This window comes from Pezoporus occidentalis, unplaced genomic scaffold (assembly GCF_034315485.1).
Source record: "Pezoporus occidentalis ecotype Australia unplaced genomic scaffold, CSIRO_AGI_Poc_V1 ctg42, whole genome shotgun sequence".
Lineage (NCBI taxonomy): Eukaryota > Metazoa > Chordata > Aves > Psittaciformes > Psittacidae > Pezoporus > Pezoporus occidentalis.
Genome location: NW_026915747.1, coordinates 4,605,775 through 5,475,298, shown reverse-complemented (window position 1 = coordinate 5,475,298; position 869,524 = coordinate 4,605,775). Strand labels below are relative to the sequence as shown.

Below are 869,524 nucleotides of genomic sequence, written 5' to 3'. Positions count from 1 at the left end.
GATAATTAAGAAATAACAGCATAATATAAATGGACAGTCATTGGCCAGCAACATCGGGGATAAATTGAGCAGTAATCTGCAAAGGATGATATTGCTATTATAAAAATCAAGATCTGTCTCCCCAGCCAATCAATTCAGCAGATATATACCAACAATCAAAGTGTTAAAAATGACTCCTATAAATTACCCACTCTTCCATCTAATGGAGCTAGAAACATCTGTGAGACAATTTAGAGCTGATATAACCATACGTCGGGAGCGCTTTTTCATCCTGATGCCTTTCCATTCTCTTCGAAGCTGTTGTACTGTAGCAGGCGTCTTTGTTTAATGCACCCATGTGAAAACAGCCTGTATTTCACACCACGGCTTAGCAAAGTCATTTTGGCAGAAATGCTCCAGAATATATGCATTTAATATGGGTGGAATAATTCAATTTCCTCCCTGTTATTTCAGCTATGCAGTTACAATCTCCTTAATTCTTCATTAAACCCTCTGGGCTTGGGGGATGTTGCCGTGGTTTATGATGCGCCATCCTTCTTTCCAATGAACGTGGAAAGACACACAGAGGAGCAGTTATCATCATGTAATTTTTAGTCAGATATTCTAGTGATTTCAGCTAAATCACAGCAATTTAGCGCCTTGCTTTGGCCGAGGCAGCACCAGCAACGTGGCACGTTCCTGCTGCTGATTGCTGGCACTTGGGCTTCGTCGCAGAGCATGTAATGGGATTTGCGGGTGGCATACTCTTCCTTTTGCATCTCCATCCTGGCAGTGCCCCAACCCAGGCTGCTCCAGCTGGAAGCCACCAAGTAGCACTTCTCTGCCTGCAAGTCGCTACCAGTGTGTTAGCTTTAGGAAGGGACAGGGTGAAATGAATACTGCCCATGTTGGCTGCTGAAAGGGTGCTCAGGCATTGGAACAGGCTGCGGCGGAGTCACCGTGGGTTAGTGGTGGGAAATGGTTGGACTGGATGAGCTCAAAGGGCTTTTCCAGCCTGGTTGATTCTGTGATTCTATAGATAAGGCAGATCCTGGGTTTTCCCAGGTCTTGGAAAGCACCTTGACCACTGTCATCCAAGAAGCCCTCATTAACTCTGCTTTCCATCACACGTTAAATCCACACCTTGCTTCTCAAGGCCCTGGTGGTGTTACTTCTCCCTGTTGAACCGCTGTTGCTTATCGACGCACACAGAAGAGGAGAGCTAATTTTCTGTCTGATAATCCAGGCTCTGCAAATGGAATTTGGACTGTGGTTTAAGTATAGAGACACTCAGAGAGACCCATAGCTGCCAGCAAGCAGACATTGCTATGATGAGCAGAATGGACATGGGGTGGGAACAAGCAGAAAACAGTTTGGTCTGAAATCTCATCTGGATGCAAACGTGGCTCTTGCTCTGTTTTCACATAGGACATGGGCAAACGGACCGGCTCTTTCTGGAGCTGTGCAGCTCTCAGGTTGGTTTAAATTAACTTTGCATGAACCTCACTTTTAAAGCTCAGTATTAGCTCCAAGTTCCCTGGCTCTCTCCAGTCTGCTTTATGAACTTTCCTTTTTCCCTTGACTACTTTGATACCAACCTCAAAACCACTCCTTCCTCCATGAAAAACACTCTTCTTCTAGATTCATCTGCATTCCCAGCTGATGTCCCATCTCTGTTCACCCCTTTTATCTATGTACCTTACCTTTATTAATTTTTTCCCTCCCCATTTATCTGCTTTTACCTAGTATCTTCTGTCTATATGGAAATAATAATGGCAGTGTTCAAGAGCAGGTTGGACGAGGCCTTGGGTGAGATGGTTTAGTGTGAGGTGTCTCTGGCCATGGCAGGGGGGTTGGAACTTGATGATCTTAAGGTCCTTTCCAACCCTGACTATTCTATGATTCTATGAAATCACTCTGGAGTTACAGACTCATGGAATCCCAGGTTGGAAGGGACCTCAAGGATCACCTGCCCCAACCTTTCTAAGCAAAGCATGACCTGCACTAGATGTCTCAGCACCCTGTCCAGCTGAATCTTAGCAGTGCCCAGTGTTGGGAGTCACCACTTTCCTGGGGAGATGATTCCACTGACTCATTGTTCTCGTGGTGTTTTCAAATAGGATGTGCACAAATGTGACCTTTCTGAGGTCTCCTTTTGCACCTTATTGCATTCGTTTCACAAATCAGGTGACTTATTTACCTGCTTTGCAGACCTCACAAGCAGGGCCATGGTTATTCCATCACTCATCTTCACCTTTCACTCATCTCCCGTTGATCGCAACCTATTTGAAGTTCCACTCTTCAGGAAACACCGAATTCACATTGAGCTTCCCAAAAGATTCACTTCCCTCTGAACTCTTTCTGTTACCTCTGTTAACTAATACATTTAAAACCAACCCCCTTATATTTGCATTCTGGCTGATGAAACTGAAGATCGTGCTTGACTTCCTTTCTCTCCCCTATTCTACTTTATGCTGCAAAAAATCTAGCCCTCCCTTATTTGTCCTGACAGCTAAATTACCTTCCCACCTTTCCTAAAGGAATATGGCACCGTCTATCTTTGCTTCATCAATCCCTAAAATGTGGCTATCGCAGCACTGATGACAAGGCACACACTATTCCTGGAACAAAGTGTGTTGGGAGACACAACTGGTGCTGAGCAACTTATCAGTTACAAGCATCCTGATAGAATCGCAGAATGGTTTGGCAAAAGACCTTAAGATCATCCAGTTCCAACCCTCTGCCATGGGTAAAACTGTGCCAATGCCTCAGCACCCTCACAGGGAAGAGCTTCTGCCTAAGATCTAACCTGAACTTCCCCTGTTTCACTTTGAACCCATCACCCCTTGTCCTATCACTACAGTCGCTGATGAAGAGTCCCTCTCCAGCATCCTTGTAGCCCCCTTCAGACACTGGAAGCTGCTCTGAGGTCTCCACACAGCTTCTCTTCTCCAGGCTGAACAGCCCCAATGTCCTCAGCCTGTCTCCATACCTCCATATGGGAGGTGCTGTAGCCCCTGAGCATCCTTGTGGCCTCCTCTGGACCTGCTCCAACAGCTCCATGTCCTTCTGATGCTGAGGACACCAGAACTGCACACAGTGCTGCAGGTGGGGTCTCCCCTAGAGCACAGCAGAGGGGCAGGATCACCTCCTTGGACCTGCTGGTCACGCTCCTTTGGATGCAGCCCAGGATACGGTTGCTTTCTGGGCTGCGAGCGCACACTGAAGCCGGCTCATGTTCATTTTCTCATCAACCAACACCCCCAAGTCCTTCTCCTTGGGCTGCTCTGAATCTCTTCTCTGCCCAACCTGTAGCTGTGCCTGGGATTGCTCCGACCCAGGTGTAGGACCTTGCACTTGGCATGGTTAAACCTCATGAGGTTGGCATCAGCCCACCTCACAAGCGTGTCGAGGTCCCTCTGGATGGCATTCCTTCCCTCCAGCGTACCAACCTGCTCCGTGTCCTGTACAGACCAGACCCTCTAGACATGCTGAGATGCTTTCACGGCTTCTGAGGATGTCAAAGGCTATAGAGTAGGTGACAACGTGCTTAATTTTCTGCTTGTGCTTGGAATTCTCAGCAAGGCGAAAGCACTCCTGTAATGGATGACTGATCTCATTGCAAGTGTCCCAAGTGCATCTATTTCAGGCAAGGTACATCACTTCTCTGCAAAACACTCAGTAACTTGTTTTATGACTGGAGAGTGACAAATAGTAGTAATAATTTCCCATGTCAACTGGCAGAAAGCAGTAGCTCCTACACGCACTTAACCCAGCTACATTCACTTATCTCTGAGTGTGGGAGTTGTTTTGCACTTGATTCCACCTGGACCACGTCATTCCCAGCACTGTATCTGCTGCTTCCATAAGCGGGTAATCTAAGTAATGATGATGTAGCATTGACAATCTGCTTATGAGCATTTTAGTCTGCAGTTCTGCCTTTATTTGGTGCAACTTGTCTAACATGTCCACCCATCAAAGGCATCTTTCATAGTGGCACGCCAGGAGCAGCTAGAGTGGATCAGAGTGCCAGTGATGTGCTGCTGCCAGTAGGACAGCGCAGCAGGTCTGCTCTACATGGACATGCTTGATACATTCATCAGAACAGCAGGGGCACCATACATGAACATAGCTTTAACTTTTCAGTAGCAACTGAGCAGTTAGAGTAACAGTGGTATCATAAATTAGACTAAATGAGGGGCGGGAGGAGGAAAATCAGCCACACTGCTGTTTGCTGCATTGATACTGAGCCAGGTTAGTACTGGTTTAGATATCACATCTAATAATCATAGACTGGCTTGGGTTGGAAGGGACCTTAAAGCTCCCACAGTTCCAACCCCTGCCATGGGCAGGGACACCTTCCACCAGAGCAGCTTGCTCCAAGCCCCTGTGTCCAACCTGGCCTTGAACACTGCCAGGGATGGGGCAGCCACAGCTTCTCTGGGCACCCTGTGCCAGCGCCTCAGCACCCTCACAGGGAAGAGCTTCTGCCTAAGAGCTCAGCTCAGTCTCCCCTCTGGCAGGTTAAAGCCATTCCCCTTGGCCTGTCCCTACAGGCCCTTGTCCAAAGCCCGTCTCCAGCTTTCCTGCAGCCCCTTTAGGCACTGGAGCTGCTCTAAGGTCTCCCCTTCAGGAGCCTTCTCTTCTCCAGGCTGACCCAGCCCAGCTCTCTCAGCCTGGCTCCAGAGCAGAGCTGCTCCAGCCCTCGCAGCATCTCCGTGGCCTCCTCTGCACTCGCTCCAACAGCTCCACGTCCCTCTTGTGCTGCTGCCCCAGAGCTGGATCGGGGCTGCAGGGGGGGGTCACCCCAGAGCACAGCAGAGGGGCAGGATCTGAGCTAAGCACCCCTGAGCTGCTGCTCACGCTCTGGGGGTGCAGCCCAGCACACGGGGGGGTTGGGCTGGGAGCACTCACTGCCAGGTTGTTGTGCCAGCCAGGATAATACTATTCTACAATGTATATGCAAATACTAAAGTCCCAATGATGTGAATATTCACATCAACTGACTTGTATGTATGGGTAATGGAGAGAAAGTGGCTTCTGTAAGGCATCTGAAGGCTGAGCAGCAACTTAAGTTAGGTGAAACTAGAGACCATGTCATCTATCATAGCAGGAACCAAAGACAAGCCTCCCAGTTTGCCTGGTTTAATGCGGAGATGTGGATACCTCTCAAGGAATACTTGTTGATAATACAACCACTTTAAGCGTGGTCTGGTCTAAATGGAGATGTGTCTGTGTGCAAAGTTAAGCACTCCAGCGTATAACGAAGTACTCTGTGTCATAACATGTCATGTTAGATCCCATTAAGACCTAGGCTGATGTGATCCAGCTTAATGGTCTGTGTTACCCTAATGCTACATGCTGGGAACATGTAGCAATATGTCAGTGCACTTACTCAGGCAAGGTAGTGAAATACATAAAAGAAAATGGAGCTCTTCTCTTAGCACCTAGTTCTGTTTCCTATTTGCAGTTGCAGTTGGGAGTAACTAATGTAGTCAGGACAAAGTGGACATGCCCAGAATGGATGCGCAGCCGCTAAATTTCATGTCATGCTGCCACCATTTGCTTTCAAACCCAGAACAAAAACACAAAGGAAAATCATCTTTAGGAGGAAAAGACAAATGGAGCATTTCCTAGGTAGAGCAACACATCAAGAACGTGAGGTCTGCATCAAATGCAGTATGGCAATCCCCATTCAAAAGACATCCCAGTGGTCCTGTTACTCCAATTGACGCCGTGAATTGTGGCTTGTGCTTTGACATGAAATGTATCTCAATTGCCAGCAGCCACAGAAAAGTGGGGAAAAGTGGGTTGTTTCACTGCCAAAATATGGCTGGGCTTGGCCTCTTCCTACTCATTTACGGGCTTGAATCTACAAGTGCATAGACATGAACGTAAGAACAAGTATTCAACCCAAACGAAAGGTGTGTCTTGCTTCATATCCCGCCTCTGAGATTGAGCACCCTTAGTTTGCCCCCCCCAGCCTCTAGAAACTTGCAGGCAATTAGTTTTATGGGTCTTAACTGACATTTGAGTGTTTAGTAACCTTTGGTGGGCTTTATCCACTCGTGGTTTTCTGAGCTCCTGGAAAATCACATCCATTTCATATAACTGGCTCCCGAAAGTGTTGCAAAACCGGCTGGCAAACTCTCTAAAACATTAAATGCTGTTTTTCATAAGTCTTGTACTACTGGGGAGGGTCTGGAGGACTTGCAAATGCCCCATCCCTGGCAGTGTTCAAGGCCAGGCTGGACAGAGCCATAAGTGACATGGTCTAGTGTGAGGTGTCCCTGACCGTGGCCCCCCTGGCACTAGTTGGAACTGGATGACCTTAAGGTCCTTTCCAACCCAAACCATTCTGTGATTCTATGACTGGTAAAAGTTCCTGTTGTACCAATACGCTACAGAATAAACGGGGTGTCCATCAGTTAGCAAATATAATCGCAAATGCCACCCCAGAGTAGGCAGTGGTCTTCCCAAAGCTGAGGATGGCCTGGCTAGTTAAGCCTTCCCTCAAACCTTATCATATAGGGTTAGAGTTGTTCTCACACCGCTATTGAAAACCTGATCCTGATGTGTTATGAATTACATGGTCTCAGGACAGCAAGCTGCACTGCAGGTTCATTGCCAACAGTTCCCAGAATCTGAGAATCATTGAATCAAGTAGGCTGGAAAAGACCTTTAAGATCATCAAGTCCAACCATTACCCCCGGACTGCTAAGACCACCACTAAACCATGTCATTACGGGCTTCATCTACTCGTTATGTGTATTTCTTGGTCACCAAACATGAAGAAACGCTCTGATCCTAGAGCAGCTTCAATTCCTAGAGCATAAAGCTTCTGCGGGCAGAAGCTTCAGGGATACATCTCAGGCATGTTGAGCTGCTGTGACTGTCTAAAGACAAGAAGGAGGTCAAAAGGAGGGGAATGATGATAAATTCCTTAGGCAAACTGACAAAGCTGGAAGAAACAAGCAAGGTCTGGGGGCCTCCAGCTCCCCTGCAGATCATGCAGAGCCATAAAGCAGTAGTCATGTGTCCAAACGCTTGTTTCCTATGGATGAACCAGTTGTTCTGATGAAGGATATTACCTCCCTTTACCATGTACAGACATTCGGTGTAAATGAGGATGTCTCTGGTGATCTTGGTAAAGGTATGAAAGCCTTTAGGAGCTCAGCAGGTGGCTCATTCATTTGCAAAGTGCCCAGGGATTACCAGCAGTTAAGGATATTCTATAAATGTCAGATGTCGATAGCATTATATGCAGCGATAATAAGCTTTAAGAAGAGGAAAAATCCCTTAAAAGATCAACCCTTCACCCAGCAGGGCTCATGCAAGGGTTTAAAAGACACTGCACATTTCTGACCACAAATAATAGTAATGAAAAGGTCAAGCAACCTGATAGGAAAATCTGACTGTTCAGTGAATGAGCTTCCAGCATCACAGCCAGTATGAAAATCCAGTATGAAAATCACAGAAGGGTTTGTGTAGGAAGAGACCTTAAAGCTCATCCAGGTCCAAGCCCTGCCACGAGCAGGGACACCTTCCACTAGAGCAGCTTGCTCCAAGCCCCTGTGTCCAACCTGGCCTTGAACACTGCCAGGGATGGGGCAGCCACAGCTTCTCTGGGCACCCTGTGCCAGCGCCTCAGCACCCTCACAGGGAAGAGCTTCCTTATACCTGATCTAAATCTCCTTGTGCTTTCCTGTTCGTCTGTTTTATTGCACCAAAAGCATTTTTTTATTTTACTATTTTATTTTATTTTAATTTTAGATTTTCCAAACCCCAAGATATGTATAATTAATTGAGTTATATGCAATATTTTCTGACAGAATCAATGTATCCTCACCATTTGAAGGCTCAACAATGCATTTCTCATGAGACCTCACCTGGAGCATTGTGTGCAGTTCTGGTGTCCTCAACATAAAAAGGACATGGAACTGTTGGAACAAGTCCAGAGGAGGCCACGAGGATGATCAGGGACTGGAGCACCTCCTGTATGAAGACAGGCTGAGGAAGTTGGGGCTGTTCAGCCTGGAGAAGAGAAGCTGCGTGGAGACCTCAGAGCAGCTTCCAGTATCTGAAGGGGGCCTGTAGGGATGCTGGAGAGGGACTCTTCATTAGGGACTGTAGTGATAGGCCAAGGGGTAATGGGTTCAAACTGAAACAGGGGAAGTTTAAGTTGGATCTAAGGAGGAAGTTCTTTACTGTAAGGGTGGTGAGGCACTGGAATGGGTTGCCCAGGGAGGTTGTGAATGCTCCATCCCTGGCGGTGTTCAAGGCCAGTTGGGACAGAGCCTTGGGTGAGATAATTTAGTGTGAGGCGTCCCTGCCCATGGCAGGGGGTTTGGAAGTGGATGATCTTAAGGTCCTTTCCAACCCTAACTGTTCTATGATTCTATGATTTGTTTAGGCTTTTTCCTTGAAGCTATGATTATAAGGTCTGGGTCAGCTCCACAAACCCACTTCGACCATAATGTGTTCATAAGGATTAAGGTACACAACATCCAGCTTTGCTTTTGAGCAGATGAATTTGAAATGTAGTAAGGGAGATGCATCACGTACCCACCTTTCTCTCCTCCCTCCTCTAGATTCCAGCCATAAATCATATGTCTCTTAGAGCTGGGAAGGGAAGGAAACAGGACTCACATCTCGTAATCCTCTTCTAACCCTCAGTCCACCTCAATAAAAATGTATTGGTTCGTACAGATTAATATATATATATTTTCCAATGTCTATTTTCCAATGCTGAAAAAGCAGCATCTCTTTTCATGTTCCTTTTTCTTCTCCTGTTCCCATAAGCTGCATATTTATGGGAAATAAAAGTGAGTAAGAATCTGCAGCAGGTTTTTGCTCTCCCCTGTTTGACTGCAATAAAGATGAGGCAGGTCAGTGCTGTGCTGCTCAGAAGTTTATTTCCTTCACACTGTGATTTCTCCTTGAAGGAGCACGGGCAAAGTAACCTTTGGATCTTCAAAAGCTCTGGCTGTGATGCCTCCAAGAGGAATGTGGATACTGTTAGGTTGGCAGCACGCCGTTGAACGCCGCAAGAGACTCAGCTAATAGCTCAGGTGAGCTGAGGAGAGCTGCGGTGACTGGGATGCTTCCATATTTCGTAGCATTAATTAATCTACTACCGTGAGCTCTTCCTGAACTGTTGTATGTTCCGTGCTTATACAGTCTTATCGACGTGCCCCTGGGGGAAATCAATTCCTGTAATCTATCTTATTACATTTAAATATATGTACAGAACTCAATATAGGACAACAGCAGTGGGGATTGAACGACGCAAGGTAAAACGGGGGGGAAGGAGGAGGAAAAGCAGGTAACAGAGAAAGTTCAGGTTGGATAGAAGGAAGAAGTTCTTTACTGTGAGGGTGCTGAGGTGCTGGCACAGGGTGCCCAAGGAAGTGGTGAATGCTCCATCCCTGGCAGTAATCAAGGCCGGGTTGGACAGAGCCTTGGGTGACATGGTCTAGTGTGAGGTGTCCCTGCCCGTGGCAGGCGGTTGGAACTGGATGATCTTAAGGTCTTTTCTAACCCAAACCATTCTATGATTGTGTATGTCAGAGATGCAGCTTTCAGCCTTCTCCTCCACCAGCTCTGCCCCTCTCTTGTTTTCTTTTCATAAGGCAGCTTTAGAGAGAAGGGCTAGGAAGATCTTACAGCTTTCCTTTGGCTTCCTTCTCTCTGACAACAGAGGCAATGACAAACCCGAGACGCTGCCAGCCCTCCTTCAAGGGCTGGATTGATGTCCCTGCCTCGTGGTTAGACCCAGCTGGGAGAAGGGGAATTAGGCCTTGTCTTTCAATTACTGCTGTTTTGCTCCGGGCCGCACACTGAAGCCTCCCGGCGGACAAGTCCTTCTTCCCGTTCATCATCTCTGGCTTGTGTTTGAAAAGAAAGCTTTTAATTAAAACCGGCCTTTCTCAGCTTCCCCCCGGCAGCAGCCATCTGCCTGCAAGGAAATATCCTTTGTGACACGTGCAGTCCAGCAGCCCAGTGTTAAAGAGAGCAAACGAATTCCCCGCTCGCCGGCCATCGCATGAGATGTGAAAGACAAGCTCCTCCACGCTTACGTCCATTAAAGACCCCACGGCATTCGGCAAGAGTCAGGGGGTTAACTGCAGTGACCTGGCTGGATTCCAGCTGAAGTAATCTGTCTCAATTCCCCCCTCCAGTTCCTCACATGATATAATCTTCCCTTCCCATACTCTGTCGTGACTGGGTGCTGCTGATGTGAAGAGTTAAACTCAGAGGTGATCGATAGTGTTTCATAGGGGGGTCCTTCCACATGCTCCCCAACATAATGCGATGGGATCTTTTAGCGACCCCAACACCTTCCCCTGAGCTGAAAACAAAACGTGTCAACGATTTCATGCCCAAAGCAGTATCTTGGCAGTCTTCATCAGCTGACAATTTCAATTGCTATAACCCATAAAGCTGTCTGTGTTCTCTCACTGCATTAACATTCAAGGATGGAGAGAGTAATGGCAAAGTTCTTTGAGGACTTCAATTGCACAATGATACAACTGAATCCTTTTATGACACCTAAATCTGATGGGAGTCTTTTGTGCTTTAAATGAAGATCTTGACGGGTAAATTCATTCTATCACAGAATCATAGAATCACAGAATGGTTTGGGTTGGAAAGGACCTTAAAGCTCATCCAGTTCCAACCCCCTGCCATGGGCAGGGACACCTTCCACTAGACCATGTTGCCCAAGCCCCTGTGTCCAACCTGGCCTTGAACACTGCCACGGATGGGGCAGCCACAGCTTCTCTGGGCACCCTGTGCCAGCGCCTCAGCACCCTCACAATAAAGAGCTTCTGCCTTATCTCCAACCTGAACTTCCCCTGTTTCACTTTGAACCCATCACCCCTTGTCCTATCACTCCAGTCCCTGATGAAGAGTCCCTCTCCAGCATCCTTGGAGCCCCCTTCAGACACTGGAAGCTGTGCCTGTTTCTCGTGGGGTCCTGAGGGCAAAGTTGCTTCCTCTGCTCACAGTCATGTATTCTGATGTGGGCTGTTTGTCTCTCACCCTTTTCCCTACAGCAGCCTGCTCTCCAGGCATTTAATGCACCAAATCATCATGTGCAGCATAATCCTAATAAGGTAGAATGGGGAGAGAGCAGATTGAAACGATTTACTGGCAATATCTCTGATAGACAGATTAGAGGCCTATGCTGTGAGTTTACAAGCCCTGGAGTTCCATCAGCCAAAAAACCCCACCACTAAAAACCCAAAACTCAGGTGGGAAATGGGGAGGGTTTAACACCAGAATAGGGAAATCAATGTCACTTATCCCCCAGCACCAGCAATCCCAAAATGCCATGAAAACCAAGGAAAAACAATAAGGAGAAAACAAATGTGGCCTCAGGAGTTTGGTTATAAATTTATATGGCAATAGCACTGCATGCTCTCAAAAATGAAATAACCTCAAATAAGATATTAAACCTCAGAATGTACCATTTCTGTCTGTTACAATTGAGATTACCCTATGGATATTTTATGGCTTTAGCAGCTTTTTCCCTCCCATCATGAAATATTTAATAGTTCTAATTTATCACTTTAATATTGAGTTGCTTTGGTTTAGATACTTGGGCCATGAACTGAACTGTGCAGATGAGAGGGAACTGTGCATTTTTATCAGCTACAAACTGAAGAAGGCTACCGTTTACTCCTCCAGTGCCTTGTACCACACATCTTCACTTGTATTAAGGGAAAATGAACTCAACCCTCCTTCTCTGAACCAGTAACACTTAACACCAGCTCTGCCCATTGTTACTGTTGATATTCGCCAAGCTGTAAGAGACCAAGGTTTCAGACATAAGAAATGAATGGAGACCTCAAAACGTGAATGAGAAGACGATGAACGGAGGGAAGGTGCCCCAACGTCTCATGCCCTGTTCAATGCCCTGTGTGTTGCCTATGTTCTGCTTTGGTGCTAACATATGATTCAAGGCAACCAAGGCTAATAAGTACCCCGTGGTGGGATTTATCTGCCCTGACTTAGGTACCAAATGTTAGATGTCTACATCCAACCCAGTCACCCCAGGTTCTCCTTATAATCTGTGTAAAGCAGTGGGCCCATTCAGAGGACAGTGTGTCACATCACAAAACCAGATGTCTACAATGGGTTGGGTGAGTTCCTCTGTGCAGGCATCTGTTTCCTTGGTTGTCGTTGTGGAGGAGCATGGAGACACAGCACTCAATCCATTTCTCCACGTCTTTTTCGTTATCCAAGCAAAGATAACCCATCTGTCTTTGGTATCAGAACGGAGCCTCTGCCAATGACCAAGCTCTGTCTCTGCTCCACGACTATATAAGCTACACAAAATCATTAAGAGTCATTTCTGCCTTAGTTTTATTGGGCATGTTTGTGTAGAGAGCCCCATAATCTTGTCCAGCCTTTTCCTTTAGGATTTCTGTTAAGACACTTGGGTGGAATTATGTCTTGGTGACTGACTGTGACTGATTTATGGCCTTTTTAAACCAGCCAACTCCACTAGCCTCAAAGAAAGATGCAGCTGCAGCATCCTTCAGATACTGGAAGCTGCTCTGAGGTCTCCATGCAGCCTTCTCTTCTCCAGGCTGAACAGCCCCAACTTTCTCAGCCTGTCTTCATACAGGAGGTGCTCCAGTCCCTGATCATCCTCATGGCCTCCTCTGCACTTGTTCCAACAGTTCCATGTCCTTTTTATGTTGAGGACACCAGAGCTGCACACAATGCTCCAGGTGAGGTCTCACAAGAGCAGATAGATACTATATTGCATTACTGATAAGACTTTAAAAACATTAGTTAGGTATTTTGGAATATTAGGCTTTCAAAACACCAATTGCACTAACAAATTCTTGACACCATTTACACTGTGTATTTCGTCTTGTTTTCCCCTCCATATCAATAGTTTGGAAGGAGAAGAAGGTGCTCTGGGTTTCTGTTAGGGCCGAGGTCTCATGAAGCTGCTTCCATTTTGCCTTAGAGCATTATTTCCAGCTCTGAGTTGGCTTTGCCTTTAGCCGGGTACAGATCCAAGGACATCTTAAAGCATCTGTCTTTGGCTTGGCTTAATCAGTAATATCAGGCCCTCATCCTGCTGAGCAAAAACTTCCATTGCAGGCAATGGTACTATTAGGAAAATGTTCTCCACCTGATTTTCCAAAGGGAATTAAACACCTTTCTCCCCTCTCTCATATCACGGCGGCACCCCGGGCTTGCCCTTGGGAACAACTGTTCCCTGAGATGAAAACCCAACAAATCACAATGTGGCCACCAACGTCATCTCCAGCATAATCAAGTATTGACTTAATTAGAAATCCCTTTAAGTGATGCATAGGGAGAAAAACACTTCCTTTCTTCCCAAAGTATTCCTCATTTGTAATTATTATTTCACTTGTGCATCTTCCACCCTCCATTGAGAACGCCATATGGAAAACCAATTAGTTTGCTACAGTGACTAATGTTCACTGCCACTTCTGCTCGGAAGTTTGGGGCCAAGTTTTTAAATCAGCAGTCCTTTCCCTGGCAAAACTGCTGATGGAATTGGTCTGTGTGATCAAAGCCTGGATAGAAGTAGAAGCACTACTACAGGGAATGATGCTACACCCCGCCTGGGCACTAAGAGGAATCCAGGCATTTCACAGCAAGCAGCTATTTATTTAAGCATTAAGTTAAAGATGTTGCATGTGCTAAGTATGAGAGAGTTCACATTATGCTGCTTCCATTGAGAGAGGGACAATATTCCTTGGTGCATCGTGTGGGGATGCTCCCTGTCTGTTCCAAGCTCCGCAGCCTCACAAGTCATTTGCACCTTTCCGTAGCTCCGTTTCTCCAGTTGGAATCATAGAATACTTTATCCTGGAATATGATTTGCTTAATGATGCTCTTATACCTCAGCTGTCATTCCAGCCTCATATAGCTCCTCTTCACGTGGCTGATCCCTGATCCTCCAGGATAACACTGATTGCATTTGGTTTCTCACAGTGCTCTTCACTGGGTGTAGGCGTTGCTGCTACAGAACCGTGACTTTCAGGGTTATCCTCCTTCCATTTTAGACTGGTCTTAAGTTGGATCCTCTCCCACCTTCTGCTGCTTTCTCCATGTACTGGGTACTGTTTCCAAACAGTCAGTAGTACAGGGAACTTGTCTGCTGTGAATGCACACATTCAGGTAGAAATCACTGCTTGCCTTCCAGCCTTGGCCAGGTGGTTATTCCAACACCCACAGAAGATGGGAATTCACTTTTCCTTCCTAATGAATGCTGTGGAACTGGAAGGGACCATCTGGATAAGTACACATAAAGTCAGCAAGAGGTTTTGGCTCTTCTGCTCTGGGAATTTAATGGAAGTTGTGATTAAAGCTTCTATGGCTGAGTCCTGCATGAGCAAGTTCTGTTTCTAATGGCCATATGGAATACCCATTGGTGGGAGCTCATCTGGAGGATGCCACAGGAACTGCATTCAAGGAAATAATGATTGGTAACACAGATCAGAAAGAAGGACTTGGCTCGATGCAGTAAAACATTTAGTCATCTAGAGATACAAGCACAAAGAGTGTGGGAGTTGCTTAGGACTAAGGACTTGAAGGTTTGGACTGTTTGTATCATTATTAAGTATTATTTATTAATAATACTATATCTAATCACTGCTTGGAGGACAGGACAGTTGGCAACAGTAAATCTATTAGCCAAAATGATGAGTGTTTCTCAACGCCATCTGTTGATGGGTACCTCTAAGTAATGAAAATAGAAACTAGATTTACATACTGGACTCTGTCTGAGGACGCTGCTGGGGACAGACCTCATGATTGAAAAGGCAATTGCTTCTTACTGTTCCCACTCAGGTCTGAATGTACCTCCTGCTTCCTTCTTCTGCAGTGTCAAACACTCCAATACTCGTCAGCTCCTGCCTCTCTGTTGTATGTAATCATTTATTTACTAACCCTAAAGAGAAATATTGGACAAAAAACGTTCCTCTCATCACAGGAACCACATCATATGGAGTAGAGAGTCTCCTGCTACCTGCTACCTCAGCAACCTCTGAAATCAAAGGAGATAGATAAATTTAAGCTTTCCAGCCAGGACTAAACCCCTGCTTTAAAAGCATAGGACACCACACATCTTTTTAAACAGAAAACACTGTTAATGTTGCAAAGTAAAGCACTTGAAAATTAGGGAATGCCAGATTGATTGTTGCCATGGAGAAGTCCTTGCGAGCACTGATCACTGCCTTGAGAGCTGGGTTTGAAGAGTGTGTGGAAAATGAAGCACGGGGCCACACATGGAACCACGATGTGAAAACAAAACATCACATAGGTGCTCATTAGAGGAACACCATTATCCCGTGCACTGAAGGTAGGTGTCCTGCAGAAAGAAACACTACGGGATCATGTCATTAACATTGCACCATCATGCATATGCACAGCAAATGAGCTGGGAGCTCGCCAACACTCTGAACTTTTAAGGGCTTGACAATGTGACGTCCTCCCTTTGTGTGGTGGTGTTTGAATGCAAACTTTGCTTTTGGTTTTTCCTAGGAAAGAAGTGAATTGGCAGAAGGTAGGTCATTGTTCATGCTCTTCATTGCGGCCCCAGGGTCCTCATTTGTAGTGGAAGGAGGGCAAGGCTCAGCCTACAGAACACATGCTTAAACATCAGTCGTGTCCGCACTCCAAGGCAGGTGAGCTCTGTGATGGACCTCCAGTTGTGGTCCCCTTTAGGGTGGAAGACGAAGTCACGATGAAGATGGAAACAAAAGCATGGTGTAGAGACAGGATGACAATGGACATAGAATCATAGAATAGTTAGGGTTGGAAAGGACCTTAAGATCATCCAGTTCCAGACCCCCTGCCATGGGCAGGGACACCTCACACTAAACCATCTCACCCAAGGCCTCGTCCAACATGAGGCTAGATTTCAGGATGCACCACAAGGTGCATCTCCCCACAGTGCAAATGCTGAGGAGCTCAGCTCTGCTATGAGTGCATTGTGTGATGCTGAGCAATACACTCTCCTTCTCTGTGCCTCACTTTTGCCATACATAAAACAGGGATAATGGTGCTTCACTCTTCAAATGTCTTTGCGAGCAGTGACCGAAAGGATATTTAAGCTCACTATGTTACATGGATCTATTCCTCAATGCAAATTAAAGCCTTTTCAAAATATAACCTGTGTTTTGGATCACCATTCGTTTCCCTCTCCCTGCCCTGTTATCTATTCCTTATTTCGATTCCTGAAAAAAGATCTTGCTCTTTCCCTGCCCTTTGCTGTGAGTATTGGCTGCCCTTTCCTCACCGCTCAGGTTTAACATCCCCAAATTTTATTAACCAGTTATTTACAAGTTGCCAAATCAAACAGATTAGCAAGCAACACTCAAAACAAGACAAAAGAGTCTGCGTTAGCCTCTCACTGAGTAAATAATCTGCTTGGGTCATGTATAATTAATCAGCCTGCAATTTCACAGAGGGCTCAACCATTCCTGTCCATCCTGGCACATAACAGTGCTCTGTGTTTGCTATGATTGTCTCTCTTGCACATGCAAACAGTTGTCTGCATGTTTTGCTCCAGAAAGGAAAAGAGCAAATGAGAAGAGAAGAATAAGAACGCTGGAGACCTCACTGTGCAAACTGGAGACCACTGGGGTGTGTGAGCGGTACATGAGAGATCCAAAACGCTTCCCAAAGAAGAACGAACATCTGCAGGAACATGGTGTGATCAAGCATTCCCCAGGATACGACCACAAGAGCTACCATGTCCAGAAACATTCACTTTTAAGTTGGTTTAATGTATTTTAAGAACCTGATTAGGGAAATAATTCAGGCATGTGCTTAACTTACAGCATGCGGCTGCATCTGTTGATGTAGGAAACAGCACAACCGGCCAACGCAAGCGGCCCTTTTCAAGGTCATGCCAAAGAAAGGGGCTATCAAAGTTCTCCTCCACTTTCATTCCCATAATCTTTCATTGTCCTCTTTTCCTATTTTAAGATCATCATGCAAGGGCCAATATGTAACCACTGTTCCCTCTCAGACTGAGTCAAACTCAGCAACAGACCAGACATACCATATCGGCACGATGAGTGCTCTGGCCTTTGGTGGAAGGAATACTACTTGACAGGAATTGGTGTGACAGGTTGCTTTGAGGCACCTGAGGCTTGGCCAGCTTATATTTGCATTTCTGGGAAGCACAGATTCAGCACAGACTGCCTGATGTGTTTAATGGAAGCAGTAAGATAGCACAGTTCCCCTAAGTACACCCCATTGTTTCCATAGGATGCCCCCAATCATATCTGAGCAGATACCTGACCTTTCCAAGCAGTACAAGAGCCTGTTCCTTGTCTTGATCTTCCATGTACCCATAACATGTAGATCAGTTGGTGATGATGAAGCCCTGGGCACCCACAGGTATGGGTTTTTAACACTAATGGAAGTCCTTAGATAACCTACTTGGACCTCCTGCCATGGAGTTTCAGTCACTTCCCAGTAATTCCTGCCTGTCGGAAGGAGCCCCTGTGGCTGGCACCCAGGCAGGACACAGAGGATTTACCTTTCCCCTTGGGTTTGTCCCAGTGCTTTGCTGCTCTGTCTTTTAAATTGGATTTCTCTTCTTTTTATCACCCGTCCTCTGTTACACCGCTTTCTATTAGACTGAAATGCTCCACTGTTTTCTCTTTGTGTAAGCGCTTAAGCACTATTGTCAAACAACCCTTCAGTCATCTTTATGTCAAGATGGGAACACGAACTTTCTGACTCACTGTCAAGCTTCATTTTAACCACTGAATCATTTCTAGGGCTCTGATCTGCACTGCATCTACCTCTGGAACACTTCTTCATTTGGGGGCCATTACTGGTGTCACTCACGCTGGATTCAGAGGCAAATTCACCTCCTTAAAGTAGTTGCTGTTCTCCAGAATTGTTTAATCTCCTGTTTAATCATTATGGCACTTTAGTAACTTGGCTGGCAGCCTCTCTGGAAATGTACTATTGCAAAAGCAAACAGTGCAAATGGAACAACAGCCTGGATGGCAAATAGAGGAGGTTTCCTGCAGACTATGTCTTGTTTCAAGCATCTGTAATGAGATACAAGCAATACAGGCACATTTCTAGCAAAGAACGATGGTCTCCCTGGGGAAACCATGTAAAGAACCAATCTGACTACTACTCCAGTTTGGTTTAGAATCATAGAGTCATAGAATAGTTAGGGTTGGAAAGGACCCCAAGAGCATCCAGTTCCAACCCCCCTGCCATGGGCAGGGACACCTCACACTAAACCATCTCACCCAAGGCCTCGTTTGGGATACATGACATTAAGTTCTCTTGAAGAATAAGGTATTTCTTCCTTTAGGAAATTTATATTAAAGGGATGGTGATCCTTTTTCCTCCAATAAAGCCATGGGACTTAACCAAAGGTTTACCTTTATCCCCAAGATCAGCCTCAAGATTGAGGCTAGCTCACACAGCATGAATTTCCTTGTGGAAATGACCCTAGAAAGGGTTGCAATGAAGTGGAGATCCAGGGCTGCTGAGTATTGCTTTTTCTTTTGAATAGCAAGCTACCAGTAATGACCTTCTAACTCTGAAGAGTTTTGCATGCATCCTACACCATTTTTAAGCTTCCTATGTAGCTTATGAGAACACTGCTTCACACTATGTTGGACATGCTGGACAAGATGTATTATAGCAAGAAACAAGTTCCTTTTAGTAACAGTGGAGGTGATGTTCCAATATGCGGTGGTTCCTCTCGTGTCTGCTGGAGTGACTGGGGATGGGATTCAGGACAACAGCAGTGTGGAAGTAGAAGGATCTTCCTACAAGGGCCTGTAGGGCCAGGCCAAGGGGAATGGCTTTAACCTGCCAGAGGGGAGATTGAGATGAGCTCTTAGGCAGAAGCTCTTCCCTGTGAGGGTGCTGAGGTGCTGGCACAGGGTGCCCAGAGAAGCTGTGGCTGCCCCATCCCTGGCAGTGTTCAAGTTTAGCCTCTTGCATGTTTCTATGAAGCTCACCACAACCATACTGTTGTTTCCCATTTGCCCACTGTTGAGGAAGCACAAATAACAAAGAGAAACACCAGATAAGAGTTTTCCAGGGAGGAATTGTACATTTCGTCTCCCCCAAAAATGAGGGAAGAGGGGAGGTGTTTAATGATGCGGTGGAAGAAGAAGTGGATATTAACTGAGGTTACTTCAAATCTCTCTCTTTCTTCAGACGGAGCAGGAAGGATAGATAATGATCAAAAACCTGCTTCTGCAAATGCAGCTCCCAGCCCTTGTGACTCAGGCACCAGTGGAGCGAGGCCAGAGAGACTATCAATGCTGAGTCCCCGAGTCCTTGATGCTCTCTGCAGGAAGCACTTGAATGTGCCCAAGATGATGCTACAGCCCAGGCAAGTTTTCTGATGAATAACTCCGCAGGGGGCAGAGGCCCATTGAAGGTCATAAAACATTTCAGCTGACATTGATGTTAAATACTAAATCCTTTTGCTTTTGTACTGAAGCAGCTGGAGCCCAGCTATGTGCTGCAGTCCCTGCCACTGTATTTACAACGGCTGCTGCAAGGAAGCCAGGCACAGAAGACCACCTCTGACAGACAGCCCCCTGTCTTCAGTGATCACCTGAATCCATGGATCTCTTTGTGGCATCCAGGACAATCTGACACTGTTGTAAACCTCTTCTAACTAATTCATTTTTGCACTCCCTTAGACTATTCTGTGTATTAAAGAGACAAGCTCTGGAGAGAGCAAAACGCTTTCTTCTTTCACCAGGAGCTTCTGAATTTGTTAAAACCACTATAAAACTCTTATTTTCGTTCTTTGTTTTCAACAGGCTTTTCGGAATTGAAGTGAAGTGAGGTTCTGCCCTTTGCTGTGCCAGATTTGAGGACTGATCTGTATGTCCAAACACATTTGTTTCTTCCGAGTATTTTTGCTACTCTAATTTTACATCCTGTGACCTTGTCACATCTGTACTATAGCCCAGCTAACATGATTTTTGCCATCAGTAGCAGAAGACCATGGGCACTTCATTGACCTGACACTGCAAAGACTCAGGACATCTCTGTGCCCTGAGCTGGGTGTCCCTGTGGTCACAAGTGTCCCATGGCCAAGGGCCTCGTGCCCAACTTTACTGTTTCCTTTGGCTGTATCAGTGCTTAGCATCATGACACTTCTGCTTTTCAGCCTCATACATCAGTGTATAGAGAATGCCCAGAAACTATTTATTCGTGCTATGTCTTTGTGTTTTCCTTTCTTTTTGCAGTGCTTGGGAATTTCAGGATTATTCATACAGTTATAGCCTGGAATTGATCAAAATAGGTGCTTCTTCTTTAGTCATTCAGTCAGTAAAGAAGTTCAGCAGCTGAACAGACAACCCAGATAAGACGGTTTGGGAAAGAATCTGTCTTGTCCCAAAGCTTTGGGATTCAGACATTATAAGCTGGAATATATTTTAAGTGTTTTCTAACTCTTCCTTCAATAAAAGGGCTGTGGAGAAGGTAAAAAATGAAGGGCTGTGAGCAGTGGGAGGAACACCAGGAAATGAGACCATGAATCAAAGCTGGTCTTGGAGATGACAGTCACGCTGGCTACGAATCCTGCAGCTCACTTGGTACTGAAGTGAACCATATCAGTCAGATAAAAGCATATCAACATAAATATTCACATATTAATGTGACATGATATTAATATAATACACTTTGCATTCCATAGGTAAATTGGAGGGTCCTGAACTGCATCATCCACATCAAATGAGCTTTGCATCAGCTTCCGTTGGCTAGTGCTGCTAGGGATGGAATCCAGGCTGTGCTCTGTGGAAAGGGCAGGTATCCCTGGGGTGGTATGTGTACTCATAAGCCTATGTACAGTGCCTTGTAGCCAACAGAGTAATAAAGACTAACAAAGTATCCCAGAAACTCTAAAAGTGATCTCAAGTGTTCAGACAGCACACATAGAGTCACAGACTGGTTTGGATTGGAAGGATCCATAAAGCTCCTCCAGCTCCAACCCCTGCCACGGGCAGGGACACCTTCCACTAGAGCAGCTTGCTCCAAGCCCCTGTGTCCAACCTGGCCTTGAACACTGCCAGGGATGGGGCAGCCACAGCTTCTCTGGGCACCCCGTGCCAGCGCCTCAGCACCCTCACAGGGAAGAGCTTCTGCCTAAGAGCTCAGCTCAGTCCCCATCATATGGCTCCGTCTCTGACACCAACTGGAAATCCAGCCTCACTCCTGCAGTGAATGTGATGGGTTGAACTCACCTCTTTGTATTTTGCTCAAAAAAAAAGAATAATAATTCATTGTTATTCATCGATCAGGTTGTTAACCCTCGTGACTCTGGTAATCAAGCCATGAAGATATGACTCTCCCTATGGTATCAGCTGGTAGCTGTTGCCACCAGGGTGCTACTGAGGACATGGCAAAATTAAGCAGGCTCTTGACTGAAAAGAATCACTACTGAAGCATCGACTCTGAGATGAGCAATGAACCTCCACCTTCTGCAGGAGTTGAATTGGCCTGGAAAGGGAAAGTATCTACTCTATAAATAGCCACGCTTCTAAGTATGTTTGCAAAGCTCATTTAGAGGAATTAGATAGCTTAGCTTAATTTGCCCTGCAGAATAACAGCTACTGAAACTTAGCACCAACAGAAGCAGGATTTAGCACGCCGAGTGCTAAAGGAGTGCTAGGAGTGCGTCCCAAGCACAAAGACAGGCTGAGGGAGAGTGGATGGAGCAGCCCTGAGGAGAAGGAATTGGGGGTGTTGATCCATGAGAAGCTCCCCATGACCTGGCTTCAGTGTGTGCTTGAGCCCAGAGCCCCTCCATGTGCTGGGCTGCACCCCCAGAGCATGAGCTCAGGGAGGGGATCCTGCCCCTCTGCTGCGCTCTGGGGAGACCCCCCCTGCAGTCCTGATCCAGCTCTGGGGCAGCAGCACAAGAGGGACGTGGAGCTGTTGGAGCGAGTGCAGAGGAGGCCAAGGAGATGCTGCGAGGGCTGGAGCAGCTCTGCTCTGGAGCCAGGCTGAGAGAGCTGGGCTGGGGCAGCCTGGAGAAGAGAAGGCTCCTGAAGGGGAGACCTGAGAGCAGCTCCAGTGCTTAAAGGGGCTGCAGGAAAGCTGGAGAGGGGCTTGGGACAAGGGCCTGTAGGGCCAGGCCAAGGGGAATGGCTTTAACCTGCCAGAGGGGAGACTGAGATGAGCTCTTAGGCAGAAGCTCTTCCCTGTGAGGGTGCTGAGGCGCTGGCCCAGGGTGCCCAGAGAAGCTGTGGCTGCCCCATCGCTGGCGGTGTTCAAGGCCAGGTTGGACAGGGCTTGGAGCAACCTGCTCTTAGTGGAAGGTGTCCCTGTCTGTGGCAGGGGTTGGAGCTGGATGAGCTTTAAGGTCCCTTCCAACACAAACCAGTCTGGGATTCTATGAAAGCCTGAAGGTACGTTATTTATTCATGAAATCTTATGGCAGAAAGCACTGTGGACTGTTACATCCTACAGAAAGTGTAATTTCCAGAATTTGGGAACTTGCAGACTTTGCTATAACAGTCATTCTTCATAAGAAGGAACCTAGGTACTATCAGAGTCTTTCCATGCTGAACATCTCTAAGGCTCAGATGACCATCGAGGGATAACCAGGTAAAGTCACACAGAACAACATCCTCACTGTGGCAGTGACCGAGCACGATGAACCTCCACAGAATAAGAACTCACAGCCTGTGTGCAATGAGCCTTTATATGTCACCTCACCTATCAAGGGTTTTCATGGCATTTGTTAAGTCTTGAGACAAAAGAGTCTGAAATTTAACAGTAACTTGTTCCTGGGCTCATTAGGCTTTAGCTGTTGTCTTCCACTACTTTGGCTACACTTGATAGCAAACAATTTGAGTATTATGTGATTCAAGAAGCATTTTTACCACAAAGGAATATATCCAGTCAAGGACATTGGATAAGAACCCTGCTTCTTAACAAAGGATCAAGCATTTATAATCTGGCTGGAAAACTGTGTGGGGTACATGGAGAAGCACACGGCACCACAGGAAGTGAATGTTTTTAACCTAAGAAGATACTGCTTGTCTTTCAGCTACACAATGAAATACCTGAAGTTTAGCAGTTTGAGATGGATTTTCTGCTTACACAAGTCAGAAATGGGTTCAGAGCAAACAAGAATCAGAAGCAGTTAATAGGTTTGTATTGATTGCTATGCTTTTATTTGTCATTCTGCTCTTGCTTTATCTTTTTGCTGGGTAGAAATGTACTCTCTAGCAACCACTGAAGAGAACTGATAGAGAAGACCGACGTCCTGGTCCTTTGGTCCTTTGGCACTGAATGACCTTGGGCATGTCACTTCATCATTTGTATCTCTGTGTTCCTCTGACTGGGACATAGGTTTTTGAGGTAATGTGCATATCAAAAGTGCCTGGCTTGGTTGCAAAGGACTCCAGTAGACTGATTAACACTACTGAGTAGTAACAAATCATTCTGTGCTAAGCTCTGGTTTGATGTTTTGATTACTGCTGCTGCATTAGTCAGTTTAATCAAAGTTGGGTTTTTCTATGCCAGATAGCATAGTCAACTCTGAGTACCCCACTGATAGACAGTGCTCTTAATACAAGAGTATTATTTATGTGAACATACAAATTGTTTGAAGTTATGCACAGAATAACTCCTTTTTCCATTTTGGAATTGCTGATGAGAGCTGTGAACCAGACATGAGTTTATTTGCCAGTCATAGAATCATAGAATAGTTTGGGTTGGAAAGGACCCCAAGATCATCCAGTTCCAACCCCCCTGCCATGGGCAGGGACACCTCACACTAAACCATCTCACCCAAGGCCTCATCCAACCTGGTCTTGAACACTGCCAGGGATGGAGCATTCACAACCTCCCTGGGCAACCCGTTTCAGTCGTTACCAAATGATTCTTAACTGCAAATTCGTTGTAGCCTTTTCTAACATTAACTTCTAATCCTTTTTTCATTGAGCCATGTCCTTGAAAGAGCTCTCAGATAGGTTTGACGGTCCACAGGGAAAAACTTCTGACAGATAGATAGCTCTGGCCTGCAGCAAACAGTCTTTCATTCCCACCTATTATAAGGGAGCCATAAATTCTGGGGTACCTCAGTCCTGCTCTTTTTACAGTGAATGAACCTTACAGACACAACAAAATGACCCAAAGCAACTCTGCCCATTTGTTCTTTTTCCCCTCCTAAAACCTATGCATAAGTTAAGAGTGTTCTGTAATTTCAAGTCATACAAAGCAATCATAAAAACCCTTGGTAGAAAATAGCAGTTGTGAAAACCTTCATTCCTAAATATAAATCTTTCTGTTGAGCAAGACGAGTATATTCTCAGAACCCTCTCAACAGAGGACAAATACATTACAAAAGCTGCTTCTGATTTGGAGATGTGCATTTCCACAACAGTTACCAAATGAACAAATACAATTTGACCCCCTAAAACCATTCCCAGTGGAGAAAAGAGAAGAAATTCAATACGCTCAGTTTGTGATGCTCACACAGTATCAAGGCAGATAGATGCACAGCCCATTTATTCCCTTAAAAACATACTGTTACCAGGATGTTGAATTCTTAATAGTGCCCCCTCATAGAAACCAGTTTAACATCTATAAATACAGGCATAAACATCACGTCACATACCTCAAGAGAACAGCTCCTGTGTCCTTGATATATTTTCAAGCAATTTTTATTTGGTAGTAAAGTGGCTATCAGCCAATGCTTCAGCAATATCTTAAGCCCCAAGGAAGGCAGATACTGCTGAAATGTTGGCTGATAGACACTTTACATCCAAATAAAAAAGGCTTGAAAATACATCAAGGACATATGAGCAGTTCTGTTGATGCAACCAACATGATGTTTGCATCGATTCAGAGCGATGAAATACGTCAGGTGACACAGGCTGCAATAATCTGTTGTGATCATTGTGGAAGCACTTTGGGACACACTTCTTGCAAGGGGAGCGGAAGGATGCGGTGTCACTTCAGTACAAATAGGCCATCCTTCCTTGAGCCAAGCAGATGAGGGACTTGGAAGGGGAGGGAAGAAAAGATTTCCCCACTTATCATGGTTATTATTAGTTGTGTGTTGCCAGTGTAAGAAGTCCCACCAAGAGACTGCGGCTTCATTGTATAATGAGGCCAGATGGTAGGAGAGACAGAACAACGTATATTCAGTGAATCATGGAATCAGCCAGGTTGGAAAAGCCTTTAAGCTCATCCAGCCCAACCGTTCCCAGCCCTGCCAAGGCCACCACTGCCCCATGGCACTGAGGCCTCGTCTCCACGCTGTGTGAACACTTGCAGGGCCGGTGACTGCAGCCCTGCCCTGGGCAGCCTGTTCCAATGCCTGAGCACCCTCTGGGGCAGGAATTGTTCCTCAGCTCCATCTAAACCTGCCCTGGGGCAGCTTGAGGCCGTTTCCTCTTGTCCCATCCCTTGTTCCTTGGGAGCAGAGCCCAGCCCCTCCTGGCTCCATCCTCCTGTCAGGGGGGTGTTGAGCAATAATATTCAATATACCAGGTGTATAAAGATATTTCTAGCTTCATTCTTAGGCTAGAGAAATTCAGAGATGTGCCTGAATGCAGAACGCAATCCTTTTTCCTAACATTATGCACTAAAGAACAACCTTTTCTGCTTTCAGACAGCTTTCCAGCACGCACTTCTGCACTTCCATCCATCGAGACAGGCCACGGGATCTGCAGCGAGGATTTGATGCACAGAACAGCCAGATCCAGATGCAATTGATACTATAGCCTGAAAAGAAAATGTATTATATGTTATTAACATTGTATATCTCTTGGAGATAAAATTACATGCCCTAAGTGGCAATGCTAATGGGAATTTTACACTCTTACTGTGAGGAAAAGCATTCAAGGCCAGGTTGGACACAGGGGCTTGGAGCAAGCTGCTCTATTGGAAGGTGCCCCTGGCCGTGGAACGGGTTGGAGGTGGATGAGCTTTAAGGTCCCTTCCAACCCAAACCAGTCTGGGGTTCTGTAAGGCACAGCTGAGGCCCTGGAGCTCCAGCAGGGGCCCGGGGCACTCACCCCACACGGTGTCATTGGCCCTGCTGAGACAGGGCAGGAGCACAGCGGGACGCGCAGAGCAGGCGGGGGGGGGGGGGGGGATCCCGAAAGCCGCTTCAGAGCGGGGCTTTCAGAGAGGACCATGAGGAGCTACGCTCGTCATGGCGAGGACTACATTACCCAGAGGGCTTTGCGCCGTGAGCCGAAGCCCAACCCCGCCCTCCCGCCGCGAAGCATCATGGGAGTTGTAGTCCGAGCTCGCCTCAAGTTCACGGGAAAAGTTTCCGCTCCCTGTCGGGGACCTCGGCGCTCTTCAGCGGGGGTGCGCGGTTTCCACGGCTACGGCTCCTCAGCCAATAGAAACCAGCGTTCTTCGGGCGGAGGGTGGGGCGAGGCGAGCTTCGGACCAATAAGGGTTGGCGGTGTTGGTGGGTATCCTGGCAGCGGGGACGGTGAGTCTCCTTGGGGCCGTCCCTGCCCGCGGCCTGCTGTCGCCGGGCGAAGATGGGCGGCAGCGGGAGCAGCACCCGGCGGGTCACCTTCGAGGCGGATGAGAATGAGAACATCACGGTGGTGAAGGGCGTGAGGGTGAGAGCGGGGGTCCCCCGGGCGGGGGCTCTCAGGGGGGGCCGGGTTCCTTCGGCCTCCTTGGTCCTTCTCTCGGTTCTTAGCGCCTCAGCGCTGTTGGCTCCTGTACCTGCAGCCTCGTCCCCTCACGCCTCGAGGTTCCGCTCCTCCGTTTCCATTCGCTGTCCCGCAGGGACCTCCACTCCTGCCCGCCTCTCGGGTTGGGTGTTTTAGGGCAGCTGAGGGGCACTCTCGGGGGGGTCTGTCATGGCAAGAAGCCCACTGTGCGTAGGGAGCTGCGGTAGGGGAGCCTTGGTCCCGGCCGCGTTACCAAAGACAGGCGGCAGAACGGTTATAGGAGGCATGTGTAACTGAAAGACCTTATTTTGTCTTTCCCTGACCTCTACATGTGAGAGCTCCTTCCTCTCCCATATTCTGCTCTCGGACACGCCGTGTATCCACTTCCTGTGTACCTGCAGGAGCATTCCTGTCTATTTATGGGATGCTGTGCTTATAATATCGTAGAACCATAGAACGGTTTGGGTTGGAAAGGACCTTAAGATCATCCAGTTCCAACCGCCCTGCCATGGGGGTGGACACCTCACACTAAACCATCTCACCCAAGGCTCTGTCTGATACCAGGAGACAGCTTGTGCCATGCTCAGTCTTGCTGCTTGGAAGCTTTTCAATGAAAGACACTGTTAATTCATACCAGCAGTGGTAATAAGTTACCTTTTATTGCTGCTTGTAGAGAGGAGTGTTGCAGAATGGTCACTGCTGCTTGTTTCAGTATCCTGAGATTTGTTCTGGTCACTTAATGCTCTTGGGCAAATAAGTGACAGGAATATCAGTGCTCACAGCAGAGTTCAGCTGCTCTGACATAGTTGTATACTGGGAAGGACTCTGGGAATTCTTGTAAGCTATCCCTGGAATAAAACCTGAATGATATCATGTGTGCTAGGCTCATGTAGCTGCATTAAATAACTACTGTTAATCAATAAAGCAGCCAAAAGTGGGATGTACACAACTGTTTACATGCTTAAAACTAGCTGTGAAGTTAACTTGAGAGTTTTAAGGGTTGGGTTAAGAAAGCTTACACTGAAGAACATTTACACTTGTGCATTTTAGGCTGTGTTAGGTGAGAGATTTTGGCCCAGTCATTGTCACATGGATTTCTGCCAGTGAGAGGTTTAATGAAGAATTTCCTCATTAAAATTAATTCTCCTGGGCAATAAAAGGGTATTTTGATAGAGTTGGTGCTGGAGGAAGCCAACAGCAAGTTCTAAGTTGGAAAACAAAAGCTTTCATGTTGTTATTTCTTTACCGTCTGTTAACTTTACCCATGGACTACAACGCATATGAAAGTGGACGTTGCTCTTACTCTCATTCTGCTTAGTTTTGGGCAGCGTATTTGTGCGTGCGTGTGGCAACATGAGAATGAACATAGTGACTTGCTGTGACCGCTTGTGTCGCAAAAGGTTTTGGAGGGCTTTATCAGGATGAAGTTCCTCCAGGGTTAAATGCAACTGCACAGTGTGAGGTTTGACTGTCAGCAGAATCACTGTGACAGGCAAAAGGCTGAATCATTGCCAGCAGCATGTCAAAGGTGCCGTTGCCTTTACTGTTCCTTGTGTCCTGTGTTCTGTTGTATCAGTTTCTTGTGTTCTGTGGGAGCCAAAATCATCTTCAGTGAAATTGTTTGCACTCAGGGGTGCTGTTCACTCTGCAAATGAAGTGAAATAGTTCATTTTGCACTGTGCATAGAATTTTAGCATCTGTCATACGTAGTCCTGGAGCTTTATGTGCTCTTTTTGAAGTTTTACTTCATTTTGTGGGGGGAAAGAGGAGGGGAATGAGGATCAAGGAGCAGATGCAGCCTGACTCTGTTTGGGGTTATGTTTTGCAGCTCTCTGACAGTGTCATTGATCGTATGAAGGAACCTTCTTCACCCAGTGGAAGGCCACAGTCTCAGAACCGATCATCAGGTGCAGGTATACCCATGGGTTTCTGGTTTTGATGTGAGGAAGAAAATCAAATGCGCCTTTCAGAGCGTTGTAGTGACTCAAAGAGATGATTTTTGACACTAACTTTTTTGGCTCATCTCCTTTTGAAGTAGTTTGTAGGTTTTTAGAGGAATTAAATTACTCTTTGTTTTCTTCTCCTCGGCGTTAAAGTGTAAAACACAATGTTAGACTTGGTTTTCTACTTGGTTTTCTTTCTATTATCCATTGCTAAAGACTTACAAAAAAACAAACCAGGAAAAGCAAATACTAATTGCAAATATCTGTTGAGTTTTGAAGTGATAATTCTTTCTTAACACTGAATTTTAGTGTATTGAGCTTCTGTTGAAATAGACTTAAGCAAACATTGCAATATGCTGTTTTCCTATCATGAGGTAGTGGAAATAAGTTGCATACAGTTTATACAGAGATGGATTGAGACGATGGATTTCTGAACTCTTTATACATCATCATTGAGGCCTGGTCAAATGCATGACATGGGATTTGTGACAGGCACCCTCTAATTTGAAATACTTCAGCACAGTGAACACATTGTAGCTACTAAAAGAGTAAAAATGAATGGCAGAGATCAGAGCGTATCTGAGTGATCAGCGTGATTTATGGTTGTTGATTGTGAAGCTGCAAGGTTCAAGTAGGGCTTCTTATCAGTGCTTCAGAAATACTAATGTTCTCAGTGTTCCTTAATGGCCTTTTGCCTTGGTGCTTACAAAGAAATTCCTCCCAAAGTCAGCACTTCAGATGCTTCGAGGGCTGGAGCAGCTCAGCTCTGGAACCAGGCTGAGAGAGCTGGGCTGGGTCAGCCTGGAGAGGAGAAGTCTCCTGAAGGGGAGACCTTAGAGCAGCTCCAGTGCCTAAAGGGGCTGCAGGAAAGCTGGAGAGGGGCTTTGGACAAGGGCCTGTAGGGACAGGCAAAGGGGAATGGCTTTAACCTGCCAGAGGGGGGATTGAGATGAGCTCTTAGGCAGAAGCTCTTCCCTGTGAGGGTGCTGAGGCGCTGGCACAGGGTGCCCAGAGAAGCTGTGGCTGCCCCATCCCTGGCAGTGTTCAAGGCCAGGTTGAACACAGGGGCTTGGAGCAAGCTGCCCTATGGAAGGTGTCCCTGCCTGTGGCAGGGGTTGGAACTGGATAAGCTTTAAGGTCCCTTCCAACACAAACCATTCTGTGATTTATATACAATAATACTTGCACATCTTGCCTACTTTAAAGGTGCTTGTTGCTTTTACATCCTTAAACTTGAGGTAGGGAAGTGGTCTTGTGAATGACCGTCTGTTTCTGGGGCATGGTGGCTGGAGGTAAAGGATGTAATAACCAGTAATTCTTTGCTAATTCACATGTATGTATCTTGCTCCTTAATTTTGTTTCTCTTTGTGTTGGAAATAGTGCTTTTTTTCATGTTTTTTGGGTTTTATGTATTGAAAAGCTTAATCACTTCATGGCTTTGCAAGCTTGGGAAATCTTATGCATATTTTTGCTTTAAGAGCTAGTGATTTAGGTGAAGTGCCTGTATTTCCCCAGGAAAGTATAATCAGTTATATCTCAGTTGCTAAAATGATTTGTATATAAGAGGATTAAATTATAGTTAACTGCATGTTCCCATACCATGCATTACTCTTTCATTGAATGATTTGTGATGAGGAACTGCAAGCTGTTTAATTACTTTGGTTCTGAAAAAACAGTCCAACCTGTTTGTTTCTTTTGTATCTACATCTACCTTTTCAGAGTGTTTGACTCATGAGGTGTCATGACAGGAAGGGCACTTGCTTCAAAGCAAGTACTCTGGTCTCTTAATAGTGAGCTACTCTGATGGCTTTGGGGGCTGGATCCCAAATCTGAGGGTCTTTTCTGTGATACAGGTGGTTCTTTTGGGTTTCTTGGTAAAGCTTCTTGCACTGTTCCTCCTGCCCCTCTACTTTGCTCTTTGGAGACTCCACTTGGAGCACTGTGTGCAATTCTGGTGTCCTCAACATAAGAAGGACATGGAGCTGTTGGAGCAAGTCCAGAGGAAGCCATGAGGATGCTCAGGGCCTGGAGCACCTCCTGTATGGAGACAGGCTGAGAACATTGGGGCTGTTGAGCCTGGAGAAGAGAAGCTGTGTGGTGACATCAGAGCAGCTTCCAGTGTTTGAACGGGGCTACAAGGATGCTGGAGAGCGACTCTTCATCAGGAACTGTAGTGATAGGACAAGGGGTGATGGGTTCAAACTGAAACAGGGGAAGTTCAGTTTAGATACAGCTAAGTTGCTTACTGTGAGGGTGGTGAGGCCCTGTTACAGATTGCCCAAAGAAGTGGTAAATGTTCCATCCCTGAGAGTGTTCAAAGCCGGGTTGGACGGAGCTTTGGGTGACATGGTTTAATGTGAGGTGTCCCTGCCCATGGCAGGGGGTTTTGAACTGGGTGATCCTTTCTTAGATCCTTTCCAACCTGAAACATTGTTTGATACTATGGTAATGAGAGACCTCTCCCCAGACAGCTCTTCCTCTCCTGTGTATGACTTATATGACAGTGACTTGCTCCTGTGACAGAGCAGATCACTTGCTGCTCCCTGAGAGAATTATCCCTGGCTGGTGGTGTTTGGAGGTTGGCTCTGGCCAGGCAGTTGGTTTCCCTGCATTTATATCTTTCTACATTGTAGACAAATAACACTTTTCTATGAAGATATATCTAAAGGGAGAAACATTAGAGCTATTAAAACCAGCCCTTTCTTTAAGTCAAGTCTTTGATAGCTTTTGGTGGAGGAATAATGGATTAGATTACATCAAAAGAATGTGGATCTTGTTGCTTGCCAATAGATGATGAATTTATTGACTTCAGTTTGGGGTTGGAAAATGAAATTACTTACACTTACAGTGAAATCTGACATCTAAACACTATGTCTTAAGGCATCCCAGCTTGCTTGCATCATTTTCTGACTTGTGAGTAATATTAAATGCACTAAAATATTTAACAAGTGTAAAAATCTTTAAAGTACGTCTCGAATTCCTAAAGCAGTATTGATGGGAAGTCATTTGCTCAGACGAGACTTGCTTTAGGTTTTGTTTTAGGTGTTGTTTGAGGTTTTTTTCTCTCGGAGTGTGTCTTATACCTAAAGCCTTGGTCATAATAGGGAAAGGGAATGATAGCTGAAAAATTACCAAGAATCTCTGCAGCTCAGACAACCATTTTCCCTTTGCAGAGGCAGATTACACTGAGGCCACAGAGGATTTTTCTCTCTTGTAGTTTTTCTTTAACTGCTTTATTTGTTATTTTTATTACACTGTCCTCACAAAACCAATTAGTAAAGGACCATGTCATAAAACACTGTGTGTTGGGTGGGTAATAAAATGAGCACTGCTGCTGCGTCCCCAGGAATTGGGTTAGACCTTGCATGCTTGCAGTGGGGAATAATGTGTTTTCTAAACTTTATTCATTCACTTGGAATGATGCCTGTTGTGTTGGTGACTCTGTCTTTTGGTGGAGTCTAATGATTTCTGTGTCTTTTGGTGGAGTTTCAAGTGTGGTAGCTCAGTTGGAAATCTATAAGGAAGTATTGTTCAGGTGTAGAGGAATGGGTATTTGAAGAATTAGGTTCTGGAGATGCAGCCCTGATGTAACTGAACTGTAGGAGAGCAAGCTTCTGCTCCTGAAGAGAGCACGTTGGTGGGATCCTGCAGGAGGCAGTTCTGAGGGATAAGCTTGGGAAAGGTGAGGTCCTTAAGGACAACCTCTTCCCAGTGCAAGAACAGTCCGTTCCAGTATTCAGGAAATCAGTAGATATATGGAGAGGCTGGTCTGGTTAACCATGATAGAGCCTCAGTGTAAAAATGGGGCCAAGCAGGAGATGGAAGCAGAGGGAGACCACAACATTGGTGGATTTGTGGATGAGGGGAGAGCAGTAAATGTCATCTACCTCTGCCTCATCAAGGTATTTAACAGTGGCTCTGGATGTTGCAGTTTGGACATACCTGGATGACAAATCGTGTTAAAAACAAATCTGTTTGGGTGGTCAGGGTGTGTCTAATGGTCATACTTTACCTGGAGGCTGGTATCATGTGGTGGTCTGAAGGAGTTTGTCCTGTGTAGCAGCTCTATAAATGTCCTGGAGGAGGAGGAGGAAGATGGAGCACATCCTCTTCAGTGCAGATGACCACAAATTAGGGAGGTTAAGCCAGTATGTTTGAGGGCAGGGCTGCTCTCCAGAGGGACCTAGGCTGGCTGGAGGAATGAGCCAACAGGAACCTCATCAAGGACCATTCAAGGCCAGGTTGGACACAGGGGCTTGGAGCAAGCTGCTCTAGTGGAAGGTGTTCCCGCCTGTGGCAGGGGTTGGAACTGGATGATCTTAAGATCCTTTCCAACCTAAACCATTCTATGACTCTGTTGTATAATACAGTAGCACACAGAGGAAGAGTTATTCCTGCATCCATGATGCTGCAGGGCTCACTCCTGCTCTCCTGTGGCTTGCTGTAGTACCACTTAGTTCTCACTGAGTTACTTGGAGTTAACTTCTATTTTCAGTGATGTGTCTTGATATTCTTTGGGTTAAAGGTTCACTATTGATTGAAGTACCTTATTATCAAAAGGTGAAACATCTTATTACTCACAGTCTGCTAAAGATGCCAAACTTTCAGTGCTGTCACTGCAACAGCAAATCTTTAGTTGAGCCTGACATTCATGTCACCAGCTTGCAGGAGTATAGGGAAGGTGGAATTATTCATAGGAGATGAATCAAGTATTGCATAAATTAAAGTTCTCACTGTCTGTGTGACATGCAAGTGTTCTGTGAGGGCTTTCAGGTGGCTGGGTATGCCATTGTAAAATGGTGCTGAAATTAGAAGGGGAAACTGGCAAATAATGCAATTTATCTGTTTTTGCTTTTAGTTCATAGAAATGTGGAGTTCAGGGCTGTGGAAGAGCTCAGTTCACTCTGCATCCTTGAAGTACAGTAGTAACCTCATTGAGAAGGTGGGCTGTGATTAAGAGGGTTGGGCAGACAGAAGGAGAATATTAAAATAGGCAAAAAGCCCTAAATTAATGGTTTAAAGACTTGGATTAACAATGGAAGAGATATGTAATTGTATGAGAACATCTAGAACCTTACGAACTTGCATCATGCTTGTGAACAGAACTTCAAGGTGCGAGTGCAAGCCTGGATGTGCCTGAGGTGCTCTCTCACTATATTCCCAGCCTTTGTCCAATTCAGTAGTGTTTGAATTCTTCTCTGAAGTCTTGTCTTCAAGATGTCATTGAGACACTACCTTTGGGCTCCTGCTTTTAGTTGTGTTCCAAGTGCTGAGATGTTCTTGCAACAGCAGCCCTTTAACAAATGTCTAAAGGTAGAGCAAGAGCGAATGCCAGAAGGTGTTGGAACTTCTCATGCAGATGTCATGTGTTTACAGCTGTAGTTTGATGTTACAGCTAACCTTGTGGCTGGCTGATCATGTCTGTTCCTATAGTAACTTAGTGTCCAGCAGTGTAGAATCACAGGAAGGTCTGGGTTGGAAGGGACCTTAAAGATCATCCAGCTCTAACCCCCTGCCACGGGCAGGGACACCTTCCACTAGAGCAGCTTGCTCCAAGCCCCTGTGTCCAACCTGGCCTTGAACACTGCCAGGGATGGGGCAGCCACAGCTTCTCTGGGCACCCTGTGCCAGCGCCTCAGCACCCTCACAGGGAAGAGCTTCTGCCTAAGAGCTCATCTCAGTCTCCCCTCTGGCAGGTTAAAGCCATTCCCCTTGCCCTGTCCCTACAGGCCCTTGTCCAAAGCCCCTCTCCAGCTTTCCTGCAGCCCCTTTAGGCACTGGAGCTGCTCTAAGGTCTCCCCTTCAGGAGCCTTCTCTTCTCCAGGTGACCAGACTAATCCATAGACTAGAATTAAAATGTTTTTCCCCTAATACTGAAATGATATTTTATGCTGTTCAAGGAAGGATTAACTTTTCTTTCATCTAAACAAAAAACTGCAGGTAAATTAGTGATAAGAGCTAAATAACAGCCAGCCCCTGAAATTCTCCTATCTAGGTACAGTAGTGAGCTGCATGAAATACACCCACCTAAATGTGCTCCAAGAAATCACATTTATGTTCATGTTAACCTGGAGTTTGACATGATCTAGATGTGGTTCAGGTTTGATCATGCAGTTGGAAGGGTGGGTTAGAAGAGGTCTCTCTGTCCCTTTTTTTCTCCCTCTTTCTTGGTAATGAAATGATGATGCTCAACTTTGTATAAAGAAAGTGGCCCATGTGTGGGAGGCATCTGAGGCCAGAATTGCAGTAATTGATTCCCACCCCCCTCTCTCCTTCTGCTCCTGCTTTATTTACTGTTACTCAGTGTTTTAAAGGGAACTAAAGCAACAAATAAAGGTTTGCAAAGGCTCTGCAAATAGAGCTTGTGGGATTAAGTTGTATTTTGTTTGGTTCCCCCCCCCCGTGAGTATAAGGCAGAAAACTGCTTTCTCCAATAAATATTGTTATATATATTGTCATGTGTTAGGGGGACATTTGATTGATTTCAGGGTTCTCATTTTACAACTGATAGAGAAATTGTGATATTCCAAATGAAATCTATAGAAGCAGCACTCTGTATCAGGTCCTGTTATACTCAATGCGTAAGTGATTACATCTCGGACTGAGGTAGAGCCACTGTAATGACAGCTTCTTTAATAGTCTTTTTCTTCTACCAATTGTTCTCTCTGAGTGGCTTTTTGCAGAGAGTCAGGATTTCTCTTTCAATGGGCATTCATTTAGAAGTGTCATTTTTGGTTCTAGATGTTCTTAGAAACAGGTAATTCTTATGTACTGCACACTGTGTGCTTTTGGGTCTCCAGTGGGTTTGGTGAAATGAAATTTCATGCTATTCTGCTTAAGGCTGCATGTGCTCTATTAAGGGTTTACTGAGTGCAGATGTTAGCTCTAAAAATCTTTAGGAGTAGTTGTGTGGTACACATATAAAGCAGTTTTTGTTGTAGCTACTGTAACAAGCATATCCGAAGTGTTTGCTTAGAAATGGCTTGTGAGTTAGAAGTTAAAACAACCTGCTTTTGGATGTGGAAGCACAAGATGTGTGCATGCTAAAACATCCTCTTCCAGTAGCTGGCAGAAAATCATGTTGAAAACAACTGTTGAGGCTGGTATGTGGTTCTTCAATGAAGTTCTAGTGTGGCAGTAAGAGAGGTAGGGGAACTGTCTCTAAAAACAGAAAAGGAAGTGAAGCTGGGGAAAAGAGATTGTGCATACATTGTCCACAACATGGTACGAAGATGCAAAGATGCTGAAATGGGACCTTGTGAAATCAAAACCCAGTGCAGTAAGGGATTTATAGAATCATAGAATTCAAAGTTGGAAGGGACCTCAAGGATCACCTGATAAAATCTTTTGAGGTAAAGCATGACCTAGACTAGATGTCCCCTATCCAGCTAAATCTTAACATGTTGTGTCCAGTGTTGGGGAACCCACCACTTCCCTGGGGAGATTATTCCAATGGGCTGAATTTGAGAATGCAGCTAGAGTTTATCCAGTGTCTGAGGAGAGACTCCTAAAAAGACAGTGTGCTGGAGTTTGTTTTCTGAGTTTTGGTGTTCTTTCCTTTTAAATCTAGTCTTAAATAAAATTTGCCCTGGCAATGTGCTGCTTTTTTTTCCTTTTATTTTTCAGTTACACTGTCCATTAGAAATAAGAATTTGGCAGAAGATGATGACACACTGAGAACATTGGGGCTGTTCAGCCTAGAGAAGAGAAGCTGCGTGGAGACCTTAGAGCAGCTTCCAGTGTCTGAAGGGGGCTCCAAGGATGCTGGAGAGAGACTCTTCATCAGGGACTGGAGTGATAGGACAAGGGGTGATGGGTTCAAACTGAAACAGGGGAAGTTCAGGTTAGATAAAAGGCAGAAGCTCTTCCCTGTGAGGGTGCTGAGGCGCTGGCACAGGGTGCCCAGAGAAGCTGTGGCTGCCCCATCCCTGGCAGTGTTCAAGGCCAGGTTGGACACAGGGGCTTGGAGCAAGCTGCTCTAGTGGAAGGTGTTGTGCCCATGGCAGGGGATGTGAACTGGATGATCTTAAGGTCTTTTCCAACCCAGTCCATTCTGTGATTCTATGATGCCTGTTTGAGATACATTTGTTGTGGTCTTTGTTAGAAATCTCTCATGTACATTCCTACAGGAATCGTGGTTCACATGTGCTCAGGTCCTTGGTTTCTATTGAGCGTGAAATGTGCTGAAGATTGCCACCAGAAAGCATTGAGCTATGTAATAGTTCCTCTTGCAATTGCAGCCTTTGACTTCTTTTGTCTGTGCTGTGTCTGGGCACCAGGATAAACCCCAGTTATTCCTCCTTTGTCCTTCAGAGACCTTCCTGGGATTAGAGGTCAAAAAGACCAGATAGCTGCCAAGATAAAAGCGTTTGTAATTTAAAGGACTCAGAAGTCATTCGGTGTGGCTTGAATGCTTTTGCTATCTTAAAGAACAACATCAGAAGTATTGATAATTCTAATGAAGTAAACCCAATGACTAAATCTGAACTGTTTGCTTTCACCACTGTTAGTCTTGATAGCAAGGGAATTGTCTTTCTGCTATACAGCACCCTGTCTGCTTTTATAGTGAATATATTCTTAGCCAAATCCTCTCTCCACTGACATGAAGTAGAAGGGGGGCTTAAATGCATTTATTTTCTTTGTGTTATTTAAGAATACCACTTGTTAGATATGATGTTCCTTCAACATGACAAGCAGCCCTCCAAGTAATAAACCCTCCTGCTTTTAATAGTAAATGCTGCTTTTCTTTCCATCACAATTTATTTACCAGGTAGAGAATCTTCAGTGTGATATTAAAGCATACTTTAAATGTCTGATTTATCACATTAAGATGAAAAGAAAAGCTTTGTTTCTTTTTTTTGTTTCATCTCCAGGCTGCAGTAAAGTGTTACTAAAGCTCTTCATCACTTGTCAGATGAGGCAGGTTAAGTATATTGTATAGTGCTGCTTCTTGAAAGCTTTGTAGTAGTTGTTTTTTAGTTAAACAGGAGGTAACCACTTAAAAGAGTCTTTTCCTCTGCCTCAGGGGATCAGAATGCAGTTTCAGCTGCTTTTATCAGTAGCTGAATTCAGCAGCAATTTACTCCTCACACTGGTTTGTATGTGTATTGAATTCCTTGATTTCCAACAACCTCACCTTGAGACTGTTTACTGAAGTTTTGGGGAACACCAGACTGAAAGTGGCAGTTCTTGGATACTACAGCCTGGTTTTGGAAGTCTAAGTTTAAACAAGAGAAAGGACATTATTTCTTCCCTTTGCTTTTGTTTGTTGTGTACCACCAACAATGCTTCATGGAGCCAGTTTATCCGATTATCATTTTTAGCTTCATTAACTCTGCTTAATTTAATCTCATGTTAAGCATCCGAAAAATAAGCATTTAATCTAAGTCAGTCATTGAGGCTGGGGTGAGATATGGGGTTTCATCCTGTGAAAGGCTTCTATTTCTCTTTAATCTCCGGAGCTTTATACAGAAAGAGGTGAGTTGAGTGGTTCATAGAATCCCAAACTGATTTGGGTTGAAAAGAATCTTAAAGCTCACCCAGCTCCAACCCCTGCCACGGGCAGGGACACCTTCCACTAGAGCAGCTTGCTCCAAGCCCCTGTGTCCAACCTGGCCTTGAACACTGCCAGGGATGGGGCAGCCACAGCTTCTCTGGGCACCCTGTGCCATCACCTCAGCACCCTCACAGGGAAGAGCTTCTGCCTAAGAGCTCAGCTCAGTCTCCCCTCAGTCTGTTTAAAGCCATTCCCCCTTGTCCTGTTCATCCAAGGTGCTTGAAGTTTTGATTTTTCCTCTTTATTTTTTGGTGAGGAGGAGGCAGTTTATCCTGAGAGAAAGGACTCAATTATTCTTGATGTTAGTAAGTGATATTTCTTAACAGGGTGATGTGGAGTACTATGTGATTTAGGGAGAAAGAGTATTATCTGCAGAAATTGGTATAAAGAATTAATAAAGGTAGTGATTATATAGAAGAGTGGCTTCAATGCTAAGCAGCATTCGAAGGAAACTGGTATTTTGAGAAGCAGCACTGGATATCACATCACTCTGTCAACCAGGTTTTGGCTAAGGAATGGTCTCCTGTATCTGTGTCAGTGAAAAGACTGCGGAACCCACTGGCTCCTTTTGGTCTGCTCTGTCATTTGCAAGAGAGGAGAGAATGCTTTACTCAAAGATAAAGCAAACCTCGTACTTCTGAATTAACTGGAACCATCTTTGCTGGCAGTCAGATTACTTTTCCTCCTCAGGTTTTTCATCCCTGACCTCTTGCCCTTCGAACAGTCCTGTTTTTCCCTGTACTTATTAAATTCTTGACTTTATTCGCTGGTATTGGAGATGCTACTGCTTCTTGTGTGTGCTGCTTGGTGTCTAGTCAAGGAAGTTTATTCTTAGACTGGAATTGGATTAAGTCTTGGCTACTTGTTTCATCCTTCTGTAGTCTCTTGTTTTACTGCGAACAACATATAACACTAAAAAGCTATCAGGGGTGGATACAGTAGGAGTATTACACGGATTTGGAGACCAGTCATGGGAAAAAGCTGTGGCTTTTAGCAGCTCTCATTACCTGTTATTAAAAATGTAGGTGTTAGATTCTGGTGGTTGTTGAAATTTTAAACATTTTGGCAGTTGTCCCTTATGTAATTTCTGATTTGTGAAAATAGTCATAAACATGAGCTTCATCTTGTGCAGTTTTCAGTTGATATTACAAGCAGTAATGAAGTGCTAAATATTGGGCTGCAAATACTGAAGTTGCCACATTTTGAAGTTGAACAAAATTTTAGTTGTTTGCTGATAAAGCCACTTTTGTTGGAGCTGGAGGAAGATATGTTACATTGCCTTGCAAGTCCCCTTTACTTTCTTCAATGAAATTGTCTTTGCTCTGGAGGCGTGAAAGTCCCCTTAGGTTCATAGAATCATAGAATAGTCAGGGTTGGAAGGACCCATAAGATCATCGAGTTCCAACCCCTGTGCTACAGGCGGGGACACCTCCCACTAGACCATGTCACCCAAGGCTCTGTCCTGCCTGGCCTTGAACACCACCAGGGATGAAGCATTCACAACTTCCTTGAGTAACTCATTCTAGCACCTCAGCACCCTCACAGTAAAGAACTTCTTCTTTATATCCAATCTAAACTTCCCCTGTTTAAGTTTGAACCCATCACCCCTTGTCCTGTCACTGCAGTCCCTAATGAAGAGTCCCTCCCCAGCATCCCTATAGGCCCCCTTCAGATACTGGAAGGCTGCTCTGAGGTTTCCACGCAGCCTTCTCTTCTCGAGGCTGAACAGCCCCAACTTTCTCAACCAGTCTCCATCTGGGAGGTGCTCCAGTCCCTGATCATCCTCGTGGCCTCCTCTGGACTTGTTCCAACAGTTCCATGTCCTTTTTATGTTGAGGACACCAGAGCTGCACACAATGCTCCAGGTGAGGTCTCACGAGAGCAGAGCAGAGGGGCAGGATCACCTCCTTCGACCTGCTGGTCACGCTCCTTTTGATGCAGCCCAGGATACGGTTGCTTTCTGGGCTGCGAGCGCACACTGAAGCCGGCTCATGTTCATTTTCTCATCAACCAACACCCCCAAGTCCTTCTCCTTGGGCTGCTCTGAATCTCTTCTCTGCCCAACCTGTAGCTGTGCCTGGGATTGCTCTGACCCAGCTGTAGGACCTTGCACTTGGCATGGTTAAACCTCATGAGGTTGGCATCAGCCCACCTCACAAGCGTGTCGAGGTCCCTCTGGATGGCATTCCTTCCCTCCAGCGTATCAACCGAACCACACAGCTCGGTGTCATCGGCAGACTTGCTGAGGGCGCACTCAATCCCACTGTCCGTGTCAGCGACAAAGATGTTGAACAGATGCCCCCTTTGTGGTGCATGTATTTGAAATGTGCACGTTGGCTACTTCTAATCTGACTTGTGTTCTACCATGAATCAGCCAGGTTGGAAAAGCCCTTTAAGATCATCCAGTCCAACCTTAACCCAGCACTGCCAAGGCCACCACTAACACATGGCACTGAGGCCTCGTCTCCACGCTGTGTGAACCCTTGCAGGGACGGTGACTGCAGCCCTGCCCTGGGCAGCCTGTTCCAATCCCTGAGCACCCTCTGGGGAAGGAATTGTTCCTCAGCTCCATCTAAACCTGCCCTGGTGCAGCTTGAGGCCGTTTCCTCTTGTCCCATCCCTTGTTCCCTGGGAGCAGAGCCCAGCCCCTCCTGGATCCATCCTCCTGTCAGGCAGTTGTGGAGAGGGTTAAGGTCCCCCCAGGCCTGTTCTTCTTCAGACTAATAACTTTACATGTATGTTGCTTTGTTACTAATGCTTGGCTTCCAGAAGGTTCTCTAGAGTAAACATGCTGCTGTATGTGATGTAGGAAACTGGAAACATTATCCTCAAGTCATAAGAAAGTACTTGATGATTCTTCTGCACTTCCCTAAGTCAGTGTGTCTCATTTGCAGCACCTTGTTAACAAACCCTGTGTAAATGCTTTTCCGTGTATCCTCCTCCACTCGGCAGTCATGAGACTGAGTGTGCTGTAGTTTGCATCTGAGCTGAATAAACTAATTCAGGAATTACTGTTTTCTCTGCGCTGTTACAAAACATCCATATATCAGCCTGTTGTTAGGATTTGAATATCCAGGAGATTAGGTTTGAATGCACCACAACAGCTGTTAAAGATCCACTTGTTTGTCACTGCTGGCTTTTTTGTACCTAGTTGGAGGTGAAGTGATTGCCGTCAGACTCTGTGCAGTTGCAGTGCCCATGTCATTGATAAATAAAATGACTTGATCTGGAGGTGGTTACACTTATTTTTTGCTGAATATTCAGCTTCTACTGGAAAATTTTTGCTCCGTTTAAAATTTAGTGCTAAGTTTTTGGGTTGCTTTAAATGGACAATGTAGAAATGTGGTATTTTACTTTATCTTTCCATGCAACTCCAACCGCTGTGAAGTGTGGTTAATGGGGTCAGCAGATGTATTGATGTGTGTTATCTCTGGGTGAAACACTTTTGTCTTTCCTTTCATTAACCTTTACCTGTCAAAACACGCATCCCCTGCTTGTTTTTTCACAGTATTGTTGCATTATGGCCTCTTATATAATTTGTTTTTCTCTTCCCTCTTTCCCCAAATAACTTTACAAGTTCTAAACAAACTTTCTCCAAATTAAAGGCACATTTCTCCAGGATAATTCATTTACTTGTTTTCTGCTAACTTGCAAATGGGTTGGTGACAGTGATACAGTTACAGCCCTCCCTGACCATTTATCACAGGTTATCTTCATCCTATTGAACTGGTTTGTGAGGTGAAAGTAACTACTGGCATACCCCGCAATGCACTTTGCAATGTACTTTACAGGGACAGTAAGACTGTTGTTGCACTCATAGAAACCTCCCCAAAAGGATGTGTTCAGATTGGATATGGAAGGCTCCTTCCTGGATCTGCTTCAAGCCCTGTCCAACCTGGCTTAAGCCATCAATGAAGCTGTGGGATTTGGGAGAGCTTGTGTCAATGAGAAGGGAGGAGATGCTTTGGGGTAATACCTGCAGATAGGCCAGACTAGGTTTTGGCAGGCCCTGGCGTTAGTGGTTGTGCTGCTGTTCCTTGGCATGCTTTGTTGGCATGTAGTGCAGTCATTTGCACTGTATCAGAAAGCAACATTATTCTTCATGTTGTTACCTATTCCTGTTAGCTTATCCCATCCAGTCACTCATTAGAAGTATTCTTAAGGTAATAAGACCTGTTCCTTATGCTTTGTAGTACATATATGTAAAAGCATGCCCCCCCCCCCCCCCGAAACAGTTGGCATGTGGAGCTTTGACATTAAAATTCAATGCTTAGAGCTAGCTCCTCTGAGCCTGTATTACCTCCAGTGGGAAGGTATGTGGAATACCCTCCCCAGATGGGATTTCTGATTCAGAGTGATGAGCATCTTTAGGAATCTTCTTATTCCTGTCCAAAGCAGTTGCAATCCAGAGCTGTAATTGGGTAAAATGGACTTTTCAGGGCCACTGATAGTGTGCAATCTCAGCAGGAGAATCCTCTTTAAAGATAATGGTGGTGGATGAACTGAACATCAGAATTGGCTATTTATGTAGCCTTGTTAGTAGGGAGAGTCCCATTTGGGAGTGCAGGCCTGTGCAATAGCAGTAATTCTTAGCAATTAGTAGTGACTTCTAAATGTAAAACTAAAGAGCTGTTTTAGTTGGTAAACCTTTTACCCAGCTATTATGTGTTGAGTTTATAAACCCTTTTACCTTGCTATTATGTGTGGAAATATGTGATTACTGCACTGTCCTCTCTAGTGGTGGATGTTAATTGAAATGCATGTGGAGAAAGAGAATTCAGGGTTTATTTTGCTCAAGCAAATAAGAGATTCCAGGAAATCTCCCCATCCTGTCAGGTAAAACAGCTTTACAGTAAGCTTATGAACTGTAAAGATGAGGAATGGGGCAACTTCAACTGTCCTGAAAGAACATTGCACATTTAATCCTGTTGATAGCAGAATTTAAATCCTTCCCATCATTGCTTACAATGTATTTATTTTAAATATTGAGTTGCAGGATCCTGATGCTTTTATTCACTGTATTCAGCAAGAAAAGCCTTAGTGTGCGTATGGTAGGAATTCCTAGCACAGACAGCTGGAGTAGCAAGTCTCTGCACTGTTGTAGTCAGTCTGAGGGTATTGTAAAGGTATGTGATAGTTCTGCTTCATTATTACTGTTTATTTAGTTATTTAAATGGAACAGGAGGCCAGAATGACTTGTGGCCAAATACCTGCTGAAGTAACTTATTTCATAGCATAGAACCCCAGGCTGGGAAGGACCTTACCTGCTGTAATCTCTAGAGGCAAAGCATGTTCTAGACTAGATGTCCTAATACCCTGTCCTAGATGGATCTTAACAGTGTCCAATGCTGGGAAATCCCTAGGGAGATGATTCCAGTGGCTGATTGTTCTCATCAAGCTGTGGCTGCCCCATCCCTGGCAGTGTTCAAGGCCAGGTTGGACACAGGGGCTTGGAGCAAGCTGCTCTAGTGGAAGCAGCAGGTCGAAGGAGGTGATCCTGCCCCTTTACTCTGCCCTTGTGAGACCTCACCTGGAGCACTGTGTGCAGTTCTGGTGTCCTCAACATAAAAAGGACATGGAACTGTTGGAACAAGTCTAGAGGAAGCCACGGGGATGATCAGGGAACTGGAGCACCTCCTGTATGAAGACAGGCTGAGGAAGTTGGGGCTGTTCAGCCTGGAGAAGAGAAGCTGCGTGGAGACCTCAGAGCAGCTTCCAGTGTCTGAAGGGGGCCTATAGGGATGCTGGGGAGGGACTCTTCATCAGGGACTGTAGTGACAGCACAAGGGGTAATGGGTTAAAACTGAAACAGGGGAAGTTTAGATTGGATCTAAGGAGGAAATTCTTTCCTGTTAGGGTGGTGAGGCACTGGAATGGGTTGCCCAGGGAGGTTGTGAATGCTCCATCCCTGGCAGTGTTCAAGACCAGGTTGCATGAGGCCTTGGGTGAGATGCTTTAGTGTGAGGTGTCCCTGCCCACGGCAGGGGGGTTGGAACTGGATGATCTTAAGGTCCTTTCCAACCCAAACTGTTCTATGATTCTGTGATTCTAAGGTGTCCCTGCCATGGCAGGGAATTGGAACTGGAGGAGCTTTAAGGTCCCTTCCAACCCAAACCATTCCATGATTCTGTGATATTCTATGAGGATCTGTAGCAGAAGAGCTCATATTTATTTCTTGTTAAGCCACCAGTGACTGGAATTGCTAGCTGTGCAGGCTCTTGGGTGCAGCAGGGTGGCCTTCTCTGGCATTGAGCTTTGCTCCTATGTCCTTTTTATTTCCTACCACTTTATTCTGTGCTCCATTTCTCCTTTGTATCTTGGTTAACAAGATCTAATTTTAAGTTTTAGCCTCAGGATTTTCTACTTATTAATTTCCTTTCTGTGGCTTGTGTACATCCATTTCTTCACTTGATATTTCTGCTTGCTTATCAGAATGTAACCTTGGCCAGGCTGGGGAGTAATGAAATGAGTTATTTTTGTTAAATACAGCTGGTAAGCACAGGCAGATAGAACCCAATTCAAAGAATCCCAGGGGAAGACCTTGTAATCCTGCTTTCCCTTCATTTTTTTCCAGCCCCCTCATAAGTTTGTTGTTGGGATTTACTGCTAAAGCTACAGCAGTAACAGGATACCGAAAAAAGAAGGTTCCAAATAGAACGTGAACTAACTTTGCTTTGTTATTTCGAGCTCCTGCACCATCTTGTGACTAATTTAAATGAGTATAAATTGATTAATCCCCACATTTACATTGTAAAATAGAGAACGTAATGTATGCAAGTGCCTTTGGAAACTAAAATATGAAATATTGGTATATTATGCAGATTTAATGGCATTGTTTTCATATTTCATTATCCTTTGAGCTGCTTCAAGTACTGCTGCGTATGACCAGTAGTGAACAGTTCATAGAGATTTGTCCTTGGAGGTGTGTTTTGTGTTTGCACTGACTCCATGGTGGCAGGAAGTGCCTCTAAGTGTGAATTTCAATGCGAGAGTTGCTATGTGTGATGGTAGTTGAATTTTTATGAGTCTGAAATTAGAGTTTATTCTTCTGAAAATAATAATTATATTTGAAGAACCTACGCAGTTTAAATGGTGACCCTGCCTTGATCTGTGGCTCATAATAAATATGGTAAATGAAGACTTTTCTCTCAGCTTGTCTTTATAGAACTGGGCTTGTTCAGCCTGGAGAAGAGAAGGCTCTAGGGAGGCCTTAGAGCAGCTCCCAGTGGCTAAAGGGGCTGCAAGAAACCTGGAGAGGGGCTTTGGACAAGGGCCTGCAGGGCCAGGCCAAGGGGAATGGCTTTAACCTGCCAGAGGGGAGACTGAGATGAGCTCTTAGGCAGAAGCTCTTCCCTGTGAGGGTGCTGAGGCGCTGGCACAGGGTGCCCAGAGAAGCTGTGGCTGCCCCATCCCTGGCAGTGTTCAAGGCCAGGTTGGACACAGGGGCTTGGAGCAAGCTGCTCTAGTGGAAGGTGTCCCTGCCTGTGGCAGGGGGTTGGAACTGAATGAACGTTAAGGTCCCTTCCAACTCAAACCATTACATGATATGTGTAATAAAGTCACTCATGACAGTGACTGTTCTGGCACATGTAGACACTTGTTGCTGATAGTTCAGTTGTACATACACCAGTGAACTTCCTTTGAGTTTCCAGGGGGTTCCTCTGCTCTTGAGAGAGGCAGGGAAAGAAACAGGTACTTTGGTCTATAAAATCCAGGAATAAGTTAATTGCTTTATCTTTATTGTGGTGGGATGAAGGCATGGTTTGTTATTTTTTCCATTGAGTGCAAAGGCTAATTTGGACTTTTCTGAGGGTTGAAGACCAGATACAACAGTTTGAAAATCATTACGTTCTATTTTACTCTTGTATGCCAGGAATACTGATGTACAGTCGCAGCACTTCCTTGTTTCCTTTTCTGTGCTGCTACCTGCAAATCAGGCTCTTTGAAAAATAAGAATGAAGGAAGGAAGAGTATATTTAATGGTGTCATTGATGCACCACCTCATTTCAGCACACTAAATACATTTGCTGTGGTTTTAATCCACATTGAAATCAGTTTGATTTCAGAACTGGAAGTCTTCTGTTTTCTTTTGTGTGCAGGGAATATTTATATGGCTTTCTTAAAAGCTTGTGTTTTAGGTGTCCAGGATAAGAGTTCCTTGCCACTGTTACTGGTACCCAAAGCTAACTGAAGTCCTTGATTCTCCCAGTGAATTTTGTGCTCCTAAAAGTGACCTGATTGACAGCTCTGAGCTGGAGCTTTGAGTCCACACAGGTAGCATGGGTAGATGCAGATGGACTCTCTTGCATTGATTTACCAGGGCATGTTAACCTACACCACAAGCAACCTATTTCAGGGGCGAAAGAAGTTTTGTTGCCATGGTCAGCTACTTGAGATAACTTAGAGACAACATTTTCTTGTTGTTTAATGGAATAAGAAAAAAAGTATATACTTATTTTCCTGGTCTAGAGGGAATTATTGTATGGTACTATTTAGTTGGCTACTTTCTAAATGAAGATTAATGAATTTGATATTTTGTCTCTTCTCTGCTGTTCAACTTAAATGACCACTGATGCTGATGGGTTTTGTGTGATATATGGCCCAAACTGGAGTGGTTATTAACTAGAATGAGTAAACTGAGGGTATTTGTATGTTATGCATTTTAAATTGCAGTGTGGGTGGTCAGAGCGTGTTAACTGTGGAAAGACCCAGAATGTGTTCATGAGCGCATGGCTTGATGCTGTGGAGGTACCAGGTTGCTGACACATGCTTCCTGATTCAATATTTATGACTGTTAATGTGCAGTTTGGAATTTCCTTGGGACATCTTCATTAACTTTAACGTCTCCAAAGCTGCAGTTGCCCTGCTGGCTTCTGAGGCAGATGATGGGTTTGGAGACAGCCCGAAGGTACGTTGTCCCAAGTGAGCTGGTTAATGTTCATACTTAATGTGCAAAGGGACAGGAGAGATGCTTGGTTGTATCAGATCGATGGTTTGAATGCGCTGATGCTCTGTTGTCAATACCAGATGCTACAGAGGTGAATGCAAGGAATTCTGCATTAAATAATTAGGAAGTAGTTTTTCCAGCAAGAAGGAAATGTTCATCTTCAGTTCTGGGTCCCTCATTACAAGAGAGACATTGAGGTGGTGGAGCGGGGCCAGAGAAGGGCAGTGGAGCTGGTGCAGGGCCTGGAGCACAAGTGTGATGGGGAAGGGCTGAGGGACCTGGGGGGTTCAGTGTGGAGAAGAGAAGGCTCAGGGGGGACCTGATGGCTCCCTACAACTGCCTAAAGGAGGATGGAGCCAGGAGGGGCTGGGCTCTGCTCCCAAGGAACAAGGGATGGGACAAGAGGAAACGGCCTCAAGCTGCACCAGGGCAGGTTTAGATGGAGCTGAGGAACAATTCCTGCCCCAGAGGGTGCTCAGGCATTGGAACAGGCTGCCCAGGGCAGGGCTGCAGTCACCGTCCCTGCAAGTGTTCACACAGCGTGGAGACGAGGCCTCAGTGCCATGGGGCAGTGGTGGCCTTGGCAGTGCTGGGAATGGTTGGACTGGATGAGCTTAAAGGGCTTTTCCAACCCTGTTGATTGTGTGTTTCTGGCATTACCTAGTACATAGCTTGAAACTGTGCTAAGTAATGTAGGCTGTTGGTGATCTTTTGTGTTCTATCCCACATGCTCTTGATCTTGCTGTTCTTGACTTCAGGGAAGGTTTTGTCACTAGATTGTCCCCTGTGTGTGTCAAATACTGGAAAAAAAAAAAGAGTGTTAAAAGCTGCACTCTCAGCTTGGTTGTGAGCTTCCGTAAGTGTGTGATGCAAAATTGAGTGGAAGCCCAAGGCTGCCTATATTATGTTTTGTTCTGTACCTTCTCTCCTGTGTTGAGCCATTTCAGGGTTTCTTTCCAGTATTCCTGTGTGGTTTATAGAATCATTGAATAGTTAGGGTTGGAAAGGACCTTAAGATCATCTAGTTCCAACCCCCTGCCATGGGCAGGGACACCTCACACTAAACCATCTCACCCAAGGCTTCATCTAGCCTGATTGTGAACACTGCCAGGGACTTTCCTTCATGTTTCCCAAAGGGAGAGTTGTGTGGTAGTGGACATTCACCAGTTGCCTTCTGATAACTTCTAAGTTTATGCATCTGTCTCAGCCAAACCTAAGGGAGGGCTGAAAGACTCAAGGCCCTGACGTTTCTAGAGGTTTGGATAAAACAAAGGGAGGTAGAAAAGAGGTAGTAAGATTAAAGCCTTTATGGACACAAGGTCTAAAGCTGCCTGGGCTCTTCTGCTGAAGGCTTATCACCCTGCACATAGAATTATAGAATGGTGTGGGTTGGAAAGGGCCTCAAGATCCTCCAGTTCCCAACCACTGCCATGGGCAGGAGTGCCTCACTGCAGACCGTGTTGCCCAGGGCTCTGTCCAGCCTGGCCTTGAGCACTGCCAGGGATGGAGCATTTATCACTTCTTTGGGCAGGCTGTTCTGGCAAAGCAACTGCAGCCTGTGCTGTGCATTGCCAAGCCAGGAGGCAGGAGAGATGAAGTTTGGACACTGGAGAGGTGCTCAGGGAAGACGTAGGGATAAGAGAGATACGCTTGACTTAAAGTGAGTGGTCAGAGAAACATGCAATGGGGATCTGTGAGGAGCCAGCTGAGCTTAGTGCTTCTAATGCAGAAACCCAGACTGACACCTCTCCCTTTTCTCTGTGCTTTGTTTTAAAGACTACATTTTTCTTTCCCATTTGCTTTAAAAGAAAGAAGATGTTAACATAAGCTATGGGACAAAACAGTTTGGAGAACTTTTCAAAGTGATCATTGTGTTAAGTCATAAGTTTTGGTGGAAATGAAAAAGATCCCAGGAAAGCTTATCCTTGGCTTTGTGTGGAAAGCCTGATAAAACACTGTGCTTGAAGTGTGGAGGTGCATCATTTTATATCGATTTTCATATTCTTTCTCTCTCACTCTTTATGTATTTTATACTTAATGTTGGACCTTCTCTTTTCCTTTCTCCTTTCTTCCTTCTCATGCCAGGCTGGCCATTAAACAAACGTTCTTTGTGCAGTGCTCAGGACTTACATGTGATTATGGTTGATTTAAAAACCAAGTAGTGTGTAAGATAAAATCACAGTCCGCTTTCCAGTACGTGTGGCTATTCATTTGTCAGCACTGAATTTGTATACCATTGTGCTGCTCAGCTTGTCTGGCCTTATTTTCTCCCTTTTTGAGTCTTCCAGTCTTGATTAAAATGATTTTAGACTATTCATGTGCAAAGTTTAGTCTCAGTTTAGCTATCCCATTTCTAATGCTTTCTGTCCTCTGTTTTGTCTCCGCCTGTTTTTAATCCACGATAGGAATTTACCACTCGTTTTAGAACTACCCTTTCCTAACAGCCTGTACTCAGTGGCAATGAAAGAGATAAACCAAATTGCAAATGTATCTTCTTCGTTTTTTCTCTTGTTGATGCATTCAGGCACTTAGTTGAAGACTGTGCAGTTGGTTTTGTGCGTCTCATCCCTGTGTTAGTCCTCTGGGTTGCATCCAAGCCGTGTACTTGGTTGTCATCGTACAATCCCAGACTGGTTTGTGTTGCTAGGGACCTTAAAGCTCATCCAGTCCCAACCCCCTGCCAGGGGCAGGGACACCTTCCACTAGAGCAGCTTGCTCCAAGCCCCTGTGTCCAACCTGGCCTTGAACACTGCCAGGGATGGGGCAGCCACAGCTTCTCTGGGCACCCTGTGCCAGCGCCTCAGCACCCTCACAGGGAAGAGCTTCTGCCTAAGAGCTCATCTCAATCTCCCCTCTGCCAGGTTAAAGCCATTCCCCTTGGTCTGTCCCTACAGGTCCTTGTCCAAAGCCCCTCTCCAGGTTTCTTACAGTCCCCATGACCTTCCTTATGATGTGTTTATTTGAAAGCAGAAGTAGCCAGTGCAGGCTCACAGCACTGCAGAGATCCTTGGGTCAAGGAGTGATCTTCTGAAACTTGAGAGGCTGATGGACCTAGAGCTGTTAGTCTTGGAAGTACCCTTCCAGCAGGAAGACAAACAAGAGGCATCCACTGAACCAAGGGTGCTTTTAACCTGTAAGGGGAAGCTTTTTCACCACCAGGTCCATCAGTTGACACACATTGCCTGGAGGGCTTTTGCTGCATCTATCCGCGGAGGTGTTTTTTGTGACAATAAAGTTTTCTCTCTTTAAGGAGGATGTTTGAGTGGCCTGGAGGCCTTATCTGTGGATGCTGGTGTGGCCTCTGAGAAGCTGCTCTTTGAAAGATGTCCTGTTCACTGGACATTTTCAATAGCAAAGCTGGATGAAAAGGAAAAGGAGAAATGGTTTAGTCTCCTTTTTCCCTTTTTGTAAATGAATTTGCTGACCATTTAGCAAAGTAATTTCTAAAAGATGCTTGACTGTATCTTAACTGAAGTGTCTCTTCATTAACAGCTTAATGCACCTGCCCTTTTGAGAAGAGTTAGTGAAGGTGCCTGCTAATACATGCAGTTTCCATTAATGATTTTTGAGTATGTGATACTAATGGGCAGGTTCCAGCTCTGCAGGTTAGAGGCTGCTTGATGAACTTGTCCATGTTGTATTCCTGATTCCTCAGAGTAACCTTTTTGAGGCTGCAGGTGTCTCCTTTACCTAACAAGTGTTGATAAAGCTTTGGGTGCCACCTTCTTGCTGTAATCTTAGTGTCATGCTGAATGTTTCTATACAGCAACTGTTTTAGAGTGGGAGGAAGAAGGACTGGAGCAGCTCTGCTCTGGAGCCAGGCTGAGAGAGCTGGGCTGGTTCAGCCTGGAGAAGAGAAGGCTCCTGAAGGGGAGACCTTAGAGCAGCTCCAGTGCCTAAAGGGGCTGCAGGAAAGCTGGAGAGGGGCTTTGGACAAGGGCCTGTAGGGAGAGGCCAAGGGGAATGGCTTTAACCTGCCCGAGGGGAGACTGAGCTGAGCTCTTAGGCAGAAGTTCTTCCCTGTGAGGGTGCTGAGGCGCTGGCACAGGGTGCCCAGAGAAGCTGTGGCTGCCCCATCCCTGGCAGTGTTCAAGGCCAGGTTGGACCAGGGGCTTGGAGCAAGCTGCTCTAGTGGAAGGTGTCCCTGCCTGTGGCAGGGGTTGGAGCTGGAGGAGCTTTAAGGTACCTTCCAACACAAACCAGTCTGGGATTTTATGAAATGCATCATGAATTTATACTGTAATATTAGATGTCAATGACTATCTTGTAAACTTCTCCAGAGGAGTAGGTGGACAAATAAGAAATGTCAGGTTATTGCATCCCAGAGGCCATCAAAATGGCCAAGTGTCCTTATCTGTTGATCCTCACTGCTTGGTCTCTGAAGATCCAGACAGGAGCTTCATGGGTTTTACCACGTAGTGGTATTCTGTGTCTGCAGTGGTGTTACATGGAACTTTGTCACTCTTCAGCATTCTACAACCTGCTGCTAGGTCTGAGCATGGTAATGAGCCCTCTGCCCCTGCAGCTCGTGGTACTCCACTGCCATTACCCTGAGGAGAATACTGCTCATCAGACACCTATCAGCATCCACCCTTCACATGCTAAGAGGGCAGAGAAGAGCTATTTCTGGCTATAACACTGTGGCATTTTAAGCATAGTTCCTATTATAGATCATCTATCTGGATTGTCTTGTGATTGGAATGCTGGAGCTGCATTCATTTTGGCTCTTGGTGGAACATTAAGAGAGCACTGGGATGCAAGTGTGACCTTCCTAAATGGAATTACTTGAAAAACTTCCTGATGTGTCAGCTCTGGGATGCATTTACTATGAAGCTGACACTGATTTCAGTATCCTCAAGAACTTAAAATACTCAAGTGTGTGGTGGTGGGAATGGCTATCTAATTTTTGGCAACTGCTCTATACTTATGTATGAGTCATGCTTATTCTGGCAGTGTTGCAGCCACTGGGTTCTAATATTGCAGTAGTTTAATGGTCAGCTGCCTGGTTTAATCTATAGTCTGAGCAGAGATTGCCAACAGAGAGAAATCTTACTGCTTTTATTTAAAACCAGTTCCTTTTTCTGATCCTCTTTCTAATAAATGAGCTTTTCTCATTTTAAATGCTGCTTCTTCCCTCGGAACAAACCCCTCCTACTTGTAGAACTGCAATTTTTCACTGAAACATCATAAAGCTCCCATTTGCCAGCTACCCAATGATATCTTACAATACTGCTGGTGAATGATCTATAGCTCTGCTTTTATTCCCTATTAGTATTTGCCTGATCGATGGCTAACCTGATTGATTAAGGTCAAGTGTCTTTATTGGCTGATGCCTGACTCTTCTCATTATGACTCAAAACGTTTTATGGTCTGTTAGGCTTCTTGTACTCATTTTTGCACAGCAGAAAGATGAACTTCGTGATGTCGATGCCGTGAGCAATGCACTTATGCAAGTTTTGGTACTCCAAGGTCCAGTATTAAAAGACATGAAATATTATAGAATCCCAGACTGTTTCGGGTTGGAAGGGACCTTAAGGTTCATCCAGTTCCAACCCCCTGCCACGAGCAGGGACACCTTCCACTAGAGCAGCTTGCTCCAAGCCCCTGTGTCCAACCTGGCCTTGAACACTGCCAGGAATGGGGCAGCCACAGCTTCTCTGGGCACCCTGTGCCAGCGCCTCAGCACCCTCGCAGTAAAGAACTTCTTCCCTACATCTAACCTGAACTTCCCGTTTCGGTTTAAATCCATTACTTCTTGTCCTATCACCACAATCCCTTATTGAGGTATTTGGGTTGAGCTGCAGTAAGAAACACTTGATCTCAGGCTTTCAGATTGTTCTGTGAATAAGCTAACTGTGATATTGAATCAGTTCTTTGCTTTTATGACAGCTTAATCATTTCTGAGTGTACAAATATAGAACCTTAAAACTTCGGCTTGTGATGCTTACTGAGGTATGGGCAGATGAATACTTGCTGTAGTACAGAAACAGGATCCATGTGATAGCCTGTTGTTTTGCTCACCTTTTTTCTGCTCTGATGATACCATTTGAACTGAGTAGCTGATCTTTGGAAACATAGCTCCATGTCTTCTCAAGCAGAGTATCCTCACATAGCCTCAGAGCAGGGAATAATGGGGCAGTGTTAATAGTTAGTAGAGATATTCCCAATAAAATGGGGTTTTGCATTTTCATCTGGTGTTTGTGATCATAATCTGTTGAAGATTCATATTTACCTCTGAATTTTCACATATATTAATGTATTTTTAGCCTGGGATCTCACTTGCTGTTAGCAAGTGATCCCCCACCATTCCCCAAGGCAACTCTTTCTGTCATCTAAGCGTTGGCTGCATCTGCCAGATGGATATCGATTCCTTCTACTTGACTTAAGATGTTTATAACTGAATTACTTGGCCAAGACTCCCATATAGTTGATGAAGCTGCTTCATTCATTCATAAAATTCACTATTTCATAAGTCTACATTAGGATGCAAAGAATTGAACACTGGAATCTATTAACTCTAATGGGAACCTGGGCTAATGATGTTGGATAATATTTGCAGATAAAGCCAGCTCCTGGAGCATAGGTCATTTCATGTCTCCAGTTTTTAAAACCTTGTTGCTGCCTTATGCAAGACAACTGGTTCCAAAAGGGGGCCCTAAAATCTGTCCGTTATGCTTTCTAATCACTAGAACTCTGGAAGACACTTTTTCTTTAGCTGTATTTGTCAAAGAAAAAGGAAATGAATGGTTTATCTGCTGCAATTAGATGGTAGCTTGGTGGTTGGAGCTTTCCACTGAACTCAAACCTGTCCATCTTAGGAGCATCTAAATTCCAGGTGTTCGACTTTCGGGGCAAATACTGTAACTATCAGCTTGGTACAAAAAGGAGGTGATGGCTTTTGCCCCTCAGCCCCAGTATCTCCACAGGTTTCCAACTGGCAACAGTTGTTGAATGCTGTCTCTATGCATGAATACTTTATACCAATGTCATCTCTGGGGGCACTGCTTGTTGTATTGCAATTGCTTCATGTTATAGTGCTTGAAAAAGTGGTTGTCTGGTTTCGAGTTATGTAAGGAAGCGGTTTTGTCACTGATTCTGAAGGCAGATGAGGGTTGTATTGCCCTGAATTCAATATCTATATCACACTCAAGTGATTGGCATTTTAGAGTGAGATTACATGTTTTAGCAGTAGGACCTTGAGGTCAGCCCATGTGAACCTCATGGAGTTAAACAAGGCCAAGTCCAAGGTGCTACACCTGGGTAGGGGAAAACCCCAGCACAAGCAAAGGCTGGGGAAGACTGGACTGAGAGCAGCCTTGAGGAGAAGGATATGGGGATGCTGCGTGAGGAGAAGCTCCCCATGACCCGGCTTCAGTGTGCACTTGAGCCCAGAACCCCCCCATGTGCTGGGCTGCACCCCCAGAGCGTGAGCAGCAGCTCAGGGAGGGGATCCTGCCCCTCTGCTGTGCTCCGGGGAGACCCCCCCTGCAGTCCTGATGCAGCTCTGGGGCAGCAGCACAAGAGGGACGTGGAGCTGTTGGAGCGAGTGCAGAGGAGGCCATGGAGATGCTGCGAGGGCTGGAGCAGCTCTGCTCTGGAGCCAGGCTGAGAGAGCTGGGCTGGGTCAGCCTGGAGAAGAGAAGGCTCCTGAAGGGGAGACCTTAGAGCAGCTCCAGTGCCTAAAGGGGCTGCAGGAAAGCTGGAGAGGGGCTTTGGACAAGGGCCTGTAGGGATATAGGACCTGGGGGAATGATGGAGGTTTATGCCTTTCCAGTGAAGTTGGCATAACTTATGGCTATCAAGCTATTACATGTTCCCGATTGGAAAATGTTATTCTTTCCTACTAGAGGACTATTTTCTTTCTCCTTTCTTTACTTCCTGCTCTGTGTGTGTCAGTTAATATTTGATAGAGAGAAAACATCTTCGAAGTTTTTCTTTGTTGGCTTTTTCTTAGGTTGAAACAACTTTTCACGATGTTTTCTTCTCAGAATCTATGGAAACTTTTATTGCCACAATTTCTATTACAGGGAGTAACTACAAACTACTACTGATCTCTTTGGCTCAGAAATATGCAATTGCTTATGGATGTGGAGATAGTGAATACTGCATGGTATCAGTGTGGTGGTTTGTATGACTGAGCCCTTGAATATCAAAGAGTTGGGAATGGACTTGGTTTGTGTTTCACAACCTTGTTGAATGGACTTTGGTAGCTTTACAGGTGTCTTTCAATTGTGTAGGGTTAGTGGCTCTCATGCTTTCCTACTTCTCTGTTGAAAAGTTTGTTCATACACTTGAAGTTGCTTCTGAGTTCTTAACCAGCCTTTCAACTGGTTCATCTGACATCATCTAAGTGAAGAAAAGATTCTTTCCATGCCTGCTTGTTTAAACCAGATTGGGAGAATTTGAGGCAAAATCTGTTTCTAACAGGGATTATGGATATTTAGGATGCTATAAATACTTTGTTGGGTAAAATATACGTCTAAAAGTACTTGATTCATTGCACAGGAAGATGTTTCTCTTGGTTCCGTATGAATAAACCCCAGAATCTTATGACTTTACTATTTAGGTCTCAGTCGCATCCTCCCCAATTTTACTTTATAAAGGCATATTTCATGAGAAAAATGTATTTATCATATACTGTATGGTTTTTAGTCTCTGAAAGATTCTGCTGAGAGGAAAGTTGTTAAATAAGGGTAGTTTTTAAAGGCAGTCTAGTGTATCTTAAGTTTGAAAGGTGGTTAAACCACAAGAAAGCATTGCAGCTGCTTTAGAAAGAAGAAAATAAACCAGAGCGCTGTATTATGCAGTTTTTTCTGTAATTAGAAATATGTTGTGTTAACATTTCTCTTCATTTTCTTTTAATTGTAGTTATCGATGAACAACTGAAGAAGAGAATAGCTGAAGAACTGGCGTTAGAACGAGCCAGGAGGGATTCTGAAGCTCAAAAGAGAAGGTTGGTTTGTTAATCACAGTCTTGAACACAAATGTGTACTCAATGCTTTTATTACTGTTATTTATTTACTTACTGTAAGCAGTTGAATTCTGTGCCCTAAGATAAAGTGGTAGGTAAGACCTTTGGCTAATACAGCAGGTTTTGATCTTAAATGCATGTTAAAACAACAAATTAACTGAAGTTTCCTTGCAAGAGCTGATACAAAATGTGGCTTTTGACCTCATGAGCCTGACTCTTTTTGCAGTCTCTCAAACTCAATCTTTGATTTTCTTTTGAGTCCAAATGCTCACTTTGTGGTATAGAGATGGAAATAGCTTGAGAGCAATGCAGAGGTGGGTTACCTGTAACCCATCCGTGTGATCAAAAGGTATATCCTAACAGCAATAGAAATGGTAGTTCTTTCTGTGAATTCTAAGTATTTCTGTGAGCTGCAGTATGTTTTGAACTGCTTTGTAGTGCTTTGAAGATAGAAGGTATTGAATTAAAACAGTTTACTAGTAGAAAACTCTTTCAGTATCTTCCTGTATATTGAAACAGGACTTTCTTAAGCGTGTTTTCTCTGAGGTTATGTGAAACACTGGTTAGGGTCATGCAGAATGCAGTGGCAGATGTTGGATGCAGCAGTTCTGAAGCATATTCTGCAATGTCTGCTAAGGTACTGTGGCTTTATTAGCAATGGAAGAAATCCTGTTGGAATTTGGAATTGAGTTGGCCGCGCAATGAACTGACTTGTGAGTTCATTTGTACTTTATTGCACTGGTTTTCCTATATAGATGATTACACACTGAATATAGATATTAACCTCCATATTGTCCTCTGTTCTGAGAATGGGAAGAAGGGTTCATTATGATGGATTAAAGAAATGAGAATGTAATTAGTACTATTTAAATTGTCTGCATATATCTCAATTGTTTCCTACACATCATTATATTCCTGTTTAATTGAGTTAGGTTGATGGAGTCTATAATTAGAGAGGACTATATAAATGTCCCAGAAAAAAAAATCAGGCTTCTTTTTGAGTCAGCAATAAAGGAAATCAATATGTTACAGTGAAATCTGTCCTCTTTTGAACTGGGCTTTAACAGGAAAACTTGGGTTAGATTTAAGTTTCGTGTTGATTGCTCAAGCGTTGAGCAAAATGTGATTACAACATGGAAATGTTTTGTTTTGTAACTCCAGTATTTTGCCATTTGACTCCTTTCAGTAACTTCCATCAAGTATTCAATAATGCAGGTTTCATGGGCAGTGCATTGGGTTGTGAAAGGTAGGGAGCAGACTGGCTTGTCATGTTCCCGATGTTATATTTTATAGGCAGTAGTGCTTGGCAGTGTTCCCTTTATTTGACGAAAGATTAGTGGGGAAGATGTTACATATTCAAATGCTTCTGTAAAACCTTTGTGTGTCTTAAAATTAGGTTGAAGAATCTGTGCTTTTGAAATGTAAACTGTCAAGTAAATAATAGTTTAGAAAATGAATAAAATGACAGGCTGAGAAAGTTGGGGCTGTTGAGCCTAGAGAAGAGAAGCTGTGTGGAAACCTCGGAGCAACTTCCAGTGTCTGAAGGGGGCTACAAGGATGCTGGAGAGGGACTCTTCATCAGGGACTGGAGTGATAGGACAAGGGGGGATGGGTTCAAACTGAAACGGGGGAAGTTCAGATTGGAGATAAGGAGCCTCTTCCCTGTGAGGGTGCTGAGGCGCTGGCACAGGGTGCCCAGAGCAGCTGTGGCTGTCCCATCCCTGGCAGTGTTCAAGGCCAGGTTGGACACAAGGGCTTGGAGCAAGCTGCTCTAATGGAAGGTGACCCAGCCTGTGGCAGGGGGTTGGAACTGGATGAGCTTTAAGGTCCTTTCCAACCCAAACCATTCTGCAGTTCTTTTGATAACTCTTAAGCTCTCCTGTGTTTTGACTCTGTGGTCTCCTGCGATGACTTTGGCAACTTTTGTTTTGAAAGCCACAGGAAAAATGCTTTTCTTTAGTAATACAGATGATAGATTTTCAAACACTCCCTAGTAATGAATTGCTGGAGTCTGTTCTACTTGGCTAGCTGGGCTCCATATGGTGTGTGGCATTTTAGCTGTCATTAGCTGGATAACTTATTGCAACCTCTCTAGTTCTAAACATCCTCATCTGTTTAAAGAAAATCTCTCTAAACTCTAAATTGGCTTTTAAAGCCACGTACATGCTGGTGCACAAAGGTGGCTCGCTGTGGTAGGTGCTGAGATTGCAGCCATTACCTTCTGTATGTGTTTTTGTGTTGGTGTTGTGCTTGGGGGAGGGTCCCTCCATAGCTGCAATTCACTTTAAGGTTTAATTGATACTCAGATGTGTGTGAGTGCTTCCCCCCGACCTTGTTTTGTCACGTCTCAGCAGTGCATTGCATTGATGACAAGCTCTTAGGAAACTTCTTGGGTTAGACAGCGTTTGCAGAAGAGAGCAGCAAATCCACCAGTGTAAATGTAAATTGGGAGAAGAATGAAACACGAGATTGGAGAAGAACCCTTTGGGAAACTATGCACCAAAAATGTTATATTAAAATCAATAGCAGGGCTTGACCTTCTTCTGTGCTACTGTATGTTTTCAAGCTCGCTATTGATTTCTGTTTAATAACATGTTTATTCTACTTTACGGGCAAAAGAGAAGAAAAATGACTGATTTAGAATATTCATTCTATTGAGGTAAATTTATGAGGAGCATATTAATGCATCTTTATTTTGTATGGGTAGTGTGCTAAATTCCATGAGAACTTTTTGGAAGTAGATCTATTTTCTTCCAAAACTACTGTTTTCCTAGTGAAATACCTCTGTTGAACCAGGAGACTGGCTTTTTCTTGCAGTGTTCTTCTCATGGGGCACAGAAAGCTTACTGTGTTTGCAGACACTTGTAATGGAGTCTCCTGCCACAGGGACTTCTTGATAGTGTTTAAATTAAGTGAGAAAACAGCCTGGAAAATTACATCTTCTCTACTGCTGACAGTGGGATAGAGAGCTGGAAATAAAGATGCTGGGGAGTAACTCTTCATTAGGGACTATAGTGATAGGACAAGGGGTAACGGGTTAAAACTGAAACAGGGGAAGTTTAGATTGGATAGAAGGAGGAAGTTGTTTACTGTAAGGGTGGTGAGGCACTGGAATGGGTTGCCAAAGGAAGCTGTGAATGCTCCATCCCTGTCAGTGTTGAAGGCCAGGCTGGGCAGAGCCTTGGGTGAAATGGTTTAGTGTGGGGTGTCCCTGCCCATGGCAGGGGGGTTGGAACTCGATGATGTTAAAGTCCTTTCCAACCCTAACCATTCTATGAGTCTAATACTTGAAAGCAGTAAAGTGATTGTAATGGTTTGGACTTCTGATAAATCAAGAGTAAGAGTTTAAAATCTTCTGACACAAGTGACCATACTGTCACAAAAAATCCAAACTCCAGGCATTTAAAGGTATTACCCAATTGATAATCTCATTCAGGAGTGGAAGAGTTGGTACAACAGCCCTGCATCAAAGCTTTACTCTGCTGGTCATTCAGTGTAAGGATGAGTTTGCTTCTTCTAGCCCCCAACACAAGAGGGACGTGGAGCTGTTGAAGTGAGTGCAGAGGAGGCCACAGAGATGCTGCGAGGGCTGGAGCAGCTCTGCTCTGGAGCCAGGCTGAGAGAGCTGGGCTGGGTCAGCCTGGAGAAGAGAAGGCTCCTGAAGGGGAGACCTGAGAGCAGCTCCAGTGCCTAAAGGGGCTGCAGGAAAGCTGGAGAGGGGCTTTGGACAAGGGCCTGTAGGGCCAGGCCAAGGGGAATGGCTTTAACCTGCCAGAGGGGAGACTGAGATGAGCTCTTAGGCAGAAGCTCTTCCCTGTGAGGGTGCTGAGGCGCTGGCCCAGGGTGTCCAGAGAAGCTGTGGCTGCCCCATCCCTGGCAGTGTTCAAGGCCAGGCTGGACACGCTCTGCAGTGAGAAGGGCTACCGAAGTAAAGCTCTGTTGTCAGTACTGCTACATTGATGTAGTCTGTGGATAATTATGCTGTCATTGCTCATACACCTTTATACAGTATGACTTGTGTTCACAGATGCTGAGAAGCTTAACCTTTGTGTAATATGACACTCAAGTGTGTCTAAATAAACCCCAGCTATTGATTTGAGAGAGGAAAACTTGGATATTTTATAGTGATAAACAGGACTTTGGAAGATAGTAATAAATTAAGTTAGAAATAAGGCATAAATCTGCCCCATCCCTGGCAGTGTTCAAGGCCAGGTTGGACACAGGGGCTTGGAGCAAGCTGCTCTAGTGGAAGGTGTCCCTGCCCGTAGCAGGGGTTGGAACTGGGTGAGCTTTAAGGTCCTTTCTAACCCCAACCGTTCTGGGATTCTATGAAATTGCATCTAAACTGGGCAGATAGGCCTGTATGACATCTTACAAGGGCTTGTTGTCTGTGAATGTGATGAGAGTCATGCACACACACTCCTTCCATATCTGAAGATGTAAAGTTAGTGAAGAGATGAATTAAAATAGTCACTAAGATAGCAGAGAGGCTTTTTCCGAGTGTGAAATGAGAGACTGCTGAGCAGTGGTGAGTGCTGTTCATTTACAAAGACAACACAGAGCAGTTTGGTGCGTGTAACTAACGTTATAAAAACATCATGGTGTTTTTATATACCTGTTTTGGGTGTCCAGAAGGCCACTTCAGTCTGAGGGTTGGCAGCACGTGGTATGACACATGGAGACAGCAGCAAGTTGTGGCGTTGCTTCCACAGATTGAACTGCTCCTAATCCCCTTGCCTTGTCATGCCAGCTCAAAGGTTGGGTTCTTTTTCCCCTCTCACAGCAGAGGTTTCTCTTGTCTGATCTCACACACACGAAAAGATTTCAAGTGAATATATTCTTGAATAGATATAATATTGGTGAAGTCTGAAGGGTTATGGAGTAATAATGCTGCTCCCTCACAGGATAAGAGAGAAGGATCAGGCTGGGTGAAAACTGTCCCTCTGTGGGCAAGGGAAGAGATTTACCTATAAACAAGTACTGTGATCAGGAGAACTGTTGTAGCTGATGCCTCTTTGGACAGCCTTCTGTTGGGAGGATAATTCCCTCATGGAAGTGTAAGCCCCCTTCTGAATGAGGTTGCATTGTACCTTTCTAAAACCATGAAAGTTGAGTGCATGGTTGAGGGCTGATGGTTTCACACTGACAGAGGACAGGTTCAGGCTGGATGTGGTGAATAAATTCTTTACAATGAGGGGGATAAAACACTGGCATGGGTTTCCCAGAGAGATCATCATCCCTGGAGACATTCAAGGCCAGGCTGAATGCTATTTGGCAATGGTAGAGTTACTCTCCAGGATTCCTGCTGCTCTGATTCTCCATTAATACCATTATGTCTTGTTCTCAGTATATACAGAGCTGAATCTTGGAGACGGGAAGTGGAAATTGGAGGAGGCAGTGCTATAATTCACTCCTACCTTTATAAACTCCAATTTCAAGGGATTATTTTTCACTTTGAATTTGAAAGTTGGCTTATCAACTGACAACATGTATTCCAACCTTCATCTTTATTTTGAGAAGAGGTGGGAAAATGACTTTAAACCAGGGAATTTATTTGGAAAGGACATTAACAAAAATAATACTGCTTCATAGTTTTAGGTTCAGGTAGGGAGGACAGAAACTATTTCCCCCTCTTGGCAGTTTTAAACAAACCTTTACTTTCGAACAGCTGAGCTCCTTCATTTTGTAAAGTAGCAAATCATGGAATCCCAGACTGGTTTGGGCTGGAAAGGACCTTACAGCTCATCCAGTTCCAACCCCCTGCCACGGGCAGGGACACCTTCTACTAGAGCAGCTTGCTCCAAGCCCCTGTGTCCAGCCTGGTTTTGAACACTGCCAGGGATGGGGCAGCCACAGCTTCTCTGGGCACCCTGTGCCAGCGCCTCAGCACCCTCACAGAAAAGTGCTTCTGCCTTATCTCCAACCTGAACTTCCCCTGTTTCACTTTGAACCCATCACCCCTTGTCCTATCACTACAGTCTCTGATAAGGAGTCTCTCTCTAGCATCCTTGTAGCCCCCATCAGATGATATGAGTAGATGTAGCAGAGATCCACTTAATAATACTAATAAATTTTATAACTGTCACTTCATTTTAAGGGATAGTTAATATTGTCATAATTTCATGACTGCCTTTGCAGGTCCCAGGAGGAGTGATATTCAGTGATTATGCCTCTGGCATAAAGGTAGAGATTTGTTCCTCTATTCTGTCTTTGTATAATGCTGCTCTATATGCACATATTTTTAAAACAGTGGCTTTATGAAGTGTAATTATTAAATCTCATTAAACAGCCTTCCCTCCCCCTTACTCACCTTCTCTCCTCTCAGCACCCAGTACTCGCCCCCTAAAAACCCCACCAGAACTTAAGTATCTTAATAAAGTCAACTCAACCCTCTTCTACAGGGGATGAGCAGGCATCAGACTGTTAAGTCAGTATCCATATTGCAGTGCACAGTAAGAAGCTGTCTGTGCAATTATCGTTGATGAATGGAAGAGCTGGTTGGAATTAGGAGTTTTGAAAGTAGTGTCTCTTTGATCTTTTGATCAAGGACCTGCACACTTGGCCATCAGCAAAGATAGTTTCAGTTGGTGGATGTTGTGCTGAGGCTGGAAGGCAGCTGGACAAGGGAAATGAACGAACATGTTCAAATGAATGTCATTACCTGGCCTCAACGTTGTTTTGAGAAGTGTTTGAAGTATGGGATAACTGAGGGAATAGGAAGAAATGGTTGAGTGGGGCAAGGTGGAACCCAATATGAACTATCGTGGTTAAGAGTAAGGTCAGTGTTTTCTTGTGTTGGATAATAGACTTCAGCCTAAAGAGTAAAGCAAAGCACTTAATACCTTGCCTTCCTTGTTACTGCTACTAGATGTGTCCAGAACTAATGTAGAAATCGTAGAATACCCCTTTGAAAAGGACCTTAAGGATCATCTGGTCCATTCTATCTAGACAAAGCATGGTCTGGACTAGATGCCTCAGGGTGCCCATGCAGCTTAATCTTCAATGTCCAATGTTGGGGAACCCACCGCTTCCCTGGCGAGATTATTCCAGTGGCTGGTTGTTCTCATGGTAAAAAACGTTCCTTTTGTGTCCATTCAGAATTTCCCCAGCAGTAAGTTGTGTCCATCACCCCTTGTCTTTTCCATGTGACTCCTATCAAAAGAGAGCCTCCATCTTCTTTGTAGACTCCCTTTAAATACTGGAACATGGGGATAAGGTCTCCTCTGAGCCTTCATTGCTCAAGGTTGGACACATGCAGCTCTTTCAGGCTTTCCTCACATGGCTTCCCAGTCTTTGGATTATCTCTGTGGGCCTTCTCTGGCCCCTCTCCAGCCTGTCCACAGCTCTTTGTGGAGCAGGGACCAAAACTGAACCAGGCTTGGCCTGACAAGCACTGAGTAGAGCGGGACAACGACATCTTTATCTCTGTTGGTGATGCTCCCCAGCATCCTGTTGGCTCTTTGCCACAGCTACTCACTGTTCACTCCTATTGAACTTGTGTCCACAAGGATCCCCAGGTCCCTTCCCACAGAGCTGCTCCCAGAGCAGATCCTGAAATGGGCTGCACTCCTGGATTGTGAATTGTCATACAGTTTGTGACTGACAAAAGACAAGTGTATGATGGGATGTGTTGGAGGGAGGACATAACAGTATAGGAAAAGCTTACTTGCTGCTTAGGGATAAATTTTGGGATCACTTATCACTTTTATGTTTTCAGTAGAATTCATAATGAATGAAGTGCTACTTTATGTGTATGGCTAGCCTTAAGGAGTAGTTCACCATGAGGAAAATGAGGATATGGGATAAAACAGTGGAGTTCTTGTTAAATATAAAAGTGCAAGCATAGAAAGGTAACAGTAATATAGTTTAAGATCATTCGAAAATCTCACTCAGATTACTGTGTGCAGTTTGAGGTAGATAGGCAAAAAATCCCCACGTGAAAGGGGTAATGTTTGTTTTTGTTTTCATAATATTAATCTGCATGTTCCAGAGATGCTGCTGGCCCTCATCAGAGGGTAAAAAGACCTTCCCAGCCCATGTTGTGAGTGTGTAATTGCCCTCTCTTTCACTCTTCCTCCTCATTTATTTTAACTTCTCTTTGAGCTGTTAGAGGTTGCTTGGCTACTAGGTTACAGCTGTGCTAAATCAGCAGGGGGGTTTAGCAGTGCTGGTAAGTAGCACTTTGTGTCTGCAGTAAGGTGGGAAGCTGGTTTCTAGCTCTCTAGTCCATCAGGTTGGATTTGAAGGGTTTGCTTTTGCAATGGGCTGGTGTGTTGAAGAAGTCACATTACTTTAGTGTTGCGTGGGACAGGGATTGGAACTGTTACTGGTACCTTTGATCTCCTCTCTTCCTGCAGGCACCATAATCATGAGAGCTATCAAGCATTTCTAGTGAGTTTGTCAATGAACTTAGACAGGGCTTGCTACTAATGTTAGGCATAGAATCATAGACTAGTTAGGGTTGGAAAGGACCTTAAGATCATCCAGTTCCAGCCCCCCTGCCATGGGCAGGGATGCCTCACACTAAACCATGGTACCCAAGGCTCTGTCCAACCTGGCCTTGAACACTGCCAGGGATGGAGCATTCACAACCAACCTGGGCAACCCATTCCAGTGCCTCACCACCCTAACAGGAAAGAATTTCTTCCTTATATCCAATCTAAACTTCCCCTGTTTCAGTTTGAACCCATCACCCCTTGTCCTATCACTACAGTCCCTAATGAAGAGTCCCTCCCCAGCATCCCTATAGGCCCCCTTCAGATACTGGAAGCTGCTCTGAGGTCTCCACGCAGCATTCTCTTTTCTAGGCTGAACAGCCCCAACTTTCTCAGCCTGTCTTCATATGGGAGGTGCTCCAGCCCCTGATCATCCTCGTGGCCCTCCTCAGGAATAGCCCCCTTCACCTGCTTTGTGCAAATCTGATGTGACTAAAACCTGTTTTCCCCATCCCTGGCAGTATTCAAGGCCAGGTTGCATGGGGCTTGGAGCAAGCTGCTCTAGTGGAAGGTGTCCCTGCCTGTGGCAGGGGGTTGGAAGTGAATAAGCTTTAAGGTCCCTTCCAGTCCAAATGAGTCTGGGATTCTATGTATAGAGAATATTAATGTGTAAAGATTTCTAGAAAGTAACTTCTAAATAGAAGAACTTTTTAGTGTTGTTATTCTGTGACTTTTGAGAAGAAAAAGGCATTGCCTTTCAGATAGGTTGTTTCTGAATCTTACTCCTTAGCTATGTTTTGTAAAGGCAGATGGACTTCACATGATTTATCTGACTTTGAGGTCAGGTGAAAAATCAGCTACTAGTAACTGAGTAGGAGAAATATCTATTTCACACTTCTCAGACCTCAGTTCAGGTTAGGGTTGTTTTCCTGGTGTGTCTCTCATCTTTTCAAATCCCTTGTCAGCTACAGTGATATTCAGCCGCAGCTTTCTATGGCGTGTTCAGCATGCACTCATTAAATATTGAAACTCAGTACTCAGAAACATTATTCATTCATTAATATTGCATCATGGCCTAAACTGTATTGTTCAAAACAGATTTGGATGTTGTGCAAGTCTGTCAGAATGCATTAACAAACTTGCTAGTGTCAAAGGAAGCAAAAATGAGGAACACTTTCTGTTGTAAACATGTACTCGGTTTTAATCAGTGGAAGCTTTTGGAGTTTGGGGGATATTGTATAGAACTGCTCAGAGATCATGAAAGAGGAAGGACGAAGGGTAAAATTAGCAAAATAGTGTTAATGACCGAATTTCTTATTGTAAGAATGTATAGGAGGACATGGAGCTGTTGGAGCAAGTCCAGAGGAGGCCATGAGGATAATCAGGAGCTGGAGGACCTCCCCTATGGGCTGTTGAGCCTGGAGAAGCTGTGTGGAGACCTCAGAGCAGCTTCCAGTGTCTGAAGGGGGCTACAAGGATGCTGGAAAGGGACTCTTCATCAGGGACTGGAGTGATAGGACAAGGGGTGATGGGTTCAAACTGAAACAGTTTGGTTGGAGATAAGGCAGAAGCTCTTCCCTGTGAGGGTGCTGAGGCGCTGGCACAGGGTGCCCAGAGAAGCTGTGGCTGCCCCATCCCTGGCAGTGTTCAAGGCCAGGTTGGACACAGGGGCTTGGAGCAAGCTGCTCTAGTGGAAGGTGTCCCTGCCTGTGGCAGGGGTTGGAGCTGGAGGAGCTTAAGGTCCTTTCCAACCCAGATCTTCCTATGATCCTATGATTTTTTTGATACAAAATGCTTTATTTCTTCATACTTGGAGTTCAAGTTTAACAATCATTTCCAACTTGAAAGACTAGTACCTCTTTAGTTTCCTCTACATTTTATAGAGAAGAGGATCATTTTCCTGATAGTGGCCTCTGAAACAGGAAATATTTTGATTTTGCTTGGCTGGAGGTAATGAAAAATGACACAGTTCATGGTTTGGACTTGAATGAGTTTATCTTGGATCACCGCAGATCCATCAGATTGTGCAGCCTGGAGATTGTAATAAAGACACCACAACTGGCAAGTAATCATTCCCCTGACAGGCAACAGAAAGCAAATGTTTAATCTTTGATAGCATAATAAATTTTCAAGCTCTGGAAATAAGGGCTGCAAATGATAAATCCCTGCTTTTGCTTTTACTAGAGAACTGCTTCCCAATTTCAGATTTCCTATGGAGTCTTAATTTCGAATAAAGCATGTAATGGCCATCAAGCCCCCAACCTAATGTGTATTTTCTTTTCAACATCTCTTCACATGTTGCTGCTGTTGTGAATTAAAAGGTGCTTTTCCCTTCATGGGAATCTTTCACATCTGCAGGTGTTTCTCAAGAAGGACATAAATGGATGTTTTGAAGTAAACAACAGAGTGAATTCTTCTAGATTGAGAATTGAATTATTCATCTTGCTGGTGTGGCCAGCGTGGGTCATGCTGTGCACCATTACAGGGCTGTGTCAGAAGTGGATGTGATAAAATTAATGGTTTTATATTTGTTCTCTTGAACTCATTTGCAAATGGACCTGAAAAGGATGGCTTTTTTTTTTTTTAATTCCAGACTGTAGCAAAGTTTTATTATGCCTCTTTTAATGTATTTTTGCATTTCTTAGGAGGTACAGAAAGCAGACTGACCCATCAGAGATGCTCTTTTGTTGGCTTCCTAAATGTCTAATTCTGCTGGGCTGTAGTTGGAGAGTGAAACTGGCTGCATCTTCCGACTTCACATATATTTAAGGTTAGATCTAAGGCAGAAGTTCTTCCCTGTGAGGGTGCTGAGGCGCTGGCACAGGGTGCCCAGAGAAGCTGTGGTTGTCCCATCCCTGGCAGTGTTCAAGGCCAGGTTGGACACAGGGGCTTGGAGCAAGCTGCTCTAGTGGAAGGTGTCCCTGCCCATGGCAGGGGTTGGAACTGGATGAGCTTTAAGGTCCCTTCCAACACAAACCAGTCTAACCAGTCTGGGGTTCTCTGAAAAGGCAAAGGTGGTTTTAGAATACTTCCACCACACCAGCAAGGCATTTAACCCTGATATCACATGAGGTCCCTTCTGGCCTAGATGACAGCATTATTCTGTGAGAGCTGTGGACTGTACTTCCCAGTTGATAAAATAAGAGACAATCATCAAGCATTTAAAGGATGGGTGAAAAGTTAAGATGTAGAATTTGAGTGGCAGAAGCTTTAGGGCTTATAAGTGACTTAATCACGGACCGCTTGGTTACTGAATTGCAGAAAGTCCAAGTACATAGACTTTTCTTTATAGCATTACCTCGGCATTGAAGTCCTAAAAGGCAGTGCTTTAGAAAGGCAGGAGTTGTTGGGTTTTGTGTCTGATTGTGTGCAATATAACAGTTGAGAGCATGAAATACTGTAAAGTGTAAATCCAAACTTCAGTACTTTGTGGTTTTTGTTAATGCCTTATGTGTGTTTTTCAGCTAGCGCTATGAAAAGCAATAGTATTGCATACTGCATTTCATTAAATCACCTCCTGGAAATAGCAGGACACATCTTGGAACAGTATTTCCTAATGATTTAGAAGGATTTTACTCAAACTATCAAGTGTAAAGAAAAATGTGTAGCCAGCAGCCTGCTCTGCTGCAGCAGCACTTTTAAACCCACTTTCTTTCTGTATAAATGATCAGTGTAATGCATAATGTCTCTTGTCTCTTAACTAGAGTTTTGTGCTTGAATGTGAAAACCATTCCATTGAGCCTTTATATTTGTTGTAATTAAAACTGTCATTTTAAATGATCCATTTACATGGAATACTTGGAGTAGTGGACCATACTGATGAGTTGTGCTGTTTAATTCCTTATAAATTGTAGATACGTATCTATTTGTTTTACTTTGGGCTAGATAATAATATAATTTATTACTTTAGATTTAGCTGATGTTTGCCTTTATTCAGCAGCAGTGGATGCTGGATGCCAGTAAAATGAATTTGTAATGTCAAGGAAGAAGACTACTGTAAGATGATGCAAGGAAATGTTTAGGATCAGCACTATGTACCTTCTATTTGTTTTGTTAAGCCCCTCCCAGCCACCCCATCATGTAACTCAAATACCTGAAAGTTCCTTCAAAATCCCACTTTTGTCAAAACTCTGAATTTCAGTCAGGTGAGAGGGGTATTGAGGAATTCCATTGTGACTAAAAGTTGCCCTGAAGGAAAAAGGTGCTTCAGGAAGTTATTTAGTTGTATTTTGTTCTGTAGGTATGGTAAGATGCGTTCCTGATCACATGAATGGGGATTCGAGTAGATATGAAAGACTTCTGATTCTTGCTTTAAGATGCTGCTATGAGTAAGGCAGGCTTGGCTGTTTTTGAAGAACATAAACCGAGTACCTCTTTGGCCTGAATTTCATGAAGCTTGATTATGAAATAGTATAAATTTCTTCTTTTTCTTTCTTCCATGCAAGGAAGGAATAAAAATCAGTAAAATGCTTGCTGCACATCTTGTGACTGGGTGTTTTGATCCTAGGCGTTTATTAAACTAGATTGAGATGAGCTCTTAGGCAGAAGCTCTTCCCTGTGAGGGTGCTGAGGCGCTGGCACAGGGTGCCCAGAGAAACTGTGGCTGCCCCATCCCTGGCAGTGTTCAAGGCCAGGTTGGACACAGGGGCTTGGAGCAAGCTGCTCTAGTGGAAGGTGTCCCTGCCTGTGGCAGGGGTTGGAACTGGGTGAGCTTTAAGGTCCATTCCAGCCCAAACCAGGCTGGGATTCTTTGCTTTTTGGAAGACATCAAGAAATCCCATTTTAAGGAAGAGGGGTGGTCTTTAACTACAAAACCTAAATTTGGATGACAGGGTATGAATGACATAGATTCAGTCTTTCCAGTTCTGACGTAGATATTTCACATCATTATTGGTATCAATGAGCAGGTTAGTATTAAATACTGGCTTTCATATTCATCTGCTGGAATAGAAGACAGCACTTAAGTGTTCAGTAATACCATTTTACATGTGCAATTGGGAAAAAAAAGAGGTGGGCAGATAGTAATTTGTTGAAACAGGTATGTATTAATAACAAAGGTGGAAGTTGGAAGTGAGGGACTTCCCCTGCACTCCTATCCGTTACTCCATTGTGATGAAGTTCCCTTGAGGGATTGATTCAGCAGCAACAGTAAGATGTGATAGCCAGAGAGGTATAGCACAGAATCTTCTTTCTGGGATCTTCATCATATGGTGTACTTAGAAACCAGTAGCTTAAAGATCAGATGGGGGTTATACCACTTTGGCAGGGCTTTTATAGGTGCCAGTTTTGGGTGTCCTATCCCCATTCCTTACTCTTTTGCTGTGGTAGGATACAGCTGTTCATGGCCAAGGAGATCCTCAAACCTGGCATGTCTGTAAGGTAGCATTAAGATATCTGGATTCATTTTAAATGGGCTGGTTAAGGTTGAACTAGCAAGTCTTGCCCTGAGCTCTCTGCTTGTGGGAAGCCAGTGTTATATCTCCATCCCTTCTCTTGCTGGCATGGCCATACCCTCCACTGTGGTCAGCTAATTCTGAGGAGCGTCAGAGGGTCTGAAAAGCCTTTTAGTGGCTCGCTGTAGGGTTAGGAGTCGAGTTGGGAACATAGATGAGTTTCTGTGTTGTCGTTGATTCACGGACTGGTTTGGGTTGAAAGGGACCTTCAAGCTCATCCAGTTCCAAGCCCCTGCCTCAGGCAGGGACGCCTTCCGCTAGCGCAGCACCTTGTAGCAAGCTTACAGCAAAGGGCACATGGTGTTTGGGCAAGAGTAGAAAAACCATCCCATCCCTCTGTAGTGTACTGAGCAGGCAAACTGGATGTGACAGCAGCTGTTTAAAGCCATCAGGGGCTTATCTTGTCATTACAAGCCCATTCTTTTTAAGTGTTAGGAAAACTGAGAGGAGATCTCACCAAGGTTCGTAATTCCAAGGGCGAGAAGACGACTTGAAGACTTAACTGAGCTTGTGTCAGATACAGGGATAATGTGCCAAAAATGAGATGCAAATGCGTAAGTGAGTTTTTTAGTTGAATTTTGGGGCGTTTGTAATTTTGAAACCTCTAGAAGCCTTTTTCAGATGAAAGCTCCAGAAAGGATGAGGAAGGAGCTCTCTTCAGTCCCAGGCAATGCGAAAGGATTTCTCCGCTGCCTCTCACAAGAAGCAGCTGCTGAGACTTCTATTTTGACACTTCTTTCCCTCCTTAGACACAACATCATTTCTCCAATGGAAAAGGCAACCGGCGTGTTTTGACTGCACCATTGATTGCGGGAAGGATTTGTTATAGCAATGCTGCAGGAATAATTTGGGGGACCTTGGGAAATCACTTAATGGAATTTGGTCCATGTCTGCATAATCTGACTTCTTTTTCTTTTTTTTTTTCCCTGCTAGAGTAATTGAAGATGCTGCTTAATAAACTTTTTATCAAGATTCCCAGTTGGTTGCTGCGTTTCAGAGGGTTGTATCTGAGCACACAAGTAATACATCTTGTAATTGTCTTTTCTTTTCCTCCCCACCTCACTTAAATCTGTTCCCTGGGGAGGAATCTAATGTACTGTAATGCTGGTGCCTTTTACAAAGTGACCCTCCTCATTACAATTTGTTCTCTTGAAGCTCCCTTGACAACAGATAAATGCACTGAGAATACTTAAGCTTCCTCTCCATCACTCTTTCAAAAATCTGTTTCAAAACCAGTGTTTCATGCTGCCATTTCTATTCCAACTTCCCTAATGCTGCCTTTGGTGTCAAAACATACATGCAACAGATAAGTTTTAGTAGCTAAACAACTTATATCCCTGTATTTTCATGATAATTAGATGTGATGTGCTTATATCAGTCCTTACAGTGAAGATTTCCAATGTATTTATGGCTTGTGATGTAGAAACGTTGAGGATTTTCTGGGGCTGGAGGTGCCTTTATTAACTCTGCAACAAATTCAATAGCTGGCTTCATCTCATCCTCTCAACTTACTGGGAAGGGTTTATTATGGATGTTGGATCTTTCTTGCAGCTTGGGAAATTGATGCTGTATTTGGGTTTAAGGTGTGTCCAGAGGTAGGAAAGCATTATCCCATTGCAAAGCTTTTAGCTGGAAACAGGGAATCCTCCCCCCCAACCAGCCTGTGGGGAGAAGGATTTTCCTGGTGTAAGGGTTCCTTAAAAACAGAACAAAAGCAGCGAACCAACAGAGCTGTGCACATGTTCTTGTTAGTTAAGAATATAGTTTCCTAAAGCTCATAGATTAGTTTTGTGTTTGATACGATGTAATGAATATTGTTTCTAAGGCTTGGAGCTTTTGTGTATTCTGAGTTTAACACTTCAATCTGAAAGAAACATCTGGAATTTGTTGTCAATACTTGAATTTAGGTGTCTTCAGCTGCTGATAACGTATTACAGTGACTGTGCCAATGTCCTTCTGAAGTCCATTTAGAGGCCCCACCTTCAATGTCAATTTCCCTCCACCTTCTGTAGATTGAAACAAGAGCAAATGTACGTTCGGGATGAGTTTGGCCGCCTCCTGGAACGAGAGAGGATCTCTTCAAATGAGCATTTGACTCGAGCCATTCTCCGCGAGCGAGCTGCGACAGAAGAGGAGCGGCAGAAGGCCCAGCGCTTTGTGAGTTCAGAAGCTTCTACAACCATGTCTTCATAGGGTCACAGAATGGTTTGGTTTGGACAGGACCTTAAGAGCATCCGGTTCCAACCCCCAAGACTTCAGACTTGTTTCAAACTAGTGGTGGAAAAGGAAAGCGGAGCTGCTCCTGTTTTTTTCTTTATTACTAGTTAATAGTATGTCATTTGATTTCTTTTTTGTCCAATATCCCTGACTTAGGAATAAGAAAGAGCCTTAAGAAATTAGGAGTTGATCCTTTCAGAAGGTTGCAAATAGAATATGCCTTCTTGTGTGTGGATAGTATTAAATGTCTGTTTTCAGAGGGGGGAAGAGTAAGAAGGTATTCTAGGTTTATTTCCTTAATCTGATAATTCTATGTTAAGAAGTTGTAGATTACAAGAGAACTTTTCTAGAACTTAATTATTTATATAATAGAATTCTGTTATATTTTGTATTTATTAAACTTAAATAGGGAAGTTCAGGTTGGATATAAGGAAGAAGCTCTTCCCTGTGAAGGTGCTGAGGTGCTGGCACAGGGTGCCCAAGGAAGTTGTGAATGCTCCATCCCTGGCAGTGCTCCAGGCCAGGTTGGACAGAGCCTTGGGTGGCATGGTTTAGTGTGAGGTGTCCCTGCCCATGGCGGGGGTTGGAACTGGATGATCTTAAGGTCCTTTCTAACCCAAACCGTTCTGTTATTCTGTAAATGCTATTCTATTGTGTTTAAAGGGAGCCCATAATATACCTGGGCTACAAATCTGGCTAACAATAAGAATTTAAAAAGTATTGTTTTGAAGTCTTGTATGGGCTCGAAGAAAACAAAAAATTGAACTTTTGATGGTTGTCTCAAACCTTGGAACCAGCTTAGTGAAAAATTCTGTCTCTAAGAATCATATTTCATTGGAGCTGATGGATGAAAATACTTCCTGACAAGGTAGTTATAAAATATGGCTGAAAAATATCCTCTGAAAACTGACGTTGTGTATTTCAGTCCATTTCAAATGTCTGTCAGATTTATAACTTCTTATATATAATGGTCGCTTCCTATATTGAGTCTGTATTGACTTTTCTTTGCAAGAATCATTATTCTCTGAGGTATGAATATTGTGTTGCTTTTAAGTACATGAGTATAAATAGTAAAAAAAATGGTATTTTAAAGAAAAGCTTAAAATACTTGTGAACATTCCTAAGAAAATAGGATTATTTAGGTCAGCAACCATATAAATATGTTTGCCCCTCCATATCTGAAATACGACCAAAGCTTTCTAAGGTGTGTTGGTTAGAAACACAATAAAGCAATCACTTCAGTAAGCAATAGCTTTGGCTGTGCTGTGTAAGGGAGAAATCCTTTGCTCATATTATTTTTCCATATAGCAATTTACAACCAAGCAAATATTACCTGAGTACACCTGAGTATTAGTAGTTCTTGCAGACGTGTCTCAGTGCTTTTTCACCTCTATGGTTGGGTTATTACTGAAGAATATGCTAAGCAAATGTTTAATGTTTTGTCATCTTCAAATACAGAAACAAAGGAGAATGAAGAGGAATTGTGACCTGTGTGCACCATGAGTCTAATGCCTTGAAACATTGGTTTCTTAACATTGTGCATGAGAGGGCAGGGGTTTGTAGCCTCGACCTAATGAGGAGCTAAAGATTTATAATGGAGAATATTACTTGCATAATTACCAGGGGTCTTTACAGCTTCAGTTCCTATGTAGTTAGTACTGAGCTTTTGAGCAGCATTTGGTGCTGTTCTCATTGGCGTAAAGCTTGAGAGAGTTCTTACTGTAGGTATCACACTGGTTTATTTAGCCTTTATATCAAGTTTATTGGCAATTTTGACTACTCTAGAATATTGAAGTTCTTCACTGCCTACATAAAGGAATCAAGAATTGCTGTTAACTGGTTTGGAACCTTACCAAGCCTGGGAACTGGTGTTTCAAGGTTTGTGGTGATGCTTTGTGTGGAGTTGGAAGAAGGACATAGAAAAGGTGCTAATGAAATGACAGGAACACCTTAAACTCCTACAGGATGTCCCCTCTTGTGAAGGACAGCATGACTTGCTGCCTTTCCGTGCATGACATTTTAGAGCTTCCTATCAAACCCATGCTTTTGTGGAAGCATAGGTGTGTAAGAGCATAGATTTTGCACATCGGGAGAGAAGCAAAGTATCTGAGCTCTGCTAGTGAATGATGTACTCACCCGTGTAGTCACCTCAGTTTTGATCATCTAACTGTCCCAGTCTGTGGGCCTCAGCACCCTCACAAGGAAGAGCTTCTGCCTAAGAGCTCATCTCAGTCTCCCCTCTGGCAGGTTAAAGCCATTCCCCTTGGCCTGGCCCTACAGGCCCTTGTCCAAAGCCCCTCTCCAGCTTTCCTGCAGCCCCTTTAGGCACTGGAGCTTCTCTCAGGTCTCCCCTTCAGGAGCCTTCTCTTCTCCAGGCTGCCCCAGCCCAGCTCTCTCAGCCTGGCTCCAGAGCAGAGCTGCTCCAGCCCTCGCAGCATCTCCGTGGCCTCCTCTGCACTCCCTCCAACAGCTCCACGTCCCTCTTGTGCTGCTGCCCCAGAGCTGGATCAGGACTGCAGGGGGGATCTCCCCAGAGCACAGCAGAGGGGCAGGATCCCCTCCCTGAGCTGCTGCTCACGCTCTGGGGGTGCAGCCCAGCACACGGGGGGGGTCTGGACTCAAGCGCACACTGAAGCCAGGTCATGGGGAGCTTCTCATGGCTCAACACCCCCAAGTCCTTCTCCTCAGGACTATTCTCTATCCAGTTTCCCACAGCCTGTGTCTGTGCTTGTATTTTTATTCCCATGGCTTCATTGCTTGTTGTATCTCTCTGTGTTTCATGTATCCAAGGTGAATAGATAAAAGCTGTAAGGAGGGATATATCTGTGTGTACCTTTTTTTTTCAGGTAGAATGAGTAATTTCATGTTCTTGTCAACTTCTACAGTAAGGTTGTGTTTTATGTAGCCCCTATTTGGTCTGTCAGATGTTTTTTTTGTAGAGAAAGAGTGTTTCTGAAATGTCAGTGGCATTATCTCCAAAATTAATCCTTTTGCTGGTGCTAAATTGTTTAAGTAGTGCACAGGAGAAGAAATAGTAGTTAGAAAGGAGGAATTTTGCCTTCTTTGTAAAGGCTGCTAATTCAGTTTTAACAAATAGACAGAAAATTGTTAGGTTGAAGTAATATTTCCCATTCTTCCACAATTATAACACCAGCTGCTGCTTATCATGTCAGAAAGAAGAGATTTTGAAGTGTTTACATCCCCAGAATTAGCATTAACTCTTCATACACATAAAAAACCTGGATAAAATGAAGCTAAACCAGAAGCTAAATACCCTGAATTGCTTTTACATGGGTCTCTTCAGAGTGGAGGGAGTTTTGATGCCAAAACTTTTCTTTGCAGATGGCTCCTCAAACAAGGTGTCAGATCTGAACTGCAGTAGAAAACATCAAGGGAAATGGACAGTTTTACCAGTAACAGCTCTTCAAGCCAGGGTGTGATTCATAAAAGCTCTGAAGGAAACTCAGAGGTGATGGATGAGCTAATGGGAACTGAACTGCTGATGTGCTGTGTAAGCTCTTAGGGATGACTCCCTCGATACAAATGGACAGTCCTCAATACAAGTGGCTGATGGGATGTCAACTGCTTCAAAACCAATTCTGAGGGAGATCCAGAGGTTTCCAAACCACTAATTCTGATGTTTGTGCCAAACGATGTAGAAGTTACAATTCAGAGTGGAGTTTCCAGACCCTGAAATCCCTTGTTGGGTCAGTGTGAAGATTTATTCAACTGCTGCTGCTTAATTGAGCAGAAATAAATCCAACTGCTGTTGATGCCTTTAACACCTTCAGATGTTGTTGGCTTTGAAAAGTGACTCAGACATAGCTTAACTTTGCTTATCTGCAGGCTTTGGGTCTAATCTTTAAAAAGCAATGGTGATGAGACTCGGTGTGCTGAAGAGCCAGCGAGGTTTTGCATCTCTTCTGGCTCCTCACTGTTTCTGGCTGTGTGATCCTACTGCCTCCGTTGCAGTAGGACTGATATTTGATGCTGAAATGAGCTGACTTGGGAGAAGTATTAGCAAGCACAAGCCCCATTCAGCCTGTCCTTGAACCACTTCCAGGAATGGGAATGTTCAGGGCCCAATTGAATGGGGCTTGGAGCAACCTGGTCTGGTGGAAGGTGTCCCTGCCCATGGCAGAGGGTTGGAACTGAATGAGCTTTAAGGTCCCTTCCAACCCAAAGCAGTCTGTGCTTCTGTGAAGTCCACTATCCATATTTTTATCTCTTGTCTATCAAATGATGTGACCCAGCTTGTTTTTAAGGGTTGGGTGTACACCAGTTAGGTGTAAGCAATGCTTTGCCAATGAAGAATTTCATTACCTTTTTTTTTCTACCCATTTCTATCTCTGCAGTGCAGTTCACTTCTTTTTGTGTTGTGTCAGTGCAGATGATGTGGACTGGAGCAGAGGCATTACAAATCCAGCCTGGAGGCCTTTTTCAGATGCAGACATATCCACAATATGCTTTACAGCTTGACTACAGAAATAGCTCAGTTGAGGAAATTGCAGGCTGTGTATGGAGGGCAAGTTGTTGGGGGAAGAAGATGAAAAGCTCTTGAACTGGCCTTGCCACTGAAGAGTGGTTTTGTACCTCTACATATGGGTAGTTCTGAGAGATGATATTTGCGAAGTATCCCTGAGTGTTTTTACCAAAGGACAGAGTGCACCATGTGCTTCAAGTCACAGTTGAGAAGTGCCTGTAGCAGTGTTCCTGATAACAAAGTATTTCTTCTATACCCTTAGCATGTATATGGTATTTTTTCTGCCCATCTCTCCTGAAAGAGGATTTCATAGTCACAGAATCACGGAATGGTTTAGGTTGGAAAGGACCTTAAGATGATCTAGTTCCAACCCCCTGACACGGGAAGGGATGCTTAACACCAGGCCATGTCATGCAAGGCTCTGTCCAGCCTGGTCTTGAACATTGCCAGGGATGGGGCAGCCACAGCTTCTCTGGGCACCCTGTGCCAGTGCCTTAGCACCCTCACAGGGAAGAGCTTCTGCCTTATCTCCAACCTGAACTTCCCCTGTTTCAGTTTGAACCCATCACCCCTTGTCCTATCACTCCAGTCCCTGATGAAGAGTCCCTCTCCAGCATCCTTGTAGCCCCCTTCAGACACTGGAAGCTGCTCTGAGGTCTCCACGCAGCTTCTCTTCCCCAGGCTGAACAGCCCCAACTTTCTTACAAGTTAAGTCTTTTATTTCAATCTAGCCAGAAAGAATTTTGGTTCTGGTGTGGTCTTTAGCCAAGACCAGTGCAGTTTGACGTCCCCATACTTCTGCCTGCTCCAAGAACACTGTGTTATGTTTTATTCACGGCAGACCTGGCCTTCTTTGCAGCAGTTCTTATTGGAGATTGTTGCTTCACGTCTAAGAACTGCGGATAGTTGGGTAGAGCAGTCTTGTTGAGTGGCTTTAAATGTGATTGCTTTGCCATAAATAGTTTATTGACGTTCCATCACTTGAGTTATTACGAGAGTCAGGGTGAGATGTAGAGAATATGGAGTAAAAAAATCAATAGTTACCCAAAGTGCAGAGGACCTGTTGTATTTCCATCTCCCTATAATGACTTGGAGTTCACTGTTAACATATTTGCCTCACTGTGTGGACCGAAATGAGCTGTCATTAGAACCCTGTATGCTGGAAAATGGTTTTATTGAGTTGCCAATGACATTAGAGCCTCATTTCCTTTTGAAGAGGCACAGAAATATTGTTCTGTTCATGTGCTGCATCCATAACATTAAAATTTGATTATTGCCATCATTAGAAATCTCTGTCCTAGTACAATTATATGTATTTCTCCATGTATTGTTCCAGGCTTTCATTCGAGTGCCTGTTAGAGAATGAAATCTGGTTTTGCCAAGCTCTTTCTTTTTTCGCTTTGTAAATTATTCCCTACACCAGAAGGTCTGTTAATAAATTCTGTGTTCAGAAAAATCGATTGGGAAGAAGGATCCTTATATTGAAAAGCACTTTTTGCACCGTAGGTGAATGTAATAATCAGATTATGGGATATTTTTGCCTCTCAAGATCGCATTTGAGATGTATAATTCTTTTACTTTCCTGAGCACTGAAATCAATGGACAAAGTGCCTTCCTCCATAGATTAGAGCTGAAGAATGTTGTGTTATTGTCATACTTGAATACATGTTGTTGAAATAGTGTTTCACTTCTCTGTGTCTGAACTCTTGAGGTGTTTCCCCTGTCGTCCTTGGGTGGCTGCTCCTAGGTGCTACCTGCGTGTGCTCTACAATGACCTTTGCTTTAGTGTTGCATGCATTTTGTCCTGTCCTCAATTCATTAGCTTGATCAAGAGGATGTCCCCTACTTTCCATAAGCAGATTATATCCTGACCCTTCCTGCTCTTTCCAAGCAGTCCTTTGCTAACCATATTTTAAGGATGACTTCACTAGAAAATACCAGGGGGAAGTATTACTAAATGAGTTAAGACATTAGCTCTGGAGAGGGAAGGGGGCTGTTTACCAACCTGCAGTATTTATTACGTACCTCATTTAGCTCATTCATCATTTTAATAGAAAAATGAATCTTTTGAGATGATTCTGAAATCATTGGAGGTAAACTACATAGCCTGAAGCGAAACATGATTGCTCACTGTAGGGTCAAGCTGTTCCTGAGAAGTACAGAATGATTGGTGGCTATAACTCACAATCTATGGTAGTAAAAATATTACAGGGTCCTATTTGAGACTTAAGGGTTGGAAACCACTTGGTACAGAATCAAATCTGGTGGCAATTTTGTCTCTTGTTCTTCAGTTTTAGGAGTTTGAAAGATTTTTCTCTTAATCTCTGAAAGTGGAGATTTTTGGAGATTTACTCACATAATTTTGTTTAGGATTATGTTCATCTTCATTATGGATTGTAGTGATAGGATAAGGGGTGATGGGTTCAAATTGAAATATGTGATGTTCAGGTTAGATCTTAGGCAGAAGCTCTTCCCTGTGAGGGTGCTGAGGCGCTGGCACAGGGTGCCCAGAGGAGCTGTGGCTGCCCCATCCCTGGCAGTGTTCAAGGCCAGGTTGAACAGAGCATGGTCTAGTGTGAGGTGTCCCTGCTCATAGTAGAGGTTTGGAACTGGATGATCTTAAGGTCCTTTCCAACCCAAACCATTCTATGATTCTGTCATTCTGCATGTTTCTGTTTTGCTACGAGCTGCTGTTCTTTTGATTTAGAAATAGTGTTTTTGTTGCAGCAAAAAGTCTTTCTTGTATCAGCACTCGTGTGATACAGACAAAAGTAACCTGGTTTTGGTTGTGTCTGTCGTAAAAGACAAGAATGGAAGGAGTTCTTTTTGAATATTGAGGATGTGATCGATCTTTTTTGGGGGGGGAAAGTCATCCGACACTATTTCATAGGATCCCAGATTATTTTGGGTTGGAAGGGACCTTAAAGCTTATTGGTTCCAACTCCCTGCCATGGGCAGGGACACCTTCCACTAGAGCAGCTTGCTCCAAGCCCCTGTGTCCAACCTGGCCTTGAACACTGCCAGGGATGGGGCAGCCACAGCTTCTCTGGGCAGTCATCATAGTGACTCTTCATTTGGTTAAACGTAATGAGGTAATACCATGGTTGTGGCTTATGTCTCTTGTGGCACATGTCTTCTCTCAGTGACTCTTCCTCCCGCTCTTCCTGGCAGTTCTATGGCAGCAGCGAGAGTTTGAGATAGGGATGTGGCTTTCTGTATTTTGTGGGATGCTAAATAGATGATGTGAAACTGTGTGAAAAAGAAGCTGTTGCTGTGCAAATGAGAGATGGATGATTCTTTTTTTTTCCAGCAATGCAAGAAATGGGTTTTCCTACCAAATGAGAAATGGTTTTATCTGGACAAATAGATTTGCCTTAAAATGGTAAAGACACATTTATATGTCTAAAATTGCTTTTTTAATAAGAGTGAACAATTTCTCCCCCTCCTTGATGCAGTTAAACAGTAGAAATAATTTAAAACAGCCGGGGGGTGATACATGCTGTAGGTTGTAATCCCAGGATGATCTGTCACGTGAGCTGTTAAGCAAATGTTTTATTTCATCTCTGAAGCTGCCATTAAGGGCTTGTGAACTAGAATCATAGAATGGTTTGGATTGGAAAGGACCTTAAGATCATCCAGTTCCAACTCCCTGCCACAGGCAGGAACACCTTCCACTAGGGCAGCTTGCTCCAAGTCTCTGTCCAGCCTGGCCTTGAACACTGCCAGGGATGGAGCATTTACTGCTTCTTTTGGCAGCCTGTTCCACTTAGCTGTATCTCTCTTCTATCCCTTTACAATATCTGTTTGCATTTGAAGTATGTGTTTCAATGGACCAATAGAAATAATTTCCTCCTCCATTCAGTTTTTTACTTGGCAACTTGTTACAGTGGTCTGTGGGATTTAATTCTTCTATGTGATGGTTAAGTTTGTTTTCCTGGATATCAGCTTGGCATACAGGAAAAGCACAGTAAAAACAGACAGGTAAGGTGCATACAGTGAGCATTTCTTTGTTTCCAAATCTCTCTTTGATTGTGAGAGGAATGTCTTTTGGTAGTCAAACAGCCTTTAAAACTATGCTATTAAAACATGCTATTTTTTTTAATTCCTATATAGCAAACCCCAAGATATTTGACAGAAACAAAATTAATCCCTGTGTTATCTCAGCATCCAGATGAAGCTCTAGTGCTTTACAAAGCCTGCTGCTCCATCGATTTGTCCTTTTGGTCAGATTCAAATTGAGTTCATTTTTATAGATTCAGTGTATAATCCTCTTCTTTCTCCTCCCTCATTCATTAACCAATTTGTTCTTGCTACTCCTTTTTTATTGAATGGCTAACAAAATTGCTATGCTAGCTTTTCAAATGAATATCATCATTCCTTGTCGTGGATGGGCAAAAAGCAAGCGTATTAATCCTTTTTACAGGTAACCTCTCTTCTTCCAGAGAGGAGTCCCGTTTCTGCCCTCAAGATATTATGAAAAGAAAGGTTAAATCATGTTCTTCAGAAGTTTTGAGCACAAGGTTTATGTATAGATCATAGAACCATAGAATCAACAGGGTTGGAAAAGCCCTTTAAGCTCCTCCAGTCCAACCATTCGCAGCCCTGCCAAGGCCACCACTGCCCCGTAGCACTGAGGCCTCGTCTCCACGGTGTGTGAACACTTGCAGGGACGGTGACTGCAGCCCTGCCCTGGGCAGCCTGTTCCAATGCCTGAGCACCCTCTGGGGAAGGAATTGTTCCTCAGCTCCATCTAAACCTGCCCTGGTGCAGCTTGAGGCCGTTTCCTCTTGTCCCATCCCTTGTTCCTTGGGAGCAGAGCCCAGCCCCTCCTGGCTCCATCCTCCTCTCAGGCACTTGTAGGGAGCCATCAGGTCCCCCCTGAGCCTTCTCTTCTCCACACTGAACCCCCCAGGTCCCTCAGCCCTTCCCCATCACACTTGGGCTCCAGGCCCTGCACCAGCTCCACTGCCCTTCTCTGGCCCCGCTCCAGCACCTCAATGTCTCTCTTGTAGTGAGGGGCCCAGAACTGAACACAGGATTGGAGGTGCAGCCTCACCAGTGCCCAGGGAAGGGGCACAATCATGTTGTGATCATGTGTCACACACGCCATGCCCTGGCCCTGCTGCCACAGTGGTGCTGATACAGGCCAGGATGCTGGTGGCTTCTTGGTTGTCTGGGCACACATACTCCTGTCCAGACTCCTTTGGATTATTTAGGGGCTGTTGGAGTATGTGCACTTAGGCAGTTGTATGACAGAATAAAAGACTTGTACTAGGACATGACATGGTACAAATACATGCCATGGATTGAAATGTGCTTATCTGACAGAAGTCTTGAAATACAGTACAGTCTCCTCCATGTGATGTGTCCGTGCCCATGGCAGGGGGGTTGTAACTTGATGATCTTAAGGTCCTTTCCAACCCTAACTATTCTATGATTCTATGATTTCTACAAAACAATTTACTGGGTCTTGAGACCCTCATTCTGACTTCCATATAATAGGTGTGTACTGTCAGGTTAGGTTAATTTTGGCTAGAGAGATACCCCCATGTCTTTCCTTTAGAGTACTCTTGTTACCTTCCCTCCTTTGGGTTGAATTAGAAGACTTAGGTTGGTTGAGGTATGGAGGGGTTGGAAATCACAAGCGATTTGTTTTACTAATGACCACCTGAATAATGAATGCAAATCCTGCTATCTGTAACTTATCTGAGGTCTCTTTGATGTGGAACATGGGTATTTTGTTTAGGAACAACAGCTGAAAGAAGGGGAGCAAGCCAAGATGACATTTTGGAAAGGATCTAGCCACCTATATTGATGAGTGGTCTTGATGTTGCTGTTGTATCATTTCCACTCTACTTCTATATGTAATATATACTGGCTATAATCAGGACTCTGGCATTCAGTTTAAAGCAAGTTCTGAGACAAGGGCCCTTCCTTTTGAAGTATGGAGCTGGAAATGTATGTATGTATTAAAATATATGAAAATGTATGAAAAGTACGGAGGGTTTGTTGTGTGTAGCAGTAAGATGACAGAGTGGTCCATGTAATGTTCCTTATGGTTTAAGTTGATTTTGATTTTGTAGACATCCCTTTGGGTTTTGTATAACTCCCCTTAATTTCATATAAATCCCATTTTATTGAGAGGGGTTGAGTATCTGGATGCTGAGTTCAGTTGACAGAGCGTGTTCAGGAGTAAGTGGGGTATGTTCTAACATCTTAGAAATCCTGGAATAATGGAAAAACTCTTCCTACTGCCAGATCTGTTGTCTCCCTCTTTTCCAGGCAGTTTTGTGATGATTGTATTTCTTGGGAATGGAAAGAGTGGGAGGAGGGGTGGAAGAGATCTTGAGTTTCCATGTAACTAAGGAAAGGATTAGACCATGTCCCACCAACTTTTATATTCACAGCTATGCCTGACACTGGGTTTTACACTTGAGGGTACTGAAGGGGGAGACACTTCTATGTCATGGGCAGGGACCTCTTCCACTAGAGCAGCTTGCTCCAAGCCCCTGTGTCCAACCTGGCCTTGAACACTGCCAGGGATGGGGCAGCCACAGCTTCTCTGGGCACCCTGTGCCAGCGCCTCAGCACCCTCACAGGGAAAAGCTTCTGCCTAAGAGCTCATCTCAGTCTCCCCTCGGGCAGGTTAAAGCCATTCCCCTTGGCCTGTCCCTACAGGCCCTTTCAATATTGAACCTACAAAACATTTGGTTTTTATAACCAATTTTGAAAGCAGAACCTGGTTTCAGCTGTCAGCTTTGCTGTTTAAATTATAGGAAGGAATGGGAGAAGTTTGTCAGCTTTCATTGTTGGGAAGCTACGGCAGGAGAAGCTGATACCATTTGCTTGTGTCACTGCTACGTGGTTAATATGGCTGATACAATCCAGTTGGGAGCTTGGCAGATCCACCAGCCTGTTTGTATTGTCTTGTGTGATGGTTGAATTCAAATCACGTTTGTAAATACATAAAAAACTCTCATTACTTCTCATTTTCCTAATTATCCTGCAGATAAACAGTGGGGATTGTGACATTAGGAGAAGTAAGTGGCTTATGATTTTGCTTTGGAGAAAGAAACTCTTGCTGTTCCCTCTTTCCCCCCCTTGGGCTATGCAGCAGTAATAAATGAGCAAGTGCTGAGTACTTTATGATAGATAGGTAATGGTGCTATGCCTGAGCCAACAGGCTTGTTTCTGCCGTAGCTGTCAGGATTCGGAGTCATTAGCATCCCTTTATGGTTGCATTTCCAAGTCATTTCTACTTTAGCATACATAAAGGAAAGAAGCTATGACACTGAGAGGAGAGTTTTAGGTGTAGGTGAATGGTTTTGGCTGAGTGCAGTGGTGGAGTATGTACACATAAAGGGTGTCAGTGAATTGAAGATTATTAAAGTAGTTTTAGAGGTAAATACAGGTTGACTTCAAGTCCATTTCCTACCATGTGCCTATCTTAAAGCCTTTGAATAACCCAAGAAGGAGCTTTCTGCACTGCTTTGCTGGGTGGTTCTTACATGAATAGCCAAAAAACTTCTGCAATGTTTTCTCAGAGGGAAGAATATTACAGTATGCAGTATATGTGTATTACTGTATGCAGTTATAGCAGAGTCATTTGCAGCATGAAACTGAAGGGCCACCAAATAGTCAGGTCATGACAGCGATGGTTTAGTGCATGTGCTAAGAGAATTACTTCTGTAGAACATCAGTCAATGTTTTAATGCTTCTGAAGAAGGAAAAGGAGTGTTGGAAGGAAGGATAATGAGTGGATACTGTTTCTCTCTTAGTAATGGGGTGTCTTCTAAGTACTCTCAGATAAGTGGGTCAGTCGCATCTTTGTTTTACCTTGTAATAACTCATTTAATAGTTTAGTTTTCCTTCTCGCTTTTATCTGCCTGTTTGAACATGAGAAGAAAAGCATCCCATGGTTATTTCTTTTGAAAGTAATGATGACGGAAGAAGATACTGAACTTGAAAATTATTCTTTGAACATGCTACCTGCAAGTGAGTTATTGTACAGCAGGAAAATAATGCCAATAGTTTTCTTTTGTGTTCTATTATGTCTTAAAATGTATGAAGACAGGCTGAGAAAGTTGGGGCTGTTGAGTCTGGAGAAGAGAAGGCTGCGTGGAGACCTCAGAGCAGCTTCCAGTGTCTGAAGGGGGCCTATAGGGATGCTGGGGAGGGACTCTTCATTAGGGACTGTAGTGACAGGGCAAGGGGTAATGGGTTAAAACTGAAACAGGGGAAGTTTAAATTGGATCTAAGGAGGAAATTCTTTCCTGTTAGGGTGGTGAGGCACTGGAATGGGTTGCCCAGGGAGGTTGTGAATGCTCCATCCCTGGCAGTGTTCAAGACGAGGTTGGACGAGGCCTTGGGTGAGATGTTTTAATGTGAGGTGTCCCTGCCCATGGCAGGGGGTTGGAACTGGATGATCTTAAGGTCCTTCCCAACCCTAACGATTCTATGAGTCTATGATTCTATGATTAAAACTTCATTTTGAATTTTTATATTAAGATGCTTCACCTTAAGGAAGGTTTTTTAAGGCAAACCTTCATTTATTTGAGATAGATGTTCTTGTTTGTTTTCTAGTTTTACTTCCTTATTCTTGTTAGTTTTTGAGGCTTATGGCAAAACTAAGCTGATCTAGAAGAGTAGCTTCATCATCTTGCAGCCCTCCAGTAGAAAGCCAGTGGTCAAGATCTATCAAGTAGAAATGTAGTTAAGTAGTTTGTATCAAGGAAAGAGGGTGACCATGTAATTGCTGTGTGTCAGTGTGATAGTGTGTGCTTGCCTTCACGTGGTGTCACAAACCAGGAAGAATCAAAATGTATCAAACATTTCACATCCTTGTTTTGTTGATTCGGGGGTTTTTTGATGGTCAGCTCTAGTCTATTAGAGGAGCAGATACACTCAGCTTGAGGGGTAAGAGATGCTTAACTGGAAGATGAGCATGAAGTATCCTGACAAGTCTGAAATGTATTGATCCACTAATACTGCGCAGCATTTCCAGTGACATCTTACTGGACAAAGCAGATGCTGGAAAACCTTCACCCTTTTATGAACAGTGGCTAACTGGTTGTTAGAGTGGATGTTACGAGTTTGTATTGTCATTATTGCCCACTTTGAATTGCTGGCTGCAGTGTGCTCAGCCACATGATAACTTTTGCCTGCTTGCCTTCTGTAGTACTAGCACACAGTATATGTGTGTGTGTGACAGCACTATTGGCTTTCAACAAGTAATTAGGAGTATTAAGCTTGTAAATTCTCCTAGAGGTGGTTACGTTTAGAGATTAGATATAATTGCATATATATCCTAAAAAATAAGGCTCTAGTCATTCTCAGTTGGGTACCTGGATCTGGTGAAGTAATTTGATTGTATTGGTCTTGATTTCTGTACCCTTGACTTGCATTGTAGGGATGGGATATAAAGCATTAACTGATCTGAGAGCACTAGAAATGATTTTTTTTCATTTAATACTTAATTTGCATTTGTATGCCTCATTTTAGAGGCCTGTAGCATCCATTGGCTGTGGAATATAATGGCAAAAGCTATGTAAAATCGTCTGTTCAGAGAGTGCTGACAGGTTGGTGCCTGAGAAAATGTAAAGGTGATAAATATATTGGATTTAATGATTTCAGAAACAGAGGGTTCGGAGCTGAAGTTCAACAGATAAGAGATATCAGGTAAAATAACCTGTGAAATGATGTTGCTATCTTACTATTGGGGTAGTTTATTTGACAGTTGTTTTCTCTATTTAAAACACTGAATATTCTTCCTTCTCTTCATCTTTCCAATGTCCCATGAAAAGAAAGACGTTTACGTTCATGTAAGATTTTAGATACTGGTGACAATGTTATTACTATTGTTCCATGTGAACTAGTGTAGAAACCCAGGTGTTAATCTTGTCATGCCTTTTGTAAGCTTTACAAGTTATCCTGAAAACAAACAAGTCTTGACAGTTGGGAATTCTGAGTCAATCCGTGTTTTGTATAGGAATATATTTGGGGTTTAGTTTTATTCTTTTTTAATGTGGGTGCTTCCTTCCCAAATTCTGTTATTTTCTTAGACATGTGTTTCTATTAAACTTTTCCCAGTACCCCAGTTCTTAAACCTTCTGCCTCTTCCCACCTCTGCCAAACCTGGTAGCTTCCTCCTGCCCTTCCTCAGTCCATTCTTCATTTATGTCCATATATTTGGGTGATTTGTCTCTAGTTTCAGCTGTCTTTCTCTGCAAAAGAACCACCAAGCAGCTGCTAACCCATGGCACTGAGGTGTGTGAACACTTGCAGGGTCGGTGACTGCAGCCCTGCCCTGGGCAGCCTGTTCCAATGCCTGAGCACCCTCTGGGGCAGGAATTGTTCCTCAGCTCCATCTAAACCTGCCCTGGTGCAGCTTGAGGCCGTTTCCTCTTGTCCCATCCCTTGTTCCTTGGGAGCAGAGCCCAGCCCCTCCTGGCTCCATCCTCCTCTCAGGCAGTTGGAGGGAGGGAGATGCAGAACACTATTGCCACTCATACATTAATAATGTACTAATATATAATAATATATTGCCGCAGAGCACTGTTGCCAGGCTTTGACAAAAATGCATTGAATCTGATCAGTGTTTGTTCTTTTGTGGGTTTTTTTGCTGCTGTTTTTTCTCCCGGAGGCTCGCAGACATGGTGAAGTGTAATTTGATTTTACTGGGGGTAGACGGAGGAGGTACATTGAAATCAATGTGGTGGGCACCGCTCTCCTGGCAGCTGTCAGATTCCTTGGAAACTGTGGGAATGCTCAAACTTCTCAGCAGAACAAAAGGAAATATTATTTATTGTTAGTGAAGGGTTTTCTTTCTTTTTTCAATGGGGATGAAATGAATTTAGCTTAGGCCCTCAGAAAAGCTGGAGATGAAGCATGCAGCATCCTTAACTCTTTTCTTGGTTCTGCCACTCCATAGCCTGGGGCTTTGTGGAGTGGAAAATGAATGGAAAGTAATTTTATTTTGTGCAGAGGTTGACACAAGGCTTTTGTAGAGGTGGTGGAACAGTAAGGAAATAACTGCTGCTTTTCCCAATAGCTGATGCTGCAAGTCTGATCAATAAAGTGGAGGAAAAATACACGAGTTCATTCACAGTCATTCACAGAGTAAGCTTTAGTGTCAGTTCAGGTTTGCTTTCAAGTGTGTGATGGTTAATTATGCAGAGGATGAACAGATCTAATTAGGGGAATCTCCTGTCTATGCTGCCTTAAAAGCTTAGTATTTAGGTTATCTACTGCGTGGAGGCCTTGCTGTAAGGTCTTACCCACAGCATTGCTGTGCAGTCAGTTGCAAGCAGAGGTACCTTTTCCTGCCCGCGTTTTCAAGTAGTTACAGGTCTAATCAGCTGTGCCAGAACTTTTCACCCTCAGATCTCTTTCTAATGGAAGAGAAATAGGTGCTTTTAGGATGCGATTCTGACCTGGTGTCAGTTTTATGATGAAGGAGATGATCTAGTTGAAGTGTCTGTTTCTCTGTGTATGGCTCGAGGGGCTGTAGCTGAAATGTGGTTCTCTTCTTTGGGTAGGCGTCTTAATCAATGAAGGTGACTTGCATCCAAACCATAGAAATATTGTAGTGGTGCCCACATCCATGTCACACAAGGTTATAATAAATGAGAAAGAATTAGATAATAAATGAGAAAATGAGTTATAATGAAGAAAGCTGGAGAGGGGCTTTTGACAAGACCCTGGGGTGATAGGACAGGGAGAATGGCTTTAACCTGCCAGAGGGGAGACTGGGATGAGCTCTTGGGCAGAAGCTCTTCCCTGTGAGGGTGCTGAGGCGCTGGCACAGGGTGCCCAGAGAAGCTGTGGCTGCCCCATCCCTGGCAGTGTTCAAGGGCAGGTTGGAGACAGGGGCTTGGAGCAAGCTGCTCTAGTGGAAGGTGTCCCTGCCTGTGGCAGGGGTTGGAACTGGATGAGCTTTAAGGTCCCTTCCAACCCAAACTATTCTGTGAATCTATATAAGAACACACTTGTTTTTTGTAATCATTTGTGAAGAACTGGTGGGAGTTGGCAGTTTTATGTTGCTTCCTTTCTCCTTTGTGATGTACATTCTGTAGTTCTGTTTTTTTTTAACCTTTTAACTATTTACTATTAAAATCCCTTTGTCCCCTGGGAAATCACAAATCTCTATTCACACACGTTCCCCGAGATTGGAGCATGTTCTGTCAGATTATGGAGTGAGTGACTGGGGCCACAGGGGAAATGAAAGTTGATCTAAGTGCATCTTCCCACAAGGGTGATTTGGATGTCACAGTGTCAGGTTGTCTGCAGTTTTCGCTACAAGGACTTCCTCAACCTTCTAAAGGGGCTAACAGCAGTCCTGTGATGTGATTTACTTGAATTTCATGCAGTTCAACAGTTCTCGGTAGGATACTGTGATAGCACTTGAAGCAAAAAACTAAATAGGTGGTATAAATAATGCCTTCAAGTTAGAGTTTATACAGAACAATTGAAAAGTAGTTGCATGTCAATTGGGGATGGGTAGAGTGCAGTGCTGAGAGTGGAGCTGACAACAAAACACAGAACTTGTACTACTACTGAGAAGAAAAAAAAGCTATTTTATACTCCATTAAACTGTTACACATCATAAATAATTTATGCTTTGCTTGCTCTGTTCTGTAGCAAAGATAAGCCAGTCATTTTAGGAGCCTTTTAATGAATATAATAGTGTTCCTGGCTTTCTCTGTAACTGAAACCCTGTTCCTCCACTATTCCCTTGGTCATTATATGTATGTAACTGGGTTAATTGTAGGAATACATTTAAAAGTGAGTCCTTGAGTCTTACTCTGAATTCCACAGGTATCTAAGAATTGCTTGAAAATATATGTAGCTTTGTTCAGTTTATCTTGGTTATTTCTGTCATTACCAAAAGGGGGTAAGCACCTTATGTAATGTTACGAGGATGTCTGTATCCCTGGACTGGGATATTCATTATTGCCCCAGTTTATACTAAACTTGTAGATAATGTGTATATTTCCTCAGTCAAACTTAAAGTTTTTTTTTACTGTTTGGTGTTCTTAAATATATCCTTTGGTTTGTTAGTGAAGATTTCATACTTCCCCTTTAGCTTAATGATCATTGTAAACCATTGAAATTCCTCAGCGGTAAAAATAATCTTTTAGCCTACATCATCTTTAAAACAGGGAGTTTTAAAGTCAGGTTTGACTCTGATTTTCAGACTTGTAGATAACCAGCTCTCTATTCAGACGTTAATAGACGTCTTGCATAGAGTTTGCCGCTTCTGAGGACATTCCTTGTGTATTTTACTGGAATGTGCTACATGTCCTGAAACTCTAAATAGCTGAAATGGTGCTTCACTCTGAGTTGCCTCATTTGCTTTTGATAATGCAAGCATCAAATGTGCAGTTCCTAGCAGCTAACAGTCTATTCAGATGAGCGATTCACTAGAAGAGTCTCGGACTCCTCTTTCTCTCTCAGTGACGCTGCTGGAGTTAAGCCTGAGTGCTGTTAGTAGAAATTACAGTTCAGGGTTTGGTATAGGCCTTAAACTTCTACTTGAAAGTTTTCTGCCATGAACTGAAATGTTTTCACAAAGAATATTCTTTCTGACAATCAGTTCTTCTTATTTATTCTCCTACGCAAAAAGCAGCCCGATACTCCACTTTTACAACGGATAGAACAATTGCTACTTCAGTTTAATGCCATTTTAGCATATTTAGTGTTGAATTTCAAATGGTGGCATAGATTTCATTCCTTTTCTTGGTGTGTTCTTCAAAATATTTTTGAATAGCATTAATAGGTCTTGGCAATTTAAGCATCACCTTAAGCTTGTCTTGCGATAAAAGAATAATCAAGTAGTTTTGGCCTCTTTGAGGGTGTGTAGTTCTCTCTTACATTTCCTTTTGTCATTACCCTCTCTTTAAAACATTGGAACTTTGCAAATGGGATAAAATCATGCACAAAAGAGTTGAGAGAGAATGAAATTCCTGATGCTGTGCCAGGAGATTACTTTGACTAGGAACTGTCCTCTGACAAATCAGTGTTCGTTCCCTTTATGTAGTACATTGCAGCAACAGCAACCAGCATATTAAATCTTAATCAAGAACAATGTTTCACTAATTACAGGAGCGAGTTTCTATATTGGATAAATTGCTGTTTGTAAATGTTGGATTATATTAACTAAACCAGCTAATTACCAGCAGCAGAATAAACATAAGGTTTGCTAAAAGCTTCCATCCGTAGCTTGGAGCAGTCGCTGCTGCCTCATACTTGAGTCAATGTGGAAAATAAGGTAATGACATTATAAATACATTTCTAATGCAGGACAATTTCTTCTGAAATGCATGTAAGTATTATTGCTTTGCTATGAAATATGATTTATTTAATGCATTTCAGCCCCCATAATATTAAGATATAATTGAGATGGGGAGGGAGGGAAATTGCATGCAGTCAGAGTCTGCATGAAAGTGAATCATGGACTAAAATGGTTGTAATTTTCAAGGCACTTAGGGGAATTGTGAAATTTGTATAATGCAGTCTTTGGTTTAACAAATGGGAAGAAAACAACGGTCCAGTCTTTCAAGTTGTATTTGACTTCAAATATGGTTTTGTATGCTAATGGAAGTCTGGCTTGGGATGAATCAAGAGTTATGCTAAAATTCAGCCCCCCTCTCGTGAGTGAGAAATGGATCCAGATCTGTTGGAGATGGACTTTTGGAGTGAGTGTTCAGTAAAATAGCAGACAGCGGGGTATGGTTCAGATAAAGCCACTAATAACAGCCCTACAAAGGGAATGATTGATAACAGAAATGATGCTGGTGATCCTAGATGGGAAGCATTTAAATGGGGCTGGGAATTCTAATGATTATTGCTTTCAAAAGGCTGAAAATCACAGGTCTTGGCTTTATGCTTTAATTACCTACAAAATAATTGCTGGTGATTTCACTAAATCACAAACAAGTAACACCAGTAACAGCAGCTATGCCTGAGCAATTCCTGTTTTCTTGGTTAACATCCATCAGACTGTTTAACCAAACATAAATTGCCAGTTTGAAAGAACGGGGTGGTGTGCATCGTCTTCAAGCGTATATTTGGGTTCAAAGATGTAGTAGAACTCGTAGTAACCCATAATTCTGTGGCAATTTTCACTCGATCCCAGTAGATGATAAAATTAATGCTTGTAAAATAAAGCCGTTTTCAATTTTTTTGATATGTAATAATTAAAGTTCTCTTGAAGAAATGGCTTTGTGCTTTGAAGGCATCTGTAATTTCATCTATGGAATATATTAATAATCCCACAGAATATAAATCATGTGCCATTGCACATAACTTCATTTGGAACCGAGGACCGAAGCTGAAGTGGAAAGTCAGTCGATGTCTCATCCATATCATTTACTGCCTGGACAGACTCCAGTCTTTTTGAGGAGCATCTTACAGTAAAATTAGTGGAAATAGTTAAAGGCTTCAGGAGCTCCTCACCTTCATAGAGGTGATTGTCCCTCACCAACCGGCCTAGCAGCAATTCATGTCAACTTCCCTGATTTGCTTTGGGCAATATCTATTTGCTGGAACAGTTGAATGGTGTGAGCTAAACTAATTCTTCCACCACTAGATCCACAGGAACAACTCCATAAGCATGGCGGTGGGATCAGTAGCCTGTTCAGTGGGAGCAGCTAGACTTGGAAGATGATGTTGAGTCTCATTTGACCCGAATGAATTTAAATCTCTTTGAATGATTAGTTACTTTGTGAGTAGTAAAGGATGGAAAATTCTGTAAGCCTCTCTAATGTTCATAGAATCATACAATGGTTTAGGTTGGAAAGGACCTTAAGATCATCCAGTGCCAACGCGCCTTCCATGAGCAGGGACATCTTCCACTAGACCATGTTGCCCAAGGCTCTGTCCAACCTGGCCTTGAACGCTGCCAGGGATGGGGCAGCCACAGCTTCTCTGGGCACCCTGTGCCAGCGCCTCAGCACCCTCAGGGAAGAGCTTCTGCCTTATCTCCAACCTGAACTTCCCCTGTTTCACTTTGAACCCATCACCCCTTGTCCTATCACTCGAGTCCCTGATGAAGAGCCCCTCTCCAGCATCCTTGTAGCCCCCTTCAGACACTGGAAGCTGCTCAGAGGTCTGTTCTCCAGGCTGAACAGCCCCAGTGTTCTCAGCCCATCTTCATGCAGGAGGTGCTGCAGCCCCGATCATCCTCCAGATTGCTGGATATAATAATTCCTTTAAGAAAGGAGGACTTGGAGGCTGACAAGCCACATTGGTTTTATTTTGTTGAATTAATCCAAAAGCATGGTCAAAGTGAATAATAAACCAGAAAGAATTGGTAGCTTGACTGAAAGACCACGGCTCCCTTTGCCTCTGTACACTTCCTGTATGCTGTTGCCAAGAGATTTTGTGAGGATTGATTAAAATAGTTTGAAATAAGGCACTGTCTGTAGAAGTTCAAAGTAATTGGTCTAAGTACTTTTATTAATAAAGAGAGCTTCCATAGAATGAATTCTGTCTTGGGGGCTCTCAAAGGGCTTTTACAAGTTCAGTATATAATTAAGTATATTATCTCACACTATTCACAGCAATATATTTTTTTGATGTGCTAGAATGCAGCAGCAATTTATGGTGTGAAGATTTATGTGAAATTTTGGTATTAAATGAGGAAAAATACAGTACTGATATTGTTAAACTTCGGCGTACCAAGATGCCGTAGTGCTAGACAGAGCAGAAGGAGGAAGACTGGGGTAAGTTCAGCCTAAAATGAATCAGCCATATGAGTTTAGTCAGGCAGGGCAAGTAGTGCTTTCAGAATAGAGGACATTGAATTAACATCCATTATGGTCTGCAGCTTTGTGTGGAGCTTTAATGACTTCTAGTCAGGGACTTAACTATATCTAGGAGTAGTAATTGCTTTTAGTATAATGGACTGGGTAGCCATATTTCTGTGTTATGTCTGATCTGGCTTGGCAGTTGATAGGTATTTGGGACCAGCTCTGTGTAGAAGCACTATACTGAGCAGGGTTGTTGTGTAGCCACCAAATTCCCAACTTTGAGTTAGTGGAAACATCCAGAGCAGCACATGATAGGACAAAGGGTGGTGGGTTTAAACTGAAACAGGGGCAGTTCAGGTTAGATATAAGAAGTTCTTTACTGTGAGGGTGGTGAGGTGCTGGCACAGGGTGCCCAAGGACGTTGTGAATGCTTCATCCCTGGCAGTGTTCAAGGGCAGGTTGGAAAGAGCCTTGGGCAACATGGTCTAGTGTGAGGTGTTTCCCGTGGCAGGGGGGCTGGAACTAGGTGATCTTAAGGTCCTTTCCAACCCTATTTTATGATTCTGTGATTATATCATGGTGGAAGAAGGAGCTGCAAGCTGAGGTTGCATCAGAGGAACTGAAAAGTGAAGTCCCCTCAAAAACACTGTTCTCTGGCTTGAGATGTTCAAGAAAACCAAGGGTTCATATGCAGATGGGTAATGTGGTGGCAGAAGCCCAAAGGATGCATGGTTTTATTAGTCCATTGAATAAATAATAACAAACATTGTCTTTAGTAGCCTTAGGCAAGCATTTTTTGTAGTGTTTTGAATAGACTGGTTCGGTTCTCTTTCTGTAGTCTCTCTCTGTTCTGATGTATCAGTGGCTTTTCCCTCTTTTGTCCATCCTGGGGATGCCCAGTTCTTGACTAAAGACCAGAAGTGATGGCCCAGCCTTATTTGAACCTGTCAGTGCTGCCTTACAAAGTCTTGTACTTCGTGATACGCTTGAAGACCTTATGATGCCTGCCTGCTGGCCAGTCAAGCTGCTGTAATAGAGGTGACCTCTGAACGGATGTCACCTTTGACTGCTTTCTCTCCTTCCTCCTTAGCTGTATCACTTGATGGGGATGGTCCATGTGGGGCAGCAGCAGGTTTCTTTATGTTGGTGAGAACATGCTACAGGAGAAATGCAGTTGGTTGATGCCAAGCCTGTTCTTCTTAGAAGCCTCCACCTCACCAGCAAAGGTCTGTTTAAAAGCAAATTGAAGACACTTTGTGTTTCTACACCAAAACAATTTTCTTGGAAATGATTTCTAATCTTAAAGCTTTTTTTCCTGTAGCTCAAAGGGGTTTTTTGTGCTTTTCAAACCTTCAGCTGGTGGTTGTCGTGACTCCACGCGTAGTAGGAAATGAGCTGCTTTTCTCACAACGCCTACTCACTCGGTAGGAGTCTTGTTTTGCAGCGTATGAATGTGGTTTCACGTGGTCTGCGTTAGTGTAGATGAGTGTCTATATTTGAGCTTCTCACTTTATCATCATTGATGCAATACCAAAGTACACTGAGTGGGGGGAAACACAGGTTTCTCTTTACTGGGTAAACGATGTGCTGGGTGAAATGAGTTTCTAAATCCAGGAGGTAGTTCTTAAACTGCATCCCCAAATGCTAGGTTGTTACTACAGATAAGCCTGGGGGTAGCACACTGATGTCTGAGGGACCGTGTGCTAGCAATACTGTTCAGTCTGCTGTCTCAGTGATGGCAGGGGATGGAGATCCATGTGGTCAGGAAAGACAGAAGGATTATTGATGGACCTCCATGGTTCCTAATACCTTAAAATGTGCATATAGGAATTAGGGCTTCTCCCCCTGAAAGATGGCTGGATCTATAACCCAGCTGAAGTGCATCTTCACCAGTGCATGCAGCATGAATAGCAAACAGGAGGAGCTGGAAGCCATTGTGCAGCAGGAAAACTATGGCATGGTTGCCACCACGGAAACATGGTGGGATAACTGGTAAACAGGAGAGCTGCCATGGATGGTTACAAACTCCTTCAGAAGGCACAGGCAAGGAGGAGAGGTGGTGGGGTAGCCACACAGCTTAGGGAGTTATCTGACTGCCTAGAGCTTGATGGTGGTGACAATAGGATTGAGTGTTTATGGGTACGAATAAAATGCAAGCCAGCAAGTCAGACTGTACCTCAAATCCTGTGCTCACTTTTGTTCCCTCACTACAAAAGAGATGTTGAGATGCTGGAGCAGGGCCAGAGAAGGGCAGTGGAGCTGGTGCAGGGCCTTGAGCACAGGTGTGATGGGGAAGGGCTGAGGGACCTGGGGGGGTTTAATCTGGAGAAGAGAAGGCTCAGGGGGGACCTGATGGCTCCCTACAACTCCTGAGAGGAGGATGGAGCCAGGAGGGGCTGGGCTCTGCTCCCAGGGAACAAGGGATGGGAGAAGTTTGCCAATGACACCAAGCTGTGTGGTTCGGTTGATCTGCTGGAGGGAAGGAATGCCATCCAGAGGGACCTCGACACGCTTGTGAGGTGGGCTGATGCCAACTTCATCAAGTTTAACCATGCCAAGTGCAAGGTCCTACAGCTGGGTCGGAGCAATCCCAGGCACAGCTACAGGTTGGGCAGAGAAGAGATTCAGAGCAGCCCAAGGAGAAGGACTTGGGGGTGCTGGTGGATGAGAAAATGAACATGAGCCGGCTTCAGTGTGCGCTCGCAGCCCAGAAAGCAACCGTATCCTGGGCTGCATCCAAAGGAGCGTGACCAGCAGGTCGAAGGAGGTGATCCTGCCCCTCTGCTCTGCTCTCGTGAGACCTCACCTGGAGCATTGTGTGCAGTTCTGGTGTCCTCAGCATAAAAAGGACATGGAACTGTTGGAACAAGTGCAGAGGAGGCCACGAGGATGATCAGGGACTGGAGCACCTCCTGTATGAAGATAGGCTCAGAAAGTTGGGGCTGTTCAGCCTGGAGAAGAGAAGGCTGCGTGGAGACCTCAGAGCAGCCTTCCAGTATCTGAAGGGGGCCTCTAGGGATGCTGGAGAGGGACTCTTCATTAGGGACTGTAGTGACAGGACAAGGGGTAACGGGTTCAAACTGAAACAGGGGAAGTTTAAATTGGATCTAAGGAGGAAATTCTTTCCTGTTAGGGTGGTGAGGTACTGGAATGGGTTGCCCAAGGAATCTGTGAATGCTCCATCCCTGGCAGTGTTCAAGGCCAGGTTGGACGAGGCCTTGGGTGAGATGGTTTAGTGTGAGGTGTCCCTGCCCATGGCAGGGGGTTGGAACTGGATGATCTTAAGGTCCTTCCCAACCCTAACTATTCCATGATTCTATGAACCTAAGAGGAAACGGCCTCAAGCTGCCCCAGGGCAGGTTTAGATGGAGCTGAGGAACAATTCCTTCCCCAGAGGGTGCTCAGGCATTGGAACAGGCTGCCTGGGGCAGGGCTGGAGTCACCATCCCTGCAGGTAAAAAGTCATGTAGATGTGGCACTTGGGTATATGGTTTAGTGGTGGCCTTGGCAGTGCCAGGTTAGTGGTTGGACTCAATGATCTAAAAAGGTCTCTTCCAACCTAACGATTCTCTGACTCGGTAATTCTATAATTTATTGTGTTGCGATGAGTCTTGCATCTAAAATCCTGATTACAATAACATAGAAGGGGATATTTTCCTGCAAAGTGGCTTTCAGAAAGATCCACTTCCAGATGGGTGTACAGTAAAATAGATGGCCATTGGTACATGAATTTAACTAAATGGTGGTTCGTCAATGTCTGTGACTGCTTACCTGTATAATGAATGTACATTACAGTGCCTTTTCACTTATTAGATGGTCTTTTGCTTTGTGTGAGAAATTGTAGTGAAAGTTAAAGGAGTTGGTAGTAGAATTACAGATTATTACCCAAATAACTGATACTAATGGCAGTTACAGAATCTGTTTGGGTTCGAAAGGACCTTAAGATCATCCAGTTCCAACCCCCTGCCATGGGCAGGGATGCCTCACGCTAGATCATGTCATGCAAGACTGTCCAGAGCTTGGCCTTATGGAAGAAAGCTGTTTGCCCTTCCTGCCCCGTATTCCCGAGCAGTATAGTGAAACCATTTTTCATTTGCTTAAAGGACGACATCTCTCAAATGTAGTTTAGACGTCAGAGTCACTGCGCTAGGTGGGAATCTGTGTGAGTGCTTAGAATAATGCTGAAAATAGGAAGTGTGAAATATGAATTTGAAATGAGTGCATGCATAAATTTGTGTGTCAGGGGGTGTATTTAATAGAATCCCAGGCTGGTTGGGTTGGAAGGGACCTTAAAGCTCATCCAGCTCCAACCCCTGCCATGGGCAGGGACACCTTCCACTAGAGCAGCTTGCTCCAAGCCCCTGTGTCCAACCTGGCCTTGAACACTGCCAGGGATGGGGCAGCCACAGCTTCTCTGGGCACCCTGTGCCAGCGCCTCAGCACCCTCACAGGGAAGAGCTTCTGCCTAAGAGCTCATCTCAGTCTCCCCTCGGGCAGGTTAAAGCCATTCCCCTTGGCCTGTCCCTACAGGCCCTTGTCCCAAGCCCCTCTCCAGCTTTCCTGCAGCCCCTTTAGGCACTGGAGCTGCTCTCAGGTCTCCCCTTCAGGAGCCTTCTCTTCTCCAGGCTGACCCAGCCCAGCTCTCTCAGCCTGTATGATTTTTAGTTTCGATTTGACATCTCTGCAAAACGGAAAAGCTTCAAATATTGAAAATAGTTTAAATGACTTTTTTTTTGGTGGTTTTTATACTGCTAAAAGCAATGCACAAATGAAGCCCTAGCTTCAGAAAGCAGCACAACGCAGTGTAGCTTTCTAGAGCAGGAAGTCAGGAAGAAATACATAGACCATCTCTCTAAATATGCATAGTTTGACCTGTCATTTTAAAAGTAAACATTGTATTTTCAACCTTTTCCATGTCATGATCTCCTGGTTTTCCCTCGTTGGACTTCCTGTGTTGTTCCCATCAGTTTGGAATCCCTCATGTGGCAGTTCCCTGCAGTGCAGCAACCTCACTGCTTTAATTCTTTGCAGGAATCATAGAATCGTTAGGGCTGGAAAGGACCTTATTAAGATCATCTCCTTCTGTATCTTGTCAGATATGGCAATCAGAAGGGATGGAGGGGGTATAAACGGAGAGGCTTTACTTGGAGAGAAAAATAATGCAGAAAGCAAACAGAATGTGTTTTCTTTTCCCTATTTGTACTTATTTTAACTTTCTTTTTTCTGCTTGGGGTGGGAAATGATTTTAAAGCTGGAGGGTGTGATAATGTGTAAAATACAAACACCCAAATTCAGCTATAGTATGTATTTACTAATAGACCTAGCTGTTCTATATTTGCTAAAATACTTCCGTTTTCCTTTTGAAATCCAAGTTGGGTGTAGGAAAAACAGAGTGAAGGTGGCTTAGGCTGATAATATCTTGTACTTCAAAAGAAAATGAGTACTTCTTTAGCAATAAAAAGGTTTTGCAGCGCTATGCCCAAGTAAGCATGTGTATGACATTCAGTTTTGCAGCTTCATTCCTGCACTAGGGGCTCTGTAGAATCCCTTGTTTCCTCAGCATAATATAGCTTGGGTTGGAAGGGGCCCCCAAAGGTCTTATAGTTCTAACCCTCTGCAGTGATGGGTATTGAATTTTGGGTTAATTTCTTCATGTGCCCATGAAGAACTCTGTAGCCAGGTTTATTTTGTGAGAGTGGAGGTTTTATTGCTCAAAGGGCTTCTCATATAAAGTACTTAAATATGTGCAGAATTACCTGGCACTGGCTTTTTGCTGGCTCTGTCACTCAGTGGTTGGAGACAATGTTTTTTATACACAGAACTTGCATTTATATATATAAAAATACACGTTTATATACAATGTATATATCTAAATTCATATATAAAATGTAAATATCTATATAAAAATTCATATATACGGTGTAAATTTTATGTGTATGAAATTTTCCTTGTGTTTCTCTGTATTACCTGTAATGTCGGTGTAGTTTTAAAGGACAGTTTTGTTTCGATCAGCAGTTCTCACATATTGGTTATTAGCTCAGCAAAATTAAAATGAAGGGCTGCAGCTCATAATAGGAATTTCTTTGAGGAAACCAGACTGTGACCTTCAACTGGTGAGTGCAGATGATAGCTCAGATAGCAGTGATTTTGGAGAATAAGCTTCAGCAAACTGAGCCTTCCTTCCATCATCACGTCTCCTGTATTTAATTTCCTATCTACATGCCCTTCCATTATCATTTGGGTGTAATCCATGTAATAGTTGTCCATGCGGTAGATAATTTAACACCAGCTTCTGTATTTTGGTATAAAAAAAAAGAGATAAATGACCATGTTGTGGATGTGCTGGACTTCACAGCCTGGTTCCCACATTCTTCTTGCTATGTGATTCATGTTTATAGGGATTCAAAGCACTTTTGGGAAGCAGTTGAGAAGAAGGACCCGAGATGGGGGAAGAGAGCTGTTGAAAACTTATGATTCCTATTTATTTTTCACCCTCTGACTCTTCTAAACACACTTAATCCATGGGGTGCTCTGCCCTGCTTTCATCTGTTAGCAGTGATTTCCATTTAAGCATGTCACTTTGCTGTTTCTGTTACAATGAAGATCAAAGTGACACAGGTTCACCACAAGGGTTCAGCGGCTCTTTTCAGGCCTGGACCTTCAAGTAATAGGATTAAGTTAATTTGTTCCTGTCTTAGATCTCTCTCAAGGCGTGGGGCTCTTGGATGTTTGGTTATTATTGCATGCTGAGTGTTTGCTTTTTTTATTATTTATAAAGAAAAATATACTCCACAGCTCTAAAAAAAGACTGCAGTTTGTTTAAAGCTTTTTAAAAAAGCTCTGCTAAAGAAAATCACATCTCCTAAAAAAGGAGTGTTTGTAACTCAGTTCCTTGGCTTAGCGGAGGGCTGGAGCAGCTCTGCTCTGGAGCCAGGCTGAGAGAGCTGGGCTGGGTCAGCCTGGAGAAGAGAAGGCTCCTGAAGGGGAGACCTGAGAGCAGCTCCAGTGCCTAAAGGGGCTGCAGGAAAGCTGGAGAGGGGCTTGGGACAAGGGCCTGTAGGGACAGGCCAAGGGGAATGGCTTTAACCTGCCAGAGGGGAGACTGAGATGAGCTCTTAGGCAGAAGCTCTTCCCTGTGAGGGTGCTGAGGCGCTGGCACAGGGTGCCCAGAGAAGCTGTGGCTGCCCCATCCCTGGCAGTGTTCAAGGCCAGGTTGGACACAGGGGCTTGGAGCAAGCTGCTCTAGTGGAAGGTGTCCCTGCCTGTGGCAGGGGTTGGAGCTGGAGGAGCTTTAAGGTCCCTTCCAACCCAACCCCTTTCTGAATCCATGATTATTTCCTTTCTTTGTGAAGCATTTCAGGAGTTTTAGCTCCACCACCAGTGATTTCAGACAGGAGGATACCTTTGCACTCTGCCTCTTAAGCCACAACCTGAAGCAGTGTTTTGAGGTCTCCCATTCCCAAGTGTAGGCAAGGGTGGCATGTAGATTATTTTTCCTCTGATGTACAAATACATGAGCGTTTGGGGGTGAAAGCAGTAGGTCAGAGTCGAGCCAGGTTTTATGATAATGTGTTTTATTGATTCACTGCTATCATACGTTATTGCAAAGAGTGCTTGCATTAAGCCATGCTCACCAGTAGTGGGAATAGTGTAGAAATAAAAGGGGGAATAGCCTCACTCTCTGATACAGTTCTGGTATGGTATTGCTAATAAGCATATTAATTTATAAAAATTTAATATTTAGAACAGTGGGAAAATTTTGTAGCCGTAATATCTCCTTTAAATCTAAATTTTCTTGCCACGATGGTTTTATGGCTGTATAAACCTTAGTGAGACGATAGTAGAAATTATTAACCTCTTCTGTTTAACTTAGTCTCTTAGATGTTTTGATTCCGTTTTATGCAGAGGGTTTTTCTCGTACCAAGGCAATCTTTGCATTGCTTACAAGAGTAATTATGCATTTCTCAAGTTTTGTATCTTTTTTTCTCTAGCTCTGGACATATGAGAAATAATTTTACTTCAGACATCATGAGGAAAGCAGCAGCGTGGTTTTATCTTTCATTTCTTCTTTGCCAAGTTGGTCGGGGCTTGGGGCTAAAGGAGCTTTAATGTCTCCTCCAACTCAAACCATTCTGTGATTCTATGCTGCAGAACTGGGCAACTTTTAGTCTTTCTTCTATGATAATTGTTTTGCTGGTAGGATAGGGCTTATTTTTTATCCCTGTGGAAATGGAGAGGAAAGAATCTTTCTGGGCAGAGACTGGATGGAGCAGCCCTGAGGATAAGGACTTGGGGGTGTTGACCCGGCTTCAGTGTGCGCTTGAGCCCAGAACCCCCCCATGTGCTGGGCTGCACCCCCAGAGCGTGAGCAGCAGCTCAGAGGGGGGATCCTGCCCCTCTGCTGTGCTCTGGGGTGACCCCCCCTGCAGTCCTGATCCAGCTCTGGGGCAGCAGCACAAGAGGGACGTGGAGCTGTTGGAGCGAGTGCAGAGGAGGCCATGGAGATGCTGCGAGGGCTGGAGCAGCTCTGCTCTGGAGCCAGGCTGAGAGAGCTGGGCTGGGTCAGCCTGGAGAAGAGAAGGCTCCTGAAGGGGAGACCTGAGAGCAGCTCCAGTGCCTAAAGGGTGGTTTTTAAGGTTCCATCCAACCCAAATCGGTCTGTGATTCATATCTCTAACATGAGTTTTGGTTTCCCCAGCAGCAGTTGGGATGCTGGTTCCAGTTCTTTCTCTCACTTGCTTTGGGAGGAATAAGTCTTCTACCTCCTCACCCACCTTCCTAGCCATATTGTGAAGCTTTCAGATCTTTTGTCTCCTTTTAGGGGGGGATTATATCATCTCTCTACATATTGTTGCAGGATCTTTCTGGGTTTTCCCATTTTTCCCCTAATAAATACTTCCACATGTATTACTTTTCTGTGTCTTCATTGTTTATCACAGTCTTGATCTGAATAACATCTGAAGAGGTTCAGGTTGCCTGGACCAGGAGATGAGCTCTGATTATGGTTTTACTCATGCTGTGGTACTCAGCCTCAGATGAGTGGCTTTTCTTTGTGAACCTCTGTATACCTACAGGCAGACAGAGGAATATAATGTTTGTCAGAGTTATTCCTCCCATCCATGTCAGGTGGAAAACTGTAGTTGTATGGAGAGAAGAAGAAGAGGTCTTGCTCTTAGGTAGGTTAAAAGACCCTGGGTGTACCTGAGCTTACACTTCCCAATTGAGCTGTTAGTTTCTACTGTTTCTATGCAGAGCATCCTTTGGAGCCTGCAATTACGAGGGTAGGTCTTTGTCTGTCTGACTTCTGATTTTGTTTGTTGTTGTGCACAAAATGCATTTGAAAGCCTGTTGCTGCTTCTTAGCAGTTTGGGAATGCTTGTGTTAAGGCTTTGGAATTTTGGGAGCTGAACAAAGAGATTAGTCAAATACTGAGCATCTTTGATACTCCCTGTTATATGAAAAACAACCAACCCTCCCTGCAGATGAATCAAGGTCCTAGTCTTGGTACCACAAAATTCACTGGTAGATTTCAGATGGGATCCTGGTATCAGTTGGCATCCTTATACATGGATTAAAATGGGAGAAATTTGAAGCCTCAAAAAGAAACTGCTTTTTAACCAAGTGCCAGTTAGAAATGTTCACATAACAGCATGTGGAAACCCTTTGCTTTTGTCTTAATCCTTTAATTTTGAGAATGAACATGCAAGAACTTCACTGTTGAAATTGTTGAGTTCAAGGTAGGAAGATTTTTTGTGTTTATATATACACATATATATGTTTGTGTGTATATATATATATATATATATATTTGTATATATATATATACACACACATGTATATATGTATATGTCCCATCCCTGGCAGTGTTCAAGGCCAGGTTGGACACAGGGGCTTGGAGCAAGCTGCTCTAGTGGAAGGTGTCCCTGCCCATGGCAGGGGTTGGAACTGGAGGAGCTTTAAGGTCCCTTCCAACCCAAACCAGTCTGGGATTCTATGATATAAAAATTTATGAATGCATAAATATGTATTTATATGTATTTTGTATATGAATATATAATAATATATAAATACTTAAATATTTACACGCGCACATACAAAAATGTTTGTAGTGATATACTTAGGGTGGGAGAAAAAAAAAAGCCTGTTTGCCTAAACCAGGTGTATTTGCTTTCCAGCTTTTCCTTTTCATGTAATTACACCCAAATCCCTGCCTGCATTTCTTATACAAGTCGCTTAGAGCTACACTATGAGCTCTACTACACTTTGGGTGTCCTGAATGTGAAATCCTTCCAACATTCCCTGAAGATGTACTTGTTTGCTGCTAGAACATATATTTTGGTGTAAAAATAATGTTTTCTAGAATATTTCTTTAGTTCTTAGAGTAAGATAAGCTTTTGGCAGCAGTGGGGTCCTAAAAGGTAAGAACTGTTTGCACTGGAAACTCCAAAAGTTGGAATGAGCTGTCACTTTTGAGGGTGTGTTCAGAACCAAAGATGTGGTTCAGAAGAAAGCACTTTGTTATGGGGGCAATGCTATGATGGTATCCAGGCTGTTCTTCCTCCAGTGAGATGCAGGTCAGGGGTCTGGATAATTCCTGTTCTGATGAGGGGCTTGTCCCCTTCCCATCCTGGTGCCCCTGCCATGTTTAGCTGCCTGGAAGTCAGCACAGTGGAGAAGGGGGAATGGTGACCACAAAACCTCAGAGCAGCTTCCAGTATCTGAAGGGGGCTACAAGGATGCTGGAGAGGGACTCTTCATCAGGGACTGGAGTGATAGGACAAGGGGTGATGGGTTCAAACTGAAACGGGAAGTTCAGGTTGGAGATAAGGAAGAAGTTCTTTACTGTGAGGGTGCTGAGGCGCTGGCACAGGGTGCCCAGAGAAGCTGTGGCTGCCCCATCCCTGGCAGTGTTCAAGGCCAGGTTGGACACAGGGGCTTGGAGCAAGCTGCTCTAGTGGAAGGTGTCCCTGCCTGTGGCAGGGGATTGGAACTGGATGATCTTAAGGTCCTTCCCAACCCAAACCCTTCTGTGATTCTATGCAGAAGAACTCACAGAATTTGTACCTGATATAGCCCAGATCTGCAGCTCAGTGAAAAAATAAACAGTAAGAAAATGACTTTTTTGTTAGAGATTTTAAAAAGCAAATCCAGGTTTCTCTTAATTGTTTTACAGCTTAAATTTCAGGGAAATCTGCTTTGCCCTTTATTTTTTTGCTCACTCCACTTAAATAAGAGAAGATAAAAGGCTCTTTTCCCATCATTAGAAGAAATACTGCTTGTTATGTATTGCAGATTAAGGCTTCCTAAAATCAAACAAGACTCTAATTTATAGGAGCTGAATTTATGCAGCTATGTGGTATTCTGCATAAGGTAGATTCCTGCCTCCATCTCTCCTATGAGTGTCTGAGCTGGGCTCAGACTGTATGTCACAGGCAGTAATAGCACTTGTGCTTCTCCCACAGTTAGCTTGTCAGTATTTCAGTGCCCAAATGCATTTTAACTTCTGCATGTAAATATATTGCTTCCTCCACCTATAAATTGAGGCTGTGAAAGTGGAATTTGGCAGATGCCTAATAGTACTCAATAACAGAAGGGAAGAGTGGAAAATAGTCACTACCCAAGACTGCCTGTTGAATGTGGAAAGGTAGATACTGATTATTGAAGCTGACATTTGGTTATGGGTATTGGGGAACCTAATTTCTATAGGGGGGCTTTAGATGTTTCATTGGCAGGTCTTGAGACACTGGTGTTCTGTCCCATTGGAAAACAGTCTTCCATTTCTTTAGCACCGTATTGAGGTGCTGAGTCAATACTAGCTTAAATTAAAGCATGCTACTGGCTCCAGTGGTCAGTGTGGACTTTACTGTGTCAACTGAAACCCATCTCCTTACAAGAGGGACATGGAGCTGTTGAAGTAAGTCCAGAGGCCACAGAGATGCTGCGAGGGCTGGAGCAGCTCTGCTCTGGAGCCAGGCTGAGAGAGCTGGGCTGGGTCAGCCTGGAGAAGAGAAGGCTCCTGAAGGGGAGACCTTAGAGCAGCTCCAGTGCCTAAAGGGGCTGCAGGAAAGCTGGAGAGGGGCTTTGGACAAGGGCCTGTAGGGCCAGGCCAAGGGGAATGGCTTTAACCTGCCAGAGGGGAGACTGAGATGAGCTCTTAGGCAGAAGCTCTTCCCTGTGAGGGTGCTGAGGCGCTGGCACAGGGTGCCCAGAGAAGCTGTGGCTGCCCCATCCGTGGCAGTGTTCAAGGCCAGGTTGGCCACAGGGGCTTGGAGCAAGCTGCTCTAGTGGAAGGTGTCCTTGCCCGTGGCAGGGGTTGGAACTGGGTGAGCTTTAAGGTCCCTTCCAACCCAAATCAGTCTGGGATTCTATTACTGTATAATTCTGTGGTGATAAATGTACCAGAACTTTTCTGGGTATTTTCTCACACATAAATATTTGTGTGGTCAGAGATTGCCACACAATGAGTGCTGTTATAAGAAAAATATCATTTCTGTTGGAAATTCATTTCTTTAGCCCCTGCATCCCTGGCCATGTTAAATAAAGGTAGAGTTTCAGGTAAGATTAAATAGCTGTGAAACAGATAGATGTGAGATCTTGCAGATAGTAGCAGCACAATTAAATGTATTTTTCTATATATACAAGATACATATATATATGTTTTCTGTAGTGCAATGATGTTTTTCTTCTTTTGAGAGTTCCTTTTGAAATCTCTTCACCTATATTGTCTGTGTTAGTCCTCTGGACCCAAAGTTGAATAAAAGAAGGATCTCTTTTAGAGTGGCTTTAGGTGCTTTTGCTCCTGAATGAAGAATTACATAGAGCAGCACATAGAAAGCAAATTATATACTTCTTTTCTGCTGTTTGCCTCTGAAATCTGCCTTACCTTATAATTCACAAGACAGGATGAGAGGAGAAAGAAGTGGATAAAACCAGAGTTCCGCCCTTGCCTGACATTTCCAGTCAATCTCCCAGGCACTCTGCCTTGATTTGTCACCACGACTCCTGTATTTATCTGACAACCAGACCGAGGCACTTGGAAGACAAGGAAGAGTACTTCAATCCCTAGACCAGGTTTTCTCCTTTCCTTGCAGAGCTGTATCTTGGTTAGGAATCTGAAACCTCACTGGGGTGTCTTGTACTTACTATTATGTGGGATGAATACACATTTTATCCCATCTTTTTACCTGTTTATGATCTATCATGTTTTGTTCTGCAGAAGCTTTCATTTCCTCTTTAAGGACACAGAAAAGATGTTGCTTTTCTACCAGTTCTGAATTAATCTAATTCTACCAATTCTTTGCTCTTCTCAGTTCCACGCAAATGGCAGTGGCGTTACTCCTGCAAGTAGTTGGTATGTTGCTCCACGCTTACAAAATTAAGCACTAATTCTCACTGTGAGCTAGAACAGTCTGTATTGCATGACAAATGAGGCTGAAGCATGCAGTTAAAAAACCCCACTTCATAGATTCAGACAAGAGCTTTGCTTTCTAGCACTCCAAATGTTGGGAAGCCCAAGGATTGTGTAGAACTGACAGGTTTTAGCAACTCCCCACGTGTAAGAGGGTTTTTTTTTGGCCATTATTATAAAGTACTTGTCAGCTTATATTTGTCTGAAGCATTCTATTGACTGGGATGAAACCCCTTTCCTATAAAGCACATTTAAGTGCTTGCTCTTACTTACGTACTCTCACCCACAACATAAAACGCTCATGTTAAGGTAATAGTATTCCTTCATCAAATGTATGGACTGTAGATTCTCAAGCACTGTACTGACTCCTCGCAGGCATCCCTGATGATCTGAGAAAGGAAAAGGAAGGAAATCTTTGTTGAGGTGGCAAAAGCAGTTGAAGGGGAGGGCCCAACTTGTGCTCCTGCAGCCCAGGGCCATGCTTACTCCATTTGAGGGTCATGTCTTGGGATACTGTAAGACTGCTGTGTTGATAGGGAATGCCCTTGAGACAGGAGCTGTTTGTATTGGAGCCCTAATTCTTTTCTGCTTAAACAAATGAAAGGATAGTCCTGATGACTGATAACATTTCCATCTCTGCAGGTTATAATAACTGGTAGGGCAAGTTCCATAAATCATAGAATCACAGAATGTTTTGGGTTGGAAAGGACCTTAAGATCATTCAGTTCCAACCCCCTGCCACGGACAGGGACACCTTCCACTAGAGCAGCTTGCTCCAAGCCCCTGTGTCCAACCTGGCCTTGAACACTGCCAGGGATGGGGCAGCCACAGCTTCTCTGAGCACCCTGTGCCAGTGCCTCAGCGCTTTCATAGCTTACAACAATAGCTTTGTTGTTGCTATTTGTGATTGTGCCTTCTACCACTCATGCTCTCTAAGGATGGAAAAAATTCCCACAATATGGCTTATTGGATGTTATTTATTCACTGCATTGTTTTCTTGCCACTTTTTCTCTTGATTATATATTACATTAAATCTTGCAGGTGTTCTTCCACTAATTGTCCATATTGTGTTCGTGCTGCACTGAACACAGCTGTATCCTAATCCATGGCTGAGGTCGAGCTGCTCTATTTGTGCTACAGCAATAAGCACAGCTAATATGGTGATTACTAGTTCCTCTAGTGATGGATCGTAGTGGGACCTTCTCACCTATTCCTACCCAGCCCTTACAGCGATAATACTTGATTTTCAAGGGATTGACTTCTTATTGTTTTGATTGAAATTACAGGCTTAATTTCTCCTCACCCTTGATGGGTAGTTAAGCAGCTGCAGTGTTGGAGCAGGGTGTAAGTTATAGCTGTGATAGTTTTGCTGTTGTCATGCTTTTTTGGGAAGGTAAAGAAGAAGGAGAGGCCCCATGAGCCATCAGTATTGGTTTGCTTTGGCAAACTGAGAGCATGGAATGCTCAGAGCATGGGTGTGTGGAGACCTCAGAGGAGCTTCTAGTATCTGAAGGGGCGGGGGGCTACAAGGATGCTGGAGAGGGGCTCTTCATCAGGGACTGGAGTGATAGGACAAGGGGTGATGGGTTCAAAGTGAAACAGGGGAAGTTCAGGTTGGAGATAAGGCAGAAGCTCTTTCCTGTGAGGGTGCTGAGGCGCTGGCACAGGGTGCCCAGAGAAGCTGTGGCTGCCCCATCCCTGGCAGTGTTCAAGGGCAGGTTGGACCCAGGGGCTTGGAGCAAGCTGCTCTAGTGGAAGGTGTCCCTGCCCGTGGCAGGGGTTGGGACTGGATGAGCCTTTCCAACCCAAACCAATCTATGATTCAGTGTCATTGTCTTCAGCGTGCTTCTCAGCACTTTTTCTCTTCTTTAAGCTGGGAAATTGTGCTTTGTGCTGTGTGAATTTCTCTGTCTTAAGAACAATGAGGCTGATGGTTGGAAATTCGCTGAGTGGAGAGACTGCATCTTTCCTTCTGTACAAGTCATTTGAACCCGTTTGGCGTTCCGCTTTCTGTCTCAGCAGGATTGAAATGAACTTGTTAGCTATTTTTTCCCTTGCTGATTAGATACTTTGTTTTACACCTTGAGTTTTGTTTAAGATCAGTTCCTTACACTGTTTAGCTGTTACCAACACAGAGATGGGAGGCACTTCTGCAAGAAGACTTCTCAAAGCTTGTTGTATGGGTCTATACAATCCCTCTATGAATTGTCATCTTGATTGTGAAAGAAAAGAGTTGGCAAGGCTTTATGAGGGCTTTTATGTCTTTCTTGGTTATGTTGATGCAGCATCATAGCAGCTGACTGCAAGTGCCTCAAATTCTGGACTCAAATAATGGGTTTTGTCACATGCCACAAGAAACAAAGTAGGTTTGGGGCCATGCAGGTGCTACAAAAAGGATGAAGTTTTCTCCTTAATCTCTTATAACTCATGCATGACAGACTTCAATATTTCCAGTTATTATCATAGTGATGAGGTTTACAGTCCTCAAAGGAATCCAGAGGCTCTGCTACCCTATAGGTGTAACTGTGGATGTTTGCAGAGTTCATACAAACCTCTCACCTTTTCTGGGTTTTGCTCAGCGATTGGCTCCTCTGATAAGTCCTGGCAATGAGTTCTGCAGGTTAATTATGCATTTAATTGGTTTCAAATTTGTTGCTTTTCAATTTCACTGTTCACTGAATATCTCCTCGGTCTTGTATTATGGGAAGGAGTAAATAAGAGAAGCCTGACTCACCTCCTCTGAACATTTAATTATGTTGTATACATCTAGGATGTACACAAAGTACTTCTGATGGGTTTGGTCTTTAGGTATCCCCAGCTTCTTTCTTCTCTGAAGTTTTGGGCTGTAGTGACCCGGGCTCTGGGAGGATCTGGAGGTTTGGTTATGTCAAATAACACGATCTCAGTGTGATGCCTCAGGGATCTGGGGGAGTTTAATCTGGAGAAAAGAAGGCTCGGGGGACCGGATCTCTGCCTCCAACTGCCTGAGAGGAGGATGGAGCCAGGAGGGGCTGGGCTCTGCTCCCAAGCAACAAGGGATGGGACAAGAGGAAACGGCCTCAAGCTGCCCCAGGGCAGGTTTAGATGGAGCTGAGGAACAATTCCTTCCCCAGAGGGTGCTCAGGCATTGGAACAGGCTGCCCAGGGCAGGGCTGCAGTCACCGTCCCTGCAAGTGTTCACACAGCGTGGAGACGAGGCCTCAGTGCCATGGGGCAGTGGTGGCCTTGGCAGTGCTAGGAACGGTTGGGCTGGATGAGCTTAAAGGGCTTTCCAACCCAGTTGATGCTATGATTCTCTTTTCCCCTTCAGAAATCTCTCTGTGTTTTTATTTGGCTGTTTTTACACACAGGACAAGTTTTTGTTGGCTTGCCTACAGGAAAAGTCTTTTTTCTGGTGCTTTACAATCAGAATACAGATGCTTCACGTGGCTGGTGCAGGCTTTTGCTTCCACGTTGTATCATCTTCCATTCATCCTTGCTGTCATCAGGCTGCCCAGGCCTTGTAACTCCAACAGCTTATCATGATTAAAATAATTTCCTATTGCTATCACCATATCTCTTTCTCCACATAACTGTCATCATCTTAGTCATAAACTGCCTGAAATATTGGACATTGACCACATAATCCTCTCTGGTTGGATTTTTTGGCCATTTCTATCGAGTAATATTAAACCTTTGAGCATTTAATTGGGTTTTATGATTATTCACTTTGCATTTTCCCTTGTATAAGATAGAATTGGATTATTTGTTGAATATCCCATTAGAAAACTGCCTTATTCTTTCCCGTTGTGAGAAAGATTGTTGTTTTTGTAACCACATTTTTGTCTGTGCCCTGCTATGTTAATCACTCTAAATGTTGTGTCAACATATTTCCATAACAAGGATGTCAGAAGAAGGAAAAGAAATGTAGTGTCAGACCCTCTTTTACATACATTATCTGCCTCCTATGATATTTATAAGTTTGGGGTTTTTTAGTTGCTTAGTCCTAAATAACTGTCACACTCAAATAAATGCCATCTGAACTGGGCAGAGATTTGAAAAAGTAAAATATAAATCATTTTCATCTGTTTTTCCAGCGTTGTCTTTACAAAAATGAAGCGTTTGTCTCCTCCTTGTATGAAGTTTGCTTTTCCCATCAATTTTAGATATATTCTCTGGGCTTCGAATATTAGTTATTCCAGTTAGAATAATACGAACGCCAGCAGAGCTTGAAGTATAATTATGTTAAACACTGCACAGATGTGTAGCGAGTTCCAGGCTCTGCCCTAGAGACTCTGCAATCAAATGAGAAGAGAAATAAAAGTGCAGTGAATGGAAGTTGGACACAGAAATTCAATGACACGTGCTATAGGATGATATAAAAGGGAGATGCTCACCAGTAATCAATAAATAAATCAATCCCCGCTCCTTCCAGAGCTACTTTATTCAAGGCAGTAATTCTCTTGTGGGTTTATTTCACTATTAGTTGCTGAAACTTTAAAGCACATTCTGAAAGACTAGCATTGGAGATTGCTAATTAAAATAGAAGGAACATTCAATGTGTTGTATCCCCCTTCCTGCTGTTTTCCCTCACTTTCCCAAGGCTTTGCTTACTAACTTTGCTCCATCTTAGTTTGTATTTAGTAATTTAATCAAGTATAGTACCTTTTCTTATCACATGGGGGTCTCATGGTGAAGTACTTTAGAGATACAATGGGAAGAACTGCGTAACTGTCCTATTATTTGCTTGAATTGAGTTTTTAAGACACTACAAGGAGTAAAAAAGAGATAAAAAGCAATTACTTATTCACCGGCGATAAATTCTGTATAGCCTTGATATAGATGACATACCAATTAGCTATAAATGCTTTCTTTATCGTGTGTATCTTTTTATGTATCTTGATGGCAAAAGATCTTTTGTGAAAGCTGTAGTGTTCCCCACACTGACCAAACTGATGTCCCCTTGGCAATGCTGGGGTTAGAGACTTAAATATTTCACTGTGAAGTCATATTCCCCATTTAAAAGATGAGCTTGTTTCTCAGTTACAACTTTTGTCTTAAATCATAGAATCATAGAATGGTTTGGGTTGGAAAGGACCTTAAGATCATTCAGTTCCAACCCCCTGCCATGAGCAGGGACACCTCACACTGGACCATATTGCCCAAGGTTCTGACCTTGAACACTGCCAGGGATGGGGCAGCCACAGCTTCTCTGGGCACCCTGTGCCAGCACCTCAGCACCCTCACAGGGAAGAGCTTCTGCCTTATCTCCAACCTGAACTTCCTCTGTTTCACTTTGAACCCATCACCCCTTGGCCTATCACTGTAGTCCCTGATGAATCACCTACTAGTAGCAGTATTATCAACCCAAGTAGGAAGAACTCTCTGTTTTGGAATAGTGCTAAGCAGTATGGCTGCATTATTTGAGACAGAATCAATGAGTTTTGGTGGTTTATTTATTGCTACAAAGCTCAGTTTAATAAGATATAATTTCCAAAAGACAGCCTATTGTCTTAAAGATATTTTTAAGTTAATGCTTTTTTAAACATCCAGGGTCCTGTTCATAATGTATCTTTCACATTGAGAAACACCTGATGTAGCTACAGGTGATTCAATTCTGCGTCTTAAGCAGAAATCAATAACTGGAATAGCTGAGAAGAAATAAATGTGTTCTTATTTTGTATGCAGAGGTGGATTTACCTACTTGGGCATCATAATTTTTTTGCCTTTAGTGGAAATTGGTTACCAGGATAACAGACTTGAGCAGCCAGTTCCAACGATGCAGCTTCTGTTGGAAGGAGACAATATCAATTCATATGTAGTTTTGATCATTTAAGACAAGAAGCAGGATATAATGGAAAATAACTGGAGAACGCGTGGTCCCTGATGCCACTAGACTCTGATAAACCCAGGATACAGTCAGTTTTCTGTAGGATTTCAGATGAGATTGACTTTGAAGTGGGCTTCAATGAGATGTTGAGTTTTCATTGCTTGTATTAATGCAGCATCTATAATAATTATTTCGCTGCTTATCTCCCATCTACTGAATCTTCAGTTCACAAGGCAGAAGTACTAAGTTGTGGCTTTTGGAAATGTAATAATATAATATCAAAGTGACAAGTGCTGCTAGATTCTCGAAGAAAGAATAAAGATTCTTAGATGGAAAGCTTTTCTCTGCTCTGAATATTTAGGTGGTAGGCAACTGAGGTGCAAGTTTCTGCTCATTGACTTGGTTTTTGACTTTGGTGGTGAACTGGAGTGAGAACACCTTCTGGAAGGGTGGTATTTCCTAATGTTTTCCTTTGGTTTATGTGATGTATTGTTTTAAAGTACATCACATATTAGCTCACAGTGCTTACTAGTACGTTTTATTTATCTTTCTGTTGTTCATTTCATCCAGGAAATCCATAATACTTCTGTGGCATTGTTGTTAGAGAGCTGGGCTGGGTCAGCCTGGGGAAGAGAAGGCTCCTGAAGGGGAGACCTTAGGGCAGCTCCAGTGCCTCCAGGAAAGCTGGAGAGGGGCTTTGGACAAGGGCCTGTAGGGCCAGGCCAAGGGGAATGGCTTTAACCTGCCAGAGGGGAGACTGAGATGAGCTCTTAGGCAGAAGCTCTTCCCTGTGAGGGTGCTGAGGCGCTGGCACAGGGCGCCCAGAGAAGCTGTGGCTGCCCCATCCCTGGCAGTGTTCAAGGGCAGGTTGGACACAGGGGCTTGGAGCAAGCTGCTCTAGTGGAAGGTGTCCCTGCCCGTGGCAGGGGTTGGAACTGAATGAGCTTTAAGGTCCCTTCCAACCCAAACCACTCTGGGGTTCTATGAATTCTGAACACAATAAAAAAGAACAGAAATGTTTATAACTTATAATGGAACAACAACAAAGCTGAAGTTGAACATAGTCTTTACCAGCAGTTATTTTTCCTGACTTTTACAGGATAATACTTCTCTTGCTCCATTTCTATATAAAGCCATCCACTTTGGCTCGCACACAGCAGTCTATGCTTCTTTAAGATTAGTGCAAAACTGTACATATTTGACATCTGACTGAAGCATCAGACGCTGTCAGAGATGGTTATAGACATTATTTGAATTGCTACAAATACCTGGCAGCAGTACAGATAGTCTATAAAACGTTTGATCTTGTTGGACTGTGTTAGTTAAATGGAAAGCATGTACACGCTTTCGGAAAGAAGTCATGCCTGCCTTTTATTCCCCTTGACATGCATGTATGCAACACAGATTTGTTTAGCATCTCTTTTATACTTTGAACTATGCTTGCATGCAAACATGAGGCTTTTCTGCATCTTGCTAATAATGTGGTAGGCAAGAGTGTATTTTAATTCTTTTATTTTTTTTTTTTCAAGAAACTAAAATCTTCAGAATCTGTTGATTTCAGATTGCACAAAGCAGATGGTTCACCCCGTGAGGAGCAAAGTTTGGTTCTAAGTGCAGCTTTTCTGTAGTGCTCATGTTGCTCATTTTGGGGGAGGTTGGTACAATTCTCTGATCTTTCTGCCCCTTGTTTTGAGGATAGGATCATAACATAAATGGGGGTGGAAGAAACCTGGATCCCCCTAAAGTGATGATGTGATCGTATCAAGTGATTATATCAAGGGGGAATGGCTTTAACCTGACAGAGGGGAGACTGAGCTGAGCTCTTAGGCAGAAGCTCTTCCCTGTGAGGGTGCTGAGGCGCTGGCACAGGGTGCCCAGAGAAGCTGTGGCTGCCCCATCCCTGGCAGTGTTCAAGGCCAGGTTGGACACAGGGGCTTGGAGCAAGCTGCTCTAGTGGAAGGGGTCCCTGCCCGTGGCAGGGGTTGGAACTGGAGGAGCTTTAAGGTCCCTTCCAACCCAAACCAGTCTGGGATTCTATGAGTTCTTGATTTCAGTTGCATTATTCCTCTGGCTTACCTTGGAAATTGAAGCCATAACTTTCTTGTTTGACACAATCTACATTTGTTTTTTGTTTCTTTGGTCTATAACTGGAGTTAATACATGAAGCTCAGTGTCACAGGTTCGGTACAGACTGGAGCCTAACTTGTCATTAATTCAATTCTTAATCTCTCTCCATTAGCCTTCTCTCATGTGATCTTTATCTGCACTACTCATTCTTTTAGGGCTTCATTATTTTTAGACACCGTCCTGTAGCAGTAATTATAAAAGCTTGGTTTAATTACACTTGTCAAGGGATATATTTTATGATGCGTTATTGTTGCTGCTGTTTCTAATTCCAAACTATTCTCTACCTTTGCAAGTGGAAATGAGCACAGGGGTTTTTGAAGTGATGTGTCTGGACCATTTTCTGTGGTTAGGAGTGATTTTGTGAATAGCAATAGCTTCACAGGGGAATTATTAGAGGGGGAAGGGAGAAGCATATGTTCCTAGGAATATCCATAAGTTACTCCTGGTGCTCATTCAGAGTGACGTGTGTATTTATATGTGGAAATAGAAGATTGGCAGTTTAAATGCTTCAATTGAACATATACTGAATGTAGAAATTGATGATATTTATTGGGGACACTATGGGCAGTGAATGAACATTGTAGTTTTGCTGCCTTAATAAGGTACACAATAAGAAACGATTTTAATCTGATTTTATCAGTGTGCAGACATGAATGCGTGGGGCTATGTGTGATGGGTGAATGGATCCCACTGCGAAAGGGTTTCTGGGCAGAGCTATTTACAGCACATCAAATGCTGAATAACTGCTTCACAACTGACAGTCAGTGTATGTAGCTGAGTGGCATCAGTGTCAAGGAGCCTATGGATTCACACCCTGCTTGAAGCTATAGGTAAACTCATCTAGCAGACCTCAAGTGGGGAAATGAATGTACAATCTCCAGCAACAGAATGGTGTGTTGTGAAGCGAGTGGTTTAAGGTGGCTCAAAGAATGACCAGCAAAGGTCTTAGCAAAGGCAGTTTTAATATGGCTTATAAAGGCACAACTTAACAGATTTGTTGGCAAGGTTCACTATTATTTATGACCGGAATCACAGAACCGGAGTGGTTTGGGTTGAAGGGACCTTAAAGCTCCTCCAGCTCCAACCCCTGCCACGGGCAGGGCCACCTTCCACTAGAGCAGCTTGCTCCAAGCCCCTGTGTCCAACCCTGGCCTTGAACACTGCCAGGGATGGGGCAGCCACAGCTTCCTTGGGTACCCTCATAGTGAACAATGGGTGAAGCATACAGTAGAAAAAGGTGAAAGATCATTTTTTGAGGTGTGCTCTCTTGTAGTAGTGGTACATCACAGTTCTCCTGTGAAGTGGCTGTTCTGCTGGCACTGCTGAAGGCCAGCCCTCCTCTGCCACCTTCTTTTGCCTATTAATCCATTAACCTTTTCTTCAGAGTACACAGGCCTGCCTGAGGGCCTGCAGATATTTCATGTGACCTTTCCCATGAGAAAAGCCCTCGTTGCTGTAGTTAGCATTTCATTTGGCAAAACCCCTTTAGTCTTGTAAACCCGTTGTGACAGGATGCTCTTGCAGCCCCCGGACCCGATGCCTGGCCTCGCTCACAGCCTCAAATGTAGCCTGGGAGATCCATCCTTTCATTGTTCTGTGATGTTCTTGGGGGGGTGATGAGGAAATGACCATGACACAGCTTGGCAAGACCTAGGCAGGGCACTTTCAGATGGCTGATAATGATTTATAAGTTTAATCTAAGGCTGGAGACTGTATTTTGCAGCAAATTAGTCTTTTCTGATAGCACAATGCAAACTGGAGCCACATCAGTGGTGTTCAGCTGTAAATTTGGTGGATGTTAATGGATTTAGAGCTCGGCAGCTGTAAACCTGGGTTTACAAGTGCTTCAAGAGCTGGTTTTGAAACCTGCCTACAAACTTCTCCTAAACTGCCTGATAATGGTTTATACCCTGCAGCTCCTTAAAGAAGAGCAATTGCAAACTGCACCCACCTCGAACCTTGCTGTATCCGGCTAACTGAATCCTTTATGTTTTAACATACATTATCTGACAGCTGCTTATTTGCTGTTCTGCCTTAGAAAGGACAAAATGAGTCACAGAAGCATTAGGGTTGGAAGGACCCTCTGCACATCATCCAGTCCAACCCCTTGCCAAGGCAGGGCCAGCCAGAGCAGGGCACACAGGGTTGTATCCAGGAGGGCTTTGAATGTCTCCAGAGAGACTTCACAACTCCCCTGGGCAGCCTGTGCCAGCGCTCGGATACCTTCAGTGTAAAGAAGCTCTTCCTCATATTGTGTTTTAGTTTATGGCTGTTGCTCCTCATCCTGTCACTGGGCACCACTGAAAAGAGTCTGGAGCCATCCTCCTCCCACCTGCCTTTGAGATACTGATGTGCATTGATGAGATCCCCTCTCAGTCTGCTCTTCTCTAGACTAACCAGGCCCAGCTCCCTCAATCTCTCCTCATAAGAAAGATGCTCCAGATCACTGATCATTTCTGTAACCTCCACTGGAGCCTCTCCACCAGCTCCTTGTCTCTCTTGTGCCAGGGAGCCCAGAACTGAACACAGTGCTCTGGATGTGGCCTCACCAGGGCCGAGTAGAGGGTGAGGATCACCTCCCTCGACCTGCTGCCACTCTCCTCCTGATGCACCCCAGGATACTCTTGTCCCTCCTGGCCACAAGGACACACTGCCAGCTCATAATCAGCTCATGTGTACCTGCTGTATCCAGCATGAGAAGGGTTTGGCTTGGCACGGCTCAAGCGTCCCTGCAGAGTGTGTGAGGCAGGCACCCATTTGTGGGGTGATGGAAACTCATCCCAGTGCTGTCCTAAATCCAGACACTCCTTTTGAAAATGAAACCCTAGCTTGGCCATTAGACCTCAGCCCAACATGCCAGTGATTCTGAAGCACCCGTATTTCATATCAGTGAGCTGGGTTGGGATTCTCACTTTGGGTACTCATGGGAAGATGGGCTGCCTCTCAAAGGTCACTTTTGGAAGCTCTTTTCTAAACATCACCCAAGCAGACGCTTTGTTTAGTAGAGTTACTTTGTGAAGAAGCAATGAAACCGGTCCAATAACTCATTTACACCTCGAGTGCAGCATTCAGCTAATTGAATACATGGCTACTGTTAATTATTCTGTTACAGCTAATTGATATTCACTGGGCTCATGTTGCTGTGGCCCCATAAATATGCTATTACCTTACAGGGTTTTATTTCTGCAGTGAATTCTCTCCCGTTGGCATCTTTGTATTGTCTCCTGTATAAATGAATCATCCTCTATTTACTGTATCTTTTGAACTTTGCTGTGGCTGCATTACTGCACAGATGCCAGGGTTGTAGCTCTATGGAAGCTTTTTGATTTCTGGATTTCTTACTGGTCTACCAAATCTTCCAATTCCTTTCACACTATAGGGAATGAGACCATTGGATAAATGTATTATTTAGTATTCTTATAATCTAATATTTCTACTTTATCAGTGGTGTAAAAGCTTTGATAGGATCAGCGTAATAGGCAGCATGACTGTAATTCACTTCTTGGCCTCCATATCGTTAGTCCATCTGTTTCGATCACTAGATATCCTGGGGGTCAGGCAACCAAACCCAAATATCAACCCAAAAAGCTAACAGTTTCCAGAATAAACCAAACTTTCCAGGGCACTTAACACCAGATGGGTGTTATTTGCATTCTCCTGCTCATACTTTCTTTTATATATGTAAATTGAGTGATCAGACACTGTTAATCAAATCCATTTATCTTATTTGAATGGACAAGGGCCTGTAGGGCCAGGGGAATGGCTTTAACCTGCCCGAGGGGAGACTGAGATGAGCTCTTAGGCAGAAGCTCTTCCCTGTGAGGGTGCTGAGGCGCTGGCACAGGGTGCCCAGAGAAGCTGTGGCTGCCCCATCCCTGGCAGTGTTCAAGGCCAGGTTGGACACAGGGGCTTGGAGCAAGCTGCTCTAGTGGAAGGTGTCCCTGCCTGTGGCAGGGGTTGGAACTGGGTGAGCTTTAAGGTCCCTTCCAACACAAACCATTCTATGATATGATTTGGTCAGGAAGCAGGACACAGATGAGAAGAATTCAAACTCAGCTGGACTCAGGGGAAGAGGATGTGTTTCATCTCCTCCATCATTAGTGTGCCCTTGATCTGTTGTGTGTAGACACCCTGAAGATTTCTACTCTTGTGAGTCACCAGTAATAGGGCGCGTGAATTAAGTTGTGATGCCCTTGCATGGGTTTTATTCTGTCTTACTGGCTTTCAAAGTCAGTTTTGCTGCTTGGTTTCAGGGCATCAGTAGAATCATATGAACCACTATTGAATTGTAAGAACTAAAACTTAACCAAGTTCTCTTGAGTGTTATGGAACATTAATTGCACATTTTCTTTGTCCCTGCCCTATTTAACTCCATTTGCACAAAAGGAATATTCTTGAGTTCACAAACATTTGGGGGCTCATGAAGTGGTTAAGCATATTCATGTATGGGTAACTATGGCAGTGCACTGAAGTAGTGCTTTAGCTATTTGGGAGAGGATGGTTTTGGGGAGGCACGATCTGCAGTGATTTTCCAGCTGTTTCTGTAACCATCAGCTCTGGGAGGTCATACAGGGATTATCTAGAAGAAGCCAAACCGTGATCAATCCAAAGCGTGGTATTAGGCTGCAGAACATTTAGTTTAATCAGCTTTGTAAAAACCTGTAATTAGTGAATAAAGGCTCATTTAAATGGTGCTGAAAGAGCTGTAGCATGTGCTTCATTGCACTATACTGAAGATGGGGTGGTTGGCAGAGAAGGTTCACCTAAGTAGCATTAAAACTTGGCTTTGTGCTTTTTGGATGAGCAGGGGAATTAGGGGGGACGTTGTGTTAAAAAAGAACAACTTCCAAGTAGTTTTCAGCAATGTGTTGTGTTAGAGAGATGTTTGATGCATTATGTGTTTTCCATTCTTTCTATTCCCCATTATATAATAAATTTAATTGGACACTTTGATTTGTTTTTTTTTACATGCTTCAGGATATAGAAGCAAAGGTAAGTAGTAAAGCAAAGAACAACCAAAAATCCAAGGTTTTCATTTTATTCCTTTGCTGTTTACCAAAACCCCCTTCAAAACCAAAGCCCACCTCCTAATCTTGACAAAGAGAATCAAGTCTTGTATCTCTGGAAGTACAGCACAGTACGTTGTGTAATATTTCTGATGTGCTTCTACAATCTGGATCTGTAGTAGCAAAAGCACAACAGTTTAGCATTTTACATCACAGAATCATAGAATGGTTTTGGTTGGAATGGACCTTAAGATCATCCAGTTCCAACCCCCTGCCGTGGGCAGGGACACCTCACACTAGACCATGTTATCCAAGGCTCTGTCCGGCCTGGCCTTGAACACTGCCAGGGATGGAGCATTTACCACTTCTTTGGGCAACCTGTACCAGGGCCTCAGCACCCTCACAGTAAGCAACTTAGCTATATCTAATCTGAACTTCCCCTGTTTTAAGTTTGAACCCATCACCCCTTGTCCTATCACTCCAGTCCCTGATGAAGAGTCCCTCTCCAGCATCCTTGTAGCCCCCTTCAGACACTGGAAGCTGCTCTGAGGTCTCCAAGCAGCTTCTCTTCTCCAGACTCAACAGCCCCAATGTTCTCAGCCTGTCTCCATACAGGAGGTGCTCCAGGCCCTGCTCATCCTTGGGGCCTCCTCTGGACTTGCTCCAACAGCTCCATGTCCTTCTGATGCTGATGACACTGGAACTGCACACAGTGCTGAAAGTGGGGCAGGATCTCCTCCTTTGATGCTGCTAAAACAGGAAGTTGGCTTTGTAGTCTCAGTATCTGTGTGAAGATAATACGTTAGAGGTAAATGACTACTATTGAACAGGCAGTTGTGGTAATGACCACTGATAGTTTAATTATTAGTCACTAAGATAGTTTATTATTAAAACATTCCAAGCCTGCAGTGAATTTGTGCTGATGATTTAACCATTAAATCCTCCATAGCTTGTTAAAAAACACTTGGCTAGTATTTTCTCTGGACGACTCAGAGCTTTGTATGTATTCTGTGGGCACGTGTGCTCTTTGAATGCATTTCGTGATACTTAATGAGTCCCCTTAATAGTAGATATTGGTACATACTACAGATGAAAAGCCAAAAAGCTGTCAGCTTGCTCGGTACTGCTACAGGTAATATCTCTTAAATGAATGCTCATATTAGTATTCAAAAGATAGATGTTCAGAATTATTCTGTGTTATTTTAAGTTACTGGCTATAGAATCATAGAATGGTTTGGGTTGGAAAGGACCTTAAGATCATCCATTTCCAGCCCGCAGCCATGGGCAGGGACACTTCACACTGAGCCATGTCACCCAAGGCTCTGTCCATCCTGGCCTTGAACGCTGCCAGGGATGAAGCATTCACCACTTCTCTGGGCACACTGTGCCAGCGCCTCAGCACCCTCACAGGGAAGAGCTTCTTCCTTATCTCCAACCTGAACTTCCCGTTTCACTTTGAACCCATCACCCCTTGTCCTATGCTACCATCCCTGATTACGAGTCCCTCTCCAGCATTCTTGTAGGCCCACATGGGGATGATCCTACAGTAAAGGGTTTGAACTTGCTTAGTCAGATACTTCAGCTGATCTAGGAGCGACCAGAGGCAGGATTGCTGTTTCAAGAGGACATCAGCGTTTCAGATGTATGTTTTAGATCTGCTTTTGCCAATATATAGGCATTTGCTTCTTCCCAAAGATTTATGTGTTTAGAATTAAGCACATGCTAAATGCATTCCAGAGTTGGGGGTTTAAAGGCAAAACAGCTAAAACAAAGAAAATCTTTATAGCTGCTGCTTAGAAATAGGTGGATGCAAGTTCAGCTTTTCTCAAGTCAAAAATGCCCACTTGTAGCTTTACCAAATCAACTTAAATATTCAAGCTCTACATATCTTTGTTTTCAGTAGCTTGAGGAAGTTTCCCCAAGTTCAGGAGGGATCTGCAAAGTTAATTCCAATCCAAACCCAAATACTCATCTCAGCATGAGTGTGCTTGGTTCCGTCTTCGTGACATTTCCAACTGCATTTGGACAAACTGTGGCACAGCTGTGGAGGGGAAGGAGAAAGCCCAGTACAATAGACAATCTCTCTCCATTTTCAATGCAGCAATCATCATCTGATTAATGTACCGCTTGGCAAAAGCTAATAGACTGCAGTTCTCAATCGTTCTTACATTCCTTACTGGTACAATTTATAGTGGATGTTTTGCTTTGCAAGTGAGGCTCTTTCTTGATCCAGCTTTATGGTTCTCTTTCTTTTTTTAGGCCAGGCAGCTGGAAGAGAAGGACAGAGAACTGAAGAAGCACGATGCCTACTACAAAGAGCAGCTGGCTCGACTGGAGGAAAGGGTGAGCCTCTTTTCCCTTTTAATGAAGAGTTTTCTGTTCCTTTCTGCTGCTGACTTTCTGGTTATGTTTTACTGTTAAACAAGATGACTTTTCTAAGGAGATCAAGCTTAAAGCTGTGCCAGAGGGGTTTGTTTCTGTATGGACTGCTACTGCTTCTGGCTTGCTCAGATTTAAAGATGGGAATATTGTTTGCTTCACTAAGTTCTCGCTTTTGCAGTGTGATTTTATCTGTCCTAGTAATTGCATACAGAGACATGATCCGAACAAGGTAACTTTTGTAGTAGCACTGATGAAGAGCCAGTGTAAGTGAGTATCACCAAGTAGTCTTAAAATTACCTGTGAGGTGTGGAGATAAGACACTGATTTGTCATTGAAATCCAGTTGTTCTCGTTGGTTGGAGTGGTTCCTCCCAAAGCCACCAGTTCATGTAGAGCTTAAATGAGTTGAGAAGTTTGAAGTTGTTTATGCCACATTTAAAAAGCACTTCTATGCTTTTTTAAAAGGCTTTAAAAAGCCTTTATTTTTTTCCCATAGACTCAAAACTGAACAAAACAGCTTGATAAGCTGTGTGCCATGCTTACAGGATTTTAACATATTGCTCTTAGCATTCTTATTCTTTATAGGGTATTGTTTTATAGGTTGCTAATGTCAAATAATTACTGCTGTCATCACTTTCCAGGTCCCAGGTTGGTTGTAATCTTCAGCCTGAATCCATTTTCTTCCTGTACCCCTCTGCCTTCATCCTGAGCCTACCTATTGTTGATTAATATGAATTTCCTTTCTAGTTAGTTTTGAAAACAGTATTAACAAGATCTATATTCATTTATGCAATTTAGTAGGATAGAAGAAAAGCCCTTGTTTTTATGGATTAGGAAGAAGAGCATGTTGCATGAATTATCAGTGTGTATAATTAGTCTTAATGAATATTTTAAACAGAGGGCATATCAGATACTGTCTCCGTGTTTTGTCCTACCTTTTTGAAGATGACATTAATGAAGTCCATGTTCTTGGCAATGAAAAACAGTTTGAAAGGATGAGATTAAATTAGTTTAATGATTCTAAAATGGTGCATTATTTAAGCAGTTAAAATGAAGATCCTTCACAAAAACCCCTCTACAGAATGCCTTCCTTTATTCCCAAATAACTTGCTAGTGTTCGAGGAAAAAGCATCTTCAGTATCTCATCCAGAGTCGCTTCTTATGGGGTGTTTGTACCTCTGATACCAGTTATCAGCCCTCCATTTTATAGTTACAGTGGAGTAATTCATAGAATCATAGAATCCCAGCCTGGTTTGTACTGGAAGGGACCTTAAAGCCCATCCAGTTCCAACCCCCTGCCACGGGCAGGGACACCTTCCACCAGAGCAGCTTGCTCCAAGCCCCCGTGTCCAACCTGGCCTTGAACACTGCGAGGGATGGGGCAGCCACAGCTTCTCTGGGCAGTCATTCATAGTGCAGGGTGTGTGATAAGCTGTGATTCTTCATTTGAAAGCTTCTCTTTTACCTTTTTAAGGTGCTATGAACTAAATAAGATTTTATTCATAGCTGTTTTTAATGTTGAAGTAGGTCACTGATACAGTGTCTTTGGTTGCCCTTAGTAAGGGAAGACTTCCAATGTGAAATCATGTTTTTACATGTGTGTCAATATATCCTTGTTGTGTGCAAGTGAGATAATGGGCTTTAAATTTAAACGACTGTATTGAGTACTACTGAAGCATCATCCCCCCCAAGCAGTGTGGAATAGAGGAACTCTGCCATCTCTTGTTTTTTCTTCTTGGACTTGGAAGTCTCCAGGATTGCAGCAGGCAGATTGGAGCTGAGTGTCTTCTGCCATGGATGATGTTTGGTCTGTTTTCAGACGGGAGCTTTCATAATACTAACATTTGTCTTCTCATTCTGACTTTATTTGTAAGCTAAGAAACCTTCGCTTTGCCAAGTTGTCATCCGGTTTGGTTTTGGAGTACATGTGCATATCTCTTCTATGCTAAGAAAGAGTTGTTTGAGCTTTAAAAGGAGGTGAACTCTGTGCTCCAAATCTAACTTTGAACTTTTCAGAGATGGGGAGATTATAGAATGAAAACTTGCAAAAGCAGAGGGGTCGTGTCTCCTGCAATCCCGGCTTCACTGCTGCTGGGCCTGCAGCCATTACTAAGGTCATTTGTGAGATGCTGTGTTGGTGCTTTTTGAGCATTTGGATAGAAATAGAGCTTTAGGAAGAAAAGCTCTGGAAAGGTTTAACGTGCTGGAAATTACAGAACCTAATAACAATAACCTCCTGAACTTGTCCTGATTTCAGTGGGAGTCAGCCTATGAGTTGTTGAGCAGGGAAAAGATGGGAACGGGAGGCAGGATGGGAGCGTGGAGTAAGTGGAGAGTAGAGAAGTAACACCGGGGTGAAGAAATGTGCAGTATGAGTCTGTCAGCTGTGACAGGGGATGCTAATGACGTTCTCAGATGATTCTTACATCAAATAAGCACACTTTAAAGGTACTCGAGTTCTGTATGCGGTATTTCTGTCTGTTGCATCATGGAGTGTCAGAGCTCATCTGGATGATTAATTGGCTTTTTGATTACTTACCTTTTTCAATTAGATGCTTCCTATTTGTGTTCTTCAGTGCTGCTGGAGAAAAAACAATGCAGACGTTGATAATAAAGGGAGATGACAACAGAACAGATTAGTGTCAGCACAGTGTGCTCCTTATGGAGAGAATTATTCTCCATATTCAGCGCCAGATGAAGGCTGTCAATTATAAACTCTTTCAGTGAAGATGCTCAGCCTTTTCAGGGGATTAATACAGGCCCAAGTAACTGTGCGCCACTGACAGCTGGGATGCTAAAACATAAACAGTTCTATTCTCCAGGGCAATATCTGTTCATAAATTTGGTTTATGTGCTAAAAACCTTTTCATGCTTCCCCAAAAAACCCAGCGATTCCCTTAACAGCTGCCAGTCTTTCTAGGTCAAAGATGGCACATAAGATATGAGTTATTACATGCTCCACGGCAGCAACAGAAGTGAGATAGCTTAGCAAAGGAGTTAAGGAATCACCTTCTCATAGGATATATCTGATTGGGATGGAAAGCTGTTATTTAAGGGTTTGCACATTAAGCTTGGAGAAGAATTTGTCAGTGTTTTTCATTGTCGGCTTACAGGCTGATGGTGTATCTTGATTACAGCAAAAAAAACCCCTCAGAGGTAGCAGTGTTCAAATCATGGACATGTGTACCCTACGTAGTCTTAATGAATTACTCTAATAAGGTGGGATTAGTGGTGTTTTAAACCATTTGATTGTTCTTTTAAAACAAAGCAAGGAAAAGGGAAGCTAACATCTGGGGAGGATGGAGCAGCTTGCTACCTGGAATCCCAATCCTACAGCCTCTTTCTCTGATGTTGTCTCATGTGTGTCCACACGCTTCTGGATTTCCGAAGGGCAAACGTTGGCCTCTTCAGTCAATTGCTATGGGAAGTATTATGGCAAAGGGTACTAGGTGGTAAAGGGGCTCAAGATAGTTGGTCAGCATTCAAGGACCACTTCTTCAAAGCTCAGGATCAGAGTGTCCCAGTGAGTAGGAAGTCAAGGAGGGGAGCCAGGAGACCAGCATGGTTAAACAAGGAACTGCTGGGCAAACTCGTACGGAAAAAGAGAATCTATGGATTATGGAAGGAGGGGCTGGCCACTTGGGAGGAATATAGGACAGTTGTTAGAGGATGTAGGGAGGCAATTAGGACAGCTAAGGCCTCCTTGGAACTTAATCTTGCAAGTCGGGTTAAGGACAATAGAAAGGGCTTCTTCAAATACATAGCAGATAAAACTAACACAAGAGGCAATATAGGCCCACTGCTGAACGAGGTGGGTGCCCTGCAGACAGAGGATATAAAGAAGGCAGAGGTGCTGAATGCCTTCTTTGCCTCTGTCTTTACTCCTGCAGACTCTCCCCGGGGGACCCAGATTCCTATAGCCCTGGAAGGAGTCAGGATAAAGGAGGAGTTTGCTTTGGTGGATGAGGATTGGGTTAGGGATCAGTTAAGTAATCTGGACATCTATAAATCGATGGGTCTGGATGGAATACACCCGCGGGTGCTGAGGGAGCTGGCGGAGGTCATTGCTGGGCCACTCTCCATCATCTTTGGTAAGTCGTGGGAAACAGGAGAGGTGCCTGAGGATTGGAGGATGGCAAATGCCACGCCAGTCTATAAGAAGGGCAAGAAAGAGGACCTGGGTAATTATAGACCGGTCAGCCTTACCTCCATCCCTGGAAAGGTGATGGAACAACTTATTCTTGACACCATCTCTAGGCATATCAAGGATGAGGGGGTCATTAAGAGCAGCCAACATGGCTTTACCAAGGGGAAGTCATGTTTGACCAACCTTATAGCCTTCTATGAGGAAGTAACCAGATGGCTGGATGATGGTAGAGCGGTAGATGTGGTTTTTCTTGATTTCAGTAAGGCATTTGATACTGTCTTCCACAGCATCCTCACAGATAAGCTAAGGAAGTGGGGGCTTGGTGATCAGGTAGTGAGATGGGTCAAGAACTGGTTGGGAGGAAGAAGGCAGAGAGTTGTGGTCAATGGGGCAGAATCTAGCTGGAGGTCTGTGACTAGTGGAGTCCCTCAGGGGTCGGTGCTGGGACCAGTGCTGTTTAATATTTTCATCAACGACCTGGATGAGGGAACTGAATGTACCCTCAGCAAGTTTGCTGATGGTACTGAGCTGGGAGGAGTGGCTGACACACCAGAGGGCTGTGTTGCCATACAGCGAGACCTGGACAGGCTGGAGAGTTGGGCAGAGAGGAACTTGATGAAATTCAACAAGGGCAAGTGTAGAGTCTTGCACCTGGGGAAGAACACCCCATGTAGCAGTACAGGTTGGGGGCTGACCTGCTGGACAGTAGTGAAGGGGAAAGGGTCCTGGGGGTCCTGCTGGATAGGAGGATGACCATGAGCCAACAATGTGCCCTCGTGGCCAAGAAGGCCGATGGCATCCTAGGGTGTATTAGAAAGGGTGTGGTTAGTAGGTCAAGAGAGGTCCTCCTCCCCCTCTACTCTGCCTTGGTGAGGCAGCATCTGGAATATTGTGTCCAGTTCTGGGCCCCTCAGTTCAAGAAGGACAGGGAATTGCTTGAAAGAGTCCAGCGCGGAGCCACAAAGATAATTGAGGGAATGGAACATCTCTCTTATGAGGAGAGGCTGAGGGAGCTGGGACTCTTTAGCTTGGGGAAGAGGAGACTGAGGGGTGACCCCATCGATGTTTACAAATATGTAAAGGGTGAGCGTCACGATGATGGAGCTGTGTTTTTTTCAGTGATGTCCAGTGACAGGACAAGGGGCAATGGGTGTAAACTGGAGCATAGGAGGTTCCATGTGAACATCAGGACAAATTTCTTTACTGTGAGAGTGACAGAGCACCGGAACAGGTTGCCCAGGGGGGTTGTGGAGTCTCCTACACTGGAGATATTCAAGGCCCGCCTGGCCAAGTTCCTGTGTGATGTACTCTAGGTTACCCTGCTCTTGCAGGGGGGTTGGACTAGGTGATCTTTTGAGGTCCCTTCCAACCCTTAGGATTCTGTGATGCTGTCCCGCTATATTTATTGTTGTTCTGTTCAGTTTCTCCATGTCCATTGTCCTTTTATGATGCTGGTTTCCATGTCAGTTCCAAGCCCTGGTGGCTGTAGGCTTCAGAACCATCTCTGCATGTCTGACATTGTAAGTTCCAGTCACAGAATCATGGAATCAGCCAGGCTGGAAAAGTCCTTTAAGCTCATCCAGTCCAACCTTAACCCAGCCCTGCCAAGGCCACCACTGCCCCATGGCACTGAGGCCTCGTCTCCACACTGTGTGAACACTTGCAGGGATGGTGACTGCAGCCCTGCCCTGGGCAGCCTGTTCCAATGCCTGAGCACCCTCTGGGGAAGGAATTGTTCCTCACCTCCATCTAAACCTGCCCTGGTGCAGCTTGAGGCCGTTTCCTCTTGTCCCATCCCTTGTTCCTTGGGACAATTCAACAGTCAACATCAGCAGTTGCATTAATTTTGCCTGCAGAGCAGCTCACACCCAGTTGCTTTTCCTTTCGGATATCTTTGCTATGAAGGAAGTGTGACTAGATCCTCTTCTGCTTCTGGTTCTACTTCTGGCATCACACATGCGATGAGGTGTGTGATGAGGTGTGATTGTGCGCTCTTCTACTGCTTTGAGAATGATGCAGCTCTCCCTAATTCAAATTTTCATCGTCAAATCCAACTGTTTTCATGTTCTGCTGCTTCATAATACCATTATGCATCATTACCAGAACCATGCCCCTAGTCATAGGAGCAGAAGGAAATTAATTTTAATACACTGCTGTATGACAAAACTACTTAGTTTATCAGTGTGAATGAACAAGATATGTATCCCCATGTTAATCAGGGCATTTCTCACTCAGGCTAAGTTTCTATGCTTGTGCATAGAAATACTTGCACTAGTAGTATTAAGTAGTATCCATGTGAATATGTGTGTGGTATAAGGTGATAGAGTTATTCTAGAGCACAGGTGTGATGGGGAGCGCCTGAGGGACCTGGTGGGGGTTTAGTCTGGAGAAATGACTCAGGGGGTGCCTTATCCCTCCCTACAACTGCCTGACAGGAGGATGGAGCCAGGAAGGGGCTGGTCTCTGCTCCCAAGGAACAAGGGATAGAACAAGAGAAGATGGCTTGAAATTGCATTAGGGGAGATTTAGACTGGATATTATCACAGAGTCATAGAATGATTTAGGTTGGAAGGGACCTTAAAGCTCACCCAGTTCCAACCCCTGCCACTGGCAGGGACACCTTCCACTAGAGCAGCTTGCTCCAAGCCCCTGTGTCCAACCTGGCCTTGAACACTGCCAGGGATGGGGCAGCCACAGCTTCTCTGGGCACCCTGTGCCAGCGCCTCAGCACCCTCACAGGGAAGAGCTTCTGCCTTTATACCTAACCTGAACTTCCCCTGTTTCACTTTGAACCCATCACCCCATGTCCTGTCACTAGTCCCTTATGAAGAGTCCCTCCCCAGCATCCTTGTACCCCCCACAGATACTGGAAGCTGCTGTGAGATCTTTGGGCAGCTTCTTTTTTCCAGGCTGAGCAGCCCCAATTTATCTTGGGAGGAAAATAGTAGGCAACCCAGAAGGGTTGTCAAGCACTGGAACAGGCTGCCCAAGGAAGTCATGGAGTCACCATCCATGGAGGATTTAATAGACATGTGGATGTCATGCTTAGGGCCTTATTTTAGTGGTGGACTTGGCAGTGCTGGGTTAATTGTTGGACTTCATGATATTAAAGGTCTTCTCTATCTATGATAGATTCTTTTAGCATTTGGAGGTTTCAGCATTATTAGATGTGCTACAGGTTTAACAGTCAACAAGTTACTGCCCTGATAGTTCTTCCTTTCCCATTCTATCATGTCTGTGCGTGTCCTTGCTGACTTTAGTGGCCCTTGTGCAAGGACACCCCTGCCCCATACAGAGCGCAGTGCCAGATCAGAGCCTGGGGATGTAGACCTAAGTTCTGGCAATGTGATGCTCTTATCTGCATCCTTTTCTTTCATGCCTTAAATTCCAAGGAAGGATTTGCAAATTGTATGTTCAGCACTTAATTTGGGGATTCTACTTGCCATGTAGGCTGTCAAGGAGCATTAACCTTAAGGTAAGATGAGCACCCAGCGCACAAAGCTGATGGCACATACTATAGCAGGTGTTAAATAGTATTATCCATCCTACTTGCCACAGTAAATAGGATTTTGCTATTGTGATGTGTCAGGATTTTCAGAGAAATCAAATTTGCTAGACACTAAACTGCCATCCTTGTGCTGAGCAGCTTTATTCGGGGGTCCTGCGTTCATACTAATCCTGTTGGTAGGAAATGCTTATACCAATTGTGCAGGGGAATGATAATTTAATGATCTCTTCCTATTTTTCTATTCAAGGCTTAGAATGGACCAACATTGCAGCACGAGTCCCGGTGCTCAGAAAAGGAGACGATGCACGATTCAGCTTCACAGCAAAGTATTGGCTTTTTGTAGGTGTTCATAATGAACATAAGTGCTGAGATGGAAACAATGCGAGTTCCACATTTGTTCTGAGGCTTCAGAGCCTTGTTTACCTTTTCAGATCTCAACAACTAAATAACCAGAATCTGTTTGCTATGGCTTTTGTCAGCTGTAGTTTGCAAGATGTAGATAACAGAGGGGGGACTATTCTGAGGCAGTATAACAACCACAACCATTTTTATGCCCTGCAACATATTTTAGCAGTTTAAAGTTTTTTGTTTCTATTTGTTTTATCAGTCTGTTCCCTTCCTTTGATCTTGCCTGACTGTATCAGCAAGGATTCCATAAGCAGAGGATGGTTCTGCTCTCACCTCTTGTGTTTAGGAGTTTGTATTTGCTAGAGCAAACATGTTTACTCTCCACACATCCGTACTGCATTCTTTCATGTCTCTCAAAATCAAATAGCAGCGATGTAGGTTCCGTGTTTTGAGACTTGAGGCTGAATCCAGCAGATTAGGAAACGGTTTTGGCTGGTGGTAGAATGTGCTGAGCACTTAGGGGAGACACGGGGAAAGCTCAGAAAACCTTTTGTCATTGTTCCTGGAAGGAAATGGAATTAGCTCTGGTGCAAAGCAGACGGAGTTGCCAACTTGTACTTGTTGTTGAAGTGCAGTGTGTTGGACACACGTACTACCAGCAGGATTTTCCAGTTTGCCTATTGCAATACAAAACACTGCTCAAAGAGATTTCTGTTCTAAACAGAACGTGTAGCAACTGGAGTAATCACTGTTCCACATTTACCTTACACTTTGCATCTTTCTTACCATGGATGAGTAAAGCAGCTGTAATGCGCAGTGCCAGCAACATTGATAACATGGTCTGTAAAGGGATCATAGAATGGTTTGGGTTGGAAGGGACCTTAAAGCTCATTGAGTTCCAACCCCCTGCCATGGACAGGGACACCTTCCACTAGAGCAGCTTTCTCGAAGCCCCTGTGTCCAACCTGGCCTTGAACACTGCTAGAGCTACTCTGGGCACCTTGTGCCAGTGTGTTACCATCCTCACAGTAAAGAATTTCTTTCTTATATCCAACTTAAATCTCCACTGTTTCAGTTTGAACCCATTCCTCCTTGGCCTGTCCCTACAGGCCCTTGTCCCAAGCCCCTCTCCAGCTTTCCTGCAGCCCCTTTAGGCACTGGAGCTGCTCTAAGGTCTCCCCTTAAGGAGCCTTCTCTTCTCCAGGCTAAACCAGCCCAGCTCTCTCAGCCTGGCTCCATAAGAGAGAATCTCTTGTAACTTCCTCAACATTCAGAGTTTCTCCAGTCTCCCCTTCTTAGTCCTTTCTCTGAAGAGCTGAATTTGGCAAATGTGGTACAGCTAAAGATGCTTGGTCTTTTTCTTCTGCTTTTTAAACTGATGCTTCCAGTAATATCTCTGTTTTCTTTGACCTAACCAAACTCCCACGTTTCAGAATAGACTTGCTTGAATGGCAATCTATAGGCTTCTCTTTTAATTCCAAGTGAGCATGCCTGTGTTATCTTGCTCAACAATAATACTGAATTTTAACCCATCTTTATAGCAGGAGTCTCTAAATATCCATGATTTGAAAGAAAACAGTTCCATCATTCCTACCCCCTTCTGGTTTCATGAGATGTTCTCTTTGGTTTTTTTCTTGTTTCTATCTGGCTGCCTATCTATTTATCCCCCCCCCCCCCCCCCCCCCCCGTATCAAATAGCTGTTTATATATATATGTATATGTATGTATATACACACACAGGTATTGATATACAGACCCTGTATTTCAGTACATTAACTCCATTTCCACTTTTCAGATAGAAGCAATAACACATATTATGGCTTCCATTTGGCAAATTCCACCCTATATCTTATCATTATTAATGAATTGTATTATTTCTGTCAAGTTATTGGTATCTTTTTGCTTTTTAAATGGATATTCAGCTGCCACAGCAGGTTCCTGCTGTTCTCCCCAAATTGGAGACGTGGATATAAAATCAAGACATCTTAATGTCTCATTCTGTACTCGGGCCAAGAGCCTTTCCTGTGTCTGAGCTCATATGCTGCACCAAGGAGATAAAAGTAGGAGTTCATCAGAGTTTCCCAGTGCTTTGTATTGGCACACTGCTCCTGAAAACCACCCTTTTTAGTACTGACCAGCGCGTAATGTTTTTGTCAGTTGAGCATAATAAAGCTGTCAATCCAAGCTGTGATCTTGCTTCATGTTGCCAATATTAGAGAAATTCCTCTCTTTAAATGTCATTATATTTGGGGGCTGAAGCTTTTGTTGAATGCTTCTTGCCTGGCAGGTTGAGATTAGGCAACTTGCTACCAATTACAATATCTGAAACCTCAACGTGATTGACAAAGGCAGACTGAGCCGTAGCCTTCTGACTGGAGTGCTGCATTAATGCTCTACCACCGTATCTTGCTGAGCCACAGCCAGTGCTTGGAACACTTGGTTTTAAGCCTTGGGTTTATTTTTCTCCTGCTCATTCTCTCTTATTTACTATATATGAATCAGTAGATAAGATATTTGTTATTAAATACACACCTCACCCATCTATTTCTCTTCCCTAAGCCCACCAAATACACAGTGTTTTCTTCCGAGACGTTTTCCCCGTGAAACATACCTTTTTCACTCTCACCCTTCACTATCACATATCCAATCAATAGCAACGCTGGAATGCTGCTTAATAACAAAATAAGGAATTGTTCCACACTGAATAGTAGTAGTGGTGTTTCTCTAAATGTTTGCTTATAGCTTAGTTTCCCATTCTGTATGTCTGACTTTAGATAAAGGGAGTCCCAAAGTGGTGCGATAACTAACATGCCATTATTTTTGCCCTTGTGCAATAAGGCACCTGATAACTTCGAACAAGCAACTAGCTTCATATAGGTTGTTTGCAACCCTCTTTGTGTGCAAACCCATGGTTTGGGATGGTTTTTGCTTTGTTTGTAGTTCTAGTTTGGGGCAGAAGCTGAATAATTCCATGGTTTTGTTTCGCAGAAGACCAAAGGATAATGGTGCACTGGATGCAAACTACTAACTGAGTCCTGCATCAGGGATGTCTCTATGTGATCTTTAAAGACTTTTCTAATACAGTTATATTATTTTACAGTTTTTTTTATTTTATAATACAGTTATAGGGTTTTTTTCCTTTCTTTTATCTCCATCAGTATCTCTCTGTAACCCATCATCATTCTTACAACCTTCTTTTCCCAAGTTTCTTCTGGTTTACTACATTTTTCTTGCGTACCTGTCCAGAACTGACTCTGATACATGATCATGGAATGGTTAGGATTGGAAAGGAGCTTAATATCATCTAGTTCCAACCCCCTCCACTCTTCCTGCTATATTTCATTCTGCTTTTTGGCCTAAAATGCACTTTTAAATTCACCCTGAAGCCTCTTTTTTTTGCCCATAGGATGCCCCAGTGTAATTTCCTACTGAATTTTGGCACTGATATTGCCTCAGATATGGGGAAAGGTACTGTCTGTATTATGCAGAGGTACACTCAGAGAGGTGGGATACGCTTTGACTGGAAATAAGGATGCTCAAAACCTTTACAATTCAAACTCTTGGGGATTTTGGTAGTTAATAGGGGATTTACTGACCCAAGAAACAAGGAAATCGTATTTCTCAGGAATTGGCTATTTATATAGTGCTTTGTGTTTGTCCAGCTATCATCTGGCTTTATAAAGATTAGTTCTTTCAAAAGCCCATTTCTGTTCCTGCAGCTCTTAAGTCCTCACTGCTTGAATTACGGGTTCTTTATCCTTAACTTTTCCTCAGGTATACAATTATCACTGCTCCAGATCTCAGCATTCACTGACCTCCTGCTATACTTAAAAAATAGGAATTTATTTATGGTCCCATGATAACTGGTCATCACTAATCATTATTTTTCCCCGAGAGAGTTTCAGTTTGTGTTGAAGTCGCTTTGGTGCTTGTGAAGTCTGAACACGTACACGTGTTCCTTCTATAAATGAAAAGTACAGATGAGGGTGCTGAGGCGCTGGCACAGGGTGCCCAGAGAAGCTGTGGCTGCCCCATCCCTGGCAGTGTTCAAGGCCAGGTTGGACACAGGGGCTTGGAGCAAGCTGCTCTAGTGGAAGGTGTCCCTGACCATGGCAGAGGGTTGGAGCTGGGTGAGCTTTAAGGTCCCTTCCAACTGAACTGATTCTGATTCTAACATGAGGCAGTATTAAAAACCAAAGCTGTTGGAAAGCAGCATGTTGGGCAGCTCCTTCAGTCTTCCTCCTTATTCCTGTGTCCGAAATCATGCTGTCAGGAGAGCTGGATAACACTTTTCCTCTGCGACTGCTTGCCTTGTCTGATGGAAGGGCTGAAAATCACAGCAAGCGGGACCTGACTGCATGGTGTGGGATCAAGCACATCTCTCCTGTGGGATGGCTGTTCCACAGAAGCAACTAGTGGATGCTAACAAGGCTGGGCAGGCTGTTCATCCAGCACTGCTCACTTTTATGAATACAAACCAGTGGATTCTTACAGTTAAACATAAACATGTCACCGTTGCCTGAGCCTCCTTTAGCACTTGCCTCCACATCTGTTTGCAGTTATCTTTCCAGCTTTGCTTGTCCCTTTTCTCCTTCTTAAGAAGCAAAGAAAAGTATCAGGAGAGAGAAATTTTAATAGGCAAAATGGAACAAACCAAAGAAATTTGTCAGTTGAATGTTAAAAGAGAGAGCTGAGCGTATTCATGAGATGTGGCAAAATGTTTTAACATATGGGGAGTTAATGAATAAGCAGCTTTCATTTCACCCAGGTCTGTTCCCTCCTCCCACCCGCTTTCCTTGACAGAAGCTGAAGTTTGGGAACAAATACTGTACTGAATCAACACTGTATTAAAACAGCACTCGGTGAGATAGTGTGCTTGCGTTTCTTTCTCAAGGTAACCCATTCAGACAATACTGCCCCTCTAAACTGAACCACCTGAGAAGTCAAACACTGAATTTTTAGGATTCCTTCTAGAGATTTTAGTTATATAAATATAGGTATAACTAAATCTTGAGAATTTACTGCTTCCATGAGACATGGAATAACTCCGCAGAGATAATCCTTTAGGCTCTTTCAGTTTCATGGGAATCTGATAGAAATGTTTTCCTTTGAACATATTTATCTTTTTAATATATTTATACTTTAATTGCCAGTAATTTTACTTCGGGCAAGCTGAGCTTTGGATGTGAAAGAGTGGAATTCAGACCAGGCTCTGTTTTCCCATATTTTCTATTCTGTCCTTCATGCAAGTACCTCATTTAAATATACTTTCCATTTAAAGATGTCTTAATGACGGTATGTGCATTAAAGCTTTCTCTGAGCACCTTTTCTCTTTAAAATGATGACACTGAGTTGGGTGTAAGTGTTGATCGGCTGGAGGGTAGGAAGGCTCTGCAGAGGGATCTGGACAGGCTGGATCCATGGGCCAAGGTCGGTTGTATGAGGTTCATCAAGGTTCAGTGCCGTATCCTGCTCTTGGGTCACAACAACCCCATGCAATGCGACAGGCTTCAGGAACAGTGGCTGGAAAACTGCTCAAGGAAAATGACCTGCAGTCCTGGGGGTGCTGATGGAGCTGAGCATGAGCAGGTTGTGGCCTGCTACCAGCATCCTGGCCTGTACCAGCACCAGTGTAGCAGCAGGGCCAGGGCAGTGATTGTTCAGCTCTGGGACCCTCACTACAAGAGAGACATTGAGGTGCTGGAGCAGGGCCAGAGAAGGGCAATGGAGCTGGTGCAGGGCCTGGAGCACAAGTGTGATGGGGAAGGGCTGAGGGACCTGGGGGGTTCAATGTGGAGAAGAGAAGGCTCAGGGGGGACCTGATGGCTCCCTCCAACTGCCTGAGAGGAGGATGGAGCCAGGAGGGGCTGGGCTCTGCTCCCAAGGAACAAGGGATGGGACAAGAGGAAACGGCCTCAAGCTGCACCAGGGCAGGTTTAGATGGAGCTGAGGAACAATTCCTGCCCCAGAGGGTGCTCAGGCATTGGAACAGGCTGCCCAGGGCAGGGCTGCAGTCACCGTCCCTGCAAGTGTTCACACAGCGTGGAGACGAGGCCTCAGTGCCATGGGGCAGTGGTGGCCTTGGTGGTGCTGGGTTAATGGTTGGACTGGAGGAGCTTAAAGGCCTTTTCCAACCTAAACAATTTTATGTTTCTGTGATTTGATGATTCGGTGATTTTATGAATCTTGTGATTTTTATGAGTCCTTTTTCTGCCTAAGCAGTAGTTAGTGATTTTTCCCATTGTAAAGCAATGATGTTGATGTGAAATGTTCCATACGTTGTTGTAAATAGCCTTGTAAAGCTAAAGGCTGCAATAACCTTCCTGAGCACACACCAGCTTCATTTTCACTGCTGTCAGTCTGAGTGATATTTTAATTTTTCCTGCCCCTAAAAATACTTCAGCCCTGTAAGTGATAGATAAATGAGAGAATCCCTAGGAAATGCTGCAGAATGTTTCTATTTGCCAGCACAATAAATGCAGAAGCTAATAAATGTCCTCTTATATCAGGAGGAGGCGTATAATGAGTAAATGATGGGAAAAGGAATTTGGGAAATAAACGATCAAGCCAATCTGAGTTGACAAAGCACTTCTTAATAACTCGGCCATCGGTGGGAGAGGGCTCTGTGAGGAGCTGCTGAAACACGGGGCTAGAGACAGGCCATTGACATCTGGAACTGATGGATATTGTGGGGCTGGTTGAGGTTCACTGGGCAATAAGCTGGGATTCAGACACAGCCTTTTCCGTGAGAGGTTTTGATGGTTCACCATGTGTGCAGATAAGAAGGGACAGTGGATTTCATCCTTGTTTCTGGAGGGTAGAGTCATTGACTGGTTTGCATTGGGAGGGACTTTCAAAGCTCATCTAATCCAACCCCCCTGCAATGCACAGGGACATCTTCAACTGGATTAGATTGACCACAGCCACATCCAGCCTGGCCTTGAATGTCTTCAGGGATTAGGGCATCCATCACCTCTCTGGGCAACCTCTGCCAGTGTTTCACCATCCTCATTGTAAAGAATTTCTTCCTCACATCCAGCCTGAGTTTCTCCTCTGTCAGTTTGAAGCTATCACCCCTCATCCTATCGCAGCAGGCCCTGCTAAAAAGCCTCTCACTGTTATAGGCCCCTTTAAGAACTGAAGGGCCACAGTAAGGTCCCCTTGGAGCCTTCTCTTCTCCTGGTAAAACTCTCTTAGCCTTCTGTCACAGGAGAGATGCTCCATCCCTCAGCATTTCCATGGCCCTCCTCTGGACCCTCTCCAACAGGTCCATGTCTTCCCTGTACTGAGGACTAAGCACTACTGAGGGTAAGCACAGAGAATGCTGCTGCCTGGGATGGCTTTGTGAAAAGGACACAGGTAACACCATGCTTGAGGAAATCACTGCTCCTTACTGTGTTACAGTGTCCTCATACAGGTGCATCATCTTTCTCATTGCCCTTTTATTGTGTTCATCATGTGCAAGGGGGTCTTAACGTCAGGGAGAGTGTGACCACAGTAAGAGCTATAGAATCACAGAATCCCAGGTTGGAAGGGACATCAAGGATCATCTGGTCCAGCCTTTCTAGGCAACCCATGACCTGGACCAGATGTCCCAGTTGAACTGAAGTCTTAGGATGCTGATCACATTTTAAGCCCACTGCAGAGAGAAGATTGTGTTGTATCAGCGTTTGTGGCACGGATCTCAGCCTTGGCCAGGCTTTGCCATGGGAGTGAAAGATGAAGTAAAGTCTTTTCCTGTGTTGAGAATTCAGTATGTAAATGCAGATTTCCATATTTTTCTGTATTCTGTGGAACTCTTCAGAAATTAAAAGTATTGGGCTTTAAGAGTGGGAGAAGGAACTCAGATTCAAGATGACCAGAAGGGTTTCTGGGAGGAAGACTGGGGAAAATGTGAGAGAAGAAAGACAATCGGAATAATGGACTTGGTGGCAGCTTCTTTGCAGCCAAGTTTTTGCTTTAAAGAGAACAAAACCAATTCGTCTCGGGCATTACCCAGATTCCTTTAAAATCCCTTGCTCCCCGTTCCTTCAGAAGGGATGAGATAGGTGGCATTGAGTTTCTGTATTTGCGAGGTCCTTCCTGGAAAAATAATGTGTCATTTTTACACTGATACTTCCAAGGTGAAGGTTTTTTCTCTCATATTCTGTTTTAACTGCTTTTCAGGCTGTTTATGGGTCTGTGTCTGATAACATGCTCTGTATGAAATAGATCCAGCTCAGCTGCAGAAGGGATCGCTGTTGCTCCTGTACTTTTTAATTGGGATGTCACCACCGCTTAGGAAAAGAGGAAGGAAGCCATCAGCAGCTGGGAGAAGGGACAGAAATGATAATACCAGGCTGGTGGCATGTTCAGCTCTTTAAACATGTCAGAGAGAATTGAAAGTCCCCCCATCTTCTGCCTTTCCAACTGAAAAGCATTATACCTGAATGCTGCGACTTTTCAATATGCTTCTATTCACATGCATATTTCTCTGCCTCAGAAGGCCTTTCCTTTTGAAATATGGGGAGATAATCATGTGTTTGGAATGAGCAGACACTCTCCTGCCACTTTTGAAATCTTTATGGGTTTTCCCCCCCCCCATGTCAGAGCTTAACCCTTTGCCTTACATGGGCTGTCATCCCATAGGAATATGGATTTATGCGCGCTACAGCACACAAACAGAGCTGCAGTAATTAGGAAGCGGTTCAAATAAACCATAGCAGAGGAGTGCAAACATATGTCTTAATCCTGAGAAAAGAATTAGATGTTATTTAAATGCCTTACCTTAATAACATTTCAATGTTTCCATATCTGGTACCACTATAATCCAGTTAAAGATGTCTTTTCCTACAACAAAATCTATTGTGTGCTTGTCTATACGTTTATCAAAGCCCAAAGAAGATATTCCTCATTCCTAATAGGCTGTAACAGTAATACAGAATATGGGTTTGGGTGTTTGAGACCATATGTATTTTTAAAAGCATTGCAGATAATTGTTGCTCTGTGCCAGCTCACATGTCTGTTGGTGCCAAGTTTGCTACCGTTTTAAGTAGTTAATCCTCCCCTCCCTTCAGTGCTTCGAAGTAGAAGCATCGTAGTGCCTGGTAGCAGTAACATGCTGTAAACTGTAATTGCTGCTTTCCACAGGTATAAATACTTGCATTTTGACCTGTGTTATAGAAGGTGCCTCTATTTAGTTTAATAAGTGGCAATTCAGCCTTTGAGTAACAAGTAAATGTTTGAACAGAAAATCCGAATGTTCTGCCTCGTACCTTGAAAATCCACCAGTTTTTCGTGGCCTCAGTTTCTCTGAGCAAGGAAAGAGCAATGCAATCACCAAATATATTGAGAGTGAATTCTCTGTTAAGTTCTATGGGAGATACTGCACAATTAATTGCCTGGAGAAATGAGTTAAAACCTGCAGTCTTATGTATTAACCATTTTATCCTGCAAAATGTCTACAGTTATGAAGGCATGATTTTGAGTTACTCTTTTCTTGCCTAACCTGTTGAACAGGCTTCTAAATCATAGAATCCTGGACCGGTTTCTGTTGGAAGGGACCTTAAAGCTCATCCAGCTCCAACCCCTGCCACGGGCAGGGACACCTTCCACTAGAGCAGCTTGCTCCAAGCCCCTGTGTCCAACCTGGCCTTGAACACTGCCAGGGATGGGGCAGCCACAGCTTCTCTGGGCACCCTGTGCCAGCGCCTCAGCACCCTCACAGGGAAGAGCTTCTGCCTAAGAGCTCATCTCAGTCTCCCCTCTGGCAGGTTAAAGCCATTCTCCTTGGCTTGTCCCTGCAGGCCCTTGTGCAAAGTCCCTCTCCAGCTTTTAGGCACTGGAGCTGCTCTCAGGTCTCCCCTTCAGGAGCCTTCTCTTCTCCAGGCTGCCCCAGCCCAGCTCTCTCAGCCTGGCTCCAGAGCAGAGCTGCTCCAGCCCTCGCAGCATCTTCATAATCTTTTTTTAGAAGCTGTGTATTGTTCAGTAAAGCATAAGGAGAAAAGAAAAGCGTTATATGCTTTATATACTTTGGAATAAGAGAAGAGCCATGGTATTAAATCAGGAGACCAGGAGCCCTTTTTGAGGGGGTACCATTCCTACCCTGGGTGTCAGGCGCTCAGCAGCTCTGCCTCCTTATTTAACACCTTCAGACAGTTTCCTGTAGATGAAGCCGTTCAGTTTGGTGTGTCTATAGGAAACACTGTTGGTATCTTGGCTGTCTTCTCTCCTTTAATACCAGTGAATAAATACACTCTTCCTTTTTTGACATAACCCTACCAAATAACACATTGCCAGTGCAGCACACCCCTTGAAATGAATCCACAGCATACTGTATTCATTGCACTTTTCAAACAGCTTTCATTATCTTCCTTCCTTCTTAAGAATGTACTGCCACTGCTGTCACTTAATTTCTTGGAGCTTTCCTTAATTATATGTTTAAAAGAAGGTGCAGGATGCTGAAGGCTTGAGAATCTCTTGCAGCTGAGCAGGCTTTCACTGAGCAAAACAGCCTATTGCTGCGTGTAGGTAAGGTGAATTATTGGTAACAGCGGAGGTTGGGCTTCCTTTTGTTAGAAAATGTGAAGGGTTTTTCTTTTAATGCTTTTCCAAAAGCAGAAAATGACCCTTTTAAATGCAGAAAACTGCAGTGTTGGTTTTTTTTTTGTCTTTGAATTGTTGCCGTGAACTGACAAGAGACGATTTCAGGTACCTGTAAAACTGAACGAACTTCATAAAAACTTGAAAGAGCCTTACGAGACCTGTGCTTTCTTATTGGAGAATGAAGCGTAAGGTGCTGGGTGTGTTTGTACCATACCGTGTGTGGAATGTGTTTGAAGTGGGCGTTTTACCAGTGGTTAACAGACCAAGGATTTATTGCCCATGCCAGTGGGGTTGGAACTGGATGATCTTAAGATCCTTTCTAACCCGGTCCATTCTGTGATTCCATTCTATGACCATATTTGAAGGGCCATACAATGTCTTTTTATTTGACTACTTGTTGTAATTAAACCAAGTTTTGAGATACATGAACTTATTTTCATGTGGCTCTGAGTTTACTGGCAGGATTTTACTTCTGTTCTTGTCCAGGCTTTCAGAAATAGTATGAAAGATGAGTAAATGGAGATGGAGTAAATAGCTTCAGCGTGCAGGTACCATAAATACAGTTCCTGGTGGCATGATCCACAGGAGACAGGTTTACTATAAATGAGGAATCATTCTTGGAGGTGTTCAAGACTCAAGTGGACAAGGTCCTGAGGAAGTTGGTCTAGTTGGACGTGATTTGAGCTAGGAGGGTGGAATGAGCGGCTTCTGAAGGTGCCTCCTGTATTATTCTGAGTGAACAATATAAAGCTACAGATTCACTTGTTACAAGGAGAAAATTAATACATAACTACAGCAGTGCACACAGCATCGCAAAGAGCTGCTCTGTAGTATTCAGTAAGCTTACAGTGGTCTAGATCCTACAAGCTATTTCTAGATCTTGTGATAGGAACATGGATGTTTCTCCCATAATGGGTTTCAGATAGCTGACCAAATCAGAGGTATGGAAGCTTTTGTTGTGTAGCTTTGGTACTGTGGAGGAAAAAAGAAGAGAAGAAATATTGACTATATCAAGTGCATTCTGAATGCTCCCATACGTGATTATACACATAACTTGTTATGTAGAGTGCAATGCAAGAATCAGAACTGGCAGGTACGTCCACCTATTTATCAGGCAACTGTTAATCGATACAGAGGTATAATTTATCTAGCTAGACCTGTTGCTGTAAGGAATAAAGAACTATAAACGACTGCAGTTGGGTTTCTGCTATTTTGAAAAGAGCTTCTGTGTGTGACTCTTCTCTCAGCTGTTATGTATTATTTTGCTGTTTTATTGGCATAGTACAAGTGTGAAACAGAGTAATTGCCTCAGAGAAGTCGGTCTAAATTACAATGTCTTTCTACATCCTCCTTGGTGAGAGTCTGTGGCACTGATGCATTTCTTGTCACTTAGCTTTCAGTGGAAACATCTAGCCTGCATTAAATAGCTGGCTTCACTCAGTAGCTGCTGGTGATAGATACTACTGAAGTCTGGCGAAACTATCTCGTTGTTTTAGAAAGGGAATGTTTTGCTGTCCATTGACATAGTTAACAAACTAGGAAGGAAGAAACTAAAGAACAATAGTTTAAATGTCTGCCTATAAGTAGCTGAGGTTAGGCATGGCCAGTCATAGAACTGGTTAGGTTGGAAAAGACCTTTAAGATCATTGAGTCCAACTGTTAACCTAACATTGCAAGGCCGCCACTAAACCATTGCCCTAAGCACCATGTCTATGGGTCTTTTAAATACCTCGAGGGTTGAGTTACCCATCCTAAAGAGACAAATGCCAACAGGGATAGAAGGATTAGCAGACCTGCTTCATAACAGCTTCATAACGTTTGCCAGGTAAGTGGATGTGGGGTGGGGGCACGACGCTATATCTGTAACAGAGTGTGTTCTCACAAGGCAACTAAAATGCTCTTCAGAGGTGAAAGGCAGTGGATGTCTGGGGAAATAAGAGGTGTATAGCACAAGTGATCACTTAAAATGGAAAGTAAAAATGAAGAACAGTGGGAGAATATACGTATGTAGGCCAGAACATACACTAAATACCTGTGTGGGATGGCTGAAAGGCACAAGAATGGCTGCGGCTCGGAAGATGCACTGAGCGCTGCAGGAGGGAGAATTGAAATGGATAGTAGGAATAAACAGCACCTGCCAAGAATGCAGGAAAAAGAAGCCCAGTAAATAGAGGGAATCATCTCTCGAGGTCATGAAACATAGTTATAAGTTATGACTGTTTTCAGAGGTCTGCATTTGAATTATTTAGCCTAACGTATCATCCAGCTGTAGGAGTTCTGTGGCATGTTGCCTTATTACTTGAGAGCAGTAGACCCATGTTTTTAACTTCCAGAGCAATGAATTCGGTGCTGATGATTACACTATGGCATGCTGAGACACTTAATAGGTTTCTTTTTCCTAGTTCCTGTATTTTTTTAGCAGGTTTTTAAGTGAGGAGGCCACCTGCCTTGGTTTTGGCTGCTTTTCTTTCCAAAGGCTGTTTCTGAACAGAATGGGTCTGCTGGGACACACTGTTGTAAGAACATAGAGAATTTCCCACATTACTTTGATTTAAACATGTTCAGAGCTCGTTTAGTGTCTTGCTTCGCTAAATATAAGCACAGTTCTCAATCTAGAGTGAGTGTAAAATGTAGTTTTCTTGGGTTCAGGTACTTATCACTCATCCAAATACACACAATGTTTTTCACCAAGCAGTATTTTATACCCTTAGCATTCTTGCTGTACCAGTCCTGGTATTTCCTCACTGCTGACACGTGGTGTTCAAAGCAGCTGCAAAAGACCATCCTTGAAGCACTTTAGAATCACCAAAACCTGTTATTGATAAGTAGTTTTGCTTAGATCTTCTTGTACAGCATCAGCTGTCAGTCAGTCGATAAGTTGTGATTGAAAGACCTTGCCTTGACACCTTGTAGATGGTTTGACATGGATTGTGAGCTTCGCACACTGAAAAGATGATCTCTCCGTATTCACCTCCTCTTTACTGACCTGCAGGTCCTGGCATCAGCAGAAGCCTTTCACCTGACAGTGATGTAGACAACTAGATACCAGTATTTAGAGTATTTGTGCCAGCAATATCTGAAGAGGACTGTTGGTCTGACCAAATACAAATATTAGAATCATAGAATCGTTAGGGTTGGAAAGGACCTTAAGGTCATTCAGTTCCAACCCCTGCCACAGGCATGGACAACTTGGACTAAACTACGTCACCCAAGACTCCATCCAGCCTGGCCTTGAACGCTGCCAGGGATGGAGCATTCACAGCCTCCCTGGGCAACCCATTCCAGTGCCTCACCACCCTCACAAGGAAGAACTTCTTCCTTATGCCTAACCTGAACTTCCCCTCTTTCAGTTTGAACCCATCACCCCTTGTGCTGTCACTACAGTCCCTGATGAAGAGTCCCTCTCCAGCATCCTTGTAGCCCCCTTCAGACACTGGAAGCTGCTCTGAGGTCTCCATGCAGCTTCTCTTCTCCAGGCTGAACAGCCCCAGTGTTCTCAGCCTGTCTTCATACAGGAGGTGCTCCAGTCCCTGATCATCCTCATGGCCTCCTCTGGACTTGTTCCAACAGTTCCATGTCCTTTTTATGTTGAGGACACCAGAACTGCACACAATGCTCCAGGTGAGGTCTCACGAGAGCAGAGCAGAGGGGCAGGATCACCTCCTTCGACCTGCTGGTCACACTCCTCTTGATGCAGCCCAGGATACGGTTGCTTTCTGGGTTGCGAGTGCACACTGAAGCCGGCTCATGTTATATTAAAGTGGTCCTGAATAATAAGCTTATCTTACTTGAATACTGCAGCTCATAACTCCACCATACGAGGAGTTTGGTAGCATCCAACTCGTTAATGAGTTTCAATATTAGCATTCCCTGTGCTGAGATGGTTACCTGAGAAAAGTCACCACAACCTGGTATCAGTTCAGACAAAACACTTTAAAGCTGTGACAGGGAGACAGGACCAAGCCTGCATGGTGACAGTTTTGCCAGGGCAATTGCATTAAGAGAGATGGAATATTTTAGCATTTCTTTCCAGAACTTTATTCTTGATCTCTTGAGGGTTGCTGCCTAAAAGTATTCTTTGTGGCAGCATTGTGCTTTTCAGAAAATGGTAATCTTCCACTCATTATGCCCTCAGGCAGCCAATCTGACTGAGCACTGATAGTGGTGGATCTAATAAACAAAGCTAAACCCAGCTATTTTCCATTTATTTGAAAGAAGATGGAGCTAATCTGTGATTCTTTATGTTGGGCTTCTGCCACAAGATGAATCTCACGTACAGCTGCGGAGCAGATTGCACATCTACGAGCCAAAAGAGATTTTCATTCTGATATCGGATATATATCACTGACTGCAAGTATATATATCCCTAGGATTATTTGGACTGGAGGGGGCCTTGGAAGGTGCAGCCCCTTTCTCAAGGCAGGATCAACACTGAGACAGGTGAGGTTGTTGAAGGCTTTGTCCACTTGGATCGCTGATGACCTGCAAGGCTGGAGATAGCACAACCCCTACAGATCCCTGTTCCTCTGCTTATTAAGCCTTGGAGGGAAGTATTTTTCCTTACATCTGTTTTGAAGCTCTACTGTTTTGATTTACAGCCACTGCACATCAGTAGAGAGCCTGTCTCCATCTTGTTGATAAACTTCTCTAAGGGCTTTTAAAGCTACTGTTAAGTTCCCCAAGGTCTTCCTCTTCTCTGGGCTAACCAAGTCATATTTCCTTGGCTTCTTGTAGGGCATGTGCCCCAATTTGGTGTCCCCTGCAAACTTGGTAAGCATGCATTCTATCTCCAGGTCATGGATAAAGATGTTAAACAGGGATGGGTGCAGTATAGGCCCCCACATGTAGCTGGCCTCCAAGTAGACCCTGATGATCCAGCCACATTTTCACCCATAATTCACAGAAAAGCAATTTTCTCTTACTGTTTTGACCACTTAACTGGGATATCAGTCTGCCCCTGAAAGCTGTCCAAAATGACTTTGAAACACGTAGTATTTCAAGTGATTTTCCCAGCTAATTCTCTATGTGCAGAGGATGGAGGAGCATGATCTTCAAAATACAGCTGCTGTAGTAGAGCTACGTTGAACCCAGTGCTATCTCTGTTACAGGTTTGCAAAGCCATCTCCCTGGGTCACTTCAGATTGTCTTCTCTTATGAATGTATTATTCCTAGCACTGCAGTCTGTACCTGATACCAGTGAGAGAAAGGATTTATCAATTTAGATTTCTTGGCCATCACCTCTGGAACCAGCAATACCCATGCCAATGTGCCTCAGCAGTTGGCAACTTCCCATGTTCCTATGCCATTTTGGGGAGGGAAGTTTGCTTTAGGGCATGGAGAAATAATACCCATTGGTACCTTAGGGAGAATGTAATTTATAGTGTGTAACAGTGAAAAGGGGAGAGGCTGAGAAGGAAAAGTGTAAATAGGAATCATTTAGAGGTGGCATCTTGTCGTCGGTAGGAGATGTAAATACAGTTGTGCATTTACACGGGCATCTCTAAGGTTGAGAACATTTGTATTAAAGGCTGTAGCACAATTACATGCAGATTAGATGCTTGGCTGAATACCTGTGGGAACTTTGAATAGATTTGTCCTTTTCACAAAGGTTTTCATTTTCTGTGGCAGCTCTGAGCGTTAAAAAAATAGAGATCAATGTTCTACCAGGGCAGAAAAGGGAAGCGAAGCATATCTTGGGAGAAACTTCAGAGCCATTAATAGTTGCAGTTAAAGATATTAGTTACTGGTGCCTGAAAAACAGAAATGGAAACGTAAAAGAAAAGGTCAAAGAATATGCTATTCCCCCCATTTTCTACTGATAACTGAGTTAAGTGCTTTGCCCCACTTGCTGCGCACTCACTGTTTCTCTTCCACAAACACACACATCATGGAATCAAATGATGTGGGGAAGTGAATTGTTTTCTTGCCGGGTATTTGTCAAGATGCAGCTTGTGTTTCTCCTTTGCTTCCTGTGTTTGAGTGGGTCTCTGGCATCTTCAGCACTGTTTTGGATACCTGTTTGCTGTTTTATCTCTCTTTAGATGGCTGTGTGGTGGCATGGGTGTCCAGAGGCCTTCCTTCGATCCCTAATAGTTCAGACATCTATCAGAGGAGGACTCTCATCTAGAGCCAGGACAGAAGGGGCAGATGAGGTTTTATACAGGGCTTAAAGGGCAGAAGAGAGGGTGAATTTGAGCCTATATGAGAAATAAGTATCTTCAGGCAAACTCCACCAAAACCCTGAAAATGAGCCTTAGCCTTAACTTTCCTAATATCCAGATGTCCTCTGTAGGCTTAGTTCAGGAAACCAGATCACTACCCTGAAGGGAATTTTAATCATGGGGCTTCTCTTCCACTTTGTCTTCTCTCTTCCTGCCTTACAGCTACGATTCCCACTTCTTGCACATAAAATGTTCTCCTCTGCTATGAAAGCACATCCCCTGATCTGTCCATGCATCTTTAGCCTCTGGCTATTCCTGTGTTGTCCTGAACACCCTCATTATATGGTCAGAGCCTCTCATTGAGGGATCTTTTGGGTGCTTCTCTGAAGGTTACGTTTCTGCTGCAGTTCAGAATTGAAATCCTGGTTTGCTTTGGCCAGCAACCATTCCTTCATGGAAAGATGCTCCATTTGAATAGATTTTCCTACAATCATTATTTTCAACCTTAGGACAGGGACAGAGAACTTTCTTGTCCACCCAGTGGGTTCTCGTGACAGTTCCAATGAGGGCTATCAGTCCCCTCAAAAGGAGCTCATAATAGCACCTAGAAACCTAAACGAGAGCAGAAGTCATAAGCGTTACATAGGTTCCCTGAATGAGGAGTTGAACATCCTTCGTTTGATCTTTGGAGTCAAACCCCATAAGAGCTACATGAATAGTGCAGCTGGACCAAATGAGGGAAGTCATAACTCATATGAAAAATGACTTACACATTCAAGCAAAGGCCCAATCTGGTGACATTTCAGAAGAAATCGCTTCATTCATATATCATTTTAATAGCATTTGAGGTAGAATAAAGATGCATTATTACTTAGGGAGCTGTATGACGTTATATGCCTGGTTTTCAATAGCTAATTAAAATCAATTTAGAGACAAATAGAGCTTTTTAATTCAAATAAAGATGCTGTAAAAAATGGTCATGTATTTATAAAGCTGTAACTTGATATAATTTGGAACTGTGATGTATGCACACTATAGTAGGTAACGTTCATAGAATGTTAGAATCATAGAACTACAGAACAGGCGTCTTCTCTTTTTCGTATCTCCTCTTCCACAATTCCTCCTCTTCTTTCAGTAGCAGCTTCACTGATTAAAGATGACTTGATGTTTTAATGGTATTTCATAGAATCCCAGACTGGTTTGTGTTGGAAGGAGCCTTAAAGCTCCTCCAGTTCCAACCCCTGCCACAGGCAGGGACACCTTCCACTAGAGCAGCTTGCTCCAAGCCCCTGTGTCCAACCTGGCCTTGAACACTGCCAGGGATGGGGCAGCCACAGCTTCTCTGGGCACCCTGTGCCAGCGCCTCAGCACCCTCACAGGGAAGAGCTTCTGCCTAAGAGCTCATCTCAGTCTCCCCTCGGGCAGGTTAAAGCCATTCCCCTTGGCCTGTCCCTACAGGCCCCTGTCCCAAGCCCCTCTCCAGCTTTCCTGCAGCCCCTTTAGGCACTGGAGCTGCTCTCAGGTCTCCCCTTCAGGAGCCTTCTCTTCTCCAGGCTGCCCCAGCCCAGCTCTCTCAGCCTGGCTCCAGAGCAGAGCTGCTCCAGCCCTCGCAGCATCTCCGTGGCCTCCTCTGCACTCGCTCCAACAGCTCCACGTCCCTCACACTCTGGGGGTGCAGCCCAGCACACGGGGGGGTTCTGGGCTCAAGCGCACACTGAAGCCAGGTCATGGAGAGCTTCTCATTGACAAACACTCCCAGTTCCTTCTCCTCAGGGCTGCTCTCAATCCGTTCTCCCCCCATTGTGTACTTCTAGCAGTTAATCTTGGCTTTTCCTTTGTAATCCATATGGTCTGTTTATAGTTTGCATAACAGTGGGACGTGATCTGGTGATCATACACCTTTCACAGTGTGTGTCCTCCATCCCCAAGCATGCTCCTGCATGAGTTTCCTGTGCACAACTGCTGGAATAGGTCTTTTTGGACAGCAGTGGCTGTTCTGGATATCATCTGTGTCAGCCTTGATACTGGATTTAAATCTGTGAAGCAACTTTGTAGGCTTAAAGAGCTATTCCTTCCTCCTGGTGCTGGAAATCTTGTTTTAAGGAGCATAAATCTCAGGCTGTGCGTCAACAGAATGAATAAAACAAAATGCTTCATATTATCCCCAAATGGGTTTGTAAAAGAGACCGAGATGAAATGGCCTGAAGTTCAATTAAGGGGTAAAAGAAAGCTTAACTGCAGCAGAAATGGCTTTAAAAAAGAAGCAAAGAAAACTTTGCAATGTGCCAGCCAGGGAACATGATAATCTTTGCCTGCCGATGCTTTGAGGGGAGGATAACAAGGGGAAAAGAAGCCTTTAAATTAAAACTTCTCCCCTGATTCTCAAAGGTGCCAAACAGCCCAAGCTCTTGGTTCCTTCGGTGGGTGGAGCAGGTGCTGAGCTGAGCTGAAGTCAAGCTGTGCTCAGTTTTTGTCTTTTCCCAGCCCTAATTTGAAGCGAAGGCCAGATTTGTCTCTTTTGTGTGCAAGTCGCACGTCTTTGTCAAAGAAGCTGTTAACTACATAACTATTAAATTAAAGGGAAAATTTAATAGATTGCATGATTGTTGCTGCCTTATATTGAATCTGTTCAGGGCTTTAAGATCCTAAGTGCTTAAAGGAAAGATTTCAGTGCCGAGATAAGTCGTGGTGCGTCTGCGGTTAAAAACAGTCTCAGCCCATGTGGAATCCAATAGTGCATCCAGGTGATGTGTCTTTAGTGAAATTAAATGAGGATTCTCAAGCTCCCAGATAACCTTTTCTCAGCCTGGGTGACACGGCAGCTTTCAGAACTTTCTCTGCCTGCAAATCTGAAGGTTTTTCTTCAACACCGAGTCAGAAACGCACTCGTGCTTTGAGGTCCCACATGCAGACAAACCAGATGACCCGAGGTTCGGCAGGAATGCGGTTTCTTACCCAGGCCTTTGAAAGCAGAGCTGGATAGCAAAATAATTCTGCTCCTATGTGCTCTTTAAGAAGCTTCTGCTCTTACTTTTATTCAGAGAAGATTAATTCAGGGGCAAACACAATGAAAATACTTGTGCCCATGGTCAGGTCTTGTTTTGCTCTACCCGAATTGTAGCATTATTTACACTTGCTCTGGCTCTCTGTGTTTCCCAGGGGGAATTGGGTAGATTTAAAATTCAAGTCGTCTTTTCTTTAGCTTCTCTCTCACAATGGCAGCCTAAGGTTCTCTCCTTCCCCTTCTTTCAAGGTAGCTCTGAAAAGGCACTTCCTCCTCCAGAGCAACTAACCTCCATCTTTCTTTTAGAAGAAGGGTACTCTTCATCAGGGACTGTAGCGATAGGACAAGGGGTGATGGGTTCAAACTGAAACAGGGGAAATTCAGGTTGAAGATAAGTTCTTTACTGTGAGGGTGGTGAGGCCCTGGAATGGGTTGCCCCAGGAAGTTTTGAATGCTCCATCCCTGGCAGTGTTCAAGGCCAGGTTGGACAGAGCCTTGGGTGACAAGATCTTGTGTGAGGTGTCCCTGCCCATGGCAGGGGGCTTGAAACTGGATGAGCTTTAAGGTCCTTTCCAACCCAAACCATTCTATGATTCTGTGAATTGAAAAGCATAGAAAAACTACTTGTCAGTCAATTTGGTTGCAACCTATGTGTGATTTTTCAGGCCATAAACACTTAAGCAACTAATTTAACCCATGGAGGTCCTATTCAGGTCAATTAGATTAATGTTACACATGTCACTTGGTTAAACACCGTGAAGTTTTGCAGGTTCTTCAACAAAACTGTATGGTAACTAACACAATGTTATAGTATTTGAAAAGATGATTAATAGGTAACTTTGGAGCTTTGCATTTGCAGAATTTTCTTTAGGGAAGCTAGAGTTAAGCAGAGTTTGGATACTTTGTAGGTTCTGGTTTTTACTAGTCCTTGGAAAATCTACTCAGCTTCTATTACTCCAGTGGAACAATTGATATGCCTATAAAAACATGAGTTCACACATATATTAATACAATAGTTTCTCTCCTCTGACTCAGATTTTGCTTATTTTACAAAAACCTTGTGCCATACAGATCCAGGTGGGTAGGCAGAGAAGAACAGTGTTTCCCACAGTGTATTTATCTCTTTGATGTTGCTGCCCAAATGCTAGTGAAGGTTCAGGTTTACTCATCCCTTGAGAACTGTCACTCTTGGACTATCAAAATACATGCTGACCAGTCCAAAGCCCAGATGGCAAGAACGGCCCAAGTACCATGTGCTGTGTCGATGCTGTGAGACTGAGAGGCGTAGGAGACTTACGCTGAAGAGTTAAGTGGAACTCCAGGTGGTATCACACAAAGGTGGAGTAGAGGGGGAGAGTCCACTCCCTCAACCTGCTGCTCATGCTGCTTTGATGCAGCCCGGGATCCAGTTGATGTTGCCAGGTTATGTTGAGCTTCTCATCAGGCAGCACCCCCAAGGCCTCTTCTTTCCCCTTCCCCTGTATTTGTGCTTGGGATTGCACTGACCCAAGGCGCTTTGCCTTGTTGAACTTCAAGAGTCGTTTCTGTTCCCTTCCCTCTGTCCTCCCTACCCGTGCACACTCTGGGGCCAAACCAGCATCTGCTGGAACTGTGAAGATCCACAGGCCTGATACAGCTACTCTCTGATCATTTGCCACTGCTGATAACCTGAGAATTGGACCCCGTAGCTTTTTATCTCCCCTCTTGAGTTAAACAGTGCATGAATACGCAGACTGTATGTACCACAGGGTACATACACGTATTTATCTGGAGACTGATATGATGTTAACGGTGCTATATTATAGTTTTTTATTTAGATGAATGACCACTGAGCTCTTACTGAGGATTAGAGAGGACTTATAAAATGAAACTTCCTCTGTGGAGTATAGAGTATATTTCTAAAAGAGCCTGAATGTATTTCAGAGGAAGATCTGATTCAAAAAACATGGCACACGTGAAGATAATAAAGGATTTCTCGGTAGTTCAACACTACTGTGGGATTAAAACCTCGTGGCATACATAGCAGCTCAGGTGATCGCTTGAGCTGCAATTAGACAGTAGAACAAGTACCCTCAGAATATTGTCTTTGTGTCAGAAATGCTCCTTCGTGCTTGAAAATGATAAAAAATGGCAATCGATCCTTACAACTGTTGTGTTCATCTTTATTGATCAGGGAAAAGAAAGATAAATCGCAGCCCAAATAAGATTATGGTAAATGTTAGCATGGTTGGGGACTGGAGGATGATAGAGAGCTATTCGTCATCTCAAACGGTGACCTGTCCACACTCACACCGTAGTCAGTCTGCTGTCTAATCGCATACCTATTGATTCCATCTACATGCAGGGAACCTGGACGTGACTGTCATTGGGCAGCTGAGATTGGTAAATGCGAGGGGGTCACTGGTGTGAGGAGGATTTCATTTTCATTTTCTTACTGGCCAACGATGATTTATGAAAAAATAAATGACCCCAAATTACACGTGTGGAAACCTCCATTCCAGTGCGAATGAATGATGAGGTCTGAACCTCCGAAACAGAGGTGCAGTGAGGCCACCGTGTTCTTTGTGATCTGTGCGTGACCTTTGCCTGCAGTGGATGTTACACAATTTGTTATAATTTGGGGTAAAATATGAGACTTGCAATGCAATTTTGTGTCTGGAGTTGGGAGTCTTTGTCAGGGCGTTCTGTGCGTACCAAGATGGGAATTCATGAAGGAGAAGAACCTCAGGAGATGTGATCCTCAAATGGAAAGGAAAAATGAGTTCTGCTTTTAGCTTTGTACATAAAGCTGCCTTCTTTTGGAGTTCCCCTCAAGTGTTTCTGCTGTAGTGGGCTTTCTTAATTGCATTTCTCATAACATATTCTGGCACTGATACAGGGCAGGTTTACTAACCCAATGATAAGAAAACCATGTCATCTTTGACTTTTACAAGACTGATCTCGCCAGTGACGGGGGGGGGGTAATATGTTATTCCCTAACAGTGTTTTAGGCATGTTACTATTTCATACATCAACGTCTTTGATACATAAAACTGCTTATTTTGCCCAAAATAAAATTGAAATTATGCTTTCCATGGACTGCATTGTGCCATGCCTCTATGTGAAACGTTTTAAAGGTCAATGTTGTGGCATAAATAACTTTAAACCACGGTATAAAGAGGCAGGCTGTTAAAACAAGGATTCAGAATGGTCTTTATGTAATGAGTGTGACTGGAAGATTTTTGTTGCCATGTTAACATGGAATGCCAGGTGACTCAAGAGTAACAAAACTATGGGTGAGTTCTTGCAAGTACCAATGAAACCTTTATACATCTCCACAACCTGTTTGCCCCACCACTGAAAAATGGGTTTAGAGTAGTTTTGAACTGCTTTTATTCCTCCAGCTGTGAAGCCAGTTGCCTTAGTTTTTACATCTTAAGTCCAACTGTGCTAAGGCCATGAAAACCTCATGAAAAATACCAAGTATATATTACCTAGACATGAAGCATCACAACATTACAGTGATTTCTCTTTGAATACAGAACCATAGAATCATTTAGGTTGGAAAAGATATTTATGATCATCAAGTCCAACCATTAACCTCACCCTGCCAAGTCCACCACTAAACCACATCCACTGGCTCATCTTTCAGCGCACAGGGATGATCTGCTCCTGTTTCTTGAAGACTTCCTCCTTGAAGAATGTCCAGCCTTCTTGGACTCCTTTACCTTTCAGGACTGCATCCCAAAGCACCTGGTATCCTATATCCCTGAGAAACTTTGCCATTTTTAAGTATTGAAAAGTTCTGTTGCTTGATGCTTCACTCTTGTCTTGCCTTGGTGGAACCGAGTGGAGGGCATTCCTGGCTTTAGGTGAGATGAAAATACGTCCTGAAACTGCCTGATTTTAAAAATTGACATTAGAAACTGACTGAAATGACCTAGAAGTTTGGAATATTAAAATAACTCACTGCAAGAGGCATTATCAAGGCAAAGAGCAAAAGAGAAAGGAAAGCCGTAGTTAATTTATTGCACAACTTTGAAGATTGACTCGACTGTCAAATGCAAGCTAGGTAGAGATATATGTGTAAGTAACACAGACAGGAACATGCACAGAAATAAGGATTTACTATTTTGATTGGGTTTTTTTCTAATGGAGAAGCTTGAAAGGCTCCAACAGCACCTAGTGCTAAATATGTGATTCTTACCCCTTGTCTCTTTATAGTTTCCTCCCTAAGAGCCATTTCTTTTGCATAACCTTCCAGACCCAAGAGGAAACACTGATTTCAACAAATACCACAATAAAACATCATTGAGGCATCATCCATGGACATAGCTAAAAGACATGTAGACGGTGCTCAGGGACATGGTTTAGTGGTGGACTTGTCAGTGCTGGGTTAACGGTTGGACTTGGTGATCTTACAGGTCTTTTCCAACCTTAAAAGATTCTATGATTGTGTGATTCTGTCTCTGAAACTTTGTAGAGTACTTGATTTGAGGGTTAGGTTTGGGGGTTTTTAATGAGCAATTAAAATGGATAAGTATCCAAATTAGCTTTATTTACTAGATATTAGCATGTATATAATGATACTGTATGAAATCTGTATTTATTTTCTTCTTCCAACTTTCCAGAGTGCCCAGTTCTACAAAGTTACCACGGAGCAGTACCAAAAAGCTGCTGATGAAGTGTCATCTCGGTACAAGTAAGTCTTCTCTCCAGTTATTTTTGAGCCTGGCACCTAATTGAGTTCTTATCCACATTAAATTGCAACACAGTTCCCCTTCCTCTTATTACAGATCTCATCAATCTGTGCTGGTTGTTGAAATGAGAGAGTTTCGTAGATTTTGGAAGCCAGGGCTTAGTATCCATAAGCTGCATAGAAATTAGATGTGTGGTTATTAGTATACTAATTAATTAATATTTGATAAGATGCATGAACTATTCAGAACATCCATTCCTTAACTTTATTTCTCTAATGGAGCACCAAAAATGTAGCTCCAGCTTTGCATTACAATAGTATTCACCCTCTGCTTGTATGATGTGAAAGATTTAAATGAGCAACTTCCCTTTGCCCTGAACAGTGGTCAGAAGGTCAAATTAAATAAGTTTTATTAATGCTGAGGATAGTTAAATGAAGATACAGTAATTGATGGATCAAAGGGACTCTGACCCTTAGCCTTGGGCTCTTCCCTTTGTGCTGGTTCATCTGGTAGGCAGAAGGTTCCATTTATCATTTTAGTAAGGATACGGAGAGAAGTTTTTACAACCTTTTAGTCTTGCAGTAACCAAAATCTGCTGTATAAAATGCATTATTCTGTGGAGATTTTTAGATTTATGGAGGGATTTTCTTCTGGTTTGTGTTTTGGTTTGGGTTTTGATGGGCAACAAAAGGCCCTTTTGAGCTGCTGATAATGACATCAATGAAGTTCTTAACTGTAAGATAACGATTTTGTCTTTTAGCATCATGAATTGTTTAATATTTTCTAGTGTATATATATAAAGTCTTTGCACTGGTTAATGGTGCAGAGTATATTGAGGACTGAATTTGCCTGTTCCTTGAACAAGAGGGACAGGGTGGTCATTGACTCAAGGTCTGATTTAAGCATAATTTGGAGGGTGTCCCATTCTGTATAAGAAGCCCAGTACGTTGTTACTTGCTGTCGTTCATATGATAAGGTTCCCATCAAGGGGGAATCTCCCCTTCCTCTCTTGCAGCGGGGTATTTTCAGGCGTTGAAATCTAGTTATTGCCTAATCTTGTTTTCATTATTCCAAAACAAGCTTTTCTTGTGATTTTTAAGTACATGTTGATAGCTCTAAGTGGTTTGGTTTTTTCCCCCTAATGTATTAATGATTTCTTCAGTAAATCAGATACTTTGGGGTTCATATTTGCACAAATGGAGCTGGTTGATAAAGCAGGGGCCACAGGTAATGTCTAAAAACTTTAAGAAAACCATTTTGAAGGATGTTTCAGTTTATCTGCATAAACCAAAGAGTATTTACGGGTGAGGGATTTAGACAGGGAATCGGAGATTCCTAACACTTGATGAGATTGGTCTTTTCTTAATTTTCTAGAGATTAAAGGTATCAATAGAAATCACCTCTTTGACTAGTCTTTGCTATAATGCCATTACTGAAATTGCTGTGCTACTTTCGCACTTGAAGCTGAATTTCCTGACAAATTACTGGGAGCTTTTTGATTAGCTTTGGTCCATTGCCTTAAAAAAAAACCAAGAGGAAAATGTAATGAAAAGAAAAAGGTACTTGAAGTATGTGCATAAATTGTGGGAGATTTGATAAAGTGCATGAAATACCGATACTACTTTATCATTTCAAAGTTTTCCTGATAGAAAACCCTTTGAAATGCCATGTCTTTTTATTGGAGGTTGCAATTCAGCAGATGTTATTTTATCGCTGCCTTTTGTACGTAACTTGATGGGTAAATGATGAATGATTTAGTGAGACCTGAAGATGATGCTCTTTTGGTGTCACCAGGCACTTCTCATGTTCAGTTTAATTGCATGTGAGGATTGAGGACAGAGTTTCAAGCACGGCTTGTTTAAAGAGCTGGTTTAATTGGCTGTAAAAGGGGAATTAAATAAGGTTGAACTGCTGAATTTTGTTAATGCATAAACCCATGTGCTGCGTGTCAGGGTGATTTCAGGTTCTAAGTGCGAGATTAATCGATCTAATTGTGGTATCGCTGAGAAACGGTCTCGCTTTAGTTCAAACATGGCTGGAATTAGTTGCGAAGTTTTATTGAGATCACTTGCATTTCTTCGACTGTTGAAGCCACATCTCTTTTCAAGAGCAAAGAGAAGTGGATAATTACTTAAATATTTCCTGGATTTTCCTCCCTCCATTTAGTCCCCGAAATTACATCAGCTGGGGCTTTATCAGTCTTTAGGGATAATTTGCTCCATTAAAATGGAAGAGAACAAATATCCCACATCAAGTTGTATCACAGAGCTTGGCAGGTCTTCTGTACTTTGTCTGCAGTCCTTATTGATGCCTGGTTATTACCTTTTCCAGCGCTGCCTGGATCAGACTGATATTCCAAAATATCCATGATAAACGATTTATCTCTGCGAGGGCCTGATTCACATTGATCAAATTCTGAATTATCAAATGGTTCATCTCTTTAAGACACTAATTCACATTGATCAAATCCTAAATGACCAGATTCAGTCAGTTCCTGCAGTACACAAATTGCATTAAACCAACATTACTAGAGCATGCTGCCTTTTCTAATGTAGGAGTTATGTTACCCGCGGTTACATTACAACCAGAATTATCATATTATGAAGATGTCTCTGTTCTAATGAGAAGTTTACACAAGAAGAAAAGAATGCGATATTACAGGAAGAGCTGGGCTTTGGGCAAAGAGCTGAACTTTTACTAATCAAATTGTGTGTTTCTATTGTGGGTTTTTGTCTTTAATTTGAAGGGCTGGGAGCGGGAAATTTGGCAGCTGCAGTGGCGATGTTTTATTCCCTCGTGATGTCTAGAGCCAAGGAACATCTTCATTATTCATTTAGGAATAGAGATGGGGCAAATTCAGCCTACAATCAATGTTTTTACTTTCTTTTCTGTGAGTCTTGGTTCTTACGGTAGAGAACAGACTTTGTAGCTGTGCACTAGTGCTAGTCATTCCTCTGCTCCTTCACTCCTCTCCCATAGACAGTGTGGAGTTGCTTCTTGCTGCTGGTTTCTTGATAAGAACATAGTTCCTGATAGACAATTCAAGTCCCCTTTGGGGATTGACTGCTCCTTTTGATGGTGTTTGTGCACGATAAATCAAGGGGGAGGTTTTTCCTGGTATTTCAGTGTGTCCCTTCAGTGTCACTTCCAAACTCCTGTGTCTGCAATGGAGCCAGATTTTGGATCTTGTGCATCATGACACAGGGTTCATATAGAACTGAATGGAATGGAATGGAGTAGATTGAAATAGAGTCAAATGGGATAGGGTAGGGTAGGTGTTGTGGTTTAAGCCCAGCTGGTAACTCAGAACAAAGCAGCTGCTCACTCACTCCCTCCATTCTTTCACCCCCTGCTCTAGGAGGGATGGGGAGGAGCATGAACAAATGTAGCTCCCATGGGTTGAGATAAGAACAGTTTAGTAACTAAGGTATAACACAAATCACTACGGCTACCACCAATAATAATAATGATAAGGGAAATAACAAGGGAAGAGAATACAACTGCTCACCACCCGCCGACCGATACCCAGCCCGACCCAAGCAGTGATCTGGGCCTTCCAGGTAACTGCCCCCAGTTTCTATACTGGGCATGACGTGCTGTGGTATGGAATACCTCTTTGGTCAGCTTGGGTCAGGTGTCCTGTCTCTGCTTCCTCCTGGATTCTGGTGCCCCTCCTCCCTGGCAGAGCATGAGGCTCACAAAGTCCTTGGTCAGAATAAACGTGACTGAGCAGTAACTAAAACCATCGGTGTTATCAGCACTGTTCCCAGGCTGAAAGTCAAAAACACAGCACTGCACCAGCTACTAAGAAGGAGAAAAATAAATGTTATTTTATGTTATTATGTATACAGCTGCACCCAGAACAAGTAGGGTACGGTAGGGCGGACAATAGACTCCTGGATGAAATGATCCAGCGCTGACAGTTTTAATCATGCAGGATTCTTCGCATCATCTGGAAGCTTGGGTGTTTGTTTCTGAATTATGGATTTTGATGGCTTTATTCATAGGATCATAGAATCTTAGCTTGGTTTGGGTTGCAAGGGACCTTAAAGCTCATCCAGTTCCAACCGTGGCAGGGCCACCTTCCACTACAGCAGGTTGCTTGAGCACTGCCAGGAATGGGGCAGCCACAACTTCTCTGGGCACCCTGTGCCAGTGGCTCAGCACCCTCAAAGGAATGAACTTCATAAGATCCCATCTCAATTTCCCCAGTTTCATTCTGTTACTACGAGACTTTTTATCATGAACCCTGCATCAGGAGGAATGCCTTTTGGGAACTGGAGGAGCACCTTTGGTTTGGGCTTTGCTCAGGCTGCTTCACATGGTACAGTTTTCACACAGTTTGATGTTTTAAGAACAGTTTTGCAAGTCAAGTCAATATGGTTCACATTGTCCTCGATCTTTTCCATTGCTCTGCTCCCTGATGGAAGTCAGGGCTCGGTGATAGGCAAGCAACAGCTATTACAGCCTTGAAAATGTGTTCAGTGGGGGTTTGATTCAGGATGTAGTCAACAGGAATAAAGGTCAGACCATCAGTTTCTTCCTTTAATTGGTGACTTCTGTATCACAAAGCTTGGTTTATTAACGTTTACTGGGAATAAAATTTAAAGCATGGTTATGTTTGATGCTTCAATGTCAACATAGAGAAATAAAAGGAGTTTAAGTTGTGTTTCACCTAAGATTCTTTTGGACTGGGAAGTGAAGCTGAGAAAGTTTGTAATGAGGCCACATAAAATGAGTAACAGTGACACTTGGGTCTTCAAATGTAATAATCTCACAAAGCAGAGATGCCAGTTTTCTGGACACCAAAAAACCCAAAAGGCTAAAGAGAAAATCAGGTTTTTATTGGCAACATTGGGCTGAGACCAGAGAAATGTGGGTTTATTTCACTCCTCTCGTTACGCTGCTGATGTTTGGCACATTTGGTGACTTTTAAGGCACCTCTGCACTATCTGTATATCAGGAATATTGATAGTTTCTTAATGAAGCTATCTTCAATATCTATCTTGTTGTGCTCACATACTACTATAACACAGAAATCCATGTTGGAGATATCCAGGCAAATTGTTTTTGCTTTGTTTCTGCTTGTGCAGATGCGCTGGTGAGAAACTCCCATTTCTAGCAATTGCTTTTGCTACCTCAATTAACATTAGTTGCTTTTAAAAACTAAAGGTACAGATCATAAGTTGTTAATTAAATACTTTATAGTGTTCCTCTAGTAACAGAAAACAGAAAGCTATTTAGAAATCCTTGGGCAGAGCCTGCAGGATTGCTGCCTTCTTGTTGAGCTCCCTTTGCTCAGCTAAAGACGATGGGCTTTAAATAGAAACATCCTGATTTAATCTTTTCTCTTACATGTATAGCACATACCTGCAGTGCTTTGTCATGAAACAATTGTCTTGGTGTTGTTTGACCTAATGATACTATTGTTGGTCATATTATAGAATCATAGAATGGTTTGGGTTGGAAGGGACCTTAAAGCTCCTCCAGTTCTGACCCCCTGCCATGGGCAGGGACACCTTCCACTAGAGCAGCTTGCTCCAAGCCCCTGTGTCCAACCTGGCTTTGAACACTGCCAGGGATGGGGCAGCCACAGCTTCTCTGGGCACCCTGTGCCAGCGCCTCAGCACCCTCACAGGGAAGAGCTTCTGCCTTATCTCCAACCTGAACTTCCCCTGTTTCAGTTTGAACCCATCACCCCTTGTCCTATCACTCCAGTCCCTGATGAAGAGTCCCTCTCCAGCATCCTTGTAGCCCCCTTCAGACACTGGAAGCTGATCTGAGGTCCCCACGCAGCCTTCTTTTCTCGAGGCTGAACAGCCCCAATGTTCTCAGCCTGTCTCCCTGTTTTCTTAGCCTGAATTCTTTTTTCACATGATACAGCTGGAGATGATGGTCCCAAGTTATCCACAGTATCCCACAGAAGAGTGTAAGACTGGTGTGTCTGTAAGCCATGCTATAAGGAATGCACAGAATTAAATACCATCCATCCAGCTTAAACCATGGAGCTTTTCTTAACAGCAGAAGGTCTTGAAGAGCCTTATTTCTCATTCTTGCTACTCTTCCATCCCATCCCCTTTTTGTTTCCCCAGGTGTAGCTGCACAGACAGTTGTGCTGATACTGTGCAGAGGGTGGCATGGCAGCGGTGCTGTTGTCTGCTACCTAATGGCATTGCACTTCACAAGCCAAGTGTAAATGGTGTTTTGCAGAGCGGGTGTCATTGTCACCCCTCTTTAGGTTTAAACCAGTCTGGATTCAGAACACGTAGACCCGCTTCAGGTAGGAAGAGAAACTGATAAAGAGACTACAGATCTTTTCAGTCTCTCTTACTTCTCTCATACATCCAAAATCCTGTTCCTTTTGAATACTAAAGGAATAAAACAGGATCTGTTCTCTTTGCTCACTCCTTTCAGCCAGTGTTTTGTCCCAATAGACTTACCTGAGGGCTGCCGTGGTGGAGCTCACTCGAGCAATGTGTTTGACTTTCTGCTACTACTTTATATGAGTGATTTTGCTTTGACAGTACATTCCCTCGACTGGTGAAACCTTCTGCACCATGCATGCCTTATGCATGCCTTTGAATCAGAGTGAGGAAGCAAGAATTAACGTGTTTCTGCCTTTTGGATAGAGCTGCCTATTGCTTCAGCAGCTTGGCTTCATGAAGGGCCTTCGGCTTCAGTAGTTACCCCTGTTTCAGTTGCTCTGCAACCCACAAACCCCTATAAGAGGATATCCTTTGAACAGCTTCCCAATATCTAAATTCCATAAACCCTTTATTCAGTACATTTATCTATGAAATGATGATCATTTCATAAATGACAACTTTAGTTTTCCCGACAGCAACATAGATATTTAACTTTCTTCCTTTGATCAATACGGTCCATTAGGAATGAGAGTACTCAACAGGATGAAATATTAATTGTGCACTTTTTAGCTAGATGCAGATTCATTCTGAAGCGAGTGGGAGCAGGGGGATTCAGGCATAATAACTGTGTGTTTTTCTGGTAAGCCCCAAATCATGAGTCTGGTTGCATGGGGATGTGTGTTTTCATGGAAGTATTTGAGCTGTCATGTGAAGTTTAAATGTGCTTATTTGGGTAGGAAATAGGTTTGAGGCATTGAATTGTTTTGTGAGTTATATTAACTTTAAAAATCCATTATTCATCATTTAGCACATTAATGAAGGGAATAAAGCCAATTCTTTCCATGTTTGCTATAATCCCTTTTGTTTCCTTTCCAGAAGTCCTGGGTCCATTCATTAAAGCTCCCCTTGGGCTATATCACCAGTTTCTCACACAGTTAGCTACTCTATGGCCTGGAATGGAGAAAGCAATCTTGAAATTAATTTCAGTAAAGCACAAAGTCATGACTAGGAATTTTTTATTTGATATGACCTAGTAATTAAAATAACAAAAGATATTCTGGGAGGAAGAGTAGGATAGGTTAGAAAGGGCATGGAACAACTTGGTCTAGTGGAAGGTAACCCTGCCCGTGGCTGAGGTTGGAACTGGATGCTCTTAACATCCTTTCCAATCCAAACCATTCTGTGATTCTATAGTTATTATCAGATGATGTTGCAGTAGGATAACCATGAGGGCAAACATGCCTCTTTATCTGATCATCCCTTTCCTCTTCTGGTGAGTCTGGTTGATGGGTTCAAAGGCAGCATGCTCATGAAAAACAACAAGGTGCTTGGTGACAGCCAGCAGGGCTTCACTAAGGGGAAATCCTGCCTGACCAATTTGGTGGCCTTCTATCATGGGGCTACAGAGCTGATGGACAGGGGTAGAACAGTTGATGTCATCTACCTGGACTTGTGCAAAGCATTCAACACTGTCCCACACGACATCCTTGTCTCTAAATTGGAGAGACATCAATTTGATGGATGGACCACTCGGTGGATAAAGAACTGGCTGGATGGCCGCACACAAAGAGTTGTGGTCAATGGCTCAATGTCCAGCTGGAGACCAGTAACGAGTGGTGTCCCTCAGGGATCGGTGTCGGGACCGGTCTTGTTCAACATCTTTGTCGCTGACATGGACAGTGGGATTGAGCGCGCCCTCAGCAAGTTTGCCGATGACACCGAGCTGTGTGGTTCGGTTGATACCCTGGAGGGAAGGAATGCCATCCAGAGGGACCTCGACACGCTTGTGAGGTGGGCTGATGCCAACCTCATGGAGTTTAACCATGCCAAGTGCAAGGTCCTACAGCTGGGTCGGAGCAATCCCAGGCACAGCTACAGGTTGGGCAGAGAAGAGATTCAGAGCAGCCCAAGGAGAAGGACTTGGGGGTGTTGGTGGATGAGAAAATGAACATGAGCCGGCTTCAGTGTGCGCTCGCAGCCCAGAAAGCAACCATATCCTGGGCTGCATCCAAAGGAGCGTGACCAGCAGGTCGAAGGAGGTGATCCTGCCCCTCTGCTCTGCTCTCGTGAGAACTCACCTGGAGCATTGTGTGCAGTTCTGGGGTCCTCAACATAAAAAGGACATGGAACTGTTGGAACAAGTCCAGAGGAGGCCACGAGGATGATCAGGGGCTGGAGCACCTCCTGTATGAAGACAGGCTGAGGAAGTTGGGGCTGTTGAGCCTGGAGAAGAGAAGCTGCGTGGAGACCTCATAGCAGCCTTCCAGTGTCTGAAGGGGGCCTATAGGGATGCTGGGGAGGGACTCTTCATTAGGGACTGTAGTGACAGGACAAGGGGTGATGGGTTAAAACTGAAACAGGGGAAGTTTAGATTGGATCTAAGGAGGAAATTCTTTCCTGTTAGGGTGGTGAGGCACTGGTATGGGTTGCCCAAGGAAGTTGTGAATGCTCCATCCCTGGCAGTGTTCAAGACCAAGTTGGACGAGGCCTTGGATGGGGTGGCTTAGTGTGAGGTGTCCCTGCCCATGGCAGGGGGGTTGGAAGTTGATGATCTTAAGGTCCTTTCCAACCCAAACCATTCTATGGTTCTACGTTTCAGCCCACCATAGGTTTTCTGTATTTACTTACATTGAAACGTTAAGTAATTTTATGGTCTTCCTTATGAAAGGAAGTGGGGGAAACTCTTCCTTCACGCATCAGTGGCCAATAGTTAAATTGGCACATTCCCTGTTTTGGTGTGCTGGAAATCCACCAAGTCCCCTGAAAATTGATGGATGCTCTCATTAGGGCAGTTCTTGCTGCTGACTGCAGCTGCGTGAGCCACGCACAGCCAGCGAGGACTGACTCTTCACTGCAGTGGTACATCTGGCTTCACGCTCCTTCTCAGGGACTAAAGCCTCTTGTTTTAATACCTTAAGCATCCTTTGTTGGGATTTTGTATAAACACGAGTAGATGATTTCCCAATTACAGTATTAAGCCCAGGAAGGTTAAACTCAGTCTCTATTATTAATTTGTTCTGTATTTTGTAATCTTCTGGTGCTGAGATTTACAAATACCTTTCCTAAGGATGTTTTTTATGAGTCCAAGCCATCTGTGAGATCAAAGCCTACAGATCTCACAGCCCCCACTTGGGAGCACACAGAAGCGAACCTCCCTTTCTGGAAGGGGCCATGTTTTGCAGCATTAATGGTATGATTTCTCTAAGCAGCAAGCACCTCTGTCTGGTTACAGGGTGAAGAATGAATTGCCAATTACCTCTACATGTTAGAACATGACACTGCACATGGCAGGAGGTTGTGCTATCTGTTTAGTTAAGGCCCCCAACGATGTAACCATCTGAAATCATGGGGTGGAAAGACAGCAGTCCTTGATCAGTCCCTAATAGCAGTGCGTGTGCAAGCTGTGGGAAGGGAGGTCAGTGCCACTGACCTTTGTTTTCCCATCAGAGCTCTCGAACAAGATGAAGTGATCAAAGCAGGATGCCAGTACATCAGCATGATCTCATTACTTTGGAAGCTGCATGCACAGATGCTGCTCTTGCTGGATCGGGTGTCACTGATTTACATTCATAACACCTCCATTACAGCTCATTTGCTACCACTTGTAATTAACCAGGCTTCCCTCTCTTTTTCTCTTTCTCCCTTCCAGTAGTGTTGGGCTAAATCAGGGTCAAAAAGAAACCGCAGTCATTCTACTTGGACTCCATCTAAGTGAAATCACAGTGTAAAGCCGAAGTACACATGAAGCAAATATCAAATCATATGCTTTGTTGCAAAGTGCTGGCATACTCAGAAAAGCAGGTTTGTACAAATAGTGTTAGGATGTTGCATAAAGTAGTTAAGCTGCCTGGTTGCCTCCTAGCTCTTGTGATATTAGTTCAAGAGTAAAACGTTAATTCCTGTAGTAAAAAGTATTACTGGGCTTGACAATCCTGGCTTGAGGTATATTGCACCAGCCTTACTCTGTAGCTAAAAGGTAAAATGATCTAAAAAGACTCAATGGTATGAAAAATACATTGCATTTTTTCTACTTTGGGAAATAGGTAAGACATGAGGCATGCAGAGAATAGTTATGCTCTAATGGCTTCTTTCCTGAGCAGAGCTGCACTTTTAATTACAGTTTGTCTTCCAATATTGCTTTTTATATTCCTGTTTGCTTAGGGCTGCCTAAATAAAGATGAATCTCAATCAGATCTGAGCCGTGTTTAGCAGTCAGGGTTTCAGCCCAATGTGTCCATGAGGCCTGTGGTGGTCAAGAAATGTTTCTGTATCTTCCAACAGTCACCCAGCAACCTGTTGCTGTTCCATTGGCATTTTTAATAGGAATCACAGAATCCCAGACTGGTTTGGGTTGGAAGGGACCTTGAAGCTCCTCCAGTTCCAATCCCTGCCACGGGCAGGGACCCCTTCCACTAGAGCAGCTTGCTCCAAGCCCCTGTGTCCAACCTGGCCTTGAACACTGCCAGGGATGGGGCAGCCACAGCTTCTCTGGGCACCCTGTGCCAGCGCCTCAGCACGCTCACAGGGAAGAGCTTCTGCCTAAGAGCTCATCTCAGTCTCCCCTCTGGCAGGTTAAAGCCATCACCCCTTGTGCTGTCACTGCGTGCTAAATTCTTTTCTGAACATGCTTTTTGATTCTCTCAGTTATTAAATTACTTCATTTTTAAAGCATGAGCCCCGACATTTATAGAGAATACATGTATTGGTTATGAAATGCCCTAACTGATGTTTTACAGGTGTTTACAGTATCTGATAAATGCATTATCAGATTTTCTTCAACATGAGCTTCATTCTTTAGCAAATCAAACCTCTTTTCCTGCTGTTTTTGAAGGGAGGACTTCCTAAGTATTTTGGATTTACTTTGGCATTTTAAAACAGTTTGGATGCATAGATGTGACCTGATATTTGGGTGGCAGGCTGCACACGCAGAAGCATGAAAAGCACACCACCTTCTAACCCTAATAGAATAGGAGAAGACGCAAAGCTATTTGGTAGGAGAACTATTTTCCCATTACTGTTGATGGGGCAGTGAAGTGTCAGTGAGTTTTGTCAGTTCAAATGCTGTGTGTTTCTATAGAGGATCTATAACTGAAATTGGAAAACTTATCAATGTTTAAAGAAAAAATGTCATAAAGCTGCTTTCCCACTCTCTTGCCTTCCCCTTCATCTACCTGTAGTCGAAAATCAAAGTATAGTCCTGAAACATTTAAAGCCCACATTAAAGCCTGGAGGAAGGAACTGAATGAAGCAGATAAAACTATTAAGTGTATCTTTAAGGAGACCACTCGAGTGCCATGTCTGTGGCTATAAACTCTATAAAGATGGACTCCCCTGTCTAGGGTATGTTAAGATGGATAATATTCCATAGCAGATGCTGCACTGTGCCGTACACATTACTGGAAGCAAAAGAAGATCAGGATCGAAAGGTTTTGCGAGACAGGCTTTATAGATCCGTGTGTAATAGACTCCCTCTGTCTACACTGCTTTACTGTGAGTGAAATCTTGCTCTTGCATGGGCTGATGGGATGCGCTCCCTTCTCTTCCATCACATCCAGTATTTCCCCTTTGCCTTGACTAGACACAGTAGTTTGGCCAAAAAATGGTTGTAACCCTCTCGATATAAAGATGCAGTTGCAGCATCAATGTAGATTTTAAACCGAGTTCTTTATAGAGAAATTCAGTGTCAAAGCCAATTCACCAGCTCTTCTATTAAATATTTTGGTTCCTTTAGGTAGAGAATTGCAGATACTCTTCTGAACAGTCTGCAAAGAGGTTTTGGTAGTGTGATTGATTAAGGATGAAGCTTATCTATGTAATGGCTCTACCCCAGGTTCTCTTTATTTTAAACCTGGGGACTTGTTTCTCCTCTCGGGTTGCACAGCATGACACTGTGTGGGGCAGAAGTTGTCTTCAAGTTCCTCAGTACCTGGTAAACCTCATATTTAGGATCCTTGCAGTACAGATGTGGGAAGGTCAAGCTCAGCACCCTCTTGTCCTGGATAAGCATTGTAAACTAATTGCTTTCAGATAATACCCAAATTAATACAGATCAGGCATTCCCCCTTCTTCTCCTTAAGACGATGTGTGTGCCACTCAAATAAGTTTGTTCCATCGGGCTTTGAATTCAGTGCTTGAATATCAAAATCCTTGGTCCCATAGATCTCTGCTAAAAGGAACTAATAACACTGATAATTCACACTTCTCACTATAGTTCCTTGAATACTATGTATATTTTCCAGGGGTCTCTATTTTGTCTGTGTAAATTCATATCATAGTACAAGACACATTTCTCAAGACAGACCCAATCTAATCTGTAATCATTTTATCACAGAGTGAAAGAAATGAGAAAAGCAGTTATTCCTTTAAAACTTTCCTTGTCACTTAACACGGGTCCCAGTTTCAAGCCATTTAGGAGATCCATTAAGCACCCGGGTTGCTCCTGTGCATGCATTAGTAACAGACTCGGTGTAATATGGAACAGGCTTGCTATATCATGGACACGTTTATGAAGATTGATAACAGTCAAGGTTCAGTATTAACTTTTATTGTCAAACAGGCTGCAGGAGAAACCGCCGAGTATTGCTTTGCCTTTGATTTGGGAAAAGGTTGCTGCATGAAAAAGACATCACAGAAAATAGCTCTGCTGGCAGGAGCATTATAAAATTGGGCTGTAAGTAGACCAAACAATAACTAGCTATAATTATGTTCATTATTGCCTCTCTCAGCTCTCTGGACCTTTGCTAGGGTGCTTGCACTCGCTGCCATGTTAGCTTTACAGTAGACTCACCTTTCCCACAAAGTGGGATGAGTGTGGTAAGATCCTGCCAGTCTGTGTAAGCAGCAACCCCAAAGGAGACCGGTTTTGTTTGTGGCATGGTACGAAAGAGGTCATTTAAATTTTACCTGCTTGTAGAAGTGATGCTAGGAGGAGAAGGAGGAACGACCTGTAGAAAAAACATGCTGTTTCTGTTACAATTTGCATCACTGGGGTATTTTTGCCCTACATTATTACTCTTTTCACGTCTTACTGTTCTCCTGTAAGGGTTATTTCAGGCTGTCTTCTATTTAGACCCCTTAAAAACAAAACCAAAGTTCCCAGCAGGATGTCAAGGATCCCCAGTTTCCATCTGCAAATGGCAAGAAGAATTAGTGTCTTTCTCTTAGCCTGGTGCCACCCTTTGTAAGGAGATGTGCCACAGCAGCAGAAAGTTAGCAGCAATTAGTAGTAAACCTCCAGTGAGAACCAGTTGAAATCAAGGGGCATGACCTAACTGTGAAAGATGTTAGTGGTTGATCTAAAGTTTGTCAAACTTGAGGTACTGTAACTTAAAAGCACCCTGCTACCAAACTACTGGAAGGTGTTAGCAAAAAGAAATAGCGACTTAAAAATCATAGGGGATAAGGTTATAAAACACCAAGCATCAGAATGACTTTCTTAGACCAGATTGAAGTTCCATTAAATAACCCAGTGTCTAATTAATGCTGCCAGAACACAGCAGCTGTGCAAGGAGAGACCTTCATAAGACCTTTGAGATTTAGGAATGATGTTTCCATACAATGTTTCCAACAAGTAAGCAATGATGGTTCCCTGCATTCAGGTCTGGGGTCCCCAATACAACAGGGACGTGGAGCTGTTGGAGCGAGTGCAGAGGAGGCCACGGAGATGCTGCAAGGGCTGGAGCAGCTCTGCTCTGGAGCCAGGCTGAGAGAGCTGGGCTGGGTCAGCCTGGAGAAGAGAAGGCTCCTGAAGGGGAGACCTGAGAGCAGCTCCAGTGCCTAAAGGGGCTGCAGGAAAGCCAGAGAGGGGCTTTGGACAAGGGCCTGTAGGGCCAGGCCAAGGGGAATGGCTTTAACCTGCCAGAGGGGAGACTGAGCTGAGCTCTTAGGCAGAAGCTCTTCCCTGTGAGGGTGCTGAGGCGCTGGCACAGGGTGCCCAGAGAAGCTGTGGCTGCCCCATCCCTGGCAGTGTTCAAGGCCAGGTTGGACACAGGGGCTTGGAGCAAGCTGCTCTAGTGGAAGGTGTCCCTGCCCGTGGCAGGGGTTTGGAACTGGGGGAGCTTCAAGGTCCCTTCCAACCCAAACTACTTCAGTATTCTGTGAATACCCTCTACCTTCTGTTGTTAAACTGCTTTCCAGGTACCATCATGTCTAGTATTAGTCTCAGGGAAACATCCATTAGCAGGCAGTGAAAAATTATTTAAAATAATGAAAAGTAATGAAAATAATGAAAAAAAAGCATCAGTATTGTGCTTTAGAACTCATCGCCAGGTTCAGTTCATTATCTGTTCATGGTGAACAGTGCATTTTCCCTAGTAGGATGCTAAGAGGGCGTTATGTTTTAATAGTTCCATAGCACGCTGTACAAGCACATTAAAACTAAGATACCAAGATATATTAGAGCAAGGTCCAGCACCAACTTATTATCAACATGTTTGCAGGGTGATTATGACTCTCTGTATGTGTTTGCTAACACATTGTTGTTGTTGCAGCCCAGCTGATTATATTGTATGGAAAGGGTGGCTCGCCACAGCAAGACCTGGGGAAGTGCACGGAGCCTTTGTAGCTTGTCAGGGTGAATCCAAGCCTTGTTTGTTAAATAACTTCATGCCCAAATGAAAAATAGGCATTTATTCTCCTCTCTCTTAAGATTGCAACCTTCAATTCCCTCAAGTAATCATCACCCAGAGGAGCAACGATGCTTGAAGTGTTTAACTGTTGATTGCTTTTTCTGTACGCTCCTTCCACTGATAATATCTTAGTTTTGTGGTCAGTAACAGGCTTTTGGGCCTCTTATGGCTGAAGAAAACAGTTAAACTTATATTGCTCTAGAGAGTAATATTTGGATAATAACGGGCCACGAGATAGCGTCTTGTGGTGCTTCACGCTGAGTGCAGTAGTTGACCTTTGCTATAGATGAGAAATCGCTCTTCTTATTAGAACACATTATATAGAACCTATATAAGGGAAAGCTGGGGTTTTAGTGCAGTAGGGTAAGGTGCTGTGAAGATTTTATTAGCACCGTTTTGGGATGACCATGTTACTCACGGGTTTACAAAGCCTGAAGTGAGTTGTATAGCTCTTGGGAAATAAGTGGCAGTAATAAATCTACAACATGGTGTGCTCCCGTGTGTTTGGTTTTTGCTGCACATTTGGGCTTTTGGCCCTTATTTAGGTCTTTTTGTGTGTGTGTCTGTGCTTTACACGCACAGGGAGGTAACAGTACATGGAAAATTAACATGGGGCAGGAATGAGGACTTGGGGGTGTTGGTTGATGAGAAGCTCCCCATGACCCGGCTTCAGTGTGCGCTTGAGCCCAGAGCCCCCCCGTGTGCTGGGCTGCACCCCCAGAGCGTGAGCAGCAGCTCAGGGAGGGGATCCTGCCCCTCTGCTGTGCTCTGGGGAGAACCCCCTGCAGTCCTGATCCAGCTCTGGGGCAGCAGCACAAGAGGGACGTGGAGCTGTTGGAGCGAGTGCAGAGGAGGCCATGGAGATGCTGCGAGGGCTGGAGCAGCTCTGCTCTGGAGCCAGGCTGAGAGAGCTGGGCTGGGTCAGCCTGGAGAAGAGAAGGCTCCTGAAGGGGAGACCTGAGAGCAGCTCCAGTGCCTAAAGGGGCTCCAGGAAAGCTGGAGAGGGGCTTTGGACAAGGGCCTGTAGGGACAGGCCAAGGGGAATGTCTTTAACCTGCCTGAGGGGAGACTGAGATGAGTTATTACTAAGTTCTTTTTCATTTAAAAATCAGAAATACTGCACTGTGTTTTTACATAGTATGTAATGCTCATTAATATAGCCAAGTAATCCTGAAACAGCAACGATTGCAAACCACTGCATCAGCCACTTCTATGACGAACGTCAGCCAAAGCATTAACTGTAGTTCCCAGGCACCCAGTCTACCTCATCGTGAGCTTTAGCTGCATTTAAAGAGAAGGGTTGATTCCCTTGCTGCTTGCTGCAGCCTAAATCTCCATAGTGCCAAAAAGCCCCCAGAAGTCCTAATGGTACGAAATGGCACCACCTGGTGTTGTTTGCCTCGATGATCTTTGGTCTACTCACGAACAGCTGAGCCAGTGGAACCTTGCCATTCTTCATTAAATAATTTTGAGGGCGGAGTAATGAGACAGAGCTCAAGTGATGCCACATGCAAACTCTAAAAATAATCTGTGATTTACATTAGGAGGCTCGCAATGCAAGTGTTGATATGCTGATCACGTAGGCATGGCAGCGGAGGGCTTTGCTCAGCTCATATGGAGCAGATTTGACTCTTGGGGTGGGTTTGGTTTGGGTTTTGTTCCGCTGGGTTGGACGGACTTATGTGTATCTGAGCTGATTGATCTTTGTCTCTCAGCTTGCCAAACTTGAGAACTGGCTTTGATCAGTGCAAGACCAATAAATTCTTTCTCTCTATATATAGAATCAGACTAGCTAGGGTTGGAAAGGACCTTAAGACCCTTTTAGTTCCAAGCCCTTTGCCCCTTGTCCTGTCAAGGACACCACACACTAGACCATGTCACCCAAGACTCCATCCAGCATGGCCTTGAACACTGCCAGGGATGGAGCATTCACCACCACTTCTCTGGGCAACCCATTCCAGTGCCTCACCACCCTCACACTAATGAATTTCTTCGTCATATCCAACCTAAATCTCTGCTATTTCAGTTTGAACCCATCGTCCCTTGTCCTATCACTCCAGTCCCTAATGAAGAGTCCCTCTCCAGCATCCTTGTAGCCCCCTTCAGACACTGGAAGCTGCTCTGAGGTCTCCACGCAGCTTCTCTTCTCCAGGCTCAACAGCCCCAATGTTCTCAGCCTGTCTGCATCTGGGAGGTGCCCCAGCCCCTCATCATCCTCATGGCTTCCTCTGGGTTCATTCCAACAGTTCCATGTCCTTCTTATGGGGAGGACACCAGCCTAAGAACTGCACACAGTGGAATCTCATGAGAGGAGAGTAGAGGGGCAGGATCACCTCCTCTGACCTGCTGGTCACCCTCCTTTTGATGCAGCCCAGGATACGGTTGGCATAGAGATACATTACATGGCTACAGTATATTCCATGTAGATTAAACTGCTCCTTCCAGGGTTTGTTCCGATTAAAGATTATAATTGCCATGTTATTTTCTCCCACTGTAGAGACATTCACGTCCCTCTTAGAAGTCTAAATTTCATATCATTATCTGTGATTATTTATTTTAGTATCCTGGCATTCAGTAAAAACTGTTCCTTAAGCTAAGTACAAAAAATGTGCATCCTAAATATGGGTAATTCCAACACGTTGTTCCCTTTGCAGCTGCAAGGACCAGCTGTGTGTAAGGTACATTTGTATAATAATATGTTGATGTACTTTGTATTTTAAGGGTTCCTTTGTTGTTTTTTTTTTCAGGGAGAGGGATTTTGTATACAAATAGTGCTTTGGGATAATAGAAGTCAATTCAGACCAATTTAAATCAAAGTATTCAATCTAATTTTGTCTGTAGGGGTTGATAGGAGTCTTGTATTCATTTGATGACTTGCTCATCAAGCTATTTGGAGTATAAGCAGTCACAGCATGTCAGCTCAGAGGTCCCCTTAGCTTATCGGGCAATGGCTAGGAGTGGGTATTTAGGAAACACTGTAAAATGGGGGAATTATGCAGTGATACCATTTTGCCTTCCAACAAGTGGTGGAGTGGGGCTTTCCTGAGCCAAACATTGTATTTTTGTTTAGAATCTCTTTGATGGACTTGTCACTATACAGTGACTCTTGTGTTACTGTGTAGTTATCTTTTGAACTTATGGTAACCCCAGTATCCTCTAGCAGTAAGTACCAGCTTTTCATAGGATTATAGGATGGTTTGAGGTGGAAGGGACATTAAAGCTCCTCCAGTTCCAACCCCTGCCACGGGCAGGGACACCTTCCCCTAGAGCAGCTTGCTCCAAGCCCCTGTGTCCAACCTGAACACTGCCAGGGATGGGGCAGCCACAGCTTCTCTGGGCACCCTGTGCTAGGGCCTCGCCGTGATTTTTTTCATGATGTGTTGTTTGGAAAGGATTGAATTATTCTGTCATTGTAAATACTTCTAGAAAAACCTCACTGGCTTAATCTCTTGCCATTGATAATTTCACAGATCCATCTCACGTTCACTTGCAGTTGTCTTTCAAGCCTGATGAGATCTAGTCCTAATATTATATCCTAAACATCTGAACATTTACCTTGGCAACTCCTTCATCAGTCTAATTAGGATTCACAACCAGAAAATCTTTTTTCTGGTTCTCATCCTAATGTCTTCCTGTTGTAAGTCCCAGCCCAACAAGGGATTTAAGAATGTGCATAACTTTACACATGCAAATGTGGAATTACTCACTCCTCGAAGTTCTGCTCGTATTTATGCGCTCTGCCAGATTTGAGGTTGTAAATTCTCTCTGTTAATCTTAGAGATGCTCTTTCCTCCCTGAATGCAATAAATAAGTTGTTGCAATACAGGGAATGATTTCCACTTTGCTTACACTACAAGCTGATATCCTGCCAATGTACCAGGTGGGAAATACTCACTACATAAACAAAAAGCATCTGTAAAGGTCAGTCATACTGTCTGCTGTGCTTTGTTGTTAAACCAGGCTTTTGTCCACCTATTGAACTTGACTTAGTACTCTTCAGACATAATTAAATGTCTGTCTTCAAGCAGAGTGTATGAATATGCTGGAATCTTTCCTCCTCATCTCCGTCCTTAAATTTCAAAGGTCAGAACGTTTGAAATAGGTTTTTATTTGAAGAAGCCTGGGGGAGAGATGAAATAAATGAGAGGATGACAAACATTTGCCAATGATTTTGTCAGTGCTGGGATTTTAGGCAAAAGAAGCTAAAAATAACAGGGGCAATATTGACACTGGACTTGATCTCTAGTAGCACAAAAGATACGTACAGCAGCAGGCGGAATAAGTTGTATTCCAACTTGTGCAGAAGACATTTATTTAGTATTACTACACGTGTTTAGCATTCTCAGCTGTAGAGCAGAAACAACTGTGGTTCTCGATCACCATTTCATCATAGATTCATTAGGCAAATTCTTTCCTTTACACCTTTTGCAGAAGTCACACTATGTACTCATGTGTAAATAAAAGCAAGAATCAACTCCACAGTACTTGATCTTTTGCTGGCAGCACTTCCCACACGGTAATTCTGAGGGCTCTGTGTGGGCACAGCTTGATTATGGACTGCTTCATAGCATCACTTGTAGATATTCAGAACTCAGATCTGCAGTATTAACTTCCAAATGATTTTTGAGAAGAACAGAACCATTTGGTTTGTGCTTTGCATGTTTCATAATGCGCTTTCAAGTCATCACCTACACTTCATGTGCGAAGACAATGTTTAAAAATAATTTAATAGAAGGAGTAAATTGATTTCAAACCTAAAAATACTGGTTGCAGCAGTAAGGACCTTCATTATCATATGCCCTTTTGTCCCACTATCTGTTTTGCAGCTCTTCTCTGTTCTATGAACAAGTCCTGCGTATTCACTCTGCAGTGATGCTGTTGGAAGTGGCTCTGTTTGGACGAGATACCCTTAAAAAAGGAATAACCCCCTCACCACCTTTTGTGTCAGGATGGAAAATACCACTGTCTTGCTGCTGCTCCAGACTTGTTGCTTACACTTCATCTTTGAGCTGACCTTCTCTTGAGGTCTTCTCAGCTAGGCTTATGTTTTGCTCTTGCTGACTCTATGTAAAGTATCTCAGACACAGCCTTTCTTGTCCATCTGCTTAGCTAAATCCATCACTACTCAGGCTACCAGTTACTGCAACATTCATTTTCGCTTTGAAATCTTGCCCTGATGATACCTGTTGAAAGCAGTGCTGTTTCCTACCCTGGATTCACATCATCTCCTTTCATCCTGCCACTGGCTTCCCCATCATTGTGATCCCGTGCAAGTCACACGTCTTCACTTTCGAAGCCACATATGTCCCATTTGTGCTTCCATGCTGCTTCTAATTCGCTGTTTATTTTCTCTCTGACCCGTGCGTGCTGCCCCCTTCTATCCCTCACTCATCCACTATTCAAACAAGCACCACGTTTCAGTGTCTCTCAGAAGGAATTTCTGCTAGACATAGACAACATTCATCGATTCGCTGCCCACAAAAGCCTCTAAAACTCCTCTTGGCTGCTCACAAAGCACTTGAAAACAACTAGGCTGTTGTTATACTTGGTGGGCTGCCTATCATAGAATTATTTAGGTTGGAAAAGATCTTTATATCATCAAGTGCAACCATTAATCCAGCAGCGCCAAGTCCACCACTAAGCCATGTCACTAACGGCCTCATCTGCACATCTTTGAAAGCCCTCCAGGGATGCTGACTCCACCACTTCCCTGGACAGCCTTTTCCAATGCTTGACAACCCTTTTGGTGAATACATTTTTTTCCCAATTCCCCATCTAAGCTTCCCCTGGCACAACTTGAGGCCTTTTCCTCTTGTCTGTTTTGTGATGGTGCAGATTGCCTCAGTTTCCTTTTGTTTCACCATCTGTTGGCCTCAATGTGTTGTTTCTTATCTTTGCGTGCATTATAAGCCCGTTGAGAACAGAATCATCCTCTTTTCTTTGTTTTGCTTTGCACGCTCCCTAGTGCAGTTGGAATCTGATCACATCAGGAGGAGTAAATAAAACAGGTCAAGACATCAGCTCCAGCACCCTCCTGTGCTGGTGCATTGGGTTTCATTGGTATCACATTCATGTATAGGGGTTTGTTTTGGAGCTAAGGCTTTCCAGCACATGCTGGGGACTATCCCCAGTTTGCTGGTTGGATTTGGATGTGCTGAGCTGCTTGTTTGGAAGGGAAAGCAAGATTTCATGCTGGAGGGTTGCAGGTTGTGCTGGACCCAGAGGATTATCTCTGCTGTGTTTTATTTAGTAGCACAGAAGTAGCCTCAGACGCCAAAGGTCACACAAATAAAACCAGATGCTTTTGATAGGTGTCAGCATTTTAATGAGGAATAAAATGAAGCCCTGGCTACTTCTGGGCATCTAATGGCACTGTTGTTTTTCTTTGCCTTGCATGCTATTTTATCTCCCCCCGTATTAAGTGACAATTGCCTCAAGTCCTGATCTGGTGGGATTATGCCAGATACCTGCACAGTTGGAAGCTCATCAGCGATTCAGATTCCTTCAGTCACAATGTCAGTTTTATCACAAAGCTTGTACAGCTTATCATGGTGATTTCCCTTTTCCTCTTTAGTAGACATTTTGTTTGAATGCCATGAAGGGGCTTCTTTCTCGGAGCCCCCAGGAGTACAATAAGCTATGCTCTTTGAGAGAGGCTACACGAGTACAAAGTTCCCTTCATTAAAGTTTCCCTTCGTGTTTTAGCATAGAATATTTCTCTTTAAAACACTCTCTCATTCTCTTTTGTGTCTTCATCTTCTTACCTTGATGAGGTTGCGGTGCATCAGCTTGATGGAAGAGGTGGGGGTGTTGCTCCCCGGAGGTTTTCTTCTAGCGCACACAAATACTCTGCCGGCATGCGAGGTGCTTGAGGAGCAGCTGGAAAAGGGGAAAGCAGATCAAGTAAACGTACTAAAACCCCATTGTTATCAGCGTGCCGTGTGGTGCAGGGTGCACATCAGACCACTGTTCATATTGGCTTCAGCCAAGAAAGGCATTTGAGCTTTCACGTGCGTTCATTCTGTAAGGTAGTCATTGAGTTGCACTGGAGATGGAGGCATGGCAGGGTTCCCTGGTTCACTCCTAGGTGTGTATTTGACCTTCGGTTTAGTTGTGAAATTCCTAAGAGAATAAATACATAGAATTGGGGGACAATTTCCCTGCCATATATCCCAAAACCACAGGTGTCTCTCTCAGGACATGGAATAGTTCAGGGAGGGGATGTCCTGCTTGAAGCAGGGTCAGCTCCGGGAGCAGACCAGGTTGCTTTATCCATTCAGGTATTTAAAACTTCATGTTTTCACTATAGATTCTATATAATGAATCTATGATTCTGTGATAATTACTGGTTTTGCACTGTTGACTTACAAGGTTTTTCTTTAAATAATGCTGTAAAATGACCCTTATTTATAGGAACTTCAGGGAAGTTCTCTGTTAGGTCGGTATTTCATTTCCCTTTTGAGGAGTTTCCTTGCTGTTGGCAGTTTCTGACCATCCATCTGAGAGTCCTGTCAGCCACCACCAAACAGAAATCAATCACAGACCCTTCGGTGGGGTTACCATAATGCACGATGCAACCTTCTTTCCTGAATGGGAGATCCTGCAGCGCGTGGTTTATGGCCATCTAATGTTAGACACTAATCTCATTTAGTGTTTTCCCAAAAGTGCAAATAGTGCATTAGGGTAACGTAACAAGCACAGCAGATCGATACGGAAACGGTGCTCTCCTTCAACAGCTTAATCCAAGAAAATGGACTTTGTTGACTTGAAGGAAGTGGCCCTGTTTGCATTGACCTGCATTGGGCCTGCAGTGCCTGGAAGGACAGGCAATGAGCTGAGAGCATGTCTTGAAAAATCACATCTAAAAAGTCATAGTATGAGAACAAGTAACTGTGGGGCAGGAGATGATGTGTCCTATAGGGAGCCGGTATGGTTGGCAGCATAAAGAGTCCATTGAAGCATTCAAATAAAGGATAATACGTGGACTTGGAACTGTCACTAATGGCATGGTTCAGGGAATAAAGCAATCAAAACAGCTTCTTAATGTGGGTTTGAGTACCCCTCTTGAAATGGCTTCAAATACATTTACTGAGTTTATATAGCAAAGTGTCCAGCAGCCCATTTCCTTCCCTCTTCACGTTTATAGAAAAAGTCACTTTAAAATGGCTTGTGAATAAAGGCACAGCTAGATGTTCCAAGTGTATTTTTTGTTAACTCATGGTCTATTCTATTGGTTTATCAATCCAGACCAGGCTCTCAGGCATTTAAAATGAGCTCTGGTTTAGCTGGACCTGAATCATCACCGCTGTGAGTCTTAACATCTACGGAGAGCGTACGTGGTGCTTCCTCTCGTGCTCCATCCCGATCCAGACCCCTCCGTAATCAGTGTGCAGCAGTTTATGGTCACACATTTTGATGCCTGACACTCTCTTGAAGCGCTTGCTGATATCAGCAGAGGGGGGGATTAAGGGAAAATCCTCATGCCTAAGACTCTACAGAAGTTGGATCAGAAAGTGCGTGAGCACCTGGGAATGCATTTGAATTCTGGTAGTCACAGACGTAGGGTAATGAATGAAAAGAGTAAGAGGGATGTTTTATATAGGTACACACTGTAAAATCAAGGTGACTTAACATTCCTTTTCCTTAGTACTACATCTTGAGTGATTGCCAAGGAGTCAGTCCCCCTAAGGAACATCATCGTGCTTTGCCTTTCACTGTCTTACTGTAGCAGAGATCTGCCTTGGCCAATCAGCAAAATGGGAAGGAGCAGAATATTCATCCAAGGATGCTGTGGCTGATGAGTCTCAGGGCTTTGTGCAACCTTATTGAGCTAAAAATAATGTGAGCTGGATGTTAAAGCAGCCACTGCCAGGCTTTCCTCGTAGGCTAAATGGGAAGATGTCGTTCACACACATAAAGAAGATGGTTGTTTTCAAGGCATAGGAACTGTAAATGGTTCTTTACATTTTCATGGAGTTTTTTCCTACTGTTGAAATATTTTATCTTTGATGTGAGAGGGGTTTAACTCTGATTTGAATGTCTCTCACAGAAATCAGAACCTTAAAAAGTATTTATAAAGTAAATGTCCTGTTAGCTTTAAATTTCAATTGACTTCTTGTCTCTGAAACACTTCACCACCCCCCTTCCTTTTGAGGTAGGGAAGTATTGATTCCCATTTTAATTCTGTGGCACTACCAGTGTGGATGACATTTTATGAATTAATGGAAATCACAAGATCTTTGTCCAAAAGAGACTGGATTTTACAAGGTAGACTAGAGAAGCTTCCCTTCCTTTGGCTTATGTTGCAGGCAGAAAGTGTACTGCACCAGCCAAAAAGATGGTAAAAGTAATAAATCCATAAAGAAAACAGACAAAATTCCTAAATAACTTGCACATCTGGTGTCAGGATTAGAATTGAGGTGATGGTGAGGAGGATGCACCAGAATTAGTGGCTGTTACTGGGTCAGCAAAAGTAGATGGTGAAATTAGCTGAAGATAGCAAGGTTTTTGTAGTCTCCAGGTCAGTCTAATGGGTGATTTCACTTCTGTACATGGGCCGTATTTAATAAGTAGCAACATGATGTAGTCATAGGGCTATAGAGGAATGAAGCTGTCCTGTGCTTCTGGGACTGTCTTAAAGGCAGGTGAGATCAGGTGTGCTTTGTCATTGCTTCAGTGTGTACTCATATGAAGTTGGATGTTAATTTTCTTTGCCAGCTGGAACCCGACTACTGCATCAGGAGGACACTTGTGGTCCTAATAGCGAGACTTCTGCAGCTCATGTTGATGTTTGCATCAGATCTCACCCACTTAAACCCAGCTGGCTCTAGAAACAGCCTTTCTTTATTGCTCTAAAGTGTTTTCCTTCGCTATTTAGTTCCCTTCTTTAAAAAAACAGCTAAAAGAGTTGCATCTTTCCAGAAATCCTTTTGAGGAGGAAACCAAAAGGCTGTTTTCTCTTTCCCCAGGAGATACCAGACTCATCCGATCTGCGCTGATCTGCAGGATAAGATCCTTCAGTGTTATCGACAGCACGCTCAGGAGACCCTGAGCTGCTCTGCCCTGGCTAGCCAGTACCTGCACTGTGTCAATCACGCCAAACAGGTGAGTTAGAGATACTGCCGCTGAAATAATGATGAGATGAAGAAGAGAGGAAGACTATGGGAATATCTGATTAGCCCTTCTTATGTGTTCCCAGTGTGTGTGTGCTCAGACTCAGTGGAGTCCAGGTTCAATGTATTTAAATGCTGGGTTTCCATCTCTTCCCTTGGGAAGCTATTGTGTAGTGGAGTAGCTGTCACTGTTGGCATAATTTTCCCAGTATCTGCAGATTTAGCAGTAAAAAAAACTGGGATTAAACTACATGGTGCCACTTGGCACAAGTATGACAAAGGGATGTCTCAAACTAGATTGCTCAGCAGTTGGAAGTCTTGATTTCTTTCATGTTGATGACACTTTTTAGGTAAGATACGAAGAAGGAATTCTTCTCTGTGAGGGTGCTGAGGCGCTGGCACAGGGTGCCCAGAGAAGCTGTGGCTGCCCCATCCCTGGCAGTGTTCAAGGGCAGGTTGGACACAGGGGCTTGGAGCAAGCTGCTCTAGTGGAAGGGGTCCCTGCCCGTGGCCGGGGTTGGAACTGGGTGAGCTTTAAGGTCCCTTCCCACCCAAACCACTCTCATTCTGTGATTCTGTGTAGGAGACAATGGTTGCGTGGCAGTGCTAAAGCTGTTCCTTAGCCCACAGTGGTTAATACATTTCTGCAGTGCTATTACTGTTAGTTCTTTGTTTATACAGTCAGTGAGCTCCTTTTTGCACAGGCAGCCTGGCTGCATTGGCAGTCTGCAAGACAAATTCAGCTCCCAGCTGTAGCGTGGTTGTTCTCTGAACACTGCAGGATGAGGACAATTTGTCTGGCTGTCTGGGCAGCTCTGAAATCACTTTATGATACTAAATTTTGCTATCATTAGTGGGAAACTTAGAGGATCCATGTGATGACAAATAAAAGTCACCCTGTCCTTTCAAAGCCATTTTCTTCAATATATCCTTTGTCAGTACATCCTCCTGCCCACTTGTTTATGCTCCTGAGCTCCTTCATTTATAGAATCAGAGAATCAGAGAATGGATTTGGTTGGAAAGGACCTTAAGATCATCCAGTTCCAACCCCCCTGCCACAGGCAGGGACACCTCATCCTAGACCATGTAACGCAAGGCTCTGTCCAACCTGGCCTTGAACACTGCCAGGGATGGGACAGCCACAGCTTCTCTGGGCACCCTGTGCCAGCGCCTCAGCACCCTCAGGGAAGAGCTTCTGCCTTATCTCCAACCTGAACTTCCCCTGTTTCAGTTTGAACCCATCACCCCTTGTCCTATCACTCCAGTCCCTGATGAAGAGTCCCTCTCCAGCATCCTTGTAGCCCCCTTCAGACACTGGAAGCTGCTCTGAGGTCTCCACGCAGCTTCTCTTCTCCAGGCTCAACAGCCCCAATGTTCTCAGCCTGTCCTCAGAAACTCTCCAGCCTCCCACATCTCCCTGCTCATGGAACTCTTTCCTGCTCTCCTAGCCTGAGGCTGTCTTTCAGAAAGCTACAGACCCTTTGTATTAAGTTTGGAACGATGGTTGAGCCATGCTTAGATGCCCAGGCATGAGAAGTCCAACCAGCTTTGTCAAGGTGCCATCCTTGAGCCGTGGCTCCAGCTGGAAAATCTTGTTCATCCCCTTCTTCCCTACACTGTGCAGTTCTTCATGACCTTTTGAACTGGATTCTTTTCCTTGAAATTGAATCTATTCCATTCATTCCTATGACAAGGGATTACTGGTGTCTAATTTATTTCGTAAGTTTTCCTTTTGTGTGATTTTTGTATTCCAGAATCCAGTTTCAAGATACGTGTCCATGGGTGGGTTTGAGCCATCATAGATAGATGACCTGTGAATAATACTAGGTTCTTACGAAGTGGACTAGATTTACACCGTGGCTTCCATCATCTGGAATGCTAATTTATTGTATTTATAATTTGTATTATTCTTTCAAGTAACTGAAAAAAAATCAGCTTAATTGCATTACGTGTTTAAGCTATAACTGCAATTTGTATCTGATAGAAATTCCTTCAGAAGACTGTGATGAGGATGAATTAATTCATGTTCAGAAGGTGCAGGAAAAGGAAACTGCATAAATACGAGTGTTGGGTTTTTGAACCCTTTTAAACACCTTTTTTTTTGTTGAAGATCTTCAACCAAACCTGTCAAGTAGTTAAAAGTGTTCCCTAAATATTTATTCTTCTCTTTCACACATGCTTCAGGATTAGAATTCAGAGAGGTTTCTCTCTTAGGGATAACAGAGAAAGAGAAGCCTTTTATGGTGGATACATTTGCAAGCAGGAGCAATTGCTTTTCATCATGAGCATCAGTCTTTTCTAGCTCATCCTCCGTGTGTCGCAGCTGTAATTGTAGTTATTGTTACTCACTGATTGCCCAGAAGTCCAGACCAAATAATTGCTAGATGCTGTTCGAAACTGCCTCAAAATTACCTTCTCTGTGTGCTTGGTTGGAAGTGGGAGAAATAGCAGAGCCAGGAATGAAAAAGTTAACTGACACTGCCTACAAGAAACAAAGGGAGAAGAAAATTTGCTAGAGGGAATAGACCAAGATATTGCAAAGCAAATAAGTTAACTAATCCGATTTCCTGGCGCTGAGTCTGGGCACTTGTGCTCAGGCTGAGCACATTCTGTGCCTTTCATAAATTGAATTTATTGACTCCCCTTTCTTTCCTATCTTGCTTATAATTATCTCACCCTCTCTTCTGTATGCTCCTTATTTCTCATCCTGTCGGTAATCTCATGTCTCTATCTGTCCTTTTCTCCCCTTGTTAGAAAAGCCCAGAGAGTTGTTAATTCAGAGGAGTGTGACACATTGTTGTATCTTTGCTTGAGATCTTTTCCCAAAGTCATGAGAAGCCAGTGAGATAAATTAAACTCCATTATTAATGTTTGAGTTTTATTCTAATAGTAATGGAGAGAAAAACTTACCTAATGGAGCCATTAAGGGGAAGATATTAGGGTTGTCTGTGGCATAGATTTGTGCTCCCGCTGCTGAAGTAACTCCAGATTCAGTCACTGCACTAACACAGACCATCCAGTGGCATTTTAATCACTTATCCTGGTCTGCTGCCCACTGATAGGGACAAGGTGGCTGTTAAAATGCCATTTTTCTTTCCTCATTTTATTTTTCCCTGGGCTACATGGACTCCAAATTCATATATGGAAACACAACTAGTCTATACCTTAATGAAGTCTGAGCAATGGTTTCCTATTAGACCTCTGAATTCCAGAGGGATGCAAGTCTCTGCAGGCAAGTGAGATTTGAAAGTACTTCAAAGAATGATACCAACAGCTTCTGGTGTTTGACAGCTACAAAATGTTATTCCTCAGCCTGTTCAGCATTGTTTCAGCCATCATTGTGATTTGTAGGATGGAGTGGTCCTTAATCATGCATCCTACTCAGAATAAAACCATTATTTTAACCTTCTCCTCCAGTATTTTTTCCTAGAGACCATCTTCTACTCTAATAGAGCAATATGTGAAATCAGAGCAGCTGAAAAAACTGAACTGCAATGCAATGAAAAGGCTTTGTCTTTAATGGCCAGCACCCTGTGCCAGCGCCTCACCACCCTCACAGTAAAGAACTTCTTCCTTACATCCAACCTGAACTTAGAATCATAGAATCTTTTAGGTTGGAAAAGACCTTTAAGGTCACCGACTCCAACCATTAACCCAGCATTGCCCAGTCCATCACTAAACCACGTCCCTGAGTGCCACACAGAATCGTAGGATCAGAGGCTGATAGAATGGGTTGGGTTGGAAGGGACCTTAAAGCTGGTCCTAGGCTCCGTTTCCTCTTCACAAAACACAAATGGCAGGTCAGTTCCAGCAGTAGCCTTCTTTCCATGAGCACCTCTCCCTGGGTTTAGGTGTCTAGACAGTGACCATTTCTGATATGGCAGGACAAACTATGCCAAGAAGCTGTGAAGTTCAGCAGGGAAGAGGCTCTGGGTTTCTGAGGCCTTAAAGACCACTTGTCCCACTGCCTTCTCTTCCACACGGCTTTCACAAACCAGCATCTTCCAAGCTCCCAGCTGTACATCCTGTCTTGGCATTACCCAAAACACAACATGACAGTGGCTGGAGGTGTTGCAAGGAAGAGCCTTCGTCATGAAACATCCTGCCCTCATCATCAATCTGCTTGGGTGCCATTACGTCAGGGAGAGTTGAGTGCATGTCCCTGAAGGGTCTGTAAGCAACCACAGCACCAACAGGGAAGATGAGTTAGTGAAAGATGTGTTAGTGAACTGCAGCAGGATGCCCTGCCTGGGGTGGAAGCATTCCTGAAGAGCACAGACATTATCCCTGCACAGCAAGCATCCCTGCTTGCAGTGCACTGATTGGAGTGATGCACAGACAAGAATGCAACTGCCAAAGCCACAGCACAGTTATACTTTATGTGCTGTGGGCTGGTTTATTTCAAGTGTCCTGGGACAAAAGCAAAAGCAGCACTGCTCCACCACCCTACCTCCTGTGTGACAAAGAGCACAAGAAGCAGCTGTGACCTCTCCTCCCCTCACAGGCTGCAGTCATGCTGCTGTATTCCAGATGCTTCACTCTGCTCCGGGAAGAAAGCACTTCTGATACAAGATGAGCAGAAACCTCTTCTCTGGAGTCAGGCTCAGTACATGCAACATCTTAGAATCATAGAATGGTTTGGGTTGGAAAGGACCTTGAGATCATCCAGTTCCAACCCCCCTGCCATGGGCAGGGACACCTCACACTAAAACCATCTCACCCAAGGCTTTGTCCAATCTGATCCCGAACACCGCCAGCGATGGAGCATTCACAGCTTCCTTGGGCAACCCATTCCAGTGCCTCAGCACCCTCACAGTAAAGAACTTCTTCCATATATCCAGTCTAAACTACCCCTGTTCAAGTTTTAACCCATTACCCCTTGTCCTGTCACTGCAGTCCCTAATGAAGAGTCCCTCCCCAGCATCCCTGTAGGCCCCCTTCAGATACTGGAAGGCTGCTATGAGGTCTCCAGGCAGTCTTCTCTTCTCCAGGTCTTCCCCTGTTTCAGTTTGAACCCATCACCCCTTGTCCTATCACTGCAGTCCCTGATGAAGAGTCCCTCTCCAGCATCCTTTGTAGGCCCCCTTCAGATACTGGAAGCTGCTCTGACATCTCCATGCAGCACTGCCTTTATTGAAGGAAGTTTATTATGGAAGAGTCAGACCAGGTTCCCTTCATTGGTGTTGTGAAAAAACACAAGGAAAATGTTTAAAATACATTAAGTTCTTATGTGATCAGGAGTCAGCAAAGAACACTAAAAAAACCCAAACATGTAGAGAAAACCAAAGCCCTGGAAGACTCCCATTTGTCTGAAGATCAAATTTTGTGGGGAGAAATATGTGTGTGATGAACAAATCCCTGTGATTTCTTTCCTTAGGATACTAAATAAAAGTAACACAATTTTACTCAGATCTTTGGGGAATTTCCTACCTTAACTTCTGCAGTGTTAAATTTATGTAAAGTTAATATTCAACCCAGTGATGGCTTCGAGCAAGTTCTGTAATAGCACTGCACAAAGAGTAAAGGTAAAGTAGCCTTCATCAGTTTTACTGCAATCTCCATGGGGATGCTGTCAAACTGAGCTTGGAGATTTTGTTAACTAATACAAGTTTCCCTTATTTTTCTCTGTAATGGCACCTGGGGAGCATAAAACCAGCTCCTTCCATTCTGTCAGCATGTACTTCTCCTCCGTGGATTCTGGGGAATGTTGTGATCACAAGGACATTCACCATCTTTTCATGTGCACGCTTCCCTGCTCCTTGGCACACCTCTTCATCCTTGTAGAAACACTCCTTGATCTACTTGAATGGTTCACTGGGTTATTTTTAGTAGTACTGGGAGGATTTGGTTGAAGACATACCTGAGAACAGGCTTTTTAGTCCCTTTATTTCTCATTTTCCTAAATCCTAACTTCTGTGACACTGACAATTCAGTCCAGGCTGGCAAGACTGTGCCCTGTCTCACCAGATACTGATGCTCAAATACCCCGATCAGCCTTTTTAGGTCTCCTGTAAGACTTCAAGGTTTACATTTGTGTTTGCTCCTGACATTAGCAAATCCCTTCCTACCCTTTCTTGTAAGGAGACTCTTACGTCTTCCCCATTTTATGGATTTTGTAGGGAGAACAATAGATTGCTGAAGCAGCTCTGCTCTGGAGCCAGGCTGAGGGAGCTGGGCTGGGTCAGCCTGGAGAAGAGAAGGCTCCTGAAGGGGAGACCTTAGAGCAGCTCCAGTGCCTAAAGGGGCTGCAGGAAAGCTGGAGAGGGGCTTGGGACAAGGGCCTGTAGGGCCAGGCCAAGGGGAATGGCTTTAACCTGCCAGAGGGGAGACTGAGCTGAGCTCTTAGGCAGAAGCTCTTCCCTGTGAGGGTGCTGAGGCGCTGGCACAGGGTGCCCAGAGAAGCTGTGGCTGCCCCATCCCTGGCAGTGTTCAAGGCCAGGTTGGACACAGGGGCTTGGAGCAAGCTGCTCTAGTGGAAGGTGTCCCTGCCCGTGGCAGGGGTTGGAGCTGGATGAGCTTTAAGGTCCCTTCAGCACAAATCAGTCTGAGATTCTCTGATTCTATGCTGATTGCCTCAGTCAATGTCACAGTCCTCTAGTGAGCATAGATTGCCCCCAGCATGCTTTTACTGCTTAGCTTGTCAGTGTCCTGTTAAATCTCGCTGCCTGTTCTCCTTACTGATCTAGACAAGCAGTATCCATACCTGTGCCCCATTCTGCAGACCCTTTATTTCTAGATCATGGCAGTAGGGAGCTCTTAGTAGAGCCTTACATATTGTCCTTGCAAGTCTGCATGTTCATAGTAGAGGCCAGGGCCTCTCTGGAGTCAAGACCTTAATGGCAGAGCTGTCTGGTGTGGCAGGAAGAATAACTCTTGGACCACTTGTCAGATCTTTACTTTAGCTCTTGGTGGCTGATTGTGCATGGGAGGGAGGTGATGAATGAAGGACAAGGTCAGTGCAACATGTTCAGACTATTGAGCTTCTGGGTATGACTCAGAACACAGGAAGGAGGTAGGCAGGGGGGATACTTAGCGTTCTATGACTTCAGGGTATATTTCCTTGAGTATGTAATTGCTGGGAATGGGATTTATCTTATTGTAAGGTCAGGGGTTTTAATTTCCTTAATAGCCAATAGCACTAGAGCCATGACAGCATTAGGATGTATGAAGAGGAATCATTACTGCAACTCTGCAAGTCTCCAAATGGCTGGCTTGTGGATTCCTCAGATAGCTTCATTCTGCTCCCATGACTCGTCTCTGTGATGATGTGTGTGTTGACAGTGTTTCTTTTTCTGCATTTTTATTTAAGCAATTGCAAATCCTAAGTAGGAATTGTAGCCAAACTTCAGGGAGTCTCTGGAATAAGTCTGAGTTACTGAAATACGTGTTTCTCCCTCTCTCTTCCCCCTTCCCTGACCATTTTCTTAGCAGAGCATGCTTGGGAGAGGAGGATAAAGGCATTGTCCAAATCAAGCACAAGACCATCAACTAATTTCAGCAGAAGAGCATTTTTTACCCCGAGAATGATATGACAGCCCATTTACAGGGCAGGCCAATAAAGAGAAGAACTGGAAGAGCCATTTCAAGAGCAGCAGCCATCACGGCTCAATCAGTGTGACCATTTGAAAAGCCAAGACCTGTATCTTATTGCATCAGAAATCACAGAGCCGAAGATACTGTTCAGTCTTAGTAAAATCCACTTAGTGGTGATTGAAGGAAGGAAAAGAAAAGAACCTTTCACCGACCTGAGAAAGGGGAAATATCCTACAAATGCTGCTATTTCATTGTAGAATCTCCTCTAAAACTGCCTGTCATAGGCACAGGTATGTAACACTTGGTGTGCCGGGATGTGCTGGCACTTTGTGAGCAGGTCAGCCCCTGCTCCTCACTGTACAGCCTGTTTTCCTTACCATGTGTCATGACTTAAATTGTGCTTTAACTTATTTCACAAATCATGTCACTAAATGAAGTCTCTCTCCGGGCCTTCTGCTGGAATGATGTTAATGATCCAACACTTAAGATGTATCATGGCCTTTATTTACATGAAATGATTCTGTTGTGCTCCTCGGTCCTATCAAGTACTGACGAATATGCCTCACTCTGTACCAACAATAAATGTATTTTATGCACAAGATTGATGGTTCAGTCTGTCTCTCTTTCCATTCCTCAGGGGCGGATGGTGTTCCCTCTGCTGTGTCAATCATGTTTCACCAGCAGATGTTATTGACAAAGCTTTAGAGCATAGAACTTCTCTGCATAACCAACCTCGGTTTCAGGAACAGGACTGACATAGAACTGTTTTCCATCACAGCATCCTAAAAGGATCCCACGTGATGGTGTGCTGTGATTCATGCACCACAAGTTTCCTTCCTTGAGAAGTGAATGAAAGGGCATGGAGTGCCTAAACCTGCAAAGCATCTTCACGCAAGTACCCAGTGTGATTTAACTGGGTTTGTTCAGACACCAACTGCTGCGTTCATCTTACCCAGCAACCTTAGGAAAGATTTGATCTGCAATAGTAACAGCATCAGTGTCAAATAAGCAATGTGCCTTCTCCTAGTTATTTACCTCTTCTGTGTCTTTAATTGGCCATGTTGAACTGCATCCCACTATGCAACTGTGAGTGCACCTGTGGATCTCATTTAGGCTGTGTTCACAATATTGCCACTGACTCTTCTATTCTCTTTATCAAGATGCTTTCTGAGCACTGTTTAATTAAGGATTATTTTTTATTCCCATGAGAAGAAGCAACAGTAATATCAGGTGGAGAGGAAGATCCTGGAGTTCAGCGTCAGGTGCCAGGTAAACTGCTTGAGAGAAATAATAAGGACACAAGCAACGTGTTTACATGGTGGCTTGCTGTAATGTTTACAAATCAGCTAACTCACAAATTCTCCTTCATAATGTTCTCTTTTGTAACAGAGAGCCAAGGAGTTGGCAGATCCATCCTTGCCAGCCTCAGAATTGGCAGCACAATGCAGCACAGAGGAAAAGCAGATGTTTTTAAGGCCAGATGACTCTAAAATCAAGAGAAGAGCTATGTCGGGAGGGAAGGTCTGTGTTACTGCCAAATGTTTATTGGTTTCCCATCCTGACAGCCTTGAGCAATGAGAGTCAGTCTTGCTTTCTTTGTTCCAGCTATGTTTTGGGCTTCATTTGAGATGTTGTGTTCTTTAAACGTCTTCTGTATCATAAATGGTAGCATCTCTGGCATGTGCTGCTTGAGCTTGGGGGGGGCTGATTGCAACAAACAGGGTATAGACTTTAAAACTGTCCCTGTTGTGGACATCTTTTGCCTTTAAAGTAGAGCAGCAGCTCTGAATAGACTGGAGCTGAGGAACAATTCCTTCCCCAGAGGGTGCTCAGGCATTGGAACAGGCTGCCCAGGGCAGGGCTGCAGTCACCGTCCCTGCAAGTGTTCACACAGCGTGGAGACGAGGCCTCAGTGCCATGGGGCAGTGGTGGCCTTGGCAGGGCTGGGGAATGGCTGGACTGGATGAGCTTAAAGGGCTTTTCCAACCCAATTGATTCTGTGATTCTGTGAATATTTCTGGGATGAGGTTCTGCTTGCCACCTCTTCCACCTTTCCCATCCCCTCCTTCTGAGTACCTGCAGCCTTGTCCCTTCATCAGTCTTTGACTTCTTTCTTCTTGCTGGTCTGGACTTCAAGCAGGACACTGTTCTTTGGAAACAGACTTGAGAGGTGATGTTGGACACTTCTGTTCAAGGAAGCACTAGGTCTGCCTAAAAGAGACATTTGGACAAGGGCCTGTAGGGCCAGGCCAAGGGGAATGGCTTTAACCTGCCAGAGGGGAGACTGAGATGAGCTCTTAGGCAGAAGCTCTTCCCTGTGAGGGTGCTGAGGTGCTGGCACAGGGTGCCCAGAGAAGCTGTGGCTGCCCCATCCCTGGCAGTGTTCAAGGCCAGGTTGGACACAGGGGCTTGGAGCAAGCTGCTCTAGTGGAAGGTGTCCCTGCTGTGGCAGGGGTTGGAGCTGGAGGAGCTTTAAGGTCCCCTGAAACCTAAACCATTCTATGATTCATTTGCCATCTTGTGTTTGCAACTGGACTGATGATATTTTAAAGCAACTGTAAAATAAGCAAGTTTCATAGAACCTGAAGAAACACAGGCAGGAGGAGAGTCTGCTGATGGTTTATGGTACTGGGGGAGAAGGAGAAAAAATGCTGGTTCTAGCCTGTCCTGGACAATGTTCTTCCTCTTCCAGCCAAGGCTTAACCTTGTAGCTGCATTTCAGGACTGAAAAGCTTTGAAGTTTCCCATTTCCCTCTTTTTCTTTAGAATGGAAAACCTATGGGGAGGTCTCCCTCCTCCTCACAACCAACCAGATCTAAGATTGCTCCCTGCCACACTGAGAATTGGAACTCATCTTAATGGATGGTGTTCTCAGAAGGGATGATAGGGGATGTGTCCTCTTAGGACAATAGATGATGGCATGACACTGGTGGGGAATCATTTCAGGTGTTGCAGTTGGTCATTGACAAGCTCTGATCAGCTGTAACCAAAGGGCGATTTCACGTAGGGTTTTAAAAGCAACAGCCGAATTGGGACAGCTAAATCAAAGCTTTTCATTGTTCTTCACTCAGGGTCTGTGGAACAAACCACAGGGCTTTCACTGGTGTCAAAATAATCACTGCCATCCTAACTCTCCTGTAATTTAGACTCTTTCAAATGGGAGACTTCCTTTTCTCTGGAGTTGTGTGTGTCTGGGGCAGGTCACCTTGCATAGCTGCGATGGGGTTTTTTCCCTTATTGGGATACCCCAACATTACAGTTTTAAGCAGGTATTTGGAATTGGCTTTACAATGAAGATGACGATGGTTTGGGATGTATTTACCGCTCAGATGGTCACTGCTTTGGTCTCTTCTAGATCCTGTGCCCCTTCTGAGAGATTCTGAAGAGGTGAATAGGGTTTCAGGTGGACTCGGATGGAGTTACATGACATCTCTCAAGCTAAAGAAAGAAGTGATAGGAAAGGGGGCCTGGCCCTTTCCTATCCTTTCTGTTTTCATTTCCTAAGTAACAGAAATTCTAGACAATATTCTTGTCTACAAACAGCTGCAGGGTCTTCCCCTCACCTGCACATGCTGGTTGGGTTTGGGCAAACTGAGTATTTCTAGTGTTAGCTTTATATGCGTGTTTCTGCTCCGAGCAGCTGGAGATCCCTGACCCAAAACACGGTTCATCACACACACTGGGTATGGCCAGGACAGAGGAAGGCAGCCTTGCTTCCCAAATAGCAGGGAGAGAGAAAGCAGAGGGGTGCTGAGAGAGCCCAGTGTGCAGAGAGAGCAAGAGAGGGCGTGCTCAAGGTGGGCTTCCATCCTGCAGGCATGCAGGGAGCCAGAACACAGAACCCTCTGTGTTCTGGCTCCCACATCTCTCCATATGAAATCCTCCACAGGTCATGATCAGCATTAATGAAACCATTCGTGTTCATGCTTTAAAAACAAGGATTTTTCCTTAAAGAACTGGGGGCTGTTCAGTTCTGGGGCAGCAGCACAAGAGGGACGTGGAGCTGTTGGAGCGAGTGCAGAGGAGGCCATGGAGATGCTGCGAGGGCTGGAGCAGCTCTGCTCTGGAGCCAGGCTGAGAGAGCTGGGCTGGGGCAGCCTGGAGAAGAGAAGGCTCCTGAAGGGGAGACCTGAGAGCAGCTCCAGTGCCTAAAGGGGCTGCAGGAAAGCTGGAGAGGGGCTTGGGACAAGGGCCTGTAGGGCCAGGCCAAGGGGAATGGCTTTAACCTGCCAGAGGGGAGACTGAGATGAGCTCTTAGGCAGAAGCTCTTCCCTGTGAGGTGCTGAGGCGCTGGCCCAGGGTGCCCAGAGAAGCTGTGGCTGTCCCATCCCTGGCAGTGTTGAAGGCCAGGTTGGACCCAGGGGCTTGGAGCAAGCTGCTCTAGTGGAAGGTGTCCCTGCCCATGGCAGGGGGTTGGAACTGGATGAGCTTTAAGGTCCCTTCAGCCCAAACCAGTCTGGGATTTTCAGGGCTAAGCACCCACTGTCACATGGAGGTTTAGGAGAGTGGTGAGTGTCTGTCAGACCCTGGCTTGTGAGAGCCCAAGGCAACTTTCAAGTAAAGGTCTGGAAAATGCAAAGGAGTAAGCCTGGGGAGGTGAGGTCGGTTGACAGTGATGGGTTTTGCTGTGTGAACACCCTGCTGGTTTCAGCTCTGTGTTGAACATCTGTCATCTCAAGTCACCTTCCAGTTTCCTCTCAGCTGCTGTACTCATCAAGAGAGAAAGGAATTGAATAGTGCCTGGAGTCAAGTACACCTCTAGTTTTGTCATCACTGTGGCTCTGCTCCCACAGCACCATGCTCAGGATGTTCTTACCAGAGAAACCCATGTGCAGCAAAGGTAATGTGCCCTCCCATAGTCTGGTGTGCCCTTGTGTAGTCTGCCTGACAGCAAAACCACCACTGCAATGCACACTTGCATTCACCAGCCAAAGGAACTAGATCAGTTTCTGAGGAAGAGAGAGACATCCTTAACAGTGTGTGAGGAGGACCAAGGTGTGAAGAGGACCTGGGTCTTTGAGTCAGTGCAGAAGAGGCAGGTTCCCATAGGGCATGGGGTACTGAGCCAGGGCTCCTCTGCAAGGATGTCAGGTCAGGGTAAACAGAGGCACTTGGTAATTAGAGAGGTAATTGGTTTGATAATTACTAAGGTAATTAGTTTGATTGGCTCTCAAGCCAGTAACTGCTGGGAAGAAAGCACAGCCTTGTGCTGGAGGGAGCACCTTGACTTGTAGTGCTGCAGCCACCCCACACCAGGTTAACCCTTGTTCTTCTGTGTGAAGCATCATCTGACCTTGAGAAGAAGGGATGGTTTGAAAGTATCCCTAAAAGGTCTGTTTGCCATTGGGCTTGTGCCCCAAATACTTTGAACTGCCTTCCAATGACATCTAAAAGCCTTTGTGCCATAGGCAGGGGAGGACCTAAGTCAGCTGATAGCCCAGTGGTGGTGTTAAGGCTGCTGAGGGCACCTTTTGGACAACCATTTCCAAGTGTCCCCATGGCATTGCTGCTCTTGGGAGGTGAGGGTTGTTCCAATGCTCCTTGTACTAGATCCTGTACATCCCTTCACCTGTGGGCTACCCTCACAGGATCCCAGACTGTTTTGGGTTGGAAGGGACCTTAAGGCTCATCCAGTTCCAACCCCTGCCATGGGCAGGGACCCCTTCCACTAGAGCAGCTTGCTCCAAGCCCCTGTGTCCAACCTGCCCTTGAACACTGCCAGGGATGGGGCAGCCACAGCTTCTCTGGGCACCCTGTGCCAGCGCCTCAGCACCCTCACAGGGAAGAGCTTCTTCCCAATGTCTACTACAACAGCAACAGGATCAACTTCAAGGTGCTAAATACACATGCTCTGCTCCTTCTGCCTCTTCTGTGTGCCTGGAGCTGTGTCTGGATCCTGCTCACAGACCTCTCTCTGCGATGCCGATTTCTTCAGGCAAAAGCAGAGATTTCCCTTTGTCCACCTGATTCCAGGGGTGGAACCTTCAGTGAAAACCGAGATTACGAGCCCTTTCCCTACCCAAAGCACTCAGCTGCTGCCACTCAGACCTCACCCGCCTCTGCAAACACCTCCTTTGGAAAGCATCGGGCTCTGCTATTTAAAGGCAGCTACGGGGGAATACAGGCTTCTTGTTTGCTTGCTTTTTAAGAGGAGCCAGATGAGGAGGTGTTCGAGCTGACTTTGACCTTTCCAAAACAGCCCAACTGTTAATAATGTTTAAACTGAGAGGGGAAAACCCTCCCTCACTACCTGACATAAGAAACAGGGGAGACAGCAGGGAATTCTAATGGGAAGCCTAGCAAAAAAGGTTTCTGTTCATTAAGATCTTCAGGACCTCATCTCCTTGCCCTGCTCTCCTTCATCCACTAAACCCTTTGCAGAATTAAACCCTTATCTCATAATATGATAAACCTGTGGGCTACTTTGCAAGGAGATGATGCCCTGGGTTAAGGAATGTGCAAATCTCTTGATATCAGGTTTGAAGGAACAGAGAAGGGCTCCAACATATGCCAAATCCCTTCCAGCCCTGCTATTTCTATACCGGCAACAGGTGAACATGAAGAAGAACCTGCTCAGCTTGCAGTTTACTTGGGAATACGATCCACTTCTTGCAGCTCCAATGCCAGCGTTCCCAGATGAGGACCTGCAGTTTGATCTGTGCAGTCGACCTTCCTTTTGGGATAGTGGGAACAGCTGCTCTGCCCCCATCCACCTGCGGGACTTGCAAAGGAAGGAGGGATGGATCCTGTGTAGGGGGTTCAGAGAATAACTGTGCTTTCCTATGATGGCTGAACAGGGAAAACTTGCCTCCGGTTCAGCCTGGAGAAGAGAAGGCTCCTGAAGGGGAGACCTCAGAGCAGCTCCAGTGCCTAAAGGGGCTGCAGGAAAGCTGGAGAGGGGCTTTGGACAAGGGCCTGTAGGGCCAGGCCAAGGGGAATGGCTTTAACCTGCCAGAGGGGAGACTGAGCTGAGCTCTTAGGCAGAAGCTCTTCCCTGTGAGGGTGCTGAGGCGCTGGCACAGGGTGCCCAGAGAAGCTGTGGCTGCCCCATCCCTGGCAGTGTTCAAGGCCAGGTTGGACACAGGGGCTTGGAGCAAGCTGCTCTAGTGGAAGGTGTCCCTGCCCATGGCAGGGGGTTGGAACTGGATGAGCTTTAAGGTCCCTTCCAACCCAAACCAGTCGATGATGATGACAGAAACACTTTCTCCTCCCTGGGACACCCATAGTTCATTGGAAAGCTGAAGTGTCTCAGCAGCTCTGCCCCCTGGCTCAGCAGTGCCCCAATAACCACTTTCCCTAGCCTGATTTATGACTATCAAAACACCACTTGTTATTGCTCTTGATGCCCTGTGGGGCCATGTGCTACTTGCTTTGTTTCACTGGAGCTCAGCCTGTGACAGTGCAGGGCACTTACTCAGACTAGGAGCTGCTGAGGCCAGGCAATGGCATCCCTTGGGAGACCCAAAAGTTGCCTGTGGGAAGTTAATGTCCATCAGTCAGGACCAGCTGTTGTGGTTGATGTGGTTAGTTTGGGGATTTTTTTGCCTTTTAGGATCATAGAATAGTTTAGGTTGAAGGGACCTTCAAAGCTCATCCAGTCCAACTCCCTGCAATGAGCAGGGACATCTCCAACTAGATCAGGTTGCCCAGAACCACATCCAGCCTGGCCTTGAACGTCTCCAGGGAGGGATGGTGCATCCACCTCCTCTCTGGGCAACCTGTGCCAGTGTTTTACCACCCTCACTGTAAAGCATTTATTGCTCTTTTCACTTTGACTTTGAGGCTGATGCACAACGTGGCAGCTTCAACATCCAAGTTGAAAGCAAGCAGCAGAAACACCAAACTGATACCGTGCTCCTGGAGGTGTCTTCTGCCCCTCCACTGAATTTCAGCCCTTGACTCTGCCTCCGGTTCCGAAGCAATCCGTTCTCCCAGGTACAAGTTACTCATCCCTTGATTTATGGCATTACAGAGACCTTCATTTTGCTGAGGTCCATCTTGTCTGCCTCTGGGGAGGCTCATTTCCTCCCTGCTGCAGGAGAAGAGGGGGAAGGAGAAGGCTCTGGACTCCCAGGCAGGCTCTAAGTGGCCTCCTTCATCTTTACATCAGGTTTCTGCTCCAATCAGTTCAGCTCTGATCCTCTTTAAGAGGGGTGATTAATCCCCTGCACACACAGTGGGTGCACGTACAGAAACCATGGGCATTTTTTCCCCCTGTAATGAGAGCTATTCATAACCCAGCATCCTCTGAAGATCCCGGTTACTGTGCAGGAGACAGCGTTGTGCATAAAAACAATTCAAAGGTGGTTTTGTTCCTCCAGCTTCTGGTGGGGGGAAAAAAGCCTTCAGAGAAAAGCAATTGTTGGCTTAAAACTTCAGCCTGCATCCAGCAGCAATCCATCACCTCCGAGTGTGTTTTGAAGCCTGGGTGACTCAATATTCAGGCTGGGAATACTCAGTGGGGAAGAACAGACTAGGGGCAGCATGAAATATTGCCAGCGAAAGTCACTCAAACCTGCTTTCATTTTGTTCCCTCCTCTTTGCTGAGGGAATCAGGGGAGGGAAAAGGAACCGAATCCAAATTCCTTTTTATGTTCCCATCCTGGGAAAAGCAATAGGAATGTGGTGATGCGGGGACATCACCCCACAATGGGGTAATGAAGGTGTCCCAGCTCACTGGTGCCCCTTCTAGGATGCTCAAGTGAACCCCATCCCTGCAGAGCGTTTGTGAGTCTGCAAGAAGGACAAAAATGGTCCTAAAGAAGCATCAAAGGAGAAGTTACTGATGGGAAATAGTTCTTCATTCCCAGCCTTGTGGGGAAACACCCTTTTTGTGCTCTGCCTTTAGGGCTATTGCTAAGGGATGGCTTGGACACACTCAGGATCAAGGCTCCTTAGCCAGGTACATAATAACAAGCTCTGCTGGTCTCAGCTGCCCTGTCCTAGGGCTCTTCTAGCTCTTTGTGCCCGCTTACCAGGACCTTTCATTTGTACAAAGGCTTCTGGCACTCTTGAAGGTGTTTGCATGGTCTGACCCCTCATCAAAGATAGGGTCTCATCTTGGGGATCTAAACATGCTGTACCTGTGAGCTTCTAGGCTAAGGGACTTTGTCTTTCTTTCCCTTCATGAACAAAGGTGTTTTATCCCAAGGTTGCTTCAGCTCATCCATTGGGTTTATATGAACTCCTTTTGATGTGCTCCTCTTGCCATAGATCTTGGATGGTCTTCTTTCATGCGGGGGTTGAGGTTAAGTGAATCCCACCCAATGGCAAAAGCTGTTTCAGAAGCAGTAACACAGTCCTAGGAAGGCCAGAAGGGGTCTCAGGTCTTCAAAGTACCTGTGCTGTGCTGGGCCATTCCTGAAAAAATGGGGTCATCCTCCTGTTCAGGAACCACTCTCAGTGCAGTACTCCCTGTCCCAGCATCATAGAATCATAGAATAGTTAGGGTTGGAAAGGACCTTAAGATCACCCCATTCCAACCCCCCTGCCATGGGCAGGGACACCTCACACTAAACCATGGCTCTGTCCAACCTGGCCTTGAACACTGCCAGGGATGGAGCATTCACAACCTCCCTGGGCAACTCATTCCAGTGCCTCACCACCCTAACAGTAAAGAACTTCTTCCTCATATCCAATCTAAAGTAGTAACCTGGGGGGGGTTAACCATTCCTTATGAACCTCTTTTCTGTTGGCTGTTTCTGCTGCAGGTCATCGAAGTGCAGATCTTTTCCATCCTGGAGCCAAGCCTCCCAGACCCTAAACCCACACATGGCACAGTCATCCCCTTACTTACAGGAGCACAGGTCCTGACACAGTCAGTCCACATCCTCAGAAATGCTTTGGGTACCCCTGTGCCACTGAAATCAGTGTGCACTGAATGCCTCATTACCCTCGTGGATGGGGATCAGAGCACTTTCTAGTGCAATTAATGGGCTTCTTGCTATTTTTTGCTTCCACAGCAGCAGCACGAGAAGCAAGAGCACAAGCCAGGCATCCTAATCCATAGCCCTCTGGACATGCATGGAGAGCGTGGTGTTCTTCCTTCTTGTAATGAAGTTAAAACAAAGCAGGCTGAGACAGCTGGGTTGGATCAGCCTGGAGAAGAGAAGGCTCCTGAAGGGGAGACCTTAGAGCAGCTCCAGTGCCTGAAGGGGCTGCAGGAAAGCTGGAGAGGGGCTTTGGACAAGGGCCTGTAGGGCCAGGCCAAGGGGAATGGCTTTAACCTGCCAGAGGGGAGACTGAGCTGAGCTCTTAGGCAGAAGCTCTTCCCTGTGAGGGTGCTGAGGCGCTGGCCCAGGGTGCCCAGAGAAGCTGTGGCTGCCCCATCCCTGGCAGTGTTCAAGGCCAGGTTGGACACAGGGGCTTGGAGCAAGCTGCTCTAGTGGAAGGGGTCGCTGCCTGTGGCAGGGGTTGGAACTGGAGGAGCTTTAAGGTCCCTTCCAACACAAACCAGTCTGGGATTCTATGATAACTCCGAACAGAGAGATTTCAAGCCCAAGCCCTGAGCACGCTCACCTCTGTTAACCAGACCTACTCTGTACCTTCAGGTGCCCACCAGCATCCTCAGCAAGCATAAATAGAAACATGACTGACAGCAGCTTCGTCTCCACGTCTGGGAAACCTCCCGTTAAAATAGACTCGGAAAGAAGCCAACTGAAAGCAAAACCCTAAAGAAGGAAGCACCAAAGATTGCTTGTACTTAATATAAATTTAAGTGATAAAAGCCATTTTAGTCTCCCAGCATCTCAGAGACGCACCTTCACTCGGGACCGACTTGGGTTTCATGTTCATTTACTGTAGCTACAGCTCCTAAGTGGATGTGCAGTGCCAAGCCTTTCATTTCGGGATGATAATTTGTAAGAGCTGCTATTGATCCCTTCGGTTTGAAAGCTTGCTGCAGGTTGAGGCAGCTGGGGAGGTGTCTGCTCTGCAGCACAGACAGGGTATCAGTGGGTTTTAGAACAGTGTTGGCCTTTCCTAGGTAAGTGTTAGAATGACACAGGCAAATCTCAGGCCATTTTGGGTCTCATTTTGGGTTGGAAACTTCATGTTATCTAGAAGTTGAGGATGGCTGGTTCGTTGCTGGAGTTATGGCTGCTAAAGGAGTGCACATACACAAGCATACACATCTCTCATTAAAATCTACCTCTTCCTTGTTTTCCATTTGCCATCCCATGGGGGGGAACCAAACCAGGTCCTCACTAAAGGAAAAGGTGTATTTCTTGATTTTTATGCAGAGAAAGTCTGAAATCTGCTTCTGTGCATCTTTAACCTGGGTTTTCTGAGCACAGGGTCTGGCGAGACATGGAGATAGATGGCTCCATTGCTGGGTGAGGTGTATTCAAACTCTAAGTGTGTGCTTGATGGGATGGAGGGGGAGTTGGAGAAGAAGCAGCATTGCCTCAAGGGCAGGTTTATAGTAACTATGAGGAGGATAAACACCAAATAAGAGTGTTTCTCCTGGATAAAGAGGTCCCCTGAGCCTTCTGCCACATTAGGGTTCAGGTTCAATGTGTCTCAAAGCAGGAAAGGGTCTGATGGAGTAGGACTGGTCGGCGGCTGGACAAGGGCCTCTCTCACCTTCCCCTCAGTCACACTTTTTGGTGGCAAAAGAGGCAGGAGGATGGGAGACTTTGGTGGGCTTGTTGTATTTTGTAGTGACAGCTTCGTATTGCCATCTCCAAAGAAGGTCCAGGAGAGGACTGGGGAGGGCTGTAACGAGCTCACTGGTCTGTGAAGGTGAAGGGACCCTCTGTAGATCCCAAGATCAGAAGATGCCCAATTGAAGGATCTTTCCAGACCCTGCTATGTGCAGTGCTGCCTGTGTTTAGTCAGCCAGGGTTTGCTACAATCAAATCCCACCTCTCCACCCCATGCGACAGTCAGACTTCAAAACCCTTCATGTTCAGTGTGACAGGGGAAGGAAGGGCAGGTAAAAGCCATGGAAGCAGGAGGGTTGTATTGACTCAAGGGCTGGCCTGGGGCTCCTCAGCAGCAGGAGGTGTGAGGTCCCTGAGTATATCCCTTCTCCTGTAGCTCTTGGAGCATCCCAGGGGCCAAATGCACAGCTTCCCTATGAGACCCACCTCTGGTGCATAGCTGCTGGGACAGGAAGACTCTTTGGCACAATGACCTGCCATGGAGAAAGCCAGAGCCATTCTCCTCCTCTTTTTGATTCAAATGAAAAGAAAGGACAAGTTTGACTCATTTAATAAGCCCTGAATCACTGTTTTGCCCCCAGTGTCCCAGCACCTCCTTGCTCTGCTTTGCTCCTTCCTCTCCAGACAGCTAAAGCACTTCATTCTCTCTTCTAGTAGATGCTGACAGTGATGGGATCTCATCACTGCAGCCCCTGGGACTTCATAACCCCATGGAAGGGTCTGCATACAGCCACAGTCCTGGAAGAGGCTGCTGGCTCCTCTTGTCTTGCCATCAAGCAGGGATTGGCATCACTGACTGCTGCACCCCAGCTAATTGATCAGTAATGCATGGCATAAAGCTGGGCTGTAAATGTGAGTTATAGGGTGGATCAGAGCTCCGAGTGATGGAAGGGGCTGTCACTCGGGGCATTATAACGCTTTATGTCTGGTAATATCTTGTAGAATCAAAATGAAATCTGACATAACACTCTGAATTAGCATCTGATAAGGGACAGGATTTGGGCCGGGTGCAGTGCATGTGCTGTGATGTCCACATCATTGCTATTGGCCGTAACCATTTCCCTTGTTGGCAGGCTCAGAGAAGAGGCTGAGCGTTGAATTTGCTTTTGAATACTCGAGTCCTCTTTTGCCGAAAGCAACAGGATCAAACCACGAAGGTGAGGCTGGAATCACCTTTTGGTGCTGCTCATTCCAAGCCTCTCGCCAGGATTAAACAGCAACAACAAAAGTTTCACTCAGCTCTTTGTAAGGGAAAGGACGGAACAAAGCAGCACTTCTTACACCCCCACACATTGGTTATTGGATTAGATTGATGCTTCGAGGAAGAACCTGTTTGCATATGAACTAAACTCTAGTCTTGCTAAACATCTTCATTAATTGACTCCATCTGGCTCGCCTGCTTTTCGATGGCAAAGATGCATTGCTTTGATCAGTTGCTGTTTATGTATCTCTTGCAGTTGGGTAAAACACGGCAGCAAACACACAATAAATACTGTGCAGCACAAAACAAGCACCAAACCTGCAACATCTTGAAATGACGGCTCAGAATGTGAATCCTGATCAAGTGTGAGCTCAGGTTCCCTTTGAGCATCAATCTAAAGCCATGTGTATGGGTTGAGGTGGGGTTTACCACCTCCAAGCATTTCTCCAGCACCTCTGAGAGACAACAGAGTTGCCCCAAGACTCCTTTCCTTGCGGATACGGACTTGCAAAGACTTATGTGAACTGGTTGAGGTGGTGGAGGAGAGGGAGGTTGTGAACACGGGTCTGGATGCTGGGACCGTTCTTCCTTCACCACCACCCTGGGAGACAGGAGAAGGAGATTTGTACTCTCCCTTTGAACACCTTTGGGTTTGGGCTTGTTTCTGTGCCCACCTCAGTGTTGGTCTAAGTGTGGGATGGGCGGAAGAGACCAGGTGTCCTCAGAAAGGTACCATGGTGGGCAGATGCATGATGACAGCTGATATGGATATGTCTGATGCTAAGCAGGTTATTTTAAATGTACTTCTTGCCTTGCATTCACCCTGCTCTGGCTGACCTGAGCACTTCTGGTTGTGTGTCTCCATACTCCATGATGGATAACTCCAGAGGAAATGACCAAAGGGAGTTTTCATCAGTTGGCAGCATCCCTGTCCTAACACCCATCCACCTCCTGTCTTCCAGAATGCCCTTGCAGGCTCTTCAGTGTTATCCCAGTCTTCCTGCTTAGTGCCAGGGCGAACGCAGGGATCACCGCTGCAGTTCCCCACAGTGGAGGTGTGCAGAGCCTGACCCTATCCTGCTTGAACACCTCTGAGTGCCAGGGCCACCCCTTCTCTGCTGCTCCTGCCCCATGCCATTCCCAAGGGCTGGTCCTCTCCAGGGGCTTTGTGGCCACCCCATAAGGTGAGCATCCCTGGGATGCTGGGGAAGGGGTTTCCATGGCAACAGGCAGCACACTGAAAATCTCTCAGCGTGTTCTTTTCCCCAGTCTGGCCAGCTTGGATGGTGGGAGCGGATACAAGAGCCAGTCTATGCCCCAGCTCCTCACACATATGTCCTACCATCACATCTGCCCCATCCAGCCCACTGCCAGGGAGCCATCCTCCCTAAGGATGTCATAGAATCACAGAACGGTTTGGGTTGGAAGGGACCTTAAAGCTCATCCAGTTCCAACCCCCTGCCACGGGCAGGGACTCCTTCCACTAGAGCAGCTTGCTCTAAGTCCTGTCCAACCTGGCCTTTTTCTCCATTCCTCCTCTCCCTGTTGCTGCTTCTCATGCCTTTGTGTTCAAACACCACTCATGGGGGCTTTCTGAGTTCAGCAGCTGACAAAGATGCAATGAGCAGACCATCAGAGGCAGGCAGGGGCTGTGTCTTGTATCACCCAGTCCCTTCGGTCCAGCAGGATGTTTGGTAGCATGGAGGATGGTGGCCAACCACAGATGTGGTGTCACACTAAGCTCTGACCACTCCTACAAGGGGCCATGCTCTTGTCAACTGTTAGAGCTTATAGTGCATAGCATGGGTGTCTGCTTTCCATACAGAAGGCAATGTTATTCCTTCAACTCTCTTTACCCCCTTCTCTGTTATAAATGCAGTAGGATGACTTCCACCCTTGGTGATGCTTTGGCATTAGGCAAACTCTACAGTGAGGTGGCATTTTCAAAGGAGCAGTTGCAGATAAGCCCAGGGCTGTTTGCCTGTCATTATCACAAGTAACATGGGACAGCATGCCATAGTTTTATCCTCACGCTTATATTTTCTTGGTCTCCAAAACAGGGTGAACAAACCCAGTGTATGTCTTGGGAAGACTCCTTTGGTCCACGAAGACCTCCAAGGTCCGGCCAGCGTCTGCAAAGCTGCACACTGTGGTCCAAGACTGTGACAACCCAGCAGCAGCTTAAAGGTATGGGTAATTGTGTGCTGGAGGTTGATCCTGTGCCCTGACCTTGTCTAGTTTGCTCTAATAGATATAGCTCTGTACCTCTGCTCCTGTCAGGGCAGCGGTGGTGAATGACAATAGGGTTTGCATTGACCTTAGGGCACATCTGTTCACAGCTGCTGGGCTCAACTCAGTGCTGAATCCTAGTGTGTGCTCTTATTAAAAAAGCAGACATTTATTCCAGGCATTTTCTGGATATTCCTGATGGGTGAAAGGGATTTAAACAAAAAATGGGACATTGGGGTCCCATAGTGAGGGTGTGGAGCAAAGGAAGGCTGAGTCATTGGAGATTAAGACTCAGATTCTGAGGTGGGGTGGGCAGCATGGGGTGCTCAGGGAAAGATAGCAGAGCCTGGTAAGTGATGTGCCCTGGCTTTCATCTCTTCCTGACCAGCTTTATGTTGGTAGAAAGGGAAGACAAACAGATGAGCCCAGGCGTGGTGAGGAGAGATGCTGCTTTGGGTGAGGATGGCATGGAATCAGAGCATCGTTCTGCATATCCCAATGGCTCTTTCAGTCTCAGACAGTAACAAAAGAGCATTTTCTTTGCAAGCAGAGCTGCTGGGCATTAATTTGTAGTGCTTGGGACTTGAGGGCATGTTCTGCAGAGGAAGAAGCACTATCAGAGCAGGCTGGGCATGGAAACCCCTTGTCTGGGAGGTTGGTGAGGGAAAGGTTTCAGGAGCTGTTGCAGAAAAGGCTTTGGATGTTTTGGATGAATCAGAGAATTGTAGAATGGTTTAGATTGGAAGACCCTATGTGCTTCCAGAAGGTGCAGAAGGGATGCCACATCCTTTCCCACCCTAGCGCAGGATGAAACCCACCTCACCCCTTCCTCATAGATGTTTGGCCACTGCACAAACTCTAACTTTACCCATTAAAGAGGAATCATTGTGGTCATTGAAGCATCAATGTGGTCATTGAAGCATCATTGATAGCACCACATGGGCTGGCACAAAACGTGCTCCCTCTATCCAAGAGTTTAAGGTCCGACCAGTGTCTTTGATGAGTCCATCTTCTGGTTTCTCATCAGGTCTTGCCACGAATCAGACACAAAGGGGAAGCGCTCGATTTGGTCTTGGCGTATATGGATGTCCCATCAGGACATGGGTCTTCTTGGACAAGACCAGAAGAAGAGCTGCAGCCCCTGATGGAGACTGTTTCTGTCCTTTCCCATTTTCAGGGAAAAAGGATGGTTTATCCCTTCTGCTTGCAGAGGAAGGGAAATGAATGCAACTGCTCTGTGGTCACGAATAGCAAGAGAGGACTCACAGCTTGTTGCCTTGATGCCAAACCAGCCTGTTCTTCCTCTTCATCAGTAACCCCAGGCTCCGTTACCAACGTGTATGATGGAGATGACAACTCTCCCCTTCCTCACAGCACGGCAAGGGGGTTAATGAGTTAATGTTTGCACAGCACTTGGAACCTGTAACCTGTTGTGGACGTGCCAAGTATTAATCAATGGGTCTCAGAGCATTCTAGATGGAGAGGCAGGTAAGTGAACAAGGGACAGCCCATCCTCCTGTTTCTATTTGCAGATGCTCTCCTGACACTCGCCATCCTGCTAAAAGGAATGACTGATACTGTCTTTAATGCCACTTGATTGCTGCTGGTCCAGGACCTTGGAGCTGCTCGCAGTTGAAGGTGAATCAGTGATGGGTTCGCAACCCAGCAGCAGAGGAGAAGGAGGGAGAGGGCTTGAAATAACCTGGCCTTGGTTGTGATACGTGCTGTTCTCTGCAGTGTAATGCCTTGAAATTGCTCTGATGTGTACAAGCTGCAGCCAGTGGCAGCAGGGAGCCAGTGCTCCCCATAACGTGTCTCCTGGGCCTTATAGGGATCACTGGGGTGCCCATTGGGCTAACTTCGAGTCTTCCTTTTGCTGCTTCTCACAAGCATTTGGGAGGCTCCTGCTCCAGCCCTTCTGTGCCTCGTGAGCTGGGGGAATGACCTGAAAGTGATTCAGGGTTAGAAATTAGTTTGTGGTTTTAAATCTGAGTTCAATTCTGAGCTGCTGCTGGTCTCCTTGTGTGACCCTGGTCAGCCTTAGGGATGCTCGGGAGCTTGTTTCTTACTGATCTCAATGCACCTCTTCGTTAGTGTTCCTGGACAAGATTCAGACCAGCTGAGCTGGAGGCTGGATCAGCATCACCCAATCCAGATATGCACTTCTGCATTATTCTGGGCAAAGGCAGGTTGAAACCATGATGAAGTACAAGCAATTCAAAAGCACCCACTGGGGTCTGCAGATGGCCTGAAACTGGTCTCCTTGGTCTTCCAGAGATCAAATGCAATGTGGAAGAGTCTCGCTTGAGGACTCACACATCAGTGCACAGGGAGATGCTCTGCAGGACTAAGTTCCTCCTCATCCTTAGATCTGTTTTCTACATTTATTCATTGTACTTGGGCTCTTTGAAGTCCTCAGAGCTGTCTCATAGCCGTGGTCCTAAGAAGCCTGATAAAGTGGTGCCACAGTTATTCCTTAGGATGGGTTATTTGTGAGTTTGCAGTAAGAAGAGGATGACTAAGCCTGGATGAAGTAGCAGGCTGTAAAACACCCTCATGTTTCAGATAGCTGGGCTGAGGAGAAGACAACCGCCTCCTTCAGTGTTGCAGAAGTGCCCAGCATCAGGTAAAAGCTAACACCCAGCCCCTGTCAAAGCCAGCTAATGCTTAATTTGTATACCCAAAACCCCCCAATGATGCAAATCACTGAGCAGAACCCTTCAAAAAAGAATAAATATTAAACAGAGCTTAATAAACCCCAGACTGCCACCTTAACAGTCATGCATTCACTTCAGTGCAGCCACCTCCTTAATAAAGCGCTGACACAAGGAGATGGACAGAAAGCCCTGAGGGTCTCTTCTGTACTCCATCAGAGCTAGAAACTGAGGATATATGGTTATCTGCAGGCTCATCACCCACTCTCCATCCCCATCTGCAAGGGGATACTTGGAAGCTGGGGGTGCCTGACCGATCATGGCCCCATTTCCTTCTCCAGTGTGACCAGCTTTGCCAGAACTGGATCCCAAGGAACATGCTGGGACAAGAGCTGTGAGCAGAGCTTGTGTCAGGCAGATTTTGGTGTCACCTTTTGCTGGTTTACCTTTTCTGTAGTGCTGATTCCATTCTTTTTGAATCCAATCTCAGCTGTTTGTTTCAGCTAACGCCCCCTTAGTCTTCCTTCTAAAGCTCAGCCATGGGGTAGCACTTACCTCCTCACTGTCCCTTCCTTAAAGTGGGGCTAAATCCTTTCTTTCAAGGACTGGGAGAATCCTTGTGTCTCAGTGATGATGCTGAAGGTGACTGGGAAGTGTTTGCCTCTAAAGGAAGGGAGTGGGACCTCATGTCCTGCCTCATGTACATCCCAGTTTGTATTAATCCAGCTGCTGCCATTGTCAAAAAGCACTGTCAGGGTTCGGACTCAGACGGACGTGTGTCTGAGTGTGATGGATGGGTTGATTTCTTCTTTCTCTCTGGAGCTCAAACACTTTGCATTGATTTGTGTCTTCGTTTGTATATTGTATGAGTGGCTCAGGCTGGAGGCAGCTCTGCCTCTCGTCCATCAAACCCTCCAAGCGCTTCGTCTTCATTTCGACTTGGCTGCTCCTTTGTGGGCTTGTGGCCGGGCTTCTGCCAGACTGTGGTGGGTTTAAATCTGCTGCTGGGAACACAGCAGGGACAAAAACATGGCATTAAAGCAAATCTCTGCTTACTGTGCTGGCTGCTCGTCATCCGGGGGATGGGAATGCTCATCTCCCATGGAGGGTGGTGGCGAGCTCGCTTGGGCGTGTGGATGGAACAATGCATCTGTGTTCAAACAAGTCCTTTGCATTCTGAACATGGAGAGATTCATCTCTTCCCTCTTAAGTTCTCTGTGTCGCTGCAGCTTGTGATCCCTTTTTGTTTCCATCTCTATTAGCCGTGGAACAGAAGCAGCATCAGTGTTTGTGCTGAAGGTACATCCAATAGCATCCTGGAAGTACCAGCTACTGGGGTAGCTCCAGAAACTGAAGATGTGAGTTCTCTCTTTGGTAGAAGGTGAATGATGTCCATCACGTGCCCGCTCTGAACACCCTTTCATTAGCTTAAGACATCCATACCCAGCACTGCCCATATGTGAGCAAGGGACACTGTTGCTCTCTACATCCTTTGCACAGAAAACAGGCTTCACATTCATCCCTGGCACATTTCTCAACAGTTGCTCTATCAGTAATACAAGAAGAGGTGCCTGGTACAGGTCTGCCATAGTACAAGGTCCCCTGGGTAGCCCTAGAGAAGTCTGTGAGGAGCAGAAGACTCAAACCCAGCCCAGGCCAATGATGCTGTAAAGGCAAATTGGATTGAGAACCAAAGCTTGATGAAGCCACATCGGGGTGTGCATGTGCCAGCCCTCATCTAACACAGTAAGCGCTATTCAAATGCCATCTCTTATCCTTGTACAGAAGCTTGCAGACCTCTTGCTGGTGCTATTCACCCTAGATCCAGCCTCCAGTGGTTTGTGCAGAGGCACTAGTTGCTCCCAGTGTTGGTGGTTATGGCAGAACCAGGATCCCGGTTATCCAGGGAAGTTGGTTCTTCCCCCACAGAGACACACTGAGCCTGTCTCTGATCTGTGCTAGTGTAGCAGTGTTGCTCTGGAGACAGAAAACACTTGCTGTAAAACCCTGTAACATGGAAAGGAGCTCCAATGAGAAATATCCCTAAAATCCCTCTTTTGGAGGCACTAAGATAAACCTTCCCCAGTCAGCCTAATACATCTCTTCCTTGGCCACAGGCCAGTCCAAGCTCTGCTCCTGAAAGCCCCTATGAAGAGATGGTGTGGCTTTATGTCATATTAACTCCACCAGTTTGTAGGAAAACAATAGTGTGTTGGTGATGGGTGATAAAGAATCTTCTCTGGCTGTAGCTGACAATATCATGGGCTGTCTGCTGCGGTTCCTGCTCTGCTAGAGCCTTCAGGGTGTCTGCACGATGGGTGATGTGGCCTGGAGAGGGACTCTTCATCAGGGACTGGAGTGATAGGGCAAAGGGTGATGGGTTCAAAGTGAAACAGGGGAAGCTCAGGTTGGAGATAAGGCAGAAGCTCTTCCCTGTGAGGGTGCTGAGGCGCTGGCACAGGGTGCCCAGAGAAGCTGTGGCTGCCCCATCCCTGGCAGTGTTCAAGGCCAGGTTGGACACAGGGGCTTGGAGCAAGCTGCTCTAGTGGAAGGTGTCCCTGCCCGTGGCAGGGGTTGGAACTGGATGGGCTTTAAGGTCCTTTCCAACCCTGACTATTGATTCCATGATTCTATGATGTCCACACTAGCAAGGCCATAACCAGCCCGATGCAAGCAAGAGGTCAGGTTTGTGAGCTGAAGTCAGAGCTGAGTTACGGGAGGGAGAATCAATCCTCCCATTACAATGATCATTTTGAGCTGTCTCTTTCCCTCCTACCACCTAGGAAGCTTTATTATGAGTATTGATTAGGGTTTGTTCATTAAGTAGCAGTGGTGGGAAAGGAAAAAGACAAGAAAAAGCCCCCACTGCAAGAAACTTGCAGGCAAAGCACCCAAGGGTCTGCCCTGATGTTGATGGGATCTGAACCATGACATTTAGGGGGCTACCAGTGAGGGTGGGAGATGGAGCCTCCCAGCTCGGCTGTACTGCCCCTGTTCAGGGTGTGGGTTCTATTGGCTTTGCTTGAAGGTTTGTTGTTTGTTAGGGCCTTTTGGCTGCGGGGTTTTGTGTTGGTTTTAAGGTGAAATACTTTGATGGTTGAGGGGTTTTCCAGATTTAAATCTCTCCTTGTTTCATTTCCATGGATGTGTTTGAAGCTTTAGAGGGGCTGGGAGTTACATAAAGGCATTTGGGTTTATTTTTACAGCAAAGGGCTAAGCTCTTTAAAGCCCTCATCATCTTAAAACACGCATCTTAAAGCATCCTTGCCTGCTGCCCATCCCCAGGGTAACACTGGCTTTTCAGCCCCAGCAGCATGATGCAGCAGCAGCATTTGCAACCTGGACAATGCTGCGGGCGTCATGCCCTTGGGCTTGCAGACAAGCCCCTTTGCTCACCCCAGGATTTAGGACCTGAGTTTGCACAGCCCTGCATTCACCATTGCACTGATCTGCTTTGTGTAGCTTAGCAACAGCCAAATCCTTGTTTTCCAATGTTTAGACTCAATGGAGGAGATGGGGATGTCTCAGCATCCCACTGACTCCAGTGAAGCTCCAGCGTGGGTGCTGAGCTGCCTTGGCCTTGGATACTCCCTTGGAAATGTTGGGGTTTGCTGGATGGCTTGCAGCCAGCAGAGCAAATTCCAGTCTCTCCATCCCAAGCGGATGGACAGGGCTTGGTACAACCTGGTGTACTGGAAGGTGTCCCTGCCCATGGCAGGGGTTGGAACTGGATGAGCTTTAAGGTCCCTTCCATCCCAAACCATTCCATGATTCTGTTAGTGATACCCAGGAACAAAGAGCCTGGGTAAGCTGATAGTCTCAGGTTAAGTGTGCAGACGGATGCTCCTCTTGCACTGTGTACAGGGAAATCCCTGTTTCAGCTTGCTGGCATCACAAGGAGAGTAATTCCAGAGCAAGGAGAAAAAATACATCCCAGGATGCTGAGAGGAAACAAGATCTGACCTATTTTTATGTCATGAGCTGCCTACAGATGAATACTTGATTCCCCAGAGCAAAGCAAATTCTCCAGGCCAAATGTGACATGTCACGGGAGGAGGGATGTGGTTTTCCACCCTCAAGCAGCCCTCTCTGTGCGCACGCAGCTGACTTGGTGGTTGCAAAGATATAAAGATCTTCCTTTAGCTTTGCTATTCAGGCCCAGAGACAAACTGAGAGGACTTGGACTGGCTTAGGCGGGCTTTAAATTGTGCTGCACTGCCTGATGTGATGAGTGTCTGGGTGGGGAGCTCAGCACACGGTGCCTGGATGCAGCAGTGGCCATACATGAATATGAAATGAGATCCAAGAGTTTCGTAATAGAACACAGTGAAAGAAAGTAGAAAGCAACTGCTAAAAGCATGTAGTTCATCAGGAATAACATCAGGGTAATCAATGCCTGCAGCAGGATCTCATCTAATCACAGTGGTCAGGAGGAAAGTGTCCTTTCAGGCCACGCACTGCAGCCCTGCTTGATTTCTTTCTTAGCCTTTCAAAGCACCATCAGACCCAGCTTTGGGAGGAATGCTGCACATGGAAGGGTTGGTGCTCAGCTCCCTAACTTACCTTGGTGTTGAGGCATGTCCATTGAGGATCAGGTCGATCCTTATCAGTTTGTTGAGGATCCTTATAGGGGACTATAGGATCAGAGCAGATCTCGTTCTAGGAGCAAACTCATCCTCTCACCAGCTGGAAGGAGCTCCTGTTATGATAAGCCTTGAAGCTGCAGCTTTCCAGCCCCACTTTAGCCAACATTCCTCCTCCTGGCCCTGAGGACAATTCAGGTGGTGGCAAGTGTCTCTGTTCCTCGCTGTGGGCTCAGTGATGGGTAAGCTGTACCACTGAGGTGGTATTTCCCATTTCACGTCAATACGCTGCATTATAAACCTCATTCACCACTCCGTGATGGTCGCTGTGATCATCTCTCATGGCTCTGCCTACGCTCAGACCAGGGAGTTTCCTTTACCCAGGTGAGATGGGTAAAGGAAACCTTCTCTCCCATGGGCCTATAGGTCCACCCTGATGTCTGCTCCATCCCCACATCTACACCACTTAAGTGCTGTTGAGCATTTTCAGCCCGTTGTTCAGCCTGGAGAAGGGAAAGCTCAAAGGAGACTTTATTGAAGCCTTTCAATGCCTTAAGGGGGAGCTATAAAAAACTCTGGAGAGGGACTTTTTATGCAAACATGTAGGGCCAGGCCAAGGGGAATGGCTTGAACCTGCCCGAGGGGAGACTGAGATGAGCTCTTAGGCAGAAGCTCTTCCCTGTGAGGGTGCTGAGGCGCTGGCACAGGGTGCCCAGAGAAGCTGTGGCTGCCCCATCCCTGGCAGTGTTCAAGGCCAGGTTGGACACAGGGGCTTGGAGCAAGCTGCTCTATGGAAGGCGTCCCTGCCCATTGGAACTGAATGAGCTTTAAGGTCCTTTCCAACCTAAACCACTCCATGATTCTATGATTCTGTTTTCATTAACTCATCTAGAAAACTTGATCTGATCAAGTGGGGGCACGTAGCAAACATCTGCAAGGTTTTGTTTTCATTAGACCGAAACCGAAACCTTTAATCACCTTCTCTTTCTTCCCTTCTTTCTTTTTATAAATGGAGCATCAGGCTGTGACCATGAGTGAGATGAAGAGCAGATCACAGAAAGATGGGACCGGAAATAACTAATTGCCCTCCAGTTAAAGTATTCATCAGGAATGTGCCCAGCAATGAATGATTGCCTATTCTTGAGTGAACACAGCTTTTGGATGCTGAACACAAAGATATGAATGTTCCTGCTTGAAAGTTTCATCAAAACCTTCCCCTGGAAACGGTTTGCTTTGAAATACTGGGGTTTTGCAATGAATAACAACGTCACCGGGGAAAAATCCGATTGGAATATTTGCAATGAAGTCCCCTGAGCCTGGGTATTAATCCAGGTAACATGTACATTTTTATTTGGTTTATGCTTCCCTGGAGGCTGAGCCAAAGAGCTTCCAATTTACCCAGGTCATTAGTGATTTATATGATAATTGGATCTAAGTTGATTTTAACTATTTGCTTTTAAATCTCCAGGGATTCGTATTCGTAGACATTTTAATGCCATTGGAAGTTTCCCTGATTAAGCAAAGCCAAGTGTATGTACTTCATTAGTGCTGAAAGCAATTAAGGTCAAATTAATCTTGTATCTGGACTTTTAAATGAGTTCTAAGAATTTGGGCGTTGACCTTTGTGGGGTTGAGAGTGGAATCAGACCATTACCTACATCCAGCCTGGGGGATAGCGCATCCACCCCAGCTGGGAATATGCTCAGCTTTGTGTTCCCTTGTTCTTTCTGCCACTGAATGCTCTGAAATACAGTTGTGAATGATACGAAGCTGATGATGAAGCAACTGGCAACCCCATGTCTTAAAAGCAGTTCATTATCCTTCCTGCCCTAATGATATGGGAGTAGGACCAGCAAATCTCTTTAGGTAGTGGGCTTGGAGCTGGTATCTGGGTGATGCGATTTGTGTGTTGCTTGAGGGTCTGCACAGACCTCTTGGGTGTAGGTTTCACACCAGTGTATTGCCTGATGCTCACCATCACAAATCCAGCCCAGAATGGCATCATTTCTTTGTGATTCATGAACTGGAGAGTTCAGCATTGGCATGGCTGTAGGGACAAGAAATCTCCCCATTGAGCCTTGCTCCAGTATGAGTCAACTCTATGAGTCTCCCATCACACAGTTGTGCCAGCATTTTCCTCTATAGCTCTCTAATCCCTCCCATTCCCCTCATTTTAATGGATTATTTAACTTGTCCCTCTTCCAGGAGACACAATTGGTCATACTGGAAACATTGATTGTAATGGTAAAGCTGTACCTTGACCTTCTGTGAGAGAGGGCTCCTGCAGAGACTGGATAAGGGGAGAAATCCAAGCCTCTGGGACAACCAAGACGTGGAGAGGGCAGGAGATGGAGAATAACTGGGACTTGGCATCTCTTTAGAAATGGACTAAATTTGCTTCTTAATCCTCAGAGGAGAGGAAAGGAAGTGGAACAGGGAAAGAATGAGACCAGCCAGAGGGTGAGAGGTAGTAGAGATGTGCAGAGGTGATGGCAGGATTCAGGTGCACAGGAGCAATAGGTGGAGGGATGGCAGTAAGACCAGTGTCCTCAGTGATGAGGAGGGAGGTGCAGATGTAGGGTCTGGATTTAACCTGCAAGGGGGAGGAGGAGGCTGTGCTCTGGAGAGCTGTGGTGTGATGATGATGAAGCTATGGCAGTAAAACTGCACAGTTCCCTCCCAGTCCCTGGCCATCTGAGGTTCTGGAAAGTCAATTTTAGGCTCAAGTGCAGCAATACAGGCTCCAGCCAAATTACATCCAACTCCCTTTGATCCTCTCATTGCTACAATCACTTCCAGTGGGTACCCACCACAGAAGAGCATGACCCTGCACAACCCAGGAATAGACAGAGTAAGTCATTGCTGAGGGTCAGGGAGGAAGTCTGAGATGGAGCCAAGAATAGAGCCCTGCTCCGATCAGCTCCCAGTCATGTGCCACCTCCCCTCTCCTATTCTTCCTCCCAGTGAGCAGCAAGACAAATAGCCAGACACATCAAATCTGCTAGGGTCAGGAGCTGAGTCAAAGGTCAGTGCTTGGGCACAAAGACACTTCTATTTACAAGGCTCTAATCTGGGCTGCTGCTGAGCATGAAAGTTGGGTTTGCCATACAGATGAGGTCCGGGGTGGGAGGTCGTGGCAACGAGATCATTAGCTCCTCTGGGGAAAAGAAACTTAGAGAGATAGGAGTGTGCAAGGATGAATGGGTGGAGATTGGGCAAGTTACAGCTCTATCAATGGGGCAGTGTATCCCACTTCCATGCTTGCCAGGAGAAGTGATAGGCTCAAGTCTGCCTTGTCACCCTGGTGTAACCTCGCAACACATGAGCAATGAGGGCATCCCACTGGCCATGCATCTCCCTAGCATGAGCTTTCATCCCTTTCATCCCCTACACCATGGTTCCCCTCAATTGTCCTTGCTGGTCCAGCACTACCATCCATCCTTATCCTTCTTTTTTAACTCGGGGGTCTTTGAGGATGTGCCAGGATTGTCCATGGAGGTTTCAGAGGGTTCCCTGCAACTAGCTATAATCATTTTTGGAAGATGAAGGGGGCAGCAGCCTGGTGTAGATACACCAGAGGGAAAGACAGGTAGGGCAGACAGGGAAAGGAAGCAGAACTAGTTCCGTTGGCTTCGAGGTTTAACTCAGGTTCTCTGTCTGTAGCATCTCTTTAGTTAGCCCATGCAGTGGTGAAGTGCTGCTTGCTGGTCTTCACGCTGGTTTGTTTACCACCTTGACATGCTACCTGAATAAAGGACTTTGTGGGGGTCTTGAAGGCCAGAATTACAAGCCTGTGTCCAGGGCCTGCCATGTGGCCTTTTAAGTCCCTTGGCACCACTGGCTCACCATACAGTGAACAATCTGGAGCTCCAAATCATGCCTTCAGACTTCAGCATTTGTTTCCTGCATAGGCTTAACTACATTTTAACCACCGAAGGGCCTTAAAACACATATGTATTAATGAATGGCCCCTCTTATTCCTCCCCTCATAATTATCCCCACCATGCAGGACAGGAGAACAGGGTGCCTGTCACCCAGTCACCCATGAGATGCAGCCTCATCTCCTTCCCTGACCTAATCCCACGTCCTTCTGAATTTGTTGTTATTTTATGCTACATGTGAACTCCCTGTTAGAGCACAGAATTTGGCAGGTCTTGTCTGGTCAGGGGGTTTTATAACTAAACAGTGACACTTCCCCCTTACAACAAGCCTTTTGAGTGTTGGTGCCAGCACAGAAACAGCTCAGCTTGTTCACAGATGTGGTGATGGAGGAGCATAGACCAGTTGGCCAGAGAGGTACCTGCACTGTCCACAACACCTACAGGTGGAAGCACGTGTTGGATGCACACTTGCAGACTGTTCCAGACGTTGGTCAGCGTGCAAGGAGCCAAATAATGAAACACAGCCTGTGAATACCCTACCCAACGCACAGCCTCTTGTCCTCCAGCCAGCTGGAGAGGAGCCATCTGCAGAGAGCTTGGGTTTAATTCCCTCCCAAGTCTGGATGTACTGTCTGCTCCTACACGCCAGTTGCATTAGAAGCCCTCTTCTAGGATGTCTGAGAGCTGTTGTTTGTTATACACATGAAACTATAAGATGAAATCTATAGCTGGAGCTTCAGTGTAGGATAATTCACAAGGGCTTGCCTGGTGGAGCCGGGAGCTAATGCTGTTAAAATGTGACTCTTCCTGCAGAAAGGAACCCTTTAATGACTCTCAAATGCAGCTTATACAACAGCCACACCACTTACATCCTCTCCAAAGATCCGGACTCTACTAAATGGATTAACTGCTTAGTGAACTCTCCCAGTGTAGTGGCCAGGCTCCAATCTTATAATGGGCCAATTAAAAGGTCATTGTTACTTATGGTTGCAGCTTCCTTCCAGGAGAGCTTCCACTCTCCCATCTGGCACTGCAGGCCACCAAAGGCAGATATTGACATTTTAATGTGTTAATAATGGAGCAATAAATTAATCTTTTGGATCTTTGCTTTCTGAAAGGCATCAAAGAGTTTGTATGGGAGATGCTTGAAACGCTGGGAAGCACAGGGAGCGATAAAACATTGTCAAGGCTTTATCAGTAGTGAAACTCTACCCATGAGGAGAGATGCCCTGTCTGACACTCAGCAGACCCAGGCTGGATTCACAACAGGCAGCTTCTGCACCCACCAAGCTGGTGCCATCCTTTGGCTCACCACCTAGAAAAGACCTTTCACGTGGTTCCTGAGCAGCACAAAGCCAACAAGGCACCATCAAACGTTACCCATGGAGATTATTACACCCTAGTCCTGACCCACATGTCAACAGAAAGGTTCCCAAATCCTTGCATGTGTGGTATTCCTCAATCCCTTAGGTTAGATCTTAATGTCTGTTTGGAGCATAGCCCAGGGCATTCTGCTGTGTTAATGCTCTTTACACAAAGCCACCCATATGCCTGATTCCAGGGATGTGGGTTTCCCTCCACACTGCTGAGGAGAAAAGAGGAAACCTTTCCCACCTTTGGAGGACTCTCCCATCCTCTTGTTTCTATTTCTTTGCTGAGCAGCAGGAGGGAAGGGGATGAGTCCTAGCAGAAACACTGCAATCCTTCTGCTGTCACCTGCCTGTCTGGTCCCTCGCCTTTACTGATGCATCCCAAGGGACTTCCTCTGATTGATTGATCCCTATCTACGTTGGAGATGAGGGAGGATATTTACTAGGCAGCAGAGAGCCCTTCAGAAAGATGCTTTATTAAAGCTGCTCACAAACAGGAAATGCAATAAAGCATCAAGAGACAACCCAAGAGAGGTAAATACACCATCCTGCCAGGTGGGCCAGCCGAACAGCTATAATATACCGGCCTGCACGCTCACATAGGTCACTCTCTGGCCATCACCTAAAGAAAGGAATAGCTTCTGTTTTCCAGCTGATGTATTGACCCAATAAAAGGGATTATTACATTGCCTCTCACTGCTGACTACTGGCGAGCGTTTGGAAGAGACTGATGGCTCCCTTTGGAGAGTCATGGAGAGTCATCCGTGTATGGCTGTGAGCATCTCAGGGAGAGAGATTCCCCTGTCTGGAGGGAGTAGGGCTCTCCAAAGCTCTTTGGCTGGGTTGTTTTCATTGCAGTGTAACAGGAACAGCTTCTCTTTTTGGGGGTGGATTTTGAAGACCAGAGAATGAAGTTTTATGCCTTTTTGAGGTGCAGTCTGTTAACAGCAGAGCAAGTTTAGATCCCTAGGAAGGATGTTCACCACTCCTGAGTGTTTGTTTCAGCGAGGCAGCTTTGAGTCTGCTTTTACCAGCAAATTTACCCCTGCAGATGATGTGGCGTGGGCCACTGGGTCAGAAATGTGCTCTTTGCCAACCACAGACACACACAAGTGCACTCATGCTCCTGCTCACCCTTCCCCACACAGTATACGCTTCTTCCACAGCAATGAGGAGGTAGGGGATTTAAGAGCTCCTGAGATTGTTCATGGGTTTTGCTGTTTGTTTGATCCAGTGGCTCTGTATGTGAAATGCATGAGCAGCCCAGACCCCTGTAAAGCTCCTCTTCTTCCTGTTGGGTACTTCAAGCACAAGGATACAGCCTCGGCAGCCCCATCTTTCCTTCTCCCCTGGTTCTGCAACTTTCAGTCTAGCTGCCTGGCACCATTTATGGGCTGGAAAGTGATTTCATCTCTGAGCCAGCATACAAAGTGATAGCTAAGACCTTTTCTCAAGTGATGGAGGAGATGGCAGTCTCATGGATGAGATGTACCTCCCAGGTTGTCCCATCTGCAGGGCACAGGGCTCTGGGGCTCGCAGCACTGGGTGCTTTCCTACATGGATTCTGCATTGCTGGTCAATAGGGTCATGTTTGTACCATCACTATAGGGCCCAGAGTGTGACAAATGGCTCACTGCTGCACAGCATCCCTCCTGGAGTTCATTACCTGGAATTATGCATAATGAGGTCCTGGTTGATGTAAGAACACAGACATAGGTCTGCTCTTGACAGCATAATCCTTCCTGCTTCCTCTCTGCCATAGGGCCCATGCGACACACTTCAAGGCACGACCCAAGGGGATTAGCTGGACGTGGCTTTGTTCCCTTCCTTGGAAGGTGTATGGATTACACGCTGGGACACGTGGCCGCTTAGTCAGAGCTGATTATCTCATTCACAAAAATGTGCCTTTTGAAACTTCAAATGGTGCTTCAGAGCTTTGTGATGCAAGGAAGAGTGCAGGGAGACAGAAAGGGATGCTAAGCAATTCAATTCCGAGCTTTTGTGCCCAAATGCTATGGTAATTATAAATCTTGCTGCACATTTCCAGTGCTTTTTGCCTGCAAGGCTTGCAAACACTCTTCCCCCTCCCCTCTTTATTATGTTTTATTTTTGATAAAGGTTTATATTGTATATATATATTTCATACACATGCAGGCACATGCACGCCGAAAGGAGCTAATAGCGGTTTTAAATTCCAAGTGGATTTTCCTTTCCCATAAATCATGGAGTAGATTTGCTGTAACAACCTCCCCCTCCTCACCCCATCACGTTGCTGGCTGGAGGGAGAAGCAGGCCAGGGTGTATTGGCTCACACTGATCAACCAGGACATTCTGCCCCCAGAATCTCTGCAGCAGAGGTCAGAGCTTGTTCAGCAGCAGCCGGAGGTAATTCCAGTTGAGATGCTGGCTGTGACCTAGAGGTAGGATAACAAAGAAAAGGAGAGGAGCTGGCAGGGAGGGAGGGTTAATAGAAGAGTTTCCACTCACTGTTTGAGCTCTGGATGAAGGCTCCCAGTGGTCTTTATTTGCCTCTAACAAGTCCTTCTGTTGCTGGATATAAAAGCAAGTGCCAAGTGCGTGTCACAAATGCTTGGGTCCTGGTGCCCTCCCAACACATGTGATCATGCTGAGAGCTCTATTTCCCTCCTCCCCCCCCCCTTATTTTTCACTCTGATGCAGTGATCTGAGTGATTTTTCACTCTGATCCTCATGTTGTGTCTTCAGCTCTGTCCCTTCTTTTATTATGGGAGCTGTGAAGAGGCAGAGCAGCACCCACTCGCTCTGTGCTGACCCAGGGCTGGGGCACAAGACAAACCATCCCCTGCCAAAGTCCTTGTGTAAAAGCCCTGCTGTGAAACCAGCCTTTCACTTCTCACATCTCCAGGCTGTAGGAGCTAAGCTCTGCTTCACCAGTATCTATCCAGGCTCCCCTGTGCCTGGGGGTTCTCTAGCATTTCCCTTTTAGGATGCATCTCACAATGAACTGTTAGAGACTTCTGGGTGTTTGGTGCACTGGGACTCTGCTTCTCATCTCCATACATCAAATGTGGAAGGATGGAAAGCAGCTGGAGCATCAGGATATTTGTCCTGCTCTTTTCTGGCCACATAAGGGTGGGTTATATATCTTAAGGATGTGGACATGTAATGGGTACTGGTATATCGCTGTGAAGGATGCACAGAGAAGCTGTGGCTGCCTTGTCCCTGGCAGTGTTCAAGGCCAGGTTGGATGGGGCTTGGAGCAACCTGGTCTAGTAGCAGGGTGTTGAAACCAGGTGGTCTTTAAGGTCCTTTCTAACCCAAACCATTCCACGATTCTATGACTCCATGAACTAAGCTAATTTTCTGCGGTCCTTGGAGGCACAGGTTCATGCTTGTTTGCCAGATGGGCTGAGAACTGCTGAGCAATGGATGCATCACAGTTTTGGCACTGTGGACCATCAGAAGGGAGTCTCATTTCATTCAAGCAGTAGTTAGCTTTCCACATGAGCAAAAAGATCTGAGGTCTGTTTCCATGCCCACAGCCTCATGAGTATTCATGAGGGCAGCTGGACTTTCTGCATAGCTATGGATTATCAACTAGAAATGAAGGATTAATATCTTAATGCCCAGACCCCTGGAACAGTTTGGCCTTGAAGGTTTTCTCTCTGTTCTGCTCTTTTCCTCTTCTCTTTGCTTCTGAGCTCTGGTTGGTCTCACTTTCTGATCCATGCACAACTTCCTCTGACCCTACAGTGAGCCTACAGTGCCAGCAGCAAGCGGTCACAGTGGCTGGATGCCAAGAAGAAAGCTGCTGCCGTGTCACTTGGAGCCAGAGCAGTTTGCAGGTGTCAGGGAAATGTGGACAAGGAGAGCCTTGGACTCGTCTCAGCTCATCCTCTGCCAGCAACATCCTTCCTTGCCCCAGTTCCTTTGCAGACAGAGAGGGCAAAGATGATGTGAAAGGCAGAGACGTGACATAGTAGAACCACGAGGACAGGCTGAAAGCAATTTGGCAGTTCAAGGACTACAACTGAGAAGCTATGAGGACACCTCAGAAATTGCTGTCAATGACCCCATGGTTGCTCTGCAGAAAGAGCAAATATATTCATAGAACCATAGAATGGTTTGGGTTAGAAGGGGCCTTAAACCTCATCCAGTTCCAACCCCCTGCCATGGGCAGGGACACCTTTCACTAGAGCAGGTTAATCAAAACCCCATCCATCCCTGGCCTTACTGGTACGCTCTGGGTTGGCACCAGGAGTGTCTGTAGGAAAGACTGAACTAGGGATCTTTTCCAGTGAGGAAACACCAGCTAAGAGTTGGGAGGATGCACTTGGGTGGAAATGAGTCACAAGTCGGCTATGCTTGGGAGGGAAGGTTTGTCAAATGCCCCATCAAACACCCCAGAAAAGGGGAGTGTGTTTGGTATCAGGAACTCAGAGGTACCTCTGTCCACCTCTCCTCATGTAGCCAGAAGTGAAAACCATGCTCTTGTGTAGATATTGTCCTATTAGGCTGGGAATAACATGAAGGACTTGGGAAACTGCAGGTCAACTTCTGGTTTAACCACAGTTTTCCTAAGTCACTTCATGCGAGAAATGTAGAGATGGGGACTAGAATTAACATAGAACACTCTTAAATACTGTTTTGATGGCTACATGGAGTAGAAATTGGTAGAAACCCAAATGAAATGCACCATTGAGCTGCAGAGTGTGGGAGCTCCTTCATGTGCAAATGGGACCAGCATGCTTCTAATTCCAGCCTGTCTGCCAGCACTGGGTTTACTGGTGAGCCCCCTGCAATACCTTCTGACATGGTGTATGGTGCTGGCCACTGATGTAGGGATTGGTGCTAGGGGAACTCCCCAAGCTTTGCTGTCCAAGCCATGCAGTGATGGCTGCATTAGCAGCTCTCTGCTGTTGGAGCCAACACACCACCATAATGCTGGAGCAGGCATCTTTCTGACAGGGAAAAGTCCCAAATGGCCTTTTCCAACTTAGCTGATTCTATGGTCATTAAGGATCCCATGCCACTTTCAAACGGTACCTTAAAGCTTTAATCTTGGCTCACTTTCCTTTCCAGGCAGTGTTCAAGGCCAGGTTGGACAGAGCCTTGGGCCACATGGGCTAGTGTGAGGCATCCCTGCCTATGGCAGGGGTGTGGAACTGGATGATCTTAAGGTCCTTTCCAACCCAAACTGTTCTATGATTCTGTGGTTCTTCTTCAATTACAGGAACTCCACCCCCATCTCCTCTAAAGTATCACTTGGATCTGTCATATGCTCTTAAACTTCTGCCAGGGTACCTCCAAGGAAGCCATTTCAATAATGACATATCAGTGGCCATTAAGTACTCTAAAGTGGTTTAAAAACAGCCCTAAGTGCTTCATTTACCTTAAGGCACCCCATGCATGCCCCCAACAGATGCGAGATTCTTGTCTTTGCCTTCAAGTTCCCCCAAAATTAAAATTGTCCTGTATTTTCTGCCCATAATGCCCAGCATGATTAAAAAGCCCTTCTTTTTGAGTAGTGGCTTGATGATTTATAGACAATGAGATTTTATCAGTAGAGCATCACATTAAGAAAATGCTTGTTAATTATCTGCTGGCTAATATGATAATTTAGCAAAAAAAAAACCCAACACCTATTAAGAGCTTCTCAATAGGTGAAATGCTTCTCTTTTTGCACACACAAAGTGTCCAAGTTAATGAGGTTCACCTTCGATTTGTAGCTCGCTCAGAGATTAAAAGCTCCCTCCATTCCTAACTCTTCACATCGCTCCATTTGTAAAAGCCGACACAAGCCAAGCTCGAACGCTTGCCTGCTGCACTGTCTCTTCAAAGATGAGATGACAAAACCCCATCTCCCTTCATGAAAGCCTTACAGTCCAATGCACCTCTCCATCAGAACCCTGCTGCTTCTGGTTTTGTGGAGCTGGTGCTGCTGAGGTGGAAGTTAAACAGAACCAGAAGCGAACCAGATGCCAGCGGTGACAGTGACTATGTGAGGACTACTCTGTGTCACCAAGACCAACCTCTCATCTCACTGACATCAGTGCAAACCTGACTAAGTCCACTAAACTGGTGGAGTTAGTTTGTCACTTGTGGAAAAATCAAACAATGTGGATTGGAATTCCTCCCTTTCATCCTCTATTTGAGGAAAAATGAAGGTGAAAAATATGTAACAGTTTGGGGCAGTTTTACCTTAGGGACTGTGATGGGGAGGGAATTATTTAGAAGGATAAGTCTTGCATTGTGGAAAACTGGCCCCTTCCTGAGATGCCTCCTGCGACTGTTGTACATGCAAACCTCAAGCCCGTGTTCAGATGCAGCTTCATCCTTCTCTCCCCTTTCTGGGCACCTTCTTCTGAATAAGGCCCTGTGCCTGTGCTGATACTTTATTTCCTGCAGGACCACACAGTTTTCATGGAGACCTTTACGGGTTGGGGTAAAAGGCACCTACTGCTCTTCAATACTCATTTTGCAATTCAGAGGCGCATCTTATCCACTTTGTCCAGCTGGAGAATGCTCTAAAACCAAGGAAATACTTTTAAATTCCATCTCTGTTTCTTCCTTTCTCATTTTGGAGCAGGGAGCGAATTCCACCTGCATACTAAGAGCAAGTACCATCCAACATTGGCATGTGAACAAGCATTAGATTTAAGGAATATGTGTGTGATCAAACTCATCTTCCCCATATGATGATTCCCTGTTGCTGTATTCCTTCCCCTCCCATCGCTATTTCTTCCAAACTTTGCCACCCACAATGAATATTCAGGCTGACTTCGTATAAACCAAGCAATGAAAAGAAATTCCTTCATCTTCCCCTCTTACACCCTTCCTTTTCATCCTTCAGCTATTCAACCCTTGCCTCTATCCAACCAGATCAGCCAGTTTAATTTCATAGTGGCCCTTGGATTAAAGATGGTATCAAGCCTGTGAAACGACTGTGATAATCAGATTGTGAGGGCCCACGTTTATCTCACTTGGCAAGTAGCAGCTCAGATAAGCTCAAAGAGAAGGGCTCTTTTTGTTGGTTTGTTGGGTTTTTTTTCTTCTATCACTCTTGCAAACTCATCCTGAAATCCAAGATGCAAGTTGGGTCCTCTCTGTCTTACAAGACGTCTCTAGTAATAAAGGCTCAGCAGCCCAAATGAAGAACTTCTTGACAGCTCTGTAAAATACACTGTCTTCAAATTATGCCTTTGGGGACCCGTCTCCCATCTCACTGCTGTCAAGAGGCTGGTGAACGTGTAGCTACCTGGAAATGAGTCAACAGTTTGGGCAGGCAACTGGAAGGAGTAAAACCCAGTGCACGTTGCATTTGATTAATGCCAAAGCGATGAGAAAGGGAAGAAAGAAGAACTTCCTTTTGTCACAGCAGTTAACAAATCTGTCTGTGAATACAGACAGCAGCTGTAGCATGCAGGAAGAGGGCACTTTGTGCCTTGCCCTTTTTTAGGACAGATCACTTTGAACACTTTAGTCACGCTGCTTTAATCATCCTCTGCAAAGCCTGAGTAATCACAGCCTTCTCATGCAAGCCTTGGAAGCGAGCCCCTCTAGGCTGCTTGGTCATGTAAATAAATAATTCCATCAAAAAGTCTACATTAAGAGGACACTAAGGCTACAAAGACAAGCTCTCAAAAGTTGGGAAAGGGCAGGATATTGGTCGCTGGTGCCCACGTGGGTACATGCATTAGGATAAAGGCTCTAATTCCACAACGGTAGGGGACAGGAGGTTATCATCTAGGCTGCCTCTCACGAGATGCTCCCATGGCCTGGCAGATCACCTTTCTCATGCATCTGGCTAGTTACATGCTCGGTACTTGTTTCTTTGGCGTTACGCTGCATTGAACATACTGATGAATGCAATTAAATGGTTGTGGTTTAGACAGAGCCTGTGAAGTTCTTCAGAGGGAGGAGCAAGTGTGGTTTGCAGTTATCCCACCTGCAAAGTAAAGCCGATTTGGCTCATAAAGCTCCGATATTTTGGGGATAGGGCAAAGCATGGAGACGTGCGCATCTTGCAGGTGAGATGTGAACAAGACAATTTATTGCTCTGTTGCAATAGGGCAAACGTATTCAGAAACCTTCTGAAAAGAGGCAGAAGAGCCCCTTGAGATTAGTGTTTACCCATAGCTGATGAGCCTTTCCAACCTGGATGATTTTGGCTGGGATAGAGTTAGTTTTCTTCACAGTAGCTGATGTGGGAATGTGGTTTGAGTTTGTGCTGGAAACAGTGTTGGTAACACAGGGATGTTTTCTTACTGCTGAGCAGTGCTTACACAGGGGCAAGGCCTTTTCTGCTCCTCACCCCACCAGCAAGGAGGCTGAGGGTGAAGAAGAAGTTGGGAGGGAACATAACTGAGACATCTATATCCCAGCTATATCCCAAATGATATCCCATACCATATGGTGTCATGCTCAGCATATAAAGCTGGGGGAGAAGGAAGAAAGGGGAGGATATTTGGGGTGATGGCATTTGTTTTCCCAAGTCCCCATTACATGTGATGAAGCCCTGATGTCCTGGAGATGGATAAATACTTGCCTGTGATGGGAGATGGTGAATGAATTCCTTGGTGTGCTTTGCGTGTGCACAGCTTTTGTTTTCCCTATTAAACTGTCTCTATCTCAACCCACTTTTTAGCTTCCAGTTCTCTCCCCTATCTCACTGTGGGAGAATAAATAACTGTCTGCACAGGGCTGAGTTGCTCTCTGGGGTTAAACCATGACACTGGATTTCTTCTTTGCTAAAGCCACAGTTCAAGGGGATGACATTGAGCAACCTCATCTAAATTCAAAGGTAGATCTAAGTTTGGAGTTGGCCTTGCTTCGCATGGGGAGCTGGACCAGAGAGCTCCAGAGGTCCCTTCCTGCCCTAGTTACTCTGTTTCCCGTTGAGTGTGTTGCATTTTCACTTTTCACTTTAGGATTTACCCAATCTCCAGTTTCCTTGACTTATTAAAGGATGGAAAACTCCCCTAAAGACCGCATTTTCTTAAGTGGGTTTTGGTGCAGAGATATGAAGGCTGGGTTTACAGCAGTGGTAGAAGTGATGAAGTGGATGGGATACCGAAGGGGAGCAAAGCCAGTGCCAAGATTAGGGCAGAGAAATGTAGAGCTGGTTTGAAATCTTGTCCCCATATGTTTTCTTGGTGGAAAAGCTTCCTGGTGCATAGGCAGGAAGGCTTATGATGTATAGGATAAGGCTTTAAGTGACACGTAACTGGACACTCATTTATAGATGGGAAAACCCAGAAGTTCAGAGGTGTGTGATTGTTCCATTAGTCTGCCTCTTACATTGTGACTTGTTCAGTTATTTATCTTTTGCTAAAACTTTGAATGATTTCAGGAGAGCTTGATTCTGCTTGATTCAGAGCAAGGACTAAAGCTTGGCTTTAGCTCATTCCAGAAATACAACCTACCCACGACTCTCATTCTTTCTGGCCCTCTCATCCACTGCAGAAGATGTCCCATTCATTAAAATAGATTTTAAATGAAATCTTGATTATTCATTTCTCCTCATTCAAAAGAGGATTTTTGTTTTGTGGCCAGCCCTATTTCAGCCCTGACTCTACCACAAAAGTCCTTTCATCACGCATAATTTAGACTAAAATCTTCTTTGATGACCATTCACTGAAACCAAGCAGTCGACTTTGTGAGGATGTTGAATAGGTAAAATTGCAACTAAAACGAACGGCACCTTAGGGATCTAACAAAGAAAGCTCTGAAAAAAAGGCTAACCTTTTGGAAAAAAATGGGTCACAGCAAGCTCTAATCAAACAGCCATAATGGGTATCTGTTTTTTATCTCTGTATCTCAGCTCCTAGCATTTACTCGGAGGATCATACTACAGCTTCGTCTCAGGAGAGTGTTTTGAAAGTAAATTCATTCATACCAGTGAAACCTCTGGCATGGGGGATCAGCAGAGAAAAGGATTTGAAAGGTATAACGCTGCCTTTTGAGCAAGGCTCGTGTGCAGGAAAGTAAGGGATGGGGTCACTGAATGACAGGGAGAAACCCTGGTGCCTGACTCAAGAAGCACCTCGTATCCTGTGAGGCAAGTGCTGGAGATAAAACCCATGCAACCATGTAATTAAGTTTATAATATAACAAGTATGTATGAAAGGGTTGGGTTAAAGTAGGCACCCTGGTAATTTTGGCATTTCCTAGCTTTGATTTGAAAATTCCACTGTTCTTTTGTCTCAGGTTTATAAATATTTTCCTTTCTCTTCTTTTTAAGGAAAAAGGCTGTATTTCCATGAATTCCTTCTTGCTTGTTCTGTTGGTTGTCACTGGGATTTGTCACTCAGACTTGTCACTCAGACTCATCCTGCAGACAACTTTGCTTGTGCTAACCCTGATGGAATGACACGGTGCTCTGTGTTGATCAGCATGTGAGGAGTACGTGATTCTGTGACAGCAGAGAAGAGATGGGAGCACCAGCCTGTATCTGCATTGACAAACTAACACAAGCCAAGGCTTGGGCCGGCAGCAGCAACATGCGATCATCCAGGCTGTGAGCATGATTTCTGGTTATGTTTTGGTCCAAACCCACTAGTACAGTCCCCAAATGATGCCTTGCTATGGTTTGGGTTGCAGCAAATGTCTGTCCCATCACTCCAGGTACTCTCAGCCAACATCTGTTTATGGCAATGTCTTCTTCTACCTCATTGTTTTTGTGTTCTTTGGTGAAAGGGCTGGAAGGAACGTCCTGTGAGGAGCAGCTGAGGACTTTATGTTTGTCTAGTCTGGAGAGAAGGAGGCTCACAGCTCTCTACAACTTCCTGAAGAGGGAAATAAGAGGGAAGTGCTGAGCTCTTCTACCTGGGATCCAGGGACAGGATGCTTGGGAGTGGTTCAAAGCTGCATCAGGGGAGGTTTAGACTGGACATGAGTAAGCTTTTCTTTATCAAAATGCTAATCAAACACTAGAGCAGGCTTCCTAGAGAGGTGGTTGATGCCTCAAACCTGTCAGTATTTAAGAGGCATTTGGTCAATGCCCTTAATAACTTACTTTAACCTTTGGTCAGCCCTGGAGTGGTCAGGCAGTTGGACTACATGGTAACTGTAGGTCCCTTCCAACTGAAATATCCTATCCTATCCTATCCTATCCTATCCTATCCTATCCTATCCTATCCTATCCTATCCTATCCTATCCTATCCTATCCTATCCTATCCTATCCTATCCTATCCTTCAGTCATTGCCTGGGAAGCAAAACAGGACCCTAATGAATTTCTGGCCAAAAGTTGCCTTGTTCCAAGTTCTTGTCCTAAATAAGAGGGGGGACTCTTGCAAGGGAAGTTCCAGGTTGCTCTCGCTGTGGTGGGTTAGCCAGTCTTAAAGTGTCCTTGTTTTCTGGATGAGGGTAAGGAGCGTGATCAGTGCAGACAAATGGCTCAGGGGATGTAGTCACCATGTACTCCCAAGCCTTTCTGGAGTAATTGAAAAGCTGAAGTTGGGGAGGTTTTTAACTTAGCAAATGCCATTCCCCAGGCATCAGAATGACTCCATCTCTCCTTTCTCATGTCAAATCACTATTCAAAAGGAGGGAAGAGGTGATGCTGCTTCCCCTAGAAAGCCACTAGAATCTTTTTTTAATGGTTTGCTTGATGCATTTTGCCTTGGAATGAGTTGCACTCATTTCGTATTGAAACCCAAGTCTCCTTCCCTCCTCCCTGCTTCCACCTCCTCTGGCAAATAAGAGCACAACTAACTAACCAGCCTGCAGCAGACACCCAGCTTGGGAAGCATCAGCTGGGCCAATTAAACTTTGGCAAAGCAATAAAGATCAGAAAACAGAGTGTGAGCAGCCCAAGTTGCCTGACAGCTTTAAGTAGCAGCTGAGAATGATGCTTGGATCAGGAGAAAGTCATTAGCTGAGCCCACCGTTGCCCTCACCTGCTTCTCATGTTGACCTCCTGAGGATGCCTGACCCTGAGATGTTCTATCACACCAGTGTACAATGACAGTAAATGTTGGCTCTGTTGATTAAGTCTAGCTCTGACTTCTTCGTGTGGCTAATTCGGCATCATTTAAAATGCACTTAGCTCAGAGATTGCTCTTACCCCCGTGCGCCACTTCATACTTAGCCACATTAAATTTCATATTCTACTTCAGTGCCTGTTCACCTTCTCTGTTAAGATCAGCCTGCAAAATGGTTACGTCCTTCTGAGTCCTAACCACTGCCCTTCCTTCATTATCTCCAGCAAATTCAATGATCTCCCATATCTGAATCATTAATAGAAAACATTACAGGGTGCCACCTACCAGCCCAGATGAAGATCCATGTGAGATTTGATTTTTCTCCAGCAGAACATGATTCCAAATGACTTTTGTACAAGATCAAATACAAAAAACTAAAAAGGAGAAAAGACAGAGTCATGGCTGCTTTAGTTTCTTTCTATATAGGTGGACAATGCTGCACAAAAACCTCTTCCCTTGCTGGCCAAAGGAATGGTCTTCTCATCAAAGGATGTTGTAACCATGGAGGGTTATTTTAACCGTGAGCTTTGATTTAGCAATGACATACAGGTTTGGATATGGTGTTGGTCTGGTATCAGGTGTTGTGGGTCCCAAAGGAGGTCAGAGGTATTGTTTTAACCCCTATAAATCCAGCCTGAGTGATCATCTGCATCCCAAAGAGGGACGCTGCTGATCTCACCTCATTTGATGAGAAGAAGTTGTCAGGTCAGTGCTTTGCTTTAAATTGACCCAATTTTGCCAAGGCTTGAGTTCAATGTATGACATGCTGGTGCCATCTTGTCATGGCACCTATGTTGTGGGTCAGTAACTGGGGAAGGAGTGGCACAGATTCTGGGTGGAAAGCACTATTCATTGCGAATCTACAAATAAGAGTAATTTGCTCCTGTGCATGTGGTGAGGCACTGGAATGGGTTGCCCAGGGAGGTTGTGAATGCTCCATCCCTGGCAGTGTTCAAGGCCAGGTTGGACAGAGCCTTGGGTGACGTGGTTTAGTGTGAGGTGTCCCTGCCCATGGCAGGGGGTTGGAACTGGATGATCTTAAGGTCCTTTCCAACCCTAACTATTCTATGTACCTCCAAAGGACTGCAGTGTCAGTATTGGTGATCTGGCACAGTATTATCCTGTGTGACTTTGACAAACCAAAGGGATTTAGGAAAGAGCAGACCTGTGGTTTTGCTAGGCAGTGACAGAGTTCACCCTAAGAGACTAAAAGAGCCCTGAAGCATGTAAAAACCAGGGAGAGAACGCTGTGTAGACACTTCAGCACTTGGAGTATTTAAATGCATCACTAATGGGGCAGTCGCACTGTGTTGCAGTGATCCTGCCTCTGGCTGGAGACCATGGTGGTATTCCCAGCCCTGAAACCCATTTGCAATATGATTTTGGAAGTCAGCTCACCGCCCTGTGTCTCTTGGTCCCTTTACACATTGCCTTGACTATGTGAATTTTAAGCTCTGCAGAGCAGAGATGATCTGCTTAAGTCGTGTTGTGTCTAGCATAAGGCGGCCTTGATTTTTGGCACGGCTGAAATAAAACCTGTATTTTTAAAGATGCTCTGAGGAACAGACCTGCCACAGGGAGACAGACTGCCTGAGAGGAGAGCTGATTTTATGACTAATACGGAAAGTTTGCCCTTGGGATCCTTCTGTCTGTTGTTGCTAATGATCAGTGATTTTCCTGTTTATCCTGTATCGAAAGCAACAGGGAAAAGCAGCGAATGGCCCAGCTGCATTATGAACGAGGTGGACATGCAGCTGGGATTGAGATGGCTTGCCCTGTGTCACGGAGATGTCACCCTTTCTGCTCACCCACCCTGGTAAGTCAGGTCGGTCCCTGCTCCCATGGCAGCCATCCCTTCTTACTAATTGGCTCTGTAGGTGGTGGAGCTGTTTGCTGGCTTGAATAGTGAACGTGCACACCCTGGGTCCTCCTCTGATGGCAGACCCTCCAGGAGGGGTGGTGAAGCAAGGCTAGAAGAAAGGCTGCCCGTCGTCAGAAGGAGCAAAGGCAGCCTCAAGGCTTGGTTTGACTGCAGGGAAAGGCGTGTTTGTGGAGGTTTGAAGCTTCACTATTGATCAGCACCTAAAAGGATGTAAGAAACAAAGGCTTCCTCCTCTTTAAAGTTCACAAAATGGCATCAACTCGTTCCTTGGGAGTCTGCTTCCTAGGGAAAGGTTGATGTGCTGCATGCTCCCACTCAGCACAGGCCACACAAAGGTGGAAACAACACTTTGTAGTGTGGAGGAAGGAAGCACTTGAAAAGGAGAAAGATTTCCCTCTTCAGACCCTTTCACCACCCAAATTGAGAGGGAGGGCCAGGCCTGGTCTGAGAGTGAGAGACTATTTCTGTCTAATCAACTCTACTGAGTATCTGCCACAGAAACCCTCCATGGAGGTGAAGCCACTTGGCATTTAGTTTTAAACCATCATTCTTTTGCCAGGTTGCTATCAAATTCTGCATTCAAGAAGTAAGGTTGCAAATGCAAATATTGGAATGAAAGGAGGACATCTCGAGCTTCTCTATGGTACAGTGTGGGTTACTGGAAGCCAAATTAGCTCTCCTCCATACTGTCTGAGGTCCCCACATCATTAGTGTTGCTACTCAAAGGGCAAGCGGATGTATGGCTAGAGCTGGATGGAAGGCAACAAAACTGTGGACATGCATGCACCAAAATTAAGGAGTGGAGAAGGGGCAGGAGGTGGCATCAGGTACCACATCAGAGAAAGGGTCTGGGAAAGCAACAGGTACAGCTGAATCCCTGGTCAGGGGTGGAGGAACAGAACTGAGGAACAGAAGAGGCTGCATCAGTAAGCAAGGGATATGAGAAAAAGCTGTATCAGTGAGCAAGGGATATGGACTGGGGTGGATTCAAGGAGCTGGTGGGGTTTGTTTTGGGTTTAGCAGGCAATCGGCAGCTGCAGAAGGACTTGTCCCCATATTGCAGTTCTCATTATGTTATTTAAGCATCAACCAAGTAGTCAGTGTGATAAGAGACAGGTCCTGCCCTGCAAAGCTTTCGCTGCAGTTGTTTCTCTGCTCACAGCTTGGCAGAGATGCAATTCCCAACCTTTCTACCCCAAAAGCTATGCAGTTTGAGCTAAGGGAAGGCTTGTTTGCTGATCACTGTAGGGGCTGTGGTAAAGTCGCATCGTTGCGCAGTCTGGATTCCATCTCCTATTGGGGTTTTAGAGCTGGTTTCTTATAGTGCCGTGGTCATTTCATTTCTAGAAGCTGTTGATAATTTCTCACCATTCGTTGTGCCTCTGCTGAGCCTCTCTCTTCACATTTCTGTGTGGTTTAAGAGAGGTTTTTTTTCTCCACAACAACCTCTTGTCCCCTTCTACCACTGATCCTGGGGTTTTCCTCAATGGATTTCATGGAAACATTCTTCAGGCTTTTTAGCAGCTGAGAGCAAGGAGCTGGCCCACCCCTCTGCAGCTCTGCAAACCTTCCAGCTGCTTTCGTGCCACTGCAGCTGATTCCAATGCCCTGTGATGTTGGCAGCACAGCTTTGAATTCGCTGCATGCTGAGAGCAAACGGGGGATGCAGACAAGGTTCCCATGTACATCCTCATAATTGCACGGGGGAGGGACAAATGAAATGCAAGCGTGGTGTTGCTAAAGGCTGGCTGGAGCAGATGGAATCCCCCCAGCTGCTGCTGGACTGAGCTGGAACTGCTCCAATGTGCACTGCGTGCCCTATGCCGATGACTTCTCATGGGGTTTTAGCTTTAGCCCACGTAATAAGTCCTTAATTCTGTGTCTGAGCTCCAGCTCAAGGGAACAGCAAAGGGTGAGCTGTGAATTTGCTGGGTTTCTTTCCCATAAATGGATCGTATAATCATAAAATCATAGAATGGTTTGGGTTGGAAAGGACCTTAAGATCATCCATTTCCAACCCCACCTGCCATGGGTAGGGACACCTCACACTAAACCACGTCACCCAAGACTTTCCAACCTGGCCTTGAACACTGCCAAGGATGGAACATCTACCACTTCTTTTGGCACCCTGTGCCAGTGCCTCAGCACCCTCACAGGGAAGAAGTTCCTTATCTCCAACCTGAACTTCCCCTGTTTCAGTTTGAACCCATCACCCCTTGTCCTATCACTCCAGTCCCTGATGAAGAGCCCCTCTCCAGCATCCTTGTAGCCCCCTTCAGACACTGGAAGCTGCTCTGAGGTCTCCACACAGCTTCTCTTCTCCAGGCTCAACAGCCCCAATGTTCTCAGCCTCTCGTGTTCCTTAAGTTGCCTTTGCAGTGCACAGGTTTCCTGGTATCTGTATTTCCTGGCTTGGCAGGTTTTAGAAGGGGGGTTGGTGATAAGACTCCATTAGCTGAAACCCAGCTGATAGTTTGGTCCCAGAATGAACACTGGAGAAGGAAGTTCCCTCATGGACCTTGTTCATTGTCCTTAGGAGGTGCCCAGATGCACAACGTCTAGCAGCCATGGGGAGGTGGCTGCATGGAGAGGGGATGGTAAGTGTGTCCACCTTACCCCCACCTAGACCCTTACAAGATTCAGTTTTCCATCATAGAATCATAGGATAAACTGGGTTGGAAAAGACCTTTAAGATCAGCGTGTCCAGCATTTACCCCAGCACTAACAAGCCCGCCACTAAACCATGTCACTAAGGGCTTCATCTGTGTATTTTTTGAATGCTCCCAGGGACGGTGATTGCACCTCTGCCCTGGGAAGCCCATCAGTGTCCCATAACTCGACTAAATTGGTTTGAATCCTGTATGTCATCTCTGCCATAGTGTGATGATACTTGGGGTCTCTCTGTCCTGTTTCCAGCAGGCCTCTGCAGGACCTCAGATAAGTAAGTCAGCAATACTAACAAACCTGGTGGTCCTTGCTTTGGAATCAGCACGAGGGAAAGGTCTAGGGATTGATCCAGGGAATTTTCAGCCCTTGAGAAATAACTATAGCTGCAGCAGCCTTGTGTGCTCATAGGCTGGTTGCCAGGGGAGGAACACAAAACACCCACTACACCTACTGAACAGAGGTTAGACTGACACCAGGAAAGGGAGCACTGGTGGAGCAAGGACGTCAAGACTTGGTCAAGAACCAAACCCATTTCTTCTTTACCGGGTCTCCAGTCCCGTGCAGCTCTGCCTGTGACAGTGACACGCAGTCATGACCACTGAATTCTCTCCGCTAACGACAGCCACTCAGTGGTGCATCTCACCCTGAGCTGAACTGAGTTAGCAATCTGTTCCCAGTGAGCCAAGATGTGCCTGCTTATTTACCAGACTTCAAGCCTGTGGCAAGCTGCCTGCTCAACATGTAGATGGGAGCTGTATTAACTCCATCATTGCCATCAGTGGGGTGAACAAGTAGTACTAGAAAATGCCTTTGGTCCTCCTCTATGGCTCCTTCTAAATGCCTGAGGTTGAGAAGTGTTTTATGGCTGTGGAGTGCAGACAGTGTATTTGTTTGTCCAGAATTTCCTCAAACAGGGCCATACCCACATTATGATTTCCAGGAATGATGCAGGTACCAGCTGCAGTACACAGCTTGCTTCCAATAGTGATGAGCACCTCAGATTGTGAATTGCATAGGACCACCACATTTAGGTTTTCCATAGTTGAAGGAGGGAGGTAGGCTTCATATTCAAAGTATGTGCATTAAAGTGGTTGTTTGGACAGCCTGCCCAGCCTCTCTGCGTTGACAGAAGGAGATGATGGTCTGACAGCCTTGGATAGCAGAAAGTTATAATCACTGTTGACATAAACCATCATAGTACAGCCCTAAATTAAACCCACAGGCAAGGGCAGGTAGCTTAAAGTCTAGCATGTCCATCACCTGGTTGCCCATCCTTGTGGCTCCACAACCAAGTGGTTGCCTCCAGGCCTACCAAGGCAATGAATGGCAGGACCTCTGCACCTCCTGGATTAGGAGAACCAAGTTACTTCATACTTCGGTTGTTCCAGCTTCCAAGGTGACTTTATCCCAATCCCTCCTCATTCGTAATTTCCACTATCTAAACTAGCTCTACAATGCAAAGAAAATTGATTATATCTGAATTTCAGGCTGTATCTGTTTGATTCTCCTTGAATTTAAGCCTTTTGCATGTCCTGTGTTGCCACTTATGCAGGCTTTCTTTCCCGTCCACTCTCTGTGTCTCACCTGTGACTGAAGGATTTAGCTTAAGGCCTTCCCCTAAAGATAATGATGAAAGAGCCATGTGTTTGTTGATGCTAAAAAAGGACTTCTACAGCAGCCTGCCTTAAACTGCACCCAGCTCTTAAGCAAATTGCTGTGGGCAATATTGGCAGGGCAGCGCTGGCCCTAAATTCCATGGAAATCCCACCCGGTCAGGAATAAGTTATCTAACAGAACCATGCAATGGATATATCTCGGTAATTCAGTCTAAGGTCTTTTGAGACTAGGTGGCCCAGCACAGATCACATCCACGTACCTACACTGTGTTCTGCAAAGCCAGATGTCTCCATCCAAACTAAGCCCTCAGCATGAACCTTCCTTCCAAAATGAGCCTCGGTGTGGTCCTCACACAAAAGACATCTTTTGTTCTATTGAAACTTGAGTCTAGTATCTGAGCTTGAGCTTTCTGAGAATACTGGACCAGCTCTGAAGGGCAGAGTCTTGAACGTTTTGCCCTATGCTGTTAAGATGGGAAGATCAGCCCTGATTTGAGCTCCCTGCTCGTGCTTTGCTCCTGGGAACATCACTCAGGCAAATGCTCCCTGCTCTCCCTTTGTCACAGCAGCAGTGAGCTGAAGGGCTTGCAAGCAGCACTGTTCCTGCCCCTCCGAGATGGGAACTCGGGAGCAGTGGCAGCGGGGTGTTAAACCACTTGCAAATAGCAATTCCTTCCCGAAAGCCCAAGCCTGGGCCAAGCACTGAGTGAAACTGTAATTAATGTGGCTCCACATCGCTTGACTCCATGCTCTGCAGCAGCATGTTGCAAGCACTGATTCTTCACCGTAGGGAATTCTCTGAAATACTTCATGTGTATTGTGTATATACATACGTATGTATTACATATATATATTATGCATATTTTTAATATATATATTTGATCTCTTCTGCTTTTTAAGGTTATGAACCAATGTATGAATGTCTGTCTTGTGGTTTGGGGCTGTATGAAGGTTTCGGTAGAAGAAGCTTGTAAGGTTTTATCTTTCCCTTTTGAGACTATGCAAACAATGTCTTTTGTATGTACTTTAGCACTTCCCTGGTCAAAAGTGAATATAGCAATCCTAATGTAAAAGTAAAGCCAAAAGTGGATCTTCTTTGATGGCTCATCCCTGACAAATCAAAAGGAATTGTACCTGGCCCTCCCATTCTGTGCATATCTTTCCTCATTTTTTGTGCCTGTTTCTAAGAAAGAAGTGCATTATGATGTAAAACCCACTTGAGGCTAAAAGCAGACCCTCCCATGGTCTGGCTGATTACTTTCCAGGGGGGAGCAGTATTTTGTATGTGTATAGCCAAATGAAGCTGGTTGCAGCCCTCCTTCATTACAGGATCAAACCTGCTCTTCCCTGGCATGAGCTTCTTAGTTCTCTGAGCGTGTTGAATTTGTCTTTCATCTCCTCTGTGCTTTCAAGAACGAAGAGTAATGCTCTTCTTAGGCTTATGAAGCTCTGTCCATACAGCAAAGCATTAGTGAAAAGAGCATGGATTTGCTGTATGACATTCAGGTGATACCTATACATATGCCTAAGACAATGACTGTCTGAGATGCAGCGCTGAATTGTGTTCATCCACAGAGGCAGAGCTTAGGGTAAGAGATGAAGAAATGTCCCATTAAAACTGCAATAGGAATTTGGGAAGCAGAATATATAGTGATTGCTTGGATAAGAGTCTTGTACCCCTACTTTTGTCATCCCCTTTAGTGATCATAGAATCATTTAGGTTGTAAGAGACTTCTAAGATCGAGTCCAGCTGTTAGCCCAGCACTGCCAAGGCCACCACTAAACCATGTCCCCAAGCACCGCATCTACATGTCTTTTAAATACCTCCAGGGACGGTGACTGCAGCCCTGCCCTGGGCAGCCTGTTCCAATGCCTGAGCACCCTCTGGGGCAGGAATTGTTCCTCAGCTCCATCTAAACCTGCCCTGGTGCAGCTTGAGGCCGTCTCCTCTTGTCCCATCCCTTGTTCCTTGGCAGCAGAGCCCAGCCCCTCCTGGCTCCATCCTCCTCTCAGGCAGTTGTAGGGAGCAATCAGGTCCCCCCTGAGACTTCTCTTCTCCAGACTGAACCCCTCAGGTTCCTCAGCCCTTCCCCATCCCACTTGTGCTGCAGGTCCTGCACCAGCTCCACTGCCCTTCTCTGGCCCCGCTCCAGCACCTCAATGTCTCTCTTGTAGTGAGGGGCACAAAACTGGACTCTGTGGTGTCCAGCTGAAAAATGACCTTGCAGCAAATGGATGGGGCAACCCCTAAAATCACCTGGATTCTGGTCCTAGATGGACAAACCTACAGAGTTGAGTGTCAGCAAGACTGAGCACCTCTGGCTTCACCCTGTGCTAGATGGATATGGTCCAGCTCCCACAAGCTGATGGCCATCGGGGCCTTGCTGTGCCTATTGAGCTGATATGATCTACCTTCCTCATTCATCTCTTTTGATAGTGGAGCCAGAAAGGGTTTGTGTCTGGACCTCTGAGGAGACAGGTACTGGATCTCAGGTCTGTCTGGCTCCATCTGTGCCCTTGGAGGCTGATCAGTACCTGTGGATAGACAATGAACAGAAGAAAGAGGGGGATGTTTCCTATAAAGGGAGCTCTTCTCCCCTCCCCCTGGAAGGGCAACTATTTCCAGTAAGTGAGCAGGAAGACTGGCCCCGGCCACCAGAGAGTATTTAGAAGTAATTGAATCACTGGATTAGCTAATGCAGCATCCATTAGGAGTCCATGCCATTCCCAGAGGACTCCACAGCCATAAAGAAGCGCGAGGAAGCCCTGAGTATTTCATGAATGTATATAAACCTCCTGCTTCCAGGCTATAACTTGCTTCCTGGGTGAAATCATGAAGGTGCTGTTGGCCCTCCTCCATTTCCCCTAGCACGAGGTCTGAGGTTGTGCAGATGGCCCTGAAAGGTAAAGAGAAGCCAAAGCAGTTGCTCACTCCTGCTACAGCTGATGTGGGGGTAGGGGAAATGACAGCAGAGCTCCCAACTTGGCTTCTTTATGGGTTGAGAAGAGCAGTTGGAGTGTGCAAAAGCACTTGGGCATATACTGGGCTAGGGAGGCTTGTGCAGGGAGAAGCAGCCGGCACCAGACTTGGCCCAGGGCACGGCGCCTCTGGCAGATGGCAGGAAGAAGTGGGTGCAATGTGATGAAGGATTTAAACACAGAAGGCCAAGTCCTCAGCCAGGGGAACTGTGGCTTTGCCGAGGATCCACTGACAGCCATTTCCATTTGGTGGCCGAAGCTTGTGCTAGCCACAGTGTTCATTCAGTTGATTCCTGGCACTAAATCTGTGATGGGGGTTTTCTGTGTTTCGAGCTCCTTAAGGAGCAGAACCACCCTCCAGATGCTGCAAAATCAGTCTGTGCTGTCAGTTGTGGTGGAGGAAAAAGGAGCTGGCTTCAGCGACAGGGCAGAGATTTGAGCGCTGTAGGTGGGTCTGAGGCTTCACCTTCTTCCAGACAGGTCTGTTGGGTTCAGAGTGGGTAAAATTGGTGTAAATAGTACAGATGTCATGCTAAGACCATGCTTTCCAAGAAAAGAAGTGCAAGTTCAGCTACGTGAGAGGCTTAAATCTCAGCAAAATACACGGGACTACTAATCCTAATTCACTTACACAAGCTGCTGTATCCTTTTAAAGCATCCTTATTTAACAAGCAAAACAGCTCAAAGTTTGCATGACTGGCTCTTTTCCAAACTGAAGGCTAGTGAGCCATTTCTTTGTCTCTCTCTCCCACGGTGACCAGTTCACACATGCAGTGCTGGGTTGCCTTGTGTTGCTGTGGGAAGGGGAGGCCCTATGGCAATCTAAATCTAGATGCACATAAGGGAACAAATGCTACCCTTGTAAATTTTGCCATCAGCAGCTGTAGTGGGACACGGTATTGCTTAGCAAGAGATTAGATTTGTAGGCTCGGTGTGTCTAAAGGGAGAATCATCTATTGTTTGCCATTGAAGATTTATTGCGCATCCGTTTAGACTGAATAATTTATCCTGAATGAGCCCTGAAACCCTTTGCCAGTTAAAGGGAGCAAAACACTCCCCAGAAAAAAAGGCTTCACCCTAATAGGAACAAAACAGCAGGCAGCAGAGAGAGGGGAAGGGGTAGGTGATGGGTGGCGGCTGGTTGCGCTGCTGGAGCCCTCGATGGCTATGTATCTTTTGTCATTACTTTATAATGATGAACTCCGTCGTTAGGAGCCATTCATTACAACTTAGCCGGTGTGATCTGATGCTGATTTGATAGGATCCAATTTAGCATTTCACTCTGGGCTCCATTCCATAACCATTTGGGTTTGGATGTAAAAGGCAGTTTGATGCCGCCTTGATAGCGTTTTAAACTGCCGTAAAAAACGCTGGCGCGGCAGTTCAATACTCATCTAACTACGGGCGGCATCGTGGGCTTGCACTTGGAGGCAGCTGCTTCTTTTTTTGGCCTTAAACTCAAGCTCAGAGTGAGTAGGGGGTAGCTCGTGCGTGTTTCTGCATCGTTTACATAGTGAAGTACTTGGGCAGGCAGCGGAAGGAAGAGGGTGACCCTGCACCGGCCCCTGGGGCTCACCCGTATGGAGGAAACTTCAGAGGCAAAACTGCAGGAGGCTGTTGTGCACCACTGAGATACGTGTGTGGGAACGGTTTCTTGCTTCATCCCAGTTTGAGACGAGTCAGATCTGAAATTGCCTGGTTTGGGGGAAATAAAATTGCAATGCTCCACCCCTGGCAGTGTTCAAGGACAGGTTGGATGGCGCCTTGAGCAACCTGGTCTGGTGGAAGGTGTCTCTGGGGGTTGGAAATGGATGACCTTTAAGGTCCTTTCCAACCCAAACCGTTCTATGTTTCTAGGTTCAAGACCTATCTCAATTGCTTTCTATTTCTTGGTGAGTTTTGAAATCAGTTTGTTCCCACTGTCAGATCACTGGGCTGGGTGTATGGATTCTGAATAGAGCAAGACTTGCCCTACACCTCATTAACAAACTGGGTTGGGGGGGGTTTAATCTTTTTTCCTTCAATACTTGACTTTAATGCTGCTTTTGTACTTTCTGGTCCCTGAGTCAAATGCAGCAAATTACTCCTTTTTCCATCCAAGGGGAAGTGAGGATAGGAAAGAATGTCCTATGAAATATGAGCCAGACACATGGACTCAGACATTCGAGGGCAGCTTTTCTCTAGCTCGCCCCTTGAACATCCTTTGGGTTACCTTAATCCAAAAGCAGTTTCTATCGGTAACTGAGCTTTCTAAATAATGGGTCCTGTCCAAGATGCTCACTCCATTTGAATCATTTTCACTTCTTCCAAGGCCACTTAATTTCTTTCACCAAATACCATCAGTCTCTAGATTTTCTAGGCTGATGTAAATCAGAGTTAGAGTAACGTACTTGAACATATGCCTGCCTCAAAGCTACCTACCCACCAAATATGTCATCCCAGTGAAGAAGTGCAGCCATGATGGAAAGATGAATGGGGTCTTGAGTGCATAAGTTGGGGAATGGATCATTCTATAATTGCCCAGTTCTATATAGTTTCTCTATAGGTATCTGCTCATTGTTGGAAGCAGGCTTGTGCCCTGGGAGGAAGATCTTTGGACAGATCTACTGCATTTACGTTTATTTTATGTTATTCTGAGGGTTAATATGAGGACCTGTGGATGAGGAAGACTATTTTAGGGCTTTTCACCTCCCTCTCAGTTGTCATAAGCTGATCCTGTGGTCTTGTATGGGAGCAGACTGGAATCAGACATGCTCTGCACAGAGTTATGGCTATGAGTAAGTTTTTCCATCTCCTGCCAAATACAGCATGCAAAAGCTAGGAAAGCTATGATTGGTCTACCAGCATCATGTACAGTAGACCGCAAATGAAGCTGCTAATTTGCTCTCTTCTTTCTTGGTAACCATAGTAAGGATCTGCTATACAATGAAGGCATGACCAAGTGTTAATTATGAAAACTAATGGGAGCATCATTGTTCTGTGGATTAGAGGTGAGTCCACCTCAGACCAGGAAGTAAGGCAATTACACTGAAGGGAACAGATGACCCAAGGGACTAAAAGCTAGAAATGAGAGTCAGAAGGATCTGATAGGCCATTTCATGGCCAGTACAAGATTGTTTCTGTGCTTACTGAAGGCAAGAGAGTTTCAAGCAGTTCTAGTGACCAGGGCATTTACGCATCCTCTGAGGAGAGTGCTCCATGGTGCCTGACAAGAAATATGCCAGTTAAGAGCTCTTATCTTCCTTTACTTAGTTCTATCTATACACATTATCTTCAGAGCTATATTCAATAGACTTAGTGGCTCCTTGATGTTCAGGACTAAAAATACTTGTGAATATGCTTTGCTATCGACTACCATTTTTCCCGTAACCATGCCCTCTGAGTTTCTTCGGCTTGACCATGATTAGTAAGGGAATAGGAAGGGCTTTCACCTCCAGGTCACTGGCTCACAAGTTAACCCAGACTAGAGCAACGGCCAACTGAAGGGTATTGACATTCAGTGGGTTAAACGTCATGGACTGCTGGCCAGGTCTGGTGGTCACTTGTCCAAGGCATATTGGATGTCTTTTCAGCTGCTTGTGCAGAGACGAGCAGAAATGACTAAGCAAAAAGAGGAGAAATTGCATCACTGAAATCCTCCAGCATCTTTTTTTGTAATTCAAAGACAAGATCTCAATTTGCCTTTGGAAGAACTAACTTTAACAAAAGTACGAGAAACAAGTACGCTGTGGATGAGCGCATGGTAAAGAGCTGTCAGCCTCCAGCCATACCCTGCCTTCAAAATGGCACATTATTTTTGTTCCCAAACAATATCTGCTTTCTTTAACTTATAAATGTTTGGGGCATGTACAGCACCATGCGCTACAAAGTCTGCGTCAAAGCTGAAAGCACTCGAGTCGCCTGCAATAAAAATCAAAATCAGTGTGAAAGCACAGACCCCAGTTGGGGGTAACCAAACCTTGTGCTGAAGATGAAAAGGGTGGTCGTGGTCTCTTGGAGGCCAAATCATAGTTGTTTTGGTGTCAGAATGGCAGCTTGTTGGGGTGCTTTGGAATTGTCACATCACTGCTCTATCTTGGGAAACTGAGCATTATGAAGGGCTCTGTAAGATGCTTATTTGGGGACTGCAGTGGCTGTCACTAGTGAAGGCTGCTTTGCAAGCAAAGGTGTTAGAGACTGAAATCACACCCTGCGGAGTCGATGGAAATGAAGGTTCTTTGGAATTTTAACGAGTGTTGGTTTATCCATTTGAGAAAAGCCTTTTCCTTCATCATCCAAACTATCTCCCAGATTCTGCAGGCTCTTAGTCCCTGGAAACATCAATACAGGTGTGAGCCAAAGCAGTGCATCCACTGCCGGAATTTGGCAAGGAGAGATTTCTCCAGCAGGGCAGTCTTGTTCCAGCCCAGGCAATAGAACCGGATAGGCAAAAATGGGGAAGAAAAGATTCTTTTCTGTTTGTTGGGCAGGGGATTTCTGTTTAATCAGCAGCTGTTTTCAAAACCAAACACTGGCTGCCATGAGCCAAGGTCCAGGAACATAAATATCTGGGCCCTCTTCCAAGGCTGTGGCTGAGCTCCAAATGGTTCGTGAGGAGGGAGGAGGTGGGAAAGTGGTTCCCGACACTCTGCAGTTGGCAGGACTGGTGTTTGCAGCAGTACGGTGACAGTATTCATCTTCTCTGTCCTATGGTAGGACTGGAACAGGCTGCCCAGGGAAGCGCTGGTGTCACCATCCCTAGAGGTATTCAAAAGACATATAGATGTGGTGCTTGGGGACATGGTTTAGTGGTGGACTTGGAAGTGCTGGATTAGCAGTTGGAATTGATGATCTTAAAGGTCTTTTCCAACCCAAATGATTGATTTTATGATTGGAGTTGCTTTGTAAAGAGCTTCAGTTATTCCTGTGTGATGGAACCCAAAAGCTGACCACAGCATCTTACATCTTGCATCTTACCTCTTACAAGAGCAAAGAATACAGAGAGTTTTGGCTGAGTCCCTACATAAAGCCAGGAATAGTTTCTGATGGCTGTAGTTTTCCTGATAAAAATGGGGGCTCCTGCAGTCTGGGCGTTTGTGGGAAATCTCCTCACTTGGGTGTTTAGTCAGGAGCCTTAGAGCTTTTTGCATAGGAGGTTGGATTTGTTTGCTTGAGTTCTGTTGCTGTTACTGTTTGGGGAAGGAAGGAAAAAAAAAGAAAAAAGAAGAAAGAAGGAAGGAAAAAGAAGAGTGAAAAAAAAGGAAAGAAAAAAAAGAAGAAAGATAAAATGAAAATAAAAATGAGAAGGAAAAGCAGAAGGAAAAGGAAAGGGAAAGGAAAGGAATAGGAAAGGGAAAGGAAAGGAATAGGAAAGGGAAAGGAAAGGAATAGGAAAGGGAAAAGGAAGTAAAAAAAGAAGGGGGGAGCCTGCGAAAGTGCAATTCTCTTCAGAAATGGTTTTCAACAAAAAGAGAGCATGAGTTTTCCTTAAAAAACTAATAAATATGCTGTTTCCAAATGTCTTTTTTTTTTAACGGAACCTCAATATGTTTTATGAGAGCAACAGACTAGCTCAGGAGCTGGGTTCTTTGGTAAGTCTAGCCGTAAGGAAGTGGTCAGGTTAAAAACCACTGGAGTGGAGCCCTGATTGCCATCTGTACTTTGTGAGCTGCCGATGAGTTTTGTAATGTAAAGGCTCTTTATCCACGCATAGTTTTTGAGCTTCTGTCATGCTGTACATGCTCTTCTAACAGCAGCAATGAAGTATCTACACTGAAGTATTATAAAGTCTCTGTATCTGGGTATCTTCAGGGATATACTTCATTACACAGCAAATCCTTACACCTTTTATAGAATCATAGAATGGTTTGAGTTGGAAAGGCAAAGGACCTTAAGATCACCCGGTTCCAACCCCCTGCCGTGGGCAGGGACACCTCACACTAGACCATGTCACCCAAGGCTCTGTCCAACCTGGCCTTGACCACTGCCAGGGATGGAGCATTCACCACTTATTTGGGCAACCTCTGCCAGCGCCTCAGCACCCTCACAGGGAAGAGCTTGTCCACACTTTGGAGCTGCGTTTGTTCAGCCAGGCTGAGACTGCAAGTAGGTAAGGAAGAAGGCAAGAAACCACCATAAATTGTGCCAACAAGGGGCCAGGTGGGCAAACAGCTGTGTCAAAAACTATTTGTAGGGCAGATGAAGGGAGAAAAGAGTAAGGAAGTTATAGTTGTGTTCTCTCTGTTTCCCCAGCATCATTTCTTTGCATCTCAACTAGAAGGAGAGGATTGAAACCAGAGAAATTTACTTTGCATTTAGATTAAAGTAAAAACCTGTTCTGTTTTGGTTTTTCCTCCTGATGCATATTAAAAGGTGCCATAACTGACAATCCAGCCCACTACAGCTTCACCTCCTATTTGGAACTGAAATGGAACAAGCTTAAGTCGCTTTCTTACTGTGGGCATAAAAGGGACTGTTGGCCTCTAATTATCGCCTGTGGGTTTGACTCAGCCATCCATAAACTGCAATATTTACTCATTTCTTCCTTTTCATTCAATTGCCTCCAAATTGCTTCAAACAAGCTCTGTGGCTTCTGGGAAAGGAGAAACTGCCTGCTTGTCATTAGAGTGGACAGGAGTGAGAAAGGACACAGGTCTGTGTTGTCTGCCCTTCCTTCCTTCCTTCCTTCCTTCCTTCCTTCCTTCCTTCCTTCCTTCCTTCCTTCCTTCCTTCCTTCTTTCTCTACCTTTGAACGAGCAGTAGGGCAGGAGCAGGGTACTGCTACTCTGAGACGAAGCTCTATAGCTTTGGTTGGAAGATGTGAGTTGTTGCAGTGCAAGGGATGGAGGCGAGCTCCTACATAAGGGCAGGAAACCACAGCTCAGTTTATGCATTTTCTAACTCCTATGCACACAGTAGGGCTGAGTTTCCGCCAGAAATGGTTGCAACAGCAATCCGTGGGTTACCCAAGCATTTTTGGGTTGCAGCCTCTACCAATGAGATGTATCTACATCCTCAGCTTAGCTTCCTGGGTAGCTCCGGCTCTCTGGTCCCCACATTACATGTCCATTAGCTCACTTAGCACTTCACAGTTGTTGCATGCAAATCCCCCTGTACCTTTGAAACAAAGCCAGAACAGTTTTTGGAGGGATGTTTTTGAAATTAAAATCCACCAAAACAAGATTTTGTGTTCTAGGATCATGGAGAAGCCATGGGTCTGGTGCTCTGTGGGGCGGACGTGGCTAACCCTCCACGAAGGAGGTAGCCATGAGGTGGTGCGCATGGGGCTTTCCCTATCACTGGCAGTGATAAAAACCTGAATTTACCCAGCTATTTTTCCTCCATCAAACAGATGTCAAATATAGATGTGACAAACTATACACCGCTGGTGTACAATCTAATCCCTCTCCACATCAGCTGACACAAGGAGAAACATCTTGAGATGCTTTCTGAGTTGCAGGCTGCTGCTCTGCACACAAGCTCCCCAGAAACGGGGTTTCCCCACTGGGTGTCATTTCTGGTCCTCCTTTCCCAGTCTTTACTTTGCTAAAAGCATGAGCAGAACCAGGGCATAAAAGATCTTCATGCTCCTGCTCCATCACTGGGCTAAGCATGGACTCACTGAAGAAGGGAACGGTACACACATGCAGGGAGGCTTTGCAAAGCAACCCCCTCATTTCCCCAGCACTCGCAGGGCTCCAGTGAGCAAAGCAGCTAGAGCAGAAAATACTGCATTGCACCAAAGGCACAGAGACAGGGAGAGAAATCCCCCAGTCTGACAGGCAAAGGCTTGTGAGGGTCCCACTCCTGACAGGCTGCTGTGCGGCGCAGCGGAGGAAGCAGGGAGCACGCACGGTGCTCAGAGAAGCACAGCGCCAGCACTACGAGGGTTTTACGTGGTGCATTTCATGCTGAGCCGTCCTGAAAGCTTCTGTCTCGGCTCAGGCACCTTTGGCATCTGCAGACAGGGAAGGAAACGTTTCCAGCTTGCTGCCTGGAAATGAAAACCGCAGTATCAGCTCAGCAGAGGGAAAGGGCCAATGGAGCCAGTGACAGCCTGTTTTCTACCAGCAGTTTCTCTGCTGAGCTTTCCCATTTCTGCTCGTTTGGCTCTACTGTGGCCCCAAGACCCTTCTGCTCTCCTTTTTTGCTGCAATGAGCTGGGTGAGTCGTGCCACCCCCCTAGGATCATAGACTAGTTTGAGTTGGAAAGGACCTTACGAGTATCCAGTTCCAACCCCTGCCGTGGAATACCTCACCCTAGACCATGTCACCCAAGGTTCTGTCCAACCTGGCCTTGAACACTGCCAGGGATGGAGCATTTACCATGTTTTGGGCAACCTGTGCCAGTGTCTCACCACCCTCACAGTAAAGAACTTCTTCCTTGTATCTAACCATCCACCACTGCAGAAAGTCTCTTTAGGTAGGAACAACAGCAGCTAACCCAAAGTAGGGGCACTGAGGTAGTGGAGCTGAGGCTGTTTGCCATCAGCCTTATTCAGCATCCTCAGACGGGGTCTGGTGCTATGTTCCCATCATTTCTACCTAAATTGGGGTGAGCTTCTGCTGGCACAGTGACAGTGAATGCTGGAGGAGGAGCAGAGCAGACCATCCTAATGGTCTTGGCCATGAATCCAGTCTAAAACTGACCCTAGGAAACCTGTAAAGCCAGACAAGGAGTACAGCAGCATAATGCTCTCGTATTATCAGTGATCAAGCTGATAACAGAGCTACAGCTCGACTGTTGTTTCAAAATGAGCCATGCAACCAGTGATTTGGTGTCTCAGCCTGGTCTCCTGGCGCTGTGTCCCTTATGCTGGTGCACACCCTTCTCACACAAGTAAGATCTTAACAGTACCTAAAAAGCTCTACCTTTCCCCAGGGAAAACTGCTGTGATCTTGCTCTTTCACAGTTGACAGAGTGGGGTGAGAAATCCTACTTCCATTTTACCCACGTGGAAGAACATCAAAGGCCCATGGGTGCCCATGGACATGAAGGTCATGTATGAAGTCACTGTCAGATCTTCTGTCTAGAGTCCAGGGTAGCTGGTCACTCCCTCTCTGCTAGAAGACCATCCTGGTCTTGTAACAAACAACTACCACTGTCTCTGCGAGACAAGTCAGGTCCCATATTCAGACTGGTGATGCAAACTGCAGATGGTTAAATTTGGGGTTGCATCTTTTTCTCTTCTTGACCTTATGGGTTACAATGGGGGTGAGTCCCTGAATAGCCCTTTGCTGGTGATGCTCCGTCACTGTAGTACCAAAACAAGACACCTAGAGTAGACTATCTGAATGTGACCTCTTGTTTTGCACACATGCTTAATATCCTTGACGTGAAGGATAAGCAATCAGGTTTGTCTCAAAAGTAGTTTGAATATCCAAGTGCTCTCCAAGTAGGAAACGAGGGCAGGAAGGAAGGCTGGAGATGGAAAAAGACAAACAGAAAGAAGAGATGATGAATTTAAGCTGTGAGAGGCAATAATATGTCCTGCAGAGACAGTAAACAGAGACGAGCTGTTTCCAACGAGTACGCAGTAACAGGTCCTTGAATCAGTGAAAGCTCAGAGTAAGGAGGAGGAGGGAGGCATGAGTACAACATGTATCTTATCAACAGAGAGAATTATGTGAATCTCTCCTTATCTTTTTCGTTGTCATTGTTCACCTGAAAATTAAAATCACATAACATTGTGTGTATCAGGAAAGACAAATCACAGCGCTAGTGATGGGGTGGGGAGAGCATTCAGAACCTCCTTGGGGATGGAATCTGAAGGGTTCAACCCTGCACACGTATGGGATGGCGCCAAACCCATCGTACTCTGGATGGGTGCTGGGTGTGTGTACAACTGGCCGCCCTTGCCCGAAGTGCTCAGCACCCCAAAAGAGATAGGAGTGGAGAGAGTGTAATAAGGAGTGGTTGCAAGGTACCAGGAAATCATCATCTGGTGTCTGCCTGTTGACTTTGGAGTGATGCTGGAGGAGCCCAGACAAAGGGCAGGAGAGCTGCCCAGTTCAACCTGTAAGGCCATGATGCAGGAGGCCATTCTTGCTCTGTGCAAACTCTTCTGAGACGCTCTCAGTCATTCTCTGCTCTTCCCCTCTTCTTTGCCTTTGAAACCCAGGGAAATCATTCTCCCCCACTTTGTGTAGGGACCAGATACCTTAATCTGTTGTAAAACCTCAAGTTGAAACACAGTGGACATACCTTGAGAAGCAGCAGGCCTTATAGATGGTGGTACATAGGGAATAATCAAGCATAGACTGGAGTACAGGGACTGGAAATCAAGTTCTGAGTGAAATTAGAGGACTTAATGGGCTGTAGGAAACAGTTCAGAGGGATTTGACACACAGAGGGTTAGGCTTGTGCTTCCTGAAGCTCCATCCCTTTTAATGTACAATGAAACTGACCCTGTGAAAAAGAAACACCCAAACAGCTTTAGTTACTCGAAGCCAGAAGATGAGATGCATTATATTGTCCTACCTCACTACTCCTCCTCCACCTGAGTGGAAACTTCACATTGCAATTGGTAGTGGGCTTCTCTTTTCAGCACTGTTGATTCCTATCTGCTTTATTGATCTTCATCAGCTCCCTACCTCTATTCTTCTTTATTTCTAGAGTTGGATTTTCTGAGATGCTGTGGCTTAGGGCTCCCTTTTCATGAGATCTGTCTCCAGCATCACTTTTTAGGGTCTTATGGTGAGATGATACAGATACTATAGCAGAGCTAATCAGCCTTTGACCCCTTCCTAGTCAATGGAGAAGGACAAGTGTTTTCCAGAGTTCACATCGACTGCTCTGTTTATCAACTGTATTTTAGTGTGAGTTGCACTTACTTGTGGTTATTTGTCTTGAGGGAACAAGAATCATCTCTGAACCAGGTGATCAGTTTGGATATGGCTGGTGGGATAGAAACCCACCCTGAGCATCTATGGATTGAAGCACAGCAACAAACAAGGGGCTGCGCCAATGGTGACTTTAAACTTGCTCAGTCACTGAGGAGGTTGATGCTGTGTGGGGAAACAGTTGCTCTTAGGCTTGTCTAAGGGCAGACAACAATGGGTTAATACGGAGATGCTTTTGTGTGTGCATGTTGCTAATTGTGAATAGCCGGCTGGAGACTCAAGGTTTGAACTTTGCTGTTAGCTGAAGGGATGGGTCAGCAGTACAGTGATGTCTTGGCTCTTTCATGCAGGCTCTGGAGATTTGTGCCTCCAAAGCTGGAAGCACCAGGTTCAAATCCCTCCATCAACCAGACAAGAGGCAATTATATTTGAGAGGCAAGTGTCAGGTACCAGCAGCTTCCTCAGGTTTTCTGCTGCCTTCCCTTATAGCCTGTTAATATTGTTGTGCTATCCATCTTCCACAAACTTCCTCAGGCTGGGATCTTGCTTGTCTGTGTCAGTGCCCCTGGATAAATCAGCCAAAGGTGTCCAACCTTTCCAACCCAGGAGCCGAGCACACTTTTCACAGAGGCCACAGGGTCATCACTGATGCTGTAACTAAGCCAAGGCTCTGCCAGCTGAGCTCTAGCGCTGATGTCTGTGAGCCCTGCTGGGAGAGGTGACAGCCGAAGCTGCCCCCTCCTCATCATGTCACAGTGGGCTACAAGCAAAGGGCTCAGGGGTCCTTCCAGGACATATGATGACAGTCTCTCCCTCTGTCCCAGAGTGGGATGTGAAGGTTCAAGTCTAGGCTCTGACAGTGCCCATAAGTCAGATCAATACCATTAACAGTGCGAGTGGAGATGCTCTGCTCCCAGCTCCTCCCCAAGGCCACCTCTTCTTCCTCTGTTGTTCAGAGCAGCTGAGCTGGGGAAGAGGGTGGGTGAAGCTTGGAGTCAGATGTGAGAAGAGAAACCTCTGCCAGCATCAGCAGTGCTGTTTGCTGAAGCTGAGCATCCATCAGCATCCGAGCGGCGCATCTGAAGCACTGCGCACCATGTGGCTGGACCGCAGATTGGTCTGTGCAGCCCCAGAGGTTGGTGGTGGGGGGTTTCTGGATGCTAAGAAGTTTCCTCTGAATCTTCTGAACCGCGCTGGACTTGGCCACTGTGCACCCACAAGTGCGGTGACGCTGTGCTCACTGCTGTTCACAACTGCTCTGTGTGAGTTCGCTCTGTTTCCCTGCAGGATTCAGTTGCCTTGGTAGTGAGTAAAGGGAACTCAAAACATTCCCAAGAAAGATGAATGTGAATGTGTGATGCAGTTACCATAAGCCAGCCTTTAGCTGACTCCCACTCAAATACATGCATTGAACAGGCACTGTTCTCGGCTCCTTTTTTTGCACCTTTCTCTCTACCCTCATTCCTCAGCATCCCTTCAATCCCACGCCTGCAGTTTTCCATGCATCCAGGGGATGGATATGTTTATTTGAATGGTGCCAGGCTGTGAATCCTGACTCTTTTGCTGACTTTCTGAAGCACTGGGCAAGTTATTTGCCTGACACCCTGTATGTCAAACCCTGCTCCTGTAAAACAAGCAAGGATGATGCTGGGATAATAACTATGGCAGTGGCTGTCTGTCCATAAAAATAGCAGTGATGAGGAAATATAAGCACCAAGCTGTGTGCTTGTTTTGTTAAGGACTTGCAATGAATTGTCCTGATTTCATTCAGATTCTGTGAAGCTTTGTGGGAAATCACCGTGGGGATTTTGTCATCCATCCTGGCCTTTAGAAAGGCATCAAGTTATGCTGGTTTATACCAGCTGAGGAAATACTCCCCTCTTAAAACAGTAACTCTCTTTCACAAGCTACACAGAGGTAGGTTATTCCCATCCTGTGGACAGAGACTACTAATATCTAGATATATACTATCTAGAGTCTTTGCACATGACTAGTTTGAGAGCTGTAATTGCAGTTACTGGTCCCCTCTGCTCAGTTTTCACCCCACGCATTGGAAAACGTAGGGAGAAGAGGTGGAGGGTGCAGGAAGGTTTGGCTTTAGGTCCTGAGATAGCCTTGAAAACTTGACATAAAGAAAAACCTAAGCTAGTCCTGCAGGGGAAAGAGGGAGATGGCCACTGCTGCCTTCTGTCACCCTTAGCATTATTTAGGAGGTAAAGCCTCAGATGCATATGGATGGTCTCGCATATATTCGTGCTCCCCTTGGTCTTGTGTCTGACCATCACTATAAACAAGATTTCCTCCCCATTTCTCCCTCCCATTCATCTGAAAAGAGCAGTATGAGCCAGACCTAAATCAAGGCTCTCTCTGGGTGCTACAGGGGACATGGGTGCTTTCTCAGCAGGATGGGGATGGAAGGGATGTTCTCCTTAGGGCTCTTCCTGGCCTCATCAGCAACACCACAGGCATTGCCCATAGGTCTTGGAGCAGCTATTGCATAGTCAGGGCAGATCCTTTTTTCTTGCTGTCATCATTAATTTTTATAACCTCTCTGGGACTGCAGGGGCTAATCTGGGAGTGAAAGAATAAGGGAGAGCAGCTGCCTCCATCTTAGGAAGCATGGGCAGGTATTGCTCCATCGCAAGCTTGGTTTTTTGAGTAGGGGTGATTTGGAAAATCTGCTAAATAACCTTCATTGAAAATAACCCTTAAACACTCATCTCCACCTCCAAAAAAGAGCCCACAGCCTCCAGAAGGTTCTCTCTTACCCAGATGTTTCAGTGACATGGTTTTTGGCATGGTCCGACAAGCATGTCTCCTGGCCCACTCTGTGGATGTGAGAAGACGGAGGTGGACAGGGAGGCAGAGGTTTCCAAAGCTGACTTTGCAGCAGGAAAAGAGATTTTGTGAAAGCAAGATGCACAAACTGAAACCTGCCATAGGGGTAGAAGAGAAGATTGATGGATCTGGGATGCTGATCTTGAATACAGAAGATCCCTGGAAAGCTGTAATCTTGACCTTTCTACACAAGGGTACATTTTGCATGGCATCTCATTGCCTTGTTCTTCAAAAGCATCCTCAAGATTTGTACGTGCCCAATATCTCTTCAAGAGAGTAAATCAAAATGAGCCTCATCCCAAAGCACTGTGCTCCTCTATGGTGTCCACAGGCAATAGCACATCTGCTGGGCACCAAATAGCGAGGAAGAGGTGGCTGGTTCTGCCAAAAAGCTTCACTCACGGGACAGTTCCCTTTGGGGAACTAGGCCCATCTGTGGAGCAGCCATCATTTGGGATGGTGCCATTAAAGGTCATAAATAAAAGGGGACGTGTGGACCTCTAGGGAAATAAGCCCTGGTTCTGAGCACAATGCAGAAAGACAGGCACTTCCTTTTATTTATAACAATGCTGCGTGCCCATCTGACCCCTGCTTTCACATGCATACACACGCTGATGCACGTACACAGTTTCAGGGCAGATTTTCATGTCAAGCACGGGAAATAGACAGCGAGTTCAAAGCAGCAAGAACCCAATGGATGGTTTGGGTTTTTTTCTTGTGAAATCACCGACCTCAAGCCGTTTCAACCTTATCCTATATATGGGCAGGTGTGGATTCATCCCTTTGCCCCCAGACTGGAGGTATAGGTACTATATCCAGGTATCTTTTGTAAGTAGGAGAATAACCCTCCTGACTTGGGTATTGCCTATGAGCAATTCCTTCCGAGAGCCCAGGAAATCTGTTTTGCAGTCTACCAAAATCTGTGGGCATCACAAGAGCAAATTAATCTCCTTTTGTGTTTTCTCACACTGAAACATCATAGACTTTCATTCCCAGCACTGCCAAGAGTCACTGCAGCAACATCACTGTCTGTCTGTCTTAATCATTGCATTCCCTTTATCCCACATTCTCTCTCTGCTCTGCTTTTTTTTACGTGCTTTAAACATTTCAGTATTGATATTTCCTTTCCACTTTTAGGAGGGTTGATACCATAGCTGATAATTGCCACCTTAACCAAGCTTGCGGTCAATAGCAATAGATCCAGCAGACTCCAGCTGTCAATCTCTCTACTGTCTGCTCTATTTCATTTTCCATACTTTTCATCTCCCAAGGAAGATTTCCTTCCTTCCCTCCCTTCCTTCCCAAGCAGAATGGGCAGCATTTCTCTTTGTACTTCACTAAAGCAGTTACTAGATCACCAGCAAAAAAAGCTGGTACAAACCATTCTCCAGTGTCAATGCTCCATCATTGCAAGAGATGAGGTCCAAAGTGGTATTCATCTGAATTTGTCCCCTTGTGCTTCTTCCATGCACCCCTTAGAGTCTTTCAAACAAGAATCATCTCATTATAGAGGAGACATCCATGCCTGGAGATGAACTTCATGCTGTGAGTGCCTACTTGTGCCTCTTGGCTGTGAAGGTAATCAGGGAGGATTTAGTCAGCTAGAAATCCCTCCATGGCATTTGTAGCCAAGGGTGCGTAACGCCCAGGGTTTTGGGGGTTGCATAGACAGGCAGAGTAGCTGAGCTTGAAGTCTGTCTGAAACCACATACAGAATAACTTCAAGAAGAGACTTGGAATGGTTTGTTTGGTCAAAGCACCCACTTCAGAAGGCAAAGAAATACTTTTAGATATCACAGTGCTGCAACCCAAGTTATAAGGAGCATAAACTTTGCCTCTATTGCCAGATGCATAGATAGATAAATACAAACATACATGCATATATACATATATACATAGTTCCTTCTCTTTGGACTGGAGGTGTTTGTGGGAAAGACAAAGAAAAATAGAGCACAGACATGTAACACATCTCATCAAATGTAGGCCATCTAAAGGCTGGGTGTCCGAGCTGAGCAAACCTTAGGTGTCCATCCAGTAGAGGATCATTCAAGCCTAAGAGATGAAACATGCCCTCAAGATTTCACTTTTATTCCATCCTCTAGCTGAGAAATCAAGTTTTTATTCCAACAAACTCGAGTTTAAAATCCTTTCACTCTTTCTCCAGGAGCTCCCTGTGAAGGCTGTTTCAAAGCTGTGTCTGATTCAGAGGCCTGTGATAACCTCTGGTGTCAGGCAATATAAACCAGCTCAGATATCAGCCTAACCCCCGCAGACCTTCCCAGAACCCAAGGAGGGTTTCCACAGCCCACGTGCTTCAGGCTGTTAAGACACCAGAAGCACTTAGATTAAACCTCAGTATTTCTTTCAATGCATTTATGCTGGTGGGAGAAAGCATCACAGAGGCTGAAGAAGCAGCATGCAGAAAAGCTTGATGAAAGAAAGTCTCGGGGCTTCTGTCTATGAAAGGGTTTGTGCTCAGAGCAAGGGAGCCCTCTCCAGTAGTTTGATTAGTTTTGTAATCAGCAAAATAGGTTGAAGGGATTGTATTTCTTCAGCCAAGAAAAGAGAAGCCAAGTGGAGATAAAGCAATAGCCTTCCAGGTGACTGAAGATATTTGGGAAAGTGATAAGAGCGATTCTTCTAGTCTGATGGGAGAAAAATAAGAAGAAATGAGCTTAATTTTCAGCAAAGAAGATTTAGTTTGGGTTTTAGGGGAGACTAGAAACCGTGTTCGTAACAGAATGCTGATACAGAATCATAGAATCACAGAATAGTTAGGGTTGGAAAGGACCTTAAGATCATCCAGCTCCAACCCCCTGCCATGGGCAGGGACACCTCACACTAGAGCAGCTTGCTCCAAGCCCCTGTGTCCAACCTGGCCTTGAACACTGCCAGGGATGGGGCAGCCACAGCTTCTCTGGGCACCCTGTGCCAGCGCCTCAGCACCCTCACAGGGAAGAGCTTCTGCCTTATCTCCAACCTGAACTTCCCCTGTTTAAGTTAATATTGAGCATGAGCTTGATGTGCCTGTTTCAGCTTTGGTCCAAGGGACTCAGCTGTGATTCTGTGACACAGTGGCTTGATGCATCCCTTGCAGAGAAAGATGATTACCTTAAAAGAAACACTGATTCCACAGTTGATTTCTCTTCTTAGTAGGAGCTTTAGGGGGGGTGGCTAGCTGCTTGCAAGGGGTGACAGTAAAATGCTTAATTCTCCCTCAGTGTAATGTATCATCTCTCCACATCCAGACTGCAGGATGCTAGGGCTGACTTTAGGCAGTGTCGGGTTATACTCCTATCTATATATCTCTCTCTGTTACCTCCTATGGACAAACTGAGGGTTATTCTCTGCACTTCTCTTTACCAGAGCACTCTGCGTTGCTCTCCAAAGGCACCATCATGTCCCTGCTGGGGAAGACTGTCAGATTTAGAAGCAATTCAGTCCACTTTTAATATGCCCTTAAGTGCAAATAGTTTCCAAAGGGTAAATCTACACTAGTTCTGCATGGGCTGACTCGATGGCAAAAGGTTCTGGAGTCTGCTACCAACCCTGTGGCTCCACTTCAGTAATCATGTGTCTTTTTAATGACTTGGGTAGAGATGCTGCCTGTAAAGCAGTCTTGGGAATTCAAAAGGCTAGGTTGGGAAGATAAAGATATTCAATGATCAGTATATGCTAATGCTAAGCTATCACGTTACTGACAATCGTCAGGTTACTTCCCTTTAGACTGGTTGTATCTGGTGTTTCTGTACAGTGTATTATAGGCTAATTAATGTTGTTAATGATAATGGTTCTCCTGCAAGAAGCCTGGAGTATTATCTCTATCTATCTTCTTGTCACCTTCCTTTTATCAAACCATTAAAGGAAAGCAGGCTATCTAATGGGGCTATCAGCCCCCATCACACTAATTCACTTACACCCATATGGAAATGGAAAGCACTCTACAAATGCAGGATGGATGCTTACACTAATTGTGGAGATTACACACTGGCCTTCTAGCTTTCATTGTATGCCCTTCCCTTGCACTTTGAGCCATGATCCAGCTCTTCTCAAAGTTGGAGGGCAATTTATCATCTGCAGTGCCCATCTTTGGTGGTTCAGATTTCAATCTGTCATCTTTAATATCAGTTGGAGACACGTATATTGTACATCTTCTAAACCACAAATCAGCAAAGCTGCTCCTTCTGTTTTTCAATCTACCACGAAGCAATTACAGTGGTTGGAGGCCATTTGTATTACTGGCGCTGCAAAGGAGAGGGTAAGTGATATTTCATCTGGGGAAACTAATACTCAATTGAGATATTCTTTCCAAGTCAGTCACTACCCCCAAGTGAGAGAGCTTGTGACACTGGCTTCTTGACAGAAAGAAAAGGGGTCTTTTGTGTGTCAGTGGTGGTGGAAAGAGCCACAGCCACCTTTCCCAGGGGAGAAATGATGACAGCAACAGAAATCCGTTGGACAGACAAAAGCAAACTATCCTTATGCTCAAAAGCAGCATAAATAGAAGCTGGGGAGGTCTGAGGCACATGCTGCAGAAAGAGCCCCTTTCTGATATGTGTCTCTTCTATGATGCAGCAGCTTAATATTTCTCTCAAACGCAGGGTTGAAAGCTGCCTTTGTAAAGGAAATGTTTAAATAGCAAGAGTTTGAAGAAGATGCAGGGATAATCTTCAGGGATCAGATATTATAGCCAGAAACTATGGAGAATACAGCCACAATCCAGGTTCTAATCTCGCCATTGCCAATCCTAAGGGCAAAAGGAAAACAATTCAGGATGTGAAAAGCATTGACATCTGGAGTTCTTCTACAGCCCTTTGGTTTCACACCCTGGAAGGCTCATGTGTCTTTGCTTTGCTTCTTAGAGACAACCTCATGGTGTTTGCTGTTTAACGTACAGTCCTTTCACTGGTTCAAGACACCACAAGACGTTGTGAGGTGGGCAGTAAAATCACAAATGAATCATAGAATCACAGAATGGTTTGGGTTGGAAAGGACCTTAAGATCATCCAGTTCCAACCCCCCTGCCATGGGCAGGGACACCTCACATGTCACCCAAGGCTCTGCCTTGCTGGCAGTGTCTCCTACCAGTTCCCCACAGTAAATGTATTTTGGGGGTGATTGTCACACTTTTACACCTGAGGAGCTGTGATTCCTGCGTGTTTCCTTCTGGCTCCTGCACAGGTGAGCATCAGGTCTCATCTGTATGCGATGTGGAGGACTCTCTTCATGCAGCAGCAGTGACAGACAGATGCACAATCCTGGTTCTCATCATCTGAGTACAGGCAGGTAGGAACAGCGAAGTGCTGTAAGATGTGGATAAACAGTAGAGAAGAAAAGTAAAGCTATTAGTAATTCAAGTTAGTAATTGGGAATCATAGAATCATAGAAAAGTTAGCGTTGGAAAGGACCTGAAGATCATCTAGTTTCAACCCGCTTGCCATGGGCAGGGATGCCTCACACCAGACCGTATATGATATGATGAAGATATGCAGTGCACTGACGCATCTTCTCTCAATGTGGTTTCCCCAGTTATATACTGAGGATAGTTCCAACCTGTCCCGTTATGGGGCCATAACACCCCAAAGATTTCCCATGGCACTGTGTGGCGATTGCAAAGTTACAGCACATTAAGAAGATGCTTCTCCTTTAGCAGCATGACTCCTCAACTTGCCTTTTTCCTGTACCACCACACCCAGCAGCAAGCAAAACAGCTTACAGTTTAGGCCTGATAAGGCAAATAACATCAAAACGCATCCAAAGATGAAGGGACCAGTGAAAGGGTGCAAAGAGTGTGTTCCTGCTGCCTCTAAAATACCCAGCTCACATGGTGACCCAATCTGAATGCTGCTAAGAACTGATTAGTTTTGGAAAGTTCTGAGTGGGATGTAACTGTGGTGATGCCCATCAGATCCCAAATTAACGCTCCTCTTCAAGTAACGAAGCCCTGCTGAAATGTTGTGTTTTACCTGCTGTAACTTGGAGACCGAAGTAAAAGAGTAAAACCTACAGATATAGCCTGAAAAACTGGAACTGAGAGCTCAAGTTTTCCAAAGCTTGGCTATGTTTGGGTATGATTCAAGTCTAGAGCAAACAGGCTGGATGATGACGAGGAGGATGCAGCTGGTAGGTGACTCTGCAGACCTGAAGCTGTGGGTCTGATTCAGACTCTGCTTGCTTCATCAGCTACTCTGGATGTGCCCAGATGTAAATGTGCTCATATCTAGCCCCATGGTTGAAGGATGTATGTAGGATGCGATGCTGGCATCCTACGCACACTGAGGATGTGAGAAATTGTTCTCATTAGTGAGCAGTTGTAAGAATATAGATATGAAAAATATAAATCTGCACAAAACTTCCTACCCCTGAGGCTCTGAAAGTGCCAGAAAAATGGTTCAGCTTCCTTTTGGATCTAGTTTTGGGTGGCTGTAAATAGTCTTGAGTAACGCTTAATCTTCATTTCAGTCAAAACACCCCTCATCTGGCCACAGGTTTTGCTGCATTCTGATTGAAGTGTGCCCATGAAATGATACGAAACATAAACACTAGGGATGGCAAAAATCATCTGAACATGTCTCCTCATCTATTTACATCTGAAAACATCCCTGGAGATAACGTCTGATTTTGTTCCACAAATGAGGAATAATGAGAAAGGGAACATTGGCCAATGGCTGCCACTTTAGCAAACACCATCCGCAGTCTCAGCGTTTGTCCCCATTTATAAGTATGAGTTTTGTTCAGACCTCACACAGCAGATCACTCTATTAACTCTCTCTCTGCTTCTTTTCTTCCTGGTATTCTTGTCACAGCTCTGAAATGCAACAGGTTTTTACTGTGGGTGAAATGCCCTGGTCCAAAGGCCATGGAAAACAACATGGTTTAACTCTGATTTAAGATGCCCAGAAGACTCTGAGGTCATGCTGGTAGGAAAGGGGCTGATGTCAGTACTCCACATTTACTTAATGTTCATGATAATAACAATAACAGTGACAATAACAAGAATACCAGCAGTCATAGTGTCTGCTTATGATTACAACTCCTTGCAATCTTCTCTCAGTGCCAGCTACACACTTGTCACCCTGTTCTCTCCTCCTGCTATCTGCCAATTTGTTTTCCCTGCGGAGTATGTCATACATTTTGGGATATCCTTGCATTGCAAGCAACAGACATAATTGCAACATGTGTGGGAATACCAGGATTGGCCTTCTACTAGATTTCTTGGTGTGGCATCACTGTCCTGAGCCTGGATGCAAGGAACAGAAAGGAGCCCCGTGTCCTGTGGACCAGCAGTGATTGTCACTCCTTTTCCCCATCTTTATAACCATTTTATCCATTAAACCCCATGCAATCTTCTGTCTCTGCTTTTAATAGCTGTGATGTTATGTACTGCTAACAGTTTACTCCTGGACAAGTTAAGAGGAGTCATGATGTCCAAGCAAGTACACAAAAACCTTGATGAGTGACCTATGGCATATCCCTTGCTCACAATACCATCCAACAGGACACCGCACCCCGTGGCTCTGTCTGATAAGGGGGATATGTAGCATATGGATGAGCAATATCTAGCCCAATAATGTTGTAAACCTGATGGTGTATTTACCCACAACCCTGCACAGAAGATGTTAAAATTGAGAATAATAATTGTGTATTTGTCAGGTGTTCTGCAAATCCATAGAAATATGTTTTCTCTGTCAAAAAAGCTTTAAATAAAAAGCTAGAGGCTACTCAGGGGAATCCCTATAATCTATAGGGACTGCAGAAATGAGGCAAATGCATGGTGTAGGATGAGAGGGGAGCAGAGGGCATCACGGAAATTACTCACTGAAGGAACAAGGAATGAAGGATTTGAGAAGTGAAATCAGAAGGACAGAAAGGTGGAAGAATCCTCCCCTAAGCCCACAAAGTTGTGTTCTTTATGTGTTTGAAACGTACTCTCACATGAAACAAAGTGAAGATTGTCTCTTTGATGGGCTTATTGCTTTGTCGTTATTAACATGTGGAGCTGATTCTTTTTTGTCCAAAGGTCTCACGGCATCATTCACCCTGGTTTCATCAGGTGTTCACCTCCCCTAAAGTACCCCCAAAAAGGCTTTTGTGGAAGAATAGGGTCAATCTCTTTGGTTTTCCCACATTTTCTAATTAATTCTCCTTTTACTCTCGAAGACCTCTCCAAGTTCCTTCATTGGGGGGGAAAAAATATAAGAACCAGAACTATTTTAATGGAAAAAAATAAGAAAAGGAACTACTTTAATGGAACATTAAATTATTATTTAAACCCACAAGAGCAAGAAAATGCAGAGCTAAAGCTCCCAAAGCCCAGTGTTATATTCTCAAGTAATTAAAGGCCCTATGTCCTAGCATAATGCTTTGGAGAAGGGGTCAAAATTACAATGGTCCAGGGAGCCTTAACTCTTCAGCCTTGAATCACAACCTGATCCTTCTGCTAATGCACTTCTCCCTTGTTTTCCAACATATTTTAAGCACTGGAAAGAGAAAACAATCCCAATCTCTAATATTCTAAATATATTTTGGGGCTAAATACTACTCTGTTTAATACTACTCACTTTGCTGATATCATACATTAGGTTTAATAGTCTAAATTGTGACAAAATTCCCCAGAAAGCACTTTCAGTGGGCCTCCTCCATTCATCTGAAACTGATTCAAAGAGGGGTATGAAGAAAGGGAGAGGGAGACAGGCTTTGATGGAGGGGGTGGAAGGTCATTCTTGAACCATGTCTGGCTGCTTTCAGAAGGTTACAGATATTAGATGTTGAAAGGAAAATGCGATGGGTGGGGATAGACTGGGCATGATGTGGGAGCAGGAAGAGCAGACCACGTTCCTGTAGGTGTTTCAGTCTGTAAGATGTTTTAGGTGTCTTGTAGGGTGATATGAGGTCCTTCCTCCTATCATGTCATGAACATCTTTTCCCCTTCTTCTTCTAAGGTAAGCCTCCATGAGATCAAACCTTCTTTAGGTTTTCACTTCTGCCATTTCCCATCACACTTTGCAAAGCTCCAGGGATTCCCCATGCTGCAAACTGATGCAGGAATGAGGGCATTAGGTGAGATTCAGGAATCAGCTGTGCCAGTTGGCCATCAGGACTGTACAGTGTTTATATGAAGGATGCTCGTATAAGTCATAGAAGGATTGAGCTGTTAGATGAAATCCTTACTCTGGAGAAGACAATGGAAGTTCTACCAGTTGCTTTAGTGGGACCCACCCTTGTGAGCACATACACACTCAAAAGGGTGGTACAGGCACCATCCTTTTCCTAGATCTATTCCCAAGTCAACAACTGATCCCATGTAGCCTGAGACATGTTACATCTCTGCTCTCCTCATCTTTTTCTCCATCCATGAAACAGATCAAACTCTATTTCTCCACCCTCTGTGATGTGCTTTGAGATCCATCCCAACACCAAACTGATGGTCCTGCTTTGCAGAGAGGTTCTGACCCGCTGGGAGATCCGGAAGATACAGATGATAGATCCTATTAAGCTGACATCCTGAGCTGCCCCATAATCATGAAGATTCCCTTTAGCACTAGTAACACCTGTAACCATGTCCCTGTTCATGTGCATTTCATGGCAAAGACAAATTATAATGGTAAGTGATGGTTTGCCACTGAGGCACAAAAGAAGTAAGCACCGTACAAATGCAAAGAGCAGAAGGAGATGGGCAGTATGACAGTGTAAGCAGACTGTTCCCTCCCAGATAAAAGCTTTTCCTCTCCAGCTTGACCCACAAAGCAGGTGAGGTTTATTGATTCTGATACCTAAAAGGGGGCTGACAAGAGACCTGCAGAGGGGCTTTGGACAAGGGCCTGTAGGGACAGAACAAGGGGAATGGCTTTAACCTGCCAGAGGGGAGACTGAGATGAGCTCTTAGGCAGAAGCTCTTCCCTGTGAGGGTGCTGAGGCGCTGGCACAGGGTGCCCAGAGAAGCTGTGGCTGCCCCATCCCTGGCAGTGTTCAAGGCCAGGTTGGACACAGGGGCTTGGAGCAAGCTGCTCTAGTGGAAGGTGTCCCTGCTCATGGCAGGGGTTGGAACTGGATGAGCTTTAAGGTCCCTTCCAACACAATTCATTCTGATCCTGTGATTTAGGCCAGTCTACATCTACCCAGCAAAGAAATCCCAGAATGGATTGTCTATGCATACACTCTTTGGAGTTGCTGTAAGCCTTTGACCTATCAATGTTCGTGAAATCAGAATTAAGCTATCTGGACTGCTCATTTAAAACCTTTGCCCAATCCCATGCAGCACTATAATAGTCGTATTGACCTTCGGCCAAGCACAATCTTCCATGCTGCTTCTGCATCCCACTGTGACACTTGTTGGCTGGCCCCATGATGTGAAAATACCCGTTTGCCTGCCTCTCTGCCCTGTAAGAAAAGAGCTTGAATTACAGGACTGAGCAGGCAATGATCTTCATGAATTAATCCACCAACACATCACACAAATTTAGCCGTGTCCATAAAATTGGATTTCCTGATAGCCGGGGGGATTTGCACTGCGCTCAGCCCTGACTCAGGTATTACAGGCATTCAGCTGTGCAAACGGCAGAGATGATGGCACGCAGCAGGGAAAACTCGTAGAAGCCTTGAGTGCTGTGTAGGTTTGGCACTGGTTTGTGACACTGGCCAGGCTTGCAGCACTGGAAAGGGCTACAGGCCAAAAGCAGAGCAAAAAGTGTGTTGTAGAGAAGTATGCACCTTGCTGACTTGCTTTGACTCACAACAGAGCAGTAATAGGATGAGTTCCCCTTTCTGTTTCTTTACAATATTAACAAATAACCTCAGGAGGTCTTTTTCAGCTGTTTTGTTTCCTTTTTGTTTTCCTCCCTGCTTTTTACCTTAGAAATGGTAAAACCAAGAAGAAGCAGCAATGTGAAGACAGAGTGGGTCCGTCAGTTATGCACTCTTGCTCAGTTTCTCTCTTGTCCTTCATCAGGGACATTAGTAAGTCAGTAACAAAACTCCTTCCTCCTACCTTATTCTTGAGCATTCAAGCCGAAGTGGAGATAAACCAAATGCCAACTGGAAGATGAATTATCATTCCTGTCTCCTTTTCAGTTATGCCCCGTCCATCTCTTCTGATATCCTGTCCCTTCTAGACACAGATTTGGCAGGTGGCATTCTTTATTTGCTTAAAATAGCAGGAGTACTTCCCAAGAGCACTGTTTCTATAATGCTATCCATCTTACCAGCACTTTGCAGCTATTAACTAATTGAGCTTCTAAATAATGCCATGAAGTGGAGAAGCTGCCCGTGTTTGCAGACAGGCACAGGGAGGTGTGTGGGAAGGAGGCTGAATTAGCACCCCTAACCCTATGGGTGCGATTCAGCCAGCTATGATATAGGTATAAGACATACATGGGACAAGTTCCTGAAAGAAGAAGTAAATGAAAGCCTTCTAAATATAGAGGTCATTGCTGGATAGGACCTTGTCACGGTAATTCTGGGGTTTAGCAATGGCAAATGCTGGCAACATCTCCATCCATCATCCATCCATGCCTCCATCCATCCATCCATATATATCCATCTATTCATCCATCCATTCATCCATCATCCATCCATCATACATCTATGTGTCCATCCATCCATCATTTATCCATCCATCTATCCATCCATTCATTGATGCATGCATCCATCCATCTATCATCCATCCATCATCCATCCATCCATCCACCCACCCATCCACCCCTCCAAGACTTCTGGTGCTTTTAGATCCCATCCAAGGCTGGTGACTAGTTCTCAAACCCACTATGAGACACTCCAATGGCATCAGAGACACCTTTGAGCTGCACAAATGCAGTAGATGCTCTGCTAGCTAGTAGAGATGGGAAGGACTGGTCCTCACTCCTAATCCTTCTAGGGGTAGGCTAACCTCACAGACAGGCTGTGGCATGCACGTGTGAGGGAGTACTGCAAAAAACACTTCCCAAAATCCCCCTGCTATGTGGCTAAATAAAGCTTCAATGGCCTGGCAGCTTTTGCAGCCGCTAAACTTGCTAGTTATTTAGGTTTAATAGCAGAGGCAGAGCTGAGTATCACAGAGAATGGATTTGGGCTCAGTCCCATCCATGAACCATTGAGTGTTACAATCTGCTGGTGAATCAAACCCTTGGACTTAAATGTGCTAGCTGGAGAGACCTGTTGTGAAAGGAGAGCAGAGAGAGCAGTATGGGAGCCACCTCTGCCATCCAGATACAGCCTAAGCACCCCTTAAAGTGCCTCATTGATGCAGAGGCAGGAATACACCAGGATTTCTCTCCTTTGTTATTGCAGACTGTACATTAGCCAACGCAAATCACACCCTGCCAAACTCCAACCAAACACTGTATTTCTCTAATGCACTGTTTGATGCAGTGTCACGCACTGATCTGCCAAATGGAATAAGGCTGCTTCAGCATCTCCCCTGCATTAACAGTTTCTCCTGTGTCCCTTGTTCACACTTCACCATCACGATGCTGGCGGCTCTTCAGCTCCAGTTGCTGCATTTTGCTGTCACATCTCTGCAGCTCCTGCAAAGCCACAGAGAGAAGTAGCAGTGCAGCATAGCCCTTGGGTATGTGGTTTTGCTCTGCTGTCTCTCCTGGCTTCTTGTCTTTGCAGCTTCTTGCAAGAGGGCACCCTGCATCCTATGAATGAGATGGGAAGAGAGAGGAGAAGGATGAAGGCCCAGAGTGCTCCTGGTTTGGTTTTCAGGGTTTGTTTTGTTTGTTTGTCTGTTTTTAATTGGAAATATTTCTAAAGACCCTATATATATATGTGTGTGTGTGTGTATATAAAGAGCCTTGGGTAATTACTCTGCACCCTGTTAATTCCTACTCCAGATTCCCTTTGTTCCTTCCTGGGTACCTAGACATCAGAGAGGATTAGAGGACTCCAACAACTCTAAGGAGATGAAATTGTGCCTCCTATGCTCTATTTGATGGGACCAAAACCCCAAATAGTTTAGGTTTGGGTTTGGGGATTTTTTTTCCACATCAGGTGATGCCTTTTGTATGTCTGAGATGATTCATGAGGCCAACACTCTTCCTTCTGCCATCATTGGACACGTTCTTGGGACAGGAGGAAGGAGGAGGAGTGGTGGGCTGTGATTGCAGTTCATTATGACACCAGGCTTCCCTTTGAAATGGTATTTGGGGGGAAACTGCAAGTTTTGCAAAGCTGAAACTTCCCTGGATAATTTTTACTTTAAATCTTGCCCCAATTTCACTTCACACCAGCACGTTGAGCATTGCCAGGATGCCATTGTGCCCTGGGGGAATACCTCCTGGGGCTGCTGGGAGGGAAGGGATTCTTCACACCTCCCTTCTCTGAGCTGGGCCCTCAGCTCCATGACATGCCTGGTGGCACGGGGACATCCCATCTGCCCAAGCTGCTGGGGACATAGCAGGAAGTGTCTGACTACAAAGTGCCATCCCTGAGCAGAGCTGAAAGCGGGGCTGCAGAATATGCTCTGAGCCACGCATGCCTCCAGCTATTTCAGTCTCCGAAGGAAAAGACCAAGGCTCTGACCTGACTAGAAAGCTAAAGCATTACATGCAATAAATAATAATAATAGCAGAGTTATTCTTGTGTGACACATGCCCTTTTGTGTCTGATTAATGCTTACCCAGGACATGCAGCCTGGGGAAGCGGTGTGTGAGGTTGCGCACCTCTCCCTGCACTCCTGGAGCACATAATCCACTCCAGCTTTGCTCTCATGGTTACCATGATACTGTTATTGTTGCCTGCTTCTTCCCTCTCTGTCCCCATTGACTTTAGACAGATTAGAGCAGGGAGACGATGGATGGCTGGATTAGATGCTGCGCTCCTCCTTCAGGTTTATAAGGCAGTATTTTTCTGTCCTATTTGGATGCATCTCTCCCATTTTGAGCAGAAAACAGAGAACAGGGAACTGCTGTCGCAGGGCAGCAGCTCTGGTTTATGTGTAAGTGTAGCATGAATCCATTCACGGCATTTAACGAAGAAAGAGCTGACAAATAAAATCAATTATAACAAGCCAGCTGCAAGGTGAAATGGAATAACTGCGTGCTTCACCGTTCAAGGTCCAGAGAAGGTCCCAGGCAGGGAAAAAGGAGAGGTAGCTGTTGGCCTTCAAGGAGAGTTACCTCTTCTCTGCTCAAAGGCTGAGTCCCACATAATCCAATTTCACATCCTGCTTTGAAAATGTTATTGGATCTTCCTGGAACTGGCAAACATTGAAAATCCCAGAGGAGGAGCAGCATGAACTAGGCAGAAGCTCAGGTCTCCAATCTATATTTACAGGGCTGGAGTACCACAGGTGAGCCCTTGAGCAAAGCTTGCCACTAAGACTGTCCTCTGCTACTGAGGGTCTATATGGTGCGGCTGAGTTTCAAACCAAGCTCTTGGTTTCAGCATGAAGATCTTCAGGAATCATTTGGTGTCTGTATGTCTCCCAGTGGCTGGAAGAGCCCATATGGACAGCATGCAGGATGACTCTTCTACCTGCGTGGTGTCACTGGGGTTTGCACACCAGCAGCCTCTATAGGCAAGCCTGATGGTGACCCAGATACCTATGGGAGTGTGATCAGTGTTATAGCAGTGTTTAGGTTTGAGATATTGTGTGGGGGGTAACTGGGGTACTGTCACTGCATCTGGAACAGCAGCACTGGCTGAAAGCAGCCAAGCAAGCCCTGCGGTCTGGTTTGGATGGCCAGGAATCCACAGAATCACAGACCATCGAATCAGAGAATAGTCCGAATAGGAAGGGACCTTAAAGCTCATCCTAGTTCCAATCCCCTGCCATGGGCAGGGACACCTTCCACTAGAGCAGGTTGCTCCAAGCCCCATCCAACTTGGCCTTAGATGTAGCATCCATCCTCCTTCTCCCTAGCACAGTTGCCTCACTGACCTTCTCTTTTGCCTTCCTCCTACTTCTCCAGTCACCTCTGGAGAAGTGATGTCCTTGGGGCAAAACCAGTGTGCATGCTTAAAGACACAAGATGATGAAGTCCTGATGTAATGCTGATGATGGGTTCCTAGACTGGGTGGTTCACTCAAGTATCCAAGGGGTGCTGAGGTGGCTCTGGGCCTCCCTTTCCTCCACAGGACTTAATTAGGCTCATGTGGAAATGTTACAACCTAATGCTGGTAACAGCAACCATCAGCTGCATATAAGGATCCTCCTCCCACACCACTAACACCTTCAGGAGGTCTCATTGCCTTTGGTAGCAATGCTATTTCCAGGGCATGACCTGGGTGATATGTGGAAAGCTAGATCATATATACAGTGTGAATAATTAAGGACTATGTTTAACTGCAGAGCAGTGATTTCTACCACCCATGATGAGGATAGCATTGCCAGAAAAAGAGGAGGACACACCAGAGTCAATTCTTGTCACTATCTTCCTGCTCAATGTGGGAGCTGAGCTGGTGATCGCAGTCCACTTTGGAGCTGGGTGGAAAGTCATAGAAACATAGAATCCCAGCCTGATTTGGGTTGGAAGGGACCTTAAAGCTCATCCAGCTCCAACCCCCTGCCACGGGCAGGGACACCTTCCACTAGAGCAGCTTGCTCCAAGCCCCTGTGTCCAACCTGGCCTTGAACACTGCCAGGGATGGGGCAGCCACAGCTTCTCTGGGCACCCTGTGCCAGTGCCTCAGCACCATCACAGTAAAGAACTTCTTCCTTGTATCTAATGTGAATTTCCCCTGTTTCAGTTTGAACCCATCACCCCTCGTCCTATCACTCCAGTCTCTGACGAAGAGTCCCTCTCCAGCATCCTTGGAGCCCCCTTCAGACACTGGAAGCTGCTCTGAGGTCTCCACGCAGCTTCTCTTCTCCAGGCTCAACAGCCCCATTGTTCTCAGCCTGTCTCCATAGGCTCTGTGGGACATAAAGCCCAGGGGGAAAACATGAAATAGAAAGAAGTCATCAATCGGTATATATGGTTCTGCATTTTGGGGCACCAGTTTTGCATAGGAGGCATCAGCTGTGCTGGAGCTTTACAAAACCCTTGGTTGGGGCTGAAGCTACAGGCAGGCTGCTGTGCCTTGCAGCTCGCTGTGCTGCAACGTGCCCACTCTTTGGTCCAGCATTGAATTACGGCACCTATAAACTGCTTATTTTATTGCTGAGGCTAATGAGCTCTGGGCCTTCTAGGTAAAGCCTTGTAATTACACGGCTTCTTGGGATGCTGATTTAAGGGTTGCATGATGTCTCTCCTCTCACCTTAGTGCTGTCGCTGACGAAGGGTGACCAAGCCCCCCAGGTGGGCTGTTGTACCATTGGATCGTAAGATTGTCTCCTCTCCACCCAAAAATGAAATATCAAAGTGACCAGAAAGACTCATCTGAACCATTAGGGACATGTGAGGAGCCTGTTGGAGTGGCTGGTCCTTCCAGCACTGTTGTCACATCAAAGTGAGGAGAGCGGATGACTATTTCAGGGCAGTGCCTTAAGCAACCTGTAGTGGACGACGTCCCTGCCCATGGCAGGGGGTTGGAAGTAGATGAGCTTTAAGGTCATTTCCAACCCTAAACCATGCTGTGGTTCTGTGATCCTGACTTCCCAGCAGGATTTTGGTGGGGAAACATTTATTTGGAAATCCTACAGCGACTTTCTTTACAAATATAAGCCCAGGATTTCCAGCAAAGGAACCGTATTAGGAAAGATCTGGCACACCCTAAATAATAATCATTATTATTAGCTTAATTATATTAATTACTGTAATTATAAAGGAGGGCAAGACACTACAGGAATCACAGATGAGGAGGGTGCTATACAGATGCCAAGTGTTACTGGGTTTTCCCTTCCTCTCTGCAGTCTAAAGGCAGCTGCATTGCTTACAAAGCAGGGGGAAACAGCTCCAGAAGCGCACACACGGGCTCCTCCTGTACGTCTGTGTCAAGATCAGAGTGTCAGGTAGAAAATGCTGCCAGAGCCTGGTAGGCACAAATTGACAAGGGAATCCAGCGTTATCTGGAACTGCTCTCTCCAGAGGGGCTGAACATCTTTGATAGGTTCACTCCAGGGGGAAATAACTTCGGAGGATAAGAGGCATTGATGTGCGCCGAGCAAAAGGCAACCCCTGTGCACGCCGGTGCGGCAGCGGGTTGGAGCTGACAGGCATTCTCTGCTTTCAATCTCCCTTTTTTCCTCTGCTCCCTTTTTCCTGGTTTTTGGGTGTTTTTTTTTTACTATTATTATTTTCCAAAGCAGCCCCGGGTCTCCCAGTGATGGTGAATGTTGTAAGGAACCGAGTCGTGCCTCCGTGGAGTGGGGGAAGTGAAGAGCAGGAGATGGAGAGAAGGAAGGAGGGGGAATGTCAATAGGCAAATGTGCAAAGCAAACCTGGGGAGGGACTGTGTACCTAGTGTATGTGTACGTGCTGGTGGAGCCTCCAACGGAGCACAGGAAAGGTTTTCAGGAATTTTCCCATGTTTGGAAAGGAGGAAAAGGTGGAGCTTCTTTTGTCAGGGAAATCTGCAGCAAAATCCTACTCCTTTTGTAATGCAGTGGTCTGCCCTTGCATTGCTGGGAGTCGGATGCTGTTCCTGACATGCATAGCCCACAAAGAGAGTTTGCAGCCTCTTTTATGCTGTCCAGCTTCTCCGCTGCTATAAACCCACAACCTGAGCCAGCACAGCTCCCTCAAGCATACCAAATTCTACTCTCAAGACTTTAGGAGCCCCAAATTCTGGTCCAGTGCATTAAAGCCAGGGTTTTGAGCAGGTCAGGCACCTTCACTGCAGTCAGGGGCTTGTGCTGGTTTGAGGTCGGTGGGAAACACGTTGCATAGACACAGTTCTCCCCTGGATGCTTTCATTCTGTTACACCATAAGAGCTGTTTAGGGAAGCTGGCAGGGTTTTTTTGTGGGTTATTTTGAGTGGGGTTTTTCTCAGCTAACTGCAGCTTGCTGAGGGGTAGGCGGTTATGTCTGAGCTGCTTTATCGCCGCGACTTTGCTTTACGGTGGGGAAAGAGAGATGGTTCCTTCTAGAGCACAATTCATCTCTCCCAGCCGAGCTGAACTGCACCTGGGAAGTTCTTCTTTCTCTCCATCTACTATATAAAAGGCATCTAGACGACTCGCTCAGATTTATGCATCCGAACTGATGACACATAAGTTTAGATGGAGGAAACCTGGCCAGGCATCATTCTCTCCCTTTCACAGTGTGAGGGGTTTTTTCATCCTCCTCCAGGTATTTTTGTTCCTGTTGGGAAAAAAAAGTGCTGGAGAAAACAGTGCCATGGGGATGCAAACACTATAAGGAAACTGCAAACCTTTTGGATGATGAGGTGCTTAGGCACAGCATGGCTCTGTAATGTCTGCAAACCTTTCCTTTTTGTATGACCCTGAACCCAAAAGTGGACAAATAAAACGGAGGAAAAACAAAGCAACATTTGAATGTTACCTTTGTTTTCACATGCTTTTGTAACACCAGGACAAGCAGCTACAGGTTATTCATATCTTTTCATTGTCCTTGATTAAAAAGAGGTTGAGAGCATCTCTGTAGTGTTCTGTGGTAGCTTATCATGGGGCAGCTGCAGATGAAGAGATGCAATTGCTGTGTTCGTCTCCAGATTAGAGCTATTCCAAAACGTTTTGCACTGCTCTTTGTGGACTTTTAGGCAATAACTGATCGGCTCATGAGACCACATCCCACTGCTGCCAGTAGACCAAGGTTGGCACAGGCAGAGGCTGCACCGTAGAATCATGGAATCACAGAATAGTTAGGACTGGAAGGAAACTTAAAGCTCATCCAGTTCCAATCCCTTGCCACAGTCAGAGACACCTTCCACTAGACCCGGTGAGCAGCAACAAGCCCCTTTAAGGGTGCTGATCCCTCCCTATTCCAATGGAGCAATTGCTGGTTGAGGACTCTTCCCCAGGGTGCAGCAAGGTGGTGGCAGCCACGATTGTGTTTTTTCAAGCTAACCAGGGTCATGTTTGTTCTGTGGACAGGTAGGAGACACCAGAAGCTGTTCAGATAACGTCTTCAGACAATAACTCTCCTTTCTCCACATCATTCCTGAACCACTGCCCCTAATAGAGTGTGCTGAGTTGTGATGGGGGCAGAGCCCTTTGTGGGAGTGCAATGAACTCAAAGCAATCTGTGTTCATTGCAGCCTCCCCTCACACTGACCAGCACCCTAATCTGTCTCAGCTGCAGGCATTGCAGTCCCAACTGCCTTATCTTCTCTCCCTCAGCAGACCTGCCCTTAAAGATGAGACAGCCTTGTTTAAATCACTGCTTTGAATCTGATTAGATAGTCTATGGATACCCATATGGGGTATTTTACAAACATCAGGGTAAGCAACCTTACCTAGCTGAGTATATATGAATCCAAGGAGAGAGAATGGCCTTTTTTTTTGGTCAACCTTTCAATTTCTTAATGATATTCAGAGGTGAAAAGCATGAATTTGTTGTGATCAGCATGTGCCTACCTGGTTTCAGTGATTTCCAGTCCTTAGGGAGTCTGAGAAGAATGAATTTTGGTGAAACCCACCCCAAACAACATTTCTTTGCATTTTGTTTCATTTATTTCAACCATGGAGCTTAAAAAAAGCAATTGTTCCCCTGGGATCAATCCATTTGGGGAGTCCTCAAAGCAGGTGGGAATTACTCCTGTTGAAGAGGGCTCTACACCCTCTTCATCACCATTGTGGATAGCATGGCCAGCCCCAGAAGACCCATCCCCAAGGCACAAAGAGCAGAAATCTATGGCCTGTCTGAAATAATGAGTAAGTCATGACTGTCAAAACCAACTGTAGTGGGAGCAGACATAATAGGAGATGGCATCCAGTAACCTGTACCCAGGCAAAACCTTCTACTTGGAAAGCTTGGCAAGAGCATGATCCAAAACAAAGTGGCCTGGGGTTTGGGGTTTTGGTTTTGTTTTGTTTTTTAATTGAATGTGCTTGCATAGTGTCATTAACATATTATCTGACAGTCATGAATATGCATCAGTGTGTTATTAGCTTCACTACATCACTAGTTTGGCACAGGCAAGCAGCACATGCAGGGAATGGGAAAGAGCATGAGATAGAAGGAGGCGCAGACTTCCCTTGAGTGCAGATCCCCTTAAATGAGAGATAACAGGGGGATCTGTCCTGGTCATCTTTACTTTCCAGGGGCAGCTGAGAGAGGTTCATCCAGGGAGAGCACCTGGTTGTCATGGGGGCTCTGGTGTAGTATAAGGCAGGTACTTTGGTTCTCAACAGGCTAAAATAAAGGAAAAGCCCATTTCCAGATCCAAGGGGCTCTGCTTTCTTAGTTCCCTGTTTTCTTGCAGGCACCAATTCCCAGACAGACTAAAGAGTCTGTAGCTTCATTTCTATCATGAGTTCCCAAGTCTATGCAGCATCCTCAGCTACAGCCTAAATCAGTCCCCCGTGCTGTGTGTAAAGTTCCAGCTATATCCACGATTTCCAACCCCTGAAGGCTGAAGAAAGCAAATTGTTGCTATTGTTCTTCATATTGCAGTAACTTTCACATGTGCCAAGCAGCACTGCCATTCCATCCTTTTGGGAGGTGTGCAAACATGACCACGCTTCCTGCTTCCCAGCAGTTCATAGTCCAGATGCAACCCCCCCTGTAATTCGATGTGCAGAGAGACTGCAATGGAAGATGTGGCAGGAATTCCTCTTCCAGTTGACATAAACCAGTATTTTAACCATGCCTTTTATGTCCCAATGATCTAGCATGATTACTGTCAGTATGGCTGATATATCTCCATGAAGCTCTCATAAGGATATTGACCGCTGTACTTAATGCCAAGTGAATGACCGCAGAGAACCTCTGCTAAGTGTCCCATCAACATTTGTCTGTCCTGGGTAAGTTCAGTAAGCATATTTACTTGGATTTTAAAGGGAACTATGAATTTTATCAACTGGGATGAGTATCCAAACTGGCTGCCTGTTATCTGAAATGACCACGGATTTCAGTTCTAGTGTAGCTTTGACTTTACTGGAGTAACATCTCCTGTTCCTCTAAATCACTGTTACTGCTCATGAGATTTCCACAGGACAGAAACATTATCATAAAACCATGTTAAGTTGGCCTGTCAGCAGCATCTCTCCAGGGATGCTGCTCTTCTCATGTCAGAGCAGTGGAGCTCTTCATCAAGAGACATGGGGCATTTGATGTGTGGGCAAGCGGTGGTACCAGCCCTGGACTGTGTGCAGATGCAGCCTAATTTCCTCAGCAAGGTTAAACTGATGGGTTGTGTATGGTTCTCTAGGGTATGAGGAGCTCAGGCAAGCCTGTGGGTTGCAGGTAATAGGTCTTATGGAAAAGTGCCTGGAGCTTCAGGATTTGCAGGGAAGTGATATGAAAGTGCGTGAAGTATAACTGGTTCAAGAGCCTCCTTGGAAGTCATGTTCCTGTCCCAGGAGACATCTTCCAGATTTAGAAAGAAAAAAATCCTGCCTTGCCTTTGGAAAACTATCAAAACCTCAAATATCTTCCTGGATTGACTTCTTAAAACAGTGTGGGTTGAGTTATGTGAAACATTTCCTTCCAGCTATCACAGAAGGAGGCAGGCTGGAGCTGGAAAAGCCTTTCCCAATATCACCCAGCAAACTCATAGCTTCTGACTTCTTCCAGTACCAAGAACATTAGAAGTCCTGGATTCCGGTTTCATGTTCAGGAGGCCGTGTTTCTTCCCTGGATGAAGGCAAGCAGGCTGCATGCAGGCAAGCTTTTAGACTCGTATCAGTTTCCACGTGGAAGATGTAGGATGTGCTTCAGAAGGACAGTCAGGCAACAGTTATTTAGAAGCAAATGACTCCCAGTGAGGGATTGCACTGATTTCATAAGCCGGGTGAGTGAACCTCTGGGCTCCTTCCCTCCCTGGGTAGAATTAGCTCCATGCAATTCTTTGCAGTCCATTTCTTATGGCCCGGATTTATACATATTTTAGTACATAAAAACGTACATTTCACGTCCTCTTCCCAATGGCTTTCTGCCCGTCCTTAAAACTCCGCATCATCCTAAGGCTGCAACTGGATGAAAAAGAATTGAAACCCTTAAGATCAGGTTTTCTTTCAAAAGAAAACAAAGAAAACTACACCCCTCAAAAGTAATTACTGGAACGTGTGTTTTTTCGAATTACACAGTCCCTGGGATGCCTCTGCCACTGGTGTGTTTGAATGCTGTAACGAAATTACAACCCAGGGAGGTTTTCCAATGAGTTGTAGCAGTACAGTTCTGACCATGCAGGGCCAAAGAGACCTGGCAACACCTGCCTTGCTGCTTCAGTTCCAAGCAGGGGCTTACATCCACAGGCTGCTTTCAAGACAATTGTGCTCCTATGTTTCTGTTAGAATTGCAATTGGATCCGGGGCTCTTTCTCTTGGGTTTTCACCTTACCCAAGTGTAGACATTATAACCCTTTGCTGCTTCTGATTTCATATGTAAAAGGTAGCTTCAGGTCGGCACTGGGTGAAGTGAGGGCTGTGTTTTGATACTGAATAAATTTTGGCTGAGTGAGCTGATTTCCCTTACCCCTTTTAACATTTTAGGGGATGTCCTGTCTGATCTCAAGCAAGTCTGCATGAGGTTTAACATGTTTGTGTGGCTGTTTTCTACAGGTGGAACTTGTGTGATTGAAGATGGGATTTATAATAATTAAGTTAATAGAATCACAGACTTGTTTGGGTTGAAGGGACCTTAATCCAGTTCCAACCCCCTGCCACAGGCAGGGGCACCTTCCACTAGACCAGGTTGCTCCAAGCCCTGATCTAGTGGTCCAATCTGCCCAATAGTCCAGGTTGACCTCAGATGCTGGAGCGGGACTCTTCATCATGGACTGTAGCAGTAGAACAAGGGGTAATGGGTTCAGGCTAAAACAGGGGAAGTTCAGATTAGATATAAGGCAGAAGTTCTTCCCTGTGAGGGTGGTGAGGCATTGGCACAGGGTGCCAAAAGGAGTGGCATCCCTGGCAGTTGGACAGAGACTTTGGTGGCATGGCCTAGTAGAAGGTGTCCCTGCCCATGGCAGGAGTTGGAACTGGATGATCTTAAGGTCCTTTCCAGCCCAAACCATTCTATGATTTCATGTGCACATTCCCAAATACCATATCCTAATTACTAACTATATTCTGCTCAATGTGTGTGTGTCTGTATGAATTCACCTGTACTGACATGGAATACATTTATACAGGGGTAAATATCACATTTTTTAGGGAGAGTTAATGTGTGCAAACATGGCTTTCCTTTCCTTCCTCAATTCCTCCTCAAACACAGTGGTAAAATAGGATTTCAAAACTAAAGATGCTGAGCTTGGCCCTGGCTAGCAGCCTCGTTCAGTGCACACACAAGGACACTACAGAAATCTGGGCTGGGGCACCTCTAGCAGCAATGAGACCTCCCCTCCAGACCCATCCTTTGAGCATCACTTTGGAAAGGAGCACGTGTCCCCACTGATGGGTGTTGCTAGGATCCCACCAGCTCTTTGTCCACAGCGAGAGACCTGATGGTCATTTCCCATTGAAGCCCTGGCCTCCACACTCAGCCATGGAAGTGAACTCATCCGGAGAGCTCACTCTTGGTGCTGCGGTTGGGTTTAATTACAGATGCTTCTGCTCCTTGTGAGCATGGATCCTAATTGCATGTAAGGCAAAGGAAGAGCAGAAAAGAAAGGTTTTGCAGCAGCAAGTGCCAGGCAGTGGGCATGGCCTGGTGGATTTATCAGTTCACAGGTTTAAAGTGTCCGGAGGAGCTTCAGAACTCTTGGTAGTAGTAGGAATATTAGTAACATGCTCCCATATTAGTACAACCCAATAGGGGAAACTGAGGCACAACAGGGGTGAAATAGCAATAAAAGCAGAGCCTAAAGCAAGCAAACCTGTGCTTTGGGTGTTGTGCGTTGTCCACAGAATGGCAGAGAGATGGTTTTGATGCTCAGTTCAACCGAATTCCTTCATACATCAGGGTAATGCAGGAATGCCTTTTACCTCCTGCAGTCACGTAACTTGTGGGAGGATTCAGAACGTGTCCTGCCACATTTTTGCTCGCAAACTTACTTCCCCCTTCAATATTGCTGCACTAGCCTATGACACAAACCCATGCCTAGGCTCCTTTGGCAGGCTGCTTTAGGATAGCATGTAAGTACAATCATCTTTGGTGACCAAGAGAGGACATCTTCATCCTCTTCACTTGCATGAACCGTAAGCAAAGAGAAGCTCCTTTTCCCTGAGTGCATAATCTGAGGTATGGCATTGCAGGGAGTGCTTTGATGATGTGCTTCGGTTCCCTCCAGCAAAGCAGAAATCAACTGTGCTGTTACACTGCTTGAAAGCAAGGCTGTGGAAATCTTTACTAAGAACAGCAGAAATGCAAGATGTTTGTGATGGCTCGGGGACAAGATAGAACATTACAGGCTGGATGAGCAGGCAATTGGACGGGTAAGTGTCTGACGGAGTGCCTAGGCTGGGAGGACAAGGGTTATGGGGTTGCACTTTGCCTGGAAGATGGTAATGACATCTTTATGAGCTGGAAGAGATGGAGATACAGGAGCTGTGCCTACAGCACAGTGAGCCCTGGTGCAGAAAGACCGCAGCTGGTTCTCTCTGAACTTGCATGTCTTCCAAGAGGTTGAGAGAAACTTAGGTTGGAAAGGATCTCTGGAGGTTTCTTGTCTAATCCCTTTTAAAAGCAGGAACAACTCAGAACTTAGGTCAGGTTGTTCAAGGCTTCGCTCAGTCACATTCAATCCTGTTGTCCAGGCTACTGATGGTCACAGTACTGACCCCTAAGGAATGCTGTATGTAACTAACCACCAATCTTAACTATTGAGCCCAAAGGCTCAGTCAGATTTTCAGTCACCTTCAGGTAGTTCACCCATCCCTTCCACATCTCCCCTGCTTCTCTATGGAGAGGTTGTAGGAAAGCCCATGAAAGACCTTGCTAATGCAAGGAAAACAATGTGCCTTTCTCTCCCCTTGTCCACAGAACCAGTCAAAGCATCATAAAAAGCAATTGGGTTTCTTGGTAAAGCTGTGCTAACATTTCCAACCACCTCTTTGTCCTATTCCTGGAGAAAAAGCTTCCTACTATGGTCACCCTGGAGCTACTTAAGGTCTGGAATTAACCATTGGCAGTGCATCATCACCAGAAGACTTGTTGAAGAAAGAGGCAATGCAGCTGTAATGGAGATAATGCATTGAACACTTCTCTGTGGTGCAGGTGTGACTGTGGCAGGGCTGGGGACTGACCCCACTTCTCCAAGCCTTGATTCAACAGGCATCATTGGGGAACGACCTCCACTGATCATTACTTTGACTGCAGACGACAAGCCTCCAGGGAGATGAGAATCCACCTCAGACCAGCTTGCAAGAGGAAGGCTTTGATGAGAAACAGAGAATGAGTCAAGCTAACAAAGAATTAATTGTTACTAGCACAAAAAATACCCTAAACAAACCAAAACTGCTCATTCCTGTAGCTGAGGTTCACGTACTGCCACAAGCTCAAGATAAGAATCATTGTTGCATCCAGACACAGGTATTGTGTGGGTTTCTGTCTCTGCAATAGTCATAAGTTTAAAAAATGTATTGATTTTATAATTAAGGCACTCTGCAATCATAAAGTTAAAAGCCATGCAAACAGATACACAGAGACCACATAAAGATAAACAAACATTTAGATCTAACACAGCATAAGTGCAATAATCACCTATAAATGTAGTAATCGCCAACTGTTTAATATAAATCAGGAGCAAACAAAAGAAGAGATGGAATGGAAATTATTATTTGTACTAGAGAAGCTGCAGAGGCCACAACCAAGATCACAGCTCTCTTATGCCAGGTAGCACCCACATACATAATGAAAGGCAGCCCTTGATGCAAACAGCTCCACAATGAAGTCCAGACTTGAACAGAGAAGTAGTGGAAGTAGAGTTGTGCTCCCATCTCAAGGTCTATCAGGGCAAAACTGAGCCCTCCTGATGCCCAGATCCATCTCCACCATGCAAGCATACGAATGAGATTAAACTGGCAGTTGGTTTTATTTCATAGAATCACAGAACCATAGAATGGTTTGGGTTGGAAAGGGCCTTAAGATCATCCAGTTCCAACCCTCCTGCCACAGGACACCTCCCACTAGAGCAGGTTGTTCAAAGCCCCGTCCAACCTGGCCTATTTCAGGCATATAATCAAATTGTCAGGAAAAATAATGCAATTTCTTCCTGGGCTGTTTTTGGCAATGGTAGAAGTATCTTTTGAGCCTGTGACTGTGTGAGACCTGAGATCACTGACAACCCAGCAGCAGAGACACCGGTGTGTGGGGGGAGCCTCTCCATCTTTCCTTTGGTGCTTTCCTGCTCTTTAGCAATCACAAATGTTCACTGAGCAGGAACTGTGAACAAGGTGGCCCAGCAAGAAGCTCACGGGGTCATTTTTCTTCTACTACATCAGTCACAAGGTAGGATTCATCACATTTATAGCTGGAGATGTTTATATTTAAGTTACTCACCTCAAAGCCTCCTTTGATGCTGAGAAAAAGCCTTTTTTAGCCTTTTGGAGAATATTCAGACATTTTATCCAAGGCATGACAGCCCCTGAGTGCTGGCTGAGGGATATCTGCAGCAGGGATATCGTGTAGGTATTCCAAACCCAAACCCTCCCACCCACAGCACGGACTTGGAAAACCCTATCCTACCTGCCAGGGGACCATCAGTAGGGGCTGCAGGAGGGATAGGGAGTAGGATAGGCTTGGATGCAATCACCATCTTCATCTGACCCTTCTTTCTGCTTCTGGTACATTTTCTCTGCAAGATGCTGCCTGTTGCATCTTTAGCGTGATCCTCTGATGAGTCTTTCATGTTGTTTCGACCTGAAAACAGTGGAGGTTAATTTATCACCTTCAATTACTGCAGGATCTTAAAACCATAAGAAAACAAAGTATTTTATTTCTCCTGTTGGCCACCCTTCCTACTTCTGCTCCAGAGGCGGCTGTGATCCCAGGATGTGCAGAATATATCAAGTGTCATGTTGTCTAATTCCCCAGCCACAGATAGATAAAGAAATAAAGACAACTGCTATAAGCTTTTTAATTAAATGTTAAAAGCCCTTGATTAAAGAGCCATAAATCACTGAGAGACCTTTACATTTCTACAATGTCTTATGTCCTGGCATGTACTGTTCTCAATCACCTACTCGTTTGGCTGAAGAGGTACCTCCAAATGTTGGCCACCAGCTGCTGAACTCCTATTGGGTAAAGGATAATAAGGAGTGGAAGCAACACTTAGAATCATAGAATCATAGAACAGTTAGGGTTGGAAAGGACCTTAAGATCACCCAGTTCCAACCCCCCTGCCATGGGCAGGGACACCCCACACTAAACCATCTCACCCAAGGCTCTGTCCAACCTGGTCTTGAACACCGCCAGGGATGGAGCATTCACAACCTCCCTGGGCAACCCATTCCAGTGCCTCACCACTCTCACAGGAAAGAATTTCCTCCTTAGATCCAACCTAAACTTCCCCTGTTTCAGTTTTAACCCATTACCCCTTGTCCTATCACTATAGTCTCTAATGAAGAGTCCCTTTCCAGCATCCCTATAGGCCCCCTTCAGATACTGGAAGCTGCTATGAGGTCTCCACGCAGCTTCTCTTCTCCAGGCTGAACAGCCCCAACTTTCTCAGCCTGTCTCCATACAGGAGGTGCTCCAGTCCCCTGATCATCCTCGTGGCCTCCTCTGGACTTGTTCCAACAGTTCCATGTCCTTTTTATGTTGAGGACACCAGAACTGCACACAGTGCTCCAGGTGAGGTCCCACAAGAGCAGAGTAGAGGGGCAGGATCACCTCCCTTGACCCGTTGGTCACGCTCCTTTTGATGCAGCCCAGGATATAAACACTTAAATCAGGGTAATATAAATGTGCTGGCAGGAAAACCCTGAGGATTAGGGCTTAGGTCCTCTGGGAAATGATACTTCTTTTGCTGTCCTGGTGTAGCATGGGGGAAGCTCATAGACTCATAGCCTCATAGACTCATAGAATCACAGAGTAGTTAGGGTTGGAAAGGACCTTAAGATCATCCAGTTCCAACCCCCCATAGAACTGGATAGGTTGGGAAAGACATTTAAGTTCATCAAGTCCAGCCATAGCACTGCCAAGTTCACTTCTAGCCGTGTCCATAAGTGCCCCATCTATTTTCAGCTGTGTGGCTTTATCCTGGTGCGGTCTATGACTCCTGTGGTGGATGAAGGCAGGGCTGTGGTATCTGCAGGGCTGGTGATGCTGCCTGCAGTCCTGCGTGATCCAGACCTGCTGCCCTGGAGAAGATGTCAGTGAATTCACTCTGCTGCAATGAAGGAGTGAGCTCCTGCACCAAAGTGTTTCCAGTCTCAGCAAGCACAGATGACCCTGGGCTGGAGCAGAGCATGGATGCAGAGCACCCTGGATAGGTCCACATTCAATGAAGAACACACCTGAGGTTCCCCATGGCTTTGCTGTTTCCAGCTAAGGCTCTTTAACCTCTCCTGCTGATTTAGCCTGCCATGAGTCTGATGTTCAGGGATGCAGGTGGGAGATGGCCAAACATGCAAAGCATCCTCTCTGTGCAGGTGGACTTCTATATCCAGGAATCTGGTCCTAGGATGCGCATGTACCACATCAAACATGCATGAACACTGGCTCAGAGACGTGCTAGGAAAACACTTGCAAAATGGAAACCTGTTTTGAAACTCCCCCAAAACCTCATGTCATGTCTATCAGAGCTTGCAACCCTGCTTACCAGTCACAGGGATGAATCAGGGCTCACCTCTTTCAGTGATCCTCTACTGTAGGTGAATTTAATCCAATGCCTCAAAGTGTGACAAGGAATTTAATTATTTGGAAGTTCTATGAAGGAAAGGAGGGTCAAACCTGCTGGATAATTTATTCATTGCTAATATTTCCAGCAGCTGTAATTGAGATGCTCTTTTAATTGTCCAAGCCACACCAAAAAGCAGCTTTCCTCATAACGACTTCGAAGGTAACTGTCATTCAGCTGTATAAACCTCGATCAAAGGTGGCTTTTGACTGGCTGATGGTATCACCCACTGCCTTGCCTTTATTTTAGCTTATTAAAATTGATCCTAAATAAACCTGATACGCCCCAAATTATTTTCCTTAAATTAATTTGAATGCAATTTGTCCTGGGCTCGATCTGCTGCCATGTTGAATCTCACAATGCAAACAAGAGTTTGTTGGGTCACTTTAATTAATTTGATTCTATATCTCAGCCCTCCTCCCCATCACCCGCAGTAAATGGAATTATTGAGGAATAACAGAGATAATGCTGGCAAAATAACACACTGTGACGAGACCAAGCTTTGCTTCTTTAGGAGGGGAAAGAAGAAACAGGCACTACACGTTGAGGTGGTTTATTTGTGATTAAATGCGTCTGCTTTGCCTCGGCATTTATCTTGCAGGGACAGCTCCAGATCAGACCAAATGCATCACTCTATTAACATTATCTCTCTGTACATTTGAGTGGGGCTCCCTAGATAATAAAGGGTTACAACATGTGTATCCAGCTTTTATTTCTTCAGTGGGGATTTGCACGAAGGGTGTTAGGAGGAGGAGAAAGATGGGGGAGGGATGCTGCTCCCAAGTTGTTTGGGTGAGAAGTCAAATGGCTTCAAAGAGATGGAGTGATTTAATTCAAAGCCCCTAACTGAGATATTGGTGCCAGGAGATGTACAAAATGACCTGGGTTTAAAGAGATAATGTTGGGTCATTTTATGCAAAGGCCTTGTCTTGAAGTGCTGAGGAGCTTCACAACATAGCTACTGCATCTGCAGAGCTTTGTCTGAGTGGAAAGAGAAATGGGAAAAAAGGAGGTGTTGCAGATGATCCAAAACATGGCAGGAATTTGGGATGAAGGCACTCCCAAAAGGAGCATGTGGTGGTTTGGGAGAGCGGTGGAAAGAAACTGAAACAATCAGGGGTGCAAGAAAGATCAGTCAGACGCCTTGTGCTGTACCTGAATGAAGGAGATCTTCCCATAGGAAAGTTGGGAAATGAAGGAAGCAGAGAGGTGGCGATCTTAGCATGATTCAGAAAATAAATCCTGGTGATGGAAACATCCATGTGAACAGCACGTAAAGTATGAGGATGTTCCTCTATAGAAGGGAAACCTCTTGTCCCATACTTTGCTTATGTGAGTATGGGTGGCTCCAAGCATCCTCAGTGGCAGTGGAATTTCAGTCTCCACAGACCACTGTCCTGATCTGCTTGGCAGTTTGTATACACTCAGAGGTGGAAGGAGGTAAAACACTGGCTTTAGAAGAGAGTAAGTTAGAATTTGCACTCTTGCGATGTTGCACCATCAGTTTATAGCACTGCAAAGGGCTCACAGCTCTTCAAAGCTGCCCTCCAGTGCATCCTTTCCTCACCACAGATGAATCCATCCAGCACAGAATAGGAATCAACGCTGTTTTCTATAGGTCCTACCAATAAACACAGTGGAGAAGGCAGCTGCCCTGTTTCTGTACATGCATATATATATGTATTTTGTGAGGTTTTGGAAAGGCTGGTTGAATAAGCCCCACTTCAACATTAGATAAGACATGCCTGCTCTTGTGAATATGTGAGCATTTTGAGGGGTGCTTTATAAAGGGCTGAGCAGCATCATTGTGCTGTAAATCCAGGGGACCAGAGTGACCACGTACAGGCTATCTAACAAGTGATACTGTTCATCAGGGAAAAGGCTTTTCCTCTCCCTTCCTGTTTCTCTTTCTTCAGTCACCCTATTCCACTCCCCCCCTTTCCTGTCGTTCCTCCTTCTGCTCTTCCTTTCTGATACCATGGTGATGAAGCTGACATATAAGAATAGCTATTCTTCACTGGGGTTCCCGCAACATCCCGAGATGAGCTTCTGCTTCTCCCTCTCTTTGTCTCCCACGTTTACTAAGTGGGGTAACTCCATGTGCTGCCAACCCCACATGCTAAGAAATATGCGCTAGCCTTCCCCCTTCTCCCTGCTTCCTATTTCCATGTGATTGGCTTAAAAATCATGAGTTGCAACAAAAATACTCATAAATATTTGGCTTGGTTTCCTTCTTTTTCTGTTTGTTCTTTTAGCTTGGGGCTCTAACAAAGCAAACCTTTTGCCATGGCTACCTACCCATGCCCAGCACTGATCTGGGGCAGTTTCAGCCACATTTGACAAGCAGTGGGATGATCTTGTTTCTGAAAGTTTTGTGGAAGTAGGTGGCTGAGTAGATGTGGTGAAGAAAATACTAAAGACACACAGGAAAGAGGCTTTATAAAAACCCCCTCTTCAGAAGTAGCTGTGATTCACATCCACAATTAGCTGTGAGATTTGGTAGGCTGTAAAGTATATTTTGCATTTGCATTTCCTGCTATCCGAGGGTGGCAAACTTCCCAAAACACCTTCCCAGATTTTATTACCAATTGCAAGGTCTGGGTCTTCTTGGGAAAATCCCTGCAGGTCCAGCCTGGCTCCTGTCTTCTCTCCTGCACCTTTGGTACCCACTGGAGCATCACCCAGGAGCTGCATCAGAGCAGCAAGCCTGACCCAGGCTCTCAAATCCCAAAGCAAAGCCTTAATCTCTGGATTAAGCCCTTTCCCTCTTTAGGCTCTCCTATTTTCCTTTGGATTTCTTCTGATTTGAGCACTGCTTCTCCTTAGCTGAATCCAGCCAACCCTTTCAATACTGCGTGCCTCCAGTGCCAGCATCCAGCTCCCTCCTTCCAGACAGTCTCCAGCTCTTCCTGCATGTCCCTGATCTGCTTTTCTCTGCCTCTCTACCCATTTCTCCATCCCATCCTTCAACCTCCAAAACCTCCACACTCCTTATCTCCCCTTGGTGCTCTCCAGCCATCCCAAGCAGGGATTGATTGCTCTTCCCATTTGCATTGTCCTCCAGAATGGGAAAGCAATGGATTTGTCCCACTTTCTCTGCTTGTATCTTATCACTCCACCTGCCTGCTTCCAATATTATTCCCTTTCACTCATCTCCCATAGTTTGAAGTAGCCCCTCTCAGTCGTCCCCTCATTTAATTCGACAGCCCCAACGTGTGTTTTATATTCTCCTTATCATTATGGCCTGACTGCTCCCCTGGCTCTCATTTCACCCTGCCTCTGTCCATCTGCCCCTCTTCCGTGACCGTCCCCCTTCTGTTTTGTTTGGACAAGTGACAGCCTGGGTGTGACCAGTGGTGATAATGGTTGGCAAATATTTGCAAGAAGAAGGAGAAAAATTGCTCACTGGGGAGTTTCAAGGGAGAGGGCAGGGGGTGAATGGAGGGGAGGGGAGAAGGCCGGGACAGGGCGGATGGGTTGGGAAGATGTGCAGATGATGCTGTCGGACTGAGTACATCATAAATCCCCTCTGGGTAGACAGGGGATGGGTAATGAGCATCTCTCTCATCCCTGGGTCTGCTTGGAAGGGCAGGATCTACCTGGCAGTGGCACCTTGCTTCGAAGTGGAGATGGGGAAGGATGAATTGGAGCAGGGGGATAGAGGAGATGGAATGGGAAGGGAGACAAGGAGTTGAAATCATAATAAAAAGGGGAACTTTGAGCTGAATAATTCTGGAAAGCTTCCTGCAACTCAACTGGAGCTGGTGATTTAGGGTATGAACAATGTTAGCATGATCTGAAATATATACTGATGGGAAGGAACCCTGGTGATAAAGCCAAGGGAGGGACAGTCAGACCCTTCAGGTGTGTGGCTCCTGCTGGTTGCTGGGTTTATTCCCTGGGACAACGTAAAGAACATCCAAACAAGTGTTAAAGAAATGAAGTCAAGCCTCACCTCTGGCTGACACTGCATCATAGCTGCTAAAGGGCTAAGAGAAGGGGGACACATTAGATAACTGATGTATTATTCAACGTCCTACTAATGAATCTGCCCCCAAAAGTACACTGTGTGGACTGGCAGGGTAGTGAAGGGGGCTGCCAGAAGCTGCACAGCAAATGAGTGGCAGAGGAGAAAGTGTCCCTTCCACAGCTCTGCTCCATGCCAGGACACCTCTGGTTTCTTAAACACACCAATGTGCAACCCCTGAGACTCCGAAAACAAAGCACAAGTGAAGGATGTCTTGGATGGATCCACCTGAGGGCTTTTTCTCCCACCTATCATTAGAAACTGGTTTCAAAGAGATTCTGACCATAGGGGAAGGCAGTGGCTGGTGACCAAGTGGCACAATCCCACTCTTCCCTGCAAACATCTTCTTCCTTTGCAGGTTTTTATAGCACTTTCATCTCATTTTCTATCAACATGACCCTTCCTGAAGGTGCTAAAACTGCCAAAAAAGCTGATAGTGCGACAACCCTGCCAGCCAACACTCAGACCAAAACCTGCCCTTTGGGGCAAAGCTCATCCCACCCATCTCCGAGGTGTCAGGAGTAACAACACAGAGCTGTGGACACGCTTGCAACAGCTTGCAATGGATTCCCCCCTACCCAAAGCATGATGAAGACCTCCTTTGTCAGCAGCAGGGATGATGACAGCTACCCAGGAGAAGATGATTTCCTTTCGGGTGTCAGCAAAGCGGGGCAAGTTGGGTAACCCTTCAACACCTAAACGACTAAAGGGCAGAAAGGGGTGAAGCAGAGACCCGGAGAAACAAGCTCATAAGCGAACAGCCCTCTCCCCAGGGCTTTTTTGGGAGGATTTCACCCAGTTTTAGGCATTTCCAGAGCTGCCACCAAGCGCGGTCGCTGCAGGTGGCGCTGCAATGTAGGTTTTTAGCTGCTGGAGCTGTGTAAGCAGCAGCTCTGGCTTTTAGCAACTTAAATCCCACGTTGGTTTAACAAACTGGTAAAATGGTGGGGGGAAATAATGATTAAAACCACCCCAAACTACCAAAACTTCTTCAGTTCCTCCTTCTCTTTCTCTTTTCTTTATGTTTTTGACTTTTAATGGGCTCCTTGCTTTGTTACTGAAATTAAAGCGCACGGAGGCACATCCTCTGAAGAAAAAAAAGGTGTTTTCTGCTCTTTGGGTGTTGTTGGAAGTGATCCCTGCGTGTGGCTCGGGTAGCAAGGCATGAAATGAAAGGCTATGTGTGCTGTTTGCTGCTGTCCTGCTTGTCACAGTGATGCTGTCGGCATCCAGGACTTCACAAGCAATGGGGACCAAACAGGTGTTTTGGGACAGCATGGGGGGAAATCAGGGACAGGAGGTCTTTTGAATGGAGATAACATGGTTTTATCTCTCCCCAGATGATGCTGATAGCAGCTTTGGTGCTGTTTGGGGCTGAGACCTGGTGAGTTGTTCCCCTGGAGCAGGGCAGTTGGGGTACCCAGCACCTCTCCAGAGGGACCCATGATCTCTGCTGTCACTGTGGATGGGGACAAAATATCTTCTTGATGACAACAGGGTGAGCCTGAACCCTCCTTGTCCTCGGGCTCTTTTACTGCTGCTGTTCACAGGCCAGGGGAGGTCATTTGGGTTTTCCAGCCCTAACCCCTTCCCGCCCGCTCTGCCTGGTTCATGAAAAGGCCTATAAATAAAGTCTCATTTGTCATTCACCCCTTTATGAACCCAACAGCACATGGATATATTGACTCATGCCATTGTCTTAAGAAGCAGAAGGAATCTGTATTAATTAGAAGGAATCTGTATTAATTAGAAGGAATCTGTATTAATTTCTTCCTCCTCGCCAGATAGTGGGAAGTAATCTCGGCGTACCCAGATTATCCCTTTTCAGCAGAACAGCCTGGTTTTAAATGCAAGACCAAATTTCCCAGAGATTTTCATATGTTTTATTAAATGGAACTGCAAACCAGGCTGGACATTAAATAATACTGTCCTGCTCACAACAGCAGTGATCTTCAGAGGTTACTAACCTGCCATTGTATCTCTCAGATTTCCGCCTCGCTCTTCCGTTGTCATTTTGCTGTGTTATTACTCTTCAGGCTTCACAAAGTATTCATTTCTCTGAATGAAAACAAATGACTCCTCGCAAGAGGCGGGAGATAAAGAAGAATAAATACATTTTATGCACCACCTTAAGAAAAGAAAAGAGGGGGGATCTGAATCCCCGTCCATCCATCAGGAAATGTAAAGCAGAGCTCAGGCAAGATGCACGCGCGTGCATAGGCACGTGTCGGGGAGATAAAACTTAGTTTAAGGGAAAATGCATGATATTGTTAAATATGATATTGTTAAAACCAAGTATCTCGGAGGATGCAAATAGACCCCCGTGTTTGGTGGCATAAATTGAGGATGATTAGAAATACAAAGCTTGGATTAAGCCTGGTTTCCTATGAATGGGAGAGGCTGGGGTTGGGAGGGAGGGAGGAAGGGGAGTCCTGCTGTGCTTGGTGCTGTACAACGTACCTCCTGAGAGGCAATCCCTGCTTCTCACTACGGCTATTGCTCTCCATTAGTGGTGGGACACCTTCACCATCCCTGCTGGATGCATTCATCTTGCGTACGGGGTAAAGGTAAGCTGCAGGATCACCCTGAGGGTTTTCCCCTCCCTGCCTTGATGTGAGCCAACATCCCTGGAAGCAGAGGTGGTTTCTCCTTTGCTTCCCTTTCATTTCCATAGGCCTTTGCAAGATGCCCATCAGGGCTCCCCAGTCTTCCACCACGAGGAAGCCCTGTTGCTACGTGCTGCTATCAACACCCTGAGAGAATCTCTTTCCTCCCAGCCATCTGCTGCCTGCTCTACTTTGGGCTCCAGGAGAGCCCTGGTATTACCTGCAGAGAGGATGTCAGGTCTCTGCATGGGGGGAACTCTGCAGACCACAGCCCGCTGGACACGGAACCCAGGCAGTGAGCACTAATAGCTTTTACAAAACACTATTATTCCTCTGGCTGCCAGGAATTAAATGAAGACCCGGAGAGCAGAGCAGCTTGCAGCCGCTCTGTAGGATTACTGCTCACCCAAGCTGAGAGATTGATCTTCCCCCGAGCCTCCCTGCACTGGCTCTGATGGGCTCCCCTCCTCATTTGGTCCTCTCTGGAGGAGAGCAGAGGGGCACACGCCGGAGAGGGAAGAGGGAGGCAGATGTCAACCAGAGCTGTGATGCAGGAGGGCTTTTTGGAGGCAGCAGCAAGATTGGATTCCGTGATTATGTATTTTTTCCCTTTTTTTTTTCCTCCTTTTCTTGGGGGGGCAGAGACATTTCCCAATTAGCCCAATCACATCCTAGGTGTCAGTAGTGAGTAGCAGCGAGGGAAGGCACCCGAAGGAGAAATCAAGGCAGCGGGAGTTGCAGCCGTGGGAGAGCGGCGTCCCCTCTCCGGTCCCCATCCTCATCCCTATCCCCATCCCCATCCCCTACAAACTTTAGGGCTGCCAAAAGCTGCTCGGGTGACCCCCTCCAAAGACAAACTGCGCCCCTCTTCCTTCTCCCCTCTCCCAGAGGTGGGTGGGCTGGCAAAAGGAGGAGCAACTGGCCACTCTCTGCAAAAAAAAAAGGGGGAAATAAAGGAAAGGCAGAGAAAAAGGACAGAAAGGGATTTTTATATTATTATTGATGATATTATTATTATTGATGTTATTATTGTTGATATTATTATTATTATTGCTATCCCCCCTGCCGTGCTGAGCTCGCATTCCCAGCGCACTTCCACACCTCCCCGGCTTTTCCTATTGCTTCCTATTTGGAAGAGGGGTGTGTGCGTCTTCTCGTGCCTTGTGTTTGCAAAAGGAGCCTGGGTGTCCAAGCCCTCTCCCGCAGCCACCATTGGCGAGGAGGGCTGGGGAGGAAGAGGCTGGCGAGACAGCCGCAGTGCGAGCCCTCCGCGGCGGGCGGGCGGGCGGGCAGCGGCGCGGAGCCGGGCATAGCCGCGTAGCGCATCCCCTGCTTGCACCCCGCCTGCTGGCCTCCCCCCTCCCTCCTTGCTGATTTAGAGCCAGGGAGGGGGGGAAGGGCTGGGGGAGGGAGGGAGGGAAGGGGTGATTTGGGGGGGGGGGGGGGGGGAGTGAAAACTGGAGCTGCGTTTCTTTTCCCCCCACCCTTAAACCCCCCCCCCCCCCCCCCCTTTCCTCCTCCCCGGGCTCTGGGCGAGCCAGACACGGTTTGCCCAGTGCAGGGAGAGGGGCTCCGTGTTCCGCCTCCGTGGAGTATTTGGGATTGGAGAGAGACATACACACACATACACACACACACACACACACACACGCACAGAGACCATCTGCAGTGTCAATGCGGCGCCTGCTCTGAAGACTGAAGTGGGGGGAAAGGAGAGGAGAGGAAAAAGAATTTTATATATATATATATATATTTATATAGACCGAAACCCACCCAAAGCAAGCGAGGAACGTTCGCAGGTAAGGACCCCTGCCCCGCACGGGCAGCGGGGCTGGAGGGAGGGTGCTCCGGAGGATGCCCCGGAGGATGCTCCGGAGGATGCCCCGGGAGGGCCGGCGGGGCTGCAGCGGTACCTGCCCTCCTCACCTGGCGGGAGTGGAGGGGGGGCCCTGGGACACCCCCAAACGCTGCTTCCTCCCCTTCCAGGGGTGTGTGGAAGGGGGGTCGTGGCTGGAAGCGGGGACCCCCCGCGGGCAGCGGGCACGGCCCCTCTAGGGCCGGCTTTGGAGGATGCTGGTGGGGTTCGCAGCAGGGACCCCCCTTCCTCCACATCCCCAGGGCGGAGGGGACGCGGTGTCCTCACCCCCCACCCTCCCCCCCTCCCCTCCCCGGAGTCCCCGATGGCTTTTTCCCTATGCACAAGGCTCAACTTTTCCTCCCGGAGGTAGCGGCTCCGGCGTCGCAGCCTGTCCCTCCTCACCTCACCTCCGGCTGCGGATTTTCCTCCCTTCGGGAGGGATTTTTACCCTTCTCGGTGCTCCAGAGCCTTCCTTGGATGAGGGGCTGGAGGCATTTGGAAACTTTTCCTTGCTCCCGGTGAGGCTGCGGCTGGTCGGGGCTGGAATCAGAGCCCTTTTCCCGGGGAGGATCAACACCTCCCCGGTTGACCGATGGGTGGGTATAGGGGCCACCCCGCGCGGGGAACACCTAGAAGGGAAGGGAGACCCCCGTCGTTTCCCTTCCTGCGAGGTGCTGGAGAGTTTAACTGCCCAAATCCCGGTTGCGGGCTGAGAAACCTCCCTCCTTCCGCGCGTATGTGTGCTGCAACCGAAACCTGCGTTATTGATGCTCTTCGTTTATCAGACATATGCCCTTAAATTATGTAGACAGGGAGAAGTGATCTAAACACCGAGCCGGCACATGGTTTTGGTGGAAATATGATACTCCGGCAGCAGATGAGTTCCTCCCAGATAAACAAACCCACTTGCTCAGCCCCAGCAGGGCTAAGTGATGTTTGGGTTTGTAGCGGCTGCATGTGGCTGCTACATCCCCAGCCCAGAGGAAACCCTTCTCTTGGGGCCCCATCTGCTCCTAGTGCTGGGGAAGGGATGCAGCGTTTGCAGGGCTGGATTTGGGTGTAGGACCTGCAGGGACTCGCCTCCATGGAAAGGACCAGGTGGAAAGCTTGTGACTGCGTTCCTCTCCTATAAAACTTCCACCCCGCGTCTGCTCCGCTTTGCTTTCCAGCCGGGCAACCGTGCCAAAAAGCTCGCTGGAAAACGCACCTGATTTTCCACGGCTTCCCTCCGCCACCGGGATGCGATGCCTCGGATGCAAGGTCTGGGGAAAGCAAAGGGGATGAGCGGTGCAGAGCGGGAAGGTTTGGACCGGGACCCGTGAGACTGCCGGGGGATGCTGTTATTCCAGGGAACAATGAATCAAAAGGGATTTTGACAGCCGATGCAACCACTCGCAGCCTTCTAGGGACTTAAACTGAGTCCTGAACAAGCATTTTGGGAGGCATAAAGCGCGCTAACTTATTCTCTTTTATCTGTCCTCTGTTTCACCCGGGGCTTGTTTATAGAAGCCGGTTAAATCCGTGAGCGGGCAGGACCACTGGAGCATGGGGCTGCTTTTCTTTGGCGTCTCTGTGATTTTAATTACAGCGTGTGCCTCCCAGGGTGCGATTAGGTGCTTCCTCCCCTTGGCTCAGCCGCTGCTTTAAGGTTTAGGGGATGGGAGCAGCGTTTTGTTTGTGGTTTAACTGCCTCGGGAAGCGTGTGTTTGTTTGTTTGTGCAGGGGATCCTTCACTAGAGCCGGGCTTCAAGCCGTGCAACAGATGTGTGTGTCTGCTTTCCGTGTGCAGCCAGGTTTAAACATGCAACCCCAGCCCCGGCGTGAAAGCCTGGGATTTTCTTCCCTCTTCTGCCCAGCCCCATCCTTCATGGGGGTATCTCCTTTCCGAAAGGACGAGTTCAAGGCTTTTCCTTTCCGTCCCATCTTAAATGCGCGGTGCTCGGCGGTATCAAGATGCGGAATAAATGACAGCCGCATCATCTAAGTGCTGTTTATGTCCGAGACGGGTGTTTTAAAGTACAAGCTTGATGATCAATCACAGTGCTGTTGGGAAGCTTTGCTTGATGATTGTAACTGCCTTGTAGGCGCCGAAGACTGGTGTTGAATCTGTTCAGCGTGCAAGCCGGCACCTGGCTAGCGGAGGGATGAGTGCTATTGCAAATCCTAGGAGAGATGCTGAACTTCTCCATGGGGAAAGGAAATACTCGAGCCTTTCCTCATGCATTCACCTGCCAGCATCCCTCCCTGCACCCTCAGCCAGCCTAATGCTACACAGCCTGTAGATGTGGCAAAGCAAAAGGCTCAGTACAGGCGTGATCTCTTCCACTGGGAAGACAGAAACCATCTTCGGCAGGCAGATCCCGGGGGGCAGTGGGTTGCTAGAGCTGGTTTCATGTAGACTCCTCTACTTTCGCAGGGTGAGGAGGATGCTGGAGCCGCTTTTGTGTTGCATCTTTTTCTTTTCCCTGAATTGCTTTGTCTCTGCCTCCCAGTTTCCTCGGTGTTGAGCTGTTGCAATAAAACCCGCCTCCTTCCCGCAGTGCTGGGGTTTGATTTGCGCGCTCACACGCCCCAGGGTGAAAAGCTTTGCGAGGTCTTACGATGCTCCAGCGTGCTGAGGGTTATGCGGTGTAGGAATTCATTTCTTCTTTGGAAGGGGGCACTGAAAAGCTTCCTTAAAACCTGATAACGATGTTTCCATAGTAGGTTTGTGCACTGCGTTGGCATCCTATGCCAGGAGGTGGATAGAGGTAGGGCTTTTGGAGTTAGTGATGCCAAAGTTTGCAGCTTGCCGTTGCCTACAGGTGTTTTTGAGCAAATTGGCATGCTGTCCTGGGAGGCATTTGGATCTTCGTGATTTATCATTCACTGTACCCCTTCAAAGTGAGATCCCGTACAGCTGAGACTGAAATGCAACAGATGCACTGCTGATACTCAAAACTCTCATGTCCTGCCCGTGAATCCCCCTCCCCAGTTAGGGATACATTTTAGATTATGGCTGTTTCCCATTATAAAGCCCTCAAACTGCTTACTGCTCAAATAAAAAGCCCTTTCTGGTCCCTGCCAGTGTGACAAAAGGCTTCAGAGAGCTCTTTCTTACTCCTTCTTTCTTGCTTGCAAGACTCAGTTAATGGACACCAACTGCTCCAGGTGCCCAAGGCAACGAGACTTCCTGTCTGCACAGAGTCTGTGGGCAACTGCAGGGTATCAGTGATGAGTGTGCTTCCCTGCATGACTGTCTTCATAGACTCATAGAACAGTTAGGGTTGGAAAAGACTTTAAGCTCATCCAGTTCTATTGCATCCTTTAGGCTTGAGCTCTCGAGGAGCAGGAAACAAACAAACAAATACATAAAGAAATACATAGGGCTCCCCAGATGGTTTTCATTCCGAATCTGAAGTGTTTTAAACAAGTAAAGTATTCTCATTCCCCTGGTGCTGAGTGGGAAACTGAGGCACGGAGAGGCAAAAGGTTCAGTCTGCACTTAGCGATGGGAATCCTCACTCACTGCCATGAAATACGAACTGAACCCCAAGTGGTACTTGAAGATGAGAGCAGTGAGTGGTCCCCTGCCCTTGAGTCTTGATATTCAACAGCCAAGAGCAGGGCTAGGACACCTTCAAGATAGTTTTTTTCCCCCGTTCAAATGACAGATGGGTGCTTTAAAATGGGCAAACCTCATCTTGGCTTCATGCATTGGCTGAACAGCAGCTATGCTGTCCTGAACCTTGGTCCCTGTGTCTTTAAAATTGGGTACTAATGCTTTTAATCACCTTTGGGAATGGAGAAATCATTGCAAACCTGAGATGTGTTGTGACACCAACAGTCTGCCTGGTGATTTTCTGGCATTCCTCTTTGGTTTTATTTTGACTCATCCCACTGGAACTGTGTTTATTCTTCATTGGTGCATGTGCTCTGCTTGAACTCTTAGAGATGCTCTGAAGGCTTTCACCAGACACCCTTTTGTTTGGAAACTCAACGGTTAAGTCATTTTAGACACCTCTAGCCCATACAGTCTGGGGACACACTCTTCAAGGGTGATTCCTGGAGCCACGGGAGAAGCCAACTGTTCACTGAAGTATAATGTTCCCAGACGTTTGTATTTCAAACACTAATGTTTGTAGAAGATACCAAGTTCTCAGGGCTGGAGGAGAGTTTAAAGAGCTGAATGGGAGTAGCGACTGGGTTGAAAACTCCATTCCCTGATGGAGAAAACCAGTTGAAGATGTCCCAGCTCATTGCAGGGGGGGTGGACTAGATGACCTTAGAAGGTCCCTTCCAACCCAAACCAACCAGTCTATGATTTCCCACTATGCTGCCTATCAGCAGGTGGCTTTGACCTTACTTAGGAGGGATTTCAGTAGAGAAAGGTCATTTGCAGAGCCTGTGACTTGCTTTCACTTGAGGCTTGGCTGCTGACAAGGATTTTCAGTGTTTTTTAAACACTGCAGGCTGAAAAGCAGAAATCCAGGCCCACAAGTCAAGAGGCTGTGATTTGCATAGGAATAATCCAAACCTGCTGCTGAGCATGGCTGGGTTTGCACTGGTGACCCAGAAGGGAGACCTTAAGTCAGCGTCTCCCTCAGCTTCCATGCCTGATCTCTGAGTGTGCTTCCAGCTGTGTTATCCATACAGGAGCGATGCCAGGGCTTTCCCACCAAGCCATTGGCAATAAATCTATGGAAGCTGACTGGCACTTGAATTTGCCTTGTCCTTCTGACAGGACGAATGTGTGAATCTAATGCAGATAATATGGGATAGGTTTCCATTACAGGCATTTGCATGATATATACTCACACTCTTCCCCCTCCTCTGAGCTCATGCAAGGGCCGGAGGAATAAATCTTGGTGCTTAGTGACCCTTCGCAGCCAACGCTGCACCGAAGGCATGTAAATGTTTGCAAACTGAGCCACCCCTACTCACTTGTTCTTTCTCCTTGAGCATAAAACACTGCACGGGGGAGGAAAGGTGATGGCGGTGGAGGGGTTTTTAATCCCAGTATTGCTTTCCTTTGAAATCGGGAAGTGATGCTGGACTTGACTGTGCACAGATGGTTACTACTGATAGAGTTCTGAAGCCAGGAACTTGCACTTGCCACTTGCCCTGATGCCCGTTCATGATGAGCCTCACTGTGGGTGTTAAACTGTTTGGTGACTGGAGTTTTAAGAGTTCTAGGAATGGGAGCGATGAATTAGCAGTAAATCAAAGCCCGGATGGCTTCGTCCTCAACTGCAGCACGATTTAAATTAACAGTATCTCACCGAGATGAAGTGCTCATAAGTCAAGCACTGGCGTTGTGTCAGTCGCGGCTTCAGCAGCCAGAGCTCAGCCCCTTTGAAACAGAAACACCATCAGGAGCCCACACATAGATCCCCAGCTGAACTGGGAAATTGCTACTTCATTTCTTCTTTTAAACGTTCTTTCTTTTTATTCCTTTTATTCCTTTTCCCCCTCCAAAGGGAAGATATTCCTGCTGGGAAGTTGGGAAAAGGTCTGCAGATTCCCTGCAACGTGCATGTGGCCCTGCTTAACTTGGTTAGAGCATATTTGATTGTAAAAAGGGATTTATTTGGTTTTTTTTTGTGACAGGGGATTTGTCTATAATGTAGTGCTGGAAAGAAAACCCATTTAGAGGCTAAGGAGGTGTATCCTGTTACAATTGCCTATTGATGCGAATGCTTGGTGAGCAACACAGCTTTATTATACTTCTTTTGGGATGCCAAAGGGACAATTGGATTTGCCCAATGGCCAGGAGCAAGCCCCTTGGCTTCTTGTTTCCCTAATTAGCAAGGGGGGGTGGTCTTGTAGAGGTGACTGTTGCTTTAGTCATCATCTAATAGTCGCTTTGCTCTAATGCCCTTCACAAATGACTCAAGTAAGATCATAAAACCGGAGGGGTTCTCTTTGGGAGCTCACTCACCAGCCTGAGGAGTAGCATCATGTACATGGCTCATGGTCACTAACAGCCACTGTCCTATCCCTGGGCAGCGTCACCTTCTGCTGCTGGCTGGGAAGAGGCATTCAGAGGTGGTGAGGGGCAGGAGGCTTCTACACTGAAGCAAAAGGCTGTGACCACAGCCCTGCAAGGGGGCGGAAAGGGGTTGGGAACAGAACCGCAGCAGTTGTGGAGCTAATCAAAGGCTTTTGCTTGGATCTTTCCTTAATGGGCCATTTAGAGGGAAAACAAATAAAACCCCACACCCAAACGAGGATGGCCGTGTCTGCTTGACTCCTGGCTTTAAAAGAGCGAGTTTGGGGGCTGTTGTGGGAAACTCTTGTTATTTCTTCAAGGTTTTGGTGCAAATTTAAGGTTCTTGCTAAAAGCAAAGCAAAGCAAAGCAATATGTGGAGTTTTATAAGCTGCTCCCCTAAGGTTTGTATGTGGAGGTGGTGGGGTATTTGCATGGCTTATTTGGGCTGTTTCCTTGTTTTGGTTGTGTCTCACCCTTCATATTCTCCCCTTTGTGGTGCCCTAATGGCTGGATGGGGTTGGGGTGGGGGGAGGCTGGGGGTGTTCCAGCCACCCTGGAGCCTCAGGACTCATTTAGAGGGTTGCAATGACCTGGGTGTCCCGTGCTTTTGAGGCTGCACACCCCCATCACCCCTTGGGCCCCACACTCCACCTCTCCAGAGCATCCAGCCCTATCCCAGACAGCTTCTCTATGGAGGGCAGTGCTCAGGGGCAGCTTGGAGGGCGACTTGGTTTAAATCCCTGCTCTGCCACCACCTAAGCTACCTCCAGGAGGGCAATTGCCTCCTCACCCTGAAGACGGCAGGATGAGCTCTGAGTTTTCCTCCTGTGCTTAGCTGCTATGGTGATGAGTTGCTATAGAAACACATAGTTAGCATTATTATTTATTATTGAAAGGTGCTTCTTTTCATCTCTTAAACTCAGGGTCTTGCCAAAAAGAACCCGATGCTGGGGGTAGGGTACTGCCCCCCCTCGTCCACACAAGTCTGTGGGTTATGATTCCCGTCAATCCAAGCTTTAGCCGTGCTAGAGGCAAGCAGCCGTGCTGCGCTGGCCCAGCGGGCTGATCTGGTTAAACAAATCCCCCCAGTATGCTCCCGTCACAGGTTCCTTCCTTCGTCAGATCCATCCTTTGGAGGGGGATTGGAGTGAAGCGTTTCATTATAATGAGCTTAGTTATTTCCCGACTAGTAATCGCATGTCACCATTTGGTGCAAAAGGGTTTGCATTAAGTTCTGGAATAATATGTCTGTTCATCCATCACAAATACTATATTCACAGGACCTTGTAGTGATTGCCTGGTAAATACCTTCTCTTATCTCTTTGCATGCTCTGCTCCTTGTTGTTTGCTGAAGTTCCCCCCCCCACCTCCTCTCTGCAAACCCATCCCTCCGCGCTGGGAGCAGGGATGCTCCTCCAGTGCTCCAGTCCTGGAGCCCCCCTGCAGCCAGGCACCCAGCCAGGCTGTGCAGGGAGGCTCCCCCGCCCCTGGCTGCAGACTGAGAGATGCCAAGCAGTGCTAAGGGCGTCCCTCTGCCTGTCCTACCTCGTGGTTTCAAGCTGCTGTGGGTGCCAAGCCTGATCTGGGGGGCTCTTGCTGCCCGTGAATGGGTGCAAGGGGTAAGAAAGGGCATCTTCTATAGGCTATAGGAGGTCCTGTGAGGAAACCATTTATACAGCAGTCTGGACGTATCCATTGTTTTGGGGGATGCACAGCTGGGCAGTGCAAGCGGGATGCAAAGCCAGATGTTTGGGTGTCCTGCCTGCAGCCACCCAGTTTGCAGTTTCCCCTTGAAGCTGGCAGCACTGCAGAGGTGGCTCTGCAAGGAAAACTCCCTCCATCCTGTTGTCCTTCACACCCCGTCAACCCTGAGGATGCTGCAGCTGCTGCAGAGGGGTGGATCAGTGGGACCAGGAGGTGGGAGGATGGAGGAATGTCCAGAAGGACCAGGAGGAACAGGGCTGCTTTCCCTCTCTGGCTGGGACAGGGGAGGGCTTGGCTTTGCTTGCAGCACAGATTAGCTCTGCAGTTCTTTCTTCCCATCCTAGCTCTAAAGGACTCCCTGGAAAATGCCTGGTGGGGAGGAAACAAAAAAAGAAAGGAAGAAAAATGAAGGAAAAAAAAAAAGAAAAGAAAAGGAAAAACCATTCAGCTTTTCTTGATGCAGAATTAACAACTGAGTGGTGAAATTTCAGGGTGTAGCTGCAGGGGTAAGGCTCAGCCCCTCTTCACACACTCTGAGCAGTTGCTGCAGGTCCAGGGCTGGGTTCTGCATGCAGCTGATGCAGATGCTCCCCTGGGGTACAAAACCCTGCAAGGTGAGGAGGGATGCAGGAATGGCTGGACCAGCACAAGATGTTGCGTATGGAGGGACTTGGGCGTGGGGAGATCTCTGCTGTTGTTTGCATCCCGTAGCCCTTGGAAGTTCCCTGTGTTCCTTATGATCTCCACCAGTCCGGCCTATTGGGACTGGGAACACCCAGTCCCAGCCTTTGAGAAAACAAAAGGAGGTTCTTTAAAGCATCCCCTTGAGTAGGAAAGCGTTTCACGCTTCCCTTTGCAAAGCCTCTTTCATTGCTTAAAGTCAGTCCCTTTGGGCTTTGTATTTTCCTTCCTGGAAGCTGTGCTCCCTATGGGGAAGAGATAAAAACACCTGGGGTGCAAAAGCAGGGCTGGGGAGGGGGCCTTCCTGGGAAGTGCAGGTTGGGGGTGGAGGGGTGGATGAGGGGGGTCCACTCTGGGGGTCTATGGGGATGACTGGCACCCCTCACTGTGCTAGGAACTCTGGAACCCACACTGCAGTGTTAGCACAGGGTCACATCCAGGCTGTCTCTGTGGTGTTGATGGCTGGGAGCATCCTGCTGGGGTGGAGATGCTCTTGCATGTCCCAAACACTCCCCTGCTCCTGGTACAATGAAGAATAGCACTAAAGGAAGGAAGCTGGCTGTGGCAAGTGAAAGCTTGTTGTGTTTTGGTTGGGTCACTCATGTTGATGTGGGCCTGGAGGGGTCATTTTTTAGCTTCTACCACCCTTTTTTCTCCACCCTGAGCTGCAGAGAGCTGCTTGGGTATAGGATTGTGACACTGATGCTTGTAGAGATGTCACCCAAGCAGAGGTGTGGATTTGGAACTGGTGTAAGGTGTCCCCCTGGATCCCACCAGCAGTGAGACCTTCATGTCTCAGGTTGCTCTCCTAAAGCCTGCTGAGGGCAGGGTCATTTTGGCTCCTGGACTTAGAGCATCTTTGCAGCCTCTGCCTTTGCCTGCCACAGTGGCTCCAAGAGAACAGGAGCTGCTCACCTTGGCCAAGCAAGGGCAGGAGGCATAGAGCATCCCTGGAGCTGCATCCCTCTGCTTGGATGAGGGATGGAGAAGGGAGGCAAGAGAGGTGAGCCATGTGCAGCAGGAGCTGGATGCTAAAACCAGTGCCTGTCAGAGCCATTCAGGAGGGGTTTTATCTTCTTTAGAATGGAATTGCTGCCCTTGTGTGCCTTAGCAAAGCAGGCATCTCAAAGGGATGCCTCTGAATGAAAGCAACAACTTCTAGGACAATTTTCTTTCTGCATAATACCTCAAAGAAAGCAGGAAAAGGAAACAGCAAGCGGGCATAATTAGGTAAGCATTACCCATTAGGAAGGGGATGGAGCTATCAAGTCGATTTCTATTTCCTTCTTACTTTACATGCCTGATTTTTCCACCTCTCCAGGAGGTGGTGTGTGAAGTAGGTCTCTCCTTAGCTGGGAGAAGTAAATAATCAGAACATGATGCGCGCTGCAGCACTTCCCAAAGCTTTCCAAATCTGGGCTAAGCTCAGGATTTTGTAGCATCTTCACAGGTCTGAGCTTTCCAGCAACCGCAAGACCTCACAGGGACTCTATTTCCACCTTCACAACGGGGAAGCAAGGGGAGGTGGGCAGCAGGGCTTGTGTATTCTCAGCGTGACTGCTTGTACATATTTCTCTCTGTTTTACCTGTCTCTGCATAGAAATAAGAGAGCTTCTTGTCTGATGGTTGCTTCCCAGTGTAAACCGGGTGTTTGCAGCGCAAACCTTGTGCTGCCCAGGGAAACGCAGTAGGGATGTGTCCTTCCAAACCATCACCTGATCCACACCTACCTGAAGGTGTTAACAAACTCATGTAGATGAGACCCTCAGTGCCACGGGTTAGTGGTGGCCTTGGCAGCGCTGGGGTAAAGGTTTGGCTTGATGACCTTAAAGGTCTCTTCCAACCCAGTTGATTCTATGATGGATTCTACGACCCCAGTATGTCTCCATGTCATCCTGGCCATGAGACCGCTCTTTGACCCCGTGTACCCAAGGTTGGTCTCCTGCTTATGCTTTCTATTACCTCTTAGAATAACCTCACAGCATGGGCTGCAATTATGGACCCATCAGTGGGTGCTTAGAACAGATTTTGGCAAGGATACAGGATGCTCTGTGCACCAGCCTGCAAGAGAAGCATTCACATTCCCCCTTTCCTGTCCCTCTGCTCAAGTCTGCAAGTGATGTTATTAAAGGCTGTTGGGAACTGCTGTCATTGGCACAGTCAACGGCTGACACAAGGCAGCCCTCAGACTTTGACTCATCTGCAGCACACACACACACTCTCTCTGTTATGCATGAGCCAGAGAAAAGGCAGTTTCTCACATGCATCACCCTTTTCCCAGCTGTTTGGGCCCTTTCTGCATTCATTTCAGAGAAGAGATCGTGATTGTCCTACAGTGTAAGAGATTTGGGTTGTATCGCACTGCCTGCACGTGCCCAGCTCCCTCATTATTTTGTAGCTGAAGTTGCAGTCCCTTTTCCTTACAAACAACTACATCCATTATATATATGTATATGTATGTGTATGTTTTATACATAACCACGAAAATACACATTTCTATGCACATTTCTACACATGAATGCAAAATGCATGTGGTCGGAAAATGCCAATCTGTTCACCCTGCACTTGTCACATCTTGTTGCCAATCTTGTTCATAGTTCAGGAAAGGTCTTGCAGGTCCAGGATGGGATTTTTGGAGAAGGAAGAGCAGCCTTGCTGCACAGCCAGAGTTAGGAAGGATTTAGGACAAGCCCAGTTCTCCTTTGTCCTCCAGCATCCCTTGCTCGGACACTGGTGGGAAAGGGATTTGTTCCAGCTTGTGGGGAGGAGAGGGAAGGGAGGGAAAAACCTGAGGTTTTGCACTGGGAATACATGGTGAAATCTTGGGCAAACTTTTGTGTCTGGGAATGTGGCTCCCTGTGAGCTCAGTTGCTTTAATGCTTTTCAGGAGGTGCTGGTCCAAGCTCTGCTGATCACAAAGGGGTCTCTGTCATTGGAAGAGGATGGAGGTTGTGCCCCACTTCTCATCCCTCCGTGGCTGGAAGTTGGCCATGAGCACTCAAGTGGGGCAGCACAAGGTGCCACGAGCCTGGAGGAGATCCCAAGCAGATTGCAACTTGGTGACAATCTGTTTTCTGAGTCCTTGGTTGTACACGGACTCCTGCTTGCGCTGGGATCTCCATCACTCCAGCTGGTTGATGCACAGCATTATGTGGCCATACAGGCTGCTTTCCTGCTCTGCTTCCCCTCTTTTGGGTATGGATGTGTAGGGAGGATGATTTTGAGGCTTCTTCGTATCTGCACAAGGATATGGAAAAGTTACAGGGGGCTACAAAGATGCTGGAGAGGGACTTTTCATCAGGGACTATAGCGATAGGACAAGGGGTGATGGGTTCAAACTGAAACAGGGGAGATTTAAGTTGGAGATAAGGAAGAAATTCCTTACTGTGAGGGTGCTGAGGCACTGGCACAGGGTGCCCAAAGAAGTGGTAAATGCTCCATCCCTGACAGTGTTCAAGGCCAGGTTGGACAGGGCCTTGAGGAACCTGGGCTAGTGTGAGATGTCCCTGCCCATGACAGGGGGTTGGAACTGGACGATTTGTAGGTCCTTTCCAGCCCCAACCATTCTGTGACTGTATGATGATGCTTGAAGGCTGTGCTCCTCAGTCTTGCAATAGTGAGTTGGAAGAGGAAACCATGGCCACTTCTATGCAGTGAGTTCACTTGGTGGTTTTCTTGCTTCTCCTTCCCTGGTAACACAGGCAGCAGAATCAGCTTTATGTTATAATAAGCAAAATAGGTCTCCAGGTGCAGGTTTTTGCTTGCCTGTCTCTTCTACGCCAGTGGGTGACTTACTTTGCCACCCATAATTAGCCTCTTCCAAGGGCTTGTTGCTGGGCTGAGGCAGAAGGTTTTACAGCAAAGGCCTATTCTCAAACACAGGCAAAAATAATCCCTTCTTCAGCTCAGCGTTAAGGGGGAGCACCTTTTAAATGCCTTCATGCTGCTGCTGAAGCAGGGTGGTCAGCACAAGGGACATAAACCAGCCCATGGCAATGGTGTTCGCTGGTGGGGAAGGTGGACACGTGTGTCAGCCTTCCCATGCAGAGGAAGGAATCAAATATCTGCCCTATATCAAATACCACGCTCAGTTCCTGCGGGACCAAGTTATTGGTGAGGAGGAAGCTGACCTTCTGCTGTATTTATGAACTGAGTCTCCAGTTTGCTTTGTTTTCCCCTTTTCTTCCCCTCCCTTTGCAGAGAGCAATACTTCATTTCATGGGAAATAACATTTTCTTTGTTTTCTCCTTCGCTGTGATTTCTTTAAGTGCTGCTCAAGACGAACAGGCTTTCTTCTTCCCTTTAGCTTTCCTTGCTTTATAGTTGGTTTGGCATGCTGGAATTGGAATTGCCCGTGTCTGTGTAGGACCATTAGCTCTGCTGGAGCCCAGGGATATTCCTCTGTTATGGCTGCTGAAGGTGAACAAATTCTCCTGGAGCTGGACAAACACATTACTGTGTGAGCAGTCACAGCCCAGCAAGTTTGAGAATTAAAAGTAGTCAGCATTTCCCTCACTGCCACATAGATCTACCATTCTCCCTCCTGGCAGCCTTATCCCCAGCCTTCCCCAATACAGCTCGTCCTGCAAATCCTCCTCTGCAAGAGCTGGCCTTGAGCATCGTCAGAGCACCAAGTCCTTTGGAGCTCCTTGTTTCCTTTTCCTTCCTCTTCTGCCCATGGAGAGAAGAGTTTTGGAAGCTCAAGAGCTCTGTGCATAGGTCCCTTGGAGATAGCCGAAGCGACTTTGCTGAAGTTCACAGGTGACTTTTGAAAGCCTCGACCATTACATTCATATATATATATATATAGATATATATATATAATCTGTTCTGTCTTCCCTCCTGTTTTCTTTCTCTGTCAGGAACCCAGCTGTGCAACATGTGGCACTTGCAGGACTTGGAAGGCAGGAAGATCAAGCAAACACAGAGCCTTCAGCAAGAAGAGATAAATCTCCAGAATAAATTCAAGCCACGTAGGCCCAGTCTGTTTTAGTTCGAAAGCCCCGCTGGTAGCGATGTGTGGGAGCTGTAGATAGAAAGCCAGGCAGAGGAGAATGGTTTATTTGTGTTATTTCTGGCACCTTAGTGGGAAAAGCTCTGTTCTGAGTTCATGGTGCTTGGCACAATGTTAGTCTGTGTGGATTGTACCAGAGGAACCGCCCGTTGAGCGCTACCTTCCTGCATGGTTTGAAGGCAAAGGGGAAAAGGGAATTATCTGCCCTGAATGAGATAGGGTTGTAGCTGGAAAAGGGAAGTGTGGGTTTTGGGGGAGTGTGTGGGATGCAGATGGCCACAGAGAAATATCTTGTTATTAATAGTCATTAATAACCCATTGAATTGCAATAGCATTTTTACACCTCAAATAGCATCTTAACACTGCTCCAGTTTTTATCTCTGCCCTTCTGCATCTGGTAGGACCAGAGCTGGGAGCTGTGGGCTCCCTCCTGCAGGCAGTGGATGGGCATTTCCTATTCTCTGCAGAGACAGAGGACAGGTTGGTGTTTGATGTGCCCATGGCATGACCATGGCCTCGCTGCCTTGGGGTTTGGTCCACACAGCAACTCCTATGTTTCCTAAGTGTGTTTACTGACCTAGCCAGGGTCAGTCTGGCCAAGGGAGTTGCTAGATGAGCTTGTAGTAGAAGTCCAAGTTTCTACTTATTGCTATGCTTTTGTTTTCTGAAGTATAAACAAGGAATAAGCCCAGAAGTGGCACCTGGATGCACTCCCCAGGATAAGCTCAGTAACGCCTAGTGCAAACTAATGTATTCAAAGCCACCACTAACAACCCGAACTTCATTTCCCTTCCTCTCCCCCCCTTGCCTTTTTCCTTTAGTCGAAGCAAAAGGTTTCGGAGCTCCACCTTCTAAAGTGAGGGCAAATCTCAGCCCATCCGTGTCTGAGTGGATGCCTTGTCGTTAAAACCCATCCACAGCCTCCCTGGCTGGCTCCAAGCTGCCTGTCCCAGCCACACAGGAGCCAGGACAAGGCATTGTATTGTGTGCTGCAGGCCTTACCAGAGGCCCCCAGGGGCTGGGAAAACAGATGATGCTTTCCAGGAGCAGGGAGGATGCTCCTACCTCCTAAACAGTTGTGACTGCATCCCCAAAGGGCACAGTGCGTGGGCACAAGCTTATATGCTTTTAACTGTATTAGGCACTTATGGAGCACCCAAAGTGCAGCTATGATATCCTGTGAGGTGAGGGGAAAACAGCAACAAGTCCTGCTTTGGAGAGAGGGATGAGTGGAGAGATGGATGCAGTGGGAGAATGAGGGCAGGCTTGCTCTCTGCAACGCAGCCTGGGCGGGCTGGGGTGCACATAGAAAACAGTCCTCTGTGGTTCTTACTCTTTCAACACCTATGCATGTGTTTTATAGCGCTTCTTCAGGTCTTGCAGCCTGTGTTATCAAGGCCTCCATCTCTAACGAGCAGGATTTGATGAACAGAGACGACCTCCCTGTGCCCCCACATTAAAAGTGCCCCTCGTCTCAGCCTCAGGTGCCTTTAGCCTGTGTGAGCAGAGATGAACAAAGCAGATGGTGTTTGGATCTGGATAAAATTAGTGTGGGGTGACGGTTTGCTTGCAGCTGCCTCTAAGCAAACAAGTAACGTTCTTCTGGGTAGCACGCCCCAGCTCTGAAACCACCGGTTATTGCAAACCCATAAACTATGTTTTGCAGCCTAAATGTGTCTGTTTCTGGTGCTGGGTTTTCTCTGTAACACCTATCCTAACACAGCTAATGCTTTGTGATGATGGATCTGCAATTACGAGGCTATGCAAACAGCTCAGACAATTGCATCACCCTCCTTGTGGTGGCTCCGGGGTGATTTGTTGAGCTGTTGGTAGCTCTAGGTGTGTGTTGGTGCAAATGAAGGGTCTGCTCCTGCAAAGCACAGCTTCCATCCGTGTGTGAGCATCTGGCACAGGGAAGATGCTTACAGAAGGAGGAAGATTTTGCCTTCGCAGGTGTGCTTTGCAGCAGCAGCAAGCTGTCTAGCAAGTGCCATTGCTGATTGCAGCCTGACGGTGTTTCCTCTTGAGAGGGAAGTGTGGGTAAGCATAGGTACATAATGCAGAGAGCTTCAGCAGCAAAGTAGCTTGAGTAAATACCTCCTCCCTTCCAGGCTGTGCGCCAGCAGTGGGACTCTCCTCTGTATCATTTCAGGATGCCCTGGATGCACCCATGCACACTCACAGTTGAACACGGTGACCACTGGACTATTTAAAGTAGTTTCAACAATGACACTCGAGCGTATAATGCACCTATTCTGCTGATGCTGGCGAAGTGCTGGTGGAGCAAATGAGTTGAAGACTGATGGGAATTTACTGCTCTGGAGCTATTCGGGGGTGTATGTGCTCTTAAAGCATGCACCAAAGGAGATGGTAATAGAGAAAATCAGCTATAAATGAGGTTCCCCGATGCGCTGCATGTGTGGCTTTGCAGAATAGTTGTTGCTGTGGCACTAGGCTGGCGTTTAAACACATGGGCTCTGTGCTTCAGCTATGCTGCCTCTGTGTGACCTTGGCCAAGTCTTCACCTTCCTGGACCTCTGTCTCCCTGAGGTGCTTCTAGACTGAAACTTGTGGAGGTGGGGATGTGCTTTTAGTAGGAACATCTTGATTAGAGATGCTGGTTGCCCTTGCAAGCAGCAACGTGCTATTTTACTGGGGGGGGGGGGGGAGCTGGAGAGGCCCTTCAGGACAAGGTGTGATGTGCTGATGTGAGCTATGGTGGGACAGCAAAGTAACTGCAGCCTGCTGTCATCAGGCTCTGTGCTGTCACATCCTCCTGTGTCATTCATGGGGTTTAGCATATGTAGAAATAGCCTGTAAATAAGGGCTGCTGCTCCTGATTCTATCAAGTCTTGTAAGTAACTCACTCCAGGCCTGACATTAAACATTGGTGTTGAGAAGTAATTGGTAGGCAGTAGTGCTGTCCTTTATTTAGGAAGACCTGTGATCTCTTCTCAATGCACATAGAAGGGTTAGGGAAGATGCTGGATAAGTCTGCAATCGTTCAGCAACTACCTGCTCTTCCTCCCCCCCTTCTTTTCCTTTCTGCAGTGGTGTTATTTTTTGCTTTGAAATGCATTTTCTAAGCTTTTGAAAGCCAAAAATGGAAATCTCCTCCCAGAACTTTAACCTTATGAAACTGATTTGACCTCCTCGTTTGTCAGCAGCTGCAGGAAACCCATTCTAGGGGAGCTGGGAGATTCAGGAGCTGCGGGATCAATACCCCATTCATAAGGAGGGGATGTTTCAGTGGTTACAGAACTTGCAAATCCACGATCTGCCCACACTTCCCTTCTCCTACATTTTCTCTAGCCACTTTTCTCCCCCTCCTCCCTTTCCCAGCCTTCCCTGTCAGAGCATCCTCCTCTTTTGCTTTCTGATTGGGTTAATTAAGCTGAGCTGCAGTGTAAGTAAGCCCATCAGGGACCACAGAAGAGTTTTCTTCTTAGCAGCACAACAGGCTCCAGCTGACACAAGGAATAGCATGGGGAAAACTCCTGTAGCCCCTTCATTGCTGATGTTGAGCGTGTTTTACGCCTCCTTTAGACTTCAGAGCAGCTTTCAGTGTCTGAAGGGAGCCTACAAGGATGCTGGAAAAGGACTCTTCATCAGGGACTGTAGTGATAGGACAAGGGGTGATGGGTTCAAAGTGAAACAGGGGAAGTTCAGGTTAGATAGAAGGAAGAAGTTCTTTACTGTGAGGGTGCTGAGGCGCTGGCACAGGGTGCCCAGAGAAGTGGTGAATGCTCCATCCCTGGCAGTGTTCAAGGCCACGTTGGACAAAGCCTTGGGTGACGTGATCTAATGCTAGGCATCCCTGCCCATGGCAGATGGCTGGAACTTGATGATCTTAACTGGGTCCTTTCCAACCCAAACCAGTCTATGATTCTATATGTGTTGTTAGATGTTGTAATTTGGTCAAATTTAGACCGAATTTGAGGCATGGCCAGAAGATCCCTACCAATTTTATTACCTGCTCCAAAGCATGAAGCTTTTAGTAAGACAGCGTAAAAAAATCTACCTAAGGTCAAACACAGAAAAATAAATTCAAGAAATTCAAAAAATTCAAACCAAAAACTTGCAAAAAAGCCTTCTCCTCATTGAGTTCTCAGAATTGCCCAAGCCGTTGTGAATGCAACTCTCTGTTAGCCTGAGGCAGACACGGAGCTGAGGAAGCTGAGGAACCCTGAGTAGTTCAGGTCTGTCAAAGTAATGAGGTTCTTAAACCTGAGTCTTAGCACAGAACATGTCAGTCTACCTGAGCTAGAGGTGTTGTTGCTAATGCTGGGTGTAATTATGCATGTACACACTACCCTGCACCAGGAGCACAGGAATTGCATAATTCTGGGCAAAACTAAATGTGTCTGTATGCTGTGCAGGATAGATTTGTGTATCTCCTTGCAAATACAGCCTCGGCGTGTGTATACAACACCAGCTCTCTTCTAATCTTCTTGTTAACAAACATAGCATGCGATTATCTTTTCACCCATATTAGCACAATGCTGTCTCTTGCCTGTATCTGATCCTGGCCATTAAGTATCCTGTCTAGCTCAGCAGTATCTTGAGACTCTCAGGTAGGGATTGGAGCTAGTTATCCTGCAGCAACAGCCAGGCAGGTCTCTAAGAATAACTTCCCATTGGCCTTTGTATGTGTTGGCAGTGGACAAAGTCACTGGGAGAGGAAATTAATAGCAAGTTAAGAATCCTTCATTTATTATTTCCTTTTTTTAAGAGGGGATTGAGTTTTGCTGCTGATTCTCTGCTGAAAGTGCTTGTGGTCTTCCTGTGTCATCTGTGGAACATCATGGGACTGCGGTTAGAGAACATCACGGTATTGTGGTGGGATAGGTGCCAGACTGCTTCCACCTCCACAAAATACTTGTAAAGCTGCTGCTTATCAGGGCTGTGGCCACCCTGCCTCATTGCAGCTATCTGCACAATGAGTACGGTCCCTCTTGCTGCTGCTGGGCTTGAATTTGTGTCTCAGCTGGGTGTCTCTATTAGTGCAAGCATGGGTGTCCTGCCCCTTCAGTTGCCTTTTGGATCAGGTGGCATAGAACCACAGATTGGTTTGTGTTGGAAGGGACCTTAAAGCTCCTCCAGCTCCAACCCCCTGCCACAGGCAGAGACACCTTCCACTAGAGCAGCTTGCTCCAAGCCCCTGTGTCCAACCTGGCCTTGAGCACTGCCAGGGATGGGGCAGCCACAGCTTCTCTGGGCACCCTGTGTATGTTGGACTCAAGACCTGGCTAAGATCTTAGATGCTCCAACCACCCCTGTTTTATGGGCCTGTATGTGCTTACCTGCTCTCTTTAGCCACTCATGTGGGAACATGAAGACGAAGGATTTGCTGTGTGAGGTCTTTTCATTGGCCCCATCCGTAGCTAGTGGTTGCTGCTCTAAAGTGGTTGGATACCTGCCATTAATGAAAGGAGATTTTATGCTGAATAAAGCCTAAAGGGAGACTCTGTTCTTGCCTCTGCTCAAACCCTGTATCACTGAAGAGAAATCATCACACCTCTGCCTGACACTTTTCTCCCAATAATATAGTATAACAGCATTATCTTTATGTTCCTGCTCCTGCTGTGTGTTCAGCCTGTTTCCATCTGTAAGGTTTGGTGTACTTGCAGGATTGATGGTCCTCGCTCTCTAGGATCCTGGATCTCTGTGAGTACATGGCTGTGCTCTGCTTTCATTGCATTGGGCTGACCAGCTGTACACTTAATTTGGGATAGCTTCCTGTACTCTCTGAACCATCAAGTACTGGTTGCTGGCAACTGAAACTCATCTGCTTTACAGATAGCCTTATCCTGTGTGTCAAATCCACTGGCTCTGCATCCCTCTGAAGGTTTATTATTGGAGGTGTTGGTCAATGAGAAGCTCTCCATGACCTGGCTTCAGTGTTTGCTTGAGCCCAGAGCCCCTCCATGTGCTGGGCTGCACCCAGCAGCTCAGGGAGAGCATCCTGCCCCTCTGCTGTGCTCTGCAGTCCTGATCCAGCTCTGGGGCAGCAGCACAACAGGGACGTGGAGCTGTTGGAGCGAGTGCAGAGGAGGCCATGGAGATGCTGCGAGGGCTGGAGCAGCTCTGCTCTGGAGCCAGGCTGAGAGAGCTGGGCTGGGTCAGCCTGGAGAAGAGAAGGCTCCTGAAGGGGAGACCTGAGAGCAGCTCCAGTGCCTAAAGGGGCTCCAGGAAAGCTGGAGAGGGGCTTGGGACAAGGGCCTGTAGGGCCAGGCCAAGGGGAATGGCTTTAACCTGCCCGAGGGGAGACTGAGATGAGCTCTTAGGCAGAAGCTCTTCCCTGTGAGGGTGCTGAGGCGCTGGCACAGGGTGCCCAGAGAAGCTGTGGCTGCCCCATCCCTGGCAGTGTTCAAGGCCAGGTTGGACACAGGGGCTTGGAGCAAGCTGCTCTAGTGGAAGGTGTCCCTGCCCGTGGCAGGGGTTGGAACTGGAGGAGCTTTAAGGTCCTTCCAACCCAAACCGTTCTTGGATTCTATGATTTCCAAACCTTATTCCCCATCCTGGTACCACCTCTTGTTTTCCCACTCCTGTTGCTTTTACCTTGTGTTGCTCAGTCTGCTCTGCTGAGCTGCCTTTTGATTATGTAGCAAAATCTGAGACTTTGAAGACTGAGGATTCTCTCCTGGCTTCCTTGCAAGTGGTTTCCCCACCTCCAAATATAGATCTTAGTGCTCCAAAACCAAGTAGATCAAGGTCTAAAGGTTTTGGGTGTTTTTAATTCCTACAAGTCCATGTTTTATCCTTGGTGGCATATACAGAGATCTTGGGAGTGCAATAGCCAGTGATCACAAAGTCACTGTGAATATGGAGCCAGGCTTTCAGGAGACAGCTGAAGTATAGCCTGTGTCTTATGAGATTTGGCTCTTTGTGGATTTATACAGTGCTAATTGCAAGACTTCAGCCAGAGAGAGAGGACTCGTATCTCGCAGATCTTCCCAACACTGCAGAGCAGGGGGAAACATCCACCCACTGGCATCCAATGCAGCGTAAACTGTGCTGTACAGCCTCAGCCAACAAGAAAATAGCTGCCTGCTGACTCACAGAGAAAGCTGGGGTCAGAGCCCCTTTCTTGCTGTTTGGGAATCAAAATGGTGTTTTAGGGCTCCCATCTGAACCAGGTCAAGAAGATGTAAAGACCTCATTTGGGGATGAGGAAATTTGCAAGCATAAGCTTGACTTCTAAAGAAGGAAACACCATTTTTCCTCAAGGCTGTCCTAAAATGCTATAAATGATACACAAGCTGGGGAGACCTGCTGGGATGAAACCCAGTTCATTTTCTTTTCAATATTCATCATTCCTTTAGGGGCAGAGGATGTGTTTGTTCCTCTTTGTGTCTAGAGCTGATCAGAGTCTCCTTGCCTGTGAAATGCTGTCCTGGTTAAGGCTGGGATAGAGTTAATTTTCTTCCTAGCAGCTGATGCAGTGCTGTGGTTTGGGTTTAGTATGAGAATAATGTTGATAACGCACTGATGTATTTAGTTGTTGCTAAGTAGTATTGATACTAAGTCAAGGACTTTTCACCTCTTCATGCCCTGCCTGAGTGTAGGTTGGAAGGACACAAGAGCTTTGGAGGGGACAGAGCCAGGACCTGAACTGTCCAAGGGGATATTCCATACCAGCTTAATTTCCTGGCCAGCTTGGCGCTGCCAACCCCATGAGAGCTACCCATCAGTGAAATACAGTAGAGAAACACTTTATAGTGGGGAGAGCAGAGTCCCAGGAGCACATGATGTCTTTGCTGGGGACAAGAATGAGACTGAAATAGAAGACAACCTGACAGTCTGGCTTTGGAGATTCTTCACTTTTCTCAGTGCTTTAGGCTAAGGAAGATGGGGCTGTTGAGCCTGGAGAAGAGAAGCTGCGTGGAGACCTCAGAGCAGCTTCCAGTGTCTGAAGGATGCTGGAGGGAGACTCTTCATTAGGGACTGTAGTGATAGGACAAGGGGTGATGGGTTCAAAGTGAAACAGGGGAAGTTCAGGTTAGATATAAGGAAGGAGGTCTTTATTGGGACAGTGGTGAGTGGCTGGCACAGGGTGCCCAGAGAAGTGGTAAATGCTCCATCCCTGGCAGCGTTCAAGGCCAAGTTGGACAGAGCCTTGGGTGACATGGTCTAGTGTGAGGCATCCCTGACTATGGCAGGGAGTTGGAACTCGATGATCTTAAGGTCCTTTCCAGCCCTAACCATTCTGTGATTCTATGGTCTCATATACACATTCATCTAGGTAGGGTCAACCAATTCAGGCACTGTTGTGGCATGGTTTGCTTAAAATCAACAATCCTGTGTGCTCTTGCTACAATGGTCTGTTTGTCTGAGTTACTGCAATAAGGAATAGTTTTAACAGGGATATCCTCAGGATACTTTCAGAAGACTGGGAAATACTGCAACCTGTGTTGTGGAGGGTGGCACTCACTGGCCAAGTCTGCTCCAGAAAAGAGAATTTAACCCTGGATTCAGGATTTGTCGGTTATTTCCATGACCTCAAAACTCCATTCTTGACACTAATATTTGTGTTCTTTCATTTGAGTCTCCACATAGCAAATACCTGGAGGAACTGCGAAACCATTGCAAACCTCTCTGCTTTCCCTTCCAAGAACAAAGGAGCATGGCTCTGACCTGCTTTTGTTGATAGGAAACCAAGTCTGAAGTGCAGGCAGAAACTCCATCCACATGCAGTTTTATCACATGGGGGAATAAGGAAAAAAAGGAGGAAAATCTCATTCATGGTAAGCGTTAATCCCATCATTTAATACGCTTCTGGCAGATGCACAGGTAGCAGGGTGATGGGCACCATCTGACTGCCTGAGTAGAATGATCTGTGTGACGAAGGAAGGCCATGCCTTAGCTTAAGTGCCTTGCAAACAAACCACTCCTGAAGTTAATCTCTTTATTTTTGGGACAAGCTGCAGCTTGCACTGAGATCTGTTCATCACGGTGAGCTCTGAAGAAAAGATGCTCTGGCCTAGGATGCCCTCAAAGAGAGACTTGGCTTCAGTTTCCACCAGGCATTAGCCAGGTTATAAGTTCAGGGAGAAAGGATTTAGCTGAAGTTAGAAGCTGGGCTTTGTTGGGGGAGCTGTTGACAATGTCTCTGCATGAGATTTCTCCCAGTGTTGGCTTCCAAAGAAAAGCTTCTATCCATGGTAATCAGGGTTTATTAAAGGAAGCTGGGGAAAAAAAAAAAGCCCTCTTTAGCTGAGATTAAAGAGATTGTGTAGCTGCACTTGGTGCTGAATTGCTCTGTGCTGGCTCCGTCGCTGGGCGTCTGCCTTGTCAGCATCCCTGCACGGCCTCCCGCATCCTGGGAAATGAATAGCTGTGCCTGAGTGAAGCAGAAGTAAACAGAGGAGCGTGATGTCTGGTTAATGCTGGGCTTCATTACCCACCCAGCCCGTGCCGTTGGCATTGCGCAGGAGTCCCAAGTGCTGTTGACTTCCTCCTAGCCATGTATTGCCTGGTGGAGAAGTCACCAAACCCATCCCACCAGCCACTGGGTGGTCAGACCCACTGTGCAGGAGGATGTGGTGGGTTTTCTCCCTCCCCAGTGCTGTTTTGATCATGTCCTAGATGTTAATGTGTGCTTTTGCTCTGAGCCCTTGCCTGAAGCTGGACCCAGAGCTGGTTTGCTTCAATGGCTTTTTTGCAGCCACATTCTCATGCGTGATTCCTCTCGCCGTTGACCTTGCAGTGGCTGTGGCAGAAGACATGGTGATGTGATTCTGTCTGCCCCCTTTGATGGCAGGAGGGTTGTGTGTGTGTGTAAGCCAAATGGGGAGATGCTGTCATCTCCCATGTTCACCCAGTCACACGTTCCTTTCAGGGGCTGTCATTGTAGAGGGGTGGTTTTGTGCCAAGAGCATGACCATGGCTTTCATGAGATTGTCAATCAAAACCGAATGCCCCAGCTCCCTCTTTCCCAGTTCCCTGGACACTTCCTCCTAAGTCCTTCCCTCCCTCTCAGTTGACAGACCAGTCCTTTGTGTCCTTTTTATGCCTGATCTATCCCTACTTCCTCAGCTGTAGCGCATCCTTCTTGACTTCATCCCCTTGGAACCTGCTGTACTGTGAGGGTGTATTCGGCATTCCCTACCTCACCCATCTAATAACAGCCACCAATGAGTTAAAAGGAGTTAGGAAAGTTTCTTCCTCTGAGGCTTTCTTACATCCAAACTTTTCTTGTCCAGGGCTGCATGTATCGTAGTGTTGTGTGTTGTAGAGTCTTGGGATCATGTCCTAGAGAGCCCTGAGCAGAACAAAGTTGCATCCTTTAACTCAGTGTTCTCTAACCCTTGGTGGAAGTTGTCAATAACAGCAAAAAAGTAACCAGGCCATAACTTGCTGCCCTTTAGGTGGAAACCAGTCCTTAAACCAAACTGTGAATATAAAGGTGAATGTGTTATTTGATAGCTTTGTATTGCTGTGGCCTGCAGCATCCCCTCTGTACCACCACTGCCTGTGAAGGGTGAATGGAGGACAAGGTGTTCATGACAGAGGGAGAAAAAGCAGGGCTGCTTTCTACCAAAAGCTCTTTCCCTACAGACCTCTGTGACTAGAGAGGCTGTGTGACCTTCTTAGGGACCTTAAATGTGCTGTTGTGGCAGGAGCCATGTAGAGGGACAGTTTGGTCTCATACAGGAGCCCTACATGGTGGGTCGTGGCGTTAGTGCTGGCCATGTCCCTGGAAATGGAAAGGAGAGTGAGCCTGGCTCTCATGGGAAGGCAGTTTGAGCTTATTTTGGCTTAGAGCAAAGTCTGAAGCCCAGACCTCACTGTGGCCTTTGTTATTTGCTTTTTTCTTCATATCAATCATATCATATCATATCATATCATATCATATCATATCATATCGTATCATAATATAATCACTCTCTCTTAGACCAAGCAGCCTTAAAGACGGATATATCTATGCCACTGCATTATTTGTCTTCCCAGCTGCTGTGACTTCTGCTATCCAGACACGGGTCATAAAAAGACATGCATAGCCCCCTTCTCCTTGGTGCATCCTCTAAGAGGTAGTACAAACTGTGCTCTCTTCTGCAAGCTAAACGACCAGTCTTGGCTTTGCTCTCTGATGTTATTTATTAATAAATAATAGCAGCCACATTATAAATTATAGCCCTTGAAGGCTCAAGAACTGGTTGGGACTGCAGGACAAGCTAAGGCTGCGCTCCAGAGGGTGCAGGGCAAACAACATGAGCAGATGGGAGAGGAGTGAGTGCCAGCAGTTCACAGAGAGAAAATCCTGCTCGTAGGGTCACTCAGATGGCTGGTGGAAGATGGCAAAATAGCCCCAGGCTCCTGCTCTCCCCACCTCTTTGTCCCACAGGGATGCTCCTGCTTGCTCAGTGGCTATTGGTGCTGTCAGATTATTGATGCTCTTTCCTCTGCAGGTGAGCATCTTCCCCCATGAGGTTCGCTGTCTTTGAAGCCCCTTTGTCTGCTGCGAAAGGGACTCTTCATGCAGCCTTCCTGGAGCTTTCATGTCTGGAGTGTACCTTCTCTCCTTGGGTGATATGGTTTAGTGTGAGGTGTCCCTGCCCGTGGCAGGGGGGTTGAAACTGGATGATCTTAAGGTCCTTTCCAACCCTAACTATTCTATGATTCTATGTTGTGTTGGTCACTTATTTTAATAGGGATGTTTCCTCCTGTTGTTGCAACTCAACTCTTGGGTGTTGCGATGACCTTTGGGCAGAGGGCTCCTATTGCAGAAGAGGGGTTGTTCATTACTTCTTCAATCGCTGGGTCACAGCAGTTCCCATTTCCCTGTCCTGCAGCTGTGCTGACTCTGCAGGACTAAGAAGAGCGAAATACAGTGGGATATAGGGGCGAAATAGAGATCTTTTAGGACTTGAAAAGAATAATTCTTTCCTAGATCTATCTAGTGCCCGATCAAACCCGTGTCTTAGAAATATGGATCATAACTCAGAAGTGACAGGAGCCGGTGTTCAGGATTGCCACGTGAGGTTTCTGAACACAGGACTCAAACAGGGACAGCTTCCCCTCTTCGGCTGCTCTCTCAAGGATGGCCTCTCCTGAAAGAAGAATGGTTGTGTGGGGAGAGCTCATCCCATCGCCACTCTATCTATCATCATAAAGGTTATTAAAAGCCGACGTGACCAGCCTGCACATCCCTGCAGAACAAATCCTCTCGTGTTCATGAGACAGTCTTGCAACCTCTGTAGTCTAAGCTTCATTTTATTAAATATTTGCTTGACCAGGAAGGCAAAGCAGAGCAGGGTAAACACACCTAAAGTAAATGTGGAATGACCTTTGTCCGTCATCTATCCATTGCCTGCGGCTGCTGCGGTACGGAGGGCAAGTGGGAGGTGGAGGTGGTCATACAACAGCTTTGAAATGCTAGCTACTAGGAGAACCTGGAAAGATTTTGGGTGGCAGGAAAGTGGGGGATGCTCTACAACCCCAGATTTACCCTTTCCACTGTCAGATCTAATCAGACTACAGGTCGAAAGAACATGGGATTTATTCTCTTTATTATTTCATTGTCGTTAGCAGAGTTACACAGGTTTGAAAAGGCTGAAATCCAGACCTGTGTCACTGCCACTGCTTCCTCCCTGCTGGGATCTGCAAACAGTGATTTCTTCCTCGCCTTTTGTATGTGTGGGGCTGGCTGTCATCACTTTTACTCAGCTGTTTACACCCCTGATTTCAGCAAAGTCCCTCTGTGAGGGATGGGACTCTGGCCTGCAGGAGCAGAGCTGGGGCTTGGTTTGTGTCCTTTAGAAAACAAGAACAGACTTGTGAGATTCTGATCTGGGTGTTGAAGAGGGATGAAGGGGGGAAAGATCTGTGTGCCTCAGCCTGGCCATGTAGCAAGGGTTGTGCAGTCATCAAGGAACCTGGCTTGTGAGAGCTGAGCTGGCAGGACTCCATCTCTCACATGCTTGGTGGGGCCATAAAGGGCTAAAATTGTTCTTGGTACAGAAGCAGACATGAAAAAGTGAAGGAATAGGGAGCAGATGGATGTATTGAGTAAGGAGGTGCATTGCCATGGCGCAAGGATGGTGCTTGGTGATTATGGAAGATGTTTGTATCCCATACTGCTCCCACCACCTTCTCTTTGGAAAGTTGGTCCCTGAGTCATTGATCTTTCCAGTTCATGGTCCTTTAGACTTTATTACTGCTAATAGTTAGGCAGCCCCTTTCTCCCCATTCATCTGCTATGCCCAGGGGGAACTGGTTCTGTCTTTTAGACTGTTTCCTTGGCTGAGCTGTGGGTGGAGAGCAGTCTGGTGATGAGAACCCATGGGAGGGTGGAGACCTGGTGCTCTGTTTGCTCCATGCTTGGCTGCGTGCCCTTTGTAGACATTGCTGCAAAGGCTGGCACACTACAGCCCCTATGTCTGTACTCCAGGCTGGACTAGCATGAGGCAGCTTTGATCTGGAAGCCACAGAGAGCCTGATCAAACAGGCCCATTCTGGACTGAGGTCTCCCGAATAGAAAGGATGGTAATGTCAGACCAGAGCTGGCTTCTTCCTGGCAGACTTCAAGGGTGACAAAAGAGCTCAGCATCCATCTAGACCTGTCACTGTAGGCAGGTCCCTGACCTTCTGTAGGCTTCAGTCCCTCCTCCAACAGAGCAGGATAATAATCCTTGTCCAGCCCTGTCTTCCTTGATAACAAATACGCAGTTGGCAGTGCAAACAGCAATAGTACTTGATGCCTTTTGCACTGCTCTGGCTTCCAGTGACTTTCTGGGCTGCACCATGGAGCACAGGGGTGTGTGTGTAATGGAGAGTAAGAAGGTGCCAATTTATTACTCTGCTGTGTGATTTCTGCTCTTTCCACCAGCATCTTTTCTTTCAGGAGGGCTCCCTTTGTGCTGGTTTTAAGTAGAGAGCTCAGAGACCAGAAAGGGAGGATTAGCAATTAAATAGGCTCTGATGATGGCATGGTTGTGAAGGAGGGAGGAGGAAGGAATACTCCATAGTAATGTACTTCTGTTTTCTTTTGTCTTTGCTTGTAGGACAAAATCTGCCAGGGAATTGGTATTTTGAAGACTTGTACAGCTTTTAATCCTCCTTCCCTTGGGAATACAAACATTTGTAATCATGTCACCGGCCATGTGGAAATGGACTTGCCTGGTTTCTCACCTCCTGCTATCCACCACAGTGTCGCCTCTTGGTAGGCAGCAACCACTCCATCCAAAGAGGCCCTTCATCACCTTTACTGGAGACCAAGCAGAGGGGAACTTCAACCATTTGGTGGTTGACGAAAGAACTGGGCACATTTACTTGGGAGCTGTCAACAGGATCTACAAGCTCTCCAGTGACCTGAAGGTCTTGGTGACCCACCAAACTGGTCCTGATGAAGATAATCCCAAGTGTTATCCCCCCAGGATAGTCCAAACTTGCAACGAACCCTTGACACCCACAAACAACATCAACAAGATGCTCCTCATAGACTACAAGGAGAATCGATTGATAGCCTGTGGGAGTCTTTACCAGGGCATCTGCAAGCTTTTGAGGCTGGATGACCTCTTCAAGCTGGGAGAGCCCTTCCACAAGAAGGAGCATTACCTCTCTGGGGTGAATGAGAGTGGCTCTGTTTTTGGAGTCATTGTTTCTTACAGCAACATGGATGACAAGTTGTTCATCGCCACTGCCGTGGATGGCAAACCTGAGTATTTCCCCACTATTTCCAGCAGGAAGCTCACCAAGAACTCCGAGGCAGATGGGATGTTTGCATATGTCTTTCATGATGAGTTTGTGGCCTCTATGATCAAAATCCCCTCAGACACCTTCACCATCATCCCTGACTTTGATATCTATTACATCTATGGCTTTAGCAGCGGTAACTTTGTCTATTTCCTAACTCTACAGCCTGAGATGATCTCACCACCGGGCTCCACCACGAAGGAGCAGGTTTATACCTCCAAGCTGGTTCGGCTTTGTAAGGAGGACACAGCTTTTAACTCCTACGTTGAGGTGCCCATTGGCTGTGAGAAGAACGGAGTGGAGTACCGGTTGCTCCAAGCAGCCTACTTGTCTAAGGCTGGTGCTATCTTAGCAAGGTCTTTGGGTGTTGGTCCTGAGGATGATATCCTCTTCACAGTCTTCTCCAAGGGGCAGAAAAGGAAGATGAAGTCCTTGGATGAGTCTGCTCTTTGCATCTTTGTCCTGAAGAAGATCAATGACCGCATCAAGGACAGACTGCAGTCCTGCTACAGGGGAGAGGGGACGTTAGATCTGGCCTGGCTCAAAGTCAAGGACATTCCCTGTAGCAGTGCGGTAAGTGAAGCCCCAAAGCACCCAATCTTAGCCTCCTCCTGTGCTCACAGAGCATGGCTTACCAATTAGAGCAGGGACTAGGAGCTCAAACTGCCTCATCCCAGTGCTGGCTCTGCCTCACATCACCTATTTTAACCCGTTCATGCCTCAGTTTGCTCATGGATGAGCTGAGAAGGGTATCACTTTCTGACCTGCCCAGACATGCTATGATTGCTGATGAGCTAAGCCAAGGGGTCTTGAAGTATTTTGCTGGAATTTGCCTATTGTGGTTACTTTGCTGTACAATTCTTTAGGGGTGAAATTACATTTCCTTGTGCAGCCTTGGCTCAAACCTAAACCAAAACAGGACCTCGATAATGTCAATGGTTTGCACTGGTTTCTGTGTCTATGGGTGTAAGTTTCCTTCCCTGGGTTGAAGTTGGAGCAGGATCATTCAGGGAGCTTTGTGAAGCCAGGGCCTTATTCTAGTGCTAGGAAGCACTGGTCATTAACCATCAAAGTCCCTCATCTTCCCGTTCCAAGCCAGCTCTGTGTTGCCTCTGCACTGAAAAATTAAGACCTGGCTGCAGATCCAGGATTAAATGCTGCCAGATTTAAGGGCAGGGTAGGGGAAGAGGCTGGTCTACCTGACCTACAAATGGTCTGAAGGAATTGCCTTAGTTTAGTCTGTTGGTTCACTAAAGTGTCACTGCAGAAATGATACCATGCATGGAGCTCGGTATTCCAGCCGGCACTGCACCCTGGCTGCTGTAATAGCCCCTTCTCTGGGCTTTGATTTCCTCCCTTAATTAGCTCTTTCAAGTGAGAGGCAGGTTCAAGCCTGAGCAAAGGGAATATGGAGAAACACCAGAGTGCTTTCCTGCCCCATAATCTCAAGGATACGGGATTGCTCTGGCTTTCTCTTTGTACTCAAGCTTCCTTTGCTGGGGGATCACCGCTGTTGCTCCTTTGCAGGACAAGGGCAAACCAAGAGGAACACATGGGAATTTAACTGTAGGGAGGCTGATCCTGCCTTACTCTGCCCTCATTCCCCTTTACACCAGTGCTCTCAGCATCGCTGCTTGATCTTGCACTGCTCCCATACTCCCACACCAAACATGCAGAGGGACAAGTCCTTCATTTTAGTTGGGAACTTTTCTGCTTAGACCTGCAAAGCTCCCTATGGAGTATTGCACAGGGAGAAAGCCTGTGCCCAAATCTGGCTTTGAGTGTTTTGTTTAGCCTTAAGGCCTCTGCACATTCAAAAAGCTGCCTTTAGATTTAACCTGGGAGCTTCCCATTGGAGTTGCTTTCCTGGGCTGTTAAGCCTCTCCATGCATTTGCGTATCCGTTCTGCTTGTGCTCCATACTAACGTTTGCATTACCGGACCTCCCAAATCAGGGGGTTTGAAACCTCCCAGTAACCTGGCTTCTGTGGCTTTAGATAGGAGCAAAACTGTCAACAGCTCTCTTGCATCGTTTGGTGTGAGTCCCACCCAAGAAGGCAGATACATCAGACTGAATTTGAAGGGACAGAGGCTGGGGAGAGGATAAGGCTGACACAGTGGGAAAACCACTTAAGAGTATATTTGCGACTGCATTTCTTCACTCTGAATCAGAGATGCTAATGCTTCCCAGCTGGAAAAAGAGCCTGGAGATCCTTGAAGAGAAAAAAACAGGGAGTCTGAACAGTGTAACTAAGTAGGCTGTCCTCTCTTTAAATGAGTCTGCTTAGAGCTGCTGGCAAGGCCTGTCTGAGATCAGCTGTGCTGCCCGAGGGAAGAGGTATTAGTGACTTGGCTGCTGTAAGGGTTGCACAGTCCAGCTGCTAAGCTTGGAAAATATTTGATGGTTGGGGAAGTATTTTGGAGCCTGGATATGGGTCTGAGGGCCTCGTCTCCTTTTGCTGATGTCCTGCTTTGCCAGCTATCCACCAGCACTGCCGCTCTGCCTCTTAGCACGTGTATTCGAGGCAGCTCTAAAACCAATTACAAACCCATCAGTGAGACTTTCCCTGGTTTTGTGTGGATGTCAAATGTTTCTCTGCTGGAGCAAATAGAGGCTTAACCTGCTTGTGATTGAGGCTGGACCTGAACTTCAGCTCTGCTGCCCTGCCTGCAGCAGCCGAAATCCTGCGTGTGAGCAGATAGAGATGAGGTGCCTGGTATTGAGCAGATGGGTAGAGATGAGATATGGGAAACCATCACTGAGCATTGCAGAAACACTATTAAAAGACATATTCGAGTCTTTCTTTATGGTATTAATTGTAGGGCAATGGATTATGGAGCTGGACTCACTGCCTTGTCCTTGCATCTTGCTGCATGGGCAGGTCTGGCTTTGGGTAACAAATAGTTTTCTAATAGGGTGATAGATGACTCAGAGGGATCCATATGTTAGGATGCTCCTGTTCCTGCATTGGCGTAATGCTTATTCAAGACTGCTTCAGGGCAAGAGAAGTCTCTTGAGGACCACTACCAGCACAGATCTCTTCACTTGCAATATGCACACAAATAATTACAGGGATGTGGGGGAATGTTGGAGTAGTACAGTGCAGAGTCTGCAGTTTCCCTGATCAGTCAGCAGGAGCTAGGGAAGTTGAGGCCAGGTGGGACTTGGCAACAAGGTGGGCTGGACACACAGTGTCTCATGGTCAACATGCAGCAGGAGGCATTGGGTCTGCTGGTGTCCTGCAGGGTTGAATGTCCTGGAGCCTGGTTTGCAAACCCAATGTGAAGGTAAAGGATGGAGACACAACTGGAATGAGCCTGCTCTTCTCTTGTGCCAACCACACGTGCATGCTGCAGGGCGGTGGAACTAGATGATCTTAAGGTCCTTTCCAACCCAAACCAGTCTATGATTCTATGTTAGCAGTGTGATAGAAGAATTTCCAGAATGGGAAATAGAAAAGTCCAGAGATGAATAGAGGATCCTCAATGTTCATTCCTCCCCTGTTCCTGTGTTGCAGCTTTCCTCCTATTAATCTTCAGCATAAATCAGGAAAAAAAATGATGGATTTTTATGTCTAGGCAGTTGATTTGCAAATTGGCACTGTTCACTCAGGTGATGAACAACAGTTCCAAGTAATACCTCTCTGGTTTTCCTTGCTGAAAATACAGGATAATAGCTTATATTTAAACAGCACCCTTGACCCCAAATGCTTAGAAATTCATATAATCAGAAAAAAAAAGAGGCTGGATTAAAAAAAGGGAGTCTTACGGGGTCATCTGATTCACCCTTTTGCCCTACTTGTAACATTGCTGACAGATGTTGGTCTCACCTCTTCTTAACCTCTAAGCAATGGGGCAATGTCGGGAGGTTCATCTCTCTCCCTACATGATCTGTCTTGGCTGCTTAGGAAGCTTTCCTGCACGTCTAATCTAAATCTCCTCTCCTGATACTGAAGCCATTCCTACTTACAGAGAGCACCTTCATCCCCTCTGGCTATCTAGCAAGAGCTTTGTGTGTCACCAAAGTGTGACCACTTTTGTGGTGCATTGCTTAGCATCAGTGTACGGAAGAGAGGGACCGAGGCTGTGTGGATATACAGGGTGTGGGTAGGAGGAAGGGCTATCCTGGAGGGAAAAGTAGGCACACTGGAACAGGGTGCCCAGAGGAGCTGTGGCTGCCCCATCCCTGGCAGTGTTCAAGGCCAGGTTGGACACAGGGGCTTGGAGCAAGCTGCTCTAGTGGAAGGGGTCCCTGCCTGTGGCAGGGCTTGGAACTGGATGAGCTTTAAGGTCCCTTCCAACCCAAATTCTATGATTCGTGTTAAATAAAGAGGGCCATGCTTTAAATATGTTTCATAAACTTTGTAATTAACTTTGTAACAGTTGAGACATGCTAAATTTCTTAAAGTGGTACTTTGGGAGGAGGATGGAGATGTAAATGGCCTATTTTGTATAGGACTTGATCACTGGGGGAATCTGTTGATTTGCATTACTATGGAATAGGATTAACAATAGGTGCATTTTGAAGCCCAGAGGTAACAACATTACTGGGATGCTCACTAATGGAGGCAGGAGCAAGCAGGTGAACTGCTGTGTAGAACATACAAGTATGGATGAAGAAGAGGAGGGTATTGAAACTGACCCCAAAGCAGCATAAGGGTATCATGGCCTGCTAGGGGAAATGCAAGAGGAATGGGAATCCTTGCTGGAGCTTTGCCTTGCAATGAAGCCCCAAACATGTGTCATAGAATCACAGAATCATAAAATAGTTTGGGTTAAAAAGGACCTTAAGATCATCCAGTTCCAGCCCCCTGCCATGGACAGGGACACCTCACACTAAGCCATGTCACCCAAGACTCCATCCAACCTGACCTTGAACACTGCCAGGGACAGAGCATTCTCAGCTTCCATGTCAATGGGACACGATGCTGGCTGTCAGCTTAGGAGCTGGTTGCACCCTAGAGCTGCTGTTCTGGGAGATCCTGGTGTCCTCATCAGCCTGATGTCCCTCGCAGCATCACCTGCTGCTCTGCAGCTTAACAGACGCCAGTCCCTGAGCTGAAAAGGTGTCACCTCCATCAACATAGCTTTTCCTGGATACACAGCTTGAATATCTGTCCAAGATAATCAAAGTGGCTGTCCCCAGCTATCACCTGGCTTCTGCCTTTTGCTGGTGTTTTCTTTTCCTTTAGGCAGGAAATGGAGTTTGACTGTTTAAATTACTGTATTCAGTCTCTTCCTGTTTTTCATGGCAGCGCTGTCACCTGGGGGTGAAAAGCAGTGGTTTTGAAGCTGACCAGCCAACAAAAGGCCTTGTGTAAAGAGCTGGGCGATATTTCTCCAACACTTTGCTAACAGAGGGCGGGCAAGGTGGGTGTTTGGGACCTGAGTCATTGTCTGACAGAGAATTGGCTATAAAGGCTTCCTGTGCTTCTGATGCTTCAAGGCAAACCTAAGTCAGTAACTCCCTAAAGCATCTTTGCAGATACTGGTGCCTACAGAGTCCTGCATCTCCTCCTCGAGGAACAAGCATCCACTTGTTCCTCAAGTGGAGCCTGCTCTCCTGCATCCTCCCTGCCCATCTGTTGTGGTTGAACCCCAGCTGGCAAGCAAGCCTCACGTAGCCACTTGCTCGGTCTCTTGCTGGTGGGATGAGGGAGAGAACTGGAAGGTAAAAGTGAGCAAACTCGTGGGTTGAGGTACAGACAGTTTAATAGGGAAAGCAAAAGCTGTGCACAAGCAAAACACACCAAGGAATTGATTCACCACTTCCCATCAGCAGGGAGCTGTTCAGTCATCGCCAGGGAAGCAGGGCTCCATCACACATAATGGGGACCTGGGAAGACAAAAACCATGACTCCAAATGCCCCCTTTTCCTCCTTCTTCCCCCAACTTAATATGCTGAGCACGACACCATTGTTGTGGGATATCCTTTGGGTCAATTTGGGTCAGCTGTCCTGGCTGTGTCCCCTCCCACCTCCTTGTGCACCCCAAACCTCCTTGCTGGTGGGGTGAAGAGCAGAGAAGGCCTTGCTCTAGTGTACAAGCACTGCTCAGCAGTAAGAAAACATCCCTGTGTTATCTACACTACAGCACAAACCCAAAACACAGCCCCAGCCAGCTACTGTAGAGAAAATTAACTCTACTGCAGCCAAAACTAGCACAATCTCCACCCCTTATTCCATACCATTTACATCATGCTGAGATCCCACACTACCCAATACATCCTCATTAACTCCCACCTCCCTTCCCGTCCTTTGATATAATGCACAGATACCGTTCCCTTAGTTTATGGACAACCCCTATAAAATGTCTTTAAAACATCCATAGATGTCCAGAGTTTCTTTAGTCCATGGCTTTGGGCTCCATCTGTTATGGTGGTCGCTCAGGACAGGGGGGTGGTGTGTTCCATGGAGTTATGGGGCACCAAAGCCACAGGTTAGCTGAATGTGGAGGATATATTGCTGATTAGTCCTTCCATGGATGGCTGTGAGGCATGTCTGGATGCCACCGGGGAGCACAGACATTCTGCTTTGGCAGCACGAGCACCCCATCCCATGCTGGTCATTGGGGCTGATCCATGGGCCACCCAGCTAGGAAGGGCCGTTTCTAACTCAGGTGGTAAAAGGGTTTTTGTATGGTAGGAGACAGTCAGTCTGACTCCCGGCAGTTGTTGGTGGTGGGGTAGCCAAGATTTTCCTATAAATAGCCTATTTCATGACTTTTCTCTTCTTGCCAGGGCTTGTATTTGGTATCACTGGTGTTAATAAGACACAAGTCTGACAGAGCACTCCTGAGATAAGAGGATGGGAAGCAGCATCACCCTGTGTTACGGGAGGACTGGCTAAGGCATCGTAAAACAGAACTTGCAGTGCAATTGCAGCTCAGAGTCCTGGATCTTTGTACTGCGCCCAGTGTTCCCAACTGTTGCAGGAAGAGCTGGAGAGGACAATTTTTGTGAGAGAAACTAGTGATAGGAAATGGGGAATGGCTTTAAACTGGAAGAAGGAAGATTTAGATTCAATATAAGGCAGAAGCTCTTCCCTGTGAGGGTGCTGAGGCGCTGGCACAGGGTGCCCAGAGAAGCTGTGGCTGCCCCATCCCTGGCAGTGTTCAAGGCCAGGTTGGACACAGGGGCTTGGAGCAAGCTGCTCTAGTGGAAGGTGTCCCTGCCCGTGGCAGGGGTTGGAACTGGATGAGCTTCTAACACAAACCGTTCTATGATTCTATGAATATCATGCTTGCTATTGTATTCCTCTCTAGCATAGGGGACGGAAAACCAAGGTTGTTTAGAAAGAGGGACACGTGCTGGAGGTGTTAGAAAGAAGGGGCATTTTAAAGAAAAAAAAACCCTTGCTTTAAAAACTAAAAAGCAGGAATTGTCATCTCTGTCATTTCCCTCATTATCTTCCCTTAAAAGGGAAAGGTTGGGGTAGAAAGAGAGTGTTAACTTTCGCTTAGCCCTTGGGAAAAGGAAAGCATGGAAGTAGGTCAATGTGATACTGCTTTGACATTTTGCACACACAGCCCCTGCCCATTTCTCCTGGCTGGTATGTGAGCCTGCTACTTTCCCATGGGAATGACTCGGTCCCAGGAATGAGCTATCAGTTTCGTTAGACCTCGTAGTGTCACTGCTTGCCATGAGGGCCACCCTAAGCAAATCTCTGCTGGTGTCAATGTCACTTGTGCTTGCACAATTGTGGCAATCTGTTAATCTCTACTGTAAAGACCATGTACAAGCCTTTTGATACACGTGGGCTTTGCTACAACAGGGGCTGTTCAGCCTGGAGAAGAGAAGCTGAGTGGAGACCTCAGAGCAGCCTTCAGTGTCCGAAGGGGGCTACAAGGATGCTGGAGAGGGGCTTTTCATCAGGGACTGGAGTGACAGGACAAGGGGTGATGGGTTCAAAGTGAAACAGGGGAAGTTCAGGTTGGAGATAAGGCAGAAGCTCTTCCCTGTGAGGGTGCTGAGGCGCTGGCACAGGGTGCCCAGAGAAGCTGTGGCTGCCCCATCCCTGGCAGTGTTCAAGGGCAGGTTGGACACAGGGGCTTGGAGCAAGCTGCTCTAGTGGAAGGTGTCCCTGCCCATGGCAGGGGGTTGGAACTGGAGGAGCTTTAAGGTCCTTTCCAATCCAAACCATTCTGTGATCCTGATTCTATGTCTTTAAATTATACAGAGTGATATTTCTGACCCAAAGGGTTCAGGGAGAATTGAGGTCAGTCCTTGGTCACCTTTTAGCAATGCTTTCTTCTGCTTCCTCTGAAGAGGCAAACAAGAGCAGGAGCCAAAACAACAAAAAAGGATGCAGCGTAGTCTGTCAAAGGCAGTAGCTTCAGAAATGCAGTAATGCCTCTCTGGGAATGCCCATTGGAGACTCAGAGACGGAGCAAACAGGCTTGTTACTGCCAGATCTCTATTTGTATAATTGGTCACATCAGTTTGTGTTGGATGGGAGTGTGTGTGCATGCGTGCAGAGTGTGTTGTCAGACGGACTTGCTGAGCCCAGCAACTTTGATAAGAGGTGACAGCATCCTCTTGCTGACACTGGAAGCTGGGGTGGGTGGAGGGCTTAACTGGAGAGCCAGTATGGACAAGGACTCTGGCTTAGGGGTTCTGCAGCTGAGCTCTGTGATTTGCAAATGTCCCCCATACACCTTCGCACACCTCATACAGGGATGCTCGAGAGGGGCTTTTCATCAGGGACTGTAGTGATAGGTCAAGGGGTGATGGGTTCAAAGTGAAACAGGAGAAGTTCAGGTTGGAGATAAGGCAGAAGCTCTTCCCTGTGAGGGTGCTGAGGTGCTGGCACAGGGTGCCCAGAGAAGCTGTGGCTGCCCCATTCGTGGCAGTGTTCAAGGCCAGGTTGGACAGAGCCTTGGGTGACGTGGTCGAGTGTGAGGTGTCACTGCCCATGACAGGGAGTCAGAACTGGATGATCTTAAGGCCCTTTCCTTCTTAGCACTAATACATTGATTAGCATGCCTAGTGTTCATGCTAGGCACATGGCAGTTGGGTGTAATGAAGTTGCAGGAAGGACACCCTCTGCTTTTCCATTGATGGCTGAACAGTACTGGATGAGCACAAAAGGACTTCTCCATCACCCATATGTACATCCAGCATCCATAGCTCAGCCTGGGTATAGCTTCTGGCGGCATCTCAGTCCTCTGGACATCCCCAGAACCCCACTGCTGTTCATGTGGGCATGGGGATGCTCACCTGGTGAGACCTCATTTGCAGGCACCACATGGGTTCCTCTTCACTTGTCCCTCCGTGGTGGTCCTTTCTCCCATGTGCTTTCACCCAGCTGGGATAAAGAGACTTTCCTGCCTCTGTAAAGTGCTCTGCTCTTCAGGCAGGGAAAAAAGTGGCTTGGAGGCTCAGCAGGAGAGAAAACTGTAAATTTTAAAGCACCTACAACAACCTAAGCTGCACTTAAGGGCTGTAAACCAGGGGCTAATTGCATGGAGAGGATGATTGCATTTGAGGTGTTAAGTATGCTCCTCGGTATTAAATCCCTGTCCTTGAAAAGATACTTCCAGATCAGTGTGCATGAAGAAATACTGCTGCTGGTAATTCATTACCTTCTTATCACACCCCCACCCTGTTACTTCTCCTTCCAAAATCCACCTTGTTTGTCCTAGAGGGAGGGGGGGGTGGAAGAAAAAAGCATTCTTTGGAAACAGCCTCCTTCTTAAACCCATTTATTTCCTTCCTAAGCATAAAGCAAGAGGAAACCCTATTCCTTTAAGTGGCTGGGTGCCAAACCCACTCACAGTTGCTGTTCTCTGCCGGCTCCTCATATCTGGATGACCCTGCTCAAACAAAATGTTCATTGAGGACAGAGCAGGGCTCAAGGCTGCTGAGTTGCTGTTGTGTCTGAGTTTTTTTCAGGCACAGCTCCCTCCCCCACCATCAGTTCCATCTCTGGACCACACTGGTTCTGCCTGAGCTGCTCAGCATCTCTTAGCATCAGCCCCAGGTGCTGGTGGTCCCCTGCTTGCTGCTGATGCGGGTGAGCAAGGTGCCAGCTTCTTCATCACTGCTTGTGCTTCATGCCACATGGACATTAGTTTTGTTTCTGGAAACTGGTCTTTGCTGCTTTCCCTGCCAGCAATCCAGGCTGTTTTCTTCTGTGGTTAAGCCCTGTGGTTGCACATGGCTCAGCCTTGCATTCTTTTGAGGGCTCCATATGATCTCCTCACATTCTTTTCCATGCCAGGAGATCAGCTACTTTTCAAACCTGACCTCGTAGTGCCTGGCCATGAGGTTGTCTGTGTGACAATGGGAATGCTTGTGCAACAGTTGGTTTCTTTAAAGGCAGCAAGCAAAATCCAGCCATTCTGGAAGAGCCAGAAGCAAAGTGGCTCCAGCTCCGTTCATGAGCCTGATGCTATTTAAAGCACCTCCGGACTGGAGGCAGGAGTTTGTACAATAACCATTCTGTTGAGGAGGGGGTTTTATTCAGGACTGCTTTCTGGCTCAAATCCTGCACAGACCCTTTCTCACTTGCTTGATGCAAGTTGGGGTGAAAAACAGCGCAGGGTCTGTCTTAGTACTTGAGGAATCAGTGAAGATGTTTAGCCTCTGGGAATGGTCTGATGTGCATCTCTATTTTATATTACAACACACACACAACATGAGGTTTGTTCCCTCTCCCCAAACAAGCATGTTTCTCTATTTATCCAATTTGCATGGAAACATGGGTCCCAATTATACCAGGTAGGATGATACAGATGTTGAAAGCACCAGTTGTGAAGACTGGCTGGTGTGAAGATGGAGATGAGAAAGGCTGTTGTACCTCCAGGGATATGTCCATATCTCATCTGACTATATTTCTGCCCCAGACACTCCCAGCCTGGCATCTGCATGACTGTGCTAGTCTGGGATATGATTTTGCTAGAACTTTGCTTGAGAGGCATTTTATTAGCACTGGTGCAGTCTTTGAGTAGCATAACAGCTTTGGGACCGAACGCAGTGTTAGCAGAGGCAGCATGGACCTGGCTAGATGGATATGTCCAAATTCAGGATGGAGCTGGTGATTTGGGCATCCTGCACACAGGTACCTACAAACCAGCCTTCTCTTCGGCCCTGCTTTGTTGCACAGATTGATGTGAGTGTGTGGATGAATGTGGCTTGCTGAAATGCAGACCTTCATTGCATCTTTCGCCTGCAGATTACACAATACATAGGACTTAACATCTTCCATGTGCCACCAGCACCCAGTTGCTTCAGTTTGGAGCTAGTAAACATTGCAGCCCAAATGTTTTCTGCTTTAGGGTATGGATTCTAATAATATTTATCATATTTTAAGAAGCACTTGAAACTCAGGAGAGGGATGCCACTGAATGGTAGCACCACAAGAAGACCGAGAGACCTCTGTTTCCTTCTTGCAGTATTGGAGCTGGCGTTGCTGATAGAGCGTGTGGGTGACATTAGATCAATAGGAACAACATCCTGTTTCAATGTCATTACCCCATCATTGTCAGTGATCCAAAATATAACAGGATTTGTTCAGCTGATTTATCCTGTAAACAAGCAATATTAGCCAGGCTCGTATTTAGACAAACAGAAAGAGTGGGAGAGGCAGAGTGAGGGAGCATGCAGAAGGGAATAATAGACACGTACTCCTGCTAATGAGAGAATGACCCAGCACTTATCAGTCGGCTGGGGCTATTGCTTGGGATCCTGAGCCAAGAAACACAGGGCTGTAATTGTGGTGTCCCTTCTTCTGAGGGCTGGCTGCAGCCTTCCACTTGCACAGTCCCACTTTCAGATGCAGGAGAGTTCTGAGCTTAATGGCCTGAGTGAATTTATACTAGCCTGACACAAGTGCTCTGAATTCCTTAAGTACCAAGATCTGCACAAATAGAGGCAGCAAGTGGGGGATTTTATTATTCAGGGCTCAAGTGCTTTAGTTTGTTGTTTAAACTGATAACCAGGGCTTCTCTAAATTCATTTTCTATGAGGTGATAGGACCAGACACAATTCAGTCCTCCCTGATACAGATGCACAGCACAACACTCTGTTATTTAATGACCAGGCCAGGGATTCTCATACCCAGCCAAGCTCTCTCAATTTCCCCATGCTGAAGAGCAACAGCACATCCATGTCATTCATTATAACACTTAACTTACCTTCCCAGGACCACGGTGAAGCTTAATTAATGCTTTTAGGAGGCCCCGGGATGTCCGGGTGAAGGTGTTCCTTGCATGCAAAGCAGCGTTGTTGTTTCATTTATATAGTGCTGTTGGCTTGTGTGGCACTTTGCAGCCCAGATGATAATTTTGCCTGTGTAACAAAATAATAATTACAGTAATTGTGATTCAATGGAGAATCTCTGGTGGTGCCAGCGTAGGGGAGGCAGCTGGACTCTATGCGGCAAGGTGCTGATGTGCGTCACTGCGATAGGAATAAGGGGGTGTCTGGCAGCTGCCAGAAATGCTCCAGAAATGCTGCTTTAACCATTCTGCTCCCAGCAAGTGCTGGGAAATAATGGGCCAGGCGTGTTATCTGTGAAAGGGAGGGCAGGTCAGCAAAGAAGGCTCCTGCATCCTTCAATGTTGCATGCAGCAGTGGCAATGATATTGTTGTGGAGACCTTAAGAGAGCCCTGCAGTGTGGCTGTTGTGTCATAGAATGATTTGGGTTGGAAAGGACCATAAGATCATCCAGTTCCAACCCCTGCCATGGGCAGGGACACCTTCCACTAGAGCAGCTTGCTCCAAGCCCCTGTGTCCGACCTGGCCTTGAACACTGCCAGGGATGGGGCAGCCACAGCTTCTCTGGGTACCCTGTGCCAGCGCCTCAGCACCCTCACAGGAAAGAGCTTCTGGCTCAGATCTAATGTGAACGTCCCCAATTTAAGTTTGAATTTAAGATGGGTGTGAGAGTCTGTAACTTGGAGAAGGGAATGTTTCTTTGTTGAGAGTCCCTGTGGGGCAGATATGCCTGAGAGAAACCCATGTTACTGCAAGGACGCTCATGGTTATGGGGCACAGCTGATAGTGAATAGAGCTCCAGTCTCTTCATACACCCCTTTCATCACTGCAGTTGATGAAAGTTTCCAGGAATTTGTTATGCAGACAACCTTTGTCCAATCATGGAAACACGACATCCTTTAGGATAAAATGCAGCAGCCAACAAGTACTTCTTCTCCCAAAGGCATCTTTCTGCCTACACAGAAACCCCTTTTCCCCCATGATTTTACCTCTCTGAGACTCTTACTCCCCATCTCAGCTACAGCAGCACCAGGGGAAGTCAGTGCTTCAGATGTGTAACACAGCTTTGCTGCTGGAATACATTCTTACAGAAGAGCTCTAGCAGCTTATTTGATCAATACTTCACTGCTGAAAAATCCCTAAATGCCTATTTACCCAATAGACCATGGCGGTTTCAAAGGCAGAGCCTTTACACTCAATAATGCCTTTTTTTTTTGGGGGGGGGGGGGGGTGTATTACATATTTCAAGTGAATTTTTTAAAGCTCATGGAAAGCACCAAGCTGAGAGCCACAGAGATCATATTCTTCTGATTATCCTTCAGTGTTTCACCCATACAGTCCTCCGGCCTCTGAGGCAGCAAAGGGAAGTTAATGGGACTGCAGAAGACCTCAACTGCTTTTACAGCTGCTCTTTGGGTGCAATTTATCCTTCTTGCTTGTAGGTACAGTTGCCACCAGTAAGGGGATAAACCTTAGTGACCGCACACCGCAGGGATCTGATTTTCACCCCAACTACATGGCTAGGTGTGCTAATGCTGAGATTTCAGATTGGAATGCTAGGAATGGCTGGGGAGAGGGTGAAAATGACTTCAGAAAGGAGACCTGTCACAGAGTGATTTGGGTTGGAAGTGACCTTAAAGCTCATCCAGTTCCAACCCCTGCCACGGGCAGGGACACCTTCCACTAGAGCAGCTTGCTCCAAGCCCCTGTGTTCAACCTGGGATGGGGCAGCCACAGCTTCTCTGGGCACCCTGTGCCAGCGCCTCAGCACCCTCACAGGGAAGAGCTTCTGCCTTATTTCCAGCCTGAACTTTCCCTTACCCACTCTCTGCTGACTTTCTGCTGAGCAAAAGGCCTGAAGACTAAAGAAACCTGTTGATCCCTGTAAGAAAGGCAGCCTCCTCTTTGGGAAATTGCCCATTTTACAACATGGAAGTATATGGTATAGACTGTTGGGAAGCCTTATACTCACAGTGTAGCAGGAACAGAAGTACAGGCATAAAAGATTTGTACTACATTAAGATGCTAGAAACTTGACACTAATACTTGAACTGATGCTTAAACTACAGACCTAAACCCCAAACACCTGTACCAGTTCTAGTCAGTTTGGATAACTTTACCCACTGGTCTTGCATTCCTGGATTATGTTTGAATTAAAACCTCTTAGCATAGTGAGTGCAATTTCCCTGTAATTGGTAAAGTTACTGTAACTGCACTGTCATTTGTATATGGTGACATGTAATTGCATGGTAACCAGTGCTGTGGTTGCACAAGTGAAAAGCAGCGTGCAATTATAATGTATTTCCAAATGCTGGCTCTTTATCCAGCTCCCATTATATCACAGAGCACCCTGGGGAAATAGTACTGGGTGTTTTTGTATGTAATTAGACTGCAGGCTAACCACTGAAGAGTGGGTTGGTTGGTGATCTGAGCTATCTTTGGTTGGTGGCCCAAGGTTCCCATCTTTTTGGCCACAAAATTTCCCTGTGGTTTTGATTTGCAGATGACAAAGGTCTACAGCCACTGATGCTCATTGGGAAGCCAGCAGCCTTTTCCTGACCCATTGTCAGGAATGTGTGTGATCGGGAGGGCAGTAAGAGGCATCAAATGATGTGAATGACGTGGCATGAGTTGAAATTTGGAGAGGCTGTCTCCATCATGCACTAGGACTTCATAGATAGACACAGCCAACTTCTGACTCAGAAGCAGCATGGCCAGAAGCAGAGATACTGCAGGAAGTCAGAGGCAGAGTCTGTCCAACATGAGGAAGGCAAGGTACTAATGCCAGGGGTAGGGCAAACCACCATTGAACCAGAAGTTCACCAAGCATCGAAGCCCATGTTGATACCACCAAGAGCACATGCACAGGCAAAGAGAAGCACAAGCCTTGGGTACCATACTGCTGCTGTTGGAGGTTAGAGACCTGTGGTTTGCAGGGAGATGGTTTCCATCATTTGAAGCCCCAGTGGGTAGGAGTTTATGGTTCACCCCTGCAGGAGGTTTTCTAGACCCTAAATTTCCCTGTACATCTTCAGGTACTGTGAAGTTCCTGGTGACAGGTTATTCTAAGGCTTTCATCTCTCTAGATTTCTGAATACCCTATTGAGTAGGATACATGCTCACTCTCACCCTCAGTCCTTGCAATCCAGAAGGAAAGATCTTACAGTCAGGTGATGGAAAAGACCTTGGATATCTCCTTGTGAAGGCCCAGATGCATATTACTTTTGATTTCTTATTGCTGGCAGCACGGACAGCTATATTGTATATGTTCCCTCCATTGTCTGCCGTAGCCAAGCCTGAGATAACCAGAGTGAGAAGCCAAGTACCTGCCATCGTATGAAGACAGGCCTGTTAGGTATTAGCAGTAAATCAAAGGCAGGACTTGGCTGTTGGGACAGCCTTTATCCCCAGTGAGACTGTGGAATTGCTTTAGAGCCTGCTGAGATATGTGGAAAAAGGCCCCCGTGCTTTGACTGGGGAGGAAGATTTCACTGGAGTGAAAGCAAGGAGGGACGAGGGATGGATAATCCTTCATCGAAACTTTTCCAGAAATATGGATTAGGATGTATTTGATTACCAGGGGCTGTTTTAGAGGCAAATAGCAAAAGCAGATCTTTAATGGACAATTGCAGTTTATTATGAGCAATGTTGCACTGACCCCCTGATATCTGGTGCTCCAGGCATTTGCGCAATGCTGAAGTGCTCCCTTTGGCTGGGGAATGGAATGAGGACAGGTTAGGAGGGGCTGTAATCAGAGCTCTAACCCTTCTGCTGAGTTTGGGGGCTTCTGGGGGCTCAGCACATCCCACGGGGACTGAGCCAGCACCAGCCTTGTAAAACCATCCTCTCCAGGAGGGCTCGGCTGTGTTAATTATTTATTTGATAGGCTTAATCCTGGAGAAGGCAAATACCTGCCAGAATCCTCCTGTAAATTAGGCCCTTCTGCACATCCTTCCTACCTCAATGGTGAGCGTGGCACTTGGCTACAGTGTCACAGCTGTGATGAACCCTCTGGTTGCTGATGCTGGGATGGGTGGCAGGAGCAGACCAGAGCCTCTCACCAGCTGGTTTCCCCCGCTGCACATCAGCCCGAGATGGGGAGGCAGCTGGTGGAACTCAGGAGGGCATTTATGCCCAGAGAGCTGCCAATCATCTCACATGAAGGTGTTTTGGATATATAGGGCACCTTATAAACCTATGTTCCTGGGGCAGAAGAGTGGTGAAGAATATTCCCTCTCTTGCAGGTCGGATGTTGAACTGATTGACGCCAATCTAGCACCTCATCTGAAAGACCCCCTGTTCCCTTCTGAATTACCTACAGACCGTGCCACCAATTTCTGGGTTAGATTTCGACTGCTCAGGGTGTGAGAACTGCTGATCCTATTCCTGCCTCCTTAGATCTTCCCTTTGCCCCCCGCCCTGATATCCCAGCTGCTGCAAGCACAGTGAATTCACATCCTCACCTCCACTTTCATTCTGGAAAGTTGCTAACATAAAATTGCCAAGCAGAGAAGCTCCAGAGAGTTTAACGTGGCTGCTTTATATTGCTGCTAGGAGTGTCTGGAATTGAAAATAAACCTGTGCTTGCAACTCCTGACCCTTCCATCATAAATCCAAACTTCCTCATGTGTTTCTCTTCGCTGAAGAAGATGACTCTGTTTCTGCCCTTCCAAAGTCACATCTGCAGCTGCACAGAAGCCGGGTGATGTTTCTTCGTAGGGTTTTGCTTGCTGGCGTCTCTTTGCAGATGATCCCCAGAGGAAATGTTATATGTTAAGTGCAAATGGTTTTCATGTGGTGTGTGGCTTGCTGGCCCTGCTCCTATTCTTGGCGGATGGTTGCGCACATTGCAAACCACAACCCGGCAACTGCTTCTCCAGCAGTCATGTAGCAGCATGTGAGTGATCATTATGGCCTTATCTGCCCTCATGCACCACCCTCAGAGGGGAGGGTGGGCTATGATGGTCCTAGATCTCATGTAAACTGTGTTCTGTAAGAGAAAGTGTGTGCTTGGATCACATTTGGAAGGGACCTTAAAGCTCCTCCAGTTCCAACCCCCTGCCACGGGCAGGGACCCCTTCCACTAGAGCAGCTTGCTCCAAGCCCCTGTGTCCAACCTGGCCTTGAACACTGCCAGGGATGGGGCAGCCACAGCTTCTCTGGGCATCCTGTGCCAGCACCTCAGCACCCTCACAGGGAAGAGCTTCTGCCTTTTATCTAATCTAAATCTCCCCTCTTTCAGTTTAAAGTCATTCCCCCTTATCCTATCACTATAGGCCCTACTAAAATGTGTGTCCCCATCTTTCTCATAAGCCCTTCTGATAAAGATGTTAATTGCAAATAATCTCAGGGAAATAAGATGAAATAAATGGGCTTAAATTTACTTTTACATTTAGTTTATGGGGGAAACCCCATAATAACTTAGACCTACCTGCTAATGGTAGGCCTGGGTTCAGCTGGAGCTGAGCCCAATCTAACAGAGGACTAACTAACCTGTGGCAATTGGATTAATTAAGTCTTGATAGGTTAAAGATGTGCTGCAGATCAGCCACAGGTTGTTGTGCTTGGTGCTGGGACCTCTGGGTCTAAGTCTCCTCAGGGCTTTGCAAGAGCGTGTGGGTTATTTTTGGCTTTGTGAGTTTTGGTACACATTAACAGCCATCATGTATTTGGATAACATCTTGGCTGTTGGTAGAGTGGGTTATAGAGAGCTCAAATCCGCTTGAGAAGCAAGCAGAAGGAGTTTGTATCTTCCTGTGCACAACAGCACAGGCAACTCCTGCTTGAGATTTGAGGTCCTGGGTCATGCAGGAAGGCAGACCAGATGATTGCCTGGGTCCTTTCTGGTCTCCAGCTACTTCAGCTGGAGTTGTGGCTGTGCTGCACCGAGGAGGATGCCTTGGACTGTGCCAGCTCTGCTTGATGGCTGTTGTTCCAAGGTTTATCAATGTAATTTCCTGTTTGAGATGGAGCTTCGTACACTGTACCCTAGGTAAGGTGAATGCTGCTGCTATTGAGGTCTTCATTTTCTTGGTGGTGAAAAAAAGCTGTTTTCCAGTTCTTTTTTCCTTTAAAAGCATGACAAAATAGGACTTTCTTCTTCTCTTCCCTTGTCCCTCTTTCTGTTGTTTGTATAAGGTTTGGGGGTTTCTTGCTTTCAGTCTAAAATGAGTCTTTTCTCAGCCTGACAGGCCATCAGTTCAAGTGAGACACATACAGTTTTATTATAGCTTTGAAATGCAAATCATGTTCATTTGAGAGCTTAAGAGTTTCTGGTCAAGCTAAGCCTGACTTAAAGACCTGGGTTTTTCTCAGATTCTACATCCATAGGATAATTCAGGTTGGAAGGGGCCCCAAAAGGCCATATAATCCAGCTTTCTGTTCAAAGCACGATGCATCTTGATATTAGATGCTTAACCTGGGTAAATCTGGAGTCCTTCTGCGATCAGATTGGCTTTATCAGAGAGTGATCCAGTGCATTACGTGTTTGGTTGCATGCCTTGTTCTCTGACATGCCTTCTTTCCTCTGTTGATTATGGAGGTAGTTTAGGTGACCACTCTACACTGCTTACTAAGCTTTCACCTGGCTAAAGCCAGATGAGATGGATCCCACCCCAGGTTGATGTGTTGCTTCAAACACATTTGTACCTCCTGAGCAATCAAGCTGCAGTTATTCCATCCTGACCTATGTCATGGGAGCTGTGCATGTTCTCATTATGAGAAACACTCAGCTTTTGCAAAGCCATGCTGTCAGCAGGGCTGTCCTGCCTCTCTGAAGTGTGGCCATCAGCTTGGGGGGTACTAGACCTCAGGTGAATTTGGCCTTCGAGCCTGGGATGTGGATTTATCTTAGGCTTTGTACTGGCATTGTAAGGATGAGCAACATCCTCTCTGATGCTCATGGAGGCTGTTGATCCGATGTGTAATTGCTCTTTGAGCTGGTGTTTTAGCTCTAAAAGGGCAGTTCACAAACCCTAATGACTTGCAGGCCAGAGCTCAGGCTAGCTGTTCCTTACTAATGGCTGTTTGAATTCCTCATAGGTTTTATGCGTTTATAAATACATTTAGGACATATTATTCTTCCATTCAGTAAAGCCATCTGTAATTATTCCCTGTAATTGCTGGGTGAGGATAAAATGAATCAGCCATCAGGCTTTTACTGCTCGTGAACTCAAGTAAGGAGCAGCACGTATTCTAGCCATGCTTTTAGGAACAGGGGAGCCCACACAAAAGAAAACTGTCATGGTCCGTTATTCCTGATGTGTGAAAACTAGGCAACCTTCCTGTACAACTAATTATTGCCTTTCCAGGCCTTAGTCCAGCAAAGCATTCTAAGTGGATGCTTAACTTCAAATCTGTGAGTGGCCCCAGTGAAGTTAATAAAGACTGACTTCTTTTGGCACTCATGTACTATGGTATCTGGAGCTTTATTTGGCTTACTCTGTGGAGATCTTCATGTTCATATAACCTCAGTTAGCCTCACCTACTGTCCTGATGGTGCCTTAAGGTAAAAGAATTGTCTGTGTTCTTGTGCTGCTGCACTTCTGTAACTCTCTGAAGCCCGAAGAAGCACCCTCAGAGATAACTAGGCACTATGTGCATTCATACACAAGGATCCCAGGGGAGCATCTCTCTGATGGCAAGCCTGTTGAGTTCAAATGCAATAGGTGTTGAAACTTAGGCAACAGTGAGCGGGGAGGGACGTTCCTCTGGTTGAGCTTGTGGTTATTCCAACAAATGCTCAAAAAGTCCCATAATAGCTGTGAAACCTCCCCTGCTCTCCAAAGAACTTCAGTGAGTTACAGGGCCACAGTAAGATGGATAAGTGTGGATAATCTCTATTTCATGGGGGTGAAAATAGACACCCAGGAGGATGAAGTGCTCAGGCCAAGCAGTGAAAGAAGGACCCAGGACTGTATGATAAAACTAACCCCAGGAAATGGGGAGTGTAGCCACCATGTAGAGTGTTTAATCCTTAGCATGGTCTCTATTGCAGCTTTCACCTGGGCTGACCAGCTCTGCCCCAGACAAAGCCTAACCATGTCTTGGGAGACTATAATGTCCAAAGGGTAGCACTGAGTGATGCTACAGAGTTTGGAGGTGGGAAGGGAGTAATTATTTAGGTTTCATAGGTATGAGTCTTGCTGTTGGGCTTCAGGGCTAGTGAGCAGGGCAGGGTCTATTTTATTTGCCAGTGCAGGCTTAACCCTGGTTTTTACAGTGGATCTCGTGGGAATGATGTGCATGCTTCTTTTGACAGGACTAGTGACGTTTAAGATGTTTTTCAGCAGACTTTGTCTTTGATTGCTAGGTCTTGACTGGTAAAGCAGTAGGAAAAAGGCTTAACATAATGTACCCTGCTAGGCTGTCATTCAAGAGAAACAAGTTTCCTGTTCTCCCCCTGTCTGTAACTCCTTATGCAAGTTTGGACAAATTTTTTCCACCTCTCTGTTTCTCCAGTCCTGCCTTTGTCATTGATTTGTCAGCCTGCCTAAATTATAGGCATATTATGCAGTGAGGTCCCTGCTTGGATGGATGCTTCCCACATGGCTAAAGAATAGTTGGCTTCATTTTATTACATTCTCTTTCTTTCTATTCTTTTATAGCTGTTAACAATTGATGACAATTTCTGTGGCCTGGATATGAATGCCCCCTTGGGAGTGTCATCCATGGTGCGAGGGCTCCCTATTTTCACTGAGGATGGAGACAGAATGACATCAGTGATTGCCTACGTCTACAAGAACCACTCCCTGGCTTTTGTGGGCACCAAGAGTGGGAAGCTCAAGAAGGTAAGACCTAATGTGGTTCTCTAATTCAGATTTTCATGTTCTTCTGGAGATTTGGAGTGTTGCATTGGGTGTGAGCACAGTCTTAAGGTGCATCACCTATTTTGAGGGTAGAAAATGTTTCTGTTGGCAAAAATCTGTGTTTTGCCCTTGAAGGATAGAGTTGATGTGAGAAAGGAGAAAATCCTCCTTCCAAGTTGTTGTTCATCAGCAGTTGAATGTTTCTGAAGTCAAACCACAGCCCCAGCCCCAGCCAGACTTGATGCTGTTTACAGCCAACAGATTCTTTTTTGTGGTCAGACCATCTCTAATGAAGTAGTTGATCACAGGGTGTCTGTGCATGCTGGAGGAAAACTGAGCCTGAAGATCGCTCAGCAACAGGATTCATACTCCGGAGGTCTTTCTTCAGAGCAGTGTGACTGGGTTGTGATTTTGCCATGAGGCCAGCATGGGATTAGTGGTTGCTCTGTTTAGGTCAGGCTGGGTGCTTGTGCTGAAAGAAGAGTGTTTTCATCAAAAGAAAGCTGTGTCTTGAGTGATAATGAGCTTTATGTTTATGGTTGATGCCACATAAACCCAAACGCATTAACGAGTGTATTTATGTTCCTCACTGTGTGTTCTCACTAAAAATATGCCTGTTGCATGGTTGTGGTTTTGTAGTTTGCCATGTAAGGCAATAGCGGAGAGGCTTGAGAGCTGGAAGCTGGGAATTATCTACCTGTGGCTTTCTCATGGCAAGGAGACGTATTAAAAGTGTCCTGCTTATGGTCATGATGGGCACTACCTCCATTTCAACCCATGTGTGCCAGTCTGACAGTGTTTGAATGCTCAGCCCAAGGGTGTTATATGTGCATGGAGATTGTAGCTTTGCCATAATAGAGATGGGTGAGAAGCTGTGACTGGAGGTTGGACAGAGCCTTTGGGGTTGGATATTGATTCCACTTTGAATTCCTTTTGCAAAGCAAAACTTCCAGGCTGGGAAGGGGAAGGTGCCATGAAAAGGGGAATGGTTTGTGTATAGGATGGACAGAGCAGACATGAGGGAGTTATTTGTTCATGGATGCTTAAGGAAGGTCTGAAGTATCTGATTTTGTTATGCTATCTGCTGCTTCACCTACAAACAAAAGCACGGTTGTATATTCAGATGCCCCTGTGCAAGGGGAACAGGATCCTGCCCATCTGGCTTTGTTCAACGAAGGAAAGACTGCTGATGCTTTTGAAAAGAGAATATTATCATTATTTTTTTTAACAGTCTATTCAAGCACGTGGAAAAGAAGCCAAATTGATTTTTTTTTTTTAACAGTTGTAATAAAAATAATCTCCTCCCCTGGCTAATTAGGTTTTGTTCCCCTGTCATCTCTGATATCATAATAAACTGTTTAGTTCTCCAGTCAGTCTCCTGGGGGGGAAGAATGGGGTAGCTGAGATTTGAATGGTAAATATCCAGAAGACCTAAACAGTTAAGAATGGCTGCTGCTTCCCTGCGCTCCCAAGCTTTTGGGTTTTCTTTTGGCTTCAGGAGAAGCAAACTCAAACACAGCTCTGTCTTTGCAGGTCACGTTGCAGAATCCAAGATCTGATTCGTTTTAATAGGGGGAAAATAGAAAGGAAAGCTTTTAGTGCTTAACGGAGTGTGGGAGAGAGCGGGGACAGCCTTATAAGGGTAAAGATTGGGAAGAGGGGAACTGAACAGGCTGATGTAATTTGAGAAAGCCTCATTTTAATCCCGTTTTTCCTAATGTGCTAATATTCTGCTCTGGTAGTTACTGCATCGGGTCTGTGTGTTGGAGTAGAGCTGGAGTCTTGGGCTCAGCTGAATGTCTTCATCAGAGAGGCAAAATGCACAGGGAAATGGTGCTCCCCTGAAAACACATGGTTGTTTTGGACCAGTTGATCCAGGCTCTGTGAAACTTTACATTCCTGCAAGTTCAGCCCCGTCCTTGCTGTGACTTCTGCAATCAATTCTCCTCCACACGCTTCCCTCTCTCAGGGCTCCTGAGGGTATCTGAGCTCAGGACACCAGCCTGGGTGCCACACGAGGCCAGTTTGGCCCTGGGGATTTTCACTTGACACTCCTTGATCCCTGCCAAGATTTTATGGGGTTTTTGAAGCTTTTTTTTTTTCCATCTTGGCTCATCAATCAGGGGCTTTTGAGTAAGAAGCAATGGAAATACTACATTGTTATTGCAACTCCAGCATCATCCATTATGTTAGCATGAAGTTTGATTTATGTTTTTTAAAGCAAACGCCTACGGGGAAATTGGAATAAGCTTTATAGGATGAAATGAGACTCTGTGTACCAATGGACAAAGCCCAGGAGATACCTTTAATTCTGCTTGCTGGCTCCTACCATGCATGGTGCATACTGCTGGTGCAGCACAGCTACTCGGTCAAGCTACAGTGAAGTATTTCAGATAGCATGAAGAGCGGAGTTGTGTGATTATCTCCAAGATATCAGGATCTACCGAGTTGTTGGAAGACTCTGCAAGTAATTACAAGGTGCTTTTGGAGGAACTTCCCTTCTTTTCCCTGCAGTTTCAGTCTTTTTCTGTGTGTGTATTTTTATAGGGAAGTGACAGACTGTATATCAGATTTTGATGTGTGCAATGCGTGAGCACTCTGCAGAGTACCCACAGTCATAAAGCAATATCTGTTAGTTGATATACAAATGTCACATATGTCAAAGGAATTTATCCAGTGGCACACACAAGTGAAGTGAAATATTGTGCTTTATGGGACATGTAATTAAAATGAAAACTAGCAGCATATCGGGAATCTGCCCATGTAACCAAGACAACAAAGACAGAAAGAAAAGGGAAAACCAAGATAGAGATAGGGTAGGAAAAGAGTGAGTGAAACAGAATGACAAGGTTGGCCTCAGCTATTTCACTGCCCCAGGCAAAATACATTCTGCAACCCTCGCTTATTCACACAGCTACATGCGCAGACCAACAGGAAGGCACTGAATAATGGGCTGGAGAAATATGTCCTCCAATTCTGCTTCCCTGTCCACAGCACAGCCAGAATGAAGACATAAATAGGATGAAAATGCAGAGCTAGGGAAAATAAGTAGTCCCCTTGTCCTTATGTTATGTATAGAAAGCAGTGCCCCTGGATTAAAGGTCTGATGGGTGCTGATGGCATCTTGGGGATGGAGGAGGGTGGCCCAAGGATGAGTGGGTTCAGTTCTGTGCTCTGCCATAAACTTATGCTGTGCCTCTGTACCTTATTTTCTCTCCTGCAAAGGATGGGAAATATTTTGCTTGCTTAAAGAAGCACTGAAGCTTGTGAGGTGCGTGATCTAAACTAGACAAATGGGATGGAAAACCAGCTCCTGACCACTTGTGGGCATTAAAGATCCCACAGTGCTTTTTAAGGAGAAATATTTCATCTTGCAGCGCTTTTGATAGCGTCCCAATATGTGTAATTACCTCCTGTGCTGGCTGGCCTGTGGTGTTCCCTGCACTTCCATACCGCATTGGTAAGCGTTGCCACAGCTTTAGTATACTCCAGGATGCCTGGTGGGCTTCATTGGTAAAATGAGCTCCTGTGTATGATGGGAAATAAACCTTGCTTTGGGGGAAAAAGGTAACCAACAGTGGCTGAAAGTGATGTGACATTCCAGTGAATTGTTAGTGATTGTTTTCAGGAGATACGGAAGCATCGCTTGAGTTTAACCAACATCTGTTTGTTACTCTACAAACAGCACAGTAAACCATTAGGAAAGGGAGTTATTCCTGGGTATGTGCTTCCTGCAAACCACTTAGCTGTAAACCAGCCAGGTGCTGAATTCCACGGGCTCATTCCCTCTCATTACATGCTTAGCTCCTCATTCTGTTAGCAAGAGAAAGCTGGAGATGAACCCACAGAGATGCTTTGCACAAGGTTTTGTGAGCTTGGTCTGGATTCCTCTTCTTGTGTCTGGCCAAATTATGTGCCACTGATACCTGTCATCACTAAGGCAGCAAAGCAGTATTCAGTATTCCGTGTGTTCCTTCTCATGGCATTTAATTTATGGGTCATTGCTTTTACGCAGATAGTTTGCAGTCAAAGCAATACAACTTACCTGCGCTTATTCTGTGGGTAGCTGCAATTGGAGTTTACAAATGTCAGCCTAGGAACTGCATTTCTAACAAAGCAAAGCCCTTTGTCCATTTTGAAGCGTTCATCTGCAAATGGAGTCATAGTAATTTACATCTATTTGAAACTTCCCCATAATATTTCACTCAAAGCCTTCTCTATGCTAAATTCCTCAGAGAGAAAGAAATCTGGCTTAAAACCCAATTCTTTCACTCTGTGGCCTGTATTTCAGCTTTCATAAAGTCCCATCAGTCTGAGGTCTTTGAAGGGCTTTGTAGATCTGCCCTGCCATTGGTGGGGAAGGTTTTCCTTCACATCAGAGAGCTGTGGAATCTGGCCAGCACTTCCCACCTCTACTTAGAACATTCTCAATATCAACCAGTTTCCTGAACCAGCCTCTGGATTACCCTGAGCCCTCAGGACCCTGCTTCCTTTGGATCCTGAGACAAAGCAGCAAAGGGAGGTTTTTAGATCTAAGAGCTTGGATTTGCAATCCTCATTTGGCCCATCTCGTGATGTGTTGGGGAAGGCTGGCGTTCTTGGATAGGTAATTGGATTGGAAAGTACATGCAGGTCTGAGCTCCTGCTGGTTTCCGGCTGCAATGCTGTGGCTACCCTGACCCATCAGCCAGCTAACAGCTCTCCTGCTTGGGTGTTATAGCGCTAGACACAACCCATCTGCCTTGAAGAAAGAATGGGAAGCTCTGACAGCTATTGAAGGAGTCAGCCTGTGCCTTGGAGAATCATACCATAGGATACTAGAATGGTTTGGGTGGAAGGGACCTTAAAGCTCCTCCAGTTCCAACCCCTGCCATAAGCAGGGACACCTTCCACTAGAGCAGCTTGCTCCAAGCCCCTGTGTCCAACCTGGCCTTGAACACTGCCAGGGATGGGGCAGCCACAGCTTCTCTGGGCACCCTGTGCCAGCGCCTCAGCACCCTCACAGGGAAGAGCTTCTGCCTAAGAGCTCATCTCAGTCTCCCCTCTGGCAGGTTAAAGCCATTCCCCTTGTTCTGTCCCTATAGGCCCTTGTAAAAGATGCCTCTCCAGATTTCCTGTAGGACCCTTAAGGTGTTGGAAGGCTGCTATGAGAGGCACCTTGCTCTACAGTAGCATCAGGACTGCTTCAGCCTTGATGTAACCTTGAAGGACAACCAAACCTGCAGCTCTATTACCCCTGCTGATTGCTATGATGAGTCCTCTTGCTGCAGTCATTGTCCCTTTACATATGGGATAAAATCCCATTCCAGAGCAGGGTTCATCCTGTTTACCAGGAGAGAACATCTGAATCCTGGTGGCACTGGCAGTATGTCATGTACTTCCACAAAACTAGTGGCTCTCAAGTGCCATGATTGGACAACAGAGGAATGAAATGGAGGTTTTCCATGCAGAAAAGAGTAGGGTAAATGAGTGCAAGTGATGGGCACACAGGTGATAGAGCTCTGGGGGGGTTGGTGGTACCATGATGTACCCAATTGGAGAGAGGAATATCTTACTTTTCTCCTCTGATACCTCACCTCCTATCCAAAGAGCTGGAGCTAATGAGGGAACCCTGCATTCTCCACACACAGGATTGAAGTCTCATGGTAACTGCAGGCAAAGACAGATCCTCACTGCTTCTCCAGGCTAGTGGGGGGGGGGCTGAATGCACACAAGATGAAAAACCCTGCTTGGTTTTGATATTCCCTGGAGGATATTCTGCTGCTGACAGCTCTGTGTGAGTGTCAGCAGGGAACCTCGCCTTCCTTCTCCTTCCCTGTGCTGCTTTGAAAGTCACGGGGGTTTTTTGAATGTTATTTCTTTTCCCCCAACTGTTTGGCAAGTGGACTTGACTGCTCTGCAAACACGCTGTAGAGGCTCTGCCTCCTGCTGGGAAGCTGGTTGTTGTCTTGGCCTCTCCTCACAGCTTCCTAAACCAGCGGGAGTCCGAGTGCTTCACTCGCTTGTGATGGAGTGATACCACTTCCCATCTGTATCTGACAGCTGTGAAGGCTGCAGTTGTCTGTGTCCTACATGGATGTACAGGCCCTCTTTGAGAGGCCGTTGCCAGCTTAGATGTCTGAAGAGTAGCTCCATTTTCTGGCTGTAAAGTTGTGATTTTGGTAGCTGTGGTGTCCTTGGTGCTTGGTGCTCATGTTGGGCATACCAGCAGGCAGCCCTGGAAGGGGTGGTGATGGGAATCCATATGGACATTGTGCAGTGACCCCCATTTGTAATGGGTCATGTAGAAGTCATTGGCTGGAGAGGCCACCATGACCTCAAAGTGTTGAGGGATCGGATACTATCTCCAAGGGGGAAATCAAAGATGCAGGACTTGTTGTAGGCTGCTGTGCTGTCTTTCTTCCCTGCTGCTCTGAAGCCTTGCATGTAGGTGGACATCTTTGTTGCACTTCACCAGCAAGAGCTTGGATGAGGTGGGGAGCAGGTTTCCCTGTGCATCTCTTCATCCCAGAGGTGCAGTCAGTTGGGAGGATCTGGCTGAAGGACAGGGCTGCCATCCAGAGGGACCTAGGCAGGATGGTGCAATGGGGCTGACAGGGACTCATTGAAGAAGTGTGAAGTGCTGCAGCTGGAAAAGAGCAACCTCTTGTTATGACTCAGGATCAGGACGCCCTGCCTGGGGAACAGCTCTTCTGGAAAGGACATGGGGATCCTGGCAAACAGCAAGTTGCACATTAGCCACCAGTGTGCCTACATAGTAAGAGTCCAACCATGGCCTCAGCTATACAACTAGGGACATTGCCAGTAGATTGAGGGGAAGGTGATCATCGGGAACTCAGTGGTTAGACCATATCTAAATACTGTGCCCAGTTTTAGGCCCCTGAGTACAAAAAGGACATGGATCAACCAGAGCAAGTTCAGGAGAGGGTGAAGAGATTGGCCAGGAGCTGGAGAACGTGCCCTGAGAGGAGAGGGTGGGAAAAATGAACTTGTTCAGGCTGGGGAAGAGAAAACTTGGAGGGATGTAGTGGCAATATTCCTATGCCTACAAGGATGCTATTGAGAAGATGGAGACAGGCTCTTCCCATTGCTGAGTGATGTCTTGCTGTGACAGCAAACATAACTTGACCTAAGAGCACTTCCAACTGGATGTAAGGAACAGCTTTCCCCCATGAGGACAGGCAAACACTGAAGAAGGGTGCCCATGCAGGTTGTGCGGTTTTCATCCATGGAGATTTTCAGGGCCTAAATGGACCAAACAACCTGGTCTGGTCTCGCAGACGACCCTGCTTTGAACAGGAGGTTGGGCTAGAGTCCTCCTGAGGCCTTTCTAGCCTGGGTCATCCTGTGATCATCCTCTGCTGCAAAACCCCAAGCCCTAAAGCACATCAGAGGGCTGTATCCAGACTCTGCCGCTGAACTGGTCCAGCTGACACTTGTTTTAAATACCCATGAATTGCTCTATCGCTTTAGGTGGATGCTTTGCCTCTCACATCCCTCATTTCTATTGCTTTGGGGCTTCCAGCTCCAATTTGTCAGTGTAGCATACTGCAGTTAGCTCCTTGCTCATTGCAGTAAGAAAACTCCCTTTCCTTTCCTGCTAGGAAGGTTGCTGTTCCCAGCAAGAGTTAGAGCCTGCTTTTTTGGCAGAGAGCAATTAATTTTCCATGTCTCTCCCTCAAGTACCCCTCTCTGCTTTCTGACTACTCAGCAGTCTCCGTGCTGGCGTGCAGGGCTTGGCTGTGCTGTGCTTTTGCTGGGTGCCTTGCAGACATGTGTTCAGTGCTGCTTTTTTTCTTGGAGGTTCTGGTTTAACATTGCTCAGAGTCTTGTCGGAGGTGGGGTCTTGTGGTTGAGCAACAAGACTTGCAAATTGACTGTCTTAATCCCTCCGGGTTCAGCGTCAGTGATGCTGCACCATGGGGCTTTATTTGTGACTCCAGGAAGAACGGCTGGCTCCAGTGGACCCGTGGCAGCAGGGAAGGCAGCAGGTTGTACCATCATCTCTTCAAGCTCCTCCTTAAAGAAGCTACAGCTTGGGTTTGACAGGTTTCCACTTGCAAAACAGCCGAGCTGGGTTTCCTCACAGTGGGCTGAGGATGCAGGCTGTGCAGGCGGAGGGATGTGAGTGACAGAAGCAGACACAAAGGGACAGCTAACAATGTCCTGCTGCAGGTTACCTTGCTGAAACCCACGGGTCCTGAAGGCTCCCAAGGGACAGTTTGCAGTGATGCTGTGCCTTGTCACAGCAGGTCACTTTATGCGTGGTGTCGGTAGCTCTGTGCACAAGGTGGAGTATTCAGGCTGCAGTACCTGGTGTGGAAGTGCTGTTGATGGAAACTGTGCAGGGGTGGAAAACAACAAAAAGCAGGTATATCCCTGTGTCCCCATGGTCTACCTGCTTCTGTTAATCCCTCTGTTCTCTGAGAAGTGCTCTAGGTGGGGCATTAGGTGATCAGCTTTGGGTTTCACCTTCTACTTCTGCTCTCCAGGGTGACAAAGAAAGGCTGTTGAAGTCCCTCTACACTCCACCTAATGCCTGGATGGATACCCAGCCAAAATGGCTCTTGTCATTCCTTCCCCTTCTCTATCCCCTTCCTTTTTGATGAGGATAACGACTTTTCAGGGAGCCCTTGAAGTGCCTCTTGCATCTGCCTTTGATTTGAATGCCTCTTGCCTGCTGACCCTTCATAGGCGAAGTCGGCTTAAGTGCGGTCCCTAATTGGTTTTGCTTTAATTTCATCTTTTGAAATCATTTTATCAAAAAGAGGAAACATTTTACCCGCTCCCTCATTTTATCGGCTTGTTTTCATGCGTGGTCTCTGGGTTGATTTCTCCCTTTCCCTTGTCTCTAGATAGGACATCATTTGCATATTTGATTAAGCTCCATATGTTATCGGGGAGCCAGTTGAAAGAACAGCAAGTCCCTGATAAGGCGCTGTGCATCCATCTTTTCCTTTCACCATCCTCCACTCTATCCCCCTCACCATCCTGCACCCATATCTGTGCCCAAAATCACCTCTGCAGTCTGCCTTGCCACCTCCTCCTCCTTCCTTTGGCCAGATGACTGAGCTCTGGTTCAGATGCAGATAGGCATTGACGTAGACATCACAATTTGACAGCTCCCATCTTTAGGAAGGAAGCAGAAAGGGTGCAGAGGATGAATTCAGCACTAGTGAAGATGTAAACCATAACAATGAGATCCCCATTCAGTTCCTTTCTCCCTGTGAACCCCATTACAGGATCCCATTGTGCCTATGGGGGATGTGTTGCATGAAAGCTGTTTGTTCCCACTCTTCGCTCGTTGCGTTATCCGAGGTTTTATTGGGAATCTCAGCTGGACTATTTCCTGCAGTCTGGACCAACACCTTTAGCTTGCCTCCTAGGTGCTAAAAATGCTCTGCAGCGACAACAGAATAGGGTTGGAGAGGCTGGGGGCTTACGTATGCACATGTATGTATGTACATGCATGTATGCACATGCAACAAATATTGCTATGTTGCTTCAAACCTTAAAGTCGGGCCTTTCAGTCTTTGTTCTCTGTGTATTCCTCTGTGAGAACAATTGGCCTTAAGAAGTTCCTCATGCCACCTCTAGGAACCCTTTAATTTGAAATAAATCATGGATACCCCAAGGAAGCATAGGGAAATGCTTACTTTAATGGCCATTTTCTCCTCACCAACTCTTATGTTTAAGCTGGGGGAGGCTTTGGTGAGTTTGGGACCCAGAGCTGAGTGTTTTTAGGGGTGATCTGAGGCCCAACTCCTGGCCGAGCAAAGGCAGAGTGGGTTTGTAACAGCAAACATATTAGTGTAATTAGCCATGCTACTGGAGTTAGAGAAAGGAGCCTTGATTATTCAAAAGGAGCCTTTCCCTCAACTGACATCCAAAGCGTAGGAGCAAGAGGTTTGATTTATGAGCCAGCTCTTAATTAAAAGGCAAAAAGTAATGTTTCCCTTTGTTAGGATGGGTGACTTTGAGCTTGAGCTAATTTGAAGAGCTTCTCTCCATCTCTTCCCTGCACACACCCAGATGTGCGGCAGCCTCTTGGCATCAGCAAGGTGTTTGCAACCCCCTGTTATGGGGCTTTAGCATTAATTCATCTGCATATCCACCCCTTGTGAGTGCTGCTGGTGGTGGTTGTGAAGCCAAGAGAAAGAAAGTGGTAACAACCCCCCCTGTTCCTCTCCAACTTGATCTCTTCCCCTTGCGCTTCTTTCACTTTGGTTTAATGACTTTGTCTTGCTCTGCTTCATCATCTCGCTCTCATTTCATCTTGGTGGCAGCCTGGCTTAAGCAATCAAGCTTTGATGAATTGCTGGTTGTTCGACTCGTGTGTGAAGCTCGGGGGGAAGCATAAGGGGGTTGTGCTGGGTTTTGTAGACCCCAACCCATGTGGTATCTATGGGAGTGAAGATGTGTCAATATGCAGGATTGGGGGGTCTGTTCCTGCTTGGTCTGACACTTGTCTTTTTTTTCTCCCCCAAACCATGTCCGTAACCTTTCACCTCTCCAAAATGAAACCATACAGAAGAGCTGCAGGTTCCTGGCACTTTCTGAAATGAGAAAAGCTATCATTGCTGTGTGAGGGGTAGAAATGCACACTGAAGGCTAGACTGAGACAGTTAATCAAAGCTGTGGCTCCAGCAAAGTCCCCTTGGGATGCTGTGCCCAGGGTGACCAGAAAGCATCTTGCTAGCTGTGACAGCAGCAGCTAACCCTATAGATTTAAGTGTAACCTGAAGGTATCAAATCTAGGTTAATGTCAGTAATGCCTTTTCCAGGAACGTGACACTCTCATTGCTTGGCTTTCTTCATACTGGTTATTGTTGCACCAGCTATAACCCTAAGAATGATCTTTCATATCCTAAATTAAAAGGGATTGGGTTGGAGTAGTGTTTCTGTGCAAGACACCAAAAAGAAATACATGTGTTTGCTGGGCTGGTGTCTGTACTTGACTAGAGACAGCAGGACTGTGTTAATGGAGATATTCCTTCCATGGGATGTGTCCCATGGAAGATAACTCCTGATAAGAGTTCCGATGCATCAGCAGCATTGAATGAAGTATGTGCCAATGCCCCCAGTGGGATCCCCTTGGTGCAGGGAGCCTGGAAGTGTGTGTTGGAAACAAGTTGAGCACCCCCAGGCTCTTATGGGAAATGGATCGGTACCATGGGGTTGCCAAGAGAAGCAAAGCTTAGAGAGGGAAGTTGGGAGCCTGTCATCTGTGGGTTTCAGCTCTGGTTACACTCTGTCGTGCTGAACATGTTCTGCTGCTGATTCACAGGGCTGGGTCCCTTTGGATAACAAAAACGCAGCTCCTGAGGGACTTCAGAGGGGTTTGGAAGCTTTGCTGATGATTGTTTTTCTAGCTGATGTGGTGCATTGGCAGAGGACCCCAGCACACTGTTGTACCTAAAGCATCCTGGAAATGCAAACCACTGTTTCTACTGCCAGCCACGCTGGCATTCCACCCTGCTGGGATGCTCATGGCTGTGGTCTTGGAGTCCTCTTTCCTTTTGACTTCTTGGAGCTTCTATACAAACTGAGGCTGGCAATAAATTCCAGTGATTTCAGGGGAAAAAGGGTATCACTGAGACTGGCAGAGACCTCTCATATGAATTTTTCAGGACCATTCTGATGAAATCTAATTAAACAGAGCAACCAGGCACTGTGCAAATCTCCCTCTGTTTGCCTCGTTTGTCGTATGATTGATTAAGGCTGGGTTATCGGGGGGATGTGTTTATGACTTGGGCTATCTGTTGGGGTGGATGTGGTTTCAGGCACTTTGATCTTTTCCCCACTGCTTACAAGTTTCTTTGGGTTTCTCTTGGATTTCCTGCTCAATTGATTCAGCTCCTTGGGGTCTAAGGGAACATATTGATGATGGAGCTAACCTGAGCTACAGGGACATGTAGTGCATGCTAATGCCTTTCTCCTGCCCTTCAGACTTAGCATCTCGGTGCTGGTAAGTAATAGGACCTTGGCATTCCGTTAGGATTTGTCTGTTTCTTCCAATGAGAATAACTCATTTTATTGGTTTACTATAGAATAGAGAAAATCTTGCAAAAAGGAGAAAGAAAGAAACCCCAAAGAGGCCTGTGCCAAATCAAAATGACTTTCTTCCTCCTCTTTTGCAACAAAACAAACCAGCCTCCAAAGGTCTGCAAGTTTCACGGTCTACGGAACAACCACTTTGGGTTATTTGACCTCCCCACCTCCTTTTTTCTCCCTTTCCTTTGTTTAATTAGTTCTCTTACAGGTATTTCTAATGCACGATGCACGAGTCAAAATCTTTTGATGCTTTCAAGCCCCTTCTTCCCTTTGTGCTGATGTAAATGAAGTCCCCAAATCCCACCTAAATCCTGAATTTTTAGCTCATTTACTATTCATGGAGAAGAAGAAAACGCTTCCAAATCTGTATCTTTCTGTTTTCCTTGCACGTCTGTCTTGGCATGTGATATATGGAGAGGTGCAAGATCTTCGGAGGCTGCTGCATTTTAGGCTCCTTGTTAAAGTTCTTCTGCCGGGCTAACGTTTTTGTCTGTGTGGAAGCCGGAGAACTGAACTCACTTGGGAGGCCCAGCAATGAAATCTATTACCATAATATAGTGGGAAAAGAAAGGTTTTTAGGTTGGTGAGTGGTGTGGGGCTACCCTGGTGTATTACATCTATGCATTTACAGATGCAATACGGCTTGGCTGTGGGCTGCATGGCTGAGATTGTTGTTTTGAGGGAGTGGGGCTGCTTGGGCTGGGGGGATGCAGGTGAAGGTAACACCAAAGTCCCAACAGCATTCTGATATTAATCTATTAATATCTATAATAGAATAACTATAATAGCAAGCTAAAGCTGAGCAGTGATTATTAATTCATGTTTTTTAAGGCAGTAGCTCAGTTTTAGGGGAATCTGACTTTTTTTTAAGGGACTGGCAGTGCTGCAAAGCAGTACTGGAAAGCAAGAGATTTAAAGAGCTGTTGCAATTAATATTCCAATGCTCTGCTTCTAACATAGTTGGTATGAAGCCTGTATGTGCAGATGCAGGATGGTTACCAAGGTGTTGTATACCCTACTGTGCTAACAAGGATTCATCTTTAGCCAGGGCAATCTTCTAGGGGGGATCCGAGCTCTACCCTCCTTGCAGTCCCAGTTTATGTTGTGGCAACAGCCAACAGAGCCTGACCCACCAGAAAACTCATTACACTAACATCTGCCAGTGCTTCATATACCAGCATGGATATCATGTTTGGTTGTCCTTGTATTTCGCCCCTGGGTTTTTCATCTTTATCCTGCTCTGCAGCCTCTGTCTCTCTGTGATGCAGCCCAGGCTACTGCTGTGCTGTTTCCTTCCCTGTTAAGGAAATCTCAGGCACTCCCATCTCGAAGCTCGCCCTGACATTGTCATGGAAGTGATGTCCTTCTCCTCGCTGCAGAAGGCAAGCCCTGCTAGGAAAGATGATATCACTGGCACTAAATATACCCCAGCCATCAGGCCCCGTGTTCGTGCCAGGGATGCTCTGGCAGACTCTGAGGTGACTTATAGTCTATGTTTTGTCAGTTCTGTGGCTGGCAGGTGACTTATTAACTGCTATTTAATTGCAGAGAGCCTACCTATTACTTGTTGGTTTGCACTCTCCTGATGGAAACACATGCTGGTGGCCTTGCAGTTCCCTCCTCCAAGATGCACAGATCAGCCTTGTCACCTGGTTTCCAACCCTATTTCTATTTCATTTTATTAGGGTTCTTTAATAGAGTTGCAGAATTTGGAATTGGGGTCTAATTCCCATAAAGTTCACTTCCAGGGTTTCAGCCTAAGATGCTGTTGTGGGGTCTGCTCTTAGTTATGTTCCTTGTGTGCTCTCTGGGTGATCTTGGACTCGTCTGTTCACTCTCCCTGTTTCTCCTGCAGCTATTAAAATGAAAAAGAGGGAAGTGGGAAGAGGATGTTTGGGAGAGGACGGAGTTCCTCCTTGAGCACTGTCTGGACTGGAGTTGGCATCTTAGCAAGGTTATCTCCATGCTATATTCAATATATGCTGCTCATGGATCTTCCTCACATCTGCTGGATCTTATGGGCAGTGTATGGCCCCATTTCCTTTGCTGTCTTGTCATTTGACCCCTTTCTTCCAACACCCACCTTGGCTGGCTGTCCTTTAAACTTGCTTTTTAGGATATTTTGGTTTTCCCTCCTCCACCCCATTTATTCCTTACCCATAAGTATCTTCCTTCAAGCCTCCTTAATTTCGTTACTGCTTGGATGGCTCTTTGGCCTTGTTCATCTCTGAATGTTCATCTACAGTTTGATCTGAGCATCAGACTACAGCATAAGAAACCTGAGTTCAGTTCCTGCTTTGCTACTGATTTTTATGGACCCATCTTTATGGGGATTCATCTCATTAAACATAGGTATCTCCATCCACAGCAGGTATTGACAACTCCCTTTCCAATCCAGTGAGACAAATCAGACATTTTAGGACCCAATGCATCTCATCCTGCAGGGGATTGAAATTTCCCCAAAATAGGGAGATGAATCATGTCCTAAAAGTGCCTTTTTCCCTCCATTAACAATAAAAGGAGCTGAAAGCAACTTGTTCAGACGTAAAAACCCCTTATATCTCTATTTCCTGCCTATAAATGACAGCAATGGTGTTCCTCTGCTTTGTCTTATGAACAATTACTGATCGTGAGGTGCTCCAACAGTATAATATTAGAAAAGCTCAGTGCAGAGTTGTCTTAGGCATGATTTTCCTGCTGGAATTTGATTAAGATGCTCAGATGGAGACACTTCTTTTGCGCCTTGGTACTCTCCTGTACTTTCTCCGTTGTAATATAGGTGACCTATCCAATCTCCTCTGTGAAGCTGGGATACTCTTACCTGACCAGGCAGTGGTCCATACCCCCCTAAAGGTTAAAAAGAATAGATATAAGATGGCTTGAGAGTGAGGACCATGTGCTGCGACATCAACTCCTATGGTTTAGGAGACAAGAAAGGCTGCCAGCAGACCCAGCACGTGTGCACCCCTAAGTGATTGATTCTTTTGGATTTTGTTACAAATGTTCCTTAAACTGCTAAAAGCTCAAGGAAAAAAAAAAAAAACTTTTAGGTTCATTTAAAAGGGAAAAGGAGCCTGCAGAATTTATGGCATCTGCAGTGACCGGGGGCACTGCCAGCAAATTCAGGGACTTACAAGTGGATGAGCAGGCTTGGGATCACACATCTGACAGTCACAGTGATGCTAGACAGGTGAATTTTGCTGCTGCACACTGACAGGACATCACATCACCATGCATCAGCACCACTCAGTGCTCTGGGTGATGGGGCACACTTCAACAACATATTTTGGGATACCCAACATACTTGTGTGTGATTTGGAGACTCAAGTTAGTAGGTTAAAGAATCATGGGATTGTATCGTATAATCAAGGAATGGTTTGGGTTTAAGGGACCTTAAAGCTCATCCAGCTCCAACCCCTGCCACAGGCAGGGACCCCTTCCACTAGAGCAGCTTGCTCCAAGCCCCTGTGTCCAACCTGGCCTTGAACACTGCCAGGGATGGGGCAGCCACAGCTTCTCTGGGCACCCTGTGCCAGCGCCTCAGCACCCTCACAGGGAAGAGCTTCTGCCTAAGAGCTCATCTCAGTCTCCCCTCTGGCAGGTTAAAGCCATTCCCCTTGGCCTGGCCCTACAGGCCCTTGTCCAAAGCCCCTCTCCAGCTTTCCTGGAGCCCCTTTAGGCACTGGAAGCTGCTCAAAAGTCTCTCATGAAGAAGAAAGGGAGGATTTAGGCATGCGGAGGTGCAGTCAAGATACTTCTAAAAGTACTTTAGTGTATGATTCCAGTTGCAGGAGGTCCTTCTACCCAGGAACTTGCAATCAGAAGGGTGCAAATAACTAGAGCAGAAAGATGCCCAAAGGGGAAAGTATGGAAAGGATCAAGTTCCTTTAGGATCTTAATGAAGCGGAGCAGGTGGTTGATGAGAAAGGCCAGCTCAGATTGGGGGGGGGGGGGATAGGGAGACCATGAGGGCACGAAGAGAAGTCAGAGATTACTGGGTATGACACAATGGTAGAGCAGCAACCCTTGATCTATTCCTGGCTCTGTTGCTGATTGCAGCATGACCTCAGGCAGAACGCTTTCCTCTCTACGTGCCTCCTACAGTCTTCTCTACATAGTTCTTCAGGCAATGGTCTGTCACTTGCAATGAGCACGTCCCACTCGAAGCACAGTGGCACTTTGATTTCAACCCAAGGTTTCACAGGCAGCTGAACTGTTGGTTCAAAGCTGGATAACGTTGGGGTTCAGCTGCTTTTAGGTGCCAAATATCCTTTTGTGAGACTTCACACTGCTGGCGTGTGCTGGCTCGTGACACCTGAGTGTGTGTTTGTGCAAGGGCTGTTTCAATGCACATCTTTTCCTACACCCCTGTGCATCTCTGCTTTCCCTGCCCGTGCTGTGCAGAGGAATTCCATGCTTTGGCCTCCCTGCCCCTTCCCAACAGGTTGATCATAAATTAGGTTCTGATGTGGATATTGGATTTCACTCCAGCTGCTGGAGCTGTGGCACATCTGTAGGCCTCCTGTGGTTAATGGCTTCACAAAAATGAAGCAATAAAGGTTATGATGGCTGGTTTTAACCTCGTGCCCCTCGTTCTGTTTGACGGCAGTGTTTCTTGGGAGCAGTTAAAGACCCACTGGCTGTGTTTTAAATATCTCCCAGTGATGTGGCGTATTTTATGAGCTGGTTTTAGTTTTTAAGTGTAACAAAGCTGCAGCATCTCCCCCTCCTTTTGTTTTTTCTTCAAGAAAAATGAATTGACTCTCTTTTAGATAAACCCATCTCTACATTATGCTGTGATTTAACATATACATACAACACAAGTCAATGCAAAGCAAGAAAGGGAAAGAGAAAAACCCCACTTAGCACGATATCTTCCAGTGTAAGTCTGTAATGCTTTAAGGGATGCAGGCATGCACACAGGGGGGGATGATTTGTTTGTAAAGAACAGTTCACAGTTCTGGCCATCAAAGAATCCTTCAAGGGAGAGTGCATCTGCTTTCTCACAAACCTCTTACCTATTGTGAAAAGCCATGATCAGGAAAACAGGGATGTGACTTTGGACACAGCTTTTACTGCATGGGGAATGTGGTTGTTTTAGCATGTGTTTTTCCACCCTTAGAAAGCCCTTTTCAGGTGTCTTCTAGTGCTGATGAATACCAGCTCCTTAAATCTCAGCTGTTTATAAAGGGAAGTCTCGGAGTTCCAATGAAGACCGTGGTTGTCTTTGCTGGGTGTTGTGGATGCTACCTAATCTGCCACTCGGAAGAGTCTCCAGGCGTAGCATTGGGCTGCCCAGCAGATCAAATCAATAATGTATTTGTCCTCCCAGCTCTGCTGACAGGTATGGAAGTGGTACTGTCCTCGAGTTGCAGAGAGAGCAAAACTCTTCAGGCTATGTACTGAGATGCCTGAAGTGGATTTACCTGGAAAAGGGGTAGATATTTAATTTGAAGTGCTCCAGATCACCTCCCAGCCAGGATGCCCTGGCGTATGTAGTCAGTGGAGTTCAAATCACTCCCTACAGATCTATTTTCAATACAAATAACTCAAATGCTTAAAGGGGAGAGTCATGAAGTGCCCTGCCAGTGCAGACATGCTGTGACTCCACGTGACACATTGCAGTAGAGAGTCTGAGCTTGCACAAGCTACATGAGTTGCGGCACAGGACAGGGGTGAAGCTCAATGTCTTTAGGACATGATTATTCCATCAGATACCCTGCTGCACTTGGGGAAGAAGGGTTTTTCTTCGACTCTCTTTCCACCCTGAATTCTGGTTTAGCCCTGTACAGTGATACACAGGTCCCACTGTCCTCAGAATCTGCTGATAGTGCTTGACATACCAAACCCCTGCAGAAAGGCAAGCAAGGCATGCAAGGCACCCACTTGGAGCAGATAAACAATCTCTCATCTATTTATTTAACTCACTTGCCATTAATTGCAAAGGATGACCCTTCACTCATCTGCTATGAAGCGTATTGCCTTCCACTCTCCATATCTTCCAAGAGACTTGCTGCTTAAGCATGCTCAGCATAAATCCTGAGGGGGGCCCTGGGACAGGTTTTGAGGAACATGGGGTCTGATGTTAGAGCTAATGAGCTTGTTATGAGACATGCAGTGGTATCTCTAGCAGCTCGATCCTTTGCCACTGTATGCAGCCTGTCTGCAATTAGGAACAAGGTCTGTGACATTGTGCTTGAGACTAAATCTGCAACGAGACAAAAATGTCTCATTTTCCCTGAACATAGCAGAAACTCTTGATCCGCAGAGTAAGAACAAATTTGTCTTCTTTATGACTTGAATTCTTTAGAAGTCTCCAGGGACTGGCTTTAAAATCGGATTTTTTCCTATTTTTTAAAAAAAATATTAACAGCTACTGCCCATTTTTCTAGAGATTTAGAAATCGGAACGCTGTTAGCCCACATAGTGGAAGTTATAACCCTGGACAAAGTGCTTACAAGGGTGTGTTAAGTGATTGCTATTGATATATCGACAGGGTAGAAGGGAAAAGAAGAGTATCTGGATGGCATTAATAGAAGGAGACATGAAGATCTGCATCGTGTTGCCCACTTGTCCAAGATAACTCTTGCACTGTATCTGTAAGAGGTCAGTAGTGATGCGGAGTGTAAATCCATGATGCAAGGACACCTCTGCAAATGGTTTTCTCTTCTTTGCTCATGATCAGCTAAATTAGGTATGGAAGTGACCTCAAGAAGTCTTCTGACATCCTCTATCCCAAAGAAAAGCTGCTGTAGTTAAACCATTCACCTGGGATGCTCAGCTTTACTTGGCCATCGTAGTGTCTCAAGGCAGACCCCTGGAATTCAGTAGTCTCTGCCTGACTTGAATCACTTCTGGCTGTTGTCTTTGCACGTTTTGCCCTTATTTTAATGCATGTCACGAGCCTGCAACCTCTGTCCTATACCTGAGGACATGCTCTTCTGGAGGGTTGTCCAGCCATTGTCAGGCTATCCATCTGAATTACCCCCTTCATTCCCTGCAATCCGTTATCTTCACCTTCTCTTCCCTACCCTGAATGTCACCCAAGCTGTTCTTTCTTTTTGCACTGGGAACTTTAAATGGATAGATATGTTAATTGGTATCGTTACAACAAATGGTCCCAGTCACACTGCAATTCAGGGTGAACATTTCATGTTGCCATTTAAATGATGAGGGGTTTTTCTTCTTTCTCTTAATGCCACTGACAGATACTTGTATTTAATTCATTTTGATTTTGTTAGGAGGGGGAAGTTATCAGGATTGTATCATTAAAAATGCATGCTTGGGTTATTCATGCATGTTTCATATATCCCTGCGTATGATCCATCATAATCCAACATTAGCCAATGGGGATACCAAGTGGAAAAGGTCTGCTGAGCATACATATAATTCAATTACACCCATGACGTCACATTGATTGGATTCTTAATGACACCTCCAAGCTGTGCTGTGAACAGGGCTGGGAAAAGGAAGGTTTCCATTGGGACTGCCTGTGCCTGGGAACATGAGGTTTGTGTTATCACTCTGGATTCGAGGTAGTTTGGATCTAATAGGAGCTGCTGCTTTGGAGCTGAAGCTGAAGGCCAGATGCGAGCCAGCTCCACGGCACAAACCTCGACAGCAATAAGAGCTGTGCTGCTCGGGCTGTAATAAATAAGGTGTTCTCCCTGATGTTCACTGGTGCTAAAGTGCTTTTACCAGTTCCCGTGGCAGAGGGACAATGTGTCATGCAGTAAGTCCTCCTAATGTAGTGTAACTGCTCACATTGGAGCACTGATTTGGTTAAAAATCCCCCCTTGTTAATGGGTGGTTGTGGAGCAGTGCATGGTGGCATTCCCTGCAGCTGAAAAAGGAGGTAGCTAGAAGATGCAACTGGTGATTCAGAGAAAACCCTAGGAACAAACTCTCCAGCAGAGTTTCAAGCTGACAAGCAGGTATTCCTTATTGCGGCGCCGGGAGACACGGGGGATAGCTCCTCCTAACGTGTATCACCTTATTGCTATACAGCCCATCCTTATATAGTCACTGGGTATCCATACATATTCATGAGGCTACACATGAATTACATCATTTCCTGGACAGTTTCCCACATCCATACAAAAATGTGATGGTGGTCTCTGAGGGTCCTTTACTTCTCCCAACAATCTTCATAACTTCTGGCAGTCTTTGAAGCACCAGCTTAATTAACATTACAGGCATAGCAATCATCCTGTCCTTCTACTTATCAGTTAGTTAAACTGCTTCCATCCTGGACATCTGCTAGTCCCAAATACTTCCCATCCCCAGGTCCTGGTTTTGTATTCTGTTTCCTTACACTTTTTGTACTAAGGTCCTAAGGACCTAAAACTATGTCAACTACCTTCAAGCATCTCGGTTGTTTTCCATTACAAAGCCAACAGACTTAGAGCTGATTACATTTTGTGCTTTTGTGTGCCTTGTTTCACCTTTATCCTCTCCTCTGGTCACAAACCTTGACTTAGGATAAATCAGTAATTCCACCTTCTCCCCCATCACCTTCACTACAGTCTTTCACCCCATTAATGAAGTTTATTTCTCCTTTCCAGAGCCTGCCCACAATATCCATAAGGTGCCATCCCTGGGGGCCCAAGCAGCACATGGCAGAAGCCTGGTAACCTGTAAGGTCTGTTATGTAGGCAGCAGAGGTGGGCTCCCTCCCTGTGAATGTTCCCGATGCTCTGAGCACAGTGGAGTATGCCTCTGAACCATGAAAGCTTCTCCTCCTTCTCCGGTCCTTCAAGGTCATGCAGGAAGAAGCGAGCAGAAAAAGGGCAGAAGGAGCAAGGGAAGAGGTTGAAATTTGTTGCTGGGTGAGAAGACCCGTGTTCATCAGTGCAGCTGGAGAGACTGGGATACATGTTGGAGAGGGGAGTGTTGTTAGCAGCGTTGATCGTCTTAAAGGTCTTTTCCAACCTAGTTGATTCTATGGTCTCCTGAGAGCCAGCCTTATCCCCATGGGAATGACAAAGTCTTTGCTGGCTGCTTTGACTGTGTTTTGCACAGCACCTTTTACTCTTGGGTGCTGATCTCAGTTTGGGTGTCCCGGCACTGCTGCTGCTTGGTATTACACAAGTGGAGCAAAGAATGCTGGTGCAGAGTTTTCCCTGATGCTCCTTTAAATATATACATACAAAAAAGGAAGGCTCCCCATCCCTCACTGCCTCACTTCAATGTATTAATAACTCGCTCTCTGCGAGCACATCCCGTGCACCCATCTGCCTCAGCACTTTCTAAGCTCTAGTGAATTACAACCCAACAGAGTGAATTACAGCCCAGCAGTGGATTATCTGCATTTTGTTGGTGCTGGATCACAAGCCCAGAGAATACCAAAAAAAATCTGTGTTTCAGATCAGGGCCGGGGGAAGAAATCACTGCTTCTGACTCCTAACCCTCTGCTTTAAACACATGAGCATTCGAACTACCAATCCTATTGATTTTCAATTAGGGCTCAAATGGAAGTGGTTGTAGCTTTCTGTTAACCCTCGGGAGACTTTGCTGTGTCATCTGGAGTGAGGAACTGGGGGGGGGGAATACTGCGTTGCCTGTGCTGACGTGGATCTGTAGTCGTGTGGTTGGAACTTGCTCCTGGACAGAAAGGGGTTTTAATGCAGTTTGTTAAAATGAGAAAGTCCTTTCTTATGGGAATGGGCACTCTTGGATCTGCTGCTGGGGGCAATACGTGGTGTGTGGCATGAAGAAATTATAGCTGTAAGTCCAGAGGTATTGTGGGGTGGTAGAAAGTTATTGTTGGCATGAATGTGGGGTGTACTTAAATTATGTGAGGAAACTTAGATTAAATGGTAGCAGTGCTGAACCTTGCTGGAATGTTAGGGTTAGTCTTGGCAATGCTTTTTGACAAGCAGAAGGCAAATAAGTTTGAAGCTGCAAAATTCACACCCTTCGTTGCCTGATTTTTAGGTCGGTCAGTGTTTGGCAAGCACTATTTTGGGCAGGTGGCTGTGAGTATGCACTTACAGAATCACAGATTAGAAGCACAGAACGGTTTGGGTTGGAAGGGACTTTAAGATAATCCAGTTCCAATCCCCCTCTTGCAGGGAAGAGCTTCTGCCTTATCTCCAACCTGAACTTCCCCTGTTTCAGTTTGAACCCATCACTCCTTGTCCTATCACTCCAGTCCCTGATGAAGAGTCCCTCTCCAGCATCCTTGTAGCCCCCTTCAGACACTGGAAGCTGCTCTGAGGTCTCCACACAGCTTCTCTTCTCCAGGCTGAACAGTTCTGACTTTCTTAGCCTGTCTTCATATTGTATTCACACACATGTTCTGTCTTTTGAGGGTGCTTCCCTCCTTGGATCTCCCAGCAATTTGCCAAAACCAGGAATTGACGTGTCCATTCTCTTGGCTGGGGATGAAAAGGAGCTAAATAATTTGAAAAGCCAGGTTAAGACTGTGGCATATTCCTTGAAAAAAAACAGAGATTCAAGGTTTGTAATGGACAGGAACATTCTACAAGGGCTTGCAGGGATAGGACAAGGGTCAATGGCTTTAACCTGCCAGAGGGGAGACTGAGATGAGCTCTTAGGCAGAAGCTCTTCCCTGTGAGGGTGCTGAGGCGCTGGCACAGGGTGCCCAGAGAAGCTGTGGCTGCCCCATCCCTGGCAGTGTTCAAGGCCAGGTTGGACGCTCCCTTCAACCCAAACCAGGCTGTGATTCTATGATAATTTACAGCAGATAATTTGGCCAAGAGCTAAAATGAGTTTCATGAGATTTGGATTCATCTCTGTCTTGATCTGCCCTCAACCACGTCTCTGTGCATCCATCCCCTGCTTCCAGTCCAGTGTATGTGTTTGTTCCATCAACTTTACATGAGAGCCCCAATGGTGTTATTTATAACAGCCTGCAGTCAGGCAGCTGGAGCCAGTATTGGGTTACCATCACCTTCTACCTTCCCAGTCCCCCTTTGCTGCATCAGAGGGTGAAGCAAGGCTGGATTTCAGGCAGGGCTGGGGTGGTGACCCTGAACTGTGGCTGCCCCTGGCATTAGGCACTGTTCTCATCCTCGCTTTCCCCTCAGGGCAGAGCCTGCAGGTAATCACATGCAGCAAAGCCCTGAACTGTATCCTATAGGCTGTTTTCTGTAAGGCCTAAAGGCAATATTCTCAAAGACAATTTTGTATCTTTATTCCTTCTCTGTGTACTTTAAGCCAAAATAATCTGTCATTAGTAATATTAGAAATACACATCGTGTCTGGGCGGGAGCAGGGCCTGTTTGGTGTGGATGCTGTGTTACCCTCTTGAAGATCCAGCACTGTACATAAGTGCTAAGGATTCCCAAATGGTAGGAGGAGAGCATCTCAGCTAAATGGGAACAGGGTTTTCATGGTGAAGGTAGCAGGCTGACCTGAGCTGGCATTATCTCACTCATTGTCCCTGAGGGAGAGCAAGCAGTCCTACCTGCTGCTTTTCCACCCCTTATCATCAGCATCTGGCATTATCACATTTGTTGTATCTCCTCTTTACAGCGCTGACATGAGAGGACATCCCCCAGGGTTGTCGACGTGGTAGAAATTAGCAAAGCCCCAGTGTGTGAGTCTCTGACTCTTTTCCTTTGCAGTCTGAGCATCAGCTCCGCTGTGTCCTGGAGCAGTGAGAAGGGTGAAGGTGACCACACTCCTCCCTATTGCGTGAACATCTCCTTGTCTAGAGGATGCCAACTCCAACCATGTGCATTAGCACTGCTGGCAATAATCAGAGGCCAGTAGCCAGATTAGTATTCAAAAAGCAGATGAACTTCCTTTGCAAGGGATGCTGTTGGGAGCACGTTTGTTCCTTTTCAGCTAAGAGGGGATGTGTAGCGGTAATGGATATAGAAGGGCTTGATTACATGATCCTTTTTTGTGTTTATTGAGTATCAATTGGAAACAGCTCACCACAGTGGCTCTGCTTCAACCCCTTCTGCTTGTAGCTGACTCTGAATGCCAGTGGGAGGCCCAGACTTCCCAGAAGAGGCGGTTGCAAGCTGGCCTTAGCTCATAACCTTCCCTCCCTGCCCCTTGCTGCTCCTGGAGCAGTATCTCTGTCTGGAAGAGCAATGTTACTGCAGTGAATTCTCTCCTCCCTCCACTGTGCTGGAGAAATGCCCTTTGTAATCCTCCAAGCTTTTGTTTTTTGCATGAGCTGAGTTGGGGTGAACTTAGCAGGACTGCCAGAGCATCATGAATAAGTCAGGAGAAAAACTGCACTCAGTGCTCAGAGAAGAGAAAGCAGGCTTGGTGTCCAAACAGCCATTTGAGTGCCCCTGTCAGTGGCCTTTTAAACCCTCTTTACGTGCCATGTTGGTTGAGAATTGGACCTTTCACCTCTTCGTGAGTCTTCCCAGGTCCTGTGTTTCTGTAGTCATGGCTGGCTTCAGACAAGTGGTTGTCAAATCTCTGGCGTATCCTGTGATCATGTCGGTGGACTATTCTGATGGTCTAAGAGATCTCTTGCCTCAAACAAAACATGCTCAACCTGGAGAGCTTGTGACAGTTTTGAGTCTACTCCTCAATAGTTCTGCTATCACAGCATCCCATTGCCCAAGGCTCCTCTTGGAGTCTCCAGTTCTCCCAATTCATAGAATCATAGAATAGTTAGGGTTGGAAAGGACCTTAAGATCATCCAGTTCCACCCCCCCTGCCATGGGCAGGGACACCTCACACTAAACCATAAAGACATCTTTAAAGCCAGAGTGGACAATGTGGTCGATTCACTGCATGAACCACTCAATATGCGTGGCCCTGTGACTGTTTCTGTTTGTGAAGAGTAGTGATTTTCCCAGGAGGTACAAAATCTGCAAGGTTGAGATGAAATTTCCCTCTTTGCTCTTCCTAAAACCATCTTTGTAGAGGAATCACTCAGACAAAAAGCCACCTTTCTCTGTCTGGGAACGCCTCTGCTCTCCTACTAAAATGCTTGTGCTTTCTAATTCCTGAGGTCCAAGCCTTCTCAATCTTGGGGATACCCCTGTGGTGGTGGACAGCCACTCTTTGTTCTCAGCTTTTGGGATCTTTTTCATCCTTTATTGCAGTTTACCACTTCTCATGACTCCCTCTATCCCATTCTTCCTGCACAGCTTTCAGAGTCCCTTGTCACCATGATTTCATGCATGCTGTCCCCAGAGGGTCATTGCCAGTCACCTCTCGCAGTTATTTCTGCACAGTTGGGGCATTGTAATGAAAACCAAAACTATCTGCTTTGTTTCCAGCTTCGCCTCTGGATTAGCTCCTGATTTCTTCCTTGGATTCACTTCAGATTGCAGCAGGTCAGGGAAGAAGGTGCATCATGTCCTCTCCTAAGTGTGATTTTTCTTATCCCACGCTGCTGCATCAGGACTTGTTGAAGGGCCAAAAAGCAGAGCTCTGCCATGATGCAATGAGGTGTAGGGTTGGAAGGGGTGTCTTGGGTCAAACCTAGGCCCCTGCCAATGGATCTCATTGTGTAATTCTGCTTGCAGACCTTGTAAGTTCCATCCTCACCTTCATTTGCCAACCAGCTCAAGGGTTTCTCACTGCTGGTGGGTTGTGCAGGCTGGTGGTCCCATAGGCCTATAGCTGGTACATGGGAGAGACTGGGGCTGAGCTGGATGCTCAGCAACACACCGTCTGAGCTAAGGACCAGCCTGAGCTGGACACAGAAACATGCCTCCTCCAAGCCTTGCTGGAGCATGGAGGTGACCTCCTAGAAGCTGGACCAAAGGGACTTTTCTACTCTGTGTGGGGAGAACAGGTCATCCCAAGCAAGCAAGCAGACCATGTTGCATCTGCCTGCACGTTACTGGTGAGACCTGGACCATCAAAAGCTGCTTTTTGCAAGGTGTTTGGGGGATGCTGCTGCCTGTTCGATGATTACAATCATAGGATCATAGAATAGTTAGGGTTGGAAATGACCTTAAGATCATCCAGTTCCAACCCCCCTGCCATAGGCAGGGACACCTCCCACTAAACCATGGCACCCAAGGCTTTGTCCAACCTGGCCTTGAACACCACCAGAGTGGGCTCCAAATAACAGCCTCCAAGTTTGCTGCAATGGGAAGTGACTCCAGCCTTGGAAGGACATGTGATGACCAGTACTTATGGAGCAGCACACAGCTAATGGCACTTAAAAACTGTCACTTCATGAGGAGCAGCAAAACCAGGGCATTGAGCACGTCTCTCCTACAAATGCCTTCACCCCAAACACTTGATAGAGACATAACACTCACCTCACACACACCATGGCAGGGGGGTTGGAACCAGATGATCTTAAGGTCCTTTCCAACCCTAACTATTCTATGATTTATTAGAGGTTATGATCCGTGCTCCTACTGCTGCCTCCTCTGATTTCCTTGTGAAGATGAGGGTTAGTTATTTGGTTTGTGGTTTGCTTTGGGTTTTTAAGTGCTTTTCTGACGGCTGCTTTACATTTTGTCCTGTGCTCGGGATGAGCTGACTCAGCAGTTTAGCACTCAGCTGCTGCCCAGAGGAATTTGCCCTGGTTTGGCTTATTACTTTGAGCACAGCCAGCTCTGCTTTGCTATTAATTGACAAGCAGGAAATGCTTCTTGTATTCTTTAGCTGAGTTCATTGCCAGGACCTTGTTGTCTAGGAGGGGTCACTCGTAAGAAACTTGTGTTTGAGTGATTAGCAAAAAGAATACGATTTGAGTGCAAGTATATTGTCTTTGTCAGGGACTGTAGTGATAGGGTAAGGGGTGCTGAGTTTAAACTGAAACAGGGGAAATTTAGGTTAGATATAAAGCAGAAGTTCTTTACTGTAGGGGTGGTGGGGCCCTGGCACAGGGAAGTGTTAAATGCTCCATCCCTGGCAGTGTTCAGACCCAGGTTGGACAGAGCCTTGGGTGACATGGTCTAGTATGAAGCATCCCTGCCTATGACAGGGGTTGGAACTGGATGAGCTTAAGGTCCTTTGCAATCCAAACCATTCTATGATTCTATATCTCTTGATACATGAGGTGTCAGACACTGAGCAATGATCATGTTTTAAATAACAGTTTATAACTTTTTCCTTATGCATATACCACCTACTGTATATGCATTGTGGAATGCGCATGCAGTGTGGCTGTGTGTAAATGGTGTAGCTGTATAATTACACCTACAGAGCAAGAGATCTGTTTTTACTTTTAATTATTGACTATATCTGTGTATAAAAACGTATTGCCCAGATGGAATGTCTTTTAGGTCACATTTCAATAACAATTACAGTTTAATTATGCTGGGGAGATTTTATTGCATCTTATTTATTTTAGCTACTTCTACAACTGCTACTCTTCCAACCAGAAAGGTCATGGCCCAGATGTGAATAAACACATTGTAAACTGGATGTAGTAAATAAACCCACTCTCTAGTAGCAGTGGTATTAAGCAGAGTAAGGGGAAAATAGTTGTGTCACTAAAGTTCTGATCATATGAATTAATGGCAGTTGTGTAATGAAAGATTAGTGTAGTTATATAGAAGTGTTTTTGATGTGGGTTTGAATTCATAGTAAGTGCAGTATAGCTACAGGACCCTTTTTACAAGGCAGGAGCCCCTGTTTTTCACTGATACCACCTCAACCAGCTCTGCCGGTACCTTTAGTTTTGATTTGTAAGGCTGTATCATCTATTCCCATCCTCGTTACTGTTGTGTTTGGGGGTTATGTGTCTGCTGAGATTTTCCTCAGGTCATTGTTTGGACCTGGGATGCACTGGAGGAAAAAACCAATCTGTGCTTATCCTGCTCTTTGTGCCATCAAAACCTGGCTCTGATTGCTTTTGAAGCAGGAGGCAAGCCTTGGATGGACTTAATATCACCAAATTCTTACCCTAAAAGTTGCAACTGAGATGACTGCTTCAGTTTTATTTGTTTAGACTCTTGTTCGATGGAAATTTGATGGGTCACAGAGGACTGGAGCTGATGGGCTGCTCCGTGTAAGCAAATTCCGGAGTCTTTGGCATATACTGCCAGGCACAGAGCTTGTGCATGGGGAGGGCGATGAGCCTGTGGAGGAGCTGATGCCTGTGCTAAGGATTAGCTGGGGAGGGAAGGTAACACCAAGCCAACAGGTAGGATAGCCTGAGTTTGCAGCATGGAGAGAGGGATTTATCTGCTGAGGTGCCAATACTGTCACAACAGAGTAGTTTATTTTGGATGTGATATTTGGATGCTTGTAGCAGTTGTGTTTGTTTTAGCTGAAGAGAGAAAATCCTGGTCCCATTGAAATTGCTACTGGGGTGAACAGCACTGGGGATATCTTCCCATGCTGGGAGAGGTCATTTGCAGGCTGTGGGCCAGGAGTAAAGCATCTTGTTTTTGTGTTTGTGGGAAGAAGGGTATGGCTTTTTCTTCCTCAACTGCTTCCATCGTGCTTTCTGTACCACTGCTCACATCTCAGTTATCTCCAGTACAGTGCTGGGGTTTGATTCTTCCCTTCAAACTCCTCCCCACCAACTGTGCTGGCTCCTGAGGCAATCAAGCGTGGCCTGACACATTCCTGTCTGCAGCCCTCCTGCATGGCTGGGCTTCTCACACCTACCTGCTGGGAAGAGCAGATGTGGGAACAGCTTTGGTTGCTGCTTGGCTTTCTGTGCTCGTGCAGCTTGATCCCGCTCTGAGGTCTCCAGGGTGGCACGTTGATGTGAGACAGGAAAGATCCTTTGCATTGAGATAGGGTGATAAGACAGGAGGAGCTTTGACTTAGTGTTTCAGGGGCTGCTGGATGAACTGGCTGCTTGGACATCACTTTCAGCTTCCTGGTCTGTCAAGAGTGTTTCTGGAGGTCAGATATAGGATGGAGCTGGGGAAGTTCTGAGCTTGTGCTGCCCCACATCTCTGTGATTAAACTCTTGGCCATAGAATAATGGAATAGTTAGAGTTGCAAAGGACCTTAAGATCATCCAGTTCCAACCCCTTGCCATGGGCAGGGATGCTTCACACTACACCATGTTGCTTCAGGCTCTGTCCAACCTGGGTCTGAACACTGCCAGGGATGGAGCATTTATCACTTCTCTGGGCACCCTGTGGCAGCACCTCAGCACCCTCACAGGGAAGAACTTCTTCCTTATATCTAACCTGAACTTCCCCTCTTTCAGTTTGAACCCATCACTCCTTGTCCTATCGCTACAGTCCCTGATGAAGAGTCCCTCTCCAGCATCCATGTAGCCCCCTTCAGATACTGGTAGGCTGCTATGCTACGCTTGGTCCTTCTAACTCATCACCAGGTTGGGGTGATGGATGGGTTGTGGTGGTTGGATGTCACCCTGGATGACAGCAGCATCTTTCTGACTGTCATACAACTAGTTTTATTTCAACCTTATACAAGTGATACCTTAACACACAGTCTTAAAGGTGTTTTTGCATCCAGAGAACCTCACAGACCAGTCCTGGATAGTGCTGGGAGCTTCAAGGGGCAGTGTTGCAGGAGCTCCTGAGGATCCCATCACAAAGCTTTTGTATCCTGGTCCTTCCCTCCTTCCTTTCACACATCGTTGTTTGGAAACACTTGTGAGCTGCTGTGGCTGCAGAGCTGTGCAAACGCCCTGTGCTTGTGCTGCTGTTTCACATTGATCATTCACCCTGAGATCAGCACATAGAATTAATTCACTTAAAGGGACCTCATCATTCATTTATGAGGAAGGGAAGCTTATAAAGGGCTCTACACAGGGAACATCTCTTTGTGTGCTGTGCTAAGGAGGGAGTTAGTTTCTAGCTGGCTACTGTGCTTGTGGTGCCTCTTGACCTGTGGTGGGGACCTGGGTATCTCCTGGAATGGGGAAAGCATTAGATTAGGATACTTCTTTAGTGGCAATGTCAGCAGAGGAGCCTGACCAAACACTGAATCATGTTTTTAGCATGAGATGTGATGTTTCTGGATCAAATCTAAACCACATTGCTAGGGCAGTGCAGTGCAGGGGTCCTTCATGGGGGTGTGCAGGCGTATCTGTCTCTGGAATGACTGGGTCACCGCTCTCCTCACTTCAATATGCACTTGGATAATAGCCCCAAATTTCCTTTGTCTTTCCAGCTAGCAATGTGATGAAATACTCTTTACTGGCTTTCTCACAGGACTATATTTTGCCTAGCATGGATTTTACTTTCTTTTCCTTTCCTTACTTGCTTCCTTCCCTTCAGAAGCCAGTCCTCACAGGGAAGCCCCTTGGTGGGGTAATTTGCATTGAATTATTCAGCACTACTATGCTGGCTGCAGCTTTGGGAAGGGGTTCCCCTCTTGCTAAGTGAAGATAACCCTTATTACTCAGTTTATTTAGCTGGAATGGATATGCTTGGGGGACACGCCAAGTGAAGGATGAGGTTTGGTCATAATTTCCAGCCAAAGCTAGAGATGATCACCACAGAGGGTCTTCTCCTTCATCTTCTTCCATGACCACATTGTGTTTGTAGCAGTCCAATCTGTTCCCATCATTTGGAAGAGCCTTTTCCACCTGAGGATTTGGGTTCATACCATTCAACCAGCTGGAGCTTTGGTCTATTAGCTTCCAGACATACAGCAAGGATTCCGGATCACAGCCTTTGTCTTGGGGTGAGCTGTGCTGGGAGGGAACTGCTTTGGTTTTGTACTTGGGTGAGGTTGAGTTTTCTGGACCTTGGGAAACCTGCCTGGGTGAGTGCCCTTGGGAGCTGGGGGAATGTACTTCATATGTCCAAGTTCATCCAGTGTCAACAGGTAAATCATTAACCCATGGGAAAAGCCACCTATGAAAATGATTTCTGCATGATTTTGCCCTACTTCTTTCTCTGTGGCTGATTGAGGTTCTCGATTAACCAGAGCTTCGTGCCATCTCCAGGATGATGAGGATGAAGCACCTTGCTGAGCCTAGTTCAGGGTGGCACCTGGCATCCCTAGCACTGACTTGACAGGGAGATGTTCCTGGATTCTGTCCTTTTCCTTCCTTATATAGGAGCAGAAACATTTTGACAAGCCAGTGATGCAGAAAATAACTTGTTGCTCTCCAACTATTGCATCCCTTCACCCCAATTAGAATGTGGTGCATGTAGAAGTGTCAGCTTCTTGCTTTTTCTCTGCTCCCCATCTCCCTGACCAAAATTCCCATTATAAAGTTGACACCTGAGTGCTTCACAGGGTGAAAATCACTGCTGGCCAAACGGAGAATCAGAGCAGAGCTAAAGCCCAGCTCATGTGGTGTTTTTCTGGCCTTTGTTTCAGAAGAAGATGCAGGAAAGCTGTCAGAAAGGAGTTGTGAGGACATTTCCGCTTGCCCTGTCTGTTTAGGGTTGTAACTGTCCATATAGGTTTGGCTTTATACCTTGAAACATCAAGCTGTATGTCCCTTGCAGACCTCCAGCTTCTTCTCAACAGTTACTGTCCTCATAGGTGAACCTATGGAGAATGAATGAATGGACTGGGAGTGAGGTAATCCGTGGGATGCTTCTATGGGATTGAAGACCTAAAACTGCACATGTTCCTCTACTACCCCATGATTCTGTCCTTCATGTAGAGGACCCATTGGTAGCTCTCTTCCTTAGACATGGCTAGATTGCAGTGTCCTTCTGAACAAGGGAGCAGAAAGCAGGGCTAGACTTGTCCCTGAGGTGTATCTGAATGTTCCTTTCACTGTTTTGAATGTTGGGTTGTTGGTATTGGACATCAGGCGTGTTTCCAATCACAGCTGCCTTTTGCTCTCTCATGCACAACCTCTCATCAGGTTCTCTGTGTGTGATTCAACGGGATGGGAGGAAGACAGAGCTCCAGTCTGTGACTCATTCAGTCTTTTCCCACTGCTGCTGTAACTCAAGTGGGAATCTCAAAAGATGGCAAAACCTTCAGGCATGTTAAAGATGACAGGATTTAAGTGCATGTGAATGAATCCAGAGCTCGTTTTGAACTTGGAAAAGCAGGGTAGGCTTGCTGTGAGCTTATTGCCTCTGCCTGTTGCAGAGTATTTGTCTCCTTGAGAACAGTGGCTGCACAGTGGTGGTGGTGTCCACATGCACTTCTAAACCCCTACTATTGAGGGGGCTTATGCATAGAGGGCAATGAGAAAAGCATCAAGCCTTCTCCTAAAGGAAACCTTAGATCCAGCAATCAATTAGATCAAGCAAGAATGCTTCTATCTTCATTTGTTGCTCTGGAACTCTGTCACTTGAGTTATCACGGTTAAGCTCAGGACCAGCACAGAGGAACAGAGCTGAGCATACAAAGCGCAATGACGGTCCATAATGCACCTGCCCTTGATGTGGGGTTTCTATCCCTGCTGGATGCTGGGGGACCTTGTGGATGACCCTGACAGTGACTTTCCCTCCCTATCAGGCCATTAGGATTCATCAACATGCTCTGCACTCTCTGGATGCGAATGCTGGATTTCTTCATGCTCCCTCTGACATCTCCTCTGGTCCTATTAGGCAGATGTTAGGTTGAAGGTGGGATATGCTCTTGCCATCTGGTGATGAAGCTCACTGCAAGGGTCACTGCATCCAGCACTGCAGTGGCTTTCCTTAATCCTGCTGAAGCTGAGTTTCCAACAGGGGTGGTCACCTTGACCTTCTCTGCAGTGTAAGGTACAGGGATGGCGCATCATCCAAGCCTGGGTGCTATCCTACATAGATTCTTGCTTGCTTGTTTCAGAAACTCTCTAATGCTGCATGAGAGGAGTTCACTGGAAACTCAGTGAAGGGAATGATAGAATCATAGGATGGCTTGGATAGGAAAGGACATTAAGATCATTCAGTTCTAACCCCCTGCCATGGGCAGGGACACCTCACATGGGATGGTTTGGGCTTGAAGGGACCTTTAAAGATCATCTAAACCCAAGCTGTGATCAGAAATATATTACATCAGTATTTTGATTTTAAATAACTGGAAGTGTAACTCGTGCATAAAAACCCACCCCTTTCTGTCCTGTAAGAGTGACATATCTTTTGTCCACTGAACACCAGCCACCACCACCACTGTCATATGCAGCTTCCAAACCCACCAAATTAAACACAGCCTTTTATTTCTTCTGTTATTTCTGTGTGAGAAGCATATGATGCCGAGGTGTTGTACAGTCTCAGAGCTGAGTAAGTCTTTAAGACAAACGAATTGGGTATTACATGAGTGACAGGCGGTGGCGTGACACTGATTGAGCTGTGGTGGCTTTGTGCAGAAGAGACTTTTGTCTCTGCAGTTAGAATGAGTGGCAGCTTCAGATCTGCTTAATAATTTGTGCCATGAGAGAGGGGGGAAAAAATAGTGTGGTGAGACAGAGTGGAGCTCTCTGAACACATCAGTCTCTTTGCTTTCTTCTGCACTCTATATCAGGATGCTAAAGATGCATGGAGGGACCGTGTGTGGCCAGCTGAGGAAGGATGCTGGCATGAACGAGTTCAGAAGCTCTTCCTGTTTCTTACTGCTTTCCCTAGAGATCACAACCTGCAACAGAGAGAGGAAAGCTGTGTTTGCGAATAGTGCTGTCAAGAAAAACCTGCCTTTGCTCTCTGGCTGGAGGGCTTGGAACAGGGTGAAAAATCAGAGCTATGTTTATTTTGCAGAAGATAAGCTTGAAGCTGAATATATGAGGTTGCTTTTGGCTGACAGTAATCAGGTTGGTTTTTTTTTTGTCCTTAAATAAGAAAATAACTCCCCAATTTCCAGCTTTATTTTAACCTGAAAAATGTTGGTTCCTTGACAATTGCTTGAAAACAGGATTTCTGGGTGAGAAACCTTAATGAATGGCTCCAAAGTTGATAAAGAAGAAGGGGAGAAGCAAAACCTAAGTTTCCTAGCTGGAAATAGTGATTTATTATCCAGCTATCTTTGCAAATGACAAAATAACTAATTAGATACAATTCATCACCACAACTTGAAGCTGCCACTGGAGATTTTGGGAACAACTCATAGTTTCACATTCTAATCTCAGTGTATCATAGTGTGTATTGAGAGTTAGCCCAACACATTGAGATGTCGGGAAAGGCTTTAATAAGCTCCTGAAATTCTGCCCCCCTGTAGAATTTCTTATTTCCTAAAGAAGGATTTGGAAAGGGCACTTTGGAATGATGGTTTATGTGGGAGCAGTCTTTTTCCCATAAAAAGTCAGCTAAAGTAATTATTTTTATGCAGATCCTGAGGCACAGAGAGATTAAATGACTTTCCCAAGGTCGGACAGTGAGTTGGAGGCAGAACCAGTGCATGAATGTGAATCTTGATTCGGAAGCTATGGTGTACACAAGTAGCTCTCACTTCTTCAGCCTCCAGAGCTAGATGCAGTCAACCTTTCTGGGTTTGATGTCCCAGCATCTCCAAACCCAGTTGTTTCTGTAGGAGGGTTGAAACCATAGGAGTAGGAAACGTGCTCCCAGCCATCTATCTTGGAATCAGCATGACCCCTGCATGAGGCTATCAATAAGTATATCATCCTTGAGGAGTCAACTCCCAGGGGATAGCTATGGTAATGAACATCTACTTGGCTGTGTTGTCACTCAATACCCTAGGTAAAGGTTGTGGGAACAGGTTGGGCAGAGGCTTTCTACTGTTTAAATACCCACTGGATAACTCACTGCCTACCTGGGATCACCTAGAGATTAGAAGCTGTGCATCCTTACGTGCTGTAGCTTTTCTACCCATAAGAACTTGTGTAGTGGTAAATCTTGCCCTGCTGCTGCTTCTGGCCACTAATGGGTAGGGATTTCCATTCCAGCCCCTTTGCATATGTTTCTGATCAGCCTAGTTGACCAGCACCAGGTCCCAGGGGACATATAAACTGTAGCAGTTATACACTCCCTCAGTGAGGCTGGGTAAGTCATCTGCATTCCTCTTTGGACATTGTTTGCATCTCCTGATATCTCCTCATGAATTATTAGCTATGGAAAAGACTTGCTGCTAAGATACCGTAGCTAGTCTGGTCTCCTGGTCACTGCAGGTTTGCTTCCAAATATGTTTTCCTGGTTAAGTGCCTCGAATTCTGGTCCTCCTGACATTTCCCCTGGGCCTCTCTCCTGCAGTCTGATAGATCTTGCTGTCAGGAAGTTATTCCTCATACTCTGGCTACTTCTTATCAGTCTGTCACTTTTTCAACTCATTGGGCTAATAGTTTTCCCATTACAAGGGCTGTGTCTCTGTGTCCTTTCGCCCCAGTGTCCCCAAGGGAACCTCTTTCTTCTTGCACTAAAACAGGGTCAGACTAGATGACTTTACAGGTCTTTTTCTCCCCTCCTGCTCTAACTTCTCGGAGGCTGAGAGATTCTGGGATCTGACCTATGATGAATTTTGACAGAGCATATAAAAGAACGGATTTGATAAAGCAGAATCATAGAATTACAGAATAATTTAGGTTGGAAAAAACCCTTGAGGTGGAGTCTGACTGTTAACTCAGCACTGCCAAGTCCACCACTAATCCATGCCCTTAAGTGCCACATCTACATGTCCCTTAAATACCTCTAGGGATGGTGATTCCACCACTGCCCTGGGCAGCCTGTCCTAATGCTTGACAACCCTTCCGGGGAAGGAATTATTCCTAAACCCAATCTCAACCTCCCCTCATGCAGCTTGAAGTCATTTTCTCAAGTGAGCAATGAAGGCATTCATAAACCCCACAGGTTTAGATATTCTCATCAATCTGAGCATTGTATCCAAGAGGGAGTGAAGCAGGGTCTTTTCTGTCATGGATATACATGACTTTTTGGGGCATAGGGAAAGGCTGGATTATTTTGGGGCTGAGAAATGGTTCCTTGGATTTGTAGCAAGGTTTTCTAAGGATAAGAAGAGACAGGAAGAGAAAGCATGGAAAACAAACCAAGAGAAATCACTTCTGATGCTCCTCTGAGGAGCCAATGAGGCTGAACACTATTTCTCCATATAGATTCACTTCAAGGCTCTGCAACACCACTGAAATCTTCCAGATGCCTTATCTGTTTAAGGCTCATAAAAGCAGCATTTAGGCTCCAGATGTGCACAGATGTTGTGTGCAGTTGTGCCTCACTATGCACCAGTATTTGGCACAATCGGCGCTCTCCTGCATTCCCAGTCTCTGCTCTGGAGGACATCTCACCAGGCAAGCAGCTGGACTGGAGACACCAGTAGTGCTCAGGGCTGATTAAGCAATAATGAAATGAATAGCCTCTTAATGGTCTTCCACAACATCGTCAGTGTGTCAGTGAGTATTTACAGTGTAAGTTACACACAAATGGCATTTTGGTACATTGAGCACTTCAGATCTGCAGGTCTCTGCTACAGCAATAAAATCAATCAGCCAGGCAGGAAAGAAATGCACCAGGAGATACCACTGTGAATGGCACCGGGCCAGGCTTGTGACCATCCATGTGCGAGGCAGATGAGCAGAGAGGGGCTCATATTCCTGCGCTGAGGTAATGGGTTCAAACTGAAACAGGGGAAGTTTAGATTGGATAGAAGGAGGAAGTTGTGTGATGTAAGGGTGGTGAGGCACTGGAATGGGTTGCCCAGGGAAGATGTGAATGCTCCATCCCTGGCAGTGTTCAAGGCCAGGTTGGACAGAGCCTTGGGTGACATGGTTAAGTGTGAGGCATCCCTGCCAATGGCAGGGGGTTGGAACTGGATGATCTTAAAGTCCTTTCCAGCCCAAACCATTCTATGATTCTATAAATCAGAGAGACTCTGCTATGCAGCAATACGTGCAAATTATTCACTGCTGGTATCCCTCTGTTTTCCTCTTCAAGAGCTTAAATGTTGCTATGGAAGACAATCAGGATCTATCACTATTCGTCAAGGTGTGTAAGGCCCATTAATACGGCTCTTTGCTCGAAGAAAGAATATGACAACATTTGAGAGCATCCTGTTTTGATTTCAGGTATAGCAGCGGCAGTGGCAAATTCACATTTGTCTATTAAAAAGACACAAACACACAGGGAAAAGGAAAGAACCCCAGCACTTGAAGGATTAAATAATACATTGGCTGCCTAGAGCATCAAGGGCCCCTTGAAGGTCTGGATGTGATAGAAACGCACATGCCCATCTGACACACAGCAAACACGGAAGTCTAAACCTACACCAGGGATTGATTTGAATGTGGCCCCGTGCTCCCCGCTTTCTGCTGTCACATTATGATTTCAAGGCAAAGGATTATAAATCATACATAGAATAGGGAAATGTGGGGCCTGTGTAAACTAACACAGGTGCCTGATGTCCTGCAAGCTCTTGATTCCTAAAGGAAGAGCTGATGAGCAGGAGTGGTTTCAGGAAGAAAACTTGAAGGGTTCAAATCAATCGGAAGTGTCACTCAAGTAGCTCAGCAATACTGGGGAATCAATGCTGAATTCTCTAAGAAAAGTGTGCAGGGAAAATGATACCATTTGTTTGCAATTCTAATACAATGAATCAACAGATCGCTTGCAAAATGCTCCTAATGAAAATGTGCATAATAGATGTGCAGAGCCAAGAGGGAGAGAGACAAGGGATCTGTGTTAGTGAGGAGAGGGGGCATCTGTGCCTAGGTTTTGCTGCTGAAACTTGTGTTGTTATAGCCCGGATGGATCTGTCATCCATAAAGTCCTGGGAGAGCCTGGCAGTGAAAGATGTAAGTTTTTGCCAGGGGAGAAGAGGTTTTGATGAAGAAGTAGTTGTTATGGAGAGGTCAAGTGGTTTGTAAAAATAACTGGCATGATAAAAAGCCTGAATGAATTGAAGATGATCTGAAAATGATATTTTTCACTCAATGCAACCTTTAGTTGCCCCAGTTTTTACAAGAGAGGTGGCTGTGATCTCTTGGCATCCTTAGGTGCATGGAGGTGGCTGCTGTCTCCTGGGAAGATGAAGAGGGAACTGCCCTCTACCTTTCTTTTCTCCCTGCTTCCTTGTATCATTCCTTTCTGGGACCACAAAGGAGGCCTGGTAGCCCAGAGAGGAGGAAATCAGGGTGACTTGAATAGGGCTGTCTGGAGGGAAAGCAGGAATTTGCTGATGGCAATGGATTGTTTACATCACTCATGGTTTGGAGAGTACCAGCAAAGTAGTTGGGCTGAAGCTGGATTCATTGCTGACTCTTTTCAAGATAAAAAAAAAGCCCTCGACTATTTCATGGGTTTATATGAAGGGCAAATGCTACAGTAGAGCTGTTTGACAGCAGGACATGGGTGTTGTTATCACCTCTTGTCCTGCTTCTACTTCAAATTTCCATTTTTATTCAAAGCTATTTTCTCTCCTCCCAGTGGATGAAAAACCTGGCGTTATCTCCAAGGTTATCACTGCTTGTCTCTTTCCAAGGTCTGTAACACAGGTAATTGAGGGAAAGTCAAGTAGCAGGGAGAATGTGAAGGAAGCTCAGAGCTTCAAGTCTGAAGCAAACAGTGGGAGGAGAGTTACGAGGCCTCCACAAATGATGAGATAGAGCTTTGTCTTTAGAGTGCTCCATGCAGGATTAAAATAAACGAGGCTCCTTCTCAAGTCAGACCTCTTTTGCTCTTTCAAAGCAGAAACATATCAGGTGTAGGAGAAAGGGACAGGCAGTAGTTAATACTCGAGCTGTGAGGAGGACATGAAGAGAAGGAAGAGCTGCCAATACTTTATTTCCTTTCACTTGGTGGAAATTCATTACCGCTGTCTCTGCTTGAATCTAGACTTGGAGGGGTAAAGGCTGTCCTATCACAAACCCCCCTGCGAGCTGTCAGCTCCCTCCTGTCTAGGTTACATGGCAGGTGAATAGTCTCTTTCAAACAGTTGCTTTTATTCATGGGGATTGAAGCTTCCTTTTGAAACATCAAATCCCGGGATGGAATTATGGGTGGTGTGCAAGGCTGAAATCATCCTTTCTGTCACTGCTGAATGGCTCAGAAGGGAGAAAAACACCGAGCTCCCAGGAGCAGCTCAAGTTTTGTGGAGGTTTGATAAAACCATCCCTGCTTCTTGTTGGTTTTCGTTTTCTTTCAATGCTCTTTAGCTGCATCTGTAATAAAGGGAAAGGATTTCCATGGGCTCTTGCTAGCTCGAGTTCTGCTGGGGATGGTTTCGTGCTCTGCTTGCCATTTCTCCTTTCCTCTCCTATGCCACGTGGCTTTTGTCTTCAAACTCCTGGATGTTTTTCTTCTCTAGTTAATGAAAGGACTTTACTACACAGATAAACATGATGACTTTTTCATGAGCATGGAAAAACCAATAACTCAGAAATACTTCCAAGGCTCAGCTCTTACTTGATAGTCCTTTGCACAAACAGGGGATGGTTTGTAACCATTCATGTGGAAAGGGATTTGATTGATTCCATGCAGTAGCATTGCAGGGAGCTGTGGTGGGCTTGGTTTTGTTTAAAGTATGTAAGGAACAATTAGTTACTGCATTCTCCCAGAAGTGTTCTTGTGTTCATAGAATCATAGAATGGTTTGGGTTGAAAAGGACCTTAACATCATCCAGTTCCAACCCCCTGCCATTGGCAGGGACACCTCACAGTAGACCATCTCACCCAAGGCTCTGTCCAACCTGGCCTTGAACACTAGCAGGGATGGAGCATTCACAACTTCCTTGGGCAACCCATTCCAGTGCCTCAGCACCCTCACAGGGAAGAACTTGTTCCTTATATCTGACCTGAACTTCCCCTGTTTCAGTTTGAACCCATCACCCCTTGTCCTGTCACTACAGTCCCTGATGAAGAGTCCCTCTCCAGCATCCTTGTAGCCCCCTTCAGACACTGGAAGCTGCTCTGAGGTCTCCACGCAGCTTCTCTTCTCCAGGCTGAACAGCCCCAACTTTCTCAGCCTGCCTTCATACAGGAGGTGCTCCAGCCCCTGACCAATCTCATGGCCTCCTATGGATTTGTTCCAACAGCTCCGTGTACTTATGCTGAGGACATTGGAACTGTGCTGCAAATTGGTTCTCACAAGAGCAGAAGGGCAGGGTCAGCTCCTTTGCCTTGCTGGTCACACTTCTTTTGAATCAGAAATATCCAACTTGCCTTCCATCGATGCAACTGTTTTCTGATTCAGTTGATGATCTCTCCTATAAGTGAAATTATTACCCTCCTCCACTCTATAAATTGTATGTCAGACTCTTTTTGGGCACTTTCAGGCTGGTTAGTTCAGAGACAGCACTGCAAAAGGTGGCCAATTGGGTTTTATTGGAGGACAACACTCTTTCCCAAGAATTGTTATGTATCCTAATGTAATTTCCTATAGAGAGTCAAGCTTATGTGGTTTGACAGGCCTAGGGGAATGTTATATCCCACCAGGATCCCAGGCACCTTTTTTTTTTGTGGTGGTATTCACTTTTCTTACTTATTTATTCTATTTTGAAGTGAAGGTGGCTCTTACTTAATGAAAACCCATACTGAGATCCCAGTGCTGTGTCATAGTGAAGAGTTTATCCCTGTTGGGTGTAGAAAGGCTCACCAGTCAATAAGAGCATGCCAGTCATTCATGAGCTTCAATACACATTTTCAGACCCCTTCTCCTTTTCACTCTTTCCAGTTATTTTTCCTTTGTGTGGGACTGGATGGAGGGTTTACTCTGTATGCGTTCTCACCTTGCCCATGAAGATAAAAGCTGCTTGCTCCAGGGGGTAGAGGATATGACATGAGGACCATGTGAGATCTCAGACTTCCACTTGGGTAACAGAGAACTAAGACCAAGAGCTAGGTCTTGGTCATCATGGGGTAGGAAGGGCAGGGGATGGTGAGAGGATATGAGGTAGCAGAGCTGCACTTGTCTATCCCTTACCAGTAGATTCAAGGCTGAGAGAGCAGAAAGGGGCTGGTGTTTGTCATGAATGAATCGTATAGTAACAGCAGTTTGGAATGGAACAGCTTCTGCATGGGCTGAACACAGTCTATAAGAAGTGGGTCTTGCAAAGGTAAATTGAGTGAAGGAATTCAGAACATGCCCCCCCTGGGATTTTTCGGCTAGTTATGGGTGGATTTTGTGGTCCCTGCTTCTCTCCAGGGCTTTGGAGAAAGGCTGTGAGCTCTCTCTTGGATGGATTCAGGGGGAGAGCATTCCTCTGCTCATTTCACTACGTAGTTTCATTGAAAGGGAAAGCAGGACCAATCCTAATACTAATCTGCTACAACCTCAGGTATCCAGGTCTTTTTCCACCCAATCTGGATCTAGCTAAGAGGGTATCTGTTTGGCACTCTGGTTCCGTCTTGCATCTGCGTGCTGACAACACAGGCGTCCATGAAGACTTGAAAAGTCCATCAATTCTGCAATAGGGCTGAAAAGTGAACATGGGCAGATATCTGGCTTCAGATTTCAACCTCTGGGCACAATCCTGAATAAAACCTGCAAATCAAATACTTTGGGGTGATGAGGAACTTACAGATTGCAGGAGCCTGCATATTTTAAGTCATAATTTATATCTGTGAATCCCCTCCTGCATTCTTCATCCTTTTAGTTGTTGTTTCTTTGCTCTAAGCAGCAGTTTCTTACTGGGGGTGGAACAATACCTGGATTCAAAGATGAGCAAATTGCTGGAAATAGCTCATTACCCAGCCCTGATATGCAACTGAATGGATTTGGAAATTCATTATGTGGTTGTAGATCATATAATATTACTTCTAGTTTAACTAAGTATCTGAATCTCGATTTCTAACCAGCTGACAAAAGTAAAGCAGGAGCTGTAGTCTCCATGGTGGAGGCCAGCAGACTTCCAGTAAAGTCTGTAGTATAGGGAACCAAGAGATGTTGCATCTTCCAGAGCTGGGTGTGGGATATAGATGCGTAGACACTAGACAAGCTGTTATGGCTTCAGGGTTTTATTTGTGTCCTTGCCACCAAATTGCTCTGAAACCTTGCTCAAATCACTTGACCTGATTTAGGTTCATCTTTTTAGTATATAAGGCAGTTTGTTGTGTTAGCATGCATGTCACAAAGAGGAAGGTTGAGATCTCCTGCATGGAATAGAAAGTCTGTACTGAAGGCATGGCGTTCTAACACTGACTAACAAAATCTGGGGCTTTTTTGCTTGTGCTTTTGCTTTGATTCTTTGTTTTCATGAATGTAATACTGTAACCTTGCAGATGTGATCTAACCCACTGACCTTGTGCCCAAGCATGCATCTAGTGCGATGATAGAATGATTATGCATGAAAGCTAATCCCCAGCTGGTGGGCAACATGGTCTAGCATGTTTGGTGTCAGGCTGTTGTGGGGCAGAGTTATTCTCTTCTACTGCTTACCTTGTGCATGATACAGTATTAAAACCCCACGGCACATAGATTATTGTACATTCCACCCCCCTTCCCAGAAATAACTACTTAGATGGAGGTTTTCTCAGTCAGGGACCACATCCAACAGTGTACAGTGCCTGGCACAATGGGCCCCTGCTCTTGGTTATGACCTCTAAATGTTGCCATAATAATAATAATAGTGTGTGGCTTTTGGCACATCACCTATTAATCACAGCAGCTGTCAGGCAAAGCATTAAATGGGAATAGCTCCCTGCAAGAAAAAACAAATACAACAACACCCTGTGGCTTATGGAGCATGAATCTATGCTCTGGAGGGTGCCAGAGAAGGAAGGAAGGGCTAAGCCATGACATTTCACTCAGATTTGTTAACCTTGGCTGCTGTTCAGATGCTGTGTTCAGCCAAGGCGATGTTGAGGAGGGGGTCTCCAGAGAGAAAAAGCTTTGTTAAATATTTACAGTGAGCAGAAGCTGACGTGAAGGTGCACAGAGGCACTGGGGACAGAGTTTGCCGGTGGTGAAGAAGCATTCTTGAGAGTAGCTGGGATGATTTCTATGTTGTTACCGTATTTAATGCCAGTGATGGGTTTTAATTCCCCAAATCTACCTGCATACTGTGTTTGAAGCACCACAGACCTTGAGCATCCAGGATGGCCTGAGGCAGGGAGCTTCATGGTTTGACAGCATGTTGTGCAAAGAAATAGAATCCTAGAATGGTTTGGGATGGAAAGGACCTTAAAGCCCATTCAGTTCCACCCCGTGCCACGGGGAGACACAGCTTTCACTTAGAGCAGGTTGCTCCAAGCCCCATCCAGCTTGGCCTTGAACACCACCAAGGATGGGGCAGCCACAACTCTTCATAGATAGCCCACATCATGTTAAGCCCAACACCCATCAGTTCCATTGGGTGATCCCTGTTGGAAGAAGCAGTGAGCTCTGTCAGGCACTTCACTGTATCCCAGTGAAATCTGGGTTGCGTTGGTTCTACGTGACAGACAACTTGTTGATGCAGGGTGTTGTAGATGCTTCCTAGGAGCAGGATGGGTGAATGCATTCAAAAGTCACTCCCCAGGGACAGTTGCTGAAAGATATTTCCACGTTTATCCTTGAAAAATTCCCTGGTGCTCAACTGGTCCCTCTGCAGAAAGCAAACTGGTCCATTTGAACATCTGAAGAAAGCAAATGCCCAACAAAGTGAGATCACTGTCAATTTGTGTTTATTTGAAATCCTGGTGAAGTCCTAGTCATGGATCAGGGCTAAACATGTACAAATAATTGATTTTAGGTTCAGTGCCTTAAAGCAAAAACACATTGAAAAATCTTTTTTGTTGATTTAAAACATATTCTTTCAGTTTCCTGTCAAAATAAAGGCATTAAAAGAATGTGCTGCTCTAACAGAGGGCCCAGTGAAATATTTGAAGCTTAAGGAAGTATTTTTTCTCCTTGCTTTGATGTTTTCTCATTTTTAATTCTTCAAATCAATTAAAAATTCCTTCAAAAAGAAATTTTCAACATTAAAAATACTGATATTTTACAAAGAAACTTTTCAAACTTCTTAAAACTATTGAGAAGTTGTGTTTTGCTGTGGGTTATACTTATCCTGTGTTGATTGTCGACCACTGTACGTGACTTACAGTGGCCATCCAGTTCTAATCCAGACCCTGATGTGACAGATGCTGTATGAATAGTGAGTGTAAAGCTGTTTAACAAAGATCTGGGATACTTCCTGCTCAAGGAATTCTCTTGCAGAGCTGCTTCAGCTCTGAGGCCAAGGGCTTTAGGGAGATACGATTTTGTGGATTACGCTATTTAAATTTACACTGCGAAATTCATAGGGAGTTGAGCTGAACTTGAACTAGAAGTTGATTTAAATGCTCGAAACCAGACCTGCTGTTCTGGAATTGAACCAGAACTGAATTTAAGCAGAACTGAATTTAAGCATTTCCTTCTTGTGCTCCTTAGAAATAACAACATTACAAGCAACATGAAAGCTGCCATAAGGTATCATCTTGCAATTTGGCACTTTGCGGGGTCCAGGTAGGAAAGAACAAAGTGCACTTGAACTAGACCAGTGAAAATAACCATTTCTTAAAGCCAAGATCCCCTGCGTCCACTGTTGAGGACTGAGCTATTCACCTCCTCCAACTGCCATGTCCATTGACACTCGGTATAGTACCAACCATGGCAGCTGCCTCTGGACCTTTGCCACCGCTCCTGCCTCCACTGTGGTTTGATGTGGCAGCTTGTGGGTTTTGGGGACAGCTTTACAATCAGAATCATAGAATGGTTTGGGTTGAAAAGGACCTTAGGATCATCCAATTCCAGCCCCCTGCCATGTCAGGCATGACTCACACTAGACCCTGTCACTCAAGACTCCATCCAACCTGGCCTTGAACACTGCCAGGGATGGGGCAGCCACAGCTTCTCTTGGCACCCTGTGCCAGCACCTCAGCACCCTCACAGGGAGCTTAAACCTCCTTAAACCAGCTTAAACCTCCACTGGTTAAGTTTAATGATAGGACAAGGGGTGATGGGTTTATAGCCCCAGATGAAGAGTCCCTCTCCAGCATCCTCGTTGCCCCCTTCAGACACTGGAAGGTCTGAGGTCTCCATGCAGCTTCTCTTCTCCAGGCTGAACAGCCCCAGTTTCCAAGGGCTAAGCTTGCAGTCAGCAGGATGAAGTAGAATGAGATTTTCTAGAATAGGAAGCAGTGTAAGGATGTTTGCAGAGGTGTGCGTGCCCAGAGCCCTGCCCTGCACCCTCTCCATGGCGCGGGGTAAGCATCACAGCAGCTTGGCTCCAGCTACCGAAGCCCCATGAAATAATCATCACCATCATTTCCCAAAGGTGCCTCCTGCCTCTGGGGATGCGTGGCCTCATCCACCCTGGTGCAGATACGCAGGGAAGGAAGTGTGGACCCCAGCAGACTTTATTGGCAAATGCTGCCACTGATTAAACCAGGCTTCAGCTGCTGTAGGAAGGAGAGGTTGCCATGGAAACAGTCTCTTGATGTGTCCAGGTTTTGAAACCATTTTTTCCCTCCTCTCCCCCCTTAAAGCTTCTTTTATTTCGCTGTTGTTTTGTTGGAGATTTGATCTCCTGGGGTGATGAAGTGTAGATGGGCCCTTGGGACCCAAGAAGGCACCCAAAGGAACTGCTCAGCTCAGAGAGGGCTGTTCGAGTGGGAATTCTCTCTGTGATGGCCCAGCAATAGGGCAGAGCTTGTTGGGATCCTGGCAGAGTGGGGTCTGGATGGACCCTGGTGGGTCACAGTGTTGGCAGGGTGCTGGTCACCAGAGAGCACCCCAGGGTGGAGAATATCCCAGGGAAATCCTCCTCCCAAAGGCACCCAACTGGAATGCTCTTAGCATCCGAAGGGCTCTGCACCAGGGGGGGTCCCTCCCTGGGGCATTCATTTAATCTAATGACTTTGTTCCCATCACCTCTCTATGCTTGTGAACAGTAGCAATGATGGAAAGCCATCATTTGAACAATGGGAAATCAAGTGAGTGACATAAGGAGTGCTTCTGAGAGACACAAATGAACCCCCTCCTCCTTCCTCCTCCCCTTTCTCTGGGCTCCCTACTTTGGGAAAGGGGCTTTCATTCAGCTCAAGTGCATGCAAAACACCCTTGCCCCTGTGATAGCTGTTACTATGCAGCTGTGTTGAAGAGCCGTTGAGGACCGGTGCAAAGCTTTGAGGAGCAGTTTTCTTACGGATCATTCATCCCCCGTTTCATGCATTGTCTGTGGGGGTTTATTTTTACCATCCCCCTGGTTTTTGTGTGTTCTTTTCAGTCAAAGAGGCATATTCATAGACACAGACTCCTCCCTGTGTGTTTCATCCGCTTCTGCTTTTGTCCCTTCCCTGGGAAGTCCCCTGGCTCTTTCCCAGACCCAACCCAAGTGCTTCAAATTCTGTTTGTGAAACCCATCCCTGCAAGAGGTTGAGAATGTTACTGCATCTGGAACGGGCCTGGGGAACCCTAAACACTGGGTGTCCATTCAGTCCTGGGGAACCTTATACATGGGGTGTCTATTCAGTCCTGTTCTAAAGATCTTCCTATCAGCATTTCCCAACTGGGGTGACTACTCAAGCTTTGCTTCTGGATGGGAACATAGAACAGGCTGGTTAATGTCATTGTTTCAATGCAGAGTGTCCAGACTGAGTTGTTTAGATCCTCTCTGAAATCCAACCTAACCTTCCATTGACTATCTAAAACACATGGAGAGGCTGATAATTTTCCTCACTGAATAATGCAGCTTGTGTCCTAGTCCAGGCTTCCTGAGCAGGGGTGATCCCCTCCTGGTTAAGTATGCTGCAATCCCTGTATATTGATCATTGCAATGGTTGGGAACCATATCCTCGAGAAACATCATCCTACCTACTTTAGATAGCAAAGTGAGCTGCCTGACCACCCTTGGGCTTTCAGTGGCAATGCAGAGCCATTAGTAGGTCCAGAGGTGATCCGTCTCTTAGATCTGAATTGCTCTCCAAACATTCCTCCTCCATCTCATTACCTTGATGCAGCAGCATCAGGTGACCAGGCTTCCCTAAGTTACCTTACTATGCTATATGAATCAAAATCTGAATACTCACTGGAATGATGCATCTCTGATGAGTTAATATGGAAGTCTGTGTCATTTATCTGTGTAATTCCCCAAGCTTGGGTTTTGCACTATTTTAGGTAAAATGGCTATTTTGATCTCTTAATGTATCACCAACCCAGCAAGACCTGATGAGTGGGGAGCACAAGAGGCCGTGAGCTAAACTGGAGTCGGAACCTCCAAGAAGCTGCTCCAGCCCTTTCCCTCCTATTCCAAGAGCATATGAACTGTACATCCAGATGTTGTGTGTTATTTCCCATGCCTGACTTTCGAATCTCAAGCCCTCCTGCAAAGCTTGGCCAGTTTCTCACTTTCATTGCATCTTAAAAGGGAAGGGAGAAGCCCTAGAGTCCTTCTGCAGGAACGTCTCCATCAAAGGTGTCATGAAAGGGGTTTAATTTCAAAAGCTCTGAATTACACCTAGATCAAGAAGGACCTGGTAATGGTGGTTTTGCTGAGCTCAGGAGGTTAAAGAATGAAGGGGAATTCACAGTTAACATCTGTGACACACTGAGTCAGGATGAGAGAGCATTTGTAGTCAGAGCAAATATCAAAGGCAGTTCCCAGATCTCGTGCTTTTGGGAGAGTTTTAATTACTCTGATGTTTGTTAAGAGTCGCTTATGGCCGTATAAGTGGATCCTTAAATCTGAAGATGCTTTTCTGCTCCCAGAATAATGGCTGAGCAGCAAATCAAGCCCAGAATGTACGACAGGGAAGATGCAGTGAGCTTAGAGCTTCTCTGAAGCCGGATCAAATATCAGTTCACATAGTGGCCCCTGCCTCCATCCACACAAGGATGATGATAGAATTGCTTTGAAATCCTTGGAAGAAAAGGATTCAACACGGTGTTCTCCTGGGTAAATGTTTTCTTTCCTGGCATTCTATTCTCTGGTAGTTCTAATAGAAGAGGTGGCAGGTGGTGAACCTATTGTGCAGGGAGGGATGAGGGAATTGGATAGGTGAATTAGGCAGGTGTCTAGCAATGTGAACCGCAGCCATTCAGTGTTGGGATTCCTGGCTTCACCTCTGATATCCTGGAGAAACATGGACTCTGGTGTCTCAGCAAGCTGGAAAAACACTGAAATAAGGAGCGGCCTGGGCCACAGAAGTGGCATGTTAGGAAGAAATTCTATGGCTTTTATGTGGTTGGAGGGATAGAGGTTTTGGTAGGGCGATGCGTGTGCTATGGGAACAGATTTGTTCCTGTGTGCAGAGCTGCTTGGTCTCTTCACTTGCAGTTTCATGCTATCTTTCTGCTGGCACATCGGATCCTTGCTTAGCTGAGGACTATTGCATAAGCCTCGCTGGGGGCCTCGAGAGCAGATTAATTCCTTGAGCATCTTTCTTCTTGCCGCTGGTGAACGCTGCTCAGATGTGATCCAAGGAGACAGCTGGGCAGAACTGAGTCTGAAACAGATAAGACATGGGAGAAAGAAAGCTATTCCTCTCTCCCACACCCAGGGCAACTATCTTTTGGGGTGAAGCCCTTTCCTCTGGGGGCTTGCAGAGTCCCGCTGCAGACGAGGCTAGGTGTCTCATGACAGTCAAGTTAAGGCAAAGACAGAGTGCGATTGAGCCCCTATCCCTCCCTCAGGCAAAGCTCAGTCTGGGAAAAGGCTTTGGATGCGGTGGCCTGTAATTATGTAATTCTTCCTCGTTATCTTTTCTAATTGTTCTCAGCACTGTTTCCTAAACTGATTGGAAACAATGGCAGATGGGGATGAAGTGGGAGGCAGACGCGAGCGTGGCAAGCTGCCAGCGTAGTACAGCGGCTTCCAGAAGAGGAGACAGAGAGAAGGGAAAGGAAAAGGAAGGGAAGGGAAAAGCAAATCCACGGTGGAGACTTGGATGCCAGGACCTGAATCGAGGGGACACCTGAACCACTGCCAGGCTGGGAGGCGTTGGCAGGGGATGTCTCATTCAGGCTCATGTATATGTGATGTGTATTACAGTCAACTGCAAGCCTTCCTCCATCCCTGGCACACCTCCCCCTGAGAACTTTGCTCTTCTCCTCCTTCCCACTACTCCGGTGATGCAGGTTGAACCCTCCTGAGGAGGGTTTGCCCATCACTGTGGTCTTCTCCCCATGGCACTGAGTTATTTGCCTGTGGGGAGGGGAGTTATGAAAGAAAAAGGGGGGGAATTTGTCTTGTTGCATTGTGGGTGACTGCGCAGGGCAGGAGGATGGAGCTGGGGTTGGGATATTGCAATGAGATTTCTTCATATTTGGCAGCTGGTTTAATGGGAACTGCGGGATGCAGCTCCCTAAAAGCCAGTTGTTGTAACACTGACTCTCATCTTATGTGCAAATGCCTGCTGCTCTTCACCCACTGCACCCTTCCCATGTGGCCGAGGGTTTCTTGCAACGATGTGCATCACAGAAGCATTTGGGGATCCAGCAGAGACCTGGGCTAATAACCCTCTGCTCTTGCAGCTCTCTTTTGCCAGCACAGTGGGAAGAGGGAATTGTAGCACTGCTGCTTATTTGTGTCTAGAGAAGGCCAAAATAAGCCCTGATCTTCCAGGCGTGAAGCCTGAGTATTGGTTTCTGGTGGCAGAAGGGAGAGAACAGATGTCTCTGGGGTGATGTGGCATCCCTCTGAGTGGGACCACAAACAGCAGCATCATCGTGACCCCTGTGATGAGCAGGGGTAGGGTATGGGACATGAGAAACCCCTACAGAAAGCAAAACCCATTTATCCATATGGGATCAGTGCCAGGCACTGGAGGAGGCTTTGGGTCACCCCTGGATGCTGGCATTGATTTACCCTCCTCATCCCAGTCTTTGGGTGCTTTATCTCCATCTGGGGCCCTGTGACCTGAGAGTGCTGTCAGCTCAGGGAGTCACTGAGGGAGGAGGAGGAATTTATCAGAGCTGTCCTCTCCTATTCCAAACCCAGGCCTGTTCTGCTGTTTTTCCATCACCACTGACTTCTCTGCATGCCTGAGGGCTGCTGCTGCCAGCACCATCCCGCTTGGCCCCAGCTTCTCTGGCTTCTGTTTGAGGCTGTCCTGGATGGAGAGGAGAAATGCTGCCTGAGGCTTGCCCTCAGTATCAGATTGGAGGTTTCTTTAATACTGTGGACTGAATGAGGAGGGGAAGATGGGGCTGTAAGGACCAGGAGCTGGAGGCTGCAGGCAGGGTGGTTCATCTCTGGCATGTATAGGGATTGGGGGGTTTTAGGCTGTGGTGATCTCCAGCCACCTCTGGGCTGGAATGAATAAGAAGTAGGCAGAAGGAGCAGCTGGAAAGCAGTGGAAGTTTAGAGATGAAAGTCAGGAGGGTGGCCACCTACGTCTGTTCTTTATTCCCCCTGATTCCTATGAGAAATCATCCAGTCCTTGCCTGGAGGTAAATAGGGGCTGAAGGCTAGGGAGGGTAGGCAAAATGTGAACCCCTGTGGTGACGTGTTACAGGGGGGATAGGTCACTGCCATCATCTGTTTCCAAGTGGCAAAAGCAATGCTTAGATAGAGCTAGAAGGAACCTTCCAATATGTAAAGGGAGGCTACGAGAAATCTGGAGAGGAACTTCTTACAAGGGCCTGTAGGGACAGGACAAGGGGGAATGTCTTTGACCTGCCAGAGGGGAGGTTGAGATGAGCTCTGGGTCATGAGGATGAAGTTTTCACTGTGAGGGGAATTAAAACAAAACACATCATTGCATTAGCCAAAGGATAGGCATTAATGGCAGCTGACTCTTTGGTGCACATCCATCTCCATCCAAGGTTGCAGACCTTACCCTTTTGCAGCCCTGTACAACTTACTGCATGCTTTCTGGTTGTAGTGACAGCAGTCACTGTCCCTACTGGCTCACAGAGGGAGATGGGCTCTTCTGTGCTGGAAACACATCAGCAGGAAGGAGAAGATACAGGAAATATGGCATCTTGTACAGACTGTGATCTGGTCCTTTCTGAGTGCTATACCATGGGTTAGGGAATGGTTTGATGGCTGAACTGGAGGTTGGATGTGGCCCCTGTCACAGTCCTCTCTATCTCCTGTAATCTCTGCAGCTCTGGTGGCATCAGCATGAGGGAATGGGGAACAGATAAATCACAGCTCCTAGGAAATGCCACCCTGTGTGCCACTCTACTCGATGTGTACCACCATGGGCTGCTGCTATGGGTCTGGGCAAAAGATTTGCTTTTGCATGAACCTGAAGATTGTAATTTGGTTTTGGCAAAGGCTGAAGGAGCACCTTTGCTATCTCCTGAATGGATCCTGGGTTTGCTCAGTGCTGACAGGCACATAAATAGATGGCTGACCAGGTATGTTCGTATAAGGTGTCTTATTGACTATTCCCCTATTGTAGTTAGAGTAGCTGTAGTTATTGTAGGCTGCATGAATACACCACCTTCTTCCTTTGGCTTAGTAGGCTCTTTGCCCCAGAAGTTCCCATGATGTTACAGCACAGAGGAAAACCAGTTCCTTTTATCAGCTTCCCATTTTTAATTCCATTTTTCTTGTGAAATTGTCCTTTTTCTTGCGTTATGAGGCAGAAAGAACAAAAGATCCCTCTATCATTTTCTAATATACCTTTATCATCCCTTCACATTCATCTCCTCTCTGAAACATACAGTCTCGGAGCCCTTGCTAATCCTTCTTCATGAGCAGATTTTTGCCATGACCTTGATCAGTTTTGTCACTGTTCTCTGGCAGGCCATTGCCTTCTGGGGTATGCAGCAGTTCTGTACACAGTGGCATGTCTGTGCTACTTAAGACACTGCCAAGAAGGCCTCATCTCAGATAAACAGGGAAGACCACCTAACCCCACTGCAGAAGACCATCCTCAAAGAAGCCATTAGTGGATGTTCCACTAGGAAATGTGATGTTAAGGTGGATGTTTTCCCTTGCACCAACCACTAAGCCAGGACCTCAACAGCACATAGCAATGGGATGCAGAGGCTGGTGTCAATGTGAGGATACTGGAAGAGCCAGTGTGAATGGGGAGGAAATCTCAGTTCTTTCCCAGTTACAAATAACCGTCTCCAGGCACATGTGTCTCATGAAGAGACAAATTATTCTCCCTCCATTTCCAGGAATGACTTAATCTATTATTTTTGGAGGAGGGAATAAGTGCATATTTGCTTTGCTTTCATTACATATTTGCATCAGGTTCTTCTCTCTTCCGCAGAGCACGATCCAAGGACTCGCTGCCGGGAAATACAATCAAAGCGACTCATGTTATTTCAGTGTGTTTCACACAGTTGTTTTTCTACTCTTATTAGTCTTTTCTTTTCCCTCCCCTTTCTCCTCTTTTCTTTCTCAGACTAGAACAAATAGAGTGAGACTGGCAGAAAATTGGCAGCCTTCAATGATGCAGAGGCAGTGATTTTTTCTTCTAAGTAGCTTAATGGAGTCTATATTTTTCTATTGTTTTCTCAGCCTGCAGGTTGAGTGAGTATTTAAAAGAAAAGAGTGGAAGAATTCAACAAGCCCTTTCCCTTCCTCTTCTTACCAACCCATTTAGAAAGTCCATAGACCTAAAGATCTCTTCTGGGTCAGCCACACTTCAGAAGCGGTGACAGACCTTAATGAAGGAGGTTGAATTACACTCCAGGCTCAGGCGAGAATAAAAGGATTTAAGCAGAGAGCAGTTCACCTGCACCAGCACCCATGTTGAGGCACCTTTGCACTGCTGGTCTGCTGTCCCTCCATCCCTCTATTTTCTTTTTGGCTGGGATCTTCTACGTCTTTCATAGTTAAAGCTCCTCTGGGTCCATTGTCCCCCTGAGCTCCCTGCACACCTTGTTTCCTTCTGCAGAAAGCAGCAACACTGAAGCTGGTTTCTCCTCCTGGTCTTCTCTGAGGACCATTGCATGTTGACTGCATCAAACAGAAGGACCATTTGAAGCCCAGGGCTGAAACACTCTAAATGACATCCCCGAATTCCTATTCAGAGATGATGGCAGGGTACCTGGGGACAAACTGGAGCCCCTGCTGCAGCTCTTTGGGTTCTGCTGGGCATCTTGAAGGAGAGGAGCCAAGGTGAGCAGCCATGGTCTCACAGAGCATTGACCTGCTCTATTTTCTGTCCCAGCTGATCCATGCAATGGCTGCTTAAAGCTCTTTTTGTGCTTTGCCTTGCAAGTCCTCACTGGAATTCTCTCTGGGTTTGCTTTTCTGCTCCCAGGAATACCCTCACTCTACATTTTGTCTCAATTTGTTCTGTGTGAGGGTGTACCATTGCTCATCTGCTCAGGTGATGAAGTAGTCTGTGGCCTGCAGCCATATACCCCCTCATGTCATGATCTCCTCCGGTTTCCTGAGCTGAGCAATCAAATAGAACTCATGGGTGCTGCAGAAAGAAGGTATTCATGAGCTGATGCTTCTTTCTTCTCTGCTTCAGTGCAGCAAACAGGCTATGGAGGAAAGGGACCCTTCTTTAGGGAATGGGTTCAAACTCAAACAGGGGAAGTTCAGGTTGGTGATAAGGCAGAAGCTCTTCCCTGTGAGGGTGCTGAGGCGCTGGCACAGGGTGCCCAGAGAAGCTGTGGCTGCCCCATCCCTGGCAGTGTTCAAGGCCAGGTTGGACATAGTCTGGTGTGAGGCACCCCTGCCCATGGCAGGGGGTTGGAACTGCATGATCTTAAGGTCTTTTCCAACCCAAACCATTCTACGATATGGGGAGAATCAGTTGTGAGAAAGTTCAAGGTCTTGATTTCTGCTCATGAGAAAATACAAAGCAATTGTTTTCAGAGTTGGGAAACCAGCTCCTCTCTTCCAGCCAGGTTCCTAAGTAGGACTTTCCTTTTGTTCCTTTTACCTGAATTCCCAAGTTGTCTGGGTATCTGCAACTCATTTTACACACTACAAATCCAAAGTATTTTTATTTCAGGGGCAACGTTTTCATTTGCTTGCTTGTTTTAATGCCTTTCTCTCTGAGTCTAAGTCAAAATGCTATTTTTTTTTTGGTGATGAATAAGCTTTGCTACCTCGGCTTGTCCTTGTGAAAGATTCTAACAATCTGTCACATAGTCTGTGCTTTGCTTCTGTGGCTCCAGACTGATTACTACTGGTCCTGCATCCCTCATAGGTTGCTCTCAACTCCATCCTGTAAATCCATACAGTCATTCCCTGGCCAATAGTGGCTTCCTTCTTCTTTGTCTCTCCTTACCGTGTCATTGAAACTGCTGGCAAAGGAGTTGCAACCTTTAAAATGAGCATTCAAAGCTGTCTGTAGGTGTAAGCTAATGAAGCAATGCATGCACCGGGGTTTGTCATCCAGCCCTGCTCCTCACTGGGGCCGAGTTGATTTTTGCATGTGCTGATGAAGAGACTTGAACAACCCTCCATTAGCTCAATGATACCATCCTCTGTGTCTGAAGGGCATTGAGGAGGGCTCTCAGCTCTGGGGTGCACAGATGGGGATGTTCCTTTTCTCCATCCTAAGGGATTTCAGCTGATGTAATATCCCTGGAGTTCACAGCCTTTTGGCTCCTTATGCTCCAAAATCCAGGCAATGAATGAGGCTCATCTGCAAATGCTGGCATGAACTTCCTGATGCTCAGCTGATGTCTCACAGAAGTGCCTTAAGCATAAAGGTTACTGACTTCTACAAACACCGAGCTCGAAAGGGAGATCCTTCATGTGATGAAGGTATATTGAATGACTGATGTAAAATAACGCTCAAAACCATCTCCAAGGGGCTCTGAATCAGTATTTCCAAGGAGTCTGAATGCCTATAACTGGCTTGCATAGGTCAATACTACCATGAGCAGCACATGAGAGGAGCTGAGCTGTATCCATGCTGTCAGATGCTAAGTACTAACACAAAACTATTATAGATACACAGATATATATATTTTTGTGTGTGTATATATATATAATTCCAGATAATTTTCAAGCTGTCTGTTTCTAAGTGCTCCTTAAAAGAGCGCTTGCTAAGAGCTGATACCACATCAGGTATCTCCTGTAGGTATGGTGGTGGGTATTCATCTTGGATCTTACAGGATTAATATTGACCCTGGAGTGAGACCACTCAGCTGAGTATCTCTTGTATCTCCGAAACACAGCTTGAATGGGATGATCTGATCTCCAGCAGACACTTCTGGTGCTAGTGCAAGCGCTGACAAGGTCCATCACCATGCCAATTCTTTCACCTGCTCTTCTAGACCTATGTTAAACCCTGTCACAAAGACCAGTAACCCATATAACCTTATCACTTGCCATTTAAAAGCATCTCTTTTGGCTGTAGCTCATCAGGAAACCCACTAACCTCTCATCTCTCAAGAAGCGTTTGCAAAGCAGGAACGATGCAGTGAAAATCCCAATGTGAGGTTAATTCCTAGGACTGATTTTCAAAGTTTGGAAGTGACAACTTGTTGGCCTTGAAGATTTAGCACCAACGCTGGAATAATCCAAAGGGAGAGATTTTCTTCTTCTTACTCAGACCATTGGATAATTAGCAGATTTTAATGACTGCTTGAGAAAGCTATCTAATTAGCTATTAAAAACACCCCTCCCTCCCTCCCTCTTACCCAGTCCCTAAATAAAAGCCACAAAATACCCAGTCATCTCTGACTGGATGCATCCTAGAGATACTTTTTCTTTTCAAGCTAATTGCAACTGGTTGGCATTTGCTGAGGAAAACTCCATTTGGGAATGTATTAGGATGAAAAATGGTCTGTTCTGCTCCTATGTAAGTGTTAAGCACAGCCACAGCCCGTTGCACGAAGCACAGAGTCATTTAGGGTGCAAAACCCCTTAAGGGCATAGAGCTTTTGAAGCAAGTCCGGAGGAGGCCGTGAGGATGCTCAGGGGCTGCAGCACCTCCTGTATGGAGACAGGCTGAGAACATTGGGGCTGTTGAGCCTGGAGAAGAGAAGCTGCGTGGAGACCTCAGAGCAGCTTCCAGTGTCTGAAGGGGGCTACAAGGATGCTGGAGAGGGACTCTTCATCAGGGACTGTAGTGACAGGACAAGGGGTGATGGGTTCAAACTGAAACAGGGGAAGTTCAGGTTTGATAGAAGGAAGAAGTTCTTTACTGTGAGGGTGCTGAGGCACTGGAACAGGGTGCCCAAAGAAGTTGCAAACGCTCTGTCCCTGGCAGTGTTTAAGGCCAGGTTGGACAGAGCCTTGAGTGCCATGGTCTAGGATGAGGTGTCCCTGCCCATGACAGGGGTTGGAACTGCGTAATCTTAAGATCCTTTCCAACCCTAACTGTTCTATGATTCTATAAGATTAACAACTCCAATCATTAACTTAATGCTACTGCTGACTTGCTCAAGAGCAATCCATGCTTCTCTGCTGGCCAATGTCAGGGGGAGCCCAGGCTGTCCTCTGCGCCCAGCCCCTGCTACATGGATGCTGGTATCATGTGGTTGCACCTTAGAGCCAGGAGCATTTGCTGCTGTGACCATTGGTTTTTAGAGCCATATCCATGCTTGGTTTGTCAGCCAAGCTGCCCTGCCTGACCTATCCTCAGGTTGTCCTCTCTCTGTCCATGTTCAGTATTAAGGTGAAGGGGGGGACATAGCCAACATGGTCTGTGCTTCCTACAGGTGTCTGTCCTGCGTGACTATGGATAAGTCAGGACGTAGCCCTCAGCACCTCCTTCATGGAGCGGTGACAACTGCTTCTGCTCATTCCATGGGAGATGGACAGCTTTTAAGAACAAAGTAACTCCCCTCTCTCTGGCTATGAAATAGGATGCTTTTTAGTTCAGTTCTTGGCATGTTCTCCTCTGTTCATCAGTGCTCCTTGCCTCTCCTAGGGGCTGGTGATTGCTCTTGCCAATATGTCTTCTTCCCTCTCCATCAGTGGCAATGCAAAGTGCTTTGAAAGCCTTGAATAGAAAAGGACAAAATGATAGTGGGAGAGAACTGAGGCCACTTTCCCTTTGAAAGGTGACATCCTCTTCTGTCATTTACCATTCCCTTAGAGAGCATTGATGCTCTGCAGCCCATTGAGCTGGGGCGGATGCTCCTGCTCAGGGGCTGTGTGCTGTTCCTGCCAGCTCCCATCTCAAATCCTGCCTTGTCACTCCAGAGAAAGAGACTCTTTGCCACTTTCTGACCTGCTCCATCTTTTATGTATGGACAATGGGCTTCAGTGTGGCACAAATCAAAGCCTGTGCTTAACATTTGGTGCATGCAGAAAGGGCTTGATAAACAGGCGCCTTTGTACATGGCAGAGTCCATCTCCTCCTTGAGCCCTGTGAGGTATTTGTGAGCATGAGCTGGGGTCTTGATTGGAGTATACTGGTGTGGCTCCAGTGACATTTCATGGGGTACTTTATGTGTTGCTTCTCCTGAGAAGTCTCATCCATCACACAAGAAACATGGAGAGGTTAAAGCCGGTCTACCTGGCTGATTTCCTTTTCCAACCCATCATGTGCAGCTCTCTGATCTCACAGCCTGTTGTTATGGGAATAACACAGTTACAGTGGTTGTGAATAAAGAGGGAAATGCAGGCTGCCAGAGGGAACAAAAGGAGACCAGTTTGCTGAGGTTTTTCTGAAGTATTTGGTGAGAGGAAATGGGGAGGATGGCGACAGATGTCTCAGTGAGACGGAGCACATCTCAGTGCCACAGGACAGAACTAAGTCATTTTCCAGCCATATCCCCTTTTCCCAAAGCATTCATATCAGTTTTTGTTCTCCTGGTCATACCTTGGTCAGTATGTTCACTGGTGCTCTCCACTTGGCTAATTAATAGTCCTTAAGACAGTGGAAGTGGACAGCCTTTCAGAACAAAAGAGGTCCCCAACCTACAGCTGTGGCTTCTGATGCTTTTTCACTTTGACATATTTCTTCTCTTCACTAGTGCTCCTTTGGACTTCAGGGAGTTTCTGATATCTCCTGCGTATCCTTCCCTTCCACACCACTGCTTCCATGAGTTGTTCTCATTGACACCAGTTCCTAAGATTATGTCATGTCGTTTCCAGCTATCCACCTCTGCAAGCATCAGGAGTTTCTTCTCTTTCAGACCAGGAGATCAAACATGGTCCTGTGATGAGTCTATACCTGAACTCCTGTGGTGGAAGAGAATCAACATACACAGCCCCAGTGCTGCTTTGTCTTAGGAAGGTAGCACGACTTGTTGTTCACACTGGGGTCCCCATGTACTGGTAGGGCATGCCTGCAGCACAACACAGCCAGAGATATGCATGTTGTTACTGGTCACTGTGCTGAATGTAAGAGTTGAATCCTTGCTTTTCACTGAGTTTCTTGCCTTTCTCCTTTAAAGACAAGCATAAAGAACGTGTGAGACATGAGATTTGGAGCCATTGACCTCGCCAGTGCCAACACATCAAGTGTGCAGTGTGATGGTGCCTTTATAAAGACAGTGTAAAAAGAGACATGTGGAACAATGAGGATGAGGCAGAGATTAGGAGATGGGGTTTCTGTTCAAGTGTTAGTTACAAAGTCTGTGGGATTTAGGGGGAAATCCTTGTATTAGCACTCTTTAAACGGGGAGGATGAAACTTTCACCTAGGGACAGGGAGCATTGCTGTCTCTGCAAGCATCTGACTTGGAGTTATCACTGATTTCTCTAAAGAAGAAAATGTCCTTTCCTTTAAGCTGTTTGTTGCCAAGCAAGGACTTGAATGCCTCTGGTCACTCTGGACAGTAGCCCATTCCTGAGGCCAGTTTGCAAATGACCGTGTGCTGTTTGATCTGACAGCATTTGCTTTTTTCTCCTCCTTCTACCCAGAAGGTGCTTCAGGGAGAGAAAGAGATGGAGAAACAGAGTGTTCTGAAAGGGTTGTCTCGGCTCCCAGCAGTCACACTGTGCTCATCAGAGGCAGCCAAGTGGAACTGGTGGCACTCACAAGAAGAGCCTGCTTGAAACAAAGCAAAACTGAAGAGACTTTGTAAACAAGCACTGGCTGCTCCAAACCACAGAAGGGAGAGGGAGGTGACAAGCCTGATTTAAGCTGTGGAAGAAACCAGCATGGAGCACAGCCTTCTAAAGTGGGCATTGCTGAGACCTGCTTTAATGGAGGCACAACATCAGTCTATTAGTGCATCAGTCTGACTTGTAAAGGCAGATGCCTTATAAAAGCAGAGGACCAGGAGCCTCAGTGTGGATTAGTTGAACAAGAAGCTGACAAGATGTATAGGTACAAAACAAGTAGAGGAAGAGATGAGTTTTGTTTAGGGAGTTATTCTTGGTGTTCAGTGTCCTAAGTCAAGCCATCCTTTATTGCGTTGAGGTCACTTTACCCTGTTCTGGATAACAGGACAGAGATTGACTGGGGTGGATGTTTATCATATTTACTCAATTTCTGTATCTATTTCAGAGTACTGGGCAGAACAAGAAGGCTTTAGTGTGAATCAGAGTCACAGGTTTGCCTGTCTGGTCTCATAGTTTATCAAGTCCCCAGCTATCAATACAGGCTGGGGGATGAAGGGATTGAGAGTACCTCTGAGGAGAAGGACCTGGGGGTACCGGTGGATGAAAGATTGGACCTGACCTGGCAATGTGCACTTTAATTGTGTCTTGGGCTGCATCCAAAGGAGTGTGACCAGATCAGGTGAAGTTCCTCACCCCTCTACACTGCTCTGGTGAGACCCCACTTGCAGTCCTGCATCCAACGAGTCCTTAGTACAGGAGAGACATTGACCAGTTGGAGAGTGTCCAGAGGAGGGCTACATAAGTGATTAGAGGGATGGAGCACGTCTCCTGTGAGGAAAGCCTGAGAGAGTTGGGGTTGTTCAACATGAAGAAGGCTCCAGGGAGATCTTATTGCCATCTTTCTGTTCTTAAAAGGGGCCTGTAAGAAAGATGGGCAGAGACTTTTTAGTAGGGCCTGTTGCAATAGGATGAGGAGTGACTGTTTTGAACTAAAGGAGGTGAGATTCGGGAGGATGTGAGAAAGAAATTCTCTACAGTGAGGGTGGTAAAACGCTGGCACGGGTTGCCCAGGAGGTGGTGGATGCCCCATCCCTGGAGACATTCAAGGCCAGGCTGGATGTGGTTCTGGGCAACCTGATCTAGCTGAAGATGTCCCTGCTCATTGCAGGCGGGTTGGAACTAGCTGAGCTTTGAAGATCCCTTCCAACCCAAAGCGTTCTGTGAGTCTATGTGAGGTGTGCTTGGTATCTGTCTAGCTTCCTAAAAACACCCCTCTAGAAGCAGAAAGAGGTTAAATTTGTGAGGCAGGTTCCATTGCCCTGTGGGCAAGGGTACACTATGTCTACTTGTGATGATTTCTCTTTGACTGTCATACATTTGATACTGTGGAGCTACCTGGTGACTTGATTTATAGGCAGTGAAAGCAGTGAAGGATAAGCCTGTGTATCCTAGCTAAAATGCAGTCTCTTTCTGCTTGTCCTGTTTCCCCTCTTTCCAACTAGAAAATGATCTGTCTTATGTGCAAGGTTTATCATGCATTCGTGGAGAAAACCACATGCCACTTGTGACTTAGGGATCTTCCAAGGCAAAAGAGCCCTGTAAGAAAATGCCTTTACAGTGTAGCATTTCATTATAATTAAGATTCTTTTGAATCGGGTCCTACCCCAAGAGTTTAATATAATTTTGATTATCCAGAGGATTTAAACGTCTTCAGCTCCTGTTTCAACTCGCATAAACAGTACTGTTATCTCTCTTCACTCATGTCCCCCAGCAAACCCTTCTGGCAGACAACAGCTTCTTCACTGTACCCCATTTCTAGAGCTATTGGCAGGAGGATGTTATGCAGAGTGTAACAGGCTAAACAGAAGTATTCCCAACTGAGTGCCATTCTTAATCCCTACAAGTTGCTTAAAGGAGGACCCTAAACAACATCTACTCATCCCTTAATGGTCTTTTGCTGAGTTCAGTTTAGTCTTAAGTACAGAGATGTGGGATGAGAGAAGAGAGTCAGGAAGAACCTCAGCCAGTTGCTGGTTTCCTTATTAACAATGAATGTCTGAGGCAGCATCAAAGAGGGATGTGGTTGTCTCTGTGAGACGGAAAGTAGCTTCTAGTTTCTGATGGATCCTGCCAGGCTTTGTGAAGGACAGGGCTGTTGTGGCTTACCTAGGAAACCTCCTGAAGCCAGCATATATCAAAACTGCATAAATCCTAGAGTCATAGAATGGTTTGGGTTGGAAAGGACCTTAAGATCATCCAGTTCCAACCCCCCTGCCATGGGCAGCAACACCTCACACTAAACTATGTCATCCAAGGCTTTGTCCAACTTGGCCTTGAACACTGCCAGGGATGGAACATTTACCACTTCTTTGGGCAACCCACTCCAGTGCCTCTGCACCCTCACAGTAAAGAACTTCTTCCTTAGGTCTAACCTGAACTTTCCCCTGTTTCAGTTTGAACCCATCACCCCTTGTCTTATCACTACAGTCCCTGATGAAGAGCCCCTCTCCAGCATCCTTGTAGCCCCCTTCAGATATTGGTTTGCTGTTTTGAGCTGGTTTGCTTAAGTATGTGGCTGTGTTGACATTCAGGATTTGACTGTTTCACCAATAACTCTTCTGCCACAAGTGTGTGTGTGTGTGTTCAGCTTATTGGAAAAGAACCTTAATTCACTGATATTGCTGGCACTTTGGTGTCCAACAGTGCAAAGTACTGAGTGCAATCAATAACAGTTGTGCCTAATTCATGATTTAGTTGTGTCCACTTCCACCGTGTATAAAGTAACCCAAAGACAGAAGGTATGGTTATAATAACATATATATGCTCTTCTAAATGGGTAATGTGGATTTAGCCATAGTGATTCTGTGTTCAGACTAATGGAAGGATGAGTATGTTGGGTCTGCAAGAGGAGGTAAAATATTTTCTATCGAATCGAAAAGAAACAGACACCCAGTTTTGCATAGAAATCTCTTCAAGAGATCCCAAAAGAACCAGGAAAACCCCAGTTAAATACTAGTTAGACACAATTATTGTTCTTCATTTAATCTAATTAAGTCTTCAATTTAGTTAGAAAAGCAATTAGCATCTGAAAAGGCGAGAAGGGGGGTAGAAATAATGGAGGAGGCAGGTCTGCAGCCACAGTGGGAGAGAGGGAAGAAGTGTTTTAAGTACCAGTGCAGAAGGGAGATGCCATCTGCATGCCTATAGATGCCCATAAACCCAACGGCTCTGTGTAGTCCCTGGTCTTTAATTTCACTGGAAGTGGGTATTTTAGTTCCCCAAATTGGTTTTGAAGACACTTCATCAATTTACCGTAAGGGTCAGGAATGAGAAATCAGAGAAGGCTTATTTTTGGTGAAGAACATTCCTCCCATCAGTTCAGTTTGTGATCTGTTTTAGTTCATTTTGTGGTAGAGCTGTGGTTTTGTGCTAGCTGTGTAGTTTCCATGAGGACATTTGGTTCTTTGGCTGAAAACGTGCTGCGTTTTGGAATGATCGTGCATAGGATCCAGGGGTTTGTATGGATAGCTTGTACAGCAGATTTTGAGCTTCATCCCAGAGAAACAAAGCAAAATGGAAAGTGCCAAGGTCTGGTTTAATTTGTCATTTTTTGGTGTGCAAAATCTTGATGGAAGAAGTGATCGCCTTGGCTAGACTACTGGGCTGCCTGGAAGCTTGGGGCACAGACTGTGGGAACAGTGTTTTCAAGGCAAGGTCTTCATCCAGCACAGCTTTTCATTGTTTAATATTCTCTGCATAAATTCCATCATGGGATAACATTTAGTAGCAAGAAGTGTAGAGATTCTAGGAGATTCCTTTTAGTATTGTAGTGTGGTTGTTCAAAGAAAGCACAATTGCAGAGAGAAACCAGTAAGAAGAGTAAGTAATAAAGGCTGGAAAAGAAATAATATTGGAGGGGTTAAGAGGCAGAATAACTACACAGGAGAATGTTAACGCAAGGGTCCTAATTCAAGGACATGAATACAGTGATTCCAAAGGTGTTTAAGAGAACATGTCACTGCACAGGGATGCTTTTGGCCTCTGATCTAAATCTGTATTAGTTGCATCAGTGAAAGATCTGGAGTCATTCAAGCAATAAGCGTCTCTATGGGATGGCACTAGGGGATGTGTTGGCCAAACAGCAAAGAGTCCAAACTGCACAAATGAGAGCCCAGCTCAGCAATAAGAGGATACCAGCCTGGGAAGTGCTGGGATGGGATTATATTGAATACATTCCACACATAAATATATTTCAGGAAGTGTCACAGAAGTTATCAAAAAACATCAATAACCATTGATAAAAACACATAACTGGACATGCCTGGCAGAACCTCTGTCCCTAGGAAGCAATGAATGGAGATCCATAAAGAATTGAAATGAATTGTTAATCCCTTGCTACTTCAATGAGATTCGTAAGAAAGTTGCTGATTTTTGCATGAAAAGATGACCTTGTCCTGGAACCAGATAAATCACTAAAGTCTTTTTGCCCATTGGAATTGCTTTATTGGAGTTGTGCAAGGGATTTATTTGGTCCTCAGTCAAGCAGTTTTGCTAGAAGCAGTGTACTTAGCTGAAGTTTGGGATCCCAAGGCATTAATTTTGCTGTAACCTTTAAGCTAAGAGTGTTTGGACTAGGTTGGTATTTGGACAGGAGCCTTAAAACCCCAAAGTGGACAAGTTGGAGCAGTGCAAGAACTGTGGGGATGGCATTTGCCTCTCAGAGTGAGGCAGTCTGGATTGCACCAGTGTTTTGGCATGATGCTAAGCTCTAGTTGTTAATATATTGGTCCTGACCTTCTCATGGTTGCTTTAAATCAATAGTGCCCCACAGCCCAAGCCAGCAAACTGAGGTTATGAACCTCAGCATCCTGGCTAAATCCAGCTTAGGCTTTCAAAACAACTTGAGTGGTATTAACTGTTCTGAGGGCGCTTTCAAAGTTCTTGGATTTATTGACCCCAGCCATCCGTTAGGAATGTCGTACACAGAATTTTCTCTGTAGTATCTATGTACAAATATACTTTTCTGCCTTTTTGTGTGCTTATAGAAGTTGCCTGTGAGCCAGAGACTAAAAACACTGAGTCATAATACTCTCAGTTATTGTATGTGGAAGTGTAGTAAGTGGAGAATATAGAAAAGATGAGAAGGGGTTTTAGAGCTGAGGAAACCTCTTTGGGAGAATTTGTGTTTGTCTTCATGTGAACTGGGGCAGAGATTTAGAATACCTTTAGAAGGTTCAATCTAAGATCTTTATTAAATGACCCCTTTTCCCTGTTTCTGCTCTTGAAAATCCATGCATGAGATGGGAAATGTTAGGACAAGGCTGCAGGGAGGGAAAGGAGAGATGGAAAGAGCGGGGGCAAAAGCAACATGTGCACAGCTAAATATAGTCCAGGTGTTCAGTGTTTTCTGATCATGTCAAACCTACTCTCTTACTCCATGGAGACTTGCATGAACTTCCAACAGGGTCTAGATCCTTGTAGTGTGGAAGCTTGTGGTAGCAGTCACACACAGTGACGCATGGACCTTGACACATGTGGAGAGCAGTTGGCAGGTGGATTACCAGCAGTTTTAGAGCAGCCCTTTGCAATGGTTGCATACAAAAAAGCAATGATCTCTGTGTAAGACTTACTATGACATGATAGATGCTCTCAGAATCAGTTGGCTGTATTGGGGTAGGATTGTATAGGTGGCTTTTGGGCTTTCATTTCTTGAGGATCTAGCTCAGTGGTTGTCATTTTGCATCGTAATTGTGATTGACTTGTTAATGCCAGTGGCTCAAGACTGGTTCTGGTCTAAGAGAAGACACAGAACTATCTCTGTTTCCCATGTGGCACTGAAGGTTGCATTGGCAGCATGAAGGTTGGGAAGGCAGCAAGAGTTAAGGAATGCTGGATGAGCAGTGCAGCTTCAGAGAGAAAAAAGCTTTGTATTATCGACAGGAAAGTAGATGCAGGGGTGTTATGGGATGGGGAATGAGGATATGCTTGTTACACACTGGCATATGAAGCAAGGGATCATCATAGCAGTGGTTTGTTGTGGGGGCGGAAGGATGGAAATGAGGGATTAAACTTATGACAAAGCAAACAAGAGGAGAGTGACTTAGTTCCCAATGTGTGGAATGTTGAGCTGCATTCTTGGGTCAGGAGCTCTGGTATAACCAGCCTCCATTGTCTTCCCACATGCAGTAAAACACTTCAGCTCTCTGATATTGTGCTGCTGATTTCTGCCTGTCTGAAATCCCTTTCTGATCGCTGAGCAGCAATTTAAACTCATGTTCCTTCCCTCAAGCTTCTCCTCAAAGGTTTTGGGTTGATTCCTTCAGCCTCTGTCCTGCCATGTCCAAACAGCTTTGATGCCTGCGTTCTCGGTGGTGGCTGCAGGTGCCACCCAGGGCTCTGATCTTTTCATCTTGCCTATTCCCATCCCAGGAATGGGTCAATTGTGAGAGAGGAGAAACAATGGCATGTGATGGGTATTGCAGGTCAGGCCTGTGCTCCTCAGCATCTTGTGAGCTGTCTAACAGTGCATGACAACCAGTCTAAGGCCAACTAAAACTGAATCGCAACCTGTCTCCGATTTCCCTGCCTTAGGTCAAATCCCTAGTGAAGGACTTCTTGTAGGAGTCATTCTGTCTGTGCCTGTGTGGCAGGAAATGTGTTTGCACTCAGATGTCCTGTGAATCGGTCAGTGGGACAATTGAGCCTTGCTGCACGTGGTGTTTCCTAAGACAGCTATTTTAATGCTTCTGCTTAGTTCACACTAATCTCCCCAAAGGTTTATGCTTTCTCTCAGATGTATTTTATTAGAGGCTGTTATGCAGCTGCTAGGAAAGGCTCCCCTCTCAAAACGCCTCTGTTCCCAAAAGGATTTGACACCGAAGATCCCTCCCATCATGGCATAGTCCTAGTGGCCCTAGGAGGGAACCCTGATTCTGCTGAGCAGTCTGTTCTTCCTTTCACCTTGCAATGCCACTGCTGCGCCTGGGAAGCCCAAGGCATCAGTCTCATTTAGGACAAGGTCTGCAGCAATGTTGTGTCCTTTGCCATGCAGCCAAGAAGCTGCTCAACAGTGTCTCTTGGTGCACCTTTGGGAAGAGAGTGCAAAACCAGCTGGAAAAGCAGCAGCTCTTTAAAAGGCTGTCCAGTGCCTGGATTACTAGAAATCAGTTATTCCCTGGGTGCTAGCAGTGAGGATCTAAGCCCCATTGTCCTAGGGACTTTGGAGTGCCTTCCTCTGACCTTCACATGCTTCTCCTTCCAGAGACTGAGTTGCAGAATAGCTGAAGTCTGCTGTCTTCTGCCAGCAGGCGGGTGACTGCAGTCCCTACACTTTCCTGAGCACCAGTTTCATGGGTGAAATTTCCAAATCCAGCAGAAAAACCCAGACTGTGTGAGCAAGGATAGCTAGGCATGGTCCTGAAAGAGAAAGTCAGGTCTCTGTTTATCCCACTTCAAGGAAATTTGGATGTGGATGAGGATGCAACTGCAAATTCCTCACTTAGTTCACCCAAATAGCTCAGTTTGGGTTGTGGTGATGGTCCTGCAGTGTCTTAAGTACTCAGAAAATGAAAATTGCAAGTGGAATGGCATCTGGATCTCTGTGGTTTGCAGAATCTTTGGGATGAAAAGGCAGAACAGATGTGTAAATCATCAGTAACTACTCATGTGGGTATTGTCAAAGACAACCCGTCCATCCCTGACCACTGCACTGTGAGCTAGGCTCAGCAAGGTATAATGAGATGAGACTTTCCCATGAACCTTAAGCTTGAGACAAACTCAGTTCATTTCAAGTCTGCCAAAGCTGTTGCATCTCCGCTTCAGCTCCCTGATGGCAGATTCCTGCTGGTGCCGTATGGAGGAGTCTTGCAGTATTAAACAGGAAACTCTTCATTTTAACCATCTTCTGGCCTGAGGAATTTCATACCTACAGTAGAGGTCTCAGGAGATGTTCACAAATCACTAAATATAGCAACTGTGTGCAGAGGGCTTCATCCTCAGCTGTGTCATCTCAGTGACACTTGGATGCATGCTTATAACCATCTGGTTTTGTCTCAGCCAAAGTCCATAGGATGTTTCTGTATTAAGCATCCCCCATTGCTGCTTCAGAATCTGCTTTTTTCATCCTCTGACATTCCAGTTTGTCAAGTTGGCTTTTCTTCATTTCTTCTTTATACTGTGAAGAAATTGCAGTGAGCTAGAGGGATAAAAGGGACTAAAGCTGGTGGCTTGGGACTTGATAAATATTTTCCCTCTGGAAGATGTAGTGTTTGCAGAAGGTGTGTGATTGATTTCAATGGTCACTTAATTGAAGGAAAATGGAAAGCGAATTCCCAATAAACTAAACCATTATTCATCTGAGATCACAAATCTGTACCCAGGGAGCCCTCAGCAAATCTCTCCCCATTTGCACCGCTAGACCAAGGGATGAGAGGGTCTCATTTGTATGCTCTGGAGGTGGCTGTGAGTGCTGGTGGTGCAGCACAGCACGGAAGTGCCACTAAGGATTTTCATTCAGCTTTGGCATGAATGGTGGTGTGCTGTAAGCACTTGGATATTGTAGTGACAGAAGATCAAATAAATATCAAGGTAGATGGATGGTTGAAGGAGAAGTGGAGTTGGAATCTACTCACTCTTCCCTTTTGACATCTTAAGGGGAAGTTTTACTTGAACCTGGTCAGAGTTTCACTATTAACTTGACCAGAGCTCAGTGAAATGAGATGCAACAAAGACAAGCATTCCACATCATTGCAGCTCCTCCTGGGACCAAATATGCCAACCTTTAAACAGTGACATGAAGCCATTCAACTCGGTGCTCTGTGCAGATGCAGCTGTGAGGGGTGTTACGTGCAGGCAGAAGCTGAATTCCCTTTTATTCCCATTAGCAGTGAGGCTGGAACTGGGGATGGCAGCAGGCACCGTGGCCTGCATCTCTGCCAGGCACCGAGTGTGCCAAGTCTACCTGGCCAGCACCCAGCACTGCTCCTCCTGAATTATATCATCAGAGAGGAGCTGATGATGGGAAAAGGGTGACAAGGGCTTGCCAGGAACGTGGCAGGAGGTTTATGCCGCCAGGTAAAATGTCACCGAAGGGTTAGTGTTAATAGAGAGGTGTTCCCTCTGTGGGGAAATGTTGGATGGCAAAGGATGGGCTGCCTGTGTTGTTGTGCTGCTGTGGTTTTGTGTCAAAGCCCTGTGTATTCCTTTCATAAGGGCTGCTGTACTGAATGAGTGCAGGGTGGTAACTTGTTAGGAAAATGATAGGAGTTTGGGGACTGAAGTTTAATATATTAACTCCCATAAAATATAACCAATGTTGTCTCCAGATGTGCTAGCCAAACACCACATCTGGTTTGAATTAGTGCTGGGGGTGGTTGCAATGATCATCTTGGAAGAGCAGAGCCCTTTCAGTATTGAAGTCACATCTCCTGAGCTGAAGATATGACCACAGCAGACTTAAAAACTGGGATATTCTTCTTGACACAGAGCCAAGAGCAAGGAAGAGATGAAATCCTAAGTCCCGATGCACATGCAGAAGGGAAATCTTTGCACTGAATTGGGATCCCACAATTGAAAAATCAACCTGATTGCAGTGTATTTAATTGCTGCAAATAGATTGTATAGAGAAATCAAAGCAAATGTAAAGCTTGAGTAACTTGCTCACAGAATTAAGGTTAGTCTTCAACATGGGACACGTTGAAGAGAGGATTTCCGAGGCTGGCTTTTGTCATGCTTCTTTTGGCAACAGTCCCTGTTCCCCTTCCAATCTTTCCCTGTAGCATATCAGCACAGACTGCCAGGACATCCCACCCCAGGCAAGCAGACTACTTTGCCCAGACCTACAACTTGCCAAGACCTTCTAACCAGAAATTAGAGCTCAAGAAGCCAAAGAGACATAGCTTGGGGATAGGCTCTCTGCATCTACAAGTCAGTTGTAATAGGGGCTGCATAGCAGCAGCAATGAATTATTCTCACCAATTCAACTAACTTCACTCTTTGGTCATGTAAAAACACACAATGGCAGGATAACTTTTTCTGAGGGGAAAAGGGGGGGTGGGGGGGTGAATTAAAATAAGTAGGTTCTGCAGTGAAAGCATTTCTGCTCTGAGCTAGTTCTACTTCTGTAAGTTCATCCTGGCACTTGGAAGACAACTGACCTGCTTGAACGCTTTGCCATCCCTGACACTGGGGGCTCTAGGGAACAGCACAGGTTTCTTACCTTGCTTCAAAGAGATGCTTCTCTTTAGGGGGTTAGAAACTCAAATATGGAGCATGCACCTCATGTGAGAATACGTGCAGGTCCATGGACAGGCAGAGCATCTCTGACCGGTGCAGTCAGAGGGTACAGGCTGCACTACAGAATCATAGAATCACAGACTGGTTGGGTTGGAAAAAAATCATCCAGTTCCAACACCTCACACTAAACCATGTCACCCAAGGCTGGCTGAAACATCCCGTTTCAGTTTAATGTGATATAAAGTGTGCATATATATGAATGTATGGACTTGATGGTCTTAAAGGTCTTTTCCAACCTAGTTGATTCTATGATTCTCTGTTTTATGGCACCTATAATGCTTGTGTGGTGACTTCCAGGTGGTTTGCAACAAGCTGGGGTTGGAGGGGATGCATCCTCTCTGATGTGTGTAGTGGCTTGGAGTATCGGTGCCTTTGGCAGCCTGTGCACTTGGTGGGTCCACCCTGGGCTGAAGAGGAGCCCCAGCCCGAACTCAGGCTATCCCAGCAGCGTTATCTCTCAGAGCCTCTCCACTCACATGGCTCAGCTTTCTCCAGCAATCCCAAAGCCTCAGCTTTCTCCAGCAATCCCAAAGCCTCAGCTTTCCTGCAGCAAACCCCAGCCTGCTGGGGAAGAAGAGGACTGAGTGATGGGAAAGTTAGTTACGTTTCTCAGTGGCTTTCTCCTGCTGTCGCTACCATCAACCTTGGCTGAACCTGCTGCACTCACAGAAATGAGAATCGTTTCTCATTGCAAGCTGGGGACCCAGGACCTATCATTTTATCCAAGAGCAATGCTTAAGCCTCTACCAGCCCTCATGTACCAAGAGAGCAAGTCCAGTGAGATCCAGCTGAGCTCCTGGGAACTTCCAGATGAAGTAGGAAAGGAGCTGCCACCCTCAGCAATGCCGAACACCTTGTCCTTGCCTCCAAAATTTGCTTTGTTAACCTGCTGGATTCTTCTGCCTTGCCCCAGCCAGCTCTAGGTTATAGATAAGGAGATGAAAAGTATGTATGTAAGGTCTCCAAAGAGACCTTATAGCAGCCTTCCAGTGCCTAAAGGGGCCCTACCCTGGAGAAGGGCTTTGGACAAGGGCCTGTAGGGACATGGACCAGGGGAATGGCTTTAACCTGCCAGAGGGGAGACTGAGATGAGCTCTTAGGCAGAAGCTCTTCCCTGTGAGGGTGCTGAGGCGCTGGCACAGGGTGCCCAGAGAAGCTGTGGCTGCCCCATCCCTGGCAGTGTTCAAGGGCAGTGTCCGCAGGGGCTTGAAGCAAGCTGCTCTAGTGGAAGGTGTCCCTGTGTGGCAGGGGTTGGAACTGGGTGAGCTTTAAGGTCCCTTCCAACACAAACCAGTCTGGGGTTCCGTCATTCTATGTATGGTTTTTAATCAGAGCTACCGGAGACATGAGCTCTCTGTGCAAGCTATGACCCAGGGATTAGAGAGTGCCAGCTACATGCTACACCACGTAATGATGCTGCTGTTCAGCTGCTGTTGTAGGAAAAGAGCAGCAGTGATTCCTAAAGCCCTGTCAGCTGCAAACCCATCAACTTTCCTTCTTCCAGCCACATTGGGTCTGACGATATGTTCCACAGCCTTCAAAATGCATCCAAACAAATGGGGATACCCACTATCATTTTAGCCTCATTCTGCTCCTGGCTTGGCTTGCCTCGTGGTCGTGTAGAGGTTATAAAACGAGGGAGTGTTAGAGCAGCCTCTGGTTGTTGTGTTAGAGCAGGCTGGTATAAGGAAAGCATAAAATCATATCCAAGCCAGCTTTGCCTCTCCCCCATGACCCTCATCCCAGCCTCTCAGAGTGGCAGCAATCTCTGCACTCCATTTAGTTCCCTGGTGTCCCATCACAGTGAATCAAGACCTGTAGGGAATGGTACTGTAAGTCAATGCCAGGTAATTTCTTCACTGCAAGGTTATTTGTCCAATCTGACTCTTCCTGCTGAGTGTAATGGAGTTTCCCCTCTTCCCCCCACCTTGGAGAGTGTTTTGGAGTTATAGATGCTATTCTCAGTGTATTTTGTGTAGGTACCACTCAAGTTTCTTCCAGACATCCCCCACAATAATCAGTCAGTATCCTCCTTTAGAGCAATTTCAGTCTCCTGTTTTTCCACCTTTGCTGCTTATCTGAACTGAGCTCAGTAGCTGAGCCCTATTGAACTCCACACGCTCTCTTTCCAGTCTGTAGAAAGCTGGATTAGCTTTTCAGTAGCCTGGGTCATCCTGGGAGAAAACAGATATGTTAGAGGCCAACCAATTTACTTGCTTAATATTCTGAGAGCAGCAGCCTTTTTGTTCCCCAGTTGCATGTGCCTATGTATAATAACTCTTCTGGGAAGCAGGGGTGGATAGATTGGGAGGTATCTTTAAAACAACGATGCACTCTTGGTGATGGATAGAGTCATTTGATTTGTATAGGCTGCAACAGCATGCATGGAATATTGCTCTTGTGGATCAAGAGGTCTGAGCTGTTTGGCAGCGAGTGCTGTGGAGGGCAGAAAGCTGCCCTGCTCCCAGTGCTGCAGGTGGGTGGAAGCCTTCAAGGACATCACATCTCATAATGTTTAGCTGGTATCATAGTGGAACCTGTTTGCTGCATAGTTTGGTATTGCATCTAGGTCTCTCGTGACTCAGGCTGGTACTTGGATACCTGGAGCATCCTTCATCTTCAGTTAACAGGCTGAGTTTGGCCTCTTCCTATGATTGGCGCAGTAGTGCATGATCCACTGTGTTCTTTAGGAACCTTTTCCTTCAAAGCCAATGAAGGCTTATTTTAAGCCCAGTAGTTGCCACTCTCTGTGAAGTATACCACAAGCTTTTCAGCTTAATACCCAAAAGGATGCAGCCACACACCCCTCCAGTGGCACTAGTAACATAATGTAAAATGAAATTAATCCATCTGCTAAACCTCAACCTGTCATCAGATAATGATCAGCAACATACCAATCTCCTCCAAGGAAGATCTTATTCTATTAAAGAGAAATTTGCCTACACTTCAGCTGCAAGAGTGACAATGTGCTCTTTAGATGAGATTTCAGATCTTGGAGTGAATGCGTTCAGTGATGTTTGATAAGCAGCTTTTTGGCTAGAAAACTGCTTATTTTTAAATAATAGGGTTATAATTATTTTCAATAATGATTTTTGCAAATGTGCATCTAGGATTTAGATGCTGTTTGGTCTTGTTCTGTTAAGAGTCCTTTAGAGGTCAGGCCTTTCTACTCAGCACAGCTATCGGAGCTTTTGGACTAACCACAGGGTGAGTGTCTGGACTAAGCCTGCAATACCCCTACAAGAGTTAATCTCTGAATTGCACCTCATTGAGTAGTTAAGGAATCCATGCCATGATCTCATGGTGTATGAATCCAAAGACTTCAGTGGCTTGGTAGGAGGGATAGGGGCTGTTCAGCCTGGAGAAGAGAAGCTGTGTGGTGACCTCAGAGCAGTCTTCCAATATCTGAAGGGGCTATAAGGGTGCCAGAGAGGGACTCTTCATCAGGGACTGTAATGATAGGACAAGGGGTGATGGGTTCAAAGTGAAACAGGGGAAGTTCAGGTTGGAGATAAGGAAGAAGTTCTTTACTGTGAGGGTGCTGAGGCGCTGGCACAGGGTGCCAAAAGAAGTGGTGAATGCTTCATCCCTGGCAGTGTTCAAGGTTAGGTTAGACAGAGCCTTGGGCTACATGGTCTAGTGTGAGGCATCCCTGCCCATGCCAGGGGAATTGGACCTCCATGATCTTAAGGTCCTTTGCAACTCACTCTCTATGCCAACAAAGTTTGCAGCTATTGCAGCTCATGGACCAGTGGCTGCTCTTTGCACAGAGAAGCCCTAGGAAATCATCTCGGTTTCAACCTGGTCTGACAGGAGGGAAGGGGCTCCGAGTTTTGAGTTTTATGGAAGCAGGTGGCTGAGTGCAGGAGAGCTAAAGCAGTGCTGCCACTTAGAGCAAAGCTCAGCGTGAGCACAACCGTGTTACAAGACACCAGAGAGACTGCACAACATGGGGCTGGCAGGAAAAGGTGTGCTGGGTGAGCAGCGCAAGGAAGGAGGCTTTATAAGCTGAGCTGCACATAGAGGAACTTGTTTTATATATGAGTGGCCAGCTGTTCATGCTTGGGGAGGCAGGGACTGAGAAATTCCCTTTGCGCATGTGCAGCAGGAGATGAGGTCTGCAGACCCCTTGTATTACTGTGAGGGTTTATGAGTCCTTCTCCAGAGACTCAGGAGAAGTGATTTTAAATAGTTCTTTAAAAAGAAATGAAAGATTTGAGTGTGGGGACCCTGTTTCTGTCCCAACCAATGGGGTCTGACCAGCACTGGAGGAATACATGGACATGGGTAGCAGCTAAATCTCTCTCTCCAAGGATGGGATGGGATGTTGCATTTTCCTTTATCCTGGATGGAAGGAGTGATTCCAGCTCTCTTGTCCTACTGAGAACATGGAAATGCCTCTTCCTGTTGGGGCAGCTTTTAGAGGCAGAAAACAGGGGGACCTGGAGGATGGTGTTAGGGGGCTTTGCAGTTTAATGGGATGTGCCAAGTGATGGTAAAGGGAAGAATGGGTGACCTGTGCTGGGGAGACAAATCCTGCTTGGCTGCTTCTATTGTACAACTGTGCATTGTGCAAATGATGATCAGAAACCAAGTGTGATGAGCATCGTGATGCTGTGAGCTTTCTGGAGGGGGCTTTATATCCATATACTGGGATCTCCACAAATCACATAAAAAATGAGGTTTGAGTTGTCTCTGGATCTCCAGATCCAATCCCATGGTGTCTCTCATCTGAAAGAGGTATTTTTCAGTGTAAGAAAAGCAACAATAGATCCGACAGGAAGAACACCCCACTTTCTCCTCCTCTTCTGCAGGTAAGCACCATCTAAGGCAAGGGAGACCCAAGTCTGCGGTACGTGAATTCCAACAGGACACAGATGTGCCAGAGCAGACTGTGTCTGCTCCATGGCGTTTTCAAGCCCTCCTTTTAGCCTTGGGCACATGCTGGCACCACGTTTCCAAGCAGATCCATAATTTTCCAGTGGATTCTTTTTCGGAACAAGGCAACATGTTTCCATGTCAAAACTTTCCACGAGGGCTTATTGATTTTGATGGAGGGCTGTCGTGTTAAAGAAGAGAAACGCAGCGACTGCTTTGTCTTCAATCAGGATTCTTCAATTGGGCTTATTTAATGTGTTAGTTGGGCTTATTTAATGTATTTTTTTTGCTTTGCAAGGGGTGTTTTTAATGCCATGCTCATTTCAAAGTAATTCAAAGCTAAGGCTCTGTGCTGACACTGAACAATCCTTCCAGTCTCACTCACAGGGAATCTCCAAACATGACATTTAATCCAGTTAAGCAAACACAAGCAGAAGCCCAAATGTGTGGGATTTGCTCTGGATCAGAAGCTGAAGTCCCACATAACTCTAATTTCCAGCTATGGAGCACAACAGCTCATAATTTCAGCCCTAAACTTTCCTGTGACTTAGGTGGGAGCTGGGATTTCACACTGGTTCCATCCTTGACAGGAGGATCCTGAGTTCACAGGCAGCAGCAAATCCAGTCCTGCTGCAGATAGTTTTCCTTGAAACCTCAAGCCTTATCAGTGATACTTCTTCTCATGGATTTTCCAGCTTCTCTGCTCTTTTTATGCTGTGAAACAGCTAGAGGCTGGGCTTGAAGGCATACTGCAGGGAAGGATGTAGGTGTCTAAAACTCACTAATATATGAATGTGTCTTTTAGTGTCTGATCCAAGATCCCTCCTCATGTTGATAGAAGTCTTCCCATCGCCTTCAGTGTGTTTCTGATCAGGGCTCTGCTAATTAATCTCTATTATGAACTGCTTGGTAACATTGCTGTACCTCCTTATGTGTGCATATTTGTTGGTCCAGTGATGCTGGGAACTGCTGTGTCCTCCTGACCTGCTCTCCCAGGACTATAAAGGGACATGGCAATCTGCTTAGTGGAAGTGACACTGCTGGCCCCAGGCCTTCTGGTCACCTCAGCAATTAATCCATAGCTAAGGTCAGACCTGGTTGGGCAGAAGGTTAAGGCAGGCGTAGCAGCTGGAGTCATTTTAGATGGGCGCTTAAGTGCGCTGACCTCCAAATCTGATGTTGCTGATGGTTTGCTGGGGTCTCCCACCCATTCTGATGCCTAGATAGATGTGCTGGCCATCAGCCTGGCTTGACTGGATGGAAAGTCCACAGGACACAAGCTTTGGTCTGCGGCTGTCCTCAGAGTTTGATTTCCAGCTCTCATTTGATGCTCAGGCAAGCTTAGGGGTAGCTTGGGCTGGAGTTCATTCCCAGTCAGCAGCTTAGATGCAGCCCACGTGCTGGTAGGAATATGGATATGAACTGGTATAGGGGGGTGAGGGAATAAACTCTGATCTGGTTTATTTGCTTAACTACAGATGTAGCCACCCAGTTCTCATGAAACCACAGTAGTAGAAGGGTCTAAACCTGCCCTTCTCCCTGTAACAGCTACTGTTGAAAAACCTGCTCGGATCAAATGGATAAAACACAGGATTTGACCATTCTTGTACAGCTGCTTCATCATCTGGTTGCCCCTCTCATAGAATGGTTTGGGTTAGAAAGGACCTTAAGATATCCAGTTCCAGCCCCCTGCCACGGGCAGGAATGCCTCACACTAGAGACTCAGCTCAGACTTGGCCAGAGGTCTGTTGTGTGTGCATTTAGAATAAAGCTTGCTTTACTGAGCCTCCATTAAAGCATCTGTAATTATTTAAAAAAGCAATGAAATAAGCCTTAGAAGCTTTATGGAGGTTGTTGAATTATCCAGAAAATAGTAAATGTTTCCTATGGAAATCACTGTCTTTTTAGCCAAAGACTTCAGATGGTTTGAGGTTGTTTATTTGCTTGTTTTACTGTCAAAGCCTCGGATATGTAGGGGGGAAATTGGGCTCTTTGCAAATGGTTCATTCAAAATCCCTGTTCCCCATCCTAATAATGCTTGATGGGATATTTTCGATTATTCCTGGTCATTATCAACATCTTGCAAATTAGTGAAATTCAGGCATTGAAGTGTAATAATTTGTTTATGGGCCTTCTGCATGTAAGAAAGCAGATAATGGCTGTCCCCTGGGCAGTTCCTGATAGCCTTTCTGGTTGCACTGGGGCCTCATGGTTTGTTGGAGCTACTGAGCTCCACACAGACTTATTCTGAATGGGAAAAAGCTGTTTGTTCAAAACTAACTTTAATGTTTTGTCTTTTAAGCGGCAACCCTAAAATAGATCCATGAATCCAAGCTGTTCTTGCTTGAGGACCCTCTGGACGTTGAAGGTCTAGAGGTTCTTTGAGGTCTGGCAGATCTGGTCTCAAATCTAGGCAAGGTGGGAAGTGCAGGGTGTTTGGCTTCAGATTCCCAATCAGGCCTTCCTACTATGCATATGGTCTAGGACTTGCATATGGCTTGGTCTCCTAAATTAGCTTTGCAATCAGAAGAAACTGAAAATCAGAGGAAGATTCTATGCAGTTAGACCTGACAGCTTCCTCAGACTGGGCACAGCGGATCTCTGGCCACATTCCTCTTTGTGGTCCTCTCAACTTTGAGTGGTACCAGCATTTTATCCACATTGTCACAGCTAACAAACCTCCTTATTGTCCCCAAATCACTCTCTATTGCAGCTGATGCCTTTCCATCTGTAAAGCTGTGGTTTGCATTGAGTTTAGGGATTGAAAGGCATCACCCTTACTGTTGCTAATATATTTTGGGGGATATGTGGGTGAAAGGGGAGGTTGCCATTCTGCTGAATGAAACCGTTCTTCCTTGGGATCTCAAGGCTGCTGTTATTTACCCCTCTTCCTTTTGAGGAGATCCCTTTGCCACAGGTGCCTCTCTTGGCCCTACAGTCTTGTAGTTTGGTTGGTAAGATACCTTAACACTGTCTCCTTGCATTTCAGTTGTTGTCAAACTGCTGTCTGTGACCCAACAATCAGAACAGGGCAGTTAGAACTGGGTGATCTTTATGGTCCCTTCCAACCCAAATCATTCTATGGGTGATGGGACTCATCCCATTTACACATCTACAACCAGCAGCTGATGCTGGTGGATGCCCATGCACATATCTGTTTGCTTCACATCACTGATATATATAGATGTATATGTAAATATACATCTATATATAAAATAATTGCTGATTGCTTTGCATGGGCTGGTCAACGTGGATCTCCAACTCTTCTGTGGGAGCTGCTTCCAGCCAAAGACTCAAGCTGCTCATTCTGTCAGACCCTCTCTCATGTACCCATCTCACTATCACTTCCATGTACACTACTCTCCTGGCCATTTTCAGTACAATATCTGAGCCAGTGTCTGCTTCAGAAGCAGAGGAAAAAACCTCAAACTCTATCTCCTTCACAGCTGATGCAGAACTCTGGAGCAGCTTTGATTTAAACGATAATATTTGGCAGGTGATCAGTCCATAAAATATTCTATCCACTGATGGAGTTTTAAATTAAAGATGTAACGAGATTTTTTTTTTTTCCATCTTCTTCCTTCTTTTTTTAGTACACTTGCAGAAGGAAATTTTTTAGTGAATCTCATTGGGAAGGGGAAAATCAAGTACAAACAACTGTGTTGCAGTTACAGAGCTGGATTCAGCCTTGTTTAGTGCCTGCTCATGCTTTATTAATTGTGATAGCACTGCTACTCATGATAGGTGTTGAGCTGGCTCCGATTCCCAAGGGAATCTCATCTGTTTGTGTTTGCAAGGAAAGACATGGCAGGGTTGTTTGGACAGATCCTGAAATGCACTAATTAGAAGTTAAAGATCTACTTTCTGGCACGAGACGGGAATGCATTAGAGTGGAGAGCACTTTCTAATGCTTTGACTTTTTAAAAGCACACGCTGCATTAAAGCCCGTGGTGTTTCTTTGATCCACGCCACCAGAATAATTCCAGGGACAAACACAAATGAGGGATAATAACTAATTTAACTGGAATTATTGGAAAGCTAAACTGCAGAAGATTTGGGTATCCCAAGCAGGCCATAATTGCTGGGAGATTGGGGTCTGATGCCTGTTTATCTATTCTATTAATCTCCTTCTGCATCTGTCCTTCTACTCGATCAGCTGCCCATTAGCCATCGTTTAGCTACTGTTCCTGTCTTTACTGCTGTCAGTGTCTCACCCTTTCTATCTGCTTGTTAGCTGGAGAAGATGCAAGAAAAATGCATTCTGCACAGAAGGTAAATGTGAGCTCTAATGGGCCAGATTTTGATTTTCATATCTTCTGGTGTAACTTTGCAGAAGCAAGAAGAACCCTACTGGGTTTAGGGTTGCACCGTGGCAGCAAAATTGCTGCAAAAAACCACCAATATAATGTTCACTACTTCATTAAACCTTCTTTACACGATGCTGGTACTTGAGTGAGATCCCAGGGCTTGGTTTTAAGGCATCAGGATGATGACCGGAATGATACCCATTTCTGGGGAGCATCTCCTCTCCTGTAGATGTTTCTTTCCTTTTTACCCAGCCTCTCCTTGTGAGCCTGATCTGGTGTTCAAGTGGCCTTTGTGAGCAAGGATTAAGAGCCAGGACAGGTCAAGGTTGCAGTGTCCATTTTGCATCTGATGACCCATCCATTAGTCATCTACCTGTAGTGCCAGGCTACAGTTTGCCTCTATTACCGCATCTCCAAGTGATCTCCCATCTCGATACCTGGTATCTGTCTGCTCTTCTTATCTACTCTGGACTGTTCATTTAGCCTTCATTTACCTATTCACTGTTGATTTTGCATATTAAAATTTGCCCATCTTTGCTTAGCTAATGGGGATATTCACTGGATCTCATTTTGTAATAGGACATTAATTAGACGTTTCTAACAGGATCCCTTTGGAATCGCACGTTGCATCCACAAGAGACCTTAAAATTTACATTTCATTGCTGTGGAAACCAAAGGAATTAAATATATTTTCACTGTGGGCTTGAAGATTGGCTCAGAAAATGTAAGGCACACCTAATGAGTGGGGCAGTGTATCTTCCTGTCCTTCAAGCCAATGTAGGGGGAAGAAACATCCTATACAGGAGGAATAATGAAATGAAATTAAGGAGATCTATTGATGTGTCTGTGTAAACTGAAGAAAACACGGGCCCCAGGGACCTCTGGGAATCTTGCACTTGAGTATTCTTTAAGCTTCCATGGATTTTTGGCTGTGTGATGAAAGTGTTGTTAACCCCTGAGGAAATTTAGTGCCCAGGATCAATGAACATAGCACACAGATGCCTAATAATAGAAAACGGGATTGACGTGTTGCGCTGGTAAAATCACCCCTGCAGTTAATTCTGCTGCCACAACGAGCACGTCGATAATGCTGATTCATGGAAGGATTTGGGGTTACAGGCACGGCAGCTGGGGAGACAGAAGAGTTGGGTTTGCCTCAGCCATGCAGTCCCAGGAGAGGTGGAAAAATCCATCGAGGAGTATGTGTTCTTCAGGGCACTGAATCAGGAACAGCACAGAGCAGTGTATTGGCATCCCACTTCCAAACGGCTGCAAGGTATTCCCCAAAGGCCCTAGAGCCCAGCCCTCATATCCCAGGTATTCCTGGCTGCCTTGGGGCATATTGATGGAATTTCTAGGTTGGAAGACAGAAAGTAAGTTTTCACTGGGTTTCATTTCCCTCTGGATCTGACCTTACACTGATTTTGGAGTGTGAGCAAAGCAACCCAGGATTTCTTGGTTTTAAGGAATGACAGGCTCTGAGAAGCAATTAAAGTTGGTTTTTCTTTGCCTGGCAATTTTATGGTGGCACCAAGACCACGTGTGAAAGGAAGAAAAATTAATTCTGTGGGAGGCAGCATCTGAAAGACTCTGCTCTGCAGTAAAACATCCCAAATGATGAGACTGTGGAAGGTGAGCTGGTGCCCCATCCAGTCTCAGTATATTGTAAGACATCATCCCTCCTGCTTAAAGCTGATCAGGTTGCCTGTGCATTTCTCTTCAGATGATGAAGTATCTCACACAGGCAGATGCTGCAGCACTGAGTTCTCCCCTGCTTCCCTTTTAGGTTCCAACTGGTCAACCTGGGATTGGCCTCCTGGTTGTCTCTAGCACATGAAGCAGGAGAGAGGGCAGGATTGCACTGGGCTAGCGTAGCCCATCTTTGGGCATCTTTGGGTCCTATTCTCCTTCTTTATGCCACATGAGCAGGCAGTGGGTTAGGACTGTGTTTGGAGAGAAAACGTTTGGCAATCTCAATCTTGACACAAAGATGCTGGTCCTGTTTTAACACTGTGACTGCTCCATCAGTGATATGTCCTTCCAGTTGCCTTGACTATATTCCACCCAGTTGGGCAGCATTGTGTTTGATGTACTGGGGGATATGGTGCAGGTAATCCCATTGCCCATGTGCTTGTGTAAAGCCGTGTTGTTGCCTCCCTGCCATTCACTGGGAAGCTTCTCTGGGAGCTGAAGGCTTGTAGTAATTTTACTTGGTCTGGATTGTGCTATGCATTTACTCATAGGGGAAAGCTGGACACCCCAGTTCAGGTCCAGTGCAGGAAGCTTTACCTTTAGCTTGGAGTCACTAACCCATGCATGAGCCCCAGGGTTGGTAACACAAATGCTCCCCTGACCAGGGAGATTATGCCCTGCTTCATTTCATAGAATCATAGAGTAATTTGGGTTGGAAAGGACCTTTAAAGGTTGTCTTGTCCAACACACCTATAGTGAGCAAGGACATCTTCAACTAGATGAGGCTGCTTAAAGACCCACCCAACCTGACCCTGAATGTTCCAGGGATGGGGCACCTGCAACCTCTCTGGGAAACCTGTTGCAGTGTTTCCCCACCAAAATTTCCTCCTTATATCTAGGTTTCACGTGCCTGAACTCTTCAGTGTTTGTCCCTGCTTTGAAGCTGATCATCTTTTTCCTTCCTTAAGCTTCAAGCTCATAGAAGCACTCAGCTCTTAGTTGCTAAGTCGCAGCAAGTCCATCATACGGACACACAACATGATGATGGAGCCAGGCTGCATCTGAGAAGTTTGGGTTAGGATCCAAGTTTCAGATGCTCACAGATTTCAGGGCAGTCTGGATCTGACTCTTCAGTTCTTCCCCTTCATGCGAGGTGAATCTCTAATCTCTTCTCTTCCTCAGTCCTTTCCAGACACGGGGATTTTGGCGCTGTGGATCAGACCCATCTCTGTGTCTCTAAATAACAATAAGGGGATTATCCTGCTTGGGGGATGGAGGTTGGAGGGAGGAGCGAGCTCTGCAGGAAACTCTTTGGGACCCATATGTTGGGTAGATGGTTAATTTCTGTAGTCATGCAACAACCAGCAATCTGATAGGATGCTGTCTCATTGGGTGCCCCAGATCCCGGCCTGCCCTTAGTTTATTAGGGATCAGGAGAGAAAATTGCTGATGGTGCTGACTGCAGTGAGGAGGGGCAAGAGATGGGGGGTGTCTGAGCAACTCTATTACATCTGGGCTTCTTCCCAGCATGAATAAAAATGTTCTATATGTCCGGAGTTATCACCATATTCCTTTTTATTCCTGTCAATTAATCTCATCTGAATGAGATGATGATGTTGCCTGAATAATAGCCTTGAATGGAAGGTCTTGTTTCTCATCTGCTTTGTGGGCTAGACTCAGATGTTGTTAGCTTGGGAATCATGCTGTTGATTTACTCCAGGCAGAATCAAACCCGTCTTTGACCAAAGGACTGACAGCTACTCGGTAAAGTAGCTCACCCATGAGAGCAGGCAGTAATGTTATGGGACTAAGAGGAAGCAGTATAGAATCAAAGAATGGTTTGGTTTGAAAAGGACCTTGAGATCATGAGTTCCACCCCCTGCCATGGGCAGGGATGCCTCACACTAGATCATGTTGTCCAAGGCCCTGTCCAACCTGGCCTTGAACACCACCAGGGATGGAGCATTCACCACTTCTTTGGGCAACCTGTGCCAGTGCCTCACCACCCTCACAGTAAAGAATTTCTTCCTTATATCTAACCTGAATTTCCCCTGTTTCAGCTTAAACCCCTCACCCCTTGTCCTATCACTACAGTCCCTAATGAAGAGTCCCTCCCCAGCATCCCTGCAGGCCCCCTTCAGATACTGGAAGGCTGCTATGAGGTCTCCATGCAGCCTTCTCTTCTCCAGGCTGAACAGCCCCAACTTCCTCAGCCTGTCTTCATACAGGAGGTGCTCCAGCCCCTGATCATCCTCGTGGCCACCTCTGGACTTGTTCCAACAGTTCCATGTCCTTTTTATGTTGAGGACACCAGAACTGCACACAATGCTCCAGGTGAGGTCTCACGAGAGCAGAGCAGAGGGGCAGGATCACCTCCTTGGACCTGCTGGTCACGCTCCTTTGGATGCAGCCCAGGATACGGTTGCTTTCTGGGCTGTGAGCGCACACTGAAGCCGGCTCATGTTCATTTTCTCATCGACCAACACCCCCAAATCCTTCTCTGCAGGGCTGCTCTGAATGCCATCCTGGTTCAGACACTGCCCCTCCTGCCTGTGCCTCTGATTCTAACCCCGTTGTGGCTCTTGGCACCTCCTGCCCTTCTCCTGTACTGTTTATTTTTCCTTCCTGCAGATGAAAGGCCGGGAAGCAAACCACACGAACGCTATATTGTTCATGGCTTATTGAACAATTAGTTTCAGCTCAGGGTCTAATCTTCCAGCATTTCTTTTCTTTCTTTTGTGTGCTATGCATGCCTTGGGAACTTGTTGGCTGCAGGACTTATGTGGCATTGAGGGATGGGCACAGGACTTGGCTCAGAGGGATGCTGTGCCCAAAGTAAATCAGGTGTGAATTGCTCTGGCTGCTCACAGAGAGGGATAATAGGGGGCTGCAAACAAAACAAGAAAATAAGCTACAAAAAATGATTGCATGGTAACAACTCCTGCTTTGGGTTTGGATATAAAATCATAGAATAGTTTGGGTAGAAAGGGACCTTAAAGCTCACCCAGTTCTAGCCCCTGCCATGGGCAGGGACACCTTCCACTAGAGCAGCTTGCTCCAAGCCCGTGTCCAGCCTGGCCTTGAACACTGCCAGGGATGGGGCAGCCACAGCTTCTCTGGGCACCCTGTGCCAGCGCCTCAGCACCCTCACAGGAAAGAGCTTCTGCCTTATCTCCAACCTGAACTTCCCCTGTTTCAGTTTGAACCCATCACCCCTTGTCCTATCACTCCAGTCCCTGATGAAGAGTCCCTCTCCAGCATCCTTGTAGCCCCCTTCAGACACTGGAAGCTGCTCTGAGGTCTCCATGCAGCTTCTCTTCTCCAGGCTCAACAGCCCCAGTTTTTTTTAGCCCTTTGACACTCCTCTTCCCGAGGTCTTTCAAGGTTTTAAACTTTTAAACCCTTTCCAGGGCTCCCTGTGGTCTCTTTGGCTGGTGGGTGTAATGGGACTGCAGGTGATCAGTGGGTGCATGGCTTCCTGCAAAGCCAGGAGGGTGCAGACAGCACCCGGGGCATGGCTTTGTGGACATGGCTTTGTGGAGTGGGATGGTGCCAGCACTCAGCTCCTGGCACCAGTTCCAGGATGCACGTGCTCTATGCTGTCTCCTGAATGAGGTTTGCTGCTCTGTGCCAAGACCTGGCGCGTCTGTGTGTCTGGGGGGAAGGAAGCAGTCACAAACTATCTCTGCACCACATCCCAGCACCATCGCAGGGTTTGGGACTGCTGGCACATCCTGCCTTTGGGGTGACCCGCAGCCATGAGCTCTTGCTCATGAGGCAATAGGGATGTGCTTCTGCTTTTGCCCAGTAGCTTGCTCGTATGAGCTCTGCTCCCATTTAACTCCAGCCTGCCCCATTTCCCATCCCCAGGGCTTGTGACACTGGTGTTTAGGACTTTCTAAGAGTTATAGTGATTCCTGACCTCTCTCTGTATATGGATTTATCGGTTCTTCTCACACCCATTCATCCTGAAGTTTCACAACGCTCTACAATCACAGAAGAGCATTTTGCATGTGTTTTTCTCCTCCCACATTTGGGTTTTCCCTGCCCTCCCTAGTGGAGTTTGGCTATCTCGCTACTGTTCACTACTGCATACTGAGAGTTCAGTTCACGTGACGGCCCCATTAGCTGCTCTAACTAAAGCCTCAGGCAAATAGTCATTGAGGATTTAGTTTTATTACAAAAAAGAAGTCGGATTAAGTATCCTGATGAACAAGAATAACATTAGCAGCTGTGCCTGCTCAGCCAACATGATCCTATCCCTCATATCATAAGCTGATTGCCTGCATGGGTCACTAAGTTGCCCCAGCAGCAACTCGCCGATAACCCTTTGCACATTGTTTGCACTGTCTATGAAGTGTCTGAGGAGGGCTGTGATACCTGGAGAGGCTTCATGGGTGCTGGAATCCCTTCTTCAGATGTATTTGGGTGTCAGGTTGAGCACACCTTAAGGCTGTGATTGCAAAAAGACTACCTTGCAAAGGTCCTGTGTGTGGCCAGTTTCTTGTCCTTCCAGCACAGAAGCATCCTCAGCCCTTCTGGTTGAAGTCCCTGGAGGGGGGTGATGGAGAGACTGGGGAACCTCAGCTCGGTGGGAAGAGATGACCTGGACCTTTCTGCTTGAGGAACATAAAGCTCTCACCTGGGTGAGCACTGGGCTGGACCCTCTGATGGCTAAAAGGGAGGTACAGAGGGTTGATGGAGAGGAAAAGGAGGCATCAAAGCTGCTCTTATACACTGGGGAGAAGGGGACACATTGTCTGGTTTTGGTCAAACCATGACACAGATGATGCTCTGCCACCATCCTACATGAAGCTGAGCAGTTTCCTTGCAGCACTCATAACAAGGTGCTTGGTTATTACTTAAAGCAGTTCCAATCTCTTCCTCCAAAGCACCCATAATTCGGGCTGCTCCTTGCACAGGTTTCCTTCCCATGGTGAGCAGTCCCCACTGGCAGCTGACATTTGTATTCTAACATTTGAATGCTATCAATGGGCACCTTCAATCTCACTAGTGCTAAACTCTGAGCTGGCACAGGGCTGGTGACTAGCTTCTGCTTCACAGGGGCTTGCCAAAAGCTGGGGGATGCCCTTTGAAGATGAGGAAGCAGGATCCATAAAATTATGCAGCCTTATTAGGGGTATTATTATTTGTTCTCCACTAACATCTGAGACTCTTCTTCCTCCTTTCCCACCTCCCAGCTCCCGTGCTTAAAAATGGTGGCAGCTTTCAGAGGCACCATGCAGTGGCCCCAGACCACAAGTGAGCATCCCAGGCGATGCTTTCATCTCCCCTTCCAAGATGTATCTCTCCAGGAGGGTGATGTGTGCATCAGAAGCCACTGTGCCATGTTGCTCTGCTGCCAGGAGATAAATCACAGCATGGGCATGCAGCCTGGTAGAGGGGAGCATCCCTCAGGATGCCAGCCCTTGGGAGCTAGAGACAGAGGAAAAAGCCCAGTTTTCCAGGACAAGTAGAAAGCTGTTGATACCCTGCAGGTCCTGCCCGAAAGTGTGGGACAGTGGATGAGATCTTGCTGCATTGCTGTGGTCTTCACTCTTATTTCTGTTTTTAAGGTCTGTGTTTGCTGAGGAGGACACTTACTGTGCCACAGAGCAGCAGAGACACTGCTGAGCCCCACTTTCTGCAAGGGGCTGGTGTAACTTGTTTGTTTTCTGTCCCAAAGATAGACCCTACATCAGCATCTGTAACTTTTAGCTGAAAATCTGCGGGTTTGGCTTTTGGAGGATTTTGTTAGTAATCTTTTACAGTATATAAAGACATGGCTATGACTTCTGTCCATCTGTCTGTATGGGCTTTTCTAGCAGCTTACCCCCAGGGTATCTTGAATTATTTTAGGACGTCTGTTTCAGTGCTGCAGGCTAGAAAAAAATATACTTTTCCTCTCTGAAATCTTCTATCCATTTCTAGTGGATGCAGGTTTTTTGGCTGATTTCGCTCCATGTGGAGGACCTTGTCACAGGGATGAAAAGAAGAGTGTACGTGTATTAAGACAGTGATGGGTGCAGTAGAAAATGCTGTGTTGTTGCCCCTATTCTGCAGGGAGAACCCCTTTTCTTCTAAATGGAGAGGAGCAGCTGCTCTGTCCCAACAAAGCAGCACATCTTTGGTGCTGATCAACAAACATGGGGCTTGGAGCAAGCTGCTCTAGTGGAAGATGTCCCTGCTTGTGGCTGGGGGTTGGAACTGGATGAGCTTTAAGGTGCTTTCCAGCTCAAACCACTGTATGACTATGATTCTATGAACATCTCTTGGTTACTTATCACAGGGCCCATGTGCATATAGGGATCTGTGAGCCTGGAGCTGACCAGACTAACAGGCAAACAGATTAATGAGAGGCTCTCCCAGCTTGGGGCAAGTATCCCATATCCAACACGGTCAGTAGGAGATGCTTATGGGAACGAGATAAGAGCAGAGAGTGGACCTGGTGCCTAGACACTTAGCTTTTGTCAAGATGAGGAACTGATGCAGTAAGTTATGTTGGACTGTCTTGTTGAATTGCTGTGGGTTATTTCCCAACCATTCATGTGTTTAACCCCTTTCTGAATCCCTCCCTCTTGTTGGCCCCTCCAGATCAGTGCCATCTGTGCCTAAAATGCACCAAGGCAAGACCCATGCTATATTCTAATGCAGGAGAAAATCGGAAAGGAAAAAAAAGAGCAGAAAAAGGAGCAAAAGTCCCACTTCTGACATGGGAGATTAAATAATTAGCAAACGTGGCAAGAAAGATGCTGAAAAACAAGTGCAATGATTCATGCTTTATGTCTCCTCCTGTACAGAACACTTGAAAGCGTCAGACAGCACGACAGTCATTCTTTAAAGCCAATTAAAGTTTTATAATAAATAGAGGCTTTTTGTTTTGACTCTTTCTCCGTGTGGTGGTGAGGTAGTTCACTGCAGAGAGCCTGGCAAGGCATTTGCTAGCAATCCGCAACCAAATGGGTACAGAGGCTTGCTTTTTAAAGGCCTCTGTTATGCCAATGATTTACCTTCCTTACCTTCATCTCTGGCAGGGAAAGTAGTCATAATAATATTGTATTTTTTCATTGTGCTTTTCATGCCTAACCTGAACTTCCCTTGTTTCACTTTGAACCCATCACCCCTTGTCCTATCACTACAGTCCCTGACGAAGAGTCCCTCTCCAGCATCCCTGTAGCCCCCTTCAGACACTGGAAGCTGCTCTGAGGTCTCCACGCAGCTTCACTTCTCCATGCTAAACAGCCCCAATGTTCTCAGCCTGTCTCCATATGGGAGGTGCTTCAGCCCCTGATCATCCTCGTGGCCTCCTGGCCTTGCTCCAACAGCTCCATGTCCTTCTGTCATGGGTTCAGCAGTAGCAGTCATTTTTCTCCTTCTTAGTAGCTGGCGCAGTGCTGTGTTTTTGACTTTCAGCCTGGGAACAGTGCTGATAACACCGATGTTTTTAGTTACTGCTCAGTCATGTTTACTCTGACCAAGGACTTTGTGAGCCTCATGCTCTGCTAGGGAGGAGGGGAAGCCGGGAGGAAGCAGAGACAGGACACCTGACCCAAACTAGCCAAAGAGGTATTCCATACCACAGCACGTCATGCCCAGGATGTGGAACTGGGGGCAGTCACCCAGAAGGGCTGGATCACTGCTCGGTCAGGCTGGGTATTGGTCGGTGGGTGCTGAGCTGTTGTATTCTCTTCCCTTGTTACTTCCCTTATCATTATTATCATTGGTGGCAGCAGCAGTGGTTTGTGTTATACCTTAGTTACTGGGCTGCTCTTCTCTCAACCCATGGGAGTTACATTCTTTCCGTTCTCCTCCCCATCGCTCTGGGAGCAGGAGGAGGAAGGGGAAGGAAAGTGAGAGAGCAGCTGTGTGTTTCTAGGCTGCCAGCTGGGTTTAAACCACAACACCTTCTTATGTTGAGGACACCAGAACTGCACACAGTGCTGCAAGTGGGGCTTCAGGAAAGCAGAGCAGAGGGGCAGGATCACCTCCTTCAACCTGCTGGTCATGCTTTTGATGCAGCCCAGCACGCAGCTGGCTGCTCAGCAGAGCAATACGTGAACTGGGAGCAGATTTGGGAACCCCCACGGTCAAGGAATTCGTTTGGAGAACACAGGTTGCTCTAAGCTGTGTAGGTGAGGATGGGCTTGGAGTTGGATGAATTAAGTGAAGCAGGGTCATTCTGGGGTCCAGGAGAGCAAGAGAGAGTGAGCTGGAATCTGTTTTCTTTGCGTATCAAATAACTGATGGTTATCGACCTCTTGGACTGGCGATACGGGAAGATGCTGTAAATTGGGAGCAGCTCTGGTAGAGGCTGTACTGAGGGGGCAATGGGGACTATGGTTATAGGAGCCCTTTTTCCTTCACCTCCAAGTTTCCCTATAGGTAGCATGGGCATGAGAAACTGAACAGCTTACTTACGCAGGACTTCACCTTGTATGAATGGTTCTTCTTGACAAAGAAAAGGGATTTCCCACCTCTCCAGACCCTGGGGTAAGATCAGGTTCACAGTTCTGATTAGAAAGCTCTTGCTTTCCCCAAGCCCAGGGAAGAAGCCATGGATGTGATTGCTCTTTCAGCCACCACGGCCTCTTCATCCTCTCCTTTTTGCATTTACTCTCCAATCAACAAAATGCTTCTTTGTGCATCTTTATCTCACTCATGCAAAAGCACACCTCCAACCAATTGCAATCTTAATCCAATTAGCACAAAAAGAAAATGAAGGGATACTGAAATTAAAGGTCCTCTTTTCCTTAGCCACCAGTCCCCCTTGGCTGAAATCTCTCTATGAACCTCATCAGGCTGCAGCCCCTGATTCCCCAAGCAGCATCGCTTTCATGTTATGGAGTGGGCATCTCAGATGCAGAAAACCAGCTTCTTTGTCAGATATTTCTTTGGATATATAGGAGGGTGATAAAATTATTCCACAGCCTTCCTGCCAGAGGGGAGTTGAAGGAGCAGTGTTCCCACTATTAGGCAAAGATCCCTTTAATTAGGCAGGGTGAATATTCACTCCTTAATAACGGCGGGGCTCTAATCCTTCCTTATGTGGCTGCAATCCCCTTCCCGAATAGGTTTTTAATGACCTGTTGTCTTGATCATTAATATCACAAATGCTGACACTGGTAGGAAATACTGCAATCAAAGGGAGACCCTGAGAGGTCCGGGAGACACAACAGTTTCTTTCTCCCCTTTGTTGCCCTGCAAAACCAAAGCAGCAGCGAGGTTTTGGCCTCCCACAGTGGGAAAGGGAGGGTTAACTCCAGCAAATTGCAGAAGCTCAATTAGTGCAATTAGGAGCTTGAAAACTAAAGCAGCTCTTCCTGAAGCCAGTCTAGGACTGTAGGCCCTGCCTGCAGGCTCAGAAGCACTCCCACACTGCCCTATTCCCTAGGGCTTGCAGCTTTTGAGGGCAGCCTATGTTAAAGAGGGAAGGGCAGATTCCCACCTTCTTTGCTTCATCCTGGGCTGGAGGCATTCTGTAGAAATCCATGACATGACTCCAGCATATTCTTAGAGGAAGAATCTGGCCCAGAGTCCCAACTGGGAGAGATTTCATAAATGGATCAGAAGAAAAATGATAAAATCCTTATTTTTCCCCTTAAGTTTTCAGCATCCTTTCGAGTGTCCTCCCAATAGTGCGTGAGCAATGAGCACCAGTCACACCCATCCATCCCCAACTGTAATTGTTTTGCTGTGTGACAGCACTTGCCTTTTGATAATCTCAGATGGAGAGCAGGGTATTAACATAACAAATCTAGAGGGTACCACATTGCTGGCATGCCATAGAAAGTGTACGTGGAGTGTTACTAAGTTCCCATTGCTCCGAAACCGCTCTGTGTATTAAGACCTAATGAATTACTACCTGATAAATTAACTGGCTGTTGGAAGGAACTGGTGTTGGCAACTCTCCCTCATCCTGTGGCATACTGCATTTTGCAGCTTTTAGCCTCATACTGTAGATCTTTGGGGGATCTTAAGGTCCTTTCCAGCCCTAATGATCCTATGATCTTGGGAAATGCTTTGCAGGGACCATGTGTCACAGTGCAAGTAGTGGATGCTCTGCAGATCCCCTGCATTAAAGGTGCCTGTGGCAACAGGGAGCTGGAAGTGACCAACATGATCTTTCCTGTTGGTTTTAGTACTAAAAAGGAGGTTTTGTTCTTTGTGGTGGTGGCGTGGTCCCTGGCTCTTCTGAGTCTATACCTGCAGCATCCCTGCGCTGCTGTGCTCTGATTTGATGTGTGGTCCAAGCAGCATGATCCGCTGCAAAAAAACCCTGACTCCATCCTCTTAGACACTGTTCTGTATCACTGCATCCCCTTGTGCACCCCTCACTGATGGGTTTGGAAAACTGCAGGGGCTGGAATAATACATGTTCTTTTCAGTGTTTCAGTTTCCAGCTGGATCAGGTTTGCTGCATGGCACTTATGTGGGCACAGATTTGTGCTCACACAAGGGATAGATGGCAAGGGGATGGGAACGAACAGCCAAGGCTGGGAAAGGGCACAGGGGAGGTGTCCGGTCTATCATACATTGATACACCCAGGAGAAGAATGCTGCTCTCCCTGCAGTAGGGTAACAGCCCAGCAATACTCTTGACAGTTGCAGATTGGAAGGAGAAGGGACTCATTTCTCTGGGTTATATTAGATGAGTGAAAAGTGTTTGCCTAAGCTAGAATTTAATGAGAAAATAGGGGTTAATAACCTCCAAGTCCCAGCTATTCTGGGAATATTAGCTTCATTTTTTCTCTCCCTTCCCATCTGATTTATACCAGTGTGGATTATCATTTACCGAGGTGCCCCATCTGATGCAGCACAGGATTGGGCTCAGAGCTGTCGTCTTTCTCCAGTGAGACACAGGATGCCACTCTGGGATAAAAGATATTTATTCCCAAGTTTTCGTCTTCTTTCTAAGCTTCCCCCCCACCAAATGATTAACTTCCCAATCCCCTTGCACTGCAGGCAGTGTTTGTGCAGCTTTTATTACCTGAGCTGCTCTGGGAGAGGAAGGTCTGTACCAGCGGTGAACCACATGTCTCTCCGGAACATCTCAAGCGGTTGCACGTCTCTCCTTCTGCTGTCATCCAGGCTTCCTCCTTGAGCCAGTGCAGGAAGAGAGGCAGACTCCCCTTCCAAACCACAGTCATGTACCTTCCTCTCCCACCCCTATCAGTCCTTTTCAGATTCAAGTGGCTGGCACCACCGTGGTGCATGTTGATGCAGGCTGGAGTCCCTCATTGCTGGATTAAATGCCATCTGGATGCAGGCTGTCTCAGCCTGACAGCGTGATGGATGGTGTCACAGGTGATGCAATGTTGACACCTGCTTATCTTTTCCATGCCCTGTTGCCCCAGCCTCAACACATTCATTAGATCAGCATCTGTTTGCAATAGCTTTTCAGCATCTGCTCTTGGTTACCATCACGGGCACTGAGGTGTGTGGACTGACAGGGGTGGAATAGCTGCAACGCTGGAGGAGTTTAAGCTTATGAGGTCTAAGCGTGATGCTAGATTGATTTATAATTACACCAATCTCCTCCCACAGGCCCTCTAGCCTTGAAGGAGCTGCTCATATTAATGCATTCATTTTCCTGGAAGGTGTGAACCTCCAGGCTGGGGTTTTCTTTTGCTTTGTAAGATCAGGGACGCTTCAAGGTTGAAGATGGTCCAGATAGAGGGGCTATGGCTTTGCTCAGGGATAGCTCAGTGCTCAGGCATTTCTCCTTTCTAAGCTGCAGAAAACAGGCCGTGCTGGTTGGGCTATCATCTGCTTTCAGGCTGCATTTCTCCTTGCACACATTGTATGACATTATATTCTTAAACACATGGGAATTCATACCTACCTTATTATGGAGCCCAGAATAATACAAGAGACCTTCTCCATGCAGAGTTCAATGAGCTGTCGAGCTGCAGCCTCTAGTAACCAAATCTTTCCTCTTTCTCAGGGCAGAAACATGTTAATATTACTAAGCACATCTGCATCTAACATTCATACAAAGGCATGTTCTTTCCTATGTAGAGCTGGAGGCAGTCCTGCCTTTATCTGTGGCTTCTGGCAGGCTCTGGCTGTGTCGACTTTGCAGGTGCCATACACTAACTGCAAGCAGACTTCCCACCAAGGGCTGTTGTATGGCCAGGAATCCCAGATGTCCACAGTGTATGTACATGGTGGCTGCCCATGGCAGGCACAATAAGTCAGATCTCTGTGCGTGCACAGGTTCTTATAGCCACACTGAGCATGAGGGATGCTAAGGAGTGACCCAGATCAGCCTAAGAATGTATATGCATTTAGGGTCAAAATGGAAATGTATTCCCATTACAAAATGGTCAAAAAAAGCACTTTTTGACCCTTGCCATTCATAGAACCATAAAATAGTTTGGGTTGGAAGGGACCTTCAAAGCTCATCTAGTCCAACCCCCCTGCAATGAGCAGGGACATCTTTAACTAGACCAGCTTGCTCAGAGCCCAGTCCAATCTGACTTTGAACACTTTCAGGGATGGGGCATATACCAGCTCTCTGAGCAACATGTGCCAGTGTTTCACCACTCTTATTGTTAAGAATGTCTTCCTTATATCTAGTCTGAAGAGCTGTGTAGTTGTGCCTAAATATTGCCTCTGTCCCCATCCCACAGGCATACAAGGGAGAACACACACAAGTCCACAATCTCACCATCACAGTCCATCAGGAACCCTGGTCTCCCAGCTATGAGTGGTGGGGTCTCTTCAGTAAAGGTGTCTCACAAAAGGTGCCTCTCTGGCAATAAGAGGAAAGAAGAGAACAGTCTATGCCCTCTAAGATCCTCTAGCAGAAAATCTGATCTTTGGAAGTACTTATTGTAACTTCTTACAATACATCAAGACTAATAAAAGACCCAACCACATCAACAGGAGCAGCTTTATGGGCCAGTGGAGACTATTTCTTGACTTGCTTGGCCTCCTGCAGGTCAGTCTATCTTTTCTACCTTTGATGGCACTTTAGTGTTCTCACCTTTTTTGCCAGGCGATGTTTAATCATAACCCATCAGTGACAGCGTTTGAAAAGCTTCTGAGTCCTGCCAGTGATTCAGTGTGGAGCATTGTGGATGCTGGCAGCAGTGTTCACATGTGTCAGATGAAAGGTTTTTGGGTGATACTCACTGGGCAAGGGTTAAATTGTACCCATGGGAGGGCATTAACAGACCATCAGGGGCATGTCCTGTAACTGGAGCTGAGTGCCTGGCCTGAAATGTCTCCTCTGATAGACCAGTGCTGATGCTGATATAGATGAGACTGATGAAACCCCAAGCACTGGCTCTAATAGTTGCTACCAACTAAACCTGACCTCCCAATCTCCATGCATCCAGTTCCACCCCCTGCCATGGGCAGGGACACCTCACACTAAACCATGTCACCCAAGGCTCTGTCCAACCTGGCCTTGAACACTGCCAGGGATGGAGCATTCACAGCTTCTTTGGGCAACCTCTGCCAGTGCCTCACCACCCACACAGGAAAGAACTTTTACCTTATCTCCAACCTGAACTTCCCCTGTTTCAGTTTGAACCCATCACCCCTTGTCCTGTCACTACAGTCCCTGATGAAGAGTCCTTCTCCAGCATCCTTGTACTCCCTTTCAGACACTGGAAGCTGCTCTGAGGTCTCCATGCAGCCTTCTCTTCTCCAGCTCAAGAGCCCCAACTTCCTCAGCCTGTCTTCATACAGGAGGTGCTCCAGCCCCTGATCATCCTTGTGGCCTCCTCTGGACTTGTTCCAACAGTTCCATGTCCTTTTTATGTTGAGGACACCAGAACTGCACACAATGCTCCAGGTGAGGTCTCACGAGAGCAGAGCAGAGGGGCAGGATCACCTCCTTGGACCTGCTGGTCACGCTCCTTTGGATGCAGCCCAGGATACGGTTGCTTTCTGGGCTGCGAGCGCACACTGAAGCCGGCTCATGTTCATTTTCTCATGGACCAACACCCCCAAGTCCTTCTCCTTGGGCTGCTCTGAATCTCTTCTCTGCCCAACCTGTAGCTGGGCCTGGGATTGCTCCGACCCAGCTGTAGGACCTTGCACTTGGCATGGTTAAACTCCATGAGGTTGGCATCAGCCCACCTCACAAGCGTGTCGAGGTCCCTCTGGATGGCATTCCTTCCCTCCAGCGGATCAACGGAACCACACAGCTCGGTGTCATCGGCAAACTTGCTGAGGGCGCACTCAATCCCACTGTCCATGTGAGCGACAAAGATGTTGAACAAGACCGCTCCCAACACCGATCCCTGAGGGACACCACTCGTTACTGGTCTCCAGCCGGACATTGAGCCATTGACCACAACTCTTTGTGTGCGGCCATCCAGCCAGTTCTTTATCCACCGAGTGGTCCATCCATCAAATTGATGTCTCTCCAATGTAGAGACAAGGATGTCGTGTGGGACAGTGTCGAACACTTTGCACAAGTCCAGGTAGACGACGTCAACTACTTTGCCATTATCCATCAGTTCTCTTCTTCCCCCCCTCCCACATCCTTCCCCCAATCTGTTCAAGGCTCCATTCCTCTTGCAGACACTATCTCAGCTCTGGAACAGCACATGACACTCCTGGCAGTCATTTTGAGCTTGGCTGCTGTCCCTAAGTTGTCTAAGGCTCTTCTGAGAATGATGAGAAGCTGCTGTGTGCCTTCAAAGTCACAGCTAATTGCATTAGCTCCAGATCATGTAACTCCTGTGGATGACAGCTGCCAAATTTAGGAGCACTAGTGAGTCTTATAGAAGATGATGGGGATGGTGTGCTGGAATCAGCATCAAGGAAATCCTGGGTGCTGTCAAAGGCATTGGTTCTTTATCTTTCTCAGAATGGTTATTCCCTCTTACTCTGTCTCTAGGGGAGTTTCTATATCTGTTTTTCTTGTGCTTTTTGAAAACACATGCAGCTTCCAAACTATCTCAAAACCCACAACACTTGCATCATGGTTTTAAATACTGACTCCTAGAGCCTGCTTCACTCATCTCTGTCCCAGTGCTTTTATATCCTGACTTTGCAGAGCTTAGCAGGAACAGGGTGAAATTCTTCCACCTCCACCCAGAAAAACTTGAGATGGTTTGGAATAATATCATAGAATGACAGAATCACAGAATGCTTGGGTTGGAAGGATCCTTAAAGCTCATCTAGTTTCAGGTTGCTCCAAGCCCCTGTGTCCAACCTGGCCTTGAACACTGCCAGGGATGGGGCAGCCACAGCTTCTCTGGGCACCCTGTGCCAGCACCTCAGCACCCTCACAGGGAAGAGCTTCTTCCTCCTCATTTCCCTTTCCCCATTTCCTTGATGCTGAAACCATAGCTGGGAGCTGCCTTCTGTACTCAGTCTCACAAGATCAGCTGCTGTGTTTTCCTCCACTGATGAGGGATATTAACAATATATGAACTCGAGAACACAGCATTCTCTGGGGAGTTCACATGATCAGGTTCATGTAAGGTGGTATCTTTTTTCTTCAAGATCATTGATGATTCTTCTGTCTCGAGCATTCCTCCAACATGAGAGCAAAACAAGCATCCACAATGCAACAGGAGATCTAAACTCAGTTCTTGCAGTGATGAAATAAAGTCTATCATCACCCCATCCCTGTAGCTAGAGGGCAAAAATGTCACAGATGGAGTGATCAGGAATAAGGCAGGATTTTATCTGGTGAGATAGCTCCCACAGCTCTGTTTCAGTTTATCTCCGTTCCAGATACAAATTCACACCCAAGTATCGCAAAATCCTGTGGTTTAATTTGGGCACAGAAGAGACATGAATATTAAGAGGCAAGAATTAAATATAGCTCTTGGCCATCTGATTGCATGGCTTCTACTCTTCCCTGCACTCATATTGCTCCCTTTGGAGGAGCTTAGATGAGATCTCGTACCTAGTTTTGCTCTTGCCCCATGGGAGGATCAAGGAGAACTCATAAGTCTTGTCCACTTCCAGGTTATCTGAGGTCTCTGGGTCCTGCAAAGCAGAACGATTGGTGTGAATGTATGTGAAGGGACATGCTGCTTGCGTGTTTGCACCTCATTTCTATTTGCCTGTTTGGAGACTATTGCAAAAGGTTTTGTTTTCTGTAGGTTGCAACACTCCTACAGATGATTATTTTCATATACCACAGTTCATGTTCACTTTTACCATGAGGTTGAACTCTGAAAGGTCAGTTAATTTGGTCAGAGAAACTAGAAGATGGTTTATAACCATATGAACTATAAGAACCTCAGTCAAAAGAGCTTGTAGTTCATTAATTATTACTGTGTATACAGGAGTTGTATCTGCTGGATGGTTTCATTTGCAACCCAGGGAGATTACGATTGAGATGCTTGAAGCCATTTAACAGATTTAAGAGAAATGGAAAACAAAACCCAAGCCTTTCTGTTAGTTTGAAGGAAAATGGTTTTAAATCCCTTAATCGGCTCTGAGATGAACCTCTAAGCAACATGTTCAAGGTTACACAGGGAGCCTGGCACGAGGGGGTTGCTAACCCAGATCTGTGGGGCTCCAACCATACAGCATCCTCTATTCACCTGGCTTAGGGAACAGGTAATTCCTTTGAGCACTTCTCTCTCCAGCTGGGGAGGGACCATAAGTACCATCCTCCCATCCATCTGCAGGGCCACCCCGTCCATGGAAATCATCATCCTCTTGTGGTGCAGCTGAGAATTGAAATAGGAAAAAAAAAGGATCACAAAAGTCTAAGTCTAAAGAAGGGACATGTGAAATAAGTGCTTAGCTTTCCATATAAATGTGGGAAGAAAAGCAGTGACTGTCCTATCCAGACTGAACTGTTCATCGCTGTGAATACCACTACCATGCCTCCCACGTTTTCCAGCCAGACGGCTCAACCCTGTGTTAATCTCTCTTCCATGCATAAGCCTTTCCAAATCCCTCATTTTCCAGTCCCCAGGTGGTGAGTGATCACCCTTGTTAGAGAAGGAAGAGCTGAGGTGCAGATCCTACAGGATGCAGATGTGAACGCTTGATGGTACTGCCCTGGTTTTGCTTCTGAGAACTCAGATGCAGGGCTCTCCGATCAATAATCATGGCCCAGTTGCTGCTGCAAGGTATAAATTACTGATTTGGTTTATGCAGAGGGGACCAAGGATATAAATAGCCTGGAAGATAGAGTTGTGGAAAGCAAGCTCTGCATATGGACTGTATTACATCCAGGTCAGGGGATTGGGATGCTTGGAAAGAAGCATTTCGAAGGCGACTCCCGGTGACTAACAGCTGCAAACTGATACAGCAGATTCTTTCCAGCATGAAGCAGACTGAGGGATGTCAGTGGTGCTCGGAGGTGATGTGAGGGCATTTCATGCCAGGGGGTTTTCAATCAGTGCCTTCTGCACTGTCACATAGAGACAGAGCTCTTTAGCATCTATATCAGGCACTGGGAGGTGAAGCATGTGTGTGCTAGATGCTGTCATGGTCTCTCGGTGTCTGGGGAAGGTCAGTTAGTGTAGGTTACTTTGCATTAATTCTCCAGGGATATAAGGGATTCTGTTTACTGTATCCCTTTTTCTCAAGGGTGCTCCTGAATATCTGCCATGAGATCCTTTTGTATGGACTGAATCCCCCCAAACTGGCACTGCCAGATGAATTATAAACAGGGAGAACAGCAAATATAGTTTAGAAGGGAGAGATTCTCCACACAGATTGAAGGAGGGGAGCTGTGACGTGGTTTTGAGTCATGATGGGCACATCTCAGAGGGTTCATTAAACGGTCAGGACTTGGCTCTTCTCTGGAGACAAACAAGCCTTTGGGGTATTTGCTGGTGAACCAAACGTGTCCAGTTTGCCTCCGGGATTTTTAGGTGTCCCACTGAGCCAGATTTCCCATCTGAAAACACTTTCTCACGTGCTCAGGTGGCTCAATTTCTGGCTGAGAAGCAGCTGTGAAGAAACTGTGAAGGGAAAAGCAAGGTAATGGATCGGTTTAGAAACAGTCTAGTGAAGCAGAGGCAGTGTTGTGGGGAAGGAAAGCTCAGTTTGCTTTTTGGGTCAGCTCTGATTTGACTTGTCATGGTCTGGGCTTGGGCAGACTCTGCAAAAACATCCCTGCCTTAGCTTGGATGTGACTTGTTGATGTCTTGAGTCTCCCGGTGCCATCTGGACCACGTTTGGCTGAATACCTCCAGGGGTTTACAGCAAGCTAGAGATTGGCTGGGCAAAGCTTCAGAGGAATCACATCTTGGTCTTTGACGAGCTGTGCTCAGAAAGGAAATCCCACAGCTTGCAAAACCCTGATACCTTTTAAGAATGCCACAGTCATGTCATGTGGGCAAGCTGGCAGAGCTCAGTAGTATGCCATGAATCTGCCCAACCAACCTCCCCGGGTATGTGGAGCATTTTGCATTGACAGAGGAGAAGGGACATTTAAAAAGGGATAGACCAAACACATCTGAGTGCTGCTGAGTGGGAGGCATGAAGCCTGGACCAGGAATGGATCAGGATTATGTGTCTTCTGTTATGAGCTCAACTCGGATTTAGACTCACATGAACTTTGGAGGAGTCATAAGCAATATGTAGAGGCTTGTCTAAGCTCAAAACCTGCCCTTTCTGTCTATAGGAAGCAGCATCCATGCGGGAGTAGTTGTAATATTTACCAGAACCCTCTGGAGTCTAGGATTAGCTTCATTATTAAATAAAGAATATACCTAAAGATGTAATATAGATACAGGTTTACACTTCCCATATCTAATTCCTCAGTTTAGGAAACACCCAAGCTTTGGAGAGACAACAGACCCCAAATCCTGAATTTTACCATCCACCCTCCATCCTTTTTTTTAATCTTTGCTTCTTTTTCAGTCTGGGGTCCTCTTTCTCTCTTGCTTCACTGCTGCTGCAAGGCTGGGTCAGACTGGGCTCATGTGTGAATAGGAGCCAGGCTGCAGGGAATACAACCCTTTCCCTGGTCCTGCATGCTTCCTTCCTGACCTGGACTGGACTCTTCCCTCCCTTCTGGTGTTTCTGTAATGACGCTCTTCTCTCTTAGTATGAGAGATTTAAGGACAGCTCTTTAAAACGCAGCATCGCTAACAGCTCATAGAAACATAGAATAGTTAGGGTTGGAAAGGACCTTAAGATCCCTGCCACAGACAGGGACACCTCACTCTAGACCATGTCACCCAAGACTCTGTCCAACCTGCCTTGAACACTGCCAGGGATGGGGAATTCACCACTTCTCTGGGCACCCTGTGCAAGCACCTCACCACCCTCACAGTAAAGAACTTCTGTCTTATCTCCAACCTGAACTTCCCATGGTTCAGTTTGAACCCATCACCCTTTGTCCTATCACTGCAGTCCCTGATGAAGAGTCCCTCTCCAGCATCCTTGTAGCCCTCTTCAAACACTGGAAGCTGCTCTGAGGTCTCCACACAGCTTCTCTTCTCCAGGCTCAACAGCCCCAATGTTCTCAGCCTGTCTCCATACAGGAGGTGCTCCAGCCCCTGAGCATCCTCGTGGCCTCCTCTGGCCTTGCTCCAACCATGTCCTTCTTGTGTTGAGAACACCAGAACTGCACACAGTGCTGCAAGTGGCTTCTTTACAATCTGGGAAGGTGATTTAGGGCAGTGAATCTTCCCTAATTCCTTGTGCACATCTCTTGTGTCAACAGGCTGTCTATTCCTCCAGGTCCTGCCATGTCTGCAGTCCTGTCTTTGGCTTGCAATCCACATTGAATCCTGTCCAAAGACTTGCACCAGGTCCAGCATCACTGGGACAAATTGCCAGGAACAATCCTCAGATCTCTCTTGTTTTAAGTTAATTCAGTGCTCTCAATGGATTAATTTCAGAGCTAAAGACAGATACGGAGAATAGTAATTACCTTTCTCCCACAAGTACCTGTTCCCCGAGCCTGCGCATGATATTTTACGTTGCAGAAAGCTTCTCAGTGGCAAACTCCTGCTGTGCTGCAGAACAAATTAAAAGTAAAAAGAGGGGAAAAGAGAAAAAAATGAAGGAAAAAGAAACAAATTAAAAAAAAAAGAAAAAAGGAGAAGAGGAAAAGGAATTAAAGGAAAAAAGGAAAAGGAGGAAAAGAAAAAGCAGAAAAAGGAAAAGGAAAAAGAGGAAAAAATGGGAAAAGGAAAAAGAGACACGAGAAAAGGGAAAAAAGGGAAAGGGAAAAATTAAAATATAAAAGCAAAAAAGAAAAATGAAAATCAAAAAAGAAAGAAAGGTTCAGGGCATCACTGTATAGACAAGCAATGAATCAAAATGGGGAGATAACATGTACCTAGACAGTTACCTCCAGCTATAAATCACACCATAAATCCCCATTCCAGTTTGCTTATTTGTGTATCTAGGCCCTTTGTATCAAGCAGTTTAGATGTTAATTTGGGCTATGCAGACACAGGGCATCCCAGCATGAGACTTGAAGCATGGGAAGGAAACTAAAAAAGACTTGATAGAATCATTGTATCATAGAATAGTTAGGGCTGGAAAGGACCTTAAGATCATCTAGTTCCAATGGTCTGAAGGTACCAAGGTACAGGATGACAAGGTCAAGCTTCTTCCCCTCCAGCTTGCCCTTGGGATGAACACCCTGCTTTGCTTTCTGAATGCCCTATGGTGTGGATTCCTCTGCTGGGGTTGGGTTGGGATACCAACCTTCCCTCTTGCAATGAAACCATGGCAGATCTCCTGGTACATGGCCAGGTGGCCCCACCAGCCTGACTCCAGGCTGCTTGGAGAGGGTGGTTGCTTGGAGAGGGTGGTTGCTGTTGGAAGTGAGTCTCCTTCCAGGCACACATGCAAGTGGCTGTTCTTAGGAGCAAGCAGATGACATCCTAATTAGAAACAGGGCACAAGCCATCCAGGTTGGTTTCAAGCATTGCTCCTTTCATCAGGACTCAGGCAATAACGGGAGCTCCCTGGCTGGGGAGCAGAAAATCTCCCTTTTTTGGGGAGGAATGAAAGTCCTATGGATAGAGCTGGGAAAAAAGCACTGGGTCTGGAAGCAAATAAAGGCCACATCAGTTTTACCAGTTCTGTGGGAGGATAAAGCTGGAGTTATGACTTTGGGGTTGGTGGTGTAACCCCATGGTTAGCAAGAGTACCAGGCTGCACTGTCGGTCTTTTACACCAGGGCAAGAGACCCTCTTGGAACAGGCAGTCTGATGGTTTTGTGTCATTAGAACATGGTTTAGTGGTAGGCTTGGTAGTGTCAAGTCAATGGTGAGAGCCAATGATCTGAATGGTCTTTTCAAACCTAAATGATTCTATGATTCATAGGACCCGTCATAGCTCACGTCAGTAGCATTTAGGGGATGGTGCTGGGGTGCACGTGAGTGTAAGGTTAGCCAAAGCTGTAATTTCATCCTCAGGAGGTGAAAATCTTCCTGTGTCTGGTTTACATCTCAGTTTTAGCTGTTGAGCTTGACTCTCTGCTCCTGAATTGCTGATGCTACCCAAAGGCAAGCACAGAGTAAGTCAGGCGAGGGAGGGGGTCCAGATTTACCCTACATCTCAAGCCTGGACCCTGCTAGTGGCTCCAGACTCACCTCTACTTTGCTTTACACGTTCTGTGGATAAATTGCAAGTTTCCTTTCAAACCCATTATGGTGCCTCTCCTCAGGACTAAATCGTACCATGTTGGAAGAGCCCATCTGGGCAATCCTTGCATATCACAAAAGGAGGAGAAAAGATTTGCTTCAACTCCTGCAATTTTCAGCTCACTCTCAGTACAGGGAAGTGAAAAACTCTGTGGGCTTTGTCTACAGCCCTTTGAAGTCAGTGGGAAACTCCTGTTACTTCAGGAGGCTCCAGGCAATACCCAGTCATTTTCTCACAGCAACATTGGGTGAGTTATATTCCAGTCCTGGAAAGCATCCCTTCTTCCTGCAAAGGGAAGCATCCATCCATTGCTCCCTCCTTCTCCTGCAGTGCCTTTTGCTTTCTCTTTCATATTGGCCATGTGCGCCCTATTAAAGTCTCAGATTCCCCAAATGGTAATCACAGGGGGGTTTCCAAACACACAATTTGAAGTCTTGTGGTTGATAAGAAATTTTTTGGTTGATCCTGCAGAGAAAACAGTGAGAAAGAAACTCAGTTTATACATCCAAGTTTCCTTGGTGAAGGATTTGGCTCCTGGGTGAGGAGAGGATGGTGGCTCCTTTGGGCAGTTAAGGATGACCTTTGGGCATTCAAAGACCTTGACTGATTCATCCTGCAGAAGAGAAGCTGCGTGGAGACCTCAGAGCAGCTTCCAGTGTCTGAAGGGGGCTACAAGGATGCTGGAGAGGGACTCTTCATCAGGGACTGTAGCGATAGGACAAGGGGTGATGGGTTCAAACTGAAACAGGGGACATTTAGGTTGAAGAAATAACATAAGGAAGAAATTCTTTACTGTGGGAGTGGTGAGACACTAGAACAGGCTGCCCAAGGAAATTGTGAATGCCCCATTGCTGGCAGTGTTCAAGGCCAGGTTGGACACAGCTTGGAGCAACTTGATCTAGTGTGAGTTCTCCCTGCCCATAGAATTAGATGCTCTTAAGGTCCTTTCCAACACAAACCATTCTATGACTGTACAATTTATCATGTTCCTGGTTAAATAGGCATTACATTTGCATGATGTACTCAGGTTCATGATGAGCAGGTAAAGCAGCTTTCCCTTTGCAGCCCTTTCCATTGAGCCAGTACCTTTCACAAGCCCTCAGTTCACTTTGCCCTGAACCATGGAGTGGCACAAATTCCATCTTCAGATGGGTAATTTAGAATCATAGAATAGTTAGGGTTGGAAAGGACCTTAAGATCATCAAGTTCCAACCCCCCTGCTCCGTCAGCATCCTCTCCCCAGTTTGCTGCATGAACCCAGTTGCTTTAAATAGATTCCTGTTGCTCTTTGGGATAATTACTTCTCCCTTACTCTTGCAGCTGTGAGGTTGCTTGACGGAAAGGATAATAAGTATGTCTGCACTTTCAAAACAACCCCAACAAAACCCACAAAACCAACCCAACCCAAACTGAAAACACCCAAAGGAGATCAGTAAGAAATCTGCACTGGAGAAAAGTGAACTCAAGTTTCCCATGCAGAGACATTGAGCAGCTCTGCAGCCTTTCCTCTACCAGCATAATCAGAAAGGCATTTCTTTGTAAGGGAGTGCATATCAGCACTTAAAAAGGGAAAATAAATTATGAGGAGTGGAGCTGGAGGGAGGAATCCTCTTCCAGCAAAGGGGAATGAAGCCTGCAGCTCCATTTAGTTAATACTGAAGTGGGTGTGCTTGTGCTTTTGATATGAGCTCCTAAGCCGGCTGACACTCTTTGCAGGGAGTTTCTAGAGGTTCGTAAGTAAGTTGCTTGGAGAGCAGGTGTTATTTCTAAAACAAAGATTAGGGTTTATGGCGTTGCAATTACAGACCTCTTTCTAGCAATGTTATTGCTTCTGCTGTTGGCTTCGACATTCAGGCAATGTTTGGGTTTCATTTCAAAGGAGAAATTGATGATGCAGTTATTATCCCTTTGATGAAATCCCACTCTCATATAAAGGATGTCTGAAGTTCTGCTCCCTGACTGTATCTGGTGATCAAACAACATGAGTAAACTTGCTTGTGGTTCCTTTTTCGAGTTAGCACTTTGCCTAAAAACTTTCCCTGCATCCTTCCAGCTATCTATGGGGATCCCAGCCTGATTCCTTGATGTGTGTCTCTGGCTCTTCATCAGTTCCCCAGGATTTGAATCCATGTGCCTTGCAATAGCAACTAGCTCCTGTTCCTGATTGACTCCGCACATGGACTTAGTTTGGGCCATTGCCTTCTGCTGCTTCTTCTCTTTTCCTCCCTGCCTGTGTCCCGAGCTCAGAGCAGTCCTCAGGCTTTGCAAATGGAATGAGGTTTCACTCACCCCTCAGTGCATTATTATCTCTATAAAGACTTTCATGAGGACAACTCATAACTGGTGTTCACCCAAGCAGATGTTCTTAGAGAGGGTCATTGTGTGTGGAGAGTACACTGAATATCTATCACTTTGAGGGAGATTTTAGGGCAGATGCTGGTTTTTATGGACCAAATACGGCTGTTTGTACTGTTTTTGCAGTAGCTCCATGCCTGCTGGTCATCTTGCAGTCTGGGGAAGGTGAAAAATGCAGCCAGGATTTGGTGTCTCCAAGCCTCAGCCATTTAGGGAAACAGATCTACAGATCTTATTCCTAAGGTTTTAGTCCACACCCAAGCAATTGCATCCCATTGGAGTCTGGCAATGTACAGCCTGGGGGGAATGGGAGTGAAAGGACAGCACAGGTAGGTAATAGCCCTGGTTCTGAGAGCTTTAATGAAAGACCATTTAGAAGATTCCCCACCTGTTTTACTTGAAAAATCAAGTTGGAAGGAGTGGAACTTAAAGCACACTGCAAATACTCAGGGAAGCATCGCTCCCGGCTGGCTGTGCTGGCACTGCAGGAGCTCTGTTGCCAGCGCTCAAACACCCACCGCTTTCAGGGTTTTTGCCAGTTGTAGTCTGCTTTTCCTTAATAGAGATCTGAAGGTGCCTGAGAAATCATAAGCAAAGCCTGGTTCCTAATGGTTGATCATATTAGAAACAGTTCCAGTTCAGCGGCACCAAATCTTTTATGACTGATAACGGAGCTTCCCGATGCATTCGAGTGGAAAAGTAGAAACCAGATTGAAATAAAGATGCTACCTGCCTCTGCCAGGCTTGGTGAGTTGGTTCACTGCATTATGCACAGGGGCACACCTATCTTCAATGCATCTAGGCTGCTGCTGCTGTTACTTCATCAGAGCATGTCTGGCTAGAGATTAAATAGTTGGATTCTGGGCTAATGCTTTATGTTGTCTTTGGACTCCTATAGCTGCTGGTCTGCTTGTGAGTCTTAAGCAGGTCTTCCAAGACCTAAAGGAACAAACAAGAAAGCTGGAGAAGGGCTTTGGACAAGGGCCTGTAGGGACAGGCCAAGGGGAATGGCTTTAACCTGCCCGAGGGGAGACTGAGATGAGCTCTTAGGCAGAAGCTCTTCCCTGTGAGGGTGCTGAGGCGCTGGCACAGGGTGCCCAGAGAAGCTGTGGCTGCCCCATCCCTGGCAGTGTTCAAGGCCACGTTGGACACAGGGGCTTGGAGCAAGCTGCTCTAGTGGAAGATGTCCCTGCCCATGTCAGGGGGTTGGAACTGGATGAGGTGTATGGTCCATTCCAAACTAAACCATTCATTGATTCTAATTTTTGTGTGTGTTCTTAACCCATGGGTGAAGTCCATCCACATCATGTAAGCAACTTGACTGCTTGATTTGACCTTACTGGAGTCAAGTGTGCAAGAGAAAGCCAAGACTCTCCGTGTATGTGAACACAGAATCAGACTCTGGGCCCTTCCTCTAGGTTTTCATAAGAGCCAGTTAAGCATTATCTATCCAGAATAGCTTCATTCATTATTACTGCTATTGTTTTTAGCACAAAGCCTTTTTTTTTTACTGAACAGCTTTTATTTTCAGAAGAATGTGGACTATGTAGAGATTTCTGGTATTTTTAACAGAAGTGAAAAAAAAGAAAGGAATAAAACAGAAGGTGAAGAATACAGAAAAGATAGCAGCTGAGAATGGTTTAGTTTTGTGTCCTCCTTTACTCCAGAAACAGCAGCTCCCTATGAGCTCTTTTCTCCATTTGCCCCAGAATGACTTGATGCAGTATTTCCTTCCAATCACTGTGATATATCATGAGGGACAGTGTTCATCTGGACACCTTTGCCAGCATAGGGGCATGGAAACTCTGGGTATCTAAACTCACAGCTTTAAATGAACCACCTTAGTAACATGTCTGGGTAATAGAGAAGCATTTGGTGGGGGGATTTCTCTGGATATCTGCCTCCTTACCACATCCCCAACATCTTCCAGCTTGCCGGAGCTGAAATCTGTTCTTACTGTGTGTTTTCAGGAAATCCTTTTGCCTCTCTCTGCTTTGTGCAACCCCCTTGTAAAAACTGCAATGACCTTCACAGGAGAGGTAGCGTGAAGGCTGGACTTACCCCTAAAAGCCTTGTGATGTCTCCATAGGCTGCCGTCATCCCACAGCTTTGCAGTCCATGGAGGGGAATGGCGATTTCCGAGCGGCAAACTATCTTATCCCAGTGTCAGCATCTAAAAGAGCTTGGGTGGAGGGGGCCCAGAAACTGCCCATTTCTCTGTGGCCTGTTGAGGAACCTGGGTGACAGGCTCAGATGAAGAAATGCACAATGGAGTTGGCGTTTAGTGTTGCTAGACATAGCAAGGAGGTCTGAGGGGCCGCTGAAAGCTTTGGCACCAACATGCCTATTTTAAGACCCACTTGTTTGCAAGGAAGCCACCAGCAAGAGCTAAGAACAGACCAGCCTCACAGTTTCCTGCTGGTGACCCAGGACCAGGGGACTGTTTCCATTGACCAACCTGATGAAGAGCTCCAGTTCCATTTCCCCTTCTAGGTCCATTGTCCCAAGCTAAGCTGCTATCCCAAATTTCAGAGCCCCTGGGACATGCATAAGCTTTGCACATCGAAACAAGGCAGACAATGACATTGTCAAGGCTTTAGTGCTGGTTTGAGGCTTTTTTTCTCTGTCAGCATTCAGCCCTTCTGCCAGCCTTAAAAGGCTTATATCCCCCGTGCCCCAGTGACCTGGCCTCAGCACCTTTGCTGCAAAAAGCATCCCAAGTACTCATCAGGAACATGATGAGGACACTTCCCTGCCTTTCTTTTCATGCAGACGACATGTACATGCACACACATTGACATGCAAGATTTCTGTTCCTGGTCTTAACCTAAGCATTTATAATTCCTCTCGCGCTCCTTGTGCTTTCTTCGTAAAGAAGGCAAATAAAAGTGTGAATAATCGATTTCCTAACTGGAATTAAAACTGGCTCCAGTTAAAATAAGGGAAAGCATGAACCAGCATGTAAAGTAGGATAGAGAGGTTATCTGAGCTTCGATTAGTATCCTGCTCATGTAGGAGAACAATTAACGTGTGCATGAGAATGATTAAGCAGAAGGTAAATTACAAGGAATGAACCCATTCAACAAAGCAGGTCTGCTCCTGGACAGGGCTGGTGTGATAGTTGTTATGGCTCAGTTAAAAGGGGGAAAGGACTGCCAGAAAGGATGTGGTTTCTCAGTTTGCTCAGGCCCAAATAGGGTGATAAAGATTCATTCTCATATCAGAGGTCAAGCTGTTCATGCTGAATAAAGAAGGAATTGGGAATGGGTTTAGTGAGCTCTTTAAAGGGAGTCTGTAAGGTCTCTTGCTTCATGTGACATCGTGTGGAGCATGATGTGGCTGCCAGATCAGGAGCTGGGAATGGGGTTTTGTGGCTTGTGTGACTCGCTGATGGATGTTTCCTAGGGCAAATCTTTCCCTTTGATGCCTTTCCTGGGTAGAGCAATGAGGATAATGTCTCCCTGACAGTTTGGGATGCTCTTTGAAACGAACCTGTGAAAACTACTAGGGAAATGGGGAATGTTATGGCAGTTGTGGCCAAACAGCTTGTTTTGGGAACCTAAGGGTTGCAGGAATCTGGGTGTCCCCAAAGCCCTACAAGCAGCTCCTGCGCTGGGGAGCAAGCTGGTAAGGCAGGCCATGAGAGCTGTGGGTTGCAAAGTGGCCAATTTAAGGAAGGAGAAGTCCAACAGTGAAAGAGAAAACAGTGCAACAGGAGGTGTTTGGCTGCTTCTCCATGTGGAAGATTTCCAAGTTCTCTCTAGTGACACTAGGTAATGGATTTTGAAGTTGATCTCAAACATAAGAACGACTCTGCTCATTAAAGTCTCCATAGCCACTATAGCAAATCACAGCAGACGCCTTCCAGGAGCTCTAACAACAGACATCAACCATCAACAAGGATAAAATAAGGACGAGTCAAAGGCTAGTATTGATTCTGGTAGCCTTTGAATTAAATTCTTGTTGGGCACATTCAGCATGTGGAGCTCAGGCCAGTTTCAAAACGCCGGTTGCCTGTGTCTGTACACCTCACTGATATATATCCATTAAAAAAAAGAGGGAAAAATAATAGATTGACTCTTGCTGTAATCAATAAACAGAAAAAGGGCAATAGAAACAAAGGGGCAATGGGAGAAGTGTGTGTTTGGGAAGCCATTCCACTGGTATTTGTCATGAAAGAAGGTTATATATGAAGAATAAAGAAGAGATCAGTTGTAGTAAAGAAAAATGAAGAAGCAATAATTAGCAAGAGCCTAATTCTTAAGCATCAAAGTTCTCCTAATGAGGGCTTTGTGTGCAGTAAGAATATTATCTCAGTGCTGTCAGATAGTTTTAAGGTAACTTTGGTGTGATTGAAAGAAAAATCAACATTTTATAAAGTCACCCAAATTTTCCCTCCCCTTCTTTTTTCTTATTTGGTATTAAAATGTTTCTCTTCAGGTCTGGAAAACTCTCACAATAGTACAGCTCAGGTTTATCAGGATGAGAGCCTGCAACTAGTTGAAATCCTCCAGCCTTGTATTACTCTCCCTGCAGAAAAAAAAGGGCAGAAATAACTCAATTCCAGCACTGCAGATAGGGGAAAATTCAGATGCAAAACTTAGTATTTCACAGCCTGATTGTTTGCATCTTTCTTATCATTTCTAGAGACATAGAATGGTTTGGGTTGGAAAGGACCTTAAGATCATCCAGTTCCAACCCTCTGCCATGGGCAGGGATGCCTAACACTAGACCACATCACCCAAGACTCAGTCCAGCCTGGCCTTGAACACTGCCAGGCTCATTAGAGTGTGATTCAGAATGTGCCTTGTCCAGGTGATGTCCTAGTCCACAGATTTAATTTAAGCTGTGTGTTCCTAGCGTATGGAAGTCAAATGTCCCCTTTTCTTCCTCCCAGGTATTGATAATATCTCCTTTTCTTAGCTGCATTTGAGGTCTGAATGCACACTCTGCTCCTATTCTGTCATGGGGGGTTGTTATATGATTAGTCTCACATGGATGGCTTTTATAATAATTTTATGTGGGGTCAAATGGCAACGAGGAAGGCTGTGGACCATCAAACAGGCCTTATGTAGTGACCTCTGTAATAAAACTCCACCATTTCCCTTCTGAGAATCCCAGGGGAAGAAATAAAGAAAGAGGGGAAAAAAATAGAAATCAGAAAGAATAAAAAAAAATAGAAACCTCTTTAAAAGTCTGTGAAAGAGGGAAGCGAGGATTTGGTCACATTCATGTTTCGTGAAGAGCAAGCGTGCAGACAGGACAAGTTACTGCATAAGCAAACACTGCTCTAGGCTGTATTCCACCCTTCCTGCTCAAGTGGAGTGCTACAATTAGATCCTGGGAAATTCAAAGCACGGGGTGCAATAGAAGGGGTACAAGAGGTGAGATTCCTTTTTACCAGCGTTAGGCTTTGGGGAGAAACCTTAGATAGCAGTGGAAGAATAGTGTCATGGGGTAGCACTTTGCTTTGTGGGTGGGAAAGGAGGGGGGTAATGTAAGGTCTGCATGACCTGCTGCAGGATCAGAGAGCGGAAAGGAGTTGATTTCATCCTTTGCCATTCCCTTATGAAGAATGAAAGGGCAGGGGATGTTAAATAGAGTCCATTGAATTAGATTAAGGGAGATTAGCTCTTAGGCTGTTGCTAGACTGGGAGATCAGTTGACCGGTTTTCACTGATTTCCCCTCTTAGGGTTCAGCGTTATCTGAGATTGATCAAAACCCCTTGGAGCATTGTATGTGGAAGGCAACTGCCTCCCAGGCCTCGCGTCTAACCAATGCAATTCTGAGTCTTGATGAGTTGCATCTTGCTCAACGCCCCTTCGGTTACAAAGCTGGTGTTCACTTGACACGGCTTGAAAGGTGCTCATTCAAAAAGACTTTCTTCCTTCCAGACGTGTTTTGAAAGCAGAGCAAAGTCTGAATGAGTTGTTTCAGGAGGTTGATGGGTGATGCTGTGGGCTTGGGGTACCCCATTGTGCCTATTCATCTAGGAAATGGAAAAGGGATTTTAAAGTTGTCTTTGTCTGATAAGATATTTCCTTTTTTACAATCAGGGGGATAGAAAAGAGTTAGCTTTAATCATTTCTTGCTTAGCTGTTGACACGTGAAAGTTCTTCCAGAGCATAACAGAGTGCGGATTTAAAGGGAGCGCGTGTTTCCAGAAGACAAGTCCTTAGGGAGGCAATGTTTCCACTGTTTTAATATAACAGGAGAAGGCCCTGGTTAATGCTGTGGGCTGCAATTTAGGAGATCAAGGTGCAATTCCCAGCTCTCATGTAAAATACCCATAGCTTTCGATATGTCCCCAAAGGTCCTATCTGCTTTGACCAGGACTGCTTACAGAAGCACAATGTGGGTGTAAACTAGCTCAAACCAGAGTTTCTGTGCTGCAGTAATTACTGTAGCTCTGCAAGGTGCAGGATGGGTGCATTGGGCTCTCGCTCTTGAGACTGTTATCTCTGATCTACGACATGAGATGGTTTTCCTCTTTGCACCTTTGCCCACTTGGGCACTAAGATATATATCTGGCAGCTACAATTGCTTATTAAGGTTGTGGTTATGCTTTTAGAAGTGACTAAAGAAGAGTGTTAAGGCTGTGGTTTGCAGCAGCTGAGTTCCCTTCTTGCAGTTGCAACGCATATTAATGGAAGTAATGGTTTTCCCCAGGAGAGAGGCTCAGGAGCAAGCAACTGGAAGTAGGGAGCTTTCAAGTTCACCTTAGAGCTAAAGGAAGCACCGTGTATTTCCAGTGGAGAAATACATGCTGCCTGCACAAGCCTCCTTGTTGCAAAGTAAAGCTGAAAGCAGGGAAGCAAGACTTTCTGAGTCCTTTGCCGAAGACCCTGATGCTTAACTCATCATGCCTCAACTTCCCCACCTTCACACGTAGGACCGTATAGAAGAGGTTGAATTTCCTTTGGGTTGCCAGATGCTCTGTGGTCAGAAGAGATGGGGTAAAGCTGGATGCTCAGGATTTCTCACTTGTCTTTGCATCCTAAACCAGCCTCTTTGGGTATTTCCCTTGTGCCCATATTCATCAACCCCATCCGAATGATTGCACGCTACCCTTCTCCAACACATGGTCTGGGCTCTGGGTGGGCTCCTTTCCCATATAGCAATCTGTCCTGGTCTGTATGCAGTCAAGGGGGCTGTTTTGACATTGGGATGATGGTCAATACAGATCCAGGAAGTCCTGCCAGTTAATCCTGGTCATCTCTGCCTGTGAGCTCCTATATTTGGAAGCCTGCAGCATGAACAGAAATTGCTAAATGGATGCTCAGCAGGGCACCACAGATCCATTATGTCTTGTTTAACTACCCCCTGCGTCCTCCCTTCTGCAGCAGCAACCTGACTATACCTTCTGGAAATGCATGGAGAAATAGCACGGGGCAGGGAATGCTGCATACTAAACCAGAAGTTGGCTGGACTAAGCTTTACAACCAGAACAAAGAATTTGCTTCAGTGCTGGGAATGCCTCTTGATGGGCTGCTCTTAGGAGCATGGAATTTAGTGTTGTAGCTCTTAAAACCCAAGCAAACCAAAAACCCAAATCTCTTTTGATGCAGAGAATCTTTATACTGAAATACATCCCACTTTGGGACTATTTCTTTCTTGAAGATGTAGTGACTGATGTTGTGTGACAGAGGATCACCCGTGGAACTCAAAGTGAAGTCCACTTATGGAATTGTATATGACAACAAAAATGAATTCATCAGGAGCAGTGATCCTAATGGACGTGATATCCCTATCCTAATGAAAACCTTAAGGAGTTCTGCAGGGAATAGAGCTGGAGTAGTTGACAAAAACAGATACCCTTGCAAAATTATTATTATTAGTAGTATTATTAGTATTATTAATGCAAAACAATAATTTGCAAAATCTTGATTTAGTTTTTATTTTTTTCTAATTTCTTTGTTAATTCCAACAAAGGAAAGTGTTGATTATATTCCCTCCCTCATCTCCCATCCCTTCACTGCACGCATGTCTCTTTGATTTGGGCTGGCTGGATCATTAATTGAATATATGGAAGTCTTTTCAGATCTTGGAAAAGGAAAAAAGAAAAGGAAGTGTTTTCAATTGCTGTTTATATCCCCCCATCCAGGGCTTGACAATCCACTCCATCTGTTCCAGAGGGCCCAGACCACCTGAGTCTAAGTTTAGATCATATCCTGCTACATTAAACTCCACACATAATATGTTGGCCACATGGGAAAATTTAAGGAAAATGAGATCTTATTAAAGCCAGGAGACCGCCTGACTGCAGAGGGGTATAATAACAGTGTTATGAGGTTCTTATCTCACATGAAAGTTTCACATTTCCCTGCTTTCCTTTATGCTACTGTGCCTTCCCCCTCCCCCAGTTCCTCCATATGGGTGTCAAGTTATTTAATGCAACAGATCAAGAGGCAACACAATTAATTACAAAATAATACCCAATATTTTATTGTTGAATGAAGGCCCGTAGACTTTTTAAATTAGCACAGTAACATCAAAGATTCCCATCAGCATCCCAAGTACCACATGGGTCACGCAATCCACCTTCCAAAGGGAAGAAGATGGCATGTGGGAGAGCAAAGTGGGCTTGTATGTGAAGAAGAGCAGTTGATCTTGTGTGTTATGCCTCAATTCCTTCTGTTTTCACACCTTTATATCCTTGTTGTTACTCAGTAAGAGCTTTTGAAGGAGTCAGGGGGCTTCACAGTCAACAGGATGCTGTGCTGCTCAGCTATGAAAGCACCATGGGTATCTTGCTGGTAGGCTAATCAAGCCAAATTCTATAAGCCTTTTGGAGGTGAAGGGGATATCTTCTTCATGGTGACAGCTTTAGAGTTCCACACTTTCATAGCTCCATACAGTCACACGAACGAGTGTCCTGTTCTGCCCTGGCCAAACTGCCTGTGCACGTCTGAGACGTTTCTTGCAGGAAGTTGTAGGGAGGTTGAGGAACCTCTAACAGCCTTGTCTCTTCTCAAAAGAGCTGTCATTGGACTTCAGCAGATTTTCTTTAGCTAATAGTGGGATGGAACAGAGCAGAAATGGGGGACAAATCCAGTCTGGCTTCTTGAAAGTTGCAGATGGAAGCGCAAAACCTCCATAATTCGTCTTCCCAACAGCATGATACAAATTCCCCTGGTGAAATTCCCTCCTGAAGCCCAAGGGTTCTTCTGTCTTCTGTTCCCCCCCCCCTTACTTTTATATCCTTCATTTGTGTAATCACAGAAGTCACCAAAACTCACTGAAAACCATGTACTTGATCACCCCAGTCTCTGGAGAGCATCCTCACCCTTCCCCAGAGAACATCCTCCAGCACTTTCCATAGGTGCTCTGATCCATGCGTCATTCTGCCCCGAGTTAGTTGCTTTAATTATACTCCTGAGATCCTCCCGTTAGCAAGGAGCTGTGTGAAGGCCCTCCAGAGACAGAGACAGGGAAACCCCTGGCATTCCCAGACTGTGTTCTAGATAGGTGAAGGCTGCAAGAGGTTTTTCTACTAAATACTGGTCTTTATTTCTCCTAGTGAAGAAGGCTTTTTGCAGCATTATTGAGCCTTCCAATATCTGAATGGGGCTACAAGGATGCTGGAGAGGGACTCTTCATCAGGGACTGGAGTGATAGGACAAGGGGTGATGGGTTCAAACTGAAATAGGGGAAGTTCAGATTGGAGATAAAGTTAAGAACTTCTTTATCTCCAATCTGAACAGGGTGGTGAGGAGCTGGCTCAGGTGGCTGAGGGTGCCCAAAGAAGTAATACATGCTCCATCCCTGGCAATGTTCAAGGCCAGGCTGGAGAGAGCCTTAGGTGACATGGTTTAGTGTGAGGTGTCCCTGCCCATGGCAGGGGGTTGGAACTGGATGATCTTAAGGTCCTTTCCAACCCTAACTGTTCTATGATTCTATACCGTTTCTTAGACCATTCCCAGGGCTTTGTCACGAACAGATTAGATATTAGATTGGGTATCCTGCAAAAAATCATTGGAAAACTAAATGCTTTTGATGAGCTTTGCGCTCAAAGCAATGCATTCAGGGCAGGGAACGTGCGTTGGCTATACACTTTGCACACTTATTACTTTTTATCAGGCCAAGACACTTATCACTTAACTGGTTTCTTTTATCCTTTCTGGGTTACACCACCACTGACATTTTGCATGGCCTGTTGAGATAATATCTCAGGGACAGAGAAGCAAGCGTCACAGCTTCACTGGCCTCACCTTGAAGTTGGGTAGCCTTTTGCTGGGTAGCCCATCTGGGCAGTCATGCGTTGTCGTCTCTGGGGATCGCCTGTTTACAGAGTAAGCAAGGTATTTAATTATGTTTCTTGCACCCTGGTGGTTTGCTGGGAATTGTAATCAAAGAGGAGGCTTAGTGAGGAGCTTAATACAGCCTCTGCAACTGAGTTCTTGCCTGAGGGGAAGATGTGAGTTGAAAGGAGCAGCAGTGGTCAGGAAAACAAACACAACTGAAACTAATGAGACAATTGCTTCTTCCTATTCTAGAGCTCCTGTAGAGACCTCAGTGCTTCTTTGCAAGGTCCATAAGACCTGATTTGGTGGTAAGGTCATTGCCTTTTCCTTCCTTAACAAACTTACTAACAGAGCAGAGATGAAAAGGTGGGGAGAATATATTGCCACGCTTGTAAGGGATGTGTGCTATTGTGAGCACACCTCCAATGCCTTTGTCTTTAATCAGTCTCCTGGGCTGTTATGCCATGGCCCTTCCGTCCCTAAGAAAACACGAGTTGATGGTGATGAACTCTTGGTTTTAGAGATGGAGGCTGTGCTCTGGTGCATTTCATTGATTGCATCCCTTTCCCAGTGCAGCTTGGATGGGTCTTCTTTAAAACGTGACCACCTGAGGACAGGTTGGAAGAATATGGGTTGCTCAGAGATGTCCAGGGGTGAGACAGCAGACCATTCTTATGCACATCAGCAGGAGCTGCATGGAGGAAGGGAGTAATCTACTCTCTGTGACTTCTTTGGGTTGAGAACTCAGAGAATCAAACTGCATTAAAGGTGTATTTCAAGCAGTGGGAAGAACACCTGGGGTGGCAGCAGCGTGTGGGTGATGGGTGTGAAAGGCTTGTGAAAGGTGAAGTTTCTCATTATATGGCCTGGTATGTCCTAAGCAATGGGAATTTGACTGGTTTTGGCCACCAGCATACTGAACAGCTGTGGATGTCAGAGGGCTTTTTGCAAAGCAGGGCTCCCTGATGTGTCTGCTCTTTGTTCCACGTGTTTCGTGGCATAAATATGTAACAACCCAAATGCTAATGAATTCCTCCCACTGATGTCCCTCCCTCCACATATGCATGTACAAACAACCCACAACCCACACGCAGACGTATTGCCCAGTCATTATGTGAACCCAGCGTTGTCTAGAAGGGAAAAATCACTGCGTTGTAATCCAAGTTTTAATCGTAGAATTATAGAATGGTTTGGAATGGAAAGGACCTTAAAGCACATCCAGTTCTAATTCCCTGCCAAAGGCAGGGACATCTACTGCTAGAGCAGGTTGCTCCAAGTCCCGTCTGACCTGACCTTGAACATGAAGCATTGGGCAACCTGTGTGAGGGCATCACCATCCACAGTAAAGAACTTCTTCCTTATATCCAGCCTGAGCTTCCCCTGTTTCAGTCTGAACCCATCACCCCTTGCCCTATCACTACAGACTGATGAAGAGTCCCTCTCCAGCATCCTTGTAGCCCTGTTCAAACTTAAACTGGGGAAGTTTAGATGGGGTATAAGGAAGAAGTTCTTCACTGTGAGGGTGCTGAGGCACTGGAATGGGTTGCCCAAGGAAGCTGCAAATGTTCCAGCCCTGGCAGTGTTCAAGGCCAGGTTGGATGGAGTCTTGTCTGACATGGTTTAGTGTGAGGTACCCCTGCCCATGGCAGGGGGTTGGAACTGGATGATCTTAAGGTCCTTTCCAACCCTAACTGTTCTATGATTCTATGATTCTGTGTTCTATGCTAATAAAGGTGCTGTGGCTTCTCCAGCACACGTAGTAGCAGAGCTGGGGGTGGACTCCTGCACCCAGACTTCTTTTATACACACCAAGAGTCTGCGATCGAAGCTTTACACTCTGCACAAATCGCTTTGGTCTCCCACAGCAGATGCTGGCCTCTTGCATCCAAGAAATGCAGCTTCCAGGCTGCTTAAAGACAGAATATCCCTGTACCCTCTGAGGCTGATAAAGTTTGCCCTGGTCGCCACGACAGCCTGGCTGCGATGTGCTGGGGGAAGGGAAGCAGCTCAGCTCAGTAATTTCATGTTATTGGAAATATTGCTTTTGCAGTCCAGCATTTGGTTTTCATTTGGTGGCTGAGCTCAGTTCATTTCTGCTGGCGCTTCACTTCTGATCCAATTGAGTTATCGATGCCGGCGAGGAGAAGGAAGCAAACAAGATTGGTGTCAATTTTTTTCTATGTGGCTCTTTTTCCTCCCCTACCTCCCTCTTGCTTCTTTTATTTTCAAAGATCAAAAGAGGACAAAATCTAACTTTTCTCTGTAATGAAACCCAGACAGAGGGAAAAATGGCAGCGCACAAAATAGTTTTCAGTCATCCTTTAAGGCTGGTATCTTTGATTTAGGCACCGCGGCTTTAATCAGGGTGCTGGAGACGACACAAAAATTAGTCATCTAACCAAGTTCCCCTCTTTCTTTGTCTCTGTTTTTCTGTCTCTTTTTATTAATATGGGTTTAAAACAGATTCTCAAAGTACGGCACTGGCTCAATTCTGTGTTCCCAGCTAATAACCCAACGCAGGATCAGCTCTTTTGCAGCTGACATATCTGCCTCTAGACTAGATTGTCTTTTTTGTTGAATGCATCCATCATGTGTATGGAAAAAAAAACTAAAAATAAAAAAAATAAATGAATAAAAAATTATTTCTTTTCCATGGGCTCATGACTCCCTACACTGGCGGTGGCCTGATAGCATCTGTGCCATGACTAGCCCACTCCTAGCATGGTATAACCAAGACACTGCTGCAATAGCACACACAATTTGGGGTGACTTTGTATGCCTTTCTGCTGTATTCAAGGCAGAGGGGGGTTCAGTGATGCAGTCTGTTTGCAGGATATTGCCTAGGACATCTCCATGTCTTGCTTAGGCTTTTGAGTGAGAACTGGGATGACCTTGGCCACTCTACTCCAGTGTGCAATTTGCACCTGCCTTAGCCATTGCACCTTGTTCTGCACAGGCCAAAGCACGCTGCTGTGGAGATGTGCTCAAACTGCACCATATGCAGTCCCTAGTGCTGGCTGGAGTTGGAGATACACATGGAAAACACCATGCTGAGTAATCCTTGTCCTGAATATCCTCCCAGTTTCCAGCAAACAGCAGTGGAGGGACTTCCTGAGGTGAAGGTTATATCCTGAATAGTGTTTAATAACCCTTAATGGACCCATCCTCCTTCAAGTGCTCTGAGTTTTAGGGTTTGTTTAGTTTATTCATGTGTTTTGGCCTGTCTGACATCCTGCCCTGACCAGTCCTCTAATTTCATTAGACACTGCATGAAAAAGTACTTCCCTTCTTTTGCCTTCAACCTGCTGCCTGCTAATGTGTGCTGGAAAGGGAACAGCCATTTGCTCTCCCCCTTCTCTGATGTGGGATTTCATAGACACCCCATCAGTCTTCTCTTTTTCAGGCTCTGTTTAGTACCTCCTTTTTCTGAAGCTGTTTTGTATTTCTACTTATTTTATGCCCTCCTTCCACATAAATGTAGGAGACGTACCCGTTTATGTTAGACCTTCCCTCATGCTGAGTGTAGCACATCAATTATGCACAGTCACAACCTGGAGCTATCTGGTGTGTGTTCTCTCCTATAAGGGACAGGCATTATCCAGATGGATATAAGTAGAAGGAAGGGGAGAAAATTAACGCAAAGGGTTTTGAGGAATCTTATCTAATATCCAGGCAGCAGGGTCTGTTAGAAGGGAAAGCATCCTTTCTCGTGGGTTGTTAGGAGTCTGGTCACAGTCTTTAAGCCAAGTTTATCTGCAAATGGCAGGGGGGTTGGAACTAGATGATGTTAAGGTCCTTTCCAGCCCTAACTGTTCTATGAATCTATGATTTCTGCAGCACTTGCTGTGCAGGTTGATGCCAAGCAAGCAGGGAGGCACTTTGACTTTTTCTCCTCTCTTAGGACTTGCTTTATTCCTTGGCTCATTTCTTAGGTAACTCTGTTTTTCCTATCACCTCTGTTTCTTGCCTGCCTAAAAGCCAGCGTGGGCAAGACAAGAGGAAACAACTATTTTTGGCAAATCAATGAGAGATTTCATAAGGGAGAGGAAACCCTCATAATCTGGGAGTAGACGTGCATCATGAGGGGAAACCAGGACATGATATCTTTAACTGCAGGCCCCCAAAGGGAATATATTTGTTAAACATTATAATTACCCTTCAGTGCTGAACTCTGTAGCAATTGAAGCCACAGTGATGCACATTATCATTTCTGAAATGATGCTTTCATTTAGATAAGGCACACAATTATACATCTTGATTAGGTCACTGTTCCCAGGAGCTTTGGGTTATTTATGATGAGTTGCCCCTTCTTGTAAATTAGGTGGTGTGGTTGTGGATAGAGACATATTTCCTCCCTCTCCTCCCTTACCCCTTCCTACACCTTCATGTACCCTTTTGCTCCTCTTCTTCCCTTTGTGCAAGCAAGATCAAAAAGCCAGTAATCAGAGGGAGAAAAATGCCACCTCTATAGGGGAAGCATTGCCACGAGTAGTCAGACCAGGCAGGTCTACTCATCCCTTGGTTTCTCTTCAGGACCCACTGGCTTTCATGGTGGTGGTATTAAGGTTGGGATTCCCAGCCCTGTGTTTTAGACCTCTAAACCCTCTCATAATTTGCACAGCAGTAACCTCAGCTTTCCCTGTGATCAATGACACTTCCTGAGGGTGATGTAGAATTCCTCATCTTAAACAGTGACCTGAAGTCATGGCTTCCAGCTAGGCCCATAAACTGTTGGTTTCCCAGTGTTCTAATAACTACATTGGCAACAGATCTCATGTAGGGCTCCCCTTCCCTCCTCACTTCTCCTGGGGGACAGTTTCATTGAACTACTATTGAAACACTCCCAGTTTCCATAACACAACTGGAATTGAGGTCTGCTATGGTTGCTTAACTGGGTATCCCATGAAGTGGTACCCAGTTCAAGGCAAGAAGATCAAGCAAGACAGCAAGAGCGGATGTGAACGGTCTTGGGGAAGAGAAGGGATAGGGAAAGGACTAAAGTGACAGGAGTAAGACGATATTCTCAACTGCTTCTGGAGCTGGAAACTGAAGTTGTCTTTTGCTTCTGAAGGAATGTTTAGTAAATCAAAGTCTATGAAGCAGGATTGAGGAAGCAACATCAAGATAGAGCAAATCTGCTTCTATTATATTGTTTTGTAGAATAAAGATCTTACATAGAATCACAGAATTGACTAGGTTGGGAAAGCCCTTTAAGCTCATCCAGTCCAACCTTACCCCAGCACTGCCAAGGCCACCACTGCCCCATGGCACTGAGGCCTCGTCTCCACGCTGTGTGAACACTTGCAGGGACGGTGACTGCAGCCCTGCCCTGGGCAGCCTGTTCCAATGCCTGAGCACCCTCTGGGGAAGGAATTGTTCCTCAGCTCCATCTAAACCTGCCCTGGTGCAGCTTGAGGCCGGTTCCTCTTGTCCCATCCTTTGTTCCTTGGGAGCAGAGCCCAGCCCCTCCTGGCTCCATCCTCCTCTCAGGCACTTGGAGGGAGCCATCAGGTCCCCCCTGAGCCTTCTCTTCTCCACACTGAACCCCCCAGGTCCCTCAGCCCTTCCCCATCACACTTGTGCTCCAGGCCCTGCACCAGCTCCGGTGCCCTTCTCTGGCCCCACTCGAGCACCTCAATGTCTCTCTTGTAGTGAGGGGCCCAGAATTGAACACAGGATCCAAGGTGCAGCCTCACCAGTGCCCAGCACAGGGGCACAATCCCTGCCCTGGCCCTGCTGCTGCACTGGTGCTGATACAGGCCAGGATGCTGGGGGCTTCTTGGCTGCCTGGGCACAAGCTGGCTCATGCACAGCTGGATATTGACCAACACTCCCAGGTCCTTTTCCATGAGCAGCTTTCCAGCCACTCTTTCCCACACCTGGAGTGTTGCATGAGGTTGTTGTGGCCCAAGATCAGGACCCAACACTGAGCTCAGACAATGAGCCTTGGCCCATTGATCCAGCCTGTCCAAATCCCTCTGTGGAGTCTTCCAAACCTCAGTCAGATCAACACTCCCACCCAGCTTGGTTTCACCTGCAAACTGACTGAAGATGCTCTCAATCCCCTCTTGGAGATCACTGATAAAGATAGTAAGATATTAAACATAACTCCTATTGCAGAGATCTTAAATCTGATCAATGCCAGTATCCAACAAAGTCCAACCCAAAGTGTATTGGTCAGCCAGGCACAGGAATGAGAAATGTGGTGAATTCACCAAGCACAGAAAACACCAAGCAGGGCCTGTGCACTGCTGAGAGGCGAGATGCTGTCAAGGATAATCCTGCATCGTACAGGGAGAGATGGGGCTGTGTTAGTGATAGGATTTTAAACAGCTCTCAGTTATCTAAACTGTTTCCATCTGCCACCTTCAAAAGATGCCTTGAGGCCAATGTTAAAGTCTTATGAAGGACTCATCCCAGATGACCCAAAGGGTCTTTCCTAACTTTCTCTCCTCTACATCTACAGTTCCTTAAAGGATACAGCATATCATGAGCAGACTAATGTTAACTTGACCTTCCTCTCTTGCAGATCTCTGACCCTTTCTCTTCCTCTATGCACCACAGCAGCTTGTAATCACCTGTGTTGAGCATCATAAGATGTTTTCCACTTGGTACAATTAGGAAACTCTACCATCTCAATGAATAGAAGCTAAAGCAGGGAGAGGAGAGGTGCTGAGACATCAAATGGGACGGTGTTTCCCATCTGCAAATATTTAGTTGCAATAATTATCCCTTTTTGAGATTAAAGGAGCTATCCACATGTGAAAAGCAAACTGTCTTATCTCTCTTCTGAAATAATATGTTTAGAAAGTTTGACCAACCATGAAAGTTCATCTTTCACTATTGCTACTTGTAAACCGGTAAGAAATATTTACTGTGTTATAATTGGTATCATTAAGCTTAGGTGACATTATTAATATTACTAATTCAACTGCTCTAAACCTAGTTTACAGTTACATAAACACATCAGCTTCTGAATTGCCTGCCTACACATTTTGGCATCGGGGGGTGGATAAAAGCAAATTCAAATGCAAATGATATGAACATAGTTTAATCAGAGGATCAGAGAAATCAGACATAGAGAAGGCTTATTAGGTCTGTTCTGTTCTCTAGAGATGTCTCCCCATAGAGACTCCCAAGAGCTTTAGCCAGTCTAACTCTGAATGCCTCAAGCGATAGGACTTCTTCTATGTCCCAGGAGAGACCTGCCTACAGACTAACAGAAATGTTTGCCAATATTCAGCCTCTGTTTCCTTGCTAAGGCAGAAGTCAGCTGCTGCAAAATGGAAGGGAATCACAGACTGGTTTGTGTTGGAAGGAACCTTAAAGCTCATCCAGTTCCACCCCCTGCCACAGGCAGGGACACCTTCCACTAGAGCAGCTTGCTCCAAGCCCCTGTGTCCAACCTGGCCTTGAACACTGCCAGGGATGGGGCAGCCACAGCTTCTCTGGGCACCCTGTGCCAGCGCCTCAGCACCCTCACAGGGAAGAGCTTCTGCCTTAGATCTACCCTGAACTTCCCCTGTTTCAGCTTGAACCCATCACCCCTTGTCCTATCACTATATTCCCTAATGAAGAGTCCTTCTCCAGCATCCTTGTAGCCCCCTTCAGACGCTGGAAGCTGCTCTGATGTCTCTACACAGCTTCTTTTCTCCAAGCTGCAAATCTCCAGTGTTCTCAGCCTGTCAATAAATAGGCTTGAGAAAGGTCTTGAAATCATATCCACTGGCTGAGGAGGAGAGAAATACATTTATAAGGCATCTCTAAAGCTGTCTGTTAATGCAGCAGAGCTGGAAAATCATCTGTCTCCTCTTGGTTTAGCTTTCTGGCATGGCTGGCAGTAAGTAGCCCTACGCAGCAACAGAGCACTGGAGGAAGCTTGGATGCAGCTAAGCATCCAAGGGTTCAAATGTTTGACCTAGTTTCTCTATAGCTGGAAAATTCATCTTCTGTCTAGAATTTCTCTGACTTCGGCTACTTCACAAATACCATGAGGACAGCATTTTCCCTGATCTGTCAGTATTTGGGTCCCATCTGGAGCCAGAAATTGGAGAGTCACTTGGAGCGTTTAAAATAGGAATGCCCCAAGGAGCCAGCCCCTGCTTGCTCCAAGTTCTGTGTTCTCTCTTCCCATTTGATCACTTGTTCCTCACTGGGTTGAATGGGTGTGGGATCATCCAAGGCTGAGACCAGAGGAAGAACAACCCTTTGATGGTGGTGTGTTTCCAAGTGGACTTGTGTCAGAGTGCACTTACTGCAGGAACAGCTTTAAAGCATTTCAGGTCCATTTGTTGTTCATCTGCAGAGCTGAGCTTCTCATTGAAAACTCCTAAACTTCCCAAACAGACTTTTCTCAGTCCAAATTGAAGGAAAAAGAGATTCTTACAACCATTGAGAAAAACTCCCCAAAGCAAGGTTGAGCTTTCCATGGTACCTACATTACAAATACTGCTTTGTTGGTTGCAGGCCAGGTAAATGAATGAGAGATCAGAGATTGGAATAATCTCCCCAGGGAAGTGGTGCACTCCCCAGTGTTGGACGCTTTAAAGACTCAGCTGGACAGGGCACTGGGACATCCAGTCCAGGTCATGCTTTGCCTGGAAAGGTTGGACCAGGTGATCCTTTCCAACCTGGGATTCTATGATTCTAGGAGACCTTTAACTCTCAGTTCCCAATCTCAGCCAGCAAAGCCATCTCTGCTCCTTGAATCCATCAACTCCATTTGGCCTTTCTGAGCTTCCTAGATACATCTTGAAGTAATCCTAAAGCTATCAGGAAAAGAATAAAGTTTGTTTAATAGGATGATAAATAGCACCATCTTGGGCAGCTAAATGTTTGTGCTAATGGGATGCAGCTGCAGAGCTGTGACATATCAGACCATAGAAGGGACCTTAAAGCTCATCTAGCTCCAACCCCTGCCACGGGCAGGGACACCTTCCACTAGAGCAGCTTGCTCCAAGCCCCTGTGTCCAACCTGGCCTTGAACACTGCCAGGGATGGGGCAGCCACAGCTTCTCTGGGCACCCTGTGCCAGCGCCTCAGCACCCTCACAGGGAAGAGCTTCTGCCTAAGAGCTCATCTCAGTCTCCCCTCAGGCAGGTTAAAGCCATTCCCCTTGGCCTGGCCCTACAGGCCCTTGTCCCAAGCCCCTCTCCAGGTTTCTTGTAGGCCCCCTTTATTTAAGATTGAGAGATTGAGACCTCCCCATTCCTAACACAGCCAGACCTGAAGTGATTGTTCTAAGAAAAAGGCAGTATTTGCATGACAAAGTTGTATCAAGATATTACAGGGTGTGTACAAGCTCATAACATCAAGTATCGATGTACAAATCAGTCTTGCTTGGTGGAAGGTTTCTCTGTGGCTTCAGAAGAGCTCAGATGCCTTTTGGTAAAGCCTTTACTGAAGCCAGCCATGGCCCATTACGTGCCAAATAAGGGACACCCTAAGAGGTGCAGGATGAGTGAGCTCTCAATCTCTGCCTTTACTAAACCTGAGGTGCAATGTGTCCCACTCAGTATTTAAGCAGGTTTTATTTTGTCCTTCTTGAGCTTCTGTATCTCACGTGGGGTGGGCAGTACTGCAAAAACATATACACAGATAAAGAAAGATTTCCAGTTCCTGTGATAGCTCCGATCCTTCAGTGGAGAGTGACTTGGTGAGGGTAAAACTCACCATGTTCCACAGCATCTCATGACACGAGTGCAAGACCCATCTGTGCGCATCTCAAGGCTGGGCTCAGTTTCTTGGGGGGGAAGGAGGGATTGCACATAGCTGTGTCACACAAGAGCTGAGAGACCCCCTGACCTCCTCAAAGCCTCCCGTGTCTAACCAGGGGACTCATGAAAACAACCCCGGTCGTAGGAGTGCCTCCTGCCTCATATTGCCGGCGTGGCAGGACCAGCGAGGTTATGTTTTCATTACTGCTCGTGACTCCGATGCTCTCAGCTCTTTGGAGGTTAGGTCAAGGTCCTGGCTTTGAGATTGTGTTGTTGTAACCTTTCACGGCCAGACACTTCGTATGATGTCTAGCAGGCAGGCTGTGGCCAAGAAAATGCCATGGTTTGCCCGAGCTGCGAGTGAACCAGAGCTCTGGCCGTGGCAGTGAGGCTTTGACTAACGAGCAGCAGTGAGCATGTTGTGTTTTGGCAGCCACTTTACTTATCAGATTGATAGAGGAGACTGTAAGCAATTGCATCTGGATTTGAATGGGTTACCCAGCCTGCTCGCCTGCTTGGGATTCAGGCCAAGGGAAAGCAGAGGAGCTGTGAGGAGAATACCCAATTTCCCTCTGTGAGGACTGATTTTAGTTTAATGCAGCCTCCTCGCCCTTAAATCCAATTAAAGGCCTATATTATGTCAGTGGAAATTTATGCCAATCCTAATATAGTCTAATAAGCCTTAAAATAGCACTTTGCTAGTGAAAAGCCCTGTGGTTTAATTTGATTCTGAGCCTAATAACAGGCTTAATATGAGGGAATTGGCCCCTTTTTCTTTTCTAACGGGGCTCCACATGCATGCTCCCTTTTTAGGAACAAAAAGGTTTTCTCCAAAGCATGGACAGGAGACGGCTCACCTCAGCAGGTTGCCTCTTTTCCTCTTGCTTCTATTTACTGGCCATGGGAAGTCTCTCTAAAGACATCCCAGGCTGGGTTCTGTAATGCAAAGCACTGAGCACCAGCCTGCAAAGGGTCTTGTTTCTCTTTCAGGTTTTCTATGCCTGACCTTCCTTTAGTCACTGTGGACAAAAGCATCACCTTGACCATCACTGAGTCCCAGTGCAGGATATGACCTTCTCCTACTGCTACAGATACAAGCCTGCTTTGTGCTAATACCTTCCACTGACAGTTTCAGAGACACAGCCTTTCCTATCTATTCACTCACCTAAAACTTGATTTCCCTCCTCTCATTCCCTGTGTCTCAATTACTCCACCATCCTCTTCATGGATCCTGAAAGCTGCCACCTCATGATGCTCATGCATGGTTGTCTGTCTCTGTCCATGGGTCTAGCTTTGCACGTAGCTGGCCCCATTCTCTTTCAGGATTTCCATCACTAAACCCTCCCTTTATTCCAGTGTTGCAATGTCAGTGAACAGCCCATGGTGCCCTCTTGCATTGCTTGTTTGGAAAATTTTCATTCTTTTCCATAAATTTAGGATATTTCATAATATCGAACAACCACATTATTGTCCCACAAATTGTTCTCTGAACTTCCTCCACTGGGATCTAAGTCCTTTAAGCTTGGTAGACCACAGTCTCCTGCTCCTCCAAGCATTAGCAATCCATATAATTATAAAGCAATAGAATATCTCAAGTTGGAAGGGACCATGAGGATCATTGAGTCCAACTCCCTGCTCCTCGCAGGACTACCTGAAGCTAAACCATATCACCTTGAGTGCTACCCAGATGTTCCTTGAACTAACTTACAGGCTTGGTAAGGCTTCCTTTCCTTGCATGGTGTTATCAGGATATCAAGACTGCAATGCTTAGGCAATGAGGATGCTTCAAAGGGGCTTATTTGAGTGGGGATCTGATCTCCTCCAAGACATGAGTTGTGCAAACAGGACATGGCCATGTGGGAAGGATGTTCTGCTGCCTATGCCCATGAGCCAAGCTTATGGGCGCAGGCATTAGTAGGGGCATCCCCTCAAAGCCCAGGGAAAGAGCAAGGCCTTATTATTCCAGGAGCATCTTTCCAAGATCCTAACTGCTTGGGCATGTTTCTTGCTGCTAAACTATTTGCTCAACCCATCTGCTATGAGGTAGTGTCCTGATTTGAAGGGGAAGCTGTCAGCTTCAGCCACATACGCTGCTCTCCTTCTCTCCCTGTCCTGAGCTGCTGCTCAGTTTTACTGCACACTGTTAAACAGCTGCTGCTCTGCAGCCCAGAGATGGCTGCATTTCGGTGGTGGGTGGAGTGATTTTGATATAGCACTTACTAAAACGCGTTGAGATAAAAGCCTCAGCAGAAACATAAAAGGCCCTTTGTACTTGCGAGTTGTTACCGTTATGTTTTGATTGGGAACTGTAGTAAACAGAGGCCCTCAAAGCTGCCTTCGGAAAAGAAAAGAAGAGAAACAAACTAATTCTACCTCCCAATAAGAGAGAACACAGATTTCGGGGAGTACCTAATACATTTAGGTGCCTAAGTCCTTTTGAGTCTCGCAGTCTGACACCCCAGCTGGCACTGAAGGCAATAAACCTTCCCCAGCAGGTCCGATTCATCCTTGGGTTACTCTCCTGGCATCAAACATTCCTGCTGGCAGGAAATTTGGCCCAGCGCCCTAAGGAGCAACGCCGCAGCTCTGCAGTCCCAGGCGGCAGTCTGCGTCTGCAGGACTTCTTATTTGTGTGGCTCTTTTGTAAGGAACAGGGAGAAGGCGACTTCATGCTGCCGCTTCTTTATCCCCTTCCCTCCCCACCCCAGCGCAGTCCCTCATCTACCTAGGGGCAGGCTGGTCGGTTAAAGGAGCTTTGTTAATGCCGTAATCCTCACGTGTGCTCAGCTTCACAAAGCTGCCACTTTCTCACCCCGGCAGCGCTGGCGGATCCCTAATGTCCCGTGTCCAATCGATTGCTGCGCTCACTCCGGCTTTGAGCGGTTTCTCCAGCAAGGGCCAGATTGCTCTGGCAAGCTCATGTCTCCTTCAGGGATGGGGGCAGGAGGTGGAGGGGTGGGGGATGGATGCCTGAGGTTGGGCATTTGGGATGCAGCGGGAGGAGGGAGAGCTGGCTGGTAGCAAGGAAAGGGAAGGAAAGGCTGTGGTAGTGCGAGAGTGGTGGTGAGGTGGTGAAGGACATGTGGTTGGCGTAGAATCATAGAATGGTTTGGGTTGGAAAGGACCTTAAGATCATGCAGTTCCAGCCCCCTGCCATGGGCAGGGACACCTCACACCAGACCATGTCACCCAAGGCTCTGTCCAACCTGGCCTTGAACACTGCCAGGGATGGGGCAGCCACAGCTTCTCCGGGCACCCTGTGCCAGCGCCTCAGCACCCTCACAGGGAAGAAATTCTTCCTTATATCTAACCTCAGTCTCCCCTGTTCAAGTTTAAACCCATCACCCCTTGTCCTATTGCTAAGGTCCCTGGTGAAGAGTCCATTTCTAGCATCCCTGTAGGTCCCCTTCAGATACTGGAAGGCTGCTATGAGGTCTCCAAGCAGCTTTTCTTCATCCCAAAGGTAAATATTCTTCCCCGTTGATAGTAACTCCAAGCTAGGTCTCAAGGAGCACACAGTATTTAATTGCACTGCTGTTGATTCCTATTGAATACTCAGCTGATAACTTTCTTACTTATGCCCATCCCCAAATTCATTCTAACACCCCAAACTCTTGTGCAACCTCAGTGGCCAAGTGCAGACAAATGAAATAAATCTGCTGAAGGCAGTACTTCCACCCTCTGCCCCCACGTTTGCAGTTTCATTGTCAGGCTAATCCTTTCCATAGCTCAGGACAGGCAGGGTCCCAGATTATCTTGGGCCTAGAAATGTCTTTAGATCCAGGGACATGAGGAGATGGGGAAGTGGAAGTTCTCTGACGCAAGGGGCTGGGTCTGCATTAGGACATGACATATTATTTCTAATAATGGAAGCTCCTAAACTCTAGATATAAAATCATAGGGGTTTTTTATGCATAGTGAAAGCTGCTCTGGGCTCTATTCAAGGTTTTTATGTTTCCTTCTGTGCTGTGCCCAGTTAAGCCCAGGGTGAACCAGACATCTGGTTTCACAGAGGACAAGAACACAAGTCCCTATAAACTGCTTTACAAACTTCCTGAAAGGTTTCTAAAGTTTCTTACATGGCTCTGCCTTATAGAGGCAAGACAGAGGGATGGGAGAAGCAAGGGGGAAATAGCTTCATTTCTTCTTTCCTCGCGTTAGGAAAGTGCATCCTTACGTTGTTACAGCTTCGTGTATATGAGTGTGTATGTGGGCACTTCCCCTGCAATGATGTGTTCAGGTATAGGCTTCAGGGTACTTCTCCCTGGGGAAAGGTGATATGTACCCACTCAGGCATGGTTTGGAGTCTTTTCCTTCCACTTTACATTGCCTTTCTCCAGTTCTGATGCTGGGAATCGCCTCTGTCCCTCATTTACCTGTCTTCTGCCAAGGCTCACGAATGCAGACCATCATAAAGGTCTGACATGCCAACGAAACGCACAGCAGTGCAAGTGTGATCACACTACTAAACAGTGCATTGACTGGGATAGCCAAATACTTACCTGATATAAATAGGAAAAGCCGCACTGAGGTCAATCCATTGATTTATCCCAACAAAGGGTCATGGGCTTCTGATCTGGGGAGACTAATCTCATGAGGAAACATCTCATTTGCTCCCTGTGGATATCAGTGGGTGTCCAGGCTGAATCTACCTTGGCTGGTTGCACTCAGAGGTATTTCAGGGGAAAGCATCAACTTCCCCCCAAATATCTCTGCTCCTACAGCACTCACTGCATATCACTGCTCTCATTTAACACTCGTCCTTGCCTTAGAGGGTTTTGACATAGGAAACCTTTTCCCTCAGTTATTTGCTCTCCTGCAGCATCAGGCCAACCCTTCCTCGGCTGATGGAAGCTTTTCAGGAAGGCAGATGCATGGCCAGGGGTTACTCATTGCCTCAGGGGTTACTCAAGGCCTCAGGAAATTGCCTTTAAAACCAAACACTGCTTCATCATGTCCTCCTCCTGGGATATTTTATAACAGACACTGGCTGGTAAAGGATGAGCTGGGGCTAAGGCTGAAACTTGGTAGGGATCTGATCACCTTAAGCAGCCTGGAAACATTGCCTGGACCACTTACTTTTGTGCATCTTTGCCATTTAGGGCTGTGAATATTTAATCATAACTAAATGTAGAAATATCCATGCATTTAGGTGGGGGGCTTTGAATCTCATTGGGATTTGTATTTAATCAGGCAAACAACAAGTTCCTAACTTCATATGTTGAAACCAATATGATTTTAAGTGTAATAATCTGTCTGATAAAAATGGGTTTCCCCATGGACAGTATTTAACTGACCCATGGCACTTATAAAATGAGGTGAATTGCATATACAGCAAAGAGTGTTTGTTGGTAGAGTTATCTCACAGGTAGAAGATGATCTTTAAAGAAATGATCCTTTTGTCACGATCAGAGAGAAAAGAAGTTGTTGGTTTCTTTCCTTGGTGACTTTAGAGACAGTTTTCTGGTTGATAGGAGAGAAGATACACGAAGCAATGGTTCCCTCTATAAACCTTTTATGGAATGATAAAGCAGTGCTGAAAGCCAATGGCTATCTGGGGTCATCTGCTGTGAACCTCCTTGGGTTCTGAAATCATGAATCAGGCATCAAAAGTCAACAGATTTATATATTTGAACTGGTTTGATTGTTTTATGGTTTCTCTATGCTAAACTTCCAGCCTGTCTCCTGATTCTTGGGTTCTCCTTGTATTCCAAAACCTCTAAACCAGTGTTTTCTGTGTCTAGTAGCATGGTGGCTGTTTCAAAACTGACCCTCCTCATTTTGAAGTATGTTAGGTCATAGTTCCAGGTTTTCCCTAGCCCACTGGGAACTTCCTTTAAGCAAACACTGGAATTCCAAGTTAATCTCTTGAATCCAGAAGCTGGTGATTTCTCAATAAACTCTAAGCTACTGTGAAAATCTCCCTGAAATCAGGAGGATGGACAGGCAACAGTGCATGCTATGCAGTGCCTAGGACAAAGGCAAGCTTGCTTGTCTTGTGCAGGTCAATCCTTGCCCTAGTGATGGTTTAGTTACCATAGAGACAACCAGGTCTCACTTCATCCTCCAGCACTTGCACTATTCAATGACAACCCCTCAAGATTAAAGTTTGAGGGGTTTGGATCATTCTCTTTATTTTTATCGGCGGTGTAGCACACCTTCTAATCCTAGTTGTACCTCTCGGGAAGGAAAAGAAAGACAAAAAAGCCACCTACGTTTGTGTGTAGGCCAATTATCCAATGTGGTGACATGTAGGGAAATGCATTAACTAGAGCTTTGTAATGTCAGCATTATTTATCTCGTATAAGCTTTGCCCAGCTCAGCTGTGGATCAGCAAAGGAGTGCCTTTATTCTTCCATCCTCTCTTTGATGCTGTTTTTTTTTACCTATCCATCCTTCCTTCTGTTGATACAGGTCCTTTGCTCTGCTGCACCATCATTACTGGATCCTTTTCTTCTGCTCTAAATCAGGAGGGTTTTCCAGATCAGATGAGGGGCCGGTGAGGAGATGCCCTACAGGAGGTGAAGGAGGGGGCCTCCCAGCTCTCATCTTTCCCATCTTTACCCTCTATTCCTTGGATAATGAAACCATTCTGTTGGGTTTATTTTCTCTGATCTCAAACTCACACAAAAAGTAGGTGCTGAGACTGGAAGAGGCTTCTGTTACCTTTCCCCCCTCCTTCTTTTTCCCATGCATAGTTTCCTAAGTCTATCCCCTCTTTCACCTGCTGCGGTAGAGACTTTCAAAAGAGCTAAATGGCACTTGCTGGCAGGAGGCAGGAAAGGGACATTAAACCAGGATCCAGCCTGAAAGCAACGTGCTGGCATGAAGCCCACAAACACTTCACATTTGAAGCACCAAGTCACAGAGCAGAGGCAAAAAATGCATCGTTGTAAAGCAATAGTGAATCTGCACCTGCTCAGAACTACCATAGCCAGTGCACTGTGACACTTCAAAGCTGCTGAGAAATCAGATACTGAGATACCCCTCTCAGGGTGTAAAATTAGTGAAATCTTGCACTGAGGCAGCTGCAGCATGTACTGATGTGGGGAGCAAGCCTGAAGGATAATATGTGTATATCCCAATGACAGACAGTGGGAAAAGAAATCATAGAATCATAGACTTGTTTGGGTTGGAAAGAACCATAAGATCATCCAGTTCCAACCCTCTGCCATGGGCAGGGAGACTTCTCCACTAGACCGGGTTGCTCTAAGCCCCATCTAACTTGGCCTTGAACACTGCCAGGGATGGGGCAGCCACAGCTTCCTTGGCAGCCTATTCCAGTGCCTCACCGCCCTCACATGAAGAGTAAATTATCCTGCAGTGAGTTTGCTCTTATATGAGCGTTACTGGTTTCCCTGGCTGGATTTTGAGGCCGTCAAATTCACTATGTGAATTTCTCCTTCCAATGACTGCAGCCTACGGAGATACGAGGTCCTACATATGCATTAATAAATAAACCAGGCTCTTGGTTGCAGAGGTGATAGCTGGGTGGTTCAGCTGGGCTAGTTTTCTCTGTTTTAAATACAGTTAGAAGGTATCTCAGTGGCGTAGGTTAGCCCAGCTCAGCTGGCATGTCAGGAGTATAGCAGGGAGCTGTACCAGTGTGGCATGCAGACTGGCAGCCAGCAGTAAATCTGTTTCAAGCTCTTCTGTTGTTCCAAGTGATCACTGAATAACTTCTCTGAATTACTTCCAGTCAATATCTCTTATATGAAAAGCTTACAGAAAGCTTATTGGGTTCAAAATTCAGAAGATATGGATTCTCACATGCTAAGCATCCATTAGCAACGGGATTAAGTCAACTCTCAGGATCAGATTTCTATAGGGGTAGCTTTATGCAGACACGTAGGTGAACTTTGCTCTGTGTGAATTGTCTTTGATGCATGCTTAGAAGAAGGGAAAATAAGATCTGGTAGTTGATGCCAGACATGAGACAGGCATGATTTACTAGGTGATCTTTCAGGTCCCTTCCAACCCTAAACGTTCTATGATTCTATGGCTAAAGATAAAGTCAAAACACTATCATTGTTCCAAAATAATCTTGAAGAGGAGGGAAAAATTCATGATTTGTAGGTGATTTCCTTGGCAGTGTTCAAGGCTGGGTTGAACAGGGCTTAGAGCAAGCTGCTCTAGTGGAAGGTGTCCCTGCCCGTGGCAGGGGGTTGGAACTGGATGAGCTTTAAGCTCCCTTCCAACCCAAACCATTCTATGATTCTGTGATTTTTAGATCCACATTCTAGGTTTCATTTTGGAGAGATCAGGTGTTTGAATGGTGAGATGAATAGCTCTGTCCTCCCTGCCTTGTCACTAACTCCTTGCCACAAGACTGCTGAGTGGGCATTTCAGTGGATTATTGTTTTAAATGTGATGCTATTGTTAATACACCAGGTAAAATGTCACGGCAGCGCTTTCAAAGGTGACTGGCCAAGAGGTGCTGCTGTATAATAGGTGATACTGCAGAAGGCTGCATAGATGACCTCTCTAAGTCTATTTACACCGTGACCCATGCAAAAGCACAATGAACAGCTGCCCACAAACGGGTTTTCACTTTAGTATGAGCAAGAACCTGTGCAGCTGGATCCCATGAAGGTGAAATAACTCACCTTTGCACAGATGCTACAAATGCTTTAAAAATAATCAGTTAAGTCAATGAACCAATTACTCTGTGGTAACAAACTCCAGAAGGTAATTCAGATCTGAATTGCTCTGTGGAGGTGTCTGTCTATTTTCTGTTCACTTAATTCCCAACTCAGTATCACAGTAACTGTCTAAAGCTCGTTGGGGTGAAAGCAAACCAGTAACAGCTCTGGTTTTCCCCCAACATAAAAATCTGACTTTGAATCAGAAGTCTGTGTTGGTTTCGATGTTAACTATGATACATTCAAACCAGATCCCCAGAATCTCCAATCCTTTAGTTCTGAGGACCTTTCAACCATGAACCAGACCATTTGTCTTGCCACTGCAGAGATGATGTCTGTCCTGCACTAAAATCCATCATCTAAACTGCCACTAATCTGCTGGTGTCTGTGATTTGAGCTTCCAGTATTTAGTCCCTACTGTTATTATTATTCCCTTTTGAGTATCCAGCCCTTGAGATGACTTCAGTCCTATTCATGTTTGAAGGTGTGATTGTTGCATGAAAAGCTGAATTTAACAGTAAGGAAGGGGGACAGCAGCAGAGACCTCTGCCTGGACTGGTGGCTAGCATATATGTGCATGGACTCCATAGGGCCTGTGCTCTGGAGGTTGACCCATTGCTTTGCCCTGCTCTGGGTCGATGGAGGTTATGCCTTTGTGGTCTTTTGCAGACATCTCTGGTCTCACTATGTTTATGGTCCAGGCAAATTGCACACCAACCTCTACAAATTGGAAGCCATAGAGTGGAGGTGGTATAACTTGCATCACTTGGCTGTCCATGCCACTGCAAGCCCAAAGCATGGATGGTGGTGGCACACCAAATGCTCAACAGGGGCTGGGAGGTGATTTCACCTTGCCCTTTTAGGAGGCTGGTGTGATATCCTAAATCAGTTGGTGGGCCTCTGTGTGTATTTGCATGCCTGTGTGTTAATTCATCTGGGGAGACAAGCTTAACTGAACTTACATTAACCCCTTGACCAGACACCATAGCTAACATCTCGGTAGGATGTGCTACCTGCGCTACTGCTGGCCATAACCTCATGTGCTATAGAGCTGGCTGTGCTGGCAAAGAGATGGCAGTGGGAAGAGGCAGTGAAAGAACCAGCAGGGAAAGAAATAAGTGGTGATTCATGCCAGTAACATTTGGTATCATCCAGGCTCTTTGCCAGTGGGGATTTACCCAGAGCTGATCTTACCTCTGCACTCAAGCGATTCAGCCAGCAAAGCATCCGAAATCTCATCATCACCCTATGGACACATTTTCATGCATCTCCCTTCCTACATCTTCCCAGTCTCCTGTCCTTTCATCCTCCTTGGTCCTGGCAGAAGTGGATGTGCAGGCTGCCAAACGGGCAACAGTTTCAGGAGGGGAATAAAAGGGATCTCTGAATGCAGGATGCTCCCTGGTGCTTGTAGCCTTGGCTCCCCACTGCTTTGAGCCGGACGGTACCGTACCTTGCAGGCAAAGGATCAAAAAACATTGTTGCCCTTGTCAGTGAGCTGTCACCAGGGTCCTGGGTGCAGCTGGGCATATGGGCAGGATGCTATTTATTTACTCATTGACGAGGGTTCATTATCTCCAAACCCCATTCAGATGATAGTTTCCAGGTCCCTGGGGAAGCCAGTTCAGCACAGCAGATGACACGATGCCCTGGGCAGGAGGTGGATGACAGCATCCCTGGCTGTGCATCACATGCAGCAGAGAGGGAAAGCAAAGGGATGAGGTCCGGGTATGTGCATGGATAAAAGAGCCGAATGCACCAGCAGTGGTGGGGCTGGGAAAGCAAATGTGCCAGTGAGAGCTGGAATTCCTTGCCCAAAGTAAATGCCTGAATTCATCATCATTTTATTGTCCAGCTGGGCTGTTCTGAGAGAGGGAGGATGTCCTATCCCTGCTTTTCAATTACCATCACATCCCAGACTGTCTGATCCCCATAGGGAGAACCATGCTCCAGTTCCTACGGAATAGCAGCTCCATGTTTCCTCTGCTGCATGTGCATGCCTCTAATGTCCCTAAGAATGCCCTCTCCTGAACCTTGCCTGTTTGCATCCTCAGTCTAAAGAAGGATCAAGTATTTGGGGTCTGTTGTAGTTCAGGAGAAAGAGATCTCACACTCACATCCATTATTTAGCTCTTCCCTTCCCTGGGAATGCCGGGGTGTGTATAACACGTTACTTACTTGAAGCATGTTTAAATACACTTCTTCTTGACCCAGGCATATCTTTGATGGTGTTTCTGTGGTTGTAGTAGACTTGGTATGAAGATGTTGCACTTGCATTCCCTGTGTTCACTTAGACACCTTGGGAACATCTATGAGATTTTCAGATGCCAAATAAACTTTCAACTGCTGATGTGTCTCACTACAGAATCAGGTGCATTTCTTCAGCGGATTAAGTTATTTTCTATACTTTCTAGTTTATATCAATCTTGTTCTTCTCAAATACGTGCTTGGTTCTCCCCCCTCACTTAACACCACTATTAATTGGGTGTGAACTTGGTAATGCAAGAATTGTCCCTGTAGACACTGAACTTTCATGTCTACCCATCGGTATGCAGTGCTCCAACTGGAGGAAACCAGTGATGATGCTGTTTAAAATGATAATGTACCCATGGGCTCAAACTAAAACAGGGGAGTTCAGGTTAGATATAAGGCAGAAGTTCTTTACTGTGAAGGTGCTGAGGCACTGGCACAGAGTGCCCAGAGAAGTGGTAAATGCTCCATCCCTTGAGCATTCAAGGCCAGGTTGGACAGAGCTTTGGGTGGCATGGTCTAGTGTGAGGTGTCCCTGTCCATGGCAAAGGGCTGAAACTAGATGATCTTATGGTCCTTTTTAACATAAAACATTCTATGATTATATCTGAAGTATAAACTTGGCATACTGGTGTTTACTGGTTGATTTCTAGCATCGTACGAATGTTGGCTGTAAATCCACTGGAGGAATTTAGGATGAACGTTAAGAAAAGCTGAATTTGTGCTATGTCAAGTTCTGCGTGTAAATAGGTGCGGAACAATTTGCTTTCTAGAAATAAACCCAGAGAGACAGCAGTTTTGAGTGTGTTGTATATCACAGCAGCATGATGCAAAGGAAATGTAAGACTAGAGCCTCAAGGAGTTAAATGAATCCTTCAGAGCTTAAGAACCTCCTGATGCTTCATGGGAAAAGGGGATAATATTCTATTTAGAGAGTGTACTGCTCACACATCAGATGTTTTCTCCAGTTCTCTCTCTCTCTGTAATTCTCCTTTTTCTTTAATTTTAAATTATCATTGGGGGCAATTTGCGTGAAAGGGATCTTTGTATCTGAAGTGCCCATCTGCTCTGCAGCTTACCTCCCCCCTGATGACATAGCCATCTGCTTTTGACATCACAACCATCTTCACCGCAACACCGAAGGAGCCACTGACACTTTATTAACACCTTGCCTTGGTGTTGTCCTGCTATTGGAAAGTATTCCCAGCTCTTTTCCTGCTGTGACTATGCTCTAGACAGGGGAGAGCTGGCTCAGGACAGCAGCGTGGTCACGCTTGGGTGGTACATGGGATGTGGCGGTGACACTGTGGCATGAAGCAGACAACCAGAGCTCTAAGTGGTTTTGGAGAGGGGCTGTGATTTCTGATTTGCTTTTGTTTGACACCTCGTGTGAAAGAGGAGCCCTGTTGTCTCTGCCGTCTGGGAATAGAATACTAATAATTACGAGGCTGATGATAACACTTAGGAAGCAGTGTTTGATTAGCTTCACTTGCATCTGCTCGAGATGCTTCTAATTATGTAGCAGTGTCCTGGTGTCATTCATCCTCCAAGCTAAACATGATTTGCCCTTCAGAGCTCATCCCACCCCAAGCAGTTAGCAATGCTCAAAGCAAAACTCAAGCAGGAGAACGTCCGCTATACACTTTGTTCTTTGCACCAGATTGATTTACCTGGTCAGGGCTTAGATACTACACACAATAGATCCAAAAGAGTGTTTCCAACAGCCCAGATGGCAGTGGCTCTGGGAAAACAGAGCCACCTTCTGAAACACCAGCTCTCCTCTCGCCGTGTGTCAGCCGGTGGGTAACAGCACGAGCTGTCACGACTGCTGCACGCATCAATTTGCTGTCATGAATGAAGAGAGATGCCTTCAGGTTAGGCCTATGATGCATCTGGGTTTCTGGGCATATGTATTCATTTTCCTATCTGGAAACCTTATCCAGGTGGTATTTGAGGTTTGGGGTTTTCACATGTGGTTTCTTCTTTCTTTTCCCTACTCTGTAAATGTGCTGTGGGTTTCTCTCCTTTGGGAGTGAGCAAAACCACTGCAGGGCATCTTTGGTCTGGCTGCCATCCACCCAGAAATGCACCTCCCAGGCACGTGTATGGATCAGCTGTGCAGAAATACACTGTAAATCCAACTCATCCCAGCCTGCGGAGCTGCCTGGGTAATACCACTTCATTCTATAGAGCATGGAAGCACTGCTGCAAGTTCTTTTGCCTTATTTTAGGCACCAAAAAATACAGGGTGATCCTTAGTGAAAAACTCACGTGAAATTCAGGGCAACTCATTTCAATAGAAGCAAACTGCAAGCAAGAAATGGGTAGGAATTCAGAAAATGCTTTGGGTTTAGGGTTTTGAAATTAAACTTTCCTCTGGAAACCAATCTTACCTTCAAAATTCACTGAAATAAAGCTACTAACTGTAATATTGTTGAATAGCAACGTAGTAGTGACATTGTTTTTGCTGATAATAAATAAATACTAATATAAATAGGGTGAAAAAAAAAGATGTTTTGGGTCAAGCAAATTGTTTTTTTTTACTTGACCCATTTCCCTTCGCAAATCTTTCATTTTAATAAGAAAAGTAGAGGAAATAAGTGGCATGGATTAACCCTGACCGGAGTTAAGAGCAGCAAGAGATGTTTTGCTTGGCTTGCAACCAGGATGTTTGAGCCTGGGAACAACCATGGCATTTGCATACATACATGTGCACAGATGTACTCCTCACCACACTTGATTATGGGAGGGAAGTTAATCGTAGAACCATAGAATGCTTTGAGCTGGAAAGGACCTTAAATCCCCTCCAGTTCCAACCCCTGCCACAGGCAGGGACACCTTCCACTAGAGCAGCTTGCTCCAAGCCCCTGTGTCCAACCTGGCCTTGAACACTGCCAGGGATGGGGCAGCCACAGCTTCTCTGGGCACCCTGTGCCAGCGCCTCAGCACCCTCACAGGGAAGAGCTTCTGCCTTGTATCTAATGTGAACTTCCCCTGTTTCAGTTTGAACCCATCACCCCTTGTCCTATCACTCCAGTCCCTAATGAAGAGTCCCTCCCCAGCATCCTTGTAGCCCCCTTCAGACACTGGAAGCTGCTCTGAGGTCTCCACGCAGCTTCCCTTCCCCAGGCTGAACAACCCCAACTTTCTCAGCCTGTCTCCATACAGGAGGTGCTCCAGCCCCTGATCATCCTTGTGGTCTCCTCTGGCCTTGCTCCAACAACTCCATGTCCTTATGCTGGGGACACCAGAACTGTACGCAGTACTCCAAATGGGGTCTCGGGAGAGCAGAGAAGCAGGATCACCTCCATCAACCTGTTTGGTCATGCTAAATGCTGAAGTGCTTCTGTGAAGGTTCCCAGCTTTTCCATCTCTTCATGCTGCACAATGGAAATACCAATGCACGTCTCTAAATTCCCCTTGAATTAAGACCTATTCTTTCCCCCCTTGCTGTAGCAGGGGAAATTGAGAGAAGCAGGGGGGCTGATAGAGCTGCTGCTGCACCAGGTTGTAATATTGCCCACTATCCCCACCAGGAGAGATGGCAGAGGGAAGCTTGTGCTGGATGATAACACCCCTATAATCCACTCGCTGGAGGTAGCTTTTCAGTTTAGTTTAAATGCAGTTTCTCCCTCTGATCATGTCTCTGTCAGTGTAGGCACCACTCTGAGGGACTGGAAACTCTTAATCCTTTGCAAGCATCTGTCAAACTGTTTTCCCATCTGGGACCCTTCTTCTCGTGAGCCTGGAAGTCTGTGTTGAATTCCATGGGAGATGAAAGCCAGCAGCACCTTGCTGGATCAAACACGTATTTATGAACTGGATAGGAGGTGTGGGGATGCTTTGAAGGGTGCAGCGCTCACTCCCCTTCTTGGTCCTGTGGGGGAGTGGGAAGCAACCCTTTTTCTTCCAAAATCTGGCTTAGAGGGCATCACAGTGATGGAATAAATCCATGAGCAGTCAAATGCTGAAGCATCCCCATATCCCCTCATCGCCTTCAGTCAGCCACATGGCAAACTGGAGCAGTGGGCTTTTGATACTGGGGGGAGCTGGAAGGATGCTGCAGGGGGCTGGGAACAGGCTGGAAGCAGCTGTTGGAATGTCAGAGTGGATGGGTTTGTTTGCAAAGTGGGTGGGAGGCTGAGGAGACCACGTAGGGAGGCAGGCAGCCTATTCCCCCCTCCCTCCTTAGGGTGATGCTGTGTGGGGCTTTTCTTCATAGCCTAAGAGGTTTTGTTCTCTGCTCCATGAAACAGGGAAACGATGGAGTTATTCAGGTCTATTCAGCAGCACACAAAAGCTTCTGCAGGCTACAGACAAACAACACAGCTTCAGTTTCACGATGCCAATCAGGGAGTTGGGTGCATTTTGAGCTTTATACTGGGATTTTTCTGTACCTGCCTTTGTGACCAGTCCCTTTCCATGCAAGGGTGGCCCCAGCATCATTTCTTTAGCTGGTCATATGAAATTGATTCTTTTTTACAACTCTCTTAAACCACTGGTTATCGAAGGCTTTTGATTAGCTTGAAAGCCTTGATCTGTTACTGGGCTCGTAATAGTTTAAAAAAGAAACCATCTCAGTTATCCCTTTCTTCTCCTTGGGAAGTCCAAAGGAGCGAAGCTTACCACATTGCGGATGTCACAAAACATCGTACATTCATTTTACCCCTTTTCTAACAATTTAGCATATTTTTGCTTTCATAAAGGTTCAAAAGTTCACTGAGCAACAGTTGGTTCTCTGGGCTGGTTGCATAGGCCTGTGAGTAAACCATAAATACCCCAACAGCACTATTGTATGGCTGTAGGACATAACAGTAAACCACCACATTTCATGCCCTTAATATTACTCAAATTGTGCAGGAATGCAAACACAAACCACCCGCATCTACATGGTTTGTGTTTCTTTTCCATATGTCGATATGTTCTGCGAGTAGTTAGAAGTAAAGCCTGACCTGTGCTGGTTTCCCTTTAATTTGACCCAGCAGCTGGGATCAAAGCTCTGCTCCATTCAGCCAGGCTCAAAATGCTAAAAGTCCTCTTCGTCCTTCAACACACTTTATTATACAGTTGGAAGAGCGCTGGGTGAAGGGCTGGATTAGCAGATGTTGCCCCCATCACGTTGACAGCCCCGCGTTGGTGATCAGTGCCACTTTCAGATCTGAAAGCCAAGTGTTGCATGCTGCTCTCTTAAACGCTTGCAGACACTGCAAGCAGTGGCCTGACACGTGGAAAACAAAACCATGTGGAATACAAATAGCAAAGGCACTGAGCAGAGATTGATGCTGAGGACAGGCACGGCTTGGTGGATCGGGGAGGGGAGGATCATAAGTCAGCTGGAGGCTGTAGGGAAAGCAGGGCTTCTGTCCTGACAGCAGAGGTGGCCAATGCCATGGAACTCTTCATTAGAGACTGTAGCGACAAGACAAGGAGGAACGGGTTTAAACTTAAACAGAGGAAGTTCAGGTTAGATATAAGGAAGAAGCTCTTTGTGAAGGCTCCATCCCTGCCAGTGTTCAAGGCCAGCTTGGATGGGGCTTGGAGCAGCCTGCTGTAGAGGAAGATGTCCCTGCTTGTGGCAGGGGGTTGGAGCTGGATGATCTTAAGGACATTTCCAACCCAAACTATTCTATGGTTCCATGAACCACCTCTGCTGCTATGGAAGGTTAACTTATTGCAAAAACTTGGCTGTTTAGTGGCTATGTCAGTTGTGAAGGATGGTGAGCTAAGGTTGGAGGTGCTTCAAGGAAATGATGAATGTATTGGGTTTCACCTTGTTCTGAGATAGGTAATTCAGGAGTGGCAGCAGTGCACTGCCTGGCAGTGGAGCTGGGATGAAGTGGGAGATCCCAGTTTGGTGCTGAGAGAGCATCCAGCATGGTTGGGCTCAGGCTCTTCTTGGGGTTCCTAAAGGCAAGTATAACGCCCCTAAAGCATCATAATTATGATCGATCTGATGAACATCCCTGATGCATGCAGCAGTCCCTAGGTGCAGCCTCCCATCATCTCTAGTCCCACTGCCAGTGGAGTTTTCCCTGTGGGTTCCCTCTGTAGCTGCAGAGGAGCTCTCAAGAGCATCCCAGCCAGGTTGCTGACACAGGGGCCAAGCTGCTCACTCGACATGGAATTCCTGCTGTGTATCACCAGGCCTGTCAGCATCCCACAGGAGAAGTTTGTGCATGATGAAGGGAGGTGGCAGACTGTCAGAGTTTTATCTATGCTTTACTGACTCCTCAACCAGCTTCCAGAGAGGGTCTACGGCACCTTCTGGGCTGTCGGCCATACGAGAGAGCTGGAAGTCTGGAGTATGTTTCTTGGCATTGCCTCTGGCTGTCGTGTCTCCTGCGTCTCTGTTGCTGTGTGCTGCTGCAGGCAGGCTGTGGGTTGGCATAGAATCATAGACTGCTTTGGGTTGGAAAGCACTTTAAGGTAATCCAGTTCCAACCCCCTGCCATGGGGACACCTCACCCCTAGACCATGTCACCCAAAGCTCTGTCCAACCTGGCCTTGAGCACTGTCAGGGATGGAGCATTTGCCACTTCTCTGGGCACCCTGTGCCAGCGCCTCAGCACCCTCACGGGGAAGAACTTCTTCCTTATCTCCAACCTGAACTTCCCCTGTTTCAGTTTGAACCCATCACCCCTTGTCCTATCGCTCCAGTCCCTGATGAAGAAATGTCTATGGAAAGATGCTAAATCCCATCTCTGACCCCTGAATGACCACAACGTTTGATTTCCAACACATTTGGCAATGTGGTTTCAACCTGAATCAATTTGTTGTGTCTCAGGATTAAGCCCGGAGCTGCATCAAGGATTAACATCTACCAAAAACCATCCTCAGTAAACACAGTTGAGGCAGGAACCCTGGTTTGGTAGCAAGGCAGTGTATAAGCATAAACCCAAGCTATACCATGTCGTTCAGTGACAGCAGAAGTGCCTGTGGCTCATTTTATTTGCAACCCAAAGGGCAACAAGGGAGCCAGGATTTGCAGTTTGACTTACTGTTCAACAGCGTATCCGTGCTCCTGTGCCTCCATGCAGCACAGATCCCACCAAGCATCCACCTTCAAACAAGAAAACCAGCATCACCCCCCTAACAAAGGAGATTTACAACACAGCGCTCGGTCCCACAAAGCACAAGCATGGCCCCAGCCTTTATTTCTTTTAGCATACAGTGTCCCTTAATGGTGATAAATGCTGTGTGGCATCAAACTTCAAAGACCATCAGAGCAGGCTTCTCCAGTGTGGGGCAGTGTGGTGTGTGAGGTGTACGCCTGGGGCCACATGGAGAGGAGGGACCAGGGCTCATGTGACAGATGCACACACAGATGCGCGGTCATCGGACAGACGTGCCCCTCGGCAAGGGAACAGCAGAGGAGATGCAGACCCCAACTGTTGCTTTTCTCCCCCTACTCCTGCCTATAGTTTCACCCTATCTTCTACTGTGGCTGCAATCTAGTGAAGGACAACCAATGCCTGTTGTTGGTTGAAGCCTATTCAATATGTTCCCATCTTCTGGTTGGGTTTTGACTGATAGGGATTCAGTGCACATGCACAGTGTGACCTGATGTGCAGCATGTGGGGACAACTGGGGGATGCTGGTGTACATAGGACCACAGACTGGTTTGGGTTGGAAGGGACCTTAAAGCTCCTCCAGCTCCAACCCCTACCATGGGCATGGACACCTTCCACTAGAGCAGCTTGCTCCAAGCCTCTGGGTCCAACCTGGCCTTGAACACTGCCAGGGATGGGGCAGCCACAGCTTCTCTGGGCACCCTGTGCCAGCGCCTCAGCACCCTCACAGGGAAGAATTTCCTCTTAAATGGAGATTCCTTTTGCTGCCTGAGCCCTCTCACAACACTTTCTCTGCAGAGAGACACACATTCTTATATGCCCACATGCACTGCTCTCTCCTGGGGTGTACAGTGACCTGCTAATACCACCTTGGAGGTGTTAAACTGCATCTGCACTAGGTGCTAAAAGGTGTTTCGTCATGTTAACTGCACAGAATGAAAGAAAACATCCACACAAAAAGCACTTATTTCTCCTGCCTTGCCAAGGTCTGTGCACTCTGTGTGCCTGGGCCATCTCCCTTGGTGCTCTCGGTGTTTTCAAGTCTTGTCATGCTGGAAAGCATTGGAACGGTTTAATGATGTTCACTATAAACTTCTTTGGAATATGGAGTTGTAGCATTTATAATTCCCCAAGTGTAGCTGCATTTGGGTTTAATTGTTATATCAGTCAATGCTGTCTCATTTGGGAACTTAGCAGCACGTTTACATTTGGTCAATTGGTCTAGCTCCTCTTGGTTAGATCTATACATCAACCATTGCCTTGGCCTACCCCATCTGGCCCCTGTGTCACTTGCTAGCAGGGAAAAAACTTTCTTACTGTAAAACTTCTTCACTGTGAGAGTGATTGAATGCTGGGACAGGTTGAACAGAGTGTTTGTGGATTCTCTATGGTTTGGATCATAGAACAGTCAGGTTGGAAAGAACCTTAACATCATCCAGTTCCAGCCCCCTGCCATGGGCAGGGATGCCTCACACTAGACCAGGTCGCCCAAGGCTCTGTCCAACCTGGCCTTGAGATATTCAAACCTGACCTTGAGATATTCAAACCTGACTGCACAATGTCCTGAGCAACATGCTCTAGTTGACACTCCTGTGGGCAAGGGGTTGGACTAGATGGTGTCCAAACTCAGCTACTCTCATTCTGTGTCATGGGGAGATCTCTACATGCAGGCTCTGGGTGGTGATTTCCAGGGAATGAATACTCACTGACCTGCTTTATTTGTGTTTTGAACCTTATCATATATCTGTATCAGATGAGGATGGGTTGAAAAGAAACCAGGTGTGAAAGGCTCTTTTGCACAGCTACAATGGAGAGGTTGCAATTAGGATGTGCTACAGTAGCAGCATTAAGGGGAGGTGAAGGGGAAGGTATAGTCCCTTAGAGAAGCAGCTAATTTCACACTGTACCACCAAGGTGATGTACTGTACAGCTAACTGTGGCAGAGGGGAAATCACTGTGGGTGCCAAGGCTTGGAGACTCACATGTGAAATGAAACCCCTTTGGGTATAGCTTAGGCTGTTTCTGCACATGTGTTCATTTGTGGACAGGCTGAATTAGACATGGACTGTGTTTCACCTGCGTGGGCAGTTCTGCCTTTGGCTTCACAGGGCAAGGCAAGTAATGCACTTATGTGCTATGGTGGATATGAGTGGCTGGAGAGAGATAAAACTTGAGATATTTATCTACTTGTATGGCTGTAACTTAAATTGGATGGAATTCCACATGCTAGTGTATGCAGGGAGTCTATAAAAACACTTTATATGTGTTTAGTGATAAGACAAGGGGGAATGGCTTTAAACTGACAGAGAGGAGTCTGAGATGGAAGAAGTTCTTTACTATGAGGGTGCTGAGGCGCTGGCACAGTGTGCCCAGAGAAGCTGTGGCTGCCCCATCCCTTGCAGTGCACTTGGGTATCCGCCACCTTCCCTGGCTGCAAATTGACTCCCTGCCTTCCTGGCTTGTCCTTGGTCTGGGGAACCTGCAGCCCTTGCTCCTTAACCAGAGATGAGGCTTCCCAGGACAAATCCTTGGAGTGCTCCTAGACAGAGCTGTGTTGGTCTTGGCAAACTTGAACAGGTCCAGTAGCAGCTCCTGCTGCTATAACCCAACCTCCATACACCCAGGGAGGCAAATAACTGTCATTCACAACAAAACAAAGCTACTAGCATTCCCCTTTGTACTGTTAATGAAGCTAATTAAGCTTCATACAAAGAAACAGAGGTTGAACTGGTAGGAAAGCCTGGGGAGCAGAAGATGGTTTTGCCAGAACATGATTTTCCTGGTTTCCTTCGTTAGCTCTCCAACCCCAGTTTTACAGGAATCTCAACATGACATCATGAAAGAATCTTTCCTTCATCACCCCCTACAATCATAGGATCATAGAATGGTTTGGGTTGGAAATGACCTTAACATCATCTAGTTCCAGCCCCTCTGCCATGGGCTACTTCCCTAGTTCCCCAGGATGCTGTAAATCCCTGCATCCCGAGGAGCTTGTCTGGGCTACGCTAAAGTTTGTGTTTTAAGGTGCATTCAGGCACAAGAAAGGCGGAGATACCTTTGTAGATTGGCACTGTTATGAGCCGAAACCCCATCCCCTCTGCTTTGAAAGGTGTGTTGTACCCTTGGAACAGAGTCCTTGCGCTTCTGCAAGCACGATGGCTCTGCTTTCCCTTGGCTAGGCTCCAGGCTTGCTCTGCCTGAAGGATAGTGGCAATCCTCTGGTCTCTTTACAACTGCACAGGAAAAGGGAGATGTGACTTATTTACTACCAGATGCGATCTCTCCTCCCTTCCACCATAACAGATAAACCCAACCCCAAACCACCAGCCAAGCAACCAACAAACAAATCATCCTCCCGTTGCAATGGTGGCTGAGGGTGATGACTTGTGTGCTGTGCCTTTCCCTCTGTGCAGGCAGAGGATGCTCAGAGATTCTCTGCTTGAGAGATGCTCCCCCCTCCTGCAGGGTAACCAGAAGCTTCCCCAGCTGTGGAAGAAGGAGGAGGAGGAGGAGGGAATTACTTTCAAGGCAAGATGTGCCTGTAGATAGTGGTTAGCAGAGGTGTCTGCCGCCTGAGAGCGATGTCTATGAATGAAGTGAGTGGTAAAGCTGCTGTCACACACTCCAGATGCCCATGGTATTGGGGTTGGAACTAGATGATGTTGAAGCCCTTTCCAACCCTAACTATTCTATGTATCTATGAGGCGACTGCACTTGTTTTAATGCACACCTCATGCGAACTGGAGGATTTCTGTCCCGAATAGGCAGGGCTGGGAAAGCAGAGCCCATGCACAATGCTGCTGCTGAGGTCTCACCTCATTGTGGATTCCCAAGGAGTGCAGGAGTGGGAGGGGGAGCAGGTGCAGCTTGGGAGGAGGTGGGACCAGCCATTATCAGCCCCAGCATTAATTGTCAAATTAACATCACACTGTGTAACAGGAGTAAATAAGAGCCGGCAGTTTGGGCTCCTTGCAGCAACCTACTCCAAGGGCTTTGTGTGTGCTCTGATCAGTCTTGCGCCTCACGTCACAGAGCCTGGCTGCTGTGGTCTGAAATAGCATGGATGGCTTTTCCCTCTCTTGCACTGCTCCCATGTGCAAAGCCGAAAGCGATGTGTGATGAACACACAGGCCGTAGTTTCTGCAGAAGTGCTTATGTTAATGCACTGCATTATCCTGGGTGGGGGTGGCTCTTCCATCCTTTTGGTAATTTCAGTGGGGTTTCTGCTGGTCAAAGTTCCCAGAAGCTGTGAAATTGTGCTACATTCCACACCGAGAGGCAGCTGCATTACAGGAGTGAAGTGACACTTAAGAGTCAAGCCACCCTTTTTCTCCAGGCATCTTCATCTATGAAGTACTGCAGGTCCTGTGGGATGATTATAAGGTATTTATAGTTGAGGAGAAGGATGACTTAGTCCTAACTGTATGAATGATATCGCAGCGATGGCAGCCTTAAACACAGACAGCTAGAGGTCACATTTGATTACATAAAGGCTGGATTTCAGCCGAAGCAGCTGGGAGAGACGTTCCTCCCTCCTTGAGAAATGACAAGTGGAAAAACATCCTTCCTGACTTGGGTTCCTGAGACAGCCAAGAGCCACTGTGCTTGAAGTGGGGTAGGGTGCCAGTGCCTCTGTTGTCTTTGTCAGGGTGAACCAAGTTGTTGCCCAGCTGGCAGGGTGGAGAGGCCACAGCAAGCGGAGTGTCCCCAGTATTCACCTTCCCATCCCCTTCCCAGTGAGCTCATTAAGATGTATTTCATTCTGCACTCATTGCTCTCCTGCACTATTCATTTGTGGTTGTATAAACTCCTGCTGCTGTTATATAGATAGGTGATGCAGAGCAAAGCTGCTTGTTAATACATGGAGGAGAGCTGGGGGCTCATGGGGCAGCTCCTATTGCCACACGTGGGAAGGGACTTGGCTCCCACCACTAGGCATGACCTTGGCCAATCCATCCAGATGGAAGCTCCAAGGCTCAGGCATCCCCATGCCTGGAGGTGGTGGGGTGGGTTATGTTGGCACTTTGGCCCCCCCTATACCTCAGGGTGAAAATGATGGGGGTCAGGGTCTCCTGCCCTAAATGAATGTGTTGGCATCTTTGTTGTCAACCCTCCTCAGGACTTGTCAGAAGGCACAGCTTCCATACAGCTGGAAAAAGTTAGGGATGACTTGCTTATGTGTCCTTCCCATGGTGGTGAGGGGCAGGGAAAGGGATGAGAGGGTGGTAAGTGGAAAGAAAGACCCAGAGCTGAAAGACCAGGAAGCCCTGCTGACCGGGAGCAAGGCATATAGATGTGAAGGGAACAGGGCAGAGGAGGTGAGAACAAGGGGTGAAGTCCACTTCTGGGACTGGCTCTGAGCTCTCAGGGTTTGTCAGCTTGGTTCTCCTATTGCAGAGACGACGCAGAGGTGAGCTGATGCATCACCAGTCTTGTAGCTTGATGCTGCTCAGATGTATGGCTATCAGAACTGGCTGACAAATGAGTGACCAGCCCCTTGGTGAGAAGAAGCCAAGACTGGAGCTGGGAGGGACCAGCTCCCGACAGGACATGGGACCAGGAGCCACATGGATTGTAGTTGCTGTGGTCCTCTGGCTTTGCTGTATGATTGGAGACAGAGGGAGAGTAACCAGTGAGCAAAACCCAGAGGAGGTGAGGCTGCATCCAGGTGGAGACAGAGTGGAGATGCTTCCAACCAGGAGGGCAAAGGCAGGTGTGATGGTCTCTTGTGGTTCCTTTCCCTGTCAGAGTGTTTCCCATTCTTAACACCTAACTCCTGCAGCCCCATCTTAGCCTCTCCCTGTCTGCAACCCTCCAACCCTCCTGCCATCAGTGTGATGCTCAGCCAGGCTTGGCTTTTCAGGGCAGCATGACAAAGCTGCCTTTCCAGACCCATTCCAGGTGAGCTGTAGCAGGATTTCCCATCACCCTTTTGTCTATGAACAAGCCTGAGGTAAAAAGGGAGGACTGTATGTCATGTTTTAATGGCAGAGCTGAACAATGGTGGGGAGGGGAAGTCAGACCTGGCTGTGCTGGCAGAGCAAAGGCATCAGGGAACACATCTGCAGAAGCTCTTGTGTGTCTTATTGCACTCAAGCTTGAGAGGATGGCAGGCATGAAATCTCACTGCCATTCCTGTCAGCCTGATGGACAGAGGAGCCCCTTGTCCCTTCCTGAGGGTGTCAGGAGGCCAAGCAGAATGGGAAAGAGTCATACCCAGAGGGGAGAAGTAGCTTTGTGTCTGGGGTCCCTTCTGCAGCTGGCGCTGGGGTTATCTTACAAAGTTGTATCATTGGTGTTTGGCACAACCTCAGCTCTTTGGGTTGCAAGTTTCAATGCATGTGAGTGCTTGCATTCTATATATGCCCTTTGGATAAGGAGCTCAGGGTGCAGCTACTCCAGGTCCATCGCTGCCTTTCTAACAGTCACCATTGCACCTCTTTTTCTTCATCATCATCATCAAATCTGTCTAAGTTGCTGTCATGAGCCCAAGCAAAGCCTCTGAGGTCTGGGAGAAACAAATGAAACCCACTTAAAATGAGACCAGATGTGGTATGGGGGTCATATGCTGCACATTTATGCTAATCTTTCTGTCACCTGTAATACTGTTTGATACAGTAAAGCATGAGGTTTTAATCACAGTGATGTGAGTGACCTGTGACTTACCATTTGTGCTATTATCCAGACCTCCAGCAGCGGTATTTCACCCATTAGAGACATGGAGATATTGTAGTCGGGGTGCAATGCACCTCTTATTTCCAAACTATCGTTCAGTTTAGGGTTATAACACAGAGCTGGTCCTCCACATGTGGAAATACATCTTGTATCTTGATGAGGGCCCTCAAGATACATGATCTTGGTGCTCCTGAGCTGATTGCCTCCCACTTTATCTATTAAACCAGGAATGCAGGAGCCACTGCATTCACAAGCTGACATTCTCTGCTGTGACCATTTGACAGTAGGCATTTGCATCCCACTGGGAAAAGAATGGCATATTCAAAGGTACTGAAGAGTTGCTAGCATGGAGAAGGAGATGTCAGACTAAGGACTGGCCCCAGAGATAAAAGTCCCGTGTTGACTGGTAATCATATGGACCCAATATTCCAATGTAGCACCCAAGAAATGGGTCTCTGGTAATTCTGTGGTGTGCATTTTGACTGCCAATGGTGCTGGATAACCAGTGGTGCTGGGTAAGTGCTTCTGGCCTAAACCTCTGGCTGATGTTTGCATTTGCTTCCTGTGGCCCTGGTGTCCAGTCAAGTTCCTGGCACTCGATTGCTCCTCCAAAGTGCTGACTCTTGAGCTCAGTGGTTTTGTTGCTTTGAGAAGCCATTCCCAACATAGACTTTCCCAAGCTGATCCTGCCAGGATGCTCTGACTTCCCCTGTTAACCAGCAGGAGAATTCAGGCTGTGCTTCAGAATCATTATGAGCAAGGCACAGAGTCAAAGCAAAGGTGGAAGATCCTAAGCCATGCACAGATGCGCTCTACTGTTCCTATCTGCCTCCTTGAGACATTTTGGTACCCTCCACAAAAAGAAGTATCAGGTACCAAATGATGGCTGCAGTCCCCTTGCCTTCTAGATGACATTTCTCGTGACATTTAGGCTAGGAAGAGAACAGGGGTTATTCAAGGCTGTTTGCCGCAGGATGCTGGGGTGATGTTGTGTCAGACCATGGCACTGGAGCATCAGGACACACTCTCATGGGTCAGCACTGAGCTATTTAGTGTATATATATGAGCTATATGAGCTATTTATTGAGCTATATGTAGGCTGTCATACCTGTTCAATGGAGTGAACCCTGACCAAGAGGTTACAAGGTCCTTGCAGTCTACCCCTGTGCACTGAAGGTTCCTCATGCCTCAAAGCCCCAAAGTCACTGGATCTGCAGTGACAGGGAGCTCTGCTTTTAGGGGTGAGCCACCGTGTCCCTGACGCACTGGCTTTAAGACCATGTGGGGTATGAAGCCAAGTGACAACCATAGATCTTTGGGTTGTCCTTGCGTCAGTTCTTTCTTCCTCTGCCTTTAGAATCACAGAATGGTTTGGGTTGGAAAGAACCTTAAGATCATCCAGTTCCAAACCCCTGCCATGGGCAGGGACACCTCACACTAGAGCAGGTTGCTCCAAGCCCTGTCCAACCTAGCCTTGAGCACTGCTAGAGTTGAAGTTTCTGGTGAGACATGTTGTGCCCGAATAACCAGCTTTCCGTGCCTATGATTACAGCACCCATGATTTACTAAGCACACCTCTTTGCCAAAATAGCTCATGCCCATTTGTTCCTATATACTGATCTTGTGCTAAATCTTTGCTTAACCTCTTTTCTTGTGTGTTCAAGAGCTGGTTCAGGGCAGACCTTGGTAGGGGAGCCTCCCCCCAACTCCTGCCAACTGGTAGCATCTCCCTGGGGTGAGTTTAGTGCTTCTTCCAGCACATCTCCTGCTCTTTCCCTTTTGTCACTCAGAGCAGGAACTTAGGAAGAGGCATGAACACCAGCCCAAACATTTTCCAGACCATCCTGACAGCAGGCAGTGACAAAGGAATGAGCAGAGCTGTTTCTCTAGAGGATGCCCCATAGCGAGGGGATTTGGGTCTCCATCATTCTCCCATGATCCAAGCCAGTGGCAGGGGTTCATGGTTGCTGGGAGCCCCAAGCTAAGAGAGACTGATGTAATCAGTGGCACCACATTGTGCTCGAAGCATGGCAGCCTCAGCCTAAATTCTCAGCATTGTGACAGCCAGGACTGTGTCCTACTGGCGCTGCTTCCCTGGGTGGGTCCATCTTCCCCCTTTGCTGATGGGGTCAGTACAAGACATGGAGCAGCTGAGCCAGAAGCTCCTTCCAGCAATGTTCTTCCTTGAGGCTGTAGTTTAACACTCAATTCTCATGATTCAGGCTGTAAGTACACCAAGCAAGCAGCCAGTCAAGATGGTTTTCAGGCTACTTGTAGATATAAGGCCAATGTATCTCTTGCTACTGGCTCTTTGGATGCTGAAAGCATCCCAGACTGGCTGAGTCACTGGGATGCTCAACATATGTTTAAGCCATGTAGCAGCCAGGTGATCTATATGGGAGACCAGTGCCACAGGGATGCTCAGGGGCTGGAGCACCTCCCATATGAAGACAGGCTGAGAAAGCTGGGGCTGTTCAGCTTGGAGAAGAGAAGCTGCATGGAGACCTTGGAACAGCTTCCAGTGTCTGAAGGGGGCTACAAGGATGCTGGAGAGGGACTCTTCATCAGGGACTGTAGTGATAGGACAAGGGATGATGGGTTCAAAGTGAAACAGGGGAAGTTCAGGAAAGAGATAAGGAAGAAATTCTTTAAGGGTGGTAAGGCCCTGGCACAGGGTGCCCAGAGAAGTGGTAAATGCTCCATCCCTGGCAGTGTTCAAGGCCAGGCTGCACAAGGCTTGGAGCAAGCTGCTCTAGTGTGAAGCATCCCTGCCCATGGCAGGGGTTTGGAACTGGATGATCTTAAGGTCCTTTCCAACCCAAACCATTCTATGATTCTATGATCTGCATGAAAGAGAGAACCATTTCAGTCCAGCCTATTCCCCTAACTTGGTGACACACCTCTGGGTCTTTGGAGTGGGTTTTGGATCCCACAGCAGGGATCATCTTCTGGGATCAGCTAGGGGACGGTCACTGTTCTCTATCCCCTGTGCAGCGGTACCAGAGAAGGGAACGGTGCCTCCGTGCTCTTGTGGTTTCCAGCAGCCTGTTTGTTCTGCTCTGATGTCAGGGAGGCAGCTTTGCCAGGGAAATCACAAAGGCAGCCACAAGCGGGACTCAAAATAACTCTTCATGCAAGGGGGGAGCGAAGGGGGAGTGGGGAGAAGACTCCTCCTGCCACACTGACGACTTTGGGAGGTAGACTGAACTCTCGCCTCTCAGTTCTCTGCCACTTCCCCAGCTGAAAATCCCAGTGGGGAAGAGGGATCTGGTGCCCCTTGGATGTTGAAAACCTTCATGTCTAGCCAGAGATTTCCAGTCAGATGGGAGAAGGGAACAAAATCAAAGCAGCATCTTGGGGGAGGAATGGGGACCAGCCCCTCACTGGCTGGTGGTTGGGTTTGTGCAGGAGCCAAGTCCTTCTTCCCACATTCCTCCTCCTTCTCCCGTGGCATCCTGCGGTACCATCCGCTATGGCAAAGGCAATGGCTTCATAGTGCTTGGTTGACCCAGCCAAGCTGCTGCAGATGCCAAGTTGGAGGCTACGGGGAAGGATGAGGTGGCTGTTCAAGCAGGGATATTGGCACCTACATGGAGGGCTATGTGCTTCCATGTGCTAGGAATTACATCGAGGCAGAATGGGCTGTGCCTGTGCTTGGCTTTCTTGGGAGAGGCTGGCTGAAGAAGTGAACTGATCATAGCTACTGAAAGCAAATCCCACCCTAAACAAGTTGGAGGTAGCATTTGAAGCCCTTCTCTGGCTCAGGGGATGGTGTCTAGTCACCTGCAAATCAGAGTGGATCACAGCTGGTTTCCAGGCAGGATGCAGCTCTTCTCCAAGGAGCTCTATGGGGCAATTTTCTAACCCAACAGGTCACACCAGAGCTGTCCCATCATATCATCTCTTCTGGGGTGCTGTGAATCCTGTCCATGTTTCGCTTCCACAGCAAACATCACTGATGATGCAAAGCTCTGGGTTAAGGCTGATTTGTTTGGCTAAACTCCTTTTCTAGTCAGCAGGTTTCATCTATTCAAAACTAGGTGCCTATTGCTGATGGGACAAAACACCTCTAACAGTTGCTTATCTCTGTTGCACCGTATGGGAACCTCAAGAAGGCACTTTGTTATCACCTATTTTGAGATGCAAGTCAAAACGTCAACACATCTCCCTTGTGTCTGCATTGAGGAGACATCCCTTGGAGGGGTTGCCAGCCTGGGGCCCTTCCTAACATGCACATCTGCAGTAGCAGAGCAGTTTATGGCTCATTCTGCACCGCTAACTGCATCTCTTCTTGGGATCAGCCAGCAAATAAATGGCCTTGCAGCTCTCTAGCTCCTGTACCTCCTGCTCTCTGCAGGCTGGCAAATCCAGAGCTGTTATTCCACAGCCCCCCCTTCAACCATGTTTCCCCCCTTTTCTCTGGCCACATTGCAACCTGTGTCTTGTAGGTGTGCTGCTCCTTGTCTTACACTCATAAATATTCAGTCTCTGCTGTAGGAGCCTTTGGGCTGAAGCATGTCACATAGCGAGAAACCTGCCTTGGCTGTGCACAGAGCGTTACAGGAGCTTCCTTGACCCACCTCCCAGGGGGATAATGCTCCAAAACAGCGCGTTTGTGTCCTTAAAATCAAACATTTCAGCCAGATAAACCTTTGATAGAGGAGGGCTGAGGTGGCTGGTGGCATGGGGAAAGCAGGCTGTGAAATAAGCTGCTACAGAGACATGATGAAGCACCTTATCTTTATCTGCTCTAAGATATGGCATCTACCCTCTACATGACTCCATCAATGCATTTTCTCCTTCTCTACCTGACCACTATCCCAGACCCAGAGATGTCCTCAAGCCTGTGCCATCTAATCCACGTCTCATGCACTCCCAAACTTGCCCCGGCTCTGCTAACCTGTTCCAGCCTTTCTGTTGGATGCTTCTCCTTGGCAAAGCTGCTGAACACATGACTGAACATTACTCATTGCCACGGGACATGTGTGCATGCTTAACTCAGACACGCTGTTCCAGTCTTTTGCCTATTTGGGGCCCTAACTTGGAGATTCCACACGCATCTGTTATTACCCCACAGCTCTAAGCTCATGCAATGCTGCAGCCAACTTTCTGCTTTGGATTAAATTTGCTGGGGGTTAAATAAGATCCCTTCAATTTAAGCAGAGTTACTCTGCTCCATCCCATGATCCAACCTGGGATTTGGACATACAGTGCAGCATGACTTAGGCTGCCTTGTCCTACCTATTTACTTCCTGACCCTCTAGTCTAGGGACTGTCTTGCCTGAATCATCCTCACTCAAATTCCCCCTCAAATATCCCATAAAATAGCACACTTTGGGCAAACAGTTTTATAACATGTGTCTCTATATTGTGTGTGCTCAGATCTCGCCTTAAAAGGGTGACAGGTATTACTGCAAATACCTCTTGGCTCTTGTTCCACCTCTGGGTAGCTACAGCCTCATGCAATTTATCATGAATTAAGCATCCCCACCCCTGTGCTCTCCTTCGCCCTCCGCTTGCCTTTCAGAGGAATGCATTGGCCCCGTGCCTTCAGGCTGCAGTTTAACTGCAGCTCATGCTGCATCTGCAGGTAGATACTTAGAGCTGTGAAATACAGCCTTGTTTTGTCTGCACTGGCCCTGGGCAAAGCAGCTGTAGCATAGCTCAGTGCCTCCGTGCAGGGTGCATGTCCTCCAGCCCTGTGTTGGAGCAATGGATGGGGCTGACCCCTTGACATCTGGCTGTACAGGGCTTGTGTGATACAGAAGAGTGCAGTGTTGTTGCTGCTGCAAAGGCAAGGCATAGAGATAAGATAGCTTGTTTGGGGGGAATAATGGGTTCAGCATTCAGGAACTGCTTTGCCCCTGATGCTGCTGTGGCTCAGTCTGGGCAAGAGCCTATTAAATGCTTAAGCATCTCTTGCAAAGTGCTACTGGCAGGATCAGGCTGCATCCACATTCATGCTGTTAATGTTCAAGGTTACTAATATAATCTTCTCCATTTCTCACTCAGGATTGCCAATGACCAAGGAAGATTGGTCCTAATTTCCTATCATGTCCTCATTGCTTTTTGCTTTGCCTAATGCCAGGAGTGTGTGGAACAGCCGTTCTATTGCCTGCCCCAGAAGCAAACCATTTCCACTGCCTTAATTATAATTCCCCTTGCAGGCAGGAACTCAGGAATAGCCATAATAGTTAAACATAAGGTCCATCATCTATGCTTGTGTCCTGTCTCTAGGAGTTGCCATCAGCAGATGTGGACTGAGTGTATAAACAGAGACATGCTCACTCGCATCACTCATCCAGCTACAGGAATTTGTGTCTTCCTAAGCCAGGGTAATCAGCTGAAACTCCAGCATGTCCTGGATGCATTTATTCGCCCTTACTGGAATGATTTCTTTTGTATAAGATGCCTTTGTTTTCTAGAAAGAGGCTGATGCACTAAATATATTCATTTCGTACCTGCTCAGGCACATGGCTTTTTCATCTGAACATGCTCCCCTTTGTGTGCTGAGGGAGAGAAACTGCACAGGGATGGGCATTGCTATTGTCCTTGTAGTAATATGGAAATAGCCATAAGGAGGAAAGTAACTACCAAAGAAGACCAGTTCAAATGGTGCAGGAATAATGTGTAACAGGACTGGTCTATTCAGCGTGCTTGCAGGCAGGTATAAGCTTGGCATTCAGCATGACTTGTATCAGGGGGAGGAAAGCTTATTTGTTGCTTGTTTTGGACAAAACGTTGTGGTTGTTACATGCCAGTTATTCCTCATACCTACTGAGAGGAGTCAGTCCATCTGGGTGGTGGCAGGGCACACATCCCAACAAGGTTGGGTTTGCAGGGGGTGTTATCTTTTCCGTGGACTGTGCTGTCCTGACCCTTAGCTGGGAATAGGGCCTGGTGGTGGTGCTTGTGATGGACTCTAGGAACTGATCCCCAGTGCCTCACATCCTCCGCCTGCTTCACTTCCCCTGTCTCCTACAAGGGCATGTAGTGATAGGACAAAGCGTAATGGGTTTAAACTGAAACAGGGGAGATGTAGAGTAGATCTAAGGAAGAAGCTCTTCCCTGTGAGGGTGCTGAGGCGCTGGCACAGGGTGCCCAGAGAAGCTGTGGCTGCCCCATCCCTGGCAGTGTTCAAGGCCAGGTTGGACACAGGGGCTTGGAGCAAGCTGCTCTAGTGGAAGGGGTCCCTGCCCGTGGCAAGGGGTTGGAACTGGGTGAGCTTTAAGGTCCCTTCCAACCCAAACCATTCTGTATTTCTATGATTAATGATGTCAGGTAGGCTGCAGATGGAAAAGGCTGAAGCAGAAACTTTCGACACCAAGCCCAAACCCGTGACAACATGACACCAGTTATCCCTCCAAAACCTTGCCACATTTTGCCCTACGTGCACAGAAGAGCCATCACATCCCATGGTGTCCAAGGAAAAGAGCAGTTTGTGCTTAGTTTTGCTGAGCCACTAGGAACAACAGGGTTCACGCCTGGAGCCATGGGATGTAGCAACGTATACCAGGATGGGCAACACATGGGTAAATGCACTCATGGGAGCTGTGTCTTCCTGGCAGTGCAGGTGGCTGCTAATTTGGACAGTATCCACCACTTGAATGAAAGCAGCAGGGGTGAGGAACAGGGATTTGTCATTTCTAGGAGGTGGCTTTCAGTCCCTGCCAGCTCAGCAGGGTTGGGAGCAGCTCTTCTCATCCAAAGCAGCAGCTGCAGTGCAAGTCCCAGCCCCAGCCAGAACGTCCTCTGTCCGTGGGGGTGCTTACAATAAACAGTGGAAAATAGGGTTGGGAGAAGTCTGAGAGGTTCTCTAGCTCATCTCGCTGTGGGCAGGATCAAGTCTACCTTTATCTCCCCTTAGAGAAACCTCTTCAGCCTGTTCATCAAACTGCCAGGCTCCCCAAACTGGTTTCTTTACCCTTTCTCTACTGTCTAAAGCCAGTCTCCCTGCTCTTACCCACTGACTACCCACACCAGACATGGAGAAAGGTTTATTCTCTTCGCTTTTTCTCTTCCACATATGAAGATGTTTATCCTGCTTCCCCTCCATCTTCACTAAACAGCCCTTGTTCCTCCTGCCTTGCTGTATAAATTCAAGGGGTCCCCTTGAGTCTTGTCCTCTTCATCTGGCCTCCTGAAGTGCCAGATGAAGCGGTACCATCAGAGCATGGGCTGTGCTATGTGCTCACAAGCACACGTGCCTGCTGTCCATCATAGCAGGGGGGGCTGCATCTCCTCCAGCAGCCCAGCACTATTGACTTAAGCACATGGTGTTCACCACTCCCCTTACCTCAGTCCTGCCGTGCCTCTGAGCCCTTGCTCCCCTTGTCTGCCTCTGTACACTCAGTTATTGTCGCCTGTGAATATTTACCTTCCTTGAATTCATCCCTGTTTTCTTTTTCTGAGCCATTTCTTCTCTTCATCCAGCTAATTCTGTGTTCCAAGCTCTGCTCTCCAGCGGGCTCACAGCCTTTCCTGATTTAACAAGCTTCTTTATTTATCCTGCTCATTCAGGGCAGTTACAACCAATGCTACAAAGGGCTTGCACGTGTTTCCCCCCAACCCCAGCAAGCAGTACCTTGATGCATGCTGCAAAAGCTCAGGTTGCTTTGGAGTAGCTCTGGGCTCAGCGCTCTGAGAATTAGGCCATGGGTTCCCATAGGCAGCAGATGGGTGGTAGCTCTTGGAGGTTGCTCACCTATATGCTCTCCCTGCATCTTCTCATGGGAAGGATTCCTCCTCTCATCACCAGCATCCTATGGCATCAAGGATTCCATCCTGGATGGATGAACCCCCTATGACCAGCACCTGCCAGGCTGTGGACAAGCATGACAGGATGCTTTTCAGGTAGGTGACTGTATCCGGGTGAGGGAATTCCTCTTTGCACTTGGTCCTGCAAAGCAATGGAGAGTTTTCCTCAGCAAGGTGGCAAACACCCTTTGAAGTGTCAATCACATCAATTAGCTTTGATTTTACTTCTAAGGTATCCCTGCCTTTTCTATCCCAAGAGCCGAGCTTTCCGCTTAACAAGCAGCCTGGTGTGGGAATTCTGGGGCTGTGCAATGCAAAAGTGATGCAGGGACCTGCTCAGGATTTGGGGGTCATTCCTGCTCCCACTATAACCATGTTACCATGTGCTGCTGCTGTTAACTGCATTGTACCAGCTCAGACTTGGGCGCGTGGTCCTGGGGGCATTTCTTAGCAGGGGATGGAGTTTGGCAGATGTCTTTGCCACCAATGCTGTGGGATGAGCCAAGCAAAGCTTTCACATGGCACAGCATCCCTATGTCCTTGGATGATTTTGGTTTTGATATCTTGTTCTCTTTGTGCCTAAGGTTTTGCTGGACTTACATTTCTATCACTGTCCTCTCCGAGATATATTTAATCTGCTCTCTTCACATCTTGTAGCAGGGATTCTACTTTTACTTAAGTGGTGGATGCCTCTGCATTTAAATGACGATGGTTTTTATCTGGGGCTGACAGCTGGGAAGTGCTAGGTGGCTTCAGCTTTATAATTACCTCTGTCTGTCTTGTCTGGGTGTTCATGCACATACACACGTGCGGTTGTGCGCTAAGCTGGAGAGGAAGCAAGCAGTGAATGCAAGCAACAGCTGGATCCAGTATGTGACGAGTCAGGAGGAATTGTTTATCTTTAAACATCTTTTTATGTGCATCTCAGAGCTGCTCTTCGTGGGTGCAGCAGCACAGGGATGAATAATCCCGGAAATCCTTGGCCTCTTTGGGAGAAATGGAGGTTTGCTAAATATTGGGTCTGCCTGGATGAACTTGTCTTCTGCCTGGGGATTGTGTGTCTTGGCAGAGTTCCCCAGGGATTGGGATGGGAGGAATTTTAGGCAGAGGATGCCTGCAGGTTAAACTTTACTGCCGGCAAGGTAGAACAGTACTGGAGATGGCTGAACCAGTGATGTGTTTGCTGTAGTAATCCTCTGTCCCTCGCACCGCCGTATCCCTTGTACTCCCTGCTCCATTCCAACTGATTTTGATCAAAAAATGTCCAAGGAGCTTTCTATCACTTCAATTTCCCATCTTCAGGCATATGTCCAGCATAGAAAGACCTGATCCCTGTGGCACACACAAGCTGGGGAGAGGACTGGGATGAGGGAATGAAGACTTTCAGCATCGACCTGAGATCCCAGGAAAAGGGCTGTGCTGGAGTGAGGTTTGGAGAGGCCTCAGCTCGTAGTTTGTTTCCTTTTCCTTTTAATATGTTTGCTCTCTAATGTGTGTTGACACAGTAAATACACATGTTTGTACAAACATCCCAGCAGAGGGTTGCTTTGAAAGCCCCTTGCAGAGGATGGGAAATGTGCATGGCAGATGTTGGGAGGCGACCTGCTGCCTGGTACACGTTGCGATGTTGGAAATGGTCCCCATCAGGAGGAGCTCCATGGGACAGCATGAGGCAGAGGATGCTTTGCTTGGGTTTTTTGGACAGAAGGACATGGGAGCCTAGTGCTGGTCAGGTGCAGAAAGGGGTCCCTTTCCCATTGCTAACTGGGGATCCAAACTGTTACTGAGCACATGCTGGTGGTGATAAAAGCATTGAGAAGGATGGGGAGAGAAATCCCCAAGAGGAGCAGGACAAAGCTCCCCCAAATAAGGCACTTGCATGTAGATGAAGCAGAGACTTGGAGGAAATGATGGACAGACCCAGTGCTCTGTAAGAGGTGCTGCCAAAGCTCCCTTCCAGCTCAGCACAGTACAGCACTTGGTGTCGAATGGGAAAGCAGTGGGCTTGGCCATAACCTGTTCCTTCATAGCTGATCAATCACAGAATCACAGAATGGTTTGGGTTGGAAAGGACCTTAAGATTATCGAGTTCCAACCCCCTGCCATGGGCAGGGACACCTCACACTAGACCATGTCGCCCAAGGCTCTGTCCAACCTGGCCTTGAACACTGCCAGGGATGGAGGATTTACCATCTGGGTAGCCTCAGTGCCTCACCACCCTTACAGCAAATGTGCTTTTGCACCTAAACTATTCTTACAGTTGTCTGTGGCATCTTATTTCCAACCATAAATCATAGAAACCAAGGTGACAAGGGCCTTGCAAATGGGTTTAAGTATGTTAAAACTGACCCAATTTTGATTCAAAGCCCAATGAGCCCATATGGTTTCACAGACCAAATTCCAACACTATGGAGCTTGCTACATCCTTTATCATCTATCAATAAGGCACCTTGGTACTGGCCACAAGCTGTTTATGATTAAACCTTAACACAAAGAAGGTGGAGGTGATTTTGGAGAGTACAGAGTATATAACACAACATCTCTGGTTAAAGGCATGCACTCTCCATAGGCGTGCCTGAGCAGTCTGTGGGCACTCTTACCACTCCCACTTGATTAACAGGCTCTTTTTACTTCTGATATGCTGCAAACTGGCCACCTTGCTATACTGCAGCAGCCTGATATAACTGCCAAACCATGAATTCATGGGAAGGTCCAAGCTTGAGCAAGGCATGTAGTGATAGGACAAGTGGTGATGGATTCAAACTAAAATGGGAAGTTCAGGTTGGATAAAAGGAAGAAGTTCTTTACTGTGAGGGTGCTGAGGCGCTGGCACAGGGTGCCCAGAGAAGTGCTAAATGCTCCATCCCTGGCAGTGCTCAAGGCCAGGTTGGACAGAGCTTTAGGTGGCATGGTCTAGTGTGAGGTGTCCCTGCCCATGGCATGGGGTTGGAACTGGGTGATCTGAAGGTCCTTTCCAACCAAAACCATTCTATGGTTCTATATATGCATGCAACAAGGATGGCGGTTGCAAAGCCTTTCTTTCCTACTGTCAGCTCTGCACTAATGGCAAGCTCTGTTAGCTCTTATCTGACTGTTGCCCAGTGTCCTGTTTTCTGGTCATCTAAGAGACATCTCTATAGCTGCAGCTCTTCAGCTCTGCAGGAGCTGGTTCATAACCGTATAAGAGCAGAACATTCCAAGACAGACAGGGATCAAAGCACAGTTCTCCAACCCTCTTCGTGTAATACAATGTGCTGAGCATACAAACACTGTCCTCAAAATTAAGCATTTATGTTATAAACCTTCCCCACACCTTTTCCCACATGGACAACAAGGAAAGAGGGCATGGCCCATCTGTGAGTGATGCCAGACAGCCACACAGGCTGAAATTTGTCTCACCTAATGTTGGTCATCAACATTGAATGGAAATGAGTCGCCGTTTATAGATAATGGAGAGAGACTGGCACCGTCAGAAAGCAATTCACTCCATCTGCCTGAGACACCTATTTAGGATGGCACAAATAGCCCTATGGTGAAAACCTGTCTCTTCCCATTGACTAAAGGGGAAAGCTGCCTGACTCATTAGGTGAGAGGTCTAATTTCCAGGAAGACCATGTTAAACAAGATGAATCCCACGTTTAGTGCAATGCCTGGAAGGCGCACAGGTGACTGGTGACAGCAAGATGGTCTCTGGAGCCAGGCAGAGCAAGGGCTGCTTGGTTCTCATTCCTTTGCTTTCAGGTTGGTCTTTGCAGCTGAAATATCCTGCTTTGAGCTGGGTTACTGGAAGTGGCACCTCTTTGGTGGTCTGGGGAGGAGATGGGAACACTGGTGTGGGTAACATGGGATCGGAAGTGTTTCTGCCGTGTTGCTCCATCCTCAGCACAGCTTCTTCCCTGCGCTGCTCACACTTGGCAAGGGAGGGAGATTGCAGTGGTCCCATTTTAAGGATGGGACACTTGAGGCACAAAGTGGGGTGAGTGACAGCAAAGGGCACTCAACGGACAGATCCCCTGCACCTCCTGATGCTCTGCTCAGACACCAGGGATTGTGGCTGCTTGTGTCAGCCCAGGTGAAGCTGGAAAGGAGAGGAAAGCTTTTAACTCATGGGTGAGACATAGGAAAGCTCTTTGTTGCTGTTTATGAACACCCAACTAACGCACTAATGAGGTGGTAAAGGTTGTGTTTGGGGTCTGAATTGCCTGTTCCCAATCCCACTGAAGTCCCTTTGTTAATATTACCTAGAATTTGGCTTCAGACCGTCAGAAACACAGGAATTAGAACTAGATGATCTTAAGGTCCTTTCCAGCCCTAACTATTCTATGATTCTATGAAATAGCATTACCTGCCTTAAAATCCCCAAAGTCCTGTGCCAGTGTGCTGGGGAGCTTGGAACAAATCCTGGGCAGCAGCCTGTGGGACAGAGCTCATTGGAAACCCTGCTGGGAGGGACAGGGCAGGATGAGACCCATCTCATACTACTGCACCAGCGCTGGGACATCCCAGGGAGCTGGGATTCCTATAGGAGACCCACTCCATATAGCTGCTGACACCCTGTGGCTGTCGGGCAGAAATGCAGAGATTTTCACACCCGGATTGGGCAATTTGGGGTTTGGAAAACGTCCTTCCAGGAAAAGGAGAAAAGCGACTGTTCTTGGAAGAAATAAACCCAAAAAGGAAAGAAATCCCACAGATGCTTCCCAGCTGTGATTTTAGTGCTACCACAGGGACAAAGGTGGCATCGGGCTGGCTGGCAGCCTGCTTGCTGCTGTCTCCCTTGACTCCCAAGGCCATGGGCTGAGGGGGAGAAGCTTTGAAGAGCTCCCAGTTTAGGGGATGGGTGGGAGAAAGCAGCTGCAAACAGATATAGGACATGGCCACTTCCTCACCAAAATGGCCTCTTTAACTCTTCCTCCTTCCTACTCCGTGTCCCTCCTCTTGTAGTTTATGTGCCACCAACTGCCAAGATGTTCCCACACAGAGTGTTTTCCCCTCTGTATTTTCTTTCCCAACTGCCAAGAGATCTGTGTACAAACACAGGTTTCTCCCTTTCACAAGCAGCTATCTGGTCCTCCTCCAACATAGCACGACAAAAGCAGAGAAAACAAAAAAGATGAGGAAAAGGAGAGCAATGACCATGCTCTGCTCCACACAGAGGGATGGGGGGAGTTGTTGGCACAAGACAAAATTGGCAGTGTAATAAGTTGTAGCCTTTGAAGATGAGAGAAGAAGCAGGCAATTGTCATAAAGAGAGCAGACATGTCCCTTTAAACAACAAAGCCTGCAAAGATAGCCTGGAGTCCCCAAAATAAAGGCTTCATACTGCCTTCTTCTGTCACTCCAGGACAGAAATAGTAGCCCAGTGGGAACCATAAGACATGATGAGAAGCACCAGTCTTCTAGGATGAATGCAGCCGGGTCCAGAAGGGTGCAGGCAGTGGGAGGAGGTTGGCTCCTGGCTCTGGTCTCCATCACCCCCACTGGCATCACTTAAAGAGGCAATCCCTGCACTGAGGACATGGCTCTTCCCTCCTGGTATGGAAATGAAGCACCTGAGCCAATGCAGGATTGCTCCCCATGGCCCCTTTTGCAGCTTGTCCTTTGTCTTGCCCTGTTTTAACTGTCCCAAGGAGAGCTGGAGGGCTCAGGCTGAGCTCAGGGCTGTGAATGATGCCAGCGTCCCAAGAGGTACCAATGTGGGTTTTATGGCACATCCATCTCTGCATGATGGAGCTGTGCCTCATGCATTCCTTATGAACATGTCCCCCCTCTCTGGGACAGCTGGTGACCCGCTTTCATCACTGGAAACTGCTTGGAGAGTGCTAAAAACCAGTGCTGCAGGCTGCATGGTGCAGAACCCTGTCAAAGAGAGGCAGGATGAAACCACCATCTAGTGAGGGACGACCTTTCAGATAGTGATGAGGCTGGCATGGGGACAGTGGGCGGCAATGGAGACAGTGGGTGGCAGTGGGGACAGCTACTGCAGCTGCGCCATCTGCTGCACACATAGAGAAGTTTCGGCCAAAAAAGGAGCATTTTGGTCGAGTGATCGCTAAAAATAACTGTCAGACCATCCCCAACCCTTTCTCCTTCCCCTTTGTTTCCCACTGGATGTGCTAGCAGAGCTGCTCACTTCCTTGTTTCACCATCTCCCATGGACCAAGAAAACTTTACATGCAACTTGATAAAATAACTATTAAAAAGCTTTTTTTACCCCTCCCCTTCTAAGAGGGAGATCTATAGGGAGAGAAAACAAGGGAGCTCCAGGCACTTGTAAATCTGTTCTCCCAAGGGCTCTATGAAGCATCCTCAAGGGAGTGTGAAAATCACCAAACCTGAGGTTACTGTGATTTGTTTCTTGAAACGGATCTAATTTAGCACAAGAAAACCCTGGCAACATTGAAAGCTTTCCCTCAAAAAGAGATCAGGCTTTGGGAAAGAGTGAGCAAATGGGAATTCCAGTAAGAGGTCTGTTTTCAAGCAGATCCTCAATAGTGCAGATGTTTCAAGCTGTTGTTTGGATGAAGATCAGCGTGTACTTCAAAATGCACACGGGTTTGTGGATTAGGTCTCCCTGATTTGGAATTTCACTAAATAACACCCAACACTTCAGGAATATGAAACACCAGCACTACCTCGCTCTGGCAGGACTTCAAGGAAAAGGAGTTGCTCCAGCTTTGGAGGCTTGAGGTTGTGTTTCTTTTCTTGCAGTCACCAGTCCACATGAGTTCCCCTGGAGTCCTTGCTGCTACTGGTGTGTAAATGTGGGGTAACTATTGATTTACTCCAGCGCAAAGCTGAGTAAATGGACCACAGAAACAAGTGGTCCATCTTCTGGATTCTTGTATACCTAGTGGAAGGTGTCCCTGCCCATATCAGTGGGTTTGGAACTAGATGAGCTTTAAGATCCCTTTCAATTCTAACTATTCTATGATCTTAAGAGTGATTCTGCTGAATCCTGAGCCATTGCTGCCAGTGAAAGAGGGGTTCAACTCTCGCATCCCTCATTTAAGAGAGGGGGATGAGGCTGGCACAGTATGATGAACATCATTCAGACACTGTGCCAGCACCTGTGTGTCTATGGAGTGGTGCCTTGGCTAGGAGCCCGCAAGGACAAAGCCAGCAGAGCCCTGTGAACTGCGGGGAAGTGCAGCACAGATGAAAGCGGCTGTAATTATGCATCTCAATACTCTCCCTCCCAAGCAGCGCTTGGCAGGTATATCTGATCCCTGAATCTTTTGTGTCCTGACTGGCACTTGCTGTATTGATGCTGAACTCCTGACCTTGCTTTGTCTCCAACCACCACCGTATGTCAGAATGGCTTTGGGTAGAGTTTCACTGCCCGGGTTACCTCGAGGTCCCACAGGAAAGCGATCCCTCGGCTCCTGTGAATGATGCTCTTGCTGTCTCTCCTCAGCCCATGGGAGGTAGTTGATGGCTATGGAGACATGAGATCATGCTCAGGTTATTCTTCCATCACCTTTCCACCACCAAAGGTGCAGCTGAGCTTGCTGCGTGCTCTTTGCCTTGCTTGACATGTTCAAGAGAACAGGGAAAGATCCTATTTAGGCACCCTAGGGGCACAGCAGTATCATGAGCATCTCTAGGAAGCAGACCTGGCCTTCTTCCCAAATTCTGCTATCCAAGAGCACAGCTGCAGCATGGGATATGGTTTCTACTCTGTTAGTGACCACCCAGGAATGCTTGCACTTTGTCCCCAGAAGTTTTCAGGCAGGACCTGCCTATTGGTCTCCACTGATATGTGGCCAGGTATAAGCCACTTGTACACAGATAATGAACTATGTAGATAAATAGCAAGCCACAGACCTGTAGAGGATGGAGGACTCCTGCAATTCCTTATGGGATGCTGGTTTTTAGAGCTCAGACATCTCAGTCTCTTACATTAGAAGAGAAGTAACGAGCTGTTTTGCCTCAGACAGGGCATTGCTCTGGTACTTACAGAAGTAAATAAAGGGTCTGGGGGAAGATATGGGGCACCAAGTGAGTTGGGGACCTGCAAGTTGGTCCTGTTGGAAGGACAGTGCCTATTCTTAGCTCTGCTCTGACTTCTTTGCTGGGCTATGGTCCTTGTGCATCACTTGGCTCAGCCAAAGCATCCCTAGAGATGCTGCATTAGGACTCCATTTGTGCTCATCTTTCCTCTGCTTTCTGAATTTCCCTACATTTCACCTGCAGTTCTGTCTGGTGAGAGGTTTTTGGGCTGGTTCAATGCTATATGATCATATTAGACTCATGAAAGCAGTTCTAACTCTTTTGACGGGGCAACTTAAACTGCTCGACAGTCTGATGTAGGGTCTGATTCCCAGCTCAGCAACCAGACCTCAACCTCCATTGCTCAGGCAGCCTTTTTCCTCCCCCAGCAGTCCCCTGCCTCTGTCTAAGTGGAATAATATGTCAGCACTCACCCACTAAATCCTTCTGACACTCTTAATTCTCTCTTGATCATGCCTTGTGCCTTGCCCTTTGTGCCATACAGCTCCTTTAGGACAGTTCCCAGCAGACCTCCTAATCCTTTTAAGTGCTCATGGAAGGCTCTGTTTCCTCCATGGGGTGGTCAGCTTCCCTTCCAGAGACCTGGGCTGATTATCTGCAGTCAGGGGTGTGCGTGGCTGGGAGGAAATCACTTCCTGCCACTCTTTAACTGCTGCATTGCCGTCTTTTGCCTCTTTATACATGGAAACCTTATACTGATGGTCCTGGCGGGTGATTTACAAGCGTTAAAAATGTGCCTACTATGCCATTCTTTTTATATTCCTTCAAATTACTTTTGGATAATTCAATTAAGGGCTTTGAATACACATTTGGCTAATTCTGATGGATGTACAAGGAACCCCTGTGAATAAGGGTCTGGAGATACGTGCTATTCTTATGCTATTGGAACTCAGAATCATAGAAATGTTTAGATTGGAAAAGCCCTTTAAGCTCATCCAGTCCAACCTTACCCCAGCATTGCCAAGGCCACCACTAACCCGTGGCACTGAGGCCTCGTCTCCACGCTGTGTGAACCCTTGCAGGGACGGTGACTGCAGCCCTGCCCTGGGCAGCCTGTTCCAATGCCTGAGCACCCTCTGGGGAAGGAATTGTTCCTCAGCTCCATCTAAACCTGCCCTGGTGCAGCTTGAGGCCGTTTCCTCTTGTCCCATCCCTTGTTCCTTGGGAGCAGAGCCCAGCCCCTCCTGGCTCCATCCTCCTCTCAGGCACTTGGAGGGAGCCATCAGGTCCCCCTTGAGCCTTCTCTTCTCCACTCTGAACCCCCCAGGTCCCTCACGTCACGTCACATAATACATTCCATTTGAAGATTTCCAATACCAAACAATTGTTACTCTCCCCAGACCTCTTTGGAGGTGCCCCAATAGTGATCTGAGAGCCATGGGTGTGCGATCCTAAAACCTGCTGCTCTCCCCTGTGTCACTCTCTGAGCTGAGGAATGCACAGTGATGAATGCTACTTTGGTAGTATTTTTTAGGTCCATACTTCATATCTCAGGAACAGCCATTTAATCTTCCCTGCAGCTACTGAAGCTCTCCCCTAAAAATCACCCAATCCAAAAGTGTTTCAGTGAAAGATGTGGAAACTGAGGCACTGACAGGGCAGCTGACATCTCTGAAGTCATATGGCCTGTTCATAGCTTAGCTAAGGTTTGAGATTCCCATTTGTCTAAGTCCCTTGCTCTAACCCTGGAGCTAAAGAAAAGGATGAAGGAGAACAGAGACCATTTGTTGTTACCAGGACAGGCTGGAGTCAGAGGCTGTATAAAGGAGGGTGCTGGGAAGGAGAACTGTTGCTATTCACTGCTCCACTGCTCCATATCCAGTGATCTCTAGTGTAATTCATTATAGAATCATAGAATCACAAAATGGTTTGGGTTGGAAAGGGCCTTAAAATAATCCAGTTCCAACCCATTTTTGAATAGAGGAGGTGGAGAGGAAAGGACTGAGAAGGGATGTGTTTGATGTAGTCATTTCTCCAGGAGTTTGGGGTGGTGGCTGCCCCTCCATTAGGTAGTGACTAGGAAAGTCTTGTAGCTCAGCGCTGGAATCTGCAGGTGAATCCAGCCAAGTGATGTTGGAGGAGACCAACAGATGGGATGGATATCAGTCAATAATGAAGGATCAGTTGATGGGAGATGAGAGGAAGCCTTGGGAAGGCAAAGGCTTCAGTGAGACACAGCTGAGCACACATGGCACTTGCTGGGAGCACTGCTTCTCATTTGGGACTGACTTGGTTAGGACTATCTTACAATCTTGCTGTTAAAGTGGAGGATATGTTGGAGAAGTAGATGCCTTAATCTTGGAAGTGCGTAAGGCTAGGTTGGATGGGCTTGGAGCAACCTGGTCTAGTGAAAGGTGTCCCTGCCTGTGGCAGAGGGATGGAACTGGATGGGCTCTAAGGTCCCTTCCAACCCAAACCATTCTATGATTCTATAATCTATGACTGGTGAGAAAGCTGGCCTGCAGAGAGACATATCCCTTAGTTGGACATCAGAGACAAGGAGAGGAACTGCTGGTGAGCTGGCAGGTGAGAGCAGCCTTCAATGGAGCATGGGTCTGTGGGAAGTGAATGGAAGAGGCCTCGTCTGCTCTTTCAGCACTGGATCAGTTGGCTGCTTGCACGAAAGGGGAATGAGGGCAAGTGTGGAGCTTTGTCCCCAGATGGTAATTCCCTTTTATCTGAGGCAATATTGGAAGATAAGCATTCACTCATTCTCTTCTTTTTTTCTTGTGGATAAACATAGATTATGAAGGTTAGAAAGGCTTCAAGAGATGTTTCTTTTATCTGATATTAAGTTCTTTATAGGTCACTTTGGCATTGAGAAGCCCAGGAGCTGAAAGGGTCAGCAATTGAATTACAATAACCTTTGCAGAGCACAGCCCTTTCAGTGAGGCTGAGACCCAGAGATATGTGGGACCTTATTATCACAACCTTAGCCCCAGGGATGTCAGCTGACAAAGGGACTGGAGAGGGAGTCTGGGCTGGCTGATTTCCTTGGAGAGCTTCTCTTTCAGGTTCCCCTTTCCCTTGGCCTTGGAGATAACAGATCCCCACATTGCTGACAGGAACCGTTCCCAAGCCAGCACTCCATCCACATCCACCCACCCAAGCCCATAGCTCTTAGCAAAGAGCTCCAGCCCTGAGATTTCTCTGTTTTCAGTTATACACTCACAGTCCATCACTCTCTGCATCTCTCTGTAGTCATTTAGCATCCGCGCTTCACGCAAATATTGGTGCAGGAATAGAGAATCTTACTTGACCAGTGATATAATCTTTAGGATATTATTTCTGATTTGCTTTTTTATAGAGAAAGTGGCAAAACCACCCAAATCCTCAGCAAAGCAAGAGCTTTGGTCTGCCTCTGGTACGCTGTAAAGGGAAATTGCAAATACATCTGTGTATCTCCAAGATTGAATGCGACAGGCTATGATTGAGCTTGTTGCCCTCACTGATGCCTGGAGCTGCATAGGGCACTGAGCCACCAAGGTGTGTGTACATGCCTGTATTCAGAACAGATTCCATGTGTTGTCTGCTACAGGGAGCAGGTTCTTTGGTGGGAATGCTGTGCTGGGTGTGAATACACACTCAGTTGTATACATGTGCCCATCTTTACATCACTCATACCCCCTTACTCATGACCAGGACCTTGTGGAACATTGGGGAGAGCATCCTCAGTCCAGGTAGATGAACCTTGGTGGGCACAGTGTGTGCACATAGGTGCATGTGTTGTCGGGTGTCTTCACATGTTGTTGGGTGCCCTCCGCCCTCCTGCATGTGTGCTGTGCTGCCCTTGCCGATCCATGTACCGCAGTGTGCTCTCCTGCCCATGTGTCCATGTGGATGCCCGGGTCTCCGTGCTTCCCATTGCCAAAGGGCAGCTGGCTTCCTCTCAAGTGACCCAGTGTCATGAGGACCTGTGGGTGTCTCAAAGCTCACCCTGTCTGGCTGCAGTCAAAGGGCCCTTTGTGGTGCTGCTCTGCTTCCAGCCCTCCGGGTCACCGCATTCCCGGCATAGAGGGATGAGCTCATCTCTGGGAGGAACCAGCCCCACGAACAGACGTTTATAAAGGACTTGTATTCATGATCCAGCCCATGTGGTGATCCATTTGTCTTCATGCCATCCCGTTTTACTATCTATCTACCTCAATTACTAAGCTTCTCCCATGTAAGGATTTGTACTCAAGGCCAACTGTGTTGAGATCTTTGTCTGTCGTCGGTCCTGTTCACACGCTGTGTTTCTGGGTATTTCTGGACCAAACGCAGACAGAGCTTTGAGTCTTTCTGCTGGGCTGCATTGCTTTTATCTGCAGTTTGACCCTTACTTAAGAACTGACCAGAGTCAGGCAAGCATTTTGGATTGTGTCTCACGAGATGCCACCCATGCTTTTGCATGTAGAAGTGTAATTTTAATACTTTCCTCTTTTTCCATTGCTGTTCCCTTAATCTCAGTCAGAACCACTCTGACCGAAAGCATCTCCGCATCCCTCTTGTGCTGCTGCTCCAGAGCCGGATCAGGGCTGCAGAGGGGGTCTCCCCAGAGCACAGCAGAGGGGCAGGATCCCCTCCCTGAGCTGCTTCTCACGCTTTGGGGGTGCAGCCCAGCACACGGGGGGGTTCTGGGCTCAAGCACACACTGATGGCTCATGGGGAAGGAAAGGAGGAGGAATAGCAGGTTCAGGGCTCTGGTTCTTGCATGGAGAAACACAACCAGGTCCTTGGTGGGGACTGGACAGCCTGGTGCCATAGGTGAGTGCCAGCAGGCTGTTAATAGATCTCCTGGCAGGGCTTGCTGCTGAACATTGAGCACTTGGCAGGCCATTACCTTGAAAAATGAGCTCTGTGGAGCCTGCCTTGTGTTGTTACAAACTAATGATTTGCATTGATTAGCACGTGGCTCATGAGTGTCTAATTTATCAATCAGGGAGCGCCAGGGGAGCCTGTGTAAACCCTGCTTTCAAAAATGATGTCATCGGTCAATTGGCTAAGGAATGTGAAAGCTGCATACACCTGATGTGCTCTCCCTGGTGAGGGAGAGGAAGGACCAAGTCATCTCCTACTCTTTTCCCTCTGTTTCCTTCTCTGTACCTGTTTCACTTTAGGGTGAGCCCTGCAGTTGAGGTGCAGGCTGTATCAGCACCAGTGTGACAGCAGGACCAGAGCAGTGATTATCCCCCTGTGCTGGGCACTGGTGAGGCAGCACCTCCAATCCTGTGTTCAGCTCCAGGCCCCTCACTGCAAGAGAGACATTGAAGTGATGGAGCGGGGCCAGAGAAGGGCAGTGGAGCTGGTGCAGGGCCTGGAGCACAAGTGTGATGGGGAAGGGCTGAGGGACCTGGGGGGTTCAGTGTGGAGAAGAGAAGGCTCAGGGGGGACCTGATGGCTCCCTCCAAGTGCCTGAGAGGAGGATGGAGCCAGGAGGGGCTGGGCTCTGCTCCCAAGGAACAAGGGATGGGACAAGAGGAAATGGCCTCAAGCTGCACCAGGGCAGGTTTAGATGGAGCTGAGGAACAATTCCTTCCTCAGAGGGTGCTCAGGCATTGGAACAGGCTGCCCAGGGCAGGGCTGCAGTCACCGTCCCTGCAAGTGTTCACACAGCGTGGAGACGAGGCCTCAGTGCCATGGGTTAGTGGTGGCCTTGGCAGTGCTGGGGTAAGGTTGGACTGGATGAGCTTAAAGGGCTTTTCCAACCCAGCTGATTCTGTGATTCTGTGATTCTATGATTGGCCACACTTCAAGCTGTAATCATTGCTTTTATGGTGTTGGGAGCAACAGTCATAAACCCAATGTGTTAGGTGCTCTTCAAGCCCACACTGAAAGGTTAGTCTTTTATTTATGTCTCATTTACATCATAAATTTATTGCAACCAGTATCTTTCTATCAATATTGCTTGGGAACCATAGTGGTATGGCACAGAAGTCACATGCTGTGGACTATGAAACAGAAGAGACTTCTGCTAGCTAGGAGTTTGTGTCCTGGCTTGAAAGACCCTTTGGCCCAAAGCAGAAGGCTCATTCCATCACATCTGAGATCATTATATGTTTGCTCCATTATGAGGCAGTGACCTGCCATTAAACTGGAGCATTTAAGAACCATATCAAGGCATAGTGACCCATGTCTCTCTAGTAAAGGGAAAGAGATGGCCATCAACATTCTGTCCTGTTTTTCCTGGACCTTCTGAAGTGAGAGGAATCCTCTTGTGCCCCAACATGAGGGAGATCTCCTATCCAGCAGTCAGGCACACCTGTTTGACCTGATTTTGCAGCCTGGATGGATTACATGAGAGGTCACTGGGTGACTCCTCTGCAGGGATTAGACCCTGTGCCCTTCCTTAGCGCAGCCACCCGTGCTCCCTGCCAGAGCCCAGCCAAGTGTATGTGGTGGAAGGATTACAGTGCAGTGCCTGCAGATGATAGGGATTAGCCAACAGTATTCTAGGGAAGCTCTTTTCTTGGAAACCCTTTGTTTGCTGCTTGAAGAAAAGGCCTTGGGAGCTGTGTGAATGGAGAAGGGAGAAAGAACCATTCTCCTTGGCCTTTGCAATGCTGTGGCAAGTAAGTCTTGCTTGCTTGCTTGCTAACCCCAAGATTTAGGTCTTCTGGACAAAAGAAATGTTAAGGGATTGCAAAACCAACCTGCTCTGCTGCCCCTTCTGTTGTGTGGATGGATGTGTGCGCTCCGGTGGACATGTGTGGAGCAAGCATCCAGTGCCTGTAGATGCCTTTTGCAAGGGGTATGTTTGTGTGGACAACTTCGGGTCTGTGGATACGGTTGGATGAGTGATCACACAGACACTGATGAGCATGGGACAGAGCTTAAGAGATGAGCTTTGCCAGGGTAAAACCTGGAGGGAAACGGCAAATTTAGGTGTGGATCTACCTTGGAAGCAAAAAATTGGGTTTGATTCTCCTCTCGAGATCAGCTGGATCACCTCTGGTGAGAGTGGTTGCTGCCATGACACATTGGGGTCAGGACAGCATTGAAAGCAAGAGTGCTTGGAAGACTAAACACCTGGTTTTCCATATCTTGCTCTCCATATGACTGAAGGTGCTCTGAGATCTGTATCTGGATGGGTTGGCATCGTCCGTGCAAGCAGCACCTTCAAATGTCTGTACAAGAGATGCTGCTGGCTGCTGACTATTAGGCATGAGAAAGAGATACTTCAGCCCCTGCTTTTTCAGTTAGTGTTTCTAAAGGTTCTTTTGGATCAGTACATAGATGGGGTTATTGAAATGCCGTGTTTTATTAGAAATTGATCTCATTTTAATAGGCTTTAGGCAAGTTAGAGCAGATTATTCGACTGGAAAACACATGCCAAAACAGAGGGATAGAGGAGGAACATGGAATGTCACTAGCCTCTTCCCCCTCTTTGCCGAGATCAATAGAGCTACATCACATAGCCCAAATCAATGCAAAAGCAGAAATAGATGATCATCATAATGCTCTGACATTAGATATGTGCTGTCTGCTCTGTCTTTGCCCCCTCTCCATGCCAGAAACAGCAGCCAGCAGTCACAGCATCCACTGGGGAACATTAGGACCATCAAAAAGGGAGGAACTAATATTGGAAAAGCAATGAACTATTAGAGGCCCCTGTGCGGTTGTAAGGCTGTGGCTGGGCACTGCTCAGAGCAGCCTGGATTGATGTGCCAGGCTCCAGGACTGCTTGGATCTCCTAGAAATGATGTTTGCAGATCCTTAATCCACTAGCAAGAAGTAATGATGGTGATTTCAGTGGGAAGTCCTGGGAGAAGGAGAGGCAGGGAGGACAAAGGAGAGATGCTATGGGGTATGGGGAGGATGGAGCTTGTCCTGACGGGTCTGGCAACCATTTAATCCCTGCTCTAGGTAACTGAGGCTATTTCATGGCCAAAATAAACCACCAGCAAGACTTGAGCAGGAGCTGCTGGAGCACTGGCTGGAAGCGTTGGGATGGTGATGATAAATTCCCTTTACCTTCATCAGCCCAGGGCTGCTGGCGCTGCACAAAAGCAGAGTGGAGGGGAGGGATGGGTTGACTGAGTGAGCCATGGTTCACCAAGCTCCTCTTCCACTTAGTTATTCATTTAATTATTTGTAATGACTATTATCAAACCAGCATCTGCTCCTGCTGCCTGCCTGGCCGTCCAGCCTGATCCTGATCCCAGCCAGGCTTTCAGTGCTTTATAAAGAGATATTAATGGAGAGAGGTCTTGTTTTGACTCTGGTGGGCCAGGAATGATGCTCCGGGCTGGAGGTGATGGTTTTAGAGCAGTAGGAAACAAATGAGCTCAATTGGCACAACAGAAATAAGCCATTCTTTTGCTGCTAGTGACCAGCCTAATATGGGACAGTAAAATAGAAGTGAGGTGGTAGAAGGAGACCTGGTTCAGGAGTGTGTTTCTAAAGTGAGTCTGAAGACAATTAGTTGTCTGTGCTTCATTTGCTGTGGTTTATACAGAAGAGCTGTCTTAAAGTGTATGAACTGGATTTTTCTTGGGTAAAATAAAACTGCATGATGTTAACAGGCTCCAAAGACTGATTCAGTCTTTGGGATGAGGCTTTGATAGGTCTGAAGTAAAGCTCCTGAAGTACACCTAGTATGGATGCTGGATTTTAGCAGAAACAGTGTCCTTTGACAGGTAACTCCTGTTACACTATGCTATTTGATAACGTAGGCATATTGTTTGGGAGAGCTTTTCCCATCTCTGCTGCTGGCGTGCTTGGTCATTTCACCTCTTTCTCACCCAACCTCCACTGCACAATGAGCCTTTCCAACAGGGACTGTCCCCATCCAGCTTAGTGGAGGAATAACAGGCTAACAGAGGTATGTGGTGCTCTCACACTATGGGAGAGGATTGATGCTCCAGTCTGGAAGTCTCTCTATTGGTGACCTTAAAGATACCTGCTTTTGGCCATGCTCATGGTTTATTTTCCAGCAATGGGGCCAAGTGCTCGATAGCACCAATTCCTTTGTCCTCCAACCCCACTGCTTTCCATTTATGCTTTTGAGCCCATGCCCATGACTTGGAGGGGTTTATTGTTCACTTCTCTTCAATAACCATATGACCCCACCTCCCTCTTAGAAGTGTGGTTGAGGCATCTGCCACCAGCTTGCCTGGGAGACTCAAGCATCACCCTCCTGCAGACCCCACAGCAGCTAGGAGATAATGCTGAAAAGCACCAGTCGAGTGATGGAAGGTATCCTTTACCTTCTTTCATCTACCAGCTCCATGGGCTGCTTGCCAGGATGCCTGTGGGGCTAGCCATGGCCAGTATAGAAGCTCATGGAAGGCCGGAGCCTGTGTCTTTAAAGATTAATAGTGTTGTTTGCTCATTAAGGAGATCGTTTTGAAGTCAGCTGTAGCCAGAACATTCGAGTGCAAGCATCTGTTTGCTACTGGGAGAGAGTATTTATTGTCTGCTACTTCAATGGATGTAAATAAACAGCCAGACCTAGATAATGTTCAGACAAACAAACAAACAGCTGCCAGAAGAGGTCCCCTGGTAGCTGACCTTCGGAAGCATCGTGCTGATGTTTTAATAGCAGCCAGCATTGCAGCTTGAAGCCCAGTGAATTCAACTTCCCAGGAAGCAGGATTAACATGCAGCCTGAAAGCGTTTGTCTTGGGGAGCTCCACACGTGTGTGTTGGGTTAAAGGAGGGCAGTGGAGCTTCTGGTGCTGAGTAGAGAGCATCCTGTGGTCCAAGGTGTGTCCAGGACTGACGTGGAGGTGATGGGCTTGTTTGTGGAGCAGTGTATACGTCTGTTAATAGTGGTTGTAGGAGACTGAGCACTTTGAAACTCACGTATGGTCCTGGAGTTATCTCCATCACTCCTTGCCCCCTCTTCTCTTGTCTTGCAGAGGTGCTCATGGTTCACAGGCAGTTTCAAGGAGAAATCTCATCTGGACTGTCAGTCAGGCTCTAATTCCACAGCCTGATAAAACCATCTTGACTATAAGAATACCCATACTTCATCCAAAGAAAACTCTTATCTATCCCAGCACAGCAGCTTCACATGGGGCTTGTGGCTCATGCCAGCAAAGAAGAGCAGGAACAGAGCAAACTGCTGGTGCGTGCTCCAAATTCCCTGCAATTGGCAACTTTGGGAGCTTTCTGACTAGAGCCTGTATCTGTGTCCCTGCTTTAGTGGTGATCACTTGCAGGTTTTGATGGGAATCTTCTCATTTCCCCTTCACAGATTCTTCTTTTGATTATTTTGCCCTGGTTCTAATGGGTGCCTGGGAGCCAGGAATAAATCTCTCTCAAAGAGAAACTGCTGTTGTGTTGTTTGATGCTCAGGGCTGTGAAGAATGCTGGGAAGGTGAGGATCCTCTGGGGTCTGTGCCTGGGGTTGAACGTAAGTAAGCTAGAGTTCAAGACAGGTAAAGGGATGGCTTGAGTTAAGGGCCAGACTTTTGGCTGCAAGCTCCAATAATCACCTCTTTGCTGGCACAGGGTCTGTTGATGTCTGCCAGACTTTCTGGTCTTCTTCTGAACTATCTTTTCCCTTAGCTTTAACTAAAGAGAGAGGTTTCTGCACTCATTGTACTGTGCGTGCATGAGCGCACGTGTGTCTGTTTGCACATGTAGGGTGGAATGAGCCCTGTTCCTTCCTCCCCCTCTGCAAAATAATGACTTTTTGCAGGCAATTAGGCCAGCAATAGCTGTTAAATCGCTTCCGAGTAGCTCTGCTTGCCTGGTGTGAAACCTCTGCAGTCTTTTACCTGCACCAAATGCATAGGGGGGTTCCCTGGGGGGTAAGCTGTGCCTCCTGTCTGAGCGGTTTGTTAACTCCAGCTGCCTATTCCTCCAGCCTGCCTCTTCCATCTCTGAGCTCTTCCTCCTTTAATGGGGCCTGGCAAAGGCTGAGGACGGTGACTGAGCCCTGGGGTGATAATTGGCTGCTTACATATCTAGCAGCCTGCAGATCTGACCCTGGCGATGCTGCGAAATCAAGGTCAAAGCAGCAGAGATGGAAGGTTTGTTGAGCACAGTGAGAGCGAGGATCTTCTGCAGACCTCTGATGGGGATGAGCAGCCCCGAGGGACTGGGGGGAGCTGAACGGAGCTGAAGCAGCAGGCAAAGCTCAGCGTTGCTCCCCGAGAGTGAGAATATGGCACAGGGAAGTCTCCATGGGAAACAGGAAAGGCTCCTGCTATGGGGGCATTTGAGATGCCCTGGGTAGAAACCCAACAGGGAGACTTCTCTGTTTCTCAGCCCGCAGCAATTCTATCTCCTTCCTTTCTCCTGACTGTCTTGAGGGCAACGGCTCATCCTGAGCCTGTTGGCCTCTTTGCTCTTGACCTCATGGGTGAATCACATCAGTGTCCACCCTCAAAAGAGAGGCCCTGAGGAGCTGAATTCATCCATTACGGACCGTGGACACAAGCGAGCCCTTTCCTCCTAGGCAGTGAGGGGCAGTGGGAGGCATGGATGTCCAGTGCTGGGCTTCAGGCTCTGACCTCTTGGTGTGCTGACGTTGTGACGTGTTGCTGTCATCGCCAGATCCATCAAGATGACAAACTAACTGCAGGCCCCCTGGTGTCATTTGACCAGCCCAAAAGCCAATGCCTGCACATGCACCCACTTCTGTGGAGTTTAATGGATAACACATAGGATCTGAGCATCCCTGAGCATCCTCCATACCCTTTAACTCCTCCCTGCCTCATTTCCCCCGTCTTTCCTTTGGGAATAAGGTTTCTTTGTTGTCATGTAGCAGGTGGTGTATAAGAATATGCTACAAATCTTGTATATCATTGCTGCTCTTTGCTCATACTGGCTTTCCAGACCCTTTGTCATCCCATCTTTTCCTTTCTTTTTGCCTTTATAATACAGAAGCGATTTACACTCAGTTTCTTGGCTGAAAGGTTGATACAGAAGGAACAAGCTCACGGACTGTGCCAGAGAACAGTGGGAATAGGTCTTGGTACCATAAGTTCTCCACAGCTTGTTATTTCCTTTGGGTGGCAAGGGTGCTTTTAGCTCAGCTATTGAACTGCTCAAGTAAAAACCATAGATGTGAACCTTTGGTTTGGAAAGTGTTGAGGTCATGATGTGGAGCATGAAGCAGATCTACTACAGCGTAGTTTCTTCGAGGGAAAGGTGCTGTGTTTCTGAAGGATAGAAGTGAAAGGAAATATGTTGAAAACATAGCAAGGGAGATAAGGAATGTGACTGCAAGCCTGAAACACACAGCCATGGGTTTGTTGAAGTACAGGACCTCACAAGATCAAGAAGGACCTGACAGCTAGATTATCATCAGGGACTGTAGTGATAGGATAAGGTGTGATGGTTTGAACTGAAACAGGGGAAGTTCAGGTTAGATTTAAGGAAGAAGTTCTTTACTGTGAGGGTGCTGAGGTGCTGGCATAGGGTGCCCAAAGCAGTGATAAATGCTCCATCCCTGGCAGTGTTCAAGGCCAGGTTTGGACAGAGCCTTGGGTGACATGGTCTAGTGTGAGATGTCCCTGCCCATGGCAGGGGGTTGGAACTGGATGAACTTTAAGGTCCTTTCCAACCCTAACTATTCCATGATTCTATGATTCAATTATCCTGAACTGAAATTATAGATTGAAAGGGATTACGAGCCTTCTCCAGCTGCTTTTGAGCCCCATCTCTAGAAGTTTGGTTTAGACAGGAAAGGAAAACTCTGGTGTTTTATGCATTTTCTCTGGGTCACTGCCAGGGATAGAGTGGGACTGTGTGTCCTGTTCTTTCTCTTAATTCCAGTTATTGATGTTCCTAAGTGACACCCTGTTATGAGATATGTCTGGAATCATAAGGTGCCATATTTGTGCAGGACTGATTTCAATATCTGATATATATATAATAAACAAGAGAAATAGCCTGTGTTGGATTGTTCAATCCGCAGTAATATATTGCCCTATGGAATATTAGCAATAGGAACAATAATATCATCTGAGTGAGTCAGTCCTGCAGACTCTTTGTGTTTCTTTATCTTCTGCTCATCATCACAACAGATTCTGCCTTCTGTGCCATCGTTTTCAGCTCAGTAGATTTGTCCAGGCAATTACAGTAACATGGTGACAGTGCCAGATAAATGTGAGCAGGGTCTGGATTGTTCTTCTGAAGTGCTTTCCTGTTTATGGGACCAGCAGTTAAACCTGCTTTATCCTTAAGTGAGGATGCAGGGGAAAGGTTCGCTTTTGGTTGTTTTCCAAATGACATGGACCACAATACATTCCTCCAATTATTATTACACAATCTCCATGGAAAGAGGAAAAATACTCATGTTCTTTGCCTGGTTTTGCTCTGCAGATCCGTGTGGATGGCACCACCAAGAACACACTGGAGTATGAGATTGTGCAGGTGGTGGATACTGGTCCCATACTGCGAGATATGGCTTTCTCAGTGGATCATGAGCACCTCTACATCATGTCTGAGAAGCAGGTAAGAAACCTGTCAGTCCATTGTGGTTCATGCTATGGACATCAGAATTGCACACGATGTTCTGTGAGTAAATACGGTTACTACAAAGATGTGCTCCGTTGTTGATCTCGTGACAACTTGTCCTTAGAAACCATTGTATTTATACAATGATGCAGTTTTTGAGGGCATCTCTGGGGCAGAAAACTAAGGGGGCAGAAACCACCTCCAGTGTTGCTTTATGCAGTACACGTCCTACTGGCTACATGACAAGGAGCTGCTACTGCATCTGCTGCGTACCACATTGCTCTCCACCCCCATTCAAACTGTGTCGACATCTGCCACAGATACGGAGAAGTTTAACAGCGCTGAATCACTTGGCATCACCTGGAGCATTTGGAGAACATGAAGCCTCTTTGAGACACTGATCAAGAGTGTCGGATGCTGCCTGCCAGGGTGCAGGCCAAGTTTGGTATGACGTTCCTGGTGTGTTATTCAGTAGTAGTATTGAAAATACCAACAGGCAGATGATGCCAGGGAAGGACCAATCTGGGTGTTCAACATGGAATTTTGGCTGATTTCAGCAGAGTGCTTGGCCTTAGGAAGTTTGATGCTTGGAGTGGGAGGAGAAGGAGCTAGTTTTGCATGAAGAAATCCCTTGTATGTAGTTAGGCTGCTGGACATACAGGGCTACTTGAGTTATCCTATCTGGTCGATTCATACATGTTCATGAGGAGCTTTAGATCCATATAAAAAAGGGAGCAATAAGGGGTTGTGGTAGGGTGATGGCAGGTGCCCTACAGTGCAACTTCAGTGGAGGCCACCAGTCCAACTGTGACATTCACCCACACATTAGAGTTCAGTGATTCACTGAGAAAGTATTACCCACCTGGCCTTGGATCATATAAGTGGCACCAAAAACAAACCATCACTTCATATGCTTCCTATTGGCTTCATGAATTGCCTGGAGGATGCCTGCATGTCCCTCCTCATATCCTCTTCAGATGGCTGTTTTCCAGGCTGTGGCTAGCACTGAAATGATTGCCCTTTACCTAAGCTAGGAGTTTTCTCCTGGCTCATAAGGCAGGAGTACAAGTGGGTTTTGGAGGGAGGTGTTCAGCGGGGTTGCTGTGGTCCTGCAGCTCATATGTGGCAGGCTGGCTGTTCTTCTCCCCCATACAAAGTAGAGGGGTTGTAGTTTCCAGTCTGTGACTGTCATTTCTTTTGCTTGAACCACTTTATTGTAAAAGTTTTGTGCCTCTGTGATGTGTCCAGCTCTCCCCCTAAGCTGTGGGTATTTGTATGGATATTTGGAGTAGGGGGGGAAGCAACTCTGTACCTTCTTCTTATTAAAGAGGCTGAGTTGGCAATAATACAGGAGAAAGGATGTGACAACAGAGCTGGGATCGCTTTCTCATCTGCTCCATGCTGTGCAAGGATGGGATGTCACCTCCAATGCTGAAGTGAAAACAGTCCCAGTCACCTGTTGGGATGGAGTGGGAAGCTGGAGGCAGGTGATGCTTCAAGCTCCTGTGTGACTTCGGTCAAGACACTGTCCCTTTTTCTCATCCTTTTATTATGTGGGTCTTTTTTTCTTTACTCAGATTAGAACGGGGTTCCTTGCATGGTCAAAGCCATTGGGCATGGCAACACACCAATAATCAATTCTCTGATTTGCTTAGTGTCTATTTGTGCAGTCCCATTTGGCAACAGGTCACCTCAGATACCACCACCTTTCAGCCCTTCAGATTTACACAGATGAGATGTTTGGCTCCCTTGGGCTGGTTGCTCTCATCACATCCAGGAGCTGTCTCGGTTCTCCTTAGGAAAGGGCAGTGGGACAGCACTGTTCATTCACTCATTTCCTTACAAATATGAAATCTGGGACAAGGAGAGCAATTTGGTTTTCCTCCAGGAACTTCCAAGAATATATCGTTGTTGTTACATTGAGTACCTGCACTTTACTGACCATTACAACGTGAGCAGATTCATTTTGTGGTTGGTTATTCTGAAGCACAGCTTAAGCAGGTTATTTTAGGGGTACAGAATGTTGATTGAGACTTATAGACAACTCAGTGAGTCCCCTGTGATTTATTCAACCATTTCCCCCTACTCATCTTTGAAGCCCAAGAGTGTTTGTATGAGACAGGTTAGTGAAAAGGGCATGGACTTCTTATTTAAAATCCAATCCTGCTTTGTGAAACACTCAACACTACAAAAGCCTTTGCCCACCTCTGATTTTATCTTTGACATAGCAAGCAATGTGAATGACAGGGCTGCGTTTGTGGCAATCCAGTCACTGTCTGTGTGCTTGTGATATGACCCACTTCAGGTGCTAGAATGAATTAACATTTATAAGGCTTCAGTGGCTGAGAGTGGGCTCAGGACTCCTTTGCTGGAAACAGGACCATGAACAGTGTGGAGGAGTGCGGGCTGGCCTTGGGGAGCATGTATCCCATCCATCGGGATATATGTTCCCCAGCATATATCCATATAACTACATAGCCATATAGCCATATATCCAAGCCATGTCATACAGTTCTTTGAATAAATGGATGAAGATCTGACTGAATATCAGAGTTCTTCACTGCCCACACAAATCCCCCGGTATTATGAGGTCTGTGGAGATGAGGGACGGGAGCGTGATAGCTTGACCTGACCTTTCCAAAGGCAGACAGGCACCAGGACTGGTCCCATCCCTAGGGAAGGAGGAGGTCTCTTCTCCCTCTGTCTGCTGGGCTCAATCCTGGCTGTGCCCCAGGGGTAAAAGTGATTCTGTTTGGTGTAGCTGCTCCATTAATTTTATGAGCCTTGGCTCCATCACTCACCAATTCCCAACTGGAAGCCCCAGTGATGAAGCCAGTTTCTCCAGCTTATCCCAGTCCTATCATGGCTTTGGCAGTCCCAGCAAGTATTGCTCTTGCCATGCCCCGGACTATCTGCATTTGGTATTTGGCCTCAGCTCAGCGAGGCACCCTTTAATATGAAACACCATCAAAAAGCTGTAGCTATAAATCTGGCTACAAGAAGAGACTTTCACATGCTGCCAAAATAATATAACCCCTGGCTTTTTGAAGGTCAGCATCTGCATGGGAATACTTTCCTCAGTGCATCAGGGGGTCCTTGGTTTGTACACGGGGGTTTTCATCTGGAACTGAACTCCCTGGGCTCAAAAGGGAATGGGGAGTCCAGGGAGTTCAGGTCCAGATGTGGTCTGTGGCTGAAACAGGTCCTCCCTTGGAGCTCCTCTCAATGCTGAGAGGTGACAAGCAGCACTTTAACCAGACAGGCCATGCTCTCACGAGCAGGATGCAACAGCATTTCCCCATCAGAGGGCCTCTATTATATACAAATACATATTTTATAGGGAGATGGATTGAATGAGAGCGACGGGAAGATTTGCCATTGAAACCCGGAGACACACTGTACAAAGGTGCATTATTTCACCGAGGTGCAGGCGTACGTGTCTTTCAAGTGCAAACGTGTTTCAAGTCCCTGTTGACAGACAGAAGGGTTGACGCATGTATGGGATACGTCATGATTTATCAGGAAATCTGTTGTTTAGCCCCAGCCTTCACCAAGGCTCCAAATGAGGTGCAAGCTGGATGTTGTTTCACACTGGACAGGGGTCTTGCCTGGGAGAGGCAATAGAGAACTGCTCTGGGGTGTAATTTCCCTACTTACCTGTTTGAATAGCACTTGTCCCTTTACTGAGATGTTCCCTGGAGGGTCTCAGGGATATGGGTACGTTGGAGGCTTGGGCTGTTTCTTTTCCCCGTTGTGTTTCTGGTGTGCAGACACTGTGGAGCCTCTGTCTCATGTGCTGATCTAAGGGATGAGGAGCAGATGGGAAATGTTGCTGAAGGAGCAGGGGAAGGATTGTCTGCATCTCTTCTGTTCCTCACCACACATGCACATGCCTCCTCTGGTCCCTCTTTCTCCTCTAACTCCCTCTCTGAATTTCTTCCCCCTCTCAATTGAAAAGCCGGAGTCTACAAGCTCCTTGGAGCTCTCTGCAGGGATTGTGATGCTTCTTTCACCTCTTTCTCACTATCCTTACCTCTCTTTCTGATTCCATCCCTCTTTATGGCCCTGTCCTCCCGTTTGCAGGCTTTAACTTGCTTTTCCACCACTCCTCTACCCCTGGCATCCCCGTTCCTTTGCTCTCTCCTCTTCCATCTGTTCCCACACTGCTGGCTGACCATGCTTCCTTGCTTCCTTGATGCTTAAGTGTTGGCATTCACACACAGCCCAGCTCTACATGCCAGGAGGTGCAGGATGCTGATTTTCCTGTTGTGGCTTTAGACTAGCATTTAAAAGGTCACCTCCACTACCCTAAATATCTCTTCTGGACTCCTTGGTCTCTCCCAGTGTTAGGTGTGTTGCAAAGCTGACGCAGCACGTAGAAGCAATTCCAAGACACGAGAATCTCAGCTTTTCCCTTTCATATAGAGGGATCAAAGGAAAGAGCTAGAGAAAATGAACTTAAAGGCTCAAAACCCAGAAGGCAAACAACAAGAGGCTCCAACTTCCTATTACTAAGTTCCCAAGGCTTTGAGCTGCCTCCTACTTTTGGTTTACTAATGGCTGGGGAAGACTTTGTTCTACAATCAGTGTATGAGTAACCCTGCTTTTGACTCCAGGAAGGAGATTTGCTGTCCCTGTGCAGGAGAGTTTGTTTCATGCAGGTGATTCAGCTTCACGCTCCAGTGGAAAAGTGTGTTTCTTCCCTGTAACTAGCACAAAGTCATCCATGGTCTGAGAATAAATCACGTCTGTGCAGTGCTATCATTCCCTAAAACCATTACAGTGTGGCGGAGGTGAGCCTGGTAGGGTCATGCATAGCAGAAGCAGATAGGTGTTTGGGGGGGGGACCTCTTTTAAACTTTGCCAATGAAATATCAAATAAATATGTACTTCAACTACAGCATGGCAGAAAGCACATTTGGGAAGAATTAAGTATTGCAAATCATGTTGACAGGCTCTGTTTGGACTTTCTCTGTCTGTTTCTCATTAAAACAGGGAAGGTTTATACCTATTTGTCTCCTGAGATTTCTTCTTCTTCCCTTTGCAGCTGAGTCACTATCTGCACACAGAATGATTGTGTGCAAATTAGCTGCAAAAGAGGGGGGGACTGGCTAGTTTCCTTCTGATTTCATGACCATTGATTAAAATCTTGTCTGCTGCTTATGTTATCCTATAAATTAGTTAAAGCAATCATTAATAAATTGACTTTAATTATAGCTTAATTTCTCCAAATGTGGGCTTTGCACAAGATAGCCATTAGCATTAACTGTTTGGTTTGGAGTGGCTGTTTCCAAAGGACTCTCAGTTTGAGGCTGTCCCCAGAAACACTGGCTCAAGATCACAAGGTTTATAAATAACTCAAGAGGTTTCTTTCCTTTTCATTTGCATTTGTTTGTATGTGAGCCATCAGGTTGGGTGCAGAACATGTTTTTCATCATTGGGCCAGAACCAGAAAAGACAGCAATGATCTTCTTTGAAAATGGAAAGCTGAGATTGTCTAATAGGTGTGACTTTTTGACCTGGGGAGTTAAAAGCTGCAGCAGTTAAAAATAGCAGCCTTCCAGTATCTGAAGGAAGCCTACAAAGATGCTGGAGAAAGACTCTTCATCAGAGACTGTAGTGATAGGATAAGGGGTGATGAGTTCAAACTTAAACAGAGGAAGTTTAGGTTAGATATAAGGAAGAAGTTCTTCCCTGTGAGAGAGATGAGGCACTCAACAGGTTTCCCAAAGAAGTCGTAAATGCTCCATCCCTGGCACTGTTCAAGGCCAGGTTGGACGGAGTCTTGGGTGATATGGTCCAGTGTGAGATGTCCCAGCCCATGGCAGGGGGTTGGAATTGGATGATCTTAAGGTTCTTTCAAAACCAAACCATTCTATGATTCTATGAGAAATTGTAGATTTTGGCACTGTTCTTGCAGATTTCTATCATTTGACTCTGCTGTCATGTAGGCTCTCATGTAGGCTCTTGAGTATTGACTGTCAGCCTGTTGAAGGAGCTACTGTGGACAGTGTGAAAGATGGCCACCTTGTATACATTTAGCCTTTGGAGATGGTGGGGTCTTCTGCAGGTCTCCACTGCTCATCTTCTGAAAGCCAGGAAGGAAGGGAGCTGGCAGCATAGAATCAACCAGGTTGGAGAACACCTTTAAGATCATCAAGTCCAACTATTACCCCAGGACTGCCAAGTCCACCACTAATGCATGTCACTAAGAGCCTCACATAGCCTCTTCCTTGGAGTAACTGCCTGCTCCTAAACCAGCCTGACATCCTAGATAAGATCAGGATCATCAGAGCTTCTAAAAGGCCCAAATCAAGAGTTAAAATACACATTCTCTTTGCAAAGATGCATCATGTCAGGCTCTCTTTATATCCTCAAAAGGACTCTAAACTGCCCATTTCTTCGCCCAGCTGCCCTGCTCTTTGGCTTCCATGCACAAAACAGATCGGGAAGAACAGTTCCTAGGATTCAGTTAATCCCAACTGGCAGCAGAAGCAACTTTGGTTCTCTTTGCCTGTTCTTTCCTGCCCCAAAAATACCACTCATTGCCCTCAGTAATATCAGACACCGAACTCCGCTCTCCCTTTGCATTTGCATTCATCTAATTAAGGGCCTGTTAAATAAGGTCAGATGCCCTCTGAGAAATGACTGCAGAGATGGAAACTCCTGCATGAATGCTTAGCTAAGGATGGAAAAGACACTGTGCGAGTGCCTGTGTTTCGCAGCCAAGAATGATAAAGGCTGTTTGGCCCACCAGCAAAACTGCAGTGCATTGTGCTGCTGACTCTTTGGAACTGATTCTTTATCAGCACAAGGCTTATTACTGCAGAAAGTCATCATTTAGCTGGATTTTAACTTGTTTGTTGCTTGTATATGGGTATCCCAGGAGGAAGAAGCTGTGGGATAAATAAAGGGGTAGGTGGGTTAACCTCAGTTTACTTCCTGCTGGGTTGGTTGTGTGTTCCAGCAGGGATGTAAGTAACTCAGGAAGCTGGAGAGAGGAAGTGAGGAACCAATTCAAGGTGTTGGAGGTTTCCCAAATGAGCCTTTTATAGCAAAGGAAGAAATTCTGCTGTGGGCTGTCTCCATCCCATGAGATACGTGGGCATCTGGAATTTCATCTCCAATTGTCCCTCAGCCTTGGGCTTTTCACACTTGAATTAAGCTCTTTTTATGCTTTGGAAATGCTTTTTAAAGCCAATTTGATGCTATATTTAAGTGCTCCACTTTGCCCTAAAACAAGTACTATAATAAGTGCATTGGAAAGGAGAAAATGCTTGTGGTTGAGCAATAGTCCAGGATTTGGGAGACTTAGACTCATGTCCCACCTTGCTCACAAATTCCTTGTACAGCTGAGGCCAAACCATTATAACACCATGTGTCCTGAAGGTATTTCCAAGACCAAGACCTCTTCTGGGGCTTTCCTGCCACTTGCCATAGAAAGCTCAGCTCTCCTGTCACCTGAGGCTGGTGCGCATGCCCTGCTCAGAGCTGGAAAGCTTTGCTGGATCCCAAAGTTCAGAGGGACTTTTGCTATATCAGCTACTCTGAGCTCTGCTGTGTGTAATGGAGAGGGAAATGCTTCTTGGGAGAGTTGTTCTCCCCTTTGTAGCCATCCTGAGGATGACACCAAGATACAGTTTTCTTGATGCCATTCAGAGGAACGTTGGCAAGCCTGAGCTGCGTGGAGGGGACATCTGGGAGCAATTTGATAGTCTTGCACTGGAAGGAACGATTTAATGTGGAACGCATTTAGCCTGGATTTGGAGAAGGCTGAGGTTCTGAATGACTTCTTTGCCTCTTTGCTTTCACTGGCAAATGCTCTGACCACACCACCTAAGTCTTGGAACGCAGATGCAGGGACTGTGAGAATGAAGACCTTGGGCCCACTGTAGGAGAGGATCTGGTTCAAGACCATCTTAAGAACCTGAACGTACACAAGTCCATGGGACCTGATGAAATCCATCCGTGGATCCTGAAGGAGCTGGTGAATGAAGTTGCTAAGCCACTGGCCATCATATTTGAGAAATCATGGCAGTCAGGTGAAGTTCCTGACGACTAGAAAAAGGGAAATATAACTGCCATTTTCAAGAAGGGGAAAATGGATGACCCGGGGAATTACAGAGCAGTCACTCTCACCTCTGTGCCTGGCAAAACCTTGGAGCAGATTCTCCTGGCAGGCATGCTAAGGCACATGAAAATCAACAAGGTGCTTGGTGACAGCCAGCATGGCTTCACTGAGGGGAAATCCTGCCTGACCAATTTGGTGGCCTTCTATGATGGGGCTACAGAACTGATGGACAGGGGTAGAGCAGTTGATGTCATCTACCTGGACTTGTGCAAAGCGTTTGACACTGTCCCACACGACATCCTTGTCTCTAAATTGGAGAGACATCAATTTGATGGATGGACCACTCGGTGGATAAAGAACTGGCTGGATGGCCGCACACAAAGAGTTGTGGTCAATGGCTCAATGTCCGGCTGGAGACCAGTAACGAGTGGTGTCCCTCAGGGATCGGTGTTGGGACCGGTCTTGTTCAACATCTTTGTGGGTGACATGGCCAGTGGGATTGAGTGCGCCCTCAGCAAGTTTGCCGATGACACCGAGCTGTGTGGTTCGGTTGATACGCTGGAGGGAAGGAATGCCATCCAGAGGGACCTCGACATGCTTGTGAGGTGGGCTGATGCCAACCTCATGAGGTTTAACCATGCCAAGTGCAAGGTCCTACACCTGGGTCAGAGCAATCCCAGGCACAGCTACAGGTTGGGCAGAGAAGAGATTCAGAGCAGCCCTGCAGAGAAGGACTTGGGGGTGTTGGTTGATGAGAAAATGAACATGAGCCGGCTTCAGTGTGCTTTCACAGTCCAGAAAGCAACCGTATCCTGGGCTGCATCCAAAGGAGGGTGACCAGCAGGTTGAAGGAGGTGATCCTGCCCCTCTACTCTGCTCTCGTGAGACCTCACCTGGAGCATTGTGTGCAGTTCTGGTGTCCTCAACATAAAAAGGACATGGAACTGTTGGAACAAGTCCAGAGAAGGGCCACGAGGATGATCAGGGGCTGGAGCACCTCCCCTATGAAGACAGGCTGAGGAAGTTGGGGCTGTTCAGCCTGGAGAAGAGAAGGCTGCATGGAGACCTCCTAGCAGCCTTCCAGTATCTGAAGGGGGCCTATAGGGATGCTGGGGAGGGACTCTTCATTAGGGACTGTAGTGATAGGACAAGGGGTGATGGGTTCAAACTGAATCAGGGGAAGTTTAGATTGGATGGAAGGAAGAAGTTCTTTACTGTAAGGGTGGTGAGGCACTGGAATGAGTTGCCCAGGGAGGTTTTGAATACTCCACCCCTGGTGGTGTTCAAGGCCAGGTTGTACAGAGCCTTGGGTGAGATGTTTTAGTGTGAGGTGTCCTGCCCATGGCAGGGGGGTTGGAACTCGATGATCTTCAGGTCCTTTCCAACCCTAACTATTCTATGATTCTATGATTCTAAGGCAGGTTGGTATCTCTTTGCTTCATGCTTGGCCTTGCTTATCCATTCCAGAACCCTGTCTCTTCCAGACCTTCCCCATCTCAGAGAAATGACTTCTCTGCAAGCACATTACATTTATCACTGGGATCCAGCTGGGCAGGAATGTATCATTGCAACTGCTCAAATACTTTGAATGCATGTATCTTAGCCATGGATAGAGTCTAAACCCTGCTTGCTGTCAAGATGTGAACTCCTATAACCACCCTGTGCGTTGGAACAGTGCTGGTGATGTTCCATAGCTGATGAGCAGAGGGGGCTGAGTGACACATCCTTGGTCATGCCACATGCCTATGACAGATTAGTGTGTTTGTGCTGAATCTCCCAGTCACCCCTGGGCCAGTATTTGGGATGTACTTATGTCCACATAGATACATTAACACAATTTAGTGCCTGGTACAGTCTTTCTCATTAAAGGACTGATTAGTCACAGTGGTGGCATATTTGTGCCTAAACTCTACACTTATGCCCTCCTCTACGTGTCCAATGTTTGAGGGTAGAACTCTGGCTTTCACACTGCCATCTGTGCATCTGCATTTGGCTTGAACTTCAGGAATGCCTAATGTCAGCATTCATCTCCTTGCTTGCCAAAGAGTCATTCCCATGCCAGGATGCTTCCTCCACAGGCTGCTCAAAGAAGCAGTGCAGGAGCTGGGGGATGCACAAAGGCTTTAGACAGTGCTGTGTTCCCATAGAAGATGGTTTCATTCATCTTTGGGACTCCTTGTCTTAAGGCATCCATGTGATGGACACAGTTGTGGGGGGTTGCCTGGAGTCATGACAGGAGGAATGAGGTGGGTCATTCAGTCTAACCAGGTCTCTCTCCTCCTGTCCCCTGTGTTTTTAAGTGGGAACACCGGTCCTTCTAATTCATCAGGCTCTTCTTTCACTTACTTTCACACTACTGCTTTCTAAAGTAATAGCTCCCCTCTACCTTGCACAGAAGACAAAGAATGTGTAAGACTGGAGGGAATAGCGAGCGATGCTCATAAATGCAGACAGCATTTGTGGAGTCATTCCCTGGGTGGAAGCAGCAGGGACTATTGATCCTTGGGAGCGGGTGACGGGTGGGAAGCCATGCAGACGTGTCCCCTAGGGCACAGCTCTGCCTGGCACACAGTGTGCAGGTCGTTTGGCTCTATTGATCGCGGTGCTGTTCCTCCGTGGTGTGGCCTTTCTGAGCCGAACACAGGCTGCTGCCGTGCTGTCTGGGGAAAGGAGGTGGAACTGTGGAGTTAAATCCATTGCTCCTCTTCTTTTAAACACCAAAAATCCACTCCCGTCTCCTTGCCAGGCTGGTAGGTTGTGGTTTCACCTGGGAAGAGGTCAGGATATTAAGGGCATCTCAGGGAATTTAACTGGCAATCTGAAAATCCCCATCTTCCCTTCCCCCAGCCTCTGACCCTGTAATAGACCCAGGAGAAGAGGAGAAGAAAGAGGAAACCTAAGAAGCTGGTGATTACATGTGAAGCCTGGCAGATCTGTAATCCTGGACTCCATTAAACATCTGTCTGCTCCAATCTCAGTGACAGCCACGTCTCCTCCTCTCCACTGCCTCACACTGATCGTACATTTGCAGGTCACTTGAAAGCACAAGTTGTTAATCATCCCCTTGCTTTGGTATTCCACTCCAGCCCAGCCTGGGCACTGGTGCTCCCAGGGAGGGAGGACTGGGGCTACACGGAGACCCTGGCTCAGAGGTATAGGCGCTTCCATACCTCTTGGGTTTAAGCTTTTAAATCAAACACTTGCTCAAATGCTTTCCCGGCTCGGTGCCCAGTGGCTGTCAGGGACCATTCTCTTAATTACTGCTTTTTAAATATGCTTCAGAAGTTGTTTCCATCACAGGCTCATGTATCTTATTACTTTCTTAAAAGCAAGTATTTGCTCTCTTGGGGCTTTTCCATACAACATAAGTGCACAGAGTTATCATTTTCTAATGCCTTTTCTGTTTTCCATGCTCCAAAACTCCAAAGCATGCTCCTTGTTAGTGAGGATTAATAAGCATTTCGTTGTCAGGCTCAGGGAGAACTTGTTTAAGTGTTCCAGAACTTGCTGTGTCTTCTGCACTCATGGCTTTCAGTCTTTCTTCCTTTAGGCTCCTGCTAAACATCTTCCAGCACTTTATATTACTTGATATAGCCAATATCATCATAGGTGTGTGCGTAGTAGGAACAGGAAAATGAAATCCATTCCAGAACCTGCCCTTGAAAGGCAAACTGGCTTTTATGTTCTTTTCTAGTCAAAAGAAAATTTGAATTCATACTGTTAAAGGTTTTTCCAAGTTTTCCTTTTCAGGGATTGGGTTTTTTCCCCCCAGTTTCTGTGATTTTCCACTATGAGATTGTACTCAATTACTCTGAACATTATTTTCTTTGTTTATTTCCTAACCAGATGAGGAAGTAATGGGAATCCTGGAGACCTAATTCAGTCCATTTTGCTTTGCTTTTATCCTTTTGAATGATATTTTGAACCAGCAAACCGAGCACTTGGTCAACCTATATGTTGTATAGGGTACATCTCGCTGTTTGTAGGGTAGGCTTGACGTGCTTAACCACTTATGTGGATGGACAGTTCAACTTGGGAATACACTGAGTGCTGTAATGACCTTCCCAGAGTCCAGGCTCACACCTATGGTTGTGTCTATATGATAAATGTAGCAAGACCAAGGGGTTTGGGTAGTTGGGAAGATCCTGGGGGACAGAAAAATCAGTGCAGGAGGCTGTGTGAATAAACCAGCAGGTGTTTGTGTGCCCATTCAGTGGCTGTTGTACACAGACAGGACACTTTTCTCTGACAGATGCCCTATGTGTCATTGCCTGAATAAGTCAAGTCAAGGCTGGGACCTTTTGAGATAGTGGTGCTTAAACTCTTAGTTCTGCTGTCACATCCCAGCACTTTCCACATCAGTCTGACTCCCTTTAATTTACCTGATGAATTCACTCCTTTTCCTCTAGTCCTGAACTCATACATAAATACCCTCTCTTGTGTCCCTTCTCTGAGAATTTGGATCCATGGATGCCTTTGTGATGTGTTTATGAACTTGTAAAGCCCTTTGGATTTCTTTAGGTTGAAAGACAGTATTTGTACAAGATCCCTGCTCCTATGTTATCATTTGGAAAGCTTTCTGTGGAAGAAATCTTCTTTGGAAGTTCATGTGTCAGCAGTTTCTGTCCCAGACAGCAAAGGTCACCCATGTGTTTCCTCATACCATCATAGAATCCCAGACTGGTTTGTGTTGGAAGGGACCTTAAAGCTCATCCAGCTCCAACCCCTGCCACAGGCAAGGACACCTTCCACTGGAGCAGCTTGCTCCAAGCCCCTGTGTCCAACCTGGCCTTGAACACTGCCAGGGATGGGGCAGCCACAGCTTCTCTGGGCACCCTGTGCCAGCGCCTCAGCACCCTCACAGGGAAGAGCTTCTGCCTAAGAGCTCATCTCAGTCTCCCCTCTGGCAGGTTAAAGCCATTCCCCCTTTTCCTATCACTACAATCCCTGATGGAGGGTCATCACACCAGAAACAATGTGTTTTGATGGACTACGAACTCCAGCATGATTCACATAAATTGATGTTGTATTCACAGAGCACTGGGGGAGGAGACAGGTTGATGTTTGCATTGACCTGGCCTCCATCAGGACAAAGTATCTCTCCTTCCCAGGAGCTGTGCTAATAAAAGCAATAAAACATGGAACATTCTCTGGCAATGAGACCAAATGCTTCACTGTGGCCTGTGCCTGTAGATGTCAGATCTCTTACTCTCGCATCCAGACTGAGCAGGGAATAAACCCAAACCGTTCCTGGACATTGTTGGAGAGCCTTCCTATCTCTTTCCAAGAGCGTTTTCTAACCCTGAGCCTTCCACCTCAGGCCATGAACTGTCAGGTTGGTCATTACAAACCTGTTGGCAGTGACTAATTGTGGTGGTCTCTTTCGCTAGGGAAAATGTGGAACTGATTGTCTGGATGACCCCATTTGACCTCAGGAATTCTGCATTTAACCTGGCTCTAGACATAATAAACTCCAGTAATTAGCAGAGAAATCCAGTGGTGACATGTCTAATTGATTGGAAATGCCAGTCCCCGATGAGACAAGAAGCTGCACTTGACAGGCAGCAGTGGGGGGCTGTAAAGGGGTCGTTGGGATGCTGTCAGGAGGCAGGAAAGTGCCGGCAAGGAATGTGGAGCATGTCGGAGGTTTGCTTTTCTTTCTAGCTGAGAATCCTGCAGGTTTGCTTTTCTTTCCAAGCTAATGGCCTTGGTGAAAATGCTATCCATCACTAATTACTTATCCCTATAGTCAGCATCTTTCCCGAGGTTGAGTTCGCACCTTTGGGAAAATCCACCTAATCTCTGCCCAGTCCATCTTAGCAAAGACAAAAACACCTCCTGTGATCCTCATCTGAAAAGCTAGCACTTTGTGCCCCACCAAGGAGGCAAGTAGGGGCCCTGTTTGGGAGAACATCATCTTTTTCATGGCGTGGGTTGATGATACCTCATCTCCTGTGCCAATACAAACCCGTGGTATCCCTTCCCAGGTCTTTCATTTATGCTTCTAAACTGATGACAGTGGAAAAAAGTGGAAAAAAGCATTTAATATTATGATTGTGGTTTGCTTTTGGTTTGGTTTGTGCTTAAAGCTGGCCAGTTTACTGCCCTGGTTCATGGCTGGAGCTCAGGACCACTTGTGTGCAGACCTTGAGCTAGGACCATGCCTGGGAGTGAAGGAAGGGTTATCTTCATCTGCAGTTGCTGCTTCCCTTTAATCATGGCTTTCCTGCAAGCAATGAACTGGCAGCCAAGTGGACTTTAGCTTACAGCTGTACCAGTGCTAGGGAGCATGACCAGGCGCTGGAGGTAGATTGTCTCATCCATTAAATTGGTGTAATGGCACTTGGCACATCCTCACCACGGGGCTGGCGAGCTGACTCCCAGACAGTGTTGGACATGGTTCAAGCCTGTTTCTGAGGGGCAGTTTGGTTGCAGCTGCTCCATTTGCAGGCTAAGAGAGTTTAATGATGTGTACATCTGCTATCCTGTACTCACTGGCCTTACAACCAGAGAGTAATGCAGGGCACATTACATTTAGCAGTACAGATACCACTTCACAGAGTAGTAAAACACAGTGTTATGTGATTTGTGTAGGTAGGTTCAAAGTCTTCATCCTGCTTCACAGGACAGGAGCTATTGCAAGCTGTCAGCCTGAACATTTAATGTTTTCAGTTTTGACTCCTAATTAAACATTTGAAATATTGATTAAGAGCTGATGTCTATCTCATAAACAGGAGTAGCACAGAAGAAGAGTGAGTACATATTGTCCAGGTCAGGTTGGAAGGGGCCTGGAGCAACCTGGTCTAGTGGAAGGTGTCCTTACCTATGGCAGGGTTTGGAACTGGATGAGCTTTGAGGTCTCTTCCAACCTACACCATTACGTGGTTCTATGATCCTGTGACACAGCTCACTGTAGCAGACTTGCTGTGCACAGTGGGGCTGCTGAACTAGCAGCATCCTCTGGTTAAGGCTGTCTGTGGCTCCAGTGGCATCCTTAGAGGTGTCAGTCCATGCTTCAGGGATAGCTGCCTGTTAGCCAGCTCGAGCACCTGCCTGACCACAAGGACCTCATGTCTGCATGATGCACGACAAGTGTCTGTGCAGTAAGAAGTCTAGGAGGTGCTGGGAAGGTCAGCTGTGATGTTCTCCTGACCTGTCAGTGGTGCTGCCCAAGCAGTGGTTGTCACAGGAGGATGCTGCTCCTCACTTACCTCCATGTGCTCATCTCCTGGGCTATGCTGCAATCTCCACATAAACAGAGCCAGCTGAATGCCACCAGCAGCACCATGGAATAGTATTAGCATGGCTCCTGCTGTGGGTTTACTCTGTGACAGGTAGCATTCTTCTAGGCAATTCTGAGGCAAGGCTTGGGAATGTCACGGGCAGGACTGGTCCCTGGGGCAATAGGGACACATGTAATGACAAGACAAGGGGGAATGGCTTTAACCTGCCAAAGGGGAGACTGAGATGAGCTCTTAGGCAGAAGCTCTTCCCTGTGAGGGTGCTGAGGCGCTGGCACAGGGTGCCCAGAGAAGCTGTGGCTGCCCCATCCCTGGCAGTGTTCAAGGCCAGGTTGGACACAGGGGCTTGGAGCAAGCTGCTCTAGTGGAAGGTGTCCCTGCCTGTGGCAGGGGTTGGAGCTGGATGAGCTTTAAGGTCCCTTCCAACCCAAACCAGCCTGGGATTCTGTGATTCTATGATCTTCAGGAAAAAGGGAAGGAAAAAAAAAATAGGAAGGATGCAGACACTGCCATTTGCCAGTGAGGCTTTAGAAGGGTCCTTGGCCTGTTTTATTTGATAACATGGAAATAGCCTTGAAGGAGTACAACCTGTTGCAGCTATCCCACCAAGAATATTCTCTATTTGCTAATGCAACGGACATCAACACATCAATGTGATGTCCCTGGGTTTCGCAACCTGCTGGTGTCTCCTCCTGCTCTTTAGGTATCAGAAGTGTACCCACCTCTGTGCATCCAAACTCCTTCAGTACCGGTTTGCATTAGGTGCACCACCTCCTCCCAGCAAAGGCAACCTCTGAAAAGCAACCCAGGGCTTCAGGGACGCTTTTTTTTAATCCTGGATCAATAAATTGAAAAGGAAAAAGAAATACAGTGACAACACCATATGCACCGGAGCATCCCGCAGAGATTGCGGAGTCTCAAACCAAACATTAGATATGTAAACAGCGCAGCAGCATTCCTTCATCAGAGTGTCTGCAGATCCATTTATTGCTTTCTGATCATTTGTTTTCATTAATTTTCATAGCTAAACACATAAAAGTGCTCGTAGGCTCCCCCTACTCCCCCCTTTCTCCTTCCTAGACTTTGTTTGAACTGACAATCAATCCACCTACTACTGATTGTGGCACAAAATTTACACAGGCAACAATTTGCAGGCTCTTTGCCTCTGTTGTCAGTGCTCAGATAGCTTTGGAGTGTTGTTCTTTCTATGTACAGGAACAACAGTAGTAGATGTGGTGCAAAAAGACCTTTTAAATACTGAATGTGTTTGATGTATGTTTGAGTTCGTGCGTGTCTTGGCTGCCTCGCGTAATTCTTTAGGGGAAGGAAAGAGAATTTGCACGTGATAAAGAACTGCAGTTTTGAACCATTTTCTCTTAAAGCAAAGGGACTATTTTGGCATCGATGGTTTTGCCCCCAGGGTCCTAGAAAAGTACTATGCTTCTTTCCTGTTTTTCTTGCTCAGCGAGGTCAGCTCCCTGGAAATATCCCATGTATTTCAATGGGACAATTTTCTTCTTTCTTTGCTTGCATTTCCTTATGTTTTTTCTGCCATACTTCCTCTTCAAGATATTAATTTAATTCTTTTAATTTCAAAGTCACCCTGAATTTAGTGCTTCATCTGGGGGAGAAAAAGATTTATTCCATCTTTGTGATTTGCTCTTAGCCGGGGATGCTGCTTTTCCTGCTGCTGGCCATAAGGATGGTTATGTGCAACACAGACCTGATGTAGTTATTTATTAGCCTCTCAGTGATGTCTTAAAAGAAAGGCTAGAGCATTTTCTTAGCTAAACCCTCTCTATTTTGGGTCAGACTGAGAGCCTGCTGTGGGTGAATGAGTTATTCTAGTGGCAGGAGACCTGTTTCATTTCATAGAATCATAGAATACTTAGGGTTGGAAAGGACCTTAAGATCATCTAGATCCAACCCCCCTGCCATGGGCAGGGGCACCTCACACTGAACCGTGCAACCCAAGGCTTCATCCAACCTGGCCTTGAACATCGCCAGGGATGGAGCATTCACAACTTCCTTGGGCAAATCATTCCAGTGCCTCACCCCCCTCACAGTAAAGAACTTCTTCCTTCTATCCAATCTAAACTTCCCCTGTTTAAGTTTTAATCCATCACCCCTTGTCCTATCACTACAGTCCCTAATGAAGAGTCCCTCCCCAGCATCCTTATAGGCCCCCTTCAGATACTGGAAGGCTGCTATGAGGCCTCCAGGCTGAACAGCCCCAACTTTCTCAGCCTGTCTTCATACAGGAGGTGCTCCAGCCCTTTAGGATCATGAAGTCCAACCTTTACCCCAGGACTTCCAAGTCCACCACTAAACCATGTCACTAAGGGCCTCATCTGTATTTTCCCTATCAAGCAACAGGTTAGTTGTGAGATAAGGTGGGTGACTGGAAGCATAAGGCATGAGTTCATCATATACAGGACACACAGAAAACTTGGACCTACTGTACATACATGAATCTGCTGTAATGATCATGCCAGGTCGAAGGGCAAGAGGAAAGCCATGTCATAGAGTCATAGAATGGTTTGTTAGGGATGATAATGCTCTTTACTGTGAGGGTGCTGAGGCACTGGAACGGGTTGCCCAAGGAGGTGGTAAATGCTCCATCCCTGGCAGTGTTCAAGGCCAGGCTGGACAGAGCCTTGGGTGACAGGGTCTAGTGTGAGGTGTCCCTGCCCATTGCAGGGGGGTTGGAACTTGATGATCTTAAGGTCCTTTCCAACCCTAACTATTCTATGGTTCTGTGATTCTATGTCACACAGGTATTACCTGCTACTCCTCTGTGTTACATTCCTCCTCCTCCAGCTTGAAAGAAGTCAGCAAAGCAAGGCGTCAGGCTTATTTTTTGTCTAGCTGCAAACATTCACAAATGATAAAGTTCATTGCCTGACTGTCATACAATGAACCAACATGCAGCATTTTGTAAATACATGTCCATGCTGATGCAGGACCTCAAAGGATGTTACGAAACGTGAGCCTTGTTCTGTAACCTCTCTGTGAGCTCAAAATCTTCTGTTTTGGGGCAAAGGTTGGACTTGGTGGTCTTAAAGGTAAATCAACCCAGTTGATTCTATGATTTTATGATTCTCTGAAGTTGCTGTCAGCTTTGGATACTCCAGTATATACTTTTCTACATATTTATATGCACAAAACCAGAAGAACCACCTTATCTGCCTGGGGAGCACATCTGGGATGGAAGGCAGCATGTGTTTGGCAGTGAACAACACCATTACACTAATGCATCTGCAAGTGCATTGGGAGGCTGGCGATGGGGCTATTTGGATAATGGAGTGGCTGGGCTAATAAAATTAGCCTCGCATTCACAGCCTGAGTGGGGAGGAGGGGAACTGTCCCTTTCAGTCTTCCCAAGCAGCTCTTGACATCTTATTCCCCCATGACAGCCCAGGAAGGGAAGCAGGAAAGGAGGAGTATTAAAGCAGGGTGAAAACGTGCTTTCTGCACTCACACAGTGCTGATGCTTTCTGTCCCAGTGAACAAGAGGGGGGGAACCAAATCAGTGGGCCATGATGCTGTCACCTAGGTAAGATGTGCGAGCGCAGGCTCCAGGAGCCCTGAGCCACTGTCATGCTTCACAAAGCACCCTCCCCTCAAAAGGGGCAAGGCTGGGAATGCATTTGTCACTTGAGCTCCAGACAGCAACCAACGCTGATTTAATTAACCCAGTGAGCCCTGCTGGCCTTGTCTATGAGAGCTCAGGCCGGCACAACGTGTGGATGAGTGGAGGCAGGGTGAGGAGGGAGAGGGGAAGAGGGCAAAGGCACGTAGCCCTCGGACCATCAGAAGCCATCTCAAAGCACTTTGCTTCTCACAACCAAAAGCCCTTTACAATTAGTCCTGATGTGATTTACATTTACTTTAAGACATCTGCGTAATGGGATATAATGCACCGGAAATGCAGTCCTGAGCTTCTGAAAGCTTTTGGGGATTGATAATCCCCACGAAGCATGAAATCTCCCATTTTCTGCAGCTGGAAGTGAGTCCAGCCTTTAAGGGTGTGTGTTTATGGGCTGAAATGCCAGAAACCTTCCTACCAGTCTGACCTGTCAGCTGTATTTATGAAGTGCCCATCATCAGGGCGCCTGGGCTTGCCCTTTCATTTCCACTTTTGCTATGGATTTATTGGGACCTTGGACTTCTTACTCACACACCTCCCCCAGGCAGGAAGATTTCCATCTCTAGCAGACCAAAAGATGAATGTTGCTTTGCTGACAGAGAGGGGAAGAGCAGGAGCTGCTGAAAGCTCGCGTGGGTCACCTTTGCCCACACGTGGCAGGGTTGGTGGGCAGGTTTGCTGTGAATCCTACTTGTAGAAAGTCACCTTGGCCGAGGGCCTGTGAAATTTTAATGCTTCCCCACCAAATATTGACTCTCCCAGGGCATCTGAGTGAGCCTTTAGTGGGGAAGTCAATATTTATCTGATGTTTCAATGGATAATGTTACTTTTCTCTGCATTTCCATTGGACACTCCTGTCCTCTCCCAAACTCATCGTATCAAGAGAAAAATGTGGCTAGAAGGAGGTGTTCCCTTTGAAGGGTTGTTTTGTGTGCTTCTCCCTGCCTTAAGGAGACTTTGCTGGGTGCTCTTGGCTCAGCAGTGCACCTGAGCCTGGGTGTCATCCCTTTCAGCATAAAGCAATTCTTTTCCATTTGGCTTGCCATGAATCTGCTAACAGGAACAACTTTGTCATTGCATCATGAGCTGACGAGTGGTTCTGGTCTGTCCCACGGGTTAGATATTAGGTAAGGCTGTAGCCATATATTGTTAATAGAAGAGGCACATGTAGATACCTTGCTGTACTCAGGCTACCCAGTTAAATTCTGTAGCAAAGACTCCATTCTGCCCCTGTATGATAATTGTGCCATCTTGGGCAGCTTAGCATCTATCCTGTACAGGTCTGAGGTGCAGAAGAATCCCAGTGGGGTGAAAGTAAATCTATTAACTTCCAGTAGCAAAACCATTGCTGCAGGTTAGCTTTTGACACTTTGCCATCCATTTAAGACTCAGTCTAAGTTAACTGTGCCTCTTAAACCACAATAGTCCTGCAAAGAACGTAGCTTTAATACAGTGAACAATTAAAGCTCCTGTTTCTAATTGAAGCTGAAATTCATTCTGTTTCCATTTGCAAGGCAAGTTGGGCAGATTTCAAAGTGAGTGATGGAAAGAGCTAATTTATATTTCTGCTTGTGCTTGAAGGAGCTAGAAAATAAATCCAGCTGCACCAGAAGAGGTGGAATCCTTTAATTTCGGTGGCAGCTGGAGCATCTGATAACTGTAGGAGTCTGGACTTAAAATAAATGCAAAGGAATTGTTTCCAGGAGGAAAAGGCACAGGATTTGTGGGTGCATCAGCACTGCTGATTTAGATTTATTCTGATCAGGAGTGAAGTTCTATAACAAATGTCCTACTTGTCCCTACTTACTGGTTTTCCTTTGCATCTCACTGTATGACCCAAACTCTTCTTGCACAGATGATACGCTCCATGACCACATCCAGTGCTAATACATGTTCAGTCCAGGGGATAAAGCTGGGTCTATCTTGAAGTTATCCTCCTGAAACATATGCGGTGTGCACACTGGGTCCCCAGCTCCTCTTTATCTACAGATCTGCTCCTGCTCTACCTTCCTAACTACCTATGTGCACATGGTCTTAACCTCCTCACATTCTTAGTGTCGTGCTAATAAACAGTGGATACCATGGGCTGTTTGAGACGTGCTCTTTGGACACCTGGAGAAGAGAAGCTGCATGGAGACCTCAGAGCAGCTTCCAGTATCTGAAGGGGGCTACAAGGATGCTGGAGAGGGACTCTTCATCAGGGACTGGAGTGACAGGACAAGGGGTGATGGGTTCAGACTGAAACAGGGGAAGTTCAGGTTGGAGATAAAGGAGGAAGTTCTTCCCTGTGAGGGTGCTGAGGCGCTGGCACAGGGTGCCCAGAGAAGCTGTGAATGCTCCATCCCTGGCAGTGTTCAAGACCAGGTTGGACAGAGCCTTGGGTGACACGGTCTACGGTGAGGTGTCCCTGCCCATGGCAGGGTGTTGGAACTGGACGATCTTAAGGTCCTTTCCAATCCTAAGTATTCTATGATTCTGTGATTCTATGACCTTGTGGATCCCTCATGGATCTTCACTTCCTAGCGCTGATCTTGTCCCAGCCAGATGCTGGTTGATGCTTTTGCAAATCTGTGGCATGCTTGAAAGACATCCCCATCCGGGACTGAGGTTGCCGTGGGTATCCTCAGCAGTGGATACCCACCACCCAAGCACAGCACAATAAGATAGCCTGGTGTGGCAGCAGGTCTGTTCAATACTTTTTCTGTCCAGGAAAGAGAGTGAATGATGCTTGTATAAGCAGCGTCATACTTTAAGGTGTCTCCACTTAACTGGAGGTCACAGTTTATACTCTCCTTGAGTGGTGGCATCATTTCATAAAAAAGCTTTTCCATTAATTAAAATCCCTTAACCTTGCTTCATGCTCGGGGTTTGGTCTAGAAGCTTCATTCTTCTGATCAATACATATTACCATATTTCCTAGAAAGAAGCTTTCACCCCTCAATTAGCAGATAAAAGTAATTGCGTGCATTTGAAAGCATTTTGTGCCTCTAATATCCATTAACTAGATCAGAGCTACAATTTTGCTGTTCTTATGGACTTTTGGCCATCTCAGTTACCCAAAGGAACATAAAACATTGTTTGGTCTCATTCAAATGACATTTCAATAAATGCCAGGGGGAAATGATGTTCTGTACTGCCTTCCCTTTATTTTTAAGGTTGAGAGAAAGGGGATAAATGAATGAAAATGCCTTAGTCCATGAATCGGGAGTTTCAGCATCAAGTTTCCTACATGGTCTCTGTGTGATTCTACACAAGTCACTAAAGGCCACATGCAGCTCCTTGCAGCAGGGTCTGGCATTTATTTTGATGTGGCACCCAGGGCCACTGATTTTGATGAGGTTTCCAGGCAGGAACATGGATATTAATTTATCCACAATATTAATGGAATTGGGCAGGAGGAAGAAACTGTTTAATCTCAAAAACCTTCCTTCCCTTCTAACTTTCAGCACTTTGGGAGGCCTTTAGACATTGTGAGCACTCAAACTGGACTCGCACATCAACAAAACCTCCTTCTTTCCTCCCACTGGGCTGGCATTAACATTCTTGTTTCAATCCCTTTGTACAGCCAACCTAAAACTGAGCTGCCTGTACACAGGAGAGGTGAATGACCGGATGCCCAAGAAAGCACAACAGCATTATTGAGTGATTTTGCTTTAATTAAGCACCTCAGAGAGCTGGGATTGCTGGGGCCCTGCGCTTGATGCCAGTAACATCATTTCAAGGGCGCGAAGGGATGACTGCTGCCAAGGGTTGATGGAAAGTACTTAAAGAATATAAAAAGCTATTTTAATGCTGGCTTCCTTTGAAGAAGCTGGAGGAAGAGCCAATAGCCATAAAACTACTGGGCCAAAGCTGCAAGCAGACCAGGGGCATCCCTCAAGCACTTTGCTCTCTGAGAAGGGAGATCTCTGGTCAGTAAGAGGGCAGCAGGCAGCATTTTCAACCTCTGCCTGAAGTTGTCACCATCCAAACCCACCCAAGAGGGAGGAAACTGGGGAGGTTTCTCCTCTTCTGAGTCTGACTCCATGCTGAGCAGCTCTTGTTCTTAAACAAGATGGGTAATATAGTTATTTCACATAAAGTATAGTTCTGTGAAAGGTGGGCTGAGCTAACCTCTTGCAATAACAGTGTTAAACAACGTCCTTTAGCTCCTGGGCTGAATTAGTGGCTACTGAAGGTTTCTTGTACAGTCTTTAAACCATGTCATGGTGGTTACTGTCCTCACTCAGTGGAGCACAGGCCACCAGGATCAAGCTCACCAAATTCACCTCTCTGTGTTAGGTGTATATTACAAGGCAGCCATTCCCTGTAAATTTCCCCTACAACACCCAGGTTTCCAAATTCCTATCTGGTTCTCATTTTATCTCCCTTGGGAAAAAGGAGGCTTCATGGCCTAAGAAGTTTAGTAGCCCAGAGCTTTTGTTTGTGAAGTGCTTCAACCCACATGAATGGATCTCCTGTTTCTCTTTGCTTGTCCTTCCCACCACTGGCTAGACAGAAGCTGAGCATCATGCAGCCATCACTGCTGGTACTCAACTGATAAAGGAGCTGGGACACTGTGGCTTCCTGGGAATGTATCCATCCTTCTGGAACGCAGGGCTAATGACCTGTGGATATAACAGATTCCTTTAGGCAGCAGTAGTGGTATTCACCTTAACTTACTGTATGTAGCATGTTTGTCTGCATCTAGGTAAAGGATCAGAGACCTGCTGTTGGTGGGAGGGAGAAACTGGCTCCTTTAGGGTGAAAAACACTTGTTTTCCTACGGGTTCAACTTGAAGATAGAATGACCTACTCTCAGCAATAGCTGCATCACTGCAATGCTTATAAAGGGAGTCCAAGCAGCTCATACATAGGGAGATATTTGCACTGTCTGTGAACAAGGATGATTCCTAGTTCTGGTGTCCTCTAAATCACAACTAAGGGTTTTTGCTTGTGTCCAGTGTCCATGCTCTTTTCTCTCAGGATGCCTCTGTGATCCTTACAGAGATGCTTGGGACTCTGGTTGCCCTGCCAGCAAGGAGCATCCTCAGATGTTTGTCCAAGACTTGCACCCAAGGCAGAGACCAGGTTGTTGTCAATTGTACCAGTCATTCTGGCACAACCTCAGCATGTGGCCTTGCTCCACTGGGCAATAAGTACATATTTCCCCCAAGGAAGTAGTTCTCATCTCCTTGTGAGGGGGCAGGGGTTTCCATTATCCTTTGTCTCTCTGTAAAGGAGATGAATGAGGCATCACACAGCTTCCAGAGGCACAGAACCCAGACTATGAGATGGCCCATCTGGAGTTAGTAGCATGGCTCAGACATCAAGGAGTTAGGATGGCTACTGCTAATCCTCCAGTAATTAAAACTAGCTACAGTATTTTAGCTCTCACTTCAGAGTCCCTAAAAAGCCAAACCCACATCACAGCATTCGAAAATGTGGCTGGGGATCCCAGAGGCAAAAGTGCTGATGAAGAACTCCAAAGGAATTAGAAAACTCAGTGATGCATGGCAAAATCCTTCAAGGACTTTTGTGAAGTTGTTTCTCAGAATGCATCAAACACATAGAGATGTAATGAACTTGTGGAAATGGCTCCCTGGGTGAGCTGAGGTGTGGAAGCTTCTTGGTTTGGTGCTTATGGACAACACGCAGAAGAGATCAGGACACTCCTCCTAAAGATTCATTCATCAATGGGCTATAGGACAAGGGGTGATGGGTTCAAACCAAAACAGGGGAAGTTCAGGTTAGATATGATGAAGAAGTTCTTTACTGTGAGGGTGGTGAGGCGCTGGAACAGGTTGTCCAAGGGAGCTGTGAATGCTTCATCACTGGCAGTGTTCAAGGCCAGATTGGATGGAGTCTTAGGTGACATGGTTTAGTGTGTGGTGTCCCTGCTCGGGGCATGCAGCTGGAACTGGATGATCTTAAGGTCCTTTCCAACCCAAACCATTCTGTGATTCCATGATTCACATTCTAACCTTTTGGGCAGCGTGACTGTGCATGATTCAGCAGTGTTGAGATAGGTCTGTGCTCTCCACCATAGGTAAGTCTGTGTTATCATGATAGTAAATGCATGGTGTAATATATCTAAAAACCCAGGGCTATTTTGGTGCTGAATTTCAGGAAAACCAGAAAAATGGATGATATTAGGATAGGGTTCACAAAGAACTGACTGTGCTGCAAAAGAACCTCCACTAATCCTTAGGTGTTGGAGGATGATCTGTTGAACCCTGGAGCTACACTTCACTGTATAAAGCTTTTTTATGTAGAATGAAGATAAACCTAATACAGACCCCCAGATGAAGTGCTAAGGATTTAGAAGGAGGATGGGCTTCAAGTTCAATTGTAAGCTGAAGAAAAAGAAAAGGAAGATTGCCTACATGTATCATCATGACTGAAACCTTGAAGGTGCTGCCAAGTCTTCGTAGAGGCTCATTGGAAATGCTGGGCATAGCCTGTGAGTGGAATAACAAAGAACTTCAAGGGAGCAGTAAAAAATGAAAGATAACTTCAGAATGTTGGAGATCTTGGCATATCCAGCATGGTATTGCTGTCAAACAACAGGGGACCACTGGAAGCCTTGGGGCAGTGTTAGAATTGTAGCCAGACAGGAAACTACAGCAGAAATTTAAGGGCATCTAGGGGTCTTCACTGGAGCTGAGTGCACACAGACCTTGTAGGACAACCCTAATCACAACATATAAGCATTTGCTGTCACAGTCCAAGGCAGTGGCCCAAGCTTAGCATGGTATCTCCATGCCTGAAGCTATAGAAGCGATCATCTGGCAAAGCTCAGCTCCAGCCTAGTTAAGCAGCAAGTGAACAGCCTTCTCTAGTACCTAAAGCAAACTATAGCTCTGTCTTTTTATGTGCCCACAAAGATACCGGATTTCTGCACTGCTCCTTTAATTTTTATGCTGTTTGCTTATTTCTGTGGGGCACATAAACTTGCAATCTGTTCATAAAAGTATAAGATCACGGTGTGATCTGCTTTATATCTGTACATATCTGCAGACACACAGCGTTACTCCCAGCAGGCAGAATGAATAAATTCTGGAGTAATTTTTCATTGTTTCCTTTATGAGTTTAAGGAAAAAAAAAGAAGAAAACCCTCAAAAGCTAATAAATAATTTATTCCAATGAAATTGCTGTTTATTATGCGGCATGATGGACTTTAGCTAGCTCAGTCAGCACGTGGGATCATGGACATCCCTGTGTTGTTTCTCTGTGTTGACTTCAGGCAAGCCATGAAGTCTATGTGTGCATACATGTGAGAGCATGTGAATGTTAAGGCTAGAAACAGGTTAAAAGAAACACAGTTTCTTTCTATCTGTACATGCTTTCTACATGTGTGTAAAAAGAAATCTCACCCTCTGTTTTAGGTGTTCAGGCTCTCTTTATAATGCAACACAAGTGACGGATTCATGACACCTCTCTTCAGCATAGGACTGGGCACTTGTGGTCAATAGAGTTCCTGGGGAACTTTTCACCCTGAGAAGACATTTAAAATACACCAGATGGACTGTGTCCTCTTCCTACATACATATGTATACAGTGGAATCTTGTGATTTTTATGGGGTTGAGCATAATAATACGGTTTGGTGTGTTTGTATGATTACCAGATTATAGTTCTGTTTACTGTGCACGTATAGGTGACATGGGGTGAGTGGGGCTGTATGCACATACACGTGTCTGACCACAAGACACATGACTGGTGTTCTGTCACACAGTGTAACAGCTAGGAAAAAGGCATAAGGCAAAGCAAAAAGAACGAATCTGTGTGTGTCTTTTGCAGGTGTATCTTAGTAGCACCAAAAAAAGTGATATTCCGAAGTTATTCTCTACTTCACATCAGCAGGTGATGTTCAGCCACTTACTGGGAAGTAGGGCTTGCATACGTGTAGTGGTTGCTCCAGAAGACAAATGCCATGTAACAAATGACTCCCATCCTTCTTTTATCTGTCATTGCTGAGCAATATGTTTGCTCTATATTTTTAAATCTATTCTTTATATATATAAAAATTTCGTGTATTTTATTGCTGAGCATCATATGGTATGGAATGTCCCTTTGGTCAGTTAGGATCAGCTGTCCTGGCTGTGTTCCCTCCCAAGATCTTGCCTATCCCCAGCCTGCTGGTGAGGGGGGAATAGTGGAGAGAAGCCTTGATGCTGTGGAGCAGCAGCGCCCAAAACACTGGTGTGTTATCAACATCTTTCCATCTACCAACACAAAGCGCAGCACTATGAGGGCTGTGATGGGGAGAATTACCTCCATCTCAGCCAGACTCAATCCAAGGGCACAACGCAGTGGGATTCTTCTCTCAGCGTGAGATTCTTGCCATATAAATAAAATAGTAGATATAAATGATTACTTTGCCACTGGGTTTATTCCAATGACTGATGCTTAAAACCCACAAATCCACGCAGAGGCGCACGTAAAACAGACAGTGGGGAACAGCAATGCCTGAGCTCTTCCCTTGCTAATTCCAGCAGCTGGTTTGCATTGGTAAAGATAGACTAAAACCAGAAACCTGGGATATGACATCCCTGCAAGATCAGGTCTTAAGGAGACGAGACTTTCCCCTCTAAGCTGAGGGAAGCAAAACCGAGGGGAACAAACAGGGCTCTGGGCCACTGCTCTAGATTATTGCTGCTGGTTGCTCAGGCACGCTCCATGTGATTACCATTTCCAAGTAGCCTGGATCTGTGTTTCCCTTAATGTGCCACGGCTGCTTCTCATGACCTCTTCCACGCTGCCTGTTACCTCGGCTCTCCTTCCCCTCCTTTCTGATCGAATTACTAAAGCACACAGTGGAGTCTCTTGGCTCAACAAAATTTAATGACAGTGACAACAGAGGAGGATAATAAAGATAAATCAGCTGCTCCCAGGAAGGGAAGATGAAGTAACAACCGAGTGAGTTAGAAGGCTACACCGTGAAGTGACCCTGGCTTGTACGTGGTCCTTGTCATGCCTTTCATCTCATTTCTTCTGCTTTTCAGGGAATTTGATAGGGGAGAGTAGTGAGGAGAGGGGACCAAGGCACTACTACTACTACTTCTGCCTTGATGGGGATCTTGGGCACATCACTTTGCCTCTTCAGTGTCTCCTCTCCAAGGTTGTAGGTTGAGAACTGACCAAGAAAAGTCTTTTAGATTGTAAAGAACATGTCAATTGTGGGGTTTTAATCTTATCTGTAACCCTATATACTAACATGATCCACAAAGTTAGTAAAGGGAAATGGTGTTCGTAAAGGAGCTCCAGTATGAGCATTTTTTGTCTCAACGTCTATAAATCCCTGAGCACACCAAATCATATTAATGTGGCTTTTTATGCGAAGCTGTTCTCATGGAAGCCAAAGGAAGGAGGCTCATGTCTTTGTTTAGCAAGGAAACCATGCTTGGCAGGAGCCTTTTGTGAGGTTGGAGCTCTCCCCTTACCTACCAGCTAAGGTTGATTGAGGGGTCCACGGCTTCAGTGAATGAAGTGTGATGGGCACAGAGTTCATCTCATCTCTCAGGTACAATGGGAGAGCAGAGGTAGGAATCAAACTGAATCTGAGCTTCACACCTCACCCAGCCCTCCTCAAATGAGGAGGCACAATAGCTGTGCTTACAACCTCTTCTTTCCTCGTAAAGACAAGCAGAGACAGAGCCTGCAATGACTGTGCCTATTGCAATTGCTTTTCTGACATTCACTGTGTTTCCAGTCGCGGAGGATCTGCTGTTTAATGGTTACTCCTGAAAGAAAACCAACCCTTCTAATTGCAATCACATTCCTGGCCTCTCCCATCCCAATTGGTAAACACTGAAACATTGATCTAAAGAGCTGAGCATGAAACAGTGAGCTGTAGTTGAGACCTCCTGCAAGCTCCACAGACTTAATGGGCATCCTCAAGAACTTGAACTGGGAAGATTTAGCTCCCAAAGAAGAGGGGAAACAGACACCCGGAGCAGGTTTGTCTGCCTGTTGTCTCTCATCTTGCCAGGAACAGCTGTTCGTGCTGGGATGAGCTCAGAGGTTTGTATTGAGCAAAGGCTGACTCACAAGAGCAGAATCGGGAGCTCATTCCCTCTTGGTGCAGGCTCTGACTGCTTCAGGCTGCACAGGGAGAGGGGAAATTAACTGGAGTAAGGAGCTAAAGCTGCACAAGCCCTGCACAACTTGCGTATGTGAGACAGATGAGCAGCAGAAGGGAGCACCTCTGCTCCATTGGGCGAGTGCTGCAGGTCGTGGGATGGAGGAGGCTGCTCCTGAGAAGACAGAGGTGGCTTGTCCCGCTGATGGTCTCACTTTTGTGCCTTCTTCCCTTATAGAGGAAGCCCATTTGCTATATAGCCCTAATAGAGCCCGTTTGCTCAGGATTCATGTAAGACAATTGCTCAGAACAGGAGGACCAAAGCTGGTTGGTTTACAAAAGCCTGAATTACTCAGAAATTCCACATCCCTCCAGACACTGAGCACAGCACTGCTGGTGAGGGGAACAAACCATAGAAACACAGAACGGTTTGGGCTGAAAGAGACCTCAGAGCTCATCCAGATCCAACCCCTGCCATGGGGAGGGACCCCTTCCACTAGAGCAGCTTGCTCCAAGCCCCTGTGTCCAACCTGGCCTTGAACACTGCCAGGGATGGGGCAGCCACAGCTTCTCTGGGCACCCTGTGCCAGCGCCTCAGCACCCTCACAGGGAAGAGCTTTTGCCTTATATCCAACCTAAATCTCCCCTGTTTCAGTTTGAACCCATCATCCCTTGTTCTATCACTCCAGTCCCTGATGAAGAGTCTCTCTCCAGCATCCTTGTATCCCACTTCAGATGCTGGAAGCTGCTCTGAGGTCTCCACACAGCTTCCCTTCCACAGGCTGAACAGCCCCAGTATTCTCATCCTTATAAACCATCTCCCCATTTTATTGAGGGAGGTGACAGAGTCTTCACCCTCATCCATTTCCTTTCTAAGGGTAATCTCTGAAATAGGTTAGGGGCATTGGCTTGGTAGCTAAAATAAGTGGGAAGTCACGTTAAGACTAATTATAAAAGCTGGTGAAACCCACAAGTGGAGAGCATGTGCAGAAACACAAAACAGCATCAGATCAGCACTCTCCATCCTCAGCTGACTGTTGCTATAAATAAGGAAGGAACTTCCCTGTACTCCACAGGAAAATTTAATATGCTATGGATTATCAGAGGTGTTGTAGCAAGAGAGCAGCTACTGGTTCAGCAACAAAGTGGCTTTGTAACAACTCATTTTCTAACAGCAAGGAAAGCTCTGGAGGGAGGAGAGTTGAGACTGAGGTTAAAAGGTTGCTTGGACAGTTTGTAAGGCAGAGACTCCTCTCTACTCATCCCGGTCAGAGGATAGCTTGTGGCTGGAAACAGCTCTGCTGTTTCTTGAAGTCCTGAGTAGCCCACAGGGCTCCACCAGACAGACTCTCATCCTCCCCCAGTTTAATGCTGACATGAACTCAGGGTCACCTTTTTCTGTGTTTCTGTCTTTCAGGCTAGGACTTCCTCCCCCCTTCAGCCCTGTAACATAATAAACAATGACCCGAAATGATCAGTAAGCCCATTCCTCCATGGGTAAGTCATCATTGCCTGGAACACAGCAGTCTGCAATTTCATCATCTACTGATGGCTGCTGCTAAGTCTTTTCTCCTTTTCTTCCTTTGCGTACTACTCACTGGTGTCGTGGCTCAACAAGAGAGCATCAAAGACCATAGGAAATCTGACAACAAGATCTCTTGCTGCATCAGGGTTTGGGTAACTCAGTCTGAAGGTGGTATTTATAACCCATCCAAAAATGACCTTTTTCCCTGAAGTGTGACCACAATGCATGCAACTGAGGTGGCAGACAGGTTAGAATGCAGTTACCTCCAAGGAGGCTTGTTCTCAACAGCAACCTGAATGGGACAGCCAGCCGAAGGACACAACTGAAATGGCAAGGGCAGGTTCAGCTGGGTACAGTGACATTGCACCTTGGTTTGCTATTATTAATGCTCCTCAAGTCCCATATACACTTCTAATGACCTGGAGTTGTGCTTTACTACTCAGCCTCACCAGTTCTGCCTTGCAGGGATGGTATATACGTACTGGTAGATACAGGCTACCGCTGTCTCTTTCTTCCACTGGGGAAATAGATGACAATGTATGTTTGTCCTGTGTTAGGTCACAAAGTGTTGGTTTGGGTACCTTCCAGAACTAATCCATTACTTGTCATCTTGCAGAGTGAGGACAAAGTAAGGCTCTGCCACATGCTGTATTGATCCCTTGACTTGATTAGTTGGTGTATCGAATACCTCTGCTTTTCTAATCTAATTAATGCAAGATAAATACTCCATGTTGGGACCTGGAGTCACGTTCTAAGAGTAATCAGGGAGTGGGGCTGATTAAAACCAGAATGCTTCAGGGATAATTTATGGACTACTTGACACTGCTGGCACGTTGGGGTGTTTTGGAGGGCTCTGTGTGGTCTCTGGGTTGAAATTGCCTTTTTGGCGATGGCTCCACATCCAAATTCCTCCTCATCCCTCAGTATGATAGCTTTAAGGTTGAAGGGGTTTAATATCTGGGGTGAGACAGCCAATGAGGTCAGGACATCTGGTTTCACATCCCACCAGCAGTGGGACAGACGCTTCAGACAAGACATTTTATTTATGATCTTATGAAAATCACCAAATGACATGGTTTGATGCCAAAAGTGAGGACTTTGCTCTTGTTTAGAAATCTGTAAGCAAATGAATATAAATGATGGAGATGTAGCTTACCTCCACTTTGTCCCTGTTCCAGTTCAGACCTTGATGTTTCAAGACAAGTGAATGCTCTGGGTTGACAGATGTAACTGGACTAGGGAGGGTGATATTAATTCATGTCACATACAGGGATTAACTAACTCATCCCCGCTGTAAGGTAACATAATTACCACTGTGGTAAAGAGGGAAAAGAGACAATGGGAGTTTTCATGGCCAGCTAAGGGGTTTGTGTGCTGCAGATGTGGTGAGCTCCTGGGGATGAGCTTAGTCCCAGTTACCTCCTAAGATAGACCCTTTCTCCTATGGGAGGATGCCTGGAGGGGTGAACTGTCATAAAGGATTCATCTTCCCCCTGTTTTATGTTGTCCTTCATCAGTGAGGACTCTTACAACCCCCTGTCCAGATGATGTTCATCTCCCCACACCTTGATGAACATCTATCTGGGTGTGGGATCACCTTCTGCATCCCCCCTTTTGAGCCTGGGAACACATTGCAACAGAGAGCAGACAGGCTGTGGAGGAGAAGTGAGGAGTTGGAGGGTGAAAATCCAGTGCAGTCTATGGAGAAACTGGTGTTGAATGTCTCTGGGGTCCACCATGGAGAAGATTCTTTAGTGACATGAGGGAAGGTGCAGTGCGCAGAGAGGTCCAAGGTTTGTCTCCCCTGATTGCAATCACACCGTGCTTGGGATGGCATGAGAATCTTTTGCAGGGAATGGGGAGCAGGAGCACAGGGTCACTGATGGCAATGGCAGGACCATCTATTCCGACTCCTTTCTTTTGCAAAGGAGTTTTCCCAGACAAGAACACAGCACACACAGGCAGGGGAAGGCGAGGGCAAGTTCAGCAGCCAGATGTAATTGCATTTTCCTCCACAATTGCCCCCAGGGCTGAGCCAAGGCCCTTCTGTGCCTGTCTTTCTCCTCACAATGCATCATATAGAATTGGTGTAAAATCCACTTAAAAGGCCACACTCGGGTCTCAGCTGCTGCAGCATAAATTGTGGATGAATTTCTTCCCTCTCCCATCTACGCCTGATGGGTTTCATCATCCAGCCCCACATGGTTGGGTTGCTTTTCTTCTCTCAGCTTGGTCATTGGTCTCTCATCAGAGCCCTGCTTGCTGCTTTGTGAGCTCTGTCTGAACAAGGCTGTACTTCAGGCTCCCTGTTTTACAGCAGTGTCATTACAGAAAGATATCTCTTCCTACACGTGTAGAAGGGAGCCCGAGATTAATGGGGTGTTGGAGTGGGTAATCACAAATCCAGCTGCCCCGAGGTAGCTGAGAACAGAGATGGTGCAGGCCAGGGGGGAATGGGTAGTGGGGCCTGAGGGAGGTTTGTAGGGTACATTTGTCACACTCCTGACAGAGAGATGCAATTTATATGGATGGAGCATAAATCCTGTTCGAGTTGCACAAGATTCCGTATGGGGAGCTGAGCACCTGGGTCTACTGTGATGCTGGGCCTGAGATGATGCTGCTGTGATCATCCTGACCGCTCTCTGGCTCTTCTGCTTGCGTATCTTGCACTGTTTCTTCCTTTTTACCCGTTAGTAACCCCCATCCTCTGCCCACCTAGGAGCCAGCCCTTCTCCCAGGCTTGTGCAGCAGTGCTGGCTCTGTTGAGCAGGGTGAAGGTGAACAGGAAGGGTATTTTCCTTCTGCTCAACTTGAATAACTAAATCCACTGGAAAGCCTCTGTTTTCTCCTCGCCAAGCTATTGACCTGGAGCAGGTTCTTCTCTAAGGACTGCTTTCAAAAGACTTCATGTTTGCCAAGATGTCTCAATGGGCAGTGTTGACAGTATGTACCAGCATGGACCTTGGACATGATCTCATTTTGCTTGTCCCCCATACCATGGAGGGCATCTCTTATCTCCTTGGCTGGGCCAGTGACAAAGTCCCACGCCATGCTCCACAGTGATGGGTACACATGCACACCCTCTTTCTGCTTCATCACTGCTGGTTGCAGGTCCAGATGCACTTAGACTTCGCACACACGGAGGATGTGATTACATTTGCCAAGCCTCAGAGTCATCATTGCCCTCACTGTCCATCACTGTCACCACTGTCACCAGCACACAGGGTTCCACGGCCGAGTGGTTGCACATGCACGTGCAAAGGTGTCCACATTTCCCTACCTCATGTACCCCCAAAGGCATTTGCTTTTATATATATCACCATCATCATGCTGGTGGGTTTGGGGCACAAGAGGATGTTTGGGCCCTTTCAGATTAGGGTATGGCTGTAGTAAAACATGGCACTGCCTGTTCAAGGGTTGATTTACTGGGGATAGGGATGCTTTCATACTGGTTCTTGTTGGGGTGCATGCTGTACCTCCTCACCTTTCCTAACAATCTAGAGCACATACCCCCCTATGTCTATTAATTTTCTTCCTAACATAGTATCATAGAATCATATAATCATAGGATCATAGAATCACAGAATCATAAAATCATTGGATCATAGGATCATAAAATCATAGAATAGTTTGGTTTGGAAGGGACCTTCAGAGCTCATCCAGTCCAACCTCCTGCAATGAGCAGGGACATCTTCAACTAGATCAAGTTGTCCAGAACCACATCCAGCCTGACCTTGAATGTCTCCAGGGATGGTTCATCCACCTCCTCTCTGGGCAACCTGTGTGAGGGTTTTACCACCCTCATTGTACAGAATTCTTTATGAACATCTGATGGGAAAGCTTGTCTGTTTTTCCATAATCCTGAAAAACTTTTTTCCTCTTTTGCCTTATGTTTTGGAAGATGGAATAGTGATTTCTCCATTATTTTGTTCCTGCTATTTACAGTCACTCTTCTCTGGATTTAGGCCATCCTTTGTGCACCCCATTTTCCACTTCCAATTTACTGCTGCAGACCTGCTATTTGGCAAGAGTCTGCAGACACACACAGAGGGAAGGGTCCTAAAAACTTGGAATAAGCCTTGCAAATGAAATAATGAATAAAGACATTCCTCCCTTCCCCACACATGCTACGTGTTGCTTCAGCAAGCGTTGAATAAATCACTGAGCTCTGCGGTAATAAATCTTCCATGAGATTAGGACCATCTGAACCTCAGCGATTGTGTGGGGAATGTATAAATTTCACATGCAGATATAGTGTAAAGGGAAAAAAAAACAACCTTAGATTAGTTATTAACTCTGGAAACACTTGATGAGTTTTGATTCATTAAGTGTTTCACAGTCTTGTTAATTTAATAAGTGCCAATGAGGCTGTAACGTAAGACAACAATCAGTAATTTCGGGGGGGGGGGGAATAATAAAGTAGTCATTACACAGCAGAATGTTTAATCAAAAAATGTGGAAACTTAGGGTTTCACATTAATTTGAACAGGTTGGAGATTTAAAATTAATATTAGCTCTGACACAGGGAGGTTTTCTCTGCAAGCAGATAGGGCTCGGGTAATTGCTTAGAAGAGAATAAAAATGCTTGTGATTTTCATGGCTTCACCTCTTTAACTGCATTCCCAGGCTGTGTGGGTAGAAGAGAATTAGAGCTAAAAATGGTTGTTCAAATCCTTGAGTAAAAGTCACCTGTGGAATTTTGGCAGCGTTCAGCAGATCTCTGGTGTTCTTCTGGTGTCCTGGGCTTAAGTGGAAAGAGCTCGCAGGAGACTGAGACATAGAATCTCAGAATCATAGAATCACAGAATGGTTTGGATGGGAAAGGACCTGTAGGTCATCCAGTTCCAACCCCCTGCCATGGGCAGGGGCACCTCACATTAGACCATGTTGCCCAAGGCTCTGTCCAACCTGGCCTTGGGATGGAGCATTTAACACTTCTCTGGACACCCTGTGCCAGAGCCTCACCACCTTCACGACCCACACAACTTCTGCCTTATATCCAACCTGAACTTCCACAGTTTAAGACATACCAAGCAAGGCTCAACTAACCTATGCCTACCACAGAGACATCTCCATCTGATTTGTCATCTGAGACTCCATTGACAGCTGATGGAGACATAAACAGTTTTCATGTTGTGACCCATATAATTTACTTAGATGTCTATGCTATGATTAGGCTAACCCTTTCCCAGAAGTTCTTGTGTCTCTCTGCTGTCCCAGCAGGGAGTAAAGACCGATACACAGCCATGGGCATTTCAGCCACTGAATTTTATCCACAGTTCATGTCCATGTTCTGTGTCTGCCTGTGCCTCTAAGAGTGCGTTTGTAGCATGAGAGGTGGACGTTGCTGCTGAGTGTCCAGCTCCAAGGCTACAAAACCAAGTCATTGCATAAGTGTTTCTGAAGCAAGGGCAGCCTCTTATTGCTGCTGATGCTCCATGTTTTCCTGGGCAAGTCCCATATTTCTATGACTGGTTATAGTCATTTTTCTCCTTATCCCAGTGGGGTACAGTCTACCCATGACTCATCATTTGACGTGCTTCTATGGAGGACAGCATAATGCTCTCCAGCAAAGGAGAATGGGGATGATGGTAGGACAAGCAGCAGGAACAGATGAATGTGCTCTAATTTGTCTTCTGTCCGGACTCAACTTAGGTAATGAAGATAAATCTGCCCAGCAACAGCTTGTCACTGCAAGTGCTCTGTCCAGACCTTCTCCCAGCCAAGGACAGGGATTGCAGAGAGCAGCCACCTCAGAAAGCCTAGCTAATGGATAAGCCAGCTTGTCACTCAGCTTGGAGAGCCCCATTAGCAGGCTGAAAAGGTGGACTAATTAGATGGATTTCAGGCCTGCGTGGGCTCAGCATTTGCTTTGCTGCTGCTGCATGTGTCCCTTGGGATTCCCGGATATGGAAAAGAGCTAACATAGACAAAACAAGAGCAGAAACTACATCCAGTTTGTAATACTCTCTCATTCTGCTTCCAGCATGTGAATCATCAGCTCTAGTGTTTGGGTGAAAAGGGATTTTTCCCTCTGGAAACTTACCTTTTTCTGCTCTCTGTAGGAAGCAATGAAGATCTACATGGTATTCTGGAAAGAGAAAATCCTAGACAAAACAAGGTTGGTCTATTTGAAGAAGCCTGATAGTCAGTTTGGAAGGGAATGGTAGATTCTATGATCTATGTTTCTTTGGATTTCAACCACTCTGGGGAACAACCACCCTCTAAAGACATTTTCCTGCATCTAACAAGATGTCTCACTCCCAAGTCTCACAAGTCTCACTCTGAGGCCATTTCACAATGAAATCTCATTCCTTTAGCCAAATTGTCCGGAGCCCTGACTAGTTTTCATCATCATTGTGAAGCTTCAACTTCCAGCTAACAGTCTGCCTTACTCCAATCAGGGAGGGATGGGCAGTGATGAGTTGTCTGGAGCTGTATCTTGTACCTACAGAACACACTTCAGAAAGGAGAAGAAGCTCTGATCTTCTCCGTTAAGAGGTGGAGGAAGGAGTAAGAGATGATAACTTTCAGTGATGGAGAACTTCCCAGAGAATGTCTTCATTGACAATCATGGTTGCTTAGTCCACGTCATGCCCATCCCTGACCATGTTCAAGGATAGGTTGGATGGGGCTTGGAGCAGCCTACTCTAGTGGAAGGTGTCCGTGCTTGTGGCAGCAGGTTGGAACTGGATGAGCTTTAAGGTCTTTGCCAACCCAAACCATTCCATGATTCTATGATTCTATGTCATGATTCAGGGAGTCTCACACAGCAGTGAAAGCGGTACAAAGATGGAAAGAGAGGGCTGGAAGCACTTGTATGTGGTCGGGTGAAAGATCTATAGGGAATTCTTGCATTTGGTCAACAGGAAGGATGCTCCAACCTTGGAGAGCTGAGGGATTCATGCAGCACGTGAAGTACCAGACATTGCCAAGAGCTATAAACAGACAAGAACCTTCAAATCCAACATTTCTCTACTACCTCCCTAGGAGTAGTAACCTAGTCTCTAGGACTGTATGGCCATTTTTGGTCTCGGGCAGTCCAAGTATAGGAGCAGGGCTGCATTTGTCTCACACACCAGAGAGACTCGGCTCTTTGACCCTTAGGGAAGCAGCATGAGATAGTGGGGATGGGGGACAAGGACATACTCAGTACACTGTGCTTGGCCATGCCATGGAGTAGTCGGATGCTGCGATGAGTCAGTGCGTAACAGCAGCTCTCCTGATCCTGGGAGTATTTGCAAAGCAGACGCTGGCCCGGAATTAACTCCATCTGTTTCCGAAGCAAGGAGTGTGCCGTCTGTGTTGTGTAATGCCAGTGATTTCCCACCAAGCTGAGCAGTCCTGATTCCCTTTCCAACAAACTCTGCCTTGCACAAGCCATTGCAGGACAGCTGTCCCAGGGATAGCAGCCTGCTGTGTGCTGGACAGACAAACGGACCTGTCCAGGCTGGCAGACGGGCTTCTTGAACAAACACTGCAGGAATGGCTTAAATCCCTCTGTAGCCCCAAACCATATTTGACATTAGCAACTGTGGTAACTTTAAGGGGACAGTAAACAATCCAGCCTGCTGCTCTTCATCATTGCCAGAGCTTGGCTGCCTCTGCAAGCAGCAGAGAGATGTAGGAATTGACTTCAGACCATCTAGATTTAGATATTAGGAAGAAGTTCTTTACTATGAGGATGCTGAGGTGCAGGCACAGGGTGCCCAGAGAAGCTGTGGCTGCCCCATCCCTGGCAGCGTTCAAGGCCAGGTTGGACACAGGGGCTTGGAGCAAGCTGCTCTAGTGGAAGGTGTCCCTGCCCATGGCAGGAGTTGGATCTGGATGAGCTTTAAGGTCCCTTCCAGCCCAAACCATTCTATGATCTATTATATATGTGTGCTGAATGCATGTTTCATGATTGGTTTTCTCCATTAACTGTACAGGGAGCCAAAGGGTGGTATTCCTGAGTAAGAGGCCATCTGAGTGGGTTATCACTCTCAGTGAACTGGATGTTAGGTGTGTAACTGCAGCTCAGGCACCACAGTTGTTGGGCTGACATCCTATAGTTGCTCCACCACCAAGATGGTGCAGCGATGCCATAGACTGTAAGATGGACTTAATCATGAACCATAAGATGCCATAGACCATAAGATGGTCTTATTTTAGTGAATGAACTACCATACATTGCATACCTGGTGATATCCATGTCTTAACTTCCCTGGTTGCATTGTTACCATTTACCAAACAAGATGTATGGAACAATTCTCAGTTATTGTTTTTCCACTTTCCTGTACATTTCCCTCTCCTTGGAATCCTGCTGGAACACAGGGATGTGCAGTGACAGAACATACAGAAGACCCCTCCTCTTGCCCAGTACCTTTTAAATACTCCAGACATCATCTGCTAACATGCTTCAGCATTTTCCTATGGGTTACCACAGTCCTCCATGACGTCAAGTGGAGAGGTGCTAGACTTCTGTGGGTCATCTTGCTGTGGGTCATCTCTTCACAAGCACAGCTCTATACTAGCCCAAAGTGCATCACCCACAAACGTTATAACCAGGGTGTTCTTATACAGGCTACTTATTTCTGATTTGTCTTCATCATGGTACCGGAATGTTCATAGAATCGTAGAATCATAGAATAGTTTGGGTTGGAAAGGACCTTAAGATCATCCAGTTCCAACCCCCCTGCCATGGGCAGGGACACCTCACACTAAACCATGTCACCCAAGACTCTGTCCAACCTGGCCTTGAACATCAACAGGGATGGAGCATTCACAGCTTCCTTGGGCAACCCATTCCAGCGCCTCACCACCCTCACAGTAAAGAACTTCTTCCTTCTATCCAATCTAAACTTCCCCTGTTTCAATTTTAACCCTTTACCCTTTGTCCTATCACTGCAGTCCCTAATGAAGAGTCCCTCCCCAGCATCCCTATAGGCCCCCTTCAGATACTGGAAGCTGCTCTGAGGTCTCCACGCAGCCTTCTCTTCTCCAGGCAGAAGAGCCACAACTTTCTCAGCCTGCCTTCATATGGGAGGTGCTCCAGTCCCTGATCATCCCCATGGCCTCCTCTGGACTTGTTCCAACAGTTCCATGTCCTTTTTATGTTGAGGACACCAGAACTGCACACAATGCTCCAGGTGAGGTCTCACAAGAGCAGAGCAGAGGGGCAGGATCACCTCCTTGGACCTGCTGGTCACGCTCCTTTGGATGCAGCCCAGGATACGGTTGCTTTCTGGGCTGTGAGCACACACTGAAGCCAGCTCATGTTCATTTTCTTATGGACCAGCACCCCCAAGTCCTTCTCCTTGACTGGAGCCACAGCCTTTACCTGGAATAGCATCATTTCAACCTTGTGCTTTACAGCTACTGTGTTTAGAGAAAATGAGTTAAATGGAGGTATCACCCTGTTGTGGCTCTAATGATCAGCTAGTGTGTCAGGGAAAGACAGGAATGCATTTAGAAATGGAAACACTCTGGATATTCAAGTCTGACCCCAAACTGTGCCTGATTCATTCAGTTTTGAGATGAGCTAATAAAAGGTGCCCATTTGATCCACCCTATTCTGTTCTGTTACCATTTTATCCACAAAGACACCAATACAGAGGAGCAAGAACTGGGTTGGAACTGATTGTTCCATCTCATTGTTGAGATGGAACTAGATGATCTTTAAGGAACATTCCAACCCAATCCAATGATTCTGTGGGAGCTGGATCTACATAATCTGAGTTCCCATGGGGGTTCCTGTAGTCTGTGCTAAGAAAATTAGTACCTGTTTCTAACAGTGGAGCATTGATCCCTCAGTCACTCTAGGAAAAGAAGACACTTAGGAGGTGACAGATGGGATAGAAGTGAGGTAAATCTCCTTGCCAGGGCAGGGTGATCACCCAGCAGCTCTGATCACATTCACAGCTATATATTTTCTTAAAAGGGACCCATAACTTCACTTCTTTTGGCTATTTTAGTCTCTTATTCACATTCATAACTTCCTCTTTTACCCATTTCTTCCTTTTCCCTGTCCTCCTCCCCTGTTACATTGCTCATAATGTGTTTTGCAAGGAGTGAGACAGCAAGTGAAGGCTCAGAGCATTTCATGCATGCAGAGCTTTCCAGCCTGCTGCTTTTGCCATCCGCATCCTGAAGATTAGATGCAAGATGGATGTTTTTTCCTCTGACCTGTTTGACAAACTTAATGTGCAGCTACATGAAATATTTTCCCTCCAGGCAGTGGAAATGTCGTGCTGTGTCTCTGTTGGTGACATGGGCATATTTACATAGGGTATTTCTTACCAGACAGCGTTTTATGGGACTCTGGCTTATCAAGTACCCTCCCACGTTGGAGACTGCTTGGTATCTGAAGCACACTGCACATGGAGGCATGGCACAGTGTGTGATGCGCAGCACTGTCTGTAATGGGCATATTGAACATTATTATTACAAAATTCATGTGATTGGAGCACACACCTCAATCTAGATTACAAGCAGAAAAATAAGTGTGTGACACAGGGCCCATCCTCATCAAATACACAGCATGTGAGCTCCACAAAACACGAAGTAAACAGAATCACAGTATAACAGGCTGGTTTGGGTTGGAAGGGACCTTAAAGCTCATCCAGTTCCAAACCCCTGGCATGAGCAGGGACACCTTCCACTAGAGCAGCTTGCTCCAAGCCCTTGTGTCCAACCTGGCCTTGAACACTGCCAGGGATGGGGCAGCCACAGCTTCTCTGGGCACCCTGTGCCAGCGCCTCAGCACCCTCACAGGGAAGAGCTTCTGCCTAAGAGCTCATCTCAGTCTCCCCTCTGACAGGTTAAAACCATTCCCTTGTCCCATCTCTACTCTCTCTTATAGAAAGGAGTTCATAGTGCAATAGATGCAATACAAGGATAGTGTTGTAGAGCTAATTCTCACCAAGCATCACAAGGACAGTGTGCATCTCATTTCTGCATCTCGTGACCTGTGTGAAAACGCCTTCATACATGGTCCACAGATGCACACCAACATCCTGTCTTCAAATACATCCACGTGCAAGTGACTGAACAGGGATGTGACTTGTCATAAACATGACACTTGTTTGTATACGCATAAATATACCATGTGCTTCATGACGTGATGGGAGAAACACATCACACGTGTACATCAAGCACCCGTAAGTGCGTGTCTCACGCACTCATACAGCATGTACATTTAGGAAGTTATATCCATAGCATATTTCTATGGCAGGCGCGTGAACAGACGCCCAGTCCATATGGATGTGTATCACAAGCACAACACACATCCAGAATGGGAATGTTAGGCTGGGCAGAAGGAAAGCATTGGTTCTTTTTCCCTGTCTGCAGAGGAAATGCCTTCTCAGCATCAGCTTGGCTCTCATTTGTTAGCTTTTCTGGGAAAGGCCATGCATTACAGATGTCAGCTCCTGTTGGATGGCATGTTCCTTGCCTTTTCTTAAATAATTGCCCCAAAACCAATAGTACATCTTGGAGGTGTATTTATGCAGAACTGGAGATTCTAAGCCTGAAGGGGAACGCAGCAAAATAAATCAGAGGGCAAATGGTGAATCATGCATTAAGATATGCTGGAAGTTGGGGTTTTCATTTTAATAGTATGGGACAACATGCACATGCCAGTGCTTCCAGTATGGTCAGAGATGCCTGAGTTGTCCAAAGATTCATGCTGCTCTGTTGGTCTTTTCTGATAGCCAGTCCTTTCATTTCAACATAAGAGCAGTGGCTTCCTCTGTTGATGCTTAATACCCATTTGAAAATAGTCTAATCACACACTGTAGTGGTGAATTGGGCTCCCAGCCCCTTATCTCCACTGATTGTATAGGGAACCAGTGTCAAGCAGCTCTGGCTAACAGCTCACTTGAGAATTCCATCATTTCCTAGGGCAAGTAGAGTAAGAGATGTTCCAGTTGCTCCTGCATCTACAATCTAGATCTGCCCGGCATGTTATGTGGACACTTGTATATATTTAATCATAACTTCTGTATCTGTTCAGTTGCTGTTGGATCATCCAGAAAACTAGTTTAGCTAAAGAAAAGAAAAAGTTTTAAACCGAAATAAAAGTCAAGAAACAAAATGTTATAACTGTGCTAGTTTAATTCAAATCCATATAACTTGAGTGTGTATGCAAGTCCAAAGTCTTACAACTTAGCTTCTTCTGCAGACACACAAGATGGGTTCATCGGTGGTTTTACATAAGCATTGCATCCCTGAACTCAAATATATGACTTACCAGTGCTAAAGTTTCATCCCACCTGGCCTTGAACACTGCCAGGGATGGGGCAGCCACAGCTTCTCTGGGCACCCTGTGCCAGCACCTCAGCACCCTCACAGGGAAGAGCTTCTTCCCAATCTCTCATGCCAATCTCCCCTCTGTCGGTTTAAAGCCATTCCCCCTTGTCCTATCGCTACTTGCCCTTGTCCAAAGTCCCCCTCCAGCTTCCTTTTGTAAGTGGAAAGTAGAGGAAAGCAATGCAAACAAAGTTTGTCCTAGGATGGGGGCTGGGATCACTTCTGCAAGGAGCATTTGCAAAAGCAGTCCTTCATGCTTTCTATCCTGTGACCAACACCAAGCATTTTGGGTTAGCTGTAACACGTGCCTGGGGGAATAAACAGAAGGCTATGGCTCAACCAGGGATCTATATATAACTCCAATGAAAGAATGCATGAGCTGTAACTTGTCAGGTATTTTCTCTAATGAGGGTTGATCTCTGAGAAGTTAGCACCAGGGAGGTCTGCAGACCAGATGCTTTGGCTCATAGCTCAGGGCTGAGAGCTTTAACTCTTAGTCCACCCAGTATCAGCCCTTTGTGGCACAGACAGGTCAGGTGAAGCTCTCTGCAGCCTCTCACCACTGTGGGTCTGTAGTTGTACCAGCCCAGGACTTGATTTGCTGGTGTAGGTCTGGCCACTTCTTTGCATCTGATCTCCATTCTAGCTTTGTGGTCAGCTTAGATTCAGGTCAAATCAATCGTACTGGAAAGTGGCTGCCATAAGCAAGATCAGATTTATTTCTCTTAGAGATCATTAAGGGATAGATTTTTGTAGGGGAAGGGCTGTTTAATAATCAGTGAGCTCTGGAAATCAGCAATAGGGAGAAGATAGTTAAAACCCTTCTCTTTCTCCCGTGGGAGAAGGAATTCTTCAGCTTTACTTAGCATAGAAAAAATACAAAACCCTATTGTCAGTGAAACAGACATGGCCCAGTTTCCCAATGAGCTGAATGACCTTGGTGGAAAGGCAGAAAATCAGATTAATAGTCAGTTTATATCCTTGGACCTCACTACCTGCAACTTCTGCATTGACTTCCTGGTCTTCAGGCCTTGCTACTACTGTCTTGAGTTATCTACCCTCATCTGATGCTCATCTTTCTTCTTTCCTCTCTGCCCGTAATGTCCCTTCTTCCCTTCCTCATTGCACCACTGATAATGGCCCCTGGTACCTACAGGTTAGCTGTTTAACCCCATATGGCTCTGACTAAGCAACCCACTAAGCTTGGTCCTCTTGTGTTCTGGGATGAGATCAACTGCACAGAAATGGATTCAGGAGAAGCTGGTTTCCAGATGTCTCTCCATAGTAGCACATCAGAAGGGGCCATTCTATGTCTCTCTAGCTGGCTTTGAGCAATTCCTTACATTCATGAACTTATTTCCTTAGGTTAAGCTCTTCCTCTCCAGTCTGATAGCAGATTAGTCCCTGCTGATCTTTGTGGCTTTAGGTCTTTTCCAAGCAGACAAAGCATTCCCTGTCTAAATGCTGGAGCACTTGTTCCTTGGAATTTCGTGTAACTGCCTTTATAACCCAGGCAGTTGCCCATTAGCAAACTAGAATCAATGATGGATAACTGATATGCAGCTAACAGGGAATCAGTTAATCATGTAATACATTGACTAGTGCCTAGGACTCTTGGTGCTCTTGCTGAGTTGGGAAAGACCAGTTCATGCCATCAACGGGATCCCTGCCCGTCATGAAAATCTGTAATATAGGATGATCAGGATTATGAAGCATTAGGTTTTCTCCATTTCATTGACTTTCTCTGCTTAGGAGCCATCCCTTGGGACACTCATGTTTGTCTTCCACACCTTGTTATTTAACAAGCAGATACAGATCAGGTTGGTTAAAGTGTAGGTATCAAAAGGCGCAAATCCATACCGATTGACTAAAAGAAGACCTAGGACTTTCTTTTGGAAGCAGCTCTCCTTCATTTAACTGAGTTTGAATGGAAATCTCTGCCAACTGATTTATGCAACGTTGTGTGAATATCTGGGCAGCATTTACCCCGCTTGGAAAATTACATTTGCTGCTATTTGCTGTGCTTTTCCAGAAGTCTCCCAAAGGTTTGTTTGGGAAGATGAGTTGGGTCCAGATGAACACGATGAATAAATAACGTTATACTAGGCAGCTGGGGTCCAGGGGTTTTACTCATTGTCCTCTGCCACTGACCCCACTGGCACCACCTACTACATGTAAATTGTGGTTATTTTCCATTCAGAGGCAACTGGGAGAGTGTTCTGGAGGATATTCATCTACAAAACATGCAGGCTCCTGTGTTATGTTGCCTGCCTACAGTCTCCATTCTCCATCTGCTGCACAGCCTCCCATTATGCAAATGAAGGGAGCTTGCTTAAAGTTTATTCCTTAATTTAATAAATGTAATTTAATAAATCTTAATGTAATACATTTCTAGTGAATGAAAGGAAAGCTCCCTGCATAAAATAGCATCAGCTGTCAGACAGCCTGCTTGCTCACAAGGATCGCAGACTGCTTGAGGGTTTGTTTTTGAAGGAGACAGGCATTACTTTGCCAAATCAGATCTGCAGCCCAGCTATGCCTGTGTGTTGCTTTTGATCATGGCCAGAAGTAAAGATTAACTGACCTGTCACTTAAATGGAGCCAGGATGAGGACGAGATGGTTGTAGTGCTGTGCAAGCGAGATGTAGTTATGTGTAGATAGATGTGGTTTTCTGGTTGGGACCGCAGTGTCACATCTTGGTCTATAAACAACAGATTTCACTTCAGTTCTTTCCCCCCATGCTTGTCAGTAAAAGCAGAAATGAGTGGGCATTACATTTATTCACTTCTGCACAATTTACTTCCTAGTGCATCTCACCAAGGTTTTAATGTGCAATTTACAGAAAGTTGGGGCTGTTCAGCCTGGAGAAGAGAAGCTGCGTGGAGACCTCAGAGCAGCCTGCCAGTATCTGAAGGGGGCCTATAGGGATGCTGGGGAGGGACTCTTCATTAGGGACTGTAGTGACAGGACAAGGGGTAGCGGGTTAAAACTGAAACAGGGGAAGTTTTATAAGGATATAAGGAGGAAATTCTTTCCTGTTAGGGTGGTGAGGCACTGGAATGGGTTGCCCAGGGAGGTTGTGAATGCTCCATCCCTGGCAGTGTCCAAGACCAGGTTGGACAAAGCCTTGGGTGAGATGGTTTAGTGTGAGGTGTCCCTGCCCATGGCAGGGGGGTTGGAACTGGATGATCTTAAGGTCCTTTCCAGCCCTAAGTGTTCTGTGATTCTATTCTATTCTATACCAGGGAAAGGTGTTTGAAAGGACCTCCTTTTGGGACATGAGTTGAGACAGCTTAGACTGGTGATCCCTGTTTCCCAAGAAGATTCACAGTACCTTAAGGTCCTTTCCAACCCTAGCTGTTCTATGATTCTATGAGAGACTTCAGTACTGCAAGGTGAGAACAGACTCTTGTAAGCATCTAATCACTTTGTCTGATCTCCTGCAAAAGAAAGTACAAATGAAACCAGGACTTCCCTGAATTAACTCTTGTTCGAAATAGAATGAAGGGTAAGAGATCCCAGATAATAGAAAAGGGTTTCTCCCCTGAGGTGATGCATTAAGGTCTGCATTCTGGGCTAGAAAACACCTACCTGAGCACTGAATGACAGCAATGTTCTTGCCTTGATAACCAGCTGTTGGAGGGAGGTTTCAGCTCCAAATTGGAAAGCATTTGGAGAGGATGGTCAGCATTTAGACTGTGAAATCTTGCATCAGGGAAACCTAAAGGAGTTTTAAGGTGTCTGCAGAGGGGGCTTTACTGACACTGTGATACACCGTGGATGTTCCGACCCACGTGGGAATGGCCTATGGATAGTAAATCATAGTCCTCATGCTGACACTAGAAAAAAGACTAAAAATGATAAAAAATGCCATAGAATCATGGAATAGTTAGGGTTGAAAAGGACCTTATGATCATCTAGTTCCACCCCCCTGCCATGGGCAGGAACACTTCACACTACATCATGTCAGCCAAGGCTCCTTCCAACCTGGCCTTGAAGACTGACAGGGATGAAGCATTTACCACTTCTCTGGACAACCTGTGCCAGGGCCTCTTCACCCTTACAAAGAAGAACTTCTTCATTATATCTAACCTGAACTTCCCCTGTTTCAGTTTGAACCCATCACCCCCTGTCCTATCACTACAGTCCCTGATGAAGAGTCCCTCTCCAGCATCCTTGTCCACAAGTAAATTTTCCCTAGCAAATAACTTAGGATATATCCTCAAGCTGAAGCAGGAAATCAAAATAGGAACCGAACTATTGAAACTTTGGCAAAAGCAAAGAGAAAAGGAGCAATTAATTGGACTCTCATTATTTGGCCTCCATTCCTGCGTGGGTGACTGTTCTGCCCTGCCTGCCACAGCGATGATGGTAACCTCACTCTGAAGGATAGAAGAGCTGACATTTGAGTGACACTTCCCCCCCCTTTTTTGTTAGTTTTTCTTCTTTCTTTCTGCATCATTATCATCTCAAAAAACCCAACAAACAACCACCCTGCCCCTGTCGACAATCTTGGGGGTCAAATGTTCAGCCACTTAAAAGGGTATGTAAAGGAAACCACATGTATGTGTTAAGAAGGCAGTTGCTGGGTGATGAATTACATGTGTAAGAAACCAGCATACATATGCAAAGGAGACTGCAAAGGCACTAACAAAGACACAACTGTGATCTTTTTAAATAATTTTTCATGAGCACATTCATCTTCCCATTGATATCAACAATTTATATGCGAAACAGAACAGTCATTGTTGGGGGAAGACAATAAGATCAACTTTATGTTAGTTTTTACACTTTTCCTCTGTTTTTGCAGTAAGAAAAACTGTGTCTCTGTGTATATATTTGTTAAAATAAAGGAAAAAAACTAGATAATTTTTCTACAGAATCATAGAATCATTCAGACTGGAAAAGACCACTAAGATCACTGAGTCTAACTGTTCCCAGCAGTGCCAAGTCCAGCACTAAACCATGTCCCTTAAGTGCCACAACCACACATCTTTTAAACCCCTCCATGGATGGTGACTCCACTGAGCACTGCCCTGGGCAGCCTGTTCCAATGCCTGAGCACCCTCTGGGGCAGGAATTGTTCCTCAGCTCCATCTAAACCTGCCCTGGTGCAGCTTGAGGCCGTTTCCTCTTGTCCCATCCCTTGTTCCTTGGGAGCAGAGCCCAGCCCCTCCTGGCTCCATCCTCCTCTCAGGCACTTGGAGGGAGCCATCAGGTCCCCCCTGAGCCTTCTCTTCTCCACACTGAACCCCCCAGGTCCCTCAGCCCTTCCCCATCACACTTGTGCTCCAGACCCTGCACCAGCTCCGCTGCCCTTCTCTGGTCCCGCTCCAGCACCTCAATGTCTCTCTTGGAGTGAGGGGCCCAGAACTGAACACAGGATTCGAGGCATGGCCTCACCAGTGCCCAGTGCAGGGGCACAGTCACTGCCCTGGCCCTGCTGCCACTCTGGTGCTGATACAGGCCAGGATGCTGGTGGCTGCCTGGGCACAAGCTGCTCATCTTCAGCTCCGTCAATCAACACCCCCAGCTCCTTTTCCATCAGGCAGCTTTCCAGCCACTACCTACTAAAAGAAACAACCCCCATCTTCTTCTTTTTAGAAGCCAAGAAAAGGTACATTTTTGTTTCAATAAAACCTATCCTTTGTGTGGAAAAACTGTTTTTTGCACTTAAAATCATGGAAATAGAATCAGCATTTCTCCCTGGCACTTACGCATGAGCATCATTATTCATCCTACTGCAGCTAAGTCTCAGAGTGCCAAGAGTGAAAGTCAAGTTGGTGCCAGTGTATGTAGGCACGGGTAGGATGTTTCAGTGTGTGGTGTCCCTTCCCATGGCAGGGGGGTTGGAACTGAATGATCTTAAGGTCCTTTCCAGTCCAAACCATTCTATGATCCTATGATATGATTCTGTGTCTGAAGCACAGAGTTGTCCTACACCCTAGGGAGGTACCTTGAACCCTTACTGTGAGGGAGATGTTCAAGATACCACCTTGATACACAACCACCACCTTGTGTCTGCCACAAAAGAAACTTTGATGAGTACCTTACTTTGATGAGATGGGTGTGTATAAATGCGCACCATTTAACACCACCACGTGCAGGCACATATTTGCACCTACTCACGCTGTGGGTGCTGTGCCACTAAAGCCACTACAACCCCACTCTAACCATAAGTGAGAGCTTCTGCACATGCTGTACTGGTGCAGTGATAGTTAGATGTGCCTTCCTTGGCCATGTATGAAAGATAACTGTATTTCCCTGCATCTCATCAGTGAGGTGAGAAATGGACATTGAAAGCAACCAATGGAAATGACTGCACTTCCCACCTGCCCACCTAGGTAACCCCTGCTTTCCTTTCCTCAAACACAGAGCAAAAGACCCATTATTCTGCCTGCTGTTCCCTTGCCAGGTATTAGGGCTATTAGGAAGATAAAGAGATAATTGCTCTCACTCCTGAGCTTGAGTGTGTAGGAGGAGTGTTTGAGAGCTCACATTCTGTGTCCAAAGCTCTTCTCAACAACCTAGCAAACCCTCTACCTATTTCCTTCAGATGCGTACAATAAAACTTTCAAGGCAAGCATGGGAATGATTAGCATCATTAGCATCATCAGGAAGGGCACTGGACATGGAAATCCACTCTGTTCCTTTGGAAACCAGACCATGGCAATAGGGACCACCTGTGAAAGAGCAGTGTTATCCTCCCTTGCAGTCCCTCGAAGGCTGCAAATTGGAGGAATCCTCCTTATGTATCAGGCTAAAGTGTTGTGAGAGGACACTGAAGGGCTGTGGGTAGGTGTAAAGTACAAAGACTTTCCACAACTGGCAGTCCTGCTCTCACCCACAACTGTGAAGAGTTGTGTCTGCAAAAACATGGGGCCCATCAGAGACTGCTGCAGCGCATCAAGAAGGCGTCTTGGTTCTACGGCCAAGCTTGTCTCCAGTGGGGTCTTACTGACACAGGATTAGGTCTTCCCTGTCTTCTTGAGTCCTGATTCACTCAGGGAGTGTATGCACAGGTTCGTATTCCAAATGGAGACACAGCTGGTCAAACACCTTGTGTATTATGACAGCAGAGAGCTAAGTTGGTCTTCTGAGGTTACAGCAAAAACGATAACAGGTTGCGAAAACTGCATCCACCAAGGGATCAGCTGAGTGTTGTAGATGCAGAATGAATAGGGGAAGACACAGCATGAATAGATAGACTGCTAGGGGGAAGTTATCACCTCTAATAACTCCTGAGGATTTAGCACTAGGAGAAACTGCCACAGCTCCAGCAAGGAGCTGTTATCACCTCCAGCGGGAGCCTCCATGGCTCGTCCTTTGCTGACCCCATGTCTCTGGCAGCATCTCCATGTATTCATCTGGGTGCTCATAACGTATCATGCGATAAAAGAAGTCTCTTTGCAAGAAATACCTCCACTGACTGCCAAAGAAGCTCTTTTTCTTCACTGGCAATGGAGAGTGCCTTTTTTTTCCTCCATCTGGGTTTGATTTTGGCTGACTCTCTCAGGCCTGGATGTAGCTTCTGAGTCCAGGATGGAGAAAGGCAGATGGAGGAAGTCTCTGGGCTGGATCATTTTCCCAAAGGCACTATCTCTCACCTCTCTTTTTGGAACTGCTCTCTTCCTTTCTTCCTAATGGGCCAAGGTGGGAGGTTACCATTTACTTCCAAGGGCTGCTCAGGGGTACCCTGTCTGACATATTAAACAGAGAAGAATGAGAGCAAGGGAGAACAACTTTGATGTATAAGACTCTATGCTTCTGTTCCTAAGTGCTTTTGGAAACCTTGCTTTTTACCTCTCTCATGATTGGCCTTGCAAGACGTGGTCTAGGTTTGCAAGGGAAGATGCAGAAAGTCCCTAGCAGAGGCAGTTATACATCAGAGACAGACAAAACCCCATGGTTTTGTGTGAATTATACTTTTCTTCAGGAGAGGCAAATCTATATAAATCCCCAGGGTTTGTCTCAGTAACAACATAGGAATAGATTCTCAAAGGGATCAGCTCCATGTCCCATGTGGTGTAGAGCAGTGCCCAGGGAAAAGGTCTGGAGCTGACAAGGGCACAGTGTAATGCTTATTTCTGCCTCAGACTGTGTGATCATGGCTTTCTGCTGTGGGCTGTATCTCTGATCATTTAAGCTTTTCCTTCCCTCTGATGTCAGTGCTAGCAGCCCTCTATGTCCCTTTGTGGGTCTGGACATGAAGGTGTTTAAATACCTGTCAGATTGGGCTTGATTTGACTATGGTGGCCTCTCCAAGTGCCTTAAGCTTGACATTTGGCAAGGCTTGGCTTCCTTCTATAAAAAGGTTTAGATACCATGGTACAGAAACCAAGTACCTTTTGGATCTGGCACTTGTGCTCAGTGGTGACCATCACCAGTACCCACTTCTACTTGAGGATTTATCTTGGTGGTGTCTTGTCCCTGTACTAGGATACCCATACATCTCTGCCCCACCATCTGATGGGGAGTGTATTATGACTCTGCAGGGAATAGCACTGGCCACAGCGGAGCTGCTTGGCTGTTTTGCAGTAGAAGATGTCAATTCAGACCTGCACCACTTATCCCCTGCTTTTGACTTGGTCAGCTCCCTCTGGTCAGTGAGGCAGAGCTGGGGGAAGGAGAGAACAGAAGGACTTACCCAGGCCAGCAGCAATGAAACCTAAGAAATCTTATTTCTTGGCATGACTGCTGGCTATAGCAGAGGGGGGTCTTGTCTCTGGTTTTGAGAGCTTGAAGATGCCTTCCCTACTCACTGTACCTCCAGCATGCAGGGCATGGACCTTCTCAAACCTTGTCTTGCATAGCACCACCACCTCTTCCCTCTTCTGACTTTGGGCCTGCCTTCTAAAATGCTGGAGTTAATGGCAAGCCCTTTGACCCAAGGGTGGAAAGAAGAAACAGGGCACTGTACTACTAGCATGACTCTTCCTAGACCCAAACCACTGAGCTCTCTGAAGTAGCACACCCCCAAGTGAGAGTGTGTCTAGTAACAATGGTGATGAATAATCATATATTTAGGTAGTCTGGTTGCAATAGGAAGAACGATGCTCTGTGCAGTCTCCTTATTGCAGTTGTGAAGGATTAGTTAGCTTTCCAGGATGCTTTTTGATCAATTATTTACCCTAATGAAGGGGACACCATGAAACACTTTCAAGCCACTTTCCTCACCACCATCCTAAATATAAGAACTAAGAGCTTTTGTCAAGAGATCACTGGTAAATCAAGCTTCAACTAACCCTATTCCTTTAAAACTGACTCCAATTTCATTCACCTCCCTTTTATGTCCTCAATAATACAAAAGATAACATTGGATATTGTCCAGTGAATGAAGGGAGGAGCCCAATGGGAAAATGAGTCATTATCTCTCCTTCCCTCCGCTTCCAGGTGCAACCTTCTGTCTGTGTCTCCGAGAGGTCCCCAGTGATTTATTGATATGGCAATCTGATTTTGGTAATTAAAATTGATTTTCATCTTAAGCTTTGTAAATACACTGATCTATAACAAACCTGGGTCATGTTCCTGGGAAGGGGGAATAAGGAAATGGAGATGCCAAGAGGAGTGATGGGGATGACAGCAATAGTGCTGGCCTAGGAGAGTGGCAGGAGGATAGTATGGGGCTGTCTATGTGCTGGAGTGGGGTCTGCAGAGCATCCAGTAAAAGCCTTGCACAGTGCCTGGGAATGCTGCTGATCCCTAATCCAGTCACTGTTGTTGTTGGATGGTGGTGGGGCCGCGCTGAGCCTGGATTCCATCGTTATCGGTGCTGGTGGCTCCAAGGGCAGCCAAGAAAAGCAGCTGGAGCTGGGAGCTAAATGAGCTCGCTGCTGACATAGAGTGTGGAAAAGAAACAGAAGGAGCAACTGGTTTCTTTGGAGAGCTCCATGGACTGTGATACGAACTGTCCATTCAGGTCTTCTCCTTAGCCTGCTTTTGTTGTAAATCAGCAGAAATTGCTCTGTTGGATGCAGATGAGGGACTGAAAGCACAGCATGTTTCTGCAGGCTGGGCTGGCCACTCTTCAGGGCACCCACCTATCCCTAAAACTCTCCTCATTCCCTGTGAAGGTGGCTTCTCCTTGTGTATAGGTGTTGTGCTGAGGCTGGCTCTGCATGCCCAAAAAGTCTTTTGCTTTGGATGTGCTCCATAACAGTGTGAGCCAGAGGGTAAAATCTGCCCCTGGGAGATCTGTGTTCCTTTTGTCACTGATTAGGGTGAGATCAAGCACATTTGTGCCTCAGTTTCCTCACTTGTTCAGTGGAAGCAAAGCTTGGGTTTCCTTCTGCAAGCAGCCTTGAGGGTGGCAGATCACACAGCCCCTGCATCCCAGCTGCCTTTGAATTGCACCTCTTCCTGCAAGGAATGATCTCCTTGGGCTGTTCTCATCCTCAGGGCTAATAAACCGAGCCCTCGTAGGAGATCTGTGCATTGCTAAAGGCTGAGAGCCCTTTTCAATCTGAGCAGAGGAGATCTCCAAGCCTGAACCCCTCCACCTCCTTCTTCCCCAGGCCAAGCACTTAAATAACTCACTTTTGAGGTAGCGAATGAAGATGGCGAGGCAGCCCACGCACTGGCTGTTTTCTGCTGCTGAGCCATTTCTCTAAACCGGCCTGCTTTTCTAGCACAACTTCTTCCATTAGCTGATAATCTCACTGTACAACCTCCCCAATTGCTTTGGGGAAATCTAAGTGCGTAACAGCTATTCCATTTCCCTTGCCTACCTTGGCAGTAATACTGTAGCTTCAAAGAACTCCAACAAGTTAGTTAAGCAAAAGACCTCCTGCTTGTAAATCCATGCTGGTTGTCTCCTCTAATCCAATTATGCTTTACAAGGTGCTCCCTCACTAAAGCCTGGGAAATTGTTTCTGATATTTTTACCCACAATTTATGTTAAGCTACTCGGTGTATAATTGCTCGTCTAATCGCATGCTCCTAGGTTTGAATAATGGTCTTAGGTTGGATGTTTTTGCAGCACTCCTGTGTCATCTGAGAATTCCTAAAATATTACTACTTAAGACTTCACACAGTTACACTCTCCTTGTATCCCGAGCTGGTGGGGTTTAGCTAACTGCAATAAGCTGGCATCAACGCCGTGGAAGGTTTTGTTGCCATTAATGTCTACTTGTCGGCTGAACTCTCTTTTGATTAAGAATGAATGAGATATATAGAATCATAGAATAGTTAGGGTTGGAAAGGACCTTAAGATCATCCAGTTCCAACCCCCCTGCCATGGGCAGGGACACCTCACACTAAACCATCTCACCCAAGGCCTCATCCAGCCTGGTCTTGAACACTGCCAGGGATGGAGCATTAAAATAGTTGAAGTCTTACTCACAGTAGCAGCCCTGCTTCTGGCATGAGTATGAGCCCAGGGAGAGATGGGATGTAAGGTATTAGGAGGCTTGAACAAAGGATGGGTTTAAGGACCTCACTATCAGTAAGGAGGTATAAGGAACAAAGAAGTGGGTTTCTCATGGCTCATGGCCAGGATGAGGGTCTTGCCATCAAAGCCTGTTATTTTTTTCAGGTTCAGCAGGTCCAAGACATAATTCCAGTGCCTAAAGGGGCTGCAGGAAAGCTGGAGAGGGGCTTTGGACAAGAGCCTGTAGGGACAGGCCAAGGGGAATGGCTTTAACCTGCCCGAGGGGAGACTGAGATGAGCTCTTAGGCAGAAGCTCTTCCCTGTGAGGGTGCTGAGGCGCTGGCACAGGGTGCCCAGAGAAGCTGTGGCTGCCCCATCCCTGGCAGTGTTCAAGGGCAGGTTGGACACAGGGGCTTGGAGCAAGCTGCTCTAGTGGAAGGTGTCCCTGCCCGTGGCAGGGGGTTGGAACTGGATGAGCTTTAAGGTCCCTTCCAACACAAACCAGTCTGGGATTCTGTCATAATAAACCTGGCCTGGGAGGTGGGTGCAAATCCAGAGGACTCTATCAGGTAAGAGGCAATATCAGAGAAGTGAGCATGGCAGAGGTTTATTTGCTTGCCCTTCCTCTGTTTTCAAAGACAGTAACAATTTCACATGCAAAAATGACAGTCTCTGACAGGGGGATCAGATGAGACTATTTTCACACAGTCCTGGCAGGGAGTTCTGTTTGAGATGTCACTTCATCACATAACCAAGATTTAGTGAATAATCCGTGATGTACAATCTAGTAACACGATGGGTTTGAGCCAGACGAAGAAAAGTGGCATCCTCTTGCTTGCAGCCAGGCAACAAAAGGGATGGAATTTAAGCAGCGAGCAACATATGGTTTTGAACCTTAAATAGACTGGTCTTTTCAAATGAAGAGGAAGAGCGGTGATTCCTCATGCTGGAATCCTTCCTAGACAAATATCACATTTGCAATCTTCAGCCTTTCCTTAAAGTTTAACTGAAAAAAAAAAAGAGAAAAAGAAAAGGAAAAAGAAAATCTTCTCTAGCAAATACCTCTTCTTAAGGCCTAGGGTTTTAACCTCTAGAAAGGATCGAACACCACCTCACCAAAACAGCCTTCATGGTGGAGGTACAAGGTTAGGACAGCTGAAGCCATCATTACGTTTGGGTTTTCTGTTTGGAGGGGGTGTGTTTTGTGGGTGGGATTTTGTTTCTTTGGGGGTTTTTATGTGGGTTTGTGGGGGTTGTTTGATTTCTTCTGGGTTTTTTGGAGGAGGTTTGATTTATTTTTGTGGCTTTCCCAGCTAAACACAGTGTAAACTGTGTGAATTATGGCCTCCTGAAAATAAGGTTTATAACCTCATTTGGTTATGAGGAAACCAAGTGACCCTTAACTATAACAGAGAGAAGCTCAGCTGTAATGTTACTGGGGAAAAGGCTGGTGAGGGTCCCGAGGCACACAACTTCCACAGACAAATTTCTCCATGCCATCTCTTCCCTTTGCCATGTGACATGATCTTCCCACTGAGACAGGACTGTTCCCGATGGAGATGTCTGATGCTGCCTTCATTTCCCCATCAAGGTGATTCTACGACCCAAAACTGCCTGGCAAATTTAGAGTTTTCTCTAAAACGTCTAATCCAACTTCAGTAATGACTTTGTCTTCCCTCTCCTCATCTCCAATCCTTTGTTCTATCATTCTTCACACTTACATCTCCAGGAAGGGGTGTTGCTGTTGGTCTGTTCCTTCTCCAGTGGCACAGAGATGAACTAGGTACAGCTTGCCTGGCCCTGCTGCACTGGTCATACTGAGATGTGGAGTGAGTCCAGAGGAGAACACAGCAAGGATCAGAGGGCTGGAGCAGCTCTGCTCCGGAGCCAGGCTGAGAGAGCTGGGCTGGGTCAGCCTGGAGAAGAGAAGGCTCCTGAAGGGGAGACCTGAGAGCAGCTCCAGTGCCTAAAGGGGCTGCAGGAAAGCTGGAGAGGGGCTTGGGACAAGGGCCTGTAGGGCCAGGCCAAGGGGAATGGCTTTAACCTGCCAGAGGGGAGACTGAGATGAGCTCTGAGGCAGAAGCTCTTCCCTGTGAGGGTACTGAGGCGCTGGCACAGGGTGCCCAGAGAAGCTGTGGCTGCCCCATCCCTGGCAGTGTTCAAGGCCAGGTTGGACACAGGGGCTTGGAGCAAGCTGCTCTAGTGGAAGGGGTCCCTGCCCGTGGCAGGGGGTTGAAACTGGAGGAGCTTTAAGATCTTTTCCAACCCAAATCATTCTGTGATTTTATGTCTCCAGCCCAGAAAACTTTTTCTAATAGGGGTCAGTGGCAAACGTGTCGCAGAGATCCTCAAAAGAGAGAAAACAGTGATACGCTGTCCATTCCCAGTAACCTGTGGCTCAGGACTTCAAGAGGCAAAGATGGATTCCTTGTATGTCATATAAACTACCCACCTCTGCTGCTTCTTTTTCCTTGCCACTCTGTTTATTCCCTTGACCTATGCAGAAATTGTTTCCTTCGCTTCTTGATGTGCCTGTACACTTGGAAAACCTCAGGAGAACTGGGGAGAGGTGAGCACAGGTTTTCTTTAGCCTCTCAAGAGTTGCCACTAGATAAAATCAGAGCTATTAGGATGCTTTCAGAGCACCATTTGATAGACCCACCTCTTTCATAGGATTAGATCTCCTGTCCTTTCCAGCTCCTTCCTGCAGATGAGCTATTAAACTCTGCCCATTGAACAGAAAGGTGTTTTTAATGGAAATGAATAGATCACTTGCCCCGGTGGAAACTGTGCCTTATTGGTTTAGTGTTTTCTGTTGCACCCTGCTCCTAGAAGAGGACAGCAACAGGATATTCCAGGACTAGTTTGCAGGGTGAATGTGGTCAGCATGTCCCTGAGCCAAAGCTCCTACAAATGAAGTGAGCTCCCTCAACACAAGCAGCACTGCAGAGATTCACGTTTCCAGTCCTGACAAAGAAATAGTGATTGAAGGGACATAGAGAAATCAAAGCAGAAAAACAGTTCATTAAAGGTAGAGTTGCACTCCGACCCCGTTCCTTTCCCAGTAGATTGGCTGTGGGTTTTGTCCTGAGCTTATCAACATCCAGCAGCTAGAGGAGCTGAAGGATGCTCTGGGAATTCAGCTTTGTTTACCAAGCTTGGGATTGCTTGTCTAACCACCAGTAGATGTTTTAATTTCCTTCCCTTTGGTGAGCAGTTTGAAGAGCATCTCTCAATCTCACCTTTTCTTCTCCTTGCCTCCTGAATTCATGAAGGATGAAGATTAATTGTCCTCATTCACTACTTTTTGTCACTGAAAATGTGAAGCTGTCTTGGCTTTCTGTTAGAATACAGCCAATGATTTTCCCAAGCAGGAACAGAATAGTTGGTGCTGCATATAGAGCTCTCAGACTTCTGCTCATTAATGGGCTATTAATGCTTGTCCATAATATGTTTATTGAAATGATGACCACTTGAAGACTGTTATGTCTTAGGCCCTTCATTTGCCATGCTTTGGGTCTGAGTCTCTGCTCCCCTCCTACCACTGCACCTATCCCAGATAAACTGCTGCCACAGGTATTTTGAGCATAACACCTGATCCTTGAATTCCTTTCTGGGGAAATGTTTATGTGGAAAAACATTATCCTTTTTGCTCCAAAACTAGCTCAGCATTTTGAAGTTCAGGTACACATCTTGCAAATTACAGGAAGTTTTCTACTCCCTCTCTGATGTGCTGAGCCGAATAACAGCTTATTGCAATCTGTCAGTGCTTGATGAATGGAATTCAGTGAACCAGCATCTCCCCATGGATATTTCCTCTTCTGGTGCTTTCCTAGTGAGCCCCAACTACAGTCCATCCTGCAGTTCAGTCCCTGCAGTGGGCAGCCGTGGTGTGTCTGCTGGTTCATAGGATCGCAGACTGGTTTGGGTTGGAAGGGACCTTAAAGCTCCTCCAGTTCCAACCCTGCCATGGGCAGGGACACCTTCCACTAGAGCAGCTTGCTCCAAGCCTTGTCCAACCTGGCCTTGAGCACTGCCAGGGATGGGGCAGCCACAGCTTCTCTGGGAACCCTGTGCCAGCGCCTCAGCACCCTCACAGGGAAGAGCTTCTTCTTTATATTCAACCTGGATTTCCCCTGTTTAAACCTATTGCCCCTTGTCATACCAGGGGAGAGAATTTCCCCAGATCAATGAATAAGGTGGGTTTGTTTTTTTGTTTTTTCTTTCCAAATTTTCACTCTGAACAGCAACAAAGGAGCAAAACTAGAAAATAAATAAACCTAAAAATAAATTTTAAAAAAGGAAAGTTTGGAGCTCAAAATGATTTTTAATTAAAAGAAAACCCAACCATAAAAGTTTAGAAGAAGTCTTAACTGCAGGTCGCCAGATTACAAACCAGTTCTAGGCATAATACAGAGATACCTAATAGAAAGTCCTGGCTTTCGTAGGATGCTCACACCTTTTATGAAACATCTGTCTCAACTTGACAGCAGAATTAGGAGACAGAGAGGGGTGGATATTAGGTTTTATTAAGTCATGGAATCATAGAATAGTTAGGGTTGGAAAGGAGCTTGAGATCATCTAGTACCAGCCCCCCTGCCACAGGCAGGGACACCACACAGAATGTCAATTCCTAAATAATTAAGGAAAAATTTTATACAAACCCAACATCTCAATCACGTTTTAATCCCAGTTATTCTCCCCAAATGGTTTCTTAGTGAGTCTTTATGCTTAAAACACCCCTGGGCATTTGCTCCCCATCTGTGTGATGCTGGGGTAGCCGATGGCCTTTCGCTCTGCTTTTTGCTGTATCCATCTTGTCATTCAAAAATAAACCTTCTGAGGGATGGCAGTGTCAAGCAAAAGGTTAATATCTTTAAAAGCTAGATGGATCTTTATTTAGCTGCCATTTTGTGGCAGTCATGCAGTTCTGTTAGGAGGAGTTTTGCCAGTTTCTAGGTTGACTAATTGGTCTCGGCGCTATCCTTTTCAAGAAGAGCCATGCATCAACTTCTGCTTGACAAATTGTACGACAGAGAAATCACAAACAAAGCCAAGGAAATGGAGACGTTAATACTAAACTATGACTAAATACGCCGTTGAAATGGAATTTTACTGAGATCACACCAGTAAATCAGGCCCAGTGCAAGTCGTAGGAAAATTATTCCTTTAGATTGTCTTCCAGAAGGATGAAGTTTTCTGCAGAAAATAGACATGGTTTTGGATGGAACTGTTCAGTCAGTTTAATTTCTCATCCAAACCCCTCAATTTGGATAGATTTTAATGGGATATGCTGAATTAAAATGTAAGAATTCAGAATAGGTAGAGTATTAGGAATATCCAGTGATGGTCTCACTGATACCATGGGCTATTTAAAGACAGAAGCCCTTTCTATAATAACCTATATAAGTATGTTGCCTATGTAGGATATAACTATCCTATATTGCTAGTTGAGGAATTAATAATGGAAAATTGCAACATTTGCAATGTTAAAGGCAATAGAAAACATGGAAAGGGAACAATATTTGAAATAATAGAATCATAGAATGGTTTGGGTTGGAAAGGACCTTAAAACTCATCCAGTTCCAAGCCCCTGCCATGGGCAGGGACACCTTCTTCCTTATATATAAGCAGAATCTCCCCTGTTTCAGTTGTAATCCATCACCCCTGTCCTATCACTACAGTCCCTGATGAAATGAAAATGACAAGGAAAGCATGAATTCTTTGGCTTTCATTACCTTCCAAACTTCTTACTATATCCCAACCTGGTATTTTATGATTCTAGTAGCTGGAAGTACAGGTGAGAATCCCTCTTGATCTTTATTCTCATTGACACTCTATGCTTTGGGCAGAGCAGGCAGTGGAGGACGTGATTTGGTTTTGGTTGTATGGACTTCTACTGTGGATGGTGATCAGAGCCATCACTAGATGGGTTTAGAAGATGAGTCTTCTTGTTGACGCGCTCCTTTCTGCATTCCCTTTGGTTTCTTTTATTTATAAATATCAGTTTTCTAGGACATCTTTTTAATGTCTTGCAGCAAATCAGCAGGAGAGGATCAGGGGCTTTTTTTTAGGCCCTGCTACTCGGTGTAATCAGATGGGAATACAATTAGTTAATCTCAACTTGGTAACTACCTCTTCCACCACCAGTCACCATCTTCCTCTTTCCTAGCATTGCCAGTATCACAGATATATTGAGTCTGTGAGTTACTGCAAGAGAGCCGAAAAATCAGATTCAAGCACTAAAGTTTGAGGCTTATTTCACTGTGAATTGTCTTAAACCCCTGTACTGTCAATAGTTCACGAAAGCACCAATATAAAACCTCAGCAAAAATATGTGGAAAAGAGGACCCTGAAACAGGAAGCTAATTGCTGGAACATTCATGCATCAGCAGAAAGCAAAACACATTTAGGGCAATGATAAACTTCATCTCCACAGTCTGTGTGGCTAATCTAGAAGGAGCAATTCATACTTGTCTTGCAAATATGGCAATTATTGCAGCAGTCAGATTATAGGCCTGGTCATTGGGTCAGGCAACTTATCTTCTGAAAGCTGTATCCTGAGAGAGAAAATGTAGCTTAAAGCCAAGCAAGACACAACCCATCTGCAATAATAATAATAATAATAATAACTAAAAAGTTTTCACTTTACATCAGGTCTGTATGCTTAACGAAGCTCTTTTCAGCACAGCCTGGCAATTAGCATTGAAACTATTCAGCAGCTGCTTGGGAATTCATAGAACCGAAAGCCAAAAGAGACCAGAGTGATTGTCTGATGTGATCTGCATAACTCAGGTCAGAGGATTCCTCAGGGAGATGTCTGCTCGGAGCCCCCAGCTCCGCAATCCTGTTTATCTTTTAGGAAAACAAACCTTCTGAGCTTAATGTTTCCAGGGATTTCAGTACATGCCTTTCTAAATGTCCACCATTAGCGCCGGGCAATCCCCCTAGTCCCAGAGCTTCACAGCATCCTTGGGAGCTGCAGATACGCTCTAACCCTTGCTATGCATGGACAAAAAAGCAGCTTCATATTCATTCCACCACCTATTTAGGCTCCCTACGTAACACATTAATAGAGATCATTGAATGATTTCTGTTGGAAAACATCTTAAAGCTCCTCCAGCTCCAACCCCTGCCACGGGCAAGGACACCTTCCACTAGAGCAGCTTGCTCCAAGCCCCTGTGTCCAACCTGGCCTTGAACACTGCCAGGGATGGGGCAGCCACAGCTTCTCTGGGCACCCTGTGTCAGTGCCTCAGCACCCTCACAGGGAAGGGCTTCTGCCTAAGAGCTCATCTTAGTCTCCCCTCTGGCAGGTTAAAGCCATTCCCCTTGGCCTGGCCCTACAGGCCTTTGCACAGAGTCCCTCTCCAGGTTTCTTGTATGCCCTCTTTCAGTACTGGAATAGTCCTGGATGGTGTTTATGTCCCTTTCAGAGATGCTTTGGTTAGAGGAAGGGAATTGGAGATTAAATAACTTCCACAGATATGGGGCTCTAGCCAGTGGGGGGACTTCAGCTATGCTCCTACCTGTCTGGGCTGTCCTCCTTCACAGACTATTTCTATCTCCAATCAGGGAAGGGTGTTTGGAGATGCTGATTGAGAGCAATGGCTGAAACAAGAAATAAAACAAGTACAAAATATCACATTTCCTTCACCCTCTTTGGGACAAATGCGTATAAAATCTGTGTGTACACTGGAGGAGATAAAGGAGCAGGGCCATGATCTCTGGTGTTTTTCTAAAACACAAGCCTAAAAGGTGCTATTATAACTTATGAAGCTAAAGCTGGAGATACACAGCTCTCCTCAGGTAAAATCCCAGGCAACTGGAAGGAAATTCTCCTCCTCAACTACTGTTCTGGAGAGATTTGGAACTGATACTCAGCTGCCCCCTGGTTTTATTATACGTTCCTAATTTCCTGCTCTCCATAAATGCTGGGAAAACCTCTCTCCTGATTATATGGATAACGGTTTTTCTCGATGCCTGCTGTTCGGTTAATAAACCAGGGGCAGGGACTGCTGTTTCTGGACAAGGCAGGCTGTAATCCATGAGAAGCAGAGGTGATATTGTTCCTTCAGGACATACATTATTGCCACCACACTGGGTGCGTGCAAATAGGTAAGAGACAGACAGACGGATATCATAGAGCGGTAAAAGGCTGAGCAAAGCTGTACTTATAATTTTACGGTTCACTGGTGTGAAATGGTATCCAGTAAATAAAAAACATGTTCCCCTTTCTGTACCGTATCAATCTGCCACTGGTTGTAAATGCTGTTAGCTAGCTGCCAGGGTTGCATGTGTGAATGCATGGACCGTGTCTGCATGCATGAGAGGGAGTGTGATGCGGAGTGATGAATACTTCTGGTCCTCTTTGCTGATGCTATGGCTGCTATGAGCCCGTTGTGGATGGAAGGAGGCCACGGCCAGTCGACAGACATCAGGGGAGGGATTTCAGCAACCTCAGTTTTCCTCCACTTGGCCATTTTGTGCATCAGAGGGTTTCCTAAACCAAGACACCTATAACCATAGCAGTATTTAAATAGCAGCAAGATTGTTTTAATAAGAATTGCCTGCAAGAAATCTGGAAAGGGACTTTTTACAAGGGCCTGTAGGGCCAGGCCAAGGGGAATGGCTTTAACCTGCCAGAGGGGAGACTGAGATAAGCTCTTAGGCAGAAGCTCTTCCCTGTGAGGGTGCTGAGGCGCTGGCCCAGGGTGCCCAGAGAAGCTGTGGCTGCCCCATCCCTGGCAGTGTTGAAGGCCAGGTTGGACACAGGGGCTTGGAGCAAGCTGCTGTGGTGGAAGGTGTCCCTGCCTGTGGCAGGGGGGTGGAACTGGATGAACTTCAAGGTCCCTTCCAACCCAAACCATTCTATGATTCTATGAATAAAACTGGTGTAAATTCTAAAGCCAATGAGTGTGTTTGACCTTCAGACAACCACTTCAGTGCTACGCCTCACTTTCTCCAAATCTCTGATGCTTCTTGTTCCCTGTCCCCTTCCTGAATGGCTCTGAGGATCACAGTTGAAGAGTGTTGGCCCTTTAGTGTGTGTGTTTGCATTAGCTGGAGAAAAGGGATAGTAAAGAGGAGCAATGTGGAGGTCACTGCTACTGCTCCTGAGACAGGGAATTCAGATGCCCTGAGCTCTGCAAGGACACTCCAGCTCTTTGAATCCTCTGGCCTCTTTAGTGATGGGGGTGATACCTGGATAAAAGGGTCCAGAAGGGTCATCAGTGTCCTGCTAAGAGGCACGACTGTCACCTGCAGTGATGATGATGTGCATGTGAGCCATCCTTGCTGGGAGGTGCTGAGTCTGCCCCAGGAGCCAGAGAGCATCACTGTCCCCAATGCTGGAGGTGGACAGGAAGAGCGAGTTCTTTGAGCTGCATGGCATGGCTTGTGTTTCAGAGGGGCTTTCTGAGGGCCTGGACCTGCTCTTTGCTCTCATTTCTTTCCTCTTGCATTATGTGCCAAACGGGTCTCCTTTCTTCTTTATGGCCAGGAACAAAAGAGCATTTTTGAGTTGAAATGCACCTGAGCAAATCCCCAAGCCCAAATCAGATTATGGGCTTTTGAAAGTGATGCCCACAAGGGACACAGGTGTAATGAGAGACATGGAACCAGTGTGCCTTTGATCATCGAGGTGGAGGGCTCCTTTAAGATGCCTTAGTGGGTTAATCCTTCTCTCTTTCAAGATGCCAGTTTGGGAACCACCTGGATGGAGTTGGCAAAGGCTTTGTGGGGTCTCTTGGGTCTCCATGCTTTATGCACAGGCCAGCTGGTAGCATTCGTCTTGCAGTCGTCCAACACCATCACCCCCCCCCCAGATGCTGTCCTTACCCCCCTGGGTAACACTCTTGCTTAGTAGCAGCTTTTGTGAGTTCAGTGCCTGGCAGCAAGGAGCTGAAATAAGATCCCACTGTTTCAGATAGTACCAAAGCAGCACTGAGCCTTAAATCAGTGTGAATGAGCCCCACAGGTTTCCAGTGCCTGGATTGATCCTATCTAACTTTAGTCTATTCACCAAGGCATTTTAGCCGGGTGTAGAGCTACAGTATACAGGCACTGGATAATGCAGGGCCCCTCTGAGGGTGACTTTTCACACTTGATACTTGAAATGCCCTATATTGAATATTCTTGGTAATATATAGAATCATAGAATCCCAGGCTGGTTTGTGTTGGAAGAGACCTTAAACCTCATCCAGTTCCAACCCCTGCCACGGGCAGGGACACCTTCCACTAGAGCAGTTTGTTCCAAGCCCCTGTGTCCAACCTGGCCTTGAACACTGCCAGGGATGGGGCAGCCACAGCTTCTCTGCACACCCTGTGCCAGCGCCTCAGCACCCTCACAGTAAAGAACTTCTTCCTTATCTCCAACCTGAACTTCCCCTGTTTCCGTTTGAACCCATCACCCCTTGTCCTATCACTACAATATTTAGGTGAAACAATGGGACCCCTGCTTCAGTGATTCATGGTTGATGAGGAGGGGTACTATTAAGTAGTAAACTCCCTGAATAAGCCTGAAGCTCCTAATGCTTACTCCTGAATGGGGCCAGATGGCTGCTGGGTGACATATTTTTATGAAGCATAAGACATTTTTCATTCTTTGAGGTATTAGATGATTCATTCTGTAAGGAAATAATGGAGTTTTACTGTGTGGATGTCCTGTCCATACCTTTCTGTACAGCACTTGAGTCAACACCACAGCCTGCTCCCATTAAAAAACCCCAAAGAAACTAAAAATAGCATGAGTACATCTCTGAAACAGCTTCATACTTGGCAGCTCTCAAAGAGTCTGAGGGTTTTCCTGGTTGTATTCTCCAGGGATCAATTTTGGGCCCAAAGCTCCTGAAAAATTTTGTGAATGAGTGGGAAGCTGATATTAAAACCCATGGATAAAATACTCAGTGGTACAATGATTAGCTCAGCATTTACAATGATGAGGGCAGAGCTGATGGATGACTTGGGCTTCCTTGAAGAGAACAAGTACAAACTTCCCTGTCTCACAAGAAGGAATGTAGGTCAGGATGGAAAATGGGACATGCATCCTAGAAAGCAGTGACTGAAGTGGATGAACAGGTCATTTCTTTACGTCCTTGCAAAGGGTTTCTCTTAGACTAGCCTGTAGTAGAAACAGGCTGACACCATTGTGCATCCTTGGAGGAGTGCAAGGGAATGGGTGAGTAGTACTCCTGCTCTGTGGTCAGCTCTGGAGGCTCCTTTTGCATTAAGAGCATTGGGAGACATGAAAAGGAGCACTAAAGACCCACAAAAAGTATTTCTAGGGAAGCTATGAATTTCTCAAAGGGATTGTAAGAATCTCAGTCTGTTCATTTATCAGAGGGAAGACTGGGGAATGACTCAGGATAAGTGAGCATCTCCTCAGGGTGAAAACAGCAGGCTTAAAGGACTCTTCAGTGTAGAGAATAGAAACAAAATGAGAATCAGTGAGCCAAAGCCCAATGAATTCACATGAAAAGTAAGGCCTGTACAAGCTTTTTATGGCGTGAGCGATTAACCACTGGAACAAACTGGCCGTGAAATGCACGATTCTCCATTTCTTGGTGTCTTCACATTGAAATGGAAGGTCTTCCTACGCAACATATTTCAGCTAAAACCAGATTATTTGGTTTAGTATAAGGGTAGATGGGTAGTGGCCTGTGATGTACAGGAGGCGAGAACAGATGATCTAATGGTCCCTTCTGACCTTAAATGCTATGCATTTATATGATCCCTGAGTTAAATGTCCTTGAACTTCCATTTTATGGCAAGATGAATGGCTGAGAAAGCTGGGAAAACACGTGCAGTGCTTGCTGTACTAGTTACACACTTAATCTGTTGAAATATGGGCACTGGGGGCTGGGATGGAGCAACCTTCATTGCAGTCAGTAGGAATTCTGCACTTCAATCCCATCGAGGAATAAAGCACTGCAGAGAGGGAACGGGGCTTTGCTAGGAACTTCTCACTTATTCCACGCTGAAACTACGAGCTTTAGAGATACCTAAAGGCAAACAGATGTGCCCCAAAATAGTTGCCTGCATCTCTGCCTGGTCACTGTCTTTTTGGCAGCACTAATTACCTCCCAAGTCTTCAAAGCGCACTGAGCTCTCACAGACCGGCTGAGCAGTGAGCTCTGTCTGGTTTCCTCTCGTGTAATAAACTGAGACATATATTTAAGGTCTCGGGAAGAGCCTGATTCATATTTTCTCCCTGGCTCTTGCTTAACTCTTGATTAAAACACTCAGTAACACAATGAGTGCTTTGGAGAAGCAGTAGTATTGTAATAGTCCTAGTTCTGCGCCTCTTGGTTGGGTTAGTTTATGTTCGCTGCAGCTCGGGATCAACTGCAAGCAAAGGTTATCACGGCTCTCCCTGCCTCAGATCTTCAGGTTTTGGTTTGCAGATTAACCGACGTGACCTCATAACTCTTCAGCTGATGCTATCACTTCAATTGATGCTGGCGGAGGCAGTCACAGCGCTCTTGTCAGCTGAGATTTGATGGCACTGCATCACAGTTTAAGCTGATGCATTTTCTCTCCCAGCTGGGATGAGCCTGAAGGATGCAGAAAGTCCCTGTGCCTCAAGCTGAGAGATGGCACCCTGTTAAAGGCCGTGGTTTAACAGTTTGTGATGATGGCCAGCTTTACACTGAGCAGCATCAAGAAGCACAGCCAGCAGGTCAGGGGAGGGGACTTTCCCTCTCTTCTGTGCTCTGCCCTCTGCAGTCCTGATCCAGCTCTGGGGCAGCAGCACAAGACGGACGTGGAGCTGTTGGAGCGAGTGCAGAGGAGGCCATGGAGATGCTGCGAGGGCTGGAGCAGCTCTGCTCTGGAACCAGGCTGAGAGAGCTGGGCTGGGTCAGCCTGGAGAAGAGAAGGCTCCTGAAGGGGAGACCTTAGAGCAGCTCCAGTGCCTAAAGGGGCTGCAGGAAAGCTGGAGAGGGGCTTTGGACAAGGGCCTGTAGGGCCAGGCCAAGGGGAATGGCTTTAACCTGCCCGAGGGGAGACTGAGATGAGCTCTTAGGCAGAAGCTCTTCCCTGTGAGGGTGCTGAGGTGCTGGCACAGGGTGCCCAGAGAAGCTGTGGCTGCCCCATCCCTGGCAGTGTTCAAGGGCAGGTTGAACACAGGGGCTTGGAGCAAGCTGCTCTAGTGGAAGGGATCCCTGCCCGTGGCAAGGGTTGGAACTGGATGAGCTTTAAGGTCCCTTCCAACCCAAACCGCTCTGTGATTCCGTAATTTGATGATTCTACGTGGTCAGTGCCTTAGAGTTGAGGGAGGAGAAAAAGAAAAGGGAGGAGGTGGAGAAGGCTATAAAGAGACGACCTAGGTCAACAGGCAGCCTCTCCTTTTGCCCAACATTTGATTAATAAGGTAAATAAATAGTTAAATGGTCAATGATCAGGATGATCAGATGTATGGAGTAGTTTCCATGTAGGAGGTGACAGAAGAAATAGGAACTCCTCAGCCTGGGAAGAGGTAAGCAGGGATGTATGGTAGAGATTGGTGAAATTGTAAATGGCAGAAGGGGATGGATTGGAAGTGACTGTTCACCACCTCTGCAAATACAAGAATTACAGGGCATGAAATTAAACTGTTGAAAATCAAGCCCTGAACAAATGAGAGGAGGTGATTCCTTCAAGCAGCGGGCTCCGGACCTGTGAGACTCCCTGCCAGAACATGCTGTGGATGCAAAAACTCAAGGATAAACTGGAAAATTAAAGAAAGATCTGTTCAGGTTACAGCACAGAGACACATAAGACTCAGAATGAAAGTAGCCAAAGGCTGGGCAGCTTCTGGGGACATATCATATATGATGGCCTGTTCTTAGGCTTTGTTTGGTGCCATAAGACCTTAGCTGATGAACTGGGATATGTGGAGTGTTGATTCCATCCAGTACAGCTGGTTTTGGGTGAAATAATGGGGAATTTTAAGTGTGATCTCATTGGAGGAAAGGGCATTTTCAAACTGTCTCCCAAAATTCCTGTAGATCGATAGTGCTTGTAGGTGTCCTGTCCTGCACAAAGGAATTAGATCAGTACGATCAATCCTTCATGAACTGAATCATAGAACAGTTAGGGTTGGAAAGGATCTTAAGGTCGTCCAGTTCCAACCCCCCTGCCATGGGCAGGGACACCTCACACTAAACCATGTCACCCACGGCTCTGTCCAACCTGGCCTTGAACACTGCCAGGGATGGAGCATTCACAACTTCCCTGGGCAACCCATTCCAGTGCCTCACCACCCTCACAGTAAAGAACTTCTTCCTTATATCCAATCTAAACTTCCCCTGTTTAAGTTTTAAGCTGTTACCCCTTATCCTATCACTACAGTCCCTAATGAAGTGTCCCTCCCCAGCATCCTTATAGTGGATCTAGAAACCCAGGACAGAGTGAGGGTGGCTGGGGAGAGAGATGAGGCAAAGATTCTCCAGGCAATGGGATGGACAGTTCTTAGCCCAGGGAGATGATAAGGGTGTAAAGATGAGTTTTGGAGTGGTGATAAGATTACACTGATAGAAGTGAACAAGGAGACCCATAGGATACCTGAGAGGATACCTGCTCAGGAGAAAGAATCTGCAAGAAGATGCTCCTTGATAACTGAGGGTAAGGAGGGGGACATCTGGATGTGGATGGTGGAACAATATGACCATAGCCACCACCAGTAGAAACAACTATTAACTTCTCCCTCTGTGTGTGTGTGTGTGTTAACTGTTCAGGGCTCAACCAGGAGTCTTCAAGTGATGCTGGACTTTGAGAGAGCCCACTGCAGTGACATGAATTCCATTACATGTCCCAATTAAATCTATATATAGTCTTTATAGAGCCTGGGTAACGATGTAGCCCTTGCTCAGCAGGCATGCTTCAGTAACCACACAAGCACCAGCTCTCATTAAGCCTGGGCTGGCCCTCCGTTAATTGTGACATGAGGCTCTCTATTTTGAAGGCATTTGAACACGAACATAGAATCATAGAATGATTTGGGCTGAAAGGGACCTAAGAGATCATTTAGTTCCTGTGGGCAGGGACACCTCCCACAGTCCCATTTAGTCAAACCTCATTTGTTTTACAGTTTGGAGACTGAGACACTTGACCATGGATTAAAGATTTAGTGGTAAACAAGGTACCTGGACCCAGGAGGGAAAACACAGAATACTACAGGCAGAGAAAGGTGGCCAGAGCTGATGGTTTTTGGGGTAGGCAGGAAGGTGGTTGTTTTCTTCAGGCTTGGGTAAAATCACTTGACACTCTCTCCACACCTCTGAGCTGGTGAACTGTGGTTTTTACAATGGACAAGGATTCCTAACACATTTCCTGCCTAGTGCAGATAGCAGATCAGTGTGATGATGGGATGCATTGCTGCTGTCCCAGATGAAGTGATAAATGCCCCATCCCTGGCAACGTTCAAGGCCAGGTTGGAAGGAGACTTGGGTGACATGGTCTAGTGTGAGGTGTCCCTGCCCACGGCAGGGGGGTTGGAACTGGATGATCTTATGGTCCTTTCCAACCCAAACCATTCTATGATTCTATGATAAGGAAAAAACCAAAAGGGAATTTGAAGGAATGCTAAATATGATTCAACACTGAAACCTCCAAACACACTCTTCAATCTCCAGGTTGCCAGCCGTACTCAGAGCAACATGGTGTGTCCCTGGCTTCTCCTTGAGTATTGATGCTTTTGAGAGAAGAGTCATTGTGGCACTGGAGACTTGGAAGAAGGGACAGCACAGGGTGTAGGTTGAGAAGCTGTGAAAGGGGAACCTGGGAAGCAGCCAAGCCTTCAAAAGAAGGTCTGAGATAATCTTTGTTCTCTGTGTTTCTGTTCCTTTGTAAGTAAAGCCGGATCAGAGAGCAGGAATGAGCTTGGGTGCAGTGAAGCACAAGGGCTGTACGTACAGAGCAGATGGTGAAAGGCACTTGTTCAAACACAGTCTGTGTCTTCACACGAGGTCTTTGGAGTTCCAGGAACAGCTTTCTAGCTATGTAACACTGTGGATTTCTTCTACCAGTCTTACATTTTCTGTTGTGACTGGTTATTCTGGTGCTACAGTTAGGAAGAGGGGAGACTTTAAACGTGTTTAGGGATTGTTTGCAGTGGCAAGATTAGAGGAATAGCAGAAAATCAAGTACAGCATTGATGTGGGATTCACCTCACCCAGTGTTCATCACGTGCATTGTAAATGTCTCCATCTGACCTGGCTGTCTAGACTTCTTTATGTTCAGTGGATAGACACAGGCACATCCAAGGTGTGATTTATCTTATCCCTGGTAGACATCTAAAACAGAGCAGGCAGATCCTACCCTGCAAAAGGTCTCTCATTCAACAGAGCCTGGGTTTCTAGCTTAGACTTGGACAAAGTGATGTTACAGACAGACTTTGGTGAGAGCACATAACCCTTGCTTTGCATGCATCCCAGAACAGAGTCTTGATGAATCAGAAATGAAGCCTAGCACGCTTTATGTAGAAGACACCTAACCTGGCTTTTCTGAGCCAGTTTAAAGCAGGGTCCTGCCAAGGGGAGCATGAAGAAGAGAACTGCACTGCAAGGGATGCAAAGAAAATGAAGCTGTTGCAATAGAAATGTCATTGTGAAAGCATCAGATGGGAACTGACACCTCTCAGCCTTACCCCAAGGGTTTCTGAGGTTATTGCCAAAGAGACCGTGGGTGGGCACCAAATCTTTCTACACCTCATCTTGCTTTACCCCTGTTCATGTGAATGGTGTGTGACTGTGGCTTGGATTTTGCTCTGGCAATGTCACAGTAAAGACATCTCTCACCAAAGACGTGCAGGACAGCTCAGGGCAGCAAAGAGGAGAGGAGAACTAGCACGCACGCAACTGTAGGTAGGAAGCCCTCTGTGAGCAAGTCTATTTGGACAGGTAATTTATCCTGCCATGCAGTGGGACATTGACCCCCAGTTTAATTATTGTGTCATTTGTCCTTGACAGCTACTACTGCTTCCAATTAACTCCCTTTAATTAAAGCCTCCAGTTTTCCAAGTAGGTAAGCATGGATTTACTGGGAAGAGTGCTACAATGAAGAGGAAGAGCATTGGGGTGTCTGATGAGAAATGACATGCCCTGTCCCAGTGGGGCTGGCAAGTTATTTACTTATCACACTGGAGTGGCAGGCTGGAATCATACCAGATCCTCATCTCTATCCCTGCAGGAGCACCCCTTCTCCCACCAGTTTTACAGCCATCTACATGTGTGTGAGTCCTGTCATTTACCAGTATAAATAAGACATCCTTCAGCTCCCTGGCTTTGCTTTCTGTGTCCCTGCTTTTTGTAGGTCAAGTGGATGATGCACAAGGAATTCAAGGTCCCTTTGTCCACAACTCAGGCCAGATTCAAATTGGCACCCTGGGATGCCATGCAGGTGACCAAACATCCTCAGTGACTCTGTTAAGAGAGCAGACTCTGGTCTCTTAGGTGTTTTTTCTGCCTTGCTCTATTTAATAAACCGTGTTATCATGAACACTCTATTCAAGGCTTGGAAATCAAATAAGCTCCTCTCTTAATCTTTCTGCAGTTTCTCGGGGCTGGCTGAGTCTTGAAAGATAGGGGCATTCACAGAAGCAACATGGCTTGACAAAGTCACTGTTCAGTGTTTTGGAAATGTATCTTTTGACTGTTGGGGAAGGAAATTGGCTACTTAAGATGCGGTTTTGTACATTTAAATTGACTTAGTCCATCGGCCTGAATAAATCCCACCGCTGCATTAACATCCAATTATAACGGCAAAGATTGAGCAGTGATTCATGTTTTGACCAGAATGTTGGCAGTTTAAGGAGGAAAAGGAAAAAAAAAAGAAAGATATGTAATGTATATTGAAATAAAAAAGTCAAAAACGGGAGCCAGAAAATTATGACTGAGCACATAGCAGGAGCTGTGAATATATAATGGCAGAAGCAGGAGCCAAATTTCTAACAGGATTAGCTGTTACTGTCTATCAGATCCAAACCCCTCAATCATTTTGTTTTAAATGACTTGCTCTAACTCATTCATACCAGAATGGAAGTGAGGCTGGGAGCTGGAGAAGCTGTAGTTTAGGCTGGATCAGATGTGAGATGTCATGTGAAAAGCTCTGGAGTTGGATATATCAGGCGAGCTCTGAACCATAGAGCACTTTGCAGATCTTGTCCTATTCTTCAAGATGTCCTTGTGAGCCACAAACTCCTGAATGATTTCTTTAAGGACTGGTGAATGAAGTGTTGATGAAGTAAAATATCCTTTCAAATCTTGCTGCAGCACCTGGACCTGCTCATCATTTTCTTGCTGCCCTTGAGAAGGACATCAGATACACTTAACTGCTTGTCTGACCCCAGCTCTGGGGTTGCCTTTCACTCTTGATAGCTGTGAGTAGGGGACAGGCTAGATGGTGAAGATGTCTAAGTCCTTACCCTTTGGTCTCACCTTCTTCAAGCAAGATACTTGTGGTGTTCCTAAGTCTTGCACATCCTCCACTGCACAGCAGTGATCTTGGAAATCCTGTGGTGGGATAACTGCTCTGGGAATGCTGCCTACCTTGGAGGGGATCAGAGATCTTCTCTGGTCTGCTATGGACAGAGCCTTAGAAGCACAGCAGCTCCTAGATGTCCATCAAGCTTGTGGACGGGCAGTGTTTAAGGTCAGGTTGGACACAGGGGCTTGGAGCAAGCTGCTCTAGTGGAAGGTGTCCCTGCCTGTGGCAGGGGGTTGGAACTGGATGAGCTTGAAGATCCCTTCCAACCCAAGCCATTCTATGATTCCATGATTTCTTCTATATTTCAAGGAACCCCAAGTCTAAATATGTTAATAACCTAGTGTTCTAGAATCAGGTCATTCCTGGAATTTTTACATGAACTTCCTCAGATGCCTTAAGCCCACATCTTCAAAGACAATTAGGTAGCACCTACTTCATCTTCATGAGACTCACTTTCAGCTTCTGCTCTTGTTGGTAAAATAGGGATATGTGCTTTCATTGATGAAATGGGGATAAGTGCTTCATTACATGTAAGATGTAAGCCCTTAAAACAACAGCAATCTCTTCTTAAATTCCTGTATCTCTTTAACCACTGAAGGAATACAAATGACTTCTAACCTGTCTCATAGTGCCCCCAAATGAAGGACACTTTGCTTTCATTAATCCTCTGTCTGAAACCCTGCTTGTATTTGCTGCAAATGCTGACTCCAAGTTCCACCCTGATGAAAGAGCAGCCATAGGGAACCTCACTGAGGTTCAGAAATGACCTTGAAAAGTTGGTTAGACTTTCCAACGATGGAGAAGGGGCGGAAGGAGTAATCACAGCCTGGTTTACAGTGCAGATTTCAGCCTTCAGCACTGTCTAGTCCCCTCATGGCAGTGAATATTGTTTAAGTTTAAACCCCTCACCCTTTGTCCTATCACTACAGTCCCTGATGTAGAGTCCCTCTCCAGCATCCTTGTAGGCCCCTTCAGATACTGGAAACTGCTCTGAGGTCTCCACGCAGCTTCTCTTCTCTCTGTAATTGGGAGGGTGCATGGACTGCTCTTTTCCAGCTATTTGAGGGGCAGCATAAAGAGCTGATGGCTCCCAGGAGGCACAGTCAGTCCTCCAAACATTCAACTTGGAAAGCTGAGCTGAATTAATTACAGTTGATGTTGCAAAGGGATATAAGACCTCTGATGTGCCTTATTTGCTTGATGCTCTTTCTTCTCCTTCACTGCAGACCCGTAGGTGGCTTTTCCTTTCAGTCGCAGCTCCTTTGTTTTTTGTGGTTGCTTTCTTTATTAATTAGAAGGTCTGACACTTGCAGCCCAAGACATTTGTCAGCAAGGTACAGTTTTAATTAATCTCACAATAAAGCTACTTGAGGTGAACTCATAAAAGGTCTCATATAGCAGGAATAACACGTAGCGATGCAAATGGTGACACCACGACACCTACTACTCTGGTGTGCTTGACAGGGTGTGGGATGTAGCGTGGTGCAAGCTATATACTCTATAGCTGTGCTCTTTGGGATGGAGACATGATCCTCAGGTCCTTTCCAACCCTATCTATTCTATGATTCTATGAGCAAGGTGTGCTCCTACACAACAAGCTACATCCTACAGAGACCAAGTACCCTAAATAGACTGAAAAAGAAGCATTTCTGCAAAGATAAAGATCTGGATCCCCAGTAGGTTCCTCCTGCCTCTGAAAGGAGCTTGGGTATCCTTTGATGGCTAATTAAATGATGATGATATTATTATTATTATTATTATTATTATTATTATTACAGAGACTGCTTTTTATATACTCTTTTTGCCACAATTTAGAATCATAGAACAGTTAGGGTTGGAAAGAATTTCAAGATCATCTAGTTCCAACCCCCTGCCATGGGCAAAGAAATAGCAAATTCGAATCTTCTAGGGCTTCTTTTTTATACCTAGGTCATAGTCACAAGTGGATTTTGACTCAGAACATTCAAACCCAGCACTACTAGATGTTGGAAAAGGGCATGTTCTGCTCTAAACTTCTTAACCAAGGCTTGCTTCTATAAGGCAGATGTAAACTAGCTCAGGAACTGAGATGCAGAAAAACTATTTACAGCTAATGAGGATAAATCGAGCAGCACCATATGTTAAACTGAGGGTATTTTGGGTAGGAACTGCATAGCCAATCCCAACTGTGCTCCCAAATTTCTAATTACAAGGCGGAGATTACACCATCGATTGCATCTGGATTGAGGGATGGCAGATTGAGTCTTTCAGAACTGAATTATCTGCCTCTTCTGCAAGTTCACAGCACAGACATGGTCTAATAGGTGGGGATTAAAAGAGGTGATCCTGCCCCTCTACTCTGCTCTCAAGAGACCCCATGTGCAGCACTGTGTGCAGTTCTGGTGTCCTAAACATAAGAAGGACATGGAGCTGTTGGAGCAAGTCCAGAGGAGGCCATGAGGATGATCGGGGCTGGAGCACCTCCTGTATGGAGACAGGCTGAGAACATCGGGGCTGTTGAGCCTGCAGAAGAGAAGCTGCGTGGAGACCTCAGAGCAGCTTCCAGTGTCTGAAGGGGGCACAAGGATGCTGGGGAGGGACTCTTCGTCAGGGACTGTAGTGATAGGACAAGGGGTGATGGGTCCAGACTGAAACAGGGGAAATTCAGGTTGGATGTAAGGCAGAAGTTCTTCTCTGTGAGGGTGGTGAGAGGCTGGCACAGGGTGGCCAAAGAAGTGGCATATTCTCCATCCCTGGCAGTGTTCAAGGCCAGGTTGGACAGAGTCTTGGGCAACCTCTAGCGTGAGGTGTCCCTGCCCATGGCAGGGGGTTGGAGCTGGATTATCTTAAGACCCTTTCCAACCCAAATCATTCTGTGGTTCTATGAATGGCCAACGTAAGAAATTATAAGGTCTCCACCCCTTGATTTCTCCTTTTAAAAACTTATATAACTTTCTGGATGCAACACAGGCTGCTGGGTTCAACATAACTTGGTGAAATCCTGGTGCATACCATTTATTTTTGATGAACACCTGCTAACTTCATGACTGAAGCTTAAGGAAGATGGAGCAACTACATTCATGACCAAACCATTCTACTTTTGAAACTTGATACTTCCAGAGGTTTGAATGACTGGCTCCGTTTTGATTTTCTGATGTACTTATGCTCATGGCAATAGATTCAAATTGAGAAAGGTGTTTTTGTGGTTTGTTTTGTGGTGTTTTTTCCACACTTTCCCTTTTTTTAATAAAAGCTTTCAGCAGCTGTAGTTGGTTTCCTTGGGTGATTTAGAATCACAGAATCATAGAATCGTTAGGGTTGGAAAGGAACTTAAGATCATCCAGTTCCAACATCCCTGCCATGGGCAGGGACACCTCACACTAAACCATGCCACCCAAGGCTTCATCCAACCTGGCCTTGAACACCAACAGGGATGGAGCATTCACAACCTCCCTGGGCAACCCATTCCAGTGCCTCACCGCCCTAACAGGAAAGAATTTCCTCCTTAGATCCAATCTAAACTTCCCCTGTTTCAGTTTGAACCTGTTACCCCTTGTCCTGTCACTACAGTCCCTAATGAAGAGTCCCTCCCCAGCATCCCTATAGGCCCCCTTCAGACACTGGAAGGCTGCTCTGAGGTCTCCACGCAGCTTCTCTTCTCCAGGCTGAACAGCCCCAACTTCCTCAGCCTGTCTTCATACAGGAGGTGCTCCAGTCCCCTGATCATCCTCGTGGCCTCCTCTGCACTTGTTCCAACAGTTCCATGTCCTTTTTACGTTGAGGACACCAGAACTGCACACAATACTCCAGGTGAGGTCTCACAAGAGCAGAGTAGAGGGGCAGGATCACCTTCTTTGACCTGCTGGTCACGCTCCTTTGGATGCATCCCAGGATAGGGTTGGCTTTCTGGGCTGCAAGCTCACACTGAAGCCAGCTCATGTTCGTTTTCTCATGTTCATTTGACACAGGCAGCAGTGCAATGGTAAATAAACCCCACCATATTTCTATCTGAAGTTTTCTAAAGCTATTGCCAACTTCCAAAGGTAAAAATAGAGGGGTTTAGCTTTTCCTCTCGATAGGGGTTAAGAGACAATTTCTGACACAAACAGAAAAGGTCTCCATAAATAGCTGGAACTTTGCCTGTTATATATTGATATATAAATGCAGTTCTTGGTTCATTTACAGACGCAATCAGAATGACTCTTAATCTGCCACTTCACAGCTCAAACTCTCTTGAACATGGAACCAAGTAAGAAATTGCCACTAGGATCCAGGTGTATTTCCTTGTCATTTGTCACAAGGAGCTGTTCTGCAGTTTACAGTTGGCAGTTCTCAATGGTGTTTCATCAGGATAATACCACCCTATATCATCCGAAGGAATAAACTGTCCCTGTTGACATGAGCTGGGGTGAAGGCTCTGGCAATTGACTGTGTATTATAGAAGCTCTCTTAAGCTTACTCAATGGAAAAAAAAGACTATCAGGTCGTTGGGCCCAAATTGTATGTTTGGCTTCAAAAGAGGAAGTAAGGGGCTTACAACACTTAATAGGAATCAAAAGGCTCTGGTCCATTAGACAGAAGGTCAGGCTAGGAAGTTCATTTTTTTCTTTGAATTCCCTGACTGAAACACTTTAATTAAAAATAAAGGAAAAGAAAAGATAATATAATGCAGTATTTTGGCAGTAGGTGGGAATCCTCCTCTCATGCCCTCAGAGCTGCAAAGTTAGGATGACAGAAAGCTCATCAACAGCCAGGCTTTTGTCTGTTTCCTCTGGAAACAACCTCTTCAGGGATGGGACAACTGATGGTTGGAAAGATTCATGGGCAATGGGGAGTGGAGCTGATGCTCTCCTGGGACCAGTGGCTGTGTGCAGGGTGTCATGGGAGGCAGGCAAAGACATCATGAGACCACAACCAAAGTGTAGCAGAGTACTGAGATCCATTGAGTTTAACCTGATACAGAAGATCACTCCCAGTTTAACTATCTCAAGGTACCATGTCACCACAGACTGCTCACAGTCTGAGTGATTTGCTGATACCCTATGAACTGTGCGAGTGAGATGACCTGGCAATGAAGTGTGGAAGGCCATGAGGAAGAGGGGAAGACCACAGGGGTTGTGTTGATCTCAACAGGGTTTGCACCAAGCTGTATTCTGGAGCACTCTGCACCCACATTCCTCTGTTCCAAACTTGCTGAGCTCTGCATGGATGTCCTTCTGTGAACCAGGGGAAGAGGACAGGGAGGGTGGCACCTCTGTCAAGTCATTATGGGCATTGCAGAGCCTGACAGGTTGTCCCCTTTCCTCCTGCAGCTCACCCGGGTGCCCGTGGAGTCATGTAGCCAGCACGAGACCTGCAGCGAGTGCTTGGGCTCAGGCGACCCTCACTGTGGATGGTGTGTCCTTCACAACACGTAAGTACCTGCTGATGTTTGCCATCATCTCAGGCCTGCTTTTGCTCCAACCATCTTCCCTTAACAGCTGTAATAGCACATGGCAGAGATGCAGAATGCTGTCTCAGTCTCTGAGTGAGCCACTGAGTCACACACATACCTCCAGGAAGGTCACTGGGACTTATTGGAGGTGACTGCTTAACTAAGAAGCATTTTTTGGAAGGCAAGGGAAGGGTGGTAGAGACCAGTCAGATCTCAACCATGTGATCCACCTGCAAAGTGCCTGTCCACCCTGATGCACTTTGAATCAAACCATCCATGAGGTCTTCCCTGTATGACAATTACCTTCTTGTTTCCATTGCTTAAAGCAGATTGGTTTTGATAGCAGCTTAGCCTAGACACTTGTCTTGGCACCTCCAACTTCCGCTTCCACTCCCACCTCCAGCTTCCACTTCTACTGCTGACTCATACCTCTTGTCTTTCAGACTTGTCCTTATCTCCATTGCCCTTAGAGAGGAATCCCTGTAAGCACCATGGGGTCTATTCCAAGTAAGATTTCAATGGGACCTTATGGTTTTTATGCTCACTATGGGAAAATGTTGACACTGAAGGTGGGAACTAATGAGCCAAACTGGTTATTTGGCTTCTCTGGCCAGGATGCTGGGCAAGTTTCTCTCTATCTGCATTCTCGAGCTTCTGAATAATAGGCCAAAAGGGGACCTGGTTTCACCACTGCATTATTCTACAGTACTGGCTTGTCCAGTGCCTCACAAGGAGCACTAAATCCAGGTGTCCTCAGAACTAGGAGGTTAGTTCCTAGGCTTTGTTTTCTATAGGCTTTTAAATGATGCTCTCGATCTCAGACATTTCCTCTCTGCAGCCTTTACTATCAGTGATGTTCTCCTGAAGAGAGCCCTCTCTTAAAGCTATGGAGAGGAAGGTGTCGTGTTGATGGAGCTCCTGGCTATGAGTGGCAGGGTGGTCTTATTTGCCAGGAACTTCTCAGCAGAGACAATGGCTGGAAAGTGAATTAAAACTGCCTAACCAACCGCTTCCAGCTGAGCGGGGCTCTGCAGGGTGCTGTCACTCCAAGTCTCACAATGTCCTTGGCAGAAATGGAGGCTTTTTCTGATGGACCTTGCTATTGCAGCATGTCTGTCTTGTACCATTGAGTTCACCTTCAAGCTCCCCTGGTGCCCACAGTGATCCAGTTGAATTGATCCTCTTTGCTACCTCTCCTTTCTGGGACAGAAGGGAGCAAACCTGTACCATAATCCAACCTTCTGTGGACGTTCTAACTTGTGTGACCCTCATCCAAAGCCATGACACTGCTTAACTTCAGATCAGAACTAGGTGATCCATCCCAAAAGTTGTCCAAAACCTTGACCCAGGCTCTGGAATTGTACAAGGGATCCTTGGCAATCCATTCCCTGAGTTGTGGTCTGGTGGGCATGAGCCCATGAAACCTTCACCCTCCTGGCCTGAGGATATTTCTAATTGATATACAGCTCTATAATATGTTTCCATCTCATCTTATCCTGCATCTATCCTACAGAGCACGGTGTGTTTTGCTGTCAATAGAGGGACAGCACAGACTATGTGCGAACAGCATAGAGAAGCATGAATCTGGCTGTTGATTGTACCACACCAGTGCTAGACAGTTCATCTCCTGCTGTCCAGGGTCAGTGGCAACAAGCAATCAATACATCCAGCAATAAATCCCCAAAAAGAGAGAAAAGGAGCAGAAACAACTGCGGATTCTCATTGTGAAGGAGTGTCAGCAATGTGATGGTTGGTGACAAATGAGGGTGGCAGCATTGATTCAGAACAGGAAACCCCCATACAGATTTGGTCCTTCAAGGAGACATTTGGCCTTACAAGTCTGGACCTGACTGACTGATGAAGGATCCCCATGTCCTCCTCCCTCTGGCCACTTAACCTCTGTTTCCTTATCTCAAAAGGAGAGGCACCTTTTATTTATGTAGAATCACGTACCTTGCAGCAGGGTCACTGACATTAATTCCCTGCGGATTCTTTGGAAACAGTTTGAAGGGAAATGTTATCAAATCCCACTCCAGTCTCTCCCTTCCCTTAGTTTCCACGGCAGTCAAGAAACTTGATTTCCAGTCCTAGTTTGGAAGGAGTTTTCAGTGCAGCCTCAGGTTTTCCACTCTGTGTCTCAGTTTCCTCGTTGTTAGATAGCCCTGAGAGCAGAGGAAGCAATTGCATCCCATTCAACAAAGTTTGGCTGTGTGGGATATTCAGGGTAAGAGTGAATACCTTCTTAGGTCTCTTATTTAAGTCTTATTATATTAAGTCTCTTATTAGAACTTTTTGAACAGCAGAACCCCTTAAGATACATTAACAGACCTCAACTGAAATGCATTGTCAATAATTGTCCTGCACAAGGATGGTCCAGGTGCAATGTGCCATAAGCATTTCACTCGTGAGAGCTAACATTTCCATTCCCTTTTCCTTCCAGTCAGGAATCCAAGGGGATTCCTGCTGATGCAGGAGCTATTTTGTGGAAGGGATGGAGAAATCAATTGTGCTGTGCAAGACCTGGGCTAGAGACGTACTGGAAACCAGACTGCCTGTGGGCAAAGGCATGCCTTTTACTCATATTTCTCCTCCATCAAAAGGAACAGTGGTAGATTGGGAGACAGGTGAAAAGTGCCAGATGGGGTACAGCATCTGTCTTTCTGTCTCTCAGACCCTTTTCTCCAAACCCTCATTTCCAATCTACCCTCATCTCCTGCACATGAGAGGTCTGGGTACGTTTAGGGCCAGCTCTCCATCCACCCACCCACCCACCCATCCATCCATCCATCCATCCATCCATCCATCCATCCATCGCCTCACAGCAGAGCTGGTCTGTCTGAACCAAGGGCGGCGTGCCAAGGCTCAGGAATTGATTTCCACAGCTCTTGCTGTCCTAACCTTACACTGAGAAACTCGAGTCTGCTGAGAGACAAAGAGACAGACAGACCCACAGACGGCTGCGGGAGAAAGGAGAGGGGGGGAAGGATTGATTGGCTTCTGCCCCTACGAGAGCCGATATAGAGCAGGTCACCGGAGCTTTTCATCTCTGTATCTTTAGCCCCGATCTTGTGTCCCCCCCCTCCTTTCCCTGCTAGAGCTCTGCTCCCCTCCTGGGCTCTGTTCAGGCCTCTTTAGGCAGCGATGAATCATTTAGTTGGTGTAAATTGAAATCGTGGCGCTCGCTTGCTGCATGGGTCTCCTGGGGAGGGTGAAGGGCTGGGGTGGGAGCAGGGAGGGGAGGAACCAGCCTGAAAAGCTAATCTCTGGCACAGAGGCACTCGGTGCCTGGCTGCAAGGTCGCAGCAATGTCACCAGCCTGAACGGGGGGCTGCAGAGAGGGATGAGATCAGAGCAAAGTTTTCTCCAAGCCTGAAATGAATCATTGCTTCCCCCTATGTCAGATACAGCAATGCCCAAAGATGCCATCCAGTATCTGACCACCTCTCCAAACCCCCCGGCAAGTTTCTTCTGTCTCCATTCTTATCCAGACTGTTACCATCTTCTACCTCTTTTCCCCCTCACATACAGAGGGGCAGAGATACCTGCAGGTCTTTGCCCCAGAGAAGGAATAAATCCTTCTGCAGCTGATTGAGCCCTTGCCCTCCCTGCCTGCCACAGCACCAGCTCCAGACATATACAAGCGCTGATCCATGTGCATGAGGTAACCATACAGGTTTTCACTCCTGCACAATGTCTCTGGCTTATGCTTAACACTCCAGCTGCCAGGAGGATGGATATTTGGGCAGAAGAGCAGCAGCATCCCTGTAGGGAGATGCAATATGTTATGAAGGGGACGGATGCTGACCTTGCTGAGTGCAGAAGGACCTGGCCCAAGCTCTGCCACTCCTAGATCCTGGCTGTGCTGTCTCATTTCATAGAATCATAGAATCAACCAGGTTGGAAAAGCCCTTTAGGATCATCCAGTCCAACTGCTCCCCAGCACTGCCAAGGCCACCACTAACCCATGGCACTGAGGCCTTGTCTCCACGCTGTGTGAACACTTGCAGGGACGGTGACTGCAGCCCTGCCCTGGGCAGCCTGTTCCAATGCCTGAGCACCCTCTGGGGAAGGAATTGTTCCTCAGCTCCATCTAAACCTGCCCTGGTGCAGCTTGAGGAACTTCATCCTCATGTAGCTTCTGTCTCATTCTGAAATGAATATTCTAACATGCACAAGCTGTCCTTAAGGAAGGATGTACCCCCCTAGGCACCAGCCTCCTTCTGCTCTGGAATCTGCCCTTGCTATTATTGGGACTCCCATGGCTGGCAGGTCATTAGTTGCAATCAGAAAGGAAGAGTCCCATTTTCTGGGAGGATTTGTGATATTTCAAAACTTTTTTTACCAGATTTTAGTGGCCAATTATTTTTTATTTAAATAAGAAATGTTCTCAAAAGCCATTTTAGAAGGGACCGATTCCATTTAGTAATTAGAGAATGATTCATGTGGACTTCGGAAGTTCTTATTTTGGGATTTTATTTCACTTTTTAGTAAATTGCTAAAAAATGCAATATAAAAAGTCACTCTGAAGTGAGGCATTACTTTTTTTCTCCTTTTCTTCCTTCATTAAAATGAAACATTTGGGCATCTGTGATTTCTTTCTCCCCCAAAAGTCTTTACCAGCTCTGGAGACTGAGCAAAGTAGGCCACCAACAAACACTTGGTTTGGAGGAGCTGACATTTGCTGCGGAGGGAAGAGGGTTTGCCTAAGTATCACCAGCCTGTCCTATTGCGGAGGGAGCAGGGACAGCAGTTGGCTCTGCTCTCCACACTCCTTTGCTCCTCCGTGAGGAGCTGCTCATGCCCTTTGTGTGTCACCCAAGAACCGCACCTAGGGACCTGAGCTGGCTCTGCTGGCTTTGCACCCCAGCTGCAGAACACATCTAGGAGAGGCCACCCTAATCTTGAACCATGGGAACAGGATGCAGTGGCCTCCCATAAGCATCCTCACGCTATGAATGAAGCAGTGACAGAAGACTCTTAGATATAAGCCGTACCAGTCACCTTCCTGTATCCGTCTGGCTCTGTGTTAGTCAAGGGATGACCAAAATCCGGTACACACAATTACGCAGGCTGAGCTGACCATAGGTGAACCGCAGCAGCAGCAGCAGAGATGGTGGTTATGAGACACAAGCCATATAAGAGCAAAGCCCTATTTGAAGGGGTTTATCCTGTTCTCTGGCATCAGATGCACCTGGAAGTGCCCCTCCACATCCTCCTGCTCTCCAGCCCTTCCCCTCTGCCTTGCAGCTACAGGGTACTTGTGTACCCAGAAGCCTGTGTACTCCTGTCCCCTCTCCCTCCTCCTGACTGGCAGCCAGGGGCAGGTCCCCGAGCCTCCCACCCTCCTGCTGGAGCTGAGCCATAGCCCGCGGCCTTTGCTCGGCCCCTCCATCCCCTGCCGGGCCCGCAGGAGCGCTGCGATGGACGGCACCCTCCGTCGTCTCCATGGCAGCGGCGGGCTTCAGCCTCTGCGCCTGCGCACTCCGGGACCCGACCCTGGCCTGGCCCGCGCGGCCCCTGTGCGCTGGTTAGGTGAGCGGAGCGGGGTGAGTGGTCACTTAAAGGGGTGTTTAATGAAGGATTTGGGGGGGGGAAGGTTTCTTATCCATGCTCAGACTCATTGCCAGACCGCGAATGTAAAAGAGTAAGTCCCAGAGTGCAGTCGCGCTGTCGCGTCTCAGCAGGTAACTCGATGCGATGCTGGCTGCAGAGGCTCATTGATCGTCCCTGGCTTTAACTTTCTTGGTCAAAGTCTTCTGAATCATTGGAGTCTCGGGTAACCGAAGCTGCCTACACATGCTGCAGTAAAACCTTTTCTGAAGGTGCTTTTTCTTGCTTGACTTTCTGTTGTCGGAAAGGCTGCCACTGGCTTTCAGGCTGAGGTTTTTACTTTCTTTTCCCCTTCACCTCCTCTATATTCCTTCCAAATCCTTTCCTCCACTTGTGCAGGGGAGTGAGGATACCTCAAGTGCTGTGTGGGGAAGGGACAATGGGAAGGGATGTATGGAGCCGGCTTCAGGGAGCCGGCAGGGCAGAGGGGTGGAATATTATACCCAGTTCTGTGCCACTTTGAGCTCTAACAGATAGTGAGGTAACACTGATTTACTGGTTCTTACAGGGGCTTGGGATCCTATAGACCCTCAGCTTCCACTACAAGGAATTAGAGGCTCAGCTGCCCTTACTTTGTAAGCTCTATGCTGTTATATCCCAAGGTGCAAACTGGAGTCCCTTTAGTAAGGCAGCGATTTCCAAGTGCATTTGTCTGGCATGATGAATAAGTCTTTACAATCATGGACCTTTTTAATAGGAAAAGCTTCCTGTATCCTTTCCTGCCTTAACATTGTCTTGCCATTGGGTCAGCTCTCGGTTCCTGGCAGACCCTCTGCATGTCACACATGCATGGCAGTTTTCCTAATCTTCCTAAAAGTGGATCATCCACACAAAGAACAAACAGCTTCCAGCTCAGATCACAGTCATAGAATCGTTTGTGTTGGAAGGGACCTTAAAGCTCCTCCAGCTCCAACCCCTGCCGCGGGCAGGGACCCCTTCCACTAGAGCAGCTTGCTCCAAGCCCCTGTGTCCAACCTGGCCTTGAACACTGCCAGGGATGGGGCAGCCACAGCTTCTCTGGGCACCCTGTGCCAGCGCCTCAGCACCCTCACAGGGAAGAGCTTCTGCCTTACATCCAAGTTATCTGGGGGCATTTCTCATTGCAACAGGTTTCCAGATACAAGCTATTGGTGCATGATGAGGTGTCCTGGGTTCAGCAGTAGCAGTCATTTTTCTCCTTCTTAGTAGCTGGTGCAGTGCTGTGTTTTTGACTTTCAGCCTGGGAACAGCACTGATAACACCGATGTTTTTAGTTACTGCTCAAATGTTTAGTCTGGCCAAGGACTTTGTGAGTCTCATGCTCTGCCAGGGAGGAGGGGAAGCTGGGAGGAAGCAGAGACAGGACACCTGACCCAAACCAGCCAAAGAGTTATTCCATACCACAGCACGTCATGCTCAGGATGTGGAACTGGGGGCAGTTACCCGAAAGGGTGAGATCACTTGTCAGTCGGACTGGGTATCGGTCGGCGCGTGGTGAGCAGTTGTATTCTCTTCCCATGTTATTTCCCTTATCATTATTATCATTGGTGGCAGCAGCAGTGGTTTGTGTTATACCTTAGTTACTGGACTGTTCTTATCTCAACCCGTGGGAGTTGCATTCTTTCAATTCTCCTCCCCATCCTTCCGGGAGCCAGGGTGGGGGGGTGGGAGGAAGTGGAGAGGAATGAGACAGACTGCGTGCCTGGGCTTAAACCACAACATGAGGAGGAAAACATAAGTGCTGAGAGGGAAAGTAATTGCAGGAAATCTTTCATTTGGTTTGAAGGCCTCTGATGAGTTGCTTAGCAGGGTTAGTGCTGCCTTTCAGTGGTGGCAAAAGTAGGAGTGAACCTGTTGTCAAGGTGTCTTGTCTGCAAACAGCCCTTGGTCTGACTCCTCCCTGGTCCCAGCTGGTGCTCACACAGCTCTGCACATGGCCTGGGAACCTTTTCCATCTGATAACCAAGGAAAGGGGAGTCATCTTCCCACAATTGGCTTTGGCACAGAGTGATTCCCACTTCTTCTCAGGTAGTTATTGAAACTGGAGACGGCGTTTCAGCCTGCACACAGAGGGATGTGCACAGCAGGGGGGCTCCGTAGAGTGACATTGACCTATTAAGCATTCTGCACTTAGCCCAGATAATCTTTAACCTGTCTGCTGATGTATAGCTAAAGTACCCATCATTTCACACCCAGGCATTGCCTCCGCTTTGGAGTGGAGGAAATAGCCCCAAATGTGATAGCTCTCCCAATGGCCTTTTGAAATGAGATCAGGGCTCTTAGTCCAGAGAGCAGAGGCAAGTTCTTGGGAAGAGGAGCATGCCTATTGATGGTGATAAAGCCCCGAGTGAAACAGAGGCTCCTGGGAATCCCATTTCACTACAGATGGGTGATGGTGTTGAATAAACCACTCTGAATCCTGGAGAGCTGCCTGTTGTGCATCCAGCACCACTGGTGTCTTTACATTCCCTAGACTGACCCATCACTGTACCTGCATGTTGTGCATCCAGCACCGCTAATGTCCTTCCATTCCCTGGATGCCATCCTGTGCCCTTCTGGGAGCACTTTCGCTGCTTCAGTCTACCTAGCAGTGCAGAGCAGAGCTGTGCCCTTCACAGGTTGAGTATCTTGGTGGCCGTGCCTGCCTGAGGCAACTTGGGGACAGCACTAGGCACTGTGGACCATAAGATGCAGGCGTGTGGTAAATGTATTTTGATAACAACCTTCTTCCTTCATTAGCTTATTTTGCTAGAGGGCACTGGGAAGGGGTAGGAAGATAATTAGTTTGTGCAGCAGAAGCTTTTTCCTCATGCAGCCTCGTGAGGTAAGTGTCCTACTTGGGATTTGTCTCCATCGCGGACACATTAGCAGCTCAAGTTTAGCGCTGGGGTTTCTTCTTCTCTGATGTGAAACACAGCACACAGTCTGCTGTAAGTTAGGAGGTGTGTCTCGTGATAGGACATGCAATGAGAAAGGGATAATGATGCTTAGTGGTTCGGGGGGCTTCTAGAGGGCCTCCTGTAGGCTGGTTCCTTGATAGGGTGCACACCTTTGTTATCTCAGCATCACTCTTGCTCTGCGACATTACTCAACTGGTGGGTGGCATATCTAGATATCCCATATGATATGTCTAGGGTATCAGCCATGGAGGGAACAGGGGAAAGCTGTATAACCACTCTTAGCTGAGAAAGCTTGTTAGATGTGCACTGGAGTTCAGATGCAAAGTTACAGGGGCTGCAGAGGAAAGGAGTGTACCCTGACTTAGGTTACACAGTGGAGGTTGACAGAGCCAGCAAGGAAACTTAGACATGGAACAAGGACTTAATTCAGGTGCCTAAATACAGCTGTATGGAGAACATAAGGAGACTTGGAAATATAGGTGGTTTTGTTTGCACAAGAAACTCCATTCAGTTGCCCATCCATGCTGTCTGCCACAACTGGAATGCCTGGGGGAGCTGAGATGTTCACCTAAGGCTGGCAAATATGACACAAAGTCTACTCTGGAAACCCATTTCCCCTGGAACATTAAGATGGGGACCAGCTGAGGATCTCTTAAGTGACTTTAGACCCCTGGGTGTGGGCAGCAGCCTAGACCCTAACCCCAGCTTGGGGTTTCCTATCCCCAGATACTTCCTATCTGGGTTTTTCAGTCTGACCAGTCTCTCTCTTCCCATGAATTTAAAATCCTCCAAGATCCTAATTCACAGTCATAGAATCATAGAATCGTTTAGATTGGAAACCTTAAGATCATGCAGTTCCTGCCATGGGCAGTCCCATGGGCAGGGACACCTCACACTAGACCGTGTTACCCAAGGCTCTGTCCAATCTGGCCTTGAGCACTGCCAGGGATGAGGATTCACCACTTCTTTGGGCACCCTGTGGCAGCACCTCAGCACCCTCACAGTAAAGAACTTCTGCCTTATATCTAACCTGAACTTCCCCTGTTTCAGCTTAAACCCGTATTTTAGACAATAAAGCAGGGCTGGGCTTTCCTGCAAGGTTGTGCCACTCTGTCATGATATATGGATGGTTCAGAAAACTGCCTTAGTTGCTGGGCTGTTTGTAGGGAATTGCTCTCTGTCTTGCTGTCAGATGCTCCCTGGTGCCTCTGCAGCCAATGATCTGCCAATGAGGGAAAATGGCATGCCAGTCAAGCTCTCCCCAGGGTGGGGGTACGTCTGCCTTCCACTTCCACTGTGTCTTCTGTGACATTTCATCATCCTCAACCTGTGACAGGTCTCGGAAGGGATGGGAGGGAGGAGGATAAGGAAACTGTTCCTACTAAGGAAAAGCACAGCAAACCATGGATCTGCACCCACACACCCCCCTACCCATAAATACAAACCCATCATCCCTGGGGAGACCTTATAGCAGCCTTCCAATACCTAAAGGGGCTATAAGAAGTCTGGAGAGGGGCTTTTAAGAAGGGAGCGTAGGGACAGGACAAGGGGGAATGGCTTTAACCTGACAGAGGGGAGACTGAGATGAGATCTTTTGCAGAGGAGGCCAAATTCACAGTGAAGAATAAAGGTTGATGGTGAATTTCTTCTGCCCCTGCCTATGAGCTTGTCTATGTGCTGTAGGGATATGGGGCAGCCCCCCTGCAAGCAGGCATGGCTCTATCTTGTAATACAACAGGCACCAGCCCCTGATAATGGAAGGAAGGGCAGGTTTCTGATGATTTTCCTCCACTATTTGCTTCCATGCCTAGGAAGTTTCACCAGCAACCCCTGGCTAAAGGGGTTAGAGGGGTTGTGAATACCATGAGGAAGTGGGAAGTGGTGTGGGCGGAAGGTCTGAGACACTGTTGTAAGACAAAATCTGGGACAGTTTCTGACTGGGAAATGCAAGTTCTGGACCCCTTTATGCACTTAGCAAGGGATGCCAGCATGATCCAGTGGTTACAGAATTTTCCATAGGGAAAAGACAGCAGTATTGATTTCCCTGCTCTACTATACCTTGCATGATTTTGGACAAGTTACTTAGGCATTTATCTCATCTTCTGCTCAGTTTCTTGTATCAGCAGCTAGTGAAGGGAGAGACTGTTTCCTGGACACATTCATTGTAACTCTGAGGTGTTGAAGGCAATAGGGTGAATTGCCCTCTGGAAGTGCCAGTTCCTTTTAGTATCTACTGGGGGAACCTAAACTCTCAAAACAATGCCCACCTTTCAATAACTGCAATCCTCAATTTCCCTGCATTTTAGCCCGTTGCTTGTAGAAAAGGAGTAACACTTCCTCACCTCACAACCACCTATGGGGTCCAAAGCCTTAAAGCACTTTGGGTAATGTGTGGTTTGCAGAAGTCTTGTAGGGAGCTGGACTGGATGACTGAAGGCTCCCAGCCTATGAAGCATAATGGTAGTAATTTCATCTCACCAGTAGTCGAATAAGGGTTTGGGTTTGCTTAATTAAAGCAGAAGGAGACTTAGTAGACATGGCAAAGTGCAAGAACACGGGTAGTTCCTTGCTTAACCCAATGAACATACCCAAATCCCCCTGTGCCATTGTCTGGCTGTTGGAGCAGAGGTGGCACCAGAAGGGTTAAGACACGCAGCACAGGGAGGACTGAAGCAAAAGCCCCTGTGTCTCCCATATCTCATTCCCAATGCCTCCTGCCCCTCTAGCCCCAGGCAATGAAGGAGATCTACATTTTAATTGAGACATGTTAAGAAAAGAATCTCAATCTAACCCACCCATGCCTGGAAGGCTTCTCCCTTTGTTAGCTTGGTGCAGATGTTAAACGCACAGTATGGGTGGGGGGGAGGTAGGGGTGTTTGTTATATGTTTCTCTCCTGTTTCCATCCCTGCTTGATTTCTAGTTGTGGGGTGGAGGAGAGAAGGCTGGTGCAGTCAGGAAAAGTAGGGCAGTAAATGGCAGGACCTCATTTAGGTCTTCTCCCTGTCTTGTAAATGGGAGTGGAATACAAAACAGAGCTGTGATATGCACTAAGCCACGCAAAGATGCTACAGTGCCTTGCAGTGCTGAGCACTGGCCTTTGAGGATCTTGGGAACAGAGTCTTTGCAAAGGGCTGTCTTCTCTCCCTCTGATCCTTAGTAGCAGGAGTCTGTTTAGTCTAGAGAAGAGCAGACTGAGAGAGGATCTCATCAATGCCGATCAGTATCTCAGGGGAAGGTGCCACGAGGATGGGGCCAGACTCTTTTCAGTGGTACCCAGCGACAAGATGAGGAACAGTGGCCATAAAGACAAGTTTCATGTCTTTACATTGAAGGTGGCAGAGGCCTGGAACAGGCTGCCCAGGGGCAAGGTGGTAGGATTTCACTTCAGATAACACTTCCTTGTTTTGTCTGCTCCTTGCCTGGCCTGATAAGGTGCTATCAGAGTGCAGCATCTCTGTCAAAACCCACTGAGATGTAGCTGAGCCAGAGGTGGGTTTTTTTGTCTCCTTGCAGGCCACTTCCACCCAGCACCTCTAAAGAGCCACCCACTTAATAATGGTAGGAGGATGACATTGGGATGCTTGCCAAGAGCTGTTCTTTATCAGAGAGAAGAAACACTGCAAATATGGATGGGAGTGAATCAGCCTGATCCCTTCCTCATTTTCACCCAGTCTCAATCCTGCAAACAAGCTTGCAAGTAACTTTGAGTGTGTGACTAACCCAGAAAGTAGAATGATTTTCCCATCTTCAATTTATTGTCTATTTTCAGGTATGGATGTGAATTCTAGAGTTTCTCTGGGTAAGGTTTGATATATCTAAATATGAATGTGGTTTTCTGTGTGGTAGGGACTTAATTCTTACTAGTACTATTAGGGCAACGAGTGTCTGCTCTCTGTTGCTATCTCTGCTCTCAAGGACCAGTGGCAAAAAGCTGACATAGAAGGTTCTCTCCTAGCTTTAACTGGTTGGACAGAGCCTTGGGTGACATGGTTTAGTGTGAGGTGTCCCTACCCATGGCAAGGGGTTGGAACTGGATCTTAAGGTCCTTTCCAACCCAAACCATTCTATGATTCTGTGATCTGGAGGGGTTGGTGAGCAAGGAAGAGAGCGGACCCATAGCATAAACTCATCTGACCAATTGACATAATTCATCTGCCTCTTGAGCTGCTAAGGAGCTCATCAATCCAGTTATTGAGTGTTAATACGCTGTCAACTAGAGTGCGTTGGAGAGAGCAACCCTGCCCCGCTACCCCCATTCCCAAATTAAAAACTAAGAGGAGAAGGAAATGCTTTGATTTTTCACTCTGCCTGGATGCTAAGGGAATTTGCCGTTAATAAAAAAACCCCAACGAAACCTTAAGAGTGGAAACATGAGTAGAATGAATTATAGCAAAATCAATTAATACTAACAGTATCTATTAAATATTGCACTCTGGAGCTTTACAGGAGTACATTGCTGCTCTGATATGACCGTGACATCATTAACATAATATAAAGAATCAAAAAATCAATAGCTTGCTGAAGCCCAAAATTAAGGCCAAGCAGTGTTATACCATATCTTTAAATGTCTGAAATAGCAACTTGTCTCTGCCATGTCAGGGCTATTTGAAGATGAAATATATCCCAGAAAGTAGATGGGGAATTTGTTGTCCTGCCTGTCTCTCCTGCAGCAGCCCCCCTGGAATATTTGGCCTGAAGGTTGGCTCACTTTTTCCACCATGGACACAAACAGAGCAGAAAATCATATCAAGGTTACGTTGGCATAACCCTGGAGGGAGTCCAGAGCAGGCACAGGGTCACTGCATTGGTAGACAGACTGAGGTATCTCTCTAGGATGAGGTGTCTTTCCCCGTTGACTGGATTTACATTTGATGGTGCTAATGTGATGGAGTTTCTTTTGCCTAAGACACCAGGCTAGGACACTGCAGCTCTTCTAACTGCATTAGGAATACAAGAAATGGTGTTAGGAGAGGCTTTCAGGGCTGTGTGGGCAAGAAGAGACTGACATGGGTCTCAATGAGTGTAGAAAACAAAGGTGGCCAGAGGTAGGACTGCAGTTTATGTGGATTTAAAGATTAAAAGTCTGTGAAAGAGAATGTCTGTTTAAGATGTGGATAGTCTTGGCTCAAGAGGGAATGGATATAAATTGGGCATTTAGTAAGGTAGAAGAAGGTTTATGGCTGGGACGAAAATGAGTATCTGAAGTAATCTTCCACTGGGATTAGTGAGTGCTAAAAATATAGCTGGTGTTATGATAAAGCTTGATAATAATTCTGTATGAGCTACTATGGAGGGGTTGCCTGCAGAAGCACTGAGTGAATCAGGAGGTCCTTTCCATCATTGTTCTTTGTGTGTGAGAGTGCTAGAGTCCCTTTTCAGCTCTGCTTAGGACTCTGACCTGCTGAGTCTTGTGTATGAATATGTCTGGGTGCTGAGCCCCCTTACAGCCCAAGGAGATCCTGCTCCCCATCAGTACAGTCAGTGGAGTCTAAAGAAAGACACGGCTCACCCTCAAGTAACTATGAGTCTATTCAGTTACCAAAACACAGGCTTTTGGAGGCCTTGCTTTGCTTTGACCAAGTCCTCTGTAGGTCCTGTGTCACAGTTTCCAGCCTGAGGTGGTTGTCTTGATACCCTGTATGTGGTCAACAGAAGAGGGCTCTTGAGTTAGAGCAGATGAATCAGGTCTGTGGCCTCTGCTGACCGTATTGAATAAATCCCTGGTCTAGGGAGCTCAGATGTGAGCTCACACACCTAAAGATGGACACATATTTAAGAGCCTCAATCTACCATGTTAATCCCAACACTGCTACCTCTAGATCTCGGATTTTCCAGCTGATACCACAATCCTAATGCTTCTTTAATTTGCCAAGTCTCCAGAAAGAGAGAGGGGCTTCGAGTCATGGCACAGGGGTTGTGGATCCTGACACAGAACGTCAGCTGTTGCCCCGTATGCAGATGTTATGTAGGTGCAAATGGTGTTGGCAGCTCATGGACCTTATTGATAAGTGTTGGGTCAGTTTGGAAGGACTTGAGGTGACAGGGGAATTCACTGATGGAACTTACGGCTACATGATAAAGCAATCCTTCCATCAGGTTAGAGAGAGGGATGCTCCCTTATGCCAAATGTAAGAGGAAGGAATGAACCGTAATGTGGTTAACAGAGAAAGGATGAAGAAGCACACAAATAAGATCTCTCCCTGTGTGAAAGAAACAAGCTGAACGGTAGGAGTCTTGATCATCAGGTAAACATGTAGCTGTGTTTCTGAGGACTTTGGGGAATAATCAGAGATTTGCCTGCAAGGTAGAGACGTGGCAGATCGCAGGGGGCATCCAGACAGACTCCAACAGGAAGAATCCTTGCTCCATGTATTGTGTATTTGTAGTACTAAATAAAACAACTCCAGGGAATGCTATGAGACACTGGAAGACAGCTACCTATGCTGCAAAGTTATTAGAATAGAGTTTGGCTTGGGCCAGCTATCATTCCTTCATACAATTCCTGGACACGTTTGGGAATTAAATGGGTCAAGGAGGATTTCCCCTTGGTGTTTTGGAAGTTTAGTAGCATGAATGTGACTAGACCATGTCATTTGGCCCCAGGATTGGAGAATGTTTCCTTGTATTGTTTAATATACTCATGGGAGGTTACCACAGCTCCCAGTTGCAAGAAAACAGTAGGATGAAAATCCTGGTGGAAAGACACAAGCTGTTAAGGGAACAAATGCAAAGCCAGGCTCAGAGACAGTGTTGCAATGCAGTTGAGAAAACAGAGTAGGGAAAGTTTATAAGGAATAAGGAAACCTTTTCCTTATTGGAGCCGACACAGGAAGGAACCTGTCTGTTGCCAGTTCAATAAAAATTAGGCAAGAAAGAGGTTTTGAAGGTGAAATTCACTGTCTAAAGGTGAAGTCATAATACGCATTTATCCTTGAAAAGTGGTTGGATTAGAACTCGATCAAATTCCGGTAAGAAACAGCAAAAATCAATCCCAGCAAATGCCCCTTTTAATCAGGGCACATGAAAATAAGCAATCAGACAAAATTAAATATATTGCTTCCATGCACTTGCTAGGAGTCTGCTTTAAATGAAGATGCTAATGGGATACACAGCCTAAAACCTTGATAGAAAGAAGCTCATCTGTGGCATAAATCACACACGAACAATAGAAGAGGTCAAAATGGTAAAGAAAAGGCTTTTATGTTAAAGAAAATGTAAAATCAAAGAAAGAAAATAGGGTCAATCTCTGCACAAGTGACAAGGTATCCCCAGGGAAGGGAATGGTGCTAAGGCTCGTTTATTGACCACTCGAAGATTAGGAAAGTGACTGTGACATGCTGAGAGAAATGCAAGAGGTTGGGAGGGCAGAAAATGTGGTAATGAGACTTCAGGTGGCCTCGTATGCACAAAGCAAATGTCACAACACTTGGAGCTCATACCTGTAAAGCTACTAAATGAGAAACAAGTCTGGATTTAGTCTCAAGATTTACTTGCGGGATATGCTGCAGGGCACAGCCATCAAGGTATTGCTCTGTAACGGTGACCACGTAGCACTCAAATTCAACATCCTGTAGAAGCAAAATAAAAGAAAGAAATAGAAATGGCAGTGAAGTTCAACTTCAAAGTGGAGACAACATGAAGATTTTCTATGGAAAATGAGGAAGCTTGTTAAAAGGAAAAGGTGCAAGGCTGAGAAAGTTGGGGATGTTCAGCCTTCAGAGGCTATGTGGAGATCTCATAGCAGCCTTCCAGTATCTGAAAGGGGGCCTATAAGGATGTGGAGAGGGACCCTTCATCAGGGACTGTAGCGGTAGGACGAGGGGTGATGGGTTCAAGCTGAAACATGGGAAGTTCAGGTTAGATATAAGGAAGAAGTTCTTTACTGTTAGGGTAGTGAGGCACTGGCACAGGGTGCCCAGAAAAGTGGTGAATGCTCCATCCCTGGCAGTGCTCAAGGCCAGGTTGGACAGAGCCTTGGACAACAGGGTCTAGTGTGAGGTGTCCCTGCCCATGGCAGGAGGGTTGGAACTGGGTAGTCTTAAGGTCCTTTCCAACCCTAACTGTGATTCTGTGGTTTCCTGGAGGCTACCTAAAGCTATCATATAAGATGCTGGTAGTGAAGTGATCTGTTTGACCTGTGAAAAAAGTCCTGAAAGGTGGTAAAAGTGAATGAACATTCCCCCCCCCCCCAAAATCCCTGTTGAATACTTGCCAGGTGAAGAGACACTATTGAAAACTGGAGGCTGTATTCCAGGGAAAAATAGTAAAAACTCTATTGCGTGAACTTCAAAGCAATTGTAAGGCAGCCCACATAGGAAAGACACTGATAATCTCTTAAAAATCATAGAATAATAGAATGGTTTGGATGAGAAAAGACCTGAACTTCCCCTGTTTCAGTTTGAGCCCATCATTCCCTGTCCTATCATTACAGTCCCTGATGAAGAATCCCTCTCCAGCATCCTTGTAGGCCCGCTTCAGACACTGGAAGCTGCCCGGAGGTTTCCACGCAGCTTCTCTTCTCCAGGCCTGATTAAAACTTAACAAGGTTCCCCTGGAAGTTTCCTTTCCAAAGGGCACAAGCTGTCTGAAGTGTCTGCTGCCACCAAAGCTTTACTAAAAAATGCTTCTAGAGCATCAAAAGTAATAAGCGCTAGAAGACCTTAAGAAGCTCTAAGATGAAATTGCCGAGTTATTACATCTGCCCTACACCTCATTACTTATACTGGCCTTGATAATGGGGGAATGAAAGGTGGGAAACATATTAACTTTATTTTTTAAGTTGAACTCACAAAGGATCCAAGAAGCTCTTCCCTGTGAGGGTGCTGAGGCACTGGCAGAAGTTGCCCAGAGAAGTGGTAAATGCTCCATCCCTGGCAGTGCTCAAGGCCAGGCTGGACATAGCCTTGGGTGTCGTGGTCTAGTGGAAGGTGTCCCTGCCCATCGCAGGGGGTTGGAACTGGATGATCTTAAGGCCCTTTCCGACCCAAACCATTCCATGTTTCTATGATTCTCTGGCTAGAATCCAGCACTCTGTTATGTTTTACCTGTCAATGTGGTTGAACCATGACTAAGAATAGACTGGAAAAGCATATGACATGCTGGGGGAGGGAGGTGGGTGTCACAAGTCATTTATTGTTCTTTAAATAAATCAAAGTCCATGTGATACAGATGATGTGGTTAATACAGAGGAATTTATGCTTTTCCCATAGTGAAGAATTTCAACTATGTTGTCATGGGACTGGAAGAAGAGTCTTCTGATAGATTAGTAACCAGTTCAAAGGTGGGAATTAAAGATCAGGAGTAAAGGGTTATGATGGAGGGAAGGAGCACCCAAGGGCTTCCCATGGGAATCTCTGCTGTATTTTGAAATGAGCTAAAAATGGGCATAGAGTGAAAGAGGAAAGGTGTTTGGAAGATGGTGGGAAGTGTGGGAAGCAGGAGCACGGGTTTCTAATGATCTTTAGACAAGGAGAGATTGTATGACTTGGCAATTTTCATCTTAAAAGAGAGATGACTGAGAGGGCTATAATACATCCAGGTAATCATGAGTGTAATGAAGAAGGTGAATAGGGGATGATTACTCACCATTTCTCATAACACAAGATCTAGGGAACTTTATAGGAGATTATCAAGCAGAATATTAAAACAAACAGAAGAAAGGGCATTTTCATATAGTGTATCATTCATCTCTGCAACATTGTGGAGCACATTAGGGAGGCCAGAATACAACTGTCTGGAAAGCAATTAGGCAAATTCATGAAGTAAAGTTCTGTTGAGAGCTGTTCAATACAATGACATCACTGCAGGCTCCAAGTCAGGCAGTCCCCATGTCACTGCTTGCTGGAAACTCAAGTTTAAATCAGATGTTTCACTCTATAATCTCTGCTTTATTACTTTTTCCACCCAAGTGTCTGCTATCAGGGGCAGAGGCAGGATGAATGACTATACAGATATTTGGCTGAGCAGTTGCAGCTATGTTTCTGCATTTTCAAGTGCCTGTCAAGCATCAGTTTACACATCTCTTAAATCATACAATCATGAAATGGTTTATGTCGGAAGGGACCTTAAAGCGCATCCAGTTCCAACCCCCTGCCATGGACGCCTTCCACTAGAGCAGCTTGCTCCAAGCCCCTGTGTCCAACCTGGCCTTGAACACTGCCAGGGATGGGGCAGCCACAGCTTCTCTGGGCACCCTGTGCAAGTGCTCCAGCACCCTCACAGTAAAAAACTTCTTTCTTACATCTAACCTAAACTTCCCCTATTTCAGTTTGAACCCATCGCTCCTTGTGCTATCAGTGCAGTCCCTGCTGAAGAGTCCCATCCTTGTAGCCCCTTTCAGACACTGGAAGCTGCTCTGAGGTCTCCACACAGCTTCTCCAGGCTGAACAGCCCCAGTTTCCTCAGCCTGTTGTCATACGGGAGGTGCTCAAGACCCCTTATCATAAATGGATGGATGATAAATAAAGTCTTCCTGATCTGTGGCCTTACTAGCATGACAACGAGTAATCACAGTGCAGTTGATGTAGAGTGTGATGAGTATCTTTGCCATGCCCTTCCACTCAGGATGTGTTTGGAAGCCCTTTTTAGACGTACTCCCTAAACTGTTCACCCTGTCTGCCTTGGAGTTTGCTTTGGCACTGATGTTGCCATGGTTTGGCTCTTTGGCATGGTGTTGGAGCAGGACAGCGTTTGGAGCAGGGGCTTCTTTTCCATCCAGCTGCTCCATAGTCCTGCTCAGAAACTCCTCACCAGCTCCAGGCTGAGTTTTGTTTGATTAGCTCAGTAACTGCATGAAGGGGAAGTCAAGATTCTCACAGAAAGCTTTCAGCAGCAGCAGTGGGGAGTCCAAATACCCATTAAAATGTGTGCTCAGCTCATCTCATCTCATCTCGAGTCAGTAATTTTTGCTGTCTCCCTCCATCTCATCCTTTGTTTTCTTGCCTTTGATTGCAGTTGATGAAGTTTGTATCAGTGTTGTCATGGGGAGTCTGTTATGGTCTTTTCCCTGGAGACCAGGCATCAGGATCCCTGATTTCTGTTTAAAACTCTGTCATTGAGGCACAATGGGCAAATGATGTTTCTCCTGTAGATCTCAGGTTCTATGACCCAAAAGTTTTTCTTCCTCCAGGCATACAGGGAGGACTTGTGCTGGATTTATGCATTTCCTCTGGGTGCGTGGTGGGTGATGCTTTCACGATGGATTTTGAATGACAACATTATCCGTACATCTAAGTGATTCCAGCATGAGTTGTGTCAATGTCACAGACACCAGCTGGTCTGAAAGCCAGCCTGTCAGCCGTTGTGACAAGGTCGTGAGAGATAGCAGGGTCGAGAAATCCCTGGGCTACACACAGTCTTCAGGGAATTATTGGATGGATACTTCTGGATCTGAGACTTATTTCTTCCTAGATTTGAGAAATACCTGTCTATGGATGTTAGTCCATCTCAACTTGTCACGGGAGAGCTGTGCTGATTGTGAGCTCTGGGATGGATAGACCGGTTGGGTTGGTGGGCATCCATTCTGGTCAGACTGGGAATAGATGAAGGGTTATTTTAACAAGATAAGTTTCTTGTGTCAAAGAGGGATCTGAGTTCCTACTAGTTCCTTTTTCACAGCTACCTCCAGACATCGACTCTTTGGTACTGAGGATCTTCTTTCTTTGCATGTGATAATTGCTAATGATTTGAGTGTGAAAGAAAGGAAAGAAATCTATAGGGTAAACACAAACTGAGACTGAGCTTTGTCTGAAGGGATGGAGAAGAAACAACCTGGGAGCAGGGCAGAAATAAGCAATGACTTGCTTGCATCACCCAGCACCCTGCAGTCCCTGTAACTGATAGCTCAGGTTTCATCCTGTGTTACAAGTAAAGCTCCCTCGCTGGATATCTCAATGATCTGAAAGGTCTTCTTCAATCTAAACAATTCTATGCTTCTATGCAGCATGATTATTGCTCCAAAGGAGTTCTTAAGTGCCTTTGAAGCTCTTTTACCCCTGTCTCCACCCAGGTCCCCATACATGTCATTGTAAACTGGCACTATCACTCTTCTGATGTACTGATTTCTGCTCTGAATCTTGCAGCATATGTGACTTGTGCCTAGGGAAGGAGCAAGGGTTCCCTGTGTCTGGCAGATCTGAGTTCATCCGTTTCCTCCTTTGCAAGGCTGTGGACAGAAATCCCTAATTCTTTCCTTTAAGCATCAATGCGCCCGTGAAATCAGAGGGAACAGTTCAAGGTTATTATAGAAACACAAGAAGGAAAATCTGTATTTCAAGAGCTGTTTGGAGGATAAAGAGTAGGATATTGCTGGGTGGGAATAGGGATTTGCTTTCTCACAAAGTGCTTGTCCAACTGATGCTTCTTCAGAGCAACACCAACAAATCACTACATGGCTGCTGCACGTACTTTAATTAGATATTGAATCATTGATGAGAAATAAGACCTCCACATATATCTAAGGGCAGCATCCCCCACCCCATGTGCCTGAGCTGGCTGCTTCAGTGAAGGCAGAAGGTCTGTACCTGCCCATGACCTTCCTCTAATTATTTGGAATCTATATTATGGACTTTGCTGCTCAGGACAGCCAATGCCAGGTGTTCAAATTAATAAGCAGAACCAGGTTTTCCGATCAGTGCTCTGGGCTGTTTGCCATTCCTTTTGCTCCTCAACATCTGATAATATAACTCAGGACTTTAGGCAAAGGTATTTTGCATGCACGCTATTGCTAGCACTTTGGAAGTGTGGTTTTTCCTGCTGGGAAAGAGTGAAACAAATGGGGAAAATGGATTAAGTCAGGGGAAAAAAGTAATTGGAAAGTTGATGTTAAGAGAAGACAGTTTCTAAAGGTGATCACAAGCATCCACTGGAGATCAAGGTCTGATTTACAGTAGTGCTGGTAATTTGTAGTTCTGGTGTATTGAAAATACATCTTTCCGAGGTGCTTTTGGACAGGGCCTTGAGCAACTTGGTATAGTAGGAAGTGTCCCTGCCCATGGCAGGGGGTTGGAACTAGGTCCTTTCAACCCAAAGCATTCTGTAATGCCGTGATTCTATGAAGCAGATCTAGTGCTAGCAAGATTTTAATCCGTACTAGCACCCCTTCAGCCATACGATGAGCAAGAACAGCTCCCCATCTAGTAGGTGTTTGCCCATGAGTCTGCATAAAGCCCTATTTAATAGCAGGCTATGTATGCAGGAACATACCATCATTATGGACAATTTAACTAAAACCACATAGGGCAGGTAAAGCAATTAACAGGTTAGGGGAGGGAGGGTCATTGTGGGACAGGAATTCTGATGTGTGGCTCATTGGAAATGAACTGGCAATAACCTGTCACCTGAGGCTGCCATTAGAGAAATCCCTGACACACAGACTCATTTGCTTGAGGAGTGCTCTTCCTAATAGAAGAAGCAGAAACACATCTATAAGGTTGTAAGAGAGCCCTGTAGAAGACGCTTGAAAAATATACACAGAGTGGAAGGAGTGACTTGGGACATATATCCCAGTTTCAGATTTGGAGGTAATGGCTTGTTCAGAGAATGGCAAGAGAGCTGGTGCAGGGCCTGGAGCACAGATGGGATGGGGAAGGGCTGAGGGACCTGGGGGGTTCAGTCCGGAGAAGAGAAAGCTCAGGGGGGACCTGATGGCTCCCTCCAAGTGCCTGAGAGGAGGATGGAGCCAGGAGGGGCTGGGCTCTGCTCCCAAGGAGCAAGGGATGGGACAAGAGGAAACGGCCTCAAGCTGCACCAGGGCAGGTTTAGTTTGGAGATTAGGAGCAATTTTATATCTGGGGTTGCAGCCTCTCTGCAGCTATTCCTAGTTCAGTTGTTGCTGCTTCTGGCTCACTCTTGTTCTATGCACAGTGACTTTTTTGCATCAGGGCACTTGACAGAGGCAAAAGTAATTTTCATCCCCATTTTAAGCAAATAAAAGTTGGTTAATGTCTCTAAATTTCATGGAGACCTCTGATTCTTACATTCAACAGCCTCCTTTTTTGATCACTGTTAAAACACATTAAAAAGAGCAGCCAAAAGATGACAGTGTTTTGCTTGAGTTGAGAGGGGGAAAAGCTCCCAATTCCAGCAAAAAGGCAGGGAATGAAACAGATCTCATGTCTGTCTGTCTATCTATCTATCTATCTATCTATCTATCTATCTATCTATCTATCTATCTATCTATCATCTATCTATCCATCCATCACATTAGCATCGTGAATGCCTGATAATCCTGGTTGTAAAAGGCATACATCTCAAAGTATCTCTTCAGTCTTTTCCATCAGATTAGAAACGTATTCAGAACACAGGGAGTGTTATTGGTGAGCTTGCTGTTGTGTGGCTGCTCTAATAGATTTTTTATTGCACTTTCCATACAGAGATTGCAAAACCCCAGCCATCCTAATGCTGCATTTACTTCATCAATTCTTGTGACTGCTAATGCTGACGCTGGACTGTTTGGCAGCCTCCATTAAGAATGGTGTGCCCCATGATAGTAAGAGGCAGTGAAGCTTTGTGCTGATGGATAAAGCACGGTGTAAAACCTGATTGGAATCAATCAGAGTAATTGTCTGGATGTGTGGTGGTTAATAGGAAATGTCCTGCATATTATTGTCTGGTTTATATAGCAAACGGATTAGCTTTCTGCTGCCTTTTGTGGCTCACATCCTCTCCTGAGCTGCTGAGGGAGGTGATGGATCGGCTGGGAGGCTCTGGGATACACCATGCTGGTGTTGCATCCTGTGCCAGTCTTTAAGACACGGAGCTTGGAGAAGAGCCCTGTAGTTTGTGTTTGTCTCAGTGACTATTCTGCCTTTATATCCATTGCTAACAACTGGATAAAGGGCAACTGTCAGCCTGTTTCATGACTGATGTTACTCCTAGGCCAGGGCTTCGGGATGCAGCATGAGGCAGAGACCAGGAGCAAGACTGGAGTAGAAATCTGAAGCTTGGGTGTGCTGCAGGCTCCATATTGGTAATCAAACACAATCTCACATCCTCTCAGGTCAGCCTGATGTCCCTGCAGTTGACCTGACTCTGTTTGGAACAAAGTCTGAAGAGACACCCACCAAGATCCCATCATCATCCCTCAGCATTCAAGTGCTAGCCCCTGTTCACATGCAGAGGCAGCCTGAGATTACTCAATGTGAGCAAGCACAATTGAATTCAGCTAGAGATCAGAACAAACCATCCTAAAACAGGCTTCATAGGCAACAGCAAGACACTGTAGATGCCACTCACACCCCAGGAGGACGAAGGCAGTGTTTGCCTGATCAGACACTCTCTGATCAGGCAGTCTGGAACAGAGATAAAGCCACTGAGGTTGCAGAAAGCAAGTGGATGATAGTTCCTGGCATATTTATACATAAACTAGGAGCAGCCTTGTTTTCCAGCATCTTATTCTGGGAGAGGCTTTAAAGCACATAAAGGTCATAGCTTCCTCATCAAAGCATCTTCCCAGTCACCAGCTGCCTGGCAGCTGTGGGTGCATCCTCTGCTCTGCCCCAAAATGCTGCTTGGAGAGGGTCAGCAACTCAGCAAGGAGTTCTGGGCAGCCTCTGGTTGCTGACTCTCGGCTTCCTCCCTGCCACAAGGATTGGGCATTCTTTTCTCTGTTTTGGTGCATTTATTGTTAGCAAGTCTAGTAAATGCCCACAAAGCAGAGGGAATTATCACTTGCATTTCATGAGGACGGGCCTCACTCTTGCCTGAGGTCATGAGTAATGCCTTTCATTTAAATTCAGTTCTAGAAACTTCTGAATCCCTGTGAAGAGCTCTTTCTTGCAAACAGAGCTGCTGATGCTGGCTTTGGCTGGGGAGAGGCCAGCTCCCCTCAGTGGTCAGAGCCCTGGGTACCATCTGAAGTGCAGCAGGCTGGGCTCCTAATGAAAGTGCTTTTCAAGCCCCTGTTTTCTTCCTCAGTGAGTAGAATACTATTAACCTTTAAGGCAAAATTATATTGTGTGCCTCTGGGAAGCAGTAACATTTTCCTGAGCTGCACTAGGGAATCAGGTAAACAACTTGTTAACTCTCTCCAGCCCCATTGCAAGGCCAGTTTGGGGCAGCTTATGTGCATGAATGTGTGTGCAAACCCTGCCAAGCAGCTGAGCAGAGAGATCTGTGCTCAGGAATCCCTCGCTGCTGGAGGCTCGCTGTTCCCTGCTGCAATTCAGCCTGCACATCCCATCCTCTTTGTTCATTAAGTGATATTCAGTTGAATCCATGGTCCTGGCATCCTGGGGCCAAAAGCTCTGCATTGCTATTTTGCTGTTTCCTCATGCCACACAGTTGTTGGGCAACAGGTCTGGCTATTGATCGCTGAGGACATGGTTTGTTGAGTCAGGCCATAGGACACCTTTTATGAGCCTTCCACAGAATCATAAACTAGCCAGGTTGGAAAAGCCCTTTGAGCTCATCCAGTCCAACCATTGCCCAGCACTGCCAAGGCCACCACTGCCCCATGGCACTGAGGCCTTGTCTCCACGCTGTGTGAACACTTGCAGGGACGGTGACTCCAGCCCTGCCCTGGGCAGCCTGTTCCAATGCCTGAGCACCCTCTGGGGAAGGAATTGTTCCTCAGCTCCATCTAAACCTGCCCTGGTGCAGCTTGAGCCGTTTCCTCTTGTCCCATCCCTTGTTCCTTGGGAGAAGAGACAGATCCCACCTCACTACAACCTCCTTTCAGGTAGCTGTAGACTTTACTGTGGTAGCTCTCAAAACTGAGAATCGTATCTCAGTTGTGATTCTGTGATACGGAGGACAAGGCTGCTATATGTATCACTGCTGTTAAATAATCCCATGGAGCTGAGCCCTGCTGTCTCTGAATTAGGTATCCAACTGTGCTTAGAAGCTACTTAACCAGACTGCTTGATGCAGCTTTGACAGTCTAGAGGCTTTGACCAAGTCCCCTCTTGCCCTTGGACACTGTGTGGGTAACGATATGTTGCATAGATGTGCATGTTTTGCTGTTAGGATAAAACAGGTTATTGATGGTGCACTGAGCACACATGTGTTGCTTTGCACAAGAGCTTCTAAATCTGTTGAGTTCTGGGATCTATTCCTGAGGGTAAAAACAAAGAGGACTAAAAAATGAGGTACTTCCTTCCCTTTTGCCCCTTCTTTTCCTCCTGTCTCTTCCCCTGTGCATTACTCTAGCTCTATCCTCACTTCTAGCCATTGCTCTGCACTGGGCCTGCCCAATACTGGGGCTCTGAGCTACTCGAGCTTGGACAGGGAGAAAGCAGGGGCCACAATCCAAGGGCAAAGTCAACACCTTGGGTGGAAAATGAAATCAATGAAGCAGCATGAGCCAAGAAAGCAAAGGATGCAACGACAGCAAAGCTGGCTTCCAAATTGAAATGTGTTTGCTGGGGATTGTCCATCGGCTTGGGGAGTTATTATTTCCATACCTCTAGTTATGAATTAATTTCTAGAGAACTTAATCATCCCCTCCCTTCTCCCCTTCACAACCCCCTCTTCCCTTCTCCTTCCAATTTTCCACTTGGCTGGGGATTCTCTGACAGTGAAAATTCAGGCTTAGAGGAGGTCCATGCAGGCTGCTCCATTAGGCTGGTTAATCTCATTGGAACCAGTGGCTTGAATAATAACACCTTCACCTCATGCGCTGCACCAGATTCAAATGATGCTTAACTCCCTGGTCTGCAGGCATGGCTACAGCAGGAGAAGGGATGGGTCGGAGCCTGCACCGAGCACCCTTTGTCTTCTAGGGCTGCCAACCTCCCCATGCTCCTGAGAACACGTCTGCAGAATGAGATAAAGACTGGTCCAAGCCTGCCGTGATGCCAAGACCTCCACACTGTCAGGAGCAGAGGCATCCTGAGCTTGGCAGCGCTCCATATAAGGGGAGTCTGAGTCCACCCATGTCTGAGTGATGGAGCTTTTGGCTGTCTCAGTGGGTTAGGGATGAGTGGGGATGAACCTGTCCTGCCAGATGATGTCCTGACTTCTGCTTTCCCTCAAGCAAGTTGTGCAGGTTGGAGCAGGATCTTTTTAAGTGGGGCTTAATTCACTTCATTCTATTGCCAAATCTGCCCTTATCTTCCTAACATAAGTTGTCTCCCTTCCAGATGAAACTGAAAACCTAAGTTCTGTCACCACCCAGAAAATGATGGGTTTAACCCAGGATTCTGGATGGGACGTTATAGGGTTGATCCTGAAAGTCTAGCAGGACCCTCTTGCTCTTTGAAAGCATAGTGAGACTCTTGTCCATCACAAATTATCGTACTGGAAGATGTCTTGTGGGTGGATTGTTTATGGGAGATAACACCATGGAACTACACTTGAATTCCCACCTCCTTCAGCATCCCCAGCCCTTTCCCACACTGGATCCACACTGTCACTTCACAGCCTGTGTTGGAGCATTGCTGTGCCCTGCTGCAGCAAGAATAACATCTTCCCGTGGTGACTTCCCTTACATCCACCAGTGCAACCTGGCTATCCTGCTCACCCAGTAGTATGAAAACTGCCCGTAGAGAAGCAACGTGCAAGTTTCCCCCAGAGCCTACTACATGCTTTTATAGGAAAGGAAACTAGGAAAACGTGTGTGGGAGATGGACACCTGGAATGTATAATAAATAGCTCTACAGCCATGCATCTGACAGCCCAGCATGACTGGGGTCATTCAGAGCACCACAGCAATTTTTCAGCATTTAACTCATCCCTTCCAGCCATGCATGGATGAGGGGAAATCCATACATCACGTGCCGACAGCTTTTCCTTGCAGCTGGAATATTAGCTGAGGTCCCGAGCTAACCCTTGGGTCAGGGAGGGCTTTCCTGTGCCTTGTGGTGTGAGGGGCAGGCTCAGTGGGGTGTTCCAGACCAGATTAGTTGCTCCTCCTGTTTTAGGTGAATAATGCCTTAGGATCTCCTTTTGGCTGAATGGTTAAAGCAAGGGGGATGAAACGAGGAGCATTCCCGGGGTGAAATCCTCATCCTTTTAGTTCTTATGGGTTGGCTTTGATTGGATCCAGTTCAAAACCTCTCTGTAGAGCCAGCCTGCTCTTTGTATGGAAACAGGCTGAGAAAGTTGGGGCTGTTGAGCCTGGAGAAGAGAAGGCTGCGTGGAGACCTCATAACAGCCTTCCAGTATCTGAAGGAGGCTACAAGGATGCTGGAGAGGGACTCTTCATCAGGGATGTAGGCATAGGACAAAGGATGATGGGTTCAAAGTGAAACAGGGGAAGTTCAGGTTAGATATAAGGAAGAAGTTCTTTACTATGAGGGTGGTGAGGCACTGGAATGGGTTGCCCAAAGAAGTGGTATATTCTCCATCCCTGGCAGTGTTGAAGGCCAGGCTGGACAGAGCCTTAGGTGACATGGATTAATGTGAGGTGTCCCTGCCCATGGCTAGGGGGTTGGAACTGGATGATCTTAAGGTCCTTTCAAACCCAAACCATTCTATGGGTAAGAAACCACCGTAGAGGGAGCTCAAACTGCCTGCTACACCCCTTAGTGTTTAGCAGACTAAAGAGGCTTAGGAAAAGGGGAACTGAGTTTGTTTCTGGCTTTTTGGCTGGAGGAGGACTGGGCAGAGAAGGGCAATGAGACTAAGATTAAAATCCTATCTGCTTTATTTTTCCTCTTGTTCCTCTGTCCCCCCGGATTCCGTTTCCTAGTGCATGGTGTGAAGGAGCTGAGCTTTGAAGACAGGATGAAGCACACTTTGAGTAGGGTTTTCATTGTGATTTGTGTCTGAGTTGGGGTGAAATGCTGTCTTCGGTAGTCGGGACGCTCTAGCTCTGCCCCAAAGCCTCTGCATCAGTCATGTGGAGGTCATGTAAACACATTTCCTCCTTTATTTATGACCTCTGAGGCAGATCACCTGTTGAAGGCTATGCATCCAGCTCAGCTTGTGCTTCTTCCTTGCTGGGAAGAGATGAATACCCTAGAGATGGATTGGGAGCTTCAGACGTGATCTGGGTTGGGTGCAACTGCACCATCTTCTTCTGGCAGCAAATCCCATCACAGTGATTTCCTATCTCACAGAGAAAGCCAAACCTGGGTTAAGGGGTTCCTTAGCTTATTTTTCTCAAATGAGGCTTAACTTGCACAAGGGTTAAGCCTCACTGTGCACAAGAGGCACAAAGTGCATCTCCTCTCCAACCAGACCCATGGGGCAAGCCAGAGACCTCCCTTTGAGCTCTGTATGGCAATGAGGACTGGATGTAATTCTTCCTGTGCTATCCCATGGTTTTCCAGGCTTCTGATTGTACTGCTACAGAGCAGGGGGGAAGTTTGGAGCCAGAGGGAGGAACTGTCTCTGCCAGCAGCAAATAGCAGAGCTACAGCCCACGTCGCTGTCTGTTGGCTCTGCTGCCAGGGGACATGGGCAGATGGAGGAATGAATGCATGTGGGCAGGAGGAGGAAAGGGAAGGAGCTGAAAAGTGATGTGAAAAAGGATATACTGATGAAGGTCAAAGGGAACAGTGGGGAGGGAGAGCCTGGTTTGAAGAACTGTGGGGTTTCCTATGGCCTCTCTGGGTAAAACTGCTTAGGGTAAGGGGTTTCTAGAGGTGGGGGCTTTCAGTAAACAGTGTTCATAGCAGCTCAGTCTATCCTGTGGAAGTATTTTCTCTCTTCTTGCTATGCTTCCCTAAGTCAGGACAGCAGATGCTAACAGCAAAAAAGCAATTAAATTACATGCTGGCTGAGTCTGGCAGTGATTCAGTGTCAGTGTAAGTGAGGGACCACTTACAGTGTACATCCCATGGTTCCATACCTCCTTGAACACAGATGCTGTGCTTCTTGTTTGTAGTTTTCCTGCCCTGTTCGTCCTTTAAGAGGTGAGGCTGAAGCAGCACCAAACCTTCCCACTTGTCTCACAGGTCTCAACATAGTCTTGGCAGTGGTTCATGAGGAAGCCTCAGGACCCACTGGTTTGGATTAGACCCAGACTCTGAGCACCACACTCCAAATTTTACCTTTCTGAAGGGCTGGGCACCTTTCATCATCTTCATCACTGATATTTATCATTTGGTCCAACCTGACCTTGAACACTGCCAGGGATGGGGCAGCCACAGCTTCTCTGGGCACCCTGTGCCAGCGCCTCAGCACCCTCACAGGGAAGAGCTTCTGCCTTATCTCCAACCTGAACTTCCCCTGTTTCAGTTTTAACCCATCACCCCTTGTCCTGTCACTACAGTCCCTGATGAAGAGTCCCTCTCCAGCATCCTTGTAGCCCTCTTCAGACACTGGAAGCTGCTCTGAGGTCTCCACGCAGCTTCTCTTCTCCAGACTGAACAGCCCCAATGTTCCCAGCCTGTCTCCATACAGGAGCTGCTCCAGCCCCTGATCATCCTCGTGGCCTCCTCTGGCCTTGCTCCAACAGCTCCTTGTCCTTCTTATGCTGGGGATACCAGAACTGCACACAGTGCTGCAAGTGGGGTCTCACCAGAACAGAATAGAGGGTCAGGATCGTGTCCTTCGACCTGCTTTTAAGGTCCTTTCCAACCGTAACTATTCTATGATTCTGTGATAGGGAAAAGACCAAATGCATTGCAGTTACTCAAGAGAAGCTCCCACGAACAATTCGGGTATGATGCTCCCAGGTATCTGAATCAGGCCACGAACAAAGAACTTCAATCCCTTTGAAGAAATTCTTTGCATCAGCCCTTGCAGAGGAGAGCATGTAGGAGCGCGGGAGAGCGTGGGTGTTATCTACCTAGGTTGTGGGGAAAGACACTCACAAATGTTATTAGCATGAATAGGAAGCACCATGATAGGATGCTCTCTGGGAAAAGTAATTTTGTTCATTAATTACTTGCCTTATCTCAGAACCTTGTTCCCTTTCTCTCGCTTTCTTCTCTTTTAATTTTCTTTAAACCGACTGTAAGTGAATTCGGTGCTGGGAGAGTTATTTTACTGCCTCCTCAGAGACAGAAGCTTGTATTACTCAGGTAGCCTTCAGCTGAGTCTTCAGGGGTTTTTCCATCTTCATTTCAAGCCCTGTCTTTTATGGGCAGATGGGAACAGAGAGATCCAAGCAGATTCGTGTTATTTCTTTCTTGTGGACCACCTCAGCGCTCTGCCCTGACCGCTGTTCACATGTGTGCCTTTAGGGGCTTATGAGATTGTGTGCTCTATGAATCTCCATTAGTTTCCAGGCTTGTGTTGTGCCTGGTTGGTTCAGCCACAAAAGGAGTCGGAGGGCTGTGATTTAAGGGACAGCACAGCACAGATCCTGCAGTTTCAGAGATGTCCTTTCCTTGTGTCTTTGACCCTTGGAGGAGGATGGAAAGGGTCAGTAGATGAAAGCAGATGATACCCATCCTCTCAGGTGTCAAACATGAGTTTGGTGGTGTTTTTCACACTGCTTCTACAGCAGGGAATACTTGTCTTTCTGGGACCTGTGCACTGTCAGCATTATACACTATTCACAGCTTCAAGTGAGTTTGCAGTGTTAGGTGGGAATCAACACATGCCAGGGCTCATCAGAGCAGCCTTGGTTTGTGGGCACTGAGGACAATGAAAGCAGAGCTGCCGAGACTGAAATGCCACCATCACTTACAGAATGAGGCTGGGGCCCAGCCAAGCTCCCACCCCAGATTTCTTCTATCTCAGCTATTGACTTGCTGTAGAGCTTGATGGGGCTTTTTGAGGTCCCTCTGAACACGGTGGCTGTCATGGGAGGAACAGACAGGAACATCACCTTCCACAAAACCTCTTCCTCATTTACACACTCTCCTCCCCTTGTGCCAACAAACAATTTCCAATTCTTCATTAGACAAAGGCTCCAAATTTCCAGGGATTTGCATGTGAAATGTTCCCGTTCATCTCAGGCTTGAATGAACCATCCAAATGCTCACCAGAGATCTGCCTACAGAGGCACACACCCGTGTACGCACAAACCGCTTGTCCATGGCTGCACCCAGTGGTCCATGAGCTGGTGTGGTCCTTAGGCCACCTCTGAGCCTTTGTTCGCAGGCTAAGGAGCAGGTTGCACTTGATGGACAAACGCAGGGCCCCCTGGGCAAGATTAGCACCAACAAGACAATCTGCAGCTGCGGGAATGTGGGGAAAGAGGGTGCAGGGAAAGAGAAGGGGCATGAAATGCCTTAAAGCAAGGGGGAGGGATGCTGTGTATGGAGCGCCTGGCTTTGTAGAGCAGGACATAGAGAAGTAAATCCCTTGCACCCATGCCCCGTGGGGGCTCCAGGGCTGGGTTTATACAATTGCTGTGATAGAGGGAGGAGCCCACCTGGGGACAGAGATAAGGGGCAGGCGGTGGGTTTGCTGTTCTGCAGTGTAAGCCCTGAGAGTTATCAGGGCAGAAACTCAGCTTCTATTACCATTCATTAGAATAGATTAGCAGGCAGAGCAATTAGCATCCTTACTCCGTTTTGCCAAGTGACAGGGTCTGTGGCAGCAGGCAGGATGTTGGGAAGAGGAAGCTTTGGTACAGCAGCACAACCCTCCCCAAACTACAGCCTAAGGATGGAGGGGATGTTTGGTCCTTCACCCCAGGGATGTCCCTGCTGGGATACTGAAAAGAGCAGGGGTTGGGGTGAGCTTTGGTTGGTGGTCTGAAGCTTTTTGTGGCTTGTGGTCCCTGAAATATGGCCCTTGGGAGATGCAAAGCCCCCAAAAAGTGGATTTCAGCTTTCTTGAGTTATATTTCCCATGTCTTTCTGAAAGGATACACAGACCTTTGGGTCCCCAGATACTACCAGTTAAAAACCCCCACTGTTCTAACATCCCCAGGCCACCCCAATGGCCTTTTCTTCCTCTTTAAGAGTCCATGCTTATCTTTGATGCCCAAAGAGCAAGTTTCTGGGGTAGGTGAGCCTGTTTGTGGTTAGAACCAAAGATGAAAACAAGGGTTCAATTCCTTCCATGGATGCATATGAATTTGCATATGAATTTCACCTCACTGCCAGGTAAGGTTTCCCAGGACAGAACTTGGAGCAACCTGGTCTAGTGGAAGGTGTCCCTGTCCGTGGCAGTGGGGTTGTAACTGGATAATCTTAAGGTTATGATCTCAGCTCAAATTTATCCTGCTTTTCCTATAGCATCTCCAGCCTTTCCTGAATGGAGTTTCCCAGGTGGTGGATAAAATTTAACTCCTTCATGGCAGGAAGAGCTAAATTCCAGCTATCCATTGCAGGGATGGAGGGCAACCTGAAGGCCAGAAAGAGTAGTCAGGGAGGGATGGCTACTGGCTGCATCATCACAGATAGTTTAAGGTCAGTTATGCTTTCGTCTCAACATTTATGGTATTCCCATGCTTAGGACCCTGAGGGAGGGAGGCTGGAAATGCCAAAACATTGCTAAAACTGACCATAAACTTTACTTGCAAGTGGGATTGAATCTTCCTTCCTCTCCCTGCCTCCAGCCAGAAAACTGCTTTGGCTCCAGCAGAGGGAAAAAGCAATTTCAGCTGCTCTTTCCTTCTTCAGCCTTGCACCCCCTTGTGATAAAGACATCTCAGGAAACACTAGCTTTGCACCTTGGTCAGACTACAGCTATAAGAAACCTCTTGTTATGTCCCCAGATTCCTTTAATTGCTCTGTTCTTGTCTCATCCTTCTTCCCAACTGGGCAACCAAACACTTTTCCCCAGTCAAAAAAGAAGCTGTCCTATTGCATCTCATCCTGAAAGAGGGACCACACGAATGAGACCGATTCAGACCATCACAGCAGGGTAACTTGAATCTCCAGAGCCTCCACTGCATCTCTGTGTCCTGCTGTCCCTTTCCAGGACTTCTGTCCCCAGCCCTGGCTGAAGATGCCATTAGGAAAGTTTGGACTTGGCTTCCATTGAGCTCCCTCTGCTGACCACCGTGCAAAAGACATCGACCATACCTGGCTTGTCTTTGAATAGACATCCCCTCTGGCCTCTGAGCAAGGATTTTGTGCACAGCAGGGACAGGGAATTTTAGGTTATGCAGGGAAGTTGGGCTAGAGAGACTGGTAGGGCATAACCCTCTACCAGAAGCTGCCTGGCTTTGTGCATAGAGTAAAACCCAAATGATGCCGTGATGCCAGAAGTCACCTCCCAAGGCTCTGTAGCCTTCTCCAGCTTTGCTCAGGACACGAACAGTGGTGTGGTACAAGGCTGATGACTTTGAAGAGAAGCCACCCTTTATGTTAGTTCATTTTGGAGGAGGTGACCCTCCCTTCTGGGAACAAGGGGAGCTGCTACACACCCCACTGAATTTCAGGTTCCTAAATATTTGTTCTGATCTGAGGATGGAGGACCCTCTTCAGTGTGACCCTTGCCAACTGTCTGCAGGGACAGCCTGCCTTGCCATGGGATCTGGGTGCGCTGGGAAACCTCAGATTTCCTCTTGGAGATAAAGAGATGTAAGAAATGGAAAAATCGTTGTCTCCTGCCCCATCTTGCTCCAGCAAGGCTGGGACCATCTCAGGGTCTTCCATCTGACACCTAAATAAGATCCCCCTGAAAAATTCCCTTCATCTTCTCTACTCTCCTCCTGAATTTTCTCCTTGGATGCTTGTCTCCAGCATGCCTGGGCAAGGAGACCGATGGAAGGGGTAGAAAGCTCAGACTGTGAAGCATGGGAAGAGGTGGCAGTGCTTGTGGCTTGGACCATGTGAGTGTTCACAACAGTCCTGCACATCCCTGTCCTCACAGTGTGGGGCGTGCAAGCTGGCTGCTGGTCCCTTTGTCCCCATCTTCCTCCGTTGTCCTCATGTCCCTATCCCCGCTCCACCCAGACCCATGTTCTCATTCCCAGTATCCTATTTTCTCATGATTGGGCATGGGGAGATTAGGAGGCACATGACAACCGTGGTGATGAGAGTCAAGGAGGCAGACAGGGAACCTGAGAAGAGGAGAAGAAAAGCTGGATTTAAGGGGAAGAGCTAAAGAAAAGTATGTGAACTGTATCAAAGCTGAAAACACAGAGCTTGGAAGAGAGGAGGATGAGGACAACATCTCCATCTTGCACAAGCTGAAGACCCCAGTGTGACTGGCGCTACCACATCATGTCGAGGAATGGACAGGTTGGGGAGGCAAATAGGGATGCCAACATGAAATAAAGCCTGTGTCCCTCAGAATGTCCTGCCCTGGTGACTGGTCCTTGCTGGTGTGAATGGGGTGTGCTGGTTCCCACGTGCTACCTCTAATTTACTAACACTGGGAGGAAGGTGTAAGGAAAGGGTGTTTGGGGTTATTCTGTCAAAGGGTGAGTGAATTTGTCCCCTGAGGGAAATGTCACCCTTTGGAATGAGAAAGGAAAGCTGAAATGTCAAAAACTTTTGCAAACACAGCAATGCCCACAAATTACCTGTTTGGAGGTGGTGGAAAGATGTCATTTCAGTTTGCTGAGCTGACCCAAACCACTGAGCTGCTTCTCACACTTCTTCTCTCAACCTTTGCCATCAAATTCTCTGTGTTTGAGGGCTTCATGTCCTTCTTCTTCCCTATGCACCCACCTCACTGCTGAGACTGAGTCTCACAATGCAGAAGCAGTCGGAAGAAAACTGCTGTACATCCAATGCTGAGGCTTCTCCAAAAAGAATTGATTTGTTTGGATTTGATTTCTGGGAATTCATTACTATTTTTTTTATTTAATGGTAAGCTTATTTTTTCTTTTTCCCTGAATTAAAAGGAAAATACAATTGTATAATGTGCTAATTGCCATTTGTTAAAACACACAAACCCTGTGTTCTGAGCAGCAGTTTCTGATCAGATCCAGTCACCGCTCTTTTGTCTTGGAAATTGGTTTTAATTAACAAAATTGCAGATAAGACCTTTTCCATTGCCAGAAAACTGACAGCATTTTATTTTTTGGGTCTCAGATTAGAGAAGTTGGGTGTTTTAGTCTGTTTCTGGGAAAATTAAAGGAAAAAGAGAAAGCAGGGAATCAAAATCTTTTTGGATAGGAACAAGACAGACTCAGTGAGGTCTCTATGCTGTTATTTCCACCTTCCCACCGTAAAAGACTATAAAATGACCTAAAGAAACTTCCTCTTTGGCTTTCTCCTCCCAGGACTCTCTGTCTCTGTCTATTTTGTCTGCTCAGGGTGTTTAGTTTCCAGCAGGGACCACTGGATCTGGTTAATGATGTGAACTTCCCATCTCTCCCCAAAGCCTTGCGGCCCTAGGCCACTGCATGGGTCTGGGTAGCAGCTGAGCACCTCGGTCACTGCAAGCCCAAATGATAAGAGAAACTCACTACATGGTCTTATCAGGGTTCTGCATGTCTTAGCAGATCATTGCCACTAGAAAGTCCAGGCACAAGGGCCACTGGTGCCTTTTAGTGCACTTAATTTGTTATCACAAGTGATGCTAAGGGCTGGCTTACTGGTAGGTATAACTAAGGGAAAAGCTCATAGCTTGTGGGACTGTGAAGTAGTTGGTCCCTAAGGAATGGCCAGAGAGATGCTAGAGATCTTGGTCTCTAGTGCAGCCTACACAGCACGTTTCTGCATCCTGGTTCAACAAATGAGAGCTGCAGGGATGCTCTGGCTCAAGTCCCAAGAGCATCTGCAGCTCTGCCAACCTCTGAGCACTCTGCTTGGGAGGGGAGAGCTCACCAGCACCTTCCCCTTGTTTCATTCTTCTAAGGAATCAGGAGTCACCCAAAGCAAACTTGAGCATCTCAGGCAGTGGTGGGATGGAGAGATGGACAAGAAGTGGGAAGGGCAGAGGAATATCCCCCTTGGAGGCATCTGTCCCACCCCGTCCCATGAGGGATTGTCATGAGAGGCAAAGCCAGGTGAAGACATGCACACAGCAGACATGCTTTCTTTTAGGCTGACAACCCTGCAGTAGCAGCATGGCCTTTTTACACCCCCTGCATAGGGAAAACAAAGAGCTTGAAGGTCTTATACCTGGTCTATGCAGGTTCATGGAGCTCTTGGGTCGGTGCTCAGCTTCTCCAAAGATTTCTAGGCTTCCGATTAACTCTCCTAACCTTGGACATGTAGGAACAAAGCCTGGAGGTGGTGGCATGAGTCTGGGCTTGGTTTAACCAAGCCATAGAAAGGCAGAAGAGCCTTTATCCTCTCACTGCAGGGGTGGGACAGAACCTCACCCCCCTGCATCCTGTGTCTGTGGCCCCAGCTGGTTGCTTTAGATGGCAGACTCGGGATTTAGCCATGATCTCTTGGGCCTCAAAGCATCTTCATCTCATCTTCAGGACGAGATGTGCTCTCTGACACACACGCATCTCTGCCTCACTTCCTGTCTCTGCATGCTAACATTTCAGCCTCACAGAGGTATCATAAAGTTTAATTAGCTGCAGGCAAAGCCCTTTGAGATCTCCTGATGAGATATGCTATAGAAGCACAAAGTATTAATTTAACATTATTAACATCATTGCTTAGTGGATAGTGAACAGAGGGTTAGTGTTAGAGGTATTTATTCTTCATGGGAGATGAAGAGGAAATAACATCCCTCATGGTTCAGCGGTAGGACCAGCTTCTTAGTGTTTGCACTAATGGCTTGGACAGAAGCAGGACACTTGCAGTTGTTAAAGATGCAGCTGATAATGAAATAGCAGGTGTTATTAAGACATGCAGAGAAGTGCCATGTCTACACCATAATCTTATGCAAATAGCTCAGGAGTGCAATATGCTCTTTTGGGTGTCTTAAGCGTAATGGGATGCCACTGAGTGGGAGTTCCACATGCTAATTATAGCATGAATAGGATTGAATTAAGTGGTGTGGCAGTGGAAAGTGAGCTTGGTATATTGATAGAACCAGCATAGAATCATAGAATCATAGAATGGTTTGGGTTTGAAAGGACTTTAAGATTATCCAGTTCCAAACCCCTGCCATGGGTAGGGACACCTCGCAGTAAACCAGGTTGCACATGGCTCTGTTCAGCCTGGCCTTGAACACTGCCAGGGATGGAGCCTTCACCACTTCTCTGGGCAACGTGTTCCAGTGCCTCAGCACCCTCACAGTAACGAACTTCCTCCTTATATCCAACCTGAACTTCCCCTGTTTCAGTTTGAACCCATCACCCCTTGTCCTATCGCTACAGTCCCTGATGAAGAGTCCCTCTCCAGCATCCTTGTAGCCCCCTTTCAGACACTGGAAGCTGCTCTGAGGTCTCCACACAGCTTTCTTATCCTCATGGCCTCCTCTGGACTTGCTCCAACAGCTCCATGTCCTTCTTAGGTTGAGGACACCAGAGCTGCACACAGTGCTGCAGGTGGGGTGTCATGAGAGCAGAACATGTTTGAGCTACTGATATTTTATTAAAGGAGAAGAGTTATTTGCAGTACAAGGTCTTTTTTCTGCATTAGCTGTAGTACGTGAGCCAGATGAGAGTGCAGTGGAGTCACAGCAAGCTCCAGGACCCCGAGTACACGCTGACTCTCAACAGAGGCACCAGAAATGATTAGTTGGGACTGGGGTATTTCATTATCCCTTTCACAGTCCAGCTGCAGCGTGCAGGCAGCTGCCTTCCAGGTGACCACTTCTCTAAGGCAGGAGCATGTGTCTGGAAGTACTTAGTTTTTAAAAGTCACATTTGCCTTTATGTACAATTTACTGAACTTATTGTTTCGGAGCTGCTATGTCCCCTCTGGGCAGCTGCCTTCATGGTGCTTTGCCATGTTCCTGCCTCTCAGCCAACTCCAGTCAGGGATCTGAGACTTTGCTGCTGGAGGGCAACACTTTGCACATACTGAAACGATTTTCTCTGTGGTTTCACCCCGTTCCTGGGGGAGGGTGGAATATTTCAGCAATGCAGAAGACAAGTGGAAAGAGGTTGTTGTTCTGCTCCCCTGAGTTGCTGAGCAGACACCTGGGGGACCATAGTGCGTAAACCCATAGGATGCTCCACATCCAATGGTCAAGGAAGAGGAGATGGGGGAAGCCATGGGCAAAATGCTCTGAAGAAGAGCCACCATCACTTGTTTCTGCACAGCCAAACCCACTGGGAAGCAGCTCCATCCCTTTAGTCTTGATTTATGCAGCAGCTGTGATCAGTCACCTGGGATGAATTATGTTGCTGGCTCAAGAAAGGGGTCAGTGATGTTGACTCCAGAGCCTGAACCCTGCCTGTGACCCAGAGCTCAGCTTGGTTTGGTTCAGCCTGGCAGAACTACCTCATCACCAGACTCCAGCACCAACCACAGTTGTGATTTCAGGTCCCCCTCCTTTGTTTTAAGTTGATAAATTGCACTGAAAAAGTCAGACTATCAAAGTCAAAAGTTAGGAAGTGGCAGAATTGCGGTCACCCAAGGAAAAAGAGATGTGTGATGCTGTAATTAAAGCCTGGCTTGCAGCGTGTCAGTGCAGGGAGAAGATTTAGGAGTGCAGAAATTCCTTTCTGTCTGGCAGTACCTAACTCTTGAGAGCCTGACACTGCAACTTTAACATTATATTGAAACCACACTTAGTTTGGTTTGCTTTTGTATCGTTTCATTATTTGGATGGCAACAAACCTTACAACAGAGACCAAGACACATCATTCTAATACACAGTGAGGTTTTGGCCTGAAAAGTAATGTGTCTTAAATGTGTATGACTAGTAAACAGCAAGATAAGATGCTGATAATTATACTCTTGCTCAGTGGTGGGGCTGGGAATACAAGACACATTCCTAAGTGCTTAACCTATCCCCATGTGTTGCCCTTCTGTGCTGGATGTGTTTGGAACCTAACTTGTTGTTATACTTGTACAGAGCATGGGTATGTGCACATTTAATCTTAGCAAATCCAGATATTTCAGTCATTCTGCAGATAGAGTGAATAAATGGGAGATCTTGAGGAATTTGGGTGCTTGTGTTGTGACACTGAGCCCCAAAGGGTTTCCTTCCCAGCTATTCTGAGGAGAGGAGTTCTCACACCCTTCAGAGCTGTGACAGGATTGCTGTGGCCATTTGTTCTATAGAAGTGCTTCCAGGAATCTCAGCTCACCGTTTTGCTGTGGCTTTCATTCCGCTACATGGGACTCAGTTTTGGGAGCAGTTCATCAGCGATCCATGCAACCCTCTGGAGACTGCACATTCAAAATTCCTGACCCAGCATGCGGCAGAGCTAAAGGAGACTTAATGGGATGAAGGTTCCCAGGGAACGGAGAGAGCTGCAGTGCTGCTCTTGCTCTCTCAAATCTGCAAAGCAAAATGAGAGCTTGCGCAGAAAGGCAGAGATCTCCCTTTATGAGTCCTGCCACTTGAAATACAGAACTTTCCTCTAGCAGAAAGATGGAGCAATTTGAGTTTGAGGTTGGGGTGTTCATTTTATCCAGTGTTAGCCACTAGAGAAAAGCCAAGCTTCAAAGTGATAGGTCAGCCCCCAGGTTTTGTAACACATAGGCTCACATTGTGTTGATTCTGCATATGTTGAAAATCATAGAATCATAATGGGTTTGGGTTGGAAAGGACCTTAAAGCTCATCCAGTTCCAACCCCTTGCCATGAGCAGGGACAACTTCCACACAGATCCCTATCTGCAAAGTCCCATGCATGCAAGGATAATCTCTGGTCTAGCGAGCAAGGACATTGAGGGGTGATCTTGGAGTTAACCCTCCAGCAGCCCCCATGTGCTCTCACAGCTAAGACTCAGAAGCCTGGGAGTGGCTGAATAATTTAGCATCCACACTTAGTCTTTATAGCTGGTTTTAATGGGGGGTATTAGTATTGCTAATAACAAAATCCATTGAAGACACCCTGTGCAAGTCCATAACATTAGCTTAATGGCAAAAAGGCAATTGGCATGCAGTTGGAGCTGTCCTTTTGTATTAACCCTGTGGATTTCTGAGGCACCTTCCTTGAAGCGATGGCCTTGGCAGTACCTGTGGAGTAAAATACAGATGTGTTTTATGCTAAGCAAATGCAAATGTGGATTGAAACAGGGTGCACAGCTACCAGTTCACACCGAACAGAAAAGACAAGAGACAGCCACAATGCTGAAAGTACTGACAACATTAGTACATGGTGTAAGCTTCACGGGCTTGTGCACCCAGGTGCTGTGCACTCACCACTTTTACTGTCGCTAACTGGAAACACCAGAATATTTAAGATCCTGCCCTGGGCACTTTCAAACCAGATGCCAAAACCCCCTTAATCTGCCATGGCCTGTATTTAGAAGTGCTGAGCAAAGGATTGGAGGGATGCCCCTTCCCAGCAGAGAGGTACCAGCCGCCCAGAAGTACAACAGATTGCCACTAATCAGCAGGGCCAAAGAGCATGGGCTGTGCACATCTACTTTAAAAGGACATCTGCCTAAGATGTCCCACTGCCCCTGGACAGGACAGGGCTGTGGGTTTGCTTAAGGGCAGGTTAGACTGTACCTGCTATATGTGTGGAAAGACAGAGCATCTCTATAGCTGTGCATTCTACTTAAGGGATGGAGCTTTCACCCATCATCTTTCCTCCTTTCATGATGTTCTTTCAGCTCTCCATCCTGCTGAGCAATCACACAGCTGATAGAACTGAGTTAGAGCTCTCCAGGGCGTCAGTGTGGGTTTCCACCTAGTGCAAAGGGTACCGAGTTGGCTTTCCATACTCTTCCCATGGGAAGAGTATTTTTCATACTCTTCCATGCATGTCCCAGCGTTGCTCCCAGCCTGCTCTGTGTTAACGCTGTCCCCCTCTGTTCCCTCTTGCTCAGGTGCACAAGGAAGGAGCGGTGTGAGCGCTCCAGCGAGCCTCGGAGATTCGCCTCGGAGATGAAGCAGTGTGTCCGGCTCACCGTGCATCCCAACAACATCTCCGTCTCCCAGTACAACGTATTGGTGAGGAACGTTAATCCTTGCACATCCCCCAGGTTTAATCTGCCCAGGCACAGACCCAGGTATGTGCCACCTGGATTCAGCATGAGTGGGAAGGACTGGCAGCTTGATGCAAGAGGTTCTCCAGAGTTCATTAACTTCCTCATCAACTGTCACAAAGGATGATTTGACATGGGAGGACATTTTGGCCTTGGTTATCCCCTATCTAGAACTGTGGAAAGAGGCTTCCCCATTAACTATGGATAGATGAGGGCAGGTCTGAAGGAACTCTGTGTCCCGCAGGTGTTGTGTGCACCTAGTGTAGTTGTTTCCTTCCCTGGGAGAGGGATTTGGTTGTGGCTGGGCATGGACTTTAGGCAAGGAACATTATTATGGTTAGAAATTACCTTCTAGAAGAAGGACAAGTGGGGGATTCCATGAGTTATTTCAGTAAGCTCTAAATTCCCATCATCTTGGGTGGAAATGTCTCCTTCTTAAGGCACCAAGAATTCCATCCTGCTCCAGCTCCAGTGCTAAGAATGCAGAGCAGAGAGGTGGGGTGCTACACAGAGGAACCTGATGCTGCCAAGGTTCTTGCTGTCTATCTCTTGTGGTCCCCCTCAGCACAAGGTTTAACCTCTATGGTCTCAAGCTACTTAAATTAGCATCCAGCGAAGCCATACAGTCAATGCTGGCAGATCATTACATGATCCTGATCTTCTGGGCTTTAGATGAGAAATCTCTGTTGAAGACATAACCATCTTGTGGTTTCTCTCCTCACTCATGACAGCAGCACCTTACATGGTGAAATCCCAGCACAGTCTGAGAAGGCAGAGATCCATTTCATTCAGGCTAACATGGCTCTGTCTTCTTGACCATATTAATTTGGGCTAGAATTAAATTGATAACCCAGGCCCCAAAAGCTCTGTCTCTGTACAGGTTGGTCACTAACCCCATATGTTGACAGCTCTCCATGGAATTGCTCAAGGTGCAGTTTCCAGACTTGTTCCAGGTGACAGGTTTTGGAATGGTAGGGTCTCTCCAGTGATAACGAAATGAGCCTTTCAACGCCTGCATGTCCAATCACTGCTTCTTTGTTTCAGCCTCCTAACTTTGCTGTGACTTTACTTTCCTCAGCTTCAAACAAAATTGATCTGAGACATCTTAAGTTCTTTGTTCTTCTGGGAGTTCAAGGTTCCTTTTTCTTATTCTCTCAGTAGTCGTTGAATTCTTTCATGTTGGAATAAATTCTCAGGGACTTGCTGGCTCAGGGTGATTGGAAATGGTAGCAGCATAAAAGACCTTTCTCTCTAGGTTACTCCCAGGGCAAGTCAATCTGGAGCTGCTGGGACCAGAAGTTGCCATCATCTGACTGTTGCCCAATAATCTGCATGAATATTTCAATGGGAGTCTCAGCCCAGTCCCAGATTGGTGACCAGTCTCATCCACATCTACAGATAGTCTCTTGACAAACCTCTTTATATGGGATTGTAGCGTTAGGATAAGGGGTGATGGGTTCAAACTGAAACAGGGGAAGTTCAGGCTGGAGATAAGGAAGGAATCCTTCCCTGTGAGGGTGCTGAGGTGCTTGCACAGGGTGCCCAGAGAAGTGGTAAATGCTCCATCCCTGGCAGTTTTCAAGGCCAGGTTGGATGGGGCTTAGAGCAACCTGCTCTGGTGTGAGGTGTCCCTGCCCATGGCAGGGGGTTGGAACTGAATGATCTTAAGGGCCTTTCCAACCCAAACCATTCTGTGATTCTATGAAACCAGGAGGGGAGCACCAACAAATGAATGACTGGTGTTGTCCTCACTGAATCTCACTTGGGTTCTAGTACAGGATCAATGAACTGAGTTCTTGCCCATAGATATAGAGAAGGTACCCGTGTAGCCAGCCAGCCTTTTAAATCTGGGGCACTAACAGGGACTTGGAGAATTGTAACTGATGCTGTTTCAGCCCAGAGGTGCTGCTCTGGGATCTCTGAGGTATGATTACTTGTGGGGGGGATGCTCCATTCTTCCCTCATTGCAGCAGTTGCAGAGCAGGCTTGTGCAATGTAGGGTTTCTTGTCTGTTCAGAGTGTGCACTGGCTCATGATATTTGTGGCCAAGCGCTACTGGTACATCCACTGGTGTCATCTTCTGCATGGCACAGCACCATTCTGCATCATGTGAAGCAGAATAGTCTTCCTTTCTCTGTTGCTAGCAGGGTATTAATGAGCAGGGAGAATGGATTTATCCTGAGTGTTAAATCCAGCCAAATAACCAAAGCTTTTTCCTACTCCCCATCCAAGACAAAAATCCCACCTTTCCCATTGCCATTCCCATTGCCCAGAGATGAACATACTCTCACAAAGGCTTTATGTCAGCCAGGATTGAGGCCTGTCTGCTCAGCCTTTCCTCTGAAGGTACCTAGTGTAAAGTAGTTCCAAACTTTCTCTAAGAGAGGGAAACAGTGAGGGAGCAGTGAGCATTATGTGATGTTATTATCCTCTCCTGCTTTGTCACCTGGGCTGACATCCTCTGTTCTTTGTGCCGATGGAAACACTTCAGCATGTGTTTGTGTCCTCTCTCAGTGGCCTTCACCTCACCTGGAGCCTCAGCTATCTCATGGAGGAGGCAAGTGTGGAGAGCACCTGCATTTGTGCCATGTCAAGTGGCTGCTCTAGTGTTTGGTCACAACAACACTAAATCTATACCAACTCCTAAGTCTTCAGCAGGTTCTAGAAGTACCCTGGGATGCCTCTCTGTGTTCAGACACGATGTTGGATTGGGCAGGACCCTCAGTGGTGGAGAGCCATGGTGCAGAACGTGGGAAGTTAGTAAAGTGAGGGTCCTTCTCCCTGGTAGAAACCAGCCATGAGATTCCTTTTTCATGAGCAATGACATAGCAATGCCTGTGGCTGCTGTGAACTCCAAAACCATGGGCAATTCCTCCTTCACAGCTTTTATTATATATGGAGCCCCATTATAGCATGTCCCCAGAGCCAACCGCTTCTTTGGTGGGATGGGCAAGAGAGGTTTGCTGTGCCTCTAGAGACAGCGGGGTGTTTTTTGTGGTGGACTGAAGGCTGTAACTAGACTCTCCTTACACAGGAACTTGGTGACAGAGCGCTCCCCCATCTGCTGATGCTAGGAGAGCAGGCCGTAGAGAGTTAGACTGGAGCGCTACAGTTTCTCTGTAGTCTGCAGAGTGCCTCTTGTGAGTAGTAGTCACCTTCCTCAGAAACCGCGTGCCTTGGGGGCCACCAAAGCCCTGGTCTTCACGGCTGCCTCCAAAGACTCCCTGCCTAACCTTACACTTGCATGACAGACAGTGAGCACTCCCTCCCCTCCACTGACCCAGACAGCACTGGGGTGCAGTGCCGTTGTCCCTGCATAGCCACGTACCACTTGTGTTGGCATCAGCATCTCATCCCCTTCCCCTACCACACACACATCCCTCTCCTGAATCGCTGCTTTCTGTTGAAGGAGGATGCTCTCTCTAGCAAGAGGCTCTTTGTCCAACCTCTCCAGTGTAATTCTCTCCTGCTGACCCAGTTCTGTAGTTTGGCTTAGTATTCTCTCTTTTCTTTTTTTTCTTCTATGTCTTCTTCCCTCCTTTCATCTTTGCTTGCAGCTGGTTTTGGAGACCTACAATGTGCCCGAGCTGTCAGCAGGAGTCAATTGCACCTTCGAGGACCTTTCGGAGATGGATGGCTTGGTGGTGGGCAGTCAGATCCAGTGCATCTCGCCAGCTGCCAAAGAGGTGCCCCAGATCATCACAGAGAACGGTGGGTACCTCACACCTCCCTTATCTGCACCACTTCTTCCCCCCACATCTCTCTATATCTCCATCTGCTTTCTCCCAGAGCAGAGTTTAGCTCATGGGACCCTAAGGTTTGCAAAGCACGGGGAGTAGGTGGGATGCTGTGCTGGCACAGCAGCACATTGATCTATCTGAATGGGTGTTTATGTGTGCACACATGTGCAAGCACTGAGCCGCGATACCAATACCTGCTTTAAGGTGCTGATATGTGTGATGCTATGTGTTTTCAGACTGCCACCGAGTGGCAGTTGCATATATCTAACAAAGGCAGGAGATGGATGTGGGATATTCACTCACCTTTTGACCAGGCTGCTGTTAAACAACCCAGGGAATGAGTCTGTGTGTGTGCTCTTAACACATCCCATCCTATGCAGCAGCCAGAAAGTCCTGCAGACCTCAGTGATCCTGTCTGTAATTTCATCCTGCTCCTCCCACATTTAGATCTGGAATCTCAGTTCTTTGTCTCTGTTCCCTTCAGCCATCCCAGGTTTGCTACTGGCTTCAAAGTGGTCCAGCATAGAAAAATACCTTGTTTCCAAGGCTGGTCTGTGTCCATCCCCTTCCAGCTTCCTGCTTCTTTTCTGTTTCCCTTTGTAAGTAATTTTCTAGGTGCCTTCATGAGCACCCGTGTCTCTTTGCAAGGACTTACGATATAAACCACGACCCTATTGATCACCTCAAGAGATGCAGAGAGGATGCTGCCGTTTTTGTCCCTGGGAATATTTACTGTAAAGTTTGTTTCTGAACATCCTCAGGCCACATAAATGAAATGACACAAACTGTCCCCATCATCTCTGCTCTCCCCAAGCCTCACAGGGCTGTGTGTGCCCAAAACAAGTCCCCAGAGTGCTGTTACCATTTTCAGGTTCCACTGAGGTATCTGTTGTGTTTGCCTACTAAGAGAGATGCCAGAAACTATTTCCTTGCTATGGACATCTGTCCCAGGCCAGGCTATAATCAACCAGCAGACAAAAATAGCAGTAGAAGCTGGAGGCAGGACAACAGAGAGAGATTTATGTGAAATGTGGTTTTCAGAGCTGGGCACCTGCGGCTTGATCAACTTCAGCAGCTGGTGCTCTGCACCTCTATATAGACTGAGTCCTCCATTCATGGTGCCAGGAGCTGGATTTGAACCAAAGAATACACAGCAAGTCTGGTTCCTGGGGCCATCCAATCCTCACACCCCAGTTCCTGGGGGAATGATTGGACTTGATGATCTTAAAGGTCTTTCCCAACCTACTTGATTGTATGATCTTAAAAGATATGTAAGATGCTGGCAAAGTTGTTAAATCCAACATGGTTAACAGAGCTGTCAAAGCTGGTGGCAGCAGACGGGCAGCAGGGTCAAGCACTGGCAGCAAAATGTGGTTAGTGAAGTGTGTTGTCTGTGTGTGTGTCTCTATAGGTGAGTGTGCACATGGATCCACACTGCCACGAACTGTCAGGTTTGCTTTGGCCTGAATGATGAATGGATATTTCAGGTGAGGAGGAAAAAGAAGAGAGGTGAAAGGATCAGTGAGGTTGAAATCTTGATTTAAACAGTGGCCCCTGCCCCACCAAATTACTGTAATTAATGCACCCACTCATTACTCACAGCTGGTGGGCTCTGAATTGTGCTTTTGGCATTGTGGGGAGAGGTAATACTGACTGGGAGCAGTGGGAAGGAGTATGAGGAAATGGTGTGCAGGAGTTGAAGTGCAGGCTTTGCTGCTAATGAGTCTGCTATGGAGATGAATGGGTCCTTCTGGAGGTGCAGTGGCTTCTGCTGTCTCTCACACTGAGGTGGGTTCTTTGAGGCTAAAGGCTGTGGTGAGTGGACATTGGAGTGAATGGGGTGAGTGAAGCTGAGGGAATTGTTCACAAGGGAATCTCCCACTTCATTAGCATTTCCCATGCTGCAGAAAGGAAGCCTCTACCTTGTCCTCAGTGTTATGGTATCTGTTCTCCTTGCTCATTCCTCCATACCTTTCTCAAGATACAACCTCTCTCTGGGGGCAGGATCTGGAGGTGGCCTCTTTCAGGTTGTCCTGAATATTGAGCCCCGTTCAGAGATGTGGAATAATGAGGATGAGGAGAAAGTAGCTCTTTCTTTATCCTTTTAGGGAAGCATGTATGTAAGTGTATGCGCAGGCCACCAATGCCTGGAGCCAGCAGTCAAATCTTCCATAGGCCCCTTCCTCCTGGAGACATCAAATGAACCAGCAGCAAAGAGGAACCTAAAGGCCTACTAATTCCAGACACCTGCATTCTTCTTTGAGCTTAGCTTTTCTGCTTGGTGACTTGAGCCACCATGTTTTTGGAATTAGTGAGGTATGGTCTAGACCTGTTGTCATCATCCAGCCCAGATTCTGCCCCAGGAATGGTAATTTCCAGTGGTGAAGACATGTTCCATCACCCTGTTACCATAAGAGGGGGTGGAGAACTGGGGTCTGAAAGGATTTTACTGCACTTCCTACATCTACTGAGGTTAGAGTAGGCAAAGTGCGGTGAGCCAGCTCCAGCTTCAGTCTGGTGGCATGGCCAATAGGGCTTTGTTAGGCAAACAAAGCCATCACACACTGATGTGTCTGTTTTTTCCCCAGGAGACCATCACATTGTCCAGCTCCAGCTCAAGTCCAAGGAAACGGGTATGACCTTTGCCAGCACCAGCTTCGTCTTCTACAACTGCAGCGTCCACAACTCGTATGTGCATTTCTGTTGCTATCTGCTTTCCATTCCACCCCTGGATCTGCCCCAGAGCCCACTGCTGACCCATGTGTCCCTCACTTAAGTGTGGACCAGGAGTCAAGGCCAATTGTGTGATACTGAGCATGGTGGTGTCCCTCACAAGAAGAAGTGTGATACAGTGACCATTCGTTCTGCTGATGAGTCTCCTTTAAGGAGTGGTGGATCCTCTTGTGTCACTTGTGATGCTGAGAAGCATCACATTAATGGGAGTTCACCACAGAACTGATTCAAAAGCAAGCCATGACCTCAGCAAATAGCCCCTCATCTTCCTATTAAGCAGTTTTCTGTGGATGGCTGGATCCTGTCCATACCTCTGGACCTCCAGCCCTCATCCATACTGTCAGTCCCACCAGTAGGACCCTGTTCCCTGTGGTTAACACAGGCTTGGACCTCAGATCTGTCAGGACAGGAGTTTCTAGTTCCTGCAGGATGTGACCTGAGCAGGGAACACCAAGCTGATTCCCTCAAGACCACCTTTCCCATCCTTTGAGCTCCTTTCCTGCATCCCCTCATTATGGGGTTGAGCTGGTACCCAGGGCTGCTCAGGAGCTGCCCCACCAGAGCGCGTCTGCAGCTTTCCTGCTAAAGATGCTCTTGCAGCAGGTTGCTCCACCCCTGAGCAAGGCTGAGCAGCTCTGTCCCCACCACTGAGTCATCAGAAGTGCCAAAAGCAGATAATTACTGCGGCTCAGCAATCCACAAGGAAAGGCAAATCCTATTTCCATGTTCCTGCTGCTTTGACAAACAGTGTCAGAAAGCAAGTGTTGTGGGGGGAGAGTAGGAGAGATGGTGATGTTAAATATTTATGGCCTGTTTTGGTTCCTTACTTGACAAACTATAATACACTATCCATTTTTAATTTGATGGATCAGAGCAAGCACTTGTTACCAATTTGAAGCTGTACCAGAGCTGCAAGTGGATTGGAGTGGAGCAAGATTTCACAGAGACTGGAACTGTGGCTGTCTGTTGGGCTCAGCCAAGCTCTACTTGGCAATCTTTTCACTCCTGCCTATTAAAAAACCCAGTAGCACATAGAGGCCAGGGATACTCTCCCCCTACCAAGTTCCCTCCGGGTAGTTCAGAGCGTGCAGCTGCATGAATATCTTCAACAGTGTGAGTGACCAGGAGCTGCGAGCATCGTCTTGTGCAGAGAGGTTGTTATGGCTCAGTTTGGTTGCTGGTGAGCATATGTCATATTAAATAAAACCAAAAAGAGAAGTGTGATGTAGTATAAGTCAGTACTGTAATGCAGCCAGGAGAGGTGTTTGCAGCTCCTACTCTACAGGGTCTATGGGGCTTAGGAGAGAAAAACCTTTTAAGATGGAGGGAATGGCTCTTTCCTACACCTTGAGTAGCTAGCATCCTACATATGCCCTCTGCTCCCCAGGCTGCTACTACAATAGTCTTTCCTTCTCTGCTGAGATAAGGAAAAGAAGAATGCAGTTGATATATGCCAGGAGAGGAAAAGCTGCGTGGAGACCTCAGAGCAGCTTCCAGTATCTGAAGGGGGCTACAAGGATGCTGGAGAGGAACTCTTCATCAGGGACTGTTGTGATAGGACAAGGGGTGACGGGTTCAAACTGAAACAGGGAAGATTCAGTTAAGTCTTAGGCAGAAGCTCTTCCCTGTGAGGGTGCTGAGGCACTGGCACAGGGTGCCCAGAGAAGCTGTGGCTGCCCCATCCCTGGCAGTGTTCAAGGCCAGGCTGGACCCAGGGGCTTGGAGCAAGCTGCTCTAGTGGAAGGTGTCCCTGCCCGTGGCAGGGGTTGGAGTTGGATGATCTTAAGGTCCCTTCCAACCCAGACCATTCTATGATACTATGATTTGCAAGAGCCCCATCACTCTGAGCATAACTCGCAATAATAAGCCTGTGGGACACAGGGGGAGAAATTTCCCTCTTTCATCCTTGACTTTCCCTTGGCCACCTTCTTGTGCCCAGCTCCCAGGGCACTTGGTGCAGCTCAGTGTGGAGGCAACAGGACTGTCAAGGTTTCCATGCATCCTCTGGTCTTGTATCTTCTGTTACACTCAGGATTTTGCTATGGGCGAAAAAGGGAATGCCTCTTATGTATGAAGCTGAGAACTTGTTAATAGTCTGAATAAGACTTGTTACAAGGCAACCAAAATACAACAGATATCTATTATTACTCCAGTTACAATGATGTGAATGCAATCTAAATTATCTAATTACTATGAGACACTTGTGATCTCAGTGACAACCAGCTCAGGCCATGTTACTGCAACCTGATGATGCTGGGCCAGTCCAAAACCTGTGGCCTTCAGTTAGTGATGGCAAAAGCGATGTTGGCCAGGCTGTATTTCCCTCTGAGGCACACTATCAGCCTTCATCCGGATCTGTCCTGTTGGCTGATGGGACCTGGCTGGCCAAGTGACTCCTCTTTCTCTCTATTTACAGGTGTCTGTCATGTGTGGAGAGCCCTTACCGGTGTCATTGGTGCAAGTACCGCCACGTCTGCACTCATGACCCCAGCTCCTGCTCCTTCCAGGAGGGACGAGTGAAGCTGCCTGAGGTAGGCAGGGGCACAGGGCATGGGACACATATGTTGGCCTTGATCAGACCAGTAGATCAGCAAGACTTCTCCACCCACTTCTTCCTCCTGTTCTGCTCATCTTCCAGGTGACCCTCACCTTTCCCTCTGCACATAGGTCTGCTCTGCTCTGCTCTACCAGACCCAAGGGAGCTGCCCTCTCCCTCCTGTACAATACAGGGAATGTGTTACTTTGGGGATTCATTTCAAGCTCCTGGGACTGGGAGGGCTGGGAAAGACTGGGCATACATCTCCTCTTTCCTGTGAGGGTGCTGAGGCGCTGGCACAGGGTGCCCAGAGAAGCTGTGGCTGCCCCATCCCTGGCAGTGTTCAAGGCCAGGTTGGACACAGGGGCTTGGAGCAAGCTGCTCTGGTGGAAGGTGTCCCTGCCCGTGGCAGGGGGTTGGAACTGGATGAGCATTAAGGTCCTTTCCAACACAAACCAGTCTGGGATTCCATGATTCTAAGCAGATTCCCCAAGCTGCTGAGAATGGATTTAGAGGAAGAATTTAGGGCTCTATCTACAGTGTTAGTGGATTTCAGCCACGTTTCGTGGGTAAGGTACTTAATGGCCACTGCACCAAGCTGTCCCCAGATGAGGCTAGGGAAGCTTCATTGCCTGTCACTGGAGCTGAACTGGACCTTAGGGCTTAATACAGAGCTGGCTGCTGCACTGCAAAAGCTGTCTGGCTCATATTGTAACTAATGAGCACTTGCAGACAAGCAGAGCTTGGGAGAATACAAATAGGAAGCCACTTAATTACTTCCTGGTCAGGAATGGTCTGAAAGCATCCTGGCCTGTCTGGTAGATGACCTGAGATGGCTCGTTGTTTGCCTGGCCCAAGGGACCAGTAGCCATTAAGAGATGTGATACTTGCTGAACCTCCAGGGACAGGCTGCTGAAGACTCAACGTGTGTTGCATTCAAAGGATGAAATCCCTACTTCTCCTCGTGCTGCCTGCTGGGTCGGGTGTCTCTGGTCCCTCACCCCCAGCCCATGCCCAGGAGCCAGTTTGCTGGACCAAAGGACACACATGTAATATCTTCACACCCCCATGGCATCCCCCATTCCCTCCCACCCCTTATGTTCTGGCTGAGATATCCCATACGTACTGGTTGAAGTGATGTAGAGCAGACATCCTGAACTGCTGTGGCATTGGGATAGGCCATAAATATGCATGAGCAGGGAAGCTGCCTGTTCTTCATTTACCAGGATTCAGAATATGCTGTAAAGCTGCTTGAAATGTTGCTTGGGAGCTACAGGACCTCACATCCTCTTCTCAGTGGTGAAGTGGTGAAGGAAGGCAGCCAAAGGTTCAGCCCTCCTGGCCCTATTCCCTCGCATGGACCCTTGGCCAGTCCTGTTGGCCACAGGTTTCAGCGCCTTCCACTTCAGCAACTGGAGGGACCTCAACCTTTTGCTCAGGTGGCATTCCCTGGATTACTTTTTCTCAGTTTCCTGCTATGCGATACCACCACCATTTATCTCCAACGGTGTGTCTCGTGTACCAAGCACAGGACTCGCCTTCCAAGTTCTTTCCTGTCTCATGCACAAAGTGAAATGCCTACTACAGATTTCACTGCATCTCTGCTCCCCTATCACATCCCTGGTACTTCTGACACTTGTTCCCATCATAAAGAAACTCTTGAGAAGCTCTGTATCACCCCAGTTCCTTAGGGAAGATACTGGGGGTGACACAGCCCTTGGGCTTTATTTTATCCCCTATGCAGAACTAGGAAGGAGGCAGTGGATTCTGTCCTCTGCAGATCAGCCTATTTTAATGTTTTCCATTGTTGCTTTATCACCTCTCACTAGTTCTGTTTCTGAAGGGTATCCTCTTCAGGCTAGGAGACAGCTCCAGTCTGGGGGGCTTTGTCCCTCAGTGTAGACTGTTCTTTCTCTCTTGTACTCCCTTTAACAGATGGTTTCCTGCTGATCTTCACATACCCCCTCTCTGATCTTGCAAAGTGATTTGCATGGCAGCAGAGAGAGGCACAAACCTGACCTTAGAGGAAGGCCATTGATCTACAAGGCAACAATAGCATCATGAGACACGTGTATGTTACGTTGACCATTGCTAATGAGGGCTGCAGCAATGAAGTTAGAGACACCTCATTGGCTTCTGCAGCAAAACCATCTCTGACCCCAAACCACTTTCCTATAGGAGACAACATTTGGCAGCCAGCTGCTTGGCTCAGGAGCTGGTTTGGCTGTGTGCTGTGCAGAAGAAACACGTCTCAGCACTGGAATGACTGGACATATCTGCAAGAATGGCCTTGCATAACCCCAGACTTTCAGAGATTGCTTTCTACCTGGCAATGCGAAGAATACCCTGTAGTTTTAGGACCCTTCTCATTGCTCTCTGTGCATTCATGGCCCTCAAGGACGTTGGGGAAGGATGGGGTTACATGTGTGTTCTGACAAACACAGATCTCCACTCGGTTCCTGTTGATATAATATGACACACAAGGTTGACTGGGCTGAGGTCCATTTCCAGACTTCCCAATGGCATCTCCAGTAGTGCTGAAAATGTACCATCTCAGTGAGTGGGCCTATTTTTACTGGCCTTTCATCTCCATCTGCAATGCTTCTTTCAATCCTTTCCTGTACAAGCACTTGGACCTGTGGAGGATGAGGAGGGGGAAGTGTTTGCTACCATGCAGGCATAAGTACCTGCTAAATCAGTAAGTTTTGAGGCGGTACTGATGGGAAACTGTACTACCAGTGTGGGAAGATTGGTGATCCCATTTACAGTCCATCCATAAACCTGCTGAGAAGATTAGCATAGCCAGCATCTAGGATCATATGGTCTCATTGCACCAAGAGACTTCTTGCCAAGCATAGAAATATTGGTGTTACTCTGTCAGATGGACCAGTGCCAGAATCTCCTTCCCTCTGTAACCACCACTGCTCGCATCCCAAGCCTGCTCCCTTCCTCCTCACTATGGCCTTCACCTTCTCTTGTTGATACATCCACCTCCAGGTGATTTTTCTTCCTCTCTTTGCCCATACAGCATCTTGCCATCATGTGGGAAGAGACTTCCTACTCTCCAGATGGCCTGGGCTGCAAATGGACCAATTGGGATGGTACCCATCACCCCATAACCAACCAACCCAAAGCACTTCTAAGGGAGACTTGTGCCTTTGTGTACTCCTAGCTCCATCATTATCTTAGCACATCCCACAAGTTTCTGGATTCCAATGGGCTCAGCCTGCTTTTCCTTCAGGTCTTCTTCATGTTCCCTGAGAGGATCTTAGGTTTTCTTTCCTTGTAGTCTGAGTTGCTGATTAATGCTGAGTGCAGGACGAATTTGAGACCGACCCAGTAGCACAGCGGAAAGGCTTTGGCCATGACCCATGCTGTCCAGAAGGCAAAATGTTGTTTTTATTGTATAGCCTCTGATCTGCTGTCCAAAGGGGCCCTTTGACATACGTGGTAGATAGCTGTGGTCAGCCAGCCCCAGGCTGGGACAAGGCAGATGTCCTACCACTGGCTGACAAAGCTAAACCAGAGGTGGAGAAAGGACAGAACAGGCACATCCATTGCTATCAACGAAGAAGCATGACTTTCCTACCTGTCACTTGTCAGGTGCTCAGTGAATCATCTCTGCCCAAAATAAAGCTGAACGAACTTGGTTGGGAGCCTTGGGAAAGCCCATGTCTGCTCCTGGTGAAGAACTCCAGCAAAGTCATAAAGCAAGAGTATTTACGACTATGGTCCTGATCTCAATCAAATTGAGTTGACGATGTCTCTGTGTGATTTGCAGCAGGTATACTTCGCCTTGGCATATAATTTCCCTTTACAGCAGGCTTTCAAAAGCCACGTCCACTAGCTTGAAATATACTGGGTGACTCCTTGCTGATATTATTGCCATGGAGGGCAGGAAGGGCAAGAATGAGGAAACAAAAGGGATATTTTAATACTCAAGTGGATACCCAAGAGAGCTGGTGGCAGAAGTTGAAAGAATTAGTCTCAAAGATAGAGGGCAGCAGGCCAAGTTCCTGTTTATTTCTTGGCCATCCTGTCTCTGCTTTTGACATTTGTTGCTGACTGTATCTAAAGTCGTAGTGCAGTCTCAGTGTTGCACCACAAACCATTGCATTGCAGACTAACACAGTGTGAAATCAAGCATTACTCATCTGACACAATCACCAAGTAAGAGAGCTTGGTTATTTTCTCCTGTAAATGGGCAACGCAGTCAAGAAGTGGATGGAAACTGAGTCACGGAGGAGTAAAGCAATTGATCTGAGTGGCTCTGGTGTGATAGGAGCTGTAGAAAGAGCATCTGTCTCTCCTGATACCTATTACCTAGTACATCTGATTGCATCGTCCATCTTGTCTTTGAACAGACAAAGATCCAGCGGGGTAGTTTTCATGTCAGTGTTTCACAGGCATCTGTACAAGGATGGGTAAGCTTGGATAGCCTACTTGAGTTGATGGGATAAAGGATTAAGTCTTCTTTTGTGCCATCTCCTCTAAGATGAGCACTCCCTTGTTCTGGGCCTTGCAAGGAGTTTAGTTTTGTGTGAAGAAAGAGAAAGGGAGGAAAAATGGCAAAAGCCAAACCCAAGCCTAGATAATATCTATTATCCACTGGGTTTAAAAGATTCACAATCATTTAATTACCTTGAAGGAGGCTTTCATCTTTCCCTGCTTAGCCGATTTTTGTGTGTGTGTGTGTTTTTCTTCCTCCCCCCAAACAAGCTTTTTATTAAAAGGATTTTCATCTGCTGCCTAAAAAAGAGAACAGAAGAAAAGATCTCGCACCCAAGTGTTTTATGTGGAGTTGTACGTGCTAATGACAGCAAAGCCCACATAAAAGAAACAACTGCTTCAAATATTAATTTGTCAAAAGTGACAGAAAGCAGTGTGAGCATCATGCTGGTGAGCATGATGAGGAGTGCTGCTTTGCCCAGTGTTTGCTCATGCCTCGTGCTGAATGATCCAGTGGCCTCTGCAGTGGAGTGCACTGATTTCGCTCTGATGCGATGATTGTCCTTCTTGAGGATGGGTGCTGGGGATACAGGGAAGAAGGGAGGGGAAAAAGAAGCAGGGGGTGATAATGAAAGCTCAGCCTGAGCTGGTAGATATTTAAGAAGTAATGGACAATGTCCTTGCTACCATGTTTTACATTTTGGCCAGTCTGGAGTGGTCAGGCATTTGGACTAGGTGATCAGTGTTCCAGTATCTGAAGGGGGCTGCAAGGATGCTGGAGAGGGACTCTTCATCAGGGACTGTTGTGATAGGACAAGGGGTGAAAGGTTCAAACTGAAACAGGGGAAGTTCAGGTTGGAGATAAGAAAGAAGTTCTTTACCGTGAGGGTGCTGAGGCACTGGCCCAAAGAAGTTGTGAATGCTCCATCCCTGGCAGTGTTCAAGGCCGGGTTAGACAGGGCTTGAAGCAGCCTGCTCTAGTGAAAATGTCCCTGCCCATGGCAGGGGATTGGAACTGGAGGATTTGAGGGTCCTGTTCAACCCAAACCATTTTATGATTCTATCATTTTAGGCCCCTTACAACTGGAAATACTCAATTAGTCTATTCTAGTCTAGTCTAATGCCTCATCATGAACTTTGTCTGTAGTAAACTCAGCAGTGCCCTTCCCCACCCTTCCAGTGCATCTCAGTCTGGATAAGGGAGGGCTTTGCCTCAAGGTCTCAAAAGAGCAAACAGGTATTTAGGGCCCCCAAGCATCCTCTGAAGGAAGGTACTGTGCTCACCTCCTCCTAAAATGCTGGTGGAAGTGCCTGGGTGTCTGCACTGGGGTGGGAGTAGAGGAGCTGCTGGGTCATCAGGTGAGTGTGGTCCACTCTGTTCTCCCTTGCATCTGCAAGCCTTCTGGTGATGCATCTTCAACTGTTGCTGTGGCAACTGCTTGGTTTTCCTCCCACTCTGGTTTCTATTCTCCTCTAACCTGGCCAGAGAGGAGACTGCTGGAAGCATAAGCATGGGGAGGAGAGAAAACCCATCTCTGCCTGAATGAATATATCTCATTTCTCAGGGACTCTAATGACAGTTGCAGCAAGGCCAGTCTCAGAGTGCTGAATCCTTCCTTGTTTTTCGATTATCCATTCACTTATCCTGGCACCTGCCTATCATTAAGGGGAGGGTGTGAAGTGTAGTTTCTATGGCAACTGCAGGCAACCTGCTACCTTCAAGTGCTGGGAGCAGGCAGAGGGACCAGCAGGAGAGGAGAGGGATTCAGAAGCAGCTCTAGACTGCACCCATCCCATGCAGATGGGATCTGGCATGGTGATACATGCATTTTATGGCACCTGCTTTTAAGCAGCATGAGGGTTTGGTGTTTATCATCTGTTTAGCTCTTAAAAGTGTTTTCAAGCATGGATGAGGGAGTTCCATCTAGTTGGCATCTTGTCCAGGGGGCAGCAGGAATAATCTGGGATGAGGCTGTAGCTGATGGTTTGGATCCAGCCGTGCCCTGAGGGTTTGGCATTCCAGGCTGTGGCATTTCAGCCTTCACCCACTGTTATCATAGAATCATAGATCAGTTAGGATTGCAAAGGACCTTAACATCATTTAGTTCCAACCCCTCTGCCCATTCCCAGAAAGAGAGATGTGTGGTGTACTGGGTGCATCCTCTTCAGAGGGAGTGCTTCAACTGATAGTAAGAGGAATCTAAGCACAGAAATGGGAGTCCAGGCAGAAAGCTTTCCCCTTGTTCATGGAGTCCTGTTAGAAATCACTGCTCGGAGGCAGTCTCAATCAGTGCAGGAGGCTACAGGTTTTACTTCAGCAGATGAGAGTTTAATTCTTAGCTTGGACCTTCCTGTGCCCGTTTCTCTCACACACACATCTGATTTGGGTAAGCACTTCCTGCTAATAGGTGCTTGTACAGTCCTTAGTACCTGGAGCTGTGATCTCACAGTGAGGACTGTTCATGGCTTTGAGCATGTACAAGCAAATTGGATAATTTTGCAAGTCACACTGACTGGCACTGAGGTGAAGACAAAGATGGAAATCCTGGTTGTGAAGTGGCTTCTTCTGCTATTTTCTAGTACCTTTTGTCATCTCTGAGCCTTTGTGCCCTGCAGTCATCCAGCTGGCAAGGGAAAAGGCTGGTAACTTGTTCAATTTCTGCAGTAACTTCCAGCAGGGTTTGCGATTATTATGGTGGTGGATCTGCAGGCAATCTCTGCTGGGCAGCCCCATCATGTCTCTCGTTGCTGAGACCTACAACCAAATCCCATCGGGAACAGAGAAGTGATGGAAAAAGGCCTTCCTATGAGCACTTCATCCTACCTTAATACACATTTTGTGTTCTTAGCGCTTAGCCTCTCCAGCCACAATGTGAATGATGAATCAAGGACCTGTTCATATAGTTCCTAGGAGCAACTCAGGGACATTAGTTTGAGTGGAGATGTAAGAAGCATCTGACACTCAATACCATGTTACTCGTACCAGTTGGGCTGCTCACCTTTGTAATGCAAGATTATTTATTCCACAAGACAGAGTGATCTCAGAATGCAACAGGGTAATATTCATCTGTCCCTGTCAACACTGCACCCTTGAAATGACGTTGGAAAGAGCTTATGTTGTTTTGATAGCATAGCTCAATGCAATGTCATTGTAATGCCTCAAGTGACTACAGGCTTTTCTGGCTATCTGGACATCTGTTAGGTCTGTAGGATCCATATGGCAGCCTGCAGTTTAAGGGAGGAAAGACAATTCCCTATTCAGACTTAGTCCAGGGTGATGGCTTGGCTCTGAAGCAAGAAGACTTTGCTTTTCTCCATTGTAACACCAGCTGAATTCACTGCTTTGGGACATGTAAGCTTTTGGGATCTGGCCAAGGATAGATGTTCTCAGGATGTTGAAGCTGCAGATAAGAGGTGAGGCTGGAATGTGTCTCCTGCTTGGTGCACCTCCAGGAGGCTGACCGCAGACCCTCCTTCCCTGCCCTGTATTTGAGTGTGACTCCGTTTGCTTTGGCTTAGTTGTTATCTCATGCTGTCATGAATCTCAGTGAGGGGGAGCATGACAAAAGCCATGATATCACGGTCCTGACCTTCCCACTGTGGAAGCCAAAGCACTAGGACTTTCTGGGCCTCTGTCCTGGTTTCTGAAGGAAATGGGTTTGCATCAACATGTCCTGTGGGTGCAACCTCCGGTCCATCTGTTGCTCTGTCTCCTCTATTGACTACTGAACTCATTGGCTGTTCTTGGCTAATTGGGCCATAGTCTGGAGCTCTCAGAGATACCAAGTTCGTATTAACTTTGTAAATACAGGCAGCTTTAGAGAACAGATAGTCTTTTGGTCCTCTCTTAGGAAGAAAGCACTACATTTTGGGCTCAACCCTTGTTAGATACCAGAAATCCCCATGTAAGAGTATTGTCATGATAGTCCCTGTCACTTCTGAGGAGATTCTTGGTTGGAGAATGTCCCTTACCCATACAAACCCCATTTTTTGGCACAGAAACTTATGCTGATGAATGGCATGTCAATGTCATTGGTACATGGATGAGCAGTAGAGGGTATTATTGTAAGGCTCAAAATCTGCAGCCTCATTGGGCTGCTGGGGTGCCACGCATAGATGTACAGTGCTTTGATATACGTGAAAGGTCTTACGAACCTCAGAGGGAAGTAAGAAGGGAAGTAAGAAAGATGTAGATTTATATAGTAATAATTAGAGAAGAAATAAGCTGTCTGTGCTCTGTCCCAGGCTTTGTACAACCTATTTTTACTCCGTGTGTTATTCCGAAGGGCTCTCCTACTAAACCAGGATTTTCCTTTAACAAATGATAGACTTTATCCAAGTAAATACATGGTTATCTTCTATCTTGCACATACACCACCTTCCTCAGTGCACACGTTCATATTCCTTACCATTTCAAAGCCAGGCAGTTACTCAGGAAACACCAGAACTGAGGCTGTTTGCATGCCTCCAGTAGCCATTTTCCTATGAGCAGATGTACCTACTGACACAATCATCTACTATGTTTATCACTAGTCCCCTCCTCTCATCCAGTGACCAGAAGGCTCCTGCTCTCTGGATCATTACTTTTCCTTCTGAGAGTGAGTCAAAGCAACAAAGGGCTGAGAGAACGCTAACGTTGTGTCTCTATTTAACAAGGATAAATGTGGTGCTTGGGTAATTATGGCAGCCTGACCTTGATCCTTGTGAAATAATGGACCATCTGAGAAAGACTCTATTAATAAAGAATTAAAGGAGGGTAAAATCATTAATGTTGATCAGTAGAGATGTGTGGACTGACTTCAGAGGCAGAATAGTGCTAGGTTGGGATCAAGCTCTCAGCAGATCTGGGTCATTTCCCAACGCTGTCTGCATGGCCTTGGGGGAGTCACTTGGCTTCTGATCAGTGGGATCCATCAGTGAGCAATGTGAGAGGAGGTTAGTTATCTTCATTCAGCTTCTGCTTTTCGAGTAGCCACTCTTTGGTGATCAGCATCACTCATAGCACTGAGGCCAGGGACTCAAGAGTTTATGGCAGCTGAGCTAATGATCTGCTATTGATCTCTTGATCTCCCTTCCTCCACCAGTGATATCTGTATATGGGTCTGTGCAAACCACCATTGAAGTATGTAGCAACCAGTGTGTACAGAGCTTAAACACAGGCTGAGCACCTGCCACCCTTTCCCAGGCACCAGCATCACATGCTATACCTGACAAAAGAGCCCTGGTATTTGCTCTTGAGTGCATGGAAGACTCTTAACTGGAATGGAGCCACCAGAAGTGACAGCGGTGCATGTACTCACTTATTCCTTTGCTGGCTCTGCATGTGTTTACACTTCCCATAAATCCTGTTGCTTTCTCCTCAGCGGCTGCCTTTGAAGTTCAGAGCATTTTCTTCTTGTATTACTACTTTAGCTGGGACAATAAATAAGCATGCCATCAATCAAACTAACAACACTGTAAACTTAGGAAGTGCAGCTAAAATAGATGGTGCATTAAAAAATTCTTTGACTGGGTGAAGCATTTTTGTAGCTGGTTTGATTGCTGCTGGTGCCGATGTAAATTTGGGAGAAGTATATCCAGAAATTTATGGACTTTGGAATCCTGCCTCCAAAGCATTGACCTGATTCCGCTTTATAACCTAATAACATTCCCCAGCACTGTGGGTGTAAATTTTCAATATAATTTTTATGATGCTAAGAATTAGTGGTGTAATAATGTAAACACAACGTGGACTGTAAGTCACCCCCTTCCCTTCCCTTCCCACACTGGGAATGCCCTGTGCTCCCTGCTGCTTCCCTTCTCCAGATAATCCTGTGGTTGGGAAGTTGCACAAGTGTTTAGAAGTGATTCATCGAAGGAACCAGCTTGTCAGCCCTGGAGCTTGAAGCCGTCTGTCTGCAGCGGTACAGGGCTGCTGCTCTGAACAAGCCTCTGATTTGCTTGGGTGATATCACAGCCCTGACCCAGGGTGGCTGTGCTGAGGTGTGAGAGAGAAGTTCAGAGAACATATTCCAGGCAGTCCCTGCTGCCTCTCATCTGCCAGCTTGTTGCCTTCCTGCTTTTTATCCAGGTGAAATCTGAGTCCCCTAAAAGCAATGAAAAAAACTCCATTATTTTCTTCCTCTTTTCCCCTTTCCTCTTTCTCCTTCCTTCCCTTCCTTTCTCTTTCCCTGTTCTGTTTTGATTTTGATGTTTTTTGGTTCTAATTTCCAGATCATCCAGATGCTGTGGTGTAGATATCTTTATAAAGACGCAATCCCTGCCTCTCACTCCCTCTTAATCAAGACTTAATCCCTTACCCTCTTGGTATGATTACAGCAGAGTGGGAGGATGGGAAAGCCATAGGGAGCACAAGGAAAACAGTACCTTGCAGCTCAGCAGAGCAGAGAAACAAAAGATGTATTGTATTTACATCATATGTGAGTAAATAGCAATCTGAGTGTCATTTCTTGTGCATCCCAAAGGACTTCAGTGAGTAAGTTATGGTCCTCACTTGGATTCACTTTGACGTCATGTTCCTTCTAGGCAAGATGGCTTGGGTAAGGCACAAAGATGGTTGATGAATGAGGGATATTGAAAAATACATCTGAAAAGCCCCTGAGGTTGAAAATGAGGAAATGGATTTTAATGGCAGGAGAAAAGGGGATCTGTATGCTTTGAGATAAGTAGGTAGTCAAAGAGTTGGTGGTGGATGCTACTCATCTGGGAAAGGAAGGGTGAACATCCATTGCCAAAAGTTGAGTTTATCTTGCCAAGGATGCCTGCAGTGCAGTCAGCATTAGTGAGCTCTAGTTTTCTTTTGTAGACAGCAGAGATCCAGGGATCATGAGGGGGTGGTACGAAGGAAAAGTAAGAAAGATTCCCTCACTTGAATGCTTGGAATAACAAGAGATGCACAGGGAAAGACAAGTGAACTGGGACATCAGTGTAAGGTGGAGACTGTTGATAGATGGATGGGTCATTGTATTAAACCTTATAGCAGCCTTGCAGTACCTAAAAAGTGGTCTACGGGAAACCTGGAGAGGGGCTTTGGCCAAGGGGCTGTAGGGACAGGCCAAGGGGAATGGCTTTAACCTGCCAGAGGGGAGACTGAGATGAGCTCTTAGGCAGAAGCTCTTCCCTGTGAGGGTGCTGAGGCGCTGGCACAGGGTGCCCAGAGAAGCTGTGGCTGCCCCATCCCTGGCAGTGTTCAAGGCCAGGTTGGACACAGGGGCTTGGAGCAAGCTGCTCTAGTGGAAGGTGTCCCTGCCTGTGGCAGGGGTTGGAACTGGATGAGCTTTAAGGTCTCTTCCAACACAAATCAGTCTGGGATTCTATGATACTATGATTCACAGATGTTTTGCTGTTCCCATGTAAGATGCCTACCATTCAGAGTAGATCAGACTCATTTGCTTTTGGAAAACAGAAAACACTTTCATGACCCTTGGGGTCATAATTCTGGCTATAAGCAGTAACAGAGACTGAAACCGTGAAAAATAAGATTAGAAGAAAACTCATGCTATATTACAGCATTGTAAAAGAAAGATGCTAACATGCTTCATCCCTAGGAGAGGATGATAACTGTGAGTATCTTGTCAGTCTCCAGCTTATAGTGGAAAAAAAATCTCCACAAAATCATAGGTATATATGTATGAAGCACCATAAAGGAAGCAAACTAATTAGTTCAGGGCTAAGAGCATATAGCCTCAGAGAGGTTTCATTGTCCTCTTTAGAAGAATTCTCATGATGGCTTTCACTGGGGACTCACTCAGGTATAGCTGTGATGAGGGCCATAACACATATGTGAGAGAAAAGGAGAGAAAAGCTTCTCATTTCTGAACTTCATTATTTCAGCAAGTTACAGCAAAACACAATTGCAGACATTCTATGAGGAGTTATAAATAAAGAAAATGAAACTACCATCGACCCAATGAGTACAGTCCATTTCATGCAGTGTTTTACTTGACAACTGGCAGTCTGGTGATTTGAGGTGTACATCGCTACAAGTAATTGCAAGGGTGGAGGATGTTATTGTAAAGAGACTGATTTGAAAGCATTTAAGGAATAGAATGACGTTACATACACAGAATGAATCAAAAAACGGGCACTTTCATATGTGTTGCTCTGGTACAGATTAAGCTGGATTTGAGCTCCTCTGGAATCTGAACCAGCTCCCCTTGGAGTCAGGAGAAAGGCTTCATTTATTATATACCAAAGACAAAAGGGGTGGGATTGTGCCCTTCCTCGGTACAGTTGTTGGCAGTGAATGCTTTTATTTCCCCTACATCATGTGAAAACTCTGCTTTTGCAACCTAGGTGATGTCCATTGCAGAGGAAGGGTGAAGAGAAACTGCCTCTGCTGGAAAATGCCCAGGATAACTCTTTTTAAAGGATCTTCCTGCTTGGATCCTGTGCCAGGGTCTGCTCTGAGCAGGCTGATGTTTTGCTCTCTAAATACATACCTCACCAGGCACCCAAAGCTTGACACAGGTTGCAAAATGAATATCACATCTGAATTCAAACCCAGAGCCTAGTCCAAGCTCAGAGGTTTTATGCAGTACATCACCCAATGAAATTGCCTTTTCCCCTCCCTGTTTCAATTAGAAAGAACATTAGGTCAATCAGATAAAGCCACATTGGGAGGATTTCCTCTTTATGGCGCTTGCCTCTTCAATTATCTATAATGAACTTCCTCACATCACTGCAAAGCTTTTTATATGCAAACGAATCCTGTTTTGGGGCTGCTGCAATCACTGCTTGTTAATGAACTTGAAACAAGTGTTATCAGAAAGGTTACAGCACCAGTGGTGGTGGGGGACAGGATAAAGCTAGACAAGAAAGACCAGCCTGAAGAGCTGGGATTGGCCTGCAGGTAACGTAGTGGACTATCTCCAGCCCCCATCCTCTAGCCCCCTTCAGAGGCTTTTCGATGTTACAGACATCAAGCAAAATGCCCACTCTTGGGAAATGGCTGCTCAGCAGCAGATAGGGCTTTCCCATCCTCCTGTCCCACTGATTCCCTGTGCCAATGCATTTCTCTCTCAACTCCTATAGCTGGGAGGGAAGAAAAATGAGGTGATGCTGCCAAGGTCTTTCCTTATGCCAAGAGACAGAGAGAGGGAGCTGATTCAGAGGCCCCAGGACATGTTGGGAAGATGAAGGGTCAGGGTCAGGGGGTGTTGAAGCCATGCAGTCCCAAATGGTATTTATAGATGTTACCTGCTGGTGTTATCAGAGCTGGAAGCTCTCACTCATATTTTTGCACAGCCTAGACCACCTCCTTCCCTTGCCCTCTGCATTTTCATAACTCTAAGTCACCCAGGGTTAGATTATGCCTCACTTTCTCATGCTGAGTAGCTACTTAAACCTCCACCTAATCCTAACACTGGTGTGCCTTGATACGATAGGACCATTGAACCTGAGGTTAGAAAGGCTTTCTAGACTGTCAAGCCTTACCCTTTTGTCAAGACAAACACTTCTGTGACACCTTAACCATTGTATTCCAGCATTAGTGGTAGTTATATTCCAGTATTAGTGGTTGTCCCTTGAGACAATGTCACAGGGCAGAACAACAGCAAGAGCTTGGAGTATTGGAACAGGGTATAGCTCCTCAAGCACTCCCGGGGGTCCCATACAGCCTCTTTCTGCACTGTGTCTTGTGCCTGATGAGGCATAGAGCAACATCCACCACTCATAGGCTCGACTTTGTGAAGCCTCCTCATGTGTTACTGCTTGTTGAAGTACTGCTCGGCGCCAGCATCCCCAAGGCTGCAGAGTATCATAGTGGTAAAGCTCATTACTGCAATGCAGTACCACACCGGCTTTCTACTTCCAATCCTTACATCATCCAGCCAGGAGACTGGGGAAGGCTTCTGGACTTCACTGCTGCAATGTGCTGTGTGGTTACTGGATTTTCTTCCTGCCCCTGGCCATGGATCAGCTCACACCCGCAGTGTGATGATTGATGGCTCTTGTAATTCTATTCCTGGTTGGCATAACTGCAGATGTTACACGTCTAATCCATTTCTTTATCTTCCTAAGCTATTTGCTTCAGTAAGATGCTTCCACCATCTGCTCTAACCAGTTCCCAGGCTCTCATAAGCCATAAATTCCACTTTTGAACCTTTCAGTCCCTTTCCCTCCTTTCCAGCCCTGGATCAGTGATTCTTCTCTTGCTGTCCCTTACCCACACCTGCAGATTAAACTTGCATCTATTTATGGAAGTTTCCTGTCTCTGCATGCACTGGCTGGATCTGACTTTAACACTGGGCAGTTCAGTCTGAAGTGGTGCTGTTCTCTGGACAGGGTGGCTGCACCATCATGATACCGTGGTGCTCTACAGATAACAAACAGCATGTCCAATACAGTGCAGGGAAGTAAAAAGAGGGGACAGGCTTCCTTTTGGCATCTAGGAAAAGACTTAAAGGGGGGACATCCAGCCACTCAAAAGTGAGCAAGACAGCGTGGTCTGTGCGTTTGGCATGCTTATGTTTTGTAGCCTGTTGCAGTGGGGTTTTAATATCAAACTGCCTTGGATTAGCCAGGCAAATGCTGCGGTCATTTCCTGAGGAGTTGATAGCCTACTGGAATACATGGATTGGCAGCTCGTGGTTGTCTGATTGTGCCACGAAGAAGCAGTGCGCTGCTACTCTATGCTTATTAATGAGACTTTGAATACAGCCTTCTGCATTGCAACTTCAGGTACCCAAAACCTCACCCTGTGAGGCACTGGATTAGCAGCACACACTCAGCATTGCTCCTTTAGTGAGCTGGTGACAAACCTTTCCATGGGATCTCCACGCGCTGTGTAACAGTTGTTTCCTGGGAGCTGGATCCATCTATAATAAATGCTCTGTCCCCTTCTAAGCCAAAACAAACTCTCTTTTTAACAGCCTAGCCTCTGCCTTGCTGGAGCTGGCTGGAGCTGTGCCTCCAAGCAAGGAATTATGCTCAGATTTGTGCTTTATTCACTTCTCATGTCATGGTGTTGCAACTGGGCTAAGTTCCTGGAGGGAACACGATTGCTTTCCAGCTACCTGATTAATGGAACAGGTATTAAAAAGCACCAGAGGTAGCTTCCTTGGATCCGGAAGGTTGCAAGTCTGTAGGGTGAACAAGGGAGATAGGAAAGGATGGTCTGTAAAAGAAATCCTTCCTACCTGTTTATCTCAGCCTTCCTGTCATGCTCCTGGAATACCTTGTAATAGGCTGAGGCCCAGGGAGGTGCAAAGGCTTTGTAATGGGCTGAAGCAAAGTGTGAAGGGAGAAGGTGGAGAAGCATCAGAGGACCCCACCTGGGGCTGGGAAATCCATGTGCTGACTTGGTGCTTTGTCTTCTCTCTCCCTAGGACTGTCCCCAGCTGCTGCAGGCAGGGAAGATCCTGGTGCCGGTGGAGGTGATCAAGCCGATCACATTGAAAGCCAAGAACCTGCCTCAACCACAGTCGGGACAGAGGGGCTACGAGTGCATCTTGAACATCCAGGGCAATGAGCAGAGGGTGCCTGCCTTGAGGTTCAACAGCTCCAGCGTGCAGTGCCAGAACACCTCGGTGAGCAAGCCCTACGTGCTAGGGAGGGATACAGGGGCCAGGGAGGACCAGTAGTTGCTTCTGCCCTTGGATCCCAATATTTGGCAGTACAAGAAGTATGCTCAGGGGTCTGGAGCATCTCTCTTATGAGGAGAGATTGAGGGAGCTGGGCCTGGTTAATCTGGAGAAGAGCAGACTGAGAGGGGATCTCATCAATGCAGATCAATAGCTCAAAGGTGAGTGCCAGGGGGATGGTGCCAGACTCTTCACAGTGGTGCCCAGTGACAGGACAAGGAGCAATGGCCAGAAACTCAAACACAAGAATTTTCACCTCAACATGAGGAAGAACTTTATGTTGATGGTGACAGAGTCCTGGAACAGGCTGCTCACGAGGGTTGTGGACTCTCCCTCTCTGGAGACATTCCAAACCCACCATGGACATGTCCCTGGGTGATCAGCTCTGTGTGGCCCTCCCTTGGCAAGGGGTTGGACTGGATGGTCTCCAGAAGGTCCCTTCCAATCCTGACAGTTCTGTGATTCTGTGAGTAGCCATGACCCTTAGACATTATGGGTCTATGATTCTGTGATTATTATCAGTTTAATCTGCCCCTATCTTCACAGTGCCACATCCTTGTATGCATTCAGAAGGGTTTCTGGAGGGACAGGTCTTCATCTCAAGGCTGAGAGTTGAGTTATTCTGTGGGGTTTTGGTGATGGGACATATAAAACCCCATATAAAGAGTCTGACGGTGACCACCATGTAATGGGTCAAAAGAAGGGTGAAAAGCTGAAGACTTGAGTCAAACTTTCTTCCTGTTGCTCATTCACCACATGACCTTTTGTTAGTCTCTTTGCCTCTGCCCACCTCTGCTTCCCCATCAGCAGTGAAGGACCAGTAACCCCCCCAACCCAGGAGTCACAAAGGTGGTGTCACTGCACCAAAGTTGTTGGGGACAAACGCTGGCATAGAATCATAGAATCACAGAATGGTTTGGGTTGGAAGGGAACTTAAAATCATCCAGCTCCAACCCCTGCCATGGGCAGGGACACCTTCCACTAGAGCAGCTTGCTCCAAGCCCCTGTGTCCAACCTGGCCTTGAACACTGCCAGGGATGGGGCAGCCACAGCTTCTCTGGGCACCCTGTGCCAGTGCCTCAGCACCCTCACAGGGAAGAATTTCTTTATCTCCAACCTGAACGTCCCCTGTTTCAGTCTGAACCCATCACCCCTTGTCCTACCACTACAGTCCCTAATGAAGAGTCCCTCTCCAGCATCCTTGTACCCCCCTTCAGACACTGGAAGCTGCTCTGAGGTCTCCACGCAGCTTCTCTTCTCCAGGCTGAACAGCCGCAGTGTTCTCAGCCTGTCTCATGGGAGGTGCTCTACCTGCCAGCAGCTGTGCATATCTGCAAGAGTGGTCTCTTCAGGAGATTCATGTCTCCAAGATGTACATTTGAGTCATTCTATTGCTGCTACTACGAGATGATTTATTAGTCAAAGAGCTAATTACAGGCTTTAGCCACTTCACTGCAGCTCTGCCACTCCATGCCGGGCAGTGCCTGTTAAAATCCGTCACAACATATCCTGCTGCATTAAGCAGCATGCTGAAGATTACAGGCACTTCACACACTTTATGATCTGTTGCAAACAAGCAGCTTCCTAACCACATTGCTGCATTTATTTCTTTGTCCCCCTGATTTTCATTACTGGTTAGCGGCCTGTGAGCATCCGGGTTTGGCGTTTCGTAAGAATGGATGGCTGGAGAAGTTAAGAAGGCATTACACTTTAAAACAAATTAGGATTTACTTTTACAGCAGCAGAAGGTTGTGGCTAAAGGGGTGTTATATGGATCTGCATAGCGACTACATGTCTGTCCAAAAAGTCTTAGCAAGGAAGAGAGCAGCTACCCTTTAGAGACGCAAATTCTCTGGCACACATAAATAGACATCATCATAAACTACCTCAGGGTGATTTTAAACATAGTGGGGCTGAGCAAGGGATGGGCAGCATCAGCAGTCCTGAACTCAGCATCTGAGTTTGTGATATCCCATAAAAGAGGCTGGTTTTGAGAGGTAATAGTTACTATTCCCATACTACCCCCATGCTCCAAGAGGTTGCTAGTCCCTAGGAGCAGAGACGTGCGCTTCCATAAATCCCCCCATGCGTTTGCTCATGGGGTGTCTGAGTGCTCCAGAAGCACTAGATTGATTTTAATGCTAGTTTTCACAAGCCAGGACACGCAAAGATACTCCTGAGCTACACAGTGTAGCAGGGCTGAGTGTCAGGCTAATGGCAAAGCACTCCATGACCTTGCTGCTGCATGGTGACTGTAGAACGCCAGTCCCATATTTGGTGGTGGCTTGGGTGGACCTCTCTTTTCTACAAGGAGAGATGCTTATTTTGGACCAAATAAACTATTTCAGTATTCTTCCTCCTCTCCCTTTCTCCACCATCTATTCTTTTCCCTTCTCCTTCCTTCCCTTTCCTTTCGAAGGCACTTGGACTCTCTGATTTGAGTTCTTTTTTGCTTTCTTCCCTGAGAAATGTTATTTCATTGTTGCTCTGAATTTGCAGACAGTGGGAGAAGGAGATGTGAAAGGGAGAAACAGACAAAAGAATGACACATTCACACACATACAGAGAGGGAACAGAGAAGCCTTGGCTCTGAGCAGTGGCAGAGGACACAGACAATAGGGAAGGAGTGCTGCAGATATGTCTCCATCATGATTATTTCCTTCCCTGCCAGAATTAGCATTCAGTCTGGAGCCACTGCAATACAATGAGCCTCTGCTCCAAGGGTCACCTGCCTATAGAAACAGATCTATGAGCTTGTTTGTAAATTGAATCAGCTCCCTTTGACAGAGCTTTTTACTCAGCAGAGTTGCTGGATGAGGCACTGAATGTAGCACCTGCATTGCAGGCTTGGAGAAGGTCCAGAGGAGGGTGGGAGGATGTGTTGTGATGGTGTGTCTCTGAAGGGATGCTATCCTGCCAGCAGATCTTTCTGTTGGTGGTGCATGCTAGACTAAGCAATCATTCTTGGCTTGTTTTCCTTCAGAAGCCTCAAGATCTGTCCCCTCCCATTGTACGCTAGGCACTGACGTGCTCAAATTCAGCTCAACTTCTGCGAAATGCAGGGGTTTCCCTGCTTTCACACCAGATAGAATCAGGGAAAAGCCTCAGATTTACACCAGGGATCAGAACCATCTTAAGCAGATGTTTTTCTAAGTGGCTCCAACTTGAGTTAAAGGATGTTATAAGGACACCCAGGTGGGACCAGCCTATCTGATGGTGTGTCAGTGATGTCCTAGCCAGCACTAGGTGCTCAGCAGCCAGCTCAATCTCACCCCTGTCTTTCCTGGAGATATTTCCTCTGATAACAGCAATAAGTCACTGCAGGGCAGCATGCTTCGGGACAATTATTGTTCCTGTCAAGTGGTTTGAGAGTCTCTGGGCTTTGTCCTCTATCACACCCCCCAAGGCATGCAATTATCACTCAGAGAGACACTACCTGCCAGTCCTTATTGCACTTATGATAGCTCTGCCGACAGCCTGGACACAGAGTGATGGGAGGAAATGAAAAGCAGGGGAGCTAAGACGGCATATAAATCAGTAAGTAAAAACATCAGCAGGAGGGGCTGAAATTGCTAGATCTATTAGGGTGGAAAGCGTTCTCCCCAGTGGGAAACACTGGGAGCCCCAGCACGTGCAATCAGCCCCATAATAGCTGCCTTTGGCATGAAGAAGAGGGAGACGGGTGAGTATTAGAATCACAGAATCATAGAATAGTTAGGGTTGTATCATGGTTTAAGCCCAGCCTGTCACTCAGAAACCATGCAGCCGTTCTCTCACTCTTCCACCTTCTTCCCCCAGCTCCCAGAGGGATGGGGAGGAGAATCAAAAGAATGTAACTCCCATGGGTTGAGATAAGAGCAGGCCAGTAACTAAGGTATAACACAAACCACTGCTGCTGCCACCAATGATAATAATGATAAGGGAAATAACAAGGGAAGAGAATACAACCGCTCACCACCCACCGACCGATACCCAGCCCGACCGAGCAGTGATCTAACCCTTCTGGGTAACTGCCCCCAGTTTATAGAGTGGGCTAGTTTGGGTCAGGTGTCCTGTCTCTGCTTCCTCCCGGCTTCCCCTCCTCCCTGGCACAGCATGAGACTCACAAAGTCCTTGCTCAGACTAAACATTGCTAAGCAGTAACTAAAAACATCGGTGTTATCAGCACTGTTCCCAGGCTGAAAGTCAAAACCACAGCACTGCACCAGCTACTAAGAAGGAGAAAAATGACTGCTACTGCTGAACCCAGGACAGGTTGGAAAAGACATTAAGAACATCAAGTTCTAACCCCACTGCCATGGACAGGGACAGATGACCCACCTGACCATGCCATGATCATTGCTATTACCTGTTTCAATGGCTAAGCCCACGTTCTTGTTTGGTATAAGCCTGCCCATTGCCTGGCCTTGGTACACACAAGCAGCACAAGATTTCTAGCAGCAAAATCCCTGTTGATAATTTGCCTCTGGTCTTCTCATTGCATTCACAGGTCTGTGTGTCGTGAGACCCGAGATGTTACAGCTCAAAGTGCTGTGTAACTTCAGGGTGGGAAAAGCAAATATGTTATATCTGTCACATCATCGCACTTGAGCTAAAGATCTCAGTGGCATTTGACTCTGTGGTGTGGCTCACACAGTGGGGGGAATGCTAAAAAACAGAGCTAAGAGCTGAACACAGAGCTGGGAAAAAATGAGGAGCTATTCACAGAGATCCTGGGAAAACACACTTATGGGTGGCCAAAGAGAGACAAGCACAGGGCTGAGTTGTACATCTACTTCTCAGCTATTGTGATGCAGCATGATGATTATTATTAGTATTATTATTATTACTACTACCATGTTATTATTATTATTATCATTATTATTATTAATTTAGCTACATTCAAATATCACAGAGAAATCCCAAGCATGATGTAGGCTGTATTGTCCTGGGTGATACCCAGAATTCTCTCCCAGCTCCAGGAAGCAAAGACTCTAAAGAGATGGAACAACTGTGGGCAAGAAGTTTTCCGCCTATAGTTTATGGCTGGAAAATTGATGCAAAGAGGGATTAAAAGATTAGCACAGGACCACACAAGAAGCTGGTGTAGAGGTACAAGAATCACCAAGCCCAAGCTCTAATCACTGAAGTGGTGTCAGGAAAATAGGCTAACACTAAAATACTGCTAAAATGCTTGAGGTACAAAAGGGAAGCATCATGTAACTGCTTTATGTTTATTGTCCCAAGTCTGTCCAATCCAAACTACCAAAGGGTTTTACCCCGTGATACAGCATCCCAGCAGGATGCAGTGAGAGGTGTGCATGGGATGGCTATGGATTTGCACAAACTGCATAGCTCTGAGGTCTGTAAAGCTGAGTTCCATTAAGGCAGGATGCCTGTAGTAACTGGGTGCCCCAAAAGAACCAGGAATGGCTGAAATGAGAGGTGTTGTTTCATGAAAGCAGCTAATGTTAATAAAGCTGTTGTAGAACTGAGCCTTGATCTTGTGATCTCGGTCCTAGGATAATGAACTTCCATGAGACAAACAGTTGATGGGATTAGAGTGGCTTGTGGACAACGTGTTAAACCACTACCAACATGGCACAATGGCCAAGCGAGGTGATGGGTTCAGCCTGTGTTGCAGGAGACAAAGAACTGGGATTTAGGAGTTCAAAACATTGTTCCTGTGAATTGCAACAGCTCCTTCTAGCAGCTTTTTTTTGGCATTTCCTGGTAAGAGCCAGCCTGCCTTTCTGGGAAGGCAACCTTTCTTTCTCAGTTTGGGCCTCCAAATTACCTGTAATTTTCTGCTTTGACTTGATTTGCATAACAGGAATCCAGATTTGGCGGACTTTGAGGTCAGAATTACATCTTTTGAGCAGTTTTGCCTGTGCTGGAGGAAGTTGTTCAAGGCAATGTAGACACACAAGCCCTAATGGTGTGAATGCTCTTAGTAGGAGTATCCCAGAAACTCTGCTGTCCTGGAGATCGATACACCATCCCTTTTTTCTTCCCTGAAACGTGTTTCCTCCTTATTGTTACAGCTGAGTGAATCCTTTTCAAAGCCTCCTAGTGAGTTCAGTGGGCTTTGAACAGGGGTCACAATGAGTTAGCAGCTCCTGTGGTCTGAAGAGGACGGAGCATTTACTCGCTGTTGCTTTGCAAATTGCTCCATTTCACTGCCGTGCAGCCCATGAGATGTCTGACGCTGGCCATGGCAGCGTGAGCATCCTCATTTCAGCCCTCAGCTGGCTTCATCCTTGATGCTCATCCATTGGGATCCCCTTGTTTATTCCTCTCATCTCTTTCCAGTTCTGGATCAAGTCTGCTGAGTTAACAAGTCTAATATGTGTCTGCCCCTGGTGTCACAGGCAGATAGGATCTGAAATCCCAGCTGGGCTCATGCTGCTGGCTCTTGGATCCACAGCGGGATGAAAGGCTCTGGGGGACTCCAGCTGCCTGTCCCTTGGCAGCCTTGTCTAGGCTCTGCTAACAGCTAAATCCCAATACACTCAGATGAGGTTCTGCTGAGGCAGAAAGCAGCAGTTTTTCAGGCACCTACAGGCTCAACTTCCTACTGAAGGGTGACCAGTGGTTCTGTACATATTCTCTTTCCCATTCCCAGTCAGCATTTACAAAGTGCTGTGCAAAGCAGGAGTTTGCAAAGCTCCTGAGTGGCAGAAGATAAATTGTTCTCTACTTTTGAGGCTCTCTCCTTCCTACTCCTGTCTCCTCACCCTTGCTTCCAGCTCCATAAAGCTGTGAAAAGCCAGTGTTGTGAGTCCAAGCGGCTCTGCATCATCTTACATCTTGCTGGCAGTGACACCAAGAAGTGTCATAGAAATGCTAATTCTGAATGAGACTGGCGGGTGCAGCTCTATTGCAAAGGGCTCTGCTAACCTGCAGCTGCTCTTTACTTCCATGGTAACCACCAGGCTCATACCCATAAATACCCTACAACCAGATTGTAATCACAGGGTTTTGCAGATTAGTGGTTAATTGTGTTTAGTTTGTCCAAAGAGAAATTACCATGTAACTAACGCTCACTCCGCTCTAATGGGCAGAAATCACCATCTACGATTTACTCCCCAGTTATATGGCAATTAATGGATACAGAAAAACCTGCTTCTAAAGGCTCAGTGCTTTGACATCTCTCTGGGAAACCACGCTGAGATTTAAGTGATGGGGAGCTCTTTAGCGGTCTAAGATATAACCAACCAAATCAGACAACTCACTGAATTATGTGTAACCTTGTAGTGGGAGAAACGTTTCTTTCTTTAAAAGTAGGATTTTGTCCTGCTATAGATCCCAGTGCAGGGGAAGATGCCTGATCTCAGGAGGGTAGATCCTTATGTGGCCAGTAATAGTAGGAGACCTGAAATGTCTCTTGCCTTCCTGCGTTGTGACCATTCTTAAGCAACCATCTCAAGCCACACCAGGGCAGGTTTAGATGGAGCTGAGGAACAATTCCTTCCCCAGAGGGTGCTCAGGCATTGGAACAGGCTGCTCAGGGCAGGGCTGCAGTCACCGTCCCTGCAAGTGTTCACACAGCATGGAGACGAGGCCTCAGTGCCATGGGGCAGTGGTGGCCTTGGCAGTGCTGGGGAACAGTTGGACTGGATGAGCTTAAAGGGCTTTTCCAACCTGGCTGATTCTGTGATTCTATGACCTCCTTTCTCATTGTGAGGCTTTTTGCCTGTTGGTGAAGTGTTGGATGGAAGCTGTTAATGGAGGTGGGCAGTAGGATGTGACGGGCAAATGGGTGAACCCTGTGTGAACTGGCTGATGGCAACTCAAATTCTAGCCTATAAAATAGACTAAGCACCATGTGTGTGAGGGAGCTGTCTGAGTGGAGAAAGCCTCCAGAGATCAACTTCCATTTCCTTTGTTAAGGCCAGGTCTGTGTACTAGACTGTGCCTGACAAGTGTTTGTTTAAGTCTGTTTAACTCTCTCTGAAGATTTCTATGACTTTCTTAATATGTATTTCCTGGAAACTGGATACCTCCTATTCCAGCTGACGTCTTTCTGGTTCTGAGAAGGGAAAAATAACTACCCCCTGGGGCTTTATGTGTGGAACGAGCTCTCATACATCCCCAAATGAGATTTGCTTGGTTATTTTTGGCAGCAATACGGCATTGTTGATTCACAATCTGTTTGTGATCTTCAGTAGTCTCCAGACCCATTCCCGCAGCACTGGCCAATCACTCCAATTTCTTACTTGTTAGCATTGATTTCTCCTACTGAAGAACAGTTGGGACTGGCTTGTATTGAATTTCACTTTGTTGATTTTGGCCTGGTTCTATCATTTGTCAAGTTTGTTTTGAATTCTTAACCCAGCTTTTGGGTGTTCTTGCACCCTCTTCTGGAACAGTGTCATTTGTGGAATCTGTGCTCTATCATCCAAGTCAGTAGTGAAAATACTGAATAATGTCAGACCCAGGATAGTATTCCATTTAAAACACCCTCCCATGCTGACATTGAGTTATCTGACTTCTTTATTTTTGGCATCTTTGGCATATACCTTATGGTGGTTTCCTTTAGATCATCTTTCCCTAGTTTGTTTATGGGGCTCTCTTGTAGGACAGTAGCAAATACTCTACTGAAATTAAGATAAAGCCCATCTGCTACTTCCCTTTTATCCACAGAGCCATTAAGCCTGTCAAAAAAGGAAATTAGATTGGGTTGACACAATTTGTTCTTGATAAATCTATGCTGGCTGATTTTTATCACCTTATCATCTCGCAGGTGCTTATAAATTGATTGTTTAATAATTTGATGTACTTTTTTCTAGGGAGCAAAGTTAGGCTGACAGGTTTATAATTACACAGAACCTCCTCTTTTCCCCTTTTAAAGGTATTTCCATGATATGCTTTCTGAGACCTCACTCAGCTTCCAGGAGTTGTTCAATGCATCACCATCCCTGGCAGTGTTCAAGGCAAGGATGGACTTGGCTTGGAGCAACCTGCTCTAGTGGAAAGTGTCCCTGCCCGTCTCAGGGGTTTGGAGCTGAATGAGCTTTAAGGTGCCTTCCAACCCAAACCAGTCTGGGATTATATGATCACTAGGGTAGATAACCTTACATACATGCTCACCGTCCATGGAGTACACAGCAGAGATATATGTGGATGGTAGACCCTCAGTGCATAATGAGCACCTTAGTGATGCACCCAAGAGTTGGCAAAATATCCTTCAGAGCTGTGCTCAATACCTAGAAGTTAGATTTCTAAGATAAATCCCATCATATGCACAGATCAACTAGTGCTGTGATGGCACTGGACATCAGGGCAGGTGGCAGCAGGTCCCTAGTCCAGAGAAGGGCAATGGAGCTGGTGCAGGGTCTGGAGCACAAGTGTGATGGGGAATGGCTGAGGGACCTGGGGGGTTCAGTGTGGAGAAGAGAAGGCTCAGGGGGGACCTGATGGCTCCCTCCAAGTGCCTGAGAGGAGGATGGAGCCAGGAGGGGCTGGGCTCTGCTCCCAAGGAACAAGGGATGGGACAAGAGGAAACGGCCTCAAGCTGCCCCAGGGCAGGTTTAGATGGAGCTGAGGAACAATTCCTGCCCCAGAGGGTGCTCAGGCATTGGAACAGGCTGCCCAGGGCAGGGCTGCAGTCACCGTCCCTGCAAGTGTTCACACAGCGTGGAGATGAGGCCTCAGTGCCATGGGGCAGTGGTGGCCTTGGCAGTGCTGGGGAACAGCTGGACTCAATGATCTTAAAGATCTTTTCCAACCTGGTTGGTTCTATTTTGTTAATGGAACATTCACCTAATGGGTAAGTAGGGTGTTCAGAGGGGCAGAGCGTGCTCTATTGAGCACCACAACTTTGAGAGCATCCTGGTAATGGTGATTAGGGAGGTAGCTGACAGCTCCATTTCTCCTGTTCACAACCTGCCTGATCCCTTCTCCTCCCCACCTGAGGGCACCATCTAAGCCCGGTTTGGGGTTTCTCTTGTTTTTCCTCTTCCACTTTTAGTATTCCTACGAAGGGATGGAGATTAACAGCCTGCCGGTGGAGCTGACAGTCGTGTGGAACGGGAATTTCAACATTGACAACCCTGCACAGAACAAAGGTAAAGAGTTATTTCAACTTGTCCTTGGAAGCGGTAACCTTAGCAACGGGCTGCATCGCTCCCTACACTTAACAAAGCTGCCACCATCTCCCAGCGCTGTCTGGTACATACTTCTTCTCTGCACTCTTCAAATTACCATTTCTTGGTGTGCTTTTTGTCATGTGTTTCCCCTCTTTGCAAGTATGACTCTCCCTCCCACTTGTGTTGCTTCCCCTGTTCCTTCATCATCTTCGCCTCCTTCTTCTCCCCACGTTTTTGTGTCTTGTTTTTATGCTTCTCCTTCTCCAGCTTTCTCCCCCTCTTTATTTCTCCTGCAGTCATGCTCTTCAACATGCCAGGAGACAGGGCATGCTCTGCTCAGAGGCAATGTAATGATGAAGAGGGGAAGGGAGAAGGGGAGGAGAAGGGCTGAAGCTCACCAGTGGGAAAACTCTGAACAAAATACAGTGATCATAGCAAAGGACTCAAATCTACCTCCTGTCCAGAGCCTGGCTGTTTAACTGCCACAGGATTGATGTGCCCTTCACAGAGGGATATTGCACATCCAGCCATGACCCTAAGGCAGGCATTTTTGCTTGAGATGGATGGTCCATTCACGTCTTCTTCCTTCATGTTCATCACCCTCAGCTACCCTGAAGCCTTTCCCCAGGCAACCTGGATGCTCTGCATTTACAGCTCAGATCCATAGATTCTTCTCATATCACCATCCTTCAGACATTTCTCCCTCCCTTGCTTTACCTTCTCTTTTCTTGGACCCTTTCCACATCTTCTTCCACTCCATCTCTCCCAATTAGGTACTCCCTTGTTACTCTCACACCATTTCAAACCCACTCTCACGCTGAGGGGTGGTGGGTGAGGTTTTCACCAACACCACATTGAAGCTGGAGAGCAATACAGAAGGCAGCTCTTCTCCCCATGGCATGACCCCTTCCTGTCCTTCTCCCCCTGCACCCACCTCTGTGAGGTCTTTCTCTGATGTCTTAAACAGCCACTCTGGATGCAAAACATCCTGCATGGTACTTCCCCAAAACAGTGGCTCTTGAAGGTTAAATCCACACAGTAAACACAAGAGGCTGGAGACCCATGTCTAGCCCTGGCATCCAGCAGAATGGCACAGCCCATGTTTACACTGCTATCTTCTCTCAGCTTCCAAATACCCTTTTCATGAGGAAATAACTCTGACAACTGCAGTTTTATTTCTGTTCAATGGGGCTGGATGGCGCTTAGAACAACCTGGTCTAGTGGAAGGTGCCCTTGCCCATGGCAAGGTGTTGGAACTGGATAATCTTAAACTCCCTTCCAACCCAAATAATTCTATAATTTCAAGAAGGATATAAACATTTTTCCCCCAATTATTCATCCCTCTGGAGAGGTCCCATCATGCATCACTGAGCACCTTCCCCTCTCTCACTCTTCATTCTGCCTTCATCCCACCACTGTTCTGTGCTATCAGCATCTCTGAAGTCCTCTCTCTTTTCCTGTCCCTGCAGTTCACCTGTACAAGTGTGGGGCCATGCGGGATAGCTGCGGACTCTGCCTTAAAGCTGACCCAGACTTCGAGTGCGGCTGGTGTGAGGGACAGAACCAGTGCACCTTGAAGCAGCACTGCCCAGCCCAGGACAGCCAGTGGCTGGAGCTTTCCAGCACCAAGGGCAAATGCACCAACCCCAAGATCACGGATGTAAGTCATGGATCTGCAAGAAGTTGGGGTATTCCCTCTTGTACCCTTTCCTTGGGTTATTTTACTGCTTTCTCTTTGGGTTGATGAGGGCTGAGTTATGCTGGGTCAAGCAAAGCCACAGGCACCTTTAGAGAGGGTATGGTTGAGCACACAGTTTTCAGGTATCTACAACATCTGAGCAGGGCATCAGAGTCCTGATGCTAGTCCAGAAGGCTATGGTGGCCTTCAAAGCCATGGGAGGCTATGGTGGCCTTCAAAGTTGGGCACACAGTTTCAGGTATCTCCAGCATCTAAGCAGGGCATCAGAATCCCACTGTAGTCAATGTGGACATGAATCACTAGTATATAGTCTGCTGGAGCCCCATAGCATCTGACCTGCCAACACAGGGCTGGTTGATGTGACATAAAGCCTTCATGAGACCTTGGGCTTCTAGAGGAGCCGCTAAAGGTGAGACAAGATGCTCCAGGGCATCCCAAATGGGCAATGTGAGGGAAATCAAAGGAGCCCAACTGTCTTGAAACAGCCTCTCTGGCCAGCCTGGCTGAGGAGGAGATGTTAAATGATCCCAGAGTGGTTTGTGCTCTGCTGACAGGAGGTCAAGGAAGGGGGCAGGTTGTAGTTCATGCTTTCTGGCAGCATGACATGGACAATGTTAGTGTACAAGACTCCACTGACTTCATCAGACTAATGCTCTTCTGTTTTCCTGGCTGACTTTGCATGCTGAAAGAAATCTCCATAGAGCAAACAAAGGCCTGTGTAGCTGTCAGCTTTCCCCCTTTGAAGGCTCAAGGAGGAGGCAAGATCAAGCCTGGACTACACACAGTTTGGAACTGTCCCATTAAGTGATGAAGAGAATGAAGGCCAGGCTTGGAGGAAGGACCTGCAGGATAATGGTGTTCTTCAGGTTTCCTATTGTGCTGACTGTGACAAAGGAAGAGCTGAGGGATAGGTACAAAGAGGAGGTACAAGAATAGAAAGACCACAGAGAAAAGGAGCAGAGGAAGGGGGAGAAAGCAAGAGAGGCAAATCATTCCTGCAGTCTAAAGGGATTTTTGTCTGCTGTCTAAGGATGCTTTGCCATGATGTGCACCATCTTCATGGTCACAAGGCACACAGCAGGGCAGATCTGAGCCTTGAAAATTAGCGCTCCATCCTTATCAACTTCCTCCTTCTGTAAGTATTTCTCAGTCACCATGTCTTAGTTAACGTGAGTTCCTTTTCAGGGTGGCTTGGGACTTAGTCTGGGGAAAGTAAGGAGGAAAATGAGACAGAGAAGGTAAGGGGATATGTAAAGGCGGAAAATCCAACCTCCATGGTCAGGTTCAATAAGAATAATCGGGTGGGTTATATTCCTAGAAAGCAAGAAATGATTTTCAGTTATATTTGGTTAAGAATCAAAATGTTTGCATGTTATAGACAAGTCCTAAGGCAATGTCCATGCATGTGAAAACAGAGGCTGGGTAGAATCTGTTATTCCCAGATGCCACTGGAAGTAACCCCTCTTACTGTGTTTTGGTCCATCTTCCTGTCATTCATCAGTCCCAAATAAGGGGGATTGTCCCCAAGGTACTCGGTTGGACTGCTGGAGTGCCAGGCTTATTCTAATGTTTCCAAGGTGGAGGTTTCCACCATGCTTGGATTTATCTGATGCTGGTATTTTGAGCCCACCAAAACCACTTGAAGCTGTGAAACCAAATCCAGACAGACAGAATGAGCAGCTCAATCTGAAAGTTCAGCTTTGAGGTCTTGAAAACTGTTAGAAAATAAGGAAAACTTCCTTTGAATCTTTGCAGATTCTCAAACCTTGAGAAAGAGTCAGAAATTTTGCACAGATTCATAGAATTTGGTATTAGGAAGCTGACATGGCAAGAGGTTGGAACAAGATGATCTCTAAGATTGCTTACAACCCAAACCATCCTATGATTCTGTGATGACTAACTAAAGCAGAAGTCCAAAACACAAGGACCATGCAGTGGTGTGATGTCCTGAAGGTCCATCCACATTTCTCTATCATGCTTTAACCCCAAACCTGCATCTCCAGTCTCTTTATGTACTGCAAAGCACTCATTCTCCACCCTACAGCTGCAGAGGGGACATAGCTCTAATTCTGCTGGCATTTCCTCCAACAGCTCCCAAAGCGCAAACAGATCATTGCAATATTCGCCTATGAAATATTCCAGCTGTCTGGTGCAATCATAAGTAGCTCTTGGAAAGTCTTTTTCTGAGCCATTAGCTTGGAAGTAATCTCAAGTGACTGGATATATATTGCAGCTAATGGTAGGTCTGGGGCAGTTGGTAAGAGCATGCATATACTGGAGTGGATCCAGGGCAATATCGTATGTGTGCAGGCAGAGGAGAAACAACACATGTACTCACACTTACACACGATCACACACATACCCAGCGCAGAGCTTCCTATAACCTGCACTTACTTACTAGCTCTTGCATTTATACTGCCCCAAAACCTCCTTTAGGAGTGCCAAGCTCGAGCACTGGGGTGATATGAGCGGAGGGTGTCAATGGTAATGCAGTGTCGCAGCTCTGGGTCTTCAAGAGAAAGCTGAGGCTTCCTGGCACCGTTTGTATCCTTTCTTGTGTTTTCCTTTCCCAAATTGACAGGACTTGTTCCATATTTTTGCACTCGTGGTAGAAACAGGCTCCTTCTCTCTTGCTGTGAAACAGAGTGGTAGCACCTTCTCCTGGTACACATCCCTGGGAGTGCAACGGGTTGGGGTTAAGACATCTCCCACATGCTCCTGGGAGAATCCCAGGCCCTCCTGTTTCACAGAAATAAGTGGGTTTTGAAGCTGGCCTTTACCAATCAAAAATCACCCAGTGGAGGTGTTCAGAGGTGTTTTGCTGGCTTCACTCTGGAAAGTTCCCTGTTGATGCTTTTTGTGTCATAGCAAGGTTTTATAAAGATCTCATGCTTTACACAGAAATAGAAGAGGGGTGATGATAATGTCACCACTGAGTTGCTTGTGACTTCTGCAGTGAAACTTTGGTCTTAAAATCACCCTTAATTCCAAAGAAATGGGTCTTTCCAGCAAGATGTTCCTTTTCACTGCTACCTTTTCTTTTATTCAGGGTAATGGTGCTAGTCATACAAGAGAAAAAATCCTCTTTTGCCCTGCTATGACATGTACAGCCCATGCTAGCAAGCTCTTTCAAACATAGGTGAGCCCTAATTAACCATGGATCTAGCTTACCAGACACCTACCTTACTAGAACAAGTAAAAGCCATTTGATGGCAGGTTTAATACAGCAAAACTGAATCAAAGCATTCCATGGGGAATTCTTGCAAATATATAAGGAAGTTAAAACAAATTATAGGACTTTAAGTCTATCTTTTTGTTTAACTTTTTCATTTTGAGTACTTACTAGATTGCATTTGGTATGGTGATATATTGTAGCCTTCCAACATCATTCATATAGTGATTTATCAGGAGAACATTAACTAATGTCAGCAAAAGAGGTATTTCAAACAGAAAAACTTTGCTTGAATAGATATTTATTAATGATTCAGAACAAAAATATTTTGGAATTCTCATTTTTGGAAGTTTTCAGTGTTGGGTCGCCAGCTGAGACAACCGGGATTAGTTTCTCCTGGAATAGAAATTTCCTTTCCATCCTAATTTTTAAAGATACCTTCTTCATTTCATGGACAATAACCACAAATGCCTCTCTCTTTCCTCCTCTTCTTATCCATTTTTGACTTTTCCACCAATCTCATCACCACAGACCATTCAAAGGTCAAAGTCAACCCAAATGACCATTTCATCTCTCAGATTTATGAATGTTGCGCTATTTTCTTTTTAGGTCTTCAGTATCTTGGTGACTTTTGGAGTAGGGATAAACCTGCCCTGGTTCTGATTTTGTTGGCTCAAGTGGTATTTGTGGCTTTTGGACCTGAGACCATGGTGCTGCAGGGATCTTGTGCTGCAGAGGTTGTGTATATGGAACACAACGCTACAGGTCCAAGGGCTTGTCTGCGATCATCTGTGCTATATATGTGTTAACCCCTGTTGATTCCATGTATAGTCAAAGACACATTCAGGAGGTCGTTCATGATGCCTGAAATGAAGTATCCTAAACTAAAATATCTCTTAAAGATGTCAAGGTATCTCCTTTGTATTACAGATGGACCTTCTAAATGTGTGGAAATCAGTCTAACCCTGGTGCCAGCCTCAGCGCTGGAAAGGGGTCACAAGCTTGTGCCAGTGCCTCAATTTTCCCTTCCAGTCCAACTGCCATGCAAGGGTCTTGTTGCCAGGCCGAGATTCCCAGTTGGCAAAACCATTGGACAGTGGGTAGGGACCTCAGACAGGGAATTCCCCTTCCTCACTGCAGAGAAAGCCTTGCCAATGCTGGCAGATCACAGCCAGAGTGGGCAGCAGGGAATACCCTTTGAAAGCAACATTTGAAACCCCTTTCAACTAACCAGTTGTATGGCAAAGCATTTGGGCACAGTGAATAATTGAAAGTGCAGAACTGCGAGAATTAAGGGCCAGCCCCATGATTTATGTGTTGTTCAATTCAGCTCCGATGCTCATTTCCACTTGGCTCTGAACAAAGGTGATGGACGTGATGCAGAACGGGCCAGATATACTCCACAGAGATAGACAGCTCTGGGTGAGGCCCTGCAGTGGGAGGGAGAGCTGAACTTTGGAGGATAGGTGGTGCTTTGGCTCTGTTGCTCAACACAAGACACAGCGATCCTACCCCTGCTAGGGTCTGGTGAAGGTCCAGACTGGGATGCAAACGTCATGCCACAAGCCACTGGGATGGTTGGGACAGCCACTCATCCATGCTGGGGCTCAGGGGCTGTCTACCCTACAAATAAGCTGTCCAAGCTCCCATATCTCTTCACCTGGCCTAAGCTCTCCATTAGGGCGTTTGGAGCTCTCTCAGAAATACATGTTGGCACACAGCAACTGCTGCTGTCTCAGTGACCCTCCACCTACCCCATACCTAATCTGACATGCTGTTTATGTTGTCTCAGCTGTTTCTTTCAGGTGGGCATGTTCAGTTGAGTTTGTGATGCATGACCACCAGCTTCCTCCAGAACAGATCAAAAGCTCCATGTGCTTTGGGCTGGGAATTTAGGATTGAAAGTGACTGGATGAAACTGTTTGTGCTCTTTTCTTGTTCTTTCTCCCATTTCTTTCCACCAGGCCCCTCTGCTGTCTTTCCATGGCTCACTGGTACTAGATAATCTTAAGGTCCTTTCCCACCCTAACAATTCTATGATTCTGTCTATAAAGGGCAAAGCTCAGCTGCACGATCAGAAAACACTCCCCCCATTCACCTAGAAAACATCTCACACTCATCTCTGGATGTATTGCAAGTAGTTAGCAGACAGTTGAGGCATGTGTGATATATATTTGGACCAAGTAATGTATCTGGAGCAGGTTTGTTCCCTCAGTTTTTCAGCATTCATAGCTATGAATGTCTCTAGAGGTCACAAAGAGACTTGATATCCTCTGTTCTTTCACCTGAGAGGATACTGATGTCTTTACATAGGTAGTTTCATTATTCTCCTTTGTCTTGGCTTGTTTCTCCAGATCAACCCAGTGACGGGGCCTCGTGAAGGTGGGACCAAAGTGACCATCCGTGGGGAGAACCTGGGGCTGGAGTTCAGAGATATTGCATCTCACGTCAAGGTGGCTGGAGTTGAGTGCAAACCGCTGGTGGAAGGGTACATCCCAGCAGAGCAGTAAGTTGGGTGTGTGGCAGACAGTGGGCCACAGCACACCTAGTAACAGCCATTGCTAACTGTAGGGTCTTCTAAGGAGTCCATTCCAGCCATCCTTGGAAGTGAGGAATGGAAGATGCCATTCCTTTAGTGCAATAATAATCCATTTATTACTATGTTTGGATTGTACATTTAGATAATCCTCATGGCACATGCCCTGAAATTATCCTCTGTTTTTCACATAACACAAGGATGTTCAGTTCGAGTCTGGGGGGCAGGAGTCCCAGAAAGCAGCTTTCCACATGCAGGAGACATCATTAAGCCTTACAGCTGCAAAGCTGTCCCACCATGCAAGGCTGGAGGACAGTGGACCCTTGGGGTCAGACCTCAGCCCAGCATTTGTCTGTATATTTAAGTGAAACTACGCCGATTTACACCAGCTGATCATTTACACCAGCTGAAAGAGAAGTGATATAGATGAGACATTAGGCAGAAGCTCTTCCCTGTGAGGGTGCTGAGGCGCTGGCACAGGGTGCCCAGAGAAGCTGTGGCTGCCCCATCCCTGGCAGTGTTCAAGGCCAGGTTGGACACAGGGGCTTGGAGCAAGCTGCTCTAGTGTGAGGTGTCCCTGCCCGTGGCAGGGGGTTGGGACTGGATGAGCTTTAAGGTCCTTTCCAACCTAAACCACTCTATGATTCTGATTCTATAATTCCATGATTTGTCCCACCAAAGGCCAACAGCCAAAAGCCACTACTCTTTAAAGAATCACTTATTCCACAGTTTGGTTCCTGGGTTGGGAAGAAGAGGAGGGGTTTAAGTCTACACTCCATTCCCCAGCATTGTGAGCTGTTTGCTCCGATTCCAGCCTACCCAAACCATCCCTTAAACCTTGCTTCTGATTCACGTTTTCTCCACAGGATTGTGTGTGAGATGGGGGAGGCCAAGCCCAGCCAGCATGCTGGATTTGTGGAAATCTGTGTGGCCGAGTGCAAACCAGAGTTCATGGCCAGGTCTTCACACCTCTACTACTTTATGGTAAGCTCCTGCAAGACGTTCTCCTCGGCCCTGAAGGTCCTCAGTCCTTTGTCCCCTTTGCTACATCTATCCACTGTCCTTGATCCCGTTCAGCCTCTGAGCTCTTCACTGCTGTTCTGAGTGCAGCAACGTACTGATTCCTTTTATTTCCTTTCAAACTCTTGTTAGGAGCAAAAATAACTTGCCTAATTAATGTTTTAACAGTCTAATAATAGTCCAAATTATTAGCCCAAGTACAGTCACATACAGTCATGGTCCAAATTAGTACAGAAAATCCTCATTAATAGTTAAAAAATGCTATAAAAAAGAAAAAGGAAAAGAAACCTTTCCCTAGTACCTTACTTTTCCATGGTGCGATGCTTACCCTACCAGTATCCCTTCAGGCCCTATAGCTGAAGGCACCAGTGTCTTCCAGGAGGAATCATTATCATCCTGAGGTCTTCCCTGGGAGGAGTGTGATGTGCATCATGGGGTTTCTTCCCTCTCACTCTTGGGTCCCCCCAGGGGTATCTCCATCCCCTTCTCCCCCCTGCCTGCCTCCTCTCCTTGGTCCCCAGCACCAGTGGCAGCACTGCCCAGTATCCAGCCCAGGCACACAAAGGGTTGGTGTTTGCTGGGCAGAGCCTGCCTGGGGTGGCAGCCCTTGGCCATGCTGAGTGTCCCCAGCCCTAAGCTCAGGTGGGTTGAGCACAAGGCCCTTGGCTATGGGACAGTGGTGACCACAGGGACACCCAGCTCAGGGGTGGTGAGCCCAAGAGGCTTCCTGAGACCTTGTGGTGTTGGGCCAGTGCAAAGCCCATGACCTTCTGCTGTAAATTCCCATTTACAGTCACCATAGTGGTGGTGGTTGTTTCAAGACGTAGCATTCAAGGTGTCTGTGTGATGGTCTTCTGGGTGTCTAGGAGCAGCACTAACTCAGGAGGGACCGATTCACCAGCCAGGCTGTGGATAAGCTGTAGAGCATCACTGAGGCTCAGTGCAAGTGGGCAACTGTTTTGGATGCTCTGTGGTAAAACAACAGATACCAGCAAGCTAAACTGGAAGTAGCTTTTAAGGGTAGGTGTTTTGGAGAGAGGCCTTAGCCATAAGGAATTTGGAGATCGTCAAAAGTCCCTAGGGATGGTGACACACAAAAGTTCCACTCAGCTCATGCTGATGGCACTTGGAGAACAGTCATAATCCTCCATTTAGATTGCTGGGGCTGGCAAATTGGCTTGTTGTGCTGTCTGTTGGGCCATCAGCTTGCAAAGCAGTCAGAGGAGCTCTGGTCCCGATTCCACCCTATAATGGTGCAAGTTCAGCTGGACACTGTCTCTTTGCTCTAGTGAAAGAGAAAAGGAGAGCCAAACACGTTGTACACTCAACTTGGGTTTTTTGCTCCTTTCTAACAATGCTCTTTTCCAAGAGACCTGCTTGTTCCTCAAAGGCCCCTTGTCCTCAGGGGGACATGCAGGCATGCTGGGGACATGCAAGCATTGCCTGGCCTTGGTCTGTGCAGGTTGGAGATGACATGATTTCTTTGTTCCCATCAAATGCTCTCAACTCCTGCAAGTGAATGGCTTCTTTCTGACAGTATTCATATGCCCCAGCATCTTTCTAAGGCAAAGGGAACTGGTAATGAATGCAAAATCCTGTATTTCTCCTTGAGCTACAGAAATTCCTCTATTCTTTGTATTTTCCGATGTCACTCAAGTGGTCAGGGCAGAGAAACACCTTAAGAGACAGCCCCATGGGGCATAGAGAAGGGCTCTTTCAGGACTTCAGTGTATCACCTTTGCTACTCTTGGAATTACTGTCTAATGTTGATCATCTGTGTCCATCGGTGACAGCTTTTCCCTCTGCCTTTTCCTGCTGCCAGCTATCCCAGCAGTGCATGAACATGAAGTCAGCAGGGTTTTCTCTGCTGAATACCTCAATATCTTCATGCTAGAGAGAATAATACAGATGCTCTTCAGCCTGCCCATCGCATGCTCTTTCCTGCATCCATTGCTTTCATAGCAGGAGCTGTGTTTGTTGGTGTGGTTTGGTTTTCTTCAGTGCTTCTGCCAAGGCATCGCAAGGTACCTTGGCATCCTGCAGCAGTGGGTGGCAGCTTGAAGGGAAGGAAGATGTTTGAAAACGAAGGAAGGGCATCACATGGGAGATAAATGTCACTTTCTGATGCATGGTAAATCCAGTGGAAAATTGCTTTTCAAAAGGTTGGTAGCAAAACAGGATCACATTTGGCCAATAGGTTCAGTCTTCCCTTCTCCTGCAAGAACTAAGAGGTGATGTTTTGTTGAACTCAGCAGAGTATTTCATTTCAGTGTTTTAAAAAGGCAGCTTAGTTTAGAGATGTTAGAAGAGTTCCTCTCCACATTTCTGGCCAGAACTTTTACACTCAAAATGCTGTTAGTTTGCTTTAAACTCATCTGTGATCAAAAATGCAAATTGCATTAGAAAGCACAGTAAAGCCAAAAGGGAAACAAAGCATTTGTTTGCAGGCTTAAATGAAATCTACAATGAAATGAAATTTATAATGATCTAAATGAGAATAATTATTTTAAGCTATTCATTTTGTTGTTATGATAATTTCCATAGTCTTTCAATCAATAAGAAGTTTCCCTTCACTTTTCAATTCAGATACTCAAGCAAGTTTGCTTTTTATACTGGCTTTGGATGAGAATATTAGGCTCAGTGCAGGTGATGTGGGTTACTCTGATTGGAACTCCTCTGTCTCTGCTCCTAAAATCCTCTTCCAGGACAGCATTTGCAACAGCTCTCCCTTCCACCTTTCCCTTCCCACTGCTACTATTGAACCTATAGATGGGAAACACAGGTACACATACTGTGTTTGTCACATCTTGCTCTGCCCTTGTCCCCAGGAGGAAAGAAGTGGGAACAAGGTCTTTATATGCACCATGAGGTCAGTTTAAACACAGTTCTGATGGCAGCTTCTCTGTGGGCAGCTTGTTTGGAGGAGGTTCTGAAGGAAAGGGAAGTGTTGGGGAGGAGATGAAAGCAGGCAAGTTCTTAGAAAGGTTTGCTCATTGTCACTGACCACTTCAGCTTATTACAGATCCACCAGACCCACTTGCATTTTCCATCCCCAGCAACGAAGTGGTCAATAGTCTGGAGGCTGAGTTTCACTGCAAACATACTGTGCAATATTTATGAAGGCCACTGTGAATAATTAATGGTTTATTGCAACTTTGAAAGCTGAGCCACAAATCCTTTTGTAAGCTTGGCACGAGACACAGCAATGCTTTAGCAAAGAGCATTGCTGAGGTAGATCTGGTCTGCAAGGATCCTCAAAGGGCATGGCTGTGTTTGTCTGCCTCTGAGGAGAGGGAAGATAACCCACCCAGGAGTGGGCTTTGGATCTTTAACTCAAGTGTTCCACTATGGTTCATAGCTGTTGTGCACCAAGCTGGCTGTTCTCAACCTTTTCCTCACAACAACAGTAATGTCCTGGTGGGGCTGGCCATCAATAAGGCTTGAGTTGGTACCCTAAATGAAGAGGAGCACTGAAGAGCATCTTTTCTTTTGCATCTACATACTCCTCCTGCATCTTTCATTCCAATATCTGTTAGAGAGTATTGGAAAAGTATAAAAGCAGTTTCCAGCCCATCGTGTCAAAACCAGTCAAGTTTAACCACAAGAAGTGTCCAGCTCTGACAACAGATCTTTCTGCAGAGCTATATGTCTGATTTCCATCTTCAGCCCTTTCGCCATGAGGCAGCTGCATTTAGAACCAAAGCAAAGTCAAAACCTTACTGCTGGTCTTCAAAATGATTACCCAGAGAGGGTCAGGGACAGAGAGGGCTCCCTGCATGTGAAAGAGGGAGCTGTGATGTGTGTCAGGTGGGTTTCTAAACATGGATTAATGGTTTCCAAAGCTCGGTGAGGTGACTGCGCTATGCACCTACTTGTTCAGAGGAGCTGAGAGCTTCAAGGATTTGTGTCATCGTTCTTAAAGAGGAGGGAGGGGGAAATAATATTCATTTAAATGCATATAGTAGCTTTTCACTTGGGACTGAATAGAAAGTTTTTCTATTAAAATGCAAATGAAAAAATAAACTGTAACTCCAAATTTCTCCCTGAAAATGGATGTCTCCTCTCCGCATTGTGGTAACAGGGTGATCTGTGCCTTCAGAATGCAAGTGTTTTATCTTGGTTTGGAGAAGAAGGGAGAAAAGGGAGGTAAAAAAAAAGAGGTTTGAGATTCAGGGATCCTAAAGGAATTGTGCTCTTTTTTTGCTATATTAATACAGCAGTGTGTTGTGTTTGGAAAAGAGGTTTGGAATACCAGCAGAGAAAAGAAAAAGGAGTTCATGTGAGCAGTGCTCCTTTTGGGGCTGTAGCATTTCAGAGTACATCTCAACATGAGCATCACCATGCTGTAGCAGTGCAGGACACTCCTGAATACTAGACTGTCTCAGCATCCAGGTCTGATAAGAGGAAAAGATTTGGGGTCATGAGGTGGGCATGTGGGAGAGGCAAGACATGAGCTCACATGCACTGCTGAACCACAGCTCTTCTCCTCCCCAGGGACAAAGCCCATGAGAACACTGGCAGCTTTTAGGCATCCCTCTGGAGCCTTAGAGTAGGTTATGTTGCCTTCTCAGATCAGTAGGGCTCAGAGCAATGTTTTCATCACTTGTGAGCTCCACAGTTTGGAGGTGGAAAGTCCCCATCAAGATCCAGTCAACCAGTTCAGGACCCGGTTTATTTTGCAGAGGTGGTGTTGCATGATAGCAAAGATGACACCTGATCTGTGTCAGACAAGCAGTGGAGATGGGAGATCATGACTCCAGCTGCTCCAGGCCTGGAACTGACTTTGCAAGCAGAGTATTTCTAAGGGTAGCCAAGGGCAGTCCTAATTTTGCAGGGGTGAGGAGAACAGATGGGGTTAGGTCTGAATTCATCCCACCAACTTGGCATTCACGTCTATGATAGGACTGGTTTCAATCTTAGGCTCCTCCATTGACCTAGGCTTCTCTGTATGGTCATCTTCTGAAGTCCACCTAATGCGTGGTTAACCCCTGAGGGTACCTACCTCTCTCCATCACTAAAATGCTCCCCTACTGTGCTTTTAACACAACCTTTTGCCTTCACAGACTCTGACCCTCTCTGATCTCAAGCCAAAGCGGGGACCAGTGTCGGGTGGCACCCAAGTGACAATAACAGGCAACAACCTCAACGCAGGCAGTAATGTCATCGTGACCTTTGGGCGACAACCCTGCCTCTTCTACAGGTACAGATGGGTCCTTCCTACTGTACGTGCCTCAGTCGATGTGAGCAATTACAGTCGAGTCACTCCTGTCTCTCTCCCTCAGGCACCTTCTTTGTCTGTGGCCGTGTCTATTCATTCAGCAGTGGGACTTCTGCATTCTGCACCGTGCACATCCTTGCTGTGCGTGTTTTGGGGTGGGAGAACAGGATTTATTTCGTTGTTTTGATCTGTGTTTGATGTGCTTTTTTCCATGGCTCCTTGTCAAATTCCAGTACAGTTCTCCAGGGTCCTTTTCTTTGCTACTTGCTCAGGGACTACATTGTTTAAAAGATCCATTTTCATGTCCCGCCTTTAGCTGAGGTGTCAAAGAAAATCTGACAACATCGGTTCTAAGAATTAAAACACCTCCCTTTTATCCCAGAATAGTCCTGTAGTGCTAAGAAATGGATTATTTGCCACATTTTAGCTCTGGGTTGGCTCCTGTTCAATCACAGTTCAGAGAGGCTTAATGTCAGTGTTACCTGCTGAATGTTCCCTGATCCCTGTGAGAATGAGCCTGAATCCCATTCCCAGGGGCTCCTGCAGCTCAAAACTACCCAGTGCAATGCGTTTCGCTGCCAATATCAGTGGAGGCTGAAGATGAAGTTGGCACATTTCTCCCAGCATATGCTTGGCAGAAGAAGGGCTCATTCACAGAAGACCTGGGACCACTGACTTGGGGCAATGCCCTTCCCTCCCCTGGCTGTGGGGATCCTGTTTAGCTGCCTGTCATGGCTGTGGTGTGATTTAGCATCTATAATTCAGGAGGGTGAAGTCACAGCTTGTGATTTAAAAGGCCAAGAGGGACTCACAGCTGCTTGGAGATGCTTATTGAAGAGATTGGGGAGTTTTAGCTGGGATTGAGCTTGGTCTTTCATGGGAATTTGGAGGGTGCAGTCAGTGAAGTGAGTTCCTTGCTGCAAGGGAAGGATGCACCCTGCTTTATGCTTTCTAAGAGTATAAGATGAGGCTGCATTACAAATCACAAGTCTGGGGAGATTGAAGGTGTTTGGAGCCTGGATTTTTGGCTTTTTATAGAATGTTCAGACCTGGAGCTGGTTTTGAGCCCCGGCAAAAAGGAAAGGTTTATGTAGAATCCTCTTTGAGTGTAATCATAAAATGCTTCCCACTGTATTAGTACCTTCTATGAAAAGGTCCCAGGCACACTGCAGACTGCACTTAAACAAGTCTTGGAGTCCTAATGCAAAGTTAACTTTATTACCCCAGACTGGAAAGCTGAGGTGCAAACGCCCCTCTTTATGAGCTGCTGCTGAATATGTCTGCAGGCAGGAAGGAAACATCCATGATGTATTTAATCACACAGAAATACTTACGGAGACTGGTTTGGTTTGGACTTCCCTTGGGGTTCAGTTTTCACTCTGGGACATGAGAGATTATGGCTTTTGGGGTTTTATTTAAAGTAGTGAAAAGGCAAAGTCACTTCCTCAGATAAATGGCTACTCACAGCGTATTCCTGTAGCAGTGAGTTTTACCACAGCGCATAGGTTAAAGTCTCAGGACATAAGAATAAGTAGCTGGTCTCTCTTTGGCACCATGTTTTTTTGCTGCTGGTGGCATCTATCTTATATTTACTTGCTTCTGCTCACAGGAGATCGGCCAAGTACATTGTCTGTAACACTACTGCCTCAGATGAAGGCTTTGAGAAGGTGAAGGTGTCTGTGAGAGTGGACAAGGCCAAGATACATCAGGAGTTGCAGTATGAATATGTAGAGGATCCAACTATCCTGAGGATAGAGCCTGAGTGGAGCATCTTCAGGTAAGCATCCCATGGACACCCCATGGATCTCCCATGGTTTTCTAATGCAACACTGGTATGTTCATATTGGTCCTTGATACAGAAAAGTGCTTGCCAAGCATTGTGTTCACTGAAAAGTGGATTTGCAACATCCAGCTGCAGATGCTCACCAGAAGCTTGTCTTGGTTGTTTCATGCTTTGATTACGAAGGTGCGTGCCCAGGACAAGGAGTGATGGGTTCAAACTTAAATAGGGGAGATTCAGGTTATATATAAGGAGGAAGTTCTTCCCTGCGAGGGTGCTGAGGCGCTGGCCCAGGGTGCCCAGAGAAGCTGTGGCTGCCCCATCCCTGGCAGTGTTCAAGGCCAGGTTGGACACAGGGGCTTGGAGCAAGCTGCTCTAATGGAAGGCGTCTGGGCCCGTGGCAGGGGTTGGAACTGGATGATCTTAAGGTCCTTTCTAACCCAAACCATTCTATGATTCTATGAAGTCTCCAACTTATTGTTGAAGCTTTCTCCCTCTTTACTGCAGTCCAGGGTTTCTCTCCAGCACCAAGATTCTCCCTGTCTGAGTGCTATTACAGACCACTGGGGCTAGTTAAACTACACATTTGTACCCCTAAAAGCTGCAATTCCTAATGCTTCTGGTCATGGCTGTGTTTCAGGCCCCATTGGGCTGGGTCCACAGCTTTGCATGCCAGCAGGACCAGTCAACGACCTATTAAACCCAGGTACAAATAACTGTGCTTACAGAGGTGACTCTCCCTTGTGTTTGAAAGCAGCAATTCCTACCTTTCCCACAGCCTTCATGGACTTGCTAGCTAAGGACTAAGCATTGGTTATTTGGCTGTCATGCCTGGAAGCCTCAGGACTGCTCCTGAGATGAAGTAGAAAGGGAGCCCTGGACCCTGCCCCATCAAGCAGCCTTTCTCCTCGTTAGTCATCCCTGTTTCTCTTCACTCCATCTATGCTGCTTTGGTGAATTCAGAGGGCTCACATGAAGGTGTCTGAGAGGAGCATTTGCCCTGGCTGTGCACGGCGTCAAAGCGACACCCAAATGCTCTCAGAAGCCTGCAGAAATGGCCTTGGGTAGAGAGAAATTGGCCATTAAATGCTCTGATATTCCCTTGGAAAAGGTACAAAATAAGAAATCTTAGTGTCCCCTCATTCATCCACAGCAGCTCTCTGCTTCCCTGTCAAACCAGACTGATAGAAGGAGCTGGGGATTAGGAGAAGGGCTTGTAAATCCCCCCAGTTCAGCTCCCATCCAGAAGCTGTTTTCACAAATCAATTAGTGTGTTTAATTTCCATGAAGGAATTTACTGATTCAGCCGGATTGAATCTTTGCGCATTGGGCTGGAAGCTTTAGTGTCTGGATTTTCCATTTGGGGAGGTTATTTTCAGGCAGAGTTCAAGTTATCAGTGAAAGGAGAAATTGCTTCACTCCCTTCCTTATTAAAGTGAGTTCAAGGCTGGTTAAAAGGTGCAAGATTGACAGCCCAGGAGAGTGAATTCCCCTATTCTCCCCAGGAAAGTTACAGCATAAGAACTTTCTCTGCTTGGCCTCAGGTCATAGAATGGTTTGTGTTGGAAGGGACCTTAAAGCTCCTCCAGCTCCAACCCCTGCCACGGGCAGGGACACCTTCCACTAGAGCAGCTTGCTCCAAGCCCCTGTGTCCAACCTGGCCTTGAACACTGCCAGGGATGGGGCAGCCACAGCTTCTCTGGGCACCCTGTGCCAGCGCCTCAGCACCCTCACAGGGAAGAGCTTCTGCCTAAGAGCTCATCTCAGTCTCCCCTCTGGCAGGTTCAAGCCATTCCCCGTGGCCTGGCCCTCCAGGCACTTGTCCAAAGCCCCTCTCCAGCTTTCCTGCAGCCCCTTCAGGCACTGGAGCTGCTCTCAGGTCTCCCCTTCAGGAGCCTTCTCTTCTCCAGGCTGAATCAGTCCAGCTCTCTCAGCCTGGCTTCAGAACAGAGCTGCTCCAGCCCTTGCAGCATCTCTGTGGCCCTAATCTTAGAATCATAGAATAGTTGGGGTTGGGAAGGACCTCAAGATCATCCAGTTCCAAGCCCCCTGCCATGAGCAGGGACACCTCACACTAAACCATGCCACCCAAGGCGCTGTCCAGCCTGGCCTTGAACACAACCAGGGAGGGAGCATTCACAATTTCCTTGGGCAAATCATTCCAGTGCCTCATCACCCTCACAGTAAAGAACTTCTTCCTTATATCCAATCTAAACTTCCTCTGTTTAAGTAAGTTTTAACCCGTTACCCCTTGTCCTGTCACTACAGTCCCTAATGAAGAGTCCCTCCCCACCATCCCTATAGGCCCCCTTCAGATACTGGAAGGCTGCTATGAGGTCTCCATGCAGCTTCTCTTCTCCAGGCTGAACAGCCCCAACTTCCTCAGCCTGTCTTCATACAGGAGGTGCTCCAGTCCCCTGATCATCCTCGTGGCCTCCTCTGGACTTGTTCCAACAGTTCCATGTCCTTTTTATGCTGAGGACACCAGAACTGCACACAATGCTCCAGGTGAGGTCTCACAAGAGCAGAGCAGAGGGGCAGGATCACCTCCTTGGACCTGCTGGTCACGCTCCTTTGGATGCAGCCCAGGATACGGTTGCTTTCTGGGCTGCGAGCGCACACTGAAGCCGGCTCATGTTCATTTTCTCATCCACCAACACCCCCAAGTCCTTCTCCTTGGGCTGCTCTGAATCTCTTCTCTGCCCAACCTGTAGCTGTGCCTGGGATTGCTCCCACCCAGGTGTAGGACCTTGCACTTGGCATGGTTAAACTCCATGAGGTTGGCATCAGCCCACCTCACAAGCGTGTCGAGGTCCCTCTGGATGGCATTCCTTCCCTCCAGGGTATCAACGGAACCACACAGCTCGGTGTCATCGGCAAACTTGCTGAGGGCGCACTCAATCCCACTGCCCATGTCACCCACAAAGATGTTGAACAAGACCGGTCCTGACACCAGTCCCTGAGGGACACCACTTGTTACTGGTCTCCAGCCGGACATTGAGCCATTGACCACAACTCTTTGTGTGCAGCCATCCAGCCAGTTCTTTATCCACCGAGTGCTCCATCCATCAAATTGATGTCTCTCCAATGTAGAGACAAGGATGTTGTGTGGGACAGTGTCGAATGCTTTGCACAAGTCCAGGTAGATGACATCAACTGTTCTACCCCTGTCCATCAGTTCTGTAGCCCCATCATAGAAGGCCACCAAATTGGTCAGGCAGGATTTCCCCTCAGTGAAGCCATGCTGGCTGTCACCAAGCACCTTGTTGATTTTCATGTGCCTTAGCATGCCTTCCAGGAGAATCTGCTCCAAGATTTTGCCAGGCACAGAGGTGAGACTGACTGCTCTGTAATTCCCCGGGTCATCCATTTTCCCCTTCTTGAAAATGGGGGTTATATTTCCCTTTTTCCAGTTGTCAGGAACTTCACCTGACTGCCATGATTTTTCAAATATGATGGACAGTGGCTTAGCAACTTCATTCACCAGCTCCTTCAGGATCCGCAGATGGATTTCATCAGGTCCCATGGACTGGTGCACGTTCAGGTTCTTAAGATGTTCTCAAACCAGATCCTCTCCTACAGTGGGCCTAGGGTCATCATACCCACAATGCCTGCGTCTGCCTTCCAAGACTTGGGTGATGTGGTCAGAGCCTTTGCCAGTGAAGACTGAGGCAAAGAAGCCATTAAGAACCTCAGCCTTCTCCAAACCCAGGGTAGCCAGTTCTCCAGAGAGCTTCCAGAGGGGTCCTACCTTGTCCCTAGTCTGTCTTTTGTTCACTACGTATCTATAGAATCCCTTCCTGTTATCCTTAACATCCCTAGCCAAGTTTAATTCTGAGCCTTAGCTTTCCTAACCAGCTGAATCGACTTTCATCCTATTTCTTGTGTAATTTCAAATCACTTTGAAGGTTCATAACCTCAGAGGAGGGCACAGAGAGAGAAGATGCAATATCCAGTATTACCCATTCTGGTTCAGGGTGCTGGGGACAGCTTTAAGCACGATAACTGTTAGCTGTGGAGCTCCATCCAGCAGGTCGTGATGGAGACAAGCACTAGAGTAATGTCTCCACACAGAGCTGGATGAAAGTGCAGCCAACTCCAGTCATGAGAATGAGCAAGAAATAAGTTAGTCAAGACACGTGGATCTAGAGATGGATGGAGGAGGCTGTTACTCAGTATATTTGCTATGTGGTATGATTCATTACAGCAAATCCACTGTGCTTCTCTGATTCATCACTCCTGGCTGTGGGGCTAAGCTGTTTTGAGGGATAAATGATTGCTTTGCTGCTAAACCAGCTTTGCTAAATTAGTGAATGAATGCACTGAGCCTGGCTTAAAACCTTCTCAAGTGCCATTTTCCATGACAATAAAGAAAAGATTACTGCTAATTCACTCCTATAGCAAAAAAAAAAAAAAAAAAAGAGAGTCCCACTGGGCTGGCAGGTAACTTGAATTTTATGAGGCTCCATTAATACTTTTGATCTGGGTTTGATTTGCATTACGTCCAGCAGTTATCTGAGTCTGCAGATAGAAGATTATGCTCAGAGCTTTTGGGATAATAAGGAGTTAAATTAGGGAAGTGTCCTGGGTTCAGCAGTAGCAGTTATTTTTCTCCTTCTTAGTAGCTGGTGCAGTGCTGTGGTTTTGACTTTCAGCCTGGGAACAGTGCTGATAACACCGATGTTTTTAGTTGCTGCTCAGTCATGTTTACTCTGACCAAGGACTTTGTGAGCCTCATGCTGTGCCAGGGAGGAGGGGAAGCCGGGAGGAAGCAGAGACAGGACACCTGACCCAAACTAGCCAAAGGGGTATTCCATACCACAGCACGTCATGCCCACTATATAAACTGGGGGCAGTTACCCAGAAGGGTTAGATCACTGCTCGGTCAGGCTGGGTATCAGTCGGCGGGTGGTGAGCGGTTGTATTCTCTTCCCTTGTTATTTCCCTTATCATTATTATCATTGGTGGTAGCAGCAGTGATTTGTGTTATACCTTAGTTACTGGGCTGTTGTTATCTCAACCCATGGGAGCTACATTCTTTGATTCCCCTCCCTATCCCTCTAGGAGCAGAGGGAGGAAGGAGGAAGGAGGAAGAGGGGGGAGTGAGCAAGCGGGCTGCGTGGCTGACTTTCCAGCTGGGGTTAAACCATGACAGGAAGCTCATAGTCTTGGCACCTCTGTTGTTTTGCTGGACAGCAATGTGTCACCAGGCTCTGATCCAACCTGGTTGAGAAGTGACCATGACTGGGTGTTCAGCTGCAGACACAAAGGGCAATGACTGGTGGATTTCCTGCAAATGAACAGTTTTATGTGCTTAATTTGCAAGCCGGAGAGGATTTGGGGATGATTTTGTGTCTTCAGCACCTCTCTGATCTGTGGCTGTGCTTAGTAACTGTGATCTGAGATTGCAAGCTTGGTTTCCAAACCAAATAGAGAATTTTTAACACATGGGTTTAAAACTGTGTGCACAGACTTGGTTGATTAAATAAAAGGATTTCTGTATATATACACACACTCTTATATCTGTACATATGTACACACATTTGATACGTCTGGAACATGTAAAACTGTCAGCTGAGTAAAGGCACAAAATCCCTTGTAGTTTGAGGTGGCAGAGATTAATAATAAGAGAAAATAATAACAATAATTATAAAAGCTCACAGCCCAAAACCCAGGACAGTGGAGAAAGAGCAATTGGTTTATACATGTCTCTTCTGGTTTCTGGTGAGAGATCTCTCCTTGGGCAATGGGGTTAGAACTAGATGGTCTAAAAGTCCTTTCCAAACGTAGCTATTCTATGATTCTATGATACCAGGAATACTTAATATGAAGCTGAGTTTTGGAGAGAGGGTATTTCTTCTGTGAGGCAGAAAAGAAGAGGTCTCTTGTACACGGATGTGTGACTTCAGAAGAGATCCCCTGTGCGTTCAAGAAAACTCAACCATCCAAGCTGATCTTATGGAAATGGCAAAATGTGGTTTTGCCCCATAAAGTTTCCCATTAGAAATTTCCCATCACAGCAGATGGCTTCAGATAGCAAGAACTTGAGATACTCTGCAAAACTCAAGGTCAAATGTTGTCCTTAACAGGGATCAATCTGTACAGGCATTACTGGAATGAAAGAAGACCATAAAGAACCTCTCAGAGAAATGTCACAGGAGCATCTGCCTAAAGATACCGGTGTGACAATCTGTTTAATCTCTTTGACAGAACTTGTGTCTCATGACTTCAAATTTACAGGCTTCTTAGTCACACAGGCTGTGTTCAAACTACTAAGTACTTAATCCATGTCTAATTTAGATGAGCTCTTAGGCAGAAGCTCTTCCCTGTGAGGGTGCTGAGGTGCTGGCACAGGGTGCCCAGAGAAGCTGTGGCTGCCCCATCCCTGGCAGTGTTCAAGGCCAGGTTGGACACAGGGGCTTGGAGCAAGCTGCTCTAGTGGAAGGTGTCCCTGCCCATAGCAGGGGTTGGAAGTGGTCCCTTCCAACCCAAACCAGTCTGGGATTCAATGATTCCATTCTTTGCTCCTGAAGCCAGCAAGCATGCATTGCCCTCATCTGTACTATCCGTGATCTTTCCTCCTTCAAAGACAGTTTAGCTTCATCTATTCTGTTTGCTGGGAGTGCTCCCTGGCCCTTGCTATCCCCTGAACCATGACCAGCCATTGGCTGGGGTACTACTAACAGCTTATGAGCATCAGTGGCCACCAGCCAGTGTCTTAGCTAGTGTCCTGGCCATCTGGTTTATCAGTGTGGGTTTAACTGGAGTGACTGAAGCACATTCCTAGCTACTCATGGCTAGCTCACTGAAACCTGGTAGCTGTCCTGCTGAGCAGAGAATGTATTTGCATTCACTTCTACCCTCCTCTGATTAATAATGAAAGATAAATGAGGAACATGGAAAACAAAGGTCATGAATGGGGGAAGTCTGTTGGCCAATACAAGCTTCTTCCTTACAGTGTGTTTATTCTCTGGTGATTTCTCATCTATAATGCACTTGTTTCACCTTTCATGTATGTGTAGGTTTACCTGGAGGCAGGAAAGGGATTCCGAGCTTTCCTTTCCCAATCCCACTGTTTTCTGCATGACCTCCCATTCTCAGCAGAGTGCTCCAGGAAATAAATTGCAGACTGGACAGTCTCCAAGAGGAGTTATAGAGGCAGGTGCTGAAACCGATGGGAGCACTTCTCACCCTGGGAAACCCTCAGGAAGGGGGCTGTCCATTGATGACACTTCCTCATCCTGTGCTTTCTTGAATAACTATTCCCACTTCAACCCTTGCATCATGTTGCCTCCAGTGCTGTAAAGGGAGAGCTCACCCTGGTAGAGCAATGCTGTTTCTAGTTGGGATGGTCAAAGCTGCCAATAGTGAGCATTTCCCCTTAAGACAGTGTTCAAAGCCAATCCATGCAGCAGCTCCTTCTGAAGCCTGGGAATTCTCCTTCATGGTTTCCTTCTTCCTCCTGTCCCCAAAGTCCCACAAAGAGCACTGCTGGCTGCAGCTGGAAGAGGCAAGGGAAATGAAAGAAGGGTGTTTCTGAAAGCTGTTTCCTTCTCGTGACAGTGACTGCAGTGAATGAGAAGGGTTCCATTCACATCTCTTCATTGTAAGCTGGGCTCAGAGAGACGTTATAGAAGTGAGAAAATCCACCAAAAGATGGCTGTGACCTTTATGAATCTGGATTTTCTCAGGATATTGATCCTTGTCTGAGCAAAGGGACACAGGGACTGGAAGTCTCTGTTCTGTCATGTGTTGGATCTGACACATGGCCTGGGTCACCAAATGGAAACCAAGCAAATGCCTTATGCACACCAAAGTTGAAGACTTTGGCTGTGACATGGTTTAGTGCGAGGCATCCCTGCCCATGGCAGGGGGGTTGGAACTGGATGATCTTAAGGTCCTTTCCAACCCAAACCATTCTATGATTCTTCTAGATGCTGCAGGACCAGGTTCCCTGGCAGCACTGAAGCATGTACACTGGGGCAACATAATCTCATTCAGGACGATGTTTCATGACAGATTTAATACACAAGATGGGACTACACACTTGAACCGAGCTAGCGCTGAAACCTCAAGAACTGCTTGCACAGGATTGTGTCTATGAGGGGGTTTTCTGACTCCTTTCCTTTAGTGATATGGGAGATACAACCTGTGGACCATTCTGAAGAGCCCCTGTTAAATTTCCAACTCTTTTTCTCTTTACTGAAGATTGTGATTGCTGAGTCCTAACAATGAAAAACACCCAGATGCTGCTTGATGTGACAGATTTAGCAAAAACGTGGCTTTACTTCTTTCCTTACGAATGAATGAAAATTTACTTGTTTTGTTTTCCCTTCCTATGGCACTGTGAGATGTGGTCAGATAATTTGCAGTCAACATTCAGAAATACACATCACCCACTGATGGTGCAGTCAGTCCTGATATCTATTAGCTAAGTTCATGCTTTTCTTCCATTTCTTCTTCTCTAGTGGCAACACACCCATTGCAGTGTGGGGAACTCACCTAGACCTCATCCAAAATCCTCAGGTCCGGGCCAAGCACGGTGGAAAGGAACATGTCAATGTGAGTATGACTGCTGAGCCGGGGAGGGGACATGTCCAGGATGGTGACTGGGGCTGGCTAACTGCTCTGGAGGCTGCAATCTCCAATTTGATCCAGAAAAGAGGGCATGGCTTGCTTTCAGAAAGATCTCTCCTTGAAGGAGTACTGGACCAAAGAGGGAGTTGTCAGGAAGGGTCGTTCAGCTCCTGGTCTCTGCTGAGCCTTTTTCTTCTTTTAGCTCAAGGATACCTGTCCTCTCTCTTGGCCCATGTATAACCTGTGTTATTTATCAGCCATGCTTGTGAATAAATAGACTCAAATTCAGCTTATTTGCTGAGTGATCTAAGATCAGAAGAGATTCCTTGGTACTTTTGTGCCCAATCCATGGACTATTTTGGATTCTACAAGAGTGTATCCAGGTTTAACCAGCTAGGTTTACAGCCTAATTCAGCTCTCAGTGACCACTGAGGAATCAAAAGCTCCCTGAATTCCTCTGATTCATCTCTCTCGCCTCCCCTGCTTTGGAGGCCAGAAGAGCTTGACCAAGGTCTGGGAGGACAATTTACTTGGAAGGAGCCAGTTACGAGTAGCTGTTGAGTAGCTCCAGATAGAGCTGTAAGAGGTGTGAGTTTAGCACCTCCAATTAGGAGACTAAAGAGTAGACAGCACTTGCACCTGCAATAGGTTGCAGGATGGGGCCATGCAACAGGAGAGATTTAAACAGGGGAGATTTTGGGCCTTAAACAGGGGAGATTGAGATGAGCTCTTAAGCAGAAGCTCTTCCCTGTGAGGGTGCTGAGGCCCTGGCACAGGGTGCCCAGAGAAGCTGTGGCTGCCCCATCCCTGGCAGTGTTCAAGGCCAGGTTGGACACAGGGGCTTGGAGCAAGCTGCTCTAGTGGAAGGTGTCCCTGCCCGTGGCAGGGGGGCTGGAACTTGATGATCTTAAGGTCCTTTCCAACACAAACCTTTCTGTGATTCTCTGATTGTAACAGCATCTTAAAAGGTATTGTCTGTGTATGGACACTTCCTGGGACCAAGTGTGAAAGAGCATCACAGAAAAAGAGGCTCCAAAAATAAAACATGTAAGAGGGACTAATTTGGGTGGGCGCAGAAAGTCCAGATCCTTTTCATTTCTCAGATTTTAAGATTAATCCATGGGCTTTCCACCCAAGGTTTTCAAAGCACTTTGCTTTGAAAATAATCTACTGGCACATGAACAATGGTGAAACCGTGGTAGACCCAAAAAGCAAATGCAGGAATATATGAGGTAGGTTCATTTGCATCTGCAGTTTGCAGATTAAGACACCTGAAGTTTGGTCTCATCCCAGTTCCATGAACTCGTATCTCCCAAATCAAAAGCAATTTTTTTTGCGTCTCCCACTCTATCAGATTCAGGAAATGTCTGTTGAGATTGGTTTCTGGGTCTGATGTGAATCTTGACTGACAATTTCCTTTCTAGTCCCTCATGAAGTGATTATGCATATTCATAGGTATTCTTTATAATGTGTTGGATTTCCTAGTACAGCATGACCCAAGTTTTCCTGCAGAATTAGAAGGCCACATTTCTTCATGTTATTCTTCCAGCAGACTCCAGCTTTTGCCTGACGCAGTGGTCTCAAACAATCATGCCATTGTGCAGATGATGAAGCCTATTCATCATCTCACACTTGCTCATGTAGAATTGCCCATCAGTTCTGTGCTGGGAAGTACTCTGGGGCCTATTCTTCCTTGTAAGAGCTGTTACAGCAAAGAACATCTGACTTGCTTACTTTACAATATGAAACTAACTGGTCCAAGTCGCTTATCTCTCTATTGATGTGAACCAAAGACAGATTAGCACTTGAGCTATGCTAGCTGTGATAATGAGTGTGCTCTCAGTGCTGGAGGTATCAGACTAGCTTGGAGAAGACTGTCACATCAAGCACAGCTGGGATCCTACAGGGCTGGTGCTGTTTCTGACAGAGCCTGTTGGTTCATGGTGAGACCAGGATGCATTGTGCTAGCTGCCACAATATAAAAAGATGAAAGCTCATATCCTGAAGGAGAACAAGACATCTAATTTTAAGTCCTTTATAATGGGAGAAAGGGTAAAACACCTTTCACCATCTTACCCATTTCTCAAATACACAAAAAAGCAGGTCTTTGGCAGGGCTGGAACCAAACTTCAGAGTCTCCTGAGACCTACCCCATTGTCTTCATGTCTGCAACTTCCTGGGCTTCATTTGAGATAACCTGATGTTCAAACAGGAACCTTGGGCACAGCTGAGATATGTACTCACATAGTGTAATGTATGCAGTACACATACACTTTTGGAGTGATCCCCAGAGTGTGTGAGCTAATTGTAGGGTGGTTGTAAGGCTTTGGCTAGTCTTTTCTGTGTTTGAAACAGGAAGACATTTCTAATTCCAGAAGGAAATGAAGTTAGTGGAAGATGCTGGCACTGGCAACCCCAGAGGGTATGCTCCCTCGACGCAGAGGAGCACAGGATGCCCAGTTGCAGCGTAAACTTAGCACCCCTGCCCCAGCAAACCTTTCCTAATCCCTTCCCAGCCTTGACTATGTGATGTTTATGTGGTATGTTTTAAGCAGTGAAGCACCAAACTGTGTCGTGCTAACCAAGGAGGTCTGGTCCTCCCTATCCTCTGGCTGTAGGTAGGCTGACATTCCCCTGGGAGGTATCTGCCCATCAGGAGAGTTGGTGGCATTTTCAGTAAGCACTCTTTGTGTTGGGTTTCTTTCTCCAGAACTGTGAGGTACAGAACAGCACGGAGATGACCTGCCAGGCTCCAGCCCTGGCTGTTGACCCCAATCACCAGTCTGAGCTTGCTGAGCGTCCAGAAGAGTTTGGCTTCATTCTTGACAACGTGCAGTCCTTGCTGATCCTCAACAAAACCAACTTCACCTACTACCCAAACCCTATCTTTGAGGTTTTCAATCCCTCAGGGATCCTGGAGCTGAAGCCAGGAAGTCCCATCATACTGAAGGTGAGATGGGGACCAAGGGCTGAATGAGAAAGGGCAAACATGCTCCCTGTTGCCTCTCTGTGTCTGCCAGCACCCTGAAAATCACAGCTGTATCCCTACTGCATCTTCATTCACCTATCGTATCACATCATATCAGAGTCCCCATCTGCAGGCACCAATCACTGCTCAGCATCTGCCAATACCCATGGATAAAATATAGAAACTCCTGCCGTCTTTAGCTGTGTGCAGTCTAAATTTGTACCCGTTGCTGTTCACCATAAAAGAACTGCAACAGGACTGGCAATTAAATACCTAAGTCTCTTTGTTGGGTTTTCAAGGCCTTTTTCTCACCCTGTTTAATTCCTGCACCTGTCCTTCGTTATTTCTGTAATATGGACTCTGCAATACAGAGAAGGAACTTCATGGCTGAGCATTTTTGTATCAGCACTTGTATGTGGTGCATATGCAAAGAAATGATTGTGCCTGCAGAATAACTTCTTGCGTGTTTGGAAAGGGATCTGTCTTACTTGCCTGAATATGTTTTGTGAGGGCCTATTTGTGCAGGACTTCTCTACAACACTTCTCATTTAGTTCTGGAAAGAGAGGAGCAGGACAGGCTGTTTTGACTGATTACAGTCCATACCCATCCACGCTGTCCTCTGCATGATTTCCTAACTTGTCTTTTTCTCTCTATGTTAGCAAATGGTGAACCAAGATGTCAAGTGCAATGTTAACACTGGAACTAGAGGTGAAGGCAAGCTCTTTCCTGATGTGTGTTTTTTGGGGTGGGGGTGATATTCCTTTCTATCCAGGGCAAGAACCTGATCCCACCAGTGGCAGGAGGGAATGCCAAGCTGAACTACACCGTTTTGGTTGGCGAGAAGCCCTGTGCAGTGACTGTATCAGATGTGCAGCTACTGTGTGAATCCCCAAACCTCATTGGAAGGCACAAGGTGATGGTAAGTGATGCTTGAACCTCAGCCTTCCCTCCCTGGGTGGGTTGGGAAGGCACACCAACGCTGAAAAGCTGTCAGAGTTCTCTGAGGAGTTTGCATCACTGTTTGCCTTCTGTAGATCCCATAAGCATCAGGGTCCCATCTTAATATAGTATCCCCATCATGAGTAATTTAGAGAAGTAGAAGAGTGACTTGGAGATCTTTATGGATAGTGAGAAACATTTCATAATCAAAAACCATAAGGAATGTTTGCCTCTCTTCTGTTTTTTGTATGTACTGTATGAACCCTCAATGTTCATGTGAGTTCATTTATGTGACATGTTCCCTATGTGACACACTTTGTTAAATTCAGCAGTCCCCAGCAATTGGTGATTAAAATTTGCCTTTATTTAGGAGAAAGAACAAAAAAAAGCAAGATATAGTCTATAGTATGACTTGACTTTGAGGTGTTGATATCTGTACAACTTAGTATACTCCTGCATATCCTTCCTGGAACCTGTGAAAAATGGGCCTAGTGATTACATCAGAGGTAGATTCTCCTTTCACCATTGATTTATTCACTCCTCCTTTGCTCACCTCTCAGTAATCTGCATTCCTCAGTTCTGCTGCTTGATAAACAGTGCATCAGCAAACTCATCTGAGCTGTACCGAGCTGTGGGTGGAAGCACACCACAAGCAAACAGACTGACATCAGACATAGGAATGATCGATGTTTCTCATTGCTGCACCCCCAGAGCTGTATCTGTCACAAATTTATTTATTGCCATGCAGTGAGGCTCAGAGAGGTTGATAGAGACACACTCTTTAAAAAGAGAGGGTTTTGGGGAACTTGTAGGAGATAAAGAGTTTTGTGGTGACCCTTTCTGGTCTTGTTTGTGACTGCTGCTGGCAGACCTCATGGTGGCAACTTAAATTCTCTGTGCCAAAGTTTGTCATCTGGAAAATAGAGGTAATAATGCTTTTCAGCCATGCAAATATACCATGGCTCTTGATTCATTGTAAAGCACATTAAGACACTCCTATAGGAGCAATAAAGAAGTGAGGGATTTTCTCTGTGTGAATACCAAAGCTTTTTGAATGAGGCGATATATGTTCCCTGTCGTTTTCATGAATATAGTTAAGCATGTGGTTAGTCAGAGATGGACAAAGCCAGTCCTAGAGAGAGAAAACTCCAAGTCAAGTGATCAGTCAACCCCTGGGGTTCAGGGAGGATGAACATCTGGTCAGGTCTTAGTAACTGGGAAGATTCCCTTGCTTCTGTAGCCTGGGACAGCTTAAGTGGAGCCATTGAGAAAAAATCATGGAATCACAGAAAGGTTTGGGTTGGAAAGGACCTTAAGATCATCCAGTTCCACCCCCCTGCCATGGGCAGGGATACCTCACACTAGGCCATGTCACCGAAGGCTCTGTCCAGCCTGGCCTTGAACACTGCCAGAGATGGAGCATTCACATCTTGGCACCCTGTGCCAGTGCCTCAGCACTCTCACAATAAAGAACTTCTTCCTTAAATCTAACCAGAACTTCCCCTGTTTCAGTTTGAACCCATCACCCCTTGTCCTATCACTACAGTCCCTGATGAAGAGAAAATAATTCCTTTTTGAGGATGCTGATAAACAAGAGATGTTGCTGCAAACATGGAAAGATGATCACATCGAAGCCCGTTAATAAGCATCAGCATTAGGGCAAGTTACAGATTCCTTGTTTAACTGCCAACACTGAGGCAATGCTTTGACAGTGTCTGGGCTGGGAACCAAATACAGAAGGTCACCTGCAATGGAAACCAGTGCTCAAGGGTGGACTTTGCATGAGGAACTTAACAAGGGATAACTAGGCTGGGAAGTGCCTCCCCCAGCATAGCACAGCATCGCTGTTGCTTGGCTTGGTACAAAATGTATCCCTATGTTCACATGAATGTCACTTTGATGGCCAGGATAATTGACAGGTAGCTCTCCCAAGCCTTCCTCCTGTTTCTGCCAATGATTTACTGCATGACCTTGAGTAAATTGCTGAGCAAACCATTTCTTGCAAAGCCAGGTGGCCTAAATCTGAGGGAGGACCACGGGAGTGCATCAACCATTGCAACACTAAGGTTATTTCTAAGGGAAGAGCAGTGAAAATGCCACACATTGATGTCAACATGGTTTTGATCTAGTTCAGCTGTCTTTTATACAATGACAGTGTTAAATACTTGACAGAAAAGAGCTAAAAGGCCTGAGCAATTGTTAAAAAGATTGACTAAAACTCAGAGGCGAGCTCTTTTCCAAGGAAAAAAAGAAACATAAGGAAGAGCCATAAGTAACTGTATTGGAGAAGGTCTGCAATGAACAAGTGGAGTACATCTGAAGGGTTGCTGGTATCTAATGTTGGCACTTACGTATTGGAAGTCACACTGGACTCTTTGAATAGTGAATGGAGAGATGGTCAAATATAACAGTTGAAGTTCAGGGCACATTTCGTCTCATCCTAAGGTAGATCCTTACCTTTGGTCAGGGCAAACTTGCATTAGGAAAGACACTACCACAGACAAGTTTTGCACAACAGGGACTCCTGGACAGGTGCCCCTAAATGTTTACTGGAGAAAAGTGGGCTCTGCCATAGTGCCATTTAGAACAAATTCATGATTAATAGGCTTAACATGTGGCCAAACTGTTGTTTGGTCATATGGAGGGTTCATGCTCAGTCTTCTGGAAAGTATAAATAGCTTCCTTCAGAAGAAGGAAGACTATTTCTGAGTGCCCAAGAAATAAAGTAGGGCTATACCTACATATTTGCTTGTTTTTCTTTTAAATGCTACAGGCTTTCTTCTTCAAGAGACAGATTCCCTTAGATCATGGCAGTTTGATTCGTGGACTATGAGGCCTTCCCAGTGTTGAAACCACCTTTACAGAGGAACAAACTGGGGCTATCTTTCTTAAGACACCTACTTTTAGGAGTCTAGATCCCTTTATAGTTAATGGAAAGAAATAAGAACTTCCAGTGAATAAAACGTCTCATCCTAATGTCAAAGGAGGTTTCAAAAGCAGCTCACATAAATCAGACTCTAAAAGTGCTTTTTTCCTGTATTGACTCCGAAAGCACAACTGAGATGTCCATGTCTAATGTCTCCTGAGAGGAATCCCACCTATTGAGATGGGCTGTTCTCTGGGCTTTGAGGACAGACCTTCACTGGGTATTGAGGTGGGAATGTTTGATTCTAGTCCTGATACTCCTTGAATGGACTCTGGCTGCAGGGCTGGGAGGTAAAGAGCCACTTTTGGAAACAGAAAGTGAAGTATCAGGTATCTGTTTATTTATCCACTGTGACAGGAAGGAAGTTGTGCAACCTGGTGAGCTGGGAGGATTTGGGACAGTGCTCTAGGACAAAAGGAAACAGCTTTCAAGGCACAGATTACCACGTGGACTTGGCAGTGTGTCTTCTCAGTTGATCATGCCGCTTACCAGTACCAAACCCATGTCCTATGTGGGTTTTATAAATGAGGTGGGCCTTGTATCTTGAAATAGATGGGAAAACTAGTACTGCTGCATCCTCAGCTTACATGGGTACTAGGTTGTTCCTGGGCCACTGAAGGTGCTACAAGTCAGCAATGTCTTGGTGCAGGAGTGGTCATCTTGAAACTTTATTACTCCATTAGATCAGCTTAGGTTTGGTTGCATTTCCCATTGTAGATATTGTTATCTCTCTAAATCCCATCCCAAAATGGCATGAGAGGACCTTGTGGATGCAAATTAGGTATGTCTAGACGTTCACTTTTGTTCTGTCGAAGACATAAGTGTTACAGTTATGTGTCTTTGGCCAAGACCTACTGAGGAGCAGACTATAGCTGGTGCTAGAGCAAACCAGACATCTTAAATTGAAAGATGTCTCAAACAGACATTAAACTGAATGCATATGCTGCAGACAGACTGATTAACTGAGAGCTAGGGGGATGAAGGACAAGGCTTTGTGCAGCGCTCGCTGTGTCTCTCCATGATGAAGCTGAGATGGGGTGAAGTGATGGGGCTCATCACCATGTCACAACCCTCCAAACTCTTTTAAGGGTATCTTCAAAGCTTTATATTAATCTGTAACCAGTGTTCTCCAACCACAACACAGTCCTAGAATCCTTCTTTTCATACCTCAGGCTATTCAGCAGTGTTTTTCCCCTGCCACTCAAACTTCTCCTACTCTACAAATAGTCTTGAATAACCTTGTAGTAGCCTTGAGCAAGTAGTATCCTGTAGGATTACTGCTGAGAACGGTGTTCATGTTGTAAAAACGGGCTCCTAATAGACTTTCTTCAACAAACCTTTTTGTTGGGCTTGCAGCAGTACCACCTGCAGGGTTTGTTCTGGCTTTTAAGAACAAGGTCCTCACACAGCAGCTTGTTCCAGAGGATGGCAGCACCACTGGGAACCTTTAGGATTACATGTAGAATAGATAGTTGTATTCAGCTCCCTGTGTTCATCAGGGCAGTCCAGCACAATTTAGCTGTTCCGGATGGGGAATTAAAACCCGGAATGAAGCCCAAACTGATCTGTAGCCAGGGCATTAAGAGTGGTGAGATTTATCTCACCACTAGTCTTTTGTTGGTTGTGTTCATGGGCACTTTGTCTATAGAGGTGCTTCTATATGACATTCCATGACATTCCAGGTGTTTTTAAGCTATTCTCCATCCCAGTATTTGCTGATTTAGCTTGGAAGACAAAGGGAAGTCATTATTCAGCCTTAGGGGGATAGAATCATAGAATCATGGCATGGTTTGGGTTGGAAAAGATCTTAAAGCTCATCCAGTTCCAACGCCTGCCACGGGCAGGGACACCTTCCACTAGAGCAGCTTGCTCCAAGCCCCTGTGTCCAACCTGGCCTTGAACACTCCCAGGGATGGGGCAGCCACAGCTTCTCTGGGCACCCTGTGCCAGCGCCTCAGCACCCTCACAGGGAATAATTTCTTCTTTATATCCAACCTAAATCTCCCCTTTTAAGTTTGAACTCACTGCCTCTTGTCCTATCACTAAAGTCCCTGATGAAGTGTCCCTCTCCAGCATCCTTATAGGATGTCGGATGTAGATGATGGAGTTCCTCTGTGTTCCTGCTTGTTCAACAGTCTCAACGCAACTCTTCCCTGCCTTCCCTCTAGGCCCGTGTAGGAGGGATGGAGTTCTCCCCTGGGATGGTCTACATCTCTCCTGACAGTCCCCTCAGCTTGCCAGCTATAGTCAGCATTGCGGTGGCCGGTGGCTTGCTCATCATCTTCATCGTGGCTGTGCTGATCGCGTACAAGCGCAAGTCCAGAGAAAGCGACCTCACCCTCAAGCGTCTGCAGATGCAGATGGACAACCTGGAGTCCAGGGTGGCACTGGAGTGCAAAGAAGGTAGGATGAGGAAGGAAGGCTGGCACCGTGTCAGTGCTGGTAGAAGAGAAGGAGCCACCTATAGAACTGTGAACCAAAATGTCACAGGCAAAAGGAACATTGAGCCCTGTGGGTATGGCTCAAGCCTGGATTTCATCTGGCTTTGCCTGTTTTCCCTGAGTTCAGCCTTCTTCCACCCTGTCCTAACTGCCTTTACTAACAGAGAACCTTGGCACATGCCCCTGTGGAAAAGCTGTGTTATAAAAAACTCTTGTCCACTTCTTCCTCCTCTCCATGTTTCTTCTCCATTTAAACCTTAGTTTTATGCATGTGGGTCTGAGGTTCTTTCCCACCATGGTGAGGGAGATCTGGGCTGTCACTGTTACATGAGTCTTTCTTTTTTTGTGGCAGCCTTTGCAGAGCTACAGACAGATATTCACGAGCTCACGAGTGACCTGGATGGAGCTGGGATTCCTTTCCTTGATTACCGAACCTACACCATGAGGGTGCTTTTTCCTGGCATTGAAGATCATCCAGTCCTGAGGGATCTGGAGGTAAGAATTCATCATCTACTTCTGGCTCCTCTCAAGCCTTCCTGTTCTGTCCTGAATGCAAGAGATGTTGTGTCAATGGTGGGGATGTGATGGCTTACACCACTGTCTCCCCCCCAGGGATGAAACACCACCTCATTAAAAATCCAGGTTGAAAAGGGAAGATGATTACTGCTATCTTAGATGTCAAATTCTGCCTGGTCACCCATCTGTCTGGAAGAGTCTCATATATCTGTGTGCATTAGGGCTACTCCATTAAGCTTGTCCTGAGCCTCCAAGGGGTTTGTTTTATAGACTGAATTTATTAGTTACTGCTGTGCCAGAGCCAGGACAAAGAGTTGTATGGCAGAGCAGCATAGTTACCTGTGTCACTCTGGCTTTGCATGACACTCACACTACCTAGAGGCATTTTCCTGGGGCAACACCTACAGGAATAACCATCTCTCACTGGAGGAGGTTCACCTTTGCTGTGTTCTGTGGTTTGCAGTGGGGCCAGAAAACCACAGCATCATCTGCCCCATATCCTGCCTGCATCTTCCTCTGTCACCCCAACTCTCCAGAGCACAGTAATGGGAGGACAGTGCGACACTGCCCAGCACTACTGGGGTCTACACACAGCCTGCGTGACCTCACTGGTGACAGTGAGTACGACGGGACCCGGGTGACGTCTGATTGTGCTGCAAAACAGCCTCAGGCTTTGACAGATGGATAGGCTCCGCTCTAGGGATACCTGGGCTAGAGAAGCAAGGGATACACCATGGCCAAAGCCAAAGAGGTCATTGGCCGAGCTCTCTGCAAACTCTTTGGCAAGCTCGGGGCTTCAGAGAGGCTCTGGCATGGGCTGGTGAGATTGCTGGAGGCCAACACTGGGGCTACTTGGCAGAAGGGGGGAGCAGGAGCTGGCTCAGGCAATACCATGCTTGGCTGGCTGCGTAATCAGAGGCTCCTACTCATCTTTGCTCCTTCCCTTCAGGGGAGCCAAAATTCATCAAACTGTGTGGAAATGACCGTTAAAAACCCTGATCCGTCTGCAAGGAGGTCTTGTGGGATTGGAATCCTGTATATATTTGCCTTTGGGATGCAGGTAGGGTGGCCTTGAGCTGCTTTCCCTCAGGAAGAGTAGCTCAGCAGCTTTAATACATGAGCATAGGGCACAAGGGGTGATGAATCTCTCTCACATATGTATACACACATACACAAACACTTTCATTATACCCACAGCCTATTTCAATCCCTATATTCATTAACCTCAGCCAGCTGACCACAGAAGAGCATCTGACCCCTGCAGAGCTTTTAGCATGGATGCTCCCATACAGACACAGAGCTAGTGTTTCAACCTGCCACCTTTGATCTCTTCTTCCTTTCATTTCATTAATCTCTTTTTCTCCCTTAATCCTCAGTAAAGCTTCAACAGCTCTTTCAGTGTCAACATCTTTGGCTACCGCCATATCAGGGAAAGTAGTTCCCATTCTTCTCCCTTCTCTGTAGGATCTAGAATGAGCTGCTATTTATTGCAAAAGGCCCCGGCACACGTCCCGCAGTGAGCAGGTCCTGCTTCTTTCCAGTTCATTTGCCAATGAACTGCTTCCAGATGCAGTACAAAACACTTTTCTTATTCTTTTGTTTTAATTCTCTGTAATAACCTGGGGATAGGCAATACTAAATGTTCAAGTAAGTGAGCTAAAAAGATCATCACTGTCGGGGGCGGGGGGTGGCTGGTTGGTTGTCTCAAGCTATTTACTAAGTAATTGATTTTCTATATGCAAAAAAGAGTTAAGAGCTCTCATTTCCAGAATGAAAAAGTAATGACTCTTTCAGGGCCTTGCATTACTTGGTTGTTTAAGCATGCCAGCTTCTTTTGGATTAAAGGGCCAAATCTAGTTGGTTATTAATACACACATAGAATCATAGAAACATAGAATGGTTTGGGTTGGAAAGGACTTTAAGATCATCCAGTTCCAACCCCCTGCCATGGGCAAAAACACCTCACACTAAACCATGTCACTCAAGACTCCGTCCAGTCTGGACTTGAGCACTGCCAGGGATGGAGCATTCACAACTTCTCTGGGCACCCTGTGCCAGCTCCTCATCACCCTCGCAGTAGAAAACTTCTTCGTTATATCCAACCTGAACTTCCCCTGTTTCAGTTTGAACCCATCACCCCTTGTCCTATCACTCCAGTCTCTGATGAAGAGTCCCTCTCCAGCATCCTTGTAGCCCCCTTCAGACACTGGAAGCTGCTCTGAGGTCTCCACGCAGCTTCTCTTCTCCAGGCTGAACAGCCCCAATGTTCTCAGCCTGTCTCCATGTGGGTGGTGCTCAAGCACTCTTACATGTTGCTCTGTGTTGAGCACCTCCAGCTTACAGGGAAGCTTTCTCAAAGGCTAGAACAACTTCAGCAATGTGGAGGAGTGAGTTTGGGGTTCTCTATTTAGTCTCCATTTTCATCTACAGCCAGAAGGACCAGAAAGGGTAAAGCCCACTATAGACTGTGGAGTCCAGCATACAGTATTGAGGACATAAATTGCTCTGTATAAAAACAAGTCCATCAGCCTCTTAGAACTGATAAACATATCAGAGACTTATCAACCTCTTTGTCTCCAAAGCATTTCACCTTCCAAACCCAGGGGTCCTTCTGCAGTCACACCTCCAAGACAGTCCCAATTCAGGGGCTCCTCTCACACCTTCATCTGCCTACTTCAAACCAAGGCCCAGCTGCATGATCACCATCTCAGCCACTGCCTCACTGCTCATCAATTTGTCTCCTCAAAACCTGACCACAGGCTTTCTTCCCCACTCTTTTTTTTTTCTGCTGTCTCTCCTAGCTTCTTGAAGCTGAGCCCCAAACCTCTGTAAGCAGGTTTCTTGCAGAGATGAAAGAGAAGCTTTAGGTGAAGATAGAGTGAGACTTCAGTCTGACTACAACACAAACATATCATGGTATGGTACCACTCTAGGCACTAGCAATCTCTTTTTGATGTACTGTTCAGACAGGGAAACAAAGGATTGGAAAAGAATCCTCTGCCTGTGGCTGGGAGGTCTTTCGGGCTTCCTAATCATTAGATGATGTATGGACTCTTCCTTTTTACAGGATTATCCTGTGATGCAGAAGGACTCAGCTGACTGCTAGATGCAAGTTTATGTTTCATGATTGTCTCTGCTTTTCCTTTTTCCCTTTCTCAGAACTGACTTCTGCTTGATGTCACAGTGTAGAGTTGGAGGAGCTGGAGAGATGAAGGCAGAGAGGTAGCAAAGGATGCATGATCCATTTGGGTAGTGAAGGAAGGGTGTGAACTCCCTGTCTTCTCCTGCAGGTCCCTGGCTATAGGCAGGAACGGGTGGAGAAAGGTCTGAAGCTCTTTGCCCAGCTCATCAACAACAAGGTTTTCCTGCTCTCCTTCATCCGCACGCTGGAATCCCAGCGCAGCTTCTCAATGCGGGACCGTGGTAACGTGGCCTCGCTGATAATGACAGTGCTGCAGAGCAAGCTGGAATACGCTACTGATGTCCTCAAACAGCTCCTGGCTGACCTCATAGACAAGAATCTAGAGAGCAAGAACCACCCCAAGCTGCTGCTCCGGAGGTAAGGATGCCTGGGGCTGGAGGGATCTGGGATGGGCAGCCTGTGTCCCACTGTCCAATGGAAGCATGTTGGTCTTTGGAGGAGAAGGGCAAATTTGCCTGGTTTTGGTTTGCTTGAAATGAGGATGGTTGCAGCCATGGTTCACAGGACCCTATAAAATCATAGAATCTTTTAGGTTGGAAAAGACCTCTAAGATCATTGAGTCCAACTGTTCCCCCAGAGTTGCCAAGTCAGCCACTAAACCATGTCCCTAAGTGCCATATCTACATGTCTTTTAAATGCCTCCAGGGATGGTGACTCAAACTGGGGATGGTACGAAGCTGTTTGCAGTTGAATAAGGCAAGTAGGGCTGAATGAAGACTGAATATTTCTGCCTTTCTGGTTTCTTGCTCATTTAAGACTTCCTGACAGAGCATGCCTTCCTTTAGTGGACTCTTCCTCCCAGCTTCTTCTCTTCATTTCTTCCCCTTTCCTTGTCTGTAATCTTGCTCCATCTCCTGCCTAGCCAAAAAATGGTCAATGATTGAAAGTTACAGAACTAACCTACCTCTGCAGTTCAATGTGGATCTTCCAGAAAGCATCATAAGAGCAGCAAGAACCCATGCTTCCTAACCTGTATTTTGAATTCTTTGTGGACTTAAGAGGGTCACTTTTGATTATGTTTTCTTTTAAACTGAAAGCTCCAGTTGCATTGTGTAGGACCTATATCACATAGAACAGGCTGTCTTATATACCTGGTGAGTAGGTCAGCCTACTGCTGCTGTGTCCTGCCTGGGACATGGACTGCCCTGCTTAGTGTCTCATTCATGAGTTAACTATGAACACATGGAGAGTTTTCTTCAGCTGCACTGTGGGATCTCCTGTCTCAACCTGAGCAATGGTGCTGGGAGCTTATTGAAACCAATAGAAGATCTGAGCTGGACAACAGAACTGGTTTCATACAAGGCACAAATCTGGGTTAATGCTTCTTGGCCAGGTCTAAGATCTAAACTCCATAGTTCTGTGGGAGCCCTCAAATCAGAAATCTGCTGCTCTGTGATTAATGTTCTTTCCCTGCCTAAGGAAATGCAGCCTTTTCTCCCTTTGGGATCATATTCATCTCTTTTTCACAGTCTGAACCAACTCTTCCTAGGACCCTAAGTGAAATCAGGGTGACTTTTCTGGAGGGGAATGTCCTTTGCCACTGCTCAGAGCCAACTTTGAGGAGCCCTCAGCTGATCACAATGGATGGCTGGGACAGGGATGAGACCCATGGTGCTCGCTGGGAGGCTTTTCATCTGGCACACAGCCCTGTGGAGAGCCAGCAAACAAGGGAGCAGAAGGCACTTCCTGGCATTCAGGGCAGCGATGCCAGGGGCAGAGACTGGACTTTGCTTTGGTGTCACTTGACCCCCTGATGTGATTCAGGCCCTACAGCCTGGCTGGTGACCATCCTTCAGCTGTCCCCAGGGTTCCTTTCTGTGCTTCTCCTCTGATGCTGGCTGGCACTGCCTCCTTCCAACTGTCTCCTCCCTTCATTTTCTCCTTTTCCTCTCCTTTCTCCATGTCTTTATCTTCCCTGGTTGTTCATTCCTGTCTTGTCCTGCTCATCCCATTTTTCCTCTTTCTCCTGCTTCCAGCTCTTTTCTAACTCTAGTCCTCTTTGTTGGAAATGAATTGTGGCCTTTGGAAGGAGAACCAGTGAACAAAGGAGGCACCTCCACTGTTCCAAGCCCTGAGAACAAAAGGAGAAGTCAGAGATGTGGTTTGTTCTCTGAGATGGAGGTCCTGAACAGCTCCAAAGCAGAGTCTTCTGAGCACATGAATAGCTTGGTGCCTTGGGTCAGATGTTGGTGTGAGTTCCTCAGTTATTTGAGCAGCTGGATTCAACACGGTGCTTCCCTCCCTTCCTGTCAGTGTGTGGATGGAAGGGAATGTTCAAAAACCTTTCTGCAGTGTTGCCTTTGGGGGTGTATATTTGATTTTCCCACCTCACCTTTGTCCAGTGTTCATCTCACATGACACCTACAGCCTCAAAGAGATCGAAGTTGTCAGATCAACTCGATGATCTTAAAGGTCTTTTTGAAAGCAAAACCACAATGGGATTTGAGTTCTTTTTCTTATGCTAATGCTAAGTTTGGATTATGTGATTGGTCCCAGGTATCACATCAGGGAGCATCAGAAAGAGCACTTTTCTAGGTGACCTTCCCTGCAAGGAGCTCAGACCATGATAAAAGTAGGGATTTCTGGAACTGAATGTCATGAATGGAGGGCAACAGCTAGGTGACCCTGACTGAGGGGAATCCATGGTGAACAGGGTGGTTTGGAGACACAGCAATGAGACAAAGGAAACAGCATGAAGCTAGTAGCAAACTGGGGCCATATAAACTCTTTCTCTGACTGCAGGAAAGAAAAGAGGAGCGTTTAGCTATGGAAGGGATGGTCACCGACTCTGTGTTGGTGAAACAGGGCACTGCTTTCAGGAGAGGTTGTTGACTGGTTCCATACATTATAACTCAAGTAGTGCAAACCCTTCCCCTTGCAAGTCTCATGCTCTAGAGGAAGCAAGATCTTTAGGCTTAGGACTAGGGAACCTAGAAGTGAAGCTGCAATCCTAAGCAAGAGCCGCTGCATGGCTTTGGTGAATACCAAGACAAGGAAGAACCACTTTAACTCATCCAGGAAGGACTCTTGCTTTGTTCTTGAACAACACCAGTGCATTCAGAAAACATGTAGATGAGGCCCTCAGTGCCATCGGTTAGTGGTGGCCTTGGCAGTGCTGGGGTAAACGTTGGACTTGATGATCTTAAAGGTCATCATTAAACTACCTAGTTGAGTCTATGATTCTATGTACTGGAGCCAACACAGGTTTATCCTGTGCTCCTGGGGTCCACCCAGCATTTACAGGTCTGTGTCAGTCCTTCCATAGGAAAAAGTTCATCTGGAAAGACTTGAGATGGATTTTTATTTGGTTGAGAACAGAATGTTCAAGGGCAAAGCAATGAGCTTTGTGAATGTGTCACATTGAAACACTGAGGACTATAATCAATCCCAAATGCCAGTGAGACAGACAGTGCCAGATAACTATTCTCTGGTGATTTAGATCTGTCTGTCTTAAGTATTTATATAGCCTACTTATCATACGGCCTAAATCTGAGCTCCTTGTATTTGATGGATTTATCCTCCCTGAGGTTCTCTGAGAAGGTTCCCTCAAACATTGTCATCTCCCTTTTGTGGATAGAGAAACTGAGAAACAGACACAGGGACTTCCCTACTCACAGCAGAATCAACAGGGCAGGAACATGCTTGCATGGTTCCTAAATCCAAAGCTAAAACAAAGAACCGAGGACATGCTTAATCCTGATGGTGTCATGCCAGGCTTCCCATGGGGCTCAGAGACCAGGCCAGTGAGATGGACAAAGCCAGTCTTTGACTAGCCCTTTGATATGACTAGTATGACTAACTCATTTCCAATCTGCCTTTTCTCCCTGGCTGACTTTAGGACAGAGTCTGTGGCTGAGAAAATGCTCACCAACTGGTTCACCTTCCTTCTGTACAAGTTCCTCAAGGTAAGAGGTGCAGCATGCCTGGATGAAGCTGCTGCTTTAATATGTTTCTTCCTGGTGAGGTTTAGTTGGGGCAAAAGCTTCCCATATATAAAGGAAAAGGGGTTTTTTCTCTGGAGGGAGCTCACTGCCTAATGGGAGAGGGGCTGTTTTCTGATCCAGGGAGAACAAAGAGCGATGCTTTGTTGGAGAAGCAGCCTGCTGGTCTTACTTCTGTACAGTGATAAGATTTAAGAGTCAGTGCTGAAACATGAAGGACTCTAGAGCCTGATGAAGACCTACATTGAAAATGCTCTCCTTTTACTGGCATTAGATCTCCATCACCTGGTGATCCATATTTTCAGTGCATAGTGACTGGAGATCTCCTCCCATCCCAGTTCAGAGGCAGTACTGAGGCCCAGTGCCTCCATCATACACAGTGCCTCCATCATACTTCACGTGTTTTATGTACACCAAAATCAGATCCCTGCTTAGTTTAATTTAGTCCCAAGCCCAAGCTCTTCTTGGCATTAGGCTGTCTCAAGGCTGCCCTGGGCATGGCCACGAACCCTTTGGGAACAGGGGGCTGGATGCAACACACTGTCACTCTTGCATCCAGAAATCAACAACTGAGGCTGTTGCTGCTTTGTATTCCAATGGGAGGTGGCACTGGCTTTGCAGGACAGTCCTCAGCAAGAGATCAAAAGGACTTGAGGCACCCCCTGAGCCCTCTTGTACCTCCCACAGGGTCTCCTTGGGGTGTGTGTAATAGAATAAAAGAGTATTTCAGCCTTTGAGCCCTGCCACTGACTACTGGGTGATGGCAATCTCCTCTTGAGGACACGCATTGAGCCTCAAGCATGCTAATTGCCAGGGCATCAAACTCAGAGCCAGGAAGGAGCTGGGCTCTGCACCTCTCTCCCCCAATCCCAATGGAGTTACTAGATATCCTAACTCCTTCTAACCCCATTTGGACAGAATAGACACCCTCTGCCTGGCAACTGAAGGCTTTACTGATAAATTCCATTCCCCTGAGCCTTTCCCAGGCACAAGGATGAACACATGGGAAAGTTTTGAAGGTCCCTGGAAGGTAATTTCAGTGACTTCAGTATCAGATTCCTGCTTTCAGCTGAAAGGAAAGGATATAAGGAGGTGACTCTCTAAAGAGCTGCCTTTATAATAGGCTTTTTTCACCCCACTCAGCTACTTGTCTTCTTGCCTTAGCCTGAACAGAGGCCTGATAAGGGTAAGAGACAGGCTCACAGAAGCAATATGCTGCTGGCAGATAAGCTAATTAAGTGGGAGGCAGGTATAGGAACTGAGAAAGGGGCCACTTGGCTTCAGTTTATTAACTTGTTTTGCTGGGACTTACACCAGAGGAAAATGACCTCACTCATTGGGTTGGGGCACAGAGCAAGAAGAGAGGGCAACATGGGGAGGAGGGGAGGAAGGATGCAGGCGTGGAAGGTAGGCAATAGAAGGAACCATAAGGAGGGATGAATGGTAGTGAATGGGTAGAGGGAGGGCAGCAAGAGAGGAGAGGCTAGGAAAAGAGTGGGAAGAGTGCAGTGAGTGCAAATGATGGGAAGGAGAAATTAGGGAGTTGTGCATGTATGTGGGTTGCTTGTTGCTGTCTTGCGCTGAGCCCCGCACATCTGACATCACCGTTGCAACCATATAGATCCAAGGGTACATTGCTCTGGGTCATGCAGCTGCTCCTGCCTGAGCATTCCTATTAGCCTCCAATATGAGAGTGCTCATGGACACTGGGAGCTCTGCCTGGACACCTAGCAGGACTGGGCATCAGCAGTCCATATCCTTTTGGACCTGTCTCCGTGTCCTCTGAGATCCATCCTACCACGTGCTGAAGACTCTGTCCTAGTGACAACCTCCTGAACAGCTCCTACAAGTCTCTGATAACCCAGATACTGCCAGGGAGCACTGACACCTTTGTCCCATGGCAGGGCACTTGAGAGGGCAGGTTGCACTCTGTACAAGTGGAGGGTCACCTCCATTCCCAGGCTGTATGGAACAGACTGATTCCCACTGATGCATCTGTCTCGAGCGGTTGGGAATGGTAAGCCATGGCAGTCACTGAGGTGCTATGTAGGTTGTGTTCTCACCTCTGCTCCTTCTGTTTCACCTCATGGTCATCTCTCCCCCCTGCAGGAGTGTGCTGGCGAACCTCTGTTCTCCCTTTTCTGTGCCATCAAGCAGCAGATGGAAAAGGGTCCCATCGACTCCATCACTGGGGAAGCCCGGTACTCACTGAGTGAGGACAAGCTGATCCGACAGCAGATTGATTACAAGACACTGGTGAGTGCTCTGCCTCCTCTGGCAAAGGGGTATTTAGAGAAAAGAAGCCGATGATGGGCATGCCTACCCTCTAGGACTCTTTATTCTTGCAGCCCATCAGGGTAGTCCTGCTGAATACTGACTAGTTGCATCCCCTAGCACAGCAAGGTTAGTGGCTGAAGCATCTGCTTGCAAAGCTGGTTGCTTCCAGATTACTTCCATTGTGCACTGGAGAGCCTTCAGCTCCCCAAAGGCATTACCTGTTCTCTGAAATCAGCAGCACTGCAGGATAGGCTGACAGTGCCAATCCTTGCCATTGCTTGGACTAGGTGAAGTCCAGGAGCACTGGAAGACAAGCATGAACTTTGTGTCGTGAATGTGAAGGCAATAGATATGGGCAATTTACTGTGTTTTGTTAGACAAAATACTTTCTAGTATCTACCCCTTCTACCTGCAGTGATGTCCACCTTTTCAATATCCCTCTGAGTTGTAAGTCAGAGTTGGAAGAGTTGGAGTTGTAAATCTTCTTAGAGCAGGAAGCATCAAGGGATACGTTAGAGGTACACATAGAGTAGAGGGATCTATTAGGTCTTCTCTAATGTTAATGCAGCCATTCCTCTTGAGCAAGCATGAGTCAAAGAAAAATGAACTTGATTTAGAGATTTCAAGGGAAAGAAAATTAATCCCTGTCACTGAGTCATTTGCTTCAAATGTAATTGTCTGCATGGTGAAAGATATACATTGCTTATGTCCAGCTGGAGCTTCTACTCTGAGATTACACTCTTTTCCCACTTGATTAAAGCATCAATTAAAGAGCATTAGATATCTCTTCTTAATGTAATTGTTTGTGGGCCTTCACTTTTTCCTGGGTACACTAAATCCTCTAAGCTTCTAAGTCTCTGTGAGATGAAAAACACTTTCTAAGTCTTCAACGATCCTAGTAATCTCTTTATTTCCTATGTCTTTATCCACGCAAAACCCCAGCTCCTTATTTAAGGATGGTCAGAAGATGCTCTGAATTTACCAGAGTATTTTGTTTCCACCTTCAATTGAGGGACATTCAGCTCACTTAACTTTAACCAGCTTTGAGAGCTGTGCCCAATTGATGTTAGTTCCTTGACCCATCTTAGATCTTAGCTCAGGTGGACTGATGCTGGAAAACCCTTCTTCAGCCTGTATAGAGCTGAGCTTTGATTGAATCCAAGTCTGATGAGGGGGTAGACTTTATCCTTAAATAAGACCATGGTATTATTTTCCATATTAAAAATGTCACTTTCCTATTAAATGAGGAGCTCAGTGCTGCTTTTCCATGATGTGTGGTTCTCTAGCAATTCGGAAGCCCGATCTCACAAGGAGAGCTTGAGCAACAGGAAGAGAAATGCAAACACGGGCTGATCACTTTCACCAAAGGAAATCCCTCCGATCCTTTTAGGTTTAATAGAAAGCAGACAGCAAAGGGTAGTAATTATACATCAGCCTGAACAAAGCTCTTCTCCATTCGCTTTGTGTCGTTTGATGTTAATCAGCTCTCCCTCTTACGTCTCAAGAGCAGACAAATATATCCCGATTGGAATCTCCGCAGATTTAGAGAGATCAGCTTTGGTGCAGGAGATTAACAAGAAGAAGGCTATGAATAGGACTGTTTTTCCTTTCTTTTTCTCTTTATTTCTGTTTGATTTTGTCCTTCCTTTACCTTCCTCAAGCAGTCTGTCATCTTCTATTAAAGCATATGTAGTGATGAAATAAAGCAAGAACTAAGTATTTCTGATATAGGAATTCCCTCAATGTCTCCTTCTCTTTGCCTGGTCACCCCTGTGAGTTTGCAATGCATGTGGCTAAAATTCATCAGCCTGTTCACGTTTCATGAGTGCTAGATGACTGCTTGACTGAGTTAAACCACAGTTCAGCAGTGTGGCACACTGAAACAGGCTTTTTGTTGTCGTTATTGCAGAAAGACAAGGCTAGGGCTTCCTTTGGAAAGCATTTATTCTTTAGCCTTCATTAATCATGACCTAATATTATAAGACATGGTTTCTAATATGGTTTGAGTGAAGAGCAGATCCAAAGAAATCGACTTACCAGGGACAAAAAAAGAAGCAGAATACATTCAGACATCTGGAATTATAGATCTTACAATGCACACCTTGTGTGCTAAATTTAGGTTGTTTCAGTTTGATTTCTGTCCGATTTGCTGTCTGTCAGCTCCTACAGTCCTCCAAGGAAGCAGCCCTCGTTGTCCTAGGTCTTTGCAGTCTATAGAAATTTCTGTACTTACAATGGATTTTTCAGTCCAGGAGAAAGTAAGCTAGTTACAGCTATGATTTCCAGAATAAATGTGTGGCAGCTTAACAGCAGGTCTTCTCGCAAGCTCTATACCTTCAAGAGAAACCCACTCGTGTTAATGTCTTCGCTAGCAGTCAGCGCTCATCATCTCTGGTCTTCAGCGTTATTAAAACCCCAGCTAGGAGAAACAGGAAGATCTCATCCCCACTGATTCCCATCTGCCTTTGCCAGAATCCATGATCTTTTAACCATTTACCAAAGGAGATCCAGATTCCCTACTGCCACTGCTGCGCTGTCACTGGGAGATGAAACCATCCATCTCTGTCAGCTTCATTTCTGTTGATAAGAATTATGCAGGGGGGCAAAGACCTCAATGTGTGGCAGAAGCTGTCAAGAGTATTGGCTAATTAATGCTTGGGAGTAGCAGGTGGGAGCTGCTCAGTGCATCCTGAGCAGTGCCATGCTCTGTGTGGTCCCTGCACACCTCACTGGCTCCAGTGCTGAGAGCCTAATCAGATCGTCTCTCCTGACAACATATTCCAGATGGATAAAGATACTTTCAGCTGCCTTTGGGTAAGGCTTTTCAGGGAATTTTAGTGTCAGGGAGGAAGTCACTACTAAGACAACAGAAGTCTCTCCTATGCTTGGCTTTTCTGGGAGTCCTTCTCCAGCTTGTTCACTGCCAAACCCCCTTGAACCTTCCTTAGCCCAATTTAAAAGGAAAACAAAGATGCCTATCCCTGGAAGAGAAAGTATATCAACATCCTGGTCTCAGGACAGACCACTGGAACACTGCATAGATCAGGGGCACCATATAAGTAATCACAAGCTGTGCCTTTATTGTTTAAATGCCAGTAATCTGTAGTGGAAATCAGGGCTTAGCTGTGCTAAGCATTGCGTGTATATATAGACTTAGAGACAGGTGATGGCTGGAGGGGCTGGCTCACAAAAAAAGCCCAAGGATGTAGAAAAAAGTCAATAAAGACAAATCCAGTGAGATTACATGCCCTAGAGTCAGTGGAAGAGCCGGGCTTGGAGATTACTACTCTGCTTGCTCCCAGTCCCATCACTTTTCACATTGACCCCTGGCACTGTCCTTATGTTGAATCCAGGACAGCTCCACAAGACAGCAGTTGGAAAACATCAGCTGAGACCTGGTATGAAGCCTGGGGCATATATGTCAAAGCCATTGTGCTTTGGGAAGGGTTTTGGTTTCTGTAAGTAATGCTTGAATTCCCTAAAATGTTGAGAGAAGCATCTTGACTGTCACTGGAATTCAGAGATTTACAGGCAATTCCACCTGCCTCATCTGTGCTTGACCTTGACTACTTGTAGTCACTCAGGCAGAGTTCTGCCACCTTCCAGAGCTGGCACCTTGTGAAATTCAAGGACAACCAAGATACAAGAGCAAATCACCATTGTCAGCTTCCAGCTGGATGATAGTTCACATTGCATGGTGGGTGCTAGCGTGGTGCAGACTAGGCAGCACCTGCAGGAAATGTTGGGTTTCCTGGACCAAATGTTGGCCTGGCAGGCTAGCCCAGGTTATTTTAAGCAGCACTAAGTGCCTTCATGTAGGGAACTGAACTGAATCCCAGGTTTTGGCATCAGAAATGGATCACACCATGGAGCTTGCTCCAACTGGCATTAGCTCATGTAATCTCAGCTGAGCTCACTGAGAGAGACCTGCAAAGTAACTTGGTCTCCAGTGTGTGACCTCTATAGCACTCTCAAAAGAGCTGTCTTAGCCTGACATCACTGTGTCATTTCCCTACAGATGTGTAGTAGTATCATAGAATCATTTAGGTTGGGGACCTTTAGGGTCAACAAGTCCAACCATAAGCCTAACACCAGCTCCCAGCAAACTGGACTTTATGTTTTGGATATACCCAAGGAGTTTGCAGAGAGGTTTTGGCAGGCAAGGAATGGGCATAGCCTGGGAGGGCTGCAATGGGCTGGATCAGCTAATAACCCCAACACTGGATGTGTTTCAACAGTGCTTTTTATGTATGGTTCTGTGATCCTTTGAGATGAAAGATGTCACAGAACTGTAAATCTGTGCTGTTATTATTATCTGAATTGATGCTTCTTCAATAATTCTGGAAGTGACACATAAATAATAGCATTATGATCTAATCAATATCTCATATTTACATCTCCCCTTTCATCCAGAAAGATCACAGAGCTCTTTGTAAGCACTATCTTCACAAGTCTCTCTTAGCTGAGCAGAACAGCACCAAAGGGAGCCTGGTGAGGCAATATATGATTATGCTGGTATGATTTCACCCAGTTTCAAGCCACTTTGACATTCCACTGCGTTTTAGTATGTTAAGATGGAAAGGGATGTACAGTCCTGCTCCTATTGCGTACTACAGAAGGGAATTTATAGTCAAGGGTGAATCTGTCTAAGGCACCAAAACTAACATGTCTGCACTAGTAAAAGTGGCGGAGGAACGTTTAATGACTGTATATAACCAGGAACATCACTGAAAACCCCTTCCAAGTGCAAAGATGTGCTAAGTTTATAAAAGTTTATAGACTTCACACTCATGTAACCAGAAGAGAGCAGAACGCTCAACATAGACATAGCCAAGAGCTAGCAGGCAGATTGCTATTGAGCTCTGAGTGTATGCGTTTAAGGTATCCCTCCCTCACCACCCCATATGCTTTGCATTTAGTCTTGGACAGAGACTTTGGAGAAAATCACATGCTCCTTTTGAGAAATGAGAGACCTCATAAGTTGGGTCAATTTTCTTGTTCTATCTGTGAAAGCAGAAGTTGTTGCTTTGTGCTTTATTTTTTAAGAAGCCTTGCATCTTTATCAGGGACTGTAGTGATAGAACAAGGGGTAATGGATTCAAACTTACTCAGGCTGGAAATAAGGAAGAAGTTCTTTACTGTGAGAATGGTGAGGCACTGGCACAGGTTGCCCACAGCAGTGGTAAATGCTTCATCCCTGGCAGTGTTCAAGGCCAGGCTGGACAGAGCCTTGGGCAACATGATCTAGTGTGAGGTGTCCCTGCCCACTGCAGGGGGTTGGAACTGGATGAGCTTTAAAGTCCTTTCCAACCCAAACCATTCTGTGATTCTATTATTTCAAATAAATAATTTCTTCTGAGGAGGGTCTGCGTCAGTCCATGGCTGTGCAGAAGATGGATGAACTTAAAGCTGAGAGATTGAAGAGCATTTTTACCTGAATTGCCAAAGTCAGGTGGCAAAGCAAGGAAGCCACTACTGAATTAGGTCTCCTTGCCAGCTCTCTAGGGAGCATGGAATGGGTCAGAGCCCAAGGATTACTCTAGAGAGCCCCTTTATATATCAGTTCAGCTCCAAACAGGATCAGGCCTCATTGCATTTGTAATGGTTCCCATGGAAAGAGTGTGTGAATAACCATTTCTGGTACCATTTGGGTGAATGCCATTTCTACAGAACTTAAGCTGGTACTCATGGGCTTTCTATTATTAAACATACAGAAGATGCCAAGGAGATGAAGCTGAAATCTAAGGGCCTGTTCCCACAGGTAGAGCAGTTTCACCTCACAGGGAGAAGTTGCATTAGGCACAAGTTCAGAACAACCTTCACATGAGCCCTAACTCACTGGCTGCAGCATCTGGAAGCCCATCACACTTAGCTGAGAGCCAAATGTTGAGGTACCTTAGACAGTGGCAAGAGGTTGAAAGCAACACAGGCAAGGATGCAGGGAATCCTTCTATGTGAAACCAGATCTCTGTGCTCTCTTGAAGGAGGGAATGCTTTTGGTATATACGTTTCCTCTTATTGCACCCTGGATCCCTCTAATTCATAGGACACAGAGACCAGCAAGCAGGGCAGCCCCAGGTACCCCTAATAGAGCATTAGAATGGGTCGGGTTGGAAAGGACCTTAAGATCATCCAGTTCCAACCCCCTGCCATGATGTAATGATGTGAAATGTGTGGTGGTCTCACTGCTTCTCTTAGGTCCTGAGCTGCGTGAACCCTGACAACGTGAACAGCCCTGAGATCCCAGTGAAGATCCTGAACTGTGACACCATCACGCAGGTCAAGGAGAAGATCCTCGATGCCATCTTCAAGAACGTGCCCTGCTCCCACCGGCCCAAAGCTGCTGACATGGACTTGGGTATGTGGGTGCACAATGGGCCCTCATTGCTCCCTGGCAAAGGGGAAAGAGGAGGTGTGAGACAGCCAGGCTCAATCCACACACTGTTTGCTGGGGCAGGGTACCGCCTTTCCAGACTGAGCATACCCTTGATGCTTGTGCAAGACACGGCATCAATGATAAGAGGGCAGAAGAGACTGATTAAGTTGATGTAGATGCTCTTGCTTATGAAATCTTTAGCCTTGAGGACTTAAAAAGATCAGTAGCCATCCTCCTTTTCTGCCTACAGAGTTCAACTTGGATAAGGGTAGGGAAAAGGCATGACTCAGGCTGCTCTTGCTGTCCTGCCAAAGAAAGACCCCTGGAAAAAGAGTACCAAATGCCCAGGGTGATGTTGTCAGCAATGTTCAGGCTGCAGAGATTTATTCCTAGCTCTTCTCTGAATAGGAAGGGTTTGGATTATATATATCTTATTGCTGAGATAGTCACAGCTAAGCAGTATTAATTACTTGTTGTGCAGGCACAGGAAGGGGGATGAAGCATCCTCCGTTCAGTGGGCTACGCTCATCTCACCCTGGCTGCTTCCCTCTCCCACCACTAACAGCAGGGCTGGGAGCTGCTGCTCCAAGGTTTCCTTTCTGCAGAGGATGAGGAGGTCTTAAGGAAAGATTAGTATTTCTTGTTATGAGTTCATGTTTTCTGTATTTCTCAGAGGTTTATTCCTTCGTGCATGGCTCTTCTTGGAGAGTGGAAAGAGCTTCACTCACATTTCTAGGCAGTTGTGTTGTTGAGCTCTGGGGCTGTACAGCCCAGTGGAGGAGTGCTTCTATTTCTGCCCATATTCTGTATCAAGGATGCTGGGAGCAGTGAGATGTCTGAAGTTGGGGTCCAGAGGCAGATGTGGTACTACACCCAGAGGCTACTATGAAAGAATATAGAAAAGCTGCTCAAGGCATCACTGAGGTGTCTAGCAGGGAGCTGGGGACTGCATTGTGGCTGTATCTGCCAGAATTTGCCCTCAGTAAGCATCAGTGAAAGAGACTTGAGTGGAAAATGATGGAGTCTATAAGCCCCAGAAAAATAGAGGAGGAACCAAAAGGAGAAGGAATGGACTGACTCCAAGAAACAATTCACAGCAATAACGGAGGCAGGAATGAGGGGTCAGGGATTGAAGTTAAGTGTCTGTATGTATGTGCATATATATACGGGAGGAGAGGTTTCCTGACAGAAATTACAGTAAGATTCCTGCTCATGAAAGGCAGAATAACGAAAGGAGCTGCCAAAACCAGCAGCAGTAAAGAACAGATCATATACATCATTAAGAAAGGACCCAGGATGATACTGGAGCTGCTGTGAGTCAGTTGGCAGGGGAATGGTGAGTGAGCATGAGGACAGATAGGGCAAGATGCCGGCAGATAGTAGGTAGAGGAGCGGGGGTTACAGCTAGATCTCTTGACCTGGTGCTGGTTGGTGGCCACAGAGCCCGTTACATTTGCATCTCAGACTGGGTGTGAGTGGAAAGTAATTTCTTCTACTGTGGGAGTGAATGATGCATCCATAATCTCATAATGAGAGGGGCCTTGGACAAGGGCCTGTAGGGCCAGGCCAAGGGGAATGGCTTTAACCTGCCAGAGGGGAGACTGAGATGAGCTCTTAGGCAGAAGCTTTTCCCTGTGAGGGTGCTGAGGTGCTGGCACAGGGTGCCCAGAGAAGCTGTGGCTGCCCCATCCCTGGCAGTGTTCAAGGCCAGGTTGGACACAGGGGCTTGGAGCAAGCTGCTCTAGTGGAAGGTGTCCCTGCCTGTGGCAGGGGTTGGAACTGGATGAGCTTTAAGGTCCCTTCCAACCCAAACCAGTCTGGGATTCTGTGATTTTATGAAAATGGGAGGCAGGAATTTTACCTGCATGTTGCAAAGACCAGGGATAAATTGGAGCCCACAGATTTTACTGTAGCTCTGACAACTGTCAGATACTGAAGCATGTGTTTGCAGGATCCCAGCTGGAGCATGACAATTTTATGTCCAGAACTGTTCCTGTTTGAAGAAATATTAAGCTTTGAGTGGTTCTGATGACCAGCAAGTTCCAGAGGGTATCTATGACAGTCTACACCCCCTGAAGAGCAGACTTGTCCATACTGACAGGAGACTGACCATTAGCACTGATAATGCAGTTGGTGTAGAAAAAACCCAGCCAAACCAACTACAAAAAGAGCCTCCTCTAGCAGAGGACTCTTGCCAGCAGCAATATAGATGCAGTCTCCTTTAGCACAGCAGCTAACAAGGTGCGAGGAGCATGGGTGAAGCAGCTAACAAGAGGATTCCCACACCCAGCCACAGCTTCAGCCCAGCCTTTTTGCAGGAAAAGGTACTTGTTGAGACTTGTCATCCTGCAGTGACAGTGAAGGCAGCAAGGGAAGAACAGAAAGCACTGCTGGCCATTAGGAAGCAGGACTGAGCTCTCAGGATCAACCTGCCCCAGGCTGAATGCTCAGAATTTAAGGTCCTTTCCAACCCTAGCCATTCTTATTCTAACTGCAAAGGCAGCTTGGTCAGCCCTGTCGGTCCCTACCTAACAGTAGGTCAGGGCAGATGACTCTAATCTAGCCTTGAAATCAATGGGTTTCTGAACAGCAACAGCATTTGCTATTACCATTACAGCTTCCTGGGCTTTCTGTACATACTGAGGCCAGATTGCTTGAATGGAAGAAAGCAAACAGGCTAATGAGTTGTTCTGAGTTGTTAAATGCAGGGTAGCAGCAGGCAGAGTGACTTGTATGTGTCGCCAATGTCATAATGTTTGGCAGTTACCCAGACAACCCATGGAGGGGGCTGTCAGATGAAAGCACTTATTTTGGACACCCTGAGGTTATGTTTTAGTCCAAACCCCAAACTGCAGCTCTCTGGGTAAAGGCTTCTTTCTACAGTGGCTATTTCTGTTATTATTATTTTACAAAGCACTTGCCATAAATAAAATACCCCATTTTGGGGAAAACATTAAGGTGTGAGGATCACAAACCAGGAATTTGGAGTCATGCTGATGAATTCAATCTTCCCCATGTTTTATGTGCTTTCTGAAAGGAATTGCTGAGGTGATGGGAGGTACTGAGTTGGCTGCCTTGCCTTCGGTGATGCTGTCTCAAAATCAGTGTGGGTGATGGCAGGGGCTTTGGAACTAGATGATCTTAAGGTCCTTTCCAACTCTAGGTATTCTATGATTCTATGACAGGCAAGTTTTCAACTGCCTCACCAGCAGTACAGTCCTGGGATGTGGGGTTCAACTTTTAAATTGGGTCCTAATCTGGTATATATACAGTAAGGCAGAGAACTTGCATACACAGCATCAAATATTTCCTAGGCATCTTCCATCTACATGTTCTGATATCAGCACTTTTTTGCACCCCAGAAGTAGAGTTGTTTCTCCTCTCTTTCTATGACCATAGACTGGTTTGTGTTGGAAGGGACCTTAAAGCTCCTCCAGCTCCAACCCCTGCCACGGGCAGGGACACCTTCCACTAGAGCAGCTTGCTCCAAGCCCCTGTGTCCAACCTGCCCTTGAACACTGCCAGGGATGGGGCAGCCACAGCTTCTCTGGGCACCCTGGGCCAGCGCCTCAGCACCCTCACAGGGAAGAGCTTCTGCCTAAGAGCTCATCTCAGTCTCCCCTCTGGCAGGTTAAAGCCATTCCCCTTGGCCTGTCCCTACAGGCCCTTGTCCCAAGCCCCTCTCCACCTTTCCTGCAGCCCCTTTAGGCACTGGAGCTGCTCTAAGGTCTCCCCTTCAGGAGCCTTCTCTTCTCCAGGCTGACCCAGCCCAGCTCTCTCAGCCTGGCTCCAGAGCAGAGCTGCTCCAGCCCTCGCAGCATCTCCATGGCCTCCTCTGCACTCGCTCCAACAGCTCCACGTCCCTCTTGTGCTGCTGCCCCAGAGCTGGATCAGGGCTGCAGGGGGGTGACCAGAGCTCATCACATACTACACGTTTACCCGTTTTTGTTTCCTACCCACCTGTTTGCACTGCTGCCTGCAGCTTACAAAGGTTTTATTCTCCTGCTTCCTGTGCCAATCTGTCTCACACTTGGGAATTACTGGGAAGTAAAAAAATACTCATAATACTAAAAGAATCCCGCAGCTCTTCAGACTAATCCTTCGTGAGCACAACTGATCACAAAATAGACATCAAGCTTTGGAAAGCCACATGCATTTATTCCACGTGCCATTGCTGTGCACAGTCACCCCCAAAGCATTTCACAGCCCTTTATGGGAGACTTGAGATCCTTAGGAAAAGAGTGGGAAGCACAGGATATTCAGTTGACTGAAATGGATTGTATGCATCAAGAAAGACCTAGAAGTGCCTGTAAAGGGTGGTGTAACCAATGATGACATGCTCAAATGAAGGCTCTAGGAGGGAGCTGGCAGGTCTTCCATCCACCTGCATAATCCAATTGCCCCTGAGAACTGTTCTCTCTGCTACACTTTTCTCCTCTGTTAAATGGGCATCTTCAGGGTAACCTGGAACAAGGCATAACGTAGATGTAACATCTTCTATAGGATTTGAGGTGCAGGAAGACATCTCTCCATCTCCCCTTGAGCCATTCCCTATTCACGCTACAGCTCAAAGAAACACCTATTTGTCAGAGGCCCCCAGAATTTCCCTTTTCCCAGTCAACTTGAACAGAAAGGTTGTTTCTTAAAAAAAAAATAAAGAAGAATTAAAAAAGAAGAGAGAAGTAATTCCTGTGTGCAATAAAAAGATACACTATCTGCTGAATGAAATATAAAGGCTTCACAGCAGCTGTCTCCTGAGTTTGCATTTACTGCTGCTCCTGATTGGAAGGCTTGATAAAGATAATGGGATTTCTTACCTCCCTCCCCCTCTTCTCCATAAGGTGGGAGTGTAACAAATTGGATTGGAGAATGTCTTCCCTTTGTGCCGGCTCGCACAGGAGCGTGCAGATCTGATGGCAGAGGGGACAGGGTGCTGCCAGTGAGGATGAAGCTAACAGCTCTTCACTTAGTGCTGTGAATATGGATGGCAGGGTCACCTTTTCCTCCTTCCCACCCTCCCTTCCCATTCCCTTGCTCCCATTTCCATGCAGATGGGTGTGTGACCGCCTCAGCTGGCTCTCATGGGGAAGGGGAGCGTGCAGTGCTCCTATGAGAGCAGGGGGACTGCAGCTGGAGGTCCTTTCCCTGCCATTGCTCAGATGCATGAAGAAGTGATTTGTATTTGATCAAGGAAAACCAAGGCCAGATGCTTGGAAACTGCCCTGCAGGGTGTTTTCCTCCTTGTCTTGCTTAGGAGCGGGTCTTGTGTGGGGTCAGACCAACCCTTCCTATTCCATATGTGGTTGGGGTTGGCAATCCCCTGTGTCTGTGCAGGAGCACAAAGGGTTGCAAGGGACATCCCATGATGTTCCCAGCTCCCTTGGAACAGAGGGAAAGCTTCAGCTGCTCTGAGGACCTTGTCCAGCCCTTGAATACAACACATAAAGCACAGAATGAGGAAAGCTGGATGCAACACTGAGGACCTGTGCATCCCTCCCAGAACACTATGTGAGTGTGTGTGTTTCTCCCCAAAGATGAGTCAGGAGAAAGGAGGATGATAGGAACATGAAGAGCCCTGAAGGAGAGAGGTCAAAGAGACACAGTCCCCATGAGGAAGGCACATAAGAGACACACTCTGTGGCTTTGGCACTCTGTGGGGTACTTTAGAAGATCACTGGTCCCCAGCCCAGCCCAAATTTCATCATTTTATGCTGTCCCAAGCAATAGCTAGGAACAGATAGCTTCCAAGAATCTTGTCCAGGTGGCAATGAACAGACAGCATCATCCTCAGACATCACAATGTGAGGATCTAAGAAGGAAAGGAAAGGCAACTCAGGATCAGTGCTTAGCCAGCATAACCTTTGCATACTCTCTATTTCCAGCCAAAGTAACACCCAGCAATAAACAGCAGCTGACCTCTTCCTGCTGATTGAAGTGAATTATAAAGGCAAGGGTGGCTTTCCCAATGCATTTTAATTGTGTAATAAGAAAACTGCTGAAACCAAAAGAAATTTGCAACTGTCCTTGCATTTTTTATATGAGGAGAAATAAGCTTGGATAATGGAGGCAGGTGATGCCTCCATATCCAGGAGTCCATTCTAACTGACTCCCACAGATGAACAGACCTTCTGCTTTGGCTCTGACTAATGTGTATGTGGTTGGATCACTGTGAGTGAGACATGACAACCAAAAAGATAGCTTTGGATGCTTCAGATTATCTGTGGTTAAGCCACAGCTTTCTCTGGTGTCACCAAGTGGTATGACATTTGTGTTCCTTGCTGTGAGTCCTCTGTGGTGGAAGCTGTGGCTCTCCTCCACATGGAGATTTCAGCAAGAGGTGGTACCCTGGGAAGTGTTGGGGTGCTCCAGAGCTGCAGAAGGAAGAAGCATTCGTCATTTCAAGGTGGAGACTAGAGAACTGGATGTGGTCAGAAACTGGACCTCTTCTGCCTAGGGGCATGGTGCTGAAGGCTGGTGGAGATTAGATGCTCTGTGGAGCACAGTGTTGGTTCTGTCTCTGTCTCTTCTCCCCATTGTGCCTCTACTGTGCCCAAAGCTAAGGGCTTCTTGCTCTCCATCACTTCTGGATTTGAGTAGAAAGAATACTGTTGATAATTATGGTGCTAAAGCACTAGGCCTTGCTCTGTTCAGCATTGCCAACGGATCAACAACTCTGGTTGTTGTTTTATTTGTCTGTAAAGAGCTCCCCACTGCGTGCTGCTGTGCCCTAGCCTTGACCTCTTATGTCTATAAGCAACTGCTCTGTTCTGATCTCTGTACGGTGCCACTCTTTGAAGGGGTAGGTGTTTTCCTGTGCAAAAGTTTCCTTGTGATTGCAATATCATTTTGTCCAGGGTAAAGGAACAAGCCTGGAAAAGGATTTGACTCTGAACTTTGCCATATGGCTGTGGGTTTTGCATGCTTTCCTGAACGATCTTCCTGAACGTCTAATGGTTCATCTGCCTTCCCTTTCCCTCTGCAAACAGGGCTCTGGGCATTCCTATGTTTTATGTGAGGCACCTGGAAGAGTGTAAAGGCAATGACTGACATACTGCTACATGCAGCCTTCACGTGTGTTTACATGGGCACAGGGATGACCAGGGCTCCATCCCCTATCACAGAGGCTTTGCACACCAGAGTTCAATGTCCCTGTTCTCCTTTCAGAGTGGCGGCAAGCAAGCGGGGCAAGGATGATCCTTCAGGATGAAGACATCACAACCAAGATAGAGAATGACTGGAAGAGACTCAACACACTGGCACACTATCAGGTAACTGTGAGAAAGATGGATGGAAAGTAGATTCTCTAAGAATATTGAAAGAAGGGCAAAGCATTATTGTCTAAGATGCAGAGATAAACAGTGGTTGAATGGGCAATAACCGGGCAGAGCTCCTGCATTGAGTACATCTGTCCTGCTCCACTGACCCTGTAGTAATTACCCTTCACAACGTTAGAGATAGCCCTAAGGGAAGAAAAAGCTCTCTGTCTCAAAGGAGGAGCATCCCTGGTGAGTGAAGGATGTGAAGAGGAGATGTTGTCATGAGGACAACACGAGTTAACATTTCTCATGCAGACAAACAGAACTCAAGCTCTTCCATCCCCCTTTTTCCAGTGCATCACAGGCCATGTAATGCTGGCAGAGTTCAGAAGGATGGAAGAGAGAAAAATGGAAGGGAAGGAGGTGTAGTGTCTAGAAGAAGGAGGAAGAAAGCAGCATGACTGGAGCCCATGGTGCAGTGGAGTTGTCACTGACCTAGGAACCATTGATTTCAATCCTTGCCCTGGTCTATGTGTCCTGCCTTAGGATAGGGCTTCCCTTTGTGTCTGCATAGAATCACAGAATCATAGAATAGTTAGGATTGGAAAGGACCTTAAGATCATACAGTTCCAACCCCCTGCCATGGGCAGGGACACCTCACACTAAACCATGTCATCCAAGGCTCTGTCCAACCTGGCCTTGACCACTGCCAGGGATGGAGCATTCACCACTTTTTTGGGCACCCTGTGCCAGTGCCTCAGCACCCTCACAGTAAAGAACTTCTTCCTTAGATCTAACCTGAACTTCCCCTGGTTTAGTTTGAACCCATCACCCGTTGTCCTATCACTACAGTCCCTGATGAAGACTCCCTTCAGAACCGTAAGAGAGGGCTAAAGATGTCCAAAAATATCTTACACAAGTGGTAGATCTAATGAATAATGGGGTTTTGGTCAAAAGCTCCCCCTATTCCTCCTCTCCTTGCCAAAAAAAAACAGACCAAGAAAAAGGCACCTCATTAATTTTAATCCAATGCTGACAATTGTGTCATTTCCTCAATCCTCAGCAATCCATGGGCCATAACAAGATTGGTTTTCTCTTTAAGGGCTGACCTAAGGAGGCAGCAAGCAATGATTTCAAAAGGGAACAGAACTTTTCACTTCAGGTTGACTACAGCATTGCTGGCTGACCCCAAACGCTGTTTTCCAGGGGGAACAGGGATTCTTTCTACTTTATTTCACCAGCAAACCAGGCATGATTTTCTTTCCCTTCCATGGTTTTTCCAGTTGTTCTCTTCAGGCAACAAACTCCGAGCTGTATGGATGACCTGGGACAGAACAGATCCTTAGCTGCTAGGTATTGAGTTCTATATTGCTTTTCCTGGCTGTCCTGAGGGCAGATATGGAGCATGCTAGGACAGACACTGATCTTCCTCTTGCCTCAGTTTCCCTATCTGTAGTGTGGGGTTCATACTACAAAGAGGCAATGATTGCCATCCCTGATTGCTGAGGGGCTATTTAATTAGCCTCTGCAGTGCTTTGAAGATGAAGAAATCTTTGCAAGTGCTAATTATTATTATTACACAGACAAGAGTTCGATGTTGTTAGCACAGGGTTTTTTTTTCACCAATCTCCTTTTTATGATGTCTTATTTATCACAGATATTCCTGATACGACTCCACTGAGCCACTGCCTTGTTAACATTTCTCATACAGGACCCACATGAATTGCCTAGCTGTAGAAATGGAAAGTCTGGCTGGTTTCAGGAGACTCGGTTGTGTGTTCAAACACTGTCCCAAAACAGAATCATAGAATCAGACAGGTTGGAAAAGCCCTTTAAGCTCATCCAGTCCAACCTTACCCCCGCACTGCCAAGGCCACCACTGCCCCATGGCACTGAGGCCTCGTCTCCACACTGTGTGAACACTTGCAGGGACGGTGACTGCAGCCCTGCCCTGGGCAGCCTGTTCCAATGCCCGAGCACCCTCTGGGGAAGGAATTGTTCCTCAGCTCCATCTAAACCTGCCCTGGTGCAGCTTGAGGCCGTTTCCTCTTGTCCCATCCCTTGTTCCTTGGGAGCAGAGCCCAGCCCCTCCTGGCTCCATCCTCCTCTCAGGCACTTGGAGGGAGCCTTCAGGTCCCCCTTGAGCCTTCTCTTCTCCACACTGAACCCCCCAGGTCCCTCAGCCGTTCCTCATCAGCCTGTTCCAATGCCTGATCATAGGAGGAGGTCCCATACAGCCATAGGGAGGGAATGTCCTGTGTAAGATAGAAGGGTGGAAGGTCCACCTCAGCCTGCTGGGGTTTCATTTTAAAGGACAGGAGGAGGACATAGAGTCTTTGCAGGCTGCTCCCTTATAAGACAGGAGAATGGATGCTGGGGGTGAGCGGCTGGCACGGGCCACAGCCCTGGCTCTGCTCCATCTCCACTGGGGAGGTTTCTGACCCAGGGGCTCTGCCTCCATGATGACAACATTGCACTGTCTGAGACCCTTTGATACAGCAAAAAGAAGGAAGCTCTGGTAGTCACTTCAGTCCAGCAGTGCATTTGTCACTGTGCACTCAGAGGTTGACATGATCAGTCAAAGTGGGAAATGTAGATCTCCATTTCTGAGCTAGGTGCCTCTGCCTGCAGCCGAGGTGGAAGACATAGAGAATTACACATCAGTTTTATCATCCCATAAGGGACAGCCCATTCTTGGTGTTTGAAACAGCTCAGATGATTTTATTCTTCCCATGATCCTGCTCTGCATAAGAGCTTCCTTGTGAAGAACCTACTGTCTGCTTTACTGAGGTTAATGCAGAGACTCACTCTGTCATCACTGGGCTTTAAATCAGGGCCTGAGTCTTCTTTGTCATCACTTGTCCTATTGCCCAAGTACAGGCTTCTAGGTGGTGTAACAGGAGATTTTGTTCCTTTTTTTGTTGGTAGACACCCTGAAGAAAGCATTTAAAACTTTGGGCCAAAGCTACTGTGCTGCCTATGGTGGCACTGATTTACTGCTCAGTTCCTGCTGTTTGAATTCCTGCTGTCCTCAGCATGCTCCTCAGCCAGTTTTCAGAAGCTTGCTGTCAAAGTCCCTATTTCTCTACAGGTGCCAGATGGATCTGTGGTAGCTTTAGTCTCCAAGCAAGTCACTGCCTACAATGCAGTCAACAACTCCACAGTCTCTCGGACATCAGCCAGCAAGTATGGTAAGGCTTTGTGTGCTGATACAGCTTGAAAGAGCACTGGACAAGAGATCCCAAACATCATGGTGGTTACAAGACACTGAGCACCAGCAGAGAGAATGATAGGCAGATGACTAGTTGATAAAGTTGCTTGAGAATAGCAGGAGAGGACTTTGCCTTCTAAAACTTCAGCATCTGATCCAAGCTGTTAGTCAAAGTGTTTGGATTGCTCTTGGGGACGCTTCTCCTCCCTCATTAAAGAAACAAGGAGCCTAGGTAGTTATCTGTCTACGTTCTGGGTCACTGAATCTCACTCTTAGACTTTCCATAGGGAGGGGCAAGAGAGAAACATAGCACACTATGGGCTCAGTTGTTCCAGCGGGTAGAGCCCTTGGAGCATGGCCTGTTTTGAAGATGAATACGTGACACAGATGAACAACAACAATCTACATAGGACATAGCCTTTCTACAGTTGTATCTCAGTGTGGGTGTGGTGTGTCCCAAGGGAATCTCACCTGGAATAATGATAAAAATGTCTTACTGATGTCTTATATCACAATATATCAAGGCAGTGGGTTGTTGTTCCCGTTTTACCCATGAGATAACTGAGAATGAAGCAGCTGTGAAATAGAGAACAGGTAGAAATTCTTCTGTAGAGACAGAGACCTGAGTCTCACCCACACCATCGCACACCTTTCTCCCCTGTGCTAGAATTCCAGCCAGGATGTGTCTCACATGGTGATACCAGATGGCAAAGCAAAATGTCTCTTAATATGCAACCACAGTTCTGCAAAACCACCCTCCAACCTGCGTGGAGCTGTCATATCAGTTTATTATTACCATTTAATTTATGAAAGCACCTCCAATCCTCCTTACTCCCTTTAGCCTGAGGAAAAGCATGGCTACTCAATGTCCAGAGGAGCCCCCTTCCTCTTCCTCCAAGGACATAAGCAGTCCACCAGACCTTATTAATATTCATCCTTTTGCCATGCTGTTGCAATTACTGAAAGACACGGTGACCTTTCAAAAGGAAGACCTGAGGGGGGTTAATTTCTCTTGGATTTCCTTAATTCTTCTGCCATTTGATTCTTCAGGAGGAGGGAGTGGGGAAGAGTGCGGAAGAGTGCAGGGGGAGGAGAAGATGCAGTGGGTCAGAAGTGATTGTTAATTGCAATTAAGAAAACAGGATCCAGAGAGGAAAAAGGATATTCCATCTGATAATTAGTATGGAGAGATTGGTAATGCATTAATGAGACTGATTCAGATCTTGCTCCAGGAAGGTGCAATACTCTTCTGTTAATTATGGTTGGGAAAGACTCTACCTGCAGCATTGCTGGAAGATCAGGGAGAAGGAAATGCTCCGTGCCATCACCCATAGGCAAAGGGAGATAAAATTTGGAGGCTAAAGGTGTCCTTGGAGAGGAAATTTGTATGAGTCTACCTGAGGTTCTGGTTTTCTTCCTGTCAACACAAGATTTTGGAGCAGGGAGTGAAGAGGGTGGATTTGGATTTATGGTTATGGAGAAGTTATGGATTGCTTTAATGCCAAAGGAGGGAGTGGAGGTAGCTCCTACTAAGTCTGGGTATGGGGAGCTATGCAACAGGTCACGTTAGCTACATCAATATTACTATGCATAAAGTCCATGGCCTGTTTTCTAGCCATAATGCCAATCAACATAGCATGGTATAGCTATTGTCCATACCACTAAGCACTTGGTAGAACAAGTGGTGTTTATACCACTGGTAAAGCACTTGGTAAACCAAGTGGTATTTAGCCATACTGGTTACTATGAGTGCCCAGTACTATCCCCTGACCAAGTCCTGGGCAGTGTCTGACACTTATAGTCCTGGTTGTCCGAGGTCAAAGCTTCACCAGGAAGTGTGATAAGAGCACAGGCAATTGAAAGTAAGTGTTTGAGCCTTGCTTAATGTAATAGCGTAGACACTTATATCACATCTGGCTTGGCTGACATCCCTTGTCTTTGCTCAGCAAATCAGTCATAAGATAAAGCTTTGATAATAATGAAGCATTGCCCATACAGCTGCTTGGGGGACTTCTCCATCTCACATTATAGCTGCACCAGGAGACACACCCCTGTTGCCTAATGTTATGAATTGGTTGGTGAAAATGTATTTAATGCTATAATGGAAATGCAGAGCTTGTGAGAGCAGGGACATTGCTGTACTAGATACAGCTTTCCCACTTTGGAGACCTGAACTAGCATCTCCCCAGGGTGAGATGTTAGTTCAGGTCTCCAAATCACTCACCAGCTGTGACTGTCTCAGCCCCACAGCAACATGTGTATGAGCATCCACTCCATATACTGAATGGGAGAGGCACCTCCTACCAAACCCAGACAGAAGAAGTCCTCTTCTTGCCTGTCTGATGGAAACCTTCTACTATGTGGCATGTCATCAACATACTTCCTTGGTGGAACCTGTTAATCCCAATTCTAGTGCTACTAGGGCTGACACATGTGCATTTCTCCTTGCAGAAAACATGATCCGGTACACAGGCAGCCCAGACAGCCTCCGTTCCCGCACACCCATGATTACCCCTGACCTTGAGAGTGGAGTCAAGATGTGGCACTTGGTGAAGAACCATGAACACGGTGACCAAAAAGAGGGTGACCGGGGCAGCAAGATGGTTTCCGAGATCTACTTGACGAGACTACTTGCCACCAAGGTAAATGGGGAGGACAGGGAAGAGGGTGGGAAATGTTGTTTTAAAGGCTGCAGTGGAAATTCTTGCCTGTGAGAAATGAGAGGCTGCTCAAAGGATGCTGAAGGGGAATAAAAAGAGAAGAGCAGAAGGAAAATAGAGCAAGAGGAGTGCTTCATGTAGTAGTTTTGTGGCATAAACCCTTATTCCTCACCTTTCCTTCGGCCTGTAAAGATCCTTGTGCTGATGAATTGGCAGGGGATTAAACTGACCATGATGGAACTAATAGATAGCCAGCTCCAAGGAGAGAAAGCAGAGTCAAATGCTCATCCCCACTGCAACATGGAAAACCCAGGGTCTCCAAAGAGAAAATACAGCTTAACTCTGGTAAAGGCAGAGCAGGGACATCCTGAACAGAATCTCCTGACACATCTCACACATCAGAGCTGGACCATGGCCAGTCTTTGCAGAGAGGATAAAGACAACATTGGAAGTTGGTAAGATCCCATCTGCTCAATCCACAGTCTCCAAAATGATGGAAAACGGGCTCCTACATGGGTGCAACTGCCTGCCCAAAAATAACTCACTGCCATTCAGCACCACGCTGTCCCTTCCCTAGGAAGGGGATGGCCAGTTGTTGCTGCAACTGGCTTGCTTTGCGATCAACAGAAGATCTCAGGCCTTTTCACCTTCTTCCATCTCTGCCCAAGACTATCCTCCACCTGACTCACCTCTAAAGGGTCTATGGGAGTGTAGGCAAAAGTGGTTGGCCGAGTTTATATTTATTTGCTCTTTTAGATTAGATATTAGAAGAAGTTCTTCCCTGTGAGGGTGCTGAGGCGCTGGCACAGGGTGCCCAGAGAAGCTGTGGCTGCCCCATCCCTGGCAGTGTTCAAGGCCAGGTTGGACACAGGGGCTTGGAGCAAGCTGCTCTAGTGGGAGGTGTCCCTGCCCGTGGCAGGGGTTGGAGCTGGGTGAGCTTTAAGGTCCCTTCCAACCCAAACCAGTCTGGGATTGTATGATTCCACCTTGTGAGTATTGGTCTCCTTATAGAAGCCTGCATTAATGAAGAGGCAAGAGCCTTCTTTTGCACTAAAGCAGGGACTAGGGCAGGTCAGGAGGAAGACAGACTCCCTGTGAAGTTCTGCTGTCCTCTTACAGCACAAAACATCTCTGTGCCCAAATCTCTCTAACATAGTAGTTACCTCAATGCATCCCACAAGTGGAAACTGCAGGGCAGCTGTGGCTCAGGTGTGCCTGATCACAGTGTTATTTCACCCTGTTCTGAACGGGGTTAAACCAAGCAGTGATCAAACAGCCCAATCTTCTCCCTCCTCTCAAGTTTTGACTGTCATAATTTCTTGTCAGGGCACAAACCCAATTTCATGTGCCCATGCAATCTCTATCTGAGTTTCCCCATCTCCATCACATGCCTAAGCCCTATCGTACAGTTTTACCTGCACATTTGTTCCTCATTTCGCCTCTGATGTCTGACTCTCCCTGCAGTCTCACTCAGTCTGTCTTCATTGCAATAGGATTTGGAGATTAAGTGCCTGGTACATGCCCATCTCCCTGGCATCAAGCTGCACAACATAAAAGCAAATGGTGCTCCCCAGGGCTCAGGCCCCAGCTGGTGGAAACCAGCAGGCACTGGACCGTGCTGATTTACACTGTCTGGGGATACAGCCCTTACCCCACCACTGAATCATTTTTGCTTTCCAGATCACAAACTCAACACTTGGGGGGGGGAATTTGGTTAAGATGTTTTTGTGGAGATGGCAGGAAAGCAGCTGTGAAACAGGCACAACAACAGAGACAGTGGAAAGGCTGAGGGTTTATTGTATCCTCTCTTGGGCTGAGCAATTTTCGTGTCTCATCATGACCATTTGAGGGAGGGAAAGAGGGAAGAGAGCGATTGCTGGTAATGCAATCCCAGGGAATACTTAGTTAAACTGACAATGATTTTTATTCTGGTAAATCCCTGACCTCAGAGACCCAGAGTCTCTTGCCTAAAAGCCTCAGAGGCTTTCTTTGTGTTTGTGTGGGTGAGCATGTAAAGAGCTAATTCCCTCCAGAAACTGAACCTAAGGGCAGCTCTTCCATGTCAGACCAACAAGGTTTCCCCTTTGGAGGCCCTTTCTGAGTCAGACATGTGCTGCAGGGCTTTAGTTGCCCTGCAGGAGTTCACACCAGCAAAAGGTACCTCTGGTTGTTTCCCAGAGAATAAATCAAGTGGGGAATCAGCAAGAGACACTGGCTTTCTAATGGAGTATTTGTTAGTGCTGTGTAAACTTGAGCTGCTGTGGTGGAACCTGGTGCTTTGTTTCTTGTAAGGAGAATTCTTTTTTCCTGGGCCTGCAGAGAAAAGGGAAGGTTTTATTTTTGAGAACAGGAAATCTTGCCTATTGTTTGCTGGAGATTTGATTGATTTCTGGGTGTTTTGCAGTTATTTTATGGTTTGTTCATATGTAAATGCTTATGAAGCACTGGTGGTGGAGCAGAGGTTCAAGAATGGGCTAGAGCTCCACATTCAGCAGGGAAAGGCTGCCTAGCCTGGTTCCCCCACCCCGACTAAGACTGCAGCTCATGTGGTTAACACAGACCCTCAACTTCCCCCTTCTCCAAACCCAGTTACCTTCTGGTATTCCAGCTTCTTGCTAATAGTCAGCAGTCCTCAGCAGCTTGTTCAGGTGTCCTCCACCATAGGGATCCTTCTTGCAGAGGAGCATAATACCTCTGCAGTCTCTGCAGTGGACTTTACTGAGGTCTGCAGAGCAGTACCTGATGCATTTGCTCATTGCTTCTATAGTTTGCCTCACTCCAATGCCAATGGGTATTAAAAAATGAGGAGGCTTCTTGGGCTTAAGGTGAAGTTTGTGTTATTTATTATACTACTCACATATAAACCAGCCATCTCTCGCCAGGTACTCTTGTCCCATTTCTCTCAATGACACCTTCTGCTCTGCTCTACAGACATCTGACTTTTATTCCCAGCTTCAGAATTAGCCTTGGAAGAAAGCCAGTATATAAAGTGGCCAGATTTTGTCTCATGCATGCACTAAAGCAATTGAGGATGGGATGCAGAGGAGAGGAAACAAATCAAGGCCTCTCCATCACCATAGACCTGAGATAAGGCAAGGTATCTACCACAGCTCAGCAGGGTACAGGTAGCAACTTGAACTACTACATCTGGCTGCTAAGCAGAAGTAGACATTGTGAAGATGCACGTGCCTGCTTAAGGACATCTGTATTGGAATTTCCAACTCATGCCACATTTGACAGGTATTAGACAGCTCCCACTTTTCAATCACACTTTCTGGGCCTGTTCCACACACATGCTCTGTTTCCAGTGGGGTACCAGAATTCAACATCCTCTTCCCACTTGGCATCTCACGTTCTTTTTCCCTTCCTTCTCCTAACAGGGCACCCTCCAGAAGTTTGTAGACGACCTCTTTGAGACCATCTTCAGCACTGCTCACCGTGGCAGTGCGCTCCCCCTGGCTATCAAATACATGTTTGACTTTCTGGATGAGCAGGCTGACAAGCACAACATCCATGACCCCCACGTGCGGCACACCTGGAAGAGCAATTGGTGAGTGAGACATCCCAGTATAGCCCAGCACCTCATTCTGGACTGGAAGGAGAGTAGAGGGACATGTGGTTTGCAATGTGGTTGCTGCGGGAGCTGAGGAGCCTGGTATAGGGTTCAGAGCACCAGGCTTAGTCTTCCCAAGCTGATGGGGAAGTCAGAAGACCCTAGAATCTAAAGGGTGCTCTCAAGGATCAAATGCTTTTCTAAACAGGTCCCTGCTTGGCCTGGATTACATGGGAATGACAGTATTTATGAGGGACCTTATGGAGAAAATCTAACAGACCCATAGGAATACCTAGGGAAGGATGGGAGAGGATTTTGCACCACTGTCTTCATCTAGACTGTTTGAATTCGAACTATAGTCAGCAGGATGCTTGAGCTGCAGTGTTTGCCTACACAAGGGCAATATCTATATTAAGGTATCCCAGACATCCACAGGGGATGTGGAGCATCCACAGGAGACTTGTACCCTCCTGGGCTGGCAGCTGGAAGCCAGGAGAGCATCTCAAATGGTACTAAGCGCTTAAAGGCTCTGGAGCTGGATGTGAGCAAGTGCCAGTCTGACATCAGCCCCCTGCTCTAGCTGCCAGGCAGCAGCCTCTCTTCATACATGCAATGGGACAGCCTGGAAAAGCCAGGATCAATGGGGAGAAAAGATCTCTGCAGCTCCTCTCTGCTGAGTCTCTGTGTTGGAAAGAGTCCCCTGGGGAATGGCTCCCTCCCCTTCTCCTGTGCAAATACAGGGACTATAAAAGGAACAGCAGAGGAGAGCCGTGGGGCTCCCAGCTCATGCATTTTTAACTTTTACCAGCCATGCTGATGGCAGATCATCCCAGCGCAGTGACATAAAAAAAGAAACCCCATGCACCAAAGAGGCTTTCAACTAATGAAACATTAGCATATTATTAACATTATCTGCAGCACTAATCTGAGCCTGATTGCAGCCACTCAGACTAAATGAGCAGGAGGTTTATTTAAGGGGAGGGAGGGAAAGGCAGTGTGTGTGTGTATGAGGGAAAAGGGGCAGTGTGAAGAAATCTGTTCAATCAGATTAAATTAACTCAAAGTCACATCATGGGCTTCATTATTCCCAGCTAGGGACTTCATCCCTCTCAGCCCCCTCCGTGTCCGTACACACATACATGCACTCTCTGCTTGACCTCACTGCTGTGTTTGCCATCCAAACACCTGCAGAGGTTCTGCATGGTTCATTCATCCACTCATCCCCCAACAGATCATAGAATCACAGAATAGTTTGGGTTGGAAAGGACCTTAAGATCATCCAGTTCCAAGCCCTGCTATGGGCAGGGACACCACACACTAAGCCATGTTGCCCAAGACTCCATCCAACCTGGCCTTGAACACTGCCAGGGATGGAGGGTTCACCACTTTGAGCAATCTGTGCCAGTGCTTCACCATCCTCACAGGGAAGAACTTCTACCTTATACCTAACCTGAACTGCCCCTGTTTCAGTTTGAACCCCTCACCCCTTTTCCTATCACTAGAGTCCCTCTCCAGCATTCTTTTAGGCCCCCTTCAGACACTGGAAGCTGCTCTGAGGTCTCCATGCAGCTTCTGTTCTCCAGGCTGAACAGCCCCAACTGATACCTCCATCCCCAGCCTGAAATGTTCCCCCCCCACCTTGACTCCATCAGCTCTTTGCCAGCATCTCCCATCTCTGAGTTTGGCTGATGGGATTACCTGTGTGAGGCTTTCCTTACATTCCTTCTGTGATTTTGCTGGCTCAGGAGAACACACAGTGGTTTAGGAAGGAAAATGTGGTGTCATCCCTCTGTCAAGACATGTTAAACTGCCTGCTGTTACCCAACATGTTTCATACTTGGAGATGAATTCTTTATGGTGCTGAGAACACGGGGGGGCAAGGAGCAAAGGGAAGGAACTGAGGAACTGGGGAGCTTAGCCTGAGCATCAGGTGGATTTGTTAAGCTGAAAAATAACTTCCTCTTGGGAAAGTGCAGCAACTGAAGGTAGACTTAACAATCTACCTGTCAGTCAGAGAAGAGTTTCACTCTGATCAGTGACACATCTCATTTCGTAGGCCATGATCATATGAATTCATGTGCCCTGACAAAAAGGCTGGAGGCAGAGGCTGGAGGTAGATACCTCAGGGTATCCCATACAAATGAACTGCTTTTTTGAGAAAAAGGAGGGAAAATAAGGCTTTGGATTGCAATTGGAATAACATTTCCTTGGTTAGGGCAGATACATTTTCATTTCAAAGGTTGCAGTACTCATTTCCCAGTTCCTTTCTTGACTTGAGGCAACAGGGTTTTCCCTATCACTTAATGACTGCCTCATGCTGGGATCATATCTGGACTTGGACTTAAGCTGTGGAGTGTGATAGTACACAGTGTCCACAGCACAGAGTGCATACCATTAACACTCCTAGTCTCAACTTGGGAGCTCTATTACCTGCTTTCCCATGGGGTTGCTGTGAGGGCTAAAAGCTAAGTCTCCCAAAGACAGAAGTTCACGGTAAGTTTTGCAGATCCAGTGTTTGATGAAGCAGCCAACAAGTGCATCTTTACATTACAACCTATTGTAGACAATCTAGGAGTAATTTTCATTACCTCAACAACAATTCCATTAATTTATATGAAACTGCAGTAAGCTGGCATTAAGACTGACAAAGTCTGATTTCTAAGGATAACAGGGACAAAAGCCACCCCATGGTGACTCCATTGCCATCCTCACAGTTCCGTAGGGGAGGAATATATTGTATATCAGAGCTTATCCCAGAATCCTTATCTCCACACCATGACATTTGATTCCCACCTACCATTCACCATTGCAACCACACATACCATGCACTGACTGACTCACCTCTCCCACCTCTCTCACAGCCTGCCATTACGGTTCTGGGTGAACATGATCAAGAACCCACAGTTCGTCTTTGACATCCACAAGAACAGCATCACAGATGCCTGCCTCTCTGTAGTGGCTCAGACTTTCATGGACTCCTGTTCAACCTCAGAGCACCGGCTGGGCAAAGACTCACCCTCCAACAAGCTTCTCTACGCCAAGGACATCCCCAGCTACAAGAACTGGGTGGAAAGGTGAGTTTAGCTCTAGGAACAGGAATGCCATAAGCAAGTGGTGCAATGAGGCCCTGCTTCATGGATGGAGGTAGGAGGCATCGTAAGTATTGCTTTTGGTAGCTGCTTCTGGGCGTTTTCTCTTTGGTTATTGCCTAAGTAGAAAGCTTGCTGTTAGCCTTTTATTCCCATGACCCTTGCAGCAGAGATGGAAATTTAATTAGAGGTGTGAACTGAAGGTGTTTGCTGTCATTGTTTCTCTTGAGGAGAAACTGTTGAGAAGAGATAGAGGGAGGAAGGAAGGAGAGGTGATGCCTTTGAGCCCTGTGAAATGCATTTACTTCTAAGTCTTTCCACACAGACCAGAAGTAGATTGTTGTTCTTAGCATCGTTGTGACAGTCTTCACGCTGTCTAGATCCCAAGGGTCATAGAATTATCTCTCCTTATTCCAAGCCCAGTATATTTCCTTGACAGCTCTTCTGTGCTTTGGAAGAGATGCCGTAAGATTGACAACCTGGTGCATGAAGCTCTGCAGGTATTTTCTGAAAGGTCAGAGGTCTTTCCAAGCATTTAATCCACATCTGCAAGACCTGTAGCTACAGCTCAATGTTCTGTTCAATCTACTGCACTGAAGGTCAGTGCCTGCCAAAGCTTCTCTAGGGGGAGTACAACCAAAACAACTATTCCTGCAGCACGTAGGGGCTTCAGTTTGTCTATGATTTCCCGCAGGACAAGTGGATAGCACATCTTGCACTCCATTCAGCAGGAGCCTGTCTGCTGGAGCAAGCCTTGCAGAAGTTGATCTGTGCTTTGTTTTCCAATATGCCACACTTTACTTGGTGTTATTGACAGGTTTGGGAACTGCACAGATGGAGAATGATTACTACGCTGTAAATAGCAAGATGGGTTTGTCTAACAGATCATTCCTGTGCAATGCCATCAGTTTAAAGCAATGGTTTGTCTGGGTGACTTAGCAGGCGCTGTCTATTGATGCCATGTCATGCGGGTTATGTGAGACCTCTGCTACTGCAGGACACTGCTGTCAACCACTGTATTTCCTTTGGTGGGACTGATTTTCTCTTACCTTGTGAAAGGAGAGCATGGTTGATCAAAGAGCTCTGTCCCCTACTCAGCATGAGGTGACATTGTTACACTGATGCTCCCATTGCTCTCTGATTTGGCTGGACAATTATTTTTAGAGGTGGTTAAACACCTCTGAAAACGTTGTTTCTAGGCAACCTGTAAGGCTCTTAATACCTTGCTTAATTATGACCTACTTCTGCTACTGTGTCCAAGTTTCTTAGTATGTTTTGAGGTTGATTGCTGGGTTGAGCTGGGTGGGGGAAAAGAGATGTCTGAGATTCATTTAGAAATCAAGCTTGCACCAGCAGTACAAAGTCATACTCTAGTGATGCTTTAGCAGCCTTGTGTGCAGTGGGTGGTTGGTTTCTGTGGACAAATACTTTGTTTTACATGTGAACCCTGTTGATTTTTATCTTTGGAGATGGTACGTCTGGGTGACAAACCGAGGTACGTAGGTGGGAAACAGGGTTTCTTTCTGGATGAACAAATGGCTTCAGTTTCCATTTTATTTTTCCGGTATCGATTTCACTTTGTGACTTTTGGGAGCTAAATCCCCTTTGTCCAGTGATCTTCAGCAATAGAGGATGCATTTCCCTGGAAGTTTTCCCAAACAACTGGATTTGCAAATGAGGTACATAACACCTCCTGCTGTGAGTAAACAGCACTGGATTTCTGTCCCCAGCTCGTGCTGGGTTGTTATCTGCACTGATATCTGACAGCTTGCACCAAAGCCCAAGGGGAGGATGTGAGGTTTGGAATATGGTTTGAGTTTCTGCCCTGCCTATGTTCTTGTGTGTCAGTTCCACTGACTCAAGGCAGTGGCACCTGGATGCTGTGGTAGATCAAAGGAAAAAACACATCAAGAATGAATAAAATATAAATTCAGTTCAAGCCTGAGTTAATGAATTCCTTTTCTCCATTCTGCATCTCTACTTCGAGGGAGTTATTCCAAATCCAAAGGCTTCCAGTGCTGGTTGGAGCTATTTCTGTAGTCAGTATCAGCTGGAGATGGCATCCTTCAAGACCACTAGGCTTCTTCAAAGAGCAAATCATAAGATAAAAAGATCTTCAGTCAGGGAGTTTAAGAAGTGGTTGAGTAAATCAGAAGAACCTGAAATCAAATGAACTTCTTTGATGGAGGTGAAACTATAAGAGGGCAATTAGGCAGTGGTAGATTGTAATCCAACTTGAAGGCACTCTGGAATAAAGACAGGTTTCTGACTTCTAACAGGTCTGTTGCAATGGTAGCTCAGCTGGGTTACTCCAGCCCTTTGCCACTGCTGGTTTCTCAGTGTGGAGTGTGCCTTTGGGACTTGCAAAACTCAGCACAAGCATAATGCCATAAGAAGCAGGCATGGGTGAAGGTACATTCCTCCAGTCAAAGGTTGGTTTTCCTGCTCCTTAGATTGTGAATGTACATTGGAAAGGGAATAGCTGCATATTCTGGCCTGACCGATGGTCTGCATCTACTTAGTAGTCAACTGGGAGTTTGATTTTAACAGTGCTTTTTAACGCTATTGGAAGGAGCGGTGGGCTGCCTGCTGAAACAAGACCTCTGAGAAATCCTGCCTTCTGTGCAAAACCGGGTTCAGCATTCAAATTACACCCCCAGGGCTCTTTCACTGGGGAACACACCGGTTAAAAGTATGGAAGTGCAGCCACAACTTGGATTTCCTGGGGCAGAAGATGAGGCCTGACTGAGGCAGGAGAATTAACCCAGGAAATGGGGACAGGATATTTGGCTTTTGTTGAAGCCATGAAGAGTCAGGCTATAGTTCTAAAACAAAGTGGAGGCTTTTCAATTATCATTATATGAGGCTATTGAAAAAAAAAAAGAGGAAAAGAATGGGAACGGTAGACCAGATTCTCATCTGACTTCGGTTAGTAAAACTCCATAGGCTTTGCTAAATTTACATTAGAGCAGCCTCAGATCTGCATCTTTTCAAGTTTACTTCAAATGTCCCCTTTGAGCCTAGAAATCTGGAGAACTTGGGAGCATTTGATGCAATCCCCAAGCAATACAAAGGGGAGCCTGTTCTAATTGGACTGTCTCATTAGCATTCAACGCCACACTGAAAAGATGACAAAGGGCTGTGGCTGACCTTTCATTTCTCTCCATGCTGCCAAGCTTATGATAACACTTGTTTGAACTTCATTAACACCATTTAATTGCCTGCATCACAATCAATACGCTGTTTCCCTACCAAAGCCTGGCATGGAGTCGGGGATGTGGGAGACTGAAAAGGGGCAGAGCACAAAAAGCAGAAGCCAAAGAGTTTTTCCTTTGCACATTGGTGCCCAAAATACCTGCAGTGCTTCAAGGAGAGGAACGGGTGCTTTTTTCTCAACCCTGCAGAGACTTGGTCTCCTTTTGGATGCTTATTATGCATTAAAAATAGCCCCTCAAAGAAAACCTGAAAGTCAATGGAGACATTGCAAGTATTCGTTAACACCCTGAGAACCTTCCAATGAAGACCTTTCAAAATAGGTTTGCCATGTTTGGGACTAAAAGAGGTTTAAAGTGATGTGATCTGTGGGATTCAAAATTAGAACATCTGCAGTTTATTACATTAACCTGGGTAGAAACGCTACCTGACCTAGCTGTTGGTACCCAGGCCCTGGGTCCGTGATCTATTTCCTTTCATGGGGAATCTCTGAAAGGCATTAAACTGTAGATGCCAAGGTCTTAATCTGTTAGAAAATGTTATGAGAGTGTGTTCGGAGTACACAAAATACATGGTCTGTACCCATTCGGGATCTAACCTACATAGCTTGTCAGCCTGTGGTTTTTGGACTGTGTAGTCAATAGATGGTCTCTTCCAGTGCAGTGCCTGTGGTATCTGTTGGACGCTTTGCAGCTGAGCTTTGGAAAGAGGGACACATTGGACTAGTTTAGTACAATAAAGATTACAAGCTGCATGTACCCTAACAGTACACATTGAGGTTTTAAACAGAAACGCTGGAATGATTCCGAGGGCTTTAAAAGAGAGCATGAAATGGCAGGTGCAGATCCTGGCTCTGCTTTAAAACATGCGGTTTTCTGTGTCTCCCTTCCTTGTGAGAAAGAAGCTCAAGGTTCAGCAAACCAAGGGTCAAGCTAGGGGGGTGTTGTCAGTAGAGATAATAAAAAGCAGTGCTGGAAAGGGCCTCAGGAGGTCAACCCAAGCAGCTCCTGCCCCAGGACGGGATCAGCTCTGTCTACAGTCTTCCTGCCAGATACTTGTCTACCCCTTTCTTAAAGGCCTCCAGCAACAGAGCCTCTGCTCTCCTCAGGCAGTCCCTTCCTGCACTTCCTTGTCCTTCCCATCAGAGTGTTTTCCCTGATGGCCAGACAAAGTCTCCCTGGCTGTAATTAAAGCCCTTGCCACCTCATTGCATGCCCGGGGGCAGTGGGTACAGCTCGTTCCCTCTCTGCTGCAGCTTTTGGTGTTATCTGAAGACTATTTGTCATTCTTCACTTTGAGTCTCCAAAAAGCTCCCAGTGTTTTCTCATCTCAGTAACATGCTGTTCTTACTAGTGAAGTTTTCAGCAGGGATGAAAATGTGTCTATACCCAGAGGGTACAGCTTCAGGCCCACGTATCTTCTGCACTGAGATGATGCTGGATGGTTTCTTCTCCCAGAGAAACTACCTGTGCACCAATTCACTCTTCAGCCATTTACTCAGCACTGTCCACCCATCCTTTACCTTTTATTCTGAGACGAACAGGAACAGCAGCAGGAAAAGCCATGCACATGCAAAATAAAATCATTATCCTTAGTAGGGGATGCATACACAGAATCATTCCCTCAATCACTGCAAGGCAAATCTCTGGAAGAGCAGGTCTTCGCCTAACTTTGGGGCTTGTAGCCTTTGCTTAGCTGTCATGCTATTACTGCCAACATTCAGTGTCCAACAGCCTGGCCTTGAATCTCTATTGTCTGGGCTAACAGAGTCTTCCAGCTGCCTGTAGCTGAATCACAGAATCCCACACTGGTTTGGGTTGGACGAGACCCTAAAGCCCACTCAGTTCCACCCCTGCCACAGGCAGGACCACTTCCACTAGAGCAGCTTGCTCCAAACCCCTGTGTCCAACCTGGCCTTGAACACTGCCAGGGATGAGGCAGCCACAGCTTCTCTGGGCACCCTGTGCCAGTGCCCCAGTACCTTCAGCAAAACCACAAACTGCAGCTCAGATGCCTGCCAGGAGTACAACACTGCCATGCCGTGCCAATAGAAGAGCTGACCGCCTGTCCTTGCATTGCCAGACTTCATCCCATAAAGAGCTTGCCACAGGGCTGCTCCCAAGCTTTCCTTCAGCCCTTCTCTGCTATAGTAGTCCCCCACATCCCTTTTATGCATCTCTTCCTCCTTCACTGGTCCGGATACAGCCGGCTATTGCGTAACCCTAATTATGTTATTGCTGTAATTGCGTCTGCCGTCTGCAGCACATGGATTCGTTACAAGCTTTTCATATGCTAAAATGATTATTAATGAGTGCAGTCCCAACCCAGCGACGGCACAACAGCCATGACAAAAAGATCTTTTGGAAGGCAATTAGCTCCGTGCTAAGCTGCCTAAACCACAGCAGTGCTGGAGTATTTCAGACTGCAGAGGAAGCACTGGCAGCGTGGCTTTTCTCTTCTGATGAGTTAATGAGTTGCTGAGTGGCAGCAGGCACAGTCATTCTTGTGAGACAGCTCCACTAAAGAGCGTTCAGAGCATCCCTTCAGAGAAGGACTTGGGGGTGTTGGTCGATGAGAAACTGAACATGAGCCGGCTTCAGTGTGTGCTTGAGCCCAGAAAGCAACCGTATCCTGGGCTGCATCCAAAGGAGCGTGACCAGCAGGTCGAAGGAGGTGATCCTGCCCCTTTGCTCTTCTCCTGTGAGACCTCACCTGGAGCATTGTGTGCAGTTCTGGTGTCCTCAACATAAGAAGGACATGGAGCAAGTCCAGAGGAGGCCACGAGGATGATCAGGGGACTGGAGCACCTCCTGTATGAAGACAGGCTGAGGAAGTTGGGGCTGTTCAGCCTGGAGAAGAGAAGGCTGCGTGGAGACCTCCTAGCAGCCTTCCAGTATCTGAAGGGGGCCTATAGGGATGCTGGGGAGGGACTCCTCATTAGGGACTGTAGTGACAGGACAAGGGGTGATGGGCTAAAACTGAAACAGGGGAAGTTCAGGTTAGGTATAAGGAAGAAATTCTTCCCTGTGAGGGTGGTGAGGTGCTGGCACAGGTTGTCCAGAGAATTGGTAAATGCTCCAGCGCTGGCAGTGTTCAAGGCCAGGTTGGAAAGAGTCTTGGGTGACATGGTCTACTGTGAGGCATCCCTGCCCATGGCAGGGCTTTGGAAGTGGATGATCTTAAGGTCCTTTCCAACCCAAACCATTCTATTATTCTATGATTCTATGTTTTCCTGTTTGGTACAGGAGGCAGAAGCATTTACCCCTGGCTTGTTTAGCCAGGGTAAGTGTATTCCCAGGTCACTGTTCTATTGCTTACCTTAGGAAACAAAACAACACTAAGCAAAGGCAGCCCAAGGGAAGAGGAGGATGTGAAAGGATTATGAACAGTTATCTTTTGAGAGAAAGAGGAAGCACTACTAGACACTGTCCCATCTAAACTCCTTTACCATACAACAGTGTCAGGGGATGAGCTCTCATGTGCTCTCCCATTCAAGCCAGGCTGGGGTGAGTTGCTGTGCTAATGATACCTGTGAAGTCACATCCTAAGGAATAATCCTCACATCCTCCATCTGAGTTGCTGAGTGATGGATTTACTCAGGTTTCCCAGGGTTTTTATTGCCTCTGAAGTCTAATGAATGTATTTCTTGACACATGAGAGAATGAACAGCCTTAAGGTAAGAACTCAGGCTCCTCCTGGAAACTCAAGGGGAAACTCGAGCACATAAGGCAGGATCTTTTGGTATGCATCCAAGAATCTTCTGGAGACAGCTGGGAAAGGACCCACTGGAAATAATCAAAGCTGCAGTACAGAAGAAGTAACAAACCTACAGCACCAGACCAGCAAATGGTGCACATCTGACCAAATAGCCATCATCTTCCACTTTGGACTCCCAGTTTGGAACCTTTGGAGGCAAGATAAAATGGATTTGCTGCATGTACCCTGCTACCTGTCTCATTCAGAGGGAACCTGGCTTAGTCTTGTGTTCCCAGCCTCCTTCTGGCTCATTCAGCCTCTGTAACTGTGGAAGTGAGAATCCAAGTTCTGTCCATGTCTCAAGTGAGATCTGGTGGCCCTCTTCTCACAGGATCAGTGTGGTGAAAGAGCATCTCCCCCTGAATTGCCTTGCAGCTTATCTATGGTGTAATTGAGAAGGGAAGTAGCACACAGGCAGCCTTGCAAATGCTGGCAGTGAAAATGTAAAGCCCTCTGGGCTTTGGTGACAGCTTCACAGTGGGTTTGAAAGCATTTGGGGTATGCAAATGGAAGAGAGGCCCTAAGTACCTCTGAGGATCGGTGCTCATATAGAAGGCAAATAGAGACACAGCAGGGATGTTGTCATCTCCCTCCTAAGATGATTTAATATACACATTCATCATTTCTTTAGATAGCACAGTGATGGCTTCATTAGAAATACTTCAGTATAAATAAGTCATTTGGCCATAGCGGGGTTCTGATGGAAGAATATTATATGTCTTCTCCTTATACCAGCAGCTAGGTTTGATTGTTTTATGTGATTTTTCCCCCTTCTTATATTTTATCCCTGGAACACACTTCCACAATGCCTTGGTTTGCTGTCCTAATAGGAAATGACTGCTTAGGTGTGTGATGCCCAGGGAATTGAGTCCAAGTGAGACCAAGATGCTTTGGTACAGTGGTGGGTAATGGCCCATGAACCCAGAATAGCGAAAGCACAGCTTGAGAGTCTGTCATGAGTGGATAGACCTCCAAACCCTGAAACTCAGATTCCTGCATCCTTCCTTCGCTCTAAGGAGCATTATGTAGTGCTTTTTGTTGTTCAGATGAGTCATGGGAGTGTTTTTCTGCTGGGAAAATATCTCTGTGGGGCTGGAAAGGGACTGAGGAGCATTCAGGCCCTTGTGAGTGACTTAGGAGAGCATTGCTATAAGGTGAAAAGGAGACAGGACACACTTGGAGAAGCAGATGATATGTCTTGTGTTTCAGTACTTGAAAGCACCCTAGCCCTATAACCATTCTCCTGCCACCATTTAATGACTGGTTGTACCAGAGAGGAAAAGGCGAATTTCAACAGGTTGTCAGAGCCAGACCAGCAAATACAACGCAGGAACTCTGCTTTCCTCCACTGGCCTCATTCTTTTTTGCTATGATGTAATCCCCTTCACTTTTCATTTCACCCAGCAGGAGGGTACCTATGCAATATTCATGAGAATCTGGGCTCTTCTCCATGGGCTCTTCTCAAGTACCATAAATCAGTGCATTTCACTGCATTGCAGGCTGTTTCTCCCCACAGGTCTATGAACTGTGCTGGTTGCACACGGATGTAGTTTCCTTTGGGTGCCAAGGCACACTTTGCTTTTTGGCCATAAAACTCCTTGTTTCCCAGCAATGTGCTTTACATCTGAGGAATCAGCAATAGCACTGTCATGGATGCCACTGGTTCCTGACATGCGTATGACTTTGTCCAGCTGCTGATGCTGTGACCTATTTGAGTGTTCCTGAGAGCAGCAAAGGGCTAGAAATACTTATTCATCCTTATCACCACCTTCTCTTGGGTGTAGTTTTGCAGGAGAAGTCCTCACAGGATTTCTGGATGCCTGCTTTGCTCATAGACAACTGTTCAGATCCACCTGGGGATTGAGGGTTAGGCAGAGCGTAAAGCAAAATCAAGCCCAGACCACTCAGTGATGAGTGATGATGGAATGGGCAATATTTAGGCCACAGGACTGAGTTCAATTAGGACTTTTTGATGGTCCTAAGCCCAGAAGATAAGATGCTAGGCCTCCAGGGACAGGCATGTTGTGCATACTGGAAGTTACAGCAGACTTAATAAGGTTTGCATGAGTTTTTATGATGAGCCAGAGCCTAGCTTTGGAAGCAGGCAGGCAGGAAAAAATTAAGGGATAAGCACCTCTGTCTTCTATGCCTTTATCTCTCAAGGGTTACACCACACTCCGCTGCAAAACCAGGATAACAACTGACACAACCCATCGCAATAAATCAGTATGGGAGTGAATGACCAAAACCAGAGCCTTCTGGTGTGGAGGGATTTCCTCCCTGCGCACTTGCGCTGCGTTCTTTACATCAGAGACTCAGCAGCTGCTTGTCCCACTGTGTGACAGTGAGTGTTTTCCCACTTGTCTGTCTGAAGGATCTTTATCATCGAGCACTTCAGTGTCCTATTTGCAGCGAAAACCAGCCTCCATCTCAGCGGGTGTCTCAGTGCTGTTTACAGGGCACCTGTCAGCAATTTTGGCTCCCTGTCCCCTCTGCCTCCTAATTATAAAACAGGATTGCTGCAGCTATGAGGGGGGGGGGGGGGATGTTCTTCTTTTTTTTTTTTTTCTTTCTTTCTTTTTTTTTTTTCTTTGTGCACAAAATGTCAAGTTGCAGAAATTAAAAATGTAAATGATGGTGTCTAATTAACCAGTTGACAGCAGAGTACAGCTGCGAGTGACAGTGACTGATTACCTTCTGCAAACCTTGTCCTCCAAGACCTGTCTTACCCGGGGGGGGGACACAAAGGACATCATGGAAAATAGCAACTTCCTTAAAGAGATATTACTCTGCTGATGAAACCTGATGCACAATGGTTTTGTAGGATCTCTTTATCCTCTTGATCCTCATGATCTTAAGGGATCCTCTTATCTTAAGGGGTCTTCTTGAGCTAAGGGGAATGGCATTGACTCCTAAGGAAAGGAGTTTTTCCCCAGTCAGAGTAGGGATGGGGATGTTGAATCCTGTTGCCTCAAACTGACAGCTTAAAATCTGGGGCAAAAGGTTGATGCTGAGCAGCAGACAAGTTGCTGGGATAGGCTGGATTCAGTACGGGAGGTGGATGATGTTAGCAGTGGATGGAGGTGAACTAGTGTGAATAGTGCAAGCAAGCATGCAAGAGGTTTATTTGTCTACTGGTGTGAAATTCTGAGCTCCCAATGGGCAGCAAGATCAGTGGAACTTCTCTGTGGGACCAGAGGAAGGGCTCAAAAGTCCTTGAAGGCCTGACAAAGGAACACAGCATGAGCAGTTACTGCCTACTGCTTTGAATGGCATGTATAAGGTTTACAGGATGCTCTTTGGGACTGCAGTCCCAGAATAGGTTTGAGTGAATACAACACAGGGTTGAGTGAGTACAACAGTCATCTCCCTTGCTGTAAAAGAAGATCATGACCCCATACATCACTGATGCACCAAGAAACCCTGTGAGTCCTAAGTGGTGCCCCTTTGGGTGCCCCTGCCCATGGCAGGGTGCTGGAACTGGACCTTTCCAACTCAAACCATTCTATTTCTATTATATGACGATTCTATGATTTTCTTTGTTGTTGGTGGCTTTAATGTCTTGATTCCCTACTCCATCCTCTCAAATGCGCCCATATTTCTCTCTCTCAGGTACTATTCAGACATTGCCAAAATGCCAGCAATCAGTGACCAGGACATGAATGCATACCTGGCTGAGCAGTCTCGCATGCATATGAACGAGTTCAACACCATGAGTGCACTCTCAGAGATATACTCCTACGTTGGCAAGTACAGCGAGGAGGTAAGAGCAGTTCTGCAGGACCATGGGACATCACACCCACTCTCAGAGCCTAGCATGTGTCACAGGTACCTATCTTCATCCTTGCTGTGGGGATGATGGATTTATGGAATGAAAAGAAAGGCCTGGAGTCTGGAAAAAGATGGTTGGGGATTATTTGTCTCCCCAGTAGTCTTCCACCTGGATCCCTCTCATTTTTGTATCCTGTTATTAGCTTGCAGTAGTTGATGGTCAGATGTTTGCTTGCTACAGAGGAGCCCTTCATGAGCTCTTCATCACGTGGAACCAGAAGCGAGCATATGTGCCTAGTACTATTTCAGATACCCTAAAGAACTCAAGAATGGTCCAGCAAGCATGACACACAACTTAAATGTGACTTACCTGATTCTGTGTGTTGAAGATGCAGTTAGACCACTTGTGGCATCTCAAGTACAGGTTTTGGGGAGATTTAGATTAGATGTCAGGGAGAAACTCTTCCTTGTGAGGGTGCTGAGGGGCTGGCACAGGGTGCCCAGAGAAGCTGTGGCTGCCCCATCCCTGGCAGTGTTCAAGGCCAGGTTGGACACAGGGGCTTGGAGCAAGCTGCTCTAGTGGAAGGTGTCCCTGCCCGTGGCAGGGTATTGGAGCTGGATGATCTTTAAGGTCCCTTCCAACCCAAACCAGTCTGAGATTCTAAGTGATATGGCAAGGTGATGAATAAAGCTAGCAAGTAATTAATCTCCATGACAACAATCCGTTTATTTGGTTGCAATCTAGAGGTCTGCATCATCTCCAAACTGCCTGCCTAATTCCCCACTGGCTCACTGACCTGCTTCAGTCATGCTTTGCATGATATAAGCTAAGCCTGAGAACTACCTTAGGGAAAGCTAACCCTCGCTTGCTGCTGTAAGAGGCTGCACTCAGTCCTTCTTTGTAAAGAAAAAAGATACAATCCTTATCACTTCTTTCTCTTCTTTTCCAGATTCTTGGAGCCCTTGATCAAGACGACCAGGCTGGGAAACAGAAACTTGCCTACAAACTTGAACAAGTCATAACCCTCATGAGCATAGACAGCTGAGAACTGTCCTGCCAGGGACACCCTGGGAGGGATAAACCAAGTCGTGCCTCACTCAAGATCATCATCTTTACCAAGTGCAAGTTTTGATCGGCTGTAAGCAGAGTCACCTGAACAGTGCTCCTCTCTCTTTCTCTCATTTCTTTCTCTTTCAATATCTATGGACAAAGCAACAGAGCCCCAGGGGTTAAGAGAAAAGACTGCAGAGAAATCCTGGCTCTGGGGACATCAAGATGTTTGGGTGAAGCTCTTCTTTTCACAGCTTCCCCTCTGCCTTTGCCCTAGAGAAGGACTATTGCACACAACCCCCCCTACTCAAACCCTCCCTCACCATCACATCATTCTGGAGATGCAAAACTGGGAGGTAACTTCTTTCATGCTGCTTTAAACTGCCTTCCAGGGGCTGTAGCCTCTGGAGTGGACATGGAAATGAACTCAGTATTACTAAAGGCCTCCCCAGGGGGAAGGCAAGCCTGCCTGCAGGGATCCTGGAGGGCAGGAGCAAGTCAAGATCCTCTCCTGCAGAGCCATTGCAACTCTATCTCTTGATAGTGACCCACTGGGAGAGGAATCCAAAGGCTCCCCAAAATATGCCACAGCTCCTGCCAGAGTGGGACCATTGTGGCTCTTATCTGCCTGGGCAAACAGCAGTGAAGCTGCTCTTCTGGGGCAGGGTCAAGAGTAGAGGAGGAGACCGATGGTCCCCTGCCCGTGTGTTTCATATGGTTCTTCTTATTTTTCCAAGAGACCTGTGTTCCCCTCTGTCTTTCCCATTGTGTCCTGTTGGTCGTAGCACTGCGGCAAAAATGCTCTCTCTGCTCAGTGGTGGTTCTGTTCCTTCTGGCAATGGACAGCACAGCATCTCCTTAGTCCCCACCTCAGCTTGGAAAGCAAAAGCCAGAAGTCTCATTTTGTTCCAGGCAAGGAGCTTGGCCTCAAAAACCAACCAGAGGGATTTTGTTTTAAAGCTGTTAGTTCTTTCCATTCTGTTTCCTCAACTGGAACAAAGCTATTGTTTTCTCATTGTGGAATATCAGAAGGATACTGAAGGGCTTGTCATGAAGCGAGGTGGTACATACAACTGATGGTAAAAACCTTCCTTCGAAGCCACTCCTAAGAGGAAATGTCATCATGCATTTTAGAAGGAAATCTTGGATGAAATCCAAATGAAACATTGCAGAGAAGTCTTCTACCTAGATACCCCTAGCCAAACTGCATGTCTTCTGGAGATCTCTGAGCTGCTGTAAGCCCATCTGCCTTTTGGTGCCAACTCCTGGCCTCTCCTGTTCTCCATTTCTGGAACCAACAGGCCTTGCTGAAGGCACAGTTGCTGCCTGGGAAGGATTTGCTCTCTCTTTGCACTTCCTATCCCTTCAGAGATCACTGTCCTATCCTCTACTCCGCTCCTCCAGAACAACATCTCTACCTGTTTCATGGCCAGCCAAAGAGGTGTGAGCTCCTGTGTCTCTTCTGTGTTTGACTGCTTTGTTCATACAGCTGCTAGCCTAGATAACACCATGGTTCAGCTTACAAGGAGACCCTCAAGGTCTGGAGAACCTTGCATCTTGTACACCACGGAGGGAAGAGCTGGGTCTGCATTTGCCTAATCAGAAATGAACAGAGCTCACTAGCAGATGGAGGAGTGGCTTGACGCCACGGAGAATAAGCTCACATCCATCCCACACCATCCACAGAGCTACAGCCTGGATCTACTTTGCACCTGGAGGGAGGAAGGGGTAAAAACAGGGTGTGTAAATTGATTACAGAACGAGTGCATTGGTTTTTATTCATGCATCTTACTAGCAAACCAGAACCTCTTTGAGAGTGACAGATGGGTGCATTTAATAGGGGATGTGGTGCAAACAGGAGTCAGTCAGCAAGCGGGTTTCGTTCAGCCAAGCAGATACACGTGTAGGCAAGTCTTTCTAAAACCAGTTAAATAACAGCAGTCCCAAACTGGATGTGTCTGTGGAGAGAATATCACAAGGTTCATACTGAAACAGCAAACGTAGGGACACGTCTTGGTTTTAAAACCCCAGACATTTCTCTCTTGATTCTAGTTATTTTATGTGTGCGTGAGCGTGTGTGTGTGTGTATCTGTGTGCACGTGTGCGTTCTTTCCTCTTTAGTTTTGCTTGCTTTCTGTTTGAGTGCTGAGCTGATGGACTCATCATGCACCTTATGAACATCTCAGCATTTATAAGAGGCCTGCGCATTGGGGATGATTTTGGGGAGTTTGGTTGGTTCTGCCATTGGTTTTGTTGATGCGTTCAAGTAACGTCGGCGCATGTTCCAGATCCACTGATGATGGCTGTGAAAGTGGGGTGAAAAGTCCCACCAGAGCCAGCAGTAAGAAAATGACAACAACAACACAAACACAATATTTTTATAAGTACATAAAAAAAGGAAAAATAAAAATAAAAAAAAAAAAAGGAAGAAACCAAAGGTTTTGACAAACAAAGTGCCACAAAAGAGAAATATGGACCCTATTGTCATGCCTTGTACTCACACCTGGATGGTAGGAGTCTAAGGACGAATAGCTGGCTTGGAGGGAAGGGGTTATGAGTGATGGGCTGTACTGCCTGGACATGCGCACATGAAAGGATGAAGAAGCTGGAAGTATCAAAGTGAACTGGTGTAATCCTGTTACTGGAGTCAGAGGAACATCACAGGGGAAATTCAAGACTCACCCTGTTTCGTTTCGATGTTTTCAGGTCTGCGTTTTTCGGTTTGTGATGGTTGTTTTTCATTGTGATTATTTTATTTCTTCTTGCTGGTACGGAGTTTTCCATCTGTAATATATATTTTTCTGTGTTTTTTCAAGAAAAAAACTTGAACACCTCAGAGACACTGAGATTGAAACACTATGGGGAAATGGGAAGCTCTGTGAGATTGGTGTCTTAACCCTTCCCAATTTCCCCGTTAGGCATTTCTGTTTTCTCTCCACCCTCTTCTTTCCCCCATCCCCAGGATTTGAAAGAAAATCTCTATTTTACTTCTCTTTCATCTCCTCCTTAGTTTTGTTTTTCTTTATTTGGTGTTTGAGCTGGTTTTGGGTTTTGTGTGGAAAATGTGCCAGAATTGTGATGTAAATGCGTGGGCTTCCTCCGCTGTACCCTTCAGTGCCCTCCCCATTTACAACCATTGTCCCAGCATCCCCCAGTCTATGAGAGGTCTTGGCATCTTTCTTCCCAGCCTCAACTGTTCAGCTAACTATTTTTTAAGTGCATGTAGAATACAATAAAAAGCAAAGACACAAACAGAAGAATGAGCCCTACTACGACATGGATGCGTTCTTTTCCTCTTCCTTTGATTTGTTTCTTCCCACCTCCCTTTCCACACTTGACAAAAAAAATGCCCAACAGGTGGCATTCCATGCTGGTTTTCAAGATTCATGGAGAGAACTGGAGCCAAAATCCTTGGAAGTCAATAGACAGGCTCCTAATATCCAAAATATGCCAGACGATAGGCTGATCTTTATGGGTATTTCTCAAACACTGCAATCAAGACAATGAATTATAGAATGGTTTGGGGTTGAAAGGGACGTAAAGGCTCATTCAGTTCCAACCCCTTCCATGGACAGAGACACCTTCCACTAGAGCAGCTTGCTCCAAGCCCCTGTGTCCAACCTGGCCTTGAACACTGCCAGGGATGGGGCAGCCACAGCTTCTCTGGGCACCCTGTGCCAGCACCTCACCACTCTCACAGTGAAGAGCTTCTTCTTTATATCCAACCTAAATCTCCCCTGTTTAAGCTTGGCTTAAACAAGAGGGTGAAATCTATTTTCTGTTTCTCCAGACCAGGGAGCTATGATCATTTACACAATCACAGTACTCTGTTTCTATGGTGGCAGATTCCTCACCATGACAGTTGATAGAGTCATTGGCATATAGTGATCATAAAATCATAGAATAGTTAGGGTTGGAAAGGACCTTAAGATCATGTAGTTACAATCCCCTGCCATGGGCAGGAACACCTTCCACTAGACAATGCCAAGACAATTTGCTCCATGCATCTGATGAGTATTAAAAGAGGGCAAGTGGAAGTCTCAGATACCTATGGCTATCCAAACATGGTATGCTGTGGAGCTGGCAACTGGTGAAGCAAGTGAACCTCAACATCATGGTGTGAACTTCAGCCTCCTGGCCATTCACAACCTGAGTTTTCCCTCTTTGCATCCAATGCTGTTCCCGTTCCAAAGTATCATTTGGTCCATGGAGTGCTGCAGTTTTCCCTCACTTCTTCCACCGTGCAATGCCCCTTTCTCCCCAAAAGTTGAGTTGTCTTACAGAGCATAACTACTTTGTGTAGAATGCTTTGGAACTAGAGCTTGTCAACCACCTTTTCTTTGGGATGGCTCAGTTCACTATGCTGTTAGAGAAGGACCCAAGGGGACACAGGCTCACAGCAAAGAATTAATCTGTAGAAAGAGGTCAGGAAAAGAATAGATATTTACACTTGGAACAAATAAAACCACCAACTCCGCCCCCCCCCAGCAAGGATATAAAGCTGCTTAAGTCTAACCAACCTGTCACGTGTGTGATTTCTGTTGTTGTCATTGTCCATTGGCGCTCTTTTGGTTTGTGTTAATCTTCTGTTCTAAAAATGGAGTTTTACCTCAAGAAATTCTTTCTGCTTGGAAACAGATCACCTCAAAGATGCTGGCAGCAGAGAGCAGGGTGCAGGGAAGCTCAGTAAAGCAAACCTGGGTGTGGGAAACAAGGGGAAACCAGGACATTTAGGCTCTTTCAGCGTTCCCTTCTCTTGCTGGTGTGCTCTCATGTGTCTCCTTGACTCTGAAGGCAGCATTTCTCAGTAGGAGAGGTTGCTGCTCGCTTTCAGATAGACTGAGACATGAGAGCCAGTTGGAGAAATCAAGGCACATGTCCAAGCTTGCAGACCTTCCTGAAGTATCTTAGGAGAAACTTGGTGTTATTTCATCTTTCTATGCTGCTCTTTCTCCAGTGCCTGGAGAAAACCCACTTTCCAGCCCAGAGTGGGGTAAGGAAGCAGAGATTAGGTGCTAGCTAAATGCTCCCAATGTTTTCCCCAAGGAATCAAGATGAGAGGCAACTGGATTATTTAAGGTCACGAGACAGACCCCTTCCTAGTGTCTGACCCTGTGTCTTGGACGTACACAGTTGCCCAGAAGTCTCATTCTCTGTTTTGCTAAAGCTTCCACCTTGAATACAAAAACCAATGTAAAAACATATCCTTTCACTACAGTGTTAACTAACAGCCTCAAAGAGATGTCAAGACAGCGTTAGAAAGGAGGTTGGGATCGTTTTTCTTAGGTTGTTGTTGTTGGTTTGATTTTCTTTTGAATTGATCCTAGTTAAAAAGAAAGAAAGAAATAAAATCTATACTATTTAAATTGGAATCCCGTTGTTACTTGGTAAAGGCAAAGCTTCTGTACCTTTGTTATAATTAATTGTATACCTGTGTATGTAAATATAAGGCATTCCTATTTTGCAGTCCAGAACAAAAAAAAAAGAAAAAAAAAGAAAAAAAACACCTTATTTGTAATATAGAATAAAGTTTATTAAAAAAAAAATAAAGAAATAAAAAATGTTCCAGGCTGTGATTGCTGCTTCCTGAAACTACAGTCACGGAGAGGGAATTCAAGTGGTTGGGAGGCATGAGGCTGGATCCCATGTAAGTGCTCAAGGCACGTCTACATCACATCTACACCGTAAGAGCCCTTTCCCAAGCTCAGGCTTTCCCACCATCCACTGTACATGCTCTAGAGTTTCCCTAGTGTTCCAGAGAGCCGACTTATGTTGACATTTTGGGCCTGGCTTCATTGTTATGCCCATGGGCTGGGCTGGGGAAGTGTGGTGGGAAGTAGATCCCAGATAGATAACCTTCCTTCCTTTCCTTCCCTTCCTTTCCTTTCCTTCCTTTCTTTTCTTTCCTTCCTTTCCTTCCTGGCATGGTGTTTCTTCTCAGCATGTATGTTCAAAGCTGAAGTTGCTCCCCAAGCAGTGAGAAATGCAGCCTCCCTCCTTCCCCTCTCTCATACCCCTGCTCTCCTCCCACACGTGGGGAGAAGTAGCAGCTGATGGACACTCCAGTTTCTACACTAGAATCATAGAATCCCAGACTGGTTTGGGTTGGAAGGGACCTTAAACATCATCCGGTTCCAAGCCCTGCCATGGGCAGGGACATCTTCCACTAGAGCAGCTTGCTCCAAGCCCCTGTGTCCAACCTGGCCTTGAACACTGCCAGGGATGGGGCAGCCACAGCTTCTCTGGGCACCCTGTGCCAGCACCTCAGCACCCTCACAGGGAAGAACTTCTGCCTTAGATCTAACCTAAATCTCCCCTTTAAGTTTTAGCTTAGCTTAAAGCAAGAGAGGAAAACCCCTTTTCCCTCTCCCATGTCTGCTCCTCACTACAGTGCTCCCCTTATCTTACAACTGTTATGATACTGTCTTTTGCACTGCTGCAATCTTTAATGAAGGATGCCAGATGGCCTAGGGCCAGTGACCTGCCTTGACACAGGTGTGCATGGTTTAACACATCAGCCTCATCTTGTACCCCAGACGACAGGAAACTTGACCCAAGACACCTCAGCTGAAGGCAAACTGGAGATAAAAAAAAACCATGGATGCTGTTCACTGACCCTGCTCTTGAAAAGCCAAAGTGATGCAAGCAGAGACAGGTCCTTTTGGGCATGGAAATGGGACATGGTGGTGAGGACTACTGAAACTGCCTTCTTTCATGATTCACCACTCTCACAGCAATGAGACATGGCAGAGGAGGTCAGAGCCCCATACCTCCTTGTGTCCTGCATCCCCCAGCAGCCAGTGCTGCACGTAGCTACCAACCTACCTCTCCCCACAAAGCAGGGGTAAGGCTTTTGTCCTCTGTCATCCCAGGAGCTTGGCACCTGGGCATGATCTTATCAGCCTCCTTTTCCTATGCATACGTCCAGCATTTCCTGCTGCTTCCCTTCTCTCAGCCACCCCTGTGCCCCCCATTCCATTCATCGGAAAGGAAAGCAGGGCTAAGATTGCATGGCCAGAGCTGGTGAAACTCCTGCCATGCTCCAAAGGGCTAAACTCCTGTCACCCACCAAAGAATGAGACAGCTAGCAGGTTTCCTGGGATATGAAGACCACGGTGCCAGTATAAGGCTTGTGGAAAGCAAATACCTTCCTGAAAGTCTCAGCTCAATGAGGAGCATCAAATGGAAGTAAAAAACTGTGTTTCAAAAAGGAAACGGAGTCAAATGAAACTCTGACAGCTTTAGCAATAGACTTCAGCCTGATAGCAAGTGTTTGGGTGATGAGCAACAGACAAACTGACCACATCCACATGAGACATCACTGTCCACCTGCTGCTTGGGACACAGCAGAGGGAAAGTCCTTGTCACCGAGAAGGGTTTGCATCACTCTATCAGCACATCCCAGCAGCACATCTGTCAGCAGAGGGTGTTGCCTGTGTAGGTATCACCCGACAGACCAGGGTGAATTGCAGGAACTGAGGCTAGAGAATTCTGCGTGCAAAGAAGTGCTTCACATTTCAGTTATTCTGAATTATTAGTGCATATAAGGGGAAAAAAAAAACAAACAGAATCACCTCTAAAGGAAAGTGTTTGTGAAGGCTTTTGTTTTTCAGGGCATTTATTTAAACCTAAACTAAACGATCTCACAAAAGCTTCCTTCCAAAGTGCTTGTACTTATCATTTGCACGACAGCAGTTTTAGGCTGAGTCTTAGCCAGACATTGCAGAAACAGAGAAACAGTGTCCCCTGTAGCAATAACAGCTTCTATGTCAGTGAGAGCAGACAGGAAAAGGAAGAGGTGGGGAGGAACTGAGGCACGAAGAAGTGAAATGAGATGCCTGCAGCCTCACAGCAGCTCAGAGGCAAAGTTGTGGTCTCTGCAGGCTGGTTTTGCCCAGTTCCAGCTAACCCTGTTGCTACTTTTGCGATGGGACAGAGTGCAGTGGTGGGAATCCATAGGGCAAAGCATGGTTAGCACCTACCTTGCGATCCATTAGCTACTCTCATGTGTGATACGTGCAGGACCACGGTTTCCTCTTCAGCCCCAAGTTTGGGGAACAACACAACAGCAGTTATTCCCACAAAACCACCCTTCCAAGCATTAAATGGGGCTGCAATTACTTAGCACAGCCAAATAGATTCCAGGCTTGTGGGAACTCCCCGTTGTCAGCTGTTAGCTCAGGATGTTTGTTTTTCAAGGGGATTACACGTGTGGCTTTGCTACTACTTAGTGGAGAATTTACCTATTGATTTAATGAGAGCTGCAAGAATAGGAGTGAGGAGGAAAACCACATCTACAACAGGACAGGGCATCCGTATGGTTTCTGCTGGGGCACAGTGGAGGTCCTCAGAGGCTTTGGCTCAGGCTCTGTTGGCTGTGTTTGCAAGTGCAAGACAGAGACAGCACAATTGTGCTGGAGGTACCAGCCACTTCTCCCAGTTTCAGCATCTGAAATGCTTCTGATCAGCTTCCAAATGGGCCGAGAGGGATATTCCAGGCCAAGCAGGTATTTACAGAGCTGGCAGGAGCTGTCTTCCCATCTATTCTTTGTTCATGCTGAATGCTCCCATCCCCAGTATAAAGAAAGGAGGCATTTTCAAGGCTTTCCTGCTTTTACTGTCCGCAAGAGGTGATGCCCATTTCCTGTGTCTCAATCCATCCCTTCTTCAAGTTCCTCCACTGAGGACCATTTGCCTCAGCTCCAGTGTAAATAACATCTCCCATGCACCCCTCAAAAAGCTGGCAGGGGAGAGGGCAGGGCAAAGTTAGGAGCCAGCCTTCAGCTCTCAGGGCAAAGCTAGGAGCTGGTCTGCAGCTCAGCTTCCCAAAGCAATCCCGGATGTCAGCTAACAACTATTTCCAGCAACCTGGAGAATATTCAGTTTGCCTTTATTATATCCCAGTTCCCTCACCCACTTTCTGACACTTCACAGGTTCAGTTGCCTGCATCGTATTAAGCTGTTCCCCTTCCTGGAGGTTTTTCTAGTCCAGTAGAGTATATATCTCCAGCATCAGTTCTCTCATGCCCACTTGTGCAAGGAAACTAACAGATGCTTCTTTCCTTGTCTCAGCCTCAGGTTCATTATGCTCACCAAGGTGGTGAGAGTGATGGGGACCATAAATCTGAGTCACTTGCCCTGCAGAGAGCTGCTGGCTTCAGTATCAAGGTATGTGAGATGGCAAGGAAGTGATCCTGGGATCAATGAGCTTTTATTTACAAGGGCCTGTAGGGCCAGGCCAAGGGGAATGGCTTTAACCTGCCCGAGGGGAGATTGAGATGAGCTCTTAGGCAGAAGCTCTTCCCTGTGAGGGTGCTGAGGCGCTGGCACAGGGTGCCCAGAGAAGCTGTGGCTGCCCCATCCCTGGCAGTGTTCAAGGCCAGGTTGGACACAGGGGCTTGGAGCAAGCTGCTCTAGTGGAAGGTGTCCCTGCCTGTGGCAGGGGTTGGAGCTGGATGAGCTTTAAGGTCCCTTCCAACACAAACCAATCTGGGGTTCTGTGTTTCTATGATTCTACAAAATTCACCTCTTCTGGTTCTGGGGAGTTAGCTGAATGGCTGTGGGTGTTTTCTTCTGCGGTAGTTGTCCTGTCTCCCTGCACAGTCACCACTGCAAAATCGTTCCTTTCAGGGTACAATTCATCTCACTGCAACCTCGATGGCTAAAATAGATCAGTGAATGACAAAGGTAAATGCTTGTTTCCTCTTGCTGAGCCTAGGGAGGATGGGGGAGCTAGCCCAGCTGCACTGTGCCTTTCTACAGCCAGGTGGGATGAATCCCACCAGTGGGTCTGCTTTGACCTTTCCTGCTGTAATTGTTTTAGGAATGTCTCTTGCTGTACATGCAGCAGAGCCCTATACTCCTCTGTGGTGTGCTGTATGTTCCCGTAACCCAGCAGGCATTCGGGAGGAAAGCAGGAATCGATTTGGTCTCTTGCCTTCAGCTAAGCTCTTCAAAGAAAGAATAAAATTAAAGGAGAACAGCTGCTTTCTTTTTATTATTACTATTTGCTTCTTTGAATTTCCTGCCTTCTCATAAATTCTAATGGGAAATGTACTCGCTGACCTTATAACTCCCAAAGCCAAACCTGATGCCAAGACATCTCCCCGGGCCAGCTTTCTCTTGGTGCGCCACATAGGATGCAGGCCTTGTTCCTACAGCACAGGCAAGCAGATGCAGGCCTCGTTCCTACAACACAGGCAATCATGACACACAAGCATTTTATGGGCAGGAAGATGACAAGCAGATAACACTATCAGGTATTATGTTTTTCCTAGCTACAGCCATGCTGGTAAATAAAAGAAGACCAAGGTGAGTATCAAGCCCTGCTGAAGCTGTCTGTGATGCTTAGCTGTGAGCATGCTCCCCACCAAAGGTCTGGTCAGTGCCAGCTACCTGTCTCCCAGAGAATTCCCAGTTTGGGAAGAGCATATACAAGGCATTTTTTACCTTCATGGATAAAGCTGCATCCAGTCTGGCTCTCTTTGTCCTTTATATTCTTAATACAGTTGCTTCACTGGTCCAAAGGAAGGCATATTGGGAAAAGGGTCTACTGGGCCAGGAGATATTTGTAATAGAATATAGAATATTGGAAATATTGGAAAAGGAGCTGCTTTAAAGGTTCAGGCTGTTATGACCATGACAGAGTGATGCTTACCTCTTCAGGTACATGGGGATAGAAGAATGAGTCCTAAGAAATGCTTGTAGTTGGCTTTGAAGTTAGATTTGAATTCTGAAACGTGGCCTTTTGGGACAGAAAGAGGATGCCAGAGAGAAATCTATCCACTGGAGCAAGTGATACCTCCCAGGCCATCCCAACTTTGTCCCTCAGTCACTAGTGATTTGGGTCATATTGATCCTATAAGTGTTGTCCTCTCTAGAATAGCCTTTTGCTGGAGGAGCACCACAGTGCTGACCCTGAGGTACTGCCAGGATCTGTTCTCCTTTATAATGTTATGGGACAGGTCTGCAGGTATGGACATGAGCTAGACCTCATGTCCTAAGTTAGTTAAATCTCACCCCCCAGCTGCAGTACAGGCAGCTTGCAGCCCCTCACTGTCACTAGGGAGATCCAAATGGGAAACTTACAGGGTTCAAGACACCAGAGTCGCCTCGATGGCCATGCCATGGCTCTGGTCCTGTGCTTTAGGATGGATGACTCTGAAGAAGGCTGCAGACACTGATTCAATTATGTTAACAGTACCTAAGCCTGTTCTCTGCCTTCTCAGTGCTCAAGCCAAACCAGAATGCACTCACAAGGGAAACTGCCTCATAAAACTGCCCTGCTTTGGATTAGCAAAGGCAATGTGATTAACTCCCCAGCAGGGGCAAGACATAACACTGAGCTTGATCTCAACTACCACATCAGAGACCTCCGGTGAATTAGATCCAGAAGAGGCAGCTGTGAATTGTGGGGCTGGAATTCCATCAAGGGCTTTTGGGGAGGTCATAAACCACCAAACAGCTCTTGCACACACACACCCCCCCTTCCCGTCCACCATCCACAAATAGAATTATAGCCCCATAATTCAAGTGGGGTCTGTTTGTCTGTAAAGGACAAATGCAAGGAGCCATCTGTGGGGGTTTGAGGCTGTAAATCCATTCTTTTTCCTGCCATTCTTCCACCTCTGATTTCACAGGATGATGCTTCCAGGCTGCACCCAGGTCTCCTCACTTTCTATACCCATCCTATCTTCTCCCTTTCATCTCTCTCCTCCTTCCTTTCCTGCTTAATGCACACAAATCCGACAGTCAACCACTCACATCCAGTCCCCATCCCTTCATCCTGGAAAGTAAAAGCAACACTCAGTCTGCTTCTCACTTCTTTTTATCTGCAAACCATTCCCTAGCACAAACCATATTGCAAACATCTAACCCATGTAAAACCTTCTGAATGAAAGGCTTACCCTGATTCTTTTCAAGTTGGGCCAAACAAGGTAGTTTCCTTTAATGGCATTCTTTGATGGTTTAGGGGATAAGAGTGAGCCCTTTATACTTTTGTTGGCATTTACATGCGGACATTAAACCTGCAAACCAGAAAGCCAGTCTGGAACATTTCAGCATTACAAGTTAGACAAGTCTAAGTGATTCCAACCTCAGTCTCTTTGTGGGCCATTGTGGGCAGCCTGAACTCCAGAGGTGGTCCATGTTTCCCAAAACGTGCCTTCACTGGTTGATAAACAGCCATACTGTGAATCCTGTGTAAGTTAAAGCTGTCAGGCATCATAACATAACCCTAGCACAAGTTCAGAAAGAGGATTTGCTATGGTCAGACACAAAGTTAGGACTAGAACTTGCTGGTCCAGGGCTTGGGTGATGTGTTAGATCGCACCACTTTTTCTAACAATCGAGCTTCTCAGTGTGAATAGATAAGAAAAAGATGGCTCGAGCACTTTATGCTATATCAGTATTCAGTCTTCTCCTTTCACCAGAACTTTTATAACTTACTGAATTTAGGAATTTGATGTGATAGATCAAAAAGCACAACCTGGAGGTGCTGAACATCCCTACATGTGAAATAGCAGGGCACCGTTTCTCACTGGCTCGGAGCCTTCTGTGTCTTCTGCGTCATTTTCATTGCCTTTCAAATCATTTATGATATAAATGATCACAAACTCCCTTTAAATCAGGAGGGAGCTGTACCAGTGTCAAACCACAGCAAAATCAGTAGCGTACTGGCCATGTTTATTTAAGCTGAAATGGCTTAAATGCTTCTGTGAGTTTAAAGCTGAATGGATGGGTTCATGCTGCTCTGACTTGGGCATCGGCTCCTGAACCCTTGGAAAGGCTTTTCCTGACAAATGGTGCAAATTTGGATCATAGCCTGTGCTACTAACTCTGCAAACAGACTTAGCACACTGAGAAGGTTGTTTCAGCAGACACTCCAGTGCAAATACATTTAAAGTCATATGTGGGTTTAAGTTAATGACATAGTTCTGTCGTTCAGATTCCTCATAGGAAAACTGGTTATTGGCCAGTGCACATGGGAATGATGCTTCTCCTGAGCTCCATGAGAATGATTTACAGCAACAGGTAAAGACATATAATCATAGAATCATAGAATTATTTGGGTTGGAAAGGGCCTTAAGATCATCTAGTTCCAACCCCACTGCCATGGGTGGGGGACACCTCACACTAGACCATGTCACCAAAGACTCCGTCTTGGCCTTGAATACTGCCAGGGATGGAGCATTTACCGCTTCTTCAGGAACCCTGTGCCAGGGCCTCAGCACTCTCACTGTAAAGAACTTCTTCCTTATATCCAATCTGAACTTTCCCTGTTTCAGTTTGAACCCATCACCCCTTGTCCTATCACTACAGTCCCTGATGAAGAGTCCCTCTCCAGCATCCTTGTAGCCCCCTTCAGATATTGGAAGGCATGTTCTTATTGGTTTTAAAAAACTTCTTCTAGACATTTTCTCCTAGTTTGGCCAATGAGGATGTCAAGTTTTGTCATCTGACCTTCCACTTTCTTAGTCAGATGGAATCCTAGACGATTGGGTTTTGTGGAGCTTTTTGTTTGGTTGGTTGTTCTGGGGCTTGTTTTCTGTTCATCCCTTAAAGCTGTCTCACAGGACTAATGCCGATGTTTTCCTGTCTCCCACTTGAGGCTTCTTCAGTCCTCTTCCAATCTGATAACTCTAGTACTGGTCTGCTGTGAAGGGCTGTGCTGCAAACAGATTTTAGAAGTCACAAACTAAAATTTAAGGAGAAAGAGGGGAAAAAGGGAGAGACAGAGGAAGAAACTGGTTGTGCAAACAAATGAAAGCCATAGAGTAAGACCTGTGATGTTATGAGGCAAAACATCTGGAAAAAATAGATTAAAACCACTCCAATCTATTTAAAAAAAAAAACACATTAAAAGAGTAGGTGTCTTGATGAATCCCAGCAGAAAAATGCTTTGCAAACTGGATTGTGCCCTATGACCGGCATCATGGTGTTTCATATATATATATATATATGAATTTATATAAAAATATAAATTCCTTAATTACTAAGATTACCCCATGTTCTATTTGATAATTCTGCCCCTTTGGGAAGTTGATTGTAAGGGAAAAGCACAAAACAGTCTTCCAGATTTCCAGTCTGGAGAATTGCTTCAGAGGCTTGCTTAAATTTATTTCTTTTTGCTTTGTTACTTCTTAACTCCTTTGGAAATCTTTCATTTTCCTTCTTTAGGACAGAATTTCAATTAGTAGAAGGATAATGCTATCAAGAGGCACTGAATATCCTTGGAGATAAAGCTAGCTGGGAGTTGGCAATGGAATATCTGAAATAGCCTGGCGTTACAGGTCATGTAAAGCTTAGATTACTCCTTAAAAACAAGCAAAAATAATCAGTTTGCCTTTAGAGAAGGAATGAAAGGGTTGAGAAGGAGGTTGTTTATGGAATTGTTATGTTCAACTACAAAAGAAGATGATAAAAGAATAGACAGTATATTAAAGACACCCAAACTGCTGGATCTTACTAAGATCATGTCTAGATAAATTTCTAGGTGCAGTCTGTAGCCACCTTCAAACCTGGTGGATGTTTTCATCAGATGACTGAAAGAGTTTCTTGTTGAACCTTTACTCATGAGAGGGATGAAATTGTTGAAAGAGACCCATGGATGCAACAGGAGCTCACATGGAGTAGAAGATGCTGAGATGTGCTCTAGATCAGCCGTGCCCTCAGTACATAGGAGTGTTGGTTTGGTCTTTTCTGGTTCTTAAAAAACATGAGTTTCCGGGTAAGGCAGCCTTCCCCCTTTTTGCATCTGACCCTGCTGATGGTTTGCTTGTGAATGATGTTAGAAGCACCACCATGGACATACTGACTGAATATATCTAAGTGTAAGAGGAGAGGTCTTAAAATTTGTATGGGATTCCAGGTTCCAGCTGATGCCTCTAAACTCTCTGATGTGTTGGGCAGCTCCTCCTTTTAGTCTTCAGTGGAATACCCTTCCACTGGAAGGCTAGGGTTTGTCTTGCTAGTTAATCAGAAGTGTGCTGCATCACTGGTACTGCTGTTGGTATTAGGTGTATGGGAGGTTGGGGAAAAGGCCACCATGTCTCTGAAATTGCTGCATCTGTATTGTATGGAGCTTGAGATGTGTTTGTGGTCTTGAGCATGGTTATTTCCTAAGGAGGGGTGTCAGGAATAGCAGAAATCAGGGGAACTGAAGAGGCCAGTTCTCATGAGCTACATTATTCCTTCCTCACACACCCAAGCTGAAGGGACAATAAGCTTAGCCCCAACCCACCTGAGCAGGGAGCATCTGGCCCAAGTGTTCCTCAGCAGTGAGGAATGGAAACATGGATAAGAGAAGGTTTATCTGAGCCTCCACAGAGCTGTTTTGCAGTGCCATATCTATTCCCAAGCCCCCATACTTGATGCAACTAAAGTCAAATGAACATACAACCGTTGGACAGTTGTTATCCTCATCTCAGGCTTTTCTAGTCCTGTGTTGTGAGTGCTTTCATACCTTCAGAGGAATGAGCAGGAGCTGATGTTCTGTGATCAGAAGCATCTGACAGTACAGATCTCTGCCTTTGCATTCAAACTATTGACCTTTCTCATTCACCTGGCAAGTTTAACCAGCTTAGCTCACCAGAAATGGCATAAGGCATTCTTCCTGGCATGAGGCACTGCAGACCTATGACTGCTGTTTGAACTCAGGGCTGGAGAAGCTATTGAAGGCTTTCAGAGATAAGACACACATGGCCCAAATTCCATTGGCTCCTTTATCTGCTTACATCTGGTTATCATCAATGCAATCTGTTTGCTGAGGCACAATTGCTGGTTAATTGTATAGTGGCCTCAACAGAGCTGGGGTTAGGGACATGCTGCGAAGGCCCCTCCTAATCTATTCGAGAGGCTCAAAGGAGCCATGAATGCTCCTTGGCAATGATTTCAGCTTAGCTTGGGCATGCAAAGTGAAAGATGCCATCACCTCAAAAACAGTCTGGCAGCGGAAGGCAAATATTCAAGGATAAAGGGCTGATACCACCAGTGAAACCACTGCAGACCTTTGTTTCAATGAAGAAGGGTATATATGGGCATATTTTTGTGATATACTCTCAGAAATCATCAGGAGGTCTGGACTCCAGCTCTGCAGAACCTAATGCATAGTCTATGCTCCACCAAGGTTTTCTCTTTCAGCATTTACAATCTAAATCTAGATAAAAGTGATGAAGAAAATAAGATGCCTATTTTTAAGACATAGGCTGATAGTAAGACATCTTCCATGGCCAGTTTAGGACATACTTGGACATTAAAATCCTATTTTCTCAGTCACTGAATGGGCATTCTTACACTGAAAACATTGGCCTGGTATTCAACCCCCTATCTCTTGGTTTTTGATTAGTCAGCTTGCTTGAGAGTGATTCTGGATTAACTGGAATGTTTGTGCCAATATCTCCTTTGCTAAATATCTTCAGGATATGTATCTGCACAAGGAAACAATGCACAACTCTGGCCAGCTGGTGAGCATCTTTCAGCATTAATAACCAGCCAAGAGAGAAAGGGAAAACTGTTACCCCTTGTCCTATCACTACAGTCCCTGATAAGTAGTCCCTCCCCAATATCCTTATAGACCCCCTTCAGATACTGGAAGGCTGCTATGAGGTCTCCACGCAGCCTTCTCTTCTCCAGGCTGAACAGCCCCAACTTTCTCAGCCTATCTTCATACAGGAGGTGCTCCAGTGCCCTGATCATCCTCGTGGCCCTCCTCTGGACTTGTTCCAACACTTCCATGTCTTTTTTATGTTGAGGATACCAGAACTGCGCACAATACTCCAAGTGAGGTCTCACAGGAGCAGAGTAGAGGGGCAGGATCACCTCCTTCGACCTGATGGTCACGCTCCTTTTGATGCAGCCCAGGATACGGTTGGCTTTCTGGGCTGCAAGCGCACACTGAAGCTGGCTCATGCTCATTTTCTCATCAACCAATGCCCCCAAGTCCTCCTCCTCAGGGCTGCTCTGAATCTCTTCTCTGCCCAATCTGTAGCTGTGCCTGGGATTGCTCCGACCCAGGTGTAGGACCTTGCACTTGGCATGGTTAAACTTCATGAGGTTGGCCTCAGCCCACCTCACAAGCGTGTCAAGGTCCCTCTGGATGGCATTCCTTCCCTCCAGTGTATCAACCAAACCACACAGCTTGGTGTCATCGGCAAACTTGCTGAGGGCGCACTCAATCCCACTGTTCATGTCCACGACAAAGGTGTTGGACAAGACCGGTCCCAACACAGATCCATGAGGGTCACCACCTGATAGTGGTCTCTAGCTGGACATTGAGCCATTGACCGCAACTCTTTGTGTGTGGCCATCCAGCCAGTTCCTTATCCACCGAGTGGTCCATCCATCAAATTGATGTCTCTCCAATTTAGAGACAAGGATGTCATGTGGGACAGTGTCAAGGGCTTTGCACAAGTCCAGGTAGATGACGTCAACTGCTCTACCCCTGTCCATCAGTTCTGTAGCCCCATCATAGAAGGCCACCAGACTGGTCAGGCAGGATTTCCCCTTAGTGAAGCCATGCTGGCTGTCACCAAGCACCTTCTTGTTTTTCATGGGCCTTAGTATGCCTTCCAGGAGAATCTGCTCCAAGATTTTGCCAGGCACAGAGGTGAGACTGACTGGTCTGTAATTACCCTGGTCATCATTTTTCCCCTTCTTGAAAATGGGGGTTATATTTCCCTTTTTCCAGTCATTGGGAACTTCACCTGACTGCCAGGATTTTTCAAATATGCTGGACAGTGTCTTAGCAACTTCATTTGCCAGCTCCTTCATGACCCGTGGATGGATTTCATCAGGTCCCATGGGCTTGTGCACATTCGGGTTTTTAAGATGGTCTCAAACCAGATACTCTTCTACAGTGGGCCCAATGTGTTCATTCTCACAGTGCCTGCATCTGCCTTCCAAGAAGGTGGTGTGGTTGGAGCATTTGCCAGTGAAGACTGAGGCAAAGAAATCATTCAGAACCTCAGCCTTCTCCAAACCCAGGGTAGCCAGGTCTCCCGAGAGCTTCCTGAGGGGGCCTACGTTCTCCCTAGTCTGTTTTTTATTTGCTATGTACCTGTAGAATCCCTTCCTGTTATCCTTAATATCCCTAGCCAAGTTTAATTCTAACTGGGCCTTAGCTTTCCTAACCTGGTCCCTAGCTTCCCAAACAGCATCCCTGTATTCTTCCCCAGGCCACCTGTCCTTCCTTCCACCTTTTATAAGCCTCTTTTTTCATTTGAATTTTCCTCAGCAGCTCCTTGTCCATCCAAGGAGGTCTCCTGGTCCTCCTGATGCACTTCCTTCTAGTTGGGATGCAACACTCCCGAGCTTGTAGTAGGTGATCCTTGATTATCAACCAAGAGTCTGGCTCCCCCCTGCCCTGATCATCTCAAAGCTTGCAAAGGGGAAATGCACTTGCACTCGAAAAATCAGTGGTCACAGAGGTCATCTGCATTTCTACTTTCACAGCATCTGTTTTTTCACTTCCTTTCCCACGCCATCCTTACCTACTACTTTCTCCTGGTATCTCAGCTCCCCACACACCTTGTGTGTACTTGGTAAAAGGTTCATGCTGCCACCATGAAGAGCAAATCACCAACCAGCTGTCACCTTACAAAGCCATCATCCAAAATCACCAACATGCTCTGGCACTCACTACAGCAAGATTTTTTTCTCACACCATAAAACCTGAAATCTTATTATTCAAAGCAATCCCTCCACAATATTTCACAATCACATTACGAGCTGAGCGACACAAAGTTATTCTGCTCCTTGCTTTTTTTATTTTTCAGGTATGCAAAATAAGACAGCAGTGGTGTTGGCCAGTTTTTGTGGGTAAGTAATAATACTGCATGCTGTGCCTGACTTTCTGTATTGTTCCATAGTCATTGCTTTACAATGAAAGTGTAAGGCCCCTAAATTGATAAGGGTAAAATTGTTCCATAAAATTTATATTGCTGAAAAAGATAACTTTGCCTGGGAAATGGCACTAATGGGACTAATAAAGGAAATTTTTGTGAGAAATTCTTTGTTTTATTTCTATCAGGAAACTGGGACTTGAGTGAGGCTTGTGTAACTGTACAGACTCACCACCATGCCCCCTTGGAAATGTGTCATTGCTCTCCTCCAGTATGAGGGCTGCAGCAGGATTTGAAGAAGTGAGGTGCTGGCACAGCTGGCAAACACAATTCTGCAGCAAGGGAAGGGAAGGGAAGGGAAGGGAAGGGAAGGGAAGGGAAGGGAAGGGAAGGGAAGGGAAGGGAAGGGAAGGGAAGGGAAGGGAAGGGAAGGGAAGGGAAGGGAAGGGAAGGGAAGGGAAGGGAAGGGAAGGGAAGGGAAGGGAAGGGAAGGGAAGGGAAGGGAAGGGAAAAGGAAAGGAAAGGAAAGGAAAGGAAAGGAAAGGAAAGGAAAGGAAAGGAAAGGAAAGGAAAGGAAAGGAAAGGAAAGGAAAGGAAAGGAAAGGAAAGGAAAGGAAAGGAAAGGAAAGGAAAGGAAAGGAAAGGAAAGGAAAGGAAAGGAAAGGAAAGGAAAGGAAAGGAAAGGAAAGGAAAGGAAAGGAAAAGAAGAATGCTTAAGGACATACTTTGAAATAAAGTTGTTTTGATGTGAGTGTATACTTCCAGGGAAGCTCAACTTTGTGTAAGACAGTAAGGAATTAATGAAAAACAAAATTGACATGAAAACTTATTATAGTGTAATTACGCTAATGCATAGCTTCAAAGGCCTGTTTGGAAATTTATGTAGAATGGTTATGAAGTATGCAAAAATAAATGGAAAGTTAGCTGCTTCTTTCTCTCCACTGTGAAAATGCTTGTTTCATTATCAACATTTTTTCCCTCCACAGCACATTTTTATAGCCAAAGTGTCATTGCATTAAGAATTTTAACCTCATTTGCATAATGCTAATAGCACAAAGTCAGGTTTGCTTAACTATCCATACAGGAACAGGATTGCTACAGCCCTGGAAGAAATGGATCCACTTGCCAAAAAAAAAATAAAAATGTAGCTAACACTAGACTGTCAGCCAGAAACTGATTTCACTGCTAATGCTAAGAGTTTTATTATCTCAACTAAGCAGACATGTGTCATTAACTCAAAAGGAAGCATCCTAATAAACCTCTACATCCCAATGCTCCTATTGTGCAGTGGCATGTGGGTACTTTTTGAAATAGTATAACAGGACTTAAGTCAAAGGGAGACAAAAAAAAAGTCCAAAGTTAGGACACACTGTATGGCATTATTATTTTTTTCTATTTTGATGGCAAAATAAAAAAAATCTTCACTGGCATCCAAATATTATTTCAAACTCTTTTCAATTAAGATTACACCAGAAGAAGTTCAGCATGCTTTTAATATCCTTATTGCTGATAGTGGGAATTCAAGGCACGGAGTAAGGCAATGAAGATTTTCTTAATGTTATTGTAATGGTTTCTTTTCACCAGGTCCAAATGGCTAAAACACTCCTAACTGCACTAACTGCCATTAGCTCTGGATCTTGTCAGTGAGGAGAATTTTAATCTTTTTAAGCTGTATAGATTGTTTTCCCTCTAAACAAACAAACCAACAAACAAACTAGTCCTTCAACAAAATCGTGAAACAGTTCTATTTACTAAAGAAAAATATCCAAAATTTTCTGGATATTTTCTGACTTTATGTTAGTGATATATACTGTACTCCAAGGGACAAAAGAGAAAGGACCCCTTCTTACCTATAAAAAAAGAAAATATATTTTTGAAACCTGGTACATAATTTTAACAAGTACTTGATGCTTTCAAACAAAAATGGATCAACGTAAACAAGTCAATATGTAGATATATAAAACAGAAAAAAAGTTGTATTTACCATTAAGAAAATTCTGGTCATCCAGTGAAGGATATCTTTTGGACTTGTTGATGTTTACAGTTCCTAATAATGTTTTAGAAAAAGAAAATAATTCAAAACATACCTCACACTTGATTCTCAGAAGAAGTAATCCACAGGAAAGAAAGTATTTTTATCAGTATATGAATACGATGAAATCATATAGAATCCTCTTTCGGGTGGACAAAGAGAAAATGATCCTATTAGTAGTCATAAAAGGAGTTTTACTCTTTTTGAAAAGCACCTATTAATTTTGAGCAGATCTTAAAGATTGATGAAACATGTAAATTACAATTGTGTTTATTGGTTGAGAATTATGGGATCAGGTACAGGCCATGAAAGAAGGATTGATAACCCTTAGTAAACAAGCCTAACTGTGAGCTGATCATCATGATGGGAGCTCAGAAACATGGTATAGGAGATAGGGAAAGAAAGATTACAACAGCCAGTAGTCTCAGAAGAATTTTATATAAGGACTAAGAATAAACTCCCTGAATTAATGATATTTTCTGTAGGGGAGGGTCAATTCTTGTTCAAAAGAATATAAGTTTCTTTCAATCAGAAATTACAAGAGAGAATTGAAAGAAGATATGTGAATTCTAATAATACCATGTGGTCCAAACCTGTCAGAATTAAAGATATTTGCACTGGTTAATTATTGAACTGTGTTCAGTTGTGTTTTATGCACTGCCCCAGGCAAAAGAAAGAAAAGAGGTGAGGAAACAGATTTCAAACATACTCTTGGGGAATCAGGAAGCTAATATGCTTCTAAGGTTTAAGAAAAATCAGAAAACAAAAGCAAAAATCCCAGCAACCAAACCCATGACTATCAGAAGCTTCAGGAAGAATCATTAGTGTAGGGGTTAGAAGAGGAAAAACAAAAGGAGAGATCGAGAGGGATAAATGAGAAGAGCTTACAGTGGTGATGAATGGAATAGTAATGGCCAGGCAAAAAAGTTAGAGCTATCCTTTATTAGATAACATAAACCACAACATCCTTCCCCCTACTCTCTGTATTTGTTCGCTGTCATTTACTGCTGGAGGCAAAGATTCATTCTGGTTTTGTAATTGGTGGTACAGTAGAGTCAAGATAGCAGACTTTGTTCTAGAATAATAACTTGACAGTCAGTGGGACTTAAAGGTAGGTTTATCTTTCTAATTCCCACTTTGCTTGAAACTTATTTTTATATTATACATTCCCAAAACTGTACATAAGTGTTTGTTGAGAAAAGGGATTACAGTGGGTTATTACAAGTGTTAAATGTTGTGTCTCTACAGGATTTAAATCTATTGCTTTCAGTGTTAGAATCTCTTGTAAGATTTTTTTTTCTTAAAAATGAATGTTTCCTATGATTTGCTAGATAATTTGTTAACTTTTGATTATGGAAATTTCATTTGATTTAGCAAAGTTTTTTGAGAAGGAAACAACTGGGTTATTATCAGAGGATTACACTTGACAAAATATACATGATCATAGAATCACAGAATTATTTGAGTTGGAAGGGACCTTAAAGTTCATCTAGTTCCAACCAGAGGCAGATGCTACTAGGCCAGATTGCTCAAAGCCCACCCAGCCTGGCCTTGAGCACTGCCAGGGATGGGGCATCCAAAACTTCTCCGGACAACCTGTTCCAGTGCCTCACTGCCCTCACAGTAAAGAATTTCTTCCTAATCTAATTCTAATTCTTCATATTCTAATTTCTGTCCAATCTAAATCTACCTTTTTTTTATCTTAAAGCCATTTCCCTTTGTATTATTCCTACATGCTCTTGTAAAAAGTCCCTCTCCAGATTTCTTGTAGACCCCCTTTACGCTCCAGAAGCCGCTCTAAGTTCTCCCTGGAGCCTTCTCTTCTCCTGGCTGAACAAATCCAATTCTCAGCCTGTCTTCACAGGAGAGGTTCTCTAGCCTCCTGATCATCTTCGTGACGTTCCTTTGACTCACTCTAACAGGTCCATTTCCTTGTTATATTGGGGACCCCAAGCTGAACTCAGTTCTCTAGGTAAGTATGTTATGTTATGTTATTTCATAATTTCAGTAGTCTTATTGAGCTTTTAATTCATAAAGAATAAATAACAATAGGCATTGAAAGCTGGAAACTTCACCCACACTGACCTCAGAAAAAATACATTCAGACAAATATAGGATAATCTGGACTAGCATATTATGAAAACTTTGCATGACAGAAATTTTGAAAAAAAAAAATTGTATTATTTAGCTGTCAAATATAACTAAATATCCATTTAGAATATTGCAGCCAATCTCAGTTATAATGCCCATCTAGTACAATGTACTGAAATTGCAGTTTCAGCAGGTGGTCTTTAGTTAATTAATAGGAAAACTATAGTAGTGGTTTATTTTTTATTAATTTCTTTATGTTTCAACTTGAAATAACAATGTCATCTTCCAAAACTACAGGTGGAATTTCTACTATAGTTACAGAACTCAGAATTATTTAGATTTTTCTAAACACATGGCATTTTCAAGGTGTTATCCTAAAGGACACAAAGGCTGAAGATGACATTTGCAGCTAAGTTCCACAGACTGTAGCTTTTGACATTTCAGTCACTCAATCACAAAAGTCCTGTTCCTGCAGATGCTTAGAAGAGTAATCTTTCTCTACACATGCCTAAAAGGTTGTTCTCTGCACAAAATTCAGTAACAGAGTCTATTTTTTTCTTTCTTTTTTTTTTTTTTTCCTCCCAACAGGTTAAATGAAACAGTTTCTGCTTTTCTTTCTCAGTAGCTGAAAACTTTGAGTAATTAGCAAGGATATTAGAAATCAAGATTCAAATACTTTTTCCATGTTTGGGTCTTTGAATCCATGTGTTTTTATTTTACAGAGGTGTCTAAGCTAAACTCTATCCCAAATAAGTCACTATAAGTGCATGCATCCTCAATAAATTTTGCTCGAACTATTATCTTTAGTCTGTTGGTTATTAATATAAAATATATAAAAATACAGCTTATTTTATAGAAAACAGTGATTTTTGCTGTCACTTTCAAAATAAAAGTAGGCACACAGTAGTAGAATAATACTGCAGAAGTTGAGTCTGAAATAATTTTGAGTGTACAATCCTGTCTGAACATAAGAGATTTCACTTTTTGACAACATCCAGCTCTAGCTTCCCACACATGGCTTCTTGTGCTTCATTTTTGAGGCATCCTCTTCTTGCCACAAAAATCTTGACACTTAGTGCCTTGATCTGCCTTTCACTATGGAGAGAAACATTTCAAAAGTTAGATCACATCTTGTGCTTTCTTCTACTCGTCTCGTGTGCGGCCAAAAGTTAGTAGAGTAACAGAAAATGACTGTGTTTCTCAAAATCTATACCTGCTTTATAACTGGGACATTTTCCCTCTTTTCTTCATTATATTAACTTCGTCGTTCTTATTTTTATTCAATGTACATTTTATCTGTATTCCATGTCCAACAGAATTTGCATGAGTTTTACTGAGTATTTGTGATGAGTAAAAAGAATTATGCAAAAGCTTAAGAAATTAAAATTAAAAAAGCTCAAGAAATTAAAATTTGGCTTTTGATAGAAGCAATGTATCTAAGCCATTTAAAAAATATAGGTGAAATGACAAGCAAGTTGAAAATCACTACTGCCAAATAATAGATTTACTGGTTTGCACATGCTGAGAAAAAAAGGCTTGCTGGAGCAACCTTTAGTCAATTGAAATGTCCTTTAGTCAAGTCAGCTAAACACCACCTCCACAGAGAAAAAGACAAATCTTTAAATTATGATCAATTGAAAATAGAGGTCTCTCATTATATTTTCATTTTACAACATAAGTGCTACTTTAATGGTGTCCCAAGTCTTTCCCAGGCACTTAAAGTATGTGCTTGAACTACACTTTATTTTAATGTACTTTGAGAAATAAATTATTCCCCTTTCAGGTTAACAAGTTTCTGACAAACTGTTAGCCACAAAGGTTCATTATTTTTATTTTTATTTTTACAAGGATTCTAGCAAAGCACCAAAAACATATACAGAAATTCGGATAACAGTCTGTTGGTTATTTTTAAGTTTGACTATCTAAGTATGCAGAAATCAATAACAAGGGAAACATCTATTTCTTGAGCTCTATTATTAAAACTCCAGTTTCTAAGCATTAGACAGTTTGCAGCCTAAATGCAAAGCCTGCTTGAAGAAGAGAATTTAGCATAATGCAGATAATTTAAAATTTGTGTCCTCAGCTGTGCAAGATTACAAAATCTTTCTAAAATCTGCCTCACAAAGATTTTTCTTGTTGATGATAGAGCTGAGAGTCCACACAAAGAACTTATTGATATTTAATTAAGAACAATTCAATGAACAGACCTTCATCTTATCACAACTTATCGTGCTTAATGCAACTAAGCATGCTACGTTTACCTGGTTCGTGAGCTGTACTGTATGAAATGTTTTAGCAGTATTTGGGTCCATCATTTAGATACACATCCTAAGAAGATTATCTCTAGATGACCCTTAAGTAAACTTTTAGTATTGACTGATGAACAGAAATTCAAGCCAAGATTTCACCTACAGTTTGAAGAGTTCCATTTTATGTTAATGGCAGACTGATCTAATACATGCACTCTGATTTTAATTTTGAACGGTTTAACACTTTTTCAAGTATTTTTCAAGACAATAGAAATATACAAATGATTTAATGATTGTCATGAAACATATAGCAGCAGTGACTAGATGATTTAGAACTGTCTGGGAAAGGTAGTTTGTTTGTTTGTTTCTTATGTAAATAATCTACAACTTCAAAATTAAAAAATATGAAAAATATATAGAGTTGGTGAAAACTGGCAGGAACACCATTTGAGGCCCATAAAAATGTTTTGGTTGTATGGCATAAAATAACAGAAATAATAAAATTACTGTATTATTCTGTTGTAATCAATGGGGGGAAAAAATGCAGAAAGGGAGAATCTAAAGATAATTTTCCCCCAAAAGGCTGAAATAAATTTTGTTGTTTTTTTTTTCTCTTTATCATATGTTAAATCAGTTTTACTTTCTGAAAGCTACAATCTTGAAATCTCTACACCTATGTGAAAGTGAGTGGTTTGCGTCAGGAAAAAGAATTGTCTCTGACCTGCACTTTGGGTCTTCTTTACCCCAGTCATGTCTATCATGCTCACAGTGGTTTTCATTCTCTCACACCACATCTTATCTATCTTGTCTTACTTCAGCCTGAGTATTCCCTATTGGCAATGCTAATTTTCACATCTCTTGGATGATGGATGCTTGTCAGGACATCACTGGTGAAAAAGCTTCATACACATCTCTGTACGCATCTTTGTGTTGTCACAGTCTGAATGTCTCTTCTCAGCACTCAACCACAGTGCAACTTTTTACCTCATGTTACAGTGACAGTGCATAGTGACTTAAAGCAGAGGGATTTTTCCTTCTGCATCTGTTTCTTTTCATCACTCTTGATGTGTAGTGATAGCTTGTCTATGTCTAGCTTTTTTTTTTTTTCCACAAAAAACATGAAACCAGTATACAAAGGGACTATCTGAGCAGAAATGTTTAGCAGAAAAATCATAGAATCGTTAGGGTTGGAAAGGACCTTAAGATCATCTAGTTCCAACACCATGGGCAGGGACACCTTACGCTAAATCATATCACCCAAGGCCTCGTCCAACCTGGTCTTGAACACTGCCAGGGATGGAGCATTCACAACCTCCCTGGGCAACCTATTCCAGTGCCTCACCACCCTAACAAGAAAGAATTTCCTTCTTATATCCAATCTAATCTTATATCCAATATCGTGTTTAAGTTTTAACCCATTAGCCCTTGTCTTATGACTACACTCTCTAATGAAGAGTCCCTCCCCAACATCCCTATAGGCCCCCTTCAGATACTGGAAGGCTGCTATGAGGTCTCCACGCAGCCTTCTCTTCTCCAGGCTGAACAGCCTCAACTTTCTCAGCCTGTCTTCATATTGGAGGTGCACCAGTCCCCTGATCATCCTCGTGGCCCTCCTCTGGACTTGTTCCAACAGTTCCATGTCTTTTTTATGTTGAGGACGCCAGAACTGCGCACAATACTCCGAGTGAGGTCTCACAGGAGCAGAGTAGAGGGGCAGGATCACCTCCTTTGACCTGCTGGTCACGCTCCTTTTGATGCAGCCCAGGATACGGTTGGCTTTCTGGGCTGCGAGCGCACACTGAAGCCGGCTCATGTTCATTTTCTCATCAACCAGCACCCCCAGGTCCTTCTCCGCAGGGCTGCTCTGAATCTCTTCTCTGCCCAACCTGTAGCTGTGCCTGGGATCGCTCCAACCCAGGCGTAGGACCTTGCACTTGGCATGGTTAAACTTCATGAGGTTGGCCTCAGCCCACCTCACAAGTGTGTCAAGGTCCCTCTGGATGGCATTCCTTCCCTCCAGTATATCAACCAAACCACACAGCTTGATGTCATTGGCAAAAAATAAATGTTTATTTATGCATGTTCTGCTGTTATCTAAATACAACAACTTATAGAACTTTAAATTTTCTGAAGAACAGAAAAGAAAATAAGATTCAACCCCCCCCCCCCCCCCCCAAACTTTGGGTTACACTTCAAGAGAAATTTTCTGAAGTCATTGTTTAGGGTAGGTAATTTAGATGTTTACATAGTTAACATGTTATGAAGATTGTGACACAGTTTTCTGCTGTTCTCACATTGTTAGCTGAAAATATTTTACCTTTCCATCCAGCAAAGTAATGTTCTTTCTGATAGCATTCAGATGCACTATCATGCTGATTTATTGGAGTATCTCCTGAATTAAAATGATTACTTAGGTCATTAAGGAAATGAGATTTTGATAAAATGAGGTGCTAATGATCAATATCTCAGTCTTGTAGATTTTTCCACTCCTGCAGAAGACATTTATACATGCCAATTACAACCTCTTAAGGTGTCATTTCAATCTAGTTTATTGCAAATTCAGCGACTTCAGAGATTTTAGTGCAAAAGGAGAAATACATCATTTTCAAAAAGGGAGATACTGAATTATTAGTGAAATAACATGCATGCCACATAGTGTGATTAAAAAACCCAAACGAAACACCTACATATTGTTACTGTTGGTTGAACAACAGATTTTATGAAAGTCATGACATGTATGCAACATAGCTAACAAGAATACACACATGCTACATTAAGTTTGCAGACAGAGAGAAAAAATATGAGGTTTTAAAGAGAGGATTTCTTTCCTTCATATGTCTAATTAGCATGTATTGTTCATTGGAGAAAGAAGGTCATGTTGTGACACAACCCAGTTATCAGACTAGCTAGTGGAAGCATCTGTGACAGCTGAGTTTAGCATCTGTGACTATTGCAGAGAGTCTAATAAATGGTTTTACGGAGTGATTTCAAAGGGAATGTGGTTGATTGATGAATTTTATAAACTTGAGAAACACTTTCATAAGGTCATGCTGTGATGCTGTTTTCCTTCTGTTACAAAGGATATAAAATGACACAGTTCAAGTACAGTTGCACAGAACTGACTACGTTAATAACAATGGAAAAATTTCTCTATTCAAACTTAACAGGGAATAGAAAAAATTAAATGGTGAAATATTTTTTGCAAAAGTCATTCTTTTAAATTACATCTTTTTATCATGATTAATTTTTAAGATTTAAAATCCATACATCTGTCTATCCATACAGCTGTTTTAATTATTATTTTTATTTCTACTTTTGTCCATTACTATTTAAATGCAGTTATTGTCCTCACAAGTCACTCATCCACCTGTTAGCTGAGATAATAGCACTCTCAGCAAAGTGGTTATACATTGGCTGGTTGTGTCTTTGTAATGCTAATGTTAAAGGCCCCAGAAATACTTTAACTGTTAATATCTATAGGAGGCAGAGCTGAGATGAAAGAAAAAAAATATGCACAGTGCAGGTTGAGACATAACACTTTGATTTTGGAGAACAGACTGTCAGTAGACAATGGCTGACTAATCAGAGCTCTACCATATTGCATTCTCGTCTCCAACTTATTTTGCAGGTTTTTACAATTTTATAGAGTGCTTTGATGGCTTAGCATGCATTATCCCTGTTAGGCCAAAATTTTCAGCTACATATGGTACAGACAGGTATGTCTTGGCAACAGTGCTTCTCAAATATCCTTTATAAAGTCTTTTATTTCTAGAAACTGAGCTTCTATTTGCTTCAGAAATCTTCAAACTTACATTCTTGTAGGGAAACTTTTCCCTTTAATTTACCCTTAGGCTAAACTATGTTTCTGTGGCTAGTTTTATTGATCTTAGGATACTGGCGTATCTGAAGTCCTATCTAAACAATTGCTGTATAATACTGAAAAATTAACACAAGATTCCAGTGCAGCCCTTTTTTTGCTGTGTCCTATATTGTCTGCTTTTTCATGACACTAATTCCTCAAATTCATACTGCTGGCTAAATAACAAAAATCTGTTTCGAGTTTTCTGTTTCAGATAACTACAGAAAAATGCACAGGACTGCAGATTACAAAGCAAGTATAAATTCCAGTTTCCCTAGGGTGGGCTGAGAAAAGGAATCCATCAGAGATTGAGACAGAATCTGCAGCACAGATTTAAGGTATGTTTTCACGCTCATTACTCTGTCTTTTATCTTCTCTCCTCCTATTTCTATGTTTTTTCCTCATTTATTTATTGGCGGTTTTACTGTTCAAAACACTAATAAAGCTATTTTATGAAATCTTAGAAGTTTTTGGAAGTGATGCATTGGCAAACTGGGTTACTCTTACACATGCTGATCCCAAAATGTAGAGACTGAGAGCTAAAATTAAAACCGATAGCTTTTCAATTTCAGTCCTGTTAAATATATCATTGTTCTTGCTATCTTGTATACATATGGTATCAGTTAACCAAGTAACTCATGTTTAAGAGTGTACTAAGGATAAATTTAAAGAACCATTCATAAGGATACATTTCCCAAGATAAATGCTTGCTTTCTTCACTTTTGTTTTTTTTCCAAAACACCAAAAAGTTTAAAAATTATTTTATCTGAGAATACTGCCTTTCCATCCATAAATATTTCATTCTCAAACAATACGGTGTGATCCTTGTATTCTGAACTGACTCTTTCATTGTGTTGGCTACTTGAATTGTAAAAAATAATTCTGAGGCTCAGTTCTTTCTCTTGGCTATTAAAGGATAGTGAGAATATCTCCATGTCATTTGCTAAATGTAGTGTAAAATTTTTTAAGGAATTATAAGTAGTAAATACAGAGTAAAAGTCATGAAACAAACTCCAGTGGTAGCTTGCAATGTCAATGCATAAGAACATTAAGTAGGAAAAGCTAAAATAAGTGAGATTTAGCCAGAAAATCCTGTTTTAAGTCAAAAGAGCACATAAAGATTTGAAGACGTATACATATCTACTGTATATACACAAGTCTGTTTTGAGCTTTGAGTAAGAGAGATATTTAGTTGCTGGAGAAGGTCCAGAGACAGGCATCAAAGCTGGTGAAGGGCCTGAAGCACAAGCCTGATGAGGAGCAGCTGAGGGAACTGGAGTTGTTTAGCCTGAAGAAAAGAAGGCTCAAGGGGAACCTTATCACTCTCTACAACTACCTGAAAGGAGGATGGAGTGAGGAGGTGCATGGTCTCTTCTCCCAAGAAAAATGACAAGAGGTAAGTGTCTCAAGCTGCACCAGGGGAGGTTTAGACTGAACATTAGTAAAAATTTCTTCCCAGAGAGGGTGATCAGTCATTGGAAGAGGTTGCCTAGGGTGGTGGTGAAGTCACCGTTTCTAGTGTTCAAAAACTGTGAAGATGAGGCCCTTAGTGACATGACTTAGTGGTGATGTTTGCAATCCTGGGATGACTGTTGGACTTGATAATCTTAAAGGTATTTTCCAACCCAGATGATTCTATGATTCTATGAGTTTATGCCAGGTCTAACAATGAGCCCTACTCAGGACTAATAGCAATAAAAAAAAAAAAAAAAAAGAAGGAAAAAAAATAAAGAAAGGTTGTCATAGGATCATAGATGGTTTGGGTTGGAAGGGACCTTCAAAGGTCATCTAGTGCAACCCCCTGCCATGGGCAGGAACATCTTGCATTAGATCAAATCAAATCAACCCTGAAAGTGTCCATGTATGGAGCATCAGCAGCTTCTCTGGGCAATATGTTCCAGTGCCACAGCCCTCATTGTAAAACATTTCTTCCTTATGTCCAATCTGAACCTACCCTCTTTTAGTTTAAAACCATTGCCCCTTCTCTTGTCACTATGAGCCTTGGTAAAAAGTCTTTCTTTGTCTTTCTTATGAGTCCCCAGTAATTATTAGAAGGCCACAGTAAGATCTCCTTGGAGTCTTCTTTTATGCAGGCTGACCAGCCCTAACACTCTCAGCCCATTCTTTATAGCAGCAGTGTTCCATCCTGGATGATTCCCATTCACTCCAGATCTTTAATCATTCTTCCTTGTTCAAGCGTATATTTTGCAGTCACTGTGCTTGTAAAAGTGGTGTTGAAGAGAGTTCACTGGTGTGAACTGCCACCATGCTTTTCCAGACAGGAACTGTTGAACTAGAATAATTTATTTTGGCAGTAGTCATCTCTCTTGGTTTACATTTGATTTACTAATAGTCCTTTTCTAGGGATCAAGTCTGAAAAAAATATGGAGGCATACTGTCTATCCCTCTTTCAAATGTCCTCTGAATCTTGCAAGATCCTCCTGGTCATACTAAATATGTGCTTATTTCAGTGACATAAGTAAGGCTGTGACAGAAGAAGGGGCAATTTTAGATTATCCTGAAAAAAAAATCTGTTAGGAATATTATGATTTAAGCTTTTGTGTTTTGAAGAAGAGTTCCTTTTTCTTCGTCAGACATAAAATAAAGAAATAAGGCAAAAACCTGAAAATTATCATTCATCATCGAGGCTGATTTTAATCACTGACCAGTTAGTTGTATGAGATTACACATCCAGAAAGCTAATTTGCTGTACTCCCTCAGCAAAAGAGTTGCTATTTTCTTCTACTACCTAATAATGTGGTAATTTCTCTGTTTTTGTTTCTCCTTTCAGTTCTCAGGGCTTCATGTTTAGATGAATATTTCTGGGATAAGGAAACAGCCTTTTCCCTCCATTTTTTAGATCCCTTACAATGATGTGATCTACTTTTAGGCCGTACACTGTTGTTTTAATTATTGTTAGTATCACTGGGCCTGCCCTTTCATACAATACTGTTTGATTGGAAGCCTTTACTCACAAAAATAGAGAAGTGGATGTGCTGTCACTTTTTCTTACATAGAAGTCACTAGCATGCTCTCTAATGGTCTTCTACTGTTAACTCTAGTTGTACCCTAAAGTGCACTGAGCTAACAACATAAGAATCACAAGTCTTTGCTATTGTATAAAGAGTGTAAAGGGCTTTTCTTCTGGTTGCTTCCTCTACTGAGAGTTCTGCCTCCTTTCTGTAGGTGTCTCTGAGAAGAAAGTGTGACTGTGACAGCGGTACCTCTGATCTTAACTTGGGACATACCCTGAGAGTATAGGTGCATGCTTGTCTCTTTGCCTGCAATATGTTTGCATGTCCTTTAGTTTCCTGTGATGTTCATCTTCATAGACCTTTGTAGAAGGGACCAGGATTGTATTTTTACATTGTCTAAGTTAAAAAGAAAGTCAGTATAATCAAGATTGAAGATTCTGGGCCTACTGGGCACTACTTCCATTTGGATAATAAATATATACCTTGAGGGAATTAGATATGATTATTTTAGGACAGACTGTCAGACTTGCTATTCTGTGAAAAGGCATATTCTTAACAAAGGCAAGAATGCACTGGCATAGAATTACTTGTCTTCTGGACTAAAGATGTCAAAAATAAATGACAAGAAGGGATGGATATACATGGTTGGCAGTTATGTTAATTCTTCAGTTTGATAAGAAGGGAATAAGGAAGCAAAGAAATAAACTGACAAACAAGAGTATTCCAGGAAGACTGATAAGGGGGCAGTACAACTACAGCTTCAAACCACTGAAGAGAAGCTAATAATAATCATAATAATGAATGAAGAAATGTGGTGAACCAAAAGAGGGGAAAAACAAACAAATAAGCTTACAAACTAAACCAAAAAAAAACACAAAAAACACACAAGCAAACAAACAAAACACACCTGGACTGAAGAAGAAGAAGGATTCTGAAGAAACTGGAGTGGAGAAAAAAGGACTGAACATGAACAGGAGAAACAAGAGAGAGGTGAAATACCAGCATAACTCACAGAGAAGCAGGCAGCAAAAAGACAAAAGTTTTACATAGAATATTTTCACTGAAAATAATGGAATGAAAAATAACAGAACAATACAAAACAGTGTCTTAGAAATCGTGGAAATAAGAATGAAAAATAAGTCAGGAGGTTGCCAGAGATCCATATCTTGCTCAGGCACACAAAACGGAAGAGATGGTAGTCTACATCACCTTCGAGGCTCCATGTTTAGAACAGAGACTGGGTTAGCACTTTGATGACAAATTATGCTTAAGCACTGTAACCGATAGGAACATTTATGATCTTTTAGTAGACAGGTAGCTCAAAGCACACATTGACATTTACTATCCTGGCTTGCAGATTTTTAATCTCTTTTTCATATTAGCTTTGCTAGACTGCTTGATATCTACATATGAGATAAAGTCAAATGCCTGACTGCACAGGACAGACTGTCTTATGCTTTCACCAAATACTTAACCATGCACACAGATACCATATGTAGTTAACAAACTTCTTATACTTGAAAGGAAGGTATTAATGAAGTATGGGAATCTTGAGAAATTGTAGTTTTGTGCTAGTGATACCTTCTCTTCAATATTAGGTGTTTAATTGCATATTTTTTTGAATTGCATCAGATGTTTCCTTTTTTTTATGCGGATCCTAATCCATCTATTAATGACAATTAAAAATTCTGTTTGGTCAGAATGATGCAGACATTAATATAATGTATTTCTGTTGCTGAAGTGCTATCATGTTAGCCAACAGTAACCAATCTTTCCACTCTTGCTATTGCAGATGTCAATATGCTTTGTTTCAGCTTGTAGACCAGTTTGAATTGACTATATATTTCTGTCTCAGTGCCAATTAAGAATTCTGCATAACATCAATAATGAAGAGAAAATTTGATTTAAATAAGAAAGAAGTGGGCATCTGCAGACCTTACAAAGTTCAACAAGGCCAAGTACAAGGTCCTGCACCTGGGAGTAGACAACCGCAAGCAAAAATACAGGCTGGGCACAGACTGGATTGAGGGAAGCCTGGAGGAGGACTTGGGGGTGTTAGTTGATGAACAGCTCAACATGAGCTGGCAGTGCGCGCTTGCAGCCCAGAAAGCCAAAGGTATTCTGGGCTACATCAAATGTGAACAACAAGTAGATCATGTTAACATTTCTACTGAGAAATGATCCAAAGATCTCAGCTGTTATTCATTAGTGGGTAGGTGGTTGGTGGTTTCTGCCAGAATATTGGCTAACCAGCTAGCTCACGCATGTCTCCACAGGAGCTGTACCACATTTCTTTACCTCTTCTTTGCTAAAACAAAGGGCAGACACAGAGGACTCAGGAATATGGGACAAAGAGAAATTAAGTCTGGGTTGAAGGAGGGTGTGGAAATACCTTATGAGAATAAGTCAGAGATTTAGAAAAAATCTTAGAAGATGGAGCATGTGGATGTTGTGATTCAATGGGATGGAAAACGACATAGCTAAATAAATAATTTGTGCTTTCCTACTTAGAGTACTTATTGAAAACTTTTTATAATCACAAAAATGGCATTACAGAATCAGTGATCAGACAATGGTCATTTAGAAAATTCACATCTACGCACAGTAAATTCAGATTTATATAGGACAAAACCATTTTAGTGGTGATGACATTAACATTTTATGTAAAATTTTAACGACTTATTTAATGAAAGTCTAAAAGTGAAAAGTAATTGTAAGTAGATTCTGGTATTAGTGTTAGCATTGTATTAACATTAACTTATGTTCCTCTATGTAAGGATGGGAAAACCATAGAAAACAAGGGTACAATAGGGGTAAGAAATCTCTCTTCATCAAGTTCATTGCAGTTGCTACTTAATAATTGTCTGTGCAGAGGAGAAGAGATAAATCTTTCCTGTTGAAATCTTCACTTTTTTGAATAGCATAGATATCTATAGATAGGACTGTAATCTTGGAATTGAAATAGATTTCTCTCCATTGGGGGATTAACTTTGCTTGTTCCAAATAAAATTATTTTCCATATAACCTAGCTAAAAGCCTCAGAAAATCAGGAACCAAGGATGTTAATTTTATTTTAACTGGGTTTCTAATGTGCACATTGACAAAAGGGTGCACTTTGCTTTCTTTTGGTGCCATTACTCTTTATATAATGATCTTTGTCTGTAATTTAGCTTCTACAGGACTCGTGATGAAGGGCACACCATTCCTTTTTCACTGTGTAGAGATAAAGTAGAACATATAGTTCTGCAAGTAAGGAGCTAGACTGCATCAGATATTGAAACAGCTCTTGGTAAAACCAGAAACTTCCTTGTTTGGGGTAAATCACTCAATGCAATGCATCCCAATTAATGATTACTATATAAAAGTAAGGTATCTAATCAAAATCGTCTAGAGTCAATGGAGAAAGAAAAGCACCTGAAAAGGAGGATTCATTGTTTCTATTTCAAATGCCAACATTTTTTTCCTCAGCTTTAGCTCAACTAATTAAACAAGAATAATAATTCTCTCTTTTTTCTATCTCTTGTCTTCTTTTACCAGTTACATTTTTAAATTTTGGGGAGGAAGATAACTCTATTGGCAGTACTTAATGCTTTATACTCAATGTCAACAAATCTTAACTGGTAAATATGAGGAGCTCATAAAGTAGCTGTACCTCCCAGTCTCCTACAGGATCAGTTCAGGAGATTAGGGAAGTAAAAAAAAAATCAATTTTGGAAAATACAATGCATGGTATTTGAGAAATAGTATCTAGTGATTTAACTGTAGTGTGTGTTTATCATAATGCATTCTATGGTCTGCTGCATTTCATGAGAAATCATAACTTAATGTAGTCTGAATTATTAATTTTCCAAATAGTAGCAAACCAGCAAAACAGTTTGTACAATATTATATTTTACAATCTTACACATAAAATATTAAGAATAGGATTCCTAGACTTGTTTATTGTAGCAAGTCTTTAGATTCTTTTGTAAAAACATGGATATAATTTCCTCCTACTTACTGTAGTCTAGTTAGCATCAATGTATGTGGCCAACCAGCATACTCTGCTTGACCTGTACTGCTTCCTTGATAACTCTTGTTTATAATTGTGTCTTGCTCTCCTACGTGGTGCTTAAATAGTTAAAGCAAAAATGTTTTTTTCTTGTTGCTCACAACAGAGCCCAAAAGTTCAAAAGATAACAAAAACTTCTTGCTATTAAGAAATTATAAACTGTATTTGCAAATATGTGTTTAATGGCAGTTGTCAGAAGCAATTAGCTTCAAATGCATTTCACAGTTTAATCATGCTGAGAGATGCTTCTGAACTTAAAGGATCCAAACTGAGTAATACGGATACAGTTTCTTGCTAAAGAGCATGAAAAATATTGGAGGAAGATAATTACCACAGATTAAACAGTATATAATATTTATGTCTCATTCATTAGTTTATAAACTGACTCTTAAAAGAGTATCAAGTGTGTTCAAATAATGAGCACAAGTCCTACATTTTCATTGAGAGAGGCTTTAATTTAACGGAAGACATGGAAAATGTTTTTATGTAGGTTTACTTTCATAGCTTCAGATGGATCAGGGGTCGAGTAGTTTTTGGTCAGACAAAAATTGCCATCTACATAAGTGTTCACTTATGAACAGTGCTCATAATGATTCTATGACACAATGCAGCCTTTGATTTTTGTCCTTATATAGCATCATGGCTGTTAAGAATCACAAAGAACAGATCCCGAGAAAACATGTAGATTGCATGTGTTTCCTGAAAAAAAAAAAAAAGGTAGCAAAAAGAAAAGTGCTGGTTTGCTCATTTGCAAAATGCAATTAAGGGAAGCTACTAATGGCAAATGGAAAAGGGATGCTGGAGACTAGAGACATAGAGATGAATGCGTAAAATATGAGAGGAAGCATTTTATAATCAACAGTCAGATGATGGAGTAGACCTAGTATTAATAGGGACAGATACAAAAATAAGAGAAGAAAAGAAAAATAAAAAGAGAAATGAGCGCACATTTCATGTACTTAAAACCAGCCAATACTTTAAAGATAAACTGCACAGAAAATAGTTATAACAGAGATTTTTCTGACATGTATTGCTTAACTGTAATATATTGTGTGGGTGCACAATGTGACTGAACATTGTGTGGGTGCACAAGAAGGTGTTCCCTAAAAGATTGAAGTTTTCTTCTTGCCTTTTATTGATTCAAACTATTAGGTCACAATGCCAGTGATTTCTCTACAGGACTTTCTTCCCATTTTCAGAGCCTGGGGACTTTTTGCAAGCAAAAGATGAAAATTGCTCCAAGATTTTTTAATGGCTGCTTAAAAAGCTATGGTACAAGTAAGATACTGAGCTACAGGAGAGACTCCAATGAAGGGCCACTGTTGTGATAAAGGGACAGAAGCATTGTGTACGTAAGGAAAGACTGAGAGAGCTTGGGCTGTTTCACCTGGAGGAGCCTTAGGGAGGATGTCAGCAATGTATAGAAATACCTGAAGGGAAAGTGTAAGAAAGGTGAAGCCAGCCTCTCTTCAGTGCTGCCCAGTGACAAGCAAGAAGCAATGGGCACAAACTGAAACACAACAGCTTCACTATCATCAGGAAAAATTTTTCTACTGTGAGGATGATATAAGTTGCCAGTAGTGGGAGGTAGTGGAGATATACAAAAGCTGTTTGGGCATAATCTTGGGAAACTGACCGCAGGTGACCCTGCTCGAGCAGAGGATTTGGACAAAATGACCTCCGGGGTCCCTTTCAACCTCAACCTTTATCTGTTTCTCGGTGTGATAGATGCCAATTTACATGCAGACATTACCTTTTCCATTCAGTAACTTCTGATGTCATAAAACATTTTATAAATCTTAATATATTGTGGCAGGCTGACCTTGGCTGGATGTCAGCTGCCCACCAAGCTGCTCTGTCACTCATCTTCCTCAACAAGGACAGGGGGAGAAAACATAACAAAAAGATTATGGATTGATCACTTACCAGTCACAATCACAGGAAAAATAGACTTTGATTTGAGGAAATTAATTTAATTTAATTTACTGCCAACGAACAAAGCAGGGTAATGAGAAACAAGAACAAATTTTAAAACATCTCCCCCCCCCTCCCCCCCCCAGTCTCAACTTCACTCTCCACTTCTTTACTTCCTGCTCTCCAGAAGCCCAAGTGGGATGGGAAATGGGGGTTGTTCATCAGGTCAGTTCATCACTAATGGTCTCTGCTGCTCCTTCCTCCTCACACTCTTTCCTTGCATGGGATCCGTCACAGACCCACACTGTGGGTCTTTCAAGAGCTGCTCCAGCGTGGGTCACTTCCGTGGGGTGCAGTCCTTCGTGCACAGGCTTCTCCAGTCTGGGTCCCCTGCAGGGTCACAAGTCAGCAAAACTGATCCTTTGTGGGCTCTCCGCAGGCCACAGTTCCTGCAGATACATTCACTTGCTCTAGTGTGGAGTCCTCAGAAGTCTGTGGGTGTATATCTGCTCCACTGTGGACCTCCATGGGCTGAAGGGGGACAATCTGCATCAGCTTAATCTGTACCATGTGCTGCAGGGGAACCTCTGCTCTGGCACCAGAAACACTTCCGTCCCCTCCTTCTCCACTGACCGTGTTGTCTGCAGGGCTGTTTCTCCCATGTATTCACAGTTCTCTCTCCCAGCATCTGTGCAATATCTTTTTTATAAATATGTTGTCATAGAGGTGCTACTAATGCTGCTGACGGGCTCAGCTTTGGCCAGTAACAGGTCCAGCCAGCTCCTGCTGGCTGGAAGTGGCTCTGTCAGACATGGTGGAAGCTTCTAGCAGATTTTCACAGAATTATTTTTTCCCTGGATGTAAAGACTAAACAGTTTGCTAGACTATACACCTGAACTTTAGATACCTAAAGCTGGATGAGATCAATCTTTAGAAGGTTTCTTCCTTAGTCCCCAGATTGTCTTGTCATCCTTCCCTGGTTGTTGTTTGCCATCACAAGGGTATAAATGAGTTTGTGTTTTTATTTCATTTATATATACACTGCCTTTTAATGTTTGCCTTTTTCTTCTTTAAAAAAGTATTACTTTGAAATATTGGTTGTTGTCATAGAGGAGTAGTCCTCCAGAATGTATATATCTCCTCTGTCTGCGTGGCATATTCTTCTCGTAGATAATTTAATGTCCTAAAAGAAAGAACTCAGCATCATAAGACTAAGATATTCTTGCTGATACTAAATTAAATTACTCTTATTTTTTCAAAAGAAAAAAAAATATATTTGCTTATATAACACATCTAGTTTACATTTGTTGGATTATTTATGCAATTTTAGAGATTTGAAATAGTAGGTTATTGCCGTGGTTTAAAACCTAGGCAGACAGCTTGCTCACTCACTCCCAGTGAGTGGTGCCAGGCTGGAAGCTATCGAGGGATGATCATGCTCCTATTCAGAGGAACCCTGACAGGCTGGAGAATTGGCCTGACAGGAACCTCGTGAAGCAGAAGAGAGTCCTCCACCTGTGGAACGGTTGGACTAGATGATCTCCAGAGGTTCTTTCTAGCCTCAAAAATTTTAGGCTTCTGTGATTCATTGAGATTATTTTCTGAGCAAGGAAATTGCCAAAGCATGTAAACATGGACATGATTTTTTAAATAAATATTTATTTTCAGTTTTCATTGCAGTTAAAAGAAATTTGTGCAGTTTATAAAGATCAATATAGAGTTAAGGGTTCACATGTGAGGCGTGACTAAACTGAGCATTACAGTGCAATGCACAGAACATTTTTTTTTAGCATTGCACTGGGAGAGAAGTCTGTATGATTTGGCATAACCCTCCTAGCATGGTTCAGATACAACAATGTGCTGGTACAGTCAGGCTGCTTTTAGTCCCAGGATACTTTATATGAGCACTTTAATCTGCAGTGAATTTCCATTAAAGGGAAAAGCTCACATATTACCAAGGAAGGGGTTGTCTGTGTCAAGAGCACAGACATTAGGACATCACAATGAGGCTTAAATCTGTTCTCCATTTAAACTGGTAAAACCTTTGCTATTAATTTTAGTAGGGCCAAGATGTTAATTATAGCTTCACCAGGGCACGCTGCCATGCGTTAGAAGTAAAAATTTTTAAAGCCATTCTTTCCCATTGTTTTCTGGACACATTCATTAATATCTCCTCTACCTAATCCTCACTTTCTTATCACATTCAAAAGTTCATGCTTTTTTACTCACATTATTATATTTCTTCAAGGAAAGCCCTTTCCTCTGAAATAAGTATCATCACTAGTTTGTTATATCTTTCCTCAAAACTACTGGTGGTGAAAGATTATTTAAAACAGTTGGTTATAAAAAATGTTTACAGTCCTAAAAAAGACCAAACAGAAAAATAAGATCAGTCCTGAAACCTGGAGTGTTTTCTTTTGGAAAATGAGTTCCTTAGACTTAATTTTTAATAAAATAAGCGGCATTATAATATTTAAAAGAAGAACAAAGTATCCATTAAAGTATGCATTGAAATAAAATATTTCACTTTAATATTTTCCATAGTTTAGACTAAGGTTCCAGCCAGTCACCTTTTAATTATTACAGAAGGTCACACAAATGAGGAGGAAAAGCAGACATTTCTACAATTGAAATTAATAATAAATAAATAAATAAGGAATAAAAAAAAATATTGCAAAACAAAATCTTGTTATGAATTTCTTAGCAGTGTCAGAGCTCCAATTTTTTTGGCGTGGCCAAAGAAAATGTTTAACCACTTTAAAAGGAAAATTTTCAGGAAGGTTCTAAAGAGATATTGCTTGTATATATCCTTTTGTAACCTTCATCACCTAATCCACATCATCATTTAGGTTTAGAGGTAGTTATATTATCTCAGAATAGGGTACCTTTGTATCTATCTTATGCATTCGATTGGACATATTAGGTCAGACCAAAGTTCCAGTTAACATAGTATCTCCTCTTCATCTATAATTATTCTATAGTGGTTATAAAAAGTGTTTTAAAAAAGCACAAATAGTAATATTTTTGGTATAACCTCCCAGCTCTAGGCTGTCTGACTTCTTGAGTCAGAATTGATATCTTTGTACTCAATAACCCTTGATATATTTGTCTTTCATGAATTCATCTAATTTACATAATTTCCATATCTACATCCATCTTTAGGACCACTGTTCCTTCATAAATATCTTGCCTAAATTCTTCAGTGTCCTGGTGACCTTAAAAATATTCAATCACAATCACTGGTGTCAAAAATGCCCAACCTCATAAATATTTAATCAAAATCTTGTTATCACTCACTGTCAAAACAGCGTTATTACTTACCACTTTCATATTCTAATCCAATAAATTAACATATGACAAAGCCTTGATTTTGTCTAGTCGAATGAGTAGAATTTGCTGTCATTAGCTTTACAACTTTCTTGTTTGTTTTTAACTATGTGTTCTAAAGATATTTAGATTACAAAATCCTTGTAATTATTAAATTAAAGGAAACTAAAGTAAAATTAAATACTCAACATGGATATTAAAGAAATATACCTCCTAGTATATGATAGGACACTGCTGCTCAGTCCCCCTAAAGATGTCTTTTCCAGGCCGAACAAGCCCAGTTCCCTCAGCCTCTCTTCATGGGAAAAGTGCTCCAACATAAAGTTACTGTCGTGGTCCTAAACTGTCCAGTTAAGTGAAGTTTGGTACTGGGAGCTCAAAACTGGTTGCAATTTTTGAGACGCTGTCCAAAGTCTGCTGACTAGAAGAGAATAATCCATGCCCTTGATGTACAGGTTCTGCTCCTGTTAACACCTCTTTGTTGTTAGGTGACTACCAGCTTATGTTCAGCTTACTGCCTGCCAGAGCCAAAGGAGCTTTTCTATAGAGGTGCTCCCCAGCCAGTCAAGCCACAACCTGTATCTGTTGCAAGGGGCTCTTCCTCTGCTAGTACGATGATCTGCATCTTGTCTTCCTGAATTTAATGAGCTTACTGTTGGCCCATTACACCCATCTGTCTATATCCCTCTGGATGGCAGCACAACTCTCTTCACATACCAGTTGCTTCCTCATTTGGTGCCATCTGCAGGTCTGATTAGTATGCTCCATCATCTTCCCCCCTATCATCATAAAGATGATAAGAAAGACAGTTCCTAAGACAGACTCTTGCATTACTCCACGTTACTGGTCAGATTATTATTGCCTGAGCGCAAACATCCAACCAGTTTTTATCCATGTAGGTATTCACCTATCCAGACAGTAGTGTTCTACCTTGGAGATAATAATATTGTAGAAGTCAGCATTTAAAGCCCTGCTGAAATCAAGGTGAATGGTATTCCCTGTTCTTCCCTCAATCACAGATCCTGGAGTTCTGGCCTTTTTGGAAGACAGGTGCAACATTTGCTTTCCTCAGTCATCCATTAGCTCTCCTGATCTCCATGACCTTTCCAAGACGATAGAAACCAGCCTTGCAAGAATCATTTCTCTCAGCTTCCTTAAATGCAGAGTGTGGATTGGTATGGGTCAAGTAACTGATCTTAATCCACTGCTGTGTATTCTCCTCCTGGAACCCTGCTTCTAAATAGAGAGTTCTGGGAGACCTTATTGGTGAAGTCAGAGACAAAGGAGGCAAGGAGTACCTCAGGCTTATCTGCATCTGCTGTCGTACCTATCTATTCTGAAGTTGCCTTTCTTTCATCTCAAAATTAAAAAAAGAGTCTTGATGTCTGTTACATCTGAGATGACTTTCTCTGAACTACCTAATGCTGAATCATTGTAGGTCATTCAGCCCATATGTCAATTATTTTAAAGCTATTTTAAATACATAGGGCCATAAGAAATCTCTAGATTTTTCTCTCCAATGCTGGATGTTCCTTATATGTGTCAGATTGAAGTTTATTCAGACTTTACAGAACTTATAGATCAATATTAAAATATGGCTTTTATTAGGAGAAAATTAATCTTCTTCCATAGCAGACATTTTTTTCTGACGGCTGTTAGTGTAATTTATTGTTTAGTGAACAGATTTTTTGAGAAGCAATTAAGAATATAGACATGTTCACTTGGCATTTGGTGCTTTGTAACTAAAAAATTTGTTTTCTCATATGATTTCTTCTGAGTGAAATATTGCAATAATTTTTTTTCAGTCACTTCAGCAGCCCCAACATAAAGCAGATTTCTTCAATGCTACCTTCCCTATCAATTTCAGTTACAGAAGAGGTACGGTTTGTCCTGAAAAATAAGAGTTAAAAATTTCTTTCAATATTGATCCGGTTATGATACTCAAATGATCTGAAAAATTAAAAAGTTTGCTTGATAAATTCTCACTAGCCAAAATAAACTATATAAATATGTGGACATACCCCATAATAACTTTCCCTTACTATTTATTTCATGTATTAGCAGATGCTGGGTACTGAGTAATCTAAGAACCTATTCCAGAATTGGGACATCACCAAATAGCATTACTTGCTATAATTTCCCATAACTTCCTATACCTTCCAGGGTGTTCAATGGTATCCAGACTGGTAAACTCATTTTACCAGTGACCCCAATAATTCTTCAGGTTATTTTCAGACAGCCAAGGTCTTGTGCTGTAGTGCAATAGAGCCTAGTAAACTACCCACTGCAGCCCACAGGATTATGACTTTACAGTAAAAGTTCTGTAATCAGAAAAGTGTGGAAGAATCTCAAGTAAGTGTGAAATCAGAACTTCATGGTGCATTTTGAAATTTAGCCCCTCAGCCTTCAACTTCATAGGTATGACTGTACTTTGCTGTATAGAGTCTCTCTACGTGGGGACAAGGGTACAAATTACCATTCTAATCAAGGCCTATACCTAAAAGAACCTTTATACTCATCATAAATGAGGAGCATGTAGGAATGCCTCTCCCACTATAAGATTTCACCAGAATGACTGACTTACAGTGAATTCTCTATACCAGCGTTTTTTTATACCTGTCCTGGTTTTGGCTGAGTTTATTTTCTCCCTAGTGGGTGGTGGAGTGCTGTGCTTTGGCTTTAGTTCAAGAATACGCTGGTAATACACAGATGTTTTAGTTGTCACCAAGTAGAACTTACTCTGATCAAGGACTTTTCAGTTTCATGCTCTGTCAGTGAGGAGAGGCACAAGAAGCTGTGAGGGAGCAGAGACAGGACACCTCACCCGAACTGAGGTGAGGACAGGAGACAGGACACCTGAGCCAAAGGGGTATTCCACACCACAGCATATCTATAAGCTGGAGGAAGTTACTTGGAAGACCTAGTTTGCTGTTTGGGTCAGTCTGGGTATCAATCAGCAGGTGGTGAGAGACTGTATTATACATCACTGTTGTTTGTTGTTTTTTTTCCTTTCCCCTTTTTAGTTTTGTATTCTGGTGGTTTGGGAAAGAAGGCGGCTTTGGAATCTCAAGTTAAAGCAAACAAATAAGCAAAAAGCAGAGTCCACAGTTAATTAAATGCATAAGTAGCAAATTAATTAAATAAAGAAGAAAAGCAAATATAGATTAGGAAAACAAAACAAAACAAAACAAAAAAACAGTGAGATATTATAACTGGTAAGAGGAAAAAATATAGAAGCTTGTGAAGTACTGTTAAATACTCTGGAAAATTTTTCCTTTAACTGAGCTTGTACTTTGGCAAATATGTCTAATATCAAATCTCAGATTGTCTTTCAATAGTTCAAGCCCATTACTACTTTTCTGTTCTTTGATGTCCCTGTACACATATCCAGGGAGAGTTATCATATCTGCTGTTGATTATCATTTTGGCAAAATGTTCTTGGCTTTCTTATGCTTCCTACTTCAAAGGTTTCTCAATTTAAAGCATTAACAATCCCCCCCTACACACACAGTAGTGCTGGTTCCTGATTTAATTTAATGTTTCACTTCAGGGTTGAAGTAGAACAGGATAATTGTTTTCTGTACTTTATATTAACTTCTATTAAGACTAGCCATTGTGGTAGTTTCTTTTCCTGCAGTAGGTGCACAACTAACTCATACTGTCTTTAATTTGCTTTAATTTCCACCAGCTGAAACAATTGCATCTTTCTCATAAGCCAATTGAATTTTGAAAAAAAAGTCACTGAACTTGTCTCTGTATAATTACCTTATTGAAGAAAAAAAAAAAAAGAAGTAAGAAGAAGAAAAAAAAGAAGATTCTTATAAAGCTTCTTTTTCAGGAAATGAGCAGCAGCAGACATTTTCTAAGGAGTAGGACCAGCGATCTTTGCTCTGATTCAGTATTGCTGATCCGTGACTTCACGGCTCTTGAAATAGAAAGAACCTTATTTCTGTATTATTCATTTTGTAATTAAGGTCATTTGGAGGATGATTTTACCTTCTCTACCTTTGCTTCTTATGTTGTACAGTTTTTCCAATAGCCATTGAGGCAATAAAGAAGCACACCGGAAATAATGTTACAACAAATGTCTATCCATAATGAGCACTTTTGCCACCTCAGAGAAGCAGTCTTCCTTTCTGTAGCTCCTACCTGGAATGGCCTCCCTGTCTCTCTGCCTTGCTGAACATTTGTGACACGTCATCTTGTGGCAAGGCTGCAGTCTGCACCTATGCTATGCCAGGATCCTGATTCAATGTTTTTTCCAACTTTTGTTCCATTTAATGGCACTGGCTAGAATCTGTATTCCTTGCCAGTATAATGTACTTTGCAGACTTCCATACATATGTCTGGGGAAAGGATCACCTTACAATTGATTTGTGATCATAAGCATATCACCAAATAGAGTGTGACACAGCAACAAAATAATACGTGAGAAGGAATAAGGAAGCTTCTGAAAATTCTTGGAGCACAGCAATTCCTGAAGTTTTCATTATATGCTGCAACAGATCAATGGTTATTAATGCTTTCAGTCTACTACTAACCTTGGGTGCATAAGCCACAGTTACTGATTGTAAGGAAGTTTGCGTCATTCTTCCTTACTCTCTTGCTCAAGGCATGGACCATCTCTCACTGTCAAACTTCACACACCCCTGAGTGTTATAATTATGAGGAACTGCTCTGTTTAATTTTAAACCACACACAAGGAAGGAAGAGTCCTAACCTATTTCCCCATGTAACTATCCCAAGACTAGGCACAGCCTAGCTGTAAACTGTAGGGAGCTATTACTTGAGTCATGTTTGAATTCAGCCTCCTGATAAAACTGAGCTGAGTACGTAACTCTTTGATAAAATGTGAATCAGTTTTTTGCAACTGTATGAAGCAAAAAGGTGACAATGAAACATGAGCAGATGCAGAGCGTGTAGACAGTGCAGCTTTTTATTCATTATAAACTCAACATCCTTTTTAGAAAAATAAGGGAAAATACTACAAATCTCTTGAATTTAAGTTAACCACATGAACAGAAAAAAGAAGTAAGTTTGATTCAGGAATCTGTATAATCACTAATTAGTTTTCAAGCATAAGAACAGGACTTTAAATTCACAAATTTAATTAGCTGTTTCATGATTCCCTAATGTTTTGTGTGTTTATTAGGCACATAAACAAGTCTTAGATTATTATTAGAAATTGTTGGGTGTTGAAGTACTTGCATAGCAAAAGTAGAACACACTAGAAAAACTAGGACCTGAATCACAGGTAAAGTTAACCCATTCATGCAGGCAAGTCTGCATTGATCCATAGAGGACTTCATGGCTGTTATAAAAACAAATAGTCTTAACAAAGAAGCCAACAAATAGAATCACTGTTAATAAGTGTAGCACACAGTAGTTCATATAAATAAAAAAAACAACCCATAAACAAAATGATTAACACCTATGAACTTAATGATTGACAGGTCCTATTTTGAATGTGAATTCATACCCTGTCTTAAATGAAACCCAAATTATTTTCCATTTACAAGTTTATTTCCTTTTAAAAATCTTTGAATATTTCTTGATCTGCATCTAAACATTCATCAGACAGCTATGTCCTGCAGTATCTGGCTGTTCCTTCCTCCCTGTTTCTAAATTATTCCAGTTTAGTAGTCATCCCAAATGCACATTGATAGGATTTGATCACTGATACATGGAATGCACTGTAGCACTGATGCTCTTTTCTTTTGGTCCATGATTCACACATTCCTTTCTAAACAGTACACAAATTTTATCAAGAAGGCTACACAGCATGTTCTACCATTGTATAGTGTTAGGATGGTCTCTTACCACCAAGACATAGGTTAACTGTGAAGGCGAGGAGGACTTGGGATCAGGTTCTCTGAGTCCTTGAGAAAAGCTGCAGCTGTCTGGTACTTATGAAGCGTAGAAAGAAGACACAGAAATAATTTCTTCTGTCTGTGTTTTAGAAGGAAACCACTAGACTTCATTAGTCCTTTGGAAATATAATTACTAAAAAAAGATTGTCAGTTTCTGCACAAATTTATTAATATCACATAGATGTAAAATACAATTTCAGCTCTAAAAACCATTAAGGAGGGTTTCTACTCAAACATTCAAGTGTTAATAAACTTAGAAATCTGGTTTGCTACTAGCAATGTACAGTAGAGAAAACTTGAGGCAACTTTAAGAGTAAAGTTATGGTGTCTGTATCCTTCTTGCACAGCTGCACAGCAATGTAAAAGATTTTTAACAGAAGCCTAGGTAAGCAAAGCAGCCCAGCATGGTTCAGTCTCTTAAACGGAACAGCAGTACTCAAAACTTGCATATAATGGGGCCCTACATGAACCAGGATAGGTGTTCTTTGTGCTACTGAACAGCTCAAAAAGCACTCAAAATTGCTTCCTGCAGGTTGCTGAATGTACTTTCATATTTTTTCTTTAGTGAACCAGGTGTGTCCCTCCTACACTGTGAGAGAATCTTTAATGGCACAGAGCTATCTTAGCATAACATTTCTATCAAAGGAAGTGTATCCCAAAGTCAGGAGACATAATGAGGGGCTAAGCCAACACCAGTTGATCTTGTCAGGCCGCAAATTTCCTTGCATGTTGTAGTTCAAACAAGTCTGGTTCAAAGCTAGGGGTACAGGGAGAGTTTGCTACCATGTTTCAGCCTGTTGTTTTGAAGTTTAAACTGAGTGTGGATACTTTTTTCTGCAGTGGTTTCTATGAAGGTTCTGGTTAAAATGTCTATAGAAATCTAGAAACTGTATTCACACATTTTCACTGATAACAAACAGGAAAAAAAGACAGAAATAGAAATAGCAATTGCAGCTGTGAACCTATTGTGATTTTTAATATGGCAGGACATTAGATATGCGAGATGTCACTGATTCACTATTACTGAACTATTACTAGACTCAAAGGTCTCTACTGAAATAGTTATATGCTTCAGGTTGAAATGCAATCATTTTTTATATCCAATTGATGTTATACTACAGTGTTTCATTGTTTTTTGGTTGTTTTTTTATTTTTTCAAACAAACAGGAATATCTTTTGAGACAGCCTGCTATATTTACACAGTTTAAAAAAAAATTCATACTCTGTGTATGCTAATCCTTAGCATAAAATATTACTGCCTTTATGCCCAGGAATATTGACTCATGAGTTATTGGTGAATGTGTGTGTTAATTACTTCTTTATTTAGTAGGAAAGTCTGGACTTGAGTCTCAAGTCCTAAAAGACTCAACTAATCACAGAGTAGTTGAGATACTACAAAGCATGTTTTCCTTCTTGTCTACAGTTTTGCACCACAGTAGATATGGATAGATAATACAGTGAAAAGACGTAGCCCTAGAGGGCAGTGGGGGTCCAAGACTGTTGGTTGATATTCAAGGATCACCTGCTACAAGCTCAGGAGTGTTGCATCCCAACTAGAAGGAAGTGCAGCAGGAGGGCCAGGAGACCACCGTGGATGGATAAGGAGCTGCTGAGCAAACTTCGAAGGAAAAAAGAAGCTTATAAAAGGTGGAAGCAAGGACAGGCAGCCTGGGAAGAATACAGGAATGTTGTCCAGGAAGCTAGGGACCAGGTTAGGAAAGCTAAGGCCCAGTTAGAATTAAGCTTGGCTAGGAATGTGAAAGATAACAGGAGGGGATTCTGTAGTTCCATTGCAAAGAAAACACAGACTAGGGACAGCATGGGACCTCCCTGCAAGCTGTCAGGAGACCTGGCTACCCTGGATTTGGAGAAGGTTGAGGTTCTTAATGACTTCTTTGCCTTGGTCTTCACTAGCAAAAGCTCTGAGCACACCACCCAAGTCTTAGAAGGCAGATGCAGGGACTGTGACCTTAAGCATGCTGTAAGAGAGGATCTGGTTCGAGAACATCTTAAGAACTTGAATGTATACAAGTCCATGGGACCTGATGAAATCCATCCACGGGTCCTGAAGGAGCTGGCGAATGAAGTTACTAAGCCACTGTCCAGCTCATGGCAGTCAGGTGAAGTTCCCAATGACTGGAAAAAGGGAAATATAACCCCCAATTTCAAGAAGGTGAAAACAGATGACTTAGGGAATTACAGACCAGTCAGTCTCACCTCCATGCCTGGCAGAATCTTGGAGCAGATTATCCTGGAAGGCATGCTAAGGCCCATGAAAAACAAGGTGCTTGGTGACAGCCAGCATGGCTTCACTAAGGGGAAATCCTGCCTGACCAATTTGGTGGCCTTCTATGATGTGGCTACAGAACTGATGGACAGGGGTAGAGCAGTTGATGTCATCTACCTGGACGACATCCTTGTCTCTAAACTAGAGAGACATCAATTTGATAGGTGCACCACTCAGTGGATAAAGAACTGTCTGGATGGCCACACACAAAGAGTTGCGGTCAATGGCTCAATGTCCAGCTGGAGACCAGTAACGAGTGGTGTCCCTCAGGGATCAGTGTTGAGACCGGTGCTGTTCAACCTCTTTGTCGCTGACAGGGACAGTGGGAATGAGTGCGCCCTCAGCAAATTTGCCGATGACACCAAGCTGTGTGGTTTGGTTGATACGCTGGAGGGAAGGAATGCCATCCAGAGGGACCTTGACACACTTGTGAGGTGGGATGATGCCAACCTCATGAGGTTTAACCATGCCAAGTGCAAGGTCCTACACCTGGGTCGAAGCAATCCCAGGCACAGCTACAGGTTGGGCAGAGAAGAGATTCAGAGCAGCCCTGCGGAGAAGGACTTGGGGGTGTTGGTCGATGAGAAAATGAACATGGGCCGGCTTCAGTGTGCTCTCACAGCCCAGAAAGCCAAGCATATCCTGGGCTGCATCAAAAGGAGCGTGACCAGCAGGTCGAAGGAGGTGATCCTGCCCCTCTACTCTGCTCTGATGAGACCTCACTTGGAGTATTGCGTGCAGTTCTGGTGTCCTCAACATAAAAAGGGCATGGAACTGTTGGAAGAAGTCCAGAGGAGGGCCACGAGGATTATCAGGGACTGGAGCAACTCCCTGTGGGGAATGTTGCACAAGAAGCTGCTCCAGCAGACCTGAACTAGATCACGAGCATCCTGACCCTCATCATCTGCAAACCATGGGAGTCAAGAGGAATCGGAGCTAAAACACTGAGGTAATCTCCAAGAACTGTAGATATTGAAACAAAGAAGTTACTGAAGACAAAGATATAATGTTGTACTTTGGGACTTTCCCAGGAGCTAATGAAAGTCTCCTATGTGGACTGAGGGGACAAAAAAAGAATGTGTGTTCAAGGAAAATTGAAAGTAATAATGTAGCAGAAAGTGGTAACAGGAAAATATGCTTATACATCTGGGAACAAATTAGTTGTTCATGCAAAGGTGCTTGAACAATAACATGATTGGTTGGGAAAAACATATGACATTGCAAAAAGTACTGAAAAGAAACTGATACTAACAATTACTAACCACTACGCAGGGGTCTCTAAAAAGCCTGTAAGCTCACTCAGTAAACGATTTTGGTTACACCACAACTGCAGTCCATGCCTCCATTGCCACACCTTCTGTATGAAGATAGGCTGTCCCACACGACATCCTTGTCTCTAAATTGGAGCGACATCAATTTGATGGATGGACCATTCAGTGGATAAAGAACTGGCTGGATGGCTGCACACAAAGAGTTGTGGTCAATGGCTCAATGTCCAGCTGGAGACCAGTAACGAGTGGTGTCCCTCAGGGATCGGTGTTGGGACCAGTCTTGTTTAACATGGCATGGACAGTGGGATTGAGTGTGCCTTCAGCAAGTTTGCCGATGACACCAAGCTGTGTGGTTCAGTTGATACGCTGGAGGAAAGGAATGCCATCCAGAGGGACCTTGACACGCTTGCGAGGTGGGCTGAGGCTAGAGATTCAGAGCAACCCTGCGGAGAAGGATTTGGGGGTGTTGGTTGATGAGAAAATGAACATGGGCCTGCAGTGTGCACTCGCAGCCCAGAAAGCCAACCGTATCCTGGGCTGCATCAAAAGGATCGTGACCAGCAGGTCAAAGGAGGGGATCCTGCCCCTCTACTCTGCTCTTGTGAGACCTCACCTGGAGTTTTGTGTGCAGTTCTGGTGTCCTCAACATAAAAAGGACATGGAACTGTTGGAACAAGTCCAGAGAAGGGCCACAAGGATTATCAGGGGACTGGAGCACCTCCCATATGAAGACAGGCTGAGAAAGTTGGGGCTGTGGAGCCTGGAGAAGAGAAGGCTGCGTGGAGACCTCATAGCAGCCTTCCAGTATCTGAAGGGGGCCTATAGGGATGCTGGGAAGAGACTCTTCATTAGGGACTGTAGTGATAGGACAAGGGGTAACATGTTAAAAGTTAAACAGGGGAAGTTTAGGTTGGATATAAGGAGGAAATTCTTTCCTGTTAGGTTGGTGAGGCACTGGAATAGGTTGCCCAGGGAGGTTGTGAATGCTCCATCCCTGGCAGTGTTCAAGACCAGGTTGGACGAGGCCTTGGGTGATATGATTTAGCCTAAGGTGTCCCTGCCCATGACAGGGGGGTTGGAACTAGACGATCTAATGGTCCTTTCCAACCCTAACTATTCTATGATTCTATGATTCTAAGTATCCTTCAGCTTCGGTAAAGCACTCAAAATGTGATCCTACTAGCAGTGCTGTACTTGCTTATTTGCAAATAGGAAAAAAAGCTGCCCCTTTTAACATTAGCTGCTGTTTCCCTAACACATTTGGAAGAGCGTATCTCCCTGCGACAATTATACTTCAGCGTAATTAGGCAAAATTGTCCCTGAGTCCAGAACGGGTATCAGGCATCCTTTATGTAGAATCAGGATGCTCAACATGATTCATTCTTCACTTCTTACACATTCATGTACTTCCTTCCTACTCAGGTCTAGTTTAAATAAAAGTGTGATCCAAACAAGATAACACGATCACAAATGTGCACAGAATTCCAAATTTTGGAGCACTATGATATATTTGAAAGGGCCTCAATAACTAAATTTGACACATGCCTGCAGCCTCTTTATCTGCCCTTTCTTCAGCAGTTGCCACTTCTTTTTTTTCTCTTCTTTTACTAATTCAGGATGTGACATTTCCTTTGGTCATTTCTCACATATTTTCATGTTTTATTTTGGTGCAAAATTAGAAACCTTATAGCTGTAAGATAAAATAATGAACCTTTGTATTAGAAAAAAAAAACACCTTTATAGATTTTCTAAAATAAACAATTATACTGTATGTGTTACATACATATTATATAGTACATGGTTGCATCAGATAATGCTTTCACTGGCACTTTTTTGATATCTAGATGGCATATCTGTCCAAATTTCTATTGTATTGCTTTATATTTATCACTAGCTGTTTATAGATCTAAGTGTTAAGAGCAGAAACATTGCAATAAGGTTGCAAGCAATTGTCTCTATGCATGTTACAGCAGCATCCACAATCTTTCATCAAAATAAATCCCTTTACAGTTTCACTAAGTGGCTACCACCTGCAGCTCATGCTTTTCATCTGCGTTCATAGCCAAATCAGAGAAACAATGCCACTAGCAAGTTTTTACATAATGTCTCAGCTATTAGAGCATTCGTTTCAAATATAGATTTTCTAGTGTAATAGAATTAATATACATATTTTACTTCTTTGGGAAGAGCAAATCACCAGTCACAGACTATTTTATAGGGTAGAGCCCTTTATATGATAGAGCCCTTCCTATCTCCTGTTAACTGTAGGCTGTGCACCAGAAATAACTCCAGATGTAATGAGTCCCAAAAAACATTCCAGAAGAAATGTATTCTAAAGTTTAATGATTATGACATTCAAAGGAGGGTAGAATTTGTCATTCTTCCAAATGGCTTGTATTTCTCTGCATGTCACTTTTGTATTTTACAAAGTGATTTTATTTAACATAGAAGTAATTAAACTGCTCAAAACAAAGCCAAAAAAACCTGCAACAATAAAGGTGGGTCTTACATTCAGGATAGTGGTGTCCATTATAGATCTCAATAAATGTTTTAAATAACTGTGAGAATGGAAACTCCCAAACCCAAATTCTGAACACCTTTGACCAGTATTTTAAAATGTTTGGTCACCCTCAAAGTAAAGTTTTTCTACCAGTAGCCTCTTGTTCTTTCATTGGACATGACTGAGAGGTCTGACTCCACCTTCTTTGCTGACCCCTAATCAGACATTCACACAGATGGGTAAGTTGTCACTGCCACTGTCACTGTTGATGTCCTCCCTCAGCCCCCATCTTCTTGAGGCTAAATAACTCTACTTTAAGAAGTTCAGTTGCACATCTGCTTTAGTTAGACATTTCTTTTTTGCGTCACACACAGTATTTATTTATGAAACTGATTTTGTTGCCTCAAAACTTAACATTATTTGTCTCTACTGAAGACTATATAGAATAAGTTAAAGAAAAATCCTTTTCCAGTATTCACAGATAAAATTATTTTCTATAAATGCATTCATATCACATACTTAGTAGTCATTTGGCAGTTTTATTTCCCTCATGAAAAGTAAGAGCAACAGATTGTGATTGAACAAAATTGTCTTTGTTTGCAGAGTAAAGTTTTCTTCCTGTTCTTGTGTGTCCACATGAACTACTGCTCTTCTTTCAAAACCTTTTGATATTTGAGTAAATATTTCTATATCTTTAACTGTCAGTGGTGAAATCAATGCAGTCTATTTGTCCACCTCAATCTGAGAAGCTCAGTAATCCTTCAAACTAAGCCCAGTGAAATGGCTCCTGTGTTTTAGTAATGCATTAAAAAAAAAGAGAGAAAAAAAAAAAAAAATCCAGTGTGCTCAAATACTATTGGGGTTTTACAGTGAAGCTGGGTAACAGAAGAAAAAAGCATTGGCAGAAATATCAAGTGCATAAAAACTCAGTCCCAAACTGGACATCAGTCATTCCATTTTCATCACTAGATATGAAATTATTTCACATTATTGCCATTGATTGGAGGAATAAAAATTTTTCTACATTTAATTTTTCATTTATACAAAACATGAAATTTGCAGTATATATTGAATCTTTTTACATAAGACTATGTATGAACTTTTAAAAGAAAAAGCAGTATGATGAAATATTGTGTGATAAGGACGCAGACAGCTAGTCTCAAAATTTGACATATAATGATAAGAAATTCATTACTGAAAATTCCCAAAACAGGACAATTTATCTTCAGCTAAGCAGTTGATACAGACAGTAACAGATATTAATCAATGTCATGAAAAAAATAAAAACGTTGACAACATGTCAAGAAGTGTTAGAATTCCAATGGAGTCTATCTTCACTGTAAAGTACATTAAATTTTTGTATTCAGGCTATTATTCCCTCTTAACATAAACTGTTAGCCTGCAGTATTGTAACATACAGTGGACATAAAGCAATTTTGCCAAAAACCTCAGAGGGATTATGCCCACCTCTAAATGGGCTGAGGAGGATTGCTCTAGTTTTTCATTTCCTTCCTGTGTGAGTTTGCCATACACTTCCTCTTGTTTCAAGCTGATGCTTTTGGATCAGAGTCAAATCCCCTCACACTGCCTGTAATTCTGGGACTAGTTCTAGTTAAGGTCAAGGTGGGGTGTCAAACATTCAAAGAGTGCCTACTGCTGTTAAGAAATATTTTGAAGGTAATATTCTATTGCCCTGTGATATACTAGGCAAAAAACTCTTCAAATATTGTTCTGTAATAAGGAAATGTAACTATAGCTTGTCTTTCCCAAATGAACGTTACTTTTAGTGAAACTGCCTGGAAACTCTACAACAAGGCAGGTATTCTTTGAAACTAACTTTTTATGAAAATGAACCCACTTCAACTGAATTTTTGTGTCTCCACAAACAATTTAAGCATTAAAAAGCAAAAGCCCCTCCTTTGTCAGCTGAGAAACATAGCTAACTTTTCTTGCTCTCAGCACCTTCCCCAGGCTGCCAGACTACAGTTACTCCAGTTCCTATTGCTCCTTCAGAAGCCAAAAACATCTCTGCTCTAAACTGCTGGTCAACCTATGGTTAGCTCAGCATTCTGGCAACTTTAATTTTTCTTGCAATTTTGACTTAATGCATTATTCACCAGCTCCCGTTTATATAACTCATGTAATGCTGTTACTCAAAAAGTGGCTGAGTACATTTCAGCAGGATGAACAGGGCCTCAAAGTGAATTATGATCTCACTAACGACAGCAACATATAAATCCAGGATAGACAGCTCTGACTGAAGAGGTAATTCAAACCTCTTCCCAATATATTTCTGTGATTCTATGATTCTATTTTTCAAAAGAATTATGAATTTACTCTCAATAAAGCACTTATGTTCTTGTGTTTTATTATTTTTAAGTTGAGTAACAAATTGATTCTCAGCGAGGTCTTTCCTCTGGGAAAAATACCTTATTCTAGGAAAATTGCTGTTGCTAGGGGTTCCCTGTCAAAAGCCATGGTCATCTGCCCTGGGTTATTAAGAAATGTACCTAACAGTGCAAAAATACAACTGAAGAAATTGACAATCTGATTTTTCCCTCTTTAGAGGTGGATACGTGTGAGTATCTTTACGATTAGATCAGTGAAGACAAAAGCAAAAAAACAGTAGGGTCTTTTATGTTCTTGCTTCACCAGCTGTCCGTATTCCAGACCAGTCCAGTTTCTGGCTTGAATGTCATTTCAAACCTCAGCAGATACTGATGAATATTTGATCTATTCTGCCAGTAAGCTGCAATCTTCTCTTGTGTTCTTCTGATAGCCTCTTTCTTAAGTTCCCATTAATCTGGGCTGTGGCCTCTGTATGGTTTGGTTAGGTTTTTTGCACACCTGAGGGAAAACTCCTGTATGTCTCCGTGGTATGCAAGGTGAAGGAACGAAGCATCTTCTTACACTTCCATTGCTAATTGTATAGAAGATACAATCAAGTGGTGTTGAGATATTTTAGATGGAGTTTTTTATCATTGAACAAATGCAGTTTTATCTGTAGAAGTATCTAACTGGAACATAGTTCAGTAATTTTTTTCAATGAGGAAATCTGAGTTTATTATTTAAATAATATTTAGACTAGTTTTATCCAGATATTTGTATTAAATAAGTATAAAAATCAAAGTAAAATTAATATTATGCATGTGTTATTCTGACAGTTATTCTGTCTTTTTTTCATACCGCCCATATTTAATTTTCTCAGGAAGTTTGTAATTCTTCTTCCATGTCAAGGACTTTTTGTTTTTGCCTTTGGGGTTTTGGGGTTATTTTTTTTTTGTTTGTGTCTGTGTGATTTTGTTGTTGTGCTGTTATTGGTTTTAGTTTTGTTTATGTTTTTGAAATTTCAGTATTTCCTTAAGGGAAATGATAACCCCTGCGCATCCTTCTAAATTTACTGGCAAGTTATGGAAGCAGAAGAAGAGGGATGGATGACTATTTTCATTTGTAAATGAGTTGTAAATATTGCAAAAGACAATAAAACTTATTTTTAAAATGTAGATAAAAGCCACTATAACATTGTCAGAATCTTAGTATCACTCTCTGCATACTTGAAAGTAACTAAGACTGTATTTGAAAAGTATTTTCTTTCCAGTAGAGGGACAAATAGAGCTAAATATGAATGAGTTAACCTAATTATTTTCATGAAAATAAGCATCTATCAGATTTAAAAATAACCATAAAGGTCAGTGAATTAAGACATTTAAATAATACAATAGGTGCTTGGAAAATTTGTGGCTTTAACAAATCAAATACGGTAACAACAAAGGACATTCGAAGATTGCCTTGGGTTATTATGGAAGCAAAAGGTAAGATCTGTGAACTTTGCTGAAAACATTGCCATGAGAATACCAAGTGATCTGCACTTTGTAAGCAGATGGCCACATACACGGTAAAAAGAGCATAGTTATAGAAGTGATATTGCAATGGTACACCTTATTTTTAAGTGAGAACCTTTTTTTACACAAACATGATCATTAAACAGCAACAGGATGATTGCTTCAGGAAGATTCAAACGTTTACTTGAGCATTTAAGTCAGTAGAACAGTGAACCTTGCTCCATTTACATGAGTAGGTGCTCCTTTAGATACAGTGCCATGTCTTCATTCCTTTCTTCCTTCTTGAAATACCTTCCTTCTTGGTGGTATCAAGTGAAAGCAGCCTTTGTGTTCAAAAATCATGGCACTAGGAAAGAGTTTTCCTTCCCTTCATAGTACTAGGCAATTGCATTATCTTTTATGTCATGATGAACACAGCCCTTTCAGTGCTCATTAGAGTGAAATTAGGTAAAAGTAAGGTGCAGACATCTTCATTCAGATCATGGAAGCTAGGATTTTGATTTTGTATAGCAAATCATTATTTCTACATGATTTTATATGAGAAGGCCTTTTCTCCCACTAATTGCTATGCAGAATCATTGCATGCAAAGTATTTTTCCATATCCAAGTGTGTTGAGATAAATACTTATGTGCCCTGATATCTCAAGACAGTAGGGAACAAAGACCTTTGGATTTGTCCAGACCACTCAGGAACCTGCTGTGAAGAAAGAAAGAAAAGGAGAGAAAACATCATTCCTTTGTATTGTGCCTTGATCAAGAATACTGTTTCCAGCTGAGCCTGATCAAATTGAGAGAAATAGATAGCAGTGTTTGTGTGCAGAATACACACACGCTACAAGACACGGTATAAGACATAATACCTGCCCCATACCATAATGTCAGACATTCTCCTCTCTGCAGTGTATTATATTTTTAAATTAATTTTATCGTATACAGATTTTGTTAATAAGGTTTTTTGGTTTTGTTTATTTATTTTTTTTAACTGAATGTATCTGGTCATGTTTTAAACATCCCTTAAACAGTCAAGGCTTGCTTTCTGTCTTAGGTATGTAGCACAAAGATGACAGTCAGGAGATAATTATTCCTTTCCCTATTTCTGATGTCGAGTATGTTACCTTGGAGAATTCATTTTTTCTCTATGGCCTCAGTTTCTAACATAAAAAAAAACAAAAAAAAACAAAACTGAACCATGGCTGTAGGCAGGCATTTAAGTGAGACATTGAAAAGAACATGAAAATACAACTGGGTTATATTACTGCCTCCTACAGTTTCCAGTGATGTGCCATATTCAGTAAGACGAGATGGCTAAGCCTATTCTGAACAAGATAGAAATCTGGTTTTAATAATGCTCAGGTTTTTTTGGTGTTGGGTTTTTTCTGTTTGTTTTCTTATTCTGTGAATTCGCACAATTCATGTTTGAACTTACTCATGCAAATTTTCAACATCAACAGCATTCCGTGCCAAATGCATACACTGAATGAAGGCATTGTTTATGTACTACCTTCTTTTTTTTGTACATTCTTTAATTCTGATAATATTAATCTCCTATGCATTTTCTTCATGATATACATGATGTTATATACCTTTACATAACCCCCCCACTTGCCAATTATCTGTAATCTCTTCAATAGTCCTTTCTACAGTTTGATATGTTTAAGAACTTTTGTTACACATCTCTAGACCTTTTCCAGTTCTGTTATAATATTTTCACCAGTAAGAATTGTGCACAATATTCAAATGTACACATATCATGGATTTCTACAAAAAGGGCATAATGAAGTTTTCTATTTTGTTTCCTATTTCTTTCATAATGCTTCATAAAATTACATTTGTTTTCTTGACTGCTGCTGCACTGACATGACATTTTCTTAGAGTTATCTGTTATGACCAAGAGATCTTGTTTCTCAGTAATGATAGTTAGCTGTCAGCTCATCACTGTACACGCAAAGATTTTTCATTGCTTTTCACTAATCATGTTCAAGTTCCAGCTGCGTCTGATCCATAATCTCTGACAAGATCCCAAGATTCTTCTATCCCCAGCAACTTTCTTATTCTTGATGAGGGTTTTATCATACTCATTATCCCCCCAATGACTTCTCTTACATCCATTCCACTCTGTATAAACTACTCACTTAGGAAAAGATTTGAATATTTAAGCCCCTCCATGTTACCCTGGGAAACACTAATTATTTGTATAAAATGAAATAGTTCCATGGGAAACAAGACAGACTGAAAAGAGGTTAATTTTCATAGAATTCCTCTATATTCAAGAGAAAGAAATTTGTGTAAAGGACTACCTGCAGTGCCCTAAATTTGTCTCCACTGCCTATTAAGGACGCTTTTCTACTTGAATAAACTCAACTCAGTGAACAGTGAACAGGGCATTCATCTGCGCATTTACAGAGAAAATGCAGGGATTCCAGCAAGACTATTCATCATTAAAGGTAAATTCCCCAGTTACTGGGAAAGTCACCCTTTTAAGAAGAGCCTTGTTCTTTCTCTCATTTGAACGATGCATTCTTTACTGAATCCAAAAAACTATTTTTGATGAAAATTGTGAGATATTAAGTTAAAAATGTACTATCACAAAGGAGTAGTGAATAATAAGAAAGTAAATGAGTAGATAAGATTTCCCTTTCAACTCTTCTGGAGTTGAAATGGAAATAAATAAGAGATGATAACTGAAAAGGTAAAGGTTTAAGACAAAACAAGCTCAGAGATTTATTGTAAATTTTAAGCTTACTTACAGCTACCAATGGGGCAAACACAGCATTAAATTTGAATTTTAGGTTTTCATTGCTGTGTTTTAGATTGGATTCACAACAAAGTCTTTGTAGTAAACACAGCCCTGGCCCAAGGCGTTGGACACCTCCCCCAGCCCTCAGCCTGGGATGCTGGTCTGGACGTAGTTGTAGCTCAGTGGACCCATGACCAGGCACATGGCTGCAGTATGGCAGGAGCTGTAGCTCTATCAGGACCAAGGTGAAAGCCTCAACGGGAAGCACTTTCCCTGATCAGGGTTTAGCACCATGGCACCTGAGCATCTCTCCCTGGGGTCACCACTGGGAAGGGGCCACTTTTGACCACTGGCTCTGAGGTTGCCCAGAGCCCTGTCAGACAAATCTCCAGAAGGCCCCACGGGTTCTCTAATGGCTCCCACGAAATCTTCTACTCAAAGGTCACTGTCATTGTGCTGGATATGGACTACAATGTATACAAAGTATTCTGAGATTATCCACATGATGAAGCTCATTACAAGTCATGGACAAGGACCAACTAATTTCTAAGTAGTCACTGGGCATTGACATGGTTTAGGTATGGATTTATTTAAAACTGTCCAAGCTGAAGCGTATCTTGGATGCCTCATAAGAAGAACTTCAGATGTGAGGGAACTGCTAATGTTGAAAATGTAAAAGATGAGAGATTTTGGCTGGTTTGGAATGAACATTAGATGAGACAGAAGAGCTGTAGTGTCATAACTGAGAAATGAAGTAATCAAATTCCACTTCAGCCATCTAAGGTGCCTTGTTCATCTTCTGGACCACACTTCTTTGGATCCTGAATGAAAAAATGAGCTACAGTTAGTTTTACAGGCAACAACCAGTCTATGAGATGTCTCTTCCTACAATACTATTTACATGTTTTGTGTAAAATCTGGATAAAACTCCAGAGTATTGGGAATGGGAGTCTTTCCCCTGAACGGTTGCTTGTGGAATTTTGCATCTTTGCTTGGTTTCCCAGCTTTCACAGGCTTGAGAAAGAGGTCTAGGTGTTATCACACTCAACAGCACAGCAGCTGGTGTTTGTTGTCAGGCAGGAGTGCTGTCAGGCTGAGAAGAGTACTGAGACATGGTTGTTCAGCATCCTGGAGAGGTCAATGCCTCTTTTATTATGGGCAATGTCCTCTTCTCATGACTGTATAACCAAAAAGAAACTGGTTACAACTGCTTTTCATGATAGTTCCAGTCTCACCAATTTAGACAGAATTTATCTTCCACAAATTCAGGCACATAAGATGTTATTACAGGTTAGAAAGAATAATCAACAACCTGCAGTAGAGCTGTATACTGGGATTTCTTTAAGAACCCTCAGTACTAGGGCTGTTTTGTTTGTTTATCCTGTTTGATTACACACTCACTCACTTGCTCTGCAAAAGTTCTATGTGCACTAGGTCTCAATTTCCCTCGCCCACAGGGAGGTCCCTACTGCCCAGGAAGTTTGGTCAGAAAGTCATGTCAGTTTGTGCTGCCCATCTTCTTGAAGCTACCAGTGTCAGCCCCCATGTCCTTGAGCATCCCCAGCATTCAACTCCACTCAGTTCTTTGATCTCCAGGATCATGGCCCACTTTCAGTTTATTTTCTCCAATCAGGACCTTCTTTTCACCATTTCAGGTCCTCTTTTTCTTTGCAAGACCACTTAGTCTTTCTTTTGGCCACTATTTTTCTTTCCAGAAACCCAAACCCTGAGCTTTCCCACCTAAATAGTGTGCATTCACACACTTAGCTTCCTAATCGGTGATTCCTCTTATGTCTCTCTATTAATTACAGGATTCAGATGTTTCACTTTTGTTCAGCCCAAGTGTTATAAAAATTTACAACTAGTCCACGCTGATTTCAGCTAGCAAGCAACAAGTTTCTCCTTGAAAATACAAAAGCTCAATTACAGACATTTGCCCATAGACACACACATACACTGAATTATCTGCTGCCTGTTAGCATTTACAGTTAAAGCTGTTTTTATCAACTGCTACAGGCATAGACATATTCATCTATACTGGTCATGGCAGAGTGCCTTTAAAGGCAGTAGAGAGGAAAGGGCATTTTTAGGGTAACTCACCTGCTTTAAAAGTACCATTTAAAGATGTCATGGACTAAGCCATTGAAATGCCAGTTGTCTTCATCTATAAAATAATCATTGGGGTCTGACCTCCAGCTTACCTGATCAGGTGGTTCCTACTTTTCATAGCTGATAACAATATAAAGATGCAAATATTACTCTGCCTAGTTTTTGAAGACAAAGGGCTGGGGGTTGAGCAGGTCTGATCAGGTGAGCACAGTGCAGCATTGCAGATGCTGAGGATGCTGGTAAAGAGGGGAGCATCCTAAGTGGCTTAGGCTTCTTTACAGTCAGACAGCAGCTAAGAGAGATTGTTCTGGATACCAGTTTTACATTTGAGCATGTAAGATCCTTACTTAATTCCTCTTGATCCTTAATTCACTTTTCAGAACTGACTTACCTGTTGTTTTAATGCTTTGTTTTGTCGTGGTGTTGTTGTTGCTTTTCTCTATTGTTCTGGTTTTAGTTCCTTAATAGAAAAAAAATGACAACAGAATTAAAACAAGAAAAAAAGTGCTACCATTTCTGTTCTTTTTAATTAAACTCTGAACACATGACTGTTGTATTCATGCGTATCTATTTTAAGTTGGAGATTTTTTTTCCACAATATTTTCACACTAGCACTGAAAGTGAATAATTTGTGTTACGTTTTAAGTATGTAATGTAGCATAGTGAACTGGAGAGCTAAAATCCTTTTAGTGCAGTAGGCTTATTCGAATAATTATGTCTATGCTTTTGGCAGGTAGTTTTATGTATAGAGAAATAAGGAGACACACACTCCAGTACAGGTAATTTTTTATTCCAGTTGACATTCGTGTTAGACATCAAAGTAGCTTAAAAACAGAGTGAACTTTCCTATTGTCTTTACGGAACGGCATATGTACATTTTTTTCCCCTTTTCTTCTTTGGCTACTGCTCAAATGTCTATTTATTTAAAATTCAAGGTGCATTTACTAATTATTACCGGAGGCATTGTAATCTTAATAGGTCATAATAGGTCATATATGTCATTCCATATTATATGCACACAGGAATCTCATTATAGTACATAAAAATGAGATTAATGAGATTCTTATTTTATGTCAGATTTGATAAGAGGTAGAATTGTTTATACCTATGACTTAAACATTAGAACATGTGTCACATGGAAGCCTTACGTGAGCCCATTAGCATAAGCAGTTGATGGAGGGAAGGAATGCCATCCAGAGGGACCTTGACACACTTGTGAGGTGGGATGATGCCAACCTCATGAGGTTTAACCATGCCAAGTGCAAGGTCCTACACCTGGGTTGGAGCAATCCCAGGCACAGCTACAGGTTGGGCAGAGAAGAGATTCAGAGCAGCCCTGTGGAGAAGGACTTGGGGGTGTTGGTTGATGAGAAAATGAACATGGGCCGGCTTCAGTGTGCACTTGCAGCCCAGAAAGCCAACTGTATCCTGGGCTGCATCAAAAGGAGCATGACCAGCAGGTTGAAGGAGGTGATTCTGCCCCTCTACTCTGCTCTCATGAGAGCTCACCTGGAGTATTGTGTGCAGTTCTGGTGTCCTCAACATAAGAAGGACATGGAACTGTTGGAACAAGTCCAGAGAAGGGCCACGAGGATGATCAGGGGACTGGTGCACCTCCCGGATGAAGACAGGCTGAGGAAGTTGGGGCTGTGGAGCCTGGAGAAGAGAAGGCTGCGTGGAGACCTCATAGCAGCCTTCCAGTATCTCAAGAGGGCCTATAGGGATGCTGGAGAGGGACTCTTTATTAGGGACTGTAGTGATGATAGGACAAGTGCTAACGGGTTAAAACTTAAACAGGGGAAGTTTAGATTGGATATAAGAAGGAAATTCTTTCTTGTTAGGGTGGTGAGGCACTGGAATGGGTTGCCCAGGGAAGTTGTGAATGCTCCATCCCTGGCAGTGTTCAAGACCAGGTTGGACGAGGCCTTGGGTGATATGATTTAGCGTAAGGTGTCCCTGCCCACGGCAGGGGTGTTGGAACTAGATGATTTTAAGGTCCTTTATAACCCTAACGATTCTATGGTTCTATGATTCTGTGCTTATACTAAATCAGGGTCTCTAATACGGACTAAATAGCAGTCCCAGGGGAACATCTTAGCATTCTCTTTTCCTATGCTTATCATAGTAAATTCACTTCAGCATATTTAATCAGCAATTTTGTACCTGAGATTTTATTTCCTGAATGTCTTTTGGGTGGTATGGCTTTAGAATATAGAAAACAATAGAATATAGAAAACAAACTTAAAACGACAAAATGGTACTTATTCTAATGCTGTAAAATTATCATTTGGAAAGGAGGAATGAGAAAGCACAGTGCCATGCAATTCTTGTACTAGAGAAATGTATTAATTTGCATGTTTCACTAACATAAGACACAGTCTCTCTATCTTTGTAAATATTAAAACTCATTTATTGGAAGCAATGGATCAGTCCAGCTATCACTTCAGCACTGCTGGGGGAAAATGTGTACTCTAAGCAGAAGTGGGTCATGTGGAATAATAGTACTCTCTCCCCTAATACTCTATTTATTTCAGGTGCTTGATGCATGTGCATTTGTGAGTTTGGGAGATGACAGAATATTTGTTAATTTGAGAGCAGATGCTCCTGGCATAGAGTGACATGTGCCAAGGCAAAGACTTTAGCCTTTTTCTTCTTTTGTCCTTTTTTTTTTTGTGAATGGCCCACTTTGCAAGGAAGGGAAGCTGTAGCATATATTGTGTGTAGTAGAGGGTTCATGAGAAGTGAGCACATGAGTACTGCAGTTTTTCAAAGTTTATAAGGTGTCTGTATAAAGACAGATTTTATGTGCCTGGCAAAATACATGTTACTTCATAAATGTTACCTCTCTGTCAAAGTTGTTCAAAGAAATTGCCTCTGCACATATTTTAACACTGGAAACACCACATTCCTCTGGAATTTACTGTTAAAGTACTAATCATGTTGGCTAAAATGTTTCAGAAATGTACTCTGACTTAAGGTCTGAAAATCATTAGTGTAAGCATTAAAAAAATCTACACACCAGAGGCAACTTTATTTTGCCATTTTGCAGAATCTTATGAGGGGTGAGCCATGTTAGGTAATCCAGAAAATATTTCTTCTAAAGCAGGAATTCTTTTTCCACTAAGCTATGCAACTCTAACTGTACACTACATCCACTCCTGTTTAAATATTTCAAGAGAGAGTCTCTACTTATATTCTAATCTATGTCACATTCTCACCTCTGCTTGTTATAGCAGTGTGCAGTGAAGAGAAATCCCATAAAGACCTCAAAATAATTATTAGTTCTTTCATGCGAGATAATAAATGAAATTTTCCCTAATTTACTATTGGGTATATTGGCTTAGTGAAAAGGGCATATTTCAAATGCAGTTTTTAAAGGAAAAGAGTCTGGGAGAAGATTTTATGTTTATTTTTAAGAAGTTTGCATGATTCTGGAGGCAATGGATTTTTGACTGTTCATTCTATTAGTTCTTTATAAAAAACAGCTGAAACCCCCATAATTGTTTCTAGTACTAGATAAATAATTCTGTTCTCAAAGATTAAAAACCTAGATCTACTCTATTATCCAATGGAAAGGGCATTAATGGAAAAATAATCAGAAATTCATAAAAAAAGGTAAAAAATGTAGGGAAGAAAAAAAATGCTTCTGGGGAAACTTTTAAAATTGTTTGGCTTACAGTTTTAAGAAATGAAAACTCTTCTGAAATTCATTTCCTTGCAGCTACTGATAATTATTTCACTGCCACATACTTTTGTGCAGAAATAGAAATGCAGAATCAGTGTGTTACGGGAAAGTAGATGCTAAACTGAATAACGTCCCCAGCTATGCTCAGGGCAACACAAGTACTCAGAATTGTGCTTTTGCAAATAAGACTAAATTTTGGCCCAATCGCTTCAAAGAAATGGGGCTAATAAAAGTAACAGAATCTTTATATCTACCACTATAGATACAATCTACCATTCCTTCACCTGCTGTCTTCCCCTGGTTTTTGAAGTTACAACATTGATCTGAGTCTATAACTCCAGTCTTTCCTGAAAAATTTATATTGCCATCTTAAAGAAAATTTTCCTGCTTTTATACCCATCCCTGAATATGACAATGAATGGTTTATATTTTTTTTGTCTTTATATTAATGTTATTCATTTGAAATCAGTTCCAATGACACTAATTAGAATACTTTGCCCTAATTTAACTTTATGATGAATCACCAGAGCAAAAAAGTTACTTTTTTTCTTAAAAAACTCAGTTTGAAATATTCTTCCTATTTTGATACTTGGTGTAGAGGTTTTCTAAACTTCACTAAGCTGTTTCTGGATGTACACTGATGTACAGCTCTTTGTGTCATCATGTTCACTGATGCTTCTAGACCCACATTTAATTTAGGAATAGCCAGTACAGGTATCTCAGCATATGCCATGCAAAACAGATTAATGATAGGAGGAATTGTACATATTTGGTGCCTTTAATTGTATCATACAAGATCAGACTCAAAGCATACACATTAGTGGGTAAAGGACTTGCTTTGATTGCTTTAAAGGCTCTACAAGGCTGAAGGTCAATCTGAGCTCAGCCTGCAAAAGCTGTCTACTTTGACAGTGCGTAATACTAGGTCTTGCTTAGAAAGGTGTGGCAGACAGCTGTGTCTGACACTGGCCACATTACATTTGACATTGCCTGATAGTAGATGAGAGACAGAAGCCTTTTGTAAGCATGTGCCTGTCTAAAGACCTTGTTATTTTTCTGTCAAACACCACCTGAGAGTGGCTTCTGTTTGCACATCATGGACTGGGTGAAATTCAGACTCTTTTGTGGTCCTGGTCCTTTGATGAAAGTACAGCACAGAATGACATTGGTGTTCTGTCAAATCCAGTCATGGGAACACAGAGCATGGAAGTCACTGCAAGCAACAATGATGGAGCTTTTGCAATAGGAAATTAAAATGTCAAGTTCTTCATAAATCCCAAGCTTTAAAGCTTTTGGGAGTCCTGACTATATGGGATTTGCACTTATCATTATTGTTCTGGAGTGAATTCTTAAGAGAATATATTCATCTACACAAAAAATTTACATTTATATGTGGTGTTTCCCTCTGTTTCACCATTACTGTCAAGTGTACTTTAGAATTATATGTGTATGGTCTTTAACTGTATGTATTTCCTTCCATAAAGACACTGTTTCTTACCTCTTTTTCTGTGTCTTTCTAAGGTAATTTATTGAAGCCTTGGTTGGTTCTTCCTTTTCCCCATAAGGAAAGAAATTTTAGATAAGAATACAGTAACAGAGATTAAGAAGACATAGACATAATGTATAAAAATCACATCATAAGTTCATAGATCCTCTAAACCACCACATATGGAATAATCAGTTTTCTTTAAAAGGACTTTCTTTTAAAGGACTGACTATGCCTGACATTCCACTGGTAAAGAAGATCTCTACTGGTGCTGCCAGGAAAAAGCAGCGGGTCATAGTATTAGGGGACTCTACATTGAAAGGGACAGAAGCACTCGTCTGTCGTCCTGACCTGGTCTCAAGGGAGTTGTGTTGCCTACCAGGGGCATGGATCAGGGATGTGGCAGAGAGGCTGCCTGCTCTAGTAAATCCCACTGACTATTACCCACTTCTGGTGATACATGTGGGTGCTAGGGATATAGATAGTAGTAGACTGGGGAACATAAAGAAGGACTACAGAGCCCTGGGGGAGGTGGTTAGGGGCTCTGGATCTCAGATAGTCTTTTTGTCAATTCTCCAGGACACAGGGGAGGACCTAAAAAAAGCTAGGAGGATTGGCCAGGTTAAGAAATGGTTAAAAGGGTGGTGTCATAGTCAGGGGTTTCGGTGTCTTGAACATGGCACCCAAGTTCGTAGGGCAGGTCTAGTGGGGGCTGGTGGAGCTGGTCTTAGCAGTTTTGGTAGGAGGCTTGCCAGACTGGTCAAGGAGGCTTTAAACTAGATGTGTTGGGGGAGGCGGGCATCATTCCATCCCAACACACCCAGTCAGTTGCCAGCACCTATAATAAATGCCCGGAGCAATGTAGAGATTTTGCAGCTGCTCCAGCTGAGCCGGCTTCAGTTGGAGCTCGTCTCAGATGCCTCTATACAAACACCCGTAGCATGGGGAACAAACAAGAGGAATTAGAGATGTTTGCACATCTATGGGGGTATGATATAATAGGCATCGCAGAGACGTGGTGGGATGTCTCCTATGACAGGAGTGTTGGAATGGAAGGTTACAGGCTCTTCAGAAAAGACAGGCCTGGCAGGTGGGGAGGGGGAGTTACTCTTTATGTTAGGGATAGGCTGAAGAGTATGGAACTTGGTCTGGGAACAGGTGAGCACTTAACAGAGTGTTTGTGAGTCAGGGTTAAAGGGAGAACAGAGATGGGAGACATTACAGTGGAGATCTGTTACAGACTGCCTGATCAAGGAGAACCTGTGGATGAAGCACTCTATAGACAGAGCGGAACAGCCTCATGCTCATAGGCCCTTGTTCTCATGGGTGACTTCAACCACCCTGACATCTGTTGGAACGATGGTACAGCCCGGCACAAGCAATCCAGGAGGTTTGTCAATTGTGTGGAAGACAACTTCCTTCTGCAAGTAATGGAGGAGCCGACTTAAGTAGGGAAAGTTTAGATTGGATATAAGGAGGAAATTCTTTCCTGTTAGGGTGGTGAGGCACTGGAACAGGCTGCCCAGGGAGGCTGTGAATGCTCCATCCCTGGCAGTGTTCAAGACCAGGTTGGACGAGGCCTTGGGTGAGATGGTTTAGTGTGAGGTGTCCTGCCCACGGCAGGGCGGTTGGAACTAGCTGATCTTAAGGTCCTTTCCAACCCTAACCATTCTATGATTCTATGATTCTATGATTCTAAAGATTTGACTCCCTATAATGAAATCAAAGCTATCTTTCAGTAGTAACTATATTAATTTATATTAATTTTATAGTTTTTGTTATATATTGTATTGTTTAGCTTTTGGAAATTATTTTATTCTATGGCCGTGATACACGTCCCTTTATATTGTGATGAAAAGCACTGCTTAAATAATTTCTATGTATATTTTCCTTTCATTTTATCCTGTCATTTTGATCAAGAATGCTTAAAAATAAACTCTCTGTATAACCCTCTCTCCTTCAGCAATTTTACTTCTGAATCATGTGTGAGGTTTTTAAGCTAAATATCAAAAATCTCTTTAGTTTCTTGTCATATAAAAATACATCTCTGTCTCCAGACCTAAGTGCTTTAGGTTCATGTTCCACTTTTGAAGGAAGTGAATCAAGTGAGGAATATGTCCTTTGCACTTGAGATCTCTGAATCTTATAGAGTGTGATTAACATGAGCCTTAAAACAGATGGCCATTAAATATTATCATGGATAAAGGCATGGAGGGTCATGATCTGCTAATTTAATACATTTGCTGAATTAATAGCTTTGTGGAGCTGCAGTTTGCAGTGTAAGTAAAATCACCTAATTCATTAAGAGGCCCTGTTTAAGATCATCTTATTTGGCTTAAATATAACAATAATTTTATTCTCACTAGGATTTGTACCACAGAGGTGCCTAAGAACAAAATCTTAGTATCGTAGAATCATAGAATAGTTAGGGTTGGAAAGGACCTTAAAATCATCTAGTTCCAACCCCCCTGCCATAGGCATGGACACCTACCACTAAACCATGCCACCCAAGGCTCTGTTGAACCTGGCCTTGAACACTAACCAGGGATGGAGCATTCACAACTTCCCTGGGCAATGCAGTCCAGTGCCTCACCACCCTTACAGTAAAGAACTTTTTCCTTGCATCCAATCTAAACTTCCCCTGTTTAAGTTTTAACCCGTTACCCCTTGTCCTATCACTACAGTCCATAGCGAAGCGTCCCTCTCCAGTATCCTTGTAGGCCCCCTTCAGATACTAGAAGGCTGCTATGAGGTCTCCACGCAGCCTTCTCTTCTGCATTCTGAACAGTCCCAACTTTCTCAGCCTGTCTTCATACAGGAGGTGCTCCAGTCCCCTGATCATCCTTGTGGCCCTCCTCTGGACTTGTTCCAACAGTTCTATGTCCTTTTTATGTTGAGGACATCAGAACTGCCACAATACTCTAAGTGAGGTCTCATGGGAGCAGATTAGAGGGGCAAGATCACCTCCTTCGACCTGCTGGTCATGCGCCTTTTGATGCAGCCCAGGATATGGTTGGCTTTCTGGGCTACGAGCGCACACTGAAGCCGGCTCATGTTCATTTTCTCATCGACCAACACCCCCAAGTCCTTCTCCGCAGGGCTGCTCTGAATCTTTTCTCTGGTGTTTAAAGCTATTCAAACACAAAATGATGGATTGTCTGTATACTGTAGATCCTGTGTTTTAAGTAGATGATAAAAGTAAAGTGAAAAGAATATGCCATAAAACCCAGATAAGAAAATAATCTCGGTTTTAAAATGCCCTTTAAATAGGGACTGATTTGCATGCTTTATTTACTTAACTACACTTGTATAGAAGATGTTACTGAAAACTCTTTGAAGCCTCATACTACAGATGGTATTAAAAAAAGAAAAAAAAAAGTTTTGCCATTACATTTTCATTTAATGGAGGTTTCAGAAAATGTGGAGCAAGTCTTCCAAGGGTAAGAGTGTGAGGATTCCTTCCCTAAGGAGGAATGAGCAACAGAGACAACATGCGATGAACTACTAGGAACCCCCATTCCTGGATCCCTTGCACCACTGGAGGGGAGGAGGTAGTGTATTCAGGAGTAAAGTTAACCCAGGAAGAAGAGAGACGGAAGGCGTTCTTAAGATTTGGTTTGAATTCTCATTATCCTGCTCAGATTTGATTGGTAATTAATTGAACTAATTTCCCTTGTCAAGTCTGTTTTGCCCATGTGCTGTAATAGTTTTATGTAGAGTGCATTATGAAGTGGCATATGTAAGATTGCTTTCTGTCTTTACTTTGGTGTGTTTTTCCCCATATACACTATTTACATTTCAACTGAAACTCCCACTCTTGTAATATTGTGAAGTCAATTACAATTAAATCCTTCTACCAAGTTTTTATAGTCAGCCTTTAGTTTTAGAGACCTGAGCATTTTTGCATCATTGTTATACCTAAATACAGATTCACTAATTAAACTATTTCTACACTATTTATAAATGTGTTGAATATCACAAATCTCACAGAAGGGTATGGTGGTATTTATTTCCTGCATTTGTCAAGTGACAAATGCTATTCTAGATCTTTTATGTTATCTTTTAAAACACAGTGATGGTATTTACTCCAAAAGTCTATTTCCCAGCAGTTTATGTTATTATTAACAATAAATGAAATTGAAGGGGACAATTCATAGATTAAGACACAGAAATTCGCAGAACTAGATGACACGAGTGTGAAACTTCCATTATAGTCAGTGAAGAGCTAATCCTACAGTCTGAAGGGCTTTTCATCTTACCCTAAACTAGACATTTATATATGGTTCCAAAATAATGGAATCATTTTGTTTACAGTATCATTGTGTTCTTAAAAGAAATATAGGATTTTTTAAAAAATAGCTCTTTCTATAAGACCCATCTTGACTCTTATTATAAAGCTCCTTTTATTATTTGACATACTTTATACTAATTTCCCTAATACAGAAGGCTAACTTGCTGGTCTGTAGTTTTCCAGATTCCACTAAGCACACGTTTCATTCTACTGATAATGAGTTTGATTAAATGATAGGTTATGGGTTTAGTAATTTTACAGTTTCATTACTTAGTCCTTTCTGAGCAAGTGCATGAATACTTGACAATTTCTTTCTATTCACCTTCCATATTGTTCTAAAATATATTCTGGTGATATGTTAGTCTGCAAGAGTTTCTTCAATTTACCTCATGTAAGGAGCAATTCCTGGAAGAACACCTTGTAGCTCCTTTGTGGTGAACACCAATGCAAAAAATGCTTTTAATTATCTGATCTTTCTTGAGCATTCCTATCACAACTTTCTCATCTATTGACCTTACAGACTTACTGGCAATCTTCCTGCTTCTGTTGTATTTTAAAAAAAAGACAATGTTTTATTAGTGCTTTCCATGGTTTTTTAGCAAGCTGTTTTCCAAAACATTTATTGGCTCACCTGTTTGTAATTTCATATTTATATTTCTATGAGTCAGCACTGTGCCCAGGTAGCCAAGAAGGTCAACAATATCCTGGCTTGTATCAGAGAGTGTGGCCAGCAGTTCTAGAGCAGTGATCATCCCCCTGTACTAGGCACTGAGTCAGCCAAACCTCAAACACTGTGTTCAGTTTAGAGCCCCTCACTACAAGACAGATATTCAGGGAATGAAGCATCCAAAGAAGAGCAATAAAGATGTCAATAAAGATGAAGGGTCAGTAGAGCAAATCCTGTGAGGAACAGGTTGTTTACTGTTGAGAAAAGAAGGTTCAGGGGGGACCTTAGTGCTCTCTACAACTACTGAAAGGACATTGTAGTGAGGTGGATGTCAGCCTCTTCTCTCAAGTGAGAAGTGATAAGACAAGAGGAAATGGACTCAAGCTGTATTAGGGGAGGTTTAGATTGGGTATTAGAAAAAAGTTCATCACAGAAAGGGCTATCAAGCACTGGAACAGGCTGCCCAGTGAAGTGATCGAGTCACCATCCCTGGAGGCACAGCACTTAGACTCTATGATCTTTTCCAGCCAAAATGATTCCATGATTCTACATTTAACATGCCAGAATTGATATTATTTTTTTTTTTCATTTTATATTATTTCTATTTAACTTGTCTTATAGTCAAGAAGCCTTTTGGGGAGTTAGGGTAGTTGTCATTTTGAAGTCCATTTTAGTTTGTCACATTTATATATGCTGGGTAAAGTAGTAATTTTGAACAGTGTCCAGACTGATGGCAAACTTTTTAATCTTTAACATCCTTTTTTGAATTATTATTCAATTATTTTTCTCATTCATTGTAGATACTCTTTTTGAATTTAAGAATTACAATGCTGAATTTTCTGAATTTGTTTTTTTGCTTCTAAATACATTGAGGTAAGAAGACCTTCTCCCTTCTCATTAGTTGCTCTGTAATGAAATCTTTTATTATTTATGATTAGTTAATCTGTACAGTAAGACTCATTGTGAGAGTACCCCATCTCTATGGAAACACTGAAATTTCCTATTACAACTGTTCTTGCTGCTATTGCAGTGTCTGCAATTTGCTTAGTATGTCTTAGACACATGTAGGCACCTGACAGTGAAGTTGTCCACTTGTTCCTCTTCCTGTTTATGTGTACAATGTTTGTGTTACTTACTGATTCATTAAGGAATTTTCTTGTTTAACCCTGTTTTACTGATATGTGACATTATGCAACTCAATGATCTAGTGAAATGTGTCAGTCTTCTACTGAAATGAAACACTGTGTCCTGGAAAAAAAAATTCTGTATGACCCCATGTCCATTCAATGAGTCTCTTCCTTCCACGTTTCTGATAATATCCTTTTTTTTTTTTTTGTACTTCTGGCATTTTATGGATGAAAGAAATCATGTCATCTCCTGCTATATTAGTTGAGGATCCAGAGGTTACATTTTCTGTGCTAAAGGATGAGTCATCACAGCTGGATCAGGAGGCATATTAACCATAGTTTCTGTTATTATGAAGAAGACTGAAAAGATAAAATACTTGGAATCTAAAATAAATAACTACATTCCAGTTTTTTTTCTTATTCAGTCTGTAATATAGAGGAAGAATCCACTGCTAGAACCAAGTTAATGTAATCCAGATATTTGGACTGAAATGACAAAATGGCAGTATAAAAATCTATATTGAGGAACCACTGTTTTTTGGTGGTGGCTGAAGACTAGGCATTAATGATTTTCATCTAGTCCCAGTCTCTGCGTGGAGGCCTCATAGCAGCCTTCCAGTATCTGAAGGGGACCTACAAGGATACTGGAGAGGGATGCTTCGCTATGGACTGTAGTGATAGGACAAGGGGTAGTGGGTTGAAACTTAAACAGGGGAAGTTTAGATTGGATGCAAGGAAGAAGTTCTTTACTGTAAGGGTGGTGAGGCACTGGACTGCATTGCCCAGGGAAGTTGTGAATGCTCCATCCCTGGTTAGTGTTCAAGGCCAGATTCAACAGAGCCTTGGGTGGCATGGTTTAGTGGGAGGTGTCCGTGCCCATGGCAGGGGGGTTGGAACTAGATGATTTTAAGGTCCTTTCCAACCCTAACTATTCTATGATTCCATGATTATGTGATTCTATGATTCTATAAAGTACAATTCCCAAAAGAAAAAAATACCTTAGGTGTTCTGATACTGTGTTGACAACGGTCCTCAGTGGAATGGATTAAGATAACATTATTTATAAGAAAGTGTGTTTTGTTTTTTTTAATGTATGGTTGTACCATAGATGGAATTAAACCTGGAAATGTATGTTAAATCTGCTCATAAAATGAGATAATGGAATCACAATTTTATTTAAAGTGGAGCCACAGGTTATTATCCTGGCTGCCAATTTAGGACACCGTAATAAAGTCAGATTTGATTTTAGTTAAGGTATTCCTTGACACCAATGACTTTCTCAACTGATGAAAAATAATCACAAAATACAGCATTGTACTGAGTGGAAATTCTGTGTCAGTACTATAAATGCAACATTAAGTGGAAAATAAGTACCAGAAGCTTTGGTGAGTCCACAATAAGCATGTGGTCCTTTCTCTATGAAAACTGGGACTGATTTGAGAGGGGAATTTTTATGCCCATAAATGGCAATGTAAAGCAGAACAAACAGCAGGGATTTGATGGAGCTATGAAAATTTATTCTGACTTTGAATCTGTCTGAGATTTCTGTCTTCTACTTCTCATTTCAGTAAAACACAGCCAAACTAAATAAAAATAGAAATTTGCCTCCAATACCAGAGTGAAATAAAGGCCTGCATTTTTAGATCTACAAGTGGTCATATATTAAGTGAGGTTGGTCCATGTGAGGCCTAAGAACTGCTTCAGGATACTGAAAGGGTAAACGAAAAAGAACTCCATACATAATCAAGGAGTTTTGGTTAGGTTAATAGCAGCCTTTGCAGATGAAAAACTAGATTGTGGTTACTCATTGCCATCATAGCCCGACTTGAGAAACTGGGCAATATGCAGAAGGGATTAAAATAAGGAGAAGAAAACACTTTAGCAAATATAACTACTTTTTTTACCATGATTCGTAGTCAGATGAATTCTTCAGTTAGGTCAAATTAAGAGTTTAACAATTTTACAAATATAAATGGTACCTCAAAAATCCATTAATCTTGCTAACCCATCCTAGCACATTCACATGATGAGTTTAAAAGCAACTAGGTTCAGGTATATCAACTTTCTAATAACTGTAAAATAATTTTAAGATATTTTAAGATTCTTATATTCAAGTGCTATCAATGAGTCCATAATTTTAAGAAAGTGTTCCAGGCTGTAGACATGTTGCAGGTCTTTCTGAGCCCTACAGTTGTTATTAACTTCAACTGCTGGTGTGTATGAATATGCTTCTAGAAAGAAGGCAAAGGCATAAACATCAGTGAATAGGAAGTGTTATTGTAGGTTATTCTGAAGTGTTGGGTATTATGTCTTACAAGTGTCATGTGCATTTCCTTGACAAGAACACAAGTGAATGTTTTCTTGTCTTCTTCATCATAAACACTGATTTAGGAGTGTTGTTTGGGCTTTTCCACAAGGCAACAGACAGGAATGCAGAACACTTGAGGTAAACAAGTCATGGATATTTGCATAAACAGAAGATAAATGCTAAACCTTTTTTTGGCTAATTCTCAATTTACAGTATGAGAAAAAGCATAAAAGAAAAATTCTGCATCATATCTAAGCCCTGAATAAACAGACCATTTGAGGGAAGCTGAAGCTCTGTTATTTAATTAAATGTAACTTCTAATTAAATGTAACTTTAATAATGTGGGACATTCAATCCTCCATGCAATAACAATTCTAACTGTTATACTAAAAAGTAAATAAGAAAAAGGATGTATTTAGTACAGGCTACTGCTAATAAACTAACCATACAAGCAATTCAGAATCCTTTAAAAATAAGTATTCAAAATTAAATACAGCCAAAAGATACTCATTTGGACTTTTTATAATCATAATAATACTTCCCCACACCTTTGGAAGATGGTCTGAGAAACCAAATAATGTATTATGTATAAAGACCCCATATTTTCTTGGTGGTGTTAGGAAACATCAATCCCATCTCTATAGCCCCTATAACATCTGCTATCAGGATATCTGTCAGGGAACACGACTTTCTCCCAGAAAGGCAATTATAATAAAGCCGGAAATGTTCCCAGTCTGTGAAATAAAAGCAGAATTCAACTCATTGTAATTAAAAAATACTACATGCAATTCTACATGTCCCTTCATCTGAATAGTCTAATTAAATCTCAAGAGAAAATTAAAACATACTTACAGGTTCATGATCTTCTAATTTCAGATTAATTCTACATGAAATTAAATGCAGCTCTAACAATTTACAGACAGTTGTTTTCTAGGTTTCTCCTGAATATTATATACTCACAGAATGGGTTGTGTTGGAAGGACTTTAAAGATCATACAGTTCCAACCCGCCTGCCATGGGCAGGGACACCTTCCACTAGACCAGATTGTTCAAAGCCTCTTTTAACCTGGCCTTGAACAATTCCAGGAATGGGGCAGACACAGCTTCTCTGGGCACCCTGTGCCAGTGTCTCACCACCCTCATACTAAAGTAGTAAAGACTTTCTTCCTAATATCTAATCTAAATCTACCCTCTTCTGGTTTAAAGCAATTTCCCCTTGTCCTGTCCCTGCATGCTCTTGTGAAAAGTCCCATACAAGATTTATTGTAGGCCCCTTTTAGGTGTTGGGAGACTGCTATAAGGTCTCCCCAGAGCCTTCTCTTCTCCAGGCTAAATAACCCCAAATCTCTCAGCTTCTCTTCACAGGAGAGGTGCTCCAGCCCCCTGATCATATTTGTGGGCCTCCTCAAGACTAGGTTGACCAAGGCCAAGTGCCTCTTGTGTTGGGGGCCCCAGAGTTGAATACAGAACTGCAGGTGGGGTCTCAGGAGTGCAGAGAGGGAGAATCACCTCCCTCAGCCTGTTGGCTACGCTTGTTTTGATGCAGCCCAGGTCATGGCTGGCTTTCTGTGTTGCAAGCACACACTGACGGCTTCTTGTCAACCAACATCCCCAAGTTCTTCACCTCAGGGCTGATCTCAATCCATTCTCTGCCCAGCCTGTACTTGGGATTGTGCAGGTGCAGGACCTTGAACTTGTCCTTGTTGAACTTTATAAGATTTACAGACACCCACCTTTTGAGCCTTGCCAAGCTTCCTCTGGATGGCATCCCTTCCCTCTAGTGAGCTGACCATACCACACAGCTTGGTGTCATCAGCAAACCTTCTGGGGGTGCACTCAGTCACAATGTCCATGTCGCCTACAAAAATGTTAAACAATGCTGGTCCCAGTACTGACCTGTGAGGAACACCACTCTTCACTGATCTCCACTTAGACATTGATCTGTTGACAGCTCTTTGAGTGCAAATGTTTTAAAAACGTCTAGATAAAAATCAAGGTTGAATTATGGCCAGGGGTTTTTAGCGGTTTTCTTCATCTGTAATTTGTAATAGCAAACAAATCAAGCAAGATAGCAAGCAGATAATAGTTATAGATACATAATAGATAGCAAATAATAATAATAATAGAAAGCAGATAAATCTCATCTAAAATAGGTTAAATTAAGATCAGACCTCCTCTACTCAGCTGACATAACTGCTCCATTCTAGGTCTGCAAAACCATCTGGACAGAAAACATAGGGGTTCATTCTCACAAACTGCCTCAGAAAATCAGAATTTTTACCTAAAATCAATCTGTCATTCTCTAAAGAGAATATACTGTGATGACAGGAGCCAAGGTCAAGTCATTGTTCTTCCCTTGTTCACAGGCTTTATATATATTATTATAAACTATTCTGCAAATTATTCAGACACCATGCCTTCTTTTCCCTCTTTCACCCTCATGAAGACTGTTCCTTTTCATTCCCTCTGTATTGCCTGTTGTGTCTTTCATTTGCAGGGCATTTTATGTAACACATTTTCACCACTTCTGATAGCTGAGCTGACAAGTACAAATCTTACTTTTGATTTTATGTGTGCAGCACCTTAGTGAATCTCTGCTATTTGGAGGTGGATTCTACTTCTGAGTGACAAGAAACTGTACATTATTTTTCGTTTGATATTATGATACATACTAATTCACTCATATGCACGCCTAACTAGTTTCTTGGCAAAATTTCCCATCATAAACTTCTTGTCAGAAACAACAGACTAGCCTAAGGCTTTTGGTAAATGACAGCAAATTGTATTCCCTATTGTATAGGCTTGTATAGGTAATTGTAAGCAATTGGATTTGCTTGTGTGGTGTATGACTGGAAACGACAATAGAACTTTTCTTGCTGAAGCACAGCTCTGGATCAATCTTTAACAAAGACAAAAAGTCAGCACTTTCCTATACAGATTACAGCAAATACAAAAGCCAATTTAGTGGAGCTTTCATCTTACCATCTTATGGAGGCTTTACTCCCATGACTTTATAAGCCTAACCTTATATCAAATTGATTAAACAGGAAAGTTCCTGTAACATCAGTACACTATGTATGTTCATAACTTTCTAGCTGCTATATTTATTGTGAAGACAAATTCAATGTACAGAAACAGCTTTCAGTTATAATTAGCTTGCTATTGTAGATCTATGAAATACTCATTCATTTTAATAGATTTTTACATTTTAATAACTTTTTTCTACCTCTAATCCACTTAAAATTTTATCTTTTAGTAAATCAAACCATTATTTATCTGCTGCATATACAGATAATTTACTACCATTTTTAATCTATAAGTCAACAAATATCAGTTACTCCATTCTGTACTCCATTTATTCCAGAGCCTTGACACTGAAGTTTTGCAGAATATTGGTATGTGAATTCTTTCACTACCCCTCTTTTTCTTTCTCCTCCCCTCCATCTGTTTACATATGGCATGCCAGTTTGAATAAAAGATAATGCAATACTTTTGCAAATAGTTTCCAATTTCAAAACTGCTGTCCAAAGAGGGAACTATTAGCTATCATTTTTTCAATGACCTAGAAGCTTAAATAGTTTTATACTTACATGTGGAATGCGATGTTTGCCTGTGACTTACATCAGAACTAACCAGTAAATTTTAAACAGTGAATGCATTTTCAAAATCAAGGAAATTGATCTGTAATGCAAAGGAAAAAAAATTGTAATGTAATGGAAAAAATGGAATCTGTAATGCAGACGAAACAATCTTTGCAGATCATAGATAGCAAACTGATTTGATTTGTCATGTTGCAATTGTTTGTTGTTTTTTTTTCTCACCCTTTCATTCAATTGCCATTCTATAACCTGCTTTGATTCTGAAAGGATTTTCCACATTCTTATCAAAAATGTGGCACTTCATCCATGCAATGAAGGTGCAAAGGTGTGAATTTCAATAAATGAAGATGGCTAAATGCTAATGAGGGTCTGTTTGCATGATTTGTGGCATATCAATTTTAATAGAAATTTCGTTAGATTTAAACAAAGCGACCACATGTAGGAAAATGGTCCTGTAACAAAATTAGTTTTGCGCACTCAAAGCACCAAAGCAGGTTCTGAATTAACTTGAAAGGAATAAACTCAGGTAAATACTTTAAAAAAAAACCCAAAATAAAACTAAATATATTGACAAAAAATATTTTTCTGGAATTTATAAAAACACTTGACTTTTGGTCTATGTATGCTCATGAGGCTGCAAACCTGGACTCTCATGACAGATTTTTATTAAAAGGTTATTTCGGGTGTTGGATTAAGTTTCAGGCATTTTTTGGTTGTGTTTGGTTTGGTGTATAGGTTTGGGTTTTTTTTTTTTAGGTTTTGGGTTTTTTTTCTGATTGGTTGGTTGGTTTACTTTGGTTTCTTTTTCGGTTTGGTTTGGTTTGGCTTTTTCCCCTCAACTTCTTTTCTGTGCAGATTTTGGAGAAGCTGGAGAGGAGAACAAAACTTATATATTTCAGTGTCTGCCTGTGTGTCACATTTGATTTTGTGGATGTCAGCAAGGTCTCTACAAATTCATCAGTTTGATGAATTTTTTCTGCTGTATTTTTTTTGTCAAGTAGTGTGTTAACTGCCTTCAAACCAGGCATGGTTGCATCAGTGGTACCCATTGGAAGGCATGCTTTTTCGCACAGAAGCTCAGTGATACTTTGACATGTATTTTATATTTGTTATGCTATTTTATATATTTCATATTTACAACATTGTTTAGATGTTTTCACCACAAATTTTGCAGTGCATTTTGTAAAGATCAGAGGAACAGATGTCCAACAGCTTTACTTAAAGGATTTTTAATGTCTTTTTCTCATAGACAAGGTGAATAATATCATCATTCTGTGACTCTATGTATTGCAATCGACAAAGCTAAAATAACTGCCCTTCTGACTGCATCAGCATGAGATGCAGTGTGAACTGTGGATTACGAATTTTCAGTTCTCCACTCAACTAAATTGTTGACCAATTCCTTTCCAACAGTAAAATATATCTCTGGGAACTCAGAACACCAAAGAGTAAACGCTGGCACAGTGCAGCACTGTATTTTGAACAGCACTAGATTTTCCTTTTCTGTAAAGTCTGATTAATTGATCCAGATTTTATATTTTTGGAGTGATTTAATGTTAATATAGAATAATAAAAAGTTTATTTTATATGCTTTTTTCTGAATGCCTATATATATGTACACATATATAATATAATGAAGATTAAAGTTGTACAGCTTCCCATGTCTTTCTTTGAAACATGGTTAACTAATGCCAGTGGTTAGGGAAAACAAGACTTCAGACTTGACAGCAGTTAACATGATTATCAACATATTTGTAATTGAACATCAGTCTTTTCCAATTAGAATGGTCTTCATCAGCTGAGATGAATACATTCATAGTCTGTAACGAAGGTTTTCGGGGTTTGCTGTTTGGTTGGGTTTTTTTCATGTGCACGTGTGTTCTAGACATCCTCTCTGAAGTGGAGAAAACTCTTCACTGACAGTTAAACTATTCTGTTTTATCACAACCTAGACTTACAAATGTATGCTCAGCACAACTCAGGTTGAATTTATAACGGTACTGTTTTTTAAGGAAGTAATTATGCCGACAATCCTTCCTCTTTGGAAATGTAGTTTCAAGACCATGACTTCTCAGATAATTACATAATACCACTTTTCTAGTACTCTAGTACTCTGAGATGTAACTTAACAAGGTTGCTTAAGGAAATCACCAAAACTATTTTGAAGAAATTTTTCAGAGCTTCAACTTTCTTAAAAAAAAACCCAATAAATAAACAAACAAAAAAAAACCCTTATTTCAATCCATTTCTTTTACAGAATGCACGTTATTTAAAATTTCATTTTTCGTTTCAAAATCACCTTTCACTTTTAAACATAAATTGTAGTAGCAATCACACAAGACTCTAAGTGAAACAACCTAGTGAATCCATTGGACTCACTAATTAAAATAAAATGTTTACACTGACTGCTGTCTTGGGAAGTTTTTCCCTTTTTTTTCAATATGTTTTTATATTTTACCATTAACTTTATTCTTAATTGGGAATAAATTGGGAATAATTTTTTTATTTTTTTAGAAATCTCAGCTAATTCAAGGAGTAATCTTATGCAAAAAAAAAAAAATTGTCATTTTAAATCAATTTACCATTTAGTATGTAAATTCCTTCTCCACTGTATCAATGAGGAACTTTTGAGGGTTCTTTGTAAACAAAACAGTACACTGTTGCACACCAAAGGCAGTACTTTAGGTAAATACTGATTGAGTAAGGAGAGAAAAATATACAACATCTCCATACAAATTCTTCATACATGAATCAATTAAATAGTTATTCTATAACTATGTGGCAATTCCAGGCTGGAACGTTTAACACTTTGTAAAAGCTTTGTAAAAGAAAAATTGAAGTCCCCGTGTCTAAGCCAGAAATATTTGAGATACCACTGTCAAGACAGTTTAAATTTTCTAAATTTGATTGTTGAAAGTGGGTGATACACCAAAAAGTATATCTATACTGAGTATCCAGTAGTTGCCATATAAGTCATTATATTGTCTGCAAGTGTGTCAAAAATTCAGCTCAAACCAGTTTAGATTGGATATAAGGAAGAAATTATTTACTGTTAGGGTGGTGAGGCACTGGAATGAGTTGCCCAAGGAAGTTGTGAATGCTCCATCCCTGGTGGTGTTCAAGGCCAGGTTGGACAGAGCCTTGGGTGGCATGGTTTAGTTGGAGGTGTCCCTGCCCATGGCGGGGTGGGGTAGGAACTAGATGATCTTAAGGTCCTTTCCAACCCTAACTATTCTATGATTCTATGATTCCATTGAGGAATGTTTTAATATCAGTAACCACCATTTTCCCATCTGATTGTTCTACATTTGCTGAAGACAGACTTGCTTCACACTGCAATTTGAATATGTTATTAACAGCCCAGTAGTTGCTCTACATTTTCATACTGAAGACATCATGTGCTTCATATCTCTCTTTAAAGAAAGAGCCTGTACAGAAGAAAAATACAGACAGAAGAATATGTGATGTGCAGCCTAAATATTTTTGTTCTGATTGACTCTTATTCTGGTCAGACAACTGAACTGAATCTTGTTTTTTTCTTGTTTTTATTATGTACCACTGTGTCACTGACTAGCAAAGCACAGAAGGACAGACTAGGGTTTGATTTGTTGCAAACCTATGGCCACACTGCATTTGCCTGTTCATAATGTGTTGCTACATGTGTTGGCCTTGAAAACAAAGTATGCAACAACTGAGTGTTGTTGAAAGCACATGCTTTCATGATAAGTATGCATTGCCTTAAAAAAAATAAAGTTAAAATATTTACTGACAAAATTCCTCACATTTTTGAATTACTGGTCTTCCTAAAATGCTAGAGAAATCATATATCTTTTTATATAACGGCATTTTACCTTTTACTTGGGACAAGAAAGAATGAAGATGTAAGCAAAGGAATAAATATTACACCTGAACTCATATTCTTTATAATTATTTAGTGTTATGGCTGGAGTAAAATATCTCTCATAATTTTCTGAACTTTAGGGGAGATTCAAGATCAATTTTTGGTTACAATGCCTTTTTTTCTCATTTTAATCATTCTTGAAGGACTACATAACAGGAACTTGCTCTCATTTCTTTCTCCTTGATTGTCTGCAAAATGAAGATTGATTACTGTAGATCAAGCACCTTTCTTTTTTTTATGAGTGATTCAGGAATTTTTAGTATGAGCAAAAATGTGTGCTTAAAGCGAAATTCTGTAGTACATGCTGATACCATCTGAAGAAGAATAGATAATCTTTCTGATGTGATTATTACTAGATCTTCCCATATGATCTTGATAAAAATACAGTATTTTGACTTCAGTAGATGAAATGTGAAACCAAATACTGACAAAAGCAAATGCTTGCTTTAGTATGGTTTGTTCATATGTTAAAAATATCTTTGCTCATTCTCCACAGGTCCTTTTTCCTAACTACATCCTCAGTTTCCATTAATTTACTTTAGGCACTAGTAGTAATGCCTATTACTTCAACACTCATTGAAAATGAAAATTATGTCCAAAATCTAAATTTTTAATACTGCAGACTAAGAAGAAACTAGATTTCTTAAAAACATGGGGAAAGGAAAGCTTTTTATATACAATGAAAATTTTGAAATTAAATAATGTAACCAATCTCCTCACTTACCTCTCCTCTGTTCATTCATGAGTTTACACCAAATAAAAAAAAATATTCTCATTTTATTTGAGCCATTAAGAAAACACTAGAAACACCATAAAAATAATATCACTGTAGACCTTTATCTTTACATTTTCATGAGGATCAAGTAAAAGAAAACAAGCTCATTTTCAGGGAAACAAGAAAACAGTGCACACAGCTACATCACAGAGAGATGGTAGGACAGCTCTGCAGGCAATTCCAAAGCTGCTGCTACACTGCTTCCTTGGGTATATGCCAAGGAACCAAATGCTAAAAACCGGAAAGGATTTGTATAGCTTAACACAGGGCCCTCATCATGGCCAATAAAAGCTTCTGGGTGTCCTCAGGTATTGTTCCTTCTGCATAGAAAAAAGGAAGAATGGAAAGGAATCATGGCAAAAAGAGGCTGACTTATTTCATTATGACATAAAAGCTATTTAAAAATAACTCTGAAGGTGATCTCTCAAGGCACAGTAGAAATGGTCTGTAAAAGCTTCACTCAGGTATTCTTCACTAGCTTTAGATAAAGCAAAACTATTTCTGCTTATATGTAGTGTTCAAAGACTGTTGCTGATATTATAATATCAAAGAAACATTATATAGCTGTTTTCTACAAGACCAAAATTGTCAGCATTTTATCCCAGATAGTTTACTAACCATTTTAATCTAAAGTACTTGTAACATATTTTGTGTTTAATGGAATTTATCATATAGTTCTACATTAAAGGATCCTTAGAATTGTCTTCCTTAATTCTACAGTTCAAAGTTCAAATTCCATTTTAGGTATCAACCATCCCCTTTCAGATACACACTAAAAACACAATGAACATCCCAAAACACTTTTCTCAAATATGTTCCACTTTTCAGCTTTTATTCATCATTTTCATAGTAAAATGAGATTATCTGTAATTAAAGAACTTAGAAAAAAAATATAATAGGATTGTTTAGAAGTTAAAAGAACTGTATGAAGAAATGTTTTTTTTTTTTTTTGTTTGTTTGTTTTTTTAACATCATCCATAAATTCATACTTTGCTGGCTCATGGATTTCAGTGAACATTCACGTTCAATGAACTGAGTAACTTCACCTACCTGCGTCAACAGGTTTTGGACTAACCCATTCTGCTATCCCTAGAGATATAGCCTTTGAAAGCTGATTATTGTAGACTATCAGTTGCCATCTAAAAGCAGTGGGTTTTAGTTCATTTAAACTTTCTTTGAAGACAAATTTTCTTCTCAGATGACTTCAAAGATTGCTGTGTTAAACATGAAGTAACATTGTGTGATGAAGCGTTTAGCTGCAATATATCAACCTTATGTGCAAGAATACCCAGCAGTTCTCAAACTTCATTTTGCCAAGAAAATCAAATGAGAATGAACCATAAAATGAAATGTGATTTATCTTCAAACAAAAAATATATATGCAGTACAAAGAAAATATTTTTCTATATAATGTTAAAAATGTCCTGAAAAAATACAGCCAAATTACTGGCAGCTGCAGTGCATGAGCACAAAACACAAATCAAGCTCTCCACTGTACATCAATTTATATTTGGTAGTAACTGCTAATTCACTATGGATTTTATAGCCGCTTTTATGACATATTCACATTGCAACAAAGAAACAATGTTGTTCCTCTACACAATATCTAAGTAAGAAATGAAAAGGAATAATCAGTTCCACGGCAGTAGACATCAGTAATTTATAATTTAGATACCCCATGTGAATCTATTTTATTTTAATTTTCCTGTGGCTATAATCACCAGTGTAGCAGGGCAAGGTACAGGATAAGGTGATAAAAAGAGAGCTCAGTTTAATGTTTAAATATTTTGCCTTAATCTATTATAATGAATGTGCATTAAATGACAACTATTTTATACAATCTCTTCACAATTCAAAAAATAATTTGAATTTTTTATTAAAAAAAAAATAACTTGATGTCATGGTTTAAACCCAGCCAGACAGCTCATTCACTCACTCTCCCCCTACTCGCAGAGGTATGGAGAGGAGAATTGAAAAGAATGCAACTCCCCTGGGTTAAAATAAGAACAGTTTAGTAACTAAGGTATAACACAAATCACTACTGCTACCACCAATAAGAATAATGATAAAGGAAATAACAAGGGAAGAGAATACAACACCTCACCACCAGCTGACTGATAACTTGCCCCCCCAGCCCAACCAAGCACTGACCGATACATCCTCCAACCCTGCAGTCTACCAGCCCTTCCGGGTAACTCTCAGTTACATCCTGGCCATGACGCGCTGTGGTATGGAATACCTCTTTGGCTAGCTTGGGTCAGGTGTCATGCCTCTGCTTCCTCCCAGTTTCCCCTCCTCCCTGGCAGAGCATGAGACTCAGAAAGTCCTTGGCCAGACCGAAACATCATTCTTATCAGCTCTGTTCCCAGGCTGAAAGTCAAAACACTTCACTGCACCAGCTACCAAGAAAGAGAAAAATGACTGCTACTGCTGAACCCAAGACACTTGAATTCTTTATAAGTCCATATTTTATGCTTTATTCCTCCATAAGATCATAAGGAATCTGTTCCTATGCTGTTCCAGGATGTGCTGCATGCTATCCAAACCATTTTTTCTGATTTAGATAATGGGAAGCACAGTGAGCAGTTATGAAAATTGAACCCTTTACCTGCAGGTTTTCTCCCCCAAAGTAAAATGTTCTAAAAGATTTTTTACATCTAGTCTTTTCCTCCCTGATTTGTACTTCCCTTCACCTGAGAGAATATTTCTTATACTTCAGTGTGGAGTTAATTAGATCTGGTCTTACCTTAAAGCAACAAAACTACTTGTGTGTCTGCATGCAGATTTCAGTGGAAGGCATTAAGGAGATTCAAAGTAGAACTCTGTTAAATTGTCAGCATTCTAACTCTTGGGAATGATGACACTACTCATAATTGTCAAAACCTGAAACAGGTTATGTATTCCATGATTATGTTTGATATGTAGTTGTAATGGTTTAAACCCAGTCAGGTAATTCGTTCGCTCACTTCCCCCCCTTTTCTTGCCCTCCCCCTGCTCTCGGAGGGACGGAGAGGAGAATCCAACTCCCACGGGTTGAGATTCAGTTTAGTAACTAAGGTATAACACAAATCACTACTGCTACCACCAATGATAATAATGATAAAGGAAATAACAAGGGAAGAGAATACATCATCTCACCACCAGCCGACCGATAACTCGCGCCCCCCAGCCCGACCAAGCTCCGACCGATACCTCCTCCAACCCTGCAGTCCCACAGCCCTTCCGGCTAACTCCCAATTACATCCTGGGCATGACGTGCTGTGGTATGGAATACCTCTTTGGTCAGTTTGGGTCAGGTGTCCTGTCTCTGCTTCCTCCTGGCTTCCCTTCCTCCCTGGCAGAGCATGAGGCTCACAAAGTCCTTGGCCAAACCAAAACATCACTTGTTATCAGCTCTGTTCCCGAGCTGAAAGTCAAAACACTGCACTGCACCAGCTACCAAGAAGGGGAAAAATGACTGCTACTGCTGAACCCAGGACAGTAGTAAAGATCATAAGGAAGACCTATAATTCTTGAACACAAAAATAAGAAAAAAGGAATAGCAGAGAGATAAGAAAAAAATCTGCTGGGTTTTTTTTTTGTTTTTTTTTCTGTGTGAAAATGCAAGTTTCTAAGTTCAGTAATTATAAACTTACCATAAAGGCAAGAACTATTCTGTTATATAAAGGGAATGTGAGAAACATCACAGAGTAAAATATCAGGGGTGAAATATTACAAACTTCAGAAAAAAAGCACAAAGTTATTTAAGCACCTAACCCCCACTGATTTCAGTAGTGCCTAGTACTTCTTGGATCTGGTCCCATATCTTTAGCTACAACTGAAAGATGCTCATTTTGTGGAGGTCTGTTATATCTGTTTGCATTTTACCATTCTTAAGCACTTAGGAAAGGATGATATGAAGCATAATTTCGAGAAATTGAAAGTCTGGTTTGTATTATGAGTGTATGTCCTAACACTTAAGGTACTTATTTGATAGCTCCTGAGGATATAGTAAGAAGATATTACCCTTTTTCTCCTGGGACCTACTTATTCACTAATGGCCTTGGAAATTAAGCACTGTAAAGCTACCCTGCCAGCTTTATGTTGCTGGAGGAACTTCCTGTACAAAAGTATTGCTCAGAAAAAACAGTTAATCATCTAACTCCCTAACTTCATTCTAATGTAACACTGGTATGAACAACTATAATGATCCAATGATTAAACTGGTTTAAGACTCTTGTAATGTTTAGGAAGTAAGAATTTGAAAAGATAACTTTAGCTTTTCTAAATCATTACTTATTTCTGAAGTGAAATGGTCTATAGATTTTGTAACAACAACATAGAAAGAAACATCTTTACAATGCTTTTTGTAATTATATCAATTTGATATCTCAAATTTCATATTAAAATGGCTTTCACATTCACTGCTTATTTTATACCATGTAGAGTAAAATACCATTAACTGCTGTCCTGGTTTTGGCTGGGATGGAATTAATTTTCTCCCTAGTAGCTGCAGTGCTGTGTTTCGGCTTCTGTCTGGGAACAATGCTGATAACACACTGATGTTTTAGTTGTTGCTTGGTAGCACTTACCCTGATCAAGGACTTTTCAGTCTCTTGCGCTCTGCATAAAAGGGGCGAAAGGAAGTGGGAGGGAGCAGAGACAGGGACACCTGACCCAAACCAGCCAAAGGCATATTTCATGCCACAGTATGTCATGCCTAGTATATAAGCTGGAGGATATTGCCTGGGAGGGGTTGATCACTGCTTGGATATGGGTTAGGCATTGGTCAGTGAGTGTGACTGTATTGTGCATCCCTTAGGAGTTTGTTTTCTTCATCTCTATTTCCTATTCTTATTGTTGTTGTTATTATGATTTTAATTTATTTCAATTATTAAACTATTTGTATCTCAACTCGTCCTTCCCACCAGGGGCAGCAGGGAATGAGCGAGCAGCTGCATGGTACTTAGTTGCCATCTGGGGTTAAACCACAACTGCATAATAAATAAATAGAAAGATGTTAATAGGGTTGAAATGTTAATAGAGTAAAAATAGGAAACCCTATTTCCCAAGAAGGAGTATCAAATAAATTTACCATTCAGTCGGCAGTTCATACTCAAGGCCTGGATGAAGAGATCTTGCTGTTCTGAAGGCTCTCAGCTACCCATCATCTACTGATAATGAACTGATTAAGTAGGAATTGAGCAGAAACACTGAAGTAGAGAATTTTATTTTATGACTGAATAATAAAAAAAAAAGTCTATTTCTTCTTTTGAAAGTAACAACCAATAATTATTCTAAGGAACACTTTTTAGCAAGACACAGCCCATTTACAGAATCTTGATCATGCAGTAAAAAATGATATAGCAACAAACACAGCATAATTAAAAAAATAAGATGTTGAACATAAGTTTTAAAGAGATATATATTGTGGAAATGTCTGCTTAACGGTAATGTTTCTCTTTTCTGGATGACTGCACAGTAAAAAAGATCTTATTCAAAGAGGTACCTGTAAAAAGGAAACCCTAAAATAAAAGCAACACAAAAATATCTGAGCAAATTAAAGTTGGGAGAAGTGTTTGACTATGTAGGGGAAGAAGAGATGACTAACCTTGGTAACAAAGATTGAGAATAATGTCAAAGTTACTTCTAGAAGCTTCTGCAGTTGCCTGAGAATGGCAGTTTCTGTTATCTCCTGCAAAATGAGCACATTGTTTTTATTTGCTGTTTTTATCCCCTTTTTTACAGTTTTAAATCCTGGTCACCATACCACAGCATGGGAAAGACCAAGAGCCAAGAGACCTGCAGTGCAGCCCTGTGCTAGCACAGGAGTAGGAAGGAAGGAAGGAGTGGGGCAACCTCAGAAAGCCCTCTGCTATTGCGGAGCAGGCTGAGCTGTGCAACCTCTTTCACCAAACACTGAGCGCAGATCAGGCTCCCTTTTGAAAACTAGTCTGTTTTCTGGATTCTGTTACTCCCATAAGAATTTTGGTTTAGACTCTAAGATTTCCCTAAATATATGCATTTTCATCATGTTTGTGCACTGTGTCCAGGTGCCCAGGCATTGGCAACAGGGGTACTACATAGGTGACCTGTGTGAGGAGTGGCCAGGGCTGTTCTGTGCTGGACACAGCTGGTTCCAGCTGGCTCCAACTGACCCACCACAAGGCACAGATGAGACCCTCGGCCAATGTGGTGGTGCCTCTCAGAAACATACTTAAATGTATTGAAGAAAGGGGAAAAATGACGAAAAGGAGAAGGGGGAAAATAAGTAAGAAACAGCACGTCTGTGAAATGGCAAATCTTTCTGCATGGTAGTTAATAGTGAGGAAATATTGGTGAGGAACAGCCTTGTGACCTCCCAGGTGAGCGAAAGAGCAGGGGAGAAAGTGCTTGTCCTAGGTTCAGCTGTAACAGTTATTTTTCTTCTTCCTAATAGCTGGTGAAGTGCTGTGGTTTTGACTTTAGACTGAGAATTACACTGATAACACCGATGTTTTTAGTGGTTGCTCAGTAATGTTTACTCCAGTCAAGGACTTTTCAGTCTCATGGTCTGTCAGGGAAGAGGGGAACCCGGGAGGTAGCAGAGACAGGACACCTGACGCAAACTAGCCAAAGGGTTATTCCATACCACAGCATGTCATGCCTAGTATATAAAATGGCGGAAGTTACCTGGAAGGCCCAGATTGCTGCTCGGGTTTGGCTGGGTATTAGTCGGCGGTTGGTGAGTAATTGTGTTGTGCATGACTTGTTAGAAACATCAATCCCTGGATAGCTAGAGTTTAAATACCTTTAAAACTGAAAATGCACTTTAGGATAAAATATTAAATCCATGAAAAGGAAACATATACTTTACTGTAAAAATAATTGAAGTGTAATATTTTTTAATAATCTTTGTAGTCTTTGAAAAATATTTCTACATTTTGTTAAATACAGATGAATCCTTTAGATTGATCCTTAACTGCACTGTGTTGACATTTACCTCCTTAAAATGTGCTACACCTCTTTCTTACGTAAGGAAGAAGTAGCAAGATCAAAACATTGAAGGAAATAAGCTGAACAGGTTCAGTGGTGCAAAGACCATTATTTTCGTATTTGTCGTAGTTTAAGCCCAGCCTGTCATTTCAGCCACGCAGGCCTCAATCACTCCCCCCCCGCTTCCTCCCCCCACTCCTGGAGGGATGGGGAGGAGAATCAAAAGAATGTAACTCCCGTGGGTTGAGATAAGAACAGTTTAGTAACTAAGGTATAACACAAATCACTGATGCTGCCACCAATAATAATAATGATAAGGGAAATAACAAGGGAAGAGAACACAACCGCTCACCTCCTGCTGACCGATACCCAGCAGTACCTGAGCAGTGATCTAGCCCTTCCGGGTAACTGCCCCCAGTTTATATAGTGGGCACAACGTGCTGTGGTATGGAATACCCCTTTGGCTAGTTTGGGTCAGGTGTCCTGTCTGTGCTTCTTCCTGGCTTCCCCTCCTCCCTGACAGAGCATGAGACTCAGAAAGTCCTTGGTCAGACTAAACATTTGAGCAACAACTAAAAATGTTATCAGTGCTGTTCCCAGGCTGAAAGTCAAAGCGCAGCACTGCACCAGCTACTAAGAAGGAGAAAAATGACTGCTACTGCTGAACTCAGGACAGTATCCGTCCCTTATTCCATACCATCCACGTCATGCTCAAATACCACATTTTCAATATGCCATCACTCTTGTCTCATATAGATACATATATATACATCCACAGAGAGAGATAGAGAGAGAGAGATCATTCCTTAGTGCATGGACCAATCCCTATAAAGCTGCTGAGTCCATCCGGTCCCTGATATTGGGCTCCATCTCTTGTAACAGTCTTTCAGAACAAGAGAGAGAGATAGTGTGATGTAGTCACTCTGCCAGGCCTCCCCATATTTGTGCTTCAGCCATCGTCCTCTATACCAAAGAGGCTTTAACTGCTTGGCTTGCTTAATTGCAGCATGTTTCACACTAGTGAATAACCTGGGCAATAGTGTCCATTGCTAAGTCCACCCCTCGATCATGAGTCCATCTGTATGTTGCATCTCTGCCCTGATGGGCTGAGGTGTCATGGCCCCACCAGGCTCAAAATAATTCACCCTTCCCTTCAGCAGTTACTGCAACCTGTCACTGGGGACTTCATACAGCTGCCTTCAACCTCCAACACTTCCAAAGCACTGGAGGGGCCCAGCAGACTAGGTACTTGCCCATACTGTCCCACACACTCATGACTATCCAGCCTTGAGGAAAATCTCTTAGTGGTCCTCCTATATCATTGTCTGATCCTAGACAAGACATAACTCAACTTTCAAGATCAGATGAAATGGTCATGGATAAAACACATTCTGCATGTGTGCCAATGTGGTGATCCCCATCACAATCAGCAGGCAGGTCTCAAGGGCACCAAAAGGCCATTCAAAACCTTCAGAACTCTCAAAGGATGCTGCTGTACTTGTCACTGGGGCTTGTGTAGCTGCTGTGCTTGGAGCTGGAGTAGCTGAGCTTTCTCCTGCTGTCGGAGTTTGAGTAGCTGCTGTACTTGTCACTGGGGTTGGTGTAGCTGCTGTGCTTGGAGTTGGAGTAGCTGTGTTATCTGTTGTAGTCAGAGTCTGAGTAGCTTTTGTACTTGTCACTAGGGTGTGTGGGAATGTCTCCCTCAAAGGCTGACCACCCGAGGAGGGGAAAAAAGATGTGTAAGTGCTGAACACTTCTACTATATACCTCCCAAAGTATAGAAGTAGTGACCACACTGGGAATGCAAGCCAGATCTGTTTCATGATCAATGAATCTATTGTATTACAAGTCATTACCATAAAGTACAGTGAAACAAGAGCCTTAGCCCAAGACCCCCAGCCGATAAACACTAACACAGCAAATATCGTCTGTAAGTAAGGTATAACATGCTGAAATTGTGAGATCAAGAGCAACAACTTTGAAAGCCAATAAATCAACATTGTGATGAGTGACTATTAATCCAAAACAATAAGCGCTTATCACAAATACGATTAGACACACTCTGGTCAGATCTGTTGTTGTGTCAACCCTTCATGCTCCACACTGGGCGTCAAAAGAGAACTGCTGTGGTTTAAGCCCAGCAAACATATCTCCGAAAATGTTAAATTTTCAAGAAAAAATAATTTCTATGATGTGAAGACACATCATAAGAGACATGCAGCAATGCTGAAGAAGAGAATATATTTATTGTATATTTAGAACTGTCTACTGTTGTCTCCCTTAAAATAACCTTCACAGTATCATTTTTCTTTAAATCTGCTTTGATAAACTGGTTAAAAAAATGAAATAAAATTTTCTAATTACTGAAAGCATGTCTCTGGCAGTAATTACTCATTTATCTTGTATCTGCAACATAAGTATTTAGTGATCAGTTTAGCAGAGTAAAAGGAAATATGCTTTGAATGGTTCCTTTAAAGGGTGAAAAAGCTGAGATCTTTAACTGTCCAGAGATGATTAAATGGGCTGAAACATATAGATTGGCTGCATAGCAGATAACTTATCTCCTAGAAGTGAAGGTTCATGCATTATCAGGAAAGAATTTACTCTCATATAGGTCTTATTTTATAGTGGAAACGATACAAACATCTTAGAATACTACAAAAGAGCCTTGTGTGTCATTCTGTGATATAGTGTGGCTGTGCACTAAGTTCATCTCAAACAATGGAAATAAATATTCAGAGTGCAGGTATGTCAGAAATCTTTCTCTTAATGTGATGTATGGAAATCTGACCTTGTCTTTTGTTAGGAACATGAAAAATTGTTTGAGTATAGGATAACACAATTTGGGGTTGGTAAATATGAAGTCTCTTCAGTCTTCTGAATGCAGGAATAAATGAAGACTGGACAAAAATGGGAAGGAAATCGAGGAATCAACGAAGCAAACAAGAAAAGTAGTCTGTAAGGCCAAAAACCACCAAAAATCTTGCCACTATTTTTCTTAATTTTTTCCCCACAATCTTCATTTCCACTTCTATGCACTTAAAGACAGGAAAAATGAAATAGAACAGGTTTGGAATTAATAAGTGTTAAAAATTAGCATTTTCAAAATATATTTTAGATGAACACCACACCTTGTGGTGACACTTAGAAGACAAATAAATGACAAACATTCCCACAAAATCAATAATGAAAAGTTTACACACATTTCTTCTGAAGAATATTTATATTTAGAGTTTGATTCTTCTCATCTCACTTTAGTTCCCTAACAGTTAGGCACCTTAGTTTAGTCACTTGCAAGCCTCCATTGCTAACAGAGGGAAATAAGTGGCTCCAGAGTATGATCCATTCCATCTCTCTTTGATGTTTCTCTGGATTTTCTTTAACTGTGAAGGAGATTTCAACTGAAAACTAGTGCCTAGATTGGACTAATTGCTGATCTTTTAGCTTAGCTGTTTCCTAAAGGAGAGATCATTTGAATGAACTGCAGGGAGCAAACTCTCTAAACCATAATTTTTGTGATTTACACTGTTTTTCAATGGATTTTGAAGCATGATTTAAGACATTGGCTTGACCAAACCGAGTTATTGTTTGTCTGTACAGCTCAAAGCACTTGTAAGTGCAAAAGTAAATAATATGGAGGAGAAGTTGACCTGAACAATGCTATAAATCTGGAGAAGGGTATTGAGTCAGATGCTAATTTATATCAAGACTATAAAGATAGGCTGTAGGAGATGACAATTTCTTTTCTTCCAAGGACTTTATGGGATAGTTTGCTTTGCTTCCAAAGTCTTTGGCTCAGATCCCTTTCCCTTCCTAGGCCTAAGTTAGCTCTGATTTTTTTTAAGAAATATAAATTTTAATGTGTTTTTCTGGGTAATGAGATATCGAGGGGATACAACATACATATATCTCTGACTTTGAAAGAGCTCTTTACTGATGGCAGGTTGTTTAGTTAAGAAATATATATATGTTTAATATTTATACTTATTTGAATTCAATTTTAACATTAAACAGCTGTTCCTTCTGGCTGACAGAATTAAAGTATTTAAAAAATCTGATCCCAAGAATTAAAACGGAAAACATTTTCTATTTCATAGATGATTTTATAACTAAATGAAGATTCAGTTATACACATCTTGAATTAATTTTTTGTCTGATTTTATACTGAATATTTGTCATGGTTAGCATGCAGATGCAGGTGCGTGAACTGTTAAATATGATTCAAAGGATAACAGTACTTTATTTGTAAGCATAGGTAGAAACAATAAATCACTGACAGGATTGATCATCTTCCACAGAGAAATGACAAAATTTTGGGCCAGTAGCAATTTTACAATGACACCAACTAATCACGTGCACAATTTACCCAGAATTCCCACATAAAAATATCTTTCTTAAATATTAGAGAAAAAAAAAAAGTAAGAGAAAACTAAATGAATGTTAATTCTTTCTAAAAGCTATGTATATGTATTCTAATTTCATTATAGCATGACTAGCTTCAGGATAAGGTATCATATACTTCAAATATTGTTTGATTCTTCTTCTACTTTTTGATACTCTGTGTGGCTGATTTTTCTTACAAATATGTATCCATTTTGTATTCAGAGATAAAAGGTGACAGCAGTTACAGGCAAGTTTCCAGTTATGCTGATTTATGTCCTAAGAAGTAGGAAAGTGCCATCATTTTGTTATTTATGTGAAAATCTCTATTAGTTTTGTAACTTAGGACTTTGAAATGACTAGAGAATAGGATTTTTAAGTAGAACAACCATGAAACGTCAAGTATCTTTTTCAGCAAGATTTCTTGGAGAGATGTTCTAATGTGAGGTGAATCACCATAACTTACAGTAAGCCTGTGACGCGTTGGAAAAAACAAATACTGAAAGATGCATTTCTATTTACACAGTCCCACAGTCTAAACTCCAAGAATAGTCATCTGAATAATGAAGTAGTCAGTAATTCTGTTGCTTGTATAAGAGCATGTGCCTTTAATGTGATTTCAGGAATTTGTTAGGCAGGATCTCTCACTCTGAGAAATAGCTGGTAGCTGATGTAACCATCTGTAATCATATTAGGTAACAAAGGTGAAAAAGGGAGAAAATTTCAGAAATCCTAGAAGAATAAAATCTTCAGATGTCCTAACTGCGTTACAAACACAATTTACAGTTTTAGACGCACTTGAAGAAACTGTGGGCTCAGATTTGTAATTATGCCACTTTAAATTGTCATATAATCATGTGTCATGTAATCCTGGATAATCTCTTCCTTTGTGTCTTTCATTAGCACACTCACTTGGGATTTCCAGCTGGTTGAGATTTTCGCTAATGGAAGAAAGGTTTAAAGTGTGGGATTTCTGAGCCCAAGTCTCACTGCAAGTCTCACCTCACCATTGGTGTCATTGAAAATGCTTCCCATTCTTGGGGTTTGTTTTTTTGTTTTTTTTTTTTTTGTTTGGGTTTTTTTTGTGTTTTTTTTTGTGTTCACTTAAACCAACTGTTTAGTTGGTTGGGTTTGGTTGGTTTTGATTTTGTAGTACTATGTGTTATACCTTTCCTTTATATACTTTCTGCCTTGACTTGTTTCCATTTAGATAAGATCCAAAAGATGCTGTTACTCATCTTACATATGCTCTTTCTTATTCTAAAAGAATTGTATTCTTTTCCCTTCTTCTCAAATATACCATTTACTTAGAAATATTTTCTTTCATGTGCGTATATATATATGAGCACACACAAACTGCAGTACAAGCTTACAAATGGACTAAAATATTTGCCAGCTGGACAAAATTGTGAAATAAAGCCATATCAGATACTTTTTCTTCTTGTTTTCCACAGTGTTATCTTGACACTTTAAATCAGCAATGACTTAAAGCTAATAATTAAGACTTAGTGTTAATCAATGGCAATTGTTCTATTTCTTCTTTCTTCTAAAACCTTTATTCATTATAATTTTGCAACTCATCTTTCTGGCCTTATGTTCCCAAAAAGAGCTTCTGGCTGCTGTGCCTACCCAGTGAGTCATGTTACTGAATGACGGTGGAGTGCATCAGCAAAAAGTATAAATTCATGTTCAGGTAAAAAAGCCTTAATTCCCTGTTCGCTCCAGTTTTCTTCCCTTTCAGAATGCACACTTAGCGAAGTCCTGTTCATAGCTCAGCGGTTTGTTCAGTTTTGCCATTATTACTCAAAGTATGATGATCTTTTCTCTCTATTAAATGACAGCTACCCTGTATGAAGACTGGCTGAGGAAGTTGGGGCTGTTCAGCCTGGAGAAGAGAAGGCTGTGTGGAGACCTCATAGCAGCCTTCCAGTATCTGAAGGGGGCCTATAGGGATGCTGGGGAGGGACTTTTCATTAGAGACTGTAGTCATAAGACAAGGGGTAATGGGTTAAAACTTAAACAGGGGAAGTTTAGGTTGGATATAAGGAGGAAATTCTTTCCTGTTAGGGTGGTGAGGCACTGGAATGGGTTGCCCAGGGAGGTTGTGAATGCTCCATCCCTGGCAGTGCTCAAGACCAGTTTGGACGAGGCCTTGGGTGATATGGTTTAGCGTAAGGTGTCCCTGCCCACGGCAGGGGGTTGGAACTAGATGATCTTAAGGTCCTTTCCAACCCTAACGATTCTATGATTCTATGATTCAAGGACAAAGTAGATGTAAATTTGTGTTTCAGACCAAACAGAAGTAAATCAATTAAGAAAAGAGGAACAAATCAGCATGGGAATCTAACAGTTATACTAATTTCCCCTAACTGAGAATGTTACTCTTTCAGAATCTTTGTGGCCACATTTACACAGACTTCTAAATCTCTTATTCTAACTCTCTGTACTTCAGAATTACTTAGCAGAATTATTTTTCCTTCTTCTAATTTCCCAAGGAAAAGACCCTCTGTGCCAGAGACTATTTTATTGCTTCCACAAGAAATCTGCTGTTGTGCTAGTTTCAAGGGGAGAAAAATCAGAACCCAACAAAACCCCTAAGTGAATTCAAAGTAAATGATACGGCTGAAGAGATTGTCTTACAAGGCCTAGCAGGCACAGGAATCGTTTAGTTTATATATGGGTGGAATTACATAACCACCTTCAGTAAATGTTAACTTTTATCTTCTAAGACACTAATCTTTTTCTTCCAAGTGTTGTGATTGGTTAAGAAGTCTTCCTCTCTCCTACTCACCTGAATATTTCTTGTTCTGCCAATGGATGGAGTGAGCTCTTAAGGGGCATGTAATGATGCCTTTAGAGAAAAGGACATGAATATTGGGCTTGATTTACTGTGGCTGCTCATTTAATTTAAGATTAAACTAAATTAAACTGACATCTGCATTGAAGATTTTTCTTTCATATATTTTTCAGTAGCCTAATCTATGTGGCAAATGTAAAACCTGAATGTTTGTTAAAAGCTCAGAAAAAAAATAAAAAAATTCTTTAGTGTCTCTCTAGTTTTACAGCAAACATCTGAAGCCTTTATTTCTGCTTATGAAAGTCATTTAAAGAAATAATCTTACTTTGATTTTAAAATTTGTTTCTTGAATACTTATTATTTTGTTAATATGGGACCTGATTATAGGAGTGTCATGAAGTACACTGGAACAATCCAGATGAGTGAATACTAATGCCCTGCCCTGTGGCTTTCTGCAGAGATGCACATTAATGAGGTTGGAGCACAATGTACTGGCTCCCTGAAAAAACTGACACAGCATTCACAGCCTGGGTTGTTTTCAAATTAGCAACAATTTAGGGTTCCAAGCTATATGGACACTACAGGCTAAGAAAGTTGTGGCTGTCCAGCCTAGAGAACAGATGGCTGCATGACGACCTCATAGCAGCCTTCCAGTATCTGAAGGAGGCCTACAAGGATGCTGGGGGAGGAATGCTCATCAGAGACTGTACTTATAGGAAAAGGGAGAACAGGCTCAAACTTCAGCAGGGGAAGTTCAGGTAAGATGGAAGAGTTCTTTGCTGTGAGGGTGGTGAGACACTGGAATGGCTTGCCCAAAGAAGTGGGAAATTCTCCATCCTTGACAGTGTTCAAGGCTGGGTTGAAAGAGCCTTGGTGTGAGGTGTCTCTGGCCATGGCAGGGGGGCTGAAATGAGATGATCTTTTCAGAGCTGCAAATAGAGAACCTATTTTTACTACATTTGTAGTAGCATCTCTTAAGTCTCTTCAAAATCACTTTGGTTTTTTTTTGTTTCAGTGAGTGATTGTGCAAAAGCAGTCAGAGTCAACCGTCTGGGATATGTCAGATTGGTCAGGGAGCTTCTAACACACTATTGCTACCAGGACATTTGAGTGTCCTGGAGAATACAGAAGGGAGGCAAACTGTCTGGGAGTCATTCCATGTTCCCATCTCCTGTGAAGACTACTCTTTAAGAGCAGTGTAGACCATGCACAGCAGCCCCTATTCCTCATCTATTTGTTAGCAGTCTGTGACTCTCATATACAACATGGTGCTCCTCCAGTCTCCTGTTTTCTCCTGGACTAAATGAATCACTTTCATCCTCAATGTATTTCTTGTTAACTTGGTCACTGTCACGGCCAACACCTTGAATGGGTAAAGCCATTTGATCAATGAAGTTTTCAGTGTTAACATTTCCTGACAACCTTTTGTTTGTTCCTGTTTTCAACCAACTCAATTTTGTATATATTCATTAATCCAAGAACAAGGCATCTTGGTACTGGAGAGGGGATGGCTTTTAAACCACAAATGTACAAAATGCACAGAAGTTTGCTCATTTCAAACTGTAAAGCTGCTAAATACACTTTCAGCAAAGTTGCTCAGGTGGATCTGGATAGAGGAGGCTGGATTTAAATAGATGGCAGCAAGTCGGTGAGTATGGCAGACACCATTCCTCACAGTCTACTTACCTGCCTTTTCAATGATGTATCTGAAATGATTTTCCTCTGCATTTTCACTCTATTCAAGAAATGAGTAAAAATAACTTAATGTGTATATAGGGGGGGTTGAGGTGAGTGCAGCATACACTGTTCCCATAAACCAAAATATGTTTTGGTCTAAATATAGGGATACCACCCTTGATATTGCCTTTTTCAAGTTGTTAAATTTCACTTTGTCTCTATTATATTAATCCTTTTCTTCTATTAAGTGTTATATTTATTATCTGTCCCTGAGTGTAACTTGGGCACATTTCTCAGTCACTGAGAAATTCAAAAATATTATTGATCTCACATAAAACTCTCCTGAGGCACTTGCATGAAACAGTCTTCTGAAGGAGGAGATAAATAATGTACTACATAGTAGATGGTAGATGCTTTTTTGTCTTGAATCCACACATACTAAGCGGAAGGGGTGTGAATACTTTTCAAACCAGATTATCTTCTGGAGGAATTATTGAACAACAAATTCTCAAGCAGAGCTGTTACAAATTCATTGGCTTTGGCTTGCAGAATCCATGCAAAGGGTATATTCATTTTCTGTTCTTGTAACATTTGTACCTTATTTTGTTCATTAGAAGCTCACAATTTGATCAAAGCCAGCCAAACTGCAGGTTATCTTAGTTTGTCTTTGAATTTAGCCATCCTCTGCATCTGCTGTATTACAAAATGAATCTATAAATGCTGCTTGCTTTTAAAAATTACTATAAGCTAATTTTAAATGTTTTGCTGGTAAATGGCATTTATATTATTCCTTCGACAACCCTTCCAGTGAATTTATGCTGAACTTCCTTTTTTTTTTTTTTTTTTGTTTCACTGTAATAACTCTGCCTTGCCACGGTTTCCCATAGGCACAGACTTCACTTTGAGAACATCTTAGGTACTGTCAGTATTCTGCCTTTTCCACACCATGGTTTCAAGCAAAGAAATAGAGGTTTCAAATTATGGGCTACCTGACAGGACTGTACATGACAGCCTAATATCTAGCTTTTGTAACCTTGTAACAAATAGGTCATTACAACAAATTAAGCTTTCTAAGGCTTCATGTAAATTATTGTACTCCAGCAGTAGATACTCCATTTTCTGTGATGTGTTCATTAAAAGAGATGATTTTTTTATACCTTTTTTTTATCTGGCAGGCAAACCTATGACACAGTGATATTGTTTTTTCCTTTATGCATTTTACAGGGAATTTTAAAGGGTTTTTAAACATAATTAACAAAGAATAATTAAAAATTGCTATGCATTGCAGATATATAAATCAAGGAGTATCAATAAGAATAACAATAATGTATTACAATATCACGTTATTCTACCTGCAGAAGACTCTAACCCAAGCATACCATGTTGTTAAAGGTTCAATGACTTATGTTAATAGATTTGTTGTATGTTAAATTCTTCTGAAGAATGATGGATACTCTTTATTTCAGACCTTGATGGAAATGCCTGATGAGATATTTATACTGTATTCATGCCATTGGAAATTACATAGGGGTTTCATCTCACCCAAATTTGGACTTTCAGAATTTAGATCTCAAAGTCTGAGTTAATCACCCTACACTCCCTTTCTGAATGAGAATGGACTGTAATAATTTTAAGTCCTCTTAACTATCTTAGGGTCCTCTTTTACAAGTGACAGATTGTCCATAAGAAATGCATGTTTCTTTTAAGTGCATGTAAAAAATAGATTAGTTTAGAAATAAATATCTAATTTCAAAACTCTCAGGTTAAAACAGATGGCTGTTATGCTAAGAATGCTTTTTAAAATGAAAAATGCTAAATTCTTTGCTAAGAATTACAAAGCACACATTATCTCTCCACTAAATGGGGATTTATACAATGGATTAAAGGGTAGATTAAAACACAGATATCCTTCTAATATTTTAATGACTGTTTTTAAAAGATCTTTTTCTATATGACAGCACTAGAGCTGATCTAGTTAGATAAGTTACTATTTCCAAGTTCAAGTCACTTTTATAAATTGAGAATGCTTACATATTTTGAGTACAGTTAAATTAGTAAAGTAAAATTAAAGCTGAAATATTAATTCATAACTGTAAATTTATTTCACGCATTTTGCCTATTCTTTTGTTTGAAGATTATCCCCCCACAGATGATACTAAAAAGCACATACCTTCCATGAATAATTATTGAAGTACAGATAAGCCCAGCAGCAGTTTTTCAAAACCTTTCATATTTAAAATTCATGATATGTTGGTTAATTTTCATTGCACCTTTGGGTTACTTGCTACTGTTTCTCTAATTTTCTTAGGCTATGCATTGCAAAAGCACTACTTCTATTACTACTGAATTATAACTGAAATGTTACAGGATCAAAACCAGTAATGTAGTTTTTCTGCTTTTGCTGCTCCAGTTTAAACTCAGTGATGACAGTCATATTAATGTGACTATACAGGGTAATGTGCAAAAACTTTTAAAAATCTATTTCAGATTATTATAAAGTACTTGTAATTAGCTGTTTTGTTTGATATTGCTTTAATTCACTTTAATTCACTCTTTTCACCCCAAACCAATAATAAGTTTCTTAAAAAAATATTCCTATTAAAGTGACCATGAAAACATTAGACTGTTTAACAGAATCACGGTCTTGAGAACAGTCAAAACTGAAAATTTTTTCTCCATGAGTTATTGATTTTTCTGTGCAGCTGCAATCACACCTTCTGAAGCAGAATCTTTTCTGTAACATCATGATCAAACTCTGTTACTATTCTTTTTGTTGTAATTTAATAAGCATTTTAAATATTTTAAAATTTACTGCTTCTAGCTCTAGCTTAATGCCAACAAGAAGATTTGGTTTACTTTGTGGCAAACCATATATGTAAGCATGATTAATACAAAAGAATAACAGCTATTATATTTTTGCTGAAATAGTTTTCAGCTGGATCTGCTCCCTCATGAATTCACTGGATAGACACTGAAATGCTTGTTACAGTACAGAGAAACAGAAAACGCAGAAGTGTGAGCAATTGACTGTCAGTGAAAGGTGAGGCAGACTCTTTCTCTTATTAACAACATTGTTTCATGCCAGTGCCATTTTATACTTAAATTGTTCACTGGATCTCAGTGTAAAATGCCAGCACTGTTACTGAGGAGCTGCTCTCTATTGACAAGTTCATATGACCCTTAACAATTAAGCAGTATATTTGGTTTAGTATACTGGTCATGATATAGTAATAGGATTCATGTCAATCAGCTTTTGATGTCTACCAGGTACAGAGTGAGATTTTCCTGAGCTGAAGATACTAGAATTTACATGTCTACATGTAAATACCCACAGATGTGGTTGGTAACTAAGCTTTCAGTGGCATCAATGCAGATGAATGGCTTGTTTTTTTTTGCCGAACTGTAGACTTCTGAAAAGCTACTTGAAATGTCCTAAAGTATTCTGCTGCCACACCAGAAAGGCACATGCTGTCCATAGCTTCAAGGCATGGCAGGATGTCTCAGATACTGTAGGGAGTTTAAAATTTCATGCGTGTTATAGATGTAAATTTTAATGTTGATGTCAGCCTCATCCATGACTACTGTATCTATACAAGAATGTTTCTGTTTCTAGTAAATGAGTTTTACTTATGGTATGATTTATCTCTTGTAAGACAAAGTCTACTATGGGTCAAATGAACTGTGCTCTCCACTGACTGCAAAGGAATTCTAGGCAAGTAGCTTGGAGGCCAAGGTGGGTGGGACAAATGTGACACGATATGACTTTTCAGTTAGAGTGTCCTTGACCTAAATTATAAGACTCACAGCATAGAAAGCAATAAAACCACATGTTCTTTCTAGCATGGTGGAGCATTATTCTTTATGTTTCAGAAAGTTGCCTCCAAACTCTCTGAAACCAGGTCATTCATACAGGAACAGGTGACTAGCTTCAGGCATACAAATTTAAACATGTTGGACTTGATATGAGAAAAAAAAAAAGGCCTCAGAACCAATCTTTAAATGATCTGAGTACCCAGACACAGAAAATTACAGCAGAATAAGTAATCCTGTAATTATTAAACACTTTAGCCTACACCACACAAGAATGAAAATCTTAGTGACTTCTGGATGATGACAATTGTTCCTTTGGAAGCTTAGTGTTTGGGAAATAATACTACTCTCATTTCCTGCACCTCTTAGACTAGGAGCAAGACATCAACTTTCAGATCACCTAACAGTGTAGACATGAAGACTGTCACACACATCTGCAGATGTAGTAAATTGCATAACCAGAGGATTTTACTATAAAACTATGTGATATATGTGACAGTTGTCCTCAAAATGTTTGAAATGTTACTGGGGTTCTAAATATGAAATGGTGCCCTAAAACCAAAGTAAAAATAGTCAATAAAACATCTAAGATATACTCTTAACATAATCATGTGAATAACAGACTACTTTGTTGGTACACGCAAGACATTTTGCAATAAAACATGACTTCTTCCTTTGCACCTCCAACTACCTGGATGATCACTTACTATCAAACCACATTTTTAACATTCTAGTAATTACTATTTCAAAGAATGTTGCCATCATTCTCTTACTCTTTCATTTCTTTGTTCAAAAAGAAATTGGAAAATCCAAAATAATAGTTATTGTAGAGGAAAGCTTGTAGATCAGAGCAAATATTTCATACATACTTCTCTGAAGTTTGCTTTGTAGGATTTGTCTACTTTTTCATCTGAGAAATAATTCTTTAAATGTTTTATCTTTTGTTTCAACAAATGTTATCATTTTATAACTGCTCATATATGCTGCAGTTTAATATACGATAATAGCAGAAACATTACAATGCATTTAATCCTGTAGGGAATACCAGTATTTTGACATTTTTCCTCAACCCCTGGCTTAAGGAAATAATAAAAAATAATGAAATCTGAAAAAGGTTCCTGGAACTGAAGAGCTGAAGGCAGAACAGAAGAAAATATGGATTAAGAAATAATAAACCACTAAATTTTGAATCAGTTAAACAGTAAAAGACATATCGTTATAGGACCGGAGTCTCTTCTGCAAAATATAGGTGAAATACAACTTGCTGTCACTGTTTCTTGAGAGCATTATGGCTGCACAATGATGTGATATATGTAACATTTCAGCCTGAGAAAGGTAGGTTTGCACAATCAGAAGCATAGGTTTCTTTTGGACTGTAGTGTCTACACAGTGTAATAACACTGTTATGCAGGAATTAAGATCAAACTCAGGAAAGGATTAGTACAAGTAATATGAGTGTCTCTGTTTGGATCAAAATGTAATATTTTGCTTATGGTTCTCCAATGGTGAAATTTTGAGAAACCATATCTTTAGTTGAAATTACCGTTTTGATTTTAATTGGAAATCACTGATCACTTCCAACTGCAAAGTTAGCAAACAGGATGATTATTGTGCTGTTGACTAATAATTTTCAAGACCCAGCTTTGACACACTTAAATCACATTGAACATGAGTGTTTACAGAAGACCTACTCACTGTGAGAAAGGTGTAAAAGTCAGGAAATCAGAAACTAAATTACTATGTATATTCTCTGGTTTAATAGTGAATTACTATCTCTATATCTATTTCCATGTGCTACTTTAATCCTCTTATGTCTTCAGTGTATGCTTTTTACTGACTGGGACAACATTCATTACGAGACAATCTAATTCATCATCTTTGTCTCTTAGTGGCTGAATTTACTTAATCAGATACAGCTGTCTTCATCTAAACTCATACTTAAGACATCATTTACAGTCAGTGGATCAAGGATGTCCTGAGGTCAGCTGTAGCAGTCATTTTTCTCCTTCTTAGTAGCTTGTACAGCATTGTGTTTTCTTAGCATTGTCCTAGCAATTGCTATTTCTCTCCATTCACTATGTAGTGTGGTATGATAGTTCTACTGATAAAAAGTCACTACTTAGAAGCAAAATTTGTCATACAAATGCCATTCTACACATTCATGTGTGTGTGTTGGTGCTTAGATTTTAAAATTCTCTTTATGAAAAGAGGAAAAAGAACACTCCTAGTTCTCTAAAGATTATCCGCAAAAACGCTGCAGATAATAAAGATCAGTCTTCACAGATCAACTACTGTCTTGTCCTCTAAAGGTTTGATTCTCTCACTGGCTGCCAATATGAACTATTTAGAATCATGTCAAAATGGTATGGCTATAACAAAGAAAAATGGAAAACAAAAATAAATCACTTCAGTTTCCATTAGACTTGGGATTTTGTGGATATGTCTTTTCTGCAACACACCACATTCTGTGTGACTTCTTCCATAACTAACTGCTTAATCTGTCACAGTTTATCTGCTCCTAGATGTAATGTGCTGAGAAAGATCACAAAGGACCACAACTGAAGTGTTGCATGACAAATTTACTAGATTTGCATGTCTTATTTAATGTAGATTTCCACAGATTATTTTAATGTTTTGAATTCTTTGTGGTTTATCTCTATGGTTGTTTAAAAATTCTATCACTCAGAACTCTGGTTAGCTGTGACTTATCAACTGGAATCACAGTGCATCATTTTTTTCTGGTGTTCATGCCATGTACTGTGATTCTATGTGTGTTTTTACTACATGTTTCACGTATATGACATTTTAAGTTGCCTTCCTACTAAACATGTTTACCAGAGAACTTTAACTCTTCAAGAATTCATTTAAATTGAAGCTGTTATATACACTGCTTTCTTTGTGACATTAATGAAATACACTTGTTGTTCTGATAGAACTAGACATCAGCCATGACCCTATGCCAAAATACAAGATGATATCATTTTAAAAAATCTCTTCAATGACCAAATTAATCTCACAAGCAAAATAGGAATTTCTTCCAACACTTACAGCATTCTTTGTAGCCAAACATTGATCATGTTTTACGGCATATGTAAGTTTTTCTGCCTGTTCTAATGATAATGTGATAATGTGTGGTCGATGCTTGTCACCTCTCAGCTATCAAATAGGCTTGCTTCACCCAGTGATGACATGAAATGCCTGACTGTATTTAACTCAGTACAAACTTGATTTTAAAGAAAATACGCAAGTGGCCTTAGGATTCTCTGCAGAAAACAGTTTTTTTGTTTTCATGGAGGAAAGAAAATCCTGCTAATTGTGACACAACCTACCTCAAGAGCAGTAAATAATTTTTCTATTTTCATTTCCTTCATCTTTACATACGTGTTTATTTTAAAAGAAAATCTGCAAAGCTATTGATGTTTTAAGTCTTCCAGCACCACAGTTTAGCAATTTTTACTCTGTTAATATTGAAGATATTGCAGAATGCAGATAATTGGTAGTTGTTATATGTGGTTATTACTGTTAATTCCAAGCAATTATTTCAATTGCTGAAATACTTTACTGTGTTTTGTGTTCTGCATAAACGTTAACACTCTTCAAACACAATGGTTGCTTTATTAATTTTATTTACAGCTCTTTGCCAATTTTCTGAGGTTGCTCTAGTGAGTGCCTTTGAAATGTTTTGATGGTTTTTACTTCAGTGAATTTGGAAAAATGCCTGGTTTTTTAATGCTAAGAGTGAAGCTTTAAATATTATACACTCCACTCACTAAAAAGGAAAAAAAAAGATTGAATTATGAAATCAGTATTGAAGCCCTGAAAAATCTCTGTTTATAATACTCTTAAAAGTTTAACCCATACAGGACTTTAAGAGCACTTGGTTCTGTGTTGGATGTACTATTGGCAAGTATCTTGATATTTTCTCACAACACTGACTATATTTTTAATAATTTCCAAAAGGATTGTAACATGATTTAAGACTTTGATCTATGTAGTAAGAAAGAGAGAAAGAAAAGAACTTTACTCCCAGCTTGTACACAGCTACAGAAGGGCTTACACTACAGCAATCTGCGTTTAAGCATCTCTTTGTAAGGTCTAAACACAAATATAAAAGTAAATTATTTCCTCTATGTCATACATATTTTTTCACTCCTTTAATTTTTTAAGCTAATGTCAGACTTTATCTGGTCTGTAAACAATTCAAGTTCGCTATAAACAGAACAATTTCTTTTATTTCACTTCATCACTGTGGCACCTTAGCAATAATTACTTGCAGTGTACTGCCTTAGACCCTAATCTCTCTTTTCCTTCAAAAACACAATCTTTTTTTTTCTCATATAAAAACTTGCCTAACCACAGATAGCCAAAGCAATCTACACCACCATTCACATTTTAAGGGCTAAACTCACTGGTTTGTAGACATCTCAGGCTCTAGTCACTTTACATAAGGTTGTATATACATGCTAGTTACCCCATACTCCCTTTTTTGGTCAGTGAAAAATGAACTTTCAGCAGAAATAAATTAGATTAATCTAATCTATTAACAAGAATTAGGATTAATCTGATCTATTAACACACTATACGATGCTAAGAATTATGATACAGATATATTTATTTCTTTACATTTACTGGAATGTTCTGCCTGAGTTTCCTAAATCTTAATTGGATGAGATTACTATTGCTATTCCTTCTCAGTTTATAATTTTCTGTCTAGTTCTCATCTCCTTCCTCTGCAATGTATATAAAACTAATGAAAAATTTTTAAAGCGAAAACAAATTTATTGTTGAATATATTGGATTAAAAATGTTTCAAAGGGAAGATTCTGGGTCTAAGGCATTATGTCTGCTCAAATTGATGGAAAACCAGCAGAATTAACCTCTGGATTGTGTATTCATTCTGAGTAAAAACATGTATGCAGATATGTAGCTCAAAAAAGGGACTTTACTGTCAGTTTTCCTGTCTCTTTCTCAAATTAATAAGCATGCAACTACTTCCACAAAAGAGAACTTGCAAAAACTGAATGCAAATTCAATGGTATAGGAAAAATTCACTTAGCTGAGGGAGATGAAAGGCTGGGATATAGTCCAGGTTCCTCAGTTCAAATCAAGTACTTAACAGAGTAGTAGCTTCATTAGAGGAAAAGAACTTAAAAAAAAAAAAACAAATTTAATTATTTTATATTGATTTGTTTTTCAGGAAATTCTAAGCCTCATTGCAAGAAAATAAAATCTCAGGACCTTCTTTTTTATCTTATAAAACTCTTGGGGTTTTGTCTTAACCAGACGCCTTTTTGGAGTCCTAATTGCTGATCGCAAGTGAGTCAGTGTCCAAGAGACAGGTACAGAACTTATTGAAGGTAATGAGTTTGCCAAGCACAGTTTCAGGCTGAATGAAAGGAACAATAGAATCTTTCTATGTAACAGAGATAGCTGACAACAATGGAATAATCATCCCAGGCAAACAGCAGATCAGAGTTACTTTGAATACATGCTTTTGACATATGAATAGATTAATTTATATCAGTTCTAGCTGTCCTGATTTTTAAAATAGTTGCGAACATGTGACAAATATAAGAAGTTGTCAGCACTCCTAGGAAAATAAGAACTAAACATCCTGGTTTTAAAAGCTCATTTCCTAGGGAATAGTCAGAACACATCTCAGACTTCTCAATGCACTGCCTGTTTATTTTCACATACCTGACATAGTGTAATCTGTGTCACTTTAAATGCTCTAATTAATGCCTCTGTATATACCTATAAGCATGATTAAGTGTGATACTTGCCTGTTTAAAGTAGAGGCATTAGGCATTTGGATGGCAAATAAAGATGAGGTTTAGATGCAGGAAGCTGGGAAAGACCTGAAGAAGTAACTGTCACTGCCAGTGTTCAGAGGTGCAAAACTCTTTGGGTATACAGTTCTCTGTCTCTGAGATTGTAGAACAAAGATATTGTGTCGTCTTTTATTCCAGTTGCAATTAGAAAAAGTGTAACGGTTCATATTCCTGTTTCAAATAAGTAAACCTATGTATGCAAAGAATACATCTTTGGTAACCAGTTCATCCTCCTAGCAGAAGCAATCCTTTCTGCCTGAATATTAGCCAGATACTCAGATCAGCTAGGTGATCTATCTATAAAGCTGCAGCCAACATTATCTTCCTTGCCTGCTGACTTTTATTACCCACTCATCTCTCCAAATCCCCTTACTGGCAAGCTTTTACTACTCTACTGAGTTTAATTTTCCTAGATTGTTGCTTTCCAGGCCCCGCACTACTGCATGAATACTCTATCCTGACCAATTTTCATTAGTAGATCTACTTTTCTGGACAGACAGTGTTGAGTCTTGCAACAGCCTGAGATGAGAGCAGACACAAGTATTCATTTCACTTAGATGTCAAGATCCTAACAGAAAGGATCATGCTCTCTGAAAGCACAAAACAGGCAGTGACTGACACATCCAATGTTATGCTATATATGTATGTTTGTGTATTTATTTATCAGTAATATCAACATATTTTCTCTTTTGCAGTTTTTCTCCCTGGAACACAGCAGGAACTTGCACATCCACTTGGCCGAATGACTCATAACGTCATCCTTGTATGCAAACCTTTCTTTCACAGCTGCCAAGAGCCGCCTCCAAAGGCTGAGGGACTTTTTCTCTCTTGCAATTGCTTTGTCAATTCCCCCTTCTCTAGTAAGTGATTCCAGCTGCTTGGCTTCTGTACCTTTTAGTTCGTAATCAGTGGCCCCATTGTCCCAGCATCGAAGCAACCAGGTGATGATGTGTTCCCCTGGTTGACGGGTAAAATATTTTTTCATATTTCGTAGCTTGGTTGAGGTCTGAGGTCGAGAAGTCACCTCTTCTTCTTCTTCATCATGTGATGATGACTCCTGATCAGATGCTAGACCAGGTGGTGAATACATTGTCTCTTCATCTTGCTTCACCCTTCTTGCCCCTTTTTTGCTTTTTCTCTTGCATACAGGGGCAGCCGATACTGGTATGAATTGGTCCTCTGGCTTATCTGCAGTGATTATCACTGTGGTTTGAGTAGCTACTGTACTTGTCGCTGGGGGTGGTGTAGCTGCTGTGCTTGGAGCTGGAATAGCTGCACTGGCTGTTGCTTTGCCCTCAGATCCAGCGACATTTTTTTGCCTTTGAAGGTGCTGGAGAGTGTTGAACAAGGCCCTGTAAGCATAGGCCAAGCCCCAGCACATTGCCATGGTTTGTCCGTCTCTGGTATGGCCAGAATGACAACACACCTCATTTAAGTGTATTACTAATTTTTCCGGATTTTGCACTTGTTTGGTGGTGAAATTCCAAAGTACTGGAGGGGCCCACTGACCTAGATACTTGCCCATACTATCCCACACACCCTGCCACTCATGGCTGTCCAGTCTCGGGGAAAATCTCTTGGTCCTCCTATATCATTGTTTAACCCCAGACAAGACCCAAAGCCAACTCTTGAAATCAGACAAAATGGTGGTGGGCAAAATACACTCTGTACGCATGCCAATGTGGTGATCCCCATCACAATCAGCAAACAGGTCTCAACAGTATTAAAAGGCCATTCAAAACCTCAAAACTCTCAAATGATGCTGTAAATGGTCTGGGTGGGGGACTGGGAGAGTAAAAGAATGTCTCCTTCAGAGGTTGACCACTGTCGTGGTTTAAACCCAATCAGGTAATTTGTTCGCTCACTTCCCCCCCTTTCTTGCCCTCCCCCTGCTCCAGGAGGGACAGAGAGGAGAATCGAAAAGAATGCAACTCCCACGGGTTGAGATAAGAACAGTTTAGTAACTGAGGTATAACACAAATCACTACTGCTACCACCAATGATAATAATGATAAAGGAAATAACAAGGGAAGGGAATACAACACCTCACCACCAGCCGACCGATAACTTGCCCCCCCTCAGCCCGACCAAGCACCGACCGATACCTCCTCCAACCCTCCAGTCTCCCAGCCCTTCCGCTAACTCCCAGTTACCTCCTGGGCATGACGTGCTGTGGTATGGAATACCTCTTTGGTCAGTTTGGGTCAGGTGTCCTGTCTCTGCCTCCTCCTGGCTTCCCCTCCTCCCTGGCAGAGCATGAGGCTCACAAAGTCCTTGGCCAAACCAAAACATCGCTATCAGCTCTGTTCCCAGGCCGAAAGTCAAAACACTGCACTGCATCAGCTACCAAGAAGGGGAAAAATGACTGCTACTGCTGAACCCAGGACAACCACCCAAGAAGGAGAAAAAGGATGTGTAATTGCTAAGCACTTCTATTATATAACTCCCAAAGTATAAAGGTGGTGATCACACTGGGAACATAAGCCAGATCAGTTTCATGATCAATGATTCTATTGTATTACAAGTCATTACCATAAAGTACAATGAGACAAGAACCTTAGCCCAAGCCCCACACTTGAAAAACACTAATGCAGCAAATACCAGCTGTAAGTAAGGTACGATATACTGAAACTGTGAGATCAAGAGAAACAACTTTGAGAGCCAATAAATCAGCATTGTGACGAGTGACTATTAATCCGGTCAGACCTGTCATTATCTCAACCCCTCATGCCCCAAAAACCAAAAAGAACTGGCAACAAAAAGAACTGTCACAGTTTAAACCCAGCCAGACAGCTTGTTCACTCACTCCCAGTGAGTGGTGCCAGGCTGGAAGCAGTCGAGGCCCGGGTAGTCCATCGCACACCCACCGCCCCCTGGGGGCTTTCGCCTTCCCCGCTCCCTGAGGGATGGGGAGGAGAATTGAAAGAATGCAACTCCCATGGGTTGAGACAAGAACAGTCCAGCAACCAATGTACAACACAAATCACCACCACTACCACCAATGATAAGAGAAAATAACAAGGGAAGAGAATATGATACCACTCGCCAAAAAATGAGTCAGGCCCAGAAGACCCCGTGTCCTTCCGGGTAACTCTCAGTTACCCCCCCCCGGGCATGACATGCTGTGGTATGGAATACCTCTTTGGCTAGCTTGGGTCAGGTGTCCTGTCTCTGCTTCCTCCCAGCTTCCCCTCCTCCCTGGCAGAGCATGAGCCTCACAAAGTCCTTGGTCAGGGTAAACATTACTTAGCAACAACTGAAAACATCAGTATTATCAGCACTGTTCCCAGGCTGGAAGTCAAAACACAATGCTGCATCAGCTACCAAGAAGGAGAAAAAGTGACTGCTACTGCTAAACCCAGGACAATTGGAGAGATATAGGTTTGAGTAAGAAATTGCTTGCATGGTCATGTCCAAAGAACTACTGTTGAAGTCAAAACCAATAATGAGTTTTGTCCCTCAAAAGTTCGTACTAAAACCAATACTATTTACTGTCTTCAGTAAATAGTGTATTACTACTTTTGCATACATTGCATACTACTACTATGCAATGACATAGACAGGGGGATGAAGTGAACCTTTAGCAAGCTTGCAGATGGCACCAAGCTGAGTGGTGCAGGTGTTTCACTGGAGGGAAAGGATGCCATACAGAGGGACTTTGAAACACTTGAGAAGTGGGACCATATGAACCTCATGGAGCTCAACAAGGCCAAGAGAAAAGCCCTGCACTTTGCTATCCAGAAGAAGGCCATGAAAACGAACAGAGGGCTGGAACACTTATTCAATGAGGAAAGGCAGAGAGGAAGAATCCTGGAAAACAGAAGTCTCCAAGACCTTATTGTAGCCTTTCAGCACGTAGAGAAGATTCATAAGAAAATTGGGAGAGACTTTTAATTAAGGCCCATAGTGACAGGACAAGGGACAGTGGCTTTAAACTGAAAAAGGGTAGATTTAGGTAGACGCAAGAAAAATTGAAATTTATTTTTTTTTTTATTATGAAGAGACAGTAGAACAGAATGTAAAAGAAATGTTCTCTTTTAATGCACTACTTGATACAGAGAAAGTATAGCCATATTCACCTGAAGTAACTATGGACATAGCTGCCTTTTCTAGAGCTGGTAGCACCAGTAATGGCTGTGGCTTTAATTCTTTTCTCACATGCTTTTTCTCAGCACTTACACATTTCTCTGTCTTCTCTCTCCATTCTTCACACAATTTTAGTAGTTAGACATGCAAAGAAAACACTGAGGACAGTATCTGGTCATTGCATTTGAGCTCTGAATGAAAGACCTGATACAGTTCCATGCAAAACAGTAATTGCATTTTTTTTTAGTAATTTAGACATATAATATGTTATTTGGAAACATTTGATGAAGTAAACCCAAGAAGTCTCCTCCCTCATCTCCACAGCTCCAGAACTGCTCTACTGAACAACACACATGTCAGACGACATCAGATGACAATGTATGTTGGAGACAGGGAGGTCTTCTGAAATGTGGGAGTCAGCAACTGGCAATCCAATGCAACCTGCAATGCATTCCATGCGTACAAGCAGGAAGCTTGGAATGAGAAAACTCACTCAAAGGGTGGGAATGAAAATGGTTATCATACAAGCAGCAATATATATAAAAAGTACATGTGCATATCCTGAAGTACTTAAATCTTGGCAGATATACCTGTGTGCAATGTTCTCTGTAAAACAGAAAACTGTAAGAAAGATTTACAATGAAAGAAAACATGGCTATTCTCCACCTGAAAAAGAATTAATTACTGAAGTGGTGTGATTAAGAATAATAGACTAATTTTTATATTCCTCTTTATTAGGAGTTTAAAACTGAGTCAAGATCAATTGTGTTCCAGTAAATGCAATAGTTGGATCAGATAGTTAATAGATACTTAATTAGAAAGTGTCAGAGTTCTAATCGAATATAGCATTATTATTGAGCTCCTGTGATGAGTTTGCTGCCTGTACGTTGCTTCACTTTAAAAGTAATCCAGATGCTGAATCAACACCTAACTGCTTAGGAAATTTCCATATTTTACATATATATACACATGTGTGTGTATATATATATATGTATATATAAATATATATCTTATATGGAAAAAATATATATAATCTGAACTAAATGTTATTGGGATGAATTTGTACTGTCATAATCTTGGAATTGATAGATGTTCTAGATGTGATAGAAATCTACTAGAGAATTTATCTTTCTGAATTCTAAGTGAAAACAAGCAGGAAAAGCTCACACTAAATGAACCTGGCATTACAAAGTATGTACAAGTTAATCTCCATGACAGAAAATACAAGTAGTTTCACATCAGAATCACATAAATAATTAAATCACTTTTCATTCAAGAACATGCTCTGAATGGAAAATACAGGTTAAGTGGTATGTTACCATTACTTAAAACCACATATTTTTGCCAGCATGGTTTAACCACTGAAGTGTGATCTAAGAAAAGGTCTCTGTTATTAATTTTTAATAAGCTATATCAAAAAACAGAGCTGTTATTAACAGTTTACAGCCAATGATTTCACACCAAGATTGTGAGGTGGGCTGATGCTGACCTCATGAAGTTTAACCATGCCAAGTGCAAGGTCCTACACCTGGGTCGGAGCAATCCCAGGCACAGCTACAGGTTGGGCAGAGAAGAGATTCAGACCAGTCAGGTGGAGAAAGACTTGAGGGTGTTGGTCGATGAGAAAATGAACATGAGCAGGCTTCAGTGTGCGCTGGCAGCCCAGAAAGCCAAGCATATCCTGGGCTGCATCAAAAGGAGCGTGACCAGCAGGTAGAAGGAGGTGATCCTGCCCCTCTACTCTGCTCTTGTGACACCTCACCTGGAGCATTGTGTGCAGTTCTGGTGTCCTCAACATAAAAAGGACATGGAACTGTTGGAAGAAGTCCAGAGGAGGGCCACAAGGATGATCAGGAAGGATAAGGAGGAAGCTCTTTACTGTGAGGGTGGTGAGGCACTGGAAAGGGTGGCCCAAGGAAGTTCTGAATGCTCCATCCCTGGTGGTGTTCAAGGCCAGGTTGGACAGAGCCTTGGGTGACATGTTTTAGTGTGAGATGTCCCTGCCCATGGCAGGGGGTTGTAACTTGACAATCTTAAGGTCCTTTCCAACCCTAACTGTTCTATGAATCTATGATTCTGTGATAGTGTTATGCCCCTCAGAATATGAGAGTGTATTAGTCACAATATATCAACCTTAAAAAAAGATGATCTCTGCCTCATAAAACAGTTTATTATACTGTTTATTCAGACCTTTTTCTCTGTCTTCATTGCTCCTTCATGGCCACTGTATAGCCTTTAGTTTATTGTTTTCATCAGAAAACATGGTACTGTTTTCTACTCAGCTTAAAATATTCTGTGGTCAAATCTGAGCCTGCTGTTTTCTCCATCAAGATCCTACTACCTGTTTGGATACTGATCTATCCTGGCAATGGATATATCAACACTGCCGCTTGGACCCAGGACCAGATCAGGCTCACCTAAGGTGTTTCTTTTCTTTTCCTGTGCATGTCGACTCCAAGATCCTACTTTTATCTTCTTCCTTCCTCCTTCCTGGTTCTTTATGAAAAGAAGTTCAAACATCCTGTTGTCTTCAGGATCCAGTGCAGCTCTACCCCTTGCTGTTCAGTGTCTTGTGTCTTTTAGCATCATAACTGTGCTTGCCAACTTTTTGTTTATCTTCTCTGATATTTTATCCTGGTTTAAAATCCCTTTCCTAATCCCCCAAAATCCTCTTGAACATTAAAAATAGCTATGACCTTTGGCCACATGCTCTTGAAATTCTTAGTCCTGAGTTAAGAAGAGCTCTATTGAGCTCACCAGGATTACTTTTATTTTAGAACTTTTTGAAATAATTCTTCAGAATCACCAGTCTCTTAGTTTGCTTTTCACTGCAAAGACATATAATGGATCAGATTCCAAATATGTGTTATCTTGTTATTCAAATTTTTATGTAGGTTATCATGGTTTTGATAAAAAAAAATAATCCAAGAATTATCTTGTGCATCTTGGTAGTTTTCATTTACTAGAAAATAAAATTTACCATAAACTTGGAGTAATTGTCTATTACTATTGTTTTCCTCATTTTATGTTATTTTTCTTCATTTTTGTTTAAATGTTTGGTGTTTTCTTCTTTGCCTGTTATCTTTTTACAGATCATCTTATGATGTGTAATAAAACCCCTACAGAGATCACTTAGAAACATCACACAACCTTAATACAACTAGTCAGATGAACTGGAAGGTAAAATGGCTTTTCATTCATTCTCTGTGTTCAAAGAAATAGCAAGCATCATTATGAAGATCTTGATAGATGATAACTAAAAAATAAAGTGTATTTTCTAGCTAACTTATTTGGATTGAAAGACAAATACAAACTCCCATGCTTCATAGTTGGATTTACGCATACATATGGATTGGATTGAAAGACAAATACAAACTCCCATGCTTCATAGTTGGATTTACGCATACATATGGATACCAATGCAAGGTAAAAAGGACAGTGGAGAATGATAATGTACTGAGGAAAAGGAGAAGTGAGGAAATTAAAACTCAAGCAATTACTCTGAAAATTCTGCCCTAGGCAAGGGCTGTATTCACAGAGTGTTAATCTCAAGCTTTCGTTCAAAACAACCCCAGAAGATGGAGAGAGAAGTACTTTCAAATAAAAAAGGAGTGTTTTCCCTAAAATCTTTGAAAAGAAGAAAGTGATCCAAGAAGAACTGAGGGGAAATGCAAGAAATGACATGAAGATTTCTTCATTAAAAGTAAGAAATTTTGCTAGGTTAAGACACAAAGAACAACTCAGGTATTGCTGGCTAGACTACAGCTATGTGGTATAACTATATAAATAGCAGTAATGCTTGGGTACAGTTATTAGACCTAATCAAAGTCATGATGCATTACCATCTATCAAATCATAAGGAAAAAATCCCACAACATATAACATAACAAAGCAATATTAGAAAATCAATAAGATGGATAGAAAACTAATTTAAATTGGTTTTGAGGGAATGAACTTGGAAGAAATACACTAAATATGTCCAAGTTAATCACCTATTTGTTGTGGGTAATCACAGCAGGCAGCTAAGCACCACCCAGCCTCTCGCTCACCACCACCCCTCTGTGGGGAGAAGGAAATCAATTGGAAGGGTAAAAGTGTGAAAACTCATAGGTTGAAATAATTGGGTAAGCAAAAGCTGTGCATGCAAACAAAAGCAAATTGAGGAATTCATTCACCACTTCAATGGTCAGGCATGCCTTCAGCCACCTTCAGGACAGCCAGACTCCATCATATGTAATGGTTACTTGAGAAGACAAATGCCATTACTCCCAACATCCCCTTTTCCTTCTTCTTCCCCCAGTTTCATGCTGAACATGGTGCTATATGGTGTGGAATGTCCCTTGCATCAGCTGGGGTCAGCTGTCCCAGCTGTGTCCCTCCCAACTCCTTGTGTACCCAGCCGACTCTCTGATGGCGTGGTGTGAGGAGCAGAAAAGACCTTGGGTCTGTGTAAGCACTGCTCAGCAACAACAAAAACACCTCTGTGTTATCAATTGTGTTATCAATTTTGAGCATAAATTCAAAACATGGCCCCATACAAACATCTGAAGAAAATTAACTCTATCCCAGCCAAACCCAATACATTATCTTAAGGCAGTCATGTAAAACTAAGAAGGAATGTTTTACTTTTTTTAGGAAGCAGAAGATGATATTAAATTAAAATATAGAGAAAAAAGTAATATTTACCAAAGCTGTCATTGTAGGTAAAGGTAGAGTGACACTTTCTACAAGAAGTGACCAAACTCCAGAAAAAAAGAGATTACACAGAAAGGTAGTAGACTAATGACACTATGTTTTCTACATCAGCTTTTGAATGGAAAGACTGAAGTAGCAAATGCTGGGCCAAATGGTATCCTTACCAAAACCAGAACAGCTCCTGGTAGTTTTATCAGGCTTCCATGAATGAATGCTGCATGCCAGGGCAATGTTAATTATCACACTTTTTTAACTGCGAGCCATGTTTAACAACCATGAGGAATCTGTGAACACTGTTCATATCAGAGCATATCTACAACAATGTTTAGGTGAAGATTTTTCCTGCCAGATGCAAATATAAAACAAGAGATACCAAGGTTCAGAATCTGATTGACAAGCTGGTTATGATAACTGCTTAATCCATGAAGGGGAACCTCTGAGGTAATATAGATGGATTACAACACGGCATTTCAGGCCTGTGTTTAGAAATATTGAAAATACTGAGACTGTATAATAACACAGCAAATTTTAGTTTTACTGATTATCACTAAAGAAGGATACTTAACTATTCTTGCTATCAGCTGGGGATCCTTCAGGGAGGCTCCTTATCCATTTCTTGTCCAATATCTGTGTTTTGACTCCCTTTTGATGGAAAAAAATTAAAAATAAAAAGTTGGCTGGCCTTCCACTGAAAAAAGCATTTACTGTTATACAGGTAAAACCCCAAATAGAGTCATAGAATCATAGAATAATTAAGGTTGGAAAGGACCTTAAGATCATGTAGTTCCAACCCCCCTGCCATGGGCAGGGACACCTTACGCTAATATCACCCAAGGCCTCATCCAACACTGCCAGGGATGGAGCATTCACAACCTCCCTGGGCAACCTATTCCAGTGCCTCACCACCCTAACAGGAAAGAATTTCCTCATTATATCCAATCTAAACTTTCCCTGTTTAAGTTTTAACTCGTTAGCCCTTGTCCTTTCACTACAGTCCCTAACGAAGAGTCCCTCTCCAGCATCCCTATAGGCCCTCTTCAGATACTGGAAGGCTGCTATGAGGTCTCCACGCAGCCTTCTCTTCTCCAGAGAGGTCCCTCTGGATGGCATTCCTTCCCTCCAGCATATCATCCGAACCACACAGCTTGGTGTCATTGGCAAACTTGCTGAGGGCGCACTCAATCCCACTGTCCATGTCAGCGACAAAGATGTTGAACCAGACCGGTCCCAACACCGATCCCTGAGGGACACCACTCGTTACTGGTCTCCAGCTGGACATTGAGATATTGACCACAACTCTTTGTGTGCGGCCATCCAGCCAGTTCTTTATCCACCGAGTGGTCCATCCATCAAATTGATGTCTCTGCAATTTAGAGACAAGGATGTCGTGTGGGACAGTGTCAAACACTTTGTACAAGTCCAGGTGGATGACACCAACTTCTCTACCCCTGTCCATCAGTTCTGTAGCCCCATCATAGAAGGCCACCAAATTGGTCAGGCAGGATTTCCCCTTAGTGAAGCCATGCTGGCTGTCACCAAGCACCTTGTTGTTTTTCATGTACCTTAGCATGCCATCCAGGAGCAAGGTGAGATTACAAGGAAAGGACCAAGATGTAAGAGATGGTCTGAAGAAATGACAAAAGATTTTTTAAAAAAATAC

The 869,524-nt window shown here is 45.2% G+C and overlaps 2 protein-coding genes and 2 long non-coding RNA genes across 7 annotated transcripts; 2 read left to right on the top strand and 2 right to left on the bottom strand.

Annotated features, from left to right (window-relative positions):
- The first annotated feature begins 26,415 nt into the window (after nucleotides 1-26,415).
- Nucleotides 26,416-187,798, top strand: CHCHD3 (coiled-coil-helix-coiled-coil-helix domain containing 3). Of its 2 annotated transcripts, none has more exons than XM_062634264.1 (8): nucleotides 26,416-26,585; nucleotides 28,471-28,555; nucleotides 55,957-56,041; nucleotides 71,960-72,104; nucleotides 122,008-122,091; nucleotides 154,492-154,562; nucleotides 179,521-179,656; nucleotides 187,096-187,798. In XM_062634264.1, the coding sequence occupies exons 1-8, from the start codon at nucleotides 26,502-26,504 to the stop codon at nucleotides 187,117-187,119; spliced, it is 714 nt and encodes a 237-aa protein (XP_062490248.1). In that variant the 5' UTR covers nucleotides 26,416-26,501; the 3' UTR covers nucleotides 187,120-187,798. The 2 variants fall into 2 exon arrangements, with proteins under 2 accessions (XP_062490248.1, XP_062490247.1); XM_062634263.1 differs by having other exon boundaries at nucleotides 187,093-187,798.
- LOC134171747 (uncharacterized) lies at nucleotides 48,087-417,889 on the bottom strand. The gene is made up of 3 exons (XR_009967724.1): nucleotides 417,583-417,889; nucleotides 244,120-244,169; nucleotides 48,087-48,142 (listed from the first exon to the last, which is right to left on the bottom strand). It is a non-coding gene; the product is annotated as an uncharacterized LOC134171747 (long non-coding RNA).
- Nucleotides 286,481-754,314, top strand: PLXNA4 (plexin A4). Of its 3 annotated transcripts, none has more exons than XM_062634250.1 (32): nucleotides 286,482-286,767; nucleotides 314,204-315,467; nucleotides 335,718-335,900; nucleotides 514,171-514,302; nucleotides 592,266-592,366; nucleotides 633,425-633,548; nucleotides 637,141-637,294; nucleotides 639,912-640,011; nucleotides 642,473-642,587; nucleotides 658,369-658,569; nucleotides 668,576-668,672; nucleotides 670,163-670,353; nucleotides 675,919-676,070; nucleotides 676,967-677,084; nucleotides 682,184-682,320; nucleotides 683,948-684,115; nucleotides 692,587-692,680; nucleotides 695,406-695,645; nucleotides 696,437-696,583; nucleotides 701,698-701,932; nucleotides 702,323-702,465; nucleotides 705,777-706,045; nucleotides 709,527-709,593; nucleotides 711,739-711,885; nucleotides 718,105-718,264; nucleotides 725,447-725,550; nucleotides 728,630-728,729; nucleotides 731,201-731,391; nucleotides 734,790-734,959; nucleotides 737,824-738,036; nucleotides 748,633-748,783; nucleotides 749,742-754,314. In XM_062634250.1, exons 2-32 carry the CDS (start codon nucleotides 314,289-314,291, stop codon nucleotides 749,835-749,837), a joined length of 5,679 nt encoding a protein of 1,892 aa, XP_062490234.1. In that variant the 5' UTR covers nucleotides 286,482-286,767; nucleotides 314,204-314,288; the 3' UTR covers nucleotides 749,838-754,314. The 3 variants fall into 3 exon arrangements, with proteins under 3 accessions (XP_062490236.1, XP_062490234.1, XP_062490235.1); XM_062634251.1 differs by lacking the exon at nucleotides 286,482-286,767 and adding an exon at nucleotides 287,807-288,086; XM_062634252.1 differs by lacking the exons at nucleotides 748,633-748,783; nucleotides 749,742-754,314 and adding an exon at nucleotides 739,665-740,007 and having other exon boundaries at nucleotides 286,481-286,767.
- An 82,089-nt stretch (nucleotides 754,315-836,403) lies between these two features.
- Nucleotides 836,404-839,315, bottom strand: LOC134171715 (uncharacterized). The gene is made up of 3 exons (XR_009967710.1): nucleotides 839,225-839,315; nucleotides 838,709-838,787; nucleotides 836,404-836,517 (listed from the first exon to the last, which is right to left on the bottom strand). It is a non-coding gene; the product is annotated as an uncharacterized LOC134171715 (long non-coding RNA).
- Between the last annotated feature and the right edge of the window lie 30,209 nt (nucleotides 839,316-869,524).

Bases quoted from the DNA above. Each gene is read 5' to 3' on its own strand.
- PLXNA4 (XM_062634250.1), top strand. From the start codon at position 314,289: ATGTCACCGGCCATGTGGAAATGGACTTGCCTGGTTTCTCACCTCCTG. The intron at 684,116-692,586 runs GTAAGCATCCCA...CTTCTTCTCTAG, and splicing joins CCTGAGTGGAGCATCTTCAG to TGGCAACACACCCATTGCAG. The intron at 734,960-737,823 runs GTGAGTGAGACA...CCTCTCTCACAG, and splicing joins CACACCTGGAAGAGCAATTG to CCTGCCATTACGGTTCTGGG.
- CHCHD3 (XM_062634263.1), top strand. From the start codon at position 26,502: ATGGGCGGCAGCGGGAGCAGCACCCGGCGGGTCACCTTCGAGGCGGAT. The intron at 72,105-122,007 runs GTGAGTTCAGAA...TTCTTTTTTTAG, and splicing joins GGCAGAAGGCCCAGCGCTTT to GCCAGGCAGCTGGAAGAGAA. The intron at 154,563-179,520 runs GTAAGTCTTCTC...CTCTTTCCCCAG, and splicing joins GAAGTGTCATCTCGGTACAA to GAGATACCAGACTCATCCGA.